Below are 1,153,433 nucleotides of genomic sequence, written 5' to 3'. Positions count from 1 at the left end.
ACTAACTTTCCCCCAAACCTTCTCTTCCATGTATCACTTAGGATGCTTTTAGCTGCAAGAAATAAAAAAACTTTAATTTAGACTCTATGTAAATAAATTACCTCACTTATAAACAAGCCCCATGGTCGGGTGGTTTTGGAATGGGTTGAGTCAGCAGTCCAGTGCAGCCATGGAACATCTAGCATCTTCCATCTTTCTGCTTAGCCAGCCCTGACCTTGGCTCACCTCTGCGTGTTTCCCTTGGTGGTGACAAAATGGCTCCCATAGCCGCTGGGTGCCTCCTCCCTCCCCCTAGGATCCCCACACACTGGACGATTCCTCCTCATATTATTATTGCTCTGCCTTCTCTGTCCTCCTTTCCTTTTCTGACACCATCCCCGAAACTTAGTTTCACGTTTGTGCCTTCTTGTCTTTCCTGGCACTCAGTGTTTCCCTGGATTAAAGCACTGTAATCTGCACCATATCTGTTCGAATGTCTGGCTGTCCTGATGGACTCTGAGGAGCTTGAGAGCAGGCACTGTATCATTTTTTCTGTTCATCTATCATGGGCAGTGCCTAGAACCATGTTGGACATGCTGAAGATACCTAACACATGTTTACTGAATAAATTAAAGGATGAATCAATAAAATCAAAATCAGCAGAGAGGATTACTATATACAAGTCTTCTCAGAGTTTTCTCATTTCATCTTTGTTTCTTCTTAGAGTTTTCTCATTTCATCTTGCCAATATCTTTGTGACCCATCCCTTGTTTTAGAAATGAATGGAAATAATTTAAGACCACACCAAGAATAGGGGCCAAGATATTTTTTTCTCTTTGAAGGATGAACTGTTTCTTGCTCAGTTTTGAGACACAAAAAGCCAGAAAAACTGATTTTCAAGTGACCTCAGCCAGAGGAAGCACTTTCCTATCAACTGTCCTTCTAGCCTGTTTTCTGGACCCCTCAATGAACTTTCCACATGGCGAAGAACTAGCCTCTTTATCCTTCTGTTTCCCTGTTTGCAAAATGAGGATAATGAGAGCTTTTATGATTCTAGTGCTGTTTTGGGAAGAATGACTATTTATACAGAACTTTAAGAAGCACAGGAGAAAATAGAGAATATTAATAGCATAAATGATACCATTAAAATGGGAAGGAAACAAAGAGATGCATTCACTTCATTACTCTCTGTGACTTTAATAGCATGTGGACAAGTATGTAGATAATTTTGTTCACATTATTAAGACCCTGAGCTGTATTAATGACACTGCCAAGAATGGCTTACATTTTTCCCCCCACAAATCTGACTTTACAATGCTCCTGGCTAAAAGGAAAAAAGGTGTTTTTTTCCCTGATTTGCAAAGAATTCAATACCAAAAAGATATTTTTAGCTAATCTGATTTAAGCACAAAGCATATGATTTTGCACTTAACTAGTTACTTTCTAAATCTGAGATAAAAGTCAAAGATGTACATATTATTATCAAGTTTGAGGGTGTTTATGGAGAAAAGGGCTTCACTGGTAACTCAGCTGGTAAAGAATCTGCCTGCAATGCAGGAGGCCCCAGTTCAATTACTGGGTCAGGAAGATCTCCTAGAGAAGGGATAGTCTACCCATTCCAGTGTTCTTGGGCTTCCCTGGTAGCTCAGATGGTAAAGAATCTGCCTGCAATGTGGGAGACCTAGGTTCGATCCCTGGGTTGGGAAGATCCCCTGGAGGAGGGCATGGCAACCCATTCCAGTATTCTTGCCTGGAGAATCCCCATGGACAGGGGAGCCTGGCGGGCTACAGTCCATGGTATCACAAACAGTCTAGCAACTATGCACAGTGCAGCACATGGGGAAAAAAAGTAATTTAACAAGGAAAAAAATCATTTCAAATGAAAAGTTCCTCAGGTTATTTCTTCTGCGCTTTCTGTAGTTGTTGTAAAGACTAACTTGGGAGTATAAAAGTTTTCATTCATTCCTGAGTTCAACAAACTTTAGTAGGGACCCATTACGTGCAATGTTAGTGGCTGAATTTGCCACAAAGAACCAAGCACTCATTTTGCCTTGGAGTTGCTTGCTATTAGTTAGGACAGGAGTCAGGCAAACAAACAACAAACAATAAAACCCCAAACAAACAAGCAAACAAAAAACAGCTGCAAAATGAGATCATTAATGACAAAATGACATTAACATTGATCCATTTCTATGGCTTATTGTTCAAAACTGTGACTCTACGTGCTCAGTCGTGTCTGACTCTTTGCAACCCCATGGACTATAGCCTGCCAGGCTCCTCTGTCCATGGAACTCTCCCGCCAAGAACACTTGAGTGGATAGCTATTCCCTTCTCCAGGGAATCTTCTAGACCCAAGGATAGAACAGGGTCTCTTGCATCGCATGCAGATTTTTTACCATCTGAGCCACCAGGGAAGCCCAGTTATTAAAAACGTTTATACAGTTATGCACACTTTTTTCTTCCCCATCCAATGAAATTGCCATAAACCCAAACGACTGTATATCAGTTTCTCATAATTATAATCTCAAACTTTTCCCATTTTGCTGGCTCCTCTCTCCCCGTTTCCACTGCATCCTTTATTGTTCTTGTTTCCTTTCCTCCTAACTCCTACGTATGTTTCAGCATTTCTATTGATATAGGGGCCTCTGTCTCTAAGGTACCTTCCAATTGTACTAGGGACTCTGTCAGTTCTGGAAACAAACTGAGTAAGACTTCTTCCTTCTCCTAAGGAGTCTGCAGTCTGCCTGACAGACAGAAATATCCATAAAAGTATGGGTGCCATGGTAGGCATATGGGGAATAAGCAGGTGGGCAGTGAATCAATGCTACATGAACGCAGGGTCTCAAAGCTGGAAGGTGTTCGCCAGGTAAGCAAGGCAGACAAAAGCAGCAGGCGGCCAAGAGCCTCAGTCCAATTGACTTAAATAGGAAGGAAATGAAACAAACAAGAAAGAGGGTTGAAATGAATGTTTCCATTTGTTGGTCATTTGTGTTCTGCTTTTCTTTCAACTGGCCTGGGAACACATGTCAGCAGCCTCAGGAGCCCAACCCAGGCTGTGAACTTCAGATGAAAGCTTTGCAATCCTCTGTTTCCCAGGGACCAGCCTGCTGGTACCTCCTGCGGATGGGGACCCTGGGCCGGGCATCTAGGGCATCCCTGCCTCCCACCACCGGAAGAATGCTCTGCTGTCTTGCGAGAAGACATGTTGCTGGCTGGCCCATAAGGTATTTTCCTGGGCATGGAAGCACAAGCCCAGGCCCATCTCCTAAATGCCTCTAACTTCAGGCCTTTGAATCAGATATTCTCACCCCAGGCTAGTTTCAAAATCCACGTTTGCTTCAGGTATTCATTAGCCAGTCGTTACAGCCAGTATTTCACTTACTTCCCATGCTTGTGTGTGACACCAACTTTGCTGTGTGACCATCGATTATAATTCATTGCCCCCAGAGGGCAGAAGTGAAGCTCCTTTTCTGAGTTCCAAATGCTCACTGTTGAATGACCTACTGGATTGTTTATTCCTGTCTGAGGGAGCTTCCAATGTGGCTCGTTTGCAGGACGAAGATCCAAGGTTGACTAGCTCTCTCCATTGTCTTTTTGGATCAAGGAAGAGCTCTCTGAGGAGCAATCCTTCACGAATTAACCGCTAAGTTTCACAGTAGTAGAACTGCTTCACATAGACAGTACCCAAACCAGACCTAATTGCCATGAGTTTGAAACAGGAGAGAGGGGACAAGGCACAATCTTTGAAAGAATGACATAGCTTGAGGGCAAAACATAAACTGTTTCGAGCTAAATGGATCCAAGATGGCAGACAAGTCAACTTGACTAGGCCTTGATTCTCAGGATATTTGCTCATTATATCACACCAGCAAGCTAAACGACACACCCAGAGGTGCCATGACAGTTCCAAGGTTGACCATCAAAGACCAAAAAGTGGGCGGTGGTCCAATCCCTGGAAATCACTGCCCCTTTCCCCAAATAGTTGTAATAATCCTCCCACTCATGAGCCTATGAAATTACTCAGCCCATAAAACCTAACCCTGCTACATTTTGAGGCTGCCGTCCCTTCTGTGATGCCCCACACTGTCTGTGGAGTGTGTTACGGATTTTGTGCTCATTACAAGCAATTTTCAGTGAGTGAAAAGGTGTTCTCTGGGGAAGAATGGCTAAAAAAGAAATGGATGGAGTGTTTCCTGGAGACAGCAGCTATGATGGAATTGACTGGAAGGATGTGAACTAAGGATGTGCCAGAGCACCGTGACTACCCAGCCCGCACAGTGGGGACCTCTGAGTTCCTTTTGATTCCATTGGGGGTAGCATTACTCTCCTGGACTCAACCTTGTCCTGATACCCAGTGTGACTTGTTCTTGCTCAAAAGAGATTCCTCTCAGACCACTGAGTCATTTAAAGCTTAATTTAGACCGTGTGTGTGCTCGGTTGCTCAGTCATGCCTGACTCTTTTGCGACCACATGGACTGTATCCTGCCAGGCTCCTCTGTCCATGGGATTTCTCAAGTAAGAATACTGGAGAGGGTTGCCATTGCCTCCTCCAGGGGATCTTCCTGAGCCAGGGGTTGAACCTGTATTTCCTGCCTTGGCAGGCAGATTCTTTACCTCTGAGCCACCTGGGAAGCCAATGTAGACCATGGCTGGTATTAAATTGGAGGAAGAAATGGCAACCCACTATTCTTGCCTGGAGAATTTTACGGACAGAGGAGCCTGGTGGGCTACAGTACATGCGGTCACAAAGAGTCAGACATGAGTGAGCGACTAACACTTTCATTTTCACTTTGGTATTAAATAGGTTACCCTGGTGGTTCAGTGGTAAAATGAATCGGTCATACATACACATATCAGTTCAGTTCAGTTGCTCAGCCGTGTCTGACTCTTTGCGACTCCATGGACTGCAGCACGCCAGGCCTCCCTGTCCATCACCAACTCCCAGAGTTTACTCACACTCATGTCCATTGAGTTGGTGATACCATCCAACCATCTCATCCTCTGTCGTCCCCTTCTCCTCTCACCTTCAATCTTTCCCAGTATCAGGGTCTTTTCAAATGAGTCAGCTCTTCACATCAGGTGCCCAAAGTATTGGAGTTTCAGCTTCAACATCATTCTTTCCTATGAATATTCAGGACTAATTTCCTTTAGGATGGACTGGTTGGATCTCCTTGTAGTCCAAGGGACTCTCAAGAGTCTTCTCCAACACCACAGTTCAAAAGCATCAATTCTTCAGCGCTCAGCCTTCTTCACAGTCCAACTCTCACATCCATACATGACCGCTAGAAAAACCATAGCCTTGACTAGATGGACCTTTATTGGCAAAGTAATGTCTCTACTTTTTAATATGCTGTCTAGGTTGGTCATAACTTCTCTTCCAAGGAGTAAGTATCTTTTAATTTCATGGCTGCAGTCACCATCTGCAGTGATTTTGGAGCCCCCCCAAAATAGTCTGTCACTGCTTCTACTATTTCCCCATCTATTTGCCATGAAGTGATGGGACCAGATGCTATGATCTTCATTTTCTGAATGCTGAGTTTTAAGCCAACTTTTTCACTCTCCTCTTTGACTTTCATCAAGAGGCTCTTTAGTTCTTCTTTGCTTTCTGCCATAAGGGTGGTGTCATCTGCATATCTGCGGTTATTGATATTTCTCCCGGCAATCTTGATTCCAGCTTGTGCTTCTTCCAGCCCAGCGTTTCTCATGATGTACTCTGCAAATAAGTTAAATAAGCAGGGTGACAATATACAGCCTTGATGTACTCCTTTCCCTATTTGGAACCAGTCTATTGTTCCATGTCCAGTTCTAACTGTTGCTTCCTGACCTGCATACAGATTTCTTAAGAAATAAGCTGAAACATACACATATATCCCCACCCTTTTGGATTTCCTTCTCATTCATGTCACCACAGAGCATTAAGTAGAGTTCCCTGGCTACTCCCATGTCCTGGCTACTGTAAATAGTGCTGTCGTGAACACTGCCACATGTTACATTTTATATTCAGGAGGAGGATGTTGACAATTTGGAAAACAACTCACAAAATACTTCCTTTGGTTATCAAAATGGAAAAGTTGAGTGTACTTTTTTCTTTCTTTGAAAAGCAGTAAAAGTTCTCTGTCACTGAAGAGCAGATATGAAGTAGAAACTCAGAATAACAAAAAGTCACTCATGTAAATATTCATCTTCATCATTTCATTTGGCCCCATTCCTCTCATTCCCCTTCCACCAGACAATACACAGTAAAGATAACATGGAAGTGAGGAAAACTCATGAAGGAGAACTCTAGTTTACCATGAAGTTACTAAGTCGCTTCAGTCGTGTCTGACTCTGTGCAACCCCATAGATGGCAGCCCACCAGGCTCCCCCGTCCCTGGGATTCTCCAGGCAAGAACACTGGAGTGGGTTGCCATTTCCTTCTCCAATGCATGAAAGTGAAAAGTCAAAGTGAAGTCGCTCATGAAGTTGAATAAGTACTAAATAATCACAGTGGGCTTCGACAGGAAATCTAGAAGTTCCTTCTAGATTCTGTGAACCTTGCCCAAGCATCATCAACTACGCTGAGGAAGACCTGCCTATGACTGCAGTGTGGGAGTGTTGGAACTTATTTTCTTTTAATCTAATCTCTGTGTCTTCAGTATAATAGGGCTTTATGCTCCTTCCTAAATGCTACTTCCTGCTGCTATCCTGACTGAGAGCAAATAGTAGAGCCTGGTTTGTCAAGAAAAGCATAGCCATACAACTTTGTATACATATGTCACAGTGGTGCCTGTGCGTGCGTGCGTGCAAGCATGCACTAAGTCTGTTACCACTCTTTTCGTTACTACCCTTTTGATAACATCATTAATAGCTTTTGAACTAGAAACTTTGTGTTTGGGAGCACCTACACTGTATTAAAATTATACTTGGGCTGATAAACATTGCCCATTCTCTCATTTTCTCTTGTACGATATGCTGTTTGAATGGCTAAGTTTGCATGAGCCTTATTCACCCCATCTTAAGGTCAGAGACTGTCACACACACACAAGGGTCCCCAAGATACATGATAGAAATGCCACACCATGGCACAGATTTAGCTCCACTGCACTGGCTGTTCATATCCTGTACCAAACTCTTACTATTAACAACCAAGGGTTACTAGAAGCTATATGCCTTTGTACCTGGATTGGGCCCTGGAGGGGAGGTAAACTCTCACTGGAATGTTTTGCAAGTGCAATGGGAAAGGGAACCCTCTGAGTGTGAAGCTGAGTCCCTTCCTGGCACTTGGCCCCTTCCCGAGTGTCCTCTTCATTTGAAGAGAGGAGTGAGGAGCAAAAGGAAGAGACTCTGACGTCATGGAGATTTGACAGGCAATAGGCGGAGTCCCTTTTTCCAGGCATCACATTCCAGGCTGCAGCAAAAACAGGAAGGATGCTCTCACAGGCTACAGCGAGTAGGTCAGAGTCTCTGCACCAGCAGATGGGGTATTAGGAAACCCGCAGTCTGGGGATGACGTCAGCCTGGGATGGAAAACTTTGCCCTGGTTCAGTGAATATGAAAATAGGAAGACTGATGGGTGTTTCAAAAAGCACGCGCAAACCAGAGCAAGAGAGGCTATGGATCAAACCCCTTTTCTGATTCTTTTCCTTCTTTCTTCAACTTCCTTGTCTTCACAGCCACTGGTCCTGTTCACACCATTTCCTTCTCTGTGGGGGAAGTGGGAGCTCAGGCAGGTAGACTTCACTTGAGGTATGTTGCAGTCTCAAGAACTTGACACTTCCTTGCCCTCCTGTTCCTGTAGGTCTCAGGGCTACAGATCGGGGTAGAACAACACCCAGGGACACCTCTGGGGGTACCTGGGGGTGGTCTAGGGACCTACAGATATCCCAGGACTTTCCATACTTTTCAAAGGATTAGCATATCAGGCCACTCTATTCAACCTGCCTCCCTCAGGGGCTCTGCCCAATGCTGGGCATCCCAGGTTCATTCAGACTCCTCTCTTCAGTGGCAATCCCCTAGCCTGAACTGGCAAACTCAAGAAGAGATGCAGAGGACCAGCAGCTATCAAACACGCTTGGCTCCTTACAGGACAAGGGCCATGTATGGAAAATCATATAAAAACCAAATGGTTTCCCAAAACATCCTCTAGTTTTAATAGCTAAGAGCCCACATGTGTGGGTTTGCTTTGGAACATTCTCATGTTTGGGAAGGTTGGGGGAGGGGATCTCTGTGTTTGGAGTCAGTCTTTCTTCAGGGACCACAGTGAGGAAGGAAGAAGGCAGATGTGCACACCCCATCTGCCCAGCTGGGACCCATCCTCCTCCTCCTCCTCATGACCTGGTGGATGTCCCCTAGCATCCGGGGCCAGCCTCTTAACAGATGTTCTGACGTAGAAATAATGCGTTAGGCAGACATGCTCCTAACATTTGCAGGCCTGGAACCAGAGTAGAAGTCTGAGGTTAAGCTCCCCTTTTGTGCCATCCCTGGTTCCATCTTGTACCTTGATGGGGCTTCGAGCACATGTATCTGGACCCCTCCACGTTCAGACCGCAGGGCTACCCCATCCCGCCCTGAAGAGCCACTCTTTGAACCGTCTTCTTTAGCAGAAGTGCACACATTTGCTGTGCCTCTGGAGTCTAGACCTGAGGAAGAAGGCTACCCCTGGGTGGTTTGGTCAAGAATTCCTGGGTCCTGAGTCTCAGTGGTCTTAGAAGGGGTGATGGGTGCTGGGTAGGCACATCCCCGGCCCAGGACTCCTCGTGTGGAATTCTCTAGAACAAAGTGCTTCAGGCACAGGTGTGCCTGTGTGGTTCTACGGGCTCCATTCTGTGTCCTGCAGTTTCAAGATGTCCCCAGGACAATATTAATAAGTGTCATATGCTGTGTTTGTACTTCTCATAGACCGGCATGTTGTCAATTTGATAGCTTTGTGGTGCTTTGAAAATGCTTTCCCAAAAGAAAAATGCAGGAAGCATAATCCTCCTGGACTTCAGACAATACTATAAAGCTACGGTAGTCAAAACGCTGTGGTATTGGCACAAAAGCAGGTACACGGACCAATGGGACAGAACAGAGAGCCCAGAAATAAACCTACACACCTGTCAATTAATCATCAACAAAAGAGGCAGGAACATACAAGGAGGAAAAGGCAGTCTCTCCAGCAAGTGGTGTGGGGAAAGTTGGACAACCACATGTAAACCAACGAAATTAGAACATACACTCACACCATACACAAAATAAACTCAAAATGACTTAAAGACTTAAATATAAGACATGCCACCATAAAACTCCAAGAAGACAACACAGGCAAAACATTTTCTGACATAAAATCATACTAATATTTTCTTAGGTCAGTCTCCCAAGGCAATGGAAATAAAAGAAAAAAAAAATTTTTAATGGGACCTGTTCAATCTTACAAGCTTTTTCACAAAGGAGGAAACTGTAAACAAAACAAAAAGACACCCTATAGAATGAGAGAAAATATTTGCAAATTGTGTGACTGACAAGGACTTAATTTCTAAAATACACAAAAGCTCATACAACTCAACAACAAAAAACAAATAACCCAATCAAAAGATGGGCAGAAGACCTAAATAAACATTTCTCCAAAGAAGACGTGAAAAGATGTCCACTGTCACTATTAGGGAAACGCAAATCGAAACTACAATAAGGTACCACCTCACACCAGTTGGAATGGCTATCATTAAAAAGTCTACAAAAAATAAACGGTAGAGGGGGTGTGGAGAAAACGGAACCCTCTAACACCGTTGGTGTGAATATAAATTGGTGTAGCCACTATGGACAACAGTCTGGAGGTTCCTTAAAAAACTAAAAATAGGACTACCATATGGTCCAGCGATTCTCCTCCTGGGCATATATCCTGAGAAAACCATAATTAGAATAAGATAATGTTCATAGCAGGAATGAGAGACTAGTATCTCAGAAGCCTGGCTAATTGAGAGGGGAAGGGAGTTTCAGGGAAATGCCAAAAGGCAAGGATCTTTTTGAAGGCTGCTAAGCCCACAGCGCATTGGATGGTGTGAGTAGGGGAAGACTTCCCACTCATCAGCCAGCCCTCAGCATCTCACTCAGCTCCAACTCAGACAAGCTGGCTTCCAAGAGGCTGACAGATCACATGGTCTTGGCTTTTGTTTCCTCTTAATGGCATTGTTCCCTGGCTTAGAAACATTGCCAAATTCCACCTAGGTGATGACTCCTTCCCAGAGAGGCTGGTTGGAACCAAACCTCACCTCCTTTGAGAATCTTTAATAGGTCTTGAAACATACTGCAGAACAGAAAGGATGTGACTCCAGAACAAGCATTCAGTTTTGTTTTGTTTTTAAAGGAAATTTACTCTAGATCCCAATGATATTGTCAGATCTATCCTTACACCTTGCTTTGAAGGATGGGGTAAAATCCAGGCCAGCTGGTGCTTGAGCAAGCTGGTCACACAGGCCCACTTGGGACTGCTGTGGGTTTGATGTCCCTGGTTTTCTTTGTGTTGCATCTCAGTTAAATGCTCTACCGTTGAAACCTCTGGGTACTAGTCAGAGTTCATATGTGTAAACAACAGAAATTAACTCTGGTTGACTGAAATGAAATTAATCAAAGGATAGCTGGGTAGTTTACAGAGGAGCTGGAATTAGGCTCTGGACTACACAGCCTGGAACAGCACTCCAAACTGTGCTGTAGAACCGATCCCATGAAGACAGTTCTATGGCCTCTGCTAGCACAGATGCCGCAGCCTGCTCCTCAGATTCTGCTGGCTCTAGACACCGGATGTTGCTACTAGCACCACTGCTGTGGCTGGCCAGGAACGCAAATTTGCCTGATGACCACTCTTTCCAGTTCCATCTATCTTAAGCTGCTAGCTTCCTATTCAAAGTCTTGCGGGAGGGGGTGAGCAGCTAACTGCAGGAAGTCAAGATACAGTCTCTGCGAATGGCTGCAGGTAAAAGACTGGGATCATGAGCTACTGATACCTGCAGCATCAGCAGTGGGAGGCTCTGCCTTCCACTGAGTCACAAAGTGAGGAAGTCCCTAGATGTAGGAGGAAGGTTCAGATACTGGGTGTCCAGAAAGAATGATACATGTCCACTAGCCTCTGTTTGGTTTAACCTTTACCCTCACGTACTCACTCCCAGCTTAAAGACATTCATCCATTCAGTATACATTTATGGTATATTTGGTTTTTGTTTGTTTTTAACTTTTTATTTTATATTGGTGTATAGCAGATGAACAATGTGTTAATTTTAGGTGTGTAGCAAAGTGGTTCAGTTATACATGTGTGTATTCTTTCTCAAATTCTTTTCCCATTTAGATTGTTGCATAATATTGAGCAGAGTTCCCTGTGCTACACAATAAGTCCTCATTGGTTATCTGATTTAAATATAGCAGGGTGTATAGGTCCATCTCAAATATCCAACTATTCCTCCCCCACCCTTCTCCTCTGATAGCCGTTAAGTTCATTCTCTAAGTCTGTGAGTCTGTTTTCTGTTTTGTAAATAAGTTCATTTGTACTGTGTTGTTGTTTTTTTTTTAAGGTTCTGTATTTAAGTGATAGCATAAGATTATTTGTCTTTGTCTGACTTATGTCACTCAGTGAGTGCTTGTTAAGAGCCAGGTGCTGTGATAACTTTGTTGCGGGGGAGGGACGGAATATAGAGTTAAAAGAAAATGACCTTCTCAGTAGTTACCCATCTAGTTGGGAAGGCAGACAAAGCAGAATAAGAAAGGTGTAGTGGGTGCTTTGACAGAAACTCTGGGGTCCCTAATCAGAGGAGGTGACCCACAAATTAGATCTAGAGGAATAAGTGGGAATTGCCAAGGCAAAGGTAGGTGAGGGTGTTTCAGGAAGAGGAACTTCACTGCAGCTGTGGGTGGTTGCAAGGAGGGACCAGGTGAGGGCTGAGGGTGGAGTGACAGAGAGAAATCACAAAAGCTTTGTGATTACTGAGCAGTCTGGATCTTATACTGAAGATTATGGAGAATCACCTGGGGATTTTAACGAAAATCATTTTAGAAACACCACTTTATCCTGAAAATTGCAGGGAATAAGACTAAAGGGAATGACTTTCACTTTAGGAAGTTGCAAGAGTCTAGGGAAGAAAGAGTGACAGAGAGAGCCAAAAAAAAAAATAGTTTAGGAGATCTTTGGAGATAAAATTGACAGGACTTGGTAACTGATTAAATATGGGGTTTATAAGAGGAGGAGAAGTTACAGATGACTTTTAGTTGATGGGCTGGGCAATCTGGGGATAGTGATGTCATATATCTGGGGGAGAGAGGATGTGTTTGATTTTGGAAATGCTGAGTTTGACAGTGAAGTAGAGGGAGCTGGGAGGCAGAGGGACAGGCAGATCTGAACTTCAGGAAAGTAGGCTAAGCTGGAGATGGAGGTTGGAGACTGTCATCATTGTGGTCATTGTTGCTGATGTCATAGTGATGCTGTATCACTCAGCGAGAATCTAGAGCAAGCAGATGAGGGAAGGAGGTCCATAGATACCAGGTGGGTGGGGATTGTCCGAATTTCAAGAAGAGAGTTGAAAGAGTCTGTGAAGCCACTGAGAAGGGTGAAACAAACAGAGGCAGCAAGAAAACCTGAAGAGTGTGAAAGCTGAAGGAAGGAAGATTTTTAAGAAGGACTAAATTGTGCATGTGGTTTTCGTGGGAAGACTCCATTAATGACCTTTATGATAACATCTTCAATACAGTGGTGGTTTTTAAGTATTACAGCGAGTCTAGAAGAGAAGGCAGGTGAGACCCAGGAGTGCAGAGTATTTTCCAGGCAGTTTGCTTATGAAAGAGAAGGAATTAGATAGGGTAGGAGCTAAGGGGTGATAGAGAATCATTCAGAGAGGAATGGCTAAAATCTGGCCATTACTCCCTTTCCAGAATTTTATTACCAGACCAGATATTGATCTTTGAATGCATGCAACCAACTGTACCTCTTCCCTTTCCCTTCAGAATTCACAAATATTTGGTGAACGTCTCTCATAGGCCAGGTACTGCTTTCAATTCACTGGCCAAAAAAACAGACAGCGACTGCTGCCGCTCATTAAGCCCAGGCTTCCTCAAGGAGAGTGTAATGAAATAAATTATACAGTATGTAAATGATGAAATGCTAGCAAATAAGAAAAAAGTGGGCAAGGTAAGGGGAACTTCTTGGGTGACATGCAATTGACACGTTCAGTATCTGGTCAGAGGAGGGGCCACTGCTCTTGGTGCATGGCTTGTGCCTTACTCCCCCGCCTGACTGTCTTGATAACCTGCTCAGCACTTCAGCTCCCACCTGGCTCCTGCTGTCCCCCATCTCCTGGTCTGGAGCCCTGTCCCTGAGCCGTCACCCAGCCATCCTGATTTTGGCTGGTGTACTGCCTGCCGCTGCTCGGATCCCCAACGCCACAGCAGCTCCAACCTGGCACCGCCGGCTTGTTGAAACCCGTCTTGGATGGCTGCTGGGCCTCGGTCTGTCATCATCTCTGCATGTTGTTACCTGACCGCTATGCTGGATTTCCTCTCCAAACCTTCTTTTGATTACAAGTGACAGAAAATGAACCCAAGCTTGCTTAAGCTAAAAGGAGAATGCATTGACTTGTAGCTGCATAGTCCACAGACTAGGCTAATTTTAGGCATAGCAATGACAAATGATGTCATCAAGACTCTGTCAAGCTTTAAAAATAGACTTTATTTTTTAGAGCAATTTTAGGTTTACATGGAAATTGAACAGAAAATACAGATAGTCTTCATATACCCACTCCTCCCAATCTCTTCCCCTACATTCCCCCACAGCTTCCCCTATTATTAACATCTTGCATTAAGCGGGGAACACTGGTAACAACTGATGGACCAATACTGACATATTACTATTAACTAAGTCCGTTTCATTAAGGTTCGTTCTTTGTGTTGTACATCGTATGGGTTTTGACGCACGTATAATGACATGTATCCACCAACATAACACCACATAGAACAGTTTCACTGCCCTAAAAATGCCCTGTGCTCCCCCTGTTCATTCCTCCTGCCTTCTTCCCTCTGAAGCCCTCACTGTACCTTGAGAGCTCATTTTTATTTTCATACCTGAGTAGTGCAGTCTATTGCATGCATATACCTCTGTTAATTTTTTTCATTCTGTTGAAGGAAATCTTGGTTGTTTCTAATTTGGGGCAATCAAGAATAAAGTGGCCTGGACTTCCCTCATGGTCCAGTGGCTAAGATTCCACCCTTCCACTATAGGGGCCATGGGTTTGATCCCTGGTTGGGGAAGTTCCACATGCCCCTTGGTGCAGACAAAAAAGGAGAAAAAAAAAGCTGCCATAGACATTCCTGCACAGATTTTTGTGTGAATGTAAGTTTTTACCTCACTAGGAGCACAACTGCTACAGCCATGCTGTCTTCCAAAGTGGCAAAGTAATTACCACCAGCAATGAATGAGTTCTTGTTCTTCTGCTTCCTCACCAGCATTGGTGGTGTCAGTGTTTGGGTTTTAGGCATTTAGCTGAATAGTCCAGGGAACAGACTAGCTTCTGGTATAGCTGGGTGTCGAATGGTTTTCCAGACTTCCACCTGCTCTTCATCTCTGCGTTCCTTTCTCCCAGGGAAGCTGCACTGTCCCACAGGGACCTGCTTTGTGGTATTTCTCTATGGCTGTAGGATTAATGCCCATAACTCAAGTCTGGTATAAGGAGGATACCACTTTCCTGGTCATTCTAGATAAAGTCCTAGAATTTAAATCACATATCCACCCCTGAAACAATCCTGTGGCCAAGCACCCAACATCTTTTTCTTCCATTCACTCATACTGAGCACCTAGTGTGTGGCAGACACATTCTAGGCACTGAGGATGAGTGGTCAGACCCAAAATACGTGCTCCAGGGATAATCTATCCCCCACCCAAACCACATGAACTGAGAACTGAAGAGGTAAGGTGCCCCCAGTATGCTGTTGCCAGAAGAGAGCTGGTTGGATCATGGATGCTGGGCAGGCAAAACCCAAGCTGAGTGTGCCCACTGGGCTTGCCAGACTGAGTGAGTGGTTATAGTTCTATGTCCTGCATCCTCCCAATTTCTCCAAATCCAGCAGTTGCCTGGGCCCTCTCTGGCCAGACCCTGAGGTAGCACACATGGCAGATTGGTGCCACTCTGGAGAGCTGGAGGCTCTTTCCCCTCCCTTTGAAACTTGGCCACACTGTGACCACTTTGACTAACAGGGTGGGATGGAAGGGACATTGCTTCTGATCTGGGCACAGTCTCTGAGAGGACTGGCAGCTTTGTCTTGGTCTTTGGAAGCCACTCACCATGTTAGAAGGATGAATACCCTGAGACCACCATGCTGGGAGAATTCTAAGCCCATGAGAAGGGGCCCAGGTGGATGAGAAGCCATGTAGTAGAGGGGCTCTAAGTGTGGGTGAGGAAGCCACCTGGGAGGGTGTCCTTCAGCCCCAGCCACCCCGGCTGATGCACGTGGATCAGAGCTCAACAGCTGAGTTCTTCCCAAACTCTAGACCACAAAATTGTGAGCAAAATAAAGCAGTTTCTTTAAACCACTAGTTTGGGGGTATTTGTTATGCAGCAATAACGTCCAGAACAGACAGCAACAGGTTTAACAATACAATCAACTGAAACTGAGCACACAAACCCATTAAGACCGGTCTAATTCAATGCCGGTCTTAACATCTGGACACTGTGCCTTCATTACTCCTACAGGCTGTCCTGCAGGTACTGTTGACCTAGTTCTGTACTGACTCATTTAACCTCTTTTTTTCAGGAGGTTTGTGACATGCTTCAGGCTACCTAGAAATAGGCTACAGCTGGGAATCCAATGGGAATGTTTGGGAGCTGAAAGGCCTTTGGAAGACCATCTTACAGATAAGATTTAAAGAGACCTAAGGCAGTTGGGGGCCTGGCTGTGGTCAGGAGAAAGAGCCTGACCTGGAACCAAGATGATGGTCACTTACACCCCTTTCCAGTCAGTAATCTCTTATCTGTCCCAATGCATGAGCTCAGTGATGGTATGGATAATACCAACTTTGCTCTGAAATATATGTTCTCTCTTCCCTGACTCCCACCCCCAACAAACTCACTCTTCTGACTGTTCTGTCTCATCTAATTTAAGATTATTTTAAGACAACCCAGGTTCTTCAGTTGACTGCATTTAGACCCAGGTCAGTTCAGTTGCTCAGTCGTGTCTGACTCTTTGCAATCCCATGGACTGCAGCACGACAGGACACCCTGTCCATCATCAACTCCCAGAGTTTACTCAAACTCATGTCCATTGAGTAGGTGATGCCATCCAACCATCTCATCCTCTGTCATCCCCTTCTCCTCCTGCCTTCAATCTTTTGCAGCATCAGGGTCTTTCAAATGAGTCAGTTCTTCACATCAGGTGGCCAAAGTATTGAAGTTTCAGCTTCAACATCAGTCTTTCCAATCAATATTCAGGACTGATTTCCTTTAAGATGGACTGGTTGGATCTGTCCAAGGGACTCCCAAGAGTCTTCTCCAATACCACAGTTCAAAATCATCAATTCTTCACACTCAGCTTTCCTTATAGTCCAACTCTCACATTCATACATGACTACTGGAGAAACCATAGCTTTGACTAGACAGACCCTGGTTGGCAAAGTAATGTCTCTGCTTTTTAATATGCTGTCTAGGTTGGTCATAACTTTCCTTCCAAGGAGTAAGTATCTTTTCATTTCATGGCTGTAATCACCATCTGCAGGGATTTTGGAGCCCAGAAAAATAAAGTCTGTCACTGTTTCCACTGTTTCCCCTTCTATTTCCCATGAAGTGATGGCACCAGATGCTATGATCTTAGTTTTCTGAATGTTGAGTTTTAAGCCAACTTTTTCACTCTCCTCTTTGACTTTCATCAAGAGGCTTTTTAGTTCTTCTTTGCTTTCTGCCATAAGGGTGGTGTCATCTGCATATCTGAGGTTATTGATATTTTTCACAGCAATCTTGATTCCAGCTTGTGCTTCATCCAGCCCAGCATTTCTCATGATGTACTCTGCATATAAGTTAAATAAGCAGGGTGAAATAAGCAGGAAAGCATACTCCTCTCCCTATTTGGAACCAGTTTGTTGTTCCATGTCCAGTTCTAACTGTTGCTTACTGACCTGCATATAGGTTTCTCAAGAGGCAGGTCAGGAGGTCTGGTATTCCCATCTCTTTCAGAATTTTCCACAGTTTATTGTGATCCACACAGTCAAAGGCTTTGGCATAGTCAATAAAGCAGAAATAGATGTTTTTCTGGAACTCTCTTGCTTTTTCCATGATCCAGCGGATGTTGGCAATTTGATCTCTGGTTCCTCTGCCTTTTCTAAAACCAGCTTGAACACCTGGAAGCTCATGGTTCATGTACTGTTGAAGCCTGGCTTGGAGAATTTTGAGCATTACTTTGCTAGCGTGTGAGATGAGTGCAACTGTGTGGTAGTTCGAGCATTCTTTGGGATTGGAATGAAAACTGACCTTTTCCAGTCCCATGGCCACTGCTGAGTTTTCCAAATTTGCTGGCATATTGAGTGCAGCACTTTCACAGCATCATCTTTTAGGATTTGAAATAGTGTAACTGGAATTCTATCACCTCTACTAGCTTTGTTAATAGTGATGCTTCCTAAGGCCCATTTGACTTCTCATTCCAGGATATCTGGCTCTAGGTGAGTGATCACACCATTGTAGTTATCTGGGTCATGAAGATCTTTTTTGCATAGTTCTTCTGTGTATTCTTGCCACCTCTTTTGAATATCTTCTGCTTCTGTTAGGTCCATACCATTTCTGTCCTTTATCATGCCCATCTTTGCATGAAATGTCCCCTTGGTATCTCTAATTTTCTTGAGGAGATCTCTAGTTTTTCCCATTCTATTGTTTTCCTCTATTTCTTTGCATTGATCACTGAGGAAGGCTTTCTTATCTCTCCTTACTGTTCCTTGGAACTCTGCATTCAAATGGGTGTATCTTTCCTTTTTTCCTTTGCCTTTGGCTTCTCTTCTTTTCACAGATTGTTGTAAGGCCTCTTCAGACAGCCATTATGCCTTTTTGCATTTCTTTTTCTTGGGAATGGTCTTGATCCCTGTCTCCTGTACAATGTCATGTACCACCATCCATAGTTCTTCAGGCACTCTATCAGATCTAATCCCTTGAATCTATTTCTCACTTCTACTGTATAATTGTAAGGGATTTGATTTAGGTCATAGCTGAATGGTCTAGTGGTTTTCCCTACTTTCTTCAATTGAAGTCTGAATTTGGCAATAAGGAGTTCATGATCTGAGCCACAGTCAGCTCCCAGTCTTGTTTTTGCTGACTGTATAAAGCTTCTCCATCTTTGGCTGCAAAGAATATCATCAATCTGATTTCAGTGTTGACCATCTGGTGATGTTCATGTGTAGTCTTCTCTTGTGTTGTTAGAAGAGGGTGTTTGCTATGACCAGTGCATTCTCTTGGCAAAACTCTACAAGCCTTTGCCCTGCTTCATTCCATACTCCAAGGCCAAATTTGCCTATTACTCCAGGTGTTTCTTGACTTCCTACTTTTGCTTCCAGTCTCCTATAATGAAAAGAACATCTTTCTGGGGTGTTAGTTCCAGAGGGTCTTGTAGGTCTTCATAGAACCATTCAACTTCAGCTTCTTCAGCATTACTGGTCGGGGCATAGACTTGGACTACTGTGATACTGAATGGTTTTCCTTGGAAACGAACAGAGATCATTCTGTCGTTTTTGAGATTGCATCCAAGTACTGCAAAAAAGCAAAATGGCTGTCTGGGGAGGTCTTACAAATAGCTGTGAAAAGAAGAGAAGAGAAAAGCAAAGGAGAAAAGGAAAGATATAAGCATCTGAATGCAGAGTTCCAAAGAATAGCAAGAAGAGATAGGAAAGCCTTTCTCAGCGATCAATGCAAAGAAATAGAGGAAAACAACAGAAAGGGAAAGACTAGAGATCTCTTCAAGAAAATTAGAGATACCAAGGGAACACTTCATGTAAAGATGGGCTTGATAAAGGACAGAAATGGTATGCACCTAACAGAAGCAGAAGATATTAAGAAGAGGTGGCAAGAACACACAGAAGAACTGTACAAAAAAGAGCTTCATGACCAAGATAATCACGATGGTGTGATCACTCAACTAGAGCCAGATATCCTGGAATGTGAAATCAAGTGGGCCTTAGGAAGCATCACTATGAACACAGCTAGTGGAGGTGATGGAATTCCAGTTGAGCTATTCCAAATCCTGAAAGATGATGCTGTGAAAGTACTGCACGCAATATGCCAGCAAATTTGGAAAACTCAGCAGTGGCCACAGGACTGGAAAAGATCAGTTCATTCCAATCCCTAAGAAAGGCAATGCCAAAGAATGTTCAAACTACCACACAGTTGCACTCATCTCACACGCTAGCAAAGTAATGCTCAAAATTCTCCAAGCCAGGCTTCAATAGTACATGAACCATGAACTTCCAGATGTTCAAGCTGGTTTTAGAAAAGGCAGAGGAACCAGAGATCAAATTGCCAACATCCGCTGGATCATGGAAAAAGCAAGAGAGTTCCAGAAAAACATCTATTTCTGCTTTATTGACTATGCCAAAGCCTTTGACTGTGTGGATCACAATAAACTGTGGAAAATTCTGAAAGAGATGGGAATACCAGACCTCCTGACCTGCCTCTTGAGAAACCTATATGCAGGTCAGTAAGCAACAGTTAGAACTGGACATGGACTAACAGACTGGTTCCAAATAGGGAAAGGAGTACGTCAAGGCTGTATACTGTCACCCTGCTTATTTAACTTATATGTATAGTACATCATGAGAAACACTGGGCTGGAAGAAGCACAAGCTGGAATCAAGATTGCCGGGAGAAATATCAATAACCTCAGATATACAGATGACACCACCTTAATGGCAGAAAGTGAAGAGGAACTAGCCTCTTGATGAAAGTCAAAGTGGAGAGTGAGAAAGTTGGTTTAAAGCTCAACGTTCAGAAAACTAAGATCATGGCATCTGGTCCCATCACTTCATGGGAAATAGATGAGGAAACAGTGTCAGACTTTATTTTTCTGGGCTCCAAAATCACTGCAGATGGTGACTGCAGCCATGAGATTAAAAGACGCTTAGTCCTTGGAAGGAAAGTTATGACCAACCTAGACAGCATATTCAAAAGCAGAGACATTACTTTGCCAACAAAGGTTTGTCTAGTCAAGGCTATATTTTTCCAGTGGTCATGTATGGATGTGAGAGTTGGACTGTGAAGAAAGCTGAGTGGTGAAGAATTGATGCTTTTGAACTGTGGTGTTGGAGAAGACTTGGACTGCAAGGAGATCCAACCAGTCCATTCTGAAGGAGATCAGCCCTGGGATTTCTTTGGAAGGAATGATGCTAAAGCTGAAACTCCTGTACTTTGGCCACTTCATGTGAAGAGTTGACTCATTGGAAAAGACCCTGATGCTGGGAGGGATTGGGGGCAGGAGGAGAAGAGGATGACAGAGGATTAGATGGCTGGATGGCATCACCGACTCGATGGACATGAGTTTGAGTGAACTGTGGGAGTTAATGATGGACTGGGAGGCCTGTCGTGCTGGGATTCATGGGGTCACAAAGAGTTGGACATGACTGAATGACTGAACTGAACTGAACTGCATTTCAGACTCTTGTTGACTATGATGGCTACTCTATTTCTTCTAAGGGACTCTTGCCCACAGTAGTAGATATAATGGTCATCTGAGTTAAATTCACCGATTTCAGTCCATTTTAGTTCACTGATTCCTAAAACGTCGACATTCACTCTTGCCATCTCCTGTTTGGCCACTTCCAATTTGCCTTGATTCATGGACCTCACATTCCAGGATCCTATGCAATATTGCTCTTTACAGTATCAGACTTTACTTCTATTACCAGTCATATCCAGAACTAGATGTTGTTTTTGCTTTGGCTCAGTCTCTTCATTCTTCCTGGAGTTATTTCTCCACTGATGTCCAGTAGCATATTGGGCACCTACTGACCTGGGGAGTTCATCTTTCATTGTCCTATCTTTTTGCCTTTTCATACTGTTCAGCCCAGGTTCTGGAGTTGATTGCATTCAGGTCCCAATTCAGCCATATATTAGCTCTGCAGTAAGCTATTTAGATTTCCCATGTTTCAGCTTCCTTAGCTGTAGAATGTAGACATATTCCTCCCTGTTTTTTTTTTTTCCCCCACATCTGTAGGTACAGCTTGTTAAGTTCCAATGAGGGACTGCACATAGACTATTTCTCCCAGTGCTGAAAGTAAAAGAAAGTTTTAGTCTCTCAGTTGTGTCCAACTCTTTGAAGCCCCATGGACTGTAGCCTGCCAGGCTCCTCTGACCATGGAATTCTCCAGGCAAGAGTACTGGAGTGGGTAGCCATTCCTTTCTCCAGGGAATCTTCCTGGCCCAGGGATGGAACGCAGGTGTCCCACATTGCGGGCGGATTCCTTACTGTCTGAGCTATCAGAGAAGCGGCACAGGGGGCACTAGATGCTGCTGAGTATCATGGAAATCAAGTGCCTAGAGACAGAGCTTTTGCTAGCGAGCAGGGTCTGTCCAAGGTGGTCACCGTGGCTGACAAAATCGCTATCAGTCAGTGGGGTAAATGGCATTTTCATGAGGAAAAACAATGCTGGTGCCTGGGCTTGCTGAGGAGAGAGCAGAGCTCCATAGGGATGGGCTGACCGAAAGGCCTCTGGAACATTTTCAGAGGGGCCTCTTGGTTGGGGAAGAGAAATTTATGTTCAACCACTTCCCTGTGGAAATAAAATGCTTCTCCTGATGAAAGGAAGTGCTTTTCTTCACTCTTCTCCCCTCTCTTCTACTTCCTTTATCTCTGCATGGCATCCCAACCCCAACACAGTGATAGATGATACAAGAGAAACCATATGAGCAAAACAAAAGGGCCTGCTGTCAAGCAGAGATGAATGGCGGCTCTCTGCCACTTGCTTCCTCACAGCTGACAAGATTTTTGGCTCCCTCATGCTCTGGGATTTCCTCTGGCTTGTTTTCTTTTTTGCCTCCTTTATGACTCCCTCATTCCTATCTTGTCTGCGGGTTCACAGAACTTCCCATTCCTCACTCTCTCTCAGGCAGGGCGGTCTTTCCCCAGGCTGTCCACAGGGCCGCCTGGTGCCGGCTTCTGAATGGAGGCTGAGGGGGTGACTTCACCGTGGCTCCAGTGGGTCCCTCTGCAGTTTTAAGCCACCACACTCACTCACTAGTCTACTGGCAATGTTTCCCATGCATTCATTTAAAGTCTATTTTTAGCTGACCCTTTCAGAATTGCAGTATTGACTGTCCTGAAAGAACACTGCATTCTTGCACAGGGTAATAAACCCCAGTCGTAGTTACCCCCGCCAAAGTTACAGTAAATTTTTGGAGATGAACAGTTAATGATTTATGATGTTTGTACTCAGTAAAGGATTTTAGTATATCTTGGGCTTAGACAACAGTATTGATTGATAGAGCCAGTGAGGAGGATTGAGTGATGATGGGGTCGGGTTTTTTGGCAGACTTACTGAGCTTGTATAAAGTATTTAGTGCAACAGGATGTTGAAGCATATACAAATAGAGATTTAATTGTGAAATCTATAAGAAAGCTGTTCTAAACAGTTTGGGTTGTCCCTTAGGCTGGGGGTTCGGGTGGGAACAGAGTAAGGGAGAGACAGACTACTCATGTCATCAGAGATCTGGCTGGAAGTAGATTGAAGAATTCACATCAAGATGCTATTTCTTTGTTTTGTTTTTTCCCCTGATGTAGACTGTATTTAGAAGTCTTTATTGAATTTGTTACAGTATTGCTTCTCTTTCATATTTTTGTTTTTCTTTTTTTGGCCCTGAGGCAAACTGGATCTTAGTGGCCCCATCAGGGATTGAACCCATAACTCCTGCATTGGAAGGCGAAGTTTTAATCACTGGACTACCACTAAAGTCCTAAGATATTATTTCCTTTAATTTCCAGAAGCAACACAGTGGAGCACAAGATTTGGTGTCATTTTTAAAAAATTTCACCATTACTGTCTCTTTGTTTTATTTATTCTTCCATTAATTTATCCACTCACTCATTCACTCAGTCAGTGACTAATACCAAGCACCAAGCTATACAAAATGCAGGCAGACCTCATTTTATTGTACTTTCCTTTATGGTGCTTCAAAGATACTGTTTTTGTTTTTTTGGTTTTTTTTTTTAATTGAAAGTTTCTGATAACTTTAAGCAGGCTTCCCCGGTGGCTCAGACAGTAAAGAATCTGCCTGCAATGTGGGAGACTGGAGTTCGATCCCTGGGTTGGGAAGATCCCCTGGAGAAGGGAATGGCAACCCATTCCAGTATTCTTGTCTGGAGAATCCCATGGCTGGAGGAGCTTGGTGGGTTACAGTTCATGGGATCACAAAGAGTAGGTCATGACTGAGTGATAACTCTAAGCAGGTTTCTTGGTGTCATTTCTCCAACAGCATTTGCTCACTTCATGTCTCTGTGACACATTTTGGTAATTCTTGAAGTATTATAAACATTTTCACTATCATTATATTTATTATGATGATCTGTGATCAATGATCTTTAATGTTACTATTGTAATTGTTTGGGCACCATGAACTCTGCCCGCTGTGCCCATGTAAGACAACAAACTTAACCCAATAAAAGTTGTATAAGTTCTGACGGCTCCACTAACTGGGTGTGCCCCATCTCCCTCTTTCCTGGGCCCCCCTATTCCCTGAGAAATAATAATATTGAAATTAGGTCAATTAATAACCCTACAATGGCCTCTGAGTGTTCAAATGAAAGGAAGAGTCACACTTCTCTTAATTTAAATCAGAAGCTGTTGATATAATAGAATTGATCAAGCTTAGTGAGAAGGCAGGCTGAAAGCTGAGATAGGCTGAAAAATATGCTCCAACCCTGGTTAGCCAAGTTCTAAATGTAAATTAAAACTTCTTGAAGGGAATTAAAAGTGCCAGTGAATACATGAGTGGTAAGAAAGCAAAAGAGCCTTACTGCTGATACACAGAAACTTCTAATGGACTGGAGAAAACATCAAACCAGTCACGACAAAGATCACTGTAACTCACTTTATTGCAATATTCAGTTTATCGCAATGATCTGGACCCAGATCTGCAATACGTCCAAGGTGAAGTGAAGTGAAAGTCACCCAGTCGCCCTACTATTTGTGATCTCATGGACGATACATCCACAGAGTTCTCCAGGCCAGAACACTGGAGTGGGTAGCCTTTCCCTTCTCCAGGGGATCTTCCCAACCCAGGGATAGAACCCAGGTCTCCCACATTGCAGGTGGATTCTTTGCCAGCTGAGTCACAAGTTTATACAGGAAGCTTCAATTGTACTGCTGAACCATCAGCAGAGCAATTGTTAAGTCCAAAGACGTCTTCAGTTATTCTGGCCTCACTTTCTAGGTTGTCCACACAATCTTCTGGATATAAATGCTCTTCTAAGGTATCAAGATCCCCAGTCTCCTCCCCAACTGTATTTTCTCCCCACATAGCTTCTTCCCTTTGCTCTCCAGGATGTATCACTTCTAGGGGTCTATTCCCAAAGACTTCAAATCCTCACCTCCTGAACAAAGTCTGCATCTGCCTGGCAGAGCCATAACTTGGATTATTCCAAGCACCCACTTCTGCCAGTTCTGTTTCCAAACCTGACATCTTACTGGAACTGCAGAATTCTGCATCCAATTGATTCTTCCTAGAAGTATTCTGAGGCACGTCGTCTTTTGCTCCCAAGTTTCTTTCTCATCCTTTAACAATATATTACCTTCAAATGGATCTGGAATTCAAGCTCTTTTTCATTTACCGAGGAGTCATCTAACCAGCTGTCACCCTGCCTTTCATCAAGGCCACAAGGCCACCCCTAAATAGGGGGCTTCCCAGGTGGCTCAGTGGTAAGGAATCCGCCTGCCAATCCAAGAGACTCAAGTTTGATCCCTGGGTTCTGAATATCCCCTGGAGAAGGAAGTGGGAACCCACTCCAGTACTCTTGCCTGGGAAATCCCATGGACAGAGGAACTGAGCAGGCTACAGTTAATGAGGTTGCAAAGAGTTGGTCACAACTTAGCGACTAAACAACAACATCCTCTAAATAGCTCTAATAGATGTGTATCTTTCCAACAAAAAAGGCCATCGGATTGAGGGGGATGTATTCCACTTATTTTTCCCACTAGTATGCACAGGACTACAGAAAGACTGAACCCTGAAATACAAGCCAATTTTGCAATACAAACCTCGAGACAGCAGGTGGGCGACATCTTGCAGGACACCAGCCTGCAGCCAATGCTGGTTGGCTCAGGACTGAACTGACTTGGCAGGTTAGACTGGGACAGATGGGCTTCCATGTGCCATAGGGTGGGAGGGGGCAGGGGGATGACGTCTATTAATTTGTTTTCTTTGAGGGATTTGTAAAACTGTAGCCATGACATTTCACTACCATGGTAGCAGACAGATGAACTATTTAAGAGTGCAGAGCTAGAGGGAAATGCCAAGAGCAGTACTGAACCTGTAGACCCAACTCATCACACTATTTGAGCAGTGAAGATGTGTCCTAACATTTGGGGCACAGATCCTACTAGCTCCTGGTAATCACTCTTAACATCATTCAGCAGATACTTCTAATTCTCTATCCATCTGGATAGGCCAAAGTAAGAAGAGTGAAATGGCTCTGGCTTGTGTCTGACAATGTTGGTGTCTCTGAGTTCCATTCATTAACACTCTCCCCCGCAATGGCTTACTCATCAATGACACAATGGATTTGTAATCTTACATGTGGCAGGACATTTGTTCTCATTATCTTAGCATTTTAATCTCATTATGAATTGATTTGTATTCTTTTCAGTGAAGAAGACTCTACTGACGTGAAGTGTGTGTGTGTGTGTACACGCGCATGTGAACAAATCTAGTCCCCAGTTTATGTGGGCATGGCTGGCAGTCCATTTATGTGATTCAATGGCTCCAGTGATGACAACATTGGATTGGCACCAACTGTCCTTGCCAAAGTCCTCTACATACACCAGGTGACCAGAACCTCTTTCTAGGGACTGTGATGGTTAATTTCAGGTGTCAGCTTGACTGGATCAGAGGCTGCCCAGCTAGGTGGTTAAATGTTATTTCTGCGTGTGTCCAGGAGGGTGTTTCTAGATGAGACAAGCATTGAAATCATAGACTGAGCAAGCAAATCATCCTCCACAGGGTGGTTGGGCATCATCTAATCTGTTTAAGCCTCGACCAGAACAAAAAGCCAGAGGAAGGAGGAATGTGTCTCTTTTTTCTGCTTCATGGTTTGAGCTGGGATATCTCTTCTCATCTTCTCCTACCCTCAGGCTAGCATTTAAATCATCAGCTCCCTTGGTTCTCAGGTCTTTGGACTCTGACCCAATTATACCACTGGCTTCCACTAGCAACTCTGGGGCTAAATGACTTTGGAAAATTGGGTGAAGCTGTCTGCATGTACTATAGCTGGGATTCTTTTCTGTGACAGAATTGGTATGATGTCTGTGAGTAGCTAAAATGTTGCATGCAACTTGAATAATTTATTCTGTTTCTGAAAGTCCAATATTTTATTATAAATAATTTAATTATATAAAATATAATAGTAAATATTATATAGTTTTGTTTGGTGACTGGACACTTAAAAAGCAATGTGTCCTCCTTACCTGATGGCTGTGCAAGCCTGTCTGTGATTCAGAGTTTTGTAAATAAACTAGCCTGCAGTGAGAGGAAAACATGATCTTCCAACCAAATAAAATACGTATATATTTTAATATATAATATTTAATATTACCAATAATATTTTAAATATAATAAAACAATATTATACAACCCTTCAAAATATGTTTACACTCAGACATTATATGTTTCCATGAGCAAAAACCGTATTTTGGATTGTTGTTTAGTTGCTCAGTCATGTCCGACTCTTTTGCGACCCCATGGACTGTAGCCCTCCAGGCTCCTCTGTCCATGGGATTCTCCAGGCAAGAATACTGGAGTGGGTTGCCATGCCCTCCTCCAGGGGATCTTCCCAACCCAGGGATTGAAGTGATGTCTCTCACATCTCCTACATTGGCAGGCAGGTTCTTTACCACTAGTGCTCCCTGGGAGGCCCCCTAAAACTGCTCAGGTAGGTATCATTCTCCCCGTTTTGAAGAGTAAGGCCACTTATTAGGGCTCCAGTAGGCGATATACAGTCTAGCAAATGGCAGAGCTGTCCTTGAAGACAGCTCTTCTGACTCCTGGTCCAAGCAATACTTTCCCACGACCCAGGACTACCTCTCTGACAAGTTGATTAATTGTCCATCTTGGGTAGAGACTGGTTTAGAGAGTGTGGAACAGATTTGCTTCATTTCCTTGTTCTCTCTGGTGATCAATATCTGCTGAGCAATGATGTCTATGCGAGAGCCAGTGGTTGTAAGAAAATGAACACAGGAAATCAATAGTGTGGCCGCGGTGGCCTAGAGAGGGTAGGTATGGTCAGATCATCACACAGCTTGCCACAGAAACTCGGGCACTGTTGAGAGTGGAAGGAGCCATTATTAATTCCACTGGGCCAGCAGGGGTCAACTGGTGTTCTCCCAGAGAAACTAGATATTTGGTCACCTTAGACACCACAGTACTGAGGGGAATAGTATGGTGGAAACAGAGGAGTTAAGTGTTGAGAAATAAATTTTCTTTTTGGTCAAATTACTGATTTAGTTCCTCTCTCCTACTGGACTGAGAGCTCCATAAGGGCAGGCATCCTCTTGTTTTTGTTTTTGTTTTTTTTCAGTGCCCAGCACCTGGTAGGTGCTCAATAAATCAGTCAGTGAATTGACTGATACTTGGATTTTCTCTTGGGTGCCTGAAAGTGAGCACGTTCAGAACAAAGCTGGAGGTGAATATAAAGAGTAGTGTTATATGATGACCAGACACTTAAGAAGCATCGTGGTCCTTCTTAGCAGATTCCCTTGCAAGCCTGTCTGTGATTCAGAATTTTGTAAATAAATTAGCCTGCAGGGAGAGGGAAACATGACCTTCCAACCCAGTGCTCTAGTGCATGAGGATATATTGACAAAGAGATGAAGGAATATATTTCCTGAGGCCCTTGATGATGAATAGTCCACATAAATTACCCAGCTGGCCCAGCTGGGCTTTTGCACCACTCAGCATCAATACCCTGGGGGCAGTTCTCTTCTGTTTTCCCCTTCATTTCTACTGAGTATGTCCACCTTTATATTTCTCACTGGTTTTAATTTCAAGTTTGTCTTCTGCCACTAGCTATTAAAAAGAAAACACACACATGCACAGGCACACCCTAAAAATCATACCACCAAAAAAATAAATAACCGAAAACAAAGATAACTGTCAACTGTTCTTCAAGGAAGTTGCTGGATTGAAGGAAGTTTTGATTAATGGAAAACAGTGCAAATGCAACTGACCTTAAAGATTCACATAATGACCCAAGTCATGGCTTTGAGCCCAGATTTCAGACCACCTAGTAGCTCACAAATGTTGTGTTGGCTGGACATTCCCTTTGACTTTTTGGGTCATTCAATGGGCTCCTTGCTCCATAATTATATGAGGGTGGGAGTGACAGTGAATAAGAAAGAAAGAAGACAGACAGACAGATAATAGAGGTTGTCCATAACGGGCGCGCTTAAGCCAGTACTCCTTTTGTTTGGAATTTGAAAGTTTGCTAGAGGTTATTTCATCTTCCTGAATCTGATTAGAGCTTTTCTATTTACCTTAAACATTATGAAACTATTTTCCAAGCTTCTTACTCAATATTATGAAATGAGATGGATGCTACAGTATGGAAATTTAGCTAAGCAGCTTCCCCAGAAGCCCCAGGAAGAGAGTGGAGCAGTGATTAAGGGAAAGGAAGCCTGCTATTAAGTCAGCCACAACAGTGGACAACCAGTGTTAATACTATAGGGAAACTGGGGGAAGTGATCCCTCACACTGAGTGCTGAGGGAGCTGGGGTGTTTATACACCAACTCCCAAGAGTCATCACCTGAGGGCTGCTACTGGCAGGTATTAATTGCCTGGTCCTCTGGGCCTGCTGAGTCCCAGGCTACAGTTTTCCTTAGTTAGAGATGAAGCTCTATGGCACAGAGATGCAGCCACTGAGAGCTGGAAGTCCAGGCTGGAACACACTGTCACTGTTAAGATATAAGAGACAGGGCTTGGGCACTACAAGCAAAGCCCAAAGCATGATGGTGCTATTTCTAGAACGGTATGTATCTGATAATCAGAGAATGATCAGAGTTTAAAGGACCTCTTTGTGGGGGAAGCCACAAAAGAGCAGCTGATAATCTGGGAAGCATGGAAAGAAAGAAAGTGAAGTCGCTCAGTCGTGTCCGACTCTTTGCAACCCCATAGGCTGTAGCCTACAAGGCTCCTCTGTCCATGGGATTTTTCCAGGCAATAGTCCTGGAGTGGATTGCCATTTCCTTCTCCAGGGGATCTTCCCAACCCAGGGATTGAACCCGGGTCTCCCGCATTGTAGACAGATGCTTTACCGTCTGAGCCACCAGGGAAGCATGGAAGGGTCCTTTAATCTTTTAATGCTCTTTAAAGGTTCTTTAATGCTCTAGTCTTTTGGGGTTGTACCTCCTGGGTAGGATCAAGCTATTTGCAGAAAGTTGGCTACAAAGACTTCTAGCTGCCATGTGAGTACACATGGTTTCTAGGGGGAAGCATGATATTATTGTCCTTAATTGTGGAATATTATTTTAAAAATTGGCCCCAGAGGTCCAAGCAACAGTCAACTGTCTTTCCAGCTTGGTTCCATGCTGTCCTGTGCTGTGGCTTTGGTCCCTTCTTCCTTCAAGGCAGGTGCAGACATCCAATCCTGCTGCATCTTCCTGCTAAGCTCAAGGCAGATGCACAGACCAAACCTCTGTATCTGGTTTGTCACGGGAGATGCCTCCCACTGAGCATTTTCCTGTGTTCACTTCCTCCAGGTCTGACTGGGAACTGTTACAGACTCAATGTTCTATGTCGCCTGAATATTCATGTGTTGAAATCTTAACTTTCCAATATGATGGTGTCAGGAGGGGAGGCCTCTGGAAGGTAATGAGGTCGTAAGAGTGGTGCCTTCATGATGGGATTACTGCCCTTAGAAGAAGAGATGTGAAGAGCAGACTCTCTCTTCCTCTCCCCTGCTTCCCCTGCCCATTCCCCACTTTGTCTCTTTGCCACATGAGGATACCCTGAGAAATGGCTATCTGCAAACCAGGAAGCAGATCCTCACCAGACACCAGATCTGTGGGCACCTTGATCCTGGACTTTCCAGCCCCCAAAACTGTTAAGAAGTAAACATTTGTTGTTTAAGCCATCCAGTCCATATATGCTCTATTTGTTACAGTAGCTCACACTAAGACTGGAGCATTGATTGAATATAAATTTCAGAGTAAAAGATAACCTGCAGTTCATCAACTTAGCCTTTTGAGGAGTAAATCTCATTTCTTTATTCTTCTTCTCTCTCTTTTATTCTTCTCTGAGAGACCCCTGAGGATCTCTGACATCAAGTAGACTGTGGCCTCTAGAAAACCCGGCCAGACTTCATGACTCCACCTAGTGAGCTGGGCCCTAGTTCTCTGCAGGGAGCTCAGATGCTGCTGAGGGTCTGAGAGTCTCAACATTTCCCTAAGGCTTGTGGGTTTACAAACACAAAGGCCCACCCAAAAGCACAGGGCCCTCAGGTGCAGTGTCTCTCTTCCCCTGGAAGGTTAGGTTTATTTTTCTGGAAATCTAAATCACATGTTTCCATTTCACTGACACCAAATTCATTAGCAATGTTGTTTCCTTGCAGCCTTTTGAAGTTATGAGAGCCTTATGGATGGATTGCACAAATGTTTATTTTTGTGCTTTCATTCTCAAGCGTGCCTCATTTTCTCACAGCCAGAGACCCTGGGGCCAAGAGACTGGAGTCTGTGTGTGCTTGAGGCCCAGGGGCTTCTCCACTCTTCAGACCCGGATGAGCTTCCGCTGTCTGCTCTCCTCTCTTAGCCTTCTTCCTGCTCCTTGTCCTCACTGTGATTGGGCTCCTGGGAATTAGTATGAAGATTGTGTGAGCACTGATCTTCCCTTCTGGGAAGGTCCTGCTTTAAGCTTCTTACCCTAGAGAACACTCTCCTCCTGGAAAATGAAATGTGAGCATATATTCCAGGCAATTCCAGAGCTGATCCAAACAGTTCACAGTGGAGCTGGTGTTCCAAGTCATCCCAGTAGATAAACTATCTAAATATGTATCTGCAAAACTGGGCCAGCAGCTCTCTGTGAGCCCCTGAGGCCAGGGACTAGATCTTATTAACCTTAATGTTCTACTGGGTCCAGGCAGTGCTTGGTGTATTATAGACGCTTGATATTTAAAGATTAAGAGATGACTACTCAGTAGTTAAGAGAGATCCACATAAACATATATGATTATAAATACATCATACTCATGCATATGTTCATATGTGTTAATCTTTCAAATTAGCATGGCCTGATAAACCCATGTTCTAACATGAATCAAAGTGGGTTTTCCCCCAATATTTAGGAAAATAAAAGCCCTTTGTCTCCCTGTAATGCAGCTATGGTCTGAATGTTTGTGTTCCCCCTAAATTGATATGTTGAAAACCAAACCCCCAAGGTGATGGTATTAGGAGGTAGAGCTTTTGGCAGGTGATGAGGTTATGAGACTGGAGCCTCATGAATGGGATTAATGTCCTTGTAAAAGGGACCCCAGAGAACTAGCTTGTCCCTTCTTCCATGTGAAGATACAAGTCTGCAACCACAAGGTACCTAGCCCTGACCCTGACCCTGACCTGCTGGTACCCTGCTCTCAGTCTTCAAGCCTCCAGACTGTGAGAAGTAAATTTCTGTTGTTTATAAGCCACCCAATCTGTGGTATTTTGTTACAGCAGCCCAGACAAAGACAAATGCGTAGCATTAAAAAAATCTTAATTATATAAACACGCAGGGTCTGTTACAGTGAGAAAAGCTGAACTCATTAGAGTGATGCTCTAGCCCTCAAACACACATTGAATGTTCAGAAGTCTAACACAGTCACCTTCTGTTTCTCATTTGCATTACAGTCCTGGCAGGTGAAGAGATCAGCGGGGGGCAGCTTCCTACCTCCAGCTGTTCAGGGACCCAGGTGATGGAGGCTTGGCCATCTTCAGCTCCTTGAAGTGAAGTGAAGTCGCTCAGTTGTGTCTGACTCTGCGACCCCATGGACTGTAGCCTACCAGGCTCCTCTATCCATGGGATTTTCCAGTCAAGAATACTGGAGTGGGGTGCCATTGCCTTCTCCAGGGGATCTTCCCAACCCAGAGAACCTGGGTCTCCCGCATTGTAGGCAGATGCTTTTACTGTCTGAGCCACCAGGGAAGTTGTGGCTCAGGTCCCTGGGGATTACCTATATTCTAGCCATAAAGTAAAGAGATCATGGAGGAGCCCCACAAAGTTTTCTGAGCAGCCCAAGACGTGACATCACTTCAGTGGATGCTGCATCAGTGTGCTGGGTCACGTGGTGGCGCCCAGATGCATGAAGGTGGTCCCTGGCTCAGTAGTCACTCGCCAGTACCAGTACCAGCTCTACTGAGGGAGAGGGAGTGTGAACTTGGGGGAACAACGGTCTCTCTCTGCCGCAAAAGCCAAGGAAAGTTCAGCCCAAAGTCCCCAAAGGGATGGCAAAGCAGGTTCCCTTAGCCAAGCATTAAGATGTCATAAGAAACAAGGGCTTGGGAATGGATTGTCCCTAAAGACAGACCTTCTTCCTCCCAGCACCCCCAGCCTCGCAGACACTGTGAAGCAACACGAAGCACAGGAATCCATATTCAGGGGAGGGGGTTGTATGTGTGTGGGAGAAGCTGTTCCCCTTGGGATATGAAGTGCCTCCTCTAGTGACTGTTTCTATTTAAGAACATTAAGAAGCATGATCTAAAGCATACTATTTTCTTTTTCTTTTATTTCTAGGAAATTGTTTTTAAGCCAGTGGAAATGCAGAGGATAAAATAAAACTGATATAGGCCTGAATTTTCAAAATGATTTTTAAGAATCCTCTCTGTGTCTAAGTTGATCTTTAAACCCACAGTCTCAGATCTGGTTGAATATTTGATAGAAAGTGGAAACCGGAGGTGGTGGCTGTTATGGTGGTTTTTAGACTACAACACATTCCCTTCTGCTCTCTAAGTGGGTTATTCGTCTTCATACATGAATGTCAGGTAACCTGAGCAAGACGCAGTAGAGACACAGAGCTCACAGGTGGCTAATAATAATGATGATGTTTCAAACAATGATAGGAGCTAAATTACTGTGCACTTGCCAAATGTCAGGCATTAACTTCAGTACTTCACAGAGAAGGGCTATTTGTGTCTTCCTACGTTAAGTACTCAAAAGATTATTTGACAGATGGAGAAATTAAGGTCCAGAGAGATTAAATGATTTTCTCCAGGTTATACATCTAAGAAAGCATGACCCGACTCCTCATCCACTTCCCATAAATGACCGAGAAAGGCCCACTAATGCCCAGGGCTGCGGGATAACAGGAAGAAATGGCTCAAGTAGTAATAGACATCTGGCAGTAATAAAATACGGATTTTGTTTTTACCACACTTTGCTTTGCTTGCTTTTAAAATTTTGGTACCATGTGTGCTTTATACATTACAGGACATCCTAACTGCCTTCAGAAGCAACTTCATTAAAAAAAAATCCATCTGAGAGAGTGAGTTAGTGGGAACAGATCAAGTGGTAGCTGTTTGTTGTCATTTTCATGGAAATAAAAGAAGAAATTCATTTAGAGCAATAGGGACTAAAAGCTTAGGGCAAGGTACAGAGGCATATTCCTTTGTATTTGCTTTTCTATTCTTAGTCAACAAGCTAGGAAGAGAAGGGAGCTTCATCAACCTGATAAAGAGCATCTATGAGAAACTAACATACTACTGAACAGTGAGAAACTGCAAGCTTTTGCCCTAAGATCAGGGACAGGACAAGCATGTCTGCTCTTGCCACTTCTGTCAATCTGTACTGGTGATTCTAAACAAGGCAATAAGGACAGAAAAAGAAATGAAAGGCATCAGATTGGGAAGGAGGAAGTATTTCCTATTTGCAAACTCTATTTGCAGATGATGTGATACTTTAAATAGAAAAACCTAAGGAATCCATTGAAAAACTGTTGAAACTAATAAGTTCAGCAAGGCCTCAGGATACAAGATAAATATATAAAAACAATTGCAATCGTATAAACTGGCAATCAACACTCAAAAACAAAAATGAGAAAACAATTTCATTTACAAATTGCATCAGAAAGAATGAAATACTTGAGAATAAATTGAATAAAAGAGATGCAAACTTATACACTGAAACTATAACATATCATTGAAAGATATCAAAGAAGACCTAAATAAATGTAAAGTCATACCACGTTCATGGATTGGAAGATTTCATATTGCTAAGATGGCGATATTTCCCACACTGGTCTATGGATTCAATACAATGTTTACCAAAATCCTAGCCACGTTTTTTGCAGTTTAAGACAAACTTATATTATAATTCATATGGAAATGAAATAGTCCCAGAATGACCAAAAATAATCTTTAAAAAACAGGTTGAATGACTCATACTTCCCTGATTTCAAAACTTACTATATATATATATCTACAGTGATCAAGACAGGGTAGGGAATTCCCTGGCAATCCAGTGGTTAGGACTCTATACTTTAAATGCTGTGGCCTGGCTTCAATCCCTGATCAGGGCACTAAGATCCTGCAGGCCATGCTGCAAGGCCAAAAAAAAGGAGAAAAAAGTTGTACATGATTGTTTGCAGCAGCGTTATTCATAATAGTGGAAACCACCCAAATGTCTACCTGATGAGTGGATAAACAACATGAGGTATATGAGCATATTGGTCTATTATTTGGCCATAAAAAGAAATGAAGTACATGCTACAACATGGATGGGCTTTGAAAACCTCATGTCAGGTAAAAGAAGCTTGTAACAAAGGCCACATGTTATGAAATGTGTAAAAGAGACAAATCTATAACGACAGAAAGTAGTTCAGTGTTTGTTGGGAGTCGAAGGGAGAGAGGAATGGGGAGTGACTGTGAGTGGGTTGCGGTTTCTTTGGGGTGTGAGCAGTATGTTTTGAAGTTAGCAGTGAAGCTTGTACAACTTTGTAAACACACTGAAGACCACTGACTGTACACTTAAATTTTTTTTAAGTATTTCCTTTGAAACTACAAAATATTTCCTAGGGGAGGAAAAAGGAGGGTACAAACAACATTTGCTAATGCATTCTAAGTCCTTTGGGTTATTTTGTTCCTTAAAATACTTGCCTGAGAAAGTCTCAGATTCCTTTAAGACAAAGGAGTCTGGTAGAGTTTTGAGGGAATTATTCATTTGTTATTATTGTCTCTTACTTCCCCAAAGGCCTTCAGTTCACAGATGTATTGGACCTGATGGGGCCCAGCAACTTTTAACTTTCACTTGGGAAAAAAAAATCTTTTTACTGTTAACAAGAGTCTGAGTTGGAAGGTGTTTTGGCATAGTCAGACAATCAACTGCCTGATAGATGAATCATAGCTGTGAAACTGATGGCAACTGAATCACCTAGACTAGTTATTTCATTCTGCAGAAAAAGTCTGAAGGAACAGTGACTTGCCTCTGATTTCCTGGCGAGCTGGAGGAAGTGCCCCTCCTGGCTCTAGATCTCCTTCTCCAGGGGAAGGCATTCCCCACACCCCACTCGCTCTGTGAGAACAACAAATTCAGGACCAGTAAAGCAAATAGCCCACACCATGATTTCAACAGATGGAATTTAACACAGAAAACTGGTGACAAAGGTGTCAGAAGAGTTGAAAAGCCCACAGGGCAGGGTGAGGCAACCCAGAGATTAGCAGCACCTGGCAGCAGCTACCACCCTGGGGCCAGAGGCACGGAGGACAGAGGTGGGAGCCTGGACCACCAGCCTGCCGTGGGCCTCAGGAGGAGGAGTGAGGTCATGGGGGAACTGGATCCACTGGGGAGGTCTCCTGGAAGCAGAGGAAGAGGGGAAGAGGTCCTCTGGTTTCCCCCCTCCTCCCCCTCTGACCCCTTCTCCCCTCCTCCCCTACTCTGACCCCGTCATGACTCCGCTGGCTGTCTCCAAGCAGGAAGCTGGGGAGCCAAGAGTCCTGAGAAATGTACAAGCAGAGAACAAATCTGAGAGCAAATATGCAAATGATGTGTGTAGGGGTTTCTCAGAGGAAATTACTAGCATCTTTTAATCTTTCGTTCTGCAAAAAATATTTACATTAATTAAAACAACAGGAATGAATTTCTTTTAGATCCTCAGGCAGGGGAGAGGAAGCAACATTGAAGGCGAAGTATTATTAGGCTATATCAGGACGTTCACAAACTAATTTAGTTTAAAAATGTTGATTTCTTCCCTGAGGACAGGCTAATGAAGTAGGTCAGGATTCTTATTTTAGAGGCAAGAAAACAGGGCCAAGGGAGAAGGTGTCCCTGGCTGAACTCTGAGACCCAAGGCCCAGGCCTGAGTGTGTTAGTGGGGCAGGCTTTGTCCAGGGGGCCTCAAATCAGAGGGCCAGGACCCTCACACCAGCATCTGCCTGCAAAGCCTCATCCCCTCCTACCAACAGGTGGTGAGGGGGTGGGAGCAGCCTTGGACCTGAGAAGACCTGAACTGTCATCTTAGTTCTACAAACAAGGACTGTGTCCAGAAGGTGCTTCTTCTTTTTCAGTCTCTGTTTCCTCATCTGTAGAACTGGGAAAAAACCTTTTGACTCTTCCCACCTCTGAAGGAGGTTAAGGATCAAAACCATCCTGGCTTTGGGAAGCGGGGGTCCATCCACAAACCTAAGTCAGCATGATCAGTAACTAGCTTTATCTATCGCGGAAACAGGAGCCAATTTCACCACCAGAAGCTGTACTGGTTTTCTGTGTCCCGTGTTGCCTATTTCCCAAAACACAGGTATGTTACAAGCTGAGATACAGTCTGCACACTGAGGGGCAGATGGAGGATCCACCGGGTCTGCATTTACCCAGTGAGAAGCTAGTCTTATTGGGAGGATTTTGACTTAAGGATGGTTGCAGCTTTCTTCTTGCCACTATGCAGCCATTAAATCTGTGAGGTTGGAACATCAAACATACTTCCCCTAGATTTGGGCAAAGATCTCCCCAAAACTAAAAACCGAAGAATGACATTTTAGTAGCTGAAAAGATTCCTCCAAATCCATAAAACCCACTTGCTAAACGATGTTTCTGGGGTCTGAGCAGAATCCCCATCATTATTCAGAAATAAGAGAGCAGTACATTCCAATTGTCTGGCTGTCCATTACTGAGGTGACCAGAGTGGGGTTTGCTGGTTTTCTGAGTTCCAGTTTGGGACTTAGCCAGGACTTCACAGCACACCACATCCTTCCTCTCTTACCCAAGACATCTCAATACTACTACTAATAAAACTGTGGTTTATTTGGCATCTATCATGTATAAGTCACTTTTAAGAGTTTGTTCTCAATTTACTAAAACTTTGCATAGTGGCAATATCACACCCATTTTACAAGACAGGAAACTGAGGAGAGACAAATGATTTGCCTGAGGAGGAGCCGAGATTCAAGTTCATGATCCTCTGACATCAAAATCTGAGTAGTACCTGCTCTACTGCCCAGCACCTGTGAGTCATCTCACTGCTGTCAACCCTTTCTAGATCCTTCTCCCTGAGCCTGACCGAGTGACTTTACTTCTAGCAGGGGAATGTGATGGAAAGGTCAGCATGCTACTTCTGAAAAGCACTGCACCTTGCTCCTTGCTCTCCTTCTGGGTATTTGCTCTGGGGTGAGCCAGCTCCCATGTTGTGAGAACACTCAAGCAGCCCTATGCAGAGTCCACATGACGAGGAACAGTCAGGGAGGAACTTCCCCAAGGGGGAGCCATCTTGGAAGTGACCCTGCAGACCTGTCAGGCCCAAGGTGACCACAGCCCCCAACAACATCTTGACTCCAGCCTGGGACAGACCCCACACCAGAATCACTCAGCTAAATGCTAATTGACCTGTAAACACTGTGTGAGATGGTAAATGCTTATTATTGTTTTAAGGCACTAAACTCGGGGTCACAGGGGTAATTTGTTACACAGTGGTAGCTAACTGATACAATCTCCTCAACCTATTTTATAACTTTCTTGCATTTTTCTCTCCTACTGACCTTTCCCTAGTTTTTTTATTTCTTCAGAGATTTCCTTGATTGTATCTTCTGCCTTCTTTTAATTTCAGCTGTCATGTTTGTAATTTCCAAAGGTTCTTTCTTGAAGTCTGATGGTTTCTTTTTTGCCCATAATCTATTGTTTTAAGGGTCTTTTCTCTCTGAAGATGTTAATGATTTTTTGATATTCCCTACCCACTTTTTGTATTGTCCCTGACTCTTCTGAGCCCCCACCTTTTTTCTGTTTCTTTCTCACGTTGGAAGTTGTCTTTGAACGTCTGCTGCCTTCCTTGTCTGCTGCATTTAGGAGAGAGGCAGTAGAAAAGGCGCTGGAAACTAGCAAGACTTTGTGAGGTCCGGAGTTTGCCAGTTAGTGATTACGCTGTAGGATAGTGGCTGGACCACAGCTTCTTATTGTAAACACCTCAACATCAATATTTAATGCTTTTTTTCTCGTTTAGTTCTTTGAAAATGGGTCCTCTGACCTCCTGCCTTGAGGGTAACCTGGCTGTATGGTAAACATAGTTGTCTGGACATTTAACACAGCACTACTCAGACAGCCAAGAAACATGTTTTTTTCTGATGGAAAAAACATTTTCCATCAGATCCAATTCTGCATCTCTGGCCTCCCATACTATTTAGGGAGAAAATGAAAAGTCTTTGTTTTTATCCTGGCTGAATAATCCCATTCAGGTCAGTTTCTCTCGATAAATGTTCCAGTTTTCGGGTCCCCGCTCCCAGTGCCTTCCTGAGACTGTGTCTGGATTTCTCAGAGAAGGGCTGGGATGTTGGTTAAAGGCTTTGGATCTGTGTGCTGCCATCTGTGCCCTCACTGCTCTCTAATTAAGACTGGCGGATCTGGATTTGCCCTGGGTCTGCTGTCCACTGAGATGCCAGTCTCTTTTGGCCTTTTGAGCGATTCTGTGGCTCCAGCTACTGGGTTTAATGGTCCAGTCGTTTGCATCTTGGTTTAGGATCCCAGCATGCCATCACCAATGTGTCCTGAGCCAAGGCTGTCAGCCCACTAACCCCGTGTGCTATACTGAGGCACACAGAGGCCTGCAGGATCTCTGTGCTAACAGACTGTGAGGGTTCAGGAACATGGTCTTGGGAATCCCCAAGAGGCCCCTCCTACCTAGCAGTACTCTAGGCCCACGTGGGGCCTAGCTTGCAGGGGCCCCCAGGCTGGGCAACCATGAACCCTGATGTTCTGCTCTTTCCATTCAACCCATTTAACATGCCCTGTTTCAGAATTTCAGGGCAGAATAGCAAAAATAGAACACAAGCCTCTGCCTACTTCCCCCATCTCAGTTCCCCACACTCTTTCCCTCTTCTCCAAAAACAGCAAGTGATTTGCATTAATTAATTTCTTGCGACTCAAAGACCATCCCCAAGTCTCAGATCCTCCAACCCTCAGTGGTATCCCTCTCCCCTCTCCTTGGGGCCAAAATGGTGAATGATTACAGGGAGATTTTTTTGAAGAGCAGTCCCCTATCAAGGACTTCCCTGGTGGCTGAAACGGTAAAGAATCTGCCTGCAATGCAGGAGACCTGGGTTTGATCCCTGGGTGGGGAAGATTCCCTCAAGCAGGGAATGGCAACTCACTCCAATATTCTTGCCTGGAGAATTCCATGGACAAAGGAGCTTGGCGAGCTACAGTCCATGGGGTTGCAAAGAGTCAGACACAACTGAGCGACTAACACACACACACACACACACACACACAAAACCCCCTGTCAAATGGGTTCCCCAGGTGGCTCTCTGATAAAGAATATGCCAGCCAATGTAGGGTGCAATGGAAATGGCAACTCACTCCAGGATCTTGCCTAGAGAATTCCATGGACAGAGGAGCCTGGTGGGCTACAATCCATGGGATCACAAAGGCCAACGTGACTGAGCACGCATGCACACACCCCTGTCAAACATTTATGTTTTCCATGTAATACAGTCCATGCTGTAAAATGAACACCCACTGAGATAAAGCTTTGCTGACACACACGGAATTTCAGGGCCAAGGGATGTAAAGAATACGGAAGCTTTGGGTGCATATTGTCAATTGTTGAGAGGGAGTAACATAATAAGGCATTATCCTCCATTACAATAGTGTGGTTACCTTAATCTGATCAGTAGGAAGCAAGCACGGATTTGAGTGAGCTTCTAAACCTGTCCATAGAGGAGGAAGCACAGGGGAGGGGAGAGGAGTAAGGGAAAGAGCTCAGTGCCCTGGAAACTCAGTGGCCAAGACCTGGGTTGCTGTGGAAAACCGGAGTTGAGGAAGAAAAGTCAGAGGACTCCAGAAGCCCTAAAGGGAAGGGTGGGCGCACTTCTAGTCACAGTCACCACTAAGGAAATAGCCAGAAACTACAGTCCAAAGTGAATGTGAATTTTGGACTCATGTCTTAAAACAAAGCTCTTCTTAGTTACTTCAGAGGAAAAGAAATTTAAGGGGAAAAAAAACCCCACCAAACTCATATCTTCTTGTCTGACACTCTGCTCATTTTGTTCCTTAAAACTTGCCCAGCAATGAGTCTGGAAATCATTTAAGCCTCAGAGTGACCCTAACAGTGGTCTTGGCCTCCAGCCAGTCTCTGAGCTTCGGCAACTTCCTAAAGTATCGAAGACTTGGCCCACTTTTCTTAAGTGATGCTGATGGGCTCAGGTCTTGACTCGGTAAACTTGGGGGATTTCTTGCTCTTTGACAAGAAACTGTGACTTTAAGCCTCAGACTACTTTGGGGAAACCCACATGTGCCAGTGGCAACAAATCAAATCAGAACCTTTGGAGTGGGGCCCAGGCATGTGCATTTTTAAAATGCTCCCATATATATGCATGTATGCATGTATTTGTGTGTGTGTATATGTTTTGTTTAACAGACTTCTAAAAAATATTTATTTAGGACTGCGCTGGGTCTTTGTTGCTGCATGCGGGCTTTCTCTAGTTGCAGCGAGCAGGGGCTACTCTGCTGTGCACAGGTTTCTCATTGCAGAGCACGGGCTCAGAGCACAGGCTCAGTGGTTGTGGTGCATAGGCTTAGTTCCCCCACAGCATGTGGGACCTTTCTGAGCCAGGGATAGAACCGGCGTCCCTTGCATTGGCAGGCAAATTCTTAACCACTGGTCCATCAGGGAAGCCCTTGATAGACCTTTTTTTATAAAGAAGTTTTAGGTTTATAGAAAAACTGAGTGGAAATTACAGCAGGTTCCCATATGCCCTCCTTCGGCTCCCCTCCTCAGTTTCTCTCATTACTAACATTTTGCATTAATGAGGTATGTTTGAAACAACTGATGAGCCAATAGCCAATATTAATATATAATATTAATTGAAGATGATGGTTTACATTAGGAGTCACTCTTTGTGTTATATTGATACACTCTATGAGTTTTGACAAATATAAAATGACAAGTGTCCATCAATACAGTATCATACAGAATAGTGTCACTGCCCAAAAAATGCCCTGTGTTCCACCTCTTTCTCTCTGTCCCTCCCTCCCCCCTGCACCCTTCTATAGTTTTCCAGGATGTCATATAGTTGAAATCATACAGTATATAGCTTTTCACATTGGTTTCTTTGCCTTTATTGTTCGGTCGCTAAGTCCTGTCTGACTCTTTGTGATCCCATGGACTGCAGTGTGCCAGGCTTCCCTGTCCTTCACTATCTCCTGGAATTTGCTCTCTTAGCAACATGTATTTAAGGTTCCTCCCTGCTTTTTCATGGTTTGATAGTGCATTTTTACCACTGGTCTCAAAGGCTGTTACCTTGAGAAATTCAGCTCTATGGATCATGAAATAAGTGGAAAACACCCTACTGTATCATCTCTGCAGACATCTGTCTGAAATGCACAGCAAGTCACGAGAAATGGAAATGGTCAGGCTGGGTTCAGGCCTCCTAAGGTGGAGAGACTGGGCAGTCACATGAACTGACAGCAGGATGGGAGGCAGAGAGGAGCCTGTGAACAGAGTGCTCGAGCTGGGATGCTTGCCCGCGACGCTGGGGCTTGAGGATTCTGCCATTTCTTGCCATGAACAGGCGCCGTGCCCTCCACTGCCTGGTCAGCATTTGTATTCTTTTTTTCTCATAAGCTTGGTATCTCTTCCACAAGCTGGGATTCACTGACTCAGGATTTCTTTTTTAAGAATCCAATAGGTATGAATATTTCACTACTCTGATCGAGTGGGAGTAGGGAGCCATGTTTATGTTAAAAGTAAAGTGATTTTAATAGAATGAAGAACGAAAAAGAAAAGGAGGATAAATACGTGGGTCCTCCTACTTACAGCCGTAATATGGCTCCCTAATCTAGCCCAGCCATGGTGGTCACAGAGGGGAGGGCAGTATTTGTGAGGCGGGGGTTGCCTCAGTAGCAGTAATGGCCCACGGGAGCACAGTCCTGGAAGTAGTAGAACTTTCTCCTGTGTAGGGATGGGTTCACCTCTCTTCAGTCTTGGCGACACTCTGCTGGTGACCATCACGTCTTTGGTCCCAGTGACCTGGTGCCGAGTAGAAGTCTTTGAAGGTACCTGGAAACACAAGCTCTCTGAGCTGCCAAGCAGGATGGTCACCCAGAGGACCAGTCTCTCTGTGTGTCACGAGGTGACTGTGACAGTCAGGGCCAGACTGTTTAGAATCATTTTTACTCTCTTTTACTATGGTTAAAGAAACAGAACCTGAAATTTACCATTTAAATTATTCTTATGTGGACAGTTCGGTGACAGTAAGTAACTACACTCACATAGTTTCTGCAACCTTACCCACCATCCACAGAGAGAACTTTTTCTTCATCCTAAACTGAAATGCTACACCCATGAAACACTTACTATTTCCCCCTCCCCCACCCCGGCAACCACCATTCTACCTTCTCTCTGTACTGAATTGACTACTCTAGGTACCACATATAAATATAATTGTACACTATTTGCCCTTCTGTGTCTGGTTTATGGCACTTAGTGTTATGTCTTCAAGGTTCACACATGTTGTAGCATCCATCAGAATTTCATTCCTTCTAAAGGTTGAAAAAAATTCCGCTGTATGGCTGTATCACGTTTTGTTTATCCATTCATATACTAATGGACATAAAGCAATTGAACAATGATGTTAATGAAAATGGGTGTATAAATACCTATTCAAGTCCCTGCCTCAGTTTTTCCTGCTGTGTACCTAGGAGTGGAACTGCTGGGTCATATGGTAATTGTATGGGCTCCTCAGGTAGCTCCTCTCTGCAAGGCCAGAGATCCAGGTTTGATCCCTGGGTCAGGAAGATCCCCTGGAGGAGAGCATGGCAGCCCATTCCAGTATTCTTGCCTGGAGAATCCCAAGGACAGACAAGCCTGGTGGACTATAGTCCTCAGGGTCACAAAGAGTTGGACACGACTGAAGTGATTGAGCAAGTGTGTGCATGCACGTGTGCACGTGAGCACAAACACACATTGTAATTCTACATTCAGCTTTTTGAGTAACCACCAGAATGTTTTCCATAGCAGCTGCACCATTTTACATGAGCACAAGCAATGCACAAGGGTTCCAATTTCTTTACATCCATACCAACACTTGTTTTTCTGTTTGCTTTTTGATAATGCCCACTCCAATGGGTATGAAGTGGTATCTCATTGTGGTTTGATGTGCATTTTCCTAATGACTAACTATGTTCCTTGGTGGCTCAGACAGTAAACAATCTGCCTGCAGTGTGGGAAACCTTTGATCCCTGGGTTGGGAAGATCCCCTGCAGGAGGGCATGGCCACTCACTCCAGTATTCTTGCCTGGAGAACCTCCATGGACAGAGGAGCCTGGTGGCTAAGGTCCATGGGGTCGCAAAGAGTCAGGCACAACTGAGCAACTACGCACATGCACAACGATGTTGAACATCTTTTCATGTGCTGATTGGCCATTTGTGTATCTATTTTGGAGAAATGTCTATATATGTTCTTTGCCCATTTTTGAATTGGGTTGTTTTTGTTGTTGAGTTGCAGGAGTTCTTTATATACTCTGGATATTAACCTCTTATCAGATGTATAGGATAAATATTTTCTCCCATTCTGTGGACTGTATTCTGTTTGATTCCAGTTTAATTTTTAACCACCCAACTTGTTTCCCCTCTGTTTTTTTCCTGGTTTTGTCAGGGACCTGTCTCTGGACCTTTCTGTGGCTGGGCTACAACCTCTCAACATAGAACAAACTGTAGGAAATCATTTGCTAGGAGTCCACTAGGAGTCTCCTATGACTTGGAGCACCTTGTCGGCTATCAGTTCAAATCTGTTCCTTTTTGTTTGGATGATTCATTTATTACATTTATTTTACATGGCAATTTATCCAAATCTTTACTGTTAGCCTCTTAGAATAGTTAGACAATTAGAACAAATAAAGGGATTGGATTTTTCCCCCAAAGCCATAAAATCTCTAAGATCTGATGAAGGAAGGATGGGATGCAACTATTTAACCTCCTTTGAGGATGCACGCACAGGCCACATGTGCTCTTCGAGCAGAGAAAGATTGCTCCCACTGTCTACAACATGGGGATCATGAGGGCGGCTTTTCTCAAAACTGGACAAAATGCACAGGGTTTACTTAGCACTAGCTGGGATGAGAACCCAGATTTTTTTTCCCTAAGTGTTTTAACATTTTCTCTCTCCTTTCCTCTCTCCCTTTAAACAAACTTTGTTTTAAAACCATCATGACTGATTCTCTGCTCAGTCATTGCTGTTGCTACTGCAACTGGAAATAAACCAGAAATTGTAGTCTACAACGCTCCCTTGACCATAAATGGCAAACTTAAAAAAAAAAAAAACCTCCCCTAACAATGAGGCAGTGCTTCTGGAAAAGGGAGATTTTAAGACCAAACTTGACATTGGGCCCTGCTGTGGGTGTGAAAACTGGAAGCATTTCCTCGCTGATTGCTAAAGCAGGGTCAGTGACTACATTTCATCATGACCCAAGGAAGACTTGGAGATGGGTCAGAGTGTCACATTTTAAAGGCAAATTTCTGTTTTGTGGTTTGTTCCAGCCCAGAAAGATCTAACCTGACTCTGCAATGGGAGAGTTGGTTTTCCAGCTGTGACGCACCAAACACATGGTGTCACACACCAAAGATAATAAAATATTATCTTTTATTATTTTAAAAGATAATAAATTTGATTATTTAGTCAAAGACTTTATGAAAAGGATTAACACCATTACAACCAAAGGTTAACTCCATCACATGTAGCCTAGGAAAAATGTCAGGCATAAGACAGCTCTTTAGAAATACACATACACACTATATTGTATACATACACAAATAAACCATGTATTTCTCTTTATTCCGTAAAAGTATTTCATTAGATATACATTCAGTTCAGTTCCGTAGCTTAGTCATGTCCGACTCTTTGCGACCCCATGAATTGCAGCATACCCGGCCTCCCTGTCCATCACCAACTCCCGGAGTTCACTCAAACTCATGTCCAATGAGTCGGTGATGCCATCCAGCCATCTCATCCTCTGTCGTCCCCTTCTCCTGCCCCCAATCCCTCCCAGCACCAGGGTCTTTTCCAATGAGTCAACTCTTCACATGAGGTGGCCAAAGTATTGCAGTTTCATCTTTAGCATCAGTCCTTCCAAAGAACACCCAGGACTGATCTCCTTTAGAATGGACTGGTTGGATCTCCTTGTAGTCCAAGGGACTCTCAAGAGTCTTCTCCAACACCACAGTTCAAAAGCATCAATTCTTCACCACTCAGCTTTCTTCACAGTCCAACTCTCACATCCATACATGACCACTGGAAAAACCATAGCCTTGACTAGATGGAACTTTGTTGGCAAAGTAATGTCTCTGCTTTTCAATATGCTATCTAGGTTGGTCATAACTTTCCTTCCAAGGAGTAAGCGTCTTTTAATTTCATGGCTGCAATCACCATCTGCAGTGATTTTGGAGCCCCTAAAAACAAAGTCTGACACTGTTTCCACTGTTTCCCCATCTATTTCCCATGAAGTGATGGGACCAGATGCCATGATCTTCGTTTTCTGAATGTTGAGCTTTAAGCCAATGTTTTCACGCTCCTCTTTCACTTTCATCAAGAGGCTTTTAGTTCCTCTTCACCTTCTGCCTTAAGGGTGGTATCATCTGCATATCTGAGGTTATTGATATTTCTCCCGGCAATCTTGATTCCAGCTTGTGCTTCTTCCAGCCCAGTGTTTCTCATGATGTACTCTGCATAGAAGTTAAATAAGCAGGGTGACAATATACAGCCTTGACGTACTCCTTTTCCTATTTGGAACCAGTCTGTTGTTCCATGTCCAGTTCTAACTGTTGCTTCCTGACCTGCATATAGATTTCTCAAGAGGCAGGTCAGGCGGTCTGGTATGCCCATCTCTTTCAGAATTTTTCACAGTTTACTGTGATCCACACAGTCAAAGGCTTTGGCATAGTCAATAAAGCAGAAATAGATGTTTTTCTGGAACTCTCTTGCTTTTTCCATGATCCAACAGATGTTGGCAATTTGGTCTCTGGTTCCTCTGCCTTTTCTAAAACCAGCTTGAACACCTGGAAGCTCATGGTTCATGTACTGTTGAAGCCTGGCTTGGAGAATTTTGAGCATTACTTTACTAGTGTGTGAGATTAGTGCAATTGTGCAGTAGTTTGAGCATTCTTTGGCATTGCCTTTCTTTGGGATTTCCAGTCCTGTGGCCACTGCTGAGTTTTCCAAATTTGCTTGCATATTGAGTGCAGCACTTTCACAGCATCCTCTTCCAGGATTTGAAATAGCTCAACTGGAATTCCATTACCGCCACTAGCTTTGTTCATAGTGATGCTTTCTAAGGCCCACTTGAAGGATTCCAGGATGTCTGGCTCTAGGTGAGTGATCACACCATTGTGATTATCTTGGTTGTGAAGATATACATTACCATGTGTAAAATAGATAGCTAGTGGAAAACAACTGTATAACACAGGGAGCTCAGCCTGGCACTCTGTGATGAACTAGTGGGGTAGGATTTGGGGGTAGGATGGGGGCATGGGAGGGAGAAGCTTAAGAGGGAGAGGATATATGTATACATATAGCTGATTCACATTGTGTACAGCAGAAACCAACACAACTGTTGTAAAACAATTATCCTCCAATTTAAAAAAAGAATATTTCATTAAATGCCCTTGTTTGTGGGACAAATTGTCACAATTCCTCTATTCCCTCATCAGTGTATTCCCTATTCTTCATCTTAAAAGAAGACAGAGAATTTTTATTTCTGCAGTATTTTTTTCCCCCAGTGGAGTGCTACTGCCAGCAGCAGGAAACCAGACCTCCAAAGATGTGTTTTAAAACATAGCTAATGCTGTGACAATTGTCTTAATTATCTTGTTTGCTAAGAAGTACTTCAGAAAGGAGCAGCTACATTGCTCAACTCAAAAGGCCACCAGAAGGACAAGTGTGTAGTGGGCTAGTTTCTCGAAATTTACCACTATGACACCACACAAATAACTTCCTTTGCCCTTTTGGTTGGTAAAAAAAAAAAAAAAGAAAGAAATCCTTGCCTGGGGCCAGTCGTGCCTTCTGTCTGGTCTCCCTTTCCTGATGTGTAATCCGAGCCGACGGCCTGGATGCCTTCTTTCCGTTCCCACATGGGATGACTTGTCTGTGAGAGACAGGAAACTATGATTGAAGCTGTTGTGACCATTTAAACGGGAGGGGTTGGTCTGGCACTGATCTTTTTAAAAGAAAGTTTGTTAGAGAGCCTTAAATGAGGTCAGCATGATGTTAGGGAACACGAGGTTACATTAGGACATTAAAGAATGTTTTAATAAAAGTGGCTGAACGTCAAATGAACTCAACGCTTACTTCTATAAGAAATCAGCAGGAGAGAGGAGGTTTCCAAGGCAAACATGGCAGGGTTTCTCTGCTGGGTCTTGTCTGGCACCAACGTGAAGCCCCTGACAGTTAACAGCAGGCAAGGAGCCATGGCCTCGGAGACGTAGGATGGGGATGCGAGCGCGTGAGGCGCACGTACGTGCGTGTGTGTGTGCGTACACACATGCGCACTTGCGTGCGCGTCGTGCGTACAGCGTGAGTACGTGTGTCCCAGGTGTTGGCCACTGTCCGGGTGCTTCCTTGTAGCCAGATAAAGGTTATTAGTGATCACAGCTTGGACTGCTGTGCTCCCTCGTGCGCTCTGGGCCATCTCTCTCCCTGCTCGTTTGCAGCGTCCCAATGAGCCGCTGGGCCTCCAGTTCCTTTCAGGCTGGTGCGATTTCAAATAACTTTGGCTGTCAGAGCTGCCAGTGGAAAGAGGAGGTTTTACAGTCTGTTTCCACATCTGGGAAGAGGCCTGTCATTCTTGTTTACGGCGGAAAATAGATGCCCTGGGAACTGTAGCCGATTATGAATCATGGATCCAGCTCAGGATGCAGAGATAAACCTAGGCTGCGTTGCTCAGCTTCCACTCTCATCCCTGTTTTTATTGTCATTTCACAATCAGGACATTCATCTCTTTATTGGCTCTCATCTGGTGTCGGCACTGATTACTCTCCCTGTGTTAACTTCTCTGCAAACACTGAAATGCCCCCAAGGCTTCCATATGGAGGTAAACCATCCACTCCATTTTTTTCTTGAGTTCTGCAAGTTACCAGTTGGAGAACTGGGGCTCCCCCTCATCTCCCAGGGTACCGTAGAGGATGCCAAGCTTAACGGTCATTTATTGTGACAGTGCTTGCCTCCTGTTTCATTAATTGCCCAAAGAAATGGCTCACCTTCAAAGAATACTCTTTCCACTGGGGATTATTTCTCAAATTTTTGTTGATTTTCTCCTGGATTTTGTTTGAACTCATTTAGTCAGCTATTCTCCTTGCATCACAATTGTCATTACTGCTTTTTTTCCTTAGGACTCTTCACTGTCCTCCCCCCTCATGAGCTCTCTGCATGCCAATCCAATCTGCGCACTATTTCCAGACTAATCTTTTTGATGGGCTACCTTTCTGCTACAACGTGGGCTTCCCACAGCCTTTCAAATTAAGTAAAAAGCCTTAGGATGACACTCAAACCACCGTACCATGTGCTTCAGCCTATTTCCTTATCCCCTACAAATTTCCTCTCTGTAACCAAAACCAGTGTCTTACTACTCTCATCACACACATACTTTCCCTGGTTTTTCTCATATTGTCTCTTTGGTGTAGAACTATGAACCCCTTTCTCCCCTCCCTTCCCACCCACAGTATGCCCAGTTTCCATGTGCCAAATCAAACCCTAGTGCTGTCATCAAGATTTTCCTAGTCCCCCAAAGAGATGCGGTTGTATCCTCAGAACATCCACAGCTTGTGCTGCCGCTGCTGTTGTGGTGATCAAATCTACTGGGGCCCCTGGATGGTTTGTTATGGTAAACACAGGCAAACAGACACAGATTGATGGCTAGTTTGAATTCCAGTTGATAAAAGGCTTAAGCCTTCAGTTAGCTCCCTGTAATGTAACCTACCGCAGCTGGGTTGAGTTGCTAGCTTTCTCTAAAACACCATAGAGCCATGGGGAAGACTGTCTGCCTCACTGTGGCTTTTGTAAGGCTCTTCGTAGCCCACACCATTGTAGAGATGGTGTGTTGAACCATCTCTCCAGATGGCTTCTAGCTCTAAGACCTCTAACTCTATGAACGACTTCTGTTTGTTACTGCTGTTAAAAGTCAGGGGCCAGTATTTCATTCTCACCTTGCATGTGAAGGATCAGAGAAGTTAATTGAATAACCTAGGCTCATGCAGCAAGGCAACACTCATTCTGAAACCAGACTTGAGGTATTTGAAGCGCTGAGTTCTGATGCCTCATCTTCTTTTGTTGATCAGTTACACACAGCAAAAGTGAGATGATAATTTATTACCTAAATCAGCACTTTTGAGTGTGAAAGGGGACACCATTAATAATCATTCTGGAAGAATAGCCATTAAACCATGTATATGGGTACTTTAGACATAGGGGGAAAGTAATGTAGTCTTTTTTTTTTAACTGAGGTCATCAACAGATCTTAAATTTGGATTCTGCAAAATTTATGGGGTACTCTAAATTTACCAGCAAGTGTATTGCTTGCCAACTATAAAAACCCTTCTGTGTGGTTAGGTTAGCCGCCCTTGTAGCCAAAGGAAGCATACGGCAGTGCTACCCACCCCAGCCCCAATATGGTTAATCACAAGTAGAACAATTTTTTGTTGTTTGTTTGTTTTTTTGGCTGGGCTGCACAGTGTGTGAGATCTTAGTTCCCTGACTATGGATCAAACCCTGGCCCTCGGCAAACAGTGAAACCACAGGGTCCTAACCACTGGACAGCCAGGGAATTCCATGGAATGGTCTTAAATTTCAAATTTTACTCCTCTCATTAACACTCCAATCTCTATTACTTCCTCAAATCAATAATTAGTTAGTTCAAAGGGAGCCAGAGTCTGTTCAGAAGCAAACTTTGGGAGTGCCCCAGGTACGTTTTTTTTTTTTTTTCAAAGGAATGTACTTCTCCCCCTCCCCCACAGCAATTTAATTATCTGTTTATTTTTGACTGCACTAGATCTTTATTGCTGTGCACAGGCTTTCTCTAGTTTGGGCAAGTGGAGGCTACTCTTTGAGGTTGATCGTCTTCTCATTGTGCTGGCTTTTCTTGTTGTGGAGCACAGGTTCTAGGCTCAAAGGCTCAGTAGTTGTGGCACGTGGGCTTACTTGCTTGAGACATATGGAATCTTACTGGACCAGAGATCAAACCTGTGACCCCTGTATTGGCAGGTGGACTCAACCACTGGACTCCCAGGGAAGTCCTGCCCCAGACACATCTTCTTTTGCTTGCCTCTCTCCCTTCTTTCTAACCCCTTCGCAAATTGTTAGCTAATGTCTGATGCCACCAGGCAGAATCAGAAGAAGACTCTTGTAAGGTTAGTTCCCCAGCCGATTTCTCACTCTGTGGATATAATAGCAGAGAATACACCAAAATTGCTAGATAGCTCTTTGCCTCCAAACCTGTAATTGTCTCTTATTTATCAAATAGCCTCTCATCTTGGCCATGAATTGTCTATTCCTAGAAAGGATGATGCAGTGGAGGAGAGAGCTGTGAAGTCAAGTGGGCCTTAGAAAGCATCAGCTCTGCTGAAACAAAGGGCACGAATCCTGATATGAAGGTCAATAGACTTGGGTTTGAATCCAGACACTAACGACTACTGCTAGGTGCTAAATGAGGAAAACCATGCCTTTTTCATAGGGATTTTCATGAAGAATAGATTCAGTATTATTTGCAAAACTTTTGACTCATGGCTTGGGCTCATAGCGAGCCTTGGTTATCACTCTGAAAGCTTTTGACCCCGAAGCAGCTGACTTGCTACTCAGAGAGTGAAGGAACTTTACCTACTGGGGAATACAGACCTGGAACTTGATCTTGCCTCCGGTTTTCTCCACTTGCTTTTTTTGTTTGTTTGTTAGAGACATGGACTTTGGAGGAATAAGCTAGACTAGAATAAAAAAATCAGAGTACTCATCTTCCCCTGCTGATAGCTACTGCGATCATGTTGTATAAACTGCACAAATGAAATATATAGTCCGGCCATAACACAATGGGTTGTAACTGACACTGTCTCATAAAATCCAGAAAGGGTGACTTCCTTACTACCTGTGCTTTTGCCGTGTGTGTGTGTGTGTGTGTGTGTGTGTTGGTCGCTCAGTCATGTCCAACTCTTTGAGACCCCATGGACTATAGCCTGCCAAACTCCTCTGTCTGTGGAATTCTCCAGGCAAGAATAATTCCTGTAGCAAGTGATGAACAAATGTCTGTGGAATAAATGAGTGAATGAATGGGATACCACCACTACTGTGGATATATTTATACATTTATACAAACATAAATCTTTTATATATTTGATAAATTCATATAAAATATAAATAGAATTATGCGTAGTTCTTATAGACACATGCATAACGTTTGCATCCTGCTTGTCATGATATATTTGCTATTTGCAGAACTATTTGGTATCAGTCAAGGTCCCAACAGGAAACAGATGGCCCTGAAATTAGAATAATTCAAGAAGAGCTTAATAAAATGACTGTTTATGAAAGTGTGGTTGGGATGGAGAGGAACCACCAGGGACGCTAGTGGCAGAGGAAGAGCTGTTACCAGTCCTAGGCTCTCAGGGACGAGGGCGGGAGGGAGGTGCCGCAGGAACCTGCGTAAAAGAGCGTTTCCTGAGAAGGCTGCCTTGATAGGAAGCCAGTGGAGCAAGTGCCTGGACTGCACGGTCCTTCCTGCCTCTGATCTCCTGCTCATGTTCCCATGGGCTGAGCTCAATGGGAAGCCAGAGGTCCAAGGAACCCATGATGTATTTATGGGAAGGGAAGGGCAGAGAAGGACAGGGTACATGAATGATGTTAGGTTTGCAGTATCTCTGAGAGCCAAGGTAACTTTTTAAAGAGGAAATTAAAAGTGAAAACTGGTTAACAAGTATTGTATATTAACGTATATATGTGGAATCTAGAAAAAATGGTATAGATGTTCTTATTTGCAAAGCAGAAAGAGAGAACAAAGACTTGGACACCAAGGGGGAAGGAGATGGGTGGGATGAATTGGGAGAATGGGTTTGACACACATACACATGACTATGTATAAAACAGATAACTAGTGAGAACCTGCTGAACAGCGCAGGGAATTCTGTTCAGTGCTCTATGGTGACCTGAAGGGAAGGAGATCCACAGAAGAGGGGATAAAATGTGTGCGTCAGTCTGACTTGCCTTGCTGGACAGCAGAAACTGACGCAACATTGTAAAGCTGTGTTGTTGCTGTTGTTCAGTCGCTCAGTTGTGTCTGCCTCTTTGTGACTCTATGGACTGTGGCATACCAGGCTCCTCTTTCCTTCACTATCTCCTGGAGTTTGCTCAAATTTATGCCCTGAAGCAACTATACTCCAATAAAAAAAAGTGAAAACCCTTATTAGAATCTTGGTTCCTTGAAGTAGTTCCCTGCCGGTCACACCAGCGCCTCCCCCTCTGGTAGGTGGCGTCCTCTCCCCTGAGATGTTGTCCTGGTCACCTACAGGGGCCTCTGAGTGCCTTCCTCTTTGTTCTCTTGAGGTTCTGACATTCTAATGATTGGTCTCCTTCTCCAGGGTACTGGTCTGCGTCTCCCCCACACCCAGGGAGTGGCAGGCGCACAGTAGGTGCTCAGTCACTGTTGGTTCAGTGAATAAGTTTCCCATTCCCCCAAATAAAAGAAAATTGCCATTCAACTGCTATACTTGGTTCCCTTGGTTTTTTAGGTTAAAGCCTACAACTGCTGCCTTCCCTGTAAGCACATCTCTTCTCCCTTAGAGGGGCAGGCAACTGAAAACAGAGAAAGAGGAGAGGGCACTGGCAGAGCTGAGCATCTGGAGGTCAGCTGTGTCCAGAGTATGGGGTCAGCAGGAAGTTGGGTGGAGGGGGGTGCTCAGACCTGCAGCCACGTTGGGAGAAAGGAAACTCCATTTAATAATTCCTGGTAAAGGAACTTGGGGTGTTGCTTAAGTTAACACTCAAATTCACAGTAACCCCACTTCTCTTTCTGGAAGCTCTGCTGAAATAAAGGGCACAAATCCTAATATGAAGGTCAGAGGCGTGGACAGCAGGCTGAGCTGCCAGGCATATCTTCCCCAGCTTTATTCTTTGCTGTTGCCCAGTTTGCTTTTGATCCGTGGTGTGTAAGAGTGTTTGTATGTGTGTTTGCTTGTGTACATACATGCATGTGTGTGTGCATATGTATTTGCAAATAGGTACATACACGTGTGTGTTTGTGTATATGTGTTTATGTGTATATATGTGTGCTTGTGTGTATGTGTTTGCATATGTGCCTGTGTTTATTTATGTATATGTTTGTGTGTGTCTGTGTTTGTGTATATGTGTGCATGTGTGTATGTGTATTTGTGTGCATTTGTGTGTGTATGTGTATTTCTGTGCATTTGTATGTGTATGTGTTTGAATATGTGTGTATATATATGTTTGTCTATGCATTGTACAGGAGACAGGGATCAAGACCATCCCCATGGAAAAGAAATGCAAAAAAGCAAAATGGCTGTCTGGGGAGGCCTTACAAATAGCTGGGAAAAGAAGAGAAGCGAAAAGCAAAGGAGAAAAGGAAAGATATAAACATTTGAATGCAGAGTTCCAAAGAATAGCAAGAAGAGATAAGAAAGCCTTCTTCAGCGATCAATGCAAAGAAATAGAGGAAAACAACAGAATGGGAAAGACAAGGGATCTCTTCAAGAAAATCAGAGATACCAAAGGAACATTTCATGCAAAGATGGGCTCGATAAAGGACAGAAATGGTATGGACCTAACAGAAGCAGAAGATATTAAGAAGAGATGGCAAGAATACACAGAAGAACTATACAAAAAAAGATCTTCACAACCCAGATAATCATGATGGTGTGATCACTCACCTAGAGCCAGACATCCTGGAATGTGAAGTCAAGTGGGCCTTAGAAAGCATCACTACAAACAAAGCTAGTGGAGGTGATGGAATTCCAGTTGAGCTATTTCAAATCCTGAAAGATGATGCTGTGAAAGTGCTGCACTCAATATGCCAGCAAATTTGGAAAACTCAGCAGTGGCCACAGGACTGGAAAAGGTCAGTTTTCATTCCAATCCCGAAGAAAAGCAATGCCAAAGAATGCTCAAACTACCGCACAATTGCACTCATCTCACACGCTAGCAAAGTAATGCTCAAAATTCTCCAAGCCAGGCTTCAGCAATATGTGAACCGTGAACTTCTTGATGTTCAAGCTGGGTTTAGAAAAGGCAGAGGAACCAGAGACCAAATTGCCAACATCTGCTGGATCATAGAAAAAGCAAGAGAGTTCCAGAAAAACATCTATTTCTACTTTATTGACTATGCCAAAGCCTTTGACTGTGTGGATCACAATAAACTGTGGAAAATTCTGAAAGAGATGGGAATACCAGACCACCTGATCTGCCTCTTGAGAAATTTGTATGCAGGTCAGGAAGCAACAGTTAGAACTGGACATGGAACAACCCGACTGGTTCCAAATAGGAAAAGGAGTTCATCAAGGCTGTATATTGTCCCCTGTTTATTAACTTATATGCAGAGTACATCATGAGAAATGCTGGACTGGAAGAAACACAAACTGGAATCAAGATTGCCGGGAGAAATATCAATAACTTCAGATATTCAGATGACACCACCCTTATGGCAGAAAGTGAAGAGGAACTAAAAAGCCTCTTGATGAAAGTGAAAGAGGAGAGTGAAAAAGTTGGCTTAAAGCTCAACATTTAGAAAACGAAGATCACGGCATCTGGTCCCATCACTTCATGGGAAATAGATAGGGAAACAGTGGAAACAGTGTCAGACTTTATTTTGGGGGGCTCCAAAATACTGCAGATGGTGACTGCAGCCATGAAATTAAAAGACGCTTACTCCTTGGAAGGAAAGTTATGACCAACCTAGATAGCATATTCAAAAGCGGAGACATTACTTTGCCAACAAAGATTCATCTAGTCAAGGCTATGGTTTTTCCTGTGGTCATATATGGATGTGAGAGTTGGACTGTGAAGAAGGCTGAGCGCCGAAGAATTGATGCTTTTGAACTGTGGTGTCGGAGAAGACTCTTGAGAGTCCCTTGGACTGCAAGGAGATCCAACCAGTCCATTCTGAAGGAGATCAGCCCTGGGATTTCTTTGAAAGGAATGATGCTAAAGCTGAAACTGCAATACTTTGGCCACCTCATGTGAAGAGTTGACTCATTGGAAAAGACTCTGATGCTGTGAGGGATTGGGGGCAAGAAGAGAAGGGGACGAAAGAGGATGAGATGGCTGGATTGCATCACTGACTCGATGGACATGAGTCTCAGTGAACTCCGGGAGTTGGTGATGGACAGGGAGGCCTGGCGTGCTGTGATTCATGGGGTCACAAAGAGTCGGACACGACTGAGTGACTGATCTGATCTGATGATTGTGTGTTTGTGTGTGTGTGTCTATGTCTTTTGTGTGTATATATGTGTTTATATATGTGTGTATCTGTGTTTTTGAGTGTATATTTGTCTTTATGTATGTGTGTTTATGTGTATACCTGTGTGTGTGATTATGTATGTATATATAATGTGTGTGTATAAGTGTGTGTTTGAATGTATGTGTGTGCTTGTGTGAATGTGTTTATGTGTGTTTGTGTGTGCACATGTGTATATAAGTTACTGGACACTTATGATCTAGGAGTGATTCTATCCCACTCTATCTAGGATTCAGAATTGGGTAGAGAAGCATTTCTAAGTAGAAAGGGGATGAAAATGAAAGCAAATAACTCTTGGCAGCACTTTTCATGACAGCCTGCCCCTCCCCCACCACACCTGTTCCTCTCTTGCTGAATTTTCCCCGTGCCCTCCAGGAGGACTTGAAATCATGTGATGAGTTTAGCTCGCAGACCATAAATATTTGCTGAGCAATCACTGTGTGCAAGGTGACAGAGTTCTCTTCTCTGTGTTGGTTTTGTATGTACACGGAACTGCCCGGGTTCTGTTTATAATTACCTTTATAATTATCTCTTTCCAAATAACAAGCATGTTGACCCTTCTGTTATTGGAAAGAGTTCGGAATGCTTTCCCTCCTCCCTCCCTCATTTGATCTGGAAGGGTGGCCTGCTATGAGGTTGTGAAGAGCATCTCCTGCTATGAGGTTGTGAAGCGCATCTCCTTATTTAGGAGGAAATGAAGCCCAGAGGAGGATAAACATGTGGGACTTGAAGGTGGCTCTTCACACTCTCCTTTTCCATCAGGTATCACTGCCTTTCTAAAATGATGCTAACAAGGATTCACAGAAGGACATTGAGAAATTCTTTTGGTGGGGGTGGCATGAATCGGGAGATTGGGCTGATGTATATGCACTGCCATGTGTAAAACAGATAGCTAGTAGGAAGCTGCTGTGTAACTCAGGGAGCTCGGCTCAGTGATCTGCGATGACCTGGAGGGGTGGGATGGGGGTCGCTGGGAGGCAAGTCCAAGAGGGAGGTGATATATGTATACGTATAGCTGATTCAGTTTGTTATACAACAAAAACTAACACAGCATTGTAAAGCAACTATACCCAAATTAAAGAAAAAATCCTTTTGTGGGTAACACAGTCTGAGAGATGAGAGCTGTATACTGAGCCAGGGAAATTGTTAATCCTCTCTAGTAAACCTAGTCAGGGTTTTTTGAGCATAAACCTTCTGTGAGGGAAATTCCTGAAAATCAATGAGTTCCATGGCACTTCTGTCATTAGAAGAGCTGCCACAACCATAATAAAATGCTATTGCTTTAAAAGTTGCTTTAAGAGATGTGCTTATGCAGGACAGGGTTGCACAACTCGTGGCTGGCTCCCTCCCCCCACCTTACACATTCCCTAGGTGGCATTAAGCAACCTCAGGTTAGCATTTTTTCCCCCCAGGTTGAATTGAGACTGTATTTTAAGTTCATTTTGGCTATTTATAAATAGTACTTCGTGGCAAGTCAAGCTTCAGGAAAAGAGGTTGAGTTTCCAGCCTTGAGTCTAAACTTCCTTACTGCAGCTTCAGCTGGAACTAGAAAAATTTAGGTTTACAAAAACAAAATCCACCTTCAAATTTCCATTTATTCTTGAAGGGTCTACAGGAAGCCAAAAGACTTCTTGGGTGTCACCGCTGAGGGGTGTAATTTCTTAGAGACATAATTCCTGCTTCCACAAATGGAAGCTTAGAATAAGTCCTGGAAGTGAGATTGGTCAGGAAATGAGAACCAGTGCCTGGAAGTCATCTCTAGGTTCTTACAGAAGCTCCATGAGTGTGTACATGCTGATGCACCCTGGGTCTCTGGCTAAATCTCTCCTCCTTTCCTGCTTTTCGATTCTTGAGAAAAGACCACCTGTTTTCTGATCCATCTGCCTAAACTCTGAGGGATAAGAAGAGCTCAGAGCAAAATGGGAAGTGCTTCTTTCAAGGCCAGTCAGCAGAGTGCCTTGCTTTTCTTTACGGTTGTGTGACTGTGGTATTTAAATTCTTCATGTGGAAAATGAGGGTGTGAAATAATAAGAAACAAATATTTATGTATATCCATCTCTGCTCCTGGTTCCTGACACAAATCTCCTAAAACCCTTGTAAGTAGAGGTGCAGGGAGAATCCGAGTTGATCTTTGACCTGGCTTCTTGACACAGAGCTCTTAAACCCTTGTCATTCCCTAAGTGATAAGAGCATCTGACAGAGTTCCTAAATCCTTTAGAATTTCCTGGGTGATAGGAGTGTCTTTTGTTCTAATGAGGTGTCTCTGAGTGGGTTCCTGGATGGGGTCGGGTCACCAGAAAGACCAAGGCGTGATCAGAAACTTGAAACTTTCAGGCCCACACTCCATTCTTCAGAAGGGTAGAGGGACGGGAAATGGAGTTAATAATCATGCCTACATGAGGAAGCCTCCATAAACATGCCAAAGTTGTGGATTTCGGAAACCTTTTGGGTTAGCCCCACTCCAGTACTCTTGCTTGGAAAATCCCATGGACAGAGGAGCCTGGTGGGACTGCAGTCCATGGGGTCGCTAAGAGTCAGACATGACTGAGCAACTTCACTTTCACTTTTCACTTTCATTCATTGGAGAAGGCAGTGGCAACCTACTCCAGTGTTCTTGCCTGGAGAATCCCAGGGACGGGGGAGCCTGGTGGGCTGCCGTCTATGGGGTTGCACAGAGTCGGACACGACTGAAGCGACTCAGCAGCAGCAGGAGCAGGAACACATCTACACACAATAACCATGGGAACAGAAACGCCTATGAGATCCTTCCAGATACACCCTACGTACCATCTTCGTCTGGTCAGTTTTATCCTGTAATATATTTTTGGTAACAAATCAGCAAGAGTAAGTGGACTGTCTTCCTGGGTTCTGGGAGATATTCTGGCAAATGAGTGACCCCAAGAAGGGGATTGTGGGAACCTCTGATTTGTAGTCAAGTTGGACAGAAGTTATAGGAAAGCTTGGGACCTACTGCTTGCCGTTGGTGACAAAGTGGGAGGCAGTCTTGTGGGGCTAAGCCTTTAACTTGCAGGGTCAGTACCAACCCTGGTTCATATTAGAACTAAATTTAATTGTGGATGTCCAGCTGGTATTGGAAAATTGTTCAGTGTGGGAAAAAATCGAGTGTCAGAAGTGTTGTGTGAATAGAGGAAAGCAGTGCATTTTTGTGAGACAGGGATACCTGCTCTGCCCACCATACACAATTATTGACAGAGTCAAGTGAAACTACACACACAGCACTTTATAAATGGAGATATACTGGAGAGAGAAGGAAGTGTTACTAATTCTGTGAACCGATATGGAGACTGAATAAAAAACTAGTGTCCCCATTTCCAACAAAAACTCTGATGTTCTTGTTCACCGTGTGTGGATCTCAGACTTGCATTGTCTTCCAGGGACATCTGAAGTGTGCCCTGCAAGGCTTGAAGCCACATTATACTTGTGAATGGCTTCTTAGAGCATCAGTTTTATGCAAATGAAGATTGGAGGGAAGCATCCTTTTCTTTTTTAAGGTCATCAGTTCAGTGCAGTCACTCAGTCATGTCCAACTCTTTGCGACCCCTTGAATCGCAGCACGCCAGGCCTCCATGTCCATCACCAACTCCCAGAGTTCACTCAGACTCACGTCCATCGAGTCAGTGATGCCATCCAGCCATCTCATCCTCTGTCTTCCCTTTCGACTCCCAGGAACTAAAAAGGATTAGGAATCATTTGTAAAGTGATATTTGCTATGCCTTTTTTAAAAAAAGTATAGTTGTATTTACAATGTTGTATTAGTTTCAGGTATAGGACAAAATGATTCAATTATACACACACACACACACACACACATATATTTCTATTCCTTTTCAGATTCTTTCCCCTCTGGATTATTATAAGATATTGAGTATAATTCCCTGTGCTACACAGTAGGTCCCTGTTGTTTATCTATTTTATATATAGTAGTGTGTATATGTTAATCCCAAACTCCTGATTTATTCCCTCTCCTTTCGTCTTTGGTAACCATAAGTTTGTTTTCTACGTCTGTGAATCTGTTTTGATTAGAAATACTCTTCCTTAAGCAAGCATTATTCATTCATTCATTCAACCTGTGTTTATAGAGTGCCAGTGGAAGTAGAATTAAATATAAAAGTAGCCAAAGAGTCCTGATTCTCTCTCATCATTTATTCAAGATCTGTAACACAAATCTATATGCGGGATATGTAATAATCCTCAGCTGACCAGGATCTGTCTGTTCAGGCCACTTAACAAACTGCTGTAGACTTGTTGCAGGAAGGGGGACCCCTTCCAGGGCCCAAAACTGGGCTGTTGTCTAACACTCAGAAATGAATTGTCCAAGGAAACACATGTGCTGACAAAGCAAGAGATTTTATTGGGAAAGGGCACCCGGGTGGAGAGCAGTAGGGTAAGGGAACCCAGGAGAACTGCTCTGCCACGTGGCTCGCAGTCTCGGGTTTTATGGCGATGGGATTAGTTTCCAGGTTGTCTTTGACCAATCATTCTAATTCAGAGTCTTTCCTGGTGGTGCATGCATCGCTCAGCCAAGATGGATGCTAGTGAGAGGGATTCTGGGAAGTGGACGGACACGCAGTGTCTCCTTTCAACCTTTCCCGAACTCTTCTGGTTGGTGGTGGCTTGCCAGGATCTCCTGTCATAAAACAACTCATGCGAATGGTTACTAAAGGGCCTGACCAGGGTAGGCGGTTTCAGTCAGTGTGCTTCCCTTAACTGACTGAGTGGCTTAAACAACAGCCATTTATTTCTCACAGTTCTAGAGGCTGAAAAATACAAGACCAAAGTGCTAAATGATTCAGTATCTGGTGACAGCCCATTTCCTGGTTCATTGATGACCAGCTTCTTGCTGTGTCCTCACAAGCAGGAAAGGGCTGGAGAGTTCTCTGGGGTCTCTTTTTATAAGAGCACTAATCCCATTCGTGAAAGTTCCACTCTCATGACCTAATTACTCCCCCAAGGCTCCACCTCTTACACAATCACATTGGGAATTAGGATTTCAATATATGAACTGGGGCAGAGAGGGACAAAAACATTCCATCCATAGCAATCTGTAGAGGCAACTAATCTTACCCATTTCATTCCTCACTAGTTGACAGTTATTTTAATTCAAATATTTATGCAATCATTATGTAATTTGAGCGTTTGGACCAGCATGTTGAATTACAGCCGTTAAGATCGTGTCAAAGTTTCCCGTGCTGCTGGTTCTGAAATTTCCACCATGTGATAAATGTTTTGTTCTGTGGCATCCTTGGTGTGGGCCCCTCTAAACCTTGAAACAGACAATGATAGGTCTTTGAAATGATCTTCCCGAGGAGGAACAATCATCCATTCCTTTATAAAACTATACTATGTCCTTCTTTACCCAAAGTTCTCTTCCATTAGTCCTTTCACTTAGGATAACTATCCAATTATTCAATGTTCTTTCCACTTAACATTAAATTAAAAAAAAAATAACACCAGTAAGGAACAAACATGAAAAGGAGACAGCATGGTATTGCAGAGAGCACTGAGGCCCAGACCCAGGCAGATGGTATGAATCTTGTCCTACCCAGAAGCACACAGCTTTAGTTAGTCTTCAACTCTCTAGGGCCCCTTCTGCATAACAGGGACACAAATATCAACTTTGCACTTTCCCTGACAATGTTTTTCAGTATTATCTACAGAGTACCTTTTGTGTCAGGGAACCTCCCTGCAAACTTCCTTGACATTCCATGTTGATCCTAAACATTTAGGTCTGTTCTACATGCCCTTCTGAGACATAATGAGATTTGTTTTAAAGAACAAATAATGTTTTCTCTCCCAAATCTTTGAGTGAGATTGATCTCCAGAGAGAGGCTTTGCATACTTCTAGCATTTTACAGGGAGAAGGTGATGGCATCCCACGCCAGTACTCTTGCCTGGAAAATCCCATGGACGGAGGAGCCTGGTAGGTTACAGTCCATGGGGTCGTGAAGAGTCAGACACTACTGAGCAACTTCCCTTTCACTTTTCACATTCATGTATTGGAGAAGGAAATGGCAACCCACTCCAGTGTTCTTGCCTGGAGAATCCCAGGGACTGGGGAGCCTGGTGGGCTGCCGTCTATGGGGTCACACAGAGTCGGACATGACTGAAGTGACTTAGCAGCAGCAGCAGCAGCATGTTACAGCATACCTCTGGGAGGTACCTATACCTTTGTTTGAATGTTTCCTGTTGTTTTATTTTTTTAATTAAAAAAAATGTATTTATTTATTTATGAGTTCACTGGGTCTTCGTTGCTGTGAATGGGCTTTCTCTACTTGGGGCGAGAAGGTCTTTGCGATTCACAGGCTTCTTTCTCATCGCGGTGGCTTCTCTCGTGGAGCACGGGTTCTGCAGTTGTGGACCACAGGCTTAGTTGCCCCAGGGCATGTGGGATCTTCCCAGACTAGGAATCAAACCTGCGTCTTCTACATTGGCAGGCAGATTGTTAACCACTGGACCACCAGAGAAGCCCAGAAGCTGTACTTTAGAAGTGTGGCTGATAAGATGATATTCAGGACTGAAGATATTCAGTAGGTATGCATTAGTATCTATTTCTGCTGTATTGACTATGCCAAAGCCTTTGACTGTGTGGATCACAATAAACTGTGGAAAATTCTGAAAGAGATGGGCATACCAGACCACCTGACCTGCCTCTTGAGAAATCTATATGCAGGTCAGGAAGCAACAGTTAGAACTGGACATGGAACAACAGACTGGTTCCAAATAGGAAGAAGAGTACGTCAAGGCTGTATATTGTCACCCTGCTAATTTAACTTATATGCAGAGTATATCATGAGAAACACTGGGCTGGAAGAAGCACAAGCTGGAATTAAGATTGCTGTGAAAAATATCAATAACCTCAGATATGCAGATGACACCATCCTTATGGCAGAAAGTGAAGAGGAACTAAAAAGCCTCTTGATGAAAGTCAAAGAGGAGAGTGAAAAAGTTGGCTTAAAGCTCAACATTCAGTAAATGAAGATCATGGCATCTGGTCCCATCAGTTCATGGGAAATAGATGGGGAAACAGTGTCAGACTTTATTTTTCTGGTCTCCAAAATCACTGCAGATAGTTATTGCAGCCATGAAATTAAAAGATGCTTACTCCTTGGAAGGAAAGTTATGACCAACCTAGATAGCATATTGAAAAGCAGAGACATTGCTTTGCCAACAAAGGTCCGTCTAGTCAAGGCTATGGTTTTTCTAGTGGTCATGTATGCATGTGAGAGTTGGGCTGTGAAGAAAGCTGAGTGCCGAAGAATTGATGCTTTTGAACTGTGATGTTGGAGAAGACTCTTGAGAGTCCCCTGGACTGCAAGGAGATCCAACCAGTCCATCCTAAAGGAGATCAGTCCTGGGTGTTCATTGGAAGGACTGATGCTGAAGCTGAAACTCCAATACTTTGGCCACCTCATGCGAAGAGCTGACTCATTGGAAAAGACCCTGATGCTGAGAGGGATTGGGGGCAGGAGGAGAAGGGGATGACAGAGGATGAGATGGCTGGATGGCATCACCACCTCTTTGGACATGAGTTTGTGTGAACTCTGGGAGTTGGTGATGGATGGGGAGGGCTGGCGTGCTGTGATTCATGGGGTCGCAAGGAGTCAGACATGACTGACAGACTGAACTGAACTGAACTGATGCATCAGTAAGAACAGTATTGCCTATTAAAAATGCTGGAGAGGGTTGGAAAAGGGAACCCTGCTATACTGCTGGTGGGAATGTAAGTTGGTAAAGCCATTATGGAAAACAGTATGGAGGTTCCTCAGAAAACCAAAAATAGAATTACTGTATGATACAGCAATCCTACTCCTGGGTATATACCTGGACAAAACTGTAATTTAAAAAGATACGTGCATCCCTATGTTCATAGCAGCACTATTCACAGTAGCCAATACATGAAACAACCTAAATGTCCACCAAGAGATGATTGGATAAAAAAGATGTGGTACATATATACAACAGCATACTGCTGCTGCTGCTGCTAAGTTGCGTCAGTCGTGTCCCACTCTGTGTGACCCCATAGACGGCAGTCCAACAGCTTCCTCTGTCCCTGGGATTCTCCAGGCAAGAATACTGGAGTGGGTTGCCATTTCCTTCTCCAATGCATGAAAGTGAAAAGTGAAAGTGAAGTCACTCAGTCATGTCTGACTCTTAGCGACCTCATGGACTGTAGCCTACCAGGCTCCTCCATCCATGGGATTCTCCAGGCAAGAGTACTGGAGTGGGTTGTCATTGCCTTCTCCGACAACAGCATACTACTCAGTCATAAAAAGGGAACAAAATAATGCCATTTGCAGCAAATGGATGCAACTAGAGATTATCATCGGAGAAGGCAATGGCACCCCACTCCAGTACTCTTGCCTGGAAAATCCCATGGACGGAGGAGCCTGGTAGGCTGCAGTCCGTGGGGTCGCTAAGAGTCGGACACGACTGAGTGACTTCACTTTCACTTTTCACTTTCATGCATTGGAGAAGGAAATGGCAACCCACTCCAGTGTTCTTGCCTGGAGAATCCCAGGGACGGGGGAACCTGAAGGGCTGCCGTCTATGGGGTCACACAGAGTCGGACATGACTGAAGCAAATTAGCAGCAGCAGCAGCAGCAGAGATTATCATACTATGTGAATCAAGTCAAAAAGAAAAAGACATCTAGGTTGCTTCCATGTTCTAGCTATTGTAAATAGTGCTGCAATACAGATGAATGGATAAAGAAGTGTGGTACATATACACAATGGAATATTACTTGGCTATAAAAAGGAATGAATTTGAGTCAGTTCCAATGAGGTGGATGAACCTAGAACCTATTATACAGAGTGAAGTAAGTCATAAAGAGAAAGAGAAATATCATATTCTAATGCATATATATGGAATCTAGAGAAATGGTACTGAAGAATTTATTTGCAGGGCAGCAATGGAGAAACAGACATAGAGAATAGACTTATGGACATGGGGAGAGGGAAGGAGAGGGTGAGATGTATGCAGAGAGTAATGTGGAAACTTACATTACCGTATGTAAAATAGATAGCCAACAGGACTTTGCTGTATGGCTCAGGAAACTCAAACAGGGGCTATGTATCAATCTAGAGGGGTGGGATGGGGAAGGAGATGGGAGGGAGGTTCAAAAGGGAGAGGATATATGTACACTTATGGCTGATTCATGTTGAGGTTTGATAGAAAACAACAAAATTCTGTAAAGCAACTATCTTTCAATTAAACAATTAATTAAAAAACAATAAAAAAGAGAACGACAAATGCCGTATGACAGCATTTATATGTGGAAATCTAAAATGTGACACAAATGAACTTATCCATGAAACAGAAACAGACTCACAGGTATAGAGAACAGACCTGTGGTTGCCAGGGGGAAGCAGAGGTGGGGAGGGCGGGAATGGGAGTTTGCGATTAGCAGATGCAAACTGGTATACGAGAATACATAAACAGTAAGATCGTACTGTGCAGCACAGGGAACTATATTCAATATCCTGTGATAAACCATAATGGAAAAAATATTTTAAAAAATCTCTATATGTGAAAAACTGTCACTTTGCTGTACAGCAGAGACTGGGCTACATTGTAAATCAACTATACTTCAATAAAAAAATAAAAAAGAAGTAAAAGAAACATTGGTTTTTAAGATATAAAAACACCTTTGTTTTGACCTATAAATAGCTGCCCCCAGGTCCTCGAGTGGCATCCATTCCCCACATCACTCCTCTCAGGAGGTATTTTTAGTCTTGTGGCTTTGGAGAATTGTCTGCTTGGAGTCTATATTTTGTAGCCAGCATCTCTTCCTCCCTCACTTCTGGACACAGCTTTCCTTCTCTTGGGGAACTGCGCCTTCCCCATTCTCTAAGGTTCTGGGGAGGCTTCCAACCACAGCACCTCCCCCCTCCCATGGCCCATGGGGTGCGCAGTGATGTAGATCCCTATTCCTTGACAGGCATGTGCATGTGGTCCAAGACAGAGCAACCAGAGGCTTCCCCTAGAACTCTACACAGTCACCTCGGTATCCATAAGGAGATGGGTTCCAATACCCTCCTGTCCTCCACAGATGCTCAAGTCCCTTACATAAAAGGTTTCTGAAATTTGATCAAAGGTTGGTTGAATCCACTGACATGGAGGGCTGACTACATTATGAGTGCAGGGACTGAGACACTCTTTGTCCCCCTTTGAAACATGAGCTGAAAGGCTATGGCCTTAGAGCATCTGGTGGCCTTGACTGTGCAAAGAAGGAGAAGCCTAGGAAGCAACACTAAGATAGAAATGGACCAATGGAGAGATTGAGAGAAAGAGAGGACCCTGGTGATATCTGAGTACCAGGCCAAATTTCTATTCTTTATAATAGCAATTCTCAAGCTTGGGTGTGTATCAGCATCAGGCAGAGTGCTAATAAGTAATCCAGAGCCCAGCCATGGTGAAGTGGGAAAGGGCTGGCTCCTCTGTACTCGTTCCGCATCCTCCAGGTGGTTTGGATACACATCAAAAGTTGAGAACTACAACTTGACAAACATCTGACCCATTATACCTCCTCTTTTGCAGGAGCGACTTAGGTTTCTGACGTGCAGAGACTAAGAAGCACCAAGGACTCTATGGCATCATGCAAACAGGAAACAAAGCAAATCTCTGGTCAAGGCCCCAGTGTCCCAGATCTTGGGTAGCTGAGTGAATTGCAGTTTTTGTTCATGAGGAATATTCTCCATGGACCCAGTGCTCATGGGAGTGAAATGTTGAAGTGATTAAAACAGGAATGACACCTCCCATCTTCCTGGGCTCCCCTACATCTACAGTTATCTAAAGGGAATTCCCTGAGCTGGCAGAGCTTTCCTTTATGTGGGCTTTCGTCCCAGCTGCATGTGCCAGCAGCAGCCCAACCCTCACACCACAGTCAACTCAGGATTTGGGACCAGGGTAGAAGATAAGCCATATTCTTGGAAGTGCATTGAAAATCTCTCGTTAGTCCAGATTGGGTCACATGACTCACTCTGCACCAATCACAAGGAAATGAAGTGGACTAATGTGCCCACCCCTAGATCACATGACCACTCTGTACCAATAACAGGGAAATGCAGTGGCCTGCTGGGCCCAGCCCTGAGTCACATGGCCACCTCTGGCGTGGTGGGGAGGGACATTATGTGGGGGAGAATTGAATTGGCTTCATAAGAACACCAATTCATTACTAGGTGGAAAGGATGACTTTAAAGAGGAAATCAGGACACACTTACTAGAAAATGTGAGTGAATTCCAGGCAGCAAAATCGACAGATGTCTACTACAGTTGGACTCTTGTCATTTTATTCTAGCTTTGCTGGGAAAAAGCCAGTAAGAACAAATTCAGCAAATCACAGACTTGCACTGAAGAGAAGAAACTCAAGAATCTAGGAGCTCAGCCTTTTTTCTCTAAATAGAACATAGTTTATGCTATTGAAGACAGATGCTTGTTTATTCTTTGCTGAGAGCTCTCTGGCCGGGCAGATTCCAAATATCCTTCCATCTGCAGATCCTTCCAGGGCTTTGCAATTTTTACTAGTTAATGACAAGACTGGGGGAGGGGAAACTTAAAATGAAGTAATAAATGCATTTGGAAGAATGTTAAAGGCTTAGTTATTTCACACTTCTGGAATTCAGAGCAATGACAAAGTAAACAGTCTTACTGGCTCAAAGGGGAATCCTTCCATCCATGAAACAAATTTATTTTGATTATTTTGGCTTCTCAAGAGACATTTCCTGTGGGTGTATTATAAAAAATTCTTCATGTTTTTATTCTATACTGTTCTACTGGGCCTTGCGAAACAAGAAATTATTTGCTGCATTTACTTGCTGTGTAATGGGGCTTCACTATCATTTACATATCTTTTATATACTATTAATTCAGATCTTTTTTAGAATTGTAATTGTGGAAGCAATTTTCATTACAATTTCTTGTAATGTATAAATCTGAGATAATTGGACTGGAAGGCTTGTTTGTCCAAATTGCCTGCATCAGTACTATTTCATGGGTTTTGAAAGTATGAAAAAAAATTGAAACTGGTCCCTGATGATAAACATTTGAAGATGATTTTTGATCTCTGAAAAAACCATTTGTACCCAATGCAGGTGAAATCAATTCCTTTCTGAGTTGATACTGATGGTGATTTAATTAAACTAATCTTTATGAACTGAAAAGAATATCTTTTTATCTTACCAACCAAGCTTAAGAGTATGATGAATTCTCAGATGAGATATGACCTAGGAGCTGCAAACTTAGAACAAATTGGGGATTTGATAGATCCTATGATAGGTGGGCTATCTATCATAATCCTATGATAGATGGGCTTCCCTGGTGGCTCAGTTAGTAAAGAATCTGCCTGCAGTGCAGGAGACCTGGGTTTGATCCCTGGGTTGGGAACTGGAGAAGGAAACGGCAACCCACTGCAGTATTGTTGTCTGGGAAATCCCATGGACAAAGGAGCCTGGTGAGCTACAGACTATGGGGTCTCAAAGAGTCAGATACAGCTGAGCAACACAGCAGCAGCAGCAGCCTATAGTAGATAATATCAGTTTTGGAATTCCATTGTTCCCATCTGGTTAGAGAGTAGTTATCATTTATGGAAGCCTCTTGATGAAAGTGAAAGAGGAGAGTGAAAAAATTGGCTTAAAGCTCAACATTCAGAAAACTAAGATCATGGCATCTGGTCCCATCACTTCATGGGAAATAGACAGGGAAACAGTGGAAACAGTGTCAGACTTTATTTTGGGGGGCTCCAAAATCACTGCAGATGGTGACTGCAGCCATGAGATTAAAAGACGCTTACTCCTTGGAAGGAAAGTTATGACCAACTTAGATAGCATATTGAAAAGCAGAGATATTGCTTTGCCAACAAAGGGCCGTCTAGTCAAGGCTATGTTTTTTCCAGTGGTCATGTATGGATGTGAGAGTTGGATTGTGAAGAAAGCTGAGTTCTGAAGAATTGATGCTTTTGAACTGTTGTGTTGGAGAAGACTCTTAAGAGTCCCTTGGACCGCAAGGAGATCCAACCAGTCCATCCTAAAGGAGATCAGTCCTGGGTGTTCATTGGAAGGACTGATGCTGAAGCTGAAACTCCAATACTTTGGCCACCTCATGCAAAGAGTTGACTCATTGGAAAAGACCCTGATGCTGGGAGGGATTGGGGGCAGGAGGAGAAGGGGATGACAGAGGAGGAGATGATTGGATGGCCATCACCAACTCGATGCACATGAGTTTGTGTGAACTCCAGGAGTTGGTGATGGACAGGGAGGCCTAGCGTGCTGCGATTCATAGGATCACAAAGAGTCGGACACAACTGAGTGACTGAACTGACTGACTGACACCCATAAGCTTTATTAAGGTCCAGAACATCTTCTATTGGGCTAAATTCTTAGGAGGAACAAAGTGTATGAAGAAAGTATGTCAGCCTAGGGAGGAAGTGAGAAGGGAACTACCTACAATATAATTCAAGAGACTGGAGAAGGAATCTTTCCTAAAGATTAAGATCCCATAGATTTAGCCCATTACAGGCACTCAACAGATATTTATTCTATGAAGGAAAAAATAAAGGAATCAGACAAAATTAGAAAAGCCCCTTTGGAGATGTTCCTTTTAATTTACCTCCACTTCTAGCTGGACCAACTTTGATGAGTGCTACATACGGGAGTCACATTTGTCATTAAAGCATGTCATACCAGAGCTCAGAGAACCTTCCCAGAGATAAACATAACTGAGCTGGGATAGAATTTTCTAAAGTACATGAAATCAGCTTTTTGAATTGTGAAAAATAAAACATAGTTCTTTTTGTTGCACCATACTGGCCGACTTTCCATCTTATGAAGAAACCCGCCACTTCTGTGTTTAAGTAACTGATGTCTCCTAATGGATCAGTCACAGACGGTGCCTGAGTTGTGTTATTCCAGGGGCAGCTTTCAAATGCTTCCACGTGAATGGCACCCTGGAGTCTGTAACCCAGCACCCCCATAGTTATTCTACTCAACATCTGTGGTTGAGTTTGTTCCTTATCCAGGGCCTCAGTTCATAAGGGCATGGTCTAGTTTTTTTCAGATCTTGATCTCATTTTAACTAGTCAATTTGCAAAAAGTTATTGCTGTCAATTAATGCATTGTTTTTCTTTTCTCCCTGTTTTTTTTTTCTGGTTTGTGGGACTGGAATTCAGGAAGAAGAGGGATCCCCAAGAGAACCACAGTGCCTCAGGGTGGAACCGAAGATGGCAGCAGGTAGAGTCCATTCATGGCAACGCCTCCTTTCCTGGGCTGCTGTTGTTGACAGCAGGACTCAAAGAATCCAAAAGCTTTGCAGATCACAAAAGAAAATTTGTATGTTCCCATTGATTGGAAACATGACTAGAAATGTCTTTTGTGATGTATGCCAGGCACGACATCTGGACAGTCTGGTCATGGTGCAAAAAATAGCTTCTCTTTTTCTTCTTTCTTCTAATGATTTCAGTGCTTGCTGAACAAATACTTGCAATGAAGTAGATGATGATAATGATGAAGAAATTTCAAATTTAGTCATACTAAAATAAGTAGTGCACTTTTTTCTGAAGTATTTATGATTACCTTGGAAAATGCTATCTAGATGCATTTGCTTTTTAAAAAAAATGTGTATAGTTAAATATGCAGCTTTGCTAAAGATATTTACCCCATCATTGGACTTCATATAAGATAAAATGCAAAGGAACAAATGAGTCTATACTTTAGTTTCTGCCTATGATTGGTAATGATAATAAGATGTAATAGTCATAAAAATAAACAGTTGAATGGACCTCATAAAAATGAGAGCTAAATCTTAATACTCTCTGCTTCTGTTTTCCAATGACTGTGAGGAGGGGTTAGAAGAGGTCTCCAGATGTGTTTGCCACTGGCAGAGGCTCATGTTCTTGTAAGTTAATGAAAATCAGGGAGAGGAATTAAGAAAATTAAAATGGTAATGAAAAGAATATGCAAAGTGGGTGTGTGTGTGGGATGGGGGTGAACTGGCGCCCTGTTCAGATTTCCATGGAGGAGAGAGAATTAGTGATTAACCAGCTCCAGCATCTCCCTCTATGCCCCTCCCAAGTGTCTACCCCATCAGAAACACTGTTTTAGGTTCATGCTTCTTCTGACTTGCGCCCCTTGCAGATTCTTGCATGACTGGTTCCTTCTTCCAGTAGCTCTCAGCTGAAACATCCAGTCCCAGAGGCTACTTTGTTGTTCCTTGAGATCACTCTTCATCTCACTGTCCATTTTTATTGGGTTGGCCCAAAAGTTTAATTGGTTTTACTACAAGATCTTATGGGAAAAAAACAAACTTTTGAGCTAACCCAATATTTTTTTTTCCATAATACTTATTACGATCAAATCATCTTTCTATGGATTGGTTTCTTTCTTAAATCTCAAGAGATTGTAGCATAGGAGTTGAGTCTGGAAGGACAGATATGAAAATCTATTTGTGAAAAGAAGTGCATTAGCTGGGGTGTTTATAAAGTGAAAACCAAATACTGTAAATTGACTCCAAAGGGATATCTATTTGAAATTCTGCTCCCCCCTGTTTTTTGGCTGATGATCTGATCCTTTGGTATCTGTCACCTTATCCTGAGGTCTATGATTTCTATTTGCAGGGGTAACCCAGGGTACAATGACAGGTTAATTGGGAGTGTGTTTAAATATCACCAGCTTTGCACTCTAATGATTCAGCATCTATGTATGATTGAAGTTTTTCTTAATAAGTGACCTGCCTATAATAGATAGAACCCTAATGCCTGCTCAGAATCAGGTAGCATCCCCCCTTGACTTTATGGATACAGTAGCTGAATGGATGGAGTAGCCCATTTAAGTCCCTTTTAATGTGATACAGTATGGGTTGCTGTCAACTGGTGCTCTGTTTCAGCAAGATTAGCACTGGGAGAGTTCATTAGGTGAATGAGGTTTACCTTTGCCTTCAGCCTGCCCTTCTGGTGCCCTGCACCTCTTAGTGAGGTTCCTCCTCACTACTCACCCCCTGATTTCTCTGCCTTCAGAAGAACGTGCAGTTAGGCACATAAACCTTAGTCCATGTTAATTCACATCATTGTGTTGCTTCTTCTTCAGCCTATTGCTATTTAAGCCACAGAGCTACCTGTGGAATGAAAAAATGTGGCAGTTGTTAAACACATCAGCAAACAGAAAAAGAAAAAGGGACACTTCTGGATACAATCACAATGCCTGTGGAACCACTTTCTTAGGCTGAGCATTGAATGGCCCTGAGTCATGGGAATACTCTGCAAAGATTTCATTAGAGAGTGTTTCTTCAGAGCAGGAATTGTGTCTCTTTACAAGTGAGTGCTCCAACACTAAGTTGTGTCTGGCTCTCTGTGACCCTTTCGACAATAGCCCAACAGGTTCCTTTGTCCTTGGGGTTATCCTGGCAAGGATACTAGAGTAGGTTGGCATTTCCTCCTCCAGGAGCTCTTCCTGACCCACACCTCCTGCACGGGCAGGTGGATTCTCTACCACTGAGCCACCTGGGAAGCACATTTACAAGTGAGGTTAAATCCTTTATTGAAAGACACCATTTTCAAGACTTATAACTTCTTTCTGATATAATGTTCAAGGCAAAAATAAAGGATGGAAAGCTGAACTGAAGTGAGACTTATCACCCTGCACAGGGAAAAGGAGGAATGAGTGATAGACCCACGAGATGGAGGTATCACGGAGAAGAATTTCCATAACTTAAGAGCCCCTTTGATATGACCATGACATCACTTCCATAATAGAGAAAAAAATAAATATGCTTTACTGATAGTGACAAGGAAGAGGGCATAATTTCTGCGAGGGAGAACTCTACATCAGCAAAAGGGCTGACAGTATCACCCAATTCAGTTTGGCTCAGTTCAGTCACTCAGTCGTGTCTGACTCTTTGCGACTCCATGGACTGCAGCACACCAGGCCTCCCTGTCCATCACCAACTCCGCAGTTTACTCAAACTCATGTCCATTGAGTTGGCAATACCATCCAACCATCTCATCCTCTGTTGTCCCCTTCTCCTCGCTACCTCAATCCTTCCCAGCATCAGGGTATTTTCAAATGAGTCATTTCTTCCCATCAGGTGGCCAAAGTATTGGAGTTTCAGCTTCAACATTAGTCCTTCCAATGAACACTCAGGACTGATTACCTTTAGGATGGACTGGTTGGATCTCCTTGCAGTCCAAGGGACTCTCAAGAGTTTTCTCCTACACCACAGTTCAAAAGCATCAATTCTTTGGTACTCAGCTTTCTTTTATACTCCAACATCCATTCATGACTACTGGAAAAACCATAGCTTTAACTAGACAGACCATTGTTGGCAAAGTAATGTCTCTGATTTTTAATATGCTGTCAGGGTTGGTCATAACTTTTCTTCCAAGGAATAAGCGTCTTTTAATTTCATGGCTGCAGTAACAACCTGCAGTGATTTTGGAGCCCAGGAAAATAAACTCTGCCACTGTTTCCACTGTTTCCCCATCTATTTGCCATGAAGTAATGGGACCAGATGCCATGATCTTAGTTTTCTGAACGTTGAGTTTTAAGCCAACTTTTTCACTCTCCTCTTTCACTTTCATCAAGAGGCTCTTTAGTTCTTCTTCATTTTCTGCCATAAGGGTGGTGTCATCTGCATATCTGAGGCTACTTCTCCCAGCAATCTTGATTCCAACTTGTGCTTCATCCAGCCCAGTATTTCACATGATGTACTCTGCATATAAGTTAAATAAGCAGGGTGACAATATGCAGTCTTGATGTACTCCTTTACCAATTTGGAACTAGTCTGTTGTTCCATGTCCAGTTCTAACCGTTGCTTCCTGACCTGCATACAGATTCCCCAAGAAACAGGTCAGGTGGTCTGGTACTCCCATCTCTTGAAGAATTTCCCACAGTTTGTTGTGTACCACAGAGTCAAAGGCTTTTGCATAGTCAAAAAAGCAGAAATAGATGTTTTTCCGGAACTCTCTCGCTTTTTTGATGATCCAACGGATGTTGGAAATTTGATCTCTGGTTTCTCTGCCTTTTCTAAACCCAGCTTGAACATCTGGAAGTTCATGGTTCACATACTGCTGAAGCCTGGCCTGGAGAATTTTGAGCATTACTTTGCTAGCATGTGAGATGAGTGCAATTGTGCGACAGTTTGAACATTCTTTGGCATTGCTTTTCTTAGGGTTTGGAATGAAAACTAACCTTTTCCAGTTCTGTGGCCACTGCTGAGTTTTCCAAATTTGCTGGCATATTGAGTGCAGCACTTTCACAGCATCATCTTTTAGGATTTGAAACAGCTCAACTGGAATTCCATCACCTCCACTAGCTTTGTTCATAGTGATGCTTCCTAAGGCCCACTTGACTTCACATTCCAGGATGTCTGGCTCTAGGTGAGTGATCATACCACCGTGATTATCTGGGTCGTGAAGATCTTTTTCGTACAGTTCTCCTGTGTATTCTTGCCACCTCTTTTGATATCTTCTGCTTCTGTTAGGTCCATACCATTTCTGTCCTTTATCGAGCCCATCTTTGCATGAAATGTTCCCTTGGTATCTCTAATTTTCTTGAAGAGATCTCTAGTCTTTCCCATTCTGTTGTTTTCCTCTATTTCTTTGCACTGATCACTGAGGAAGGCTTTCTTATCTCTTCTTGCTATTCTTTGGAACTCTGCATTCAAATAGATATATCTTTCCTTTTCTCTTTTGCTTTTCACTTCTCTTCTTTTCACAGCTATTTGTAAGGCCTCCTCAGACAATCATTTTGCCTTTTTGCACTTCTTTTCTTGGGGATGGTCTTGATCCCTGTCTCCTGTACAATGTTACAAACTTCTGTCCATAGTTCTCCAGGCACTCTGTCTATCAGATCTAATCCAGTAAATCTATTTCTCACCTCCACTGAATAATTGTAAGGGATTTGATTAGGGTCATACCTGAATGGTCTAGTGGTTTTCCCTACTTTCTTCAATTGAAGTCTGAATTTGGCAATAAGGAGTTCATGATCTGAGCCACAGTCAGCTGCTGGTCTTGTTTTTGCTGACTGTATAAAGCTTCTCCATCTTTGGCTGCAAAGAATATAATCAATCTGATTTCAGTGTTGACCATCTGGTGATGTCCATGTGTCGAGTCTTCTCTTGTGTTGTTAGAAGAGGGTGTTTGCTATGACCAGTGCATTCTCTTGGCAAAACTCTATTAGCCTTTGCCCTGCTTCATTCTGTACTCCAAGGCCAAATTTGCCTGTTGCTGCTGCTGCTACTGCTGCTGCTGCTGCTGCTAAGTTGCTTCAGTCGTATCCGACTCTGTGCGACCCCATAGATGGCAGCCCACCAGGCTCCCCCGTCCCTGGGATTCTCCAGGCAAGAACACTGGAGTGGGTTGCCATTTCCTTCTCTGATGCATGAAAGTGAAAAGTGAAAGTGAAGTCGCTCAGTCGTGTCCAACTCTTAGCGACTCCATGGACTGCAGCCTACCAGGCTTCTCCATCCATGGGATTTTCCAGGCAAGAGTACTGGAGTGGGTCGGAGAAGGCAATGGCAACCCAATTTGCCTGTTACTCCAGGTATTTCTTGACTTCCTACTTTTACATTCAAGTCCCCTATAATGAAAAGGACATCTTTTTTGGGTGTTAGTTCTAGAAGGTCTTGTAGGTCTTCATAGAACCGTTCAACTTCAGCTTCTTCAGCATTACTGGTCGGGACATAGACTTGGATTACTGTGATACTGAATGGTTTTCCTTGGAAACAAACAGAGATCATTCTGTCATTTTTGAGATTGCATCCAAGTACTGCATTTCGGACTCTTTTGTCGACCATGATGGCTACTCCATTTCTTCTAAGGGATTCTTGTCCACAGTAGTAGACATAATGGTCATCTAAGTTAAATTCGCGCATTCCAGTCCATTTAGTTCATTGATTCCTAGAATGTCGATGTTCACTCTTGCCATCTCCTGTTTGACCATTTTCAATTTGCCTTGATTCATGGACCTAACATTCCAGGTTCCTATGCATGGGACCTTTTAGTCTTCATTAACTCCACCATAGTTTGGCCCAAGGTAAATAACAGGGAGAGAACACAGCCCCACCCATGAACAGAAAATTGGATTAAAAATTTACTGAGCGTGGCCCATCTATCAGAACAAGACCCAGTTTCCACCTCAGTCAGTCTTTCCCTTCAGGAAGCTTCCAAAAGCCTCTTATCCTTCTCCATCAGAGGGCAGACAGACTGAAAACCACAATCACAGAAAACTAACCAATCTGATCACATAGACTACAGCCTTGTCTAACTCAATGATACTAAAAGCCATGCCGTGTAGGGCTACCCAAGATGGGTAGGTCGTGGTGGAGAGTCTGACAAAATGTGGTCCACTGGAGAAGGGAATGGAAAACCACTTCAGTATTCTTGCCTTGAGAACTTCATGAACAGTATGAAAAGGCAAAAGGATAGGACACTGTAAAGATGAACTTCCCTGGTCGGTAGGTGCCCAATATGCTCTTGGAGTTCAGTGGAGAAATGACTCCAGAAAGAATAAAGAGACGGAGCCAAAGCAAAACAACACCCAGCTGTGGATGTGACTGGTGATGGAAGCAAGGTCACCCAGTTAGCCAGTGTTGAGAAAAATATTTACACAGTGTGAGAGTTGTGAGTTAGGTTTTATTTGAGGGCAAAATAGGGACTGCAGCCTGGGAGATAGTGTTTCAGATAGCTCTGAGAAAATGCTCCAAGAAGGTGAGGGAAGGAGCTAGGATATATAAGAGTTTTGCAATGAAGGGCAGGTAGGGCAGGTAGCCGGGAATATCAAAAGATTACTGCTTAAGAAACCAGATACATCAAGTTAAGGAATTTAGTGCTTTTCTATGTGAGGGAAGATGCGAGAGTCTCCACTCACTAAAATCATTTTTTGATATGCATCTCAGCTATCTGGGGTCAGTATCCTGTGTTATCAGATTCTGAGTTTTCTCAAGGCTTACTGTAGGGAGTGGACACAGACTGATGGTTGCTAGATGGCAGAAGTTATTTCCTTCCTTAGTTCCTTCAGGGCGCAGCAGCTCATGTTGAAGGACCACAATTGCTAAGACTGTGATATCCTTTGTTTACTGATATGGCAGGAGACATTCCATTTCTCACCAGTTTTTGGAAGGTGCTAAGGACCTGCATCATCATGCAGATGACACCACCCTTATGGCAGAAAGTGAAGAAGAACTAAAGAGCCTCTTGATGAAAGTGAAAGAGGAGAGTGAAAAAGTTGGCTCAATGCTCAACATTCAGAAAACAAAGATCATAGCATCCAGTCCCATCACTTCATGGCAAATAGATGGAGAAATAGTGGAAACAGTGGCAGACTTTATTTTCGGGGGCTCCAAAATCACTGCAGATGGTGATTGCATCCATGAAATTAAAAGACGCTTACTCCTTGGAAGAAAAGTAATGACCAACCCTGACAGCATATTAAAAATCAGAGACATTACTTTGCCAACAAAGGTCTGTCTTGTCAAAGCTATGGTTTTTCCAGGGGTCATGTATGGATGTGAGAGTTGGACTATAAAGAGAGCTGAGCGCCAAAGAATCCATGCTTTTGAACTGTGGTGTTGGAGAAGACTCTTGAGAACCCCTTGGACTTCAAGGAGATCCAACCAGTCCATCCTAAAGGAGATCAGTCCTGAGTATTCATTGGAAGAACTGATGTTGAAGCTGAAACTAGTACTTTGGCCACCTCATGCGAAGAGCTGACTCATTTGAAAAGACCCTGATGCTGTTAAAGGTTAAAGGTGAGAGGAGAAGGAGATGACAGAGGATGAGATGGTTGGATGGCAACACCATCTTGATTGGACTTGAGTTTGAGCAGTCTCTGGGAGTTGGTGATGGACAGGGAAGTCTGGGGTGCTGCAATCCATGGTGTTGCAAAGAATTGGACATGACTGAGCGACTGAACTATCTAAGGGCAAGAACTAGTCTACACATTCTCACCTGGGCATGTGCCTCACTGAAAAAACAGCTGTTGTATAGTAGTCAGATTTTTGGTCTACATGATTCAGACCCCCAACCTCTCTCAGGTCATTCTTTCCCTGGATTATCTCTTTCCTTTTTGCTCCTCTGTTGGTGGTGAGACCAATGAATGGGCCAGCTATGCTTTCTTGAGAGAATTCTTTTTAAAAAAGAATTGCATCCTTTCTGATGGCTATGTTTTCAAGAGGAAAAAAAAAGGAAAATGTGTTTTTAAAATGTTGGCTCAATCTTGCCATGTTTCTTGCCATGCATGGCTTTAGAAGCAAGCCAAGTACTTTTGAATGCTGCAACAACTTTAAATGTTTAAAATCCAAGAAGACTTTGTGGAATCCTTATTGTCTTTTGGTCTGTACTCACCATGTGCTGTTAGGGCTGCAAGATTGCAACATTTTGTTCATTGGAGCCAAGAAGCCATTTTATTCCCATCAGAGGATTTCATCTGAATGTTCTCTTTTCCTTAAAGGTCACCGAGGGCTGAGTGGGGCCCAACCTCTTCAGAGGTGGGTGTCTGTGTCATCTGTACTTAGTCAAATTTTCATTTCCTGTGGTTTGTAGTTTATTGAAATGTAAAGTAACAAGCCCCAAATGGTTAAAATTCTTCTACTAAAAATGGATGCGATGAGGGAGAAAATATATATATTTTTGTAACCTTTCTGGGAAACGAGACCAGAGTTTCACTCTGCAGCTTCTTAAGTGACATAATGTTACTGTGCGTGTGAGGCTGGGCCCCCAAGGAGACTCAAAAGTCAAGACTTTCTGACTGAGAGCCTTGTGAGAGGTCAGAAATAAGACCTAGTCTCTGATAACCAGACAAATGTCTGCTTTTGCTTTCACATCATAGGGAGAACAGTCAAAGCGAGGTTTCCACTCCAGCCAACTGTATTTCAGTAGACTCTCTTCTGATTGTGCAAGAAAGTTATTTGTCTTCCTTACTGATTTGTCTGAGGCCCCAGCCAAAGAATGATCAGGAAATTGTTAAGGTAGGGAAATTAGGAAACAAAAGGGTGGTGTACTTCCTTTATTCTGAATTTACATTCTTTCCAATCCCTTAGACTCGGAACAGATAATCTGAGGATTCCTGGGAGGCTGTTTATTAGAGAAAATGCTACTGGACGCGATAGGTGAATTTCAGCAAAGTCCTGATCCTTAAATTCTTTTATGGGACTTTGCTGCAGTATATATATTTTTAACTTATTTATTTATGTTTGGCTGCGCTGGGTCTTTGTCACTTTGCCCTGGCTTTCTCTAGTTTCAGAGATCGGAGGCTACTCTCTTGCTGCGTGAGGGTTTCAGTAGTAGTGGCACGTGGGCTCAGTAATTGCAGTTCACAAGTTCTAGGGCACGGGGGCCGTAGTTGTGGCCCACGGCCCTAGCTGCTCTGTACCATGTGGAATCTTCCCGGACCAGGGATCAAATCCATGTCCCCTGCATTGGCAGGCAGAGTCTTACCCACTGCGCCACCAGGGAAGTCCCATACTTTTGTTTGACCTAAGGAATCTCACTACAACTGTTTGTCTCTGCTTCAGATAACAGTGCTTAGATGTTCACAATCATATAAATTCTTCTGAAGAAATGAAAGCAGTGCTATGCTTGTTGCTGGAGGTTTGTCAGAGGAACACAGTCCTTTGAAGGTGAGAACATTTCCTATTCCAAGAACTAAAACACCACTGGACAGGAGGCCATAGGCTCCAACATACATTCACAAAAAGGGAGATGTTTCCAGAATTTACTTACGGTTTCTGCATTGTCAGTGTCAATAGGAAAAAGCCTTTTTTTTTTTTTTGGCTTAGATTTTCTTCACCTGTGAAGTCAGTAGGACTCATCCTAAAATCTGAAGAGATGTTTCTCTGGTGATTGGGGTTGGGAGGCTGTGGCGGTGGGGGAAATGATTGTGTTTGGCAGGAGAGAGTGGTCAGCTTGGGAAGTCTTCCTGTCTGCAGTGATGGGAGACCTCCTGGTCTGCCTATTGAAAGGTGCCAGTCAGCCCCCAGCTCACTGCCATATTCCAGGAGAAGGCATCAGAGAAAGGAAATCAGGTTCCCAAGTTCTCAGGGCTTTCCTAGGTGAAATTTCTTAAGTGATGGTCCACCCACTGCTCTGAACCCACTGCATCCATCCTCCTCAGCATGGCCCAGAGAGCAGTCCTGGCCTTTTCTCCTCTCTCCATAGGCAGAGAGCTAATCATTTCCAGATTTTTTTTGGGGGGGCGGGCATAATTCAACAAACCACCAATTGTTCATAAATGGGAAAGCAGAAATATAAAGAAAATGAGGGTCTGCTTTAGTCCTCTGTGTTCACAGTATACCTGCTATGTTGTTCATTGACAGGCACCTGTGCCTTGAGGAGAAGCAGAAATTCACCTCCACAGCTGATGTTTGGGTGTTTGTTTGTTTTTTTAAGTGTGTGTGTGTTTTGTTTTTAAGACCGCACCATGCGGGATCTTAATTCCCTGACCAGGGATCAAACCCATGCCTGCTTCATTGGGAGCTTGGAGTCTTAACCACTAGGCAACCAGGGAAGTCCCTGATGTTTGGTTTTGACTCTGTGCACATGTGTGCCAGGAGACACCTTCTTTACTTTGTCCTGTGGGCTGAGAGCTTACCAGAAGGTCATCCAGGAAAAGTGAATCAGTTCCCAGGGATGAAATTTTCAGTGTGGGAAATCAACCCTGAATATTCATTCAAAGGACTGATGCTGAAGTTCCAATACTAGGGCCACCTGATGTGAAGAACTGACTCATTGGAAACGACCCTGATGCTGGAAAAGATTGAGGGCAGGATAAGGGGTGACAGATGATGAGATGGTTGGATGGCATCTTTGACTCAATGGACATGAGTTTGAGCAAACTCTGGGAGATAGTGAAGGACAGGGAGCACTGGCAAGCTGCAGTCCATGGGGTTGCAAAGAGTTGGACACCACTTAGTGACTGAACATGAACAAATACTTAGAGCAGAATAGCCTAATCTCTGTTTGTGTGTGAGAGAGACAAGATATGTTTCTATCCAATTTCACTTTTTAAAAATTATTATTTTCTTGTTTGTTTGACATTTATTATTCGGTCTTTGTAAGAACCCCCTCTGAAAGCTAAAGACAAAGGAGAAAAGGAAAGATATATCCATTTGAATGCAGAGTTCCAAAGAATAGCAAGGAAAGATAAGAAAGCCTTCCTCGGTGATCAATGCAAAGAAATAGAGGAAAACAACAGAATGGGAAAGACTAGAGATCTCTTCAAGAAAATTAGAGATACCAAGGGAACATTTCATGTAAAGATGGGCTCGATAAAGGACAGAAATGGTATGGACCTAACAGAAACAGAAGATATCAAAAGAGGTGGCAAGAATACACAGAACTATACAAAAAAGAGCTTCATGACCCAGATAATCACAATGGTGTGATCACTCACCTAGAGCATCCTGGAATGTGAAGTCAAGTGGGCCTTAGGAAGCATCACTATGAACAAAGCTAGTGGAGGTGATGGAATTCCAGTTGAGCTATTTCAAATCCTAAAAGATGATGCTGTGAAAGTGCTGCAATCAATATGCCAGCAAATTTGGAAAACTCAGCAGTGGCCACAGAACTGGAAAAGGTTAGTTTTCATTCCATTCCCTAAGAAAGGCAATGCCAAAGAATGCTCAAACTGTCGCACAATTGCACTCATCTCACATGCTAGCAAAGTAATGCTCAAAATTCTCCAGGCCAGGCTTCAACAGTATGTGAACCATGAACTTCTGGACATTCAAGCTGGTTTTAGAAAAGGCAGAGAAACCAGAGATCAAATTTCCAACATCCATTGGATCATCAAAAAAGTGAAAGAGTTCCAGAAAAACATCTATTTCTGCTTTTTTGACTATGCAAAAGCCTTTGACTCTGTGGTACACAACAAACTGTGGGAAATTCTTCAAGAGATGGGAGTACCAGACCACCTGACCTGCTTCTTGGGGAATCTGTATGCAGGTCAGGAAGCAATAGTTAGAACTGGACATGGAACAACAGACTGGTTCCAAATCAGTAAAGGAGTACATCAAGGCTGCATATTGTCACCTTGCTTATTTAATTTATATGCAGAGTACATCATGTGAAATACTGGGCTGGATGAAGCACAAGCTGGAATCAAGATTGCTGGGAGAAGTATCAGTAGCCTCAGATATGCAGATGACACCATCTTTATGGCAGAAAGTGAAGAACTAATGAGCCTCTTGATGAAAGTGAAAGAGGAGAGTGAAAAAGTTGGCTTCAAACTCAACACTCAGAAAACTAGGGTCATGGCTTCTGGTCCCATCACTTCATGGGAAATAGATGGGGAGACAATGGAAACAGTGGCTGACTTTATTTTCCTGGGCTCCAAAATCACTGCAGGTTGTTACTGCAGCCATGAAATTAAAAGACGCTTACCTCTTGAAAGAAAAGTTACGACCAATCTAGACAGCGTATTAAAAAGCAAAGACATTACTTTGCCAACCAAGGTCTGGCTAGTCAAAGCTATGGTTTTTCCAGTAAACATGTATGGATGTGAGAGTTGAACTATAAAGAAAGCTGAGTGCCGAAGAATTAATGCTTTTGAACTGTTGTGTGGAGAAGATTCTTGAGAGTCCCTTGGACTGCGAAGAGATCAAACTAGTGAATCCTAAAGGAAATCAGCTGAATATTCATTGGAAGGACTGATGTTGAAGCTGAAACTCCAATACTTTGGCCCCTGGATGTGAAGAACTGACTCATTAGAAAAGACCCTGGTGCTGTTAAAGATTGAAGGTAGGAGGAGAAGGGGATGACGGAGGATGAGATGGTTGGATGGCATCACCATCTCGACTGGACATGAGTTTGAGCGGTCTCTGGGAGTTGGTGATGGACAGGGAAGCCTGGAGTGCTGCAATCCACGGGGTCGCAAAGAGTTGGACACAACTGAGCAACCGAACTGAACTGAAGAATCCCTTAGAGAACACAGAATTGGGATGGTGATGTTATTATTAGAATAGCATGTGCATTACATAAATCAAACTGCCAAGCAATGGTCTTTAAAGATTTCCATCCCGGGGGAATCTCCCTGCCCACTCCCTGCTTCTTCCTTGCCCTCCCCCCTTCCCCCCACACGCCCACCCTGCACATGAATGAGAAGATGGCACTTGTGTTGCATGCAACGCATGTGGATACCCACCAGCTCTCTCCTTGGACTCCACCTTCCCTCTTGTTCTCAGGATGTACAAAGTAGGGGTCACCAACTGGAAATTCCAGCTGATTATTGTCACAAAAGCTTGAGGAGAGAAAATGAGAGGGTTTTTACATCTCAAAGACTGTTGTTGTCGTTGTTGTTGCTGTTTGCCCACGTCTCTCTGCAAACATTTCAGTGAAGTGGCATTTTTGGTTCTGGGGCCCTGAAGTCAGCTGCTTTATTTCAAGCACTCCCCACGTGCTCCAGTTCAACTTGGCTTCGTGGCAGCCGCACTTTACCACATGCTTCAGTGATTCCTGGTGCAGCAGCCACTGATCCCAAATTTGTATTAACATCTAGAAGGGGCACGGGGTCCAGCTTGGCCTGAGGCTGCTCTAAAGCCCTTCAGAGGTAGCCCCAAGCAATTACTTACGGGCCTTAGTGAGTCAATACCTCTGCTCTCTGGCCTCATGAGAAGCACAGCTGGGGAGCGTGGTCCCCACAGGGTCAAACCCCAGTTACCCCCAGAAGTTGCTGGCTGCAATAAGCCCTGTGCCAGCTATGCCCTCCTGTCTCTGCACCTCACTGCCCTCCTATATCCTCCACCACCCATATAAACTTGGGGAACCTGAACTAAAAGAAGATCCCTTGACACAGTCATGCATCGAACTCATCATAACATATTTAAAAACATCAACGAGCCTGGTTGAAATCTCAAAAAACCTTTCAAAAATGTTTTTAAAAATCTAAATGCAAAATAACTGCTTTGAAATTAGACTGCTTACAGATGCTGTCCACAGGCCTTGCTAGAATGTGGATTTTGATTTGGGCATAAACAGAAGGGGCTAGAGGGCCTCCCTGGTGGCTCAGATGGTAAAGAATCCACCTGCTATGCAGGAGACCTGGGTTCAATCCCTGAGTCAGCAAGATCCCCTGGAGGAAGAAATGGCTACCCACTCCAGCTTTCTTGCCTGCAGAATTCCATGGAGAGAGGAGTCTGGCAGGCTATAGTCCATGGGGTTGCAAAGAGTTGGACTCAACTGAGCACACACACACAGACACATGCACAATGTTTGAAAAGCGTGAACTTTAATTTAAAAATCTAAGTTCTTATTTCTCTTGAGAAATTGTAAGAATTGGCCAAACCAGGCTTGCATCCTTAAGTGGTTAAAAAAAAATAGCTGGGGTGGCATCCTCTAGGTGTCCCCTCTCCATCCTGCCTGTGGTCTAAGGAGCAAGTAAGATGATGAGGGGGCTGTTGCTATGGAAACAGGAAGACATGCTAGCATCAAGCTAACGAGTGCTTACCTTGGCCAGCAATCTTTACACAATTCTCTGAAGCTCCTCTGGGATGGTTTCTTCTTTGTAAGAGGCTAATGCTGTCCTCTTCAGAGGATTCTCATGATCTCAGTGATGGAGGATCACTCACACTTTGCAGCTCTGCAGGGTACCATGAGAAGACCAAACCACTTAATGGATGGGTGTGGCCAAACAGCTAGAAGTATTAATATATTCCATCTCACATCTTGATGACACGTGATGCTGGAGGACTCAGGGTCACCTAAGAGGCCATAAACTTCTCCTCTGGGTCATCTTTTCATGGGAACTGAGAGGCCAGTGTATTCCCACTGTGTAGCCCACCGAGAGGGCTACAACCAAGGTCTTCTGTCTCTGCACTTGCTCAGCAAGCCTGATGTCATATCCCTTTGTGAGCATTTGCCCATCTGGCTATGTGCCTGGCACCTTTTAGATGGATTTTGACCAAGCATGACTCCTGTGTGCATTGCAGTCTTAGAAATCTTTAGCTTTCTTATCCAAGGAGAAGCTGACAAAAGGGACAAATTGCCCTTGGCTATTTTCAAGCTATAGAAGTAGAACAGATCGAGGACTGAGAGAGTCAGACCACATTCTCAGAGTCAATTCTAGTATTTGGTGGTAACTGTAAACACCAGGACATCCGTGTATTTGATCACAGGCTTCATTTGTCTCTTTGTTCAACAGGGTTTATGAAGCCTGCTGTTATGCTAGATGCTAAGACAGGGTGTGAAGTCTTGCAGTCTTGCTTTTTTGTTCACATGGAACCAGTTGCTGCCCTCACCCTAATAGCCATGTTTTTGGAAGTTCATGCTTTGCCATTTATTTCTGTGCCTGGATTCTTCTCATGGCTGCCCTGCTCCAAGTGGGTATGTAGATCCTTCAAACATCTTGAAAAGATGGAAGGAAAATGGATACTTGTGTCACTTCCTTCAGGTGACCGCAACTGTCTCTGCCCCTTACCTCTTACAATCCACTGATTTTATTCTGAATTATTCCAGTAAAGCTGCCATGTTTGATTTTCACATATTCAGGATCACATCATCTGAATTGTTCTTTTCTAACACCTGAACATAAGACATCTGGAAACCATGCCAGTCTGATACTTAACAGTAATACAGTTAACATTTATTAACTACTTGCAATGCACTAGGGACCTTGGTAAGTGCTTTACATGGATTTCCTATTTAATCCTCTTAACAGTCCTATGGAGTAGGTACTATATTATTTCCACTATGCAGATAAGGGAACTCGAGTTTAAAAAATCCATTTATCCCAACAAGTCTGGTTGAGTCAGTCCAAATCCTACTGTCTTAGCCATTTCAGTGACTCTGCAAATACCAAATGTCTTCTGGATAGAGTTAAGAATTTCTGAGCAGTACCATGGACTGCAGGGCGATCAAACCAGTCAATCCTAAAGGAAATCAGTCCTGAATATTCATTGAAAGGACTGATGCTGAAGCTGAAACTCCAATACTTTGGCCACCTGATGCGAAGAACTAACTCATTGGAAAAGACCCTGATACTGGGAAAGACAGGAGAAGATGGGAACAACAGAGGATAGGATGGTTGGATGGTATCACCGACTCACTAGACATGAGTTTGAGCAAGCTCCAGGAGTTGGTGATGGACAGTGAAGCCTGGCATGCTGCAGTCCATGGAGTTGCAAAGGGTCAGACTCAACTGAGTGACTGAACTGAACTGAACTGAACCATATGAGAGGCTTCCCTGGTGGCTCAATGGTAAAGAATCTGCCTGCAAGGCAGGAGTGGTAGAAGCCCTGGGTTTTATTCCTGGGTCAGAAAGATCCCTGGAGGAGGGCATGACAACCCACTCCAGTATTCTTGCCTGGGAAATCCCACGGAAAGAGGAGCCTGGCAGGCTACAGTCCATAAGGTCGCAAAGAGTCAGGTACAACTGAAGCGACTTAGCACGCATGCACGCACCATATGAGAGGGTTGATTTTATATCCTTCTGATTTGAGCAAGTTTGTCAGCAGGGATCTTGGCTTGAGTGCCCTTTAGAAAGGCCTAACCTTCCTGGTTTCTTTTAAGGAGGGAGAGGTGAGTAGAGGGGTCCTTGGAATTTGCCCTGGGCATATAAAGTCATGCTTTGGCGAGGTCATGGAGATGAAGTAAAGAAACGAGAGCCTTTACCTTTCTCTCTCTTTTTTTAAGGTTTAGTGAAGTTGAGTATCTGTTTTAAATCTACTTCACTCTAATAAGACATTGTATTTAAATCTCATAGAGCCAATAATAATAATAAACTTCCATCAGATTTGATTCTTTCATCCAATTGTGTAATTTCTGTTTATAGTCCATCTTGGCTTCAAGGTCCTGTTTGATTCCTTCTTTCTCCTTAACTTCTGTATCAATTTTATCGAATTCCTTTACTGTATTTCTTGTATATATGCCAACATTTCCAGTTCTGCTGTTATACTCCATTGTTGGGTCATTATTCCCTCATGTCAGTTTCCTAATAGGTCTTTGTGCATCCAGATTCTACCTCCTCTTATACATCTTATGTACCACTGACAGAATATCAATTCATCTATTAAAATCACACCTAGGCTTGAAGGTCCAGGTCCAATTCTACAGTCTCAATTAAATAATGGAGGACCTACCAAGAAGCAATCTCACCAATACCTCCTTTATGGGCCATCATTTACAATCACATGTGGACATGTCTTATCCCTGCCAGTTTATCTGATATTCGCATTCTTTTCTCTAGCCACGGGATCTGATATTGTTGAATACAATTTTAGGTTTAAACCGTTGAGTGCAATTTTAGTCTCTGTGTTCTCCCTGCCTTTTCTTTCCTCTCCTCCATCTCGCCATCAGCAAATGGCCAGAACGACTGCACTAGTTCTAGAACTATATTCCCCAGCCTCTCTTACAGATAGGGCTGGACAAGTGATATATAAGCTGTCAGGAGATGCCTTACTTTGGCTCTTCTAGAAGTAGATTCTGAGACAAGGATTCTAGCACAGATTGTTTGGAAAAGATCTTAGGAAGCCCAGGTAGTGGAGAGAGGAAGCAAAAAAGTAGGGCAGGTGGGAAAGCAAGGGTTGGTTGTTAAAAAAACAATCACTGTTGTTGATGGCTGGAGTTTCATCCTGAAGGGAACAGTGGGATGCACACTAGGGGCTGGCAGTTTCAAGCTGGGGCCAGTATGTGCTGAGGATGGTAAGAGCGAGGGAATGCGGCTCGTTTTATTTTTGTTGTTGTTATTCAGTCGCTAAGCCATATCCAACTCTTTGTGACCCCATGGACTGCAGCAGGCCAGGTTTCCCTGTTCTTCACTGTTTTCTGGAGCTTGCTGAAACTCCTGTCCATTGAGTCGGTGATGCCATCCAACCATCTCATCCTCTGTTGTCTCCTTCTCCTGCCTTCAATCTTTTCCCACATCAGAATCTTTTCCAATGAGTCAGTTCTTCGCATCTGGTGGCCAAAGTATTGGAGCTTCCACTTCAGCATCAGTCTTTCCAATGAATTTTCAGCTTTATTTCCTTTATTGTTAATAGACTTCATTTTTTTAGAGTAGTTTTAGGTTGACAGCAACATTGAGTGCAAGGTACAGAGATTTCCCACAAGCTCCCTGCCCCAACACCTGCATACCTTTCCTCGTTATCAGCATCACTCACCGAAGTGGAACACTTGTTGCCATTGATAAACCTATAGTCCAATATCATAGTCATCCATAGTTTACATGAGGGTTCCCTCTTGGTAGTCTACACTCAGTGGGTTTGGACAACTGTATGACGGCATGTATCCGTCATTAAAATATCACATAGAGTATTTTTTATTGCCCTGAAAATCCTCTGTGCTCCATCTCTTCACTTCTCCACACTCCCGCAAGCCCTAGTGACCATGATCTTTTCTTGTCTCCATAGTTTTGCCTTTTCCGGAATGTCATAGAGTTGGAATCATACAGCATGTCACGTTGTGTGGGAGAATGTGGGCACCTGAAGATGAATGAAACGCTGTCTCTGCTCTCAGGGAACTGATGGTAGAATTGTGTGTGTTGGATGTGGTGTTACAGAGTGTACCTGATGCGTCTGGGGAGATGAAGGTGGGACGGGGGTCAGCCCACTGTCTCTTTGACTGGGAACAAGATGCCCACTCATATCTTGCTCTCTCCTGACACCCTCAGCTCTTAGGTGCCTGCTGGAAAAGCCAGGCCTGGCCCAGCATTACTGTGACATCTGAGCATTGAGAGCTGTTTCCTTTCCTTCGAAGCCTAAGAAGGATTATTCTAGTGATATCTGAATAGCTGTATGTGTGCAGAGGAAGTGGTTCCCTAGCAACAGGAATCTCTGAAGCCTCTGCGTCTCTGTGTTCCCCCTGCCTTTTCTTTTCTCTCCTCCATCTCGCCGTCAGCAAATGGCCAGAACAACCGCACCTGCTCTGAATTATAGGGAGGCCATTCAACCCCAGGCGTTTGTTTTCTAAGTTGAGAGGCCCTGTTCCTCTTTTGGTGGAGCTTCCTCATGAGGTCTGGGGCCTTGCTCTGCTCCTGGTCAGGCTGTCATTACCTCACACCACACTTCCTTTTCTATCTTTCAGATGTTGACCAGAAACGGAAAATTCTGAGGTGCCTGAGGAAAATTTTGAGTTTAAAAAAATACTAGTTTTTGCACATTATTTCAAATGACCTAATTTTCTTAAGAAAAAGTTTAGTAGACCTTCCCCACCACCAAAGAGTTCATTCTCACTCCCTTCTAACTTTGTTTTTCCACAGAAGCCAAGTTCTTCCTTTCTTATATAGGTCAGCATGTCAATATGAAGTCGAATGCACAAGGAGATTAACAAGTATCTTCTTATGATGTTGCCTCAGTCTAGCAAACTCTGAGTTTCTAGAAACAGTCATTCTCACTAGGGGCATTGATCCACTTCCTGTTGCAGCCCCGGAGCCCTATTTTAGAAAGGGTAAATCTTTCCAGACCTCAGCACATCAGCAGAGTGTGGGTTCAGAATTGCTGACTGGAAATGCCTTACTTCGAATAGTGTTCTCTGTGAGAACAGTGATCTTAAAGGAGGGGGTTCTACATCTTCACCTACCAATTGGCTGGTGTCTGTTGATAATGTTGACTATCTGACCCAAACTGCTGGCAACGTGTGACTAATTATAATTGAGCCTAACAGTGCCTGGAATCCTTGTCATCTACAGCAAGCCTAACAGTGCCTGGAATCCTTGTCATCTATAGCTTTTAAAATATTTTTTTCACTCATTTGTTTAAACAATAACTGTTTAAGGTGGATGAAACTGGAGCCTATTATACAGAGTGAAGTAAGCCAGAAAGAAAAACACCAATACAGTATACTAATGCATATATATGGAATTTAGAAAGATGGAAACGATAATCCTGTATGAGAGACAGCAAAAAACACAGGTGTATAGAACAGTCTTTTGGACTCTGTGGGGGAGGGAGAGGGTGGGTTGATTTGGGAGAATGGCATTGAAACATGTACAATATCATGTAAGAAACGAATCACCAGTCCAGGTTTGATGCAGGATACAGGATGCTTGGGGCTGGTGCACTGGGATGACCCAGAGGGATGGTATGGGGAGGGAGGAGGGAGGGAGGTTCAGGATGGGGAACACGTGTACACCCATGGAGGATTCATGTCGATGTATGGCAAAACCAATACAATATTGTAAAGTAATTAGCCTCCAATTAAAATAAATACATTTAAATTAAAAAAAAAGAAAAAAAATATTTTTATTCACTCATTGGTTTAAACAATAACTGTTTCTAATTGAGGGCTCCTATGTGTGTGTACAGGCTTCCCAGCTGGCACTAGAAGTAAAGAACCCACTTGGCAATGCAGGAGACATAAGAGATGAGATTTGATCTCTGGGTTGGGAAGATCCCCTGGAGGAGGGCATGGCAATCCACTCCAGGATTCTTACCTGGAGAACCCCAGTGACAGGGGAGCCTGGTGGACTACCGTTCACAGGGTTTCGAAGAGTCGGACATGACTGAAGCAACTTAGCACGTGCACACACGTGTGTCTACAGATCATGGCGTGTCTTGTGGGAAAAACATGTCTGTAACCTTGGTTAGTGGGGGTTGTCAATTTAAAAGAGGAAGTAAGATATGTACCCCAGTAACTATCGAGCAAGCTCATAGCCTAAACAGAGATAAAACCATACAATTATAGACGTTGTCTTTAACTGAGTCTTCCCATGAGAGGGTAGTGGTGGAGACAGGGCAAACTCACCTTTCTGGGTGATCAAGTAGAATGACTGTGAGGGAAGAGAGCTGAGAAGTTCCATCTGTTCTGTAGACAACAGAGGACTTGGGCTCCAAGACGATTCATCCAGCTCTTTTGATTAACATTACATTTATTAAAGTAACAAAACTGAAGAGCAAAATCCCCCTATGTTATGGTATTCTGTTTCCGTCCAAATGGTCTATTTTTAATCAGTGTTAAGAGCTTGACATATGTCCTCTAAAGTGGCATGAAACAGAAAGCGGGAAGATAATTTATCTGGGATCTGGGAAAAGTAAAACATAAACCCTAGCTTAGGGGAAAATTGAAAGGCCACTGTTTATCTTCTTTTCCTCCCAGCCAGTGTGTTCCACTAGTAAATGAGAGAGGAAGAAAAATGCGTCTCAGTAGCCAAACCCCCTGGGAGCCAGGCTCTCTCTCGTTAATAGCCGTATCCCCCACAAGCTGAGTCTATCCAGGGTAGACTGTGTGCATGGTCACGGCCATGGTTGTGATTAACCTAAAAGCGAGGTTGTAAATCACTGGCGATGTGAGAAAGGAAGCACCACCCAAAGCCAGACAACCACGGTATGTTCTTTCTCGGGTTGGCTGAGAATAAAGGGGAGCGGACACCTAAAAGCCATTCTTAATAGAGCCAGGTGACAAGCCATTGCGGATCATTTCTGACTTTTAAAAAAATAGTCACTGCCTTCTGCGCAACTGACACATTAAGGACGTATGATGTGGGGAAGGACCTATGGCGTGGAGAAGGCGAGATAAACCATAAGTGAGCTTTTTGTTAACCAAATAAGCAATTTACCCTGATGATGGGAAAAATTGAGGGCAGGAGGAGAGGGAGGTTGACAGAGGATGAGATGATTGGATGGCATCACTGACTCAATGGACATGAGTTTGAGCAAGCTCCAGGAGATGGTGAAGGACAGGGAAGCCTGGCGTGTTGCAGTCCTTGGGGTCACAAAGAGTTGGACACGACTGAACAACAACAAAATAAATTGCATCTTATGGCTTACGGCGTAAAAGACAGGGAGGTCCCAGTGATGAAAAGAATGGAATTCCCCGAGGATGTGTCCTGAGGCTGGGGCTCTCCTGTAACTATGTGATTGCTAAGGCATAGGTCCCTTTCCCCACCACACTCAGGATCTTCAGTTTTGAAACTAATTGCTCATAAGAAGATCACAGCTATTATTTTTAGGATGTTGCAAACACATTCCCCATGACTTTAGATGAGTAAGTACCAGACTGTATTAATCAGAGTTCTCCAGAGAAACAGAATTAATAGAATGTGTCAATGGCAACCCACTCCAGTACTCTTGCCTGGAAAATCCCATGGACGGAGGAGCCTGGTAGGCTGTAGTCCATGGGGTCGCTGAGAGTCGGACACGACTGAGCAACTTCACTTTCACTTTTCACTTTCATGCATTGGAGAAGGAAATGGCAACCCACTCCAGTGTTCTTGCCTGGAGAATCCCAGGGATGGGGGAGCCTGGTGGGCTGCCGTCTATGGGGGGTCGCACAGACTCGGACACGACTGAAGCGACTTAGCAGCAGCAGCAGCAGTGTGTATATATACATATATTTAATTTTTAAATTTTTATTAGCTTTAAAAATTGAAGTACTGTAGATTTACAATGGTTCAGGTATACAGCTAAATGATTCACTTATATATACGTATATATATATATATATATATATATATATATATATATATTTCATTGGCTTGGGTAATTTTGGAGGTGGTCAAGACCCAAGATCTGAAGATCTGCAGATAGGGGAGAGGCAATGACATAGTGCCCGTCCAAAGGCCAGCAAGCTTGAGATCCAGGAAGAGCTGACATTTTAGTTTGATTCAGAGGCAAGAAAAATTCTCTTTTACTCCAGGGAGGATCAGTCTTTTTTTCTATTTACAACTTCAGCTGATTGGACAAGGCCCACCCATATCCAAGAGGACGATCTGCTTTATTCACCCTACTGAATGAAATGCAAATCTCACCAAAAAACCTTCACAGAAACACCCAGAATAGAGTTTTGGCCAAATATCTGGGCAACTTATGGCTCAGTCAAGTTGACACATAATTAATCTCTGACAGGCTTTGCCTCCTATGCCCATTCAAACAAAGTGAGGAAACTAATATTTATTGAATTCCTACTAGACCAAACACTCTGTGTTTATCTCTTCTTATAAATAGGGGATAATTTACTGCCTACTTTACAAAGCTTGACATGAAGATGACAAGATAGAGGATTTATATTTAAGAAAGATCTGTCACGTAAGAAGAAAAATTTCTTCAAAAAACAGACTTCTACTTCAAAAGACAGACTTATACAACAGAGATCAGATTGGTGGTTACCAGAGGCACGTGCTGCGGGCAAGGGGAATTGAATGAAGATGGTCAAAAGGTGCAAAGTTCTAATTATAAGATAAGTACTAACAACATTATGTACACTGTGATTAACATAATTAACACTACTTACATTATATATGAAAGTTGTTACAGAAGTAAATCTTTAGCATTCTCATTGCAAGGAAAAATATTTTTTCTTTTTCTTTTCTTTTATTTCTATAAGAGATGATGGATAAGCTTGACAATCATTTCATGATGTATGTAAGTCAAATCATTATGCTGTATACCTTAAAGATGTGCAGTGCTAGATGTCAATTATATCTCAATAAGACTGGAAAGAAGAGAGAGGAGAAAGAGGGAGAGGAGGTGAAGGGGTGGGGGGAGAAAGCGGGAGGAGGAGGGAGGGAAAAATTTCCGAATTTCATAGTAAATACAACATACCAAAGCGCACATATGTTCAACGTTCTTCATAATGCTTTCACAAGCATTTATTCAATTTGTCATTAAAATGCCTTGAGATAAAGTCAGAAAGATAAAAATTTTACTTTATAGGTAAAGAAACTGAGTCACAGAAGAAGTAAGCAGCTTGCTTAAGATCACATGGCAAATGGGAAACAAAAGCAAGATGCTTTGCTCACACAGGTTGTAGCATGTGTCACAGTTTCCTTCCTTTCAAAGGCTGAATAATATCCTATTGTATATATCTACAATAAATTTTGTTTATCCATTCATCTGCCAATGGACACTTAGGTTATTTCCACCTTTGACTACTGTAAATAATGCTGCTATGAACATGTGCTTGCTAAGCCATTTCAGTTGTGTCTCACTCATTGTGAACCTATGAACTGTAGCCCGCAGGCTCCTCTATTCATGGGATTCTCCAGGCAAGAATACTGGAGTGGGTTGCCATGCCCTCTTCCAGGGGATCTTTCCCATCCATAGATAGAATCTGAATCTCATGTCTCCTGCACTGGCAGCTGGGTTCTTTACCACTAGTGCCACCTGGCATAGGTGTTCAAGGATCTGTTGAATCCTTGCTCTCATTCCCAGAAGTGAAATTGCTGGATTGCACATTAAATCTATGTCTAATTTTTAGGAACCACTAATTTTCTTTTCTTTCTTTCTTCTTCTTCTTTTTTTTAATTTTTTGATCACACAGCCAAGCTTGTAGGATCTTAGTTCCCTGACTAGGGATCAAAGCTGCACCTCCTGAGTCTTAATCATTGGACCATTAGGGAAGTCCCTGCTGCTGCTGCTGCTGCTGCGAAGTCACTTCAGTCATGTCCGACTCTGTGTGACCCCATGGACTGCAGCCTACCAGGCTTCTCCGTCCATGGTATTCTCCAGGCAAGAACACTGGAGTGGGTTGCCATTTCCTTCTCCAATGCATGAAAGTGAAAAGTGAAAGTGAAGTTGCTCAGTCGTGTCCGACTCTTAGTGACCCCATGGACTGCAGCCCACTAGGCTCCTCCATCCATGGGAGTTTCCAGGCAACAGTACTGGAGTGGGTCGTCAGTGCCTTCTCCAACATTATTGGTTAGCAGTGCACAAAGTTTCCATTTTCTCCACATTCTCACCAACACTTGTTATTTTCTGTTTTTCTGATAGGAGCCATCCTCATGTGTGGAAAGTAGAAACTCATATTTTGAGTAAAATAGTAATTTGTTGTCTCTTCCCTGGCAGGAGGTGCCTCCAGCTCCCACTGGAGATCCTCTGGCAGAGAATATGATTGTTTTCGTAAGTAGTGAGCAACGGTTAAATTCTCTGTCGAGTTTCTTCAGCCTCCTCGGTGCTGCTTGAAGTCTAACCATGCAGGCAGAGTTTAAGGGTCAGTCCAGAGATGTGGGCAAAGTTTATGCAGAAAATCTGGGGCCGTTCTTCTCTCCTGCTCTCCTTTCTCAGATTTGTCCCCCTCATTTTCTAGCTGCTGTGGTTTCCCTGCTTCTGTTCTGTGGTTTTTTAGCCCAGAAAGACTGCAGGTTTCTATCTAAGGTTTTGCTGCTCTTCTATCCCCACCCGCATCCTAAAGATACCATCTGACTTCAGGCTAAAGGCCACACAAGTAGGAAAGTCAGCTGGTGCCCCTGCTGCCCCGAATATGGATTCCTCTCCAGGTTCTGCCTGCTTTTAGATCACTCACCAGGACTTCAGGAGTTGTTTTGGGATTTTATTTACAGTTGACAATTGTCTTCTGTGGGAGCGTTGAGTCCACCATTACCGGAGTGAAGTGAAGTGAAGTCACTAGTCGTGTCCAACTCTTTGCGACCCCGTGGACTGTAGCCTACCAGGCTTCTCCGTCCATGGGATTCTCCAGGCAAGAATACTGGAGTGGGCTACCATTTCCTTCTCCAGGGGGGTCTTCCTGACCCAGGGATCAAACCTGGGTCTCCTGCATTGGAGGCAGACACTTTAACCTCTGATCCACTGGAAGCACACCCTTATCCCCTTTCTCACCATCCATTCTCATCTTCAAAAGCTGATGCTGCCCTGTGAATAAACCCAGGCTTCTTCTCCCTTTTTTGATGTTGGTGGTGGTATTGGTGTTGGTCGTGTGGCTTGCAGGATCTTAGTTCCCAACCAGGGATCCAATGTGTGGAGTCTTAACTACTGCACTAGCAGGGAAGTCCCATTTTCCAAATTTTGGACACTGAGCATATCTTTTGAAATCTTAAGTTAATATTTTTATTATTTTTTAAAAATCTATAATAAAACATCTTAAAATCATAACTCAATTATAGAAAAAACATCACAATCCCCTTCAGAGAGCTAAGGGGAAACTCTGCAATGGCTTCACATTCTTTTGCTTCCAGGCACGTGAGCTGAGGCTTAGTTGACTCATTTAATCTCTTCCCTAAATTGTGTTTATGCTCCACAAAGTGGCTCAACATTTAACCAGAAAAGTTCTAAATTTCTCACTATGTGGGACGCAGGAGAAACAGGAGGTTAATCTTGCAAAACAAGCATCCATTAGATCAGTATTTCTCTGGGTGCCTTGTGGAAAAAAGCTAAGGGGTTTCAGATTGGAAAAAGATAATTCTGAGATCTGGGGGTTAATAAGAGATTTGTCTGCCTTTCTTCAGTAGTCCATTCGCTCAACAAATATGTGTTAGATTCACATTAGCTATTCATTAGCTTGTTTAATGAAAACTAGTTTAGTCATTTGTGGATTAGTGATTAGCTGGTGTGGTCACACTTTTCTTCGTCAATAAATTAATTTATTTCATGAATTTAATTTAGTTAATTTGTGAATGAATCAATGCAATAATTTAATTCTTCAATAAATTTCTAATCCTTGTTCCAAGGCCCTGCAAGATCCTGAAATGCTTTCTGAAAAATCAAGTTAATCAGTTTTGTTCAGTATAGTTTTAGCATCAATTATATATACTTGCCAACATCCACTGGATCATCGAAAAAGCAAGAGAGTTCCAGGAAAACATCTATTTCTGCTTTATTGACTATGCCAAAGCCTTTGACTGTGTGGATCACAATAAACTGTGGAAAATTCTGAAAGAGATGGGCATACCAGACCTCCTGACCTGCCTCTTGAGAAACCTATATGCAGGTCAGGAAGCAACAGTCAGAACTGGATATGGAACAACAGACTGTTTCAAATAGGAAAAGGAGTATGTCAAGGCTGTATATTGTCACCCTGCTAATTTAACTTCTATGCAGAGTACATCATGAGAAACGCTGGGCTGGAAGAAGCACAAGCTGAAATGAAGATTGCCAGGAGAAATATCAATAACCTTAGATATGCAGATGACACCACCCTTATGGCAGAAAGTGAAGAGGAACTAAAAAGCCTCTTGATGAAAGTGAAAGTGGAGAGTGAAAAAGTTGGCTTAAAGCTCAACATTCAGAAAACGAAGATTATGGCATCTGGTCCCATCACTTCATGGGAAATAGATGGGGAAACAGTGGAAGTAGTGTGACTTTATTTTTCTGGACTCCAAATCACTGCAGATGGTGATTGCAGCCATGAAATTAAAAGATGCTTACTCCTTGGAAGGAAAGTTATGATCAACCTAGATAGCATATTGAAAAGCAGAGACATTACTTTGCCAACAAAGGTCGGTCTAGTCAAGGCTATGGTTTTTCTAGTGGTCATGTATGGATGTGAGAGTTGGACTGTGAAGAGGGCTGAGCACCGAGGAATTGATGCTTTTGAACTGTGGTGTTGGAGAAGACTCTTGAGAGCCCCTTGCAAGGAGATCCAACTGCAAGGAGATCCAACCAGTCCATCCTAAAGGAGATCAGTCCTGGGTGTTCATTGGAAGGACTGATGCTGAAGCTGAAACTTTAATACTTTGGCCACCTGACGTGAAGAGTTGACTCATTGGAAAAGACCCTGATGCTGGGAGGGATTGGGGGCAGGAGGAGAAGGGGACGACAGAGGATGAGATGGCTGGATGATATCACCGACTCGATGGACATGAGTTTGGGTAAACTCTGGGAACTGGTGATGGACAGGGAGGCCTGGCGTGCTGCGATTCATGGGGTCGCAAAGAGGCGGACACGACTGAGAGACTGAACTGATACCTTCTTGCATTATTGGAAAACCAGGAGTCATGCATAGTACCTGTATCAATTTTCTCAAGTATTAGGTAAAGTTTCACTTTTCTGGTCATCAGTTTCATAATCAAAGGCCTATGTAGATTTCCCATGATCTCTTGAAGGGAGGCATCATTCAATAAGGTGTTTTTTTTTTAATTTATTTTTTTGGTTGGGCTGAGTCTTAGTTGCGGCCTGGAGGATCTTTGATCTTCGTTGAAGCTCATGGGATTTTTTTTTTTTTTGGTTGCAACATGTGAACTCTTAACTGCAGCATGTGAGATTTATTGCCCTGACCAGGGATGGAACCCAGGTCTCCTGCACTGGGAGTGTGGAGTCTTAGCCACTGGATTACAAAGGAAGTCCTGTCAATGAGGTGTTTTTGACTAGCCATATGATTTTAAATTATTCCAGCATATGGACCTCCAGCTCATTTTGGAACCCCTCTCCTCTCTGGCACTTCTTATTCTGTACCTCCTAGTCTCTATCATAAGCTGGTCAGCCTCTCAGTCCCTGGGTAATGTCCCACGCCTCTCCTTCCCTATCTCATACTCTACCTACCTTCTATCCCCCACCTGTCTTCGTCCTTATCCTTTCCCTAAGAACAAAGTTACTTTTGGATTTCCTTTATGTACTAATTTTTATATGCAGACTTCTGAATTCTCTTGGAGGGGATTCTAATTCTGATGGCCAGGAATCTGCACTTTTCTTCATGGGCATACTACAACCTGCATTGTCCTACAGGGACTTGAACCTAGAAGAGCCTTGCACTTGGCTTACTGCTCTGCTGTCACCATCTTAAAGTGCTTAAATGATTTTTTTTTAAACAAGATGCATTTTGAAACGTTTTTATTCTGCGCTGGCCCCCACAGCTATGTAAGCAGTCTGCATTTGGGAGAGGTGCTCAGTGGGTCAAGAGTTGTGCAATTCACTGGGGGAGGGGAAAGGAGCAATCAGGGCTATTTATGACATCACTGAGGGATAGGAGGGGACCAGGAAGTTAGGAAAGGAGGGAAAATAGGATCATCTTTCAGCAGTGCTCTCTTTTCCCTTGGAAATCTCCTTAAAACGCCAGACCAGAGTTAGAGGACATAGTGGTAAACATCTTGGAGATCAGTCAATAAGTTAGTTGCTCAGTCGTGTCTGACTTTGCAACCCCATGGGTTGTAGCCCACCAGAATCCTCTGTCCATGGGATTTTCCAGGCAAGAATACTGGAGTAGGTATCCATTCCCTTCTCAAGAGGATCTCCCCAACCCAGGGATTGAACCCAGATCTCCCCCATTACAGATAATTCTTTACTGTCTGAGCCACCAGGGGAGCCTCCAAGGAACTGTTCAAATGATCAGAGTCAATTCTGATCTACTCTTGGGGAATCCCTGCCAAATTCTACAAAAGGAAACTATCTCTAAAAATAGATTGATTTTAAAAACCCTGCCATGGAATTTACACACTGGCTCATCTCGTTCGCCTAACAGGTAAACTAATTAAAAGATAGACAAGTTTATCCTAGGAAAGCCAGGAGCAAAATCTTGTCCTGTAAAGATAAGAAGTGGCAGTAAGGTGCTTCACAGATGTTGACTGTAAAGGGAAATTATAATATGTTGGTTTAGGACAGAAATCCTGGGAGAGTAAATTAGAAAGAGAATTGTGATGTCGACCTTTTCAAGAGGTGATAACATGCTGCCCAGGCAGAACCTGAGGGAAAACAATGAGATTCATATGTGAGAAGAAAACAAAGGAAAACACGTGAGATAATTTCAGACTGTCCTGGAAAAAAGAATTATCTATGTCGATCCAAATAGAAAGGTCTCTGTGATGATCTGGACAACAGAAAGGCAGAGTTGAGACTGCAAATTCCTGCCTGTTTGCTTTGTAATCATTCTTTTGTTGGCTCTCAATAAGTGTAAAATAGTATTAAAAGTCCACGGGATAAACCATTTCAAACAGCCTAGATTCCATTAGAATTCTAAACAATAGCATTTGAAGGCTCTTGCTGAAGTTCTTTCATTTAATAATTGACTGCTCTTGAAGCGAGTTCATTTCAGAGCGTGGTTTTGAAAATGGGAGCCGAATAAAACATATACCCTGGTAGCACAGCTGGTAAAGAATCCTCCTGCAATGCAGGAAACCCCAGTTTGATTCCGGGATTGGGAAGATCTGCTGGAGAAGGGATAGGCTACCCACTCCAGTATTCTTGGGCTTCCCTGGAGGCTCAGCTGGTAAAGGATCTGCCTGCAATGTGGGAGTCCTGGGTTCGATCCCTGGGTTGGGAAGATCCCCTGGAGAAGGGAACAGCTACCTTTTCCAGTATTCTGGCCTGGAGAATTCCATGGACTATTCCTTGGGGTTGCAAAGAGTTGGACATGACTAAGCAACTATCACTATAGCTTTCAAAACATATACACGTAAAATTCAGCTCTGCTGAGATGCACTGTTTTATTTCTTATGTGTTGAGATTACTTGGGAGCAGTGGGCATTTGTAGGCAATCCTTTTGCTAATGGTTACTATGGTCAATCTACGAAGTCAACTATTTTTCTGCAAGTCTATTTCCATTGTGTCTTTCAACACAGAAGCAATAGCAATGGCATGTTGAACTCAACAACCAAGTTTAAACATTGCATTCAGGGCACTAAGTGCTTCCCTTAATGCAAATTGCTGAAGAGAGCAAGGGAAGTGCATTTTGGTGTTTTCTTCAAAGTCCTAACTATTGCACTGAGCCTGAAGTATGGACGACAGGAAATTCTGCAGCCAAGAAACTTTATCTGTACATAACATCCTGCAGAAGATAAAGCTCCATCCAAGTTTTACCATGATACAGATTGTTCATTTACTGTGAAACCTCAAAGAACATATATATATATACACAAACACATACACATATATATTTTCATGTGTCTTAGATGAAAAGATTGTTTTCACTTCCATGACTTATGTGTTTTAGAAGTCACGATTTTTCCTTAAGTTTATAAATCTTATCTTCCTTTAAATTATATGCAGTGAATTTCTAAAATTCACTTTAAAGGCTCTTCGATTCATCTTTGGGTTCCATTTAAAACCTAAATTCCTTTAAACATTTAAAATTTATTTAAATATCTTTAAATGTTAAAATTTATTTAACATTTAAAATGTTATTTTTAAATATCTGATTTATTTATATAGCTTTATTTCTAAGTCCTTCAATTGTCTCTGGAACACCAAAATTTCCCAAAACTTACTTAAGAAATATAAATACAATGTATATAATATGATAATACATGCATTATACTTACCTACTTATATATAATCTTGCTGTGCTGTGCTTAGTTGCTCAGCTGTGTCCGACTATTTGTGACCTCATGGACTTTAGCCCACCAGGCTCCTCTATCCATAGGATTCTCCAGGCAAGAATACTGGAGTGGGTTGCCATACCCAGGGCTCGAACCCAAATCTCCCACATTGCAGGCGCATTTTTTACTGTTTGAGCCACCAGGGAAGCCCATAATCTTAAATTCTCTGAAATTTTTCAGTACTGTTTACAAATTGGGTTTTATGTGGTCAGCTTAAAAATCAAGAGTCTGAATCAGTTAATTCATGCCAGTTATTCTTTAGACAATTTATACAAACATTTCAAATGCAAGGTACACAAAATTTTGCATACAATTTAACACCAAAATGTAAATATTATGAATTGCACTTACTCAATTATCTTTAGACTTAGCTCTAAGCTGACCTGGTGTTAATCACACCCACCAAGGAACCAATTATACTTTCTCACAGTCATTTCATTTTTCTTTCCAAGTATTTTTTTGGAATACTATTCCAAGGAAGTGGGATTTCCATTCCAAGTGCATTGAGGTGACCTCAGTGCATAAAAATTAGATTGGCTTGAGCATAAGATGAAGAGTTGGAGACATCCAACGTAATTTTTTTCACCAATAGACTGTCATATTGAGTCTTCTTTTTCTTTTTAATTGGAAGATAATTACTTTACAATGCTGTGTTGGTTTCCGCCATACAACATGAATTGGCCATAAGTATACATATGTCCCCTCCCTCTTGAACTTCTCTCCCACCTCCACCCTCTCCCACCCCTCTAGGTTTTCAAAGAGCACTCGATTGAGCTTCCTGTGTTATGAAGCAACTTCTCACTATCTATTTTACTATCACAAGCCTAGATAGCATATTAAAAAGCAGATACATCGCTTAGCCAGCAAAGGTCCATATAGTCATAGCTATGTGGTTTTTCTACCAATCATATATGGATGTGAGAGTTGGACCATAAAGAAGCCTGAGAGCTGAAGAATCGATGCCTTCTAATTGTGGTGCTGGAGAAGATTCTTGAGAGTCCCTTGGACTACAAGGAGACCAAACCAGTCAATCCTAAAGAAAATAAACCCTGAATATTTATTAGAAGGACTGATGCTGAAGTTGAAGCTCAAATACTTTGACCATCTGATGCAAAGAGCCAACTCACTGGAAAAGACCTGATGCTAGGAAAGATTGGGGGCAGGAGAAGAGGGCGACAGAGGATGAGATGGTCATATGGCATCACTGATTCAATGGACATGAGTTTGAGCAAACTCGGGGAGATAGTGAAGGACAGGGAGGCCTGGAGTGCTGCAGTCCACGGGGTCACAAAGAGTTGGACACGATTCAGCAACTGAATAACAACAACAATCTGTTTTACACATAGTAGTGTATATGTTTCCAGAGAAGGCAATGGTAACCCGCTCCAGTATTCCTGCCTGGCAAATCCCAGGGATGGGGGAGCCTGGTGGGCTGCTGTCTCTGGAGTTGCACAGAGTCAGACACGACTGAAGCGACTTGGCAGCAGCAGCAGCAGTACATATGTTTCAGTGCTACTCTCTCAATTCATCCCACCCTCACCTTCCCCACTGTATACACAAGTCTGTTCTCTATGTCTGCATCTCTATTTCTGCCCTGCAAATAGGCTAACCAATACCATCTTTCTAGATTTCATGTATATGCATCAATATACAATATTTGTTTTTATAGGAAATTGAAGTGAAATTCATGTAGCATAAAATTAACCACTTCAAAATAAAAAATTCATCAGAATTGAGTACATCCACAATGTGTGAAACCACCCCCTCTATTTAGTTTTAAAACATTTCCATAACTCCAAATAAAGTCCTGTTCCCACTGAGGAGTTACTCTCTACTGCTCATTACCTCTGCTCCCAGGAACCACCAATCTGCTTTTAATTTCTATGGTTTTACCTATTCCGGGTGTTTCATATAAATGGAGTCATACAACCTGTGGATTTTTGTGTCAGGGTTCTTTCATTTAGCATGACTTTAGATTCATCCATATCATAGCATGTTGTTGTTCAGTCACTAAGTCGTGTCTGACTCTTTTGCCACCCCATGGACTGTAGCTCGCCAGGCTCCTCTGTCCATGGAATTTTCCAGGCAAGAATACTGGAATGGGTTGCCATTTCCTTCTCCAGGGGATCTTCCTGACCCAGAGACTGAACCCACATCTCCTGCTTTGGCAGTTAGATTCTTTACCACTGAGTCACCATGGAAGCCCATGTTGCAGCATGTATCGCTACTTTATTCCCTTCTGTGGCTAAATAACATTCCCTTGTATGGATACACTACAATTTGTGTATCCATTTATCCACAGATGGACATTTGGGTTGTTTCCACCTTTGACTCTTGTGAATAATGTTGCTATGAATGAGCTTGTACATGTATTTTTGTGAACACCTATCTCCAATTCTTTGGAGTATTTATCTAGGAGTACAATTACTGGATCATGTGTGTGGTAATTCTACACTTCGCTTTTTGAGGAACTGCCAAACTGCTGTTTTCCACGGCAGCTGAACCATTTTACACCACTCCACCCAGCAATGTGTGAGGGTTCCAACTTCTTGACATCCTACTCAACACTTGTTACTTGCCATTAAAAAAGAATTATGGCCATCTTAGTGCCTATGAAGTGCTATCTTCTTATGGTTTTGATTTTCATTTCCCGAGTGACTAATCTTGCTTGATCCTTTTTTTCTTAATGGCTTCTACCAATGCAGAGGGAGGCATCAAGTCAATGTCCTATATTGTAGGTCCTTTGAATTCATGTTCATTCTTTTGTAACTACTCTCAACTGTGTCCTAGATTAGGGCAAATTATATTATGGGACCTTCCTACCAGTCCCCAATTCCATTTGTCCTCTTTGCTTCACAACCTAACTGGATTCAACCAATCTGTGTAATGCTTATTTCTACTCTACATTCTTTTCACTTTCTATCTGGCAGAGCTCTTACCTTAAATAACTATTTGTGTGACATCCTTTAGCTTCTGCTCGCCTCTCCTGCCTGTTTAACTGCATGGTCAATTTCTCAAGTCATTCTTTTTGTTTTTTGCCCTTCCCCCTGGCAAGCACGATCTTAGTTCTCTGACCAGGGATCAAACCTGTGCTCCCTGCAGTGGAAGTACACAGTCTTAAACACTGGACCACCAGGGAAGTCTCTCTAAATTCATTCCAATGATAATATTCTAAGTATAACATTAAATATATTGGGAGGTTGGAAATTTCAGACTGTGACCAAAGTATGTTTTGGCAGAATCAGACTACTGTACTTTAAGAATTAATAACCATTCATTTAGGAAATTTTCCTTTTGAATCAAATAACCTTGATTGAGACCACAGCGTTCAAGCAATGGCAATTTACCTAAATCGCCTGGATGGTAAATTGGTGCCTGTGGGGGAACTAGGTAGATCACCAATAGGAACTATAGGAACCAGGCAGTGCCTGCCTTGTAAATGTCCTTTCTGAACATGACCTTCAGGCCATGGTCATATCTAATTAGGAGAGTCCCGGGAGGGGAGAGATGTTGATGAGAACAGAGAGCATAACCAATTGATGTGGACGAAAATCAGAATTATAGATGACGGTTTATAGTATGACAGCCAAGAGATGGAGCAATGCACAAACAACTCATATGGGGACAGATCAGAAATGGGGACAGATCAGATATGGATTCAGAGGTCACTGATCATGTCCTCCGTGGTACTTTTTATGCGTGGCCCAAAAAGAGTTTTGCTGAGATACATGGAGACTTATAGGACTCCTGAAGCTATGAAATGATCCATCTCAAATCTACAGTCTGTTTCCACGAACGTCTGGCCCTGCTATACCTGGGACTTCAGATGAGAAACCAAAGAGCAGAAGCACTGGGGGAGACTGTACTCTTTAGCATCTACGCCCCAAGATCTCCAGCTCCTGGACAATTGTCCGGGACAACAGAAAATTCTAAATTGCCACTCAAGTTTAAAACAGTGTTGCTTTTATTGTTCTCCTGATGAATTGTATATTGAAGGCAGAGGAGAGCAGAGGGGTCTGAGTTAATTCAAGCTATAAGAAGAGTCTTGTGTAAATTCAGGACCACCCAGGGACTGGCAGTGGCCAGCAGTGGTCAACCCTCAAAAAAGCTAAATAAAATCATCACCGTAACAGGAGATGGCTTTTCTCTTCTCTTCTTGCTTTGCCAGCTGCAAAACAACCACTGTCTTAAAAGAATCGGAAGAGTCCCAAGTGTACTTCGAGGGGACCTTGAGTCCCCAGCCTCCCGCTGGCCATAATGAAGGAGGAGGATGTGCTTTGCTTTGATGTACAGCTGTAGGTTTTTTAATGAGGGAGGCAAGAGATCAAATTCCATTAGGACATTTCCTTTTAAGCCTTGATTATTCAGCAGCCCTGTTGAAATGAGCTGTTCATTTATCTACGAGCAGCTGCATGCAGGGTCGGTCGTTTTTGCTTGTGCTGTGAAACTGACTAGGGCTGGGAGAAGGCACTCCTGAATATTTATTTAATTCAGTTATTCTTCTGTGCCATTTTTTTTCCTTCTTCTGTATAATAGCCCCAGATTCTGAAGTTGCTAGAATTTCACCGTAAAAATGGCCAAGAAATTTGATCTGGATTTGTAAAACCGCAGCTTGGTTCCAATAGGAGACAAGTCCTCTGGGTCCAACCCTCCTGTTCCTCTTCCACGCGACATTAATGCCAGTCTTGGCACATCTTGTCACAGCTGCAAAGCAGGGCTGGGCCCTCCTGTGGGCCTGTTCTGATGAGCTCCCTGCAGCGCTACCGGAATGGTCATATTCATGACTGTCAGGGTCTGGCTGGAAATATGAAGTCTGTGTTTCAGAGCAGAAGCCAAGCTCTGCTTACTGTCCTGGGAAGGTGTGCGTGGTTAGATGAGACTTTGTCAGGGGATCAAAGCAGCAGGAATGAAGGATGACCCAGGCATGGGGCAGAGATTTGGTGCCAAGTTGGAGAATTGGCAGGGCTAGAAGGGATTCACAGACACACACACACACACACACAAAGAAGTGGCATTCTGATTATTGTCATGTATTTCGTTCCATGGACCACCAGGAGCACAAGGGTTTCTCACTCTTCAATATTTACTGATCCAGATAAACTTCGTTATGTATGTGCTTTTGGTTGACAAGACCTCTGCAGTATTATTTTTTTCAATATTTTATTTGTTCTTAAAAATCAAGTGCAACTTTTCAGCTTTTTTTTAATTAATTAATTTTTTTTACAATGTTGTATTGGTTTCTGCCATATACCATCGCAAGTCAGCCATAATTATACACACATCCCCCCGCTCCCCTCTTCCCCCTGAGTCATCACAGAACACCAGACTGGGCTTCCTGTGTTATACAGCAACTTCTCACCAGCTATCCATCTTATACCCAATAAATAGTGTATATATGTTGACGCTACTTTCTCCATTCATCTCACTCTCTCCTTCCCCCACTGTGTCCACAAGTCCATTCTTTACATTTGCATTTCCTTTCCTTCCCTTCAAATAGATTCATCAGTATCATTTTTCTAGATTCCATATGTATCAAATGCAATTTTTTTCTTTGGCCATGTGGCATGTGGTATCTTAGTTCCCTGACCAGGGATCGAACATGTGATCCCTGCCTTGGAAGCACAGAGTCTTAACCACTGGGCCACCAGGGGAGGGCCAAAAATTAAATGCAATTTTAAAGGTTACTTTCCATTTATCGTGATTACAAAACATTGGCTGTATTCCCCGTGTTGTACGATACATGCCTGAGCCTGTCTTACACCCAGTAGTTTGTACGTTCCCCTCTCCCACCCCTGTATTGCCCCTCCCCACCTAAGGCCTCTGCATTATTGATTTAGCTCTTTCACTCACCGTATTCTTTTCTCCCTACATGTGTTGGTTGCTTGAGCTGTTTTTTCACCACATTTTGTGCTCAAAGATGGAGTTCTACTCAGGGACCTTCAAGCTCCCTGGAAGCTGACCCCCAAGTTCTTTTTACTTTGAGATAAAACTGGCCAAACAAATCCTGGACCCAGTGGAAGCTCCTCTGTCATTTCTTCTTCAACCTTTCCAGCCTATTTTGGGATAGTTTTCACGTTTCTTTCCTCTCCCGATGGGCTTCGTGGTTTTATGGACTGTTCTTACTATCACTAGGTTGTTTGCATTGTTCTGGGGTCTCTTTCAGTGTTTCCAGTGGTTATTTAATGATCCTCCACGTGTTTTCTGAACTGGCCGCCAGCCTCAGCTGCCTCTGCTTTGTTTCCTGTTTGCTAGGAATCCTTTGGGGACAATGGTAGCTGATGATACAGGCAACTGACATTTTACAATCCTTCATTACTCAGAAGAAGGCTTTGTAACTGATGTTGGCAAGTTCATGAAAATGTGATGTGCTCAGCACCAGAGGACAGACTAGTGGTTGTCAAGGGGTAGGGAATTGGGGGAGGGATGGAGTGGGAGGTTGGGGTTAGCAGATATATTCTATTATATATAGAATGGATAAACAATAAGGTCCTACTGTACAGCACAGGGAACTATATTCAATAGTCTATGATAAATCATAATGGAAAAGGATAGTTTAAAGAAGAATATATGTGTATAACTCCATCACTTTGCTGTACAGCATAAATTAATACAACAATGTAAATCAATTATATGTCAGTTAAAAACATTAATAAAATTTGAAAACTGGAGAGGGCCTCTAACATAATTTGGTGAAATGGATGAATCTAGCCTTAGTTCCTTTGAAAAAACATTGGATTTTATTGATCATCGGGCTTTTGGGCTTTCCTAGCCATAGGGCTCCACTGACTGAATATAAGATATTTAAGAAGGCAATGGCACCCCACTCCAGTATTCTTGCCTGGAAAATTTCATGGACGGAGGAGCCTGGTAGGCTGCAGTCCATGAGGTCTCTAAGAGTCAGACACGACTGAGCGACTTCACTTTCACTTTTTACTTTCATGCGTTGGAGAAGGAAATGGCAACCCACTCCAGTGGTCTTGCCTGGAGAATCCCAGGGACAGAGGAGCCTGGTAGGAGGCCGTCTATGGGGTCGCACAGAGTCGGACACGACTGAAGCGACTTAGCAGTAGTAGCAGCAGCAGCAACAAATACTCATTATTTAGCTAGAGCCAGATAAAATTTCATAATTAAAACCAAAGTGTATAAAATTATTAATTAATTTGTCTTAAAAACCCAAATATTTATTTTCTTTTTTATTTTTTACATTAATTTATTTTAATTGGAGAATAATTACTTTACAATATTGTGATGGTTTTTTCCATACATCAACATGGATCCGCTACAGGTACACATGTATCCCCTCTATCCTGAAACCAGCTTCCACCACCCTCCCCACCCTATCCCTCTGGGTTGTCCCAGAGCGCCAGCTTTGGGTGCCCTGCTTCATGCAGTGAACTCGCATTGGTCACCTGTCTTACATATGGTAATGTATGTTTCAGTGGTGTTCTGCCAAATCATCCCACTCTCAGCTTCTCCCAGTGAGTCCAAAAGTCTGTTCTTTGCATTTATGTCTCCTTTACTGCCCTAAATGTAGGATCATTGGTACCATCTTTCTAAATTCCATATATATGTGTTAATATACAATATTTGTCTTTCTCTTTCTGACTTACTTCACTCTGTATGATAAGCTCTAGGTCCATTCACCTCATTAGAACTGACGCAAATGCATTCCTTTTTATAGTTGAGTATTATTCCATTATAGCTGAGTAATATTCCACTGTGTATATGTACCATAACTTTCTTATCCATTCATCGGCCAATGGACATCTAGGTTGTTTCCATGTCCTAGCTATTAAACGGTGCTGCAATGAACATTGGGGTACATGTGTCTCTTTCAATTCTGGTTTCATCAGGGTGTATGCCCAGCAGTTGGATTTCTGGGCTGTATGGCAGTTCTATTCACAGAAAAACCCCAAAATATTATCTCATGTTCTAACCTGCTAGACCTACCAACATATTATAATCACTAGAAAGACTGTCAATGAATAATTTTTCAACCTTATGCTTTTTTTAAAAACTATTTATTTTATATTGGAGTATAGCCAATTAACGATGTTGTGATAGTTTCAGGTGGACAGCAGCATGTATCCATTCTCCCCCAAACTCCCCTCCCATCCAGGCTGCCATATTGAGCAGAGTTCCCTGTGCTATACAGTAGGTCCTTGTTTGGTTATCCATTTTAAATATAGCAGTGTGGACGTGTCAGTCCCAAACTCATTAACGATCCCTTCCCCTCATCCTTTCCCCCTGGTAACCGTAAGTTTGTTCTCTAAGTCTGTGCATCTGTTTCTGTTTTGGAAATAAGTTCATTTGTATCATTTATTTTTAGATTCTGCATATAAGGAATGTCATTTGATATTTCTCGTTCTCTGACTTGCTTCACTCAGTATGACAATATCTGGCTCCATCCATGTTGCTGCAAATGGTATTATTTCATTCTTTTTAATGGCTGAGTAATATTTCATTATGTACATGTGCCACATCTTCTTTATCCATTCCTCTGTCGATGAACATTTGGGTTGCTTCCATGTCCTGGCTATTGTACACAGTGCTGCTATGAACATTTGGGTGCAATTATCCTATGCTGTTTTATCATAGTAAATAAAGGCTTCTATCTATTTTTCACATTAAAAACTAGTGTCCTTAGCAATATTGAATATTACTGTTGGGAAAGATGAGTTTGACATTTTTGATAGAGTGTAAAAGTTAAGGGAAAATGGACAGTTTTAAATGCTTTTAGAATGCAAAGCCCAACTGTGGGATATTTAGCTTGAAGTCTGAACTTATCAAATCCTCTGTACATGTTTGTGATGCTTTTGTGCCCATGTCCCTGTACCTCTGTGCTGCTCACTCTCCTTGGATATTTGTGCCTTGTCCATTGTTGATGTCCTTTAAACAGATCTCCACGTAGCCACATGCTGGATTAAGGGTGACTTTAAATGCTCTGGGTAGGGTGTAAGGGTGTTACATTCATAGCTTCCTAGACTCTGGCAGCTGATAGGCTATACCTATCTGTACAATGTCAGACTTTATTTTTTGGGGCTCCAAAATCACTGCAGATGGTGACTGCAGCCATGAAATTAAAAGACGCTTACTCCCTGGAAGGAAAGTTATGACCAACCTAGATAGCATATTCAAAAGCAGAGACATTACTTTGCCAACAAAGCTCCGTCTAGTCAAGGCTATGGTTTTTCCTGTGGTCATGTATGGATGTGAGAGTTGGACTGTGAAGAAGGCTGAGCACTGAAGAATTGATGCTTTTGAACTGTGGTATTGGAGAAGACTTGGACTGCAAGGAGATCCAACCAGTCCATTGGGAAGGAGATCAGCCCTGGGATTTCTTTGGAGGGAATGATGCTAAAGCTGAAACTCCAGTACTTTGGCCACCTCATGTGAAGAGTTGACTCATTGGAAAAGACTCTGATGCTGGGAGGGATTGGGGGCAGGAGGAGAAGGGGACGACAGAGGATGAGATGGCTGGATGGCATCACCGACTCGATGGAGGTAAGTTTGAGTGAACTCCAGGAGTTGGTGATGGACAGGGAGGCCTGGCGTGCTGCGATTCATGGGGTCGAAAAGAGGCAGACATGACTGAGTGAACTGAACTGAACTGATCTGTACCTACTGCTTATTTTACTGAGAAAAAAAATGTGTTTGCTTCCAACTTCTTTACACCTGTTGTTATTTTAATGCCCTAATGTAATGAGACATGAAATAAGTCAACAAAATATGAGTGCCAAAAGAAAAGGAGTGGTGATTATGAAAAGCAAATCAAATGCTTGGAAAAGAAGGGGGATGAGCTTCTGAAGACAAATTGCTGTCAGATTAGGTGTGGGCAATTGAGCTTCCCTTGTGGCTCAGCTGGTTAAGAATCCCCCTGCAATGGGGGAGACCTGGGTTCGATCCCTGGATTGGGAAGATCGCCTGGAGAAGGGAAAGGTTACCCTCTCCAGTATTTTGGCCTGGAGAATTCCATGGACTGTATAGGCCATGGGGTAGCAAAGAGTCGAACACGACTGAGTGACTTTTACACTCAAGAGAATTACATTGATATAAGATTAGTGAAAATCAAGAAGGACTCTTTTCACAGATTGCTTTGGAATTCTCTCCCCATTCTTGTTCCCAAACAAGGTGGAGCGGGGTGGGAAGGACAGGGTGGGACAAATTAAGAGGGTAACACTGACGTATATACACTGCTGCTGCTGCTGCTAAGTTGCTTCAGTTGCGTCTGACTCTGTGCGACCCCATAGACGGCAGCCCATCAGGCTCCCCTGTCCCTGGGATTCTCCAGGCAAGAATACTGGAGTGGGTTGCCATTTCCTTCTCCAATGTATGAAAGTGAAAAGTGAAAGTGAAGTCGCTCAGTCATGCCTGACTTCTAGTGACCCCATGGACTGCAGCCTACCAGGCTCCTCCATCCAGGGATCCTCCAGGCAAGAGTACTGGAGTGAGGTGCCATTGCCTTCTCCGGTATATACACTACTATGTGTAAAATAGCTAGCTATTGGGAAGCTGCTGTATAGCACAGGAGCTGAGTTCAATACTCTGTGATGACCAGAGGGGTGGGATGAGGGGTTGGAATGGGAGGGAGGCTCATGAGGGAGGGGATATATGTATACATATAGCTGATTCCCAGATTGTGCAAGTGGCCAATGCAGGAGATGCAAGAGACACGGGTTTGATCACTGGGTGGGGAAGATCCCCTGGAGAAGGGAATGGTCACCCGCTCCAGTATTTCTTGCCTGGAAAATTCCATGGATACAGGAGCCTGGATGGCTACAGTTCATGGGGTCCCAAAGAATCAGATACAACTGAGGATAAATATAGCTGGTTCACTTCATTGTACAGCAGAAACACAAACCGTAGAGCAATTATACTCCAATTAAAAATAAAATTCTTAAAATAAAAATAAAATTCCAAAAAAGAATAAAACCCCAACAAAAGGGATATTGTGTAGTTAGTGCATTATGGGTGTGATTTGTGGAGGAAACAAGACATGGAAACTCCAGTTAGAAGGCTTAAGAGGAAACATTGACCCTACAGCAGGTAAACTGGTGAATAAACACCCAATATGAGCTTATGTTGAATTAAGTGCTCAAGGCATAGATTATTTTTATATAATTGCCTGCTTTGGTTAACTACTCAGCTACGTGAAACTGAGCCAATAAGAGGACTTCCTGGGTACCAATCCTTTATCAGACATCTTGGGTGCAGTCTCCTCCAGGAAGCTTTCCCTGATGGAAGCCTCCTTCATTCTGGCTCCCAGCCATTTGTCCATCACAGCATTTTATTACCCCGCAACTCTTTGCTTTGTTGTCTCCATCCTCCACTGGGCTGTGGGTCTGCTGAGATCAGCGAACTCATTTTTAATCTCCAAATTCTTAGGTCTTGAAACACTCTGGCCCCAGTGTGGATGCACGAAGGCTTATTGGTTGAAGACTGAGAAACAGACTTCGTTAAATGTGTTGATGAAATAACCAAAATTTAAAAAATAAAAAAAAGGTGTATCACTTTATGGAAAGATTGTGGAAAAACTTTGTTAGTATAAGGGAGTCATTTCTCTGGACTTGAGATGTGTTTTGTGATGAGATTAAAGACCAAATACCTGGGAAACACAGAGCAACGTCAATAGATTTTACTGTTAGTGTGCATTGTCTGAACACTTTGTCTAACTGCAAGATATTCATGTATGTCTTTTTCACTTTGCAGAATTTTTGCTCCCTTTTCTTTTTTGCCCTTCATGTGCTGTATTCTATTTCCAGCAGCTAACAAGCAAGCTGTGGAACAGGGTTGGGGCCGTCCCACATTGACTGGGACAGCCTCAAGGCAACTGAATCCTTCAGCTTCAAATCTAGTTTATTCTCCTTCCTCTCTTCCCTAACCTCAAATCAACATATGTGTCTAGTCTAGGAGTCTAGGGGACTTTTCAAGGCCGTGTATCCTGTTTCCTTTAATAGACTTGCAGCCTAACTAAGCCAAGAATTATCTCCGCCCCTCCGCCCCCCACCGACACCCGGTCTTTTACATTCTTTAATTCCTTGGTCTTAACTCTTTAATCAAATGTCTTGTTTAATGTTCCCTTGCCCTGTGGCATTTGGCTTATGTCTAGCCACGAAACACTCTATTTTATATACATTTTAAAAAGTGGCTTGCAAGAGGAAATAGTTCATTCAAAAGTGAATTGTGTAGTTTGAACACTTAAAAGCTTAGAACCAAAGAGTCTGCAGGAGTCAGTCACAGAACACGGATGACACAGACGCAGTTCAACAGGAAAAATTTTAAATGAATTCATTTAATGTAATCAGCAATTTAATGGGTACTTCGAAAACATATACATATGGAGCTGAATCTCATTCTTATTTGCTGTAGGCATGCCCCTTCCCCTGAAGTCCCCTGAAAGGATGGCCAAATTTGAAAAACAAAGAACCTGAGAAATAAAACTGTATTGCAAATGAATGATTATCTACATTAAAAATCCCAAAGAAGTAAGAGAGTTTATCAAGTAGTAACATGAGAGTTTATCAAATTCACAGGATGCAAGGTCAATATATGGAAATCAATTGTATTTCTATATAGTAGCAATAAATAATTAGAAGTTGACATTTTAAAAACGTATCATGTACATGTATATGTATGACTGAGTCTTTTCACTGTTCACCTGAAACTATCACAACATTGTTAACCAGATTTATCACAATACAAAATAAAAAGTTTTTTTAAAAAATGTCTTTTAGAATAGAATCAAAACCATGAAATATGAAGGGATAACGTTAACAAAGTATGTGCAAGACCTATATGCTGAAAAGTACAAAACTTTAATGGGAGAAATCTTAAAAGATCTAACTAGATGTAAAGACATATCATGTTTATGGATTAGAAGACTAAATATTGTTAAAATGTCAGCTCTCCTCAAATGGAGTTACAGATTTAATATCATCTCAATTACAGTCTCAGGAAGGTTTTTGAAAAAAAAAAATTACATATTGATTCGAAGGTGTGTATGGAGAAACAAAGGACTTAATATAACCAAAGGAATTTAAAAGAAAACCAGAGTTGGATGACTCACACCGCCTGACTTTAAGACTTAAACCAAAACAAATAGCACAGTGTGGTCTTGGTAAAAGGAGAGATCTAGAGATATAGGGAACAGAATGGAAAGTCCAGAAATAGACCCACATTTATATAGTCAGTTGGTTTCCAACAAAGTTACCATGGTAATTCAATTTATAAAAAATGATATTTTCAAAAATGGGACTGGGGATTTCCCTGGCAGTCCAGTGGTTAGGATGCAGCGCTTTGAAACCTTTTTGTAAGCCAAAGTAATGTAAAGCGAAGAAAGAATTATACCTTAGGACACATTTTGCTAATGTGTGCACGAAATAAATGGAGATAAAGCAGAGATGCTCACAGACACAGTTCAAAGCTATAACGACTTGATGCTGAGATGCTGAGCGTGGTTCCCAGGGAAGGAGCTTAGTGGGGCCCCTCTCCCTGCATGAATGCTCACTGTTTCTACAACAACTTGCTGGAAAACAAACACGGAACACTATTTTTGCTTTCTACCTTTTTTTTTTTTTTTTTTCGTAAAAGCAAAAATCGCTTTCAGATTTCAGTTAGCGAAAACAGGTACCAACATAAGTCTTTTGTAAAAATGAAGTGGTGTAAAGCAATCTTTCAAAGATAACTTGTATTAAGCTTCAATGACAGGATGTATTAATACAGATTTATATTCAATCGTATTTGACGTATGCCAGTTATGTTCTTTTAGACTGTGTCTCCTGCATGGCTTCAGCCTTCTTGGGCAAGACCAGGGCTCTCTCAAGTGAACTTGCCCATTTCAAGTTTACATCTGTCTTCCCCAGGAAAAGGGCCCCAGGCTTCAGGTGCAGCCCCAAATCTGCCACAGACTTGCCAGCTGTATACTTCTCTTTGTACACAACCACCATTTACAGGGAGCTTAGCAAGAGTCCCACACAGGCCTCAACAGGAAGGTTTCTTTCCTGAGTCTTGAATTCACAGTGAGAACCAGGCCATGACCTTCAAAAAAACTCTTAAAATATCCTGTGTCTTTCTCCCCACTAATTTCCTTTTCCTTTCCAGCCTCCCCTCTTACCCCACCCCTGTCCCCTCCCTGGTAAGGCCTTCCTGTCCCCTCTCCCCTTCTCTTCCTCGTCTGCTCTTATCTGCTCACCTGCCCTTATTATTCTTTTCTTTTTTTTTTTTTCACTTTCGCTACTTTCTTTTTTTTTTTAATAATTTTTATTGGGGTATAGTTGCTTTACAATGTTGTGTTAGTTTCTGCTGTACAGCAAAGTGATTCATATATATATGTATATATATATACACATACATATATTGCTCTTCTTTGGATTTCCTTCCAATTTAGGTCCCCACAGAGCATTGAGTAGGGTCCCCTGTGTTAAACAGTAGGTTCTCAATAGTTACCTGTTTTATTTATATAGTAGTGTGTATACGTCAATCCCAGTTAAAGTACTCTTTGACTACTACAAGGGACTCAAATGTATCTTTTCTTAAATCTATTTTTTACTGAAGTATAATTGAATGACAATGTTGTGTTAATTTCTGCTGTACAGCAAAATGACTCAGTTATATACACATATGTATGTGTGTGTACGCATTCTTTTTCACATTCTTTTCCATTATGGTTTATTACAGGATATTGAATGTAATTCCCTGTGTTAGATAGTAGAACCTTGTTGTTTATTCATCCCAGTTTGCATCTGCTACATGATTGCTGTTCTTATTCAATCAAGTGTTGTGTTCTCAGAAGCCTAGAAGAAGATCTGCTACAGACTTGCCAGCTGTATACTCTCCGAGTGCCTCCACTTTTTTAATACCAGGCGGACCCAGGCGAGGGACAATACCCTTTATCAGCCTCTGGGTGTGATTCAAGCTCATGCATATTCATGTTTCAACCTCATCAGTAGTCCTCTGGGCTGACTCTGTGTCATCCAGAGAGCACAGAGCATTGTGGAAATCTCAGTTAAAACAATGTCCCTTGTCTTTTTATTGGCCTCGATCTATATTGAAACACAAGTTTCCAATTGCTGCATAGAACTGCTAACCAGATTCTTTTCCTATATAGAAAACCGAGTCTTAAAACAACAGCCACTCCAGCAAATGGGCAATGTGCCTTTATAAAAATTCCCAATAAAGATATAGCTCTGCCTGCCACAAGGAAATCAGAATCCTTTTTTTGAAATAATTACTTTAAGAAACTTTTTGTGACACAGCAGGGAAATATCTAACATCTTTTGGAAAGATTACAAATAATTGTCATAAAAATGTTTGAGGGAATAAACTGGAAGCTGAGTTTTTGGGTGATTATTTCTACAATCGGGAAGTAACATAATGGTCCTGTTAATAATTCCATCATACTGAATTTTTAATATAATTCAAACAATATCTATCTCATTTGTCTCATGGCTCTCTCATTGTACTAAAAATACCAAGAGGATGAAAATATTGATTCCTGCCTGCCTTCAAGATTTCAAGGTAATTAGGGGAAAAAAAGGTACAAAAAATTATAATACGTGACAGATAACAAGTTTGTTGCCTTCTAAAGTGTAGATATTGTGCTTTATATTCAGTGTGTTCTTGTCTCATATCTAGCTCACTCCTTTGCAGACAGAGATATTTAATAAGTGTTTGAAAAATACTGGGTGTTATAAAGAAAATAAAAAGCAATGAATCCAGATGATAAAAATTAGGGATGGCCTCATGGGGAAAGTAGGGCTTGAGCTGAAATTTAACACATGGGTAGTGGGACTTCCCCGGAGAAGGCAATGGCACCCCACTCCAGTACTCTTGCCAAAAATCCCATGGATGGAGGAGCCTGGTAGGCTGCAGTCCATGGGGTCACTGAGGGTCAGACACGACTGAGCGACTTCACTTAAACTTTTCACTTTCATGCATTGGAGAAGGAAATGGCAACCTACTCCAGTGTTCTTGCCTGGAGAATCCCAGGGATGGGAGAGCCTGGTGGGCTGCCGTCTGTGGGGTCACACAGAGTCGGACACGACTGAAGTGACTTAGCAGCAGCAGCAGCAGAGGGACTTCCCAGGTGTTCCAGCGGTTGGGACTCCACACTTCCAATGCAGAGGGCTCAGGTTTGATTCCTTGTCCTAAAATCAGGATCCCATATACCCCTCAGTAAAAAAGGAAAACAATACAACAAAAACATGGGTAGAATTTGGATCTGTTAAAAGGGGAGGGAATAGCATTCCTGCCTGAAGGAACTGTATGAACAAGGTTCAGAGGTGGGAGCAATTATGTTCATGCCAATGGGAGGGAAACTGGCTGGAGCAAAGCATTCCCTTTAGCAAGGTTAGGGTTTAATATTCAAAAGGCCAATAAGGATAATCACTAATTCTCTCCATACAGGATCATCCCTATCAGCTTACAAAGAAAGTAACAAGAATTACACCTAGGCCTCATCATGCCATCAAGTTCTTCCAATTTAAAAATAAAACATAAATATTAATAGAACCTTTCTTAGCTCAGTATTTACCGTTGCTTACCTCCCTAGACGGAGAAGGCAATGGCACCCCACTCCAGTACTCTTGCCTGGAAAATCCTATGGACGGAGGAGCCTGGAAGGCTGCAGTCCATGGGGTCGCTAGGAGTTGGACATGACTGAGTGACTTCACTTTCACTTTTCACTTTCATGCATTGGAGAAGGAAATGGCAACCCACTCCAGTGTTCTTGCCTGGAGAATCCCAGGGAATGGGGAGCCTTGTGGGCTGCCGTCTATGGGGTCGCACAGAGTCAGACACGACTGACGCAACTTAGCAGCACCTCCCTAGAAAAAGTTGCCTATATCAGTTGCCTCCAGTTCCTCCCCTCCTATTCTTTCTTTTTTGTAATTGAAATGTAGTTGATTTATAATATTGTGTTAGTTTCAGGTGTACAGTAAAGTGATTCAGATATATATTTTTATATATGATTATAATATATATGATAATTTATAATTATAATAAATTTATATTATAACTAATACATAGAACATAGAAGTATAATATATTAAAATTTTCCATTTACATTATTTCAAGATATTGAATATAGTTCCCTGTGTTATACAGTACACCCTTCTTGCTTATCTATTTTATATATAGTTGTATGTACTTGTTAATCCCAACCTCCTAATTTATCCCTCACCCTTCCCCTTTGGTAACCATGTTTTTTTCTGTGTCTGTGAGTCTGTTTCTGTTTTGTAAATAGGTTCATTCATATTACTTTTTAGATTTCACATATAAGTGATATCATATAATATTTGTCTGTCTCTGTCTGGCTTACTTCACTTAGTATGATACCTGTAGGTCCATCCATGTTCCAGCAAATGGCAAGATTTCATTCATTTTTATGGTTGAGTAATATTCCATTGTGTGTATATATCACATCTTTTTTGTCTATTCGTCTGTTGATGGCAACTTAGGTTGCTTCCATGGCTTGGCTATTGCAAATAGTGCTGCAGGAATTCCCTAGCGGTCCAGTAGTTAGGACTCTGTGCTTTCACTGCTGAGGGCCCGGTTTCAATTCTTGTTCAGGGAAATATAAGCCCACAAGCAGCACGATGTGGACAAAAAAAAGTGCCACCATGAACACTGGTTCCCTCCAGGTCTCCATCCCTTCTGCCTCACCAGTGACATGCAGTGTGTAAATCCAATGGTCATCTCACTGGGCCTCCAGCAGTGTTTGAGACAGCTGACCGCTCTCCCTTTCTTGAAGCATTGGCTTCACTTGAACTCTAGGACCCTGATCTCTTGGTTTTCATTCTCTTTCACTGGCCGTTCATTCTCAGTGTCTTTTGCTACTTTCCAGTCACCTCCCTAATCTTTAAATGCCAGGTGGCCCAGAGCAGAGACCTCAGTTATTTCCATGATGACATATGCAGTCTCCCAGCTTTCAGTATCATATACCCACTGATGATTTCTAAATGTATAGCTCCAGATTGGACCTCTCCTGTTAATTCCAAACTCACATCCAAGCACATTGTTCAACTTGAACAACGCAGATATTATAGGCATGGACCCTTCCTGGAGTCGAAAAACTCAGGTATAATCGATAATCAGCCCTACATATCCACAGTTCCTCATGGGCGGATTCAGCCATTCAAGAGTCTGTAGTGCGTATTTAGTGAAAAGATCCCGGTTTAAATGGCCCTTGCAGTTCACACCTATGTGGTTCAAGGGTCAGCTCTACTTATTTGATCTTTTCACTTGGATCATGGAGGGCGGCTCAGACTAAACATACCTAAAGCTGAACTCATCCCCCTTCTCAGAAAAAGGAAATGCCATTCTTCCAGGTTCAAGTCAAGCCCCAAACTTTGAAGTCATCCTTGACTCTTTTTCTCTCCCACTCACCATCTCATAATCCGTCAGCAAATCCAATTGGTTTTACCTTCACAATTTCCGTCATGTTACTCTTTCTCATCACTCAGGTTCCAGTGACCACCACCTTCTCTCTCCCAGAAGAATGCATAGTCTTCCAAATATTCTTTCTGCTTCCACCTTTGTTCCCTTGGAGTCTGTCTTCAACCCTGCAACTGGGTGAGCCCATAAAAATGTACATCAAACTGGTCTCTCCTCTGTTCGAAATCTTCTGCTGGTGGCTTCCCAGCTTGCTCGGAGTTGAAGCCAGATGCCCTTCAACAGCCCATGGGGCCTTCTGTGATCTGACTTCATCATCCATCATTTCCTCTGGACCTGCCTTTCAACTGTTTGCCTTCTTGCTGTTTCTCGAACTTACTGTGTGTGTCAGCCTCATGCCCTCTGCACTGCTATTCTAGCTGCCTGCAAAGATTTTCCTCCCAATGCCTGCTCAAGGAGTGCCTTCATATCCTCCAGTTGTTTGCCCAAATGTCACTTTCTGGGAGAAACTTTCCCTTGCCACCCTATTTAAAATTACACATTCCTATCACCACTTTTTATCCCCTTCCTAGCTTATTTTATTTTTTAAAGTTTTATTGGACTATAGATGAGATTTACAATGTTGTGTTAGTTTCAGGTGTACAGCAAAGTGTATCTATTATACATACACATATATCCACTCTGTTTAAGATTCTTTTCCCGTATAGCCATTACAGAGTATTGAGTACAGTTTCCTGTGCTATGCAGTAGGTCCTTATTAGTTATCTGTCCCACTTGGTTTTTCCTATAGGGTAGGAATAACTAATGCTATTGGACATATTATATGCCTTTCTATTTTTCTTCTTTCTTTCCTTCTTTTTTCATTCCTTCCTTTCTTGTTTGATGTCCTTGTCTAGAATGTGTATCAGATAAAGGCAGGGATTTTTCTCCATTGTGTTCACTGTTGTTTTTTGTTTTGTTTTTGGATGTGGCATGTGGGATCTTAGTTCCCTGACCAGGGATCGAACCCACACCTCCTGCATTGGAAGTGCAGGGTCTTATCTGCTGGACCACCAGGGAAGTCCTAGAAGCTACTGTTTCTGAAAATGTGTACAGTTCTTGTAAAGTAATAAATCTGATCAGTAACTATAATTCATGAGAAAATGCATTGTTTTATAAGAGTAAATATCCCCTGCCTCTATATGTGTTCCTAATTTTCAGCTCAACTGAATTCATTAACATTGGCTGTTTGATGGAAAAGAAAGCCATTTGAAGAAAAAGTTGTATATATTTACAATATATAACATGCTGATTTGATACACACATATGTTCAGTTCAGTTCAGTCGCTCAGTTGCGTCCGACTCTTTATGACCCCATGAATTGCAGCACGCCAGGCCTCCTTGTCCATCACCAACTCCTGGAGTTCACTCAGACTCACGTCCATGGAGTCAGTGATGCCATCCAGCCATCTCATCCTCTGTTGTCCCCTTCTCCTCCTGTCCCCAATCCCTCCCAACATCAGAGTCTTTTCCAATAAGTCAACTCTTTGCATGAGGTGGCCAAAGTACTGGAGTTTCAGCTTTAGCATTATTCCTTCCAAAGAAATCCCAGGGCTGATCTCCTTCAGAATATGTGTAGTGGAATGATTACTCAGTTCAGTTTCAGTTCAGTCGCTCAGTCGTGTCCGACTTCTTGCGACCCCATGAATCACAGCACGCCAGGCCTCCCTGTCTATCACTAATTCCCAGAGTTCACCCAAACTCATGCCCATAGAGGCAGTGATGCCATCCAGCCATCTCATCCTCTGTCGTCCCCTTCTCCTCCTGCCCTCAATCCCTCCCAGCATCAGGGTCTTTTTCAATGAGTCAACTCTTCACATGAGGTGGCCAGAGTATTGGAGTTTCAGCTTCAGCATCAGTCCTTCCAATGAACACCCAGGACTGATCTCCTTTAGAATGGACTGGTTGGATCTCCTTGCAGTCCAAGGGACTCTCAAGAGTCTTCTCCAACACCACACTTCAAAAGCATCAATTCTTCGGCGCTCAGCCTTCTTCACAGTCCAACTCTCACATCCATACATGACCACAGGAAAAACCATAGCCTTGACTAGATGGACCTTTGTTGGCAAAGTAATGTCTCTGCTCTTGAATATGCTATCTATATTGGTCATAATTTTCCTTCCAAGGAGTAAGCATATTTTAATGTCATGGCTGCAGTCACCATCTGCAGTGATTTTGGAGCCCAGAAAAATAAAGTCTGACACTGTTTCCACTGTTTCCCCATCTATGTCCCATGAAGTGGTGTGACCGGATGCCATGATCTTCGTTTTCTGAATGTTGAGCTTTAAGCCAATGTTTTCACGCTCCTCTTTCACTTTCATCAAGAGGCTTTTTAGTTCCTCTTCACTTTCTGCCATAAGGGTGGTGTCATCTGCATATCTGAGGTTATTGATATTTCTCCTGGCAATCTTGATTCCAGCTTGTGCTTCTTCCATAGTCAAGCTAATTAACATGCTACCTCACATATTTACCATTGTGTGTATGGTGCGGGGGCGGGGGGGGGGGGATGTCTTTCCACTTTTCAGAAAATAATTTCTTAAAGAAAGAAGTAACTTTTAATTTTAATTAAAGGGCAACTAAAGATCTGGATGTGAGAAAGGAAGCCTTATGTAACTAGTTATGTTGGACATGCTCTACAGGTGCTATGGCTTGTGCGATAATGTTCACTGTGTGGGGTGGATGGGAGGAAAGGAGTGTTCATAGATGTCCATTCAATGAAAATTATGTATATGTGGTTCAGGCAGAGTTTGATGGAAATGGAGAGGAACATGCAGATATGAGAGAAAAACAGTGAAAGCAATGGACTGGCTTTGTGACCCAAGTAGATGTGGGGCCCTAGAGAGGAAATGATGATTACCCTAAAGTTGTAGGACGGAGACTGTCAGAGGTCCTCTTAATGAGAGGGTAAGTAGGGTTTTTCCAGTAGTCATGTGTGGATGTGAAAGTTAGACTGTAAAGAAAGATGAGCACCAAAGAATGGATGCTTTTGAACGGTGGTGTTGGAGAAGACTCTTGAGAGTCCCTTGGACTGCAAGGAGATCCAACCAGTCCAACCTAAAGGAAATCAGTCCTGAACATTCATTGGAAGGACTGATGCTGAAGCTGAAACTCCAATACTTTGGCCACCTGATGCGAAGAACTGACTCATTGGAAAAGACCCTGATGCTGGGAAAGACTGAAGGCTGGAGGAGAAGGGGACGACAGAGGATGAGATGGCTGGATGGCATCACCGACTCAATGGGCATGAATTTGAGTAAACTCCAGGAGCTGGTGATGGACAAGGAGGCCTGGCGTGCTGCAGTCCATGGGGTCGCAAAGAGTTGGACATGGCTGAGCTACTGAACTGAACTGAGGGGAGCTGAGAGGAAAAAAGAGAAGTTCTGCTTTTGATTGGTCACATTGCTAAGCTGTCTCTCAAAAAGATGAGACATATATTTAACTAAGCCATGAATATCATTAATCATTCTGAAAATCGATTTCCTTACTACTAGGTTCCTCCTATCCTGCGAGAAAATTTTAACTGCTGATCTGACTCATCGAAAGTGTGTGGGACTCTCCCAGTTTCCTATTTCATTCTGAATCACTTGGAGCAAGTTCTAGGAATTTTTCCATTTCATTTAAATTTTCAGGTAAAGTTGTTCTTAGTATTTCTATATTCTCTTTTGAGTGTCTTGAGTATCAATAGTTATGTCTCTACATTAATTCCTAATATTCTTTAAATTTTGTCTCTCTGTCTCTCATCATTTTGGACAGAAGTTTTTCAATTCTATTAATCTTTTAAAGAAAAAGAAATAGCTTCTACTCTATCTTTGCATGTCTTCATTTATCCATTTAACTACTGGGGAGGCCAAAACGTTTGTTCAGGTTTTTCCATAAGCTGTTACAGAAAAACCCGAGCAAACTTTTTGGCCAAACCACTAGTTGTTTATGCACTCATGTTGATGAGAGCAGATGGTGTAAGCAGTTGTTGTAGGGAGAAATGATTTGGGAAAAGCAGGTGCACGTCAAAGTCCGATTTCTTGCAAAGTGTCTCAGCTGTTGACTTGCAAAAAGGCAGTCATCAGGTCAAGCTGCAATTAGAACAACACACGTTGTTTTACACAATGACAGTGACTGAGGGGTGCCCGGGAGGATTACAAACAGTGCCAGAAACTAGCCTTCGGCCACCCCACAGGACTCTGTCCTTTTTGTCACTCAGTCTTTCTCTCTAATTTTCCTTCATGGGTGTGTGCTTAGTCGCTCAGAACTGAGCGACTCTTTGCAACCCCATGGACTGTAGCCTGCCAGGTTCTTCCATCCATGGAATTTTCCAGGTAAGAATACTGGAGTGGATTGCCATTTCTTTCTCCAGGGGATCTTCCCAACCCAGGGATCGAACCAGTGTCTCCTGTATCTCTTGCATTGGCAGGTGAATTCTTTAGCACTGTGCCATGTGGGAACTTTTTCCTTATCAAGTTCAAATATTTATTAATATTAATATTATCCAGCTATAGCTGACATTAGGTAGCATTTTAGTCCATGTTGAATTTTGGTGGAACATATAAAAGAATGTTATCACTCAGAGAGCATTTTTTAAAGCCCAGGAATCATTAGCAATCATGTGGCAATTCTCTAGGCAGAGTTAATAAGCAAACTTTCTGTGGCAAGATTTAACATTAGCTTGTGGTTTGGACTTTAGTTGCAAGCCCAAAGTAGATTAAGCAGCCTCCAACTTCCAGCCAAGATGGGATAGCAACAGAAAACCATTCACACTGTAATTTTTAGATAGAACATATATGTATACACACACGTCTTTATATATATGTATATATATGTGTGTGTGCAATAGTGCTGTATTTTTTACACATAACATGCATTTATCTAGATATAGATTTCAATTGAATCACTAACCACTAAATCCAGAGGCAATAGCCTGCAGTAAGTTAAATATCTTGTCCAAAATCACAAAGCTAGTTGATAGCAGAGCCATGGTTTAGATCTCTTCTGCCTTAGCCTGGTCTTTATTCTAAACTTCATGAACTTACTTTATTGCATTGTTTAAAAGGTAGGTGAATATGTATAAATAGCATCCAACCAGTTATTACCATTATGGCATTTAAAGGGATACTTTCTGCTAATAGAAATGTATCTGGAATGTAGAGCAAGAAGAAAAAAAAGCTGGAGTAAATGCAGTGTTCTCAGTGAACTGGCCACTTGTTTTCTATGTTGGTTTTAGAATTAGGAAACATTTAGGAGGAATCGTCTTTACTATGCTTATGTACAGAGATGGTTTATTTACTCGTTAATATATACCTACTACTGAGACATCTTAATATTTTTGACAGGATGAGAGTTTAGTGCTTTTTCCCCCTGTCTTTGCTTTTAGAGATTTTTGTTTTAATGTACAGGAAGACACTCAGGAAATCCTTCTTTTCTTCTGGTTTTGGATTTATGTGAAGAAAAAGACGTAAAAGTCAGACCTTTGCATCATGCCCTAGTTGTTTATGTGACTAACAGCTGTTTCTTTGGATTCTTAGGGGATGTTTAGTTGCAAAGTTGAATCGCCATCTTATAGAGTCCCTTTGATTTTAAAATTATGAGTAATAAAGACAAGTGTTTTGTAAAAACAAAATCAAAATCAAGCATTTTAGGCAACACATATTATTAAAGGTTTTGAAATGAAAACTCTGCTGAATTTTAGACTCTAGAAATGGCAAAGTGTCCAGTACACTATGAAGCAGGGCTGTGTTGTAAAGTTTGCGAAACGCTTTGTAGCAGATTAACCATTAACTATTAAAGGGAAGAGGATTCCTTTTTCTTACTGGTGCTGTTAGCATATTTAATGAAGTGATTCCATTCCCATACTCACAAATGCTCGTGCTCCAAGGGGTGGAGCCCCTAAACCTTGGATTTGGGCTACGTCTGTGGTTTTCAAACTACAGAATGTAGCAGGATGAGGTTAGGTCTCAGTAGGCCTGATGGCTTCCTCTGGGACCAGCTGCCTTGGGAGGAAGTCCCTGTGAGCCTGCACCTGAGGTACCCAAGCAGACAGCTCCAGCCAACATCTGGACTTTGAGGCCACTCAGGACAAGCCGATCCATAGCCAACCTCCCAGGTGACAGCAAATGCATGATAGAGTGCAAGAGAACAGAAACCAAACAGAGCAGAAGCGAGGTATCCCAGCTGAGCCTCCTCCAAATTGCCAACCCACAGCACAGTGAGCAAAGCAAATCATTCATTATTTTACACCACTACGTTCTGACATGCTGGGCTATTCATTAATAGATAACTGATACAGATATTGAAGAATATGACTTTTAAAATGTGAACTGAAAATTAAGATTCTATTTCTGTTTGAATGAACTCTTATCTATTCAAATGGCCATGTATACAGTGCAAAATTTAAGACACAAAAGACTATAGATACATAAAAAAATTTCCCTCCTCTGGGGCACTGTTAAGCCATTCTCATCTGTTTGGAGCTCTGTAGGATGATGGTTCGGGCATAAAGCAACTATTTCAAGATCATACATAGGGAAAATGACCAAGTGGGAGATTAAAACACAACATATCTCATTCCGAATTGACCTCTTTTGTTCTATTTTATGTTCCCTTCAAATGTTCATCTCTGTTCTCCTCAGTTTTCTTTAGGAAAGAATATAAAAGGTCCCAGATGTCAAAGCTGAAGGATGAGGTTAAAGCTGAGAGTATGGGTGGTCTTTTGGGTGAGTGTTGCTATATGGAAGATTAATATGTGTACTCTGCAGTAGAGAATCTATCACTAATGATTGGTTAAAAGACTCAAAAACTACTTGGGGGAACATTTTCTTTGCTTTATATTTGGAGAAAGTGAGCAAAGGCTCTCTGTACACCTGGTGAACTGTGCCAGCCCAGGACTAGAGACCCAGGGAGGTGCCGCCAGCTCACCTGACCTTCCTGAGGTTCTGTTCACATCTAGAATATGGAATCTACCAGGACATCAGACTCAGGCTGAGAGTTATGTGTCACCTGATGTAACCCCTGGGAAGTCTAGTTGTGCCCTGAAAGTCCAGGCTATTTACTGGACAAACACCTGTCACGTCCTGAATATGGTCCAAGTGCTGTTGATAGAGGCTATGGATTCAAGCATAAATATCACACTGCGTTTGTGTGTGCATGCCAAGTTGCTCTGTCGTGTCTGAATCTGTGTGATCACACGGACTGTAGCCCGCCAGGCTCCTCTGTCCATGGGTTTTCCCAGGTAAGAATACTGGAGCGGGTTGCCATTTCCTTCTCCAAGGGATCTTCTCGACCCAGGGATCAAACCTTTGTCTTACTTGCAGGTGATTGCCACCTGGGAAGCCCCCAACACTCTAGTCCATAACCTTTTTAAAATTAAAAAAAAAGTTATTTCTTTTTGGTTGCTCTGGGTCTTTGTTGCTGGGTGCCAGCTTTCCCTAGTTGCAGTGAGTGGGGGCTGCTTTTCTTTGTGGTGTGTGGGCTTTTCATTGTGGAGGCTTCTCTTGTTCTGGAGCATAGACTTTAGGTGCAGTAGTTGTGGCATGAAGGCTTAGTTACTCTGAGGCATGTGGAATCTTTCCCGACTAGGGATGCAGCCCACGTCCCTTGCACTGACAGGTGGATTCTCATCCGCTGTACCACCAGGGAAGTCCTAGTCCATAACCTTTAAGTTCTTATTTCTGGGTTCCACCCACAGTGACTCCAGGGGTGCCAAGCCAAATTGGATATTTGATCCTATCTGAATTAAGATCTCCTTAAGATTCTCAGGAATGTGAAATATAATAGAAGCCCCAAACCATAGACTTAATGAATGAGTATTGGCATCCTATCTTTTAATAAAGCTTTGACTCAAGAAGTGCAAAGTAAATATTTGATCGCCTCATTGTTTTTGGTTTAGAAGAAGTAATGGTTCTTGATACAAAGGTAAGGAAGAGGCTGAGAGCTTCTGGACATTAACACCCCAGTCTAGGGAATAAGCTGCATGTTTCTGTTTCTCTCCAGGGCAGGGACGAGGCTATGTGGTCACTTATCACATCTAGACACTCTGTCCATTGTCCTGGCATCATCAACGTTTGTCCAGGCTGCTTTGAGGGGACGTTATAGACTCACTGGTGGGTCAGTGCTTTTCCAGGGTTAGAGTCTAAAATTTAAGGCATCCTTCTGCTCAGGCTGCCGTAACAGTGGCTTAAACCACAGACACTTATTTCTCACAGTTCTGGAGCCTGGAAGTCCAAGATCAAGGTGCTGGCAGGGTTGATCTCTGGTGAAGCTCTTTCTGGCTTGCGAATGACTGCCTTCTGGCTGTGTTCTCTCATGGCCTCTATGTGTGTGTGTGTGTGTGTGTGTGTGTGCACACGTGCGCACACACACACACAGACAGAGAGACCTCGGGTATCTCTTCCTTTTCTTATAAGGTCACCAGTCTTACTGGGTTAGGTTCCCCCTCTAATGACCTCATTTAACCTTCCTAAAGGCCCTATCTCCAGATATAGTCACATTAGGGGTTTGGGTTTCAACATACGAATTTGGGGAAGACATAATTCAGTACCTAACATTTCTTATATGCCAGACACTAGGTTAAGCAGGAGGCTATGTATATCTGTGAAGATATGTATATCTATCAAGTATAAACTCTGCTCAAGGAGGGCGCATATTTATAATTCGTGCACTAATTATAAGGTCATACTAGGTACGGAGAGGCAGAAAAAGTCCATTCAGTTTGAGCAAGTTAGGAAGTCTTCTCAGAGGAACTTGGGTTTCAGAGAGGAGAGGAGCTCTTGGGGGTTGGGGTGGGGAGGTGTGCTAGGCAAAGGGGAGGTGTGTAGAAAAGCCAGCAGGTGACTGATTCTTTCATGCAGTCCTCATAGTCACAAAATAGGGCCATTTAGCAAATACAGCACTCTGGCTGAGTGGAGCCATGGGTATGTGTTTGGGGGAAGTAGAAAGACCCCAGGAAGGTCATCAAGGTGATATCAAAAAATGTGTTGCTCTATGGGGTACTGTGTGAAGGAACTTGAACTGGGTCATGTAGTAGGAATTGAACATCCTTTAAAGGATTTTTTATTTTATTTATTTTTAATTGGAATGTAATTGCATTACGATGTTTTTGTTTCTACATATATATATATTTTGTTTCTATATATATATATATATATATATCCCCTCCCTCTTGAGCCTTGCTCCCACCCTTCCCATCTCTCCCCTCTAGGTCATCAGAAAGCATGGAGCTGAGCTCCCTGTGCTATATAGTAGCTTCCCACTAGCTAAAGGTTTTAAGAGTAGATTAGAACTTTGAAAGTTCACTGGGGAAGCAATCTGGAGGAAAAGCATGTGTGAGATGGGAGGCTGGGGATATTGGGAGGCTACTGCTACAGGGTGGTGATAGACCCCAAAGGCCAACTGTGGCAAAACCAGTGGGATGGGGGCAGGGAAAGCCATCAAGGCATCATGTAGAGCTGACTCCCATGTGGGAAGTGGGGAAAATCTAGGCCGGATCCCAGATTCTGGTTTGGTGACTGGTGGATCCATTGTCAAGAGCAGAGCCAACACAGCCCAAGAATGGGAGAGAAGTAAGACTTGTGGGGAACAGAGTGGATAAAGTTCACACAGGTGAATTTTGGGGCTTGGAAGACACTGTCTCTCTAAATCCTGTGGCAGGTGATCCCACCCCCTAGTGGGCTTCAGGGCCTAGGGATGACCAGACTCTAAAGTGTTGTGACTTCAGAGCGTCTTTGGAGGAAGTCATTCGTTCGTGTGCTCAGTTGCTAAGTCGTGTACAAGGCTCTTTGCAACCCCATGGACTGTAACCCGCCAGGCTCCTCTGCCCACGGGATTACCCTGATGAAGAATACTGGAGAGGGTTGCCATTTCCTTCACCAGGGGATCTTCCCAACCCAGGGATGGAACTTGAGTCTCCTGCATTGGCAGGTGGATTCTTTACCCCTAAGTCACCTGGGAAGTCCCAACTGGTTTACCAAAACCCATAATTGATATGACTTTTTTGTGTGATCATGACCCAAGCTGTTTCAGTCAGAAAGGTTTGCCCATAAATAAGTGTTTATTCATCTGCGGCCAAGAAAATTAAAAAGCTTTTGATCTAAAACCCATTACCTGTTGTCTTTATTGTTTGTTACCCTGAAACAGATACCTCCCCCACTTTTTTTTTTTTTAACCTTCTGTGATTCAGGTAGATTGTAATCTAAGAGTCTTAAGGTTGGGCAGAAAACAATTTGCTCTGAGAGCTGAGAAAAATGAAAACCTGAGAGGGGAAAAAAAAAAAAAAGGCAAAACAAAGCTTTTTCTCCTTTCCTATAAATTTAAATATCCTTTCATGAGTGAGGAGGAGGAGTCTGAACAAATTACCCGGTCTCTGGGTTTCAGGCCCTGGTTGGCCAGTAAATATGTACAGTTACAAAACAAATCTGATTCCCTGTCCCTTTGAGTTTTCTCTGGACACGTGTTGGCAGGATTTTAACGGGGAAGTTTGAAGCCAGACAACAGCAGCCAAACACTCCAGAGTGCTTGTGCTTGCGGGGGTGGTGGTAGTGGTGGTGGGGTGTGTGTGTGCGTAATTTAATTTCCCATTTCTCTCATCTGGTGATACTCAGTTTTTTGTTCCAAAACAGTATTCTCTCTCCTTCGAGAGTTCCCAAAGCGAACCAAACTAAAACCACAGAAGGAAAACCTCCGGAACCAAACCCGCTGACTTTTTCCCGGTGTAGCCCTAGTGGGCCACGGTCCGGAGCGCGGAGCTCCAGCCAGCGCGGCGGGGCGTGTCCGAGGGCGTGGCCTCGGCAATCTCGCCCCGCCCCCGCCCCGCCCCGCCGCTTAATTTGGACGCGCCGGGCCGCGGGGTGTGAAAGAGCCGCCCAGCGCCGGACGGGTAGCCGCCGCCTTCAGAACCGCCGCCCGGGCCGCTCTCAGCTGCTGGGCCGCTGGGTGCCGCCGCAGACACCCGGAGCGAGCGCCGGGGAGGGAGCCGCGCGCCTTTGTGCGCGCGCCGAGGTGGGTTCGCCTCCAGCACTTACTTTGCACACAAAGACTGGGAGCTGAGGGGAGGCGGGGTGCCCGCCAGGGCTACGGCACGGCCGCCCACCCTGCTCTGACCCCCGGCTCGAGGCTTTCCCAGTGGGAAGGGCCGCCAGGCTTCCCCTCCTCGCGGCTGGCGCTGGGGCGGGGGTCCTTGCGTGCGGGGGTTGGGGGGTTACGGTGCGCAGGGCGGTGGGCTTCCGGGGAGCCCAGGCCACCCCGCGCGGTGCAGGGGACGGGTCCGGCGTGCGGGGTCGGTGCGTGGCAGGGGCCGCGTGCGGGGAGTCCCCGGTACCCGGGGGTGCAGGAGATACGGGGGGCGCCGCCAGTGCGGCGAGCCTGGGCGGCCGCTCGGCTCAGCTTATTGTTGCTTCCCCGGCCCTGAAAATGGAGAGACCCTGCTTGGAGGGATGCGCTGCCCACTGGCTGCGCCGCGCGCGGCCAGATGCCGAGCCCAGGGCGCCCGGCTCGCCCCTAGCAGCCCTTGCCGCCGAGGAGCCTCTCCGCCTGGGCAAACAAAGGAGGGGCCGCGGGGGGGTTGCCCCGCTGGTTGAAAGGTGATCAGGGCACTGTTTCCCAACCAGCCTACAAGTAACTTTTCCATTTCTGCCTCCTCTCTGCTCCGCTCCTACTGCTCCAGTGAACCCAGTATGTTGGGTGGCGTCTGTACCCAAGGAGTCCTAAAATTTTGATTCTCATTAACTCCTCCCCCGAGCATCTTCGGGTCCCCTCTGGGATAGCGTGGATGCCTCTGGCCAAGTTTTGACGAGCTGTATAGGGGATGGTAACAGTCCTGAAATATGAAGAGGAATCCCGTAGAGGATAAATAGCAGATCTTCTCTGTAGTTTAAGATACAGATCTTCCTGCCTTTCGCTGGAAGACTTGAGTCAATTGACAGTAGAGCAAAGTTCTTTGATGAGAATGAGTGTGATATTCAAGACAAATATAGAAAATTGGAATAAGACCTGTTAGGCTTTATATTTTTAACTTGCCAACAGATACTTAGTTTCTCCTCGGACCATGTCCCCTTTTCATCACGTTGGAGATTTCAGCTGTACAAATTGCTTTAAGTTGAGATAGTATCTGAGGTGCATGTCTAGAGATTTCTTAGTGCTAGTAGTTCCCAGTTTAAAGCTTTTAGGTGTAAAATTATATATGTTTATTAACAAATTGAAAAGAAACAGGGGAAAAAAAGTCACTCATGTACCCAACCACCCAGACATCCCCTAGAATAAAGGCGTGTTTGCTTCATTTATGGCTTGGCAACCCTGGTGTGAAGTAAGTGCGTGCGTGCGTGCGTGTGTGTGTGTGTGTGCGTGTGTGTGTGTGTGTCTGTGAATGTGAATGAATGAAGGAGTTACTGATTATTAATCTTGACCACTACCATCGGTCTAAAATATGATCTCTAATAACCTTAGTCCACAATGGTGTTTTGCCAACAAATTGTTTGAAATATATTTCCTTATAGCCTTGCAAATAACCACCTGTGCAGAAGGGGGAGGGAAGAAGTAGGAAAAAACAATGCAAGTTCCACTTAAATAGTAAAGAACAGACTGATGAAAGCATTTAATGTACTCTGTTCCTTGGATTTCAGGAATAGTTTGGGGTTGACTTTTTAAAAAAATAAAAGCAACCTTTCATTTTTTAAAATGTTAAAGAAAATAAAACTGTTCTAAGATCCATGAAAAATTGTAACAGAAAGGAACTCTTTTTGTAGAACCAGGAATAGCCATGGTTTTGTAGCTGGTGACATGTTTGCTTCTAAAAGACCTTACACTGGGAAAGTAAAACAAGAAGGATTTTCCTGTGAGTGTAGAGAGTAGTTTTGAAGTGCCTGTGTTCTGGGAAAAAAACAAAAACAAAAAAGGTGTTCAAACCGCACATTTGGCCACTGAATGTTTTTGTCTTTATATACTTTTATTTTCCACTTGTAAAATTTTCCAACATTTAATTTCTCCAATATGAAAATTTACAAAGAGGTCTTGGAATTGACTGTTCAGAAGTGCTAGATTGATGATTAGGATGATGCAATGTTTTTTGAAGTTACAAAAATGTACGAGAAGGAAGTCGTGGTTACGTGCTGTCAGGTGCTGTCTTTGTTCCCGTTTCTAACATGGGGCTCCTTACTCTGCATGTGTGTTTGGGGGTTTACAATGCAGTACAGTTGACTCTCCAAACCCCTGAGTTTCACATCCCCACAGTCAACCAATCGAGGATTGAATCTGCAGGTGCCAAACCCCAAGATGCAGAGGGCCAACGGTATTCATCGTACTGCACCATTTTATTTGGGGACGTGAGCATCTGTGGATTTTGATGTCCTCAGGGGTCCTACAACCAATACCCGTAGACACAGAAGGTCAACAACAGTGACCTGTGAGTGTCAAGTCTGTGACCTGTTGTGATAACGGTACCTTTCTCCATCCAGAAGTCAAAAGAAACTAAAACAGGGACTATCAGAATCTCTCAGTCTTATTTTTCAACCCTCCTGTGACCTGGAACAGTCCGAGCAGCACAACCAAGCTGGATGTGAGGTCAGAGTTGAGTCGCTTTGCTCTTAAAAGTTCTGTTGCCTCACAGGGAGGAGAGAAAAGTTTGGAAGTGGTCCAGGGTTACAGACTCGTATGGCTGTTTGTGATGGCCTATCCCTGTGGCCTGGAGATTCCATTCCTGACATGTTTAAAAGTAGGCTTGGTTTGAATTTGAGAGAAGTGCTCTGAGAAGTCTGGTTCCTGAGCTGTATGTGGTAGGATGTGTATGTGGTCATTCGTTCATTCATTCCTTTGATTTCTTCATTGTTTAAAATGTCACAGAGGTGGAAAAGAGTTTTTACTGATTTTGAGGGGAGTAGTTAAGGTGTGGAAAACTTCTTTAAAAAGAGGGAACATAGTAGGTTAATAATATGGCTTCATATTTTTTTAAGATTTTTTTTTTTTAATGTGGACCATTTTTAAAGTCTTTGTTGAATTTGTTACAATATTGCTTCTGTTTATGTTTTGGTTTTTTAGCCATGAAGCATGTTGGATCTTAGCTCCCTGGCCAGGGATCCAGTCTGTACCCTTGCATTGGAAGGCAAAGTCTTAACCACTGGACTGCCAGGGAAGTCTCATAGGGCTTCATCTTCTTAATGTCCTGTCTGCCCTTTCCTTCCAGAATTCTCTGTGAACATGTTTGGAGAAAAGGGGCCAGGAGGTTTTGTTGGGTGAGGTCTAGATTTGAGGCATTTTTGAAGTCCCCGGGTATCTTGAGAGATAGGAACTTGTCAGCCTTTTTTAAGTCTGGAGAAAGTAGCTGCGAGCACTGACCCGTTTTTGCATCTCACTTTGGGCTCCCGTTGTGCAGGGAGAGAACTGTGCAACAGAGGAGACTGTGTGCACAGCCCGGGGCCACTTAGTGCTGGAATGACCTGAGGAGACTTCATTGCATTTCCTCACGTCATTTCCCTGTCCAAGCTTGGCCTAGTTTTGCTCTTCGTTTGTGAAACAAACCAGTTTCTCCCTTTCTCCTTCTCATGCAAGATGTGCTGGGCCCCATCCATCTGAACTGTAAACCTTTCCTTATGCACTGTACCCAGGGAACTCCGCTGAAAAGGATTCACGCTTTTATCGCATCTGATGCTGCTGATTCCAGGACCCTGTCAGTAAAAGAGAGAAAATCATTGGTTAGCTGCCACTTAGTCCTGGTGAATGGACAAGAGGCTATTTCTAAGGCTGATTGGGCATGCTTTGTTTTCTATTCATTCCTTCATTGAACACACATTTTCTTAGCTCTTCCCATGTGCTGGCACTGCCCTTGCATTGGGCATACTGCAGTTGATAAGTCCCATTGGGCCCCTGTCCACTTGGCAGGGTAGGAGAGGAAAATATTTAAAGAATTGCATAAAATCGCGCAAACATTGTGTTCAATGACCATGATGTTAAGAGAAGGGAAGAGAATCTTTGTGAATTAAGGTATCCCAAAAAGAATGGTGTAAATCCCAGCTCAGGCTGTGGGATTGAGTTTCTGAACTGTGGTTGAAGTGTCTGGGGTGAGAGGCATGGTGGGAACTGAGTGTGATTCACTCAAGGCTGAGAGCTTGGTGATAGGAGCTTGGTGGAATCAATTTGGAAGACTGTTCACTTGTGTCTAGAATTTGGTTGAGGGTTTGGGGCACTTTCTGTTGTAAAATTGAGGAGGGACTGGGAAACCAAGGTCTTGTTCTTAATGTTCTCGTTGACAGTATACCTGCAGGCCAGTTGGGGACAAGGTGTCCCAGCAGGTCCGAGGGATTCTGAGGACCTGAGAGCTAGTGTTATGTGGTGGGGGGAGGCAGGACCAACTACATCTGTGCTCACCCAAGGTTCTGTTACTATTGAAAACATAAGAGAGGGGTTTGTGGGGAAATTGTGGGAGGACTTACTTAAGAAGACCTTTCAGACTCAGTTGAGCTGTAGGAAGAAAAACGGGGAGCGATGCAAAAAAAGAAGGACTGTGGCTTTGACATGAGTGAACTCTTCTGTGAACTCTGCTGTTCTACCAAGGGTTGCATTTAAGGTCAAGCAGCTGGTTAGAGCAACTGTAAAGCAGTAGCCGTAGTCTGTGCCTCGTGTGCTTGGGGAGATGGGAAGGAGGCATAGTTTGGTGACAGCGATGTTCCTTATAGACAGTGTGAAAAAAAAGCTCCCTCCACCCTCAGAGCCGTGAAAACAGCATGACCTATGTATGGGCTGTCTGCAGTGCTATTCCTGGATATGCTCCTGAATTATAAAACCTTAGCAATTGTTTCATGGAGAAGTCTTAAATGAAGGATTGTAGAACCTAGGCAAAAGATAGGGGTAAAAAAAAAACCAACAAAACAGTGCAGGTAGACCAGCTGTCCAAATCCTGGTGGGTTGTAGGTATGTGTTGTCTGGAGGATTTTCTCACCTTGTTCTCTGTTCTCCTTTCTGTTGTCAATGCCAAGGGTATTATAGTGAAGCATCTATGGGGTACAGCCCTGCTTGGTACCAACCCTGAGTGAGAGGAGTGGAATTGGGGAATGGGGCATGTTAATGAATGTGCTGTAGGGGAATGGTTTGGAGCTTTGAAGCCAGACACATCTGAGTTAGAACCAGGTAGCTCAGCTACTAAAGAATCCACCTGCAATGCAGGAGACCCTGGTTTAATTCCTAGATCAGGAAGAAAAGCTGGGGAAGGGATAGGCTACCCACTCCAGAATTCTGGGCTTCCCTGATGGTTCAGATGGTAAAGAATCTGCCCGCAATGCGGGAGACCCTGGGTTAGGAAGATCCCCTGGAGGAGGGCATGGCAACCCACTCCAGTATTCTTGCCTGGAGAAATCCTCATGGACAGAGGAGCAGGCTGCAGTCCATAGGGTTGCAAAGAGTCCGACATGACTGAGCAACTAAAACACACACTCACTCACACACACACACACACATACACCCACCCAGTTTCATGAGCTCCACAAGTCACGGAGCCCCTGGGAGCTCTAGTGCTCTTGATTGTGAGATGCACTTGGTAAGATCTACCTCAAGGGCCTGAAGCCCTAAAACCCAGTCCATGAGACATGGCTGGCCATGGGTGTTTAGGGTCTTGTATCATTGTGCACAGATTTTTGGTGACAGCAGTGGTGCCAAGATGCTGATGAGGGACACCAGTGAGAGGAGGTGAGGGGTGAAAGACTTTATCCCTTTTCATCTGACCTTTCGGGATGCCTTCACGCCTTCAGGAGTGTTTTAAAGATAACCTGGCTTTGCTATTAGAAACGGTGTGTTTTATTCTATTCTTGGACACAGATTCTGGCACCCTTTGTAAAGTGTCATATTCACATGTCTAGGAGAGAGGCTGTGATCCCATGGTGTCAGCTTTTCTGTGTCATTGTTAGTATATGTAACCCAGAGTGCACTCGGTGAGCATTCAAGTTAAACTCACATTTCATTCTGGTTTTTCAGGCATCTGGGTGTGATCCATGCTCATCAGTTTACACAACCATGCAGTCATGTTATGAACTCCTGCAGTATAAATAATCAGTTGTTTCTGGGTGTCTCATGGAGAGGTATGAACATGTCCTTGTGCTGGAGGAAGTTAATGCCATTGTGGATATGTATCAGTTCAGTCATTTCAGTCCCTCAGTCGTGTTCGACTCTTTGTGACCCCATGAATCGCAGCACGCCAGGCCTCCCTGTCCATCACCAACTCCCGGAGTTCACTGAGACTCACGTCCATCAAGTCAGTGATGCCATCCAGCCATCTCATCCTCTGTCGTCCCCTTCTCCTCCTGCCCCCAATCCCTCCCAGCATCAGAGTCTTTTCCAATGAGTCAACTCTTCGAATGAGGTGGCCAAAGTACTGGAGTTTCAGCTTTAGCATCATTCCTTCCAAAGAAATTCCAGGGCTGATCTCCTTCAGAATGGACTGGTTGGATCTCCTTGAGGTCCAAGGGACTGTCAAGAGTCTTCTCCAACACCACAGTTCAAAAGCATCAATTCTTCACCACTCAGCTTTCTTCACAGGCCAACTCTCACATCCATACATGACCACAGGAAAAACCATAGCCTTGACTAGACGGACCTTTGTTGGCAAAGTAATGTCTCTGCTTTTGAATATGCTATCTAGGTTGGTCATAACTTTGCTTCCAAAGAGTAAGCGTCTTTTAATCTCATGGCTGCAGTCACCATCTGCAGTGATTTTGGAGCCCAGAAAAATAAAGTCTGACACTGTTTCCACTGTTTCCCCATCTATTTCCCATGAAGTGGTGGGACTGGATGCCATGATCTTCGTTTTCTGAATGTTGAGCTTTAAGCCAACTTTTTCACTCTCCACTTTCACTTTCATCAAGAGGCTTTTGAGTTCCTCTTCACTTTCTGACATAAGGGTGGTGTCATCTACATATCTGAGGTTATTGATATTTCTCCCGGCAATCTTGATTCCAGCTTGTGCTTCTTCCAATCCTGCGTTTCTCATGATGTACTCTGCATAGAAGTTAAATAAGCAGGGTGACAATATACAGCCTTGACGTACTCCTTTTCCTATTTGGAACCAGTCTGTTGTTCCATGTCCAGTTCTAACTGTTGCTTCCTGACCTGCATACAGATTTCTCAAGAGGCAGGTCAGGTGGTCTGGTATTCCCATCTCTTTCAGAATTTTCTACAGTTTATTGTGATCCACACAGTCAAAGGCTTTGGCATAGTCAATAAAGCAGAAATAGATGTTTTTCTGGAACTCTCTTGCTTTTTCCATGATCCAGCGGATATTTGCAATTTGATTTCTGGTTCCTCTGCCTTTTCTAAAACCAGCTTGAACACCAGGAAGTTCACGGTTCATGTAAGCTGAAGCCTGGCTTGGAGAATTTTGAGCATTTCTTTACTAGCATGTGAGATGAGTGCAATTGTGCAGTAGTTTGAGCATTCTTTGGCATTGCCTTTCTTCGGGATTGGAATGAAAACTGACCTTTTCCAGTCCTGTGGCCACTGCTGAGTTTTCCAAATTTGCTGGCGTATTGAGTGTAGCACTTTCACAGCATCATCTTTCAGGATTTGAAAGAGCTCAACTGGAATTCCATCACCTCCACTAGGTTTGTTCATAGTGATGCTTTCTAAGGCCCACTTGACTTCACATTCCAGAATGGCTGGCTCTAGGTCAGTGATCACACCATCGTGACTATTTGGGTCGTGAAGATCTTTTTTGTATAGTTCTTCTGTGTATTCTTGCCACCTCTTCTTAATATCTTCTGCTTCTGTTAGGTCCATACCATTTCTGTCCTTTATCGAGCCCATCTTTGCATGAAATGTTCCTTTGATATCTCTAATTTTCTTGAAGAGATCTCTAGTCTTTCCCATTCTGTTATTTTCCTCTATTTCTTTGCATTGATCGTTGAGGAAGGCTTTCTTATCTCTTCTTGCTATTCTTTGGAACTCTGCATTCAGATGCTTATATCTTTCCGTTTCTCCTTTGCTTTTCACTTCTCTTCTTTTCACAGCTATTTGTAAGGCCTCCCCAGACAGCCATTTTGCTTTTTTGCATTTCTTTTCCATGGGTATGGTCTTGATCCCTGTCTCCTGTACAATGTCATGAACCTCATTCCATAGTTCTTCAGGCACTCTATCTATCAGATCTAGGATAGAAGGGGGCTTTCTAGGTGGCTCAGTGGTAAAGAATCTGCCTGTCAGTGCAGGAGATCCAGGAGACGCGAGTTGGATCCTTGAGTCAGCAAGATCCCTTGGAGAATGAAATGGCAACCCACTCCAGTGTTCTTGCCTCCAGAACCCCATAGACAGAAGAGCCTGGTGGGCTCCAGTCCATGGGGTCACAAAGAGTCAGAAACACACACGTATAGACGCACTTTCTTTTGAACGTTCTGTTCCTGTACATTGTCATGTCATTTAAAAGAGGTAAAGCTGTGGTCAGGGTTCTTTGTCTTCCTTTTGTTTTTTCCCAGATGCCCAGAGTAGTGCAGTGTGTTGGAAAGAGAGAGGCCTGGTGTTTTAAAATGTTCAGAATCCTTGGCCCAAGTTCACCATTAATGGTTTCCTAGCAGGTCATTTATTTCTCTTTTTTCTACTTCCTCATCTATATGAAGATAATCAGCCTTGCCTACTTCTTAGAGTGGTCTTGAGGGAGAGGTGGAAGCCTGTCTTCAGTTTACCTACTGGCACACTCAGGATGATCAGTCGTCGTTCCTGGGGCTGCTCAGGGGTTCAATATCATGGCGGCCATCCCCTAGGATCAGGTGACTCTTTGAAGGGGAGGGGAGGCAGGGCACAGAAGGGAGAGCAGGACCGGCTGCATCACGCTTTGTGTTCCTGCTGTGGGATGGGAGTGAGGGAGCATCAATTATTCTGTGCTTGTGGAGGGAGTCACCATGGACGTGTACTACCCTGTCAGACTTAGCATCTGACTGGCTTAGGCAGTTAACCTAGGAGGGCTTCCATATTCTCATCTGTGAAATGTAATTATAATAAATATTTTCATTATTACCAACTAACAGTTCTTGAGCACTTCCTACCTGGCAGGTGTTGTGCTAAGTACTTTATGAGAGCTCTTTATTCCTTCAGGAAATGCTTAGTGAATTTTTCTCCATGCCAGACCCTGTGCCAGATTCTGGAGAGTGTGGATGGGAGGGGCAAAATTCTGCATACATGGGGCTTCTCTTCTAGTAGGAAGACAGAGTATAAGGCAGACATGGATGATGTGCTTCAGAGCCCTGTTGGTGCTATAAAGAAATCAGGTCAAGGGGCAGGAGCAGAGGTAGGCCTGCATCTGTCTGTGCAAAAGCAAGTACAGATAACAACCCAGGGGCTGGAGGCAGTCATCAGGTAGGCCTGCAGGCCACTGGGGACCAGGGGAGGGTCCTGAGCAGGAAGTGGAGGAGATCAGCCTTGTGTTTTGTAAATATCGCCCTGTAGCCATGATTGCAAAGGCCAGAGTGGAGGCCAGAGGACCCGTGGGAAGTTTCTGTGAGTCCTGGGAACTGGGATAGAGCTGGTGAAAAGTGGTTGGATGGATCCTGAAATATTTTGAAGATAGAGCCATCAGGACTTGATCATGGTTTGGAGCTGATAACAGGAGAGGAGAGAAGTCACGAGCGACACGTCTATGTTTAGCCTCAGCCCCGGGGTGAAGGTTGACACCGTTTATTGATCTGGGAGACTTGGGAGAGGATTATCAATGCACACAAACAGCCTCTGAAATGAATGCCATTTTAGGCTTCCCATTTCACAGATGTGGAAACTGAGGGTTAGAGAAGTAACAAGTTGGCTGTAAGATGAAGCCGTCAGGATTAGGATCCAGGTCTGGTCCTTGCCCCAACCTTGCATTCTCAGCTGTTTTGCTGTGCTCAGCAAAGTATCTGAATTTACTATCAGAGTAGATTGGTGAGAAAGGACCTGTGCACTAAAAACATGTCTCTCTCTTTTTTTTTCATTGCAGCCTTATCGGGGTGTCAGTTATATACCATTCAGTTCCCCCGTGATAAGTGTACAGTTCCGTAATTAGTAAGTTTGTACAGTTGAGCAGCCGTCACTCCATCCAGTTTTTGACTCTGTAGTCACTTCCTGTTTCCATCCCTAGTTTCAGGCGACCATTGATCTTCTGTCTCGAAGGTTATGCCTTTTCTAGAAATTTCCTACACAGAGAATCATACACGTGACCTTTTGTGTCCAGTTTTGTTCATTTAACCAAGAGTTTCTGAGGCTTATCCATCATGGCACAACACATCTGGTCTTAAGGACCATTCTTTGCCTTGGTCAGAAAGAGGTGCTCAGTGCTGATGAGAATGATTTCTGTGGTGATGGGTCTTCAGATGATGATAAACGTGATGATGGCACGCCTTTCTGATTGTGCCAGGTGTGGTTTTGTTCATTATATTCTGTGGTCTTCCAAGAAACGCCACAAGGGAGGTACCATTAGTGTTAGTGTTTTACAAAGGAGGAGAAGTAAGCCTAGAGAGATGAAAAAGCTCGCCCCAGGTTCTAAGAGCTGGGATCAGACTTCAGCCTTGCCTCCTGTTGGCCACGACTCCACAGTCACTTAGCTGTGTTGATGAAACTTCTGACTTCTTAGCCTTAGGAAGGGCTTGGAATCCCAGGGGGAATAATGCACTTGCCAGGTCAATCTAAAACTGTAGTTTTAAGGAGGACATTTATTCTGCATTTTAATTTGGGCATCCTTGCATGGAAATGATGTCTTAAAGTGATCCATTTTTGAAGGAACTTTCTTAGATATGATGTGAGGATGGCACCAAATTAAAAACACATAATCATGTCATTAGGCAGAGCTTGTGTGTTTGAGTTGTGTCTTCAATATTATGTTTACCAGAAGGTCAGTTTTTTGGGTATGAAGTTTCCCAAGGCTGTTACCTTATTAATGGGTGGAATTTAATTAGGCATCATGCATTTTTCAAAATGTTTATATCATTATATGTTTATATTGATATATTTTCCCCTTGGGGTAACAGTTCTGTGTTTAAACAGTATTTTCTCCAATTCACATATAGTTCATACTGGAGGATTTTGTCTTCCCCATTGCAGAGGAGTTCTTTGTACATCACAGATGGCTGAAAGTTTTGAGAAGAGTTTTAAACACTTCATATCTTTCTGTCTATACTTATTTTTTAAAAGGTTATCAAGTAGCTTGTTAAGAGCCAGTTATATAATTTAGCCATAAGTGATAACCTCATTGGACTAAAGACTAACTTTGCATAAGATTCTGCCCTTGGTTTCTGGTAAGGCACTTTTTACTGGTGTCACAGCTTCCTAACTTTTTAAAATGGAATTATAGCATCTTTAAACTAACTCTGTAAGTGTAGTATAGCTTTCATTTTTAGGGATTTTAAGTTATAGTTCCAGTTTACTAGCTCAAAATAGCAAAGAAAGAAAGATGACTTTTTTTTTTTTTTTAGAAAACCTGATCTTAATAGTAAAAATTCAACAGGATTAAATTTTGATCTAAAAAGATTGTCTTTGAATCTGTGTTACAATCATCTCTTCCTGCCATTAAAACCAGAGGGGACTGTACTCTTCTTAAAAACAATTAACCAGTGAAATGCCAGATCTTGAAAACTTAGCAGATGGGGACAACCATTGTTGCAGACTCACTGGGCCGTTCCAAGGAGTGGCAGGTTAAAAAAAACTCTCATGACTTCAGCTAGAAGAGAGTGTTAGGATTTGGGAGCAGAGGGAGAGACTTTTAAAAATGCAGTAAAGAAGCCTGGTCTTTAGTTGCCATCGCACTGTTTAACTTCACTCTGCCCTGGCTAGACAGCTTGCTTCAGCTGTGCAGGCTACCAGCACACAGAGCTCAGAAGCTGGAAACAGGCTCCCACTTGTTTCTGTTTGCATTCCAGGATTGCTTCCGACTGGCAGTATCCTTGAGAGGGGATGTGGTACTGGGCAGCCAAACCGAATAAAATTTAAATTGTAGGAGGTATAAATGGTTGGAGCAGTTTATGTACCTTCTACCTCAATAATAATAATACAATAATTATTATTTGGCCACACAGTGTGGCTTGCAGAATCTTAGTGCACTGACCAGGGATTGAACTTATGCCCCCTGCGGTGGAAACACAGAGCTCTAACCACTGGACCGCCAGGGAAGTCCCATATATCTCAATTATTTGGGGAAAAAAAAGGACCTGCAAACTACACAAAACCAAAACTCTACAGGGAGTAGCTGCTAGGGTGGAGTCTTTCAAGAATGCAAAATGTGCATTACCACTTGGGTGTTCATCTTGTTTCCTTCTCTCCCATTTCACAGGTATCCTGCTTGGTTCAAATGCTGACCTCTCTGCTCAGAGCATTAATTTTACTCTTTTCGAATGAAGCTCACAACTGCTAGAATCCTGTTGGCAGAAATGGTGCTCAGGAGCCTGTAAATTTCTCTCTAGATTACTATACATACTGCCTCTTGTTCTACCAACCACGATCTTCTGAGCCTTCTTACCAAAAGTTTCCCTTCCTGTGCAGAGTAGGGTATAGCCCTGCCATCTGCGGCTCAGTTTCTGCTCATGGGCCCTGCCCATTCAGTTGGGAAGTGGCTGAATTGCAGTTGCAGAGCATCAGAAGGTAAGGGGTGGGGCAGCCCAGAAATTTGTAGGACTCTCCATCTTCCCCACATTGATGTCACCCCTCTGGCTTAAGAATGTCTTTTAGTAGTTGATTTCTTCATACCAGGGTCTGAACAAAGCCCGCACATTGCATTTGATCTTCCTCGTGTAGTTTCAACTCTAGAGCAGCTCTTCTTCGCCCCATCCTGTTCTCCCTAAGTTATTGCTTTGTTGAAGAAGCAAGTCAGTTGTCTTATAGAATGTCCCACATCCTGGATGTGACTGAGAGTTTTCTCTTTAAACATTTTCCACTAGTCTCTGTATTTCTGTACCTGGAAATTAGCACTAAAGCTTGAGTTAGTTTGTTGATAGTGATAGTGAAGTCGCTCAGTCATGTCCGACTCTTTGCGACCCCATGGACAGTAGCCAACTAAACTCCTCCGTCCATGGGATTTTCCAGGCAAGAATACTGGAGTGGGTTGCCATTTCCTTATTCAGGGGATCTTCCCGACCCAGGGTTCGAACCCGGATCTCCAGCATTGTAGGCAGACACTTTACCGTCTGAACCACCATAAAAAAATAAAACAACCACTTAATTTTACAGCAAAATGAGTTTATTTGGGAACAGCAAAGAATTCCTATTTGGGACCTGCAACTTACGGTGAACCATAGGTAAGTCCAGAGAACAAAGAGAAACATTCTTTTGTAGAGAAGTGAGAGTTGAGGGGGCCATTATAAACAAAGAATCCATTGGCGGAAACTGGGAGTTCAAAGTGTTGTTGCTTTTCATTGGCTGACGTGTGACAGTCTCTCATTGGCTGCGCTGTTACTGGGCGAAGAGAAATCCTTCCTTCCTCCTGCTGGGTGATAAAGTAATAACCTTTAAAGAAAGGCCATGCCAAAGAATGCTCAAACTACCGCACAATTGCACTCATCTCACATACTAGTAAAGTAATGCTCAAAATTCTCCAAGCCAGGCTTCAGCAATACTTGAACCGTGAGCTTCCTGATGTTCAAGCTGGTTTTAGAAAAGGCAGAGGAACCAGAGATCAAATTGCCAACATCCGCTGGATCATGGAAAAGGCAAGAGAGTTCCAGAAAAACATCTATTTCTGCTTTATTGACTATGCCAAAGCCTTTGACTGTGTGGATCACAATAAACTGTGGGAAATTCTGAAAGAGATGGGAATACCAGACCACCTGACCTGCCTCTTGAGAAATTTGTATGCAGGTCATGAAGCAACAGTTAGAACTGGACATGGAACAACGGACTGGTTCCAAATAGGAAAAGGAGTTCGTCAAGGCTGTATATTGTCACCCTGCTTATTTAACTTCTATGCAGAGTACATCATGAGAAACGCTGGGCTGGAAGAAACACAAGCTGGAATCAAGATTGCCGGGAGAAATCTCAATAACCTCAGATATGCAGATGACACCACCCTTATGTCAGAAAGTGAAGAGGAACTCAAAAGCCTCTTGATGAAAGTGAAAGTGGAGAGTGAAAAAGTTGGCTTAAAGCTCAACATTCAGAAAACGAAGATCATGGCATCCGGTCCCATCACTTCATGGGAAATAGATGGGGAAACAGTGGAAACAGTGTCAGACTTTATTTTTTTGGGCTCCGAAATCACTGCAGATGGTGACTGCAGCCATGAGATTAAAAGACGCTTACTCTTTGGAAGCAAAGTTATGACCAACCTAGATAGCATATTCAAAAGCAGAGACATTGCTTTGCCAACAAAAGTCCATCTAGTCAAGGCTATGGTTTTTCCTGTGGTCATGTATGGATGTGAGAGTTGGACTGTGAAGAAGGCTGAGTGCCGAAGAATTGATGCTTTTGAACTGTGGTGTTGGAAAAGACTCTTGAGAGTCCCTTGGACTACAAGGAGATCCAACCAGTCCATTGGGAAGGAGATCAGCCCTGGGATTTCTTTGGAAGGAATGATGCTAAAGCTGAAACTCCAGTACTCATACTTTATTTTTTGGGGCCACCTCATGTGAAGAGTTGACTCATTGGAAAAGATTCTGATGCTGGGAGGGATTGGGGGCAGGAGGAGAAGGGGACGACAGAGGATGAAATGGCTGGATGGCATCACTGACTTGATGGACGTGAGTCTCAGTGAACTCCGGGAGTTGGTGATGGACAGGGAGGCCTGGCGTGCTGCGATTCATGGGGTCGAGAAGAGTCGGACACGAATGAGCGACTGAACTGAACTGAACTTCTATCTATTGGAGATACAAAGGTATCTCTTTTCCTTTTGGGTCTGCAGTTGACCTAGAGTGATGGGGCCTGAGAACTCCCCCTTCTGGCCTCCTGATTCCATTTTAAATGAGGTTTCCTTTTATTAATTTTCATAGATTCATGTTCAGCTTTGGGGGGGGCGATATTAGTTGGTTGACTGTGTTGTACACTTCATGTCCCATAATCTCAGCACAATATCTGGTTTCCTCCCTTGTGGTGATGCTGAGGTTAATCACTGGGTTCATGTAGTGGCAGGTTGATCCTTTCAGTGTAAATTTTCTCATCAATCTTTCTCCAAGGGTCTGTTAGCATCCACTGGGAACTGTTGCCTGAATTGATTATTTCATGAGAGGTTGCTGATTCTTTTTGTCTTAATGAACATACTAATGAGTGTGAGATGAAACTTAAACTAGCCAGGGTGTCCACTTGAGGATGGCTAGATAATCAGTAGAGATGCAATGATTGGCTTGGCTTTATCCAAGCATAGCAAATACTTCCAGACATTAGAGGTAATTGCCATTTGCACAATTTTTTATGAATGTTACTGTGAAAGTGAAAAAGTGAAAGTGAAAAAGTGAAAGTGAAAGTCACTCAGTGTTGTCCGACTCTTTGTGACCCCATGGACTACACAGTCAGTGGAATTGTCCAGGCCAGAATACTGGAGTGTGTGGCCGTTTCCTTCTCCAGAGGATCTTCCCAACCCAGGGATCGAACCCAGGTCTCCCACATTGCAGGTAGATTCTTTACCAGCTGAGCCACCAAGGAAGCTCAAGAATACTGGAGTGGGTAGCCTATGCCTTCTCCAGTGGGTCTTCCCGACCCAGGAATCGAACTGGGGTCTCCTGCATTGCAGGCAGATTCTTTACCAGCTGAGCTCCCAAGGAAGCCCATGTTACTGTGCCAGGTTGATTTTATTGTAAGTCTTGTTTAGCAGCAACATAAGAAATTCTATCTGTATTTGCTAACTTGGGTGCTTGACCATCACCTAAAAATTAAGAGATTATGACATGGGTTTATAAATTAGAATTCCACATGATGGTGTAGACCATGATAGATTATCTTCTTCAATAATCATCTAAAATTTCCTGACACATAAGGACATTTATGCCTCATCTTTCCTTATAAGAGATGTAGGCCGTTGATGAGTTTAAAAATACAGGAGGCAAATGACAAATCTGAAATAGCTGAGTTTCTGTTCTGCCTAGATGGAAGAAAAATGGACCTGTGCTGGCAACTTTCGACTTCATTGTTAAGATCGGAAAGGATGGATTATTGCGACGTGTGTAGCAGGAAGTAGTTGGGAGTTCCTTTTAAAGGAGGGTGGTTATAGCAAATGAATTTAATATGTGTGTGTTCCATCACTGCCCGGGGCCACTGGAACAATAGCAATGTGATTTGGGGACATACCCAACATTTGAAGGCCCCTGGGATGGAAATACATTGTTTCCTCCTGCCATAGGCAGGCTCTCCTTTTGCCAGCATGTAAGTAAGTAAGTGTGTTAGTCAGTTGTGTCTGACTCTTCGCAACTCCGTGGAATGTAGCCTGTAAAACTCCTCTGTCCATGGCATTCTCCAGGCAAGAATACTGAAGTGGGTTGCCATTTCCTTTTCCAGGGGATCTTCCCAACCCAGGGATTGAACCTAGGTCTCCTGCATTGTAGACAAATTCTTTACCCTATGAGCCATATGGTAAAGCCATAGTTCTTGGAAACTATAGCATGAAAAGGATATTCATAAAGCAGGTTCTAGGATCCCCACAGGCACAGTCTCATGATTAGGAGTTGTGCCTGTGACCTGACACTTGGTATTAAATAAATTGTAGCTGTGATCAGTATATCATAAAGGTGTGACAGTTAGAAACCTAAAAGAATTTGAAATTAGAAACTACCCTGTGTTGTCACAAAGGATTTGAGCTTGAGGAAGCCTTAGAGATCAAGAGATCATCTCATTTAGACTCATTTTTTTTTTGGTGACTAAACCAACACTCAGATGTGTTAACTACCTTACCCGAGACCACACAGCTCATTAGTGGTTGACTTGGAACTGGAACTCACCCCACACTAACAGTCACTAACCCGTGAGTGTTTCTTACGCACGTGCTAAATGCTCTCTGTGTGTCATTTATGGGATCCTCATCCCAGGATGGAGGACTTTAATTGACTGTATTTTACTGCGGAGGACACTGAGGCCTAGAGACGTCAATGATTTATCCAAGATCACACAGAACTCAGATAGAGTTGGCCCTCTGTATCTGCAGGTTCTGTGTCTGTGGATTCAACCAACTTTTGATAAATTCCAGAGGTTCTAAAATGCTTGAATTTGTGGCATTCTGATAATTATTTGCAAAACATCTATATTGTGTGTACAACTATTTACATAGTATTTGCATAATGGCACCCCACTCCAGTACTCTTGCCTGGAAAATCCCCTGGACAGAGGAGCCTGGTAGGCTGCAGTCCATGGGGTCGCTAAGAGTCGGACATGACTGAGCAACTTCACTTTCATGCACTGAAGAAGGAAATGGCAACCCACTCCAGTGTTCTTGCTTAGAGAATCCCAGGGATTGGGGAGCCTGGTGGGCTGCCATCTATGGGGTCGAACAGAGTCGGACACGACTGAAGCGACTTAGCAGCAGCAGCAGCAAGTATTATAAGTAATCCGGAGATGATTTTACAGTGTATAGGAGGATGGATGCTTCATCTAAGGATCTTGCACATCTTGGTATCAAATAAATCGTAGCTGTGACCAGTATATCATAAAGGTCCTACAACTGGAAACCTAGAATTTGAAATTAGAAACTACCCTTCATTGTCACAAAGGGTTTGAGCTTGAGGAAGCCTTAGAGATCAAGAGATTATCTTATCTAGACTTTGGTGTCTGTTTTGGCCCTGGAACCCTTCTGTGCTGATACTGGGGGATGACTGTATATTCATTAGAGAAAAGGTATGTTTATTCACCCTCTGGTTCTGCCTTTTACTTTAGCCCTTTCTTCTTTTCTTTCTTCCTTTCTCCTCCCCCTTATCACTATTGTTATTTTAACTTTATTATTCCTTATTAAAGGAATTATTCTTGACAGCCCATAAACATTGCCTTTCCATCCATGGCTTTCATTTACTCTAAAGATTTATATTAAACCCACCAACTCTAATATGTAAATATGGTCAATGGAAAACAATAAGTAACTTGACTACTCAGCATTTAAAAGAGTTTGGGAAGATAAAAAAGTTGCTTTGAGCATTCTTAAAAACAAAGAGAAAAACTACCTAAGCTTTATGTTCTAGAAAACCTCACCAAGGCATTTCCTTGCAGCAGGCCTGGAAAGCAGAAGCTCCTTCCTTGAAAGTCTCCTCATCTCTTGCTTCTCCTCCTCCTCCTCCTCCTCTCTCTCCCCTTCCTCATTCTGTCACATTCCAGGCAGTCCTATGGCAGAGATTTCATCAGGAGCAGGTCTGCTTTTGGGATCAAGAGTGTGAAGGATGATGGAGAGGGAGCAGTGGAGGTGAGACGTTGCTTCTGGAAACAGGAGAGGGTGTTGGTGTTGTGTTAGCTTCTCCTTTCTGAAGCCTGCAAGACTCACCTTGTTTCTGTCCATGTTGCCCTCACAGAGCCTGGTGTGGGTGCCGCAGATGTGTCGTTTTGAGGAGATGGTCTGTATCCTCTTGAGTATATGAGGGAGAAGGGAAATGTGGAGACCCTGGTAAAGTCCGGGGAAATCTCCACTTGGAAATGTTTTGTATCCTGGTCCATGGGTGACCTGAAACAGTTTGTTGTAGAACAAAAACCCAGTTGGCTTTGCAGCGATCTGTGTAGGCGCCCAGAGTAGAATTTGTTTCTAAATTGCAGTTCTTCGTGAGCTTCCTGTGTCAGACATACAGCTGAATCTGCAATGATGGGCTCAGCCAACACTGGTTTTTCTCCCCCCTCTCCGTTTGTGTTTGAAACAAAGCCACCTGCAGAGACAGCCTGGGAGATGCTGCTTGCATGGGCTTCTCGGCGGACCGTGGCGCAGCGCTGACTCATTGCAAATGCTGCCTTTTTATAGCCTCTTCACAGTAATTGTAAACGTTAGATGTTCTCTCTACCACCGCCATGTAGGTTAATATGACTTTTTAAATGAAGATAAGTTACGTTTTACTCACAGATGACTCATTTTATAGCTCTCTTTAAATACACATCCCACCGTTCCTCTCGTCTGTCACTCTCCGTTCTCTGTAAGCCTTAGGCTCTGAAGGGGGCCGAGGCCTTCCAGAATATGGGATTCTGTATGGAAAACTGGTGCTCAGAGAAGCTAGGACCCCAACATCTTACAAGTCTTCTTAATGTAGACCTAGGACCAGACCTCTCTTCCCTTGATTGCTAATCCAGCACAGCTTCCTTTGCTCTGACATGCCTTGCCTACCCCCATCGGCCCCATGGACTGGCACTTGCCACCACAAAAGAGCACAAGCAAAAACAAAAGAGAAAACATCCTAGTTTCTGGCATCCTAGGATGTTGGCAATGATTTTATTGCAGAAACAGAATAATGTGTTTTGTGTGTGTGTTGTGTGTGTGCTGAGTCTTCATTGCTTTGCCCAGGCTTTTCTCTGGTTGTGGCAAGTGGGAGCTACTCTTCATTGTGGTGCCCGGGCTTTCTCATTGCCATGGTTTCTCTTGTTGTGGACCATGGACTCTAGGTGTGTGGGCTTCAGTAGTTGTGGTTCTCGGGCTCTAGAGCACCGGCTTAGTAGCTGTGGTACACGGGCTTAGTTGCCCTGCACGCGGGGTCTTCCAGGACCAGGAATCAAACCTGTGTCCCCTGCACTGGCAGAACGTTTAAAGAAAAACCTCACATGGTTCTGTCATCCTACTCTTTCTTTCTTTTCTTTTTTTTTGATGTGTATGTTCTTATTCATTCTAATATGAAGTCTTTAAAATGTTCAACATTAAAAAATAGTTACTTATACCATAAACAGAAACCTCGGTGTTTATTTAAATACCTGAGAACTATCTTTGCTAATGTTGTCTGGTGTCCACATTTCGACTTCTAGGGCTAAGCTACTTCCTATGGATTGAATAAATATATGATGTCTTTCAATGTAAATAAATGAGACTATATAAGAGTAAATATATGAGTTCTTTCCATGATTTTGGAAATGTACTTCTCACATCACCATTCCCTGCAAGTCTTTTTTTCAAGGGTTGGTTGTCATCAATTGGTTCTAACACTGGCATTTGAGAAAGAGATGAACCTTCTGTCAGACAGACCTTGGGAGGTAAGTTCTTTTCTCTTTGTGAGCCCAGTGTTTTCGATTCTACAAGGTGAGTCTTAGGCAGGGATTGCAGGTAAAGCACCTGGCAGGGTGCCTGCAGGTAGGGGCTAACCAACGTCAGTGTCCTCCCTGCGGCTGCTCCCCTCACACTGAGGTCTGCATGTGACATCACAGCTGGCGATTTTCACCCACCTGCTGGAACAAAGCAGTTTAGTTCCATTAGGACCCAGTTTGAGTTTGCCACAGGTTCAGAGTGCCTGCGTCAGCCCTACCACTCTCATGGACCTTCTGCACCTGAAGTGCTGTGCTGGTTGTATAAGCAGAGGTAGCTGGAGAGATGGGTTAGGAAGCCGAGGATGAAGGGCCAGAGAGACCACTGGGCTCAAGGGTGTGGATGTGGCTGCGAGCCAGCTCGGGTGTGGTAACAAACGCCACAGACCAGGCAGCTTAACAGCAGACATGTATTTCTCACAGTTCTGGAGGCTGGAAGTCCAGGATCAAGTTTCTGGCAGATTTGATGTCTCATTGAGGGCCCTTTTCCTATTTTGCAGATGGCTATCTTGCTGTATCCCCACATGGCGAACAGAGATCCCCTTTGTGTCTTTTCTTGTAAGGGCACTAATCTCATTTGTGAGGGCTCCACCCTCATGGTCTCATCACTTCCAAATACCATCATTTTGGGAGTTAAGGTTTCAGCAGTGATTCTTGGGGAGATGCAGACATTCAGCCTGTGTGAGCTGAGGTTTAGGACCTGTAGGCAAGCATCTTAGAAACAAAGATGAGTTCTGTAGAGAAGGAAGGTTTTCAGTGGTTTAGGATGGAAGTGAAGTAGGGGGGATATGATGAGAAGTGAGAGTGAAACTCTGGGTCAGGAATCTGAGCCAGCCAGCAGAGCAGAGAATTGGGTCAGTAGGTCGCCCATAGCCAGGAGTCCAAGGATGCTGGATAAAGGTTCTCACTCTGTTTATTTGTTGGTTTGTGGGCTCCTGTAAGCACAGGAACTGATTGCTGAATGAGGGGAGCCTTACCAGTAAAGAGGGACCCAGGGTCAGAAGTGAATGGCAGAAGAGCAGCCCATCTGGTACCTCCTAGGTTGTCTGTAGGCAGCTTGATCCACGTCTTCTTTGCGCAGTGTAACTTTAGTAGAGCCTTCATCCACGCTCAAAGTGACCTGGTCTGGCTGATAGATCATGTCATCATCCTTTGTGTATTTCCTCAGTTGCGGGTAAGTATTTGCTGTGTGCATAACAAAAATCCCCATCAAAATTTTGTTTGACATGAGGTTCCTCTGTAAGCCTGAGGTTTATTACCTGCCCCACTGAGGGAGCTTGGCTGCTATCTCTTTGCTCCTTGTTTGAACTCTGAAGAATGTTCTGTGTTAGCATTATGTTCTGGTTTTCAGCACTCTTTTCCCTTGGTTTTCCTCCTATTTGGGCAGCAATCCACTAATGCTGTAAACTGTCACTCGGTTGTACCAGCAGCATATCTAATTGCACCTCTTCACCTGGAGCTCCTCAGGAGACCCTGCTCTCTCCCTGGGGCTTCCTGGGTGCCGACGCCCCACCCCCAGTAGCACCCTGGTGGCAGGGACTGGTGAAGAAAGGAGGAGGAGAGAAGGTGGTGGGCGCTTTGTGTCCTTTTACTGGTCATCCTGATGAGAACGATTTGGGGAAGTCTTGTTTGAGGTCTGGCCATTGGGGTGTGGGGGAGGACAGGTAGGTGGGGTAGGGAACAGAGCTCAGGGTGCCATATGGGGCTGTTGATAACATACCCTGCATATTTCTTGTTCCCTTTGCCCTGGGTTCTCTGTGCTTCTGATAAGAGCTGTATTCCACAGAAGGAGAGGTGACAAGCTATTAATATCTGATAGGGTCTTGCACTTTGATAGTTTTGTTTGGGATGAATTGGGAGCAAGGCTCAGAGGGCTTGTGTGCCCCCCACCCCCACCCCCCGCCCCGGGCTGAGAGAGCAGACCCCAACTGCACCTCGCCCCTGCAGGAGAGACTTCTGCATCTTTGGGTTTCTCTGTGGTCACTTGATCGTGGACTGCATTTTTCCATCTCTGATTGGAAACTCCCAGGGCAGGACCTTGTCCTCCTAATCTCATCCTACTCAGGGTCAGGGCTTCTTCCTAAGTCCTGCTCTGGGTCGGGCTCAGATGCCGGCTTCAGACCCTGAGTGTGGCTGTCTGTTGAGTGGGGCTGGGCCAGCTTCATAACGTTCATAAAGCACTGGAGGAAGGCTGGGCCTCTGCTTTCAGACTTTGTTTCAGACTCAGTGTGGGTGAGCATCGGAGATGTGCAGGAGGAGCCTGGAGTTTCTTTTAAAAGCAGTGTTTACTTGGTCCCACATTTCCTGAGCTTGAAACCGCTCTGCAAAGGACTTGCCCTGAAACACAAACACATGCACATACACAACAACAACAACAGCAGCAACAACAGAACAGATCCTTTAAGGGGAAAGTGTCCCATACTTTAGTTTGTATCCCCAGGCCTTGGAACCTGAGAAGAATCAGCCTTGTGATACACTGCAGAGGGTCCCAGTGCAGTGTGGAAATACCTGTCTAGTGAGTGGAAGGGTCTTGTGTGTCTGTGTGTTTTCCTTTCCTTGGCTTCTGTTGGTTAATTACTTCCTCTATGAACTTCCCATCCTTCCCACAGCTGATGTTGGTGAGTAAATGTGCCGGTTGGTTGGGTGGGGCCTTGTCTTCTTCCTGTATCTCCACCCACCCTATCTTTACAAGTTGGGTGGGGTGCCGTGTCAGGCCACGAATTCTGTGACCCCTTTTAAAAAAAATAAACAGAGCTGTGCTGCCAGCTTGTGCTCGCCCCTAGATGAAGGATTATTAAAATGGAAAAGGGCCAGGGGCTGGTGGGTGGTTGCTTGCCCAGGAAGGTGAGCTTGCTTCCTGTTGTCTGAGCTCTCTGGTGCATTCCATGGTTCTGCATTTCATGTCACTTGTGGTTAATAAATAGCAGGTCCTTTCCATATAGTCTGTTTGGTTCTGGGTTACATATATTTCTCCAAAGAGTCCTAACTGGATCTTAAATAAGACCTAGATCATCATATTAGTTAAGTGGAAAAGGACGTGTCCTCCTCTCTCTGCCTGGATGACTGCCGTCTAATGTATATTTTTCTCTGTCCAGTTTCTTTAAATAGAGAAGTCGTGTGAGTTCGGAGGCTCTCAATCATGCTGCTTGGTTCCACCTTCTGGGCCTGCAGTTTATTGTTTAATAGCTTTATCAGTAAAATGAGGATAATAATAGTACACACTTCATGGAGTTTTATAAGAATACAGCGAGTACACTTGCAGAGTGCTTGCATATAATACAGTTAGCATTCAGTTCAGTATTTAAAAATGTGGGTATTGATAATAACATAAACCTGAGTACTCTGGTGCTGTTTTTGGAACTGTTATCCATCTCCTAGAGGTATGGTCATCATCTTTACTCTGATCGTGAGCAGAGGGAGTTGTGTGAGAACCGTGCCTACATTTCTGGGGTTGACAAAGAAGAATATTTAAAATTGGGAGTGGCTTAGAAAACCTGAATCTTTTGGGTTACTTGCAGCAAACAGGATGTTGATAATAGGTTCTTTGGTTGGAGATGGGTTTTATTTTAATGTGTCTGGAGTTTTATCTGCTGTCACCAAGACTACAGCAGCAGAATGCCTGAACTGAAGCTGTCAGCCCTGGGAAGCATCCTACACAATCTTGATCAATCAGCCTCAACTCCCCACTGCCTGCCTCCTTACCTGGGCTTTGGTTTAAAAACTACTGCGGTGGGACTTCCCTGGTGGTCCAGTGGCTAAGTCTGTGTGCTCCCAACGCAGAGGGCCTGAGTTCAATCCCTGGTCAGGGAACTAGATCCAGCAACTAAAGATGCCACAAGTCACAGTGAAGACACGCACAGCCAAAATAAATAAAAAACAAAACTACCGCGGCTGGGGGCCCCTGTGGATGAAGCCCAAGTTAGACATCCCCTGGGACCTCTTGATGACTTTATCAGGCTGGAGGTAGGGGGAGGCGGCTTTTAGCATCTTTCAGGCCAGTTGAGTCCCACCGTGTTCGGTGATCTGGAACTCTGAGACCTACATCGGCCGCTCCTATAAGTGAGAAAGTCGACCAGAAGCTGGCCTCGCCTTGCCGCCTCCCTGACCTAGTTTCCAGCCACTTCCCTCTTCTGTGTGCTCCAGCCACACTGGCCTCTTTTCTGTTTTTCCTACACAAGCCAAGCTCACGCTTGCCCGGGGCTGGACGGGCTCTCCAGGGCTGCCGTCTGGAAAGCTCATTCCAGGTCCTGAGCCTCTCCATCACCCTTTCCAGAGCCAGCCCCTGACCTGTAGCCTCTTACCTGCCCACTTGCCCTCCTTCCCAGGCACGTTGCAGACACCTTGTCTGCTCACTGGTTCCTTGCTCATCTTCTTCCTGCCCTTGCCCCACCACTGGATCAGAAAGTCCATGAAACCAGGGTTTCCAGCACAGAGACACTGCTTTTTTCTCACATGCGGGCCTTTGCTGGACTGCCAGTTCTCCTTCCGGTAGGGGAGATGGCTTCTCCTGCTTGCAGAGCAGCAGGGGATAAGAGGGCGCTAGGTAGTAATTACCAAGGATAACCGAGTGGTCTGTCTTCTCTGTAAGCCGCAGAGGGAAACGTTTGGGAAACGTGTTCTGCAGAATACATGATTTGAGCTTCCATCTTGGCATGTAAAGAAGGCTGAGCACCAAAGAACTGATGCGTTCAAACTGTGGTGCTGAAGGAGACCCCTGAGAGTCCCTTGGACAGCAAGATCAAACCAGTAAGTCTTACGGCAAATCAACTCTGAATACTCATTGGAAGGACTGACGCTGAAGCTGAAGCTCCAGTATTTTGGTCATCTGATGAGAACATCTGACTCACTAGAAAAGTCCCTGATGCTGGGAAAGATTGAGGGAAGAAGGAGATGAGGGCGTCAGAGGTTGAGATGGCTGGATGCCATCGCTGAAACAGTGGACATGAACTTGGGCAAACTTCGGGAGATGGTGAGGGACAGGGAGGCCTGGTGTACTGCAGTCCATGGGGTCACAAAGAATCGGACATGACTGGGCGACTGAACAACAACAACTTGGCATGAAGTCGGGATCTTGGGAGGCCAAATAGGAGGATCAGGTTAGTGTTTCCTTCTAGTGAATTAACATGAATGAAAGGCCAGTGACTTCAAGGCCAGGCCTAATCCTGTGCCCTTGGCCTTGAACTGGTTTATGACACTGTGTACCTGGAGCTCAGTCCCAGGAGACTCCCCCTCCCGTCTTCATAGGTCCATCTCGAATTGTCGGTCCCCAGGTGACCCACTCCTGTTTCTTACTGTGATAAAATATACATATAAAATTTACCATTTTAACCATTTTTGAGTGTATAACTAGTTCAGTGGCATTCAGCACATTCACATTGTTGTACAACCATCACTATCATCCATCTCCAGAACTGTCTTCATCTTCTCCAAATGGAAACCCTGTCCTCATTAAACACTTAACTCCCTGCTCCCCCTCCACCTGCCTTGGTACCCACCCTCTCTTTTCTGTCCTCGTGAAAATGATGACTCTGGGTATTTCGTATACTGCGTGGGATCACACAGTATTCGTCATCTTGTGGCTTGTTTTTACTTCACTTAACGTTTTCAAGGTTCACCCGTGTTGTAGCATGAGTCAGAATTTCATTCCTTTTTAAAGCTAAGTAGTATTCCATTGTATGTATCTGCTATATTTTGTTAACACATCTGTCTGTTGACAGATCTGTCTTTTATACTGTGGGTAATAGTCAGCATTTTAAAACATACAATAGGAAACGTTTGCCTGTATTAAGGATCAGTACTGTTTTGTGAAATGTGTGTGTGTGTGTGTACGTTGTACTAAACCATACTGATTTTTTAATGGGCATTGTAGAGCAGAACACTTCAGTATCTCCCGGGTCTATGGCACTCATCACGTAGAGAACTCTGCAGTGCTTCCTGTGTTTTGGGAGGGATGGGCTAGGAAAGTAGGAGCTTGAAGAGCAGGTTAACTCTGCCTCCTTGTTTGTTTTAAGCATCATGTGTCCAGAGTGATATACTTAGAAGGAATTCAGGTGGGCCCAGTGGGAGTCAGACAGCATTGTTTGTAAATAGTTTTCAGGGTTTTCCCTGGAACTTGTCTCTCCTGTCTCTCTGGGGTCCTTCCCTGCTACGTAGGGTGTGGAATGAGATGGGGCTACATGCCTGGGAGAGTCTGCAGCCTGAGTGGCAGGCTTGGTGTAGGAGTTGACGTGGACCGTGGATCAGAGCTGAGGTCAGCTCATGGAATGTTATGTCTTGATCACGCCTCCGCGGTTGTTGTGTCACACTCTTTGTCTTGGTCTGGACTTGGTATTTCCTACTAATTTAGTATCGGTAATCTAGCCCTAGAAGGAAACTTCCTTGGTTTTAGAGGGACAGACCCTTCAGCCCAGAGGTCACTCAGGTATTTATATGAAATGGGGACTAGTGCTCAAGACTAGCTCCCCTGATGCTTTTTTCCCCACTGTATTAAACGCTTCTCCCCCAAATAGAAACATCCCAGCATATTTCACGAGTGGACTGTAATGTCATGAATTAAGATCATTAAAAGTATAGGTTTGCATTATCTCAAAGCCTGGATGCTACGGAGACTGTGGGGGTTACAGAGAATGTTAGAATTCCACCTCCTTTAGTTGAGAGTGTTGTTGTTTAGTCACTAAGTCATGTCTGACTCTTTGCGACCTCCTGGATTTCCCAGGCAAGGCAAGAATACTGGAGTGGATTGCCATTTCCTTCTCCAGGGGATCTTCCCAACCCAAGGATTGAATATGAGTCTCCTGCATTGGTAGGTGGATTCTTCACCACTAAGCCACTAGGGAATCCCCCTCTAGTTGGAAAGGGGATTATAAGTAGTTGGAAAGGTCAATCAAGGGTGATCAAGGTGTGTGAATGTCAGGCTGGGGATGGTGCACATGCAGACCTGGGGAGATCACGGTGCAATTGTGTGTGTGTGTGTAAGATCCCAGTGTATTTGCGGTGTGTGTGTGTGTGTTTATACCACTTATTGAGGGAGCTGATTCTTAGGGGGAAATGTTTGCTTTCATTGATAGGTTTCAATTACCCTGTATAGAGGGTATTTACTTGTCAGTGCTGCGGATGTTTTTCTGCACATGTGCTGCTGGAGACAGTGTGTTCTGGAAGGTTGGTAACCCGTACCAGGGTCCAGCGTCGGACGGTTTGTTTTTCATTGTTTGCTCTCGTTTCTATGCCAGATGAAGTCATGCAGAGATGGGTATGCAAACTTTCCTGCTTTTTGAAGTTGCTGCAGTGACTCCCTTTGAACTTTAGTTTTCATTTAAAAAATTTCCAGCAAGAGAGCTTCTTGGTGGGGGAGAGGTGGTGGTGGTGGTAAATTCTTGTTCTGGGTGCCTTGCTTTTATCGCTAGAAAAAAGTGTTACTGTTGGGAGGTGCGTTCCTACTGTGGTCTTTTCATCTGTTGCCTTGAACGAGGAGCCTGAATGATTCTGAAGAGATTAACATATATCCTCTTTAACATGTGGTCGCTTATGCCTTGAATAGGTAACATGTGTGGGGTGATTTTCTGGGCAAACTTTATCTTCCTGGAGGATGGCTTTTAAAATGTTGAATGTTCATGATGAAAGCATAAATATGTGAATATCTGAGGTCATAGTAAACCTTGAGATCTTCCCCTGGGTCATTGAATAGTCCTTCAGATGTGTGAACTTGAACTAGTGGGTTTAACAAAACATCAGACATACACACGACTAAATAAAAAGTCACGTCTTATTATAGTTCGGGGTGTCATGTCTTTGCCAGGGAGAGAGCTCTGTAAGAGGCTGTCTTGCAGTTGTAAACTAATGTTTTTTCCCCAACAATTTCTTCAAATGCCCGAGCATCTCTTATCAAACTCTGGATCCAGAGTTGCCTTTTGCTCACCTTTTAAAAATATCTTTCAACATTCAGTAAGTTTTGTCTCCATTATTTTATCTGGGTTTCATCCAGTGCCTGGGCTCGTGGTGATTAAATTGTGCTTCTTCTTTGAAGATCTCCACTTCCGGTACAATGTGACTCTCCAGTGAAAACTACAGGACTGAAGTGCTTCATTTTAGCAAAATTTTATTTGCTTTGTAATTGTTTTGCTTCTTATCTCCATTTTCTCCCTGATGATTGTGGGTATAAGATGCACAAACTTGCAAAAACAGCAACAGGACATTCTGATAGGCCTTCGTTTTAATTTGCTGCCTATTCCTTGGTGGGGGGGTGCTTTTTTTTGGTGTCCATTGTGGAAACAGTATTTTCAGTCTCTTTTCATACCTGTCTAATGACCCAAGGGGATTTAAGTGCTGTCCTTCATTGAGGTGTCATAATTTCCACAGTGTTTTTGGCTTGTTTTGCTACCAACTACTTCACACTCCTGTCTCGCCTAGATGTGCACAGATATTTGGTGACAAGGTAATGTTGATGTAGACAAACAGATCACACACACACACACACACACACACACACACACACACATACCACACCAACACCAATGCATGGGGTCATGGGATCGATTCCTGGTCAGGGAACTAAGATCTTGCCTGCCACATGGTGTAGCCAAAATGATAATCATAAATTTAAAAATAAAAAGTATATAAAACCAAAAATTTTCAATAGCAATCAATACATGCCATCTTAAGTAATAATGGCTTAGCTTTTGAAAGCTTTCATTCATAGACGAATTCTCTTTCTGTCACTAAGGAAGGTGGTTTAGAAGTTCGTATTTCTTGGTAGCTACATTAGTGGCCACCCCTAAGAACATCCTGCTTTCTGAAACATTTTCACATCCCTGAACTGCTGAGATCTTGCTCTCTCCTGCCTTCTCTTCTCTTTCTGGATCTTCCCCTTGGGTATCCTTTGCAGTCTCCTCTTCTTTGTCCTCCCTCTGGTATTTGGGGGTTTTGGAGGGCACCTTTGCCACCCTATGAGTAATATGAGTGGTTTCCTTAGCTTCATTTGCTTGTAGATTTGGGGCTCCCAAATCCACACAGCCAGCCCTTATCTTGACTCCCGAGCTCAAGTACCATGTCCAGTGCTTGTTTTATTATATATGTTCATGTGTGTGCTTTACGGGCCTCTAAGCACCGTGTGTCTCGTGGGGATCTCACTGTTCTCTCTGATCAACCTTGTTTATCTTAGAGCGTCTATTTTGGGGAACGGCTCCACTGTGCCCCGAGGTGAGTTTAGATCTCTGGTTTTACTATGCTCCTGTCTTGAGCCCCCTCTCTCTTCTTCTTATGCATCTTGTATTTGAGGTCTGTGCCTCCACGTGGCTGTGAAGGGGTCTCCCTGGGTCTGTATTTCATCGGGATGATCTTCCTGTTCTCAAGGCCTCCTGGGCTTTGCTTGTTCAAACCCAGCGCCTGTCATGTCTCCTCCTCCGTTAAGGGTCTGCTTTACCTCTTAGAATGTGAGCCTCATGAGAGCAGGACTTGGTTTTGTTCACTGCTTTGTCCTCAGTATCGGGGAGCTGGGCACCTGCTACACCTGCAATACATGTTTTTTTAATTAATTACTTTTTAAAATTAATTAACATTTTCGTCATGCCATGGGCATGTGGGATCTTAGTTCCCCAACCAGGGGTTGAACCCATGCCTCCTAAAGTGGAAGCGTGGAGTCTTAGCCACTGGACCGCCAGGGAAGTCCCAGTAAATGTGTGTTTTAATGAAAGAGTTTTTTATTTTCAACGTGATTTTTTATAAAACCTGTGACTGGTTCCTTTGTAGAAACCATATGTTTTGGAAAAACAGAACAAGGGTAGAGAAGAATTCCTCTTCTGGAGATGCTAGGAATGTCTATAATGATATGACAGTTTTGGAGTTTTTGACTGGAGTGTTGTTGATTAGAAAGTAAAGTTGTAACAGGCACTAAGTGGGTGTTTTCTTATTTCCATCGAGTCCTGGGCCTGGTGGTTGGGAGGGAGCATGTGTTGCTGACCCTGCGGAGTTGACAGAATCGCTTATGTAGTTTGGTAGGAGGAAGAAGTAAAAACAGATGATGATAACTGTGAAGATAAGTGTGTATCAGGTACCATCATCTGAATCACTCTGCTCTTACCCCAGATGTCTCGATAATTTATTGTTTTTGTATTTTTTAAGCAACAAGTGGAGAGGTAGTTGTGGTCAGAGATCTATATCTCCGATTTCCCAGGGTTCTGTTTTCCTTGCAATATCTGCTTTAAAAAAGTGTTGGGTAACAAAGTGTTGAAATACATTAAGTATTTGGGGACCTGATTATTTAGAAACTAAATGTGGGCCAGAAGAGGAAGGATTCCATTCAACAAAGACACTCCTCATCTATCAAAGGTCTTGGAGAAGTCTCATTTTGAGTAGAAGTTTGTTACGAGCAAACAAAATAATACATAGGTTTATTTGTTTAAGGAGACCCTTTATTCTCCAGCTTAGTGGCTCTCAAACTTTTGGATATCAGGACCCGTTCACACTGTTACAAAGCAGTGGGTTGGCCAGAAAGTTAGACTGTGTTTTCCTGTCCCATCTTATGAAATGTAACATGAACAAACTTTTTGGCCAACCCATTACTTGTGGCCCCTCAAAAGACCTTTGCCTGTTGTAATATCTATTGATTATTTATTTATTGTTTATTAAATTATTTATTTAATATTACTTAATATTACACTATTATTTATTGTTAGGAATTAAAACTGAGAAAGTTGAAAAATTTCACTTAAAAATGACAAAAATAACTACAAACCCATTACAGTTTAGGAAAAGATCATTTGTATTGAAAAATGTGTCCAAAACAGAAAAAGAAAGATGAACGTGATTTTACTTTTGTGCACATTTCTTCAATTATGTTTAAAAATGGAGCAAAACTGTTCTGCAAAATTGAAACAACAGTGAGGCTAGTGGCATTGTTTTACATTTTTGCAAATCTATTTCATAACCAGCTCTAATAGAAAATAATTCAGTTCTCATGTCTGCTTCTTCATTCAGGCTGTTGTAGGTTGTTTCAGTTGAAGTATATGCAGAAAATCCAGCCTCATGCACATACATAGCTGGTTAAGGTGGGAATACTGAAATAACCTTTTCAGGGAATTATGGATGGCGCAGTGTGGATTCTGACACTCTGGCAATGGTTTTTTTCTTACTCTGTTAACGTTAAAATTCATTAAATTACCTTTCTTTTTGAATAAGAAGAAGGAAAAGTGAACCAGTTTAATGCCATATTATGCAACCATATTTTAAAAGTATTTTATCACGGATGGAATGCTTACATATGTAGTAAATTGTCTACTTAGTGTGACCCTCATTTTGCTAAAAATTAATGAAAAGACATATGTATTAAGTGAAAGGAAAATATATCAAAATATGGATGTGTTTAGTGATGCATTCATGAATGATATTTTATTTTCTATATACTATTCTGATTTTCCAAATTTTCTAGGATCACATTACTTCGAAAACCTGGGTGAGGGGAATTTTTTTTTTTTTTTTTTTTTTAATAGGGAAGTAAGTGTGTCTGTTAAGCCTTTTCCCTCATCCAAAGGTTACCTTGTATGTGAAAATCCCAGTTTTTATAGTTGGAGTGGTAACTAAGATCCCTTTCCCTCCTTTAAGTTTTTATTTACTTATCAGATTAATGTAACTTTTCTATGTCTGTTTTCAACCTCAGAACTTTCCCCTCTTTCTTTGGATAACAATTAACTGATTTATTAGAGAAACTTTATTCAGGACTTATTCAAGTGAAGTATTGATGGTGGGACTTTATAGCAAGGACACAATTTACTTTTCCTCATTTCTGCTACACCTGAAGCAAACACAGATTCTTACCTAAGTAAAATGGTAAAAGGATTTTGTCCTATGGTGATAGTACAGCTCCTTTAGAAGTTGAGAAACATCCTGGAAATTAGCATCTCATTAACCTGTCAGTTATTTTAAGTCCTTTTGTCAGCGGTGTGTTGTGTATTTCTCTCTACAGTCGTGTGGCTGGAAGTGGAAGTGTGTACACAGAGCTGCAAAGGGCAGTTCACATCTGGGGATGAGCTCCCTGCTAACACCTGGGTTTAGGAAGCCTGTGTACTCCTTGTTGTGTAACTGACACGGTGGTGGCTTTTGTTCTTTATGGACAGGAATCCAAATATGCTGATGGTCTGTTTTCCTGAAAGTGGAGGACTCCATCCTGTTATTTCTTTGTTTTATGTTCCTTGTGATATAATTAAGTGATTATTAAGATGTCTACAGAAGCAGCTAAGCACCCACAAAGCAGGAAATTAGCAGTTTTGGATCCACTACTTATCATCTTAAAGATATGAACATTGTTACTTTGATTCTTCCAACTGAACACACAGTTCTGTGGCTTTAGTTAATAAATTAGTGACTGTTAATGTTTGCAGTCTCTCCCAAGACTGTTTACAAAGGCACACCTGATTCTGAAGTATAAACTGGGATAGGAAATCACTTAATTGCTTGTCCTAACGTTGTTTTACTAAATTAAAAATCTATTCTATTCTCTGCTTAAAACAGTTGAGACTGTTCTACTTGGGCGCACCCTTAAAGCATTCATCATTAAATTTGGAAATATTCTAATTTAATTTTAGTCAGCTTTTATGAGTTGAGCATTTTGGAGGCTAAGAAATGTACTCCAAATATACTTACTGATTTCTTCCTTTTATAATTGAAACCAGTCTTTGAATTTAATTATTTCTGGTCTCTGTCATTGTCCTTAATGTGGCTTGGATGGTATCACAGATTCTAAGTAAGACATAAGAAGTGTTATTATTGCATCACCGTAATCATGAATTGTGGAAACATTTAGGATATACTCTGAAATCATTGCCACAATACAGAAGATAGACTTGACGAAGGCAGGAGCTTTGATTCTGTTCCTGCTAATTGCACGCTGTTTAGAACAGTGCGTTTATGCCCAGTTTCTCAGTCATGTCCGACTCTTTACAACCCCATGGACTGTAGCCCACCAGGCTCCTCTGTCCATGGCATTTTTATGTCAAGAATACTGGAGTGGGTTGTCATTCCTACTCCAGAGGGTCTTCCCAACCCAAGGATTGAAACTGTATCTCCTGCCTCTTCTGCATTGGCAGGCAGATTCTTTACCGCTGAGCTACCTGGGAAGCCCGAATACCTACATGGTTGACAGTGTATTAGTCGCTCAGTTGTGTACTCTTTGCAACCCTAAGGACTGTAGCCTACCAGGCTCCTCTATCCATGGAATTCTCTAGGCAAGACTACTGGAGTGGGTTGCCATTCCCTTCTCCAGGGTATCTTCCCAACCCAGGGGTCCAACCCAGGGGTCAAACCCAGGTCTCCCACATTGCAGGCAGATTCTTCACTGTCTGAGCCACCTGGGAAGTCCAAGAATACTGGAGTGGGTAGCCTATCCCTTCTCCAGGGCATCTTCTCAAGCCAGGAATCAAACCAGGGTCTCCTGCACTGCACGCAGATTGTTACTGCTGAGCTATCAGGGGGAGCCAAACCTAGATGGGAGATGATCAAAAAACATGTTCCCAGCAGTAAATTGGACAGTTCCAGATGGGGGCTGGGGGGCAGCATGCAAGCTTAGGACAGAGACAAATGGTGGAAGGACCCCGGTTAGATAGGGTGATCTGGGCAGATGGTGTATGAGTGGAGATTAAAGGGTGAGCCAGTGGTAGGGAGAGATTTGCGACGGGGATGAGTTGTGGTGGGGGGACTTGGCATGAACACAAACTAGGTAAGAGATGAAAGGAGGCCAGTGGGACTGGAGGGTGGGGAGTAAGGTCTGGAGAGAGATGCAGGAGACGAGGTGTGAGAAGTACACCTGGGTAGGGAGTGACAGCCACGGTCGGGGTTTAGAGAAGCTTGTGGTAAGAGACCTGACCTCACCTCATTTGTATTTTAAGACAGTCCCGTGGGAGGAATATTAATTCTTAGTGCAGGCTTCCTGCTTTAACATTTTTTTTCTTTGATAATGAAGAGAACATTGGGACAGCATTTTTAGCCATGAAACTGTTGCTTTCTGAGTGTGTTTGAGAAGCAGTAATAACAAGGTTGAGCTTCTCAAGTGATTCAAGTGGTAAAGAATCTGCCTGCAATGCAGGAGAGGTGAGTTTGAGCCCTGGGTTGGGAAGATTCCCTTTAGAAGGAAATGGCAACCCACTCCAGTATTCTTGCCTGGGAAATCCCATGAACAGAGGAGCCTGGTAGGCTACAGTTTATGGGGTCGAAAAGAGTCAGACATGACTTAGCGACTGAGCACACACAATGAAAAGGTGACCTCCTAAATTTTCACCCCGAAATTAACGTAGCGGCTTAACTGTGAGGCCTGGCTGGTGGCCTAGGTCGCATTCTACAGGTTCCCGGCAGGAAGAACATGTGGGAAGGGGCTAGTCCAGCCAGTGGTTGGTACAGCTTTGCAGTGTCAAGAGCAGAACCGTCATTTGTCGGGGCTGTGACCGATGAGAATACTGTGACCTGGCTGACGGCTGGCAAGCTGAGTGCTGACCAATGTATTTGCTTTTTCAGTCACAGCATCCCGGCTGAGCCAGGAACAATCGAGAAACTCCACTATCAGCACTTGGAGATCTTCTGTGCTTTGGGGAAGAATGGGCATGGACTAGTTTATTGTAAATTTCTGATGTCAAATTACTGATGGTGAAATCAGTTGTTTCAGATGACAGAGGAGGACCGGATGGAAGGCCTCTTTAGAGCAATTGTTATTAATTGTTATTAATCCAGTAGTGCTCTTTATTATAGGGAATGCTGAGAGAGGAGTGCTGTGCTGTTTTACTGGTTTGCTTTCTTACTTTGCCTGGTCGCCTCCAAGCATGGAGAGTCTGGGCATACAAGCAGTGAGGGGCTGCATTTCAGATACAGAATTTAATCTGAATTTCTTCTGATCACAGATCTTCTGAAGAGTCACCCTATTGTTTTGTATTATACCTAAAAAAATAGGGCTTCCTGGTGGCTCAGCAGTAGAGAATCCACTGCAGTATAGGACCATAGGAGACATGGGTTCAATCCCTGGGTAGGGAAGATCCCCTGGAGGCGGGCATGGCAACCCCCTCCCATATTCTTGCCTGGACGGAGGAGCCTGGCCAGCTACATACAGTCCATGGGGTTGCAAAAAGTCAGACTGAAACAATTTAGCATGCATACCTAAAGATGGGCAAAAATAGTTCTCACATTTCCCCTTTGTGGGGTTAGGGAGTGGCTTACATGGAGTGGCTTAGAAAGGCCTGTCTCTGCTGGAGCGTGACTGTGTTGCCTGACGCAGTGTGTGTCTGTGGCCAGTCTGTGTCGTGTATGTGTGTGCGTGTGTGTGTGTCTGTGTCCAGTCTGTGTGTCTGTGTCCAGTCTGTGCTGTGTTTGTTTCTGTGTGTGTGTGTGTGTGTGTGTCTGTCTGTCTGTCTGTCCTGATTGGTGAGAATTGCTGGTCTCCTGGTCTGGGGCTCACAGATGAGGAAACTGACCGCTAGGAACATGATCCTTTTCTGAACCACAGAGCCTGGCAGTGGCTGAGCTGGGACCAAGATCTGGCATTTTTGGTGCTTGGACCTGTGCCCTTTGACAGAATGTGTTGTTTGGATTAATTGTAAAGAAAATGGTCAGTAACAGATGTAATGAGGAAATAAGTAACATCCAGTCATTTCAAGCCACTGAGTGGGATCTTGTAAAACCAGCAGTGAACCATTTTAAGAGAAAACAAAATTTGATTTTAGCTAGTGAGGTGGAAACAGCTTAGTTTAAAAAGTGAGAATGAGTCAAAATAAAACTAGATTAAAGGCAAAGTTGTTCATCTAGGGTACTTTGTATCCTTGTTTTATAATCAGGCATTAAATAAAAATGTCAGTGAGTATGCACACTACTATATATAAGATAAATAACTAATAAGAACCTACTGTATAGCACAGGGACCTCTACTTAATACTCTGTAATGACCTGTATGGGAAAAGAATCTAAGAAAGAGTGGCTGTATGAATATGTATAACTGATTTACTTTACTGTATAGCAGAAACTCAAAATTCTCCAAGCCAGGCTTCAGCAATATGTGAACCGTGAACTTCCTGATGTTCAAGCTGGTTTTAGAAAAGGCAGAGGAACCAGACATCAAATTGCCAACATCCGCTGGATCATGGAAAAAGCAGGAGAGTTCCAGAAAAACATCTGTTTCTGCCTTATTGACTATGCCAAAGCCTTTGACTGTGTGGATCACAATAAACTGTGGAAAATTCTGAAAGAGACTGGAAACCAGACCACCTGACCTACCTCTTGAGAAATCTGTATGCAGGTCAGGAAGCAACAGTTAGAACTGGACATGGAACAACAGACTGGTTCCAAATAGGAAAAGGAGTTCGTCAAGGCTGTATATTGTCACCCTGTTTATTTAACTTATGTGCAGAGTACATCATGAGAAATGCTGGACTGGAAGAAACACAAGCTGGAATGAAGATTGCCGGGAGAAATCTCAATAACCTCAGATATGCAGATGACACCACCCTTATGGCAGAAAGTGAAGAGGAACTCAAAAGCCTCTTGATGAAAGTGAAAGTGGAGAGTGAAAAAGTTGGCTTAAAGCTCAACATTCAGAAAACGAAGATCATGGCATCCGGTCCCATCACTTCATGGGAAATAGATGGGGAAACAGTGAAAACAGTGTCAGACTTCATTTTTCTGGGCTCCAAAATCACTACAGATGGTGACTGCAGCCATGAAATTAAAAGACACTTACTCCTTGGAAGGAAAGTTATGACCAACCTAGATAGCATATTCAAAAGCAGAGACATTACTTTGCCAACAAAGGTCCATCTAGTCAAGGCTATGGTTTTTCCTGTGGTCATGTATGGATGTGAGAGTTGGACTGTGAAGAAGGCTGAGCGCCGAAGAATTGATGCTTTTGAAGTGTGGTGTTGGAGAAGACTCTTGAGAGTCCCTTGGACTGCAAGGAGATCCAACCAGTCCATTCTGAAGGAGATCAGCCCTGGGATTTCTTTGGAAGGAATGATGCTAAAGCTGAAACTCCAGTACTTTGGCCACCTCATGCGAAGGGTTGACTCATTGGAAAAGACTCTGATGCTGGGAGGGATTGGGGGCAGGAGGAGAAGGGGACGATAGAGGATGAGATGGCTGGATGGTATCACTGACTCGATGGACGTGAGTCTGAGTGAACTCTGGGAGTTGGTGATGGACAGGGAGGCCTGGCGTGCTGCGATTCATGGGGTTGCAAAGAGTCGGACACGACTGAGCTACTGATCTGATCTGATAGCAGAAACTAACTTGACATTGTAAATCAACTACAATTTTTAAAAAAGTAGTATGTCAGTGGGAGTGACTTTCGATTGTATGATTGTATGACTTATGATTATAAACTCATAATGTTATCAGTACTTAATTAAAATAATGAATGTATTAGGAAGTCTACTTTTGTTAGATAATATTGTTTAATCTGGTAGGTCATTTCATAATTTTTTCCCTAAGGGTAAAAAGCCACTGTATGTCTTCAGATTGTTAAATAGCTATATATCAGCAGTGTCCTGCTTTCTGAACATTCATAAATCCAACTTGTGTCCTTTAGATTTATGAGTGTATTTTTCCAAGTCAGCCTTATGGGATGTATTCCCTTTTGGTTTGGCAAAATAGTGATTTCTTTTTAAAAATATTTGTTTATTTTTGGCTGTGTTGGGTCTTTGTTGCTGCACAGGCTTGTCATTGCGGAGCTTCTCTTGCTACAGAGCACAGGCTCTAGGGCTCATGGGCTTCAGTATGTGGCACGTGGGCTCAGTAGTTGGAGCTCTTGGGCTCTAGAGCATAAGGTCAGTAGTTGTGGTGCATGGGCTTAGTTGGCCCAAAGCCTGTGGGATCTTCCTGAATCAGGGATTGAACCTGTGTCTCCTGCATTGATAGGCAGATTCCTTACCACTGAGCCACCAGGGAAACCCAAAGTGGCGAATTCTTAATACTTGGAAAGTATATAACGTAATTAGTGATAGGATGTATAGTGTAAAACAAAGAGCTAAATTGGCAAATACTGATCTATGCAGGCATTTACTCTCCACTGTTTCTATGACAACTAATAATTTAAGTCTAACATATATAGCTAGCTTATTACACCTTGAGGGCACGTGTGCAGTTAATTTCCTTGTTTTTTAAAACAGACTGGATTCAGTAATTGGGTGGTGGTGTATTATTGACATGTCTTTGATCAAGTTGGTGAAATTAACTTGTTTGATGTGCTTTGGTTCTTTTCCTGGCACCAGCCTGTCAGTGCTTCTGTTTACTCACTTTTTGAGGGGTAAGGAAGTGGAGGAGGTAGCATTTGGGAACTAAGGTGGACAGGAAAGCAAGGGAGAAATGTAACCCCATTTTGAAAAGTTCTGTCGACACTTATTAACCACTCAGTCCTGGTACTTCCTGTTTCCAAAACTGATTTAATGCCAGCCTCCCCTCCACTATGAGGTGGTTTATTGCCTTCAGCAGAATTCCTGGCATATTTGAGGCTCTGCCCCTCTAATTCCTGCCAGATCCCCAAGCCACAACTGGCTCAGTCGCTCTCCTGCCTTCATTCTGTCCCTGGTCAGGACCTCGCAGGGTAAATACAGTTTAACCCTAGTGATTGTTCTAGGGCGCTTCTGCCGCGCCATCTGAGTCCAGCCTTTGTTCTCTCTGCCTGTCATTGTCTTGGCTCTGAATGAAGCCTGACAACTTGGCCCTGCCTAACAAACAGTAGACACTCACCTCCCTTCCCTTAGTAAACATACTCATGATAGGTGTTGTGTACTCTTGCCTGCAGTGCTGGTGAAATATTTCCTAAGGTTAATAAAAGGTATTTGTAGGGGAGGTGTGTTTGAAGGGTGGAGCAGTGAGAGGGTAGAAGGAAAAAAAAAGATAGGTTTCTATTGCTGAACAAAAGATAAGAAGTTTCTGAGTTTGAATAGGTGAAGCCCACTCTCCTGAGATATTTGGTGACCTGCACAGGTAGCAGCTGGGATGCTGGGTCATGGGAGTGATGAGTCCTTATTAAGCAGATGTTAATATAAACAGCAACCCTGAGAAGGGAAGATAAGGAACCAGGCTCAGAAGGCAGCCCCACACACGTTTTGAAATGAGTTGACTTATGTTAGAACTCTGGCCTTTCCATGACTAGTTGTGTGAATTTGGATAAGTGCCTTGGCCCAGGGATCCCCAGCCTCCAGGATCTAATGCCTGATGATCTGAGCTGGAGCTGATGTCATAATAATAGAAATAAAGTGCACAGTAAATGTAATGTCCTTGAATCATCCCAAAACCACTCCTTCCCCCTGTTTATGGAAAAATTGTCTTCCTTGAAACTGGTTCCTGGAGCCAAAAAAGTTGGAGAGTGCTGCCTCAACCCCTCTGGCACTCAGAATCTACCTCCAGTGTTGTGAAAATTCACTATGTGGGGACGTTTAGGACTGTGTTCAGCCCACGTGCTAATATTTATTGAGTAATCATTTTAAGTATTGAATCATTAAAAGCAGGTTCAACAGTTTCTCTATCCACAAATAAAATGATAGCCATCGTACAGCAATATTTAAAACCAACTTTATGGCATTTGCCTATTTGTTAAAAACTACAGTATAACTCAGCTTCTTAATACCATCAGTTAACTGGAGTGAACCAAGGTCATCCAGCTAATACATGGCAGAGTTGGCTTTGGGCTCCTCAGACTTTAAAGCTTAGCTCTTTCTCCTGTTTCATAACCACCACTACTGCTGCCATGTCTCTTTTTACCAGGAAGAAAAACAGATCAATTCTTAGTTGCCTCCCTTAGCATTTTCTGGCCAGGTTCCCATGTGGTCGGTGTAAATGACCTCGAACAGTTGAGTTGCAGGTACCCAGGACTGGATAACTTCCTCTTACTGTTTTTTTTTTTTTGGATTCTTTTTATTTTTTAAAATAATTTTATTTAGTTATTTATTATTGGCTGTGCTAGGTCTTCGGTGCTGTGTGGAGGCGTTCTCCAGTTGTAGTGAGTTGGGGCTACTCTCTCATTGTGGTGTGCGGGCTTCTCATTGCGGTAGGTTCTCTTGTTGCAGAGCACTGGCTCTGGAGCACTGGCTTAGTAGTTGTGCACGGACTTAGTTGCTTCTCGGCATGTAGAATCTTCCTGGATCAGGGATCGAACCTGTGTCTCCTTCCTTGGCAGGTGGATTCTTTACCACAGCCACCAGGGGAAGCCCCCTCTTACTCATTGTTCACTCCAGTTAACTGTGGAATTTTGTCCTGTTTCTTAAAAAATACGTAAATAGAATTGTTGTTTTTGTGTTAAGAAGCTGAGTTATACTGTAGTTTTTAACAAATAGGCAAATGCCATAAAGTTGGTTTTAAATATTGCTATACGATGGCTATCATTTTATTTGTGGATAGAGAAACCGTTGAACCAGCTTTTAAAAAACACTTTAATAAGGGGAGAAAATACTGCCTTGGTGATCTCCATCCCCTATGTTCATCATCATGGAGAAAAAGGCTTATCACTGAACTATGAACAAACGTAATTCTCCCAGTAATCTCTAATTTGCTTTCCTTTTTAATTTACACATAGCTAGAAGGATTTGAGGTTATTCTTTAGTGATTGGAATAATGGTATTTTAAAGATTAGACAGAGGAGAAGATGATGGCTTCAGCATTCGTAGTAGAAGCCCAAATAAGCTTTTAAAAGGTCATGGTTCTTAAGCGTTTCCCATCTGGAGGGGATGGTGACAGTTGGCATACATGCCGTCTTCCAGTTTACATTTCCGTTGGAAATTTTCAGGTGTCTTCCCTAGTACCCTGAGTGCTGCCAGCGGCTGGTGGCGAAGTTAAATAAATGAATTAGGATAAGATTTTCCAAGCTGCATCCATTAGTGGATCGCAGAATCAATTTAGTGGGTCACAAGAAGCATTACCTGGAGTAGGAAATGGCAACCCACTCCAGTATTCTTGCCTGGAGAATTCCATAGACACAGGAGCCTGAAGGGCAACAGTTCATGGCATTGCAGAGTCAAACCCAACTGAGCCACTAAGCAAGAAGCATTACCAAAAAAAAAAAAAGTGAAAATTATCAGAGTGTATATAGGCTGGTATCACTTCCGGAAACTTTTACTTCAGTTTGTTTTAGTGTGGGCTTGTTATTGGGTCCCTGTGTATAAAGACAATTACAGACAGAAAAGTTTGGAAGGCATTGATCTGAGGTGTTTCTGAAAGTTTATCAGCTTACGAGCAAGTCTAAATGTTGCATGGAAGGGAGGTTCTTTAGCTGAGTCCTTGACATTGGTTTTTGTATAGGGTTAACAGAATGAAATTTAGAAACACAGTGTGGTAACTCGGAGATGTTTTTTTTCCCCCCCCAAAAGCTAACATATATTTTATAAATAGAAAATAAGGTTTATGATTTTAACTCCAATGGTTCATGGATGAAATTTCAAAATAAAGTTGATAGTGGCCTTCCTAATTATCATATCACATGTGCCGTTGTGTTGTAGATTTTGTACTATAGACTCAATTTAAAATTTTTGAATTGGATTGTTAAATACTTGGGTTCATACTCAGTTTGGCATTTGTAAGATTATAAACTAAAGGGTAGTGATTTTTGTTCCTTGAATTACCTTGAAAACTTTTTAAACGAAACATTTTTCATGGCCTTTGGCTATATTTTGCTTTTGAATATTTCAATTAAGTAGGTAAATTTAAGTAGGTAAACTATCCTGTCTTAATTAAGCTTTTCACACTTTTTATTTTTTTTTTAAGGCATCAGGGAAGTAGTTAGCTATCATGATACATCTGCAGGTTCTTGTTAAATTATTTTATAGCTGTTCTTCTGGAAGCCATGAATGATTTCCTTTATAACCACCTGTACGTAGAGGAGAAATTTTCCTTATGAATGTGTTGATATGCCCTTTATCCTTGCCCTTTTCATTTAATTAACCAGTAACTCCTGTTGTATGTGGATTTTAAAACAGATACAAAGTTCTGAACTTTTGGAGAAGAGCTATAGAGAAGTCAGAAGCTGATGGGAAGTTTCTGGATGCAGAGTTCTTGAGTAAGGAGTCCTGTTGCAACAAAAGAAATAAGAACATTTCAAAAGTGGGTAACTTCAGGGAGAGAGAGAAGCAGAGTTCTCCATTTCCTGTGCAACTGGGGTTGAGCAGGGCTTTTGCTAGTTACCAGCTGTCCTGTTCTTAATCAGTATTGCTGGTGTGGATGTGTCAAGACGTGGGGAAAACATATAAAAGAATAGTATTGTTGGTAAGCAACGGATTTGATTGAGATGCCAGAGTGAGTGGCCTGATGGAGGATGTGTTAGTACTCACGGAACTTGTCCTAATCCCTATTGGCTGAGGACCTGGGGCTGTAGACACTGGTAAGTGCATACTTGGATGGAGGGAGGAAGGGGTGATGGCTAAGGCTTTATTTTAAGAGAGAAGGTCCTTGGTGGAAGCTACCAAATAAATATGAGAGTTTTGAAGTAGTCATAAATTGTACATAAAACATTTTATGTTTGAACATAAACATCCCTAAAACATCTTGTTGGAATGAAGGTGAATAATATCACCCAGTTTCTATAGGACCTGGGTTATGATTGATGTATCTGTTGCTTGTCACTCAAGCTAAGTGCCTGTGTCTCTTAGGCTTCTGTATGCTCTCGGAATAGATGCAGTTTTGAAATCTTGACTATTTTCTAATTAACCTGGAGCCCCCTTCCTTTCCAGTAAGAAGAAAGGCTGTGTTATGTTAGGCTTCTCAGACACAGTGGCACCTGATACCTGCTGGTTTAAATGCAGGCTCCTTGTTTTCAGGCTTTTGTTTTTCTGTGTTCCTTGATTGCCAAGTAGATTGCTGTCATTTCCCACCCCCCCCGCCCACCCCACCCCGTTCTTATTTTGAAAGTTTTCCTCTGCCTGTTCCTGTACATGGAGAAAGTCAGAGCTCCAGTAGAGGCCCAAGGGGGATTGTATCCAGTTCGTACGTTGGGTGGGCCTGTTAGATGGCGGGGGTGGGGAGGGGGGCGGAAATCACTGTCTAGATTGCAGAGACAGCCTCTTGGAGCTGGGGGCACCTTGCTTTTGTTTTCCTGTGACTGCAAGACAGCCTGAGGGAACACGGTAAGGCCTGGTAACCTAGAATGGGGAGTTGAGTTAATGTGTGGAGTTCAAGCAGAGCAAGTTCACAGTCAGTATGGTTTACTCCCTCCTTCTGGCATCTCCTCCCACGACAAATATGTTTACGTTTGAACTTTTGCCAAAATCCCCTTCATTTAAAAAGGGGAGTTTTGTGTGGAAGGAGAAGTTGAAGGCTGAAGGGGTTTCCATTAAAAGGCCCCCATCTCTGTTGCTCACTGTAGCTTTGCTTATGAATGTTCTGAGGACAGAACACTTCTGAGAAACGATTGGTGCTCTAGTTTCCCTTGTCAGCTTTGGAGCTGAGAGGCAGGGTGGCAGCTGACTTCACCCAGAGGGGCCTGATGAGCCCCTCGTCAGAAGGCCGGAGTGCCTTTGAAGACAGTTGAATTGGGTTTGTGTCCTAGTCAGCTCTGGCTGCCATAGGCTGAGTGGACTCAGGAGCCTGGTGGGCCACTGTCCATGGGTTGCAAATAGTCTGACACGACTGAGCGACTTAACACTTGAGTGGGTTAAACAACAGACATTTATTTCTCATGGTTCTGGAGGCTGGAAGTCCAAGATCAGGGTGCAGATGGGATTCCTGGTGAGGACTCTCTGCCTGGCTTACAGATGGCAGGCAGCCTTCTCATCTGAGTGGGTGGGGGTGGGGAGAGATGCCAGCTCTGTTATCTCATCCTCCTATGAGGACACCAGTCCCATCATGGGAGCCTCAACCTCATGACTTCATTTAGTCCTGATCATCTTACAAAGACCCCACCTCTGCATACTGTCACATTGGGGGTTGGGGCCTCAACATATGGATTTGGGGGGGACACATTCCACCCATAACTGTGTGTGGCAGAGTCGATTGTCGACCTAACAGCCACTGCTGTCCCCCCTTCACTGCTGGAATGCCGTGTCCCTATTTTCCCAGGGCCCTTTGTTGCTATGGTGATCACAGGACACAGCTCTGGCCAATGAGAGGGCTCTGGGAGTGGCCTCCCTCCCAGAAAAATGGATGCTGGATGGGGGGCTGCCTTCCCAGTCTGCCTTTCCTCCTGGAGATGCCAGGGCTGCTGAGCAGAACAGAGCAGTGAGAAGATCCCAGTGCCCCCATGACACCACTGAGCTCCGAGGCAGCTTTGCACAGCCTAACACCACATCCTTGTGAGATGAAAACAAGCCCTTGTGGTGCCGCTCCTTTTGGGCAGGTTTTGAGTGTGGTCCAGGGCATCCTCACTGATGGAGTCACATGGGAGAACCTTCCTCCTTTTGGAGTTGGGAGGAGGTACAGTCTTGGGAAGACCTTATCCCTGACACTGGCCTGGTCTTCCCACATTCAAGGTGTACATATCACAGTATTGATTGTGAGCCTGTCTCCTCCACGCCTTGAGCTCTGGACATCAGGGACCACATCTCACTCCTCCAAGATCTTTAGAGGCTGACCCAAGGCTCGTACAAAGGAGTGGACACTCATGGTCTGGCCTTGGCTTAATAACCCTATGTTGGTTTTGGTGTCCTCATCACAAGACTGGCTATTTATTGTTCACAGAAAGCCCACTGGGTAACCAGAAGAGTAAGTGGGAAAACAGACTTTAATTAAAAGTACCTGGGCTGTGCACACAGCTGCTCTCTGGGGTTTAGTTAGCGCCAGACAGTCTTCTAAAGATCCAGACGGAGACGTGCCCCAATCCTCATGCTAATTTGTCACTGTGGAAGGAGAAATCAAATCAGATATTACATTTGTATAATTATGAAACATATTAACCATCCAGAAAAGCACATAATTGTAACCATTGTTTCTCACATGAAGATCTCTTTTCTTTAGAGTGAAAAATGAGGTTTCTGCAACTCTGTGCTGTATTTCACACGTGAAGTAATTGAGTGATTGGAAGTCAGAGCATCTTGTTCCACGGTCATAAACCTATTTGACCCACAGTAGGGCTGAAATACAGTGTATTTGAGATGAAAAGTTTTAAAAGTATAGAATAATTGTCATTTTACCACTAAGGAAACAGACCCAGAGAAGCAGTAAGTCAGGATTCAGGTTAGTGGACCTTTAATTTTCATGTTTTTTTCTGCTGTACCTCATGTTATTAGTAACTTAAGATAAAAGAGTGTCGAATCCCATCAGCCAGCAGCCCCCAGGAAGGCACGTGACATTGTAGAGATTCGGTTCATTTAGCAGCAGGGCGAGTGTAGCCTGGAAGAGCACTGGGATTCTGGGATTCCCTTGGAAAGGCAGAGTTGGGTTTGTGCTTGTGCTGGATGACTTGAAGGTGGGGTTAGAGAAATGGGGCCAGAGCTGGTTTGGATGTGGTAAGGAAGCAGGTATGTTTCAGTGACTGGGTATCTTAATTTTTATATGGGATGCAAGAGATTGAAGTGGGGTTAGAGTTGCCACTTGGTAAAGAATTAGCGGTCACAGGTTAGTGAGAAAAGTGGGACAGTCTTTCATTTTTGTGGAGGTAGGCACAGGCTTGGTGTCTGGGTTCTACGCTGAACTTTATGTCCTGATGGAATATTGGGGTTCATTATTAGTAAGGCCTGTCTTTCCTTGTCCCATTGTTGCTAGGGTGGATTTTTACTTTTCCAGCAGTTGATTTGATTTGATCCTGGATACTGATGCTTGAGGAATGGTTGGCTTTAGGAGGAGGAGAATGAGATGGTGAGTGGAGAGTCCAAAGAGGATGTCTGAAGTCACTGTGTCTGAACAGTCTCTGTTCTTCAGGGTTGTAGTTGCTCAGTGTTAAGATCAGCTCTTTTAAAAAAGGCAAATGAGTTGTTTTTCCTGCCCTAAGAGGCATGGGTTTTTTGTTTGTTTGTGTTTGTTTTTTGCCATGCTTCATGTAGATGGGATCTTAGTTCCCCGACCAGGGATTGAACCCATGCCCGCCTGCGTCAGAAGCCCAGAGTCCCAACCACTGGACACACCAGGAAAGTAACAAGAGGGGTCTTTGTTTGTTTTGTTGTTTTAATCATCGCAGTGACTTTGTAGTCTTCTGGAATTTGGCAGGATGTAGAAGCAGATGGAAATGTGGATACTTATAACTGAAGCATATTATTATCTTCAAAGATGCCATCCAGTTATTTTGATCAAGAGGTAATGTTAATGGTGGTGGTAGTGCTGGTGCCAACCCCCCTCCCCCCAGATCAGTAGAAAATGAATTTAGAAAACTCAGTACAGTTCAGTTGGAGTCAGCAGTGAGTGAGGTGGTTGTAGTCCAGCCAAGTGAGGGCCGGGGCAGACACACACTTTATGAGCCAGGCTTGGCCACCTTCTCTTTGAACTTAGTCGAGCTTCCATCTCTCTGGGCCTCTGTTTCCTCCTCTTTGGTGCTGCGGAAATTGAACAGATGGTCCCTGCTCTCAGTTTCTCTGTTACGTCCTTTTGAAGATACTCTCCTCTTTGGAAAATACTTGTTCAGGTTCCCAGGTGGACCTGGTCATCCATTTTATGAAATTATTATTCATTCCTGAAAGCAGGAATACTTGAGGGCTTTGAAAGCTAGTCCAGCAGGAAGTATTTTTTTCTGGTCTGTGTAGTTTCCTTCCTCTCAGCGGGGACCAGGCCTAAACCCACATCTTTCCAGGGCATCCCCTTTGCAGTCTCCTGAAATGAATGGCCGAGGTGTTAACACCTTAGAAAGTCGTATCCAGTAAATGTGCCAAGGGAGGCGCCTTTATTCAGGAATTTTCAGTTTGGGGGTAAAGGCTGGTGGTGTGTGTTTGCAAATTTGAATTTTATGACTATAAAATAGCATTATATAAAAATTTTAAGTATTACGATACATGCAAATGTTGAATGCAGGAACCAAAAGAGTAAAAGAAATTGATCAAAAGTTGCCTAATTTCTAAGACAGTAGGCCAGGTGGCTTGTCCCGGGTGTAAGGAATGGCCAGTGGCAGCCCCACTCTTGCTAGTGACAGGAAAGCTTTGCATGTTCAGTCCATATCATGCTCCGTGCTGCCACTCAAGGGCTTTAGGATTTCTGTTGATGGGGGCTGGTCTTTTTAAAGACTTCAGTGATGTTAAGCAGATCTTCACCATGAGGTGTGTCAGTGGTGGTGCCTGTGTTGGGGTAACGCCCCCCCGCCTCCCCGCCCCAGCCATAGCTCTGTAACAGAAGCACTGAAACTCTAGGAAGAGTGGGGCGCATCGTGTTGTGACTGAGGGAAAGGAGCACAGAGCACGCTTAGAGGTACAGAGCCATCGCAGAGAGGCCCTAGAGCAGACTGGTGTGGAGTGTGGACTCGAGCTAGCTGTGCGAGCTTTGCAGCCTTAGGGAATTTACCTTACTTCTCTGGGCCTCAATCTCCCCATCTGTACAATGGGACAGATTTTAGTATCTCCCTCAAAAGGTTGTGCTGGGCACTCCCCTTGTGCTTCTCAGGGCACGTGCACTGAGCGAGTTCCTGGGCAATGCCAATACAGCTGATCTTTGGACACTCCAAATACCTTTTGTTCACGCAGATGCATGTATTAGAAAATAAAGGACATACTATTTTGGAACCTGGTATTTTTCTCCCATTCAATCCATCATGAATATTTCCCTTTTCATTACTTATTCTAATAATATGGTTTTAAAGCTGCATTGTATTGCATTCAGCTCAGTTCAGTCGCTCAGTTGTGTCCGACTCTGTGCGACTCCATGAATCACAGCACACCAGGCCTCCCTGTGCATCACCAACTCCCGGAGTTCACCCAGACTCAGGTCCATCGAGTCAGTGATACCATCCAGCCATCTCATCCTCTTTTGTCCCCTTCTCTTCCTGCCCCCAATCCCTCCCAGCATCGGAGTCTTTTCCAATGAGTCAACTCTTCGCATGAGGTGGCCAAAGTACTGGAGTTTCAGCTTTAGCATCAGGGCTGATCTCCTTCAGAATGGACTGGTTGGATCTCCTTGCAGTCCAAGGGACTCTCAAGAGTCTTCTCCAACACCACAGTTCAAAAGCATCAATTCTTCGGTGCTCAGCTTTCTTCACAGTCCAACTCTCACATCCATACATGACCACTGGAAAAACCATAGCCTTGACTAGACGGACCTTTGTTGGCAAAGTAACGTCTCTGCTTTTGAATATGCTGTCTAGGTTGGTCATAACTTTTCTTCCAAGGAGTAAGCGTCTTTTAATTTCATGGCTGCAGTCACCATCTGCAGTGATTTTGGAGCCCCTGAAAATAAAGTCTGACACTGTTTCCACTGTTTCCCCATCTATTTCCCATGAAGTGATGGGACCGGATGCCATGATCTTTGTTTTCTGAATGTTGAGCTTTAAGCCAACTTTTTCACTCTCCACTTTCACTTTCATCAAGAGGCTTTTTAGTTTCTTTTCACTTTCTGCCATAAGGGTGGTGTCATCTGCATATCTGAGGTTATTGATATTTCTCCCGGCAATCTTGATTCCAGCTTGTGTTTAGATATTTAATCGGGGTTTCTTTTTTCACTTTCATGAACCACACATAAAATAGTCTTATACATATGTTTTGTGTACATGTCTGATTATCTCTTGGGAGTAAATTCCTGGGAGTGGAATTACCAGATTCATGGATGTGTACGTGTTAAAGCCTCTTGTCACAGACTGCCCACAGTTCTTCAGACAGGAAGTAGCAAAATTTTATCTTCTTATGAATAACCTGTGAGAGTAGATAGTGATTCTCTAAATGTAAGGCAGTGAGGAGAAAAAACTGTCATTGACTGTATGAAATTCTTGTGGTTGGGCTTTGTTGAGAGTAGGCAGTAAGAAAGTGGATTTATAAAGAGAAGGCAAAGAGATGTCAAGAAGAGCTGAGGAGGAGCAAAGGGCTGAACTGTGGCTTGATTTCAGGGTAGTTTAGGATTCAGACGAATTAATTTAATTGTAGTGTAACGTATACTTGCTATAGGTGGTTTCATGCAATGAAGGATAAACAGTGCTTCGTTTTTGTTGATCATAAGGGTATATGTGTGCTTCTTGACTGGAGTATCTAGGGGCTCCCTGGACTGGGGTTCTGGTTTAATAAAGTCTAGTCCGTGCTCCCTCCTATGTGGACATCTCTAGCCCTGGACTGGCCTGTTGAGACTCTCCTCGAGGGACTAGGAGTGAGGGTGGCTGCATCTGGAGTAACGGGGCATCAGGACCAGAAAGCCTGGATGTCAGACACCGGGAACAGGGACGAGGAGGAGTGGAGGGCACGGTGGCGCGTGCATGGAACGTAAGAGGGGTGCCTTCCCGGGGTCCGCCTGGCCCTGATGACGGGGCCAGAGTTTCACTGCCTTGGGTCAGAAGCCCCCGTGGTGGGAGCACCAGATAAGCCGAACTCTTCTGAATTCTCAGAATGTTAGAACCAAGAAGGGAGCTCAGGACCGTCTGGTCTAGCCTTCTCTTGTTACGGATAAGGAAGATAAATAATTTATTGTTTTCAATTAAACTTCACCTCATAAGTTTTTAAAATCAGATAGTCAACCTTGGAACAGAATGGGCTTTCTTTCCTTGCTCTGGGAGAGCCGAACTTTTGAGAATTTAAAGGCTGAATGGTGGACGGGAAAGCAGATGGCATGAGTGACCATATTGCTCAGCCCTGGAACACCGAGTAGATTTTGAGTCAAACCTGCTCCTCCCCCTGGTCACAGGGGCCTCCCTTATGTCTGGCTTCAGTGCAGCACACATCTGCCTGGTCCCCAAAGGCTTCAAAGTAATTTTGGACTTAGGGAACTCTCCTCTTGTGCCAGCCCCATGTTTTTCTTGAATTTACACATGCTAGTTTTCTTAGAGAAATTCCTTAAAAATGGTCTTTTCTGTTGAGTAAAGAAATACGTGTGAGAAATACTTCTTTTAAAAAACAACAGCTGCTCTGAATACAGACTGTGCCTTCGCCACTGGGTGACACTGTTAGACCACAGAACACTCTTCGAGAGTAAAATCAAGGGTCTTTGAACTTGAGATCTCATCAGGCTGCTTTACCTAGGAGAGAGAGAAACTCTGAACCACTTAATGGCCATCTATCAAATGTTATTTGATAAGTGTAATTTATCAGCCTACGGCAATTTTGAGGCCAGCAGGTTTAGGGTAATCAATTATTGAGGAAATCTGTTAATTGGACAGCATTTCAGTTGCTTAGAGGGTTGTGCAGATTGATGGGCTGCATATTAATGAGGTGCTAATTACTTCATGGGAATATTGGTGCAAGCCTGTGCACTCAGATTTATTTCCCACCAGACAATCTGAGTTATCTTTCTGGGGCAAAAGACACCTGGCTTGTACGTAGCAATTCATGTTACAGACTTTGAGTGAGGGTTTTGGGGGTCATCTTATGCAAGAAGGAGCATCGTCTGCTGGGTTAGAAAAAAATGGGCATTTGGTTCCCTGGACTGATATGTACCAGAAGAACTAGGAACTTGTCTCTCATTCTGAGCTTTTTCTTAAGTTTTTTTTTTTTTTGATGTGGACCATTTTTAAAGTTTTTTTTGAATGTGTGACAATATTGCTTCTGTTTTTTGTTTTGGTTTTTTGGCCACAAGGCATGGAGGATCTTAGTTCCCCAAGGAGAGATTGAACCTGCTCCCTCTGCATTAGAAGGGGAAGTCTTAACCACGGGACCACCAGAGAAGTCCCCAAGCTTTGTCAAGATCAGATGAGGACAGAGTTTGTTCAAAGCATGAGATGTCCTCTTTCCCCCTCCCCTGTTTTCCGCCCCTTGTGTAGGTCTGAGCTCTGCACGTCACTTGTCAGTGAGTCAAATTGAGTTGAACGATACAGGAGGTATCGATAGCAATGTTTCTGCAGGTAGGAAATGAGGAAAAGTCAGGCCTTCCCTTTGTGACTTTAAAGTGAGAGACTGTCATTGTTGTTTTCATAGCAGCAGCTATAAGCATCGTTAGAGAGGGGTTCACAGTGAGTGTCCTGTTGGGACAGAAAGGAGGAAAACCTCAAGAGGAATCACGAGAGGCTTCAGGAGATGAGCTGCCTGGTTTGGCTTCTCCATTCCTTCAGTGTCTGTGCCCTTCATTCAGTGCAGTTCTTCCGGGTGCCCGTGGGCTGACTCCCAGCCTGGGAATGCAGGAGGGAATAAAGCTGGGTGTGCCGCTGGCTCCCCTGATGCTTAGCTGTAGGCACAAGGAGCCAGAGGCCCCACCTTCCTGTTGGTTCTTCTTCATCCACTAGTCATGGTGGGGCTGCTTCCACTTTGGACGGCATATGTGTGAGGCATTGTGCTGGGGGGGAGGGTGACTGAAATTGGTCAGGGGTCTTTTCCAATTGGTCAGGGGTCTTTTCCCCACCGAAGGGACGCACATCTCTCCTGCAGGAGAGACCAGCTGGAGATGCAGGAAAAATCGGTGGATGTTGAGTGTCAGATTCGTGGACGGAGGGAACACCAAGTAACATTGTACTCAGCACTGCAGACGGGAGGGAGACGGCCGGGGAAAGTGGCCGGGGGGAGAAATGACTCACAGAACTGGAGCACTAAGGGTGTGGGGGCTGGGAAGGCGAGGCCGAGAGAAAGGTCTGGAGCCTGTTCCTGAGACTTCTCAGCACCGAGACGTCAGGATGGAAGAGACATGGGGCCATCGGGTGTGGGGAGAACCAGGAGAGAGGGTCATCCAGACGGCTGGCTTTCAGGTTGAGAAGGAGATGGACAGCAGCTTTGAATTCTCACAAGAGGCTGGGGAGAAGGTACCCCAAGAAGCTGGGAGTCCCCTGCAGGTGGACTGTGAGGTGAATGGGACGTTTTCTGTGAGCTCTTTCTGTTAGGGATTCGCTGGTGGCTTTTTGTCCCTGGGGCCTTGAAGGTCGCAGCTCTTGTGGACAGACCTGGGGGCCAGAGCACAGGAGCTTGAATTCTTAAGGAACATTTGCCCCCCAGCTAGCAGTTGGGAAGAGAGAGGTTTGCTACTGTCCTTCCAGGTTGAAATACATGCTGATTTATACTCAGGCCCAGCTGTTCTCTTGGGGGAAGGCCCGAGTGCGTTTGCCTGGTTGAGAAGTGGCTGCCCTGCAGGAAGGATGAGCGGGGCCGTGGACCCTGTGATACCCCCTGCAGCGCCGGTGGTCCTCCTGCAGTGGTGGTGGGGCCCCGCCCTGGTGAGCCCCTCTGGGCACCCTCTCTCCTTCTCTCACATGTGTGCTGACCCCCTATCGCTCACTGCTCGCAGAATGAGGTAGTTCCTCCATCCACAAGGGAGTTCCAGTCTCTCTCTTCTCTGGAAGCAGGCAGAGGACATGTACAGAGTCTGTGTCTCAGCTGAGGTTCTAGGACTTGTTTAGGTATCAGAGAGAAGACATCACCTGGATGGGCTGCCTGCCCGGACGGTGTGGACATCATCATTGATTCCGTGCCCTTGAGGGATTTTGTTCACTTCTTTTCTTCCTTCAACTGAGCGACTTAGTAAATTTTTATCAATTTTATATTAGTTTTGTTCTACTTAGAAACATTTTTTTTCTCATACCCCCATAGTGTTTTTGTTTTCATTTTCTTTGTATATTTTGTCTTCACACTTCCCCACGGTAGCTTGAATGGCTAACTTACTAGCAAAACAAGGTTATTCAAGAACTGCTTTTTTGATTTTTTTTTTTAAACTTTTACTTAGGCTTTGAGCATGACCTCATTGGTGACATAGCAAACTCCTTTTTCTTGCAAAGCATTGGACTTTGGGGAGCTAGAAGGCAGAAGGAATTCAATCACAGGGTTAGTTTGCTGGTTTCTATGGAAAGCAACCCAAACTTGGCATCTGTTGACTATCAGCGTCACTTTTTTTTTTTTTTTTTTCTGATCAGACACCTGCAGACTCGTGGGTGCCCAGCTTAGGTATGAGCATTTTCTGAGGTCCTGATGCTGCAAGGCGTGTATTTTCTGGTTACCCCTTGTATGTGTTTGAGCTGTTCTGTGTTAGATTATTAATACACTGCTTGATTATAAACATGCAGGAGCAGTACACTTTACTTACAGAGCCAGTGGAGTGAAGTGCAGAAGAACAAAGTACTGTGTTTTTTGGGGACGTTTTTGTTTGTCCTCCACCCATGGCTTCTCTGCCCACTGCTTTCCCATGGGGTTTGACTGAACGTTATGCAAAAATGCCTCTGAAAAGATCTTGCCTGTTTTCTGTTTTGACTTTTTTGGAGAGTTGTCCAACTGAATCATTAGGTCAGATTCCACCAGGGCTATGGGAGGCTAAGTACATTATGAACATTTGATGTATGAGCAGTTAAACTATTTATATGGGACTAGCTTCTGTTTTTATTTGTTGTTATTGTTCAGTCCTCAAGTGGTGTCCGACTCTTTGTGACCCCAATGGACTGTAGCCCGACAGGCTCCTTTGTCCTCCACTGTCTCCCAGTGTTTGCTCAAATTCATGTCCATTGAGTCAGTGATGCTATCTAACCATCTCATCCTCTGCCGCCTTCTTCTCTTTTTGCCTTCATCTTTCCCAGCATCAGAGTATTTTTTCCAGTGAGCCAGCCCTTCACATCAAAGTATTGGATGGAGTTTCAGCTTCAGTATAAGTCCTTGACTCTTCAGGGTTGATTTCCTTTAGGGTTGACTGGTTTGATCTCCTTGCAGTCCAAGGGACTCTCAAGAGTCTTCTCCAGCACAGTTCGAAATTATGTTTTTATCGATCCCTCATATTTATATTATTGCTCTGTATGCAGAATAGTTATTTACAACAGAAACCAGAGTGGTGTAGCAGTTCAGCTGTACAGATAAGAAGACCGAAGCCCAGAGATTGGGACATAATCAGCATTTTCATGGTGTGGGCTGGCTTGGGCTGAGGGCTCCTCTCTCTGCTTTGGCTGTGAAACAAAAGCCCGTCAGGGATTCTGTTTTCTCCCATAGACTCTGTCCCTCTCTCCCATCTAAGAACAAATTGGAAAAATGAGCAGAGGCCTATATGGGGTTCACCATTAAGCTTGGTCTAAACTAGTATACTTGTACTGCATGGTCATCCATTTTTCAGTTTGATAGGACATTGATCATGGAGAGTTAGATTAATGAATTAATTTGTTTTAACTATTTAACTGTCCAATTTATTGAACATCTGCCACATGGTCTGGTACCATGTGTAGTGAATGTTCTCCTTAAGTTTAATTCAGTGCTCACAACAATTCTGCAAGCGTGGCTATGAGCACCCTGATTTACAGGTGAGGAAATTGGGACTCAGGTTAAGTCACATAATTGGTACGTGGCATAATAGGCTTCTAATTCAGGATGGAGGTGGTCTTCAAACTGGCTGGTATTTATTACTTCTCATGACTCAACAAGGTTTAAAATGGATGAAATAACAAAACTGTAATAACACAGCAGCAACCGAATGATCTCTAGGTTGTAATTTTAATAGCTATTAATATTTAATAGGGACTGTATTTATGGAGGTATAATACACATACAGAGAAGAGCATAAGCAAAAAAAAAAAAATGAACTGCTTGTTACATTTTCAGAGTGAATATGCCTGTGTAACTAGAACCTGTATCAGAAATCAGAACCTTACCAGCACCCCAGGAGCCCTGTTTCTTTCCATCCACTCACTCTGTGCTCCGATTATGCTGACATCTGACATCAGAGGTGGTTTTACTCGTTTTGAACATCAGATGGATGGAATGACCCAAGCTGGACACTTGTGTGTCTGGCTTCTTTTGCTGAACATTGTATTTCTGAGACTCGGGCTGCTGTTGTCGTTCTCCTTGCTCTGTGTTCTTCAACTGTATCCTCATGCCCCACAGTCTGCTTCTCCATGCGGCTGTTAACAGACACTGGGGTTGCCTCCCATTCAGGGCTGTGGTGAACAGTGCTACTGTGAACATCTTTATAAAAACATTTATGTGTTTGAAAGGAAATGTGTCTCTCTTGCCACCTTTCCCCACTTCAGTATGATTTTCTGCAAGGTGTTTTCTGGTTGGGATTATAAAGCTATGATGTTAGAAAGCTTCTAAAATCTTGTTGAGAAAATCATCCTGTTTAAAGTGAAACCCATTCTCTGCTCTCCTGCCTGCCCCCTTCCATTTTCCCAGCTCAGAAGAGTGTGATGTTGAAAGGGGCGAAACCACCCCTATGGAATCAGACCCAGGTTCAAATCCTGGTCCTGTACTTTCCAAGCTGTGTAACCTGGGGCAGAATCATAGGGTTTCTGTTTACTGTGCTTAGTTGCTCAGTCCTGTCCAACTCTTTGTGACCCCATGGACTGTAGCCCATCAGGCTCCTCTGTCCATGGGGATTCTCCATGCAAGAAAACTAGAGTAGCTTGCCATGTTCTCCTCCACAGGATCTTCCCAACCCAGGGATCAAACCCAGATCTCCCAAATTGCGGGTGGATTCTTTACCTACTGAGGCATCAGGAGATGCCTGGAGTGGGTAGCCTATCCCTTCTCCAGGGGATCTTCCCCACCCAGGATTCGAACCTGGGTCTCCTGCATTGCAGGCAGAGTCTTTACCAGCTGCGCTACCAGGGAAGCCCTAGTTGTTATTTGTGGCCAGTGACAGCACTTGTCACAGGTGACATTTATGGAAGGCTTACTATTTCCAGGCCCTGAGTTGGGTGTGCATTTCTCGTTTATTCTTCATAACCATCTGCCTTTCCTCTTCCTCTTCCTTCTTCCTCTTCTTCCACTTCTCTTCCTCCTCTTCTCCATCTTCTTCCCCTTCCTTTCTTGTTTTTTTTTAACTGGTGAGGAAACATAACCCCAAACCACACTTACAGTAAATGAAAGCTGGAATTTAGACCCATTTGGTGTGATCGGAGCCTACATCCTTGAAGCTGTCTGAGCTCAGAGGGAATGGGGAGACTTACAGTGAGGCCCTGCCTCACTGGGCCATTGTGAGCTTAAGTGATGGGGAGATGCTTATGTAGAATATAGAGAGATGATGCATATAGTGACTCCAGAGTGGATTCCTCTTGTGGCTTGTCTCTGATGCTTTTACTAACAGTGCTGAGGGTCTGGGTGAGGTGGCCCTGCTCCAGTAGGCGTCATCCTGGAAACAGACACCTTGTTATCTGTGGAGCCATCGCCACCTACTGGTTGGTCCCGTCTCACTTGGTCCAGCTTGGATCTTAAACATTGGCACGTGCTCTGTCTTCCCGAGGTTTCTCTTGCCTTCGTTCCCATCTTCTAAATATAAAATGTGTGCCTTGTTTTTTTAATATAAAAATACATTTTTCAGGGATGAGAAAACGAGTTTGGTATTTTCCCAAGCGCATCACTGTTTGGCAAGCGTGCGGCAGCATCTCTGTGGCCAGTTAATTGTGAGTCTGAAATTCCAGCAGCGGTGGGCCCGGCACAATTGGAAAAGCCACATTTCTGAGCTCACGTGGATTGCTCTGGTTCAGCGTCAGTTGTCTGCCTTTGTTGAGTTTGTGGCCACGAAGGTCATCTGGGCACTTGTCTGATGCCTTTGGGTCCTAGATGGTGCCATGGTCTCCTGGCAACGAGACTGAATCTTCAGGTTGTTCCCAGGCTCAGGAGTTTTGTAAGTGAAGCCTTTGGCTGTTTGGGAGAAATTCCCATTTTAACTTACTCTCTGCTCTCTCAAGGCCTTCCTCCTCACAGCCAGCCTCCCTTCTGGGAACTGTGGGTGCTGAGGGAGACTGCCGTGGCTCCAGGGACAGTCCTTGCTCTTCCAGGTTGACCCGAGCCTGGACTGGGCTGGCCTGCAGACTTAAAGGACTTGGATTTTTCCGGGTATTGTGAGAGGGTTGCTAGAATCTCTTAGAGACAGCCTGGGAAACAAATGCTCTTTAAAACTTCTTGGGCATTACTTTCCAGAAGTTGCAGCACTTCAAACATTTAGTTGTTTAGCTTCGGTTGGTTCTAGTACAGCTCTAACCTGCATGCACCGACAGGTTTCAGGGATTGTTTTCTAAAGGATTCATTTATGAGTGCTTTAGATAGATTTTAAATATTGAGGTGAACATGGAACTTAGCATAATCTGTAAATTTTTATTTTTTCCTCTCAGAGGATTGTTTTATAGTATAAATATAGCTTTTATATATACTGAGGTGAAGTGAAGTGAAAGTCACTCAGTCGTGTCTGACTCTTTGTGACCCCATGGGCTATACAGTCCATGGAATTCTCCAGGCCAGAATACTGGAGTGGGTAGCTTTTCTCTTCTCCAGGGGATCTTCCCAACCCAGGGATCGAACCCAAGTCTCCTGCATTGCAGGTGGATTCTTTACCATCTGAGCCATGAATGAAGACCCCCAAATTTGGGTGACTTGTTTTATTTGAATACTCAGTTTATTGTGGTCTAGAACCAAACCTGCAATATCTCCGAGGATTAAGTTTTAACTTTTATCTTTGTGGGAATTCCCTGGTGGTCCAGGAGCTAGGACTATGAACTAATGAGTATCTGGGTTCAGTCCCTGGTCAGGGAACTAAGATCCCACAAGCCCTAGAAAAAAAATAATAAAATTATCTTTGTGATGTAGAAATATGAAAATGAACTCCTGGAGCCAGGAATAGTCTAATGGGAAACCCAGATGCAGTGAGCATTTATTCATCCAGTTGTGGAATTTTTCTGTGGGGTGGTTATTCACCTCTGAAAAGCAATCAACACAAAATACCTGGGACTAGCAGAGGCCTGGACCCAGGGTTAACCTTTGAAAAGGGGAAAAACGAAAAGAAGGACTCAAGAGGGCATCTATAAGGCTGGAATTCCCTTCTTTTTCTGGGACAGTGGAGTTTAGTAATGATTTTGCTCATTCACAGGAACCAAAGGCAGAATTCTCATCAGGTTACATTTTCAGTGTACAGTGTTAGTATCTGTCTAAAATGCAAATTTGTGTTTTTATTCCTCAGCTTGAAATCTTTCACTAAATCCCCTCGACCTCAAAACAGCGTCAGAGTTTCTCAACATCAGCCCTGTCTCCTTGGTACACGCCTTGCACTGTAGTCGGAGCCATTCAGAACCCCATGTGCGTGTGATAGACTTTTCACATTTTGCAGAAGGGTCTTAATGTAGGTAGCATGAATGGGTTTTAGAACCATTGAAAGTTACCATCAACTGTGGATTACATGAGGGGAGGGGCTGAGTGAACCTAGGGAGACTTCCCAGTGAGCTAGGGGATTGTAAAGAATGCTTTATTATCATTAAAATAAACAAACCAGCAAACAGCAAAGAGATTTAATGGGCTCCCTCATTTAAAAGAAGAAAAAGCTTAAAAAAAAAATAGTTACCAGAGAGAACATGAAGGGGGCTTCTCCTCTATTGAGCTGATCCTCATTTTCCTTCACTGACTTGATAGTTTTTTAAAAAATCCCTTTATGAATCAGTTACTGGTCCAGGGGCGTGTATCTGACAAGAGTGTCTTCATGTTAATTTCTGGAAGAAGATTTCATGTAGCAACACTGATATACATTTCAAAGTGCCTTTACTTCCAGACGTTTTTCTGTCTCCTCTTTCCTTCTGGGCTGTGGATTACTGGTTGCTCAGAGCCCTTTAGGCTTTAACCCTCGTTGCTTGAGACTCCAGACAGCTCCGGGGCTCCCTCTCCTGGTGGTTCTTCCTGGATTCTGTTCCTTCATTTAAGGATTAGTCTTTGACTCAGTGGAATGTATCTGGTAACTCAGATTGTAAAGAATTTGCTCGCAATGCGGGAGACCTGGGTTTGATTCCTGGGTTGGGAAGATCCCTTGGAGAATAGAATGGCGACTCACTGCAGTATTTTTGCCTGGAGAACTCCACAGACAAGAGTCTTGAGACTGGTGGGCTACCGTCCGTGGTGTTGCAGAGTCAGACACAACCGTGCGACTGAGCACGCATGCACACAGGAATGGGGCGCAGTCCATGGGTGCAGGGCCTCTATCGTGTACAGTTTTCAGGGCCACCCTCCTTCTCATGCATAACCTTTCCCAGACCTCAGCGTGGTCTGCGACCACAGGGTTCCCCTCAGCCTGGTTTGCAGTCTCGCTTGAGGTCTGCACACTTGACTCAGGCTGGGACCCCCTTTCCTGTCTCCACTTGGATGAAGGACAAACCAGGGAGAGAGAAGAAGGAAGAAGTGTGTGCCTTGGTTTATGGGCAGAGCTCCCTCAGCCACCGCCCACCTGTGGCCTGTCTGCCTCTGTCCAGCAGGAGACAGGCCGAGCCTGTCTTAGGCCTCTCGGCCATTGGGAAAAGAGAGGCTTCCCAGGCGCCCAGTCTTAAGAGAAAGTGAAGAAGAATCCAAGCTAGAACTTGTTCCCTAGGCTCAGAACTGAAGTCTGTTCACTGTGTGCACAGGAAGCTCAATCTGTCTCTTGGCACCAAGGCCCAAGACAGTGTCTGTACCCTGGCTCTGACCTCTGGGAACCACGGGCAGTGGGCATCTGTGTGGCCTGCTGTCATGGGAATAGTGGGAGTGGAGGGTTGGGGGGTGTCGGGGAGGTGAAGTGAGAGACCCCGGCAGTCACTGAGTAAGACCAGGAAGGAGCCGCCCAGGGTCTGGGCCCTCACTGCCTCAGCTGCTTGCCCTCAATCACCCGGGTGTCCAGGGACATCTCCAACCCAGCATGTGCCAAAGGGAGCTCCTGACCTCACTCCCGTCTGCTGTGCTCACGGCCTCCACCACGGCAGCTCTGTCCTCGTTGCTCAGGCCAGAGCCCTTGGAGGCACCCTCGACCCCTCTGTGCGTCTCACTCCTGGTGTGCAGTCCTTCAGGAACTCCCAAGGGCTGAAATGAATGATCCGGTCTGCTGCACCCACCTCTCACCTGGGTCCCCTGACAGCTGCCTCCTGGAGTCTTGCCTTGGCCGTGCTGGGCCTGTCCTACACTCGGCTAGAATAATCATCCAGACACATGAGTCAGAGCTCGTCACTTCCTGCTCGGAGCCCTCAATGGCTCTTTGCTGTCACTCAGGGCAAAAGACAGAGCCCTGGCACTGGCCTTCAAGTCCCCACATCGAATCCCACCCCTCTCCAGTGCCCCCACTGGTCCCCCGCCATCCCTACCTTTACTCACGTCTCTCCTTCCTGAGATGCATCAGGCGTGCTCCTGACTCCTTATTCCCCAAGTCTGGAACACTCTTCTCCCCAGGTCTACAGGCTCCCTTCCCCTGCTGACACCTTGACCTCAGGAGGCAGGAATCTGGATTTGAGATCGGGGAGATTATCCTTGGTTTAGGACAAAGGGACTAATCCTTTTATGGCAGCTCATTGCCTTCTTGTCTACTGATTAACTAGGATGAAACTGCGGTTGGCTTTTAAACAAAATCAAGACTACCTGCAGGTCTGTCTGCCACTTCTCCAGTTTCCACCGAGGAGTGCATTCTCTGAGGGGCCCGTTCAAATAGTCAGGCTGATGTGATGGGATCACTGACTTACCACAGGCCCAGTTTGTGAGTTTCCATTTGGGGGAGGCTACAGACATACTTGTCTTTAAAAAATCAATGCAGGTAGCATTTAAGGAATATTTGGTTTAATCTGTTAGATGGTGGTGGTGGTGGTTTAGTTGCTAAGTCGTGTCCGAATCTTGAAACCCTATGGACTGTAGCCTGCCAGGCTCCTCTGTCCATGGGATTCTCCAGGCAAGAATACTGGAATGGGTTGCCATTTCCTTCTCCAGGGGATCTTCCCAACCCAGGAATCTAACCCGGGTCTCCTGCACTGCAGGCAGATTCTTTACCAACTGAGCTACGAGGGAAGCCCAATCTGTTAGAGACATGTATATTATTGCTTGGCCATGCATTTATACCTAAAATATACAAATGATGCAGCTACAGTTTTTCTGTTTTAGTTGATTTAATTTATTCTTTGTTTTTTTCCTCTTTATTTCATGTTAATTTTCAAAAGATCTTTCTATTAAAAATAGGAAACATTGTAATTTGGTAGACAGAACATGAGTTTTAAGATCAGAGAGTGTTAATTTTCAATTTTTTTCAAGTCTGAGATTTACACTATTGGCAAAACTAGCTTAGGCAAGTTATTTTAACTTTTATTCCTCTGTTTATTGTCTGTGGAATAAAGATTCTAGTGCTTCTGTTCATAGGACCGTCGCTGGGATCAGGTGTGATCACGTACCCACAGGTGCTGTATCTAAATTGTTGGGAAATTGTTGGCTGCTGTTGAGGACAGTTCAGAGATTCAGGAAACATCACTGATGACTTTGAGACCCAAGACTCCTACTTGTAGCTACCGGCCTCTGGACCCATTTTACTTATTTCTAAATTCTACTTGAGATTGCATCTTTATTCTTTTCGATTATACCCCCACTCCCCCACCCCCATGCCAGCGTCCATGGAAGCACATAGCCACGTCTCTCCTCCCTGCACCCCTGCCCCGTGTGTAAACACACACACACACACACACACACACACACACACACCCTCCCTTGGTCATGGGCAGAAATAAAGATGGAGCCTGTCTTCCATCTAGGAGCTTGCTCACAGAGGCTCTGTCCTCTTTCTGTTTATTACAGATTTGATTAAGTTCAAAATTTATTCAGCTTCTGCCATGTGCCAGACACTTGGCTGGACCCTCGGATTTAAAACTGGAGATGAACTGGTTCTGGCTCTTTCACAGAATAGACAGATATCTATGGTTACGGTGTGTGTGTGCACGAGTGCTCAGCCGCTCAGTCATGTCCATGGCCCCATGGACCGTAGTCTGCCAGGCTCCCCTGTCCATGGGATTCTGCAGACAAGAATGCTGGAGTGAGTTGCCATTTCCTTCTCCAGGTGATCTTCCCAGATCAGGGATTAAACCCGTGTCTCCTGTGATGGTAGGCGGGCTCTTTACCACTGAGCCACTGGGGAAGCCCTCCCAGGTGTAAGGATGCTTCTTGTACTGGAAATACATCTGCATGGTGCTGCTGGGGCTCTGAGGATGCAGGGGAGGGGGACCACTCTCGACTCACCTGGAGAGGTGGGGACAGGGGGCAGTGCTGGGTGTGAGCCTGCTCAGATGGGATCCTCCCTCCTGCCCTTGCCCTCTTCTCAGATCCCTGTTCCATCTGGGGGCACGGCTCTTGCCAGATAAACGCGCATGTACTCTGGACTTTCCAGGGAAGTCCCACTATCAGATGTTCTGCTGTAGTGAGGCCCTGCCTCTGACTTTTGGTTTGGAAAATTTAGTCATCCTGCAGGACAGGGAGGCATAAAATGACGTGTTGGTTATCTTGAAAGATTTATGTATGTTGGGGAGAGGGAGCAGGGTTGGGTAAGCGCTGAGAGACATGCCTAGGGGTCCGCAGCAATCGGATACCTGCCAGGTGGACCACCGGGGTTTCAGCCTGCACTCAGCCAGCCATGTCCCCTCAGCTCTTGCCCCCATGCCTTTTCTCTTCCTTCTCACACAATATGACACGTTTTCATATGGTGCTTGCTGTGTATCGAGGCTGCAGGGGACGAAGGAAGGAGACATGTGCCCCACTCTCCAGGGGCCTCTACACACACGCACTTAAATTGAACACAGGACCCAGGGGTCATCACGTCATGTGTTCCTTTCACGTACTGATAACAGAGTCCAAGCCCAGAAATAAGCCACTTTGGGTGGTCTGTTCTGTTCTCCAGTGAAGCCTCCTCTTCCTTCTAGACAACGAGTGTGAAGAGCTGGGCTCTGCTGTCTGGTCCCTCCCTCTGTGCCTGCACTGTTCTGGCAGCTGGGGGGTGGGGTGTGTATGCAGATGAAATCCTTGCCCTCAGGAGCATCTGCTCTAGGTGGCCAGTGACTAGTCAGTCAACCTGTGATTTGGAGGAAGTAGGGAAGGGCTGGGGTGGGATTGCAGGTTTAAGCAGGGCAGTTAGGAGGAGGTCAGGGCTCTCTGAGAAGGTGCCACTTGAGGAAAGATGCAAAAGTCTATGAACGGGATGAAGTTTCCAGGGTGCTCACAGGAGTGGGAAGGAGACAGGGACCAGTAGCCTGGCAGGATAAGAAGGCTGATCTGCCCCTGGGGAGCTGCTGGTCTCTTATGTGGGCTCTGGGATCTGTACATTTTTAGAACGTCTTAATTTGGAGGCTGAAGGGAGTGTGAAGGACCTGGGTCTGGTGCCCAGGTGCTCATTGTGGGTTCAGCGGGTATTCAGACACAGTGGTGGGCAGGACCTGTGTGACCTGAAGCTCACGGTGAGCCTGGTGGGGACCTGTCTGGCTGTGGGACTCTCCTGTGCTTTAGTTGTCTGCTCCCAGAATCAAGTGGGCTCCTCCTGCTCCTCGCTGCCCCCCGTGGCTAAGACAGAGCTTCAGAGGATTTCCAGTGAAGTGGCGGAGGCCCCCTGGAGGATGTGCTCGGCTGTCCCAGGCCTCTGCTCTGGGCGGACAGACGTCTGAACCGACACCACAATGACTCTCATCGTTCTGTTTCAGACAGCCCACTGGAGGATTCTGACCCCAAGGACAAGTATCTCATCCCGAGAAACATCATGGCCGAGCCAGACTATATAGACGATGACAATCCTGAACTCATTAGGCCTCAGAAACTAGTCAATCCTGTTAAGACGTCCCGGAACCATCAAGACCTTCACAGAGAACTTCTTATGAATCAGAAAAGGTATGATGGCTTTTTGAGCAAAGTTTTCCTTAGGGGACTTTTGAGGTAACTAGATTTGTTTCTTGACCATGTTGAAAGCTTCCTTATTCCTTCACGAATCCTTGAGTCAGAACATCCATGATGTAAACCCGTCTATAGGCTCAGCTGCTGCCCCCAGGATCACTCAGGGTTCTGTGGTCCTGAGTCCCCTTCTCAGGTGGACACATATTTTAGAATGTGTACGCAAGAGGCTGGATTAAGGATAAAAGAGCATGTCTTTCATCAAAGAGAAGTACATTGTTTCCCCATATATTTGGGGAAACGTGAAAACCAGATAATGCCAACCTTAGCATTTGTAGGGAGAAGACAATGGCACCCCATTCCAGTACTCTTGCCTGGAAAATCCCATGGACGGAGGAGCCTGGTAGGCTGCAGTCCGTGAGGTCGCTAAGAGTCAGACATGACTGAGCGACTTCACTTTGACTTTTCACTTTCATGCATTGGAGAAGGAAATGGCAACCCACTCCAGTGTTCTTGCCTGGAGAATCCCAGGGATTGGGGAGCCTAGTGGGCTGCTGTCTATGGGGTCACACAGAGTCCGACATGACTGAAGCGACTTAGCAGCAGCAGCAGCATTTGTAGAGTGGCAGAGAGAAGTCTCTAGAACCACATCTGACTTAACAATAGATAAGGACCCCCTTTCTTGTGTTTTCATTTGTTTGTTTTTAGGGGGCATTTTAAATGATTACAATCATTTTTATTATTACTATTTGTTTTTTGGAGAGGAGTAAAACGTTTACCTTCTGTCTTCCTTGTAAACCATTTGTTAGTTCCATCTGTGTCATAATGTAATTTTGATTGTTGGGTTTGGTGTACTCTGCTTTTTAAATTTTTAAAAATTTTATTTTATTGAAATATAGTTGATTTACAATGTTGTGATACTTTCTGGTGAACAGCAAAGTAATTCAGTTATACATGTAAATATATATTCTTTTCCATTATGGTTTATCACAGGACATTGAATATAGTTCCCTGTACAGTAGGACTCTGTTGTCCATCCATTCTGTATATAATAGTTTGTGTCTGCTAATCCCAAACTCCCAATCCATCCCTCCCCTGTTCTCCTCCTCCTTGGCAACGATGAGTCTGTTTTCTGTGTCTGTGAGCCTGTTTCGTAGATAAGTTCATTTGTGTCGTATTTTAGATTCCACAAGTAAGTGATATCATATGGTATTTGTCTTTCTCTTTCTGACGTCGCCTTGTATCATAGTCTCTAGGCCCATCCATTTTGTCGCACATGGCATTATTTCATTTTTTTTTTTTATGGCTGGTACTCTGCTCTTTAAGTGATTCTAAGCAAGATCACTGGGCTAGGAGAGCTGAGAAAGTAGAGCTGAGTATGTAAGACACATGTTATTTTCTCTAAGATCTGTTAAGCTTCATTTAGAACTGTTTTTGGGTCTTCAGACTAAAATTGTTGACCTGAATTGTGAAACTGGATCACTCAACCACTCACTGTTTGCTCTGCCTTGGTGAAAGGGTGGCTACTACTCACTGAACTGAAAGATGTGCAGACAAAGCTAAGCCTGGGGTAATGTTTTGGAAGGAAGGCTTAATTAAAAATAAAACCTTTTAACAAGGATATGAGGGGGCATTCTTCTGGTAATTCTCCGTCTGAGTATACTTAGGCCAGAACTCCTAACTCCCGTCCCGGGAACTCTCTGCGATTACGTCTCTCCCTCCAGAAGTGGTGATGTGTTTTGCTTTCTGTCCCCAACACGACAGTATGCTGCTGGGTTAACCCTTATTCAACAGAATGTGAGTTTGATCCTTCTTGAATAAGTGCTTAACTTCTACCTGTCTTCATCACATAAAAGTTAAAACAACAACAAAACCAAATGGGTATCATCATGCCCAAAGTAAAACAGGACTATGTAAGTTCCTCAGTAGGCCAGAGAATTTGGAAGCTGTTCCTGAGAAACCGCATCTGCATTTTGCTGGGAAGATGGAAAGTTTAATATCCTCTAAAAGAGAGTAGCTAAATGGTTTTCTGAACAAAAAATTTTCTGACTGTCTTTATGTCTTGGATCTTAGTTTCCTTGTCTGTCAAATAGCACTAGGACACTTAGCTGATCTCTGAGAAACATAAGTTCAAACTGCTGTTGGTTTTGTGTTTTTTCTGTAACATCTACAAAAAGCCTCCATGTCAGAAATAGAGGCAAAAGTAAACCAAAATTGGCAGCATAGTCGTTGTTTGAATTAGAGGCTCTAGACTATTCTGCAGAAATGTACGTAGCAGCCTGGGTCATACCTCTACAGGTAGAACATTACTGGTTTGGTTTTTGCAGTGAATCTGTTTCCAGATTTCCTGCAGTAGATACATCCTGTGAGGATGCAGCATCTTCCTGTTGGCCTTTCTCCTGTGCTTGTCTCTTCTTGTTTGCACAGCTGACCTCTTAGCTGGGCCCAGCTCAGCTGCTTTTAGAGAATGCTCATGTTCTCTTGAGCACCAAGGTGTAGACAGCACGTGGGCTTTGAGGTCAGGGAGAAATGGTATGGATCCGGTTCAACATTTAACTTGTTGTTTGGTCGCTACATCATGTCTGACTCTTTGTGACCCCATGGACAGCTTGCCAGGCTCCTCTGTCCATGGGATTCTCCAGGCAAGAATACTAGCGTGGGTTGCCATTCCCTTCCCCAGGGGATCTTCCCAACCTTCTATGATTTTGGACAAAGTCTTCCTTCCTGAGATCTGTTTCTTCATCTATTAAGTGAGGGATAAAAATAATCTTTCTTATAAAGATGAAAATGAAGGAGAATGTGCATAAACATCTACTAAAATACCTGACCTATGTAAGACGTGCTCAGTAAGCACCACCCATCTTTCTACTTACCCTGCCGCAGCATCTTAAAAATCCCTATTGCCTTTTCCTGTTTTTCTCTGAAGAGTTCTGATCTGGTTGTAGAAGTGTATTTAAAAAAATAAAATAAAAGTTGCAAAATCAAGTGAGTATATCTTATCCTACTTCTTTAGGTTTTTTTCAAAGGTAAAATCTTAATTTGGTAGAATCCTCTTATTAGAAATACAGCTGGTTTTAGAGTAAAGACTTATAAAGTGGTTTCTTCTCTTATATTCATCTTCTAATACACATGCTTTTTCACAACTTTGGCTTTTTATTTCTAAGTACCAAATAATAGTATCATATCAATAGTATGTATGAATGAATGAATAAAAGTTGCTCAGTCATGTCTGACTCTTAGTGACCCCATGGACTATATTATAGGCTGCCAGGCTTCTCTGTCTATGGAATTCTTCAGGCAAGAATACTAGCGTGGGTTACCATTTCCTTCTCTAGGGGATCTTCCCAATCCAGGGATCAAACCTGGGTCTCATGCATTTCAGGCAGATTCTTTACCATCTGAACCAGCAGGGAAGCCCTGATAGTATGTATATATTCAGTTAAAGGATTGTCATACTTGCTGACTAGTTTGTACCGTAATGAAATTCTATTGACTTTTCTGCAACTTGTAAAGGGCTTTCCCATATTTTATCCAATGATTTTTTTTTCAGAAACCCAGTGTGTGTTGTTTTGGAATTGTTCTAATTTGATATGTGAATGAAGGGAAGTTCTTCAGGGTACCAGGCTAAAGAGTCTTCTCAAGGTGACACAGTAGCTTTTTGGAATAAAAAAGGGTTGAAATCAATATAGAATTATGTATGTCTTTAATTATATATATCTTTAAAGACAGCTATGAATCAAATTTAATAATAATATGAATGAGGGACTTCCCGGGTGTTCCAGTGGTGAAAACTCTTCACTCCCAATGCAGGGGTCCTGGGTTTGATCCCTGGTCAGGGAATTAGTATGCCCCAACTGAAATCCTGCAACCCCCAAACAAAGATTGAAGATCCCAAGTGCCACAACTAAGACTTGGCACAGCCCAATAAATCAGATCAGATCAGATCAGTCGCTCAGTCATGTCCGACTCTTTGCAACCCCATGAATCGCAGCACGCCAGGCCTCCCTGTCCATCACCAACTCCCGGAGTTCACTCAGACTCATGTCCATCGAGTCTGTGATGCCATCCAGCCATCTCATCCTCTGTCATCCCCTTCTCCTCCTGCCCCCAATCCCTCCCAGCATCAGAGTCTTTTCCAGTGAGTCAACTCTTCGCATGAGGTGGCCAAAGTACTGCAGTTTCAGCTTTAGCATCATTCCTTCCAAAGAAATCCCAGGGCTGATCTCCTCCAGAATGGACAGGTTGGATCTCCTTGCAGTCCAAGGGACGCTCAAGAGTCTTCTCCAACGCTACAGTTTAAAAGCATCAATTCTTCGGCCCTCAGCCTTCTTCACAGTCCAACTCTCACATCCATACATGACCACAGGAAAAAGCATAGCCTTGACTAGACGAACCTTTGTTGGCAAAGTAATGTCTCTGCTTTTGAATATGCTATCTAGGTTGGTCATAACTTTCCTTCCAAGGAGTAAGCGTCTTTTAATTTCATGGCTGCAGTCACCATCTGCAGTGATTTTGGAGCCCAGAAAAATAAATAAATAATTTTAAAAATAATATATAACTGAGAAGAAGGGGTAGGAATAGGAGAGGAAGACAGAACTGAGATCACAGAACAAGCTTTGTGGAACCTTTGCTCTTTGTGGCTGCGTATTTGGCTCAAAGCTCTGTTGCAGTTCAAAGAGTTGTTGGAAGCACCTTCTAGAGATCAGAAGACAAAAGCAGAGTCCATGCTTGGTAGAGCACATGCTCATAGGTGTTCTCAAACCGTGTCCCGTACTCCTTCAAGGATTCTGCTCTTCTGTTTGCCAGCTTCTGGACCCACCTAAGTTTCAGGCTAAAAGTCTTTAAATTTTTTTTGAAAAGATGTTTTTGATGTGGACCATTTTTAAAGTCTTTATTGAATTTGTTACAATATTGCTTCTGTTTTATGTTTTGATTTTTTTGGCTGAGAGGCATGTGGGATCATAGCTCTCTGACTAGTGATTGAACCCGCACCCTCTGCATTGGAAGATGAAATTTTAACCACTGGACCACCAGGGAAGTCCCTAAAAAGTCTTTATATTTTGATCTGGTCATGCCACTAGGTCTGACGATTAGGACCTTGTGTTAGGGTTCTCAGAGTCTTTAGCTATTTCCATAAAATGGCAGATTGCAAGAGGCATTATTTTTGATACTTGAAAGATCAGTGTTCAAGAGTGCTTATTTCTGATATAATTTAGAGAGAATCTGCCTTCTCTAAAAAGAGTATCCATACAAAGTCACTTTAGTCGTGTCTGACTCTTGGTCATGCTATGGACTGTAGCCTGCCAGGCTCCTCTGTCCATGGGATACTCCAGGCAATGCCCTCCTCCAGGGGATCTCCCCGACCCAGGGATTGAACCCGCATCTCTTATGTCTCTTGCATTGACAGGTGGGTTCTTTACCACTGAGCCATCAGGGAAGCCCTTCTAAAAAGAGTCCTTTGGGACAAATATAGAATACCCAGCTACCCTGCATCCCTATCATTGGATCTTTGGCTTGCACCTTTCAGTCAGCAGTTTCCAGGACCTTCTGCAGTCGGCGTGCTTTGCTAGACAAACAATTAGTTCCTCAATAAATGCTTATTGTTGTGCAACATGAAAAGAAAATAAGGGAAGTTGAGGTAGAAATATTTGCATTTGAATCCATGCAGGTAGAAAGGGCTCAGTCAACAATGTAGATGTCGGCCGACCAAACCGGAAGATTCCAAGATTCAAGATCAAGGGCTGGAGAACCAAAGGCAACCCTCCTCCTCCCCCATAAAGGAAAATATTAGGCCAAGAGGCTTGGCTGGGTAGGCAGGGGAAGGGAGTGTGTTGTGTTAGGGTTTGTGCCAGACCTGCCTCTGCCCGGTGCTGACCCGCATGATGGTTTCCTTGTCACAGGTTTAAGTGTGGCCGCCGTGGAGGTGGGGCGGTCCACTCGGCCCCAGATGTGTTCAGTGGTTTCTATGAAAAGTGAAAGGGACCTTTAAAAGTTGTCTGTACATTTTCATTGGTGACGGTGGGAATATAAATTGTTGCAGCCTAGTTGGAAAGTGATTTGGCCATCCACATCCAAATCCAGAATATGCAGATGCTTAGCCAGCAGTTCTGCTTCTGAGAATGTTGCCAACAGAAATACTTGGATAGGACAGATATAAATGGTCGAAGAAGTCTCTCACCTCCTTGTGTTCCATCAGGGACAACTGGAAACCACCTAAATGTCTCACTGTAGGTGTGGCAAAATTTTGGCACTTCTGTGCTCTGATAAAGGTACAGGTAGTATAGGGGAGCACAGACTAGATGGGAAGTTATCTGTGGATGCAGTAGTGGGAGGGCTTCCCAGGTGGCTCAGTGGTAAAGAATCCACCTGCCAATGCAGGGGACTCAGGTTCCATCCCTGGGTTGGGAAGATCCCTTGGAGGAGGAAATGGCAACATATTGTTGGTTGGAAAATTCCATGGACGGAGGATCCTGGTGGACTACAGTCCAAGGGGTCACAAAGAATTGGACACAATCGAACAACTGAGCACAAATGCACACAGGAGTGGGGAGCAGTCTATGGGTGTAGGGCCTCTATCTTGTACAGTTTTCAGAGCCACCATTCACCTAGAACACCATGCGAATGGTGTGCCCCGTAGATGTCGACCGGGGGAGTTGAGGTGCGCTTTCACTTCTTGTTTTGCTAATATGTATATGTCACCTAACTTTTTTTTTTTTTTTTCAAAGTGTCAATTGCTAAGTCATGTCCAGCTCTTTGTGACCACACGGACTGTAGCCCACCAGGCTCCTCCTCTGTCCGTGGGATTCCGCAGGCAAGATTACTGGAGTGGGTTGCCATTTCCTTCTCCAGAGGGTCTTCCCAACCCAGGGATTGAACCCAGGTCTCCTGCATTGCAGGCAGATTCTTTACCGTCTGAGCCACCAGGGAAGCCCTAAAAAACATTGTTTTTTTCAAAGAGGACTTACTAATTTAAAAAATCAACTTGGTCCACTATAAAAGTCACAGTAAGCAATTTGGGAATAACTGTTGGTCTTGAGTGGTACCATGGCCCCCAGACCAAGTTGTCAGTTGAAAGTTCTTGTTAATTGTATATGTCAGAATGGATTAAAGATAATCAATGTTGTCATGCAGAGGCTTATACTGTCATTTTTATGAAACTTGAGAGAAACTAATTTCTACCTGTGTATGCTCTCTGTGCAGTCTGATCCAGTTTTAGACTCAGAGAATCACATAGATAGTGCTTGCCTTTTTCCATTTAGCACAAAGTTAAGTGAGCTGCTTAATAAAATATTAATTCAATTTGTATGACTTCTTGACTATTCTAAGTGCAGGACATTTATTATATAAGCACCATTTTCCTGAGTTTTGTGTTACTAAATATTTTATCTTACTGCACTATTGGGTAAAATCTTTGAACAGAAAATGAATATGTGTATTAGTTAAACCCATTCACATGTTTCTGTAGAGTGCCAGCTTAATGCATCATACATCAGTTTGTTCAACAGCTTTTGCATAATCCAGAAGCACTTAATAACAGTTGAGGTTAATTTCTCCAGTGAATTATAGTTTGAAATTTAAATTGTGCAGGTAGCTAAGTTCTTAATTCTATAATTTAAATCTCTTAACTCTGTAAGTGTCATAGTGAGAGTTTTTAATAGTCATGAAGCTCAGTGGGTCTTTTTCAGATTATTTACAAACAGATTTTCCAGTGCTCAGTGACACCTAAGTCTATAGGAGGAAAGTACCGTAAGCAACTTTTTTATTGCACTGAGTAAAGATTTGGTTTCTGGAGTAGTCTGCCTATACTTCTCTCCACCTCATACAATCTTAATAACTGGGAAACAAATTGTAATTAAATCACAAAATAGCCTCTTCTATTTCACTGGAAATATGGCTGAATTTAGTATTTTCTTTTTTTTTTTAAACCAAAGGTTCTGCTAATGAAAATGGGGAAAGGGAAGATATACATGTTATTTTGTGTCCTTTATCTTCAGTGATGGATTATACTCATCTTTACAAACAGCAGCTTTGAAAAAATCATTTATTGCGATTTTAAAAGTAGGTAGAGAGGAGAGATGCCAGAATTTTAAAAATTCCAATAGATGAGGAAGTATGATGTTTGCAAGTATGATTAGTTTGCAAAATATGATAGGGTGAACTTGAAAGAGATTGAAGCAAGGGTGTTGTTGAGATTCTTAAAACCAGAACATGTTTTGGAAATTCTTTAAGTTATTCAGATGACTGCTGGTTGATTAGTTGCCTTAGCTGATTGGAGTAGTTTGGAGAACAGCCACGGAGATTGATGGGCCCGGTGCACAGACTCCTCAGTGATGATATCATCACTGAGGCCGGCAGGTGTGTAGGGAGGCACATGGGCCTCCGCGGTCCTGGGCTGATCCAGCAGAGCTGGTTTCCTGCAGCCCAGACAAGCACGAGTTCCTGTTGTGGCTGTGTGTGTGCTCGTGGGTGCGAGTGTGATAGCACTGTCACTTATCCCCTTGGCTGTCTGACCTTGATAATGCTCTTCCTGTTCTGTAATTTGTTGTGTTTTTGTCATCAGTGTGAACACAGAGTTGAGACACTTTAGGGGGCAGTGGAGCCTGGCTCAAGAGAGGGAGGACAGTGAACAGGAGGTGGGCAGCTAAGCCAGCACAGAGGGTCGGGGCATGGGGGAGTCCAGACTGGAGGAACAACCTGGCCAAACCCTGAGGAACAACCTGGCCAACAACCCTGGCTGAAGAAATGGAGACTGGGCAAATCCCAGCTGATTTTAGTATAGAAATCCCTTCTATGAAAGTGTTAATGAATGTCCTTCCCCTGACCTGGCTCAAACCTTTCAGATGAGAGCTGACAGGTAATGACCTAAGTTTGGGTTTTGTTTTGCCCCATATGAAGAGCTGGCAGCCTGATCCATCGCTCCCTGAAGCCTGACTTCCAAGCATTGTCAGCAGTTGAACTGTGTGTCTGAAATGGTTCCAGAGCACTGGCCTGGGAGTCGGGATCTGGATTTGCCGTGGCCACAACCCCAGCAGTGATGGAGCCTTGGGTGTGCCTTGGGATGTGTGAGAATCCTCTCCCAAGTCTGAAAGAGCGAGGGTTGGAGGAGGTTTCCGGGCCATTTTGTTGAGCTTTCTGCTAGCTTCTCTCCAGGCTGCATTTAATACTTGGGGTCAGGGGCTCCATCTTGGGAAACTTCCCCTGGAATTCTGGGTGGAGGCAACTTCCTCTCCAGTATAGGTGACCATCACACGCTCTGAATGAGTGTGCTATTCCTGAACTCCCCCCACAAACCACAGACACTAGCCTCCCTTGCATGGCCTAGTATCTGGCATGCAGTACAGATTTTATTGAGCGGTGGCTTTTGCTTACTCTTAAAAAGATGCTCTTGCCCTTTTCTTTCATGCTTATGAATTTCTGAGGCTCCTCAGTGCTGACTGTGAGTTGGTAGTAGGCGTCACAGTCATGCTAAGTCACTAGAGCCTTCTGTGGTTGATGCCTAAATTTCTGATCATGAAAAATGTATCCATTAGATTACAAATTTTGTTAATGCTTTAAAATTTTTTTCAATTTAATTTTTTTTTACTTTTTTTCAATTAAAAATTTTTTGAAGTACAGTATTGCATTAGTTTGAGGTGTTCAGCAAAGTGATTTGTTAATGCTTTTTTTGCAGGGGTCTTGCCCCTCAGAATAAACCAGAACTGCAGAAAGTGATGGAAAAGAGAAAACGAGATCAAGTAATAAAGCAGAAGGAAGAAGAAGCACAAAAGAAGAAATCTGACTTGGAAATAGAACTATTAAAACGGCAGCAGAAGTTGGAGCAGGTAAGGGTGATTGGGGGTAAAGGTGGGGGTTTTTTATTGAGATATTTGACATAAAATATTGTTTGAGGGAAAGTACATTGATTTTATACATTTGTATCACAATTGTCATTGTAATGTTAGCCCACACTTCTGTCATATAATTACCCTTTCTTCTAGTGGTGGGGCGGAGAAGGCAAGGGCAACCCACTCCAGTACTCTTGCCTGGAAAATCCCATGGACGGAGGAGTCTGGTAGTCTGCAGTCCATGGGTCGCTAAGAGTCAGACACGACTGAGCAACTTCACTTTCACTTTTCACTTTTATGCATTGGAGAAGGAAACAGCAACCCACTCCAGTGTTCTTGCCTGGAGAATCTCAAGGACGGCAGAGCCTGGTGGGGTGCCGTCTACTGGGTCGCACGGACAGGACTGAAGCGATTTAGCAGCAGCAGCAGCAGCAGCTAGTGGTAGGGAGCGTTCTAGTTTCTTAATGTTCATGTTTATAATTGCTTTGCTCCCTGTAACCCCTGGACTATGTATTAGGTCTCCAGGACTTATCTTCTAGTTGGGAGTTCAGTTCAGTTCAGTTGCTCAGTCGTGTCCGACGCTTTGTGACCCCATGAACCGCAGCACGCCAGGCCTCCCTGTCCATCACCAACTCCCGGAGTCCACCCAAACCCATGTCCATTGTGTCAGTGATGCCATCCAACCATCTCATCCTCTGTTGTCCCCTTCTCCTCCTGCCCCCAATCCCTCCCATCATCAGGGTCTTTTCAAATGAGTCAGCTCTTTGCATCAGGTGGCCAAAGTATTGGAGTTTCAGCTTCAACATCAGTCCCTCCAATCAACACCTAGGACTGATCTCCTTTAGGATGGACTGGTTGGATCTCCTTGGAGTCCAAGGGACTCTCAAGAGTCTTCTCCAACACCACAGTTCAAAAGCATCAATTCTTCAGCATTCAACTTTCTTAATAGTCCAACTCTCACATCCATATATGACCACTGGAAAAACCATAGCCTTGACTAGACGGACCTTTGTTGGCAAAGTAATGTCTCTGCTTTTTAATATGCTGTCTAGGTTGGTCATAACTAGGTTGGTCCTTCCAAGGAGCAAGCGTCTTTTAATTTCATGGCTGCAATCACCATCCGCAGTGATTTTGGAGCCCAGAAAAATAAAGTCAGCCACTGTTTCCCCATCTATTTCCCATGAAGTGATGGGACCGGATGCAATGATCTTAGTTTTCTGAAAGTTGCGAGTGTGTACCCTTAATCGCATCTTTCCCATTCCCCCAGCCTAAGTCCCTGCTAGTCCCCATTTTACCCTCTGTTTTTAGATTCTACATATAAGAGAGATCATACAGTACTTGTCTTTCCCTGACTTACCTTGTTCAGAATTTCCCAGGCATGTCGGATATAAGTGTTTATATACAGTGAAAGGAAAAGCTGAGACAGATGTCTGCAGGTGGACTAAAAGACATTCAAGATAAAGAGAAAGATTCTGTTGAGGGTCTAGAAGAGATCAGGGAGGCACAGCCAAAGCCAGGGACTACCATTGAATTTACAGCCCAGTGCTGGAGCTCAAGCACATGAGTGAAGTTCAGCTTCCCTCACAACATATGTGTGTTTCCCTCAGCTCTTGTTTTCATCCTTAACCTTGATCTTCAAGTTCTCGTCACCCCCCAGGGTTTCAGCAACAACCAGTGGGCTGCTGCTTCTGTGCAGAATTCTTACCCCAGGACCTAGATCCCACCACATATATGAAAACATAAATATATTTTAAAGTGGAGACAGGAGAAGGTTTTCTTCTGTTGGGAATCGAAGTCATTAGGGCCTTTGGGAAGATAAAACAGTGTTTTGGAAAGCCTCTCCCTTTGTAAATACTTGGTAAATAATTCTCCTGTTTCTGAATTCTGTTTAGCTTGAACTTGAGAAACAGAAATTGCAAGAAGAGCAAGAAAATGCCCCAGAGTTTGTGAAGGTTAAAGGCAATCTCAGAAGAACAGGCCAGGAAGTGGCGCAAACCCAGGAGTCGTAGGTCCAGGCTGCAGAGACCACGCACCCAGCCCAGCACACAGAAGGCCTGTGCCAGGGCCTCCCCAGCGCCTAAGCTCAGGGCCAAAGCCCCTGGAGTGAATCCCAGCCAGCAGAGATCTGTTACTTTCAAAAGGGTTTGATTTTGGTTTTTCTCCCATCCGGGTGGGTGAGTCGTCTGTGACTGTTGCAGTTCCTATTCGCCAAACAAAGGATGTTGACCAGCACTTAAGGTGGGATAGTGGACCTGTGTTCAAAGACTTTTAAAAGACAACAGCAAGAAACAAGGGAAGAGGACACTGGAATAAATTCTTGAGAGTTGCACTACTTGGTTTTTCTTTCAATCCAAGTTTAGTGGGGCACAGAGCCTTTTCTCTTTCAAAACCTAAAGGAGACACCTTTCGTTCTTCCTTTCTTATCTATCCAATAATTTAGATTGCACAGAAATGCATTGAATCTGTTACATCCACCGTTTGTAAATTCCGTTTTCTTGTCTCATTTACACTCTCACCCAGTTTAGGCTTCACGCTGGAGAATGTGAATATTCATGTTGAGCACAGCTGTTACCTTTGTTGACATTAAGATTCAGAAATAGGATGAGGAGGTGTAAAACTACAGAAACAAAATTTAGAAACAAAACTCTGTAAATGTCCATCTTGATCTTATTTTCATTCCTGCTGGTTTTCTGAGGCTTCACAGTGACCTTCTACTTCAGGGAAGGTATGTCCTACAAATCCGGGTATTGCTTTGATAACTCTTAGGGCTTTTGTTTCATTTTTGTTTTTAATTTCTTGCTCATTTAGTCCTTTCATGTGAAATAATCTCCCAGCCCTTCGAGAAATAAAACTAGTCCGAATAGCCCAACTTCAGTGTCAAAGGAGTGCGTTCAAGTCTTTTGGTTTCTTCTGAGAACAGTATGGGGAAAGCTCCCACCGGAAGCTTGGGAAGGAAGAGTTCTTTGGGCTTTTTGATGTGAAATGAATATGAACTGGTCTCTGGAAGAATTATAGCATTTATGCATTTTGAATATTATTTGAATCCAAGCTTTGAAATTCTCTAATGATCACCAGCTCTTTGCCCTTTTTCCTTGTGAAGGAAGACTGTCTCATCCCTACCTTCGTGATGGTGATACTGTTGGTAAGGATGATGTTATGACCACTGTTGATCTCTCAGGAACAGCTGAGGGGATGGGGCACACTCAGTCTGTGCTCTCCAACTGGCATACTATCCTCCACATGAACCCCGAATTACCAACTTTACAGCAGATTCTTAATGCAAAATCCATTCTCTGTCATCAGTATGGGCAGGGGAAGCATTTCTACTTGGGGTGGTTTAGAAGAATCTGTGTGGATCCAGTATGTTCTCTGTAGAAATTACTTATCCAGTAAGTTCGACATTGAAGGCTCTTCTTATAATTCAAGAATCAAAGAAAGCTGGATCCTAAGCTTTTGAATCCTTAATCAGCCTAGTAGAAATTAGCTTTCTCTGGGAATTCTGCAGTTTTCATGGTTGGCCATTAGGCTTCTATTCATCCCTAATGTGAACAAGACAAAAGTAAATGCAGAGATAATGTACTGCTAGTCAGAGAACATGTGGACTACACCTGAAACATTTCTTTCATCAGCAAGTATTATATGAATAAAATACGAGGTGCTTAGGATAAAATGTTGCTGTATAGTAATTTGCTTTGGAAGGATGGAAGGATACCTATTTTTTCCCATCCTTCTTTTTGCAAGAAGAAAGTGCGTTAACTAAGCATCTTGAAAGTACATTTCTGATTGCACATTGACTAGAGTTCTTTCTCTGTGTATACGAAATAGTGATGCGATTTATAAAATGAAGATTCAAAACTAGCTCATAGCCTTTAATCCAGCTGGATATGCAAGATCTTTAGATCCTGTATCCTTGAAGCAATTCTGCCACTTGATAAAATTTTCAAGGGCCCAGACAGGCTTCTTCAGAAGAACCAATTCTGTTCCCAGAACTTACCTAGAATTCATGCTTCACTGGGAAAAGCTAAATTCCAAAAGCATTTCCCTCTCAATCTCACTCACAAATCTGCAAAAGTAGTAGCGGTTGGTAGTCCAAGGTCTGGCTGAAAGAAGACTTGTAAATAGTGTCAAGTTAAGTTTCCTCGCTAAACAGTGGAATGTACAGATAGAAAAGCTTTTTGAATTTGCCAGGTCAGCCCGGCTCATAAGCTTGAGTTTAAAAAGGCATCATTCTCTCCCTCCCTGCTGCCCCACACTTCAATACTCTACAGTCCAAACCTCTAGGACTCACGGACATCTGAGCAGTTTTGGGCTTTGAGCCACTTTTTGACAAAAATGGCTCCATTTTTCCACTCTATGGTTTTCTTAAAATAGCTCAGTGTTTTCTAATCTCCAAGTAGGAAGGTAGTGTTGCTTTCTAAGCTACCACAGTTGACTTTATTCTTCTACTCTGAAAAATGTTCACTTGTTTGAGTGTATATAATATATATAAAGGGAGCCTTAATGGATTTGTTTTCATAATTTAATATTTTTTGTATTTGCTCTTGTATAATTGTTTTTAATGGAAAGTATTACAGAATTAAGGGTGGAATTCTTAGAACCAAAGTTATTCTTAATAAAAATCACCACATGCTTGGACCATACAGCTGTGTTTTGTCTGATCTATTTAAGGTGGATGTCTGGAAGGGATGTTGGGGGTGCTGTGTTCAATTCAAGGGTTAGAAGGTGGTTCTGGGGTTTCCCTCTGATGGTCTTCCCCGCCAAATCAGTTATGTCCTCTTGTCTTATGTCAGTCAAGGCTGGCAGTCTATTCTGTCAGGCAAATTCATGCTAAAATATTATGTTACACTTAGAATATGTGGTATTTTAGCAGCAGCTGTTAGTTCTTCAGATCAGAGTATTCTGCATTTTAAGTAGCTTGGTAGAAGAGTGGGAGATACATTTTTGGAAGGGCCACGTTTTAGTGCTTGTGAGCATGTATGGCATAAGTATGACCATGGAATTATTTTGCTTATTCAGCTAAATTAATTTCATCCTCAGAGAAGTCACTTTGGGAAGCTGAAGACATGATTACATTATACTATTGCTTGTAATAGCCTTGGAGAGTCAAATTACTTTATAATTGTGCCCTTATTTTTCATCCCCAAATTACTACTCAGCTCATTCACCCAGCTCCAATATCTTTGGACTGTTTTAAAAAAAATTATATCTACTCCGGGCAGTGAAGATTTTCTATGTCTAGGGTTATACCATGAGCTCCAAAGGCCAATGCAGAAGGTGGGCTACAAAAATAATTTGAGGAATAACTACATCTTTGGAATAACTAGGCAGTTTTCCAAGGTGACAGTTTTGAGGCCATTGGTCCATTTCATTAGACCATTGTGTGGTTCTTACAGTATGGTCATAGATTTGAAAAAAAAAACAGAGGTCAATTAACACAGTATTGACTTTAGTCAATATTAACACCTCAGGCTTTAGTTTCTGTAAAACTCCCTTGGTCGATAATGTGTAAATATGTTTGATAAGATTTAAAATGTTATAGTCCAGCTAAAAAAAAGGATTAGAATACTACTACCCAGCTTACATTTACTAATACAATGAAAAATGAAGTGTTTTATTCCCAAGTCTTAGGGTAAATAAAACCTTATAAGATAACTTCACAGTCTCACAATTATAATTTCTCCTTTTTTTTCTTCTCATGAGAAAATGCAGTCTGATTATCAATTGGAGATGTTTTGGAACATCTTCCCATTCTCCCAGAAAGATGGTAATGCCAGAGTCTGGTATGCCTTATCAATATCTTGTATAATTAGTAGAATCATATTGAGGTTTTGTCTATTTAAAGTCATCAAGTGGTGTTTCCTCTGAGACATTTGGCTAGGTATTGTCTTGGACGTACTACTGGGTCCTTTTAAATTTGTTGTTTCTATGTTTATGGCTCCTTTTATACTTGGTTATTGTGTGTGACCACTGCTGATGATCACTCTTCTTGTGCTATAATTTCCAGGGTGGACCAACAAATCCAGTTGTCTATCAGCTGGTGAATGGATAAGCAAAATGTGGTATATCCATGTGATGAAATATTATTCAGCCATGAAAAGGAACAAAGTACTGATACATGCTTCAACATGCTGCTGCTGCTGCTAAGTCGCTTCGTCCCATGGACGGCAGCCCACCAGGCTCCCCCATCCCTGGGATTCTCCAGGCAAGAACACTGGAGTGGGTTGCCATTTCCTTCTCCAATGCATGAAAGTGAAGAGTGAAAGTGAAGTCGATCAGTCTTGTCCGACTCTAGCGACCCCATGGACTGCAGCCTACCAGGCTCCTCCATCCATGGGATTTTCCAGGCGAGAGTACTGGAGTGGGTTGCCATTGCCTTCTCTGCTTCAACATGAACAAACAAAAACATTCTGCTAAGTGAAAGGTGGCTGACAGAAAAGATGATATAGTGTACACTTACATCTATATGCAATGTTCAGAGTAGATAAAACTATAGGGACAGAAAGCAAAATAGTGGTTCCATTGGTAGGAATGGGAAATGATTGCAAATGGACATGAGATTTTGGGGATGGGATGATAGAAATTATTTAAAATTGTAACAGTCATACAACTCTTCACCTATACGAGTAACCATATAAACATAAATATACTAATACTCACTTAAAATGGGTAACTTTTATGGTATGTGAGTTATACCTCAATCAAGCTTTTTAAAATGCACATATCCTTTGAACGCACAGTTAGATTTCTAGGAGTTCTTCAGAAGTATTTATCTGCACAAAGATTGTTGTTCAAAGATAATGGAGCATTTCTCATAATTTCTCTAGGAAACAACCCAACTAGATTGCAGTAGTTTGCTAGATGAAGTATAATACATCCCTACTCCCTAATATGTACCACAATGCATGTCTTTTAAAATAACGTGTGTGTGCTTAGTCACTCAGTTGTGTCCAACTGTTAGCAACGCCATGGACTATCACCCACCAGGCTCCTCTGTCCATGGGTATTCTCTGGGCAGGCATGGTGGAGTGGGTTGCCATACCTTCCTCCAGGGGATCTTCTCAACCCAGGGATCGAACCCGGCTGGGTATCCCACACTGCAGGCAGATTCTTTACCATCTGAGCCACCAGGAAAGCTATTAATATTTTATTTACTTACACAGAAATAAGACTTTGAAGCTATACTGTTACATAAAAAAGCAAATTACAGAATAATATGTGTCATATAATCCCATTTACATGAAGAAATTAAAAGTCTATTATCCATACATCTATATAAATGCTTATAAATAAGATAGGACATTTATTTACCATCTCATTGGTGGTTACTACTGAGGGAGGGAAAGGAATTTGGGTCAGAAATAAAGGGGGGCTTCCTAGTTTAATTTGTATAGATTTTTAATAATTTTTCACAGTTAAAAGGTGTTCTTGAGTCACCAGCATTAGTACTCTTGCCTGGAAAATACCGTGGACAGAGAAGCCTGGTAGGCTGCAATTCACGGGGTCTCGAAGAGTTGGATACAACTGAGTGTCTTCACTTTCACTTTTCACTTTCATGCATTGGAGAAGGAAATGGCAACCCACTCCCCTGTTCTTGCCTGGAGAATCCCAGGGACGAGGAGCCTGGTGGGCTGCCATCTATGGGGTCGCACAGAGTCGAACGCAACTGAAGTGACTTAGCAGCAGCAGCAGCAGCAGGAAGCAAAGAAAAACCTTGAAGAAAAAAATGTGTTTCACACAAAATTATCTTTAGAACTATATAATACTCATTTCATAATTATTTGCACATAGAGTATGTGGTAAAAAATTACAATGGAATGATTTCAGTGTTTTCAACAGCAAAGTAAAAGTGACTGTTTTAAGAAACTGTCAAGAATCCAATTATTTTAAGCACACAGACCTGTAATTGAAGTAGAGTCAAAGGAAAAGAGGGTCCAGGGAAGGAATAAAGAGAAGCCTTGACTCCAGAATGGCAGTGAGGAATGTTTCAATTCTTTGTTGACCCCCAGGGTTCTTGGCCTCCTTAATCAATAGAAATTGATCAGAGGCCAGACAAGAAACTCAGGAAAGGCTTTATTGGGGCCCCTGCTGCAGCAGGGGGCAGCGAGAATCAGAACAGTTAGTTGCCCTTGGTCGCTTCCTGAATTAAGGTGGTGAGCTGGTTCCTTATATGGGGTCAGGGTAGGGGCAGGTCCAGGGGGCCAGCCAGAGGGGTGGCTGAGGTGGCTTGCCCACTGCTTTGTTGATGTTGAGTGCAGGGGGCATGCGCAGTCCTCTGCTTTTGCTCCCAGCACCCTGTTTTTGCTCCCGGCTCTTCAGAAATGCTAATTGGGCTTTTCTGTCTTTTTGTGTCTTATTCTTCATAATTTGCCCCAACTGTGCATGCGCACAGTTATTTTTAGTCCTTGATAGTTTGTATTTTGTGGAGGAGATGTTTTTCCAGGTACAGGCTTTGTAGCAAAGGGTCCTAGGTGCCAGGTCCCAGCCTGTCTCACAGTGATGAACCAGAGGCCTAAGCTGGGGCTCCTTGTAAGGGGTCCAGTTGTAGGCTTAAGCCTAAAAACAACTCTGCTGTTTAAATGTTTCCTCTGCTGTTGGAATTTAAGATAGTGTGGCTACAGTATTGGTTTTTCCTATGTTTGTTTTTGTTGGCTGAGGTCAAGGAGACTGGGAACTTGGGGACATGTAGCTTGGTAATGAATTACTGGTACCCTCTGCATGCAGGGCCTTGGGAGCTTTAGGCTGACCGATCACAGTCTTCCTGGCACATACTCTCTTTTGGATGGTGGTGAAAGTTCTGTTCACCTTCTCCCTTGCTTCCAGGTGGAGATTTCATTCTATTACTAACCCTTTTATTTCTTTTTCTGCTTCTTCTGGATGAAGGCTTAAAATTTAAACTGAGACTCAGCCATAAAAAAGAATGAAATCCTACCATTTGCAGCAACATGGATGGACCTAGAGATTGTCATCCTGAGTGAAGTTAGAGAAGAACAAATATTACGTGATATCGCTTCCATAGGGAATCTAAAACTTAGCACAAAACAGAAACAGACTGACAGCCGTGGAAAACGTATCTGGTTACCAAAGGGGAATGGGGGGAGGGATAAATCGTGGTATTGGATTACCAGATGCATACTACTATATATAAAACAGAGAAACGACAGAGATTTACTGTAGTACACAGGGAGCTACATTAAATAAGTTGTAGTAAACTATAATGGAAAAGTATAGGAAAAAAAGACTACTGATATATAAATGTATACATGTAACTGAATCGCTTTGCTGTATACCTGAAATTAACACAATTTTTCACACCAACTGTACTTCAATAAAAAAGTACATATTTAAAAAAAGATTTCAGCTTAGAAGAGGAGTTAGCAAGAAATGGAGAAATGCTGGCCCTTTCCAAAGGGCTATTAGGCCTTGGAATGGAGGCTGGCTTAGAAGAGAATTCATGCTGGAGAAAATAGCCAGCAGTGCCAATTGTCCTGACTTCACTGTTCAAGTGGGAGATGTGATCACATGCATACCACCTTGGTCATTTCTCCATGGTCATTTACTTGTTCAAGAGATTTCAGAAAACCATTATCTATGTCAGTCAGGTTTCAACAAAGAGGGATTACCATGATCAAAACATCTACTGAACCACTGGGCAAAAATCTTACACAGTGAACTGTGAACCAGAATCGGGTTCATAGGTAGCCTCTTTAGAGCTGGAATTCAACCTAGGACTTTCACAAGGAGAAAATTCACGGTGTAAACTCAAATAAGCAAAGGCAATTTTCTGGCTAAAACTCATAAATTGGCTTTAATTTGATGAGGTGGTTATCCCCATTTCTCTCTCCTTCCGCAGTGATTTCAGTGTTTCTCAAAGATAAGCCCCTAGATCGATCAACTAAAAGTACTTACTGAAGAAGTTTACAAGATGTTTTGCAACAAGCCATTTCCAGCCCTAGGGTATTTACAATCTTGTTCAGCCATAAGACATTGCATGGGATGTAACAAATAATAACAAGCATTAAATTAAATAAAAGACCACATGAATACTGAGAAGATAAGGCCTATAGGAACAAATTAAGAAAAGAAAATAAATACACTAAATCAAGTGGTTTTATTGCTACACAGATGCTCTCATAAATGTTCTTGGAGAGGAAGCAGTGGAAAGGAACCGTTCAAGTAAAGTTAAATGAAATGCACATCTTACTTATCCTTGATCTCTCCTCTTTGCTTCACTGTCTCTTAAAAAAAAATAAAAAGACTGGACAGTTTGAAAACCCAGGTTCTTCTGAATATCAGTGATAAGAGAGTGGAGTGTGGCAAAGAGGGCATAGCAAGTAAACCCTCAGCCCCACCATGCACAACAGTTTGTAGCATTGCCAGGTGATGAATGACATTGTTTATTTCCAAAGAACTCCCTGAGATACTGAAGGTTAGGCTGTGGGTGAGTTTAGATTTGCTTCCTAGCATGAACCCTGAAGATCTGTGCAGTTTGCAGTGGCATGATTAATACCAAGTAAGTAACAAGCTTTCCCCATGTGCCTGGAGTGGGTACACAGGAATGAACAGGGTTCCAAGGAAGCATGCATTTCACGTCCTGGTTCTTTGTTTTTAACCACAATGCTCAGTGACAGGCTACAAAATCATGTTCAGTCTCTGTTGTTTGGGAGCTTAAAATCTAACAAGGAGCCAAATGTTATTCAAAGAATCAGACAAACAATGTGACAACTGGGGTGTGTGCTATGATCACTGCCCCCCACCACCACCCCTGCCCAGCCCCAAACTATCAGGAGACCAGGCAGTAACAGTGAATCCACAAGGCAAGTCATGTCAGTGAATCTAGCCAATTAGAAGCTACTGTTGTTGTTGTTCAGTCACTACTGCTACTGCTAAGTTGCTTCAGTCGTGTCGGACTCTGTGCGACCCCATAGACGGCAGCCCACCAGGCTCCCCCGTCCCTGGGATTCTCCAGGCAAGAACACTGGAGTTGGTTGCCATTTCCTTCTCCAAAGCATGAAAGTAATAAGTGAAAGGGAAGTCGCTCAGTCGTGTCCGACTCTAGCGACCGCATGGACTGCAGTCTACCAGGCTCCTCCATCCATGGGATTTTCCAGGCAAGAGTACTGGAGTGGGGTGCCATTGCCTTCTCTGGTTCAGTCGCTAAGTCGTATTCAATTCTTTGTGACCCCATGGACTGTAGCACACCAGGCTCCTTTGTCCTCCACTATCTCCTGGAATTTGCTCAAACTCATGTCCATTGAGTCGGTGTTGCTATCCAACCATCTCATCCTCAGTCACCCCCTTCTTCTCCTGCCTTCAATCTTTCCCAGCATCACGGTCTTTTCCAATGAGCTGGCTCTTCACATCAGGTGGCCAAGGTCAGAAAGATTAAAGGCAAGGATGAGGAGAACAAGATTGAATGCATGTAATTACCCTTTCTTTTCCGCATTTTATTCTTCAGCCGAGGACATTAACCTATAATCTGAGACTTGGATGATTCTGAATGTAGGCTGTTTACTCATACTGATAAGCTGTTCATCTTAAAAATAAGTCCCCTCCTCCTCATCCTCAACACAACTCAAACTACAAAGTGTATTTATATTGGTTTTTCTTTCTTTCTTTTGGCTGCACTGCACAGCATGTGGGATCTTAGTTCTCCAATCAGGAATAAAACCCATGCCCCTGCATTGGATAAGTGCGGAGTCTTCTTAACCACTGGACTTCCAGGGAAGTCCCTAAGGTATTTTTAAAGGTTGATCAAACCTTATCCAGTCAGGTGAGTTTTTCTTCACAAACTTGCAACCGTGAGGCTCTCATCAATTTGCTGTGTTGGAGATACTGACTTTACCGTATTTCCGTGAATGGCCTGCATCTTACTCAAGATCTCGGGGAAGCTGACCATCCAAGCTGCGCTGGCCTTTTCTGTAGTTGCTGTATTGTTTTCCTCCCGTCTTATTTGACCCGTCGTGGCTTTTGGTTCTGGCTCTGCAGTGTCACACCTCTCCCTGTTCTTTGATGGAGGACAGGCATCCAGGGAAGCCCAGCGAGGGAGCTTTCAGGTGGAGGGGTGGCCAGTCCAGAAATTCAGAAGAGACCCCTTCTTTCCGGAGTCCAGCCTCTCCTCTCTCAAGGATTCATTTATTGAGTACCTGCTGTACGCTAGCCAGCATGAAGGTCGAATCTGAGTATGATAGAGGTCCCCATTCTGAAGCTTATGCTCCTTGGAGGTCCTTCAAGTGAACAAGTATCCTCAACATGCAAGGAACCTCCTGGGTATTGACCTTAACAGACGTGGCTATAGTAAGTATTGTAGGAACCACAAAAAAAGCAATGTGTTTTTCTAAGAGAGTATGAGGGAAAGTCAAATCCAGGTGTCACAAGAAAAATCCCATGGTCTTGTGTGTGTCACTATAGGAACACACCTATAGGCTCACACACATGTTAGTGTACGAGCCAAACACAGTGACCCAAAGCCATGGTCAACTCCTGGGCCTCCTTTCCCCAGCTTGAAACTAACTTTGATTCATTCTCACCAGCTGACAGCATGAACCAGCAGGTATTTGGGGATGTTTGCCTTCAGTAGAAGGGCTGTGTGTGTGTGAGAGAGAAAGGGAGAGAGAGAGAGAGATGGGATTCACATTGGATGTTGGTGTTTGAGGGAAACATGAGTGAGCAATAGAGTAAGCTTAGGAGCCCAGGCTCTTGTGTGAATCTCAGCCCCTCCATTTTCTAGCTTCGCGATCCTGAGAAAATAAAATCTCTGGTCTCAGTTTTCTCATCTGAACAGTGGGGATAATGAGCAGATCTGTGTGACCGAGTCACGTGAGTTTCACAGGAGTCAGCACACGTGAAGCACATAGTAAACATTAGTGGCTCTGATGGCTTCTGTTCTTTGTGTCTGTGGTCTCTAGCTTGTATTTATGAACAAGTGCAGGCTTGGTCAGCAGAGACTCCTGTGCCAGATGGCTTCAGGACTGTGTTGCTTACAGAATCAACGCCCAGGACCGAGGCGATCCCAGTACAAGACTCTGCCTCATGGTGTGATTTAAAGCCATAACATCCACCTGCTCCCGGAATTACTCTTCTAAAAGCCTATAGCATTCTTTATTAATATTTTTTAATTGGAGTATAATTGCTTTACAATGTTGTGTTAGTTTCTGCTCTACGATGAAGTGAATCAGCTATATGTATACATATATCCCCTCCCTCTTGGACCTCCCTCCCACCCCTCCCTCTTCCCACCCTTCTAGGCCATCTAGAGCTGAGCTCCCTGTGCTGTACAGCAGCTTCCCACTAGCTATCTGTTTTACACATGATCGTGTATATATGTCAGTCCTATTCTCTTAGTTCATCCTGCCCTCCCTTCCCTCTCCTCTGTGTCCAGCTGTCTATTCTGTATGTCTGCCTCTCTATTCCTGCGCTGCAAATAGGTTTAATTCCTACCACAGTTTAAATCTGTGAAAATTCTAATGTACTGTCACCCGGGGAGAGAGAATAGTTACCCTCTCGTGCGTGGCACAGACACCTTGGTGCACCCTTAAGTCCTAGGAACAGGACAGTCCCTTTTGGGCTGGGGAAGAGAGGAGACAGACTGGGCCATGAGCTGAGGGCTTGTGGAAGCTAAGCAGGAACCAACCCTGAGGAGTCAGGAGCAGAAGGGTGGCTGGTATGGATGGTGCAGGCGCAAAGCCATGTGGGGCTTGGGGGTTGGTATTTGGGGCATGTTGTTGGCGCACAATAGGTGCTCAGTAAATATTTGCCATTGAAAGACGGGGCCTAGAAAGAGGCAGCCTGGGCACTGGCAGGTGTGGGCTGTCGTCATTGTGCCCTTGGCTGGCCTGGCTCAGCAGAAGTCAGGGAGCCAGTAAAGGAGGCCCCTGGAGGTGTTGCCGGCTCATTCTAAGGCCCAGGGATGCCTCTGTCCCTACTGCCCCTTCTCACCATGGCAGGACCCTAATTCAGATGCTTCTAGAAAGCAAGGCTTCCCTGGGGGTCATCTTCAGTGACAAGACAAGGCAGTCACATGGAACCTCTGTGCACGTCCACTCTGGCGAGAGGAAGGTTGGTGGCCTCAGGCTTCTAAATTTGATCCTTTCTGCTAGGCTGTTTTAATCTGCAGAACTGAGTGCTCATGAGGCGTACATGAAATAGTAAAAATCAAGCCCTGGCTTAGGGCGCAGTCTCTATAGACCCACCAAGGAGGGGGCTGACTGTTGCTATTACTGCCCTCAAAAGTGATGCAAGGGACTATCCTGGTGGTCCAGTGGCTACGACTCTGCGCTTCCAGTGCAGGGGGCATGGGTTCCATCCCTGGTTGGGGAACTAGGGTTCCCACAGGCTCTGTGGCACAGCTTAGAAAGAAAGAAAAAAACAATGTTGTTTTTTTTTTTTTTAAGATGCAAGATGCTGCCCTCTACTGTGCATCAGCAGAACTTTAAATTTTTAGTTAGAATTGAAATTAATTAATGAATTTAGTATTATTTCCCCTGTTGGCCTTAGGATTTTTTTTCAGGATATCCGTTTTCTGTTCTTGATCTGAGGTGTCTAACGGAAGTCAAACATGTCCGATTGATGCGCTAGCCTCCTGCACAGAGAGCAGAGCCTCTCTCTTCTGGTCCCATAGCCCCTCTTCCTGTGGGGCGGTGGCTGAGTCCCTGGGCCTCCGGATGCGCAATGTTTCTCATCTATAAACTGATGAAAAGGGCTACCCAGCCCTTTTCAGTCTACAGCAAGTCTGAGGAGCACAGTTTCACCCGTTCATTCATTCATCCGACCAATCCATGGTGGAGCCTGCTGAGTACCAGCCCTGGATCCCTTGTGAGGAAGGAGGTTGGGGGTCGGGGACTGCCATCCGGGAACCAGGAACCCAGGAGGAAATAGACCGACACACAAAATGAACAAGCCACGGAACCATTTCTCAAGGGACTCCTTCCTCCATTCTTGGCTTCCAGCCTTTTTCCTTTCCTAATACTAAAATTCTTTTCTGAAACACAAAGCTGGACATCACTGCCTTGCTCAGAAACTGGCTCCCTGTTCAATATAATAAAGTCCAGTTTCTCTGTCCTGGACGTTTCTCTATTCCGGCCGCTCCATCAAGCTGCTTCCGGTGTTTTGAACTCATAGCAGGTGGCCTTGGCTGGGCATCAGGTGCACTGCCAAGTGCTTTATCTGTTCATCTTTGCCACAGGCCAAGAGCTCCTATCACTACCCTCTGCTTATCGACGGGGAAACCAAGGCAGGGAGGAGCCAAGGAACTGGCCTGAGGCTGCACAGCTTGTAAAGAGCAGGTCCCTGGAGCTCAGACCCAGGTCCCACTTACGGCAGAGCCTGTGTCCTTGGCTTCTGTGCCACGCTGCCACCTAGCTTCAGGCTTCTGCACCTCTGCTCACATCAGGTGTGGGGGCCGTCTGGTGAAATCTCATCAGTTACTCACGAGGCAGCTCAGAGGTCCTGAGCACCAGACTGCCCCTCACATCCATGGCCCTGCTCTGCCACCCCCAGCCCTCGAAGGGCCCCTGCCTAGGTCAAGCCTTATCACGTGTGGCGGAGTTCATACTCATTTGCCTCCCTGAACACGTGACCAGGATCTCATCCACACCTGTTGCGGCCTGAGCTAAACACAGGTTTGCTGAATGGCAGGAAATGAACAGCGCAGGAGAGAGTGCCCTGCACGCTGGAAAGCCTCAGAGAATCAGAAGTCAACAGATGCTTTTAAAATGCCTTTATAAAATGCAAACGGATATAGGAGATGAAATGTGCCTGAGCATTTTTTGGTCTTGATTTTAGTATTACAATTCAGGATGGCTTCTGCCATTTTAACCAGGGTTCACTATCTGGGGAAGTGCTTATGTTACTTACTGAGAAAGAGACTTGAAACTGTCCTGACACAGACTTTGCACAAAGGCAACCTTGAGGGACTTCCACGGTGGTCCACTGGCCGGGACTCTGTGTTGCCAATGCAGGGGACCCAGGTTCAATCCCTGGTCAGGGAACTAGGTCCCACATGCTGCAACTAAGACCCGGTGCAGCAAAATAGTTTTTTTTTTTTTTTTTAAGGCAACCTTGACTCTCCTGACAGAGCTCCAAGTAGCTTCAGTGCAGTGACTTGGACTGGGAGAAAAGTTTTTTATTTATCCTTTATGTCACCAGGAAATGGGTAGGACCCTGGTCTCGGATTCATGCACTTGGTTCTGCCTGGGGCTCTGCCCCTCACCGACTGTTCCTTATTAAACTTCTCAGTGGAACAAGGGAGTTCCCCAAATGATTTCTGGGATTCCTTTAAATCCCAGGGTTCTTAGATTCAGATCTTGGCTCTGCAGCCTCATTGCGTAGAGTCATTTAATTGATTTTAGAAAGCGGTTTCCTTGGCTATAAATTGGAGCTGGCCTAAATTATCAGAAGTCTGTGGGCACTGTGAAGAAATATGAATATAAATTGCCCTTGCAATTAAAAATCTAACAAATGGGAACTTCCTGGTGGTCTAGTGGCTAAGACTTCGCATTCCCGATGCCAGGTGGGCCCAACTTTGATTCCTGGTCAGGGAACTGGCTCCCACATCCTGCAACTAAGGGTTCACACTCCACAACTAAAGATCCCCGCATGCCACAACTGAGACCAGTGCAGCCAAAGAAATAAATAGTTATTTTTAAAAAAATCTAATAAATGGAAAGAACTAAAGAGTGCTGTGTGTTCTCAGAGCTAAGTTCCAAAGGATGACTTCCTATGGTAGAAGCCAATTTTCTCTTTTTAGAAGATTAGATAGGTGAAACCTGGAGTCTTTTTTTTGAGGGGGGGCTGTGTGACAAAATGAGATTTATATAGTCTGTGACAATAGAAACTACATCCCTTGTTCTCTAAGTAGATTGTCTTCCTCTTTCTCTGGTCTTCACTTTCTCTCATTTCATCATATCTATCTGATCTTCCTGAATAATAGTTCTAGACTCAAAAATGAGTAACCTTAATGCCTTTTGTGACTGCAAATGAAAATTGCTTTATATGAAATAATTTGGAATCAAGGAGAAATTATAACATTAAAAAAACAAAATCTTCTTAAATAATGTTATGTGCTTGGCTATTGTAAGTAGTGCTGCTATAAACATTGGGGGGCATGTATCTTTTTGAATGAACCTGGGTCATAGTTTCATGAGTGTTTGCTTTATAATTATCTACAACACAGACATTCTTTATATACTCTTCTTAGTACGAAATATTCCACAGTCCATTTTTTTTCAATGACAACATTTCAGTTAAACCTAACGACTGGCTCTGTAAAAAAAACCTTGGTCCCCTAGGAAGTGGACACCAGCATGTCTGGGAAGAAGAAAGAAACCAGGAGCTTTCACAATATGATGGTCTTGAAGAAAGGATCTCTAATTTCATCTCTAAGCAGGCCTCTCTCCCGCTGCCTTGCAGTACTATCTTGCCTATTAACCAGCTCTCCCTGTGGGTTCTAGCAACTGCCAATACGCAGTGGAGTGAATACAATTTGTTCTGAGGAACAAAGGTGAGATAATTAGGGTGCATTCACATTGCAGCAAAAGGAATTAGATTAGATTTGCTTCACCTGTTACTTGTTTAAATCAATAGCACTGGCAACCATTGTAATAAATCTGTAGGATGTATATTGGCCTTACCACATTTGTCCGTGCAAACCCCAGACCTCCATATCTTCACCTCCTTTTACTGGCCCCTTATGGGGAGGCTGATCGAGTACAAGCATCTGTTGATAGGAAATTTTATTTGGAATTCACTTAAAAGCCCAGATCCCTATAAAAATGGAACAAACGGAGGTTATAAGGGGAGGAGAGCCCATGCATAATAAATTACCCTTCACTTTCACTTTGTAATTTCTTTTGGCCCTAATCTCTATTTTCATGTCTGTGTTAAACATGGCAGAGATTTGTCTGCCTGTGAGGGCTGTGGGAGCACTGGAGTGTGAGGCCCTTGAAAACCGGACTCTCTCCTGTTCTTAGAGGAAGAAGTACTTTGGGATGCTCCTCCTAGAAATTTCGAAGGGGGACCTTCAGTGTATCATTTGGGGAGGTAAAGTCCATGCAACAGTGTCTTATTTCCGTCAGCTTCTTCTACAAGGGGTTTTACTGTTATTTTAATAGGATGGATATGTTTCTTTGAAAAGAGCACCATGTAAGGGAATGAATAAATAACTAGTAAGTAAGATTTAAATTCATTCTAATAAGAGACTGTCTTAGTTATTTCCCTCCAGACGTTGGACATGCCCCATGTTATTCTGTAGCACCAGTGCCTGGCGTGGTAGGAGCCACTGGTGGGGACTGGAGCCACTGGTGGGGATTCACTGAATCACATTGAATGAATGAATGGATGAGATGAACGCTGAGTCCGGCATCCAGGCTTTCATTAGTGCTCTTTCCCGACCATACTTTCAGGATCCCTGGATCTGGAGACTTTTCCCCCAGCTTGTTATTCTGTTAATTTTGAGTGGAAAAACAGTGACAGTTTTCCATTGCACCCAGCACTAAGGTCATCAGTAACCTGAGGCTGAGTTTGTGGTATTAGGATCTTAAAGATCAAGATTCTGTTTGTATCTGAAATAAAAAATTGAGTTGTGCTAATTCATGTGGAAGAGCACATCACATCTTTTCCCATAAAATGAGATTATTAAATGAATTGTAAATATAATGGATGAGTTTAGATGGCCTCTCAAGGGAATTAAAAGAGATATCCTCTACTTTAGGCTCCAAAGCTTTGGATCTCTTCCTTCAGTTCAGTTCAGTTCAGTCGCTCAGTCGTGTCTGACTCTTTGGGACCCCATGGAATGCAGCACGCCAGGCCTCCCTGTCAGATCCCTTGGTGGTTGTCAAAACCAATTTCTGGGCCCTGAAAATAAAAGAAAACAAGCACCTGTCCACAGGGGTCACTCATCATGCCTCCCAAACATAAATTTCTGTGAAACAGAACCATAAGAGTGGGAATTTAAGGCAATGTGTAGTTAGTGAGAAATATTTTTCTTTTTGCTAGGCTGTGTATGAAATTGAATGGTTAGAAAAGCAGTCTGCCTTCACTGCAGGCACGCAGATTTGGGGGTCAAGCACAGATGCCCTCCACAGAAGCACAGGGCCAGGGCCTGCTGAGGGTTGTAGTGCCCGAGAGCCTCCTTGGCCTCTCAAACATCAAAGTGCCCAGGAATCAATACCTGTGCTCCGCCAGTATGTCTACTGAACCAGAGCCAATAGCATCAGTGAGTAACTTCCTAGGAAATGTCTCTTTTTCCTTCCTTCTTTCCTTTCTCCTCCCTCCCTCTTTCTTTGTTCTTGTTTTGATTTATAACAAGAGCACTGTGGCTGAATTTTTTACAAGCATTTGACAAAAACCCCACCACAGCCTAGATCATCAACATTCATCTTCTGGATGACGTGTGCCAGTCAACCATTTTCCTGTTGACCAAAAAAGAGGCTTCCAGCTCCCTGGAGGGGCAGGAACACGCAGAAACAAGACCATAAAAGTGCATTCCAAGCTGGAGTGAAGGGCCATGAGGTGTCGAGGCAGGGGGAGTTTGTGGTTTCCCAGGTAAGCAGATCTAGAGTCAAATCCTGTTTCATTTATGCATTTACTCAGAAAATATTGGAATATTTGATATCTGTCCTATTGGCCAGATTCTATTCCAGGCATCCATGGTATATCAGTAGACAGAGAAATTCCCTATTTTCATTGAACTTGCAAGCTCATAGAGCATGCAAAAGACAATGCAACCAAATTACCATGTTTTGTTGATCTGGGGTAAGTACAGAGTTTCACCATTAGCTGCTCTGAATTTGGGAGGCTTTCTGTAATCACAGGGCATCTTACAATTACTGTCGGCCAGGCAGCTGCCTTTAAGTATGTCATCAACTGCGACTGTGCTGAGCAGAGCTATGAAATAGGAGCGGGGCAGGTGCACAGCCGTTATCGCGAGAGTATTAGCAGGAAACCCGGAAAGCGACCGTTAGAGATCCCGCTGTGCCAATGGTCAGCCTAGCAGTGGTGGGACTCGCGGCAGAAAGTGTGGTGAGAGGCAGATTACAGCCTTCTCCCCGGGGCCCTCCAGGTGCTCTGGCCTCAGGCCAGCAGGTGAACTGGGGGGCCGTGGGGACAGGCCAGGGGCTGTGTCTCTCACACGGCTGCCTGTTGGTCGGGTCCAAGCCTGGAAGTGACCGTGAACCTCTTCCCGCTCCTCGCCTGCGAGACTTGATGGCGACGTTAGTCGTCTCCACTGGTCTCCGTCCACAGAAGCCCCAGCAGCTGAAGGATACACACACTGCCATTCAGGTAATGCCTTCAAGCAGCTTCAGTCTCTCCATTCAAGTTTCAGAAATCAATCCGGCTTAGATGAGTTGTCTAACCCTGGGAGGTCAGGGTTAAATTGCAGGGACATTGCATGTCATTCCTTCGGGTCCACCTCTGTGGTCCGGGCTGTTCTAAGAAGAGCAATCACTATGAGTTTGGAATTAACCCAATTGGTATTAGCTATGACATGTATTCCTATTGATCCTGTATAATGGAGTCTCTCCAGTTAAATGAAAAGCCTGGGGGCCGGTGGGGTCCTGGGTGCTTGGCTGCCTTGTTGATGATGGCTGGGCGGGGACTTGGATCTGAGGGGGCTGCCAGCGGAGATCTACCTCTTCAGCAGGGCCTGGGTGCTGGCAGGAAGACCCAGACTGGGGGCTTGACCAATGCTCCTGGGACTCTGTCCTCTTAGCCAGGATCTGGCCCTCAGAGAGTGAAAGTCGAGCCTTGGGACCTTGCCTTTTCTAATCTGAATGGAGAATAACGTTTGGTGAAGGTTTACAGGAACATCGTGACCTGACCATGACTTCGCCTCAGGAACAAAGGACCTGGGACTTCCCTGGTGGGCCAGTGGTTAAGACTTCACCTTCCAATGCAGAGGATGCAGGTTCAATCCCAATCCCTGGTAGGGGAACTAAAATCCTATAAGCCTCATGGACACAAAACCAAAACATAAAACAGAAGTAATATTGTAACAAGTTCATTAAGGACTTTAGAAATCATCCACATCCTAAAAAAAAAAAGAACAAAGGATCTGATACCAAGAAGTCTGCAACAACTAACCATGACCCTTTCCTAGAAAAAGGCTTTGCTGAAAGCTCTCAGGAGTTTGGGGGTTTTAAGGCACGAGCCACCTGTCTCCTTGCGGGGGCCCTGCAATAAGCCTTTCTCTGCTGCAAATTGCAATGTTTTGCTATCCTTTGTCCTCACTGTACATCAGGCACATGGACTTGAGTTTGATAACAGCTGATCATAGTGTTGCTGCTCCAATCCAGTCATGCACATTGTTGGTACTCTATGCATAGAATTTAATTTGCCACTTAAAGATGTCTCCAAAAAGAGTCCTTGATGATTCGGCATTGAAACAACAAGCTATGTAAACTGAAAGACTGGGAACCAAGAAGCAAATACTCATTCTTGGAAGAATGACCACAATTCCATATTTTCTTTTTAAATTAAAAAAAGTTAAATTAATGTTTTCTCACTGTTTAAAGCATTATATTCTTTTTGATCAAAATCATGTGGGTATTTAATTTTGAGGACATTAGATTTTAGGTTTTGAATTATGTTATTGGATTTATAATTGCTTTATGATGTTATTAGTTTCTGCTGTACAACCCTAACCATATTTTCATATAAACAACTAACAATGTTATGACACCTTAAGAAAGGAAGATACCTCTAAGTAAATGTAGCTATATCATATTTTATTAGTGAGCTCTATTTGCAATTGGATTGCTGATCACATGCCAAGGATATCAAGGCTGTAGACAACTCTAAAAACTTCTGAATTACACAAATTACCAAAGAAACTTGAGCTGTGTGACCTGACATTAGGCATTGACTCAGCTGGCTAGTCTTCCCTTTTAGTGACGCATGACCTAATGATGTGTCTGAAAATTCTTGCTGCCTTTGATGAAATGTGGTATTTTGAGTATAGGAAGTTTTGTACAGGAGAATAACATAGGAAGGTGCCATTGCAAATAGTGTGGATTTGAAAGTGCTCACTGGGCAAGTGACATTTGAGCCGAGACCTGGGGGAACTCAAGGAAGAGCCATGCTTCCTTCCGGGGGAAGAGTGTTTGGGGAAGAATGACTAAAAAAATAATGATTTCAGGGCATACTGCAGCAAAACGCAAAATAATTTAAAGCTCTCGCTGGGATGTATGTTTCAGGAAGACTATCAGCTTGTGGCTGTTAGATCTCCCTGGAGGTCGATATTTGTGGATTACATGAATAAACTCAAAAAATGAAAAGGAATGCTATAGTGAGGGATGAAACCATTAACATTTAAAGTTACATTTATTTTAAAAATTATTAATTTAGCCGTGCTGGGTCTTCATTGCTGTGCTCAGGCTTTCTCTAGTTTCGGAGAGTGGGGGCTACTCTCTAGTTATGATGTGCAGGCTTCTCACTGTTGTGGCTCCTTTTGTTGCAGAGCACGGGCTCTAGAGCATTTGGGCTTCAGGAGTTGTGGCACATGGGCTCAGGAGTCGCAGCTCCTGGGCTCTAGAACACAGGCTTGATAGTTGTGGTGCAGAGGCTTAGTTGCTCTGAGGTATGTGGGAGCTTTCTGGACTAGAAATTGAACCCTCTTCTCCTGCATTGGCTGGTGGATTCTTTACCACTGAGCCACCAGGGAAGCCCTAAAGTTACATTTAGATTGTTGCTGTTAATGTTGTCATAAGGTTTAATACTGTTGTGGTCTGAATGTTTGTGTTCCCCCCAAACTCATATATTGGAACCCTAACCCCCAAGGTGATGGTATTAGGAGGTTAGGCTTTTGGAAGATGATCAGGTCATGAGGGTGGAGCCCTCCTAATAGGGATTAATGCCCTTAGCACAATGGTAGTGCATCTTACTCCAGATCAGAAGGTTGTATGTTCAAGTCACATCAGGGTGAAGCTGGCTTTTTTTTTTGGATATGCAGGTGGCTCTGTGGTCGAGAATCTACCTGCCAATGCAGGGGACACAGGTTTTATCCCTGGGTTAAGAAGATCCTCTGGAAGATGAAATGGCAACCCACTCCAGTATTCTTGCCTGAAAAATCCCATGGACAGAGTTGCCTGGTGGACTGCAGTCCATGGGGTTGCAAAGAGTCCAGCACAACTGAGTGACTGAACATGCATGCATGCATGCCCTCATAAGAGACCCTACAGCTGGATACAAGAAGTCTGTGACCCAGAAGAGGGCCTTCCTGATCTTGGACTTTCAGCTTCCAGAACTTTGAGAAATAAATTTTTGTTGTGTTTTAAGCCACCCAGTCTATGGCATTTTGTTATAGAAGCCCCAGTGGACTAAGAGAAGTTTTTTAAAGAATTAAAAAACTAAACAATATATGTCCCCAGAGAATTGCAAATTAAAGCAATTATCAAATGTACCATTAGAATGGCAAAGATGTCAAACAGTGACAACCTCACATGCTGATGATAATGTGGAACAGAAGAAACTCTCATCCATTGCTGGGGGAATGTAGATTGGTACAGCCACTTCAGCAGTTTCTTAAAAGACTTAACCATAATCTTACCATGCAATCTAGCAATTGCACTCCTTGGTATTTATCCAAATACATTTATAAGTTATGTCCACATATCCTCAAAAATCCTGCACATGGATGTTTATGGCAGCCTTATTTATAATTTCCAAAACTTGGAAGTAACCAAGATGTCCTTCAGTGGATGAATGGTTAAATAAATTATGGTATATCCAGATAGTGGGATATTATTCAGCACTAAAAAATGACAAGGAGGAAACTTAGATGCATATTACTTACTGAAGAAAGCAATATGAAAAAGCTACATACTATATGATTCTAACTATGTGACATCCTGGAAAAGACAAAACTATGGAGACAGTAAAGGATCAGTGGCTGCAGGAGTTGGGGGAAAGAGGGTTGAACAGCAGAGTGCCAAGGATTTTGAAGGCAGTGAGACTACCCTGTCTGACATTATAATGGTGGATACATGTCATTACACACTTGTCAAAACTCACTGAATGTAAAACCCCAACACCAAGAGTGAACCTTAATGTAAAGTATGGTTTTGGGTGATAACGATGAATCAGATTCACTGGTTGTAACAAATGCACCGCTCTAGTGTGGAGTTTGATAGCGGGGGAAACTGTGTGCACGGGGGCGTGGGCAAATGGTAATATGTGGGAACTCTCCACTTTCTGCTCAAAAGCACAGAAAGTGAGCCTAAAAGTGCTCTAAAAATAGTCCATTATAAGTTAAAAAAAAAGCCCTCATGATAATAATTACAATCCTGGAGCTAAAATTCAACATTACTTCAACAAAGCTTAAGGCAAGGGGTTATTAAGAAGAGAGGATACAATAAGTTGTCACCATATCATCTTGTTTGATTTGGAGAAGAGGGAGATTAAAATATTAATTATTGATGTTGCTAGAAAATGTAGTTTAATTGAGTTAGCTAAAAATGGAAGCAAATCTAGTAGACTAGACATAGAATGTAGAACTTCAGGAAGAGTGTGCTAAGTCACTTCAGTCGTGTCTGACTCTGTGCAACCCTAGGGAATGTAGCCTTTGAGGTTCTTCTGTCCACAGGGATTCTCCAGACAAGAATACTGGAGTGGGTTGCCGTGCCCTCCTCCAGGGGATCTTAGCAACCCAGGGATAGAACCAGCAGCTCCTGCGCCTCCTGCACTGCAGGTGGATTCTTTGCCTCTGAGCCACAAGGGAAGTCCTCAAGAAGAGTGTAGAAAAGGAAAAAGAGAGTTTAATGGATCCAGTATATATTAGGAAAGAAAAGAAATTGAGATAATATAATATATATAAAGCGTAAATAGAGTAAGAATAACATCTTCACCTACCAACAAGACACAACTCCCCCATCTCCTGCTCCAGACTGTTAAGGAATAGGCTGGTTCTGGGTGTGGGCAGGGAGGGAAGGTGACTACACGGGACTTCTCTCAGGGCTCCCCGTAGCGAGGTGGGTGCTGGCAGGGGATGCTCTGCCTTCTTCCCCCAGGGGAGCCTGCGGGCAGCAGAGAAAGGAGTTTCCAAAACCTGATTCATCCCATGCCAGCCATCCATCTGCTTGTGAGATTTTTCTGGGTATTGCTATGGTGGGAATCAGGCAGGAATTAACTCAGAAGCAAAGTCATCCCTCTCTTCCAGATGCTGTGGTGCACAAACGTTACTCTGGTCCATGTTCTCTTGCTCACTGCTGCCTCGTTGACATGAAGAGATGGTCAGGCGCATCCTCCTGTGACCTGGTGAATAGTCCCCTCTGTGTGGGTCTGAGGGTGTGGACCAGCCAGCCTCTGTGTGGTTACGGTAGTTTTTTGTTTATCCCCTGTTATGTGTCCCTTTGACTCATTCTTGTCTAAGGCAGCTCTGAGCTCAGGGGTTTTACCAGACTCTGTGGGGGAAGTGCTTCCATATCTCCCTTTGCAGTTGCTTATCACAGGCCAGTTAGTCCTGATCCACTGAGCTGTCAGTCCTGCCCCATCTGCATCACACTGTCCACAAAGTTCCCAGCATTTCACTTTGCTATTTCCCAGAGCTCTTTTCTTGACTAATTTTTGTGTGTTTTGGTTATATCCATGGAGATTTGAGAAGGAGGGGATACAGATGACAATCTGAAGATACAAGTTGCAGTTCTAAAATGGCAGCCTTGTTGTAATAGCAATATTCTACTTACTCTGAGGGTGAAACACTCATTTGGGTGTGCCAAGTCTGTGATAATATGTGTGTTAAGAAACGAAGCCCATCCTTATGAGCACACCCAGCATGCTTCCCCAAGGCATTTGCCTGGCTCTCCCCACCTCTATGCTGGCCTTTCCTTCAGACATTTACATAGTTTAGTTCCCTTCACTCAGTTCTCTGCTCTGATGTCCCCTCCTCAAGTTATTTCCCCCATCTCTTCAATCCTTGCTTTGTTTTTATTTCTTAGCACGTATCACTCCTTGATGGGCTTCCCTGGTGGCTCAGTGGTAAAGAATCCACCTGCCAATGCAGGAGATGCAGGTTTGATCTCTGGTCTGGGAAGATCCTCTGGAGAAGGAAATGGCAATCCACTCCAGTATTCTTGCCTGGAAAACCTCATGGACAAAGCTTTGTGGGCTATAGTCTATGGGATCACAAAAGAGTCGGACACAACTTAGCAACTGAATGACAGCAGCAACAATCACTCCTCGACATTGTATTAGGTATTTATCTGTTTGCTTTCTGCCTTCCCCTTCAATAGGAATAAACTCCAGAAGAGGGCAGGAACTTTGCCAACTTCTGTATCCACGGCACCTAGAACAGTGGCACATAGGAGCATCTGTCCGTATTTGTGAACATGAGGATGTGTGGCCATGGAGAAACTGAGATAGCTGAACCATAGTCCTCACTTTTTCCGTAATGTCAGATTCACACTACAACTAACCTTATTGCTTCAGAGGTGTTTTACTCCTAGATAAAAAAAAAAAAAATATATATATATATATATATATATATATATGTATGTATATCTATCTATCTATCTATATATATATCTTGCATTTCATTGCATGGTAATATGTCAACTTTCTGGTTAACAAATCCACCTCTGTGATATTGAGGTATAAAGCCTGGAGCTATAACCATATCAGAGATCTAAATCTGCTACCTGTCACCTTGGTGTCTGGGGTGTCCCTCTGAGTATAACCTTTTATTTGTGAGCATATAACTTGGATTTGCCAGCTGGACAATCCTTCAGAAATAATAAGGCAGTTCCACAGTTCCCAGTAGTTGTGTCTGGTTGGTTCTGTCCTCAGCTGACACCATTTTATTAATATGAGCAATCCCTCCCTGCCTTTCTATTATTTTGCAGTGTGATTAATGGTAAGCTTCTGGATGGAAGGAGCTTTTACAGCAGTAAATGATCATTTAAGTCATGCTTTGATTACCTCCAGCTGCCTGTTCATGGAGACATTAACTGTTCAAGGTGGAAAGTCATTGCTAGATGTAGGATTTAAGTACCCAGAGCGGTTAGAGTGGAAAGAAGGTTCTGAGGAGGACTGAGTTTCCGAGTATCGTGGGCTGATTTTCTGAAGCAGTGTTTCGGCAAAGGCAAGGGTTAGTCAACTCATTAGTAAAGTTGCAGGGCTTCCCAAGTGGCACTAGTGGTAAAGAATCCAACTGTCAGTGCAGGAGACATAAGAGACTTGGGTTCAGTCCCTCAATCTGGAAGATCCCCTGGAAAAGGAAGTGGCAACCCACTCCAATATTCTTGCCTGCAAAAGCCCTTGGACAAAGGAGCCTGGTGCAGAGTCGGACATGACTGAGCAACTGGGCATGAGCATGAGGTGCTATCCTACTAAAAGTCCTCCAGGGGAGACGTGTGAGCCAGGAAAATGACAGTTCCAAGGGAGGAAGGGGGAGGCAGAGGAGGCGGAGACCAGGGAAGAAGGGAAACTGCTTTGTTGGAAAGTAATAGAAGGATTTTGCTCACTGATGTCAGTTTAAGTCTTTTATCCAGAACACTTACTAGTAGGGCTTAGTAACACTTACTAATAATTGGTTCTCTTTCCCCCTGAATTCTGGAGATAATAATACGGAAGTCAACAGAAGTGCTTTGATGTTGCCAAAATTGCCTTGTGCACCGGCTTCTGGAAGCAGCATTTCAGGGCACAGGTATCATCCAGTTGTAAATTGAAGCTGGTACCAATGGACAGATGTAATAAACATACGGATGGCTACTCCCAGAACTCCTCCTTTTGTAAATTAGTAATTCAGAGTCTTGAGTCATTGTCAGGAAGCCAGAGGCTGTTCTGGCTCCCAGAATGATTTTCAGGGTTGCTTATTGACCGTATGATGCTATGTAGGACCAGAACATGGATATGGATTCAGACTAGCTCAAAGGGTACATTTTGGTGAAAGCTCGTTGTAGGAAAATCCCATATCTGTTTGGAATGCTCTATAATTCCCTCTTGGTTTAGCACCCCTCTGTGGCACCAGACCCAGATGGGATGTTAAGTGATGGGATATATCAGAGAGTATGGGAAGAATCCCCCTGTGCAAGTTTTGCCTCCAGTTCGGCCTTAAAGGTGCCTTGAGGCAAAGTCATTATCATATGTACTGGTTCATGCTTAACACATTCAGATATGTGACACTCTACCATTAGCCCTGGAAACTCTTCAGATGTCACTTAACTCATTATTAACCAGGAAATTTTTGTAGAAACTAATACCTATTGTCAGTGATTTTTCTTTTGGCCAGCCAAAAATTAATTCTGTTATTTCACTAACACTTTGTGGGTTATTACATTTAATAGTTATACTTAACATACCTGTAAAATCTTCTAATTTTCATGAAATGTTGTCTTCAATCCACTCCTCTGTAGAAGCAAAGAAATATTCTCCAGCACTGTGAGTTTCGTGTTCACTTTTCATATCAGAATCAATCACTAAGTCTTTTTGTCTTTTTCTTTGTCTAACATTCAGTTCAGTTCAGTTCAGTCACTCAGTTGTGTCCGACTCTTTGCGACCCCATGAACTGCAGCACGCCAGGCCTCCCTGTCCATCACCAACTCCCGGAATCCACCCAAACCCCACGTCCATCGAGTCGGTGATGCCATCCAACCATCTCATCCTCTGCCATCCCCTTCTCCTCCTGCCCTCAATCTTTCCCAGCATCAGGGTCTTTTTTAATGAGTCAGCTCTTTGCATCAGGTGGCCAAAGTATTGGAGCTTCGGCTTCAACATCAGCCCTTCCAATGAAGACCCAGGACTGATCTCCTTTAGGATGGACTGGTTGGATCTCCTTGGAGTCCAAGGGACTCTCAAGAGTCTTCTCCAACACCACAGTTCAAAAGCATCAATTCTTCGGCTCTCAGCCTTCTTTATAGTCCAACTCTCACATCCATACATGACCACTGGAAAAACCATAGCCTTGACTAGACGGACCTTTGTTGGCAAAGTAATGGCTCTGCTTTTTAATATGCTATCTAGGTTGGTCCTAATTTTCCTTCCAAGGAGCAAGCATCTTTTAATTTCATGGCTGCAATCACCATCTGCAGTCATTTTGGAGCCCAGAAAAATAAAGTCAGCCACTGTTCCCACTGTTTCCCCATCTATTTGCCATGAAGTGATGGGACCGGATGCCATGATCTTAGTTTTCTGAATATTGAGCTTTAAGCCAACTTTTTCACTCTCCTCTTTCACTTTCCTAAGAGGCTCTTTAGTTCCTCTTCACTTTCTGCCATAAGGGTGGTGTCATCTGCACATCTGAGGTTATTGACATTTCTCCCGGTGATATTGATTCCAGCTTGTGCTTCCTCCAGCCCAGCGTTTCTCATGATGTACTCTGCATATAAGTTAAATAAGCAGAGTGACATTCACCTAATTTGAATCACAACTGTTTTATGAAGAACTGTCTTCTGAGACACGAGTATATATGTCTCTTGGACAATCAGAGAAAGCCTCTGCATACAACTCACTGAAAAATTCTTCTTCACTCAACCATTCACAATGCATCATTTTTGAAAATTTTATGTTTATAATAATCACAAGGCTGGAGCAAAAACCTAATGGAGCAAAATGTGAATGATAACAATCGTAAGTTGTACAATGAAGTGAAAAGTGAAAGTGTTAGTTGCTTAGTCATGTCTGACTCTTTGTGACCCCGTGGATTGTAGCCTGCCAGGCTTCTCTGTTCATGGAATTCGCCACGCAAGAAAACTAGAATGGATAGCCATTCCCTTCTCCGGAGGGTCTTCCAGACCCAGGGATGGAACCTAAGTCTCCTGCATTGCAGGCAATTCTTTACCATCTGAGCCACCAGGGAAGCCCAGTGTTTTGATAACAGAATATATATTCATGTCTCTGGTCAATAATGTGTTTAATATGTTGGCAACAAAGCTACCCCTTGAATCCTCCCACAGGTCAAGTTGCAAGATCTCAGGCAAATAACACAATTACATAAATTCTAATAAGAGGGTTAAGTCATCAGCAAGGGGCCTTGATTCATGGTAAAAAAGTGAAGATGGCATAGCATTAAAAATGTGGGCTTGGGAATCTGAAAAATACACAGACCCCTAAAGGGTAGTGAATAAGCTTCAGCTAATTACCCAGCTTCTGGGAGCCTCAGTTTCTCCATCTGTGAGATGGGTTCTTAGTAGCAGACCTTGCATATTCTAAATGCATAATTGCCATTGTATGATTACTGCTATTGTCATTAATTATAGAGAGTAATAGGAAGAAATAGCCAAAACAAAATTGACTCCAGATCTCTGTTCGACCAAATTCCCCAAAATCAAATTCAAGAATCCCTCAACTGTATGTCATTGCCATCAATGCCAATTGGACAGTCATTTCCCTCCGTCCTTCTTTCATACAGTCTTCAGTTATTATGTAGAAAGTGAAAATGTTACCATGTTACTTCCTTCCCCCGGCTCCAGATTCCTGAGAAAAGGCCTCTATGATCTCCCCATGGGGGCCCCTGAGGACAGCCTACCTTGGCCCCACTGTAATTCCATGGGGGGCGGTTATGAATTATGATTCTATATCAGAATCCCCCTGGATCCTGATTAGATGGAACTATCTGTAGTAGTACTTGCAGTTGCTAGGGTTCCCTGGGATGCTCACATCTTCCTCTTTCCCTTCTATTATCAATTTGGGCACTGCTACTCACACATCTTTAAGACTCAACCCCGGGGACTTCCGTTATGGTCCAGTGGCTGAAACTCTGCACTCCCAGGGCAGGGGGCCCAGACTCAATCCCTGGTTGGGGAACTGGATCCCACATACCACAGCTAAGACTGGTGCAGCCAAATAAATAAATTTTTTTTAAAAAAAGAAAGAAAAACAAAAAGACTCAACCCAAATGTGGTCCCCTTTGTGAATCCTGGGCTCAGACCCAGGAGGGCACTCCCTCCATTGTGCTGGATCTGGGGCATAGATAGCTTTCTGGTTGCACGTATGTCATGGGGTGGCAGGTGGTTGCTTACCTGCCTCCTTCCTCCACTGGACTGTGAGTTTCTGAGGGGTTCAGACCTTGTCTTGCTCATTTTGGTGGCCTCCATGCAGAACTCAGTACTTGATGGCAGTTGCTCAGCAAGTGAGTAGAATGAATCAGTGAATGATAATCAGTGTTGCATATAAGAAGCTGGACGTACCTCCAAGTGTCAACTTCTTCCCATTGTGCCCGGTAGGAAACCTAAGTCCAGACAGACCTGGTCATGCCCCCATGCTTTCCAGCCCCAGCTCCTTGGGCCTTTCATTTCACCAAGTCTGGAGGTGCTTCCCAGTTTCCCATGCCTGTCCAACAAACCTTTCCTTCTTCGAAGCCCCACTTAGAAATTCTACATTATTAAATACTGTTCAGTGCCAGTTATAAACAGTGGATGCAGTGCCAGTGTCTGCATCCCTTGATTATCTATATGCCCTTGAGGAACTGTATCTTTCATCATAGTGTGGTGCCCAGTGAAGTGCCTGGATCACGGGATTTATTCTGTAAATGCTGAGTGTGTAAATGGTTGATATACACTTAATAGCCTTACATTCATTTGGGACTTGTTTTCTACTGGTGTCTTAATCACCTTTTCATGTCACAGAATTCTTTTTCTAAAAATATTTATTTATTTGGCTGTGTTGAGTCTTAGTTGCAGTATATACAGGATCTTTAGTTGTGGCATGTGGGATCTAGTTCCCTGACCAGGGATAGAACCTGGGCCCCTCTGCATTGTGAATGTGGAGTCTTAGCCACTGGACCATCAGGGAAGTCCCCATATCATAGAATTCTTGAAATTACTTTTAGTACCTATCCCAGGCCCAAAGATTTAAGTGGCCCTTAATAAATATTTTTTGGTTACTTAAGGCTTTTCTTTACATTGCATTTTATAGCTTATATTTTGCCATTCTTAAATTTCTTAAAGTTATCTCCAAAGTGAAAGACAAATAATTGCTTTAAACTTTAAAAAAAAATGTTTTATCTGTTTTGTTTTATTTATATTTTCTTCAAGTTCATACACATCTATAAAAACAGATTGATGTTTCCCTGAGTAGATATTCTTCTATTTTTGTCAAAAAAAGTTTACAATTTTCTGTGACTTTCTATTTAATTAATTTATTTATCTTAATTGGAGGATAATTACTTTAAGATATTGTTATGGTTTTTGCCATGCATCAACAGGAATCGGGTGCCCTGCATCATACATCGAATTTGCATTCAAATCAAGGTTTTAGCAAAGAAATAGCACTGTGATAACTATAGATGAAGGAGCACGTGTATGGTTAGTGCTGTTGGGTGGCAGAAAAGTAGCCCAACACTAGAGGTCCCTCCCTCCACAGGTTCCACTGGCTCTGCCCAGGATCCCTGCCAACTTCCCTGGCTTCTGACTTGGAACAAAAAGTGAGGAGCAAAGGAAATTTGAACCAGGGAATTCTTTGTGGCATCGAAAATTAGATCTTATATATCAGTCCTGCATCACAGAGGCATTGGCAGAGAAACAAGGAAAATATTATTTTCTCCCCCCAAATCCTAGCCCCAGTTTAATTTTATTCTATTTATATCTGGCTCTTGAATTAGCCATGTGCCTTTATTCAAATCCTTTTATCTCAGCCCCATCTGGGAAGCAATCTGGGTTTGGTTGCTAGTTTTTCACTGAAATAACACCATGGAATATAAGCAAGGAATGGGATCCCCTTGCCCCTCACAGGGGCATGTCAAATCTTCAAAGATTTAGTAACCAGTTTGATGGTCTTTATTTGAGGGAAGGAATCCATGGATTGGGGGAGTATGGTGCCTCACACACTGTGGAGCCCTCTTCCCAAGGTTTTTTTTTTTTTTTTCTTTTTATTATTTTTGTAATTTTTATTTTTTAATCTTAATGTCTTTTATTTTTTTTAAACTAGAATACTTTAAATATTTCAGGTTTTTTATTTTAAAGTATTTCTTTACTTATTTGGCTGCACTGGGACTATTTAGTTTTATTTTTATCATTTTAAATTTTTATTGGGGTCTTCTAGAGTGTTAGAAGAGGCAGTGTGGAAACAGGGCATGCTTGGCTAGGAGGCCAGGGAGTTCCTTCTAAGGCCAGCAGGCCCTGTATTCTAGGGTAAGGGGAGCTTGCTAAAGCTCAGTTGGAGGGTTGTGATTGGTGTGTGTTGTTTCCCCCATAGGTGTTTCTGTAAGTACAGGTGGACAGGTTTAGATTTGTGATGTGTGCTGGACCACTGGGGTGGCCTCCATACTGTGGGTCCTAGGATAGGAATCAGAGAAGGCAATGGTACCCCACTCCAGTACTCTTGCCTGGAAAATCCCATGGATGGAGGAGCCTGGTAGGCTGCAGTCCATGGGGCTGCTAAGAGTCGGACATGACTGAGCTACTTCACTTTCACTTTTCACCTTCATGTATTGGAGAAGGAAATGGAAACCCACTCCAGTGTTCTTGCCTGGAGAATCCCAGGGATGGGGGAGCCTGGTGGGCTACCGTCTATGGGGTCGCACAGAGTCGGACATGACTGAAGCGACTTAGCAGCAGCAGCAGCAGCAGGATAGGAATTAACTTCCTGTGACAGTGGTGGGTATGGGAATAAACTCAAAGATTACCAGGATCTTGTAATTCTGGCTGTTCTTATCCAGGTTAGGGCTCCTTCCAGGCCTGAAACATGTTCATTATTCACATGCAACCAGCAAGTGCCAGAGAGGAGAATCTAAGTGGGTACCTTATTCTTTTCCCCAAGGGTCAGTTACTCGTAAGAAATCAATTGAGGTGCATACTTTTACTTTTGAAATGAGAAACACATTTTAACTTAAGTTAGAAAATACATGCACCCTAATGTTCACAGCAGTAGTATTTACAATAGCCAGGACAAAGAAGCAACCTAAATGTCCATCTACAGAGGAATGGATAAAGAAGATATGGTACATATGTACAATAGACTATTACTCAACAGTGAAAAGGAATGAAATTGGGTCAATTGTAGAGATGAGGATTGACCTAGAGGCTGAATGAAGAGTGAAGTTAAGTCAGAAAGAGAAAAAACAAATATCATATATATGTGGTATCTAGAAAAATGGTATCAGTTCAGTTCAGTCGCTCAGTCACATCTGACTCTTTGTGACCCCAGGGACTGCAGCACGCCAGGCTTCCCTGTCCATTACCAACTCCCAGAGCTTGCTCAAACTCATGTCCATTGAGTTGGTGACACCATTCAACCATCTCATCCTCTGTCATTCCCTTCTCCTCCTGCCTTCAATCTTTCCCAGCATCAGGGTCTTTCCCAATGAGTCAACTCTTCGCATGAGGTGGCTAAAGTATTGGAGTTTCAGCTTCAGCATCAGTCCTTCCATTGGATATTCAGGACTGATTTCCTTTAGGATGGACTGGTTGGATCTCCTTGCAGTCCAAGGGACTCTCAAGAGTCTTCTCCAACACCACAGTTCAAAAGCATCAATTCTTTGGCACTCGGCTTTCTTTACATCGATAATTATACTGATGGGAACCTACTGTATAGCACAGGGAACTCTACTTAATACTCTGTGGTGAACTGAATGGGAAGGAAATCCAGAAGGGAGAGGATATATGTATACCATATAGCTAATTCATTTTGCTATACAATAGAAACTAACACAACATTGTAAAGCAACTACACTGCAATAAAAATTAATTAACAAAAAGGAAAGAAAATACAGAATAGAAAGATGTCTTTCAAGGAAATGAGTTAATCAAGTTTCAACTCTGTGCTGTGGCGCTGATGGAGTAGGGAAGAGGAGGTGGCCAGAAGTAAGAGACTGTCTGTGGCCTCCTTGTTGCTAAAGCAAATGTAATTTCTCCAAGACTGATCTTCTATGAATTCCCAAAGGCAGCATTGCAGGTCACAGGAAAGCCCGCCCCCTTCTCTATCTGCACCGCAAGGGGCCTCCAACTCCGTCTCCTATAAGCACCCACCTCTTGACATCTTATGTCCCAGGGATGTGCTGTTGATGGCAGAGGGCACCTTATAGAGCACAAAACTGGAGAAGAGGCTGGCAGTGGCTCTGGACAATTTGATCGTAGAGTTCTGGGGTCTAGGAACAGAGCCGTAAGCTCTTGTTATTGAAGGAGGAGAACCTCTCAGCTCTGTGAACCTCTCAGTCCATGTCAGGGGCTCAGCCAGAAAAGGACCAGCTCAGGGCCCGGGGCAAGGACCCTTGTTGTCCAGATGTAAAAGTGGTACTGGGTTGTCTCAAGGTCTCCATCCTTGGTTCCTTGGTCTTCTGGTTCCATGTTCATTACTCCCTGACCTAGAGCAGTGTGTACTTAGGACCAGGGAATATCCATATGTAATATAACCAAAATTGCTTTTCATGCCCAGTAGCTAAGTTCTTAAGGATTTTTGCCAAATCCAGTGGATTTGTACTTGGCCAAAAATGTGAGTAGCAAAGGAAATTTGATCCAGCAACTGTTTGATTGAGGCAGGCTTTCTTCTTCTTAAGTTTTTGTTTTATGTTGAACTATAGCCTATTAACAATGTTGTGATAGTTTCAGGTCGACAGCAAAGGGTTTCAGTCATATATATCTATATATCTACATCCATTCTCTACCGAACTCCCCTCCTGTCTAGGCTGCCACATAACATTGAGGAGAGTTCCCCGTGCAATATAGTAGGACCTTGTTGGTTATCTGTTTTAAATATAGCAGTGTGTACATGTTGATCCCAAATTCCCTAACTGTTCATTTCCCCCATCCTTCCCCCTGTTAACCATAAGTTCCTTCTCTAAGTCTGTGAGTCTGTTTCTATTTTGTAAATTTGTATTCATTTCTTTTTAGACTCCACATATAAGGGATGTTGTAAGATATTTCTCCTTTTCTGTTTCACTTACTTCACTCAGTATGACAATCTCTAGGTCCATCCATATTGCAAGGCAGTCTTTCTTCTGATAGAATTGGGACCTGTTTGGAAGTAGTAGAAAATTACATAAGTTATCAATGCAATTCTGCATTCATCACTGCTGCCCTGATTTGCTCAAAAGTGATTTTTGACTAGTTTCTAAATAGATGACACCGAGAGATGAGATCAGACACATCTGGGGCCTGTCTCCAAATGGGCTTTGGAACCATAAGGCCAAACTCCATTTGCTGGGGGTGTGAAGAGTGTAAGAACAAAGAGTGGAGGTGGGGGTGGGGCGCTACAGATATCTCTGATGCCTCAATGTCAAAAGCCCACAGGAGATTATAGACATGTTAGTTTGCCACCCTGGAATTCTGCTTGAGGTTTTGGCAAAACCGTTTAGCTGGCTGTGACCTGGCCACAAATTTGGGGAAAGCTAATGGGTTTCATATGTTATTGGCAACTCTGGGCCCACCTACAGTACTGAAATAACTCAGGAAATGCCTTTGCTGGCTCCTGACTGCTTTTATTTTCCCTACAAAGAGACACAACTCAGAGGCCCCTGTAATTTCCAAATCAACGAGCAGGAACACCTGTGACTTGCTAATGGCTTGAAACGCTGCGGGTAAAGATTCTCAAAACCTGAGAGTAGCATTCTGGTTAATTTAGGAAGAGGCCACCTTGGACCCTGAGTGAGCTGAATTTTCCCAGCCTTGTGTCCCTTGTTTGGTTATGAACACCTACAGCCTCCTACGAGGTGCACAGATTCTGAAATAGAATCCAATTAACCTTTAGCAGGGTTTGAGCTGGGAGGCTGGAAAGCACATTTGTTTCACCTAATTCCACAGTTGTCATGATGCTAATAGACGGTAGCACATTGAGGACCTCGTCACCATTGCATTTTTATAGGCTGGCAATTAGCACCTCTGTTTTCCTGCAGCCTGGAAGGCTGGAATCTCCAGGTGGGGTTCCCTCTCACAGCTTCTCTTGCTTCTGAGCTACAATGTGTGTGTGTGTTCTGCAGGTGCCCGGAAAATCCCCCCAATTCTCCCCTCAGGGGGGTCACAGCTGAATAATAATTAAGCTTCAGTAAGAAGAATGTCAATTTTAAAACAGTGCAATCACTTTTCTATATGAAATGCGTTTCTTTGAAAGGTGTAGAACTTCTATTGTGCCAGTAATTTAAAAATATGTATTTTGGAGGAGATTGGGGGTATTCTGGTTATCAATTGCTGTGCACAAATTACCCTAAAATTTAGTGACTGAAAGCAAGTGTATCATGTATCATCATTGTATTGGTTTGCTAGGGCCTCCATAACAAAGTAGCATGGTCAGTTGGTTTAAACAACAGACATATATTGTCTCCCAGTTCTGGAGGCTGGAAGTCCAAGGTTGAAGTGTTGGCAGGGTTGGATTTTCCTGAGGCCTCTCTCCTTGGCTTATAGATGCCATCTTCTCCCTGTATCTTCACATAGCTGTCCCTCTCTGTGTATCTATCTGTGTCTTCATCTCCTTTTCTTACAAGGACACCAGCCAGATTGGATTAGGGCCCATCCTGGTTACCTCATTTTAACTTGTGAGTGAAAGCCGCTCAGTCGTGTCTGACTCTCTATGACCCCATGGACTGTAGTCCATGGAATTCTCCAGGCCAGAATACTGGAGTGGGTAGCCTTTCCCTTATCCAGGGGATCTTCCCAACCCAGGGATTGAACCCAGGCCTTTGGCATTGCAGGAGGATTCTTTATCAGCTTAGCCACTAGGGAAGCCCCATTTTAACTTAATTACCCCTTGGCATCACCGACTCTATGGACATGAGTTTGAGTAAGCTCTGGGAGTTGGTGATGGACAGGGAAGCCTGGCGTGCTGCAGTCCATGGGGTCGCAAAGAGTCGGACACAACTGAGGGACTGAACTGAACTGAACCCCTTTAAAAGCTCTGTCTCTAAATATAGTCACATTCTGAGGTACTGGGACTTTGAACTTGAACATATGAATTTGAGGGGACATAATTCAACCTGTAACAGTCATGAATCTACAGTTTGGACAGAGGTCAGCAGAGATGACCCCCTGGGGGAGGGCATGACAATCCTGTTCAGTATTCTTGCCTGGAGAATCTCCATGGACAGAGGAGCCTAGTGGGCTACAGTCCATGGGGTCGCAGAGTTGGACATGATTGAAGCAACTTAGCATGCAAGCAAGCACACAGCAGAGATGATTCATTTCTGCTCCACATCTGGGACCTCAGCAGGGCTGACTACATAGATGGGAGCTAGAGAATCTGGCCCCAGCCTTCCCAACCCTGACATCTCTCTATCTCTATTGTCTCTCTTCCCATGCGCCCTTCCCAAGGTCGACTGCTTCAGAGTAGCTGGGCTTCTTACATACCTGCTGAGTCAGAAATCTAAGGAACTTTGCATAACAATTTTTACAACCTAGCCTCAGACTCATCATTGCCAGTATCTCTCTTTTTTTCTTTTTGGCTGCACCACATGACCTGTGTGATCATAGTTCCCTGACCAGGGATCGAACTTGGGCCCTCAGCAGTGAAAGCAAAGAGTCCTAACCACTGGATGGTCAGGGAAGTCCCAATCCCTCTTTACTCAGTGGGCCACCCAAGGCCAGGTCCAGTTCACTATGGAAAAGGTTGAATAAGTATGTGGATACTGGGAGGTTTTTGGTGTTGGAGCCTCATGTTGGAAGCTGGGTACTGCAGACAAGAACATGAACTTGGCACATAGAACTGAAAAGACAATGCATTTGTGTATGATGCTAATTATAGACATTCTGCAATACAGAATTATAAGGTCGTGGTAGTTCCTCGGCTGGTATGTCTCCTCCTCCATCTGTCTTCCTCCGGGAATGTTCTCCTCACCATCAGAATTTCCTGGCTTTAAGAGAAGTATCACAATAAGCAACATGTACTGCTATAGACTGAATGTTTGTGTCTCTCCCCAGTTCATATGTCAAAATCTAACCTCCAAGGGAATGCTGTTGGGAGGTGGGGCCTCTGGGAGGTGATTAGGTCTTGAAGGTGGAGCCTTCATGTATGAGATCAGCGCCCTTACAGAAGGGGCCCCAGAGAGCTACTTTACCCATTCTGCCACGTGAGGGCAGTGAGCAGGTACCTGAGTGGAAGAGGGTTCTCATCAAACACTGAGTCTGCTGGCACCCTGATCTTCTACTTCCAGCCTCCAGAACCTTGAGAAATAAATTCCTGCTGTTTATAAGCCACCCAGTCTATAGTATTCTGTCATAGCATCTGGAACAGATTAACACATGCATCAATATCCTTAAAGCACCATCAACAGCAAGGTGACCAGGACAGGGGAATAGAGAATTTAGAGCAGTGGCACCCAGAGTGTTGGATCCTGCCAATATCTGTGACTAGCCCAGGAGGAGATAAGAGATTAAGAGTTCAGAAACTTGTATTGCAATTGAACTGACTCATTTAAGTCCATTGAATCTAATATTTTTATTTTTATTTATTTTTAAAATAGTTTATTTATTTATTTTATTTTTGGCTGTGCTAGATCTCGGTTGCTGCACGCAGGCTTTCTCTAGTTGGGGTGAGGGGTTCATTGCTGTGACTTCTCTTGCTGCAAAGCGCAGGCTCTAGGGCATGTAGGCTTCAGTAGTAGTGGTGCATAGGCTCAGCGCTCCAAAGCATGAGGAATCTTCCCAGACTAGAGGTCAAACCCCTGTCTCCTACATTGACAGGTGGATTCTTCACCACTAGACCACCAGGGAAGCCCTGAATCTAATATTTTAAAATGTGGGTTTATTTTTATATGTATGTGGTATATTTCATTTTTCACTAATTTATGTTATTGTCATATTGCATCAGCCTGCCATTTGGGCCGCAATTAGAAACTATGAATCTGTCACAGTTGAGTGCTTGGGAAGCACTGACTTAGGAATCTGAGTCCAGCTCCAAGAAGCAGAGAGAATGGTGCTTGTAGGGGCTGGGGTTAGCAGGTGCCAGGAGTGCTCAAAGAGGAAATAGAATCTTCTAGAACCAAGGTTTCTGAGTTAAGATGGAGGGCTCTAGAAGAAAGCTCATGTATTAACATTACCAATCTTCTCTGGTTGCGTCTCCCTGCTTGTACACAGGACATGGGATTGTATTGGGGTCAGACTGAAACCATGAGGGGATTATGAAATGATAGAGGGGTTTGCTTTTTCACAGACACATCTTGGTCAGAATGTCCCTATGGATGTAAATATCAATGGTGTGGTTTCCATGATGTCCAGCTGACATCACATTAATCAGATTCTCCCTGAAACATTTTAGGCCAGATTGGTTTCAATCTTTAAATTACCCCAGGCCCTCCAAAGTCTCCAGCTATAGGGAAAAAAGTCCGGATGCTTTAACAATGACCAGTTGGCATGCTTTTCAGGGGGGTTAAATGAGGCTTGAGCAAAGGACATGAGTTTGAGCTAGCTTTGGAAGATGGTGAAGGACAGGGAAGCCTGGCATGCTGCAATCCATGGGGTCACAAAGAGTTGGACATGACTGATTGACTGAACAACAACAATAACAATAACAAATGAGGCTTATTACATTTCTGTAAAGGGCCTGGTAGCTGATAAGAGATAAACCAAAGTTCTCTTTATGGGCTTATGATAATTTATGGTTTTAAAATAATGTCTTTAAAAAATAAAAAATTTAAAGTAGTCATTCCACTCTCCTAGCAATTTCAGAAGGTTTATTTTAGGTTTCAGCAAAGTTTGTAATTCTCTACAATAGATGAATCAATGAACTATGGTTTAGCAGAGGGTCAAGCTGACACAATCATCCCAAAGTTATTTGAAAACTGACTTACAAAAAAGCCTTACCATGATTACAGCATTTTTTTAGTCAGGTGAAGAACAAATCACAACAAAGTGTGTAAAATGATTCCCAGGGAAGCAGTAAAGTCCATAGGGAAGGGCGTAGAGAGGCTATTCTTCGTCCTGCCAACGAGCGAGAATAAACACTAGGGTCTTCCCTGAGTCCAAAGCGTAGCTTTTGGAAAATAAAGATTTATGATGTGGGTATAAATGGTGATGAATCACTCAGCGATACAGGCTTTCTGGCACAGCCTGTTGAAAGTAACGAGGCATAGTCTGTTCCAGAGTTCGTCCAGTTGTAAGCGTTCCCGATAAAATATGGAATAGAGTAGAGCACAATTTGTCTGAGTCTCTGCACAACCTTCTCCCAATTACTGTGCTTCTGTCCCTGTCACTGGTGGAAATAAATGGACTGATAATTATAGCCCCAGATACTCTCTCATAGCCTGAACTTCCCTAGGCTTTGCCAGGCACTATGTCTAATGGGGTCCCATTATGAGTCATAACTCAACATTTTATTGTCTCCTCTGATGCCCCCTTGGCCCTCTGTGTCCCCGCTGACCTCCATTTCAGTGCAGAGTTCTTCCCACATCTCAGGGGCTCCCTGGAGGATGTCTCATTGCCCTTAAATGAGTCTGCTCCTCGGAGGACTGTTTCTGCCGTGGGCATGCAGGGTCCTCCCGGGCACATGTGATGCTCTGCTGTTTTTGTTGGACTTAATGGTCTCCACTGATACCGTCACATCTTTCTCCGGGCACTGCCAAATGCACAGGGGCCCTCTGGCTGCCAAAGCTCTGTGGTGGTCTATGCAAGAGTTGCGGAGCCGACACCTGTTTGTTTCTTACTCCGTGTTGTGTGTGTGTGTGTGCATGTGTGCACAATCAGTAATGCTTATACCAGGGAGTTTTACCAATATTTCGATGGACCAGCCTGTCTAATTTTACTACTTTTTTTTTTTTTTTTACTAATTTTACTACTTTTTTTTTTTTACCAATTACTAGTTTTTACTAATTTCTCTCTCCCTCAGACCTACTTAAGAGCAGTGTGCCCTTCCTCCCACGCGTACTCTCCATGCCTGACTGCTTCCCTGCACACCCCCTCCCCGCCCCACCACGCACCTCATCCACCCTGGCCAGAACGAATTCTCTCCCGGGAAACACCTTAGCTCCCATGCAAATAGCAAGTCTATCCCACCAGTTATCCAGACAAGCTCAACAAACATAGGTCCCAGCTGAAGCTCCAGCTGGGACATGGCATTATATTTTCTTTTGTCTTTTTGCAAGGGTTTTCATGGTTACAGATGAACCTCTTTCTTGGAAGGTTGGAGAGATGATATTGGCTGTCTGGAAACTGGGGCACTGGGGCGCTTCTCCTGGCTAGCTCCCAGGACATGTTGATGATACATTGGTGAGACCTTGACCTTGGCTGTGCTGCTCGATCTGTCCATTATGTAGCTGACACCATCCATTCCATTCTGTCTCCACCTGGCTGTGTTAGGAGTGCTGTCTGTGCTGGGAAAGCCACTGGTGTGGCTTACATGGATGTAGTGTTTCAGCAGGCAGTTCTGGGGAAATGTGAGGGGAGAATGCCTCCTTGACACATTCTGATTTATATTGCTTTTAAGATAAACTTTATTTACATACCTAACTTCAGGAACTAGTCTTTTTTTTTAAGTGATGGATAGGGAAGTTGAGAAAAAAAATCCAGGAAGTTAAAAACTCTGAGCCATGCCAAAGTATCTTTGTTACAGTCTTCAGTGACCTACCCTGGAAATGAACTTGAAGCAGAGAGAGCAGAAAATGCAGAAGACATTAGCACCTGGACAGACTGTTGCCTGTTTACTTCTCAGATCTGGGCAGCGTTCCAGGGTATCAGCGCATGCTGCCTGTCTCCAGGATGACTTCATGTCATACTGTTGGTTTTCACGAGCCATGAAGGACACGAGTCCAGGTCACAGATGGCTGGTCCCAGCGAGTCATGCTTTCAGTTCCAAGATCTTGCTCCATGAGGATGATTGATGGATGCTTAGGGAAGTCTGAGCTTCACCTTTCCAGAGGTTACCATGGAACTGGCTAAACCAAGCTGAGACTTAAAAAAAAAAAAAAATCACACATACCATGGATAATAGCAATAACAGGTATTTCAGAAAAGAAGCACTTAGAAACCCAATAGACCAATAAGTAACTATTATATTTTTTTCTGCATTCACTTATAGTGTAAGAGGTGAAATATTATGAAAAAAAGGATATTTGAGACTTTGAGTGAATAAGTGCACTCAATTTGCTGGTTAAATATTCATGTAACTAGAGACATTTTGGGTGAAAAGCTGTAGTGGATATTGGATGCCCTTATTTATTCAAAATAATGGGGAAAAAAGGAATAAGAAAAGTCTATATTATATTCACATATCCTTAGTTCCCTTTTGGGAACTAAGAGGAAGATGTATCAATATCTTATTTTTAAGGGATTCCCTGGTGGCTCCGTGGTAAAGAAGCCTGCATCATCAGGCAGATTCTTCTCTGAGCCTGTATACTTTAAAAACTAAATTTCGTCATGCTCTACTGACAATGTTTATTTCTGCTTTCTTCAGTTGGTATTATTTCCATAGCATTTCTTCACTGCCATTACATATTATTTGAGGGCATCATTTTATTATTTTTTTTATCATTTTTGTGTTTTATTGAGGTATAATTGATGTACAATAATATATGTTCCAAGTGTACAGCATAAAATGAGCCAGAGTTTTTAAAGGTTATACTTCATTATAGTTATTATAAAATACTGGCTGTATTTCCCTGTGTTGTACAATATATCCTTGTAGCTTATTTATTTGGTACATAGTAGCTTGTACCTCTTAATTCCCTACCCTTCTCTTGCCGCTCCCTGTGCCTTTCTTCCCTTTCCCCACTGGTAGTTTAGGGCTTCCTAATATCTCAGTTGGTAAAGAATCTGCCTGTAATTCAGGAGACCCCAGTTTGATTCCTGGGTCGGGAAGATCAGCTGGAGAAGAGATAGGCTACCCACTCCAGTATTCTTGGCTGCCAACCTGGGTTCGATCCCTGGGTTGGGAAGATCCCCTGGAGAAGAGAAAGGCTACCCACTCCAGTATTCTGGCCTGGAGAATTCCACTGACTGTATCGTCCATAGGGTCGCAAAGACTCAGACACGACTGAGTGACTTTCGCTTTCACTTTCTTTTCAAGCACTAGTTTGTTCTGTCTCTGTGAATCTGTTGTTTTCTTGTTATAGAGGGTATAATTTTATTTATTTTAAATATATATATATTTATTTATTTTTATTTATTTATTTATTTGGCTGCACCTAGGGCTTACCTCGGAGAAGGCAATGGCACCCCACTCCAGTACTCTTGCCTGGAAAATCCCATGGACGGAGGAGCCTGGTAGGCTGCAGTCATGGGGTCACTGAGGGTCGGACACGACTGAGCGACTTCACTTTCACTTTTCACTTTCATGCATTGGAGAAGGAAATGGCAACCCACTCTAGCGTTCTTGCCTGGAGAATCCCAGGAATAGGGGAGCCTGGTGGACTGCCGTCTATGGGGTCGCACAGAGTCGGACATGACTGAAGTGACGTAGCAGCAGCAGCAGGGCTTACCTGGTACCTCGTGCAAAGAGGGAGACCTCAATCCAGGGTTTTAACCCTGGATTGAGAAGATCCCCTGGAGAAGGGAAAAGCTACCCACTCCAGTATTCTGGCCTGGAGAATTCCATGGACTGTATAGCCCGTGGGGTCACAAAGAGTCAGACAGGACTGAGCGACTTTTACTTTCATTTTCACATTTGAACTCTTAGTTGAGGCATGTGACCTAGTTCCTTGACCAGGAATCATATGGGCCCCCTGCACTAGGAACGTGGAGTCTTAGCCACTGGACAACCAGGGAAGTCCTTGGAGGCCATTATTTTAGATCAGGGGTCCCCAGCCTCTGGGATCTAATGCCTGATGATCTGAGGTGTAGTTGATTTAATAATAATAGAAATAAAGTACACAATAAATTTAGTGTACTTGAATCATCCTGAAACCATCCCCACACCCCACAGTGGTCTCTGGAAAAATTGTCTTCCACGAAACCAGTCCCCAGGTGCCAAAAATGCTGGGTACCATTGTTTTAGAGGGGCTGTATAACAGTTTATCACAAAGATTCTCTTATAGCTGAACATTTGATTCCAGTGTTTATCACAACTGTTACTGCAATGAACAAGTTTACATTGGTCTTTACTTGAGTTTCAGATGAATTCCTTAGGGAAGATACTTAGAAGACATCCTGTTATGAGCTTGAAAGTTGACCTTCTGTGAATTTTAAACTAATACAATTCTTTTCATTATCATTTTGATGTGTTATCTTAGGTTTTACAACACAATCCTTGACTTTTCAGAGCTTAATTAATAATTGGTACTTTTAGCTCTTTTTGGATAAAACAGGATCTTTTCTTGTTTTCTAAAATTCGTATGCCATCATTGTTGTGTATTTTAATTCTATTCTATTCCTCAGGAAAAAAATTTTTTTTTTGCTTTTAATTTGTCAAAGCGTTCAGATTTACCCTTTCAGTGTACACCATTGCCTCTCACAGCTGTGACTTTGTGTGGGGTAATTTTTCTGATGTCTGAAGAACTCCCTTAGTATTTCTTGCTGGGCATGTCTGCTGGTGATAAATGCTCTGCTTTGGTTTGCTTGAAAATATCTTCATCTCAGCTTAATTCTTGATGGATGCTTTCCCTGGATATAGTTACAGTTACTTCATTTCTTAGTTTTCTATCTTTCATTTTTTCCTATCAGTCACTAATAATGACTGCTCCATTAAAAATAAGTTGTCTTTTTTTTCCAGGCAGATTTTAAGATTTAAATTTTTCTTTCTTTCTTTTTTAAGTAGTTTTAATAATATGTACCCAGGTGAGAATTTCTTCTTAGTTATCCTCTTTGGAATTTGTAGGGCTTGACTTTATGGCTTGATATCTTTTGTTAGTTTTCAATTCAGTCCAGTTGCTCAGTTGTGTCCAACTCTTTGTGACCCCATGAATCACAGCACTCCCTGTCCATCACCAACTCCTGGAGTTCACTCAGACTCACGTCCATCCAGTTAGTGATGCCATCCAGCCATCTCATCCTCTGTCGTCCCCTTCTCTTCCTGCCCCCAATCCCTCCCAGCATCAGAGTCTTTTCCAATGAGTCAACTCTTCGCATGAGGTGGCCAAAGTACTGGAGTTTCAGCTTTAGCATCATTCCTTCCAAAGAAATCCCAGGGCTGATCTCCTTCAGAATGGACTGGTTGGATCTCCTTGCAGTCCAAGGGACTCTCAAGAGTCTTCTCCAACACCACAGTTCAAAAGCATCAATTCTTTGGCGCTCACCTTTCTTCACAGTCCAACTCTCACATCCATACATGACCACAGGAAAAACCATAGCCTTGACTAGACGGACCTTTGTTGGCAAAGTAATGTCTCTGCTTTTCAATATGCTATCTAGGTTGGTCATAACTTTCCTTCCAAGGCCTAAGCGTCTTTTAATTTCATGGCTGCAATCACCATCTGCAGTGATTTTGGAGCCCCAAAAAATAAAGTCTGACACTGTTTCCACTGTTTCCCCATCTATTTCCCATGAAGTGGTGGGACCGGATGCCATGATCTTCGTTTTCTGAATGTTGAGCTTTAAGCCAACTTTTTCACTCTCCACTTTCACTTTCCTCAAGAGGCTTTTGAGTTCCTCTTCACTTTCTGCCATAAGGGTGGTGTCATCTGCATATCTGAGGTTATTGATATTTCTCCCGGCAATCTTGCTAGTTTTAGACAGTATTTAATCAAACATGTCTTCCTTGTTTTCTTTTGAATCTCATTCTTGGTCTCCAGTTACACTGTGTCATACCATCATCTAGCACCCTTTATGTTTTTCTACATTCTTTTCTGTATTTCCCATCCTTTTCTGTGACTCATTCTGGATCTTTTATTCTTGGCTATATTTTATTCATCAAGTCTTCCTTCACCTATCCAATCTGTTGTTAAATACATCCTTCAAATTATTAACTTCAATTGTTGAATATTTTCCATTCTAGAATTTTAATTTGTTCCTTTTTTTTATTTCAAATAGTTTCACCCTCTCTGTTGAAATTCTTAGTCTTGTTTATTTCCCTGAAAATTTTTAATCATAAAGACTACTTCTGATTACTACAATATCTGGAATCCTGTAGGTCTCTTTCTTTTCTCTCCTATTTCTACTGTTTCATTCATGTGACTTTATATATTTCATGTGTGAGGTTATTTTTTATTTTGAAGTTACAAAATTATATGTAGGAATGACATGAAGCCAAGACTTCTTTTCTTTTTTAAAATTTATTTTACTAAAGTCTAATTGACTTACAATATTGTGTTAATTTCTACCATACAACAAAGTGATTCTCTCTCTCTCTCTCTCTATATATATATATACACATATACATTCTTTTTGCAAAAATACTCTTTTCAATTATGTTTTATCACACAATATTGAATGTAGTTCCCTGTGTAGGACCTTATTGTTCATCCATTCTATATATTATAGTAGCATCTGCTAATCCCACACTCCCAGTCCAGTCCTCCCCCACCCTACCTCTCCCTTGGCAACCACAGTCTGTTCTCTATGTCTGTGTGTTTGTTTCTATTTTGTAATAAGTTCATTGGTGTCATATTTTAGATTCCACATTTAAATGATATCATATGGTGTTTGTCCTTCTCTGCCTGACTTCACTTAGTATGATAATCTCTGGGTCCATCCATTTTGGTGCAAATGGCACAATTTTATTCTTTTTCATGGTCAGATGGTATTCCATTGCATATAAGTACCACCTCTTCTTTACCTGTTGATTCATCTGTTGATATATCTAGGTGGTTTCCATATCTTTGGTATTGTAAACACTGCTTCTATGAACATAGGATTGCATGTATCTATTGTAATTATAGTTTTCTCTGGATTTAAGCCCAGGAGTAGATTGCACGATCATATGGCAACTTTATTTTTAGTTTTTTGGGAAACCTCCATGCTGTTCTCCATAGTGGCTGTACCATTTTACATTCCTACCAACTGTATAGGAGGGTTCCCTTTTCTTCACACTCTCTGCAGCATTTATTATTTGTAGACTTTTTAATCATGGCCATTCTGACCGGTGTGAGATGGTGTCTCATTGTGATTTTGATTTGCATTCGAGAATGGTTTTTTTCCCTTTGTCCGTAGCTTGGGTGGAACTAACCATTTGAGGCATCCTTGATACAACTTCAGGGACTGAGATAATTCAGGCACCTAGGAGGACTACTATACCTCCTGATCACCCCTCTCCTGATACATAGCTCTGTAAAGTCTCAATCCAAAGAAAGGGCCTTCACTGGGACTTCTTTCTGATTGGCATCTGGACCATAAACCTTTTTCTTGGTCAAAAGCATTAGTTGGTCTCTCAAGTATGGCCTTAAAAGTTGGCAAACACTTCTAGGGGAAATCAGTCTTCATTACCAGCTCATCTCTCCTCCCCTAACTCTTGACCCAGTAACTCTCTTTATCTTATTAGCTGTCTTCTCTCCCATCATGGACAGGGTAGAGCTGGGAGTGCCCTGGTGCAGAGGGATCCTTGGAGTCCAGGACCTGGGAAAGACACTGCAGAGAAGCCAACAGTACCATGATCATCCTCTCACCAAGATACCAAATTCATTTCATTGTCTGCCTGAAATAATTAATCAACTAATACTTTGAACTTCAATTTTTTTTTGTTTGTTTTGAAATGAAACCTAGTGAAATACCTTTCTTGATGGCATCGAGCAGGTGTGTGCTAAGTCGCTTTAGTCGTGTCCGACTCTGTGTGACTCTGTGGACTGTAGCCCATCAGGCTCCTCTGTCCAGGGATTCTCCAGGCAAGAGTACTGGAGTGGGCTGTCATTTACTTCTCCAGGGGACCTTCCAGACCCAGGGATCAAACCTGGGTCTCTTATGTCTCCTGCACTGGCAGATGAGTTAGTGCCACCTGGGAAGCCCCTTGATGCCACTATTTTGATGCTAATGTTTTGTCAGATCTGCTTTAAGTTGGGCAGGGGAATTTCTGATAGGACTCCATCCTTTTCCAGCCTCACATTTATTTAGGAAAGAATGCTGGGTAACAACCCAGGCTAACAAAAAGCAATGTGTGAGGCCAAACCCACAGCTCCCATTCTCAAAGTCAGTCACCACTCTGGCTGATCTCAGATCTGATGTGTTTCAAATCCTCAAAATACCACTACTTTCTTTTCCTGTGTGCTCCTCAGCCAGCCAAACCTTCAGACAGACAGGAAATAAGGCTGCTCTCAGGGAAGGAAGGATGTGAACGCAGTCTGGTTGTGGTTTTTCATCTCCGAGGGCAGCTGAGAACACTTCTCAGGAAACCGTACTGGTGAGAGCTTAACCACCGTTTTACAAAGTTTACAAATGTTAAGGCCCTAGAGACTAGCACTGCCCACAATTTTAGGGTGGGCACAATGTGCCTACTTGTCTCACCTGTGCTTGATGAAATATCATGCTGTTGATAAGAACGAAAAGAAGGAAAGTTAAAACTATTGCACTTTTTTTCTGTTTACTTTTCTTTAACAATGTATATGCAACCCACTCCAGTATTTTTGCCTGGGAAATACGATGGACAGGGATGCCTGGTGGTCTACAGTCCATGGGGTCTCAAAAAGTAGGACACAACTGAGGGACTAAACAATATACAACAACAACAATATACTAGCTGGAAGGACAAAGGGAAGTTAAGACTATGGGGGCTGGATGCAGAGGCTCAGCAATGCTGGGGAGGACTGGTTTGTTACATGTGAAGAGTTCCATGGCTCCAGTCAAAGTTTTGCTTTCTAATTACATATTTGTGAAATATATAAGACCTGGGAAGGACCAAGGAAACACAAGAGAAGGGGTGTGTATTAGGCAGAGTTTTCCATTGAAACAGAATAGCTGTATATAGATATATGGTTATCTATATGCAGAGTATTTGTATATATCTCTCTACATACAGAATATATATTTCTATATACAGTTATCTATATATATATCTGTAGATATATATAGTCACTAGGAAAGCCCATATATAGCTATATAGATATATATCTATATAACCACTAGGGAAGCCCATATGTATCTTTAGTGATAAAGAATCTGCCTGCAATTCAGGAGCCAGAGGAGACGCATGTTTGATCCCTGGGTTGGGAAGATCCCCTGGAGGAGGGCACGACAACCACCAGTATTCTTGCCTGGAGAATCCCATGGACAGAGGAGCCTTGCAGGCTACAGTCCATGGGGTCACAAAGAGTTGGATGCAACTTAGCACCCATGCACACATAGATACATATGAATATCTATGTATAGGTACACACATGCACACATACACACACAGAATCTTTTTGGGGGGAATTGGGTCATGTGATTGTGGCAGGGACTGGCAAATTCAAAATCCATAAACAGGCCAGCAAGCTGGAAGCTTCAGGCAGCATTCCTATGTTACAGTCTGGAGGTCAGATTCCTTCTTTTCTAGAAACTTTGGTCTTTGCCCTTAAGGCCTTCAACTGATTGCATGAAGCCCACCATGTGATGGAGAGTAATGTACTGATTCTAATCTGTGGTTTCTTTGGCAGTAAGGAGTTAGGATGGAGTTTTACTTTAGTAGCACAATTCATGAAAGCTGCATTTTGATGTCACACATTCATTTTTCACTCTGGGCCAAGTCTTTACACCCCAAAAGCCAGCAATTTTCTTTAACATTTTGTATATTGGAATAGGATGGAAATATGTTCTGGAGTCAGTTCTCTTTCATCATCAGGCTACACAGACTAAATAAATGTGGCCCCAAGGGCAACAGATCATAATCACATCCAGGAAGTAATCCATTCTGTTAAAAAGACCTGTGCTATAAATAAACCAACATGGCTGCTGTCGTCTTACAGTTTCATTTCCCATCTGAGACTCACAAGTGTGGTCGGGACCTCAGGCCACGGTGATTTCTTATAATTGTTTGATGAGTGACTTCTATTAAGACTTCTAAATTTTAAATAGTAATAGGTGAGGGGAATACAGTAATGATACTCTAAGCCTAGTTCCCATGGATATGATCACTCTGGCATCAGTTCAGTTCAGTCACTCAGTCGTGTCCGACTCTTTGCGACCCTATGGACTGCAGCACGCCAGGCTTTTTTATCCATCCATTCTGGCATGGATGGGGACATTTTCTGGTGATATTTTTTAATGAATGTCTCATTAATTTTCTTTCTTTCATTTTCCTTTTTTTTTTAAAAAAAAAACACAAAGCTTATTCTAGTTTAAATGACATGATCCCTTGGAAAGAGCATGTGCAAATTATCTTTTGTTAGAAATGAAAGGGCAGGCACATCATGAATGCTTTTCCTCCGTAGGGTTTCAAAGAATGCATTCATGCCTCTGGACAGAGAAGGAATTGGTTCTGAATTAACTACACAGTGAAGATTAAAATGTAATTTTCATGACAGGGGTCTGTCAGGTCCCTTACTTTCCAGCCCAGGTGAGGCAGGGCTGCCTGGCTTCCTTCTCTCTGGCAGTGCTGCCTGTTGTCATGGGATGCACATAGAATCCTAAGAAGCTGTCCAATTTGGAGCCATGATAGCAGTTATCAAGTGGACAGTGACCTTATTATAGTAAGTCCCCCACATATGAATGAGTACCATCCTGAGGACATGTTCATAAGACTGATTTGTTCATAAGTCCAACAAAGTTAGCCTAGGTACCCAGCTAACACAATCAACTATATAGGATTGTACTGTAATAGTTTTATAATATTTTCCACACAAACAATACATAAGAAACACACACAAAAATTTTTTTGATCTTACAGTACAGTACCTTGAAAAGTACAGTAGTGGATCTCAATAATGGAGAAGGCAATGGCACCCTACTCCAGTACTCTTGCCTGGAAAATCCCATGGATGGAGGAGCCTGAAAGGCTATAGTCCATGGGGTTGCTGAGGGTTGGCCACGACTGAGCGAGTTCACTTTCACTTTTCGCTTTCATGCATTGGAGAAGGAAATGGCAACCCACTCCAGTGTTCTTGCCTGGAGAATCCCAGGGACGGGGGAGCCTGGTGGGCTGCCATCTATGGGGTCTCACAGAGTCAGACACGACTGAAGCTACTTAGCAGCAGCAGCAGATCTCAACAAACTGTAGAAAATTCTTCAGGAGATGGAAATACTAGACCACCTTACCTGCCTCCTGAGAAATCTGTGTTCAGGTCAAGAAGCAACAGTTAGAACTGGATGTGGAATAACAGACTGGTTTGAAATTGAGAAAGGAGTACATCAAGGCTGTATACTGTCACCCTGCTTATTTAACTTATATGCAAAAACAGAGACATTACTTTGCCAACAAAGGTCCGTCTAGTCAAGGCTATGGTTTTTCCTGTGGTCATGTATGGATGTGAGAGTTGGACTGTGAAGAAGGCTGAGCACCGAAGAATTGATGCTTTTGAACTGTGGTGTTGGAGAAGACTCTTGAGAGTACCTTGGACTTCAAGGAGATCCAACCAGTCCATTCTGAAGGAGATCAGCCCTGGGATTTCTTTGGAAGGAATGATGCTAAAGCTGAACACTCCAGTACTTTGGCCACCTCATGCGAAGAGTTGACTCATTGGAAAAGACCCTGATACTGGGAGGGATTGGGGGCAGGAGGAGAAGGGGACGACAGAGGATGAGATGGCTGGATGGCATCACCAACTCGATGGACATGAGTCTCAGTGAACTCCGGGAGTTGGTGATGGACAGGGAGGCCTGGCGTGCTGTGATTCATGGGGTCACAAAGAGTCAGATACGACTGAGCGACTGAACTGAACTGAACTAAACTGCAGATTACATCATGTGAAATGCTGGGCTGGATGAATCACAAGCTGGAATCAAGATTGCCAGGAGAAATATCAATAACCTCGAATATACAGATGACACCACCCTTATGGCAGAAAGGGAAGAAGAACTAAAGAACTTCTTGATGAAAGTGAAAGAGGAAAGTGAAAAAGCTGGCTTCAAACTCAACATTCAAAAAATGAAGATCATGGCATCCAGTCCCATCACTTCATGGCAAATAGATGGGGAAACAATGGAAACAATGACAGACTATTTTCTTGGGCTCCAAAATCACTGCAGATGGTGACTGCTGCCATGAAATTAAAAGACACTTTGTCCTTGGAAGAAAAGCTATGACCAACCTAGACAGCATATTAAGAAGCAGACACATTACTTTGCTAACAAAGGTCCGTCTAATCAAAGCTATGGTTTTTCCAGTAGTCATGTATGGATGTGAGAGTTGGACTGTGAAGAAAGCTGAGCACCAAAGAATTGATACTTTTCAATTGTGGTATTGGAGAAGACTCTTGAGAATCCCTTGGACTGTAAGGAGAGCCAACCTGTCAATCCTAAAGGAAATCAGTCCTGAATATTCATTGAAAGGAGTGATGTTGAAGCTGAAACTCCAATACTTTGGCCACCTGATGCAAAGAACTGACTCATTGGAAAAGATCCTGATGCTGGGAAAGATTAAAGACAGGAGGAGAAGGGGACGACAGAGGATGAGATGGTTGGATGGCATCTTCGACTTGATGGACATGAGTTTGAGCAGGCTCTGGGAGTTGATGATGGACAGGGAAGCCTGTAGTGCTGCAATCCATGGGGTCACAAAGAGTCAGACACGACTGAGTGACTGAACTGAACTGAACCAGCTGTATCACCGCTGCTTTTATGCTTGCTTCTGGATATCCTGGGCTTGAAATAATGATAGGGTACTACTGTACTATAAAACACACCAGAGCACAACCACTGTAGAGGATGCGCACTTGACAATGTACACCAGACACATGAACTGACTGATGTGATTGGACATGCAAACACTCATCCGCATCTTTGAAAGTTTTCAACTTGAAGGTTCATATGTAGGGGATTTACTGTATTTGATTCTTCCACTCATTTGCGATCCAGTTTTGGAAATAATGAATACCCCCAAGTACCAAATAGAGGAGCTTGTGACACTAAATGCCTCTTTTTATTACATTCAACAACCATTTGTCATGTGCTCACCATATCCACCCCCCCTTCCACTCCCCACTGAGTACTAGGGCAGGGTACTAGGCCTGAAGGTGCAATGCTAAAAAAATGGTTTTCTTAAACATCTGTGGATTTAACCTTTTTTTTTTTTTTAATGGATAATTTATGTTTATAAAAATACATTAAATGATTAGAAATTCAAAAAATAAAAAGGAATCTTGCCAAAAAACTGACAAAAGTTGTTTACAACATGTATAGTGGGCATAAGAATATGTTAAGAAACAGTGAAAATGAAAGAATTAAAACTCATGTCCATTTGAATGAAATTACAGAAGGTAATATTGAACAAAAGAAGCAACTTTTTGCACACTTTGGGAAACTGTGCATTATCAAATTTTCTTTTTTTTCTTTTTTTTTTCCCCCAAATCTTCCCACCCTCTCCCTCTCCCACAGAGTCCATAAGCCTGTTCTATACATTAGTGTCTCTTTTGCTGTCTCGTATACAGGGTTATCGTTACCATCTTTCTAAATTCCATATATATGCGTTAGTATACTGTATTGGTGTTTTTCCTTCTGGCTTACTTCACTCTGTACAATAGGCTCCAGTTTCATCCACCTCATTAGAACTGATTCAAATGTATTCTTTTTAATGGCTGAGTAATACTCCATTGTGTATATGTACCACAGCTTTCTTATCCATTCATCTGCTGATGGACATCTAGAACCTTTTTTGAGTGTTCTATTAGACTATGCCTTTTCAAAAGATCAGATTTAGTTCTTGGTGAGGACTTGCTTCTTGGCTTGTAGACCATCACCATCTTGCTGTGAGCTCACGTTACTTCTTTGTGTGTGAGAACAAGAGAGAAATCTCTTTTGTCTCTTCTGCAGATAAGCGCACTCATTCCATCATGGGGACCCCACCCTCATGACCTCATCTAAACCTGTTTTCTCCCAAAGGCCATGCTTCCATGTACCATCACATTGTGGGTAGAAGATTCAATATATGAATTTGAGGGGACACAAACATTGTGTCCATTACAGTTCGCCTTGGAGAGGGAACCAGCCCAGGAGATGTCTCTTGAAGAGAGATGTGTTTGATTCCTGCATGAACTGGAAGGAAACTGAAGATCATAGGGAGATTGCTCTGTGGGGAACCCCTTCCTCCCTCTGCCTCACAGACTTCCCACCCTCAGCAGTCCTGCTGACTAACTTCAGTCCAAAGGTGAGGAGATTCATTCAGGGCCATGTTCCCAGGCTTGGGCCTGCTGATGGCTGTTTTCTCTCCTCTTGTTTAATTGGGTGCATTGGGCCATTCTGTATTCCAAGGTCATGCATGTCAGCTACTCACTAATTTCTGCTCCATCCCAGCTTACCAATATCTTTCCTGGTAAATCCTTTTACTTCTCCTTTTTCCTTTAGCTCTATTTCCAAAAGTTGAGAGTTATTCTGTTAAATTAGGAGGAAGAAGCCCTTGCAGAAGTGAGCTGCTCCCTGACTCCTGCAGCAGGTACTCTTGGCTCCTCTCCAGTCCACAGAGTCCATCCTCAGATGTTGCCTGCTCTGGGTCCTGTCTGTTAGCTGTTGCCTTTCGGCTTCTCCCATGTGTCTCATCCCAAGTGCTGAATGGGGCTGTGGCCATGTGACTGGTGTCTTTCAAAGAACATGGGATCTTTGCCATCTCTCAGCCATCATCCTGCTCTTACTTCTTTCCCAGAAGACTTCCAAAGAGCATCTCAATATGAATGAGAACTGCCAGATGGAGGCGTTCCAAGTGTTTGCCTGGAAGTGGATGCTCCAATTTTAAAAGCCCTGTGTCCAGGATTACATTCTGTTCTACTTACCTTTCAAGCCCTCATTGGCAAAAAGAGACTCTGTGGCTGGAGGGCTTCCCAGGACTCCTGGTATTCTAGGGGCCAGCCCTCATCAGTGTTTCTTATCTCTCCCAGTGCAGCCCAGGCATGATCTTTCATACACGAGGTATCTATGAAGCATGTGCCTTGTCCAAAGTCATCAGCAGAGCCTGGTCAGGGGAACTCAGTGTCTTGATTTTTTTTTTTTTTTAAACCAGTAAATCTTTTATTTTTTTGCTAATTTTATTTATTTATATATTATATTACATTTATTTTTGGCTGTGCTGGGTTTTTCTTGCTGTGCAGGCTTTTCTCTAGTTGCAGGGAGCAGGGGCTACTCTTTAGTTGTGGTGCACAGGATTTTCATTGTGGTGGCTTCTCTTGTTTCAGAGCATGTGCTCTAGGGTGCACAGGCTTCAGGAGTTGTGGCATGAAGGCTCAGTATTTGTGGCTCCTGGCTCTAGAGCACAGGCTCAGTAGTTGTGGTACACAGGCTTAGTTGCTCTGAGACATTTGGAATCTTCCTGGACCAGGGATTGAACCTGTGTCCTGCATTGGCAGGTTGATTCTTTACCACTGAGCCACCCAGGAAGCCTAGAGCCTTGATTTTAAGTACACTTCTCTTTCACATTGTGACACAGAAAGTAGTTCAGTGTAGTGGGAACCACAGAGGGCTGGTGGCCAAAGACCTGCTGCCTGTTGTAGCTCAGTCACCACTAACCACTGTGGGGTCTGGGGCAGTTTCTCCAGCCTCTGTTCCTTTGAGAATTGTGATGGTCAACAGGAGTATTCGTGTTCCCTCCCCCTGCCACCCATGACCTTGCCCCTTTCCCACTGGCTGCAGAACATTGCAGAAAGCCACTACCAATGACTGGATTTGCTCACAGAGCTGGATCCTATTTGTCCTGTGTTGGGGGCCAGAGTGAGGTACTCCGCCCATGGCAAAGGTCATGAGGAAGGAGGCTCGACATACGCAAAGGCGGGATCGAGCCTCAGGAGTCCCCCTGGAAATCCTCGAGCATCTACCCCCATTAACCAGAGTCTGCCTACTTTACTACTTTGTGCTCTCACCTACACCTCTGACTTTACGGGGGGCTGTCCTCCACCTTTCGGAGAAGGAGTTAACTTAGAGCTCCAGTTAATAATAATTCCTGGGCGTGATAAGAGTGTTTTAACCTACAAACTCCTCTTAAGGTTCTCTAGCCTGCCTGACAGGCTTGTCCGGCCACATGTGATTGCTCACAGCCTCCCAACCGTGAGAGGCACGAGATGCTTTAAACCTTCTAAAAACAGGTTCCTTAGAAAAGTTAGAAAACTATTAGTATAAGTATAATGGGCTGATTAGAAATTGTATTGGTGAAGGGTTTTTCATTTGTTGAGCCAATGTTTGTTGCTAAGTCTCCATATCCCCTGCCCTTACACACATTAATGGATATATAGAAGAAATAACTATTAACCTTTGATATTAATCGCGTTAGACCTTAGGCTAAGTAAATTCTTTCCTTAACTAAAACCCACTACACCCTCACCCTATAGGAATGTAACTTTATTTGGGTGGCGTCTGTTTTAAGAATAATCACCCTTGGAGAAAAAAGTGTTCTGACCACTGTCACAAGGAGAGGGTCGTAAATTGTCACCAGGCCCCCCTGGCCAGAAGATGATGTAACACCCCTAAGACCTCTGTATACATTTGTGTGAAGCACCTGACTTTAATAAAAGTCAGGACTGCTGTCCCCGTGTGACTTTTGTATAACATCTCAGTGTATAAAAACAGACTCTGGAAAATAAAGAATTGGGATCAGTTTCTCGAAATACTGGTCTCCCCCATGTCTCTCTCTCTCTCACTCTGGCTGAGTCTCCATCTGGAGCGCGGAACCCACCATGCTTACTAATTATGCCTGGGCTTCTAAGATCCGACCGGGGAGGCCTCAGTGTCTCCTCTCCTTCGGGAGAACAGAAGGACGCCTGTGGCCTACGTAAGTGGTGCAAACTTCTTGTCTTGAAGTTTTATTGGTCTCCCGCGTAAACCAAGCCACTCAGCCTCTTTTCTCCACTGAATTTTCCTACTGAGCTATCCTTATTCTATTACTCTTTATATCTTTAATTAATATCTAATTGAAGCTATTGTATCCTGACCCTCGCCGACGCCGTCCCCGCCTCGAATACCCTGGATCAGCCGGGGCTGGACCACGGCAGTCCTGCCTCTTCATATAAGAAAAGGGATGAAATATATCACTGGTTTTCCAACAATTTTTAAGACAGAAATTCTTCCTTCAGATAATATCAGACAGGGCAACCCTGTGTATGAGTACAGTCATTCTCCTTATTCCCAGATTCTGTACTGGCAAAGTCACCCACTTGCAAACATTTATGTGTAACTCTAAAATCAATACCCATGGTCATTCATGGATATGTGCTTGGTGGTGGAATGTTTGAATCAGCAATGTGCCTGGCCCCAGCTGAGGCTGAACAAGGCTCTGCCGCTTTGTCTCAGCCCCATTTAGGGATGACCAGAGGATGGAGATGTAGGGCAGTTTGCAGGGCTGTGCAAGGTGCCCCATCTCTGGGGCTGGCAGACAGGCTTTGAATTCCCAGGAAATCATCTTCTACTCTGAACCCTGTTTCTTCTTTTGTAAAACAGAGAGGATAGAGTCTACCAGAGTGTTTTTTTAGAATTTAAGATTACAATTTACATGTGTGTATAAGCACACACACATACTTTCCCTAGTAGCAATAGTGCAGTATTCACAAATTCAGCATTCAAGTGACTTTATGGAACATAAATAACTTGTGTGAATAACCAGACTGACTATAAACCAAATGCCAAACTATCCTGGAGACCCATCAGCTGGCCTTTCTCCACCTGGGAGTGGGGTGGGGAACCTAACTTGACAAGCCGGTGCAGGGGACCCTAAGGAGTCCCCCTGTGAGTGCTACAGCATGTGGTCTGGATTCCCTGGTCTGAGTGGAAACTCCTCCGGTTGAGCCAGGCCAGAGGATGGCTCTTCTTGGAGGGTCACAAAAGGATTTGTTTCTTCCGGAGGAAGATGCCCCACACAGCTCCTCCGGGGAGATCTCAGCCTTTCAGTCTCATCAAAGGGCCCCTTTCTACTCATGTGGTCAGGATATCAGATCCAGAACTTCCTCTGCCCTTGGCTTTCTTGTCTTGTTTCCTTTACTGGAATGAGGTGTGATCGTTTGAGCTTTAAATATCACAGTTGTGTGTCTGTATTTGTATCTGTGCTTGTGTGTGTGTGCATGTGTGTGTGCATGCATGCATGTGTATGTGTGCTTATCTGTGTGTATGCATGGGTACATGCATGGGTGCTTCTATATAGTATCTGTGTGTGCATGTTGATGTGTGTATGTATACATGCATTTCTCTCTGTGTGTACATACATGCATGTGAATTTGTGTGTTTGTATCCGTGCTATGTGTATGTGTGTGTGTGTGCGTGAATGTATCTGTGTGTTTATTACATATCTGTCTTCTGTGTATGTTTGCGTATGTATGTATGTGTGTAAGTCGGGGTGTGTGTTTACTGGAGGTGGAGTGTCATAAAAAGCGAGGACAGCAACAGCATGAGTAGTGAATTTAGAGGCAGAAGAGAAAGGTGAACTTCCCCAGGGAGGCAGCTTCTGATGCAGGAACTGACTTAAAAGATGTCAAAATCCTTTCCTATCTCAGCATTTGAACCTCCACCCAGATGTGACTTAAGCCTGATCAAAACCAGACAGAAGCCCTCCTCCCTCTCATCTTCCCTCTGCTCTCCCCCTTGCACCCTTTCCTTCCTGCCCTGCTTCTCTACCCTGTCCCGCTCCTGCCCAGGTTGGAACTGGATCTCTGTCAGTAGCAGTGGCTTTAAAGCCAACTCCCGCCATCCCTGCCCCTGTGCCCAGCCTCCCTGTCCTATTCCACTTGTAGGGAAGGCGGAGCTTTATTCATCCCCAGCAGCACCACTTCCCCCTCTTTCTGCGGCTCTGGAGCCACCACTTAAAGCTCAGGACATGGGGTGGTACAAGAGAATAGCACATCCGCCATCCTCAGAGGAGAGCATCCCGAAATGGCAGGACACCTGCTTCCCCCCACAGCAAGAAAGGACACAGAGTGTGGTGCTCAGATGACCTTTCCTTCATTTTAATGGGAGGACTGGCTGTGAGAGGTCCAGGGCTCAGGTGCCACGTTAGGGAGTGGGTTAAACACCACCGCTGCCTCGTCAACACCCATTTGCTTGTTTGCTTGTTGGTGATGGACTGTCACTGACAGCGTCCTGTGTGCCAGGCACTGTTCTAGGTAGTCGGGACCCTGGACTCTGCCCTGACTCAGCCATTGGCTGTGGAGGAAGTGACTGTATGTTTGGGACCAACGAAACACTGTACTGCTTGGGGTTTCACTGTATCCAGGAGAGCCCTTGATTTTCATCTCCCCACCCCTCTCAGTTACCTTCAAGGTTGAGAGGATTCTCTGGGCTGCCAGGGCTCTGTGTGTCCCTTGTCTTCCCTGGTGGCTCAGAGGGTAAAGCATCTGCCTGCAACGCGGGAGACCTGGGTGCAATCCCTGGGTCAGGAAGATCCCCTGGAGAAGGAGATGGCAAGCCACTCTGGTACTCTTGCCTGGAAAATCTCATGGACGGAGAAGCCTGGTAGGCTACAGTCCATGGTGTTGCAAAGAGTCGGACACGACTGAGCGACTTCACTTCACTTCACTATCAGGGACAGGGCTGAGCTGACTGTCTCCAGGTCCTCAGTTCCAGTCAGAGTCATTGTTCATTTGTTAACAATTTGCTAGACTTTATTGTGCAAAGAGTTTTTTTTTTCCTCTTAAGATTGATAACCCTCTACCCTACTTACTCACCTTCAGGTTTGGAAGGAGGCTTCCAACCCTGAGACAAAGTCTAATCATGGCAACTCACTTATTTTGTTTCTTTTTTCTTCTTAAACTTACTTATTTTTTTTTATTGAAGTACAGTTGATTTACAATGTTGTGTTAGTTTCAGGTGTATGGCAGTGATTCAGATGTATCTCTATCTATGTATTTTTTTCCAGATTCTTTTCCCTTATAGGTTATTTAAAAATATTGGATATAGTTCCTTGTGCTACACAGTAGGTCCTTGTTGATTATCTATTTTATATATAGTAGTGTGTATACCTTAATCCCAAACCCCTCGTTTCACTTACCTTGTTTCTGCCTCACTTACCTTATCTGGGGGATCAGGAAGGGGTCATAATAACTGGTAACAGCTTCCATAACTATCCTTTTATGTTTTTAAAACAATTTTATATACAGTCTGTCATTAGATTTATATTGCCTCTCTCTCACGGTTGTAGTCACAACAGACAAAGCAATGATTGTGTTTTCTGGAAGAAAGAAGCAAGGGTCTAAATGGATGGCTTCTGTGTAATGACAGAGTAGGCTGCAAGAACATATTTTTTTCTATAGCACAATCCCATTATTCAAAAAGTCCAAATACATTTGGGTCTTCAATGTATCAATAATTAAACAGGACAATGAAATAAAAATTACAGCTATCTCCCCTTCCCGCCTTTCTTTCTTCATGGGCACTTGGACGGTCCATGCTGTCAGCACAGCTGACAAATCTGTTTTCCACTGAGAAATAAACTGCTTTTCTAATATAAAGGGGCACCCAAACAGTGTCCATTCATATAAGAAGACATAAAATATATACTTTGATTAAAAGAAAATGTCAACCAGGGACTTAGTGGGCTTTTCTCCTGACTGCAGCCAGTAGCCCTGAAGCAAGGGTTCAGATGATGAGAAATGAAAAGTGGTCCACAGAAGAAGCCCCAAGCCTAACAGCACTTTGTAACAGATTTCTGATGGTATGCTTTGAACAGAGGGAAACTTTTCTGATGCATCTGAATTCTGTGGCTATTTACATCCTCCCTCATTTTAAAGAATAATTTTGCTTGCTAGTTGAAAAATCATTATGATATCTTTCAGACATAAAAAAGATTTATATCATGTATGTTTAAGACATAAGGATGAGTCAGAGACACATACTCATCATTTCATTTAAGAAATTATAAGAATTTTATGATTGTATTCCTTGCCTTTAGCCCTCAGGGATAAACAATATTTGATTTTTGTGTTCATCCTTCCCTCAATTTTTATTATAGGTTTACTACATAAGTGTTGTCAGGAAGCATTTAACAGGAGGCTTCCTGTGTGCTGTTTTAGATCTGTTAGGAATTCTCTGTTCCTTATTAATTCCTGAATATTCAGGAATTAAGAGGAGAGGCAGGCCTCTCCCAGACTGAGGAATCCAGGCATTTCCTTCGTTAGTTTTTCTATATGGTGATAAGTACCCTCTTCCTTTTTATGAACCATATGGTAAAAGTGATTATTTACAACTCTCTCTCTTTAATATGGATCTCCTATGTTTTGTAACCACCAGGTTCCGGTCCATTAACCTCAACAAAGGGTAAATGGCTTCATTTTGTGGTTTTTACTATTAAATAAATAGAATCCTGATGTTTTTCTGCTTCCATGATGAACTTTTTGGCATTATATGTTTCATAGATGCATTCTTAGAAAAATCTATTAGTATATGTAATTTTATTAGTTAATTTTAAAATTAACTTTTTTTATCTTAAAATTTTAATTTATTTAAGCTAAAACAAAAGTGGAAACAATTTACCCATTTCTTCTGCCCCTCACTTTCTGTCTCTGGCACCTACTATGTGTTCTCTGCTTTAAATCTTTTTTAAAATTGAAGTAGAGTTGATTTACAGTGTTGTGTTAATTTCTGCTGTAAAGTGACTCCGTTTTACACATATATACATTCTTTTTCATATACTTTTCCATATGATTTATCACAGGATATTGAATATAGTTCCCTGTGTTGTAGCCACGCGTTCCGGGAAACAAACTCACTCAGAAGGACAATGCAGATAGTGGAGTGCAGTTTATTACACCGGCGGGCCCAAGGCAGAGTCTCCTCTTAGCCAAGGACCCCGACCAGCATCTGTGAAAATCTTTTATACCCCATGTGTACATATCTGAACCCATCACTCCAAATCCCTTGAGACTTACATAAACCAAGGAAAATACAATCCCAATAACCCCATCATTCACGTGCTATGTGCTCATGTGCTCAACAGTCAAACAATTAGCCAATAATCAATAAACCCAGGTTACATTCCGATAGACACAGAAAAATTTATGGTCTGTCTGGAGGAAGGGGTGATTAGTGTATGTTTTCTCTTAGGCGATGAGTAACCTAGATACGATCTTCAAGGTTCCCCTGTCTGGAGGGGGTCTTATCCTCCTGTTGCTGTTTTCATAGGCACTAAACAGAGTTCAGAGTCCATTGGAGAGGAGTCACGCATGATCAGCATGAACAGGCCTAAGATGGAGTCCAGGCCCTGTGAATTGCTTCTTCACCTGTGCTATACGGAAGGACTTTGTTCAACCTACATATAAAAGCTGACATCTGCTAAGCCCTACCTCCAACTCCATCCCCTCCCCCACAGCAACCGCCTGTGTGTTCTCTATGTCTGTGAGTCTGTTTCCGTTTCGTAGACAAGTTCATTTGTGTCACACTTTAGATTCCACATGTAGGTGATATCATATGGTATGGTCTATCTCTGTCTGCCCTACTTCACTTGGTATGATAATCTCTAGGTCTATCCAGGTTGCTGCAAACAGCATTATTTCACTCTTTTTTATAGCTGAGTATTATAAGCCACAATATTGAATAGAAGTGGTAAGGACAGACATTCTTGCTTTATTCCTAATTGAACATATTCCTTCTTTCATAACTGTGTGTGATGCTAGCGTAGATTTTCAGTAGATGCTGTTTATCAAATTAAGGCATTTTCTTCTGTCACAGCTGGCAGAAAGTTTTTTTTTTTTTTAATTATTATGAATAGCTGTTGAATTTTGTCAAATACTTATTCTGTATTAATTTGAGGTTATCATATGGCTTTTCTTTTTAAATTTGATCATATAGTTAATTATGTTGACTATCAACCTTGAATTCCTGGGATGCACCTCACTTGCTCATGATGCATTCTCCTTATATACTGATGGACTTGGTTTGATAAAATTTTGTTAAGGATTCTTACAACTATGCTGTGTTAGTTTCCTGTTGTCACTGTAAAAATTACCATATGCTTCATGGCATAAAACACAAATTTATCTTCTTACAATTTTGGAGGTCAGAAGCCCAAAAGCCATTTCACTGGGGTAAAGTTAATGTGTTAGTTGGGCTGATTCCTTTTGGAGATTCTGAAGGGTGAATCCATCCATTTCCTTTATTTTTTTTCGCTTCTTGTGGCCCCTTTTTGCATCTTCAAAGAATCACTCTCAATTCTGCTTCTGTCATCACATCTCCATGTTCTCTAATTTTGACTCCTCCAACCTGCCTCTCTTTTATAAGACCCTTTTGATTGCATCAGGTCCCACTGGATAATCTGGGATAATCTCCCATCTCAGGATTCTTCATTTAATCACACCTACAAAGTCCTCTTTGCCATTTGAGGTAACGTTAAAGGTTCTGGGGACTAGGGCATGGACATATTTGTGTGGGGACATTATTCTGCCTGCCACATCTTCATGGAAGTATCCAGTTATCTTTTGGGGGAAAGTTTTATATAATTTTGGTATCATGGTAAAGCTGACCTCATAAAATCAGTTGAGAAATCTTCTCTCTTCTGTTTTATGAAAGTATGTGGGTTGATTTGGTATAGTTTATTCCTAGAAGGCTTAGTAGAATTCATCAGGAAAGCTGTGTACTCCTCAGCAAATTCTCTCCTGAACCTCTAAGCCAAGTCAGGCCCTCTTGTTAAACTTTCTGAAGCACCCTATACCTTTTCCTTGGAGCAGTCAACACAATTTCTAATGACATATGTAGTTGTGTGATTACTTTGTTTACGTATGCCTCTACCAGAATATAAGCAGTGTATAGGCCTGTCTCTTTCACTGGTGAATACCCAGAACATATCACTGAACTTGGCACATATTAGTTACTCAATATGTAGTTTTTGAATAAATAAATGAATGCATTCCTGTTTCATGAGACTTCCCTGTAATTTTATATTTTCCTTCCCTGCTTTACGAAATAAGGATGCTTTCTTTTACTTATTTATTTTAATAATTGACAATAATTTATTCTACTTTATTGATATATAATTGACAAAATTGTAAGCATTTTTGGATTAAGCTAGATCACATTGGTTTCTCTTTCTCCTTACTGAAACTGTCTCAGAAATGGTCAGTCAGGTGAAGGCTAGTATATACTTTGTGAAAGTAGGCTATGTGAGGACACCATGAGAAAGTGGCTGTCTATAAGCCTGCGAGGGAGTTCTCACCAAGAATGCAATCTGCTGGTACCTTGGTCTGGGACTTCCCAGCCTCCATCTGTGAGAAATAAATGTCTGTTGTTTAAGTCATGCAGGCTGGGGTCTTCGTTATGGTCGCCCTGGGCTAAGACAGTGAGCACATCATGTGTTGTCTGCCCTGTTTACTAAAGCCTGCCCAGTCCTGTGTCCACCCTGGACCTGCTCTGCCTTGCATGCAGATGAGCAAGGCCAAAGATGCCTCCAGCGTGAAAGAGTGGACCTGCAGTATGCAGCCTGGCTTCCTTTAGACGGTCCATCTCTTCAGACTTGCTTCAGTAGGTCCCTGAACGCTGCGCTCCCTCACCCTAACTTTTCTCTTTCCTTGCCAAAGAAATGGGTGTGTATGCACACACACACAGACCCATAAATGAACACCTACATACATCTCCAGCTTCACAAGTGAAAGTGAAAGTTGCTCAGTCATGTCTGACTCTTTACGACCGCATGGACTATATAGTCCATGGAATTCTCCAGGCCAGAGTACTGGAGTGGGTAGCCTTTTGCTTTTCCAGACAATCTTCCCAACCCAGGGATTGAACCCAGGTCTCCCACATTGCAGCTGGATTCTTTACCAGCTGAACCACAAGGGAAGCCCAGGAATATGGAATTGGTAGCCTATCCCTTCTCCAGTGGATCTTCCTGATGCTGGAATCGAACTGGGGTCTCCTGCTTTGCAGGCAGATTCTTTACCAACTGAGCTATCAGGGAAGCCCAAAGTGAAAATCACTCAGTCGATTTTCTGTTTGGCTGTTTGTGACCACATGGACTACACAGTCCATGGAATTCTCCAGGCCAGAAATACACTTTCACATGCAGTAAATCCCACAATGATAAAGTCTCCTTCATTCAGATCACTTAAATGTATTCAAATATGAAGAAATAAGAATCTTTTATTTAGAAATAAGAAGAAATAAGACTGTTACTTCCAACTTATTTTTTCATTTGTAAATATTTGTTGATAACACCAATGTGGCTCTAACCACGTCCAACTTAGATGGCTTCACAGGATGACTTCAGCCTAAGTAGAATGTGTCTGCCTGCAGCCAGACTTGCCTGATTCATCGCTGTTGCTCTGAGATCAGTCATCAACTACCGAATCTTGAAGACTTGCAAGGAATTGAAAAATCTCTGGAGAAGAAAGTCAAGGGAAATAAATGTGTCCTCAGATGGCCTTTGCTCACTCAATCTGACAAGTGTAGATTATGTTGTTTGAAATACTTTCCAGTCTGCTAGGAAATGTCCCCATATGGAGCGTATGCAGGGAATTAAGCCCTCATATTGTTAGACAACACTCTGCTGTGTATGAAATGCCAGAGATTTGAAATGAAAGATAATGACGTCATCTGGTTCACTGTGCCAGAAAAGCCTTTTTTCAAGTCCATCATCAGACTGCAGTGTTTGGAGCTTTTATTGCCTGCAATTACTTACACATAGCAAAGTCGCAGAAGGCCAGGATCAAGTTCAATTTATCTTTACATCTTAGTACCTAGCTTGGTAAAGGTGCCTGGTAGATACTTAATCCATGTTTCCTGAATGGAATTCTATTGATTCTTCATGTAAAGCCAAGTCTTTGACATATTGAACATTTTCTAGTTTGCTTATTGAATTAACATTTATTATCTGAAATAGATGAAGCACTGGTTTTTTATTCTTGATATTTATTTATTTTTTGGATGCACTGCATAGAATGTGGGATCTTAGTTCCCAGATCAGGGATCAAACCTGTGGCCCCTGCACTGGAAGCTCGGAATCTTAACCACTGGACTTCCAGGGAAGACACCAATACTTTTTTGATAAGTGCATAAAAACAGATTCATCCATCTTCACAAGTAAATAAGATAAAACACTAAAAAAATTTTTAAGAAAGAAACAAATGATAATAAAATTCTACCCCCCAAAAGATAAAGCACATGATACAATGGAATGCTTATAATGAACTTAATGCTGATTTACTAAAAAAAAAAAATAATAATAAAATAAAATAGAATAAACTCTTTCTAAAATGAGAGAGAACTGTGTGTAAAGAACATAAAACATACTCTGTCTTGTCTCATTTTTTCCTAAAGGCAAGTCTTAATAGACACCACAGGCAAACAAATAAAAAAGACTAATGAGAAACTGAAAACTACAGAACTTATAAAATGCTCATTGTAATATAATATGACAAATCTTACAGATAAATTAGAAAAGCTCTAATGTGCTTCTCATAATAGGAGAGATTGAAATAACCAAGGGATTTTAATTTTGTGCTCCACAAGCTCAGAATTTTATCCACAGGGGAAAAGTTATTTCTTTAAAAGATAAATAGATAAATCTGTGCCGTGTACAGATTATTCTTGAAGAATTGCTTATAGGCAATGCCTACATTTAGGTACTATGATTCTTTTTTAAAATAATTTTATTCAATTATTTTTGGCCGTGCTGGGTCTTTGTTGCTCTGTGGGCTTTTCTCTAGCTGTAGAGGGTGGGAACTACTCTTTAGGTGCAGTGCATGGCCTTCTCATTGAGGTGGTTTCTCTTGTTCTCTAGGGCACTTGGGCTCAGTAGTTGAGGCTCATAGACTCTAGGGCACAGACTCAATAGTTGTGCATACATGCTTATTTGCTTCAAGGTGTGTAGCATCTTCCTGGACCAAGGATCAAACCCATGTCTCCTGTGTTGGCAGGCGGATTCTTTACCACTGAATCACCAGGGAAGCCCCATTTTACTATGATTCTTGAAGACTAACCTCAAACGGGCTTGTTATACGATGAGTCTGTACTCAAGTTGTTACTCTGCATGTCTTCCCTGATAACTGTCAGAGAAGAGGTGGAAATCTCTATTAGGCTGCACTGAATAAAGCATATGGTAAACTTAAAGTCTGTAAAACACGTATTAAACCTCCTGGAGCTATTCCACATTCCTTTAAAATCTTTCTTGGTGTAAGAACATATACAGATGGTCAATAGGCACATGAAAAGATGCTCAGCATTACTAATTATTAGAGAAATGCAAATCAAAACTACACTGAGGTACCCCCTCATACCAGTCAGAATGACCATCATTAAAAAGTCTGCAGATAAATGCTGGAGAGGATGTGGAGAAAAAGGAACCCTCCTACATTGTTGGTGGGAATACAAGTTGGTGCAACCACTGTGGACAACAGTATGGAGGTTCCTCAAAAAACTAGAAATAGAATTATTGTATGAGTCAGCAATCCCACTCCTGGGCATATATACAGACAAAACTATAATTAAAAAGATACATGACCCCTATGTTCATAGCAGCACTATTCACAACAGCCAAGAAAAGAAACAACCTAAATGTCCATCCATAGAGGAATGGATGAGGAAGATGTGGTATATATATACAATGGAATATTACTCACCCTTCAAAAGAATGAAATAATGCTGTTTGCAGCAACATGGATGCAACTAGAGACCATTATACTAAAGTAAATCAGAAAGCAAATGAAGTATATCATGAATACCATGTGATGTCACTTACATATGGAATCTAAAATATGACACAAGTGAACTTATCTATGAAACAGAAACAAACTCACAAATATAGAGAACAGACTGGTAGTTGCCAAGGGAGAGAGATCTGGGGGATGGATGGACTTGGAGGTTGGGGTTAGCAGATGAAAGCTTTTATATATAGGATAGATAAACAACAAAGTCCTATTGTACAGCACAGAAAACTATATTCAATATCCTGTGATAAACCATAATGAAAAAGAATGTATATATGTATATAACTGAATCACTTTGATGTATAGCAGTAATTAACACAACATTGTGTATGAACTATATTTCAGGTAAAAAAATCTTGTTTTGTTGTTATAAAATGGTACCATTGGTTTTTAAAGAGAATCATTTCACTGCATCAGCAGCTGCATCAGAACCCCCATAGGACACACAACAGGGGCTGCGAGGACCATCATTTCACCTTTCTCCTGGGACCCCTGAACTCTGTTCATTGAAGCTCGTCTGATTCAGTCTAAACATTAGCCTTTTCTCTCTTGCTGTGATACCACTTGAAATTTTTGTTGCTATCTGATCCTATCCCTTGATTTTATTAATAATAGTTGGGAAATCCAAATCATTACATCATATATGGCAAAACCAATACAATATTGTAATGTTAAAAAAAAAAAATAAATAAAAGCCACACTTAACCCTAAAAAAATAAATAAATAAAAATGTTTTTAAAAAATTAATTAAAAAAAAATCTTTGGTCCTGTTGCATCTTCATTGCAGCACCAGGTCTTCTCTTGTTATAGAGTTCAGGCAGCATGTGGCTCAGGGCTCAGTTGTGGCATACAGGCTAAGTTGCCCTGAGGCATGTGGAATCTCAGTTCCCTGACCAGGAAGGGATTGAACCTGAGTCCCTCACATTGCAAGGTGAATTTTTAACCATTGGACCACCAGGGAAGTGCTCTAACTGCATGTTTAATTTGCGTTCACATTGATTATTCTACCATCATCTTGTTTTTCTTTACAGTAAGAAATGTAAAAGAAGGAAATGCCTCAGGGCATCGCCATGCAGAACTGGCTTCATGACCTGTGCTTTCCTCACTTCTTTAAATGCTGTTTTTGCTGTCTTGATACTCTTAATACTTCCTGGGCAAGGGGCCTACATTTTTATAGAGCTGTTCCGGTGGCCACTGCCCTCATCTGTTTCTCAGATAAGCAGAAAGCTGGAAGTGAGTGAAGTTGGATGAAATACTAAAAAAGACCACCTTGGTGTGGCTGAGACACAGTATGGATTTTTGCTGTGTTTGTTCATATTTGCTGAACATGGCATCTCTGGGGAATCCAGATTCTTCATGAGAAATAGTAGTGGAATCTCTCGAGCTGCAGGCTATTATTCCTTATGCTGTCCCTTAAGTTTAGTACATGTTCCTGGCAGCATGGAAGAAAAAAAAAAATACAAAGAGAGAGATGTACATGGAAGCAGAACAGAGAGGGAGGCAGCCCAGTGGTGTCCATGATGTCACACTTTCCCTAGACATTTGGCTACCCCAGAGCATAGCATGTAGCCAAGTATTTTAACCCACTTTGTGCTGTCAAATTCTGATCTATCCAAGTAAATGCAATCCATATATTTAGAAATCATTTATGTCTAACTCTTCAAAGTATTATTCTTAAAGCCCCTTTGAGGTCTAGAAAAATGTCAGAAGCTCATAGAAATTTTCTAGACTCCTATGGCTGACTTGCACTTTGCATAAATCAAGATGAACCACAGAATCAGAAAACAAACTTATGGTTACCAAAGGGAAAAGGTGTGGGGAGGAGGGATAAATTGGGAGTTTGGGATTGACATACGCACACTATTTAAATTAGATAACCAACAAGGACCTACTGTATAGTACAGGGAACTCTACTCAATATTCTTTAATAACTTGAATGGGAAAAGAATTTGAAAAAGAATAGATGTGTATATACAACTGAATCACTTTGCAGTACACCTGAAACCAACACAACATTGCATTTCAACTATATTGCATTATTAAATAAAAATTTGAAAAAAAGATGAACAATCCTCTCTTTCAAGACTGCCTTCTGTCATAAAGCCTAGTCCTCAATGGTGAGAGTATGATATGTGGTCTCTGATGTTAGATGGCAGGCAGTGAGTGTCCCAGTCCTACCTCTGCAGTTTTAGTGACTATGGGTGGGTCTTTGTCTTGCCAGGACCATGATTCCCAGGAATGGGCTTAAAGGGTCTTTGCTGCCCAGACTACCATTTGCTCTTTGCTTTTCCTTGTGGTCCCTGTAGTGCACCTACCTGAACCACAAGGGAGTTTTGGACGGAGGAGCCTGGTGGGCTGCCGTCTCTGGGGTCGCACAGAGTTGGACACGACTGAAGCGACTTAGCTGCAGCAGCAGCAGCAGCAGCAGAGTCAAACTGCGGAGAAGGCAATGGCACCCCACTCCAGTACTCTTGCCTGGAAAATCCCATGGATGGAAGACCCTGGTAGGTTGCAGTCCATGGGGTTGCTAAGAGTTGGACATGACTGAGCGACTTCACTTTTACTTTTCACTTTCATGCATTGGAGAAGGAAATGGCACCCCACTCCAGTGTTCTTGCCTGGAGAATCCCAGGGACGGGGGAGCCTGGTGGGCTGCCATCTATGGGGTCCCACAGAGTCGGACATGACTGAAGCGACTTAGCAGCAGTAGCAGCAGCAGCAGAGTCAAACTGTATGCTATTAAACAACATAGTCAAAGCTATGGTTTTTCCAGGAGTCATGTATGGATGTGAGAGCTGGACAATAAAAAAGACTGAGCACAGGAGAATTGATGCCCTCGAATGTGGTACTTGAGAAGACTCTTGAGAATCTCTTGGATAGCAAGGAGATCAAACCCGTCAATCCTAAAGGAAACCATTCCTGAATATTCATCGGAAGGACTAATGCTAAAGCTGAAGCTCCAATACTTTGGCCACCTGATGCCAAGAGCTGACTCATTGGAAAAGACCTTGATGCTGGGGAGAAGAGGGCGACAGAGGATGAGATGGTTGGATGGACAACTCAGTGGACATGAGTGTAAGCAAATTCCGGGAGATGGTGAAGGACAGGGAAGCCTGGTATGCTGTAGTCCATGGGGCTGCAAAGAGTCGGACATAACTGAGCAACTGAACAACAAGAAGTTAAACAACAAGGTCCTTACACTATAATAAAGCATAACAGAAAAGAATATTTAAAAATACACGTATAACTGAATCATTATACTTTTGTCACCTTGATCTTGGACTTCCAGGCTTCAGAGCTGTGAGAAATGACCCAGTTTATAAACCACTCAGTCTGCAATATTCTGTTTGTTATAGCAGCTCAATGGATGAAGATGATAGCTTTGCACAGTATCTGTCTTTTGCCTGCCATGCAGACCTGACTGTACATGAATCTTCAGCTCCAACACCATCTGCCTGATTCAGAGTCCATTTCTTAGTCCCAGATTCCTGCCTGGGAGGAGTGACAATCCAGCCTAGAGCATGTTCTGTTTCCCCAGTCCTAGCAATTGTGGTGGGCAATTGCTCATTCTGAGCAGTGGGTGAGGCAGCTTCTTTAAGAAGAGACTGTTGATGGGGAATAAATGATGGATATCTTTGGTTCAGCAACACAAGTCTGTGTAATTCATGGTGACACTTAATCAATATCAAGAAGCTCCAGCTTTAGGTTAAGACAATACCTTGAGTTCATTAATCCTCTAAAGCAACTACACTAATCCTGCTAGCACATTAGAAACTTACTTGGATATGCCTCATTTGTTTTTGGCCTTTTATGATCCTATAGCAAGTTCAAAACTGAGATTCAGTCTTTGAGCTTTCCTAATTTTCACCCAGCTTGGTCAAAATATTAATGTTTAATTTATAATATCAGGGACTGTCTTATAAAAAATTTTGAGGATGGTGCAGACTCCTAAAATGAAGATGAACTAACTTACTTTGTGGTGGTATGTTAAATCTGGGGTACTGGAGATAATTAGCTTTATGAGCATCAAAGCCATTAATATTTATTGAGGATGAACAGGGTATATTCAATTTAGCACAATGTAAAAAATGATAAAGTTCTTTGCTTCTAATATTTATTGAATGTTCATCATATGAGACAATAGTCACTTCTATCATTGAATTGGGAAATGAAAGCAAAACCAATTTTATGTAGATGAAAAGTTAAACATAAAAGTCTATTTCTGTAGGTATTCTCTTAAATCAAGTTGAAGACTTCAGAAGTTCTACTTGTACAATAAAATTCATCTTTCATTGAAATATAGAAAGATAGAGTCAATAGTGGCCTTGGACCTTAAAAATAGTGTCTTGTTTTTAAAGAGGAAATTGAAGCCTAATGAAGGGTCTGAGTGACCAGTTCAAAGGTCATGTGGCTAATGGGGTCTCTTTCCCTAAGAGCACACTTCCTGGGACACTGGTGTGAGGTGATTATATGTTCTTTAGGTAGTCTAAAGTGTTCATCTGGATGAATTTGTACACACACATATATATACAAATATGTTTACATATATACGCATCTTACACACATTTTATATATATGTATCTTACACATATGTACATATTTTCGTATATATATGTAATACACATAACATCTGAAGCATTCAGAACACCTTGCAGAAAAACCTGAACAACTTTTTTGGCCAATCCAATATTTCTATGTAACTACTGTTCAGATGATACCCCCAGCATCCCACGAAATAGTCCTTCTCAGTATATACTTCATCCCTACAAAAGCAACTACTGTCTGCCAGCATCATCAAAGCATTATATTTCTTATCTAAAAGGAATTAAAGTTTCAAACTATGGGAAAGTCCCATAATTTATTTTCCATTCATTTATTTAATAAATATTTGATGATCACTCTCTAATGAATTTGTACAGGCACTGGAGACTCCGTGATGAGTCATTTCTTGTACCATTTCTTGGTATTTTAGATAATGCTGGGATCAGTCTCACTATATTTTGAAGATTTTTTTTTTCCTCTTTAATTTTATTCTGTGTGTATCATTTTGAAATGTATTATATATTACATATACCAATTTGTGTTATCCTTTGTAGCTTTAATATTGAGTTTTAACCTTTAAAACAGGGGTCCCCAAACTTTTTGACATTAGGGACTGATTTCGTGGAAGATAATTTTTCCATAGACTGGGAAGGGGGGGAAGTAGTTTTGGGATGATTCAAACACATTATATTTATTGTGCACTTTATTTCTAATCTAATGCTGTCACCGATATGACAGGAGGTACTGGTTTGAGACCTGGAGATTGGGGACCCCTGCTTTAAAATATTTTTGGCTTATTTTTGAAGGAGAACAGGTTTGCCATTGAATGTAGAAGGAATATGACGACAGCAGAATGAAAGCATTTCTTACTTAACCTATTGGGAACCTATGGCTGTCAGGACCAAGCAGCCATAGCTATAGCACCATTATCTATGAGGGGCAGCACATCCTAGAGAAGGCAAAGTGCCCAATTGGGATAAAGCACGTGATCTTGTGTGTTCTGCCCTGAGTCACTGTGGTGCAGAAGGAGAGAGACCAGGCTGCTGGTAGGAAAATGAAGATGGAACGTCCCAGGAGAACACTGTATGGACGACACATCTCTGTATGTGAAAGTAAATCTCTGCACCTCATTGTATTTTTGAGATATGTTAGTTTTATTCCCAGAGAAGGCAATGGCACCCACTCCAGTACTCTTGCCTGGAAAATCCCATGGACAGAGGAGCCTGGTAGGCTGCAGCCCATGGGGTCGCTAAGAGTTGGACACGACTGAGCGACTTCACTTTCACTTTTCACTTTCATGCATTGGAGAAGGAAATGGCAACCCATTCCAGTGTTCTCGCCTGGAGAATCCCAGGGATGGGGAGCCTAGTGGGCTGCTGTCTGTGGGGTCGCACAGAGTTGGACACGACTGAAGCAACTTAGTAGCAGCAACAGTTTTATTCCAAAGGCAAAATAAGCAAGAGAATCATTTTACTTAACTTATTTTTGTTTGTGCTGGGTCTTTGTTGCTGTGCATTTGCTTTCTCTGGTTGCAGTGGAGCGGGGGCTACTCTCTAGCTGCAGTGCTTGGACTTCTCATTGTGATGGCTTTTCTTGTTTCAGAACGTGGGTTGTAGGGTGCATGGGCTTCAGTAGCTGCCCCACATGGGCTTAGTTGCCCCTCAGCATGTGGAATCCTCCCAGAGCAGGGGTTGAACCCATGTCCCCTGCATTGACAAACGAATTCTTAACCACTGGACCACCAGGGGAGTCCGGGCAGGTGAATCTTGACTGTCGCATCAGAAGTGTCCCTGCAGTCTGCATATCTAAACGATGACTGAATGCTTGCTGAGTGCCTTTCCCCAGAAAAGAAGACACTGCAAAGGAAACTGTTAATTATAGGTACAATTCTGGGTCAGTGCTCTTGGAAGTCTCAGCCCTATCATGCTGCTGCTACTGCTAAGTCACTTCAATCGTGTCCATAGATGGCAGCCCACCAGGCTCCTGCCAGCCAGCCAGCCCTATCATAGACAGCCAGTTTATCACTGTGTTAGAACTGAATTTAGATGTTTTTAGAAAGGGGGAAATGTATTTTTCAGTTTTTTGTAGTATAAAAAAAGAGAAAGATGTCTACTCTATTCTTTCTGGAAAAAAAAAAAAACCAACCCACAAATAGTGAGCACAGTTGAAAACAAAACCATCTATCTCCGTGGTAAATGGCTTCTGGAAAGTGAGACCTGATCTATAAAGCTGTATAGGATTACCAAACACAATCGACAGACTCACCGTTTATCATTTACTAAAAGGCCTTGCTTGGGAAGGAAATAGTGGAGGAATTCACGACTCATGTCCCTAGGAACTGTTGAGAATTTGCTGTCTCTCTTTTTCTTCTTGGAGTGAATGGGAGGCTGCCCAGATGAACATTTGTTTCAGACAATTAAATTGAGGGAGTCATGATTGACATGTTTTCATGTTATTCTTTCTTGGTTTGATAGAGAAAATCTCCTGGAATCAAGCTAATTTACAAATGAAGGGGTTTATTTTCCCTTTGCTTTGTGGACATAATTGTCTCCATTAACTTTAATAGGAGTTCTGGGGCCTGGTCTGAGGGGAGAAGGATGGCTTAGCATGGAGAGCTGGTTCTCTGCTATTAAATCCTCTGGGAGGAAATGCACCCAACTTCTCCACCGTGAAGAAAACAGAAGCTGTTTGAAATCATTCACATTTTGCTCTATTGATGCCTTAAAAAGAAATACAATGAAAGCCTGATGAGTGCAAGAACAATTTTATGTGGTTCTTGAAAAGATTAAGAGTCATCTTAAAAACACCACAGACATTTTGTCTTGAGTAATGGGGATGTGTGTAGCAATAAATGCACACCAGCAACGGGGAGCCCGACTTCTGCGTCCTGTAACCAGTATATGTTCATATCCAAAAGGTCAGATTGACCAATAAAACTTCCATAAAACTCAGAGAGTGGCAATCCAATCTCCTGAAAAATGAATATGAGATACTGTGAGGGAAGTAGTTCACAGTGAGGGTCTTTGTTTTGCTCTTTTGAAGAATATACATCAAAGGTGCTATAGGCATCTGGACAAGCTAATGAAGGTACATTTAATTATGAAATTGGCTTTATTAATGATGTAAAACATCACATGGCATAGTGTATTATGTGACACTGAAAGAGGGCTCTGGGAGAACAGAACTCTACTTAGGATTTAATTGCAATTTCTGCAAATGTTAATTGTCTTGCACACTGCCTGGCTGTATTAGACATTGAATAAGTTTTGTTGAATGCAACAATGAGTGACCGGTTGCTTATGATGTGTAGTGCACCATCCTTATCAGGACAGTCAAATGTGGTCCTTGCTTTCAAGGAAACACAGTCTAATAGATAATGCATATACAACTAGAGTGTCCTTTTTTCCAGCTCTACTGTTTTAAATCCAAATACAAAGCCTATTATCCTAAGTGCAGTATTACAGAGAAGCACCAATTAAGTATAATGGGAGAACGCAGAAGCGAGTGATGAACCCTGTCTGAAGGTGACCTGGGGAGGCTTCACAGAGGAAATACCAGTTGACTTAGACACCTGTAATAGGGAGGGAAAAGAAAACATGAGCACAGGATCAGGTACAGGAACATGCACATCCTTTTCAGAGAATACCTAATAGCCTAAGCTTTGTGGCCACAGCTGATTGGGTCTGTGTGGGAACAAGTGTAGGTAGACACAGGTGGAGGATGGTAAAGGCCCGAGTTCCAATCATGCTGCAAAGGATACTGAATATCATATGAAGGACTTTGAATGGTTTTCCTGTTTTTAAATGATGGAATAATTGATTTTTTTTTTAAGGAAAGTAGGGTGATGTCAGGATTTAATCTGAGTTCTAGAATGATGACTGACTGACGTCGGTGTAGAAAATATATTGATACTGGGGGTGCTTGGGGCTGCTGCAGTGGGATGGCCCAGAGGGATGGGATGAGGAGGGAGGTGGGAGGGGGGTTCAGGATGGTGAATACATGTACACTCATGACAGATTCAAGTCAATGTATGGCAAAACCAATACAATATTGTAAAGTAAAATTAATTAATTTAAAAAACCCATATTAAGTAAATAAAAGCCCATATTAAGTAAAAAAAAAATGAAAGAAAATATATTGAGAGGGAAAGACAAGACTGTAGACAATAATTTTTATTATGGTGGCAGTTATAATAATGTAGATGATAATGATGATGATCTGAACAAGAGTAGGATCATTGGCAGCAGGGATGGGGAGGTATTCTGCCAAACCATCCATCCACCCACCTATCCATCATCCATCCATCTACTCACCCATCCATGCATTTACTCAATCAACAACTAATTGTGAAGTGTTATAGCCAATATCAATGCTTTCCTAACATCTATTTTTTTCTCTTTCGTTTCCCCAACAAACCTTGCTTTCTTCCTGATATTAGGTGACTATGTACTTTTAGAGATGCTGAGCTTTCTCAGTTCCAGGCAGTTGATCTCAATTAGTCTATTCATTCATTCATTCAATATTTATTGGGTACCTTCTAGGGTTCAGGCACTGTTTTCAGAACTGGGGCTACAGAAGTGAGAAGAATAATTATGATTCCTCCCTCCAGTTAAAATGCTCATGCTCTATTATTGGAGATATTTACCTTGACTAGATAGACGACATCAAAGTTCACTGTAGTCAGACTTGTCATGCTCATCCATACCTTAAGCTTTTCTCCTGGGTACACATTTGTAGTCAGGCAGGATCAGAGTGACCATTTCTGTCTAATGGGCTGTGGATGAAACTTCACTTCCAGACAAGTGTTTTCCTCTTCAGTTGTCCTGAATGAATAGATCATATGCTCCTATGATCTACTGGAACAGGTAGAAAAATCATTGTTAGCTGGGGTCACTAAGTCTGCATGGAAGACAAGGAATCACCATTACCTGAGCAGATTTTGCTTGAAAGAGAAATACGCCCTTGTTTATAAATAATTAGGATTTGGGGTGTTGATTGTTACTGTAATATAACCTAGCCTGTTCTTCCCACGTGGCTCAGTGGTAAAGAATCCACTGGCCAAGCAGGAGATGTGGGTTCAACCCCTGGATTGGGGTGATCCCCTGAAGAAGGAAATGGCAACCCGCACCAGTATTCTTGCCTGGGAAATCACATGGACAAAGGAACCTGGTGGGCTGCAGTCCATGGGGTTGCAAAGAGTTGGGCAAAACTTAGCAACTAAACAACAAAAACAACAACAATCTAATATGATGATTAATGCTGGCATTCAGGTACGAGCTAAGTGCCATAGGAGCCCAGGGAAGGGAGTAACTCACTGTCTGAGGGGTCAAAAAGGGGACTTTGGAGGTAATAACTTGAGCTGAGTCAGGAAAAATGATTAAGATTTAGCTAGGCAGATAGGTAAGTGAGAGACTTCCATGTAATGGAAACATCCTGGACAAAGGCTTAGGGACTTGAAATAGCTCTACATATTGGGAGAACCATGCATAGATTTCTTAGGCTGCATGTAGAGTGTGTGACTGCAGAATGCCCTCTGACAGCCCAGGAGTTCTGTTCATTACTACAGCACACTGAGTGTAGATGGTGGAAGACAGCAAGAGTCCCAAATAAAAGGAGCAAATCAAATGTCAGAGCTTAATCATGATAATTAGGGGTAGAATTAAGGCTTTTCCTTCCACTTCAGACTTTCAGTCCTTGCTGTCACTCAGTTCAGTTCAGTCGCTCAGTCGTGTCCAACTCTTTGCAACCCCATGAATCGCAGCATGCCAGGCCTCCCTGTCCATCATCATCCCAGAGTTCACTCAGACTCACGTCCATCGAGTCAGTGATGCCATCCAGCCATCTCATCCTCTGTCGTCCCCTTCTCCTCCTGCTCCCAATCCCTCCCAGCATCAGAGTCTTTTCCAATGAGTCAACTCTTCGCATGAGGTGGCCAAAGTACTGGAGTTTCAGCTTTAGCATCATTCCCTCCAAAGAAATCCCAGGGCTGATCTCCTTCAGAATGGACTGGTTGGATCTCCTTGCAGTCCAAGGGACTCTCAAGAGTCTTCTCCAACACCACAGTTCAAAAACATCAATTCTTTGGTGCTCAGCCTTCTTCACAGGCCAACTCTCACATCCATACATGACCACTGGAAAAACCATAGCCTTGACTAGATGGACCTTAGTTGGCAAAGTAATGTCTCTGCTTTTGAGTATGCTATCTAGGTTGGTCATAACTTTCCTTCCAAGGACTAAGCGTCTTTTAATTTCATGGCTGCAGTCACCATCTGCAGTGATTTTGGAGCCCAGAAAAATAAAGTCTGACACTGATTCCACTGTTTCTCCATCTATTTCCCATGAAGTGATGGGACCGGATGCCATGATCTTCGTTTTCTGAATGTTGAGCTTTAAGCCAACTTTTTCACTCTCCACTTTCACTTTCATCAAGAGGCTTTTGAGTTCCTCTTCACTTTCTGCCATAAGGGTGGTGTCATCTGCATATCTGAGGTTATTGATATTTCTCCCGGCAATCTTGATTCCAGCTTGTGTTTCTTCCAGTCCAGCGTTTCTCATGATGTTCTCTGCATATAAGTTAAATAAACAGGGTGACAATATACAGCCTTGATGTACTCCTTTTCCTATTTGGAACCAATCTGTTGTTCCACGTCCAGTTCTAACTGTTGCTTCCTGACCTGCATACAGATTTCTCAAGAGGCAGATCAGGTGGTCTGGTATTCCCATTTCTTTCAGAATTTTCCATAGTTTATTGTGATCCACATAGTCAAAGGCTTTGGCATAGTCAATAAAGCAGAAATAGATGTTTTTCTGGAACTCTTGCTTTTTCCATGATCCAGCAGATGTTGGCAATTTGATCTCTCGTTCCTCTGCCTTTTCTAAAACCAGCTTGAACATCAGGAAGTTCACGGTTCACGTATTGCTGAAGCCTGGCTTGGAGAATTTTGAACATTACTTTACTAATGTGTGAGATGAGTGCAATTGTGCAGTAGTTTGAGCATTCTTTGGCATTGCCTTTCTTTGGGATTGGAATGAAAACTGACCTTTTCCAGTCCTGTGGCCACTGCTGAGTTTTCCAAATTTGCCGGCATATTGAGTGCAGCACTTTCACAGCATCATCTTTCAGGATTTGGAATAGCTCAACTGGAATTCCATCACCTCCACTAGCTTTGTTCATAGTGATGCTTTCTAAGGCCCACTTGACTTCACATTCCAAGGAGTAAGCGTCTTTTAATTTCATGGCTGTAGTCACCATCTGCAGTCATTTTGGAGCCCAAAAAAATAAAGTCTGACACTGTTTCCACTGTTTCCCCATCTGTTTCCCATGAAGTGATGGGACCGGATGCCATGATCTTCGTTTTCTGAATGTTGAGCTTTAAGCCAACTCTCCACTTTCACTTTCATCAAGAGGCTTTTGAGTTCCTCTTCACTTTCTGCCATAAGGGTGGTGTCATCTGCATATCTGAGGTTATTGATATTTCTCCCAGCAATCTTGATTCCAGCTTGTGTTTCTTCCAGTCCAGCGTTTTTCATGATGTACTCTGCTCTGCTGTCAATAAATACCATTAAATGAAGTGATACAACTTATGAGGGTCTTTTAGACAATTCGCCCTGGGCTTATGGAGAGTTCTTTAGAGGGAGTAAACTTTGGAGGCAATGGTGTAAACAGGGATTATCCAGGCAGAATTAACAAAAGTGGGCAGATTCCATTTGAGTCGTATATGTTTATAGTCTAAAAAAGGAAACCTAAAAATACCCTTAGAGCCTTGATATGTTCTGTGGCAGATTTAGTACTATAGAAAGGGACAAAAGAAATATATGCTGTAATACAAATTGTTAGATGTCTCAAGGAAATGAATTGCCAAAAATTGCTTTTTAGTCACTTTACAAAGCTAGAGAATTTTACTCTTCCCTCTTTTTTGTATTTTTCATGGTATTGGTTAATTTATTTTTGAGCTGATCACATGCTAGGTATAATCTAAAATGTAATACACAAATGCAACAAATTGGGTTATCCCTCTTTATTTCTTCACATTGAAAAAACAAAACAAAACATGGGAACTAAGTGATTTCCTAACATTCAAGACTATAATCTTTTCTACTTGAAGGCAGGAATGTGCTAGTTATTTTTATATTTCTCTCAGAGCCTAGTGCAAACTGATAACATAAGTTTATTTAATCAAAACAAATATTCACCATTGCCTACTCTGAGCCACGTAGTGTTCTAAGTGCAGAGGGTAGTCCACAAACTGGATGGAAAAGGTGCCTTAACAAACTTGCAATTGAGATGGTGGCCAGGGCTATGGAGAACAATGGATCAGGGAAGGGTAGGGGTGCCGAGGATTGTCTGCTGTTACTTACTGAATGATTGGGGAGGCTTAGCCTGGAGAAGGCAATGGCACCCCACTCCAGTACTCTTGCCTGGAAAATCCCATGGACGGAGGAGCCTGGTGGGCTGCAGTCCATGGGGTCGCTAAGAGTCGGACACAACTGAGCAACTTCACTTTCACTTTTCACTTTCATGCATTGGAGAAGGAAATGGCAACCCACTCCAGTGTTCTTGCCTGGAAAATCCCAGGGACGGAGGAGCCTGGTGGGCTGCCGTCTATGGGGTCCCACAGAGTCGGACACGACTGAAGTGACTTAGCAGCAGCCTTGATAAGGTGACATTTGTTCAGAGACTTGAAGAAAATGAGCTGAAGACCATGTGGATGTCTGGGGAAAGAGACACTCAGGCAGAAGGAGCAGCCACGAAGAGATCCCAAGATGGCATGTACTTGGCATGTTGTAGGAACAGCAAGGATGTCAGAGGGGCGAGAAGGGCGTGAGCAAGGAGCAGAATAAGGGGTTGTGAGATCAACGTGTTTTGGGGATCAGATCTTATAGGGTGTTTAGGTCTCTCTAGGAATTTTGGTTTCTATGTTAAGTCTTAAGGGAAGCTTCTGAAGGCTCCAAGAGGAGGGTGTTCTCTGGCTTTTATGGGCTGAAATGTGTTCCCCTCAAAATCCACAGGATAAAGTCCAAACCCCCAGTACCTCAGACTGTGACTGTATTTGGAGGTAGGGCCTTTAAGAGCAAATTTAGCTAAAATTGGGTCATATGAACATAAAGGGAAAGTTGCTCAGTCATGTCTGACTCTTTGTGACCCTGTGGACTGAAGCCCACCAGGCTCCACTGTCCATGAAATTCTCCAGGCAAGAATACTAGAGTGGGTAGCAATTACCTTCTCCAGGGGATCTTCCTGACCCTGAGATTGAGCCCAGGTCTCCTGCATTGCAGGCTTTTTTTTTTTTTTTTACCATTTGAGCCACCATTTTTTTCACTTTCACTTTAAAAACAAATTTAGTTAAAATTAGATCATACGGGTAGGAGTAGGGCTTCCCTGGTAGCTCTGCTGGTAAAGAATCCGCCTGCAATGCTGGAGACCCTGATTCGATTCCTGGGTCAGGAAGATGCTCTGGAGAGGGGATAGGATACCCACACAAGTATTCTTGGGCTTCCCTGGTGGCTCAGCTGGTAAAGAATCTGCCTGCAATGCGGGAGACCTGGATTCAATCTCTAGGTTGGGAAGATTCCCTGGAGAAAAGGACAACTACCCACTCCAGTATTCTGGCCTGGAGAACTCTACTGACTGTATAGTCCATGGGATCTCAAAGAGTTGGACATGAGTGAACATTCACTCACTCACTCATGTGGCTGGGCCCTGATCCAATATGAGTGGTGCCTTTATAACAGGAGGGGATTAGGACACAGACAGGCACAGAAGGAGGATGATGTGAAGACAGAGGAAGAAGACAGCGACTCACAGACTGAGGAGAAAACGTTCAGAAGGAGCCAACTCTGCCCACACCTCAGTCTTGGACTTGCAGCCTCCAAACCTCTGAGGAAATACGTATCTGTGTTTAAGGCCCCCCAGACGCTGGTACTTTGTTATGGCAATCTAAGCAGACTAAACCAACACTGATCTTACTTTTCAAACAAGGTCTTTTATCCTCTGAGTGCAGAATGTTTCAGGAAGGGCAAAAGCTGGAAGAACTGTAAATGCTGTTTAGGTAATCCAGCTGAGATTTGCTGGCACTTAGTTCTGAGAGGTCGAAGTGGAGGAGTTATGACATGGTCAGATTTGGGATCTGATTTTTTTTTTTTAATTTATTTGGACTGCGCCTAGCGTTAGTCACAGCACATGGGGTCTCTAGTTGTGGCATGTTAACTCTCAGTTGTGGCATTTGCACTTAGTCGTGGCGTGCGGTAATCCATTTCCCTGACCAGGGTTAGAACTCAGGTCCCCTCCCTGCATTATGACTGTGTAGTCTTAGCCACCGGACCACCAGGCAAGTCCCCCTGGGATCTATTTTGAAGGTAGAGAGATGGAATTTGCTCTTGGCTTAGATACTGAATGTGAGACCAAGAGCAGACTCATGACTGTCTCTAAGGTTCACTGTGTGAGCAATTAGAAAAGAGACTTTGCCATTTTCTGAGGTGGGAAGACAGGGCGAGGAGGGGGTAAGGAGAGGGTTTGGAGGGTGGCGTGGGGATCAGGACCACGATCTGGATGTGTGACTCTGACATGCCTGCTAGAGACCAAGTGCGTCGCTAACACCATATAATGCCAAATAATTTGCAGAGCCTTTGTCTACTAAGTACCCAGTAGGTGATTACATGATGCTCCCTGGATAAATTAGTGGATGAAACTGAAGATGAGGGTTTTAGCTTTGTTCTTCTTTTGTTTTGGGTAAAAGCTCATTATCTCCCTGCTTGCATCTGAAAACAATTTAAATACTACTGCAGAGTTATCTTGCTTCAAGCTATGTTTTTACAAATTATGATGTTGTGGCAGCTCAGGGGTTCTTGTAAAAAAACATGTTGCATTTTGAGGGAATTTTTCAAATGTATTAAAGTAGGATACATAATTCAAACAACAAAATGGATCTTTTATCATTTCTGGAATAGTTCTTGGTCCTTTTCTCCCACTGAGCTTTTAGTCCATCTTGTCCCCTCTGGTCTGTCTACATCAGGGTCTCCCAGGGAAGCACCCCTCAAGTGCTACTGAGTGCTGACAAGACTGACAGTGGCCACTCATGTGATTCTGTCCATACTATCATGAAAATTTGCTTCAAAATGATGCTTGGTATTCTCTAAAGGAGCTAGAACAGGCCACAAAAATTTCAAAATTCCATCCAGCCGACACACTGTAACACAACTGTTTTATGGATGATTTTTTTTCCAGCTGTGATTTTTTTTCCTTGATACTGTTTGAACACCATTTAAAACTTATAGGAAACTTTAAAGAATTGGACAAGAAACACTGCTATATTTAAAATAGATAACTAACAAGAACATACCGTATGGCACAGGGAACTCTGGTCAATATTATGTGGCAACCTAGCTGGGAGGAGAGTTTGGGGGAGAATGGATACACATATGGCTGAGTCCCTTTGCTGTCCACCTGAAACTACCACAGCATTGTTAATTGGCTATACTCCAATAAAAAATAAAAGCTTTTTTTTTTTTTAAGAAAAAAAGAGTAGTACAAGGATCTCCTGAGTACCCTTTACCTGGAATTACATTTTATCTTTCTTTCCTTTTCTTTGTACATGCACACACTTGTTTTTTCTGGATTATATGGAAGTTGGAGATGTCATCCCCTTTTGCCCATAAATACTTTGTCATGCATTTCCTTAAAGCATTAATATTCTTCTACATAATCATACTATCATGATCAAAATCAAGATATTTGCCATTAATAAAATGCTACTATACAGTCCACATTCTATATTTAGTTTTTTCCCTACATGGCATTTCTTTATTGCCATTTCTTTTCTGACTATTTTTAAAAATTGAAGTATAGTTGATTAACAGTGTTGTATTAGTTTTAGGCATACAGCAAAGTAATTTAGTTATACTTACATAAAGTAAGTAAGTGCTCAGTCGCTCAGTCATTGTCTGACTTTTTGGCTTCATGGACTGTAGCCTGCCAGGCTCCTCTGTCCATGGAATTCTCCAAGCAAGAATACTGGAGTGGGGTGCCATTTCCTACCTACTGTAGGGGATCTTCCTGACCCAGGAATCACACCCAAGTCTCTTTTATCTCCTGCATTATCAGGCAGATTCTTTACCACTATGGCCACCTGGAAAGCCCAATACCTACATATATATCTATTCTTTTCAGATTCTTTTCCCTTATAGGTTATTATAAAATATTGAGTATGGTCCCTTGTGCTATACAGTATGTCCTTGGTGGTTATCTATTTTATGTGTAGTAATGTATATATGTTAATACCAAACTCCTAATTTATCTCTCCTCTCCTTTCCCCTTTAGTAACCATAAGCTTGTTTTCTATGTCTGTGGGTTTTCTGACCATTTTAAACCTGAAGATCTAAGGTCAAAGACTACCTTTATTTGTCATAGCCTGTTTTCCTTTAGTTTCTCAGCCTATCTTTATGATCTTGATCTTGACCTTTAAAAAATATTTAATTTTGGTTGCCCTGGGTCTTCACTGCTTGTGTGGGCTTTCTCTAGTTACAGCAAACAGGGCCTACTCTTCAGTGTGGTTCCTGGGCTTCTCTTTGTGGTGGCTTCTCTTGTTGCTTAGCACAGGTTCTAGAGCGTGCAGGCTTCCGTAGTTGTAGCTCAAGGGCTCAGTTGTTCTGCGGCATGTGGAATCTTCCCAGACCAGGGATTGAACCCATGTCCTCTGGCGAACTCTCATCCACTGCACCACCAGGGAAGTCCAATCTTGACATTGTGTTGAGAAGTAGAGTCCATATATCTTATGGACTGTTTCTCTGTTTGACTTGTCGCCATTTTCTCATAACTTGATTTGGGTTCTGCCTTTGGCAGGAACAGCAGAAAGTATTGTGTCCTTCTTGGTGCATTGCATCAGGAGGCCCATGTCTGTTTGTCTGAATTTGGGTGATGGTGACTTTGCTCCATTGGTAAAGATGGTGCTTCCCATGTCTCTCCCTTGTAAAGTTACCATTGCTTCCTTTGTAGTGATTTGTCAGGGCTTCCCTGGTGGCTCAGACAGTAAAGAATCCACCTGCAATGAAGGAGATCTGGGTTTGATCCCTGGGTCAAGAAATATCCCCTGGAGAAGGGAATGGCAACCCACTCCAGTATTCTTGCCTGGAGATTTCCATGGACAGAGGAGTCTGGTGGGCTATAGTCCATGGGTTCGCAAAGAGTCAGATACGGCTGAGTGACTAACACTTTCACTATGAGACTTATATAAACATCCTATTTCTCATCAAACTTTCTTCTCCTGGTGTATCTGTCCATGAGTTTCGGTCTCTAGGTTGACTGACTTTTATTGGGAATCCATTGATGAATTTCTGTCTCCAGGTTGATTGACTTTTATTGGTTATCCTTTGATGAGTTTCTGTCTCCTGGTTGATTAAAGCACATGATGTCTATTGAACTCAACATTTGCAGGATTCTTTCTTTCTAGATCTGTGTGTGGAGCTCAATGAATCATAACTGAGGCACATGTATTCATGGCCTTCATTAGTCATGAAGACCATGATTAATTAAAATATCTGGCAAGATGTCATAAAATTAATGGACCTCCTGGGAAGTCAAAGGGGTCTGTTGCAGCCTTTATTTAAAATTTGAAGATCATCTTATAGCATTGACAGTTCTGTATATGTAGAATATGTATAATCTACATATACTTCTGGATGGTGTGGAAAAGATATAAAAAAGTTATAAAATAAATTCCTGATTTGAGTTTGTTTTGTTTTCTTTGATCTTTTCCATCCAATAGTAGAATGAGCAACAAGTTTTAGTAAATTGAAGTGCTGCATGGCTAAAAGTAAAAATGTCAGTCAGTTTCTAAGCAACTTTAAGAATTTTTATTTCTTATGACAACACAGAAATTACATAAATGCTCTCACCACCCACATGTATATATGATGCCCTTTTCTTCCTCTTCCAGTTATATAAGTTTTACATTATTGGGAGCATGAATTGCACTTTTTTTCATAAATACTATACCATACCATGAAAACCAAACTGAGATGCAAATTATTTATGTGTTTACATGATAAACCATGCAAAACAGTGAAGATTATTGACCTAAGTATATTGGATTAATTCACAATGTCTTATAAGCAATAAAATTACTTTGTAAATATTCAACAAAATGAAAAATAAAATTCTCAGCTTTTTTAGTTCTTCTGTGTGTCTCCCCGGCTTTTAGGTTACCAGGTTTTATCAGGTGGGTGTAACATTTCATGTTAATTCTGCCCTAGCACATGGCCGACTGATTGGACCTCTTCTGGCCTTGCTCATATAGGATCTGTCACCACAAGCTGGCCCCCTCTTTCCAGCCCTCCTATGTACCCACACAGACTCAGGGGCTTGCAAGAAGGTCTGAGTAAATGAAAGAACAGAGCAGGGACTTGCCTCTGTGGGTGATGGTACAGAGCCAAAGAACGCTTTCCTTGTGCTGTCTGCCCCAGGCTTTCTGCAGGAACACAGGCTGAGGGAGGCAGAACTGGGTTTTTGTTTGCATGCTGTTGTAGGGTTTTGTCAGCAAGTCTCAAGCATCTCTTGCAGTGAGGAATGCAGAGACTGAGCATTTAATTTTTTGTTGTTGTTTTTTATTGGAGGATAATTGCTTTACAGTACTGTGTTGGCCTCTGCCATTCATCATCATGATCAGCCACAGGTATACATATGTCCCCTCCCTCCTGAATCCTCCTCCCGTCTCCCACCCCGTCCCACCCCTCTGGGTTGTCACAGAGCACTGGCTTGAGTTCCCTGTGTCACACAGCAAACTCCTACTTCTTATCTACTTCACATATGGTAATGTACATATTTCCATGCTATTCTTGCAATTCGTCCCACCCTCTCCTTCCCCTACTGGGTCCACGAGTCTGCTCACTATGAGACTGAGCATTTTTAATGTGCACTTCTATTGGAAGAGCTGAACTCACAATCTGTTTGCAGGCAGCAAGAGACAGGATATTACACTCTGGTCTTTGTTGTAGGTGCTTAAAATGAGGACTGCTGGGTTACAGTTGGATGACAGTGGGAGGGGTGGGGATGCAGAAACTGACCAGAGTAGGGGAGCATTTCATTATGAGGATAGCCCAGAGTTAAACCCTGCCATAAGATGTGAGATTCAGCAAATCTTTAAAGGAAATGGAGGCACACAGACCTTCAGACCTTGTTCTCGAGCTGGGATTATCATTTGAAGGAACCTCTAGCTTCCTCAGTGTGGACTGAATATTATGGCATCACAAAGGTTTTTCTTTCCCATGTGCTCTGAACCTTACCATGGTTTAATGTATAGAAGCAGCAAATCCATGCCACATGAGTGACATTATTTATTTATCTGCTTTGCATTTTAGTTGCATCGTGCAGGATCTTTCATTGTGGTACATAGGTTCAGCAGTTACAGCGCTCAAGCTTAGTTGCCCCACAGCTTGTGGGAGCTTAGTTCCCCAACCAGGGATCAAACCTGAATCCCCTCTGTTGGAAGACAGATTTCTAACCACTGGATACCAGGGAAGTCCCTGAAATAATTATTTTATACTGTCTGACAAATGGCCAAGATGTTGAATACTCCATAAGATGAGTATGTTCTTTTTACATATCAGTTCAGTTGAGTTCAGTTGCTCAGTCGTGTCCAACTCTTTGTGACCGATGGACTGCAGCACACCAGACCTCCCTGTCCATCTCCAGCTCCCAGAGTTTACTCAAACTCATGTCCATTGAGTCGGTGATGCCATCCAACCATCTCATCCTCTGTCAACCCCTTCTCCTCCCACCTTCAATCTTTCCTAGCATTAGGGTCTTTTCAAATGAGCCAATTCTTCGCATCAGGTGGCCAAAGTATTAGAGTTTCAGCTTCAGCATCAGTCCTTCCAATGAATATTCAGGATTGATTTCCTTTAGGATGGACTGCTTGGGTCTCCTTGCAGACCAAGGGACACTCAGGAGTCTTCTCCAACACTGCAGTTCAAAAGCATCAATTCTTCGGTGCTCATATTTCTTTATAATCCAACTCTCATATTCATACATGACTACTGGAAAAACCATAGCTTTGACTAGACGGACCTTTGTTGGCAAAGGAATGTCTCTGCTTTTTAATATGCTGTCTTGGTTGATCATAACTTTCCTTCCAAGGAATAAGCGTCTTTTAATCTCATGGCTGCAGTTACCACCTGCAGTGATTTTGGAGCTCCCCACCCCCCCCCCCCACCACAATTAAAGTCTGCCACTGTTTCCACTGTTTCCCCATCTATTTCCCATGAAGTGATGGGACCAGATGTCATGATGTTAGTTTTCTGAATGTTGAGTTTTAAGCCAACTTTTTCATTCTCCTCTTTAATTTCTTCAAGAGGCTCTTTAGTTCTTTTTCGCTTTCTGCTATAAAGATGGTGTCATCTGCATATCTTAGGTTATTGATATTTCTCCTGGCAATCTTGATTCCAGCTTGTGCTTCATCCAGCCCAATGTTTCTCATGATGTACTCTGCATATAAGTTAAATAAGCTGGGTGACAACATACAGCCTTGACATACTCTTTTCCCAGTTTGGAAGCAGTCTGTTGTTCCATGTCCAGTTCTAACTGTTGCTTCCTCACCTGCATACAGATTTCTCAAGAGGCAGATCAGGTGGTCTGGTATTCCCATCTCTTTAAGAATTTTCCACAGCTTGTTGTGATCCACCCAGTCAAAGGCTTTGGCATAGTCAATAAAGCAGAAATAGATGTTTTTCTGGAATTCTCTTGTTTTTTTGATGATCCAACAGATGTTGGCAATTTGATCTCTGTTTCCTCTGCCTTTTCTAAAACCAGCTTGAACATCTGGAAGTTCATGGTTCATGTACTGTTGAAGCCTGGCTTGGAGAATTTTGAGCATTACTTTACTAGCATATGAGATGAGTGAATTGTGTGGTAGTTTGAGCATTCTTTGGCATTGGCTTTTTTGGGATTGGAATGAAAACTGACCTTTTCCAGTCCCATGGCCACTGCTGAGTTTTCCAAATTTGATGGCATATTGAGTGCAGCACTTTCACAGCATCATCTTTTAGGATTTGAAATAGGTCAACTGGAATTTCATCACCTCCACTAGCTTTGTTCATAGTGATGCTTCCTAAGGCCCATTTGACTTCGCATTCCAGAATGTCTGGCTCTAGGTAAGTGACACCATTGGGATTATCTGGGTCATGAAGATCTTTTTTGTATAGTTCTTCTGTGTATTCTTGCCACCTCTTCTTAATATCTTCTGCTTCTGTTAGGTCTATACCATTTCTGTCCTTTATTGTGCCCATCTTTGCATGAAATGTTTCCTTGGTATCTCTAATTTTCTTGAAGAGATCTCTAGTCTTTCCCATTCTATTGTTTTCCTCTATTTCTTTACATTGATTGCTGAGGAAGGCTTTCTTATCTCTCCTTGCTATTCTTTGGAACTCTGCATGCAAATGGGTATATCTTTCCTTTTCTCCTTTGCTTTTTGCTTCCCTTCTTTTCACAGCTATTTGTAAGCCCTCCTCAGACAGCCACTTTGCTTGTTTGCATTTCTTTTTCTTGGGGATGGTCTTGATCTCTGTCTCCTATACAGTGTCACAAACCTCCATCCGTAGTTCTTCAGGAACTCTGTCTATCATATCTAATCCCCTTGAATCTATTTCTCACTTCTACTATATAATCATAAGGGATTTGATTTAGGTCATACCTGAATGGTCTAGTGGTTTTCCCTACTTTCTTTAATTTAAGTTTTAATTTGACAATAAGGAATTCATGATCTGAGTCACAGTCAGCTCCTGGTCTTATTTCTGCTGACTATATAGAGCTCCTCCATCTTTGGCTGCAAAGAATATAATCAACCTGATTTCGGTATTGACCATCTGGTGATGTCCATGTTTAGAGTAGTCTCTTGTGTTGTTGGAAGAAGGTGTTTGCTATGACCAGTGCGTTCTCTTGGCAAGACTCTCTTAGCCTTTGCCCTGCTTCATTCTGTAGTCCAAGGCCAAATTTGCTGTTATTCCAGGTATTTCTTGACTTCCTACTTTTGCATTCCAGTCCCCTGGAATGAAAAGGACATCTTTTTGGGTGTTAGTTCTAGAAGGTCTTGTAGGTCTTCATAGAACTCCTCAGTGTCAGCTTCTTCAGCATTACTGGTCAGGGCATAGACTTGGATTATTGTGATATTGAATAGTTTGCATTGGAAATGAACAGAGATCATTCTGTTGTTTTTGAGATTGCACCCAAGTACTGCATTTTGGACTTTTGTTGACTATTATGGCTACTCCATTTGTTCTAAGGGATTCTTGTCCACAGTAGTAGATATAATGGTCATCTGAGTTAAATTCACCCATTCCAGTCCATTTTAGTTCAGTGATTCCTGAAATGTCAACGTTCACTCTTGCCGTCTCCTGTTTGACCACTTCCAATTTGCCTTGATTCATGGACCTAACATTCCAGGTTCCTATGCAATATTGCTTTTTACAACATCAGATTTGGCTTCTATCACCAGTCACATCCACAACTGGGTGTTGTTTTTGCTTTGGCTCCATCCCTTCATTCTTTCTGGAGTTATTTCTCCACTGATCTCCAGTAGCATATTGTGTACCTACCAACCTGGGGAGTTCATCTTTCAGTATCCTATCTTTTTGCCTTTTCATACTGTTCATGGGGTTTTCTTTTTACATATGTGTGTGTCTAATCGGTAACATGTTCAGCAGTGTTCTTACAACATTAAAATATTCATTGCTATTTAGAAGAACTAAGTTAGAGTTGAATCATGCAATAATTTCTTTATGCAGACACAAACAAGGCATCTATAGAGTCCCTTGGACTGCAAGGAGATCCAACCAGTCCATCCTGAAGGAGATCAGCCCTGGGATTTCTTTGGAGGGAATGATGCTGAAGCTGAAACTCCAGTACTTTGGCCACCTCACGCGAAGAGTTGACTCATTGGAAAAGACTCTGATGCTGGGAGGGATTGGGGGCAGGAGGAGAAGGGGGGATGGCATCACTGACTCAATGGACGTGAGTCTGAGTGAACTCCAGGAGTTGGTGATGGACAGGGAGGCCTGGCGTGCTGCGATTCATGGGGTCGCAAAGAGTCGGACACAACTGAGTGACTGAACTGAACTGAACTGAACTGATAGATCCAAAGTGAATTCTCTGCTGTCTTTGGGAGGCTGCTTGTGGAGCCAGGAGTGTCTGGCTACCTTTGTCAGTAGCCTCCATTGGTACTATTCCCTTTCAATGCCTGTTTATTGAACTCATGGGCTAGTAAGTCATTGTTTTATTAAGTGGAAAGGTTTATGGGTAGCTGGATGGTCAATAACATTGACCATTCGTAAATCAAATAATTAAATCAAATGAAGCCCACGCAATGTAGGCTGACAGTTGTATAGAAAGTAACTTCCTCTGAGTACTTCTACTGTACCTTGTGTTTTGCTAGATTCCAGTCTGTTCTGGGATTAGCTTGGAGAGCTAGCTTTGGATTTTGGAATGTAGAGTAATACTTATCACAGCTGTAACCGGGCACTTGTGTTGGTTCTGCCAGAGTATCATGGGGCTGTTAAATTTAGTGAACTGTTCATTCCCCAAGGGCACTCCACAAGGTACTTTATTTTAAAACTTTTTACTTTATATTGGGGTATAGCTGATTAACAATGTTGTGATAGTTTCAGGTTGACAGCAAAGGGACTCAGCCATACATATAAATGTATCCATTCTTTCCTGAACTCCCCTCCCATCCTGGCTGCCACATAACATTGAGCAGAGTTCCCTGTGCTATACAGAATGTCCTTGTTGGTTATCCATTTAAAATATAGCAGTTTGGACATGCTGAAGTACCAGTGAATCTGCCAAGACTCAGGAAAACCAAGACCACCACACATCTCATGCTCCTGTAGAGCTTTAGCTGTTTCAAAGGGGTATTCCCACTGGTCATTGCTGCTATGGAGGAGCAGGAATGTTCTCAGAGTCTTTTCTTACCCACCAGGCTCCTCTGTCCATGGGATTCTCCAGGTGAGAATACTAGAGTGGGTTGCCATTTCCTACTCCAGGGAATCTTTCCGACTTAGGTATTGAACCTAGGTCTCCTGCATTGCAGGCAGATTCTTTATCATCTGAGCCACTAGGGAAGCTCAAAGAATACTGGAGTGGGTTGCCATGCCCTCCGCCAGGGGATCTTCCCTACCCAGGGACTGAACCCAGATCTTCTGCATTGCAGGTGGATTCTTTACTTTCTGAGCCACCAGTGAAGCCCTTTTCTTCATGGAAAGACCAAAGACAAGGAAGCAAAAAAAGCAAAAAAAAAAAAAAAAACTCCCATTAAACTCAATGATATCTTTAGCTTTAAAAATTATAATGATAAAATCCTATGTTTCCCATTTATGAAGCATCCATGATGTACCAAGTATTGTGCAGTAATCTTCACACACGTTGACTTACATGCTCAAGATGCCCTTACCAAACAGAGAGTGCCCTCATTTTACAGATGACCTGGGTTCTGACTGTAAAGTGATAAGACTGGGATTCAAACCTGGATCAGATTATCCTCATAAATATCTGGATAGAAGATGGAGTCAAGGTCAGATGATTCTGAGGATGGAGTAAACCATCTTATGTGCTACACATGTTTCTAGGGCTTAAGACTGAGCTGGGAGTATGAAAGGATGTTGATGGACAAGAGCACAGTTTCACTGAATTCCATGGTACCAAGGGGACAGTAGCTAATATGCAGTGTTTAGTAGGTGCTGGTCATCATTCTAAGCTCCTAAGTGCATAATTATGCAATGAATCCCTGCTGTGAATGTATGAGCTATGTACTCTTATGATCCTCATTACGCTTGCTTAGGTAGCCAGCAGGCTCTTCAGGGCTCCAGATCTTGATGTGAGAGCAGAAGCACACTGAAATGTCAGGAGAGTTAAAACAATAGCCTTTTCTCTTAATTGTCCCTGTAAAATTCCATTTGTTGTAACATTGGTTAATAAAATCTAAGACAACAGTCTGGAATATGTGTTTTGAATTTCACATTTGTTTGTTTTAATTACAAGGGCAATTTTTTTTTCAAACTACAATATGTTTTTAAATGAATTTTTAAATCCAGACCTCTTCAATGGAAGGGCATGGAATGTTAGAAAATCCTTATTCTTTGAGCAAGTCAGGTAAATGAGGAGAAATCTAAGGGAAGCTACCACCAATCAGAGGGAATCGTTGCTATCAATGGAGCTCAGAGAGCACAGGCCTTTAATTGCAGCGAAAGGAGCAACACTCCAAATGCTCTTGATAAAAACTGATTGTGTCTCTGAATTCCACGGTAAAGCTCCTCACAGGATGTCTGACAGAGACTCAGCAGCCAGTAGCAGTAGATTTAACAATGCCAATAAATTTAACAATGAAGTTACCAATTTACATCAAATAACATATGGTTTAGAATAGAACATCACTGAAAAAATAAGCACAAACATCTATCTTCCCCTGAATATAGATAATGTATAACTATCATAAAATTATTTACAGTTTTATTACTAGTCCAGCCATATATGTCCCTTTAGGAAAAATTTAAAAATTGAAACAAGAATAATTTTTTTAATTGTCTGATGATTATTCCTATGACTCAGAAAACAAGTACTGGTTATTGTTTTTCATGGTTTTATTTCCAAGGACATCTGTGTTCTTCTGATGCAGGCTAGTAGCCATGTGATTCCACTTTGGCTAATTACTCTTGCTAGTAAGGAGCTGTCCAGATTTGAAGTCACTTCCAGTGATCTCTCTGCTGAGAGTGGCTCAATGGAAGGTGGGGGTGGGGGTGGTGGTACCATTTTTGCCAAATGGTAGGAAGGAAAATGAGAATAATAAAGGTATTGGTATTAAAGACAGTCTCTTTTAGCCAGAGATCAACTGTTGTCTATAAAGTGATGGAACATGGACTTCTCTGGTGGTCCAGTGGTTAAGACTCTGCCTTCTAGAGCAGGGTGTGTGAGTTCAATCCCTGGTTGGGGAGCTAAGATCCCACATGCCACACGGGCAAAAAAAACAAACATAAAACAGAAGCAATATTGTAACAAAATTCAAGGAAGCCTTTTAAAATTGTTCCTATTAAAAGTATTAAAAAAAAATAAAGTGATAGAACAAATCTAGGACAAAGCTAGAGCAGAACCAGAGCCCAGGACTTCATATCCTTCGCGGTTTGTTCACCATCCTCTTGGTCAGGAATTCCGGCCGTGGCGGCATATTCTTCAACTTGGCTCAGTCTCTCTTTGTCTTCATCTCAACTCAAAGCAGCAACTTTCTTGCTTCCTATTATGGTTCTCAGAGGAATGGATTTTCTGCATGGGAGCATCTCCACTTAAGTCTTTTGTGTTTTAAGCAGAGTTTTATTTGAAAACGTAGCTTGTGTTTGTATTTTTGGCATTTAGGGTTCAACTTTTAGCTTAATTTTCATAGTAACAAGTGAGGGATGGAGGGGTCATTTGAGAGGACAAGGGGTAGATAAAAAACAGACTATCATCTATTGGAGGTCAGATGGCCATGGACAAAGTAAGGGGTGGGCAGGTAAGGCAGGTGGCATGAAGGTAGAAATCAAGAAACTAATTGACATGCAGAAATAAGAGGAATCAAGAAGCCCAAGCAGAGGATCTGAGTTCCAGAGAACCAGGGTCCAGACATTTCTTCCATCTAATTTTGGAATTTAAAAATAGCCATAGGGTGTGGGATTCCCTGGATGTCCAATGGTTAGAACTCAGTGCTTTCACTGCCTGGGGTTTGATCTCTGATCAGAGAACTAAGATCCCACAGCTGCCAAAAAAAAAAAAAAAAGTAATAATAGTGGTAAGATATTGATTTTTATTGAAATTTTTTTAAAGCTATTTGGACACATTTAGGACTCACTTTTGTCATCATTTCCCTTGTCAATTAGCATTTATAATGAAGAAATCAAAACTTTGTATATTTGTAGTCTTTTATTGTTCTTTGAGATGTGAGTATATTCAATAATATTCTCATTTTATAATAATCCATGGAAATAGGCTGACACTTTAGAATTCAGCATGACTATGTCAAGAGTGGAAAATATGTTTTCATTTAAATTAAGAATAAAAAGGAATTCATGGTCAAATGACTGTTAAAATATAAATAAGAGTTGGAATGAAGAAAAAATCCAGATAAGATCAGTCGCTCAGTCATGTCCGACTCTTTGTGACCCTATGAATCTCAGTACGCCAGGCCTCCCTGTCCATCATCAACTCCTGGAGTTCACTCAGACTCACATCCATCGAGTCAGTGATGCCATCCAGCCATCTCATCCTCTGTCGTCCCCTTCTCCTCCTGCCCCCAATCCCTCCCAGCATCAGAGTCTTTTCCAATGAGTCAACTCTTCGCATGAGGTGGCCAAAGTACTGGAGTTTCAGCTTTAGCATCATTCCTTCCAAAGAAATCCCAGGGCTGATCTCCTTCAGAATGGACTGGTTGGATCTCCTTGCAGTCCAAGAGATTCTCAAGAGTCTTCTCCAACACCACAGTTCAAAAACATCAATTCTTCGGCGCTCAGCCTTCTTCACAGGCCAACTCTCACATCCATACATGACCACAGGAAAAAGCATAGCCTTGACTAGACGAACCTTTGTTGGCAAAGTAATGTCTCTGCTTTTGAATATGCTATCTAGGTTGGTCATAACTTTCCTTCCAAGGACTAAGCGTCTTTTAATTTCATGGCTGCACTCACCATCTGTAGTGATTTTGGAGCCCAGGAAAATAAAGTCTGACACTGTTTCCACTGTTTCTCCATCTATTTCCCATGAAGTGGTGGGACCGGATGCCATGATCTTCGTTTTCTGAATGTTGAGCTTTAAGCCAACTTTTTCACTCTCCACTTTCACTTTCCTCAAGAGGCTTTTGAGTTCCTCTTCACTTTCTGCCATAAGGGTGGTGTCATCTGCATATCTGAGGTTATTGATATTTCTCCCGGCAATCTTGATTCCAGTTTGTGTTTCTTCTAGTCCAGTGTTTCTCATGATGTACTCTGCATATAAGTTAAATAAGCAGGGTGACAATATACAGCCTTGATGAACTCCTTTTCCTATTTGCAACCAGTCTGTTGTTCCATGTCCAGTTCTAACTGTTGCTTCCTGACCTGCATACAAATTTCTCAAGAGGCAGGTCAGGTGGTCTGGTATTCCCATCTCTTTCAGAATTTTCCACAGTTTATTGTGATCCACATAGTCAAAGGCTTTGGCATAGTCAGTAAAGCAGAAATAGATGTTTTTCTGGAACTCTCTTGCTTTTTCCATGATCCAGCCGATGTTGGCAACTTGATTTCTGGTTCCTCTGCCTTTTCAAAAACCAGCTTGAACATCAGGAAGTTCACGGTTCACATATTGCTGAAGCCTGGCTTGGAGAATTTTTAATATTACTTTACTAGCGTGTGAGATGAGTGCAATTGTGTGGTAGTTTGAGCATTCTTTGGCATTGCCTTTCTTTGGAATTAGAATGAAAACTGACCTTTTCCAGTCCTGTGGCCACTGCTGAGTTTTCCAAATTTGCTGGCATATTGAGTGCAGCACTTTCACAGCATCATCTTTCAGGATTTGGAACAGCTCAGCTGGAATTCCATCACTTCCACTAGCTTTGTTCGTAGTGATGCTTTCTAAGGCCCATTTGACTTCACATTCCAGGATGTCTGGCTCTAGGTCCGTGATCACACCATCGTGATTATCTGGGTCGTGAAGATCTTTTTTGTACAGTTCTTCTGTGTATTCTTGCCATCTCTTCTTAATATCATCTGCTTCTGTTAGGTCCATACCATTTCTGTCCTTTATCGAGCTCATCTTTGCATGAAATGTTCCTTTGGTATCTCTGATTTTCTTGAAGAGATCTCTAGTCTTTCCCATTCTGTTGTTTTCCTCTATTTCTTTGCATTGATCACTGAAGAAGGCTTTCTTATCTCTTCTTGCTATTCTTTGGAACTCTGCATTCAGATGTTTATATCTTTCCTTTTCTCCTTTGCTTTTCACTTCTCTTCTTTTCACAGCTATTTGTAAGGCCTCCCCAGACAGCCATTTTTCTTTTTTGCATTTCTTTTCTATGGGAATGGTCTTGATCCAGGGTTGTAAAATGTACTGTGTTGGCAATGATGCTGGTTATGACTGATGGCCAGGAAAAATATTGTAGTGTTTCACATGCCATCTAAACACTAATATCACAATTTATGGAGTATATAGAATGTTGTATTTAAGCTCTTGGGAAATTTTAAAGCTGTATATACCAAGATAATACTTGAGAAAATAAAAAATATAAATACTTGTGTTTAAAATCTTCAAGGTGGCATTAAAGTTGTCAATGTGAAGTTCACAGCCCCCGATCCCCTTTGCCTCAGCTTCTCCTCCAACTCTCCTTTTTCAGAAGTAAAAAGGACAAAAACCACATGCAAAGATTCTGGTGAAAATATTTCTTAGAGGTGAGAATATAAGACAATGTGAAAGGAGGACCAAGAGACCTGGGAGCAAATATGGGACCAGGAAGGAGTGGTTAGGGGGATGTGGTTAGGGCAAAAATGTGAGTGAATCCTTAAAGATTTAGGGAACCAGAGAAGTCTAAAGGGGAGTCAATCCTAGTAGGAGATGCAGGGATTTTCCTGACCATCCTTAAATGTTTGAGAGAGAAGTGAGGATGTTAATTCCCACTTGGGCCATTCTTCTTTCATTGGGATCCTGATCCACAGTTGTACAGTAAGGGTCAGGGCATAAAGACTGTTAGATCCAAGTGACAGGAGACCACTCCATCCTGACTAGATCTGTGTTGGAGGACAAAAACCCACAGGTTCTGGGATTTTCCTCGTGGTCCAGTGATTATGACTCGGCCTTCCAATTCAGGGGGTACAGGTTTGATCCCTGGTTGGGGAACTAAGATCCCACATGCCTCGGTGACCAAAAAACTGAAACATAAAACAGAAGCAATTTTGTAAAAAAATTCCATTAAGACTAAAAATTTTCCATATCAAAATATCTTTTAAAAAGCCTGCTGTTTCCAATGTATGTTATCTTATTTAGTTTACTTAACAGCCGTCTGATACTGATGCTGTTTTGTCTCATGTATGGGGAGGAGGACCGAGATTTGCAGAGCAGGCTTGGATTGACCAAGTGCTGACAGTGTGTATCCCACACCCGTTCTCCTGTAGGCTGGCCCCGTGCTCTGACCCCTTTCTTCCCTTTTTAAACAACATACCTGTGATGGATTCATTTTGATATTTGGCAAAACTAATACAATTATGTAAAGTTTAAAAATAAAAAAAAAAAAAAAAAAAAACAACACAACATTTTAAGAGTTCAAGATCGATTCTTTTCTCTCTCAATCTGAAGGCCCCATCACAAGTCTTTCTCTTCTGCTCTAGAAGATGTTCAACAGAAAAGATGGTGATGAAATGCCAGCCCTATGCGTGGCTTTGCTGGCTGGCTCATTTGACTAGGGGAACCTTAAGATCTCTGTCTCAGATCTTCCCAAGTGAAAAACAGACATAGAAACCTTATTCTCATTCTCACAGAGAGTTAGTGAAGGTTAGAAAGGCAGGGCTGCCATACAGATCCTCAGGAGTAGAGCACTTAGTAGAGTCAACAAGTATCAAGTTCTTCCCATGATCATCCTGAAGTCTTCCTCACAAGACCTTATTAAGTGAATGCCTTGGCAAACCAAGAATTGATTGGGACTCTGGTTCTGTTGCTGAGGTAGAATTCAGAATCTGAGCTGTACTTCTGCATTTATGAGAATTAGGGCTGAGAAGGGATGGGGCCAGAAATGTTCTTCCAGGTGTCTCTGGAGCAGGCAAAGGTCCTTGAGTGAACACGTGTTCAGTCACATTTGTTGACTGGAGTATCAGACCCTGTAGAATAAACCCTATCCAAACATAGGTGTGTGACTGAATGGGTCACTTGTCATATTACACACACAAGTTATCCTTCATTATCTTCTTTTGTTTGGGATAAATCGTAGTGACAGTAATATGGACTTAAATTCTAGTCCTCTTATCAAACAAATTGAGAATGAACACTCTTGCACACACTGATTTCATAATAAATGCATATCCAAACATGTTTGTTGCTTGGATGGAAGAGGGGGCACTTCTTCCTTTGCAAGCCTTTCTGAAATTTAGGGACTATTTGGATGAAGGCTATTGATTCTTTTGATGCCAGGGGTTACTCAGTGCTCATCTGACATTTCAAACTATTTTTCAATGGGAAGGCCATCAGATCTTGTGCTTTTGTGGTCGGGTCTTCCCTGGTGGTTCAGATGGTAAAGAATCTGCCTATAATGTGGGAGACCTGGGTTCGATCCCTGGGTTGGGAAGATCTCCTGGAGGAGGCATGGCAACACATTCCAGTATCCTTTGGGCTTCCCTGGTGGCTCACATGATAAAGAATCTGCCTGCACAGACTAAGCACAGCACAGCACAGCCTTGTGTTGGTAGATTGCCTAGCTTCCCTGCTGCATCTGAGACCAAGAAACCCAGAATAAAGTCATTCCATCAAGAGACTAATAACAATTGGAAAGAAGCTTCTTTACTTTTTTGTTAGAGCCTTTTCATGACTGACTGGATCTAAAAGAAGGGACATATTGATTCTGTGTCCTTTTGCTGAGTATGGTGGCATGACAAGTGTGACCTACAGGACATACTAGGTAAGATTTTGGTATTGCAATAAAGGCAAACACAGCAAAACAATAGATCACAGAGTTCAGGTTGACCTCAGGCGGTCAGTAGGCAGTCCTAGGCATTTTGTCCTGGGAAGGAGAACTGTTCATTTCATTCATAAGTTTCTTCTTCTTCTTCCCCTTCTTCTTCCTCTACTTCTCCTCCTCCTCTTTCCTCTTTCTCTTCCCTTTCCCTTCCACCTTCTTCTGAATACGCTTTGGAAACTTTCTCCAAAGGGAAATGTCCTTTCCAAGCCCAGAACTGTTAATCCTTTTGCAGCCAAGTTTCTGTCTTGTTCCAAAAAGAGAACATTGACAGTAAATTCAGTGTTTCCTTAAATTACCCCTTTATTTAAACCTTTAAATGTGTTTCATTTGTTATTGTTGTTTGCTGTTATTTTTAAGCCACAACGCTTCCCATCCTCACACCATCTATTTTGGGCACCCCGAGACGAAGAACCAAATCAATGCTGGCTGTTGCTTTCTCAATTAGTTCAAGGGTTCCAAGAAGCCCTATGTGCCCTAAGCATTGTGTGTTAACTTGATAATGATGACTTACACACATGTGTAATGTTCATTGCTTTTTTGTAAGGAATAAGATACAAACTTGTTTATAAACATTATTAAATTTGTAGTAGCTTTTGGCTCTTTCAATGTGTGTTGAGTATAGTGATTATGAAGATATTGTTTTGAAAAGCACAAAGGGATTCTAATGTTGAAAAAAGATGGAAGTCAGTGGGGCAGAAAATGAGATTCAGAAGAGCACCTAACTCTCCAGACCCTCCATCACTTTATCTGGTTCCTCACAGAACTTGTTCCCCTTACAGGAACTGGCCAGAATGGACCAACAGATCAACTGACTTGGGAATGAATTTCAGCCCTGTTCCTTCTTTCTTAGCTGTAACTGTGGCCAGGTTCCATGGCCTCTGAGTGCCTCAATTTTCTCATCTGAACCATGGGGACAATAGTTGTTGTTGTTCAGTTGCTAAGTCATGTCTGATTTTTTGCAACTCCATGGGCTATAGCATGCCAGGCTCCTCTGTTCCTCACTGTCTCCTGGAGTTTGCTCATATTCATGTCCACTGAGTTGGTGATGCTATCTAATCATATCATCCTCTGTATCCCACCCACTTATCCTTTTGCCTTCAACCCTTCCCAGCATCAGGGGTATTTTCCAATGAGTCAGCTCTTTGCTTCAGGTGGCCAAAGTACTAGAGCTTCAGCTTCAGCATCAGTTCTTCCAGTGAATATTGAGGATTGATTTCCTTTAGGATTGACTGGTTTGATCTCCTTGCTATCACTAGTAGGTCTATTTAAACTGTTTACCATAAGGCTTGGAGTACAATTACTATTCAACAAATAACAGCTACTGTTTATTAAAGATAACAATGACTTTTCTTTAAGAGGCCAAGACTGAGGAATTTCAGTTTGATTGGACAGACCCCTGTTTGTGGTGAATGTCCTTTTTTTGAGCTGTGTAATGGAGAGAAAGGGCTTCTCAGGTGCTGCTAGAGGTAAAGAACCTGTCTGCCAATTCAAGAGACATAAGAGATGTGTGTTTGATCCCTGGGTCAGGAAGATCCCCTGGAAGAGGGCATGGCAACCTACTCCAGTGTTCTTGCCTGGAGAATCCCATGGACAGAGGATCCTGGCGTACTACAGTCCATACTGTTGCAAAGAGTCGAATGTGAGTGAAGTAACTTAACATGCATGCATGTGTAGAAAAACCTGCCTTCCCACAAGGGATTAAAATGCGAAAATGATCCCCAAGAAATAAGGCTGATGAAAATATTTAGTTTTGTTCTGATTGAACAAACTCAGCACATGTTTAGCAGTTCCTTTATTTTTAGATTTAAAGGAAAAAGGAGAAGCCAAGCCTTCCAGATAAACCTGCCTGACAGCATGGGACCACTGACCAGAGAGGACTGCTGATCATCCAGGCTCCCACTGGGCTGCCTGCCTGCGTCCTTCAACCTTGACGACAGGTTCTGGAAGACAACCTGGCAGCCCTCTCACAGTCCATTAAGGCAGCAGATGCAAACAGACTCTGAAGCCAACTGCTGAAATCAGGTTAATTTCAGCCCTGTCCTGGGGCTGCCCACTCACAGCCAATGCCAACTCAACCCAGAACTCTCAAGGTTAGGTCATGGTAAAGCTCTCACTAATGGACATTTCTCAGTAGGATCTGTGCTAAATAAATGCAGAACTGGGCGGCTGGATGGCTTCTGTTTGGAATAGAAATTGCCAGCCTATCATTAGGAGATGGGAGGATGGTTGAGCATAGAAAGTAGGAGACAAAGACACAGAAGCAGTCGGGTGAATAGGGAAGTATCTGGCACTTGATCTATGTTCATTTCCTAGAAGATGAAATTGTTTCAGGAACACTGGACTTAATTGGGTTATGTGATTGAAATGTTTATGAAACAATAAGGTTTATTTGCGTCTCCCCATTGTGACAGTAGTGTGGACCCATGCGGAGAAGCAGAAAGAAAGAGAAGTAATTCAAGGATCATTTGCTTTTATCTTTCTCTGCACTCTCTTTGGCTTACTTGTTGACTCAAGTTTGTACTTACACTGAGAAAATCTGCTTCTAGGTTTTTCTGTTGTGATTCACAGTCAAAATGATTTGAACCTAAATTTGGGGAAGAGGAAAGAATTTGAAGGTTGCCCTCTTTTTTATAAAAGCTTTTTGCTTTATATTGGAGTAAAGCCAGTTGACAATGTTGTGATAGTTTCATGTAGACCGCAAAGGGACTCAGTTATACATATATATGTATCCATTCTCCCCAAATTCCCTTCCCATCCAGGCTGCCACATTGAACTTTGAGCAGGCTTCCTTGTGCTATGTAGTAGATCCTTGTTGGCTATCCATTTTAAATATAGCAGTGTGTGCATGTCCATCCCAAGCTCCCTAAGCATCCCTTCCTCCCATTCTCACCCTTGGCAACCCTAAGTTTGTTCTCTAAGTCTGTGAGTCTGTTTCTGTCTCATAAATAGTTCATTTATATCATTTTAGATTACACATAGAAAAGATGTTATATGATATTTCTCCTTCTCTGTTTGACACACTTCATTCAATATGACAATTTGTAGGTCCATCCATGTTGCTGCAAATGGCATTATTTCGTTCTTTTTAATGACTGAGTAATATTTCATTGTACATATGTACCATATCTTGTTTATCCGTTCCTGTCGATGGACATTTATGTTGCTTCCATGTCTTGGCTATTGTAAACAGTGTTGCTATGAACACTGGGGTGCATGGATCCTTTTGGACCATGTTTTTCTCTGGAGTGGGATTGGTAACTCTATTTATAGTTTTTAAGGAACCTTCATACTGTTGGAACAGTGTTTATAGTTTTTAAGCAACTATAGTGACTTAGCAGCAGCAGCAGCAGTGACTGTACCAATTTACATTCCTTCCAACAGTATAGGAGGGTTCCTAGAGGCTGTCATCTTTGTGGTAACAGTTATACTGCCCCTTAAGGAAAATACCTTTCTATTAGTCTGAAAGGGAAAATAATGTGCTTTTTCTCTCTCACCATTACATTTCTGGTGGCTGTGCTCCTCTGATGGGCTGGTCCTCTATTCACCCTCTGCTGTTTTCCTGGGTGCTGCCCCAACTTCCCTCCTTTCTCTGCCCCAGCACCCAGGTCAACAAGCTCCACAAATGGCCACGTGTGCCTTTTTTAGACTGGGTACCTGGCTGAGCACTGAGGTATAGGAGATAAGTATGTCTGATCCTGGTCCACGAAGGGTCCATAGTTCTAGTGGCATAGGACTTGCCTGCCCCTGGTGGGAACAGTCAGGGCAAAATGAGTGGAGAAATCCTAAGAAAACACTCTTTTCTCTGCAGTTCTTACCTACAAAATAAAATACCCTAGTCTCATTTGGGTTCATGGCTGGTAAATGAAGGTGACCAGAAGCTTGCTTAACTGGGTATTTTCCAGAGTGATGGTTTAAGTAGCAGTGCTGCCCATCGTTAAGTGCCTGGGTATTGGAATTAGACAGGACTGGCTTGGGATTCTGGCTTTGCCATGAACCACTGTGTGACCTTGAAAAATACACCTAACCTCTCTGAACATCAACTTCTGCATATGCTAAAATGAGATAATAATAATGAGTTCATAGGGCTGTTGAATGACATAAGAAGTGCAAAGTGGGTAGCACATACTAGGAGGTTAATAAATGGTAACTGCTTTTATTTTATCGCTGTCTATGTTTGTGGATGAATTCTGAGCTACTGTGAAGGGTCAGACTGTATATTGGGAGCAGTTGACATGTGAGCCATGGGTACCTGGGAATTCAGGGGGGTCTGAGGAGGTGGGGGGCAATGATGACCTCTTAGCTTTGGCAGCAGTTGAGTCCTCTCCTGTGGAAAGGAAATGGCCCATTTAGCCAGCTGCATAACCAAACTGCTACCGTCAGAGTCTTTTAAATGGAGCTTTGTAAATGTGTGCCATGCAACCTATGGTAATGAGATTCATGCTTCTTCAGTGGTAATCTTCCACCAGACAGCATTTTAAATTTTTTCCTATTTGGTGCACAGAACTGAGTCCAGGATATATATATTTCCAAGTGTCATTTTTAATTTAATGCATGATTGAACGTATTACCACTGGCACAGCTAAATAGTTAAACTAGAATCCATCAATTTGTCCTGAACTGTTGACACGCAGGGTAATGCTACGGTTAAATTAAATTTAAATATAAGAACGAGAGGCAGCTTGGTTTCCTGGCAGCCCTGGGGCCTGCTTTCTCAGTGAGGCCTGGCTGCAGGAGGAAAAGGACATTTTAAAATATGAGGTGCATTGCTCCCCTCCCCTCCGTATGGCTCGGGGAATGTGCTGATTCTCTTGTGTTTCTGGTTGTTTTCCCGGACTGTGTGGCAGAACAGACCAGGTGTCCAGAATCTGGCAGGAAGACACTGTGCAAATGTAAAAGCAAATTACAGTTAATAGGAAAAACCTGGTTTGCAAATCATAACAGTTCAGAATGGGAACAGATTTGGGAGACCCCAGAATATCACAGTCAAGGAGACCAGCCAGAGCTTCTATCCAGCTCAGAGGGTCTGGGAAACCTGCCCAAGGACGTTTGAGTTGAGAACTGGGCCCTCAACTCTGAGTAAATGTTTTCTTCTCTGCATCTGAATAGGCTTAATGCAAAGACATGGCCAGGTATGCCCCGCTGCTCATTTCTGTGATAACCTGGGCAAGTGAGTGAGCCCCTTGGAGCTCAGTATGCTTGTCTGTATAATGGGGATAGACTCACTAGCTGTCTCATTGGGTTGTTAAGACCACTAAGCAAGTTCTAGGTGTGGAATGATTACAATAGTGACCCATACTTGACAAAGGCTCTGTAGATAGAAACTAGTCTTGCAGTTGTTGTTGTGCCAATAAATATTATTTGACTATTGATTCAACACTTTCTCTGAACTGTTTTCTAGGAGTGGGAATACTCTCACCCCCAAGTGTGTCCTCCATAGCCTGGTCCTCTGGTGTCCCCTTGCAGAAGGATTTGAGATGCCCCATGCATTATTCAGTCTGCTGGGAGGCCCGTAAGGAGTTCCTGAAAGTTAGAGAGTTAAAAACCGAAGACACATATTGTCTTATAGTTCTGGCAACCAGAAGTCCAAAGTCAAAGGATTGGCTGGGATGTGCTATCTCTGAAGACACTAGGGGAGGACGCTTCATCACTTTTTCCAGCTTCAGGTGGTTCCCAAAGCTCTTTGACATGTGCCCACATCATGCCAGTCTCTAGCTTCATTGTCAGCTGGTCTTCTTTTCTTTTCAATGTGTCTGTCTTTTGTGCATTCCTTATAAGGACATTTGTTATTGGGTCTGGACCTATCTGGGTAACCCAGGATCTCATTTCACCTCAGATCTCATTGTGAGATCCTTAGCTTATTTGCAAAGACCCTGGTAATGTGCCTTCTCATGCTAGGTGCTCAACACACACACAAAATGAAAGTGTTAGTCTATCAGCCACGTCCGACTCTTTGTGACCCCATGGACTATAGCCCGCCAGGCTTCTCTGTCCATGGGATTCTCTAGGCAAGAACATTGGAGTGCGTAACCATCCCCTTCTCCAGAGGATCTTCCTGACCTAGGGATCAAACCCAAGTCTCCCGCAATGCAGGCACATGCTTTCTCATCTGAGTCACCAGGGAAGCCCACTCAACACATAACTAAAGCTTTATTCAGAAATTCCCCTTGGATTATTGTAAAATAAGTGATATTCAGGTACAAGGGGCTGCTTCTGGTTTCCTACGTAGCTCTGAACACAGTGGCTGCTCAAATGCAGTGATATCCAGAATACACCCACAAATATGGTCTGTTTAAAAAAAAATTTAAAGGAAATCAACTCAGTGTGTTTTATTACTAATAAAGAGAGCAACCTCTATGTACATGCCTCACATAGAGAAAGGAAGTTTCAGTCACATGCTTTCATAAAAATGACATAGAAGTTTAATAGGGTCCCTGTAGGATGCTTTAAGTCCAAGTTCCTTCTGGACTCTTCTGCAGCAAAGTCCAGTATTCAGGCTTTGTAGGTGTTCAGTTCCCTTGTTTCTGCATTGTTTGGATTTGCATCATTCATTACTTTTGAAGCCCAAACGTAATGGGTGGAGGAAAAAGAAAAGTAAGGCCCATCTATCTACCTACAGTAGTGACATCAGCCGCAGCTGGCTAGCTAGCCCTGCCAGCTCCACTCAGCCTGCTGCTCAGGGCAAGGGAGGCAGCTGGCTGGCTCCTGGTAAGACTTTGTCAACTGTACAGCTGTGAGCCCTGGCTCATTGCTGCTTGAGCTTGGTGGTAGACTGCCAGCTGCTGAATCGCTGGTGATTATGCTGAGATGCCCAGCAGATGGGGCACATTTAAGTCATGCTGCTTGTGGTCAGTAGCAGCCATTTTTATCCCTGTCCTACTGATGGAGATTTAAGCACTCAGGTGATTTCTTAATTCCTTTGGCCCCTGACCTTTTAAGATGACGATCAGATTTTTATGAGCTCTTGGACGCTTTTTCTTTATTAGTCACGATTTCCCCAAGCCTGTGCCATCGATGCCAGCAGTTCTGGGACAGAGCTTGCCATGATTAGAATCCAAGATACTTTTGAAGCTGACTTTCATTTCTTGTTGTTCTTAGATGATGCCAGAACTTGGAGTGTTCTGTATCTTTGAGGGAATTTCAAAACTGAGATACATACTAAAACTCTTGAGTGGGGTTGCTGGGCGATAGGGATACTGGACAAGTTGACAAGAAGATGGGAGGGGTATAGTGTGTCCTGAAGTGTGATCTCAAGGTCACCAGGATAACCATTCATAGCCACCAGGCCAATGAGTTCTGAAATTTGAGACTAGCCGAGAATCGTTCTTTTGACATCAGCCTGTCCTTTTGTGGAAGAGCAAGTGCTCTGGGGAGGGCTAGCCAATTCATCTGTTTTCAGACACGTCTATTTGAACACACATGCGTCTATTGGATCATTTGCTGAGATTGGGTTTGGTTGGAAGGGTGCAGGAGGGAGAAAGAGGGCACTGGATGTCTGAATGGGGTGAGGAATCAGGAGAGGGTCATGGGTAAGAGATGATAGAGTGAGGCTACCTTCCTGTATTTTCCTAGGCTTCGCACCGTGAAGAATGGAGTGATGGGATATCAGGACATCTTGGATGACAGCGACAGTGAGAAAAAAGGTATGATTAGAATTATGCTCTCCTAGAGAGAGACAGGAGAAGGCAATGGCACCCCACTCCATACTCTTGCCTGGAAAATCCCATGGATGGAGGAGCCTGGTAGGCTGCAGTCCATGGGGTTGCTAAGAGTCAGGCATAACTGAGCGACTTCACTTTCACTTTTCACTTCCATGCATTGTAGAAGGAAATGGCACCCCACTCCAGTGTTCTTGCCTGGAGAATCCCAGGGACAGAGGAGCCTAGTGGGCTGCCATCTATGGGGTTGCACAGAGTCAGACATGACTGAAATGACTTAGCAGCAGCAGAGAGAGACAGGGTGATCCAGCCTATAGCTTAAAATACAGCAGAGTGTTAATTAGGGTCCAGGGCCTTTGTCTTACAATAATTTTTTCTGGATGTAAAACATAGCCTGATACTTTAAAATATATTTTTCCTCTCCTACTCCCACCCAACACAGCATTCATAGACCATCACTGGCAGCTTAGTCTCTTTCCTTGGCTCTCCAGAGGCCATTTTGGAAGTAGGACAAGGGCTTTCCTGCAAAGTCATGGTACAAGGGCTGATAAGTGGAAAATACAATGTTACACTTATATTTAAAATAACAGGTATGGACTGTTCTATAGCCAGTGGGTTGTAAATATTATTAGGTCTCCTTTATTCCCTAAATTAAAACTAGCCTGTAAAAATTAAAAATGGCAAACCTAAAATTACATTATTACAGTCTTGGTTAAAATGGAAAGAAATAAGATTATGATTGTTTTGATGGGGTCAAACCATGAAATAGAATAAAGTTTGTTGATAAAACTGACTCAAGAATTCAGAGTGCAGGTAATTAATTCCATATCTCAGAGAGATAAGAAAGATTAAATTAAGCAGGCTCATATTTAGTGATTCATAAAATACAATGAAAAAAAGGTGTGGGGGGGTACTTCCTGGTGGTCCAGTGGTTAAGCTCCACGCTTCTACTACAGAAGGTGTGAGTTTAATCCCTGGTCAGGGAACCTAGATCCAGCATTCCATACAGCTCAGGAAAAAAATTTTTTTTAATAAAACAAATATCATGAAATCTAGAAAAATGGTACCAATGAACCTATTTGAACATTGACATCTTAGATCCTGTCAGTGAACTAAAATGGACAGGAATGGGTGAATTTAATTCAGATGACCATTATATTTACTACTGAGGACAAGAATCCCTTAGAAGAAATGGAGTAGCCCTCACAGTCAACAAAAGAGTCTGAAATGCAGTACTTGGATGCAATCTCAAAAACAACAGAATGATCTCTGTTCATTTCCAAGGCAAAACATTCAATATCACAGTAATCCAAGTCTATACCCTGACTAGTAATGCTGAAGAAGCTGGACTTGAATGCTTCTATGAAGACCTACAAGAGCTTTTAGAACTAACACCAAAAAACAGTGTCCTTTCTATCATAGGGGATTGAAATGCAAAAGTAGGAAGGCAAGAGATAACCAAAATAACAGGCAAGTTTGATCTTGGAGTACAAAATGAAGCAGGGCAAAGGCTAACAGAGTTTTGTCAAGAGAACATGCTGGTCACAGCAAACACCCTTTCCAAACAACCCAAGAGACGACTCTACACATAGACATCACCAGATGGTCAATACTGAAATCAAATTGATTATGTTCTTCGAAGCTGAAGACGAAGACACTCTATACAATCAGCAAAAACAAGATCTGGAGCTGACTGTGGCTCAGATCATGAGCTCCTTATTGCAAAATTCAGGCTCTAATTGAAGAAAATAGGAAAAACCACTGGGTCATTCAGGTATGACCTAAATCAAATTCCTTATGATTATACAGTGGAGGTGACAAATAGATTCAAGGGATTAGATCTGGTAGGTAGAGTGCCTGAAGAACAGAGGTTTGTGACATTGTACAGGAGGCAGTGACCAAGACCATCCTAAAGAAAAAGAAATGCAAGAAGGGAAAATGCTTGTCTGAGGAGCCTTAGGAATTCCTGAGGAAAGAAGAAAAGTGAAAGACAAAGGAGAAAGGGAAAGATACACCCAACTGAATGCAGAGCTTCAGAGAATAGCAAGGAGAGACAAGAAGGCCGTCTTAAATGGAGGGTGCAATATATATATCCACACAGTGGAGTGGGAGAGACCAAGGACCCCTTCAAGAGAATTGTAGGTATCAATGGAAAATTTCATGCAAGGATGGGCACAAGAAAGGACAGAAATGGTAAGGACCAAACAGAAGCAGAAGAGATTAAGAAGAGGTGGCAAGAATACTCTGTATCCACACTTGGATAACCATGATGATGTGGTTACTAACCTAGAGCCAGACATCCTGGAGTGTGAAGTCAAGTGGGCCTTAGGAAGCATTTCCATGAACAAAGCTAGTGGAGGTGATGGAATTCCAGCTGAGCTATTTCAAATCCAAAAAGATGATGCTATTAAAGCGCAGCACTCAATATGTCGGCAAATTTGGAAAACTCAGCAGTGGCCACAGGACCAGGAAAGTTTAGTTTTCGTTCCAATCCCAAAGTAGGGCGATGCCAAAGAGTACTCAAGCTACTGTGCAATTGCAGTCATTTCACATGCCAGTAAGGTTATGCTCAAAATCCTTCAAGCTAGGCTTCAACAGTACATGAACTGATAACATCCAGATGGACATGCTAGATTTAGAAAAGGCAGAGAAACAAGATATCAAATTGTCAACATTTGTTGGATCACAGAGAAAGGTAGGGAATTCCAGAAAAACATCTACTTCTGCTTCATTGATTACACCAAAACCTTTGACTGGTGTGGATCACAAAGAAATGTGGAACGTTCTTAAAGAGATGGGAGTACCAGATGACTTTACCTGCCTCCTGAGAAATCTGTATATAGGTCAAGAAGCAACAATTAGAACCAGACATGGAACAATGGACTGGTTCAAAACTGGGAAAGGAGTACATCAAGGTTGTATACTGTCACCCTGCTTATTTAGCTTACGTGCATAGTGCATCGGAGAAGGCAATGGCACCCAACTCCAGTACTCTTGCCTGGAAAATCCCATGGACGGAAGAGCCTGGTAGGCTGCAGTCCATGGGGTCGCTAAGAGTCACACACGACTGAGCGACTTTACTTTCACTTTTCACTTTCATGCATTGGAGAAGGAAATGGCAACCCACTCCAGTGTTCTTGCCTGGAGAATCCCAGGGACAGGAGAGCCTGGTGGGCTGCTGTCTATGGGGTCTCACAGAGTCGGACATGACTGAAGCGACTTAGCAGCAGCAGAAGCAGCAGCAGCCGCAGCAGCCTAGTGCATGCATGCTAAGTCGCTTCAGTCACATCTGACTCTTTGTGACTCTATGGACCATAGCCCACCAGTCTTCTCCATGCATGGGATTCTCCAGGCAAGAACACTGGAGTGGGTTGCCGTCTCCTCCTCCAGGGCATCTTCCAGCCCCAGGGATTGAACCTGCACCTCTTAAGTCTCATGCATTGGCAGGCAGGCTGTTTACCACTAGTGCTACGTGGGAAGCCTCTACATGAATAGTACATCATGTGAAATGCCAAGGCTGGATGAATCACAAACTGGAATCAAGATTGCCGGGAGAAATATCACCCTCAGATATGCAGATGGTCCCACTCTTAACAGCAAAGAGTGAAAAGGAACCAAAAAGCCTCTTGATGCGGGTAGAAGAGGAGAGTGAGAAAGCTGGCTTAAATTTCAACATTCAAAAAAATAAGATCGTGACATCTGGTCCCATCACTTCATGGCAAATAGAAGGGGAAAAAAGATCTGGCCTCTCATTTAGAGGTTATTTACTTTTGGATAATTATCACTCAAGATTAGAACCTATAATCATTATCCTGTGTTAATCTCTGTGTTTCTTTAAAAGTAGTTATTAAAGAAAACGATGTTTCTTCCTTTAAACTTATAAACCCTGTTATAGGAAATTGAATTTACTCCCTAATAACTAAATTCCTCTGTATGATTTTACTGGCTATAGTAATATAAACCAGGTTAAATTTCTCTTTTCAGAAAAATATTTCACAACCCACAATTTCCTCCTTGAGAGTTAGCTATACAAGTAAAATAAGGATTTGTTTATGTCCAAAACCACAAATTCTCATAATTTCTCAGCTCTCTCCCCTCTCCAAGACAGTAGAGAACTCCAGTCTTTCTTGGAGGTCTCTCCTCCAAGAAATAGGATAATAGGAGAACCCTGGAGAGTGTATAAAGGCTAAAATGGGACCTGTCAAGCCTTGTTCTTAAACCTGCATGAGAATCCTATGCTTCCAGGATGCTTTCAGCCCTCAGAACCCAAGACACTGATACCTGGTCCTAAGACTGTCACTGAGGAAATGTGGGAGATTGAGAAAATTCAAATATTCCCTCTTAAATCAAACACAAGAACCTCACTTAATTCAATGAGGTTAATATGTGTGGATGGTTCCATTGTCCATCTGTGTCCAGTGAGGACTCTTGATTGATTTTACCTAAATTCAAGTAGAAAGTCAAGGTTATGTAATGAATATAGGGCTCTCACTAGAAGCACCTTACATGCTCAGGGCAATAATGTTCTAGATTTTTAGTAACAGAATAGCTTGGCAAATAGTGTGTATATGCATTGGTGTGGAGTGAAGATTTCTTTCAGTATTCCTGTGTCCTTAGAATTCTATGTCACTTGCACATTCTGAATTCTTGAATAATTCCCATTAGGTTTCTTAAAACTACAGGTGAAGTTTGCTAAAGTTGATACCTTAATTCTCCTGAGGTATCCAGTTCTGCAAACCAATTATATTAAGACATTTTTTTGCTTATCTTGAGCTGCTGAAGATACACCAAACTGGAGAAACGTGCATTTGACAACCACTGAAGATGAGTTTTTGGCTCCTTGTCTTCACTGAGGGCTTCCCAGGTGGTGCTAGTGGTAGAGAACTGCCTGCCAATGCAGAGGGTGGAAGAGACCCAGGTTTGACATGGATTGGGAAGATCCCCTGGAGGAGGGCATGGCAACCTGCTCCAGGATGCTTGCCTGGAGAATCCCTATGGACTGAGGAGTCTGGTGGGCTACAGTCCATAGGGTTGCAAAGAGTTGAATATGGCTGAAGTGACTTAGCACAGCACATGCATGCCTTCGACTGAGGCTTCTTATGGGACTTTTTCAAGGTCAGTGTCCCCATCCGGTCCCACCAAATTCTGTTACGTTTTGGATCTCATGGTATGTGACTGAGGGTGTGTATCATATTGCTTTACACAAAGTGTTCTCCCATTTGAAAGAATCTCATAATCTCTCCTCTGTCATGAAATACTGTTGATTAATTGATCCTATCAGTTATTCATTGGGTCCTTTATTTAATAAATAATGTCTGCACGATTCTTAACTAATAGTCCAGAATTAGTCAGCATGCAATTTTAATGCTCTAGGGACAAAACAGGAAAATAGACATGCTTTCAACTATCACAGAGCTCAATCTAGCAGGAAAAACAGACATTAAACATAAAATTATAACCATTAAATGCATGATTACAGGTATGAGAAATGCTGTAAAGGAATTCTGGGTGCTATGGGAATGTTTAACAGGCAGACCTCAAAGTTGGGGAAGTCAAGGAAGATTTCTTTGAGGAAGGTGAAACTGAAATAGGATGGACGCATTTACGTATGACTGTGTGGCAGGGATGCTACTTTTACTGGGTTTTAGGATGTGCCTGAGTCCCAGTTACCATGCTCTAGTGGCCACCTGAGTAGGCCGTAAAGCTATTTCACTTGTCTCTGCATTTCTGGGGGCAGTGATTCAGTGGGCCATGCATCAAACTATGAGGCTGTGCCCAGACAAGGGGCTAGAGGCAACCCTAAAGATTTCCTTCAATGATGAGTCAGGTCCATTATGGATTTTAATCCCTGGAGTATCCTGAGTTTCTGGATAGTCAATGAAGAAATTAAGAGCCCTTCTTTCTACTCTAATACTAATGATTAGGGTGATTTAGGTTTCTACTCTCATCAGTTCCAAGGGGAAAGTCATATAATGTGGGTCTCACTAATAATGGCTTCTAGTCAAGGGCTCCCTCCATGAACACAGCCCTACATCCCTCCCAGTCCAGCCAGATTCTTGGGGTCTTCTCCATCTATTAATACTTCGGAGTGACTCTGAGAATCCTTTCCTGGATGCCCCAGAATGATCCTCCTGTTTTGCTCACTACACAGTTTCTCCACTGTGCTGATACTTTCCCTAGAGTGCCAGGGGGTGCCTCTGAATATTTTGACATTAACCTGAGTCTAGATTCTCTTGTTTTTTTTGAAACAAGGTGGCCATGTGCTCTGGGTTACCAAGAGCATCCATGCTTGTAGTCGTCTTTCCCTTGAGTCAAGGTGAGGGTTCCAATTTACCACAATCAACCCACTGCTTCTCCGGAAATTGTACAATGCCCCTGGGGAAAAGGGCTTCTCAGGTGGTACTAATGGTAAAGAATCCATCTGCCAATGCAGGAGACGTAACCGACACAGGTTCCATCTTTGGGTGGGAAAGATCCCCTGGAGGAGAGCATGACAACCCACTCCAGTATTCTTGCCTGGAGGATCCCAGACAGATGAGCCTAGCAGGCTACAGTCTGTGGGGTTGCATAGAGTCAGACACAACTGAAGCAACTTAGCATGCAGGCACGTGCGCCTGGGAGAAAAAGAGAGAAGCAAGAAGCAATATAAATGATCACACCCAGTGCTGCCCACTTTGGGTTTCCTTTCCACTCCTGTAGCCCCTCGGAGAAGGCAATGGCACCCTACTCCAGTACTCTTGCTTGGAAAATCCCATGGACGGAGGAGCCTGTTAGGCTGCAATCCATGGGGTCGCTATGAGTGGGACACGACTGAGCGACTTCACTTTCACTTTTCACTTTCATGCATTGGAGAAGGAAATGGCAACCCACTCCAGTGTTCTTGCCTGGAGAATCCCAGGGACGGGGGAGCCTGGTGGGCTGCCGTCTATGGGGTCACACAGAGTCGAACACGACTGAAGTGACTTAGCATAGCCTGTAGCCCCTAACACACTTCTTGAGTGGCAGTGTGGACTGTTTAGCTTGGAGAAAGAGGTTTTGACCCAAACGGAAGAACCTCATGTCTCTGAACTCAATGCAGATAGTTCGGGGGAGGGGAAACCCTATCTTATGACACACAAGTTTAAAATTTCCAAAGCTCTGTGTGGGAGTGGCTGTTATAAATCCTGTTATCTGTTGATGGGATTTGAGCCTGAAACGCCCACGTGCTGCTTTGAAATTTTCCTCCATCTGTTCATTTCTGCAGAGCTTATTTATTTATTTAGGACAAGAGAAGTGGCCTAGTAATGTCCCCAGCTGAACAATTAGGATGGTAGATCTGAGGAGAAAATAGATAACTGTTTGCTGGGGGCGTTCCTGATGTGTGTCTGCCTAGGTTCCCTTCCTCTGGTATCTTCAGATTAAAAAGTTCTGGTGATTCAGATTAGAAGATTCATGGTTTATTAGTGGTAGAAGTCAGCATCGGTGAATGCTCTACTCTCAGCATCGGGAGTCCAACAGAGTAACAGTGGGGGTGTCGACAGAGGCCACTGGAAACTGAAGTGAGTGGCTTTCAGATCACAACATTTTGATGGGCAAGGACTGTTCACTCGGCTGTGGAAAATAAGATCGAATAAATATTTAGAGACTCAGCTTGGACTTGACCCAACTTATACCTACTTCAGGAAGGAATTTGATCCTTAATTTGGCTTCAGGAAACTTCCCATAAGGTTTTTTTTTTTTTTTTTCTCCTAATTCAACTTCTGGAGTTTTCCTCTTATCTCCTTCTTGGTTATGAGTCAAGTACATCCCAAGGCTTCCTTTCCCAGAATCTCTTCGTTCCCCTTTGATGACAGGTGGGGTTTTGGCCCCAGTTCCCAATCATGTTTTTTGACCCATGTCTGTTGTGGACAAAATGTTGTGAACAAAAGCTCTTAGGACCTTGACCCTTCCTCTCACCTCTCTGCTGTCCTTGGCCACAATCCTTCTGCAGACCCAGAAAAAAATGGAGCACTATCTTGCAGTTATTTCATAATCATGAAGCACTTCTTGGATGTTTATGCCTTTAGCAGATATTCACTGAGTGTCCCATATGAACAAAATACAGAACTGAAAATGTACACAAGGTTTTTGTTCCCAAGGACCCGATGGCAGAGACCTACGTAGAACAAGAAACTATACATACACTCATAATTTTCCATTGTGTAAAGTGTTGTGAAGAGTGAATGGGAAGTAATCAAAACTGGGGACCTGACTGGGCTGAGGACTTCCCAGAGGAGGTGACTTTGGTCCTGAAGTCATGGCTTCTCTATTTGCACTTTCCCCCACTATTTGCACTATGCTTAGATTCCACTTCCGTTAAGGGTGTGATTGAGAATTCAAACAACTCTCGTTCTATTAAAAATGAATTTGCTTGGGTATTTCTCTCCATCCCTGTTACCTCTGGTGCTTGATTACTGAGACCAGGAAAATACAAGACATCCAGGGATAAATTATTTTGTAACATCATGTTTACAGAGTGTGAGCAACTCATTTGGAAAGTGTTAGATTTATAACTTTATGCATTAGTTTTACCTGTGATGTGATGAAGTCCCTGGGGAGGGAATAGAATGGTAGAAAGCTAAAAGGAAGACTTAGCTGACAGTTAAGACACCAAGCAGCCAGAAGAGGTAACCCTCTCCGCCGTTCGTTTTGGTAACCCCAGCTGCCCTATGGGCTGGGGTTTATGTAAAACAGAATGTGTGACGATAGCTGGCTTGGGGATCTATCACAAAAATGTTTAAGACCTGCTCCTTGGAAACCCCAGTCCTAGATGAATGTTTTCCCAAGACTCCATGAAAAGTCGTAGATAGGCGATGAGGGTCCCCGTATCAACCACTTGGGATCAGCCCAAGAGTCTGTGTTTCTGTGACATTCCCAGGTGATGCTGCTGTTGCTGATCCTGAAAGCCAACTCCATAATCGCTCTCCTGGTTTCTCTCCCTGGTCCTGCTCCTCTTCCCTCAGATTCCTCATTTCTCATATGAACACTGGTTTTTACCCACACTTCTCATCACTGTTTCTCTTTTCTGTAATTCTACCAGCCCCACCATCAGCTCAGCTCACACTTTGGTCATTTTTGAAATGAGTGAAACAAACAAACAAAAAGATATTCTCTTTGCCTTTCCAGTAACACATCTAAGGCTTAGGGGAGCACACAGGGCTACCCCATATCCAGAAAATAGATCCTTTTTTTTTTTTACTTTGTCTTTAATTGTCTCCTTTAAGATTGTTTCAGCCTTGTAGCTTTTTCATTGCTGCACCTGCTTTCTTTCTTACAAATAGTTTCAACCTAAAACAAACTGGTTATGAAACGAAATTGCACATCTACATGGGAACATGTCTATAATGAATTTTCTTTCCAGGTTACTGAACCATTTTTGGATTTGTTTGGCAATGAGTTTGGAGATCTCAGAAGAGGATGTAGAATCAGTGATTTATGCATTGTAATTTGGATGGTGTAGCACGATTACAGTTCTGATGATGTCACACATCAAGGTAATGTGTTAATGTTTGCATTTCTAGTAACATTTTGAAAAGTAAAAAGAAAATGGATAAAGTTAATTTTAATAGTATATTTCATTTCTTATCTAAAATATTATCATTTCCACATGTAATCAATATGGAAATTGTGGGCTTTTCTAGTGGCTCAGTGGTAAAGAATCCACCTGCCAATGCAGGAGGCACGGCTTTGGTCCCTGAGTTAGGAACATCCCCTGTAGGAGGAAATGGCAACCTAATCCAGTATTCTTGCCTGTGGAATCCCATGTACAGAGAGGCCTGGTGGCTTACTGTCCATGGGGCCACAAAAGAGTCGAGACAACTTTGCTACTAAACAACAAGAACAAGAACGACAACATTGTTTCGTACTAAGCCTTTGAAATCCAGTGTGCATTTCCTATTTATAGCCTATATCCATCGGGACATTTCAAGCACTCCATCACCATATGTGGTTAGTGGTTTCCGAATCATTGTTTTCCATTTCCTCTTTGACTGCCTGGGTTTAAATACAGTTGGCTCTCAGTATCTTAGGGTTTTGAATCAGCAGATTCAACTAACCGAAGATCGAATCTGCAGATGTGAAACCCGTGGATACAGAGGGCAGATTGTATACACTGTTTTATATGAGACTTGAGCATCCCTGGAGTTAGGGATCCTGGAACCAATCCCATATATATGCCAAGGGGTGACTGCAATGTCATTTAAAAATTAAGGTCTTTCAATATTGTTTAGCTCAAACCCCTACTTTAGAGATAGGAGACTTGAGTCCACTAGAGGTAAAGTGAGCTGCCCAGGGTGCTCCGTGAGCTGAGGACTCTGTGTTCTGAGCCCACGTCTCCTGCCTCACAGGTCATGGCTCTTTGCAGACCATACTCCAGTCCTGCATTGTGGTGACTCATGACACTTGTCTAGACAGGAATAAGCCAAACTATGCAAAAGGTGCATTCTGTGCTCTGCCTCTGACTTGAGATAGAATCAGAGTCATATCTTTCTCTTGACAGATTCACTTGTTCACTCAATTCATTTAACTGCCTACTACGTACTCAAGTTTAGGAGTGCAAACATACTCTGAAGAGATTCTGTCTGTAGGGGACAGGAGGCTGTTACTGCGTCAACTGCAGTTACAAAACCCTGTGTTAAAGGGCTTTGAGTGTGTAAGTTTCAAAAAGCTCTGAGACCATCAAGGAGAGGGTGGATAAAGACATGGTCTGTGAAACATTTTGAGTGTGGAGGACAGTCTAACAGAATAGACAGATGCCACTGACACTTAGACTGAAATTTAGACCTTTACTCATTCAGGCAGGAAATGTTTATTCAGTTTGTATTCAGTTCAGTTCAGTTCAGTCCCTCAGTCGTGTCTGACTCTTTGCGACCCCATGAATCGCAGCACGCCAGGCCTCTCTGTCCATCACCAACTCCCGGAGTTCACTCAAACTCATGTCCATCGAGTCAGTGATGCCATCCAGCCATCTCATCCTCTGTTGTCCCCTTTTCCTCATGCCCCCAATCCCTCCCAACATCAGAGTCTTCTCCAATGAGTCAACTCTTCGCATGAAGTGGCCAAAGTACTGGAGTTTCAGCTTTAGCATCATTCCTTCCAAAGAAATCCCAGGGCTGATCTCCTTCAGAATGAACTGGTTGGATCTCCTTGCAGTCCAAGGGACTCTCAAGAGTCTTCTCCAACACCACACTTCAAAAGCATCAATTCTTCAGCGCTCAGCCTTCTTCACAGTCGAACTCTCACATCCATACATGACCACAGGAAAAACCATAGCCTTGACTAGCTGGACCTTTGTTGGCAAAGTAATGTCTCTGCTTTTGAGTATGCTATCTAGGTTGGTCATAACTTTCCTCCCAAGGACTAAGCGTCTTTTAATTTCATGGCTGCAGTCACCATCTGCAGTGATTTTGGAGCCCCCAAAAATAAAGTCGACGCTGTTTCCCCATCTATTTCCCATGAAGTGATGGGACCGGATGCCATGATCTTCGTTTTCTGAATGTTGAGCTTTAAGCCAACTTTTTCACTCTCCACTTTCACTTTCATCAAGAGGCTTTTGAGTTCCTCTTCACTTTCTGCCATAAGGGTGGTGTCATCTGCATATCTGAGGTTATTGATATTTCTCCCAGCAATCTTGATTCCAGCTTGTGTTTCTTCCAGTCCAGTGTTTCTCATGATGTACTCTGCATATAAGTTAAATAAGCAGGGTGACAATATACTGCCTTGACGTACTCCTTTTCCTATTTGGAACCAGTCTGTTGTTCCATGTCCAGTTCTAACTGTTGTTTCCTGACCTGCATACAGATTTCTCAAGAGGCAGGTTAGGTGGTCTGGTATTCCCATCTTTTTCAGAATTTTCCACAGTTTATTGTGATCCACATAGTCAAAGGCTTTGGCATAGTCAATAAAGCAGAAATAGATGTTTTTCTGGAACTCTCTTGCTCTTTCTCTTTCTCTTTTCTTTCTTACTCATTCAGGCTGGAAATGTTTATTCAGTTTGTATTAGGCACTGGGAAATACAGTGGCAAACAAGACACACAGTTTGCATATTAGAGAAGGCTACTGTCTACTGGGAGAGACATACCAAAATAAATACATTAAGATGAATAAATAAGTTACAAACTATAAAAACAGAGCAAGATGCAATATGGTGACACAGTGAATGAGGGAAGGCTTATTGACTTTGCTCGAGGGGAGAATACCCGTCTCTGAAATCTGTGTTAAAGAGAGAGTAGTGTTTTATAAGCATAATTGAGACATCCAAATATATATCAATATAATGGGTCAAAGATGAGTTTTTTCTCACTCACATAAAATCCAAAGGGAATATTCCTGATCAGCAGGTGGCTGTTTTCCAGGCAGTGATTCAAGAACCCTGTTCCCTTCTGTTGTAGCACCTCAGTTTTCAACACATAACTTTCACGGTCGCCATGCTCTTCTGTATCATGTTTTTTTTCAGCTGGGGGTAGCTGGCCTGTGAGTGATGTATGTTATGTTTGTGCATCATCGCTTGACATGTCTTACTGCAAGGTAGTAAGACATAGCTGTGTGCTCAGGAGAAAAGGGAAACAGATTCATACTGGTGACCATCTAGCTAGTTTTCACCATAGTTTCTAAGGATCTAAAGGATTTATCTCTGCAAAGAATAGAGGGAAGAATGTTCTTGGCAGGGGAAAAGATACATGCAAGGCTCCGAGGTAAGAAAGAGCTGACATGTATGAGGAGCTGAAACAAGAATAGGGGGCTGAAATACTTACTGGGGAAGCATAGCAATGTTTTCTAAACTCTTCAGACTCTTAGGTTAGTTTCTCTTTTAGTAATAGACTGGCCTCTTTTTATGTACATCCAAAAGAGAAAAAATAAATATTATGATTGCAAAAAAAAAAAAAAAAAGGATAGGGTAGTTGAAGCATGGTGAACAGGAATGGAGCAACTGAGAGCGTGGTGAAGAAATGTGCAAGGGTCCAAGTACGAGAGCAGTCTGGGGTTGTTAATTTTTTGTTGTCATAAAATATACGTAACATCAAACTTAGCAATTTAACCATTTATAACTATATCATTCGTGCATTTAATACATTCACATTGTTGTGCAACCATAACCACCCTCCATTTCAAGAACTTTTTTTGTCATCTGAAACGGAAATTGTGTACCCAATTCCCCCTCCCTCTAGCCTTTGGGAACCACTGGTTTACTTTCTGTCTCTGTGAATTTGACACGGTTTTAGGAACTTCTTATAAGAGCATTCATATAGTATTTGTCCTTTTGTGTCTGGCTTATTGCTCTTAGCGTAATATCTTCAAGGTTCATCCATGTTGTAGCACATATCAGACTTTTATTCTTTTTTTAAAGACTGAATGATATTCCATTGCACACATATAACACCTCCTGTTTATCCATTCATCTTCCATCAGTGGACCTTTGGGTTGTTCCACCTTTCAGCTACTGTGAATAATGCTGCTTTGAACACCAGTGTACACATATATGTCTGAGTCCCTGCTTTCAATTTTTGGGGCTATATACCCAGATGAACTGCTATATCATATCATAATTCTATGTTTAATTTTTTGAGGAACCACCATAATGTTTCCTCCATGGCTGCACCGTTTTGCATTCCCACTAGCAAGGTGCAAAGAGTCCATTTTCTCTACATTCTCCCCAACACTTATAATTTTGTTTTTCTTTTAAAAATAATAACCATAGTAAATGGTACCCATAGTAATGGTATCTCACTGTGTTTTCGATTTGCATCTCTCTAATGTTTAGTGATTTTGAGCCTCTTTTCATGTGCTTATTGGCCATTTTTATCAGTCTTATTTGGAGAAATGTCTATTCAAATTTTAGGCCTTTTTAAAATCGGGTTGTTTAGTTTTTAATTGTTGTTGAGGGGGTTAGGATTTTATTCTCAGTGCAATGGAAAGGCATTGTGGCACTCAAGCAAGGAAGTGATGTTTTAGGGAGAACCTATGCCTTTCTCAAAGGATTGTGTGAAATTCTCCAGCAACACAGGCTGCTGGGTCCAGAAGCAGTGTGGGTGGATATGGATGACATCACTAACCACAAGAGTCTCTGTTCACTATGAGCTAAAAATGTCACGTAATTAGGGCAGAAGGCTTAGGTTCTGTTTTTACTCCCACAAACTTCAGCAACGTCCTATATTTCTATGCTGTTCCCATAGTGTCCCATATTTTCATCTACTGAGGCTGAGATGGGGTGGGGGTGGGGCAAAGCTCTGAGTCTGAAAATGATTCACTCTCCAGGGCCCATTTAGTCCTGTGAATTGTTAAAAATTGACTTGTAGTTGATTTTAAATGTTTCAGATGTACCTTTCCTGATTATTTTCCATTGCGGATTATTGCAAGATATTTAAATTTATTTATTTTTGGCTGTGTTGGGTTCTTCGTTGCTGCATGCAGGCTTTCTTTAGTTGTGGTGAGTTGGGGCGGCTCTCTAGGTGCAGGGCTCAGGCTTCTCATTGCAGTGGCTTCTCTTGTCCTGGAGCACAGGGATCCTCAATGGCTGCAGCTCATGGGCTCTGTAGTTGTGGCACATGGGCTTAGTTGCTCTGCAGAATGTGGGATCTTCCTGTAGCAGGAATCAAATCCATGTCCCCTGCATTGGCAGGCTGATTCTTAACCACTGGACCACCAGGGAAGTCCTATTGCAAGATATTGAATATAGTTCCTGTGCTACACAGTAGGTCCTTGTTGTGTATCTATTTTACATATAGTAGTGTGTATCCGCCGCCCGCCCGCCCCCCTCCTCTGCCTCTTGTCTCCACTCTGGCCTGTGATTCTTAAAGGGCCTGATGAAGGAACTCAGTTAGTTCAGGCACTAATCTTGGTGGTTGTGATTACAGCAAAGAAACCTATTCCTTGAAAAACTGGTGATATTATCAATTCATTTCACACCAGCCCAACAGGAACAATAAAGTCTGAGCAAGAGATCAGTGACGGGGAATCGATAGGGTTTCTGCAGTCCTGAGAGCTAGTTCCCCTCATTTGGTTTTATACATCCCATTATGTTCAAATCAGCATTAAATATTAGACTTAACAGAGCACTTGACAATTTTATCAGTTTATCAAAATAGGACACGAGCAACTGAGCACGCGTGCATGCCCTGCACTATACAGTAGGTTCTCATTAGTTACCCATTTTATTTGTAGAGATGTGGATGGACCTAGAGAGTGTCATAGTTCTTGTTTACCCACTAAGGCAGTGGTTCTCAAACTTGAGTGTGTTAAAACTGTCTGCTGGTAGTGGTTCAGTCACTAAATTATGTCCGACTCTTGCGACCCCTTGGACTGTAGCCTGCCAGGTTCTTCTGTCCATGGGATTTCCCAGGCAAGAACACTGGAATGGGTTGCCATTTGCTCTTCCAGGGAACCTTCCCAACCCTGGTATTGAACCTGTGTCTCCTGCATCACAGGCAGATGCTTTACCACTAACGGCCTGTTCAAACACATAGTGCTGGGCCCAGTCTCCCCGAACTTCTGACTCAGTAAGGCTGGGTGGGCAAGAATGTGCATTCCCAAATTCCCAGGGCTTGCTGCTGCTGCTGGTCTGGGCCTCCCTGTTAAACCCTCACCTGAAGACAATAAGCCCAGCTCTGTGGAGTCAGAGAGCAAGCTGATTCAGAGTTCTTCAAATAGCGGTGATTCAGCTACTGTTCATCATGGCCTGGTGCTAGGCAGCTACATCCTCTGCGGAGGTTTTCTTCTGCAGTGCAGTATGCATGCAGGTGTGCATGTGGGGTGGGGTAGGGGTGGTGAACAGACATGCCAGTCCATGACCCCTGGGGATTCTTCAAAGCCCACTGCTTTTCTGTGCAGACATTGTAAGTAGAAAGCCCCAGGCCCTGATGTGGCTGGGAGAAAGTTACCTACTCTTTCTCTCCTGTTTGTTTCATGTGATGAAAAGGAATAATGCTATTGTCTCTATTGCTCAGCAGTACACAGGCATTAATTATACCCGTGAAAATCTTTAATCTCATTCAGACAGCTCATTAAAAATATATTAATCGAACATCCACCTTATGAAACCTTTGTTCTACATACTGGAGATACAGCAGTGAACACAAATCAGTCCCTGATCAAGTTAAAACTTTTTTTCCTAGTGGCAGAGATACGAAATAAACAAATGGAAAGGTAAATATGTGGTATGTTGGATGGCAATAGATGCTGTGGGGGAAACAGGGTAGAGTATGGGAGACAGGATGTGGTGAGAATGGAAAGATTTGCCTTTTGTGTGTGTGTGTGTGTGTGCACACGTACGTGCATAGTGGTCAGGCAGGTGTCTCTGAGAAGATGGCACTTGGGCAGACTCTGAGGAAGTGAGGGAGTGAGCCACATGAAAATCTGGAAGAATAGTGTGCTAGGCAGAGGGAACAGCATGTGCAAAGGTCCTGGGATGGGAGTACACTTAGCATTTCAGGGAAGAGCCAAGAAGCTAGGGTGGCTGGTGAGGAACCACATTAAAGAGGAGAGGGTGAGAGAAAAAGTCAGAGAAATAACCAGGACCAGCTTGCATAGGACCTTGTAAACTATTCTAAAGAGATGAAGTGGGCATCACTGGAGGGTTTGGAGCAGAGAAGGGGTACAGTGGGATTTACATATTAAAAGGATTTTCTTAGCTGCTGGTGGCACTGTAAGGGAGTTATGGGGGGCAGGCAGGCAGGAAGACCAGTTAGGATGCAGATTCAATAACCAAGATGAGTCATAATGGTTGAGGGGATCAGGATGCAAATGGGGTGATGAGTGGTAGGACACTGAAGGAAGAGCCAACAGGATTTACTCGTTTAAATTAGGGGGAAGGGGAGAGAGAGGGGGGATCCAGGATGGCTCCAGGTTCTTTGAGTCCAGCAACTGGAATAACAGAATCACCAGTAATTAACTGAGCCTGGGAAACGTGGTCTAGCTGAACACCCAGGAGAGAGGAAAACAATACAAGATGTAAAGGAAAATCACCCAGATCCTATAGCCTCAGCAGAGCTGACATTTTTATTTTGTAATTCTTTCCATTTCCTAGTCCTATTCATTTGTAGTTTACACAGAGGTGTAGGTAACATTATTGAGTAGTTAAAATATGACAGTTAACTGTAACAAGCATTTCTCATGTATTATCATACTGAATCCTCACAAACTGCCCAGAATAAAGACCACAAAAGCTTAGACAGGTTGAGTAACACCTAGCTAGTAAACAGAATTCAATTTCATCCAGAACTAGAGTTTCACCCAGGACTGTCTGACTTCAAAAATCCAAGTTACTCCCTATTACTCTACATTTCTTTATTATGTATGTATATAAAACCCAGAGAACCCCAAGTGTTACAACTTTTGGAGTCATTGTCTCCTTTCTCTGGTACTGATGGAATCTCCCCACTTCCATAAGATTCCTGCGTCCTTTTCAGGGATCACTTTCCCTGGAATGTCTGAAATAAAGTTTAGACCTCCAGGGCTAAATGTGTAATCCACCATGAGGTTTATTGACTTGTGACAGTTGGGGAGAGCACTCCAGGGAAACCAGAGTGTCTCATCACACAGAGGAGGTGATGAGGTTGTCAGGACTGGGGAAAACGGTGGGATTTACCTGAAATTCAACTAAATCAACGTGGTTTCTAAGCAAAGTAAGGCTGTGTGTAAAGGAATTAGCATCCTCCTGGGCTAAGGGAGCAGACTCAGATTTTTTTTGCAAACGACAGTGTTAAACATGGGCGGTTGTATCCAAAATCCCTTATCTGAGGCTCTGCACCTGGGTTGGAAATTCAGGCTACTTCATCTGTATCCAAGATGACTGGGCTGTCTCAGCTAGCAGCGGGATGTTCCATTCTTCTGAAAATGATTTTGGACAGGAAAGTTTCTGGAAATTTATAGTTTTAGAGAACACAGTTTCTCAGGTCTATGTCTTTTTATTTTTATTTTTTAGAAATAAAGTCTTTAATTTACAAACATTTTACATTTACAGAAAGATTATAAAAGAGATTTGCCGGGAAGAAGAGCCAGAAGTAATAAGATATTTTTTCATAAAAATCTCCCTAAGTTACATAAGTTGAGCAGTCACCAAGCACTTATTTATGGGCAAATGATAAGTAAATGAGGGCGCCTTTTTCTGGTTTTTCTTTATCACCTACATCTCCACCCTTTCTTTCTTTCCGTTGTGTTTTGGCCTCCACGTTGCAATACTCTGTGATAACAGAATCCAACTTTTAGATGTTGACTGTTGCGGTAGGTCGGAAATTGCATTATTTGATTTGCCATAATCACCCTCTATAATGTTATGTGCAGCTTATATGAAGCATGACCTCTGAACTAAGTTTTTATAAAGCTCACTAGACAGACTTCTAGGATCTGGATTAACAACAGACTTCTGTTGCCTCTCAGCCTCCATCTTAACAGTGCTTTTGAAGTTTATACAGAAAGCTTTAAAAGTTAGTTTGTGCCCTTGGTTTTTACTCTTACAACTGCCAAAATACCTCTATAAGCCTTATCTGTTATTCTTTCATATATTGTATAATAAATGTATAGAATCCATTGACCAACTAAATTGTTGGGTGTCTGTAAATGAGACCAAAATGTGGGTTGCTTCTTTTCATGAAGTCATTTCTCTCGGGGGTTACTGTCAGTGAACTGCAGCTAACCTGTAACTGTGAATGCTTCGTGTTGTCAGTATTTGCATCACCTTCATAAACGTGTGCAAGTCCTGTGACTCCCAGCTTAACTGAAATACTGTTATGCCACCTAACTTGAGTACAGCAAACTGGTGTTAGGTTTTAATGTAATTGATGTAAAACGATACCCCATAAATAAAAAAGTTATTTGTGTTTGGCTTCAAAAAAAAAAAAAGAGATTTGCCGTAATCTGCCTACTTGTTTGCCCGTATTATCATTTAACTTTATTATGATACATTTGTTACAATTAATGAACAAATATTGATTTTTTTAAAAATTTTAAATTGCAGGATAATTGCTTTACAATGTTGTATTAGTTTCTGGTGTACAACAAAGTAAATCAGCCATATATATACATATATCCCTTCCTTCTTGTACCTCCCTCCCGCTGCCCCATCCCACCTCTCTAGGTCATCCCTGAGCTGAGCTCCCTGTGCTGTACAGCAGGCTCCCACTAGCCATCCATTTTACACATGGTAGTGTATGTATCAGAGAAGGCGATGGCACCCCACTCCAGTACTTTTGCCTGGAAAATCCCTTGGACGGAGGAGCCTGATAGGCTGCAGTCCATGGGGTCGCGAAGAGTTGGACATGACTGAGCGACCTCACTTTCCACTTTCATGCATTGGAGGAAATGGCAACCCACTCCAGTGTTGTTGCCTGGAGAATCCCAGGGACAGGGGAACCTGGTGGGCTGCCGCCTATGGGGTCGCACAGAGTTGTCGACTGAAGCGACTGAAGCGACTTAGCAGCTGCAGCAGCAGTGTATGTGTGTCAGTGCTACTCTCAGTTCGTCCCACCCTCTCCCTGCCGTATCTCTATTCCTGCCCTGCAAATAGGTTCATCTGTACCATTTTTCTAGATTCCATATATATATATGTGTTAATATATGATATTTGTTTTTCTCTTTCTGACTTACTTCACTTCTTAGATATATATACGTGTTAATATATGATATTTGTTTTTCTCTTTCTGACTTACTTCACTCTGTATAACAGGCTCTAGGTCCATCTACTTCAGTAACACTGACTCAAATTCGTTCAGGGCTATGTCTTTTTGCTTATTAACAAAAGTGCTCAGAAGGAAGCTGGCTTCTCTGCTCTGTGCCCTTATTCCTGGGGCTCCTGTTTTTCTTGCAACCCAGGCTCACTCTGCTGTGGTCCTATGTCTCCCCAACCCATAAATTCCAGCTCAAAAGTATCAGCTGCTGGTACTTGTCTGTTCATTTGGGGTCATGGTGTGGGATTACAGTACCATGAAGGTGACGCTGTGATGTTTCACTGCCAATATGACAGTCTCAACAATCATTTCCTATGTCAAGGAAATTGTCCACTGGCAAGTCCTGCTTACTGCCCTTCTCTTAGACTTCTCTGCCCTCCTCGGTTTTCTGAGTCTCCAAGTCTTCCTCTTTTCTCCTGTTTTGGGGCCTCCACCATTCTGGAAATTATGGGGGAGTCATTAACACCCCCAAGCTGCCCTCTTTGAAGAAGGGATGTCTCTGATCCCCCTTTTCATATGCACAGGACCTCGCTGAGAATGAATGTAAACAGAAGTGAGTGAAGGGGTTCCATTTGCCCTTTAGGAAGGACATCTGGATGCATGTGGATGAAGTACCGGAGGCAGGGAACTCAGTGAGGAAGCGATGTGGACAGTGCATCCTCTGGGAGAGCCTGAACTGAGGAGGATTGAAGAGAAGCAGAAAAATCACATCCCCAGAAAGGCTGGAGGATGGCTGAGAGTGACTGCAAGGGAACCTCAGGTGAAGTGGCCAGGGCCTCCCTGAGGATAGGATCTGAGGGGAGGGAGATACCCAAAGTCTGTAAAGATGGGAGGGAGCAAATGCCATGACCCTAGGGGGCTACTAGGAGACACTCTCTACTACCCAGGTCATGGCTGGTCCAGGCAGACAAGAGAGACCATTTTAGGGTTGTTTTCTGGTTTGGGGGGGCTTGTACACCTGACTTGGTAGATGGGCAGGATGGATTATTTTACCCTCATTTCACATTTTCACTTCATCTGCAAAGTGGACATGCCTGTCAGGGTGTAACTGATGCTTTCCATTGGGCTGCCTTGGGCCATGAGGGGTGTTCAGTGGTGTGTAATTAATAACTGCTAACAGCTCTATTATAATGTACACTCAAGAGTAAACCGTCCCATTAATCTTCACCGCATGAGGAAAAAAGCATCATTTGATGAGATCCTAGAATTTGCTGGAAGAAATGCCCACAATATAGTGTGAGGATGAAGAACAAAAGAAGCTCTGTTTTTTCTTTTTTTTTTTTTAAGGTGACATCACTGATTCACTCAACAGATACTAATTGAGGACTTGCTATGTGCCAGGAACTGTTCTAGGTACTACACAGAGCGGTGAATGAAGAAAGCAAGACCCCTTCTTATGGAGCTGATATTTGGTGAGGGAGACAGGCAAATACCAAGTAACAAATAAGCGAGACAATCAAATTGTGGTTAGTGCAATGAAGAGAGAGGATTCATGTTTCTGAACTCAGGTTTGGCTACTTGTCACTCAGGAATCCAATACTGAGAGACAAGTGTTGGGTAAAAGGAAAGACAGCTTTATTGAGGAGGCTCGAAACCCTAGGGAGAAGGTGGGCTCATGTCCCAAAGAGCTAACTCCCCCTTGTCCATCAGGGAGCCAGAGTTTTGTTGTTGTTCAGTCGCTCACTCATGTCCGACTGACTCTCTGTGACCCTGTGGACTGCAGCATGCCAGGCTTCCCTGTCCTTCACTATCTCCCAGAGTTTGCTTAAACTCACGTCCATTGAGTTGGTGATGCCATCCAACCATCTTGTCCTCTGTTGCTCCCTTCTCTTCTTGCCCCTGATCCTTTCCAGCTTTAGGGTCTTTTCCGATGAGTTTTTAAAGGAGAGTTTTAGGGCTGCATATGTTGGGGACAGGGTTGTGTGCCGAGCAGCACAGTGAGCTCTGACAGTCATCATGAAATTGATTGTGCAGCAGTATGACTAGCTGGAGAAGGAAATGGCAACCACTCCAGTGTTCTTGCCTAGAGAATCCCAGGGATGGGGGAGCCTGGTGGGCCGCCATCTATGGGGTCACACAGAGTTGGACACGACTGAAGTGACTTAGCATCACTAGCACCATCTTGATTGTTTTAAGTACAGTTAATCTTCAGTTCCAAGGTCAGTTTGTTCCCATTTCCTTGAGGCCAGCTCTTGGAATTGTGTAAAACGGAGCAATTTATGTACCATCTACAGTCTGCTCTTCACGCTGTTAACTTCTCCCACCTGGTGACGGTTTCAGTATCTGCAAACAGCTCAAAGGACACGGCTCAGAATTTATCTGTAGCTTTGAGGAGAAACTAAAGGTCCTTGACTATGTTTAATGGCTATTATTGTTTTGTCTTATTTGACTGTCTTCCTTTGTTTCTGCATTTTCTCATTTCTCCCATTAAATTTGTTCTTTGACTAAAGTTTTCCTACAGCAGGCAGGTGGAAAACATGGTGGTTGAGGCCAGGGTGGGGAATCTGCCCTGGAAAGGCCCCATAGGATGCTGGTCTGTAACATTCACAGGGCAACATGATGGAGTATGTAAGTTAGGATGGTCAGGGCAGGCCTTTCTGATAAGGTGACAGTGAGGTTTATTCATCTGGCTCAAACCATGACGTCACCATGAGGGCAAGTTGAGCACCAGTGATCTAGGCTTCAGGCAACTTTGATTAGGAATACCATCAGAACTCATGTAACCACCTTCTTGCAGTGGCTTCTCTCCACGTTCCTGATTGCCTAGAAGTACAGGGTGCTTTGACCTTGATGAGACATGGATGTTTTGAGAAGACACCAGATTGCATCTGGTGTTACACTCTTGTTATCAGCTTTAGGAGATGAGAGCATGGAGGGTGCAACCTCCCTGGGTCTCAGGGCTACCATGGGAGGAAGAAGGGCCAAAGTGGAGGGCTTTGGACCCCCAGTGCTGGGTGCTTCCTGCTCCAGCCATGGACCCTGGACTGTTTTTGTTTACTTCCTTTTCTCACATCATCTTATGGACCTCCCAGTCATGTTATCGACGCTTATCATCTTCTCCTTTACCTTCTCTTCACCACATTGTATGTCCTGAAGAGAAGCTGTCAGTTCAGTTCAGTTCAGTCGCTCAGTCATGTCTGACTCTTTGCGACTCCACGAATCACAGCATGCCAGGCCTCCCTGTCCATCACCAACTCCTGGAGTTCACTCAAACTCATGTGCATTGAGTCGGTGATACCATCCAGCCATCTCATCCTCTGTCATCCCCTTCTTCTCCTGCCCCCAATCCCTCCCAGCATCAGGGTCTTTTCCAATGAGTCAACTCTTCACATGAGATGGCCAAAGTATTGGAATTTCAACTTCAGCATAAGTCCTTCCAGTGAACACCCAGGACTTATCTCCTTTAGGATGGACTGGTTGGATCTCCTTGCAGTCCAAGGGACTCTCAAGAGTCTCCTCCAATACCACAGTTCAAAAGCATCAATTCTTCAGTGCTCAGCTTTCTTCACAGTCCAACTCTCACATCCATACATGACCACTGGAAAAACCATAGCCTTGACTAGGTTCGGACCTTTGTTGGCAAAGTAATGTCTCTGCTTTTGAATATGCTATCTAGGTTGGTCATAACTTTCCTTCCAAGGACTAAGCGTCTTTTAATTTCATGGCTGCAGTCACCATCTGCAGTGATTTTGGAGCCCCCAAAAATAAAGTCTGACACCGTTTCCACTGTTTCCCCATCTATTTCCCATGAAGTGGTGGGACCGGATGCCATGATCTTCGTTTTCTGAATGTTGAGCTTTAAGCCAACTTTTTCACTCTCCTCTTTCACTTTCATCAAGAGGCTTTTGAGTTCCTCTTCAGTTTCTGCCATAAGGGTGGTGTCATCTGCATATCTGAGGTTATTGATATTTCTCCTGGAAATCTTGATTGCAGCTTGTGTTTCTTCCCGTCCAGCATTTCTCATGATGTACTCTGCATATAAGTTAAATAAGCAGGGTGACAATATATAGCCTTGATGTACTCCTTTTCCTATTTGGAACCAGTCTGTTGTTCCATGTCCAGTTCTAACTGTTGCTTCCTGACCTGCATACAGGTTTCTCAAGAGGCAGGTCAGGTGGTCTGGTATTCCCATCTTTTTCAGAATTTTCCACAGTTTATTGTGATCCACATAGTCAAAGGCTTTGGCATAGTCAATAAAGCAGAAATAGATATTTTTCTGGAACTCTCTTGCTTTTTCGATGATCCAGCGGATGTTGGCAATTTGATCTCTGGTTCCTCTGCCTTTTCTAAAACCACCTTGAACATCTGGAAGTTCACAGTTCACGTATTGCTGAAGCCTGGCTTGGAGAATTTTGAGTATTACTTTACTAGCGTGTGAGATGAGTGCAATTGTTTGAGCATTGATGAGTGTGGTAGTTTGAGCATTCTTTGGCATTGCCTTTCTTCGGGATTGGAATGAAAACTGACCTTTTCCAGTCCTGTGGCCATTTCTTCTAAGGCAGGAATCCCTTAGAAGAAACAGAGTAGCCATCGTGGTCAACAGAAGAGTCCGAAATGCAGTACTTGGATGCAATCTCAAAAATGACAGAATGATCTCTGTTCGTTTCCAAGACAAACCATTCAATATCACAGTAATCCAAGTCTATGCCCCAAACAGTAACACTGAAGAAGCTGAAGTTGAACGGTTCTACGAAGACCTGTAAGACCTTTTAGAAATAACACAAAAAAGATGTCCTTTTCATTATAGGGGACTGGAATGCAAAAGTACGAAGTCAAGAAACACCTGGAGTAACAGGCAAATTTGGCCTTGGAATACAGAATGAAGCAGGGCAAAGACTAATAGAGTTTTGCCAAGAAAATGCACTGGTCATAGCAAACACCCTCTTCCAACAACACAAGAGAAGACTCTACACATGGATATCACCAGATGGTCAACACCGAAATCAGATTGATTATATTCTTTGCAGCCAAAGATGGAGAAGCTCTATACAGTCAGCAAAAACAAGACTGGGAGCTGACTGTGGCTCAGATCATGAACTTCTTATTGCCAAATTCAGACTTAAGTTGAAGAAAGTAGGGAAAACCACTAGACCATTCAGGTATGACCTAAATCAAATGCCTTATAATTATACAATGGAAGTGAGAAATAAATTTAAGGGACTAGATCTGATAGATAGAGTGCCTGATGAACTATGGACGGAGGTTCGTGACATTGTACAGGAGACAGGGATCAAGACCATTCCCATGGAAAAGAAATGCAAAAAAGCAAAATGGCTGTCTGGGGAGGCCTTACAAATAGCTGTGAAAAGAAGGAAAGCGAAAAGCAAAGGAGAAAAGGAAAGATGTAAGCGTCTGAATGCAGAGTTCCAAAGAATAGCAAGAAGAGATAAGAAAGCCTTCCTCAGCGATCAATGCAAAGAAATAGAGGAAAACAACAGAATGGGAAAGACTAGAGATTTCTTCAAGAAAATTAGAGATACCAAGGGAACATTTCATGCAAAGATGGGCTCGATAAAGGACAGAAATGGTATGGACCTAACAGAAGCAGAAGATATCAAAAGAGGTGGCAAGAATACACAGGAGAACTGTGCAAAAAAGATCTTCATGACCAAGATAATCACGATGGTGTGATCACTCACCTAGAGCCAGACATCCTGGAATGTGAAGTCAAGTGGGCCTTAGAAAGCATCACTATGAACAAAGCTAATGGAGGTGATGGAATTCAGTTCAGCTATTTCAAATCCTGAAAGATGAAGCTGTGAAGAGAAGCTGTACCTATGGCTTAAGAGAGAATTTATTACGTTATAACCTACCACTTTCTAGAAAGACCATGCATGGATCAACACCAATCATGCAGAATAAAAGTTGTCTATATGTGTGTGTGCATGGACCATATATGTATGTATACATACACATACATGTTTATGTGTGTATATTACCACTAGCACCTCCTGGGAGGCCCTATAAATATATATATTTAAATATACTTTATATATAAAATTTGAAAATATATTTTATTCCATATCTTACATCTATTTTTTATCTTGTGATAAAGTATCAGCCATGAAGTCCCTATAGAAAGGAAACAAGAATGTGCGTGTCCTTTGACCTTGAAGTCTAATACACACTAACTAGGACAGGATGGTTTTGGAGGAAGAGGAACAGTGTCCCTGCTCTTTGTTCATGAAGGTCACAGCACTGGAGCTTGGGTGGCCAGGTGCTTGGGTCACCCTTGGCCAACCTGCCTCTAGCTGCCAAGGTCCATGGGATCAGAGTCCATCTCTGGCATGCGGTGCCGTCCCAGAGCTGCTACAGCTCACGGAGCCCCATGCTGACTGTGCTGACCCCTCAAGACCTCTGTGAGCTCTTGCATTCTGTTGCTCCCTGAGGCTGGCTGGGAGCAGATGGCGTAGACAGGCCCTAGACATTGGGGAAAGAAGCTCTCTGTCCAAAATCATCCCCCTCACTGTGGCATGAAATACCCTTTGTATTAAAGACCAGCAAGTCAATTACACTGAAGTATAGTTGACTTAAAATATTATATTAATTTCACATGTACAGCAGAGCAATTCAATGTTTTTGTAGATTATACTCCCTTTAAAGCTATTATAAAATATTGACTATAATTCCTAATATATGATATCCTTATAGCTTATTTATTTGTAGTTTCTATCTCTTAATCCTGCACCCCTATCTTGTCCCTCCTCCCTTCCCTCTCCCCACTGGTAACCGCTGATTTGTTCTCTGTATCTGTGAGTCTGTTTCTGCTTTGTTATGTTCATTAATTTTTAAATTTTGTATATGTGATAACATATAATATTTGCCTTTCTCTATCTGACATATTTCACTAAGCCTAATACCTTTCAGGTTCATCTATGTTGTTGCAAATGGCAAAATGTTATCTTTTCTTATGGCTTAGTAATATTCCATTATATGTGTGTTATCTTCTTTATTCATCTGTTGATGGAGACTTAGGTTGCTTGCATTTCTTGGCAATGAAAATTGGGGTTCATGTGTCTTTTTAAAATATTGTTTTTTTATTTTGGATATATACCCAGCAGAGGAATTGCTGGGTCATATGGTAGTTCTATTTTTAGGTTTTTGTTTTTTATAGTGACTGCATCAATTTACATTCCCACCAACAGTGCATACGTGTTCTCTTTTCTCCACACCCTTGTCAAAACTTGTCTGCTGCTGCTGCTGCTAAGTCACTTCATTCGTGTCCGACTCTGTACGACCCCATAGACGGCAGCCCACCAGGCTCCCCTGTCCCTGGGATTCTCCAGGCAAGAACACTGGAGTGGGTTGCCATTTCCTTCTCCAATGCATGAAAGTGAAAAGTGAACAAAACTTGTCATTTGTGGTCTTTTTGATGATAACCATTCTTAGAGGTCAGAGGTGATAATCTCTTTGTGGTCATTTCTAAAGGTGCTGGACAGGGAGGGGACAGTTTCTAGATAATCTTCTGTGCCCAGGGGGACGAGGTTACTTATGGGGAACCCATCTCCTCTTTCCTGTATTTATTCATTTGACAAATATTAGCGAGAGTACTGCATGTGAGGCACTATTTAGATGTGGGGATAGAATGATAAACAGAAGTCCTCAATCTCACAGAGTTTATATTCCAGCAGAGATGAAGGAAACAGTGAAGAAATAAATAAGTAAAATGAATAGTGTAATAGATGATGATAAGTACTTTGGAGGAAGATATGCAGAGGGAGGTGAGGAATTCCAGTGGGGGGGGGGATACATGATACCCCTTTAAGTAGAATGGTCAGGGAAGCCCGCAGGAAAGGAAAGAGGTTATGCAGTTCTGGGGGTGGGGTGGGATTTCCAGGTAGAAGGACCAGCAAGGGCAGAAGCTGAAAGGTGGGATTCTGATGGTGACTGGGGACCAACGAGGAGGCTGCGTGGCTGAAGTGGAGGAGGTGGGGAGAGAGGAGGGGATAGGATTCGAGGCTGGAGGGTATCAGCTCAGGTACGGCCCTGTGCTCTGAAAGCTCCAGATGTGGACACCATTGGTGTGGACACCATTGCAAGCTTTTGAACTGGGGAGCTACATGGTCACACACCAGAAAGTATTGCGCTGGGCACTGTGTTCAGGATAGACGAAAGTGTAAACTGTAGATCACCTGGGAGGCTCTGGCTGTAACCCAAGTGAGATATGACAGAAGGGACCCTGCAAAGGGGGTAGGCCTGTGCAAGGGATGATTCAGGGACCCTGAAGACAGTAGCTATTTTCTGCATCAGATGAGATCAGATCAGTCGCTCAGTTGTGTCTGACTCTTTGCGACCTTGGTCTATTGTAGATTTTTCTCTAAATCTCCCTGGCATACACACTTGCTTCCAGAATCACTGATAAGACCACTGGAGAGGGCATCCACTCATTCTGTTGTCTCAGGCCCTGGAGCTTAGACCATGTGTCTCTCCCTCCACCCCCCAACCCCCCACCCCCCGCCACCACACATGTCCTGGCCAAGTGGCACCTCATCACCTCCTGCACAAGCAGAACGGGTTGAAGGCTCATTGATGGAAGGGCTGGGGGGTACTAACTCTCCTTACCTCTTCCTCATCCTCGACACCTGCTCAGCTCTGGTCTCTGTGACCTTGGACATGCTGCTAAATATATACATTCCCTGAAGACCAGCTTTTATGGGGAGGATGTTTGAGCTGTGATTTCTGTGCTTGTTCAGACCAGAGGCAGGAACCCTGAGCTCATAGAAGGGCATCTGTTGGACGGATGCAGATGGACGTGGCCGTGGCCCGACCCCAGCGCATTTGCCGAGGTCCAGAGAGGCGACTCCTTCCCCACCCCACCTGTGACAGGAAACTGCAGATGGCTGGGCAATTTCATGTGCTGTGATGTTTTTCAAAGCTCCCTGTGTGGTGTGTGCAGCCACACCGCTTGCTTCCAGGAAACTGCCTCCAGTGTGGGGAATTTGTCATTTGTATCCAGCTCCATTAAAAGCTTTGTAGTAGTATAAACCCCAGGCAGAAATGGCCTTTCTCTAAATGTCAAGAAAATCACTGAGTTCAAATGTACTGTGTTTATAAAAAGAACTCAGGCGGAGTGATTTTTCACACCTGGTGCTTCCCCTGTTCGCTGTGAATGTGACAAAACATTCTGGTGACAATGAGATCATTTGCCCTGACTATCTTCATGGTCTATTTCCTTAGAAAAGATTATTCTTTGTTGTTCTTTTAAAATTTTTATTATGAGTTATTTTGAAAAGGTTTTTTCAATGCACAGGAGATACCCTTCTTCAGATTTGGCTTTTTGGGAGGTTTGTTTTACGTTTAGGAATGCTATGCCTTAATATCTACAAGATGACAAATGCATTTGCCTTTTCATGCAGAATTTCCACTTTTGGGATTTATTTTGTAAGTTCACGTCTCTGTATATGAAATAACATCTTTAGCATTGTTTGTAGTGACAAAGGGAAAACTTGTTAAAAAAAAAACACAATGCCACAATAGCAGGACCCTATGCCAGAAAAACATCTATTTCTGCTTTACTGACTATGCCAAAGCCTTTGACTGTGTGGATCACAATAAACTGTGGAAAATTCTGAAAGAGGTGGGAATACCAGACCACCTGACCTGCCTCTTGAGAAATTTGTATGCAGGTCAGGAAGCAACAGTTAGAACTGGACATGGAACAACAGACTGGTTCCAAATAGGAAAAGGAGTACATCAAAGGCTGTATATTGTCACCTTGCTTATTTAACTTATATGCAGAGTACATCATGAGAAATGCTGGGCTGGAAGAAACACAAGCTGGAATCAAGATTGCTGGGAGAAATATCAATGACCTCAGATATGCAGATGACACCACCCTTATGGCAGAAAGTGAAGAGGAACTAAAAAGCCTCTTGATGAAAGTGAAAGAGGAGAGTGAAAAGTTGGCTTAAAGCTCAACATTCAGAAAACAAAGATCATGGCATCCGGTCCCATCACTTCATGGGAAATAGATGGGGAAACAGTGTCAGACTTTATTTTTTTGGGCTCCAGAATCACTACAGATGGTGACTGCAGCCATGAAATTAAAAGACGCTTACTCCTTGGAAGGAAAGTTATGACCAACCTAGATAGCATATTCAAAAGCAAGGACATTACTTTGCCAACAAAGGTCTGGCTAGTCAAGGCTATGGTTTTTCCTGTGGTCATGTATGGATGTGAGAGTTGGACTGTGAAGAAGGCTGAGCACTGAAGAATTGATGCTTTTGAACTGTGGTATTGGAGAAGACTCTTGAGAGTCCCTTGGACTGCAAGGAGATCCAACCAGTCCATTCTGAAGGAGATCAGCCCTGGGATTTCTTTGGAATGAATGATGCTGAAGCTGAAACTCCAGTACTTTGGCCACCTCATGCGAAAAATTGAAGAAGTCATTGGAAAAGGCTCTGATGCTGGGAGGGATTGGGGGCAGGAGGAGAAGGGGATGACAGAGGATGAGATGGCTGGATGGCATCACTGACTCGATGGACATGAGTCTGAGTGAACTCCGGGAGTTGGTGATGGACAGGGAGGCCTGGCGTGCTGCGATTCGTGGGGTCGCAAAGAGTCGGACACGACTGAGCGACTGAACTGAACTGACGCCATGTAAAGAGGAATCAAGGTGTGCTCCTTTTACCAACATGGTATGATTTCTAGGATATGTGATTTAGTGGAAGAGTGAAAGAAGACAAACAGTGCTAATTTTTACATAAAATAGAGGAAAATAAGCATATATTTGTATTTGTTTGCATATCATAAAGAAACACTAGAAGGGAAAAGAAATTGATAAAAATTATTCCTTTGGGGGGAAGAGAAATGGAGTGGATGAAGATGTGATGCAGTGTATTTATTAAAGTTTTGATGCTACAGTCATCAAATATTTTATCGCCACAATTTTTTTTAAAAGACAGACACACCCAACCATGTCCAGGCTCCAGTGGCTTCTCACTTGGCTTCTGACAATGGTGCAGGGAAGTGCAAAGAGCTTTGATAGTTATGTAATTTTTGAACACCAGCCAGTGGAAGGCAGGGGTTGAGAGCAGGCTCTGGGGGAGGGAATAAGACCCAGGACCTACCTGAAGGCATTTGCAACCTAGCAGAGGGGACAGGTAAGTAAACTGTTGGTGATAACACATTGCACTGAGAATCCCATGAGAGGAAAGTAGAGGATGCTGTGGTGCTTGGAGGAGGGCTGGAGAGGAACATGGAACTCTTATAGGGGATGGGGCTGGAGATGGAGTTGGGAAGGAAGGAGCTCGAAAGAGAAAGGACGGAGAAGCTCAACTGGGCAAGAAGAAGAGGAAGGACATAGTGTGGAGTTTGGTGTGCTTAGGGAAATGCAGGCAATTCAACACGGCTGAAATGGAGTGGGTGTGTATCGACAGGGGATTGATGGGACATCAAAGACAGGAGAGAAGTGACTCAATCATAAAGGTCCTTGTTTATCATCCTATGACAGATGGTGCTTGTGCTACTGATACCCTTCCTCCCTTTATCCAATCTTCTATTTGTGCTTAGCATATGGGTTCTTGGACTCAAGACAACATTACCCAGCCTCCTTTGTAAATGTGTATGGCCATTTGACTACATCCTGGCCAATGGGATGTAAATGGAAGTGATATGTGCACCTTCTAGAAAGTGCTTTCAAAGGATGGAATGTGCCTCCCCACCCCCTTTTTCCCTTTCTTCTGGCTGGAATGCAGATGTGATGGCTAGAGTTAGAGCAGTCATTTTGGACCTAATAGAAGACACTTAAACAGATGAGTAGAGCACTGAGACTTAAAGGCCTATATTTATGTAAGAGAGAAGTTATCTGTTCCTAGCAGTTAAATCTAATACTAATTAAGTTCAGTTCAGTTCAGTCGCTCAGTCGTGTCTGACTCTGAGACCCCCTGAATCACAGCACGCCAGGCCTCCCTGTCCATTACCAACTCCCAGAGTTCACTCAGACTCACGTCCATCAAGTCAGTGATACCATCCAGCCATCTCATCCTCTGTCGTCCCCTTCTCCTCCTGCCCCCAATCCCTCCCAGCATCAGAGCCTTTTCCAATGAGTCAACTCTTCACATGAGGTGGCCAAAGTACTGGAGTTTCAGCTTTAGCATCATTATATATAGCATTTATTATTAAATATAGCATTTATACATGTAGTGATTTAAGCTATAATGGCTATACATTTTTGGAGGATGTCTTTTTCCACTCCACTGGCTGGCAACTCTGGTCAAATTGCATATTAATAGCCACATAGTGGATTAGCTAAACAACTATGGAGGAAAACCAGTGCCTTTTTTCTAGATTCCATGAACTAATCAATGACATTTGTTTTTCTCTTTCTGACTTCACTCTAATACTAATTAACCTGGGTTAATTAGTAGTTATTCCTCAGTAGTTTAGGATTATGTTTCCAATATATCCAACTTCACTTAATAGCTTTATCTCAAGTTAGGAACCCTAAGTTTAGCCTGCAAATATTTTTGGTCTGCACAATGTCTTTGAGTGAACATCTCTGTAATCTTTCTATCTGTTAAGTATGTGACTTTTGGATCATTGAAAACCCATCTCCTTCTAGCCTGATATCATGTATTTTAATCAAGTATTGGAGAATGGCCAACAGGGTGGACTGTGACACCAAACTCCTAGCAATTTAATCCTGCCTCTGTCACTTATCAGCTGTGTGACTGCAGATAAATTTTTTGTTCTCAATAAATCCCAGTTTCCCCCAATTTAAAATGACGAAACATAGTCCTTCCTTCATAGCCTTGTTGAGACAATCAAATGATAAATTTAGGAAGAGCAATTAGCACAGTGCCTGATACTTGTAACTGCCAGATACATACTAACTTCTAACACTAGTTAGGGTCTTCCATCCTTGAGAATCTTTAGGTACATTTCAAATAGTCTCATCAACATACCCAAAACTCCCCTCCAAGAGTCATATGAGGCCCCCTTTCCAAGCTGGATAGCTGTTAGAAACCGCTGAATCTCTGCTTCATTTTCTGAGACTGGCATTCCCAGCCAGCTCTCTGCAGCATCCTGGGCTCTACACTAGCAGCCAGGTTATTGGCTCCACCTAAAAAGAGAAAGTATGTCTGTCTCCTCAAGGAGAAGTCCAGGGACCCATGTCCCCAAATCCCAGAGGCACCACTTCATTTTTTGGTATGAACGCACTCCCGTACTTGTGCCTGTGCAACCATATGTGCCAGTGCTGAGGCCCCCAAGCAGAATCTCTCTCTGGCCAATGTGAAGGGTTTCCAACTCTACAGGGGAGCTAGGGCAGTATAGAGTCAAGAGGGAGGGGGAGAGTTTGCATGGCCACACTTTCTCTTATGTTTCTGGAGGGGAGTCATCTCTGACTTCATTGTCTGTGAATCTGTGAACAAAGCAACTTGTGCCAGAGTCTCTCAAGTAAGCTTCCTCCTAGCTGTTTCTTGTGAGTGTGCATGCTAAGTTACTTCAGTTGTGTCCAACTCTTTGTGACCCTGTGGATTGCAGCTCACCAGGCTCCTCTGTTCATGGGATTCTCCAGGCAAGAATACTGGAGTGGGTTGCTGTGCCCACCTTGAAGGGACCTCTTGACTGCATCTCTTATGTTTCCTGCCTTGGCAGGTGGGTTCTTTACCACTAGCGCCACCTGGGAAGCCCAGCTGTTTCTGAGCAGTTCACAAAATACAGTGTTAGGTTAATGATACAAGTTAATAGCAAATGGAAAGGTTAACTAGCATTTATCTAAGGCCTCTTAAGTACCAGGCACTTTATATATATGTCATCTCATGTAATCTTCACACCAAAGCTGAGAATGGTTAGCCCGGTTTCTGTAGAAGAAGAAACTGGAATTCAGAAAGGATAAGTAACTTGCCTGAGGTCACCCAGATGATATACAACAGGGCTGGGATTTGAACTCTGGTCTGCCTGGCACCAAACCCTTTCCCTCTGCTGAGCTACAGCAGAACCTGAGTAAGTAGCAAACATCTGTCCATAACACTCTCCCCCGGTGTTCCACTGACAGTCATCTGTTACCCACAGGGAACTGCAGTTTTCGACAGCAAACCTGGTCCAGATTAAGGGCCTCCGCAGGTGACAAGGCACTCTGAATAGCATCATGAATGAGGAAACAGTGCAGCTGATTGCCTAGGCTGCAGGGCAGATCATTGACTGACTGCCAACTTTGGGGAAAATCAGCTGTTTACTAGAGATAAATCAAACAAGGAATATTTCAGCATTAAGGTATATGAGTTTTGGCAGGGAAAGATTTGATGACTTAATGGTGAGCACTGGAGGCTAATTTGGAAATAGCAGATAACTCGGTCTCTACCTAAAACGGTAGGCTGAGTTATTAAAACAGAGCGCCGACGAGCCTGGAGACAGTGTTATTTAAATTGGATGGGATAGAGGCCATTCAGTCCCAGACGATGGCTTTTATGGCTGTTTAGGATTCATGATGTGTTGGGCCTATTCAGGTCAGTGGCCTGGCTGTGTGCATGGCACCTCCTAATGCCTCAGTGGACTGGAGGCAGCTGTCAGCCTGCTGGGTGGGTCCTCTGGCTTCAGAAGGGGACGTTAGAGAAGCTTACAGATGAGTCCGCCATCTGCCTCTGGACTCTACACAGCCAATGCTCAGTTAACTGAATTGAGGACAAAAGCTTGGCCAATCTGCAGAAAACTGCATTTCGACCATCATGGCTGCTGTACCTACCTGGGCATGGTGCCGGGGTATGAAGGTGAAATAATGTTTGCTTCTCCCAGCTCCACCTACAGTATGGTTGCAGGAGGAGGGCAACCAGGCAACCTCAGTGTGACAAGCTAAGTGATTGGATGGTGCAAGCATGGGCAGCTATGGCTGGGGTTATGCCAGTCCAAATGGGTATCAACCTATAAGGAATCCTGAGGAAGCTCCAGTTCCCACATTAGACAGGAGAAGGCAATCTGGAGGGGGTCTCTGGATGCCAGTGTGTGGTTACTTCCCTAGTGGCCACTGGGGCTCCTACCAGAAGGCAAAGGGGCATTTGCTTACCAGGATGCCAACATTGTCACCAGACCGGTCATCTCCCTTGCCATAGCTGCCCATGTTTGCACCTTCCAGTTCAAGAAGAGAGAGAGAATGAATGTGCCCATCCTTCCTTTTTTGTTGTTCTATTTAGACCTTCAAGAGATTGGGCGATGCCCACTCAGCCAGGCTGAGGAGGGTGGTCTTGCTCAGTCCATTAATTCAAATGCTTATCTCTTCTTGCCTCAGTCCACTTATTCAAATGCTTCTTCTTCTGAAAACACCCTCACAGGCATAATGACCCAGAAATAATATTTTGACAGCTATCTGTCTTTGCTTTTTTTGGCCTTTTGTATTTTCTTAATGAATTTTAGGATCAGCTTGCCAATTTCTAAAAAAAAGAAAAGAAGTAAAATTCTGGGATTTTGATTGGGGTTGCATTAAACTTATGGATAAATTAGGAGAATATCTGATGTTTATAATACCATGCCCTACAGTCTATGTACATGTCATACACCTTGATTCATTTACTTTCTCTTTATTTTCTCTCAGTAGTGTATTTTTAGTTTGCATTGTAGAGCTTTTGCATGCCATAGCGGCTATTGAAGGTCTGAGTTGTTTCAAAGGCAAGAAAAGGATAAATTGAGAAGCTAGACATTGTTTTGAATGAAAGTTGAAATGTTTTTCAATTAGCTCAACAACCACCAAACTACACAGCCATTACCACAGCAAGAATCTGGAGTGAACTTCAATCTTCCTTTCCAAATGAAAAAGTGGACTATTGTAGGTTGTACCTACAACAAGTACCCCGAAAGGTATCTTGAAGCCCACACCCCCTTTGCTTGGATGCAAGAGAGTCTGAGAAATATAGTTTTTGACATTTGAGTCTGTGTAATGCAAGAAGGCACATGAGCAGTGGAAGTGGTGTTGAGTGAGCCAGTTCATAGCACCGAATACGAGGTTAGGATGTTTACTGCCTTGGTTTGTGTCAGGGCCTCCCCATCTCAGAACTCCTCCATAGTGCCTCCTTTTTGCATTCTGTTTCATTCCACCCACCTCTCACTCCCTGGTAGTCTTGGATTTTGAGATTTAACTCTTTCCTGCCCTTTCCTTTGTGAAGGTGACGTTAGTACCTGGTTTCAAAAGCTCTGACAATTCATAGCATCTATTTCCAGTCCATAGCAACTGTTGGTTGGTCTGCCTTCCAACGTGTTCAAGGCAGAAGCCGATTCTTGAAACCTCTAAGAGCCTCCTCTCTTTGCTATCGCTTTTGTCCTCGGAGTTCTTTTCCTGGGACTGGCTGCAGCTCTGTCTAACAATAGCACCACATGGCATCCTGCCTCTCACTCTACCTCCAATCAGCAATACATTCTTCTCCCCCTGGTGCAGCTGACTGCCGGGTGCTTTTGAAATAGGATCAACAACACATGCTGCTACTTGGCGTCAGCACACGCTCACACATATGTAATGTGTGTGGTCTAGCCACTCTCTTCCATTATGGCAACCGGGGTACAAGCCTTGTGAGATCACCCTGGCACAGTCCACAGCATCCAGCGATGTGTGCGTAGGCTCTGGAAATGGCACCCACATGATCCAGTGAGGAAGAGTGACATTGTCATGCTGCCCAAACCTGGGTGCCATCTTGCCCCTTCTCTTCAAGTGTGAGAATGGCAGTTGAGCTGATTGCATTGGTATTGCTTTGGTGGGAGGTAAAAAAGGGGTGGGGGGTTTCATGGGCTCCTGTGACTGTTGGCCTCACATTCTCCTGAAGAGCGAGCTGTACTGAAAGCTGCTCTCTGATCTTTCCTAAGCTCTTTGACAGACATAAATTTGCTGCTACAGCTGCTCAGATCATATTTATTCTTGGGTGAAGGAGAGGCTGGCACTTGTACTTGACAACAGGATGTGATTGGTTGAGTCAAGCTGGCTATCGTGTCCTTGATTCCTCAACTTGAATTCGTTTTTTACTGTGTACGTCAGTCAGGGGCCAGGCAGGAAACAGATGGACTCCTCCAAAGAAATAATTGCAGCAAGTTAATTAAGGCAATTTTTCTAAAGTGGAGGGAGTAGTTTAGGGGTACCAGCAAGAGACTGTGAAGCATCCTTTCGTGGGTTGAAAGGGCAAGACTGAGGAGCAATTCTGAGAACTCTGGAGAGAGGGGTTGAAAGCAGAGAGCTGCCTGCCTGTGCTCTTAGGTTCAGAGAAACAGCCCCTCCATGGCATCCAGCAGGGAGGGGCTGGTGGAACACAGCCTCAGATTCTTCCTGCCCTCCAATCTCTTACCCCTCGTTGAGCCAACCAGCCAGAAGCCAGAGGGCAAGGAGCTCACCTGCAGCCTACAGAGATCAACCTCCTGGGGTTTGATGATGGGTACAAAGTGGAAGTGGAGGAATAAGTAGAAAATCACCAACAACTCCACTGGAACATACTAGAATGAATTTCCTGCACTGTGCTTGGGCACAAGAAATGCCTCGTTGCTTTAGTTTTCTAAATTGAGGTAAAACTGGCTCAAGATACCATTATTATCATAAATCACAATGAATATCAGTTACTGAGAAGCACCCCTGTATGACACTGGGTTTTAAACTGTCCTGGCTCTTCTGCGACTGTGGGAAAAGCTGTAAGGGCTCTTTCTGTAGTAGACACCTGTGTTTTTGCCAGTTTGTTCCTTTGTTTTAGCACATAGCGCCTCATGTTCATACGGGAAATGACTTCCCCTTAGTTGTATGTATACTGATTGTGGCGGATTCTTAACCAAGTGCCCTGCCCTTCTTTAGCCAAGGGGTGGACAACCAAACTACCAAGCCAATCACACTCAATTTTCTGAAAGTTTGAATTGGAGCTGAGTACTTGATACCTAAACCAGGTGGTGCTACTGGTAAAGAACTTGCCTGCCAATGCAGGAGACATAAGAGATGCGGATTCCATCCCTGGGTCAGGAAGATCCCCTGGAGGATGGCATGGCAACCCACTCCAGTATTCTTGCCTGAAGAATCCCATAGACAGAGGAGCCCAGCAGGTTATAGTCCATGGGGCTGCAAAAAGTTGAATACAACTGAAGCAACTTAGCGCACACTTGCATTTGATACCTGCACAGAAAATATGGAAACTGAAGCATTCCAATCGTGGAGCCCTAAGGAGATGGTCATCTCTTGTTACCTCGATACCCTGAACTTTACTGTTTCTGTCCTTTTGGAGGCCTGGGTTTTCAGTTTTCTGATTCTCTGAGATGACCTTTTTAATTACTAGCATTGTTCTTGTTGCTTACAACCCAAGCATCCTTATAGCTACACTACTGTTGCCATGACAACGTCTGCTACATGGTAATTTTGCTTCCCCTGTTTCTGATCTCCCAGTGGCACTGGGAGAGCTGCAGAGAGCTCTTCGCCAAGGTCTTCCTCCAACCACAGGCTTGACCAGAAGGGACCTTTGTCACAGCTTATAAAACTGCAGACTTGGTGTCCAGCCTGTCATTTGGTCTCCAGGGAGCATCCTAGGGAAGAGGGAACGTCCCCACCACTTGTGCAAAATCCATTGCTTTATACCCCATGTTCCCATCCTTCAGTTCAAGGAATTAAGACTGGGTTGGGCCAGTTCTCTGGAATCCAAATCTTCAGTGCTCTCATCTTTTGGACTAGTGACCTCTCTTACCTTGGTAATCCACATTTTTAAAAATAAAGCTTAACTCCTTGCAACAAGATAACTCTTGATTTCTAGGGTTCAAAGCCTTGGAATGTCTTCTTAAATGGTCAACTGCTGGGAAAATCCATTATTCTATTGTGAGAAAACTTTAGTACAAGACCAAAACAAAACAATACACAAAAAGTTCATTTCTCAAATGGTTAATCCTGTAACATTACTTTCTATATTTTTGACAGAATGAATCTAAATCTATACTATGTATATCTGGGGTATCTTCTCACTTTCTCTTACCTCAAACATAATTGTCATGAATATGACTCACTACTAAACTAGAAGGGATTTCTGTGTATGCAAATAAATGATCAGATCAGAGCAGATCAGTCGCTCAGTTGTGTCCGACTCTTTGCGACCCCATGAATCGCAGCACGCCAGGCCTCCCTGTCCATCACAAACTCCCGGAGTTCACTCAGACTCACGTCCATCGAGTCAGTGATGCCATCCAGCCATCTCATCCTCTGTCATCCCCTTCTCCTCCTGCCCCCAATCCCTCCCAGCATCAGAGTCTTATCCAATGAGTCAACTCTTCACATGAGGTGGCCAAAGTACTGGAGTTTCAGCTTTAGCATCATTCCTTCCAAAGAAATCCCAGGGCTGATCTCTTTCAGAATGGACTGGTTGGATCTCCTTGTAGTCCAAGGGACTCTCAAGAGTCTTCTCCAACACCACAGTTCAAAAGCATCAATTCTTCCGCACTCAGCCTTCTTCACAGTCCAAATCTCATATCCATACATGACCACAGGAAAAACCATAGCCTTGACTAGCTGGACCTTTGTTGGCAAAGTAATGTCTCTGCTTTTGAATATGCTATCTAGGTTGGTCATAACTTTCCTTCCAAGGAGTAAGCGTCTTTTAATTTCATGGCTGCACTCACCATCTGTAGTGATTTTGGAGCCCAGAAAAATAAAGTCTGACACTGTTTCCACTGTTTCCCCATCTATTTCCCATGAAGTGGTGGGACCGGATGCCATGATCTTCATTTTCTGAATGTTGAGCTTTAAGCCATCTTTTTCACTCTCCTCTTTCACTTTCATCAAGAGGCTTTTGAGTTCCTCTTCACTTTCTGCCATAAGGGTGGTGTCATCTGCATATCTGAGGTTGTTAATATTTCTCCCGGCAATCTTCATTCCAGCTTGTGTTTCTTCCAGTCCAGCGTTTCTCATGATGTACTCTGCATATAAGTTAAATAAACAGAGTGACAATATACAGCCTTGACGAACTCCTTTTCCTATTTGGAACCAGTCTGTTGTTCCATGTCCAGTTCTAACTGTTGCTTCCTGACCTGCATACAAATTTATCAAGAGGCAGATCGGGTGGTCTGGTATTCCCATCTCTTTCAGAATTTTCCACAGTTTATTGTGATCCACACAGTCAAAGGCTTTGGCATAGTCAATAAAGCAGAAATAGATGCTTTTCTGGAACTCTCTTGCTTTTTCCATTATCCAGCAGATGTTGGCAATTTGATCTCTGGTTCCTCTGCCCTTTCTAAAACCAGCTTGAACATCAGGAAGTTCACGGTTCACATATTGCTGAAGCCTGGCTTGGAGAATTTTGAGCATTACTTTACTAGCGTGTGAGATGAGTGCAATTGTGCAGTAGCTTGAGCATTCTTTGACATTGCCTTTCTTTGGGATTGGAATGAAAACTGACCTTTTCCAGTCCTGTGGCCACTGCTGAGTTCTCCAAATTTGCTGGCATATTGAGTGCAGCACTTTCACAGCATCATCTTTCAGGATTTGGAATAGCTCAACTGGAATTCCATCACCTCCACTAGCTTTGTTCGTAGTGATGCTTTCTAAGGCCCACTTGACTTCACATTCCAGGATGGCTGGCTCTAGGTCAGTGATCACACCATCGTGATTATCTGGGCTGTGAAGATCTCTTTTATACAGTTCTTCTGTGTATTCTTGCCACCTCTTCTTAATATCTTCTGCTTCTGTTAGGTCCATACCATTTCTGTCCTTTATCGAGCCCATCTTTGCATGAAATGTTCCTTTGGTATCTCTGATTTTCTTGAAGAGATCCCTAGTCTTTCCCATTCTGTTGTTTTCCTCTATTTCTTTGCATTGATTGCTGAAGAAGGGTTTCTTATCTCTTCTTGCTATTCTTTGAAACTCTGCATTCAGATGCTTATATCTTTCCTTTTCTCCTTTGCTTTTCACTTCTCTTCTTTTCACAGCTATTTGTAAGGCCTCCCCCGACAGCCATTTTGCTTTTTTGCATTTCTTTTCCATGGGGATGGTCTTGATCCCTGTCTCCTGTACAATGTCACGAACCTCATTCCATAGTTCATCAGGCACTCTATCTATCAGTTCTAGGCCCTTAAATCTATTTGTCACTTCCACTGTATAATCATAAGGGATTTGATTTAGGTCATACCTGAATGGTCTAGTGGTTTTCCCTACTTTCTTCAATTTAAGTCTGAGTTTGGCAATAAGGAGTTCATGGTCTGAGCCACAGTCAGCTCCTGGTCTTGTTTTTGCTGACTGTATACAGTTTCTCCATCTTTGGCTGCAAAGAATATAATCAATCTGATTTCGGTGTTGACCACCTGGTGATGTCCATGTGTAGAGTCTTCTCTTGTGTTGTTGGAAGAGGGTGTTTGTTATGACCAGTGCATTTTCTTGGCAAAACTCTATTAGTCTTTGCCCTGCTTCATTCCGTATTCCAAGGCCAAATTTGCCTGTTACTCCAGGTGTTTCTTAACTTTCTACCTTTGCATTCCAGTCCCCTATAATGAAAAGAACATCTTTTTGGGGTGTTAGTTCTAAAAGGTCTTGTAGGTCTTCATAGAACCGTTCAACTTCAGCTTCTTCAGCATTACTGGTTGGGGCATAGACTTGGATTACTCTGATATTGAATGGTTTGCCTTGGAAACGAACAGAGATCATTCTGTCATTTTTGAGATTGTATCCAAGTACTGCATTTCTGACTCTTTTGTTGACCATGATGGTCACTCCACTTCTTCTGAGGGATTCCTGCCTGAAGTAGTAGATATAATGGTCATCTGAGTTAAATTCACCCATTCCAGTCCATTTCAGTTCGCTGATTCCTAGAATGTAGACATTCATTCTTGCCATCTCTTGTTTGACCACTTCCAATTTGCCTTGATTCATGGACCTGACATTCCAGGTTCCTATGCAATATTGCTCTTTACATCATCTTGCTTCTATCACCAGTCACATCCACAGCTGGGTATTCTTTTTGCTTTGCATCCCTTCATTCTTTCTGGAGTTATTTCTCCACTGATCTCCAGTAGCATATTGGGCACCTACTGACCTGGAGTTTCTCTTTCAGTATCCTATCATTTTGCCTTTTCATACTGTTCATGGGGTTCTCAAGGCAAGAATACTGAAGTGGTTTGCCATTCCCTTCTCCAGTGGACCACATTCTGTCAGATCTCTCCACCATGACCCGCCCATCTTCGGTTGCCCCACAGGCATGGCTTAGTTTCATTGAGTTAGACAAGGCTGTGGTCCTAGTGTGATTAGATTGACTAGTTTTCTGTGAGTATGCTTTCAGTGTGTCTGCCCTCTGATGCCGTCTTGCAACACCTACTGTCTTACTTGGGTTTCTCTTACCTTGGGCGTGGGGTATCTTCACGGCTGCTCCAGCAAAGTGCAGCCATTGCTCCTTACCTTGGACTAGGGGTATCTCCTCACCGCCGCCCTTCCTGACCTTCAACGTGGGATAGCTCCTCTAGGCCCTCCTGCACTCGCGCTGCCACGGCTCTTTGGACGTGGGGTTGCTCCTCCCGGCCGCTGCCCCTTGCCTCAGGCTTAGGGGCATGGGGTAGCTCCTCCCACCCACAGCCCCTGGCCTATGGCTTGGGGCATGGGGTATCTCCTCCCACCCACAGCCCCTGACCTCAGACACGGGGTAGCTCCTCTCGGCCGTTCCTGCGCTGTCGCAGTCTGGTACTCTCGGCCACTGCCCCTGACCTCGCACGTGGGGTGACTCCTCTTGGCCGCCGTCCTTCGGGCATGGGGTCCTCCTGGCTTCTGCCCCTGACCTCGCACGTGGGGTGACTCCTTTCGGCCAGGCTTTAGCATGCCCGTGGCAGCCACCGGCGCTTTAGCGTGCCCGTCTTTATCCATAATTAAGTATATGACATTATATATAAACAGTATCTTTTTTGAAACTATTGGACAAATGAATGAAATAATAACTACAACAAATGAATCTCTACTAATTCACTGGCACTGATCATTTATGACCTTAGTCAACATAGCTAAGACAAAAGTCACGGTTTTGTCTTATGACTTCCCTCACTGTGCCCGTTTTTCATCACTCACTCATGCGTCATGGCTACCGATCTCAACACTGTTCCTCCCCAGTCTTTCTGGTAAGCCTCCATCTTTGGTGTAATCTCCCTCTGCTAAACCTTTTGTCCCTCCATTCTTTTCCATGTCTAAACCATATCTCACCACCTGTAAGAAAATTTCCAAAATTGATTGGTATTTTACCTTTACGTAATATAAATGTATAATATAAATCCAAATATGTGTTCACTTTCTTCCACTTGTATGTATTTATGTCTATCTATCTCTAATCTATTTATCTATCTGTCCATCATCCTTGTGCTTATATAAGCAGAGACTTTGCTCATGTGTTAAAACTTAATTACAAATAAGATCTTATTTATAAGTAGAAGAAACAGGTGGGAGAAAAACTATTCTTTGCCTTGAACATGCCAATTTATTGAACTTTAGACAAATATAAATAATTTTCTCTTGTCTTCTTTTTGAAGAGAAATAACTAAAACTATCTATAATAATTTAATGATAACAGATTAGAACTCTATACTGACATGGGAATGATAAAAATGATACAAAAGAGCGCCATGCTACAGGCAAGCAAAGTTGATCTAGGAAGGACATATTGTCTTAAAAAATGTTAACTGTCTAAGAATAAACAATTAGTAAAAATTTTGGTAGCCTGGAAGACTGAAAAATTTCTTGAATTACTGAAAATTCAAGTTAGTATTGGGAGAAGAGAAAGAATACTGTGTTGTGATTTATGATTACGAATCATGAAATGTCCAATTTCAGTGCAAAAGAGAATATTCGTTAGGTTTACATTTTATGTTCCAGGAAGCAGAGTGATTTCAGTTTCTTGGTGATTTATGTCCCTCAAATACCTTTCAAAGAATGCTTATAAATTCATGCATGTCTGCAGAAGCTAATGGGACCTACAGAAAAGACTTCTAGGCACAAAAAAATCTTCTTTACTCAGGTGTCTCACAGATTGGAATTCTACTAGAGACAATACTCTTGTGTTATGTTTTATCCATATTTTCATGACTTATTAATTTTGCAAACATTTATTGAGCACCACCATCTTCAGGATACTGCAGAATGTAAAGATGCAGAGGTCTTAGCTCTGCCTAAGGCTTTATAGCTTATACAGTTCCCTAGGCATGTTGATAAGCAACCACATGTAGCAAAAAAGAAAGTATGCTCCAAAAGCATATAAATACAGTAGTGAAGGAGAGAGCTTGGGAAAGGACTAAGGGATTACCATGAAAAGAGGCTGATGGTTCATGAGCCTGCATGGGGACTTGGAGAATGATGGATCCAAAATCACTAATGGAATTCAAACTTGTTAGGAACAAATGCCCTGACATTTGAAAGCTGGCCTTTGAGGTGGAATGTGTGGACTCACTGTATACTTTGAGCCTCTGAGTCCAGAAATAAGGGTGTGAGCAGGCAGTCTGGCTTGTTGAGTTGGTAGTGGTTTAGTTACTAAGTTATGTCCAACTCTTGTGACCCCATGGAAGCCCACCAGGCTTCTCTGTTCATGGGATTCTCCAGGCAAGAATACTGGAGTGGGTTGCCATTGCCTTCTCTAGGGGATCTTCCTGACCTGGGGATTGAACCCAGGTTTCCTGCATTGCAGGCAGAGTCTTTACTCACTGAGGTACCAGGGAAGCTGTTGAATTGGAATTTGCTCTAATGCCCCTCTCTTGCTCTAGGTCCCCACTCCTTCCTTTCAGAACCTTTAGAATTCAATCTGAGAATACTTCTTGCCACCCTCCTCTGCCTCTTAGACTTGTCCCCATTCTAAGATGTCAATGCACTGACCACCTAAGGACCTGGGAAAGTTGAGCATTGACCTAGATCACTTTCATCTTGTCTCACTGGTCCCAACTCCATTCACTATTTGCCCACTGTATATGGCCCTAGAATTTCCCTGTCCCTACATGAATCCATGACAGCAAAAAAGGGTGGATCAGAAAGGAAAAATCAATTATATTACTTTTATAATAAACTAGTTGCCCTAAGTCTACCAGGTTATCAGTGCTGCTGGTCCTTTGGGCTTTAAACCTTCAGGTTGGTGTTTTATATTTGTGTTAAAGAGTTGTATCTGGAATCAGAATAGGAAGGGATCTGAAGCACAGCATTGGTCACTGCAGCAACATAAAGGATGCTTCCCGAGTTTCCACACTACCAGCCAGTATTGATGACTCAGCAGTACTGATGCCTGCCTTCCATTCAAGGTCATAGTAATGACGGATTTGTCCTGGGCAGGGAGCCAGTACACCGCCTGACTGGCAGACACCTTTGCCCAGAGCTCTTTCATTCTCTCCCTATGTAGAGGGGCCCTAGTGGTCCTGGGAAGAAGCAGTCCTATGACCCAGTATGTAAATGAACTCCTTGGAAGGGATTTTGGGGACTTGGCAGTGCTGCCTCTTTGCAGGTTCTAAAGAAGGGCCAATCTTCCATAGAAAACTCTTTTAGAAAGTGTGCCAGCCTGGGAATGGCCTTATAGGATGCTAATGAGCAGATAATGAGGACATAAGGAGCCCCGTCTGATCACTTTGATGGAAAATGAGAGAGGTAGAGAGATATTATATACAATTAGTCTTTGTCTTAATCACATTCCAGCTGCATCCTCAAATGTAATCCCAACAGTAGCTACATATGAAATGGACAAAACTCTAGTAATTAGGTAGAATTTCCAACATTTATATATATTTCACATTCCTTTTTCATTTCTAATTTGATTCTTCTCTCTTTTTTCTTGATGAATCTGGCTAAGGGTTTGTCAATTTTGTTTATCTTCTCAAAGAACCAGCTTTTAGTTTTATTAATCTTTACTATTGTTTCTTTCATTTCTTTTTCATTTATTTCTGCTTGGATATTTATTATTTCTTTCCTTCTACTAATTTTTTTCCCTTCCTCTTTTTCCAGTTGCTTTAGGTGTAAAGTTAGGTTGTCTATTCGATGTTTTTCTTGTTTCTTGAGTTAGGATTGTATTGCTATAAACTTCCCTCTTAGAACCCATAGGTTTTGAGTTGTTGTGTTTTTATTGTCATTTGTTTATAGAATTTTTTTTATTTCCCTTTTGATTTCTTCAGTAACCTATTGGTCATTTAGAAACATGTTGTTTAATCTCCATGCGTTTGCATTTCTTACAGTCTTTTTCTTGTAATTGATATCTAGTGTCATAGCGTTGTGTGCGGAGAAGATGCTTGCTACAATTTCAATTTTCTTAAATTTACTAAGGTTTGATTTGTGACCCAGGATGTCATCTATCCTGGAGAACGTTCCATGTGACCTTGAGAAGAAGGTGTATTCTTCTACATTTGGATGGAATGGCCTGAAGATATCAATGCGATCCATCTCATCTAATGTATCATTTAAGACTTGTGTTTCCATATTAATTTTCTGCTTTGATGATCTGTCCATTGGTGTGAGTGGGGTGTTAAAGTCTCTTACTATTATTGTGTTACGGTCAGTTTCTCCTTTTATGTCTGTTAGTGTTTGTCTTATGTATTGAGGGGCTCCTATGTTGGGAGCATAGATATTTACAATTGTTATGTCTTCCTCTTGGACTGATCCCTTGATCATTACGTAGTGTCCTTCCTTATCTCTTGTAATCTTCTTTATTTTAAAGTCTATTTTGTCTGATATGAGGATTGCTACTCTAGCTTTCTTTTGCTTCCCATTTGCATGGAATATATTTTTCCATCCTCTCACTTTCAGTCTATATGTGTCTTGAGGGCTGAAGTGGGTTTCTTGTAGACAGCATATGTTTTTGTATCCATTGAGCCAGTCTGTGTCTTTTGGTTGGAGCATTTAATCCATTCACATTTAAAGTAATTATTGATATATATGTTCCTATTGCCACTTTCTAATTGTTTGGGGTTGATTTTGTAAATCTTTTTTCTTCCCTTGTATTTCTTGACTACATAAGTCCCTTTAGCATTTGTTGTAAAGCTGGTTTGGTTGTACTGAATTCTTTTAACTTTTGCTTGTCTGAAAAGCTTTTTATTTCTCCACCGATTTTGAATGAGATCCTTGCTGGGTACAGTAATCTTAGCTATAGATTTTTCCCTTTCAGTATTTTAAATATATCCTGCCATTCCCTTCTGGCCTGCAGAGTTTCTGCTGAAAGATCAGCTATTAAGCATATGGGATTTCCCTTGTATGTTACTTGTTGCTTCTCCCTGGCTGCTTTTAATATTCTTTCTTTGTGTTTAGTCTTTGTTAGTTTGATTAGTATGTCTTGTCATGTTTCTCCTTGGGTTTATCCTGTATGGGACTTTTTGTACCTCTTGAACTTGATTGACTATTTCCTTTTCCATATTGGGGGAATTTACAACTATAATCTCTTAAAAATTTTTCTCATACCCTTTCTTTTTCTCTTCTTCTTCTGGGACCCCTATAATTCGAATGTTGGTGCATTTGATATGGTCCCAGAAGTGTCTGAAACTATCCTCAGTTCTTTTCATTCTTTTTACTTTATTCTGCTCTTCTGAAGTTATTTCCACCGTTTTATCTTCCAGCTCACTGATTCATTCTTCTGCTTCAGATATTCTGCTATTGATTCCTTCTAGAGTATTTTTAATTTCAGTAACTGTATTGTTTATCTCTGTATGCTTATTCTTTAATTCTCCTAGGTCTTTGTTAATTGATTCTTGCATTTTCCCCATTTTGTTTTCAAGGTTTTTTTTTTTTTTAATCATCTTTGCCATCATTATTCTGAGTTCTTTTTCAGGTAATTTTTCTATTTATTTTCATTTATTTGTACTTCTGTGTTTCTAGTTTGTTCCTTCATTTGTGCAGTATTTCTCTGCCTTTTCATTTTTTAAAAAATTATTGTGTTTGAGGTCTCCTTTTCCCAGGCTTCAAGGAAAGTTGAATTGTTTCCTTGAAAAAGGTTGAATTCTTTCTTCCTTTTGGTTTCTGCCCTCCTAAGGTTGGTCCAGTGGTTTGTGTGAGCTTCATAGAGGCTGAGATTTGTGCTGAGTTTTTGTGTGCTTGTTTGTTTTTCCCCTGATGGGCAAGGCTGAGTGAGGTGGTACTCCTGTCTGCTGATGATTGGGTTTCTATTTTTGTTTTTTGTTGTTGTTGTTGTTTAGATGAGGTGTCCTGCACAGGGTGCTACTGGTGGTTGGGTGATGCCAGGTCTTATATTCAAGTGGTTTTCTTTGTATGAGTTCTCACTACTTGGTACTCCCTAGGGTTAGTTCTCTGCAGTCTAGGGTCTTGAAGTCAGTGCTCCCACTCCAAAGGCTCAGGGTTTGATCTCTGGTCAGGAATGAAGATTCCACAAGTGGTTTGTTATGGCATTAAGGGGGAGTAAAAGAAATATCCAAAAATGAGAAACCAAAGCTGAACTCTAGACAAATGGCAGTTATAAAATCAGGCAAATAATAATTAAAATAATGGAATATACACATATACATTATATACCCATGAGCAAAGTGAAAACAGTCCAACAAAAATAAAGTACAGTAGATTGATCTGGCAAAGAAAGGCAATACAAAATTATACTTACCAGTTAAGAACAAAACTAACTTAAGCACAAACTGGAAAACAAAACTAAAGCAAGGTGCCAAGTGGGGAATAAAGTAATGAAAACAAAGCTAACAAATATGTTGAGAGGAAAGGAAAGAAAAAAAAAAGAAAGAATAGATCTGCAAAGTTAAATAAAGGTAGATGAAGAAGATTTATATACATTAAAGATTAACTGCAAGGGGAAAATAACAATATGAAAGGCACACGAAGGAATAAATGTAGTAAAAAATAATAGGTTTAAAAAATTAAAAATTAGAATTATAGCAAAGAGAAAAGAGATAAAATGGGAGAAGAAAGAAAAAAGGTGGGGGTGGGGGCAGGAAGGAAAACTCCACAGAACTGCAAAAGCCCAATGTAGAGGCAGAGGTTTATAACAATAGAAAGTGTGACTGAATATTCACATATATGTATACACCCATAAGCAGAATCAAAACAGTCCAACAAAAATTAAGTACAATAAATTGACTTGGTGAACAAAGGAAACCAAAAAATTATATCTACCGGAACAAAATTAATTAAAACACAAACTGGGAAACAAAACTAAAGCAAGGTGCCAAGTGGGGAATAAAGCCATGAAAATAAAACTAACAAATATGTTGAGAGGAAAAGGAGGGAAAGGAAAGAAAGAATAGATATGCAAAGTTAAATAGAAGTAGATAAAGAAGATTTATATACATTAAAGATTAACTGCAAGGGGAAAAGAACAGTAGGAAAAGCAAGCAAAGGAATAAATGTAAAAAAAATAATAATAGGTTTAAAAAATTAAAATAAAAAAAGAGGAAAACTCCACAGAACTGCAAAAGCCCAACGTAGAGGCAGAGGTTTATGACAACAATAAAAATGTGACTGAGGAAAAAGAAAAAAAAACAAAACAAAACCCAAAAGGATTTCTTAGTGCCAATAAAATCGACAACTACAATGGGGCAGGAGGGAGGAAAAAAAAATCCAAAAGAATCTACAGAACAAGTAAAAAAAATAGTAAATGTTTTTCTTGAGTCACTGCTGTCGGAGTCCTTCCCCATGCTGGGAATCACAGTCCACCTTACCTCCCTAGGATGCCCTCCAACACTGTACTGATCTCTGGACCTGCTGTGGGGGCTGCTCAGATTCTAATCTGGTCCTACTCCTGTGTGTTCTTGCCTGCAATGTCCACAGCTATCAGAGCTAGTGTATTTTCTTTTGTGGGGGCTCTCAGTGGCCTTTTATATATTCCATAGACACAGAGTCTGCTTAGTTGATCATGTGGATTTAATCTGCAGCTTGTACAGCTGGTGGGAAGGTTTTGAATCTTCTTCCTTAGCCGCACTGCCCCTGGGTTTCAATTGTGGTCCCACTCCAGTACTCTTGCCTGGAAAATCCCATGGACGGAGGAGCCTGGGAGGCTGCAGTCCATGGGGTCGCTGAGGGTCGGACACGACTGAGCGAGTTCACTTTCACTTTTCACTTTCATGCATTGGAGAAGGAAATGGCAACCCATTCCAGTGTTCTTGCCTGGAGAATCTCAGGGATGGGGGAGCCTGGTGGGCTGCCATCTATGGGGTCGCACAGAGTCAGACACGACTGAAGTGACAACAGCAGCAGCTACATGTGGGTCGTCCACTGCGGTTTAGCTCGTGAGGCTACCCTGGAGGGCTTGGGTTTGCTCCTGTGAGGGCCAGGTGTGGAGGTGGTGCAGCTGCTTGGGTCACAGGTGTTCTGGCAGCACCAGGTACTCAGGGGAGTTGGCAGGTAAGGTAGTAGGAAATACAGTGCTCTAGAAGGGTATGGCAACCAGTATTGGCCAATACACTCCAGTATTCTTGCCTGGAAAACCCCATCTCTGACAGGGAAGCCTGGCAGGCCACAGTCTACAGGGTTGCAAAGAGTCGGACAGGACTGAATCAACCCTGTGAGCATAAACACAAGCCTTTTTTTCCCCCCTGTGGCAACTCTGCCCCAGTGAGAGTTGATTGTGAAGGTGGTACAGCTGCTTGGCTTGTGGGGACGCTGGCAGTGCCAAGTGTGCAGGGACACAGACTGCCTCCATGGCAGGAGTTATGGCCCTATCAGAGTCTTTTTTCGAGCCTCTTGTAGCTGGCGATCAGAAGGTCTCTTTGGCCAGTCTTTCTCCATAGCTCTGCCTGTTAGGGCACTTAGAGGGCTCCCTTGCCTGGGGTCCTTCTCTGTTTTTTGGTGCTCTATTTTCTCATTCTATGAGAACACATGTGAATAGAAGCATTAATGTTTAATATAACTATGTACTTAAGACCATTTCACAATAAATGACTGGAAGAGCCTGAAATTTGCCATCTACTTATTGACCTTTTGGGCATTTGGTATTAATTATTTTATGTTGAACATTCTCTGTATTTTTCTTTCAGGAACTAATTAGGTTGTATTTCTGTTTCCATTTGGGAAGCCTCACAAGGGGAGGGTTCTTACCTCTAGACATTGTGAAGTTAATTCTTTTTTAGCTCTTATTCTATTTACAAAACTAGGGAGTAAAGATATTCCCATTGCTTTCTCATTCTCTCCCCAACTGTCCTTTGTTCTTGTCTTAGGTCCAACTCATGGGCTCCTTGGTCCTTCTGACAGCAACCAAAAGAAAGAATGAGGTGTTGGCGCCAGCATCTGGTTGGATTCTCAAGTAGAAACAATATTTAAATTCCATGTTAATGCTGGTCCTGCCCATACACAGCCCTGGGAGAAATCATTACTAAGACAAGAGTTAATGTGATAAAAGAACAGGGGACAAACATGGAAATAAAGCACTTAATAGCTACTATTTTGTTAAACAATGCAATAGTATTTAGGAGAGACATTCTATTTTCTCTTGGATTATTAATATTTTTAGGTTAATTTCTCTCTGTTTTGTATATTGTATGACTTGAATAATTTTATATTTAGAAATACTTTGGAATGGAAAACTTTCCTGTATTGCACATGGTGAAATTTAGCTTCCCCTTTAATATCTTTAGGTTTTTTTTTTTTTTTAGATTTCTTGTGTGGACCATTTAAAAAATCTTTATTAAATTTGTTACAATATTGCTTCTGCTTTATGTTTTGTTTTTTTGACCACAAGGCATCTGAGATCTTAGTTCCCCAATCAGGAATCAAACTTGTACCCCCTGTATTGGGAGGCAAAGTTTTAACCACTGAACTGCCCAGAAAGTTCCATCTTTAGTATTCTTAAGCAGACTTCTTCCTGAGAATGTGAATAGAAATATTTAGTACATTCCTATGAAATGCCAATATTGTTCTCTTTTAAAAAAATTAGTAAATATTTATAATATAAAACTCTTTCTTAAAAAAAATAATGTGTTAGTGCTGGATTTGGTCATGGTCGTAGAAGCTAGACCTTTGAGAATGATTACTGAGATTCATTTTTTTTTATTTTATTTTATTTTATTTTTAAACTTTACATAATTGTATTAGTTTTGCCAAATATCAAAATGAATCCGCCACAGGTATACATGTGTTCCCCATCCTGAACCCTCCTCCCTCCTCCGTCCCCATACCATCCCTCTGGGTCGTCCCAGTGCACTAGCCCCAAGCATCCAGTATTGTGCATCAAACCTGGACTGGCAACTCGTTTCCTACATGATATTTTACATGTTTCATTGCCATTCTCCCAAATCTTCCCACCCTCTCCCTCTCCCACAGAGTCCATAAGACTGTTCTATACATCAGTGTCTCTTTTGCTGTCTCGTACACCGGGTTATTGTTACCATCTTTCTAAATTCCATATATATGCGTTAGTATACTGTATTTATGTTTTTCCTTCTGGCTTACTTCACTCTGTATAATAGGCTCCAGTTTCATCCACCTCATTAGAACTGATTCAAATGTATCCTTTTTAATGGCTGAGTAATACTCCATTGTGTATATGTACCACAGCTTTCTTATCCATTCATCTGCTGATGGACATCTAGGTTGCTTCCATGTCCTGGCTATTATAAACAGTGCTGCGATGAACACTGGGGTACACGTGTCTCTTTCAATTCTGGTTTCCTCAGTGTGTATGCCCAGCAGTGGGATTGCTGGATCATAAGGCAGTTCTATTTCCAGTTTTTTAAGGTATCTCCACACTGTTCTCCATAGTGGCTGTACTAGTTTGCATTCCCACCAACAGTGTAAGAGGGTTCCCTTTTCTCCACACCCTCTCCAGCATTTATTATTTGTAGACTTTTGGATCGCAGCCATTCTGACTGGTGTGAAATGGTACCTCATAGTGGTTTTGATTTGCATTTCTCTGATAATGAGTGATGTTGAGCATCTTTTCATGTGTTTGTTAGCCATCTGTATGTCTTCTTTGAAGAAATGTCTATTTAGTTCTTTGGCCCATTTTTTGATTGGGTCATTTATTTTTCTGGAGTTGAGCTGTAGGAGTTGCTTGTATATTTTTGAGATTAGTTGTTTGTCGGTTGCTTCATTTGCTATTATTTTCTCCCATTCTGAAGGCTGTCTTTTCACCTTGCTGATAGTTTCCTTTGATGTGCAGAAGCTTTTAAGGTTAATTAGGTCCCATTTGTTTATTTTTGCTTTTATTTCCAATATTCTGGGAGGTGGGTCATAGAGGATCCTGCTGTGATGTATGTCAGAGAGTGTTTTGCCTATGTTCTCCTCTAGGAGTTTTATGAGATTCATTTTAAAACACCTTTTTGTTCTCTCTTGTATTAAAACACATCACTTGGGAGTGTATAGTCTTCATTCTCCTGTGACGGAAAAGTTGGAAGTCAACCCTGAAAGGTACATTCGCAGGGGATTGCCATGCTGGAATTTGTCTACTCAACTTCACAGAAATGCTGAGTTTATAAACCTCGAATTTTCTTTGCTCCCAGCTCTTTGCTTGACTTTTCCATCTTGACATTAGCTCAAAGTGAGGAGTAAAGGATGATAACTTCAAGTTGTGGGTTCTATGTCTTCAACCTGTTGACCTGATAGGGCCCAATCCTGTTAGCTCCTGTGGGATGGTGATGAATTTGTCATTTCTTGTCTACTTGCAGAAATTTCCCCTTCTGTCTCATGTCTGATTTCCAGTGTACAGTTAAGGCTGAAACTCTCTCATCTTTGTGGTTGTTGCTTGGCTGGCTGACACCAGTGTTCTTGGGTGATCTTTGGTTTGACACTGCTGGATAGCATGGTTTGTTGTTTGTAGACGTATGCATTGCTTTAAGTAGATTTGGGCACAGAAATCAAGATTTAGAAAGAGAAGAATCCACTGATAGCATAATTTACAGAGATCAGTAGTTTTGAAAAAGTATTCATCATAATACTCAATTTTTAAATGGCTCTTTGTTGTGGTACAAGGGCTCTGCTGCCCTGCAGCATGTGGGATCTTAATTTTTCTACCTGGGATCAAAGCTACATCACCTGTACTAGAAGACAGAATCTTAACCACCAGGGAAGTCTCCATTGTGCTTGATTTTTTAAAAGTGGGATCCGTCCATCTCTGTTCTTTATCTACTTTATCAATTAGAAGCAGAGTCTCTATCTTATTTGCTTGAATTTTTGTAAAGATAAAGCTACTTTCACAAGTATAAGCAACAGGGAATATTAAGACAATAGTCTAGATAATCCAAGCCCCAAATTACTTTGATATTGCCCCAAAATTATAGGAAAAGTATACCTGAATCCATATTACCGCTTACCTTGAGTTTTCACATATAGTTTTGGGAGTTTTTTTCATCATCAATTATAAAAATAAGTCACAATAATAAATATTTTTGGTCAAATCTCATCCAATTCTGTTCACAATTCTATTTTTTTAAATAAACTTGAAAAAAATTTAGAACAGAGTTACATTTGTAGAAAAATTGAACAGAGAGTTCTCTTTATAGTCTACACACAGTTTCCTCTACTATTAATGTCTTTATTATGACATAGTGTATATGTATGGTATACTACTACTATTACTACTACTAAGTCGCTTCAGTCGTGTCCGACTCTGTGCGACCCCACAGACGGCAGCCCACCAGGCTCCGCTGTCCCTGGGATTCTCCAGGCAAGAACACTGGAGTGGGTTGCCATTTCCTTCTTTGTCCAAATTAATGAATCAGTATTGATATATAATTGTCATATCAATAATAAGATAAAGTGTATACCTCATTTAGACTTTCTTTGTTGTTACAAAATGTCCCTTTTCTGGTTTACGTTCCCATCCAGGATACCCCATTTTGCTTACTTCTTATGTCTCCATAGGGTCTCCTTGGCTGTGACAGTTTATATAGACTTTCCTTGTTTTTGATGACTTTAACACTTTTAAGGTGCACTGGTCAGGTATCTTATAGAATGTCCCTCAGCTGGGGTTGGTCTTGTGCTTTTCTCATGGAGAGACTGGAGTTAAGGATTCTGGGAAGAGAGAAATTAGTAGAAATAATCTGCCACTTTGAGGTGACTCAGACAGTAAAGAATCCGCCTGCAATGCAGGAGACCTGGGTTTGGCCCCTGGGTTGGGAAGAATCCCTGGAGAAGTGAAAGGCTACCCACTCCAGTTTTCTGGCCTGGGGAATCCTATGGACTGTATAGTCCATCTGGTCCAAAGAGTTGGACACGACTGAGCGACTTTCACTTTCACTTTTCATCACGTTGCATCAAGGGTACATACTGTCATATAACTCATCACTGTTGATGTTGAGCTTGATCACCTGGCCAAGATGTAGTGTATGTCAGTCAGGGACTCTTTCAATAGGCAAATCCCCACTGCATATTAAAAAGACAATAAAGAAATTTCTTTATGTGTCACCTGTTAGGACACAGTTTTACTTGAAAGAAATTACACCTATAATGTTAATTTGGGGCAGTGAGAGATTGCTTGAACATGGAATGAAACAAAACTACCTATAATTGACAAAACAATTGAATTTCTGATAAAGTTAAAGTTTCATTTCATTTTTAAGTCTTTGCAAGTATGAAAACACAAAAATCACATCAAATTGTTCTGAATCCTATATTGTAATAAACACTAGACTTTTTACTACTAAAAGACAAATGTGAATCTAATTTATTCATTAAAATATTTGAACATGTTGCTGTGCTGGTATCACAGAGATATATGTTAGAATTACAAACCAAGGTTTTACTATATCTTAACTGTGGACCTATTATTTGTAGGAAAAGTAGGGATTAGGGAAACTACCAGACGTTGGAAGAAGAGTCAAGTCATTAAGAATGTTAAAAGAAATGATAACTCATGGGCTGTGTAATATGACTATGAAACATTGTCTGCATAAAAGTTAGTTGTTGATAACTGGAACTTCCATCAGCCAACCCAGATGCAGTCATTAATCAATGTTACATAAACAAACAAAGAAGACATATTCACAGGGGAAATTTGAAATATGTCAGCAAAGCATTTTCTTCCCCATCTTACTTCATTTCATGCTGGCCAGTTATTTAGAATTTCCTCTTCTTTGCTCTCTAGTGGATCAGCCATTGGCCTGTATCCATGAGAAGGCAATATGCCCAGTTGAACAGTATATCCAGTACTTTTAAGAATATCCCTGGAGATTAATTTCATTTGATCATTTACAGGAGAAATGTTTAGTGAAATATATTAACACTCTGTAGGATGACATAATATATAAAATTACACTTGCCTGATGAAATGTTTAATAAAATTGAGCAGCAGTTCCCAGTTAGACCTATGAAAAGAGGGAATAAAAATATTGTTCTTCAAGTGAAATAATATTTGTGGCAATGTGGATGGACCTAGAGATCATCATACTAAGTGAAGCAAGTCAGAAATAGGAAGACAAATACCATGTGATATCACTTATATGAGGAATCTAAAGCATGGCACAAATACATTTATCTACAAAACAGAAACAGACTCCCGGATATAGAGAACACACTTGTGTTTGCCAAAGGGGAGGGGGTTGGGGGAGGGATGTGTTGGCAGTTTGGGATTAGCAGATGCAAATTAGTATATATAGTGTGGATAAGCAACAAGGTCCTACTGGGAACTACACAGGGAACTAATATTCAATATCCTATGATAAACCACAATGGAAGTGAAAGTCACTCAGTCGTGTCCAGCTCTTTGTGACCGCATAGACTATACAGTCCAGGCCAGAAATACACTTTCAAATGCAGTAAATCCCATGGTGATAAAGTCTCCTTCATTTAGATCACCTAAATGTATTCAAATATGAAGAAATAAGAATCTTTTATTTAGAAATAAAATAAAAGCTGAGCCACAAGGGTAGCTCAAACCATAGTGGAAAAGAATATTAAAAAGTATATATATGTACAACTGAATCACTTTGCTGTACAGTTGGAATTAACACAATATTGTAAATCAACTATATTTCAATAAAATAAAATTTTAAACATTCTTTATATCATAAAACTGTCCATTTAATATCATAGGTAAAAATCATACTGAGCTTACATATATTCAGAATTATTCACCCTCAACCTGATACAAAAATAATTCAGTACAATTCAGTTCTTTTATTCAATAAAATTATGTATTGAGCAACTATTTCCTAATGCTGAGGACACAGTAAAAAGCAAAATAGACAGAGCCTTGCTCTCTCAGAGCCTAACTTATATTTTAATCTCATGTTGTATGGGAAGAAGAAAGGTAAGAAGATGAGAAACACATGCATAGATGCAATGTCACATGGTGAAAAGTACAATGGAGAAAAGTAAAGCAGGAAAGGCTTAAAAGAAGCACAAGGACAGGAAGTCATTTTAAATAGGGGAGTCAGGGGATAAGCATCACTTAGAATCTAACATTTGAGCAAACACGTGGAGGTGGTAAAGGGGTGAGCCATCCAAATACCAGGGAAGAGCTTTCCAGGCATCTGTAGTAGCAAGTGCAAGGGCCCTGAGGCAGGAATATATCTGATATGTTCAAGTAATAATAGTGTCTCCTGTAACTGGAAAGAATTTAATGAGTAGTGAAGTCTTAGGTTGCACAGGTAGAAGAGGCAGACCATTAAGGGCTTTTCAAAGAACTATCAAGAATCTGTCTGCAATATAGGAAACATAGGTTTGATCCCTGGAGTTGGGAAGATCCCCTGGAAAAGGGAATGGCAACCCAACCCAGTATTCTTGCCTGGAGAATTCCATGGACAGAGGAGCCTGGTGGGCTACAGTCCATGAGGTCACAAAGAGTTGGACACAACTGAGAGACTAACACTTTCACTTTTTATCAGGATTTTGGAAGATTTTGAGCAGAAGTGTGACAAAATCTGACCAAACATCTTGAAAATCACTCTAAGTGCCCTTTTCAGCTATGCTAAGGAGGCTGTTTCAATAATCCCTGTGAGAGGGCCTTGTGGCTGAAATAGAGTGGAGATGCTAGGAAGGACTGGGGTTCTGGAAGTGTTTTGAAGGTACAGTCAGCAAGTTTTGCTGACACATAAATGTGGATGTGAGTTTCTTTTCAGCATAAGTAGCAGGATGGAGTGGCTTTCACAATAGCTATTTTGCAGAAATTTCTATTTTCTTGTCCACATAATAACGTATAAAAAAGAAATGAGCTTTAAAAGGAACTCCATTAGAAAACTATGATTATATACCTAGAAGAGCTAAAATAATCAACCAAAGCTATTAGAGATAATAGAACAGTGAGAAAAACTGCTGGTCAAAAGACAAAATCACACAGATGAGTCTGTGTGATTATATATACTCAAATGCCTTTATTACCCAGCTAAAAATAAAATAATAAAAGACTTCCAATTTATGATAGCCACAAAACTGAATTATGTATTAATTAAACTTGTGTGAGAGTATATAAAACACATTAATAAAAAAAACTACAAAAGTTTCATGGTGGACCAAAAGGCCTGAATATGTAGAAAAATACATCCTTTTCAGAGAGTAAGGTTGAATGATGGTGGCAATTTTTTCTGTTTGTAGTTTTAAGACACCTTCTGGCTGAGACAGTAAAGACTCTACCTGAAATGCAGGAGACCTGGGTTTGATCCCTAGGTCGGGAAAATTCCCTGGAGAAGGAAATGGCTACCCACTCCAGTATTCTTGCCCGGAAAATCCTATGGATGGAAAAGCCTGGCAGGCTACAGTCCATGGAGTTGCAAAGAGTCAGACATGACTGAGTGACTTCATTTCCCTTCACTTCTTCAGTTGAAATACCAATGATGTCACTGGTGTTTTAAAGAATTCAAAATAATTGGTTCTATAGTATTCTTGGAAAGATAGACAAAAATATGAAAGCGTTAATGAAGAACTAGTAATTATAAAATAGATTAAAAAATAACAATAATTGAGCTGGCATTATAAGGAAAAATATAGATTATTGAAATAAAATAGGGCATGCATAAATAATTTTTAGTACATATGAAAAGATAATACATGGCAAATAAATATAATAGAATTATATAGAACAAACTTATTCTATACATGCTTCTAGAGTAATTTTATTTCAGTGTGACAAAAGACAAATTTACCTCAAAGAATTAAAATAGAAAACTAAGTCATATGCAAAAAGATAGTTTATTTAACCAAAGACGGAAATCATTTTTATATTATTAGAGAAGTTATAAAGAAAACTTATTATTGTGTGTATCACAATAGACTATGGAAAAGTCTGAAAGAGATGGGAATACCAGACCACCTGACCTGCCTCTTGAGAAATCTATATGCAGGTCAGGAAGCAACAGTTAGAACTGGACATGGAACAACAGACTTGTTCCAAATAGGAAAAGGAGTATGTCAAGGCTGTATATTGTCACCCTGCTTATTTAACTTATATGCAGAGTACATCATGAGAAACGCTGGGCTAGAAGAAGCACAAGATGGAATCAAGATTGCTGGGAGAAATATCAATAACCTCAGATATGCAGATGACACCACCCTTATGGCAGAAAGTGAAGAGGAACTAAAAAGCCTCTTGATGAACGTGAAAGAGGAGAGTGAAAAAGTTGGTTTAAAGCTCAACATTCAGAAAACTAAGATCATGGCATGTGGTCCCCTCACTTCATGGCAAATAGATGGGGAAACAGTGGAAACAGTGTCAGACTTTATTTTGGGGGGCTCCAAAATCACTGCAGATGGTGATTGCAGCCATGAAATTAAAAGATGCTTACTCCTTGGAAGGAAAGTTATGACCAACCTAGATAGCATATTGAAAAGCGGAGACATTACTTTGCCAACAAAGGTCCGAACCTAGTCAAGGCTATGGTTTTTCCAGTGGTCATGTATGGATGTCAGAGTTGGACTGTGAAGAAAGCTGAACGCTGAAGAATTGATGCTTTTGAACTGTGGTGTTGGAGAAGACTCTTGAGAGTCCCTTGGACTACAAGGAGATCCAATCCAGTCCATCCTAAAGGAGATCAGTCCTGGATGTTCATTGGAAGGACTTATGCTGAAGCTGAAACTCCAATACTTGGGGTACCTCATGCGAAGAATTGACTCATTGGAAAAGACCCTGATGCTGGGAGGAACTGGGAGCAGGAGGAAAAGGGGACGACAGAGGATGAGATGGCTGGATGGCATCACTGACTCGATGGACGTGAGTTTGAGTGAACTCCGGGAGTTGGTGGTGGACAGGGAGGCCTGGTGTGCTGTGAAACATGGGGTCACAAAGAGTCGGACATGACTGAGCTACTGAACTGAACTGAACACAAAGAAAAAAATGGGCAAAGGTTTTTAAATAAAATTCAAACTTTTGTACAATTAAAATAAAACAAAGACAAAATAGCAGCAAAATAAAGAAAAAAATTTTAAGTTCTTGCGGGAAGTTGAAGTGTCACATGCACAGTTATTAAATGTTTTTTAGGGTTTCTGATGTTTTACAAATATACCTTTACAACAGATAGAAATTTAATAGATAAAATATGTAAACAAAATCCCCAAAACCACCACCAAATCTCCAATAGACAAATATATGTGTAAATATGTATAAATATATGTGTATGCATATATATATACACACACACACAAATGGGGAATAAACAAGTCACATGAGAGAAAAATTGCTTAACCTAATTTATCAGAAAATGAATAGAAATTAAACTCATTCCAGAGTAAATTACATAGCTATTAAATAAGTCAACATCAGAAGAAGTGCTGATGAATCTCGAAGCTGCCTCTTGCACTAGAGATGACACTGGAAATTGATTCACTTCAACAGGGCAATATTTTAGGCAACATGAAACTAATTTTAGCTTTATTCTAGTAATCTTAGTATGGGGAAGTGTGTGTATGAAAATAATTTAAAAGGAAAACAAATGTTATCTGTACAAAGTTGAGTTACAGTGGTATTATCTTGAATAGTTACAACAATAACTAGAGAGCAAAAAAAAAAAAAAAAAAAGGTCAGCACTTGATTATAATGAATTAGCCTATAGTTTAACAATCTTATGCGAGCTGTTTATTATGAGCCTAAGGTGAGGAATTAGAAAAGTAGTTATCAGATAAGGATTATAGGGGGAAATAGAAAACAAAATTTTGACTGTGATTCAAATATCACGGAAGGTTTACCTGTGCTTAGAGATGAGAGATGTTATTATGAAAGATAGTTGAGTCTTGGTAAAGGAGTCTTGGTAAAGGACTTTTTGATGTAATTTGTGTAGAATTTTTAAAAATCAACATTAAAGAATTAACGTGAACATCTGCATATAGTAATGGATGAATTGGAGGTATTTTGGTGTTACAAGAAATGTACTGATTTGCCTGTTACCTATGCTTTGTCTTCTTTACGCAGTATTGCTCATTTCATTTTAGAACTGGGGTGGCAAAAATGTCAAGGCTATTGGCACCTGCATTCTGGTAGCCCTTTGGCAGGGGAGTCCTGGCTGTAGGTAGACTGGTGGAGTAGGTGGGCTGGTGAAGCTGACTAGGCCACTGTGCTGCATGGACAACATATGTCCTAGGGTTTGGGGACTGGGTTGGAGTCTTGTGGAACTGGAATGCTGGGCAGAGGACAAAGGCAAACCAGCTGTGTGGATCCAGCTAGCCCAGCAAGGAAGTGGCATATGAAGGCTGTGGGTACCCCTTGGCACAATACAGGATATCATGGACTCCTTACTCTGGTTTAGAGCTAAGATGGACTGCATTTGCTGGTGAGTGGCATCTGTAACTCCCCTTGGTGGCCCAGGGAGGCCAGGAGTGGGGCTACCATCCACAGCTGTACTTCAGAGGAGTAGGCAGAGAATTTTGTTTGAGTCTGGGTCTGAGAGACAGCAGGACAGGATGGGTTCTGGGTTCAGGTCACTGAAAGACATTAGGGAGAGTGCCCAGGTAAGCTTGCCCTTATGCAGGCCTTGCATGGGGTGGTCATCCACTCTGGAACCTTGTGCGTTCATGTTAGGCCACAGCTCCAACTGAGAGGCCTGGCATAGGGGACGAGGGTGGAGGCGTGAACCATCCCTCTGGGACCAGCATCTCCCAGAGCACATTGTCCTGGTTGAAGCAGAAGAAGAAAGAAAGGAAAAACATGGGAACTCTCTACTGAGATCAAGACGATTGAATGGAGGTGCTTCAAGCCCTTCTTAGCAGATTAACATATCACTGTTTCTATGCCTCCTTCATGTTTTCTCAACATTTCTATGCATTTTTACCTTTCTTTTTATTTTATGGGAAGATACAGCCCTCTGCCCAATGACAGCCCCTCTGTCTGGGAATCTATTCTCCTTTGATTCTTTTGGGATTTGTATGTCCTTAGTCTTTTCATCTTGCTGGCTTCTTTAAAATATACCTGCGACTCTTCTGCTTTCAACAGCAACAACCAACAACGATGTCTTCTCTTAACCCTATGAGCTCCTCAATCTATACCTTTCTTCTTGTCCATGAGCTGACCATGCCCTCTTTGAACAATTACAATAAAACTTCTTTCTTCCTCAAGTTGGGACACATGGTTTGAAGGTATTTGACCTTCTGTGGACCCCTTTACCTGGCAAAGCAATAAAACAATTCTTTTCTACTTCACTCCCCAAAACGCAACTTTACTGAGGTAAAATTGACATGCAGTAACCTGCACTTTTTTTTTTTTTGGTTGCACTGGGCCTTCATTACAGCTCACAGGTTTTCTCTAGTTGTGGCAAGCAGGCTGTCTAGTTGCAGTGCATGGGCTTAGTTGCCCCCATGGCATGTGGGATCTTAGTTCCTTGAACAAGGAGCAAACCCATGTCCTCTGCATTGGAAGGCAGATTCTTAACCACTGGACCAGGGATGTTCGAACCTGCACATATTTGAAGAACACAATTTGAAAGTTCTTACACGTTTACACATCCTTAAAATCACCACCATAATGAAGATAGTGACAGAGTCATCACCACCCACGTTTTCCTCATGCCTTGTGTTAATCCCTCCCTTCTGTGGACACTTTGCTCTATGTTCACTCCTTCCTAAACCAGTCCTATTCCTCAGGAAACAACTGACCTGCTATCACTATGCATTAGTTTAAACAATCCAGAATTTTATATGAATGGAATCACATAATATGTATTTTTTGGTCTAGCTTCTTTCATGCACTGTAATTATTTTGAGACTGATCCACATTGTTGCCTGTATTGATTGTTCATTTCTTGTCTTTGTCAGGTTGAGAAAGTTTCTATTACTAGTTTGCTGAAGTAAAAAAAAATCAGGAATAGATGCTAAAATTTGTTAATTTGCTTTTTAAATACATCAACTGAGGTAATTTTATGTTTTTTTCTTTTTTAGATTGTTATTATGACAAATTACATAGGTTGCTTTCAGAACGTTAAACCAACTTTGTATTCTTTGGATAAGCTTTGGCTGGTCATGATATATTATCTTTTTAATATATTGTTAAGTTCTGTTTTCTGTAATTTAGAATGTTTGCATCCTTGTTCATGAGGGTTAATTAATTTATAATTTTCCTTTCTTATATTGTCTTTGTCTGATTTTGATATCAAGGTAATGCTGACCTTATAAAATGAGTTCATAAATATTTCCTCCTCTTCCATGTTCTCAAATAACTTATAAATAATTGTTATTTCTTTAAATACTTGCTATAATCAGGGAAGCCACGGGGGCGGTTCAAGGGTGGGAAGTTTTACTGCTTTCAAATCTCTTTTCCGTTTATTCATTTTGTATCTCTGAAAAAGTCTTCATAGCTTTTGTTTTTGAAAATCACTTTTGTTGGATTAAAGAATCTTACCAGTTTTCCTTTAAATTCATTAGATGTTGCTCTGCTGATTTCTTTTTTTTTTCCTTTTATTACTAAATTTTCAACATGAATCCACCACGGGTGTACACGTGTTCCCCATCCTGAACTCCCCCTCCCACCTCCCTCCCCATACCATCCCTCTGGGTCATCCCAGTGCACCAGCCCCAAGCTTCCTGTATCCTGCATCAAACCTGGACTGGTGATTCGTTTCTTATATGATATTATACAGGTTTCAATGCCATTCTCCCAAATCATCCCACCCTCTCCCTCTCCCACAGAGTTCAAAATACTGTTCTATACATCTGTGTCTCTTTTGCTGTCTTGCATAAAGGTTATCATTACCGTCTTTCTAAATTCCATATATATGTGTTAGTATACTGTATTGGTGTTTTCTTTCTGGCTTATTTCACTCTGTATAATAGGCTCCAGTTTCATCTACCTCATTAGAACTGATTCAAATGTATTCTTTTTAATGGCTGAGTAATACTCCATTGTGTATATGTACCACAGCTTTCTTATCCATTCATCTGCTGATGGACATTTAGGTTGTTTCCATGTCCTGGCTATTATAAACGGTGCTGCAATGAACACTGGGGTACATGTGTCTTTTTCAGTTCTGGTTTCCTCAGTGTATATGCCCAGCAATGGGTTTGCTGGTCATAAGGCAGTTCTATTTCCAGTTTTTTAAGGTATCTCCACACTGTTCTCCATAGTGGCTGTACTAGTTTGCATTCCCACCAACAGTGTAAGAGGGTTCCCTTTTCTCTACACTCTTTCCAGCATTTATTGTTTGTAGACTTTTGGATCGCAGCCATTCTGACTGGCGTGAAATGGTACCTCATTGTGGTTTTGATTTGCATTTCTCTGGAAATGAGTGATGTTGAGCATCTTTTCATGTGTTTTTTAGCCATTTGTATGTCTTCTTTGGAGAAATGTCTAATTAGTTCTTTGGCCCATTTTTTGATTGGGTCATCTATTTTTCTGGAATTGAGCTGCAGGAGTTGGTTGTATATTTTTGATATTAGTTGTTTGTCAGTTGCTTCATTTGCTATTATTTTCTCCCATTCTGAAGACTCTCTTTTCACCTTGCTGATAGTTTCCTTTGTTGTACAGAAGCTTTTAAGAAATCTAATGTTACCTTTACCTTTGTTCCTCTGTGTGTGACATAGGTTTGTTTCACTCTGGTTGCTTGCAAAATAGTTTCCTTATCATTGATACTGTGCAATTTGATTACAATGTGACTTGGTGTAGTTTTCTTAATGTTTCTTATGCTTAGAGTTAGTTCATTTGTAATGTATAATTTGGGGAAGTTTTGGCCATTATTTCTTCAAATATATTTTGTGTATTTACCTTTCTTTAGGAATATAAATTACATGTACACTAGGCTGATAAAACGGACCCTACAGTTCACAGATGCTCATTTTGTTTTATTTAGAAAAAAAATTTTCATCTCTGTCTTTCAATTGGAATAGTATCTACTATTTTCAAGTTTTCAAGTTCACTAATTTCTCTTTCTTTAATATGTAATCTCCATTAATCCAAACCAATGTTTTTTTCTTTTCTATTTTTGACATTGTAGTTTTTAATCTCTGAAAGTTCAAATTGGTTCTATTTTATATCTTCCATATTTCTACTTAATTTTTTTAACATATTCAATAAAATTATAATAACTCTTTTAATGTTCTTTTCTGATAACTTTAACAAGTGTGTTAGTTCTGGATGATTTTTATTGATTTGTCTGTTATTTAATGGTCGTAGTTCCCTACTGCTTTCCATACCTGGCAATTTTTATTAGGTGCCAGGCATTGTAAATTTTACCTTCTTGGGTGCTGAATATTTTTGAACTTATATAAATGTTCTTTAGCTTTGTTTTGGAACACAGTTAACCTACATGGAAGTAGTTTGATGCTTTCGTGTCTTGCTATTCAGGTTTGCTAGGCACTGATCAATCTATGGCTAATTATTCCTTTCTTCCCAGCTGGTGCAGTGGTAAAGAATCCACCTGCCAATGCAGGAGACACAGCTTTGATCCCTGGGTTGGGAAGATTCCCTGGAGGAGGAAATAGCAACCCACTGTTGTATTCTTGCCTGGACAATCCCATGGACAGAAGGATCTGGTATACTACAGTCTATGGAGTCGCAAAGAGTTGGACACGACTGAGTGAGTGAGCATGAGCATTCCTTGCTACTGATGCGAGAACTTTTTGAGCATCCTGCCTAATGCACCATGAATTAGGCTTTCCTGACTGGATGTATGAACAAGTATAATTCCTGGGCCTGTGTGAGAACTCTGTCCATCTTGGTCACCCCTGACTCTCAACTTTGTCTCCTAAATTTGGGGAATCTACTTGATTCCACTTGGGATTCCCTCTCTGTTCTGTGGCCTAAAACACCTTTAGTCAATAATCTGAGACAGTTATAAGGCAAACTGTGGATCATTGTCCTTTGTTGCCCTGCTTTCAGTATCTTCAAAGATATTGGTTCATATATTTTGTCTGGTTTTTTGTTTGTTTGTTTTGGGTGGGAGGGTAAACTTTGTCCCTGTTACTCCATCTTGGCTAGAAGCAGAAATTCTTGAAAATATATTTAAATCCTCTTAAAATACAAATATTTACATGGCTGCAATTGGAGTATATGTATCATTTTATGGTCAAATCAACATTATATCTCAGACAGACAGTTTCTATATTTCTAAATAGCTTTCATAATTGCCCGTTTAGTAGATGCAAAATACTCCATAGTGTGCCAAATTTATTTGAGAGCAATTTATACATTAAAGAATGATTGGTTCCAAAAAAGAATTTCAGATGGCTTACTGACAAAAAGGCCTACTAAATAAGAGTAATACATTATGAATTAAAAAGAAAAACAAGGTTGAGGAAAACCAAGAAAGTAATAATGCCAACTATGATAATATCTGCTCTAATTGAAAGTAAAATTAGGTTTCAAGTATTCTGGCAGCCAAAGGTGCCAACTGTGATGGGTTCTATTATTTTCATTTTACGGATGTAAAGGAGATTTTAAGGGAACTAATAGTTATTTAAGGCCTACTGTATGCTGCTTAACCAAAGGTATAATAATATTTGACTTGATTTTCACCTCATCCTCTTGGTACCTACTCTGTGTTACAGAGCAAATGACAGAGTAGCTTTCTGATTTCCAAGAGTAAAATAGCAAGGATTCTGGGGCTAAAGCCGTCGGTCCTTCAAACTACCTCAGGAGGGACAGACATTTTCCTTGTACTAAATTCCAAGAGAAATTTGTTGCATGGGGCAATTTACACAGGCAGCAGTGAGTGACCCAAACATCAGAGTCTACCCAAAATCTTCCCACTAAGTACAGAAGAGGTTTTTATTGGCTATTCTTTTTTTGGCAATAGGTTTTGTTGGGGGTGACATTAAACTGTGCTTTAACTGAGGTGCTTTTAGGAGGAGCTACACTGAAAGGAGGGCTTCCCAGGTGGCACAGTGGTAAAGAATCTTCCTGCCAAGCAAGAGACATGGGTTCGATCCCTGGGTTGGGAAAACCCTCTTGAGAAGGAACTCAATGTCAACTCACCCCAGTATTCTTGCCTGGGAAATCCCATGGACAGAGTTTTTCCTGGCGAGCTGCAGTCCGTGGGTCACAAAGAGTTGGATATACTGAGTGACTAAACAGCAGCAGCAACACTGAAAGGAATTACTGTGCAGTTTTCTTGAGATGTTACATTAGCCAAACATGGAACTTAGTTACTTAGAGGAAAGGATTGCTGTTCTCCAAACTTTCTATTTTGCTGATTTTGATTACTCTTGGTTAAGGTTTTGCAAAGATCTATAGAGCTAATAGCTTTGCTTCTTTCTTTGTTTGATAAGGGTTTGTTTTATACTAATTGATTTTTCTTCTTCAGACTACTCCATTATCCTTCCAAGTTTAATCTCTATATCTGTAACTCTACTAAAAACTCCAGGCATCTTTGTGGAGGGACCATTATGTTTGGAACTCTGAGGTTCTCTTTCTTCTCCTCTGTCAGACTGCTAGTTTTCTTCACAAAAGCCCCATGTTCTACCCACCCCTTCTAGTGTGCTGTTCTTGCTCCTTTCTTCTTGTATTTGACATTTTAACATCCTTATTGGTGGCCAGTTTAATATTATTGAGCCCCTACTGATCTGTGCTTGATGCTTGGAGCTATGGGATTTCACAGAGAGGAATGGTGCCTGATTCTGATGTCAGGTTGTTCATTCTCTAGTAGGAGGATATTAAAGGAAAGTGAAAAATAGTTGCAAAAATACAGTAACTTAAAAGTTTTACAAACAGCAGAGGCACTCATGGCGCCACTGGGTCCAACTGCATTCACTCCACCCCATCTTCCCACCACATTTGAACTAGAGTGGCCACTGATATTAAGCTACAACCTTCTTTGTCTCTTTTCCAACTCCACCCCTTCGTTTCTACATGGTCACCTGCAGAAATCAAGCCCTGAGCCTTTGGAGTGGGAGCACTGACTCCAAGACCCCAGACTACCAGAGCACTAACCCTAGGGAGTATCAAATAGTGAGAACTCACACAAAGGAAACCACTTGCATATAAGACCCAGCATCACCCAATCACCAGTAGCACCCTGTGCAGAATGCTTCATCTAAACAACAAACAAAACAAAAATACAAACCAAATCATCAGCAGACAGGATTACCACCTCACTCAGCCTTGCCCATCAGGGGAAAAACAAACAAACAAAAACTCAGAACAAATCTCACCCTATGTAAAGCTTACACAAACTACTGGACCAACCTTAGGAGGGCAGAAACCAAAAGGAAGAAAGAATTCAACCTTGAATCCTGGGGAAAGGAGACTTCAAACACAATGAGTTAAAAAAAAAAACGAAAAGGCAGAGAAATATTACACAAATGGAGAAACAAACTAGAAACACAGAAGTCCAAATAAATGAAGAGGAAATAGGCAAACTACCCAAAACAGAATTCAGAATAATGATAGTAAAGATGATCAAAAACCTTGAAAACAAAATGGAGAAAATGCAAGAATCAATTAAAAAGACCTAAAAGAGTTAAAGAATAAACATACAGAGACAAATAACACAGTTACTGAAATTAAAAATACTCTAGAAGAAATCAATAGCAGAATATCTGAAGCAGAAGAATGAATCAGTGAGCTGGAAGATAAAACGGTGGAAATAACTTCAGAAGAGCAGAATAAAGTAAAAAGAATGAAAAGAACTGAGGACAGTTACAGACACTTCTGGGACCATATCAAATGCACCAACATTTGAATTATAGGCGTCCCAGAAGAAGAAGAGAAAAAGAAAGGGTATGAGAAAAATTTTTAAGAGATTATAGTTGTAAATTCCCCCAATATGGAAAAGGAAATAGTCAATCAAGTTCAAGAGGTACAAAAAGTCCAATACAGGATAAACCCAAGGAGAAACATGACAAAACATACTAATCAAACTAACAAAGACTAAACACAAAGAAAGAATATTAAAAGCAGCCAGGGAGAAGCAACAAATAACATACAAGGGAAATCCTATATGCTTAATAGCTGATCTTTCAGCAGAAACTCTGCAGGCCAGAAGGGAATGGCAGGATATATTTAAAATACTGAAAGGGGAAAATCTATAGCCAAGATTACTGTACCCAGCAAGGATCTCATTCAAAAATGATGGAGAAATAAAAAGCTTTTCAGACAAGCAAAAGTTAAGAGAAGTACAACCAAACCAGCTTTACAACAAATGTTAAAGGGACTTATGTAGTCAAGAAATACAAGAGAAGAAAAAAGATCTACAAAATCAACCCCAAACAATTAGAAAGTGGCAATAGGAACACATATATCAATTATTACATATATCAATAATTACTTTAATGTGAATGGATTAAATGCTCCAACCAAAAGACACAGACTGGCTCAATGGATACAAAAACATATGCTGTCTACAAGAAACCCACTTCAGCCCTCAAGACACATATAGACTGAAAGTGAGAGGATGGAAAAATATATTCCATGCAAATGGGAAGCAAAAGAAAGCTAGAGTAGCAATCCTCATATCAGACAAAATAGACTTTAAAATAAAGAAGATTACAAGAGATAAGGAAGGACACTACGTAATGATCAAGGGATCAGTCCAAGAGGAAGACATAATAACTGTAAATATCTATGCTCCCAACACAGGATCCCCTCAATACATAAGACAAACACTAACAGACATAAAAGGAGAAACTGACCGTAACACAATAATAGTAAGAGACTTTAACACCCCACTCACACCAATGGACAGATCATCAAAGCAGAAAATTAATATGGAAACACAAGTCTTAAATGATACATTAGATGAGATGGATCGCATTGATATCTTCAGGCCATTCCATCCAAATGCAGAAGAATACACCTTCTTCTCAAGTGCACATGGAACATTCTCCAGGATAGACCACATCTTGGGTCACAAATCAAACCTCAGTAAATTTAAGAAAATTGAAATTGTATCAAGCATCTTCTCCAACCACAACACTATGAGACTAGATATCAATTACAAGAAAAAGACTGTAAGAAATGCAAACTCATGGAGATTAAACAACATGTTTCTAAATGACCAATAGGTTACTGAAAAAATCAAAAGGGAAATAAAAAAATTTCTATACACAAATGACAATGAAAACATGACAACTCAAAACCTATGGGATACAGCAAAAGCAGTTCTAAGAGGGAAGTTTATAGCAATACAATCCTACCTCAAGAAACAAGAAAAACATCAGACAGACATCCTAACTTTACACCTAAAACAACTGGAGAAAGAAGAACAAAAAAAAAAAAAAAAGGAGAAAGAAAGAAATCATAAAGATCTGAGCAGAAATAAATGAAAAAGAAATGAAAGAAACAATAGTAAAGATTAATAAAAATAAAGCTGGTTCTTTGAGAAGATAAACAAAATTGACAAACATTTAGCCAGACTCATCAAGAACAGAAGAGAGAAGAATCAAATCAACAAAATTAGAAATGGAAAAGGAGAGGTAACAACAGACAAGGCAGAAACACAAAGGATTATGAGAGAGTATTATGAACAACTATATGGTAATAAAATGGAAAACCTGGAAGAAATGGACAGATTTTTAGAAAAGTTCAATTTTCCAAGACTGAACCAGGAAGAAATAGAGATTATGAACAACCCAAATACAAAAGTTCAATTTTCCAAGACTGAACCAGGAAGAAATAGAGATTATGAACAACCCAATTACAAGCACTGAAATTGAAGCTGTGATTTAAAAATCTCCCAAAAAACAAAAGCCCAGGACCAGATGGCTTCACAGAAGAATTCTATCAACCATTTCAATTCAGTTCAGTTCAGTTGCTCCGTCGTGTCTGACTCTTTGTGACCCCGTGGACCACAGCATGCCAGACCTCCCTGTCCATCACCAACTCCTGGAGTCTACTTAAACTCATCTCCATTGAGTCGGTGATGCCATCCAACCATCTCATCCTCTGTTGCCCCCTTCTCCTCCTGCCTTCAAATCTTTCCCAGCATCAGGGTCTTTTCAAATGAGTCAGCTCTTTGCATCAGGTGGCCAAAGTATTGGAGTTTCAGCTTCCAATATCAGTCCTTCCAATGAACACTGAGGTTTGATCTCCTTTATAATGGACTGGTTGGATCTCCGGACTTCCCTGGTGGCTCAGACGGTAAAGCGTCTGTGTGCAGTGTGGGAGACCCGGGTTTGATCCCTGGGTTTGGAAGATCCCCTGGAGAAGGAAATGGCAATCCACTCCAGTACTATTGCCTGGAAAATCATCTCCTTGCAGTCCAAGGGACTCTCAAGAATCTTCTCCAACACCACAGTTCAAAAGCATTAATTCTTCAGTGCTCAGCTTTCTTTATAGTTCAACTCTCATATCCATACATGACTACTGGAAAAACCATAGCCTTGACTAGACAGACCTTTGTTGGCAAAGTAATATCTCTGCTTTTTAATATGCTGTCTAAGTTGATCATAACTTTCCTTCCAAGGAGTAAGCGTCTTTTAATTTCATGGCTGCAGTCACCATCTGCAATGATTTTGGAGCCCCCCAAAATAAAGTCAGCCACTGTTTCCACTGTTTCCTCATCTATTTGCCATGAAGTGATGGGACCAGATGCCATGATCAACCATTTAGAGAAGAGCTAATGCCTATCCTTCTAAAAGTCTTTCAAAAACTTTCAGAGGAAGGAACACTTCCAAGCTCATTCTACGAGGCCACCGTCACCCTGATACCAAAACCAGACAAAGACAACACACAAAAAGAAAACTATAGGCCAATATCACTGGCGAACATAGATGCAAAAATCCTCAACAAAATTTTAGCAAAGAGGATTCAGCAACACATCAAAAAGCTCATACACTATGATCAAGCTGGGTTTATTCCAGGAATGCAAGGATTCTTCAATATACACAAATCAATCAATGTGATACACTATATTAACAAACTGAAAGATAAAAACCATATGATAATAGGGGCAGAAAAAGCCTTTGACAAAATCCAGCGCCCATTTATGATTAAAACTCTTCAAAAAATGGGCATAGAAAGAACCTACCTCAACATAGCAATGGACATACATGATAAACCTACAGCAAACATTATTCTCAATGGTCAAAAACTGAAAGTGTTCCCCCTAAGATCAGGAACAATACAAAGGTGTCCACTTTCACCACTTATTCAACATAGTTCTGGACGTCCTAGCTACAGCAATCAGAGAAGAAAAAGAAATAAAAGGAGTCCAGATCGGAAAAGAAGAAGTAAAGCTCTCACTATTTGCAGATGACATGATACTGTACATAGAAAACCCTAAAGGTAGTAACAGAAAATTACTAGCACTAATCAGTGAGTTTAGCAAAGCTGCAGGATACAAAATCAATACACAGAAATCACTTGCATTTTTATATACTAACAATGAAAAATCAGAAAGAGAAATTAAGGAATCAATCTCATTCACCACTGCCACAAAAAGAATTAAATATTTAGGAATAAACTTACCTAAGGAGACAAAAGAACTGTATGCAGAAAATTATAAGACACTAATGAAAGAAATCAAAGACAACATAAACAGATGGAGAGATATTCCATGTTCCTGGATAGGAAGAATCAATATTGTGAAAATGACTATACTACTAAATGCAATCTACAGATTCAATGCAATCCCTATCAAATTACTAATGGCATTTTTCATAGAACTAAAACAAGAAATTTCACAATTCATATGGAAACACAAAAGATCCCGAAGAGCCAAAGCAGCCTTGAAAAAGAAGAATGGAGCTGGAGGAATCAACCTTCCTGACTTCAGATTATGGTTGGATAGGACTTCCCTGGTGGCTCAGACAGTAAAGCATCTGCCTACAATGCGGGAGACCTGAGTTCGATCCTTGGGTTGGGAAGATCCCCTTGAGAAGGAAATGACAACCCACTCCAGTACTCTTGCCTGGAAAATCCCATGGGTGGAGGAAATAGGAACTGGTAGGCTACAGTCCATGGGCCCACAGAATCGGACACGGCTGAGCGACAATCAGTCCTGAGCGACAATCAGACACTCACCTCACTTCACTTCACAAAGCTACAGTCATCAAGACAGTATGGTACTGGCACAAAAACAGACATGTAGACCAATGGAACAAGATACAAAGCCCAGAGATAAACCCATGCACCTATGGGTACCTTATTTTTTATAAAGGAGGCAAGAATATACAATTATACAGTGGAAATGAGAAATAGATTTAAGGGACTAGATCTGGTATAGTGCCTGATGAACTATGGATGGAGGTTCATGACATTGTACAGGAGACAGGGATCAAGACGATCCCCAATAAAAAGAAATGCAAAAAAGCAAAATGGCTGTCTGAGGAGGCCTTACAAATAGCTGTGAAAAGAAGAGAAATGAAAAGCAAAGGAAAAAAGGAAAGATATACCTATTTGAATGCAGAGTTCCAAAGAATATCAAGGAGAGATAAAGCTTTTCTCAGTAATCAGTGCAAAGAAATAGAGGAAAACAATAGAATGGGAAAGACTAGCGATCTCTTCAAGAAAATTAGAGATACCAAGGGATTTCATGCAAAAGGACAGAAATGGTATGGACCTAACAGAAGCAGAAGATATTAAGAACAGGTGGCAAGAATACACAGAAGAACTGTACAAAAAAGATCTTCACGACCAAGATTATTAAGATGGTGTGATCACTCACCTAGAGGCACACATCCTGAATTTGTGAAGTCAAATGGGCCTTAGGAAGCATCACTATGAACAAAGCTAGTGGTGGTGAAGGAATTCCAGTTGAGCTATTTCAAATCCTAAAAGATGATGCTATTACAGTGCTGCACTCAATATGCCAGCAAATTTGGAAAACTCAGCAGTGGCCACAGGACTGGAAAAGGTTAGTTTTCATTCCAATCCCAAAGAAAGGCAATGCCAAAGAATGCTCAAGCTACCGCACAATTGCACTCATCTCACACGCTAATAAAGTAATGCTTGAAATTCTCCAGGCCAGGCTTCAGCAATATGTGAACAGTGAACTTCCAGATATTCAAGCTGGTTTTAGAAAAAGCAGAGGAAGCAGAGGTCAAATTGCCAATATCCGCTGGATCATGGAAAAAGCAAGGGAGTTCCAGAAAAACATCTATTTCTGCTTTATTGACTATGCCAAAGCCTTTGACTGTGTAGATCACAATAAACTGTGGAAAATTCTGAAAGAGATGGGAATACCAGACCACCTGACCTGCCTCTTGAGAAACCTGTATGCAGGTCAGGAAGCAACAGTTAGAACTGGACATGGAACAACAGACTGGTTCCAAATAGGAAAAGGAGTACGTCAAGGCTGTATATTGTCACCCTGCTTATTTAACTTATATGCAGAGTACATCATGAGAAACGCTGGGCTGGAAGAAGCACAAGATGGAATTAAGATTGCCAGGAGAAATATCAATAACCTCAAATATGCAGATGACACCACCCTTATGGCAGAAAATGAAGAGCCTTTTGATGAAAGTGAAAGAGGAGAGTGAAAAAGTTGGCTTAAAGCTCAATATTCAGAAAACTAAGATCATGGCATCCAATTCCATAACTTCATGGCAAATAGATGGGGAAACAGTGGCTGACTTTATTTTTTTGGACTCCAAAATCACTGCAGATAGTGATTGCAGCCATGAAATTAAAAGACGCTTACTCCTCAGATGAAAAATTATGACCAACCTAGACAGCATATTAAAAAACAGAGACATTACTTTGCCAACAAAGGTCTGTCTAGTCAAGGGTATGGTTTTTCCAGTAGTCATGTATGGATGTGATAGTTTGACTATAAAGAAAGCTGAGCACTGAAGAATTGATGCTTTTGAACTGTGGTGTTGGAGAAGACTCTTGAGAGTCCCTTGGACTGCAAGGAGATCCAACCAGTCCATCCTAAAAGAGATCAGACTTGAGTATTCATTGGAAGGTTTGATGTTGAAGCTGAAACTCCAATACTTTGGCCACCTGATGCGAAGAGCTGTCTCATTTGAAAAGACCCTGATGCTGGGAAAGATTGAAGGCAGGATGAAAAGGGGATGACAGTGGATGAGATGGTTGGATGGCTCAATGGACATGAGTTTGAGTAAACTCCTGGAGTTGGTGATGGACAGGGAGGCCTGATGTTCTGCAGTCCATGGGGTCTCAAAGAGTCAGACATGACTGAGTGACTGAACTGTATTGAAAGCATATATAGGGAATCTAGAAAAATGGTACCGAAGAATTTATTTACAGGACAGCAATGGAGAAGCAGACATAGAAAATGGACTTATGGACATGGGGAGAGAGGAGAAGAGGGTGAGATGTATGGAAAGAGTAACATGGAAGCTTACATTACCGTATGTAAAAGAGATAGCCAATGGGAATTTGCTGTATGGCTCAGAAAAGTCAAACAGTGGCTCTGTGTCCATCTAGAGGGGTGGAATGGGGCAGGAAATGGGAGGGAGTTTCAAAAGGGAGGGGATATATGTGTACCTACGGCTGATTCATGTTGAGGTTTGACAGAAAACAACAAAATTCTGAAAGCAATTATTCTTCAATAAAAAATAAATTTTAAAAAGATGGTAAAGCAATTAAAATTGCTATTATTGCTCTATTCCAATTAAAATAAAATAAAAAAGTTGTACAAACAAAACACATTTGAATGCTCAAATGGAAAAGCCAGGAAATGTTGCATCGAGGCTATAACCCTTGATATTGAAACTTATGTAAACATATATACTTTCACCAGACCCGGTTTTTGCAGCTCCTGGACTTGCTTGGCCCCTATCATGGCCTCTGGAATTTAGCTCTTAGCTTGGTGGGGAGCCCAGCTGCTGTCACTGTCATTTCACTTCCTAGCACAGCCTGCATCCCAGTCTCCTCCAGAGTGTGGGCCAGACTTTGAGCCAGCCCCTATCACATACACGGAGGAAGGACCTTAGCAGCCCTGGTGCCCAGGTCCCATTTGACTGACCCACAAAGGTGAACGATGTCCTTTCATTTCTGGGCTCACATGTTATGCCTTTATGTTATGTGGATGGCTACCTGGAGGTCAGCTAAAACTCTGAAATGTAAGGCAGCTCATGACCTCTACAGCCCATTTAGCCAAGACAAGAGTCAGCTGATGGACAGGAGCAGGCTCGTAACCCGCCTCTCCTACTCTTTGATGGACTATCCCAGGGAATAAAGTCCTATGCCTGTCTGGTCTCCATTCCTCACTACTGAGCATCTGTTCTGTGACCAGCTGTAAAGGTACCATGTAGTACCCACTCTCATCCCCTCCCATCTCCTTCATGCTTGCTGCCCTGAGATGACACATCCCAATAATGTCCTCACACTTGAGGCATGTTGCTGGATCTGTTTTCTAGATTCTTTCTATGGCAGGGATTCAGGGTGAGGTTTTCCAGGCAAAGTACAGAGAGAAGGAGGCAGGTGTGCTGAGGGCCGGTATCAGTGGTTGACATGCAGTCTCTCACCCGCAGGTGTCCTGGGCTTCTCCATACCAGGAACTCCTCAGGCTGGGCCCACTGTGGGATACAGAATTCCTCTGCCCTTGTCCACCAGCTTCAATAACGACAATAGTTATTTTTTCCCTTATGCTTTCTATAATTTCCAAGTATGTAATCCTCATGGAATCATAAACCAGAAGTCATAAAAAAATAAGTTCTATGTATTCCCTTAAATTCCGACTCAGATACAATGACATTCATGAAGCTAAAAGTAAACTCTGTCTGCTCTGTGATGCCTGAACTGTTTTTAGGTCACTTTATAACATTTATCACAGACTGTCTTGTCTCATAAATGATTCTTGGGTATCATTGCATCTACCAGATGAAAAGCCCCTTGAAGGGAGAGATTATAATTGAGTTTGGTACCTTCTGCAAAGCTTATCACAGAATACAGCACGTAGTAGGTACTCAACAACGATGAGTTGAATACACTTAGCAACCCATTCACAAGGTTTAGAGAACCTGTAAATATGTTCCTTAAATCATTACTATTATTATGGTTAATTTAAAAGTCTTTTATGGAACCCACCAACAAATCTAAAATATTCTGCAGCTCAGTGCAAAGCCACACTCAGCTCATACTGTGAATTTTCAAGCACCTGACAGTAGGGATTAATTCTCAGACGTTCCCAAGGTCAAGGACATTAGAATCCAATCCAACAATATGGAAGAGAGTTTTGACCCATTGGATCACCATAAGAAACTTTTCATTCACTCCATTAATATTTCTGAGCACTTACCTTGTGCCAAGCACTGTGATGATCAAATAAATGCTTTTGAAAGTATAAATTATGTAGGGGAAACAGCTGTACTCATCCATAGGAACATTTAAAGGTTATTGATTTCTTTCCCCCAATTTTTATTTAGAAAATTGATTTCCATGTTCCTATACTTCATACTGTGTAGTTAATTCCAAAGAATTTTTATAGTCATTACAGCAGGTGAATAAAAGGAGAAATCAGAAAAGGGCATGAGAAACTTGCCAGAAGTATTAGTAATTGCTATTTTTAGTTGAAAAGGTGGACTCCAGAAGAAGATAGAAGCTTGGCAGTGCTCATAAAAAAGAAAGAAAGAAAGATGATTTAATTTTCTTAAATCTTTGACTCTGGGAAGCCTTTATACAATAAGCCTGGGCCGACTTCTTTTTTTCCATTGACATCTTCCCAGGAAAATGCTGCATGATATGATTTTCAAGGCTAATTTGCTTTTTTTGTCTTAAGCACTGTCCCTGGCTACAGATTATCCTTCCAAGCCTCCCTAAGATAGTCTCCTTCAAAATTCCTAACAGGCAGCCTGGTGGAGAGATGGGAGGGAAAGGAGGGAGGGAGGCAGGGAGGGAGGGAGGGAGAGAGAGGTAGAGGGTGTCTGTCTGCTGTGTACATGTGGTGCAGGCAGGGAGATCAGAACGCTCACGGAACAGGCAGTGTAATTACATGGCCCTCGGAAGTATGTTAGCCCCACGGGGAACTCGGCTTGCCTGTCTACTTGGGGAGGAAAAGTAGATTTGGGGATGGTGGAAGGGGTCAGTTCATAACTGACTTCCTGCTTGGTTCTGGTGAGAGCATCTGCTCATCTCCAGTGACTGCCTGATGCTCGTGGTCAGGCTCCGCTCTCTCGCTCCCAAAGACTTGATTTTGCAAAAGGGAACACACCTTTCTGCAGGAAAGAAGACTCTGACCAGACTGCGAGCGGTAGGTTGACATCCAGCTTGTTTATGCAGCAGAATTGCTGAGAGATGCAGAGAAGGCGGGGAGGGGAGGTTATTCGGGCTGCCTGATTTATCTGCAATGGGAAATGTTTTATTTTAATTGTCAGTTAAAAGAAGAGTTGCTGCCTAGGCTCAGGTGCCAGTGAAGCATCTCAGCTTTTATATTTGCGTCTGATGTGGCTTCTGTGCTTGCACGGCTTAGGGAAGCTAGGCAAGGTTCACCTTTAAAAAACCTGCAGCTTCCTATTTTTCCTTTTTCTCCTTTCTCTCCCTAAGCAGAATTCCCACCCCTTCTCGCCAACATCTCCTTGACCTCCCCTGCCACCCCATGTGAAGTGTGTCCACTCAGTGTCTTGAGCCCTTTTGCACCTGAGTCTGAATTTTTTGCTGTTTTGCTGTAGGTTTCTGTGGATGCTCTGCAGTTGCCCAGGGCCCAGGCGGACTGAGTGTGCAGGAGGTTCGTGCATAGGAATCGGAGACCATGGCAGTGCAGCTGGTGCCAGACTCCGCGCTCAGCCTGCTGATGGTGAGTGCTCGGGAGGAGGTGGGGCCCGGGCAGCGCCCAGCTTCAGCTTCTCCGCATCACACACCGCACACCGTGGGCTGCTGCTCCTGCTGCTTCAGTAGCTGCAGACATGTTCAAAATCTCTGCTTTATCCCACACACTGTTCTGAAATGATTTCTTGAGTAAAGAATCTCAGCCATGACAAAGCACTTCCAGGGAAAAGAAGCCTTAGATTTGCCATTTTAGAAACTTGTTGCTTAATGCTATTTTGAGAGATGAGTTTGCAAACAGGTGCTGAGAGCCTCCGGAAATAGATTCCTACCAACGCCTCCCCATGGATCTCAGCATCCTCTCCCTGCCCCGCATGCGCCTTTTTTTTTTTTTTTTCCCAATCTAAATCCAGGTAATTGGATTCGTTTGTTTGTTTATTTACGTCTTCTCATGGCAACCGTGTAATTTTTTGCCCACGGCGTGATAGAATAGGCCTTTGATTCCAGGTGACCATGTATCTACTCAGATTTCCCCATAAAAACAGCCCATGGGGTTGGCCTGTGGCCTTTTGTGGCACTGGGGCTGCAGAGCTGGAGAAAGCTTATCTCCCAACCACAAATGAGGAGACCATGGCAAGCTCTGTATGGATCACTGACCTACTTTCAGCTGCTCTGTGATTTCTATTATGTTAAGAAGGCCTCTGCTCTTAGCATATTTAAACAAACAAGGTCAGTGGCATTGCCTTGTTTTTACTCGATCGACCTTTTGCTGGACCCTGGGTTCAGGGTTTGCTTCTACTCTCCTGTGGCTCCACCCTCCTCCTCACCAAGTAGCCCACGTGCCCTGGGGATGCTGGCGGAAGCAGCCCACATTAAGCTGGGTATGTGAATGGGTGTCACAGAGACACGGGAGATTTTACATACAAAGCATAAGTACTTCTGCTATGTGCATTGACCTCTCCTTTCCGGTGGAGAAGGGGAGATGCTGCTTTTTGGAGACCTGGGGAATTTATTACAACTGCTTGGAAGATGAGCGGGCTGGGAGCCTGTCTCCTGGGTGGTGAGCCAGGTCAAGCTAGGAGACAGATCCCTTGGTTCTGCATTATCCCAAATGTGGTTTAGGCCACAGAGGTACTTGAAATAATTGAGATCTCATGAGCCTCTGCTGGCTTCTGATGTCACGGGGGAGAAGGATGGGAAAGAATGAAAGTTGTTTTCTGGACAAATTAGCCTTTATACATTTTCCTTCCCTCATAACTTCTATTGTTTGGTGATGCTTTAGCCTCCATTGTCTACCCACGGCCACAGAAGTGGATGATGGGGATTTTGAGTATTTGTGACTGTGGCAGGCACTGACATGGCAGTGACTGTGAGGACCAGGGGACTCCCAGGAAACTGAGTCTGGGTTATATGCCAGAAAAGTAGAGATGTGCACGCTCATGTGCCACATGTATATTATCTGATATTGTTTAAATAATACAGAAATAAATTCTGTATTGTGCTAATGCAGAGCAGAAACGTGTTCTTGAGAAATGGCCTGCTTGCCTCCAGATTTCTGCTCTGAATTCTCTCCTGGGCTTCTGAGCACTGGGATATGTGTCTGTTTTCCTGGAAGCCCTAAGGTTGCATCTTTGGTACCCAAACAGCTCAACATCCTGATCTAGCTGCTTCTGATACAGACACACCCAGGTTCTCCTGTTCCTCGGGCTCCCAGATATTATGGTCACCAACCTGGAGGTCTCTGCAGCTCAGACTTTATCCTCTCTTGGTCAGCGGCCTCTGCCCTCAGATCTCTCCCCAGCGCTCACCTCCTGCCCAGATTAAAGGACTGTGTGCACCCCTTGCTCGGAAGCAGGGGGAAATAGCTCTTGACACCGTGATGGACCATTAGATTAGAAAACCCTGGAGCATTGTGTGTAATCGGAGTCAATGCATGTTTTCTGGTTCATGTGTTGTTCATGGGAATTTTCCCCTATGGACTTAACTGCTTTTTTTCATCTTTAAGGGTAAAGCCTTAAAGCAATTGTTTCCCTGACCAACTACATGATGAGTCTCAAAAATTATAAGCAAGTCCAGAAGGAAAGAAAGAAGGAAAAGAGGCTGTTTAGCAGAGTTGCTTTGGCTGTGAGTTGAGGAAGGAAGCTATAAACATTATTTATTAGCTAATTGATCAGCCAATCAGTTCCCAGTATTTACGGAGTGCTCAATGACTGAGAGAAGAAGCATGGTGTAAGATCAAGAATGGGAGCACCCCCCACCAAACATCCAATGTGGGGGAAGTCAATATCAGGATGCCTGATTGCAATTCTGGTTCTGTGCCTTGGAGTCACTGGGCTGCAGGGAATCCCAGGGGTGAGGGGAGGAAGGGGGAACATATGTCCACGCCCATTGCTTTTGGATAAGGAGTCAGCCAGAGGTTATATTCAGTGTAGCCTCTAAATGGTTCAGGGCAGAAGATGTTTATTTGGCAGTGGAAATTGCAGCAGAGTCTAGAGCTGGAGAACCCTGTGTTCTGTTCCCAGCTCTGCCGTTCACTGGGTGATCCTGCGTGTCACTTCTCTGTGCCTTAATCTGAAGGGGTCTAAACTGAAGGGGTCATGCTCATCACCAGGATTCTTTACAGCTCTGTTGGACATGATTTCAGACCCCTCGGAATAGTATTAAATATTTAGAAGAGGGCTCCTAATGCTTTATTTAGCATCGTGCCTTATTTGCACATTTAGCATGTGAACAATAGTGCTTTTGGAAAGGTGTTCCCATCCATGCGTCTTTTATGCCAGGGCAAGTATGTTTCATACTATTTGCTGGAATGGGTGAGCATTAGGATTTATTCACATTCTGCTGTCAGGCGTCCTACCCCAGGGAAGCCTGATTTATACTGTTGGACAAGAGCAGATGACTTTTGAGAAGTGCCTAATTGCCTTTGTAACTTGGGGCTGGGCATCTGGGTGGGGTTCTGGGTTGTACTGTGGTGGGTGAGATTCCACACAAGATGAAGGCCCTCAACAACCAATGAAGGGTGGTCTTGGAGAGGATGGGTGCTGGTGGTGGGGACAGTCTCCCATGCTGTGGAAAAGCCCATCTTTGCAGAAAACTTGGGAAGCAAGAAAATATATGCATTTGTCACACTGTTAGGAGCTTTCAGCCTGATGTGAGTAATTGTAGAGCAGGAATCTCTTGGCTGTGTGTCATTTGCTAAAGTCGTGTGAGTTTGGAACACACTAGAGCAGGTTCATTGATTATTTTGTAGTGACAGGATGGAGATACACAACCAAGGGGCTACAAGGTGGCATTATGACATTTTAGCTTTGAGATTCTGAAAGCTCAGACACTGATTAAAATTATTTTTGATGTAAATTAACCAGCTTGTCAATAATGCACATCATGCTTTTCTGTAAGCAAAGTGTCTTTATATATATTATCTCATATAATCCCTTCAATAATTTTATTTTTAAGACAAAATTGATAATCAGAATGTGGGAACCTGTCAGTGGTCACACAGCAGAAATTGATGGTGCAAAGTCTCAGAATTGAGGTCTTCTGACTCTTGAGCAAGTGGTCTGATACCATTTTAAAGCTTGATAAACGGGCCACCAGCATCTTCTGACACTTTGGATCAGGCCCTCAAGGGAGGCCTCACCTTGGAGCTCTTCTGCATTTTCCATGTTTCTAGGTGGGTAACCCTGTCTTCCTGGTTATCACTATTCTTTTCCATGTAGATGTGTAAAATCAAAAAGTGGTATACCACAAATATATGACTCGAGACATCTGGTTTGACTCTAGCCAAATGAAGTATTTTTATATCCATCAAAGACTTGCTGTGTTTTCAAGGTCCCATTCTCTCAGACTCTGTTTCTAAGAAATTTCCATTCTAAGAGTCACATTTTACAATAGGAAAATTAAATATGTAAAAACTCTAATTCATAAGTCAGATGGATTAGCAGGTGATTATTCTCAATGAAGGAAGAGTGTGAATTAGACTATCCAGCAGGTTCTTTCCATTATAAAAATTTGATTTCATATTTCTGAAATTCTAATAGAGTCACTACTTGGTTTGTTTTAAATAGATTCCAGTTGATAATCTGCTGTCCTGTAGCTTTATTTTTCTCATTTCATTTCATTATAGACTCTTCTATCTTCAACCATTTTCTTCATTTGGACATTTTCTTTTTAATTAACCAAAAATTATTTGCTGAGTATATGCTCTGTCCAGAAAAAGTTAAAACTGGTCACTGGCTTTAGTGGACTTAAAATCTAATTGGAAAAAAAAAAATCTAATTGAAGAGACATGTGGAGACTGTATTAGGCATTCACAGGATGACTTCAGAGAATGACATAAGAACTGTAATAATACAGTGCATAACCATTACCAAGTGAGCTCTGGGGTGTGCTGAGTTCAAAAGCCCTGGGGTGCACTGATTGTCAGAATGGAGGAACTGATTAAGTTAGGTATAGTGTTGAGGAATGGATGTGTTAAGAGAGCAGATTTGAGGTGAGAAGAGTGATGGAATTACACTTAAATCTATATTGTGTTTGGGCAATGGAAAATCAACTGGTTTGCATAGAGTGGCTATAGGTAACACAGGGTTAAAAGGTCAGGAGAGTAGATGGGGTGTGACTAAGTTCTAGTTCTATTTGTTGTTGTTCAGTCACTAAGTTGTGTCTGACACTTTGTGACCCTATGGATTGCAGCATGCCAGGCTTCCTTGTCCTTCACTATCTCCTGGAGTTTGCTCAGATCCGTGTCCAGTGAGTTGGTGATATTATCTAACCATCTCATTCTCTGCTGCCCTCTTCTCCTTTTGCCTTCTGTCTTTTCCAGCATCAAGGTCTTTTCCAATGAGTCAGCTCTTCACATCAGGTGGCCAAAGTATTGGAGCTTCAGCTTCAGCATCAGTCCTTCCAATGAATATTCAGGGTTGATTTCCTTCGGATTAACTGGTTTGACCTCCTTGCAGTCCAAGGAACTCTCAAGAGTCTTCTCTAGCATCACAATTCGAAGCATCAGTTCTTTGGTGCTGAGCCTTCTTTATGCTCCAACTCTCACATCTGAACATGACTACTAGAAAAACCATAGCTTTGACTATATAGGCCTAATTTTCACCTAAATTTGACCAGTGACAGATATCTATTCAGAATTTCTTTTTTTTTTTAACTTTACAATATTGTATTGGTTTTGCTGTATATCAAAATGAATCCACCACAGGTATACACGTGTTCCCCATCCTGAACCCTCCTCCTTCCTCCCTCCCCGTACCATCCCTCTGGGTCATCCCAGTGCACTAGCCCCAAGCATCCAGTATTGTGCATCGTACCTGGACTAGTGACTCATTTCATATATGATATTATACATGTTTCAATGCCATTCTCCCAAATCATTCCACCCTCTCCCTCTCCCACAGAGTCCAAAATAAAACCACAGATTTTCACCAGACCCCAGTTGGTAAATGGCATGGAATAAAATTGAACTCTGCCTTGAGGAACCTTGCTCTTGAGTTAACAATAATAATCCTTATGTTTTTCAAAATGCTTTTGCATTTGTTGTCTAATCAGATGTCCTCTGCAATTCAACTGTGACAAGCACTCTGTTGTTCTCTTATATGATGAAGCTGAGACTCAGAGAAGTTTAAAGGACTTGCCCAACATGAAATTGAAATGTTACCCAGGTTTCTATGGTGGCTAACTCATAAGTTTGAAAATGTGTTATTGACAACCTTTATGGAAATTCAAAGAACAATACAAAATGTAGCCATCTAAAGCATTGTATATGAAATGGGACCATCTAAGCATGCGGCTTGGAATGGGGACCCTGGATGTTGTAGTCTACAGGTGTGACTGGTTCATTTATCTTTCTGGTTTAAAGTAGAATAATTATGCAAAGTCTCTGGGAAATGTCTTGTCATTGTTACAACTAAGGCAGTAGCTAAAACCCTTCTTACACTTAATTGTCTAGTTTCTAAGGTATGATTTCCTAATGGGTAAATCTGAAGTCTTGATATCAGTACTTTCTGTCATTAGTGTTTAATATATAAATTTATCTGTTCTCAGAAGATGAAATTTGAAATCAAGGACAGACAAATCACTTCTCTCAGATCATTCTTTTTGAATATATATTGTTTTCATTTTATATCAAATCTGTCTCTCTGCTTGTTAAAGAGATCTACTCAAACTAGCATCACAAAGAGAGGAAGATATTGACCAATATAATTTGGAAGACCAATAAATGACAGAGCTCCAGGAAAAACTCCAGGATCAAGGACTTTGGGTGATGGCCTCAGGACTGTTTCTCTGCCTCTCCCTGTATCTCAGTTCTACTTTGCCCTCATTGACTTCAGGCTCTGGAAGAGTCTTCCTCCAGCAACTCTGGGATTATTTGTGCTTAGAAGTTAGTGAACCAAACTAAATGAACAAGACTTTTTTTTTTTTCACAAGTTCCTCTGTTACCATCTATTTGGCCCTGTTGGATAATAGGCTTTTCCTAGGACAATCTCTGGGTCCAGGAATGTGTTCTTTGATCAAGCAGGTTGGCTTCTGTCTCTAGACCTGAGGTGAGGAAGGAGGTGGATCAATGGGCTGGAAAATCCACCTGAATCGCATGAGATGGGAAGGGCAGGTTCCAAAAGGAAAAGAGCTCTCTGTAAGGGGAGAAGGGATTTAGCAAGGCAAAAACAATAGAAGTCCATTACAATGGTCATTGCGCTAGTTTACCATTACGGGAAGCCTACAGAACTTTCATGGAGGGGATGCATTGGTGAACCCTAAATCATAGGTTCAGTTTCACTCAAAAAGATAAATGGGAAACCCTAATTGTCTAGATAGTTTATGCTGGGTTGAACGAGTCTCACCATCACTCAAGTGGGATAATAATAGCTACTATTAACACATAAGATTTGGAATAATTCAATGAGATGTGTATGCAGAGTACTTAGCACTGTTCCTGGACCAAAGTTAATGTACAGTAAGTCCAGCTATCCCTAAGTATCCCTGGGAGGTTAGTTTTAGTACTCCAGTGGAAACCAAGGTCCTCAAGTCCCCTGTATAAAATGGTGTAGAATTTGAGTATAACCTACCCACATCCTCCCATGCACTTTTTTTTTTTCCTGTTTTCTAGGTAATAATTTATTTTATTTTTTAACTTTACAATATTGTATTGGTTTTGCCATATCTCCCATGCACTTTAAATCATCCCCTGGGTTACTTATAAGACCTCATACAATGTAAATGCTATGCCAACAGTTGTTATGCTGTATTGTTTAGGGAATAATGACAAGAAAAGAAATCTGTGCATGTTCAGCTCAGACATAAACATCATAGGTCTGACTATACAGAGCATGTCAGCAACAATGTAATATTATTAGGGATTGCTTTCACTTAATGATCTGAAAGAGAAATACATAGCATAAAACAGAATATTTAAATACAAATAGAAAATATAAATGTATCCTCTCTCTTTCATACACACACATGAACCCAAACCCTGGCTCTTCTCTCTTTTTTTGTTTTGGCTGCACAGTGCAGCATGTAGGATCTTAGTTTCCTGCTGCTGCTGCTGTTGCTGCTGCTAAGTCGCATCAGTCGTATCCGACTCTGTGCGATCCCATAGACGGCACCCAACAGGCTCCTCTGTCCCTGGGATTCTCCAGGCAAGAATACTGGAGTGGGTTGCCATTTCCTTCTCCAATGCATGAAAGTGAAAAGTGAAAGTGAAGTTGCTCAGTCGTGTCCAACTCTTAGCGACATACTCCTTTCCAAATGATTCTGTATTTTCAAGGTTACTGAAAGGAAATGGCAACCCACTCCAGTATTCTTGCCTGAGAAATCCCACAGACAGAGGAGGCTTGTGGGCTCCAATCCACAGAGTCGCAAAAGAGTCCCACTCGAGTTAGCAACGGAACAATAAGGATTAGTTTCCTGACTGGGGAGCACATCTGTGTCCTCTGCATTGGAATGACAGATTCTTAGCCACTGGACCACCAGGGAAGTCCCTGGTCCTTTTCTGTTGCTAACCCTTGTGATGGTGATGGTGAAGGTGATGGTGATGTTTGCTATACGATGCCTACAGTGTGCATGCGGTGAGATTACAAGGTGTGGGCTCTAGGTAAGTGGTGAGACACCAGGCTAACTTGAACCTTCTCACGGAATGTCAGAAGGATCATCTGCACAGGAAGAACTGGGTTCCCCTGGTAGATGTGGATGCTGTGGAGGAGGTCAGGGGTATGGGCGTCAGGATCTGTGGAGTTTGAGGGCTCAGGATCTTCAGGCATCGAAGACTGAGATTTCACAGTTGCAGATGCTTTAGTTAGCAGCACTGTTATTGGAAGCTGGGTTTGTTGTTTTTTTTTTTTCATTTCCTTTGCATCAGCAAACAAATCTAGTGGTGGTTGTAAGAGTGTTGTTATTCCTCTGGTGACACAGAAATGTTGTTCCATCTAAAGATTGTGCTCAAGAATCATGTCCTTTAAAAACATTTATGCCTGTTGAAAGTCTGCTTCAAATTTTTCAAGTGTCCAAATTGATGGCTCTGCCTCCTTTAAATTTTCTGCATCACCACCACCATCATCATCACCTGTGAGGATTTCAGCATGTCTTCAACTTCCTTATTGGTAAGGGTTCCTCTGTGTTCTTCTACATGTTCCTCAGCATCACCCATGATGATGTCAGAGAATTCTTTCCCACCAATTTCCCTTGCAGTGTTCCTGACTTTTGCGTCAAGAGCAGGGAAGCTCCTGAAATCCCTGACTGCCTCAATCCATAATAGCTTCCAACACACATTGACTGGCTCTGGCTTTAGGGCATTGACAGACCTCTGTAATTATGAAGCGCTTCCATAAATCTGTGATGCTGCTGTCAGGTTGACATCAGATCAGATCAGATCAGTCGCTCAGTCATCTCCAACTCTTTGCGACCCCATGAATTGCAGCACACCAGGCCTCCCTGTCCATCACCAACTCCCGGAGTTCACAGAGACTCGCGTCCATCGAGTCAGTGATGCCATCCAGCCGTCTCATCCTCTGTCGTCCCCTTCTCCTCTTGCCCCCGATACCTCCCAGCATCAGAGCCTTTTCCAATGAGTCAACACTTCACATGAGGTGGCCAAAGTACTGGAGTTTCAGCCTTAGCATCATTCCTTCCAAAGAAATCCCAGGGCTGATCTCCTTCAGAATGGACTGGTTGGATCTCCTTGCAGTCCAAGGGACTCTCAAGAGTCTTCTCCAACACCACACTTCAAAAGCATCAATTCTTCGGCGCTCAGCCTTCTTCACAGTCCAACTCTCACATCCATACATGACCACAGGAAAAAACATAGCCTTGACTAGACGAACCTTTGTTGGCAAAGTAATGTCTGTGCTTTTGAATATGCTATCTAGGTTGGTCATAACTTTCCTCCCAAGGAGTAAGCATCTTTTAATTTCATGGCTGCAGTCACCATCTGTAGTGATTTTGGAGCCCAGAAAAATAAAGTCTGACACTGTTTCCACTGTTTCCCCATCTATTTCCCATGAGTGATGGGACCAGATGCCACAATCTTCGTTTTCTGAATGTTGAACTTTAAGCCAACTTTTTCACTCTCCACTTTCACTTTCATCAAGAGGCTTTTGAGTTCCTCTTCACTTTCTCCTGAAGGTGAGGGGGTTATGTGTGGCCTTTGTGCTCTTGATGATGCCTTGATCAAGGGGCTGCAGTAGTGATGCAGTGCAGGAGGCAGAAACATCACTTCCATATTCTCAGCAGGAGGAGCAGAGATTGGGGTGGCTGGGAGCCAATGTAATGTCAGTTACAAGGAAGCTTGTGAATGGCAGTGCCTTCTCTTCGAAGTGCTTCTTCCTTTTAGGAATGAAGCACTGATGGAATCATTCCAAGAGCAAGATGGCCATTACCCAAGCCTTCTTGTTGTGGTGCCAGAACAAGTGCAGGTAGTTTTCAGTTTGGTGCTTAAGGGCTTGGGGATTGTCTGCTCATTTGCTTTTGTGACCTGCTGTGTTGCCACATGGCACCAGAGTGACCAGGTGATCTTTTCAGACTTTGAGCCCGGGGCTCTTTTGGCACTGGCATTCATGGATATAGGTGTGATTAGGGATCGTCCTCCAGAACAAGCCTGGATCATCACAACTGAAGGCTTGCTCTTGATGGTAGCCTTTCTCTTTTCTTCTGTGAGTCTCCTGAGCTCTTCTGGGAACCGTGATGCTGCCTTGACATCAGGCCATGTGGGTTCTCCCATGATCTTTAAGTTCTTGAGGCTGTAGCACTATGCATAGCTAGTCAGCCTTTCCTCACTAGCTTTAAAGTCCTTCGTCTTCTCAACCTCCTCACAGTAGTTCTCATACAGACTCGTGCTTTCTCACACATCATTTTGCCATCAACAGGGACAGGTTTCTGTGACATGTCCTCAAACCACCTTTTCTCAGTCTTTGTAAGCACTTTGTCACCAACCAGAGAGACCTCATTTGCCATTGTAGGGGCAGCACAAACACTGCTATGGATTTCAGCTGCTTTCTGGTTTATTGCTCAAATGTTGGATTTAAACTTATCGACTCTATGGCCCACTTTGGCAAGTGGCATGCCACTTGCTAAAAGATCTAGGATTTTCACTTTTTCATCAAGAAATAGCCTTTTATGCTCTCTTAGATTTCAAGGGGTGACTTTGACCACTTGCTTTGTAGGAGTCATTTTTTTTTTTCACAGAAAGAAAGGGTGCACAAAACATAGCAATGTGTAAATAGCACATGCGGTTGAACAAGGCTCATTCAAGGAGTGCTGGGGAAAGGCTGAGGACCTGAGAAGGGAGATGCTCCAGCAGGGAATACCTGCCTATGCATCACTTTATTCAAGTGTATTCACTCTAGTGTCCAGAATATGGCTAATTTAAGTTTTGCTTTTTGAAGCTTTCTGGAATTTTCTTCCCCAATATTTTTGACCCATGTTTGGTTGAATTGTAGGGGGATGCATAACCTGTGGATACAGAGGACCAATTATATTAACAGTTGCTTGCTTTATCTTAAAATAATATGAAACAAACATCCACCCAAACTCATCTCATTGGATTCCTACAGGAGCCAGAATCAACCTAAAAGAAAAAGTCACCCAATTCTCTCTTTCTGTAACCCAGTCTCTGGACAATCAGTGACCACTTTTGGACAATCAGCCAATGGTTTTAGAAAAACTGATACTCTGAGGGTCAGGTGAACCATTCTAGTCAAATTTAGATTTGAATTCCTGTCTTGAATAACTAACAATTTTTTCTTACCTTCTGAGGGGAGATGATTAAAATATGGACTGCAATATGTTCTCTCTGGCAAATGCAAAATGCTCACCATCCAGGCCTGGTACACATGACTGGGCAGCTATTAGTGCATCTCTGCTAAAAATTAATTGTGTGGCTGCTTTGCAAAGTTTAATGGCGGTGTGGAGAGCATATGGTCCTGGTGCAGGTAGCAGTTTCTCGTTGAATTCTCTGCCAAAATAGGAAATCTAATGGAACATATGGTATGTAGCCTGGTTGTAATCAAAGGTCCTGAAAAGATGCTTGACTAAGATCGTGTGGCACATGCCGAGCAGGACACAATTGCAGTGTCGGGGTAGAAGTGACCTGCATCTCATGTTGCAGAGTGATGAGTGTCCTGGATAACCCTGGAGATTGACATTTTGGTCTTGCTGTGTAGACCTGGAGAAGCAATTTCCCTGAGCGGTAGAGGCACTTCCTGTTCCCAAGAAACGTCAAGCACAACCATGATTTTAATTTTCATTTTACATTCTTGACTCTCTGTTGGTGTCTGTGGCTCAGGCTTGCCCCCAAGCTCCTGGTGATTACCAAATCAAATGCTTATTGATTTATCCTCCTGCATATCCTGCAGGTACCTCAGACTCAAATCACTCCAAAGAGGACTTATGTTCTACTCATAGTCTGCACATCTTACATCATTTACTCTGTCATCTCAGAATTCATCTTTGACTCTTTCTTCTCCCTCATCCCCCTTGTCCAGTTATCTCCAGGTCCTGGTACTTCTGCTTCCTTCTCTTTTTCCCTATCTGGCTCCTCCTCCCCATCCTCCCTCACTCCCACCACTGTTTAATAAGTCTATAATCTCATGTACCTGGGCTAACTGCAGAGCCACCTACCTGGTCTCTCTGCTTCTGCCAGACACAGAACACTCCTTGAATTTGTCCACTTTGCTCTTTTCTCATGCTGCCTCTTCATCCCTCTGCACATGTTCCAGAGTGATATTTACAAAAGAAAGGTCTACTTTCTAGACCTAATATCCTCTGATTATACCCAATTACACACAGAATAAGGCTCAAGCTTTTCAGTATACCATGTTGGTCACTTCAAGCTCTGGCCTCTGCTCACCTGCCTGGCCTTATGTCCCACTGTTCCCTCCACCAACCTTCAAAATTCCTATGTTAGCAGTTGTATGATATGTTCTTTCCACTATCTGGATTCTCAATCTTTTAGTTTCCCCTTTATTTCATTCACATACACACCCCACCCCCCACCCCCGCCCCACCACACACACATTTTTTTCTATCATCTCATTTATTGGTAACACTGCTGTATAATATTTGACTTTTATATCTATTTTCCTTAGTAGAGTGTGAGCCCATCAAAAATAGAGAATACTTGTCATTTATTCATTCAACAAATATTTACTGAATACCTACTAGTTTCTGGACAGTTTTAATGTAAAGGATGCAGCAGAAAACAAGCTGAATGAGGCTTCTGCTGTCCTTGAGATTACATTCTCTGGGGGGAGATTTAAAAAATAAACATATTGAAAATAAACAGAAATATAAATGTTTAAGAGCCCTGCTGGGAAGGTAAAGCAATCATGGGGAGACACTACTCTAGTTTTAGAGTAGGTGATCAAGGAAACCTCCTAAGAGTAGGTGACTTTTAAGCTAAAGAGCAGTTGGTAACAAGGAATCAATGGTTGGAAGCTATGGGCTAGGCTTTTCATCCAAAGAAAAGGCTATAGGATCAGAAGGAGTTTAGCAAGTCCCAGTGCCTGGCACTGCACTCGGTAAATTGAGTAGATTGATGTCTGGATCCAACACTGCCAAACATTAGCCCTGGGCCAGGCTCTGGGAGGAATCTGACGTAAGTACAGCTCATAGTCCTTATCCAGAGCTTAAATCTCTTTATAGAAGTAGAATTACAGAAAACATTGATGTACCACTGCATGAAAGGAAATGGCCCCAAATTAATGGGTGTGGTGCCAGCAACATGTTGGAAGGTGTTCAGAGGCATGTGGCTGTGGTCAGGGCGACAGGAGAGTGAAACTTAGAGATCTAGCTAAGACAGACTCTGTGGAAGAAAAGGACATCAAGTCATGTCAAAGGTGCATTTCACCCCAGTTTTATTGCTATATAATTGACATACAATATTGTGTTAAGTTTAAAGTGTACAATATGTTGTTTTGATACAGTTATATACTGGACAGTGATTACCACCATAAAGAATTCATCCACCAAATGGACAAATTCATTAGCTAACCCATCCTTCTTGCCATATAATTACCAGCTCATTTTTGTGATAAGAGCATCTAAAATCTACCCTCTTAGCAACTTTTGAGTATGTAATACCTCATTAACTGTAGTTACCAAGCTGTACACTAGATCTCCAGAATTTATTCACCTCCTAACTGGAAGTTTGTACCCTTTGATCAACATCTCGCCTTTTCCCTCATCACAGCTCCTGGTAACTCCATTCTACTCTCTGTTTCTGTGAGTTCAGCTTTTTTAGATTCCATGTATTAGTGATATAACAAACACAGTAATGTCTTGCTCTTTCTGGCTTATCTCACTTAGCAAAATGCCTTCAGGGTCCATCCATGTTGTTGCAAAGGCAGGATTTCCTTCTTTAAATGACTGAACAATACTCCATTGCATATATATTTCATATCTTTTTTATCCAGTCATCCGTTGATGGGTGCTTACACTGTTTCCATGTCTTGACTAATGTACATAGTGCTGCTGTGAACATGGGTGTTCTCACAGATATCTCTGTGAGACCTTCATTTCATTTCCTTTCCTTTGGATAAATACCCAGGAGTGGAATTGGGGTGTATTTATTTTTGATGGGAGAGGGAAAAGAGAAGGTATCTTCCCAGAAAAAGCAACAAAATGAAGAGGGAAATTCAGGAGGAAATGATTATAAATGGCCAAGCATGGAAAGGGGATAATGGCAGAGGTGGGGATGTGAAGGAGGGACTGGTCAGGAGCCAATGGTCTAAATGAAGGAGAGGACTTGAAGGAGGAAGAAAGCTGGTGAATTGAGTTGGGACCAGATGAAGGAAGATGCTACAAATGCTTCAGTGAGCACCTGGAGTGGAATCAGGGGCACTTAAGAGTGTGCCTTGGTTGGGGACTGACTTAATGATTGTGGAGCTGGAGAAGTTTAATCTGGAGGTGGCATGCAGGGTGAAAGGGAGAATTCAGGTTAGAGTCATTTTCACCAGTTCAGGCGGGGGATGAAGAGGCAGCATGGGAAAAGAGCAAAGTGGACAAATTCAAGAAGTGTTCTAAAAGCAGCATCCTCAGGACTTTACGATGGATTGACAGTAGGGGACCACACACAGGGAGAAGAGCCCAAGTTGACAGAGTGTTGGCTATTGGAGCTGCAGGGAGTGGGGACAGATAGGAACAACTTCAGGGTGGGAAATTCAATATGAAGAACAGGCTGCAATTAACTTAGCAGTCTGAGTGGAATGTGCTGAGGTAATAATAAGATTTCCCAGCAGAGATATGTGATGGGTAGCTGGAGATGCTGGTCCCTGTAGGTCCGGGATTAGATGTGAAGGGGCAGAACTGGGAGTGAGACCAGAAACTCAGGAACCCTGAAGAAAGACTGTAGGGAGAAAAGAACAGGAGGTCAAGCCTGTGCAAGGGGAATTCCAGCAGATGTGGTTAGAAGAGTTCCTATTACCTTGGCATATGAGGCACCTTTGGACCATATCAATGTTACCTTCATGGTGAAATTAATTTTTCTTATGTTAAATATACCACATGGCCTCATTGGAGCAGCCAAGGAGCTTTTTTTGCTAGATGTTGGTTAAATGCAGTTCCATTAGATGACTGCACTTCGTCAGATTTCTGTAGTGCGTGACTGAGCTGGGAATGTACCTAAGCAGATTATTACTAAACTTCACAAAGCAGCTGATGTGTCTGTCATGTGTGTGTGTGTGCACGTGTATTCCAATTATACTGCTGCATACAACTATCTCACACTGTGTGACTTAACACAATCATTTTATTGTGCTCACCAATTCTATGGGTTACAGGTTCCAATAGTTGATGATGGGAATGGCTTGTCTCTGCTCTAGTGTCTGGAGCCTTGGCTGGGAAGAGTCAAAGTCTGGAGTCCCTGGACAGGTGGAGCCTGGCATGTCCTGGAGGTGTCCCCACTCATCTGTGGTGGTGGTGATGTTGCCGTCAGCTGGGCCACAGCCGGTTGTGTCGACCATAGTGATTGTCCAGGGCCTCTCCCTATGGCTTGGGCTTCCTCACAACATGGCTACTTCCAAATAGTTGCACTGCTTACATGATGGCTCCGTACCCAGAACCAGTATCTGAGCTGACAAGGCAGAGCTGTGTGACCTTTGGGGACCCAGCCTCAGTGGTCGACCACACAGACCAACTTCTGCTGAATTTTCTTGGTTGCCAGAAGTCACTAAGGCTAGACTCAGAGGAGAGTCTAATCCTAAATGGAGAGGATGAGCCCCCACCTTTTGATGCAAACATGTCAACATATTTTAGGATGTGTTTAAGTCACCACAGTGTGTGTTCATTCTTTGTAATCTAATTGCATGTTCCTTGAGGGTCTTTTACTTGTTGTATTATACACAATTGTCTATGGAATTTTGCTCCATAAATATTTATTGATGGAATGGTAGATTGATATCTGAATAAGCCAATTATTTATTTATTTATTGCCTATTAGCAAAGAGTTGCATTTGACTTTTCAGGTTTTTATCAAAACTCTAAATATCTGAAGAGTTACAAGTGTTTCATACTTCTATGCTATACATTCAAAGACTGCCCAGAGAATGTATGACTCGTGAAGAATGTCAAGATCCATGACCCCTACCGCAGGTTTTAGTTCCCACTGATGACTGGGAGCTAATAATGCAATAGTGTTGCTTCCTTTACATGCTTGGTATTTGGATTCCTAATTTGTTTTGTATCTTTACTGCCATGTGTCAGGGTAAAAGAAGGGTTGTAGCTTGGTGTTAGGACTGAAATGCCTTTTATTTTTCCCTCTTGAAGAATGTGAACATAATTGAGCCGTAATGAACACGGCTGAGGTCATTTCCCAGGGATTAATGACAGGGAGAATGTGTTCATGGCCTGAGGCTTAGTCTTCGGTCATTAACCTAGTTGGTCATTAATATTGTCCAGGAGTGCTTTATGTTAGGCCATTACAATCACTGCCATATGCCGCTACGATCGGGGACGTGAACATTACCTGTGTCAACAACTGTTTGCTACCTCCCCATTCCCCATGATTACTGGGCCAGGCAATATGCACAGAGTCGGACACGACTGAAGTGACTTAGCAGCAGCAGCAAGACCACGAAGCACCAAGGGCAGGAAAATCTAAAGCTTCCCTTCCCTCCTCACCCCTTCTCCCTTCTCCCTCCTCCCTTTCCCTCCCCGCTTCTTCCCTTCCCCTCTCTTTTAAAAATGTTTATGGAAGAAAGCACTTAGATAAAGTGCTAGGATATAGGAATAGATACGTAAATACCACCTAGTCCCTGCTCTCAAGAAGTTTAGAGTTTTGCTGGAAATGTCAATACGCAAATAATTTCAACACAGCAAGTTAATGTTGTGACAGACAAATCATCAACATGTTGTAGAACACAGGAGCACAGAGTAGGAACCCCTAAAGGGTGCTGATGTTTCAGGTGAGTTTTGAAGGATTGGGGATGGGAAGTGGATGGTGGTGTTCCAGATGTAGGGAACAGTGTACACAAATACAAATGAGAGAGCTGTATGTTTCAGCAACTATGTGGCATTTGGGTCTGGGAATAGTAAGAGGGGATGGCAGAGATGAGACCAAGATCCTGGCTAGGCATGGACACAGGCTGCTTTCTGAACAAATGGTAAGGAGTTTGAACTTGAAACTTCAAGTTTCAACTGCTGCTACTGCTAAGTCACTTCAGTCGTTGCACTTCTGTGCAACCCCATAGACGGCAGCCCACCAGGCTCCCCCATCCCTGGGATTCTCCAGGCAAGAACACTGGAGTGGGTTGCCATTTCCTTCTCCAGAGTATAAAAGTGAAAAGTGAAAGTGAAGTTGTTCAGTCGTGCCTGACCCTCAGCGACCCCATGGACTGCAGCCTTCCAGGCTCCTCCACCCGTGGGATTTTCCAGGCAAGAGTAGTGGAGTGGGGTGCCATTGCCTTCTCTGTGATACTTACTAAAGGTTGCTAATGCTTTTAAACATGAGATGATGTGCTCAGAGTTGGGATGCAAGAATATCACTTAAGAAGTAGTACAGAGAATGGATAGAAAGAAGAAGTTACCTGAGGGGAGGGAGCCTGGGTAAGAAGATATAGAAATCATCCTGTTGGCAGTCCAGTTGGACAAATGCCAGGCCAGTGGGGATGGAGGAAAGGGATAGACTCATGGGCCACTGAAGTGGAAGGCAGAGATGGGTGCTTCGTCATGACTCCTACTGATAAAATAAATACCTGCCTCAACTGACTTACAGGAGGAAATTCTTTAGTTCAGATAGCAAGTCCAAAGGTAAAGTCATTACCAGACTCTGATCTCACCCCTACTCCCACCTCCTCTGCTCTCTCTGCTCTGTCTGCAGGTTGACTTCCCTCACACGGTCACAAGGTGGCTGCCAGCAACACCTGTTCAAGCCTAGGTGGAGAGAGGAAATGTTTTTGCTCAAAATAGGAGCAATAAATTCTTCCTTTCTTTTTGAGAGCACCCACTCAGGTCATCTGAAGTCAAACACCAGTTGGCTTAAGCCTGGGATTATGAACTGGTCACTAGCCAAGAGGCATGGAGTGAGCCTGCTTGGCTTGGATACATCAGTATTTATGCTGCTGCATCTGGGAATGGGGTCAATTTCACATAAGAGGAAGAGAAGAAGATGGGTGTGGTTGCTGCAGAGACAACAGTATCTATGACTAGAGCACAGAAAAGGGCACTCAACCCTCCCACCCTTCCTTGGGAGAACTGGAGGAAGAGAGAGGTCAGTATGTGGATTGTAAGTTTTTTTGAGAGAAGGACATATGGCTCATTCACCATTGTTTATTTAGCTCTTATCTCAGTGCCTGGCACATAGTAAGTGCTCAGTAAACATTTGTTGACTAAGTAAACTCATCTAGAAAGAGACAGTACCTGAGCTTGAAGGTACAGATCATGAGATGAAGTAGAGGAACAATTTCAAGCAGAGTTAAAAGAATTTGCAACAGTAAAGAATCATACAATTGCATCATACATTTCAGTGAAGTTAAGCACAAAATCCAAGGCAGGGCAAGGCTGAAGATGATGTTAGAGAGTTAAGGAATGACCATATTCTGCTGAGGAGCTTGGGTCATCTCTTACAGAGAATGGAAGACACCTGAAAAATTTTAGACAAGAGAATGAAGTAACCCCATGAGCGTTTGTCTAGATCACTCTGCAAAGATGTGTAGAACATGAGAGAGACATGATGAGGTGAAATCAGCAGTTGATTAGTTTTTGATGAGATGTGTAGGCAGAGAGAGGAGTCAAGGATGACCTTAGGTCATTGTGTTGGGTGAGAAGGCAGGGGGAGGTCACAAGGAAGAATAGATTTTAAAGGATTAATGATACTTTGTTTTGGATGGGTTCATGGGAGCCAGTGAAACATTATAGGGGAGGTGTCTAGCTGTGGTCAGGTGTTTGCGTGTGAAGCAGGGGAAGAGTTCTGGTTAGGACATGCATATTCAGAATTGCCAAAATTCAGGTGCCAGTTTGAACAATGCAAGAGAATGAAACCACCTAGGGAGTGTAGACTAGGTAGAACCGTGAGCCATGGGTGAGGCACTGAAAGGGTAGGGAGTGGGAAGAAAGCCCAAAGAAAGAGACAAATAAAGTCAAGAAGGTAGAAGGAGGTCCAGGAGCATATGCTGTCTTGGATGACAAGAGAGTGGAGAGTTTGAAGAAAGACTGAAGATTGATGATTGAGGCCATCAAGTGAAGCAGAGAGATAAAGGAAAATAAAAACTGGAACATGTTTATTGTATTTGCCAATCAGGATGGCAGTGGTGACCTTATGGTGAGATGCTTCTTAGATGTGATAAAATCATAAGTTAAGTTGCAAGTGAATGATAAGGGAATAGAAAGTAAATAAATATACACAGAGAAGATATAGGAGAAGGGGAGAAGAGATAGTAACCTGAGGAGTGGGAGGAAACAAGGGAGGCATTTCAGAGATGGGGAAATCATAAGCATTGCTATGTACTCAAGGAGAGAGGCTCAAAGAGATTGCAACATTAAAAGTGCAAGGGATTGGGGAGGTGATGTTGGCAATGACATGACCTCACAGTTCCAAAATGGCTGCTGCAGCTCCAACCTTCACATCCCTCACTTCTGTGTCCAAAAGCAGAAAGAGGAGGAACAGTAAAGAGAGCACTCCTTGTGTCTCCTAATTTCTATCAGGGAGGAAAATCCCTTCCTCTCCCACACCCCCTCCTAAATGCCCTCCTGACTGGGAATCTAAAACATGCATTTCCTGACGTCTCTTGTAGCTGGGGTTCTGCATATGATCTGGTTTCTATGAAGCAAGCTCTCTGGCACCAGACTTGAAGAAGTGAAGTGAATGAGTTGAAGTGGCTGTTGTAGATTTTCTGGCAGGCAAGGTGGCAGAGTGTTTGGTTCTTTGGGACCAACTGTTGTGGAGGTGCTGGTGTCTAGTCTTTGGTGTCAGAGGTGGTGGCTGAGTGACGGTCTGGGGTCTGGAGGTATGCTTTGTCATTATATTTGGCTCCGTGGTGAATGACCTTGCTCAACTGGTTTTCCCATATGTTCTTAAACTTTCTAGTGTGTGTGTGTGTGTGTGTGTGTGTGTGTGTTTGCATGTGTGTCTGTGCATGTGGGCATGCACACCTGTTCTCAGTCATATCTGACTCTTTGTGACTGCATGGACTAGCCTGCCAGGCTACTTTGTCCATGGAATTTTCCAGGCAAGAATACTGGGGTGGGCTGCCATTTCCTATTCCAGGGGATCTAAATTCCCTAATACTCTGTAATAATTTCCTTCCTGCTTAAACTAATTAGAGTGGATTTTGTTGTTTGCAACAAAGAACCTGGAAGAACACACAAGACCCGCTCCAGCTGTAAGAGGGACTGAAAAAGAGAATTCCTGGCTTTTTTATGTTCTTCTTGGAGAGCTGAAGGTTCAGGATAATGACTGTTGTGTAGGGAACCAAAAGGATCTGCCAAAGACAAATGCGGACCTAAATAGGTTTTAAATAGAACAGACTGGGTAAGTGTTTTATTTGGTACAAGAGGTTTTTGGGGACCATTAGAATATTTAAAGTATAACCATCATTTTATGACAGTGGTTTATGTGAAATAGCCAATAGTACAAAAGCTAAACCTATTTCATTTCTGTTGTCTGATGATAATAGCCTGTGAAACACCAGTCAGGTCACCATCTAGCTTTGAGGGATGGCAGTTCCAAAATAGAATTCAGAGGAGGGAAGGTAGGAAGGAAGCAGGATTGTCTTTTTAAATAAATATTATAACCCTAATTATGATTATGTAGACACACAGGCGAGGTGGGCATGGCAACCCACTCTGATATTCTTGCCTGGAGAATCCCCATGAACAGAGGAGCTTGGTGGGCTACAGTCCATGGGGTCGCAAAGAGTTGGCCACGACTGAGTGACTAAGTACACAGGCACACAGGCAATATGGTTTTTGAAAATCTTGGTAGATCCTTAGCCATTTGAATCTTGGATCCAAATTCTTTTGACTATTAAAACCATTTTTTACAAATTAAGGTTATTTGGTTTTTATAAGTTTTTTAAAAATACAAATAACTTTACATGATATATGTAACTCTTATATATATATATTTTTCACCCTCTGGGAAAAAATATATAACCTCCCGCTCTAGTTCTTTAATCCTTTGGATTATTGTGTATCCTTCCAGAAATTGTCCATACAGATGCAACATCTTTACTTGTCAATCCCTATAGCATTACTTCATTCTTTTGAAAGAATATACAGTATTGTATGAATTACAGTTTATTTAATCAATCCCTTCTTAGGCTATTTTCAATATTCTATAATTACAAACTATCCTGCAATGAAGATTCATGTGCATCCATCTTTGTGCAGATGGCTTGAATATTATTTTTGTTCAGTCACTCAGTCATGTCCGACTGTTTGCAACCCCATGGACTGCAGCACACCAGTCTTCCCTGGCCTTCACTGTCTCCCAGAATTTGCTCAGACTTATGTCCATTGAGTCGATGATGCCATCAAATCATCTCATCCTCTGTTGTCCCTTTTCCTGCCCTTAATCTTTCCCAGCATCAGGGTCTTTTCCAATGAGTTGGCTTTTTGCATCAGGTGGCCCAACTCTTGGAGCTTCAGCTTCAGCATCAGTCTTTCAGATGAATGTTTAGGGTTGATTTCCTTTAGTATTGACTGGTTCGATCTCTTTGCTGTCCAAGGGACTCTCAAGAGTCTTCTCTAGCACCACAGTTCAAAAGCATCAATTCTTTGGCGCTCAGCTTTCTTTATGGTCCATACACAACTACTGGAAAAACCATAGCTTTGACTAGATGGACCACTGTTGGCTAAGTGATATCCCTGCTTTTTAATATGCTGTCTAGATTTGTCATAGCCTTTCTTCCAGGGAACAAGTGTCTTTTAATTTTATGGCTGCAGTCACCATCTACAGTAATTTTGAAGCCCAAGAAAATAAAGTCTGTCACTGTTTCCCCTCATCTATTTGCCATGAAGTGATGGGACTGGATGCCATGATCTTATTTTTTTGAATGTTGAATTTTAAGCCAGCTTTTTCACTCTGTCCTTTCACCTTCATTGAGTGGCTCTTTACTGCAGGTCAAATTCCTAGATGGAGAATGCTGAATCAAGATATATCATTAAACATTTTTTATAGATATTGTCATATTATTCTCTTCAAAACATGTATACCTGTGGCAGATTCATCTCGATATTTGGCAAAACCATTACAACATTGTAAAGTTTAAAAACAAAATAAAATTAAAAAAAAAAAAAAACTCAGTGTTCAAAAAAAAAAAAAAAAAGGCACCATGCAAATTTGTCTTTTAAAATTACACTTTCAAAGCTCTAGGTATATAAGAACCCATTCCTATCTGCTGGTACTGCTGGTACTGAATATGGAGACTATAGGAAAAGTGAGCTGTTCTCCAAAAGGTATTTGGAGTCTTACTGTACAAACAATTACTGCATTAAATGTCTGCAAAATTCAAGTGGCAAATGAGTATTGAATATCAATTACACATCTGTTCCATCTCAAAGGCAGATGGCCTTTTAATTTTATATCCCAAGAATTATACCCAAATTTCATCTCTTCCTCAGATTCCTCCCCTCTCTTCTTTTACTTCCACTGAGAAAATGGTTTATTGCACTTGTCACATATCAAATTAATTTTAACAGAAAGCACAAAGAAACTCTCTTACTTTAGTAAGCAGATATCTGGGACTGTAATACTAAAGAAACATATATGGGGTCCCAGAAATTGTTTATTGGATGCAGGGTACCATCCAAGCAAAGTTAGAAGGTCCCTACCTTCAGTGATCTTACAATCTGGGTTGAGAAATGGACATAAAATGTAAATGATTAAAGGCCAAATACAAAGCAGAATCTAAATGCTATATGTATAATTTAGCTATTCATACTTGTCAATACAAAGAAGGAAGAGGTTGCATTGTAGAGGAGCTGTCATGGATACTACGAAATAGGTGGGTGTTGGTTTGGCTTTGTGGGATGGGAAGTGAAATGGAAAAGCTCTCCCCAAAGAAACGGGGAGATGGGTGGGGTTGCTGTGAGCCAGTGGAACTGAGTGAGATCAGGGTTTGGGTGGATGAGATGGGACCATGTGACAAAAGACCATGCTTGTTGGTAGAAATATACAGGAAATAATAGGAGTTGAGTGTGATCTACTGGAAGGAGGCTTTGGGAGAAAGAAGATGTGTCGTGGGTGTAGAATGAGGGCCAAGAACCAAAGTGGCTTGTGGTCTGGTCTCTCACACTCAGCCATTTAAATCTGAAGTGTCCCACATATAAAATGCCATCCTTCTTTGTTCTAGAGCTTTGTGAATTTATCTAAATTTTTCCAGCTGTTGTCCAGGACCTGAATATATGCTCAGCAAAAGACTAAAGACTGGAGGCAGTGGTGGGAGAAGGAAATTGATGCATTTTCAGTTTTTGTGAAAATGATTTGTCTACTGTTTTCAATCCTGACCTGATTTTGTCAGTATTGTGTAATTACAGGATATTGATCTTTAGCCTCTCTCCACTAGGAAGACACCAGTCCATCAGGTACCATTCCTAACAATGGCGGCAGTGGTGGTCAACAGGCATCCCATTAATGCTTGAACGTTTTCAAAGAGTGTACTTGTCTTTCAACATGAAAACAGACTTAAAAGAGGTACACTAGTCAGAGATGAAAGATATTTGCAGGGAGATAAAAACCTTTGAATTTATAAGAGGTAGCTATTTCATATGAAAGCCAAGCTATATTTTTCTCTCAATCTGCTCCTGCATAATTTTATCTGACTTTTCTAATTATGGTAACAGAACAATAAAAATCCAGACTGCAGTTCACACTCTCACTCCTTTCCTCAAGGAAAAAAATAATAAATTGGTAATATCTACACCAAAGAAAAGGAAACAAAGACAGCATGTAAATTTTCTTTGTGTGAGTTATCCTTGGCACGTTTCTCTCTCTTCTCTTCCCAAAGTCATTTAAAAGAGTATCACTCAAGGCCAATTAAAAGGATTTGGATGAGAAGCTTCGAGTTTACAGTTGGTCCAAGCAATAGTACAGTTTGTCCATCAATAGACTTCAAAATGCTCTTCAGAAATGACTACGTTTAAGTGTGGCTGAATGATTAGAAAATGCAATTTCATTGAGCAAGTCAAGCCCTCCTTTGTTTGAAAGACTGAGCTTCAGAGTGCTGAAAATCAGTTGTGTATGTGTGTGTGTGTGTGTGTGTGTGTGTGTGTGTGTGTGTAAGGCTATCGATTGGGTATGGAGAAACTGATGTATCTTAGATACTTTCCAACACAAAGGTTTTGTCGCTGACTTCCACACGTCTTGTGATGAATCCCATGGAGAAAGGAGGTAAAAAATTGGGAGTCAGGACTAGAGTCAGTTCTAAGATAAGTTCAAATATGCCTTTCTTACCCAGAGAGTGTGTTTAAACTTAAAGCTTTGTTAAGACTAATTTCTTATCTTCTCTGGAGTCTGGGAAGACAGATAAATGTTGCTAAACAAAAACTGTAGAATTTTCCAACTATTTTCTCGTTTTTTCTGAAATAGCTTCAGCGGAATCTATGATTCCTGTCATACAAGTTGTTGGTCTGGGCAGGGAACATTTTGTTTCTTCCCTCTGGGTTTTCTTCTGCAGTTACCTGAACAATGTAGCCGGTGAGAGAGGTGCTTTCTCACCCCCAACAGGAGGGGCAGTGGGTAGGCCAGTAGTGTAAATGTCACTACTGGCCACCTCAAGTCAGACCCAATAGAACGTGTCATGTGATCATGTTATTTTTCTTTTCATGATTCATTTTTGGGGAGAGTAATTTCTCACCTGGGGACATTCTCCTTGATTAGTGTATTAGTCAGTATATTGAGCTGTCTTTACAAAACCCACAGACTGAGTGGCTTAAACAATACACATTTATTTCTCACAGTTACAGAGGCTGGCATCCAGGATCAAGGTGCTGTCCAGTTGGGTTTCTGGCGTGAGCTCTCTTCTGAGCTTGCCATTGGTGTTAGCGAACCAAACTTGGGTCTGCTTGCCTACATGCAGTCAAGCCAATCTACTGATACTGGGTTGTGGAGGAAGAGAGTTCATCATTTATTGCAGGGCACCAAGCAAGGAGGATGAACAGGCAGCTCATGCTCAAAAGATTGGAACTCCCTGAAGGCTTTCAGGGAAGGCGTTTTAAAGGCAGTGTGAGGGAGGGGGCTGTAGTACCTGATCAGCTTGTGCAGAATTCCCGGTTTGGCATCAAGGTGAAGTTTCAAGTAGTCTAGGGTCTCTGTTCTTGTGGTCAGTTTTCATCTGCAGGGGGTCTGCTTCCTGTAAAAACAATTTAGGAATGTGTGTCAAGACTTTATATCTTTCAGAGAACTAGGTGCTCAATGATTCTGCTATGTGGCAGATTTAGTCTAAATTGTTACCGGTTTCTCAGCTCAACAGTTATTCTGCTTTCTACAGCTTCATATTTCCTGATCATTAACCCCCCTTTTTTGTAACTGGAGTATAATTTTGTACAATGTTCCATTAGTTTCTGCTGTACCCAGAAATTGGCCCAGCAATCCCACTACATGTCATATAGAAGAAAACCATAATTCAATAAGACACATGTACCCCAGTGTTCATTGCAGCACTATTTACAATAGCCAGGAATGGAAACAACCTAGGTGCCCACAGACAGATGAACAAATAAAGAAGGTGTGGCACACATATACAATGGGATATTATTCAGCTATAAAAAGGAATGAAATTGGGCCATTTAGAGATGTGGATGGACCTAGAGTCTGTCATACAGAATGAAGTCAGAAAGAGAAAAACAAATATCATATATTAACATATGTATGTGGAATCTAGAAAAATGGTACAGATGAACAAAATCATTAACTCTTGAGACTCAAAGGAGGCGTGGGAGACTAAAGCAAAAGCCTTTTACTTCAGAGGACAGGTACACAGGAGCTTGGACATAGTTGGAATGGTAGCCTTCTCACTGGATCCTCACATGACAAAGAGACCAAGAAAGTTCTTGATGTCTCCTCCTCTTATAGTACAGCAATCTTACCAGATTGGGGCCCCCCGTTACAACCTCATTTCACCTTGGTTGCTTCCATAAAGGCCCTGTCTCCAGATCTTTGTTACATTGGGAGTTAGGGCTTCAGCATATAAAATTTGGGGAACACAAGCATTCAGTCCATTAGAACTGGTTAAGGTAGCTTCATGCAAAGCCCTGCCCTTTCTTGGGTGTTGTTTTTCCTTTCTAATTGTCTCTGATTCCATCCTTGGCTTTAAATTAATAGCTTTATTAATGTGTATTTTGTTTCTAGTGACAAATGGATGCAAATGTGTTATCAAAAGAGAAGTATCAGAAGTTCAAAACTGAGAATAAAGATAATTGATAAATGGCTGTTAAGTATGCATGTATTCCTACATTAGTCATAAGGGTAGATTCTTTTTGGAAGCTAAAAAAAATTTTTTAATAGGGTCTTGATTTTGCTAAATGTTTCCAGATATTCTCCCTGGTTCCCCTGCCCCTTCCCACAGATGTACTGGGTTCAGTGTTTTAGACAAAGTTATAAGAACAAAGGAGCCTTGTGGGCTATAGTCCATGGGATCACAAAGAGCATGACTGAGCAACCAATACACACACACACACACACACACACACACACACACAAGTCATTTTACCTTTTTCAAGACCTGGAGAAATTTAAAATAAAAACTTTAATCACTACCCCTTAAACTGAGTCACTAGGTCTACATTTCTTCTTTTTTGTAACATGTGCATTTCCCTCAGAGGAACATAGCGTTCCTATTATGCACCTATATCAAAATACCAAAACAGATATCCTTAATTCTTTTCCATGGAGAAAATGAGAAGACTCTGCTGGGGAGAGCCTCTGTCCCTTGCTACTCACATCCTAATACTCAGAATTTCTTGGGTGTTAGCGCTGCCTGCTGTTATAACATCCATAACCTTGAAACAGAACATTGGAGCTGTCTGATGGCATCTCAGTTTGCTCAGCTGTTCACTGCATTCTAGAATTAACTGGTTACTATTTTGGATCCAGCTTAGAGGAGCCTCCTGGCTTCTCTTGGGTAAACGTTTACTTTCCCACCAGGATAGCACTGATAACCTCTCAGTGCTGGGAGAAGCTATTTCTCGACTCCTTCCCCTCTTTTCCATTTTGAACTTGGCTCATTTTAATTTTCAGTGTCTTACTTAAAATGTATATAATTCCTTTCGGCTTCCCTGGTGGCTCAGACGGTGAAGAATACGCCTGCAAGACAGGAGACCTGAGTTTAATCCCTGGGTTGGGAAGATCCTCTGGAGAAGGGCATGGCAACCCACTCCAGTATTCTTACCTGGAGAATCCCCATGGACAGAGGATACTGGCAGGCTACAGTCTGTGGGGTTGCAAAGAGTTGGACATGACTGAGCAACTAAGCACAGCACAGCACATAATTCCTTCAGGAAAAACATATGTTTCTCATATAACAATTGCTTTCTGTAGTTTCATTCTCAGTATAATGGTTATGAATCAGATATTTATGAAGGAGCAACTAACCACTAAGGGGAGCCCAGTAGAGAAAACATCTGGTACACAAGCTTGCCATGATTATGAGCTGTATTATCTTATTACTAGCATTAAAATCTATGAAGATGTTCCCTTGGCTTGAGATGTATGTGGTTTCTAATACATGTTATATTGTGCTGGAAACTCAAGCATTTTAATGGGGAAATATACAAACCGTATTACTTAAAATTCTTTCCAGCAATTTCCTATGTGCAGTATGCTACTTTGAAGTGTTTTGTAATTAGAGGTGGGTTTATGGGACATAAGAATCTCCTTGAGGCACATGCGTATCTGGGGAAAATGTGAATAATAAAGCCTGAAAGAAAGGTTAAGGACAAGGTACAGACTCTCGAATATTTTCAAAGACCTCAAAATCTTTCCCTAACTTTTTCCCACACTAACCACAAACAAGTACCGGCTGTTTGCAAGTACAGGAAGCAGAAAGAGGTGTAGCATTCTGTTTTGATTTAGGTTCCTTCCAGAAACAGACCCTGAGGCCAGGATTTGAGCACAGGTTGTGGTCTGAGGAAATGCTTATAGGGAGGTGGGGAAGTGAAGCAGAGAAGAAAAGGAAGCCAAAAAAGGAGGCATTGTCCAACTGATTTCCACTGCAGGCATGAACCACTCAATCAGAAAACACCTGGAGAAGTGCAGAGATGCCTTAGATATCCCAGTGCAGGGCAGAGGCAACCGGGGTAGTTGTCCACCAGCCCTCTATCTGCCACATGCTGCAGGGTGCCCAGGGGCCATTCATTCTCCATCACTTCTGATTTGGCACTTCCCAGCACTCTGTGATGAAACAGTATTCTCCCACTACTATGAAAAAAGCCCTCAGGCAGAGTTTTTAAGCAGTGACTGAGGATGAGGGGATCTGGCAGGACATAGGGAGTGCCTACCCTAGTGGCAGTGCACAGAGCAGCCACTCTGGCTTCGACATAACTCAGGCAGCGTTCCATCGAACTGTAAACTAGCACTGCTGCTGCTGCTGCTGCTAAGTCACTTCAGTCGTGTTCGACTCTGTGCAACCCCATAGGCGGCAGCCCACCAGGCTCCTCCGTCCCTGGGGCTCTCCAGGCAAGAATACTGGAGTGGGTTGCCATTTAGCACTCATGAGTAGTAAATAATGAGATGCTGCCTATAAATGTTTAGAGTGAGATTATCTAGTTTTATTAAATCTACTGCTGTCAGCATCACTAATCAATAGGGAAATGTGAATCAAAACCACAGTGAATTATGGCCTGATATCAATTAGGATGGCTACTACCAAAGGAATAAAGAAAGAAAAAAGCCCAGAAATAACAAGAGTTGGTGAGAATGTGGAGGAATTGGAACTCCTGTGCACTGTTAATGGGAGTACAAAATGGTGCAACTGCTGTGAAAAATAGTATGGAAGTTCCTCAAAAAGTTGAAAATGGAATAACCATTTGATCACAGCAATTCTGTTTCTAGATAGACCCTAAAGAATTAAAAGTAAGGTCCAAAAAGTTATTTGTTCACCTATGTTCACAGCTGCTTATTTATAACAGTCAAAAAATGGAAGCAACTCAACTGACCATAAGCAGAAGAACTATTGTTGTTAAGTCACTATGTCCAACTTTTGTGACCCCATGGACTTTAACCCACCAGGCTCTGTCCATGGGCTTTCACAGGCAAGGCAAGAATAGTGGAGTGGGCTGTCATTTCCTTTTCCAGGGGATCTTTCCAACCCAAGATCAAACCCACATCTCCTGCATTGGCAGCTGGATTTTTTAACATTGAGCTATCTGTCAGAAGAATGGATAAGCAAAATGTGGTGTATCTATACAAGAGAATATTTCTCAGTCTTAAAAAGGAAGGAAACTTGTACACAAGCATAGAAGGCCTTATGCTCAGTGAAAGATGCTGGACACAAGAGGATAGATACTGTATGATTCTGCCTCGATGAGGTATAGAGAGTAGCCAAATTCACGGAGAAAGAATGTAGAATGATGGCTCTCAGAGACTGCAGGAGAAAGAATGAAGAGGAAAGAAGTCTGCTGCAACTTCATTCATCTACCTCTTTTTACTTTCAAGTCTTGATCCCTTCATTCTGGCTACAAATGCTGCCTGTGTCAGCCCTTGCCCCCTCAACTGAATTCACTGACAACCTGTGTGTGCAACCGTTTCACACCTGCCCCGAGAGTCCTGACCATCTGGTGAAGTACATGAGGGATTTCAGTGCTTTATCTTCCTGCCCAGTAGGCATAGACAGAGGCACACTTCCCAACCCAAGGACCTATCAGCCAAGTTGCAACCACTGAGCACCCACTTGGGGCTTCTCTCCAAATACTGTGAGTGCTGCCAGGCCCTAGCGTCTGTAGTCCACTGACCAGCAGCATCAGCATCACCAGGGAACTTGTTAGAAATGCAGAATCGGGGATTTCACCCCGAGCTATGGAACCACTATCTGCATTTTGATGAGAACCCTCAGTTTCCTTTGTATGTTAACATTGGAAAAGCAGTTGGATAAATTTCAGAGCAACGGTTCTCAACCCTGGATGTATGTTAAAATCATGGAGATGGGGGAAGCTTCTGAAAAACTGCTAGTACTCTGAAGTTCTAATTGTGTTGCCTTGGGTAAGAGCACTGTGTTAAGCACTGTGTTAAGTTGTGTGTTAAGCACTGTGCTGAGAATATGTGTTAAATAATTTAAGCCTGTGAATGCATGCTCAGTCGTGTCCAACTCTTTGAGACCCCATGGACTGTAGCCCACAAGGCTCCTCTGTTCATGGAATTATCCAGGCAAGAATACTGGAACGGGTTGCCATTTCCTACTCCAGAGGATCTTCCCAAACCAGGGATGGAACCTACATGTCTTGCATTTTCTGCATTAGCAGGCAGGTCCTTTACCACTGTGCCACCTGGGAAGCCCATGAAACCCCTGCAATGTGGGCCCTCTTATTATCTCCACTGTGCACTGAAAGCACAGAGAAGTTGGGTAACTTGCTCAAGTCACACAGCTGGTCCATGGCAGAGTTGGAATCCGGAGTCTGACTCCAAAGCTCATGTTCTTCATGTGATTTTTTTTTTAAAGTATCTTAAAAAATGTATTTATTTCTGTGGCTGTATTGAGCCTTAGTTGTGGTGGTTGTGGCTCATGGGCTCTTTGATCTTCACTGCAGCATGTGGGTTCTTCTGTTTTAGTTGTGGTATGCAGGGTCTTTAGTTACGACATGCAAACTCTTAGCTGTGGCCTGTGGGATCTAGTCACGAGACCAAGGATGGAAGCCAGGCCCCTTGCAGTCTTAGCCACTGTGACCACCAGGGATGTGCCCCCATTATGCTATTTTTGAATAAAAGTCCCCTTAATGCAAATTGAGAAGGCCTCTGCGAATACATTCCATGCAGGGCAGATTTCACTATGAAGCTCCTTTGCTGAATTTAGTTGATGCTGCATAACATATAAATTTGATTTTTAATAGTTTTCACTGGCCCCTCACTCACACCCCGGGCCAGCCAGTTCAGCCTCTGGTGGTTAAACTTTGTTATTGGCCTACAACTGACTTCAGGCATTGAAAGCACAGAGAAGGTTGGGAACTCACTCAAGATCATACAACTTGGGAAGTTGTGGGAAGAGAAAAGAATTCTGGAGGGAAACCATGTATGTAAGAAGTGGATTGAAGGGACTGAGATGTCCTGGAAAGGACTTTGGAAGAAAGACCATCTACTACAATATATACAAATCAAAGCTCTCCCACTCCAGTGAGATTTGTTCCATAGCCACCTGAACCTGGAGGCCACTGTTTCTCAGTTCCATTTCCAGCTGGAAAGCTCCTGGGCATTACTCTCCTCTCTCAAGCTTTACCCAACTGACTTCATGGGTCAGCTGAGGCCCTGTTGTCATGACTCACTGAGTTCCTTCAACCTGTACCCAATCATTCAGGGTTCTACCCACTCCTTTTCCAGGTAATTTATCTTCACCTTTTTAAAATCACTGGCTCAATTCTCCCTTCTTGGATCATGTTATTAATTTCACTGCCTACAAATCCTGTCTGATTCACCTTAAATTTAGCCTTTCTAAAGCACACTGTTACATTGGAAGACATGTTTTCTTATAGGAAAATAAGAATTATCTGTGGAGTGTAGTTGTATTATAGGTCTTGAGATTGTAGAAAGAAGATAATGTTTGAAAAAAAAAATTCAACAAGATTCACTAGACACTGAGTATTTTTTATAATAGGCAATATGTAGTCAATGGAATGAGGCTTTATGGTTTATAGAAACAAACAAACAAACCAATTTTGCTATTAAGAGCAAACTGGCCCAGTGCTGAAAGTAAAACACCCTGCCCTCAGCTCATGGGACATTTCTTCTTTCAGCATCTGAGATGTGGACAGTTCCCATGGGAGACCTTACCACTCTGACACCTTCAGTTTAGATAATTCTATGGAGGACTCACAGAACTCACTGAAAGCTGTTATAATTACAATTTATTACAGTATAAGGATTCAGGTTGAAACCAGCCAAAGAAAGAAGCACCAGGGCAGAGTCCAGGGAATTACTCCATGGCCTTTTTTCCCCCCGGCTTTTGAAATATAACAGACATATAACATTGTGTAAGTTCAAGGTGTACAATGTGCTGCTTTCGTACATTTATATATGTTGTTGTTCAGTTGCTAAATCACGTCTGACTCTTTGTGACCCCATGGACTGCAGCATGCCAGGCTTCCTTGTTCTTTGCCATCTTCCAGACCTCGCTCAAACTCATGTCCATTATATATGTTGCAACATGATTATTACCATAACACTAGTTACCACTTCCATCCTGTTACTTTTTTTGTGGTGGTGGTGGTAAATTTAAGATTTACCCTCTTAGTAACATTCAAATATATATAGAAATACAATATTATTAGCTATAGTCACCATGCTGTACCTTAGAACCCCAGTACAGGGGGATCTTGTCATAACTGGAAGCTTATACCCTTTTACCAATATCTCCCCATTTCCACCTACCCCCAGACCCTTGTAACCACAAATCTCCTCTCTTTCTGTGAGGTCAGCATTTTTTTAAGATTCCTCATGTAAGTGATATGCTGTTTGTCTGACTTATTTCACATAGCATAATGCCCTCAAGATTCTTCCAAGTTGCACAAATGGTAGGATTTCCTTCTTTCTTGTGACTGAATAATATTCTATTGTTTATATACAAAGAGTTTATCACAAAGAGTTGGACATGACTGAAGCGACTTAGCACACAATATGGGTATTCAGATATCTTGGTGAGAACCTGAGTTAAATTCCTTTGGATAAACCTTCAAAAGTGGGATTGTTGGATCATATTCCATTGTCCTTTCCATGGAGTCTGGTCAACTGTTACTTTCCTGGTACTAATGTTTGGCAACTTGCATATAGTACTGCCAACCAGGAAAGCTCACCCAAGCCTCTGTTGTCAAGAATTTTCACTGAGGATCAATCATATACTTCCCACATGGCATCCACATGGACTCTTAAGAGTCCCTTGGACTGCAAGGAGATAAAACCAGTCAATCCTAAAAGAAATCAACCCTAAATATTCATTGAAAGGACTGATGCTGAAGCTGAAGCTCCAATACTTTGGCTACCTGATTGGAAAATGAGCCAACTCATTGGAAAAGACCCTGATGCTGGGAAAGATTGAGGGTAGGAGGAGAAGGGGCAGCAGAAAATGAGATGATTGTATGGCATCATCAACTCAATGCACATGAGTTTGACCAAACTCAGGGAGATAGTGAAGAACAGGGAAGCCTAGTGTGCTGCAGTCCATAGGGTCGCAAAAAGTTGAACATGACTGAGAGACTGAATAACAACAACAAAGGGCCTGGAATTAAAAAAAACAAAACACCTTTGGAGACTGGCTAATGACATATGTGATCTTGGACGAGTGAAAAAAGGACTGAAATTTATACAGCGCTTGAAGCAGGGCCTGGCATGGTGGTACTTGGGTTAATCCTCCACGTCTCCAAGCCCATTGCCTTTCATGTAATTGAAAGTTGACTCTGGGTAGAATTAAGCAGTTCAGTCTCACAAATAAGAGACCTGAGGAAGATCCGAAGGCTGGAGAAACATGGAAGGACCTTGAATTTATGCTTTGTTCAGGAAGTGCATTCCACTTAGAGGAAAGTCAGACTTTTGATACATTCACCAACTTTGTCAGGTAGATCTTTCTGGATTATGTCACACAAGGTCTAGCTAGATTCTCCTCTGAATTCTGGAGGAAAAAATTATTCCTTGGGAGATCCTTCTAGAACCTTCTCTGTATGCTTGACTTTCTTGCCTTCCTCTCTGCCTTGCTTCCTTGTGCTGTTCTGAGCAGAAAGCCCACCGATTCTATAATGACTTTGCTTTCCTGTTCCTCCCTGCCCCCAGCCTACTTGTCCTTGGGTTTCAACTTAGCCAACCAACACATATTGAATTCTTCTAATCTTTCTTGATAGATCAGTCCTTCTCAGCCCTTAATTATTCATGTGGCTCTCCTCTGAATTCCCTTCAGGCTACTGGGTCTTTTCTGGCAGTTGGGAGTCTTGTCTGAAGCAACTCATGCAGTTCCTGGGAGCTGTGCATTGGTACTTATGGCGAGGAAGCCCCAAGGACAGGCAAAGGGGTGACTGCAGTTGGGAAAGTAAGATATGTTGCAGGAGTAGAGGTTGGGGTGACTCACCATAAATTATGGCTCCCGCACTTAATAGCTGTGTGCCATTGGTTAAGTTAGTCAACCTCTTCAGCTGCCTTGCTGGAAAAATGGAGTGAAAATAATATTTCCATTGACTAGTTGTTATAAATATCAAATGAAGTTGCAGGTCAAGCATCAATACTTCTTCATGGGAGCATTTATTTTTATTAGCAGCAGCCAGCTTTCCCTCCCTCATCCAAGCTTGCTATCTATTAGCTTCTCCACTGGCCAACCATATGCCTACATTCCTGCCACTAACTAGTATATTTCTTCAGGATAAGAACTTCTGCTGATAAAAGATCACAGTTAGATGCATGTGGAACAAGACATAAACAGAGAAGAGGAGGCCATTCCTTTCCATGGAAACTTTGGCAGGAAGTCGTCTATCTGACTGAGCGACTTCCCTTTCACTTTTCACTTTTATGCACTGGAGAAGGAAATGGCAACCCACTCCAGTGTTCTTGCCTGGGGAATCCCAGGGACAGTGGAGCCTGGTGGGCTGCCGTCTATGGGGTCGCACAGAGTCGGACATGACTGAAGTGACTTAGCAGCAGCAGCAGCTTAGGAGTCTTGTCACCTTGTGTCTGGACCACAGGAATAGCTCTGGACCGATCTCTTTGTCTCTACAAGTCTGAAAATGTCTGGTGTCCCAGGATTGTCCCAGTTTAAGCACTGCAAGTCCTATAACCCAGGAAACTACTCTAGGGCAAATGGGAGCAGTAAGTCAACCTACAGTGAATGCGCCCTTTCCCCAATACCTTAGATAATACCATCCTAAAATTGATCTCAACATACCACTTTATCATCTGAATAACCCAGATTTTCCCTTGTTTAGTCAGGCAGTTGTAGTCTTTCCCAGTATGGCCCCAACTTGCTTCCAAGCCTCATTTTTATGTCCTCATGCCTCATACTTTGCTCCTACCAGCTCCTCCTTGTCCTCCCGGCATGCTTCTCCCCCTTTATGAAGTGCTTTTCTCTATAAAGGCTGCTAATAACACAAATACAGTCAATCAGAGAATAGTCAATCCCAAGGTCACAAGTGGTTCCAGTGATTTTTCCTTAAACCTGGCGTAGTTCACTGATTTATGTTGCTTGTCTGATTCATGTAGGCATTTGAAGTTGGAAGTTATGATACAGAGCAGGGATTGGCCTGCCCTTCCTTAACCCACCTTCCCCTTTCCACTGCTACCTGCAGGCAAGAAATCACAGATGGCAACTAAAGAAAATCAGGAAAAACAAAGCATGAAATAAAGTGAGAACTTTACTGAAGAAGTGGAAACCATAAAAACGGACCAAACAGAAATATTATGTCCCACAAAGCCTAAAATAGACAGCGATTATTGTGTCTTGGTGGCATGACAGCAGTCTTAGCTAGCATGTGAATAAGTGAATGTGTCTGTGTCCTAATAAAACTTTGTTTTCAAAAGCAGGCATTGTGTTAAGCTTGACACTTGGCCCATATTAGTTCCTGATGTAATTCATCTGCCTCATTTTACAGCTAAGGAAACCAGAGACAGAACATCAGTTGCTAGTTTGTAGCAAAACTCATCTAAGGTCTCAGCTTTTTAGACTTAAAAAGGCCAACATAAATACCTCTACTTCATGTCATTATTCATCCACTACTGGTCAGCTTCCCTCCTGAGCTTTAATTCCACCCTGCTGGACACAGTGATATGACTGAAGCAATAGAAATAAGGGTGGAAGGTACAGGTGATGGAACTTAGCCAAACCTATAATAAGGTGTGTTCCCCCCACCGCCAGTAGTCTATAACAGCTTGACACTCATGTACCTAAAAATGGTACCTAGAAATCCTTCATTTTTTCTCTGAGTATGATTTCTTAAAATGGAAGCCTGAATGATATTCACAATCTTCTTTATAAATATTCATAACCTTCTTTGTATCCTCTTTCCTAAGGAAAAAAAAATATATAGAAAAATATCTTCTGAAAGAGCCTATGGAGACCTGGGGTTCTCTGGACCTAGAGGAACTGTAGCTGGTGGAGTTAAGGGGGAGATAGCAAATAGGTTTCATCTTTTAAGATACATTTGTTCAGTTGCTCCAGGATGCCTGAAGGACTGTGATGAGAAGTACTGTGGAATGCTCAGGCTCAGAGAGAGAACTCTGTGATTGACCATTGATGTCTGCCATGGCACAGAAATAAGGAAGGAGGCTTGCAGGCTACATGTTTCCATCACTAATTAGGACAGGAAGATAATTGGGAAGAAGAAGTTGCATTAACTTTCTTCTTCCTGTTGTTCCTCTCTGGGGCAGTAATGAAGACAAAGCTATAAGAAAGGAGGCTCCTGTGATGAAGAGATGCCCTAGAGGGTACTGAGTCAGGAAGGAGAGTGGTTGTAATTCATGGTGATGACTCTCGAGAAAGCAAATGAGAAGATAGGCAGAAATTCATACATTAATCCCCCTTTGGCATTAAGAACTTGGCCTCTCTTCTTCTCATGTAGTCTCCGCATTAACGTTTTATACTAATAAGCAGTCAGAGCTATTAACCCATTTTGCTGGTATGTTTGTGATCATTTGAATATGATAGACGATGTAAAAAGATGGATCGTGCTGATACCTGAGGGCAGATGAAGGTTGATTACAAGGGCTTGGGGATCAGAAAAGTGGCTTCTGGATGGACAGAGCCATAAGACGGACAAGTCAAGGATGGGAAGCCCTTTCTGAGAAGATGACAGGCAGGACGTGGGGAAGCGGAGAGCTCCTATTGCAGGGTAAAGGACATGCTGCACCCGTATCTAGGAACTGGAGGTTAAGATCAGCTCTTTCTCTTGAATACCAGCCTCTATTTTTCAGTATGCATGTTCCTACCTGTGAGTAGCCTTGTCAGGTCAGACCAGAATTTTATTGCTTTGGCCAAAGGCCTTTACAGGAAATATCGTTATCCAACAAATGTTTATGACTTTGTGTACATCACCTGGTCCCTCTTGGCTCTATTTTTCTTCTGGTGGGAGCAGGACGTGAGTTATGACTACAGTAGTTTCCCTACCATGCCAGATGATTCACTTTTGCATTTTCTTATAAAGACACTTCTTGTTAAATAATTAAAATGATAGAAACAGTCATTGGAAAAATATTTTCTTAACAAAACACTTAGACATAGAGAACTGTATCATGCCCTTCTTCCTAGTTCCAAAGGATGGTTTTTTCCATTTTGTTTATTTCAAACCGGTTTGGACTGCTGCATCCTGCTTTCTGGAATTTTTTTTTGAAATAATAGAGCTTTTTGAAAGCTTATGCTGTTGAGTTTATATAAGTTGATTTGCAAAAGCTTTTGCCATCAAGCAGTAAATTTTATTCTTTAAAATGTGTGTTAAACTGAAGTTTATGTATTTCTTTCCCACCTCCCTCTCCCAAACTTCTTGTAAGGGAAGACTGTCCATCCATAGACCCTGCTGCAACCTTATTGTATATGCTTTTCCCTCTCCTCATTTCCTTTCATCCCAGCCCCACTAGATAAGAGGAAGCCCAGAGTGGAGGAAGTACCTTTGACGTATGGCCATGACAGACCTCCCACAAAATGTGAGCTGGGTGCAGCAGATTCTTTGGTCTGGAATTGGGGAGCATGGAGAGACTGAGGCAGCAGAAACTTACATGGAAAGTTCAAGACACATATAGGGTCAGAGAGACTGGGCCTATTTTTTGCACCCAAAAAGAAAGCCATTTGACTTTTTAGCAAATCAGAGCTTCCCAGTGAATCAGATCTTTAGTGGAAATTAGGTATGTCAACAGCTATGGTAGATCCTAGAGTAAGTTAAGTTATCACACAAAGGGGACATGTGGCCTAAAACCATCGCATGGGGCTCAGCCCCCAGGTACTTGGAAGAGTCACACCATGTTGATAAGGGGCTCTCATCACCTCTTCTGCTCCATGTATACTTGTCCCAAAGCCTGAATTTATAAAGGCTGATCCTCCTCGGAACCACTGTTTTAAGGAGGGAGAGATTGATCTCATTACAGGTAGATCTTAGAGTTCAGTTTCAGATCACCACAATAAAGCAAATAAAGCAAGTTGCACAATTTTTTTGGTTTCCCAGTACCTGTAAAAGTTATGTTTACACTATACTGTTGTCGATTAAGTGTGCAATAGCATTATGTCTAAAAAAAGTATGTACCTTAATTTAAAAATACTTTCTTAGTATTCTTAGTATTTCTTATTAGCTAAAAAATGCTAGCCATCATCTGATGGCTACAGTTGTAACAGTAACTTAAAAGATCTCTGATGACAGATCGCCATAACCAATATAATCATAATGAAAAATCTTGAAATATTACGAGAATTGCCATACTGTGATTCAGAGACATGAAGTGAACAAATGCACCTGTAGACTTGCTCAGGGTTGCCACAAATCTGGGGAAGTGTTGCCACAAATTTACACAAGGTATAAAAATTGCAGTGTTTGTGAAGCACAATAAAACAAAGTCTGTCTGTACTAAAAACACTTTGTCTCTGTGTATAAAAAGACTCTAGTTTTCCCATTTACAAAAGTGGAGAGTGAGGTAAGTCAGAAAAAGAAAAACAAATATTGTGTATTAATGCATATATATGGAATTGAGAAAAATGGTACTGATGAGCCTATTTGAGGGCAGGAGTAGAGATGGAGACAGAGAGAACAGAGCTCTGTGCTCTATGATGACCTAGAGGGATGGGATGTGGGGTGGTGGGAGGGAGGCCCAATTTAGAGGGGTTATATTTCTACTTACAGCCGATTCATGTTGTTGTACAGCAGGAACTAACACAACATTATAAAGCAATTATCCTCCAGTTGGAAAAAAGGAGAAACTCCCGGTTTACCCCATCCCTGTGTTGCAAGGGTAGATACAGGATTAATGGGAGAGCCCGAAGGACACGTGCTGAGTGATGCAGAGGACAGATGCCATGCAAATGAGGGACAGAATAATAGCGGAGCTCAGCACACCTGAGCCCACTGTAACCTTTGGGCAGCCTTCTTGAAAATAATATGGGAGCTGATATTTAATCAAGCTTATGCTTTTGAGAAGACTATGGTGGGGAATCTTGCCAAGCAGATTTAGGCTTCAGGGACCTTTTTTTGACATTATAAATAGTGTCAGCAGGTTAACACAATGCAGAATGTGCTCAGTGTGGCAGAGAAATAAACTTTTATGTCTTTATTATACTTTTTTTTTTGAAAGACTCTAAAGGCCTCCATTTTATTGGTTTGTCCATTCAAATCTGCCTGAATTTGGGCCCAGTTTACATTATGGATGAAGGGAGCATAGTAATCATGCCTCTATCAAGGGTCAGTGAACTACGGATTGCAATACTTGGCAGAGATATTGCATTTACTGCATGGCCACAGGCATGGCCTTATTATTTTTTCTGGAGGACACCTAATATATTTACTTGTCCCTTTTTTAATTGGTCTGTGTTAGGTCATTTGGACTTCTGGTCTTCAAGGCCCTGACTTTCTGCATCGCTGATGAGTTAAAGCAGATATCACCTATTTTTAAATTTAAAACTAGGAGATCGTACATATGAAAGAATGTATAAAATGTATGTCCATTCTAAAAAAGAATAAAATAAGCACCGATGAACCCATCAGTGTGAATAGGAAGCAGACTAGCAGCAGCTCTTCGAGGTCCTGTGCCCTCTCCCTGTCTGTACCCTCTCCCACCCCACCTGGAGGTACCAACCTGACTTCACAGGAATCATTCCTTTGCTGTTCTTGGTAGTTGTGCTGAGTTGCTATCCCCTCACAATGCATTTCGGAGAAGGCACTGGCACCCACTCCAGTACTCTTGCTGGCAGCAAAATACATTTATGTTTGCCTGTTTTTGAATGTTTTAGAGATAAAATTATCCTGTATGTATTTCCCTCTGACTTTCTTCTTTAACTTGACAGGATTGCTGAGGTCCCTTCACATGGATATAATATTCAGTTATGAATATTCCATCATTTATTTATCCATTTGACTGTTGATAAGCATCTGGATTGTTTATAGATTTTTGCTAGAGTGACAATGCCACATGAACATCCCTGAATGTGTTTGAACTTGTAGCACAAGTTCAGGAGTTTCTCCAGGGTTTACACCAAGGAATGGAATTGTCGGGGCTTGGGGTAAATGCAACATGTATAATGTAAAATATTTTCAACAAAGTTGCACGAATTTAACCTCTAACCAGCTATGGACAAGCATTATCTGCTCTGTCTACATCTTCATTAAAATTTAGGATTGCCAACCTGATAGTGTGAAATGATAATCTAAATGTGAACTGATTTTTGTTATTTCCCCAGTTGTTTGTGAAACAGCGCAGTCTTGTTCATTGGACATTTGAGTTTCCTCTCCTGTAAAATGTATGGCAAAACCAATACAATATTGTAAAGTAATTAGCCTCCAATTAAAATAAATAAATTTATATTTAAAAAATAACAACAATAAATTTTATGTCCGAGAATATGCTTAAAAAAATAAAATTCCTGTTCTTGTCCTAACACACATTTTTCAGTCAATTGCTTGTTTTTTGTTATTAGTTTAGCAATTTGTTACAAGCTCATAACATTTATTCTTTTCAGTTGTAATTGTTGTATTATCTACATTTGATTGTTTATATTTTCTCTCTTCTTAAGATAATAATTTTTAGTGAGCAGAAATTCTTGATTCTAATGTAGTCAATTTGAATTACACATTTGTGTGTTTAAGAAATTCTACCTAGAGATCATAAAGATGAACTCCTCAGTTCAGTTCAGTTCAGTTGAGTTCAGTCGCTCAGTTGTGTCCGATTCTTTGCAACCCCAGGGACTGCAGCACACCAGGCTTCCCTGTCTATCACCAACTCCTGGAGCTTACTCAAACTCATGTCCATTGCATTAGTGATGCCATCCAACCATGTCATCCTCTGTTGTTCCCTTCTCCTCTGGCCTTCAATCTTTCCCAGCATCAGGGTCTTTTCCAATGAGTCAGTTCCTCGCATCAGGTGGCCAAAGTATTGGAGTTTCAGCTTCAGTACTTCGAATGAATCAGTCCTTCCAATGAAGGACTTCTAATGAAGTCAGTACTTCCGATGAATATTCAGGACTGATTTCCTTTAGGATGGACTGGTTGGATCTCCTTGCAGTCCAAGGGACTCTCAAGAGTCTTTTCCAACACCACAGTTCAAAAGCATCAGTTCTTCGGCGCTCAGCTTTCTTTATGGTCCAACTCTCACATCTATACGTGACCACTGGAAAAACCATAGCTTTCACTAGACGGACCTCTGTTTGCAAAGTAATATCTCTGCTTTTTAATATGCTGTCTGAGTTGGTCATAGCTTTCTTTCCAAGGAGCAAGCGTCTTTTAATTTCATGGCTTCAATCACCATCTGCAGTGATTTTGGAGCCCAAGAAAATAAAGTCTCTTACTGTTTCCATTGTTTCCCCATCTATTTGCCATGATCTTAGTTTTCTGAATGTTGAGTTTTAAGGCAACTGTTTCACTCTTCTCTTTCACTTTCATCAAGAGGCTCTTTAGTTCTTCTTTGCTTTTTGCCATAAGGGTGATATCATCTGCATATCTGAGTTTATTGATATTTTTCCTGGCAATCTTGATTCCAGCTTGTGCTTCATCCAGCCTGGCATTTTACATGATGTACTCTGCTTATAAGTTTTAAGTTAAATAAGCAGAATGACAATATATAGCCTTGACATACTCCTTTCCCGATTTGGAACCAGTCTGTTGTTTCATGTCCAGTTCTAGCTGTTGCTTCTTGACCAGTATGGAGACTTCTCAAGAGGCAGGTCAGGTGGTCTGGTATTCCCATCTCTTGAAGAATTTTCCAGAGTTTGTTGTGATCCACACAGTCAAAGGCTTTGGCATAGTCAATAAAGCAGAAGTAGATGTTTTTCTGGAACTCTCTTGCTTTTTTGATGATCCAACGGATGTTGGCGATTTGGTCTCTGGTTCCTCTGCCCTTTCTAAATCCACCTTGAACATTGGAAGTTCACGGTTCACTTATTGCTGAAGCCTGGCTTGGAGAATTTTGAGCATTACTTTACTAGCATGTGAGATGAGTGCAATTGTGCAGTAGTTTGAGCATTCTTTGGCATTGCCTTTCTTTGGGATTGGAATGAAAACTGACCTTTTCCAGTCCTGTGGCCACTGCTGAGTTTTCCAAATTTGATGGCATATTGAGTGCAGCACTTTCACAGCATCATCTTTTAGGATTTGAAATAGCTCAACTGGAATTCCATCACTTCCACTAGCTTTGTTCGTAGTGATGTTTCCTAAGGCTCATTTGACTTCGCATTCTAGAATCTCTGGCTCTAGGTGAGTGATCACACGATTATGGTTATCTGGGTCGTGAAGATCTTTTTTGTACAGTTCTTCTGTGTATTCTTGTCACCTCTTCTTAATATCTTCTTCTTCTGTTAGGTCCATACCATTTATGTCCTTTATTGTGTCCATCTTTGCATGAAATGTCCCCTTGGTATCTGGAATTTTCTTGAAGAGATCTCTAGTCTTTCCCATTCTATTGTTTTCCTCTATTTCTTTGCATTGATCCCTGAGGGAGGCTTTCTTATCTCTCCTTGCTCTTCTTTGGAACTCTGCATTCAAATGGGTATATCCTTCCTTTTCTCTTTTGCCTTAAGTGTCTTTTCTTTTCTCAGCTATTTGTAAGGCCTCGTCAGACAACCATTTTCCCTTTTTGCATTTGTTTTTCTTGGGGATGGTCTTGATCACTGCCTCCTGAACAAATGTTGCAAACTCCCACCCATAGTTCTTCAGGCACTCTGTCTATCAGATCTAATCCCTTGAGTCTACTTGTTACTTAGTAGTTTTCCCTACTTTCTTCAATTTAAGTCTGAATTTGACAATAAGGAGTTTATGATCTGAGCCGTAGTCAGCTCCCAGTCTTGTTTTTGCTTAGAGCTTCTCTCGGAGAAGGCAGTGGCACCCCACTCCAGTACTCTTGCCTGGAAAATCCCATGGACGGAGGAGCCTGGTAGGCTGCAGTCCATGGGGTCACTAGGAGTCGGACATGACTGAGCGACTTCACTTTCACTTTTCACTTTCAAAAATGGAGAAGGAAATGACAACCCACTCCAGTGTTCTTGCCTGGAGAATCCCAGGGACGGGAGAGCCTGGTGGGCTGCTGTCTATGGGGTCCCACAGAGTCGGACACGACTGAAGTGACTTAGCATAGCATAGAGCTTCTCTATCTTTGGCTTCAAAGAATATAATCAATCTGATTTCAGTTTCCATCATCTGGTGATGTGCGTGTGTACATTCTTCTCTGTGTTGTTGGAAGCGGGTGTTTTCTATGAACATTGGGTTCTCTTGACAAAACTCTGTTAGCCTTTGCCCTGCTTCATTTTGTACCCCAAGGCCAAATTTGCTGTTACTCCAGGTGTTTCTTGACTTCCTACTTTTGCATTCCAGTCCCATAAAATGAAAAGGACATCTTTTTGGGTGTTAGTTCTAGCAGTTCTTGCAGGTCTTCATTGAACCTTTCAGCTTTAGCTTCTTCAGCGTTACTGGTTGGGGCATATACTATGATATTGAATGGTTTGCCTTGGAAATGAACAGAGATCATTCTGTCATTTTTCAGATTGCATCCAAGTACTGCATTTCAGACTCTTTTGTTCACTATGTTGGCTACTCCATTTTGTCTACTGGATTCTTGCCCATAGTAGTTAATATAATGGTTTTCTGATTTAAATTCACCCATTCCAGTCCATTTTAGTTCACTGATTCCTAAAATGTCAATATTCACTCTTGCCATCTCCTGTTTGAACACTTCCAATTTGCCTTGATTCGTGGACCTAACATTCCAGGTTCCTATGCAATATTGTTCTTTACAGCATCAGACTTTACTTCCACCACCTGTCACATCCACAGCTGGGTGTTGTTTTTGCTTTGGCTCCATCTCTTCACTCTTTCTGGAGTTATTTCTCCACTGATCTCCAGTACCATATTGGGCACCTACCAACCTGGGGAGTTCATCTTTCAATGTCCTAACTTTTTGCCTTTTCATACTGTTCATGGGGTTCTCAAGGCAAGAATACTGAAGTAGTTTGCCATTCCCTTCTCTAGTAGACCACATTTTGACAGAACTTTCCACCATGACCCATCCATCTTGGTTGGCCCTACATGGCATGGCTCATAGTTTCACTGAGTTAGACAAGGCTGTGGTCCATGTGATCAGTTTGATTAGTTTTCTGACTGTGGTTTTCATTCTGTCTTCCCTCTGAAGGATAAGGATAAGAGGCTTATGGAAGCTTCCTGTTGGGAGAGACTGACTGAGTGGGAAACTGGGTCTTGTTCTGAAGGGCAGAGCCATGCTGCCCTTGAATGCAGTCCAAATCTTGAATCCAATTTTCTATTGACGGGCGGGGCTGTGTTCCCTCCCTGTTGTTTGACCTGAGACCAAACTACGGTGGAGGTAATGAAGATAAAGGTGACCTCTTTCAAAGGTACCATGTCTGTATGCACTGTGGCCCTCAGTGCCTCTGACCCTGCAGCAGACCACCACTGACTCATGCATCTGCTGGAGACGCCTGGGCACTCATGGGCAAGTCTGAGTCAGTCTCTTGTGGGGTCACTGCTCCTCTCTCCTGGGTCCTGGTGCACACAGGTTTTGTTTGTACCCTCCAAGAGTCTGTTTCCCCAGTCCTGTGTAAGTTCTAGCGGCTCTATGGTGGGTTTAATGGCGACCTCCTCCAAGAGGGCTTATGCCATACTGAGGTCTGCTGCACCCAGAGTCCCTGCCCCTGTGGCAGGCTGCTTCTGACCCACACCTCCACAGGAGATGCTCAAGCACTCAAAGGCATGTCTGGCTCACTCTCTGTAGGGCTCCTGGTATGCATAAGGTTTTCTTTGACCCCTCTGAGCATCTCTGGCGGGTGTGGTGTTTGATTCTAAATGTGATTTTGCCCCTCCTACCATCTTGTTGGGGCTTCTCCTTTGCCCTTGGATGTGGGGTATCTTTTTTTGGTCAGATCCAAAATTCTCCTGGCTACAGTTGTTCAGTAGTGAGTTGTAATTTTGGAGTTCTCGCAGAAGATGAGCACATGTCCTGCTACTCCACCATCCTGTAGATCCCTTGTGTAAAGATGAACTCCTACTTATTCTTAAGTTTTATCATTTTCCCTATGGGGTTTAATAAAATCTACCAGGACTTATGTTTGTGTAGATAAGAAGAAATTTAATTTTTTAATAGAATTGTCTGTCCTCTCTACACTCATCTGTGTTACTCTGAGATAGGTAAGATCTCCATATATGCGTGGGCATATTTCTGAGAATTCTTTTTTGTTCAGTTGGCCTGTTTCTCATACCCTGTGCCAGCATCAAGAAGAAGTGTTTGAGTGTAAAATATCATACTCCAAATTTCCTCACTTTATTTCTCTTCCCAACTTGCTGTGAATAAAGCCCGTGTTCCTAGAGGATCAGTTATTTACAGTGGAGTCCAAAACCAATTTCACTACTAGTAAGAGATGCCTGTTATTGAGTTCCTCTGTGCCAGGCATTGTGCTAGGCAGTTGGCGTATATTTTATACATTTTAGAACCCAAACCCTGTGAAGCAGCTATTGTTATTCCCATTTCACAGATGAGGAAACTGAATTTAAAAGGAATTGAGTAACTTTTCCAAGATCCTACAGTACGGAACCTGCAAGGCCATTTTCCAATACCTCAGTGCTGTTTCTCTTGGTTTATTCAAGTATTAGTATTTTTAATACATGGTGATGGCTTACTTCGATGAGGAAAGTCTAAATTCCCAGCATGAAATTGCATATATTCCCTCTTGTATAATAAATTTCAACTTAATTGGAACTATCCATTCTCCCTTCTCCCATCCCCTCAACTCTAGGCAAACTTGATTGCTGCATCCCAAGAGGCCTGGAGGCTTACTTTAAAGTAAGATTTCACAGTTTCTCTTTGGGAGAAATGGAGCATCCTCCTGCTTCACTATCAGGAAGTTGGACTATATGCTTTGTGATAAATGCCCCCCTCTTAACTACCTCTTTAAATATTTAAGCCACACTCACATTTCTTAGAAAAAAAAACTAATGGTGAAGATGAAGAGCCTGGTGAGGGGTGGGTCGGCATACATCTTTCTCCTCAGAGTTGGTGTCTTTTCATCTCCTTTTTTTCCCTGGAGAAAGTCGTTTCATCTAGAGCATCAATTTCCTTTGAAAGCAAAGGATAAGCACCTTTCTCCTCCGCAGGAGTCTATAGGGAAGATTCTGTGGTTAGTTTGTAAGGCACTTTGAGCTTCTCAGGTAAGAGTCGTTTTGTAATTTCTGAGATTAAGGAATTATTGTCTTAACATCCTGTTTTTCTGAAACCTGATATTTACTGTTTTTTCCCATTTTTTGAGTCTTTCAAAAGATACCTCAAAAGCTAGCAGAGAGGTAAACCTTAAGAAGGCTGAGAATACGTCTTTAATAGGGGCAGTGCAAGAAAGGGATGTGGGCAAGGGTGAAGAGGGACCTTGTTTCTCATTGGTAAAAGGACAAACATCCTTATGACAGGAATGGTCTTATTTATAAGAGTAGGTGGTGGCTACCAATACGATTGGGTCTTAGAGGGTGTTGAGTGGGGTATCCCATACCCAATGACTGACATCTTACTCCTTGCGTCCTAAAGATCTTCTGATCCTTTGTAATCTCTGTTACAATGTTTATATGTCTGAGAGAAATATACTGAAGGTGTTATCACTGCTATCTTTATCAACTTATTCAACTGCTTTAAATATGTGTTTAATAACTACTAAGTGCCAAAACCAATGCTAAGGTCAGGGGATATAAAAAGAAAGGCAACAGAACCTTCTCCCTTTGGGACCTTGCAGGCTGGTACAATACACTTAAGAAAGCTGTAATTACAGTTGAAGGAACTGTGCTTACACACACACATACACTTTCTGTAGAAACTCAGAAGAGAGGCATCTGATCGCCAGCCTACCTCACAGCAGGGATGACCTGATGGCTGTGTGAGAGCATGAATGGGTCACAGAGTGAGCACGTCAGAGAATAAGATGATGGCAAGAAAAGAACTGGAACATTAGTAGGTGAAGCTAGAAGATAAACTTTGTCTGCTTAGCAATTTTATTAAAGATTGACCGTGAAAGAAATAAAGTGTTAATCACTCAGTTGTTTCCAACTCTTTGCGACCCCATGGACTGTAGCCTGCCAGGCTTCTCCATCCATGGGATTCTCCAGGCAAGAATACTGGAGAGGGTTGCCATTTCCTTTTCCAGGGAATCTTGCTGACCCAGGGATAAAGATTTACCGTAACAGTTCAGTTCAGTTCAGTCGCTCAGTCATGTCTGACTCTTTGCGACCCCATGAATCACAGTATGCCAGGCCTCCCTGTCCATCACCAACTCTCGGAGTTCACTCAGACTCACGTCCATAGAGTCAGTGATGCCATCCAGCCATCTCATCTTCTGTCATCCCCTTCTCCTCCTGCCCCCAATCCCTCCCAGCATCAGAGTCTTTTCCAATGAGTCAACTCTTGGCATGAGGTGGCCAAAGTACTGGAGTTTCAGCTTTAGCATCATTCCTTCCAAAGAAATCCCAGGGCTGATCTCCTTTAGAATGGACTGGTTGGATCTCCTTGCAGTCCAAAGGACTCTCAAGAGTCTTCTCCAACACCACAGTTCAAAAGCATCAATTCTTCAGCACTCAGCTTTCTTCACAGTCCAACTCTCACATCCATACATGACCACTGGAAAAACCATAGCCTTGACTAGCTGGACCTTTGTTGGCAAAGTAATGTCTCTGCTTTTGAATATGCTATCTAGGTTGGTCATAACTTTCCTTCCAAGGAGTAAGCGTCTTTTAATTTCATGGCTGCAGTCACCATCTGCAGTGATTTTGGAGCCCCCCAAAATAAAGTCTGACACTGTTTCCCCATCTATTTCCCATGAACGGTACAGAATCCCAAAAGCAACTTGAAACATACTTCTTGTGAGAATAGAAATGTGCTGTTTCTATTACTTCACTGGGGGCCGTGTAACCACCATACCCATCAGAATCTTTTGTTGACCCCACTGTGCGGGCAACTACATTCCTGACCGCAAAAGTCCTTGGAAAACTTACACACATGGATGTGGTCTCTTCCTAGCCTCCACACCCATCTGACTTTCTGAAGGATTATTCTGTTAGGTTTCACTTGTGTAGAGCAGATCCAGGGCTCTCCATCATCCCCATGCTGGTGGGGAGATGGTGGCCTCCCTGTGCAACAGTGGAAGTGAATTCTGCCTCTGAGCCAGGCAGGCTGCTGGCCTTACGCTGTGAAACACAGCTGCTCGGCTCCTGGGGGTTGGTTGTTAGAGACTCGGCTTCATAGCGAACAAAGAGGTAGGTTTCTCTTCATGCAGCTCTTTCCCTATCATAACAATTTCAGTTTTCCTGGCACAGTTTTCCTCAAGCCATTACTTAAGAGAGAGCAGCATGAATATGAATAATACAATTTGAGCAGAAAACTTGCAAAAGCAAGAGGTTGAGACATGAAGGCTCGTTCAGCCTGGAGACTTGACCACATGGCCGAGGAAGCCAAGTCCAGTCCTGCCTGCACTTTCATTTAAGAGATAATGAGGAGCTAGTTGGGTGAAAATAGACTACAAAGCTGTCATATCCTTTCTTTCTCTTTTTAACTGTTTCTCGATGAGCAAAGAAATTTTTAGTGAGCATTTGCAATTCCTTTTCTCAGACAGCCAAGTACAAATCCATTTGCTGCATCCAAGAAGAACTGGGGCTTCGCTGAGAATGCCAAAGCTTTGCAAAGCAAAATCGGGAAGGATAATTTCTGATCTTAAATTAGCACTATCAGGCGTGAGGAGAATTCTAATCGTCCACATGTGTTGCACAGCGATGATAGTTTAGGAATTTTGAAGTTATTGCACAGATCCACCATTTTGCATTTTTGAATAAAATAGGAAACTAGTATTTCCCAGCCCAGACTGTTCAGATCAGAACACGGTCACCACCCTTTGATTCATTTACTGGCCCTTGACGGCAGTGAAGCTTCTGATCTGTTGACTGCTGGTTGGCTGGCACTGATCCGTAATCTTAAACCTTGAGACGAGAGAGTCGTTGCTTTCCAGGGAATGCTGGTGTTGGGGAGGGGAGATGAGGGACCAGATACTTGTTGTGCATACTCAGCACCATTGCCTACAGTGGCTGCGTCATATATAGGGCTTTGTATAATCCTCACAGCAGCCTCAAGATGTATTCCTATCCCATTTTACAGGTGATCAGGTAACTTGAGTAACTTGCTCATGGTCTCACAGACAGCTTATCTATGAGTGGACAGACCTGAGTCGCTCGGAAGCTGCCCTCTTCTGGCTATACCAAGGCGGAGATGGGAGCCACCAGCAGTGGCAGCTAGGGTTCTGTGTCCTGTGCACCACAGGGGTGCGCACTGTCTCATGAGTAGAATTTTGAAGACTCCGAGTTAAAGAGAGAACCCATCTTAGAGCCTCCGATGTTCCTTCCAGTTTAACCTCTTTGTTCAGACTAGTGTTTTCTACCCACATCTTTCCTCATGTCTAGAATATTGGCAGCTGCTGGGGTCTACAGCTTATAGCCCCACTGGGACTCTGACCCCTATAATGGGCCTTGTGATGACAAGAATTGAGCCCAGATCCAAGAATGTAAATATGAAAACTAAGCAGGAGAGCTTGGGGGGTCTTGTTGGAGGATTCACTTTGGGGGTCTGTAGTATGCTTTGCTCATCACCCCAAGTCTGACCTTCACTATAGCCTTACTGGGAAGTGTCATCACTTATGCTCAGATGTCTAGTGAATTCCAATACTTAAACATATTCAACCCCGCTTTATGGTACGTCAGCAATTGAGATTAATAGGAATTTTAAATCAGCACATTTAAAGTGTTCTTTCATTAAATAAACAATTACTGTGTAGCTTCTATATATCAAGCCCAAGTTGAAAGTGAAGTGAAAGTGTCAGTTGTGTCCGACTCTTTGCGACCCCAGGGATTGAACCTGTGTCCTCCTGCATTGGCAGGTGGATTCTTTACCACTGAGCCCCCCGGAAGCCATAAGCCCCAGGATGGGCCTGGCTTTATCAAATGTTTCTGAAGTGTAGTCCCCACTCTTGAGTGCCATCTAGCGGAGTTCTGTAGTAGTACAGAAAAGAGGACAGCTCCCTTCTACTGTGGATTGAAGAGAAGGTTCCCAGAGGAAGACACATTTGTGATGGGCCTTGAAGGATGAATAGGAGTTTTCTGGGAAGAGAAGACAAGAATGAAGACTATTGGTATATGACCACCACACAAGCATACGAAATAAGTACTGATGGAGTGCATACGGAACCATACAAGTTTTGCAGTCACCTTACATATTTTATTGCCAATGTGTTTAGCTCTCTAAGAGTATTTTATAATTGTTCTTTGTTGCTATATATTTTAGTTACCATGGTCACTATCAGAAAGTGTTATTTGGCATGCGTACATTAAGTTCAAGTGAGTAGAGTTCATTCAATGGTGATATTCATGGTGACAATTTGGGGGCATCTTAACAAGATATGGGCTTCCCTGGTGGCTCAGTGGTAAAGAATCAGCCTGCCAATTTAGGAGACACGGGTCTAATCCTTGGGTTGGGAAGATCTCCTGGAGAAGGAAACGGCAACCACTCCAGTATTCTTGCCTGGGAAATCTCATGGACAAAGGAGACTGGCAGGCTACAGCCTGTGGTGTTGGACAGACTTAATGACTAAACAAATCTGTTTAGTCACAACAGGACTAAGGAAGGTATATGATATTAGCAACCTAATGTTTACTGACAACAAAGGAAGGTACATGATATTAGCAACCTAATGTTTACTGAGCACCTACTTTATGTCAGCCTCTGTGGTATTGGTTACACATATAACCTTGTTTAAATTTGACAACAGTCCTATGAGATGAGTATTTTTGCTCATATTTAAAAGTCAAGATAACTAAGACTCAGAGAGGTAAAATAGTGTATATAGATTGTTTGGGTTTAGATAATACCTTACTTTCTAGTTTTGTTTGATCATGAACCAGTTACTTAAGCCCTCCAACCAGCAAATTGGTTGTAATAGTAGTAGACTTATCAAAAGGTTGTGGGGGAATCTGTTGAGATGATCTGCGTTCAACCCTTGGCCCAGTATAAGTGCTCAATGAAGTATGACTATTTTTATTTATTCTTAACCTCTTAACAGAGGTTAAGAAACTCATGTATACCTGTGGTGGATTCATTTTGATATTTGGCAAAACTAATACAATTATGTAAAGTTTAAAAATAAAATAAAGTTTAAAAAAAAAAAAGAAAAAAAAATAGAAAAAAAAAAAAGAAACTCACCCAGAATTAATCACTATTCTACGTGATTCCAAAACATGTACATGCCTGCTTTACAATTAGAGCTCAGATTCCATGACCTACAGGGATTATTTGCAAGATAAACAAAGTTGTTGAAACAACATGTATTATAAATAAATAGTTGAAGGTCAACATTACACACAATCGAAGGAATTCTTGTTATTATGAAGCAGTGAGTAAATAGATGTGAACCCAAGAGAAAACAAAGAGTTTTGAATGCCACTACATGGGCCCAATCTGAAATCTAAGAACTTTCCTTTCTTGAATGTATTTCTTTGTTTATTGGTTGGTTGAAGTTTTGTTTGCAGTCTTTTCATCTTTACCATGGCTATAGAAATATATAGGGTAAGGTAAAGCAATGTTATGGGGCTTCCTCAGTGGCCTACTGGTAAAAAATCCACCTGCAATGCAGACAATGTGGGTTCAATCCCTGACTCAGGAAAAGCCCCTGCAGAAGGGAATGGTAACCCACTCCAGTATTCTTACCTGGAGAATCCCATGGATGGAGGAGCTCATCAGGCTACAGTCTACAGGGTCACAAAGAGTCGGACATGACTGAAGGGACTCGGTATAGACACGCACCAAGCAACGCTATAAATCTGGAGTTAGCTGTTAAATATTTTATATCAAGCCTTATTTCTTTTCAGTTACCAGCTTTTCAACCATTCAGTTTGAACTCTGCTGCTTTAACAACTTCAAATTTTGGCAGAGGTCATTCTGACTTGAAGCCATTCAAACTCTGAAATCTTGCTAAGTTAAAGCCAGCACCTGCTAGGAATCTGAAACTGAAGATGAGAGATTTAGCTGAGAATTGTGGTTGGAGGAGCACTTATAAATGACATTTAGCAAGCGCTGTTTTCTGTGGACACTGCTGTGAGATAACCCCTTCATATTTGTGAGTTGAGCTTAAAACTCATCCCTGGAACTAAAAAGAGACACTGATGTCCTTTGAGGATACAACTCAAGGTGTCCAATAGTAATGTTATCTGGACTTTAGCTTTTACAGTCCTTTCTGGAGGGAGGTATTTTGGTGTCAGGGCAAACTGCAAGAAACTACTTTTTCTGGTTATAGCTAAGGTGTTTCCTAGCTCAGCAATTCAAGGAAGGGAAGGGAAAGAGGACCTTCCAGCCTGTATAAGAAGACCCCTCTGAGAGCAATAGACAGAAGGGAGGAGGTTGTGTATGTATACTTTAGCTTGGAGGACCCTGATTTCAAATTCTTACAACAGGTAAAAGGATGATTAATTAATGAGCAAATGCATATGTGTCTCTTTCCAGATGGGTTCTCATCAAACCTGTATCTTTCCAGTTACAAAGTTCATTTATGACCTGGAGTCTGAGCCGTGTTGATTCTCAGTTTCTTTATACGGTTTATTTCTGCATTTTTGTTCTGAAAGCTTCCCATGTTTTTAGCTGCATTGAACTCCATTTAGCACTGGGGGTAACTTAAGAACCTCTCTTTCGAAGCCCATGACAGGGCTGTGTTAGAATATATGGGTTTACTTGTCTCTCCTACCTTTGCTTAATTTGCTGGGCTGTGACTGCTTCCTCATAGCTAAAGCAAAGGCAACTACTCATTTTATTAGAGAGATTTTCTGGAGACTTCTGAGCCTTCTGGAAGGATGGATGAACCACAGTTGTTAGTTTATCTTGTCTGTAAGCAGGAGAGTTGACTTAGCAAGCCATGAGCTTCTTGGGATCACAATCTAGGTTAAGCCTCTGCTTTTAAAAAGGGCATTTGCCAGCCCCTCATAAATACCTTCACACATATTTATTTTAATTTATTGACTAGTTTGGTACTACATGTCCCTGTATAAGTTTACAATATCTGGGTTGAAGTCAAGTGAGAAGGGGTTTTTGTGGTTCAGAACAGGCAGACAATTGGACTGCAAATGGTTCAGAGTAGGTTAGGATGAAGAGTTAGCATTTAATAGGTACAGAGTTTCTGCTGGAGAAGATGAAAAAGTTCTGGAGATGGACGGTGGTCATGGTTGTGTGTGAATGTCCTTAATGCCACTGACTGTACACTTAAAAAGGATTTAAGTGGTAAATTTCATGTTATGTATATTTTACCACAGACTAGATGGTACTTAAACAACAGAAATCCATTGTCTCACAGTTCTGGAGGTTAGAAGCCTAAGATCAAGCAGAGGTAGTTTCTTCTAAGGCCTCTCTCCTTGACTTGTAGGTGGCCATCTACCCACAGGTCTTCATATGGCCTTCCTCTCTGTGTGTCTGTGTTCTAATTTCCTCTTTTTAAAAGGACACCAGTCGTATTGGAATAGGGGGACTCCCAAGGACCTCATTTTAATTTAACTCCCTGTTTAAAGACCCCATCTCTAAATATCATCACATTCTGATATCCTGGGGGTTAAGATTTCTGCATATGAATTATTAAATAATCTTAATAACAATAATATGAATCATTAAGTCAATCTTCAGGAAAATCAACCCTGAATACTCATTGGTAGGACTGATGCTGAAGCTGAAGTTCCAGTATTTTGGTCTCCTGATGCAAACAGCCAACTCAATGGAAAAGTCACTGATGCTGGGAAAGATTTAAGGCAGAAGGAGAAGACAGCATCAGAGGATGAGATGGCTGGATGGCATCACTGATGCAATGGATATGAACTTGGGCAAATTTGGGGAGATGGTGAGGGACAGGGACGCCTGTCATGCTGCAGTCCATGGGGTCAAAAGAGTCGGACACAACTAGGTGACTGAACAACAACATATGAATTTGAGAGAATACAACTCAGCCTATAAGAAAAATACAATTTTAGAAAGTAGATTAGACTTGATTATCAGAAGGACTTCAAAACTTCCCATTTCTGACTTAGTGAATCCCAATTGAGGTGTGAGAGAATAGCCTGCACATTCTCCAAAATTCACAGGACTTTCAGGATCTAGATATATGGGATTAGATCTTTTGAAATACCTCCCTGGGAGCAAAGTCTATTAGGAAAGGAGGAGAGAATGGATAGTCAATTACTTTTACAACTTAAACTAGAGCTGTTTGGAAAGGATACTCTTTTTAATTTAAAAATTGATCTGGGTAAATTTAGATTATATTGTTTATTGAATAAAGTTAGATTATGTTGTTTATAATACATACAAAGCATTTACATGGTTGGCTTGACCTTAGTAGGTCTGAGATATAAGCAATTTCATAGTGTGCATGGCCAAGGTCAGGGTGGAATAAAGCCAACACATCAGGAGGGGGTGGTTATCAAGATGCTTTTCCACTAGGTTGGGCTGCAGGGACCTAGGCAACTCCCTTGATGCCCCTCTGCTTTGTCCCTCTCCCACATTGCACTCCCCAACCCCAGGTAGTATTGTCCTTAGAAATTAAGTGACCATTTATGTCCCCAGAGGGTCAAATTCTACTCAAGAAAGGTAAAGAGCAGTCAGGAGCCTGGGGTGGCCTGCTCATTCCTCCACAATTAACACGGTGTTATTGGACAGTTCACCTCTCTGGGTCCCGGTTTCCACATCTATGAAGTGTGGGATGTGTACTAGATGGCAAGAATGTGTAGTGGTTATGAATGTGGGCTTGAGTCAGGCAGACCTGGGCTGGAAGACTGTGTTGTCTTAAACAGGTAACTTCATTTTTGACCCCAGTTTCTTCAAAGTGGGAAAAATAATAGACACTTGTTATCTTATAGATTTGTTGTGAGGATCACTGAGGTAATGCATATAACCCTAGCATCTAGTAGGCACCCATGACTGATCATTGTCACCACTATTACCATCTAAACTTCCATTTCTGATTCAGAATCATGGTTCTATGATGCTAAATCACAAAGAAGGGGATTCAACTTGACAAGATGGGCAACTGTCTCATTTTTTAAATTGTGGTATAGTTGATTTATAATATCATGTTAGTTTCAGGTGTATAACACAGTGATTCATGTATATGTATATACACACACACTTCAGCAGTTTCTATTTCCCCACAGGACATCAGAAAACATTGAGTAAGTCCCCTATTCTATACAGTAGATCCTTGTTAATCATCTGTTTTATGTAAGTAGTGTGTATATCTTAATCCAAACCTCTTAATTTATCCCTACTTCCAACCCTCTTTCTCCTTTGGTAACAGTAAGTTTGTTTTCTCTGTCTGTGAGTCTCTTTCTCTTTTGGAAATATGCTCATTTGTATCCTTTTTTTTTTTTTTTTTTGATTCAACATATAAGCAATATATATTTTCTGTTTGGCTTACTTAGTATAATCTCTAGGTCCATCATGTTGCTGTAAATGGCATTATCTCATTCTTTTTAATGGCTGAGCAATATTCCATTATACACACACACACACACATACACACACACACACACACACACACACACACACACACACATATAAACCACATCTTCTTTATCCATTCATCTGTCAATGGACATTTAGGTTGCTTGCATGTCTTGGCTATTGTACATAGCGGTACTATAAACATGGGGGTACGTGTATCTTTTTGAATTATGGTTTTTTCCAGAAATATGCCCAGGAGAAGGATTGCTGGCTCATATGGTAACTCTTGTTTTTTAAGGAACCTTCACACTGTTCTCTACAGTGGCTGCACCAATTTACATTCCCTCCAACAGTATAGCAGGGTTTCTTTTTCTCCACACCCACTTCAGCATTTATTGTTTGCCAATTTTTTGATGATGGCCATTCTGACCAGTGGGAGGTGATACCTCATTGCAGTTTTGATTTGCTTTTCTCTACTAATTAGCAATATTGAGCATCCTTTCATGTGCCTTTTGGCCATCTGTATGTCTTCTTTGGAGAAATGTCTATTTAGATCTGCCCATTTTTTATTTGAGTTGTTTGGGATTTTTTGATATTGAGTTGCATAAGTTGTTTACATATTTTGAAAGAGGTGTGAAAAAAGAATGTTATAAGCAGTAAATTCAGACTCTTGACCTGAGTTTTATAAAAGCTGAAAAACCCCACTTATTGGAGGAAATAGTTTACTTTGATAGTGGCTTTAGGTTGAAGCTATTCATGCTTTCTAAACACCTACAGATCAATACCAGCCGATCGTTGGAGCCCAGGCCAGGTGCTCAGAATACCCTGAAGTGATTGGGACCCTGTGAGATTCCCATGGCTCCCCCAGCTGATGCACCAAATAAACCAAAGTACCAAAGAGAAAGCAGAGAATTCCAACAGCACAGCTGTGATGAACTAGAGAAAGGAAATCCATACATTTCAACCTGAGAACATAGAATTAAAGGCAAAAAAAAACCCCAAAAAAAAACAGAAAATAAAGATTCCCTTCTCAGTGTCCTCGCTGTGGTTCTTCTCTGTAACATTGTCAGACAGGATGAGATCGATGGCTTCATCAGGCCAGGCACAGAGTTCTGTAAGCTGCAAAGACTGCAGAGTCACATGGTTACTTGGAAGACACACGACCGCCTTCAAACCCCAGGCCCGGGGCCAGGCAGGATTCTTTCCCTCATCTCGTTCGTTAAACCTCTCAACCTGCGTCACCTTTTTGTGCCTTTATTTTTTCCTAAGAAAATGGAGCCTGGCCCCAATTACTTATTTCAACAAAAATAAGGATAAATATGTTATAAGGATAAATATGTTCAAAGTTCTTGGTGACTGAGATGTAAATCTCTATGAATGTGGGGAGATTGTTGAATTTTCATGTTGAATTATGGTGACCTTAGATAAGTGTTTTCCAGCTGACCCTTGAATACAGTGGATTAAAACTGCATGGGGTCTCCTTTTACATGAATATTTTTCAATAGTAAAATGTTGTAGAACGACTCGATTCCCAAACGGCTGAATCCACAGATGGGGTGGCACCATGGACATGGAGGGCTGACTATATATTTGGATTATCCCCTTGCATTGTCCAAAGATCAGTTGTATTTAAAAAAAATTGCCAATTGATTTAAAGCCACATTCTGAGCTTTAACTTCATAGCCTGTTGAGGAAGATGGAGACCCACCTGGGCACTGGGGACAGTAGAGTGGGGAAGAAATTAAACCTTGACTTGGAAATTATTTGTAAGTTAGAGGAACAGAGTAAAGTGGAGAGGAAATCTAGAAATAAGTTAATGTAACCCTCATTGGTTAAGTCCCTACAAATGGAGTTTCAAGCAAGGATCATTTTTTCATCTTTCTCCCTTAGACCCAAGAATAGGAACCCAAGAGGGTTAATTTCTGCCTAGGGGATCCCCAATTTCAACTTCTAATTGATCTGAAATATAGGACTCTAAGCTGTCAAAGAGATCCCTGCAGTTAGAACGTTAGAAACCACGATTGACATGATGACACAGGGGTCCTGCTGCTGGGAGCTGAGTTGGAAACAGGTCAGGTGTTGGCTGAAGGACCTGGGTTGCAGGAATTGGGTGCCATTCAAAGCCTGGCACTTAATAATGTGTTTTCTTGGTGCTGAATTTAACTGTGGTGTTTATTGTGCAGAGCTCAAGCCATTGGATGTAAATGACTTTGAGAAGTCAGTAAATACCTGGATTCCCCTCCCCCTGGGCCCTGCTGGGCTGATGCCCCTTCCCTGGCAGGTGAAGAGCTTATGGATCAACCAAGAGCATCCTCAGTAGGCAACATAGGGGCCGGAAAGGGTGACAAGGTGGAGAGTATAGTAACAGTGTGTGGGCTGGACGTCTTGAATGTTTACTGCCAGGCATTAAGTTGTATGTTCTAGGTTAACACTTTTAATCATTACAACAACCGTAAGAGGTAGGTTCTATTTCTAACTTCATTCGATGGCTGAGGAAACCTAGGCACAGAGAAGTTAAATAGTTGTCCAGGTTCACAAGTGGTAAAGCCAGGTTTCAAACCCTGGCAGTCAGGCTTCACAAGCCATCCCCTTAACCATGTTCCAACCTCTTCCTAAAACTGTAGATTCATAGGCTCCTTCACAGCCCAAGGGTATACATTTATGTATTTATTTTTAATTAAAAATAATTTCTTGGAGTTCAGTTGCTTTACAATGTTGTGTTAGTTCCAGGTGTACAACAAAGTGAATCAGTTGTATGTGTGTATATACATATCCCCTCCTTTTGGATTGCCTTCCTATTTAGGTCACCCCAGAGCATTGGGTAGAGTTCCCTGAGCTATACAGTAGGATCTCATTAGCTATCTATTTTATACATAGTATCAATAGCGTATATATGCCAATCCCAGTCTCCCAATTCATCCCCCTCTTAGTGTCCATACATTTGTGTTTCTATTTCTACTTTGCAAATAAGATCATTTGTACCATTTTTCCAGATTCCACATAGATACATTGATATATGATATTTGTTTTACTCTTTCTGACTTACTTCATTCTGTGTGACGGTCTCTAGACGCATTTATGTGTCTACAAATGACCCAATTTCATTCCTTTTTATGGCTTAATAATACTCCATTTGCCTTCTTGTTTGCTGAGATGATTCTCTCATTTCTAAGCATGATTCCTCCATCCTTCCCGGCCCTCATGCTCAGATTCAGATGTTTCTCCCTGACAACAGTGAGGGCTTCTCCTGAGCATCTCATCTGGTTGGGATGGTGGGGCACTGGGCCTGTGACACTCCCTCACCCTCCCCAAATGTGAGAAATGTGGGCCGGGGAAGAAAGGAGGCAGACACACTGCTGATCACATTGGAAAGAAGGGCAAGGCTATGTTGACGTTTGGCAGAAACCAACACAATGCTGTAAAGCAGTTATCCTTCAATTAAAAGTAAATGAATTTTATGTAACAAAGAGAAACAAAAAGTAAACAGAAAGAAAACTGTCCCAAGCTCCGGGGGCTCTGGTGAGGTGAGGATTCTAGCCTTTTCTTACTGCCTGTGGGGGTCCGTGACAAGGGGCCAGCTTTCCTCCCATGATTTTAGGCAATTCCAACTTCCCTGGGCAGGAATGGAAGCCAAAGGCAGAGCGCCAGAGTGGCAAGCTGGACCTTGAAAATGGGAACACAGAGTTCCTGAGCGGAGAGGCCAGAAGCTGGGGCTTCTCAATGAGCGATTTTGGAGGGAGAGCTCTCCCTGAATGGGTTTCCCAAGAGGTGGGGAGGAAAGCAATAGAGGGAGGTGAGGTTTGCTCCAAGTGGCTTTTTGTGGGGGTCTTGGGCAGCCTTCTTAGAGGAAGTATTCAAGTTGAGTCACATTGGGTCAGATTGTGAAGCTGGATACACTGAACTTGCGCTTGGCTCTCAGAAGCATACAATGCGCTCACGGGGCAGTGTTTCAGGCAACGTTTCATAGTCAGGACAACAAGGCATGAATTTTACAGCCAGAAAGGTCCTTACAGATTAACATAGAATACTGTTTTCTGCTGGAAAGAAAACAGAAAAGCATCCCCTAGAGCTCATTTGACTTGGTCAATGTCAAACGCTGGCAGGCCAAGACCAGATTCTTGGTTTTTTGATGCACTCTGATGGTGTGTTTGTAAAGGCCAGAGAAGGATTCCTGATGGAGAAGACTTAAATTTCTACCTAAAGAGAGGTCTGCATTTAACCACCTTTATCGTCTAATGGCAGTCTGGCTGTGTATAAGACAAAACAAAAACTTCAGAACACACTGAAACAGCTTAAATATCATCCAAAAGTATAAATTGGCTTTATTCTCTGCTCTCAGACATTTTTCTTTGTTTGTTCTTTCTATATTCCCCTTCTTTGCATTGCCTGACATCTTTGCATAGGCTTAGCATATTCAAATGACCACCAAGCACGTGGCTGATGTTGGATTTATAACTTGTATTTGCATATTTTGGCTTAAAAGAAAGGCAATATTGTTGTGTGCACTTCCTGATATATTTTGTCCGTCTGTGCCTTTGTGCATTTTAAATACTCCCTGTACAAAACTTATGTGGGTTTTATTTTGTTTAATTCTATTAGGAGAGGTTGAGACTTTGGCAATCACTGTTGTGATTTGAATTGGGTGCCATAGTCTAAGCACTATGAACATAAGTCTGGGAGATTAGTGATGGACACAAGGTTTTCTCCATTTCCCTGGGAAGGGGCAGAGATCCTTACATTCAGGAAATCAGACCCTCCCCTTTTGGAAACAAAGTGAACTGCCTGGCACCAGCCAGCAGCTGGAGTCAGAAGTTAGACTTTGAAGGGTTGACCAGAGCAGGACGTGTCCTTCCAGAGACTGTGGGAAACAGAAAAACCAAGTATAAAGCTTGAGGGAGAGAAGGATGTCAACCTGGAAACTGAAATTCCAATGCCAAGACCAAGGTCGGGGTAAGAACCAATTTGTGATTCAGCTGCCAAACAGAAACTTAACAGCCAGAGATTTTAATCAAAGGACTCAAAGTCTCCTCCCCATTCATCCAAAGGACATGGAGACCAGTTTCAAAAAAGAATCCTGATGTTAAATCTAACCACCCAGAGTCCCAAGCCAGAGGTACATAGAGATTAGGTCCCATCAAGTCTCTTGCCACATCTGTGTCTATTGTTTGGATCTGGAAGGTCTATGAAAAGTTTAGAATTCACTTTTACCTTGAATCTAAACTCTGTTGTAATTTGAAAAAATTGACAGGGAAGATTGCAAATTTCATTCATTCATTCAAAAAAAATTGCCAGCTCTATGAGCTGATGCATTTTATATTACCTATTTCATTTGCAAAATGAATTTTGTTGAATTGGGAAGCCAGTGTTATGACTAAGAGATGAAGACTGAACACTTGAAGAGAGATCAACAGAATAACAGGGAATCTTTAACCAGCATTTTGCCATCTGGCTGTGTAATTTCAAATCACCATAGTTCTCTACGGTGGCAGAATTAGTCACCTCCTTGCCCCCAGGAGAGGTATGTTAAAAAAAAAAAAAAAGAACAGGAAAGTGTTTCAGAGCCTGAGATAATTATTTGAGCAAAATATTTGGCAGTTAAATTGATTGAAATATTAACTTCAAATATAACTGAGATGTGGCATTCAAGCCCCTTTGCAAAGGTATGAACTTTGAGTAAGTCAACATTATCGACCATCCTAAAGGTAAATCATTCACAGAAGGACAAATCAGGTGGCTTCAAAGTGTCAGTCACTGAAATTGCCATGACTTTAAGGGAAATTAGTTGTTTTGGGAAACCTTGAGAGATTCTTAGAGAAAATGAACCTGCCTTCAAAATACCAGAGTTGCAAAATGGCAAAACAGTCATGGAGGTGTTGGGATAGAAGATGGCTTGGATGGCTTAGCTACAGATCACTTTTATTTTTACTTCTGCTGGTTCAACAATAGGAAGACAAAGAAGTCAGTGAAAAGAATGAAGGTGATGGAGTGGCAAAGACAATTAGCCCCAACTAAAAGTCCCATGCACTCCCCTCAATTTCCCAGCATTCTTTGAAGGCAAGTTAAGGTTGCGTGACTATTTCTGGCCAATGGCCTGGAAGAAGAAGTGATACATGTCACTTTTCAGGTGAGGCAATTGAGAGCCAATATGCCTTCTCCATCTCTCTCCTCCTGCCTACAGCAACCTTGACTATAGGAAACCATGTTTTCCTGATGGCATAGCATAGAACTGCACTGGGCTTTGTGTGAGAAAAAAATAAACATTTATTTTGTCATGTTTTTTGAGATATCAAGATTTGTTGGGAGCAGTTTCTCAGGATAATCTGCTTAAGTCCTCAAATTTGTTCACTGAATAAAACATAACTCTCAAAAAAGAGGGGGAGGGGATTTGTTTGTTGCTATTCTTACCTGATCAATGTGATAGGTCTTTTTATGATTTTTCTGACAGGTGTTTGGGTAAAGTAACAAATAAAATGCATTTTTAATTAATATTAGTTATAATGAATTACAAATGAATTTATTAAGCTAATTATTAAGTAACAGCCATGAGAGTTTCACTGAAAAGATTTTAGAAATGCTGTGATGGAGACTTCCCTGGTTGTCCCGTGGTTAGGACTCTGTGCTTCCACTGCAGGGGACCCGGATTCAATCCCTGGTTGGGAATCTAAGATGCTGCATGTCACATGGCATGGCCAAAAGACCAACACCCCCTCCCCAAACAAACAAACAAAAAATGCCATGATGTTGGCTGCTATAATTTCCAGAGCAGGGTAGGTTAATTTTACCCCCAGCTAATGACTTGTAAAGTATGTTTGTAAAAATGCAGATCATGTTATAGAACATCAAGAAAATGCTTCATTTGAGAGTTCTCTGGTTGCCTAGTGGTTAGGATTCTGGGCTTTCACTGCCATGGCTCAGGTTCAAGCTGTGGTCAGGGAATTAAGATCCTGTAAGCTGAGATCAAAGAAAACGACTCATTGCCCTCTCAGCTTAAAAATTTTACAGATGCTGATTATTAAATAAGAAAATAATTTGATGCAAAGGTATCCTGAACCCAGTATCATAGGATGTTCTTTAGAGTAAATAAGAATGTTGTAATTGAGCACAGCTGTATTCTAACAGTTGTAATAATGGTGTCTGCCAGAAGGATGTTTGCTATATAAATTAGCAATAATAATCATGGGTTCCCCCTGGTGGCTCAGATGGTAAAGAACCTGCCTGCAGTGCAGGATACCTAAGTTCAAATCTTGGGTCGGGAACATCCCCCTGGAGAAGGAAATGGCAATCCATTCTGGTATTCTTGCCTAGAGAATTCCATGGACAGAGGAGCCTAGAGGCAGGCTATGGTCCATGGGGTCCCAAAGAATTGAACACAAATGAGTTATGGGTCAAACTGTGAAAATTGCTTCTTCAGTGGGTAGGAGGGGTTTCTTATTAAAGGGGCTGAATGGGTGAAGGATTTGGGAATCTTCAGATCATGGAACCATTTTGGTAGGCGGGTTAATTGTTCCCCAAAGATGTCCTAATCCTAATCCTCAGAAACTGTGTGTGTTACCATACATGACAAAAGGGGGCTTAGCAAATGTGATAAAGTTAAAGACCTTGAGATGGGAAGACTCTTGGATCATCCAGGTGGACCCAGTCTAATCACATGAGTCCATAGAGACAGAGAACTTTCCTCAGTTGGAGTCAGAAAGAGAGATGTGACAATGGAATTAGGGGTCAGAAAGAGAGACAAGACAATGGAAGTAGGTCAGAGAGATGCTCCTTTGCTGGCTTTGAAGATGGAGGAAGGGAGCCATGAGCCAAGGCATGTGGGCAGCCTCTAGAAAGTGGAAAAGGCAAGGAGAGATTATTCCCTAGAGACTTCAGAAAGGAGTGCATCCCTGCTGACACCTTGATTTAGCTCAGTGAGGTTCGTATCAGACTTCTACAAAACAAAAAGGTAATGGATTTGGGTTGTTTCAGGTGCTAAATTTGGGATAATTTGTTACAGCATCAATAGGATACAACCATGGCAGATATTAAGGCCACTCATAAAAGCTGTGATGTGGTTACCATTTCAAGCCTTTTCTTTGTTGAGCTTATGACCAATGTGGCATTTAGTGAGAATACCCACCTGTGAGAATCACCACCCCTTCCCATGGCCTTGCCCAACCAGCAGCATCCACAGAGCTGCTGTAGTACGACTTTATGGTTCAGGATGCAATTATCTAAACACAGAGAGAAATCAAAATTTATTTGAGGTTCCCCTACTTTTGCCCCAATTCCTATACCCAAACCTCAGATAGTTTTGTCACTGGCTCCCTGTCCTTGGATTTTATCCCAAGGAGTGTACTTAGTGGACAACTCTTACCCAGTGGTTTCTTCAAATGTGAGGCAATATTTTAAATGTAGTTGCTATTTGGTTTGGATTAGACCCTGATGTTTTTCATTGGATAAGACCCTGATCCTGGGAGAGATTGAGGGCCAAAGGAGAAGGGGGTGACGGAGGATGAAATGTCTGGATGACATCACCAACTCAATGGACATGAGTTTGAGCCAACTCTGGGAAACAGCAAAGGACAGGGAAGACTGGTATGCTGCAGTCCACGGGATCCCAAAGAGTAGCACACACCTTAGTGACTGAACAACAACACTTGATTTGGAGCACTTTAAAATTGAGGATAGGCCCAAAATATGTAGTAACTCTGAACAGTTAGCCTTGGCTCTCTTAATGGTTTGACCTGGAAGGGAATGCTTACTGGCTTCTATTGGCTCTTGGCTTAATTTAGGCAAAACATTGCCTATGTCCTGAGCATGCGCATGAATTGCAAATGAAGAGCTACCAATCTTTGCATTTCCATAGGGATACCATGTCAATTTCATAATTTGTCAGATATTTCAGACCTTGAGTGGCTTTCTCCAAGTATTAATCTTCAGTAGTTTGTTGGAGGACCTGGCAGGTAGGTAGCACATGAAGAACTATAGCAATTTTGTTGCTACACTTTTTTATGAAGATGAATGGAAAAGTAAATGATTTGAGGAAGTCTTACAGTATATTACATTTGCAGTGTTTAGGCCTATTTGCAGAAAATAAATAGATCTAGGGCTGAAGCATTATGGATGAAGAGAGTGGAAGGCATTCATTGATTAGATGAAGACATCTATACAAAGAATTCACATTCAATTATGTGTCATGTGTGTCATTGTAGGCAGTACAAGTGGCCTATAATGTTGGAAGAACTGCCTTTTACTGCATATTTGTTGAAAAATGTCACATTTCTTTTTTATAGCAATGCCATGATTTGACAGTTGTGTTTCATACCTGAAGCAAAAATTAAAACTAATATACATACACACGCACAAACACATATCTACCTACAGGTTATTCCACTAATAAATGATTAAGTTTGAGCTAGACATTTAAAATATGTATCTTCTGTTTTAAATTTGATCACCTTCTAATATTTGTGAATCAGTTATTTGGAATCTAGAATGCATTATATCCTATAAAATGATCCTACAGCGATTAGGTATCTAAGGCCTAGGTCGCAAACAACTATTTAGGTCATAATAACACTAGGGATGTTTGCCAGGATGTACAGCTAGTAAATAGAAAAGTCAGGACTCAAATCTAAATTCTGAAAATTCTGTTAATTTATACTGCCACATAAATGATTTATAAACATTTAACTTAGAGTATTTGGAGCCTTAAAAGAGGTTATTTGTTCACTCCATTGAATTCTTAATTGGCTGACTTGCATACACAAATAAAATGAAGAGAGTAGTCCATTCTGGAAATAAAAATAAATATTTTGCCCAGTGAGGCTGTATTGAGTGGCTTATGAGTAAGAGGAGGGCCTTGAAATTTGGCAAAACCATATTGCCTGACATTGGGCAACTTACTTAATGGGCCTCTAGTTTCCTCATCTTTAACACAGGTTAATAACACTCACTTCCTAGGGATGTTGTAAGGATTAAATGAGATATTATGTGAAGATACAACTTTAAGCTGTATGTATTTTCCCTTGCTTCTTCTCTTCCTTCTTTTAAACCTCCAGACATGTGTTCACAAGAACTACAATACACACAGACTTCATTTGTCTGAAAGAAACATGTGACATATAAAATAATAATTCGAAAAATCCCAAGGTCTTGATCTCTTACCTTTCTTAACCTCTCTTTATTTCTTTAGCCATGGATTTGATTTGTAGAAGTGGAGCCAATTATGTTTTCTCTATATGCCTTTGTTCTGACTCTATTAACTGCATCTATCCTCCTGCCCCAGGCGTTGTGTCTCCTAAATAAAACGTGTTTTGTTAATACACAGTGCTAGCAATGCTGAAACTTAAACGCTGCCTAGGAATTCTGAAGAAAAAAATAGTTCCGTTCTTGATTGTTTCCATGACACAGTGTGGGAATTCATTATATTTAATGGTAGCTCAATGATATAAATTGTGTATTGACTACAACATGAACATTTATACCCATCTATTCACCCTAAAATTCTTAGTCTTCTCCAGAGAGCAGTAAAAGGATATAATTGATAATAGTATAATTAACTTTCAATTATATTTGCAAATTGCATTTCTTGGAGTCTCTTCATAACAAAGAAAATAGAGGAAGTTAAACTAATGTATATTCTCAAGTATGAAAATGTGATTTTCCTCCTTTCCAATTTTTTTCTCTTTTATGAATATATTCTCTTTATATCATTAACCTTTGAGGAAACATTTTCAAACATCCTTTTCTGCTTTCTGCTTTACTGAATGTTGTGTAAAATAGTCCTGCATAGCCTTACACACACACGCACACTGACACACACACACACACTGAGAGTTAAAAGCATCCAATGAAACAGGGTTGTGCTCGTTTAATTCAGTGATTCAATGGAATTGTACCAGAAAATATATTCATAATCTAGAAATATGTTAGTCACTCAGTTGTATCTGACTTTTTGTGACCCCATGGACTGTAGCTCTCCATGCTCCTCTGACCATGGAATTCTCCAGGCAAGAATACTAGAGTGGGTTGCCATTCCCTTCTCTAGGGGATCTTCACAATCCAGGGATTGAACCTGGATCTTCTGCGTTGCAAGTGGATTGTTTACTGTCTGAGCCACCATGGAAGCCCCAATAATCTAAAAGCACCTCCCCAAACTTCATCTGACTTTGAGAGAAACCTTGAGGGATAAGCAGTAGTTTTCAGGCAAGGGCTAGTTTATCCCTCCAAGACTCATCCCCTAGGGCAGGGATCCCCAACCTCTGGGCTGTGGACCGGTGTCTCCTGTCAGATCACCAGCAGTATTAGATTAAAAATAAAATGCACAATAAATGCAATGCATTTGAATCATCCCAAAATCATCACCTCCCTACATGTCTGGTCTATAAACAAGTTGTCTTCCATGAAATTCATCCCTGGTGCCAAAAAGTTTGGGGACCACTGTCCTAGAGGACATTTGGCCATGTCTGGAGAGATTTTGGTTGTCACAGCTAGAGAGAAGGGGTGAACACATCTAGTCTATAGAGACCAGGTTTGCTAAACAGTCTACGGTGCACAGGACAGACCCCCAGTGCAAGGAATTAACCAGCTCCAAATGTCAATAGTGTCAAGCTTAGGAAACCTGCTCAAAGCTTGCAGGTTGTTCAGCTCACTGATCCCTGTGATTCAGCACTTGATACTGGCCATCTTCAATACCAGACCACCTGACTGCCTCCTGAGAAATCTATATGCAGGTCAAGAAGCAACAGTTAGAACTGAACATGGAACAACAGACTGGTTCCAAATCAAGAAAGGAGTACGTCAGGGCTGTATATTGTCACCCTGCTTATTTAACTTTTATGCAGAGTACATCATGAGAAACGCTGGGCTGGATGAAGCACAAGCTGGAATCAAGATTGCCGGTAGAAATATCAATAACCTCAGATATGCAAATGACACCACCCTTATGGCAGAAAGCAAAGAAGAACTAAAGAGCCTCTTGATGAAAGTGAAGAGGAGAGTGAAAAAGTTGGCTTAAAGCTCAACTTTCAGAAAACTAAGATCATGGCATCTGGTCCCATCACTTCATGGCAAATAGGTAGGGAAACAATGGAAACAGTGAGAGACTTTATTTTCTTGGACTCCAAAATCACTGCAGATGGTGGCTGCAGCCATGAAATTAAAAGATGCTTGCTCCTTGGAGGAAAAGTTATGACCAACCTAGACAGCATATTAAAAAGCAGACACATTACTTTACCAACAAAGGTCTCTCTAGTCAAAGCTACTGTTTTTCCGGTAGTCATGTATGGATATGAGAGTTGGACTATAAAGAAAGCTGAGCACTGAAGAATTGATGCCTTTGAACTGTGGTATTGGAGAAGACTCTTGAGAGTCCCTTGGACTGCAAGAAGATCCAACCAATCCATCCTAAAAGAGATCAGAGCTGAGTATTCATTGGAAGGACTGATGTTGAGGCTGAAACTCCAATACTTTGGCCACCTGATACAAAGAGCTGACTCATTGGAGAAGACCCTGATGCTGGGAAAGATTGAAGGCAGGAGAAGAAGGGGCTGACAGAGGATGAGATGGTTGGATGTCATCACTTACACAATGGGCATGAGTTTGAGTAGGCTCTGGGAGTTGGTGATGGACAGGGAAGCCTGGAGTGCTGCAATCCATGGAGTGGCAAAGTCGGACACGACTGAGCGACTGGACTGAACTGAATCTTCAGGATATTTTCTTTTTTCCCAAGTCTGAAATTTGTGCTGAGGCAAGAGGGGACTTGGTAGCCAGTTACTGAGTTACTCTGAATACTTCTTTATTTTTAAAGTACATCACAACCTCCTGTCCATATATCCCTCTAGCAAATGGTGGCTGTTATCCCATTTGACATCCGGATCACTCTTTCTCAATTAATTTACATTATAAGGTCCATTTTCCCATCATGTTCACCTATTTTATTTTTAGACTGCATAAATAGCTCCTGTTGAAATAATAGGAAGAGACACACATAGCGTACTTAGACAATCCATTGTTGCAGTAGCTTTTGGGGCAGGTAGAGATAATGTCATTACTGCAACGTGAGTAGGGAGAGTGATGGGGCAGCACCAGGTGGGATTTATGATGAATGGTTTTCTCATTCTCCTTGGTTGCTCTGGCAACCAGTAGCAAACACATGTGAAGCCACAGTCCCAACCTATCTGGAGGGCACTGATTTGGGATGTTAATATGCAGATCTAAAATATCTGGACTTCCTAGAATTCCATAGCCAGATCTTATCACTCAGAACCATTCCTAAATCCTTGTCATGTAGCTAGTGAGCCATTCCATTATAATTCTGGTAGGATTATTAGAAACCACTATAGAAATAATCAGTTTTGCATTTTTACTCTCAGAAATGCCCTGTGTCTTTTAAAAGTATATTCTCATTATTTATAGCTTGTATAATTTTATAAATATGAGTCCTTATTCTAAAGTTTATATGATTTACTTTAAAAATTTTCATCTAAGAAGTGACAGATTTTTTTGAATATATCATAAATCATAAAACATCTGCCAAATCCCTATGGAAAAACTTTTGCATTAAAAAGATAAACCTATTTCAATGATCCTACAGATATAACCAAGGATAAAATACCATCTGCTCATTTTAATCAGGTATAACCTTAAACTAAGGGCACTGAATGAGAGATTTTTTAAAAGGACAATGATAATAACATTAACATATATTGTTGTAATTGTGTAGCACTTTAAATGTTAGAAATCATAATAGTTAACTTTTATTGGGGGAATATTATAGATCGGGCACACAAATATTTTGTATGAGTTATTCCATTTTATCTTCACCACTGTCCCATGAAACACTACCACTCTTAATGTACTTCAGAAATGAAGAAACCTAGGACCTGAAGATATTTAAGTGTCACATTAAAGTAGTGAGTGGAGTCAGGATTGGAACCCAGACCCATGTAATCAGATTCTGGGATCTTTTTTATAAAACAAAACAAAACAAAAAAACAGAAAAGCAGTTTTTTAAAAAAATTAATTTAAAAATTGTATTCTTCGGCTTCCCTGGGTCTTTGTTACTGTGCTCAGGCCGCCTCTGGTTGTGGTGAGCGGGGACTGCTCTCTGGTTGCGGTGCACGGGCTTCTCATTGTGGTGGCTTCTCTTGTTGCAGAGCACGTTCTGGAGCGTGCAGGGCCAGTAATTGTGGCATGCCGGCTTAGTTGCCCCGAGGCATGTAGAATCTTCCCAGACCGGGGATGGAACCCATGTCCCCTACACTGGCAGGAGGATACTTAGCCACTGGACCACCAGAGTAGTCCCAGATTTGGGGTTCTTAACTACATGCTTTCACAAGCACCATCATGCTGACTAAAAAGGGTACAGTGTCAGGAACAGTCACTCCAACTTCCACAAAATGTATATAGGTTAACTGCTTTCATTCATTCATCTCTCTGTTTTCTCCCTGACACATATCCATCCTATCTTAGCTGCCCATTAACACATATCCATCCTATCTTAGCTGCCCATTGACATCTATCATAGGGCAGTGATGGCTATGATAGTTGGCTCCTTTGATCTGTGGACCTCTAACTCTAATGCTGAGTCCTTCTGATTCCCTCTAGTGCTGACTCATTATTGCCCCCAAATTGGACAGAGGCATGATATGATGGTTTAGACCCACAGCACCACTCTGTCTGTATTCTCCCAGCATCTCATAGCAGTGAGCTAGCTGGAGGTGGGCTGTGAACTCGACATTTCTTTAGGTCTTGAGCTTGAACTTAACTCCATAATATGGTCTTTCTTGTTTTATTAGAAAATTAATATTTTAAGTTACTTACCAGGTAATTTATTTAACTTCTACTTCCTGAAACTTTGACAAAAGTGACCACCCTGGAAAGTCACACATGGTTCACCAGAGGTTTCTTACTGCCTGACACAAGGAACCATGCCTCTTAAGGGTATCTGCTGTGCTTTGGGGAACAAGGGAGGGATACCTCTTTGCTTCAGAAGTAGCACAAGTGGCTATGGGAAAAGTTGAGAGCCAATAATGGGCAAAAGGGTTCTTTTTTTTTCCCAAAACTTGGAATAATGGTAATGGATTACAATATTAAGTGACTAGTTCATCCTTGTGTCAGTGAAATTTAGAGGAAGCAAAAGTTGAAGGCAAGGAAAATACGGACCAGTAGGTTATTTTAATGAAATATTCCATAGGAATTCCTTATATTCAGGCTAAATAATATTACAACAAAATTGAGGGGGCATTCACTTTATTTTTTTTAAAACTAAGTTAGCACTGAGCACAGGGCATAGTATAACATTTGAAATATAGAAGGGATTCAATAAATATCCGTTGATAAAATTAATAATTCATTGATGGCTATGAATCGGTCATCAGTAACAGTCTGGCAATACCTCAGCTATGAAAGAGTAACTTTGAGGATAATGACTGCTTCTAAAGGGGACTAGTTAGGCGTTGCACAGCATGAAGAACCGGCCTGTGTATTTTCTCTTTTATTTGTTTGGCTGCATCGGGTCTTAGTTGCATCATGTGGGGTCTGTCCTTGCGGTGCACAGACTCTCCAGCTGTGGCTCGGGCTCACTAGTTGCCGCGTGTGAGCTTAGTTGCTCCATGGCATGCGGAACCTGAGTTCTCCAACCCAGGATCAAACCTGAGTCCCCTGCACTGCAGGGTGGATTCTTAAGCACTAGATCACCAGAGAAGTCCCATCCAGGCTGTATATCTGTTACCCTCTTTCGGGATACTCATCTCAGTGAAAGCTAGGGTAAAAGAAACGACAGGAAAATCCTTCCTCAGAGACCCGTGGTTTGCCTTATGGACAAAAGAAGAGAGTGGCTGCAGTGCACCCAGAGACTCCAGGAAGTAGCTTTATCTCTGCTGTTACTCCCTCTCTAAACTGGGCATAAGCATAACTACCAGCTTCACGGGAGGGCCATGTGGATTAATGAGCTCATCTTGTGAAGTGCTTGGCAGATGGAAAGGTTTTGAGTGGTGTTCTGATTGTCTTCATTAGTTTTCATAGACAGTCCAAGAGTGAATCTTTAGCAAGAAGATGTGTAATTAATGCCACAGCTCTTTATAGGTAGCGTGGGGATGTCCGTGCAAGGGAAAAGAGCCTGATGCTGCTCTACTCCATCTCTTCCCCTGGGTGCCCACTGACTGTTTATTCCCCAGCCCCAGTCTAAGCACCTTCTTTGGATTACCTCTCCTGGCAACTGAACTGTCTGCAGGAATGTCTTAATTAGGTTTGGGATTTGCTTCTTGTCTTAGTTGTTTTGGGTGGCTATAACAAAATACCAGAGGATGGGTTAGTCACTCAGTGTTGTCCGGCTCTTTGTGACCCCATGGACTGTAGCCCGCCAGGCTCCTTTGTCCATGGAATTCTCCAGGCAAGATTGCTGGAGTGAGTATCCATTCCCTTCTCCAGGGGATCTTCCCAACTCAGGGATCAGACTAGGGTCTCCTACACTGCACACAGATTCTTTAGTGTCTGAGCCACCAGGAAGTACACCAGAGGATGCGTGGCTTATTGACATTTATTTCTCATGGTCCTGGATGCTGGGAAGTCCAAGATCAAGGTGCTGGCAGATTTGTTGTTTGCTGAGAGCCTGCTTCCTGGTTCACAGATGGTTGTCTTCTTACGTCCCCACGAGTCAGAAATGGCCAGGAAGCTCTCTGGAATCTCTCTTATAAGGGCACTAATCCCATTCATGAAGGTTCTAGCCCTATAACCTAATCACCTCCCAGAGTCCTCACCTCCTACACCATCACATTGTAGGTTAAATTGCAACAGATGAATTTTGTGGTTACACAAACCTTCAGTCTATAGCATTTATCAAGGGCAGGCGTGAGTCACAGTGGAAATTAAGTGTCTTCCAGTTCTTCTGATGACTCCAAGGGCTCCTTGAACATTGTCCCTGTTCTGCACATACTCCAACCCCAGAATACTAAGGAGTTTAGGAGGTCTTGTCTGGGATCCAAAGATCCCATCACGGACACCACCACCTCTACCAGTCCTTGTAGCATCTTCCTGGAGACAATAGGTGGTGGTGTGTGGTGCGTGGACAGACTGAGGAAACTCAGAGCTGGCTGTGGACAGGGATGCCTTTCTGGTGAAGGAGATTTACAAGAAACAACCTCTATATTTTGAGGTTCCAAAGCACATGAAATGGATCCACTTATTAATATTTTTTTTAAAAAAGAAAGTTTATGAAACAAAGGAAGAAGATGGAAACTTTGGGTGATTCTTAGCAGCAGGCTTGTCCAGAGGCTTTACAAATGATTTATGTGGCTAGTCCCACCTCCCTCTGGATTGGCTGAAGTCAAGGCCACGGGCTCATGAGTTTCTGTGCAAGGACCTCAGCTCTACCTAGAAGACGCTTCTCTCGGATAGGACTGGTGGGGAGGGACCACGCTGGGCCACCTGACTGTCCCGCCAGCTCCCAGAAGAGGGTATCACTGTCCTGCTTTCTCAAATTAAGTCTGTTCAAACTTCATGGCTCTGTCTCCTTAAACGCTGCCATCAGAAAATAGCACATGAGTCCCCTCCTGGCTATTTGTCCTGAAAGGAAATTTCTGAGCAAGGATGGGACAGGAATTCAGGCCAGGGGGTGCTGTGCTAGTTTATTTACCCCTTTTGCTGGATCTGACTGACAGAATGAGAACAGCATGGACTGGATTTGCTGTTTACTTCTTTTATGGCTTGCCCTCTGGTCTTCCTGATGAATTAGGGAGCTATTAGTATGCTGACTTGTTTAATCTACTTGTAAAAGAAAATGTTCTTTAGGAGGGGATTCTCTTCACTGAAATCCTAACACACCTGAAGCCTGAGGCCCCTGGGGTTTGTGATGTGCTTTGTCTTTTTCTCCATCTCTAGAGCATTATCTATTGTCTCTCAACCCCTCTGGGAATGAGAAAGAGGCTCATTCTAAATTCCTGCTGCTGCTTACCACCCAGAAGCCTTTTGTATGTTTGTAAATCATGAACTCTGGCAAGGGAGGGTCTCAGTTGGCAGAATGAGGTAAGAATGGTTCAGCCCTCTGAGCAAAAACTCTCAGCTCCGGCTCCTTTCTGCCTGCCCCACCATCATCAAGCCTACAGCAGCATATATGCCTGCATTCCAGAGCCTTCTAGATAAGCCTCATTACACAACATATTATCACGAATATTTACGTATAATCATTACCCAGAATTTGCAAAGTGCCAGCAATGAAATTTTTAACATGTACGGCAACTTCATGCTGTAGTTATTTAAAGGCCGTTTTACAGAACCAGGTTTCAAAGGAGGAGGTAACTTGCCTAGAGTTACTTAGTTAGTATTAGGGAACCAGAGAGGAGATAACCAGGTTAGGGAGATGATGGGAAGCCATGTCTCAGCCCAGTTTTCATGTAGATATTTGAAGAAAAGCACAGACTGAAATACGATGTCTGCATTTTGTGGCTTTGTGGGAAGAAGACAGGTTTTCCTCCAGACTCTTTCCACTTATGAATCAAAGATTATTCTTGAAATTTTGGAAGCATGTGGAAGTGGAAGAAGTATGTCGAGAAATGACACAAAGATGTGGAGAGAAGGACAGAGAAGTCGAGAGGGGGACAGAGGGAAATGAAGAGAGTGTGTGTGTGTAAGACTGAATAGCTGCCTCCCACCAGCCTCTGGTTGGTTAACAACCTCCCTCGAGGCCAGTACCTGGGTTGGAGTCTCTCAGTTACTTTTCTCTGAACACAAGTGGCCTCAAAAGAACCTAGTAGAGTAATTTTAAAAGCTCTTTATTAACTACATTAATGCCAAGAAAAAAAGGTCTGTCCTTGTTGTCCCTCCAGGCTACAGATGAAAGAACTAAGGTGCAGAGAAGTTAAACGATTTACCCAAGGTCACCAACTCACCAATGACAGAGCCGGGATGAGACCCCAGGTCTTCTTTCCTCACACGGCGCATCTTGCCTCCCTCTCTGGGGCTGATGTGCACCGGATTGGAATGGGATTGGGTGGCACAGCCATGGCATCCTCTTTGGAAGGGAAAAGTGAGTTTACAGTGAAAATCATTCAGTCATGTCTAATTCTTTGCGACCCCATAGACTATACAGTCCATGGATTCTCCAGGCCAAAATACTGGAGTGGGTAGCCTTTTCCTTCTCCAGGGGATCTTCCCAACCCAGCAGTTGAACCCAGGTCTACTACAGGTAGATTCTTTACCAACTGAGCCACAAGGGAAGCCCTTTGGAAGGAAAAGTATTTGGAAAAGGCAGCTGTTGGACAGCTGCTTCTCTGACAGCTGTTTCAATGGTGGAAGCAGCAGCTTTGATTGGGGTCCTTGAAAGGAAAGAGCTGGGCATTTGGGCTGGTGGTGAGGAGGTAAACCTTTCAGTACAGGACTACCTGGATGGGGAGATAACAGGGACACAGTCTGACAACCAGCTAGATATCAAAACTGTCTGTTAATAGGGGCTGGTATCATGCAGCATAAATAGCTGATTACATGAAGCAAAAGTCTTAGCCCCAGAACCCAGAATGGTCTTATCTAGTATCCTTAAAGACTCTGTCCATTGTTTAGTTCAGTTGCTCAGTCATTTCCAAATCTTTGAGACCCCAAGGACCACAGCATGCCAGGCTTCCCTGTCCATCATCAACTCCCAGAGCTAGATCAAACTCATGTCCATTACATCAGTGATGCCATCCAACCATCTCATCCTCTGTCACCCCCTTCTCCTCCCACCTTTGATCTTTCCCAGCATGAGGGTCTTTTCCAATGAGTCAGCTCTTCAAATCAGGTAGCCAAAGTATTAGAGCTTCAGCTTCAGCATCAATCTTTCCAATGAACACTCAGGACTGATCTCCTTTAGGATGGACAGGTTGGATCTCCTTGCAGTCCAAGGGGCTCTCAAGAGTCTTCTCCAACACCACAGTTCAAAAGCATCAATTCTTCAGCACTCAGCTTTCTTTATAGGTGTCACTATGTGCATTTAATAATGCCATTGTCATGCCTACTGTGTAACTACTGTATATCTAATGTATATACTTGCTAAAGTTTTTTTCTGTACTTTTTGATATCTGTTCTCTCATTTATTGGTTTCTGCTGATGTCCAAGTAGATGAGAGCAGTCAGGTTAGCTACATTAAAATATGGTCTGGAGAATTCTTCACATTTAGTTTGTTCCTTTATTTATTTACTCATCAGATATGTATTTAGCTTACCATGCCTAAAGAATCCATAAACAAGGATATAAGCAAATGTAATGGGAATAGTACTCCCAATATTTTCTCAGTATATTTTGATGCTCCTTTCAATCTAGACTCCATGTAGCCTCAAGAGTGATTCGTGACGCATATTGCCCCAAGGAAGGAAAGATTAGATGCTGTCTGGAACAAAGGGGCAGGGGACCATGTTGATGGCTGAAGATCAGACTCCAGCTTCTCAATCTCATGTGTTCATTGCCCAGATACCATCTTGTATTAAAATTCTCCCCAAGTAGTTAGGCATAAAGCTCTTAGAGATCATCTATGTCAACCTATTCCTTTTCTCAGTGGAAAAACTGACTTAAAAAAGTGAGTGACATACTCAAAGAAGTTAGTCATGCAGCCCAAAGCTTGACCTGAATGCTCTTTTTGGAATTGAGCAATTCTGAACATTATATCACTGTATCTTCTTTGTTATCAGGGGAAACGCTCAGGTTTTCTCCTATATTCATGTTTCACTTTTAATTTGTTTTTATGGTCAAGGAAATCGTTTGCCTTGACAAAAGTCATGTTTCCTCATTGCTGGGAGAGTCTCTCTTAAGAACAAAGGTGGGGATTGTGAGCATGGCTGTGAATGCTCCTTGACTGTTTTGTGAGCTTGGCTGTGAATGCTCTTTGAGTCTGTTCTGCTCCTTGACAGGAGGTGGTCAATTTGAAGTGGTCAAGATCAGCATGTGCCTTGAATGGTGATCATTCTGGCTTTGGTTCTAATCTTCATAATGATTCAACACTGTCATTGATGTGTCAGGCCATGAAAGAACACACTCTTTCCTTGTGACTTAATGAGTATTTGGGACAACTGGTAACCCTCTGATTTGATCAGTGTGTGAAACTTGAGCCCCAGAAGACTTTTCATGTTTTCTGTGTGTTGTTGCAGCTGTTGTTGGCTTGACCCATCGACTCAGTCATTGTTTGGTGTCCATATCTGCAGACTGGACAGTTTCCCTCCGCTAGATTGTTTGACTTGTGGGGACTAACACTTCTTTATTGGTTTACTTGAAGATAAACAGATCCCCACCTAGAACTTGGATTACTGTGAAAGCAAATGAGAGTCTGCATGGTATGGAAGGGAGAGAGGGCAGTGGTTGGAAGGTGGATCATGCTGAGCTGGAGTCTGGGTCTTTCCATGACCCAGTGAGACTCTACTACAGGTCACTTCACTTTAATTCATTCCTCTTTATTCCCTTTTCTGCATGATGTCAGTAATAGTCTGCCCTGGGACTCTGGGTAAGCTGCCAACAAGATGAGATGTGGATTTTTTTTTTTCTCTCTCTGTATCTGGACATTATCTATGACATAGAGATTTTTTTCTTTCTTGCGATGCTATTATTAATTTCCTCTGAGTATTGTTAACAGGAGATAGAGGTATACATGAGAGAATAAGCTGGAACCACGTATGGATGGGAGATGCTAAATGGGACACTGTGGTCATCATGGCATGTATCCTACGAACCATGTGGAAGCAGATCCCCTGGTGACAATGTCAAGCTGCCCTCCCCCAATGTGGGAAACCTGTAGTCAACAGGGAGGGAGACCTTCAAGGTGCATCCAACTCTTTGTGCTTGTACATTTTCAAAATGAAGCTAATTCAAGCATTTTCCCCTTTAAAAATTTTTATTTGGTGAAAAAATTTATGGTTGCTATTAAAAATGTGAAAAGGAAATTATGGAGGAGAAAATTAAGATGACTTTGTATTGTGACACCTAGCAATATGAAGATTTTAATATTGGCAAATGTTTTCTCTGAAAAGTTTCTCCAATTGCATTAACATTGCTGGAATATGGATGCTCACTTCACTGCATCAAAGCCAGCATTAATTTTTAAAATTGAAAAAAGTGCCAGTTTTATTGATGAGAACTGGTGGGCAAAATATTGTTTTTAATAATATTTTATTAATATAATTGTTGAAAAATTATATATGTATTTTAGTTGTGAATTTTTGTTTACAATTTTGACGACTTTTAAAATTTGTTCTCGACTACTTTTAAAATTTGTTCATGTGTTCTTTTTGATTTTTGAGGCCACTTTGTATGTTTGGTACATTAAGCATATGTTTGCCTCATACTTCTTATTTTTTTTATTTATACATTTGACTGTTCAGGATCTTAGTTGTGGCACTTGGGATCATCCATCTCTGTTGAGGCATTTGAACTCTTGGTTTCAGCATGTGGAATCTAGGTCCCTGACCAGGGATCAAACACTGGGAGCCTGGAGTCTCAGCCACTGGACCACCAGTGAAGTCCCTGGCTCATACTTTTTTAAATTGTATGATTCCATTCTTTTTGTTATAGGATATGATTAATATATAATAATTGCACATATTTAAAGTGTACATTCTTGATAAAGTTTGACATATATATATACATACACACACACGCACACACACACACACACACATATATATACAGTCATTATACCATCACCACAATCAAGATAATGAACCAATACATCATTCCTAGAAGTTTCCTTGTGTTCCTTGTAATCCCTCTCCTAGCATTTTAAATTTGAGCAATTCTACTGGGTATCTAACAGTATCTAATTATGGTTTAATTGGCTTTTTCCAAATAACTAATGATACTAGACATATTTTCATATCATATTGCCATTCTTATATCTTCTTTAGTGAAGTGTCTGTTAAAATCATTTGTCCATTTTTAAATTTATCTCATTATTGAACTTTGAACATCAGTATATAAATATTTTTTATAAAATCCCTTTGTCATATATATGTCTGCAAATATTTTCTCCCAGTCTGTGGCTTGCCTTTTATTTTGTAACACGTCTTTTAGGAGTGTAAGTTTTACATTTTGATGACGTTAAATTTATTGATTTATTTTTTTTGTAGTGTATGTTTTTTGTCCTATTTTAGAAATATTTTCCAAATCTTGGGCTACGGTCCATAGTGTTGCAAAAAGTTGGACACAGCTGAGCAAACACACACACACACTCACACACACACACACACACACACACACACACACACACAGACATACACAAGGCTCTCCAATATTCCAGCACCGTTTGTTGAAAAGATTTCCTTTCCCCTCTGAATTTTGCATTGGTGTCCTAGGGCTGACATAACAAATTACAATCTGGGTGACTTAAAACCCAGAAACTAATTTTCTTCTAGTTCTAGAAGATAGAAGGTTAAAATAAGGGGTGAATCCTTCTTTTTCTCTTCCTAGCTTCTCATGGTTGCTGGCACTCCTTAGCACTCATTGGCTGACAGCCACTCCAATGTCTGCTTCTGGCTCCACGTGACAGTCTTTCCTCTGTGTGTCTGTTTTCTCTTCTTATTAGGATACCATTCATACTGGTTATAAGGGCCACCATGCTCCTTATGAACTCGTCTAAACCAGTTACATCTGCAAAGACCCTATTCCCAATTAAGTTCACATTCTGGGACTCTGGGTGGACACGCATTTAACCCAGTATAAATTACTTCGGCGCTTTTGCTGGAAATTAGTTAACCATGTATGTGACTTATACTCTCTGATTTGGTTCATTGCTTTTATGCTTCAAAAGTCATTTATCATCCTGAGATCAAATATTAACCTCTGTTTTATTCCAACTTATTAAATGCTTTGGCTTTTAAAAATTGGGGTATATTCTGGAGTATTTTATATAGTTACACTGTAAGATTATTTTTTTCTCCAAAACAACCAATTTCTTTTTTTCCTACCTAGTGCCTAGTATTTCGGAGATGGCGATGGCACCCCACTCCAGTACTCTTGCCTGGAAAATCCCATGGACGGAGGAGCCTGGTGGGCTGCAGTCCATGGGGTCGTGAAGAGTTGGACACGACTGAGCGACTTCACTTTCACTTTTCACTTTCATGCATTGGAGAAGGAAATGGCACCCCACTCCAGTGTTCTTGCCTGGAGAATCCCAGGGATGGTGGAGCCTGGTGGGCTGCCGTCTATGGGGTCACACAGAGTCGGACACGACTGAAGCGACTTAGCAGCAGCAGCAGCAGCCTAGTATTTATTTTAGGTTTTAATTTTTGAAGGTATACACATGATAATTTATACAAATACTGTATATGATTATGTATACCTTTTTAAATTTTATTTTTTGTTTATTTATTTTTGGCTGTGCTGGGTCTTTCTTGCTGCATGGGCTTTCTCTAGTTGCAGCAAACAGGGGCTACTCTCTAGTTGTGGTGAAAGGGCTTCTCTTGTGGCATATGGTCTCTAGAGGGCACAGGCTTCAGTAGTTGAATTGTAAGGGCTTAGCTGCCCTGTGGCATGTGAGATCTTCCCAGACCAGGGATGGAATACATGTCCCCTACATTGATAGGAAAATTCTTAACCATTGGACCACTCCAGAAGTCCCTACATTTTTTTTTTTTTTAAAACAGAGTCATTATCCATTTCAGAGGTAATTCATCTCTTGCCCTTTCTGTTTCTTCCTTTAAGTTCTGTTTAGCATATACAGTAAGACCAATTTAATGACCATTTTGTTCTAATACTGTTTTTGAGATTTTTACCAGTATTGTACTCTAATAATCATTGTAACTTTATAATTGACTTTAACAATTATCAGGGAAAACCTCCTAAAACTTTCATACTTTCATGCTTTTCTTGCTTATTTGTCCAAATGAACTTTAAAATAATTTAGTCAAAATTGTTCAAGTCCACTATAATTTCTACTCAACTAGCATTGTACCAATGTACAATTTTGTAGAGGACTGCCATTTTTTTAAATTTTAGTTACACCACAGAGAAATCTGTTTATGCGTTCTTTTAATGTAAGTTTTTTTTATATCTTTCATTAAAGTTTTATAGTTTTCATTGTATGGATTTCTATTATGCATTTCTTATTAGCATCATTCCTAAATATTTCTACTTATTGATTTCCATTGTAAACAGAGTCTTTCTTTTCTCTATTACCTTTTTTACCCAGTGTCTGCTAGTGTATAGGAACCTGAATGTTTTTGGTATATTTATATTTTATCTGGTGACTTACTTAAACTACCTTTATCAATTCAATGATTTTCAAAATTGCTCTTATCTCCTTTTGATATCCAAGCTTTAAACTTTATTTATTTATTTAGGGTCCCTTTCATGATTGTTTTCTCGTGTCTGAACTAATTACCTTTTCAGATCTGCAATTTGAGGCATGTTTGCTCATAACTAGATTTCCAGTGTCCAACAAGTGCTATTCTACTGGTCTGATTTTCTCATGCCTTTGCTTCTTTGTTCTCTGAAATTCTAAGCATCCTGGTGCATTAAAATGTACAATTTCCAGTGAGTAGTAACACCAGTGCTCTTCTTGGGTCCCCATCTGCATTTACTCTTGGAGATTATGCTTTGGCACAACGTTCCCTACCATTTCCTGTCTGGTGTCATACCCTGCTTCTTTTCCTGAGAATTGCTCTGTCCAGTTGGATGGAGGAGATCCGGAGTGGGTAGTACTGTGTTGCTCTTCTTTGACAAACTGCTGTCGAAATATTAGGATAGTTTTCTTAAATCTTAGAAGAAATGCTCACTATTTATCTTGAATGTTTCATGCTGTCATGTTCTGCAGAAATGATTAATGATGATGCCAAATCAGTTACTTAGTCTTCAGTGGAATTAACCTTGACCAGAGCATAGATGAAGATAACAAAAAATTCTTAACATGAGCAAAGTCTCTGTTCCAACATATACCCATGTCTTTTAGAGATGAATGTATATATATTCTTGGTCCTTAAATGTTGTTAAAGTAATCTATTTGATTCAGAGCTATTCAGATTTATCTTTGGCTTTATTACAAATTATGGAGAGCAAAAGATAATAATCTGTTGAAAAAAGTAAAAATTCATGAGTCTACACTGATGTGAATGAATGAATGAATGAATGGGGAAGAAAGGAAAGCTCTTTCTTAAAGTAGAATGTCAACTAATGCATGCAAAATAAATTATGGAATTAAAAACACACCATTTGCCAACCAGCATAGTGATAATTGGCTTAGCATAGTGGATCAAAATTTGAGGAATAAAAGGATATTTACATGGTCTCCAAGTATAGTCCCCACAAGCTACTTTTTGTTACAAAGAGAAAAATAGTAACATTACAGTACAGATCATGACAGGCATCTCCTGAACCAATGATCAAAGGTAATGTTGCCAAAAATGGCGCAAATGGACAGCAAGTGCCACCTGACACCATGCTGTGAGAACTCGGCATCACTTGTGGAGTATTCCTGCCAAAAGGCATGACTGAGCTCTAATTATGGGAAACATTGGACAAACCCAAAGTGAAGGAGACTCTCCAAAATAACTAGCCTAAATTCTTCTTAAATATCAATATTGTAAAACACAGACAAATAAGAGAGTCAGGGATTGTAGATTAGTCATGATGTGTCGTCTGAATGCAGCACATGATATTGAATTCTTTTGCTCTAAAGGAAATTATTGGGACAAATGACAAAAAAAAAAAAACTCAGTAAGATTTGTAGATTAGATGATAATAATTGTTCAATGTTGGTTTCTCAATTTTGATGATTTCCTGTGGTTATGTGACAAAATAGTTTGGTTTTCAGAAAGACATAGTAGAGTATTTAGGGATGCATTTTTCTTTAAATCTGAAAAAAATATGAAAGAGAAAGAAAAGGCCAAAACAAGTGGAATAAAATTTAACTTTTGAGAAATCTAGAAGAGTGTCTGGTCATATGTAAATCTGAAGTCTTATCAAAATGAAATATAAGCAAATACAAGTCTTAAAAGTAAACGTATGAGAGTGAGATCTCATTTTGTACCATGTTTTAATTGTCGTACTAATAAGCACTTACATAGAACTTGCTCCTTGGTCCTGTAGTTTATATCTATAAATGAGTGAATGTACTCATTTAGTTTTTATCCTGTGAGCTAAGTGGTGTTGTTTTCCCCATTTTCAGACCCAGATTGAGGGACAGTAAGGTTAAATAATTTGCCTGTATATATATGCTAGTAAAGGGAGGACATGAGATATGAACTCATAGGAATCTGGATCCAGAATGCTTGTAAGGGCTGAGTAAATCACAATAGACTTCTTATTTCAAAACTTATTCATAATACCTGGAACTGCTTTTCGGAAGTTTCTGTTTAGAGTCTGTATAATTGTCTGCTTCTGTTTAACATGTTACCCCAAATCTTATTGACTTGAAATAACAGACATTTAATACTCACAGTTTCTGTTGGTCAGGAATCTGGGTGCAGCTCAGGTGAGTGTCTCTGTTCGAAGATTTCTCAAAAGATTGTAGTTGTAGTTGAAGCTGTTGTCTGGGGCTGTGCTCGCATCTGAAGGTTTGCCTGGGAGATATTTGTGTCAGAGCCCACTCCCTTGGTTGTTAGGAGCTCTGGGTTCTGTACCACATGGCTCTTCCACAAAGATGCCTTGCGACGTGGCAGCTGGACTCCTCCAGTTCAAGCAAAGAGAAAGACTGACAGAGAGAGAGAATGCCTAGTCTTCTCTAGAAGCCACGGTCTTCTTATAATTGCACCTCAGAAGTGACATCCTGTGCTGTATTCTATTTATGAGAAACAATGAGATCATCTCAGCTGGGGGGAGAAGGGAATTTCACATTTCACTAGCGAGTAAATACCAGGAGGTGGGGATCATTGGAGGCTGTCTTAGAGGCCACTTGCCACAGAGTTTATGTATTAGTTGTGTACATGTTTTCATATTTATTCTTGTTGGGTATAGTGAGATAGCATATTCAAAAGCAGAGACATTACTTTGCCAACAAAGGTCCATCTAGTCAAGGCTATGGTTTATCCTGTGGTCATGTATGGATGTGAGAGTTGGACTGTAAAGAAGGCTGAGTGCCGAAGAATTGATGCTTTTGAACTGTGGTGTTGGAGAAGACTCTTGAGAGTCCCTTGGACTGCAAGGAGATCCAACCAGTCCATTCTGAAGGAGATCAGCCCTGGGATTTCTTTGGAAGGAATGATGGTAAAGCTGAAACTCCAGTACTTTGGTCACCTCATGCCAAGAGTTGACTCATTGGAAAAGACTCTGATGCTGGGAGGGACTAGGGGCAGGAGGAGAAGAGGACGACAGAGGATGAGATGGCTGGATGTCATCACTGACTCTATGGACGTGAGTCTGAGTGAATTCCGGGAATTGGTGATGGACAAGGAGGCCTGGCATGCTGCGATTCATGGCGTCGCAAAGAGCCAGACACAACTGAGCGACAGATCTGATCTGATCTGATCTGATAGTGAGCGCTCTTTTTTAAATTTTTATTTTATTTATTTATGGCTGTGCTAGGTCTTTGTTGCTGTGCAGAGGCTTTCTCTAGTTGTGGGGAGCAGGGGCTACTCTCTAGCTGCAGTGAGTGGGCTTCTCATTGCAGGGGCTTCTCTTGTTGTGGAGCATGGTCTCTGCGCGCAAGGGCTTCAGTAGTGGTGGGGTGCAGAGCCTAGAGTGCATGGCCTTCAGTAGTTGTGGCACACAGGCTTAGTGGAATGCGGCATATGGATTCCGAGGCATGTGGAATCTTTCCAGACCAGGGATTGAACCTGTGTCCCCTGCATTGGCAAGTGGATTCTTAACCACTGGGCCACCAGGGAAGTTCAATGATCTCTTGAAACAGGCCAATTTTTGAATGCAGCTAGAAACATGTGACAGAAGAATGGAATGGCAGCTATCTAAGAGATGGTTTGTTCTGGCAAGGAGTACAGTTGGCTTCCTATTCCCTTTTCCCATTTAGTACCATTAGCCCTCTAGGTACTGGACATCCCTCCCAGGTACCACCAAGTGACTGGCTGTGACTTTGGGGCCTCTCCCTGAGACTGCCCATTTCCTTACTCTTCACTGGGTCCATGTCTTCATCTGCCTGGCTGAACTGGATTAGTGGACTCCCTGAGGGTAGGGAATGTGTCATTTTTGCCAAAATGGTTACTTCCCACCTAGCACAAACCCTGGGCCAGGAACTGGGTTAAAAGAGCATTGGCTTCTTCCCTAGGAGAGTTTGATTGATTTTTGGCCATAGCAGAGGGTCTGACATATGCCAAGTGCTTTGCACACTTGGTTGGTTCTATAAGACAGGCTATTATACCTGTGCAGTTGTAATGGGGAGACCAAACCGATTTTGGACTTGATAACGTCTCAGGATTACAGCCTTAATCTTTTCTCCTTAATTGGAAAATCCTTTTGCAGGGCAACACCTCTGTGAAAGTAGTCCAGGCAACAGTTTATAAAAGAAGACATCGTTTCCACCCAGTTCTGTCTCCTGCCATTCCATGTGGCCTGCTTACTCTTTCTTGACCCCCTGAAATTCTCACTGTTGGAATTATGCTTTTGGAATACACATGACTTTTTTTTTGAAGAGAGAAAGAGAAAAATATAAATGGGAAATTACCACCTCATTTAATTCCATCACCCAGAGATTAACTGAATTAACTTGTTGTTGTGCTTTTTCCTCATATTTTTTGGTGTATACATACTTTTATTTTTTAAAAATGATGAAGTCAGGGAATTCCATGGTGGTCCAGTGGTTAGGACTCCACACTGTCACTGTTGTGGGCTTGAGTTCAATCCTTGGTCAGGAAGCTAAGATCCCAGAAGCTGTAAGGTCAAAATAATAATAATAAAGCTAGAATCACATTACACAACCTCTCATTTTTTCCGCTTAACACTTCATGAATGTTAAATATGGCTGCTTACCATTCCACTGTGAGCATGTAGGTAGTTTAGAACATTTCTCATTGTGGATTCTTAATTTGTTTCCAAGGTTTTGTCCTTAAAAATAATGCTATCATGAATATCCCTGGGCTAAATAATCATGTGAATTTCTGATGGGCTTCCTCTGATAAATTCGTGTGTGTGAAATTACCGACTCAGAGGAAAGAATGATGATTGCCATGGATTCTGAGGCCAGCAGGAAGCCATGGAAAGGCAACTGGCTGAAGACAGTGGACACGAGGTCAGGGGCCACATGAGGGAGTACAGGCAATAGTGTTAGTGGTTCAGCATGTGGCCCCCTGGGTGGAAGTCAAACACTAGCTCTTTGATGTTAGCAAAGTTACTTCAACTTCTGAACCTCAGTTTCATTATCTGTAAAATGGGATGAATGATCTCAAGTGAATCAGAATATAGGGGTGCTCACCAAAAGCATCCCTTATTAAAGAAGCCATATCTAAAAACTTGGATCCTTACAAAGTGTCTGAAAATTTGAGATCCTTTAACTAAAAATGATGGTAGTGATAAAAGAATCCTTCTGCCAATGCAGGAGATGCAAAAGATATGGCTTTGATACCTGGTCGGAATGATCCCCTGGAGGAGGAAATGGCAAGCCACTCCAGTATTCTTGCCTGGAAAATTCTCTGGACAGAGGAGCCTGGTGAGCTGCAGTCCACAGAGTTACAAAGAGTCAGACACAACTGAGCACAACACACAGATCAAAACCTTGTTTAAAGAAAACACATTGGCACGAAATGACTTGCATCCCTGAAATGTAAGCATCCCAGACACCCCAGCGTTTGTTTGGGATGCTTATAGGGGTTTCTTGACATAATACAGAATAAGTCAACAGAAAGGAGGCAAGTGAATTGAACACAGATTTAGCAATTATTTCCGAGAATCTGACATCATGAATTGAGAATATGGATGCCATTGTAAACAGAGCTTCTGAAGATTTCCTTCAAAGGCAATAATTGGTTGCAGTGTGCTGCTCATAAATACACACCTATAGTTTGAATACATAAAACAGCTGTCCTAATGTTATATTAATGGGTATTCATGGCTTGGGATAAACTTTCTAGTGACAGAGTACTATATCTCGAACAACTCAGATGGAAATGAAGATGACATGTTCTGGAAAAAAAATGAATTGAATGACTCAAAAATTGGCTCTAGAGATAATGAACATGCAATGAATAAAATTATGTAATGATATGTCAGACTGGAAAGAGCCAATATTTCTCCATTCATGTATAATTTAAATAGTTTGTGGTTTTAAATATGTATGTGCAACCAAATTAGTATTAATAAATTAAATTTTGTAAGTCATATTTACTTTAGCTACAGCCCTAAGAGTTTATATAAGTGACTGGATAAGAACTGGTATTGGGAAGATCTTCTCATTAAGATGGGTCTGCTTATATTTGGGTATAGATGTATTAGTTATCTAACTCCTGGTGTTGTATGAGAATAAAGATGTGATGTTTATTGATGCTCAGGTCTCTGCCTGGCACATAGCAAGTGCTCCAGTCTGCTGGCTTGAATCACGGGGGTGTCAGATGGCAGACATCAACTCCGGATGAGTACCCATTGGGGAGCTGGGGTTGGGGAGGCAGGGGGTTTAGGACATAGAAGCATAAGGCACACTTACTTACTCTATCATGTGGCATAGGATAGGATTTGACCATCTACAGTGGCTTGTTTCCAAAAGAAATTTTTTTTTTAAACTCTTAGAAATAATGTTTTGTGTGAGGCCCCAGTAGAGTTTTCTGGCTCTTGCACAGTGTGTGGAAGCACTTTACAAATTACCCCCCAAGCATCTCCATGTCCTCACGACACACAGAAGCATGGAGTGGAGCCGAGCTTTAGTTCATGGTTGAGACTTCATCGTGTAAGTCCTATGCCCCCTGTGGCATCCACTCCCTCTCCTCATCATCTGCGCCTCCCTCAATGGGGCTCATTCCCATTTGTCATTTGAAAGGAAGAGAATAGATGTGTCTTTCATACCAGCTTCCTCTGCCAGATTGTGACATATGGATCTTTGGGCTGCTGTTTAGAACACTGGCTAGAGAGAGACAAGCAGAGAGAGGGTGAGACAAAGATAGAGAGTGAAACAGAGACTGAGAGACAGAGAGAGATACAGAGAGAGAGGGAGACCGAAGCAGAGAGAGGGTGAGAGAAACAGAGAGAGATACAGAGGTACATATATATAGAAAGAGAAACAGAGAGAGACAAAGAAACAGAGATATATAGAGGGTTATAGAGATAGAGACACAAAGACACAGAGAGAGAGAGAGAGAAGCAGAGCAGAGAGAGGCAGAGAGAGCTGTCTGCATGGTAAGCCAGCTAGTTTAGCAGAAAAAGAAATTGGCAAGAAATTTAATGTGATCTTATTCCTCCCAACAAGGGCTCTGAGCTGCGTTTTCCTTTGTCGGGTTTTGGGGACTGTGTAGTATCTTTATCCCAGGGCCTGAGGCCCGAACCCATGTCTGCAGGAGCAAGTGTTCAGCAGTGAGACCATTGGAAAGATAAATAACTGTCTTTCTGAGGCTCCCTCTGGCCACCTAGGTAGCATACTCAGTTTCCACCAGGATGAAAGCAGGATTCCCCCAAAGATGCCATCTGGTCTCCTACTGGCCTCTTGGGGTCCCTAGGCCCCCTGTGCGGCCAGCAGTGTGTACATATGGATACCAGAGGAGACCTGATGTTTCTATCCCAGCCCACCTCATGTTGGTTTACATACTGAAGAAGCTGTTCACATAGCCAAGTGGAGAACTGCCAGCATCCTTTGATTATTTGGAAAAGTCTCCTCTGAAGAAAAATGGTCCAGGGCTTCACATACGTGTAAAGGCTGCCGGATCTCTGCAGCTGAGCCTGTGACTGGTATCTGCGGCCCCTTCCCTTTCCACGTCCCTGAACTGCATGTTCTCAGACCCCTCTGCTACTGGACATACCAAATTTCCTCTCCTACATGTCTTCAATCCCTCTGTGTCTCCGCGTATTCTCCCTTCTCTGTTTTCCTTGAGGAGGGTATTCACCTCCCTCTCTACAGCTACCTTGTTGGCACCATACCTTCCTTTGGGAACCGTGCTACATATTTCTGCCTAGGGGACTTGGTGTTTTGTCAAAACAACTTAATTTCTTACAGCCCATTCTATGTCTCTGTGTGTGTGCTTTCTTAGTTTTTTCTGAACCAGGACTCCTTAGGCCTGTGTATTTGAAAAAGTACTTTCCTGATATGAATAACATTAGATCTCGTGTTTGGTTGTGATATAAAATTTCTTCTTGATAAACTGACATTGCCTCCATTGCCTCCATTCACTCCATGAATCAAAGACCTAGATCTTTATTTAAACCTGAGGAAACTTTGGTGGTTCAACAAGAAACCAAGCATCGACCAACAGTTTCTCTGGAAGGTTCCTACTGAGCCTAGGACTAGATTTCTCCTTGGTGGGGGGCAGGGTAGAGAGTTGATTTGGGGGAGCCCCTTGCAGGGGTAGGTCAGCAGCCCACGAAGCCTCCCTTTGGGTCCCTTGCAGGATGATTACAGCCCAGGCCTATGAGAGAGAGGGGTTCTTTGTGGCCAATGTGCTGTCAGTAGCTAATGAGTGTTTTCAGAGTTACTCTGGTCACTTGCAACCAGGAGAGGCTAGAGCTACTGAACAAAGAACCACAGACTCAGGCTTGCACAACAGGAGTTTTGCAGTTCTGGAGGTTGGAAGTCCAAGACAGAGGTGTCAGCAGTGCTGGTTTCTTCTGCTGCCTCTCTCTTGGCTTGTAGACACCTTCTCCCAGTGTCTTCACATTGTCCTCCCCTCCATGCGTGTCTGCATCCACATTTCCTCTTCATGTAAGCACACCAGTGACTTAGAATTACTGCCCACCCTGAGGGCCTTATCGAACTTAATTTAATTACCTCTGTAAAGACCCAATCTCCAAAAGAGAGTCACATTCTGAGATACTGGAGATTATGGTTTCAACATAAGAATTTAAGGGGAATGCCGTTCAGCTGTAACAGGACTCAAGCACCTACTGGAAAGCACTTTGCTCTCCTCTAATGCCATAAATACTAGATATGTTCCTCTTCAGCTTACCCTCTGGGTGATTTATAAGTAGGAACTCACTTTCTCTACACTTCAATCCCTTGGGTAGGTATTCATTTCTTCACCATTTCACGAGGAATCAGTAAAGGGAGGATAACCTGCTGATACCCCATAGCTGGTCACCGGCCCAGGGACCAGAGGCCAGACTCCAGCCCCACACTCTTTCCTGTGCAGATCCAGCCCGGTTTTTCGGCCCTCCCCCACCCCAGCAGCAGCACGCTCATTCTGATCTGAGAGCCTAAGACAGACTCGAGACTTAATTCGGTCCTCGGGACCCAAGGTAAACTGTGCTGTGCAGTGTCTGTGAGCAAATGTGTCAGAAGAATGAACATTAGGGTTTTATCTCTCGTTTTACAGCTGGGGTTGTAGGATGTTGAGCCTTTTGTGAAAGATTCTATATTCAAGGGATCCAACAGCACTGGAGGGCCCTGCTTTCCAAAGAAGACTATTCTTCCAGAAAGGTGATGCTTATTTAGACATGAATCAAGTGGGGGCAGATAAATCATTATTTTATCTCAAGGATAAACAACATAACCCTTTAGAGATGACAGTGACTCCTAATGGTTGGTGGTGGTGGTTTAGTTGCTAAGTTGTGTCCGACCCTTGCGATCCCCTGGACTGTAGCCTGCCAGGCTCCTCTGTCCATGGGATTCTCCAGGCAAGAATACTGGAGTGGGTTTCCATTTCCTTCTCCAGGGGATCTTCCCAAACCAGGAATCAAACCTGGGTCTCCTGCATTGCAGGCAGATGATTTACCAACTGAGCTATCATAATGGTTCTTAATGGTTAAACCAGACATGAATGTTAAAGGGAACTTTACATTACAGTGGAAAGTGAACAGCTCTTCGAGTTTTAGCTGTTAGTACTACCTTAGTGGGTGTGATGTTTTGCCCCCAACTGCTTCATCCAGGAAATGGGTACATAATATCTCATTGCAGAGTTGCTGATGGTTTACAGATTATAGGCAGACCTTGTTTTATTGCACTTTACTGTGCTAAACAAATACTGTTTTGTGTTTGTGCTTTTTTTTTTTTTTTCACAAATTGAAGGTTTGTGACAACCTCTTGTTGAGCAAGTCTATCAGTGCCATTTTTCCAACAGCATCTGCTTGCTCCCTGTCTCTGTGTCACATTTATGGTGATTTTCACAGTATTTCAGACATTTTCATTCTGAATATATTTGTCATGGTGATCAGTGATCACTGACCTTTGACGTTACTACTACAACTTTCTGAAGGCTCAGATGATGGTTGTTAGCATTTTTTTAAAAATATATATGTCCCCTCTTGAGCCTCTCTCCCACCCCACCCCTGTCCCACCCCTCTAGGTTGTCACAGAGCACTGACCTGAGGTCCCTCTGCTATACAAAAGCTTCTCACTAGCTATCTATTTTATACATAGTAGTGTATATATGTCAGCGCTAGCATTTTTTAGCTACAAAGTGTTTTTCAGTTAAGGGATGTGCTTTTTTAATGTTAAAAAAGAACTCTTACCCCAATGTTCATTGCAGCACTGTTTATAATAGCCAGGACATGGAAGCAACCTAGATGCCCATCAGCCAATGAATGGATAAGAAAGCTGTGGTACATATACACAATGGAGTATTACTCAGCAATTAAAAAGAATACATTTGAATCAGTTCTAATGAGGTGGATGAAACTGGAGCCTATTATACAGAGTGAAGTAAGCCAGAAAGAAAAACACCAATACAGTATACTAACGCATATATATGGAATTTAGAAAGATGGCAACAATAACCCTGTATACGAGATAGCAAAAGAGACACTGATGTATAGAACAGTCTTGTGGACTCTGTGGGAGAGGGAGAGGGTGGGATGATTTGGGAGAATAGCATTGAAACATGAATAATATCATATATGAAATGAGTCGCCAGTCCAGGTTCGATGCACGATACTGGATGCTTGGGGCTGGTGTACTGGGATGACTCAGAGGGATGGTATGGGGAGGGAGGAGGGAGGAGGGTTCAGGATGGGGAACATGTGTATACCTGTGGCGGATTCATGTTGATATATGGCAAAACCAATACAATATTGTAAAGTTAAAAAATAAAATAAAAGTAAATAAATAAATGATCCCCCCCGCCAAAAAAACAAAAGAACTCTTAGTAGACTACACTGTAGTTAAACAAGGCTTTCTAATTGCTAGGAAAACAAAGCTATGTGATGTACTTTATTGTGATATTCGCCTTATTGAGGTGACCTGAAATGGAAACTGCGGTATCTCTGAGGTCTATTTGTATATATGTTAGGGTACCCAGTTCAGTATCTCAGTTGTTGTTGTTGTTTTGGTTCTGTCGCAAAATATAGGCTAGGCTAAATAAACTGCAGTAACAAATTACCCACAGTCTTGGTGGTTTATCCCTACAAATATTTATGTCTAGTGTAGTATGTCTCCCCCTGACTCCTCACTCTGATAGAAAAGCCACCATCTCAAGCATCACAGGTCACCACTCCTCTCCCTAGAATCTTGCACCATCAATGAAATGCTTCTGTTTGTGAGTGACAAACGTTGCTGCTCAGCACTCACCAGCTGAACCCAGCCATGTAGCTCCACAGAAGCGCAAGGGGGCCCTGCACACACACCTTCTAGCACCTGCCAGGAGGAGTAGGTGAAGAGCAACGAGGACACTTCACTCTATAGAGCAGGTACTGAGTGCATGGTACCCACATTCTTGGGGCTTCCCAGGTGGCTCAGTGGTAAAGAATTTGCCTGCCAATGCAGGAGATGTAGGTTTGATTTCTGGGTCAGGAAGATCCCCTATTAAAGGAAATGGCAACCCACTCCAGTAATTTGCCTGGGAAATCCCATGGACAGAGGATTCTGCAGGCTACAGTCCATGGGGTCACAAAAGAGTGAGACAGCCAACATTATTATAACCAGGTCTGCCTTTACTGAAAACCACTGTACTCGCTTTCACTTGCTCTCTTTCCAGAAGGGCTTAATGGACCCTCATCAAGTGGACTAATTGCTGGAGGTGCATGTCCTCTTGCCCCCTCACCCTTGGGGAAAATTATCTGTGAATATCCCAAAGTCAGCTGTTATTCTCTGAGTTGTCATGGTAGAGCTGTGTAGATTCATCTATAAAAAGAAAGCATTTTTGACCATGCATTGAAAAGGATATTTTAGGAATGTGTCAGTGACATCATGTATTTGTGTGTCTTGGGCAGAGACTGAAAGTCAGAGTTGGTTATTTTTATCTGACTCATTCAGCTGAGGTCCATTCTGCTTTTTAGCACTGACCTGGATGTGGTTACATTCCAGCACGGTACTGACTGCTCCCCTTAACTTTTTAAAAAATTGCAGTAAAATCTATGTAATATAAAATTTACCATCTTAAGCACTTAAAAATATTTTGTATTGGGGTACAGCTGATTAACAACATTGTGATAGTTTCGGGTGCACAGCAAAGGGGCTCGGCCATACACATACATTTATATACTCTCCCCCAAACTCAGCTTCCATTCAGGCTGTCCCATAACATTGAGCAGAGTTCTCTGCACTGAACAGGAGGTCCTTGCTGGTTATCCATTTAAAATATAGCAGACTGTACCTGTCTATCCCAAACTCCCTAACTATCCTCCCATCCTTCCCCCTTGTGACCATAAGGTCGTTCTCTAAGTCTGTGAATCTCTTTCTGTTTTGTAAGTAAGTTCATTTTTAACCATTTTAAAGTATTTAGTGTTATTCATCAGTTCGGTTCAGTTCAATTGCTAAGTCGTGTCCGACTCTGCAACCCCATGGACTGCAGCTCGCCAGGCCTCCCTGTCCATCACCAAATCCTAGAGTTTACCCAAACTCATCTCCATTGAGTCGGTGATGCATCCAATCATCTCACCCTCTGTCAACCCCTTCTCCTCCTGCCCTCAATCTTTCCCAGCATCAGGGTCTTTTACAATGAGTCAGTTCTTCACATCAGGTGGCCAAAGTATTGGAGTTTCAGCTTCAACATTAGTCCTTCCAATGAACACTCAGGAACAGTCTCCTTTAGGATGGACTGGTTGGATCTCCTTGCAGGCCAAGGGACTCTCAAGAGTCTTCTCCAATACCACAGTTCAAGAGCATCAATTCTTCGGTGCTCAGCTTTCTTTATAGTCCAATGCTCACGTCCATACATGACTACTGGAAAAACCATAGCTTTGACTAGATGGACCTTTGTTGGCAAAGTAATGTGTCTGCTTTTTACTATGCTGTCTAGGTTGGTCATAGCTTTTCTTCCAAGGAGCAAGCTTCTTTTAATTTCATGGCTACAGTCACCATCTGCAGTGATTTTGGAGTCCAAAAGAGAAGTCTGCCACTGTTTCCACTGTTTCCCCATCTAATTGCCATGAAGTGATGGGACCAGATGCCATGATCTTAGTTTTCGGAATGTCGAATTGTAAGCCAACTTTTTCACTCTCCTCTTTCACTTTCATCAAGAGGTTCTTTAGTTCTTCTTTGCTTTCTGCCATAAGGGTGGTGTCATCTGCATATCTGAGGTTATTGATATTTCTCCCAGCAATCTTGATTCCAGCTTGTGCTTCAACCAGTCCAGCGTTTCTCATGATGGACTCTGCATATAAGTTAAATAAGCAGGGTGACCATATACAGCCTTGATGTATTTCTTTTCCTATTTGGAACCAGTCTGTTGTTCCATGTCCAGTTCTAACTGTTACTTCCTCACCTGCATACAAATTTCTCAAGAGGCAGGTCAGGTGGTCTGGTATTCCCAGCTCTTTCAGAATTTTTCACAGTTTGTTGTGATCCACACAATTAAAGGCTTTGGCGTAATCAATAAAGCAGAAATAGATGTTTTTTTTCTGGAACTCTCTTGCTTTTTCGATAATCCAGTGGATATTGGCAATTTGATCTCTGTTTCCTCTGCCTTTTCTAAATCCAGCTTGAACATCTGGAAGTTCACAGTTTAAGTACTATTGAAGCCTGGCTTGCAGAATTTTGAGCGTTACTTTACTAGCGTGTGAGATGAGTGCAATTGTGCATAGTTTGAGCATTCTTTGGCAATGCCTTTCTTTGGGATTGGAATGAAAACTGACCTTTTCCAGTCCTGTGGCCACTGCTGAGTTTTCCAAATTTGATGGCATATTGAGTGCAGCACTGTAACAGCATCATCTTTTAGGATTTGAAATAGCTCAACTGGAATTCCATCACTTCCACTAGCTTTGTTCATAGTGATGCTTCCTAAGGCCCACTTGACTTCACATTCCAGGATGTCTGGCTCTAGGTGAGTGGTCACACCATTGTGATTATCTGGGTCATGAAGATCTTTTTTGTATAGTTCTTCTGTGTATTCTTGCCACCTCTTCTTAATATCTTCTGCTTCTGTTAGATCCATACCATTTATGTCCTTTATTGAGCTCATCTTTGCATGAAATATTCCCTTGGTATTTCAAATTTTCTTGAAGAGATCTCTAGTCTTTCCCATTCTATTGTTTTCTTTTATTTCTTTGCACTGATCACTGAGGAAGACTTTCTTATCTCTCCTTGCTCTTCTTTGGAGCTCTGCATTCAAATGAGTATATCTTTTCTTTTCTCCTTTGGTTTTGGCTTCTCTTCTTTTCACAGCTATTTGTAAGGTCATTACATTACATTACATTACATTAAGGCCTCCTCAAACAGTCATTTTGCTTTTTTGCATTTCTTTTTCTTGGGGATGATCTTGACCCCTGCCTCCTATACAATAGTTCCATCCATAGTTCTTCAGGCAATCTATCAGATCTAATCCCGTGAATCTATTTGTCACTTCTGCTGTATAATCATAAGGGTTTTGATTTGGGTCATACCTGAATGGTCTAGTGATTTTTCCCTACTTTCTCAATTTAAATCTGAATTTGGCAATAAGGAGTTCATGATCTGAGCCACGGTCAGCTCCCTGTCTTATTTTTGCTGACTGTATAGAGTTTCTCCATCTTTGGCTGCAAGGAATATAATCAATCTGATTTCAGTATTGACCATCTGGTGATGTCCATGTGTAGAGTCTTCTCTTGTGTTGTTGGAAGAGGGTGTTTGCTATGACCAATGCATTCTCTTGGCAAAACTCTATTATCTTTGCCTTGCTTCATTCTGTACTCCAAGGCCAAATTTGCCTGTTACTCCAGGTGTCTCTTGACTTCCTACTTTTGCATTCCAGTCCCCTATAATGAAAAGGACATCTTTTTTGGGTGTTAGTTCTAAAAGGTTTGTAGGTCTTTATAGAACCGTTCAACTTTAGCTTCTTCAGCATTACTGGTTGGGGCATAGACTTGGATTACTGTGATATTGAATGGTTTGCCTTGGAAACGAACAGAGATCATTCTGTCATTTTTGAGATTGCATCCAAGTACTGCGTTTTGGACCACTTTGTTGACTATGATAGCTGCTCCATTTCTTCTAAGTGTTATTCATAGATTTACATAATTGTGGAACCATCACCACCATCCATTGCCAGAACTTTTTTCATCTTCCCAGACTGAAATTCCACAGCCACTAAATGTAACTCTCCATTCCCCCTGTGCCGTCTCCTGGCAACATCATTCTACCTTCTGTCTCTATCAATTTGACTACTGTCACTACTTCACATAAATGGAATCACACGGTATCTGTCCTTTTGTGACTGCTTATTTCAGTTAATCACAGTGTCTTAGAGGTTTATCCATATTATAATGTGTCTAAATTTCCTTCCTTTTAAAGGCTGAATAATATTCCCTTATATATATAGTTTATACATATAACATATAGTACATATACTATATGTACTACATATACATATAGTTTATACATATAACATATATATACATATAGTTATACATATTTGGTTTATCCATTCATGTCTGCAGACACCTGGGTTGTTTCCACTTTTTGACTGTTGTGAATAATGATGCTCTGAATATGTGTGTGAAAATACCTGTTTGATCCCCTGTTTTCAGTTTTTTGAGGGAGATCTATACCCAGAAGTGGAAGTACTGGATTTTGTGATAATTATATTTTTAATTTCTTGCTGCTAAGTTGCTTCAGTCGTGTCCAACTCTGTGTGACCCCATAGATGGCATCCCACCAGGCTCAACCGTCCCTGGGATTCTCCAGGCAAGAACACTGGAGAGGGTTGCCATTTCTTTCTCCAATGCGTGAAAGTGAAGTCACTCAGTCGTGTCCGACTAGTAGCGACTCCATGGACTTCAGCCTACCAAGCTCCTCCATCCATGGGATTTTCCAGGCAAGAGTACTGGAGTGGGGTGCCATTGCCTAATTTCTTGAGGCACTGCCATATCATTTTCTATAGTTCTTACAGCACTTACCATTCCCTCCATCAGGGTATACTTTTTACACCCTGGCTGACCTCCCCATGGAGGTCTTCAGAGTATAAGTTGCTTGTTTCACATTCTTGTACAAAGGACAGAGTCCTTCTTGCATCCCATGTATCATGACCTCATTTGGCATTTATTGCCTCCTTATCCTTCTTTTACTTTGTAATGTTACTCAGAGGTCATGTACTAGAGGCATAGGTTATACTTTAAATCCTGACAAAGAACATGGAAGCAAGTTATCCTTGGTATGTCTTTATTGGATTTTGGTCATTTTTTATTACTGTTAATATACTTGCTATACCTATGGGCTATCTATCATAGAATTTTCCCAGTATTCTTAGTAATGATGTGTAAGAAACACAAAGTCTAATATAGACATGCAGCCCCTTAGAGATTTGTGGGAATAAAGCTACTTTAAGGAATGCACTTGATGTTTAGTTAGCATCTGACTTCTAGATATACTAGGTATATATACTAGATATATCTAACTACATGCTACTCTATCAAAAATACAAAACAAAACAAAATTTGGGGAACCTAGCTAAATCTGTGGATGTTTTCCTTCTCCTTCCTCACTCTCCATGACTCTGGATGGTAATAAATATCCCATCAGTGGAATCTGCCTCTCATTTTCTCAATATACTCTATAGCCTTTTACTTGAAATGATGACTTTCCCCCATATCTTTTAGGTCCCAAGCCTGAAAAGATTTTGATTTCCTAGACTTGAGAAGCTAGCCTGTGAGGAGAGGTACAAACAAATGCTTTGAAGAGCAGTGTAGAGAAAACGGCCTCAACTTTTCCAACTGTCTGCTTCTCACTCCTGCAGCCAGACTGTTCTCCATCAGTTTTGTCTGAGCAAACAGCGCTCCACACCCATCCACCACCAACCCCACCTGGGTGCGTAGCTTTCCAAGAAAAGCAGCTTGGTGGTGATATTTGCTTAGGAAAACAGAAAATAGCCTATTTCAAGTTCTTCCTACAATGCCAGGAAATTCCTGCCTGGGTGGTCCTGGAGTCCTTGGGAAGTCATCTTCCCATACTCCCAAGCAGACATACACATGCAAAGGACAGTTCTGTTGTTTTATCTTATTTGTGTCATCTCTGTTCCTGACACCACTTCTGTATAATTCTCAATTTGGTTTTTTTCTTAGAAGGAAAAAACAACTCCCTTCAATACTCTGTCAAGGAGAAGGAAATGGCAACTCACTCCGGTGCTCTTGCTTGGAGAATCCCATGGACGGAGGAGTGTGGTAGGCTACAGTCTGTGGGGTCGCTAAGAGTCAGACATGACTGAGCGACTTCACTTTCACTTTTCACTTTCATGCATTGGGGAAGGAAATGGCAACCCACTCCTGTATTCTTGCCTGGAGAATCCCAGGGACAGAGGAGCCTGGTGGGCTGCCGTCTATGGGGTCACACAGTCAGACATGACTGAAGCAACTTAGCAGCAACAGCCAATTTTCTGTCAAAGGGGATTAGAGTCACTGTGACATTCTGGGCTGGCTAATAAATAATTTGAATGGAAGTTACATAAACTCTGAACACAAGTGTGGGAATTCACAGGTGTCCTTCAAACCATTGTATTTCCATATTTCTGCTCTTTATGGAAGACTTTTTTAAAACAACCAAGAGATAAAAATAAACTCATAATTGAAATCTCTTTTATGCTAAATAGGAATATTAATTGCTGTTGAATAATCAGCCTCACCTGATTATTAGGAGTTGTCCTCAAAATACTGACAATAACAAAAAGGTTCTATTAACAAAGGTTTAGATAGTTTCAACTGAGTCACTATTGGGTGGTTTAATATAAAAAGTCCACGTCAAAGCCAAGTCTGTTTAATATACATTCTTTTTTCCTCTAAATGGACTGACAGGCTATTTTATAAATATGGTGACATGAAATTACATTTTACACTAGCTAGCTATTTTATTATAGGCTATTTTAAACACAGGCTGTTTTATAGGACTACTTTATTATATACCTTGAAAGCACTGCATTTTGGTAGACGATATTCTGTTCTCATTAAACCAGCAGAAACCTATGTAGACTGAATTAATAGCCAACAGAACTTGGGTAACTGCTTCTTCATTTGCAAAATGCTGAGCCATTAAGAGGATCAATCAGTAGGGGGTGGTGTAATCCACAAACACAGGCATTTTTCACATGGTTCTGTTCATGCATCTGAATGAAAAATTGTTCAGGATTTTATTTTTGAAGTGCATTAAGGAAAAGGCATCCCAGCAGGGGCTTAATAAAGGACTTCTCTCTCCTTTTTCTAAACTTTTTATTTTCATTCCAGGCTTTATAGTTTGGAAACCATTTTGAAGTCAACATGGTGAATATTAAACAGGGAAGAGAATGAGGCCAAGCTGTTACCTCGTAAAAATCAGATACTAACCCTTTATCACAGCCTGGGTGGAAGGTGTGATAGACTCAGAATGACCATTTTGATCTTGTTAAATGGGAGAATTTAGTAATAATGGTTAAATCTTAGGCAAACATAAGGGGGATTAAAATGGGGGTGGGTTTTTGAGGGGGTCCTGATCTCTAGGGCATAAACTTGAACCTTCATCTGGAGACCAAGATTGTCCTGTTGAACTGAATTAAACTAAACATTGCCAGTGTTGCCCCTAACAACAGTTGCTAGGCGACCTTTGCCAGCATGTGGAGGGGTGGGAATCACTGCAGATCAGGGCACTGTTTATCATCATACACCAGCGGGCTTGATTCGGGAAGGGCCTGACACTTATATTGAGTGGGCCACGTGATAGAAATGTTACACTCACCCTGGGAAAGGGAGGCATTTGGGGATGGTCTGAGAAATCAGAAATAGTTGTCATGCAGCTGGTATCGCATCCCTGCCTGTGTGATCTCCAATTGAAACTTCCAACACAGACTTTGAGTGATCAACAGCGTTGAATGTACAGTGTGACCATCCTACTCTGTTGGGGGAGGCTGGGAAGGGAAGGGAAGACGGAGCGAGTGAGGAATAATGAAGATGTCATTGCTCGATCAGTACTGGAATTATAACTGATAACAATCAACTGTAACTCTAGTAACAATCCATGTGGTACCCTATATTGCTGCTGCTGCTGCTGCTGGTAACAATCAACTGTAACTCTATTAACAATCCATGTGGTACCCTATGTTACAATATCCAAATCAAGTGAGCACACACTCAAAGCATTCTTTCAATCAGTACTTGATTCAATTTACAGTTCGCCAGATATCTCATGATGTAATTCCTTCCTGAGGCTCAAAGGGTCATATTGCAGAAGCCTACTTACTCTTCTGAAGGCATTACATCTATTGCAGCAGAAAATCATTGAACAGATTAGCTCAGCATAAGCAGAGCCCAAGTGGGTGTTTCCAAAAATCACACTGCTCTTTGAGCTGAGCGCATGCTTGAAAGGGCATCTTTTCTTTTCCTATTCTCTTTCCACTTGGCCAATCTATGCAGTCTCAGTGATTGGGCTGAGTTGTGTGTTGTTTGAGTAGTTAGATCGTAAATCAATAGAAACCTGCCTGACCCCACTTTGTTTTTACTGGTTTTAAAGGAGCAATTCTTTACAAGACTTTCTTTTTAAAAAGCAATTAAAAAGCTATTTTTAATTAGAGCAAATTAAAGCAGTTTATAAATTTATTAATCCCTGGAGCAGCATACCACCTAAACAACACCCCTGCTTCAACGATTTCAACTCTTAAATGATCCAGCTCTGTTACCACAAAGGAAACGAAAAGGAAGCGAGAGTCTCCAGGACATTTTTCTGTGAATGTGCCAGATAATTAAAATGACAGTAGCTCCAGGGTGAAATGTCATACCTGCCTTCCCGTGTTCTCAATATTGGAACTGCATTTAGAAGACACTTTGATAGGTCACCAGTCAGGAAGGGTAGAAATAAATCAATGAAAAAAAAAATGCATCTTGCTCTCTTGCTCAAAAAAGAAGAGGGGAAAGAAACAGATGTTTAAAAGGTCCTTTAGAGAGGTGATGGGTCAGAAGATGACATTATTTCCCTAAGGAAGATGTAGGGTTTCCCTGGTGGTTCAGATGGTAAAGAATCTACCTGTAATGTGGGAGACCCAGGTTCAATTCCTTGGGTCGGGAAGATCCTCTGGAGAAGGAAATGATGACTAACTCCAATATTCTTGCCTGGAAAATCCCCATGGACAGAGGAGCCTGGCAGGCTACAGTGTGTAGTGTCTCAAAGAGTTGGACATGACTGAGGGACTAACACACTGCTGCTGCTGCTGCTGCTAAATCGCTTCAGTTGTGTCCAACTCTGTACAATCCCATAGATGGCAGCCCACCAGGCTCCCCTGTCCCTGGGATTCTCCAGGCAAGAATACTGGAGTGGGTTGCCATTTCCTTCTCCAATGCATGAAAGTGAAAAGTGAAAGTGAAGTCGCTCAGTCGTGCCCAACTCGTAGCAACCCGGGCTTCTCTGTCCATGGGATTTTCCAGGCAAGAGTACTGGAGTGGGGTGCCATTGCCCTCATGCTAGGAAGACGTAAATTGGGTGATGATCTGGTTTCTGGATGGAGCATCATGCAATAGCTCAGGGCTCTGGCTCTGAGATCAGGTTTGGACTCATTTATTTATTTAAATTTATTTATTTTATTTATTTATTTTTTCAATGTAATTCATTCATTTTGTTTGTCATAGAAGAATTAAGTTGGCAAAAATGGAATATAACCAAAGTATTCCTATTAATATCATTGTGAATATTTGCTAAAAAATAAAATTTAGTATTTTTTTAATCATCTGTATAAGATACTGGGCTTCCCTGGTGGCTCAGATGGTAAAGAATCTCACTATATTTGATAAACATAAAACCTCATAATTTATCAATAATTGTTCATGTAATTTGGTAATGGAAAGAGTTATCTTACAGTCATAAATTTCTTGTACTTACATATTGTAATGTTTTATTTAAATTTATTTATTTTAATTGGAGGCTAATTACTTTACAATATCATATTGGTTTTGCCACCCATCAATATTTTTGCCAACACTTGGTGATGACCCCCATCAGGTGTGATTTTATCTGGATAAGCTCCCGATTCACCTACAAATCTCGGATAATAAATATATCATGTATACACAGTATATAATTACAAAATTTGCTGACACACAGTATGTAAGATGCTTAAGACTGTGCCTGGCAGTGGTAAGCTTGGAATAGATGTTAGGGTGGTTGGTGCCTTATTTTTGCTGTAAATCGCTGGGAAAGCTGTTTTTAGGGAGGATTCCTAAAGGGAGCAGTGAATGTCCTCTCAATGGCACCTATGGCCGAATTCTGGAGTGACACGAGCAGAGTAGGGACAGAAGCTTCCGGAAACAGATGAGGACCAACTAGATGTCCAAGGGAGGCCCTTCATTGATAACCTCAGTAGCCTGACTGTGGTGAACACTCAGAGACCCAGAGTGAATGATGGATTCCCAGAGGGACCTTAAGTGGTCAACATAATGAATAGCATTTATGTTGAACTTCATAGTTTCTCACGTTGTCCTCTTTGATCCTAGCAACAGCCTATGACATAAATAGGGCTGGGAGTTTCCCTTCTTCTCTGTTCTGTTTCTCTCTTCCTCAACAGAATAGAAACTGATGGTCAAAACCTGTGACTTGCTCCTGATCAAATGATCCAGCACAAGAAGTAGAAGGCACAGGGACTTAGCACATGTGTTCTACCCCCAAATCCTACATGCTAGAGCCTTGGCTTTCTGTAACAGTGCTCTATCATGTCGCCATGTCCCATTTGGCTTCAGTGCAGCTGAGGGGGCAGCACTTACATATAGCCAGGGACCCACCTCAAGAACCTTGGTTTCTCTCTGTTTCCCATCCCAGAATTCTCCCAGAAGCCTCCTGATCCTGAAGTAGGAAAGTTTAATGCCCTTGGAGGCAACTCTCAACCAATGGGAGGGTGGAAAAGAGATGGTGGAGAAGGGTGGAGAAGAGATGGTGGACAAATGCCCCAGCCTCTGTTCCTTGAGGGGACAATTTGGGGGACATTCTACAAGGCTCCTTAGGGGTCCCCAGTGAGACTGAGCCCACCCCTTGCCACAGCAGTAATCACCCACTAATAACCTTTTTAGACTTCATTTCCTCTGTCTCACTTTTCTGCCCTCTCAAGCTAATACCTAGGGTTTCCTCTCTGATAAGCTACTCACATCGTGCATCCAGAGAAACCCAAAGGAAAGCAACAAACCTTTAACAAGGAAGCTCTAAAGGCAACAGAAGCTTTTATAAGCAGGAAGGGAAAAGGCCATATTTAGTATTCCAGTTGAATAATTCAAAGCTTCTCATTTTGTAAATTTTGAAAAACTTGAAAAATATTCCAATTGGATTCAAAATTCAACAGGGCAAAGGAAGACTTTTTAAAAAATTTATTTATTTATTTTAATTGGAGGATAATTACTTTACAATAGCGTGATGGTTTTTGCCATCCATCAATATGAATCAGCCATAGGCATACATTTGTCCCCTCTATCCTGTACCCCCTCCCACCTCCCTCCCCACCCCATCCCTCCAGGTTGTCGCAGAGCACTGGCTTCTGTCTTCTGTGGAGCCCGGTGGTCTGTGTCCTTGCAGGTTTAACCTGTGCCCAGAGGCACAGAGCTGGAGCACAGCTGAGGACCTTTGCTGCCCCATGCAGTCTATTCCCTTTGTTGGATTCATGCAGAAATGTAAAGGGTCTTCCATCCCCTGTGCCTTGGAAATCCCACCACAGAGCTCTGTAGGGGAGGCCAGCAAGGGCCAGCAGTGGATCAGGGGGCGCTGAGCTCTCAGAATCGGTCAACTCCCCCTGTTTGGTCTCCTCCTTATCATTCAGGTAGATGCCCGTGGGATGCAGGGTTAGAACTTGGTGTGAGTTCAGGCTCTTACTCCTGTCTGCTGTATGGACAGGAGTAAGCCACTTCGCTATCTGTGTTGGCTCCTCGACTGGACAAAAAAAAAAAAAGGCGGGGGGAGGGGCAAAACTAATGAAGATGTATGTATATAACTTATGAGGCTGTTGTGGTCACAAACGTGGAGGAGATATATGTGAAAGTGCTTAGAAAACCAAAGAGAAAAAAACAAAGTGTTCTTAATTTGTAGAAGGTGGAGAGGGGGGAAGGAGAAAGAGGAAGGAGAGAAAAGGTTACAAGAACGCTGGTTAGGAAGTTCCATCCCTGCAGGCTGCTCCCTCTGCCTAAACACAGCTGCCTCCCCTCCACCTGCCTGGCCCTGCTCCTCTCTGCCTTCTGATCTCAGTTTAAAGGTCACTTGCTCCAGGAAGCCTGCTCCGACTACCCCTCCGCTATGTCTGTGCAGGTGCTTCTGTGCCCTCATGCCAACTTGAACTTGACCCGTCAGAGCTCTTCTTAATTGCCTGTGGTTTGCCTGCATTCCCTGCAGCCCCATGACGACGTGCCTCAATACTGCCTCACCTCAGTACCTAACCCAGTGCCTGGCATGCAGCGTGCTCAAAAATGGAGGATGAGGGACTAAAATGAAAGCAGATACGCTGTATTAACCACTCCATGGTTGAGACTTTGAAGATGCAATATACTTGGTCTAAATAATCTTAACCTTGTTACTAACCAACCACTATAGTTATTAAAATACCAGAAAGTGCAAACTATCAGATATTTTTCTAGGCGAAGAACAAATCATTGACTTAGGTATAGACATTAGAGTCACTTTATTCAAGTTTAGAATTAGGAGGCACAGCTTTTCTTGAAGGTGAAGGAAGCCCTGAATTCTGCACTTTGGAGAGTTAAGTAAACATGCTTATTTGAAAACTTGTCAGTATACAAAATAAATGCCATCAACAGCTTGCCTTATCAATATGCAACACTGTAAACTTTAAAAAATAAGTTTCCACTCCACCTGCTTTCATTTCGTGGAAGGAATACTTTCATTTACTGAGTACTGAAGATGCAGGAAGCATGTGGCAATGAAAGATAGACATATATGTGTGTGTGTGTGTGTGTGTGTGTGTCAAAATTCCTTGCAGAATTTCAGTATACTGTACATAACATGCATCTTTCAAAAAGCTTAAAATTTAAATGTCAGAAATATTGCTGCTCTGTGCTTAGTGTCTAAATCTTTTTAGACACATTGAAATAACAGTTCAGTAGTCAGTCTCTGTAGTGATTTAACACACAGGTAACTTTTCTTATAACTTTCATGTTTGTGCTCATCTTAAAGTCATAAGCATGAAACTACTACTAACAGTCCATGATAGCTATTGATCTTTCCCGTCCAATTAAGTAACAAAGAACAGAAAGGTGTGATGAGAGTTTGATGTGGTTGATGTTAAACTACGATCAGTGTATATCACTAAAGGTTATCTTTATCTTAAATCAATAAGTGCTCTGAGTCCTAAATGGGCCACAGCCCAGCTCCTATGTTCACTGCAGCACATTCATGATGGTCAGGATGTGGAGACAACCTAAATGCCCATCGACTGAGGAATGGATAAAGAGAGTGTGGTATACACATACAATAGAATATCATTCAGCCTTAAAAAAGAAGGAAATGATGAAATGAGCAATGGCATGAATGAACTTGAAGGACATTAGTAAGTGAAATAAACCAGCCACAGAAATACAATGCTGCATGATTACACTTATATGAGGTATTGATAATAGTCAAATTTGTAGAATCAAATAGTGGAATGGTAATCCCCAGGTGTCAGAGTGTGGGAGAAACAGGGAGTTACTAATCAATAGGCAGTTTCAGTCAAGTAAGAAGAAGTTCTAGAGATCAGCTGTATAGTACTGCACCTATAGTCAACAGTAACATACACTTAAACACGTGATGAGAGTACGTCTCATGTTAACTGCTTTTATCACTACAAAATTAAATTTTAAAACGAACAACAACAACAAAAAGCTACTTTATGGTAAGCTTCCAGTACAGGTATTTTGATAGTACTTGGGATTTGCAGTTTGCTGGCATCATTCTTTATTTTTCTTACCCAGGCAGAAGAGCAAGTTTAGAAGAATAAAGGAGGTGTCCAGTCAAGGTCTCTGTATTGATTTAAGATATCTGTTAGACATGTCAATGGTGACTATACTCACAGCTGGAATCCAGTGCTTGAGGGAGGTCTAGGATGGAGAAAAATGTGGACAACATCAAATTGCCCTGCCATTCAGAGCATAAGCTGGGTGCAGTCATCTAAGGAGAGTAACCAGTGAAAGGAGGAGGCTCACCCAGGCACTGCAGCCTTCAGCAGTTCCCAGGTGCGCTCCACCCACCTTGACGCTCCGGCTCAGCAGACGAGCCCCCAGGGAACTCAGTGTAGAACTCCGGTGTAGAAAGAAATCAAGGTGTCCCCAAGTACAGTAACCTTAAATAGTGCCGGGAGGGTAGTTGCTAGCCACAAGCCAGACACAGTAGTTATCCTGCTGTGAGAGCCATTGTTACAAAGCTGCCCTCAGGACCAGCACAGATTGTGTTCCCACAGCTCCCCCACCCCTGCATCAGCTCCCGAAAATAGAGGTCCTGGAAGCACTCCTCATCTGCTTTGTTTTTGCTTCATCTCTGTCAAAATACCCTGGCCAGCACAGAAGTTGGGGCGCAGGGGAATTTTCCTTCTCTGCCTTCACCCCAAACCCACCACTGCCTACTTGCTTTGCTTCTGCTCGGAATTTCTATCAGAAATCCAGCTTAGTACTGGAAGTCACATGACCAACTTATTCCATTCCTCCCCTTTTATAACATGGGCCACATTTCAACATCTTTGGATTGTGTGATTTTGCTTCTAAATCCTGCAGAGAACATGAATGAGCTGTCCCTTCTCTCACCACCACCTTCTTTGGTGAAGCCATTTTTCCTGTTTGAATAAAATAAATCATTGACTTATAAATAAGCCAATGTCTTGTGGGTACTGTATAGACAGTGTCTCTAATTCTCACAGCAATTCCTGAAATAATAGGCTTTATTATCTGTTCTTTACAGAACAGGAGACTGAGACCCCAAGAGCCCAGATCCCTTGATCAACATCACACAAGATGAAGGGGGATTTTACTTGCAGCCTTAGTTGGACTTAGTGTAAATATCACCTCTTCAGAAAGTTTGCTTCTTGGATCGTTCATTTGTTTTTATTTGTTGGCCACCATCTGAACTTCCTGACTATTTAGGGGCGTCTCGCACTTGATATGTAAGACAGGCTCCCACTGCCCAGAGCAATCCAAGCAGTTGGCTCTCTTACCTGGTTCTCTGCCTGTGCAGGGATAATGTACCAGTGCAGGGGCAGTTGTAGGTTAGTTGTTAGAGGTGCTGTAGTTTTAGTGACAGCATCGAGCTCCCAGTGGTATGGGGCCAGCTGTCCCAACTGACTGATGATGGGAGACCTCGGCTATCTCCTCTGCTCCCTCGACTCCTGACTCATCTTCTTTCTTCCACTCTGGTTTTCTAGTCTCCCTCTCAGCTCAGGTGTGCTTCTCTACCTTCTTCTGGTGATGCCTTTTTTGCTTGAATCAGTCAGAGCTGCTTTCTTGGATTATAACCAAGAACTCTCTCATCCACGCTGCTGAGGAATCCAGACTATCTTTTCCTGGTGGGTGTTTTACCTGGGAAAAGATGCTTCATAAATAGGAATGGGACCGAGGGAGAGGGTTTTACTTTGCTCTTCTTTACCATTGGATTGAAGGCAAGTGCAACATGAAGAACATCCCTTGTAGGAAGTCCTAAAGAATGTGAAAGAAGACTCAGAGGCCCTGTGGAGAAGAGTCACACATGAGACTCAGTGGAGTTCTTTCTCTCTCAGTCTCTTCCTGGCCCTGTAAATTCTTGTTATGGGATTTTTTGAGACTCAGATACACTCTCTTCTGCCCTGGGTTGTTGCATCCTTCACTGTCAATGGTTGGATTTGCTGTCTGATTCTTAGAAGTGTCATGCTGCTGCTTCTAAGTCACTTCAGTCGTGTCCGACTCTGTGCAACCCCATAGACGGCAACCCACAAGGCTCCCCAATCCCTGGGATTCTCCAGGCAAGAACACTGGAGTGGGTTGCCATTTCCTTCTCCAATGCATGAAAGTGAAAAGTGAAAGTGAAGTCGCTCAGTCGTGTCCGACCCTCAGCGACCCCATGGACTGCAGCCTTCCAGGCTCCTCTGTCCACGGGATTTTCCAGGCAAGAGTACTGGAGTGGGGTGCCATTGCCTTCTCTGTAGAAGTGTCATAGGTGAATGTAATTCAGAATGAGGATTATGATCTGTGCTTATTCTATAGCGTCCCTACAAAGTCATCCTAATTAGCTTTTTTGCCTGGCAGATGGCACAACTGGCAAGTAGTCCTGAGGACAGAAGACATCCTTTCACACTCTGGGATTCTCTCCTCAGTTTTGTTAGCTCTGCAATAGCACAGCAGTCTTGGGCTGGCTGGAGAGTTGTTGGAAGGAAGCTCCCCTATGGGACATATGGCAGCGGCTGATTCTGTAATACACATGTTATCAGACATAACAAATATTCCATACCAAACCCCACTGAAGCAACAAATGGATGGTTAACATAGGTCTTGGAGAAAGCAGTGGCACCCCACTCCAGTGCTCTTGCCTGGAAAATCCCATGGACGGGGGAGCCTGGTAGGTTGCAGTCCATGGGGTCGCTGAGGGTCGGACACGACTGAGCGACTTCACTTTCACTTTTCACTTTCATGCATTGGAGAAGGAAATGGCAACCCACTCCAGTGTTCTTGCCTGGAGAATCCCAGGAACGGGGGAGCCTGGTGGGCTGCCGTCTATGGGGTTGCACAGAATCGGACACGACTGAAGTGACTTAGCAGCAGCAGCAGCGGTAACCTTGGTCTGGAAGATGTATGATAGTGTGGTACTGGAAGTGAAGCACTTCCAGCAATGCAGCAGTGGCTTTGTGGGGAAAGATGGGGACTGCTGCTAAAAGACCGCTTAGGTTGCCCAGAAAGCCCTTACTGAAGCATCGCAAATCCAGAAACATGGTAATGGTGAGCACAGGACTAGAGGTGGACTAGTTGCTAACCGGAAGAGAGCTATAAACTCCCATGTTTACATGTGTCTAGGAAGGAGCAAATAAGAAAAAAAGAACAAGAGCTACGAAAGTACAGTTGATAAAGATAAATGCTTTAAAACTTGAGCATGGAAAAGTTTAGAGCAATGCTGAAAATTTCCTATAATCGGTGACTCCTTCATGAGTCACAGTAGTGATTGATCTAACACAGAGCCACAGGGGCTGTTACTAGATGTGGAACCATGAAGTTTCCAGAATTTGATCATAAAAGGAGAAGATCTGAATGCCTAACATAGAGATATTTCCCCAACTGCTCTTGGCTGACAGTTTCTACCATTTTAATAAAGAAGAATTGATCTTTGGCATCAGACTCACACTGCAGTTATTGAGTTCTGTTTGAAGGACAAGATCTGGTCCCTTTTGATTGTGGCCCTCTGCCCACATTCATACCCCAGAGCCACATAAGACCTGCTCTGGCATTGAATGCCCAAATCAGCCCCTTGGGGCTCCATTCTGGGGCAATAAGTCTGAACATCCCTGTGTAAGATGGGCTGGTCGCTGCCTTTGAGAAATACCCCTGTGCCCAACTCACATCAACCCTAGGATCCCTCTGAAGTGGTTCAGAGGACCAGGAGGGGGAGGAAGTTGCTGATAAGAACTATATATGAACACAAATGGAAAACAGAATCAGTCTCTGATGTTTTGATTAGTTGGAGTGGCTGACCCAGAACTCACAGACTCCTCACCAGGGACTGATGCAAACTGATCCAGAAACAAAGGGTCGGAGCAGTTGATTCAACCAGAACTGAATTTTTTTCCGAACCCCTGAAGCCCTAACAAATAGGCAATCAACATATTAAATGCGTATCTTCAGAGATGCTATGTCAAGTGTTCAGACAAAAAAAAAAAAGAGAGATGCATTTCATTTATCTGCTTGCCTGGCCCCCAGTTCTGTAAGAGTACCCAGCGTTCTGGGCTTGGTCTCAGGAGGGAAAACGGTAGATTTCTAGGCTTGAGATTTCCTTCTCCCCACTTCACGGTGGCACTAGGGCAAAGAAGAGATGTTTGAATTCTCAGCAGTGACAAAACACAGCCTATTTAGAATCTTTTCCTTGTGTCACATTGATTTATTATTTCAGACCCACTTTCAGAAACAACTTTCTAGTTTTTGAATCTTGAATTAGGACCTGAAATGGTTTCTGATTCTGACTTCAGCTCTCCACATTGCAAAAGGCAATCAACTGGGTGCCTACGTGGCTTAATTGTAACCACCTCTGCCTCTCTGTGCTGAGTCGGTTCTTCTGTGAGGAAGCAAAACCAGTGGGTTTCTTTTGGCTCGCCTGCTTTTATTCTTTTTTAGTCTGTTTCTATTCTCGTGAATTTGCAAAGCTCTTACATCCTGTACTGAACTGAGTAGGGTCACAAAAGTGCCCAGAATGATTTTGTTTCTGAAAGTGGGGATACCGTGAAATCAGATGGTTTGGAGGACATATATTTTTATGCCTCAGTGGAAGTTGAAAACTAATATGTGTGTGTGTGTGTGTGTGTGTGTGTGTGTGTGTGTGCCAAGTTGCTTCAGTAGTGTCCAACTCTGCAAACCTATGGACTCTACCCCTCCAGGCTCCTCTGTCCATGGGGATTCTCCAGACAAGAATACTGGAGTGGGTTGCCATGCCCTCCTCCAGGGGATATTCCTGATCCAGGGATAGAACCCACATCTCTTGTGTCTTCTTAATTGGCAGGAGGTGGGTTCTTTACAACTTGCACCACCTCGGAAGCCCCAATAATATCAGTAACAATAATTTTACATTACCTTTAATTCACAGTGATCCTGTAAGGTAGATATTATCCCCATTTTGCACATGAGGAAACCGAAGCTCAGAGGGGTTAAGAAAATGGCAGAGGGTCATGTAGCTATTATGTGTCAGAACTGGGTTGGAATTTTTTTTTGCTCTACCACTTTACCTAACTAAAAATGATCATGCAGACTTAGGAGTGCAAATGATTGCTCTTGTGAGTAGCAAAAACAACAGCTACAACAAAAACAAACAACAATAATAACAACTTGTATTTATTGAGCACTTACCAGATGCCAGGATCTTTGTTTGCATTATCTTTGTGATCCAAACAATAATGTGATTTAGATATTAACTTTATTCCCATTTTACAAACAAGGCAATTGATACCTAGGATTGCTAAAGAAACTTGCTCAGGGACCCAGAACTTTATATCCAGTATCTACACTCCAAGTTCCTAATTATTTCTCAGTAACAATGATCAAAAGTGTTCTTAAATCTGGTATTAAGTAGGTGGAAGAAGAGGATCCCACATTTCTCATTTCTGAAATGAGAAGCTGTAATGAACTTTATGCTTCCCTGATAGCTCAGTTGATAAAGAATCTGCCTGCAATGCAGGAGACCCCAGTTTGATTCGTGGGTCAGGAAGATCTGCTGGAGAAGGGAAAGACTACCCATTCCAGTATTCTTGGGCTTCCCTTGGCTCTGCTGTTTGTAAAGATTCTATCAATTGTAAATGAGAGGTACATGCCTTTCTTGTGTTTTACTCAGGGATGTGACACAGTGCTGTCGTTAGAAAAATAATCAATGACTACATTTACAAGGTCTCTGAGCAGTTGGGATCTGAGAGTTCTCTGACCATAAGATCAGCTCATCTCTGTAGACAGGGGTGCAATGAAGCAAATTGGATTTTCCACCAATTCCCAAAGGGCATAAACTCAACTTTTATAGTTCGCAGGACAATTCAAGTTTTGATTTGGGGCAGAATGACCCCATGTAGAGAGGCAGGCTAGCTAGATGGTATGAGCATTCAACTCTGTTTCGAGACAAGGGCTCTGAGGAGTCTGAATTTTAGTTTTATTTTATATAGAACTTGTTGACAAAATCTCTTGGTTTTTGAAATAAAAATACATGTGTGTTTGTATATTTGTGATATATTGTAACAGTCTTGTATAATTGGCCATTAAAAAAACCAAGATCTTCAAATACATTTTACAAGTTTACGGAAGTATCTGTGGTTGCCATTTTTGCATACCTAATTTTAGTTTTAAAAAATGGCACTTAAAGCAATGCTGTGTATTGAGTAGCATAAGTTTAAATGATGGTGTAGACGCACACACACACAATGCTTACTCATGTCACCAAGTTGGCTTTAAATTAATCTTGTGTCTGTGCTGTGCAATAGAAAGAAAGTCTAAATGAAATTGCTTAGTCATGTTCGACTGTTTGTAACCCCATGGACTGTAACCCTCAAGGCTTCTCCATCTATGGGATTTTCCAGGCACTGGCATAGGTTGCCACTTCCTTCTCCAGAGGATCTTCCTGACCCAGGGATTGAACCCGAGTCTCCTGCATTTCAGGCAGACTCTACTGTCTGAGCCACCAGGGAATATTACCTCTATGAAAACCTCTTTTCCTGAATATGCTTCAAATTTTGAACTATGTTAAGCAAAAGATGACAAAAGACTCTTACCCTGGACATAAATCCATTCCACGCTCCCGTCATTAAAAAGTTTACTTTTATCTTAAAAACATTTCTCCAGCATTGGTGATGAAGAAAGGGAACAGGGCAAGGAAAATCTACATAAGCAGATAATCCCAGCAGTACCTATATGAAGCTGTGGGGTGTGTTTTTGTGCTCGTATTACATAGCAGTTCAGCTGATTATGTGAGAATACATAATGGTTGAAACTAAATCACAGAGCAATCTCAGGCAATCTGATGCAAAAGTTCTGGAAAATTGACTTCCCACATCCTGCTTTATGCCTCTGAACTGTGAGGGCTAGACAATAATTTTTCTAAATGTAAGAAATTAATTGCATGTATTTCTCAATGACTGAAAAACCTCAAACAAACAGAAATTGGCGATTTGTATTAATCTAGACCCTAATTTGCTTTAACTCAGTTACTCCAGATACATATATCCCCTGCGGGCTCTATTACACATTGACTCAGATGTATTGTTTGCTTTATGTCAGAAGTCTGAATCATCTTATAAACCTTAGCTACTATCACATTCTTGTTTCCAAACCACATTTTTCTCAAGAAAGCCTCATTCTGTATCTTTGGACTGCAGTTATTTACTTTCTCCAAAGAAAACAGAGTCAGGAGAATACTGTCTTCACCTACAAAATGAGACATTTATAAACTGGTGTATGAGTGGTAGTAGTCAGTCACTCAGTCCTGTCCATCTCTTTGCAACCCCGAGGACTGTAGCCTACCAGGCTCCTCTGTCTGTGGGATTCTCCAGGCAAGAATACTGGAGCAGGGGTGGGGCGGGGGTTGCCATTTCCTCTTCCAGGAGATCTTCCTGATATATGAGTAGGTGACTGAATAATTGATCACCCAAGCCTGTGCACTCGTGAGAGAGAATGGGAATGTTATTAAAATTATGTCTGAATAATAAGATTAATCAATCTGATTTCAGTATTGACCATCTGGTGATGTCCATGTGTAGAGTCTTCTCTTGTATTGTTGGAAAACGGTGTTTGCTATGACCAGTGAGTTCTCTTGGCAAAACGCTATTAGCCTTTGCCCTGCTTCTTCTGTACTCCAAGGTCAAATCTGCCTGTTACTCCAGGTATTTCTTGACTTCCTGCTTTTGCATTCCAGTCCTTTATAATGAAAAAGACATCTTTTTAGGGTGTTAGTTCTAGAAGGTCTTGTAGGTCTTCATAGAATGATTCAACTTTAGCTTCTTGTGCATTACTTATTGGGGCATAGACTTGGATTACCATGATATTGAATGGTTTGCCTTGGAAACAAACAGAGATCATTTCTGTTGTTTTTGAGATTGCATCCATTTCAGACTCTTTTGTTGACTATGATGGCTACTCCATTTCTTCTAAGGGATTCTTGCCCACAGTAGTAGATATAATGGTGATCTGAGTTAAATTCACCTATTCCAGTCCATCTTAGTTCTCTGATTCCTAAAATGTTAATGTTCACGCTTGCCATCTCCTGTTTGACCACATCCAATTTGCCTTGATTCATGGACCTCATATTCCAGGTTCCTATGCAATATTGCTCATTACAGCATTGGACTTTGCTTCCATCACCAGTCATATCCACAACTGGGTGTTGTTTTTGCTTTGGCTCTGATTGATTTTTCCTTTGGCTCAGATTGATTATATTATTTGCAGCCAAAGACGGAGAAGTTCCATACAGTTAGCAAAAACAAGACCAGGAGCTGACTGTGGCTCAGATCATGAACTCCTTATTGCCAAACTCAGACTTAAATTGAAGAAAGTAGGGAAAACCAGTAGACCATTCAGGTATGACCTAAATCAAATCCCTTATGATTATACAGCGGAAGTGACAAATAGATTAAAGGGATTAGATCTGATAGATGGAGGTTCATGACATTGTACAGGAGGCAGGGATCAAGACCATCCCCAAGAATAATAAATGCAAAAAGGCAAAATGGTTGTCAAACAATAAAGGCAAAAAGGCAAAACGAGGCCTTACAAATAGCTGTGAAAAGAAGAGAAGCCAAAAGCAAAGGAGAAAAAGAAAGGTATACCTATTTGAATGCAGAGTTCCAAAGAAGAGCAAGGAGAGATAAGAAAGCCTTCCTCAGAGATCAGTGCAAAGAAATAGAGGAAAACAATAGAATGGGAAAGACTAGAGATCTCTTCAAGAAAATTCCAGATACCAAGGGGATATTTCATGCAAAGATGGGCTCAATAAAGGACAGAAATGGTACCGACCTAATAGAAGGAGAAGATATTAAGAAGAGGTGGCAAGAATACACAGAAGAACTAACAAAAAAGATATTCACAATCCAGATAATCACAATGGTGTGCTCACTCACCTAGAGCCAGACATCCTGGGATGTGAAGTCAAGTGGGCCTTAGGAAGCATCACTATGAACAAAGCTAGTGGAAGTGATGGAATTCCAGTTGAGCTATTTCAAATCCTAAAAGATGATGCTGTTACAGTGCTGCACTCAATATGCCATCAAATTTGGAAAACTCAGCAGTGGCCACAGGACTGGAAAAGGTCAGTTTTCATTCCAATCCCAAAGAAAGGCAATGCCAAAGAATGCTCAAACTACTGCCCAATTGCACTCATCTCACACGCTAGTAAAGTAATGCTCAAAATTCTCCAAGCCAGGCTTCACCAGTACGTGAACCATGAACTTCTAGATGTTCAAGCTGGATTTAGGAAAGGGAGAGGAAGCAGAGATCAAATTGCCAACATCTACTGGATCATGGAAAAAGCAAGAGACATCTACTTCTGTTTTATTGACTATGCCAAAGCCTTTGTGTGGATCACAACAAACTGTGGAAAATTCTTCAGGAGAAGGGAATACCAGACCACTTGACCTGCCTCTTGAGAAATTTGTATGCAGGTGAGAAAGCAGCAGTTAGAACTGGACATGGAACAACACACTGGTTCCAAATAGGAAAAGAACTACATCAAGTCTGTATATTGTCACCCTGATTATTTAACTTGTATGCAGAGTACATCATGAGAAATGCAGGACTGGTTGAAGCACAAGCTGGAATCAAGATTGCCAGGAGAAATAACAATAACCTCAGATATGCAGATGATACCACACTCATGGCAGAAAGCAAAGAACTAAAGAGTCTCTTGATGAAAGTGAAAGAGGAGAGTGAAAAAGTTGACTAAAAACACAAGATTAAGAAAACTAAGATCATGGCATCTGGTCCCATCACTTCATGGAAAATAGATGGGGAAACAGTGGAAACAGTGAGAGACTTTATTTTTCTGGGCTCCCAAATCACTGCAGATGGTGACTGCAGCCATGAAATTAAAAGATGCTTGCTCCTTGAAAGAAAGGTTATGACCAACCTAGACAGCATATTAAAAAGCAGAGATATTACTTTGCCAACAAAGGTCCATCTAGTCAAAGCTATGGTTTTTCCAGTAGTCACGTATGGATGTGAGAGTTGGACTATAAAGAAAGCTGAGCACCGAAGAATTGCTGCTTTTGAATTATGGTGTTGGAGAAGACTCTTGAGAGTCTCTTGGACAACAAAGAGGTCCAACCAGTCCATCCTAAAGGAGATCAGTCCTGGGTGTTCATTGGAAGGACTGAATATGAAGCTGAAACTCCAATACTTTGGCCACTTGGTGTGAAGAACTGACTCATCGTAAAAGACCCTGATCCTGGGAAAGATTGAGGACAGGAGGAGAAGGGGATGACAGAGGATGAAATGGTTGGATGGCATCACTGACTTGATGGACATGAGTTTGGATAAACTCTTGGAGTTGGCGATAGACAGGGAAGGCTGGTGTGCTGCAGTTCATAGGATTGCAAAGAGTTGGACATGACTGAGCAACTGAACTCAACTGAACTGAACCGCAGAGTCAAGAGGTCCAGCTGGACGTGGACAGTCAAGGCTCCAGAAAGATGACTGGGCTTGAGTTCCAGGTTCAGGAGCCATCATGAGTAGGATTCTCAGGCATTGATGCTGTGGAAGTGGGCCTCAGGGAAGGGATTGTGGTGAGGGGTGAACAGGAGAGTCCTGCTGTCACTTTGGTACCGAATGCTTTCTCTACATTCAAGTGGATGAAAAAAGGCTTTGTTAATACGTTGCTTCAAAATAGTTGCTTGTAGGAATTCACAAAAAAAAGGCATAGTAAGATTAGGGCATCAGATAGAATGTCTGGCTGCCCAGAGTTCAGCCTTGGCTGCCCCTTGGGTTAAGAAATTGCCCCATTGAGTTGGTCCCAGAACAGACTCACAATCACAGACCTTACAAGAAATGTTATCTAGATCCCAAATACCAAATTATTAATTTATAATGAGAGATAGGACTGGCAAGTAGAACAGACACATGTTTCTTCCTAACCAACCTCTTCAACCACTTACAGAAGAGCTGCAGAGAGAAACAGATAATTAGAATGTTGTCTGGCACCCACAGTCAGAACAAGGGGGTTGGTTTCATGGTTTGAACTGGTAAGGAGTCAGGCTCTCATAGCCTGATGTGGCGCTCCCCATGATCCAGAGGGGGTGCCAAATGGACTGCACATCGGCTCATCCCCTCCAGCCCTCAGCTGGACTCTCCACCCTGGTCTGTGCAAGCGTGCTGAGTCACTCAGGTGTGCCTGACTCTTGCGACCCCCTCGGACTGTAGCCCGCCAGGCTCCTCTGTCCATGGGATTACCCAGGCTAGAACACTGGAGTGTGGTTGCCATGCCCTTCTCCAGGCAATCTTCCTGACCCAGGGCTTGAACCCACGTCTCCTGCATCTCCTGCATTGGCAGGTGGATTCTTTACCACTGAGCCACCTGAGAATCCCTCTGTGCGTGTGAGGTACTGCCAACTTTCGTTTCTACAGTGTTCCTTGCATCCGTAGATGATCCACTCCATATTAATGAAAACGTGATTTGTCTTTTTAAATTTTTTGAAGTATAGCTAATTTACAAATTGTGTTAGTTTCTGGAATACTGGTGTACAGCAAAGTGATTCAGTATATATATATATATATATATATACATACACATATACACACACTGCTAAGTCGCTTCAGTCGTGTCCGACTCTGTGCAACCCCATAGACGGCAGCCCACCAGGCTCTGCTGTCCCTGGGATTCTCCAGGCAAGAACAGTGGAGTAGGTTGCCATTTCCTTCTCCAATGCATGAAAGTAAAAAGTAAAAGTGAAGTTGCTCAGTCGTGTCTGACTCTTAGCAACCCAATGGACTGCAGCCTACCAGGCTCCTCGGTCCATGGGATTTGCCAGGCAAGAGTACTGGAGTGGGCTGCCATTGCCTTCTCTGATATACACACACACATGTATGTATATATGTATATATATATATATATATATATATATATATATTCTTTTTCATATTCTTTTCTATTATAGTTTATTACAAGTGGTTTGTCTTTGAAATATGAATATCTTCCATCAGATTAAAGACTTGCCTTGCTGCCCGAAGAACTGTTCACTTCCTTTGAAATAATTCTGCATATTGCTGCTTTCATCCATTATGTTCTGACTTTCAAGTTTCATTTCCCTTATTTCCACATTCTTGGCTGTGAGGGCTGGATTTCAGGGTTGGGGATGAGGCCTCACTGTGGTTCTCATGTCAATTTCTTAAATAGGTATAAATATAATATTTTTAAAGTAGTGATTTCAATAATGGTTATTTCCAGCTCAATGCTTTGCAGCAAATTATTTTTTCAGTTTTGCTATCTCTTTATTTTTAGTTGTTGTTGGAGTATAATTGCTTTAGAGTGTTAGTTTCTGCTGTACAACAGTGAGAATAAGCTATGCGTATACATACATTCCCTCCTTCTTGAGCTTCCCTCCCACCCCTCATCCCACCCCTCTAGGTTGCAGCAAATTTGTTGTTGTTCATTTGTAAAATATTGTTCCCTTACTCTCTCATCTGGGGTTTCCCTGATGGCTCAGTCTGTAAAAAATCTGCCTGCAGTGCAGTAGACCTCGGTTTGATCCTTGGGTCGGGAAGATCCCCTGCAGAAGGAAATGGCAATCTACTCCAATATTCTTGCCTTGAAAATCCCATGGACAGAGGAACCTGGTGGGCTACAGTCCAAGGGGTTGCAAAGAGCTGGACACAACTTAGTGACTAAGCCACTACCACCACCAGCTTTAGGGTTTTCTCTGTATACCCAGTTTCCTCTGGGGTGTATTTCCCCTTTCCCTCTGCCCACTATTTCTAACACAAATGCTAGGTCTCTTTGTAGTCAGGTGACTCTCTCACTCTGGCAACTCTTGTTTTTAGGACTGTCTATAATTCAGATGACATGGATCATAATGGGAAAGGCAGGGCACATTTATTTCAGGTTTGCTGGTTAATTTCTTTGAGCCCTCTTGGGATTTTTTTTTTCCTTTAGTTAAGTGAAAAATGGTTTCCTGTGGGGCTGCTCTCCATCAGTGACAAGCTGGACTTATAAATAAAGTTGATAAAACTTTCGGCCTCTCTCCCCATAGCTGCAGGCCAGTGAAATTAAATTAATCAAGTCTTCCCTCTTAACATGACTGTCATCAAAAGTCATATGCTCTAAGGAGATAAACATGAGCCTCTTTTAAGCTTCCGCTTTCATCTTTTGCTGCTTCTGGATAGTGATGGGAGTGGACCCCTGAATGGCTGAAGCTGGCAGTTGGAATTTTATCCACGTAGGCTTGCTTGCAAGTTGCTGGTATATTGAAGTTCTTCGCAGGAAATACATTTCAGAATTTGGCCATTTTCACAGTCAAAAACGCTTCCCTTATAACTATATTAACTGGTCTTTTAACTGGATAAACCCCAGATTTTTCTTCATGGTCTGAGTAAGGAGTGGAAGTGAGGGAAGAAAAAACAAGTAAAATAAACTCAGCTTTGCACTCAAAGGGCCCCCATCTGATGGGGAGACAGACACACACACACGAGACAATCACCCGGTGGCAGACGTCCTAAAGGAGCCTCGTGATGTTGCAGAAGGTCAAGGATGGGCAGAGAACGCCCAGCCCCGAGAAGGTAGGGGATTGTGCAGGTGTGGCCCCACATCGAGAAATAAAGACCTGGATTTGAAGACACTCCACCAAACTGGGCTATTTCTATGGGGCTGGCTTTCTGCACATGTTGCTGGGGGTGTGGATTTGAAAAAGAAGGAATTTTTCTTTCCATCTGAGGATTCAGGGCAGCCCTGTCCTAAGAGTGAAATGGTCAGGACTTCTTCCCCGAGCAAAGCCATGGATGGTAAATGCCACAGAGCCAACTTTTCAATGGGGTGATTTGAGGGGACCTAGGGCAAAGCTCCCTGCTGTAAATGACCAGCTTTAGAGAAGAGTCCCCCAAAATCTTTTCAGCTAGCCACTCAGCAGAAATGAGTTATTGGGTGGTAGGGGGATCCATATTACAGTAGCCTACGGGGTTGAAGAGGAGAGCTCAACACAGAGATGGAGAGGGGCCAGGGGTTCCCATCCTCATCACCTGCCTCTGCCCACATATCACGCTTGGCTCTTTTCAATGATTCTCCAAGATCCCCAAAGAAAATCATCGGAGCCACTGGCACCAGAGTCTGTCACCTTCTAGAGAGCAGTTCTTCGCAGATAGAAGCATGGCTGTGCCCACCATGGGGAAGGAAGGAGGAGGGAGTGTGTGTCCCTGGCATGGATGGTGCCCCCAGGGTGATGGTGCCTTGCTGGCCCTGCTGAGCATTTGTGCCTGATCACCTGAGAAATGTGGACCACTGAAGTCTTTCTCTCAGGGGAAGTGAAAATTACTAGACCAGTGGTTCTCAGGAATTTATTAATTTCAGAGCTCCAATAGTCAGAAGTATCACCTGAACACAACAAGAAAGCAATAAATCATATTTCTCTCCTCAAGACGCTTTTACTCCAATGATCTCCAGGACTTGCCTATTCAAGACTGTGTTCCAGTTCTGCAATAAGTTGGGAACGGGTGGGAATAGCATGTGTGTGGGTGCATGCTAAGTTGCTTCAGTCGTGTCTGACTCTTTGTGACCCCATGGACTGTAGCCCACCAGGCTCCTCTGTCCATGCGATTCTCCAGGCAAGAATACCGGAATGGGTTGCTGTGTCCTCCTTCAGGGGATCTTCCTGACCCAAGAATTGAACCTGCATCTCTTACCTCTCCAGTATTGGCAGGCGGGTTCCTTACCACTAGCACCACCCGGGAAGCCCGGGAGTAGCACAGTTGAATGGAAAATGGTCACATGTGGTGAGAATCATATTTGTAATATTGTTATAAGAAGTACTTCTGTTTCTGAGTATCTGTTCATATTATTCGTTAAGAAAATCCTCTCTTACAGAAAGCCTACTTTCTGTCTCTTCAAATCAGATTTTCATACCTTCTGCTCTAAAAGGATAGTTCTGATTATTTGACAACTGGATAAGCATCACACACCTCTTTTACATGTGTACCACAGCAGGCACAGACTGGGCCAGGTATTTTGCAGACCAGGGAGCACCAAGCAAACCTACATTCTCTACATAATGAGAACTTCTGCCAAGTGAGGCTTACTAAGGCCTGTTGATAATTATTCTGCACGATAGAGGACCCAAACACTCAGGAGTTTCAAATGATTTCACAGCTGATTTATATGCATGAAGAATAATTCACATCATGTAATTTTCCTTGCCAGATTGATTCTCATTTGAATATTGAAAGATATGTCATTTAAAAATAATTTCATACTTCACCGATGAACTAAAATTGAGACATTGGACACATATGGCATGTGTGTGTTTGTGGGCAAGAGAACAATCACCTTCTCTCTTAGGAAGGCAGGGACAGCAAAATCCACAAGAAGGAATTAACCATCTTTGAGAGAAGCAACCATAATTTTTAGAACCTGTTGCCTAGAGAAGTAAACCGGGGCCTCACAACTCAGTAGTCAACTGTGCCCACTCCAGTAGCACAGGGGAGTTCAGAAACAAAATCATGGGCATGAAAAGTCCACCAATTAAGAGACACAGATTCATGGATTAACCTTCTTCAAAGTAATGATTTTAGAGCTGCAGGAAGCTGGTTTGGTTTTGAAGAAAGGAAGGTGTTGTGATCTGTCTCCCCAGATCACACCATCCAGGACTGGCCTTGGCTCTCTGGGTACCTGCCCTCACACAGCACTTTCAGGCATCCCACCCAGACCCCCAGGCCTCCTTCTCTGCATTTCTCTAAACATTGATATGAGGCCTCCATTGTCACTAAAACCCCTGACTTAACCTTCTCCTGAAAAGCCTCCACCCCCATAGAAGCAGAAGTTTGCCCCTACCTGTAGTGAGCAGGCCCTTGGTCAAGTTCAGACAACAGTGCTCACCTAGTCAAGAGGGTTTAAGGCCCCTCAGGTCAGTAGGGCAGCACCCAGGACACTAGCCTTGCCAGACTTGCCTCTGCTCTGTCCAACCAGGATCCTGGGTCAGCCCCTTGCTTCTCCTCTGCCTAAATCTTTCCACCATTGGCTGAATGACCCACTTTTTTGGGGGGACACCTTTTCTCAGTCCATGTGGTCAGATTCCTGCCCCTCCCCACATTATCCCATGGGCCTGCCTCAATGAGCTATGTCCTGCCACTGAGCTGCAGACCCCTGCCACTCCAGACCATGCAACTTCTCCAATACCCGCTGCCTTCTTTCTGGATGCCAAGGCCACCAAGTAACCCACTTAGAACCCCTCACCTGGTTGGTCCAGTGCAGGAGGACCTTGTGTTCTGACCTTCTCCCTTCTTTACTGATTTCAGCCACTTTAAAAGTCACTTACTGCAAAATCAGAATGCTTTCAAGCAGTTCAAGAAGTGAATTTTCTCTGATTGTTTTGGAGAGTGCATCAGTGATGAGAGGACTTTCAGGCCATATAGCTCCAACATACCAAACAAATTCAACAATTGGCTGAAAAGCTGGAGATAGAGATGCCATCCTGACCCCACTTTAGTGGGGTGAGAGGGCATTATGATTTCCAGGAAGGATTTTGAATTGCTCTGCTCAATTAAAAGACGTGAAGGGGTCTTTTGAATGGCATGCCAAATTAGTAATATTATCAGCAATACAAGTAAAGTTAAAGTCGCTTTCTGGGATGGCACCGTATAAATGAGGCACTTGAGGTTTGACTTGGAGTGAATTCACATTGACCTGGTGTTGGGGGTCTGTTTGGAGAAGAATGGTAAGTTGCATTTTTGGCCCTCAGAGGACAAGAGTAAACCAATGCGAGTTACCAGAACATTAACTTCTGGAATGACAGCAGAGGAAACTTCTGGAATGACAGCAGAGGAAAACACAGATCTTGGACTTTGAGGGCCAGGTGATCACGATGATAAGTGAACAACCAGGCTTGAAAAACAGCCTCTTGCTCCAGATAGTGTCTCTGATGAGATTCATAATAAATCATGTAAAATTAATCCCAGGAATCTCCACTTTACTCTCTTGTCTTGAAATCAAGGGGAGAATATTTTTATTCCTCTTGACTGCTGGTACTTCCAAGCTTTAAGAAAGATTCATATTCAGTTCAGTCAGTTCAGTGGTGTCTGGCCCTTTGCAACCCCATGGACTGCAGCATGCCAGGCTTCCCTGTTCATTCCCAACTCTCGGAGCTTGCTCAAACTCATGTGCATTGAATTGGTGATGCCATCCAACCATTTCATCCTGTGTCATCCCCTTCTCCTGTCACATGATCCATGTGACTCATCTTAAAAACCCAGGCCCTGACCCAAAGCCGACTCCCTCCTTCCCTCAGTCAAGTTTTGTTCCTGGAATGAGTCTTGGATGTGGACATTCACAAGCACATACCCACCTTCCCTTGGCCCCTCAGAAGTTCTCAGGACTTCTGTCTGAAGGTATTCCATTTGGCTTAGCTGTCTCTGTTTGCTGCTCCATTCTTGAAAAACAAAACAATAATAAATGTAGTTACTGGACACAAGACCATGGATCAGCACAGCTTGGTCAAAAGAGCAAGAGTTTGTAGCCTGAGACTTGATGGACTTGCAGATCATCACTGCCTCATTCTGTCATCTCAGAAACTTATTTTTCCGAGCCGCAGTTTCCTCATTGGATAGAAACAATGTCCAATATAAATATGAATAGTAATATCCAGGTTACGATTTCATGGTGCAATTAGCATGTGCTAGCATGGAGTAAAGTGAAGAAGTGAAGTCGCTCAGACAGTCGTGTCTGACTCCTTGCAACCCCATGGACTACAGGTGTCCAACTCTGCAACCCCATGGACTACAGTCCATGGAATTCTCCAGGCAAGAATACTGGAGTGGGTTACCATTTCCTTCGCCAGGGGATCTTCCCCATCCAGGGGTTGAACCTGCGTCTCCCGCACTGCAAGAAGACTCTGTACTGTCTGAGTCACCAGGGAAGCCTAGAATGGAGTAGGTGCTCAGTAAATATTTGCAGAATGTTGTAGATGAGCCAGTTTCCCATGTGTTGCTCCTGATGTAAGTTCCAGGACATCCAGGTCCCCATCAAAAACATCTGACAAAGACAACGGAGGCAGTTCTTTTAAAACTTTTTTAGTCCTTCCTTTTTCTTTCTTCTTAAAAACTTACTCACTTTATCACTTATCTGGCTGCGCTGGCTCTACTTGAGGCGTGCACTTGGGACTTAGTTGCGGCCTGCAGGACATTTAGTTGCAGCATGTGAACTCTTGGTTGCAACATGCGGGATTTAGTTCCTGACCAGGGATCGAACCTGGGCTCCCTGTATTGAGAGCACAGAGTCTTATCCACTGGACCACCAGGGAAGTCCCTGGCAGGTGCTGTTCTTGATCCGGAAAGAATCCAGAGACTCAAGGGGCCCACAGTCACAAAGAACTTATATGAGTGCTAAGACAATGCAGAATAGAAACATTGGCTTTTGAGATGTCTCCATTATTCTATTCCTAGTTCTTTTTGTCACACAGACTGAGCCCAGCTTACCTGACTTACTCTTGCTTATTCTTTGGCTTCCTCTCACCTCCTGTTTTCCTGGCGCCTCCCTTACTTCCTCTTCTTTCTTTCACAAACAGCTTCATAGCTAAGACCCTCTAGATCCAATCTATGATGTACCACAGCTTACACGGATTGCGTGAGATGGTGTGAGATTCTATATACAAGAGAACTTGGTAAACCATGAAATGTTGTACAAATGTAAAGAATGATGACATTGGTGGTTGGGATGATGCTTTGTCATTATGACTGAAGCCCAGCAGTTTAACCCTAGTGATGATAATTCAGCAGTTTTGAGGGTCAGTTAATGAGCCTTTAAACAACTATGTCTTCTTGGTGAAAGAAGAAATGAGTCCAAAAAGCTATTAAATTCTCTGCTGGTCTGAATGAAGATGTGGATAAAAAAGGGAATCCATGTGTCTAATCTTTAGGAACATCTTTAACTTCATTTCATGCCAATTTAAACCAACTAAGTTGACATGGAACTGGGAAATGATTGGATATAGATTACAAAAGAAGAGGAGAGAGTAGAGAGAAACGATGACTATTTTGGAGGAGACACTGCTAGCCTAGAGCACCTTTGTGAGAATTTCTATAGGTGGTCCTTCTTGTAGATTAATAGAACCCTGCCCCAGAAGGGGGCCCCAGACTGCAGAGAGCCAACTGTGACCAGGTATCCCAGTGCAGGCCCCCACCTATCAATCCTTCTGGGTAGTCCAGAGTGGGAACCACACGTCCTCCAAGGATCAGTGCTTACAACTGTTTCCTTTGACATTTTAAAAATCATCTACAGAGTACGGTGCATATTCATTTTGAAAATGTATTCTATACAATAAAATGTTTAAACAAAAAGATGAATGTGTTAGATGTAATTACAGAAAAGTGAGGAACTGAAGTTAACACTTAGAAAATCCCATGGACGGGTTTTTGGGAAAAGTTCCGAGCATGTTCTTGTGTCCTCAGCAGCCAGTTATGTTTCAAGCATATAGTTGATGCTCAGGAAATGGATGAGAAAGAACTAAAGAAAGGGTGGGAATTTGGAAATAGGGGGAATATACAAAAGGAGGTTCTGGGATCTTTCTCTTTGATCTGCTATCTCACCAAGAAAGAGGGCTTGGTTTGGTAGTTGGTACAAGACTGATAATTTACAGGTTCCTTAAAGAACTTGGGCTTCTCTGGTGGCTCAGATGGTAAAGAATCTGCCTGCAATGCAGGATACCTGGGTTTGATGCCTGGGTTGGGAAGATCCCCTGGAGAGGGGTATGGCAATCCATTCTGTTATTCTTGCCTGGAGAATTGCATGGACAGAGGAGCCTGGCAGGCTACAGCCCATGGAGTCACAAAGAGTTGGACGTAACTGAGTGTCTTTCACTCACTCACTAAAGAAATATATTCATCTTGTGACCAAAGGTATTTTTGAAAACCCAGAAGTCTGTTTTCCTTTCCAGCAAACTCAGGTTGTATCCCTACTTGAGATGGGGACGTGATTCCCCATGTGTAAAATAGACAGCTAATGGGAACCTGGTATAAAGCACAGAGAGCTCAGCTCAGTACTCTGTGATAACCTCAAGGGGTGGGATGGGAGTGGGAGGGTGGGAGGTCCAAGAGGGAGGGGATATATGTATACATATAGCTGATTCAGTTCATTGTATAACAGAAACTAACACAACAGTGTATTTACTACTCCAATAATAATAATAAAAAGAAACCAAAAAGTATCCCCAAAATATTAATACTAGGGTGTTTGTGAAGAGATGGGGGGACATTGAACTGACTTTATGCTTGATGTTAATTCCATCATGAATGGGAAGGATGGGTGAATACTTGTTCAGCAAATCTCAGAATTCTGCAGGGAACTGGGAATAACCCAGAAACTGGTGGGTTTTCCTCAGCCTAAACACAGAGTTCATGCCCCAAAGCAGCAGAAGTGGCCTTAGGAGCCACTGTCAGAAAAAGGTTGAACTTCTTTTCCCAAAAGTTAATTCAGTGTTAGCAAACAGAGTTTGAAAAATAAGAAAGTGAAATGACCTGCTCAGAATGGTAAGACTTTCTCAGTAAGGATGACAGAGGCAGGGAGAGTGGCCACTAAGACTCCCATGACTAAATTCTTAAATAGTGTGAAATGGTTAGTTTCACAGTAGGCTCTTCTTGTTCTTTGGCAAAACTTGGTGAATTTACTGACTGGCTGGTTAATACAGACTTTCACTTGTGTGTTTGTACTATTCTTTCAAGTTTTCCCCCAAGCTCTTCAAATAGAACCCCTAAGAAAAGCTTTCAACATGAGTGGGAGAAACAGTTGGACACCTCCACCTAGTATTCTATAGAGAATTGTGTTATTACACTCAGTTTTATTAAATTTTCTTTTCTTCCCACTTAATGCTTTTTCTCTAAAAGAAGGAAAGCAAAAAAATAAAATAAAATCTGAAGTCACTCTTGCTACTTTCAGTTTATAAAGTTGAAAGAGTTACAGTGAAAAAAGAAAACCACACTTTCATGTTTTGACTAAGGGTAGGCATTCTATAGTCTTATTAGTGATATTCTGGTGTTATATTAACTTTGCAACCATACCGTGCAATTCAAGTAGCAGATGGCAAAAAAAAAAAAAAAAAAAAACAAGTTGAGCATGCTATTACATTTTTTATGAGTAAGAAATATTGGTCCCTTTCAAACCAGAGTCGTTTATATTGATGGCTTTAATTATTTTAGGACTTGGCTTGTTTTTCACTTAAGTATATAGGTGGAATTTAAAATAACTTTTGAACCCCTGGAATGTATTTATTTTCCATGGCTTTTCCTTTAAAGTCAAGACAAAGGTTTCTAGAGCTGATGGTATCTACCTTTTCCCTATTTAACTGGCTGCTACTGTGTCCTTTCAACAGTCCAACTGTTGGCATTTAAAATTTTCACTTTCTTTTATCTGAAATCTAATCTGATGAAGTGACCCGGTTCATCACGCTTGTGCTAATTCAGCCACAATAATAAATTGCAAAAAGTTGGAATAATGTGCTTTTTATTATAAACCCATTAGCTTTATTGGTGTGATTCTGCCTTAGAAATTATGATGTTCGAGTATAAATTAGCAAGGGGCTGTTACTTAGATAATTCTTTGTTTGCATTTAGGCTCAATATAAAGATTTTTAAAAATCACAGCTGGTTTTCTTCCTTTCTGTGTTTCCCAGAATGCTTCAGCTTAATTGTGTCTATATGATATGACAGTGAAGTTCTAGGCACAGGGGAAATATCCCAAATACAAGAGTATCTGTGAACAGTGGGACTCCAAACATCAAAACTGTTGTTTTGATTGAGAATCTAGAGAAACGCTGCCTACAAGAAACTCAAAAATTTTAGAGAAATTTGATAGAGATATGTGGAAATAAAGCTGTACAAGATAATGCATGTTAAGTACTAAGTCACAAAAATTTTGAGCTCAAAAGAGAGACAAGTTACACAGTTTTTGAGCTGGTAGGACCTTTATTTTCATTTTCAACAATCTTTGTATTTGTTTATTTGGCTGCTCCAGGTCTTAGTTGCAGCACTCAGGATCTTCCATCTTCACTGCAGTGTCTTTAGTTGCAGCACGAGAACTCTTAGCTGTGGCAGGTAGGACCTAGTTCCCTTTGTATGTGTGCATGAGTGCTCAGTTATGTCTAACTCTGTGACCCCAAGGACCGTAGCCCACCAGGCTCCTCTGTCCATGGAATTTCCCATCAAGGATACTGGAGTGGGTTGGGTTGCAATTTCCTTCTCCAGAGGATCTTCCAGACCCACGAATGGAACCCATGTCTCCTGCATTGCAGGCAGATTCTTACCTGCTGAGCCATCAGGGAAGCCTGACCAGGGATCAAACCCAGGCCCCCTGCATTGGGAGCTCAGAATCATAGCCACTGAGCCACCAGGGAAGTCCCTGGCAGGACCTTTAGACTCACCCTATTCCACTCCCTTATTTTCCAGAGGTAAAACGGAAATCTGGAAAAGTTAAATGATTTGTCTGGGCTCCCTCAGCTTACATTCAGCAGAATCACAGCTAAATCAACATATGCTAACTTGCAGCCCAGAACTTTGGGTCCCAGCACTGCCTCTTCTTATCGTCACAAGGATAGTCAAGGAAGGCTTCATAGAACACATGGGATTGGAGTTGCACTTTCAAGACCTAAGTTCAGAGACTCTAGGTAGAATTGTGCAGGTTGGACTTTGAACATCGCTCTGTTTGGCCCCATAGATGCTAATGACCAGCTCCTGAAGGGGGAGACATTCTATAAATGAATGAGATTTACATAGGCAGAGAGCATGAAAGCTCTGTAGCATCTCTCTCTAAGTGACTGTTAAGCACTGTGCCCTTCATTCAAATGGCATCAAGGAGATTGCAGTCTTCAAATGTTGAAATACTGCCACCTCTGGTTCTTCTGTTCCCTGGGTTCAGTTCAGTTCAGTCCAGTCCCTCAGTCATATTTGACTCTTTGTGACCCTGTGGACTGCAGCACGCCAGGCCTCCCCGTCCATCACTAACTCCCGGTGTTTACTCAAACTCAAGTCCGTTGAGTCAGTGATGCCATCCAAACATCTCATCCTCTGTTGACCCCTTCTCCTCCTGCCTTCAATCTAATCTTTCCCAGCGTCAGGGTCTTTTCCAATGAGTCAGTTCTTCGCATCAGGTAGCCAAAGTATTGGAGTTTCAGCTTCAGCATCAATCCTTCCAATGAATATTCAGGATTGATTTCCTTTAGGATGGACTGGTTGGATCTCCTTGTTATCTAAGGGATTCTCAAGAGTCTTTTCCAACACCACAGTTCAAAAGCATCAATTCTTCGATGCTCAGCTTTCTTTATACTCCAACTCTCACATCCATAAATAACTACTGGAAAAACCATAGCCTTGACTAGATGGACTTTTGTTGGTCTCTGCTTTTTAATATGCTGTCTAGGTTGGTCATAACCTTTCTTCTAAGGAGCAAGCATCTTTTAATTTCATGGCTGCAGTCACCATCTGCTGTGATTTTGGAATCCAAAAAAATAAAGCCTCTTACTGGAATTTCCCCATCTATTTGCCATGAAATGATGGGACCAGATGCCATGATCTTAGTTTTCTGAATGTTGAGCTTTAAGCCAACGTTTTCACTCTCCTCTTTCACTTTCATCAAGAGGCTCTTTAGTTCTTCTTTGCTTTCTGCCATAAAGATGGTGTCATCTGCATATCTGAGGTTATTGATATTTCTCTCTGCAATCTTGATTCCAGCTTGTGCTTCATCCAGTCCTGCATTTATCATGATGTCCTCTGCATATAAGTTAAATAAGCAGGGTGACAACATACAGCCTTGATGTACTCCTTTCCCTACTTGGAATCAGTCTGTTGTTCCATGTCCAGTTCTAACTGTTGCTTCTTGATCTGCATACAGATTTCTCAGGAGGCAGGTCAGGTGGTCTGGTATGCCCATCTCTTGAAGAATTGTCCATGTTTGTTGTGATCCACACAGTTGAAGGCTTTGGCATAGTCAATAAGGTAGAAGTAGGTGTTTTTCTGGAACTCTCTTGCTTTTTTGATGATCCAAATGATGTTGGCAATTTGATCTCTGTTTCCTCTGCCTTTTCTAAATCCAGCTTGAACATCTGGAAGTTCATGGTTCATATACTGTTGAAGTCTCACTTGGAGAATTGGGAGCATTACTTTGCCAGTGTGTGAGATGAGTGCAATTGTATGGTAGTTTGAGCGTTCTTTGGCATTGCCTTTCTTTGGGATTGGAATGAAAACTGACCTTTTCCAGTCCTGTGGCCACTGCTGAGTTTTCCAAATTTGCTGGCATATTGAGTGCAGCACTTTCACAGCATCATCTTTTAGGATTTGAAATAGCTCCACTGGAATTCCATCACCTCCACTAGCTTTGTTCATAGTGATGCTTCCTAAGGCCCACTTGACTTCACATTCCAGGATGTCTGGCTCTAGGTGAGAGATTACACCATCATGACTATCTGGGTCATGAAGATCGTTTTTGTATAGTTCTTCCGTGTATTCTTGCCACCTCTTCTTAATATCTTCTGCTTCTGTTAGATCCATACCATTTCTGTCCTTTATTGTGCCCATCTTTGCATGAAAAGTTCCCTTGATATCTGGAATTTTCTTGAAGAGATCTCTAGTCTTTCCCATTCTATTGTTTTCCATTTCTTTCCATTGATCACTGAGGAAGGCATTCTTGTCTCTCTCCTTGCTCTTCTTTGGAACTCTGCATTCAAATGGGTATATGTTTCCTTTTCCTCTTTGCTTTTCACTTCTCTTCTTTTCACAGCTATTTGTAAGGCCTTGTCATACAACAATTTTTCCTTTTTGCATTTCTTTTTCTTTGGGATGGTCTTGATCCCTGCCTCCTGTACAATGTCACAAACCCCATCCATAGTTATTCAGGCACTCTGTCTATCAGATTTAATCCCTTGAATCTATTTGTCACTTCCAGTGTATAATTGTAAGAGATTTGATTTAGGTCATACCTGAATGGTCTATTGGTTTTCCCTACTTTCTTCAATTTAAGTCTGAGTTTGGCAATTAGGTATTCATGATCTGAGCCCCAGTCAGCTCCCAGTCTTATTTTTTGGTGACTGTATGGAACTTCTTCATCTTTGGCTGCAAAGAATATAATCAATCTGATTTTGGTGTTGACCATCTGGTGATGTCCATGTGTAGGTTCTTCTCTTGTGTTGTTGGAAGAGAGTATTTGCTAAGACCAGAGCATTCTCTTGACAAAACTCAGCCTTTGCCCTGCCTCATTCTGTACTCCAAGGCCAGATTTGCCTGTTACTCCAGGTGTTTCTTGACTTCCTACTTTTACATTCCAGTCCCCTATAATGAAAAGGACATCTTTTTGGGTATTAGTTCTAGAAGGTCTTATAAGTCTTCATAGAACCATTCAACTTCAGCTTCTTGTGCATTACTGGTTGGGGCATAGACTTGGATTACTGTGATATTGAATGGTTTTCCTTGGAAACGAACAGAGATTATTCTTTCATTTTTGAGATTGCATCCAAGTACTGCATTTCGGACTCTTTTGTTGACCATGATGGCTACTCCATTTCTTCTAAGGGATCCCTGCCCACAGTAGTAGATATAATGGTCATCTGAGTTAAATTCACCCATTCCAGTCCATTTTAGTTCACTGATTCCTAGAATGTCAACATTCACTTTTGCCATCTCCTGTTTGACCACTTACAATTTGCCTTGATTCATGGACCTAACGTTCCAGGTTCCTATACAACATTGCTCTTTACAGCATCATACTTGACTTCCATCACCAGTCACATCCACAACTGGGTGTTGTTTTTGCTTTGACTCTGTCTCTTCATTCTTTCTGGAGTTATTTCTCCACTGATCTCCAGTAACATATTGGGCACCTATCGACCTGGGGAGTTCATCTTTCAGTGTCCTATCTTTTTGCCTTTTCATACTGTTCATGGGGTTCTCAAGGCAAGAATACTGAAGTGGTTTTCTATTCCCTTTTCCAGTGGACCACATTTTGTCAGAACTCTCCACCATGACCCGTCTGTCTTGGGTGGCCCTACATGGCATGGCTCATAGTTTCATTGAGTTAGACAAGGCTGTGCTCCATGTGATCAGATTGGTTAGTTTTCTGTGATTGTGGTTTTCAGTCTGTCTGCCCTCTAATCAAGAAGGATAAGAGGCTTATGGCAGCTTCCTGATGGGAGAGACTGACTGAGGGGGAGACTGGGTCTTGTTCTGATGGCCATGCTCAGTAAATCTTTAACCCAATTTTCTGTTGATGGGCGGGACTGTGTTCCCTCCCTGTTGTTTGACCTGAGGCCAAACTATGGTGGAGGTAATGAAGATAATGGTGACCTCCTTCAAAAGGTCCCATCATGCACTGCTACACTCAGTGCCCCCTACCCTGCAGCAGGCCACTGCTGACCCACACCTCTGCAGGTGCTGATTCAAGGCATCCATCACAAAATCATAGTCATTCTGCTCTCCTACTCTGGTTTCAAGGCATCTTCCTATGCTTTAAGGATATAGATAATTTCTGCCTGGTGTCCAGTATCCACAGGAGAAGAGCTGGCTGAGCTTGTGGCTAGCATGACAGGGACTAAATGATTTTCAGTATCAGAAGTGCAGATCAGTTCTTCCATTAAGGGGGAAATAAGATCACCGGATGTGGAAGCTCAGGGCAGACATCTGACCCAGCCCCCACTGCTCTGATAAGGCAGTGGGGGTGGGTGTGGGGGGTGGAGTTAGGTGAAGTTGGAAGGACAGCAGGGACTGTTCCACTGCTTGCTAGATGCAGGAGGTCTTTGGAGGCAAAGGGTAATGATGTGCCTTCTCTTATAATTAATATTCTCCCAAAGGCTATCTTCCCGTGGCAGCTGGTACAAAGGCCTCGGTGCCTCTGAATTCTGGTGTGGATGCTGCTGAGCAGCCCTTGTTAGTGAGGGTCCCATAGGGAAGGTATCAAATGGTGATAGCATGGGGAGGGCCCCCCCTTTCTCCTCCTGGGAAAGGAGTGCCAATTTGGAGCTGTCCTGGGGGCACTTCTTCAGCCCAAACAAAGACAGACTGTCTCAAGCATCAGACGGGGATGCCTATTCATACCCTAGGCATCTTTTTGGAGCTCGAAGCTGCTTTGTTTTATCACTTGGGTTCACTAAACAGAGATGAAGAAGATCTGGAGCCTGTTTTCCTGAGCTAAGGCATCATGGAGATACATTCAGGGCTTTAAAGCACTTTATATTGAAATACCTCTCATGGCAGCCCTTGTACAATTTCCATAAGAAATTGGATTAAAATGTGTTGTAATGTCTGACAGTTTCCCAAGTCACTTAATTTCACTCATTCTTGAAATTCTTACTTAAATATCAGCTCCAAATACTTTGTGGTCTTGGAAACATAATATCCCAGGAAATGCATGATATCCCAGGCTGGCCTACACCAGACCCTCACTTGTCCTTCGCCCTGTCAAGGACTATAAAGCTTCGGGGGACCCAAGATAAGTAAAATACAATTGTTGCCCCCTAAAAATCTTATCATGGCAGACAAGGAGAGGGTAATTTAGCAGAAAGAGTGTGTGGGCCTTTATAAGCAAATGTACATTTTAGTCTGATTCCTGTCACAGTGCTGTAGAAATATCTAGGAACCTCACTTTTCCTTGTCTGTGAAATAGAGATAGGTCTCTTAAAGATTTCAGGTCCTCTCTCCAGCTTTTCAGTATCATAAATAATATTGTGATAAACATCCCTGTGCAGAGATCTTTGTGGACTATCTGGTTTTTTGGGCCAACTCTCTACAAGCAGAGGTGTCAGCTGGGTCAAAGATTTTGAATGCTTTTAAAGCTGTTGATTGGCCCAGATGCAGTTGCTTTCCAGAAATACTGTATTATTTTGCATTTCCACCATGAACTTCCCTTGTGGCTCAAACCGTAAAGAATCTGCCTGTAATGTAGAAGACCCGGATTCTATCCTTGGGTCAGGAAGGTCCCCTGGAGAAAGGAATGGCTACCCCCTCCAGTATTCTTGCCTAGAGAATTCCATGGACAGAGGAGCCTGGCAGGTTACAGCCCATGGGGTCTCAGAGTCGGACACGTCTGAGCAACTAACACTTTCACTTTGCATTTCAATCAGTGGGACATGAGCCTGCTGATCTCATCTCCAGTGTTTTATGTTATTATTTTCAATATATTTTGTTTCTCCTTTTAAAGATTGAGTTTTGAACTAGCTTTTTAACATGGAACATCTGGGTCTACAAATAGGAGACTGAGTAAAGAAATTAGGATTAAAAGGAGCAGTGGAGCATGAAGTAGATGAATGTATATTAAAATTCAAAATACAGACCCCTAGTGTGGAAAAAAACAGCAACAATAGTTTTTTTGTTCTTTGTTTTTTGTTTTTTAAACTTGTCAGTGGTGGATCCATCTTTTCATTTTTTGTTCCAATTTAAGTCCTAGTTGGTTATCTGTGTGTGGCTGAGGTGGGAGGAAAAAATGTGAGCTTTTGCATTGAGAAGGTTGTAAGAAACTTGTGGGTCTATGTGGTTACGTGAGAGTCTTTTAGATTATTCTGAATATTTAGCTTTGAAAACAACCAGCAGGTCAGTGGCTGGGCTTCTATTAGCAGTGGCTGGATGTGATGCCCATCAAACAGGAATGCACGCTGGGGCACTGACGTGAGGCCTGGCCTGTGGGTAGAGCAGCCGGGAGCCAGCTTTTATCTGTCAGAACCTATTCCCTCCAGAATATACAATAAACCTTGGGAAGAAATAGGAGCCTCAAGAAATGGCAAGGTGGACAGCCCTGGTGGTCCACTGGTTAAGAATACACCTGCCATTGCAGGGGGCACAGGTTCAATCCCTTGTCAAGGAAGATTCTACCTGCTGTGAGGCAACTAAGCCCATGTGCCACAGCTACTGAAGCCTGAACACTTTAGAGCCCATCCCCACAATAAAAGAAGCCACTGCAAGGAACAGTCCACACACTGCAACTGGAGTGTGTGCAGACCTGCATTTCTTTAATCTGACCTCAGGTGGTCTCCTCAAGAGCTTCTGTGATTCTTGAGGTTATCAAACTGTGACCTTCTCTCTGGAATTGATAATATCTCATCAGATAATTGACATCTTCCATTTGTTGGGGGTTTCATTACCTACAGAAGAGCTCAAAGATATTCTTGTGTATATTCCTTGAGGGGAACCAGGACCCTGCCCCAGGGCTACACTATTGTTTCTTGGCTGCTCCTCTCTCCTCTCCAGATTGCCCTCCTTTCCTCAGTAACAACTGTTTGAACCTGCCCTCTGAAACTCAGGAAAGGTTTTGGAGGCTGAAGCCTATTTCCTACAAACAAGAAACTGGGGACAGAGGGGCTTCCATGCCCAGGAACCCCAAGGATCTTGCTTGGTTTCAGTCACACGATGTGCCATCCATAAGCTGGGTAAGCAAGAAAGGCAGTGGTATAAAGCAGTCTGAGCCCAAAAGCCTGTGAACCAGTTGAGTCTATGGCATAAATTGCAGTTCAAGGGCAGGAGAACATGAGCTATGTCCCGGCTCAGCAGTGAGGCAGGATTGAAGGAGTAAATTTATCCTTCCTCCACATTGTTCTCTATTCAGGCCATGACAGGTTGGACGGTGCCCACCCACACTGGGCAGGGCCATCCAACTTTTCAACTGCTGATCTCATTGGGAAACACCCTCACAGATGCACCCAGAAATAATCTGGGCATCCCAGGATCCAGTCATGTTGACATACAAAATTCTCCATGACAATGATCTTGGTAGGCTTCTTTAAAGATTAGGAAATCTTTCGCATCCCAAATGAAGCAGAGGCCTCAGAACCTACAAGAATGAACACAATTTCTAAATAGCCTGATCACTTGGGCCCCAGGGAACTTCTGGCATGTAAATCACATTCATGGGGCTTCCCAGGTGGCTCAAGTGGTAAAGAATCTGCCTGCCAATACAGGAGCCACAGATTCAAACCCTGGGTCAAGAAGATCCCCTGAAGAAGGAAATGGCTACCCACTCCAGTATTTTTGCCACATGCAGGCAACGAGTTCACATTCATCATAATATTAGGAACTCAACCGAGAATCAGGGAAGGTATTGGGCTGGTCAAAAAAGTTAATTCAAGTTTTTCTGTAAGAAGTTACCAAAAACTCAGATGAACTTTTTGACCAACCCAGTAGATTCTCAGGGTGTCAGAAAGCTTATAGGAATATAAACCAGTTGCATAGTGGAAGGTAAGTTCTGTAATCCTTCCATTGCCTGGAGAACTCTCTGCAGAGCTGGAAGTGCTCTATGTCTACATGGCCAATGTGGTAGCCACTAGCAACATGTGGTGGGTACTTGAAATGTGTCCAGTGCAACTGAGAAAGTGAATTTGTAATGGTATTTTTAGAATTCATTTCAATGTAAATGGTCACCTGTGGCTGTTGGCTGCTGCACTGGCTAGCACGTGTTTTCAAGCGATAAAAACCTTTTTAGGTTTATGGCTAACACTGTTGAAAGTCCAAGTCCTGTTTTAAGTCAATTTTTAATTTATACAAAGAAGTAAAATGTTGCTGCTATTGAAAGTGGGGTCCAGCTGGTTGCCACTCAAACCCAATAAACACACCAGGCTGGTAGAAAAGACAGTTTGCTTTATTTTGGAGGATGGCAACTGGGGGTTGGAGTAGGGGTGGAGAGGGTGGTTTCGTGTCAGAAGGCCAACTCCCCACAATTGATAATCAGTGGGCAAGAGCTTATATAGATGAAGGGAGGGGGCTACATGCAGAAATATCACAGTCAGCTCTGACAGTCTTCTTGAAATTAGTCACGCAGTGGTCTGATCAGTGTCATTCTGATTGTTTTACATACAGTTAATCTTCAATTCCAGGCTCAGTTTCTCTGAGGCTGATTCTCAGAGTTATGGCAGCTTATGGTTATGGTCTGGTCATCAAATAGTTAACTTCTTCCACCTGGTGTGGGTTTCAGTATCTACAAGACAGCTCACAAGATATGGCTCACAATATGACCTATAGCCCTTGAGGAGGAACTAAAGGTCCTTGACTTTGCTTACTGACTTTATTATTATTTTGTCCTGTTTGACTGCTTTTCTTTGCTTCTGCATTTTCTCACTTGTCTAATTAAACTTATTCTTTGGCTAAAGTTTTTCTACAGACAAAAAGCAGGTGGAGGACATAATAGGGAAGGACCATAGGGTCCTGCTTTGTTTCATTATCATTTCATCAAAAAAGAAGAATGAGGCAGCAGACTTGGGTAAAGAGCAGCTGAGTTGTCAGGCATGAAACTGAGCTTAGAGAGGATAAATTTGTTTGAAATGCAACCAAGTTGGATTTGCTTTGCTGGGGTGTGCTTTGCTGGGACGTTGATTCCTTTTCTTCCTGGTTGCAGGGTTATTTTGGTGGTTTGGGGTTTCATGTTCAATAGGCTTGATTTTTCACACAGCTGGGGGATCTCGGTGTGAAAGCTCCCTGCCTGATCTTCCCAATTCCTCCTTGCTTGGTCCCGCTGCACAGATGTGAATGTGACACTTTCATCTTTCTCAAAGGCACTGATCAAGGGTGACAGTTTCTCTGATGTGCCCACATAGAAAAATAAACAAAATCCAACCTTATGGAATAAAAACAATATTATTCAGAGCCACAGAGGTTGCCATGTCTTTCCTATTCCTTGATGGAGTAGATGATAGTCGACTCATTTTACAATTATGAGAAAAAGAATTTACCTTAACTATGGCCATCCGCCTTGACGTAGGATGTTGTGAGTTTCCACTCTTACATAAAACCATCATTACCATAATTAATAATTATTTATGATGGCATAGACATTACTTTGCCAACAAAGGTCCGTCTAGTCAAGGCTATGATTTTTCCTGTGGTCATGTATGGATGTGAGAGTTGGACTGTGAAGAAGGCTGAGTGCCGAAGAATTGATGCTTTTGAACTGTAGTGTTGGAGAAGACTCTTGAGAGTCCCTTGGACTGCAAGGAGACCCAACCAGTCCATTCTGAAGGAGATGAGCCCTGGGATTTCTTTGGAAGGAATGATGCTAAAGCTGAAACTCCAGTACTTTGGCCACCTCATGCGAAGAGTTGACTCATTGGAAAAGACTCTGATGCTAGGAGGGATTGGGGGCAGGAGGAGAAGGGGACGACAGAGGATGAGATGGTTGGATGGCATCACTGACTCGATGGACGTGAGTCTGAGTGAACTCTGGGAGTTGGTGATGGACAGGGAGGCCTGGCATGCTGCGATTCATGGGGTTGCAAAGAGCTGGACACTACTGAGTGACTGAACTGAACTGAAGTGATATTTTTTTCAATGAGCCCCTCTTTCTTCTTTTCAACCATTTTTCAATGCTAAAGGAAACCTGGTAAATAAGAAAATTGACTATCCAAGGAAGAAACTAGCTTGCACATCTCTTACAAAAGGCCTCAGAGGCCTTTTGTTCACTTTTTTAATGGTAATTTATCCATTGTTGAGGTATAATTGACATCAACCTTGTGTGAGTTTCAGGTGTGCAATATAATAATTTGATATCTGTCTCTATTCTGAAATGATCCCCATGATAAATCTAGCTAACACCCATCCATTGTTAACAAATATTTTTTTTCTTGTGAAGAGGACTTTTAAGATCTACTTTCTTAGGTACTTTCAAATACGGTATTATTAGCTGCAGTCACCATTCTGTACATTACATCCTATGACGTTTATTTTATAACTGAGTTTCTACCTTTTGACCCTCTTACCGGTTTCATCTACCGCCACCCCAACTCTCCCCTTTGGCAACCACCTGTGTGTTCTCTGTATCTATGAGCTCCTGTTTTTGTTTATTTTTTGAGATCATATAGTATGTCTGACTTACTTCACTTAGCATAATGCCCTCGAGGTCTATCCATGCTGAGTTCCTTCCTTTTCCATGTCTGAGTAATAGCCCATTGTATAGACATACCATTCTTCTTTATCCATTCATCCAGTGATGGACACTTAGGTTGTTTTCATATCTTTTCCATTTTCTACAAAATAATTATTCAATCCATGTCTACTATCAATAAGTGCAAAGATGAAAAAAGGGAAAATTGCAGAAACGTCCAGTGATGATGGCGCAGAGCCTGATGACAAGATGCAAACAAGGCAGGTGACACCCATGGGTCCAGGAAAGTGCTTACTGATGCAAAAATCAAATGATCAGGGCTAGGGGGAAAAAAAGTAAATGTAGCTGAATTACTGTCTGATTTATGTGTTTATTAGAGAGTGACGGGGCCACTTAAACACTGTTATTACTAATTAACATAATAACTGCGTACTTTCTAGGATCTAGACACTTTCTAGAATCTAGTGCTGTCAATAGTTTATTGGCTTCCCCCTCTCACAAGTGTGACTTGCAGAAGCATTTTCTGTTAACTATAGGAAGATGGCCTGTGTAATAATTAGCCCCAGTCTCAGAGAGCCCATGCATGCTGCATGCTAAGTCACTTCAGTCATGTCTGACTCTGCAACCCTATCTGTAGCCCACCAGGTTCTTCTTTCCATGGGATTTTCCAGGCAAGAATACTGGAGTGGGTTGCCATTTCCTTCTCCAGGAGATCTTCCCGTCCTAGAGACTGAAGCCATGTCTCTTATGTCTCCTGCATTGGCAGGCAGGTTCTTTATTACTTAGCGCCACTTGGAAAGATCATCCCTACCCAATTTTGAGATGGAAAATGAGAAAATTGTATCAGTTGTCATCTTCTTCTACTATATCAAATATTCAAGCAATTGAGTAATTTATATGAAAATGTATACGCATTGCAATAAACATTTACATTTAAAAAGTGAAGAAAATGAAGCAAAAGGAAAGAAAGACTATCAGTAAACGTTGAGTGTGCAACCACATTTCTGTGTTCCATCAATGTGGGCACCAATCTGACTCTAAATAACCTATCAGCCCTGCAAAATTAGAGACATCAAGTTATGAGATGCATGGTAACTGCAGAGTCAAAACTAATGGGGTACTTGGGAAGAGGACACTTTTTCCTGGACAGACCTCCAGGGTACAAACTTTCTGCTCTAAGATGAATAAGGTCTGGGGATATAATGTAAAACCTGGTGACTACTACTGGTTGATAATATATTGTATAGTTGAAATCTGCTAAAAGAGTAGAACTTAAATGTGGCCACCAAAAGTAAATAAATAAGTAAGAAAATTAAAAATCTAATACATATTAGAATTCATGGGAAACAATAAAGGATAAATAAATGAACAACTAAAACAATAGCTAAAGCAAATGGGATTAACTTTTTTTTAAATAAAACTTAAGAATATAATCAACAGATAACACTTAAAAATAAAACTAGTAATGTGGAATTAAAATGTTTATTTGGGCAAGAAAGAAAAATTATTTTTAAATTCAATTAACTTGAATTAGTTAATTTAGTTTTAATTGTAAAGTCCAAAATCACTGCAGATGGTGACTGCAGCCATGAAATTAAAAGACACTTACTCCTTGGAAGGAAAGTTATGACCAACCTAGACAGCATATTAAAAACGAGAGACATTACTTTACCAACAAAGGTCCATATAGTCAAGGCTATGGTTTTTCCAGTAGTCATGTGTAGATGTGAGTGTTGGACTATAAAGAAAGCCGAGTGCCAAAGAATTGATGCTTTTGAACTGTGGTGCTGGAGAAGACTCTTGAGAGTCCCTTGAACTGCAAGGAGATCCAATCAGTCAATCCTAAAGGAAATCAACCCTGAATATACATTGGAAGGACTGATGCTGAAGCTGAAACTCCAATACTTTGGCCACCTGATGTGAAGAGCTGACTCATTGGAAAAGACCCTGATGCTGGGAAAGATTGAGGGCAGGAGGAGAAGGGGGCGACAGAGGATGAGATGGTTGGATGGCATTATCGAATCAATGGATATGAGTTTGAGCCAACTCCAGAAGTGGTGAAGGACAGAGAAGCCTGGAGTGCTGTAGTCCATGGGGTCACAAGGAGTTGGACAGGACTTAGTGACTGAACAACAACAAAGTTATCACAGTTAGCACTGGTAATCACAATAATAGTTAACATTTATTTAGCGATTTCTGTGGTTCATCAGTTTATATTAAGAAAGTCATTTCTAATCAAATACCAGATAAATGTAAGTACCCTGTAGACTCTGCTGTGATGCGCACACTGTATTCAACTCCACTGAGGTGGATGTCTCTCTGTATCTGTGATACATGTAGGAAATACTGTTTTAGTTTGTGCTTGATTTTTTTTTTTATAAAAGTGGAACCTTCAGATTTGACTTAAATTGAATTTTAGCCTTTATTTTGAATCTTTCATGTTCTTCATGTGCCCCAAAGCCATTTGCTAATAGGTATATTTAAAAAGTTTTCAATATCTCTGCAACTTTTGCAGGTTGAAATATTGGGTCTATGGCTGAAGGTCACTCTTCAGAGAGACTCTGGGATTGATCCTTAGAGAGTAGGTCAAGTCTGAGTAGCTCACAGTTGACCTCATCTTAATTTCTGATTGGGTCCCAGTCAACCCCAGACACCAGTTTCTACTAATGAGCTTCCTGCCACATTCCCCTGTGACTCTGCGTGTGTGTGTGTGTGTGTGTAGTTATATTGGAAAGATTTTCAGATGGGAGTTACAATATGCTTTTGCTTCCCTGGTGGCTCAGTGATAAAAACTCTGCCTGTCAGTGCAGAAGATTCGAGTTTGATACCTGGGTTGGGATGATCCTCTGGAGAAGGAAATGGCAACCCACTTCAGTACTCTTGCCTGGGAAATCCCATGGACAGAGGAGCCTGGTGGGCTATAGTCTATGGGGTTATAAACAAGTTGGACACAATTTGGCAACTAAACAACAGAATATGTTTTTGCAGTTCCTGGCTATTGTAACTGATTTGCCTTCCCTGAGAAAGTCTTTATTGAATCTCAGCTCAGACGGTAAAGTGTCTGCCTGCAATGCGGGAGACCTGGGTTTGATCCCTGGGTCACAAAGATCCCCTGGAGAAGGAAATGGCAACCTACTCCGGTACTTTTGCCTGGAAAATTCCATGGATGGAGCAGCCTGGTAGGCTATAGTCCATGGGATCACAGAGAGTTGGACACAACTGAGCAACTTCACTGGTGGACTGATCTTTCACAACAAGCTAGTAAAGAGACATGATCACTGGTTTCTGAATACATTACACGAAACATTTCAGTGTTGTCAAGTGGTAAAAAAAACTACTTGATTCAGATTCTTTGTTTGTGTATGTTCAGTGTGGTACAGGAAACTATGGTGGCATGTACCATGGAAGAGGCTGTTCACTTCCTCTGTCAACCTCTCCTGGGCTGTGCATATGCTGAAGGCTTGGATGGTCTTAGTCCAACTTGCAACTATTAATTTCCTAATGGTATACAGCCTCAGAAAAGGAGCCAGTTTCCCTCTGGTCTTTTCTGCTATAAGCTTACCACCTCCTTGCCTGGCAATCACGTGAAGAATTGATTGGACCCAGCTTGACTCTTCCTGTAGCAGGGACACCTGGAGATCTCTCAGCGCGAAGAGTCAGACTGATGTTCAGAACTGAGCAAGTTTATTTATTATCTGAGGCGAGAATGGAATAAATGGGGGAACCTTAGGGAAATAATTTTTGCAGGTAGTTTTCAGTCTATAACTGCAGCCCTGCGTGTCTCTGTTATTTCCTGATGGCAACTGATTTTTAATGCAAAGAAACACAGGGGAGACATTTTACTTTTGTGAGAAAGATTTACTCTCACACGCAGGTATGCCTGTCTCTCAGGTATGTTTTTCTTTTAAAATTTCCCTGAAATCGTGAGCCAGATTTCAGAGATTTTTTTTTCTAGTTCGTGTTCCATTTCTAATTTACTGGATTATAATAGGAAATAGCCTCTGGGTGTTTCCACTCATGCAAAAATAAAAATTAGGACATTAAGACTCCATAAAAAGGATTGTCAGGGGAATATGGTAGATTATTTTTGACATTCTAGAAGAAAGAAATAACATATACTACTAATAATAATTCACATTGTTCTATTTAAACCTGCCCTGAGAATAAGAATTGCTATTTAATTTTTAAGGAAGGAAGGGAAAATAAGCAGAGAGATGATTACTTAATGCTTTGACCAGTCTGAAGTGGAGTAGGGGGCTTCCCTCCTCAAAACTGGGATGTGATTCATAATTTTCATCCAATGGTCTTTATGAAACCAGATGAGGCATTTTTTTCAAAGGACATTTGAAATATAAAGAATAATATTTTTTAAGGACAAAGGAAGGTTTTGAAATTTATTCGGAAAGCTAAGAAAGGGGGGGGTCACAAAATGCAAGATTTTTATCAATTTCATGGTGTTGACATTTCAGAAATTAAAAGTTCTCAAAAATGCCCCCCTCTACCACCAACCTCCTCAGTGCTTAACCCAGTGGTGTGAGAAAAGGACTTGGTATGAGGTTGATGAGTGAATATAGGAATGTATAGCTGGGTGAACTAGTGAAGAAACAGATGACTGCTCTGGTATCTCACCAGTGGTTTGTTTTTGCTTGTTTCTGTTACAGAAATCAACTCTTGGAAGTTTGGGAAATGGAGACAAATATAAAAATGAAAATAATAATCACAGGGGATCACACTGTAAAGATGTTGGCATATTTCCTTCTGTTTTTCATGCATGCAGACTACACACACACACACACACGTGGATGTTTGTGTATAACGCTATAACCTCATTTTTCTAATTTGACATCATAATATATCGGAGAAGGCAATGGCACCCGACTCCAGTACTTTTGCCTAGAAAATCCCATGGACAGAGGAGCCTGGTGGGCTGCAGTCCATGGGGTTGCGAAGAGTCGGACACGACTGAGCAACTTCACTTTCACTTTTCACTTTCATGCATTGGAGAAGGAAATGGCAACCCACTCCAGTGTTCTTGCCTGGAGAATCCCAGGGACGGGGAAGCCTGGTGGGCTGCCGTCTATGGGGTCGCACAGATTTTAGTCGTGTGATTAACTGTTTCTCCGATTAGTATTCTATTGTGAAGATTTTCACAGACAAAATGTGGTTAAAAATAAGATTGGATGTACCTCAATAGGATTAAATTGTCTTGCAGAGTGGGCATTTAAGTTTCACTATGAAAATAATTCTGTCGTGAGCTCCTTTTCTATAAATAGTTATGCCATCTTAGGACAACTTCCTTAGGATAGTTCCTAGATGTAGTGGGAAGGCCATTCTTTAAGATTTTGATTTGCTTTGCATGTTTTTATCAACCTCTTCTATTTCTCCTTTTGCCTAGTCATGCTCTCTGCCTGCAGTGCTTGTCTCTCCCATAAGGAAGTGAATACAGTTGGTTCTCATGCCTGGTCACCTGCTGGGGGATAAGAAAGGCAGAAAGTGGCTTTAGACACCTGCTGCTGCTGCTGCTGCTAAGTCGCTTCAGTCGTGTCCGACTGTGCGACCCCAAAGACGGCAGCCCACCAGGCTCCCCCGTCCCTGGGATTCTCCAGACAAGAACACTGGAGTGGGTTACCATTTCCTTCTCCATTTAGACACCTACATCCAATCTTTTTGGGCTCTCAGCTTAAATCCAGACGTTGGTGCAACTACTGTGGAAAACAATTAGGTATTTCCTTACATAGATTAAATATATAGAATTATCATGTGACCCAGCAATTCCCCTCCCAGGTTTAGACCCCAAAGAATTGAAAGCAGGGACTCAAACAAATACATGCACACACACATTCAGAGAAACATTATTCCAATAGCCAGAAGGTGGAAACAACTCAAGATACCCATCAACTGCTGATTGCATAAACAAATCACCTGATGGATATCATTCAGTCATAAAAAGGAATAAGGTGTTGATACAGGCTACAACACAGATGATCCCCAAAAGCATTATACTGAGTTAAAGGAGCCGGACACAGAAGGTCACATTTTATGTGATTCCATTTATTTGAATGACAGAATAGGTGAATCTATAGAGACAGATCACAGATTAGTGGTTGCCAGGAGCTGGGGAGAGGGACGAATACTTACAAGTGTTACCAAAGGCTGACCCATTGCCATAGCACAGCTCTCAAAGCAAGGCACATCCCTGGGTCCATGATTCTTGGGGGATTAATTTATTTAAGAGGCAGCCTATCAGGAAAAAGCAAGGTAGAGTTTTTTGGTTTATAGGTTTACAAGCAATCAAAATGTGTTTAAAAATCATCTGAAGGAAGAGCATGTTCTTCACCATTCTGTGATTGCCAGAAATCCCATTCAGACATAAAACAAAATTAGCTATGGTTGGCCCAGAGTGGAATTTCTGAACAGAGTATTTAACTTGACCTAGATATTGACAAGGATAACAGTGCAATCCTTGATGTTGAAGTCAGCAAACACAGGCTGTTATTCTTTATTTCTTTTGGGCATGACTCTCTGTGTAAATATATTTTGTGCACATTGCTGTGTACACAGTTCTGACACTGAAGCCCATTGGGGGTGATTAGAGCTGTAAGAGCAAATAAATATATCATCCTCTGGTAGATTCTGGTAGACCTCTAGAAGAAAACCTTGACTCAAAAATACTTAAAAGCTTCTTCAAGAAATTCATTATGTTCTTAAATCCAGTTATATAGAGGCAGAGATGTCACATCCTGGAAATTCACAGACTAAAAGTCATACATTGGTAATCCCACGCCCACTAGTGTGCTTGAGTTTACTGTCTGACACTGGAGAGAGCAAGAAGGCACTTCTTTGGAGAGGTTTAGAGAGTGGGAAAAAACAAATAAGCCTGGAGAGATCCTGAAACTCTCTTAAGGAAAGAGGTTCAAAGGAGAAGGCTCTTACCTAAACCAGAAGGTTTGAAGAGGCCAATCTGGATGAACAAGAAGATTGTGATGGAGACTTGTTTCACAAAACCATGTACTCAGTACCTTTGAACAGAATTTGTGTTTTCAGACTGAGTATTCAAAATTTTCTTTTTCTTTTACACCAACAAGTTATTAGGGTTGCTGTTTTTAACAGCTGATCAGTCTCTTTGAACATCATTCAAATAAGGTAAACAACATGTGTGTGTATGTGTGTGTGTGTGTGTGTGTGTGTGTGTGTATTCCCAAAATGGTGCATAGAGTTAAACCAAATCCTTTTAGCAATTCTCACAGAGATAAAAGTGGAAATGACATACCTATTAGTCCAAATCCCTGAAGACTTTTTATACAAAGCCTGGAAATGTCAGTAAGTTGGGATCACCTTGGATGATAAGGGGATAGTAACTTCAAAGATAAAGAATCACCAGGTAAGCAGTTATGCACCTTTGACTGGGGCTCAGAACAGTTGATTATTAGCAATGAAGCCTTAAACAGTGATTAGTTAGGACCAGTGGGGATTAAGGCCTGAATGATGTTTCAACTAGGGATATGAAACACATAACTAAAGATATCCTGATGGAAGAAGAGATCCACAGCCAGTGAGAAAATAATTTTAATTATAGAATAAAGAGAAAATAGGAAGGAAGAATAAGTAACATCTAGGAAGTAAGTATATAAAGAGCTGCAATCATGTATAAGGAGATGGAGCATTTACCAGGAGAAAAAAAAAATATCCAACCAGTTGCACTGAAAACTCCCATCTAAATGTGAAAGCAGGGAATATATTCTGAAGCTGGAAATAATCATCAGTGTGTTAAATGTCACACATTCTAAAAATATGAGATAGATTTCAACAGCCTATAGTTAAAGACTGATGATTGGGATTTTGCTTTTACGATGCCACAGCAATTCAGATGGTTCTTAGGTCTCCATAGCAACAGCCCGATGCTACTTTTTGTTCTTCTGAGTTGTCGCATGATGCTTGATGCACTGCATGAGAAACAGAAGCAGTTGATTGTAATCCTTAATTAGTGACACAGAGACTAGAATCAGGAAGAACTTTTATTGGCATTGGGTCTGAGCCTTGTAAACTGGAGCCATGACGCGACAGCCTTTATTCTATGAGCTAGCACTTAAACTGGGTGTCAGCCTTTGCTTTGATGAACCATGGCTCTATATCAATAGCACTGTAGCTTAATGAACTGTATGTCCATCTTGATAAAGTTCCTTGGAGCAGGTGACCCCTTCTATTTGTGTTGCCCAATTTTCCTAAAAGTTGCCATTATATATGATATATGAATCGTGGTTGCTAGCCATGAAGTGGCTAGTGACCATTTTCCCTCTAGGATGAGCACCAGACTAACTTGCTAGGACAGAGCCACAGTGGTGTGTCGTGGAACAACTGGCAAGTCGCTATAATGGTTTATACTTCAGTTTTCCCATTGTGAAAGGGGGTGATGAGCAAAGTATTTTTCTTACTCACAGGGTGATGTCTGCATTTAAACCAGTTTTGTCAAACATGTTTTGGAAGTTGACTTACTCAAGAGAACCCCAATTGCCCTAAGCTTTTATATGAGATATATCAAGGTGCTTCATGGCTTAACCTAAAGCCAGAACACCGTGAAGCTTACAAGATAGAAATCTCTCCTGAGCTCTCATTAAATTTACAAGGATTTTCTTACTGAGGCCAATTTACGTTCCCAACCCTTTTACCATCATTCTCATTAATGAGTATTTGGCTGAGTTAAGATCCATCCAAACTCATCTTGACATTGGCTGTTTTTCAGTTAGAGTCAGAAGTTTATGGACTCTAGTTCTAAGCAGTGACACATTTGTTATCCTGTCTAAATCAATTCACTCCAATATGTTACTCTTCCTCTGTAGAAGATGTTTATACACTAACAAAGACTGTTACTTTGTGTACAGGAAGTAACCAGTAAATACCTGTCCTCTTTCCTCCTCTTAATCCTTTCTCCATCTAAGATTCTTACATTTCTGGAATTTTGCTACAGGGGGATGAGAGGTGGGCCAGTGGTGTGTGTTTGAAGCTGAGGATAACATTCTGGTGATGCTACAGCAGCGGTGTCAGTGCAAGGTACTAAGCTCTTATTCTCCACAAACACTACACACAGTGCTGGGAATGCTAAGCACTATCAGAGGGGTTAAAAGGCAGCTGAAAGATAAAAGATAACAACAAGGTAACCTAAGCTAAATGTCAAATAGGAACTATAGATCAGGGGGGTGGGGCTGGGTACTGAGCAAAAGCTTCCCGAAGAAAGAGGAGTAACTGTGGACGTTTCAGAGGGCTAACATTTATTGAGTGCCTATTAAGGAAAGGACATGGGGCCCTTTGCCCACTCTATCTCATGAAGAGGGAGAGTCTTTTTCTTTAACGGTGTTATCTTTCTCTGTCTGACTTACTTCACCCAGTATGACAATTTCTCTTTTTAATATTTATTTTTATGTATTTGCTTATTTGTCTGTGTCCGGTCTCAGCTGTGGCACCTGAACTGAGTGCCTGAGTGCCTGAGTTTCAGAGTGGCACCTGAACCTGTGGCACTTCAGTCTTCATTGCAGCACGCAACATCTTTTAGCTGGGAGCGGGAAGTCTCAGTCACTGTACCACCAGGGAAATCGTTAAGAGGGAGACTCTTGGTGATGGAATCGAAGTGGAAAAGTGGGAATATTGGCCTAGAAGTGAGAATGATTGGCAGGAGGAGAGGTAAAAAGGAAAGAGGATAGTAAATCAATCTAAAGGTGAAAATAAGGAGTTTGAACTACATTTTCAAGTCATGGGGAGCTATCATACCATTTTTTTTTTTAGTAGAGAATGCTGTGTACCCAATTGTACAATTTAAGAAACAGTGGTGAAATCAAGCAGGATACCACTGAGACAGCCCAGGCATTAGGTCGTGGAACCTGGACATAGATGGAGAGGCAGAAGGCAAAGGAGAGTATAAGGTTGATCAGAAGAATTATTACCATCAGCAGCAGCATTTGGAGGTCCAGGGGAGGGAGCTCATCTGGGAGAAAGAATGTTAGAGCTGAGTTTGGATGTATTAAATTTGAGGGGACCACAAGTAGATGAAGAGATCTTCCCTCTAGGGTGTTAGAGATGGGGAACTTGCATTGTGAAGGCTGCTGGAAAGTCCACCCCTCACCTTCCTCATGGGGAAGTGGGAAGGATGAAGCCTGACAGCAGAGATTAACTGAGCATCTTATCCTCGCTCTTCAGGGAGTAGCAGAGATTGGCCACTGTTAGATACTACCTTCTGGGCACCCTGTGTGTGTTTTAGTCATTTAGTCGTGTCTGACTCTTTGTGACCCCATGGACTGTAGCCTGCCAGGCTTCTCTGTCCATGGGATTCTCCAGGCAAGAATACTGGAGTGGGTTGACATTTCCTTCTCCAGGGGATCTTCCCAACCCAGGAATCAAACCCAGGTCTCCTGCCTTGCAGGCAGATGCTTTACCATCTGTGCTACTGCTAAGTCACTTCAGTCGTGTCCAACTCTATGCGACCCCATAGACGGCAGCCCACCAGGCTCCCCCATCCCTGGGATTCTCCAGGCAAGAACACTGGAGTGGGTTGCCATTTCCTTCTCCATCTGTGCTACTAGGGAAGCCCATAATCCTGTAATTCTGTAATTCTGTCTAATTACTGGGGCAGAATGCTACCCAGCTTTTATTTTCTGGCCAGTGTCCTATGGTAATGTGAACCATCTATTTCTTTTAGTTCCATCTCTCTTTGTGCTATCTTTCTTTATATCACTTTCCTTTCTCCTAGCAAATTATGAATTCAAATAAAAACCAAATCCTCCAAGTCTGACATCCCAAGATGCATTATTCAGCAAGTTCTCACTGGATACCCTTTTTTTTTTGACAGACACTTGTCCTCTCTCACTTCTTCCCACCATAACTGGCTGTCTGTTTCCCTCTGTACACTGGATGGAGAAATGCTTTGGATACAGGTCAAAGCAAATGTCCTGGGAGAGTTTCTGAGTCAATTCATCAGTGTTTGTAAGACTGATCTAAATAAAATACATTTATTGGCAAAGGATATATAATAGAAGATTTGAAGGAGAAAGAATATCAAATTAGGAGGGCGGAGGACTTTGTATACATTAGGAAATTCACTGAGTTCCCTGGCACTCAGTTTTTACCTACCTGTTGAAATAAGTGGATAGGCTAGTTGATATAAAATTCAGCTCTAATATAATAATGCTTTTATATCATGGAGTTAGGCTTACTATGCCTTTGAGAAATAGCATCACTATATTTCCAGACTATGCTGCTGCTGCTGCTGCTGCTGCTAAGTCGCTTCAGTTGTGTCTGACTCTGTGTGACCCCACAGACGGCAGCCCACCAGGCTCCCCCATCCCTGGGATTCTCCAGGCAAGAACACTGGAGTGGGTTGCCATTTCCTTCTCCATTTCCAGACTATAAGTGTTTCTTATTATAAATGTTCTTAAAGGGTACACTGTGCCCAGCACCACCTTCAGCAGTCAAAGACCAGTCTGTCCTGGTGCATCTCCTGGTTAGAAATCTGAAGCTCAGTAAGCCTCTGTAGCCTCTGAGGCTGAATGACTCTCCTCTCTCAGGAGAGTCTAAATATAACTAAGGGAGAAGATGCACAGTCTAGACCTGTGGGTTACATGTGGGTGACATTGAATATGAGAGCAGCAGGGTCCGCAGATCATCATGTTCCCTTTGAACTACCTGGGTCCCAGCTTGCACCCTTCCCCACTCTATTTCTCCATTGACCATGAACTCTGTGCAACTCATCATCTGGACCTGCTCCTATCTTTATGTTTGACCCAGGATGACTCTGTTCTGGCTGCACGTTTGCCTGCTGTTATGTATTTATTTATTTATGGCTGTGCTGGGTCTTTGTCGGTGCTCATGGGCTTTCTCTAGTTGCAGGGAGTGGGACCGACGCTCCAGTTGTGATGCACGGGCTTCTCATTGCAGTGGCTTCTCTTGTTGTGGAGAACAGCCTTGAGCTGCTTGGGCTTCAGTAGTCGCGGCAGATGGGTTTAGTTGCCCTGTGTCACATGGGATCTTCCCAGACCAGGGCTCGAACCTATGTCCCCTGCATTGGCAGGCGCATCCTTAACCACTGGACTACCAAGGAAGTCCCTTTTTTATTTTTATTTTTTAATTCAGAGCATTGCTAAGCCTGTTCAGTTCAGTTCAGTCACTCAGTCATGTCCGACTCTTTGTGACCCCATAGACTGCAGCTCGCCAGGCTTCCCTGTCCATCACCAACTCCCAGAGCTTGCTTCAGACTCATGTCTATTGAGTCAGTGATGCCATCCAATCATCTCCTCCTCTGTCGTCCACTTCTCCTCCTGCCTTCAATCTTTCCCAGCATCAGGGTCTTTTCCGGTGAGTCAGTTATTCGCACCAGGTGGCCAAAGCATTGGAGCTTCATCTTCAGCATCAGTTCTTCCAATGAATATTCAGGACTGATTTCCTTTAGGGTGGACTTTTTGGATATCCTTGCAGCCTATCTCTGCCCCACTGCTGTTATGAGTCTGTCCTACTCTTTACAGAGCCTGACCACTGCTGCTTCTGCTGGCTCCAGCCCAACTCAGCCCCATACCTTCCATGATTAGTCTGGATTACCCTTCCCAGTGGTTTTGGCTGGTATGAGCCTTCTCTGTCTCTGCTACCATGATGTCCTTCTCGAACGACTGAAGTGCCCATCCCTGAAGCTGCTACCACTGCCACTGCTCCCCTGTGGCTGCTGGAGGTACTCCACCTTGGCTACCAACCCCTGACGCTGCTGCCACTCCTGCGGTGCTGTGCTAAATTGCTTCAGCTGTGTCCAACTCTTTGTGACCCTGTGTACTGTAGCCTTCCAGGCTCCTCTGTCCATGGGATACTCCAGGCAAGGATACTGGAGTGGGTTGCCATGCCCTCTTCCAGGGTAATCTTCCTGACCCAGGGATCCATCCCCCAGCTCCTTCAGCTCCTGCATTGCAGGCAGATTCTTTACCGCTGAGCCACCTAGGAAGCCCTGCTGCCAGTCATACCTAGGTTCAATTCTGTTTCCTACTTTACCACCACCATGACCTCTTCTGTTGAAAGCATCACCGATAGGCACTATAACCTCAGTGCAAGGATGCTACAATCAGCCCCACCTCCAGTGCTAACTGGTGTCCCTACAGCTTTACTCAGGCTTCCCTGGTGGCTCAGCTGGTAAAGACTCTGCCTGTAATGCAGGAGACCTGGTTTCGATCCCTGGGTTGGGAAGATCCCCTGGAGATGGGAAAGGCTACCCACTCCAGTATTCCGGCCTGGAGGATTCCATGGACTGTATAGTCCACGGGGTTGCAAATAGTCGGACACAACTGAGCGACTTTCACATAGCTTCACACCCATGGGGTACATTGCCTTTTTATGCATTGTGTCTATTTTGTTTTTCCTACTATAGTATGTCTTTGAGGTCTTAGCAATCTAGTTCTCTGGTTTTGTGGACTTAGCCTAAGTTCACAAGAGGATCAGAAGATGGCAAGACTTACCAGGGCTTTGGAGTCTGCCTCTGCTGCCATGCTCTGACCTACAGTACATCTTGGAATAATTTTTTTTTTTTTACTGTAAAGAATCCGTCTCTGAATCCTACTTCTAAGGTTTCCCAGGAAGCAAGAACCTTAGGCAATTGGTGTGTCTGGGCTTCTTGAAACAGATGTGCAAGGTTAGACCCCACAGTGGCTTTGGGCTTCTCCATATTATATATGTAATAGGAAAAATGGGATGAAGGTGACTTCTGAGGTATATTCCTGGGAAAAACTTGTCCAGACACAGATTCTGGCAAAGGATAATCAAGATGTGCAATGGTCTTGGGTTGGTTTCTCAGAGAAAAAGTAAGCAAAATCAAGGCCCAGCGACCCAGATTCAAAGCATTCCTTTCTCCTGGGCATTGTTTTCTTTCATTCCAAGCTCTCTGGTTGTGTAACTGTCTAAACATATTCAGACATGAAAGGGAGACACCCTAAACTACTTTCGTGGTCATGTTTGTTTATGCACCATTTTGCCCACAGAGTTGCGTCCTGTGCAGTCCTTGCCTGAAGATCCAGAATTTCCTTAAAAAAAAAATACTTTATTACTCAAACTTCTCTCCTTTCATTTCTGAACCACAGCCTATGTACCATACATCTGTGCTCCTTTGAAACACAGCTTCAGGAGATTTGTTTCATAGAGAGGTGAAAAAGAAGTTATGTCTTGCCCAGCCTGGGCATGTGCTTCTGCAAACAGTCAGGATGCCCCTCGGGAGATGGGCATGGTGCCTTGCACAGGGAATTTTAATCTTTGTTGAGTGAATGAATTCACTTAAATTGGAAAGAAATACCATTTGTTCAGGAAGATTTGGGGACATTTGAGAACTAGCAATTTCCCCATTTCCCGTTGAATAGAATAGAAAGTTGTCTAAGAGAAGTGGGGTACATAACGAAGATTATTTAACAAGTTAGATAGAGAAAATGAGTTCAGGTATAAGAGCTTCGATGATCTGGTTTTAAAAGGTCCGGTCGCTTTCCCAGACCTTGGCCAGGTGGTCATTCCATGATCATAGCAAAGTTCAAAATAATTCCTTCTTTTGTCCCCCTCTATAGCTGTTCCATATCTCATAATTTCTCTTGATTCTTGTGATTAATTACCATTATGTTTAAAGTCAATATGCTTTACATTCAGAGTTTGGTTTCTTGGGTTCAGGCTGAGGTTCTGAATCAGAAAAATCACATATTATCAGAACTGAGGCAGAAATATTCCTCATGTCTAATTAAAATGCCAATGACTTTGTGACCTCAGGCACTGGTACCTCTTTTTCTGTTTATGAAAGAAAGTCACTAGTCTTGCTTTTAAGACACATACTTAGATCTCAAGGTTCAGATATAGTTTGTGAACCAGAGCATGTTTCCAGGTTTGGGGATAAAAGATGCCTATCAATATCTATCATTAATTCCATGAGTTTGACATGGTAAGAAATCGAATTAAGCAATTATTTTCCTTTGTGCCTCAGGCCAAAACTGACCAATGAAACTTAAGTTGATTTGAAAAATTCCTCAGAGCTATGAAAATAATGCACATTGAGGCATATTTTATTGTTTGAAAGGTCACGTTCTCAGCATAATTCCATTATTAGGTAATCTCACTGCTGGTAATTAAAGAGACCATTGAGTACTGCGCAGGTACGCACACTTCAACTTTTCATGTCAAACAACTTTAAAGAATCAGAATTCATAATATACAAGAATTTCCTGCAGAATGTTAAATAAATTAATATGGAACTTTCAAGAAAACACTGACGGTATAAAGTGAACTATCCTATTATTTCATTTGTGTGTGGTGTACAGATTTTTCTCAAACAATGTGAGGTGTAAATGAAGTTTTAAATTTGGAAAAATCACATCTGAGATCATATAACCTGGAGATCACTTGTCAGCACTTCGCACACCTTGGTGTTCTTACCTTTGTCTTCAAGCATGGTGTTATTTTCTGCCTCTGTGTTTCTTTTTTTTTTAATGTTTATTTTTTATTTTATCTGGCTGTGTCAGGCCTTAGTTGTGGCACACAGGATTTCCATTGCTTCAAGTGGAATCTTTTGTTGCATCACACAGACTCTCAACTTCAGTGTGCAAGCTCAGCACTTGCTTTGTGACATGTGAGATCTTAGTTCCCTATCCAGGGATTGAACCTGTGTCTCCTGCATTGCAAGGTGGATTCATAACCACTGGACCACCAGGGAAGTCCCTGTCTTTCATTTTCATGTGTTAACCTCTCTGTCTGACGTCGTCTCTTTAGTCTGACCCTTCTCCACACTCATTCCCCCAACTTGACAACAGTAAGTCTCATACAGTGCCCACATAACAGTCTTGAAGCCACAAGAACAGCCCTCCCTATGAAGTCTTCATCCACGGTGTGAGGTGAATCAGTCCTTCCCCACCTTCGGTTCCACTTTAACTGTCCAACCCCCTATGCTAGTTCTCTCCAGTATCATTCAGGTCTTTGAAGGCATTTTCATCTCCAATCCTTGGAATTCTTCAAGAGCCATAACTAGTCTTCATTAGCTTAGTATCCTCAGAGCAGAGCCTCTGGCTGGGCCTAACATACTGTAGGTTCTTCCTATAGACAAAAGGTTTGTGCCCCCGCTCTCGGAATTCAAATGTTGAAACCTAATCCCCAATGTGATGTGATGTTATTTGGAAGTGAGGCCTCTGGGAAATGATTAGGTTGTGAGGGTGGAGCCCTTGAATGGGATGAGTGCCCTTAGAAAAGAGACCCCAGAGAACTGCCTTGTCCCTTCCTCCCTGTGAGGACGCAGAAAACAACAGCAGTCTATGAACTAGGAAGTGAGCTCTCACCAGACAATGAGTCTGCTGACATCTTGATCTCGGCCTCCCCAGCCTCCAGAACTGTAAGAAGTAAATTTCTGTTGTTAACATACAACCCTGTCTATGGTGTTTCTATTACAGCAGCCTGAAGAGACTAAGACATTTCTTAACACATACATGTAATTTGAAAGAATTCTGCAGCGTCCTGGGGCCCAGCTTCAATAAGCTCAGTCATTAATGAGGTGCTTTTAGGATAGAAGACGGGGGCTCTCTTTCACACCCTCAGAGTGCAGGATGGGCACATTGGAAAAAAAGGTTCTTGTTCTATTTACACAGCTGGAGGGTTCAAAGAAGTCTCCGAGCTGGAAACTGCTAGGATTCCCCTCTCTGCGTATCATTGTCATTTTTGTCCCATCCTCTCTGCATATCATTATCATTTTTGTCCCATCTGTGCCCAGGGTTTGATTTCTGAAAGTGATTTGTCTACAGCCTGACCTTCCTGAACATTTTGAGAGAAGGATCAAGAAAAGGTGTTTCTCTTACGTAATATTCTTCAGCACAATGCCTTATTTTGGAGCTTTGAAATAAGGACCCCAAAAGAAACAGGAGGTCTTTAAAAATGTGAACAGATGCCTTCTTTGCAGGGAAGAGGGTGGAGAGGGTTAAAAGAACATTCAGCTGCCTCTCCTTCTTCCTCAGGGTTCAAAGGAAGGAAAGTGCCAGCAGCTTCCTCAGTGTCTTGGGCCCAGATACCCTGTTTTAGTTTTCTCCTTATCTGTGTTCCCAAAGGTCTTCTAAGCAAATACCAGAGTAATGGTCTGAGGCCACAGCAGCTGTTGGTTTCTTCCCTCTTGACAAAAGCACTTAAACCAAAAACCCTTAGAAAAGAGAGAAATATAAACACCTCTTTTTAAATGCCTTGCAAAGTCATGTCACTTTGTTCTTTATCCTTTTTTGTACAACACAGGAATAGCTAGAGACCCATTTCCACTCAAAGCTTGCAAGAGGACGAACAAAAGCAGTTTCTTTTTTCCCACTGTGTGGCACTTTTTCAGAAAGTCAAGAACTGCTGAAGTAAGATGTCTCCCAGGGCTAGATTCCAACTAACTGTGGCACTGATTGCTGATAACTTTTGGCAATCACCAGTTCTTTCAAAAATGGGACAGAGTATCTGAAAGATCATAAAGACAAGATGACTGATCAACCAAGGCTGAAAACCTAACACCCACTTACCCCTAGGCTTCCTCAATTTTAGAATGAAAATAGTGGAGGGAAAAAAGCATTGAGAATGAAATGTTGCCAGTCTTGTGCTTGATACTTGGTAACATAAAAGTGTTAGTGTGTGTCTTGAAACTCAGATATTGATCCAGAGGTGTGGAAAATATGTGAATGACCATCATTTCCATCAAACTCTGCATGACTTGCTTTCAGAACTATCTGGAGTAGGAAAACATGAAATTTGGGCTTGGAAGATGTGTGTCTGTACTGTTGTACTGGTTATACTGTTTTCAGAACTGTGATCTTGGATAAGTCACTGTATCCATTGGCTGCATAACAGACACACTGCCTGGGACCAGGGGACTACCTGAGATATGCCCTTCTGATGGACATTGTCAGCCATCTATTTGTAACACATTTGCTAACATCCCACTGGCTCAAACCAGCTATATAGCCACACCCAGAGTATAGCCACACCCAGAGGAAGTGAGAGAGTATAGTAAAGTCTAGGTGGAAGATGGCATAGATAACCAAATGCATGAAGGGTTGAGGCTAAATGATGCAATGTACCATGATACTTAGTTCTCTCAGTCTCTGTTCTCTCATCTGTTAAATGGGGATAATAACGCACCATTGAAGAAGAAACAAGATGGTACTCATGACTACTCACCCCAAAGCTAGAACAAAGTCAATAGCTGATAAATGTTAGTTTCTTCCTACTCCCCTCTCCAACTTGGCAACATGGAAATTAATGCTTGCCACACCACACAGGATTATTGTGAGGTTCTAAAAAGGAAATGCAGGTGAAAGCACTTGGAAAGAATGTCAATTGGTATATAATTTTTGTATTGTGATAACTTAGAGAATGCTTCCTCTTACCAGATACAAACATAAATTCAAGCATATGGATATTAATTCACAATTGTCATTGAATTCTTTGGTTCAGCATGGAGTAAGTGGAAATTTTCTCTGTGATATGCTGTGATAGTTACACTATGCTGCTAAGTCACTTCAGTCGTGTCCGACTCTGTGCAACCCCATATACGTCAGCCCACCAGGCTCCCCCACCCCTGGGATTATAAAGCAAAGTAAATACGCGTGGCCCAAGATCAAGGGCAGGGGCAGGGGAAAGTGAAATGGGAGGGGAAAGTATGGCATGAGCTAAAGTGACACTCAGAGTGTTGCCCAAGATAGCTGGAACCCATCCAGGAGTAAGGTCTTTTCTGTGCTTTATCATCTGCAAGTACAGTTCAGTCGCTCAGTTGTGTCCGACTCTTTGTGACCCCATGGACTGCAGCACGCCAGCCTTCCCTGTCCATCACCTACTCCCGGAGCTTGCTCAAACTCATGTTCATCAAGTTGGTGATGCCATCCAACCATCTCACATCACCTGAAAGCCTCAGTCTTAATGATGAAGTTTCCCAACAAGAAGTAAGGAGTAATGGGTCATGGAGGGAAAACCCTGATGGTTGTCAGGTCACAGTCTTCTTACCTTAATAAATAAAAAACTATTTATGAAGCAAGACAATACCATTGTGGAAAGGAGAACCCCTCCAGGACCCTAGAGTGGGCTCTTGTCTAACACCTGAAAGTTGTTTAGGGAGACACATGTGCCAATAAAGCAAGAGACTTTGTTGGGAAGGGGCACCCAGGTGGAGAGCAGGAGGGTAAGGGAACCCAGCTCTGCCATGTAGCTTGCAGTCTCAGGTTTTATGGTGATGCAGTTAGTTTCCAGGTTGTCTTTGCCCAATCATTCTGACTCAGGGTCCTTACTGGTGGTACATGCACATCATTCAGTCAGGATGGATTCCAGCGAGAAGGATTCTGGGAGATTGGTCAGACATATGGGCTAGTGTCACCTCTCTCCTTTTGACCTTTTCCGGATTCTTCCAGTTGGTGGTAGCCTCTTAGTTCCACGTTCCTTACCAGGACCTCCTGTTGCTAAGATAACTCATGCAAGGGGCTAGTGCTAGTGCTTGCCTGGCCAGAGCCAGCGGTTTCAGTCAGTGTTCCCCTTTCAATACCATCCTCAGATAATGAACCCTAAATGTGCAACTGGCTGTGGTCCCCAGAGACCACAAGGGACCATAGAAATTAACCTTGAAGATGGAGAGGGTGGGGAAGCAAGGGTCAGCATCTTAAAGCGAGAGATGGGAAACCTGAGCCTCCGACAGATACCTGTCTGAGGGCCTTTGTGACATTTCCAAGTGCTTCTGGCCTAGAGAGGTTTATTATGAAGTTCTTTCTTCTTTTTTTAATGTCAAAATAGAGAAGATGGATGGCCCAAGGGACAAATGCATTTGCTGAGAGATTCCTTAGTGCAGGAATGTTTCCTCCAAGGTCAGAAGCCCCTACCATGCAGTGGAAATTCCTTGAGCCAAGACTCTCTTTCCCTGTGATGCAAACTTAATTGATATTTTACAAGTTTCTGTATATTTGATATCCATTGACTTGTTCTTCCAAGGCTGAGTTAATCCCAGATTGTAGCTCCCGCCCTTTTTGAAGCAGTAGGAACTCTTCTGGAACATGAAATAGTACATGGAGAATGCCTCAATCTAAGGAAATCTGGGGGAAGAGATGTGAATGAGTGTTCCCACTTTTGCATATTTTGGCAACGTTAATCATCCTTAAGAATGTCAGGAGGTCTAATGAGCTGGTAATTATTGCCAACTGACATTGCATGTCTATTGCCAAGGTTAGAATATTTCCTAAAACCCTACCACCACCACCATCTGCCCATTCCCATCCCCCAAAGAAATCTAATGAATTTAGATATAAGAGATGGAATGGTCAGTATTTAAAGGACTTAGATATAGACAGTAAATTGACTGGTATGTTCCTTTTCACAAATAACTCATTATCTTTAATAAACACCAGACTTGTGCTTGATAAGTATCTTACACGGTAACTGACTTGACGTGGATGGCCAATGAATATTGATTGGTATCATCAACGAATAAGTGAATGAGGTACTAAAGTTAACACAATAGCCTAAAATAATGCAGTTTCAAATGCTTAATTTGCGGTCTGTAACTAATAAAAAATAGACCGTTAACTCTTTATATGTCTCCTGTTGCCGGAGGAGATGGGAAGGAACTAGTGTTCTCACTAACTGTGGCCTCACTGAGCTAAATGGAGGTCCATTGTGTGAGCAAAGTACTTAACCAAACCATCCACAAAATAGCAATAAGCACATTGCCTCCCTCATAGGGTAGTTGAGAGGGTGATGTGAGCTAATGATGAAAATCACTTAGTCCAGCATCTAGTACAAGTTAAGTGTTTAACAGCCATCACCATCTTCATCTTTACCATCACCATCAGCATCACCTCAAGATCCTAGTTTGGTCCAGGTCCTATAAATGTTTAAAGGTTTGGGTTAGTCAGGGACCTCTCAGACCACTGTGAACATGGTGAGCAAGCCCAGACTCCAGGGGCTAGAGTTATGGAGTATGAGCAACCAGAAAAGTTGCACTTTCATTATGTGGTGTGATGACACGGGAGATTCAAAATTCCTTCGTCAAGCTTCCTCCTCTGGCTCAGGAAGGCTGTCATGGTTCCAAAAACTATGCTTTGGGTTTGTCAGAAACCAACTAGCCTCAAACATATAATCAGTCTATTTTTTTAAAAACCTTGACATAGTCCCACTCTGTTGTACCACTTTAACCCTCTGGGAGATTTAAGGTCAAAGAGAGAGAGAAGAAGCAGGAAGTGATTCGTTGTGGCAAAATCAAAAAAGGGCAAAAAAAAAGTTTGAGAAAAGTGATTGGAATTGGTAATCCTGGTGAGTCGGGTTCCAGGTGTAGGAAGGAACAAGACCAAACAGAAAGCTTCAGAAAAGAATTGTGGAAAATAAAAGGCACAAGATGGTTGTACCTTGTCCAGGTTGTTGAGAAGTCAAAGAGAATGAAAGCTGGGCGGAATGGGTGATGTGTCAGAATGAGCGGAATAGCAAGCCTGTTTCAATGTCCAGCACTAGGAAGTGGGGTGGATGAGCACTGCTGTCTTTAAAAAAACCAAGAGTGATTTTCTCCCTCCCCTGAATAAGCCCTTGAGGAGATAAAAGAAGGATTTGGGAGATGGGAATATAATTAAAGATGCAGGTGGAGGAATGGAATTCTTGTGGAACAAATTGGTTTTTAGTTGCCCCAGAAAGTGACTAACGGGTATCCCACTAGAAGATGAGTGGAGCCATAGCAGAAGGGGAACCTCGTGGGAGGGGTGACAATCCTACAGAGAAACACAAGAACACACGCAGAGGTTGATATAAAAAATGAGCTGGCAGGGGCTTTCTCCACCCCATTTCGCACTGTATCACCTGAAACTGGAATAGGTCCCCACTGATAGTAGGTACATTACAACTTTGTCAGATAGATGACTGAATACATAAAAGATTAAATAACCCCTGAATATTAGTATGCTGAATACAAAAACGTCATGTTTAAGCCAGCAACTAAAAGAACAAGGTCCAGAGACCCCCCAAAATGCCAAAGATCAAGGCAGAGTTGGGGTTATTGAGGATTTTTCTGGATGCTAAGACTCAAGCCAAATGACGGATATAATTGGTTGAATTAGAATGAGGTTACAATGTGCACGTGTCATGTAGTAGAGAAAGGTGAAGAGTAAAGGACTGAGACAGGAGAGGAATCAGAGGGTGATGGTGTAGACCCTGGGAATCTTTAGAATGTGAGTGTGTGAACTGGAAGAGAAAGCACGGGTTCATGAAGGACGAAGAACACAAATGAAGGATTAGGAACACAAATGGAAGAAGAGGCTGGATAAGAGGATCAACTTCTGATACCATTTGGGGGTCAGCATGCGGGTCACCCCTATCCTGGAGATGAATCGAGAGTCAGGCATAAAAGCAGCAAGTTCTATCCAGGGACAGGGAGCGTTAGCTTTAAATTTCATTGATGAGTTCACATGTAGTATGTGCATGTCACACATACGGTGCAGAGATTTCAAATTATTTCCGCATAGAGAATTTCTCAAACATAAAAAGTTCCCGAAAACCTCATCTTTTTCAGTTTCATTATGCTCTGACCCAGGTCTTGGCAATATTTTTTCACTGTCTACTTTTTACAAGGGACCAACCAACAAGGCTGAATGAAACACTCAATCCTTGTTTATGTGGAGTCCTGGGCAGCACTCACACTTAATATTTCATGCTTAGCCCTTCAGGAACTGAGTCCATAAATCTGCTTTTGAAACTTCCTGGGAAGAGGCTCTGCCTGTACATTCATACACATCTGGCCAAACAGCAAGAAAACCCAGTTAACTATCCAGATGTTATGTCAACACTGAGCTAAAAAAAAATGGTAACCTAGAAATATCCAAGTGATGAGATTTCTTTTTTGGCTTTCTGCACACCAGCCAGAAAACCAGCTGAGTAATGGTGGCAACTAGATGCCCCGCTGTTGGGTCCATTCCTTAAAAGAGGAATGAATGAATGAATGAATAGCTCTGCAGTGCCTTGGGCTGTCAGCTCTACAGAGAGCATCTGCCAGTGGATCCTGGGAAGCAGGGGGATGCCCCGGGGAACAGCTAAGCCACCTCGCCTCCTGTCCTGGGTGAGCTGTCCCTGTGCTTTGGTGCAGATCACTTTTCTTGGCTCAAATGTGGTACCTAAGACAGGGATCATTTGTCAAGTGAGCCTGGTACACAGAGAGCTGTAGACAGATTATGGAAAGAGAGAGGGAGGAGAGGGAGGGAGGGGAGAGAGAGCGCGGGAGAGAGAGAAAGAGCGAGGGAAGAGGGCGAGGAGAGGAGCAGGCTTCTTCAGGAACAGCGCTTTTCAGGCACCGGAGATTCAAGTTAGACAGGGTGGCAAGGCGCCTCCGGGAAGAGGGGAGTGCCCGGCGACTCCCGGCATGGCTCTTTTCTTGTGGGATGCTTGAAGACAGCGCGCAGACAGAGTAACTTGGAGGAGAGGGAAACTGGCATGAGGATTCTGCCAAAATGGAAGGGCTCCTGTCTCCGATGAGGACTAAGGTAAGGGGAGTGGATCTCCGTTTCTTTTGATTCCGCTCAAAGGTACAGGAAAGGCGGCTGAGGTGTCCTCAGGCTTCTGTAAATGGGAGGCTCCGGGAGCTTTTGTCTTGTTTCAGAACTAGGCTGGCGGATGCAACTGGATCTCTCAAAGAATAGGCTCGCCTCAAAGGCAGTGCGATCCTGGGAAGGGGAAAGCAGGGGGTGGAGAGAACCATCTGTCAGTGCGGACAATGGGAATCTTAGTGAATGAGTTCTCCTCTTGGGTGATTAGACAGCCATATTTTAGCAGGATTTCCAATCACTCTTCTTCGGAGGCTGTGCAGCCCTCAGAGCTGCTCGTTGCAGGAAGTACCAATTTCTGCACTGCTGTTAAGCAGAAAGAGTAACATGTTTGAAAGGAGAGCATGCCCAGCTCTCACTCAAAATATGCTCTTGCCTCTTGCTCTTCTCTAGAGCGAGAGGGCCAGGGAATCCTCAATGGAAAGTAGGTTAATGCATTCTGGAAGCCAGCGTGTTCTCAGGGAACTGGCAGACCCGCGGAAAAGAGTCCAGTGCACTGGACTAGCCTGATGTCTAGAACTCAGTCCTCTAACATTTAGAGGCGCTTGTAAGAAACAGCTCACCCTCTCCCGGAGGCTCTGGGAACTTGCTCTCCGGGTTAGAGTTTGCTTTTTTGCTTGAAAAAGGGATGCCGTGAAGATGGGGCATTAAAAGCTCAGATGAGGAGTATATTTGATATCTGCTATATCCACATGTAACTCGAACTGGGTGCACCAAAAGTTCTACCTTGTGCTAGAAATACTACCTTTTCTAAAAAAAAATCGTGGGGAAATTATCTCCATAACCACCCAGAAGAGTTAAAGTCAAAAGACTATGGCTTTGATTTGATTTTCACCTCTTTGATCCTCTATTTAGTGATTCCAAGACAAATAGACTCTTTTGTCATGGAGTTATTTTTCCCCTTGCTTGTTAATGAGCATGACCACAGTGTTTTAAGAGAATATTAGAACTAGAGTCTTACGCATGACAGCTTCCATCCTCGCGGAGAATTCCCCATCTTCCTCTCTCAGTCCCAGTTGTGTGACAGTCATTCATTAGATGGACTGCCCCAAGTGAATTTGTTACCAAAGGTTCTAATCTCAGCCCCTGGGCTGACTGGCTGACTGATCTCCTGCAAGACCTCTTCTGTGACCCATTTGCTCTCTTGGAGCATGTAGCTGGCATCGTTATGGTTGCAGGCAGCATACCTCAATTCAAGGTGCTGCGGAAACAGCAGATATCTCTTCCTATGTTGTGTACCACTGCAAAGAGAGTGGCAAATGGCAGTGGATTCCTGTGTCTCTTTATTGACAGAGTGCGGTGTGAATGCTTTAGGGAACGGCATGGAAATCTGTATGCCGAGCTTCCGAAATTGCTGCCACTGGCACTCTCTCTTGTGCACAGTCAGGCTTCCATCAGAGCAATGAATCTGTGCTCATAACCTTAACGCGAGTACAACTCTCTTAGACTTGGACGGGAGTTCCCAATGCAAATGAGTCAAGACCTAAGCACAGTGGCGGAGGCATAAATCACACTCCGGGCCAATTAGAATGGCATGCTCTTGCAGGGGGAGATATGAATGTCAGTGGGTCAGACTACTCATATATTATGTTTATCAGTTTAATTCACATCAGAGCTTTTTCCTTAACCATTATATCACCCAGTGAAACTATGGAGTAGGGGGTGGTCCCGCTAGAGTTCAAACATAGTCTCTACATAGCAAGTGGACTCATTCAGACCCACTAATTTTTAGCTTTCGTGAGATTTGTGTGTGTGTGAATTAAACTGCTTCTGTGAATTCTTTTTAACTCTCTTTCTGATGCTGGAAATCAATATATCCATATTGAAGATTCAAATCACATTGAATTTGGTACCTTCCAGTATCATCCTGACTCAGGGGACAAGACCTGACTGTGCAGGAGGCAAAAGGAGATCCCTTTGATGGGTCTCAGCTTTGGTTCCTTAATTGCTCTGTCCCATGTTGTTGAAATTACCCTGTGAATTGTAAAAATCTATCCAAAGATGTAGATCAGTGGCAGTGGGTTGCTGTTCTTAAACTTTGATCCACACTGTGTCTCATTAAGTCTATTCTGGAATATTTTCCCCCTTTCATAAGTATTTAGCTGGAAGTTTCTGACTTCAGAGTATCATAATAGGTTGAACAAAGAAAGCCTCCTAGCGCTGAATTTTGGTGTGTTATGGTTACTTAATAACTTACTGACAGTTTAAAGCAAGTGTTGAGGTAAATTGGACATCATGCACTAATTTCATTACGCTGTGTAATAGACTTAACCAGTGTAAATCATGGGTGCTTAATGCATTTTTATCTTGGGATTTGCATAATTGACACATAAATATGCATGAGGTTAACTGGAAATGGCAAAAGGAGGTGGGCAAAATGTTCATGAGTGTTCAAATAAGGCAGTTGCAAGGAGGGCACCTGAGCACTGCATCTCCTGGGTGGTGGCCACACGAGACATACCTGGAAACAGACAGGGGAGCAGCTGGCCTCCTATGTCACAGTCAGTGTGCTGTCAGTGACGCAGGGACTCACTGAAGTTTTTGGCTTGTGGCTGCATTCACTTGAGTACGCTACTTACTCTTCCTTTTATATATAATGCAATCTCAGAGCATCTGCAGGCTGATGGATAGACTTGTGACTGGTCTCCTGGCAGGCCACGACACAGGCCTCAGGATGCTAACCATAACAAATGATGTTTGCAGAGACTAGGGGTTGGGGGGAGGAAAAGAGAGGCACTGATTGAGTCATTTCTCCTAGGAGGGTCCAGGAAAGAATTTTATAATTAATCTTCTTTGTGCACTTTTAAAATGTGTCCTTTTTTAATTTGATTTCTAATCCCCCAACTTCTATAATTCTCTTTAATCCTCTGTGCACTGCCTCCAGTGAATGAGGCTGGCAGAAAAATTCCTCTCATTTTCAGCTTCTTGTTATTCCTGCTTGCCAGTGCCTGCTGTAAAATTTGCAGGAGGAGAAGAAAGGGGAGGGAAGGGGAGAGGAGGGAGGGAAGGGAAGATGGCTTGGTTAAAAGTTCACCTTTTGTTTTTTCCTTTCAGTTTTACTGAGATGTAATTGGCATACCACGCTGCATATGTTTAAGGTGTAGAATGTAATGACTTAACATATATATATATATTTCAAAATGATCATCACTGAGTTTATTTAACATCCAGCTCCTCACCTCATATAGTTACCAAAAAAAGCTTTCCTTTGTGATGAAAACTTTCAGGATTTATGCTCTTAACAAGTTTCAAATGGAACAGCCAATGGTGTTCACTGTTCTCACCACACTGTACATTACATTCCTAGTACTGAGTGATCTTATGGTTGGAAACTGTACATTTTGACCACCTTCCTTCCAGTTCCCTTTATCACCCTCTGCCTGTGGTAACCACAAATGTGATCTCTTTTTCTGTGAGTTTTTTTTTTTTTTTTAATTCCACATTTGAGAGAGATGAGCAAGACCATACAGCATTCATCTTTCTTTGACTTATCACCCTTAGCACAATTCCTTCAAGTTTCATCCATGTTGTTGCAAATGGCCAGGATTGCCTTATTTTTATGGCTGAATAGTATTTCGTGTGTGTGTGTGTGTGTGTGTGTGTGTTTCTGTTGCTTCCATGGCTTGGCTATTATGAGTAGTGTGACAATGAATAAGGGGTGCAAATATCTTTTTGAGTTTGTGATTTCATTTCCTTTGGATAAATACCCAGAAATAGAATTACTGGATCATATGATAGTTTTATTTTTTATGTTTTGAGAAATGTGAAATCTATCTTTTATGTCCAAAAGATTTTATATCCAAGGTGTGTTTTATCAAGTGACTGCACTGTAAATGGATTGAAATGAACTTCTCTACAAGGGATGGAGTATTAACTTCTAGAAAGTTTAACTTGACAGGTGAGTAACTCTTCTGTGTACTAACTTGGGTTTTTAGAATACCATGACACTCTTGCCTTTTATATCTGCTTTCCATTAATAATTAGCTAACTTCCCAGAGAAGGTGTTGCTTATGTTTCAACCCCCCTAATTTCTGCCTCAAAGACATTGTGGATATTACTTCACTTCAGTTACTTTTTTTTAAAGGGAATGATTCCTGATCTGTGGCTTAGGGTGATTTTCTAAGGGAAGTCATTCTGAAAGGATCAGGCCATTCGTGAAAGGGATACTAAGGAGAAATGTAAACTGAGCTGATAACAGTATAAGCATTTGAAGTTAACACAAGAATTGTGTCTGGCTTTTGTGCACCCAGAGTAAGTGCCCCAAGCAGCAGTTGCTGTTACTTCAAGGACAATCCTTTTCTACCACACTGCAATTTTGGAAACATTAGATACAGATGTAAGATGTGAACATCCTAAAATTGCAGGCAATACAGAGAGCGAAAGAAAGAATCAAAAGAGTGCAAAGCTCTCTGGCTCTTTAGATCAATTATCATGCAATATAGGAAACCCTTCAAGTCACTTAGGATTGTGCTAAATCTGCTCAAGACTTTGCCAGGACTCCATGGAGGAGTATGTGAAATGATCCATTGTGTTCTGCCTGCTTAATACGTAGATTCTGAAAAAAATACTGAAATCTCCCTTTTAAAGAGCTCCTTGAAATCAGTACAGACTAAAGAATACTGTAGTCTGAACTGGGAAGTCTAAGGCAGAGGCTTGACAATTACTTTCAAACATATTAAATATACACAAGATTATTCAGCAGCTAATGACAGGCTATACTTTATCTTAATGGAGACTTAAATAAGAGGAAAACTACTGGAGCTGAAACATGACAGCTGTAGATTCAATTCAAGGCAGTGTTTCTTGACACCAAAATGTTTTTCCTGAGAAAGGTTTATGTGGTTTCTAATCTGAGGCTTCTGAGACAGGTAAGGACGATCCTACCTATGAAGCCAAGAGGAGCCTTTAAGACACGCCCTGTTTTTATGATGCTGTGAATTTTCACCATAAAGCCAATAAAACCAGATATACGTTTGCTGACAAGGCATGCAGTAGACTCCTTTATAAAGTTACATGTATTGAATCACGCAACTCAGCTGGGTGCGAACAGGAAACAACTTTATTCTGTTTTCAAACAACCTCTTGCAAGCAAACTGAATTGTGGAGAGGAAGTTGGGGACTACATAGAACAATTTATTTGCTTAATGAGAGAAGATACACAAGGCAACATAACCTTTCCTAATCAGGCGATAGACTACATCGCACTCCCAAACCTATAAAACTTGGGGTTCACACTCTAGCTCTGCTGTTGACTTGGGTGTTTTTCTGAGACAGTTTTCTCATGTACAAAATGCATACAGTGATGAAACCAATACCATATCAGGAGTCTCCAACCTCCAGGATCTGATGCCTGATGATCTGAGGTGGAGCTGATGTAATAATAATAGAAATAAAGTGCACAATAAATGTAGGGTGCTTGAATCATCTGGAAACCATCACCCTACCCAGTCCGTGGAAAAATTGTCTTCCACAAAACCAGTCCCTGGTGCCCAAAATGTTGGGGACTGCTGCATAGGTTGTTTTGAGAAGTAAATAAGATAATGACTACAGGGTCTTGTCACATTATAATAAATGTTAGCCATTACTAGTATCCTCGTGTGAATGAATATATACCAAAATGCAAGTCTCACAACAAGTGTTTGGGATGAATTGCCATAGTCATGAGCACAAGTAGGAAAGGCAGAGCATTGGTCTTCAAGCTGAAACGCAGGAGGAGAGCCCCTCCTCACTGCAAGATCCCTGTGAAGTCAGGCCCTCACCTGTCAAGGTGCAGCTCCAAGAGCTGAGGATAAAACAGACGCCTTTGGAGTGTAAATCAGTTCTCATTACAGCCAGGGCCTTCACAACAAATGATGATGATGTGGAAATTGTTTAGAAGAAAAGACTGTAGATTCAGCTGAAGCCTAAAGTTTTCCTCTCCAGAAGCTCGAGAAAATCAGTTTTCTGCTCCAGGTTTTGGTTTTGTCATCTCCACACTGACACCTTCATAAAAGAACAGTCCTTCTTCCTTTTGTGCTTTAGATCTTACCAAGTTGAAAGTGCATTATCTTCTGTGATCTTTACTGCAGTGGTTACAAGGCCTCAGGGAGGAAAGAGCTGGGAACAGGCAGAGAGATGCCTCTGTGGGTCTCCCCAGATGGATCAGCTCTCCTATCTCCTGACAGTGGGGCCTTGGTGCTTGGAGACCAGACCTGGGCAAATGCAGGATGCAAGGCTTGTCCCACTCCCCAGAAGGTAGATGAAAAGAGCCAGGAACAGACTGCGAAACAGCCTGGTAACTTTTGGACTCTCAAAGCCATGATTGGTTTAAAGCCTTTTCCATCATGTCCCAACAAAAATCCTGTTGGCCCAGGAGATTTTATGAAGTCACAGAGGAGGCTGGCTGGATGACCCTGTGGAAGCAGAAAAGGAATGGGCCCCTGGCTTCATCAGATCGGATAACAGGGCCCCAGGTGGCAACACCCCTGGCCAGTAAGCCAAATTCTACTTGTACCTAGGGAAAACAGCACAGATGAGGCCCCTCAAGCTACTGAGCTTATGCTGTATAATTAGACTGGAATATGAAGGTGGCAAGTAAATGTTAACATGATTGAGGGAGGAGAGGGCATAGATGAAGGTTTTTGAGCATTTCTGAAATATTAAAAAAAAAAAGAAAATTAAAATCACTCAGTCGTGTCTGACTCTTTGTAACTCCATGAGCCTGCCAGGCTCCTCTGTTCATGGAATTCTCCTGGCAAGAATACTGAGGTGGGTAGCCATTTCCTTCTCCAGGGGATCTTCCCAACCCAAGGTTTGAACTGGGGTCTTTGAACTGGATTCTTTACTAGCTGAGCTACCACGGAAGCCCTATAAAAAATAGAGAGTTGATATATTTGTGGTAATTCTGTTCATTTTCCAGTCAGATCTATTTGGTACATTTCCAGCAGGAGAAGAGATCTCAACAACAAAGCTGCTGAGCAAGAGAAAGTAACCTGGCAGTTATTCTATCTCATTTACCTATCCATCCAGCAAGGATTTATTAAGTGCTCGGATCAAGTGTCAGGGAATAAACTCGTTTCTTTCTGTCAAGGTTGTACAGACAAAAGGGAAACATGTTAAAGATCCACAAACCAGACAAAGCAGCCCAGTCCCTTCCCTTGAAAAGAATCTGAGCACATGCTCTAGAGGCTGGAAGCAGGAGAAAATGCTCTCCCCGAAGGGCACGTTCCTTTTCACTGAGTGAGATGCTTTTCACAAGTGGATGATAGCAATTGGATAAATTAACTCCGCATTGGTATTCAAAGGGAATTACGTTAATGGTAATAACTGAGTGGCTTCAAAGGGATAAAGATGCCTCCAGGAGGATCCTACTGCATCTCCGAAGGTTTCCTTTATCTACGTGAAGAGCGTGAACTCCAATGTATTTTCTAAATGGGAAAACTGAACACAGTTATTTCTCCAAAGATTTCAAGTCAAATGCTGTAGTTAGCACTGGGAAAACCAGGTTAGAAAATGCAGTGTCAAGTATGATGAAATTTGATAAAGACCAAAGCCCTTAGTTAATTCATTTTGATAACTAGAATAACCCCAACTACACAGTTGGACTTTTCTATTATTATTATGTCTCTACAGATTTTTGGTGAGAGATTCATATTTGTGTGTGTATGTGTAGCTCTCATTCACTTTCAAAACTGATGTTTCTGAAAATGATTCCAATGCTAGTGTATGTCATAGAAATGGAGCAGAATTTAGATATTTTCCTAGAGGCTATAAAACAAATTTTAATTTACAGGTTAAGTAAGTCATGGCTAGCTCTTGGGTAGGGCTCTTGGGCATGTGCATTGTGGATAGACTGGAAAGATGTTAACATTTACTGTAAGGTACTTTGTTTTCAATTTTAGGGGTGAAATCATAGTATGTACCAAGGATATGCTATAGTATATAACAAAGAGTGAAGAGAATGTAAGTTCTCTAACTCAGCATTGGCCAATAGAAATATAATTCGAGCTACAGGAGTAATTTTAAAGTTGCTTGTAGCCACATTAAAAACAAACAAAAAAAAGACATAGCTATAAGTATTGGGTTGTCCAAAAAGTTCATTCAGGTTTTTGGTAAGATGTTACAGGAAAATCTTAATGAACATTTTGGCCAACCCAATAATTTTAATGACATCTTTTATTTGCTAAATACATCTAATATATTATCATTTCCCCATGTCATCAATATCAACTTTATGAATGAGATATTTTACATTCTTTCTTTATAGTGTCTTCAAAATATGGAGTGCATTTTATGCTTACAGCACTTCTGGACCAAGACTGGCCACATTTCAAGGGCTCAGTAGGCACAGATGGTTGGTGGCCACCATGCTAGACAGGGCATCTCTAACTGATTTATTGGTACCACCACAGAAGCCATAAAGCGGGGATTTGTCTAATACTGGTCAATTGCAATTGCTGTCAGCTCTCCCCAGTGTTGTATTGTAGTTGGGATGCTGGTGCAGCCCAGGAGCTCTGGTACAAGCATATTTGGTGGGATGAATGCCCAGAGCGCTTTGACCTCGACCATGAAAGCTGATGGTCACACACAAAGCATGAAGGATCTCAATGCCCCCATTGTGTGGGAGGGATGGGGGTCAAGTCAGAGGGGGCATGTGGACACCAGGGAACAGAGCAATTCTAAGTGGTTCATGGGGTTGTTTTCCACACTTTCCTCCCAGTCGATTTAACATTAATACTAAGTTTTTCTCTCTCTTTTTTCTTTGCCATTCCAAGTGTTGTTTCAGGTCTTTCCCTTTGGTTTAATAACATTTCTGTAGGGATTTTCTCTAGCTGGTTGCTCCAGACACCAAAGCACTCTATGCAAAGGCATTGTCAGCTGGGGAAGCATTTTCTTTAACAGAGTCGAAGTTCTTGGCTCTGCTGATCCTCCATGACCTCCACCCCAGTCCACACCTCTCCCTCCAGTTTCATGGCTACACATCCAAATAGTTGTTTGTTTCTCTTGTTGTTGCTTTCATCACTCGCTGGATATTCTAGAGACATTTTAAACCTAATACAAGCGTGAACTCATTGTTATCTCCTCAAGCTGTTCCTTCCTGTGTCCCCACCTCACTAAGTGGCAGCCCCCTCCATCTAGGCGCAAGCCAAAGACCTGGTCTCTACACCCTCTTCTTCCCCTGACTCTTCATATCCCATCAGTTCCCACGTCTTGGTTTCTCATCTCTGCGCTCTGTCTTATGTCTCTTCCTTCCACTTCATCCACAAGATCACACTTGGAGTGCAAGTGGTCATCTTTTGACTGACTTCTTACTAGAGTCTCCTTACTGGGCTTCTGGTCTCCAAGACTCACTTCCTCTAATCCATCAATTTATTCCTCACAGAGCCACTGTTCTTAGACACAAATCCAATCATGTCACTTTTCTTCCCAAAATTCTTCTCTAGCTGCTTGCATCACCTATGAAGTAAACTATCACCACTAGTGTGACATCTGGGTAAATGTTACCAATCAAGGTTGTTGGCCTCCTTAATCAATAGAAACTGATTAGAGGCCAGACAGGAAATCCAGGCAAGGCTTTGTTGGGCTCCTGCTGCAGTAAGAGTGAGAACAAGAAACAGGTGCCCTCGCTCTCCCGCTCACTCTCTGAGGAGGGGGGAAGCTGATGTGAGGGTAGGGGTGTGTCCAAGAGTCAGGCTGGAGGGGTGCCTGAGGTGGTTTGCCCACGTCTCAGGGCATGTGCAGGGGGCATGCACCATACGCTGCTTTTCTCTCAGCTCTTCAAAAATGTTTTCATCCTCATTTTAAAGAAGAGCAACTGAGACTTGAGATAGTCAAGTAACTTTCTCAAGATCATCACAGTCATCATGAGGATAGAGACAGGACCTGACCCCTTAGTTGACCTCAAATCCCACATTTCTTTACACTATACTAAATGCCTCCCAAATCTGTGATGTGGTTGGTGGTATTGTATGATATAAAGGTGATCCAGTAAAGAATGAGCCAGATTATGGTAGGTTCTGGGCTCCAGTTGGGCAAAAGATAGTCTAGGAGCTGTGGAGAAGACTCAAAGGGTCTCCATGTAAGGTCAATTTCCACAGTATCAGAGCAAATGCTGTTAATGTCCCCTTATTAGGTTGGTGTGATGAATGGGACCTCCTTCACAGAGCATAGCGGGGTTGCTTTGCATTAGTTTTAGATTCAGTTTGGACTTCACTGCAACTCTCAAACCTGAACCTTAGGTCTCCCAAGGGTTGGTGAGTTTTTGAGAAATATTTGTGTTCCTTTGCTCTTCTCTCAGGAGACCTACCTCTATTAAATGAATGAACCAACAATGGCAATACAGCCAACTACTCTGACATGAGTTCATTTGCTCTAAGAAAACATGTATCTGGATTGCTGTAAAGTTTATTTTGCTTTACAGCTTAATGTTTTCATGAAGAGAGTCTTGATGGACTAATGAGCCTCTTTGATGAACCCAATGAGATCATCAGACAAGGCTCATGCTCAGGTTTACAAGGTGTGGTCCTGGAACAGCTAGGAGTCTATGGATCTTCAAAGGTTTCCATTAAAGTATTTTCCAAGCAGTATTGAGTTATATGTAACATGGCTAAAATGCCTTACTCGTCATGACTTATTTCAGGTAATCAAAAGCACATAAAGAATATAGACCTGTAGCCCTATATATGTGTCACCCAGATTAAGAAATGAAACATTGCTGACAGAGTATCATCCCCCTTCTTAATTTCCCAGAGTTGACATCCATTCTGAATTTGACATTTACCATTTTATACCTTTATTTATATTTTTACTACCAACGTTTGTCATGAAAAGTCAGTGATATTGTATGTATATTTTAGTGCCTCCCAGAAACAGTGCCTAAGTGTATGAACCTTCTGCAACTTGTTCTCTCCACTCAACAGGGCATGTGTGTGTCATCAGCATGGATGTGTATAGCTGCAGGTCATTCATTTTCCCTCCTGAAGGAATTGCTAGAGCACAGCAGGGCATGAATATACCACAAGTCTTATATCCATTCTCTTGTGGGTGGATATAGCCCTCTCTCACCGCTTTCAGTCATTGCAAGCAATATTGCCGAGTCCGCTCTTATATACATCTCCTTGAACTCATGGGGAAAGTTTCCACAGTGTCTACGCTGGGAGCAAAGTATCTGGGCTGGGAGGTATGGACATCCTAATATTTACTAAATTGTTCTGCAGAGACAATGACCATCAGAACATTTTCTTTCCCCATGTTATGACTCTCTCTTCACCATATTCTGTGGTAGGGATGGCATAAGTGTTTTTGTCTATATATACAGCATTTATTGTACTCGTTGCATTGTGTCCAGAGGATGAAAGTAAGAGAGGTATTTGATTACTTTCCACCAAAACCTCCATCTGCTGTCATTCTACTCTAACATGTACTTTCTCTTTTTAAAAATTTTATTTATTTAATTTAAGTATAGCTGGTTTACAATGTTATATTAGAGTCAGGTGTATAGCACAGTGCCTCAATTATACATATATATCCTTTTCTCCTATAAAGTGAAAGTGAAGTCACTCATTCATATCTGACTCTTTGCAATCCCATGGACTGTCCATGGGATTTTCCAGGCAGGAGTACTGGAGTGAGCGGGTTGACATTTCCTTCTCCAGGGTATCTTCCCAACCAGGGATGCTCCTATAGGTTATTACAAAATATTGAATAGAGTTCCCTGTGCTATACAGTAGGTCCTTGTTGATTATTTTATATATAGTAATGTGTATATGTTAATCCCATCCTTCTGATTTATCCCTCCCCTGTTGCGGTCCTTTAATGGACCAGAACCTGGTGGTCCAGAGTCGACAATAAGAAAGTGAAAGAGAGAAAGAGAAAGAAAGAAAGACACGGGGACCCAAGCTCTGATGGAGCAAGGATGCTTTACTAGCAGAAATGCAGGCTTATATATCTTTAGTAAGATGATTACTCAGCTATTACACAGGATGAAATTTTATCAATAGCCACATTATGGATAGTCTAATACATACAAGGTCACTGATGCTGAAAAGAGTCACTGCATGTCTCATCCTATAACCTCAGTCCTGAGAACTGCATGCAGCTCTACTCGTTTTCGGAATAGGAACTGATAAGGAACAGAGAATCCTTGAGAAATAGAAAACAGCATGCAGGAATCCTCCCTCTTTTCCTTTGATAAAGTATGTTTACTTTCTATGTCTCTGAGTCTTTTTCTGTTTTGTGCATAAGTTCATTTGTATCTTTTTCCCTAGATTTCACATATAAGTGATATCGCATGGTATTTGTCTTCCTCTTTCTGGTTTATTTCACTTGGTAGGATAATGTCTAGGTCTATCCATGTTGCTGCAAATGGCATCTCATTCTTTTTTATGTCTGAGTAATATTCCATTGTATATATGTACCACATCTTTACCCATTCCTCAGTTGATGGACATGAAGGTTGTTTCCAACTTAAATGTACTTTTAAAGTCATCATCCCAATGTCCCAGCACCCTCCCTACTGTGCATTGGATTATATATGTGACCTTAACACGTGGCACCAATGTGTGTGTGTGTGTTTGTATTTATAGCATTAACCAGCACTACCTGATCTGAGACTGCTTGATTTTACTGGGGTTTTTGAAGTGTGCTGCTTTGCTCTGTCCTTGACATAAGAGAAAACATACAGAAAAAGAAATTTTCTTTACATAAAATTCATGAAATGATAATTTCATGCTACTGCTACATGCTCGGAGAAGGTGATGGCACCCCACTCCAGAACTCTTGCCTGGAAAATTCCATGGACAGAGGAGCCTGGTAGGCTGCAGTCCATGGGGTCGCAAAGAGTTGGACACGACTAAGCGACTTCACTTTCACTTTTCACTTTCATGCATTGAAGAAGGAAATGGCAACCCACTCCAGTGTTCTTGCCTGGAGAATCCCAGGGACGGGGAGCCTGGTGGGCTGCTGTCTATGGGGTCGCACAGAGTCAGACACGACTGAAGCGACTTAGCAGCAGCAGCAGCAGCTACATGCTACTGCTACTAAAGCCAAGCCCACCTTCTTTAAGGCTGTCTAAGGAAGGAGAAAAGGCAGAGGAAGCAGAGACCAAATTGCCAACATCCACTGGGTCATCGAAAAAGCTAGAGACTTCCAGAAAAACATCTATTTCTGCTTTATTGACTATGCCAAAGCCTTTGATTGTGTGGATCACAATAAACTGTGGAAAATTCTTCAAGAGATGGGCATACCAGACCACCTGACCTGCCTCTTGAGAAACCTGTATGCAGGTCAGGAAGCAACAGTTAGAACTGGACATGGAACAACAGACTGGTTGCAAATAGGAAAAGGAGTATGTCAAGGTTGTATATTGTCACCCTGCTTATTTAACTTTTATGCAGAGTACATCATGAGAAATGCTGGGCTGGATGAAGCACAAGCTGGAATCAAGATTGCTGGGAGAAATATCAATAACCTCAGATATGCAGATGACATCACCCTTATGGCAGAAAGTGAAGAAGAACAAAGAGCCTCTTGATGAAAGTGAAAGTGGAGAGTGACAAAGTTGGCTTAAAGCTCAACATTCAGAAAACGAAGATCATGGCATCTGGTCCCACCACTTCATGGGAAATAGATGGGCAAACAGTGGAAACAGTGACAGACTTTATTTTCCTGGGCTCTAAAATCACTGCAGATGGTGACTGCAGCCGTGAAATTAAAAGATGCTTACTCCTTGGAAGGAAAGTTATGATCAACCTAGACAGCATATTAAAAAGCAGAGACATTACTTTGCCAACAAAGGTCCATCTAGTCAAGGCTATGGTTTTTCCAGTAGTCATGTATGCATGTGAGAGTTAGACTATAAAGAAAGCTGAGCACTGAAGAATTGATGCTTTTGAACTTTGGTGTTGGAGAAGACTTTTGAGAGTCCCTTGGACTACATGGAGATCCAACCAATCCATCCTAAAGCAGTCCTGAGTGTTCATTGGAAGGACTGATGTTGAAGCTGAAACTCCAATACCATGGCCACCTGATGTGAAGAGCTGACTCATTTGAAAAGACCCTGATGCTGGGAACGATTGAAGGCAGGAGGAGAAGGAGACGACAGAGGATGAGATGGTTGGATGACATCACTGACTCAATGGACATGAGTTTGAGTAAACTCTGGGAGTTGGTGATAGACAGGGAAGCCTGGCATGCTGCTGTCCATGGGGTCACAAAGGGTCAGACACGACTAAGTGACTGAACTGAACTGAACTGAACTGAAGGAAGGAGAGTCTCCATATGGAAAAAGATAGCAGCTAATCCTCCAAACTTTTGTTCCTTTTCCTGGCGATCCAGCTTCCCTGAGAGAACCACTTGGGATTTATTGCCACCAAAACTAGGCTGGCCTCAGAGGCACATTTACTTGTTCTACTTCTTGGGAGACCTCTATGAGAATTTGTATTTTACACGTCTACCTACCTAATCTTCATAAGACAAAGAGTAGGAGAGGACTGTACACAATCTGATGATCACCTCATAGCTGAGCACTGGCACACAATTGTACCATCCACCTTGTTTCTTTCAGGCTAGAGGAAAGAGCAGAGATTTACTTAGTAACAAATGATGTAGTTCTGCCAAATGCAGGCTTAGGCATTGCCCTGCATTATTAAAGGTTTTGCAGAGGTTTGAATAGGAAAAAAATGAGAGAAGAATTGACTTCTCACCTCACACATGGTAATACAAGCATGCCACACTCGAAACTGCCATGTGGGAATCAGAAACATATTCACACTGAATTTAGTCTTAGTCCCCCCAAAACATCATTATTAGGGTCAATCAATGATGTTAATTTGAATTTTATTGATTTTATACTTATATATGTGTATTTAAGTTATAAATTTGACTTTATAGTAATGGAAGAACTCTAAGCATAATGAAATTATATTTTTTTAATGGTCACACACATTTAAGTAACTAAAATTGTTTTGTCCTTGAAAGGGGTCCACACATTTCTGAAGTGAAATCAAACCTCTTGGTATAGCTGAGACCCAAATGGAACATTTTCCTGTGAGCTTCTCATCTCTCTCAGGAGGAGTAATTCACTCATGTTCAGTCCTCGTGAATGCTCCTGCTTGTCCCCTTCCTTGGAAGAAGCTTTCCTTCTTCCTCACCTGCAGTTCCTGCAAAGCTGCTGGAAGCTCTCAAAATCCACACCCTAGAGCTTAAGGTCAAGAGAGAGACATAACCTTCTTGCCCTACCTCTCTGAGATCACTTCCGGTGTCAGTCAGGTCCAGCCATGTGTTTTAAGCCCCAGATCATCTAAGACAGAACATTGGTTACCCAGGTGGTAGAAGAGCTAAGCAGCTGAACAGGGGATGGTGAAGTGACAGCAGGAAGCCACTATTCCCCAACCCCACCCCAGCCCACCCCATAAGGCTATAGGGACGGGGGAGGAGGTAAGGTTACTTCAACACCCCAGCCCGAGCCATCTGTCAGGAGTCAGAGTCCCAGCAGGGGCTGCCTGGTAAGAACCAAGTTCATGGAAGGAGAGACAGTGAAGGAGAGACAGCCCTGATAGAAGGGGGCTGTCTTCCCTCATAACTCCCTACTGACAAAGACAACCGGAGAGTCTGCGAATGCAATTCCTGTGACACAGAACAAGGGAAGGGAGGAAAACAGGCATATGAAGGTGTGACTCCCGAGTTGTGTTTTTTGTACAACAGGCCTCCACTTCTTTCAGATAACTGATACTGGGAATGACCATTATGGGTGACTCTCCCTTCAACACACTGGTATGGCCTCACTGTATGTCAGGAAGGGCAAACAGGATTCTTATTTTGTACCAGTGTTATTGGTTTCTGTGGCTGCCTGGGTCCCCTTGTTGATGTTCCTGTGATTCTATCTGTGCATGTACAGTTGGGGAAAAAGTAGTGGGTTGATTAGTCATGTCTGTCAAGAGCACAGAAGGGGAGCATGAGCACTCATGTTTGGTATATGCTATCTCTATCCTCTTGTTTCATCCTAAAAATCATTCAGGAGACAGAATACAAAAGTTAACATCGATATGTAACAGATTTGAATCCTAGTCTATCTACAAGGGTGGAGAAGAAAATGGCAACCCACTCCAGGATTCATGCATGGAGAATCACATGGACAAAGAAGCCTGGTGGGCTGCAGTCCATGGGGTCACACAGAATCTGACACAACTGAAGCGACTTAGCATGCATGCACAAGAGTAGGTGTACAAGAATGTCTGTTGCTTTATTTTCTTAAATTGAATTAATGTGAATCTGAGTCTTTATCCCTATAGATGAGCGGGGATTACTCTCGTCAGTCTTTTCTCATGGTACGTGGAAAATAGGAGCTCTGTCTTCTTCAGTCCATCATGGTCACCACTGACAGCTTACTGTCCAGCCTACCTGAGGCAAGTTGGGTAGCTCTCTGCTTCCCTGCCTTGTATGGGGCCCAGGGTCTTTGCCAAGGCCAGGAACCCTAGTGCCCAGGGTCCAGCATTCCCAGGAGCCCCTTGCAGTCATTTTCTTCTTGGATCTTGCCTTCTTCCTGGGGCTCCACCAGAGAGTGGGGTAAAGATCTCTACTGCTCATGGAACCACCTGACCTCTATCTACATCCCAGGCTAGGGGACTCTGTCTTCTCTACATTCTTAACTCATTATTGACCAGGGGATTTTTGTAGAAACTAACTCCTGTGGCAAGCAATTTTTATTTTGGCCTGCCAAAACTGAATTCTGTTGTATCACTAACACTTTGCTGTTTATTACATTCAATAGGTATACCCAACACACCTCTAAAGTCTTCTCCAGCACCATGAGTTTCATTTTCGCTTTTCGTATCAGAATCAATCACTCAGGTTTTTTTGTTTTTTGTTGGTCTAATATTCACATTGTCTGAATCAGAACTTATTTGAAGAACTATCATCTTCTGAGACACTAGTATGTATGTTTTTTGTATAATCAAAGTATCTGCATAAAATTCACTGAAAAATTCTTCTTTACTTAAAACTTCATGATGCATCATTTTTGAAAATTTTACAGTAATAAACTTGCATTTATAATGTACACAAGGTTGGAACAAAAAACTAATGGAGCAAAATGTGAGTCATAATGGCAATCGTAAGTTGTATAATAAACTCTTGATCAGTTTTAAGCTCTAACAACTTCTCACAGTCATGTGAATTGTATCACTCTCTAAAAGCATATAGATACCTCTCTGGTCAGTAATGTGTTAAGTCCAAGATGCTCAATAAAGGTGGTCCAAAAGGAAGACATTTGTCCCCAGGTGTCTCCCTTGGTCAGTGCAACAACCAAGATGCCAGCCAGATATTTTTACTTCAGTTTCACCAGCCGAGTTACTCTCTTTAGACTTCTCTAATGGGAACACACAGATATATCTGGTTTGGCTACATATCTATTTTCTGGCAGGTTCTGGTGTATGAAGAGACAGCATAAATGCATTCCATTGCCTTCTCTTTGTGCTGCTCAGTGTCCCATTCTCTCACTCTTCTTCCCCTGGGAATCCTGGCAGCATCTTTTCAACAAGCTGAGTTTTAGGAAACTAGAAAGTGGGGTAGAACGTACCCTGAAAGCTACTTCTTCTTTGGGCTTGGGTGGAAATCTTTCTGAAGTGAGAGGCATGGGGACCTGCTGCCTTCCCAAAATAAAGGAAAATAAAAATACAAGGATGAAAGAAATTAAATAAACATTTCTAAAACTAATCTACAGTACTTCCAAGAAGCACAGCCTGGGGGTGGGAGGGAGGGAGGAAGGGTTACAGTGAGGATGGCTGCTCTCCCTGTAGAAGGTTCCATTCTTCCAATCAGATACTCATCCTCCTGCAATGGACAGCAACTTTCCCATGCATGGGGGCTGTGCCTGCAAATAAATGACCAGAACTACCCCGTGGAGCTTTGAACTAGGAAGTCAAAGAATTTCAATAACCTCAGTCTCTGCCTCTGAGCAGCATTTGAAATCCCTGAGCGTGTGACAAATCCAGTACCTAGGATATCACTAAGGTGTGATTCTTAACTGAGATTGCTCTGGAAAAAGCCCACAGTTGGCAATTACGAGGTCTTCCCGTGAATGAGTATGAAATCGGTATAGTAATTTGTAGAGTAATTTTTAAAAGTGCTGATGTATTTGCACCTTGTTTCATTAGCTAAAGCTTCTTGGGAGATGAGCTGGGGAGGAAAATGGAAATGTGTACTTTGAGGTTCCTGGCTGTGAGTGTGTCTCCTAGGAAACCACGTGTGATAGAGCACAGTAGACTCTCCAAAACGGGAGAGGAGGAGTGAGAAATGATGGCCAATATGCACAGGCAAAGGAAAAAATAAATCACTGACTGAGCCCCATGGTCTTTAATTCACAAAGTAAATACTCTATTTTTAATGAAATCTTTTGGAACTGCTGATAAATTTGAGGTGGGTAGAGGGTGGGAGAAGTCAAAATGGGTATATTGGCTGGACTGGAATGTAATCTAATCTCATTAATATGCAAAAAATTAAGCAACATACAAATGAAATAACAGCATCATCTCTACTTTGGCATCCCAGCATAAATGAAAACAACGATCTAATTATCCTCTGAGAATAAAGATGATACTACTTACTCCCCATCAGCAAGTCACAGGCATTGGTTTGTTTTTACCAGTGGATGCCACATATGAAATGCATGAGATGTCCGTGCTCCTCCATCTCCTTCCTTTCATGACTGAAGTATAGACCTTGATCCTAAATGGAAGAGTGCAGGCTAGGACACTTGGGGACAAGAAGCCTATAAATTAACCCCTTATCCTCCACCCTCCTTGAGGATGGGAAGTGGAACTGGCTACATGTTTAAGGTGATGGCGGGATATTGAAAAGGCATTTACATCAAACCCACTGGATATTTATGTACCTCTAGTATAATTAATATTGAAGTATTAAGTACATTATGTCAGGAATTCCATTGCCTGATGAATGTTGTAATTTCTGTTTCTTCCCCATGCTATGCATTACAACCCTAGGACAAATTTACTTTATAACCAGATATTTATACCTTTGGCCCCCCTTCATCCAATTTACTCTCCCACTCCGGCCTCTGACAACTACCAATCTGTTCTCTGTATCTATGAGCTTGATTTTTGTTTGTTTGCATGTTTATTGTTTTTGTTTGTTTGTTTTTATTTTTTTGTTTAGAGTCCACATGTAAGGGATATAATATGGTATATTCTTTCTCTATATGACTTATTTCACTTAGCATAATGCCTTCAAGGTGCATCCATGTAATCACAAAAGGCAAGATTTCATTTATTTTTTTAAAGTGATTGAATATATTCCATTGTATGTATGTATGTATGCATATACACACACACATACATACACAACATTTTTTTTATCCATTTTTCCGTTGATGGACATTTAGGTTGCTTCCATATTTTGGCAATGTATCTGGTGGAAAGAGTCTGCCTGCAATGTGGGAGACCTGGGTTCAATCCTTGAGTCAGGAAGATCCACTGGAGAAGGAAATAGCAATCCACTCCAGTACTCTTGCCTGGAAAATGCCATGGATAGAGGAGCCTGGCAGGCTGCAGTCAACGGGATCACAAAGAGTCAGACATGACTGAGTGACTAATACAGATACCATATCTTAAGGTGACGGGAATATTTAAAAAACAGTTACATCAAATTCACTGGATATGTCTATGCCTATAAGACAATTAATATTGAAATAGTAAGCATATTATGAGTAGCATCGAGTTGTCTAATGAGTATTGTAATTTATTTTTCAGTTGAAATTCTTCTATGACATGCGTTTTCTACAAAAACAATGGTCCCTAAAAGAGTCCAGTTTCTCTGTAAGCAGGTACAGTTTAGTAAGTTTTAAGAACTTGGCTTTTGACTTCCTTGTGATGTTTTGCTAAGTTGCTAAGTTGCTTCAGTCACGTCCGACTCTGTGCGACCCCATAGATGGCAGCCCACCAGGCTCCCCCATCCCTGGGATTCTCCAGGCAAGAACACTGGAGTGGGTTGCCATTTCCTTCTCCAATGCATGAAAGTGAAAAGTGAAAGTGAAGTCGCTCAGTCGTGTCCGACTCTTCGAGACCCCATGGACTGCAGCCCACCAGGCTCCTCTGTCCATGGGATTTTCCAGGCAAGAGTACTGGAGTGGGGTGCCATTGCCTTCTCCATTGTGATGTTTATAGGTTATTAAAATCACCCTTATCAATATTTTGTCATTTCTGTACTTTAGTGTGTGAATTAGGTTTATTTTCAGTGATGTGTATATAATCATGTATTATAGTTCGTTTATAATTACACATGTGTGAGCATTTGCATATATCTGCATCTGTATATGGGAAGTAAAATCATAGTGTAAAACTTTAATCATCTAAGAAACACTTTAACACTATGAGGTCTTACCCCAGATTTTAATGTTAAATATTCCTGGTTCTATTGTTGCAATTCCTCAAAGAAACAGGGGTGGGGAGGGTTTTTTCATTGTTTCTTTTTTAAAAGGGGATTTCCTCTGTATTTTAGAACCCTTTGAGAATGTTTTATTTTTCATTCATTGTTTGCAAAGAGAGTTCCTGGTTGAGGCCAGGGTCGACTCATGACCATGCATTCAGGTCGAATGTGTTGAAAAATGGAGTAGTGTTTTCTATAAAATGGATGAAAAGAATAACACAGTCATGATGTGTAAACTTTCTGGAGCTCATTAACCTGGAAATGGAAAAAAGACAGTTAAAATATTTTCTTTCCTTATCTGACTACATTTCATGGGCATTGGAGAAGGAAATGGCAACCCACTCCAGTGTTCTTGCCTGGAGAATCCCAGGGACGGCAGAGCCTGGTGGGCTGCTCTCTATGGAGTCGCACAGAGTTGGACACGATTGAAGTGACTTAGCAGCAGCAGCAGCAGTATGGTAAATAGGACATGTACACTCTTCAAGAGCCTAGTGAGGCTCAGTCTTCTCCAAGACCTTCTCCATAACATCATAGCCCAGCACAGTACTTACTCGTAGAGAGTGTACCTCTTAAGGGAATGAGGACAGCTAAGGTCTAGTCAAGGCTATGGTTTTTCCTGTGGTCATGTATGGATGTGAGAGTTGGACTGTGAAGAAGGCTGAGCACCGAAGAATTGATGCTTTTGAACTGTGGTTTTGGAGAAGACTCTTGAGAGTCCCTTGGACTGCAAGGAGATCCAACCAGTCCATTCTGAAGGAGATCAGCCCTGGGATTTCTTTGGAAGGAATGATGCTAAAGCTGAAACTCCAGTACTTTGGCCACCTCATGCGAAGAGTTGACTCATTGGAAAAGACTCTGATGCTGGGAGGGATTGGGGGCAGGAGGAGAAGGGGACGACAGAGGATGAGATGGCTGGATGGCATCACTGACTCTATGGACGTGAGTCTGAGTGAACTCCAGGAGTTGGTGATGGACAGGGAGGCCTGGCGTGCTGTGATTCATGGGGTCGCAAAGAGTCGGACATGACTGAGCGACTGAACTGAACTGAACTGAACTGAACGTTACTGAGAGGGTTCTCAAGAAATTAATGGAATTAAATGATCCTCAAACGCCTTTAGACAGGAAGAATTTCAACCATTCACTCCTTTATGGATAAAGAAACTGAGGCACCAGAAACACTAAGCAACTGTTCCAAGATCACATGGTAAGTGAAGGAGTTAGGATCTGAACGCAGGTAGTGTGGGCTCAGAGCCTACATCCTTAGCAAGTCTCTATGGCATCTCTGATCTGGAACTGGGGTTTGGCTCCAGCATGTAGAGCCGGTTGACTCCCACTAGAAACATAGTGGACACCCACTGGGACTGGCTCTGGACCTTCTCATCCCCAGACAGAAGGAGAGTCTGTCCTTCAGACTCTCACCTGCTTTGAGAGTCATAAGCTATTCACCAGCTACAGGTTGGCATGAAGAAAGGAACATTTGTATCTTTTCCAAAAGGTACTATGTCCTGGGGCTCTGAAATTATAATCCAAGCTATCTTTCAATGAACTGGCCTGTCTGACATTTTGTTTATTTATCCATAATTTATACTTTGTGTATAAAAAAGGAGTTGAGGCAGCATAATACAGCTGCATACATGTACTTCTTAGATGAAAATAGAAAATTGCACACTTGAAAAGGAAATGAAGCAAATAGATATTTACTATAATTAAACATTCCTATCATTTGCCCCAACTAATCGCATACAAAACACTTTTATTTTCAACCCATCAATCAACTCATTTGTACTTGGAAACTACCTTGCACCCAGCAAGTGCTAGGTGCTCTTTGTGAGGCAAAGATGTTGAAGATATGGCTGTTGAAGAGATGGCTAGATGCTGACATTGAACCTCAGGGAAAGTCTGGTATATGTGAATGAAGAGATGAGAACAAGATCACACTTCATGCTATGCCATACTGTGTCAGAAATTGTGTCAGAAGGGGCTCTGAGAAGTGAAAAAACAGTCAAGTGTGGAAGAATTCATCCCTATATTTCCAGGATTCCAACAGGTATCATATATAGGTAATGGCCACCATAATCGTCCACAGCAGTGAGATGAATAAGGTGCTGATCAAAATGGGTTTGCTATCAACTGTGTTGTGTCCTCTTGTGTTGAATTATATCATGTTGTAATGTTATTGGATCCATAGGTCTTCTAAGGAAGTACCGATCCTGACTACCTCCCACACTGTGTAGGAATCTTTTCCTTCCTATATCATTCTGTGAATCATCTAGCTGCCACATCCAACATGGTAGAGGAACGATGAGAAGGAGAAGAGCTAATATTTATCCTGCACTTTCCATGAGTCAGCTTTTAAGCGTTCTTCATATAGAACTCAGGCTCCCCTGGTGGTTTGGTGGTAAAGAATCCACCTGTAATGCAGGAGACACAGGTTTGATCCTTGGGTTGGGAAGACTCCCTGGAGAAGGTAATGGCAAACCACTCCAGTATTTTTGCCCATGGAAATCTCATGGACAGAGGAGCCTGATGGCCTACAGTCCATGGGATTGCAAAAGAGGTGGCCACGACTTAGCAACTAAACAACGATGTAGAGCTCACTGAATCCTTACTCTAGTTTTAGGAGGTAGGTCCTGTTGTCAGCCCCCAGCTGAGATACAGAGATGTTTAGTCATTAGATTAAGGTCACAGGGTCAGCACACAGCAGATCTGTCAACCACTGAGCCTTCTGAGACAATGATTTCATTTCCAGATTGTATTGTTAGGAAAATGTTGTAAGGTTTGTCTGAAATCTACCTTCACATGCTGAGACCCAGTGATCCGGTTTTATCCTATCAGTACAGAATAAGTCTTCTCTTCTTCCAAAAGAAAATGTTCCCAAACCTTTGTCACAGAGCCTAGTCTTATCTTCTTAGGAAGGCGAATACCCTTCCAGTTTTTTTTCAGATAGCTTCTGCCCCTCAGGCAACATAGTGAGAGACTGAGAGCCTGTCTTCTGGCCCCAAGCAGTGTAAGTTCAAGTCCTCATTCTGTCAGTCAATAGTTTCGTGACCTGGACATGATGCTCAACCTCTCAGTGTCTCAACTTCCTCACTCAGTAGCAGTAAAATATAATTTTTGAAGATGTAACTACTAAAGTAACAATAAAGTCTGCAAAATATCCTGGTCATAATGTCTAAATTGTTTGTACCTGTAACACAGGGCCTAGCACAGAGCAAGTCAGTGCTATTATTGCTGGGACTCACCACACACACACCCCCAACCCCGACCCTGGGAACAGCATCTTAAGAGCAGCACTCAGACCGGAACACGAAGAGGATGACACTGAACGTCTCAGTGACCTGTGTGTAGAACTCATTTTTTAAACTGATTAGCATTAGTTAATTGTATATATTATCTCCATATGGGGAAGAGAAGGAACAGTGAGATCTAGGGGGGTTAATTAAGTGACTCTTCCAAAGTCATTCAATAAGTCAGTGGTAGAACTAGGCATAGAATTGTAGTTTCCTGAGGTTTTTGTGCTTACTTAGCAGTCCTCTGGAGAAGGCAATGGCACCCCACTTCAGTACTCTTGCCTGGAAAATCCCATGGACGGAGGAGCCTGGTAGGCTGCAGTCCATGGGGTCTCGAAGAGTCAGACACGACTGAGCGACTTCACTTTCACTTTTCACTTTCATGCATTGGAGAAGGACATGGCAACCCACTCCAGTGTTCTTGCCTGGAGAATCCCAGGGATGGGGGAGCCTGGTGGGCTGCTGTCTATGGGGTCACACAGAGTCGGACACGGCTGAAGCGACTTAGCAGCAGCAGCAGCAGCAGCAGCAGTCCTCAGTGGTCGTCACCCGCCTTGTGTGTACTATTTATGCTTCTTTCACTCGCCCTTATATGTATGTGTCTACTCTTTCCGTGTAAGCTTATATCTGTTCACGGTAACACCAGTCTCCAGGTCACCCCAGAAATGAACCTTGAAGTGACTTTGGATTCCTTTCCCTTCTCTTCCAGTAACACTGGCAGGCATCAGTTTCTCCAGGCATCAGTAAAACGAAGGAGCAGCATTAGATGGTTTCAAAGGACCCTTCAGTTCTAAGAGTTTGTCCTTTCAGAGCTGGATAGTAGTTAACAGCAGTAAAAATAGGTTTTAACCAGGAAGTATTGAAATGGGGGGAAAGTGACCCAGGGGAAATGGAAGAGGCTGCATTCTGAATACAGCATGGACAAATGGGGATTTATAGCCAAGGAGCGGGGGTGGGGGTCCGTGGATAGAAAATTGCTAAGAGGAAACTTCAGAGGTAAGAGTGGATTCGGGCTAAAATGACTTGATAGGATTCTTGCTGAAGGCAGGAATCACCTGAGGAATCTGATCAGATACTGACATGATCAGATGTCTAGGACAGGGATTCTAAACCACCTTGACAGGATTCTTGCTACAGCTGGGCAATGCAGGCCCAGTGAGGACACAAGGATGGACACGGACCGTGGAGGCCTGGAGGGTTTAGAGGAGCCTGACTAGTGAAGGAGAGAGTATGTGCAGGTTTCCATGTCTTTGTCTCAACCCCGTGATTGCCATCTCCAGGATTTCTCTTAAAACCACATCCTTCTCTTCAGCATCCCATTCATCAGGCTTACCACCCAACCCCAGAATCGAGTGGGGTTTGAAGCAGTTTAGGTTTTTCTCATTACAAGGCTACTTCCCTGTTTGACCCAAGGCTTTAGAAATCATCCTCTGTCTTTCAGGCTCAAGATGGCCATGCCATCTATCAGAATAAATTCCCACATGGCAACCTAGCATGATAATACCCTTGTGAGTGACGCAAATTGTGCTGAGACAATTACCAAACATGATAAGGCCGCCGATTGCAGATAGAAAAAGTGCTATAAAGACACATTTACTGCCAGGGAGATGGTTTAGAGCAGAAACCCATCAAGGTTTTGTACTTTTCAATTTGGGCAGTGTAAATTGTGTGTGATGCTGAGCAAAGATAATTACTGGTACTATTTGAAAGACTCACCTAAACACATCAGAGACTAAAAAGGAGCAAAAGAAATAAGAAGGAATCCTGTTGGGTTGTTAGACTCTTGTTTTCCCCTCTCTCCTCTCCTACACCCTCAGAACCAGTTCCTAGGGCAGTCCCCATCCTTGTTCTCTTAAGGCACATGTGACCATGTGACTGAGTGCTGTAGCTCTCAGGAGTAATGCTGATTTGCATGTAGACAAGCTAAAGTTAAATGAATGAACTTCCAAGGAAGAAACTTTGAATATTAGCCAGCAGATGGGGAGAACTCTAGCCCTCAAATCCCCCCAGTAGCATGTAGGGGTCTTCTCTTCCACTTCTTTGTCACCCAAACTTGCACATCTTTTCAGTTTACCCCAGCTCTTCTATGCCCTCACCCTTTGTTCCTCATTGAGTGAAAATGATACATACCCATGACCTTTGTGTCCCATTTTTATTGCACGAGCAGCATTTACTTTGGCAGCCAGAAACAGCAGGAAGATCCAAACTCAGATGTCTAGGAGGCTCAGGCTTTAATTCTACCCATTAAAATATTGTCTGCTTTAGGTACTTCCCTGTAATCTGTTCTCATTTTCTCTCATCTGGAAAGGAGAGCATTGGGTTATATTATCACTCAGAGACTCTTCCTGGTTGGAAAGCCCCGATGCTAGTCATGAAGCAAATGTTAGTTTTGGAGAGTTTATTGGATGCAAACTCTTATAATCCATGTCTTAGAACCAGATTTCCAGTTAAGGGTGCTCATCTCAGTGTTACTTGCTTCCCTTAATTCTCTTAGGGCATAGGATAGATTTTTGACAGTATTTGTTCTCTAGGAAGCAGTCATCATGAGATTACAGCTTCTGAAGGGTCAGCATTTTACAAGGTCATATTTTCTGCTTAAATGGCCTGACAGTTTCCCTTAATAGCATAGAGTACACTTTACTGGGAAAATCTGTGCTCAACAATTTAGAGGATGTCACCAGATCATGTGCATAAATGATGCACACATCTTGAATAACCATTATTGCTAGACAGAGAGGAGGCATACCAAAGGGGTTAACAATAAGAATGCTGGAACTTTCTGATAAAAACATCATTCCTGTTATTAGCACCTTTGTTTAAAAAACTATTTTTCGAAAAAGTTCTTTGTCATGTCTCCATCTGTAAGAAAGAGATTTCCCAATATATTATTGATCCTAATATCAATAAAAGCTAGTCACACAAACTCTGTTTTTATTATAAACCTTCCTTTGTGACAACAGAGCCTATTAGAACAAATGTACCTTTTGTGATCCTTCAGGGGAAATGAGATTTTTCAGTCAACCGATGTTTGTTGAATTCCGTCACTACGCCAGGCATCAGAGGATTCCTTATGACACAAGGAATTTGTCACATTGAGGATCACACACACAGACACACACACCCCAAATGCTAAACCAGAAAGACCACATGGTGAGAAGCACTGGAGGAAATAAAGTGGGAGCAACCAACCCTGATATGAAAGTGTAGAGAGAGGAAGCAATTCATCTTGCCTGGGAGTGGGGTGGGGAAGGCTGGGGTGATCATCAAGGGAGGTATTACAGGAAGGCTAACCTCTGAGGTGTACTTGAAGGAGAAATAGAATTTCAGTAGGTGGAGGAGATGGAGAAGGAGGTGTGGAGGAAGGCATCCTGGGGAAGAGGAATAGCTCCTGTGTTAGTCAGAATTCTCCAGGGAAACAAAACCAACAGGATGTGTGTATACATGTGCACACCATGCATCGTGCTCAGTCATGTCCGACTCTTTGCAACCCCATGAACTGTAGCCCACAGGCTCTCACATGTGTGTGTGTGTACACATAAACACACACATAAACACACACACACGTAAACACACACACATGCACACTTTATATATATGTAAAGGGATGTATTATAAGGAATTGGCTCATGTAGTTATGGAAAGCAAGTCCCAAGATCTGCAGAGTGAGTCAGTGAGCTCTAGCCTCAGTAGAGTCATACAGTTCCAGTCCAAAGACTGGCAGGTGTGAAACTCAGGGAGAGCCAGTGTTCAGTTCTAGTCTGAAGGCAGGAAAAAAAGCCCATGTGCCAGTTTGAAGAGACTCAAGCAGGAAAAATCCCTCTTACTCTGGGCAGGGTCAGCCCTTTGGTCTATCCATCCTTCAACTGATTGGATGAGGCCCACCCACAGGGGGAGGGCAATCTGCTTTACTCAGTGCACCCATTTAGATGTTAATTTCATCCAAAAACACTTTCACAGTCACACCTGGAATAACGTCTGACCAAATATCTGCATACCCTGTGGGCCAATCAAGGTGACACATAAAATTAACAGTCACAACATGGGCAAAGGCAGAGCAGAGAGAAGACACTCTGTGTGTTTCAAGATGAGTCTCCGACATGAGAACAGGCAGAAGGTGATGAGAGATAAAGCTGAATAGGTAGTACAGGACGTTTTGGTGAAAATGCTTAGGTGCCCTGCTCTCTGGACCTCTTTTCCTTACTTGTCAAATGGTGATAAAAATGCTTTCTTCACAGGTGCTGTAAGATTTAAGAGCAGTTCCTGCGGTGGCTGCTGCAGTGGCTGGCACATACTGGGAGCTCAAAAATACTCGTACCTTCCCTTGCATCTTCCGAGTGGACACATTTTAAGGTCCTTGTCTACCCATACCTGGTTTCTGATAAAATATCAGATCACCACCATCTCTTTAGCTTAGAAAACATGTCCAGTCTCTGTCTGCTCGAATTCTCCCCTCTCCCTGCAGTGTGTCTTCTTACCAGTGCCGGTCTCTGCCCCCAGGCTAGACCCTTTGGAGAGATGCCCTTTTGGGATGAAGTGTCACAGCCTCCCATTGCCCTTTATGATTGAGTCTCCACTGTCCTTGGAGGAGTGCTGGTCAGTCACTTGCCATTTTGTGTTTCAGTATTTTAACAAGAAGCAACTGTATTAGCTGAATATCATGGATGCTAGTAGATAGGTTAAAATTACTAAGCTTCCAACTTTCTCCTGGTCCCTTGTCCCAGCAGCATTAAGAAGATAATGAAGTGGATTGAATTTATTTATTTTGCTATCATTATCATAAAACATTTACTGCATTACCAGTACCAGATCGTTATCTTAGGGAGAAAGATGAGCCACTTAAAAGGCTGTGAAGAGTCTTTCACAAGACACAGTTGGATTCATCTGCTTCATCCTATCCACCATACTGTGCAGAACAAAGGCATGTCTTGGGCACCTTGGTGTCACCAACAATGAACACTCAGCGAGACATGTAGAAAGTTTGTGAATGAATAAACAAGCTTTTTCTTTTTTTGGTCAATAATTTCCTTTCACTAAGATGCTAAACACAGGAAAAGATAATTTAGGATAGAACAAATGAATTTGTTTTGGGATGTGTTGAGACTGACACAGGTCTATGTTTAATTTAAACTACTAATCTGGTCCAGACTGTTATTACTATTTCTCACCTGCAATCTTGCCATAACTTTACCACATCAATTTCTTCCAAATCTTTTCTTCATATAGAAATCAGCCTGATGTTTATAAAAGCAAGTGCAAATACATTCCTTTGCTTAATACTTGACTTTCTAAAATTGAAGTTTAGTTGATTTATAATGTTGTGTTAATTTCTGCTGTATGGCAAAATGATTCAATTATATGTGTCTATGCATTCTTTTTTTTTTTTTAATTCTTTTCCATTATGGTTTGTCATAGGATACTGACTATTTCCCTGTGCTATACAATTGGACCTTATTGCTTCTGCATTCCATATTCAGTAGCTTACAACTTCTAACCCCAGCCTCCTACTCCATCCCTTCCCCAGCCCCCAGTGCTGGCAACCACCACTCTGTTCTCTAGGTCTATGAGTCTGTTTCTTAAACAAGTTTATTCTTGATTCATTCAGCACCCAGAGTTAGTTGAAAACTCAATGACCCATTCAATAAATATGTTGGTCAGCTTTTGGTCTCTCAGCTTACCTGCTGGGATGCTGAAATGGTCATTCTGTCTAACAATAGCTTCATATTATGAAGAGCCTGCCCACCCTTGCTTACCGGCAGAGTGAGTGCAGAACAACTCTGTTCAAAGATTTGGCTGTGGGACTTCCCAGGTGGTCAAGCAGTTAAAACTTCACCTTCCAATGCAGGGGATGCAGATTCGATCCCTGGTTGGGAAGCTAGGATCCCGTGCTCCTCATGTCCAAAGGACCAAAAACATAAAAACAGAAGTAATTTCGTTAACAAAATCAATACAGGCTTAAAGATTTTGATGTGCCCAACCCAAAAATGCTCCCCAAAGAAAAAACTGCTGCTGCTAAGTCACTTCAGTCATGTGTGACCCTGTGCGACCCCAGAGACGGCAGCCCACCAGGCTCCCCCATCCCTGGGATTCCCCAGGCAAGAACACTGGAGTGGGTTGCCATTTCCTTCACCAATGCATGAAAGTGAAAAGTGACAGTGAAGTCGCTCAGTCGTGTCCGACTCTTCGTGACCCCATGGACTGCAGCCTACCAGGCTCCTCCATCCATGGGATTTTCCAGGCAAGAGTACTGGAGTGGGGTGCCATCGCCTTCTCTGAGCGAAAAAGCACTTGGGGCTTAAATAATCCTGTAAGAAAAGGAAAAGAGGCAGGAATGAAATAGGTTCAGAGAGGATGAAAATGAAAGTAGGGAACAAAGAAGGAGGGCAGTAGAACACCCTTTTATATTCAGAGGTGGAAAAAATATATAAGCAGGTGGCAGCTATTGAGAAGAGGGATGATCGGGGTAGCCGAGGAAGCTGGCGGGGAAGGGGCTGGCATAGGAAAGAGCTGGAAACTGCGTCTCAGATGTGTTTCTATTCAGTGAGAGCAGGTTTTCCTGGGCTACGTGGCATGAATTCTTTTCACACCTCCCTACTCATCTCCTCTCAACTCCAATCACTTCACTCATATTAGGCAGACAACTTCGTAACATCAAAATCAGTGTGCACTGATGGCTCTCAAGTCACAGGGAAAATTCAAAAGGTGGGTGTTTCAATGCTAGAGGAAGAAAGAGAGAAAGGCGCCAAGCCAATTCAAAGATTTCATTCAGTCAAACTCAATACCTTTTTGTCACTTGTCATAGCTTCAAAACACACAAGTTCCCAAGAAGAATTTAAAGCCCAGCTCAAATAGCCCAATGTGTTTGCTTGTAGACTACAAATCTGGCTTCAGAGTCAAAAGTCATCTTTCCACTGGGGACGGTATTCCTGTAGAGAAAGATAATTTTTAATAACTTCAGAGTCAAATTATACTCTTCCCATTCCAGTGGAATAAAAAGCAGAAATCACAAGATCCTCCTTGTAGGAGTCACCTAAAGAGAATTCCTCCACGTGTGCTGGCTTTTGGAAGGTCAGAATAGCAGGATCTGGGGGCTTCACGTCACCAGTGGATGGTTTTTGTTGAGTTGGAATAATCAGTAAGTGCCAATAATCAAGGGGGCAGTGAGAGCATGGGGATGCTGCCTGCAGGGAGAGGGCAAGCTACGTGCTAGCACATGGCAATGCTTGAATTTCTCTCTTACACATCTGCAAAATGCATAAACCTAATTACGAACACTTAAAACCTACGTTTCCTAGATACATTAACAAGATGATAGGAAAACTTTGAGCAACCTGGTTGAGAGGGCAGTGAGAGGACCAGGGCTACCCTTGAAGATGGGAAACCAAGTTAGGGAAGACGCAGCGTATGTTCTCAATGGGTCGAATATTTAGAATTCATCTCATGACCCTGTACCTCTGAGCACTTGAAAAAGTAAATCAGAAAGCTGAATTTTCAGTTCAATGCTGCTTTAGTACAGAGTGCTTGCTTTCTTATTTAAATTTTTTCTATGAAAATATTATGGAAATAGAATGGCAGGTTACCTCTGCCGCCTCTAGACCTAAAACAAAATAGTGCCTCAAAAACTCTTTTGTTTCCCTTCAATGTAGTTGTCAAGGGCATTGTATTCAGACAGTTGACGTGATAGGGTTTGTTACCGTGCATTTCTAAACTTGGTGTCATCCTCATCCTCAGTAATCCTGTTTTTTAAAACTCCCTCCAGACATGGGTAGTGAATGTTTGCCCCTATTGCCTTAGTCTCCATCACTCTCTCCACTTCATTTATCTTTCTCTTTCTCTGTCCATCCATTTATCCATCTACCCACCCACCCATCTATGTATGCTTTCTAAGGCTCATTGAAATCAAAAGAATTAAAGACATCTTGCAAAAGACATACCTAATAGCAGAAAAGGAACAAAGAAAGAAAACAAAAGAAAAAAGAGTCAAAGGAAACCAAAGACTACGTTAGTCTTCTTTTATTGGAAGTCATGTAGAAATTATCAAAAGAAATTATCAAATGCATATGTGCTAAGTCACCTCAGTCATGTCCGATTCTTTGTGACCCTATAGACTATAGCCCTCCAGGCTCCTCTGTCCATGGGATTCTCCAGGCAAGAATACTGAAGTGGGTTGCCATGCCCTCCTCCAAGGTATCTTCCCGACCCAGGGATCAAACCCACATCTCTTACGTCTCCTTCACTGGCAAGCAAGTTCTTTTCTACTGGTGCCACCTGGGAAACCCAAATTTGCTAGTTCTCACAGCAAATAGAAGAAATCAGCGTGTCCCAAGACTCAGGTCATGTCAGATGCTAAAGGGAAACGAGTCCTGCAAACTTCACCTCATTTCCTCCTCTCTCTGCCCATCACTACATGCTCCTAACAAATTATTTTCCCATCTGAGTTCACCATATGTGGGATGAACTATTAATTCTAGAAGTAGAGAAAGAGACAGGCCCTTTGTCCTCTAAATGGTGGGCTTTATTCAGAGAGTACAGAATCACAAGACATAGACAGTGAGTAAGCATGCTTTCAAGTCACCTCCCATTCTCCAAGTGGGGAAAAAGTGTCCTAGATGAGCAGAGGATTGTGTGCCCATCTCTCCAGGCAGGATGCTGCACACAGGAGGGAGTGGGTCCCCAGAAGAGCTGTGCCCTTCCTTCTCCAACCAGAGAAGGATGGGACACCTGCCAGCTGGGCCTCAGCTGCCACTGGATGGGATCCTGTTGGTTCAGGCTGTCCCCAGCCATGGTCATCACACTTTCCTTGCATGGTCCATGATCATGTTTCTTGTTGAGATGGCCAAGCTTCTAGAGACTGACTGCTGAGGCAGCAGGGACCCATGGATGCTTTGAAAATATATAGCCAAATGCCTGCCTGCCTTTTACATTCTCTAACATCACTTTGGCACCTAAAATTGAACTCGATTATTCACTCAGTTTTCATATGCCATCTTTATATTTAAAGCCTAGAGACTTCTACAAAGAGCTTTTATCTGGCCCCAACTAGCCATGCCCCAAGAACTTCTTAGCAAGATACCTTTCTTTCCTCCTAATTTAACATCAATAGATTCTATCTTAGGCTGGATTGAAATCACTTATTCCATCCACAGCCAAATTTTTGAGCCAAATCCTTGAAAGTTTGGTCAGAATTCACTTACTCGGATTTCACTGAGTTTTTTTCTCCTTCTTATTCTGATCTTCCTGACAAGGGTACAAGATAAAATAGGACTAGCTCTTCATAAATTGGATGATCAGGATGGCTGCCCTGTCTTTAGAATTCTGATGGTACAGAAAAATACAGTTGTTGTCAAGGACCCACTATAGAACACAAGGAACTGTATTCGGTATCTTGTAATAACCTACAAAGGAAACAAATCTGAAAATGAACTTACACATCTGTAACTAGATAGATGTAACTGAAGCAGTTTGAAAGTGAAGTGAAAGTCGCTCAGTTGTGTCTGACTCTTTATGATTCCATGGACTATACAGTCCATGGAATTCTCCAGGCCAGAATACTGGAGTGGGTAGCCTTTCCCTTCTTCAGGGGATCTTCCCAACCCAGGGATTGAACCCAGGTCTCCCACATTGCAGGTGGATTCTTTACCAACTAAGCCACCAAGAAAGCCTGAGTCACTTTGATGTACACCTGAAACATTGTAAATCAACTGTACTTCAATTAAAAAGAAAAAAAAAAACAACCAGTTATTGAATCAACTGGAAACCACAATAGGCACTCAACCCCTGTTCAGCAGGTCACAGTGAGTACAGACCATGCCTGTGGCAGAATAAAACTGGTTTCGCTCCCACTCACATTGTGACTCACATTCACACTGTGAGTCACAGGCAGGACTGGGCTGGTGATGTGTCTCTCTTGTGGCTTCCTGTGATGGCCATGGTGTGTCCTTTTCCTGCAAGGAAAGCTCCCAACATTGAATGAAAGGTTTTAAAAGAGAAAAATGGAGGAAATGGTGGAATAATACTCAAGACACAGTTGTCTTACTCAGTCTGGGCTGTTATAACACATTATCATGGACCCGGTGATTTCAACAACAGACTTCATTTCTTACAGTTCTGGGGCTGGGAGGTCCAAAGTCAAGGTGCAAGCAGATTCAGCCCCCGTCCTAGTTTACAGGTGGCTGCTATCTTGCTATGTTCTCACCTGGCCTTTCTGTGAGGTGTGCACACAGGGGGAAAGAGAGATTCAGAGATATTTTGTGTCTCTTCCTTTTAAAGGGTGCTATCCATGCCATGGGAACCTCTCCTGACCTAACATACATGTGTGCGAAGTCGCTTCAGTTGTGTCCAACTCTGTGATCCCATGGCCTGTAGCCTGCCAGGCTCCTCTGTCCATGGGATTCTCCAGGCAAGAATACTAGAGTGGGTAGCAATGCCCTCCTCCAAGGGATCTTCCCAACCCAGGGATCGAAACAGCGTCTCTTACATGTCCTGCATTGGCAGGCAGGTTCTTTACCACTAGCGCCACCTGGGAAGCCCCATGACCTAAAAATATAAGCCTAAGTAAGTGAAGTTGCTCAGTTGTGTCTGACTCTTTGCGACCCCATGGACTGTAGCCTACCAGGCTCCTCCATCCATGGGATTTTCCAGGCAAGAATACTGGAGTGGGGTGCCATTGCCTTCTCCAGGAGATCTTCCCAACCCAGTCTGTAGGCAGACGCTTACAATGTGGGCCGCTAGGGAAGCCCTAACCATCTCCCAAAAGCCGCATCTCCAGATCCCATCATGCTGGGGAGGAGGGCTTCAGCACAGGAATTTGAGGACCCAGACATTCAGTCCACAACACCAGCGGTCTCTGCCTCATCCTCCCTCCGCTTTCCACGATGAGAGCCCCACAGAGTCCCAGGTGCCCATGGGTCAAAGGGTCAAAGGCCTCAGGAGATGAAAGCTGCCTGACATCTGCTCCGACAAACCCCTGGCAGCCTCTCCATCACACAGTACACAGCACACAGTCTGCTGTCTTTTCCCTCAATATTTCTCGATCTGGTTGGTTGACAACTTAGAAAGGCAAGCATGGCTCCCTGAGAACTCCCATCTGACTGTGTATATGTGAGTTTTCTGCCCCACTAGTCAGGGAAAATAAATTGGAAATTGCCTGTGTGACTGCAGGTCACAGGATGATGGCCAGCAGAGCAGGGGGCTTGGGATGGGAGTACAGAGGTGGGGTGTTTTTTTCCAGAGTGAAGAGGCCTTAGTTGTGGTCACAGTGCAGGATAGAGCTCCATGAATCTGAAAGCCCAGCTCCCAGCCCTGACTGCATGCTACCGCCCTTGCAGGACAGGAGCAACCAGGTCTCCTGGGTCAGCGACAGGCAGAAAATGACCCCTGTCCACCCAGGGACCCTGTGTCTTGCGTGTCTCTCTCCCCTGAGCCAAGATTTTAAAGTGTATTTTCGTCTGTGCCCAAATTGTTTGTAATGGCCTGGCAAGTGGATGAGAATCTTCAGATGAAAGCCTCAGACATTTGACGTGGGAGCCGGAGCAGTCACACTGCTGAGCCGCAGACACCTAAGTTACTCTGTCTATTCCATTCATGGGTTGGGTCTCTGTCTTTTCCAATAGTCTCCAAGACGGTCACACCTGAACTGGATTCCATCATCAAGGCAGAGCATTGAAGCGGGGCGACCCAGGAGAGACACCAGATAGAAGCGACAACAGGGTGGCGGGAGGGCAGTAACTTGGATGAACTAAAGAAGCATCCAGAAGATTCCCTTTCCTTTTCCCTGAATCTGACTCTGATTCACTCTGGGGGTCCCTCAGCACTTCCACATCACCTTAGCCTCTCCTCCCTCTGGTGGTTTTGCCAGCCCTGGTGTTTGGGGTGTGGCATAATTAGAAGAGAGATTTGTGAACGCTGCAATTCACTGTTTCCTTTGTTCTAGCAAAAGCATAATTAGGGGATTTGTGTGGTTCAAATCCATGTTACAAACACGGCAGTTCAGCACTTATGGTGTAACAGGGCCAATTATAGGAGAACCACAGAGACGGCATGTGAGAATTTAACACTGTCTGCTGCAGCTAACCTTTTCCAAAAGAACAGCAGTACTGTGCCTCTCCAGGTGACAAGAATACAAGCCAGAGATGCTAGATTCCACCCAGGCATGTTAACCTCAGACCAAAGCTTGAGCTTCAACCCAGGATCTAACTGGAATGTCCCCTTGGAGAATCTAGGAATTACAGAGGCTTGATCCCAGGCTAAACAGATTTCAAAGCCTTCTTGGAGCCTGGTGTTAGGAGTTTTGAGATAAGTATATAAAGCTTTATTTCCTATGTGAAATAGAAAACACACATATATCTACATATGGATACTAGAAGGTAGGTTTCAATGCTAAAACCTAAGTTGTGTAGCTTATATACAAATATTTAGGTATGTGATCATCACATTGTTTTTCAAACATGAATGAGAAGCTACAGTACCTGTCCTGTGTTAGGTGGAACTTAGCAATGCCACCAAACACTGCAATGACCTCTAGGGAGAAACACCTAACAATATTGACGATAGTGAGACAGACAAAGGTTTCCAGGTGGTGGAGAACAGAGGTCTCTGAATATAGTAAAGACAAGAATGGCAGACATCTAGGGGTGGGGAGAAAGTGCCATGACAGCAAAAGGAGATATGCTCCCTTCGTGGCAGTTGCCATGGATTCCCGAGAGGAAATCTAGGATTGGGGAAGAAGCATAGGGGGTCCACAAGGCATGGAGGCAGCCTGAGTCCAACTGTAGGACCACAGGCCAGGGAGGTTTGTGGAGAGGACAGCCCTGAGGAACCAGGAAAACCGAGAGGGCGTGCTGCAACATGCAAGGAGCTGGAAGGATCATCTACCCAAAGCTTCAGCCAGGTGCCTGCAGCTAGGTGATGGAAAATCTGGAAGCATGTGGGCAGAGAGGTTTGTAGACTTCAAAGACCAACCACTGAGTTTTTGTTGTTTCATGTTAATTAAAGCTGTTAATACACCCAATAGTAAGACTTCCTGTTTTGTGCTTCAGATATTTCTCAGCAACCCTGAAAGATGAGGGAGCAGGAACAGGTCAGCTCAGCCCAGGACGATGCATCACCCTGCTGGCTGATGGGTGAGAAGGGGTCTTCCTTCCCTGGTTGGCAGCCTGCGGGCAGATGCCTCTGTTTCCAGGGGCTGGTGTCCTGCCCAGCAGATGGGCTGCCCAGGAAATCTCTTTCTTAGCTGGGAGCTCCCTAAAGTCAATGCTAATTCCACTGTCATATTGACATTCTCTGCGACCTTTAGCTGGTTTTGCAATTGCTGATTCCAAATTGCTTCTACTATTCATGTATATCTAGGCGTAGTAATGGTATTATTATAAATTATGGGTGATTTTTAATCAGTAAGCAGCCCTGAGCCTCTCAGAGGAACTGTTTTTGTTTGGTCTTTTCCTGATTTAAGTCAAATGATCAAAGGGAAAAGTGTCTCTGTGCTTTGGTTCCTTGAATTATTAACTAGATAGACTGTAATAAGTTGCTTCATTCTCATTCACAATGGTGAAAAGAGAGAGAAAGATGAAAGGCTATTGGGGTGAAGTAGATATCAATGGAAAGTTTCATCCATATGAGGCAAGGCATGGGTTCGAAGAGGGGGTGGGGGCTGGAGACATGTTATCTGAGGGACAGAGCTGTGCTATGGATGTACAGACTTGCAAAGGAAGCTCATTTTCTTAGCCTGACAACAAGCAGTGTTCCTTCCATGAATGCACCCAGCACTTTTTCACATTCATCATCTTTCTGACTCTTACAACCCAAACACAGGGAATACAGGACAGGTGAGGTTAACTGAGGTTAAAGGAGGGCTGCCACCCCGGAGATGGTGTCAGGCCTGAGAGCGTTGATGGTGATGAAGATGATGATGATAATGGTGATGGTGGTGATGATGGTGATGATGATGTGGTGATGGTGGTGGTGATGGTGGTGATAATGGTGATGATGGTGATGATGGTGGTGGTGGTGATGATGGTGATGGTGATGATGGTAGTGATGATGGTGATGATGGTGGTGGTGGTGATGATGGTGATGATGATGTGGTGATGGTGGTGATGGTGATGATGATGGTGATGGTGATGATGGTAGTGATGATGGTGATGATGGTGGTGGTGGTGGTGATGATGGTGATGATGGTGGTGGTGGTGGTGATGATGGCAGCAAATGATATGCATATATAGGCAGATCTCATTTTATTGTGCTTTGCTTCATTGCATTCTTTTTGTTTTTTGTCAAAGCAAAGGTGTGAGGCAACCCTGCATCAGGGAAGTCTACTGGCACCATGTTTTCTAAGAACATTTTCTCACTTTGTGTCACTGTGTCCAATCTTGGTAATTCTCCCAATATTTCAAACTTTTTCATTATTATTACATTTGTTGACCTGTGATCTTTGATGTCACCACACCTCACTGAAGGCTCAGTTGATGGTTAACACTTTTTAGCAAGAAAGGGTTTCTTAATTAAGGTGTGCACATTGTTTCTTTAGACATAGTTTTATTGCACAGTAGAGTGTAGACGTAACTTTTATATGCACTGGGAAACCAAAAAGTCATGTGACTCACTTTATAGGAGTATTCAGTTTGTTGTGGTAATGTGGAACCGAAGCCACAATATCTCTGCATTGGCATGTCAGTAGTGCTTACGATCTACAGGGTTATCACAGGCATTTTCTCATCACACAACTAAGAGACCCATGGAGGTAGAAAACCTTAGACCCTAGATTTGCTCAACTACCATATTCAAAGCCATGTGCCAACCAGCAAATGTATTGTATTTTTGCAGGGAAACCATAATAAAAATTTGCATCAGATTTGAGTGCCTAGGATTCTTGGAATACAATGACCATACAAACAGCCTTTGCCCTCAATAATGTCACATTCGAATAGAGGGAAGAATCACAAGTGCACATCACTCTCCAAGAAAGCAAAAGATAAGAAGTGATAGGAAAAGTGGTCCAACCTCTAAAAGTGAGCTCAGAGGCAGTGGAGATAGCTGGGGGTTGGGGCCGGGAGCGGGGGCGGGGTGTGGCGATTGAAGGAGGCTTTCTGGAAATGGAATTCGGATTAGTGTTTGGAGGATGGGTTGAATTTCAGTAGGAGGTGGACCAAAGTTACTCTGGGGAGAGAAAATGTCTTGAGCAGTGACATAGCAGAGATAAACACTGGATGCGCTAAAACCCTCTCCACCTTCAGCTTCCCCAGTGTGTGGTGAGGCCTCCCCTCCACTTCACAGAGCAGTGGGATCAGCATCAGTTATTTTGCTTTGAGTTGCAAGTAACAGACTCTAACTCAAAATGGCTGAAATCAAAAGAAAATGGATGAACTCACAGAACACGAAGCCCAGAGGTCAGGCATGAGCCATCACTGGTCAGTTCAGTGGCTCAGCATTCACATTCAGACTATGGTACTCCCTGCCCCTCTCGCTCCAGGCTGTGGGTCAGCCTCTACCACTGGCTAACTGCTCTCACTACCACCTCCCTGGTCTGGTCTCAGCTCTGCAGGGCAGCCTTTCTGACTCCCTCATGGCATCTGCTTCACTTCCAAGACTCCTGCAGTACCCCTGGGTCTCCTCCTCAGAGCAGGGCCGTGCTTTCTAGTTATGTGACCGTGTCATTAGTGCCAGCCCTTCCCTTTAGATTTAGATAGTGAGGGAAGGAACTCTTCCTTTTTTGTTCATTGTTGGTTCTCTACTGCCTGCCACTCAAATACTTGTCCAGTGAATAAACAATAGCTTTTTCCAGTACCTGGAAGCCCAAGGGCTACAATAAATACGTAATATGGAAAATTACTCATTACGATGTATTCTTCTATGGTGCTTTTCCCTGAGGCAAATTACTATCAGTTTCTTCCCCCCACCCCCAAACCATTATCCGCTTTGTTCTTCCTATACCCTCCAAGTGTGTGTGCTCATTCGTGTCCAACTCTTTGTGACCCCCTGGACTGTAGCCCTCTAGGCTCCTCTGTCCATGGGATTTTCAAGGCAAGAATACTGGAGTGGGTTTCCATTTCCTACTCTAGGGGATCTTCCTGACCCAGGGATCAAACCCATGTCTCTTGTGTCTCCTGCATTGGCAGGTGGATTCTTTACCACGAGCACCACCCATAAAACCCATGTTCATTTCAATAGCCACACCACCCCCTGTCCCACATGGTGACTCAGATTATTCTGCCTCCTTGGGGCATTTCTCTGGCCCATGGCCAAAGCTGCCCAAACAGACAGAAGGAAAGGACATATTTTTGGAGATAAACAAGGGTGCCTGTTGACCCAGCTGCCGCTGGTGGTCATTTTGTAGCCAAGGTAGTGCTAGTGGAGTTGGGGGGAAATGGAGAGAAATTTAGTAGGTAAAAGTGAACAGGACTTGGTGGTGTTTGGGGACATAAGGGGTGAGGGAGAAGATAGTCTTAAGGAAGACCCCTCATTTCTGACTTGGACCACTGGGTGATAGATGGAGGTTCTCCAGTTACCAGGATAGAAAACACTGGATAAACAGACTCATCCAGGCCAGATTATCATGTGCTGCTCTGTGATCAGTTCCATAAATTAAAGCAAGTCCCAATTCATCTCCGCTTCTTGTTTGCTTCTATTGCACCGTGTCCAGCTCCCTGTTGTCCTGTTTATCACATCTCTCCTTGTATCAATTAGACTTATTGACTAATGTTTGCATGTCCTCCCTGGACCAGCCTGAGAACTTGGAGATAACAGGAGACGTGTCCCACCCTGTGCGGTGTGTGTGCGTGTGTGTGTGTGTGTGTGTGTGTGTGTATGATTGCATTCCCCACAGCTGATTACTGCTTTGTCCACATAAGCAGTTGATAAATATTTGCTGGATTTAGCTGGGCTGTAGCTTTGTGAGAATCAGACAGCAATACTCTGGTGAAAGAGTTGTGTTCTAACCTTGGAGTCGACAGAACGCCCACCTCATCAGCTCCCCTCACTCCTGACTGTGCCTTTAGTGGTTGCATGTTTGAAGAGTTCATCCCATAAGCCTCTCCTAAGTGCAAATGGACCTCTGAAAGCCTTGGACTGATGACAGGGTAGCCGTGTCTTTGACTATCCGAAGCCCGTCACCCTTTTTTCTTTGGAGGATAGAGTATAGCTTTCTCCCTGTTCTTCCAAATAGGTTTGCTATTATTTTGGCAAATCTAAAATAATATTCGAAAGCAGGGGAGAAGCAGCTGGGGGACATTACTTGTAATTGCTTAATATTATTATCACATTTGCTTACAAGAAAACAGAGGCAACCTGCCATCAATCAAGGGAGGGCATTTTCATAGACGTCGAACACGGTGCTTGCTCCGGAGTGTCATGGCAACCGTCCCACAGTCCCAGACTTGATGGCTTCCTGCTGCATCTCGGTCGTAGCTGAGTTGCTTCATTAACTTTACTTTCTTCAACCTCATTTGTAAACGGAAGCTAGAAAACAGCCCCACACAGGGCTTCATGCTCCTCTGCTCTGAAAAACTGATGTTACAAAACAAAGTAGAATCTCTCCTTTCTAGGTTCTTCAAACACTGTCTATATGTGCATTCAGAGGTTCATGGGTCCTACTGTGGTCCCCAGAGAAGGGCTCATTCAGAGGTGACAGGAGATTACACACTACCCAGGTCTGTCTTTTTACAGGTGGGAAAATGCAGTCAGGAATGGTGCACGCCCAGTAGTGGATAGAGTCCTGTTTGGTGATCATGTGCTCTTGAGTTCAAATCCTGGCTCCATCACTTACTATCTAGCTAGCTACTTACCTGTGTCAGAGCCTCGGTTTTCTCCTCTGTGAGATCAGGGATTATAACATCTGCCTGTAAGCACCTATTGTGAGAACCCCAGATCAAGCAAACTTCATGGTTCCTGGTACAGAGCAAGTGCTTGGTACCTGGGTACTGAAATTATTATTATATCTAGAGTCACAAAAGGAGGTGATGGGGAAGATGGACTCAGACTCTCGTGTCTTATAAGTCTGGCCTGATTCAACTACACCCCTAAGTCAGGAGGCCCTGGAGTATGGATACTTACAGTTTCTGCTCCATAAAGTTTCCCTCATTTTAAGCCCAGAGACTAGTGCTTTCCAGTTGCAAATAATCTCAGTGGGTGAGCTCTTGGTTGAATATTTGCCCTAAACCCTGCTCTTTGTAGCATTTTACAGAAGCCTCTGCATTATCCTAGGGGATGTGGGGGAAATACATGGGTATACAGGGAGTTGCCAATAAAATGTCCAGTCTCCATCTCAAAGACTCAGGGGGCCACCAACATGAAGAAGAAGACGCCTGCACTCAGATCCAAGCAAACCTCAGGGTCCACTGGGCACAAGCTTCACAAAGGAGTCACAATGATGGTAGCGTTTAAGCTTCAACATCAGTTCCAAGACAGCATGGTGGCCCCTCTCCTAGGACTGGGGTCAGGTACATCAGGATTCTTGAAGGTTCTGAGAGGTAAAGCGGACTTCTAAGACACAGAAGGACTTTCCATTGAAGAAAGGCTGTAGGTAGAGTGTGGTTTAGAAAGCAGAGTTCCTTCACTACTGAAGGGAAGATGGGAGAGCCCAGTAGGGTGGCCCTAGACCTGCAGAGGAACCTGACCCTTCTGGACAAGCCTGGTTTGCTTATGCAGGGAGATGACTGGAGGCCCTCCAGTCCTGTGCATTTTGCCTTTGTTTTCACAGTTATCCTTCCAACTGGCAAAAGAAATGGAACTGGAAACAGTTGCTGGAAGTTTTGGCCAGAAACCCAAAGATGCTGGCAAGAAGGAAAACTTCTGGAGCAGAACTAGCAAAGGGGGGCACTTGTGTGCTAATGAACCTTCCCCAGGAACAGACTGGTGTGAAACCACCAGCACGCAGCCTGTCGGGAACATGACCACAGAATAGGTCCTGCCTCTGCATGGCGGGGCCGGTGTGTGTGTGCTCAGCCGTGTCCGACTCTTTGTGACCCTATGCACTGTAGCCTGTCAGGCTCCTCTGTCCATGGGATTTCCCAGTCAAGAATATTGGAGAGGGTTGCCATTTCCTTCTCCAGGGGATCTTCCTGATCCAGAACCCAGGGATTGAACCCAGGTCTCCTATATTAGGAGGTGGATTCTTTACCCTTGAGCCACCAGGGAAGCCCCAGCAGGGCCAGTGCAAGCTTCAGTTTGGCCGGAAGTCATGTTTGTGATTATTTTAGCAGCAGTTACTTTTTGGGTCACGCAATGCCTTGTGTTCACTTTCTCATTCAATCCCCACAACATCCCTATGAATCAAGTACTTTGATTCCCCCTTTAATAAATGGAGACAATGAGGCTTAGAGAGGTTAGGTAATTTGCCTGCAGACAAAGTTGGAAGGTAGATGAGTGAGATTAGAACCCAGTTTTCTCACCCTTTGATGCCCACACTTGCACACTCTAATTATGTAACAGTAGAGCCATTCTGTGTCAGGTTTCTAAGATCAGATGTTTCTAAGATCAGATGAGATCGGACACACTCATGGTGGTATAGCCATAGACACAATTCCCTATGTTAACATCATGCTGACACCCACCTTATAAGATCAACATATGGCTAGTACCATCCCCATCTAACTGATGGGGAGATTGAGGCACCAAGAGGCTGAGAGATTTGCTCTAGGTTGCACAGCTAGTGGGTAGCAGGGAAAGGGTGAAGAGCCAGCATGGATGGGTCCCACGTGTTTGCCATTTGCTGTGGAGCTCTTGACGTCCAGTCCCTGGAACCACAGTACAAACATCACTCAGAACTTCAGGCCTCTGCCCAGAAAGCCCAAAATCAAGGCCCACAGCCTTGATCTGGCCTGGCCCACTCACACCTGCTTGTGGTTTCTCTCCAGCTCACCCACTGATGATAGAGATGACACTCAGCTTTCTAAATTCTTGTTCCTTGAAATGTGATCGCTGAACTAACAATGTCCCCATCACCTTTGAGTTTGTTAGAAATTCAGGGCTCCACTCAGATCTATTGAAGCAGAAGCTGTGTTTTAACAGGATCCCTAGGTGATTTACATGCACACGAGAGGCTGAGAGACACTGACTTATAACAAAAAAGATCACACCAACAAGATCCCCCTCTGATCTTGCTGCTTCAGAAACAAGAGAAGAGAGACAGAGAGAAAACAGCCAGGAGACACAGTCCTTTGCCTAGAAGGCCTGTGTGCTGATTAAGGTAAAAGAGGGCATGACAACCTGCTCCAGTATTCCTGCCTGGAGAATCCCATGGATAAGGAGCCTGGCGGGCCATAGTGCAGAGGGTAGCACAGAGTCGGACATGATGGAAGCAACTTAGCACGCATGCAGATGCTGACACAGGTAACCTGAGTCTCTGTGATTAACAGAAATACTTAAAATAAGTATTTATCACTTGTGTAAAATCTAATCTGGGGAGGGCTTTGCTCCCAGAAAATTGGAAGTGATGCTTATTATTAATACTTCAGTTCACTCTCCATACCTACCTCTAAGTGTAAGGGAACGTGGAAAACATCCTCTGGCTGTGTGTTCAGGAAAAAGCTTTAGTGAATAGCCAGCCATTCCCACCACAGTTCACTGGTATCCTTTTATTTCCCAAATGCTCATTTATTCATTGAATAAATGAATGAATGCATGCATAGTATTGAAAAATGAATAAGATTCATGTATGCACCCATTCATCTATTTATTCATTCAACAAACATTTGTGAATGCCTGCTATATGGAAGGTCTTGGAATAACAAAGGAATAGAACTGTTGCATCTTGTCAAGAGCTCAGTATCCAGAGGGGTGATAAACAGCAGCCCAGTGACTGGAAACCATGGACAAGAGTAAGGAAGGGCATTCTGGGAACCCAGACAAGATGGGCGTCAGGCAGGGACATGAGGGAAGGCTTCCTGGCAGGAGTGATGCTGAAGTGACTTTAGACATATGGAAAGAATAAACAGGCTTCCCTAGTGGCTCAGACACCAAAGAATCTGCCTGCAGTGCAGGAAACCCGAGTTTGATCCCTGGGTCCAGAAGATTGTGTGGAGAAGAGAATGGCAACCTACTCCAGTATTCTTACCTAGAAAAGACAGAGGAACCTGGCAGGCTGCAGTCCATAGGATTGCAAAGAGCTGGACACAGCTGAGCGATTAACACAACACAAAGAATAAACAAGGCAGAGTGAAGTTTGAAGACTGAACTGCACCACAAGCGGGCTGTGTGAAGTCATGGAGGAACTTAAGTTTGGGAAACTGAGATGTTGGTCAGCTGGATGATGCTTTCAGGGAAGGATGAGAGATGTGGAGGAAGACAATTCAGAATAGCTGAGTTGCCTATCTCCTGGAAGGTAGGAAAAGGTGGATCCACAGTCTAGCCCCAGATGGCAGGAAAAGATGCAAAGAGTCCTGACCACGCACCTGCATGTCATTCTCATGCCTAGTCACCCAGAGAACAGTCACAAACAGACACCTACACACACACACACACACACACACACACACACACACACACACACAAATTAGCTTCCTCCCTACAATGCCCTTTATAACTCTGCAAGAATGGAGGTGCAAGCTGCTTTAAATTACCCCATATTTTATAGTCCTGGAACAGCTGTCACCTGCCTCGCCCTGGGGAGCTCATTACTGAAGGAGGGATATGCAGATTTTACCCATTACCTAGGTCTTGGGTGGTACTGGGTTTTCAGAACCGCTGCACACTATCTCCACCAAACTCTCAGCCCCAAATATGTCCTTCAGCAGGTCTGTGGGACAGAACACAAAGTTCTGTCCATCATAATTAGGGAGAGTGATTAATAACTTAATCAGAACAAAGAGCAGCCCACAGGTGTTACCCCCTCTCATTTGTTGGGCTCTGAGCCCCCATTAATCACAGGACATTCTGAATGCAGTAGAGACAGGTTGATTTGAAGCTTAGCATTGGAGTAACCTCACTGCTGCTCCCTGATCTGCTTGACAAAGGCTGCTAATATATCACAGCGAACAGCACCGTCAGCCTCTATTCCTGATGAACTTCTGGGACAGGGAAATTTAATATCTGCACATGGAGGATGCCTGCTCCATCCCTCCTTCTCCCACTGGGGATCCTCAGAGCCACTGCAGCGCAGATGCACAGATGAGGAAGTTCTACGAAGTTAGATCCCACCCACGGAACCCTGCGCTCTGTTCTCGCTGACTCACTTTCTCCCATAGACCACAGGTTCCTCCTCCTTGACCTCCTCTTCCACTCCTAAGGATGCTCCCGGAGAGATGCTTCCCTGCAGTTCTCGGCTCACAGAAGCCTATAGTCCTGGTGTCTGCAGGCTTGAGAGTGAGTCACGCTCCTGTGTCTGTCACCTCTCTGAACTTGGGCGCTCACCTGACTTGCCCTGGCTGCTGGTGCGTGACAACCCCTGGGTCCCTCAGCACTGCTCCTGGCCACGTTTCTGAGCTGGACTCTCAATTGGAAACCAATTCCTCCTCCAACAAAAGACCATGCAGTCAACTGGGATTCTCCATCCCTCACTGTGGAAACACAACTGGCTGATGATGAAGGAAGGAAATTGGTTAAAAGGGAAACCACTACAGAGGTGACAGAATTTCCAGGAGAGCCAGAGAATTGCTGGGATATTCAGGTTAGATGGCTGGGAGAGATGCCCCAGACCTCACCTCCCAGTGGATGCCCTGAAGACACCATCACCTTTACGCCACACCCAGACGCTGCAGCTCACAACTCCAGACACCAGACACCCTCACTAGGACAGCTGCATCGCTGCTGCCCTGAAGGCACACACTCTCCCATGGCTAGGCTGCTGCCACTGGAGAGGCCCCTCAGTGCCCGGGACTCCTCGAAATGAGCCTCTGAATCCAGGTGTAAAGTCAATGCAGATGCCCAGGTCCAGTGCCCACACCCTACCTTCAGGGTGGCTGGGAGAGTGAGGAAGCACCAAATATTTTCAGCTTCCTTGGCAGGAAATGGACTCAGGCCCCCCACGTCTCATCTGGTGGGCGTGCCCCAAACTGGAAAGAGGTCCATTGTTGACGGCTTCTGTGTCGTGCCTCTGGTGAATGAAGTGAGGTTTAAATGCATCAACACTGGGTGGCTCGTCATATTATTCAAAATAAACAGTTAACACTTTCAGACACTGAGAGTGGGTTCACTCTCCATCTTTCCTGCAATTTCCACAAAGTCTTCGCTTATAAACATCTGATGTGTGTGTGTGCTCAGTCATGTCTGACTCTTTGCAACCCTATGGACTGTAGCCTGCCAGGCTCCTTTGTCCCTGGGATTCTTCAGACAAGAATACTGGAGTGGGTAGCCATTCCCTTCTCCAGGGGATCTTCCCAACCCAGGGATCAAACCTGGGTCTCTTGCATTGCAGGCAGACTCTTCACTATCTGAGGAACTGATGTCTACTGCTGCTAAGTCACCTCAGTCATGTCCGACTCTGTGTGACCCCATAGACGGCAGCCCACCAGGCACCCCTGTCCCTGGGATTCTCCAGGCAAGAACACTGGAGTGGGTTGCCATTTCCTTCTCCAATGCAAGAAAGTGAAAAGTGAAAGTGAAGTCACTCAGTCGTGTCCATCTCTTAGCAACCACATGGACTGCAGCCTACCAGGCTCCTCCATCCATGGGATTTTCCAGGCAAGAGTACTGGAGTGGGTCGCCAATGCCTTCTCCCCCATCTAATAAGGGTTGGCTGCCTCTGACTTGCTGCATCTTCAAAGGAAAAAGGTCTTGGGAATTTTTTGTTTGTTTGCTTGTTGTTGTTTTTTTTTTAAAGATTTTCTTTTTATGTGGGCCATTTTTTTTTAAAGTCTTTATTAAATATGTTACAATATTGTTTCTGTTTTATGTTTTGGTTTTTGGGCTGCAAGGCATATGGAATCTTAGCTCACTGACCAGGAATGGAACCCACACCCCCTGTATTGGAAGGCAAAGTCTTAGTCAGTGGACTGCCAGGGAAGTCCTGGCCAAGGGAGTTTGATTCTGTGTGGCTATTGATAGATGTCCTTTATATTAAATCCCTATCTGTAATCTCCCTACCTTATCAGTTTGCTGCCAAAAATGAACTCTGTTGCTCTCAAGGTCTCCAATTGTCATGTCTTTAACATTGGCCATGTTGACTACATTTAGGGCCAAGAATCTCAGGGCTGCATCTGAAGATTCAGATTCCTGGGCCCTAGCTCCAGAGATTAGGGTGTCATGGGTGTATGATAAAACTGGTCTCGAAGTGTGAAGGTTAAATTCTTTGGCAATTTCACAATGTCTCTGAACATCCCCATTTCCCAGGTGCTGCACACACTGCTTGAATATTTAGGGCATCCAAGCTCACCCCAGGCTCTAGACAGGCTCACATATCCAAGAAAACACATGGCAGCTGTTCTAGACTTCCAGGTTATGCTGCATGGGCTCCCGGAGTCCCCAGGATGCTCTGTGGGCGTGAGTCATCTTCTCCACTCCATCAGGAGATGCCCACACCACACTATTAGTGTTGACACAGCAGCCAGCTCCCTCCACCTTCCTTCCCCAGGTTAACTGATCTATCTCGCTTGGTGTTAACTACACCCTTTACTTGACAATGTTGGCCTCTTGATGGAGCCCTCTTTCTTGGTCTCACTGGGTGAAAAAAAATGCTCATTGCTTGATGCCTTAGGAGCACAGAGCTCAGTAAAGAAGGCTGCTGGGTTCTCAGAGTCTCAGAGACCTGAAGTCACCATGACCCCCATGGCAGTATGACAACCCATCAACTTCTAGACAGTAGGACCCTTGTTTCCTTAGAACTGGAGAGTAGTGGCCCTGATGATAAGGAGGCCAGCAGACTGTCATTTGCACAATGAATGAAGACTCATCTTCATACTAGGGCTGAATAAGTGGCTCTCATTGATTCGCTCCTTCATTCACTCATTCAGCAAATATGACTTGAGTGACCACTGCATGAGAGGGCCTGTTCAGACCCTGCTTTGTGATGAACTCAGGCCTTCTCCTGGGATGGAGGAAAGGAGCCAGTGTGAGTCTGGGCCTTGCAAGAAGCGGACACCAAGTCAAGATTAAACATGCAAGGGGAAATGCCTGCATGAATGGCAATGGAGTTATTGTTCAGTCACTCAGCTGTATCCAACTCTTTGTGACCAAATGGGGTAGAGCTGGGAGAAGCTGGGTGAGGCCTCAAAAGGCAGTCCAAGTTTGATCTGGAGTGAAGGAGAAAGGGAATGCTATGATCTCCAGGTTTGCATCCCTTCCAAATTTTTAGGTTGAAATCCTTACCTCCAAAGACTATGATATTAGAAGGTGGGACCTTTGAGAAGTGCTGAAGATTCTTGAGAGCCCCTTGGATAGTAAGGAGATCAAACCAGTCAATCCTAAAGGAAATCAGTCCTGAATATTCACTGGAAGGACTGATGCTGAAGCTGAAGCTCCAATACTTGGGCCAGTTGATGTGAAGAGTCAATTCATTTGAAAAATCCCTTATGCTGGGAAAGATTGAAGGCAGGAGGAGAAGGGGGCAACAGAGGATGAGGTGGCATCACTGAATCAATGGACATGAGTTTGAGCAAACTCCTGGAGAGAGTGAAGGATAGGGAAGCCTGACATGCTGCAGTCGACGGGGTTGCAAAGAGCTGGACACAACTTAGTGACTGAACTACAACAGCCACAAGTTGTGACGGTGGAGCCCTTCTGAATGGGCTTAGTGTCGTTGTAAGACAGAGGCTCCAAAGACATCCCTCACTACCTTCTGCCTTAAGAAGACATGATAAAATATCTGTGTCTCAGAAAAGGTCCCTCAAACAAGCATGCCCCTACCCTGGTCTTGGACTTCAGCCTCTAAAACCATAAGATATATGTTTCTATTGTGTATAACCCACCTGGGCTGCACTGTATTGTTGTATCAGCCCAAACAGGCTAAGACAGGTGGAGTAGTTTGGTTGAAAGCATAACAAACTGCTGTGCTTGAGCCACTGGGAGTACCTGAGCCTAAACTGGCCAACAGATGAGTCCAGTGTCTGCGAGGAACGGGCTGCCTGAGTATCTCTGCTGCACTTGGACATAGGTGGGGAGCAGCCCATGGATGGTGATACCTCAGGGCCAGCACAATGATGGATTTCAATGCATAGCAGAGGGCCCTTGCCCGTCATGCTCTCAGCCCTAGGAGGTCTACCAGGTGCGTTCCCCTGGTGGTCATAGAGCCACGCTTTTCACAAAACCAGAATGAAAAAGGAAGCAGGAGTAAATTTCGGCGTAAAATCAGAGCTAAGGTAAGAAGAAGTTATATCCCTCTTTCTGTGGGATGGCTTAGACTAGCTTGACTGTTATCCACTTTCTGTCTTCTAAAGGCAAGAAGTAACTTATGATGGGTGACTATATAAGTTGTGCCAGGTGCTGGTCTGAACTCATACAAAGGGTGGACTGGGCAGATGTTATGAGCTGGCATTTGGTTACTGCTTGTTTAAAAGCATGAGGTTTTGCATAGTGAGGAAGCTGAGTTCAAGGAAGACCTCTCTAAGGCTGCCTTCTGCCTCAAGATCCCCCCATTAGAAGCCCCCTTTTCACCCCTTCTCCTATCACTTACATCAGGCCTTCTTTATTTGCAATGTCAGGGCTCAGTGAATCCCAGGATAAGCAAGTACTACAGTAATTCTCCATATCCACTTTCAGCCAAACTAGAAAACACAAAAGGCATAACACTGAAGTCTGTTCAACTCAGCAGTTTCGACGGATTCAATCTGATTGTAACAGAGGAAGAAACATGCAAAAACCACACCCCAGTGTGCATTCTTCATATGAATCTGAGGTGAAAAAACAAGCTGTCGCAGTAGCGTTTGGGTTTTCCTAACAGATGCTACTCACGTTTCGCGGAGTGAAACATGTTCCTGTTTTCCTGTGTCAGCTCTGATTCCTAACAGGGCAGAGCAATGAGGCAGGGCATGAAATTTTCATAACCAAGCCCCCCATTTGCATGCATGAGAGCTGAGATAGCCTGAGGAAAAAAACAACAATCGCACAGAGATCTGAAGTGTTTCCGAATATTGGGCTGAAAATTCCCTACCCCCAACCCATGCTTTGAAATTAATGAGTGCGGATGACATTTGCAAAATATTTCTTCATTCTTTCACTCAGAGATATTTATTGAGTGTCTATTATGGGCATGGTTTTTTGTTTTGTCTTTTTTTTAAGAAACTACAGTACAGCCAGAGATGCTCATTGAAAAGGGATTGGGGTTCAGGTGAGTTAAATGGAGTTTTGCATCCATTTCTTGCATAAAGTAGAGGAGAGTATAATCATAAAAGCAAAACCTTAGTCTGTGGTAGAAAGACTGTAAGACTGGGCATCATCTGTCTAACCAGATAAAAGAGCAATTATCTATAATCTTTCTTATGTAGTCGGGGATTCCATGAGAACTAAGAGGTAAGCTACATGTAGCCCAACCAATGATGGGTTGGGACCTTTGGTATGTAATGATCAAGGGATAACCAGAAATGTCTGAACCACCATGCACTGGTCAATGCAGCGGCCAACTCACACACATGGTTACTGTACGTTTGCAGTGTGCCTGGTCAGAACTGAGGTGCTGTAAGTATAAACAACACACTGGATTTCCATACTGGGACTGCTCTAGAATGTAGGCTTCTCCGAGATGGGTTCTCCTACTGTGTCCTTAGAACACACTCAATTCCGGGAATGTGCAAGGTGGTCTGATGTTTTCCAAGTGGGTGAGAGTGTGAGTTAAGCACGTCAGCCCTGTCAGTAGTAGGAAGGTGACCGTTTGTTCTCTCTCTGCACCCACTCTTCGTAGTCCATTCATGTTCCTTCCATGGCTCATTCATACCTTCTGACAAGCCCATTAGGAACTTGCTCTAAGGCGTCCAGATGGCGGTCACAGGTCCTGAGGCACACCCACTTGTGCTAATCCTGGCAGCTTCAGTGGTTTTGCAAACTCAGATGGCTGCCAGTGGATCTGTGGGTTCAGAAGCTCTGAAGGGGGCTCAACTGCCCACGCTGTTTTCCCTCACTGATTTCTTACCTCTTACATTTCTTCAAACATTTTTGTTAGTAGGTACACACACACACACATATACACACACAGAGAGACATGCATCTTCTTTATCTGTTCCTCTTAATGTCAGTGGACATTAAGTTGCAAAGCAGTATTGAATGATGCTCTCAGAACCCAATCTGCATCTCAGGGTAGCAGCCAGCAGGTGGCAGACCAGAGCTCACCCACAGAGAGATGAACCCAAGGAAAAGCATGAGGGAGAATGGGGAACAGATCTCCCTAAGCGTGCGGGAGCTTGTCCAAGCCATCCTCCCTAAATCTTTGTTGGGACACAGAGCAGACAATAGGTGGGGGTGATCTTTCAGAGAAGCCTGGGAAGGGGAGACTAAATTTCCAAACCAGGCCATACCCAAGCATGTTAAGCTTTTGAAAAGCCACTGAGACCTAGCCCAGTCCATGCACTGGAGTCTGGCCAGCCCACATCACCTCTCAGTATCCTTGGAGATAGGATAGGTTGGCGGTATGGTGTGGGGTACAGAAGAACAGACCTTCTTGATCCTTCACCCTGGAGGTCAAGAGATCTGACTTCCAGTATTCAAATAGTGTTTGCTCAATAATCAAAATCTGATGAAGGAGAAAAACAAACATTTGTGTATATGTGTGTATATATATATATATATATATGTACATTTCTAATTAGAGTTTCACTAATTGGTCTTTGGTTCAGATAATTGGAGAAATGAACAACAAATGACTTCTGAAAATGGGCTTGTTGTGTATAGGTGCCTTTTTTTTTTAAAGGAACATTTTAGCCAATAATGGTGAGGACAAATGAAATGAAAAACTCCGTGTACCCCACAGCATTCTTTGAGCTGGTTTTCTGTCAAAGAATGCAAAATATAGTGTCATTAAAAGGGATATTATAGATGTATCTGTACTAGACACACAAGCTCCTGTCCCCGCCACCAGCCCCACCAAGTCATCCAGGCTGGCCCCTTGGTGTGTGTTTCCCAATTAGCACACACTTACATAGCCACCGTTTAATAACCCCTTTGTATGTTGCCTTAATTATAATAATTATACCCATTGAGTGAGGATAGAGATGGGAGCATAGAATGAGATGTCCTTTTGAATTTGGGAGAAATAAAGTTTAATCATTGCCTTGCCATAATCCTGAACTAAAGTGAGCAGATGGGGAGGTCTCAGGGGAGGTATTGTGAGCTCTTCAAAGCCATCTCGTTCTTCTGAAATCAATTGAGAGAAAATGCAGACCTGGCCTCATCCAGACCCTGGCAAAGTGTTCTTCACTGCTCTGTCTTCCCTTCTCTTCTCCACACTAATCCATTGCACATACCTGCCAGATTAATCCTCCTAAAATGCCACATTAATCATGTTATTCCTGCACACTGATCTTCACTGCTCCTAATTACTTAGAGAATTAAATTAAAAACCACATCCCACTGCTATAGGCCCACCCCAGCAGGACTCACGTCCTCATATCTGATCTTCGCCTTCAGGTACCTCCAGGCCGGTCCCTGTCCTTCTGACAAACCACTCAGCTTAGTGTTTCTCAAACAATTCCTGAACTTCCCCCAACACAAAGTTTTGTTCACACTAGTCCCCAGGCTGTAATTCTCTTTGCCTTCCTTGCTCCAGTAATCGCTGAGCACCTGTGGTGAGGAACTGTGTGTGAAACGTCCTTCTTCCCCGGGGCACACAGCACTTGACTTTTTTGATCATTTTTGTCATTAATTTGTCCATTAGGCATAGACTCCTGTGACAGTCACTTATGCCAGGGGTCCCCAGCTTTCAAGATCTAATGCCTGATGATCTGAGGTGGAGCTGATGTAATAATAAAAGAAATAAAGCACACAATAAATGTAATGCACTTGAATCATCCCAAAACCATCCCTCCCCGCCGCCGGTTCATGGAAAAATTGTCTTCCGGAAGTCCAAGATCAAGGTGCCAGCAAATTTGGTGTCTGGTGAGGACCTGCCTCTTGGTTCACAGACGGCTGTCTTCGGGCTGTGTCCCCACATGGTGAGAAGGGCAAAGGAGTTCTCTGGGGTCCCTTTTATCAGGGCACTAGTCCTATTCAAGGAGACTTCCCAGGTGGCTTACTAGTAAAGATTCTGCCCACCAGTGGCAGGAGATGCAGGAGACTTTGGTTCAGTCCCTGGGTGGGAAAGATCCCCTGAAGGAGGAAGTGGCAACCCACTGCAGTAATCTTGCCTGGAGAACCCCATGGGCAGAGGAGCCTGATGGGCTACAGTCCATAGGGTCACAAAGAGCTGGACACGGCTGAGCGACTGAACACACATGCAATCCCATCCTAGAGGGCTTCCCTTTCATGACCTAATCAGCTCCCAGAGGTCCTAATACCATCCCTGGGGGTTGGCGGGGGGGTAGGATTTAGTGTATGATTTGGGGTGGGGGGAGAAAAATCAGACTATAGCATATACTGTTCATTTTTTTAAATGTATTTACCTCATCTCTCAATGAGATTTCAAGTTTCTCAGTACAAGGATCATGTCTTATTCCTTTTGGTACATGACATAATGCTTTGACAGAACTAGGTATGCCCAATACACATTTCTTCTATGGATGAATTAATTAATTAATGGATTCATTTTGTTAAAATTCAGTCTTAATGATGTCTGCACTCTGATCTTTCCCACAGTAGCAATCTTTCCCCAACCGTAGCATTTCAGGCTTAGAAATCCCTCCAGGGAAGAGGCAGTAATGCTGCCTAAGCAATCCATTCTCTCTTTCTCTCCTTAAATTTAATTAATTAATTAATTAATTAATTTTGTCTGTGCTGGGTCTTCGTTGCTTCACATGGGCTTTCTCCTGTTGTGTGGGGGTGACTCTTGTTGTACAGGCTCCAGGGCTCAAGGGCCTCAGTAGTTTTGGTGCACAGGTTTAGTTGCCCCACAGCATGTGGAATCTTCCTGAACCAGGGACTGAATGCATGTGCCCTGCATTGCAAGGCAGATTCTTAACCCCTAGACCACCAGGGAAGTCCAGCAACCCATTCCTGAAGGAAGGGATGTGGAGGGGAGAGTGGTCCCTGAGCTAGACACATGGACATGGTTATACACCATCCAATAAAACCACGAGTCAAGTCATTCTCAATGGGTCCAGGCCTCAAGGAAACCCAAGGCACAGAGCCCTGTGGTTTTACAAAACACAAGTATAATAAATAAAAGTTAAAACATACCCTATGCACCTGAAGGACGGTGTGCTAAGTGAAATAAGCCAGTCACAAAAGGAGAAATACTGTGTATTCCACTCCTGTGAGGTACCTGGAGTAGTCGAATGCCTGGAAACAGAAAGTCGAGTAGTAGTTTCCAGGGACTGGGGGAAAGGGATGGGGAGCTGTTTAGTGGCTTCAGATTTTCCATTTTGCAAGATGACAAGTGTTCTGGAGGTGGGTTGCACAGCAATGTGAACAGACTTCCCACCAGTGAACTTTATAGTTTTAAATGGTTAAGATGGTAAATATTTTGTTAGGTATATTTTATCATAATGTTTAAAATTTACATTACTATTACAAGAAACAGATAACTGCTCATGAGATAATTCTTAGAAATGTGTTTGGCACATTAAAATCATTTCAACAATGGCAAAGAAAAATTCTTATTTTCAGCATGACAAAGGAATTCACAGCTGTTTCTCAAAACAAAGGAGAAATCTGATTGAATATAGTTCAGGTGACCAGACGCACCCTTCCCTTGAAGGTTTTCCAATTTTCCTTTTTAAAAAATAAATAAATAAAAGAGATACACATCTCAGTTGTCCAGAATGTGTATTTCTACATCATCTTCTTGAATCATGAAAAAGAAAACCTCATAGATCACTTTACAATTTATAAAATCACTCATATTTGCCATTTTTTTCAAACTTGAGAATGTCACAGAGGTCTAGAGCACCTCATTTCCATGGTTGATCGTGGGCAAAAGTGTTTGTTCTTTCTTTCAATTCTTTCAAATGAATTTTTCCCATTCATTTTACAAACCAGTTTCTCTTTATTTGGTCTTCTAAATTAAACTGAAATATCTTTGCAGCTTTATCATGAAATCTCTCTTATAGTTACATATTTATAAGCAGTGTTTGTGTATACATAACTTTTTTTTTTTTTACCATATTTACTTTTGATAAGAGTTGTAGTGCCTCAGAGGTGGAACATTTAGGAATAGAGGAGAGGCCATTTGTAGGATATAGAGATGGTGAAGGCATTTAGGTACCCATACTGGAGAAGGCAATGGCATCCCACTCCAGTACTCTTGCCTGGAAAATCCCATGGACAGAGGGGCCTGGTGGGCTGCAGTCCATGGGGTCGCTAGGAGTCGGACGCGACTGAGCGACTTCACTTTATTTTTTCACTTTCATGCATTGGAGAAGGAAATGGCAACCCACTCCAGTGTTCTTGCCTGGAGAATCCCAGGGACGGGGGAGCCTGGTGGGCTGCCGTCTATGGGGTCGCACAGAGTCGGACACGACTGAAGCGACTTAGCAGCAGCAGCAGCAGCAGGGAGCAGTTCATATCTATTGTTGATTAAATTTGCTTACCAAGGTTATTAATTCTATAAATGCAGTCAGCAGGGACCCGGGGTTCTTGAGTTGTGGTGCTCCACCATCCTCAATATATCCCCTCGTGGCCCCAACTTGCTGCTTGAGATCAACACATTACATCTGTATTCCAGACTGCAGTGAAGCAGAAAGGGGAGAGGCTATGTCCTCCTGGTTAAGGAGACTTTATTAACACCCACTAAGCAAAGCAAAATCACAGAACATATCTGCATGAGAATGCACTTGTATACCCCTTTTAAACAGGCTCATTGCTGATCTGATTAAAACACATGTTTTGGTCCATGGAACACAGGATAGAAAAGGATATCGAGGTTGATGCCACAGGCTCTGTTACTTCTGCAGTGGAGCCTGTTTTGGCCGAGGCATCTATGTCAAGGAGAGACTCATATCATGAAACCAGATATGAAAGGTGCCCAAATAGAACAAAAAGTAAATCGTGTCATGCTCTTCATCCTGTCTATTTATTAAACATTTCTAATTTGCTGTGGGCTGGGTTTAGAGTTTCAGAGGGGGAAAAAAAAAAGCTTCAGGAAGTAGCTGTGACAAGTTGCCCTGTATGAAACCTCCCGTGCATATAATCACTGCACCAGATATAATTGGGAGCTAATTTCATATTTCCTGCATATCATATTGGAAAATTGAGCTGTCAGATGTATTTAAGGGCTACATGCCAAATGAGAACACCCAAGCCCTGCTCTTTTCAAGAATACATTTCTGCAAGACCTTTTCTTTTCTCTCTTCAAGACTTAACAATAGCATTTTACTAGAAGCCAGTCCCATCTCATTCAGGAAGCTTTTGAAGTTCAGACAGTTGCTGTATATAAAATTTAGAGAACTTACAGAAGACACTATATAACTGAGGGAAATCTTCTCTGAAGTATCTTTTCCCATAAAAAGTCCCTTAAGTTCCAAATCCAACTGTGGATTGTAATGCAGCGGGCTGATGTCTCGTACATTATATGAGGTTCAGTTGGGTCTTGATAATCCATGATCAGGGTGCCCTGACATACCTGTGTAATCAAGCTTGGTTAATAAGAAATGAGCAGAAAATTATTCAGTCTGTCTCTTGAGAGACATTAAGCTACATGCTGTGAATGTATATTGCTGAAGCCGTACTGCTGCTGTGGGACCATCATTTCTGTCCTTTATCAACAGATCTTCCAATCACTGGACCACCCCACTTGTGTTCTTCTCCCATAGCTTTTACTGAGCTCTTTTGCATCTTGGACTTCCCTGGTTGCTCAGATGGTAAAGAATCTGCCTGAAGTGTGCAAGACCCAGGTTCAATCCCTGGGTAAGGAAGATGCCCCTGGAGAAGGAAATGGCAACCCACTCCAGTATTCTCTCCTGGAGAATCCCATGGACAGAGGAGCCTGGTGTGCTGCAATCCATGGGACTGCAAAGAGTCAGACATGGCTGAGCAACTAATGCTTTTGCATCTTGTGGTTTTTCAGAAATGTGCTTAACTAGGAGGAAATCTGTATCTTCTATTCTCTAAAAGCAGTCCACAAGTTGGACTGAAGTCCACTGGAAAAAACTCCTCATTTAGTTTCTAGAAATGATTGAGAGATGATAGTCCTCAAACATCTGGTGGGAGATATGCTTAAAATTCTATTTGATGACTTTGATAGGAAATGCCAAAATGAAGAGGGAAGGAAGAAGAAGAGAAGGAAGAGAATATACTTCTGGGATTTGTTCCATGAGTGGCTGATGGGTGTAATTCACAAAGGAAGACGTGTTGTATTGTGTTAGCATTGAGCCAGGCTCAACACTGGAAGGTAGCAATTCTCAAGCACCAAGATGGTGACCACATGGACCAGGTCCAAATATGAGTAGAACATGAAGCAGGTAGAAGGATCATTGGTTCCTTCTTCATCTTCTTTTGTTGTTTTTGGTTTTTACCTGATGTTCTTTCTACTTTGATTCCCAGTATCATTTTTTTTTCCTCTCTTCTCTTGTCTCAAAAGAGTCTGTGGAACCTAATTTACCTAATTGTTATAAAGTGTAATGAATTCCATTGGAATTTCAGCCAATGATCAATATCTGAGAAAGGATCTTTTGACTAGCAGATCACAGAGGCCTTTTTTACCTACTCCAAAGGCTATCTATGTGGCAAGTAACTCTTTTTTTTTAATCATAGATTTGTCTTTTTTCATTGCTTTTATTTATTTTTAATTAAAATATCATTGATTTCAATGTTGTGTTAGTTTCAGGTGTATAGCGAAGTGATTCAGTTATATATTTGTGTGTACACACATTACATATATATATAAATTCTTTTATATATATATATAAGTATACATTTTACATATATTCTTTATTTATATATATATATATATTCTTTTTCAGATTCTTTTCCCTTATAGGTTATTAAAAATATTGAATATAGTTCCCTTGCTATACAGTAGGTCCTTGTTGGTTATCTGTTTTATGTATCAGAAAGTAAGTCATAAGAAAAATGCCTGGGAAGTGTCTTAGCGAGTTTCTCTATTGCAAGTCAGTTTCACTAGTTTCATTGCCTGCAGGGTGCAATGAAACTGTCCTTCGTACAGGATAACTGTAGGAAGTTCTGGGTAATCCTGTAATCTTCATGAGATATGGAATTGACAAAAGGATTACAATATTACAGGTGAGAAGCTATTTAACTCCATTGAGCTATTACCTGTTATTGTTATTCAGTCGCTTCTTTGTGACCCATGGAGCTATCACCTAGTCCAGAGGTTTATCAAACTTTTTTATCTTAAGCAAAATATTTGTAAGTAGAAACAGTAGAGGGATTCTTTTTTTTTTTTTTTTTAAATCACACACATAAATTTTAACTGCCAAAGTTCTTTGACTTCCATAGTTTCATCACATAATTCTGAACAACATTTTTAAGATTTTTCTTTCCCCTGTTAAAAACACAGGTTAGATAGAGATGTGGAGGTGAAAGATATCCAGCAGTATTCTGAAAAGGTCCATACTTCTCTTTATGAGTGTTCCTTTGAGTCTTTGCCATTGTGTCTCCTTCACAAAAAAGGAAAACATTCCTCAAAGGAAACAGTAGGGGAATTCTTAACACATAAAAACATTGAGCCGATTAAGCAGAGCTGTGTTGGTGGAAACCAGAGTGGGCATCAGAAGGAGATTTGGGGAGGGGAAGAGGATGCCAGAGGATGCTCTTGCAGGGACCTCTGGGATTTAGAGCTTAAAGTCTAAGCACTGTGGCACCATCCAACCCCCATGTCACAAAGGTCCAGAAGCTTGAGTTCTGAGATGCTGAAAGACTTGCCCAAAGTTACACAGTCAGGAGGGGTGGCATTAAACTGGATTCAACACTCCAAACTTCTAGTTCAGAAGTTTCCCATAACAGTGAGCCAATGACTGATCTTCCCTTCAATGTTTATTTTTTCCAATTATTTGAAAACCCAGGAAGTGTAGGGAGTATAAGGGAAAAAATGAAATCCACCTAAAATCCTATCAACCAGAAAAATGTACATGCTATATTTCCAGTATAATCTTGACTTCAAGACTCTTAGACATACTTGACTTTTCTCAGGTTGATTCAAATGTGTGGTTGATTCTGAGACAGTGAATACAGAGAATCGAATGTCCCAGACCCTATAGATCATATCTGTGTATGGAAAGATTAAGCTATTCCATTATTCAGAATTTTAAGAAGGAGAAATCTATGGTGGAACAGTCTTTTTGAAATTGCTCTTCCTAAAATCACAATAACTAGTTATCCCAGCACCCAAACACAGTCTATCATTATAGAGAATGATGGAATAATTTTAAAATATTTGCAACAGAGCATTTTTCTAGGCATTTCTCTCAAATATCTGAGTATATCAAGTTCTGGCTGCAACTGAATGTTTCTAGTGTACTTTTGAAGCTCCAGCATGGATGCTCCTTCAAATTAAAAAAAGTGGTAGAAAATGAAATGCTTCTTTTACCACGTGCATTCAGTGATTCTAAATTCATAAGCTCAGGTGAATCATGGTGAAAGTAGAAATGAAGATGACATAAATCACAGGTAGCCCACGTGGAATTTTGCTGGGCTGATTGTGAGACAAGGATGGAATGAGCCAAAAAAAACCCAACACATTTGGGGTAAAAACCAGAGATCTACACTCCACCTGAGAGTTTGCATAAATGTCAATACAGTTCAGTTCAGTTGCTCAGTCGTGTCCGACTCCTTGCGACCCCATGAACCGCAGTACGCCAGGCCTCCCTGTCCATCACCAACTCCCGGAGTCCATAAATGTGAGGAACAGAGAATTGAGGGGCGACCGGACAGTGGATGGGGAGATGATGCTTGCCTGAATGTCAGGGTGTCTTGGTTCAAACCAGGTTCTGTACCTTGAAACTTCTTTAATCTCTCTGACCATCTCCATCCCCATCTATAAAGGAGGAACTAAAAATGGTACCAATATTTTAAGATTTAATAAGATTTTTAGCCTCTTTGACCTCCTGTCTGTCTTCTAACCCTGCCCTGGAAATTTAGACTCGAAAGACTATTTTATTGGGTGCATCTGGAAGGCCAAAACAAAGATGAACCATAGTTATGGGTTTGAGGCTTAAGCCAAAAGTAGGTCTGAATGTGACATTGATGGAGTGTGAAGGTCAAGTAGACAGAGCAAACCCTGTGTTGCTGGGTAACCCCTCAGACACAGTTCGAAGAGAGAGCACAGAATTTCCCAAGGCAAATAAAATGGTTTCCCTGTACCGAATGCTGTGTGCTGGGCACTGTGCTAAGTGGAATGTATCTGCTCTTTCCTTTGATGCTCTAAACAATGCATGTTTTCAGATGAACAAATAAAGTTTAGAGAATTCACACAACTAGCCCAAGTTCACACAGCTGGTGGGTGGCAGAGCTGGGATTCCAGTCCAAATCCAGTCACCTGTAAAGCTCATATTCCTGTCCTCTATGCCCCTCTCCCTGCCAGAAGGCAGGCCAGATTGGGATCATAGCATGAACAAAAGTCTTAGACCCTTTGAACACTGAACCAGGTGTTCACGTGACTGTGAGGGATGTAAAAAGGACTTGAGGCTGGATCATGGATCCTTGAGCACCATATAAGAAGCATTTACTTTATTGGTCAAGTGAAAAGAGCCATGGAGAGGATACTAGAGAGAATCCTATGACTTGCATTTTCAAAACATAACTCTGTTGGCAGCTTATGGGGATGGATTTGTTGGAGAAGAGATGGGAGCCATAGGTGGCCAGTTTGAAGACTATGACAACAGCCCCCTGAGAGCTTCCAAGCTAGGAAAATGGGAATAGAAAACAAATTACATGTAAAGAATCCACTGACAGTGCAGGAGACTAAGACATGTGGGTGTGATCCCTGGGTCAGGAAGAGCCCTGGGAGGAGGGCATGGCAACCCACGCCAGTACTCTTGCCTGGAGAATCCCATGCACAGAGGAGCTTCACCGGCTACAGTTGATGGGGTAGCAAAGAGCCAGACACGACTAAAGCAACTGAGCATGCACACATGCACACATATACATGTGTATGTATATATATAAGCAAAAATCTAGGATGTCATATATCCACAAGTGTAACAGTTGAGGACACTGACTCTGGACACTGACAGTCCAAAGTCTGCATCTTAGTTCTGTCACTCACTAATTGTTTAACATTGAACAATCAACTTCCTCCCTTATAAAGCAGAGACAATGATGGGCTTAGCTAGTTAGAGCTGCTATAACAAAATACCATGGACTGAGGGGCATATAAACAGCTGACATTCATTTCTCACAGTTTTGGAGGCTGGAAGTTTAAGGTCAGGGTGCAAGTATGGCTGAGTTCTGATAAGAGCCCTCTTCTGGGTTACAGACTGTCAACTTCTCGTTGTAAACTTACGTAGCAGAAAAAGAGTATGAGAACTCTCTGATGTCTCTTTTATAAGGGCCCTAATCCCATTCATGAGGGCTCTATCCTTATGACCTAATTACCCCAAAGGTCCCACTTTCTAATACCATCATACTAGGGGTTGGGACGTCAACATATGAATTATATGAATATACACAAACTTTCAATTCATTGTAATGATACTACCTTAAAATGTATTGTGAAAGTAAGGATTAAAAAGATGAATCACTTAATAATACAGTGGCCTAGCCCATATTTAGTGCTGAATAAATAATAGCTACTTTACTATCATTATAATAATTGCTAATAATACCTTACTGCCTCAGTCTTTCCTATCAATCAGAGAAAAAAAACCTGCAGAGAATAAGAAATAATGAATTTTAAATAATATTTCATTGTGATCTCATTTAAACCATTTAAAATTTTCAAAAATTATATTTCTCATGTTTCCTAAGATGACTAGGGTTGAGAATCTCTGGTATGTAGGCTGATGTCTTCAACGAATAGACATTGTTGTTCTTTCAGTTCAGTTTAGTTGCTCAGTCTTTATTGCGATCATGGACTACAGCACGCCAAGTTTCCCTGTCCATCACCAACTCCTAGGGCTTATTCAAACTCATGTCCATCAAGTTGGTGATGCCATCCAACCATCTCATCCTCTGTCGTCCTCTTCTCCTCCTGCCTTCAATCTTGCCCATCATCAGGATCTTTTCCAAGGAGTCAGTTCTTCACATCAGGTGGCCAAAGTATTAGAGCTTCAGCTTCAGCATTAGTCCTTCCAATGAATATTCAGGACTGATTTCCTCTTGGATTGACTGGTTTGATCTGCTTGCAGTCCAAGGGACTCTCAAGAGACTTCTCCAACACCACAGTTCAAAATCATCAATTCTTCGGCGCTCAGCTTTCTTTATGGTCCAACTCTCACATCCATACATGACTACTGGAAAAGCCATAGCTTTGACTAGGTGGACCTTTGTTGGCAAAGTAATATTTCCACTTTTTAATATGCTGCCTAGGTTGGTCATAGCTTTCCTTCCAAGAAGCAAGCATCTTTTAATTTCATGGCTGCAGTTACCATCTACAGTGATTTTGGAGCCCAAGAAAATAAAGTCTCTCACTGTTTCCATTGTTTCCCCATTTATTTGCCACGAAGTGATGGGACTGGATGCCATGATCTTCATTTTTTGAATGTTGAGTTTTAAATCAACTTTTTCACTCTCCTCTTTCACTTTCATCAAGAGGCTCTTCAGTTCCTCTTTGCTTTCTACCATAAGGGTGGTATCATCTGTGTATCTGAGGTTATTGATATTTCTCCCAGCAATCTTGATTCGAGCTTGTGCTTCATCCAGCCTGGCATTTTGCATGATGTACTCTGCATATAAGTTAAATAAGCAGGGTGACAGTATACAGCCTTGATGTACTCCTTTCAGCATTTGGAACCAGTCCGTAGTTCCATGTCTGGTTCTAACTGTTGCTTCTTGACTTGCATACAGATTTCTCAGGAGGCAGGTAGTGGTCTGGTTTTCCCTTCTCTTAAAGAATTTTTCATAGTTCATTGTGATCCACACTGTAAAAGGCTTTGGTGTAGTCATTAAAGCAGAAGTAGATTTTTTTCTGGAACGCTTTTGCTATGATCCAATGGATGTTGGCAATTTGATCTCTAGTTTCTCTGCCTTTTCTAAATCCAGTTTGCACATTGTAAGTTCTTGGTTCATGTAGTGTTGAAGCCTGACTTGGAGAATTTTGAGCATTACTTTGCTAGTGTGTGAGATGAGTGCAATTGTGCAGTAGTTTGAGCATTCTTTGGCATTGCCTTTCTTTGGGATTGGAATGAAAACTGACCTTTTCCAGTCCTGTGGCCACTGCTGAGTTTTCCAAATTTGCTGGTATATTGAATGCAGCTCTTTAACACCATCATCTTCTAGAACTTGAAATAGCTCAACTGGAATTCCATCACCTCCACTAGCTTTGTTTGTAGTGATGCTTCCTAAGGCCCACTTGACTTCATATTCCAGGATGTCTGGCTCTAGGTGAGTGATCACACCATCGTGATTATCTGGGTCATGAAGATCTTTTTTGTATAGTTCTTCTATGTATTCTTGCCACCTCTTCTTAATATCTTCTGTTTCTGTTAGGTCCATACCATTTCTGTCCTTTATTGTGCCCATCTTTGCATGAAAATTTCCCATGGTATCTCTAATTTTCTTGAAGAGATCTCTAGTCTTTCCCATTCTATTGTTTTCCTCTATTTCTTTGCATTGATCACCGAGGAAGCCTTTCTTATCTCTCCTTGCTATTCTTTGGAACTCTGCATTCAAATGGGTATATCTTTCCTCTTCTCCTTTTCCTTTAGCTTCTCTCCTTTTGTCAGCTATTTGTGAGGCCTCCTCAGACCACCATTTTGGCTTTTTGCACTTCTTTTTCTTGGGGATGATCTTGATCACTGCCTCCTGTACAATGTCACAAACCTCTGTCCATAGTTCTTCAGGCACTCTATCAGATCTAATCCCTTGAATCTATTTGTCACTTCTACTGTATAATCATAAGGGATTTGATTTAGGTCATACCTGAATGGTCTAGTGGTTTTCCCTACTTTCTTCAATTTCAGTCTGAATTTGGCAATAAAGAGTTCATGATCTGAGCCACAGTCAGCTCCCGGTCTTGTTTTTGCTGATTGTATAGAGCTTCTCCAACTTTGGCTGCAAAGAATATAATCAATCTGATTTCAGTATTGACCATCTGGTGATGCCAATGTGTAGAGTCTTCTCTTGTGTTATTGGAAGAGGGTGTTTTCTATGACTAGTGCATTCTCTTGGCAAAACTCTGTTAGCCTTTGCCTTGCTTCATTTTGTACTTCAAGGCCAAACTTGCCCGTTATTCTAGGTATCTCTTGACTTCCTATTTTTGCATTCCAGTCCCCTTATGATGAAAAGGACATCTTTTTTTGTCGTTAGTTCTAGAAGATCTTGTAGATCATCATAGAATTGTTCAACTTCAGCTTCTTCGGCATTAGTGTTTGGGGCATAGATTTGGATTACTGTGATATTGAATGGTTTGCCTTAGAAATGAACAGAGGTCATTCTGTCATTTTTGAAATTGCACCCACGGACTGCATTTTGGACTCTTTTGTTGACTATGAGGGCTACTTCATTTATTCTAAGGGCTTCTTGACCACAGCAGTAAATATAATGGTCATCTGAATTAAATTTGTCGTTCTTTTAAATCGTTGTTCTTTAGTGAATGAATAACATGCAGTGCATCTGAACAAGCTGTCTTGCTAACGCCCCCTCTGCATGGATGGGGAATTACCTGCTGCTGTCCTGTTTTTGTTCCACTGCCTTTTTTGGCTCAGGCCCTCCTGGGTTCCCAACTCCTGGACAGCAGAGTCCAGGTCTTCCCAATTCTTTTCATGGTTAAGCAGAGTAAGCCCGATGCAAAATTAGTTGCTTAAAATTTACTCTGTGTGATTTATCTGTTTGAAATTTGGAGGGAAATATCTAATAACTGAAAACCTATTTATTTGCAAAGTTGGATTAAGGAGTCATTTTTCCCAAAGTTGCCTAGAAGATTTCTGTGAAGTCAGCTTCCTACCTCTAGGGGAATTGGGGAGTCACAGAGTCCCCAAACTGCTGCCAGGGGAAGTACTAATTAAGAATGCTTAGCACTATTTTTTTCCTCCAAGAACAGGATGGTGGGGGTTATTTTTACAGCCTCTCTCAGTCAGGCACAGATGATCCAAATTCACAGCACACTAGAGTGTTCTAGTTTTACATTTTTACTCCTCAAATCTTCTTATTGTTCTCCTGGTTTTACTGATTCTTGGAGAGCGAGTCCTGTGTTGGTCTCACACTGATGCCCTTTGGACTTGCCCTGGGTGGGACCAGCAACCTCTGGATGAAGCGTGGTATAACTAAGCTCTGGAGGAGTTAGATGTGATTTGGAAAGCATATTAGTTGTGCTTAATTATATGTGGAATTGTATATGGGCTAACACCTTCACGTGTGGTCTTTGTTTCGTTCCTTCGTATTGAATAAGGATTTGACCTGCTGCGTTGGAGGAACAATGATTCTGTAGAAATGGATCCAGTAAACAGCACTGGCCCACAGGCTGCATAGTGCTAAAGGGGATGATGTTGAGAAGTACACACACAAAATTATTCAAACAGTGATCCCCAGCGATACGCTTAGACTCTATGCATCGCACTATTAATAGCTCAGGTCCCCACAGACTGAGCAAGCATTCAAATTCAATTGACAGCTGTAAATTACAATACAAATAGCATCAAATCACTGAATGGCCCTGTGCCAAAATAATAATATCACCCTTTTTGCATCAGGGTAAATCTGCTCTGAGTGTGAAAGTGATGGCTAGCAGGAGACACGCAACAGCACAGGCAGCATCTTTTAACACTGAACTGTTTGCTCTGGAGGATGCCTGGGGGAGATGTCATGAGCGGAATGGTCCGTGGTCTCTTGAGTGAAAAAAGGCAAATCTCAAGAGTTTCATGTTGGTCTCATTTAACTATTAAAATCAGTGGATTTTTTTCTTAGTTTCTGAGCCAGACAGCCTCAATATTTCCTTAATGATCAGAGTCATTAAAACTCACCCTTCAGAGACAATGAAGACAATAAAAGACTTGAAATCATTAGGTTCTTAGTGTTTATACAGCATATACACACATATACCCTTGAACTCACACACACATATACAACCAGGTATATGTGTGTGTGTGCATACACGCACACACTATAATGAAAATTGCCACAGCAATTCTAATTTGCACAAATATTGTTACCTGAACTGGAAAAATCCACTTCTTCATCATGTTCATAGAACCTAGGCAGGCCTGAGAATCTAGGCAGGGGTGAGGGCTCTCATGATCCCAGTAGAGAGAGAGGTAAGGTAGATTCTGAAGCACAAGGCCCAGGTTAAGCCACACAGTAGCACTCACTGAATTGGTACCCATGCATCTCTTGCCTGCAGTTGTGTGTGTGGAATGATGGAGGAGCAGTAGATGAGCAGTAGATGGTTACCCTGGCTGGCTCTCCATTTGGGAGGTTGCAGCCTTTTGTGTTCACACTGCAGGGAGGCTGGCCAAGGCAAGAGCTGGGGTTAGGAAAGCTGCGCATCATTACATTTCCATTCTGATTACACTTCCCCCACTTCTGTGATCATCCCCCCAGGGGGCCTCGTTAACATACTTTTCATGCCTTCCATGCACAAACTCTGGAGTTATAGCACCGGCCACAGCATCATGCCAAACACCTTTCTATTGTGAACTTTCCATCTGTGCATAGGGCAATGTGACATGTGTCCCTGCCTTTGGGGTCGACCAAGGGGCGGGCAAAGGAACAGATGATTCTGTTGAGCCAGACTGTCCTGATTGGTAGCCCCATGCTGTCACGAATTGCTGACCTCAACCTGCTCTTTCCAGAAGGCTCCACCAGACAGCGGCTTCATTTATATGTTCTGCTCCAGTGGTTTGAATTTCATTATCTCCTCCACAGACCTTTTGGCAAGAGCTTCCACCTTCCTGCTCCAGGCACCCCTTACAATTTGACAGTTGAAGTGTATGATTAAAGCCATCTTCCTTTTAAAAAGCATTTCCTTTCTAGCTCTGGTTTATTTTCCATATAAATTCACTAGGTGGCAGCGAACAGTGAGGGAAAGAAGGCTGCCTTTGAGAGGCTTTCGAGGGCAAGTGTGACTGAACATTCTAGGATATCCAACCTGCACTTTTTTGGGGGGAGGGAGCATGCCTTGTGACCTGCAGGAACTTAGTTCCTGAACCAGGGATCAAACCCATGCCCCCTGCACTGGGTGCGCAGAGTCTTAACCACATAGACCACCTAGGCAGTCCCCCAACCTGCAATTTTAAGGGAACACCTAGTATTTTACTAAATGATGAAATGCAAGATTCATTGTCAAAACTCTTAGCTCTCTGCTAATTTCTTTTCTGGTTATATTCACAAAATTGTTGAAACCAATGACATTTATTCATTGCCTATAAACATATTGCTTTTTCAGAAAACAGTGATTACAATCAGGTCCTACTTGTCCAGTCAAAACTTCTATTGTGTGCGTAAGTGTGAGTGGGTGTTAAGTGTGAAGGTGTGTGTGTTTTCTTTAGAAGACAGGTGAGCCTCACGATTCCTTGGAGGATTTAGGTGGTGTTCTTTGATTAATTTCTCTAGGTAACCATCACCTCCCTTTCACCCTATTAGATTTAGGGTCACAGTTTTTGCAACAGGCAAAGCCTGGAATCTTATATTGCCTCTGCCTTGAGAAGACTCTAAAACTTCAAATTTATGAAAGGACAGTAAAATCTTAGTCCTTATGCTCTCAATTAGTTTATTTATATGCTGCCTGGTTTTTAACCTAAATGCACTTTGTGCAGGGGGGAAGAAAGCAGTTATAAATCAACTAGAAAGGCAGTTTCCATAAGCTACTGAGTTGTGCTGTGGCTGGAGAGGTTGACCTGACCGGGATCAGGAATGCAGGGACTATCATGTCACAGCCTCTGCACCTCCTCTTCTTTACCCATGAGCCCTCCCCTGGCCCTGACTCTGGCCCTGGCCTGGGAAACTTAACAGAAGTGATGCAAGAAGCTCTGTTTCTTGCCAAACATTCTTGGACACAACAGCATTATTGCGTCAACCAGGTTGCTGCTCTAACACTGATCTCATAGTCCAGCTCTCATGACTCAGCTTCCTCCAACTTCTGGATCCTTCTCACTGTGCAGGTCTCTGCCCTGCTCTTGATAACCAGTCCACTTCTACTCTACTGCTTTGGTCTCACCAGACACTCTCCGAGGCCTTTATAATCTGAGCCTGGTCTTAGGACCCCACTATCTGATGCAGACCACCCCCAGGTGCCTCTGATCACTAGATATTGCTAACTTCCGGCTCCCTGAAAGTGTCCTCCACTGAGCTGTTTGGATGCCATGTGATTCCCCTTTGAATTCCTCCCATGAGATCACAATGAAAAACTCGAGCTTTGCTGATGCCCTTGACAAACTCTAAGGAGGGTTACTGTGTTCGAGGCTCCGAGCAGGTACTAGAGATACAGTGGGAATCAGACATGGTCCCTGTTGTCAGAGAGCTCACACCCACCTCCAGGTCTGTGTTCTGCCTTGGTATCTCCCGTCAAAGCCGGCTTCAGGGTCCGTTCCCGTATTAGGCCACGGTCGCTCCCAGTTTGTCTGGTCCTATGGCTGCAAACTGGGGTGTGGCTGGCTGCGCCTGAGGCTATCAAAATGTCCCACTCAGTTTCAGGTAAACTCCTGTGTTCTCTGTCCACAAGCAGGTTGGGCTACCGTTATTCAACTTGAAGAGGGAAACGGAGAGCTGAATAGTCACATAATCACTGTCTTCTTCCCGGGTCTCCACGGCCAGGAGTCCCCACCACCAAGTGCAGCACAGAACAGACATGAGGAACCTGCCTGGTTTGGGGTGTGACGCCCTGGACCATTACATCCTGCCTGATGAACTTGCCGTATGAGAGATGAATGTGTCTGGAGTGTAAAGTCATCCTGTGCTCAGTCACTCAGTCATGTCTGACTCTTTGCCGCCCCATGGACTGTAGCCCGCCAGTCTCCTCTGTCCATGGGACTTCCCAGGCAAGAATACTGAAGTGGGTTACCACTTCCTTCACCAAAAGTCACCCTTTCCTTAGGTTTGATCACATACACGATCAGGAGATCCTGAGGTGGCATTGAGCAGAAAATAAGGCATCACTTGCTAAGGGGATGAAAACAACTGGGGAGAAGTTTCTATAAATAGTGGAGAGTTGTACCTTCTAGAGAAGCTGTGCTTGGGATACTCTGTTAATTATCTTCTAAGTGAGTAGTGTGGGTTGTTAATAACATTGGCGGTTCCCGTTGAGGACTTTAAGATGCATGTGATAAATCTAATGATATGCTAGCTGGACGGCAAATAAGAAAAACCAGGCTCCTCTCTGGTTCTCCCATTGGAATGAGGCAGGCATTGAAGAAAGATACACTCATAGGAAAACCAGGATTGGGAAAATCAGTTCAATCAGTTCTCTTAGAAAAAAAGAGATCTTTACACACATGGTGCAGTTTTTCCACGGAGCTGTTTTCTCATGCGGTTATAGGAGTGTTTTGCTTTGTTTTGTTTTGTTTTGTTTTGAATGCTGGGTGGCACTACCTTGTTTACTGTAGATATATACATACATTCACACACGTCTGCAGGAACCACCTGATGGCTTTTTAATGATTTTTAAAAGATAAAATGACTTACTTAAGACATTAAGTACACAAAGAAACCCCCTGTAGGAATCTGAACAACCTTCCCTCTCTTTCTTGCAGCCTTATTCACGCCTTATAGTTTTAAGACCTCTGGGGACATTTCATGGTTTGCTGATCTACACTGGCAGGATCCAAGAGTGGCGACTTCAATGTTGGTTTGGGTGCTTTAATTTGAGTGCTTCTCTGTAATGAGAACTGAGGCTTGAAAATTTATAACAGTGACCAAAAGATGTATTACAGAGTCCTGAACCCATGCCAACGAAGTATCCTCGATACAGCTCATAAGCTGAGAAACAGAGAAAAAAAATGACAAGTCGTACACAGGTCCATTGCAGTCTGGTTCCCTCCTCCTTGGCCAGTTGTTGAAGGCTTTAGCACAGAGGGGCTGGGTAATTGCATCCTGATTTGAACCCAGACCCCAATCTCTGTGCCCCAATTCTGTGTTTCCTGCCCCTGCCCCATGCACATCCCTGCAAAGCGGCCCCTTCCTGATATGATGACCACCATCACGCTGATTCTGGAGTGTCCTCCGGCTCTCTTCCTGCATCTCCAAGCACATGGTGCAAAATGCCCCACCCATGCTTCTACTAATCTTACTACTTCCCTTCTGTTTCTAGTTCCTGTTTGTTGGGTCTGTGCAGCACGAAACTATGGGAGGGTTAACTTTTGCATATTCTGTATATACCAAATATTCTCTCCTGCATGCTAGGGGATGCACAGCCCTCCAGAATTTCAGATAAAAGCAACAATATCTTCTAGACCAAATGCTACCTGAAGTCCTATCTTCTGTTACTCAGGAGGCTTTTCTATTACAGTTATTTCTAGGTCCCTGCTATAAATATCCTCCCAGCAGCCATCTGCCCCTGAGGCAGAGTTTTACAATTTTATGCTGGCTGTTTGGGTTACACAATCACAGGACTGCCATCCATTCTAGAGCCATTTCAACAATTCCTCTCTCTCTCCTAGAGAATATCACCCCTGCTCTGTTAGGAGCGAGCAAGATTTATTTTTGTTTCCTGAAAAATCTGTGCAGTTTATATAAAGCCATCAGGAGCCGGTCGGCTCATGTGGTTTAACCCATGAACTCGTGAAGGGGATGCAGGAAACAAAACAAGGTCTGGAAATTACCTTGACGTCTGGGCTGTGAGCTCCTGTTCCATGGCACCGGGCCAGGTCCCTGTACAATCCATCCACACTGGGGGTGGTAGCATCTCTCAATGGGGCAGGGAGAGATTTCCCAGAAGAAAAAATTCCAGTAAAACTAGAGTTTGTATTTAAAAAAAAAAAAAAAAAAGCTTGAGAGGGTATACTGTTTTACAATTCACAATAAGTAAGGTGTTTCAAGGCCAAGACCCTGATGAGATAATCACCACCAAAGCGGCCAGTGAAAGGAGCATGTTTGAAAACTTATTGAAAGCATAGAATGGACTGGCCCTGTGCCTAGCATACTGGGTGAGAGGTGGGGGAGAGGGTCTTTGTTTTCCCTGCAACAGGTGACTGTTCAGAGTCTGAACAGTCCATCCTCTCTGGGAACAGTGCTGATATGTGCATGCAGGGGCTTGTGGGCCCAGTCCCTGAGGGGGAAGGATGGACCATGGAGGGGGTGCAGGGTGGGGGGGAGTGAGCCACGGGCAGCTGCCCTATTCACTGTGCTATCCCTGTGGAAACAACTTCCAGAGAGCCATCACCAGGGGCTGGGAGGCGCACAGGTGAAATCAGGAGAAGCTTTGGAACTGTAAAATCAGCTGGGAAAGTAAATGTACTCCAAGCATTGGGCAAATGCCAAGAAAGAGGCTTTGTGAAAGAGGTGGTGACCAGAAGCTGGCTGAACAAGCCCTACTGACTTCCTCATAAGTACTCATCTTTTTTTTCTTTGCTTTTACTTATTTTTTAAATTAATTTCTATTGGCGTTTAGTTGCTTTGCAGCGTTATATTAGTTTCTACTGTACAGCAAAATGAATCGGCCATACATATACATATACCCCCTCACTTTGGGATTTCCTGCCAATTCAGGTCAGCGTAGAGCATTAAGTAGATTTCCCTGTGGTATACAAGGTGCTCTCATTAGTTACCTGTTTTATGAAAGTGAAAGTGTTAATCACTTAGTGGAGTCCGACTCTTTACCACCCATGGTCTGTAGCCCGCCGGTTGCCTCTGTCCGTGGAATTCTCCAGGCAAGAATTCTGGAGTGGGTAGCCATTCCCTTCTCCAGGGGATCTTCCTGACCCAGGGATCAAATCCAGTTCTCCTGCACTGCAGGCAGATTCTTTACCATCTGAGCTATCAGGCAATGTATATGGGTCAATCCCAATCTCCCAGTTCATCCCACCCCCTCTTCCCCTTGGTCTCTATACATTTGTCCTCTATGTCTATATTTCTGTTTTGCAAATAGGTTCATCTATACCATTTTTCTAGATTATACATATATGCATTACTATACCATATTGTTTTTCTCTTTCTGACTTATTTCACTCTGATGACAGCCTCTAGGCCCATTCACATCTCTGAAAATGGCACAATTTTGTTCCTTTTATGGCTGAGAAATATTAAAAAAAAAAAAAAAAACTTGGTATATGGCTGAGTTGTTGTTCAGTTGCTAAGTCATGTCTGACTCTTCTCAGCCCCATGAATTGCAGCATACCAGACTTCCCTGTCCTTCACTATCTCCCGGAGTTTCCTCAAATTCATGCCCGTTGAGTTAGTGATGCCATCCAACCATCTCATCATCTGTCACTCCCTTCTTCTCCTGCTTTCAACCTTTCCCAGCATCACGGTCTTTTCCAATGAGTCAGCTATTCTCATCAGATGGCCAGAGTATTAAAGCTTCAGCATCAGTCCTTCAAATGAATATTCAGGGTTGATTTCCTTAAGGATTGACTGGTTTGATCTCCTTGCTGTCCAAGGGACTCTCAAAAGTCTTCTCCAACACCACAATTTGAAAGCATCAATTCCTCAGTGCTCAGCCTTCTTTATGGTCCAAGTCTCACATCCATTCATGACTACTAATAAAACTATAGCTTTAACTATATGAACCTTTGTGGACAAAGTGATGTCTCTACTTTTTAATATGCTGTCTAGGTTTGTCATAGCTTTTGTCATAATCTTTTAATTAATGATTTCACTCACCATCCACAGTGATTTAGGAGCCCAAGAAAATAAAATCTGTCACTGTTTCCACTTTTCCCCCATCTATTTGGCATGAAGTGATGGGACTGGATGCCATGATCTGTTTTTTGAATGTTCAGTTTTAAGCCAGCTTTTTCAGTCTCCTCTTTCAGCCTCATCAAGAGGCTCTTTAGTTCCTCTTAGCTTTCTGCCATTAGGGTGATATCATCTGCATATATGAGGTTGTTGATATTTGTCCCAGAAATCTTGATTCCAGTTTGTGAGTCATCCAGCCCAGTATTTCACATGATGTACTCTACATATATAATGGCTGAGTAATACTTTTAAAACAAATTTGGTTATCCCAAATTATGTCAATGGGAAACAGCCCTATTTCACTTATAGAAGGTAAGATGTAAATCATAACAAAGTACACTATGAATAAGTTTTTAGTATAAGTATTTTCTATTTGTTTAAAATACATGAACATGGAGTCAAATTTTTTATATTGGCAGATTTGCTGTTCGTATTAGTGAATTTGAGGTACTATCAAATGCTGAGTTATCCAAGATTAATCAAATGTTCAATCTACTAAGGCAGAAAAGCAGACTGACTGGTACATTTGAAAGGTTTTTTGTTAGAATAGTGGAAACCAAACTGAGATTTTCATTTAGACTTAGTTAAACAGTAATTAGATTTAATCAGTATATCTTGTTCCCTAGCCTACCTAATTAGTTTTACTTCTTTGGAAAGTAAAACGGGAAGTATCACTTCCATTTATTTTATAATAAATGTGGACCTTGACTAGAGAAATATATATCTAAAGTGGAATTACATGCCTTTAAATAAGCTGGAGAATTCTTAAAAGACCAAGGCACAAAAGGCTTCCTGCCAATCCCATTAAAGTTGAAGGCAGAGGATTTTGAAAAAAAAAAAAAAAGAGAGAGAGAGAGAGAGAAAGAGAGAGAGAGAGAAATTTGTTGCAGTGCTCATCAAAATGAGCCCCTGCATGCCTGTTGCAGGTCAAGAAGGGTGCTGATGCTCAAAGCTGTGAAATGAATGCATGATTCCTGCTGCTGAAATGAACAGTTAATGCAAATCCCTCCAAGTTCATGAATCACATTTGGGACCAGGCAGATGGTCCATGCCCAAAATCGTGACTACACCAATTTCACAGAGAGGAGGTTTTCACAGGACAGTGAGTGCAAATGAATAGATGGGAAGATTGTGGCTGCCCACACACTCCCCCCTCCGCCAGTCCCACAGGCTGAGCTTTCCCTGGTGTGTTGCATGCCCGACGTGTGAGGCAGCCTTTTTTCCCAGCATCCCCATGGGCACTGAGTTGAAAGGCAAGCCCTCTGAATATAAGATTCTGAGACCTGTTTAATCTCTCTGCTGCAGAAAGAATTTTTGATAAGGGGGGCCTATTCCTTGCAAACTGTCAGAGCGTCACCCGCGGGTTGTCAAGCCACAGGAGCAAGACTGGTGATTGGAGAAAATAAGAACACCTGAAAGCTGCCCTTCAGTTAGTACTAACTAGAACCCAAACAGGGGGCTGTCTTCTTTATAGACACCATTTTCTGTAAACCCACAACCCTGGGAAATGGAAATTCACATCCACATTTACAGATGAGAAAACTGGGACTTAGAGGGAATAACCAGCCCAGAAAACAGGAGTTAGGATGCAACCACCTCTTGCTGCCTCCAGGCACATACCCACTGTCCTATATATAATGGCACAGGGCAAGCTACTTTGCAAGAAGGTTTTCAGGGCCTGTGATGAAAACTTCTTGATTTATAAACAGATGAAGTGATTCGGTTAGTGAAAATGAGGATTTATTCTGATATTGAGCAAGGAGGTGTTTCAAAAGGGACCCAGGATTTTGTTTTTATCTATTGGTAAGGCCAACACATCAGGAGACAGTTGTTATGGAAAAGGATTTGTTAGTCACCATTCCTAAGGGGAGAGGGCGTGGCCCACCTCACAGGACCACGCGTGGAAGCACCAGGGTCAGTCAGGAGACAGAAGAAGCAGGGAAAGGCAGGGGTAAAAGTCGTTATTGTGGATTTTCATGGGATTGATTGGACAAGGAAGGCTGAGCAGCAGGGCACACTTAACAATCGGATACTTTAACTTTGGCAGGTTCTGGGAATAGAGATGGTCTCTAGCTGTATCCGTCCCTGGGATGATTTGGGGCTGGGGGATAATGTCCCAGCCTGCAGGAGCCTGATGAAAGGAGGTGGGTAGAGAAATGGACTCAGATTTGATTGGTTTGCATGTCAAGGTGTATTGGCTATCAAATTGTTTCTTCGCTCTACGAATTATTAATAATTACAGGAGCCCTCTCACCCTTTTTGTGGTTTTTCTCTCCACAGTTTCAGTTGCCTACAGTTAACCTCAGTCCAAAAATATTAAATGGAATATTCCAGGAAAAGATAAGTCCTAAGTTTTAGATTTTGAGCCACTCTGAGTCATGTGATGAAATCCTGAGCTGTCCCACTGTGTCCTGCCCAGAATGTGAATCATTCCTTTGTCCTGAGTATCACACTATTTACATACCCAGTAGCCACCTCAGTTACCAGACTGACAGTCCATTTATCATGGTGCTTGTGTTCGAGTCATCCTTGTTTTACTGAATAGTGGCTCCAAAGCACAAGAGGAGTGATGCTGGCCCTAGATCTGCCAAAGAGGAGGTGTCAAGAACTTACTTTAAGTGAAAAGGTAAAATTTCTCAACTCAGTGAGGAAAGGGAAAAATTGTATGCTGAGGTTGCCAAGATCTACAGAGAGAACACATCTTCTATCCATGAAGTTGTGAAAAAGGAAAACGAAACTCATGCTAGTTTTGCTGCTGTATTGGAACTGCAAAAGTTAACAGTCACAGTGGGCAGTGAGTGCTTAGTTAAGATGAAAAAGGCATTACATTTGCACAGTTAGTTATTCTGAGACCGATTGAGAGAGCCCACATTTACACAACTTTGATTACTGCATATTGTTATAATTACTCTGTTCTATTGTTAGTTACTGTTATTCCCTTGCTGAACCTAACTTATAAGTTGAACTTTATCATAGGTATGTATGTATAGGAAAAAACATAGTATATGCAGTGGAAAAAGTGAAAGTGTTTCACTATTAAACTGTTTACAGCATCCACTAGGGGCCTTGGAATGTATCCCCTGTGGATGGGGATGGTGTGGTATGAAATAAAAAGTATGATTAATACAAGAGTGCCCCTACAAAACCCTCTGTGCATATACCTTTTTTACTTTCTGCCATGACAACCTAAGCAGCAGTCATGGCTACAGATGTTTTATGGGACAATTTTGCTGCTTTCAGAGCACAGTCTGTGGACTGTTCACAAGTCTAAGGAGGCTGAAACATGGGCTTGTGTGCCATTTTTCTCTAGGTATAGGACTTCCCTGGTGGCTCAGATGATAAATTGTCTCACCTCTCATAAATGAGTCTTTATTAGTGCAGGTATTTGACTCCTGGAAGTATTTCTTTAGAAATGGGATCTCCTGCTTGCTTCTTTAACAACCAGATTTTTCATTCCCTGGAGTTTCAATGGGACAAAGGTGGGAAAGAGATGCCTAACAAAAGTATGTTGTTGTTATTGGTCCGTTAGGAAGTCATGTTCGACTCTTTGTGACTCCATGGACTGCAGCGTGCCAGGCTTCCCTGTTTTCAGTACCTCCTGGAGTTTGCTTAAACTCGTGTGCATTGAGTCGGTGACGCTATCTCACCATCTCACCCTCTGTTGCACCCTTCCCTTCCTGCCTTCAATGTTTCCCAGGATCAGGGTCTTTTTCCAATGAGTTGGCTCTTCGAATCAGGTGGCCAAAGTAGTGGCACTTTAGCTTAAGCATCAGTCCTTCCAATGAATCTTCAGGGGTTGATTTTCTTTAAGAATGACTGGCTTGACCTCCTTGCAGTTCAAGGGACTCTCCAGAGTCTTCTCCAGCACCACAATTCAAAAGCATTAATTCCTTGGGGTTCAAAAGTATGGATGTCGTTGTAACCTTTATATGATGCTCATATCGTTTCTTTTTTGTTTGTTTTATTTATGTCTTTGACAATAGGCTGTCTTCTTTGCTACCAAAAATGAAGGAATTGTGGCTATGAGAGGAATCAACTCTAAAATCTACTTAGATGTCCCCTCATCCGTTGGTGGACACTGGGCAGCAGTAACTTGGGCGAGTGGAGTCACTGTCAAATTCCTCTGTCAATTCACAGCCTCGCCCTGCCTTCAGGGGAGTCTTCAGACTGAAGTCACGCCTAGAGGCATCACCTTTGCTGTAGTGCCGTTCACCTAAGGATCCAGTGCCTTTTATGCTCAAACAAAACCGAGTGGAGACAGTAACAGTCCGTTACACCCCACCCTCCGGCCTCTCTCTTCCTTTCAGAGAGGCTGATGGCTAAGAGCAGATGCTCTGCAGTACGACATGGGTTCCTCTTATGGCTCCACACCTGACCATCTCAGTGACTGGGGCTGGTCACCTAACCTCTGTGTGCTTCAGGGTTTTTTCCCTAATCTCTAGAATGCAATGATAATAACAGAACCTATATTGTAGAATTGGTGTGAAGATTAATTAACTATTTCAGGGGCAGAGTAAGGCTCACAGATATCAGCTGTTATTAATAATCTTTGGAACAGTATTTTCCCAAGGGGGGCCCATGGTCCACCTACACCAAAATAACCTATGCTGCTTTGGCAATGGTCCTAGAGAATCAGATTCTCTAGGAAGGTTCCAGGACTCTGTCCCCAGCCAGTCCTTATACATAATGTGTGAGAACCACACCTTAAACTTTAAGGTTGAAAGTGGTAGATAGAGAAACTTTAAGGATAGAGGCTTTTCAGGCAGGCAGACCTAACTTCAGATTTCACCTCCCCCCTTAAATAGACCTGTGTGATGCAGAACAAGTTACTGAGTTTATAGTTTCCTGGAGCTGTCATTTCAATACACTGAGATATTAACATCTATTTTGTTCAACAAATATTTATCAGTGATGCTATGTATAGGACACCCTTCTAGCTGCTGGGAATATAATAGTGAACATTCTTGAAAAATCTACTTGTCCAGATTATTGTCAGACCTTGGTGGAAAGCACTACAGCTCTCCCCTTCTCTACAGCTCAGATTCCAGGAAAATGCCAGAGCACTGGGTAATTCATTGATTGGGCTGCTCACCCCAAGAGATAGCATCCCATAAATAATGTAACCAGTTCTATCACAAACTAGTTGGTGACCTTAGACACAGCACTACAAAATCCTTGAGCTTCAGAACCTTCTCCTGCAGAATAAGAATGTTGGATTCAAGAACTCTACAGTCTCTTCCAGCTTTATCAGCTCATGGGAGATCTATTCTAAATACAATTAGGAGTTCTTGGCTCTTCTTGAATAAGCAGATTCGGGGACTCCCAATATCTATCCCTATCTCCCACCCTCCATGTCTACAGGGCTTCTAGTCACTTTTGAGAAAGAAACATTGAGTTCTGTGCAAAGCCTCTCGCATTGGTTGGCAACAAAGATGGTACGTCTTTTGCAAAATCCAAGACTGGAATATTAGTAGAAACATCCTAGGTTGTATCTGTGTTTAACAATGAGTAGAAAAATCTTTGAAAAGTATGGTCTGAATTAAGACAGATAAACTTAAAAACGATTACATGTTAAAAGGGTTAGGACAGTGCAAGACCGTAACGAGAACCAGATGACCATACTGGAAGGCTGAATTTGCCACAGGAAGAACTGGCTTGTGTTGCCTCCAATAAGTTACCCGTCCACTCTGATCCAAAGGAGAACCTGCCTCCTAGGAATGTATGGGGATTAAAAACAATAATGAGTGTCTAGTGTTTGACATAGTTCCCTACATCATAGAACACACTCAATATATTAACATGATATTTATTATGATCATCATCATTGTATTATTGTTATTATTACTACTACATTATTGCACTTTAACGTATTCCTGGATATAAAGCTCACTACTGAACATTCACTTACTTTCTCCTCCATCACCCCTATGTGGTATGCGGAGATGGTACTATCTTAGATAAGGAGTCAGTCATGGGTCAACCGTGATTTCCACTCAATTCTCCTTCAGAGGGTCTCAGTCCAAAGTGGCTTTCCCGTCTCCTCTTCGTCTGAGCTATCCAGCGAAGTGCTTACAAGACCCTGAGTGCAGGCAGACCCTGGAAGAGGCAGCCTCCATCCGGCTGCCTAACGTAAACTGACAAATGTCTCGCCACCAACGTTTTGTTTTGTTTTGACCCTTTCGCCTTTGTCACACACACGCAGAAGGAAGTCGATACCAGAAATGTCACTTCAGCACAGACTAGAAATTGACTGCAGGGTTTTACATGGAGAGTTTATTAAAAAGTAAATTGATAGCTAAAAAGAACTCTGACTAAGAGAAGCCCATAAATTTAATGGCATTTATTAATTTATGGGCTTTTATCCCAAAATGAGTCATCTCTCTGTAAAAGCATCAAATAGCTGTGATTTGGTTAGGACTATGCTTGCTGTCTCCCCTTACAGAGATGACGACGACCCACCAACATCTGAGCTGGTTAGATGCGGAGCAGCACACTCGCCACTTCAATCAGACTGCCTTTCTCCAGGCCTCTCTTTGACTTGATACATTTATTTATCTCATTGTGATCAGTCTCTCACTCTACTGACACAAGCCTGGTAGATGATCCAGAAAAGGCAGCAGATGAGCCCTAATGAGACCCTAATTGGGCACTGACCCCAGGATTCTTCTTCGAACTCGGCCTCTTGCTGGCTTGCCAGGCTCCCTCTCAGGCTACAGTTTTCTCATCTGCAAAATGAGAGGCTGGCATCACCAGTTCTTAATTGCAAGCTGTCCTCAGAAAGGATCCAAAGGTACCTGGCCATCAAAGTCCTGGGAAACAGCCCCCAGCAAGGAGGGGCTCACTGTCTTGTCTCAGTCCTGGCACTCTCATGGCACCAGGAAAGAGAGGCCCCAGCAAAGAACATGCCCTGCCTGTCAAGTCACTGATCCCCATGAGTCCAGTGAATGAGACTTCAAGGTGCTGGAGGGCTTGTCATTGTGGTTGAGGGTTCCCTTCCTGGACTAACCTGCACACAGGACCCAGTTCCCATGTCCATGGCTGGGAAAATATGGAGGAAAGGATGGAATATCATCACAGCCTTCAATGATGTGACAAACACAGTGGGGAAGCAGCAGAAAAAGTGGACTGTGTGGAAGTCTGTCTCTATAGCACCCTCCAGATAGAGCTGGGGGAAGGAGTAGTCATGTGACCCAACACTAGTACAGAACAGTCTGGCTTGAGCGCCAGTCTTGAGCGCCAGTAGTGTTTGAGGCACCAAAGGATACATAGAATCAACACATAGGTCTGTTACTCTCTGGCCAGGGATTTTTTTTTGTCTATAACCACTGTAGATTTCACCCATTTCATTAAACACCATTGCTCTGAAGGCTTGATCATCTCAAAATGCATGCTAGATGTAAAAAAAAAAAAAAAAAAAAGGATCAGAAAAAGTCATTTAATTTTTATTACTAGAAATATTAGAAGACACTTTTATTGTTTTTATATCATTTACTTTCTTCACATTTTGAGACATAAAAATCTGGCATGTATTGTCACTTCCTCAATGCTGGCCCCTGTTGTGTTTTCTGTAGCATTTATGTTTACTGTTCACATTGACCTCATAAGGGGTTTGCTGTTATCCCCAACAAATAGGGAAGGGAAGGTGGGGTTTTATATACACAGGTGGTGAGAGGAAAGGTTGGGATTTGACCATCTGCAGGATCTACTGGCCAATCATTTGGCCACCTGATGAGAAGAGCTGACTCATTGGAAAAGATCTGGATGCTGGGAAAGATTGAAGACAGGAGGAGAAGGCAGAAGCAGAGGATGAGATAGGTAGCATCACCGACTCAATGGACACGAACTTGAGCAAATTCTGGGAGACAGTGAAGGACAGGGAAGCCTGGCATGCTGTAGTCCATGAGATTGCAAAGAGTCAGACACGACTGACTAACTGAAGAGCAACAGCAGGAATCTACTGTTATCCTGTCTGCCATACTGGGATGCCTCCCTCTGCACAGCTGCGCTTGACTGCTACGGTCAGGAGAAAAGAAAAATGAGGGGCTCTGGACCCTCTGAGATGTCCAGACCTGGGCTATCTCTAAGGGAAATCCTTCAGGATCTGGGGGTATTACTGGTTTTCTCTTCCAGGGAGGAATTCCTAGGACTCATCCAGAACACAGAACCTTAATGCAAATGGCCTGCCAGAAGGGCTGCATACAATGCGCCCATCCCCACAGAGGGATGACAGCACAGGACAGCCAGAGGCTGAGAGGTGCAACTGGAAACGTGGGTTTGGAGCCAGAAGACCTGGGTTTGAACTTCACCATTAAAACTTCTCTGAGCATCAGCTCCTTTGTGCATCATCTAGAGCCACAGTCCCCAACCTCTTTGGCACCAAGGACCAGTTTCATGGAAGACAATTTTTCCTCAGACCAGGGGTGGAGGAATGGTTTGGGGAAGATTCAAGTGCATTACATTTATTGTGCACTTTTATTATTATTACATTGGCTCCACCTCAGATCATCAGGTATTAGATCCCTGAGATGGGGGACTCCCTATCTAGAGGTCACCACCTCTACCGTGCCCAAACCCAGAGAGTTATTGTGAGGGTCACATGAAAAACAGATGTCAGACACTATAAAATGCAAAATGTTTCAGAGACTGCTTCACACATGGTTGGTGCTCAGTGCATGACTGTTGAATGAGGCAACTTTATTCCATGAGCCCATGTATCTTATAGACAGAGAGAAAGGCAGCTTGCTTCGTGTACCACTGAAAATGAATCCATTGTCCCAGGTGTAGTCTGCCTTCCACTAAATGAAAGAGGCATGCAAGACTTGACACACAGTAGGCACGTGAGTCTGAGTCGACTCTGGGAGACGGTGATGGACAGGGAGGCCTGGCGTGCTGCGATTCATGGGGTCGCAAAGAGTCGGACACGACTGAGCGAATGAACTGAGCTGACTGAGGCAGACTTCCTGAGAGTCAGTATCTTAAAGCCTTGAGTGCATTCTCACGGGAATATCAAAGTCCTTTATAGCCCTGTTAGGTGTGGTTTCAGGGTAATCTGTCTGGAGACACAGACAAACAAGAGTAACCTTGCCCATTCTTCCTCCCCTTTGGATTCTAAAAGAGCAGCCTGGAGAATGTTGCAACCGGGGCTGTGATTCTATTAGGGTCCAGCGAAGTAGACTGTAGATGAACCTCTGGCTTGTATCTATGACTTTTTTGTTTACTATGATTATTCATTCGTGGAAATGGCTCTTTGCAATGGAATGCTGTCTGCCTCAGAAATCTAATGATGAGGGTTATTAATCCTTGAAGCCAGGGTGATCATCAGGTGGACTGAGGCTGAAATGATTCACCATTGTATAATATTTTGCACAGTTGTGTTCATTATATAAGATCTTTTCTCATTTTCTTCTTTCCCTACCCAATGCCCTACTCACATGTGAGTGAGGACACCAGCACCCTCACACACCATGTAACACATGCAGCACGTAATCACAAGCACCTGGAATATTTGAGATGGATGTTGAGCCTATGAGAGGGGGTCTATTTCTGAGTATTTCAGGGGATGCAGTCTCTGATTTAATTATGCAATTCCTTGAACATTAGACATAAAACCTCAATCCAAATAGGTCTGTTTCACCTTTGGTTTGCTTTTAAAAAATGAATGTATTGTCAAACCTTAAGAGGACATTACTCCAAATGCATTGCTCCTGATATATTTCCATGTTGCAGAGGGCATCTCAGAATTGACAAGAGTGGCCTCTTAAGAGCAGGGCAACAGAAAGGCTTTCCACTCAGTTGGAGAGGGATGCAGAAATGGATGTTTTGCCAATACTAATAATAGTGACTGCAAATACTCAGGACCCATTTACAAAGCATCCTCACGTGCTCTATCCCCTTTGAGCCTCATAACAGCCCTCAGAGACATGGAGAGGGCTGTTATGAGAATATGTTCTCACCCTCATTGGAGGATGAGAAAGCAAAGCCCTGAGGTTCCGCGGGCAGCAAGGAAGGACTGGCAATGCCAGTGCCCTGGTCCAAAATCTTCCATCCCATCTGGTTTTTTTTTCTCATGGACAAGCAGCATTTTTAGTCCCTGTGATACCTACTCAGGCACCATGTCAGAATCTGGGATTCCTGGTGTCTCCTCACTTCTCTAACTGTTTGAGTGACACTGAGCTAGCCCAAAAGGAAACTGCAAGAAAGTATTAATACTCCTAGACCCAGGCCTTCTATTAAGAGGCTTAAAGTGCAAAATTCCAAGGGCTGTCTTCCCCACAAGCCTCTGGACTCTGCCCTCTCCTTTGTGCTTACTCCATCATATACATGTCCTCTCTCAGCCCCGTATCTTTTCATCTCTTACTACCCCTTCTGTCTCCCCTACTTGAGAACTCACTGAGGAAAAGAGCCACCCTTCATTTAACCTCATATGCTGTTGTCCTGTTTGGGGGAATATGTGTGAAATGAACATATGAAGAAATTGACCAAATAATTCATTACTAGAGAGAGATCCAGGCAAGTGTATGAGAAGGCAAATTGGTGGACTGAATCTGTCTTGTTCCTCCTTCCCCCACCACCCCAAAATAAATAGTAATGACATTTAACAACTTCATACATTTTAGCTTCTTAAGGTGATGGTTTTAGCTCCAGAAATGACAAAGTAAACCCAAGCACACTATATTCTTTGGCCATGCTCACAAATTCTGCAGTCCTTGTAATCATACAGATTACCTGGGAGAGGCCAGTCGGGATTCACAGACAGGCCCTTGTGACACAGCTGCAGCCTTCTGGGTGCAACCCACACTGGGTAGATGAATAGGTAAAGGGATGCATGGTGTGTGTGTGGTGCACTGGCCTCATAGTCCTGAGGCTGGTTTCTCCAAGCCTCAGGAGTGACAGATAGATCCAAGACCAAGTAGTCCTATAGCTTAAGTCAGGTTCTTCTGGCAAATATTAGTACCTTCCTGTAATTATGGGCTTCCCTGGTGGCTCAGATGGTAAAGTGTCTGCCCGCAGTGCGGGAGACCCAGGTTTGATCCCTGGGCTGAGAAGATCCCCTGGAGAAGGAGATGGCAACCCACTCCAGTATTCTTGCCTGGAAAATCCCATGGACAGAGGACCCTGGTAGGCTACAGTCCATGGGGTCACAAAGAGTCGGACACAACTGAGCGACTTCACTTTCCTGTTAATTAAAGGTAGATGGCATATTACAAGCTCATGTTAGACTAAAGTATATTTTGCCACTGTTAGTTTGGGAAAGCAACATGGTCTAGGAAGGGATGATAGCCCTGGATGTTCTTAGCCCTGAAAATCTATATCAACTCTTCAGAACTTGGTTCCTTGATTTGAAAAATAGAATCAATGGTAGTGATGTTCTGATGATTATATATGATAAGGGAGGTAAAGTATTTACTAAGTACTTGGATTGATTAGGTGCCAAGGAAATAATATTTCCTCCTCTCCTTGCCTCTCTTCTTCCCAATATAGTAATAGTAATCAGATGAGCAGGATTTTACCAGAACATAAACAGGTAACTGAAGAGAAAAAGAACATTTAAAAAAAGACATAGATCACTGATTATTTCTATGCAAATGTGAGTGTAATTTAAAATAAGCTGTATCTAATCATTGCTGATGATCTTGCAGAACTTTCTGTTAGCAGTGCTCTATTCGCAGAAGTTGGCATGAGTTAGTGTAGGTTTTTTCTTTAATTATTAGAGCATCTTTGTTTGACTCTACAAAGTATGTCATGCTGCATGCTAAGTCACTTGAGTTGTGTCCGACTCTTTGTGACCCATGGACTGTAGCCCACAAGGCTCCCCTGTCCATGGGATTCTCCAGGCAAGAATACTAGAGTGGGTTGCTATGCCTTCCTCCAGGGAATCTTCCCAACCCAGGGATCAAACCTGCATCTCTTATGTCTCCTGCATTGGCGGGCAGGTTCTTTACCAGTATTTCAACTGTCAAGTAAATCTGAGTAGTCTTCTCTCCCTGTCTGCAGGACTTGCTGTATTATAAGCTTCTGAAATATCTATTAAACCATCTAAGAGTACTTCCCTTGAAGTCAAGACCTGAAGTCAAGGCTTTTATTTTACATTTCTCCCCTCATCCTGTCCCACATGCTTAGCCAGGAATGACCAGTGTTACTATCTTAAAAACCCCTCTTGACTTGTGTGAGTCTCCTCTCCTCAGTGGAGCTGCATCTTTTCCAGCTATAAGTAACCGTAAGTATGCAGTTGTACAAGTTCCTGGACACTATCCAGAATCTATAGAGACTCAAAATGTTAAGAAGGAAGAGCTAGTTCTATAGCCAGACATGCCCAATCAGTCCAACACCCTCCTGGATGAGACATTTCCTCTTCTATGTGGTCAGTAAACATGAACTCTGAATGCATTCATCCCCAAGGTCATTGCACCCAGACACAGAAATGCTTTTGTTCTGCACAGTAGTTTATAGCATTTGCAGTAGCTGTGATATCTTCTTGACTGTTGACTTTGATCACTGTTGCTTTCCTGAACTGGGTGCCCTCAACATTTTGGATGTGAAACTGCTGATAATTCATCTGGTTGATGCAGGTCTTAAGCATTTGCACTGGCTGACTCTCATCCTTAGCTCTGGGACAAGTGGGAGACAGGAGCGCAGAGCCTGGGTTGAGGGCAGAGACACACGTCCTCTCTCACCCTTCCACTGCTTCCAGTTTTGCTCTGTCCAATACTGAGACCCCACTCCCATAACCCCTACCTTTACAATCTACCTTGACTACCCTTCTACTTGCCGCCTAAGTATTTGTTGGTGCCATGGTACTACTTGGGCTTCCCTGATAGCTCAGTTGATAAAGAATCTGCCTGCAATGCAGGAGACCCTGGTTTGATTCCTGGATGGGGAAGATCCCCTGGAGAAGGGATAGGCTACCCACTCCAGTATTCTTGGCTTCCCTTATGGCTCAGCTGGTAAAGAATCCACCTGCAATGTGGGAGACCTGGATTTGACCCCTGGTTTGGGAAGATCCCCTGGAGAAGGGAAAGGCTACCCACTCCAGTATTCTGGCCTGGAGAATTCCATGGACTGTATAGTCCATGGGGTCTCAAAGAGTCGGATATAACTGATCGACTTTCACTTTCTTTTCAAGGTACTACCTACACAAAATTTAAAAGGAACTTTTGGTGACTCAACTCATGCAGGGCAACTTACAGTCTTCCAACACGTGACTTACCAGGAATTTCAGCTCTACTGTGTGGGAGTTAGATGAGTGCTGGTGGTGAAAAACCCATGAAAAGGGCAGACTTTATCCTGAATTGCCCCTCACTCCATCCCCGCCCTCTATAGCAGCCTTTGAGCAAGGCAAGACACCCCCAATCTCATCAGTTATCATCTGAGATCTTTTCCATCATGGATACCAGCCATGTAGTATCTGACCTCAGATCCCAGTCAGGTTTTGTTTTTGGAGGGTATATTCAAGGTCCTTTGTGTTTCGTTTCAACCACACAACCACAAAGCTAACCACCCAAAGATGATGAGCAAATTAAGGAAATAACCTGGGAACTTGACAAATGTGTAACATTTCTTACAAACAACCCAGTGATCTGGCTCTTTATGACCTAGAACACCTCCTTTCATACCAAAAATGCTTCCAAGTTTCCCATCCCACAAATCTCCTTGCAAGCCTTCTCTCAGCTCCACCAACAACCCAGCCTGCAGGTCACCCTCACTCCCTACCTACTAAAGGAGTTGTAAGAAGTACGCCAATCAGCAAGATCTCTAGAGACAACATATAAATAGAAGACGTGCCTGGCACTAACATCTGAGCCAAGAGATAGGGACCCCCTGTTTTGCCTGGAAAGCTGATGTGGGTGCAGGTTACAGGCTATCCTCACAGAGTAAGTCTCATCCTTGAATATTTTCTCTTTTCTAATATGAAGTTATTTTTATTTAATCCTTTTTTAGTCCCTTTCTCTATTGTCCTTCCTATAAATTATGAACATATGTATATATTTTCCTAGTAATCAGTATCCATAACTCTATTTTCCAAAGACTTGTGTTGAAGAAACAAACCACATAACTGGGAAGTGTGTGGGGTTAAGAGAAAGTATAAAGCTATTTTCCAGAAGCATGTTTTATTACTTTTATGATTCATCTTTCTCCATTTCACCTCATTTTCCTTTAAGGCTCAATATGTAGCAAACTGAGATGCACAGATATGGAATCTCCATGAGGAATGTGTGCAGACAAAAAGCTTATTAGCATAGTTTCCTCTCTTCTAAAAAAAAAATCCTCCCCATTCCCAAAATAACTGATAAATGATCCTTTGTGGTGATGGTTGTGGTGCAGCCTTTACGCTGTCAAACGCCTACTTTACATCTTGCTGAAAATTAGAGCTTTGCAGCTGTGGACAGCAAATGTGGATGTTTACTCATTGGCTGACACCACCAAGGTTCAGAAAGCACTAGGTTTAGAAGACCAGCTGAGGCCAACTCACATAATTTAAAGTCTTTAAAACCTTTTAGATCTGTAATTGCCAAAGAATGCTTACAACTTTGAAGAGTAAGGGTTATGTGAATGCTACATCATCCTAAAAAGGCTGCACAGACACAGTTGTTATTCTTGGTTTGTTCTTGCTATATCTCCTTCACTTGGCACCTTGAGGACAGTATCCTGGAGAAGCAAAAACTGACTTCCTAAGATACCAGTTGTGCCTAAGCCCAGCATCTCCTTGACCTATGTCACCCTGTCCCTTCTTCTCCACTTGGCCATCGAGCTCTCCTTATGCAGTTGATTTTAGCTAGATATCCAGAAGCAGTCTTATTTAAATACACATCGTGAAAGATGAATGAATGGTCAATTGACTTGAACCTTCCCAGGAGAACTATTCTTTTAAGGAGGATGTTGTTAGAATAAATCAATGTCTGATGGGTAGAATTTCAGGTAGAAACATCAATGTTTATTGAAGGTTTATTAAACATTGGTCACAGTTCTTTGGATTTTATGGCAAAAACACAAAATTAAGAGAAGCAGCCTGGTAATAGTACATGGACAGTAACGCTTCCCAGCACCTCTTTTACACACTCTCTCTCTCACCGCAACCGCCAGCTCCCACTTGTCAAAGTCTCCACCCCAGTGCACCATCCCTGAGTCTTCTTGAGTCATTCTTCATTCAGTGATTACCTGAGAAGATACCCAGCAAGCACAGATCTTTCTGCACATATGTCCAATCATTTTCTCTGCCCCGTTACCAGCCACATCTTAAGCCAGCAGCAGCACTCAAGTCCTATCCACCCACCTCCTAAGAACAGAGTTCAGAGACAATAAAAATTCAGAAGTTACATTTTCTCCCTATGCCATCTCCCTCTCTTCCTCTCCTAGCTTAAAATTATTTTCCAATCCAAAGTAAGTCTTTTTTTCTCCTAAATCATTTCTTTACATGAAGTATTTTCAGATGTTAACAGTATTTTGGGATCATTTCCAAAGAAGATTTTTTTTTTTTTTTTGCTTTACATTTTTAAATGTAATTAATCCCAAACCAAAGATTTCTCCTGTGCTTGGAGAATGAAGGCATGATGTATGAAAGATAAGCTTAACTTGAAGCTGGAAAATCAGGGTTTACAGTGGCCAGTGTTAACACAAACTTTGTTTGAAAGTCATATGCATTTAGTAGACTTCATCCCCAGCTAGGTCAAGATGCCAGCCTGATTTATTTTGCTCCCTTGGAGAATTGGTTGCCTTTCTGAGTGTGGCATGGAATTTGTGGGGGACTAAGTCAGTCTTGGTTTATGTTTGCTCTTGACAAGCTTCTAAGAGACTTCATTCTAAATATCCTTACAATTGGAATGGCCACAAGGAGCAGCAGAAAGGTAATGTGAGGAGGGTTCCAGTGGTCAGGGATCTGGGCTCTTTCCCTGGTGAGAGATGTTTGACTTTGCACATCAGTGACCTCAGAGTAATTAATCAGAGAGTAATTAATAAAGTGTTAGCCAGTATGGATCTTATCTGGCAACTTCTCGATTTTCTTTCATTAGGTATATCAGTCTTGACTTGAAATTCTTGCATCTCCTTTTAAGATGCTAAGGAAACTTCCTTTGGCAATGCATCTGTCAACACAGTAATCTTGAAACATAAACTTCTCCCCTACACTGCTGATCCGGAGAAGGCACCCCACTCCAGTACTCTTGCCTGGAAAATCCCATGGACGGAGGAGCCTGGTAGGCCGCATTCCATGGGGTCGCGAAGAGTCGGACACGACTGAGTAACTTCACTTTTATTTTTCACTTTCCACTTTCATGCATTGGAGTAGGAAATGGCAACCCACTCCAGTGTTCTTGCCTGGAGAATCCCAGGGATGGGGGAGCCTAGTGGGCTGCCGCCTATGGGGTTGCACAGAGTCGGACACGACTGAAGCGACTTAGCAGCAGCAACGCTGCTGATCGGTGGTGGTCTGAGCCGCCTTGTTTGCGGAAATCTCGTCTGCATGTTTCCCGTTGAATCCCCAGTGTCTAGCAGTGTCTTGTACACAGTAGACATTCAGTAGATAGTTGTTGAATGAATGAGTGAACCAAGATATAGCCCTAACCATGGATAACAGTCCAAAGGATTTCCCGAGCCCTGAAAGAGATGAGAGGTCTGGTGCTTCTGAAGTTCCCAGATGGACAGCATTGCATTATCAAGTCCATTCTTGCTCAGATGGAAGACTAGCTCTTGCTGTCTGCCTCTCCTCAGCTCACTCTCCTTGACCATTTTACTTTCATCCAGTTCTTCTCCAGTTATTTAACAGGGCTGCCTGTTATATTGCTAATTAAATGTTGGTAGAAGGAAAATACTAGGGGGAGGACAAGTAAAATGAAAGATTAAGGGTGAGGAGCATAGTGTATAGTTGTCTTTTTTTCTTTTCTTTTTTTTTTTTTTTTGTCTTTTTTTCTTAAAGTATTGTTGATTTACAGCAATGTGAACAGTTGGCATTTTTGAGTATCACTTCTTTGAACTGTAACTCCATTACAAGATGAAGGATCTTCCAAATTTCCAAGATGACTACTTGGAGGAGGAAGCAGGGGGAAGGAGGTAGAATAGATGCTGGATCACACCCCACAGGCGTCTTCCCAGGAAGGAGCAGGGGATGGGCATGGTACTGAGCTCAGAAGGATACAAAGCAGGGGGGAGCAGGGAGCAGGCAGTGTGAGGACAGAAGGAAAGAAATGGAGCAGTTCTGGTCCGTGTGAGGTTTGAGGGGAAGGAAAGTAAATACACTGTGATGCTCTGTGCAAACCATTCCATCAAGAACACCCTCATCAAGACTTTTTGTTCTTCACAGCTGATGACTATTGATCTGTGTTGAGTAGACCAGCCCTGGAAGCAGCCCAGTGGGGCTTCTCTGGTGGCACAGTGGTAAAGAATCCACCTGCCAATGCAGGAGACAGAGGAGATGCAGGTTTGATCCCTGGGTTGAGAAGATCCCCTGGAGTAGGAAATGGCACCCACTCCAGTATTTTTGTCTGGAAAATTCCATGAACAGAGGAGCCTGGTGGGCTAGGGTCCATGGGTCCAAGATTCAGTCATGACTGAGAGCACACACACACACACACACTCACACACATATACACACACATTCACACCTGAGACATCCAAATGCCCCTTAATTAGTTTACTCTCAAAATAGCCAAAGACAGATTGCAAATGTTAGAAAGAAAAATTAAAGACCATGAGAATCTTCTGTAAAAGGTGTAGTTCCCAAATATTTGGTTTCAGGGGCCATGAAAATTAAAAGTTCCTTGAACCTAACTTTAACATTTTTGCCTTGGGAAGCCATTGGAGCAGAGAAGGGGTACAGACTACCCTACATTAATACCATCATAATAAGTGAAACACCAAAACATTGGAAAATATACACTTTTTAAATAAAGCACAGTCTTTAAAGTTGTATCCATTTGGCTTCAGGAAATTCCCTTACAATTGTTCTTATTTTGTACATTTTGTCATGGACCAATAAAATTTCTTCATGATTCCTCATACCAGTGTTTACGCACAGCTGTCCTGGAGGCTCCAGGGTAAACAGGCTGAATTCAGATAAAACTCATGAACTCTCTCCCAAGAAATAGGCAGATGCATACACGCTTTTGCAAACAACTTCAGGAAGATCATCTCTAAGATAAGCACTTGTGCTCTAGAGAACCATTATATGAATAGAGATCAGTCATCTGAATTCATGATACCATAGCCAGTCATTTTTGCAATTTTATCTTACTTTTATAGCTGTGCATACCAAGGCATGGTAGTTCAATAACTTAGAGTTCATCACCGTATGAATTAGTGGCAGAACAAGGAATATAATTCACATGACCTAAGTTTTGGAATGTGAAGTAAGTGGGTCTTAGGAAGCATCACTATGAACAAAGCTAGTGGAGGTGATAGAATCCCAGTTGAGCTATTTCAAATCCTAAAAGATGATGCTGTGAAAGTGCTGCACTCAATAGGCCAGCAAATTTGGAAAACTCAGCAGTGACCACAGGACTGCAAAAGGTCAGTTTTCATTCCAATCTCAAAGAAAGGCAATGCCAAAGAATGCTCAAACTACCACACAATTGCACTCATCTCACACACTAGTAAGGTGATGCTCAAAATTCTCCAAGCCAGGCTTCAACAATACGTGAACCGTGAACTTCCAGATGTTCAAGCTGGTTTTAGAAAAGGCAGAGGAACCAGAGATCAAATTGCCAACATCCACTGGATCATGGAAAAAGCAAGAGAGTTCCAGAAAAACATCTATTTCTGCTTTATTGACTATGCCAAAGCTTTGATTGCGTGGATCACAGTAAACTGTGGAAAATTCTTCAAGAGATGGGCATACCAGACCACCTGGCCTGCCTCTTGAGAAACCTGTATGCAGGTCAGGAAGCAACAGTTAGAACTGGACATGGAACAACAGACTGGTTGCAAATAGGAAAAGGAGTTCGTCAAGGCTGTATATTGTCACCCTGCTTATTTAACTTATACGCAGAGTACATCATGAGAAACACTGGGCTGGAAGAAGCACAAGCTGGAATCAAGATTGCCGGGAGAAATATCAATAACCTCAGATATGCAGATGATATCACCCTTATGGCAGAAAGTGAAGAACTAAAGAGCCTCTTGATGAAAGTGAAAGAGGAGAGTGAAAAAATTGGCTTAAAGCTCAACATTCAGAAAATGAAAATCATGGCATCTGGTCCCATCACTTCATGGGAAATAGATGGGGAAACAGTGGCTGACTTTATTTTTTTGGGCTCCAAAGTTACTGCAGATGGTGACTGCAGCCATGGAATTAAAAGACGCTTACTCCTTGAAAGGAAAGTTATGACCAACCTAGACAGCATATTAAAAAGCAGAGACATTACTTTGCCAACAAATGTCCGTCTAGTCAAGGCTATGGTTTTTCCAGTGGTCATGTATGGTTGTGAGAGTTGGACTATAAGGAAAGCTGAGCACCGAAGAATTGATGCTTTTGAACTGTGGTGTTGGAGAAGACTCTTGAGAGTCCCTTGGACTGCAAGGAGATGCAACCAGTCCATCCTAAAGGAGATCAGCGCTGGGTGTTCATTGGAAGGACTGATGCTGAAGTTGAAACTCCAATACTTTGGCCACCTTATGCGAAGAGCTGACTCATTGGAAAAGACCCTGATGCTGGGAAGGATTGAGGGCAGGAGCAGAAGGGGACGACAGAGGATGAGATGGTTGGATGGCATCACCGACTCAATGGACATGAGTTTGAGTAAACACTGGGAGTTGGTGATGGACAGGGAGGCCTGGCGTGCTGCAGTTCATGGTGTTGCAAAGAGTCGGCGAGGACTGAGCAACTGAACTGAACTGACCTAAGTTCGGCATTGACTTAGCTAAACTACATAACATTCTGAGAATGTAACATAGAGGGCAAATGATATGTCCCCAACAGTACTGATAAGTAAATCAGCAAATCTCCTTTCTCCCTACCCTGGAGGCAGGAGTGACGGCTGGGAATGGGGGGAGGTGCAGCCGATTGGAAACAGAGTGACATTACAGAAAGAGCAAAAGCAATGCCCTTGGACTTGAGGAAAATAATATACTCACAAATCATTCAGGATGTTTTTAAGAGAAAAAGAAAACTGACCAGATAAGACAGCTTCCTTCATCTCACTTAGCCTAGGGGAGAAAAAACCGGGAAACAATTCTAATTAACCCTAATAAAACTAAGATCATAATATGTGGCTAGTTCAACCACTACCCAGCAGTGTATATCTGTGTGAGATCTTCGAACTCACACACATGTAAGTGATATCCAATGTAAGGTATTATTGTTTCTATATAATTTAATTATTTTCAATGGAAAGGGAAGGAAAAATTTCCTCCCATCCCCAATACCCTTTTTTACATCCTAGGGTTAAGAACTCTGAATAGAGCTACTGAGCACAGCCCAAAGTCAGATGTACATACAAACATTACGAACAAAATATAGTAACATATGCACGTGTGTGTGTGTGCTCAGTTGCTCAGTTGTGTCCTACTCTTTGCAACCCCATGGACTATATAGACCACCAGGTTTCTTTGTCCATGAGAATCTTCAGGCAAGAATACTGGAGTGGGTTGCCCTCCTGCAGGGGATCTTCCCGATCCAGTGATTGAACCAGTGTCTCCTGCATCTCCTGCATTGGCAGGCGGATTCTTTACCACTGAGCCACCTGAGAAGCCAATATATGCACTTACTAGATTATAATGAATCAAAGCTTTATTGAGCTCAAATTTTTCTGCGCCACACTTGAATGATAAAATCACTGGGAAATAAATAGCAAGGATCTGGTCTATATTATATATTCTTGATCATAACTAGTCTCCTATATGTTCCCCTCAGGCATGTGGTATAATCACCCCTTAGCACAGTGCCATCAGGGAAATGAAGTCTTGCTTCTTTCATTGACTTCACCCAAGATTTCACACACCCTCCCTGGGGCCTGGGGCTGGAAAAGGTTGACCTTGTAACATGACCCACAGTTCCTGCTTAGGTGTCAGTGACTTCATACCTGACTCCTCTTGGGCATATTTGGACTGCAAAAGATGATCCTAGAAAGCAGATGGCTTCATTTATTATGACGAACTTTCAGTGGTAGGATTTCAGATGGAGTAACACTGGATGGAACAGATATTATAACTGGAGTGGAAGGAAACTTTCCCAGCACAACTCTTGCTCTGCTTCTGTTATGTCTGACCCCTAGAATCAGTCCTGGTCCTGCTGCTCCTATTCCTGCCAATGGGATGACTCTTTTCTGTGTATACATATGGGGGTGTGTGCATACCACACACTCCTCCCCACTTCATGTTTTTGCTGTTTCTGTTTTCTGGAAGTCCCTAGATACTTATCCCCGTAGGATGATGTGAGCAGGGAGGATTAGGGGGGCTAGGACTCTGGTCACCTCTAAACATTCTCTGGAGAAGAAGTTACTATGACCCTCTTCATGCTTTATTCAGCCCTGAGTCTGTGAGCCAAGAGGTGAGGTGTACAAAAAAAGAAGCAGATGTGTTCCTCCTCTTTCATGAGAATGGGGCTTCTTTGCTTCATCAAGTTAAGCAAGGTTTGTTGTTGTTGTTTAATTGCTCAGGCATGTCTGACTCTTCTGCGACCCCGTGGACTGTAAGCAGAATGCCAGGCTCCTCCTGTCCATGGAATTTCCCAGGCAAAAATGTTTTAGTGGGTTGCCATTTCCTTCTCCAGGGGATCTTCCTGACCCAGGTATCAAACCCCAGTCTCCTACCACCTGGGAAGCCCTAAGCAAGGTTGCTGCTGCTAAGTCATGTCAGTCGTGTCCGACTCTGTGCGACCCCACAGACGGCAGTCCACTAGGCTCCTCTGTCCCTGGGATTCTCCAGGCAAGAATACTGGAGTGGGTTGCCATTTCCTTCTCCAATGCATGAAAGTGAAAAGTGAAAGTGAAGTCGCTCACTCGTGCCCGACTCTTAGCGACCCCATGGACTGCAGCCTACCAGGCTCCTCCATCTATGGGATTTTCCAGGCAAGAGTACTGGAGTGGGGTGCCATTGCCTTCTCCAAGCAAGGTTAGACCATTGTTTATTTTACTTTAATTCCAACAGCCTTTTTGATAGTAGAAATTTCTCCGGGATTCTGTTACTTGATGTTCCAATGTTGGATACTTGAATGAGTTCTTAGCATTTTTAGTGACTTAGGTATTTCAGTGCAAATTGGAGAGGTTGCATAAAGGCCTCTCCCCATAGTCTGCTTCAAACAAGAACTGGAAAAACAGAGTTGGACTGAATAAGGCAAGGCTCCTATTCTCCATCTGTCTCCTCCCATTACTAGTAGAATAAAATATCAGTGATGGGTGTGGGCAAAGACCCCAGAGCCAGCAATAGGGGTTTATGATACTCTACCATTCAAATTAGAAAGTACTGGGAGAATGCCTGAAAATGATATGGCATTCGATAAATGCTTGATAACATTATTAGAGTATATTACTATCACTGCAGTTTCGCATGCTGAAATTGCCTCTGCTGCTGTTTTAATGACTGATCACTTCCTCAGTGTTCAAAATAAGCACAGTATTCTGATCGTTGAAATTCACCAGGAACTTCACAGTAATGGGCACTAGCAAAGGGCTCTTTAAAGTTCACGCAGAAAAAATCATAATTTCCCGAGAATAAGCGTTTACTGTTTTCCAAAGGCTGAAGGGACGCCTTCCCCACTGGTGTCCATGGCAATGTCGGGTGGAAGAGTTAGATACTTGGATAGCCGCTTTCACATGGTGCTTTTTTACAATAAGGAATATTTCTGAGGTTGCTGGAAGTGGTTATAACGACGCGTAATTTAAAAGCACTATGAAAGGAAAAGTGGAAGGAACTGTGAACTCATGCATTCTTTCAGTGAGGCTGTAGTTAGGGAAAACATCAATATAAAAATAAACTATTTTTAGGACCTCAATATCTTCAGCTCCGTGGACGCTTCTGAGTCATATTTTATGAGGACACACTTGGCTACTGTTGGGCTCCAGCTCCCGTCCAGCTGGGGGGGATTAAGCATGCATTCCATTGTTGAGCACTTCCCAGAGAAATTGCTAGTGCGTTCTGACTGCAAAATCTTTACTCTTGGTATTGACTTAAGTAACAGAAAGAACATGACTTGATTTTTCAAATCCTTGGTAGATCTATAGCTGCTCTAAAGCTTTTGAACCATTCAGTTGGCCTCAAAAGTCTCGGGGAAGCTGCAAAATGTTCATTTTCATATTTCTACTGTTTAGTGCACTTAAAACTCATGGAGCAATTTTTTTATGATATGTATATAGCAAGCAGATTTAATTTTCATGTTCTGACTACCTCACCTTTATTACTGAGGTAGATAGAAATTCTAAGGAGTTTGGAATGCATTGGCGAGAGAACGCATATCAGATAGGCATTAGCTAAATCCACATGCACAATTAAAGCAGCAGTCCCCATCATTTTTGGTACCAGGGACTGGTTTCATGGAAGACAATTTTTCCATGGACCAGGGGTGGGGGTCGGGGGGATGGTTTACGAATGATTCAAGTGTATTACATTTATTGTACACTTTATTTCTTTCATTATCATATGAGTTGCACCTCAGTCATCAGGCATTTTATCCCAGAGGTTGGGAACCCCAGTTTAAAGCCATGATGCCCAGTCTACACTGGTTTGTTTAGATAATGGCCAGGTAGTTATTAAGAAATAACTACCTGCCTAGCAATGGTTTGAACCCTGTTAGGTTTCAACAGAGCAGTAACAAGTGTATCACTAAATTACGGACATGGAATTAAAGCTATGGCATAGAACTTTTTTTTAAGAGGAAAGGAAACAAAGTAAAACTAACTTTGGCTTTTATCTTTAATTTGGGGTATGTTACTTGAACTTTCTGAGCCTCAGTTTCCGTGTATGTAAAATCCCCAGAGATAATAAAACCAACCTAATAGTGTAGTTGAGAAAATAATAAATATAAATGGCATAGCAAATATTTGGCTCATCTCGATGAGGCGAATCAGGGCCAAAATTAAAAGAAGAATCTGCTTATTGCCTCTGCTTTAAAGAGTTGGAGATTGATACTTGCTAATGTCCAGGAGTAATTCAGGCTGGAAAGATGTACACATACTTACTATAGCATCCAGAAAACTGAGGTGGGAACCAAGATGCTAGAAATTTATATTTATTTTTATTATGTGAGATTTATTACTTGGACTGGAAATATTTATGTCTTCAAAACAAGTACATTCTTTCTTTATGTATAAAGCTCTTAAAATAGTATCTGGCTCATATTAAGTGCTAATAAATAATCACTAAAACATAGGTTGTATGATTAGAATTAACATGAGAAGCATTGTCAAAAAAAACACAGCAAAACAGAAAGTGTGCAGTGTCTGTAAGATCATCACATTATGTCCCTAGAGACAAAATCATTGGGAATTAAAACAAAGAACTGGAGGAATAAAATGAATGCCTACATAGTGGATTAGTAGACCCTGTAGAATGCTCACCCTCCGCCCAGATACCCTCACCTACTTCTGAACAATACCTTGATTTTGTTCAATACCCTTCTCTCAGGTAAAGCCAACCCACCCCCAGTTCTAAGGATCAGCTCCTTTGGGCTAGAACAACACCTTCCTTACCCTACAGCTAATTCCATTCCCTCAGGGGAATGTGGTCAACAAGATAGAAAGGAAATCTGTTGGGAGGCGACCAGGAAAGCTACAGGAAGGGACTCCCTCTTCTCTCTCTAGACAGGATCTGGGCTGGATGTGAACCATAATTCAGTCCATAGCAGACAGTTTCCAAGAAATCCCACCTCTAGCTTTTAGATTCTCCTGGGTTTTTGTGAAACAGCACTGGGACTCCAAAGGAGACAGGAGCTAATACTATAGCCACCTGGTTTCATTTACACACAAACATTAGACTCCACAGTGATGTCCACAAAACATAACTAGATTTGGATCAGGTTTTCTCTCTCTTTCAATCCTGGTATGACTTTCAATAAGCTCTTTGGTTTTTTTTTTCTTCTTCTTCTTAGTTGTTTGTTAACCAGAATTATTGGATAAAGTAGGAATGCTTTGCATTTTGCTTTTTGTATTCACCTCCATTATATCTCAATTCACCGCTATTGCCTTGACTACAAAAAAACATTTTTAGTTTGACCACAGCATTTTTTCCTTGCTCCCACCCACCTCCTAAACCAAGGATAGACATTATATGTGATTATGGCAGCCTAAAACACCACTTGGGGCCTCTGAGTGCTGCATATCCCGTTTGGATCTGTGATTTAGCTGGTGGGTGTGTGTAAACATGTACAACCAGCCTACTCTCTGCAGACCCTACAATTGCAGGGTTCTCTGTATGTTCCTTCACCAAAGGGCTTCACTTGGACTTCAAAGACTGCCATGCTGGGATGTGTGCAGTGCTTCTGCCAGTCCATCCCCTTCCTGTCAAGCAAGCTGCGGAGAAAGGACGATGAGAATCATATCCCTGCTAACCTAGATGAGGTGCTCAGTCAACAGCGAATGTCTGTGTTTATCCTTTTCTGTGAAATTTACTCAACTTTTTCTCTAGTTTCTACCACACTACAATAAATGAAAAGGCCTGGATTTGAACAGTAACATGATGTAAGAAAAAGACACCTTTTACATTTCTTCTCTCTTAGGCTCTTTCATCCTCTTGCAGTGTCTTACTGATCCAGACTGGACAATGTGTGTGTGTGTCTGTGTGTGTGTGCTCAGTCGTATCTGACTCTTTGTGACCCCATGGACTCTAGCCTGCCCTGACTCCTCTGTCCGTGGGATTTTCCAGGCAAGAATATTGTAGTGTGTTGCCATTTTCTCCTCTAGGGGATCTTCCTGACCCAGGGATTGAACCTGTGTCTCCTGCATCTCCTGCATTGACAGGTGGATTATTTACCACTGCACCACTCAATACACTTAAAGATAAATGGTGGAAAGATTCTAGAAGGAGAAATGAAGATTTTAAAAGCATACATTTAAAATTATATATATCTAAGTACATTTTTGTCCTTGAAAAAAGCAAAAGATGTGTAAATTTAAACTCCAGATTGGGCCGAAACCAATGAATTCTACATGGTGGATGAATTCATTATGAAAAGAGCTAAAATATACTCTGTTTTCTCATCTCTAAGGACAAAAAGAAGGAAAGGAAGCTTGCAGTTGAGGATATGGTATATTTGGTAAGAGGAACCCCCACCTACCACCTGCTCCCTCAACCAAGCCTAGGTTTTTCTAATCATTTCTTTCCAGTTTCACCTCTTAAAGGAACCAGAAATAGACACACATCTATGGTGGGTTCAATTTAAGACCTTAGTGAAGGTGAATTCACTGATTCCTTTATAGGGAACTAGAGATTACTTCCCTGATCAAAACTGTTCCTTTATTTCTGGGTGAGTTTGACTATTATTTTTTAATCACATTCACCAACACAGACTAAGTTTGGTTCCTAGAGACTCTGATGAGTGTCAAGAGTAAACAAACACACTAGATGGGAAAGGGGTGTTTTAGTTCCAAAATTAGCTTAGCACATATTGACTTCTTATTTTATTTTAATTTATTGAAGTATATTACAATGTTATATTCAGGTATACCAAAAATAGTTTGATATTTTTATAGATGGCACACCATAAAAGTTATTATAAAATACTAACTATACCCCTTGTGCTGTGAATTCATCTCTGGGACTTATCTACTTTATAACTGGCAGTTTGTATCTCTCAATCCCTGTCACTTATTTCACCTCTCCTCCTACCTCTGTCCCCTTTGGTAACACTAGTTTGCTCTCTCTGTCTGTACTCATTTGCTTTGTTCTTTAGATGCCACCTATAAGTGAAAACATACAGTATTTGTCTTTCTCTGTCTGACTTCCTTCACTATGCATGATGCCCTCTGGGTCCATCCATGTTGTCAAAAATGACAAAATACCATTCTTTTTAATGGATGAGTAATCCATTATACAGTGTGTGTGTGGGTGTGTGTGGGTGGGTGTGTGTGAGTGTGAGTGACGGCTCCACAGGTAAAAAATCCATCTTCAGTGCAGGAAATACAGAAGACACAGGTTCAATCCCTGGGTTGGCAAGATTCCCTGGAGGAGGAAATAGCAACCCACTCCAGTATTCTTGCCTGAAAAAATCTCATGGATAGAGGAGGAGCCTGATGGGCTACAGTCCATGGAGTCGCAAAGAGTAAGACATAACTGAGCATGCATGCATCTGTGTATATATGTCTGTATACTTGTATACAGCATCATCTTCATCTGTTCATCTATTGACGGGCACTTAGGTTGCTTCCATAACTTGGCTACTGTAATTAATGCTGCAGTGAACATAGGGGTGGATATTTCTTTTCTAATTAGTGTTTTCATTTTATTTTGATAAATATCCAGGAGTCGACTTGCCAGATATTAAAAATAGAACATGTTGTCTTCTATCTTGTTGGATTTGTGTTTCCCTTTCTTTGAAATGTCCTGAGTTGAAGCAATAAGGCAAAATAGCTACAGAGCCTGATGTTTATTATTTTCTTGTATTTGTTGACATAACATATTCTCATAAATCCAGCTCTAAGGTAAAGATAATATGTGAGGAAGATGCTATATTCAGATTGTGGTGAGGAGAACATTTTCTCTCTCTTTTTGCTTTCATTTCATCAAGAATGTTGCTGTATTCACTGGGATTTGAAAAATAAGGTGCCAGTGTGCTCTCTGCCTGTGTCGTCTTACCAGACAGAGAAATAAATAACCCAGTCTAGGGTCTGTACTGACAATATTGCATGGCTAAACTTCCACTGACCTAAAAGCAAAATGCCTTCATTGCAAAGCTCTTTAAGTCTCACTCTCCAAACCTAGCTGAAGTTTCTTGAATTCTTATTGTTGGCTGCTTTTTTAAATATGACAAGTCCAAAGAAATACAAACTATGTCAGTCCATTTACTAAGGTTTCAAGGTTTTGTGACAAAATATAATCTGCCAGGCCTGGCATGGTTAAATATAACCGTAGAAAAACTCACTTACTAAGGGAGATGTCAGGAAGAATGATTTTTTCCCCCTAAATATTCTGTAACCAATATCTTTTCTTTCGAAGGTAAGTGGGGCAAGAAAACAAGGGGCAAGAAAGCAAGAACTCTCCACCAGTGCTTTTCTCTCACTAGAAGAGACAAAGAAACAGCAAAGAGCTGAGCTCTGCATTTGAAACGGCAGAGTATTTGCACGTGAATGAACCAGAGCAGATGTCGGGTGTAGGGGGAGGCCTCCTAGGCTGTGGGCTTGGATTGGTTGAAAGATGTGTGAGTGGCAGGTTGGATGGCCAATAGCAAAAGAATGATGCCGTGCGCACCACTGGTCCAGGGAAGTGGTAACTGGAGCTGAGACTGGTCCTGAAGAAATACTGAGGGAGTCTTTAAAACGTGAGGGAGGGGAACTAATCCCACATACTTCATAGCACAGCCTTAAATAAATAAATAAATTTTCAGTTTAAAAAAGAATGAGGTTGGTATTTTAAAAATGAAAACAGCAAATATCTTTAAAATGAAGGCAGGTATAATTTACAGTCTTTTTAATCCTTCAGTCATTTCAGAAGCTTTGTAAGAAAACAAATCTAGGGATCATTCAATGTGTGCAAAATTCACTGATTTTAGGTCTTGATTACGTGTGTGTGTGTGTGTGTGTAGCTAGAACAGTGGAGGGCTGGAGGGTACAGGGAAGTCAGAAAAAGGGATGTAAACCTTACTATCTATTCCCGAGGTTCTTACTGTCTGGATGGGAATACAGACAGATCATGAAGATGAAGGTGGCGTCTGTAAGGAGCCGACCCACTAAGGCTCCTGTAAAGTAACCTGAAAACCTAACCCATTCGAATCTTCCTTGGAAGGAAACAGTATTAATGTATTCATTAATTTGTTAACAAAGAGACTGTGGTTGAATTTCTAGAGACAAGGACCAAATGACACTTAGGTAGTTGGAGGTAGGTTTTTCTCTGGAGTGAATCAGTGCTTTCTGTTGCCAGTGAATTTGAGGTTCTTGCTTCGTCACAAACGAATCTGGAGACAAAGTCATAGGTAAGATGTGGATTTATTTAGAAAGAAGCACACTCCACAGACAGAGTGTGGCCCATCTTAGAAGGTGAGATAGAGAGCCCCGAAACATGACGTGGTTAGTTTTTATGGTCTGGGTAATTTCATATGCTAACTAGTGGGAGGATTATTCCAATTATTTAGTGGGGAGGGGGGAGGATTTCCAGGAATTGGGCCACTGCCCGCTTTGGGCCTTTTACGACTGCCCTCAGAACTGTCATGGCTCTGGTGGGTATGTCATTTGGCTTCTGTTAATGTACCACAATGAGTGTATACTGAGGCTCGAGGCCTACTGGAAGTCACATCTTCCACCATTTTGAACCCAGGTAGTTCTCAGCAGTCTCTGTCATGTGCTATGTTTATGTCATTCATTTAAAGGTTGGGCTCTGCCCTCTTCCCTCCTGTTTCATCTCCACCCATCTTCTTGGAAGGACACAAAAATTGAAGCCCCAACAAAGTGGACTTGAGACGGGAGTTGGAGTGAAATACTCCCTCTCTCAGGATCTGAGAAGATAGTTTTTACTGAAACTGGAGAGGAAAACTGCCTGGAGGGACCGGGGCCTGGGATGGTGCTGGTAGTATAGCCTGTGTCCTTGGAGACTGTCTAGTTTCTATGTGGGAGGCTGGCCGTGTACCACAAAGGGACTACACGTGTAGGGCAATTTCCATTTTTCTTTGTACTCTCGTTGAATTTTCAATAAGCCTTATAAAAGTGTCAGCCTGGTCTCAGTCATGGGGGAAATTAGGGCAAGACTTGTTTCCATTCTTAGAGTTGTGCGGAGAAAAATGAAAGAGGAGTGGTCTCTGTCCACAAACCAGAATTGGAGTCTCAGGGGTTGGGCCCAGAGAGGCAGTCTTTCCAGGGTCACCAGCAACAGAGGTGGTGGCAGGGACATAACTACACGTAAAGGACCCAAACCGAGGACCCAGGGCTGTTTGTTCTGGAACGTACCAAAGATAGGGCCTCAGAAAACGCTCTGAAATAGCAGGGGTCTTTTTGATGGAGGTGGGCTGACACCATAATAATCTGGGTATATAAAGTAAGTATCTTTGTTTAGAAGGTGTCAACTAAAAAAGATGCACAGCATGAGAGTTGTGAGTTAAGTTTCATTTGAGGCAAAATGAGGACTGCAGCCTGGGAGATAGCACCTCAGTTAGCTCTGAGAAACTGCTCCAAAGAGCTATGGGGGAAGGTCAAAATAAAAGATTTTGGTGAAGGGAGAGTTCAGTGCAATCAAGCACTTATTTTACAAAAGGTTTTTCTGCTTGTCACAAGGCCTGATGTCACCATGAAATGATTTAGTGATTTTCTAGATATGAAGAGATGCAAGGATTGGGATCATGAAATCAGTTTCTGAAAATATCTAGCTGAATAAAGACCTGTTCCACCAGTTTCCCTGGAGCACAGAGTGCCTCACTCTCCACCCTGAATTTCCCTCAGGAGGTGTTGAAGGTCGACAGCTGCAGCAGCACAGGGTTCAATCTCTGCAGAGGCAGATAGCAAACACCCTTGTTATTGTTCAGTTCAGTTCAGTAGCTCAGTCATGTCCAACTCTTTGCTATCCCATGAACCGCAGCATGCCAGGCCTCCCTGTCCATCACCAATTCCCAGAGTCCGCCCAAACCCATGTCCATCGAGTCAATGATGCCATCCAACCATCTCATCCTGGGTCATCCGCTTCTCTTCCTGCCTTCAAACTTTCCCAGCATCAGGATCTTTTCCAATCAGTCAGCTCTTCCCATGAGGTGGCCAAAGTATTGTAGTTTCAGCTTCAGCATCCGTCCTTCCAATGAACACCCAGGACTGATCTCCTTTAGGATGGATTGGTTGGATTTCCTTGCAGTCCAAAGGACTCTCAAGAGTCTTCTCCAACACCACAGTTCAAAAGCATCAATTCTTCAGCGCTCAGCTTTCCTTATAGTCCAACTCTCACATCCATACATGACCACTGGAAAAACCATAGCCTTGACTAGACAGACCTTTGTTGGCAAAGTAATGTCTCTACTTTTTAATATGCTGTCAAGGTTGATCATAACTTTCTTTCCAAGGAGTAAGTGTCTTTTAATTTCATGGCTGCAGTCACCATCTGCAGTGATTTTGGAGCCCAGGAAAATAAAGTCAGCCACTGTTTCCACTATTTCCCCATCTATTTGCCATGAAGTGATGGGACCAGATGCCATGATCTTAGTTTTCTGAATGCTGAGCTTTAAGCCAACTTTTTGACTCTCCTCTTTCACTTTCATCAAGAGGCTCTTTAGTTCTTCACTTTCTGCCATAAGGGTGGTGTCATCTGCATATCTGAGGTTATTGATATTTCTCTCCGCAATCTTGATTCCAGCTTGTGCTTCCTCCAGCCCAGTGTTTCTCATGATGTACTCTGCATATAAGTTACATAAGCAGGGTGACAATATACAGCCTTGACGTACTCCTTTTCCTATTTGGAACCAGTCTGTTGTTCCATGTCCAGTTCTAACTGTTGCTTCCTGACCTGCATACAGGTTTTTCAAGAGGCAGGTCAGGTGGTCTGGTATACCCATCTCTTTCAGAATTTTCCACAGTTTATTGTGATCCACACAGTCAAAGGCTTTGGCATAGTCAATAAAGAAGAAATAGATGTTTTTCTGGAACTCTCTTGCTTTTTCCATGATCCAGTGGATGTTGGCAATTTGATCTCTGGTTCCTCTGCCTTTTCTAAAACCAGCTTGAACATCTGAAAGTTCATGGTTCACGTATTGCTGAAGCCTGGCTTGGAGAATTTTAAGCATTAGTTTGCTAGTGTGTGAGATGAGTACAATTGTGCGGTAATTTGAGCATTCTTTGGCATTGCCTTTCTTTGGGATTGGAATGAAAACTGACCTTTTCCAGTCCTGTGGCCACTGCTGAGTTTTCCAAATTTGCTGGCATATTGAGTGCAGCACTTTCACAGCATCATCTTTCAGGATTTGGAATAGCTCAACTGGAATTCCATAACCTCCACTAGCTTTGTTCATAGTGATGCTTTCTAAGGCCCACTTACTTCACATTCCAGGATGTCTGGCTCCTGATGAGTGATCACATCATCATGATTAACTGGATCATGAAGATCTTTTTTGTACAGTTCTTTTGTGTATTCTTGCCACCTCTTCTTAATATCTTCTGCTTCTGTTGCTGCTGCTAAGTTGCTTCAGTCGTGTCCAACTCTGTGTGACCCCATACACGGCAGCCCACCAGGCTCCCCCGTCCCTGGGATTCTCCAGGCAAGAACATTGGAGTGGGTTGCCATTTCCTTCTCCAATGCATGAAAGTGAAAAGTGAAAGTAAGTTGCTCAGTCGACTCCTAGCAACCCCATGGACTGCAGCCTACCAGGCTCCTCCATCCATGGGATTTGCCAGGCAAGAGTACTGGAGTGGGTTGCCATTGCCTTCTCTGTCTGCTTCTGTTAGGTGCCTACCATTTCTGTCCTTTATTGAGCCCATCTTTGCATGAAATGTTTCCTTGGTATCTCTAATTTTCTTGAAGAGATCTCTAGTCTTTCCCACTCTGTTGTTTTCCTCTATTTCTTTGCACTGATCACTGAGGAAGGCTTTCTTATCTCTCCTTGCTATTCTTTGGAACTCTGCATTCAAATGGGTATATCTTTCCTTTTCTCCTTTGCTTTTCGCTTCCCATCTTTTCACAGCCATTTGTAAGACCTCCTCAGACAGCCATTTTGCTTTTTTGCATTTCTTTTTCTTGGGGATGGTCTTGATTCCTGTCTCCTGTACAATGTCACGAACCTCATTCCATAGTTCATCAGGCACTCTATCAAGATCTAGTCCCCTAAATCTATTTCTCACTTCCACTGTATAGTCATAAGGGATTTGATTTAGGTCATACCTGAATGGTCTAGTGGTTTTCTCCACTTTCTTCAATTTCAGTCTGAATTTGGCATAAGGAGTTCGTGATCTGAGCCACAGTCGGTTCCCAGTCTTGTTTTTGCTGATTGTATAGAACTTCTCCATCTTTGCCTGCAAAGAATATAATCAATCTGATTTCAGTGTCTACCATCTGGTGATGTCCATGTGTAGAGTCTTCTCTTGTGTTGTTGGAAGAGGTTGTTCAGTTGCTGGCAAATGCTCTTGGCAAGTGCCAATTTGCAGGTGACAAAGCAAGTGTGGGTGACTCCTTGGCTATAGGGGTGGAAGATCAACAAGTCAAACCAAGTACTCAGTGTTACAGACTGAACACTTGTGCCCCCAAAATTTGTATGTTGAAACCCTACTCCCAATATGATAGTATTAAAAGGTCGGGCTGGTAGGGGTACAGTAAGTAGCCTACATATGAGTGAGTTTTGTTATGAGAGCACATTGGCAAGTCCAACCTGTCTGTAAGTCCAACAAAGTTAGCTGAGGTACCCAACTAACACAATTAACTATATAGTTCCATTAAGTGAAGTGAAGTGAAAGTCACTCGGTCGTGAATTCTCCAGGCCAGAATACTGGAGTGGGTAGCCTTTCCCTTCTCCAGGGAATCTTCCCAGCCCAGGGATCGAACTCAGGTCTCCCACATTGCAGATGGATTCTTTACCAGCTGAGCCACAAGGAAAACCCAAGAATACTGGAGGCTACTGGAGTAGCCTATCCCTTCTCCAGCGAATCTTCCCAACCCAGGGATGAAACTGCGATCTCCTGCATTACACACAGATTCTTTACCACCGGAGCTATCAGGGAAGCCCTTATGGTAGTTTTAAAATAGTGTTCATAAAAATAATACATTAAAAATAAACAAAAAATAAAGAAAATATTTTTAATCTTACAGTACAGTACCTTGAAAAGTACAATAGTACAGCACAACAGCTCCACACAGGGGTATGTTCACATCTTTGAAAGTTCAGAACTTAAGTTTCATATGTTGGGGACTTACTGTAGTAGAAATTAGATGAGGTTATGAAGGTGGGGCCCTTATTAGGAAATAGATGAGGTCATGAGTGTGGGATTAGGATTCGGAGAGAGCTTACTTGCTCCCTACTCTTTGCCACAGATGCATATAAAGAGCAGGCAGCCTCTGCAGCTTGGTCGAGGGTCCTCATTAGAACCCAGTCAGATTGGCACCCCAATCTGATGCCCACTGTCCAGAACAGTGAGAAATACTCTTTGTTTTCTATAAGCCACTAGGCTGTGGTATTTTTGGTACAGTAGCCCAAAGAGGCTAAGACACTCAGGGAATATAGAATAAATGGGTTGAGTGAGGATAGTGAGCTAAGAGGAGCTTCCCTGGTGGCTCAGATGGTAAAAGAGTCTGCCCATAATGCAGGAGACCTGGGTTCCATCCCTGAGTCGGGAAGATCTCCTGGGGAAGGGAATGGCAACCCACTCCAGTATTCTTGCCTGGAGAATCCCATGGACAGAAGAGCCTGGCGAGCTACAGTCCATGGGTCACAAAGAATTGGACATGACTGAGTGACTAACACACACACACAGTGAGCTAAGAGTCACAGGAAAGGTATATTTGAAGTGAAGTTCTAGGGAAATTGGGATGCAAAAAGTAAGCATTCTAACTGCTAGCTGGGGGAAATCTGCAGGCTGGGCTCTGCTGATATCCAAGCCCTGTGACTGATGGGACTTTCAGGCTGCACACCATGCTTCATGCATACCCTCCCCCCAAGAGCTGCACTTTTTCTGTTGTGCTGTGCAGTGAGGGATCTTAGTTCCCTCACCTGGGATTAAACCCCCACCCTTAACAGTCCTAAACACTGGATCTCATACTCAGTTACTTAGACACGTGTGACTATTTGTGCCCTTTGGACTGTAGCCCACAAGCCTCCTTTGCCCTGGGATTCTCTAGGCAAGAATACTGGAGTGGGTTGCCTTTTCCTCCTCCAGGAGATCTTACTAACCCAGAGATCGAACCTGTGTTTCCTGCATTGCAGTCAGATTCTTTATCCCTGAGCCATTGGGGAAGCTCCCTAAACACTGGACCGCCAAGGAATTCCCTTGATCCACACATTTTAAGAGGTGTTTTCCTGTGCAGGAGAAGAATTACTCATGGAGCTGCGATCCTCCTTTGGGGAAGCGAATGAGCATGCCCTGCCACCACTTAACTTCTCAAAGTCTTCGTTTCATCATCCACAAAAGAGGGGATAATAACAGCACCCACTTCACAGGGCTCTTGTGGGAATTAAATGAGTTGATTCTTGCAAAACTCTACAGCAATATCTAGCACAAGGGAGCGGTGCAGTAAGAGCGAGCCATTTCTACCTAACATGCCTTTGCTCTGTGTTCCAACTGGTTTGCACGGATGAACCCATTTAATCTTCACAACAACTCTGGAGATTAGTACCATGAGCCCCATTTTACAGATGGGAAAACTGAGGCCAAAAGAAGTTAAAGGAACTATCTAACACCAATATGTGTGTTAAGTGATGGAACCAAGCTTATACCCACATCATGACTCTTTGCCTCCACATATAGGGGCTCAATAAAGACTTCTTGGTATGAAAAGATGGGTTGCATGGAGGTGCGGTAAGCATGATGTGAAGAGAAACTGTAAATACATGGTCAACTCATAAAAGCAAGATTTTTTTCTCATGTTTAATAAAATCTTTACACAATGAGGCCCAACTTTTTAAAAACATAAGATCCAATAGATCCTAAGGACATTAAAGAGAAAAAAGGATTTACTGTAGGCCACCGTTAGTTGCAAGGTGTAGAAGGACACAGTTTGATTGATCTTTTTCCTGATGTGCCAACAACCACAGTGGGAGAAGGAACTGCGGTTTTAAAAGGCCACAGTCTATCATTGGTTCTTAAAGATCTGGAATGCTTCTCAGCATGTTTCTTCAACTTCCTCTTCTCAACCTGTTTTGAAGACTGTCTAATATCACAATAAACTGTGGAAAATTCTGAAAGAGATGGGGATACCAGACCACCTGACCTGCCTCTTGAGAAATTTGTATGCAGGTCAGGAAGCAACAGTTAGAACTGAGCATGGAACAATGGACTGGTTCCAAATAGGAAAAGGAGTACGTCAAGGCTGTATATTGTCACCCTGTTTATTTAACTTATATGCAGAGTACATCATGAGAAACGCTGGACTGGAAGAAACACAAGCTGGAATCAAGATTGCTGGGAGAAATATCAATAACCTCAGATATGCAGATGACACCACCCTTATGGCAGAAAGTGAAGAAGAACTAAAGAGCCTCTTGATGAAAGTGAAAGTGGAGAGTGAAAAAGTTGGCTTAAAGCTCAACATTCAGAATACGAAGATGATGGCATCCGGTCCCATCACTTCATGGGAAATAGATGGGGAAACAGTGGAAACAGTGTCAGACTTTATTTTTCTGGGCTCCAAAATCACTGCAGATGGTGATTGCAGCCATGAAATTAAAAGATGCTTACTCCTTGGAAGGAAAGTTATGACCAACCTAGATAGCATATTCAAAAGCAGAGACATTACTTTGTCAACAAAGTTTCGTCTAGTCAAGGCTATGGTTTTTCCTGTGGTCATGTATGGATGTGAGAGTTGGGCTGTGAAGAAGGCTGAGCGCCGAAGAATTGATGCTTTTGAACTGTGGTGTTGGAGAAGACTCTTGAGAGTCCCTTGGACCTCAAGGAGATCCAACCAGTCCATTCTGAAGGAGATCAGCCCTGGGATTTCTTTGGAAGGAATAATGCTAAAGCTGAAACTCCAGTACTTTGGCCACTTCATTCGAAGAGTTGACTCATTGGAAAAGACTCTGATGCTAGGAGGGATTGGGGGCAGGAGGAGAAGGGGATGACAGAGGATGAGATGGCTGGATGGCATCACTGACTCGATGGACCTGAGTCTGAGTGTACTCTGGGAGTTGGTGATGGACAGGGAGGCCTGGCGTGCTGCGATTCATGGGGTCGCAAAGAGTTGGACACGACTGAACGACTGATCTGATCTGATCTGAATGTGAAACTGTCCACTTCATGAATTTCTTATTTATATCAACCATTATCTCCTCACCCCACAAGTCCCCATTGTGCTTGCATGCCAAGTCTTTTGAGTCCTGTCCGGCTCTTTGCAACATCATGGACTGTAACCTGCAACCTCATGGACTGTAACCTGCCAGGATCCTCTGTCCGTGAGATTCTCCGGGCAAGAATACTGGAGTGGGTTACCATTTCTGCTCCACAAGGCACCATTGCACATTTGTAATTCATCTGTCCTAATTGCTTTGTTTACCATCTTTGTAAACTTGTTTATTTGAAAAATGTAGAAGAAGGGTCTCAGGTACAAATTAAACCAGCATATCTGTATATGAGGAATCGACAGTGGACAAATCCAACACTTGTTTTCCCTCGTAACTGGCTACTCAACTTCTTTCTACATCATTCTATGAGCCGTCTGTTGGTCCTGAATCCAAAATCCTTTTTGTCATGGTCATCTCATGCATTCTTTTTGACTACAAGGGAGTTTCCCCATGCTCTGCCGATGAGAGATGCTGTCGATAAAGACTAACTTCCCTGACATTTCTGAGCAGACTCTAGGAACTGGAGGTCAGTCGGTGAGTGGCAGTCTCCAGGGCCAGAAGGAAAGAAATATTTTTGTTTTAATAACAACTGGGGAAAGCCTGTTCTGTTCACAAAAATCATTATTGTTTTTACTACTATAAAATGCTCCCTTATGTAATAAGGGTGTGCGTGTGTGCTAAGTCACTTTGAATATGTAATAAGTAGGGAGCTTTAAAAAATCAGCTATGCAAAATGAGGGGATTGTGCTGTTAAGAGGAAAACGAAATGAAGAAGGCATTCTCAAAGCTCCCTGACCAGAATTTCCGAAGTTCCTGTTTCTCCATCCAAATCCATTCCAGTCCCAGAAGTTGTGTGCTATAGCATGAACATCCATGGACGATTCCCAGTCCTGTGGCTGGTGGGGACTCCAGATAACCGGTGTCCATCCTAGTAATGTCTCGGGAGGCTGGTTCACTTTTCAGCCTGATTCTGGGTGTTTGGTTACTATCCCCACACTCCCACATCCCTCCTCATCCTCCTTCCCTGTAAGAACTCCACCTCCCTCCTCTGTGATCTTGGGATTTTACTGATTAACAAATCAGAAATGATGTCTAACGGTTGCCTAGTGACTGTGTGCTAGACTGCGTACTCAGTGCTTCGTATATTGTTCACTGACTGGTCAGAACTGCTCTCTAAAATAGGTACTATCGTCCCCCTTGCTGGGGAAAGAAGCTGAGACTTGACCTCAGGAGTCTATCTCGGGTCTCCCAATGGGGAAGCAGCAATGCCTTGATTCTCTCTGTTCTGCCTGACTCCAAGGCTTCTTTCTGTTTCACACCAGTACCTCACAACTCCTTTGTATTCAAACCCCAAGGAGTCACATTCTCCCACATTTCTTGGACTTGAAAATCCCAGGACAGAAAGTGCTTCTCATCCTCTGGTTTCACTTTTCTTGTTACAGTCAGTTTTGCTTTCTAGAGTATTCAGCACTAGTACAATGGGTTTTTAGAACAGATAGGAGAGAAACCAACAGGAATATTTAAATTATCTTCCCCATCACTAAGAGTCTGTCTTAAGCATTCAAGTTTGTATCAAAGAAAGATTGGATAGTTTATATCAACCTCCCTGACCCTTTGGCCTCTGAAATGAGTACAGCTGAATATGCTCTGGTTTGAAAAACTGAAATGAACCCAATGGCTTCTTTTTCTCCTTTTCTTTCTTCTTTCCTACTTCTTTCTTTTTCTTGTTTGTTTTTGTCTTGTTTTGTTGTGATGATGTTCTGCTGTTTGGGATCTTGGTTCAGTTGATAAGCTGGTAAAAACTTGGCCCCTCTACCTAGGATCAGGCACATATATTTATTTACACATATTTTGGCTATGGTCTTAGGGATCTTAGTTCCTCAACCAAGGATTAAACCCAGGCCCATGACAGTGAAAACTCAGAGTCCTACTGGACCCCCAAGTCTGCCTTTTCCTAAAACATGGTCATTTAGACCCTAAGGACTCAACTAATGCAGAAAAAGAGTTTTACCAAAAGGTTATAGAAGAGCTTTGCATGTTGCCATGTGTCTTTTATACACTGTTTTTAAAGATTCCCCATGAGAATATAGAAAAGGAAATTCATGACCTCTCTTGTGACATTAGTTAAGCTTTAACCTTCAGGTTTTATGAAGAAAAAAAGTGTCACTGTTTCTAATCACTATGGTCACTTTAGTACAGCACGGATTGTAAAGCTCAGTTGTGTTTTAACTTTTCATTACTGTATTTTATTCCATTATATGATTACACAGTAGGAACATCAGTCAGTTCAGTTGCTTAGTTGTATCCGACTCTTTGCGATCCCATGGACTGCAGCATGCCAGGCTTCCCTGTCTATCACCAACTCCCGGAACCTATTCAAACTCATGTCCGTCTCATTGGTGATGCCATCCAACCATCTCATCCTCTGTCATCCCCTTCTCCTCCTGCCTTCAATCTTTCCCAGTATCAGAGTCTTTTCCAATGACTCAGTTCTTCGAATCAGGTGGCCAAAGTATTGGTGTTTCAGCTTCAGCATCAGTCCTTCCAATGAATATTCAGGACTGATTTCCTTTAAGATTGACTGGTTGGATCTCCTTGCAGTCCAAGGGACTCTCAAGAGTCTTTTCCAATGTCACAGTTCAAAAGCATCAATTCTTTGGCACTCAGCTTTCTTTATAGTCCAACTTTCACATCCATATGTGACTTCTGGCAAAACCATAGCTTTGACTAGACGGACCTTTGTTGGTAAAGTAATGTCTCTGCTTTTTAATATGCTGTCTAGGTTGGTCATAGCTTTTCTTCCAAGGAGCAAGTGTCTTTTAATTTCATGGCTGCAGTCACCATCTGCAGTGATTTTGCAGTAGGAACATATTACATATTTATCTGTTATACCTCTGATGAGCATTTAGACTGTTTTTATTTTAAGTTGTCATGAATAATGCTTCTGTGAAAGTCCCTGAGCACGTCCTCTGGTGCTTATATAGACACTTACTTGGGAAGGAACTTACTTTTATGGGACACTTATTTTGGAGGATGGGTGCATTCCTAGATGTGAAACTTATTTGTAAATGTTCCCTGACTTTAAATCTTGTTTAAACAAATAGCTTAGGTATGAAGATTATAGTGTGGTTTCTTCCCTTTTGGTGAAGAAAACAAATTCATTTATAAACAAAAATAATTTCAATTAGAATTTTCATGACAAAAAGCTAATCTGTAACCGAAATGTGGAACTATCGCAAGTACCACAGCAAAGCAAGTCTTTTCTGAGAGCGTCATCAGAAAGGCTTTTTGAAAAACGTCACGAGGAAGCCAAGTTAGCTTCCTTTAAAAGCAACTCTGAAGAATTCAAAGGACAGTAAGAGTTCTGTTTTATCTGAGGAAAGCAGAAGTGTCCAAATTGCCCTATTTCAGCATGAAAACAAAAAAAAAAAACACAATAAAAAGAAAGGAATCGACCGGACTTCACATTGTTTATGACTTTTTGACACCCTGCAATTTGCCATTTCCAAAGCTGCATTATGGTCAAATAAGTCATTTTGCTTTCTCGTAAAGGAGTCCTAGCTTTCCTTTAATGAAGAGGAAATAAAACAGTTATCCCACACTGAAGGCCTGGCGCGTACTACTCCACAGCCCTGAGAAATAGATTTCTGCAGGCTTGTGGGAAAGACTGCTGAAGACTCCTGGCCTCTTCATCATCCCTTTCTTCATCCCTGGCCTGTTCTGGTCCAGACACCTTCCCAGCATCACCTCATGAAAGGGAGCACCTGTGTGAGTGAGCACTGCTCCACTGTGTCCGCTGCAGGCCAGAAAGCTCTCAGTGCCCGTGATGAGTGCATTTCAGAGCGGGGCAAAGAGATACCTGAGCTGATCTGAGGCCTCTGAGGGGTCCTCAGTTCTGTTAATAAAGGACCGAAGCGGGACCACTGCACCTGGAGATGTTACATCTGGATCTGGGTCCCTGGGTCCAAGATGGTCTCCAGCAGTCAGGCCATCTGAGGCCACGGTCCCCAGCTTGTTCCCTCATCTCCAAGATACAGTCAGCCTCAGATGAACCTTATACTCCTCCCAGTTTTAAGAATTGCATCACTCTGTGCTTTTTGCTCCAACACTAATTTCAACTGAATTTCTTTAGTACCGTTATTGAATCTCTCCATTACACAAGGGAGATGCTATTAAGATTATCTTGTAAATGAATAACAGACATTTTCCAGTGAGCCCCATCACCACCAAACACTTTTTAACCAGCTTTGCTTCTTCATAAGAACTCTCTGTTTCATCCAACAGAAGAATGATTTTCCCTCCGTGACAGGGAACAAGCGATGGTTCACAAAACTAGGATGTTGGACACACATAGCCCAGTGTAGTGGTTACATCACTGACTCTGGAGCCAGAAGGCTTGGGCTCAGATTCTGACTCCACCATTAGACTGGCTGTGTGACTGTTAGTAAGTGACTCTCTGTTCCTAAGTTTCCCCATCTGTAAGACGAAAATGGAGAAATGATAACCATCTCATGGGATTATAGTGAGGATAAGTTCATATTTGTATGCACTTAGAACAATGCCTGTGTGTGTTAGTCACGTCAGTGGTGTCTGACTCTTTGTGATTCTATGGACTGTAGTCTGCCAGGCTCTTCTGTCCATGGAATTCTCTAGGCAAGAATACTTGATTGGGTAACCATTTCCTTCTCCAGGGGATCTTCCCAACCTAGGGACTGAACCCGGGTCTCCTGCATTGCAGGTGGATTCTTTACCATCTGAGCCACCAGGGAAGCCCAGTACAATGCCTGGCACAGGGCAAAGATTAAATGGGGGTGATATATAGAAACATAGGTACATTCAAAGATATAGAAAGAGAATAGATGGATGGATAGATAGACAAAGGATGGATCGATGGGAGAAAGAAAATGGAAAGATCAATTGATAATAGATAATAAATGGATGGATAGAAAATAGATAAAAGATGGATAGATGGGTGAATGGATGGATGGAAGGAATAAAAGAAATACGGATAGATAAGCAAGTAAACAAGCATAAGATCTAACTTAGAAACTAGAAATTCAAATTTGTAGCTGTGAAAGACCTGACTCACCCATAGTACATATATCTACCCCATTATGAATGTGAGTAAAAAGGAATATCATTAAATAACAATACAAGTACACAGTCTAAGTATGGGTTATGTTGTATAAAATAGTCTTCTAACAATTTGTGAGTCTAAGCATTTCCACCCACAGGATTAATAGCTTGGTGCTTATAGCACATGACAAAATCACTATAACCTCGATGCAAATCCAATAGAAAACAACAAACTCAGTAAATATTTAACGTTTAATTACTTTAAATTAATTAATTCAATTATTTAGTTTGTTGGCTGTCATTCTGTAATGATTTTTTATGTGTCCGTGAAATGACTGAGACATTGCCCCTTTCAAAAATGCTCAAGACATGGTGTCTTGAAGATCAATATTATTATCATTTTGTCCAAACACAGCTAGCGACCTTGAGAGTAAGTGGAAATCTGAACAGAGATGAGCAACCATAGAAAATAGAGGCGCATCATAAATTCAGTGAGGCAGGAGGACCAGCTTTATGGATGCAAGTCAGTGGTCACAAGTCTTTGATCCACAGTCACCAGGGAATCAGTAGCTGTACCTGGTGGAGGTGACAATCTCGTATATCTTGGCACATAGTAGAAATTCTGAAGATCTTTATTGCCTATGCTGCTGATCCTTTATGAGATTAGCTTCTGAGTTTTGTAGATATGAAATGGAGTAGCTGACAAATGTTATCCATTTTATGCAGTCCACCTCTGATCAAGTGTCACGGTCCAACGTCTTTCAAGATTCAGCCTTTTCATTGCTTTGAGATCTCTTCTCAAGGTCAAGGGGACATTTTATGAAGGAATGAATTACCCTTTGTTCTGGCATAACGTGGTTTTAATTTCCATTCATCCTAACAGGTGCGTTTTGGGGGATAGATGATACAGAGGTGCATAAGGGAGCCATTAATAAAACCCTGTATGCAAGACAGCAAAAGAGACACAGATGTATAGAACAGTCTTTTGGAATCTGTGGGAGAGGGAGAAAGGGGATGATTTGGGAGAATGGCATTAAAACATGTATAATATCATATAAGAAATGAATTGCCAGTCCAAGTTCGATGCAGGATACAGGAAGCTTGGGGCTGGTGCACTGAGATGACCCAGAGGGATGGTATGGGGAGTCAAGTGGGAGGGGGGTTCAGGATGGGGAACACGTGTACACCCGTGGCGGATGCATGTTGATGTATGGCAAAACCAATACAATATTGTAAAGTAAAAAAAAAAAAAAAAAAAAGATTCTCTTATATTGCCTTTAAGTATGGATATCAGCAAGTACATGAGTCTAACATCTTGCTGCTAATCATTAGTTTATACCCATTATCAGAATGTTCATGAGACACAGCTGAACCCATCTGGATCGATGAATACTTGGTTTTAAAGGGGGAATTCATATTAGCGAATTTTTGTGAACCATTTTTTTCAATTATTAAAGGAGATTATAAATTTAAATAAAAGTGAGATGCCATTTTTCACTTGTCATATTGCCAGGATTCAAAAGTTTTTGTCATACCATGTGGCTGACAGTGTCAGGAATCAGGCACTCTCTATTTTGGGGGGAATGTAAATTGGCACAAACTCTATGGTGGGTAAAAAAAAAATTTAATGTGCATGACCTTCAAGTCAGCAGTTCCACCTCTAGAAGTCTACACACACAAAATGTATTTTCATCTTGTCTTACCAATATATTGAAATCCCCATCAATAGGGTGCAGATTAATAAAATATTCCAGATAGTGAAGTACTATTTGCAATTGTGAATATTTGTGATAAATCTTCTATATACATATAACATACAAAAGTTGTGATATTTTACGCCTGAATATGATCAGAACATCTCCAGAAACATCTCCAACTGAATGGCTGTAGATATAAAAGAGACAAACTTTTAAACCTGTTCTCCTTTGTTTTAAATTTTGTGCCACCTGCATACATTACCAATATAAAAATCATTAACAAAAAGAGGTTCAAAAAACTGGAGCTCAGTCTTGTGCCTAGAAATCAGCTGTTCATTCTCAAGCACACACATAGGCAAGAGATTTCATCCTGGTGAGGAGCAGTAGTTCCCAGAGGGCACTGATGTTTCCAGAACACCTTTGCAAGGACTTGAGTCAACTAAGAAGTGAAATAAGATCGCCACACTCTCCCTTGGCCTGGCTTTGTCCTTTCTCTGCGCCCTTAAAATTGAATGCAAGTGTTTATTTCTGCTTCCCTTTTCTGCCTGGCCAATGCTGTCTTCCCTGGGTTGGCATTGAAACTGTGGGAGAGAATAAACACATGGAGAGGAAGACAGAGGATCTGCTTGCAGTGATTCACCTATGGGCTGTTTCTGCATATCTTTGGTCTGTGTTTTAGTAGCAGTGTGACGATGCACTGAAAATCAGAGATAGAATCACAGATGTTAAGAGCTGATCGTAGTTGACGTTCCTCTGGTTCCAGGAAGCACCAATCCCTGCCTGTAATAAACTCCTCACCAGTCTGTATCACAGAAAAAAATACAGACAACAGAGGGAGTTCTCCATCCAACTAAATGCCATCCACTTAAAATTCTGAGATTCTCTCTCTCCTATTTTTAGTATGTGTTAAAAATGTCTTTCCTTTAATACAGTCTCAGTGATGGCAGATGGGAACAGGCTAATTTTGTTATTTGTTCTTGTTAATGCCCCAACTTATCGTATAAGATACTGGCAGCCCTAGCTTGGTCCTCCAAATATTTAATTTGATGTACAAATTGTTGTGTTCTGTGACACCCATAGTCTAGAATCCCTTGTGTAGGCTCAGCCTGGATTTGGACACATGCAGAAACTGAGCCCAAAGAGGCTGTGAACCTCAGATCACAAATGGGAGACCCCAGGGTCACTGCTGCCTCAGCTGTACTTGAACAGCTCCAAGCAAGGTGAGAGGGAGCACTGACCTCCCTGGCAGCCTCATGGAAAGCTAGTTAGGGCAAATCCTGGCTGTTTGTGAAGCCATCCATGAGGTAAAGCACTCAGATCATTTAATCTCCATCTTTAGCCAAAGGTCCTAAAAAAGAGGGAGAAAAGTGATATTAACCATGGGGCTACCGTAAAAGCTTGAGACAAGACACGTAGCATGTGAAAAATTCCTACTCATGTAGTATATTAAATAACATACTTGAAAGAGCATGTGCTAACAAAATTCCCCCTCTTTTGTGCCCTGTGATCTTCGTGTGACCAGTGGGAACTCCTCTGACCACATTTAGGAAAAGATTTCATCTCACCCTAATCAGGGCACAGTGTGGTGTAGACGTCTCAGAGGAGAAGTGTAGCCAAAGACACCTGAATGCTTCAGGCTCTGTTTAAGCCAGAGGAAAATCAGTGGAGAATTCCTTCTGGCACCTGCATTGACAGGCGAGTCTCCCTATTATGAAATCACCCCCAGAATTGAAGTTGTTGCAGAAATGTCATCGCACCTCTAGTGGAATGAACCTTTCTCCTTTTAGGTCTGGCCTGAGTGAAAATGTCAGGGCCTGGTCTCTGGAGCAGGGCTGCCATCGTGAGATAAATCCAGGTCATTTTGTATTCTTCTCTCTTTGGGGTTAATACTCCAGCTAAACTTGAACAGGGATTTGTCAACTGCGTGAGAAACTCGGGTTTTCTATTGATTAGGGCTGTGAGTTATGGGTGGAGATCCACCCAAAGCCCAGGATCTGATCATCTTCCCCATACCCAATACTTCTTATGAAAATATTTATCTTGTTGTCTTGTGGAAACTTCATTTTTCTCAGTGATGAGATTATATCAGTCTCATGAGGGTTCAAAGCCAAGAGCCAGTCACAACTGCCATTTTTCATCCAGCTGCACTCAGAGTGCTCCTCCAAGTTCTGGGGATCAGGCGTGGAAAATGCAGGGCTCTCCTGGCTGAAGGATGGAGAATGCCAAGAACCAGTTCCTGGATGCTGACCATCTTGGAACTCTTTTTTTTTTTTTTTTCTCCTTAATATATAGTTGATTTACAATGTTGTGTTAGTTTCAGGTGTACAGCAATGTGATTCTATATATACATAGAGATATACCTATTCTTTTTCAAATTCTTTTCCCTTATAGATTATTATAAAATACTAAGTATAGTTCCCTGTGCTATATTATTTAACAAGAACCTGCTGTATAGCACAGGTTAATATAATTATATATAGATATATATTAACCCCAGACTCCTAATTATCCTTCCCCCTGCCTTCCCCTTTGGTAACCATAAGTTTGTTTTCTATGTCTGTGGGTCTATTTCTGTTTTGTAGATAAGTTCATTTGTATTCTTTTTAGATTCTACCTATAAGTGATATCATATGATATTTGTCTTCCTCTATCTGACTTACTTAGTGTGATATCTCTAGATCCATCCATGGTGCTGCAAATGGCATCATTTCATTCTTTTCTATGGCTGAGTAATATTCATTTAGCGTAACTATACCACTTCTTTATCCATTCATCTGTAAATAGACATTTAGGTTGCTTCCATGTCTTGGCTATTGTAAATAGTGCTGAGATGAATATTAGGATATATGTTTCTTTTTAAATTAGGGCTTTTCTCCAAATATATGCCCAGGAGTGGAAGTGTACGATCATATTGTAGTTCTATTATATTTTTAGCTTTCTAAGGAACCTCCATACTGTTCCCCATAGTGGTCATACTAATTTAAATTCCCACCAACAGTGTAGGAACGTTCCCTTTTCTCCTCACCCTCTCCAGCATTTATCATTTGTATACTTTTTGATGATGGCCATTCTGACTGTGTGAAGTGCTTCACTGTGAACTCTTAAGAGAGATACACTAACAGGAGGCCAGCCTGCCACAGTCAAAATAGCCATGTGGGCTGCTATAATAAAATACTATAGACCTGGTGTCTTTTAAGCAAGAGAAATTTATTTCTCACAGTTTTGGAAGCTGGAAATTCCAAGATCAAGGTGCCAGCAGATTCAGGGGCTGGTGAGAACCTGCTTCCTTGTTCACAGATGACCATCTTCTAGCTATAACCTCATGTGGCAGAAGGAAGAGACAAGGGAGCTCTCTGGGATTTCTTTTGTAAGGGCACTAATCCTATTCACGAGGTCTCCTCCCTCATGACCTAATCACCTCCCAGAGCCCATCACACTGGAGTCAGGTCTTCCACTTGTGGACATAATGAGGACACAAACATTCAGTTCATAGCGAGCAGTAACCATCCCATAGTTTGCATGCCCACAACTTCTTATTTTAGACTAGCTCAAAGCACTCTATTTAAATGTACTGGGTTCATTTTTAAAATATCCCTGGAAAACATGGAAATCTTTAAATCCTATGCCACTTGAAGAGATGAGAAAGAGTCATCAAAATGTCTGTAAAAGATTTGGAAGGATGAGGATCTTTGCTCCCACAACCTGCATTTGAACTCCAGAAAGCAAGGTGCCCTGAAAGGTATGGGTGGTGGAGTTGGAATGATTATCCTCGGCACATCCCAAGGTGTGCTGCAGGGGGTGAGCTTGGAATCTCTACAAGCTTCTTTTACTCCAAATGGTAGAGCAAGTGACAGGTGGCAGGACTGAAAGAAATCAGACAAATATTTATGTGTTCTCTCCATCATCAGCCCAGAGCACCAATGCATGTGCCTGACACGAGTTTCACTGCCTCTTGGTTTGGAAAGTCTTGAACTTCATCCTTGTGAACGACTAGAGGATACGGGTATGGGAGGCAGGGCCAGAGTTGGGTAGAGAGGACAGATGCGGAGAAACAGAGCCTTTGTATTTGCCAGAGAGGCTGCCAAAATTGAAAACGCTTGGTGAGTGGGGAAGACAAGGTTGCTTGTGTAAGCTATCTGACAAACGAAGTGAGGCAGACACTGGGGGCATGGGCTGCTGATAGAGGCCCCTGCCCTGAGCCATGGCAGTGCCAGCCTGCCACAGGCCCTGTACAGGCAAACCTTTAAATTAACATGTCTGTTCTCTGAGCGACAGCTGGAGCAGTCAGGCGAGCCTTTGTTACTAGACCCAGACAGGCAGCTGTCTGTAGGGCCATCAAAAGAGCCTGTTTTACTTAAGCATGCATATTCTTAAAATCCCTCTCTTTCTAGTTTTAAGGTAAGGCAGAAACTTGGCAGACAAGTACATCGATGTGAAAAAGTGAAAGTGTTAGTCATTCAGTCATGTCCGACTCTTTGCAACCCAGTCGACTGTAACCTGCCAGATTCCTCTGTCCACAGGATTTCCCTGGGAAGAACACTGGAGCAGGTAGAGATTCCCTTCTCCAGGTGATCCTCCCGACCCAGGGACTGAACACGAGTCTCCTGCATTGGCAGGCGGATGCTTTACCACAGTGCCAACTGGAAAGCCCCTTGCTTGCACACCATCGTACATAATAGAAACTGTCCGATATAACTTGAACCACCAGAGAACCTCACCTCTGCACAATGCTCAAGCTCTAGAAGTGGATGATTTGTTTCAAAGCTGCAGAATAACGTGGTTCTGTCTCAAAGACTGGTTTGCCATAGCTTCCCTGGAGAGGACTGAAGGGAGACTGGTTTCATGTCTGTTCAAGGAATCCTGCCAATCCGTCTTCCAAGGACTTTTCTTTCATCTAAGTCCTGTCACCAAAATACTGAGACTGCTGAAGGAGGTTTTTCATGGACTTTGGTAGAAGGAAATGGTCAGTGAGATTCAAAGAGAAAGAAACTCGAAATTTTAAAAAATACCCACCAATGTTATGATTTAAATGTGCAGAGCAGATTCTAGCATTTGCCTACTATATTAGATGTGTTGCTGATTAATTGTTCTCAATTGATGAGCTTCAACACAGTGGTGAGTGTCAGATCCTTCTCAGGTGGCCATGAGGCTTTGGTCAATGACTGAAGTGTATTTGTTTCCTTAATGAAATGTATACCATCACAGTGATGTCTGTGGGATGGTGTCAGGATCCTGAGCTGCCAATATTGAGACATTGGCTGCTACCTTCTCAAACCCAATGGTCTCTGGGCTCAGACCCCCAGGATCCATCACTGCCCCCAGCCACGCCCCTGCCACTTACCTCTGCAAACCCCATCTCAGGACATGTGCTCTACACCTCACTCATTCTTGTTCATTTCCCATGGGGTGGAAGTCATGTTCTTTCTTTTCTATCAGTGAACCCTCTCATCTCCCAAGTCCCAGAGTCAGTGCTCCTCAATAAGGAAGTACATCCTTTTTTCATATTCTCAAAAAAGGATACTATAAAACTGTATAAGCACATCTTGCCATGTCTTCTGTAGACCGTAAGTCTCAAAGAAAAAGCCATGTCTTTTTAAAAAAAATTATTATTAAAGTATAGTTGCTTTGCAACGCTGTGTTGGTTTCTACTGAACAACCAACTGAATCAGTTATATGTATACATATATCCCCTCTCTTTTGGATTACCTTCCCATTCAGGTCACCACAGAGCTCTGAGTAGAGGTCCCTGTGCTATACAGTAGGTTCTCATTAGTTATTTTAGACATAGTAGTGTATACATAGTAGTAGTCAATACTAACTCCCCCCAACTCACCCCACACCTCCCATCCCCCCTTGATATCCCTGTGTTTGTTCTCTATGTCTGTGTCTCTATTTCTGCATTGAAAATAAGTTCATCCATACTATTTTTCTAGATTTCACACATACGTTAATATAAGATATTGGTTTTTCTCTTTCTGACTTACTTCACTCTGTATGACAGTCTCTAGGTCCACCCACATCTCTGCAAATGACACAGTTTCACTTGTTTTTATGGCTGAGTAATAGTCCATTGTATATATGTATCACATCTTCTCTATCCATTCCTCTGTTGATGGACTTTTAGGCAGCTTCCTTGTCATAGCTACTGTAAATAGTGCTGCAATGAACCCTTGGGTGCATGTAGCTTTGAATTACGGTTTTCACCAGGTATATGCCCAGGGGTGGGATTGCTGGGTCATATGGTAGCTCTATTTTTCTCTCTTTAAGGAACCTCCATACTGTTTTCCACAGCGGCTGCACCAACTTACATTCCTACCAACAGCGTAGGAGAGTTCACACCCTCACACCCTTTTATCCACACCCTCCCTAGCATTTATTGTTTATAGACTTTTTGATGTGTCCATTCTGACCAGTGTGAGTGGTACACCATTGTCGTTTTGGTTTGCATTTCTCTAATAATTAGTGATGTCATCGTTTCATGTGTTTGAAAGAGCTGTGTCTTGATCTTCTTAGCAGTACAAGGACTCATCCCAATATCTGGCCCAGTTGCTGAATAAATACTTGTTAAAAGCTTGTGTGAATAAGTGAACAAATAAGCATCCATACTTAATATAAGCATCAATGAAACTTCTCCATAGATATGGCCTTTCCAGTAGTCATGTATGGATGTGATAGTTGGACCATAAAGAAGACTGAAAGCGAAGAATTAATGCTTTTGAACTGTAGTGTTGGAGAATACTCTTGAGAGTCCCTTGTACTGCAAGGAGATCCAACCAGTCAATTCCTGAATATTCATTAAAAGGACTGATTCTGAAGCTGAAGCTCCAATACTTTGGCCACCTGATTCGAAGAGCTGACTCACTGGAAAAGATCCTGATGCCGGGAAAGTTGAAGGCAGGAGGAGAAGGGGATGACAGAGGACGAGATGGTTGGATGGCATCACTGACTCAATGGACATGCATTTGAGCAAACTCTAGGAGATAGTGAAGGACAGGGAAGCCTGGCGTGCTGCTTTCCATGGGTTTACAAAGAGTCAGACACAGCTGACCAACTGAACAAACAAACATAGTTACCAAAAATGTGTATCAATTAGAGTTACTACCTCATATGCGTGACATCCACAATTCACTACCAGTCTCCTTATTCTCCCTTCATACTAACTCTCTTCCAGTCCATTTTTCCCCTTTGGAAACTGTTAAGGCAGCTTTGGAGAAGGCAATGGCACCCCACTCCAGTACTCTTGCCTGGAAAATCCCATGGACAGAGGAGCCTGGAAGGCTGCAGTCCATGGGGTCACTGAGGGTCAGACATGACTGAGCAACTTCACTTTCACTTTTCACTTTCACGCCTTGGAGAAGGAAATGGCAACCCACTCCAGTGTTCTTGCCTGGAGAATCCCAGGGACGGGGGAGCCTGGTGGGCTGCCATTTATGGGGTCGCACAGAGTCAGACACGACTAAAGCGACTTAGCAGCAGCAGCAGCAGCAAGGCAGCTTTACTCCTAAAAGCAGGATGTTTTTGATACATCGTTCTTAGAGCTCTAGCTCAAGAATATAAATTACTCACACTCCAAATTATGCACAGTTTCTTGTCCCTGAAGTTTGCTGTGTATATTTTAAGAGAAGCCATGTCTTGGGTTGCCTTTAAAATCATGTAAAGTCGTTGCTGAGACTGGGAGATAGACTGCCTTAAATGAGAAATATTAACTGTTCTCCATAGGCTGATCCCTGTCTATCCCAGGAAGAGGATTAAAGAAATACACAAGTATATCTTTTATGAAATCCCAGATTTTTTAAATACTTTGTCCAAATTGAATTCTAAAGGCAAGGGGCTCAAGAAAACCTGATTTTGAAAGCTCTCTGGAGCGTCTCAGGAGACCAGAACAGTATTACATTTGTGCATACACCTCACCTCTCCTACAGTCTCCAGGTTATAAGGCCAACAGGTCACTCTTAGATGTGGTGAGAGCAGGTACCTGGCATTTTGGGTTCCTTCAGGGCAGGTAGAGTTTTAACTCTACCTGTTTAAAAAATGCAGCTACATGGCAGGACTTCTGCTGGTGCTGAGTCTTGGTGGCTGACATCGTTTGCTCTGGTACTTGCCTGCATTGCAGACATGGGAAACACATTAGCTCATAGGGAGGTCTGTGAATATGAGTTCACCCATCAGGGAAATATATTTTCTGTACAGTCTTGGCTATTAGAGCCATTCATCACAATACCGTCGCCCCCTCCATGGTGCCTTTGTCTAACAAGAGATGCTTGTCATGAAACCCACTCTAATTCCCCTATTAGAGGCCTGAAAACAGAATCAAAACTATAATTCAGAGAACATTTATGTACAATTTATGACTGACTGTCAAGCTCAACTACTCTGACAGACTCGCAATCTGCTTTATAAATAACATGATGCTTTGTATCAGTTCTTTTCTTGGTGCTTTGTTTTATGCTTGCTTTGCTTAGATGTTATATGCCGAGTAAAGTGGGTCTATACCTCCTTTGGGAAAATGAAAATTCATGGGAAGGTACTAAATTGGAGAGTTTCAGCTGTTCCCACTTTAAAGAGCTCATGAGAAGGGGACGAGTTTTATTATAAACCAGAGAGTTTCATATTTTTGTTCCCTTCTCCAATGCATGTAGGCCACCTTCTCCTTTGGCATCAATATTAACTGTTAAGTGGTCATACTTGTTTGGAGTCAGAAGCTGGAATTTGCATGGATTGTTCAGCAATTATTTAAGGAACAGAACAGAACTCAGTAGACCAAGGCTGTTTTTGTTATAGGACAGTAACAGGATGGGTGGCATCTGTACCACTGTAGGCTTGACAACCAAGTGTTCCTGAGAGATTTACTCAGGCCTGAAAAATTGTCCAAAGCAGTGGTCTTTCTTAAGATACAAGATTTTAGCCCTGAAAGGGAAAGGAATTCTGACACAAGATAAAACCTAGATGAACCTTGAAAACATGATGTTACCGAAAGGACAAATATTGTATGATTCCATTTACATGACGTACCAAGCCATCAAATCCATAGAGACAGAAAGCAGAATGGGGGCTGCCAGGAGCTGGGGTGGTGGGGAGTTACAGTTTAATAGGTATAGAGATTGAGTCCTACAAGATGAAAAAGTTCTGGAGGTGGGTTGCACAACCATGTGAATGTCCTTAAAACTGCTGAACTAGCCACTTCAATATAGTCAGTTCAATTCAGTCGCTCAGTTGTGTCCGACTCTTTGCGACCCCATGGACTGCAGCATGCTAGGACTCCCTGTCCATCACCAACTCCAGGAGTTTACCCAGATTCATGTCCATTGAGTTGGTGATGCCATCTAACTATCTCAACCTCTGTTGTCCCCTTCTCCTCCTGCCTTCAATCTTTCCCAGCATCAGGGTCTTTTCCAATGAGTCAGCTCTTCACATCAGGTGGCCAAAATATTGGAGTTTCAGCTTCAACATCAGTCCTTCCAATGAACATCCAGGGCTGATCTCCTTTAGGATGGACTGGTTGGATCTCCTTGCAGGCCAAGGGACTCTCAAGTCTCCAACACCACAGTTCAAAAGTGTCAATTCTTCAGCTCTCTGCTTTCTTTATAGTCCAACTCTCACATCCATACACGACCACTGGAAAAACCATAGACTTGACTAGACAGAACTTTGTTGACAAAGTATTATCTCTGCTTTTTAATATGCTGTCTATGTTGGTCATAACTTTCCTTCCAAGTATTAAGTGTCTTAATTTCATGGCTGCAATCACCATCTCCAGTGATTTTGGAGCCCATAAAAATAAAGTCAGACACTGTTTCCCCATCTATTTGCCCATGAAGTGATGGGACTGGATGCCATGATCTTCGTTTTCTGAATGCTGAGCTTTAAGCCAGCTTTTTCACTCTCCTCTTTCACTTTCATCAAGAGGCTTTTTAGTTCCTCTTCACTTTCTGCCATAAGGGTGGTGTCATCTGCATATCTGAGGTTATTGATATTTCTCCCGGCAATCTTGATTCTAGCTTGTGCTTCTCCCAGCCCAGCATTTCTCATGATGTACTCTGCATATAAGTTAAATAAGCAGGGTGACAATATACAGCCTTGACGTACTCCTTTTCCTATTTGCAACCAGTCTGTTGTTCCATGTCCAGTTCTAACTGTTGCTTCCTGACCTGCATACAAGTTTCTCAAGAGGCAGATCAGGTGCTCTGGTATTCCCATCTCTTTCAGAATTTCCACAGTTTATTGTGATCCACACAGTCAAAGGCTTTGGCATAGTCAATAAAACAGAAATAGATGTTTTTCTGGAACTCTCTTCCTTTTTTCATGATCCAGCGGATGTTGGTAATTTGATCTCTGGTTCCTCTGCCTTTTCTAAAACCAGCTTGAACATCTGGAAGTTCATGGTTCACATATTGCTGAAGCCTGGCTTGGAGAATTTCGAGCATTACTTTACTAGCGTATGAGATGAGTGCAATTGTGCAGTAGTTTGAGCATTCTTTGGCATTGCCTTTCTTTGGGATTGGAATGAAAACTGACCTTTTCCAGTCCTGTGGCCACTGCTGAGTTTTCCATATTTGCTGGCATATTGAGTGCAGCACTTTCACGGCATCATCTTTTAGGATTTGAAATAGCTCCACTGGAATTCCATCACCTCCACTAGCTTTGTTCGTAGTGATGCTTCCTAAGGCCCACTTGATTTCACATTCCAGGATGTCTGGCTCTAGGTGAGTGAGCACACCATCATGATTATCCGGGTTGTGAAGATATTTTTTGTATAGTTCTTCTGTGTATTCTTGCCACCTGTTCTTAATATCTTCTGCTTCCGTTAGGTCCCTACCATTTCTGTCCTTTACTGAGCCAACTTTGGGTGAAATGTTTCCTTGGTATCTAATTTTCTTGAAGAGATCTCTAGTCTTTCCTATTCTATTGTTTCCCTCTATTTCTTTGCATTGATCGCTGAGGAAGGCTTGCTGGTTAATTTCATGCTATGCTATTTTACCACAGTTAAAACATTTTAGGTAAAAACAAGAAGAAGCAAACTTTGGAGGCAGAAAAGAAGAAATGGCCTTTGCAAGATTGAGTGGATAGTCTTTCACTGGCAGAAGCTTGAGGAGTTGACGCAAAGAGATTCAATTTTTTTCCTTGATGTTTATCTACTCTTACAGAGGAGGGGGTGGGGAGGACGCAGGACGGGGGTGAGTCTAAGGATCTAATAATATTCTGAGGAAAAATGTCGTTTCCTTGTTTTTCACAAGACTATGTGCTTTTCTGTCATCATGTACAGAACAAGGTCTGATGGGGGTTTTACAAAGAACCATTGATGGTGTGTCTGTGTGAATTGCCCCGGCATCGGTCACAGCCAACTTCGGCGGGACCCACTGCCCCCGCTCTACAATACGCTCCAGTGTGTTTGGCCGTTTATGAAAGGTCACAAGTGAACTGAGAAATGGGCTGGAGTCAAAAACATGTGGCCCTATAAATATCAGAGCCAGACGGTTTAGTCCATTTCTTCCCCACTCTCCCTACTCACCCCATCTTGCTTTCTCGCTCTCTCTCTCACCCACTGTCGGGATTTCCCTGCCTTTCCTACGGCACCTCAGACCCTGAAGTTATCAAGAGCCAGGATTCTTCACTGCGTGACATCATTTTATATCCAGACTGGTTCCACAGAACCCTTAATACAGCTTCCTTTTTTTCCCCCAATCCTTTATGATTTCTGGCTACAAAGCTCTACCTGGACAGTCTGCAATGCTCTGTTCTCTTTTGAGAGTTTCTACTTCCCATTAGTGGCGATTCTGCCTTGTCATTAAATTTGTCACCAAATTTTCCGAGCGGAGGAGTGTACAGGTTTGGGCCGTCAGGGGGGACCAGATCACCCAGCGGATCGTCCGTTATGACTTTAGCTGCCAAACTGGAGGACTTTGAGGTGACACTGGAACACCTGCTCATGGATGTGTTTGTAAGTAAAAGCAGACCCTCCCTATGCCACCCCCAGGGTCTTCGTGTCCCCATCACTGGGTCTGAGTCTCTTCCACAATCATCCAATCCTTCCTGTGCTCTTGTTAATTTCTTCCTCCTGTGCCTCTAGGGGGAGAAAACCATAAAGTCACTAAATGCCTGAGCTGTGCAGATTGGTCTATATGGATTACAAAGCAGAGTAGCGGCTTTTTAAACCAAATAACTTGCACAAGTAGGAATGAATGAGATGAAGAAATAAAAAGCGTTTGCCAGAAGAGACCAAAGCAGCTTCAAAAGGCATTGCCGAGGAAAATCAAATTCGTTTGTAAAGGGAAGCAATCCCTCTAGAAAAAAGGGGAGGGTTGCCTGAAAAGTGTGTAGTTTGCTGATGAAGGATGCAGAGGGCAGGGCAGCGTGAAGCCCCCTCTCCAATGCCTGGATCCCTGCCTCTTTCCTCTTTCATAGGTATCAGGTTACTAAGACTTCCTCAGGAGTTGATTTTATAGGGAAGGCTGTTTGAATGATCCTCTCTTTTAAAGAAAAAGCACTTGACAGGGACAACTTCTGTACTGTGATAAGCTCAGAAACACAGTCTTTGAAAACCCTCGGCGTTTGTAACAACCTAAGCAGTGTTGCTGTGCCACACTGGCCACAGTCTTTCTCAGTCTTTCCTGGGGGTTTTCTGTCAATGATAGGGTCTGTCTGCTTGGTGGGGGTTTAGGAAACTCCAGACTGTGTGAAACATGCAGGTGGTTACCTTCCAAGAACAACGCTGTCTCTGCCCTGGGAAAAGGCAGCTGGAGTGCATTTGGAGGACAAGCCATCCTGCCTCTCAAATCTGGAAAAGGCTTTCGGAAGGTTGGCTCTTTCTGTACTCTGCATCACTGAAGCCCTTTCAGGAACCTTTCGGGGAATGGTGTGTTTTGGCAGATGTGAGAGTCTGGGGCTTTTTCTCTTTATTAATTTATAATTTGTCTTCAAATTGAGGCAACATGATGCTGGCAGGATTCCCAGAAGGAATCAACTTTTCCAGGGCTGGGAAACGGGATCTCAGGGATTCACAGTCACTCTGGCCATAGGGCCAGGAAATTACGCCCTAAGGAGGAGAGTTGTCAAGAACTGAGAGGGTCCTTCTGGGTTTCCAGTGATGGGAGACCCACAGCTAGCATCCTTACTTTATCTGAAGTAGAAAGAGATGGAATGGCAGGATGAGAGGGTTTCTCTAATGGCTGATATCCTCTATCCAGCCACCACTGCCTGCCACAGTGGGGCTGGTGGCCGGTGGCCATAGGGTCTTGCGTGGGACGGTCTGTGGTATATCAAAGAGTTGATGTGAGTTTAGTTTGAGGGGGTACAAAATTAACCAAGGAGTTGTTTTCTCTAAATACCACCAAGTCATTAATATATCACCCTTCTCTCCTTAACCACCTGTACCCCTATGCTCTTTTACCAATGCTTCCATCTCCACTGTCTTGTTTGGAAGGTCCTAGAAAGGATTGCTGTCACACCCTCCATCCTTTTCAAGAAATGCAACCCATAATTTCATGGCCCCAGTTTAGGTCCTCACTACTCTCACTTGGGCTAAGCATCTAATTATCCTCCTGTTGTATCCAGTGTTTCTCCTCCAGTTAATCCTACCATTATCATCTCCAGATCAATCTCCTGACACTCTATTTTTTAATTCATAAAAAATAAATTTACACTAGTTTTAGATTCACAGCACAACTGAGCAAAACGTATAAAGATTTCCCATATACCCCTGTCCCCACACACTCACAACACCCCATGCTACAGATATCCTCAATAAGAGTAGTACATTTGCTACAATTGATGAACCTACCCTGACACATCATTATCCCTAAAAGTCAATATTTCACATTAAGGGTTACTCTTGGTGTTGTCTGAACAAATGTGTAATAATGTGTATCCACCATTACTGTATCACACAAGGTAGTTTCACTGCCCTAAAAGTCCTCTGTTCTGCATCTGTTCCTACATCTCTCTCCCCTAATGCCTAGCAACTAATAATCTTTTTATTGACTCCATAGTTTTGCCTTTTCCAGAATGCCATATAGTTGGAATCATAAATATATAGCTTGGCTTCTTTCACTTAGCAATATGAATTTAGGCGTGTGTGCTCAGTCATGTCCAACTCTTCGAGACCCCATTGACTGTAGCCTTCCAGGCTCCATGGGATTCCCCAGGCAAGAATACTGGAGTGGGTAGCCATTTCCTCTTCCAGGGAGATCTTCCCAATCCAGAGATCAAACCCAAGTCTCCTACATCTCCTGCATTGGCAAGTGAATTCTTTTCCACTGTACCACCTGGGAAGCCCGTATGAATTTAAGTTTCTTCCATTTCTTTTCATGGCTTGATAGCTCATTTTTTCAGTACTGAATATTATTCCATTGTCTGGATATACTACAGTCTGTTTATTCATTAACCTACTGAAAGAGAACTTAATTTCAAATTTTGGCAATTATGAATAAGCTTCTATAAACATCCATGTGCAGGTTCCATTATGGCTGTAAGTTTCAGTTCATTTGAGTAAATGCCAAGGAGCTTGATTGCTGGATTATATGATAAGAGCATATTTCATTTTGCAAGAAACAGCCAAATTGCCTTCCAAACTGTGCCATTTTGCATTCCCACTGAATGAGAGCTCCTGTTATTTTACATTCTTGCCATTTGGTATTATCAGTGTTTTGGATTTTGACCATTTTGATAAGTAGGTAGTGGTATCTTATTATTGTCTTAATTTGCATTTCCTTTATAATAATAGATGATTTTGAGCATCTTTTCAATACCTTTGCTCTTTTGCCAAAATCACTTTTTTTTGTATTTATGTAGGTTTATTTCTGGGCTATTTATTCAGTTATATGGGTCTAATCTATTCTTGTACCAATAGCATACTGTTTTAATCAGTGTAACTTTCTAGTAAGTCAAAGTTAGGTAGTGTCAGCTCTTTGACTTGGTTTTTTTCACCAATATTGTGTCAACTAATCTGTATCTTTTGCCTCTCCATATAAATTTCAGAATCAGTTTGTTGATATCCATAAAATTGTTTGCTGGGATTTTGATTGAGATTGTATTAAACACATAGATCAAGTTGGGAAGAACTAGCATTCTTGTAATATTGAGCCTTCCTATCCAGGAACATAGAATATTTCTCCATTTATTTTGTTCCTCTCTGGTATCTCTCATGACAGTTTTCTCATTTTACTCATATATATCTTGTACATATTTTGTTAGAATTATACTTAAACATTTTGTTTGGGGGAGTGTTAATGTAAATGGGACGGTTTCCCTGGTGGCTCACATAATAAAGAACCTGCCTGCAATGAAGGAGACCTGGGTTCCATCCCTGAGTCAGGAAGATTCCCTGGAGAAGGGAATGGCAACTCACTCCAGTATCCTTGCTTGGTGAATTCCATGGACAGAGGAGCCTGGCAGGCTACAGTCCATGGGGTCACAAAGAGTTGGACACAACTGAGCAACTAACACACACACAATGTAAATGATAATATATTTTTCATTTTTAATTTCACTTGCTCATTGCTAATATCTGGGAAAGCTGTTGACTTTTGTATGTTAACTTTGTATCTTGTAAACTTCCTATAATCACTTATTAGTTCCAAGTATATTTTTGTCAATTCCTTCAAATTTTCTACATGGATAATCATGTCATTTGTGAACAAAGACAGTTTTATTTCCTCTTTCCAAATCTATATAACTTTTGTTTCTTTTTCTTGTCTTATTGTATTATTTAGGACTTTGTTCAATAAGATGTTAAAGCAATGCTGAGAAAGATATCCTTTCCTTGTTCCTGATCTTAGAGGGAAAACTTTAAGTTTATCACTGCTAAGTATGATGTTAGCTGTAGGGTTTTGAGGATATTCTTTATCAAGCTGGGGAAGTTTACCTCTGAGCCCTAGTTTACTGAGAGGTTTTTTTTTTTTTTTTGTCATGAATGGGTGTTGAATTTTGTCTAATTCCTTCTCTGCATATATTGATATGATCATGTGATTTTTTTCTGTAGCTTTCTGATATGATGAAATACATTAGTTAATTTTTGAATGTGTAAACAGCCTGGGATAAATCCAACTTGGGCATAGTATATAATTCTTTTTATATCTGTTGTATTCTATTTGCTAATATTTTGTTGAGGATTTTTATATCTATGTTCACAAGAGATATCAGTCTGTAGTTTCCTTTTCTAATAATATCCTTGTCTGGTTTTGACATTAGAGCAATGCTAGCTTCATAGAATGAGTTAGGAAGTCTTCTGTTTCTGTTTTCTGGAAAAGGCTGTTGAGAATTGGTGTACTTTCTTCTGTAAATGTTCAGTAGAATTCATCAGTGACTCCCACCTACCTTCTGACTTCTCTCAAGATTTTTTCTTTATCACACATTCAAGATTTTTTTCTTTACTCTATGTTCATAGCATAGAGTAAAGTAAACTATTTACAATAGCCAACCATCTAGGAAACAACCTAAATGTCCAATGACAGATGGATGGATAAAGAAAATATATATACGCATGTATTCCAATAGTAATATTCCATATAATATGGAGTATTACTCAGCCATAAAAAGAATGAAATAGTGCCATTTGTAGCAACATGAATGGACCTAGAGACCATCGTGCTAAGTGATGTAAACCAGGAAGAGAAAGACAAGTATCATATGACACCACTTATTATATGTAGAATCTAAACAATGACACAAATGAACATATCTACAAAACAGAAGCAGACTTACAGACACAGAGAATCTATTTGTGGTTGCCAAGGAGGCAGGGCAGCGGGGAGGGACAGATTGGGAGTTTGGGATTAGCAGATGCAAGCTATTATACACAGAATGGATAAACAACAAGGTCCTACTGTATAACCCAGGGCACTCTATTCAGTATCTTATAATAAACCTTAATGGAAAAATAGGAAAAATACTTTTTTAAAAAAAGATTTTTTTCCTTTGTCTTTGATCTTCTGAAGTTTAACAATAATATTCCTAAGTGTAGTTTGTTTGTTTGTTTGTTTTTGTGGGGTTTTTTGGTGTGTGGTTTTGTGGTGGGGGCTGATTTTAGGGTTTTGTAGGTAGGGGGATTTGTCTGGTTTGATAGTCTCTGAGCTTTCTAGATCTATGTTTTGTGCCTGACACTAAATTTGGAGAAATTCTCAGTCATTGTTTCTTCAAACATTGCTTCTGTTTTTTCTTTTTTTCTCTCTTTCTTCTATTTCCATTATGCCTGTGTTACATGTTTTGTAACTGTCCCACAGTTCTTGCATATTCCATTCTGGTTTTATTTGCAGTCTTTTTTTTCTCTTTGCTTTTCAATTTTAGGAGTTTCTGTTGTCACATCCTCAAGCTCAGAGATTCCTTCCTCAGCCATGTCCAGTCAACTGATGGAATCATCAAAGGCATTCTTCATTTGTCTTACAGTGTTTTTGATCTCTAGAGTTTTTGATTCTTTCTTAGAATTTCCATCTCTCTGTTTATGTTATTCATCTGTTCCTTTATATAATTAACCTTTCCATTAATGCCCTTAGGATAAAAATCATTGCTTCTATTGTTGCTGTTTGTTTGTTTGCTTTCTGGTCTGATTTAGTTCCAACACTCCTTACATGTCTGACTCTGGCTCTGATGCTTGTTCAACTGAACTGTATCTTTAAAATGTTTCTCACTTTGAGGAAACCTTGTAATTTCAAGGTGGACATGATGTACTGTATAAAAGGAACTGTGCTGAATGGGCTTTTAGCAATGAGGCGGTGAGGTGAGCATTGGGGCATTTGATAGTCCCGTGTGAGGTCTCACTATTTTAGAAGCCTATGGCCTTAGGCTGTGAATTTTACAGCACTTCTCAGGGATTCCCCCTTTTAGGTGAGACAGAATGGATGGAGGGGGCTGGAGTTGGCATTTCCCTTCCTGCAAGTAGGTTATGCTCTGATTCAACCTCAACTGTTTAGGCTCTGGTAAAATATTTTCTCCTGAAGGCAGCCTTGTTCAGAAGCACAGAATGCTCTGCTGTATCTCTACAAACACATCTCTAAAGAATACTGAGAATGAGCTTCAATGTCGCATGGATTTGAGGTCTCAATCACAGTTTTGCAAGTGTTTAATCTTGATGAGCTTTGTCTTCCTCATCAAAATGTAGCTAATACTACCCAGGTTATAGGATCACAGTGAAGGTTTAAAAGAGGTCATTTAGAGCAAGAACCCAGAGCCATGCCTGATGCAGAGGAGGCACTGGGTGAGTAAATGATCTTCTTCCTTTGCCTTCTCCTATAAAAGGTATTGGTTGGTTGGTGGGTTTTTAAATAAATTTCATTTATTTATTTGTAAATTATGGCTGCACTGGGTCTTCGTTGTGGCTCACGGGCTTTCTCTAGTTACAGCACACGGAGGCTTCTCTAGTTGCAGTGCTTGGGTTCTTTAGTTGCCCTGTGGTGTGTGGGATCTTAGTTCTTCAAACAGGGATCAAACCCACATCCCCTGCATTTGAAGGTGGATTCTTAACCACTGGACAACCAGGGAAGTCCCAAGGCATCGATTTTAAGTCCCTAATGGTAAAAGGTTATATCCCATGTCTTTGCCTCTAAAGCTCTCTCTCACTCCCATCACCAAACCTTTTCCTTTGAATGATCAGGGGTTTGGGTTCTGTGAAAGGACAGTATTTGCTCCCTGCCTCAACCACATCAACCTATGGCCATTTCTCCTGACTCCTTCCAAAATGGCAGCAGGTACCTCGTCCTGAACTCACCCAGCAGCGGACGGGAACGGAGCCCTGGGCACAGGCTGTGCTTGGCTTCTGCTCTCCATTGGGATCCCCTGGTGGGGCCTTTTAGCAAAGGGACCTGAGTCTGCAGCTCCCAGTAGAGAGCCAGGAAGAGTGTTCGACATCCCACATGGCTTGGGAGGATAAAAGCCCATGTACGAATGAGGGGATGTGATACCTACAGCCCAGTGTACCCCTCTCTGCATTCCTGGGGACTATAGGCTTTCTCACGTGTGTCTAATTGTCTAGAAAGAATATTTGCAGCCAAGTCCCATTAGCCTTGAGTTTCCTCCGTAGCTCATTAGAATGTCATCTAACTATCTCAACAACAGCTGTTTCCATATTGACACTTCCTTTCCAGGATTACAAAGATCCACTGGGGGATTTCGTGGGAATGCAAGGCTTCTGCAAGATGAGATAAAAGGGACACATCAGGCGTAGTGTTTCATAATTAGTTGTCACCACTCTGAGGCTTCTGTAGCTGCTGCAATGCTGCTAGGCTCACAAAAGGAAGTAACACATGTGTATATGCGTGAGCATTCATACACGCAAACACAACCCAACACTGAGGGAAAGAGTTCAAAAGGTGAGATCAAGACTTCCCTGGCAGCCCAGTGGTTGAGACGCCACACTTCCACTGCAGGGGGTGTGGGTTCAGCCCCTGGTGGGAAAACTGAGATCCCACATGCCATGCAGCATAGCCAAAAAAAAAAGGTGAGATCACTCAAAAGCATGAATGACCCTTCAGGACTGGCTCCAGAATTGATGGCAGTGCCTTTGCTGATGTGTTTGTCTTTTTCCTTTTGTCTGTCTATCCTCATCTTGTTTCAAAAGATGTACGGTACTTCTTTCCGAGGTGTAGCTTAAAAGCTAGGCATTTTAAGCTATCGGCCATTTTCAACAGCCATTTCAATAGCATATTCATGGACAGAGAACCCGGTAACAAGACACTGAAAGAAAAGACACCAGAGGAAATGAGGCAGGTCTCCTGAAACATTTACTCGTTGAATTAAATAACCCCAGTATCTGGACCCAAATCTGTCCATTCAGAAAGAGGTCTGGCAATCCGGCTCTGCTTCCACAGCCAGCATCTGCAGTCAGCATTCCACGCACACCTTCTCAGGGCCATGAATGCCCTTCTAATTACCACTCACTACCCCCAGGCCTTATCTGGCTCAAATTATCTTGAACATTGCTCTTTCTCTTGACAGTTTCTCATTTTTATCAAAATTATACGTGTGCATGGCAATTTTCATAGCATTTTAAAGTTGAAGAATACTGGACAATTTGTAAACACAAACAGCAGGCTCCATTTCCACTTCTTTTCATCTCTTGAGTCCCTCTCCCCAGGGGCGCCATGGACATTTTCTTTCAACTGTTGCTTCTGGTAGTTAATGCCAGATTTCTCGATCATCTGTTTATACTGTGATTTCTTAATCACTCAATTTTGGGCATTTTATGCTGCCACCCTGAGAGATGAGGCTTAGAATTTACTTCAGTTGTTACTCCACATCCCTACAGGCTCACACATCTCCTTTCCTATTTTCTCAAAGTATCTATATCACAGTTTAAATCAAAATTCACTTTTATTATGACTATCAAGGTATTGTTTACAGCTGACAACTATTGTATAGTGTCATTACATAGCCTGGATTTTCCAACTTTATGTTTTCCCAGGAATTAATAGTTGCCTTATTTAATTATTCGCTCACTTAATATTCTGTTATGCCCATCAAGTATTTTTCTCTAAGATCTTCAATAGAGCTGTGTCTCTCCTTTCAATTTGGCAAATTCATTTTTTGCCACTCAATCTATTCTTTTTTCTTTTTTTTGAGGCATCCTTCCTAGATCCCTCCATCCTCCTACACCAATTCAACTAGCTCTCTTAAGTCTCCTAAATGATTGTCTTCTTGAGGCTCCCTTTTCTTCACCATTATTCTGGGAATCTCTTTGCACCTGTCCTGTGATTCATTCTCCTTTTCTTGGAACTCAGGTTCTCCTCTTTGTAGGTTTAACTTTCTTTTCCTGGAGATCATCTTCCAGTAAGCTCCTGAGAAAAAGTCCATGAGAAGTAAATTTTTGTGTTCTTGAATGTCTTCCCTCACACTTGACTAATAACTTGTCTAGTGGTTATGTGTCTGCTGTTGAAATCCAGACCTACATTTCCAAGCTTGACTTCCCTCTTTAGTTTCAGGTCAAAACGTTCATGCACCAAAAATTCTGTACATTCAGAGCTATGCTTATCATCTTCCAAATCTCCCCCATCTCCTGTGTACTTACCTGAACTTATAGGACCTTTCTTCCTCTAGCCCCTCAGTAGAGAGGAACACTATTCTTCCTTCCAGCATTTATAACTTGCCAACATCATGTATTCAACCTTTCACCATCATTCTAGCTCTGGAGTTAATCATCACTCATTTGGACAATTGTGTTGACATTGTAGCTGCTCTCCTTGTCTCTACACACCTTGACTCTCCATTCTACCCTTCATCCTTTATCCCTCAAGTTAAAAATATTCAGGAAGGTAGTATCATTCCTTTCAAAAACAACTTTTAATGACTCTTTCTTGCAAATCAAATAAGATCTAAAATATATTCTTCTATAGCATTAAAGTCAGAATATGGTCTCATTGTCATTTGTGACCACCTTGTTCTCACACATGTGATTCACTGTCTCCTTCAAGTTTCACAACAGTCTATTATCTGTGTTCATGCTATAGGGGTTTAAAATTCAAATAGTATAGGATATGCAAGCAGACAGTAATAGAATCCCCTACTCATCCTCATTTAAATCTAAGGATTTGCCCACTGAAAATATTTTTTCTCATTTTGGCCATGATTTGATATTGAGAAAACATTTGGCATTTTGACTTACAGGAGCCCTCTAAGGCACACTCAAGATAAGCCACATTCCTAAAATGTGTCACCCAACTTCCTAATAGATTCAAACGTTTTCTTTCCTCTTCTAGGGCAAATACAGACAATGTGGCTTATTACAGAGACACCTGGGTAAATGGGCACTTACCCTTGGGAGTGACACACTCCTGGGCACAGGAGAGAAAGCAAGCCGATGGCCCAAGAGAAAACCATCCCTTTCTGCAGTACCAAAGATATCACTTAAACCAAGATGAACCTTTCTCCTATTGAAGAAAAGTGCATGTTAAACTTCTCCTCTCTGGGAAAAGGAAGCATGGAAATTAGCAGCAGATTTAAGAGTGGGTCATTTACCACCCAATGCTTAACTGAAATTTGACAGCTAAAAGATAAATCAAAAGTCAACCTCCATTGACTGTTTGGAAGTATACTACATATATATTCAGCTAATCCTGGGTGGTCAATACCACAGATAAGGACATTATTTATCTGTCCATTCTAGGTGCAATTACACAGTTTAACCAGTACAAACAGCACTTCATAAATATCACAGATCAATGCTAGTTATCAAAATCCATCCACAACCGATAGCACATGAAAAAGGGTTTTGCAAAATGGCCTTGAAAGCCAATCTAAATGACCAGTCCCACACAGGTCAGCTTATTGACTTCTTAATCACACAGGCATCCTGGCAACCTTATTGATTCCTCAGGACCTGGCCGTGACATCACTCCTAACAGCACATGCACTCAGCCATTATTGCCATGCAGAAAAGCCATCATTCCACGCTGCGGCCATCGATTGCCTGACTTAGTCTCATGCTGGGAAGGGCAAGTGAAGCTCTGATGAGGAGGCAGGGGGCAAATCATACCCAGGTTCCATGTGAAGAATTTTCCTGTGGAGGAATAAGATCCATCAGCTGCTTACAATCCAGGAGCTCTGCCTTTTCCCTCTTTCCCTGGGTGACTAGTTGAAATAATCCTGCCAGCATGTTGATGAGTCCTTTATTTGATGTCCATGAAGCAAGGGTTGCTAAGACAGAATATGGACTAATCCTCCACATAAGCCATTAATATCTTCCACTTGACATTCTCTTCCCCTTGATCACTATCATAAAGATTGAATGGGATTCTGGGATGCTTGGTTAGTAAGCAAGGTTTCCATCAGCAAAATGCTATGTTTTCTTCCCGGTCCTGGAAGACTGAGATCTGTTCTTTTGTGATGGGATGTGTGTCTTTGAATTGATGGAGATAGAGGGTCTTACTCTGGACTAACTAATTCTGTACCCAAACGAAACATCCTCAAGAGGGAGTTCTCAAAATCTTTTTATCCCACCAAAAAAAGTGGGGCTTAGCTGGATGACCTTTAGGGAATTCAGATGGATGAAACGTGGCCATCATAGCAGGATATTGTATGAAGAGGGAGAGAAGTAGATGGTGAGGCCCAGGAAGGCTGTTGTGGTAACAGGAAAACAGAGTGTGTGTGTGTGTGATTTACAAAAACCTTTCACAAACATGATTTCATTTTCTCTTGACGGGTAGGTGTTCAGTAACCTTCCAGGTGCCGGGTCAGGTATTAGGTCAGCATTCTTTCACTTCCCCAGAGACCCTCATCAAGGACAGGAACTGAGTTTTAGGGACAAAAGAAAACTCTTCCAATAAGCAAAAGGTTTCTTATGTCTTCAATTCTAGGCACATCTAGGAGAGTGTAACAGTTCATCAACTGTGAGGCCACTTACCGCGGACCCCAGACAGGTGACTCCACTTCTTCCTACCTTAGTTTCTTCATCCAGGGAAAACAAGGGTACCTATTTGATAAGGTGTTGTTTGAATTAAGGAAAGGACTGTATTTAAAAAAAAAAAAAAAAAAAACCTTGAGAAGAGTTCCTGAAATAGACAACATTGGTTTAGACAAGGGTAAGGTTAGTGTGGAGTTTGGTATGAAATACAAGTAGAGCACAGACAATGTCATTGTCACCTCAGAAGCAAATAATAGATTCATCTTCGTCCACCAAACCTTTCCCAGCAAGGATGAGTGGGAGTCAAACTGAAGGATTCGGGTTATACTTCTTTTCTTTGCCTGGATGGTCATGGAAAAAAATCTGTTCCATGAAGCCCAGGACAGAGCCCAACTAGATAAAAGAAGCTTGCAACAGAAAGAGAGGAAAAGGGGTAAGGGGAAGAAGGGAAGGAAAAATTCATCTGCTTACTCAAGCTAGCTACCATCCTACCCACTGCTTCTTCCAAATGCCATAGGAGGAGGGAAGGTCTGTCCAAAGCTGGGTAATGACTACCATGCCTAGCACCAGGGTAAACCTTAGTTCCAACCAAGAGAAACCAAAACTCCTGCACGGGGACCTGTAGATAATCCCACGGGCTCTGGGCACATGAGGTCCAGGGACACCAGTGTTGCTCCACATCTTGGTTCTGTTCTTTGGGATATTGGGTTTCATGTTTGGCCTAAATTCCAGCCACTTTTCAAACAGAAAATTACAACTGTCGGCAGTATTTCTGTTTGCATAGCCTCAGTCACAGCTTACTCTAATATGATGTGACAAGAATCACCCAAGTTAGCTGAGTTAGGAGCTGGTGGAAAAGGTACTGGAATGTTGAAGAAAGACAGGGCTTCCCTCCCGCCTGCTGGAGGGATTTTCCAAATCGGTTAGGAATGTGTTGCCTTCCTGTGTTTGGGTGCATCTCAGCTGATCGATTCTCTCACCCATTTTACGTGACAGTCGTTAAAAACTCCACACTTCATTCAAGAGTCAGAGCTGGATGATGCTGGACGTGGGGAAGGTGGGACAGGTCAAGTCAAAACAGTTTCTCTCTGGGTCAGACAGGGGTTTAAACCCAGTCTTGTCCTCGCAGGACGCCTGTGCATTCCTGGAAGTCCCTGCCCACCTCCCCACCCCCACCTTACCCACTGCTAGGGATTTCTCACTGCAGTTCCCAGGCACAAGCGATACCTCTTAACTTTCCTGAACCCAATGCCAGCGTGTGGGGAAGGCGGACAGGAGGCGGTTCTGCCATCAGTGATTCTCTAACACCAGGCAGGTCCTAGTCTACCTGGAGACAGCATCGTTTCCCGTGCGTTGAGGGCTCAGTCCTACAAGCCTTCCCCACCCCCAATTTCAGACACTAATTGCAAGTCCAGGTTGTCATGACCAGACGGCTGTAAATCAGATCTTCTTTGGGAGTTTGGTTCATTTGCTAGAGCAGCTTACAGAACTCAGACACATTTTGGTTACTAGATGACCAATTGATTATTAAAGGATACAACTCAGGAACAGTCAGATGGAAGAGAAGCATGGGACAAACTATGAGTGCACCCATCGCCCGCACATCTCCAACCGGAAGCTCTTCAAACAACAGACTACTGGGATTTTATGGATGCTTCATTACATAGTCAGGATTAATTACGTCATCAGCCCTTGGTGACTGATTCAACCTCCAGCCCCTCCCCTCTCCCCAGAAGTCAGGGAGTAGGGCTGAAATTTGCAGCCCTCCAGTCACAGGCTGGGTTCCTCAGGTGACCAGCCCCATTCTTAGGTGTCCTAGGGACTTTCCAAACTTCACCTTATGAATATAGCAAAAGTTCCTCTATCACTCTCACTGGTTAGAAAATTCCAAGAGTGTTAAGAGTTTTGTGCCAGGAAAGGAGACTAAGACCAAATGTATATACTTTTTTATTTTTTAATAATTGTATTTGTTTATTTATGGCTGTGCTGGGTCTTCACTACTGCATGGGCTTTTCTCTAGTTGCGGCGACAGGAGGCTACTTTATCGCAGTGTGCAAGCTTTTCATTGAGGTGGCTTCTCTTGTGGAACAGGGGCTTGAGGGCATGCAGGCTTCAGAAGCTACAGCTCCCGGGCTCTAGAGCGCAGACTCAGTAGTTGTGGTACTGGTTGCTTCACGGCACGTGGGATCCTCCCTGATCAGGGATTGAACCCGTGTCTCCTGTGTTGGCAGGCAGATTCTTTACCACTGAGCCCTCAAAGGGAAGCCCTCAAAGGCATATTTTTTACTAAAGATCACAATATCTAACTCTCTCCCAGGTGGTCACATAAATCCCTCTCTTTGCCCCCAGCCTCCATCTGCCTTCCTCCACACAACACGCTAAGCACCTGGGATGAGCCAAGGCTGTGGGATGGGAGTGACCTCCTTCCTTTTGCTTCCAGCGGCTGCTCCAGGCACCCCCCTTTCCCGGTCACCTTCCCTGAGGGCACCCCACAGCCAGTCCCTTCTCCAGGTCTGAGTTGAGGGACAAATGGCGCCCCCTTCACTCTCATCCTCCTGCCTGGACAGCCTGAAGGGAAAGTCAACTGAGGGCTTCAGAACCTCCCTCGCAAACCCTTGAGGGGGGTTGGAAGAAGGTGGCTCCTGCTGCCTTGAAACCACAGATAAAACTTAGCAAGAGCCCTTTCGCATCCTCCTCAACAGACAAGAAATAATGGCTTGAGGTGGACGTTGGGAGAAGCACCTCAACTGCCCGCTTTCTGTTGTCCTGTTTCCCCAATATGAGTCATAGTCCACCTTTCACCAGAGAAAGGATGCAAGTGGCCAAAAAGGCCAGGGCTGACGTTTCTCAGGTGGACTCTGTCCTTCTTTCTGGAAGGGCACTTCAGCTCACCTTTCTGACACTTAGCTCACCGCCTTCTGCCCCGACCCCAGACTCACAGTGACCTCAGGCTGCCCTCTGACCCCTCCCCTCCCCCACAGCATGCCCTCAGTCACCTCCCTCAGACACTCTCCGTCCTATAACCCCTTCTCTTTGTGTTCTGCCAAATGAACAAAATCATGCTGTGCGAATGAACTGACTGAGTGCCAGTAAATTACAGTCAGTGGTGAGACTGGCATTCACGTGCCCCTGCTGCTGCTGCTGCTGCTAAGTCGCTTCAGTCATGTCCAACTCCGTGCAACCCCACCAGGCTCCCCCGTCCCTGGGATGCTCCAGGCAAGAATACTGGAGTGGGTTGCCATTTCCTTCTCCAACGCATGAAAGTGAAAAGTGAAAGTGAAGTCGCTCAGTCGACTCCTAGCAACCCCATGGACTGCAACCTACCAGGCTCCTCTGTCCATGGGATTTTCCAGGCAAGAGTACTGGAGTGGGTTGTTGTGCCCCTGCCGAGGGCCAAAAAGGACTGGCCCCACAAACGGTAACTGCAGGCCCTGGGCCAGGAACCGGGATAAGCCCTTGGTTCTAGTCTGTCAGGCTCACTCTGGGCAGGAGGGTACAAAGATCAGTCCCCATTCTGTGCCCAGTGTTCTCCCAGGACTCACTCGTGGCACACTCCCACGGCTGCCACGCAGGTGCCCTCATGGTCAGTGGCCTGACGTGGAAGTCAACATCGTACCCAGGCACGCACATCACCCCAGGTGACCCTCCCTCCAGCCTCCCACTTAGCTGTGCTGTTAGGAAATGCTTTCCCCCAGACAGGCCATCATTCCCTGACCCCCCTGTCTCTCCCCCTGCTATCCCTGACCATGAACTCCCATTTGATTGGATACATCTTACTTCATTGATTTTCCTGAAATATCGCTTGATTGATTCCCATGCATTTTCATTCCAGAGTTTGAATGTGAATACTTCTCACTAACACGGGAAGGAAATATTCAGAATGAACAACTAAAGAGCGCCACCAGCCTAGAGTGGGTGCTGTGCTCCCAGAGGCTCCCAGACTCAAGAATGGAGGTCTATCATCTCCATACCATTTCCCAGCAGGGCTCACTGATACCCTGATGGGGCAAGATCCTCCCAGTCTGTCCCCTGTGCATTAGGCTGCTGCTCCCTGGAGGCAAAGGGAACCCTATCATCCACCACCCTGGCAAAAACATGCTCTAAGTAATACAGCTGCTTGATGGTATCAGCAGGGGATTGGTTCCTGGACCAATCCCAGTATCTGTGAATGCCACATACATAAGTTCCACCAATTGCAGGTCAAAGCCTGTCTCCAGGTTGGTTGAATCTACTGATGGGGGTGGGGGTAGCCAGCTGTACCCCATTTCAAAGGCTTAGCTCCAAGGGGCATCAAAGCAGTGGTTCCAGAGACACTAGCACTGCTCCGTCTAACCCCATTTCCTGTATTAACATTCTCTCTTTTTCAAAGACAGTGGTCTTCCCATTCCTCTGCTGGGCACTGTGGATACATGTCTTTTTTAGATTTCCAAAGTGCTATAATCGGATAAAGTCCTCTGCAGTAGGTGAGAGTACAAGGGACCAAGTCAGGCCCTGAAATCAGCCAAATTGACTTTGGTTTTCATCTTAGCCCTGACAGTTCTAGCTGTGCTACCTTGGTCAACTTATTAACCCTCTCTGGGCCCTAATTTCATCAATTGTAAAACATGGATGTTTGTATATGCTCAGTCATGTCTGACTCTTTGCAACCTCACAGACTGTAGCCTGCCAGGCTCCTCTGTCCATGGGACTTCCCAGGCAAGAATACTGGGAAATGGGTAGCCATTTCTTTCTCCAGGGGATCTTCCCAACCTACCCAGGGGTCAAATCCAAGTCCCTTGTGTCTCTTGCATCAGCAGGTAGATTCTTTACCACTGAGATAATGAAACTTAATTCTGCCACGGAGACAAGTCATCAGTAACCTTCTAGCATGTTTCCTGGCAATGGCCGAGCATTCACTAAATAACAGTTACCCTCACCTCTCTAAAGTGGTCATATCTGCTAAGGTATGGGTTATATCCACTCCCAAGAAACATATTTGTATTCTAACAGTGTAACAATAGTCTTCTGAAAATAAATACATTAGATTCAATAATTAATTAAAACATGTAAATCTCAAACACCTAGAGTAAGACCGTCAGAAAGATAATTTTGAACAAGTTGAACTTTAAGAGCCTTCAAACCTCTCTGAGGTTTGAGGTTCAAACCTCCTACTCTGTGGGGACTGGGGAGGATTCTCTATTAGCTGGGAGGAGGCGCCAGTGCTGATATGAGAAATGATCCTGCCCCACACCCTACCCCTAGGGGAGGGGGGTAGAATGTGTGGGGCTCAAATGTGTGGGAGTCTGGCCAAGGGTTATTTTTTTTTTGTTTCCATTAACATTCTCTTCTATATGTATTTTAACTTTAATCAAAGGCATATGTTTTTGTTTTATTTGCACTTAGTTCATCAAAGTGTCTCTTATGATCTGAACTATGCTGCAAAGACTTGAGCTCTGCATCGAAACCTTCATTAATACCCCTGGGAAACAGGAAGTTGCATTTAGTCAAATATAAATAAATCCAGCTCCCAGGGGCTTTGCCCTGGCCTGGGTCAGGAAGAGACGGTGACTTCTCTGTTGATCTGATCCATGGCCCCCCTCTCAAGCTGCACTTGCAAACAGAAATCCCAGGGCTCTGGCCAGATCAGGGTTTTGAAAATGTGCCTCTCCTTTGTTCAAAACCATTGTGGAATCAACAAGGAAGAGAGACTTGATTTGGCCAGGTTACTGGGTAGCATGCATTTCCACCAGGCAGTACAGAAAGGAAATGAGAAAGAGGAAGAAGAGTTAGCCTAAACCACCTCGCCAAAGACTCTGTATAGGTCATGCTGGAGAACTTTCCATCTCCCCCCACCCCGTCTACCCCCACCCCTTCCCTCTCACCCTCTCACTAACTCTCCAACTGCACATATGGAACCCATTATGAACAAAGCCCGATTGTTGTATATTTGGAATTTCCCACATCAACTTGATGCTTTCTTTAACTGCCTCTTAATGTGTGTCTGAGTTGGGTGACCAGACCCACGTCTCCATTCCCCCACCCTCACCCCCAGGAACACCCTCCTTCTAAGAGTGTTTTCCGGATTCATTTTCAAGCAGTGTAAAATTCCACTTTTTTCCCCTCTGCACCCCACCCCCACTTCCCATCAGATTCTTAGAATAAACAGAACTTTCTTTTCCATCGTTTTCAATAAACGGGTCTGTAGAGAATAAATAAAAGTTGGTTCCCAAAACATAAGAGTGATATTAGGCAAACACCCAAAAGCCTGGGATTTTTACAAAGGAAATGGCATCCCTTTCATAAAACGCCGCAACAGAGAGAGCAGCGGAGGCAAAAATTAGTTAAAAAGAAAAAAACCCTAAAATACCTCCAATCCTAGAAGCCCCTTACTTGTTTTTCCTGTTGAGTAATTTTGTCTGCTATCGAAATAAGCAGGTTTAGGGAGGAGTAGAGATGAGGGCAGTCTCATAAGTGAACAATATGTCAGAAACAAAATATTACAGGACACTTAAATTTTTAGAGCATGTGTGCCCTCGGTCAGAGAAGCTTGTCTGATGTAGAATTACACCATCTGATTAGAGAAGAATATACAAATGTGATGGGTGAGTCTGAGCGTAGATAGTCCTTTTCAGAGCCTTGTAAAATCAAACATAATTTCTTCATGTTTATTGGCACACATAAAAATCAATGCTCTGTAACACAAACATTTAAATGAGGAGATGCCAAATGGGAGTCTGTCTGGTGTATTTGATTTGATTCATCTGAACCATGTGATACAAACATTTTCTCCTTTCTTCCCTCAGACTTCCTCTTTGTGGATGCCATTCACATATATAATTAACTGTATGCCTACATTTGTTTTCTATCTGTTGGAAAGCAGGAAGAAAAAAATATGCACGTCTGACGCTCAGGGTCATACCTATAATTTATGACTACAAAGAGGGACTCCCCCTCAAGTCCCCACTGTGCTATGCCACTGCCCTTCAAATATTTTCCCTGTGTCCAGAAGAGAGTGAAATCAGAATGCAGAATTGCACATTAATCTCTGCACCAGATGGTGATATTCCAAATAGTCTTTTTAAGGTGAGCATGTGACCTACTGTACGGCCGAGGGGCTTTGGAGTCACGTGACAGAGTGAATAATACGTCTGATAGGGTTTCCATTAGACAACTGACCTGGTTACCGTCTGGAGCCGCGGGAAGCAAAGTTGACATTTCAGGATCACTCCCCCCAGAAGCGTCACTCACTGGCCCACTCCTGGGACGTGCAGCCTCACCGAGGGACCGACAGGCAGGGGCAGGCAGGAGGGAGTGGGGCTGAGCTGCGGGAGGCACGCTGAAGTTGCAGAACTTGGGCTCATTTTTTTTCTTCCCCATCCCCCACCTCCAGACACACCACATCTTGACTCATACGGTCGAAAGAAAAAAAAAAAAAAAAAAAAAAAACCCTCTTTCAGTTATTTGATATTTGGGAAACCTCCAGGAGACCATAACTTAGTTTTGAGGACGCCTCCGTCTCTCCCTTTGCTGGAAACAGATACACACACACACACTCTCACTCACACTCACGCAGACACACTCACCCACGGCTCTACACCATGGTGGTTCAAGCTGCAGTGGCTCCAAATAGATCCCAGAGACTCCTACTGAAAATTCCGTATGGATCTCTGAGAAGACGCAGTGTGGAGAGGGTAAGCAACGTGGCGGGCTGTTTGCTTTTCACCGGAGCAATTGCTCCGAAGAAAAGGAGAGGCTTCTTTTCATTGTACATAGCATCCCTTCTGGAAGTCATGTTTTCCTAAAAAAAAATTCAAATTCCTGGGACTGGAGAAATCTATAGTATATGCAATTTTATTCTTAACAGATAATGATAAGAAATTTGAAGCAAATTCTGGTCGGCTGTGCATGGAGGTGGGAGCTGTTAGAGATGAAAGATGAAAGATTGGGGTAGGGATTGCCCTCTGGAAAGAGGATGGAAGATGCGGGTGCTTGCTGAGAAGAGCTTTGGGCTGTAAAATCTGCTTTCCTCTCTGGTGAAACAGATCCATTAGTGCAGCAGGGCTGCAAATTCCCTGTCCTTTTCTGGGTGACAGTGTCTTCAAAGGAGGTGATAAAGACAGAAGGAGCTGTGATGCTTGGAGGGTTTAAATGATGCACTTGGTTGATTACAATCCCCTCTGTTGTTTCGTTGTTGTTTCAAATACCTTGCTATCATTCAGTTGTTTGTTTTTTTTTTTTTTAACATTATGGATGGTGGCTCTGTTAATTTTCTGAAAACATGCTTACTTTACGGTAGCGCCTGGCAGAGAAGATGCTGTAAAACAATAACAGGGATTTGTCCTTCTCTGGAGTGACTAATACAGTTTGGGGAAATGACTGTCGTTAATGCAAATCTGGTCATATTTGGGATGTGGGGGGCTCATGCATGTGGGGGCAGTGCCTGTATCCACACATGGGGGGGTCTCAGAAACACCCAAAATCTGTTTGCATCATGGCAGGCCCCTCCGTGAGCTGTGGATGTCTACTTAGACGTTTTAGGTTAAGGTGTAATCTTAAATCAATAAGGCAAAGAGGATCACAAACTGCTCTCATGATACATCAGCGAACCTGCTGCATCTTATAAAGGGGAGCAGCATCTAATTCAAGTGACTTTTTCTGGTTTGTATACTGACTACTCAGTAATTTTTAAATTTAAGGAAAACATGATTTAAGTTTTAAAAGTAGGAGGGGCAATCTAGACTTCCAGAGGGAGTTGATTTCCTGACTTTCTACGAGTTACATTTTTTTCTGCCGTTTGAGTAACAATGAAAAAACTTCACTTCCTTTTCTTACTGTGTGTAGGTCTTTCTTCTGAGACATATTTCTTGGGCTGCATATGAGGGTCATCAACTTAAATGTATTCAGTGTCTAATATGTGCTCTCTTTTATACCAAGAGCTTTAGATTATAGGACCAAATGTTATAGCAAAATTTACAAATTAACTGTTATGTTTACAAATGTAGCTTATCTTGAACGTGATTTTGGGTTCCAGTGAAAATTTTTTGACCTGTATCATAATTAAGTTTATATAATGTGTTCTGTTCATGAAAACTCACATGCAAATGCGAGTTGCCCACACCAGAGCTGTACCACATGACAAAACTAACGTGAGCATTATCCTGCACATACACACACAAAATCCTCAGTAACCTATTTAACCATAAGAATCTCCAGATGGAGGTGTAATGAATCACGTATGTTTCGTAAGTCCAGATGTATGCAGGCACCGTTTCTGTTATTTGTTTAAGAAAAGCTGACAATATATGAACACGGTGTCACATATGAAGCTTGTCTATTGCATGTGTTGGTGTACACTGACATTCCAGACACAGACCTATGTCCTGCCTTTGGACACATCAGTGTCGCCAGGGCCTCAGGAGTCTAATCTGAAAGCTTCTGGGCCCTTAAGAGAAGCATGTCCATCAGTGGAGCATCAAATGTCCTATTAATCTCCATGGCCAGCTGTGAAGTGGAGGGGTCCGAGATCCCATCACTCACAAGAGGAGCCCCTTTATGTTCCTATGAGGCTCCGTACTCACCCTCCACCATGGGGGAGGGGGAGCCTAACTGGAACGTATGATGTCATGTCGATTTCAATTGGATAGTTTATGCCATTGTTGGTTTTATGACAACTTTCAGAATCAGCATCATATATTTATATAAAAAGGGGGCAGGAAAGGCTAGAGGTGGCATCTACTTTCAGGGCAAACACTGAGAACCAGTGCTCTTTTCCTGGGACTCCCTGAATTCAAGAAGTGACAGCTTTCTTGGTTACATCAGCAGTTTACATGGTGCCAGACATCAGTGATTTCCATGGCCTCATGACATTTAATGGCGATAAAACCTTGCATTTCTACAACACCTTTGCCCAGTGCACTTTGTAGGGAGGCACAGAGAATTGGGCTTATTTATTGCCCTTGCCCTGTATGAACAGGGAAACCAAGACATGCAGAGGTTTAATCTTCCCTCTGAAGACATACAGTCAAGGACAGAGCAGGACTTCAGTCAGGGACCTGATGTATTACATCCCTGCCATCGAGTCCATATTTCATCTCCTTTGCTCCCTGAAAGAGCTTTGACATTGCAACCTGGCCCTGAGAGATGGGCTGTACCCAGCTCGTCACTAGTACTTCACAGAAAAGGGAACTTACCAAAGACAGAGATTCTGGCAACCAAAGAGAACCCATGACCTCGTACACTGACAGCCATGCGTTGTTCAGGATTAAGAACAGGGGCTTCTGTTTTCCAACTGCTAGAAGTTGAGGTGAAAAAACAGGAATGCACATTTCTAACTCTGCTACTTTGACAGCCATCAAATCCTGAATTACAAAAACACTCAGACTGGGAGACCAAGCCTGGTTCTTGTTCATGTTTTCACAGACTGCCATCAGCCCATCACCATGCTATGCAGAGTGGAAAAAGATATCTAAAATGCCTGTGTTTGGTAATATAGCAGAGATTAGGGATCTGGGGTTTATATAAACGAAACAGTTATAAAGCATACAATAGTCATACAATCCAGCTACAGTTAACTAATGGAGATGTGTGTGTGCTAAGTCACTTCAGTCGTGTCTGACTCTTTGCAACCCTATGGACTGTAGCCCACCTGGCTCCTCTGTCCATGGAATTTCCCAAGCAAGAATACTGGAGTGGGTTGCCATGTCCTCCTCCAGGGGATCTTCCTGTCCCGAGGAGTGAACCCGCATCTCGTAAGTCTCCTGCATTTGCAGGCAAGTTCTTTACCACTAGCACCACCTGGGAAACCCAAAGTGGAAGCTCTAGTTACTCAATAGTGTCCAACTCTTTGCAACCCCACGAACTGTAGCCCACCAGGCTCTTCTGCCCATGGAATTCTCCAGGCAAGAATACAGGAGTGGGTAGCCATTCCCTTCTCCCTGGTGGCTCAGATGGTAAAGAATCCATCTGCAATGTAGCAGACCCGGGTTCAGTCTCTGGGTCAGGAAGATCCCCTGGAGCAAGGAATGGCTATCCACTCCAGTATTCTTGAGTCACAGCTCATAGGGTCACAAAGAGTCAGACATGGCTTAGTGACTAACACGCACACACTGGAAACTAGAAATGAAGATGATTCAGGTGCAGAAGGAAGCAAGGCACACTGTCCCAAGAAAGAAGAGCCTCACTCTCCACTAACTGTGTGACTTTGGCAGTGACTCAGGCTGTCTCAGCCTGGTTTATTCATCTGCACTATCTACTTTCAAAGATGGCTGTTAAGGATTAGAGGTGATGTATGTAAGACCCTACCATGATACCTGGCATGTAGAAAGGAGGCAACCATTAATGATGGGCATATTTTTATTTTATTGAATTAGAGTTGACTTACAGTGCTGTGTTAATTTCTGCTGTGCAACAAAGTGATTCTTTTCCATTGTGGTTTATCCCAGTGTTTTGAATATAGTTCCCTGTGCTGTATAGCAGGGCCTTGTTGTCCATCCATTCTAGATGTAATAGTTCACATCTACTAATCCCAAACTCCCAATCCATCCCTTCCCACCACATCCCCTTGACAACCGCAAGTCTACCCTTCTGTCTGTGAGTCTGTTTTGTAGATAAGTTCATTTGTGTCTTATTTTAAATTCCACATATAAGTGATAACATATGGCATTTGTCTTTCTCTTTGACTTCTTCACTTAGTAGAACCTCTGGATCCATCCATGTAGCTACAAATGGCATTGTTTCATTCTTTCATGGCTGTGTAGTATTCCATTGCATACACACACACACACACACACACAGTATCTTCTTTACCATTCATAAGGGTGCATGTATCTGTTCAAATTAGAGTTTTCTCCAGATGTATGCCCAGGATTGGGATTGCTGGATCATATAGCAACTCTATTTTCAGCTTTTTGAGAAACCTTCATACTGTTTTCCATAGTGGCTATACCAACTTACATTCAATAGGCATACTTTTGAAGTTTACCTTTGAGTAGAGGAACACTTGTCTTGTATTTTTAACAACCAATAGCCTTTTATACACACTCGTTAGTCACACTTACTGTTACCTGGAGAGGTTCTTTAAGGGTCATTCACTTGATAAAGCCAATACAGAAGTATTTCCTGGTGATAATTTTCCTTGGACTCCCAATTTTATGTAAACATGAAAACCAGAGTGTTTCAAATTCATTGCACACCAGTGCCAACTGAGTCAACGTATTCAAGCCTGGATGACTTCTGTAGGGCCTTTTGCTTCTACAGCTGGAACGGTAAAACTGAACTTCATGGAAAATCCTAATAAATGTAAGAACATAATGTATAAATGAGTTAAGTAAAGAGCAAGTGTGGGCCTTTAAGTAGGGGGAGGAGTTTACTTCGGTGATGGGAGGAACATTTTTTATTAAACTTCAATGACTCTGTAATATGAGGAAATGGTTTCATGATGGAGATTACCTTTGTAAGTCCAAATCCTAAGGGTGGGCCAAGCTATATCTGGCCTGCATTGCTTTAATGTGTGTATTTCTTTAAAATATTTATTTGTTTAGCTGCTCTGGGTCTTAGTTGTGGCATGCGATCTTTGGTCTTCACTGTGGCCTGAGCTATCTTTTAGTTGAGGCATGTGGGATCCAGTTGCCTGAGCAGGGATTGAATCCAGGCCTCTTGCATTAGGAGTGCAGAGTCTTAGCCACTGGACCACCAGGGAAGTCTACTGTGTGCATTTATTAAGGATGCCCATCTCCCTGCTGATTTATCCTATCAGCCTGACCCACGTGTCCTAGGGTGGACTGGACATCTCTCTTCTCTTGAGTGTCTCAACCCCTGACATTCAACGTGTTCGAAGTGGAACTCATCATCTCATCCACAATTCTGTTCCTCTTCCTCCAACCCCACCAGCCAGCTGAACACCCACACAGGAACCCAGGTATCTTCCCTTTCCGGTCCCCCATCTAATCACTCACCATATGCTGCCAGTTCTAGCTCCAGAATCTCTCTCACATCTAATGCCTCCCAATTTCTTAGTTCAGGCCCCTGCCATCTTCCACTTGTGTACTTAAAATCCCTGCCTCAGGATAAGTACAGATGCCTAAAGATCATTACTAGGCCCTTCATAATCGAGACCCTCTCCAGCTTGGTCTCCCCCCATCCTTTACTCTGGATATTGCACACTCCAGCCACACTGAACATATCTGTGGTTCCTCCGACTACCACGCTCTCCCTTGCTACACGGCCTTTGCATGTGCTTTTGTAGGCTTGATACACACTGCCTTCTCCTTCCACCTACTCAACTCCCTATTCACACCCTTCAGCCTAAAGATAACATGCTGTGGGATGCCTTTCCAGGTACCCTATCCCTTCCCCAAGTATAAATAACTGTTTTTCCTTCCTTCAGGCTCTCTAAGCTCTCCAAATGTCCCTTGAGTGTGTGTGCTAAGGCGCTTCTGTCATGTCAGACTCTTTGTGGCCCATGGACTGTAGCCTACCAGGCTCCTCTGTCCATGGGCTTCTCCAGGCAAGAATATTGGAGCAGATTTCCATGCCCTCCTCCAGGGGATCTTCCCAACCCAGGAATGGAACCTGTGTCTCTTGCATCTCCTGCATTAGCAGGAAGGGTCTTTTTTTCTGTCACCACTAGCGCCATCTAGGAAACCCCTGAATGTCCTTTGAAAGTCAAAGAGAAAGTCACTCAGCCGTGTCTGGCACTTTGCGACCCCGTGGACTATACAGTCAATGGAATTCTCCAGGCAAGAATACGGGAGTGGGTTGACCTCCTCCAGGGGATCTTCCCAACCCAGGGATGGAACCCAGGTCTTGCACACTGCAGGTGGATTCTTTACCAGCTGAGCCATCAGGGAAGCCCAAGAACACTGGAGTGGTAGTATGTCCTTTATAATAACACAAATGACACTGCATTGACTCTGCCTCTTGTCAGCCGGTTTCCCTCATGTTCATTCTCCACATGATGACATGCTCCTGGAGATGGGAGGCACAACTTGGCCCCTGGTTCCTAACAGGAGAGTGATAAACATTCACTAGCTGAGAGAATGAATGAAATCTGAAAGATGCCAGAAGCTTCCCTCAGGGAGAAAATTGGGGAAGAGGATCAGAATGAAGCCATAAACAGGAAGAGCCACACATCTCGTGTTATATGGCCACCAGCCCCATTTTTGCTGGTGGAAAATGTGTCCATGCTTATATGTTAATGCAGACTGAGGATACAAATGCTTTTCTCCTATTCATTCTGAAATCTAAGACCAAAGCATGTGTCTTGCAGGGGAACGTGTGTATCTGAACAATTGATCAGATTCAGTATCTGTCTCTTCACAGAGTAATAGAAATTGGATATCTTTATTAAAAAAAAAAATAAATAAGAAAGCATTTTCTTTTACTGCAATTATTTAAATATCCAAGTAAAAGAGGATTTTTTTTTTGTCCTGGAAAGTCTGAAATGGTGTGGTATTTTTGGAGCAGTATCTTTAACACAGTATAAATTAAACCTTTTTGCACCCACATTATTCATTACTTGACGTGTTATTCCAGGTTGACGTGTGGCCCGTCTATTATTTTGCAAACCATTACATTATCACAGCTGCTAAGCTGCATAACTTAGGCATTTCAGAGTACAACAGAGTCTCTGTCGTGGAGTGTGTGGTGCTTACATTCTGAATGTATTCATGCAGGGAAGTGCAAGACTTTACCAAAAACACATACAGCAGACGGCTTTTAGTGGATATTTATTACCATCGAAAGCAGACAGCCAAGAAATGGTTCAGACAGATCAGTGTATTCACACATATTATTATCCAGCCCCCTCATCCTGCATAGGTTTTGTTCCTTCTATAAATACACACATATCTGGAGGAGGAAGAACATGAATTGTATCAGGGTTTCACAGGCTTGGGTTTTGTATTCTTGGGTTCACAGGCTGTATTGAAGGCCATGTTGTACACGTGGGTCAGTTCCATGGAATTTCAACTGACCCAGATTTGGTGCGCCAACTTTTATTTTATTTCTCACAGCAGCTCATGTCAAGTTTAAATCAATGGCTTCTCATCTTGACCAGAACGAGATGGGGTAGTGGAAAGACTGTCCCTCTACTGGGTACCACAACAGGGTTCTCATTCCTCAGGCTGGAGGAAAGGTGAAACAGAGAAGCATGGACACATTTTCCACCAGCAAAAATGGGGCTGGTGGTCATTTAACATTCAAATGGCCAGGACCCACAGGACCCTCACCATCCTGCACCAAACTTTGGCTTTCAAGCTCAGCATGAAACCAGGCAATGATTTTCCTCTTTAGACTACTTGTCCCCAGGTCCTGATTTCTTCTTAGGACTCTTGTTAACGTTTTGGGTCAAATGCCATCACTCATCCTAAAGCAGTGCTTCTCAACCTTGGCTTCACTGTGGAAGCACCTGAGAAGCTTTAAAAATCCCAGCAACCAAGCTGTACCCCCAAATCAACAAATATCAGCATCTCTGGAGAAGGGACTCAAGCACCATCATAGTTAAGCCCCCAGTGACTCTACTGCATGGTCACATTGAGAACCGCTGCCCCATGGTGAGATTATTGCCAAGACAGATTGTCTGGACAAGATGCTAGCTTGAAGAAATTAGCTAGTTCCAGTGCTTTCTTGTGTCTTCACATAAAAAGGAAATAAATGAGTCAGTTGTTTTGGATTTTTAGTCAAGAGTGTCATTCTCAATAGGAGAGAAAAATTAATCTCTTTGAAAGTTGAGTCCATATTCCTAGGACAGCTTATGAAGTGCCCAACACTTTGAGATCACTTTCTGGAGAACTGAACACAGCCTTCTGAAGTCAGAGAGGCTAGTACCATGTAGGACTTCCTTTTAGATAAGTTGGGATCTGAAACACCCAAATCCAGTTACTCCAGCAAAGTTGCTCTCCATTGCAGCAGAGACAGAGTCCCTTCTGGGTATATTTCAACCCACCATCTTGCAGCCATGTTCCTAAAACCAGTCCTCTATTCTCAGGACACTCTCTGTAGGTATTCTGAAAGCAGATCTTTTATAAATTGCTCTAGCAGAGTGAACACTATCCACCTGTGTAATATAAGAGGTTTTTTTGAGTGCATAGTTGAAAACAATCCACTGTTATTTGTACTGATTTATCAATGCACCTCTGAGAACAATAGCATCTATGTGTAGGGAACAATAGAGCAGAAGACTCTGCCATGGGTCTATGGTTTCTAATCTGGGAGTGGATGAACCACATCTGTGGATTTTCATTCTTTTTTTCTCTTCCTTTCATGGACACTCAATAACTGATTGCTTCAAAGGATGTGGTCAATTCTTCTACTAAGTCTCAGAGCCTAGAGCAGTACCTGGCACATATATAGCATATTTATAGAATGAATACATATTTATTGAATGAGTAGATAAATAAAAAGAATGTTTTCATGATCAAAAACTCAAACAGAATTGTCAACCAAAAGATGAGGTTGCAAAGTGCTTGCCTTCCTTATACATGTCAATATCTATGTCATTGTCAGTTCTAACAAAGTGACTCAATTTAGAATGTTAATTGTATTAGTAGAGAACTTATTTATGAAAATCTTGTTCTACTCAATACTCTATAATCAGGTGTATGGGAAAAGAATCTTTAAAAAAGTGGAAAAAAGAAAAACTTCCTGAAACCCTACTACACAATTAACCCTTCTGAGTGCATGGGCAACCCTATTCTTTACCAGTCAGAATCAGTAATAGTCCATAAATATGCCCCTGATCATTTTCCTCTACTGCCTGCTGACCTTTCTCAAACATGCCTAGAGTCACATTTCCACATGGATACATTGCATCCAATGGTCCTTCCAATTTCTCAATTGGAACATTAATCAGGAAAAACCAATAAGGCTTTTAGAAGTATATTAATAATTTCTGGAAAATGTGGTTCAAGTTCAATCAAACAAAACCAGTCTTAGACTATAAATATCCCAAGGACTCTAATGTCTAGGGCCCAACATTCAATTTTTTAATTCTACAAAAAATTTTTAATACCTACTACATGCCAGGCAGTGTTGTAGGCGCAGGGGATGTAGAAAAGCCTCTGCTTTCATGTTGTGGTGGGCCCTCTTTGTCTGCTGATGTGGAACCTGCATTTAGAGAAGGCTGAGTATAATATGCCATTCTATACAAGGGGCTTGAGCATTCATGGATTTGAATATATGTAGGGGGTCTTGGAGGGCTTCCCTGGTAAAGAATCCACCTGCAATACAGGAGACCCTGGTTCAGTTTCTGGGTTGGGAAGATCCCCTGGAGAAGGGATAGGCTACCCACTCCAGTATTCATGGGCTTCTCTGAGACCAGAGGGGGCTTTCCTGGTGGGTCAGATGGTAAAGAATCCACTGCAGTGTGGGAGACCTGGGTTTGATCCCTGAGTTGGGAAGACCCCCTGGGAGAGGGCATAGCCACCCACTCCAGTTATCCTTGCCTGGAGAATCCCCATGGACAGAGGAGCCTGGTGGGCTACAGTCCATGGAGTTGCAAAGAGTCAGACATGACTGAGTGACTAAGCACAGCACAGCACAGGGAGCCTTGGGACTAATCCCTCACAGACACACAGGAATGACCATAATTGGTGATAATGCCTCTAGGGAAATAAATAGTAGGAGAAGAGGTGCGGAGTGTGCTGCATCTTGTAGATGTAGATCTCTGTTAATGTGGTTTTGGAGGACAGGCATGGAGAAGTAAGAGACGGGCACACAACATCTGGGCAGAGGACTCTGCAATACACAGTTGTGATGCAGGCTGATACACTCGAAGGATTTGAGGAATAAAGAGGGGCACCCAGGGTTGGCCAGAGTAAGGGGTGATAGCTGGGACATAGTAGGGGTGGGGTTAAGTGGTTGGGAGCAGCAGCCAGGGAAGTGTTTGGAACCCTGATGACAGAGGGCTGCACCAGCCACAAAAAGGACTTTGGGGTTTTACTCTAAGCAGGACAGAAGGAGACCAGTGGTTTGGGGACAGAAGAATGACCTCAGCTGACACGTTTTTAAAGGAGCCCCTGCTGCTAGTAGGCCAAGAGAGAACTGGGCAAGGAAGTGGGTGACTCATTGGGTCATGAGTGTAAGAATCTTGATGAGAGATGCTGACTCTGGAGGTGGTGAGAAATGAATGAATTTGGATTTAGCCAGAATGTAGGGTTGACAGGATTGACTGATGGATTGGATGACAGAGAAAGAGGAGTCAAGAAGGAGTTCTGAGTGCCCAGAGAGTGGAGTTGACATTAAGATAGGAAACGCTGAAAGACAAGCTGGGTGGTGATGACAGCAGGGATGGGAAGATGAGGGGTTCTGTTTGGATGTGTTAAACTTGAGAGGATGACTGCAAATGCAAATGGAGGACGTTAGAAACACGTTTGGTGTTTAGGCAAGAGTCTGCACTGGAGATGTAAATGTGGACGATGATCTGGGGTTGATAGGACTGGCTTATCTCAGGCCCCGAAGAGCTGACTATGGCATCTCTTCCCAATGTGTGGCCACTTTCAGTGACCACAGTGGGCAGCTTGAAAGGGTTGGTGATGGGAGAATTTACACCATGGAAATTGGCTAACATTATAAATCGGGGCTATTTTCCGTGGGGAGTCAATGGTTGAACACTGTCTGGGATACTCTTGGAGGATGCTGTTAATAGCCACAAGACCTGAACAGTGGCACAAAGAAATGTCAGAGGAGTGGACCCAAGTGTAGAGGTCAGTCCCAGGAGGAGGAACCAGCAAAGAAGGCAGATAAGGTGCATCCAGTGAGGCGCAAGGAGAATTGAAGAGAAACTCTTAGGAGGAGTGTTGGATTATCCATTGCTGCCATTAGTCGAGTACTATGAGGACTAGGAAATCCTCTGAGCACAGTGTATCAAGAAGCCTGTGTGCAAGCCATGTGCATCAGAGTCACCCAGGTGTTGTCAAAACCCACTGGTACATGGTCTCCCCACCAGACATACTGAATCTGAACCTCTGAGGGTTGTAACAGGGCCTAAAGTTTGAGAAACAGTACCAGAAGTATGTGTGTGCTCAGTCATTCAGTTGTGTCCAACTCTCTGTGATCCCACAGACTGCAGCCAGCCAGGCTCCTCTGTCCATGGAATTTTCCAGACAAGAATATTGGACTGGGTTGCTATTTCCTCCTCCAGGGCATCTTCCCAACCCAGGGATCAAACCAGCATCTCCTGTGTCTCCTGCATTGGCAGGCAGATTCTTTACCATCTAGGCCACCTGGAAAGACTTCCTGGGAGTACAGCTTATCAGAAAGAAAAATAATAATAGGTACCAGTGAGGGAGAAAAAAGAGCACAGTGCAGGGAGGGGGAAATACAGGAAACAGGAAAAGGGAGAAACTCTCAGGACAATTCTTACTCAACCTGAGGTCAGTCCTGGGCCAAGCAAGTGGAGCCCAGGATGAGGACTAATGGGTGAAGGTTACAACAACCACGGCCAGTAGAGAATCTTCCTCCCTGAAGCATCCTAGAAACTCAGTGCTCCTGTTTTAAACAGCTCCCCCTCCTCAACTTGAACCACTATGTTAGAAAAATGGAACTGCAGTCAGTCCCTTAGAACCAGTCCAGCGGGGGCAGTGGAGTGGGGGGGGAAGGCAAAAGAGATGAAAGACCAATTTCAACATCTCACATTGGTCACCTGTGTCAAAAGCCGGCACCCCACCACGATTAGTTTTCCTAAGATCTCTCTTTTCTTTTGCTTTGTTTGTTTTGTTTCACTCCTGAAAACGTTTTTAAAATGGGTTGCTGCTATCATGTGTCAGAGCTTCATAACCCAGCCAAGTCCCAGAATAGATTTAGAAAGTATAATTTAGGGCTGAGGCAGCCACCAAATGCCTGAAATGAGTAGGTCCTGATTTGAACCCTGAGTGTTGGGGTTTAGACCTATTCTGTAAAAGCAGATGGATTTTGGATTGAACTGGAAGAAATCATGTTTTTGACATCAGGCTCTGTCTCAATGAGTCCTCATGGCATTTCTTATAGAAGAAAATCTTGGTCTTATCTGCCAGTTGGGCTGAGGAAGGTGAAGGCCTTTAGTAATGCAAACATGGTGCTTTATGTAGATCCTATTGATCAAAGGGTTTCTATCTGGGACAATTGAAAATATCCACCAGATTAGCACATACATAGTTCCTCTCCTCATCCGCTTTCATCTTACTTTTGCTGCTGCTGCTGCTGCTAAGGCGCTTCAGTCGTGTCCGACTCTGTGCGACCCCATAGACAGCAGCCCATTAGGTTCCTCTGTCCCTGGGATTCTCCAGGCAAGAACACTGGAGTGGGTTGCCATTTCTTTCTCCAATGCATGAAAGTGAAAAGTGAAAGTGAAGTCACTCAGTCATGCCCGACTCAGCGACCCCATGGACGGGAGCCTACCAGGCTCCTCCATCCATGGGATTTTCCAGGCAAGAGTACTGGAGTGGGGTGCCATTGCCTTCTCCGCATCTTACTTTTAGGTACATCAAATTTAAACTACTGAAAGAAAAACTTTAAAGGCAGATGTGTTGTGAGTCCCTCCCATGATTCTGGGCTGATGTTAGGGAATTAAACTGTTTCATTTCTCAAGCAGAATCAGGTGTGTCTGGGTTTGGAGGCGTTCACTCCCCAGTGCCACCAAGAAAGCTCTTCTTCTGCATGTGTGCAGTAACATCCTTGCTTTGCACTGCTGTGTTGCATGGCCAGGTCCATCCACATATAGGCAGCAATGCAGGTGCCAGGATCTAGAATCCTTCTTGTAAAGATGTCAACCTAGGGGTAAGATAAAGAAAGAAAACCCCTTTTCCCTCCACCATCCCACTGGGTCCTAGTTCCAAGTTTTCAAGTATCAGAGCATTTAGGGAGAGGAGCTACCAAAGAAAGAAAAGAGTCCTCTGGAAACACATGGGAGTGGGTACTCGTTGAGTTGATATCAGCAGCATAGAATAATAAGCTCACACCAGGGCCCCTGGTGACAGCTCTGTCTTCCTCCTGAGGGCTGTGCCCAGGGAACAGAAGCCAAGGTCCCCAGCCTGTGAGCCATCTCATTCCAGCACCCGGGGGTGGGGAGAAGGGGTGAATACCACTATCCTGAGGCATTTGGCTCAGGCTCAGGGTCCATTCTTAATCACTGTGAAAGTGTTAGGCGCTCAGTCATGTCTGACTCTCTGTGACCCCATGGACTATATAGCCTGCCAATCTCCTCTGTCCATGGAGTTCTCCAGGCAAGAATACTGGAGAGGTTTGCCATTCCCTTCTCCAGGGACCTTTCTGACCAAGGGATCTAACTCAGGTCTCGCACATTTCAGGCAGATTCTTTACCGTCTGAGCCCTATTTCTAGCACCATCCCTGGACATGTATTCTGAAGTCCCCTCTGGAGAGCACAGAACCAAAGGCCAACAGCAAACAAAAGTGTCTTCTCAAGTCTGTGACTTCCTCTTTCCTTCAGTCGAATGACTTTAAGGTGGCATGAGAGAAACAGGGATTGTGTGTCTTAGAATAGGGCCTGAGCAAGGCAAGACTTTTCTTGCTCCTTCTGAGACCTACCCATCAGAAATAGACTTGTCAAGGGTTTCTCTCTGTCTTCTATACTCCCCTTCGGACCTCATCCTTCCTCTTAATCCTGGGCTGCCTCTGTTCATTCTGGCCATCTTATAAAATAGGGCACCGCATGGGCATCACAACTCAGATGCCTACCAGAGTCAGGCAGGTCAAATGCGCGGAGGTCAAGAAGAAAAGTGGTACCTTGCAAACTGGAGAACTTGTGTCTTAGCCAATGGCCAGTTACTACTCAGCTTTACCATGGGGAAACTGGGGCTGGTGTTCCTGGATCTTCTGATTTTCCAGAGGAAAATTTTCATGCAATTTTCTTTTAATTAAGAATATATACACACACACATATATGTATGTGTGTATGTATATATGTGTGTGAAAAAGAGGTGAAATATCTCAATTTTCATATGCCAGCAACAAGTCTAAGCTTTTAAAGGAAAACACGACATGTTAAAGAAAGCATGTTTACAGGCTACATTTGGTCCATAAGTTGCCAGTTTTTTACTTCTACAATAAAATGAGCACCATCCCACACCAAATATCTATGTATTCTCTCTTCCTAGTCTTGCATATCATAAAAAGGAGATGTGGTGATACAAAAAAATGAATCTTGGAATAGATCCTTCAGACCCTCCAGCTGGCATCATAATCCTACTACTAAATCAGAACTTTTAAAAAAAAACCTCTTCTGATAGATCAAATGCAAATTTTAAAACACACTAAAATAAATTGAATATCCTTCAGCTATAAGAAACAGGAAGACAGCATCCTGTTGGCTGAGAGTGGGGTTTTATTACCTAGTAAGAGGAATAGAACTCAAAAAGCTACTAAACGTATGATCTAATCATAACCTTATTAGGGCATCTAAGCATCAGCCCATTTGTTTGCTTTTGGCAAATGTTCCCTGATATCAATGTGGACTATATCGAACAATTTCGTCCAATGCAGCAATCACTCCATCACCTAGAGGTATACTTTACTGCTAACTCATATTTACAGAGCAGCAGTGTGTGGTCTTACCCCAAACCAGACATTGCACAAGAACCAGAATGAAGTTCTTTTATGATCCAGGTGGTTGGCCGGTAAGAGCAGAACTAAATATTTTTTTCATTTTCAATCATCTCTTTCATGCTTGATGGAGGAGAACTCTGGGGTCTCAGCCAAGTCCTTGAGCAGGAACTTGAATAGATTCACAGTTCCTTTTCTGATGAAAGCCTTGGCTCTACCCACAGGAACTCTTGATCTTACTGGGAGGTCAAGGTGGAATGCTGCTCCAACAGAGAAACAGTACAAGGCACACTTTTCAACTGTCCCTTCCACGTGGCACCTCTCACTCCGACCTATAGCAGAGATGTATCTCTTTAATTTTAATCTCAGAATATCTCCATTTCTACCTCTGGCTAGATGAGGCAACTGTGAATTGCCCGCCTTCCAGCACTTAACCAAAGTCTTCCTAGGGATGACTAGGAAGAGCAAACTGAGCGACACTGTATCTATTCATTATTTTAATCCCTTGAGGGACATTGTATCTATTTATTACTTTAATCCCTTTAAACTTTATCATTCTGGAGTTAAACAATCAAATATCAACACACCTGAACCATATTTTCTCAGCTCCCTGACGGGATTTTTTTAAATTAAGATTTAGCTCATCCTTATTGAGCTGAAAATCCCATGGACAGAGGAGCCTGGCAGGCTACAAGTCCATAGGGTCGCAAGAGTCAGACACAACTTAGCGACTAAACCACCACCATCCTTACTGAAGGCTGATACCCTTTTCCACAGTCATGCAGGATGCCATCTGGGTCTGAGCTAGGGCCAAGAAAGCTAGGACTTGGGCAGAACATGGAGTAGGGTGGGCAGGATTTATAGGACATAAAACCAAGGCAAGGAATGAGAATTCACTATTGGCAGGAATCCCTAAAAGAAGCCCTATGGGCAGGTGGGTGTGTCCTGGGAGGGAAAGAATTGGATGGACCTGGGGAAATCGGGGTTGAAATGGTCGATGGAGGCCAGAGAAGTCAGGGGAGAAGTTGGCTCAGAGCAGAGGTAGGAGGAAGCATCTGGAGGAATCCCTTGAACAACTTACAGAGCCACAGGCAGGTCTGGGCACAGCCTGGACTGCGGACAAGCAGAGAGTGGGTGAGGTTCCACCCTGCTCAGAAAGCCGACAGAAGAAACACGTGTAAAAATGCTTCTGGGACTTTTTCAAAGTGACAGTTAAAGATAATGTTGATTATGTTATTCAGGATTCCTTCTGTAACGTCCATCCTGTTCATTCCTTTTGGAGCAAATAAGTTTATAATTCCATTCAATTACCTTTTTTACCTCTGCCACCAGGAAACTCAGAACTAAAGTAGGGCTAATTTGCTTGTTCTAGCTGCCTTTTCATTTTATCTCTTCCATTTAACTCATTTCTGTTATTTTCTCTTTTTTTCTTTTTTACATTGTCCTTAATTTCCTGGAGAAGGAAATAGCAACCCACTCCAGTACTCTTGCCTGGAAAATCCCATGGACAAAGGAGCGTGGTAGGCTACAGGCCATGGGGTTGCAAAGATTCGGACACAACAGAGGGATTTCATTTTTTTTTAATTTCCTAGTTTACCCTTATATTCCATGTATACAGTTGACTTTTTAAAAGTTTTTTTTAATTAATTATTTGACTGCATTGGGTCTTAGTTGTGGCACACAGGATCTTCATTGCATCACTCGGGATCTTTCGTTGCTACTTGCTGACTCTTTAGTTCTGGTGCACAGGTTCGGTAGTTGCAACACGCAGCCTTAGTAGCTCTGAGGCATGTGGGATCTTAGTTCCCCCATCAGGGATCAGACCTGTGTCCCCTGTATTGCAAGGTGATTCTTAACCACTGGACCACCAGAGAAGTCCCTACAGTTGACTCTTAAACAATGTAGTACATAATAGTACCAGCTCTTGACACAGTGGAAAACCCACGTGTAATTTATAGTTAGTCTAGTCATCTAGATTTGCAGTTCTTTTCTATCCAAAATTCCTCCATATCTGAGAATCCACCATCCACAGATTAGGTAGTACTGTAGTGTTCTACTGAAAAAAAAAAAAATCCATATAAGGGAGTCTACATGGTTCAAAACCATGTTGTTGAAGGGTCTGCTGTGTATTTGTGTGCATATGTTTTGCTCCCTCCCAAGCAGCGTGGAGTCCTAACCCAAACCCTGTTTCCGTTAGATTCTGTCAGGGAAATCAACACACTGGAAACAGTCAGCTGGGAGTAGAAAATAGAACAAAGCATACAGCATCCCTTCTCCTGGCAGCGCCAAAGATCCCAACAGGTGTATTCAAAATGCTGCCAGGTAAGCCGAGCCCTGGGAACTTTGTGCTCTGAACAAGGCAGTGCTTTTTCCCAGAAGGAAATGAATTCATTTGGAATGTTCAGCCCTGAAAAACAGAGCCCCTCCATGTCACCCCCATTGTGTGCCATGTGGGCTCAGTGACTTAATGCAGCCCCTCGGTGGCGGTTGGAGGGATATTCTAGGGGAAGATCAGAGAATACACGGCAGACGGTAGCCCCAGGGGAGGGTCAGAGGGGCACAGCCTCTTTCAGTGTCTCCACGCCCAACGCCCACCCTCCAGCCAGGTGTAACTCTGCCTGAGGATGGCTTTTCTGAGGAGCCCTAACTTGCTGTGCTGAGGGCTAAAAGAAAGGTGTGTCTGCTTTCAAGTTCCCACCAGGATGCTGGAAGCTTCCTTTTTGTCCTTTTCACCCTCTGCTTCTTTTTTTCTTTGCCTTTCTAAATTTTGCTCTGCTGTCAACCATCAGATACACAAATAACAATAGCTTCCTGGGAAAGTGATGCAGCCACAGGCGATGGGTCAGCCCCAAGCAGAGGAGGAAAGCCTGGGACAGTTTCAGGGGAACCGCAGCATTCAGACTGCAGTTTCAGGAGAATTGTTTGATTTCTGTGAGGGATGCTGGCTTGAAGCAACCGCGAAACCTGGCCTCAATATCTTCTCTTTGCAGGGAGGAGACTTTAAACTCCGCCCCCACCTCCAGATGCCTTGGCTTTCTTGTTTTATTTGTTTAATGTTGAAGGCCAGTTCATTATCAGAATCTAGTCTCTGATCTTGGCGTTCATGGGAACAAAGATGAAAACAAAAGCTGGGAGGTGATGAGGCTTCCATGTCAGGTTTACTCCCAGAAGAAGAAATAACACTTCCCAAATGCTGGCTCCGTTGCTCAGCAGTTTTCTGAGCATGTCTGACCTTGAGATGTCAGGTGTCATTGTCCTGGGCTAGTCCACCTGGCCAGGCTATGGGAACGCCCGCTGTTCAGCTCACTCTCAAAGAGGCAGAATCTTGCTCCCCGAGGGCTGAGACATCCGGCCAAGAAGCTCTCGCAAAGGAAGGGCTCCTGAGTGCACTTCCTTCCATCCTGCAGTGAATGAACTGGGTCAGCTGGGGTCAAGGAGCAAATGTTAAGTGACATGTTCTCCTCCCTCATTCCCTAGCACGTCCCCCAGCATGGCCCCTGGGGGAGATAGAACGGAAATGCAGGGACCAGGGTGGCCTGGCCAGGACAGGCCCCTCAGAATGAGGGAAAGCAACCCCTTCTGTGTCTTTCCAGCACCACATCCTCTTTTCCCTTCCCCTCCCCCTGCAGATTAATCTCAGTTCTCCAAGGAAATGACCAGCAGCAAATTTAGATGGAAAGGAAGGTGCTGAGACCCAGAAGACCTTGATAGACAATGATATAAAGTACATTTTTATTCAGTGAGCTCCTACTTTGTGCTTTACGGTTATCAGTCTTCCCTAGTGGCTCAAATGGTAAAGTCTGCCTGCAGTACAGGAGACCTGGGTTCAATCCCTGGGTCAGGAATATCTTCTGGAGAAGGAAATGGGAACCCACTCCAGTATTCTTGCCTGGAGAATCCCATGGACAGAGGAGCCTGGTGGGCTACAGTCCATGGGGTCACAAAGAGTTGGACACGACTGAGTTACCTGACCTGCCTCTTTAGAAACCTGTATGCAGGTCAGGAAGCAACAGTTAGAACTGGACATGGAACAACAGACTGGTTCCAATTAGGAAAAGGAGTACATCAAGGCTGTATATTGTCACCCTGCTTATTTAACTCCTATGCAGAGTACATCATGAGAAACGCTGGGCTAGAGGAAGCACAAGCTGGAATCAAGATTGCCGGGAGAAATATCAGTAACCTCAGATATGCAGATGACACCACCCTTATGGCAGAAAGTGAAGAGGAACTCAAAAGCCTCTTGATGAAAGTGAAAGAGGAGAGTGAAAAAGTTGGCTTCTGGTCCCATCACTTCCTGGCAAATAGATGGGGAAGCAGTGGAAACAGTGGCTGACTTTATTTTTCTGGGCTCCAAAATCACTGCAGATGGTGATTGCAGCCATGAAATTAAAAGATGCTTACTCCTTGGAAGGAAAGTTATGACCAACCTAGACAGCATATTAAAAAGCAGAAACATTACTTTGCCAACAAAGGTCCATCTAGTCAAGGCTATGGTTTTTCCAGTGGTCATGTATGGATGTGAGAGTTGGACTATAAAGAAAGCTGAGCACCAAAGAATTGCTGCTTTTGAACTGTAGTGTTGGAGAAGACTCTTGAGAGTCCCTTGGACTGCAAGGAGATCCAACCAGTCCATCCTAAAGGAGATCAGTCCTGGGTGTCCATTGGAAGGAATGATGCTGAAGCTGAAACTCCAATACTTTGGCCACCTGATGCGAAGAGCTGACTCATTGGAAAAGACCCTGATGCTGGGAAAGATTAAGGGCAGGAGGAGAAGGAGACGACAGAGGATGAGATGGTTGGATGGCATCATCGACTCGGTGGACATGGGTTTGGGTGGACTCTGGGAGTTGGTGATGGACAGGGAGGCCTGGCGTGCTGTGGTTCATGGGGTCGCAAAGAGTCGGACACAACTGAGCGACTGAACTGAACTGAGTGACTAATATACTGACTTACAGATACCTTCTCCTTTAGCCCCCAGACAGTCCTGTGAGATAGGTTTTCCTGCCTCCCTACTTTATAGAAGAGGAAGACAGAGATTAAATCATTCTCCCAGGGTTCCACAGCTGCCATCATCGGCAGATCCAGGGTTTGAACCCAGGCAGAGACCTCTTTGAGGGGAATCTGCTTGGAGTCCAATCTGGAAGGAGACTCCTGGGCCCTGAGACTGGGAGAAAAGTGTCCTTGAGGGAGGAATGAGCGTTGCTAGATTTGGCAAGTGAAAATACAGGATACCCAGGTAAATTTAGAATTTCAGGTAAATAACAAACAAATAGTGCTTTAGTATAAGTCTGTCTCACGTTTCCATGCAATTCAAATTCAGCTGGGCATCCTATATTTTGTCTGGCAGTTCTGACTATAGGGCTACTCTCATTTCTCTCTTTGTCTTATCTTGCTTTCATAGTAAATGTACTACCTGCCTGCTTTCTTTGATTTTTCTTATGTCCTTCTGTGCTTCTGCACATAAACTTGCTTCAGAATCACTTGTTAGAGATGACTGATTATTGCTTGAGCTCCCATAGCACATAAACTTGCTTCAGAATCACTTGTTAGAGATGACTGATTATTGCTTGAGCTCCCATAGTAAGCCAGGAGATGTTGTTCAGAAAGTGGTGGCTCATGCCCTCTGGGACAGTAGGCATTAGGGTACAAGCACCGGGCACCCTTGTTTCCCCTATAGAAGTAAAAGTACCTACTGGCAGCAGTGGGAGGTGCCACTAGGGGGCCAAGAAGGCTTAGATAACTCGCCCCTGACTCAACCAGAGGAGCTGTGCTTGTAAGATATATGTTTCCACCCTCAGTGTCACTTGGGCAAAGATTTCCATAAGTGAAAGCAACATTTACTAAAGATCGCTGTTCTAGGCTGCTCAAAGCAGTGCTTCTCCAGTATCAGTGAACAAAGGGATCATCTGAGGATCTCGTCAAATGCAGATTCTGATTCAGCTGTTCTGGGGTGGGTCCTGGGACTCTGTGTTTCTAATAGGCTCCCAAATAACACTGGTGCACTAACCTGTCTGGGCTTCCCAGTGGCACTGGTGGTAAAGAACCTGCCTGCCAACATAGGCATTCAATCCCTGGTTTGGGAAGATCCCCTGGAGGATGTCCTAACTTCTGTACACAGACACAGATTTTTTCCCCCCTATCTTTGTTTCACACATTATCTCTCTGTCCTCTATCTATCTGTATCTATATATCTCTATATCTATCAATCAATAATCTTTACCATGACTATTTTATACAGATGTTTCGGCAAGATCAGTGTGAATGTCACTAACTCATTTTTTTTTTTCTTTTATGCCATTTATTGATGGTGGAGTTACACTGGAAAATAATCCTAACAGAAGAATCATCTTGAATAGAATCTTTTTATTTATTTATTTTATTGAACAATAATTGCTTTACAGAATTTTGTTGTTTTCTGTCAAACCTCAGCATGAATCAGCCACAGGTATATACATATCCCCTCCCTTTTAAACCTCCCTCCCATCTCCCTCCCCATCCTACCCCTCTAGGTTGATACAGAGCGCCTGTTTGAGTTTCCTGAGCCATACAGCAGTTCCTGGTGGCTATCTATTTTACACATGGAAATGTAAGTTTCCGTGTTACTCTTTCCGTACATCTCACCCTCTCCTCCCCTCTCCCCATGTCCATAAGTCTATTCTCTATGTCTGTTTCTCCACTACTGCAAGAAATTATTGTAAATAAATTCTTCAGTACCATTTTTCTAGATTCCATATGTGTGCGTTAGAATATGATATTTATCTTTCTCTTTCTGACTCACTTCACTCTGTATAATAGGTTCTAGGTTCATCCACCTCATCAGAACTGACTCAAATGTGTTCTTTTTTATGGCTGAGTAATATTCCATTGTGTATATGTACCACAACGTCTTGTCCATTCATCTGTTGATGGACATCTAAGTTGCTTCCATGTTCTAGCTATTGTAAATAGTGCTATGATGAACCATGAACATGAGTCTTTTTCCATTTTGGTTTCCTCGGGGTATATGCCTAGGAGTGGAATTGCTGGGTCATATGGTAGTTTTGTTTCTAGTTTTTAAAGGAATCTCCATACCGTCTTCCATAGTGGCTGGATCAATTTACTTCCCACCAACAGTGCAAGAGCATTCCCTTTTCTCCACACCCTCTCCAGCATTTATTCTTTGTAGACTTTTTGATAAGGGCCATTCTGACCAGTGTGGGGTGATATCTCACTGTGGTTTTGATTTGCATTTCTCTAATAATGAGCAATATTGAGCATCTTTTCATGTGTTTGTTAGCCATCTGTATGTCTTTTTTGGAGAAATGGCTGTTTAGGTCTTTTTCCCACTTTTTGATTGGGTTGTTTGTTTTTCTGGCATTGAGTTGTATGAGCTGCTTGTATATTTTGGAAATTAATCCTCTGTCAGTTGTTTCATTTGCTATTATTTCCTCCCATCCTGAAGGTTATCTTTTCACCTTGCTTATAGTTTCCTTTGCTGTGCAAAAGCTTTTAAGTTTAATCAGGTCCCACATATTTACTTTTGTTTTTATTTCCATTAGTCTAGGAGGTGGGTCATAGAGGATGCTTTGATTTATGTCATCAAGTGTTCTGCCTGTGTTTTCCTCTAAGAGTTTTATAGTTTCTGGTCTTAAATTTAGGTCTGTAATCCATTTTGAGTTTATCTTTGTGTATGGTGTTAGGAAGTGTTCTAAATTCATTCTTTTACATGTAGCTGTCCAGTTTTCCCAGCACCATTTATTGAAGAGGCAGTCTTTGCCCCATTGTATATTCTTGCCTCCTTTGTCAAAAATAAGGTAACCATAGGTGCATGGGTTTATTTCTGGGCTTTCCATCTTATTCCATTGGTCTATATTACTATTTTTGTGCCAGTACCATACTGTCTTGATGACTGTAGCTTTGTAGTATAATCTGAAGTCAGGCAGGTTGATTCCTCCAGCTCCATTCTTCTTTCTCAAGACTGATTTTGCTATTTGGCGTCTTTTGTGTTTCCATATGAATTGTGAATTTTTTTGTTCTAGTTCTGTGAAAAATGCCATTAGTGATTTGATAGGGATTGCATTGAATCTGTAGATTGCATTTGGTAGTATAGTCATTTTCACAATACTGATTCTTCCTACCCAGGAACATGAAATATCTCTCCATCTGTTTATGTCATCTTTGATTTCTTTCATCAGTGTCTTATAATTTTCTGTGTACAGTTCTTTTGTCTCCTTAGGTAAGTTTGTTCCTAGATATTTAATTATTTTTGTTGCAGCGGTGAATGGGATTGATTCCTTAATTTCTCTTTCTGATTTTTCATTGTTAGTATATAGAAATGCAAGTGATTTCTGTATATTGATTTAGTATCCTGCAACTTTGCTAAACACACTGATTAGCTCTACTAATTTTCTGATACTATCTTTAGGGTTTTCTATGTACAGTATCATGTCATCTGCAAACAGTGAGAGCTTTACTTCTTTTCTGATCTGGATTCTTTTTGTTTCTTTTTCTTCTCTGATTGCTGTAGCTAGGACTTCCAGAACTATATTGAGTAATAGTGGTGAAAGTAGACACCCTTGTCTTATTCCTGATCTTAGGGGGAATGTTTTCAGTTTTTCACTGTTGAGAATAATGTTTGCTGTAGGCTTATCATATATGGCCTTTACTATGTTGAAGTAGGTTGCTTCTATGCCCATTTTTTTAAGAGTTGTAATCATAAATGGGTGCTGAATTTTGTCAAATGCTTTTTTTGCATCTATTGAGATTATCATATGGTTTTTATCTTTCAGTTTGTTAATATGGTGTATAACATTGACTGATTTGTGTGTATTGAAGAATCTTTGCATTCCTGGAATAAACCCAACTTGATCATGGCATATGAGCTTTTTGATGTGTTGCTGAATTCTGTTTGCTAAAATTTTGTTGAGGATTTTTGCATCTATGTTCATCAGTGATATTGGCCTGTAGTTTTCTTTTTTTGTGTTGCCTTTTTCTGGTTTTGGTATCAGGGTGATGGTGGCCTCATAGAATGAGTTTGGAAGTGTTCCTTCCTGTGCAATTTTTTGGAAGAGTTTTAGAAGGATAGGTATTAGATCTTCTCTAAATGTTTGATAGAATTCTCCTGTGAAGCTATATGGTCCTGGGCTTTTGATTTTTGAGAGATTTTTGATCACAGCTTAAATTTCAGTGTTTGTAATTAGGTTGTTCATCATTTCTATTTCTTCCTACTTTACTGAACTTTTCTAAGAATCTGTCCATTTCTTCCAGGTTATCCATTTTATTGCCATATAGTTGTTCATACTTTGGCCACCTGATGTGAAGAGCTGACTCATTGGAAAAGACCCTGATGCTGGGAAAGACTGAGGGCAGGAGGAGAAGGGGACAACAGAAGATGAGATAGTTGGATGGCATCACCGACTCAATGGACATGGGTTTGGGTAGACTCTGGCAGTTGGTGATGGATAGGGAGGCCTGGTGTGCTGCAGTTCATGGGGTCGCAAACAGCCAGACATGACTGAGCGACTGAACTGAACTGAACTGAACTGTTCATAATAGTCTCTTATAATCCTTTGTATTTCTGCATTCTCTATTGTAAACTCTCCTTTTTCGTTTCTAATTTTGTTGATTTGATTCTTCTCTCTTTTCTTCTTAATGAGTCTGGCTAAAGATTTGTCAATTTTGTTTATCTTCTCAAAGAACCAGCTTTTAGTTTTATTAATCTTTAGTATTGTTTCTTTCATTCCTTTTTCATTTATTTCTGCTCGGATCTTTATGATTTCTTTCCTTCTATTAATTTTGGAGATTTTTTTTTTGTTCTTTTTCCAGTTGTTTTAGGTGTAAAGTTAGGTTGTCTGTTCGATGTTTTTCTTATTTCTTGAGGTAGGATTGTCTTGCTATAAACTTTCCTCTTAGGACTGCTTTTGCTGCATCCCATAGGTTTTGAGTTGTGTTTTCATTGTCATTTATTTCTAGAAATTTTTTTATTTCCCTTTTGATTTCTTCAGTAACCTGTTGATTTTTTAGAAACGTGTTGTTTAATCTCCATGTGTTTGTGTTTCTTAGAGTTTTTTTCTTGTCACTGATATCTAGTCTCATAGCGTTGTGGTCAGAGAAGATGCTTGTTACAATTTCAATTTTCTTAAATTTACTGAGGTTTGATTTGTGACCCAAGATATGGTCTATCCAGGAGAATGTTCCATGTGCACTTGAGAAGAAGGTGTATTCTTCTGCATTTGGATGGAATGGCCTGAAGATATCAATGAGATCCATCTCATCTAATGTATCATTTAAGACTTGTGTCTCTTTATTAACTTTCTGCTTTGATGATCTGTCCATTGGTGTGAGTGGGGTGTTAAAGTCGCCTACTATTATTGTGTTACTGTCAGTTCTCCTTTTATGTCTGTTAGTGTTTGTCTTATGTATTGAGGTGCTCCTATTTTGGGTACATAGATATTTACAATTGTTATGTTTTCCTCTTGGTTTGATCCCTTGATTATTATGTAGTGTCCTTCCTTATCTCATGTAATCTGCTTTATTTTAAGGTCTACTTTGTCTGATGTGAGGATTGCTACTCCAGCTTTCCTTTGCTTCCCATTTGCGTGGAATATATTTTCCCATCCACTTACTTTCAGTCTATATGTGTCTTGAGGTCTGAAGTGGGTTTCTTGTAGACAGCATACATATGGGTCTTGTTTTTGCATCCATTCAGCCAGTCTGTGTCTTTTGGTTGGAGCATTTAGTCCATTTACATTTAAGGTAATTATTGATATATATGTTCCTGTTGCCTTTTTCTTAATTGTTTGGGGTCAATTTTGTAGATCTTTTTCCTTCTCTTGTATTTCTTGACTATATAAGTCCCTTTAACATTTGTTGTAAAGGTGATTTGGTAGTACTGAATTCTCTTAACTTTTGCTTGTCTGAAAAGCTTTTTATTTCTCCCTCAATTTTGAATGAGATTCTTGCCGGGTATAGTAATCTTGGTTGTTGACTTTTCTCATTCAGTACTTTAAATATATCCTGCTATTCCCTTCTGGCCTGCAGAGTTTCTGCTGAAAGATCAGCTGTTAAGTGTATGGGGTTTCCCTTGTATGTTACTTATTGCTTCTCCCTTGCTGCTTTTAATATTCTTTCTTTGTGTTTAGTCTTTGTTAGTTTGATTAATATGTGTCTTGGTGTGTTTCTCCTTGGGTTTATCCTGTATGGGACTCTGTGCTTCTTGAACTTGATTAACTATTTCCTTTTCCATGTTGGGAAAATTTTCAAGTATAATGTCTTCAAAGATTTTCTCATACCCTTTCTTTTTCTCTTCTACTTCTGGGACCTCTATAATTCTAATGTTGGTTCATTTGATATTGTTCCAGAGGTCTCTGAGACTATCCTCAGTTCTTTTCATTCATTTTACTTTATTCTGCTCTTCAGAAGGTATTTCCTCCATTTTATCTTCCAGCTCACTGATTCGTTCTTCTGTTTCAGGTATTCTGCTAAGGATTCCTTCTAGACTGTTTTTAATTTCAGTAATAGTATTGTTTGTCTCTGCATGTTTATTCTTTAATTCTTCTAGGTCTTTTTTGATTGATTCTTGCATTTTCTCCATTTTGTTATCAAGGTTTTTGATCATCTTTACTATCATTATTCTGAATTCTGTTTCAGGTAGTTTGTCTATTTCCTTTTCATTTATTTGGACTTCTGTGTTTCTAGTTTGTTCCTTCATTTGTGTAGTATTGCTCTGCCTTTTCATTATTTTTTTTTAACTTACTGTGTTTGAGGTCTCCTTTTTCCAGGCTTCAAGGTTGAGTTCCTTCTTCCTTTTCATATCTGCCCTCCTAAGATTGGTCCAGTGGTTTGTGTAAGCTTCATATAGAGTGAGATTTGTGCTGAGTTTTTGTTTGTTTTTCCTCTGATGGGCAAGGCTGAGTGAGGTGGTAATCCTGTCTGCTGAGGATTGGGTTTGTATTTTTGTTTTGTTTGTTGTTTAGATGAGGCATCCTGCACCGAGTGCTACTGGTGGTTGGGTGGTGCCAGGTCTTGTATTCAAGTGGTTTCCTTTAAGTGAGTTCTCACTATTTGATACCTCCTAGGGTTAGTTCTCTGGTAGTCTAGGGTCTTAGAGTCAGTGCTCCCACTCTAAAGGCTCAGGGCTTGATCTCTTTTCTTTAGACTGGGGGCTGATGAGTCTTCAGAGTGAGATTTCATGCTGTTGTTGCACGTGAAGGTCATGGGAGTTTTTTAAATATATATATAAGAAAGAGTGAGGCATCCCCAAGTCACTGTGCTGTGATGAAATGTTCCTGTGGGCCTTTTGCCAGGAGAACGCGCTCTACCTCTCTGTCAGGTGAAAACCATCTGCCAGGTCATGCTCTGTATGTACCAAACTCTAATTGGAAATTGCCATCTGGTGTTTAAGAGCTATTAGGCAGATGACGCTGACCTTCTTTTATTCCCCTTGCTGATCAAGGTAGACTCTGGATGTGTCTCTTGGTTCTTTTCAGGTTCTTTTTAACAGAACAGCAGAAGTGAGTGTGATAGAACTAGACATCAGACTTTAGACCACAGTGTCAGGCTGAACCTTCCCTGGTTTTCTTTCTGCTCTTTTCTGTTATTCAGTCGCACTCAGGACATCCCAGGGCTTCCCAGTTGGCTTAGTGGTAAAGAATCCGCCTGCAATGTAGGAGACACGGTTCAGTCTCTGGGTCAGGAAGATCCCCTCCAGAGTCATTTTCTAAGTGAAACATTGCTTTGAAATATAACAAGTAAGAAATCCAACTGTGTCATCAGGGAAGCCCTCAGTTTTGTACAGACATCTCACCTGGGACTCTCATAGTTTCCCACTCCATAGCACATCCTTCAGTGGGAGTGTGTGTGTGTGTGATACCCATATTTAGGAATGAGGAACCACATTTTAGCCAGGCTTCTAGGGATAGATTTGCTTATATTGAGATGCAGGAAAGAAAGAAATTATTTTTGGTCGATGGGTTAGTGTTATTCACATAAATCTTTCCCACTCAGTGAGCAAACAAAGCCCCATGATGCCAGGGGGTCATAAGAGAGGAAGAAAAGGACACAGCACATTGAGATGTTTCATTTCTGAGAAGCATTCCTTCCTTGGAGAGTGTAAATTCTTAAATATCTAATCCACTCTGAAATAGTCTGTTCCACCTTGATGTCCTATCACAGTCAAAGAGTCCACTGTGAGAATTTTACATTTGCCAAATTTGGAAGTCCAACAGACATGAAACAGTTCTGTGTCCTAAAAAGTCTTTAACCCTTGCATAACCAAATGGGAATCTGTATGGATTTTGCATAATCCTAAGAAGTCCTCTACACAGATTAAAGGCAGATCAGGGTTTATATGTATGAAGGAGATCATTTCCATCTCCCTCTGCCCAAATAATAAATAAAATAATTAGGCCTGTGACACCAGCCCTCAGCCTACTATCCTATGAGATTTTTTTTTTTCACTTTCTATTACATCCTCCAATGTACTTGTCTCTGTTAAATGTATTGCTTTTCCTTTTAAAAAATAAAATCAAGTGTTTACTTTTTGGCCACAGATGATATTGAGGGCCCCTGTCTTGAAATGATTTGGGTTTGTTTTTTTTTTTTTCCCCTCTCTTCCTTTACAGCTGTGACCTAGTTAATTGTAGGTGGGGAGCAAACTCTGAAGTCATTCAACTTTCTTCTTTACTTAGAAATCTTGCTCCATGAAATTGTAGGATGTCCTCCTTAATAACAGGAAGTCAGGTTTCGGGATCAGCAACATTTGTGTCCTTTGTGTGTGGAGATAAAGAAGAGTATTTTGCCTGCAGTTTCCTCCTGGTTGGGGGAGAGAGAGAGAGAGGACAGAAAGACATGAAAATGACCCAAAGATGAGTCACTCATTTCTAAAACAGGAGTCTAAATGCTCTTTGTTGACGTGGATTTTAACCTCTGAAACGTTCTGCCCTCTTGACCACAGGGACAAAGGAGTAAGTGATTCAGGCTCTCAGCTTCGGTGCTTCATCCCTGCATTTGGGGAGTCAAGTCCTGAAATATCCCATCAGTAAGAAACCATTTTAATTTAAAAATAAAGGCACATTACTAAGAGTCAGGCTTTTCAAGTCAACAAGTATGTTCTCATGGTGGGAAGAAAATCCTTTTAACAAAATAATTATTTTAATTAATTGAATTATTTTGGGGGGGGGGGCTAGAGGGGGGCAAGGAATCGTTGGGTAAAAGGTCCTTAAGTGTTGATTTTTCATTCTGTGTATGGGATAAAGGTCATTCACTAGCCTCTACCATGAAAAGGTGTCCAAGAATGAAACTGTAAAAAGTAAAAGTCATGACTGACTCACTTCCATTTCTCTACCACTGAGCCACCAGAGAAGCCCACAGTAGAGTATTATTCAGCCTTTAAAAAGGAAGCAAATTCTAACACAGATTACAACATATATAGACCTTGAAAATAGCTGAATGGAATAAGCCCAGTCACAAAAGAACAAATACTGTGTGATTCCACTTGCATGAGCTATCTCGAATAAGCAAATTCATAGTCAGAACAGTGGTTTTGTTTTATGTGTTTTATGTGTTCTGTCCTTACTATGGATCTTGTTCATGAGCGGACTTTTATTAACTCTAAAAAATGTGACAGACTAGAATAAATGTGACAGACAGATTTATTGCCACAACCATGTAGGAATACAGTCTCTGGAACCAGGCATAACCGTGGGACTTCTGGCCTAGGTGGTACTAAGGATAAGAATACAGAGCCCTGGGGTAGCCCAGGGTGGTGGTCAGGAGGTAGTCTCCCAGCTGGGTTCTTCTGATGGCAGACATCCTTTATTTCTCTGCTTTCTTTTCCCCTTGGGAAAAGCATTTCAAGAAAGCAAGGGGGAAACGTAGCCTAGAGAACAGCTTCCCAAAGTCATTATCTCACCAAAATGGCATCTGATCCACAAAAGCGGCATTGACCCCACTTCCCTTAGCAAGGCCCTTCCATCCGCGTTCATCAAGCCTCCAGCATCATCACTGTCATAGTGCGTCATGTCTTCACTGCTCAATAAGAAAAGGGATGCAGGGCTAACCCTGTACACCTACTCTTTGAGAAACCAGAGCAAGAAGAACCACAGAAGCTCCTGTTATAGAGCTTAAGCTACTCCAGGGTGGAGTAGCTTATGAAGATTTTATGAAGGCATGTCACCCAAGAGCAGCAGGAAGAGCCACAAGCCTATGCTTTTATGTAAGAGACACATTTTCATTCATTTTTGCCATTTCTTTTATTCTTTCTCTGCCATTTCCAACAATTCTGTTAAGCTCAAGACGCTGAGGCTTTTTTTTAAGTGGATTTGCTAAATTAGAAGAAATTTTAAAGAGGAACCAAACCTCACTAGAAATGAGTAACAAGTTTTTAAAACCTAATATATTATGAACAACACAATAGTATAAAGAATGTCAAGTCCACAGGCGGGGCAAGGGTTCAAAGGAATTTAAGCTATCCTAATTTACCTCTTATCAATTCTACTTGCCTTCCATTAGAGGGAGAAACATTAACGTCCTCCTCACTGAGTTTCCCTCAAACCTCTTCACAGCTTCTAGACACAGATTTTCTAACGTCTTCTTGGTTCCCCCTTGGAGGGAAAGTTATCTCTCGGAGCTCTCCTCTGAGTAGTAACTCATCTTAATCCCCTCCACGAGAAGGAAGAGGAGATAGTGCTCAAGTGGCTAGCAGACACCCCCCAGCTTTATAACTCCACTCACAACGGGCCCCAGACCCTTCCAACTGCTTACAACCTCTAAACAAAACAATGCATTTATTTTTTCACATTAAGGCTGTGGATCATATAAAACAGGCTTGCAAAATATATGCTCAAAAAACATCCTTGGCCACTGAGTTCCATGGAAACCAAATAAGAGAGATTAAGAAAGGGAGGAGGTGGGACGTTTAATATCTCTTCAGGGTCTGGACTGATTGGTTCAGGCAGCCCTGATTTTATTTCTATAGGGGCCTGGCATGTATCTGAGAACTAACTTTAGTAACCAGAGTAATTGATAGGATGACATCACTTTTAGGGCCCTAGGATCCCTTGTATAATGGTTTTTAGTGCTTAGAGGAAATATTTCTAAATATAGCTCTTGGCGTGCAGCTCTGGAGCCCTTAAACCAGAGGGCAGTCCTGCCTCTCTGCTACTTTCCCAGGGACCCAAAATATTTTCATGAACACAGCCAAGCATTTTTTTTTAAATGGTTTTCCTACTCCTAAATGATCAGAATGCACTCCTTAGCATTTTTTTCCCAGGTTGAAGAATAATGACGCACTGATGACTCTGTCAGAGCTGGGACATTTTCCAGACCCAAATACGGAATTCAGTGTGTTAGTGAGCAGTTCTGAAACGCCTCAGAATTTCAAAAAATTGTTTGGGTTTGGGTTTTGCATGTTGCCCACTCACTTCATCAGACAAGGGCTATTTCTAAATATCCTTTTCCCAAAGAATTGGCACTGGGATTATAAAGTGACAAATGGGAACTTCCAAAAGTGTTTGGACATTTGCCCCAAATGGTAGGCATGAGCGTGTCAGGAGCAGAAGGAGAAGGAGGAGGAGGGGAAGTTCTGGGCTCTTCTGAGACTTTTGCCTCTGTGTCCCCAAAGCCCATTCATATGCTTGGGGCTCAGTCAGGAAAGATGGCAGGCCAGCCCTTGAAAGATGGGCACTGCCTTCTGGCCCTTGTGCCCCACCCTATCCAAAGGCTGTGTCATAGAACCCGACCAGGAAAGCACGATGCTTGACCCACCAGAACACCTATAATCAAAAGGACAGATGTCCACAAGGTTGGCAAGGATGTGGAGAAATGAAAAACCCTCACACACTGCTGATGGGAATGTACAATGGTGCGGCAGCTATGCAACACAGCTTGTCAATTCCTTAAGAGGTTAAAAATGGAGATAACATGGCAATGGCACTCCTAGGTAGCTGCCTAAGAGACATGCAAAATGTTCAGTTCAGTTCAGTTCACTCACTCAGTCATGTCCGACTCTGTGTGACCCCATGACCGCAGCACGCCAGGCCTCCCTGTCCATCACCAACTCCTGGAGTCCACCTAATCCCATGTCCATCAAGTCGGTGATGCCATCCAACCATCTCATCCTCTGTCGTCCCCTTCTCCTCCTGCCTTCAATCTTTCCCAGCATCAGGGTCTTTTCAAATGAGTCAGCTCTTCGCATGAGGTGGCCAAAATATTGGAGTTTCTGCTTCAACATCAGTCCTTTCAATGAACACCAAGGACTGATCTCCTTTAGGATGGACTGGTTGGATCTCCTTGCAGTCCAAGGGACTCTCAAGAGTCTTCTCCAACACTACAGTTCAAAAGCATAAATTCTTTGGTGCTCAGCTTTCTTTATAGTCCAACTCTCACATTCATACATGACCACTGGAAAAACCATAGCCTTGACTAGACAGACCTTTGTTGGCAAAGTAATGTCTCTGCTTTTTAATATGCTGTCTAGGTTGGTCATAACTTTCCTTTCAAGGAGTAAGCATCTTTTAATTCCATGGCTGCAGTCACCATCTGCAGTGATTTTGGAGCCCCCAAAAATAAAGTCAGCCACTGTTTCCCCATCTATTTCCCATGAAGTGATGGGACCAGATGCCATGATCTTCGTTTTCTGAATGTTGAGCTCTAAGCCAACTTTTTCACTCTCCTCTTTCACTTTCATCAAAAGGCTCTTTAGTTCCTCTTCACTTTCTGCCATAAGGGTGGTGTCATCTGCATATCTGAGGTTATTGATATTTCTCCCGGCAATCTTGATTCCAGCTTATGCTTCTTCTAGCCCAGCGTTTCTCATGATGTACTCTGCGTATAAGTTAAATAAGCAGGGTGACAATATACAGCCTTGACGTACTCCTTTTCTTATTTGCAACCAGTCTGTTGTTCCATGTCCAGTTCTAACTGTTGCTTCCTGACCTGCATACAGATTTCTCAAGAGGCAGGTCAGGTGGTCTGATATTCCCATCTCTCAGAATTTCCACAGTTTATTGTGATGCACATAGTCAAAGACTTTGGCATAGTCAATAAAGCAGAAATAGATGTTTTTCTGGAACTCTCTTCCTTTTTTGATGATCCAGCGGATGTTGGCAATTTGATCTCTGGTTCCTCTGCCTTTTCTAAAACCAGCTTGACCATCTGGAAGTTCATGGTTCACATATTGCTGGAGAATTCTCCTGGCTTGGAGAATTTTGAGCATCACTTTACTAGCGTGTGAGAAGAGTGTAATTGTGCAGTAGCTTGAGCATTCTTTGGCATTGCCTTTCTTTGGGATTGGAATGAAAACTGACCTTTTCCAGTCCTGTGGCCACTGCTGAGTTTTCCAAATTTGCTGGCCTATTGAGTGCAGCACTTTCACAGCATCATCTTTCAGGATTTGGAATAGCTCAACTGGAATTCCATCACCTCCACTAGCTTTGTTCGTAGTGATGCTTTCTAAGGCCCACTTGACTTCACATTCCAGGATGTCTGGCTCTAGGTGAGTGATCGCACCATTGTGATTATCTGGGTCGTGAAGATCTTTTTTGTACAATTCTTCTGTGTATTCTTGCCACCTCTTCTTAATATCTTCTGCTTCTATTAGGTCCATACCATTTCTGTCCATTATTGAGCCCATCTTTGCATGAAATGTTCCCTTGGTATCTCTCATTTTCTTGGAGAGATCTCTATTCTTTCCCATTCTATTGTTTTCCCTTATTTCTTTCCATTGATTGCTGAGGAAGGCTTTCTTATCTCTCCTTGCTATTCTTTGGAACTCTGCATTCAAATAGGTATATCTTTCCTTTGCTCCTTTGCTTTTCACTTCCCTTCTTTTCACAGGTATTTGTAAGGCCTCCTGAGACAGCAAATTTGCTTTTTTGCAAAATGTACATCCACACAAAATCCTGTACATGAATGTCCATAACATTATTTATAATAGCCCCAAAGTATAAACAACCCAATTGCCCACCAGTGGATAAATGGATTAACAAAATGTGTTATCTCTACACAATGGAATTTTATTCAGTAAGAGAAAGAAGTGAAGTGCTGATACCAGCTACAACAGGAATGAACCTTGAAAACTCGCTCAGTCAAAGAAGCCAGGCACAGAGATCATACTTACATATAATGTCCAGAACAGGCAAACCTATAGAGACCGAAAGCAAATTAGTGGTTGCAGGTGGCTGGGGGAAGAAGATGGGAAAAGATGGGAAGTGGTGGTACCAGCTGATGGGTATGTGGTTTCATTTTGGGGTGATGAAAATGTTCTCAAATTAGATCGTGGTGATGGTTATAGAACCCAGTGAACATACTAAAATCCACTGAACTGTATACTGTAGATGAGTGAAGTGTATAGTATGGAAAATATATCTCAATCAAGGGTTCTTTTATTTTTTTAAAGGTGAAAAAAATTTATTATATCAATGTGCACTTAACAAGCATATGCTTATTGGGCCATACCATACATAATTTTGTCTCAAAATAGTGATACACATAATCCAGTTAAATGTAATATTTACTCAAATCCAAAAGGACACATCATACCACTTGATGAAATTCAGTCATAATTTCCATTAAAATGAAGAATCGCTCTTAAAATTTTTTAATTTCTTTTTAAAACTGCTAGTTAAGAAAAAGCTGTGAGTATGGTTTCAGCGTGTCTGCCCTCTGATGCCCTCTTGCAACACCTACCGTCTTACTTGGGTTTCTCTTACCTTGGACGTGGGGTATCTCTTCACGGCTGCTCCAGCAAAGCGCAGCCACTGCTCCTTACCTTGCACGAGGGGTATCTTTAGCGGAACACTGCAGGTTGCCATCTTCTGGCTGAAGGGGGTTGGAGTCGAGGCCAGCGCGCGAGTACTTTACCCGGTGCCAGCACGCCCGGCAAATTCCGAGGGGATCTCCTTAGTCTTTGCCGAGTTTCCGAGCATTCCAAGGAAAACGCACAAAGCTGGAGCCCACGCAGCTGGCACCGAACACAAGCCAGCGGTCATCCAGTCCAGTCGGTGGCCAGTACCCCACCCTGTGACCCTGGAGGCGAGCCAGACACACCTCCAGGCTCCGGGCGGGCTCACCCCCCAGGCTGTCCGACTTCAGTTCGCGTCAGAACCCTGCCGCTGATCACCCTGCTCCCGCCCAAGAAAAAGCTGTGGTCATAACACATTTTGTTGCACTTCACATTGTGTTGCACGTATTGTGCTTTGCGGATATTTTGGTTATTACAAATTGGAGTTCTGTGGCAACCCAGTGTCAGGCAAGTCTATCACCACCACTTTTCAGACATTTACTTATTTTGTGTCTCTGGTCACATTTCAGTAATTCTTGGAATAATTCAAACGTTTTCGTTTTTGCTATATTTGTTATGGTGATCTGTGATCAGTGATATTAGATGTCACTCTTGCAGAAAGATTACAACTCTTGCTGGAGCTCAAATGATGGTTAGCATTTTTAGCGGAGAAGGCAATGGCAACCCACTCCAGTACTCTTGCCTTGAAAATCCCATGGATGGAGGAGCCTGGTAGGCTGCAGTTCATGGGGTCGCTAAGAGTTGGACACTACTGAGCGACTTCACTTTCACTTTTCACTTTCATGCATGGGAGAGGGAAATGGCAACCCACTCCAGTGTTCTTGCCTGGAGAATCCCAGGGATGGGGGAGCCTGGTGGGTTGCCATCTATGGGGTCACACAGAGTCAGATACTACTGAAGCGACTTAGCAGCAGCAGCAGCATTTTTAACAATAAAATATTCTTTCTATTAAAATATATATATTGTTTTCTAAACATAATGCTATTACACACTTATGACCAACCTAGATAGCATATTCAAAAGCAGAGACATTACTTTGCCAACAAAGGTCCGTCTAGTCAAGGCTATGGTTTTTCCTGTGGTCATGTATGGATGTGAGAGGTGGACTGTGAAGAAGGCTGAGCGCCGAAGAATTGATGCTTTTGAACTGTGGTGTTGGAAAAGACTCTTGAGAGTCCCTTGGACTGCAAGGAGATCCAACCAGTCCATTCTGAAGGAGATCAGCCCTGGGATTTCTTTGGAAGGACTGATGCTAAAGCTGAAACTCCAGTACTTTGGCCACCTCATGCGAAGAGTTGACTCATTGGAAAAGACTCTGATGCTGGGAGGGATTGGGGACAAGAGGAGAAGGGGACAACAGAGGATGAGATGGCTGGATGGCATCACTGACTCGATGGATGTGAGTCTCAGTGAACTCTGGGAGCTGGTGATGGACAAGGAGGCCTGGCGTGCTGCAGTTAATGGGGTCGAAAAGAGTCGGACACAACTGAGCGACTGATCTGATCTCTGATAGTGTAAACATAGCTCTTATATGCACTGGAAAACCAAAAATTTTGTGTGATTCTCTCTATTGTGATATTCACTTTATTGTGGTGGTCTGCACTGAATCCACAATTTCTCTGATATTTATTTTTTTAACTTGTAATTTATTTATTTTTTAATATAAATTTATTTATTTTAATCGGAGGCTAATTACTTTACAATATTGTATGGGTTTTGCCATACATCAACATGAATCCACTAAGGGTGTACACGTGTTCCCCATCCTGAACCCTGCTCTGACCTCCCTCCCCATACCATCCCTCTAGGTCATCCCAGTGCACCAGCCCCGAGCATACTGTATCATGCATCGAACCTGGACTGGCGATTCGTTCCACATGTAATTTACAAGTTTCAATGCCATTCTCCCAAATCATCCCACCCTCGCCCTCTCCCACAGAGTCCAAAAGACAGAGAATGATGGGCCAATTTCATGTAAAGAATGAAGCTTCCAGTTCTGCCCAGACTTGCATTTTGGTTACACATAAAGATTTAAAAACAAAAGCATTCAATTGGTGGAAAGAACTAAATGTGCAATAGATTTCAGCCTGTTTGATCCTATGTTGGAAACCGGGGTGGGAGGGAGTGTGGGGAATATAGAATAAAAATAAGAATTAGTGCTAAGGGCTGATAAAGTCTGTGACACAGAAACATTAACTGTACACAAAACCCCATAGAAATCTGCTCTCTACAAAACCTGAAGATATGGTTCATGGGGTTTCTGAACACATCCCTGCTTTTTGCCTCACTCTTGTGGATGCCTTTGTTTGCTCCCATCTTCTCAGGCTCACTTTGGAATAAGTTGCCCATTGATCCTCTTTAGTTCCTCCAAGAAAGCAGATGTGGCTTTAATAAGGTGTTAATTCTGGCTGAAATGTCATGGCATTGGATCTCAACCAGACTGGGCCTTGATGCTGGAGAAACTGACCTTTCCCCTCTGGTTCTACCAGCAAAGCATAACATAACTCATCTAAGAGAATCTTCTAAACACGGCTATTTATGCCTCCCGGGAGCTGAATTTAACCTAACATAGAGTATAGCCAGTCAATCTTCTGGCTGACATTTCCTAAAATAGATGTCACTAAATAATCAGTGAATAATTAAGATGGGTTAATTAGATTGCATTTCCGAACACATTTCTTTGGTTGCTATAAATAGACTCCCTCCCTGTGTGCCATTTCCTGTGTCTCTGTCTACTTGCAAATTTTGGTCATAATGACACTAGGCATTACTTCCAACTTGAGTTTTTCCAAATTCTTTTTCAAAGTAGTAATTATGTCTGAAAACATCCCTTGAGTCAGGCAAAGGCAATTATTGCTTTAAAAAAAAATCCCTCTGTCTTTACAAAAATAGTGAGGAGACTCTAGGAGCAGAGATGGAATACCCAAAGGCATGGAGAGGGAAAGAACTGGAGCAAGGGTGGAGCAGATGGGGGAGGGGATCCAGGCAGAGCCCTGCTCTGGGCCCCACACTCCCTGGGAGGTCCTGCCCACCTCTTTCTGCCTTTGCTCTATGCAGAAACTCCTGGCTTCACCAGGCTTGCCTCCCCCTGGAATCTGTTCCCTTCCTAAAGGTGGAACCATAGGACTAAGACACCAGTTTTATCAGTGATGTTCCCCCAGGGCAGACAGCAGGCAAACACACAGCAACTGATCCAATTCTGCCAACTAACTCAAGACTTGGACTCTTTACCCCCAAACGCTAGCAAAGAAGTTCATGAAAGGAGGGGTGATGCAGGATGGATCTTAACTATGTCTTCCCAGCATCTCATGATGCCACTCTCCATTTCAACACCCAGCAGTTCACCACTTCACTATTCCTGAGGCTTGGTGATCAAATGTCTAAGGGATAAACCACCTAGCAAACTAGTTTTCTATCATTTTCAAAGAAAGTATAAAGAAAGTGATTAAATGGAGTTCGGAGTAGTAAGACAAATCCAGGTCATTTGCTGGCTTGGTGAACCCTGGGGTCATGTCCCAACATCTGCACAATATCCATGTGGCCTGGACAGGTCATTCTGATTTCCTCCTTTGTAATATGAGGGTACAAAGACACACAAACACACAGACACACACACACACAAAGACACACACATTTATATCTAACTGCTCTGAGCATTATCAGTTCCCTTCAGTCGATCAGTCGTGTCCAACTCTTTGCGACCCCATGAATCGCAGCACACCAGGCCTCCCTGTCCGTCACCAACCACTGGAGTTCACTCACATCCATTGAGTCAGTGATGCCATCCAGCCATCTTATCCTCTGTCATCCCCTTCTCCTCCTGCCCCCAATCCCTCCCAGCATCAGAGTCTTTTCCAATGAGTCAATTCTTCGCATGAGGTGGCCAAAGTACTGGAGTTTCAGCTTTAGCATCATTCCTTCCAAAGAAATCCCAGGGCTGATCTCCTTCAGAATGGACTGGTTGGATCTCCTTGCAGTCCAAGGGACTCTCAAGAGTCTTCTCCAACACCACAGTTCAAAAGCATCAATTCTTCGGTACTCAGCTTTCTTCACAGTCCAACTCTCACATCCATACATGACCACTGGAAAAACCATAGCCTTGACTAGACGAACCTTTGTTGGCAAAGTAATGTCTCTGCTTTTCAACATGCTATCTAGGTTGGTCATAACTCCTTTTCTTCCAAGGAGTAAGCGTCTTTTAATTTCATGGCTGCAGTCACCATCTGCAGTCATTTTGGAGCCCCAAAAAATAAAGTCTGACACTGTTTCCACTGTTTCCCCATCTATTTCCCATGAAGTGATGGGACCAGATGCCATGATCTTCGTTTTCTGAATGTTGAGCTTTAAGCCAACTTTTCACTCTCCACTTTCACTTTCATCAAGAGGCTTTTTAGTTCCTCTTCACTTTCTGCCATAAGGGTGGTGTCATCTGCATATCTGAGGTTATTGATATTTCTCCCGGAAATCTTGATTCCAGTTTGTGTTTCTTCCAGCCCAGCGTTTCTCGTGATGTACTCTGCACAGAAGTTAAATAAGCAGGGTGACAATATACAGCCTTGATGTACTCCTTTTCCTATTTGGAACCAGTCTGTTGTTTCATGTCCAGTTCTAACTGTTGCTTCCTGACCTGCATATAGGTTTCTCAAGAGGCAGGTCAGGTGGTCTGGTATTCCCATCTCTTTCAGAATTTTCCACAGTTTATTGTGATCCACACAGTCAAAGGCTTGAGCATCATAAATCCCTTTAAAGACACAGGGCATCATGGTTGATGCTAGTGGCGTTTGCATGCACATCCTCAGATGCCATCAGGGAACCTGCCCTGTGAAAGTCTGAATTAATGACTGAAAGTCTAGGACAGAATCAGATATGATTGAAAAGACGGGGCCAGTGAAACCAGGTAGCATCCTCCACCAGCACTAGGGCATGACCTGTCTCTGCCACTGTGCCTCCCCAGGCTCAAAGTCATCCGCTGGCATGACTAGGCTCAAGCTGCAGGCCCTTGAGCCAGTCCCTGCAGAGGACGGCCCTGTCCCTGTGTGCACCAAAGACTTCAGGGCAGTGTGATTAAGTCCTGCTGTTCTCAAGAATTAATATGTTTATATTCAGGCATGTTTTTAAAAAGCTTATTAGGGCACCTTTAGACTTCAAAGATTCCCAGACTATAAGCTAAATATATATTTAACTATAAAGAAATGTTTTAATCACATTACTTAACAATAGTGTAAAACAGAACCTTTAAACTGGTCCCTGTCCTTTCCATAATTACATGCTCTGGATAAGAGCCTGGTTCACGGCCAAAATCCCCATGGAGATGTATGAGCTTGGGGACATAGACAACAGCTAACTATGATATCGCTTGCCTTTGTTTCTTCTTAAAAATACCAAAGCAGTTAGCTAATGGTAATGGAGCAGTCACTTTCCATATACTACTTTTTAAAAATTAATTTAGCTTCTTTCTTTCTCTTTTTTTCTTTCTTCCTTCCTTTGTTCCTTCTTTCTTTCTTTCTTTTACTTGAAAGTGAAATTATCTCTGCTGATGTCTTTGTAGAAAGACAGGATTCCTTCATAAACCCACCACCACCTTTTATTTTGGAGTGTGTGAAAATAAAGGAATAATATACAGGAATAAAATCCTGCAGTTTTTCCCTGGAGCCATGACCCACAGGAAAATGATAAAAATCATCCAAGAAGATTGTTGGTGAAAGTGATCTTCACATATTCATTAAATGAATAAGTGCATGGATCCATAGCAAAAGGGATTCCAAAAAGGTGATTCAGAGAAACACAGATCTGGAAATGATCTCAAGAGTTTTATACTATCAGTGGTGGATAGTATCCTAGAATTACTTGATCATGGGAAACACTCCCAAAAAATGAAAATCAGGTACATGCCACACCCTGCATTATCTACTTTAAGTATATCCCCTGACTTAATCCTCACAACAGCCCTGTGAGGTTGGTATGCTTTCCATCTGAGAGATAAAGAACTACTGGGGTTGGCCAAAAAGCTCGTTTAGATATTTTCCATAACATGTTATGAGAAAACCTGAGTGAATTTTTTGGCCAACACAATAAACGAGAGAAGTCAATGTGTCTGAGGTCACACAGTAAGTGGTAGGGCCGAATTCAAACTCAGTTATGTCTCGCATCAGGACACTCCAGGAGGTAGTGAGTTATGAGTTCCGCGGGTTATGTTCTACTACTTTTCTGATGATAGTAAAGGTTCCAGTTGAAGAGACAAGATAATCAATCAGTATAAAGGATGTGCAGAAGGCAAATATGCCTCAGTGACTACCAAACACTCAAACTGATGTTAAGACTAAACATGCTGTTCCCTTAAACGTACAGGTTGTGTTATGAGCTAATCCTCCGTCCCCTTCTCACTTTGAAATCTTGTCTTTTGGTCAGTACACTATTGAACTAGATGCAGATGCCCTTCTGAAACATGGTTTAAAATAATCAAAGTAATAACCAATAATAATAATCACAAAAATCAAAACTCAAAATAACTTGATTGACATCTCAAAGAGCTTTATCTTGTTTAACTGGATGCCCTTCCTTGAGTTAAGGTTGCCACAGGATTTATTTAATACATGATAAAGTCACAAGAGCATTTATAGAAAATGACCCATCATGGGGAAAAGCAGATAGGCCACCTTTATCCCCCTTTATCCCCTCTCCTCTAAAATCTCAGATGTGGATATTACATCTAGCAGATAAGCTTTCTTCCTGCCCTTCTCTTCCTAACCTAAACTTGGGACATTTCCAAAGTAAATGCCTGGATTTTTACAACTTGTCAACAGATATAGCAGTTTTTCCAGTGTTGATTTGGGGAAAAAAAAAAAAACAAAACTGTCCTTTTGGCTTTGTCATGCAGAAACTCTGGTTCTGGAAGTTTTAAAGAGTTAAGAGTCTGAACGGAATGCCTTGGGAATGTTGGCGGGAGGCTGAAAATCCATCCCCTTTGCTTCTCACCCTCGATGGAATTCCGGAACCATGAGCACACAGTGACGATCCGGGTCCACGTTCTTTCTAAAATTCTGTTCTGATCTGCCTGGAAAGTCAGCCGGGTGTCCTCTGAGGTCCAGCGAGTGCTATTATCTGCAGGGGAGGCTTATTTTTACCTTGTCCTGGGAGACTTTCTGGAGGCAGGGAGAAAACATTCTCATTTAGGAGCTGTTAGCTCGTCCTTGTGCAGAAACAGTCTCTGAAGACTAGTGAGGGTGCTGGGGAGGCAGGGTGGGGGCTAGGACAGAGGCCCCAGTGGAGGCAGAGTTATTTGGACTGCATTTTTCCTGGTCTGATGACATCTCAGTGACATTTGAACTTGGCGTCAGGAAAAGAACACAGCCCTGCATATGGGGCCTGGGACCAGAAGGGCAGAGGCGGGGCCTTGGCTGGCATGGCTGCGGGGCTGCTGGGCTCTGAGAACCTGCTGAATGCCTGGGACCGGCCGGTGTGGGGCCTGACTTGCCGGGCTCTGAGGACATGCCAAGGCAGAAACGTGCGGGTCCTGCAACTGATGCTGAAACCATGGTGCATCTCCAGGGCTGTCTACCAGGTGGGACCAGAAGCTCCTCTTCTGTTTCTTTGTAGCATGAGAAATTCGTGGGGAATGGTGGGAAAGGGACGTCAGCTCTTGTCATTTCTGTACCATGTGTAAGGGGAGGAATCCACCTTCATCTGGCATCGTCTTCTAGGTGCCAGGCAATGGGAGAGGTGCACTGTAAGCAGGATCTAATTCAGTTTTCCTGACAACCTGATAAAAATGGGTGTTTGTGGCACCTTTTGGAGATAAGGTTATTAAAACTCAGGGAGGGATATAAGATGTTCAGTGTTACCCAGCTGATAAATGACAGAGCTCTGGTATTTGCACCCAAGTTTTTCTGGCTACAAAGATGAGGATGCCCTCCCCACAAGTTCATGCTCCTCTCACAAGAGATGCTATTTTCTCAAAGAGTGTGTGTGTGTGTATAGGGGTGGCAAAAACCTGATACGGGGTATTGGCTGGCAGGCCAGGAGGTGAGGAGGGACGAGCACTGAGCAGCAGTATCAAGTCCCCATCTTCCACTCCCTCCCATTTGGTAGCTTCCCTTCTCAGACATTCCCACACAAATGTGAGAAATGGGGAAAGTTTTCTGCAGCTGGGTGGCCCTTCTAAGCCCACTGGCTGGGGACACAGAGCTCTTAAAAAGGGAGAGGGTCTGCTTTCCCACCCATCCCTCCAGACTGGTGGCATGAAGCCAAGTCCCTGCCGACCATGGGGGTTTCAGTCCTGATAGCCCAGCCCAGCCTGAGAAGAAGGATCCAGACTGACTGCCCAGGTGGGGGAGATGAAGGCAAATGAGCAAAGGGCCAGCTCTGCCCCTGCCTGCTTCTTGGAGGCAGGTGTCACTAGCTTGGCCTCAGTTAATGTTTTCTTGCAATACTATTTCTTTCACTAAGTTAGCTTGAGAGGTGTTGGCCCCCTCTCTGCTTCCCACACTGCTTGGAAGCAAGCAGGCCCAGCTGGCCTTTGTATTCTTAAGCATAATTTGGCTGCATATAATCTCTTAATGAACCATAGTGACTAAACACAGGACCCTGTAGCCACCCTTCCCCCCAGCCCTCCCGGTGGACTGTCCATACTTGCACTGAATAGACAGCTCCTTGGAAGATGAGCCCAGGTGCCCTGGGTTGGTTTCACAGAGGGACACAGCCCTCCCAGAACCCCTTCCTTCTACTTCTTCATCTGCCTGTTGGCAGACAGGATGAAGACCATTCAAGTCGTTTCTAAAAATGAGGATTTTTTCCCCCAGAATTCTTGTGTTTGAAAAGCATATGCCTATAGTTTTGCTATAAACAGCAAATAAGGTTATGTCTGTAATAGATCATATATAAAAGAAACTTGAAAGAAGTCTTCCCAAATTTGACAAGAATCTGAAAAGTCTTTACAGTGTTTCCCATGACAAATTGTGATTTTGAAAGACATCTGGGGGGAAAAAAATCACCCAGATGGGAGATACAAACAGAAACTAACATGGCTGGTTTGTCCATTTGAGGATTTTTTTAAAACCTTGGTTTTGGAGTCAAATCTCAACAGCTTGGTGTTGAGGCTAATTCCTTAAACCAGATGAGTCTGTCCTATTTGTTGCTAATTACAAATGAATTTGGGAGTCCTGGCTTCTTCTGTTTCCCACTTTCTTTTTTATTATAATTTTTATTATTTCTTGGCTGCACTGTGGGGCAGGTGGGATCTTTGTTCCCCAACCAGTCAAAACCATGCCCACTGCAGTGGAAGCATGCCAACCACTGGATCTCCAGGAAAGTCCCTCTCCCACATTCTTTTCTCTCCTGTTTTCCTCGCTTTATGTTTCATTAAGTTATATAAAAATCAGGATTCTAATGCACTAGCCCAATGTCAGTGGGCTTTTTAAAGACTTTCCTTCATGCTATAAGTGTACTGGAGAGAACATGGAATTATTGGCCAGCAGACCTGGAAGAACCTTCCTCCTGCTTCAACTTCAACTCAATTCATCAGACACTTACTGAAGAGCAGTTTTACACCTGGCCCTTGGGAGGCAGTTGGGACTCAAAAGCTAATCACACCTCATGCTTGTCCATGATTTGTCTCTGGCCATGCCAGACTGGCCAGCCAAGCCAAAATGGTCAGCCTAGAGGTCAGCTGCCTATGACCCACACAGCCTGTCTTCAGCCAACAGGTAATTCCCACAGGTGGGTTTGAAAGGCATTTGTGGAGGGGAAAGCAAGGGCAGCAGGTCTAAACGAGTTCACTGACCTAAGAGGCCACGTTGACCAGTTAGCTGTCTGCAGAGCCAGGCTAGGGATCTTGGAAAAGAAAGCATCAGATCAGATTAGATCGGTCGCTCAGTCGTGTCCGACTCTTTGGGACCCCATGAATCGCAGCACGCCAGGCCTCCCTGTCCATCACCAACTCGCGGAGTTCACTCAGACACACGTCCATCGAGTCAGCAATGCCATCCAACCATCTCATCCTCTGTCGTCCCCTTCTCCTCCTGCCCCCAATCCCTCTCAGCATCAGAGTCTTTTCCAATGAGTCAATTCTTCGAATGAGGCGGCCAAAGTACTGGAGTTTCAGCTTTAGCATCATTCCTTCCAAAGAAATCCCAGGGCTGATCTCCTTCAGAATGGACTGATTGGATCTCATTGCAGTCCAAGGGACTCTCAAGAGTCTTCTCCAACACCACAGTTCAAAAGCATCAATTCTTCGGCGCTCAGCCTTCTTGACAGTCCAACTCTCACATCCATACATGACCACAGGAAAAACCATAGCCTTGACTAGACGGACCTTTGTTGGCAAAGTAATATCTCTGCTTTTCAATATGCTATCTAGGGTGGTCATAACTTTCCTTCCAAGGAGTAAGCGTCTTTTAATTTCATGGCTGCAGTCACCATCTGCAGTGATTTTGGAGCCCAGAAAAATAAAGTCTGACACTGTTTCCACTGTTTCCCCATCTATTTCCCATGAAGTGGTGGGACCGGATGCCATGATCTTCGTTTTCTGAATGTTGAGCTTTAAGCCAACTTTTTCACTCTCCACTTTCACTTTCATCAAGAGGCTTTTGAGTTCCTCTTCACTTTCTGCCATAAGGGTGGTGTCATCTGCATATCTGAGGTTATTGAGATTTCTCCCGGCAATCTTGATTCCAGTTTGTGTTTCTTCCAGTCCAGCGTTTCTCATGATGTACTCTGCATATAAGTTAAATAAACAGGGTGACAGTATACAGCCTTGACTTACTCCTTTTCCTATTTGGAACCAGTCTGTTGTTCCATGTCCAGTTCTAACTGTTGCTTCCTGACCTGCATACAAATTTCCCATGAAGTGATGGGACCAGATGCCATGATCTTCGTTTTCTGAATGTTGAGCTTTAAGCCAACTTTTTCACTCTCCACTTTCACTTTCATCAAGAGGCTTTTGAGTTCCTCTTTACTTTCTGCCATAAGGGTGGTGTCATCTGCATATCTGAGGTTATTGATATTTCTCCCCACAGTCTAAATTCCAGCTTGTGCTTCATCCAGCCCAGCATTTCCCATGATGTACTCTGCATATAAGTTAAATAAGCAGAGTACAATATACAGCCTTGATGCACTCCTTTCCTTGTTTGGAACCAGTCTGTTGTTCCATGTCCAGTTCTTACTGTTGCTTCTTGACCTGCTTACAGGTTTCTCAAGAGGCAGGTCAGGTGGTCTGGTATTCCCATCTCTTTCAGAATTTTCCAGTTTGTTGTGATCCACACAGTCAAAGGCTTTGGTGTAGTCAATAAAGCAGAAGTAGATGTTTTTCTTGAACTCTCTTGCTTTTTCGATGATCCAATGGATGTTGACAATTTGATCTCTGGCTCCTCTGCCATTTCTAAATCCAGCTTGAACATCTGGAAGTTCACAGTTCACTTACTGTTGAAGCCTGGCTTGGAGAATTTTGAGCATTACTTTGCTGGCATGTGAGACAAATGCAATTGTGCAGTAGTTTGAACATTCTTTGGCATTGCCTTTTTTAGGGATTAGAACTGAAGGAATGGGGGTGGACTGAAGGAATCCCAATCGAGACATACCATCTCCAGGGCACTGTCACCTATTCCCAGGCCCATTCACACTGGCAAGCAGGTTTGGTTTAAATGGACACTCAAAGCAAAATACCTGCCTGTCTTCAGAAGCTCACAGCCTCCTGGGGAAGAGTCAGAAAACAAATAGAGTTTTCAAAGGAAGAGTTCAGAGTAACTAATTTTGCTCAGGGAAGACTTTTCGAACAGTCTTTTTTCTCCCCTAGCCTGTGCCTTCTCCATTATAGAATATAGCTTAGCTAAAGTGTAAGGGTAGGGAGGGAGGTGGGAGGGGGGTTCAGGATGGGAAACACGTGTACACCCATGGCTGATTCATGTCAAAGTATAGCAGAAACCACTAAAATATTGTAAAGTAATTAGCCTCCAGTTAAAATAAGTTAATTTTTTTTAAGTGTAAGGGTAAAATAGGACGTATTTGTGAAAGTGTGCTGCAACTGCTGAAGTATATACAAATGGAAAGTATTGTTATTTTTATTGAAGTATAATTGATTTACAGTATTATACTAGTTTCAAGTGTACAACACAATGACAATATTATTATGGATTATTGATTATAGTCCATTTTAAATTATTACAAAATAATAGCAGTATTTCCCTGTTCTGTACAGTATATCCCTGTTATTGACCTATTTTATACATAGTAATTTGTACCTCTTAATCCTCTACTCCTTTCTTGCTCCTGCTCCCTTACCTCTCCCCACTGATAACCACTAGTCTCTTCTCTGTATCAGTGAATCTGTTTCTGTTTTGTCGTATTTGTGTTATTTTTTAGATTCCACATATAAAGTGATATCTGTGTCACTGCATATAAAGTACAGTACTTGTCTTTCTCTGTATGACTTACTTTACTAAACATACTATCCTCTAGATCCATTCACATTGTTGCAAATAGCAGAATTTCATTCTTTTGTATGACTGAGTAGTATTCCATTGTGTGTGTGTGTGTGTGTGTGTACACATACATACCACATCTTTATCCACTCATCTGTTGATGGACACTTATATTGCTTCCATATCTTGGCAATTGTAAATAATGTTGCTATGAATATTAGGGTGCGTGTATCTTTTCAAATTATTGTGGGTTGGTTTTTTTTTTTTTTTCAGATATATACCCAGGAGTAGGATTGCTGGGTCACATGGTGGTTCTATTTTTAGTTTTCTGAGAAGCCTCCATACTGTTTTCCTCAGTGGCTGCACTAATTCACACTCTCACAAACAATCTACCAGGGTTCCTTTTGCTCCACGTCCTCACCGTTTGTTACTTGTGTTCTTTTTTGATGATAGGTTGCTTGCATGTCTTGACTATTGTAAACAGTGCTGCTGTGAACGTTAGGGTGCATGTATCTTTTCACATTAGTGTTTTCATTTTCCTCAAATATACACCCAGGAGTAGAATTGCTGGATTATATGGCACTTCTCTTTTTAGTTTTTCATTATCATTTTTTTAATATGCTGTATCCTTACTGTTTTTTATCTTGGGGAAAAATTCATTAAGAGTGGAGTGCCTTTAGTAATAGTAAAGGACAGGGAAGCCTGGAATACTGCACTCCATGCGGTCACAAAGAGTTGAACATGACTTAGCGACTGAACAACAATGCACAACAATGAAAAATGATTATTTTTTAATATACTGTATTATTATTGTTTTTTATCTTTGGAAAAATTCATCAAGAATGCCTTTACTTACTAGTGGTAAGGTGATGAATGGCCATTTTTATGTATTTTGTTTGTCTAGGGAAAACTCTCTCTTTTTCTTTACTCTCATGCTGCTATCACACTCACAATGCTTGTGGTGTGGTTAGATTTTCCACACCAAGCAATTCTGACACTAACTGCCTAGAGGCAGCACAAGTTCAGGTTAAGGGCTCAGGTTGAGGACTGCCCTACTCTTCAGACACCAATCACACATCCCCAGTTTACCCCACAACTTCTGGCTGACTTGTCTACAAATTGGAGGTTCCCATGATCCCCTCCTTGGATTTGGTCATTTGCTAGAAGAGCTTACAGAACTCAGGAAAACACATTTACCAGTTTATTACATGATACAGGAAATGAGAAAGGACATAGATGGATAGTCAGATGGAGAGATTCATAGGGCAAGGTCTGGGAAGGTCCCAAGTGCAGGAGCTCCTAGCCCTGTGGAACTGAGATGCACATTATCCCAGCATATGGATATGTTTACTAGCCCAGAAGCTTTTTGAACCCCATATGTTTGAAATTTTATGGATGCTTCATCATGTAGGCATGCTCAATCATTAACTCAGTCTTCAGCCCCTCTCTCATTCCCAGAGGATGAGGATGGAGATGAAAGTTTTAAGCTTCCAATCATGGCTTGATCTTTCTGGTGACAAGTCCCCATTCTGAAGCCATCCAAGAGCCCAACAGAGTCACCTCATTAAAACAAAAGACATTCCTATCACTCAGGAATTCTAAGGGGTTTAAGAGCTCTGTGTCAGGAACCAGGGTTGAAGTCCAAATATAAGAACAAAAAATGCTCCCAGTGCTCTTTAAGGAAAAATTACAGGAGTTTAAGGAGCTCTGTGCCGGAAATGGAAGACAGAGACCTATATATATATATATATAACTTTTTTCCTATTATTTCATAGCAATGCTTTCATGGTTGATGGTTTCTCCATTGCCTGAAGTGATGGCTATCATTCCCTGGTTGGGCTTTTGATTCTGTCGGGGAGCTTTTAAAGCCACCCATGCTCAGGTCTGACTCCCAGCAATTCTCATTTAATTGATCTGGAGCCTATGTATGTATGTTTTTTAAGGTTTCTAGGTATTTATTGTGCATCCAGCTGAAGAGCCTCTGAGCTGAAGGAAGCTCATTCCACTGTCAGATAGTAAGCAGATGTTTATTTTCTGTGCCTGTGTGTCTATTTCTGATTTGTAAATAAGTGCATTTGTATCATTTTTTTGAGATTCCACATGTAAGCAATATCATATGACGTTTGTCTTTCCCTGTCTGGCTTCCTTCACTTAGTATGATAATCTTGATCATGATAATCATGTTGCTGAAATTTGGCTCCCTGCATTTTAAGCCTGATTTCTCCTATGTGGAGGCCACATAGTTCCATAACCAGGTGCTGTAAGATGTAGTAATATCTGGATAAGACCCCAGGCCCTGTACCTTTATGGACAATACAGGTTAAGTCAACACTTGGGGGTGAGGAGTATGACTGAAAGCCAATCCTTCAATGGCATCATCCATTTCCATCTTTTCCTGTGTGCTTAGTCGCTCAGTCATGTCCGATTTTTTGCGACCTCATGGATTGTAGCCTGCCAGGCTCCTCTGTCCATGGGTATTCTTCCAGGTAAGAATACCGGAGTGGGTTGCCATGCTCACCTCCAGAGGATCTTCCCACCCAAGGGATGGAACCCAGGTGGATTCCTTACCATCTTAGCCACCAGGTAGTCCCATCTTTTCATAGATAAATGGAAATGACCGTGAACTTCAAACATGTATTCTTTTAACCCAAACTACGTGTATCGCAACTCAAGTGCCCCTGAGCTGAGCTCCAGAAAGTGTCCATGGCCATTCCAATGCTACGTCATCAAGAAGGGAAGTTTAGCAGAAGGAAGGTCAGTGCAGAAATAGACAGTAGACATAACTGATTGCAATTATAATAGCTCCATTATGCAACTGTGACTGTGTACACATATTACCAGCAATCATCCTAGAGCCCTAGAAGAGATCCCAAGAAGTGACAGGCCCTGAAGTTTAAGTTCATTAACATCATGATGAAGCCACCTTTTTTTCCTCCTGCCCAACCGCTTATCATGAGTATGAACTACAGGAGAAATAAGATAAATAAGACCAGTAACTTAAATTATTGCTGTGCCATAAATTGTTTCTGGCTCCAAAGATGAAGAGCACATATGCATGGCATATGTGAGTCTGTTTTAGTTTATTTTTTTAGTTGGATGTCATTCATTTTTTCAATTTCTTCATTTTTGGTCTATTTGCAGAAACGGCACCCTTCATGAGAGTTGTTAGCTTTGTTTCTGTTTTTTATTTTTTGAGGCTGCTGAATGAAGTCCAAAGAGGAAATTTACCTGCTCTTCCTGACTTTAGGATATAAGCTGTGGGGGAGAAACTAGGAGTGGAAAAATGTTCCAGTGTATGTTCCCACCTTCCTCTAAGGAGTATGGTTTCTTATGTGTATTTAAAATCATCCATCACTTTCTTCTAGAAGAGAATATGGACCAGGAGCCAAAGTGACACCCAGGTGTTGGGAATTTGGGGAGAGTCCTTTTTATTTATACTGAGAGGTTCTAACCCAGTGCTCTGGCACTGCCTCTCTATGGCTGACAGAATCAGCCCTGCATTGACCTGTATGTACTGAATTTCCCACAAACACTGCCAGAAAAACAAACAAAAACAAAGAAGTCAATGACAGAGAAGACTGCTTTATCACCCTGGGATGTGACCCTGGGATCACAGAGAATGGCTTGTGTGTTTTTCTTTTAATGGGAATTGTGCTTCTGAAACTGAGAGGTTCTACAAATAGGAATGATTTTGAAACTGCATTTTTATCAACTGTCTGTATGATGAGTTATAATGATGTCAGTGGTAAATTCTTCTAATGATGAATAATTCCTCTAAAAGGGGATTGGGTTTGCAATGATTTATTTGTATCTTCTAAAGCCACTAATACAACCAGTCTGGGACCAGTGGATGATGCCATGATTCCAGGAAACGTTCCCACATGTGCAAAGCTAGGCTTTGATGCTCAATTTGCTATTTTTGCTGTTCCTCTTTCATCATTTCGTTCCAGCAATGTATGTTTTCCAGGGGTTGTGCTTTTTGTATTATTTAGTGCCTACATATGCTGTGGGGCTGAGCCTTTCCTCCGATGATCTACAACATATGTTATAGTTAAAGGGGAAAAAATAGGTTTGCACCAAGCAAAACAATTACCAAACTTATTCTATTTCTTTCTACCTTTTGTCAAGTCTGTGCATTTGTTTACGTCAACCTTTTCTGCCACTCATTACAGCTATTTGTGCCCGTTGGTAAAGGGTTATATGAATGCATTTCTGCTGATGTGCTTGAATGTTACACACACATCTTTGCAACTGCATTTTCTTACATTGATAGGAGTCACGTCTTTGCAATAGAACCTCATGAATCTGCAAAGCTCATTCTTGAATTTTCTAGAAATGTATTTGCAAAGTAGGATCTCAGTTTTTACTTTGTTCAGAAAATATTTTTGAGTCTGACATGCGGTAGATTTTCATCCTTCTTGAAAGCACTTTCCTTGGTTCCAGTGAGAAAATAATACTTCATGGTTTAAAATTAGCTGTCAGTTACTGCATCAAGCAATGCTCACTTTGCGCCAGTCCCTCCCAACAGATGCTAATCTGCTTTGAAAGCATTGTGGAAATCAACTCAGAAGTTTCTCTTTTGACAAATATCACACTACCTTTGAATAATGAAGGCTTCTAAATTTCTACTCAGGTTGGGCTTTGGAAATAGTCATCCCAACAGAAGGAGAGTAGCCAATTTTTTAGTTAAATTGTATGATTGTTTAAAGGTCTTAGGGCTGAGGCTGATGGAAACTGTGGGAGATCTAATTTCTCTGCCATTGCCCGGAAATAATGATTATTTAACTAAATGGTGAGTCTTTGTCTAACATCCTCAAAATGCCATCTTCTTCACAAAGCAGTGTCTTTTCAAAAATCCCATCGAGAGACAATTTTCAAACTTCCTAACTTTAAGCAAAACATACATGCACAGAGTCAATAGGGTATTGTCAAATGAATTCTCTTATTTTTGATTCTCAATGCCAGTGTGGGGGTGGGAGAGGGGTGTGTTATAAATGAGGACACTGCACTGAGGCTCAGAGAAGTTAGTGACTAGCCTCCTGTGGGAGAGGATCTCAGCATCTGTGTTATCACATTTGTTCTGGAGTGATGGTCACCTATGCAAGTGTCACCTGATTTGAAGGCATCTCTTTCTACAGAGTTGTTTGAAAGATGATGGGCAGTAGTAGCTGCAGAAATCCGATATTCTAAAGTATATTCCTATCTTTACCAATAAATCTGGGTATGACATATTTCTACCTCAGTTTCTTCACTAAATGAGGATTCATTCATTTATTTATTCAGGTGTTTGCTCATTCATCTAACAAATAATGAAAGAACACCTGCCGTGTGCAGATATTATGCTGAGTGCTAGAGATGGGATCGTGAACAAAACTGAACACGGTACCATATTTGTTTACAGATTATATTACAGTGGTGGAATTCTGACAATCACTCACTCAACAGAACTAATAACTATGCAAACTCACAGGAAATTAAAATTGAATGTCAGTGCTTTGAGGACAAGTTACCTGAGGGCCTGAGAGAGTTTCACTGGGAAACCTACTTGTTCTGTGACATCAAGGAGGGCTTCCTGAGAAGACAGTAGATGAGCAGAGGTCTTATTAATAAAGACGAGTGGGTATGAACTAGGTAAAGGGAATGAGCAGAAGCAACACAATGTGCCAGCTTAAAGTTGCTGCAGCAAAAAAAGGGGCACAACTAGACTGAATTTGTTAGGCTAACAGTCATGCGTCTTTATGTAATAAGTGTAATGCGATTTATATCATTTGCAGTAATGATGTCCACACTGCTTAACCGCTGGCCGCTCATCACAGAGCCTTGTTCTAACCTGGCACTAGACCTTCTGAAAACCAGCTGGCCTGCGTTAGAAGCCTCACCATCCAGTCTTAGCTGGAAATTTTCTTTATTCTCAAGGCTATGAGCTCATCCCCACACCAGATGGGTTCCTAATAAATGATGATTGTGCAATCTGATTATTTTCGTCATGCTAGCTCTCTTTGGAAGATGGGAGATGGAAGCAGGGCATGGGATCTCTTTATCATCTTTCTAAGTTGGAAGGGAATTTCCTCATTATGTTTGCACACCCTGCATTTTGAGAGAAAAGATACAGGGTAGAACTAGGCAGTTCTGCCCTAAGGGTCCACTAACAGTAATGGGTTTTTAGATTTATTTATTCGGCTGCACCAGGTCTCAGTTTTGGCACACAGGATCTTTTAGTTGCGGCGTGTGAGATCTAGTTCCCTGACCAGGGATCGAACCTGGGCCTCCTGCATTGAGAGTGCAGAGTCTTAACTACTGGACCACCAGGAAGTCCCAATAGCAATTTAACTGTAGACAATCAATTCATTTTCCTCACCAGGTACATGAATTAAAGTAACTGGGGCTTCTGCAGTAGATACCTTGAAAATCTCAGTGACTTATCCCAACAGAAATGTAGTTTTCACTCATAGTAAGTCTAACTTGTTCTGGTTTGCATACAGCCCTCCCCAGAATCATTCAGGGTCATCTCATGACTTGTCCCTCCTCTAGGGTCTCAGTGGCCTATTTATTTAATAAAGAAGAACAGGGCAGGGAAGCACCCTTAGAGTTTTTCATGGTCCAGACCTCGAAGTAGAACTCTTCCCTTATACTCACATAACATTGGCCAGAAGGTGGTCACATGACCACCCCCACCTGCTAGGAAAGCTGGGAAGAACAGGTAGGTGGGTACCTGGCCCACCTATTGCAGTGGGCTTAGGGCATGTACCCTAAGTCAGTGAACTAGGTATGAAATCCCAATCCCCAGAGCACATCTTCTCATCCAGGAAACAAATAACTCTATTTACCACCTACTGTTATCTTTAGGGGACTTCCTTTGTGACTCAGATGGTAAAGAGTTGCCTACAATGCAGGAGACCTGGGTTATCTTTAGGATTGAATGAGGCATTACATATAAAATACTTAGAGCGAGTATGATAAATAATACCAGCTCAATAGATGTTAAGCTATTATTATTAATGTATTCATTTGCTATAAAATAAGGGCAAATTTAAAGGTGCCTGAGCCTTTTGTATCATCTACACTGAGAAATGAATGGGGATATAAAACAATATTGTTTAAATTCTAAATGAAGGAAAAAAATACTCAATTTCCAAAATTTGTGCAAGATTGTTCTTCGTGAGTCTCCTTTCAGTTTCCAGGGATAATTTAAGGAAGTCTTTTGACAGACAATTATGTCAGGAAGTAAGCTGTGACCCAAGATTCAAAGTAGGCAATCTTGGTAACTTAGGTAGTGGTGGCCTCTGGGGACCCAGCGCTGAATGAGAGTCCCAAGGTTGGTGTTTCCTAGAAATCTGAAGGGCCCTCTGATCTATCCTCCCCGCCAAGCCTGGATCCAAGCATGGGGGCTGCCTCTCCAATACCAGGCAGCTTTGTTTGTGCTTTCTAGGCGAGCATTTGCTTTGCGATTTCCCTGTTTCAGGGCAAGCACTGTGGCTTTTTGGAGCAGCATCTGCTGGTTTGGGCCAAATTACCTGCAGTTTGCTTTCTCTCTTGGCCAAGTCCAGAGGGCAGGGTACCTCCCACCCCCAGCATTTTCCAAGCAAGAGGCTGTCCTTGTTGCTCTCCAGGCCTGGGGTGAAAATTACACCTGACACTTCATGTGAGGGCTCTGATCCAGGCATAGCAGCAGAGGGGCAGCAAGTGCCAGCTCTCATGGTGTGCTCAGAGGCAGGTCTAGAGGATCCTGATGAGGTAGATATGACCTCCTTGAACCCCTGAGGTTACATTTAGTTTCCTCCTGTGCCCACGAAACCTTAGCTAAACCCATGGAAAAAAAAAAAAATTGGCTCAGCTGTTGTGTCACAACCTGGCCTTGCTCTTAAATGTCACCGCAGGGTATTGAGATCAAATCTTAAAAAACAAACAAACAAAAAAAAAACAAACCAGCTTTTGAAGAAGGTGGATAGACATTATCTGATTATCATTGAGAGAAGAGGTTGCTGAGAAAAGATAGTGAAAATTCCAGCCCTTGTTTTCTAATAAATTTCACTTATTTAAGCCACTTTGTAGAATAAAATACTTGGAGTGCTGGGGAATTTCGTTAACTTAGTCAAGAGTAATTCCTTCTCTTCTGCCAAGGCTATATTGCAAGCAACCAAGGAAACTACTTGTTGAGACTGGTGGTGACTATAAAACTAAAGTAATTGTTTATTGAGTTATGCTCCAAGCACTTTGCTGTGGCTGTTGTTCAGTCACTAAGTTATTTCCAGCTCTTTTGCAACCCCATTGTCTGTAGCCTGGCAGGTTCCTCTGTCCATAGAATTATCCAGGCAAGAATACTAGAGTGGATTGCCATTTCCTTCCCCAGGGTATCTTCCCTATGTAAGAATCGTACCTTCATCTCCTACATTGGCACGTGGATTCTTTATTCCTGAGTCACCAGGAAAGTCCTCTAAGTGCTTTACATATACATTAATTTTCTCCATGATCCTTTAACGTAGCTACTATTATTATCCCCTTTTACAGGTAAGAAAAGGGAGGTTAGGTCACCCAACCCAAGGTCTTGCAACTCCTAAGAAACAATCAGAGGCCAGTATCTAGTGATTGTAGAAATCACCTGTTCACATTCTGCATTACTAGCCATCTACCGCAAGGAGGTCCCTTATGTTGCCACCCTTGGCTCCCACAGCCATTTGAGTGATGAGTATTGGGTCACCATGTCTTGGCATATTTGATAATCCTTGCAATACAGTCATTGGGTGGCCTTTGTCTCCTAGAATTCCCTATCTGCAGTTTCTTTGTTGTGTTTGGGACTGAAGGATAAAAACAGGGCTCTTTTTCATTGCCTGAAATCTAGTGAAATACACAGCCATTTCTGCCTCCTGGGCTAGATTCTATTACCTTGGTCTAAGAGGTTCTTGATAATAATAGCTGACAATTACTTAAGGATCCATATATGTGCCTTTTTGGGCTTCCCTTGTGGCTCAGCTGGTAAAGAACCTACCTGCAATGCAGGAGACCTAAGTTTGATCCCTGGATTGGGAAGATCCCCTGGAGAAGGGAAAAGCTACTCACTCCAGTATTCTTGCCTGGAGAATCCCATGGACAGAGGAGCCTGGAAGGCTACATAGTTCATAGGGTCACAAAAAGTTGAACACAACTGAAGTGACTTAGCATGCACCCATTGCCATTGTTAACGTTGCTCTTTTACATTTGAATCAGCAAACATTGACTAAGTTCCAACAGTCAGTATACTAATACTGAGAGAAAAACAAAAGCCTCGGTAAGGTATTTGCTACAAGTTTCAAACCAGCTGCGTAAATCGGTCAGGTGAGTAGAAAAAAGATAACTAGGGATGTGTGGCAGTAGCAGATAGAGACCAAGTAAGAAGTTCAGACAACAAATCCTGTGGGATTTCAGAGAAAGAAGGGACAAGACCTCAGAGCTGAATCAGGGAGGAAGACAAAGACCAGACAGGATTTAGCTATAGGAGAAGGAAAGTTTCCCAAATAGAAAAATTATTACAAATACTGGAAAAGATGTAGGAGAAACAACATCCGATGTATTCACAGTTGCCATATATGATCAACTTTCTAAGTGGCTAGCAATACAGAGGAAGGGAGGGAGAGTTTGGGGCCAGAGAGATACAAGGACCAAAATAGGACTGAATGGAATGGGGAAGTGAAAGGAGCAAAAAAACTAGTGATTTACTCAACCCCATGAATTAATATTGCAGCCAGAAATAACACCAAGGATTCCCAGTTCCCAGCTAGATTCTCAATATGAGACACTTTCCCCCAGCAAAGGAAGGCTTACATCCCCTCCTTTTTCTTTAGACTCTGCTTATGATGAAGTACAAGCCAAAGAGAAGCAGGAAGATTTATAAACATTAACAGTCGGGCAGAAGAGCCTTTCAAAGGAGCCTGCCTGTTTGTTGAATCTTTCAGCTTCAAGACACAGTTGCCTTCCCACACCCAGCCATACAGTCAGGGCCACCCCAGGAGAGAGCGCTGATCTTGTTATTAACCAACTGTTTGGCTCACTCTCTGGTTCAGGGCATGCTGACTCTTTCCAGGACTTTCTAAGCCAGTTGTTTAGCAAGAATGTTCTGGATAAAGCAGACAGTTCTCAGGAACTGAGGAAGTACCCAGTGTAGGGGCTGGAGAACATGGAACTCATTGTGAATCTCAGTTTTCAAAAATGCTCAAAGTCTCCTGCTTTCTGTCCCTCCCAAACACTTGATGAGGCCAAGACTCAGAGAGAGTCCATTTGTTTTATTTTTCTCCTCCGACCTTATACAGTCCTCCAAATCATTTATAATGCTCAGAAATGCATGTCAGTTTATTTGTACACTGCTAAATGCATTTTCTGTGCCACCGGAAAAAATAAACAGCCATACATCCACAATTATTTCCCTTTTTTCCAGTTAGTTATTTTTTTCAGTTTCTTGAGGTGTAACTGCCATATAGCACTGTATCAGTTTAAGATGTACAGCATAATGACTTGCTTACATATACTGTTGAGTGATTGATTACTGCAGTAAGTTTTATGAACATAGTTCATCTTGCATGCTTGCTAAGTCGCTTCAGTAATATCTGACTCTTTGCAACCCTATGAACCGTAGCCCACCAGGCTCCTCTGTCCATGGGATTCTCCAGGAAAGAATACTAGAGTGAGTTGCCATGCCCTCCTCCAGGGGATCTTCCCCACCCAGGGGTTGAACCTGTGCTTCCTGTGGCTCCTGTATTACAGGAGGATTCTTTACCACTGAGCCACAGGGGAAGCCCATCATCTTGCAAAGATACCAAAAACAAAAAGAGAGAGAGAAAGGAAAAAACTGTTTTTCCTTGTGATAAGAAGTCTTGGGGTTTGCTCTTTTAACAGCTTTCACATAGCATCTGCTGCTGCTGCTGTTAAGTCACTTCAGTCATGTCCGACTCTGTGCGACCCCATAGACGGCAGCCCACCAGGCTCCCCCATCCCTGGGATCCTCCAGGCAAGAACACTGGAGTGGGTTGCCATTTCCTTCTCATACAGTAGTGTTAACTACAATCATCATGACATATGTTAAACTACATCCCCAGTATTATTTATCTTATAACTGAAAATTTATACCTTTTGACTACTACTACTACTAAGTCACTTCAGTCGTGTCCGACTCTGTGCGACCCCATAGACAGTTTTCATCCAATTCCTCCCGCCTCCCACCCCTGCCTCTGGTAGTCACAAACATGATCTCTTTTTCTATGAGTTGGTGGGGTTTTTGTTGCTGTGTTTTTTAGATTCCACAGATAGGAGCAATCATACATTGCGTGTCTTTCTCCATCTGACTCTTTTCACTTAGCACAATGCCCTCAAGGTCCATCCATGTTGTTACAAAAGGCAGGATTTCCCTCTTTTCTTATGGATGAATAATATTTCATTGTGTATGTATACAACGACTTCTTTATGTATATATCCATCACTATGGACTCTTAAGCTTATTTCCATGTCTTGGCCATTGTAAATAATGGGAGTGAACATGGGAGCCACTTGTAATTTTAGATTAGCATCATGGTGTACCTGAGATGAGCAGAGACTTGGTGTCAGACTGATTCAGGTCCAAATTACCTGTCTCCACCAAACATAGGTCCATCATCTACCTGTTGCATGAACCTGGCAGGCTCCATAGTTGTCCTGAGACTTGGTTTCCTCTTCTGTAAAATGGGGGTAACAGTCAATTTCTTGTAAGCTTGTTTTGAGGAAAAGACATCCTCCCTAAAGCACTCAGCATATTGTGTTCCTATAGGAGATGCTCAGTAAAGGGTAGCTGTTTCATTACTGAACTTCCCTGGTGGCTCAGATGGTAAAGCACCTGCCTACAATGTGGGAGACCCAGGTTCAATCCCTGGGCTGGGAAGATCCTCTGGAGAAGGAAATGGCAACCCACTCCAGTACTCTTGCCTGGATATTCATTCATCACTTGAGCATTCTTGGAAATCCAGCTTTGCTAGGAAGGCCCTCTGCAGTAGCTTTAGAGATAAATGTGAAAGGGCTCAACAACATGAAAACCACCTTGCTGTTTTTCACATGCATTACCAATTTCAAACCAAGAGCAGGAGAGCCTGGAAAATATAGAAATATTTTTCAGATGTACTACTTTATATTTAAGAACAATGTCCTTCCCCTCCTAGCATTGGCTACGAATCAGTACCTCTCTTCTCTCCAAGGGTGCCTTTTCAGCAGGCTGGGTCTCTCCACTATGAAGCAGTTTCTCGGTAGGGTCTTTAATACATGAGAAATTCTAAAACAAAATATACCCCAGCAGGGCACTGGGTCCATGTTGGCAAGTAAGCCTGCATCAGGTGACACCTCCACTATTGCAGTGTGTTTTTAATTAAAGAAGGAATTGCAGCCCCGGACTTCAAGGTGAACTGCCCAGCCCCATGTGAAAGCCCTCGGGCTAATAGTACTACTCTTCTGGGACCAGAGGTCCTTGAGCCAGAGAGCGCCTTCTCCACTCCTGCACTGTTTCAGCCTCACCAGCCACCAGATTCTTCTTCACTTGTTTACATTTCAGGAACTTGGGTTAAAGGACGGTAGATGGTTAAGTAGCATTTAGGAGCAGAATTATTCCAGTCGGATAGAATGACTACCTTACACATTTGGACGTGATGTATGCTTTGTTAAGATCCATGACGTATGGAAAATGAAGCCAGTCCAAGAAAGAAAATCATGGCTAAGGCTTAAAGAATCAAAGTCAAGGTCCTTTATTAGGAGAAAATTCAAACTGCTTTAAAAAAAAAATTCATTGGAGTTTAGTTGCTTTCCAGTGGTGTATTAGTTTCTACTGTGCAGCGCAGTAGAATATATATATATCCCCCCTTTTCTGGATTTCCTTCCCATGTAGGTCACGAAAGCATTCAGTAGACTTCCCTGTGCTATACAGTAGGTTCTCATTGGTTATCTATTTTCTACACAGTATCCGTAGTGTGTCGGTGTCAATCCCAATCTCACAATTCATCCCACCACCACCCTTTCCCCCTTGGCGTCCGTACATTTGTTCTCTATGTCTGTATCTCTACTTCCACTTTGTAAATAAGATCATTTATGCCAATTTTTTCAGATTCCACATATATGTGTTGATATATGATATTTGTTTTTCTCTCTTACTTCACTGAATATGACAGTCTCTAGGTCCATCCATGTCTCTACAAGTGAGCCAATTTCATTCCTTTTGATAGCTGGGTAATATTCCACTTTATTTATGTACCACATCTTTTTTATCCACTCCTCTGTTGATGCACAGATTGTTTCCATGTCCTGGCTACTGTAAATAGTGCTGTAATGAACTTTGGGGTGCATGCAAACTGCTTTTAAAGACAATGTGGTGATTATTTCTAGCCTGCCTGAGACCTAAAGTATCTCAAGTTAAAAGGGTAGCAACAGAATCAGATTGCACAGACCCCTAGTTTCACGTGGGTGCTCTGGGTGAATTTGATGCAGGGTTTTAGACCCCGGGAGTCTGTGATATACTCCAGGTGCGACCTTGGAGGAGCCTGACTGAGGACTGCATCACACAGGCTGCCAGCAGGAGATGGGGGTATCCTGCCATAGGACTCTGACACCCCGTCTGAGTGGGCTCTGATGGTTGAGGGGCCATGCTTCTCACCTAGAGACCCATTCCCATTTCTTGAACAGCCAGAGCCGTGAAGCACTATAGGGAGTTTTGAAAGAGGTATCTTATTTATTTCTGTACAAACCCAGAGAAAAGCAGTGAAGACTTGGTGGAGAAGTGAAAACTCCATACATTTGACTCTGTTTCTGCCTTGACCTCCTAGCACAGTTCTAGATGATTCTTCTTTTCTCTCTCTCGCTCGCTCGCTCTCGCTCTCTTTCTCTCTCTCTCTCTCTCTCTCTCTATGTATATATATATATATTGGTAAAGAAGGAGTGAGGACAGGTGGCTCCCTTGTGGTTATTCTTTCAAAATGAACTTCTTGTCTGATTATGATAGGCTGAGTTCTGAGATTTTTACGAAGGCTAAAAATTGCTGATGCTGCCAGGGTAACAAAAACATGTAGCTTTTTCATTTCTTGGGGAACACCTGCCATAGCTCACTGTAGAATAGAAAGGGAAATGCTGCACACGTTACAGGAAAGTGTTCACAAGGTGATGGTATATGGGAACAAAAGTAGGATACACAACCCTTCAGACACAGGAATTCCTATTTCACAAAGAGAAGAACATTCATTTTGAAAAATCAGGTAGAAAACAGTGTTATGACCAAAGTAGGACATGTGGGCTTCCCATATGTCAGGCACGAGGTTGTATGTTCTCAGATATAATTTAATTTTAAAAAACATTTATTCATTTGGTTGTTTCAGGTCTTTGTTATGGGGCTTGGTCTCAGTAACTGTAGCCAGGGACTTAGTTGTTGCATGGCATGTGGGATCTTAGTTCCCTGAACAGGGATCAAACCTGTGTCACCTACTGTTATCATCCTACCTTCAAACAGCATTGTTTAAAGAATGTCTTATATCTAATCTTGAGTGAGAAAATCAGATCTTGCTTGTTTTCCTATCTTCTCTGATGCTAGATGAACACTGTTAAGTTAGTTGAATTTCAGTGAAGGAGATAAGGAAAGAGAGATGAAATCTGTTCAGATTCAGCCTTTCCTCAAGTTAAAACCAGTCTTTGAGTCACTAATCAAGATGATGCCAGAAATAACATTACACTGAAACATCAGTAAAATTTATCCAGAACAACTAAGGCAAGTGTCCCCCACCTTTTTATTTTTCGCCTCCGCCTGACTGGGAATTCAGCATCCCCCAAAGCCGCTCATCTGGGGCGAGATCTTAGGGTGTGTGCCTGTTTTTCATCTCCACAGGACCAGCTGTGGGTGGAGGAAAATTCCTCACACAGGATCGGGTCACACTGCATTTACCCAGAGGGCTCTTTCCTGGGGAAATCGTCTGTGTGTTGCAAAGTCAGTAACTCTGCTAATTAAAGAAACGTTTTCTGAGATGCTGTGATCTGTCATAAGAAGTATTGACTCTTGATGACATGGGGAATGACTAGCATCTCGTTTCATGCATTCCAAAGAGAAAGATACACAGATGTGAATGTCTTTTCTCCATACCCATCGCTTCTGAAACAAGATGCTGAGAAATCTCAGAGTTGGAAAATGGAGTATAAAGGGAAAACACTCACATTGCACCTTTACTCTCAGTACGTAGTCACATCCAACTCTTTGAGACCCCATGGACTGTAGGCTGCCAGGCTTCTCTGCTCATGGGACTTTCCAGGCAAAAATACTGGAGTGGGTTGCCATTTTCTTCCCCAGGGGATCTTCCTGACCCAGGGATTGAACCTGCTACCAGGAAATACTTTGCTATATTACTGCTTCACTCCTGACACCACAAGTGTGGGTTTTCCACACATCAGGCAGTTCTGAGACACTATTTACCTCAGTTTTGACACTATCTACCTAGAGATAGCATCAGATACTACAGGTGAAGAGGTCAGCCTCACAGGACCACCCCCTCCACCACCACCCTTTTCAGATGCCAGCTGCAAGTACAGGTTGTGACCTGTGCATCCGATCAACTGCAGATCAGAGGTTACACCACCACCTCCCAAGTTCCATTAATTGCTAGAGTGGCTTATAGAACTCAGGAAAACAGTTTCAGTTCAGTCACTCAGTCGTGTCCAACTCTTTGTGACCCCATGGACTATAGCATAGCAGGCTTCTCCATCACCAACTCCCAGAGCTTGCTCAAACTCATGTCCATCAAGTTGGTGATGCCATCCAACCATCTCATTCTCTGTCATCCTCCCCTTCTCCTCCAGCTTTCAATCTTTCCCAGCATCAGGGTCTTTTCCAATTAGTCAGTTCTTTGCATCAGGTGGCCAAAGTTTTAGAGCTTCAACTTCAGCATCAGTCCTTCCAATGAATATTTAGGACGGATTTCCTTTAGGATTGACTGTTTAATTCCTAGATAATTGGTTTATCATAAATGGATAGTACTCATGGACAGCCAGATTGAGGAGAAGCATAGGGCAAGGTATGTGGGGGGTGGTGAAAACATTCCACACCCTCTCTAGGCGCCAGCCTCCCAGCAGCCCTACGTGTTTACAGACCCAGAAATTCTCTAAACACCATGCTTTGATGTTTTTTATGAAGGCTTCAATGTGTAGGCATAATTGATTAAATCATTGACCATTGACAATTTTTTTAATTGGAGTATAATTGCTTTATAATGCTGTGTTAGTTTCTGCTGTACAAGGAAGTGAATCGGCCAGCCTCCCTTCCTCCTACCCTCCACGCCATCCCTCTAGGTCACCACAGAGACCTGTGCTTTACAACAGCTTCCCACCAGTTATCTATTTCATACATGGTAGTGTATACATGTCAACACAGCTCTCCCAATTTGTCCACCCTCTTCTTCCTCTGCTGTGTCCACGCATCTGTTCTCTGTGTCTGCATCTCTATTCCTGCCCTGCAAATAGGTTCAGCAGTACCGTTTTTCTAGATTCCGTATATACGCATTAATACGATTTTTTTCTCTTTCTGACTTACTTCACTCCGTATGATAGACTGGCTATTGATTCAACCTCCAGCCTCTCCCCCCTTCCTAAAGGTCTCAACCCTCTAATCTCGCAGTATTTTCCCTGGCAACCAGTCCCCTTCCTTCAGTTCAGTTCAGTCGCTCAGTTGTGTCTGACTCTTTGCGACCCCATGGATGCCAGGCTTCCTCGTCCATCACCAACTCCCCAAGCTTGCTCAAACTCATGTCCATCAAGTTGGTGATCCCCTTCCTTAGGGGCTTTCCAAAAGCCACTCCATTAACATAAACTCAGGTGTGATTGAAAGGGGTTTTTTATGAATAACAAAAGACACCCCATCACTCTTATCACTGAAGATATCTGAGGGTTTTAGCAGCCATGTGCCAGGAACAGGGATGAAGACCAAATATATATTTCTGATAAATCACAATGTTACACCCAGTTTCAGTTATCAGCTCGGTGGTATTGTGTTTGTTGTTGTGCTTAGTTGCTAAGTTGTGTCCAACTCTTTGCAACTCCATGGACTGTAGCCCACCAGGTTCCTCTGTCCGTGAGATTTTCCAGAATACTAGATTGGGTTGCCATTTCCTCCTCCAGGGTTTCTTCCCGACACAGGAATCAAACTCATGTCCCCTGCATTGGCAAGCCGATTCTTTTACCACTGAGCCACCAGAGAAGCCAGCCTGGTAGTAGTTAATAACTGTCACCAAATCTGGGACTCAGTATCTTGTATACAAAAATAGGGATTTATAAAATCTACCCAATAGAGTTGATGTGAAGATCACAAGCTGTGTGAATCATAAAAGATCTTACAAAATTTGAGTATGTTTGAAACTTTGCAACAATCTTGGCAGTATCAATTCTTGTCTGCATTATGTTCTTTTTGATGAAATGTGATACTAGACTTGAGCTGCTAGGACCCATATTTCCCATCTCAGACAGATGAGTACATGAAGAAAACTCTTCTGAAGTCATGTGTTAATTCTTATGTGAACTAAATTACTGTGTAAGTAAGCAAAGCTCGACCTAAAAAAAAATATATATATATATAATTTTAGAAAATGCAGAAAACTTCTAATTTAGAACAAGATGAAACTCCTCTCATAAATCCACCCATACCAAAGTCAACAACTTCTTTGCCCTGGGTGTCCTCATTCAGCAGAATGGTGCAATTTTCACCAAAGATCAATCAACACTGACACATCATAATCACCCGAAGCACACATTGCAAAGCACACGGTGTACCTTAGAGTTCATTCTTGATGTTGTACGTCCTATGGGTTTAGACAAAAGTATAATGATGTGTATCCATTGTTATAATATTGTAAGAGTATTTTCAGTGTCCTAAATCTTTGCTCTGTCTATTCATCCCCAACCCCTGCCCAAAGCACCTGATCTTTTTTATTGTCCCATAGTTTGGCTTGCTCGTTGTTGTCCTACACCCATGATAGGCTGTCCATGTTGATTTTTGGGGGGCGGGGACCAAAATGATTGTTTGTGGGTTTGTTTGTCTCTTTTTTAAATTGAAGTACAGTTGATCTACAATGTCATGTTAGTTTCAGGTGGTGGTGGTGTTTTTCAGTCGCTAGGTCGTGTCTGACTCTTTGCAATCCCATGAACTGCAGCACGCCAGGCTTCCCTGTCCTTCACTATCTCCCGGAGTTTCCTCAAACTCATGTCCATCAACTTGGTGATAGCATCCAACCATCTCATCCTCTTCTCTTGCTGCCTTCAATCTTTCTCAGCATCTGGGTCTTTTCCAGTGAGTCAGCTCTTTGCATCAGGTGGCCAAACTATTGGAGCTTCAGCTTTAGCATCAGTCCTTCCAGTGAGTATCCAGGGTTGATTTCCTTTGGCTTGACTAGTTTGATATCTTTGCTGTCAAAGGGACTGTTAAGAGCCTTCTCCAGAACCACATTTCAAAAGCACCAGTTCTTTGGTGCTCAGCTAGTTTTAGGTATACAGCACAATGATTCAGTTATACATATTTATATATTCCTTTTTAGACTCTTTCTTTGTAGATTATTACAAAATATTGAGTATAGATGCCTGTGTTTTATAGTAGGTCTTACTGCTATATAGTAGGTCCTCGGTTATCTATTTTATGTATAGCAGCATGTATATACTAATCCCAAACTTCTAATTTATCCCTTCTTGAGCCCCCACTTCCCCTTTGGTAACCATAAATTTGTTTTCTATGTCTGTGAATCTCTTTCTGTTTTGGCAATAAGTTCATTATTTTAAAATACATGCTGATTTTTAACTGATCACTTTATAGCTCAGCCGGAGAAAGGTGGCAAAAGAAAAGAAGCACAGATTGGAGGGTGTAAAAGATGAGAAAGAAGACTGGTTTCTATTCCCATGGTAAAGTGCACTAAAGTTGCACTAAAAAGTGAGTCAGTGGCCACTAGAGTCTGTAGAGGGGCTCAAGGGAGATTAAGTGTGTTCCATGAATAAAAGACACATTTATGTGACTTGGGGAAATGAGGGAAATGGACAAGTGACCATCACACCACCCAGAGCACCTGAAATCTCTGTGATGAGGAGGAAAAATTCTGCCGTGTCAGGAGGTATCTAAAGTATCAGCTAGCTTCGAGAAGAAGGAGGTAGAGAGAACAGGGAATTTGGGGAAAGCTCTGCATCTCAGCTGCTTGGTTTCAGCCTCAGACCTTCAACCCATAAAATGTGCTCCTTTATTTTAGGGAAGGCCTTGTCTGGAAAGTCCAGCTGAGTTAATTCTTATAGCCCTGAGCTTAGGAAGCATCCTCAAGTTATCCCAGCTGCCTGGTGGTCAGGCACACTGGGTTAAGGGCAGGACTACCATCAAGCAGAGTTCAAAGCAGATCTGATCCCTTCCTTTGCCCCTTTGGATCCCAACTTATCATTGTGCACCCCAAAATTATTCCACACCTGTGTGTGTTAGCCGCTCAGTCATGTCCAACTCTTTGCAACCCCATAGACTGTGGCCCACCAGGTTTCTCTGACCATGGAATTCTCCAGGCAAAAATACTGGAGTGGGTTGCCATTCTCTTCTCCAGGGGGATCTTCCTGACCCAGGGATCAAACCCAGGTCTCTTATGTCTTCTGCACTGCAGGCAGATTCTTTACCATCTGAGCTACCAGGGAAGCCCTAAACCACTTGGTATTTCGCTCTGCGAGTGAGGAAGGCAAATCGTAGGGATGTGTAAATAATGCTTGGACTCTGATTCATGACTTTGGTTTCAGCCAGAGGAACGTAAAACCGATGCATTTTCCTGGCCTGGTCTGGCTTCTTCCTCAACGCCTGCGAAGTAAGCAAAAAAGTGAAGGGCTTAGTTGCTGGTGATAATTGGATAAGGAGAAAGAAAGGACAGCCAAATGCAGAGATTCCCCTCCCACCATTTAAATGTGGAGGTGGCAGGATTGCTAGGACTGACCCTGAATATATTATCGAGCTTTATTGAACTGCTTGTCACTCTGAGCATGTAAGTTCTCCCAGCCTGGTTTACTTAACACACTGTTCCAGAGGCGGAAACCAGTTTGAATTTGAACCTCCCCAGAGCCCCGCCTGGCATATTTGCAGACAGTTGTGCCCGTGAGACATCTCAAACTTTACAACTCGATATTTAAGCATTTATGAGACTTGAACTGTGTTCCATTAAAAAGAAAAAAAAAAAAAAAAGGTGGTGGGGGGATAGGCAAAGAAAAAAATATCCTGAGACTTCCAGCAAGGGTAATTAGCCCCAAATGTTTCATAAAGGATTTGATGACATTCTAGTTTTAAGATTCTTTCCCAGATCTGTTGTAGGAGGGAAAGAAAAAAAAAGGAACTTATGAAAAAATTTACCATTGCTTTAAAAAAGAAAAAAAGAACTGTATGAGTAAACAAAGTGGCTGGACCCATATTTAAGAGAAGCCTAACCACATAAAGCTCATCCCAGGGTAGAAGATTAAAATTTTACTGGACAGAAAATATTTAAGACACTGACTTGGCAGTTTTCATCTGCCACACCCTAGAAATACCTTTTTTAAAAAAACTCCTTGTCTATTTACTCTACATGTGCCTGTTGGGTCCAGGTTAGGCTTTGCCCGGCCACCTTCCAGTTAAGGTGTGCTTCTCACGTGTTACTCCCAGCATGCCAATGCTGGTAGAGAGGCGTGAGGGGCTATAATGACAGAAACGCTCCAGAAGAACTGATGCTGATGTCCACCCACATGACATCTCATCAGCATGGCTCCACCTGACAGCACCGACCTTCCTGGATGAGGGCCACACTGCAGGACTGTCCCCAGCAGTCCCAGGGGGCCGAAGACTCAGATACTCAGATATCTCGCGAAGACTCAGATACTCTGTGTTCCTGACTGAAGGGCTAGGGGTTGCTTTCTGCATGTTGCTGTGGGTACAAGTGGAGAGGGCACAGCACTAGGAGGTATTTATCAAGCCTTCCCGTGTCACAAAAGAAGCTTCCAGAACAATCCCTCAGCAGCTGAGACAGTACTCGTCTCCAAAAATATTAATAGCTATGAACTTCTGAACAGGGGAGTTTTCTGTCCAGTGCCGGGGAGAACACCTTGAATATTTAAGCAGGCCAAACACTACTGTGCTCTGTCCACCCTGCTAATGGTGTCCCTGGCTCATAAAAGATCCCCAAGAAATAAAACAGACCTCCCGAATGGTTTCAGTATTCACCTGCTGGGGAAGGGGCTCCCAGACAGAAGGCTTCTCCTGGTTTCACCAAGTCTTTCACTCTGCTCCTTCTACTTGGAAGAAACATTGCAAGTTCCTCCCGATGTCTGGGTTCTGTAAGACTTTATCTCTTTCAACAGCCCCGTGGATTTTGCCTGCTTTCCCATATTACGAATAGGACTCCCACTCCAGCACCTCCTGAGTCAGACTTTCAACACCAATTTAACCACAAACACCAACCTACTACCTTATCAGGTATTAACGAAAGGCATAAAATATATTGAATATCAGTATTATCTAAAAGGAATTAAAAGTCTTGGCTTTATACCAAAAACATTACTTTTGGATTTAAGTCTATTTTTCATCAAATAATCTATTTGATCAAGAGCTGGCTTTTGTGTCCTCACGCTGGATGTTTTGCCATGGGAAACAGCCCAGTTCTTCACAAATGCCATAGAAATTTGCAAAATGAAATATATAACCCATAGTTTTAGAATGACTTGACAGTGTTTTATAATTCACGAAACCATTCCCCACCCCACTCTGTGTAAGATCAGACACATTATGACAGAAACCACAACACAGCTGTTTTTCTCAAGGCAAATAAAAGCAGAAGACACAGCTTTTTTTTTTTTTTTTTTAACTCTCTTTATACCGGATGATTTTTTCATTTCTCCAGAAAATTCAGAGGCCTCAGAAAAATTCACTCCCGTCTTTTCTAGGTATCACAATCAGAAAATCAAGCCATATGCCTTAACCAGTTCAGGTTGTAACAAAACTTGAGACTTAATAATAATAGATAAATTTACTTCTCACAATCTGGGAATTCCAAAATCAAGGTGCCAGCAGATTCGGAGTCCTGTGAGACCCTCTTCCTGGTTCACTGATGGTCTTCTCGCTGTGTCCTCACATGGCGGAAGGGGCAACGGAGCTTCTGGGGTCTCTTTTAGGAGGGCACTAATCCTATTCACAAGGGCTCCACCCAAAAGCCCCATCTCCAAACACCATCACACTGAGGATGAGATCTCAAGACATGACTAGGGGGAGGAAAGCACAGACATGTCCTGTACACTGTTCCCATCGTGGAAACCCAGATATGTCGTCAACCATCCTCACTCCTTCCCTGGTGAAGCCTCAGTAGCCTGCAGGGAGTCCCTGATCTCAATCAGATGCCTTCAAGCTGGATGTGCCTTTCAGACCTGCAGGCAAACTGGGTTCTCAGAGCTCAGCCTCAGCAAGTTCACTCTCCTGTGAAGGGCACAGGGGCTCAGCCTTGCAGGCGGAGAGCAATGGAGAAGCTGAGATAGCACAGGCTGGGAGCCAGGGAGTGATGTGAAAGGGAGAACTCGTTAGTGCCTTTAATGAGCCTTCTCCGGTTTCATCTGCGGCTGAATCAGAAACTTTCCGAGTCATTTACTCTGTCATAGACCAGTTTGCAGAGTGGATAACCACCCTCAGAGAGGCGAGGGCTCTGGCATCCCAGGGAGGCTGGGATGCACACGTACTACCGCCCAGCATGAGGTCGCCGTGCTGGCCTGGGAGGCCAGGCACCAGCCTTCGGCTTGTGGGCTCCACCAGCAGCCTCTCAGAGCTCACCTGAACAGGAGGCTATGTGTGCAAGCTGGGCTTGCTGGCCTCTAACTTGCACATCCCATGATCCCTCCAGACTCTACTAACAGGCTTGGAACACGGTCTAGTGTCCTCAGGGAACCCCTGACGAACAAGCTAGAGTCAATGTTCCAGAAGACCTCAAGACTTTTCTGGGATCACACTTTGCCACTTGGTTCTCCTGTGGGCATCCAACCAGAAACATCGCCCTGGGAGATTCTAGACCAGGGTAAGACTGATCCTGCTGAAATAGCAGGAGAGGTTCGCTCCATTCCAGGGACAGTCGTGAGGTTGTGGTCACCTTCTCTTAAAGGGCAAGCACACATCCTAACTACAGTTCTACCAGCCTGAGCCTGTAGGTGGCAGAAAAGCTCCCCTAGGTAACCTGTCAGGTTACTGAGATTCTTTTACCTTTTAGTTTAATTTAGTTTGACTTTGTTTTTCTTTTTTTCAATTGAGTATAGTTGATTTACAATGTTGTGTTAGTTTCAAGTGTTCAGCAGACTGATTCCATTGGCACTTTGCACTGAGTTTAATTGGACTCTTTCGACACACGGTCCTTGGACACTGGAATGTCCAAGGTTCTTTCTTCATCCACCTCATAGGTTCTTTGGAATTCTCCCATCCTACTTTCTCACATTGTAGTCAGTGGCACTGGCACTGTAGAGACCTGGTCCCATCCTGGCCACTGACTGGCCGTGTCATGATTGACAGGCTAACCACTCTGACAACTTACTGGAGGGCAGGACTGAGGATATGCTGGGCTGCAACCTTGCATGAGTCTGTGGATAAGGCAACAGGGTCAGGTTGCCTGGAGAGGCCAAACAGATCATCCTCATCTTGCAGCTGTTTTCCAGGGCATCAGCCAGACCCCTCCCCGGCAGGCTTTGCTTCTTATCACTACCCATATCATCCTCTGTTCCTCAGCCCCTGCAGAATCCACCAGGTCAGAACATTAACAGGGGTGTGAGGAAGCAGAAACGGAGTCATTTTTGCTCCAGACTCATAGCTTCAAGCCTGAGAAAAAGAAAGGTTCCCAGGATAATAGATGGACACGATGCAGACATCTAATTTTAACAGATAGTTTTTTCAATGGAACAAGAAATGACATATATAGCATCACATTAAATGTAAAGGCTCCTGTCTTCTTCTTCTTTTTTTTAATGAAATCAGCATGACATTAAAGAATGTCCCTTTTGGAAGGGGACCAGGAGTAATCCTACATTTTTGCCCCTTCCAATAATGGCAATCTCATACTTGTAAGTGGACACTAGGGAAGGCTGTCATGGCTGGCTTTGGTCACAGAACTCGAAGAAACTGGCTTCCATGGAAGGAGTCAACCCATGACCTTGACCTCAGTTGACACTGTTCTGCATGGAACAGCGTCAGACCCACAGGGAAGGAAGGATATTGCTCATAACTCTTTCAGATTCACCAAGCAAAACCTGGGCAGTAGTAATAGTTCTTGCTTTCTAACTCCTAGGGCCAAATGGCTTGTAGGACAAGACTTCAACAAGTATCGAGTTGTTTTCCTGTATTTATTTCCATCAAAGGCCTGCACTGTCTGCTCTGCCAACAATTGGAAATTAATATCTCGGTAAGACTTACAAGTGTGGATCCCTCCAAGGTTTACAAAGTGCTCCAACTGCCCAGCAGGACATGGAACCTTGTTTTCCAACCTAAGCGATGAGATGGGAAAATCTTTTTGCTGCCAGGATGGGAAATCTGTTTTAATGTAGGTTCTGCACCGACTCCCCTTGTGGCCATCCTGCTGAAAAGACAGGCAATACATTTAAAAGTTGTCAGGCAAGGACACTCACTCTGCAGTACCACAGATCATTATTGTTCTTGGCTCCACAAAGCCATTGGAAGGTTTCGTTCCATTCTATATTTAGTCATGCCTGCTATGAAATTAGGAATACTTTTATGTCATTGACATTTGACACATAGACATTTTTCTGGACGGACAAAAACATTCAAGCTCTCTTGTTAATGTTGGGAAAGTCCAACCCTCTCCTCCCCAAATGTGGCAGTTTCTAAAGTCAGAGCCAGGGACTAACAAACCAGAAATTTATATTACAAATAAATCCCACACATTATGCCAGGGAAGTATGTCAAGAGCCTGACAGTGAAGCTGGCCAAGCCAAAATGTAATTCCCAAATAGTGAATTACAGCTTTTTACCTGATGAAAAATAGAGGCAAACTGGGTTGGTAATCTGATGATAAAGTAAAGAGTAGGTCCAAAGTATAACTAAAAGCATGTGGGTAAGAATTCTCAAGACCTCAGATGATCTCCAGGCTGGTTTCTGTCTCTAAACTCACTCTGCATTGACTAATCCCATGAGACGCTGAACCATTTAAACCGCACAGTTGATACCGGAGTTGAATTTCCTGTAGCTGTTTCTGAGGTTCTCTCCTTACCCTGCAGCCCTTATTCCTCCAAATCCGGGATTTGACAACCTGGGCACTGTGGACACTTCAGTCTGAACACTTCTCTGTTGCAGTCACTGTCCTGTGCATTTTAAGATCTTTAGCAGCATCCCTGGCCCCTACCCACCAGATGTCAGTAGCACCTCTCAAGTTGTAGCAATCAAAAATGTCTCCAGATGTTGCCAAACATCCCTTGAGCGTTCACCCCACTGTTGAGAACCTGTTGACCCCTCTGTGCCCAGAAGGAAGCTTTGTCAAGAGTTAACCTGAATTTGTGCTGTGTGAATATATGTTATTATTATCTATGGAGGGTGTACTGCAACGGAGCAAAGAATATACATTAAAGCCACAACAGGAGTGCTTTCAGAAAAAAACTTTTCTAATATTGAGGATCATTAATTATGATATATATCCAGTGGGACTCTTTGAAGATCTTTGAAAATTCGATTAGAAGACTAGTAGGTAGTTGGTTTAGGTCAGGGCATGTAAGTAGAATAGAATTTGCTTAAAGTCCTTTTTTAAATTTTTTTATTACTTTCTTTCATATGGAACCAAAAGGATATGTGTATACAAGAATACAAAGGAAAAAAGGAAAAGTAGATTGTTTCACAAGAGGTTTTTTTTTTTTCCCTTCTATAACTGAAGAGCTAGGCATTTGGAGAGGAAAAAAAGACACCAAGAATAAGCTTGAATGAGAAACAGTGGAGAATGAAATTGAGAAATTAGTGGATCATTCATAACAGAATATAATGGTTACAATTAAGAGATTTGCCTACTGATAAATATTTCAGAACATGCATGTTACTAACTGCTCCTCCATCCCTTTCACTGGAAATGGATTTACAGATTGAAGGGCTTTTTAAAGTTTAATTTTAAGTCCACTTTTTTTCACTTCAGTTTTATTAATCTTCAGCATAAATATTAATTTATGAGCATGATGCCCAAAGGGCCTCCACATGGCCTCTCACAAAGAATAATAAATATCACTGCCGCGGTTCACCAAAAGCAACACGAGTGTGAAAAAGCCTGACAATGTGCCACTCAATTTGAAGTGGGGCTAAAGCAAAGACACCCCTCCTTCTCCAGGACCTCATTTAAAGGAACAGCGCCCTAAGTAGGATGTATTTGGTAAATTTCATTTATGTCTTTATTTTTTTTTAGGCTGTGCTGGGTCTTCGTTGCTGCTTGAGGGCTTGCTCTAGCAGCGGTGCGGAGGTTACTCTCCAGTTGTGGTGCATGGGCTTCCCATTGCGGCGGTTTCTCTGGTTGCAGAGTGCTGGTCTAGGCACACAGGCTTCAGTAGTTGCAGTACTACTTAGCTGCTTAGCTGCCCATGGGATGTGAAACCTTTCTGAATCAGGGGTTTAACCCATGTCCCCTGCACTGACAGGTGGAGTCTTAACCACTGGACCACCCGGAAAGTCCCAAGTATGATGTATGGAAAGGCTTGGCACCGGGTTGCAGTAGGAAGAATTTTGGCATCCACTGCTTAAAGAGTTTGTAGCTATCAGCACATAAACTTCAAGTTGTTTTCTCCAGTTATCTGCTAACTATTGTTTTACCTGTCCTTTCTGCTTCACTAAGTACATTTTCCATGGGGTCAATTATTCCAGATCTTTACTGGAAGCACCTCTGTCATCAGAAGTCCCTTAACGATTCACCTGAGGTTTGCTATTAGCAAAATGAGAGCTCCTCTTTGCTCTCTCCAAAGACGCGTAACTTCTGGAAATGGCAAGCATTTCATGCTTTCTAGGAATAAAGGGGTTACACGACTGAGCGACTGAACTGAACCCACAAAAAGATTGCAAAAATGTCACCCCTGGAGGCCTTTTTCAACCTCTTATTTGCTGTCAGGAATCTTTCCGTCTTGCTGAGACGTGAACGCTCCCTAGGCTAGCCTGGCCAAGTTTGTTTCTTCTGCCTGTCTAGCCATGGGTGGCAGAGACCTCAGCTGCATTTATTAAATGGATCAGAAGCAACACAAAGAAATGTCAAAACAATTTATTTAAGGGGAAATGCTTAGTTAACACATGAGTGTACAGCATAAGTGATGAAAGCCTAACAAGAGGAGAATGTTTTTTTCTTTCTAATCAAAGAAGAACAAAGACTTGTAGATATTTGGGACTCAAAGCAACACAAGCATCCTGGGTTGACCACCTCATTTACAATGAAGAGCCGTTCTCAGCCCACCCACAGGAAGAGACTGGGCCAAGGAATCCAGTGGGATGTTCAGATTCTAGCCCTGGGCCATTCTTGCCTCTCCACCACCCCTGTGTGATTTAAAGCTGTGACTACTGTACAGCCTGAAACAAGCTGAAGTTCTTGACTTTCCCCTAAGCTCATTTGCTGATTCCTCCATGAAGCCTTCCTGGATGTGTATGTCTGTGTTACGGTTATTTGTGTACCAGCAGGTCAGGGTACGGGTTCCATCCATTTCCTTATATCTTGTTTGCAGTGTCTGACCCCCGGCTTTGAATCAATATAGAACCTCCTCTTGTGCAAACCCATTTCCCATTATTTACACAAATCTTGCTGGGATGGGGCCAAGGGGCTAGGTGTCAAAGGCAGCAGAGAAGAGAGAAGAATCCTGATCAGAACAAGCTGGTGCAGCACACTTGAACTTGAGAAGCAGACAGACTGTGATCCAACTCATAGTTTTTCCACTTGAAAGATGCATTTCTACAGGGAAGTCAGGTGACTTCCTGAGCCTCCATTTCAGTCTGTAAGAAGGAGGAGAACCTAAGGGATCATGGCTGGTGCAAGTGAGCAACAGGGTGACAAGTGGGAAGAGTCCATTGTCACCTCAGGAAATGTAGGGGATGTTCAGGACAGACTCCCCATGGCATTTCTGTCCTGATGGTCTTTCTTCACTTCCTTTCTGGAAAACTCAAATCAGAGACAATCCACTTGTTTTGACCCATTTCCTGAAACATATGGTGCCCTTTATATAAAAATATTCTCAGAACATTATTCGTGCATCATCCTAGGACTTTCTTGAATATCATCCATCAATGGCTATCATTTCCAGAGCAAGAGCCCCTGTTCTGGTCCTGAATCTACACAGTTCTCGTCATAACTTGATACTGAATTTTTTGCAAGGTAATTATCATGGGGTTCACATCTAGTTTCTCTGCAGGAAAGCAAAAATTCTACTTAGCATCCTAGTCTAATACTGTACATGCAAAAACATTCTGCAACTGATTGACAGCAAAGAGATGGGCCATTTTATTTCAGCAAATGTGTAGAGAAAAAGCTTACACACTGTAGAAGCATCAGTATTTAGTAACCAGATGTAAGTGGGATGGTCCGCAAGCTTTGTTTTCCTCTGTCCTTCGGTAAATGAGTATAAAAAAACAGTCAACTCCCAATTTTAAAAAGTGTTTTTTTTTAAATTGAAGTATAGTCAATTTCGGAGAAGGCAATGGCATCCCACTCCAGTGTTCTTGCCTGGAGAATCCCAGGGACCAGGGAGCCTGGTGGGCTGCTGTCTCTGGGGTCGCGCAGAGTCGGACACGACTGAAGTGACTTAGCAGCAGCAGCATAGTCAATTTACAATGTTGTGTTAGTTTCAGGTGTACTGAAAAATAATTCACACACACACATACACACAAACCAGTGGGATTCTTTTCCCTTAAAGGTTTTTTATAAAATATTGACTACAGTTCCCTGTGCTCTATAGTACAACTTTGTTGGTTATCTAATTTTTATATAGTAGTGTGAACATGTTAAACTCCTAATTTATCCCCTCCCACCATTTCCACTTTGGTAATGATCAACTTGTTTTCTATGTATGTGAATCTGTTTCTGTTTTGGAAATAAGTTCATTTGTATAATTTTTTTTAGATTCTACATATAAGTACTATCGTACAATATTTGTCTTTGTCTGACTTCACTTAGTATGATAATCTGTAGTTGCATCCTTGTTGTTGCAAATGGCATTGATTCATACTTTTTTTAGGCTGAGTAATATTCCATTTTACATGCCTGTATGTGTGTGTATGTTTACATATATATGTGTGTGTGTACATATGTATATACACCACATCTTCTTTATCCACACATCTGTCAGTGGACGTTGAGACTGCGTCCACGTCTTGACTGTTATGAACAGTGCTGCAAATGTGAATAGTGCTACAAATAATATTATGTTTTTCCCCAGATATATGTGCACAGGTGGGGTTACAGGATCATATGGTAGCTCTCTGTGTAGTTTTTTAAGGACCATCCATAGTGGATTTAAGGATTCTCCATAGTGGCTGCACCAATTTACATTTCCACCAACCACGTAGAAAGTCTTTTTCTCCACACGCTCTCCAGCATTCATTATTTGTGACTTTTTGATGGATGGCAAGGACACTTTGAGAACCCTGTTTTTCTAGCTCTAAAAGTAAGCTTGTCTTCTCCAGCAATTAAATGAATAAAGTGGATCCTCAGATATTTGTTGAGGGAAATAATTCTGATTTTTCTCCAAAATCTGATGTCCACATGTCGAAAACAAATACTTTCCTCTGTCCTGCTGACCAGCAGAACCAGAAGCTGGATTGTCTACACCTTACTAGGATCTGTTCCTTGTTCCAACAGTTCTTTGGATATAAGAAATCAGCTTAATGAGTCCCTAAAACTGAATTTCTTTTAGACTTTTTTCAAGACCTCCTTCCATATTTTTCACTACCCTGGATGCTGTCCTCATCGATGAATTTTAGGGATAGGTAGGACTCATATATTTTTTCCAAAGTGTGAAAATTAATTAACCCTGCATACAGGTGCTTGCCAAATCCCATAGTGCTTTTTTGGATCACATCTTTAAGACATTCATTCATAACAGTTTTAAGGTTCCTTTGCAATCTTGGGTGATTCTGGCAGTTGCTAATTTCTGAATAATAGTTATTGAGCTGTCAAGGATTCTTTATTCCCCTACACAGTTACAAGGGTGATGTTTCTATATTTTGCTCCATTATTCCCAGAGTTCAGCTCACCTGATGGTTCACATAAATGAGTTTCTCCTCCACGTCTGTCTTATCACCTGCCTCCCCCTCATCTGTTGCCCAAGTCCAAGGGGATGCCAAGTCCTTTCTTTCTGTGCCTCAATGCCCCCTGGGAAAGAGATGCAGGGGGCAGGCAATACATATTGGCCATAATCATCCAAAATATAAACAAAAACATTGAAACTTATCCTTACCTATTGAAAAACCGAAAGAAAACTTTTAAACATACACAAGTCTGACTGTCCTTGCAGTACAAAATTAAGTAGAGCAAAGGCTAACAGAGTTTTTTCAAGAGAATACCCTGGTCATAGAAAATATCTTTTCCAACAACACAAGACACATCTCTACACATGGACAACACCAAATGGTCGATACTGAAATCATATTCATTTATATTCTTTGCAGGTAAAGATGGAGAAGTTCTATACAGTCAGCAATAACATGACCTGGAGCTGATTATGGCTCAGATCATGAGCTCCTTATTGCAAAATTTAGACTTAAATTGAAGAAAGCAGGGAAAACCACTAGGCCATCCAGGTATGACCTAAATCAAATCCCTTAATGATTATACAGTGGAGGTGATGAATAGATTCAGGGGATTAGATCAGGTAGAGAAAGTGCCTAAAGAGCTATGGACAGAGGTTTATAGAATGAATGCAAAGTTCTAGAGAACAGCAAGGAGAGAGAATCTTATTCAATGAACAATGCAAAGAAATAGAAGAAAACAATAGCATGGAAAAGATCAGGGATCTCTTCAAGAAAATGGGAGATATCATAGAATATTTTGTGCAAGGATGGGCATGATAAAGGACAGAAATGGTAAGGACTTAACAGAAGCAGAAGAGATTAAAAAGAGGTGGCAAGAATACACAGAAGAACTACACAAAAAATATCTTAATGATCAGGATAACCACTATGGTTTGGTCACTCAGCTAGAGCCAGATACCCTGGAGTGTGAAGTCAAGTGGGCCTTAGGAAGCATTACTACAAACAAAGCTAGTGGAAGTGATAGAATTCCAGCTGACCTAGTTGAAATCCTTTGATGCTGTTAAAGTGATACACTCAATATATTAGCAAATTGGGAAAACTCAGCCGTGGCTACAAGACTAGAAAAGGTCACTTTTCATTCCAATCCCAAAGAAGGGCAATGCCAAAGAATGTTCTACCGAACAATTGAACTCATTTCAGGTACTAGCAAGATTATGTTCAAAATCCTTCAAGTTATGCTTCACAGTATCTGAACCGAAAACTTCCAAATGTACTAGCTGGGTTTAGAAAAGGCAGAGGAACCAGAGATCAAATTGCCAACATTTTTTGGATCATAGAGAAAGTAAGGGAATTCCAGGAAAAAAAAAAACAAAAACATTTATTTATGCTTCATTGACTATGCTAAAGCCTTTTACTATGCGGACCACAACAAACTGTGGAAAATTCTTAAAGATATGGGAATATCAGACCACCTTACCTATCTCTTGAGAAACCTTTATGGAGGTCAAGAAGCAACAGTTAGAACCAGGCATGTAACAATGGACTGGTTCAAAATTGGGAAAGGAGTATGACCAGGCTTTATGTTGTCACCCTGCTTATTTAACTTATATGCAGAATATATCATGTGAAATGCTGGACTGGATGAATCATAAGCTGGAATCAAGATTGCTAGGAGAAATATCAACAACCTCACATATGCAGATGATACCACCCTAATAGCAGAAACTAGGACCACACCCTTGTCTAACTCAATGAAACTAAGCCATGCCCGTGGGGAAACCCAAGACGGGCAGGTCATGGTGGAGAGATTTGACAGAATGTGGTCCACTGGAGAAGGGAATGGCAAACCACTTCAGTATTCTTGCCTTGAGAACCCCATGAACAGTATGAAAAGGCAAAATGATAGGATACTGAAAGAGAAACTCCCCAGGTCAGTAGGTGCCCAATATGCTACTGGAGATTAGTGGAGAAATAACTCCAGAAAGAATGAAGGGATGGAGCCAAAGCAAAAAGAATACCCAGCTGTGGATGTGACTGGTGATAGAAGCAAGGTCTGATGCTGTAAAGAGCAATATTGCATAGGAACCTGGAATGTCAGGTCCATGAATCAAGGCAAATTGGAAGTGGTCAAACAGGAAATGGCAAGAGTGAATGTCGACATTCTAGGAATCAGCAAACTGAAATGGACTGGAATAGGTGAATTTAACTCAGATGACCATTATATCTACTACTGCGGGCAGGAATCCCTCAGAAGAAATGGAGTAGCCATCATGGTCAACAAAAGAGTCTGACATGCGGTACTTGGATGCAATCTCAAGAATGACAGAATGATCTCTGTTTGTTTCCAAGGCAAACCATTCAATATCAGAGTAATCCAAGTCTATGCCCCAACCAGTAACGCTGAAGAAGCTGAAGTTGAACGGTTCTATGAAGACCTACAAAACCTTTTAGAACGAACACCCAAAAAAGATGTCCTTTTCATTATAGGGGACTGGAATGCAAAAGTAGGAAGTCAAGAAACACCTGGAGTAACAGGCAAATTTGGCCTTGGAATACGGAATGAAGCAGGACAAAGACTAATAGAGTTTTGCCAAGAAAATGCACTGGTCATAACAAACACCCTCTTCCACCAACACAAGAGAAGACTCTATACATGGACATCACCAGATGGTCAACACTGAAATCAGATTGACTATATTCTTTCCAGCCAAAGATGGAGAAGCTCTATACAGTCAGCAAAAACAAGACCAGGAGCTGACTGTGGCTCAGATCATGAACTCCTTATTGCCAAATTCAGACTTACATTGAAGAAAGTAGGGAAAACCACTAGACCATTCAGGTATGACCTAAATCAAATCCCTTATGATTATACAGTGGAAGTGAGAAATAGATTTAAGGGCCTAGATCTGATAGATAGAGTGCCTGATGCACTGTGGAATGAGGTTCGTGACATTGTACAGGAGACAGGAATCAAGACCATTCCCATAGAAAAGAAATGCAAAAAAGCAAAATGGCTGTCTGGGGAGGCCTTACAAATAGCTGTGAAAAGAAGAGAAGAGAAAAGCAAAGGAGAAAAGGAAAGATATAAACATCTGAATGCAGAGTTCCAAAGAGTAGCAAGAAGAGATAAGAAAGCCTTCTTCAGCGATCAATGCAAAGAAATAGAGGAAAACAACAGAATGGGAAAGACTAGAGATCTCTTCAAGAAAATCAGAGATACCAAAGGAACATTTCATGCAAAGATGAGCTCGATAAAGGACAGAAATGGTATGGACCTAACAGAAGCAGAAGATATTAAGAAGAGGTGGCAAGAATACACAGAAGAACTGTAAAGAAAAGATCTTCACGACCCAGATAATCACGATGGTGTGATCACTGACCTAGAGCCAGACATCCTGGAATGTGAAGTCAAGTGGGCCTTAGAAAGCATCACTATGAACAAAGCTAGTGGAGGTAATGGAATTCCAGTTGAGCTATTCCAAATCCTGAAAGATGATGCTGTGAAAGTGCTGCACTCAATAGGCCAGCAAATTTGGAAAACTCAGCAGTGGCCACAGGACTGGAAAAGGTCAGTTTTCATTCCAATCCCAAAGAAAGGCAATGCCAAAGAATGCTCAAACTACCACACAATTGCAGTCATCTCACACGCTAGTAAAGTAATGCTCAAAATTCTCTAAGCCAGGCTTCAGCAATATGTGAACCGTGAACTTCCTGATGTTAAAGCTGGTTTTAGAAAAGGCAGAGGAACCAGAGATCAAATTGCCAACATCCGCTGGATCATCAAAAAAGGAAGAGAGTTCCAGAAAAACATCTATTTCTGCTTTATCGACTATGCCAAAGCCTTTGACTGTGTGGATCACAATAAACTGTGGAAAATTCTGAAAGAGATGGGAATACCAGACCACCTGATCTGCCTCTTGAGAAATTTGTATGCAGGTCAGGAAGCAACAGTTAGAACTGGACATGAACAACAGACTGGTTCCAAATAGGAAAAGGAGTACGTCAAGGCTGTATATTGTCACCCTGTTTATTTAACTTATATGCAGAGTACATCCTGAGAAACGCTGGACTGGAAGAAACACAAGCTGGAATCAAGATTGCCAGGAGAAATATCAATAACCTCAGATATGCAGATTGACACCACCCTTATGGCAGAAAGTTAAGAGGAACTCAAAAGCCTCTTGATGAAAGTGAAAGTGGAGAGTGAAAAAGTTGGCTTAAAGCTCAACATTCAGAAAAGGAAGATCATGGCATCCGTTCCCACCACTTCATGGGAAATAGATGGGGAAACAGTGGAGACAGTGTCAGACTTTATTTTTCTGGGCTCCAAAATCACTACAGATGGTGACTGCAGTCATGAAATTAAAAGACGCTTACTCTTTGGAAGGAAAGTTATGACCAACCTAGATAGCATATTGAAAAGCAGAGACATTACTTTGCCAACAAAGGTTCGTCTAGTCAAGGCTATGGTTTTTCCTGTGGTCATGTATGGATGTGAGAGTTGGACTGTGAAGAAGGCTGAGCGCCGAAGAATTGATGCTTTTGAACTGTGGTGTTGGAGAAGACTCTTGAGAGTCCCTTGGACTGCAAGGAGATCCAACCAGTCCATTCTGAAGGAGATCAGCCCTGGGATTTCTTTGGAAGGAATGATGCTAAAGCTGAAACTCCAGTACTTTGGCCACCTCATGTGAAGAATTGACTCATTGGAAAATACTCTGATGCTGGGAGGGATTGGGGGCAGGAGGAGAAGGGGACGACAGAGGATGAGATGGCTGGATGGCATCACTGACTCGATGGATGTGAGTGTCAGTGAACTCCTGGAGTTGGTGATGGACAGGGAGGCCTGGTGTGCTGCGATTCATAGGGTCACAAAGAGTCAGACACGACTGAGCGACTGATCTGATCTGAAAGAGGAGCTAAAGAGCCTCTTGATAAGGGTGAAAAAGGACAGTGAAAAAGAAAAAGCTGCCTTAAAACTCAGCATTCAAAAAACATCATGGCATCTGAGCCCATCACTTCATGGCAAATAGAAGGGAAAAAGTGGAAATAGTGACAGATTTTATTTTCTTGGGCTCCAAAATCACTGTGGATGGTGACTGCAGCCATGAAATTAAAAGATACTTGCTCCTTGGAAGAAAAGCTATGACAAAGCTAGATAGCATATTTAAAAAATAGAGACAGCCCTTTGCTGATGAAGGGCCATGTAGTCAAAACTATGGTTTTTCTAGTAGTCATGCATGAATGTGAGAACTGGACCAGAAGGAAAGCTGAGAGAGAAGAATTGATGTTTTTGAACTGTGGTGTTGGAGAAGACTCTTGAGAGTCCATTGGACAGCAAAGTGATCAAACCAGTCAATCCTAAAGGAAATCAGGCCTGAATGTTCACTGGAAGGACTGATGTTGAAGCTGAAACTCCAATACTTCGGCCACCTGATGCGAAGAACTGATTCATTTGAAAAAACCCTGATGCTGGGAAAGACTGAAGGTGGTAGGAGAAGGGGATGACAGAGGATGAGATGGTTGAATGGCATCACAGACTCAATGGACATGAGTTTGAGCAAACTCCAGGAGATGGTGAAAGACAGGGAAGCCTGGTGTGCTGCAGTCCATGGGGTTGCAAAGAGTTGGACACGACTGAGCGACTGAACAACAACAACAATAGAATCACAGGTGCAGATAGCGGGAAAGATGAACCAGACTGGCCAGCACTCTGTACCTCAAGCACGATATAGCCTCTGCCTAATCATCAGATAAACAGAATTCTGAGAACCTGTAGTTTGCCCAGGAGAGATTTTCTGGTGATAAAGAGTCTGGAAACATTTCTTTTGAGAAACAGAAAGAAAAAAATATGTTTAGGTTAAAGAAGAAAAGACATAGGAAGGGTGTGATTTATCTGTCATTACTTACAATTAATGCATTCATTCAATATTCATTAAATAAACATTTTTGGAGCACTTTCTGTGTGCCAGGAAAGGGACACCACAGGCAGGAGAGAGGGCCTTGTCACTGCTTTCACAAAACTTGGAGTTTGTTGTAGTGAAACCAGGAGAAAAGATTTTCCAAGGGGGGCATATGGTTTGGTTAGGTTTGTTGGTCAGTCGCTATTTGCTTTATTGTTTCTTAATTCTGGACTTGTTTGTTCCTATTTCACTGTCTTTTTTTTTTTTTTTTTTTTCTTTCTCAAGAACAAGGAATTATGCCTGAGTGTGAGATATGTGGTGATCAGGGGTACTAGGCATTTAGAAGCACAGGGAGAAGCAGGCAGCCAGCACATGGTGGTCAGAAAAGTCCATTTTGGGAAATAGTGTGCTCAAATCTTAGCTCTGAAATGGGCCAGGGGTAGTGGTGGGAGAATTCATCAGCCAGCAGTCCCCTGGGGGTGCAGAAACGTCAAGGAGGGGGATTGAATTTGTTCAGCCCGGGCTGGAGCCGTCCCAGTCCTAAAGGGGTGAGTTGGGGTGTATAAACAAACGACCTGAGCCTTGGTGAGGGGTCAAGTGACCTGGATCCTAGACCTCCCTTGGTTTCAATTTAGCTGTGGAGCCTTGAGCAGCGGCCCAGGCTCTCGGGAGCTGGCAGCATGCTGATAGACTAAATTGTCTCGAACCTTCTCTCCTCCCCTGACCTTTAAATGGCCCCATCACACTTCGGGTCTCAGGTTAAAATGTTAGACAGTTTTCCCAGGACCGGTATCATTTAGGCAAAGACTAAAAAGAACAGGTGCTGGGATTTGCTGGTAATTAAAGGACTCATTTACCTTATTATTCTTAACTCTGCCCGGTGACGTTCCATAAAGTGTTCTCTCACTCAAAGCACATTTTTCCCTAAACTTGAAATCCCTTCATCTGCCTCTTCCCCCACCCCTTTTGGGAATATTTTGAAATGATCCTCTGCTTATGACTGGATTTTACAGTTGATTAGAGAGAATCATCTTGTACCCGGTAGGAGCAAACCATGCCTTGCTGCAAAACTATCCACAGGTCATTCACCAGCCTCCACAGGCACCAATTGGCCTGTGGAGCTGACGGCTTCCTCTCTGATTCCTAGGAAGACTCACACAGGACAGGGAACCCTGTTGCTTATCTAGCAGAAACCGGCATTATCAAACACTCAACAAGGAAGTCAAGTAGCGGCAGAAACCTACCGTCTGCTCACTCATCACCCCTCTGTTAAGTTTCTCAGCCAGAGTCCCGTAAGCCAGGAAATCCGGAGAACTTTCTCTGAACAAAGCAGGCTGCCATGAGTGACAGAGGCAGCGTCAAATCTGCCCTGTAAAGACCTGACTTAGCCTATTGGGATTTTAGCCGGACGTGCTCCCAATACACATAGTTCTGTGCAACCGTAAGGTCATCTCTGCCTCCAAGTTTTAGATTCAACTTTATCACATTCATCTCTTCTTGCTGGAAATTCAGTCTTTTTCTTTCAGAAAAAGATTAATTTTCACACTCTGTCCTGGCCCAGATTAATAATTATTATGATCAGTATGATTAATATTTATTCCTTGCTTATTATTACTGGGTTTGTCTGTGTGATTTTCATGGACTATCTCATTTAATCTCAACATCATTATAAGGCAGATGTGGTCCCTATTTAACAGATAAGCTAGGGAGTTTCCCACGGTCCAGAGGTTAAGACTGCATACTTCCACTGCAGGATGCACAGGTTCGATCCCTGGTTATGGAACTAAGATCCTGTACATCTCATGGTGCGGCCAAAAAGAAAAAAAAAAAAAAAATAGATGAGCTCACTGAGGCACAGATTGTATAGTTTAATTTGCCCCATTAAAGAGCTGGGAAGTAGCTCAGTCAAGACTCAAATCTGGAGAGGTTGACCCCAGATCTTGCTTTTGTACCACTGCACCTCATTGCCATTGTGCTTGCTGAGAATTTAAATGCCAAAGGTTATATTAAGTTGGCATCAGTTCCCATTTGGGACAATATCAGAAACTAGACTTCCCACTTTGGGGAGCTCTAGTCTCCTCCCGTCTTTTTATTCAGGTGGTAGAATTAGGCTGCCTGCCAACCATTTCTCCAGTTCAGGGTTCTCTCTCCATAACGGACTGTATTTCTCATCTTCAGAAACTGATTTCCCTCTGAAAGTGATGACACTTCATCACTCCAGACTTGACCATTGAAAACCTTAAATGTGCCTCATTCCTGTGAACAGGGGACCCAAGGCGTGAGCAGGCTTGGTGCCAAGGGCAGGTACCTATAGCCCAGGAGCATAGTCTCATCCTGGAGAACATATAAGGAAGTCTTCCAGACAGCCCGCTAATTATTCTGTATGGAGAGGAACAGACTGAACAAATTGTGAAACATGGGGCTGTCACTGTTACTACTGGACGAGGGAAATTTACATTTTGTGTGTCGAGTGGTAACGTAATTTAAAAATAAAAATCTGCTGCAGGCTACCATCCCACAAATAATGTGCAGCTTGCTGTGCAGCCAAACACTCTACAAATAATAAGGAAATAAAATGTGAGGCTAACAGGATGGCTTGGCGCAGGAAGAAAAGGATCCCAAGCATGTCTAATTACTTTCAAATCAATTTCTAATATGTCACCAAACACTCAATCATATTTGAAATGGGTAGCTCAGCTGGTAGAGAATACACCTGCAATGCAGGAGACCCCAGTTTGATTCCTGGGTTGGGAAGTACCCTGGAGAAGGGATAGGCTACCCGCTCCAGTATTCTTGGGCTTCCTTGGTGGCTCAGATGGTAAAGAATCTGCCTGCAGTGTGGGAGACCTGGGTTCAATCCCTGGGTTGGAAAGATCCCCTGGAAGAGGGCATGGCAACCCACTCTAATATTCTTTCCTGGAGAATCCCCATGGACAGAGGAGCCTGGTGGGCTACAGTCCATGGGGTTGCAAAGAGTCGGACACGACTGAGCAACTAAGCACAATAGTAGAGGCATGGCTTCATAAAATCTCCATGTAACACTATTCCAAATGGGCCTCCTGCTTCTTGGTATTCTGTTACACACCTCTGATAAAGTGGAAGGAAGAGGCAAGGGCATTGGAGAAATTTCCCTGCAGTTTATACACACTGGACCTTCTGAGTGGCTGAGTGTCCATGTGGTCCTCCAGCCCTGGGGTGGACTCAACAGTGATAGGGCCTCATTCCCAGAAGTTCACACCTCCACACCCTGCCACATGGCCACACATCCTCAGAGTAGCCATCCAGCTGGCCTCAGTGCTTATGTGAAATCACAGAATGGGCTACTAAAGAAAACATATAATGTCCATTTATCACTGAATATAAAAAGAAATGAAATGGAGCCACTAAAAAAAAAAAAACAAGCAACTGTTAGTCTTCTATAAAGAGTCTTTATTTTTATTTATTTTTAATTATCTATTTTTGGCTGCCCGGGGTCTTCATTGCTACATGGGCCTTTTGTGGTGAGGGTGAGCTAGGAGTGGTGAGGGTGGGCTCCCCCTGAGCCAGAGTAAAGGTGCTCAGGCCTCTCATTGTGGTGGCTTCTCTTTTGCAGAGCACAAGCTCTGGAGCTCATGGGCTTCAGTAGCTGTGGTGTGGGCTTAGTTTCCCTGCAACATGTGGAATCTTCCTGGACTAGGGTTCAAACCCATGTCCCCAACATTGGCAGGAGGATTCTGAACCACTGGACCACCAGGAGAGTCCCAGAGTCTTTATTTTTCAATTCCACAGGTTAAAAACAATGCCTTAGATCATTTGCCTCAATCCAAGATACAAATGCCAATCCAAACACTTGGGTAAAGAATTGGATTTTGATTGATTCAAATTCACAGTTCGGTTCAGGATTTTATCTTATTTTATTTTATTGTAAGTAGAAGAGACAAACAGACTCACTTGTGAAATCAGCGAACTATATGTTAAATAGAACCATCCTTTTTCTTCTGGATGAATTTCTACTTTTTAAAATAGATCATTGAGTTATCATTTTGAATCCTGAACACGATTTTTGTGAAAATGTACTCTAAAAATATACTAGGAATTCCAAAAATCAGTTTCATTTCTTAGGATCTCCAGCTTAATGTACATGTTCCAAAAAAGCTTAGATTTCTTGGACTTCTAACACTGCCAACTATTTTAGAATTTAAAAATCAAATTGTGTTCATTTTTCATGTGTTGTTATGAAGTTACAACCTGTCTTCCATACTGACCTCTCTCCCCATGTATAGAGTTTACAGAGCATTTACATTTGTGGTCATGCTAGCTTCACTTTTAAGAGAGAGCCTAATGGAATAACTAAACTTTTCCTGATCTTTTCCTGCTACTGGTGGTATTTCTTAGCTATTTTTAAATTATCTTTGGGCTTCCCGCATGGTGCTAGTGGTAAAGAATCTGCCTGCCAATGCAGGAGACACAGGTTCCATCTCTGGGTTGGGAAGATCCCCTGGAGTAGGAAATGGCAACCCACTCCAGTATTTTTACCGGAAAAATTCCATGGACAGAGAAGCCTGGTGGACTACAATCCACACGACTGAGCAGACAGCACAAATTATCTTGCTGCTCCTTGTATCCAGATAGAAGGAAGAAACTAACTGAACCCAATTGAAATTCAGATTTTTTACTTCTTCAGTGGTGTGAGAAAATTAGATATCAATATATGATTTATAGGATGCTGTAAAAATCCATCTTCAAGCAGAAATTCATGGGCAGACAGGAATATAGGGTAAATCTAGTGTTATGGTCTGAATGTTTCTAGTCCCTCAGTATTCCTATGTTGAAACCTAACCTCTAATGTGATGGTGTTAGGAAGTGAGGTGTCTGAGAAGTGATTAGGTCTTGAAGGTGAAGCCCCCATGAATAGGATTACTGCCCTTATAAAAGAGATCCCAGAGAGATCCTGAACCCTCCCAGCAGGTGAGGACACAGAAGAAAGTTGGCAATCTGTAGCCCATAACTTTCTTACCAGTTCCCAACCAAGCTGGCACCCTGATGTGGGACTTCCAGCACCCAGAACTCTGAGAAATATATTTCTGTTGTTTATAGGCTACCCAGTTTGTGGTACTTGTTATAGAACCCTGAACAGATTTCCATTATCATGGAATTGGTCTTTCTAAACAGATGGTTTTACATGCTAGGGGAGAGGATGATGAATGACATTGGGCATCATTCTAAATAGAAATCATAAATAAGAGATTTATTTTGAACTCTTTGAATTCTTTGGAAAGGTGGGGGATTCAGTTAAGTAGGAGTAAAGACAGAAATTTCCAAGTGACCCTGCAGCGGCTGTTTATTTCTCTGTTCTGGAGTTATCTGGTGCTCAGTGGTGCCTCTGGATGTCTTTATTCCCTTTATTCTGTGTATCCTTGTACATTCTCAGCACACTTTTCCTATTTATCTATGTGAGGAAATTGCCTAAGTCAAGGAGGACACATGAAGATCCATGCACTCAGGGAGCTATGCGTGAGGCAAACATCCTCTTCTTACAGCTAGAGTCAAAGCTGTTTCCAACAGCAACGGGGGGCCACAAAGAAAATATTGTGTTTATGCTACTGTTTAGAGGAGGTGGCATTAAAAAGCCTGCAAATCAGTATCCAGGTTTATGATCTTTACTTTTGGCTTCTAAGTTACTGGCTGGTCATTGGCACTGCTGTTGTGTTGCTTGTGTCTGTGTGTGTTTTAACTTTTTTTTTAATACCGGAGTCAAGCTAATTAACAAGACTGTGATAGTTTCGGATATATATGTATCCATTCTCCCCCAAACTCCCTTCCCATCCAGGCTGCCACATAACATTAAGCAGAGTTCCCTGTGCTATACAGTAGGTCCTTGTTGGTTATCTATTTTAAGTATAGTGGTGTGTGTACATGTCCATCCCAAACTCCCTAACTATCTCTACCCTACCCTTCCTCGCTGGCAGCCATAAGTTTGCGTTGCTTTTTTACTATGGACAAGAGTTGCTCTGGGTATTCCCTTGGCCTTAATCAATACCCACTACAAAAGGGAACAACCTATTAGATCATCTTAGCCCCTCCTTCCCCTGTGCGTTAAGGTGCCCAGACAGGATTATTCCCTACATCTCCAGCATCTGGACCAGTCTGGCTGAAAATGACTCCAACAAGGAGGCTTTGATCGCCTCTCTGAGGATCTGTGATCACAGACTGAGAAACATTTCCTGACATACAGCCTCGCTTTCTCTGCTCTTCTGTCTCTTCACATGACTCTCAGTAGTGCCCAGAATGCCAAAGGAGAAACAGGTCAAAAGTGAATATACTCCTTCACTCTGGTTTTCAGATCTCTGCAGCCAAGAATTTCTTTTTTGAACCAGATGCCCAAATGTAAGAAATCAAAGTTGATTTCCTTGAGCAGCAATTTTTACCATGTACACTTTCAATCAGATACACGTACAGATACACTCTTATATTTATAAAAACAAACAAACAAAAGAACACCTTTCACTACAATGGAAAATTTCATAGTGTTAAACTAAAAATAGGTTTCTCTGGGGACTTAGTCATTAAAGAGACCTCCTGCAATGCAGGAGACCCAAGTCCTATCCCTGAGTTGGGAAGATCCCCTGGAGGACGACAGCATGGCAACCCACTCCAGTATTCTTGCCTGGAGAATCCCATGGACAGAGGAACCTGGCAGGCTATAGTCCATAACATTGCAGAGTCAAACACAACTGAGTGTACATGCACACATACAATGAAGAGGGGGGTAAGATTTAAAAACATTGGCATTCTCCTCTTGCCAAAATTAACTTTCTTGGGGCAATGATCTGAATAAACAGGAATAAAGTGGGAACTGATCAGATTAGCAAGGCTGAATCTTTATACACAAAAGTAAGCATACAAGTGCTTTTGACTGATTATAAAAACTGCCCTTAGAGGAAATTCTTCCTATGATGTTTACATCTTTTTCTCTCTTGCCCCAGTGGTCGAGTTCAAGCCCTATACTAGGTGCCTTGATTGAATCTCAATCCTGACCAGGGATATGATCAGTCTTAGCCGTCCTGATGGTCTCTCTAAGGGACTGCAGTGTCTCTCCAATGATGTCACCGGGCAGACATGCAGCCAATAGTCAGTGAAGAGATAGTTCAGTTGAATTCTCTATGAAGTCATTCTTTCAACAAGTGTCTGTGATATGCCAGATACTTGTCCAAACACTGGGGATAAAGCAGAGAACAAAACATGCCCATCCCCATCTTCATGGGAGTCCCTTTGTGTGAAACAGGGTAGCAGAAAATAAACACACCTGTACTGTATCTGATGATGGGCAATGCCACAAAGCAAAGTGAAGCAGCATAAGAGGGCAAAGAGAGGCAGCAGGGGAAAGGATGTGGTTTAGACTGGGTGATCCATATGGCTTTCCACTGAGAGAAGCCCTATGTACACCACCAGACTCTATCCGGGGAAAGAGAGTTCCAGGCAGAGGGAACAGTAAGTGCAATGGCCAGGAGGAGGGAACATGGCTTGTCCAGGGCCTGGAATAAAGGGAGGGAGAGAGAAGGACAGTGGGAGGAGATGAATGAGAGTCAGGAAAAAGTGTTCCAGATAATGTTAATTTTTTTTCTAGGCTGGTGTATACACTTTAGATTTTACTCTGAATCAGATGGGAAGTATTAGAGGAATCTGAGCTGAGACATAATGTGCTCGGGCTTATGACTTTAAAGAACTGTTCTAGGATTTCTATTTTGTTCCATTGGTCTATATTTCTGTCTTTGTGCCAGTACCATACTGTCTTGATGACTGTGGCTTTGTAGTAGAGCCTGAAGTCAGGCAGGTTGATTCCTCCAGTTCCATTCTTCTTTCTCAAGATTGCTTTGGCTATTCAAGGTTTTTTGTATTTCCATACAAATTGTGAAATTATTGAGGGGTTGGTATGGGGAGGGAGGTGGGAGCGGGGTTCAGGATTGGGAACATGTGTACACCCATGGCGGATTCATGTTGATGTATGGCAAAACCAATACAATATTGTAAAGTAATTAGCCTCTAATTAAATAAATTTAAATTAAAAAAAAAAAAGAACTGTTCTAACCACTGCTGGCCCAGCTGCCACAGCCTGACTGAAACTGCGATGCCAGTAATTTGAAAGCCGAAAAGTCCACACTCAGGAACACCAGGCTGGTGGCTGGTGTGTTGTCTTTCCACTTGGCCTTGGTCTTGGTAAACACCTGAGGAAGAAAGTGGTTTATCTACATGTATACTATAGCATCCCCCTCAAGGGAATGTTGGCAAGTTTATAAAATTCAAACAGATGGACTTTTTTTAATATATCAAACTGCTCCTGGAAAGACTCACTCCCACAGAGTCTTCTACTCTGATTTATTCTGTGTCTAAAATGTGCGTACTTTGTTATTTCTTTCAAGAAAATACACAATAACCCTTGGTTATCATTTTGGATGGAGTGCATTTTTTTCACCCATTTTCTCAGTTCTTACAAGTATAATTTAGCCAAAGAATGAACTACTCCCAGTTAGTTATAATACTGCATAGCGAATCAGTCCACTGTTTGAATATCATCTATTTATTGCTGACAATTGCTGTAGTCTGAAGAAGTTGTAAATAGACAGACATGGCAGAAATAGTCAACATTTCTGTCACATGCTTCATTGTAATGATTCAGTTCTATTGACTATATCCTAGAAAGAGGAAAAGAAAATGACAAAGCACTGAACTTGCTGGTTTCTGAATTATTTTTAAGCAGCATCATCTGATTCTAATTGTGTCTCATATTTTGGCTTTTTCTAACCAGAAGCAGTGTGCTCTTGTCATTAGAATAATAAGACGAGAATTGCATCTACTACTGTGAGTCAACACGGGAGGAGAATGAGAGCTTTTTATTTTAGAGCAGACTCCACTTACCCTATAGACAGAAATCAATCTTCTTTAATCCCACAAAATAAATAACCTGGCTCTAACTTCTGTGTGACCTTGAGCAAGTCGCTTAACCTCTCTGGATTCTACCTTCTCCTATAAAATAACAAGAGTTGGACCACATAGTCGCAAACAGATTTTCTGGCTCCATAAATATCTTTAATTGCTGTTATAACACATGGATTAACATTGCTCTTAAAGACCACTGTCCATCTGCTTACTTTCATAGTTCCTTAACTTCTTATTCTTCACTACGTATCAACAATATCAGGGGTAGGCAGATAGAAGATGGACAGGTGAATTGCCATGTCTTAGTTCAGGCTGCTATTTTAAAAAAATACCCTAGATGAGATGGATTAAACAACAGAAATTTATTTCTCATAGTTCTGGAGGCCAGGAAGTCCAAGGTCAAGGTGCCGGCAGAGTGGTGTCTGGCGAGGGCTCTCTTCCCTGTTTGCAGGTGGCCACCCTTTCACTGTGTCCTCACATCACAGGGAGGGAGCTCTGGTGTCTCTCCCTCTTCTTCTTCTTTTTTTTAAAAAAATATTTTATTTATTTACCTGATTGTGCCAAGTCTTCAGAGAAGGCGATGGCACCCCACTCCAGTACTCTTGCCTAGAAAATCCCATGGATGGAGGAGCCTGGTAGGCTGCAGTCCATGGGGTCTCGAAGAGTCAGACACAACTGAGCGACTTCACTTTCACTTTCCACTTTCATGCAATGGAGAAGGAAATGGCAACCCACTCCAGTGTTCTTTCCTGGATAATCCCAGGGACAGGGGAGCCTGGTGGGCTGCTGTCTATGGGGTTGCACAGAGTCGGACACGACTGAAGCGACTTAGCAGCAGCAGCAGTGCCAAGTCTTAGTTGCAGCACACAGGATCTTTAATTGCAGCAGGTGAACTCTTAGTTGTGGCAAGCGGGATCTAGTTCCCTAACCAGGGATCAAACCCGGGCTCCCTGCATCAGGAGCACAGGGTCTGAGCCACTGGATCACCAGAGATATCCTTCTTCCTCTTCTTACAAAGACACTAACCTCAATCTCATGACCTCATCCAGCCCTAATCAACCTCCCAAGGACCCCATCATACTGAGGGTTAAAACTCCAGCATATGAATTTGGTGGGGGACAAATTCAGTCCGTAGCAGCTGCCAGACAAAATTTCTGAATTCTTAACATAAGGAGGCAAAGCTTGCTAGAGAAACAATATGGAATAATGTGAGGACACTGGAACCATGCTGTCTGAGTTTGAATTTCATCTCGACTCTCACTAGCTCTGTGACTCTTCCTTATCTGTACAATGGGGATAAAGTGTTAAGTGACTTAAGATAAATAGAGTGCTTGGCACAATGCCTGACCACAGTAAGAATTTACATGTTTGTTACTGTTCTGCTATTGAAGCATCTGTACAGAACTCCTCCCATTCTAAGAGCAACAGAAGGATTTTTCAAAGAAAAAGAAAACAATGCATTAAATATAGAAACTGGCTCCCAGGCCCTTTTAGACATAATGTGTGTAAAAAATTTTTGGAATAATAATGAAGAGTACTTGCCTAAAACAAAGCACTCCCAGGTGAGAACCAGTGTTTGATTTCTGACTTCCTAGGACTGTTGGGGAAATACTCTTAGGTACAGTGGTTTTCCAATATACATCCACAATATTAAAACTCAAGTTCTGATAATGTGTCTGAATCTGAGTGCAACTAAAGTGTATGTTGTAGTATAGGTTCTAACACCCTAGAAAGAATACCTATAATCACCTTGAAGAATTTTCCAGAACCTCATTCTGGAAAAATGAGCTCAATATACTAAATAATTGGGTCTAAATAACTGAGTAGGAGTAGGTGAGGGCAGGTGGGGTTTGAGGGACGTGATGCAGGAGTTCAGTTAAAGAATATTGTCATGACCTTAAGGACAGCATGTAGTATTGTCCTGCTGCTGCTGCTGCTGCTGCTAAGTCGCTTCAGTCGTGTCCGACTCTGTGCGACCCCATACACGGCAGCTCACCAGGCTCCTCCGTCCCTGGGATTCTCCAGGCAAGAACACTGGAGTGGGTTGCCATTTCCTTCTCCAATGCATGAAGGTGAAAAGTGAAAGTGAAGTCGCTCAGTCGTGTCCGACCCTTCTCGACCCCATGGGCTGCAGCCCACCAGGCTCCTCAGTCCATGGGATTCTCCAGGCAAGAGTACTGGAGTGGGGTGCCATTGTCCTAACAAGACCCAAATGTTTGGATGGAAACTACATCAGTAGCTACATAGTTTTGCTTCCACCAAAATAGTGCCTAGATGTTAGAGGAATGCTAAAATGCCTGACTTTATTTTTCTTCATCTAATAGATTTGCTGTGACTCTGAAATTGCTTTTCCCTTGAAGGCTTTCTCCCATTGCTGTAAACTTGACCAATTTAAACCCCCATCTCCCGTCCTGACTGATGGGAGAGGTTTGGGACTGTGGAGGGAGAGTTTTCAGTGGCCTCTTTGATGGTCAGGTGTACATTTGGGGGCAGAATTTCAATCCAGACTTTTAAAAAATTAAGATTTCTAAAGAGATACTCTTCCACTTAATTGCTACTTTTTCATTCATTGGCACTTTTTATTGTATATAAATATACATCATTGTGATATATATTCTACACTCTAAGTCTAGCAATAATGCATTATTCTTTGAGATATATATTCTGCAAGCATATTTCTGAAAGTCTCTAGCTCTAAGTTTTCTTTCCTTCTTGAACCCTTCCTTTCAAACTGTTTATGCTATTGCTGCCCAGAAGTAAAGTGGGGCAGCACACAACTGGAAAAAACAGGAATCGAGTTGCTTATTAACTCATTAGTACAATGACGAATGAGCAGTTTCCTAAGTAAAATGAGCTCCAACTGCAGTGTAAACAAAGTCACCGACCACTGGCTTATTTAAAAGTCACCACGTTAGAACAGGGATTTCCTTTTTAATCTTTTTTGCTAAGGGACTTTTTTGGGGTTTTTTTCTGCACATCAACCTTATTCACTAATGTTATCTTTTAAACTCACTTATTTAACATGGGTGGACCTAGAGATTATCATACTAACTGAAGCAAGTCAGACAGAGAAAAACAAATTATCATGTGATATTGCTTATATGTGGAATCTTAAAAAAAAATGGTAGAAATGAAGTTCTTTACAGATGAGAAACAGACTCACAGACATAGAAAACAAACTTATGGTTACCAAAGGGGAAAGTGGGGGAAGAGATAAATTCAGAGTATGGGATTAAGACACATACTAATATATATAACATAGATAAAACAACATGGCCCTACTGTATAGCACAAGGAACCATATTCAATAACTTGTAACAACCTATAATGAAAAAAGAATCTGAAAAAGAATAGATAAATGCATGCAACTGAATCACTCTGCTGTACATGTGAAACCAGCATAACTTTGTAAATGAAGCATAATGAAAAAAAGAAAAACACTCCAAATTTTCTCCTGCTTCTATAAGTCAAACTTCAATAGCCTTTTCAGTGAAAGCTGGCAATAAGCTGAAGTTCAAGTTTTGCTTTGCTTGGAAGTTTTTATTTCCTTTTCATTGTAAAGTAGATATTAACTTTCAGCACCTGTGGCTGATTTGTGACTATGTGTGGCCGGGGCCACCACAGTGTTGTGAAGTGATTGTCCTCTAATTAAAATAAATAAATAAATTTTTAAAAAAATCAACAACTAAATTATCAAACAGTAAAATTTTACAAAAAAACTTAGTGAGAGAGGCAGAGGTTTTCAAAGAATGTCATGTTTTTCTATGTGTACATAGAAACAAATGTGTAATCAATATCTAATATCACAAACTAAATTCTACCTAAATTTTTATGCACCCCCCACACACATATCTATTGTAATTGCAACCATTTCCTAAGCAAGTATGGAAGAAACCAGAGAATACAGTATTTCCTCTTTAGCACCCAATCAAATAGCACTTTGGAAATTAAGAGAAACCTTCTAAATCTAAGACGAAGCCGCCCAAAGCAAGATATCTATAAATGAGCTATAAAGATACTAAGTAGAATGGAACCTGGGAGTTAGGGGACATTTGGACTTCCCTGATAGCCCATTTGCTAAATTATCCACCTGCAATGCAGGAGACCCTGGTTTGATTCCTGGGGCAGGAAGATCTGCTGGAGAACGTATAGGCTACCCACTCCAGTATTCTTGGGCTTCCCTTGTGGCTCAGCTGGTAAAGAATCTGCCTGCAATGCAGGAGACCTCGGTTCGATCCCTAGGTTGGGAAGATTGCCTGGAGAAGGGAAAGGCTACCCACTCCAGTATTCTGGCCTGGAGAATTCCATGGACTGTGTAGTCCATTAGGGTCGCAAAGAGTCAGACACAACTGAGTGACTTTCACTATCATTTAAATATGTATTTGAAATCCTTTGTGTGTGTGTTTTGTTTTTACAAAGGCTATTTTGCTTTGTTTTACAATATTCTTTTTTTAATTAATTTTTCTTGGCATATAATTGCTTCACAGTATCATGAACAAATGAATCAGCCATGCGTATACATACATCCCCTTTTGGACTTCCAAACAAAATTGGGTCCTTTGCAAAGACATGGATGGACTTAGAGAGTGGCATACAGAGTGAAATAAGTCAGAAAGAGAAAAATAGATGTCATATAGTAACATACATCTAGAAAAAGAGTACAGATGATCTTATTTGTTTCACAATAGTCTTGATTGAGATCCAAAACTCACACTTAGCATGGTTCCTTTATCACCTGGTCCAGAGCTTTGGCAATAGTAGACATTCTATAAACATCAGTAAAGTGAATGAATAAATGGATGAATAAATGACTCTCAAAGCCTCCTTCCAAAACAATGTTGGTACCCCAGTTGGGGCTAGGATGGGGTCATTGAAACTAGAAATATCATTTGACATGTATTAATTCAACAAGAATTTACTGAGCTTAGTGTGTGTCAGTATCATTCAAGGCTCTGAGATACAACACAGAACAAAGTGGCTAAAAACAATGCCTTCAGGAAATCATCTAATATGGAGAAACAGACAATGGACAAATCATCAAACATATTATGTTAGGAAATGATGAGTACAAAGGAGAAAAACAAATCAGTAATCAGGGAGAGAACCTGCTGTGGGCAATTTTAGAACAAGGATCTCCTTTTTTTTTTATTTTTTAGAGTTTTATTGGAGTATGGTTGATTTACAATCTTGTGTTAGTTTTGAGTATACAGCAAAGTGAATCAGTTATAAACATACATATATCTACTCTTTTTTAGATTTTTTTCCCATGTAGGTCATAACAGAGTATTAAGTAGAGTCCCTGTGTTATACAGTAGGTCCTTATTAGTTACCTATTTTATATGTAGTAGTGTAAGTATATCAACCCCAATCTCTCAATTTATCCTTCCCTTTCCCTCCTGGTGGACTTCCCTGATGGCTCAGACGGTAAAGCGTCTGCCTACAGTGCAGGAGACCCGGGTTCGATCCCTGGGTCGGGAATATCCCCTGGAGAAGGAAATGGCAACCCACTCCAGTATTCTTGCCTGGAAAATCCCGTGGACGGAGGAGCTTGGTTGGCTACTGTCCATGGGGTTGCAAAGAGTCGGACACGACTGAGTGACTTCACTACACTTCCCTCCTGGTAACCGTAAGTTTGTTTCCTACATCCATGACTTTGTTTCTATTTTGTAAAATTCTAATAGCAAATGAGTTGATTTCTCCCCACTGGAATACTGTGGACTAAAGTAGTAGCAACCACTTTCCATAAAGTGCTTTATAGTTTACTATGCTGTCTTGTACGTTTTGCTTAATTTATCTCCCTTTTTATTGATGATAAAACTGAGGGTCCGAAGCTGGTTAAACAGTTTTAGCCAGAGCCACACATCCAGTGAGGATGGTGCTGGAGCTGGCTTGGATCTCCTGTCCCATCTGCCTGTGGTATGAGGGGTACATCTCTGTCACTCCTGCCAACTTGGGAACCAAGGAAGCCTGTAATGGTGTGTTTCTGTTCTGCTCAGAGTTGCTGCCTCGTGAAGTTTGATATTTACAGTTTCCGGGTTTGGATTTTTTTTCTTTCCCTAGGGGGAATAAAAGTACAACGTGTGCTTATTACTAAAAAAAATGTTTTGTTCAGAGTATTAAGATACAAAAAAAGAGAGGAATTGGGTAAAGTCAAAGAATCTCCTGACAATCCATCCCATACTTACAAATTTTGAATCAGGCCCTAGCTGCCACAATTGGTGCCACACACATTTGTCATCTGGGCCATCGCCTGACTTGTTATTCATTAAATTCAAGGCACTACTTGGTGATGAGAGTCTTTATCAGATAGTATGACTCATTCCTGCTATACTGAATTTTTAAAAATTTCATTTATAATTTCAATTAAGTTTTGAGAGCTGAAACTTCAGTAGGCCCACAGAGATGATTCTTTTCCCATTTAGAATTATCCAAGTACAAAATCTCACAGCAAATTTGTCAAACATAGAGCTTTCATTTTAAATCCACTCAACCACTGTTTCAGGAGAGTCCTAAGATCATGGCCTGCTTTTTTTTTTTTAATGAAAATGAAGAGAATGTTTTTCTTCATCCCCTAAAAGCAAGTGAACAAACAAAAAAAAGCACTAATCAACAAATATTTACTGAAAACCTGGCATCATTTTATTAAAGTGCTGACTCAAAACTAGAGAAAAATATAGATGTGGGAAGCAGATGGAGAGGTTTCAATTCCAGTTTTGTTTCTCATTGAGTAACCTATGCAAGTTAGCCACTAAACCTCAGCTTCTTCTTCTGTAAAGTGGGCATAACACCTGCTTTGAAATGTCATTACAGGAATTAAATGAAACATAGACTGTTACATGTCTGGCACATAGATAGTCAATAAATGGAATTATTACAGGGCTATTGAATGCCAATTATACGCCTGTTGGCCCTTTCCTCCAGGGCAATGAGAACTTGACTTGGGCTGCCGCTGCTGCTGCTAAGTCGCTTCAGTCGTGTCCGACTCTGTGCGACCCCAGAGACCACAGCCCACCCGTCCCTGTGATTCTCCAGGCAAGAACCCTGGAGTGGGTTGCCATTTCCTTCTCTGATGCATGAAAGTGAAAAGTGAAAGTGAAGTCGCGCAGTCGTGTCCAACTCTTAGCGACCCCATGGACTGCAGCCTACCAGGCTCCTCTGTGCATGGGATTTTCCAGGCAGGAGTACTGGAGTACAAGCTCCCAAAGCCAGAGGGGGTGGACAGGGCTAAACCCCAAGAGCAGCCAAAGGAGCAATGAGGTCCATGAGCTGGATGAAAGCAGCCTCAAGAAGTGAGGAACCACTTCTTGAGTGTGTGGTTGAGTTGATAGAACTGAGTCTCTGAAACAGTCTGCAGTGGGGGTGGGGGTGGGGGTGGGGGTAGGGGATGGATAAGATGAAACCTTCTAGCGGATTCCAGGCCAAGCTAGGTCAGGCAGCCTTTGAGGATGAGGAACTCAATAAATGAACAGCAGACTCCTATCTTGGAGGGATCTGCATTTCTAATTGACCTGCAGTCAGCGCCATTCCAGATAGTGTTTACTTCTCAAAGTCCATGCCTTCAGCACTGCTTAAAGTCAGACAACGTTACGTTTGTTCTCTGAATACAAATTACTAGTGTTGGGAACCCATAGCGCCTGAGCCAGCCACCCAAATGGAACTCTTCGTTGGTGGTACTTGCTCCCTGACTCCGAGACTCAGAGGGAACTCAGGGTCAGGAGTCCATTTGCCCACCCAGGGAGGGCTTCTCACCTGCAGGATCACAGGTGGTGCCTAGCCCCTGCAGGGACACCCACCCACGGTGTCACAAGGAGGCCGCCCCATCGGTTAGCAGCTCTGAGTTACAAAGTCACAGTAAAGTCTGCACTCTTAAAGCCCCTCTGTCCCCACAGGGATCTAGTTTCCTGTACCAGCACTTAACACACCAGATCTCCCTGAAATCAATTCTCCAGGTAGCTGGCTCCTGTCTTCCCTCACCAGAGCTATTCTTTCAAGGACTAAACATCCCTGTTCCCTTCAATCACTGAAGTTGGCTCTGAAAGCTTTGCATCCCTAATTATGTTCATCTTGACATAGTTAAAATTGCAAGCATTCATCTTAAAATGTAGCCCATGAAATTAAACTCAGTAATTCGCATATGTTCTGAATATATAGGTCCTATAAACCCCTCTGTTAACACTCTGGTTTACTTTGTGTACTAATATTGCACTAGATTTTGAGCCAACCCTGTAATGCTCCAGGTTCCTAATTAAGTGTGTCATCAACAAAATTCAGGATTTTTTTTTTAGTACTGCTTTTTTTCATCCTATGTATATGTAGTTGGTTTGGTTAAAACCATATTTCCTGTTGTTAAGTCCATCATTTTCATAAAGCTTCTCAGACCTTTATGAATTCTGCTTTTTAGCTCTCTTTTAAGTTTTGGTCATTTTGAAAATCTGGTAAGAATTCTTCACAATTTCAACCAAGGGATTACTAAAAATAGTTATAATGTACATATCTGTACATGAACAAGTTTCTGTGCCACAACCAGGGACCAATAAAACTCTTATTAGACTACAACTGTTATTATTTTGAGTAATATTGAATGCCATTGATTATTGATATTAGTCAATACTATTAATTTAGCATACTGTTGATAATGGTTTTACTGTCAGTACTCATCACAGGCATATTGAATACAGTTACTTAATATTTACTATATGATTTCATTAATTGACATTCTTTGCACATGGTTATTTTATGAGTTATGAACTTGCCCATGGTAAGGGTATACTCCTATTTGTTTTAATTTGTATTTTATTTCAAATTTTTATTTTATATTGGGGCATAGTTGATTAACAATGTTGCTAGTTTCAGGTGTACAACAAAGTGATTCAGTTACACATATACATATATCCTTTTTCAACTTTTTTTCCCATTCAAGTTATTATAGTACATTGAACAGAGTTCCCTGTGTTACACAGTAGGTCCTTGTGGGTTTTCTATTTTAAATATAGTAGTGTGTATATGTTAATCCCAAACTCCTAATTTATCCCTCCCCCAGATGTGTTCAGTTGCTAAATCGTGTCTGACTCTTTACAGCCCCATGGACTACAGCACACCAGGCTCCTCTGTCCCCCACTATCTCCCAGAGTTTGTTCAGATTCATGTCGTTGAGTTTGAATAAGCTCTGGGAGTTGGTAAAATGGACAGGGAAGCCTGGCATGCTGCAGTCCATGGGGTCACGAAGAGTCAGACACGACTGAGCGATTGAACTGAACTGAAATGATGTCCACTGAGTCAGTGATGCTATCTAACCATCTCATGCTCGGCTCTCCCTTCTCCTTTGCCTTCAATCTTTCCCAGCATCAGGGTCTTTTCAAATAAGTCAGCTTTTCGTATCAGGTGGTCAAAGTATTGGAACTTCAGCACTCATCCTTCCCATGAATACTCAGGGTTGATTTCCTTTAGGATTGACTGGTTTGATCTCCTTGCAGTCCAGGGGACTCTGAAGAGTCTTCTCCAGCACCATAATTTGAAAGCATCAATTCTTCAGCGTTCAGACTTCTTTATGATCCAACTCTCACATCCATATATGACTACTGGAAAAACCATAGCTTTGACTATACGGACACCAAGACACACTCCTTTTTGAATGTTTTCAGACCTCATGTTACAATTATAGAGTTCAGGAGAGAATTTGTATGAGAAACTTTGTAAAATATTTCACTGAAAGTAAAGTATACCCTGTCAATTAGCCTTAACAAAATGGAAACCAGGACACCTTTACAACAGGAGGTGTCCCCTGGTGCCTTCCCCTTCTTGGGCACAGCAGGGGCCACAGCTGAGTCACTTGATAGCTCTTCATCTTGCCCATAGCCATCTTCTCTTTTGCAGGATGCAAATGTGCCCCAGGGAGGTAGAGAGGTGTTGGGTATACATATGGTCAAGCCTCATCTCACCTTCCAGACTTCTTTACCCACTCATTACACTCGCCTTTCGGAGGCTCTGCCCTCTCTCTCGACAATCCAACTTCCACATGATATACCTCCCTCCTGGCCACAGCCAATCCTATCTCATAAACTATGTACTTACTCACTTATTTGTTTATTGCCTGGCTCCTCCACTAGAATGGCAGCTTCATGAGTGAAGGGACAGGATGGCTGCACCAATTTACATTCCCACCAACAATGTACTGCTGCTGCTACTGCTGCTAAGTCGCTTCAGTCATGTCCGACTCTGTGCGACCCCATAGACAGCAGCCCACCAGGCCCCACAGTCCCTGGGATTCTCTAGGCAAGAACACTGGAGTGGGTTGCCATTTCCTCCTCCAATGCATGAAAGTGAAAAGTGAAAGTGAAGTCGCTCAGTCGTGTCCGACTCTTATCGACCCCATGGACTGTAGCCTACCAGGCTCCTCCGTCCATGGGATTTTCCAGGCAAGAGTAATGTACTAGGGTTCCCTTTAAAGGCTGTAGTTTTGGTGTGTGTGGGGGGGGTTGGGTGGGTTGGTTGTTTGTTTTTATTTGCATTCCATGAAGAAAACTAACAATTCATCTCTGAGTTTGAAAATTTCAGCCAGCAGTTTCCTCTGGCTGAGGGAAAAGATATGCTCAGGAAGCTATTCTTTTAAAAAGTCAAATTTCCGAGACACTTTTCCTTTTCTTAAAGTTTTCTTAAAAAGACAAATTTTAAAACTACTAGATTTTTGCCATGAAACTCCCAGAGGCTTAAAAGTAGAGCATTCTTGATAAATGATGCAGTGGCTACTGGTGCAGGCACAGGGCAAAAGGGTGTGATAAAGCTGTTTGTCACAGGCGGTGCCTAGCTGTGTATATGATTATTTACTGGTTCCAGTGGCTGTTGGGCTCAATAAGAACATTCATATATTTTGTTGAAAAAAATTATGTTATTTGCCATCAGTTCAGTTCACTGAACTGATGTCACTGATTTCGTGTCCAACTCTTTTCAACCCCATGGACTGCAGCATGCCAGGCCTCCCTGTCCATCACCAACTCCTGGAGCTTACTCAAACTCATGTCCATCAAGTTGGTGATGCCATCCAACCATCTCATCCTTTGTCGTCCCCTTCTCCTCCCGCCTTTAATCTTGCCCAGCGTCAGGGTCTTTTCCAATGAGTTAGTTCTTCACATCAGGTGGCCAAAGTATTGGAGCTTCAGCTTCAGCATTGGTCCTTCCAATGAATATTCAAGACTGATTTCCTTTAGCATGGACTGGTTGGATCTCCTTGCAGTCCAAGGGACTCTCAAGAGTCTTCTCCAACACCACAGTTCAAAAGCATCCATTCTTTGGTGCTCAGCTTTCTTTATTGTCCAACTCTCACATCTATACATGACCACTGGAAAAACCATAACTGACTAGATGGACCTTTGTTGGCAGAGTAACGTCTCTGCTTTTTAATATGCTATCTGGGTTGGTCATAGCTTTTCTTCCAAGGAGCAAGAGTCTTTTAATTTCATGGCTGCAGTGACCATCTGCAGTGATTTTGCAGCCCCCCAAAATAAAGTCTCTCACTGTTTCCATTGTTTCTCCACCTTTTTGCCATGAAGTGATGGAACCAAATGCCATGATCTTAGTTTTCTGAATATTGAGTTTTAAGCCAACTTTTTCACTCTCCTCTTTCACCTTCATCAAGAGGCTCTTTAGTTCTTCTTCACTTTCTGCCATAAGGGTGGTGTCATCTGCATATCTGAGGTTATTGATATTTCTCCTGGCAATCTTGATTCCAGCTTGTGCTTCATCCAGTCCAGCATTTCTCGTGATGTCCTCTGCATATAAGTTAAATAAGCAGGTGACAATATACAGCCTTGATGTACTCCTTTCCTGATTTGGAACCAGTCTGTTGTTCCACATCCAGTTCTAACTGTTGCTTCTTGACCTGCATACAGATTTCTCAGGAGGCAGGCCAGGTGGTCTGGTATTCCCATCTCTTGAAGAATTTTCCATGGTTTGTTGTGATCCACACAGTCAAATGCTTTGGCATAGTCAATAAAGCAGATATTTTCCTGGAACTCTCTTGCTTTTTCAATGATTCAGTAGATGTTGGCAATTTGATCTCTGTTTCCTCTGCCTTTTCTAAATCCAGCTTGAACATCTGGAAATTCATGGCTCACATACTGTTGAAGCCTGGCATGGAGAATTTTGAGCATTACTTTGCTAGTGTGTAAGATGAGTGCAATTGTACGGCAGTTTGAGCATTCTTTGGCATTGCCTTTCTTTGGGATTGGAATGAAAACTGACCTTTTCCAGTCCCATGGCCACTGCTGAGTTTTCCAAATTTGCTGGCATATTGAGTGCAGCACTTTCACAGCATCATCTTTTAGGATTTGGAAGAGCTCAACTGGAATTTCATCACCTCCATTAGCTTTGTTCATAGTGAGGCCTCCTAAGGCCCACTTGACCTTACATTTCAGGATGCCTGGATTCAAATCTGCCCTTTTTCTGGGTATGAACTTTCAGCAAGTTACTTAATGTTTCTGAGCCTCATTTTCTGGATCTATATAATGGAAATTGATAATACCTACTGTTGAAGCAATCCAAGTACAGATTGGAAAAGAATTTCCAGACATGCAGCTTCTCATAAAGGAGTGAGTTTATTAAGAACAAACAGTAGAAATAATGTGGGCACTGTGAGTGCAGTGGGCCAACCTCCTGACAGACCAAGGAGAGTCAACCATTTTTCGTGGGTTAATAACCAAGTTTTATAACCTCAAGACAAAGAAAATTCCTGCTAGAAGGTTGGCAGTAGGTGATTGGTTAGGGTGCCATAGAGTGACTACTGGGGTGGGCATTTTTGCCTAATTTGGGGTCAAGAAGTCTGCTGGCAATGGTCAAGGGGGCTTTTGGCAACAGTTACAAAGGGTCTCAGCCACCTTCAGAGGTGGCCTTGGTTCTGGGCTCTGCTTCTGTGGCCTTGGGGCAAGGCCTCCCACCTGTGGCCTTGGGGCTGGACTCAACACCTACTTGCAGTGTTGCTACAGGAATTAAAGATGATTCACATAATGTTCCTGGTGCCATTCAATAAATAATAGCCATTATTATTATTATTGTCTGATCCCAGTTTAGGTTATAACCATTGCCAAGAGAATTTTCTTTGCAAATAGCACAGAAGGCATCCTCTGAAGATTCTAAAGGTACTTTCCTTTGTCTCTGCTGTATCCACGCTTCTACTGAGAACTCAAGACCAAAACTGCCCTCAAGTATCCTCACCTCAGGCTTCCCTGGCAGCTCAGCTGGTAAAGAATCTGCCTGCAATGTGAGAGACCTAGGTTCTATCCCTGGGTTGGGAAGATCCCTTGGGGAAGGGAATGGCTATCCACTCCACTATTCTGGCCTGGAGCATTTCATGGACTGTTTAGTCCATGGGGTCACAAAGAGTCAGACACGACTGAGTGACTTTCACATCCTCACCTCTGCCTGGGAGCAGCTATTCAGACCACAGTGTTTATTTCTTTATTTTGCACTTTTGAAAGAGTGAGAAAGAGGGTGGAATCCAAGAAAGCACCCTTAAGGGTCTTCCCAAGACCCCATTCAAGAAGAATATAAAAGAATATAAACCAAGGCAGAACCTTGTGTTTTGGAAAGTCAACATCAAAATGGTTTAGAGTTTACTAAGTAGAGACTGAGAGGGGAGATGGAAAAATATCCATTTCAAGATAGAATTTACAGCTGCAGCATTATTAAGTGTTTCATCAGGGCTCCATGAACGCTTTTAGGAATCCTTAGAACACAGTGCAGAAGTTCTGCACTGCCAACAGTGCATACACACTGCACAACTCGCCCTGGCTCATTTATGAGCAACAGAGCTCATTTATAGCTTCAGATTGACTATAATTTAGGCCACTTTTATTAAAACAATTACAGGGAATTGCATATAAACACTGATCAAATGCTGTTTCCTACCATCACAGATGCTTCTTCTGTTTTTTATTAGCTGAACGGATTCACTTAAAAAATCTACTGGATAATGATCATAATACTTAGCCAAAAAACAGTGATAAAGCAACATTAAATATACTGTATACAGATGAACAAAGTTGGAGGACTTCAAGGATTCACTTAAAAAATCTACTGGATAATGATCATAATGCTTAGCCAAAAAACAGTGATAAAGCAACATTAAATATACTGTATACAGATGAACAAAGTTGGAGGACTTCAAATAAAATAAAACCCCAAAATAAGCACCACCATGATTCCTACGTTGGAGGAAATCCTGAGTGAGGCATGCAGACAAATGCAGAAATGGTTAAAGTGGGTAGAGATATGCATAGGCCATTAAAGAGCAAGAGAGTGTTGTTATCCAGGTGTTTAATATAGAGCAAGAGTGTGTTAACCAAATAGGGAACAGGAGGATGGAAACTACCTCAGAGTGTGTTCCCTGTCATGTCCCAGCCCAACCAGTGCCTATTGGTGAACATATCAAAGATCTTTGACTTTACCCCCAGGTAGGAGAGGAGATTCTTTTTTTCTCTCAGAATGGAACAACATGATCATATTTCATTTTTGATATGGAAGAAACCATTTATAAAGAATTTCCATCAGAATTAAATTCTTTTTTTTTTTTTAAGGTTCTTTGTGATATGGACCATTTTTCAAGTCTTCATTGAATTTGTTACAACACTGTTTCTGTTTCACGTTTTGGTTTTTTGACCAGGAGGCATGTGGGATCTTAGTTCCCTGACCAGGGATCAAACCTGCACCCCCTGCATTGGAAAGCAAAGTCTTAACCACTGGACTGCCAGGGAAGTCCCAGAATTAAATTCTTAAAACTACAATTCTACACAAAAGAATCTTTATTCCTTCATTAAATTCATCCTTTAATGAATATTTATTGAACATTTGATATGTGCCAGGGACAGTTCTAGGCTTAAGAGAGTCAGCAAAAAAAAAAACAAAAAAAAAAGACATAATCCCTCCTCTCCTGGGAAGGACTGATATGAACAAAACACACAAGTAAATAAGTCATATAGTCTGTTAGAAGGTGAGAAGGGCAACCTAGAGGAAAAAAAAAAAACAGAGAAGGGATGAGGGTGAAGGGCAGAAGCAGGAGAGTGAGTGAGAGGAGTTACTTTCTTAAGAAAGATGGTCATAGATCATAGTGAGTTTGGCATTTGAAAAACTAAATGACCACTAAGAGAAAGAAAACTTGCTTCCATGTCTCATTACTAGAAAAAAAAAAAGAGAGAGAGAGATGGTCAGAAAGTCTCTCTTTAAGAAGGTGACATTTGAGCAGGGACCTGGAAAAGGTTTGGACTTGATTGCACTGATATCTGGGGAGCTGCATTCCAGGCAGCAGGCCATGCAAAGGCCCTGGGACAGACGGAGTTTGAGGGGTCAGAACAACAGTGGGGGGGCAGGGTGCCTGGAGCAAAGCCAAGGCTGCAGTGGCAGAAGAGTGATGCTTGCTGACCAGCCCCATCAACATCCTGGGAACTGATCAGAAATCATAATTCAAACTTATGATTGCCGGGGAGAGGATGGGGAGAAGGGATAGTTGCTGGTACGGACATGTAAACACTGCTATAATTAAAATGGAGAACCAACAAGGACCTACTGTATAGCACTTGGAACTCTGCTCAATGTTGTATGGCAGCCTGGATTGGAGGGGAGTTTGGGAGAGAAAGGCTACATGTATATGTATGGCTGAGTCCCTTCTCTGTTCACCTCAAACTATCACAACATTGTTAACAGGCTATACCCCAATACAAAATAAAAAGTTAAAAAAAATAAATGCAGATTCTTGCATCCTCAACCCAGATCTATGAAGTAGAAACTCTGTTGTGAGGTGGTGGCGGGGGCGGCAGGGGGCGGGGGGCGGCAGCGGGGGGGAGGCGGTGGTGGTTCGCTGGAGAAGGTGAGACCCAGGGGATCGGCTTTGACAAGTCTTCCAGGTGATCCCAATGCTGGCTTAAGTCTGAGAACCACTACCTGAGAGCTAGATCCTGAGCCCTCTTTCCCACTATGGTATCTTTTCTGGACAATCTCATCAAGTGCCATAGGTTTAAATGCCCTAGGTGTACAGTTCAGTCACTCAGTCATGTCTGACTCTTTGCAACGCCGTGGACTGCAGCACGCCCGGCTTCCCTGTCCATCATCAACTCCCGGAGCTTGCTCAACCTCATGTCCATCGAGTCGGTGATGCCATCCAACCATCTTGTCCTCTGTCATCCCCTTCTCCTCCTGCTTTTAATCTTTCCCAGCATCAGGGTCTTTTCCAATGAGTCAGTTCTTTGCATCAGGTGGCCAAAGTATTGGAGCTTCAGCTTCAGCATCAGTCCTTCCAATGAATATTCAGGACTGATTTCCTTCAGGATTTCCTTCCTCTGTGTACAGGCATTGCCAATTTTTTTCCTTTTCCACCCATATATCTTTTTGAGTTCTAATCTTGCATATCCAATTCCCATCTCAGCAAACAGCCTAACCAACTTCCCGTTTGAATCAGAACCCTAGAAATCTGCTGCACTGAGCCCACTTTATTTATGACGTGAATTATAGCAAATTCTTAGCCATTATAACTCAGGGTAGATCTGATCTATATTTGATGGCAGAAAAAAAGTCATCATATCACAAGTCATCACTTAATGACAGTTTTCAGCCCCATCTCAACTCCAAGAAACTGAGTTACTTTCTCCCCTGGGGCACAGGGGCCTCTGTTCTCTTAAATCCTGGGCCCCTTCCCCCAACACTGGCTCATGGTTCCAATACATTCTTCTTGCTTGCTTGAGAGATTGATGATTGACATCACCTGCACAAAAGCCTTCTCTATTAGAAGTTTCAACTGAAAGAGAAATACTTGCTGAAAATTTTTTCCGTTCAGTTTCACAAATATTTCTCTTAATGCCCTTTCATAATGCGGTGATGGGCTCACAAATAAGTAACAAATACTAAGTTCCTGCTGATAGACACTGTGTTCGGAATAAGGGAAGTAATGCCTCCTAATTTAATACTTGGCCATTGGACAGTGAGTTGAGTGAGGGTCAATAATCTCAACTCTGAACTCAGACCACTTAAGTTTGATATTTGGTTGTTGCTTACTTGTCCTCTGTAGGATCTGAGGTGGGTTATAAACCATCTCTCTGCCTTATTCCTTTCCCTCCAAATGGGGTTAATAATAGCACTGACCCCCCAGGGTTGTTGAAAAGATTAAATGAGTTGTTGTATGTAAAATGCATAAGCAGTATCTGGCATTAAGTGCCAAGACTTAACTATTGTTAATACATATTTCAGAGCAAATAAACAGAAAGGGTTTGGTGAGAGAGTTAATCTATGTCCTTGAGTGTACTTCTGATGTACACCAATTTTATAATATGCTACTCACTGTGATACAGCTGCTCCCAGGGCTCCAAATGACATTAATTAGCTTGTGATGTTTTGATTGATTCTTGTCTGTGTTTCACAAAGACTTGCCCTGGGTTTTTGCTGCCCTGAGTTGAGGCAATCTAAATCAGGATTCCCAAACAGGAAAAAATAATAAGCAACAATTTCATGTAATGAGAACATAACAAGATTATCAAACATAGCTATTTTAAAATGGCATTGCTATTTAAAAAAAATAATGACATAAAACACAGCTATTAGATGATTTCTTCATCTACCCCAGGGACTGTGGACTTAAGTGCTTGCTGTCAGGCCAGGAGAGGAGATATAATTCTTTCTTTTTGATTGAAGTGGCTCAGAATTGGCCTTTAATTGACCTGGGATAAGAAGAAAAAAGGATTGGGTATAAAAATACAATCAGATTTACTTAAAGCCAGTCAAGGACTTTAACCTGCCCCCAAAGGGGTCTTGCTTTATCCTCAAAATCTGGTGAAAGTGTAGAAAGAAAACATGCCACTTTTGTTCTCCAGAAACATGAATGGAATGTAAAACAATGTCTATTTGGTACAGGTTAGGAACTAATATAACAGTACAAGTACCTCTTCCTAGATGCCTTCCAAGTGTGACTCAATGCATAACTTTTAAAAATTAAGTTTATTCATTTCTGTCTGTGCTGGGTCTTCATTGCGGTGAATAGGGCTTTTCATTGCCACGTGTGGCCTTTTTCTAGTTCTGACGAGTAGGAGCTACTCTCTAGTTGCGGGGTCCAGTCTTCTCATTTCAGTGGCTTCTCTTATTGCCGGGCACGGGTTCTAGAGGGTGCGGGCTTCAGTGGCCGTGGTGCACATGCTTAGTTGCTCTGCGGCAACTAAGTGATCCAACCAGTTAGCTGCTCTGCAGCAACCAGTGATTGAATCCATGTCCCCTACATTGGCAGGCAGATTCTTAACCAATGGACCGCCAGGGAAGTCCCTCAATCCACAATTAAAAGTGTATATCAAAGTAAGTGCATGGCTCTGCACTGAGATTGCCTGTATATGTCATGTGTATTAGTATGTAATGGTTAAGCTTGGAAGAAAAGAGCTCAGAGTCACAAAAGGATGACTCTGGGTTCAATTGTGAGGAACACAGTCCCTTCAGCTTGTTATTTCACCTTTTAAAACCCCAGGTTCCTCATCTGTAGAAGAGAGAGAAAAATAATTTCCACCTCATAGGACTCTTGTGATGATCAAATTAACGAATGTTTTGGAAAGTTCTTAGCATGGTGCCTGGCACAGGATGTATATACTCAAAATAATGTTAGCTATCAATTGTGGTCAGTTGTATGGTTTTGGAAATATTTGATACCTATTGAATCCATGGTCTTAATAAGGCTAGAGAGAGAAATGATTATTAGGCCGGTTTTTCAAAAATATTTATTAGTCTGTGCTGGGTCTTAGTTGTGGCACACAGGATCTTCGATTTTGTTGTGGCATGTGGAGTCTAGTTCCCTGACCAGTGATGGAAACCAGGCTTCCTGCACTGAGAGTGAGGGGTCTTAGCCATTGGACCACCAGGGAAGTCCCTATCAGGCCAGTTTTGTTTTTGTTGTTTTTTCATTTTAGCCATTTATTTATTTATTTTTTCACAGTCTAAATTTTATTTTATTTAACTTACAATGTTGTATTGGTTTTGCCATATATCAAAATGAATCTGTCACAGGTATACATGTGTTCCCCATCCTGAACCCTCCTCCCTCCTCCCTCCTCCCTCCCCAACCATCCCTCTGGGTCGTCCCAGTGCACCAGCCCCAAGCATCCAGTATCGTGCATCGAACCTGGACTGGCAACTCGTTTCATATATGATTTTATACATATGTCAATGCCATTCTCCCAAATCATCCCACCCTCTCCCTCTCCCACAGAGTCCAAAAGACTATTCTATACATCAGTGTCTCTTTTGCTGTCTCGTATACAGGGTTATTGTTACCATCTTTCTAAATCCCATATATATGCGTTAGTATACTGTATTGGTGTTTTTCTTTCTGGCTTACTTCGCTCTGTATAATAGGCTCCAGTTTCATCCACCTCATTAGAACTGATTCAAATGTATTCTTTTTAATGGCTGAGTAATACTCCATTGTGTATATGTACCACAGCTTTCTTATCCATTCATCAGGCCAGTTTTAAAGGTGAAGAAACGGATACCAAAAAATTAAGAGACTTGTTCAAGGTCACACTGCACCTTCAGAGCACAATTCTAGGGCTGTTCCATGTTACAGGTTCCTACAGAAGGATTATGCAGCCCTGACTCAGATCCACCCCACGCTGGTGTGTGTCCTCTGCTGGGCAGATACACAAAGGAAAGAGTGGGGCCCATCGTTCTCCACCATCTGTGCTACTCTGGCTAAGATCCAAGCTGAGGCATCTTCTAACTGCTCCATGTATTTCCCTGAGCTTGTTAGGAAAGCTATGACTTCAGATCCCAGAGTTAAGAACCAGGTACTTTCTATTAGTGAAGAGTGTATAATTTTTGCTCTGCAACTTTGGGCATTAAAAAAAAAAAAGTCGTATTAGTTTACTCCTCTAAGCGCAATTAAATCTATGTCCTTTCTCACCAAGGTGGCAGGAATTACTCATTGTCTCCTCTCCCCCAACTCACATTCGACCTCATGACACAAAAAGGGTCTCTTGTCATTGGTCCAGCAGAGATGCCACTGAAATGCCCAAGGACCTGAGAACGAGGTCCATTTTATACTGTTGTTGTTCAGTCGCTCAGTCGTTTCCGACTCTGCAACCCCATGGACTGTAGCCCACAAGGCTCCTCTGTCCATGGGATTCTCCAGCAAGAATACTAGAGTGGGTTGCCACGCCCTCCTCCAGGGTATCTTCCCAACCCAGGGATTGAACCCAGGTCTCCCACATGGTAGGTGGATTCTTTACCATCTGAGCCACCAGGGAAGCCCAAGAATACTGGGGTGTGTAGCCTATCCCTTCTCCAGGGGATCCTCCCAACCCAGGAATCGAACCGGGGTCTCTTGCATTGCAGGCGGGCTCTTTACCAGCTGAGCTACCAGGGAAGCCTCCATTTTATATTACTCTTATTGATTTGGTGTGTCAGGTCTTAGTTGCGGCACGTGTGATCTTCCTTGTGGTGTGTGGGCTCTCTAGTTGTGGCACGTGGGCTCTAGTAGCTGCAGCACGCCGGCTTAGTTTCCCAGTGGTATGTGCAATCTTAGTTCCCCAACCAGGGATCGAACCTGAGTCCCCTGCATTGGAAGGCAGATTCTTAACCACTTTACCACCAGGGAAGTCCCGTTGAGGTCCATTTTTAAAGCCAAAGATTCCATGCCTAAGATCCTGTGCTGTGCCTAAGACACACCTCCTAGAATTTGCTACCTTTACCAGTGTCCCCATGCTACCCTGGCAGATGAGCAGTGCCCTCTTGAGGCACTCTGCAGACATGCAGTAAGGGTCTTCCCATTTGCTGGTGGCAGCCCTTTCATCTTCCTGGTGTGCCATTGCCTTTCTCCACCCTTTTCTCCATCCCCCATTTGCAAGCTTCCGAGCACCTCTCCTCTACTGGAGACTTCACCTCCTTTCAACACAAAGCTCCCTAGCTCTGTATGAGAATCCTATGTTACCAGGTCTCAAAATCCTGCTTGCCCTCAGGAAGAACCAAAGGAAAGTATTTTTCCTTCCTTCTGAATCTTCCCCGGTACTGAAAGCAAAACACAAAGGCATATGTCCAGAAACTGGCCTTCCATGTTTCTTTTTTCAGTTTAATGCTTCAAAAAGCATCACATTCGAGCTTAAAATGGAAACATTCTCTATTCTTTCATCACAACCACAGGTTAGGGCTGGCCGACAGACCAACGCTTTGCCAAGGTCCTTTGATTCTTTATGTCTTTGCAAGAAACTGCCTGAATTGTCAGTGTTGGAATTGGCTTCTCTTCGGAAAACAAACCATTATAGAATTCAGACTGGCAAAGCTTGTCATCCATTAACTCCAAGGATCACCGCTGATGAAAGAGAGGATAGATTCCCGTCATATTTTCATTAACCTCCAGATAATTTACCTTAAAATTTTTATCTCATTAATCTAGTTTAACCATGGCCAATTTCTCTCAGTACTTAAGTTTTTCAAATGTAGTTTTTCCTTTTCTAAATTTTTATCCATTCTCAGTTTGGGGTCCAAACACAAAACACTTAGGGGGTAAAGACAGCCTGCATCAGGAACTAGCCCAGGCCTGGGGTCAGAGTGAGAATAAAACCCACAGAGGCCCTCACATGTACACACTAATATTGCCTGGTCCTGTTCTAAGGTTTTCACATATACTGATTCATTTAATCCTTACAACAACTCATTGAGGTTGGTAGTATTATGAGTCCCACTTCATAGCTGAGAAAACGGAGGCACAGAGAGGTTAAGACATTTTCCCAAGGTTGCACAGCTATCAGATATGAGAGGCAAGAGCCAAGTCTGGAAGTCTGACATCAGTCTGTGCCTTTAACATGCAGCCGTGAGTACCAACCTTAGTTAAGAAGGAAATAAACAGGCTGATGATACAAAGAGCAGATGGGGAGGTCAATTCCCAAGTGCTGATCAGGGAAGGCTATCTAGGAGGCAGCACTTGAGCTAAAACCTGAAGGATGGCAAGGAGCCAGCAATACAAAGAGTGAGGGGGCAGAGGTGAGCATTCTGGGCAGGAGAAACAAGACACGCAAAAGCCAAGAATAGGAAAGAGCCATTCACGAGCAGAAAAGTGGCCTGGGTGGCAAAACATAGCAAGGGACTTGGAGAATAATAACATGGGATGACGATGGGGTGGATGCTTCAGGAGCAGTGAGAAGCCCGGATGGTTGTAAGCAGAGATATGGCATGATCTGAGTCGCTTCTACAGTCCCTGGCTGCTGGGGGAACAACAGGGCGAGCAAGAACCAGGAACATAGGGGACCTGGAATCAGGTTATGGAATTCAAGCGGAGAGCGGTCTGGTAGCAACAGACAAGGATGCATGGATAAGGAAGGCTTGGTGCTCAGGACTTGTCAGGCCTCTGAAGAAGTGAAGACTTCATTCCTAAGAGCCAGGGAAACCTGGATGGGTTTAAGCAAAGAAGTCCTGTGATCAGATGTGGGTTTCAGCAGAATGACTCTGGGTGGTGTGGAGAATGTGTTTGAGAGACAAGACTGGGATCCAGTCAGGATGCTGCTAGAGACACAACGGTGATGGGTGATACTCACTGACCAAGGCCAGGGGCATGGGTTACTCATGCCACAAAGATTAACCACCCAGCACCAGGCACTGGAACAAGTGAGACAAGGGGCTGGTCTCAAGGAACTTTCCAGAGCTCTTTATGAGGACAGGCTTGGTGATATCTTGACAGTGAAGAATGAACGAAAAGAAGGAGAGGAAAGGTCCTTCTCTCCCTGAGGGGAGAGGAAGGATGCTGTTTTGTAAGATAGGGAACCTGGAAAGAGGCTTTGCTTGTGGGTCAACTTGAGTTCAGGACAAACTGAGAGTTCCAATGGCCACAGTGGAAAGGCAGGAGGTAGATGTAGATGGAACCCCAAGACTCTTCTAAGAATGCAAACTAACAGTTGGGAGAGAAATGTTACCTTTGAACATCTCCTTAATCACCACCCGCTAGGTGTTACAGTCTAAACAAATCAGCACCAGAAACAACCTGCTTCTAAAGAATAACATCCCCCCTAAGGGCTTCAGAACACAAGGAGATGGGTTTCAGTGGCAGCATGAGAACTGGGCTTTGCTTAAGAACAATCCCCAAGGACTTCAGAAGTACAGAAACATCCCTTTCAGCTTCCCATTACTCAGATTCAGACAATCAAGTCCTCCACCCAGGAGCATGGTGATCACCACAGCTTGAGATAAGATGGGTAGGCCTTATCATAGGTGTTAACTTTCCCTCCAACACTATCTGCACAGGCAGTTTACCTTCTGTTGATTGACAGACCTCAAGCTGTCAGATATGTTTCCCAGAGATCTTTAGAGAAGACACAAGCTGTGTCTGGTAAGATCAGTTGGAAGACAGGATGTGTGAGATTTCTTTTCATTATAACATAAAGTTTGTAAGTTTTCACTCCTGCCAGTGCCCTGGAAATAATGGTGCCAGTACACTAGAGTCCCCATCAAACCAGGGTGAAAGGGGAACCAGCCCCTCCCTTGAAGGATGGATAGGTGGATGGATGGATCCTGGGAATTCAAGGGAAGAGTGAGTTCTAGAGAAAGATTTTACCTCTGAGACAAGCTGGCTTTTCCACCTTCACTAAGCGGGTGCTCCTGTCTGCTTCTCCCTTTATTTCATCAACCGTGTTTTGACAATTCCTTTAGAAAAAAAGAAAAGAAAACGTGTCTAAGGCAAATTGAGCTCCTGAATTAATAAACATTTAGACATACAATGTGAATTGAGTTATTGTTCTCGGTCGGGATAGTCTCCCAGTCTGTTTCTCTTTTTTTGAAGAGAGACCGTGTCAGGCCGTCTTCCTCCCCCGGGCTCTGAAGGGGAGTCTCCCCTCCGCAGTAATTGTTGCGAATTCTGACAATAGCCCACGACTAGGTTATCTCACAGGAACTTCCATTTCCAAAGAGTTGAGGGGAGATTAATGCAAGAAAACTGGACTAGATCGAGGGAGAAGAGCCGACCCTTCAGCCAAGTTTAACCAAGGTAGCCTTTTCCTGGGTCTCCCAGGTGGGAGGGGGCCTCTCGCGGTGGGTTTCGGTGAGATTTGCTGGGGACAGAGTCGGGGTCCTCGGGTCCGGAATCCCCGCTCTCCTCCGCACAGCCTCTGCTGTTCGGCGGCTGATTCAGGACCTAACTTTGTCCCGATCGCTTGCGAAGCAGAGAGGGAACCAGGGGCTCGGCCAGCTCGGCGGTACCGGGGACCTCGGGGCTGGGCTGGGGCCGGGCCCGGCCGGGCGCGTTCATTGTCTAGGTGCGGGCGGCGCTCCGGGGCCCTGCGGCGGGCGCGGAAGGCGGCGACGCGCTCCGCCGCGCGGGGACTCGCCGGAGCCAGCCTATCGCCCGGCCTCCCGCCGCCCCGAGCGCGCTCGCCGTGCCCGGGTCCGCCGCGCGGGGCCGCCCAGCATGCGGCGGGCTGGGCGCGGCGGCCCGGGGCTCGGCGCGCGGGCGAGGGGCGGGCCGGCGGTGGTGCGCCCTGGCGCGCGGCCAGGCTCGGCGTGAGCGGCGCGAGCGGGCGATGGGCTGACTGGGGACCCGCTGGGGCGGCGGGGCGGCGGCGGCGGCGGGGGCGGGGGCGCGCCGGGGCCGGCGGGGCGGCTGCGGGCGCCGCACGGCGGAGGCGGAGGCGCCGGGCGCGGATGCCGCCGGGTAGGCCCCGGGCCTGCGCACCCGGGGCGCATGGGACTCCCGTTTCGGTGGATCCGCCGCTGCAAACCTGAAGTTCCTCGGCTCCCCGGGAAGCGCCACGAATAAAAGGTAATGTGTCTTTGTTTCCCGTCCGCGATTGCGGGCAGGCGATAGATTCTGCAGCAGTTCTGGGTCCATGTCTGGCCGGTGAGAGGGGCATGACACTTGTGCTTTACTGAGGACATAGAGCACTTAATGCTGAAGATGTGACATTGTTCCAGTGCACACCCCACGTGCGGACAGACTCTGCTCCCTCCCCCCACACCCACTTTCTTGGGCACCTTGACCTCAGTCAGGCTGGATTAACCCAGGGAGAAAGGAAAGGACGTTGCTGCGGGCAGACCTGGGCGGGATATTTTTTAAAAACTCATTTGTCTGGAAGTGACAGGAATAGTCCTTCTTTCGGGGCAGGCGGCAGGCTGCAGATCAGGTCTGCTAAAATGGACTGCTCGTCACATTCCAAATGGCTGCAGCAAGTTCGATGCAGGGAGACAGCGGGAGGCGGGGAGGAGGGAAGCCCCTTCAGGACGGGGTCATTTAAAAATGACCAAAAGCCGTGCTTCTGTATTGCAAGCAGCTGCCCCAGCGTGGGTGCATAGTGCATTTAGGAAAGGTGAACCGGCCCTGTACTTTGAAAGCTGTGTGCAAGCTGCCCGTGTGTCATCAGGAACTCGGTGCTAACCTCGTTAGCAGAGTAACTGCTCAGTAGATTCGAGAGAATTTCCAAGGGATGGCTATTCTAATAATAGGTTTGGCGGTGGCTTCCTAATAGACACACTCCTTCTGAATGATGCGGCCATGCCCGTCCCCCGGAAACTCTGCTTGCTGCGAAAAGGCTATCCAATGCCAATAAAGGACTCCCTGACCCCACCGTGAAAGGAGGAGGTTCTTTCTCCCCTATGAATGGAACATCCCAATAGAGGTTGCTACCGCAGTTGTGGCTTCACTCAGTGTGAATCCTCCCAGCATCTGTGAAAGGGATTCTCAGAACACCTAAGCCAAGCACCAGTTTCTAAATGTGAGCTGTTCAGGGCGGATGGCTTATATTAAGTGTTGGCAAAGACTCAGCTGTATTTAGGCCCCTGGTCAGGCTGACTTGATTTTTATTTACCTGAGTGAGTTTTGAACAGCTATTCACATCCCCCTGACACCTCAGCATCTGCAAGTCTGTGGGTTTTTTCTGAAAGCATGGCTGTGATGTTCTGGAGAGCACAAGTCCAAGAAAGAGCCAGGGGCAGGCTTCTGGCTTCATTCATGGAAGCCACCGCTGACCCTGGGGGCACTGTCTCAGGAGTTGGATGCAGAAATCTGTTACTTATACTAGGTAGAACTTAGCTCCATGTGCCATCTCTTGAATGTGCCACAAAGTGGGGAGTTGGGGAAGACAAACATTTCATTGTTTCTGGTTTTTAAATTGCTTCAAGTTCATTCATATCATTTGGCCCCTTTTGGAGTCTGACTTGGACAAGGTGGGAAGACCAAAAACAAACAGTTCAATCAGTAGACATCTGACTTTGGTTCTTCAAGTGTTCATCTCTTGCAACCAGAGGGCCGGAGGATGAGCCTCTTCTGTTGGCTGAGGGATCCTTTCTGCTGTGAATGAAATCTGGGTGTTTTAAGGAACACCAGGAATGGGGGTCTTGCTGCAAATAGATTTGAATCTCTTTGGTCCGGAAAGGTTGTATGTGCCTGTTAGTCGCCCAATTGTGTCCGACTCTGCGACCAAATGGACTAGCCCACCAGGCTCCTCTGTCAATGGAGTTAAATAGCTGTAATTACTTTATGGGAAGCAATATTTGGACTTGCTTTGAAATCAACACTATTGTCCTGTTAGTGAATATAATGTTGCCTCCAAATAACTTGGAAAAAAGTGATGCTGGATGTGTTGTGGAAGTAACCTTTAGAATAACAACATTAAACTCTTCTTGTGTCGAAAGGGAACAATGTTGGTTGAAATGAGGATCAGAAAATCCCTCCATCCACTTAAAATTGTTTTATTGAAATACAGGTGATTTGCAATCTTATTAGTTTCAGGTATACAGAAAAGTAATTCAAATATGTGTATACACACACACACACATATTCTTTTTTAGCTTCTTTTCCGTAATATGTTATTACAAGATATTGAATATAGTTCCTGGTGCTGTATAGTAGATAACCTAATAGGTTATCAATTTTAAATGTAGTAGTATGTATATGTTAACCCCAAATTCCTAATTTATTCCTTCCCTGCCTTTCCCCTTTGGTAACCATGTTTGTTTTCTGTTTGCGAGTCTGTTTCTCTTTTGTAAATGAATTCATTTGTACCGTTTTCTTTTTTCAGATTCTGCATATAAGTGATATCATATATTGTGTTTATCTTATTTCACTTAGTATGATAATCTCTGGGTCCATCCATGTTGCTACAAATAGCATTATTTCATCCTTTTTAATAGCTGAGTATTATTCCATTATATATGTGTGTGTGTGTACCACATCTTCTTTATCTTTTCATCTGTCAGTGGACATTTATGTAGCTTCCATGTCTTGGCTATTGTAAACAGTGCTGCTATGAACACTGGGGTGCATGTATCCTTTTGAGCCACATTTTTCTCCAGATACCTACCCAGGAGTGGGATTGCAGGATCATATGGTAGCTCTGTTTTTAGTTTTTTAAGGAACCTCTATACTGTTTTCTATGGTGGCTGTACTGATTTACATTCCCAACAACAGTGTAGGGTAGGAAGAGGGTTCCCTTTTCTCCACACCCTCTCCGGCATTTGTTGTCTGTGGACTCTTTAACAATGGCAATTCTGACCAGAATGAGGTAATGCCTCATTGTAGTTTTGATCTGCATTTCTGTAATAATTGGCAGTGTTGAACATCTTTTCATGTGCCTGTTGGCCATCTGTATGTCTTCTTTGGAGAAATGTCTATTTAGATCTTGTGCACATTTTAAAATTTCTCCACCTACTTTTATTCTGACCAAGTGTGATCTGCCACTGCTGTTGCTAGTATTCTTTCTGGCACTTGAACTAATTTTATTAATAAGACTTGTTATTTATGGCATAGTGCTGCTTTGTTATTTGTAGACATCGTTGCCAAGTCCCCTGACAGCCTGGCAGGTGGCAAGTACCATTAGCATTATCTTGTTGTGGGGGGAACCGAAACCTCTTGAGGTTCAGTGAGTTGCTGATTTCATAATCCTTGAGAACTGCCTCCCAGATGTGGATGTGCTCAGCTTTATTGCAATGTCCAGGTTATAGTCTGAGGTCAAAAGATAAACCAAGAATGAGTCTGAGGGACTTCCCTGGCAGTCCAGTGGTTAAGACTTCAAGCTTCCACTGCAGGGAACGTGGGTTCAACCCCTGGTCAGGGAACTAAGACCCCACATGTCACACAGTATGGCAACAAACAAACAAACAAAAGAATGCATCCTTGTATGGGTCCTGGAACTTGGGGAAAGGCTCTGTGGACTAGTGGGGATGCCAGAGTTATAAAGGAAAGGGCTCCTGAGTTAGGCTCGATGGATTGATGCGTGAGTGTGATCCATCTGTAATGGGAGAGGCAGTGATGAGATGAAAGGTCCAGGAAATAGTGTATTGAGGGGGACCTGTCAGGGTACCTTGGTCATTTAGTAAACGTGGGGTTGGACGTGACTGCCTCCAGAGGAGATCGTTAACAACTTTACTGCATAAATACATCATTTGTGCTCATGTTATTAATGTTAGCATGTGTGTCTTAAGTAAAAGACTTCCAGTTCTATTCATATGTCATATATTCACCGGTTATAAGAGTTGCGTGTAGCCTGACACACCAAATGACTGAAATATGATCAGGCACATTCAAAGCTCAAGTTTTGTTCTAAGAAATTTTTGCGTGTGTCAATACTTCTTTAAAAAGAAAAAAAAAAAAGGAAACAGTGTAACTTCTGGAGAATTTCCATTTAAACTAGGGGAAATGAGAAAGACATGCTAACAGTTAAATAGGTTGTGAAGTTAGTTTAAACCACATTCTACACAGTATCAGAATATGCAAGACTAGATTCACCAATGGCTTTCATCCATGTGTTTTATTTCTTAAGACTTGTCTCATATCTTTAAAAAATATTTTTGATTTTTATTTGTAAGATTATTATTGTTTTTTAAATAATTTTATTTATTTATGTATTTTTGGCTGTGCTGGGTCCTTGTTTCTTTGTGCAGGCTTTCTCTAGTTGTGACAAGCAGGGGCTACTCATTGCAGTGGCTTCTCTTGTTTCAGAGCACAGGCTCTAGAGCACAGACTCAATAGTTGTGGGACATGGGTTTAGTTGCCCTGCGGCACGTGGGATCGTCCCAGACCAGGGAGTGAACCTATGTCATATGCACCCGCAGGTGGATTCTTAACCACTGGACTTCCAGGTTATATTTTTGAGTATCAGCTGATATGTCAGTAAGTTTTGTGGCAGGAATTCTCTATTTGAATGTATTCATTGTAAAAAATTCCAGCGTCTCTATTAGAAAGGATCTCTGAGACCTCAGTGGGAGAGAAGCCATGGGCAAAGATCTTTTATCTAAATTTTAAAAAGAGCATTCTTCTTGAGCTAAAGATGCAAAACAGGGACTGCCTTATAGGTTGAGCATGTACTCGTAACCGCCCCAGGACACTGGTGAACCTTTCTATCTTGCCCATTTCTGATTCCTTGCCATCTATTGCTCTCTAAATAGGCAATTAAAGTAACAAAAGTAAACATTGGCTGTCTCCTAAAAGATAGGAGTTGATGTGAGAAAAGGAAGAGACAGGATCATTCCATCAGTTACATAGGATGCATAGGTGCTTGAACGTTTCCTACAATAAGCAAAAATCAAAGACATAAAGAATCTGGGGAAAGTGGCCACTAAAAGTTGAACCTGCTGGAGAAGGGTGAAATTTGAGTATTTTACCTTGTTCTGTTCATTCTAGCCGTAGTCAGACTGAAGTGTATTGGCACTGTTGTCCATTTTTGTTTTTGGTTTTCCCAGGACATTTAACCTCCAGAGCTGGCACAACAGCTTTTGAAGCTCTGGGCTCCAGCGTCACCATTGCACACAAAGCCTGTTGGTATTGCTACTCTCTTGTGCAAGTTTTCTGAATCAGCATAAATCCAGCTTATCAGAAATTCTCCCCACAGCACTTTCCTTTTGGTTCCCTAAATCCATCAGCTGCCACCCTTTCCCCTGCCCTGTGGGATCAGCATCTCTTTCTCTTATAAGGAATAATTTAGACACACCCTTTTATTCTTATAAGGAATAATTTAGACACTTTTGAGGCTACCAGCTCCACCACTAGCACCATTATCCAAAAAACATCCAGCATTATGCCTCTCTTACTTCCTCAGATCATCAGAGCTACTGCTACCGTTTAGTGAGTTGCATTAATGCTTATTTTGGGTGCTGTTTGCTGTTGAGTGAGTGTGTGGAAAGGAGATGTTCAGTTCTTAATTGTATCAGTGGAAATTAGGTATTTTCCTCCAAAAGAGAAATACTTTTATCTTTAAAGATGGAAATTACTGCTAAGAATAAAGGCTGTGCTTGTTGGAAGGGATCTAAGGGGTCTGGTTCAGTTCAGTGACCTTATGACTATCAAACGATCAAGAGAAAATGAGCTGGTAGGTTCTGTTTGAACTGAATGGGTAGCTTCTCTGTAGATGTTCAAGCATCGCTAACTCCAGGTCATAGATGGAGCGGATAGGATCCAACTTGTTAGGGAGGCTAATCTCCATCATATGTGGTGGTTGCTGGTTTTGTGTTTTAAAATTGAAGCTCTGGCCATTCCTTGATACAGTACAAGAAGACGTGAGCTGTGTGTGATCACGAACAGTTGTATGTGCACAGCCTTCTCCTCAAATTCTCACTACATTCATGCGTGCTATCTTATTAGTGATTATTTGCCAATCCATAATTGTTGCATACTTTCTGTTCACTGAAGGCTCCCTAAATTTACTGTCTGCTCATGACAGGCACTCAGTAGATCCTATTTGAATAAGAAAATCACAGAGTGACTCTTCATACCAATTTCAGCATCTTCAGAAACCTGGAAAGCCCAGTGAGCTAAAGAAAACTGGAACCTCTTAGGTTGTCCCGTATCTAACTTTTTTTAAAAGAAGTCTGTTCGGTGGTGTGGCCCCTTGTTCCCATTTAGCAATACCTTGCCCTTTTGGTACTCATGCAGAATACCAAAATTTTTGACAGTAATTTTCACTTCGAATTAACCAAAGGCTGTCATCTCAGTCTTGGACACCAACTCCATCATTTCCATCAGAATTAGCCCATTCTTCTGGTGATGAGGGCTTCTTTGCAAGGCTTTTTGCCTTTCTTTGTCCTTTCGATATGAGGAATGCATGAAAAAAACAGTGTGTAATGGGTCTTAGATTGATAATGCATGACAGCAAATGGAAATAATAATCGGAGAGTTGCCAGGCTGTGCCATTCATAACCATAAAATGCACAATTATGCCCTCCCCGCATGCCTGTGAAGAAGTATGTAAATGTGACAAACCCAAACTGGGAAATCCTAATAGTGTGGAGCCATCTGGATCTAGGCAACACACCTACAAACAGTGGGTAGTGAGGTGCAGGCTTACCAATTTCTCTGCTCCCTTTGGCTACCCCGCTAGAGATCCTGGATACTTATTTCTCTGTTGCTCAGAGAGAGAGCAGAGAAGAGGGGAGGGTGATGAGGACAAGAACCAGATTGGAGCCGAACACAATGCAGGGCAGTGTTCTGCCTTCTCAATCCCCTTTTATTGGGATGGTTGAGTGTTTTGTAACAGAGTAGCTACAGAGTGTCCAGTAGTACAGATGTAGCCTGCAGGTCTTGGCAGGAGAGCAGAGACCTCGACGGAGCAAAGCAGCAGAGAGCTGCAGTCACACTAAATGTTGAGCTCAAAGTGTGGACCACGCACATATGAGATTTGGGGATTCTCCATTGAGTCGGACATCTCAGATGGAGCTTGAGGAAAGAAAGGGAGCATATAGGTCATTTTTACAAATTAGGAGATGCTCACAGAGGTTCAGGGACCTTGCTTGCTGAGGTCTCAGTTGCAGGGCCAAGACTGGAGTCCCTACTACCTGACAGTGTGTTTTGGCAAAGAAGGAGTGGCGCTGTGGAGTCATCTCACCTCACCGTGGCTTGGATTTCTAGCTCTGCCCCTTCCTGGCTGTGAGGACTTGGGTGAAATACTATATCTCTTTGAGGCCCAGTTTTCTTAATTATCAGAAAAGTTATATTCAGTGGAGCCAATGAGATAATATCTGTGAAGTACCCAGCACAAAATAATAAGGAACTTTTCTAGAATCAGAAATTATATTCTTGCATTCTCCCCTCTTTAAAGTAGTCCCATGGGGTAGTCCCACGGGGACTACTGTGGTGGTCGAGGGGTTAAGAATGCACCTTGTAATTCAGAGGATGCAGGTTCAATCCCTGGTTTGAGGAACTAAGATCGCACATGTCATGGAGCAGTGTAGCCCACAGGCTGCAATGAAGGATCTGAAAATGATGTGCCGAAACTAAGACCCAGCGCAGCCAAATAATTCTTTTTTTAAAAAAAAAGAACACATGGAGTGTAAAAAGGCCACTGGTCAAGGAAGTGGGCCATGTATACCATTCCATTGTACTATGGAAGCAAAAGGGGACTCCTCACCCACTTTCCTGGAATGAATTTTATAAAGAGAAAAAAACCTTGTTCACTCTGATATTCCATAAAAGTCACCCATCCTTCCAGAAAGGATTCTGCAGGTAAAGACATCACTGGAATGACCCTTACCTTGTTGGAACAGAGCAGGCTTAACAGAGAAGGGGGCAGTATCCTGCAGCATTGCAGCAAGTCTCCAGCGAATCCAGGAGCACTCATCCGGTGAGGGTTGGTTGAGGGAGGGGAAGAGAGAGAAGAAATATGATTTCACCTTTGCACTAATGGATTCTGTCACCCTACCTTTCTGAAATTCTTCAGTTTTCAGGACTGATCACAAAGCTCTTAAGGCTTTTATCTTGGAAAAAATTCTCCAATAGAAATAAGGCTATGTCAGTCATTGGTTATATCATTTTTTTTTAATTGAAGTATAATCAATTTAAAGTATTATGTTAGTTTCAAGTGTACAGCAGAGTGATTCAGTTATATATGTGCTTTTTCAGATGGTTTTCCAATATAGGTTATTACAAGATATTGAATATTACTCTCTTTTTTATACAGTAAATTCTTATTGCTTATCTACTTAACGTATAGTAGTTTGCATCTGTAAATTACATACTCCTCATTTGTCCCTCCCCCTCCTTTTCCCCTTTGGTAACCATAAGTTTGTTTTCTATGTCTGTTTCAGTTTCGTAAATAGATTTACTTGTATTATTTTTTAGATTGTACATATAAGTGACGGCATATAGTATTTGTCTCTCTCCGTCTCACTTCTTTGGTTTAGTATGATAATCTCTAGGTCTATCCATGTTTCATTCTTTTTTTATAGCTGAGTATTACTCCACTGTATGTATGTACCACATCTTCTTTATTCACTCATCTCTCAATGGACACTGAAATTGCTTCCATGTTTTGGCTGTTGTAAACAGTGCTGCTATGAACGTAGGAGTGTATATATCTCTTTGAATTAGAGTTTTCTCCAGATATATGCCCAGGAGTGGGATTGCTGAATCATATAGCCACTCTATTTTTAGTTTTTTGAGGAACCTCCATACTGTTTTCCACAGTGGCTGCACCAGTTCACATTCCCACCAGCAGTGTAGAAGGAGTCCCTTTTCTTCACACCCTCTCTAGCATTTGTCACTTGCAGACTTTTGGTTGATGTTCATTCTAACCGGTGTGAAGTGGTACCTCGTTATGGTTTTGATTTGCATTTCTCTAATAATTAGCAATGTGGAGCATCTTTTCATGAGCCTGTTCATGTCATCTGTTTCTTAACAGCAAAGAAAACAATCCAATCACTATATAAAAGTTTTCCATTCATGGTCATCAACTAGAAAGGTTTTCAACTCCAATTGTCTTGTTTATATTTCACCCAACTACTTTATGCAGCAAGTGAATGGCAGAAATAAGCCTAGAACTTGAGTGTACCAGATGCTCATGTGAGTTTTTTAATTGAACCCACCATCTGACCACTCTGAAAATACTGCGAGAGTTTCCTCATTGTAGAAGTCAACAGGCCAATTTGCAGAATATTCATCAGAAATTACTTAAGCACCTAATAACCTTTGAGATGGTAAATAAAATAAATTAGAATGAGAGGTTGTCCATCTTCTGGAGACAGATTAAACAAGCACACACACAGGCAACAGAATAAAAGCATTAAACAAGGAAAGTATTTATAGCCCATAATAGCCACATCCAGAACAAGGGTATATTTTGGTGGATCTTCAGGGACAGCTTATGGGCTCCGTTTGCCTAGACAGGGTGGAGTGTGTCTGTCATTTTATGGAGAAATTATAAACTGCCATTTGTTCGTGGTTCCGTCTTTCTTTTCTTGTGGAAAATGTGGTTTCTCTAGCCCACTGCAGTTGAGTTTCTCTGCCCTCCTGTTCCTAAGGTTCTGACTTTATCCATGGAGATTTTGTGCCCTTGAGATACAGAAGTCTATAACGTCCAACTTGCAAAGATACTCAAATATATCATGATCATATTATCCAGTATTCCAAAGAATAACATCCCAAACCACAGTCCTTTGGGTTTTTTAATGGCAGAGTTCTTTTTTGTCTTGCCAGTAGGCCTGATCATATGCCTAAAGAACGAAAAACCCAACTGAAAAAATCCAGAAGCTGTTACGTTTCTTACTGTGGCTTTGGGTTTTCTGGTGGAAATAGAGAAAAGTTAATTTGTGAGCATCCTTGTTTCTTGTTTGTGGAAAGGTGGGAGTGGGGAAGCTCAAGTTACCATCACTTCCCTGTGGCCCAGAAGGTGAGGCCGATAATACCTCAGCATCTGCCCACCCCTCCCCATCAGACCCTGCCTGGTAAGACTGCCTTTCAGACTGGCTTTGAAACTCCAGAGACTCTGTCTGACTAATTACCAACGTTTGGGAAATACAATTCCCCAGAGGAACCTCTCTCCTCTAGTAGTCCAGAGTTAGCCAACGCTTTGCTGCACTTCCTTTTGTTCTTCCTAGTTCCACCTGGTTTTTTGATTACCCCGTTCCTCTTCCTCCTAAGGCTTAAAACTCATTGTCCTGTGATAAATGACTCACCACACCTGCCTGCTGCTGCTGCTAAGTCGCTTTAGTCATGTCGGACTCTGTGCGACCCCATAGACGGCAGCCCACCAGGCCCCCCCGTCCCTGGGATTCTCCAGGCAAGAACACTGGAGTGGGTTGCCATTTCCTTCTCCAGTGCATGAAAGTGAAAAGTGAAAGTGAAGTCGCTCAGTCATGTCCGACTCTTTGCGACCCCATGGACTGCAGCCCACCAGGCCCCTCCGTCCATGGGATTTTCCAGGCAAAAGTACTGGAGTGGGGTGCCATTGCTTTCTCCAACCACGCCTGCCTAACTCTTCCTTTTTGCTACGTTACTAGCATCAAGCTCTCCTGGCCTTTTACCATCAATTTCTCCAATGCCTCATCCATATGTTTTCTTCCCAAGTTCTTTTGGGTTGAGGTACCTACTGCCATTGCCATGATGGTTCAAGGCCTCCTCTTTCCTTCCTGACTTATTGTAAAATCTTTACAACTTGTCCCTTTACCATCTTCCTACCACACACACACACACACACGCATACAAACATCTCTCTACCTCTCCTTGCCCTCTCCACTTCATTCTCTATAGGCCACAGCCCTTAACATGGAATAAAAGGCCCCACCACAACCTGGAAGCTTCTTTTTATTTATTTATGTATGTAAGTATGTGTTTCTTTTTGGCTGCACTAGGTCTTTGTTGCTATGAGAGGGCTTTCTCTAGCTGGGGTGAGCAGGGGCTCCTCTCTAGTTGCAGCGCATGGGGGTTCTCTTTGTGGGGGCTTCTCTTGTTGCAGAGCACAGGCTCCAGGGCGTACAGGCTTCAGTAGCTGTGGTACACAGGCTTACCTGCCCCGAGGCATGTAGAATATTCCTGGACCAGGGATCAAACCCATGCCCCCTGCTTTGGGAAGCAGACTCCCAACCACTGGATCATAGCAGGGAAGTCCAGCTTCTTATTTCTTAAACTTCTTCACTCTCCTTATCCTTCATACACTTAGTCTGTTCAGGCAACCGTAACAAGATACTCAGTGGCTTATAAATAACCCACGTTTATTTCTGACTGTTCTGGAGTCTGGGGAGTCCAGGTAAAGCAGTTTTGGTGTCTTGTGAGGGCCACTTCCTGGTTCATGGATGGCGCCTTCTGTGTTCCCCACACTGTTGTCCGGGGCGAGAGATCTCTCTGGACCCCCTTTTTCTACGGACACTAATCCCATTCCTGCTGGCTCCATTCTCATGACCTCATCACCTCCAAACACCCCACCCCCTGATACCATCACATGAGGGGTAAGGGTTTAGCATATGGGTTTTGAAGGGACACAGGCATTCTGTCTGTTGTGCACATACACCCACACACCCTTGCCTTTCCCACGAGCATTTGACCTCTGCTGGACGTCGGTCTCTTGTGACTCACCCTTCACATTAAGAGGCCCCTCCAGTCCGTTCTCTGCCTGGACGCTCCTATTCCTCAGGTCCAGCCTGCAGTGTCACCTCCTCCTGTTCCTCCAGGTGGAGCACGTCTTCCTCCTCTGGTCTCCTGCACCAGCCTCACCAGGTGTCTGTCGAGTTTGGTCTCAAATTCAAATGACCCATTTGTGTATATGTTTCCCACTGTAGCTTCTAAGGGAAGGATTGTATCTTTTTATTTTTAATTGAAATATAGTTTATTTACAGTATTGTATGAGTTTCTGGTGTACAGCAAAGCAATTGAGATACATATATACATGTGTCTATGTGTGCTCGGTCACTTCTGTCACGTCTCTTTGTGACCCCATGGACCGTAGCCCGCCAGGCTCCTTTGTCCACGGGATTCTCCAGGCAAGAACACTGCAGTGGGTTGCCATGCCCTCCTCCAGGGGATCTTCCCAACCCAGGGAAGAACGCACATCTCCTGCATCCTCTTCATTGGCAGGCAGATTCTTTATACACATGTACATATAAATATACATTTTTTTCATATTCTTTGCATTATCGATCAAGATGTTTAATTGTATATATTAAGCTGTATATTGACTGTAGTTCCCAACAAGTAGGACCTTGTTATTTATCTTGTTTATATGTAGTAGTTTGTGTCTGTTCATCCCAAACTCCTAACTTATGCCTCCCCTCTCCTTCCCCCTTTGGTAACCATAAGTTTGTTTTCTATGTCTGGGAGTCTGTTGCTATTTTGTAAGTAAGTTCATTTGTATCATTTTTTTAGATTCCACATATGAGTTATATATCCTGTGGTGTATGTCTTTCTCTGTCTGGCTTACTTGGTACGATAAGTAAGTCTATCCTCGTTGCTGCAAATGGCATTATTTCATTGTTTTTATGGCTGAGTAGTATTTCACTGTGGAGAAGGAAATGGCAACCCACTCCAGTGTTCTTGCCTAGAGAATCCCAGGGACGGGGGAGCCTGGTGGGCTGCCGTCTATGGTGTCGCACAGAGTCGGACACGACTGAAACGACTTAGCAGCAGCAGAATTTCACTGTGCATATATACTACATCTTCTTTATCCATTCATCTGTTCATGGACATTGTAGGTTGCTTGTTTCCACGTCTTACCTTTTGTAAATAATGCTGCAGTGAACACTGGGGTGTGTATATCTTTCCAAATTATAGTTCTTTATGGATTCTGTGCCCAGGAGTGGGATCGCAGGATCGTATGGTAGTTCTGTTTTTAGTTCTCTGAGGAACCTTCATGCTGTTCTCCACAGTGGCTGCACTTTATCTGTCTTTGATCCTAAAGCAACTTATATTGTTCCCAGCATTTGGTGGGTGCTCAAGAATATAAGTGAGTGATTATTTGGCACGTTTTGTGGTTTCTCATTTCTTTCCTTGTTTGCATATAGCTGGAACTAATTTTTTTTAGTGCTTAAGCCTAGAGTCCTTCACCTGTCAGCCCTCCTCTGTCTGCATGTGTCTGTGTCACAGAGTAAAGAGGAGCAGAACAAGAATGGTGCAGCACAGCTGTGTCCTTCATATGAAGGTGAGCCTGGCACCCCAGCTGGCAGAGAGGCAGGAAGTGCCTGCACATCCAGTTCTTTCATTTATTCCTTTAGTCAGTCAGTCAGTTATTCTGACACACTTAGGTGCCTCTTCTGTCCTGGGAATATGTCATCAAACAAAAGGGACCAAGCTTCCTGCCCTCGGGAGCTTGCACTCTACAAGGAAGAGACAGGCAGGAAGCATAATGAATAAGTAAATTATTATATCCTGTGCTGGAAGGTGCTGATTGCTGTAAGGAAAATGAAGCAGAGGCCGGGAAGCATGTCAAGGTTCTGTTTTAAATTCAGGATGTGATATTATAAAAAGGTGACATGAATAAAGCTTTGAAGGCTGTGAAGCAGTGAGCCATGTGGGTGTCTTGTGGGAACATTCCAGACAGAGGAAAGAGCTCATCACAGGCCCCAGGTGGAAAAGAGTGGCTTGTCGGGAACAGCAAGGAGATGAGGGTGGAACAGCAGATGAAGTGAGTGGGGGGGGAAGGGTAGGAAGGTGTCTGTACTGGGGGCAGTGGGACTGACTGCTGGAGAGTGTGGATCTAGGAGGCACCCTGATCCCACGTGGGCTGCACAGGGATGGTTTGGGTGCTCTGTGGGGACCAGACTGCAAGATAGGCAGAGGGAACCGCTGGGGTGCCAGTTGGGTGGCCATTACAGGAATGGGGCAAGTGATAAAGTGCCAATGATGAACAGGCTTAAGGGTCTGGATATTTAGAGATTTTTCTGGTGAGCTGGATGTGGGTTGTGAGAGGACAGAATGTGCTGATGGAGAGCTAGAGTAGCCGTTAGCTGACAGGGAAAAGCTTTGGGTGAAGGTGGTTTGCGGAAGAAGTACATGCGTGCTCAGTAATAGAGTTGTGTCCAACTCTTTGCGACCCCATGGACTGTAGCCCACCGAGCTCCTGGTCCATAGGATTTCCCAGGCAAGATTACTAGAATGGATTGCCATTTTGTAGAAGATAGGTCAGTAGTTCACTTTTTTTGAGATATGTAGCAGCTATCCAAAAGGAGATGCTGAGTGGGCAATTTTGCATTCATCATGTACAAACCTAGGAAAGGAGGAAGTCCCGGCAGAGACACAAAGTGGGACTCAGCCAAGTAGAGCTGATATTTAAAGACTTCGTGGCTCAGTCCTGGATGTGACAACATCTGAGAAAAAGACACCGTAAATCCAGTTCATACTTCGAATTTTTTAAAATGTAATATGTAAAAAATGAAGTAATCTCTCCTCCAAGTGCGAAGAACCCTGCTGAGATGTCCAGTTGCACACATTGGACTCTTCAGTCACTTATTCACTCAGCAAACGTTCCTTAGGTGACAAGTGCGTGGTGTGTGTATACCAGGTGGGAGTATAATACAGTTTAGAGGAAGAGCAGTGATAACAACAACAAAAACAAATCGGACTTTTCAGATCAACCTGATGGTCTGTCCCTTTTTTAATGCACAAAAGGAATAACTCTAACTCTTATATTTTATTTATTTGTTTGGCTTGTTGGGTCCTAGTTGTGTTATGTGGGATCTTTAGTTGCAGAGCAGAGGCTCAGTTGCTCCCCCCAGCATGTAGGATCTTAGTTCCCCAAACAAGGATCGAACCCAAGTCCCCCGCATTGCAAGCCGGATTCTTAACCACTGGATCATCAGGGAAGTTCCTGACTTTTGTATTTTAAACAGATTTATTGATGTACCATTGACATACAATAAGCTTCACATATTTAAAGTGTACTGTTTAATGAGTTTAGACATATGTCCACACCTGCAGGCAGGTTGGTTGGTCTAGGGCGATGGTTCTCGCTTTGGACATATGGCCACACCTATGAAACCATCACCGCAGTCAAGAATTATAACTCCATATTTTCATCAATCATGCTTACTGAGAGTTTGGTGTGTTTCAAGCTCCATGCTGGGCACTGTGAAGGATAAAAGATGAAACCACTATTCCTTGCCTGTGTGTTTGCTCAAATTTAAAATGCTGCCTTTCCCTAAAGAGTTATTGCATTGTACACTCATTTCCAGGTCTTTCCTCCAACGTTTGCTGGAAGTACACTCAAATTTGGTTACCAAAGGCTTTGGAATGACATATGTAAACTGTTTGACACCTGCGTTCCTGGTTAACTTGGGAAAGAGGAAAGGTCAGGAACCCTGCCAGCTTTTCATCGGTTCTGATATAAGCAGAAACTTCTCTCTAGTTGCTTCTTGCATGGAAACAGCCCAAACAGTAAGCTCTGTTTCCCCCTTTTTCCTTGTGTGTAGGCAGGATAGTAATCACCACCTGCTGAAAGCTTGTAGAAATTGTTCCGTGTCCAATTAGAATTCTTGATTTGACTGATAGATCCGGCATCCTGATATGCACCCTGGGGACTTCCCTGGTGTTACAGTGGTTAAGAATCCGCCTTGCAATGCAGGAGACACGGGGGTACTATTAATAAGATCCCACAAGCCACGGGGCAACTAAGTCTGCACGCTGCAGCTACTCAGCCCACAACTGGAGAGTCCGTGCGCCACAACAAACCATCCCACCTGATGCAACCAAGACCCAACACAGCCAAGTAAACAAATAAGTATTTATAAAAAATAGTATGCCCCTGAGAGGCTGTGCCTCCTGGGGTGAAAAGAGTGGGGAGCCCTCTTTTGGTCTTGCAATCGTCCCTCTCCCTCCCCCGACTTCCCTTTCTTTCCTAACCTGATGCCGCACCCTTGTTTGTGAATGATACTGGCAACCACGGCTCCTGTTCTGTCTGTAGCACGGCCGCCGCAGAACCTGGAGGCTGGGGAGCAGGTCTCCTGGAAGCGTCTGGGGTGGCAAACGGGGCAGCCGGCCAGCGTTGCAACCTCCGACAAGATGAATGGAGGGTAAGCCCTGCCAGCGCAGCCCATGCAAGAGGGAGCAGTCCCTGCCAGCGACACTCCAGCCGAATCCTTTCCAGACAACTCGGTTATGTAAACATCCAGGCGTCAGCCTCCAGGCCAGATGGACGGCCCCGTGCCGACACAGTCTAAGGTAGCTGTGAAAACGGCCCTCAGTGCAAGCCTCCAGGTTCTCAAGTTCTCTCTGCAGCTTTGTGTTGGTGGCATTGGGCCAGGGAGGGCCGAGGGCTCGCTACTTCCTGCCGGAGCTGGGACCACCCCTCAGGACTTTGTGCCTCGGGTCTGCTGTGTGTGATGCCATTGGAAATTTGGGCTGATTTCAGCCTCAGTCTCGGAAGGATCAGTTCTTGGGCTGGAGCACTGCCTTCCAAACCTGGAGGACTTGGCGTCTGTGCACTGGGCCCCGGGACTCAGCCGTGGGTGGCACGTGTCACCCATGCCGGTTTGCATCCATGCCGGTTCTATGAGAGCAGGTAGCCTGGGGGGTCATGCATGGGCGGTAGATGACAGGGTCATCCTGTCAATGGAGCCTTTGCTGTTTAAGCCCATATGCAGCTTTCCCATCAGCCCTGGGAAGACATGGTCTCCAGATCTTTACCTCCTCTGGTTACCCTTCCTTGGCTTCGCTCCAGGTTCTTTCATTTGGTACCTAAAATACTGTATTCAGAATTCAACACAGATTTCCAGACACGGTTAACTGTAGTAGGATATAGGAGGCATCCTGATTTCATTATTCAGGATGCTGTACTTCTAGCATGTGGACAGAGAACAGGACCTGAAACCATAAACAATATGACTTCACTTTGTAGCTGTTGAAGTTACCATCTAAACAAGCCTCTTGTCATCTGTAAATGTGGTTGGCACACTTTCTGCGTCTGGTTATAAGTTGTGAGGACGTCATACGGATGTCATATGGAGAGCTTATATTTATGATAGCATCTCTTTTTATGACATGAAAATATCTGTGATTTTATTGATCTGAAGGTCACAGGTACTACTATAGTTTGTTACCTACATTCTTATTTAAAATATTTATGTATGTAACTGTTTGACAGCGCCGAGTCTTAGCTGCAGCATGCTGGATCTTTGATCTTCCTTGTAATGTGTGGGATCTAGTTCCCCGACCAGGGATTGAACCTGGGCCTCCTACATTGGAAGCACCCAAGTCTTAGCTACTGGACCACCAGGGAAATCCCTATAATAGTATCTCTTTATAGTTTTCCAACTGCTTGTATCTTTTCTAAAGCACTTAGTCTCATCACTTGCAATTAGAACCCTCTTTCTATACTCCCCTCATTTTTACACCAGTTAGGATTGGATTGATGTGAAAATATTGTCCAGTAGATACATCAGTGATTTAACCATCCTCAGACTCTAGGCTAGAAGCTGTTCCTCCTTCCTCTTGTAAAGAGGATTCTCCAGCTGTACTTTTCACGGCTTTGCTGCCCAGCTGATGTTTTGAAAACACACCACATTCTCTTCCACCCAGGTCTTCTTACATCAGGTCATCTCTGCTGGATGTCCTCTCTTCCGACGGCACTTCCTCACCTGAGCATTCACCAATCTCCCAGATGTGAGTGAGGGTCCCCCCACCCTCTGCTCCATTGCATCTTATACTCACCCCCTTGTCACACATTACACTGTAATTTCCTCTTAACTTAGGTATTTCTGCTGAACATAAAAGCTCATTAAATATAGGAACAAAATTGTGTTCATCATTAAATATATTTTAATGTGCCATAAATATTTGCAGATGAACACATATTATGATGGACACAGCTATGTATAATCTTCTAACCTCATTTCTCTTATTTCATGAGGGTTGGTCACTGGTTTACTCCCTGGATTACTAGAGAGATGGATAGATCTCTTCTAGAGGAGAAATTATTATCAAAGGAGATGAACTCTGCAATGTGAATCTGCCCATATTGCAGGCAGACTCTTTACCATCTGAGCCACCAGGGAAGCCCAAGAAACTGGAGTGGGTAGCCTACCCCTTTCTCCAGGGAATCTTTCCGACCCAGGAATTGAACCAGGGTTTCCCGTATTACGGGCGGATTCTTTACCAGCTGAGCTATCAGGGAAGCCTGTGAACTCTTCAGCCATTTGCAATTTAATTTCCAGTAGGATATTAGTGGTCTTCTGCTGCTGCTACTGCTGCTAAGTCGCTTCAGTCGTGTCCGACTCTGTGTGACCCCATAGACGGCAGCCAACCAGGCTCCTCCGTCCCTGGGATTCTCTAGGCAAGAACACTGGAGTGGGTTGCCATTTCCTTCTCCAATGCGTGAAAGTGAAAAGTGAAAGTCAAGTCGCTCGGTCGTGTCCGACTCTTCGCGACCCCATGGACTGTAGCCCACCAGGCTCCTCCGCCCATGGGATTTTCCAGGCAAGAGTACTGGAGTGGGGTGCCATTGCCTTCTCCGAGTGGTCTTCTACTTAACTTATAATCATCTAATAATTAAATAATTTTATCTTTAACATATTAATCACTTTATAGTTGTTAACCATACCAACTCGGCATTTGTTTTTTTCTTTTTGCTTATGGTGATTTACAGAGTAAAATTAGTTTTTTGAAAAAGAATTTTAAAATGTAATCAACTGTATGCATTTTCCCCTTTTGGCCCATCCATTGCTTTTATACTTAAAAAAACATGATAAGCCTGTCTATTTTAATATTTCACTGTATGAACCACTCGGAATTTATTCTGGGAAAAGAAGTACAGTTTATATTCTTAAAATTTTTTTAAATTAATTAATTCTATTTTGGCTGTGCTGGGTCTTTGGTGCTGCATGTGGGCTTTCTCTAGTTGTGGTTCTGGGCTTCTCACTGTGGTGGCTTTGTTGCGGAGAATGGGCTCTAAGTGTACGGACTTCAGTAGTTACAACACACGGGCTCTAGAGCACAGGCTCAGCAGTTGCAGCACACAGGCTTGGTTGCCTCACAGCATGTGGAATCTTCCTGGACCAGGAATTGAACCCACGTCCCCGGGAATGGCAGGTAGCTTCTCAACCACTGGACCACAGGGGAAGTAAGTGCAATTTACATTCTTTTAGTCATTAGTCCTACCACGTACCTTCTTGGTGAGGAGATTGAAACTAAACAGGATCTAAGTGGTCCAGCAGCTCATCTTTTAACAAAGATTTATTGGTGTCAAACAATGAAAACATTCCTTTCCTCCCTCTTATTTCTTGGGATGTATCTTTAAAGGCTCTTCTATTGTCCTTAGATGTTCCTCATTGTAAACCTTTGTCTCAGTTTTCCAACTCTGTCCCTCTAGGGTTGTGACACTTCCTCATCTATGTGCATCACATATATAATGTATTTCATGCCCTTGACACGTTGTATATATTATACTAAAATATACTAAATTATATATTATACTAAATTCCTTTGTGAATTCTTCATGCAGATACTTTGTTCTTTGAATGTCAGAATCTTCACTTTCTCATTCAATTTTATTTTTATTGTGTTAGTTTTATCTTTAAAGTTTTTGTATTGAAATTTCAATCTCATGCAAATGATATTCTTGCAGATCCACAGAGTCAACCTCATCTTTTTTTCTGGACTTTAAAACCATTTTCCTTGAGTCTGGGGCCCCCTTAGGAATACCTATCAGTCCTTTTCTATAAAAAATCCAAGTGCAGTCATCAGAACAAAGGAAACTATAGATACTTGCCTTTTCTTATGTAAGAAGCATCTCCATTCCACCCAACACTCTTTTCTTTTCTTTTTTTTTTTGCTTATAACTTTTATGGTTTCTTTTTTTAATTAATTAATTTATTTTAATTGGAGTCTAATTGCTTTACAGTACTGTAGTGATTTTTGCCATACATCAGCCATAGATGTACATGTGTCCTCCCTCCTGAACGCCCCTCCCACCTCCCTCCCCAGCCCATCCCTCAGGTCCACCAACACTCTTGTCTCTGAGACTCTGAAGTCAGAACTCCACCTGCCTAAGCACAAGTGTCATTTTCTTTCTCCTTTGCTCACTTCAAGGAGAACCCTGGAATGTTGGGTGGGTTAGAAGGGTTCTTGCTGCTTCCTTTGCATGTTTTGTTTCTTTGGGTTTTATACCTTCCCAGTCACCTTTGAAGGATGTCTTCATGGACACCGAGTTATAAACAGTTGTCAGTAAGAATAACACCTGAAAAAAAAGCACACCCTGAATCTGCTGAGAGAATCAGGTGGGGTCTCTTTGGCAGCAGAAGGGCTTCATCTCCTCCTCTGATAATAGACTGTATATTGCCCAGCAGTTCTTGTGGTCCCCACCAATGTCAGCATGGGGTACTGACACCCCTAAACCTCCATTCCTCCACTGGCTCTGGCGTGCCTTCCATCGGCTCCCTGTGGATGCTGACACATGACCAGGGCCCCAGGGACTCTGCTCTGTGAAGGCCTGGTACTTACTCAGCACAGGGAATAGCTATCCAAAAGATACCCACCTGGCCCATCATCCCTTTCCACCCAGCCACAGTAATGGACAGCCTAGTGTGAGTGGCAAAAAGTTGCAGCCTCATCAAGGCCATCCTGTGCCTGTAGGGGAGGGGTGTGTGCATCATTGATGAAAACTGGATTCCATGCTGCAGGTCAGGATGCATTGTCTCTCATCTGTCTGACAATGCTGATCAGACAAACGTCCCCTTCCCGAACTAGAGCCTTCTGTGCCAAGCAGAGTTCCACACACTGTATATGTTAACTTGGTTATTCCTTTTGGCAGCCCCACGAGGTTGGCATGAGGGTGATCTCCACTTCAGAGACTGAGGAATGAGGCACAAGTTGGTGAAGTTCTTGTGGGTTCACACCCAGCTAGCCCCTGGTGAAGCTGGGATAAGACACGAACCTAGGTGGTCCAGCCCCAAAGGCTTCCTCCCATCTTCTTTAAGCCCTGGCACAGTGACCTGGGGAGGACAGAGGCAGGGGAGGCTTGAGGCCTGGCATCAGAATTGCCAGACCAGGCTGGGAAATCAACCCCTTCCCCCACCAATGGGGCGGAGAAAGCTTGTGCATCATCTTAGAGTCTGGAAGAATGAGTGAAAGTCATGTCCATCTTTTCCTTAAACTAGTGACCTCCGAGAAATAAGATGAAGCTTACTTTGGTCACTGCTGTGTCTCCAGCCCCTGGATTTGTGTGCAGTCTGAACCAGGCAGGCAGGGATTGTCCTTTGGGGACATGAAGAAAGAGAAAGTGGTTCCAGGCCAAAGAGACGGCATGGGCTGGATCTGGAAGCAAGGGTGGCCCTCAGAGGAACAGAACTTAGAAGTCCAGGGCAGTTGAGTCCTGGACTTGGACTGGTCTTGGAATTTCAGGGATGGGGTTAGGGAGGAAGGAGAGCATTTGGGGGGAAAAGAAAAAAACAGGTCTGGTGAGATGAGGCCAGATCTCAGAGGGCTCGTGATCCAGCATTCAAGTATTAGTCTCTCACAAGTGGTAGCAACAGTGTGTAATCAACAAGAGATGTTTTACAACCTCCTCAAGAATCTCCTTCTTGGGCCTTTATTCCCCGAGGCCTTCTGTCCAGATCTGCTCAGGATCCTGCTGTTCCCAGACATCCTCTGTCCAGACTTCTCAGGATTCTCTCTCATGTTGAAACTCCCAACTCACCTTCACTTATGAGAAAGCGCTATTCCTTTTGCCCAGCCCTCTCCAAATAATGATCATAATAATACAACATCAAGTAGCGTGGAATCTCCGTGGATCTTCAAAGACTTTAGTTGTTCTGCTTGCAGCACCAAAGTTGTGTGGAAACAACTTTTTTGGGTAGAAATCAAAAGCTTGCCTGTAGATGTGCTGTGAATGAGGTGAATATGTGCTAGTAGATGTATTTTGGATTGCATTAGTAGATTGAGATCTTGCTAATCTACTCAAAATGTTGGTCAAGAAAATCATTGTCTTCAGAAGATGCTCTGGCAGCAGTGGGAGCCGAGTGTGATGGCCAGGTCACTTTTCTTTCAGTGTCCAGCTGGTTAGAATGTAATTCAGAAAGCACTGCTGCCTTCCAGAAACCGGACGCCTCACCTGCACTTCCGTTCATGTCTGTTAACCAAACCATAGTATCGTCACTATTCCGTGGTCACTTAGCAGGTGTCTGGGCTTCCCTGGTGGCTCAGCTGGAAAAGAATTCACCTGCAATGCAGGAGACCTGGGTTCGATCCCTGGGTTGGGAAGATCCCCTAGAGAAGGGAACAGCCACTCACTCCAGTATTCTGGCTTGGAGAATTCCATGGACGGTATAGTCCATGGTATCACAAAGAGTCGGACGCAACTGAACGACTTTCATTTTCACTTTCTTTCACTAAGTGGGTGTCTGTGGTGCATAGACAGGGCCCATGCGTGTGGCTTTCCCAGTGTCCTTTTCATCCTATGTAGTTGGCTCTCAGACAGGAGAGTCTGATTGTCACACTCTAGCCCTGGACTGAAATGCCCCTCTTGGGCCTTGACCTTCTGGATCTTAGACACACCTGTCCGACCTCCATGTCTATAGCTTGTCCTCAGATTGCAGTGTCTTGCTGGAAGAGAAAAAAAGTCCCCTCTTTCCATACATCCTACAACAGAGCCCTGGCTGGGAGCTCCTCCTCACTGGGATCACATGAGCCCATTAGACGACTGGCTGTCCTCTCCTTTGTCTGTCCCTCATTATCTCAACTTTATGCCCCAAGATTGATAATGAATTTTTTGACCCTCTCACCTGCAGCCCCATCTGGAGAGGATTGAAATGATGGTCCAGAAGGACTCGTGGCTTGATCACACACAGCAGTGGTCTGCAGGGCAGCAGAATTGGGGACTAAAATTGTCCACTTGTTACCAAGTCAGAGCTTGTACTGTTTGCTGCATGACAGTCTAATAAATTGAGAGATGAGTTGTTGGAGCAACGAACAGCCTTTATTCAGCAAGCCAGCAGATCAAAGAGATGGTGGACTCATGTCCAAAAGAACCAGCTTGCTTTAATTAGAATTCAGGCTTCTTTTATACTGAAGGAGATGGGGTGTGGTTGGTTATGGTCAACTTCCTGGTGTTGGAATTCTTTGGTCTTGCAGCTGTCACCATAGTTCTGGTCACAGTGTTGCTATAAAGCTCCAACAAGATAAATGTTCTTCTCTATTTTGCAACTTTTTATGTCTATATGAATAGAAAAGTTATACTTTTAAAGGTCAGAGCCTTGAGAATGGGGTGTCCTGTATATTTCAGACTGTAGGCAGCATTCTTTCAAGCAATGGAATACAAAGGTTAAAGAAAAAGAAACAGATCCAGTATGGAATCAGATTTCTTCTTCCCTGTGACATGCTGGGCCACGGCAGCCCTCTGTTGTCCCCAGCCCTTAGTGCTCCACAGCACCATTACCTCTCTTCCTGCGTTACCAGAGAAAACCCAATTTCCTTTTGCTGGAGGCAGAGAGACCCAGACAGCAGCATCACCACCACCACAATTTGCTTTCCAAAGATCCTCCAGTGAACCACTAACTACACTCATGACCTCATCAAATGCACGCTTGAAGCTCAGAAGAATGCTAGCCTGTTTCAGTTCTTATTACATTGCATTGCCACGTGAATTTGTTTCTGATAAAGACACACATTTAATCATTTTCATCTGGGTTTTATCAGTTCTGACTGTATTCAGCAGCCAAGAACCTCAAGGACACGCCTGTGTGTGTCCTTCTGTACCTCGGAGACTCGTAGTAAAGGCAGAGGTGACATAATTTGCCAGAAGTCATGGAGCAAAGTCAGGATAAGGTTATTCTCCCTGAATCGGGCTTCTGTCTAGTACCTGGTATCTTCTTTCTTTCCATTAGCTTCTTGATTTTAATACAATGTCACTTAAAGACAAAAATAGTAACCATGAGATAAATCAGACAGAGGAAACATTATAATAAAAAGGACAATATACTTTTCAATTTTTCTTAAAGGTTGTGGGCAGAGGCTCCTCATGCACTTTTACTATGTTATAATATTACAATAGCTTATTATATCTGATATTTCCATAGCACAGGTTAGATGTGGGTAGCAGATGGATGAATATTTTTTAACAGCTTTTAAAAAAAATTAATAATTATTTATTTCTGGCTGTGCTGGGTGTTTGTTGCTGCGTGTGGGCTTTCTCTAGTTGCAGGGAACAGGGACTCTAGTTGCAGAGTTGCGGTGTGTGACATTCTCATTGCGGTGGCTTCTCTTGTGGCCACGGGCTTAGTTGCCTCATGGTGTGTGATCTTCCTGGACCAGGATCGAACCCATGTCCCCTGCCTTGGCAGGTGAATTCTTAACCACTGGACCTCCAAGGAAGTCCCAACGATGAATATTTTAAGCAACTTTTAATTTGTTTACTATCCTTTCTGTGAGTTTATTTACGGTGGGGTTGACTTTCTCGAGGCTGCTGTGGATGTGCTGTGTTTATCCGTCTCCTGGGTATGACAGCTTCATGATTCTGGAGATTCTGGGATCCTGTGACTTTCTGGTACTTAGGTGAGTCCCTGGTCTTCATTTGTCTGCAGAGGAAACTGAAGGGATGTGACACGTTGAGGTGACCCAGAGAGCAGATGCTCCAACAATGAGTTGCCCTGGGAACTCATCGTCATAAATCTGGAATTTCCTTCTGAGCCACAGAGGGGCCTGGGTCAGAGGGCAGATTGTGAGGTGCTGCTGTCATGCTTCCGGCATCCTCAGGATGCCCCATTCTTTATTGAATTTGTTACAATATTGCTTCTGATTTATGTTTTGGTGTTTTGGCCCTGTGGCATGTGGGATCTTAGTTCCCCAACCAGACATCGAACCCACATCCCTTGCATTGGAAGGCAAAGCGTTAACCACTGAACTGCCAAAGAAGTTCCAATGATAACGTTTTAAAGGATAAGATTTCAGGGTGTTTGGAGGAGTATTGATAGTTTTCCTAAGTGTGCCTTGGAAATGTTAGTTCTTTGTTTCATGCAATTCCAATGAGTCTTTAATATTTCTTATTTTATTGCTCCATAAAGTATTATCTCTAGAATGAATGTGAATTGCAACGTGGTGACTTATTAGGCATAGAACACGTAGTCATGTGCTAACTGTGAACCTGGCTCTCCTCCCCCTCCCTACACTCCCCCCAGCCCCCAATGTCTTAGTGGTAACAGTTCCAGTATAAATTAATCTCAGGAAATATCATGGTAACATGTGTTAATTTATTTTAATTTTTTAAAAGCATATGTTTTTCTGAATTCAAGATCTGTTACCCTACCGTCTTTGGCACAATATCATTAGTTTTCTATGAAAATATTATTAACGGGGCCTAGGGTTATTTCTTTGTGGTGTGCATAGCATAGTAGACACATTACTTGAGTGACAAGAATAGGGTGGAGCGGACATGCAAGAAATGACTCAGAGAGGGAGAGGGGGCTGTTAGGTGGAGGGAAAGGTGATAATGAGAAGAATATTGAATCTGGGTTTACTTCGTTTTGAATTTGAAGAGAAAATATTCCTAACGGAACATGTTTTCACATGATGAGCTCAGTACCTGGTGCCTCTTCATGTAAAGCTCTTCAAAATCACCCTTTGGGGGAGTTTGTCGTCACTGGTTAGGTAGTTGTTTTTCAGTAACACCCTGCAGAGGGGACCCCTCTGTCATATTGGGACAGACCCCCTCTGCCATCAGGAATATGTCAGGCTCTGGTGGATGGAGGCTCTCAAACACAGATACTTCTAATCCCCTATTTCACATTCTGTGTTCCCCGGACCTCTTCTGGTCACAGTCAAGTTCCCTCCTGCAGGGAGAGAAGGTGGGAGACCTTCAGTCTTAACAGTTCTAATGTCTGTGACCATTGCATTTCTCATTTGTACATTAATTAGTGTGACTTGGTATGTTAAAATCATAGAAAATTGGTACAAATGAGCTTATTTACAAAACAGAAATTGAGTCACAGATGTAGAAAACAAACTTATGGCTACCAAGGGGCGGAGAGAGATAAATTGGGAGATTGGGATTCATGTCTACACACTATTACATGTAAAATAGATAACTAATAAAGACCTACTGTATAGCACAGGGAACTCCATTCGGTGCTCTTAATGAGCTATATGGGAATGGAGTCTAGAAGAGAGTAGATATATGTATGGCTGATTTTCTTTGCTCTACATTAGAAACTAATACAACATTGTAAATCAACCAAACTCTAATTAAAAATTAATTTTAATATCTCACAGGCAATCTAAAATGAATTTGCTGAGAAGGAAACCTCTTAAGCCCCATTTCCTATAGCTGACCTCAAGCAGAGTCCTTCATTTTTCCAGATAAAGTTTCTTTTTTACATTTTTTAACTGAAAAAGAAAGAAAGATGTGAGGTCGTATTTGGGTGGAGGACCACCCATAACCCTACTACCCCAGCACATCAATTATTTTATTTTTGCCTCTTAATTCCCACAATTTTATTGGCTACCTTTATAGTAGACAGTTCATATTCTGCTGTGTTCACTTAAGCTTGTATCATACATGCATTTCTATGTTTGTGCGTAATTTTCGTGATTCACTGTATGTCTTAACAGCAAAGTTGGATAAATGGAGCGGACACCTTATTTCCAAAATAACACTATTCTGTGTATCCTTTGGCATCACAGTGCACTTGGCAGGCGTCTGCTTGGTATAGAATTGTTCTGTAACAAGTCGATTCATGGCTGGAGAGGTAGCCAGCTGACATCTGCAAGAAGCCTTGTTCTCCGAAAGGATTTCCTTTGAGGGTAATGCCAGCCCTCCAGTTGTGCCCGAGCAGCTGAAAATGAGAACAAGGAAAGCAGTATTAGTTTGCAATTGTTAGTATTCAGAAGAAAATTTCACTGTGCCTGGGAAGCCAGACAAAGCTACAGATGTCCAGCCGCTCTCTCTCTACACACACCCAGGATGGCAAACCTTTTCTCAGCTGATGATGAAAGCATGATGCTCCAATTTCCCTCCATGTGGAACAACAAACAGGTCTCCTTTTTGAGGAAAAAAAGAGCCACAGCTGTGCTGTCAAAAGAAAGTTGTGCTTTCAAAAACATGATGATTCAAAGTTGAGTTTCTGTTTAGACTCACTTCTCTGTGCAGATTTTTCTCAGAGGCAGTTTGCCTTCCAAAAGAGAAAGTGAAGTTGCTCAGTCATATACAACTCTTTGCAGCCCAATGGGCTGTAGCCCACCAGGCTCCTCCATCCATGGAATTTTCCAGACAAGAATACTGGAGTGGGTTGCCATTTTGTTCTCTGGGGGATCTTCCTGACCCAGGGATCGAACCTGGGTCTCCCGCATTGCAGGCAGATGCTTTACCATCTGAGCCACCAGGGAACCAAATTTCCTATTAGAGTAGGGAGTGTGCTTGTAAATCCCCCAAGATTTAGTTGTGAGATTTTGTTTAAGGGAAGAATGAAGTTGGAAGATCCTTGGGTAGATCTTAACATCTGAATGTACTGCTACTTCTTTAAATGTCTGAGCAGATAAGATGAGATGCAGGGATTGGAATTGTATGTTTCCGATGAAAATGAGACTCAGGTATGAGAGTCTCAGACTTTAGATATGGGTATGAACTCAGGGTCACATCACAGTTTGCAAGTTTGGAAATATTTTGAGAAAAATGGTAAGGCTACCTCTATGGCCGTGAGTAGAACTTTATTTGATATAGTAATGTCTCTTGGATACCAATTTTCCTTGGTTTTTATACAACTTATTAGAATGTGAGTAAGTAACGCAAGAACATGTTTATACCCTTAACCGTTTACAATAAAAAGAAGTTCAAAACTTTGTGTTTTATATGTGGAAAGGACAAACAGAATTTCTTAAAATTCCTTAAAATTGTCCTTAGCTTTGAAGTTGTTGTATAATACAAGGAACTCAACCTGGTGCTGTGTGACAGCCTAGAGGGATAGGATGGGATTGGGGAGGGTGGGAGAGAGGTTCAAGAGAGAGGAGATATAGGTATACTTATGATTGATTCACACTGTTGTATGGCAGAAACCAATACAACATTGTAAAGCAATTATCTGCCAGTTAAAATAAATTTAAAAATTAAAAAATGTTGTCCCCACCCTTCAGAAAATTTTCTCAAACAATATTAATAAAGGTTTTTAAAGGAATTCAAAAATCATATTTACGATGGTTGTAGCACTCGCCTTCCTAGAACTCCCTCTCTGTTGACCTTGAGTTCGTCCTAATAAGAACTCAATTGCTGAAAATCTAAAATGTTATCCAAAATGCCTGTGCAGTTGCTGTCAGCTTCCCTATTGAATCGTGGACATTTTGGGTGTTCTTTTTTGTTAAAAGAATCATTTATACAATTTGGTATGGCAGCATGTATTTTAGCATAATTTAAAATTATAGTAGCTTTCTCTGATCTTAGATTGGGCAATGATTGAAATGAAGCTGATGGATTTTTTTTTTCAAGCCAAGTTTTTTATTCACTTTGTAAAAATTTTCCTTTTTAAAAAATTGAGATATAGTTGGCTTATAAGATTATATTCAGGCATGCAGCATAATTTGATATTTGTATATGTTGTTAAGTGATCACCAGAATAAGTCTCGTTAACATCTATATAAGTTTCAAAATTTTTTTCTTGTGATGAGAACTTTTGATATCTGCTGTCTTAGCAACTTTCAAATATACAATATTGTATTATTCACTATAGTCAGCAGACTGTACAGTACATGCCCAAGTCTTATTTATTTTAACCGGAAGCTTGTACTCTTTGACCAGCTTCACCCAATTTCCACCCCCGACCCCATTCTCCTGTTTCTGGCAACCACCACCATGTTCCCAGTATCTAGCAGTTCATGGCTTTTTGGTTTCATTGGTTTATTTTAGATTCTACACATAAGTGAAATCATACAGTATTTTTTTCTGTCTTGACTTATTTTACTTAGCAGAATGCTCTACAAGTGTATCCACATTGTCATAAATGGCTACATTTCCTTTCTTATGGCTGAATCATATTCTTATGAATAACTATGAGTGACAATATGACTTGATGGAAGCATGAATAATACTATGACTTGGTTGGCTTCTTTGAAGGAAGGAGAAAGAATTCTCTTGTAGGAATAGACAACAGCTTTGCTCATGCCAGCGGTCAGGGAAGGAGCCAGGTTGGGCAAGGAGAGAGGAGGCTGCCTTCTCCATGTTTCCCGGAGAAAGCGCTCCTGAGAACGTACTGGGATGCCCATGAAGTGAGGCAAGGCTGGAATTAGTCCATGCTCATCTTTCCTTTGGGTCTGCATGACATGGCTGATAGCTGGGGAAAGAGAAGGTGGCTTCAGTGGGGGCTACAGCCATATGTAAAGCCAAAGACTGGAAGGAATCTTGGAGTCTTCTGGTCCAGGCAGCTGTGTTGGGGTGGCTCGTATTCACTTGTGAGCATAGTTGTTATCTTTTCAGGAATTCTGTGCTCCAGTTGTAAAACATAGGCATTATTAACACTAAATTATATAAACTTACAGTTAAATAAGTTATGTTGAAACAAAGTTAATACATACTATAATAACTAAGTAAATCAATTTAACACGTCCTAATTATTTTACTGGCCTTTGCTAGGATCTCCATTCTTGAAGTGGTATGTATTAGGTTTTTCTTGTTTTGTTTCTACTTACTAGATTACTGGTTTATTGTTGTTGTTCTTACCACTGAGATTCTTTACCAGTGAGCCACCTGGAAAGCCCCACTGGTTTATTATAAAAGGATGAAACCCAGGAACAGCCCGATAGAAGAAATGCATAGGGAGGTTATGGGGGAGAGGCATGGAGCTTCCCTGCCCTCTCCCAGCATCATTCTACCTGGAGGTGGTGTGTTTTGTCTCTGTATGTTAGAAACACTCTGCATGTTGTCCTGACAGTTGCTTGAAATCAGACGTGGTGAAGCTTCTTGGAGCAGCAAGAGTCTTGGTTAGAATGGTGACTGTCTAACATCTCCCAGAAAGCTTGATCTTCAGAGGATTTCCTTTGAGGATGATGCCAGGGCTCCAGCAAATGCTACAAATTTGGAAGCATTCTGAAAGCTTTTTCCTTCCAGAAAGCTGGTTGTTAAACATTTACCATTGCTCCCAGTGGGCCCACCTACTCGTTTTAATAACTGAGATCGGGGTGCAGAGATGAACAGAGGCTTGTTCAAGGTCCTGCAGCCAATAACCAGCATGGTTAAGACTTGACTTGGTCTCCTGCTGCCTGCCAAGATGCTCTTTCTATTGTACAGATATGTTATTGGTGAAAGGCACAAGGGTGAGAGGTCAAGTTCAGCTGTGAGCTTTTATCTCCAGGGTTCCTGTAACATAAGTGATAGCTCTGTAGGGACTAGGGTCATACCTGAGGAGGGGGGATGATTAACACAGAAATCAAGATCAGTTGCCAGTGGGGTGGTCATTTGCTCCCTGTGATCAAATAGGGGAACGAGTTGGGAGGTGGCCCAGACCAGATACTGAACTGTGACCCTAATGCACAGTGACAAAATTGTTGAAGAGTGACTCAAGAAGGAAGAACTATTACCACCTGATATTACGTTACATATGCATTTGCTAGTTTATTTTACATCTCCCCCATAAAGATGTAACCTCAGTGAGAACAGGTACATACCTAGTCTTGTGTGCCGCTATGCACCAGCTCCCAAAATAGTACCTGGCGCATAGAAAATGTTCAATAAATATTTTTGAATGAATGAATGAACCAGTCCTGCCATTTCTTGGCCTTATAGTCTCCAGCTCCCTGGGAAGGTTTTGCCCAGAGGAATGTGCCTGCCGTCATCCAGCATGGGGACCCTCTAACCTTGTGAAAGGCCACTAGACTCTTGGTGACCATCATTTGTCTTTCTTCTTAGATGACGGAGGGCCGTCGATGTCAAGTACATCTTCTTGATGACCGGAAGCTGGAACTCCTAGTTCAGGTAAATGACTCTTGGCCAACTTTCTAAGTTTTTTCTGCGACTGATGCAGTTCAGATATTGATTCAGCTGAAGGGTGGGTGAGAAAATAAATCATTTTAAAATCTCTATTAAAATCTCTGAGAGAAGATTGGGGCACACCTTGGTGTTTTTGTGTGTGTGTGTGTGCAAGCGCACGGGCTTGCACGCTATTTTTGTTCCTTCTGCTTCTTTGTACTGGACCCCTAAGGCATTCAAGGCCAGATATAGATCAAACCTATTGTTACAAATCTCTAGAAAAGGAAATTCCACAACTGCCATTAGCTAATCTTTCTGAATGGAAGGAGTTGGCTATAGTATAACCTAGAGAACTCTTGCTACAAGACTGATTTTGTCATCTTCCTTGCTCGAGTTATAGAAAACAGTTTATTATTTTCAAGTCAAGCCTTCATAGGTGTGACAAAGAAGAGCAATCTCCTGACTGTCTTCTCTCTAAAGGCTGAGTAACTCCAACTCCCTCCCAGAGGTCATCATTGCCATCACTGTTGATTGTCTATATGTTAGTTGACACATAGGAAATCATTTATCCCCAAAGAACTTATCCATGGCAGAGAAGTCAGAGCAGGCATTAGAATCCAGGCATTAGAATTAGTCCATTAGAAATGGACCCTGGTTTTGTTCAGCTTCAAAAAATAACGTATCATTGTTTTACTCAGAGCCCTAAAGAATGGTGAAATTTCCAAACTTGATTTAAAGAACTTAATTCCAAAACTCTTGTTCACCTCCAACTTTTCTAACCATATTTGCTTAATATTCTCCAGTGTCTATCATATTCTTAGGGCAGTGCTCCTTAACCTCCATCGTATTTGCCCTGGAGATGCTGCTGTTCATCAGTGGGTTGAAACAATGCCCACATGCTCATTCATGAGGGAAAACTATGCTCCCGTGGGGAGATTTACATAGAGGCACTCAAATCTCATGTTCCCGTGTATGTGCTGCGCAGATTTGAAAATGGTCAAACTGCTAACTTCTTAAGAGTGACTACTTTTAATAAGATTTCAGTTTTAAAGGTGTTGCAAATGCAGTGTAGGAAAGAGACAAACTGTGGGAAGAAGCTCAAAACCACAAATAACAGTTCAACCCCTATTCTCATTTTGGTAGATTTCTTTCCAGCACTTTTCATATTTGTATTTCTTACATAGTTGCAATCATGTGTGACTAATTCTCTGTATTTTCTTTTTTCACTTAATGTTGTCTTTCATTAGCCTTTTCCAAGTTACTGAAAATTGTCGTCTTTGTGAATAGCTTCATAAATTCCAGAAATGGATATTCCATTAGTATTGAGTCACTTAACTCATTTAGGTCCATTGAAGGTTTCTTTACAATTTTTCCACTATTACATTTTTACTATTTCTACTAAATGTTGTGATTAATTTATCTACCCTTGTACTGTCCTCCCATGTTTTGGATTATGTCCTTGTTAGACTAGATTCGGAGGACCACAGGCTTATTAAGAGTTGAAACTTTGGCTTGGGTTGGAGGGTGGGGCAGTGGATAAGACTATAAGGTGAGCAAGATCTCTTCAGTTAGCAGCGTCACAAACTGATAAAGCACTTGGAGCTCTAAACGGTTAAGAGTCAACTTGAGCTGCTGAGAGGTGAGTGGTCTGGTGTGTTTTAGACGCTTTTTAACATCAGCTCTTAGAGGCTTAGAAAGCAGCTACCCTCTTAAACAGGAAATGACACCTTAGTGGCAGTGAAATGACAATCAGTTGGCCGATTTGCTCTGGGGAAGAATGGTTGGGGGCATTTGAAGTAGTCTCAAGTCACTGAAAAGAGATGCAGTTATTGATGTGCAGCAGTTTTGGAAAGGGCATTTTCAAATGCCCTTGAATTGGACCAAATAAGAGAAGTTCACACTCTTCCCATCTTCCCACACTTTTCAGAACATGCTTCAAATGTTACTCCCTCTTCCTGGAACACTCCTTCCCATGCCCTCACCTCTGTCCCTGGATAGTTTCTGTTAAGCTTTCAGTTCCCAGATTCGAAGACACTTTTCCCTCTAAGACTTTCCCTGAAAGCCCTTTGTCTGGGTAAAACCCAGTCCCCCAGGTCGGGGTCTTAACCATTACCCAACCAGACTTGTGTCTGCTCACTCACACACAGTAAAGCTGGTTCCTGAAACAAGATTGTGGTGAAGTGAAGTGCAGCATTTACAGCAGGTACTAAGGGCTTCCCTGTGACTCAGCTGGTAAGGAATCTGCTGGCAATGCAGGAGACCTGGCTTCAATCCCTGGGTTCAGAAGATCCCCTGGAGAAGGGAAAGGCTACCCACTCCAGTATTCTGGCCTGGAGAATTCCATGGACTGTATAGTCCATAGGGTCGCAAAGAGCTTGACATGACTGAGCGACTTTCACTCACCAAGATAGTAGTCCAGGCAGCTAATGCTTGACAGACCTGAACACCCCAAGGGCTTTCAGGGAATGGCTTTAAAACACATGGTGAAGTTGTGATCAACGTGTGGACTTTCTTCAGATTGGTTTGTAGTGGGGTAATTGGAAGTCAGCATCATCAGCTTTCCGGTTCCAGCCAGCCTGGGGTCTTTGTGATTTGTGGTCAGCATAGAGTTAACTTCTTCCACCTGGTGAGGGGGTGGGTTAGTATCTACAGAGCAACTCAAAGGCTATGGCTCAGAATATTATCTATGGTCCTTAGGTTCTTGGCATTGTTTAATGGCTGAGCTATTGTTATTTTATCTTGCTTATTTCCCTTGTTTCTGTATTTTCTCACTTCTGTGATTAAATTTACTTTCTGGAATTTGGAGCAGGCTGACGTTCTTCTATAAATAAGAGGCAGGCAGAGGACATGGTCAGTGGGGGGAGGTGTGTCTGTCCTGGGAAGACCCCCTGCTGACAGTCCTGCGCTGTGACATTAACTTTCACCCTTGCCCCTGAGCTTTCCCTCTTACTGTCACAACTCGTCACGACTCACTGTCATGGCCTGTTTACTTGGCATTTCCCAGGGCCATCAACAGTGTGAGGGCCGGGTCTGGGTCATGGTCACTGTGTAGCCCCAGCACCCAGCCCAGGGCCTGGCACATAGGTCACTAAATAAATCCTTGTGAATGAAAAAATGGGCAAATCCTAAGATACTCTGGAAGGACCTCCCCCAAGGACCATAGAACCAATTGCTTTGAGTTTAGCACCAAAAAAAAAAAAAAAAAAAGTGGAAGCAACCTAAATGTCCATTGACAAATGGATAAAGATGTTCTACATATATACAAAGGAACGTTAATCAGCCGTAAAAAAGAACAAAATGACGCCATTTGCAGTGACATGGATGGACACTGTCATACTGAGTAAAGTAAGTCAGAGAAAGACAAATATCATATGATATCGCTTGTATGTGGAATCTAAAAAAAAAAAATTTACTGATGAACTTATCTACAAAACCAGAAATACACAGATGTGGAAAACAAACTTCTGGTTACCAAAGGGGGAGGGGATAAATTGGATGTTGGGATTGATACATACAAACTACTATATATAATATGGGTAGCTAATATGGATCCTCCAGTCCCATCACTTCATGGCAAATAGATGGGGAAACAGTGGAAACAGTGTCAGACTTTATTTTTCTGGGCTCCAAAGTCACTGCAGATGGTGACTGCAGCCATGAAATTAAAAGACACTTACTCCTTGGAAGGAAAGTTATGACCAACCTAGACAGTATATTAAAAAGCAGAGACATTACTTTGCCAAGAAAGGTCCATCTAGTCAAGGCTATGGTTTTTCCAGTGGTCATGTATGGATGTGAGAGTTGGACTATAAAGAAAGCTGAGCACTGAAGAATTGATGCTTTTGAACTGTGGTGTTGGAGAAGACTCTTGAGAGTCCCTTGGACTGCAAGGAGATTCAACCAGTTCATCCTAAAGGAGATCAGTCTTGGGTGTTCATTGGAAGGACTGATGTTGAAGCTGAAACCCAGTACTTTGACCACCTGATGGGAAGAGCTGACTCATTGGAAAAGACCCTGATGCTGGGAAGGATTGAGGGCAGGAGAAGAAGGGGACGACAGGGGATAAGATGGTTGGATGGCATCACCGACTCAATGGACGTGGGTTTGGGTGGACTCCAGGAGTTGGTGATGGACAGGGAGGCCTGGCGTGCTGCAGTTCATGGGGTCACAAAGAGTCGGACACAACTGAGTGACTGAACCGAACTGAACTGAACTGAATAAGGATCTACTGTATAGCACAGGAAACTCTACTGAATGAATACTCTGTAATGATCTATATGGGGCTTCCTTAATGGCTTCCAGTTCCAGTTCAGTCTCTCAGTCATGTCCAACTCTTTGCTAAGTCGCTTCAGTCGTGTCCAGCTCTGTGCGACCCCATAGACGGCAGCCCAACAGACTCCCCCGTCCCTGAGATTCTCCAGGCAAGAACACTGGAGTGGGTTGCCCTTTCCTTCTCCAATGCATGAAAGTGAAAAGTGAAAGGGAAGTTGCTCAGTCGTGTCCAACTCTTTGTGACCCCATGGACTGCAGCCCACCAGGCTCCTCCGTTCATGGGATTTTCCAGGCAAGAGTACTGGAGTGGGGTGCCATTGCCTTCTCTGGTCCGACTCTTTGCGACCCCATGAATCGCAGCACACCAGGACTCCCTGTCCATCACCAACTCCTGGAGTTTACTCAAACTCACGTCCATCAAGTCGGTGATGCCATCCAGTCATCTCATCCTCTGTCGCCCCTTTCTCTTCCTGCCCCCAATCCCTGCCAGCATCAGGGTCTTTTCCAATGAGTCAACTCTTCGCATGAGGTGGCCAAAGTATTGGAGTTTCAGCTTTAGCATCAGTCCTTCCAATGAACACCCAGGACTGATCTCCTTTAGAATGGACTGGTTGGATCTCCTTGCAGTCTAAGGGACTCTCAAGAGTCTTCTTCAACACCACAGTTCAAATTCATCAATTCTTCGGCACTCAGCTTTCTTCACAGTCCAACTCTCACATCCATATATGACCACTGGAAAAACCATAGCCTTGACTAGACATAACTTTATTGGCAAAGTAGTGTCTCTGCTTTTTAATATGCTGTCTAGGTTGGTCATAACTTTCCTTCCAAGGAGTAAGTGTCTTTTAATTTTATGGCTGCAGTCACCATATGCAGTGATTTTGGAGCCCAGAAAAATAAAGTCTGACACTGTTTCCACTGTTTCCCCATCTATTTGCCATAAAGTGATAGGACTAGATGCCATGATCTTAGTTTTCTGAATGTTGAGCTTTAAGCCAACTTTTTCACTGTCCTCTTTCACCTTCATCAAGAGGCTCTTTAGTTCCTCTTCACTTTCTGCCATAAGGGTGGTGTCATCTGCATATCTGAAGTTATTGATATTTCTCCCGGCAATCTTAATTGCAGCTTGTGCTCCTTCCAGCCCAGCATTTCTCATGATGTACTCTGCATATAAGTTAAATAAGCAGGGTGACAATATACAGCCTTGATGTAATCCTTTCCCGATTTGGAACCAGTCTGTTGTTCCATGTCCAGTTCTAACTGTTGCTTCCTGACCTGCATACAGGTTTCTCAGGAGGCAGGTCAGGTGGTCTGGAATTCCCATCTCTTTCAGAATTTTCCACAGTTTATTGTGATCCACATAGTCAAAGGCTTTGGCATAGTCAATAAAGCAGAAATAGATGTTTTTCTGGAACTGTCTTGCTTTTTCGATGATCCAGCAGATGTTGGCAATTTGGTCTCTGGTTCCTCTGCCTTTTCTAAAACCAGCTTGACCATCTGGAAGTTCATGGTTCACATATTGCTGGAGAATTCTCCTGGCTTGGAGAATTTTGAGCATTACTTTACTAGCATGTGAGATGAGTGCAACTGTGCAGTAGCTTGAGCATTCTTTGGCATTGCCTTTCTTTGGGATTGGAATGAAAACTGACCTTTTCCAGTCCTGTGGCCACTGCTGAGTTTCCCAAATTTGCTGGCATATTTAGTGCAGCACTTTTGCAGCATCATCTTTCAGGATTTGAAATAGCTCAACTGGAATTCCATCACCTCCACTAGCTTTGTTTGTAGTGATGCTTTCTAAGGCCCACTTGACTTCACATTCCAGGATGTCTGGCTCTAGGTGAGTGATCACACCATCGTGATTATCTGGGTTGGGAAGATCTTTTTTGTACAGTTCTGTGTATTCTTGCCACCGCTTAAATGGTAAAAAAAAAGAAAATCTGCCTGTGATGCAGGAGACCCAGATTCAATCCCTGTGTTGGGAAAAATCCCTTGGAGATAGGAATGGCAAACCACTCCAATATTCTTGAGAGGAGATTTGCACGGACAGAGGAGTTTGGTGGGCTACAGTCCATTGGGTCATAAAGAGTCAGACACAACTGAGCAGCTAGAACTTTCACTTTCAGTGACCTATATGGGAAAAGAATCTTAAAAAGAATGGATATATGTATAACTGATTTCACTTTGCTGTACAGTGGAAACTAACATACATAATGGTATAAATCTATACTCCGATAAAATTCATTTTAAAAATATGAAGAAGAAGATGGTTGTTTTGAGACATTAGTCTTCTATCTTTTTGGTCAGCTGGCTTTCCAAATAAAGTTGTAATCCTTGCCTCAGGAAAAAAAAATGAAGAAGAAATGATTCTAAACTCTCATATATTATTACAATGTGAGTTTCAACAGAACTTGGAGAAACAAGGATGGACAAAAGCCAACTTAAATATATGACTTTTCTTTGTATCCTACAAACTACTGTAGCCCAGGATTGTACTCTTTTGACAGGAGCTTTAGGGGATTCCCTATTCTCGAATTCATTGGGACCCATCTCTAAGTTATTAATAACATATAATATTTTGACTTGGAACCTTTTTTTAAACAGCTTCATAGGCTGAGAACCTTGTAAGTTGTTTAGTCACCAGTATTATGCATATTAAATGCTAAAGTTTTTGCCATTGTTAAGAACAGTTCCAGAATATTTGCAATAAGCTGTAGACTGAGCAGTACCCTTCCTAATCTTTTGATCTGGTGGGGAAGGGTGGATGTTTCCTACGCTGACCTCACAGGGGTTAAAAGATGGAGAGGCAAGTTTTGTGGAAATGGTCATCTTTCACAAAGATTAAAACAGGTTTACACACAAGGATGAAAGAATGAAGGGCATTGATAATAGCAACAGACATGGGATGTCCAGCTTTTCAGCCACTAAAGATTAGGACAAGAGACTCATCCAAGGCTAGACCACAGACCTTCAGAAGCAGCACAGTTTCCAGCCGCAGAAGTGGTAGAACACTGGGCTAACTAAGAATCAAAATGTAACCAGAATTGCTTTGTATCAGAAGGATGCTGGTAATCAGACAACTACAGAGATTATTTCCTGCACCTGTGCAAACCTGGCCACTGTGATGGAAGCATTTCCCTTCTAAGGGTTACAGAGCAAAATGGCCATAATCCCCACATTGAAGGTTTATTATGAAACCCTTTTGAGATTGCCAAGTGGAATCTGCACTTCTAAGTTCCTGATGGTGTTGAGTAAATCCCACATTACGTGTACAGGGGAAAGAACAGAGGTCAAGAATTCACATACAGGAATATTAATATTCAGAAGGCTCATCCCTCAATCCACAGGCAGGTTCCTGACACCCACGATATGACCACGTGATGCCCTAAGTCACTGAATTGCACTTACGGACAGCTGAAACCATGCTGTGACACAAAGATGTGATTTAGTAACAAGTCAACCCTTCAGCTTTGGTCATCATTGGGTGAACTTTGTCCAGCCACATCGCACTCTCATTCAACAGAGTCAATGGCATTTTCTCCATTGCACCAAATGGTTTCAACCTTTTAGAAACGTACTTGAAAAAGCCTGAATCAAAATACAAGAGGCCACCATCATGGACTTGTCTCAACCAACCTTTTGATACTTCTATAACCAGTCAGGAGGGTGTCATGCTTGTTTTGTATTAAACTGAACTCGCATCTGGCCTTCATATAGTTATTCCTTTAAAATGACTTTCTTCACTTTTTTCTGATCTGAGTGTGTATTTAAGGGAACATTTTGGAAGCAAAGAAAGAGAAATGAGCTTTACTCTTAGTGAGAATCATTTCAATAAGACAGAGAGGAATTTCCTGACAGTGAGGGTCAGTGGGTGGAGGACTGGAAGCTGTTAATGGGAAGATTCCAGGCTCGCTCTTTTGAGTTTCTTGAAAAATACAATAGATTTTCACTAGATTGGAATGGCTGAGGTGTGGTCCTTCCTTTTTAGGGTCTCTTGAGGCTTATGATACTGTGTGAGGGCTTGTCTTAGGAAGACAAGCCAACGAGAGAAAAACAGATATGTACCTTCTACTTCCAGAGATGCCTCGTGTCAAGGTCTTTCCCGGTTCTTTGGATGAGTGGGTATTATGCTCATGGCAGAATTTCCTCCCTTTGATGAGAGAGCACACCAGAGTCTTCTCCATCCCCTGCAGAGAGGGAGCTGCCCAGTGATGTGGGGTGAATCCTAAGATTACTGTCTCTCTCTTCTCTGACCCCATCTCTAAGTGGCCATTGGCATCATATTTATAACTATTTACTTCCGTTAAAATAGAGGAACGAAGTATCCTGTGATTCTGAGAAATGGAGCAAACTTAAACAAGTCAGTGTGTTTTCAAGAGAATTAAAGATAGTAGCTGGACTATTCTTGTGTATAACATAGTGTCCCTAATCCTGATAAAACCAGTGGGACAGAAGCATCAAGGGAGATTTAAAGCTACACTGTGGGGTACAGTTGGAGCCCCGGAAATGTGGCCAGTCCCAATTAAGATGGACTGTGACTGTAAAACAAGCACCAGATTCTGAAGACTTCATTTTTTTTAAATAAAATATCTAATTAATGATTTTCATATCAGTGATTCCATGTTGAAATAATATTGGGCTATGTGAGATGAAAGACAATACATAATTAAAATTAATCTCACCTGTTTCTTGTTCCTTGTTTCATGTGGCTAACTAAAAAACATGAAAATTTCCTATTAGGCTTCCATGATATTTCTGTTGGGCAGCTATCTCTGAAGGATAAAGAGTAGATCATTTAAGCAAGAAAAAAATTATAAACTTAATAGACTTGTTTAAGTTTATCCAAATTTCCTATTGAACGACCTCTGTAATAATGATGGCACTTTACAGAGTTTCTCTGGAGCATATCTTATTTAACCTTCACATTAACTATGTAAATAAGATGCTAACTCAGATGGAGAAACAGAAACTCAGACAGGTTGATTAACTTGCTCAAGGGTCACAGAGTAATATACGCAGCTGGAACACCACTCCTCTGACATTTCAGCCTATTCTCTTTCATTGCACAAGTAAGGAATATATACGATTAATACCAGACTTGTGAGACGGTTTATGGGATACGTGGCTCTCATGTTGGCCCCAACACCAGCTTCATAAATGACTAGAATTAAAGACTTAAAACCTTCTCTCAGGGCTTCCCTGGTGATGCTCAGTGGTAAAGAATCTGCCTGCCAGTGCAGGAGGCACAGGTTCGATCTCTGGTCCAGGAAGATTCCACATGCTGCAGAGCACCTACGCCCATGTGCCATAGCTAGTGAGCCTGTGCTCTCGAGCCTGGGAGCTGCAGCTACTAAGCCCACGTGCCACAGCTGTAGAGGCCCATGCACCCTAGAGCCTGTCCTGCACAACAGGAGAAAGCACTGTGATGAGAAGCCTGTGTACGGCAGCTAGATAGTAGCCCCCGCTTGCCTCAACTAAAGAAAAGCTCATGAAGCAACAAAGACCCAGCACAGCTACAAATAAATAAATAAAAGTTTAAAAAAACAAACCTCATCTCAGATCGAGAACTGAACTCAGATGGGCTTCCTGGGGTTGTTTTGTTTCTTTGAACTCAGTTTCTAATCAATAAAGTCAAGATACGCAGATTTGACACAGGATAAAGAGTTTCAACATCTTGTCTAAGCCTGAGGGTATCAGGTATGAGAGAACGTTAGCAGCAGATTTAATAATTCTTGGATTCTCATCACTTTCCTCTGCCTGACAAAGATGCTAGTGATACCGGCTTAAAGATAAAGTAAGTTTATATAGCCTCTGAATAAAGCAGCCTTGAAGGCAAAGTAATATTCTTATGTATAATGGGCTTTAAAATGCAACCTGTACATGACTTTTTCAGAAATCTGGAAGTCTGATAGTGTTGCATGGGATAAATGAACAAGCCCTGAGTTTCCTCTGTGTGCAAACACACGTTCATATTCACCCTCAGCCCCCATCCTTAGCTACTTCCATGGTTTATCATGTTCTTCTATAAAAATGCAAAGGATTATTTTCTATCAAAGAAGCCAAGAATTTCCCCAAAACGCACTTTGCCGAGAAAAGAAATACACAGAGTTGATTCCATATCTTCTCAGCCGAGAAGGGTGGTCTGCTTTGCTAGCTGGCCCGTCTACTAAAGCGAGGGCTGGCCGGGCCATCTGCTCCTGTCTGGACTGAAGTCACCAGGAGGTGCAGTCTTAGTCAGGGGTGGGAAGCCCTGTGCAGAGCTGGGAGCAGACCGAGGGCCCTGGGTGTTCTGGACCTTCTGTCTGGGACCTCCCAGGCCCCCAGGCCGCCTCATAAAACAAGAGCCAGTGGGGTCAGGCAGCAGTGCTGTGGGCTGATCTCAGAGTCACTGCGATGGCCATCATCATTTATTAAGCTTCTGGCTGCAAAGCTGGGCATGCGCCCAAATGAGCCAAACAGATGTCTTCCCCGCCCCTGGGGGTGGCTGATAATATTTAACATCTTAAAGGCACATCGTGAAGCAAATAGATGTTAAGGTATAGATCACAGACGGAGGACATAGTGGTATGTGATGGTCACTCTACGTGGAATCAAAATTAGTGGCTTGGAGGAATAAGAAATAGTCCTTAAAGTATACCCTTGGGGGCCACAAGCAGCTCAGGAGTTTCCGCCTCTGGCGAGAGGAGGGAGGGACCTGTACATCCTCTTTTTTGCGTGGAGGGCCTTTATGGAAAAGTTGGGGAGCTCTGCTCTGCTTGATAACCAAAGCGAACCCCAGTCTCCCTGTGGGGCTGTGACAGAGGAGTGTCAGGATTCAGCAGGTTGTGCAGTCATCCAGGGGCCACACCCAATACACTCACCCCACCATACAGGCACACACAACTCCAGGAGCAGCCAGCTTAGGGCAAGGAGGAGAGACCAGGTTCCAGGCAGTTGAGGTCCAGGTTCTGGTTCCTTAGCAACATCCCCTTCTTTGCTTCCTTCCCCACCTTACCCTCCTTCCACCCCAGCCCTCCATTTCTTTTTTTTTTTTTTTTTCTAATTTTATTTTATTTTTAAACTTTACATAATTGTATTAGTTTTGCCAAATATCAAAATGAATCCGCCACAGGTATACATGTGTTCCCCATCCCGAACCCTCCTCCCTCCTCCCTCCCCATACCATCCCTCTGGGCCGTCCCAGTGCACCAGCCCCAAGCATCCAGCATCGTGCATCAAACCTGGACTGGCAACTCGTTTCCTACATGATATTTTACATGTTTCTCCCAAATCTTCTCCCAAATCTTCCCACCCTCTCCCTCTCCCACAGAGTCCATAAGACTGTTCTATACATCAGTGTCTCTTTTGCTGTCTCGTACACTGGGTTATTGTTACCATCTTTCTAAATTCCATATATATGCGTTAGTATACTATATTTATGTTTTTCAGTCTGGCTTACTTCACTCTGTATAATAGGCTCCAGTTTCATCCACCTCATTAGAACTGGTTCAAATGTATTCTTTTTAATGGCTGAGTAATACTCCATTGTGTATATGTACCACAGCTTTCTTATCCATTCATCTGCTGATGGACATCTAGGTTGCTTCCATGTCTTGGCTATTATAAACAGTGCTGCGATGAACATTGGTACACGTGTCTCTTTCCCTTCTGGTTTCCTCAGTGTGTATGCCCAGCAGTGGGGTTGCTGGATCATAAGGCAGTTCTATTTCCAGTTTTTTAAGGAATCTCCACACTGTTCTCCATAGTGCCAGCCCTCCATTTCTGTAGGCCATTCTCCCTTGATGTTCATTTTAACCGGTTTTTTAAGCATATCACTTGGAATACTTTGAAATGGCCAGTGTTGGCTGATTACGTCCTACTGAAAAGACAGTTTTATGGGGTTCAAACTGTGTGGGGGGCAAGAAAGGGAATTTCAGGAGAGGAAGACAGGGCGACACCTTACCTCCCAGAAATGACCCTCTAGAAAGTTGATTTTTGTGGCTTTGTTTTGTGTGTGTGTGCGCTACTGCTGAGTTGTTTTGTTGATCCTTGTACAAAATCATTTCCACAAATTCTCCAAGGTGACCCAAAGCAGTGTTGGCAGAAAGGAGCCTTGGGAGACAGGTGGGGACTGTGGGCTCTCTGGTGTAGCCTTTCTGCCCAAGACGGGTGAGAAAGGTGAGGGGCAGAAACAAGCTTAACACCCAATGCAGGTCAGCAAAATGTGAATAATTGTGTCACTAGGGGAAAGATACACAGAAAACACGTGTGTGTGTGCACCCCCAGCCCAAGAGAGTGTGGAGATGGAGAGAGAGCTGGCCATCTGGAAAGGATGGCTTCACGGGAACCTGGGTATTAACAAATCTGGGTGTTTTCTGTTTTTCACCCACAACTCACATTAATTTTTGGCTCATTGCTCGACTTGAATTGCACTTGCTCATTTCATAAAGCTCTATTATTCATCTTTCCCTGTGCTGCAGAGATGTCAGTGTGCCTCCCTTTGCAGCAGAAGGTCATGTCTAGAGGTGGGCTGGGCGACTTTTTGCACATCCGGGGTATTCTTACTTCTGCAATGGGCTGTGTGTTCTCCACTGGCTGTAACAGCACCCCTTTCTCTGTGCAGTTATACCAAGGGCACCCCATTCTCCCTTTATAAGGAGCGGGTGCAGGAGGATTTGGAGAGACAGAGCTGTGCATCCTGGCAGCCTCTGCTGCAGCTTGTCCCATCCTGCCCACAGATGGAGGGGAGGGAGGGAGAAGGGGGAAGAGGTGGTGAAGGGATCAGAGGTCTGGGAAACTCTCGGCTGCTCTGTGCTCTTCCCTGTCTCTCCCACCCCTGCGGCCCTGCCCCAGAGCCCTTGAATCTCTCTACTTGCCAGTTTGTTCACTTGCCTGGTGAAGAACCGACAATTTAGTTACCAAAGCAACACAGAAGATTTCCAGATCTTGCCAAAGCCCCCATCTCATACATCAAGCCACCTGCTGGGTGCCAGCAGACAGCAGAGATATTGCAGATTGGGTTCTGAGGACTAGAACATATCAAGTTGCATGGTGTTTTTGTGTCCTAAATTTTATAGATATAAAATTTATGTTTCATTTGCTTTATCTTTTATGTTTCACACATAAGTGAAAACCTACAGTGTTTTTCTTTCTCTGTCTGACTTACTGCACGACATATAATACTGTGTGGGTCCATCCATGTTGTTGCAAATGGCAACATTTTCATTCTTTTTTATGGCTGAGTAATGTTCCATTGTGTGTGTGTGTGTGTGTGTGTGTGTGTGTGCATCACAACTTCTTTACCCATTCATCTGTTGATGGCCACTTAAGTTGCTTCCATTATCTTAGCAATTGTAAGTGATGCTGCTCTGAATATTAGAGTGCATATATTGTTTCAAATTAGTATTTTCATTTTCTTCAGCTATAAGCCCAGGCGAGGAGCTGCTGGGTCACATGGTAGTTCTGGTTTTAGGATTTTGAGGACTCTACTGTTTTGCACAGTGAATGCACCGACTTACATCCCCACCAGCACTGGTGCTGCTGCTACTGCTGCTAAGTCACTTCAGTCGTGCCCGACTCTGTGCGACCCCATAGACGGCAGCCCACCAGGCTCCCCCGTCCCTGGGATTCTCCAGGCAAGAACACTGGAGTGGGTTGCCATTTCCTTCTCCAATGCCTGAAGTTGAAAAGAGAAAGTGAAGTCACTCAGTTGTGTCCGACTCTTAGCGACCCCATGGACTGCAGCCTACCAGGCTCCTCCATCCATGGGATTTTCCAGGCGAGAGTACTGGAGTGGGGTGCCACTGCCTCCTCCGAGCGCTGGTGCTGGTGGTTGCCTTTCTCCACATCCTTGCCAACGGTTGTTATTTGTTGTATTTTTGATGGCAGCCATTCTATAACAATATGGAATCACTATGTTATACACCTGGACTTAAAATAATACTGTAGATCAACTTTGATTTTACAATTTCTGTTTACACTATACTGTAGTCTAAGTGTCATGTAAATGGAGCAAGTTTGAACCCCTCTGGCTTGTCCCTTACCCCTGACAGGGTTCACCTGAGGGGGCTCAACAGAGCCCTCAGGGTTTAGAAATCACTAGATAGAAACCAGCTGATAAAAAAATATAAGTATCCTTTACTTTATGCAAATGAACACATTCCCAAACAGTTCAATATGATTCAAGCTTTAGTTCCCAAAGCCAGTTTTTAATGCTTTGGGAAATTTTATGGCTTAGTGATTCATCATCAGTGTAGCTACTGAGTACTTCTTTCTGTGCCAAATTGTTCTAAGTGTTCCGTATGTGCTGAATCATCAGATGATAATTAACTCCATTATTCTTCCCATTTTTCAGATGAGGAAATTTCAGCATAGAGCAGTTAAGTAACTTATTCAGGATGGCACAGCAGGGAAAGAGTAGATACCTGATTCAAAATTAGGCTGTATGGCTCTGGGGAAGAGCAGCTTATCACCGATACACTGACAGCACAGATTCAAGGGCCAGACAGCCTGGCTTCAAAACCTGGCCAGAATTTAAATCAGTCAAGGTCCCAGAGTTACCAGCCTGATGCTTAGTAGCTCCATCACCTTGGCCAATTGTCCAGCCTCTCTAAGCTTCAGTTTCCTTATCTGTAACCCGGGAATCAAAACTGCCTCCAATCTTCCTGCCAATTTTATCTATACATTAATTTTAGAACTTGCCTCATGGAGCTATGATTAGGATTCAATGCATTAGAACATACAACATGCTCAGAAGATTTCTCCGCACATCTCGGGCCATCCGATGCCCAAACTGGACCACTTAGTAGCTATGGTAACCTGGGCAAGCCTCTTCCCTTGCTACCTCTTTGTAAAATGGAATTGTTAACTACCTCGGCCTCTGGGGAAATGCTACATAATTTGTGGTGTAATTATTCCTAGTAATTTGGTATTCCTTGAGACTCTGTACAAGGCTTTATGGAGTATTTCTAGAGTGCAGTGCAAGTTCGCTTGACAAGGGATGGGGTTGCGTGTCGGTCAAAAATGTCTTAATTGCTTAACCTTTTAGGCTTCCTGACACATGGTCCCCTGAGCCTTTTATGGACAGTGGTTATCACTTCTAATCCTCCCAGTGTCATATACAACTCATGTGACAAGGTTGTAGAGGACAGAGGGGGCTTCCTAGGTGGTGCTAGTGGTAAAGAATCTGACTGCCATTGCAGGAGACACAGGAGATGTAGGTTTGATCCCTGGGTCTGGAAGATCCCCTGCAGTAGGAAATGGCAACCCGCTCCAGTATTCTTGCCTGGAAAAATTCCATGGACAGAGGAGTATGGCTAGAGTCTGTGGAGGCGCAAAGAGTCGGACACAACCAAACGACTGAACACACACACACAGGACAGACAGGATGTAAGTGGAAATGTGTTCATGCCAAGTACTGATAACCATCTAGATGAGTGAATGCAGTTGTAACTTCCAACTATGTCAAAGCTTGCTAAGCGCTTGTCACTCTGGGGAATAAAATAGGGGAAAAAAAAAAAAGATTTTGATGGTTGCAACCCAGTCTCTTATAAATGACCCTATCTATAATACTTTACACTGAAATAATCTTGAAGCCTAATTTTATACAAATGGATGATATTGACTGTGAAATGTGGTAGGGTAAGAACTGAAGGCGAGCATGATTCCTCGTAAACAAGTTCGTGATTGGTTTCCCAGCTCATTACTCATGGTCTCAAGTTCTCACAAGTTCTCGCATTAACTGTTATTTCCCACTAAGGGCTGTATCCTTTCCAGGGGATGTGGTGCGCTAGCCAGATTTTGTAGCCCAGAGCGGGATGGACATTTTTGGGCATTCAGTTGCATTCTTTGCTACTCTGCAAGTCTCAGAAGAACTTGTGCCTAACCAGGGCTGCTAGAATACCAGCCATCTGAGATCATTCCCAAGAGAACTGCCTGGCTCCAGAAACGCCTAACTGCCAGTTCAAAACTGGTCACAACTTTTTCCTTGAGGGGAAGAGGATTTTAAAATCCCACGTGACTTCCTTTGACAGCCGGCTTGAATGAATACAGTGATTCTTTTTTAAAACATTTTATTTTATATCATAATATAGTTGATTAAAATATTGTGTTAGCTTCAGGTGTAAAGTGACTCAGTTATATATACACATGTATCTATTCTTTTTCATGTTATTTACCCATTTCAGTTGTTACAGAGTATTGAACAGGGTTCCCTGTGCTACACAGTAGGTCCTTGTTGTTTGGTTATATGTTTTAAATATAGCTGTGTGTACATGGCAGTCTCAAACTCCCGATCTAAGTACAGTGAATCTTACATTTTAAATTGTTGATGGATGCATTGCTAAATTAAAGCTAGCCGGATGTCAGTATTATAAAAATTGTTGATTAACCTTCCTTACCCTTGTAATAGACTCAGTGATTTTTAAAACGACAGAGAGAATATCAGTGGATTTATACAAAGGTATGTTGGATTGTACTAATCCTCCAAATGATTCCAGGTCTCCATTTCATTTAATAGTATATCTATAACAGAATCAGAGAGGTGTGACCAGATAACTGCCTTTTCGCTTACCTTTCAGAGGTGAATAAAATGATATATAAACCAATGAATGCTATGATACCGAGCTGCCTCCAGCATTCAGTTGGCTTTGTCAAATACACACACACACACACACACACTATATTTTAGAGAGTAGCGCTGCCCTGTGACCCTGAGTTCAACAGCTGCGCTCTCACCAGATTGTATTCAGAAGCGTGAAAACAATCATCTTTCTGTTCAGCTTCACTTTGAGCTCCAGATTAAATGCAGTTGCTTCTCCGGAAGTTCTCAGGCTCCTGGACTCCACTGGTCACGTGCTGGCTGCAGCAACTCCAAGTAGCGCATCTTCACGCAGCCACGTTCCAAAGAAGGAAGGGAGTTTCTCCTCTTGTAACTCTTTTATCGTGAAAGACAAACCTTCTCTGTTCCCTACTTCCCTCCCCACCCCACACTCTGTTGGTTCATATTCATAGATCTGAGCTAGTCCCTGACAAGGTGAACAGAAATGATGTGGTGGGCATATGCCAGGGCTTCTCAAAGTGTAGTCTGAGATTGGCAGTGGCAGCATCACTTGGAAATCACGTTAGAAATGCAGATTCTCTGGTTCAGCACATCCCTGGTGGAACCCGGTGACGGAGCCAGCATCTGGTTCTATGCAGCCCGCCATGGGAGCCTGCATGCTCCCAGGCACACTGCATACTAAGACAGCAAGAATCTAACGTGGAGGAGAGTGCAGGCCTGTATGCCTTTCCAGAGTTCCCCTCTGGGGCTCACAGTTAGGGTCAGTGTGAGGCAGTGGTTCGCAGACTTTGGAATTTAAGGAACCATAAAATGTAAAGAAAAAAGAAAAGTAGGGCTGGATTTTTTTTTTTTTTTGATCAAGTAAGAATATTTAAAAATATTGCTGAATACATTAACCTTCATTTTTGTAATAAAAAAGAAAAAAATACCAAAAGTAATAGACAAGGAGAATAAAGAGCAGTCCTTTAAGTGTAGGATACCTTTTGCTTTATAAAATGTTTACGTACATTAATCTTATTTTCCTTGTTTCACCACTGACCCATGGAAAAATGGATCAGGGCTCCGGAGCCATTGATGTGATAAAGTTCGTACTCTGGATAAAGTAAAAATCCTGACCCGCCCCCCTTCCTGTGGATGGTGTGTGGGCTTAGGAAACATTTATCTATATGAACCTCAGCTTTCTTGTTGCTAACATGGGAATTGTAGTAACTACCTTGCAGGATTGTGGTGAGAATTAGAAATAATGAAATCCGGCACCCTCTTCTCGGGGGCCCTATGGTGGCTGCTTTCATTGAACAAATGAATAGATGAACAAATTGCTTTCAAAATAAGAACTTCTCGAGTCTTCAAGTTAGCACTTCTGTCCTCGTTTACTTGTGGCAAAAGGGACGGCCAGATTATTTTTCAGTGACTCAAAGCATAGGGACTTTAAAGATATACTTTAAAAAGAGAGAGAGAGGAGGGGGAACATAGGAGAGGGCACAAGCTCATGAAGTTATTCTAGGGATAATCATTTTAATTCCTAAAATCCAACCAACCTTGAGCTTGGTTGTTTTTTAGCCCCCAAACACGTCTGTCTTCAAGTGTTCAGCTGCGTAATAACAGCCCATTTGTGACTGACAAAGCCTCTGGTTGTAACACTCACAGCAGCAGTGTCACCTTGGGGGAGCTAACGTGGGGGAAAGAGGCTGCAAACCTGAAATGTGATTCTGGCCCCAGTACTTGGAGTTAGTGCCGACTCCTCTCATCCCCAACAAGACCACCCGCCCTTCGGAGACCAGCCACAAGCGTGGGGGTCCCCAGTCACCCTGCACTTCTGACCAGCTGGCTGTAAATGTGGGGGTTCCCATCACCCTCTGAGGTTCAGGAATTCACCAGGATGACTCATGAAACTCAGGAAAGCATGGTACTCAGGATTATAAGATTTTATTGTAAGGGATACAAATCAGAACCTGCCAGTGAAGAGACTCATAGGACAAGGTCTAGAGGGTCCCAAATGCCAAATTTCCTTGTCCCCTCCCGGTGGAATCAGGACACATCACTCTGTCAGGGCAGCTGTGTGTGTGCCTACCGGGAAGCTCCATTGAGCATCACTGTCCAGGGTTTTATTGGGGTTCCACTGCAGAGGCATGACTTTTCTTCATTTTTTATTGAAGTATAATAAAACATATAACATTGTTTAAGGTATACACTGTGTTGATTTGGTATATTTATATATTGCAATATGAGTACCGTTAGCCTCTTAGCAACTTTGAAGTTTATAGTACAGTGTTGTTGACGATAATCTCTATGCTGTGTGGACTATTATGTATAGAATGGATAAAAAACAAAGTCCTTTTGTATAGCACAGGGAACCATATTCAACATCCTGTGATAAGCCATCATGGAAAAGAATTTATATATACATATATATGTACACAGGCATGTATGACTGAATCACTCTTCTGTACAGCAGAAATTAATACAACATTGTAAATCGACTCTACTTCAATAAAATGAATTTTTAAAAAATGTTCTTGATGTTTAAAAAGCTTAAAGGAGAAAGAAAGGAGAGAAGAATGCTGTGTCCTAAAGCCAAATGAATCGGAACCTCACTGAAAAGCCTCTGCAGACTTCCTCAGAATGATCATAGTGGCCATGTATGGCAGGGATCCTGTTGGCTGAGAGGACCACCGAGGAAGGTCATTTAAAAAGTATTTCCTAGTAAATATAATCTCCTTCATCTCTGTCAAGTCAGATGACTAAATACCATTTTGAGGTGATGTCCTCAAAATGTCTTCAGAATTGGTGATTCTTTCAGCCAAGTCCTAAAGTTATGTTAATCATTGTGTTTATCTTATTCATCATAAGGTGGCTTTTATTCAAGGTCATGGGTTTTTTTAATTGGGATATAGTTGCTTTACAATATTGTACAACAAATAGAATTAACTGCATGTATACATATCCCCTCCCACTGGGACCTCCCTCCCACACACCCCCATCCCAACCCATCTCATGCCACAGTCATGGTCAGTATTTTAGACCGGATAATAAAGGGAAACAGGCAATGTCCCCACCTCCCAGGAGCTTACAGTTAAAGACTGTCATGTCAGTGCCTTCAGATATGTGGAAAACAGTTCAGAGGGTAAGTGATGCATTAAGCCAAGAAATGCATCAGGGAGAAATGAATTTATGAGAGGAGACCATAAATGGGGTGCTGGAATTCAGAGTCTCTTTCCCATGACGTTTGCAACGGAGGAATGACTACAGAAGAAATGTTATGCCGTGTCTTTCATGGGAAGGATGATTCCTGGTGGAGTTAAGCCTGTTTTCCTCGTCCATCGTCTTCAAAGGTGCTCACTGGGCAGGTTACCATGGAGGCCAGAGATAGATTCCGGGCTGTTTTCATGTTGTCAGGTCAGGAGATAGAAGGAAAAGACAGAGGAAGTGAACAGAAGATGCCTGGGGGGTGGTGTAACGAGAGGCACGTGGATCGATGGACACCTTGCAGAAGAGGCTTGCAATTGGGCTTTGATGAGAAGGAAGCAGGAAGTCATGCCAGCAGCTCATGTTTGAGCTTCTTATTGGTGAATGCATGGCTATACCATCAGAGTTGGAACTCCAAGTTAGTGTCTATATGATGCCAGCATAGAGTCAAGATTAACTTTGAGGAAGAATATTGCCCAAGAGGATAGAACTCAGAAGCTGCTCATTCCAGCCAACTGTTGGGAAAAAGCACGGTGGCCAAGAACATGACCCTCTGATCCTTTGTAACTGTCGTGTATTCCCCACCGCGGACTTTCTGTAATCTGTGGAAGGCTCTAAACAGCTTCGTTTAAAAAAGGTCAGGAGTCTTGGCTGGAATTCTCAGCTTCCTGGCATGCATCATGGGAGAATGGTGATTCAGAACCCAGCTGGGACTCCCAAACCTGGGCATTGGGGCCCTTGAACCTTGCCGACCTCAGCCCAGTGTGCTGCAACACAAGTTTCTTCGTAGCTCGGTGACCATATTAAGGGAGAGAGACAGGGGGCAGTTTGTTTGGTTTAATCTTATATTTCTGATTTGGGATGGTTTTCTCAGAAAACCACCCTTGTAAGGAAACCACTCTCTGAACCAGCATTCACCCAAATGTGCTCCCTGAAACACAAAGCCCAGAATGTTATCCGAGAGGAGAGGGTCCTGTGTCAAGGAAGTTTGGGAAATGCCTCACGGTACATTCCCATCTGAGATATGGGCACATCTGCCTACTGAAACCATCGGGAAGATCTGTGGTGAAAGCATCTGGTCAGCTAGTCTTCCCAGGCCTCCATACTCATGAAAATCCCTCTCTCCTGGGCGGTCCCGCTTAGTGGGGTTTACCGGACCAGGGGTCTATGTTACAACACTCTGGAAAATGCTATGTCTGACTCCACATCCAGACGCATCCTGTCTCAGCCCCACCGGGGCCAGTGGGATGACTCTGAGCAGGCCAGTCGGCCTTTCTGTGCCTCAGTTTTCCTAACAGAAAACACTGATTTTGGTACCACCTCTTTTTCCTTCTCAGGAAGGCTGCCAAGATCATGGCAAAATGACACAGGCGTTCTGAGTGCTTTAGAAAGTTGATGCCACCACAGTGTTGGGTGAATGTCCTGAGAGCTCCTTCGAAGAAAACTGGTGTCCATTCCTTAAGACGGATTCTGCACCCAGTTATGTAATGCCAGGCCCACAATCGGCGCTCTCTAGGCATTGATTGGGTCAATAAATATAAAAAGTATATAACAACGTATGACAGTTATGAATATTTACATCTCATTCACTTAGTTGTTTCCGACTCTTTGTGACCCCGTGCACTCTAGCCCGCCAGGATCCTCTGTCAATGGGATTTCCCGGGCAAGAATACTGGAGTGGGTTATCATTTCCCCCTCCAGAGGATCTTTCCGACCCAAGGATTGAACCCACGTCTCTTATGTCTCCTGCATTGGCAGGTGGGTTCTTTATTGCTGAGCCATCAGTGAAGTCCCATATAACAACATATGACAATTGTGAATATTTACATACCAGGCGTACTTCTAAGTATACTTATATATTTTGACTGATGTTCATGACATCTCCAGGAGAAACTCCCTGGTGCCAACTGTAGCTCTGCTCTACAGTTGAGGAAACTGAGTCACAGAGAGTGGAATTAATTGCTGAAGATCCCACAGAAGTGAAGGAACTGAGTTCAAACCCCAGTTTGTCTGATATCTGAGCTCTCATAACCATTCTGTTTGCTGTCATGCTGAATAAAAGCATTTTGAAAAGGAAAGAAAAATGTATTTCTTTCTAGTCCATTGTGATGACCTCTGTCTCAGGCCGTCCTTTGGCAGCTGGACTCTTTGGTCTTAGACAAATGAAGGTGTGATTACTTGTCTGTGTACATGGCCCTCACAGGAAGGATCTAATTGTCTGGATGTTCCTTTGCCCAAACAGAAGAAAGGAAAAAACTCAACAGGGTAGAATTCCAGAGGTAAGAGTGAGGTCTGCATAGTCCAGAGGAGAAGTGTTGGCCCTACTGGCTTATAAAGTCACTTGGCTGTGCAATGCCTTTACGTCACCCCCCGACCCTCTTAAAATTGTTCTTCATTTTATTGCACTTCAAAGGTCTGTGGAAGCCCTGCATCGAACAAGTTTATCAGCACCATTTTTCCAACAGTGTTTGCTCATCATGTATCTCTGTGTCAGATTTTGGCAATTCTCACAATATTTCAGATTTTTAAATTATTATAATTGTTATGGTGATCTTTGATGTTGCTACACTGACATGCCAAAGCCTCAGATCACAGTTGGCATTTTTTAACAATGAAGTGTTTTTAATTAAGTTATGTAGATTTCTTTAGACATTATGCTACTGCACACTTAATAGACTACAGAAGTTATGTAGATGTCTTTAGACATAGTGCCGCTGCACACTTAATAGACTACAGAAGGGGTCCCCGACCCCCAGGCCGTGGACCAGTTAACACACTGGGCTCACAGCCAGAGGTGAGTGACAGGTGAGTCAGCAAACAAGCTTCATCTTGCCACTCCCCATCGCTCGCATTACTGCCTGAATCATTCCGTCCCCACCCCAAGTTCATGGGAAAACTGTCTTCCATGAAACTGCTCCCTGGTGCCAAAAAGATTGGGGACTGCCGGACTACAGTAGAGTAACATTTATATGTGCTGGGAAACCAAGAAGTCCAAGTGACTTGCGTTACTGAGGTGATCTGAAACCAAACCCACAATGTCTCCTAGGTGTGGCCTGCAACACTTCAGCTCGTATACAAACCTGATATCATGACAAGAAATTGTGTTGAAATCCCTTGAAAGTTTCACATGTACCCCCACGTTACCAAAGTGGATGTAGGTGCTTGAAATTATGATGCTCGGCCACCAACAGTGCAGCATTTTCTATCTTCAGCTCATCTGTTCCTCACCCCTTCTGGCATTGTTTACATCCTATAACTCCTTTCACCTAAGTCTTACAACAACCCCTTTCAGTAGCCTTCCTGGAAGTATGTCACGTATGGGCCCCATTCCTTTTCTGTTAGTGTTCTTTGTAACCCTGAAGACTGTTCTCCAGACCAGAAATTTCAGACACATCAATTTTGTCTTCCCTATGCCCTCGGGGAGGATGTCGGTCTATTCAAAGTTTTCTTTCTAATGTCAGGCTTTCAAATTCTGGTATCCTGTGAGCATTCAAACATTAATACTTAGAGGGGCTCAGAAGAGCCTCAGGGTTAAGGAGCTTGACTCCTCCCCATTTCTCTTCATTCTGGAGAAGCAGCCAGGGGATTCAGTTCATGTCTGCAGTCAGATTTTAGGGAAGACTAAACCAACTTGTGTCCAGAGACTGGTTTCTTAAAGAGAACTGGCTCTCCTGCCACGAGCCTTGGTATTTTTCAGACCAGCTTATGCATCCTCGGGGAAGAGAACTTCCTTCCTCATTATGTGTGTCCACTGTGGGCTTGACTTGTAAGCCCAGTTCTGTGCGTGATCGGAAAAGAACATCTGTCTAAAAACTCCCTGCAAGCCGGCGCTGGAGAGGGGGGACTTCCTTTCATGTAGTTTTCACTGTGGGTGCCTTTTACTGGTTTGGATCATGTGCCATCTTTCTCTTTAAAAAAAAAAAAAAGAAAGCTTCTAAGTATCTCTAATAGCTTTTTTGAGACGTAATTGACATACATCAAACTGCATATATTTAACATGTACGGTTGGGTCATTTTGATGTGTTCATACATCTGTAAAACCATCAAAAAGTCTAACTAGTTCTGTAAGCACAGTCAACAAGTGGCTCATCTTCCCTGAGCCCACAGGAGACCCCCAGATACTCAGGATCCCTTCTTGGTGAAGCTGTTGTTGGTCATGAGACTCAGTAATGTGGTCCCCAGATGGCCGGGCTATCAGATTGTCACAGTACTCTTAGGCTCTCTGGAAATCACCTTAGGAATTTTAGGGGATCTGTGGAGGAACGGTGAGTGTTTCTTTTCTCCTTCTCCATGCCTCTACCCCCAGACTCTAAGCTTGGGGATTCTGGGGCATGAATGCAAGAAAGGACGCTATCCTGGCCTTGGCAAGCTGGCAGGGAACTGGAAACTGGCTCCAGGGCACATTGAACATGGGCAAAAGGTTTCACTTCTTCATCTGCTCCTGGGCAGGAAGGCTGGGCAGGAAGAGTCCTAGGAACAGGGCATTTCAGCATGAACTGAACCCTTAATAAACGCTGAAGGAGGGCACCAGTAGAGTGGGGTGGGGTGGGAAGGGGGTTTGTGGATCAGGCCCTCAGCTCCTGAGAAAGCTCCATGTCTCTTCCCAGTATGTACTCACTCCTCCCAGACAAGTCATAACAAGTAAAGAGGACCAGGGTTGTGTTACTTGAAAATGTTAAGTTGTGAAAGTTTTATTTCAGATACACACCTCTAATTTGTGCCTCTGACTCTCACACAAAGGCAGTTATTTGCAATTCACATGCAGAAGGTCGTGCCCCAAACTGAAGGTCATGGGTGTCTTTCCTCTTGGTTTGAGTACAGTACATGAACAGGCCAGGTAGCTTTGTTTATGGGCAAGAGCTTTGTAAACAAACTTAATCCAAATGATGTATCTCCAGACTTCCCTGGTGGTCCAGTGGTTAAGAATCTGCTTTATAATGCAGAGGACATGGGTTTGATCCCTGGTCTGGGAGCTAAGATCCTATGTGCTACGGGCCAACTGAGTCCTTGGCACAACTAGAGAGTCCATGCACTGCAACGAAAGATCTTGCAAGAGGCAACTAAGACCCAGCATAGCCAGATAAATAAATTTTTTAAAATATACTTTAAAAAAAAAGGATGTAGGGACTTCCCTCATGGTCCAGTGGCTAAGACTCTGTGCTCCCAGTGCAGGGAGCCCAAGTTCGATCCCTGGTCAGGGAGCTAGATCCCACATGCAGCAACTAAAACCTGGTAGAGCAAAAAAATTAAATGTTTAAAAAAGGATGTATCTCACCTGGCTCAATTTCCAGCATGCCATGTGCCCTTTCTGTTCCATGTCATGCTATATTTCGGCTCTGTGAAGATTCTAAGTTGGATTGTTCCTGTGGCTTGCTATTCAGTGTCGTGGTTGTGATTTATTCAGAAAAAATACAGATAAAGGTAAGTTGAGAGTCAGACCTTTTTCACAGTCCCGTGTCAATTGAAAATGAAATACAAATAGTGTCTGTAATACACGAAGACCAGAGCATGCTGCTTTGAGTGACTATAGAGGACACAGCCTCCAATTCAGGCCAGGAGGACATGAGCAGTTTCTCAGATGACTAAGAGTTTCAAGACTGCCTTTTTGAGACAGAATTTTTTAAAAATTCCCTAGTTCTCAGATTCCATTTAAAGAATGTAATATGTGTGTATCCCTTGTTGGAAAAGTTATGGTGGGTCTACAAACAAAGATACTCTTAAGGTTAGATTCTTGGCGAATTAGTGTGTTTTCTGTACAACGAGACTTTCATGTTTATTATCTTTATTTCTTACATCTTTAAGATGTTGTAGTCATGAAACATTTGGGTGAAAGATTGGGCGAAAGAAATGGGATAAATTATAGAATTCTGAATTAAAGATATTAAAAACGTATAAGTTTGTGTACTTCCTCTCCTTTCCTTTTTTGAGGCCATACCCAGTCAATTTTGAAAATGGCTTGCCTTCAAAATATACTTGATACCTTGTTTCATGGGGCTGGAGTTTCAGTTTTGCAAAATGAAAAGAGTTCTTAGGATTGGTTGCATAACAAAGTGAATGTCCTCAGTGCTTGAACTATACACCTAAAAATTGTTAAGATGGTAAATTTTGAATTCCTTGATAACCTTGCAGCCTTCTTGGAAAGCATGTCAGTGGTCAAAACCTTCTTTAAAAAAAATTGTATTGAAATATAGTTGTTTTACAGTACTATGTTAATTTCTGCTGTACATCAGAGTGACTCAGTTATACACACATATTCTTTTTCCTATTTTCCATCATGGTTTATCATGGGATATTGATTAGAGTTGCTGGTACTATACAGTGCTGTGCTAAGTCGCTTCAGTCATGTCCAGCTGTTTGTGACTCTACAGTCCCACTGTAGCCCACCAGGCTCCTCTGTCTATGGGATTCTCCAGGCAAGAATACCAAAGTGGGTTGCCGTGCTCTCCTCCAGGGGCTATTCCCAACCCAGGGATCGAACTTGACTCTTAGGTCTCCTGCATTGGCAGGCGGGTTCTTTACCACTAGCACCACTTGGGAAGCCCTTGCAAAACCTTAGTGAGGGAATTCTTATATTTTTTTTGAGAGCTGGCAATTTTTATTGAATTCACCAGGATCTATTTTCAGGATTCTATTGTAATATTTAGTGCACAAAAATTACCTTAAGAAACAGTGTGAAAAAATAACTATAAAGTGCAATTTGTTGTTGTTTAGTTGCTAAGTTGTGTCTGACTCTTTTGAGACCCCATGGACTATGGCCTGCCAGGCTCCTCTGTCCATGGGGTTTCCCAGGCAAGAATACTGGAGTGGGTTGCCATTTCATCTCCAGGGAGTAAGGGAATTCTTAATGTCTTTGGAAATTCTCTCCTCATAGAATTCCACATCATAGCTTCTTTAGGGGAAAGAAAGAAAGAGGAGCTTAACACCACCTGTGAAATACACTTTCACAAGCACAAATGGGATTAAAGAGTAACACTGCTTAGTGTTCTCTGACCTGCTGGACACTCACGAAGAGAAGAGGAAGGGACGGTTCTTCAAAGCCTCTGAGACCTCACAGTTAGGGATCAGACCTTTTTTCGTCTAGATCTGACCCCTGACAGAGGCCAGAGCCAGCCCGCTGCCCTGAGGGTGCTCCCTGGAGCGAGATGGGAAACCCAGACGACAGTACTGTGCTCTTGCAGCTGAGCATTTCCAGAAAGGAGGGTTGCCCGGAGGAGTTCCCAGAAAGGGAGAGGTCCCCGCAGCCACTGTCAGAGGCTGCTCGCTCTTTAGCCTCTTCCATCCACACTCACTCTCCCTCCAGGAACCGCAGATGATTCCTGGCAGGTTCTGCTCAGGGTGGTGCCCTCTGGCTTTTCTGGAGTGTCTTGCTTCTGGCTGCATGTTCAGATCTTGGCTGTAGGATACCACCCAGCCTACTAGTCTCCAAGGCAGAATGCTAGGATATTTAGGGTAGCGTAAAAGGCATGATGCTGAAGCTGAAGCTCCAATACTTTGGCCACTTGATGCAAAGAGCTGACTCATTGGAAAAGACCCTGATGCTGGGAAAGATTGAAGGCAAAAGTAGAAGAGGGAGGCAGAGGATGAGATGTTTAGATGGCATCACCAACTCAATGGACATGAACTTGGGCCAACTACGAGAGATACTGAGGGACAGGGAGGCCTGGTGAGCTGCAGTCCATGGGGTCGCAAGAGTTGGACATGACTTAGTGACAGAACAACAACAAAGGGCATGAAATTACAGTTTCTCTTTCAAACAGACGTAGAGATGTTTAAACATTCTCCACCAACAAGAAGTGATATCTCATTGTGCTTAAGGCAACTCAGCCAACGATCCTCCTGGTTTGAATTCGGCCCCTGCCCCTTGCTAGCATTCTGATCTGGAATGATCTGTCCTGCCTTGGTCTCTCCAGACATGCAATGGGGACATTTACCTTTTACTTGAGTTCCTAATTATAATGGGCACATCTGATCATGTAACCCCCTTAAACGTATAGAATCAAATCCCAGCTTTGTGATGAGGCTCAGAGACCTGTTGTCTTCCTTCACAGTCCATCCTCTGTGGGTCTTATGCCTCTTAGATGTGTTATTGTTCAGCCACATTTGATGGAGTCATGCCAGGCTCTGCTTCTGTTATAACCCTCACATATTGTATTCATATTACACATAGAGAGTTGGGTTTTGGCTTTTAAGTCTTTCTTCTCCACAAGCAGCATCAGAAGTAAGGAGTACTGGCCTTGGGGTCCAGTGCACAGGATCTAGGTCTGGTGTGAAGCCCAGATACAGTGAGAAATAGCTGTGTGACGATTCCTGTAGGAATAATGTTAACAATAGTACTTGCTTCATGAGATTGTAGAGAAGAGTGACTGTAATGATGTATATATTACTGAACACCTTACTGGATGCCAGACAGTGTTCTAAGAGTTTTACTCCTCGCAACAAGAAGCAGGTGAGATACTGATTTTTGTCGAGAGTTTCATTTAACTTGCCTAAGGCCCCAAAGGTGGTGAATGGCTTCTGTTTGTTTTGTTTGGGGTCAGGGGTGGAGTGGGGTTGGGTAGGAGTTGGGGTTTGGCTGCACTGGCTCCTCATTGCTGCAAGCAGGCTTTTCTCTAGTTGCGGTGAGTGGGGGCTACTTGCTAGCTGTGGTGCACAAGCTTCTCATTGCGTTGGCTTCTCTTGTTGCAGAGCGTAGACTCTAGGTGGTTGGGCTTCAGTGGTTGTGGCTCTCAGGCTCTAGAGTGTGGGCTCAATAGTTGTGGTACACAGGTTTAATTGCAACGAGGCATATGGAATCTTCCTGGACCAAGGATTGAACCCCTGTGCCCTCTGTTGGCAGGCAGATTTTTAACCAGTGGACCACCAGGGAAGTCCATAAATGGCTTCTGAATCAGGACTCTGAACCCCAAGGAGTCAGTGGGGCAGGTGTACCGTGTATGTGTGTAGTTGTGGCTCCTTGCCTGTGAGCTCCTTCAGGCGGGGGGTTTGGCTTCCTGTTGCGGACCCTGGTACCTTGCACTCTGCCCAGCACACTGCCCAGCACACTTTGGGTGCTCCATCCCAATACTGCTTGGCATCCAGGGGAAGCATCTACGGGAAGGCCGTGTGTAAACTGATAAGGGTCAGACAGTTGTGCCCCCAACACTCTGCTACTTCCTTCAGGGCAGCTCAATCCCAGCTGCACATTAGAATCAGTGATTCCTGGACCACCCCCACCCCTCCCCCTGCAGATCAATTAAGCCCAGACTCGTTAGGGTGGGGCTCAGGTGGTAGTGGCTCCTTTAAGTTCCCAGGTGGTCCTCATGGGTTGCCAAGGCTGGTTATGGCTAATTTAGAACATCCCAGCTGACATTTCTGTCCAGGCCTCCTGCTTCCTGTTTCAGAGCCTCCTACTCTAAATAGAGCCCCAAGGTCCACGGAGGAACAGATTTTTGGAGGACAATAGAGAGTCCTGGATTTCACTGTTGCTGTTGGTTCATCAGGAGGGCACGTCAATCAAGTAGTTTGAAAATCAAGTAGTTTGCCTAGAATTTATGTTGTAAGAGATGCTAAAAGAGGATACAGTAGGCCCTCCCTATCCATGGTTGTGTCCGAGGATACAGCCAACCTTGGATCATAAATAATAGTACACGATCCATGGTTGTTTGATTCCATAGACGTGGAACCTGAGGATCTGTAGGACCAACTTAGGGGCTTGAGCATCTGTGAGGGAGTTTTGGCCTCCCTGGGAGGTCTGGGAACCAATCCCCTATGGATACTGAGGGCCCACTGTCATCAGCGTATGCAGGAAACGCAGAATCCAGGTTCAATATCCAGGGACCCAAATGGGGAGAATTGGTTCTCCTGAACTAATGTATCACCAGGGCCCACCTCACATGCATTAAAAAATGGGTATTATTTTTGTTTTTGCTCTGTTTTATTTTTCCCTCCACTCTCTGGCTAAGAAAGTGAAAGCCTTGAAGATAAAGTGCCAAGAGATTTTTTTCCCCCTTTGCTTGTGTTAAAATGGTCCTGAGGGATTGCTGCTGCTGCTAAGTCACTTCGGTCATGTCCAACTCCGTGCGACCCCATAGACGGCAGCCCACCAGGCTCCCCTGTCCCTGGGATTCTCCAGGCAAGAACACTGGATTGCCATTTCTTTCTCCAAGGCATGAAAGTGAAAAGTGAAAGTGAAATCGCTCAGTCGTGTCTGACCCTCAGTGACCCTATGAACTGCAGCCTTCCAGGCTCCTCTGTCCATGGGATTTTCCAGGCAAGAGTACTAGAGTGGGGTGCCATTGCCTTCTCCGCCTGAGGGATTAGGCTTGATGAATTCTGATGGACCCGGGCATGTGGCTCATCTCATAGTAACTCAGCCCTGCCCTCAGTGAATGCCAGAATGTTCCCTGGTGACAACAGCTGGTGGGAAGTCCTCCCCAAGGAAGGCAGCATGAGATGAAGATGTTGATAGAGATGGCTGTGGGAGGGGTGGCGGGGGGGGCAAGTGGAGAAAGAAAGTGGGAAAGAAATTAACAGGCAGGAAGTAATCATCACTCATCAAGAACTGATCCATTTACACATACAGTCTTGTTTCATCTTCACAGCATTTGTAACGTCTGTGGAATTTCACCCATTTTACAGAAAAAGGCAGAAGCTCTGAGAAACTAAGCAACTTGGTCAGGACCCCACAGCAGCTGACGAACCATGGTTGCAATCCAGGTGTCTGACTTCAAAACCCTCCCCGTTTCCTGACAATGATCCAGGTCCTTAAGGCTACCATTTGATGCTCAGGTCTCCAAGGGGCAGCCTGTGAAGTTGACCTCATCCAGAGGAGTCCTGCTTGGGGACCAGAAAAGCATGGTCTGAAAACTCAGCAGAGATTATAGCCAAGGGTCCCACCTTTCTCTATGTTCCTCTTTGTTCAACTGAGAAGTGTCTTGTGGGAAGACTTAGGTCAGGAGTAATTTAAATTTTTTTTATTATTTTTTATTGGGGTATAGTTGCTGTACAATGTTGTGTTAGTGTCTGGTGTACAGCAAAGTGAATCAGCCATATTTCCTTCCCATTTAGGTCACCACAGAGCACTGAGTAGAGTTCCCTGTGCTATACAATAGGTTCTCATTCAGTTCGGTTCAGTTCAGTCGCTCAGTCGTGTCCGACTCTTTGTGACCCGATGAATCGCAGCACGCCAGGCCTCCCTGTCCATCACCAACTCCCGGAGTTTACTCAAACTCATGTCCATCGAGTTGGTGATGCCATCCAGCCATCTCATCCTCTGTCGTCCCCTTCTCCTCTTGCCCCCAATCCCTCCCAGCATCAGAGTCTTTTCCAATGAGTCAACTCTTTGCGTGAGGTGGCCAAAGTATTGGAGTTTCAGCCTTAGCATTAGTCCTTCCAATGAACACCCAGAACTGATCTCCTTTAGAATGGACTGGTTGGATCTCCTTGCAGTCCAAGGGACTCTCAAGAGTCTTCTCTAACACCACAGTTCAGAAGCAGGACACGACTGAGCGACTTCACTTTCACTTTTCACTTTCATGCATTGGAGAAGGCAATGGCAACCCACTCTAATGTTCTTGCCTGGAGAATCCCAGGGACGGGGGAGCCTGGTGGGCTGCCGTCTATGGGGTCGTACAGAGTCGAACACGACTGAAGCGACTTAGCAGCAGCAGCAGCAGCAGCTTTCTTTACAGTCCAACACTCACATCCATACATGACCACTGGGAAAACCATAGCCTTGACTAGACGGACCTGTGTTGGCAAAGTAATGTCTCTGCTTTTGAATATGCTGTCTAGATTGGTCACAACTTTTCTTCCAAGGAGTAAGCGTGTTTTAATTTCATGGCTGCAGTAACCATCTGCAGTGATTTTGTAGCCCCCCAAAATAAAGTCTGACACTGTTTTCACTGTTTCTCCATCTATTTGCCATGAAGTGATGGGACCAGATGCCATGATCTTAGTTTTCTGAATGTTGAGCTTTAAGCCAACTTTTTCACTTTCCTCTTTCACTTTCATCAAGAGGCTCTTTAGTTCTTCTTCACTTTCTGCCATAAGTGTGATGTCATCTGCATATCTGAGGTTATTGATATTTCTCCCAGCAATCTTGATTCCAGCTTGTGCTTCCTCCAGCCCAGTGTTTCTCATGATGTATTCTGCATATAAGTTAAATAAGCAGGGTGACAATATACAGCCTTGATGTACTCCTTTCCCAATTTGGAACCAGACTGTTGTTCCATGACCAGTTCTAGCTGTTGCTTCCTGACCTGCATTCAGATTTCTCGGTATGGTAGGTCAGGCGGCAGGTCAGGTGGTCTGGTATTCCCATCTCTTGAAGAATTTTCCACAGTTTAATGTGATCCACACAGTCAAAGGCTTTGGCATAGTCAATAAAGCAGAAATAGATGTTTTTCTGCAACTCTCTTGCTTTTTCGATGATCCAGTGGATGTTGGCAATTTGATCTCTGTTTCCTCTGCCTATTCTAAAACCAGTTTGACCATCTGGAAGTTCACGGTTCACGTTTTATTGAAGTCTGACTTGAAGAATTTTGAGCATTACTTTGCTAGCATGTGAGATGAGTACAATTGTGCGGTAGTTTGAGCATTCTTTGGCATTGCTTTTCTTTGGGATTGGAATGAAAGCTGACCTTTTCCAGTCCCTGGCCACTGCTGAGTTTTCCAAATTTGCTGACATATTGAGTGCAGCACTTTCACAGCATCATCTTTTAGGGTTTGGAAGAGCTCAACTGGAATTCCATCACCTCCACTACCTTTGTTCGTAGTGATGCTTCCTAAGGCCCGGTTGACTTCACATTCCAGGATGTCTGGCTCTAGGTGAGTGATCACACCATCTGGGTCAGGAAGATCTTTTTTGTACAGTTCTTCTGTGTATTCCTGCCACCTCTTCTTAAGATCTTCTGCTTCTGTTAGGTCCATACCATTTCTGTCCTTTATTGAGCCCATCTTTGCATGAAATGTTCCCTTGGTATCTGGAATTCTTTGAAGAGATCTCTAGTCTTTCCAGTTCTATTGTTTTCCTCTATTTCTTTGCACTGATCACTGAGGAAGGCTTTCTTATCTTTCCTTGCTATTCTTTTGAATGCTACATTCAAATGGGTATATCTTTCCTTTTCTCCTTTGCTTTTTGCTTCTCTTCTTTTCACAGCTATTTGTAAGGCCTCCTCAGACAACCATTTTGCTTTTTTGCATTTCTTTTTCTTGGGGATGGTCTTACTCTCTGTCTCCTGTAGAATGTCATGAACCTCCATCCATAGTTCATCAGGCACTCTATCAGATCTAGTCCTTTAAATCTATTTCTCACTTCACTGTATAATCATTAGGGATTTGATTTAGGTCATACCTGAATGGTCTAGTAGTTTTCCCTACTTTCTTCAATTGAAGTCTGAATTTGGCAATAAGGAGTTCATGATCTGAGCCACAGTCAGCTCCCGGTCTTGTTTTTGCCAACTGTATAGAGCTTCTCCATCTTTGGCTGCAAAGAATATAATCAGTCTGATTTCAGTGTTGACCATCTGACCATCTGGTGATGTCCATGTGTAGAGTCTTTTCTTGTGCTATTGGAAGATGGTATTTGCTATGACCAGTGAGTTCTCTTGGCAAAACTCTATTAGTCTTTGCCCTGCTTCATTCCGTATTCCAAGGCCAAATTTGCCTGTTACTCCAGGTGTTTCTTGACTTCCTACTTTTGCATTCCAGTCCCCTATAATGAAAAGGACATCTTTTTGGGGTGTTAGTTCTACAAAGTCTTGTAGGTCTTCATAGAACCTTCAAGTTCAGCTTCTTCAGCATTACTGGCTGGGGCATAGACTTGGATTACCGTGATATTGAATGGTTTGTCTTAGAAATGAACAGAGATCATTCTGTTGTTTTTGAGATTGCATCCAAATACTGCACTTTGGACTCTCTTGTTGACTATGATGGCTACTCCATTTCTTCTAAGGGATTCTTGCTTATAGTAGTAGATATAATGGTCATCTGAATTAAATTCACCCATTCCAGTCCATTTTAATTCGCTGATTCCTAGAATGTCGATGTTCAGTCTTGCCATCTCCTGTTTGATCACTTCCAAGTTGCCTTGGTTCATGGACCTCACATTCCAGGATCCTATGCAATATTGCTCTTTACAGCATCGGACTTTACTTCTATTACCAGTCACATCCACAACTGGGTGATGTTTTTGCTTTGGCTAAGTCTCTTCATTCTTTCTGGAGTTATTTCTCCAGTGATCTCCAGTTACATATTGGGCACCAACCAACCTGGGGAGTTCATCTTTCAGTATCCTATCTTTTTGCCTTTTCATACTGTTCATGGGGTTCTCAAGGCAAGAATAATATTAATTCGTTAATATACAGTATTCATTAATATACAATATTTGTTTTTCTCTTTGACTTACTTCACCCTGCATGGCAGTCTCTAGGTCCATCCATGTCTCAACAAATGACCCATTTTCGTTCCTTTTTACGGCTAATATTCCACTGTATATATGTGCCACATCTTCTTTATCCATTCCTCTGCTGATGGACATTTAGGTTGCTTCCATGTCCTGGCTATTGTAAGTAGTGCTATAATATGGAGTAATTTTTAAAAATCAGAGGTTAAGGTACTGAGCATACATGTGTGCCAAACACACACACACACACACACACACACACACACACTGTATGAACATGAACACAGAAGTACAGGGTCAAACTTTCTTTTTCTTTTAGCCTCCTATGCAGATTCTGATGGCCATGCTGGAGTTGGATTCATGTGAAGCCTCATGTTGGTCCCGCAGGGGTAGACATAGGTGAAATGAAGCAGTTGAAAGTTGGCTATTAGATCCAGGAGAGATAGATCCAGAGTCAGCTATTGGTGGCCAGGAGAGAACAGGGGATTTCTAATCTTATCCCGGGTTCTTCCTACTACACCTTGACTTTGGAGAAGCTCTGGGAGGAAGTTCATCTTATTTTCGTCATTTTCCCCCTTCTCATTGTAACGCTACTGCCATCTTGGATCCTTGAGATCATCAATAGGAGTCTTTCCAATGGGCCTGGCAAGGCAGTAGCACAGAACAAAATCTCTTTTGTGCCTTTGACCTGGGCCAGAGTCTGACCCTTCGTCACACAAGTGGAGGAAAGGGGGGCAGGAGTGACAGCTCCCTCCCCAAAGGACACCCTGCTTAGCAACCAAGCGACACTGCTGCCACAGGGTCAGAGGCTGTGATGATTTCTCTGTGCAGACTGACATGCCATTAAGAATGTAAAGCGTATTGACTCGACTCTACAAAGGGAAATGGAGGGCCTTAAGAGAGAGTGGGTGGGGGTAGTCTGGAGAGGCACCAGGTCAGGCCCCCAGATGAGTCACCACTCAGCGCAGACACCAGCAATGCCCAGTGGGGGGTGCGAGGGTCTCCCGCGCTGCATGTGAACTATTTCCCTGCAAGTCTAAGAGTTACATGTTACCGCAGATGGCTCTGCCAGGGCCTGGATTTATTCTGATGAAATGATTTTTGATTCAAAGAGACAGGTGGGTGACAAGGGCAGCAAGACTGGGATGTACACCTTTGTCCTGGTTTCCTTTCTCCTCATTGGCAGGCCCCCCACACTTCCTTGGCTCCATTTAGTAAGGGTGATTGGGGCTCACGCTCTGGATAATAAACTAGGAGGCGGCACGAGCCCTGAGCTGGATCCTCTTCTAGAAGAGTCCCGCTGAATATGTAGAGAGACCCTAGCAGTTGAGAGTGACTCCCTGACACCTCCTGAGATGGATGTCCTTGCTGGCTTTGAAGGCACTTGAACCTGGTAGGACTTAGAACAAGGACGGGTGAGGTCCCTTGGGGCCTGTGTGAAGACCAAGGAGGGCCTGGACCTGGGGACAGAACTCAGGGGACACTGGTTTTTATCAGTGTGAAGGCTCCTCTTGCTCTGATCCTTCCTCCACTATTCATTAATTGATGGATGCATTCATCCATCCATTCATTCATTGATCCACCTGGACAGTCATTTAACATTGACCATCTGGGTCAGGCTCCGTGAAAATGAAGATAAAGAGGATGCTGTTCCTGCTCCCCAGACGTGGTCGTTCTTGAAGAGGAATAGACTCTGAGCACAGATGCACCTGCTGTAAGACCTGAACATCCGGGGAGGCTGATGGGCCCTGTGAGCCTGAGCCCAGACGTCACATGGCGATGCTGGGGACGCCTGGGTGGGAACTCCAGAGCAGGTGTGAGGCCAAGGCAGCTCCCCCTTCAGAGAGGCTGCAGCACAGGGTCTTAAATTTAAAGGGTAGTTGGGGGCAAGGGAGCTTCCCTGGTGGTCCAGTGGTTAGGACTCCATGCTTCCACTTCAGGGGGCACAGGTTCGATCCCTGGTTGGGGAACTAAGATTCCCACGTGCCACACTGAGAGCCCAAAAAAATGGTAGTAGGGGCAGCAGAGGAAAAGAAAGGGGCCGGGAGGCCCTGGGGGCAAATGTACAGTGAAAACCCGAGCAATAAAGGAAAGAACAGGGCTCCCGCCTACCCCCTTGGTGTGGAGGTCTCCTCCCGGTGGGCTTGCAGACCTTCCCAAGATGAGATGCACATGCAGACCATCCCTGCCTCCTGGCCTTGTATCAGCACCTCCGATTCAGCCCTGCCATGTCCAAGGGCCCTTTGCTCAGCTCACCTGCTTCTCCTTTTTCCCATTGTGAATTTTTGGACGCGATTCCTTCATCTCACCTTATCAGTCTGCAGGAGGTTGGTGTGGTTTGCCTGCATTGGACTGACTGCCAATTTCTTCGGTGGCTTGGCTTCAGAGTCAAGACAGAACATCAGTGCCAAGCTGCCTAATGGCTGACGCGAGCATGTGTTAAGAACCTAATAAAATATCGCCTCCAAAATTTCCAGCCAAATTCACTTATGTAAATAAATCAAACATAAGGCCTGTCCCAGAATATCCCATTGGGCTTCGGGAGACTGCTTTAAAACCTGCTCCAGGTGGAGAGGGTGTTGCATAGAGGGCTAAACTACGAAACAGTCCTGTCTTTCCCAGGGACTATGCTGAAGACGTGCTGTATGCTGTCCCTTCCCGTGTGGGACCAATTGATAAATTCCTTCTGGGATGCACTCCCAGGAAAGGCTTGCCTGTGTGTGAGAACTTAGCGTGCTTCTTGGATCCGCTAACAAAACGGGTGTAACCTGGTCAGCAACAGGAACCAGTTTATTTCACGTGTTTGATCACCTTCAGTGGAGTCTGTCTTATTTAGTGTTTTAATCCCCCTATTTTATACCATCTAAAATTTTGTAAGCTTCCTCCGAGCCTTCTGAAAGTGGGGCTGGGGGTCAATGTAGGCAAATAATAAAATAGTATTTCTGATCCGAGAATGGGGGTCTTACAGGCGCCCAGTTTTCCCTTGGACCCCGTAGCACATCATCTGTTCTCATCCACTTAATTAGCACATTGCACGGGAGGGGCTGCCATGCTTTTGCTTTGTTGTCGGCTGACTTCAGTGAAACGACTCTTCAGGAATAAATATTCCTCAGCCAAAAGTTGCTCTCCCCTCCTTTACCTCCTGAGACACCAGCGCCTGTGCATTTCTCATCTCTCTCCCACCCCCGGCGGCAGCGAGAGTGCCTTCTTAATTATATTGGAAATGACATCATGGGCAGAGCTCACTGTCTCTCTCTAGCTTGTACCTGCCAGCAATTTGCAAGAGCCATGGGGGGAGGGTCCGCAGGGAGGAGCCTTGGGGAACTTCCAAATTAAAATGCTAACCAACCTCAGAAAGCCGGCACCGTGCCTTGATAAGTCCCTGGAGCAGGAGAGAGGTTTATTTCTGGCCAGTAAATGTTGTTTTAACCGTAAAGAAGCAGGAGACAAGGACTGATGTGAGAGAGTACATCACTGTAGTGAATGGAGCCGAGCATCACTGAGCAGACACTGGGAGCAGAGATGGGTGCTATTTAGGGCAAGTCTACCCAAATGAGTTCGTTTCCAAGGGAAGTTGTCTGCTTTCTCTTCTCCTTATTGCCTAGTGATGATTTATTCATGGTCCCTGAGATAAAGGATATGACAGTTCACTCAAAAGAGGATTTAGATTCCGATCAGAGTAGGCCCATGTCAAAGCGATGAGGGGGTAAGTTACTGATGGAAGGAGAAAAGGAGAGTGTGCTTTTATTCAGCACCTTCATGCACCAAGTACTTTATAAATGATCATGTATTGACTCCTCACAGCAACCCATGAAGTAGGTGTTATTGTTCCAATGTTTCAAAGTGAAAATAAATGCCGATCATGTTACACATGGAATAGAATTGGGTTTCCAAGCCTTGGTGTCTGACTACAAATCCACTGACTAGACTACATGAAAGGGGCACTTACATTTTAAGATCCATCATAGCACCATATATATTTTTAAGCCCGCACAATGTCGCACTCTCCCCATCATCATGCTGGATGGCAAGCTTTCTATTTCCTGTATGTGGGTGATGAAGCCTCTCTGAAAACCATGCATGCCCTTGGCATAAGACAGCAGGTGCCATCCTTCTGTTCATCACAGGTACCTGTCCCAGAAAATGGCTCTACCCTAACTCTTCCTCTCTGTGCTACTGCCACATCGTCCCCTTACCAATGAGACTCCTAAGAGCTCCTCAGTACCGAGGACTACAGAATTTATGGTTGGAATGATCGAGCCTTGCCTTAGAGTCCATGGCCTCCGGTGAACCACACAGAGCTAATTTCAAAGCTCCAATGTCCTGTGCCCTGGAACGATGCTCTCCTTCACTCTTGCCTGAACGTTAAGCAAAGGGAAGACCTCAGTGTGCAGTGTCATGAAGACTTCAAGTTTGAATGGGTTTGGGTGTCGTTTGTCCCATTGGAAAGGTGACCAATTGGCCAGTTTCATCCTGGAGAACTCACTTCACCTTCCAGGGAATGTATGGGTGGTTTATGTCAAAAATAGTAATTTATCACTCGTGGTAGGACAAAATAGGGTCATAACCTGGTATGCAGGGCAGGCTTTGATTTAAAGGGAAAAATAGGCGTGGTAGACATGATGACCATGGACGATGAATCCCAAGACCCTTAGCATCCTCCATATTTGCTTCCAGAATCTCCAGACTGGGGCTGAAGACTGTCAGCCAGCCCAATCTTATAGAGACCATCTGAACACCATGCATCTCTTTGTGTTTTTGCCTCACTGAAGCGGTTATCATCTCATGAATTCGGAGAGGCTGCCAAGGGGAGCCACCCTGGATGAGCAGTCTGCGTGACATTGCCCTGAGCAGGCTGGAGTCTGGGGGAGTAGTGTGTTAATCAGCAGGCGCTCCCACTGAACACCTGCCCACCCACCCGGAGTCCCCGGGGAGCAGACCCTGAATAAAGCAGGCTCCCCAGCTGGCTGGCAGGAGCACTTTGCATTTCTGGAGGAGTAATGATTATGTGTGCTTGTCAGAGCCTTCCCATTGGGCATCATTCAAATGCATGGATGAGAAAGACTCAGCTTCCCAGACTGATAGCAACCCCAATTTTTCCCCACACTGGGACCAGGGTGTATCTTAGCAAAATGTGGAAGAAGCCATGTGGAAATAAGAGGATGAGAACAAGGGAGTACATTAGTATCACATAAAGAATAATATATAAGAATAGTATAAAGGAAGGGGCCAAGTAAGTGGGAAACCAGAGGTTATTCCCTGGAAGTCCCTGATGCTGGATTAAATGACAGGGTCTGTTGGAAGGAGTGAGAATGGGGAGGAGGCAGAGGGATGAGGTTAAAGGGAGTTGGTTGCAGGGAGAAGTCAGGTTGGAGGAAAAGATGCACTAAAAGGAGGGGTTAGGAGTACAGACACAAACATCCTTTCCTGGGGATACGAGTAACTTTGCCAAAGTATATGTCAGAGCGTCCTTCTTGGGTACCTCAAGGTATAAGACCCCGTTGAAACCCAGGGACTGTCTTGTATCTGGGTCTGTGGTTTCTGGACCACATGGGGCCCCACAGTCTCTGCCTAGGAGTTCTGTGCTTCCAACCAGGCTTGAGTGAGCATGGAGGTTTCATTCTCCCCCATGGTCAGCTTTCTTGCTAGACTGGTGGAGCAATCAAACCAAGACCCTTCAGTCTGTCCTGATCTACCAATTAAAACAAAATAACAAACCACCTTTATTAGGCGCCTATTGCGTGCCAGGCACTGTGCTCGGGTGCAGGGCTACACATATTGATCAAACCTGATCCTTTCCTCTGGGAACATATAGTCTGGCAGAATTCTGTTGCATTTAAAAAACACAGCTTCATCCTCTTCCTGTCTGTGTTGTCCGTTACTTGCTGGATTATGCAGCTTTTAAAATCAAATCTTTGGAGTCAGTCCCATCTCGAGCCCCTCGTCTGCCCTGTGCCCCTGGGGGGTTGTGCCTTGGGCACAGTGACCGTTCTAAGCTCCAGTGTCTGCATGTGTACAACGTGTTACAGGTTTGCTTTGAAGATGGAATAAGATGATATAAGTGAAGCATGCAGCCCAGAACCTGGAGGGGGGCAGGGGGCGGTAGAATATGGTGGTGCCCCGGGGCAAAGGGGCAGCAGCAGCTGGAGGGAAAGCGGGAAAGGGCCAGGAACCCTGGACATGAGCATAGTGTGTGCAGTGACAGCTTTTTTTCTGCCAGGACTCCCCCGTGATTGATGCCCTCTGTTTTCTTCCCTTCCTGTTCCAGATCATTGCAGCCTTTTCTCAAACCACCTGCTTAAGTGGACTCTTGTTGTTCAGTTGCTAATGACTCTTTTCTGCGACCCCGTGGACTGTAGCCCACCAGGCTCCTCTGTCCATGGGATTTCCCAGGCAAGAATACTAGAGTGGGTTGCCATTTCCTTCTCTAGGGGATCTTCCCAACCCAGGGATCAAACCTGCGTCTCCTGCATTGGCAGGTGGGCCAACAGAGAAGCCCAAAGTGGACTAGCAAAGGGCTATCCTGGCCCCATGTGTGCTGATCACTAAGGTGACCTCCCTTGTCCATGGACAGGCTTCTCAGCCCCATGAATCTTAGTTTCCTGCCTTATCAGTTAAACGTGGGTTGGGTAACCAGTCAGTAGCTTTTTATATAATCTGATGTTCCTAGGTGATTTATACCCGCCTGATCATTGAGTTAAATCTGCTGGTTACTAACTTTGTGCATTTGGCAAGATACTCCTTTCTCTGGGCTTTGGCTCCTCCTGTATTACATTGGGGTGATCCTGACATCTGCCTCCTGGGTAAGGATTGACTCACTTCTCTGCTGGGAGAGATGCTGCACCAGTAAACAGAAACCCTTAGTATTGGCTGTGTCTGGAGTCAGCTTTGCTGCAATGCTCTGCTGCTGGTCCCCCCTGAGCTGGAGGTCAAGCATTTGTCTCCTGTCCTCTAATGAGTTGGGGTTCAGACTGAATGGGGACCTCCCAGATGCTGAGATGCTCTCTCTGTCAGGACCCACTGAGATTTACAACACCCGCATCCCTACCCCTGCCTATCCCAGGCACCTGGGGGCCCTGAAGAACGAATCAGCCTACATAAAGCCTCCCCGCATTTGCCCCCAACCAAGGGAACCCAAGGGCTGCTGGAAGAGGCTGGAAGGAAGCCCGCCTCCCCAGCTAATCAGCCAGAGCATCAGGGGGGCGACCGGGAAGGGGAGCGCAGCTAGACCCGCGGCTGTGTGCGGGATGACCTCATGCATTCTCTCGATGGTTCGCGCGGCGCCCCTCCCCAGGATGAAGGAGCAGCCAACCAGCGCTCGGCTGCTTATTGCCGAGCCCCCCGGGGGGGAGGGGAGGGTGGGAGCCAGGTTCCCAGCTGCTCCGGGAAACACAATAACAGGCAGGGCTTCAAAGAGGCCGCAGGCAAGCTCTGGCATCATTAATTCAGAGCTGGCCCTCTTCACCTCCCTGTCTCCCTCTAGGTTTTCAGAAAAGTTGGGAAGAAAGAGCACTGACCTCGCTTTCTTTCTTTCCACTCTCAGCACAGGACTCTACCACCGTACAGCTGCTCCGCCTTGGCCTCCTTCTCCGGGGCGGGAATCACATTTTTCTGGGATGGGGGATGCAGTACCCGGTGCCCAGGGACGGGTGTGACCCAGCTGTCCCCAGCAGCCTGGCGGTCACAGGGGGCACTGTGACCACAGTGAGTTCCAGAACAGCCTTAGGGAGGAGGGAAAGGGGAGAGGGTGATCTCTCAGTCTCCCAGCCCCGTGATTCCTCCCAAAGCACAGATGGGAGCCGTGCGAGGTTTTAATTTTTTAATGCAATTAATTCAGAAGTAGCAATTCCATTGATTTCGAATCTGTGAGTTGCCCTCAAGGAATGGGGGGTGACAGGAAAGGGCTTGAGGGGAGAAGTGACTGAGTTGAAGCTGCTGGCAGCCACTGGCTGCCTCCGATCAGCCCCTGAAACAAAGGTGTCCCCAGCTGGACTTGTGTCTGCGGCTTCCTTGCCCAGGTCAATGGCATTATAAAGAGAAAGTGCAAATACTAGTACAGGGCTTTCTCCGGAGACCCCGTTTTGTGTCTCAAACAACCGAGGGGTTTGGGGTTTCCTGTTGGTAGGGCCTGAACGCCAGGCTCTGCGGGGCTTCTGTCTGTAGGTGTGTGTTCATTTTCTGAGGCTGCCATAACAAATCACCACAAACTTGGGCGCTTGAAATAACAAACACATTCTCTCACAGTTCTGAAAGGCAGAAGCCAAAGTCAAGCTGTCAGCAGAGCTGAGCTTCCTCTGGAAGCTGGAGGGGAAAATCCATTCTTTTCAGCTTCTGGTGACTGCCAGCCTTCCCTGACACGTGGCTTCATCACTTCCATCTCTATCTTCACGTGGTTCTCTGGCGTTTGGCTGTATGTGTCAGAACTCCATCCGTCTCTCTCCTAGAAGGATCTGTGTGATTGCACTTCCTTTCAAGGATCATAATCACATCATGTATAATCCAGGGTCATGTTCACCGGCTCCAGCATTTAGGATAGACCTTTTGGGAGGGGGTCTCCATTCAGCCCATTACAGGGCACAGCAAGTCATGTCACAAACTAATTCACCATGTTCAGAACACCCTGTTCTATTTGCAGAAGCCAAAACAGGCAAGTAACCCAAGTGTCCATCAGTGGATCAATAAATAAACAGAATGTGGTTCATTCATACTGTGGAATATTATTCAACCCTGAAAAGTAAGGACATTCTGATACCTGCTGCCACGTGAATGAATTCTGAAGATGTTATGCTAAGTGAAATAAGCCAGCCACAAAAGGACAAATAATTTACAATTGTACTTAGATGGGGTACCTGAAGTAGTCAGGTTCATAGGAATGGAAAGTAGACTGATGGTTGCCAGGGGCTGGAGGAGGGGGGATGGGGAATTGTTTTGCAAGAGGAAATATTCTAGAGCTGAACAACAGTGTGAATATACTTAATAATATTGAACTGCATACTTAAAAGTGGTTAAGATGCTCAATTTTATGTTATGTGTGTTTTACCATACTTTAAAAAATGTTTGAATTAAAAGTAATACTGTTTGTTAATGCATATAGGTGGAATCTAAAAAAAAAAAATGGTACAGGTGAACCTATTTGCAGGGCAGGGACAGAGACACAGACATAGAGAGTGGACATGTGGACATGAAGAGGGGATGAATTGGAAGATTGGGTTAACATATATACACTACCATGTGTAAAATAGATAGCTAGTAGGAACCTGTTGTATAACACAGGAACTCAGCTCAATGATGACCTAGAGGGGTGGGATGGCAGGGAAGGGAGGCTCAAGAGGGAGGAGATATATTTGTATCTATATAGCTGATTCATAGCAGAAACCAACATAACATTGCAAAGCAACTGTACCCCAATTTTAAAAAAGTTAAAGGATAATAAAAATAAATGAATTTACTGCAACATAAGAGTATGCATGCCAAGGTTGAATGAAATCCCTGTGGTAAATGCTAGAGGAGTTCAGAGGAGAATGAGACTATTTAGAGATGGGATGATCCAGGGTCCTTCCTGCAAGAAGTGGGCCCATGGGCCTTGAGCAAAATAAAATTTAAATGGGAGGGGGCAGGGGAGAGAGGATATTGTGGGCAAGGTTTGAAAATAGAAATGAGATTGGTGTTTTTTTTTTTTTTTTCCACTCTGATACAAACAGATTAGACAGAAATGAGCACTTTGGGAGAGAATTGGAGAAAAGTGAGATTAGATAGGCCCTATAATCAAAAGAGTGGCCTTAAATACCAGACTGGCCTTTACAACTTGATACCATTTAGGAGACTATTATCATAATTCATAGGTGAGATAAAGAGCATCTGAAGTAATAGTGAACACATAGAACATTCACTTTGTCTCAAGCACTTGCTCTGGCACCTAATGCAAGTCAGTGTTAATTCATTCAGTCCTCATTGCAGTCCTATGATGTGGGCATGGAGACCATCCCCATTTTGCAGCCAAGGAAACTGAGGTGCAGAAAGGTCAAGTGACTTGCCCGAGATTGAATAAGAAGGATGGCTATGTTAACTGATAGATTTAAGAGATCCAGGGAGATCCAGAATGGTTGCAGAGTTTTTTTTAGAAAGAATGACTAGACCCTTGAGAACATTGGGCAGGTTTTAGGGAAGGAAGGAACTAAATTTAATAAAAAGCTTAATGAATAAAGAATCCAAGGGCAGGAGTCTTAATTCATCAATCTAGTTCATAATTTTATAAAGGAAAATGCTGAGGTTCATAGCAGTTACACAGTTTGTCTAAGAGCATCTCTCTGGAATGGAGCCATGTTAAGTGGAAAGTAGACTGTGTGATTGATAATAAAAATATTCTGTGGAGAACTAGAGAGGAACTAGGGTACCATCTGGTCAGCTGATCCCTCTCGCCACACTTTGCCTGGACAGTTCACAAGGTCAGCTAGAAGGATCATGTGTGCCCAGAGCACTGTAGAGCCATGTGTCCCTGTGAAGTGTTCTTTTGATCTTTACAATCCAATCATGTCCCACCTTGGAAGCCAGTATAGACGGGGCCCATTCTGGAACCCTGTCCATGCAGGTATGTGCACAGTTTCCCACTGGAATAGTCCAGAGCCCTGGGAACTCAGATCTGTATGGTAGAGTAAGACATTTATAAAGAAAATCTATTTGTCAGTTATAAGGATGGTTTAAAGCCTAGAAGGGCACATGGGAAAAGAATCTGAGATAGAAAAAGAAAATGAGAAAAGCTATTGAGTGAACAAAGTTCATTATGGGTTGAGAGAAAGTCAGTCTTAAACATCGTGACCTCGGAGAGCCTGGATGGTGCCAGTGACCCAGAATAGGCTGTTTCTAACCCACAACGCATAGGGCTTGCCTTGCTCACATTGGCATTGAGGCCTCAGCCACATTTGTCCTGAAGAACCTGACGAGTCTACAGGCCACCTGCCTGGCCTTGCTCCCAGCCAAATCCTGCAAAGCTCCACAAATGTTTACAGTACAAGTAATTGGCAAATTATAATCAGCAGATTTTGTAAACGTCCCTTCAAAGTAACTAATAGCATAAAGCTTTCTGCTTACCCAGCAGTGTTCACCAAATGAGTTTAGGAAACGTTCTGAACGATGTAAGTTCATTAATCACCACCGCATCAAGGTGGGATATTGTCTTAGTTTGCAAGTTCAGGGAATCACTGACTTATAAATAGCTTTAAACCTACCATACAGGGAATTAAGATTTCAGTGCCTGAATCAATTGGATAAGCTAGGTTATTCTCTGATGACAAACCAACCCCTAAGGTCATGGTGAAAACTGAACAATGAGGTTTATTTCTCACTCAGGCTACTCGTCCATGAGGTGGGTGGGAGAGCTTGCTCTCATTGGTAGAGCGGCTACCAGCTAGGGCATTGCCAGTCACCATGACAGTAGAAGAGGAGTGTGTCTTATTTTTTTTAAGATTTTTTTTAATGTGGATCATTTTTAAAGTCTTTATTGAATTTGTTACAAGATTGCTTCTGTTTTATGTTTTGCTTTTTTGGTCTTGAGCCATGTGGGATATTATTACCTCCCTGACCAGGGTTTAAACCTGCACCATCTGCATTGGAGGGTAAATTCTTAACTACTGGACTGCCAGGAAACTCACAAAAATCTCTTAATTTAGATGATAATGTCATCATATAGGAGACTACTCATATGAAGGACATGACAGTACCTCAGTAAGTTCTTTGAAAGGCATGAGATTGGAAGAAGGGGAATTAAATATGTAATTTGACTGTTTCAAATGACTGGCTAAGGTAGCCCCATGCCTTCATTTCTACAGAGAAAAGGCCTTACTGCTGGGACTCAAACATTAATATTTAAGGCCTATGGGCTAAGACTACAGTACTTTTCTCAGCTCATTTCCTTTTCCCAGACTCCCCACCACTTCTGCACACAGGCTGGTCATTCACTCAGCCCATTCTATGGAACGACTACAGTATTTAGTCATGTGATAGATGACTTCTTGTCTCTTCCTGGGTAAATTTGTGTACCTCTGGTCAATTCCATTGAGATGATGGCTTTCAAGTTTAACTCGCTTCTTTTCTTGGGTAAATTTGTATACCTCTGGTCATTTCTCTTGAGATGATGGCTTTCAAGTTTAACTCTCAAAGAGAAGGAAATCTTATTTCCATCATTTCCAAGTTTGGGCTGGGAATCTCCCCATTACCTCTAAGAACCCACAAATAATGAATTACCAGTCACACCTCATTTTAGAAAACAGTTTGATCCAGTGTGCTCCCCCCGTGCACCCTCTATCACCATTCACCAGAGTTGGCCTCATGTGACTTTTGCCATTTAAAAAAATATAAAATCTGTTCCAAGACCAGTGAGGATGCTTTTACACATGAGACACCAGCTTCAAAGGCAGACCCCAAACATGATCAAAATGTTTAAAGAAATAGCAGATTATAGAAATGCTGTGACTGTTCTGAAAGGGATGCAAACATTTGGAAGGATGAGTTACAGTACTTTGCAATGTAAAAATCAGCCTTACCTCCCTCCATTGGGTCACAGCCTCTGCATTAAATACTTGTTATCTGGGCAGCCAGGTGCCTTGTGGGGATGGAGGTGATGCTAGCAACACAGCCCCACAGCATCCCTTAACAAATACAGCCTGAAGCTTCAAGAGCCCTCCTCCCCTCTGATCCTACTTGTCACTCATTAATGATGCTCTGAGATGTGCCACATTGACTCCCCTGCCTTCCTTAGTGTGAATGGAAGCATAGCATATGGGATGACATTGATTTATCAAAATGGATTCTCCTGTTGATTTATGTTTTCTGGGGGGAGGAAGCTCTGCCCCTGCTTCAAAACCACTGTCATCATTTTTGGCAATTTTCATTGGTAAATTGATGGTGATGAGACCCCGAGGCTGCCATGCTGGGAGCCCAGGATGAGGCAGCAGAGATGGGACCATCTGCTTTGGCTTTTTGCAATGAACACTAGCTGTTACTCTGTGCCCTAAAGAGAGTCTGAGGGCCTATTGGCAAGTACTGTGTGCTGTGCATTTTTGTATCTCCTGCAGGGTTCGCTAGTGCCCTACACATTTTAGACACTCCATAAATGTTTGTTGGATCAAAGGAAGTGCCCCTGTCTTAGTCGCTGCCTAACAAATACAATAGACCTGGAGGCTTAGATAGGAGACACTGATTTTGTCACAGTTCTGCAGGGTGGAAGTCCGAGGTCTGGGTGCCAGCCTGGTTGGGCTCTATGAGGGCTCTTTTCTTGACTTGGAGACTGCAGCCTTCTCACTGTGTCCTCACCTGGTGGAGAGACAGCAAGCCAGCTCGCTGGGATCTCTTCTTATAAGGACACTAATCCCATCATGAGAACCTGCCCTTATGACCTCATCTAACCCTGATCAGCTCCCAAAGGCCACACTGCCTAAAACCATCACAACGAGGTTTAGGGCTTCCACATATGAATTTGGGAGGGGGGACACAGCACAGTCCTTAGTAGCACCAAAAAAGTGAAAATAAGAAACTAAACTGTCTCGTAACTCTTTTTTTTTTTACCATCTTAAACCAGTTCACCTGCCCCTACTCATCCCCCCTATCTCTGGCAACCATCAGTCTGTTCTGTGTATCTATGAAGTGTTTTTAATTTTCTTTTTTAGATTCCACATATAAGTGAGACCAAATAGTATTTGTGTTTCTCTTTTGATTTATTTCATTTAGCATAATACCCTCAAGGTCCACCCATGTCGTTGTGAATGGTAAAATTTCCCTCTTCTTTATGGCTGAATAATACTGCATTGTGTGTATATACCACATTTTCTTTACCCATTCATCTAGACGGACACTTAGCTTGCTTCCATGTCTAGACTGTAGCAAATAATGCTGCAGTGAACAAGAGGGTACATATGTCTTTTCAAGTTAGTGTTTTTGTTTACTTTGGGTAAATATCCAGAAGTGGAATTGCGAGATCATATGCTAGTTCTGGTCCCATCACTTCATGGGAAATAGATGGGGAAACAGTGGAAACAGTGTCAGACTTTATTTTTGGGGGCTCCAAAATCCCTGCAGATGGTGACTGCAGCCATGAAATTAAAAGACGCTTACTCCTTGGAAGGAAAGTTATGACCAACCTAGATAGCATATTCAAAAGCAGAGACATTACTTTGCCAACAAAGGTCCGTCTAGTCAAGGCTATGGTTTTTCCAATGGTCATGTATGGATGTGAGAGTTGGACTGTGAAGAAGGCTGAGCGCCGAAGAATTGATGCCTTTGAACTGTGGTGTTGGAGAAGACTCTTGAGAGTCCCTTGGACTGCAAGGAGATCCAACCAGTCCATTCTGAAGGAGATCAGCCCTGGGATTTCTTTGGAAGGAATGATGCTAAAGCTGAAACTCCAGTACTTTGGCCACCTCATGCGAAGAGTTGACTCATTGGAAAAGACTCTGATGCTGGGAGGGATTGGGGGCAGGAGGAGAAGGGGACGACAGAGGATGAGATGGCTGGATGGCATCACTGACTCGATGGATGTGGGTCTGGGTCAACTCTGGGAGTTGGTAATGGACAGGGAGGCCTGGGGTGCTGCGATTCATGGGGTCACAAACAGTTGGACACGACTGAGCGACTGAACTGAACTGATGCTAGTTCTAAAACTGTTATGTAACTCTTTGTTAAAATTAATTTTTATTTATTTGATTTTTGGCTGTGTTGGCTGTCTGTTGCTGCACACACGGTTTCTTTAGTTGCGGCGAGTGGGGGCTACTCAGTTGCTGTGCGTGGGCTTCTCACTGTGGTGGCTTCTCTTATTGTGGAGCACAGGCTCTAGGCTTTCAGGCTTCAGTGGCTGCAGCACACTGGTTCAGTAGTTTCAGTGCACAGGTCCAGTTGCTCCGTGGCACATGAGATCCTCCCAGATCAGGGATCGAACCCGTGTCCCTCGCCCTGGCAGGTGGACCCTCAACCACTGGACCATCAGGGAAGTCCTGCTATGTAGCTCTTGATTTATACATCTTATCCACCCTCTTAATAGAAAAATGGAACAAAGTAACCATCAGAACAGGAAATTTACTCAGGAATGGTATACTAATTTGCATTAATGGAAATACACACACACACACACACATTTTCTCTTCTTGCATTCTTTTTTGCTTTGTGCTTAGAGACATCCAGCGAGTATACTTGCTGGAACAGGGCAGTTGTTGTAGAATAAAGGCAATGCATCTACAAAAACCTGATCTTGGAGGCAATTTATAAATAGTTGACACCTTTTGGCTCCACATCTCTATTATCAGCCTTTCCTTCCCCTCCTACATCTGAAGCTGGTGGTGGTGGTGTTGCTCAGTTGCTGAGTCGTGTCTGACTCTTTGTGACCCTGTGGACTGCAGCACACCAGGCTTCCCTGTCCTTTACTACCTCCTGGAATTTGCTCAGACTCAGTCCATTGAGTTGGTGATGCTATCTTACCATCTCATCCTCTGCCACCCTCTCCTCCTGTCCTCAGTCTTTCCCAGCATCAGAGTCTTGTCCAGTGAGTCAGCTCTTCGCATCAGGTGGCCAAAGTATTAGAGCTTTAGCATCAGTCCTTCCAATGAATATTCAGGGTTGATTTCCTTGAGGATTGACTGGTTTGATCTCCTTGCTGTTCAAGGGACTCTCAAGAGTCTTCTCCAGCAACACAGTTCAAAAGCATCAATTCTTTGGTGTTCAGCCTTCTTTATGGTCCAACTCTCACATCTATACATGACTACTGGGAAAACCATAGCTTTGACTATGTGAACCTTTGTCAGCAAAGAGAGGTCTCTGCTTTTTAATACTCTGTCTATATTTGTCATAGCTTTTTTTCCAAAGAGCAAGCGCCTTTAAATTTCATGACTGCAGTCACTGTCCACAGTGATTTTGGAGCCCAAGAAAATAAAATATTTGCCTGGTAGTCTGTGGTCATCTTAACAGTGATAGGCCAGAGTGATGGATGTATTGACAATGCAAACAGCTACAATGATTTCATACCTAAGGCTCTGACACACTCCTTTAGATTGGCAGAGATGTTCAGGAAAGAGTTGATGATAAAAATATTCTTGGAAAGGCAAATTTTTGGTTTATTCTTAAATAACTATTCTCAAGTTTCTCTGGCCTTAATGTTAACATTTCTGTCAGGAAGTTACTCTTATTATTTGAATTTTAAATTATGGGAGCATATAGAATGATCAGGGCTTCCCAAGTGGCTCAGATGGTAAAGAATCCACTTGCCAATGCAGGAGACACTGGTTTGATCCCTGGGTTGGGAAGATCCCCTGGAGAAGGAAATGGCAACTTACTCCAGTATTCTTGCCTGGAGAATTCCATGGAGAGAGAAGGCTGGTGGGCTATATAGTCCATGGGGTCGCAAAGAGTCGGACATGACTGAGCGACTAACACACACACACACACATAGAGTAGTCAAGGGTAGTCTCTGGAACCAGAGTTCAAATCTCAACTACAGTACTTAGAGATGTTTAATCTTTGGGCACCTGTTTCCTCCCCATACAATGGAATTAATAATAGAACCACCTTATAGAGTTGTGATGAGGGTTAAAGAAGCTGGTGTTTGTAATGTGCTTGGAATAGGCCCTAGCACATAGCAGATAGCACATAGCAAATACTATATAAGTGCATGGTATATATATATATATATTAGGTTGGCTACAAAGTTCAAGTTTTTCCATTATATCTTATGTGAAAATCAAAATGAGCTTATTGACCAAACCAATATATCTATCTTCACATTCTATAATATATTAATTATAGTATTAATATATTATAGTATTATATAACATTTGTGTTATGCAATATATATTTGATGTATGTCACAGCATATATATATTACATATGTTAGTGTTAGTTGCTTAGTTTTGTCTGGCTCTTTGTGACACCATGAACTGTAGCCTGCCAGGCTCCTCAGTCCATGGGATTTCTCAGGAAGAATACTGGAGTGGGCAGCCATTTCCTTCTCCATAGGATGTTCCCGACCCAGGGATCGAACCCATGTCTCTTGCATGGCAGGCAGATTCTTTACCATCTGAGCCACCGGGGTAGCCCATTACATATGTATGACTATGTATTTATATAAGGGACTTCCCTGGTGGTTCAGATGGTAAAGTGTCTGCCTACAATGCGGGAGACCCGGGTTCAATGCCTGGGTTGGGAAGATCTCCTGGAGAAGGAAATGGCAACCCACTCCAGTACTCTTGCCTGGAAAATCCCATGGACGGAGGAGCCTGGTAGACTGCAGTCCATGTGGTCGCAAACAGTCGGACATCACTGAGCGGCTTCACGTTCACTTTCTTGTGTGTGTATATATATATATATATATATATATATATATTTTTTTTTTTTTTTAATAAGATATCTTCATGTCAACTCAGTATAAAATGTTCTCCTGTGGGGGGTGGGGGGGAGAGCTGTGAGCTCTGACAGCCTTGTCAATGAGCAAGTAGCATTTGTTGATAGAACAAACTACCAGGAAACAAGGCAGAAGGTCTCAGTCCACTGATGGCCCTGTCCTCACTGTCAACTCCTTGGGTTTTATAAAAACCATGTGTATCGATGTTCTTGAACTTTGAGACATTCCCTTCAAGAAATATGAGATTGAGATCGCATGTTTCAGGAAACGGAATCTCTCGTCTCTTACTCTCCCATTTTGTTCTCTCTCCAGCCCAAGCTTTTGGCCAAGGAGCTGCTTGACCTCGTGGCCTCTCACTTCAACCTGAAGGAGAAGGAATACTTTGGAATTGCCTTCACGGATGAGACGTAAGTACCCACGTGTTCAGAGAACCCGAAGGGAAAATGTGGAACCTGAAATCGCACTGTCTCAACTGTCCGCAGTGGAGGCTGCTGCAGGCCACGTAGGTCTCATGGTTCAGGGTCAGTCCAAGTTCATCATTTGAATTTCAAAGGCCTTGTGATCATGCCTGGAACAGCCAAGGGATATAATTAGGATGATGCTCATATTATGAAATTATTAGGTAAACCAGTTCTTATAATCAAGCCGGTGCGTGTTCAGAACTGAAATGTTTCTTTTTAAAAAAAGATTTGTCTGGGTTTGTTTTCTGTTAGCGTTAAACGAAAACGTCTGGAAATGCAGCATTTCTTTCCAGTGCTGGAATAACAATAACAGGAAGTCAATGCGATGATAAATTCAAAATGAAGAGTTATCTGTGCAGTTTCACTGTCAACGATGAAGTAGACTATAAAAATGGAAAATTCAGACTGCTCATCTGATGAAAAGTACATTTGTGTTCAGTGATCTTTCAATTTGGCTCTCTAAAGTGGTGTTTTGCAACACAAGGAAGGAGTATCTTTACTAAAATTTCAATTTCCTTCTTAATATATTGTTAATAAAAGAGTACGGTGTACACCTGCACAAATTCCTCGATACACTGTTCTAAGCAAATGTTTTACAGTTCTTGCTCCTCTGTACATACACACACACACTTGCATACATGCTCCTCCAGATCCTTAGAATTACAGAGATGATGTCCTAAAACATTAATAGATTAGGGTTAGGTTAGCATCTGGACAAGACGACTCTGGGAGGCAGGTCCCACTGAAGCAGGTTGGGCTCAAGAGCAAGGACTGGAGGCATCCACATTGGTCGGTGGGAGAGATGATCAGGTGGATATGTGCGAGGACCCTCCGGGAGCCGCAGGTGGATGGGGCGGCCGTAGCATTTATCATCCATATCAGGACACTGTGGGTAAAAGAGGGTGTAAGTTGGGACTGTCTGGGGCAGACTGGGCAGATTATCAACCCTCTAAATCAGCAACCTTTCAGGTGGCAGTGTGAGCAGTATTGGGGGCAGAGTCACACCTGGCTCCAGAAAGTCGGGAGGAACAGGCTTCCCCTGGCCCTGGAGCCTCGGAGAACAGAGCCGGAAGGGAGGCAGGACTGCTTGCTCCTGGTCTAGAAGGATTGCTGTGCCTGCGGGTGGGACCTCGTAAACAGGGCTGTGACCTGGAGGGCTGTGATGGGAAAGAGCCAGCGAAGTAATTTTCAAAAATGCTTTAAGACAAATGTACAAATATACATGGAGAATAACCACTTTCATGAATGTACTTGTTTTCTACCCTTTCTCCTGAAAACCACTGTAACCTTCTCAACTGGTACTCAGACATTTTTCACTAATTAGAAGGAAACCACAGTTTCAATTCATCATATCCCATTGTTCACATTTCCCAAGTATGTTTCCTCTTCTCAGAGAGCCAGTGAACTCAAGATGGGTCCCAATTCGACTTCCCTTTTGGATAAACAAGTCAGAGAATGAGGTGATTGTCCTGGGCCCAGGAGGAAAAAATACACCTGCCGAAGGTTTCAGATCACAGCCCTAATGGCACCAGCCAGGAAGAAATGAACATCAGGGAGAAAGTCCCTCTGCTCCCAGGAGAGATGAAAGCAGGAAAACCACCCAGCACCACCCACCTGTCCCATCGAATGGAGCCTGTCTGCCCCAGGCTCCCTGGGCTGGTGGGGAAAGTGTGTGTGTGTTTATGTCTGTCTGTTCCAGGTCTTGACCTCCTGGCTCCCCGGGCCGGTGGGGAAAGTGTGTGTGTGTCTGTGTGTGTGTGCCTGTGTCTGTGTGTGTACACGTGCACGCAGGCTGGAGGCACGCAGGCTGGCGGGAAGGGTCCCTCTCCCTGGACTGTGAACTGGCAGCTGGAGAGCCCTGTTGGGGAGGGTGGGGGTGATAGGCAGGATATGAACCATCGTCTGGCATCGTCCAGAGGAAGAGTGGCCACCACCAACCTCTTCACCTGGGTGTGGGTGGGAGGGCTCCTCTGGCGATGGTAGAAGTGGTGGACAGCCAGCCGAGATCGGTAGACAAGACTTTGCAGCTGGCAGACAGTTCCTGGAAAAGAGATGGCAGGTGGGCCTGACTCACCAGGGAACAGTGAGTATCAGGGACCCCTAGGAAACCAGGAACCAGCCTCCGAGAGACCAGGATGAGGAGACAGAACAAAGGGAAGGCAGGGGTGGCTGTGACTCAGGCCATTGTCAGTCAAGGGCTGACCACACCTGGGGCCAAGGCGTTGGCTCATGGCCTCTTTGGTCATCTGACCTTTGCTCCTTTTCTTGGTGGGAAAGGAATGAATGAAAGCTGTGACCAAAGAATGGTACCTGTGGGTGAGGCTTGGTCTGTGTGGTGTGCTTAGGTGCTCAGTCATGTACGACTCTTTGTGACTCCATGGATTGTAGCCCGACAGGCTCCTCTGTCCATGGAATTCTCCAGGCAAGAATACTGGAGTGGGTTGCCATGCCCTACTCCAAGGGATCTTCCTGACCCAGGGATCAAACCTAGGTCTTCCGCATTGCAGGTAGATTCTTTACTGTCTGAGCCACCAGGGAAGTGTCTAGGGTGGTGATAATACGTCGGTAACCACTGTCCTTGTCCTGTATCCTGCCTCAGCTCTCACACTGCGCACTGCTAGACAGTAATGCCAGATCATTTAATAACTGGATATTCTAATTATGCATGTGTATAGGGTTGTGTGGTTGTGTGTGTGTGATTTCTGCGGGTACTACACTGTGTATTTAATAATAAAATGCAGTTGAACTTTCATCCTTTATCACAATCCATGGCATACCCCATGCATTTGCCTTTTTCCCAATTCAGATCAAAACAAGACTTATAAAGTGCTGTAGGGACTTCCCAGCCAGTTCAGTGGTTAAGACTCCACTCTCCCAGTGCAGGGGGCACCAGTTCCATCCCTTGTTAGGGAACTTAAGGTCCCTCATGCTGCATGGTGCAGCCAAAAAAAAAGAAGAAAAAAGTGCTATAAGCTATAAAATACTGCACTAGTGTTAGGAGTTGCCAGCAGTGTTATAATTCCTAATAGTACAGTATGTGACTGGTGTATAGTCAGTGAGTCTTTCAGTGTGAAATGCTGTTGATGACATTTCGTAGGCTCTGGATGGGCATGGAGAAAAGAAATATGAAACAAAATGTAGACGAAACTGGAAGATTCTCTAAGTTCCTTTCACCCCTAAGTTGCATTCATTAATAGTGTCCAAGGCCACAGTGCCAGACTCTGTGTCCAGGGATATTTCCTACCGTTAGTTAATCAATGCAGGATTAGTACTAGGTCTATCTTCTGTTTTTTGTAATTCAATTTTTAAAATTTTTATGTAGAAATAATTGGTTATACAGAAAAGCTGCAAAGATAGTACAGAATTCTCATATACCCCTTACCCAGCTTCCCCTAATGTGAATATCATAAATACTGTGTGATAAGTATCAAAACTAAGACATTAACCTTGGTATTGATACTGTGAGTAACTTAACTACAGACTTTATTCAAATTTCACCACTTTTCCCACTGAATGTCTTTTTCTATTTCTGGATTCAAGTGCATTTAGCCCCTTTTATTTTTAATAACTCTGCACAAATAAAAAGATATACAGGTGAACTTTGTTTTTTTATGGTTTCTTTTATTGCACTTCACAGATACTCTGTTTTTTACAGATTGAAGGTTTGTGTGGTAACCCTTCATTGAGCAAGTCGGTCAGTGCCATTTTTCCAACAGCATTTGCTCATCTTGTGTCTCTGTCATATGGTCTGGTAATTCTCACAATACTTCAAACTTTTTCATTTTTACTGTATTTTTTATGGTTGTCTGTGATCGGTGACAGAGAAGGAAATGGCACCCCACTCCAGTACTCTTGCCTGGAAAATCCCATGGATGGAAGAGCCTGGTAGGCTGCAGTCCATGGGGTCTCTAAGAGTCAGACACGACTGAGCGACTTCACTTTCACTTTTCACTTTCATGCATTGGAGAAGGCAGTGGCAACCCACTCCAGTGTTCTTGCCTGGAGAATCCCAGGGACGGGGAGCCTAGTGGGCTGCCGTCTATGGGGTCGCACAGAGTCGGACATGACTGAAGTGACTTAGCAGTAGCAGCAGTAGCAGTGATCGGTGATCTTTGATGTTACTCTTGTAAAAAAGATTACAACTCACAGAAGGCTCAGATGAGTGTTAGCATTTTTTAGCCATGAAGTATATTTAATTAAAGTATGTACCTTGTTTTCTTAGACAATGCTACTGCGGAGTTAATAGGCTACTGTATAGTGTAAACATAGCTTTTATATGCACTGGGAAACCAAAAAATCCATGTGACTCTCATTTTTGTGACAGTCACTTTATTTTGGTGGTCTGGAAGCAATCACCCAGTTTATCTCTGAGGTGTCCGTAGATGGTTATCAATGAATATCTGAAGTGTGGTGATCCATGCAAACTACGACATTTTAGCAGTCTTTAAAATATTCTGAAGCCAAGTAAGAGCCTAGTGTGAGTTTTTTTAATATAATTTTATTTATATATTTTTGTTTGGGCTGGGTTTTCATTGCCACATGCAGTCTTTAGTTGCAAGCGGAGGCTACACTTTTCGTTGCTGTGCTCAGGCTTCTCATTGAGGTGGCTCCTCATGTTTTCTGTGCTCAGGCTTCTCATTGAGGTGGCTTCTCATGTTTTCTGTGCTCAGGCTTCTCATTGAGGTGGCTCCTCATGTTTTGGAGCACAGGCTCCAGGCACATGGGCTTTAGTTGCAGCACACGGGCTCAGTAGTTGAGGTGTTTGGATGTAGTTGCTCCATGGCATTTGGAATCTTCCTGGATCAGGAATCAAACCCATATTGCCTGTGTCGCCAGGCAGATTCTCATCCACTGTGCCACCAGGGAAGTCCTAGTATAAATTGGATCTTAAAATAATTAATGTTTTGCTACTGACGTGGTCCTCAACCTTGACCCCACATTGGATTCACCTTGGACTCTTTATAAAATGCCAGTGTCTGGGCCCTACCCCCAGAAATTCTGATTTAATTGGTCAGGGTGTCGCCTGAGCATGAGGATTTTTGAAAGCTCTCCAGTTGATTCTTATGTGTAGCCAGTTTGAAAACCGCTTTCATAGAGCAGAGGGATGCTGGTGTAAGTTGTCTCTGCCCCCTCCCTCCAGATCCAGGAAGAGAAGCTGAGTTCATTCTAACTTTGAATATTTGAGGCCCATCAGGACTCATGCCATGAGGCTGCAAAGTTATAAACTCTTCCCCATTCCAGATTCTGGAAACCTGTTAAGAACCCACTCAGAACTTCAGATTTCGTGTTTGCTAGAGTGCAAATAGAATAACCGAGATTTTCATTTATCAAACACTAACATTCATCATTTAAGGAAAGTTATTTTTGTATGTTATTTTTGAAATATTCCCACTGCTGTTTCAACACTCAGGCTGATTTTTTTCATAAGTCATGGTTCTGATGGTATAATTTAAATATGTAAAGCCCTATTTTTAGTTATCTGATCTATTCTCTGTCATCATTGTTCCTCTGTTTGGGTTTCTTTTTTAAAAAGAAAAACTTTACTGAGGTGAAATTGACATACAAAACTGCACATATTTAAGGCCTCCCCCGTGGCTCAGAAGGTAAAAGAATCCGCCTGCAGTGCAGGAGCCACAGGAGAGTCAGGTTTGACCCCTGGGTCAGGAAGAGCCCCTGGAGGAGGAAAATGGCAACCCACTCCAGTATACTTGCCAGAAAAATCCCACGGACAGAGGAGTCTGGCGGGCTACAGTACAAAGCATCACCAAGAGGGGAACACGACTAAGCGAGCACAGCACATACTTAAAGTGTACAGCTCAACGAGTTTGGACATAGGCAAGCATGGATAACACCCAAGTGTTTAATTTTTAAAATTTTTTTATTTTATATTGGACTATAGTTGATTTACAATGTATAGGTATACAGCAAAGTAATTCAGTTGTATGTATAGATATATCTATTCTTTTTCAAACTCTTTTCCCATTTAGGTTATTACAGAATATTGGCATAGGCAAACACCTGTAACACCCAAGTTTTCCATTTTTAAAATAAAAAAGTTGACAGAGGATCCCACCATCAACAGCAATAACTGAACAGCTTTTAGGCTATTAGGGCTATTAGTCAAATACCCATCAAGGTGAAGTCATGATTAATTGTAACATATTTAAATTTTAATTTTAATTTCCTGTCATAAATTTTAAGGATTGTTTGTCAAATGTTGTAAATGAGTATCTGTGTAAGAACACTTTAAGAAGTATTTAGAAAGTTGAAGGAGAAAGATACAAAACTCAGTTAAGCCATTGTTGCACATTTCAAAGCCATGTACAGTTCTAGTGTATTCTCACGTACCAATTAGGAAAATGAATAGTTCTTAACCTCTTATTTAATCACAGACCCTTGTGAAATTTAAGAAGTTACATTCCCTCACCCCTACAATTGTTTACATACAGAATAATTAGTGCTTAAATTTTAGAAGGTTCACAGGCACTCTGAAGCCAGAATCTAAGTTGAAGAACCGATTAAGGATTTTTTAAAAAAAACAACATGCTGTGTCGTAATTAATTGAGCCGTGGATAGGTACTGATAAGGGAGTGTTATTTATCTGGTTAATTAAATGCCCATATCACACTGGAATTGCATCCGTTTTAGACCCAATGCCAGGACAGTGAAGAGAACCCTCGGTTCAGCAGCACCTTTGAGTCCTGTGACCCTTGACTAGAACCAGGACCAGCATGGACCGAGACATGTGAAAAGGGGCTAGTCGATGAGCATCCCCAGTCACAAGCTGATGTGCAATTTAAAAAAGCAGAAAAGCGGTTTTCCAATTGCAGAAGAAACCACCACAAGTTGCAGCCCTGGGAATGTAATTTATTTGGAAATAGGTTTGGGATTTCCATTCATTAAATGCTCAGTACTGTGCGATCGAGGAGAAAATCAATGGCTACAACCTCGGTGCCCGGGTTGTAATAGCTGCTTCTGGGAACGTGGCATTCAGCGTTCATTACCCCTCGGAGACAGCCCGCTGAGACCTTCAGACGCCGTGGCAAACAACAGGACCTTCTGTTCAGAACCAGAAAAGGGCTTTAGCAGAACTCTTCCTGTGTGCAGCTAAGAGAAAAAAGAATGAGGCAACCAGAAGGGGTCTTAGGAATCCAATCTTTCTCCTGACCTTTTCCTCCCAAAGCCCAGTGGTACAGGGGAACCCGGGCCTGGCCTAGGTGAATTCTCATTGGATACAAAGATTGTTCAGTTACGGCGGGAGCAGCGTCCAGACGTGGAGGGCAGTCATGGAACCAACAGCAATATTGATCTATGGGGCTTATCTAAAGCCAATGTATTCGCTTCTCAGCAAATGTTTATTTAGCATCAACTACTGAGTCTGGAGATACAGAAGTAGCTGGCCTGTGACCACTTGGAGAGCTTGTATTTGTAGTTTAGGCAATAAATATTTAAGTTATAGGTAGGAGATGCTAGAAAAGAAAATTTTGAGTAGCCTTCAGAGGACACTGTAGAGCAAACAATCTCTCTGTGTGTAATAAAAAAAATTAAAGGCATAAATTCAGGTGGACAAAATAGCCCATGATTTAGTCATCCAGGCTCCCTATATATTCCTTCTCTTAAACTTCATCTGTGTGTGTGTCTCTCTCTTGTAGACACACACACACACACACACACACACACACACACACACACTCTTGAAAGCCACTCTGAGGGAGTCTAGCTAAACCAGTATTCCTAGCTGTCCTTGCTGAGCACACATACTTCTGACCCTAAGACACTGGACTGAATGAAGAGCAGAAATCTTCCTTTTGAAGAACTTCAAACCTAGCCTGTCCATCTAGTAACACCTAAAAGAACTTCATCTTCTTGCTTTGACATTTTTTGGAAGCGCATTCCCTAAGAATCAGTTGTCTACAATAAAAACCTCTAAAAGGCACCGAGTCTCATTCTCCCCTGGGGTTCAAGACTGTTGGGTTCAGATAGACTTATCACACACCCCTACCCCAGTGATTCTCTACAAACAAAGCTCCCTTTAAGGCCTTCTCCATTAAAGCTTCCATGAACCAAAAATCTATTTGTATTGTATGGAGACGCTAAAAGCGTTAAATAAATGCATCCAATTTCTGTTGCCTAGAAGCAATTGCATATTTAATACTGACCCAACAGTTTGACCTATTGCCGCCATAAACCAATAGGTGTTATCTTGCTCAGCTTTAAAGATAGTTTTCAGTCAAGCAATAACAAAAATACCTTGAGCATCTCTTGGGACCTTTTTTTTTTTTTTTGCTTTGTTACAGGCCAATGTACTGATGTGAATTCTCAAATGAAAAATCAATGAGATAATGAAACCCAAGCTATCAGGCATCTCTTAGTTAAACTGTACAGAGAAAATGCTTCTTCTACTCTTTGCTTCCCATCCTACCTAAGCTTAAAGAAAAGAAAAAGAAAGGTTGAGGAAGAGACCTGATGTTGGGAACGAGAGGTGTTACATAAGGAAAAAAAAATCACGGACAGTGAGGAATCCTTATCCTTGATAATGTTGGGTGTAGGAAAATGTGACCTTGAACCCAACGCAATCAGCAGGAAATATTTTAATGCATGGAAATTGGTGGCCTCAGAAGTGAGATTTTGTTTCCTTTTTAATCTATCCCTTAGCTTTTGCCCAGATGTTGAGCAGTTATCCTCAGGGACCCAGGGTGGGTTACTGGTGCCTCAGTCTTTCCTTTTGTAGCCCCTTTGTAGTGGAGAGATTTTACAGGCACATAAAGTCGAAGGGTCGCGGGACTCCAGGTGCAGGAAGAGCCCTCCCAGAGGATTTCAGAACCCCGTGTGTGTGTGTGTGTGTGTGTGTGCACTGTCATTCCTTGCAGAAGTGGGGTTGAGGAATCTGAGTAGAGGAAGTAGGGGGAGGAAGTTCATTTTCTCTCCAAGGCCAACTATTCAGTTACGGGGGAATCCTGGCCTCCTTGTTCTTTCTGCTTTTTGACCATTTTCTTAATCTAGTCATTTCATGGTTTGATCAATGCTGAACTAATACATGGCTGGGAACCAAGGAATTCATCCCTATAATGTTCTTTTAAAAAGTTTAGTGTGGGCAATGAAATTACCTAGGGAAGTGGGATCCATCTACCTGTTTGTTCTCCATTAACATGGATGAAGAAGATGGGCAATGAGCAAACCCCGTAGAGTGGTACCCTAGTAACATGGTCTGTATTTCTTCAAAGGGTTCCCACTTTCAGGTTCTCCACCAAGTGAATTATGGCCCCCAGGTCAAATCCCCAGCGCTCTGAGTGGTTAGAAATGTTGTGCCCTTGGATGGAATGAGAATTTCTCAAGCCTGACCCATTGATGGATCCTCAGGGCACAGGTAGAACATTCCATCTCGATTCCTCCTTATTCCTTGCATTTGGGACCATAGGAAAATTGCTGTGCACCATTCTAGTCTCTCTCTTGCAAGATTCTGGAAAAGGTTAGTCTCACCAGACTCTTTATCAGGAGTTATTGCAAGGCAAATGATTAAAATTTAAATCTGCATGGTCATTGGATAAATTTCTGTTCTGAGTTTTTACAGATTCTGTATTTGTTTGGGATCATTAGTTACAGGGCCAAACTAACAGCTAAAGCTGTTTCCATTCCATCCCAAACTAACAGCCAAAGTTCTGTGACCCTGAGGCCACACTCTGAACCACTTCCTTTAAGTAACTCCCAAACCCCAAGCCAGTACTCCCCCTCCCATCCTTAATCACCCCAGAGCCAGTTACCAGAGAACCAGGGATAGTTCTGAAGACTCAGGGTCCACCAGCACTGTTCAGGCTAGCCAGTCCTAAGCTGTCCCTCATGCCTTTTCCATGAAAACCCCAGTGAAGTCTCTTCCTGTGTCCTCCCCATATTCCGTTCTGCCTCATGAACAACACTGGAGCTTCTTCTCATGACCCTGCATGGGGTGGGTGCCTCTCATTTCCAGGAAACCATGAGGAACATTAAACTTTCCCTTCAGTGGCACTGACCTCTCAGTGCTGTCACTCAGTCACTTTTGTAAGTTGAGATCAGGGCGCACCTCAGCTTCTTGCAGAGGTAGTCATCTAACCAGTGCGCAAGTACTTCGGCGTCCATAATATTTGCCAAGTGCTATGCTATGTTCTAGGGATGATTCTGTTTAAATGTTGAAATCATAACTGAGCTGTAGAAACAGGTCCTATTTTTTAAATAACTAATTGCACTAGGCTATGCTAAATGCCTTGCAGATGACACAAACCAGAAGCTCTGGAGACATTGGAAAGAAAACCCAGACTTAGGCAATCAGAAGGCTTCACTAAAAGTAAGATTTGAACTCGACCTTGAATAGTGGCTAGCATTCAGATAAAGAGGATGGAGAGAATGTTCCAAGGAGAAGAAACCAAATGATCAAAGTCCTGGGGTGAGCGTGCATATGACGTGTTTGCAGGAGGCTGAGCACAAGGAGAGGATCCTGGAAGACTTTGGACATTTTCAGAGGCCGAAGTGGGGGTGGGGGGAGACTGTGGGTTATTACACCTTGATAATGAGGTCTGTTTGTCTTACCTTCCAGTTAATCAAAAATGCACACACTGTTACCTGAGGGAGTAGATCTCTCTGTGTTTTTCGTATGTAGAAAGTCTGTTGAGGAAAAGTGTGTACACAGAGTAAGTTCCATGGACTTCGGGAAGGGCAGCCACAGAGCTGTGCCCAGGATGGGTGCTGGAGCACCCAGAGGAGGACCCGCAGCCTAGGCTGGTGTGTGGTGTGAGGAAGGGGTACCAGGGAAGGCTTCCCAGAGGAGACACAGGAGAGCTGTGTCTTGAAGGATGGGCCAGACTTCGCTGGGCAGTGGAGAGGAAGAAGGGCATTCTAGGCAGAGGGAACAGCATGAGTTAAGGCACAGAGGTTTAAAACAACATGATCCCCACGGGGCATTGTCAACATTTCAGGTCTGACCAGAGACAATGGTGGCATTGAGGCCTTCTGTTTCCAGACCCCGTGTTCTTTTGAACAAAAATTTATCCTGCCTTTCTGGAAGATGTTGGTCCAATCGTTTTGCACAGAGAACTTTTTTCCATTCTTTTTTTTTTTTTAACCCTTATACTCAGAATTGAGATACTGCTTTAAACATGAAAGATAAAGTTAATAAAAAAACATGTTTTGTCTAGATGAAAATTCCTGGAGGAGAAAGAGGCCAGAGTTCCTCCGACAGACACTCTTTTGAGGCAGCCCTCATCCTCATCTCTGGAGCCATGGGCTCGGGCTTAGTTGAAAGAGGGGTTTGTTTATTTTTGTGCGCAGAAGGTGCGGTTTGAAAGACATCTCAAAATGGAGATGGAAAGCCTCCAGCTTTCATTATTTGGAGGCTTGGAGGAGCAAAGCTTTTAATACAATGATGCAACAGCTTTTATGTTCAGTAAGCACAGCCTTTCACATGGGTGTATACGTTATAAACACCAGTGTTACACAGCGTCAGGCCCCTGAAGAAATGTTGTGCAATAGTGTCTGTTCAGCATGGGCTTACTGAGTCACAGAGATGATGGGACTCTGAACCCTTCTGAATGACGGGCTGAGACTGGGGAAGGAGAGGAGAGGAAAGGGGCAAGGTGGATCCCTTTGCTCGTCCTTATTCTATGATTCTGTCTTGCTCTTCAAAGACCAAGCTCCTCAACTTGTCACCAAGACCCTGGTCCCCACTCTCCAGCCTCATCCCTTTCTGTTCACATGATACCACGGTGCCAGGTTTTCCTCCCCACCTCAGGGCCTTTGCACATGCTGGCCTTACTGCTTGGATTGTTATTTCCTCTTCCTCTTTGCTTTCCTTCTGTCATTCTTCAAATCTCAATCAAACACCAAGCAGCATTTCTTGGACCCCCAGACTAGATCGGGTCCTTACAGGTCCTCATACTATTGGTAATTGCAGAATTAATCATGAAAATAATTGCTGAGTTCCTGTCTCCTGACAAGAATATAAGCATCAGGGGTAAAGGGACTGTGTCAATTTTGCTTACTGCTACATCTCCAGACCCTTATCTGGAGAAGATGATCAATTAATATTTATGGAGGGAGGAAGGGAAGGAAGAAAGAAATGCAGAAGTGACTCCATTTGCATATCATCAAGTATTTCCACGGTTCACTATTTAAAATAGCTTTAATGAGATAAAATTGACATGCAGTAAACTACACAATTAAAGTTTACAATTTCCTAAGTGTTGATATGTCTGCACTCAAGAAACCATCACCACTTTCAAGATAATGAACATCTCCATCACACCCAAAGGTTTGCTCATCCCCCACCACACACACGCACTATCCCACCATCAAGCACCCGTGGCAACCACCAATCTGCTTTCTGTTGCCCCAGATTAGTTTGTACTTTCTAGAGTTTTCTATAAATGGTATCATACAATCTGTACTCTGTTTGTCTGGCTTCTCCCACTCAGGATAATTATTTTGTGATTCATCTTTGTTGCTCTGTGTATTAATAGCTCATTGTCTTTGTCACTGGGTAGTATTCCTTTCTATATCGTAATTGGTCCATTCCCCTGTGATCAACATTGGGGTTGTTTCAAGTTTCGAGCTATTACAAATAACATGAACATCTGTGTGTGAAAGTCATTGTATGGATGTCTGCTTTCCTTTCTCTTGGGTAAATTCCTAGGAGTGGAGAGGCTGGGTCCTGTGCTAGGTGTATGCTTCATTTTTAAAGAAATTGTCTCTGATTCACTTTGTACCCCAATCTGCTTCCAGCATGATATGGTGAAGATTGCTAACATGTTTCTAAAGGGTGTTTGGAGGCCTTCAGACAGAAAAGACTGTCTTTCTTCCCTGTGGTGGTCAGGGAATTCAGGACAAAAAAAAGAATGATTGCCTTTTCATTTCAGTGCCATCAAGGAAATGGACTGTGGGTCTCAAATCCCCAGCTGTGATTGTTACATGGTATCTCCTGCTGATGCACTGTTTCTCCAGTGTTTCCTTTGGTGTCTGAAAACTACTAGAACTTAAGAGTGAAGCAGAGGTCCATGTGTATCTGTGCTCCAGCATGTACCATATATGCAGACATAGACCTTCATCCCAGGTAACTTTGGCAACACCCAAAGGTCTAATCCACTGGTCTCTCTTTTCCACAGGGGACACTTGAACTGGCTTCAGCTAGATCGAAGAGTCTTGGAACATGACTTCCCCAAAAAGTCGGGACCAGTGGTTTTATACTTTTGTGTCAGGTATGAACATTGGGTATCCACCCTTTTGCTTTTTTTCCCCTTTGTCAGAAAAGCCCAGGAGGGTAGAGCAAACAAAGAAAAGGGAACTCAGGTTTATCTTGGTTCGCTGCCAGGAGTAGAGGTCGTGGTATAGAGTTCCATGTAAACATAGGGCGTGAGTGTGTAAGGCTTGAACATACATGTTTTTGCTCTGGCACTAGAATGCTTCTGTGGAATGAAGGTAAAACCTTTTTGGTTTTGCTTTTTGGGTGGGGGAGAGGGGAAGAGGGCATATATCTCAAAGGAAACTGAGTCTCTGAGAATAACACAAACCTGTGGATTCCTTTGTTGGTGTTTGAAGCCACATAACAAAAGTCTGTGTATTCTTTCTTTCTGCCACTTGGCTTCTTGAAACTTGTGTGCTTTATCCCAGGTAGGAATAGTTGCAACCCAGCAACAAACCACAGATAAATGCATTTCCCAGTATGGGAAGCTAAGTTATAATAATATTTCAGAAACAGTAGGAGTTTTCTGTTCATTAATCTAGTGTAAGAAGTTTTATTTTGTGACTGCAGAGAACTATAAGCTTCTCACATTTAATGTTTGCAACAATCTAATGGAGTCAAGACTTCAGACTTGACTTACCACTGGGCTTGCAAAAGGTTGTGTGAAGCCAGAGTGGGGATCACATCAGGAGTTCAAGGGCAAAGTACTGATGCAAATCATGTGAAACAGATCCAGAATCTGAGCCCCTAGACCCAGCAGCTCTCTGAGTACCCTGTCTGTTGAGCACCAGGCTATTTCTGCTGCACAGCTGCAGAGGTGTTTGGGTTCAAATGCTTTGGTCTTAAAATGCACACCAACCCTTCCACCCAAGGCATAGACTCAGCGCCTTTAAAATATCTGAATAGAAATTCAAGAGCAGGACACCATTGCATTACAATTGAGTTCTTCCTAAAGAACACAACTAGGAATGCAGTTTTAATCAAAGCCACCTTGATACCACAAGAGGCAAAATCAGAGGTAAAGGTGCCTCTTACAGGTGGGAACGTGTCTGTATCTCAGCTGACAGAGGAAATGTAAACTTGCTTTTAATGCCTTTTTGACTTGTTTAACAGCTGGGAACATATCAAAACTGATCTTCACCATTTGCATCCCTGATGAGCATGCTTTCTGTGTCATATTCTCTTTAATAGGGGCTACATTTTCTCTGATAAATGGAAAAGTTATTCTATAAAGCAAAGAGGAACAGTAGCACCAGGAGGGGTGGCAGCATCAAGGGAGACTTGCTTGCATTTAAGCAGGTCATGAACTCATAATCAGAGGGGAACACGTCCATACACTTGACATGTACCTGGCCCCACTTCTTCTTGGTGTTTTTTTGCAAACATTAGTCAAGAAGAAAAACACTGGGCTGGTTGCATATTAGCTATTTTTTCAAGTGTTTGTTATGAGCTGAGTTATTTGTGGGTTCGGGGAACCAAGCTTTGAAGAAAAGCTTGGGACAGCATGAGATTGCCTGGTTGCAATGTTTGCAGTCTAGGATCTGCGTGCCAACACGTCCAAATCTCTCCAGGCCGATGTCTCTCCCTGGGACCAGATACACAGAGGACTGCCGCGGTAGGCCAGTGCAACCAGCCTGGCAACAGGCTGACTGAAGACCCAAGGACATGTGGTTTGCTGAAGCAGGCATCTCCCCAAATGCTCACTGGGAAAATCTCTCCAAAATCACATTTAGTGATGGACACCCCACAGAAACACAAGGCAGAGCTTCCTGTAGCTCATCCTACCAGCAGGTCTTTCTGGAGAGCCTCGGGTTTCTATTTCTGGTTACTTCTTGGCCATCTGTGGAGGTCAAACTCAACAGGTCCAAAGCCAAATTCATCATCTTCCCACCCACCTCCCCAGACCTCCTGTGATCACATCAAATGTGACATTGTTATCCATTTATTATAGGCTTAAATCGTTGTTGTTGGGTTTTTTTTTTTTTTTTGCTAAAACACAATTTATTGTCTTACAGTTCTGGAGATCAGAAGTTCTAGAGATCAGAAGTCCAAAAAGGATCTTATAAGACTAAAATCAAGCTGTGGGCAGCAGGATCATATTCCTTCTGGATTCTCTAGGGGAGGATCCTTTCTTTGCCCTTCCAGATTCAAGAGTTTAGTCTTAAATTTTTTTTTTTTTTTTGGTCTTGTAAGTGAAAGTGTTAGTCTGTCAGTCATGTCCAACTCTTTGTGACCCCATGGAATCCTCTGTCCATGGGATTTCCCAGGCAAGAATACTGGAGTGGTTAGCCATTCCCTTCTCCAGGGGATCATCCAAACCCAGGAATCAGACCTGGGTCTCCTACATTGTAGGCAGATTCTTTACCATCTGAGGCACCAGGGAGGCCCCCCCTTTTTTTAATCTTATGACTCTATAAATTCAAAATTAACCTTATCTAATTAACTACATCGATCTAAAATAAAGGTCTCGGCAGGCCTGTGTTGCCTGCTTAAGGTTCTCAAAGAGTCTATTCCCTTGACTTTTTAAAAAATTGTATTTTGGCTGTGTTGGGTCTTTGTTGTGGCCCAAGAGCTTCTCTAGGGATCTTAATTCCCTAATCAGAGATCGAACCAGCACCTCCTGCCCTGGAAGGCAGATTCTCAACCACCAGACCACCAGAGTAGGCCCTGTTCCCTTCACTTTTGCCAGTTTCAAGAGACCGCCCACATTCTTAGACTCAAGGCCGCTTTTCCCTACCTTGAAAGCCAGCAACGTCAGTAGGCTTAAATCTTAACGTCTGTCCTCCTTTCCTTCCCCTCAGATTGTTACAGGCATTAATTCTCTGCTGCTGCTTACAAAATCTTTCCCTGCTTTTCCCTCTCCTCTCTATTACCTGAACTCAGGCCCTCATCTTCTGTCACTTGAATTATCACATCAGCCTCCCAGGGAGGGTGTCTCCTTAGCACTGGCCACAGAGGATCCTGTCTCCCGGAACCCCTACTTTCCCTGAGTCCCCACTTTGCAGCTGGCTGAACAGCACGCAGCAAAACTCTGATCATTTGTCTTCTCCCAGAGAGGAGGCAGATTTTCCCTTGGGGATGAATTCTGTGCTTTTACCTTGATTTTCGGCCTGGGAAGAATTCCCAGTTTATAACTTCATGCCTTTCTGAGAATGGCTACAGGCTATATTTCTCCAAAGGAGTGGTATGACAAATTATCTTCATAGAAGACCCAGACCTTGGAGTACACCAGAGTCTCTGAAAGACATCCTGTCCAACTGGGCTCTTTCTCTTTGTGTCCATACTGACCTTTCTAAGCAAGAAGCCAAGTGTCCATCATCGTGCCTTCCCCATGCACCCTGACCCTCCACGCCCTCTCTGCCACTCTCCTTTCCTGTAAACATCTATGTTACATCTGTGTAACGTGTACAGTCATATCAGAGAATAAAGGCAGAAGAAAACCACCTGATAAAAGAGACCATGGGGGAGATTGGCTGCCTTAAGCCAAGATTTAGGAACTCGTCAAGTAGAAATCTTAACCCTTTGTCACCAAGGATCTGTGTTTGTGCTGCCACCCAGCATAGCTTGTTCCTTGGCGTTTATATATTCTTTCACTGCAGTGCATATTCAAAACATCTAGGCAGAATTAGCGCCTCCTTTCAACCAATTAGGAAAAATACGACCCAAATATATTAATAAATAATGTGAATTGGAACTCACAGAATTCTGTTTATCCTCTAAGCCAGGAAATAAACTTTTCCTTCTGATAGGTCAGTTGGTAAAGAATCTGCCTGCAATGCAGGAGACCCCAGTTCGATTCCTGGGTTGGGAAGATCTGCTGGAGAAGGGATACCCACTCCGGTATTCTTGGGCTTCCCTGGTGGCTCAGCTGGTGAAGAATCCACCTACAATGCAGGAGACCTGGCTTGGGAAGATCCCTGGAAAAGGGAAAGGCTACCCACTCCCATATTCTGGCCTGGAGAATTCCATGGACTGGAGAGTCCCTGGGGTCGCAAAGAGTTGGACACGACTGAGCAACTTTCACTGTCTTTCGCTTCCTTGGAGGGTGTGAAGCAAGGCAGCCTCAGAATAACAGGAAGGAGGGCTGAGAACCTGCCATCACTGACCCATTATTTAGCCTCAAAGGGACTTGATCACTACAGCTCTCATCAATCAAATGACCAGGAATGGCCACAGCGACATCAGGGTCTTAGTAATTACCTAAAAAGGAAAAAGGTCAGAGAGAAGGCAACTGTCCATTACTATGGGTGAATTAGTTTGCAACAGTCCTTGAAGCACTATTGTTTTTCCTAATCAAGATAAGGAGATGGGGGACCAAGATGTTTAAGTAAACTCTCTCCCCAGCATGGCTAGTAAGTTACTGTATCTGTCCAGCCAGATCTGACTCCCATCCTGGGGCCTTGCCCTCTGCACCACTCAGTCTCCCTCTCACAAATGAAAGGGGACATCAAGATTGCTAATCAGAGAGCCTACCATTGCTCCCTGTGCAGGCAGGGCCAGAGGACCTGAGTCGAGATCGCTAGCCTTGACCCATCTTGGGCTCCATGCTTGGCCTCATCTGCAGCCCTGGCGTCCATCTGCAAAGGACAACTGCACCCAGCACTGGGTGAGAGGGGCGGTGAGAAAGGCAGCCCTCCCAGACCTGACCTTGCTGCTCTGGGACTGCCCAAGTCAGCACCATGGACAGAGCGCCCCCTGCGGGGACAACCGCAACCTGCAGTCCAGAAGCTTGGCAGCCCCATTGGAAACCACCTTAGCAAATGGAAGGGGAGTCTTAAAGAGGGAAGCAGAGATGTGTGCCAATAGTCCCTCTTGAGAGGGACCTGCCATCTCCTGACAACAGGGACCTCCAGTGTGGAGACATTCTGCCCTGTGCTGTGCTCTCTCCTATTCTATGGAGAAAACTCCTCTGTCCAGCTGGTCCGTTTTTGTCATTCTGAGCTGCATCACTGCTGGACATTAAGAGCCAAAAGCCTATCATTTCAACTACGGGTTGTCAACAGCTTTCTAACTTGTGAACTCCATGCTAAGTACTCACCATCATCGATGGGTTTGGGTATTGGTTTATGAATACTCATTGGGAGCTTGTATGATGTAGATGCTGTTTGAGGATTTAAGATCAGATCAGTGAACAAGTTAAACCCCCCAACTTCCAGGGTCCCTTTCTCCCACCTCCATCCCTCTCTCCCTCTCCCTCTCTCTCATACACACACACACACCTCATTCCATTATCTGAGGCTGGTGGTCCACATACCTTCTAGTTCCAGTGCCTCCCACCACCTCAGGGAGCTTACTCCCCTCAGTCTCCACTCTTTTTCTCTATCTTAAGCCGCTTCTTCTCCACAGAGCCCTCCCTCCACATCCACAGCACTCTCACCCTCACAAAAGAAAATACCTTCCCTGACTTGCCTCCTCCTGCAGCTCCTACCCCTGTGCCCCCTTATGTTCACAGCAGAGGTTCGGAAGGATGGACTTGCCCCTTTTCCCATGTCCCACTGATCCCTCAGTCTCTAAGGGTCCAGTGTCTGGTCCCATTAGCCCCATGGTAACTGGAGATCTCTGGGCACCAAATTGCACAGGCGCTTCTCTGCCCTCATGTCTGAATCAAGTAACATCATCATCTTTCTGCCCCCAAACCTGGTCTTCTTGCTTTGATGCCTCCTTATCTCTGCAGTGGGCACCACCACCCATTCAGCCCCTCAAGCCAGTAACTTGAAACTCAGCCTGGATGTCATCAGTTCTCTCCCACCTGTTCCCTTCTCTGCCCTCTTATCTGTGAATTCCTCTTATCTAACATATCCTAAATAGCTCTGTCCTTTACCTTCCATGGGCTTCCCTGGTGGATCAGATAATTAAGAATCTCTCTGGGCTGCCGTCTATGGGGTCGTACAGAGTCAGACACGACTGAAGCGACTTAACAGCTGCAATGCAGGAGACCTAGGTTCAATCCCTGGGTCGGGGAGATACCCTGGAGAACGGAATCACAAACCACTCCAGTATTCTTACCTGGAGAATTGCATGGACAGAGGAGCCTGGCGGGCTACAGTCCATGGGGTCACAAAGAGTCAGACAACTGAGTGACTAACATTTTCACTTTTACCCTCCCTGTACACGCCCCTGTCTGTAATTAGGACCTTCATAAGTCTCAGCTGATCCTGAAATCTCCTTGTTCATCTCTGCTTCAGGTCTTGGCCCCTCCCACCCTCTTCTATATGTTGTCACTGAGCACCTTTCTAGGATTGTCATTTGATCCCCAATGCATTATCATGCTAAGGCTGCCCTCGCTTGTCCTGGGTGACCTGACTTGTGCATGCCTCCCCAGCCTCATCTCTCCCCACCCCCTGACCCCTCACACATCTTCTACAAGCCTCCCAGTGATCAGTTTGACAAAGATCACATTCAATGACAAGGTCATTGTTTAATGCCATGAGGCAAGCTCCCCAAATTGAGAGCAGTGACCCTCTGGTAGGGACCACCAGTCAAGCTTAATAAATAGGTCAAGAGGGTTTCCCTGATGGTCCAGCAGTGAAGAATTTGCCTTGCAGTGCAGGGGACACTGGTTCAATCCCTGGTACGGGAAGTCCCAACATGCCACAAGGCAACTAAGCCCATGTGCCTAGAGACTGTGCTCTGCCACAAGAGAAGCCACCACAATGAGAAGCCGCGCACTGCAACTGGAGAGTAGCCCCGACTTGCCACGACTGGAGGAAGCCCACACACAGCAATAGAGACCCAGAACAACCAAACACAATTAAGAAAATAAAGAAATAGGTCAAGAAAAAATAGAAGGAAAAATATGCCTATTCACCCAAAGAAGTCGCTCTGTCCTTTTTGGGGTTTTTTTGTTTTTATTTTTTGACCATGAGACAGGTGAGATCTCATCCCTGATCCGGGATCAAACCCATGATGCCTCTGTTGGAAGCACAGAATCTTTATCACTGGACCGCCAGGGAAGTCCCCTTCTTTTTTTTTTTAATGGACTTAAGTTTGTGCTCAGGATAATTCCTCCGTGTCTGGGTGTTCCTTTCATTGTGTGTTCTGCAGCCAAGTGTTCTTGGAGCTCTGGTCATCGACATTGTTTATAGGAAAATAAATAGAAGTTAGATGTGTCTCTTCAAACCTAGAGTTTCACAAACAATAAAATAAAGTGAGCTACAGAGAAGAAAAAAAAGAGAGGAGATGCCAGGAAGCTGTCATCTGGGAGGGGGATGTTATAGCCAAGTTCACGACCTGCCTGTTGGTGTCTTTCGGGGCTGATTAAGACAGCAAGTGCTGTTTCCTGTCACTCGCAGTAACAACGATGGTGTGGACCTAAAAGGAGGTGTCCGCTAACCAGAACTCGCTAGATCTCGACTGGGTGTCCCAGTTAGGATTCTCGGCGCTGTTGAAATTCTCAACATCAGAGATACTTGGCTGCATAAACTCACAGCAGTATTAATTATCTTTCTCATTACTATCGCTCCTTTTTGCTACCAAAAGCCAGCATTCCAAATGTGGCATTTGTGTTCATTATGAAATGAAATCATTGGGCCATTTAATTAACACTTGCTGTAAACAGTCAGTGATTCCCAAGTGCCAAGTGGGGATGTGAGAGGGAGGAGGGGGAGCGAGAGGGCCCATAGGAGCCCCTAGCTGATGTCATCCTGCAGGGGGGTGTTCAGTCTGCCGCCACCTGAGGCTTCTACAGGTTAAGGGGACCAGACTCCCCGAAGGCTCCAGAGCCTTGAGTATTGAATACTCAGACACGTAATAGCATAGCACATATGTATTCCTACTTCAGACCATCTGATAAAATATCCTCAGACTGGCATCATCTGGGTCAGGTTGCGTGTGGCATCAGTCATGGTACTGAGCCAGGTTTGCCCTTGGCCCAGAGCACTGTTTCCTTTGACTCAAAAAGAAGCCCTGTGATTCAGTCCTACTGGGAATTCCCTGGCAGTCCAGTGGTTAGGACTTGGTGCTTTCACTGCCCGGGGCCTGGGTTCAGTCCCTAGTCAGGTAACTAAGATGTCACAAGCTGCACAGCATGGGAGAATAAAGAAAAAGATTCAGCCCTATTAAATGCGCTGAAGAACCTGTTTTAGGTTTTTAAAAAATATATTTATTTATTTGGCTGCTTTGGGTCTTCGTTGCAGCACGTGGGATGTTTGTTATGGCATGTGAGTTTCTCTAGTTGTCGTACACCGGCTTAGTTGCCCCAAAGCATGTGGGATCTTAGGTTTCCAACCAGGGGTCAAACCTGCATCCCCTGCCTTGGAAGGTGGATTCTTAATCACCAAACCACCAGGGAAGTTCCCATGAAGAGCCTGTTTTAGAATGTAGGCCTTATTTTTATTCAGGTACTTGGGGCCAACGGATAAGGAAATGACTAACATTGAAAAGAGAGACTGCTAGTTGATTCCCAAGAGGAGAGGGTTCCCAGCAGAGTAAAGCACGTGGGGAAGCACCAGGCTCGGCCAGGAAGCAGAGGGAGTGAGGTACCTGTGGGCAAGAGCCTTCACTGTGGTTTCTGCAGGAATAGATCAGGCGTGGTAAGCAGGCTTAGGACTGGCTAGTTTGAATAACTTCAGCAGCCTCTGGGGGTATGTGGACTCTCCCAAGTTATCCAGTTCTTGGCTCTGAGATAATTAAGGAAGGTGAATAGCAGCCTGGAGTATGAAATTCCCCTGGGGCAGGTGAGGAAAGGGGTTGTAGGCATTGGATTGCCCACAGGGTAAGCAAGACCCCGGATGTCAAGGCATCCAGACCCGTCAGTTAATACAGAATCAGGCTTGGAATCATCCACACAGACCCTCTGAATACGAGAGACATCATCCGTTTCCTTAGGTTTACCCAGAGACCTGGAATGTTTTTTGTGAACCCACTCTAACACTGACATTCCGCACTGGTAGGTAAGGAAATGCAACATCGCCATCTAGTGCCTCAAAGGAGGACCTTTGATAAAGTTCTCAGGAAAAACCAAAAGAGCAGATAAGTGTTAGTCGCTCAGGCGTGCCTGACTCTGCCACCCCATGGACTGTAGCTCGCCAGGCTTCTCTGTCCATGGGACTTCCCTGGCAAGAAACTGGAGTGGGTAGCCATTCCCTTCTCCAGGGGATCTTCCCAACCCAGGGATCAAACCCAGGTCTCCTGCATTGCAGGTGGATTCTTTACCGTCTGAGCCACCAGGAAAGCCCCAAAGAACAGAACTGGGATCTCCACTTTGAACAGACACTGTCAACCTTCCCCATTTCCCTAGAAGTTCTCTCCGAGTGTGTATTGGGCCTTGGCGTGGGATTGAGATGTCCGAGGTCTGTTTTCCTCTGGGCACTTTTGACTCACCAGCTCCCTAGCACAGATGGAAAGTTCAGGATGAATTAAATACCCAGGATTACAGAACAATAATATGACAGCCCTGGAACTCACCGGGTTTCCCAGGCTGTTTCTTGGTGATAAAGGTTAACAGGAAACTGCTTTCCAGTTTCTGTCAAAAGGAAGTGATTTTTTTTTTCCTCCACCTCAGAATATAGTTATTTCCTCCACCTTCCTGTCTCTTGTGAAGCCAGAGAACAAATACTACCTCAAAAGGCATAAAATTTGCCATCTCATTTCAGTTTCCTATTATTAGAGAGCTGGAAAGGGAATTGTAATGTTTTTGCTTAATATGCTGTTAAAGAAAAAATTGGGAGGGGGTGGGACAGAATGTCTTCACTCCTTAATTGTCAAGCATTAAAATGAATGGTATCGAGACGTAAAGCATTGTTTTGAAAATCAAGTTATTTCAGACCCAACAGCTTTAGGTTCATAATTATTACCGAACTAAGGTCACTCACTGGCAAATTCCAGAAGCCTCTGGTGTTCTCCTGGCTCTAGGATTCAAAGTCACCAGCATATCTCTGTGAACAGCTTTGTACGTTCACACTGAGAGAAGGGGTAGAGGGGCAGGGGCTGGGTGTGGAGTGTAAGGACCCCTAATCATTATAAATGGGCTGGGAAATCATTTATTTTTTTTTCTCCCTCCCACATGTCTTTGTCACTCATTTCACTGTCCAATAAGAACTCCTAACAGTGGTGTATGGAGAGGAGAACAGTTGAAAATCAGACTTTTTCACTTATAGAAACTTACATGTTATATATACAGTGGAATACTATTCAGCCATAAAAAGAACAAAATAATGCCGTTTGCAGCAATATGGATGAAACTAGAGATTATCATACTATGTGAAGTAATTCAGAAAAAGAAAGACAAGTACCATATGATAGCACTTTTGTGTGAAATCTAAGCTGTGACACAAAAGGAGCTTATCTGTGAAATAGAAACAGACTCACAAGACTGTGGTTGCCAAGGGGGAGGCAGGAAGGGAGAGGGATGGACTGGGACTTGGGGTTTGGTACCCCACCAGACTCCTCTGTCCATGGAGTTCTCCAGGCAAGAATGCTGGAGTAGGGTTTCCCTGGTGGCTCAGTGGTAAAGAATCTGCCTGCCAGTGTAGGAGGCACAGGTTTGATCCCCGATCTGGGAAGATCCCTTATGCTGCCGAGTAACTAAGCCAGTGCACCACAACTGCTGAGCCTGTGCAGAGCATAGGAGCGGCAACTACTGAGCCCATGTGGTGCAGCAACTACCGAAGCTCTCGACCCCAGAGCCCGTGCACTGGCCCAAGAGACGCCAGCGCAATGAGAAGCGTGAGTCCTGCAAACTAGAGAGTTGCGCCTGCTCTTGCAACTAGAGTAAAGCTCAGCGAAGACCCAGCACAGCCAAAAATAAAAAATATATATATATATAAAGGAATGCTGGAGTGGGTAGCCATTCCCTTCTCCAGGGGATCTTCCCAACCCAGGGATCAAACCTGGGTCTCCTGCATTATAGGTAGATTCTTCACTGTCTGAGCTACCAGGGAACCCCAGATACAAATTGTTACATTTAGAATGGATAAACAGCAAGGTCCTACCATATAGCACAGGGAACTATATTCAATATCTTGTGATAAGCCATAATGGAAAAGAATACGTTTTTTTTTTTAATAATTTATAAAGAAATAAAATTTTTAAAAATTGTACATGTTGGTGCCAGGTCCTGGATTAGTGCTGGGAATGCAGAAATGAATGAGATTGGGTCCCAGCCCTTAAGGAGTCAGCAGCCTAGTGAGATGGCATCTCAGAGAACAGGGAATCTCGGGACCAGGGGCCACACAATAAGCAGAGGGTGTCACTGGAGCCCAGGAGAGGAGATCCTCTGTGGGGACCGTCCACAGAGTCAATGAAAACATGTCATGACTGAGCAAAGCGAAAGGGAGCAGGAGTGAGCTGGGATCTGCAGCAGGATTGTTCTGAGGTGAGAGGAGTAGCTTGGACACAGGTATAGAGGCAGAATTGATTTGTAATAGGCCACCCTTGCAGGTCTCTGGGCTTCCCTGGTAGCTCAGCTGGTAAAGAATCCACCTGCAATGCAGGAGACCCCAGGTCGATTCCTGAGTTGGGAAGATCCCCTGGAGGAGGACATGGCAACCCACTCCAGTGTTCTTGCCTAGAGAGTCCCATGGACAGAGGAGCCTGGCAGGCTACAGTCCATGTGGTCGCAAAGAGTCGGGCACACTGAGCGACTAAGCACAGTACAGCAAGTCTCTCAGCTAATCTGGCTTTGCTGTCCCCCAACCCCCTGCCCCAAAGCCCCGTCCTGAGCCTTTGTCACCCTCCCCTCCGCCACCTGCCTTCCTTTCCCTTCCCTTCCATCTGTCTGCCTTCTTTCCTTCTGATTTTGCTATTCTGACTACCCATCGCCAAGAACCTTTTACAAGGGATGGAGTCTTTTAAATGACATGGCATTTAACTTGCAGTCCGTTCTCCATATGCATGGATCAGATGTAAAACCCTGATATGTACTGACTGTACTGCACCATTTTATATCAGAGACTTGAGCATCCAAGGGATATCCTTGGGGAGGGGATCCTGGAACCAATCCCCTGCCAATACAGAGAGACAACTGTTTTTGCTTTGAGAAGTAGAATTTGCTACCGCATTTCAAGTCTTTGTTATTAGGAGAGTGAAAGGGGCGCAGCTTCCCAGTTTCTCTGAGACTGCTGCAGACCCTTTACGGAGACCTTCATGACTTAAAATGCTTGATCCAAAAGCAGGAGGCAAGTGCTTTGTATTTTCAGTAGGGGAAAGGGGTAATCAGCCAGCCTGTTCATTCCCAGGCTTTGCACAAATGAAGATAGAATTGTAATTTCCAAAAATTTTGTAGACCTTTCATGATGGTAATTGTAGGATTAATATCTGTGGATTGAAAATATCTACTAATATCTGAAGTTACTCTGGAGTTACTCACAAATTTAACTGAATCTGTGTTGTATTCATCACAACAGCCTCTGTGCATATCTGTGAAATGGTCAAAGATGTTGTTTACTTAGCTGTAGACCAGAGGTTGCAAAGTGGGATGCCATGGACTTACCCTAGCCTACACAAACCTGTTGTTTGCCTTATGCAATGTTGGTGTGTTGGTTTTGCTGTTTTTATTGTTGTTTAGTCTCGAAGTCATGTCCAACTCTTTTGTAACCCCATGGACTGTAGCCCATCACCTCCTCTGTCCATAGAATTCTCCAGGCAAGAATACTGGAGTGGGTTGCCATTTCCTTCTCTAGTAGATTTTCCCAGCCCAGGGATCTGCATGCAAGCAGATTCTTTACCACTGAGCCACCAGGAAGCTCTTAATCTGCATTAGGTTCCAGTACTTGAAAGCAGCAAACATTTTAGGTGGGGAACTGCTGATGGCGTCCTGCTGTCTTTTATAGTCTGGCAAGCAGAAGCCCAGTGTGACTTGTCCTGAATCACAAAGCCCTGGGCACAGATTACTGGGCTCTTGACTTCCTCCCCGTGACTCCTTCCATCATATCTTAATGCTGTTCTGAAAGACCACAGCACTTGCTTTTTTCTCATTTCACCTTCTACCCCCTCTTGGTGCCTCCAATTTCCACAAGGCAGGTGCCCCCAGTTTCCATGAGGCAGGTACCCAGTTTCCATGAGGCCCCCCCAGGAGTTGTCACCCCTTACTCAGAACCTCCTCCCCTCCAAGGCTCTGCATGCCAATCATTTCCTTCTCCCCTGTCATCTCGGCTCCCTCAGTACAGCTGATCCTAAGACAAGTACAAGTGCCTTATCTAATTAGGGAATTGAATAAACTCCAGAATCAACTTGTAAAGACTTATTGAATGCAAACTTAAATAATTTCAGCATGTGTCAACTTGAAAAAAACCCCATAAGCTTCATCTGCATAAGAATCCAATTTTCATTTGGCTTCATGTTCATGAATATCACAGTGTTAAGAACACCGGCCCCAGCCTTCTGGATGTAGAGATGTCAAACCCTACCTTGCTGTCTTCAGATCTGTTGTAACCATTTCAAAGAAAAATAAGGTCCTTTATTCAACTAAGCAAAAGAAATTATCTTTTAAAACTCCAACTTAACAGTGATTAGGACAGAAAGTAATGTAATGGAAACAAGTGACATTGTAAAAAAAAAAAATTGGCAACAGGTAAGGAAAATAGAAGTAAATGGTCAAGTTCAAGTTTACTCCTGGAGGCTGATGGCGAACCTGGCTCCTAGCTATGGGAAGGGCTGTCAATCTTGATGGTCCTAATCCACTATAAATAAAACTTGAAAAGCACTAAGGAATTGATGACTTTTTCTTTTGTTCCTGTTGGGTTGGAAGTCCTCATCCTCCAGTCAGATTGTGTAACTCAGACAACTTGATTTTCTGCCTCATTGGTCGGTGTGTCCGTGGTTCATTGACAGTTGTTCTCTTGCAGGTTCTATATCGAGAGCATCTCATACCTGAAGGACAATGCCACCATCGAGCTTTTCTTCCTGAATGCCAAGTCCTGTATCTACAAGGTAAGAACTACTTCTTCCTGTTTCGAGTTTTCTGTTGAAATCTGAAAGTCTCCTTTGTAGCTGGGAATCCCAGCTTGCTGCCCCTGCTGCTGCTGCTGCTGCTAAGTCACTTCAGTCGTGTCTGACTCTGTGTGACCCCATAGATGGCAGCCCACCAGGCTCCCCCATCCCTGGGATTCTCCAGGCAAGAACACTGGAGTGGGTTGCCATTTCCTTCTCCAATGCGTGAAAGTGAAGTCTCTCAGTCATGTCTGACTCTTAGTGACCCCATGGACTGCAGCCCACCAGGCTCCTCCATCCATAGGATCCTCCAGGCAAGAGTGCTGGAGTGGGGTGCCATTGCCCTCTCCTATTGTGATGCTATTGATTAGTAGAAAGTGTGTTAGTCACTCAGTTGTGTCCGACTCTTTGTGACTCTATGGACTATAGCCCCCACAGGCTCCTCTGTCCAATGGATTCTCCAGGCGAGAATATTGGGGTGGGTTGCCATTCCCTTCTCTAAGGGATCTTCCTGATGCAGGGATTGAACTCTGGTCTCCTGCATTGCATCTACTACTTCTATTGATTAGTAGAAGTAATTTCTAAATTAATGGCTATAAATAAATGAGAACTCCAAGGAGCTAAAGCTGTTGTGTGTTTATAAAGTGACTCCTTCCAATCCTGTAACTGTGTTATGGCTCCTTGGAGGTGTTTCTTAACTTGATTTTAGGTGTCTCCTTAACTTGGCAACTGTGACCTAAAAGGGGAAACCCAGACTAGTGTGACAAATGCATTAGGTCTCATAAGTATAAATGAACCTATTATAACCAAATGCATGTATATTTGATCATTTTTGGATATTCTGGAAGTATCTCTCAAAAGGATGCTATTGGCACTTTGGGTGGGACAACTTTTTTCATTTATTTATTGAAGTCTAGCTGATTTAGTGGAGGAAGCCTGGCGTACTGTAGTTCGTGGGGTCGCAAAGAGTCGGACACGACTTAGTGACTGAAAAAGAACAAGAAGTTGATTTACAATGTTTTTGCTGTACAGCAAAGTGAGTCATTTATACATATATTCATTCTTTTTTTGTATTCTTTCCCACTGTGGTTTATCCTGGGATATTGAATATCATTCCCTGCACTGTTCAGTGGGGGCCTTGTTTATCCATTCTATATATAGTAGTTTGCATCTGCTAATCCCAAGCTCCCAATCCATCCCTCCCCAGCCCACCCCGACCCTCTTATCAACCATTGTTCTCTATGGCAGTGGGACATTTTTTTAACTGTGATAAAATTTACCATGGTAACCACTGATAAGTGTATGTTAACACTTAACAGGTATCACATGTTTACCTTGTTGTGCGACCACCATTACCATCTATCCACAGAACTGCTCTTCTTACTAAACTGAAACTCTGTATCCCTTAAACAATGATTCCCTATTCTCCACACCCCCAGACCTAGGCAACTTCTATTCTACTTTCTATTTCTCTGTATCTGACTATTCTGGGTCCCTCATATAAGGGGACTCCTGCAATATCTGACCTTCTGTGTCGGGTTTATTTTACTTAGTATAATCTCCTCAAAGTTCATCCATATTGTATCATGTGTCAGAATTTCCTTCCTTTTGACGGCTAATATTCCATTGTATGCATTTCCCACCTTTTGTTTATTCATCCATCCTTCAGTGTATACTTGCATGACTTTCACTTTTTGCTTGTTAGGAGTAATGGTGCTATGAACATTGTTGTTGTTCAGTCACTCAGTCGTCTCCGACTCTGCAGCCCCACAGACTGCAGCATGCCAGGCTTCCCTGTCCTTCACTATCTCCTGGAGTTTGCCCAAACTCACATCCATTGAGTCAATGATACCATCCAACCATCTCATCCTCTGTCACCCCCTTCTCCTCTTGCCCTCAATCTTTCCCAGCATCAGGGTCTTTTCCAGTAAGTCGGCTCTTCATATCAGGTGGCTAAAGTATTGGAGCTTCAGCTTCAGCAGCAGTCCTTCCAGTGAATATTCAGGGTTGATTCCCTTTAGGATTGATTGGCTGGTGTGATCTCCTTGCTGTCTAAGGGACTCAAGAGTCTTCTCCAACACCACAATTCAAAAGCATCAATTCTTCAGCCTTCTTTAAGGTTCAGCTCTCACATCCGTATGTGACTACTGGAAAAACATAGGTTTATAGGTATCTATTCATATCCCTGCTTTCAGTTGTTTGGGGTCAATACCCAGAAGTGGAATTGCTCAATCATGTGGTAATTCTGTTTTTCAGTTTTTTAGGACCTGCCTTACTGCTTTCCATAAGGACTGTATCATTTTATATTCCCACCAACAGCACATAAAGATTCCAGATTTGCACATCCTCACCAACACTTACTATTTTCTGGGTTTAAAAAAAAAAACAAAACAGCATCCTAGTGGTGTGAGACGATCTCTCCTTGTGGCTTTGATTTGCATTTCCCTGATGATTAGCGATGTTGAGCATCATTTCATGTGCTCTCTGGCCATTTGTACATCTTCTTTAGGGCCACGTCTCTTCACAGTTCTTAATTGAGTGGGACAGTCTCTTGCATCCAACTTCCCATATTCTTGTAGTGTTTCCTTTCACTGGATAACCCAAAATGCCCACAGAAAATTCCGAGGACACGCTCCATCCTGGGGTTGAGAACCGTAACTGGGGCAATGTATTTAAAGTAAAGACCCACTCTGCACCCGCCAGCAAACCTCCTTCTGTTTCATGAGCGCAGCCTTAGGCCAGCTCATCAGCGGCCAGGGAGAGGGATTGCTGACAGCTCCTCCCGTGGCACCGTGGAGGGCTTGGCACTGAGTGCTCTCTGTAAGTTATGTGGCTGAAACTTTGCACCATCTCCAAAGTGAATACTGTTCTTTATCCTAGCTTTCTCTGTGAGGCAGCTGAGACACAGGGTGGTTATGAGATTCACCAGGGTTGCATATCTCCTGAGTGGCTGACGCTGGCAGCCTGACTCAGGATCGCAGAGCTCAGCCTCCGGGCTGCACTGTGCCCTCACAGTCAAACCCTCCACAGAGAACTTCAAAGCCAGCTACACCTGTTGTGACATGGCCAATGGCTGTGTTCAAAGGAGTTCCCATCCTGCTGCCTGTACTTTTCCTGCTTAACTAAACCCAGCTTTGAGGGACTGCAGCAACCCACCACACGCTGAAGCACACACACAAGACTTGAAATGGTCTATCAGCCATCACTTTTCCTTCTAGAATGATTTCAGCACCTCACTGCACAAAATAGTTCCACCAAATGCAAGTGTTCAAAATCCTGGAGGCTATGGCAGTGATCAAATTCCATCTGTGAAAGAACCTCGCTCAGTGACGGTTGCTGAACCAGGACTTAACCTGAGCTCAAGTGCAGGGCACTCTGACTAGAATATTTGGGGATTTTGCTAAATGGCAGCACAAAGACGCTAAATGTCATTCTAGGATTTGTGGTTTTCTTTCTCTCTCTAAACCTCATTTTCTCACTATAAAGTGAAAATAATACCAGTCTTACTTACCTCATAGGTAGCAAGTGTCTGATGGTCTTTGCGTAATCCATGTGAAAGCACTTTGAAAGAAATAAGCAGTGAGGACTGTCCACAAGGGGGCAGACTTGGGCAGTAAATGCTTAGAAAGTCGCTGCCTGGGTGAGATCCCCGTTAACCTTGGCAGGTGAAAAGTTGCCCCCAGATTGTGCGTATCCAGGCCCCGGGGTTAAGGGAGCGGACGTGGTTTCTCTCAAAGTTGTTCAGTTCAGTCTAGTCACAGATGCTGAGCTGAAGGTGACGACTTCGGTGGTTCTGAATCATGATCACAGAGGTCTCTGGGATTAATGGGAAATAAAAAAGAAATCCCCAGAACTAAATATTATAGGTTCCCCAAGTGGAGGAGGTGATACATTAGGAACAAGCCACATATAGGGTCCAGGTGCCCATGGCATCAGCCTGCCTGCAGACCTGAGTGCCCCTCTAGAGCCCCTGCTCTCTCTTCTCAGCATCTGTCCTGGAGCGTAGTGAGTCCTGCCAGTAAGCCGGAGATGGCTTTTCTGGTGGTGACAAAGGAGACAGAATCATATCACAAGGCCACCTGTCTCTCATCATCAAAAATAATATTTTTATTTGCATAATTGACACGTAGAGTATATACAATTTTTCTTTTAATTTTATTAGAGTATAATTACAATGCTGTTATTTTCAGGTGTACAGCAAAATGATTCAGTTATATATATTCATTCTTTTTTAGATTCTTTTCTCATATAGGTTATCCCAGAATATTGAGTAGAGTTCCCTGTGCTATACAGTAGGTCCTTGTTGGTCATCTGTCTTATATATAGTAGTGATCGTTGTTCAGTTGCTCGGTCATGTCAGATTCTTTGTGACCCCATGGACTGCAGCATACCAAGCTTCCCCTCACTGTCTCCCAGAGTTTGCTCAAACTCATGTCCATTGAGTCGGTGATGCCATCCAACCATTTCATCCTCTGTCGCCCCCTTCTTCTCCTGCCCTCAATCTTTCCCAGCACCAGGGTCTTTTCCAATGAGTTGGCTCTTCACATAAGGTGGCCAAAGTATTGAAGCTTCAGCATCAGTCCTTCCAATGAATATTCAGGCTTTATCTCCATGCATAATGGTGTGTGTATGTTTATCCCAAGCTCCTGATTTATCCCTCCGCCACCACGTTTCCTCTTTGGTAACTATAAGTGTGTTTTCTATATCTTTAAGTCTCTTTCTGTTTTGTAAATAATTTCATTTGTTTAAACATCTCTTTCACATATATTACGTTATGTGAGACTCACGAGTGAGATGGAATCAAGTTTACTGAGGGAGGAAAGTGGTGCTGGAGACACTTAGTAACTTAGTCAAAGACAAGGAACCTGAAGTGGTGGACAGGCTTGGCACCTGTAAATATGTACAGATGGCGGAGGCTCTGGAGCAGAGTGACTGTGATTAGGGATTTGGACTTCGGGGTTCCCTTCCTACCTCTGCGTCTTAGCAACTGCAATAAATGTGGACACCTTCTGTGATGTCTCCAAACTTCATTTTCCTCTTCAGTTGAACAAGAATATTAAAAAAACCCCACCCACTAGCTTTTTGGGAAGATTAAGCCAGACAGATGTGAAGGTGGCCAGCACCCCACCAGGCACGTTACTAGCTCCCACTGAGGTAGAATTGCTCGCTTGGAATCAGATCCAAGTTCATCTTGGCTGCAGTCTTCCGTGCCGCCCGCACTGCCCTCTGGCGACTTGAGGGGCCCGAGAGCAGGGCCAGACGCATCACTGGTGGGTGATGCTGATACTGGCTGACCCAGCACCCTCCCTGTGGCTTGGGAAGCAATTCCTACAATGTACTAAAATCGAAATCTACATTGTTCAGATACAATAAGCTGTTCATTCCCACTTCCTCCAACTTATTTCATTCACTTTTTAAAAAGAAAAGATTCTTATTTTTTTTAATATTTATTTATTTATTTGGCTGGGCCAGATCTTAGTTGCAGCTTGTGGGATCTAGTTTCCTGACAAGGGATTGAACCAGGGCCTCCTACATTGGGAGCACAGACTCTTAGCCACTGGACCATCAGGGAAGTGCTTCATCCACTTTTAACACATTTATGTTTATCTAAGTAATATATGATATAGTTTAAAAGTCAAGAGGCTGTTTATGAAAAAGAGCCCACCCCCCACCACTTCCAACAATTTTTAGCTGTTTCTTCTGGTATTTGCCTCTCTCTGCTTCTAAATAACTGGAACAGGGTCTTATTCCTTGATTTATCCATTTTTGATATAGGTGAGGACTGAGGTCTCCTATGCACCCACCCGCACTTTCCCCTTCCCATTTCTCCCAGTGTGGTGATACCACAATCCTACGCAAACGTCATACCCATCCACATACCATTGTTATGACTAACCCAAGTAGCATCCTGGGGTTGCGATTCCTTTTTAGACAACCAGTTATTTTACCTAAAGGTAATAACCATTTTGCCATTACTTGCTTTAGTTTCTATGCATCCATCTTTTTTTCCCAAAAGCTCCTACAGATTTTCAAATGTCTATTTGAAAATAATAGACGTTAATTTCCATACACATTGGGTAATTCATCTGTTCCTCTCTTTGGCTGGGTTTTTTGCTGTTGCCTCTGTTGTTCTTCCTGGGACCTCCCTTTTGGAGCGCTCTGTCCTTCTGCTCCCGTCTGAACATAGCCTCATTTGCAGCCCTCAGCCCAGGATGTCCCCTTTCCTGTCCCGTCTTTCCTTCACCCCAATTCTGGAGTAGGTACTTTGCTTCCTGGGTCCCGAGTCTTCTTGTGTTTTTACACTTTTGTTTCACTGGAGAACGTCCTGCAGTAATCCAGGGAAAATGTATATGGGAAGTGAAATGTCTGGGTCCTTGCACACCTGAAAAAGTCTTTGTTTTGCCATCACATCTGATTTCATAGTTTCACTGGATGTGAAAATACAGAATACCTCTCAGTATATCACAGGTGTTGCCTCAGAGTCTTCAAGAGTTGCTCTGGGGAAGTCTGTGCCTGTACACTCTAAGTGGACTACCCCCACCATGACCTCCATGGGATCTGTTAGGATTTCCTTCTGTTTCCCTTTATCTGAAATTGCAGGATGGTGTGCCTTGAAGTAGGTCTTGGTAAACCCGCTGTGTTGTGTAGATGGACACTTTTAGTCTGAGGTTCGTATTCCTCTTCATATCTGGCGGGGTTTTTGTATTATTTCTTGTATGATGTCTCTCTGTTTCCTCTCTGCCCTCCTTCTGGAGCCCCCACTAATCAGAGGCTGGGCACGACCTCCTGCTTTGACATCTCGTTTCTCCTATTTTCCTTCTTTGTCATTTTGTTCTACTTTCTGGAAGATTTTCCTCAATGTTATCTTTAATCTCCTCTATTGACTTTTTAACCTTTACTATCATGCTTTGAATTTCTCAGACTTCCTTCATATTAACTGATTTTCTTTAGATACATATAATCCTATTATTGTCTTTGAACCAAATATCCTCTTGAAAGTGAAAGTGAAACTGAAGTAGTCTCCGACTCTTTGAGACCCCATGGACTGTAGCCTACCAGGCTCCTCTGTCCATGGGATTTTCCAGGCAATAGTACTGGAGTGGATTGCCATTTCCTTCTCCAGGAGATCTTCCCAACCCAGGGATTAACCCGGGTCTCCCGCATTGTAGACAGACGCTTTACCGTCTGAGCCACCAAGGAAGTCCCTAAATATCCTCTTATCTCTCCAGTAATGTTAATTATCATGCATGTTCTGTTTCTTTCCAGTTCTTTTTGTTTCCTGTTGATTTTTTTGGTCTCTGTCTTTTATGTGGGCTTCCCAGGAGGCGCTAGTGGTAAAGCACCCGCCTGCCAATGCAGGAGACATAAGAGACACCGGTTCGATCTCTGGGTCAGGAAAATCCCTTGGAGGAGGGCATGACAACCCAGTCCAGTATTCTTGCCTGGAGAATCCCATGGACAGAGGAGCCTGGCAGGCTACAGTCCATGAGATTGCAAAGAGTCAGACATGACTGAAGTGACAGAGCGAGCATGCACTCTGCCTTTTATGTAGGGGGCTTTCCATCCACAACTAAGAGTGAGACACTCAAAAGCTCCCATTGCCCAGGTGGAGATGGTCCCCTGTGTCTGTGTCCCTGGCAAGCTCGTTCTTTCAGCAGGAACCCCGAGTATCAGCGCTTGGGGTCTTTTCTCGTGACTCTTCATTGCCTTACTTCGCTCCTGGGATGTCAGCTCCCACTTTAGCATTTGGGGGAGGGAGTGGCCACCACTGGGGTGTAGACCTCCTTTTAATCCCTGATCGCTCTGCCCACTTCATCCCAGCTTCCTGGGTATCATCTTCTCCAGAGAACCAACTTCTGATCTCTTCAACAGCACAAAAGTGAGGAAAGATGTTTTGTTTGTTTATCTTGTCATTTTCCCCAAGCCACGAATGCCAGCTCCCGCCCTCCACTCTTCCTTCACCAGGAGGCAGAAAACATAACTACAGTGGGTCCTCTCTCACTTCTCCTTTCTTTTCAGTCCCCTTATTTTCTACCAAAAAGAGCAGGAAATAACAGTCATAATCTGTCCAAGATGCAGAATGTTAGAATCTGGTCAGCAGTGACCAGGGCTGGAAGTATTGCCTTTAAGTGGAGCAGGAGGAGGTTTAGAAAGGGGTCACTGATGCCCCACGTGGCCATTTTGCTCCAACAGCGTTTCTGTTGTTTTTCAGCTTGGTTGTGTTTCAAGTGGATGATGGAAAGGAAATTTATGGCCAAGGGATGGATAAAACTCATTCAGAAATGTGTGTCTGGTTCCTAGGAAAGCTCACATGGGAAGTGGGCCTGGGATGATGTGTTTTTCCTGGGAAGCGACACAGGAAACCAGAGCTCCTCCTGCCAGGCTTTCCATCTGGCCGTCTCTCTTCTGGGATGTGGCTTCCTCCATCAACTGGAGAGGCCCATCAGTTAGTCCGGCCAGGGAACAGTGGACTTGTCATGCTAGAGGGAGTGATGGGGTGGACGTGGACTCTAATCCCAGCACTTTCCCCACCTTCAGGATGGAATCCTGCCTGCTTGGAATTCTCCACTGGCAGAGTGAGATTGCTGTCAAAAATTAGTTGCCACAATCATTTTCAAAAGCTTTGCAAAACAACAATTTCTAGGTCATAAAATGTCAAGTGTTTTTTTCAATGTTTAGGGAGAAGGATTCCATTAGATGATAGGTCTTAAAGTTATAAGGAAATAAAGAACTCTGCAGTCCAGCTTCCAGTCATCTTCAGTGGCATACCTTCCAAGAGACAAGAAGAGAGGCTCACTTGCTGAAGGACCTTACACTGCTATTCAGTCCCTCGGAGGAGTTATCTGATCCTCAGATGACTTAAGTTGGGTGAAGTAAGGGACTGGTCAAGATGACTAGCTGCCTTGTTTGAATCTCACATTTAAACTGAAGGGGATGACCATCCACTTTTTAAATAAATCCATCTATCACATTTAAGTGCTTGATCTCAAAATGTATCTTGTCAAATATTATAACCAAAGAGGCAGGACCCCTGGTCACCATCTGAGAATGCACAGAAATATGTCTTGTTGGGTTGGAGAAAAAGTTGGCACTAGCATTTTTCTAAGTAAATTTTGATAATCAGCTTCTTTTGATGTATCACTGAACCAGACGCATGCTGCTGCTGCTAAGTCACTTCAGTCGTGTCCGACTCTGTGCAACCCCATAGATGGCAGCCCGCCAGGCTCCCCAGTCCCTGGGATTCTCCAGGCAAGAACACTGGAGTGGGTTGCCATTTCCTTCTCCAGTGCATGAAAGTGAAAAGTAAAAGTGAAATCGCTCAGTCATGTCTGACTCTTCGCGACCCCGTGGACTGAAGCCTACCAGGCAGGTGCATAATCAATGTGGAAAAAAAAAACACTTAAAATCCCTCCTTTGTGCTGGGGGTCTTGTCCAGCCTCCTGGGCTGAGATGTCCCCATTAAACTGAGAACATCACATATGATTAAAGTTTGAACAGTCATCCCTGGTCCATATTTGCTACTTGGATCTAAGTACCATCTTCTTGCTGAAATTGAAATAAGCAGTCTTTAGCTAGGATCTTCCAGGAGGTTTGCTAATGAGCAGATGATATCTCTTCTGAAGATGAGAGAAACAAAAGCCCAGAATCAAGTCCCACAGGACAAAGGAACCAATGTAAACATTCATCTCAGACTCACAGAATCCCAGTCCTTATCTCTTAGATGGATGCATGCCAGCTTGGTGTTTGTGCTCACGTGACAGAGAGAGGAAGAGAAAGAAGACAGAGAGGGCCTTCCGTCTTCAGCTCTCTAGAAACAAACACATACAGACCCATCATCTGGGCCGTGCCTGCGACCTCCACAGGAGAGATTCCTCAAGATCACGAAATGCAGTGTATGCTGCGGACACTGGGAGAAATCCCCGGGCCACCAAGTGCGAGTGCCCCAGACAAACGTGAAGTGACTCGACTGATGGAAACCTGGCAAAGGGCTCAGAAAGAGGAAGTGTGCAAGACCACATCAGTCTCATCCTGCACCCCAGCCCCTCACTGCCTGGGGGTGCCTTCCTGTAGACACTACAGGTTGTGCAATGAGACGGGGCAGGCACCGGGCACAGTGAGGCTGATGTGGGTGTGAGGACCCACTGGGATGGTAGACACGGTGGCCAATACACAGACACGTGCAGACACACACTTCCACAATGCTTCCCACCTCTTTTTTTTTTAAGTCTTATTAAAGATTCCAATAAATTCTAAAACATAAATGCAAAAAAAAAAAACACCATGAACAGAACTGTAAACAGAACAGAGATTCTGTGGAGTTCAGATGATCTGTAAAGACCAGGGAACAAAAAAAATTATAATACAGACTTGATCTTTGTGGTGTGTCTTAGAGTGTCCAAATCACCTGTACAGAGTTCCACCTCACCAGACTTAGTACAGTACTTGAAAAAGAAACTGTTCTCCTGGGAGTTCCTTGGAGGTCCAGTGGACTCCCTTGCTCCCAGTGCAGGGGCCATAGGTTTGATCCCTGGTCAGGGAACTGAGTTTCCGCAAGTCACAAGGCATGGCCAAGAAAGGGAGAAATGAAGAAAGAAAGAAAAGAAAGTGTTCTCCTTATTCTACTGATGAGAAAACTGAAACTCAATGAGGTCCAGTGATGCATTTATTCAAAGTCCCAAAGTAGAAGGTGTCTTAAAGAGGATGGCAGGAAACCATCTTCTTCAGGCGTATTGTGGGTGCAAAGAAAGATGGTTATTACAATGGGTGAAGATTTACTAGGAAATCCACTGGACAGCCCTGCAGGTTGTTTTGCTTGAACTTTGCAAAGGTCGTCCTCATGGAAATCTCCTCAACCTACCATGTGGTTGCTCATCATCTTTTCTGTTATAATTCTCTCATGAATCTTCCATGAAAGCTGGAATTTCTCTCATTCCTGACCATGGAGGAATGTTTTTTGTTAAGATTCTCAGTTGAGTCTGAAGACCACCACTAAGGTCCCCGGAGCAAGGCAATCATGACGAGTTCCTCCGGCTTTCAGGACTTTTGGAGAAGGTTCATAACACCTGCCACTTGGGGGGTCTCATGGGGCTCTTTCTTTGGAACACTCGGAGACCCTCAAAGTAGAAATCTTTCTGAGAATATTGTTAACCCTGAGACTGCTGATAATGACCTCAAGCGTCTTCCTTTAGCAACTTAATCACCTGGGATAAAACCTTGTGGAGTGGGAGAAAGTGGCACCATCTTCCCAGCCCTGTCTGAACTTACACACACCCCTGCAGAGTCACATTTTGTCTTTCCATACCATGAATCAAAAGATCAGAGAAAGCAGCATGCCTTATTCAGTAGAAAGTGAAACAGTGCTTCCCTGGTGGCTCAGGGGTAAAGAATCCCCTGCCAATACAGCAGACACAGGATTCAATCCCTGGGTTGGAAAAATCCTCTGGAGAAGGAAATGGCTACCCACTCCAGTATTCTTGGCTGGGAAATTCCATGGGCAGAGGAGCCTGGTGGGCTACAGCCCATGGGATAGTAGAGTTGGACACAATCAGATACAATTTAGCAACTAAAAATCAACACAGTAAAACAGATGTCCGAAGGACATGTGAACTCCGTGACATCACTTTCCCTCCTATCAGCATCTCCCTTTTACCAGTGAATCTCAAAAGAAAACGACTCCATGCCCTCCAGACTACCTTGGATTCCCAAGGAAGACTCTAGTTCAGCAGACAGCCCTGCTCTGCAGATCTCCCCACCCCAATGGCTCTCGGAGCCCTGGGGACACAGAGGAATGTCACACGTTCAGCCCGTGGGTGGTGCCAGATGGGAAAGCACCCGTACCCCTTCCTTGAAGGGCCTTCTGCTCCCTATCCTTCTCTGATTCATCCTCCGTCAAAGGAAAACCCAGAGCCCCAGGAAAGCACAAGGTTTTCGCATGCAGTCTGTGGTCTTCTTCAGTTAATATGCTCTGCTTGAGCAGAAACACTTGAAAAAAGCCACCTGTGTTCAAGAGAAGCCAGATAAGGAAAAGGTGGAAAGTGGAGTCGTCTCTCTAATGTTCTATGGGAAGTGGACACCTGGAAACATCTATCCACCCCTCCCCATGGGGACTCAGCTCTTGGGGTTCGAGGCACAGTGGGAAATGTGTGGTGTAGGCAGGAAGCCTAGAGCTCTGCTCCACCTCAGGGGAATTTTAAAGGTAAAAGTCACCTGGGAGGGCCAGGGATGCAAAGGGGAAGGTTTCGTCCTTTGTGAACCTTGTGTTGTAAACAGACCTCAGGGAATTGGGCAGAGGCTGCAAAGCAGGAAAGAATTTTCTTCCAGTTGGAGGATCTCTTCCCCTGGCCCCCATTCCCCATTCCTAGATTGGGTCTTATAAACACCATTTAGATCTCTGAACTGACTCCTCCGAGGACAGACAATGCTGGTTTTAAGATTTAGTTTTTTAATTTTTGGCTGTGCTGGGTCTTCGTTGCTGCGCCCAGTCTTTCTCTAGTTGCAGCAGTCGTGGGTGACTTTTTGTCGCGATGTGCAGGCTTCTTACTGTGGTGTCTTCTCTTGTGGAGCACGGGCTCTAGGGTGCGTGGGCTTCTGTAGTTGCGGCGCACGGGCTTAGCTGCTCCGTAACATGTGGAATCTTCCCGGACCAGGGATGGAACCAACGTCCCCTGCATTGATAGGCGGATTCTTAACTACTAGATTATCAGGGAAGCCTAAAGCTGTGATTCTTGAACTCAATATTAAATAGAAACAGTGAGAAGGAATACTGCAGCTCTCTTTCCCATCAGATTTTACAAAAGTGGGGGATGTCTGGGTCACCTTACTTTTCAATCCTTTTGACTCTTACTGATCACGTTCTGACTCTCAGTGTTTTTAATATCTTCACTGGGAGATGGTCGAGGACAGAGAAGGTGGAAACTCACCCCATTTAGAGTTGCTGCTGCTAAGTCGCTTCAGTTGGGTCCGGCTCTATGCGACCTCACAGATGCCAGTCCACCAGGCTCCCCCGTCCCTGGGATTCTCCAGGCCAGAACACTGGAGTGGGTTTAGAGATGCTAGTTTTCATTTACCCTGAGGACACATGCAGTTGGGAAGAAAGAATTCATATAAATTAGGTGAGTGTTTAGGTGGGCATCTTAGGTAGCTTGACTCTGAAAAATGGTACATTATGATTAATGTTGCCCCATGACTAGGGGATGGCAGTTCCCCCCAGAACTACAGAATGGACTGTGCAAAACCAAATCAATTAGAAAATGACCACCATCCACCCTCCCCACGTTTGTCCTCTCCCCAAAAGTGTGGATGTTTTCCTTTAGCAGATGAGCCAAGTAATGAACCAAAAACCATGTGCACACGTTCCGGGGCTGTTCCTGATGGTTGGTTTTGAGTTGGCCTCTCCTGGGATGTTAACTATTAGCCACTGTTGACCATCACCTGCAAGCTCAGTGTAAATGTTTGACAGAGCACACATACCGATACACCGACAAGCACACACCGGTGACTTTGGGAAGTCGATTGGTGGGAATGGAAAAGCATATAGTGCGAGTAGAAATGATCCATTGTGGAAACCCTGGACAGTGTTTCTGTTAAATCATTTGTCCACTGTTAAATGATTTACATTCAGATGGGACCTGGTAATCCCAAGACTGCAATTCCAGGCATTCCTCCACACTGCAGCACTGACAATCTGTATCAATTACAGTGGCCATAAAGCTCCTTTAGCTGGTTAAGCATAAAGAATTATTGTCCCCGATCCATCCACGTCTCTCTTGGCTTGCACTCCAAGGTGGTTTGGTAGCAAACATTATTATCCATCTTTGAAATTCCTAAACCTGAAGGAGCCTGCAGGATATCCTTCCCTCTAAAGATATAGGTGTGCTTCAGTGCATTGTTTTGAAATACAGGGGCAAGTCCTGGACCACACAAAAATCATTAGAAAATCCATGAATCAGAATTTGGTTTATAATTCAAAGAAAAAAAGTAACTTGTTTTGGTTGTGCTGGGTCTTCATTGCTGCGTGCAGGCTTGTTCTAGTTGTAGCAAGCAGGGCTCCTCTCTAGCTGTGGTGGCTTCCCTTACTGCGGAGCACCAGGTCTAGGGTGCAGGCCTCAGCAGTTGTGGCACACGGGCGTAGTTGCTCTGCAGCATGTGAGATCGTCCCAGACCAGGTATTGAACCTGTGTCCCCTGCATTGGCAGACGGATTCTTAACCACTAGACCACCATCAGGGAAGTCCTGAGAGAAACGTTTTTAAACTTTCTGCAGTGAGTGAAGAGCCCGTATTTGCTCTGACATCATGGTAGTCAACAGCTACCTTGAAGTATTTGAGTACATGAAGAAATGTGTCTCATACAACTGGGAAACTGTATTTTTAACTTTATGTAACTTTAATTTAAAGAGTCATAATTCCATCATAACCTTTTCTCTAGCAAAGTCTTACCACTGGTTCTGAAGTAGAGTTTACAAAGAAAAATGCATGTGGTGATCAAGTAACCTTAATCCATCAATTAATCAGATTGACCGATTTGTAAAAAGCTGGAGACTGATCCATTCCTTAATTTCTCATGAGGACCTAAAGATGAAGCCCTGGAAGTGACTGTGTAGACACAGGACCATTGGAGCTCTTATAAGAGCTTAGGGAATGATGTCAGGGAACGTTTGAGTCCAAGTAATTCAGAAAAGATGTTCTATGGGTGTCTGAGATTCTGGGTAACATCTCAGATAAGAAAGACCTCTCCTCTTTCGGGGGAGATCATAAAGAAATCGTTGTTAAAGTACCAAACTTATCTTACTTGGTTTTCCTTTCAGGAGCTGATTGATGTTGATAGTGAAGTAGTGTTTGAATTGGCCTCGTATATTTTACAGGTAAGTTGTTTCCCTCCATCTTTGTATTCTAGAGCCATATACAGAAGAAATAGGAATAAGACACCTCATGTATGGCAGTTGCTATAACCACTAGCTCTTTGACTCCTTATTCTTTAGCCACAAGCAGGAAAGAGCTATTAGGGAAACTACACCATAGCAATAAACAGTGTCTCCTCTATTCTCTGTTCTTGTCCAAAATTTTAAGACAGTATCTCTCTGCAAGGGAAAATTGTGTGTATAACCTGAGATTGGGAAACTGAGATCATCTGGTGACCCCCTTTTCTTCAGGTCACTGGAGAAAGCCAAGTAAAAAAAGCTAGAATTTAATTGCCAGGAGAAGCACTGTCATGAAAGATGAGGAAAATACCTTTAAGCTTGTGTGGAAAAAGAGGGATCACTGAATATTAGCCACAAGGGCAAGATCAGAAACACTGGCAGAATGAACTGAAATGATGTCATTCACTTTTTCCTTCAGCAAAGATTTATTGAGCAACTACTGTGCTTCAGGCATTTTGCTAGATTCATTACAGACTCCATGGTCCCTACCCGCAGAAGCCCACAATACAAGACAAAACAGCAAGTACCACAAGATATAGACACATAGTGCTACCCAGACACATGTCCAGGTTCAGAATCTTTACAGTGGAAAAAGTTAGATCAGAGCTTAGAAGTGGAAACTTTCCTTTTCATTATGAATTGCTTTCTTTGTATAGAACTTTCTAAAGTTTGTCTCCTATTCAGGTGGTAAATGCATGCATCCTTCCTTAATTATATTCTGGTAGCTGATAGGATGAAATAGCAGTCAGTTGGAATGATTCAGCAGAGGAGTTCATGATTCTACAGTGCATTTTAAAATCTGTAACACAAATCAGAATGAGTCACTGATGTTGAATTTTCTTCTTCTACAGGAGGCAAAGGGAGATTTTTCTAGGTGAGTTTACCTAGGTTTTTTGGCTTAAAAATGTATTCTATTGCATCTGTATGAAAAGAAACTATTCTGTTATTCTTCATAGGAGGACAGTTTATTAATATTATATATTAATGATGAAATCCAGTTCCCAACTTGTCAGTGGAAGAATTACGTCAAGCAGAGAAGATGTAGTAATAGCAGGAGAATATTCTGTACCAAACGAAAGTTACTAGGGATTTCCCTAGTGGGCCAATGGTCAAGACTACCAAGGGTGTGGGTTTGATCCCTAGTCGGGGAGCTAAGATCCAGCATGCCACATGGTATGACCAAAAACTGAAAGAAAAACAATGAAAGTTACTAAAGGGCTGCCATTAGACTTTTCTCCCCCCTCTTTTAGTTCCAACCCTGAAGAGACAAAATGCTAGCCTCTAAAAGATATCTTTCATGAAAGTGTTAAACATAAATACCCTACTTCTACTTTCCTTCCTTTTCTGGATATTACATTAGGGAGAGAACAAAAACAGACTTAACCATGGGGAAAACTGTGCCCAGCTTTAATAACTCTATAGACCTGCAAACTTCATTCTCAATCTTTCATTTCATTAAGCACGGCCCATTGACTAGCAGGGCTGTATTGCCAGTCTCTCCTGATCTTTAATGGAGTCAGATAGGGGGTGGTCGTCAACCTCCACCAACAGAGCTGTCTGCTCGAAAACAGATACCATTCCTGGGATTCTGTTTTACTAGACACTCCTGAGGGAAGTCTCCAGAACAGCCCATTCTTTAGAATTGAGGCCTAGAGACATGTATTAACCTCATGTATAAGAAAACAGCGTCGGGGCATAGGATTCTGGCCCATTGAAAGGAAATTAACAAAAGTGGTATGAAAAACATGGATCCCTACTTCTTCTCCAATGAAGAATTTGGATGTTTTCTCATGCTTTGGGAAATCTGATCTGTAAATGTAACCTAACCTACTTCACTTGGTATCTACCTCTACTTATCCAGCTTTGTCAAGTTCATGCTGACTAGGTTTTCAGGTCTTAGCTGCCTTCTCTCTACTCCCCGTGCATTTCTAAGGCTTTCTAACAAAGGCAGAGGCATATGTTCTCATTCAGATATCTCAGCAAAAGCAAAAAAATTCTTTTACAATGTAAAACAAGGGTCAGTAAGCATTTTCTGTAAAGGGCCAGACAGTGCACATGTGGGTTTTGCAGGCCACCCAGTCTCTGTTGCAATTAATCACTTTTCCCTTTCTAAGTGCAGAGCAGCCAGAGACAGTAGGTAATCAGATGAGTATGTCGGTATTCCAATAAAACTTTATTTATAAACTCAGAAATTTGAATGTCATATACATTTTCATGTACCACAAAGTAATCTTCTTTTGACTTTTTTCCCAACCTTTTAAGGTATTTTTCTTAAGATTTTTCCCCCCAACCATTCTTAGTTCACAGGCCACATAAAAACAAGCAGGGGGCTGGATCTGGCCAGTGGGTTGCAGTGGGCTGACCCCTGTTCCTAAAATATAGTCCCTTCAGCTCAATTTGATTATTTGTAGAAGGAGACCTCCAGGCCCCTTTTATTTAGGTTTCCCAAGTTCTTGCTATGAAACAGCGGTAGTCCATTTTTTTTGGATGAAGGTTTATTTATAACCTTAGCAGGAGACCTTGGACATTGTAGGTGGTCCATAACCATTGACCAAATGGGTTGAGGGAAACATTTTCAGGATTTAGAAACTGTACTTTGTTCTATTTTCATTTGTTAGTTTTTTATGTCCTTCATTGCAGTTGAGGCTCTTGATAAGTGCAGGTTCATATCTATTGAAAAAGGGCTTAGGAGTCCCACGAAAAATGGTTTAATAACCACAGATCTAATGACCTCCATCGTCTGGTCTGCTTACTCTGAAGGTACTTTTACCCCCCTTTTCTTTCACCGGCTCTGAACTCTGCTGTAAATATTATTTATTTTTGAGAGTCCCCTGACAGGATGGAATGTGAGCCAGGAACAGCATCATCTGGCCCCACAGATCCTGGGAACGTGGGGCCACAAGGGGCGACCAGCGGTGAGGGGGGCAGGCCTGGCCTCAAGTAACTCATGGCCCCCTCATGAGCTTGTGGAATGCCAGCTTGTTGGCTGCAGAGAAACAAAGGACCCTGGTTTGACTTCATTTGTCAAAATGTTCATCAAAGTTTGTTTGTAGCAGCAGCTGTCTGGGGTGAGAAATAGCTGTCACGGGAGGGGAGAGGTCAGACACCTTATCTAAAAGGTCACTTTATCTCCCAGCATAAAACTCACATCATGGAAGATAGGATTCCCTGATAAACACTGTTCTCCATAGGGGTCCACAGTTAGTATGTTTGAGTGGCCTGGAGTTTGGAACCAGAGAAGAAATTCAAAATTCCTTGTTGATATCTTCTGTCCACATCTGGGAAAATCCCCATAACACTAAAGTGGACCCCATTTGATATGAGATGTTTTAGATGTCCCCTTCTCAGAATTTAGTATTGGAGAATGGTGTTTTTGCTATTGATAATGAATGCCAGCTTCTACATTCTTCATTGTGTTTAACTGAATAGCTTTGACTTATGTGCATGCTCAGTTACTCAGTTGTGTCTGACTCTTTGTGATTCCTTGGACTGTAGCCTGCCAGGCTCCTCTGTACGTGGGATATTACAGGGAAGAATACTGGAGTGGGTTGCCATTTTCTCCTCCATGCGATCATCCTGACCCAGCGATCAAAACCGTGTTTCTTGCATCTCCTGCATTGGCAGGTGGATTCTTTACCACTGAGCCACCTGGGAAGCCATTGATTTATATACAGATCCTGTAAATAAAATGCATTTTCCTGAGCAACATTTGTAACATAAGATGTCAGCTTAGAACACACGGAGCACTTTGGAAGCCTTTTATATAATACGTGGTCCAGGGCTTCATTCTGAGACCTTCTGGAATCTAGAGGATCCAATAACCTTTTAAAAGAATGGCTGCACACAGATGGCAGAGGAACTCTTCATAGCCCGTGCGTGCGTGTGTGCAAGTTACTTCAGTCATGTCCTACTCTTTGCGACCCCATGGACTGCAGCCTGCCAGGCTCCTCTATTCATGGAATTCTACAGGCAAGCATGCTAGAATGGGTTTCCATGCCCTCCTCCAGCGGTTCTTCCCAGCCCAGGGATCAAGCCTGTGTCTCCTGCATTGCAGGTGGATTCTTGACCCACTGAGCCTCTTGGGAAGCCCCTTTATAGCCTGAAGATCATGAATCTCTGCCATTCTTTTTTAAAAGGTTACTTTGCCCAGGATGCTATTATCCTATACATTTACATTTCAGGGAATAGATACAGATTACTTTTATGTAGAATGAGTATTAAAACTCTACATATTATGGGAATTCTCTGGCAGTCCAGTGGTTAGGACTTGGAGCTTTCACTGCTGTGGCCCAGATTCAATCCCTAGTTGAGGAACTAAGATGCTATAAAGCTGCTCAGTGCAGGAAAAGAAAAAAAAAAAAAAATCCACATCTATGGGAGCAAGTTCCTTGATGCACAGGAAGGAAAGTGTTCTTTTAACAAAAGGGAGAAGTCGAAAGTGCTGATATTACTTTACTAGAATAAGAACTATGTAAGGTCACCCCAAAGCCATAACTACTCTTTCTCGTGAAACTCACAGCTGTTCTGTTTCTTCTTTTGGGCTGTTTTTGCTCAGCAGACCCTTGAAGGCTGATTCTTACGTAACCCCCTTTTCTTTCCAGTTAATTGAATTGTTCACTTCCTTGTCTTATTGAACTTAACAATGAAATCTTGGGTTCAGTGTTGCTGAAAGAAAGTGAGAGATGTATAGATGGATAGTAAATGTTTTTTACAACAGGAAGAAATATATGTCACTCATGTCCGTATTCTAGCATAGAGTGGGCAAATTCATAAGATATAGTGAAAGGTTGAGGAAATCATCTTATCTAAAAATAATATTTTCTCCTTTGTAGTATTTTCCTTAGCACAGCATGTAGTTATCATATTTCATTTCCTGGTACATACATATGTTAAAAACATTAATGTCCATCAGCAATGAGGAAATCAGTGGAGTTGGCATTTCTGTTTAAAAACAATTGAATAGCCTAAGAACTGTCCATCATGGCAGCTACATAGGCAATATTAGGGTGAAAAGGCTCAACACAGTTTTAAAAACAAACAGTTCTCCTTTGATTATCTCTCCTGAGCATTAGTCATTAGCTAACACACATTTTCCAGGATTTATATGTACTTTATTCACCACAAACTCCGCAGTGGTTTAAATGCCAAGCCCTGACTTTTCTTGTTTAAAAAAATTTTTTTTATTAAATTTATTTTAATTGGAGGCTAATTACCTTATAATATTGTATTGGTTTTGCCATACATCAGCATGAATCCTCCCCGGGTGTACACGTGTTCCCCATCCTGAACCCCCCTCCCTCCCCATACCATCCCTCTGGGTCATCCCAGTGCACCAGCCCCAAGCATCCTGTATCCTGCATCAAACTTGGACTGGCAATTTGTTTCATATATGTTATTATACATGTTTCAATGCCATTCTCCCAAATGATCCCACCCTCTCCCTCTCCCACAGAGTCCAAAAGACTGTTCTATACATCTGTGTCTCTTTTGCTGTCTCGCATACAGGGTTATCGTTACCATCTTTCTAAATTCCATATATATGCGTTAGTATACTCTATTGGTGTTTTTCTTTCTGGCTTACTTCACTCTTTTTTTTAAACATTGGGTTTCTGTAGAAAAATAATATTCTCACCTTTTAAAAGGTCAAAAAAAAAAAAAGCTAATGCAGGGAACACCTAATTTAATCGACTGAACAGGACTTTCAAATTGTATAGTTACATTTTAATTTAATAGAAGATTTCTTAGTACACTGTACTAAGCAAGTTACTACTTACAGAACTTGATTTTTTTTTTTTGCTTTTGTCCCTAAAGAGATCTTAACTGAAAACCCTAGTGTCTAATCTTTATACTCTGGTTTTGAGAATAGCCTCACTTTTTACCTTCTGTCAGCCCTTCTGAAAGTGGGCCACCAAAAAAAAGGAAAAAAGATCATTTTAAACATTTTACCAAATCAGTGAATTGATTAAAAATACTTTATGCTGCCAGGACATCCCTGGTGGTCCAGTGTGGCTAAGACTCCATGCTCCCAATGCAGGGAGCCCAAGTTCAATCCCTGGTCAGGGAACTAGATCCCACATACCACAGCTAAGACCCAGGGCAGCCAAATAAATAAATAAAAATATTTTGGGGCTTCTGGTGACTCAGTGGTAAAGAATCTACCTGCCAATGCAGGAGACAAGGATTCAGTCTCTGATGTGGGAAGATCCCACATGCCTTGGAGCAACAAAGCCATGCACCACAATTTTTGAGCCTGTGCTCTAGAGCCCAGAAACTGCAACCACTGAGTCCACGTGCCGCAGCTACTGAGCCCGCACGCCATAGAACCTGTGCTTCACAACGGGAGAAGCCACTGCAACGAGAGGAGCCTGCGTACTGCAACGAGAGTAACCCCCGCTTTCCACAACTAGAGAAAAGTCCATGGAGCAATGGAGACCTAGCACAGCCAGTAAATAAATTTTTTTAATAAAATTATTTTTAAATAAATATATAATTTTTTTAAAAATAAAGAAGTCAAGGCACAGTTATATAAGGTTAAAATAAATAAATTCCCAAATCACACTGCCTTTGATATAAAGAATCATCCACAAATTAATAGGGACTAGTAAGGAAATGGCAACCCACTCCAGTGTTCTTGCCTGGAGAATCCCATGGACAGAGAAGGCTGGTAGGCTGCAGTCCATGGGGTCGCACAGAGTCGGACACGACTGAAGCGACTTAGCAGCAGCAGCAGCAGCAGTAAAAAATAAAATCGGTTCTGTAGAATTTTTTGTGAACAAGATTTACAGAAACCAGATCAGGACAGCTTGGTTACTTGGGGCCACGTGATGAGACCTGGAAATACCTTTGCTACAGATAACCGGATGTACTGATGAAAAGTGAGAGTGAAAGTCAGTCAGTCGTATCTGACTCTTTGTGACCCCATGAACTATAGAGTCCATGGAATTCTCTAGGCCAAAATCCTGGAGTGGGTAGCTTTTCCATTCTCCAGGGGATCATCCCAACCCAGGGATCTAACTCAGGTCAGATTGTAGGCAGATTCTTTACCAACTGAGCTATCAGGAAAGCCATGCTAATCACTGAAAGACTTATGAGGACCAGTAAGCAGTCAGCTCTTGAAAAAGGCTTATACTGAGGAAATCCCATGTAAAGATCTGTGAGTCACACTTTGCTTACCTGTTAGGCAAAGCTCATCATGTGCTTGCTTTAAAGATGATGGCAAGCTGCCTTCCATCTGCAGCTTCTCAGGTCCAAATAAACACAGCAACCAGAGTCAAAGGAGTTTCTGTAACACCTGTACCGGGTTATGGGCTGGTCCTAGTGAGACAATATCTGCCTCTCAGAGTTCCAGGGTCAGTAAGAGTCTTACCGTAACCTTGATTTATCAACCTGCAGATTTCTAATTCTCCTTAATAACGATAATACTACTTTTAGATACAGAGCAGCACGTTACTCCCTCAACAGAAATGAATAGTGGTCCTTCATTAACAAAAGAAATTGATTTTTAACTCCATTTTAGATGAGCAATTGGAGTATTTATTTGTCCTGAAAAATTCCTTTCAGCTTCCACAGACTTGCCTGGTCTTAGGTCTCTAGAAGAGCAGTTAGAAGCAAAATAAATAAATAAATGAAGACCTTTTAATATTTTATCTTCTGTAAACCATGGGACCATGTGTTCACTAAGAGATAAAATGAAATTTCTGTGGGGAAAAAATATACCCTCTTGATTTTTTTTGTTCTTTATGTGATATCTGTTCTGCATTTTTTAAGAGCATTTGTGAATTAATGCAGTGAAATAATACTTACTGGTATCTGAAAATTCCAGGCTTGTAGGTTTTGTGGGTTTATTTTTTTGTCTTTTTGTTAGACTAGGTGATGCCTTTTAGGCAGTCATAGGTTAAAGGAGGGCTTCCCAGGTGGCTCAGTGGTAAAAAGCCCACCTGCCAATGCAGGAAACAGGAGACCCAGGGTTTCATCCCTGGGTTGGGAAGATCCCCTGGAGGAGGGCATGACAACCCACTCTAGTATTATTGCCTGGAGAATCCCATGGACAGAGGAGCCTGGTGTGCTACAGTCCATAGGGTCGCATAGAGTTGGACATGACTGAGGCCACTCAGCACACACACACATGCAGGTTAAACGGAGAATTTTAAAAGATCAACAGGAAAAGAAGACAAAGGGCTGACTTTCTTCTAAAAGACTTTTTTGGTAACATAAACATTTATATAGATTACTATCTTTTAAAAGATGGCAGCATTATTTTCTTGTCCTGCTAAAAGCGCATTGAAAGCTGATTAATTGCAGGCGGCAGTCTATAAATCACAATTCTGAGCCTCCAGCGTCATTACTTTGCACTTACATAAGTGGTTTTACTACTGCAAGTCAGAGCTCAGTTTTATAGCAGTCTTAGAGCATTTGATCATTTGGGGTATATTTTCCTACAGTGTTTTAATTGGCCTCTTGAAAGAAAGCAGCTGGTATGATCATATAGTAAGAGAAATAGATTTACTGAGACTTTTAGATAATTAGTAAAAAAAAAAAAAAAAAAAGACTCGGACAGCTGTGTTTGGAAGAGTCAACATTTGGAATACAGCTTACATAACCTATTAGTATCTTTAATACACAAACTTGCAAATTTCCCTATTGGAAAATTCCTAGGAAAAAAGTCATCTGTTAAGCTTGAGACATATGGAAGCCCCAAGAAGAGTTTTTGTAAGAAGGATTTAAATGTATATAAATCTCATATATTATTTTATCAAGAAAGGAGAAAGGAGTGTGTGATATTTCCCCATGACTTATAAAGGACTTGAGAGAGAAACAGCTGGAATCTCTCACACCAGCAGGACCTTTTGAAAGGAATGGAATCTGCAATTTTGAAACAAAATGTTCAAATGGAAAAGTTATTACAGAAAGCTTTGTTTTGTGCACAACAGTCCATTTCACTGAGCTTTTCAAGTGTGTAATTCAGTTTCCAAACATAGAAAAGTATTCAGATAGGGTATTTTGCAGGATGATATTCTTCAAATCCTATGGGAATCCTTTAAGTAAAACGTGAAAGAAGAACTTGTGTATTATGACAGCTTGTCTCATTTGCTAAGCATTTCTTTAATATCAATGTTACATTTTGAGTTAACCTTGATAACAGCAAAAGGGTTCACAACTATGACATTATGTCAGTTGTTCAGAATTAAGATTCTGTCTCAGAAGCATAATGTTGTAGAAAATTAATCAGTTGCTTTTTCTTGTGCCCTTAAAATTCTTGCCTCACCTTGTAGGCTTACAAAAAATTTTTAACTTGCTTTGAATTTTACAAGTTTACAGCTATGTTAGAAACTCAAAAAAATTGTTTCTGTCATCCTAGAAAACCAAACTCACTAATCGAGAAAGAAATCATTATTTAGATAAATTAGCCTTTAACATCAGAAATAAAGGCACATACATACTGGCTTTGCCCCTCCATCCAGGTGGCAAATTAATGTGGCATATTTATCCATGATGCATGCCTGGAATCCATAGTCCCATGCTGGAAAAATCTCAGAGGGATTCCATGTGCTTCCCAGGTGTCTCCAAGTGTCATGACAAGAGAAATGTCATAAGCTTCGCCCCCAGCCACCAGCTCTGTGAGCCTCCCTCCACCCCTGAGAGAGTATGTGATAGGGAAGAGAGAATCATCTTCTTTGCTGTCACCTGAACTTCAGCTTGGTTCACAACAAAAAAAGAAAGGAAGGAGAGAAATTGTTTCTTTCACGGTTAATTACAATCAGCAGAGGTCATCTACAAGTCTCCTTATTCATTTGTCTCAGTTTTCTAGATGTATTGTACCATTCGATAAAGCAATACAGACCCACAGGGCATCTCTGAAGCTTTTCCCAGTGTTTCTGATTTGAGAGCTTTGTGGGTTTTAGATGGTAATGCAGGCTATCCTGTAACACCCAGGACAATATCTGGGACAGCCTCTGGACCCCTGTCTGTTCACACTTCTGTATCAGAATGTGGACATTCTACACCAAGTGGAAGAGAGAGAAAGGTCAAACATTAGGTTTGCCACCCAGTTGGCTAGCAGGCTTTTTTCTATATTGTTTATTTGACTCATCGGGTCTTCATGCGGTGCTCGGCCTTCTGTAGTTGCAGCATGTGGGCTCAGTAGTTGTGGTGCCTGTGCTGAGATGTGGCATGTGGGATTGAACCCAGGCCCCCTTGCATTGGGTCTTAGCCCCCGGACCACCAGAGAGGTCCCTAGAAGGCTTTATTTCTTAGAGGTTTTCAGATTTTGGAATTGTGGCTAATGAGGACCCATAATATTCTTTTTTACTTATGAAACCCCTCTCCCTGGAGAATTTGACCTTCATGATACACTTAGGAAATGTGGAGGAGTTGGTAGAACATTAGCTTCCTGTTACCGCTCCTGAGGTTCCCATTCATCCTTTCTGTAACACTAGTGTAGTCTTCTGGCTTTATTGCTGTAGCGTTTTAGTACCAGGGGACCTCAAAACCACTGGTTTCAGGAGGAATTCTTCCATGTGAAGCCAGTTCTATCTGCCCAAGTTTTGTCCTGTAAATTATGAACATCTTACGTGACCCAGAAGGAATCTTCTGAAAAAGCATTCCCTCACTTTTAAAGGACAACAAGGACTTCCCTGGTGGCTTAGATGGTAAAGTGTCTGCCTACAATGCGGGAGGCCTGGGTTCAATCCCTGGGTCAGGAAGATCTCCTGGAGAAGGAAATGGCAGCCCACTCCAGTACTCTTGCCTGGAAAATCCCATGGATGGAGGAGCCTGGTGGGCTACAGTCCATGGGGTGGCAAACTCAGACACGACTGAGCGGCTTCACTTTCACAAGCACCTTGTGGATTTTGCTAACACACCTATCAAGTTTAATTCTTGCTTTCTTCACTTTATGGTGTCTTGGTTAAGTGTATTGTAGCTGTTTTTTTGTGGCAAATCCCCTAGTTGAGGTATTGCTAGAAAGCTTAGATTTCCAGAGTAGGTCCTTCAAACTTCGCGTGTTTTATGACCAGGGTAGACAGTAAAAGCAAGGTCCATCATCTTAAGGAGAAAAAAAGAGCCTTAAATCAAAGACCAACAGAGCATTGAGAGATCACTTTTTTGCTGGCAACATTAATCACTATCTTAAAGTTTTGAATAAAATAAAATATTAAAAATAAGAAGACTTCAGTTTTACTCTCAGTTTAGCAAGTGACTTTCAAAGAGACCTTTTTTTCTTTTTCTGTTAATAAAAGTGGAACCTAACATTTGTTTGGAACAAGGAACTGTTTTAGACTGTTTTATAAGTTGGCATTTATCAGGTACCCTGAACGCTGGGGGAAATGTCCAAGTGGAAGATCTTGAGAGAGAAAGCTGGGCACTTCTAGCACATTCTTTTGGTTTCAGCTTCCCAAGTCCCTGGAGATAGAGTGACCAGCTGTCCCGTTAAGGCAGCTTTGTGATTTGCAGTCCGAGTTTGGCCAGAGCGCCTGACGGGCGGTCCCCCTCTAAGTTATCACAGATGTTTACAGATAGCAAAAAAACAAACAGGACGTTTCTACATAGCTGTCCTTTGGGAAGGTTTAAGAGCCCTGGATCCCTTCCAGAATGTAATGGATTTGGACGGGTTTCACGCCTTTGTGATTTCTTGTTGTATTTGTCTGTGTCACCTTGCCCTGGGGGAGTGCTCGAAAAGCCACTACTGCTCCAGCCAGGATGTCAGACCTGGGACTCTCATCAGGCATGCTTGTTTGCCAACAAATGAGTGTTTAGTGGGTAAGACAATCCCTTCCTCCTTTAGTTCCATCCTTCCCCAAATATGCTTTAGATGAGTCTGAGTAAACCCAAATCCCTGCTTCAGCTTAACCGCCTTTCTTACAGTTGCATCCAATAAAATTCAACCCATAGAGTGCCTCCCTAGGCACTGAAGAGTCAGTGAATCAAATCTCTGTTCTTGGGGAGCTTATGGTTAATAAACAGAGATCAGACCCCAAAACTCATTATTGTGGGCTCTTGGGTGTTTGGGGACCTGAGTATTTCTTTAAGCTATGTCTTAATAGCACGTGAGTAAAGATCCCAAGCTCTGCTTGGGAATTGAATTTTCCTAAACATAAGGAGGCGACCTGTAACAAAATCTCCAGTGACTGACAAATGTCACTGACAAATGTCTCCTACCCAGACTTGGACTCTGCCAGCCTGGCACGGAAGATCCTCAAAATCCTATGCCTAGTCTGCCCTTTATTTGGCCAGGCTGCCCGTTATACACCACTTACCCTGGTTGATCTCTTCAGTTCATAGTGCCTGACCTCCATACTGCTGGATTCTGAGAAGAAAAATGAGATTCCTATTCTTTTCTTCATGCCGGTCCTGCCCCAAAGCCTGCTTTTACACTAGAGCCCGCAGAGACCTTCCTTTCCTCCACACGTTTTAGTTTGTTGTTTGAATCAACATGATCCAGTACTGCCCATGTCGCCGGCTGTCTTCTAATTTGTACCTCTTGCTCCATGGCCTGAATTGTGAGCATCTTTTGATTGAGGACTATGTCTTATCCTTTTTATTTTAATCTTTCCTACACTACTTCCTAATAGCAGGGGCTCCATAAATACATTCAACTTATTGATTATTAATCAATACATTCTTGCCAGTTGAGTGATAACAGTTCAAGGACTTGGATTTATTGATTTCAGCAGTTACAAATTAAGTTATTCTTTCCAGTTGATTGTTCAAAGCCAATATTCACAAACTTCACTGTCACTGTTTCTTGTGGGGCTTCCCTTGTGGCTCAGCTGGTAAAGAATCCACCTGCAATGCGGGAGACCTAGGTTTGATCCCCCTGGAGAAGGGAAAGGCTTCTGTTTCTTAGTCCACTTGAAAAATGCCCTTCCAGGGAGTAGCAGTAAGGTTACATCCATGTGTTTCTTTGTCACCGTGTATGTGAACTCGAAGTCTGGAAGTGGTTTTGCCCAGTGACACTTGGCATCCAAAAGGCATGGCTGGAGGCAGCGTTTCTGGCTGGTTGGGGACCCACAGAAAGTCACGTGACTGCAGCATTCCTTCTTCCCTTTGTATTTATCTACTGAGCACCTGTCTCGTTGCTTTTTACATGCTACTGTCCAATGCCCGGGCCATCAGTCTTTGCCTTGCTTTTCATGAGCAGCATGGAAGCTGCTACTATAGCCAAGCTTAGACCTGTGTGTGAAGGCAGGCTCCACGGGTGGCCTCTGCTCCCCAGCAGGGCCCTCGAGACGCTCTGGTGGACCAGTACAGAGAGACCCTGGTACACACCAAAACCATCCCAAAGGGATGCTGCCGACGGCTCTAGAGGTAGACGGTGGGGGCCAACACCCAGATGTCTTGTCCCAGTGGGGACGCAGGTCTGCTGAGTGCATATGGGGGAGTCAAGCCTCTGAAAACCCCTGGTTAAACTTGACAAGTTTAAAGTATCTTCCAAACCTGAGAACGTGTGAGTCTGCAGGGAAAGTCCGGTCCAGGGACCAGAGGCATAAGACGTCCTTCTAGTGCCTAATAGTCAGCTTCACACCTTCTGAGTTGCTTCTGGACCTTGTCAAAAGCAAATGACTTGTATACAAAACAGAAACAGACCCACAGACATAGAAAACAAATTCATGGTTACCAAAGAGGAAAGGGCTTGGGGGATAAATTAGAAGCTTGGGATTAACATACACATGCTGCTATATACAAAATGGTTAACCACCAAGGACCTATTGTATAGCATAGAAAACTTTGCTCATTATTTTGCAATATCAGTCAGTTCAGTTCAGTTCAGTTCAGTTGCTCAGTCGTGTCCGACTCTTTGTGACCCCATGAATTGCAGCATGCCAGGCCTCCCTGTCCATCACCAACTCCTGGAGTTCACTCAGACTCACGTCCATCGAGTCAGTGATGCCATCCAGCCATCTCATCCTCTGTCGTCCCCTTCTCCTCCTGCCCCCAATCCCTCCCAGCATCAGAGTCTTTTCCAATGAGTCAACTCTTCTCATGAGGTGGCCAAAGTACTGGAGTTTCAGCTTTAGCATCATTCCTTCCAAAGAAATCCCAGGGCCGATCTCCTTCAGAATGGACTGGTTGGATTTCCTTGCAGTCCAAGGGACTCTCAAGTCTTCTCCAACACCACAGTTCAAAAGCATCAATTCTTCGGCACTCAGCCTTCTTCACAGTCCAACTCTCACATCCATACATGACCACAGGAAAAACCATAGCCTTGACTAGACGGACCTTTGTTGGCAAAGTAATGTCTCTGCTTTTGAATATGCTATCTAGGTTGGTCATAACTTTCCTTCCAAGGCGTAAGCGTCTTTTAATTTCATGGCTGCGGTCACCATCTGCAGTGATTTTGGAGCCCAGAAAAATAAAGTCTGACACTGTTTCCCCTGTTTCCCATCTATTTGCCATGAAGTGATGGGACCGGATGCCATGATCTTCGTTTTCTGAATGTTGAGCTTTAAGCCAACTTTTTCACTCTCCACTTTCACTTTCAAGAGGCTTTTTAGTTCCTCTTTCTGCCATAAGGGTGGTGTCATCTGCATATCTGAGGTTACTGAAATTTCTCCCGGCAATCTTGATTCCAGCTTGTGTTTCAAAACTGAATCACTTTGCTGTACACCTGAAACTAACACAACATTGTAAACCAGCTATACTCCAATAGGAAAAATTTCTAAAGTCGAATTTTTTGAGAATTTGAAAATATATTGTAATTATCATATTTCAGAACATAAGTAAGTGCAAATTTCTTTTTTACTTAGGAAGAAAGAGGTTAATACACTAGACCAAGGATTTCTGAATGTAGATAACTTAATATAGTGAAATCATGCCTTATTAACAGGCTAATAGCATTTTATAAAGAACACCATATTTTATATAATAATGAATTTTTAAATTATCTTGGTTTTAAAGAGCAAATGTTATTGATTTGTCATATTTTGGACAACAGTTTCTAGTATGTGGTTAATCCAGGCAAAGAAAACTGACCTATAGATTAGTGAGGGAAACAGTTTAAGGCGAAAACAGTCAAAAACAGCTCCATTCTCAGAGCCCACGACTGGGCCCCCAGGAGCTCCCTAAGGTCCCCCCTTTGGGGTCACTGGTGGCTCTTCTCCCACATTCCTGCTTCCCAGGGACATTCATCTGTGCCCGCTTGGCATGCAGGGCTTGAAAAGAACCCTCAGGCATCCCAGAGGGCTCTACCCTGCCCTGCTGTGTGCACCACAGGCGTAGGCCAGCGGGCTCTGCATGCTGTGTGTCCCCTTGTGTAACTGAATCAGGACAAAGAAAGCTCCCCTTTTCACTAAAGGGGCGCAGATGTGGGGTATGAGGACCAGATGGCGGGGGTCGGGTTTCCTGGCGTGGTGAAGTGGTCTTCTCCCGGGCCGAGTGTGTTTCTGCCATGCCCCCTGTCTGCCCCTGTCTTGCAGCAATGAAGTGGTGAGGACTGACCTGAAGAAGCTGCCAGCGCTCCCCACACAGGCCCTGAAGGAGCACCCCTCCTTGGCTTACTGGTAAGCCCCTTTTCTCTGCACGCCCCAGTCATCCCCCCAAGGATGGAGCCCCTTCGAGGGAGGCAGGGGACTCCGGGTGACTGTCCACCCTCCCCACCACCACGGGCCAACCTGGTCCCCAATCAGAGAGCGATTCCAAACTGTATCGAGTGGCCTGAGCCTTCATGAAACCATATTTTGCATTTATTTAAATGACACGGAATATGAGAGCTGTTTTTCCTATTTTCTTTCTTTTCCTCTTTTTTTTTTTTAATAAAAGGGAAAACTTCTAAAATTTCACTTTGGATGCCTTGCCTCCTTGGAGATCCCTTCATGGACTGCTAGAATTTCGCTTTGGGATCCTTGTCATTTGATGACAGGATGTGTGGGATTTTGAGATGTGGGAGGATGAGAGGGCTTTCCTCTTTACAGAAGAGGGAGGTTGATTCTTTCCTTTTCCCACAATGTTTCATATCTCCCGATGTAGCTGCCGTGTAACATTACACCATAGTTCATCTGTTAGGCCCTACACTACTGATTCTCAATGAATCAGGCGTTTGAACTCTTCCCGGATTGTGGTTCAGGTCACAGTGGAGTGGGGTTTGCATGGCTGGGTAGTGTGTTGAAATACTGTAGGGCCAGCGAGCCCCAACCACTATCCTTTGAAAGGAAAACGCCACTTCCCTAATCATTCTTATGGCTCTGTAACCAAAAGCACTTTTTGTTAGGCTTCTGTAAGGGCTTTTATTTAAAAATAATAAGATATAAATCACAGAACAAGTCAATTTTGTTGCATTATAACATATGACTTTTCAGCATTTCTCTAATGCACTTTATGAAGTTTACAGTTTAATAACATTTCATCTTGTCTAGAAAGTGAAGTCGCTCAGTCGTGTCTAACTCTTTGCAACCCCATGGACTGTAGCCCACCAGGCTCCTCCATCCATGGGATTCTCCAGGCAAGAACACTGGAGTGGGGTGCCATTTCTTTCTCCAGGGGATCTTCCCAACCCAGGGATCCTGCATTGTAGGCAGACGCTTTACTATCTGAGCCACCAGACACCTTTCCAGTTGTCAGACTAGTTGTTCAGTCATCCGGATGGCTTCAGGGGACTCCTTTGGCTGGCATGGGGTGCATGTTACTGTGGAGGGCATTAGCAGAATGAAACTCCAGGACATAAATCATGTCTTGCCAAGAGACCAAGTGACCGGGCAGCTGGACAGGAAATAAAAGGGCTGAACCCTGAGACTGGGAGCTTCCACCTGTGTGCCGACACTCTCGGTTTCATTTCTCTGAACTGTTTTGTTGCCAGTCTTTTTGGTAGCATAGGTGTGATAAACAGTGCTCAGAGCCTTATAATGTGCCTTCAAAGAACAAGACTGGTTTAACACACAAAGACTTTGCATGTGTCCGTTTCCAGACTTCCAGCCTGGCAGCGTGCACATACAAACACCCCAGATGGCACTCTTGTTTCCTTTTGTGTGGAAACAAATTGCCCTCTACCGAATTCCTCATGCTCCCTGGGCCTTACCTTCTCTGTCCTCCCAGCAGTTTATTTTCAGGAAACCAGTGATGAAGGGACTGGAGCTGCAAGGAGATAATTCACAAAACTGGTAGTTCCTACCTGGTGAAATGCATTAGCCGGCAGAGGCTGTAATGTTGCTGGCTTGTCTGGAGTCAGAGTTGCTTTGAGCCTAACGAATCCCTCAGTTATCTCATTTGTATGTTTCCAAATGTTGCTTACACCCTGGCTGCTCCTTTCAGAGCTGGGAAGTCCTCCTTTCATCTCTCTCCTTCCTGTCTCTGGGTTTTCTTCTGGGTTATCTCCACAGCCTGCTCTGTGTGCAAACATCACCACTGAGCCGTGACTCCTTCCTTCACGCTGGTGCTCTCTTTTGTCAGCATGAACGGCTTCATCCTCATCCACGTCTCTAGCTGTCCTGCCAGAACAGCCCTGCATCTCTGTGACCAGGCCCACCCTTTTGGACCCAGAGGCACCGTGTTACTGTCTAAATGTCCTAGGAGGATGACAAGACAAAGGGAGGGATGCTTTTGAAGCAGGTGCCCCCAGGTTCTACAGCTCAGCTTCTACACAAACAGGCCAGTAGCATGAACCATTGTCATGATGCATAGCTTAAAAAAAAAAAAAAAGTGCCCATACACAGATGCAGTGGACAACCTTCAGGCCTAAATAAGCCGTAGGGATCCTGTCCACACTAGCCAGGGAAGGCATTGCAGCCTAGTGAGCAGAACAGCAGGTTTAGGACCCCAGCCATGTCTCTGAGCTGCGGGGTAATGACAATCCAGGAAGCTCTGCTGCCTTAATTTTCCATCTGTAAAATGGGACTAACCGTAGCAGCCAAATCCAGACTGTAATTAAGAGAGGAAATATTAATAAACAAGCACATAATGCAGTTAGAAAGTTGTGAGTGGTACACAATAATGCCAGATCATCACCCAGTAATCCTTTCTGCTCATTTTCCCCAAGCATTCCACAGGCTTGGACTTCTCGCCCTGCGTGATCTCCTTATGGGAGGGTGGCGTTGAGTCACGCAGTACCCAGGGCCCCGGGACAAGGCAGCATCAGGGTCCTGACCTGGCTTCTCTTGATAAGGGACCACAAATACACCCAGACAGGGCGTGAGGGGATGTCTTCCTTTACTCTGAAATCATTGGCCCCTGCAGGCTGACAGCTTCTCTGAGACAGGGAGCCCTGTGGCCGTCGGCTTGTTTCTGGGTTCCCTGTATGCAGAGATGACTGACCTTAAAAGTGAGAGCCAGCCCCTGCCTAGGGGGCACCATCAGCCTGGGTCACTTGCCTTTTTGCTTCATGTAACACCATACCCTCCAAATGGTGTTTGGGGATTCCATTTCCTCTGGCTGGTGGGTCTCTGATAGTAATCCCATGGAGGGGGGGTCAGTGCCATGATCGTCTGTCAGTCCCCATGGAGGGACAGGGAGTGGAGGGGAAGCGTGGCAGCTGCTGTCACATGCCTGCCCACGGTGTTTCCACTAGGACAGACAGACAGGGGAAAGCCAAGGAAGAAGGAAGATACTGAGGCCTCAGAGGGTCTCAAACAGGAGAAACTAGGCGGGAGAGGGTGGGGTGGCAGATCCTTGCAGCTGTCAGGCTCAGTGAGGCCCCAAGGGTCAGGACATTTAGTTTATGAACAGCTGCACAGCTGCCTGCTGGTGTTTCTGACCCCGCTGGTGTTTTTCCTGAGCCATGCTGGTGTTCACCACTACAGCGCTGTATTGAATTCCACACCCCCATCCCAGCCTAGGGAGCAGGGAACCCTCTCTGCGACTCTATACCAAGGAAGCGGGCTCGTAGCTATACTGTGTGGCTTGACCCTGGATCTGAGGGTCAGCCTCCCTAAATGCTACATCGTCATGTGCCCACCCAGCTCTTGATTCAGTGGGCAGCTGGGGAGGAAGCTGGAAGGGTGACCCCAGAATGTCCTGACCCCATTCTGATGGTCTGTGAGGCTGGCATCCACCCAAGCAAGGACACTTTTGGAGAATTTTCTGTCAGGAGAGGGCCTTGTCCCCCTCAGTGCAGAGCCGCCACGGTGTAAGGTGTGTGGGAACTAAGGAGAAACATGGCTGCCTCTGCCCTTTTCTGAAGAGAGGGTGCTCGGACCCCATAGACTTGACTCTCAGCTAGACCAAGGCCCCTCGTAGCCAATCATTCCCCATCTGGGATGTCAGGAAAGACACTTTCCTGCCAGGGGCTAATCTTGTACAAGTCAAATTTCAGAATACTAACATGCAGAGATATTCACAGAAGATTAAGAGAGTAACTAAACGAAAAATAAACTACCCCCAAGTACTCGGTAATGAACATACAGAATGTGTGCTCCGCTCCCCAGAAGTGGCCTCACTAATAAGAGGTGGGTGAAAGAAGGCTTTCGATCTGCTCTGGGATAATAAATGAATCATAGATCGTGAAGTTCAACTGAGGAGGTCTTGAGGGTTCATCCCTGGAATTACCTCCCATCATGGAGTCCACAGGCTGTGGGGAGGAAGAGTAAGGTGGAGGCCTGAGGAAGAAGGTTCCAAGGTCCCAGAGGCCAGGCTTTTGGACTTGACCCCCCAATAGGTGGAATGTGGTTCCAGAGTTGGGCTTGGCATTTCCAAAGGCAGCGGGGTACAGGGTCACTTCCCAGGAGGCCCTTCATACTGTCTGCCTTGTCACAGGAGGGTGAAGCCCCCATGCCCCTAAAGGAGTGAGCTAACCTCTTGCTATGTTAGATCTGAGATTTCAGAAGGTTACCGGGTCCCCATCTGACTTCCGGTAGCTGCCTTATCTCACAATGCTGCTGTGGGCATTTTATTGCTCTATGATTTGTGTTCAGTTCACTTCAGTTGCTCAGTCGTGTCCGACTCTTTGCGACCCCTCTGAATCATAGCACGCCAGGCCTCCCTGTCCATCACCAACTCTTGGAGTTTAGTCAAACTCATGTCCATCGAGTCCATGATGCCATCCAACCATCTCATCCTATGTCGTCCCCTTCTCCTCCTGCCCCTAATCCCTCCCAGCATCAGAGTCTTTTCCAATGAGTCAACTCTTCGCATGAGGTGGCCAAAGTACTGGAATTTCAGCTTTAGCATCATCCTTCCAATGAACACCCAGGACTGATCTCCTTTAGAATGGACTGGTTGGGTCTCCTGGCAGTCCAAGGGACCCTCAAGAGTCTTCTCCAACACCACAGTTCAAAAGTATCAATTCTTCAGCGCTCAGCTTTCTTCACAGTCCAACTCTCACATCCATACATGACCACTGGAAAAACCATAGCCTTGGCTAGATGGACCCTTGTTGGCAAAGTAATGTCTCTGCTTTTGAATATGCTCTCTAGGTTGGTCATAACTTTCCTTCCAAGGAGTAAGCTTTCATGGCTGCAGTCACCATCTGCAGTGATTTTGGAGCCCAAAAAAATAAAGTCAGCCATTGTTTCCACTGTTTCCCCATCTATTTCCCATGAAGTGATGGGACCAGATGCCATGATCTTCATTTTCTGAATGTTGAGCTTTAAGCCAACTTTTTCACTCTCCTCTTTCACTTTCAACAAGAGGCTTTTTAGTTCCTCTTCACTTTCTGCCGAAAGAGTGGTGTCATCTGCCTATCTGAGGTTGATTTGTGTTAACCAGCCCCAAATTCCCGAACTTTCCGATCCTCCTTGGACACCCTGAGCTATTAACTGCTAACAGGGTAGAGAGGCCATGAATGTCGTGTTGAGGTCAGCACCTCCTTCCCCCTGACTGGGCAGCTGGAGTTTAGGAGGGGAGGAGGGCCTGACCGAGGTTGCCCGAAGCATCCACGTGGACCCCCAGCAGTGGCTGTCTGCCTGTCCTCGTCCTGTGTCCCTCCCCACTGGGATGCGTGCTCCTTTCATCCTCTGCTCCCACAAGGAGTCTAACCCCCCGAACCTGAGCCAAACTCAAGACAAAGAGCAGTGAGTCCTCTGAAGGGAAAGTGGACTCTTTTGGTACTTCTGTCGCCCTGGACATCTCACTTCGGCTGGGTTTCAAAATGCTGCTTCCAGGACAAATCATTCTTCCAGGAGCTGTTGGCTCCTTGGAACTTCTTGTGAGGATGTGGGGCTCACAGTCTTTTCCTGAGGAGGGCTCGGGGCTGTCACCTGGAGACTAAGGTAGAGACTCCTTTTCCTCTCGTTCTAGTGAGGACCGGGTCATCGAGCACTACAAGAAACTCAACGGCCAGACCAGAGGCCAAGCCATCGTGAAGTAAGTACCTCACCCCTCCCAGTGCTGATGAGGTTGTGTGTGTGTTCACATAGAACATGTCAGGGTTGTTCAGTTCTTCTGGGAGAGACTCCAGTGGATGGTGGTTCCATTTAATTTTTGAGTAAATAACCATTCAGAGAACTTTTATCATGTACACACAGACACAAATGTGCATATGATACCAGTTCTGCTGAATAACCATGTATGTGTGTGTGTGTGTGTGTTGTTTTGTTTTGTTTTCACAGCTACATGAGCATCGTAGAGTCTCTCCCAACCTATGGAGTTCACTATTACGCAGTGAAGGTAAGTGAGCTCATTTGGTGAACATTGCCAACATGCCCTAAAAAAGATTTTCATTTCTTTATTTTTAATCTTAGTGAAGTTTTTTGGGGTTTGGGGAGGACTCGGTCAGGGAGATCACATGCTGGGGGAGTTGGGACAGTGGAACACCCCCAACTAGTGTAGTAAGACTTGATTCAAAGACACTCCAAAATTTACTTTCCCTTTTGTGAAGTGGGTGTGATAAATGCCTCAGTTCAGTTCAGTTTGGTTCAGTCACTCAGTCATGTCCAACTCTTTGCGACCCCATGAATCGTAGCACGCCAGGCCTCCTTGTCCATCACCATCTCCCAGAGTTCACTCAAACTCACGTCCATCGAGTCGGTGATGCCATTGAGCCATCTCATCCTCTGTCGTCTCCTTCTCCTCCTGCCCCCAATCCCTCCCAACATCAGGGTCTTTTCCAGTGAGTCAACTCTTCTCATGAGGTGGCCAAAGTACTTTCAGCTGTAGCATCATTTCTTCCAAAGAACACCCAGGGCTAATCTCCTTCAGAATGGACTGGTTGGATCTCCTTGCAGTCCAAGGGACTCTCAAGAGTCTTCTCCAACACCACAGTTCAAAAGTATCAATTCTTCGGCACTCAGCTTTCTTCATAGTCCAACTCTCACATCTATACACGACCACTGGAAAAACCATAGCCTTGACTAGACGGATCTTTGTTGGCAAAGTAATGTCTCTGCTTTTCAATATGCTATCTAGGTTGGTCATAAATTTTCTCCCAAGGAGTAAGTGTCTTTTAATTTCATGGCTGCAGTCACCATCTGCAGTGATTTTGGAGCCCCCAAAAATAAAGTCTGACACTGTTTCCACTGTTTCCCCATCTATTTCCCATGAAGTGATGGGGCTGGATGCCATGATCTTCATTTTCTGACTGTTGAGCTTTAAGCCAACTTTTTCACTCTCCTCTTTCACTTTAATCAAGAGGCTTTTTAGTTCCTCTTCACTTTCTGCCATAAGGGTGGTGTCATCTGCATATCTGAGGTTTTTGATAAATGCCTACTTCCTTTCAATTCTCAGAAGAATCCTGGAGATCAGGACCACAGAGCCTCTCAGTAGGAAGATTCCAAGGAACTATAGAGAACAAAAACTTAAGCAGAATGAACAGTGTTTCTCTTGGTGGTCAAATGCCATGTAGGCAGCCAAATAGGAGAAGTGGGACTATGGGTTGAGAAATCAACAACCTCTATCTTTTTAAATATGCTGATGGCAAGTCCAATGTGACACTGGCCCCATTGTAAATTCTTTTACATTTGATACATAATGTCCAAGACTGGGATCCCTTCTTTGAAATAGTGGATAATGATGTTCCCAGGCTCTTTTTTCTATCCTGAGAAAGGATAACTTCCTTTCCTTCATTTACCCCGACATGAAGTTTATCGAAGTCATTGTCCCAAGTCAGGACAAAAGGAACAGAAAACCCTTCTGAATGCAAGACAGTCCCACCAAGCAACCCGATATTCTCAGGCTTGCCCACCAACTTCCTTCCCCATGTTTCTACCTGACTGTATTTTTTTTTCTAAGATTTATTTATTTACTTTATTTTTTATCTGTGACTGGTCTTTGTTGCTACATGCAGGCTTTCTCCAGTTGCAGTGAGTGGTGGCTACTCTTCATTGCGGTGCTCGGTCATCTCATTGTGGTGGCTTCTTGTTGCAGAGCACTGGCTCTAGGCACTCGAGCTTCAGTAGTGGCACACACGCTTAGTTGCTCCGTGATATGTGGGATGTTCCTGGATCAGGGATCGAACTAGTATCTCTTGCATTGCAAGGTGTATTCTTAACCACTAGACCGCCAGGGAAGCCCCACCTGACTGTATTTTTAAGTCTTTTAGACCAGAGTGTGCCGTGTTTCATTCATTATTGTGTCACCACAGCAGCTTCAACGGCATTTTACACATCCTTGGTGTGCATTTAGTGGCCTGTATCTTCCTCTAAACTGCAGCCTTCTGATAGCAAAGACTGTGTTGTATTCTGTTATATATTCCTGGAATCCAGCAGAATCTAGCATAGTGCCTGGAATGTAGTAGGTGCCCAGCAAATATTTACAAAGTGCCTTTATTGAGAATTGAATCGAGTAGTTGGATGTATGCGTTTCCATGATGGGAACAGATATCAGAGTGACATTTGTGGAGTCCAGTTTTGAAGCATATGTGGGTACAGTCCCACCCAGCAGCTCATCTCCAGATCTATCACAGCCTGCAGTGGTTCAGTTCTTCCTGATGTCCTTCCAACAGCCTTCCCACCAGTGGAAGCTCTTTATCTCTCTTCACCGTGATGCACAGAACTCAGAACCATGGCAGTCATCCCTGCCTCTCTCAAGTCTAAGATATAGTCTTGTCATGAGAAGTATGACCTGGGCTTCTGGGCTAAATTCTGTCCCACATGAAAAGTGTGAATCATCTGAGGAGACAATCCCTGTATCGCTCTGCCGGGGATATGATCGCTGAAATCAGTGGGCAGTCAACTCCCCAAAAGGAAATTGAATTGATCGTGAAAAGAAATTCAAAATCGCCCCTGCTGGCTGCCAGGGTTCAACTCTTACACTGTGAGTGAGTCTAGAGCCCATGTCCATTTTGCCGTCTTGCTACCATAAAGGAAACAGGAGGGGCCAGCAATAGTCCTGACATTATTACAAGAGGCATATCACAGAAATCAAACTGTGAGTCTCTCTGTCACTTGTGGAAATATTCCACAGTGATGTTTAGTGGAGAGGTCTGAGTTCATTAATGGAGCCAGTAATTCAGGAAGCCCTGACTCCATTTCATTCTCTGATTTGCTGTTTGTCCTAAGCATGATCTCACCTCTGCTACTCATAATTAAAAGAGAGATTAAGGGATTTCCCTGGTGTCCAGTGGTTGAGGAAACACCTTGCAAGGCAGGAGACACAGGTTCAATCCCTGGTCAGGGAACTAAGATCCCACATGCCACAGAGCAATTAAGCTCACACACCACAGATCCAGAAGCCCTGCACTGTAACTGCTGAGCTCAGGCTGCACAATGAAAGGTCCCACATGACAACCACAAGCTGCGACTAAGACCTGACCCAGCTAAATAAATAAATATATATTGAAAGTAAATCGAGGCTTCCCTGGTGGCTCTGTGGTAAAGAATCTGCCTACCAGTACAGAAGACACAGGTTCAGTCACTGGTCTGGGAAGATCCCACATGTCGTGGAGGAAGTAATCCTATGTGCCACTGAGCCAGTGCTCTGGAGCCTGGGAACTGCAACTACTGAGTGGATATGCCACAACTACTGAAGCTAAAGCACCCTGGATCCTGTGCTTCCCGACAAGAGAAGCCACCACGCTGAGAAGCTGGCACACCGCAACTAGACAGTAGCCCCTGCTTGTCACAACGTGAGAAAAATCCCGAGAAGCAGCGAAGACCCAGCACAGCCAAAGATAAATAAATGAAGATAATATACGTGTGTGTGTATATAATAAAATAAACAAATAAAGTGGAGATTAAGAAATTTGCTTCACCAACTACTCCACAAAAATTTTCTAAGTATTAGAAGACTATTGAGATAGGCTGCTAAGAGTTGGGCACGACAGAGAGACTTCACTTTCACTTTTCACTTTCATGCATTGGAGAAGGAAATGGCAACCCACTCCAGTGTTCTTGCCTGGAGAATCCCAGGGATGGGGGAGCCTGGTGGGCTGCCGTCTATGGGGTTGCACAGAGTCGGACACGACTGAAGCGACTTAGCAGCAGCAGCAGCCGCAGAGATAGGTTGAGATACCTAGATGAAAAGGCTTTCAGATAGAACTTCATCTGGGTTTTACGAACACAGCGTAAACTTGAATTCTGTTTCCTCGTCAGCCCTGGAACATGACAAAAGGACAACCTCTGATATGCATGCTCTCTGCTATCCAATAAAACTTTAGAAATATGCTCCTTTGCTGTTTGTGAATTTGTGGGTGCCAAGTGTGCCTGTGTGTTTGACTCTTGGAATCTCAAGCTTGAGGGATTGCTCTCCCACTTACTTGGAGAAAGAGCCTAAGCAGCGATATCGAGACTCACTGTTTGGTGGCCTTCCGTGTAAATTTCACAGATGCCACATATCTTGGTGTGATGACACCTCTTGCCTCAACAATCTGAAACCCCAGTGGCCTTCGTCTGTCCTCTTATTCTGTTCTCCAAAACCAGTGCAATCATATGGGCACTTTCCATACCTTTAAAGAAATTTAGAAGCTCTTCTAAAAATTCAAAATGTAATTCTTTTGCTTTTTACCTTTATGCTTACCTTGAAGCATAAAGTCATGCCCCGCAAAACCCTGAAGCCAACTTTGAGTTTTCAGGACGTCCTCTGTGGGTTCTATTAGGCCATTCATCCATGTGGCAATTAAAACAAATCCAGGGAAAGGCTGCTTCATATGCCCACTGCCAGCTCCTAGCATTTGGGATCTTCTCATTAACAATCACCCTACTTGAATGGAGATTAACCATCTAGGGGCCAGAAGTCTCTGTTAAAGGAATAAACAGAGGGTCTTGGCATTTCTCATTCTGCCCCCGGAGTGTCTAGGCTTCAATTTTGTTACTTTGACCTGTAGCCTGAGTCACCCAGGCCAGCCCGGAAGCCGCTGTCTTCGTAAGTGAGCAGGACACACTGGGAAGCACCTGCTCGCCCTGCACTGCCATCGGCCTGCTGGGGGCTGGGGAGAGGGGAAGGGGGGTCCTGTGTACAGCAGGACACAACATTTGCATGATTTCTTTGTCTCTAAAATGAGAGGAGTTTGGGACTTCCCTGGTGGTCCAGTGCTTAAGGCTTTCCCTTCCAATGCAGAGGGTGCTAGTTCAGTCCCTGGTCAGGGATCTAGAATCCCACACGCCTCGGGGCCAAAGGGCCAGAACATGAGACAGAAGCAATATTATAACAAATTCAATAAAGACTGTAAAAATGGTCCACATCAAAAAAAAAAAATAGCTAACATAAGAAAGAGATGCACAACTTAAGAAAAAATAAAAGGAGTTGATATATGTATAATTGATTCACTTTGCTGTACAGAAGAAACTAGCACAATATTGTAAATCAACCCTACTCCAAAAAAAATTTTTTTTTTAATTAGAGGAGTCTTAAATGCATATTACTAAGTGAAAGAAGTCAGTCTGAAAAGGCTGCATATTGTATGATTCCAACTAAATGGCATCCTGGAAAAGACAAACCTGGTTGCCAGGACCTGGGATAAATAGATAGAACACACAGGATTTTTAGAGCAATGAAAATACTCTGTGCAACACTATATGATTGATACGTATCTATATATGTTTGTCCAGACCTATGCAATGTACAATCCAAGAATGAATTCTGAGGGAAACTATGGACTCTGGGTGTTTGAGATGGGTCAGTGTAGGTTCATCAGTTACTACAAAAGTACCATTCCAGTGTGGGATGTTATTGATAGGGGAGGCTGTAGGGACGAGAATATATGGGAAATCCTTGTACCTTCCTCTCAATTTTGCCATGAACCTAAAACTGATGGAAAAAAAAAAATTAAAATCTTTTAAGGCAAAATTTTTAGGGGAGTCACCTTTCATAGTTTCCATGGTTCCTTCCAGCTCTGACAGCTGATGACAGTTTCTCGGCTCAGAAGGTCATTTTGTCAGTGCTCAGCATCTCTCAGATTTTCCTAAGTGGGGATGGGGGGTGATGCTGAAAACCTAAATTCTTCGGAGGAGAACAGAGAACAAGGTATCTGCTTTTGACTCAGAATAGGGGAGAGAACCACAGCTGTGCTGCTGGTTAAGAGTGGAGTTGGGTCCCCAACCCAGGGCACTTTCCAAGTCACATCACTGAGCATCCTTTGATGACGGGGCACACCTGTCAAGGTAAATCATAGAGAGATGGGGTCCATCCCTTTCAAGGAATTTGCTTTTCCCTTTGTCTTCAGATGAAACAGATCTCTTGGCTCATGTTTCTCTCTTCTGGTCCCCTGCTTACCCGTGCTTCTTTTGATGTCCTAGGACAAGCAGGGGATACCGTGGTGGCTGGGTCTGAGCTACAAAGGCATCTTCCAGTATGACTACCATGATAAAGTCAAGCCCAGGAAGGTAAGCATGCTCTCCGTGGTGGGCTAGTGGGGCTCCGGTGGAGGGAGGAACAGGCTGAGAAGTGACAAAAATTGTAGCCATGCAGCCTCAGGGCCTCTGGGCTCCCCAGTCTCCTGATAAGTGCGGTGTACACAAACTACTCCAAACTCATCCGTTCTGCCTTCTCTGGGAAAATACTTTTCCTTCCTGTCACTAAGGAAATGGAAGTTGTAAAATTATTTAAGGTAAGAAGACTAGGGGATTTCCAGGTGTCACTAGTGGTAAAGAATCTGCCTGCCAATGCAAGAAATACAGGAGATGCGAGTTTGATCCCTGAGTTGGGAAGATCCCGTGGAGGAGGGCATGACAACCCACTCCAGTATTCTTGCCTGGAGAATTCCATGGACAGAGGAGCCTGGTGAGCTGCAGTCCATGGGGTCACAAAGAGTCAGACATGCTCAAGCGACTTAGCACATACAGAACAAGAAGACTAGGTCAGCTTACCCAGAGCAGATGGACAACGGGCCTCTGACAGACCATTCTGGCCCTCATTCTCTGGGATACTGTGGTAATGAGAATGTGAAGGAGTGTCTCTCTTGAATCCTGAGGCTAATCTGAGTTTTCCCAAAGGTTTTCTTTTCTTTTTTTTTTTAGAAAGGGGGGAACCTAAAAGAAGAGATTGTAGGTCAAAAAGAGGTGAAAAATAAAGAAGCATGAGAGGCTTGCCTGCCAATCCAGTAAATATTTTCTGGCATATTAGAAGTGATCAGAAATCTGGAAGAAATAAGATCCCTTGCCAAAAAAGAAAGGGAAGCTTAACAGAGTATATAGAGTCCCGGTAAAGCCAAAACAGAGTGTTTGAAGGGGACACAGGACTTGGATTTTCTGTTTTCATTTCTACACATTTTTCAGACCAGAACAAATTGAAAAATTATAATGGAAAAAATGTCTCTGAGGCGAGAGCTGTCATTCAGCTCCTCCAGGCAGAGAAAAAAACGGGGACACAGTATGCGAATCGGACCCTGAAATACAGATTAAAAGTCTATCAAAACCACGCTTGCTTTTGGAGGGAAAAAGCCATATGAGTTCATTATGTCACTGCAAAATGCTTTCCAAGCTGCTTTATCCATGAGCAGGATTGAAATCCACACTACACATCCGAGCTTATTGTAGTCTATCCAGTGGACGTCTGCCCTTAGCCAGCTTCTCATTAAACTGATAGAGAAAAAATGGTTCTGTATTGAGGAAGATTTTCACTCAATTGATCAGTAAGTCAGTTAAGTTCTATGAAAAGATCCTGAGCCTGTGATGGAGGAATTCTTCCTTGGGGACAATTCAGGAGGAACCTGGCTGTTCTAGGGATGATTGTTTTGTGACTATTTTCAAAACCCCTCCAGTTTCCTGCTGCAAGACATGATTTGGACTCTGCATTCTTATTTTTTCTTCTTTGTCGTTCTCAGTCACTGGGTCTGTACTTCAAACACTCTTAACTTTTTGTTTATTTTCTACCTCTTTCTCTTATAACCTTTATAACTTTCTGTGCTTTTTTTCTTGAGTTTTCTCTTTACTCCTTTCTTCTTTTTATTTTTTTAAACTTTTTAGTTTATATTGGAGCCTAGCTGTTTAACAACATTGTGAAAGTTTCAGATGAATGGTAGAGTGACTCAACCATACATGTACATGTATCCATTCTCCCCCAAACTCCCCTCCCATCCAGGCTGCCACATAACATTGAGCAGAATCCTATGTGCTATACAGTAGGAACTTGTTGGTTATCCATTTTAAATATAGCAGTGTACACATGTCTATCCCAGACTCTGTAACTATCCCTTCCCCTGACTCCCCAGTGGCAACCTTAAGTTCCTTCTCTTAAGTGTGTGAGTCTGCCTTTGTTTTGTAAATAAGTTCATTTGTACATTGACTGTCCCCTCTCTCCAACCTGCTTGGCTATTTTTTCTGCTTGCAAGAGCCACAGAGACTCCTAGATCCTTTAACTAGTCCTAGTAACAACGTATGCATCTCTCAATTGCCCCACTGGTGGAGACCAAGGCCAGCTTGGACGATTGGGGTCTACAGTGGAATTCATTAAAATCCCATGGTTGAACTCTTCTCTCCCTCTGAATGTTTTTGAAAAATGTGCTAACTAGTATTGGTATGTGTTCAGTTCTATTTATTAATATGTTTAAGCTTGCCTTGTTTCTCTAATTGAGGTGCTAATGACGGTTTTAGATGCAGTGAGGTAGCCTTGATGTTTGTGAAACATACAAAATGCAGCACAGGGGTTCAATAAATTGTAACTATTCCTGTAAGACTCCAAAAGAGACTTCAAAATAATGAAAAGTGGAAAGCAAAATGTGTGAATAATCACCCTTTGAATAAGAGAATTTACTCTCATTGGTTGAATTTATGCAGGTCAGTGGATTAAAAATGTTAGCAGGGGAGTGCATGTATTCAGGATATTGACTGTATTCAAACTGAGTTGTTACTGAAAATGTTGCCTGCTTCTGTGTCCTCTAAGGAAGCATTTGGGATTCTCAAGTCTGTCACTAACGGAGGGACAACCAGGCCATCAGAGTCACTATTCATTCATTTCTTCGTTCCTTCAGAAATGTGTATTTAATACCCTCTATGCACCAAGCAGACTGCAGGGTTCTGAGATAAGACACACAGCAGGTCCTCAGGTCCTGCCTGGCTATTAGAAAGAGAGGTGTAATGATTGCATCTTACAGATAAGACAGGTCTGCGTGAGGGTTGATAATGAATTGGCTGGGCTTACGGAGAAGGAGCTGTATCTTACGATGGTGCAGAGGTATTGAAGATGGACCAGTGGGGTGAGGAGACACACAGGTGTGCATGAAAGCACCTTGAAGGAGAGGAGCATGGTGTGATGGAGACGCACGCAGCACCACTGGGGCAGGAACGTAGCGGGAGAGGAGGCTGATGGGGCTCCAGCATCCAGAATCCTGAGGATTTGCTAGGGAGATATCCTCTTTGAGGCAGAAGCAGACGAGTGGCCATTTCGGACTTCCATAGCCAGAGGAGCATCATTCTGACAGCTGGTGGAAGATGAGTGGAGTGATCCAGGATAATAGTTGCAGACTGGGACATCATTACACTAGTGTAGGTCTGAACTGGTGGGGGCTTGCAGGTGGCTGTCAATGCTGGGGGTGGAGAAGGGGAATTGGAAGAGAGATGTTTAGAAGGTGATGTGACTGATCAATGGCAAGGGGTGAGAGGATGGCAGTCAGAGAAGGAGAAGAATCTGGAACAACTCCCAGGCTTCTTGATTGACCAGATCCTGGGATGTTAGAGAAGGGGAAAGAAGAGCAATTTAGGACATGCCATGTCTTAGGCTGATGGGGCGTTCGGGTAGCCTTGGCAGATAGGCAGTGAGTTTTCAGTTGGAGCTCGACAGTATCAATTTCCAAATCAGAACTGAACAGAGAGAGGAGCGGGAGAGGTACTCAGAACACTGAAAAAATTACAGTAGCCATAAGTGAATTTCAGTTTCCCATCGTGACATTCCCTGTGAGGCTGAAGGGCAGCCTGGGGACCGGGACACCCTGATCCTACTATAACTTGGGGAGCCCTCTTTAGGAAATAAATGTGCAATTGGAATACAAAATTAAGAACTCTGAAAAGCCCATAGGGAGAAGAGCAGAAATTTCATTAGCCCAAGGGGTATCCACCTCTGCTGAGACATGCCGTGGGCCCTAAAGACTTAGCCTGAGCTGTAGTGAAGAGGTCCCAGCTTCAGGGAACACGAGGCAGGGCGCTTGTCCCTTTTGCTCGTAGCCAGCACCATCACCATCATAAAAAGGCCATCTTTCTTCCACGTAAGGCACCTGAGAGTCTCTGAATGCACAGAGCACACTCCAGGCTCCAGACCTGTGAATCTAAGGAGACGCAGGCACGTGGTAGTGACCACCGGCGCACATTTACGTATGAGTGCCCCAAATCTGTCTTCAGCGAAAGATTGGAAACTCACATGAAACTCTCAGAATGGACAGAGGCCCCAGTCTCCCCTGATCCCTCCCCCTCTCATTTCTGACCCAGCCGCTGGATGTCTAGAAAGCCTCACAGTCAATTCTGACATGGTGGCCAGAGTTGAGGATCACTCCTGCGGCCAGCGGTGGGTCCTTTCTGAATTCAGACTCAAGGAGGATCATCCAGGCATGGCAGGTGTGCCCGGCAGGGCCTCTGCACTTGGGGAGCTGGGCACAGGGCTCAAGTTTGGGCCGGCTCTGAATGAGGGATGGCCCTGCAGGCAGCAATCACGCCCTGGCAAAGGGGGCCAGGCAGAGCTCGCCACCCAGGCCCCCCGCAGTGCTCAGTAAACGGGGAGTGGCACCCAGTTCTGGGCACCTGAAGGCCCTTTTGTAGCAACAACTGCCCCTCCAGCCCAGGCAGGAGTCTCCCTAACACTCTGACCCAGTTACAGCAGCTAGGCCCCATGGCACCGAGACAATGGGAGCCAGCTTTCAAGTAGGGGCAGGACCAGGGTGAGCCGCACCTTTGCCTTCAGAGGAGCTGGAGGCATCTCTTGGCGTCCTCGGCTGCAGTAGCATCAGCAGATCATGCACGCAGCCAGAAACAGGCCCTCAGCAGTCTCCTGTGAGAATGCACTCAGGTGCCTCCGTCGGGGCCCTGAGAAGAAGCGGGTAGCTAATGACTGTCCCAAAGTGGGCAGCACCACAGCTGTTCCAGCTTCTCTGGGGGTTGGGGGTACTAGTTTCCCACTCTGGTTGCAGTCTTCCCTAAATTGCTTAATCCTACTCTGAAGCCCTGGGGGCTTTGGGGAGATGGAGTAAAGCACGGGATCCCTCGTAGGTGGAGCAGGGAGAGCATTCTAGGCCCTGTAATATCTATTACCTGGATCTTCTAAACAGATGGGCACCTGGCCTTGCAGAAGCACAGCCCAAAATGCAAGCTGCTGATGTTACGGGAAAAAAAATAGCTTCTTTGCCCTCAGGGCACACATGTCAGGAACAGCAAGGTGTGTGTGGACGCCCCAAGAGGGTGTTTTGGCTCTTGAGTATGTGCAGAAGCTCAGAACTATTTCAGAATGATGCGCGGTGCAAGAATTGCCACCCAAAGGCCTAAGAAGCCCACGCATAGGACTAAGAACAAAATACCCAAGCTCCCGTCTATACTAGAATAGTGGCCCTTGCTTACATAGATGACTTTTTTTTTTTTTTGGCTTCATGGGGTCTTATTTGTGGCATGTGGAAGGGATCTAGTTCCCCAACCAGGGATCAAATCCAGGCCTCCTAAATTGGGAGCTCAGAGTCTTAGCCACTGGACCACCAGGGAAGTCTCAAGATGAGTTCTTTTAAAATGAACAGATGGAATCCCAAACAGTGTCTGAGGATAGGTTGTAGAATTGTTTATGTCATTAAATATCGCCCCAGCATCGACTCTCACTGAATCCTGCTGTTTCTCTCTTTCACCCACTGATGTTTTCCCTCTCACTCAGCCTGCCTCCCCTCTCCTGCACGCTTGTTCATACACTGCCAAACCTGCCTCTCTTCTTTACTGTGATTATGGGGTGATCATTTTAGGCACTGTTGTGAGTGAGGTTTCAGAGAACGGGAGTGACAGTATTTTCATGTCTAACTGTCTGGGTTTAGCAGTGGTCACAGAAGTACAGAGAGTGTTACATCGGTGAAAAAAAGACAAAGTCTTGCAGCTACATAGATTATTTTCCCCTACTTTCTCCTGGGTACCACATTCCCTTTGAGCACATGTCTACATGTGTAGAAATGGAGCTCTTCACAGGTGAGAGATCCTTTATTCCACCAGGTACCCATCCAGTTGAGCTTCCCTGGTGGCTTAGTGGTGAAGAATCCACCTGCCAATGCAGGAGACACAGGTTTGATCCCTGGATTGGGCAGATCCCCTGGAGGAGGGCATGGCAACCCACTGCAGTATTCTTGCCTGGAGAATCCCATGGACAGAGAAGCCTGGAGGGCTACAGTCCATGGGGTCTCACTAAGACAGGACTTAGTGACTAAATAACTGTCCGGTTGACTTCAGGGAATCATGAAACATTATCAGTTGAACTTGTCAGTTCAAGTGCACTTGGACACTCGAAGTAAAAGATCAAACTTCATCCTGGGTTATATTTATGGCCAAGGAAAGACACAGAAGCATCAAACAAGAGTAAATGCCACTACATTAAGTGACCATGAGTGGGGACATGCCGCGAATCAGCTGGCATGTCAGTCTCAGACAGCTGTGTTGGTACAAGCAAGAGTGTTTCTACTTCGCTGAGAACATTTGAATGAAAATTAAATGATCTATACAGAAAATACATTGTTTGTTAACTCCTGTGGAACCAGGATCACATGGGGCAGAGATAAATAAAGCTGGGTAAAGTCGATCACAAAGGGCTCCCTCTTTTAGAGGAGGACCTTGCACTCCTTAGATCAGAGCCTGAAAAATTCTGAAAGCTCTGATCTCTGGGACAATCTGCCTCTTCTTGGGAGCACCGGGGCCAAAGGTTTCAGGTGATTCACTTCTCCCACGCTCGAGACTCAGTTCCCACCAGCACCAAGCTGAGCTGTGTTGCTGCATGACTCTACCCCTTCCCCCATTATCCTCTATGCATAACTTAAGGTATAAAAACTACTTTGGAAAATAAAGTGCGGGCCTTGTTCACTGAAACTTGGTCTCACCATGTCGTTCTTTCTCTTACCTTCTGGCTGAATTATTCAGCCTCTTTTCTCCACTGAATTTCCTCACTGAGCTATCCTTATTTCAGCCTCTTTTCTCCACTGAATTTCCTCACTGAGCTATCCTCATCCTATTACTCTTTATATCTTTGATAAAATATTTAAATAAATAGGTCGCCTATGCTGTCTCTCCTTCAAATACCCTGGATCAGCCGGGGCTGGACCCCGGCACTGTGTGCTCTGTCCTCTGGCTGTAGTCTGCACTCCCCAATCCTGTGGTGAGCCCAGCCATTGAATCATCAGAAAACATTATCATTTACAACAGAAAATGCTTTCTGATTGGGGCGCCAGGAAGAGTCAGAATAAAGATCCGTCCATCAGGCTTTATCAGACGCTATATACATTAAAAAAAAGAACAGTGTGAAACACGTGGCTCCAAAGAAACCTTAGAAGCAATATTCAATATCTGTAAATCATCACTGATTGCTGCAGCCCCCACACCAGCCCATATTTAATGAAATCTCTCCGTGGGGGGAGGATGACAGCGCTGGTCCTTGTTACGTATTCAGCAGACAACATTTACTTATTTATTTGATGTGCAATTAGGGGCACTCTTATGTTCACTTAGATGCACAATTAGGAGCGCAGAGGGATCCCCTCTGAGACATTAGGAGAAGGAACCAGTGTAAATGTTCTGCCCCTTCTCCCCCAGAGCAGCCAGTGCAGCTTCCTATGGTTCCTCTGAGCATTTCAGAATCGGGAGCATTAGCTCAGAGAACTGATGCATTGCTTGTCACCGCCCCAGATTAGTAAAGATTTTTGAACTGGATGAAACGATGAGACAGGAAGAGAAAATAATATTTACAGGAAATATTCCATTAACTGTGAACCAGCTCCCAGCTCACAGCCAGCCAGCCTGCTGAATTATTCAACGAGATAAGCACGCCTTTAAGTGCTTTGCCGACTTATTTTTCAGCTTCTGTTTGGATGCACTTGACTCATCCTTGGGCTGCTGAGCTCTCTGCCTTGGCAGGCCCTGGGCGGGTGCCTCCCTCATCCCGTTATCTGTACTCCCCTGGGAGACCGCACCCTGGGCTCCCCGGGGAGGAAGAGCTCCACGGAGTATGTTCAGCATTCCAAGCATTTTGCAGCCTTTGCTTTTTCAGTGTCTGATCAAAGGGCTCCTTTGTTGCCTCCTTCAGATCTCACTCAGCACTGAGTGGACCAGGAAGCGTTCAGTGCCTGTGGGTGACAGGTCCTGGCCACAGGTCACCAAGAGGAGCCGGCCTCAAAGCTGAGGAGTGGGCCTGCTGGAGGGATGCTGGGTTGCAGGGAGGAAGTGGGGGCAGAGAGTCACCAACATCTGCCATCTTAAAATAACTCCCCAGGAAAGGAAAAAAGCAGTTGTATTCTAGGAAGATTGAGATGCTGTTCTCAAAGCATCATAGTGCATACATGTATGTGCGTAGTCGTATCTGACTCTTTGCGACCCCATGGACTATAGCCCCCCAAGCTCCTCTGTTCATGGAATTTTCCAGGCAAGAATACTGGAATGGGTTGCCGTTTTCTCCTCCAGGGTATCTTCCCAACCCAGGGATCGAACCCAAGTCTCCTATATCTCCTGTATTGGCAGGCAGATTCTTTACCACTGCACCACTGGAGAAGACATCCTCTTCTCAGAGCATGCATAATAGCATAGCTGAGTTCTCTCCCTTTGGAACAGGAATCCCAGTCTCCTCTCATCCAAGAATTTCAGTCTCCTGAATGTGCTGAGCTGGAGCCTCAGAACTCCAGTAGAAGGTGTTGAATATGAAATCCTTCAGTAAAATGGTCCCAGAAATACCAATTGCCCGTCCTGAGCAAGTCCCTGAAGATGATACAGTGAACAAAAAAGATGGGTCCCTGCCTTCACAGAGCTTAGAGTCTAGAGAAGATGGTCAAAGCATTAGGTCTCTTAACGTAGAGTGTCAGAGTAGTGAATTGGACAAAGACAACCAATCAGTAAGGAAGAGGGGGAGGGCATGGAATGGTCAGGAGTGGTCTCGCCGAAGAGGTGATGTTTAAGTGACTCTACTCCAAGTGTTGCACATCCCCTGAGAAGCAGAGTCGGAGGTGGATTCTCTCACAGGAAATATACTGGGAAATGGTCTGGAATTAACACCAAAGAACAAAGGGAAGCAGACAGGACCCAGCAGAGGGAGAACTGGAGTTGTGATGCAACCTCAGGCAAAGCTGAGAAATTGCAACCAGCAGACCCATCACCTTAGCTCAGCATCAACCAATCATTAGATCCAGGTGACCCGCCAGGGTGAGGTCGTGACCTTGGGCAAGATTGGCTTTGCACAGCTGAGGTTGTGCAGAGGTGGTAAATCCTGCAGTCCTGAAGGATACACTGGTCGGTGCAGTCGCTTTTACCGCAGTGGTTCCTCAAGTGTGGCCCTTGAACCAGCAGATCACTGCTACATGACCTAGGAACACACAAGAACCACATATTCCAGGTACCCTTCTGACTCTGAAATTCAGAGGCTGGGGCGTGGCAGTGTGGGTTTTCAGGAGTCCTCGGGAAGATTTGGAGACAGGCTGTAGAGTTTGAGGATGGCTGCTCTACACACAGGTAACAGAAACTTTCTGTTGTTCAACTTTGTTGTTAAGACAGTGTCATCTAAGTTAAAGTCAAATTCCTTCTTATAATAGATTTAAAAAGAGGTTTTATAAACCAGTGGTCTCCACATCCACTTAAAGGCCCAAAATAAATCTCAAAATCTCAACCAAGGAGTAATTTGAGGAGTATTAACTCACTTCCAAGGGATTCAGAGTTGTGATAAACAGCTTATTTAACTTCTCTGTGCCTCTGTTTTTATGTCTGTGAAATGGAGGCTGTAAAACATGAGCAATAGTCCAATTACCTTCAACTTGAATATGTTTACATCTCAAAGAGTTGCCTGTTCCCCACGATAAAAGTGCTGTTGCCCTTGACATAGCAAATATTGTTACAGTCTCTTTTATGCTGAACACAAGAGGCAGGATTACCATGAAGAGCAAACAACGCCTCTTTGTTAAGATGATTGATTTTTTTCTTAGTCACTGGATCTGAGAACCTAGGGTCCCTTGGTTCCCACAGGTTGCTCTGGAGGCCATTTCAAGGCCTGGTCCTGAGTTAAACCCTCCCCCTCACCAACTTGTATTCTTGTTGGAAGTGTCTCCATAATACTCGTGCTAATGTCAAACTGTCCCTTTTGAACATGATGTCTGTGAGCAGAAAATAAAAGCATGCGCCCATCCAGGTGGGTAATCTTTAAGAGCTGTAAGGTGAGTCATTTCTCTGGAAAGGTACAGGAGGACAGGAATGCAGTTCTCCTCTTAAAAATGTTTTGTTTTTGGCTGCGCTGGGCCTTCGTTGCTGCATACAGGCTTTCTCTAGTTGTGGCAATCAGGAGCTATTCTAGTTGCAGTGCACAGGCTCCTCATTGAGGTGGCTTCTCTTGTTGGGGAGCACAGGCTCAGTAGTCCTGGTTCACAGGCTCAGCTGCCTTGCAGCTAAGTGTGGGAACTTCCCATGTCCCCTGTACTGGCAAGTAAATTCTTCACCACTGGACCAATGCAATTCAGGGAGGTCCCAATGCAAGTCTTAGGAGAAGCAGATCCAAATCTCTTGTGGGTTGACCTGCTTGGAGGTCCCTCTTAGAGGTGGTACCTTTTACTATGAAGAACTCACCCAAGTGCTATCTGGTTACCAGGGTAACTCTCCAGGCCTGGCATCACCCTTTGGGTATTCTGTTCCTGCTCCCACCTCCTACTGTTACTTCTGATGGCAAGATGTCCAATCTGGTGGTCAAGGCCCCTCATTTCTAGATCTAGATCTCCAAGCTCAGTCGCATCCCTGGGCCTCAGTTTCCCATCAACAAGGCATCTGCTGCAGATGATGGGGAATCTTGAGGTCAAGAGAAGCAGGGAACAAGAAATGAGGGAGAGGGATGAAGCTAGGGGCAAGCTTGCTATAAAGCCAGAAGGGAGTTAGTCCTTTGTGAAAGGAACAGTGGAAAACAACATTTTCTCAGAAGGAAGTGGTAGAGAGAGAGAGAATGCCAGTTTCTAAGTGGGTAAATCCCTGTCTGTCTCTGACTATTGTCCAGATTCACTGAAACCCCTGCTAGATCCAAGCAGATGACCAAAAATAGTTTCCCACCCTGCCCCCGGCCCAGCTGAGCGTCTGTCCCTCGTGGGGTGTGAGGCCTCCCAGAGCTCATCTGCCACCCGTGGCCGAGCGTCTTACTAAGCAGCAGCACGTGTCAAGCACTAGGATCGCTGTATACACAGCCACGTTGATAGTGGGGAGGGAGCAGAGTCGGGGTCAGACTCCACACGCGGTATTTATAGTGAAGGTCGCTCCGTCATGTCCAACTCTTTGCGACCCCATGGACTATACAATCCATGGAATTCTCCAGGCCAGAATACTGGACTGGGTAGCCTTTCCCTTCTCCAGGGGATCTTCCCAACCCCCAGGAGATTGAACCCAGGTCTCCCGCATTGCACGCAGATTCTTTACCAACTGAGCCACAAGGGAAGCCCAAGAGTACCGGAATGGGTAGCCTATCCCTTCTCCACTGGATCTTTCTGACCCAGGAATCAAACTGGGGTCTCCTGCATTGCAGGCAGATTCTTTACCAACTGAACTATCTGTATTTATAACATCCAAATAAACACCTACCCAGACAGGCCAGTAGCCCCGTTGACACTGCCGAACTTCTAGATAACTGGCAGAAATAGACTCCTGCTACGCAAGGCGCCCCATAGACCTTGGGTATAATCTGAAGACAATAATGAAAACCAAAGGCTGTTGTTGGATCTCTGTCTTTGGTAGAGGCATCTCCAGTAGCCCCACCCACTGCAAAGGGAGCTCTGAACCAGTAGTGACTTAGAACTGGTTGGGTTTCTCTCGCTTAAAAACCAAAGACTTGGCCAGGCTAACAAGAACATCAAAGACCTGGAACTCAAAAGACACATTTCTTCTATCTCCCACTGTTCTTTTAAAGATATTCTTCCCTAGATGGAAAGGCAAGCAGTGCATGACTTTTCTGATCTCCCAAGTAATACAGAGTCACTTTAAATAGCAAAGTTAATTTTATTAAGAAATGAGATAGAGAGTTTGGGATGGACATGTACACACTGCTATACTTAAAATGACTAACCAACAAGGACCTACTGTCTAGCATATGGAACTCTGCTTAGTGTTATGTAGCAGCCTGGATAGGAAGGGAGGTTGAGGGGGAATGTATACAGGTGTATGTGTGGGTGCTGCTGCTGCTAAGTTGCTTCAGTCGTGTCCGACTCTGTGCGACCCCATAGACGGCAGCCCAACAGGCTCCCCCGTCCCTGGGATTCTCCAGGCAAGAACACTGGAGGGTTGCCATTTCCTTCTCCAATGCATGAAAGTGAAAAGTGAAAGTGAAGTTGCTCAGTCGTGTCCAACTCTTAGCAACCCCATGGACTGCAGCCTACCAGGCTCCTCCATCCATGGGATTTTCCAGGCAGGAGTACTGGAGTGGGGTCCCATTGCCTTCTCCGGTATGTATGGGTGAGTCCCTGATAATTTCAGGTGAACAGTGTTAACCACTGGCCCACCAGGTGAACTGTATGTTCACCTGAAACTGTCACAGCATTGTTTGTTAATTGGCTATACCCCAATACAAAATAAAAAGTTTAAACTGAAAACAAAAGAAATGACAGTGCCCAATCCTTGATAACAACCAAAGCCCCCAGCTTGATGTAACATTAAATCTCGTCCCCTCTCCCAGCTGGGCAACCTCCATCTCTCCATACCTCCTCTGATGGCAGCTAGCAGCCCACTCCTCGTTGTTTAGATGTGAGCAGGGGTCAGGTGGCAATCTCAGCTTCAGCCTTTAACTTTAGGAGACGCCTGTCAAGTTCCTCAGGCAACGGTCGGGGAGTGGGAGGGTTGGTATGTGTGTGTGTGTGTCACTCAGTCATGTCTGACTCATTGCGACCCATGGACTTGTAGCCCGCCAGACTCCTCTGAGAAGGATTATCATAAAGTCTTGGCTAGTACATCGCTGTCGGATCCTGCAACTCTGGTTGTGCAGTGGTGTCATCAGATAATTCCTGACCAACTGTGCTAAGACCTGGGGCAACCCCACAGAACCCTGGCCAGTGAACCCAAAGACAATCCCAGCATGCAGGTCTTTCCAGCATTTGCGGCAGGTGTTTCTGATGCTACATGGGTTTTTGAAAGATTCCTCACCAATCCTGAGAATCATTCTAGAAAGTGTGCATGCATGCCAAGTTGCCTCAGTCATGTCCGACTGTGACTCCATGGACTGTAGCCTACCAGGCTCCACTGTCCGTGGGATTCTCCAGGCAAGAATACTGAAGTGGGTTGACTTGCCCTCCTTCAGGGGATTTTCCTGACCCAGGGATCAAACCTGTGTCTCTTAATGTCTACCTGCATTGGCAGGCAGGTACTTTACCCACTAGCATCACCAAATGTGGCCTGTGGGTTACCCCAACCCTGAGTGGACCCAGCCTCCTCATGATGAGTGTTTCTGTTCCACCCTTTTATCAAGAGGTCAAAGAATCAGAGGGGTTCTAGGTGCCCATCTCTCCAGGCCTCCCCGGACCATAAGCCAGCTGCTAGCCCTGCCTGTAGCGAGGATCAGGAGCTAAAGCTGAGGGAATGGCCTCTGTGTGGCCGTGCACAGGTGTATATCTTTAACCACGTCATGGAGCTGATGCTTGGAGCTGTGGGGGTTGAGAAACGGGTCCCTGGCCAGATTTCTTACATGGTAGTGTCAGAAAACACCCCCAGAGATACCTCAGTTACGACAGCACAAAGCAGTCGGGCTGGGGGAGGTCACTTGTCGTCTGCAGGGCCCACCCCAGCAGACGCGAGAGGAAAGCGCTATAGAAGGACCATCAGAGCAGGGGGAGTCGGAAGCTGCCTGTGGAAAAGGGACAGTCTTGGGATTAGGGGGCCTTATCCTGGACTGCTGGCTCCTTTTAAGTAATTAATTTCACTGAGTTTTAACCACAAGAGCATCTTCTGTTTTATGGTTCATGGAGAGTAGGATTTACCAGTCAGAGCAGTGGCAAAGCCTAAGGAGCTCCTGGTTACCCCCATTTCTACACGACCCCCCAAGCCCTAGTCACCTAGAAACCTACTTTCCTGTCTCTGTGGCCTTGCCTGTACCAGACATGTATAAATGGAACCAGAATCTGTGGCTTCCTTCACTTAGAATAATGTGTTCAAGGTTCATCCCTGCTGTAGCAGGAATCAGAACTTCGTTCCTTCTCATGGCTGAATACGTTTCCCTCATTCTCTGTTTACTTCAGCATTTTCTGCTCTAACACAGCAAACACATATACACAAACGGTGCCTTGGGTCTTCGTACTTATAGTGTTCCCTGATAAGGGGGTAGAGCTTTGCCCCAGTTTCCTTCTGGTACCCACTCAGCTGTCACTTCAGCAGTGCCTTCCCTGACTGCTTTATAAACAGTGACACCCCCTGCCCTACCCCTGATGCTTGTCCTCAAACCTGCTACCCTCTAATGTCCTCCGTATAGTTCTCTGATTTATATTCCTACCTCACAGAAATGTGCGGAGACTGTCGGTGTTTTCTTTGCCACATGCCCACTGGTATCGCAGTGCCTGACCCAAGGTAGAAAATAGTGGTTAAATGAAAAAAGGCAGCCAGAGCGGAATATCTCTGCTCTCTGCTAACATGTTGTGAGCCACTTCCATATATATGTGTATAGTGGTCTCAGAGAAAGAAGGATAAATAGCATAGCTTCTATAAGGAAGGGTTGGAAGAAAAGACCAGACATCTGTAAGGAAAGGGAGGGAGGCAGGAGAGCTTTTAACAGCTTAGACTTGTTGACGGAAAAACAAAAAGCATAACATTTCCCTACCAGTCCATCTAGAGCAGCGGTCCCCAGCCTTTTTGGCACCAGGGAACAGTTTCATGGAAGACAGTTTTTCCACACACTGGGGTGAGGTGGGGATGGTATGGGGATGCTTCAAGAGCATTACGTTTATTATGCACTTTATTTCTATTATTATTCCATCAACACCTCAGGTCATCAGGTATTATATCCCAGAGACTGGGGACTCCTGCTGTAGACTGTCTCTTGATTTTTTGTCTCTTGGAGCAAAAAGGACTCAGATTACTACTAGTCACTAGATGTCAAAAGTGAATCTCTGGACGAAGGCAGGCCATTGAATCATTCAGCTGGATGCCTTTTCTTGCTTAGAAGCAGGAAATGTCATGCTGAGAAACCCTGTTTGTCAGATCCAGTACCCTTTGCCTTGTCTTGGCTCTCAGCTTGTTTCTGCTGAACCCCACAACACTTAGGAAGCTCTGTGAGGTTTTTTCCTTCTTAATGAGCATGATTCAGAGGGGAATCCCCAGGTGATCTTGCTGAAGTGTGAACCTGTTTCATACTAAACCCTAGCATAGCCTGAACACCGTCAAGCTCTCACTCCCGCACCCAGGGGCTCATTGGCCGAGCCTGGAGGTGGGGCTGGGGGACTCTACTGGAGGATTCAGCCTGCTCCAGGTCATGCCTAGCAAAGAGCCTTCCACTTGTCTAGCCAGAATGGGTTGTGAGGGGTCACTTCAGGTCTGGACTCAAGAAGATTCCAGCTTGAGCTTCTGAGCTCCTGGAGACCTACTCACTTTGGAATCAACTTGAATTCAGACAGAGCTTCCAGTAGAAGGAAGAGCTATATCTCCTGGGTTGCAGCTCCCAGGCTGGACCCCCTGTCTCTTCCCCATTGCCATTTCCCATGTGGTTTAGAAATGTATAAACTAGACATGCAGGTTCAAGGGCTGGTGGCTCCTCATGGCATGGAGGTTATCTGAATTTTGAGCAGATAGGGGTTCAAATACCAACTCCCATCATTAATGATCTGTGTGACTTGGAGAAAGTGACTTAACGTCTCTGAACTCTGGCTGCCATAATAACCTACCTTATAGAGTTCTTCATTCACTCACTTATTCACTTAGCAATTACTGAGTGCCTAATATGCCCTGAAGCACTGTGCTATGTGCCAGGAAAATACCTTCAACAAGCCTAGAGTCTAGTAGAAAAGACATTTGAGTAAAAAAAGACATTTTATGACACAGGATGAGAACTGGCTTGACAGAGGGAGATGAATGAATATCGAGGAGAACCAGCCCAGTTGAGGGCTGGGATGTCTCGAGGGGTGGGAACAGCCCTCATGAAAAAATGTAGTTTAGGGCAGGCTGCAGAGAAGTGCCCATTTCCTCTTCTGCCCCTCCTGGCTGCACCACCATCACAGAGCAGCTGGCAGGACCGATGAGTGTTCTCGGCAGCAGTCTGGGCCAGCCGTCCCATGCCTGCCCTGGCCCCAAGCCTGCCCGGCCCCCGTGCTCCCTAGGACACTTTCCAACCAGGAGAGCCTGGAGCTCACACTTGCACTCTGGGCGGTCCCCACAGAAACCAGGGTCTGCCAGGCCTTCCCCTCCCCAGAAGGATGGGCCAGCTCTTGAAACACTGGCTGGTTTAAAGTGCATGCCAACTGCTCTTAAGTGATTATTCCCAAAGAGCCCTTGCTGGTTGATTAACATTTTTAAACTTTGTTTTACAGATAACACTAGAGTATTGTCATTTTTTTTAAGCTTGATTATCCAGGCTTTTAATTATGAGTGTTTACTTTTGTTTATGTAGAGCTGGTTGTCATCCTATCCTCTCTTCTACCCCATCTCCCAAGGATTCAGGTACCCCCAATCAGGGAAATCAGATCTCACTGTGATGCGACACCTCTGGGCAGGGCTTCCAGGCATAAGAGAACTCTTAACTGCCAACTCTTAACTATCCCCACAAAACAAATTTTTTTAAATACAGAGTTACCCAAAGTCTGTCCTCCAAAAGTGTCAAAAAAAATCCTTAACAGCCATCCAAGAAAAGACCTTTGCCATTGCAAGTGGTTCCCATCAAAATTCCCCACCCAAGATGGACTTAGTACTTTGCACGCCAATTCCATCTTTGAAGCATCCCATTCACAGAAGTCATAGCAGCTGTAATTAGCCTTGAATGGTTTTTTAAAAAATATTTACTTAGTTATTTGACTGCTCTGGGTCTTAATTGTGGCGTGTGGGATCTAGTTCCTTAATGAGGAATTGAACCCAGACCCTTTGTCTTGGGAGCGCAGAGTCTCCCAAGGAAGAGCTCCCTTGGACCACCAGGGAAGTCCCAAGCCTTGAAGGTTTTTTTTTTTTTTTTTCCTAAAGAAAAGCCTGGCACGCAGAGAAGTGAAGCCACACCAAACTGAGCCCCCATGCTCACTGCTGGAAAAAAACAAAGTTCGACTCGGGTAAAATGAGTTACCTGGCCAGTTTCTCCCTTCGGACACTAACCCGCATCCATCCCCCCAGAGGCACGTGGAAAAGGGAAGAAGTTCCATCAGGAGGCCAAGGATAAGGAAGGAAAAACGCTTTCAGCTTCTCTTGAAAGTTTTTACATTTGCCAAAGCTTTATGGTCAGGTCTCCCTGAGAAAAAGCCAAAATACACACAAGAAAATGATACAGAGAGATGCCCCCCAAGGAGAGAAATAAACGGAAATTGCATTGAGTGGGGACAAATAAAATGGCCTGTTTTCTCCATGGACCTCTTAAGTATCTGTGGATCTTCTTTCCCTTTCTCTGCCCCTAGTAACAACTCTGAAGCCAGAGGAAGCTAAAAGGTTTTTGATGGGTTAAAAACAGGCTGTCCGTTAAAGGGTCAGGGCCTGGTGCTCCGGACGTCTGTCACTGAATTAACCAAATCAGTTGAGAGCTCCTGTAGTCTGACACTGAGGAGTCAGCCAGAGGAACGTCTTGATTCAATTAGGTCCGGCGGTGCTGAAAAATTAGCTATCGTTTTCTTGGCTGGGTATCTGGCCCTCTCGGGAGAAGATGGAGGCCAGGGAGCCCTCTATCAACGCTGGTCCTGAGGACACCCTCACAACCACTCTCTGAGCTAGTAACGTGGGGACAGAGTTTGCCTGTCTTGGAGGCCATGGTTTGGATTCCAGTCTGGCCCATTCCATGTGAATACTACTGAGCTGTATCATAGGAGGCTACTTCCTCTCAGGGTGAATGTTGTGAGATTAGAAGTCATAGCAGGAGGAATTCCCTTGTGGTCCAGCAGTTAGGACTCCACGCTTTCACTGCAGGGGGCACAGGGTTTCAATCCCTGGTTGGGGAGCTAAGATCCCACAAGGTGTGTGATACCCCCAAAAAATATCAGCAGGAAAATGGTCAAAACTGACTCTGGTCAAAATTGTGGTAGACCCAGGAACTGACTGGGTAAGAACTGGAAGAACCTGAAGAGAATACATCAAAAACCAACTCAAGCAGATGCAGGGGAACCTGGGTTAGACTTATCCTTGTGTGGTGAAAAATTCAATGAACAAAAAACATTTTTTAAAATGCCCATGGCACCATATTAGCCATCTTTTAAAAAAGAATTTCACAAACCTCTACTCTGGGCTATGTGTTCAAAGTAATGAGAACTATATTTTGTTACATGAAAAGTAATACTGTCATGTGAGTGATGGCAGAAAGAGAACATAATGGCTGATATTTAAGTGCTAACTACATACCTAGCTCTATATGCAGCACTTAGTATGTATTAGTTCATTGATACAGCATCGCTATGAAAACAAAACTGATGTTCTTGGTAGTCTTATTTCAAAGATGATAAAAGAAAAACATTTTATTGCCAAGGATAAACAGCCAGTAAGTTATAGACAGTGCAACTTTGAAAACCATGCTTTTAGTCAGTGAAATAGTTAGCTCCCTTATCTGTGGGTCCCACATCTGTGGATTCAACCAACTGCAGATTGAAAATATTCAGAAATAATCTTTAAACTCCAGAAAGTTCCAAAGAGCAAAACCTGAATTTGCTGCATGCCAGCAACTAGTTACATAGCATTTATATTCAGTTCAGTTCAGTTGCTCAGTTGTGTCCGACTCTTTGCGACCCCATGAATCGCAGCACGCCAGGCCTCCCTGTCCATCACCAACTCCTGGAGTTCACTCAAACTCACGTCCATCAAGTCGGTGATGCCATCCAGCCATCTCATCCTCTGTCGTCCCCTTCTCCTCCTGCCCCCAATCTCTCCCAGCATCAGGGTCTTTTCCAATGAGTCAACTCTTCACATGAGGTGGCCAAAGTACTGGAGTTTCAGCTTTAGCATCATTCCTTCCAATGAACACCCAGGACTGATCTCCTTTAGAATGGACTGGTTGGATCTCCTTGCAGTCCAAGGGACTCTCAAGAGCCTTCTCCGATACCACAGTTCAAAAGCATCAATTCTTCAGCATTCAGCTTTCTTCACCGTCCAACTCTCACATCCATACATGACCACTGGAAAAACCATAGCCTTGACTAGACAGACCTTTGTTGGCAAAGTAATGTCTCTGCTTTTTAATATGTTATCTAGGTTGGTCATAACTTTCCTTCCAAGGAGTAAGCATCTTTTAATTTCATGGCTGCAATCACCATCTGCAGTGATTTTGGTTATATTTATATTAGGTTATTGTAAATAACTTGGGGATGATTTACAGTGTACAGAGGATGTGCCTGGGGTTTATGCAAATACCACTCCATTTTATATAACGGACTTGAGCATCTTCAGATTTTAGTATCCAAGGAAGGTCCTGGAACGAAGCCCCTGAGGATACCCAGGGTCAACTGTACTGTTTCCCATAAATAGGAGATGTTTAAAACAAGTGACTTTATTTTTAAATTCCAAAGAGTAGCTGGGTGGCATTTCAAGGATTTATAGTGCTGACCTTCACTCCATGCTTTGGATGCAGAAGGCCCACACACATGCCCCTCCTTTGGTAAGGGAAGGCAGAAAAGGAAGCCAAGATAAAGACAGATTTACAGAGTCAGGACTAGCACTGAGGCCTCCTGACTTCCAAGTCGGAGTTCTCATCCCTAAAACTGATGAACCAAAACCAGGGAGTCTCAGCAATGCTCATGAATATTGATTCTGAGACAAGAGTACAAGACATATTTCATAAATTGGTATGGTGCCTCCATGGAGTTTTTTTTTTTTTAAATACTATTTATTTTGGTTGCACTGGCTCTTCATTGCTGCACGCAGGCTTTCTCTAGTTTCGGCAAGCAGGGGCTACTCTTTGTTGCAACGTGTGGGCTTCTCATTGCAGTGGTTTTTCCTGATGTAAAACACAGGCTCTGGGCGCACAGGCTTAGTTGCTCTGCAGCATGTGGAATCTTCCCAGACCAGGGATCAAACCTGTGTCCCCTGCATTGGCAGGCGGATTCGTTACCACTGCACCACCAGGGAAGTCCCTCCCTAGAACAAAAGCCTGATACTGAAACTCTAGGAGGTTTGAAACTCCATCATGGAGTTAGTTCCTGTGCCATGGATAGTCTGCTTTATGTATGTCACATCCTCCCAACAAGCGCCTTAGACATAGAGACACATGGGAGGCATGTCCTTCCTCTGTCCTCTTCGCATAGGTTTATGCAGAGTAGACACCACAACTTGAATGTTCGAAAGAGGAATGGGGACTGGATGTTACCTAAATCCCCAGGGCCTTGTTTCAAGCATAAAATACTGGCTTGGCCAAAAAGTTCATTTCGGTTTTTCCGTAAGACGGTGTAGAAAAACCCAAACAAAGTTGCTTACCAGCCCAATATATTGAATACCCATGCAACTGATATAAAAACCTCCGGCATAGAGTGTTTAACCCATTAAAAACAGCACTGCTTCTGTTGTTCGTAGAATTAGTTCCTGAATGACAGGGGAGCCTCATCAGGGGACTCCTGTAAAAGTTTCTGAGTGTGCAGGCTTGGGGGTTTTCTGTGCTGTTCTCCTATTTTAATTCAAGTCCATCCAGTTGGGGTTGAGTGACTTCTTTTGTGCTGTATCCGTCTCAGTGTGTATCAGCTCATGTTTATTTGCTGAAGGTATAAATACACCTGGAGATGACAGTGACAACTTCTAGAGGGTGAACAGAGCAAAAATGAAATCAGGCAGTGGTTTTCTATTGGTATTTTTCATCCTGAGCTCCAAAGTTATTCCTGGCCTGATTCTCATTCTTCTTATAATACAAGAGAACTCCTTGCTGGTGTTTGCAAAGCAGGAGGCCAAGAACCTTTGGAGGAGTGATGACTTACTTAACCATAGGCTGGAAACAACTCTGTTCTCACTCATTGCCAGATCCCCCTGGTGTGTTAGGAAGAGCCCACAGGAGTGGGCCTGACATCAGTTACTCATTTAACCTCTGCCAGTCCCTTAACTTCTCCCCTCTGGGCTTGCTTTATCTGTGGGAGTCGGGGGCTGGCCAGATGGCCCCCGGGATTCAGTATAATGGCCCCTCTAGAAGCAGCAGGAAGTTACTCAGAGAGAGGTCATTAAGAGGCTCGGTGACTCAGCCTCAGGGACAGGAGGAAGACGAGCCCCCACCCCCTCAAGTCCTGCTCAAGAATCAGAGCCACTAGCCGGCTTCCTCTCGAGCCTTTATTTCCGTCTCATTTCGAGAGCTCACCCATCACCCCACGTGCTGTGCTGGCGCCCAGTAAACAGTGGCTACGGAGGAAGTCTCAGGGAGTCAAGGCCCTTTGGCCCATCCCCACTACGCCTTCACCCACTCCGAAAGAACAGGACATGAGTCCTTCCCAGCCCTGACCTCCAGTGTACACAGGATGTGGGAATCAGGCAGACCAGCTAATGGGATCCAGGAACCTGGTCCGGCTTGTTAAGTGTTTTTAGTGTACTCTGCTGCACTCAGGGCACAGAAGCTGTATTTATTAGCCACTCTTGTCTGCTTTCTGTGCATAAACATTTTCCATCTCTTTTACACATCACATTGAGCCCCAGCAAGGGGAACTGGAGGACCTATGTTTGCTTGGGAACTACACATCTGGGTCAGAAGCCACAAATCCACATCCACGACCACCCGTGGTTCCAATCATGGCAACAGGCACGGTCTCCATAAAACCACTTCTGGAAGGTTTCTCTTCTTTTTTGTTTTCCATGCAAGGCCAAATTATTAAGTCTGTTCTTAATCATGATTGTTACTTGTTAGTCCTGGATGGAAAGCTGCTGATACTGAAGCATCTCTGTGTAGAAAACCAGAGGAAGCCAGGACTCTAAGGCGAGAAAGGAGTAATATGTGTTATCATTTACAGCCTGTAAAGGAAAGAAAAGCTGCTGTATAGGATGGAAAAGATGTGGCTTATACTTCCTACCTAGCTGCTCGTTTGTAAAAAAAAAAAAAAAAAATCATTCCACTTGTAAAGTTAACCATCCATTAGTGAGTAAGAGCTGTTCCCACTAATTGGTGGACCCCGTAGGGAAAGGAACATAGTTAGAGGTTAGAGTAATGGGCCAGGTGCCCTTGACTCTTATTTCTGGTTCCTTCACTGACTTGCTGTGTGGCCTTGGGCATTTTCCCCTCATTTCTCTGGGCCTCATTTTCCCCAAGAAGAAAGTTTCCTACTTGCTCTTCTTGGGGGTGGGGAGGATGCTAAAAGATCAAAGAAGAGGCGTCTGCTTTTTAAAGATGCCCCAATGAAGTGCATTAAGCCTTTTTCATAGGTATTAATTAATAAGTCCTTTGATTACTGATAGACCTGTGTTTGAGATTTTAGGTAGCTCCTTGGGCAGAATTGGCCATAGGAATTAGCCAAACTCCTAAGGGATCTAGCCCAGCTGTAACCATATTTATATGTCCAATGAGTTCTTTATGTGGATTTCCAAAACATGTTGGTGTCTTTAGCTGGTGGCTGGGTTATGATGGCTGCAGTGAGTCAAAGGGGTTCTTTTGAAGTGACACGGATGATCAAGGGCTGCCCCCAGACCAGCGCCTCGGAGCCTCGTGTACCCTGTTCACAAAGGGGAGGCCAAGCCAAATGTCTGCTGTTTATCTGCTTGTTGTTCTACTCTACCAGCCTCAGAGGGAGGGTTTAGTAGGCACAGCCTCAGAACGGTGGGCACAGGGGCCCTCGAGCACAAGAGGCCACGTTGATGCGTGGGGCGTCCAGCTGCCTGCATCCCCCTGCTTGTTCCCAAGCACTCCATGTACCCCCAGGTGTGGGAGGAAAGGTCCCTCATGAGCACCTCCTTTTGGGTTCCTGGAACCTTCCTGGCCTGGAAAATTACCCTCCTTTCCTCCCTTCCCCGTGTTTTCATTTACAAAAAAAGAAGAAAATAAGGAAAAAACCCTGCCTAGAACAAACAGGAGGCAAAGCCACTGTTCTGCTCCTGTGGGAAATGTCTACAGATGCTGGGAGCTGGGCCGGCAGGGTTCCGTGCTGAGGCAGGAGTCTGCAATGCACCATCAGTAGGCAGAAGGGCCACAGCAGACACAAGGTTGTGTTCTGGTCCTTGGCAGACACAAGGCTCTCCACTCCAGGGGCATGGGGAGTACTTTTGGGGAACGCCCAGCACAAGTTCTGTTTTAAAAAGCCAGGGAGGGAGGAATTGCCAGGGAACCCATCCCCTGAGTGTTGGGCTTTGGGAGTTTTCACCAGGAAGGAGGGAGCTCCCAGCCCGAGGCCCATGTGAGGTGCTTGTCAGTGCACCAGCGCCAAGAGGATAAAGCCCAGGAGGTCTGCCCATCAGATGCATGTTCCCCCACATGTTGTCCCCCAAAGACAGTGCCCGAGGCATGAGCATCAGTTAGGACCAGTGGCATAATCTGCAGGGCCCAGGACAAATGAAAATTCAGGGCTTGTTGATCAAGCTTATTGAGACTTTTGAGATGGAGACAGCAGAATGTTAGACCAAGCACAGGACCCTCGGGTCACACACCTGAGAAACAGGTCCTGGCCGAGGCTCCACCTTACCTGGCCAGGTGGGTGCCACACACATGCTGCAAGTCCCCCTCAGGGATCAGCCATCTCCTACCCACCCCTCTCTTTGGAGAAAAGGGGATGGGGTGTAGGCAGGATACTAAATCCATATACTTCAGATTTCTGGGACTTTTATTCTCTTAAACCCCAATGACAGGGCTAGAAGTTAAAAAAAAAAAAAAGCTTAATAATTTTGGTTGTTCTGGAGTTAATCTACTTCATTTGCCAGGATTTGGGAGAAGTAAGAGCAACTAGAATTGCACTGAGACCTGAGTTCACTGAGCATTTACTTTGTACCGTGCTAAGGATCTCTGTTGCTTCTACCTTAGAAGCGTTATTGCCATTTTACAGATGGGAAAACTGAGGCTAAAGGCGATGCGGTCACTTACCTGATGTCACACAGTTTGGATGTAGGGGACTCAGGATTCAAACAAACGTAGCTGGACTCCACAGCATCTGCCTGGCCACTTTGTTCTGTGTACTGCCTACCTCCAGGTTACAAGGTCAGGGAGCTGTTAGTTCTGGTGCTTGTGTGTCTGTGGCCAAGTTCAAGTGGAACCTCGGTAAATACCTATCAGTGGGGAATCCGAGAGGAACTCTGTGCATTTCACTAAGGGGTTTACCAGAGCATCAGATAAGATGAGCATCAGATAAGGCTCAGATCTGGGACTCGAGTCATCGACTACACAGGTGGCTTTTCATCTGTGATTGGACACAAGGCTCTCTGAGCTCCGGTAGGACTTGCTTTCCTTGGAAATGACCTGAAAGGAGAAAAGGAAGTACAATTTTCCTTGGACTTCAGAGCAAAATGTACTCTGAGCTGTAAACAAAAGAGATGGCCCTGAAATCAGAGAAAATCCATGTCCTCCTCCCCGTTAGGCAGACAGAATCATTGTAAAATTCTGCAGAGCAGGTTGTGAGAAGGCAGCCTTGCCAGAAACAGTTTTTATTCCAGCCCAGTTTGACAACAAGGCGGAGTCCTTTGGCCAGGCCTGTGTCTTGGGCCTGGCAAGGAGGGTTGATGGGACACAGAAATTGTTGTCTTGCAGGAGAGAATGTGAGCAGATCAGAAAGTGTCAGGGTTGTCAGGTGAGAGGATCCTGGGTCTAAGATAAGACCCTGAAAAGCATCTGCCTTAACTCAGTGGGCAAAACAAGGGAGGACCAGGGGTAAAAATCAGCCACTTGCAGGGTGAAGGTCTGTTTGGCCCTTCTTTGGGCTAAACAAACTCAAATTCTATCGAAGGGACTGCAGTATTGCATCAGATACAAATATGAATGCTATGGGCATCACTTGAACTTCTTTTGACATTTCCCTCAGAGTTGAAGTAACTTTCTTTTTCATCCAATGTAAGAACCCCCTCACAGAGCAATGTTGCCACCCTAATTACTCCCAAACATCTTAGTGAACAGACTCGCTCAGCCAAGGAAGAATGTCCACCAGGCCCTTCAGGGCCTTTGGGCAGCGCCAGGAACTCGGTTTAGCTTCCACTGTTCAGAACAGCCCTAATTTCACTCTCCAGCGCCCCAGTGGCCACAAGCCCCTGGCTGCAGCGTCCCGCTAGCCCTGATTTTCTTTGTGCTGAAGAAAGAAGCTGGGCTTGTCAGGCTTCTGTGGTTATCTGGAGTCGCCTGCCCCCAAATAGGGTCCGAGCAGCCCCTACCCTTGGAGGGGAAGCTTCCCGGGCCGCCCCAGATCACCAGGGCGAGTCCAGCCGCTGACACATTAGTGGGCGGGAAGTGGAGTCCCGAGGGGAGGCTGGGAATGCGAGTGCCTTACCACTGGAGCACTGCAGGGAGGAAGCCGGATCAGCACTGCAGGCAGATGGCTACTACTCCCTCCTGAGAGCGCCGGCTCCCTCCCTCCCTCCGCCAGCCCGCCCTCCACTCCCCCTCCTCCCCCTCGCCTTGGAGGGAAAACTGCAGAGCCGGGAACTGTCTTGGAGAATTCAACAAAGGCCCAGCAGAGCCGGGGAACCACTTGAAAAGAACTTGTTTTGTTCCTGTTGAGAAGCCTGCAGGAAAATCCACACCCACGTTGCCAGGGTTGAACTGGAGAGCTGTGTGTGTGTGTGTGTGTGTGTGTGTGTGTGTGTGAAGCAAGAGGCATAGGAGGTGCAAACAACTGTACGGGTTCAGCTCTGATAAGGAAACTGCCAGCTGTAAGTTCAGCCGCAGCGAGAGGACTGCAGCCGTGAACCGCTCGCACTTGAACTTCAACTGCGTTGTTTTCTGTCCAGATATTCCAATGGAGACAGTTGGAAAACCTGTATTTCAGAGAGAAGAAGTTTTCTGTGGAAGTTCATGACCCACGCAGGTAAGCTAGAAATGTTTTTTCCTCCTGGGAGTGCTGACATATTACTTACATTACTATTTTTGTGCTGTCACTGTTCGTGTTATTAATTAGGGGGAAGAAGGTGGTTGATTGGGAGAATTGAGTTTTGTTTTTGTTCTGTGTGTTGAGAAATGCAGTGTGTGTGTGTAAAGAGCAATGCCATGATCATCTCATCTGACTATATGTGTTACTTGCCCGTCTATGTGGAGTTGTCTTTACAAGCCGGGGCATTTTAGGAAAAATTTGTAGCGCTTTGGAACGATTACCAAATTAAAGTGAGCAGTGGCCTGAGTCCTTTTAGGAAGTTTTTGCCAGAGAAGAGTCTGAGGGATGGCTTGTCAGTTTCTGAGACTGTTTTTGGTTGGGCAGTCAGCAGCAGAGGGAACCTCCAGTCTAAAGAGTTGTGCTGAATGGTCTCATTTTGTGAGCTGTAACTTTAGGGTATTCGCAGTGGTGGGTGGATATGAAAGAAATGGAAGTCTTTTCCTCTCCACATCACATTGTACCCCAGGGAGCACTCGTGTCAGAATGAGTGCTCCCCAAGTCCAGCAGCGAACAATAGGGTCCCGTTTTGGAATGCAGCAAGCCCTTCGAGGAAGGTTCTCGGGGCTGGGGGGTGGGGGGGTGCACTGTGACTTTTCCTCTCTTTGTCTGCTAGTCCTAGAGTTACAGGCAGCCCAGAAGCGGCTGCAAAATTCCCTGAAAACAGACCTAATGCTTAAGGATAAATCACTTTCAACAGGTCCAAAAGCAGACTGAGAACAGGAAGGAAGCCTTGGAAAGACAGGCGGAGGGCAGGGTCTCTAGGGGAGTAAATGGGAACGTGAAGTGCTGTTGCTGCCCCGGCCGTGGCTCAGGGCAGAGGAACTGTTGGCACCAGCTTCACACACACATGGCTTCTGGGCGCTCAGGCCAAGGTGCCTCCCAGAAAGCTCTCAGCACAAGACCTCCAGAGTAAGATTCATGCCCCATCAGAGGGTGAGGCTTGCGGGGGCGGGGTGGCGTCTCTGCTTCTGCAGCCAGTGATAACCCAAGAGGACTGATGCACCACTCGCCTGGTCATGTAATCTGCGTGAAGCAGCCTCCCATGTAGCCAAGAGCGCCCTCCACGACCACGGTTACTATGCAGTCGGCAAGCGGAAAACGACTTAAATCCAGGTGGTGGTCAGGTGATGACAGGAGTGCTGGTGGCATTTTTCAGGGTCCAGTGATGAAGGGTCTCACGGTCTGGAGACCCAGTCTCTACAGAGCAGGAATCCATTGGTGCAGGACAGGTGGTAGGAGAGAGATGCTGAAAACAGTTTCCCCAAATGAGTTCTACAGTGGGTCAGATGCAGAAAACACGGACGACTGACAAAATAAAGATGGAGATTGAATGACCTAAGGGACTGAGGGTAAGGACTAGACAGCCTCTCCAAGCCTGTGTGCTTCTGGGAATTTTGCTAAGGCAGAGGTACCTTGGACACATCCTTGCGTGTGAGTCTGTGTGTCCACATCCTTGCGTGTGAGTCTGTGTGTCTGTGTTCTTGTTCTCTCTGGGCCTGTTGTCCTATTCTGTTGTAATACCAAATTCCCTTCCTTTTCCCAAGGCCCAGGGATATCGAAAAGAGTCCATACCTCACAAGTTCCTATTACCTGGGCCTTTAGCCTATTACATGAAAGTGATCCATCTCACATTGTTGAGTAGCATGGGTATTCGGGCACTGTCCCGCAACAGTATTCATAACTTACTATGTGTTGCTTTGTATAGAAAAAAGTCAGACGGGGTCTACTTGCCCTGAAAAGAACTTCTAGCACTGCTGAGGAGAAGGAATAAGGAACTTAATGTTTATTAAGTGTTTGCCATGCACAGCCACTGTTCTAAACACTTGGACTGCTATCTCATTGGGTCCTGGCTATAACCCTGAGAAGTAGGCACTAGTGTTCTTGTCCTACTTGGGAAATAGGCCCAGAAGAAGCACAGTAACCTGCTCCAGGTTACAGAAAGCAGTCGGATGGAGGCAGGGTGTGAACCCGGGGAGTCTGGCTCCATAGCTCACGTGCCTTCCACCACATTATACATGGGCAGCGGGTACCAAGTGCCAAACGACACAGCCTATAAATGCTGCAGCTGGCCAGGCTGGTCTGGAGAGGCATCCTGAGAAGGAGAAATCTTTAGCTAAGGACATAGAGCTCAAAGTGGGCCCTCTGGGGGATAAAGATGTCAGTCAGGTGGGTGTCAGAGAGAGGAGGGAGGTAGAAGAGCCAGAGGCAGCCTGAGCACTGAACATGAGCCGTGAGCACATCCCCTCAAGGAATGTATTCCTGGGTCAGCCTGGAGTCACCAGCAGAGAGAGGAGAGGGGGACAAGGAGAGGCCAGATGTGGCCTCCTTGATGTCAGAGGTGGAAACCCAGGTTGACGATGGCACTAAAGGTGCACCAGAGTAGGCAAAGGGGACCATTCTAGATTAGCTGCTAAGCTGAGTGGTGTAGCCAAAGCTCCAACCCTGTCTTCCGCCTGGCGCTGCAGTAAGCGCTGTTCTACAGGACTCCTGGCGCTCCTCCAGTTAAACGTGTCATCCTGTTGCTGTTGCCTTGTTTATTTGAACACGGAAGAGTCATCTAATAGTCTGTACTTTGTTGGGATGGTTCAGTAGTCAGCCCCTCCCCCCAAACCAGGAAGGAAGCCAGGACTGAAGTTATAGGATGGCAAGAGCAGGGGCAGAATCGTGTCCCGAAGACCAGTGTCCCGGAACATGGTGAGTACAGAGGGTGGCTCGGCCGCCACAGAAGATACTTCAAGATTTTCTCTCCTGGACATGCATCCTGACACAATACCCAGCATTGTGTCTGCGGTTCACTGGGCTTGGCAGATATTCCATTTCTAAGGTTTTGGCCAAACAGAAGAGTCGGTGGGATGGGAAGAGCCTGAAGGGAACCCTGTAGAGAAAAGACCAACTCATAATCGAGTGTGAGAAACACTCTGAGAGCATCTGATTCAGGTGCTGCTGGGAACACCCAGGCCGGCCAGCCTTCTCCCGCCTCCTACTCCTCCACCTTACCTGAAAAATACACCTCACCTGGCTCTGCTCTCACTGCTGCCACTGAAGCACATTTCAAATGACTTTTCCTTTCTAATTCACCTTTTCTAGGAGGGGTAAAAAAACGTATTTACGCCCAGGATCAGCCATTGCTGTGGAAGCCAGATTGAGTGTTCACATTGCATTTCAGAGACCATGGGGGTTTCCTTCTCACTCTCTCGCCAGCTCTTTTTCTGTTATTTTCAACTGTGTGTTCTTCCGTGAGCTGGTATTTTACCTTTGGTTTTAACCAAAAGAAAGAATAATGCTCTGCTTAGAATCTGTAGCATTAACTAACCACCAGTTTGGAATTCCTCCTTAAAAGTGGGTCTGTAGAACACCTGCTGTTAAATCTTGAGACCCTAAGAGAAGATGATTGGAGCAGCTTCTAATTTCCTTCAAGGAAAAAAACTGGCCATGAAAATAATGTGATTATTCATAAGTCCTGATCAGCCCCAAGATTCTGGAAATGCAGTAGCTCAATCTGGAACACATATTGTTCTTCTGATGTGCACATAAGATACCCCAAGCCTCACCCCACTGCCCCCTCACCTTGCCCTACACATGCACACATGCAAGTATGCACACACTCATTCTGAGATTTCACTTGCAAAATCGTGTACCCATCCTATAAAATACACTTCACTAAGAACACAATCATATAACTTTTCCCCCATGATTCCATTAATGTGATGAATTACATTAGGACCAGTCTCTCCCACCTTCCATTTAAAGTCTGATTGCCTCTCTCTGCACCATACAACATCCTCCACATCTCCTACATCCGTGTGTATGTGGAAGTGGTTTGGGTAGCAGGAGGGAGATTGGACGGGCCCATTTCTTTCTGCCTTCCCTATCCTGATTACTTTTATACCCCACCTGCCCTCTGAATATATTTGAAATTGAAACCAGCTCTTTCAAGGAAGATTGCCTAAGAATAACATAAGGAGTCCTGATTGCCTTAGATGATGTGGTGATTAGAAGAAAATTTACTCATCCTTCACGACAGGCAGTGTTGCCTGGTTAATAAAGGGCATTGTCAAAGGCTTTTCCTGTCTCCAAAATTTGCCTTGGCCCAGTGCCAAGAGCTGAAGATCAGAAAAGACCGTCCCGTGACCTCGAATGACCCATCTTATTCCAGACAAGGCAGAGGCTTAGCCAAATTTTGATCTCTAAGGAGCCAGTAAATCAAAATATTAGCAGGATTCACAATAGCCACGATATGGCAGCAACCTAAGTGTACATTGATGGATGAAGAAATTGTGATGTGTATGCACAACAGAGTATCATTCAACCTTAAAAAAAAAAAAGGAGACCCTGCTGTTTGCAATAATGTGGATGGACCTGGAGGACATTATGAAGTGAAATAAGGCAGACAGAGAGAACAGAACTACATGGTCTTGTTTATAGATGGAAACTAAAAGAGTCGATACACAGAAGCAGAGAGAAGAATGGCCGTCACTGGGGGTAGGGCAGAGCAAGGAGGCAGGGGAAATGGAGAGATACTGGTCAGAGGGTACAAAGGGGTAGTTATGGAAGAATTAGCCTAGAGGCAGAATGTACAGCATGGTGACTATAGTTAATAATATACTGGAAACTGGCTAAGAACAGATTTCAGGTGCTCTGACCATAAACACACACAAGCACACATGATGGTAATATTGGAGGAGATGAGATATTCTTTAGCTTGACTGCAGTGATCACTGTGTATATGAAAATCAAATCATCATATTCTATACCTTAAATAGAATCCGTTTCTGTTTAATAAAATGAAAAGCTGGCCTTTGTCAGCCAGCTGCACGTGTGTGCACACAAGGCCCTTCGGTTACCTTTATGCCAGAACTTTTGGACCCAGTGGGTTCTTGGTAAAAGCTGTGGACTGAGCACTGGAGTCCTTCATGGCCAGCGCAGTTGGTTGACCCTTCTGGTTCTTATTCTCCCAGGGCTTCGGTGACAAGAAGGACATTTGGACACAGCGGCATCGCGGTGCACACGTGGTACGCGTGTCCAGCACTGATCAAGTCCATCTGGGCTATGGCCATTAGCCAACACCAGTTCTATCTGGACAGAAAGCAGAGTAAGGTAAGGGCCTCTCCTGGGGTGGGGAGGGCCTCTGCGGAGACCAGACCTTCCACTGAGCCTTGAGCTCTCCTAAGGGCAGGGTCCTTGTCTGGATCTTGTAGTTGGGGAGTGGGCATTGGATGGCTGGGGGAGGCTCTGCATCCCTTGCTCTGAAATGGGCACAGGTACAGACTGGCCTTTTAGGGCTATCAGAGGCAGGAATGAGATCAACTCTTTAAGAGAACAATTCTTTCTCAGCGACCTGGTCAAGAATAGTCAGAGCCACTTAAGCCATTTGACACAGCCAGGTAGGAATTCTGCCTGCGCTTTCAAAGCCCTAGAGCCTCTCCCAGGAGTAAGCAGTCAAGCCCTTTTTGGTGTGTAAACACTGGCATGTTGTTTTCCTTTTGAGAAAATAAAAAGCAACTAGTCTCAACTAATAGACACCACCTAACTGTTGAGGATAATTGCTTGTGAAAACCCTCCAGGCTTTTCCAACTGCCAACTCTTCTGAAAAATGCAAAACTGGAAACATTAAAAAAAAAAAAATTAAAAAGCAACAACTCTGTTTCCCTCAGGTAGACCCAGAGCCTCAGGCCTTGATAAACAGTCATCCTCCAAGGGAGGTTTGATGTAGCCCAAGTTCACAGACACGGGGTGGGGGAAGGGTGCATTTTCTGGTGGGTGGGAAAATGACATCTCCCCAGTTCACACAGGGCTTCCGTCAACATTCTGCCCCTTCTTCCTCCTGCCTCGGCTTCTGGGCTCCCCTCGCCTTCCCCACCCAAGCCTCTCCCGTCCACTACCCCTCAGGTGAAGAGCCGTATCAAGATGGGCTCAGTATCTTTCTCAGGATTCTGGTGGCTCAGGAAGGGTGGGGAATGGACCTTGGCCCCTTGCCTAGCCGTACCATCCCCCATGGGAGGTTTTGTCCCAGCCCATGAGTCCTGAAAGGGGAGGAGGTGGCAGGACTCTGGGCTTACTGGGCCCAAGACTTATTGGATTGGTGCCCTTTGGTATTCTTGCAGCTTCCCCTTTGGTGTTATTTTCCTTCTGGTTGGAGATGCTTTTTTCCTGGCTTGGGGAGAGGACTGGAAGGAGAGCTGTTGAGCAGGAGGCAAGAGAAAGATAGTAGGACAATAGGGCAGGAAGGAAGCAGACAAACCCTGAAGTCATCGTTCAGTTTTGAATCACAGCCTTTCCCATGTGGGGGTCACTTTCTCCTCTGTAACACATTTTCTCCTCTCCTAGGTCTTCTTCCTGACCCCTCTTTCGGTCATTTTCTGGGATGAGTGGGCACAGGGTGGAATATTTTTGTTGCCAGGAATAATGAGAGTGTTCTACAGCTCTGCTGGTGATGACGGGCTTTGGCACAGGAATTTGAGGCCCGATTAGATCCAAAGAAACAGGGCCAAAGTGCTTTTGACTCATGCTTTGTATTGAGACAGTGGGTGGGTGTCAGCGATTTGCCCTCCGGTGGCAAGAGTTGGAGGTCGAAACCTTAGAACCTTGATTCTGTCCTCCGTACTGTTCGGCAATGCATGATGAGAGGTAAGAGAGTTTGACAACCCTCCTGAACCCCACTACCGATTCCTCTTGCGAGGACCTCACACACACTGATACTCAGTGTTGAATGCCGAAAAGAAAAAGCATGCTTCACCCTAAGGATTAGCTGTTTGAACTCTTCCTCCTTGTGCTGGCTTTTTGCATTAGAACGTCTTTGGGGTAATTCAGGAGGCTCATCCTTAGGGCTCTACAGCCCTGTTGAAGGTTGTCTCACCTGCAGTTGGGGAAGCTTTATGGAGCAGGCTTACAGGTCAACCCCCTGATACAGCAAGTAAACCTTTAAAAGTAACCATCAGAGACTTCCCTGGTGAACCAATGGTTAAGAATCCGCCTGCCAATGCAGGGAACACGGATTTGATCCCTGATCCAGGAATATCCCACATGCTGCAGAGCGGTTGAGCCCGTGTGCCACAGCTACTGAGTCCAGAGACCCTAGAGTCCATGATCCACAGCAAGAAAAGCCACTGCAGTGAGAAGCCCATGCACAACTAGAGAACGCCCAAGCACAGCAATGAAGACCCAGTGCAGCCAAGAATAGTTAATTAAAAGTAACTATCAAGGATGACCTGTTAACAAGAAGTGTCTTTTAAGAGACCAAACCAAATGCTTATAGCCATAGAGAACTTTCACCTCAGCAACCCCTGGAGGGCTGAAGGAAATACACTTATTCCTAGGAGCAGGAGAATTTTCCCCAGATAAGCTCTGAATATTCACAGGTACTCCAGAGCCCATGCATTTTCTTTTGGAACCAGTTCCTCTGCCTGTGGTATTAGGCAAGAAACAGGTTGCCCCATAGGGAAGTCCAAGGATTCTGCCTTCTCTTTCTGTGACCCTGGACAAGTCTTTCTTCACTCCTTGCTTTCCTCAGTTAAAGAACAGCAAAGAAACCCCTGACAAAATCATTGACTGGGCCAGGGACACAGTGTTTGTGATTGCTTCAGGAGATGGGAGCTATCTTTCATTATTGTCATTATTAATCGAGCATGCTGTTCCCTGGCCGACACCTGTATGAAGTTTAAACTCTTTAAAAGTACCCCCAAACCAGAGATGATAAAATTTGCCTCAGGAATTGTGTTACAACACCTTTCAATTCTGGAATGTTCTTTAGACAATAGCAATGTGACCCATCTCCAGTGGGCAGGATGGTTCCAGGTGCGTGATGGTTGGCAGACCTGGGATGAAGTGTTTCCAAGTATTTCTGAGCAGCCAGTATTGGCTGGCATGCTAGCCATTGCTTCACACTCTACTGTAGTGGGCCGTGCCAACCATTCCTTTCTCTGAAGTGCTTCAGCAAAGCCCAAGCCTCCTAAGGAATTCTTTTCAACCCCAGAAACAAGTGTGGTCTGGTGGTTGGAGTCAGCAGGGGTAGGTAACCGAGAAGTCTTGTGCTCATACACTGGCACTTGGTTATTTTCTTCTTTCAGGGTTCTGGTGTAAGTCGCTTAAAATCTCTCCTTGTCTCTCTCCTCTCTGTCTCACTCTCGCTCGCTCGCTCTCACACACACAGCCTGCATCACTAAAGACAGAGCAGAATGAGGATGAATACACACACACACACGCGCGCGCGCACACACACACCCACACACCCACACACACACCCACACACACACCCACACACACACCCTCCGTCACTAAAGACAGCAGAAAGAAGCCCTTCTGGTTCCTTTCTGGTGGCTCCTTCAGAATGAGAGGCTGTACAGTCACCAGTGACATTTGGTAAATTACATCTGCTGACCCCAAAGATCAGAAGTGTCATCAGCTGGATCCTGCCAACCTATGTGCCCAAGGAATCTCTAATAGAGTTCAGAGGGAAATATTTGAAAACTTAAATTGTTTAGAGTGAATATTAGTCACTGTTCCTCTGAATTCAGATTGAGGACTTGTTGAGTTGGCCCCCAGATCTAACATCTTTCCTTCTTAATATTTTTTCCCCACTTGATCCAATCTGCTATTCTTTATTCTGTCTAGATCAAAAGCCAAGTGAAAGCATGGTAGAGGCTGATTAAACCTGGCTCACAGAATGCCTGTAGTAATACTTAGTACAGCAAGACCCTCCAAGCAAAACGTCTAGAACTTTGGAGGCTCTTTGACCCAAAGACTTGACTTTACAAGGAGGGAATCTCCCCATCAAGTTGTCTCCTCTATAGTGCCCTCTCTCCTCCTGATCCACATGGGCATTGTGATATTTCCATTCCAGACAGAAGTCAGTAATTTCCTAAAACTTCTGAGAAGCTAATCTCCCTCAAAAGCGCACGTTATCCCTTTTTCCTAGTTTGTTTCCTGTCTCCGAGGTTAGCATGACAGGGATGGGGTCGAGGGGGGATGGGTTTCCCACGAGATTGATGAGATCCCCTAAAATATCCAATGGAGTCATTCATTGAACCTCACTTAGCAAATTCCTCCCAGGACCTGATTTATAGCTTATTCCAATTCCAATGACCTTGATGTCTGTTATCTAATTTAGTCCTGACATCACACCTCTGTGATGTGGGTTTTAAGAGCTCCATTTTACAAACAGGGATCTCGGGATCAGAGAGGTTGGAAATCAAGGTCAATCTATGATTTACTGGAAAGAGCCGAGATTCCAGTCCAGGTCTTTCTGACTCCAGAGCCTGGATCCTTCACCAGGGTGAATTGGGCTGTGACTTCATGAGTTATTCTTGCATAACTGCAAGCGTGGGCTCCTCTTGGTGATGCGTGGGCCTTGGTAAGAGAATAGTGTTGAAAGAAAGGAAGTGATGGATTGTGCTTTCTCTGCTTTGCTCAGAGGATACAACTTAGCCAGGTGCATGTGATTGATATTCTGTGTCAAAATGAAACGGAGGCCTTCCTGCTTTCTGCTACAAGCCAGAAAACCCTGCCAGGGGCTGGCAGCTGGGATTATTTCATGAGCAAGGATGCCTTCACCGCAGGAAGGCGGCCTGGTTCTGAATGTAGGGACAAAAGTTGAGGTCGGAGAGGAGACAACAGTTAAGGAGGGACCAGTTCCTGGCAGTCCAGTGGTCAGGACTCTGTGCTTCCATGGCAGGGGGCACCAATTCAATCCCTGGTCGGGGAACTAAGATGCCACAAGCCACATCATGGGAAAAAAAAAAAGGAAGGATCACTGAGATAGAAGAGTGTGAGAAAGAAGACAAGCCAGACCCGATGAACAAAAAAAGCAAAAAATCTCCGCATTTCCTCTGCCTTTCAGACTCTCATCTCATTTAGGTGAGGAAAGTACTTGGCAGTCGAAAGTCATTGCCTTTCACCAATTTTGGCATCAACACGGAGGCCAGACAAGGGCAGGGTCTCAGGATCCAGACAGACCCTGCTGGAGACCACTGTGGGCACAGGATGTGAGGGGAGCCAGGCAGTGGTCTGCCCACATTCCACGGTTTCTCCTGTGTCAGGGACAGACTGGGCCTCACACCAGCCAGGGGTGAACACACACCAAATAACTGCAAACCTCAGTGGGGAGCCTCGCCTGGTTCTATCCGTGCATCCCTGGCATATCGCCAATGACCGCAGAAAGATGGACACATGTACAGGTTACACTAGCATTGATCGCTGTTTTCTGGAAGGCCACAGTTCAGCAGAAGCCCCTGCCTGAGGAATTATCATGAACTGATTTCCCGATAAAGGAAAAAAAAAAAAAACACCCTCAAATTGTCAGGGGGCACGCAAACCCATCTCCACTTCCAGAGCTGGGAACTAGAGCAGAAAGCTTCACTGCAGCAGTTACTTTTAGGAATGTAATTGTGAACAGAGTCCTCTTCTGATTGCTCTGTTGTTTGCCAAAGTGGGCCAGTTAATTTGTGGAGTCAGTGGAGTCTTAACTGTAATCTGAAGACTTGGGCTCATACATTTAGGTATCAAAATGGAAGCAGGGCACCGTGTCAGGTGCCCCTTAGTGGGAACCAAACATCCCAACGAGCATTTGTTCCAGAAGCCCTTACACACCATGCTTACACACTATGCTTGCACACCACGCTTGCAGGCTGGTAGCGTGGTCACTTCCCAACCCTCTGAGTTTTCGTAGCTCCATGGCTAACACTTTAAGAGTTATGAACCACTTTAGAACTTACTGAAACTTCCTAAACTTTCTTCAGACATCTCTTAAATCATTCACCAAGCTGACAATTATTTTTTTCTCCTTCTTTAAGCACAAAATCCTGTATAATCACTAGTGTTTATTGACAGCTATGTAGGAGGTGGCATGGGGAGGGGAACAGAAGGGGGAGGAGAAGGGAGGGAAGCCGTTCACTCGTCTGACTTCCTTTGACCCTCACAAAACCTTGAGCAGTAGGTGGTGGTCTTCCTGTTTCATCCTTGGGAATAATGAGGCTCCATGAGCCTAAGTCATTCCCCAAATCGGGACCCGCCCCCAGCCCCCAAGATCTATCTGACTCCAAATCCACACTCTGTAAGCCCTGTACACACAGCCTGGGGGATGACAGGTTTAGAAAATTCCTAGTGAGTCACCTCTGGAGTCTTATCTGCTCCCGAGGGAAAGTTTCAGAGGATGAGCGATGGGCCCCGGGACACACACAGAAAAATACTGCAGTTCGGGCCATGAGGCCATTTGCTAGATCTCAGGATGACAAGCTGTAGTCAGCGTGTCCTCGCCAGGAGGGGAGTGTCCTCCACCTAATCTGTCCAACCCGCTGATCTTTTTAGTCGAAGATCCATGCCGCCCGCAGCCTGAGCGAAATTGCCATCGACCTGACAGAGACGGGGACGCTGAAGACATCCAAGCTGGCCAACATGGGCAGCAAAGGCAAGATCATCAGCGGCAGCAGCGGCAGCCTCCTGTCCTCAGGTGAGCAGACCCTAAAAGAGGTCCCCGGGCAGCAGGGCTGCAAGCCCTGGGTTGGGGCGGAGCGCTCTGAGGGTAGGTGAGGGGGGCGGTCAGGACCATGTGGCAGGCTCGGCGGAAGCTGGCTCTGGCATCCAGAGCAAGGTTTGCAGTCCAGCAGGGATCAGAGAAAATGGCCAAAGATATGGGGGGTGGGGAGAGGCGGAAGAACCACACAGTGTGCGGAGGACGCACAAGGGTCTTAGAGCAGCATCCAGAGCCTTCTCGAGGCTGATGGCCAGCCGGCAGGAGTGTCTGCTCCAGGGGTGGAAGGAGGGATCCCTTGGGTGCCACTCAAGGAGAATTACCTAAGAAAGGGCTGAAGGTCCGAGTCATGGTGCTGAGGGACCTGCACTGTGTTCCCAGGGGAACTTCTTGAGGCTTTCAAAAGTACAGAAAACTCTTGATCATTTGGAAAGGAGAGTCTTGCTGTCTGGCGCCTTTGGAAAGAGAGGATCAGCGGGTCTGATGCAGTCTGTCTCTGCAGGGCCCTGGGCAAGTGTTTGTCATCATTCGAAGCTGGGAGGGGCAGAAATGCCCTGAGGTTTCAGGTCTGGCTGGATTCAGGAGAAGGGACACCGTTTGCTGAAGTGACAGGAAGGGGAGTGGTTTGAGTTGGGCAGGGAATCGAAGAGAAGGAGGCAAAAATTTCCTGAAAGTGTTACAGAAGTATAATAATGCTGGTCACCCTCCAGGCCACACAGTCACGGCCGGATTATTCTTGGGGCCAGTGTCCTCTTCCTTGCCTCTGAGCCAGAGAGTGAAACAAGAAGGCTTTGTCCTACCTTATCTTCCAGAGTCATTTCTATACAGCTGGTGGCAGCAGACAATAAAAAGGGAAATAAAAAAGGAAAAAGATTCCTCAGTACCATGATGACCGGGAGGGCTGGGATGGGGCGGGGGGGAGATCAAGAAGGAGGGGATATATATACAGTTATAACTGATTTGCACTGTTGTATGGCAGAAACCAGCACAACATGGTAAAGCAATTATCCTCCAATTAAAAATAAAAAAGAAACTTAAAAAAAAAGGAAAAAGACAGGAGTAGGGAGAAGCTGAAACCTGTCTAGTTAATTTCTGGGCTGGTGGAGTCCAGTCAGAACCGGAACACATTCAGACCTGAAGGGCAAGGGTGAGGATTGATCGGCCTTTGTAAGGTCCCCAGGGACCCGTGGCCAGGTGTTCACATGGCCATGGGTTTTACAAAATCTGTGAACATAATACATTTAGCCACCAAAATTATATAAGTGTCAGGCCCCACACAGTTGGCTCTGCCTCTGCTAGGTCACCATTAAGGATCACTGTCAACCCCTCCCTGTCTTGGATCCTTAAAATGTTTTCATCAATACAATGGTCCGAGTAATCATTATTTCTGAGGCTTACAGGGTTCCAGTGAAGACCATGGACAATGCTGTAGCAAAGAGAATGTTTTCCAAAGTCCAAGACCCCTGCCTGGAATTTCAGCCACTCCTGATTCCCTGCTGAATGAGGGAGGGCAGGGCCAGCACTGTGATTGTCCCTGAGACACTCCCCTGTGTGCGTGTTCAGCTGCTAAGTCATGTCAGACTCTTTGTGACCCCATGGATTGTAACCCGCCCAGCTCCTCTGCCCATGAGATTCTCTAGGCAAGAATACTGGAGTGGGTTACCATTTCCTCCTCCAGGGAATCTTCCTGACCCAGGGATCAAACCCACATCTCCGGTGTCTTCTGCACTGGCAGGCAGGTTCTTTATCACTGAGCCACCTGGGAGCCCAGAGTCTCAGATTTGAGCCTGGATTCATCTGCCCACCATCCTCCTAATCTAGCCCCTATGAGGCTGACTCTTCCTCCAGCCTCAGCTAGGGGCACATCCTTGCTGTGGTTTCATATCCACTCGGAAATCCACATTCTTTTTGCACATGGCATGTTATACCCAGGAGGAGAATAGATTCTTCCAGCTCAGGTGTATCAGAACCCCTTGGGAGGTTCCTTCAAACTCAAATAGCTGTGTACTAGCCCTGGAGTGTCTGATCTATGAGACTGGGTGAGACCAGAAATTTGCCTTTCTAGCAAGTTCCAACAAGTTCCCTGGTGCTGTTGATGCCACTGGTCTGGGGACCTTGCTTTGAGAGTCTCTCTTCTTGTTGAAGAAGAGAGAAAAGCTTGAGGTGGTTGTACAGCTCAAGATCAAGGAACTTAGGTCTCCCCACTTTTACCAAATGAACCTAACTAGTATCTTTTTTCAACTATTTATTTGGCTACATTGAGTCTTAGTTGTGGCATATGGGATCTTCATTGCATTGTGCAAGATCTTTCATTGCAGCATGCAGGCTTTAGTAATTGGGGTGTGTGGGCTTGGTTGCTCCTTGGCATGTGGGATCTTGGTTCCCCAACTAGGAATTGAGGTCATGTCCCCTGCATTGCAAGGATTCTTAACTACTTGACCCCCAGGGAAGTCCCTCCTCTCCCCACTTTTACACCTATGTCCTGGTCCATCTGCAGGGGCCCCTTGTCTCTGGCACCCTCCAGGGATGCAAAGCTAACAGCAGGTACAGAGGAATGGGTGAGCAGGAGCCCCAAAACTTCTAACATGAAACGACATTACTCAACCATCAGAGATGAGATCCAGGCAGTTTTAATACTAAGCAATTAATATTAAATTTACTAATTTAATAAATTAGTTTATTTAGAGGAAGCAGTTCCTCTCTGTTATCGCCATCAGCTTGACATTAATCAATCCCATGGGTTAGGAGATGAATCAACTGCTGAATCCACTCCCACACCTAATATCTTTATCCCAGGATATTAGAGCTGTTCTAACTTAGTGATGAAGACCCCACGCAAAGCTGTTCGGAAGTTGATGGAAGCAACCGGGGTCCCCTGACCGCAGCACTTCTGCAGTGGCTTCGTGCATAGGGCCGAGGCCCTCTGGCTTTTCTCTGCCTGCCCTCTGCTGCTCAGCTAAGTGAGAGGAAGGCTGGGTGGAGGATAAGGTGGGGAGGTGTGAGTCGTGCCTGTGACCAGGCCAGGGAGCGTGTGACACTCGACCCAGCCCTGCGAGATAGATCTTGAAGAACTGGCCTTAAATGCAGAGACGGAGGCTCTGTGGGGAGGTTTCCCTCCTAACTTAGGAAAGGCCATGGGTCAGTGGAGGGAGAGACTGTGCACCGAAAGTGTTCCATCAGCCAACACAGGGAACTTCTAGGACCTGTACATCGGGCCATTGCGGCCTCCAGGTGTGTGCTTGCTGCGCCTCTGACTTTCCATATGCAGGAGAAAAAGATGCCTTCTCCTGAGGCCTTGTGGTCCCACCTGGAAGGGATGGTTGCCCATCCCCCAGGTGAAAATATAGGCTGGCTCCCCACCTGTGCTTTTCATCCTCTAGACTGGGGCTGCCCAACCTCTGGGCCACAAACCAGTACCTCCCTCAGATCAGTGGCAGCATTGGATTAGAAATAAAGTGCACAATAAATGCAGTGCACTTGAATCATCCCAACCCCCTCACGCCTGCCCCGAGCCCACGGAACTGGTCCTTGGTGCCTTAGTGAGCCCTTCTCCGCTGCACACTGAGAGGCCTACATTTTAGTGACTGGCTTGCATAAATGAGAGAGCTCCAGTCTTTCTGGATGGACCTGATTTAAACACTCTTTTATGATACTTGCCAGAACTATGATCTACCTCTCATTCAGGAAATAGGATACCCAGTGTCCTATTTGATCAGTTATTTTTATTTCCTTCACAAATACAAAAAAAAATATTTTGTATTGGTGTGCATGTCTGGGTCTTTTTGACCCCATGAACTATAGTCCACCAAGCTCCTCTGTTCATGGGATTTTCCCAGCAAGAACTAGAGTAGGTTGCCACTTCCCCCTCTAGGGGATCTTCCTAACCCAGGAATCAAACCCAAACCTCCTATGGCAGGTGGGTTCTTTATCACTGACCTGGGAAGCCCACCTGGTGCCTCATTAAAAAAAAAAAAAGGTGCTGTCTAATAGTCCTGAAAAACATTTTGAAAAACTAATCGTCACTCGAAAATCCTTTTTTCTAGCTCAGTGCCTGACACCCAGTAGTTGCTCCATACATGATTTTTAAAAATGTTTACATTATTTCCCCATAACTCATTTATTTGATGACTGGAAATTTGTACCTTTGACCCCCTTCACCTATTTCCCCCACTGTCACCCCCTGCCTCTGACAACCACCAGTCTCTTCCTTTTATCTATGAGCTCAGGGGAGGTTATGGGTTTTATTTGTTTGTGTTTAGAGTCTATATATCAGTGAAATCAAATAGTGTTTGCCTTTCTCCAGTTTATTTCACTTAGCATAATGCCTTCAGGGTCCATTTATCTTGTTTCAAATGACAAGATTTAATTTTTTTGTTATGGCTGAATAACATTCCATTGTGTGTGTGTGTGTGTGGTAAAGTCACAATTTCTTTACCCTTTCGTCTACTGGTGGACACTTAGGCTGTTTCCGTGTCTTGGCTCTTGTGAATAGTGCTGTAGTGAACACGGGGATGGAGATATCTTTTCCAGTTAGTGTTTCATTTCTTCAGATAAATACCCAGAAGTGAAATTGCTGGGTCATGTGGTAGTTCTATTGTTAGTATTTTGAGGAACTTGCATACTATTACATGGTGGCTGCACCAGCTCACATTCCCACCAGCAGTGTAGGCAGAGTTCCCTTTCTTTTTCTCCACATTGTCACCAACACGTGTTCCTTTTGATGACAGCCATTCTGACAGATGTAAGGTCATTTCCCACTGTGGTTTTGATTTGCATTCCCCTGAAGGTTAATGATTCGGGAAATCTTTTCATTAATGATACTGGTCATATGTATGTCTTCTTTGGAAAACGTCTCTTCAGACTCTTCTGCCCATTTCTTAATTGGATCTTTTGTTGTTGTTGTTATAGCGTTGTGTGAGTTTTCTACATATTTTGAATATTAGCCCTTTATCAGATATATGATTTGCCAATATTTTCTCCCACTCAGTAGGTTGCATTTTCTCTTTGTTGATGGTTTCCTCTGTTGTGCAGAAGCTTTTTAGTTTGATGTAGTCCCATTGTTTATTTTTTTTTAATATTTATTTATTTGGCTGTACTGGGTCTTAGTCGCCACACTCAGAAGTTCTGATCTTCGTGGCAGTTTGTGGGATCTTTGGCTGTGGAATGTGGGATCTAGTTCCCTGACCAGGAACTGAACCTGGGCCCCCTGCGTTGGGAGTGAGACAACTTAGCCACTGGACCACCAGGGAAGTCCTGAGTCCCATTTGTTTATTTTTACTTTTGGCGCCTCTGGTTTTGGTGTCAAATTTAAAGAAATCATCACCAAGACTGATGTCAATGATACACAGTTATTGAAATTAAAATTTGAAGGATACTAGTAAGAATCCAGTGTGTGCTGCATTTTAAGAACCTTCTGTGTTCCCAGAGTATATGGTATCTTGGTCCTTGTCAGGATCTCTCATAAACCTACCACCAACATTTTCCATCAGATTATCATGATGGTATCAGACCTTCAGAGGTTACTCTTTTCAGATCAGACCCCTCCTGCAAATACTATCCATCTTCATTCTCTTTCGTTCATCCTTCCACCCTTGTCTGTCTCCAAATTGTGTTGTAACTGAGCCGTATAACCACACTGTGATATTTTACAGTATAAACATTTTTTTCCAGCTCCCGAACTTCGCTAGGAACTATGCATAGCATTTTAAAAGTTATAGCCTCTCTCCTCAAAGAGTTTGCATACTGTGTATTGATATAAAACAGAGATAAAATATTGTCAACTTCTAGTAACTCTGAAGGCAGTTTTCCTATTTAACAAGGCCACATCATTACCAAGTACTGGACTTCAGTCATTTTAAAGGAATCTGAGGTGTCAGATGCTAAAGAAATGAAGAAATGTTACGGATATTGTTAAAGAAGTCAGAAGTCCACTCTTACTAATGGCCCATTCAGGGGCTAACATTTCAAAAAGAAACAGTCTGCAGAGTTGAAATGATTTACTAAGGCTCGGGGCCAAGACCCCCTGAGATTTTCAGTGGTGACACCCAGGCCTGTCCCGTGGGAGATCTGAGTAGAGACCCTTAGAGGTGCTGAGCCTTCTGAGCTCTGCTGGATTAAAAGGGGTCAAGCTCTTACTTCCTGACATTGCAGTGTATGAGATTCAGATTCTAGAAAGGTTAGGGAACCAAATCCCAAATCCATTTGTAAAGGGGTGGCGGTGGGCAGGCTTTGAAAGATGTGAGGACCCTTGTCTCAGAGCACGTCTACTGAGAGATGGCCTGGCCTTCCCAGGGTCCCCAGAGGAGGGGATATGGAGGCAGCTCAAGGCGCAGCCCCCCTTCCAGGCCAGCAGAGCCCCACCCACTGCCCCCATCATAGTCTCCTCACAAGCTCTGCACCTCTGGGTACCCAGCCAGCCTGCCACCTGACCACTACGGGGGACGTGGGGGTGAGCAGGGGACATTGTAGTCACTCTGCCTAGTTGCTCAGTCACTCAGTCCTGTCCGACTCTTTGTGACCCCACGGACTGCAGCACGCCAGGCTTCCCTGTCCTTCACCATCTTTTTCTTAAAACCTCAAAAATGATGGGAAAGGGAGGAAAAATGGAATGACAAAATAAAAGACACAAGAACTGCATGTTGAACACACATGGCCTTTCCACAGATCCTCTGAAAGCAAGAGAGAGTGGAGGATTGTCCTAGCATTGCTTCTGGAATTTGCCATCCCAGGACAGTTCTGGTTTCAGTGGGAAGGTAGGGGCTCAGGGAGATGTGTTTTTGCTTTTAGCCCATTTAAAGAAAATGGCACGGACTCTCTTAGGAGAGATGCTGTGTTCTGCTTCCCCATGTGGATTGTTGCATTAACCATCCCTCCCCCCAAACAACAATAAAAAAAGTCACTGTGCATCCGTTCTTAAAGAAATAGAACAATGAGACATGTTCTTTTTTTGAATGGAAATACAGGGGCAGAAGCCACCCACTCTCTCAAAAACAGAACGGCATGTTGTGTCTATAAATAGGAGTCGGGCTATGGGATTAATGAGATGGCAGTTGAGTCATCTTCATTGTGAAGAGCAGGATTGCAAAGAATGTGGTGATGGGTCTTGGGTTTAAAAAATAAAATTAAAAAAAATAGCACAAAGCCTTGCAGTCTGCTGGGGTCACTCAGCTCTGACCTTTTCCGCTCTGGGGGAAAACATGTTGTACTGAGCGTAGGGCCTGCTCTGTCTGGGACCCGTCCATGTCCATGACTCAACTCTTCACACGTTCACCTTCTCTGAATGCCAGCACTTCCTGCCATTGTTGGGAAGTTTATTAATAACTAGTGTAACAATGAGGGTGCCAGCTATCTGCCATCTCTCCTTCCAGAGGACTGATCTGATAGGCGCCTGCCAGCTTTATAGTTCAGGGCTGTGTTCAGCTCAGAATACACAGCCCTGTAGTTGGTATCAATCACACGATATTTGGGGGCTTTTTTCTTCTTTTTGTCATCTTTTTTTCTTTTAATGTAGATTTTATTCCTACAGTTCAAATGTATTTCCTTTATGTTTTGCAATTACTTGATATCAATTTTTTTGCTGCATGGCATGTGGGATCCTAGTTCCCCAAGTAGGGATTGAACCCGGGCCTCCTGCATTAGAAGTTCAGCGTCTTAACCACTGGACCTGCAGGAAAGTCCCATCTCCATCCTTTCTCTTTAGCTCTCGATTCTACCTCTTCCCTGTATTTCTCTTCAGCTTTTTCAAGTTCTGTTGTCCTCTTAAGTCTAATGATGCCCAGGTTCCTGGGCTCAGTGCCCTGCAGACAGGGTCAGCCTGCAGGACTGCCAGAGGGCTCACCTTCTGCCAGGGTGTGTTTATACAGGACTGTGTAACTGGTGAGGGCTGTGAAATCTCTGTGGAATAGATGTTTCTGGCCGTGGCTTGTGCAGGACAGGCCTGAGTCAAAATACTGAGAAGACAGCATGGTTGTCCTTTTCTGCTTTCTCATCAGGGGGTTAAGAAAAAAAACAAAACCATGAAAGCCATTTATACTGATATATTTCTGCCCTCCTGTGTAAAGGAATATTTGCCTCCTAAAGAAAACCAGGACAGAATGATCATCTATAGCCTAAGTGAATGACTTTGAAACTGACGGAATTTTAAACAGTGATAAAGAAATCACTGTCCCCACCCATAGGCTTTTTGCACTCTTCCCATTTATTGAGACCAGCCTTCTCAATATTGCCATCAAATCAGAATTTTGGAGACAGAAGAATAAGCCCTCGTATTTCACAATATAAGAAATAGAAACCATGTAAGTTAACTCATAACAGTAGTTTCAACTGGGTACTTTACCAGATGCTGCCAAATTTTTATTAATTTTTATTGAAGTATAGCTGCTTTACAGTGTCTTGTTAGTTTCTCCTGTACAGCAAAATGAATCAGCTATACATGTACACATATCCTCTTTGTTTGGACTTTTCTTCCCATTTACATCACCACAGAGCACTGAGTAGAGTTCCTTGACTCACACAGTAGGTTCTCATTAGTTATCCATTTTATACCTACTATCAGTAGTGATACTGATTGATTGATCCCAATCTCCCAATTCATCCCACCCCTCTTTTCCCCGCTAAGTGTCCATACGTTTGTTCTCTACATCTGTGTCTCTATTTCTGTTTTGCAAATAAGATCATTTGTATCATTTTCCTAGACTCCACATATATGCATTAATATATATTTGTTTTTCTCTTTCCGACTTCACTCCATATGAGTCTCTGGGTCCATCCACGTCTCTACAAATGACCCAACTTCATTCCTTTTTATGGCTGAGTAATATTCCATTTATATATGTACCACATCTTCTTTATCCTCTTTTGATGGACATTTAGGTTTCTTCCATGTCCTGGCTGTTGTAAACAGTGCTAATAGAACTGCAGTGAATATTGGGGTACATGTGTCTTTTGAAATTATGGTTTTCTCTGGGTATATGCCCAAGAATGGGATTGCTGGATTATATGGTAGTTTGTTTTTTATTTGTTTAAGGAACCTCCATAGTGGCTGTATCAATTTATATTCCTAATAGCAGTACAAGGATCCCTTTTCTCTACACTCTCTCCAACATTTATTGTTTGTAGACTTTTTTTTAATGATGGCCATTAGGATGGGTGTGATTTTTTTTTTAATGTTGAACTTGTATCTTACAACTTTCCTGAATTTGGTTTTTAGCTCAGATTATGTATGTACATGCATGTGTTCTTTGGATGGATATGTTTGCTCAGTTGTGTCCAACTCTTTGCGACCCCATGGACTGTACCTGCAAGGCTCCTCCATCCATGGGATTTTCCAGGCAAGAATACTAGAGTGGGTTGCCATTTCCTTCACCAGAGGATCTTCCCAATCCAGGGATCGAACCCAGGTCTCCCATACTGCAGGCAGACTCTTTACCATCTGAGCCACCAGGAAGCCCATGTGATGGGTGTCAGTAAAACCCCATTATAGTTTTGATTTGCACTTCGCTAATAATTAGTGATATTGAGCATCTTTCCATGTGTTTATTGACCATCTGTTTGTCTTCTTCAAAGAAATGTCTATTTAGGTCCTCTTCCCATTTTTTAATTTTTTTCTTTTTTTTCTATTGAGCTGCATGAGCTGTTTGTATATTTGGGAGATTAATCCTTTGTTCATCGCCTTGTTTGCAAACATTTTCTCCCATTCTGAGTGTTGTCTTTTTATGTTGTTTATGGTTTCCTTTGCTATGCAAAAGCTTTTAAGTTTAATTAGGTCCCATTTGTTAATTTTTGTTTTTATTTTCATTACTCTAGGAGGTGGGTCAAGAAAGATCCTGCTGTGATTTATGTCAAAGAATGTTCTGCCTATGTTTTCCTCTTAAGAGTTTTGTAGAGTCTGGCCTTACATTTAGGTCTTTAATGCATTTTGAGTTTATTTTTGTGTATGGTGTTAGGGTGTATTCTAATTTCATTGTTTTGCATGTAGCTGTCCAGTTTTCCCAGCACCATTCATTGACTAAGAAGCTGTCTTTTCTCCATTGTATATTCTTGCCTCCTGTGTCATAGATTAGGTGACCAAAGGTGTGTGAACTTCCTCTGGGCCTTCTATTCTGTTCCATTGGTCTATATTTCTGCTTTTGTGCCAGTTACCATACTGTGTTGATTACTTCTAGTATAGTCTGAAGTCAAGGAGCCTGATTTCCTTCAGCTCCATTTTTTTTCTTTCTTAAGATTGCTTTGGCTATTCAGGGTCTTCTGTGTTTCTGTACAAATTGTAACATTTTCTGTTCTAGTTCTGTGAAAAATGCCATTGGTAATCTGACAGGGATTGCCAGCAAATTTGGAAAACTCAGCAGTGGCCACAAGACTGCAAAAGGTCAGTTTTCATTACAGTCCCAAAGAAAGGCAATGCCAAAGAATGCTCAAACTACTGCACAATTGCACTCATCTCTCACGCTAGTAAAGTAATGCTCAAAATTCTCCAAGCCAGGCTTCAGCAATACGTGAACCGTGAACTTCCTGATGTTCAAGCTGGTTTTAGAAAAGGCAGAGGAACAAGAGATCAAATTGCCAACATCCGCTGGATCATGGAAAAAGGAAGAGAGTTCCAGAAAAACATCTATTTCTGCTTTATTGACTATGCCAAAGCCTTTGACTGTGTGGATCACAATAAACTGTGGAAAATTCTGAAAGAGATGGGAATACCAGACCACCTGATCTGCCTCTTGAGAAATCTGTATGCAGGTCGGGAAGCAACAGTTAGAACTGGACATGCAACAACAGACTGGTTCCAAATAGGAAAAGGAGTACGTCAAGGCTGTATATTGTCACCCTGCTTATTTAACTTCTATGCAGAGTACATCATGAGAAACGCTGGACTGGAAGAAGCACAAGCTCGAATCAAGATTGCCAGGAGAAATCTCAATAACCTCAGATATGCAGATGACACCACCCTTATGGCAGAAAGTGAAGAGGAGTTAAAAAGCCTCTTGATGAAAGTGAAAGTGGAAAGAGAAAAAGTTGGCTTAAAGCTCCACATACAGAAAACAAAGATCATGGCATCTGGTCCCATCACTTCATGGGAAATAGATGGGGAAAAAGTGGAAACAGTGTCAGACTTTATTTTGGGGGGGTCCAAAATCCCTGCAGATGGTGACTGCAGCCATGAAATTAAAAGACTTACTCCTTGGAAGGAAAGTTATGACCAACCTAGATAGCATATTGAAAAGCAGAGACATTACTTTGCCAACAAAGGTCCGTCTAGTCAAGGCTATGGTTTTTCCAGTGGTCATGTATGGATGTGAGAGTTGGACTGTGAAGAAGACTGAGCACCGAAGAATTGATGCTTTTGAACTGTGGTGTTGGAGAAGACTCTTGAGAGTCCCTTGGACTGCAAGGAGATCCAACCAGTCCATTCTGAAGGAGATCAGCCCTGGGATTTCTTTGGAAGGAATGATGCTAAAGCTGAAACTCCAGTACTTCGGCCACCTCATGCGAAGAGTTGACTCATTGGAAAAGACTCTGATGCTGGGAGGGATTGGGGGCAGGAGGAGAAGGGGACGACAGAGGATGAGATGGCTGGATGGCACCACTGACTCGATGGACGTGAGTCTGGGTGAACTCCGGGAGTTGGTGATGGACAGGGAGGCCTGGTGTGCTGCGATTCATGGGGTCACAAAGAGTCGGACATGACTGAGTGAGTGAACTGAACTGAACTGGATTGAATCTATAGATTGCTTTGGGGAGTATAGTCATTTTCACAATATTGATTCTTTCAGTCCAAGAACATGGTATATCTCTCCATCTGTTTGTGTCATCTTTGATTTCTCTCATCTGTGTATCATGGTTTTCTGCATACAGATATTTTGCCTTCTTAGGTAAGTTTATTTATTTTTTTAATCAAAGGATAAGTGCTTTACAATATTGTGTTGGTTTCTGCCATACATCAGTACTTATGTAGGTTTTTTCCTAAGTATTTTACCCTTTTCATTGCAATGATAATGAGATTGTTTCCTTAATTTCTCTTTTTGATCTTTTGTAGTTAGTATATAAGAATGCAAGAGATGTCTGTATTAATTTTTTTTCTAGTCATATTTATTTTTGAGATCTCAAGTAACATTCTTAAAAATAGAAACAAGGAGTGAAATTTTTAGGCTATCCAAAGGAGGTGGGTGGGTTTTTAAGAGGTGAGCAATAGAGCAACCTTGGCCAAAGGAGTTTTGGAGTAGGGAGTGCAGGACTGAATTGTCAATGGGAGGTGAAGAAATATTTGAAGGCAGAGTTTGGCTGTGAAGAATGGAGAGTGGTATTAAGCTAATTGAAACAGAAAGCAAGATTGAATCAGGAAGATTCATTTTTAAAATAGAAAACTAGAGAATGTCTAACTAATGAAAAGAAGAATTCAAGAGAAGGAAATAAAGTATGATCTAGAAAATAAATCACTGCAAAAGAAAAAAATGTCAGAGCACATGTAAGCATTGCCTTTAGATAAAAGTTGTAACACCTCTTCCATTGAAATTAGAGGGAAGGAAGAATGATTAAGTTATATGTAGGTTTGGGGATTTGGTAAAGCTTAGAATTAAATTTCACCCTTCTGTTTTAATTTTGTATCCTATGACTTTACTGTTTCCACTGTTTCCCCACCTATTTCCCATGAAGTGATAGGACCGGATGCCATGATCTTAATTTTCTGAATGTTGAGCTTTAAGCCAACTTTTTCACTGTCCTCTTTCACTTTCATCAAGAGGCTTTTTAGTTCCTCTTCACTTTCTGCCATAAGGGTGGTGTCATCTGCATATCTAAGGTTATTGATATTTCTCCCGGCAATCTTGATTCCAGCTTGTGCTTCTTCCAGCCCAGCATTTCTCATGATGTACTCTGCATAGAAGTTAAATAAGCAGGGTAACAATATACAGCCTTGACGTACTCCTTTTCTTATTTGGAACCAGTCTGTTGTTCCATGTCCCGTTCTAACTGTTGCTTCCTGACCTGCATATAGGTTTCTCAAGAGGCAGGTCAGGTGGTCTGGTTTCCAGTCTCTTTCAGAATTTTCCACAGTTTATTGTGATCCACATAGTCAAAGGCTGGACATGAGTTTGAGTCAACTCCGGGAGTTGGTGATGGACAGGGAGGCCTGGTGTGCTGAGATTCATGGGGTCTCAAAGAGTCGAACACAACTGAGCGACTGAACTGAACTGAACTGATGACCTTACTGAATTTATTGATGAGCTCTAGTAGTTTTCTGGCAGCATCTTTAGGATTTTCTATGTGTAGTATTAGGTCATCTACAAACAGTGACAGTTACTTCTTTTCCAATTTGGATTCCTTTGATTTCTTTTTATTCTCTGGTTACTATAGCTAGGACTCCCAAGACTATGTTGAATAATAGTGGTGAGAGTGGACACTCCTGTCTTGTTTCTGATCTTAGAGGAAATGCTTTCAGTTTTTACCAGTGAGAATAATGTTTGCTGTGGGTTTGTTGTATATGGCCTTTATTATGTTGAGGTAGGTTCCCCCTATGCTTACTTTCTGGAGAATTTTTATCATAAATTAAGTGTAGAATTTTGTCAAAAGCTTTTTCTGCATCTATTGAAATGATCATGTGGTTTTTATTCTTTAGTTTGTTAATGTGATGTATCACACTGATTAATTTGCAGATATTGAAGAATCCTTGCATCCCTGGGATAAATTCCACTTGATCATGGTGTGTAGTGCTTTAAATGTATTTTTGCATTCAGTTTGCTAATATTTTATTGAGGATTTTTGCATCTATGTTCATCAGTGATATTGGCCTGTAATATTCTTTTTTATGATATCTTTGTCTGGTTTTGGTATCTGGTGATGGTGGCTTCCTAGAATGATCTTGGGAGTGTTTCTCTGCCTGCAATTTTTTGGAAGAGTTTGAGAAGGATAGGTATTAACTCTTCTCTAAATGTTTGATAGAATTCGCCTGTGAAGCTATCTAGTACTGGACTTTTGTCGGAAGATTTTTAATTAGTTTCAATTTCATTACTTGTGATTGGTCTGTTCATATTTTCTGTTTCTTCCTGGCTCAGTCTTGGAAGGTTGTACTTCTTTAAGAATTTGTTCATTTCTTCCAGAGTGTCCATTTTATTGGCATACAGTTGTTTGTAGTGGAATCTTCTCTTACAATCCTTTGTATTTCTGTGCTGTCTGTTGTGGCTTCTCTTTTTTCATTTCTAATTTAATTGCCTTGAGTCCTCTCCCTTTTTATCTTGATAAGTCTGGCTAAAGATTTATCAATTTTGTTTATCTTCTCAAAGAGCCAGCATTCAGTTTTATTGATCTTTGCTATTGTTTTCTTCATTTCTATTTCATTTATTTCTGCTCTGATCTTTATCATTTCTTTCCTTCTGTTAACTTTGGGTTTTGTTTTGGTTTTTTTGCGGGGCAGGGGTTCTTTTACTAGTTGCTTTAGGTGTAAAGTTCAGTTCAGTTCAGTTGCTCAGTCGTGTTCAACTTTTTGCGACCCCATGAATCGCAGCACGCCTGGCCTCCCTGTCCATCACCAACTCCCGCAGTTCACTCAGACTCACGTCCATCCAGTCAGTGACGCCATCCAGCCATCTCATCCTCTGTCATCCCCTTCTCCTCCTGCCCCCAATCCCTCCCAGCTTCAGAATCTTTTCCAATGAGTCAACTCTTCACATGAGGTGGCCAAAGTACTGGAGTTTCAGCTTTAGCATCAATCCTTCCAAAAAATCCCAGGGCTGATCTCCTTTAGAATGGACTGGTTGGATCTCCTTGCAGTCCAAGGGACTCTCAAGAGTCTTCTCCAACACCACAATTCAAAAGCATCGATTCTTCAGCTCTCAGCTTTCTTCACAGTCCAACTCTCACATCCATACATGACCACTGGAAAAACCATAGCCTTGACTAGACGGACCTTTGTTGACAAAGTAATGTCTCTGCTTTTCAATATGCTATCTAGGATGGTCATAACTTTCCTTCCAAAGAGTAAGCGTCTTTTAATTTCATGTCTGCAGTCACCATCTGCAGTGATTTTGGAACCCAAAAAAATAAAGTCTGACACTGTTTCCACTGTTTCCCCATCTATTTGCCATGAAGTGATGGGACCAGATGCCATGATCTTTGTTTTCTGAATGTTGAACTTGTTGGCTTAAGCCAACTTTTTCACTCTCCACTTTCAGTTTCATCAAGAGGCTTTTTAGTTCCTCTTCACTTTCTGGCGTAAGGGTGGTGTCATCTGTAAAGTTAGGTTGTTTATTTAAGATTTTTTTGTATTTTGAGGTAGGATTGTATTGCTGTAAATTTTACTTTTAGAACTGCTTTTGCTGCATCCCATAGATTTTGGGTTGTTGTGTTTTCCTTATCATTTGTTTCTAAGTATTTTTTATTTCCTCTCTGACTTCTAAAGTGATCTCTTGGTTATTTAGTAGCATATTCTTCAGCTTCCATGTGTTTGTGGTTTTTTTCAGTTTTTTTCTGTAATTGATTTCTACTCTCATAGGGCTGTAATCTAAAAAGATGCTGGATATGTTTTCAGTTTTCTTAAATTTACCAAGGCTTGATTTGTGATCCAAGATGTGATCTATGCTGGAGAGTGTTCCACGCACACTTGAAAAGAAAGTGTATCCTACTGGTTTTTGATGGAATATCCTATAGATAGCAATTGAGTCTACCTGGTCTAATGTGTCATTTAAGGCTTGTGCTTCCTTATTTTCTGTCTGGTTGATCTGTTCTTTGGTGTAAATGGGGTGTTAGAGTCCCCCATTATTATCGTGTTACTGTAGATTTCCCCTTTTATGACTGTTAGCATTTGCCTTATATATTGAGGTGCTCCCATGTTGAGTGCACAGATATTTACAATCATATCTTCTTGGATTGATCCCTTGATCATTAGGTAGTGTCCTTCCTTGTCTCTTGTAACAGTGTTTTATTTTTTAAAGTTTATTTTGTCTGGTATGAGTATTGCTACTCCAGGTTTCTTTTGAGATGCTGTTAATTTTTTAAATAAGTTGCTCAATTCTCTCTCTCCTCCTTCCTCTATTTTTCTTTTTAATTATCTTTGTACTCTTCACCCTTTGCTAAGAGTGTCAGTGAGTCCTTTTTTTTTTTTTTTTCTGAGTCCCAGAGACTCTTAGCTGCCACCAAAAGGTGTTTATTTTCAAAGTGCTCCCATTTCAATACTCTTTAACATGAACTATTTTATTTTTAAAATTTCTGACTCTAATGAAAAGTTTTCCGAGCATGAACTTTTCACATTACAAAAAATCACATTTCATTCCCTGAGACGCTTTCCAGAGATCACACATTTATCCTGAAATCTGCCAGGTGGCTCTATTTCCCATGTTCTCTTAGGACATCTTTTCTGTAAGAAATTCATAATTGAGGATTTGTGAGGCAAATAAATATCTCTCATCATAAAGAAGGGTTCAGACCTTTCCCTCATATTTATTCCTGGGGTATCTGCCAAAACTTTTCCTTACAGCTTTTATAGATCTGCTGGGAATATGCCTTCTTCCTTCTTTTTTTTTTTTCTTCCTAAAAGTCTAAACAGAGAGATGGTCATTTCCTTCCCTTACTTTTAGGACAACGGATTTCTTTCTTCTTTGGGGGACTGTTTGTTTCAAATTTCCCCCTGCTTTCAGAGAGGAAAGCACCCCTTCTGTCTCCTGAGGTCATCAGAATTCCATATGTGTAAAAACAGATGAGCCTGGTTCCTGACAACATTCTCTTCAAGAGGATGCATTCTCATATCCGGTGCGGAGTAGCCCAGGGTCTTTTGAAAGATTGGAGCCCATTCTCCATCTCAGCCCGATGAGCACATCCTTCCCATTTGCTGGCGGGGCAGGGAGCTGCTGTTTGTGTGAGTTGGCCTTCTCCTCACATCCTGCCCCAGGGAACCAGCTGCCCATTGGGCGACAACTGGAGTTCCCCAGCTGGAACCTCTGGAAAGTCCTAGATGCGGTTTCTCCAGAGGTGGCAGAACAAGTTTTCTCCATATCCCTGCCAACAACAGCCCTAGCATCCATGAGTTCACTCCAGAGATCTCCCAAAGCCCGTTGAAAGTCACTCTCGGATCTTAAGCACATCATTAAATTCTCCTGGCTGTGTTTGGTTAGCAGTTGTCTTCTTAGAGGTCAGATCTTTTCCTCCCCTTCACTGGCCAGTTGATGAATGACTGATTTCTATAAAGGATGTGGATTGAAATATGATCATCTGATAGCCAAAGACAAAAGATATTTTCAATCTGGGCTCAAACAGATGTTGACTAGGCAGTGAGTAAGACGAAAGGTTTTCCAGAGAACTGATCTGATGCTGGTCTTCCTGGCCGTGGACCATAGGGAGACTCAGCCTCCTCAGACTAGACTTAGGGACATCATCAGCCCTGCAGGCTAATTATCTAATTGGCCCTGGGATGTAGGCTCACTCCTTACACCGCTGCCACCACCTCTCCTATTCAGGTGCATGGTATATTTCCTTCCTCCTGCTAGATAGTTTTTTGTGGCCAAACCCAAGGCTCTCTGAGGGCTGGGCTTACATCCGGTTACCTGTCTCCCTGTCTCCTGCCCCCACTGTGTACACAGGCGGTGCTTCAGAGACTTCTGTTGCTTCATTGGTGCATTGGAAGGACCCATCGGCTCCTCCTCCTCCTTTCTGCCTGTATGTTCCTCCATACATCCTGCAGAAAGAGTCTGTCTGGGCTTGCAAAGACAGATAGGACTGCATGCCAACAATGTTACAGCAAGACAAAGTTCCTCCCGTCGTGGTATTTCCATCCTTAGGATGAAAAAGACCAAACAGGAAGCTGGAATCCCAGCTCTGCCTCCTTGAGTCCTGGTGACCACTTCTATGGAAATGGGGTTAATGTTTTTGTGAGAATGAAATGAAGTAGAATATGTGGGAAGCTCCTGTTAGGGGTTCTGTAAAAATCTCCCCGTTCCCTTTTTTCTCCCATGCTTCCTGCGTGTGGACCTTCCACTAGCTTTCTGTGTTTCCTGCCTGTTCACTGTTCTTCCTCTTTACATTCTGAGGCTCCTCAGAATCGGGGTGCCAACCCCTAACAAAAGTCAGTGAGATGGTTTAATACAGGTAACCAGAAATATTGAGGTAGTGCCTGTGGTGGTCTGAGCTCTGGTCTAAACACCTTGCCAGCACTGTCTCCTTTGATCATCCCAGCTTTTGAAGAAGTCCTGCTTTCGTTCTCACAGTATAAGGGAGGTGACAGATTGAGAGAGGTCATGTAACATTGCCGAGTCCTCACAGCAAGTAAGTCACAGGAGCCGGGACACAAGCCTAGACTTGTTAACTCTAAACTGCTGGACAGTAGTATTCTGCCTCCAGAGGCTACAAGACCTGTAGAAGTTTCTCAAGGTGTATTCACAGCACTCTATCCTTATAACCTTCGTGCTGCTCGAAGATTTGACACCAATAACAAAGTATTTATGTGCTACTTAGATCTTTCACAAATATTCATAATCACTCCTATTTTTCCCAGGGTTACTACATCAATTGATTATTTCTGGACAGCCCTTTCCAAGTAGCACTTGGCTAGTGTTTGTCAGTCTATACATTTTGAAATATCACTCTTCTGGCTCCAGGAAATTGCTGTCCATCTTCATATATCATGAACCCCAAACACAGCTCAGATTAAACAGTGTTCAAGTCTACAGTTATTTGCTTTGGTCTTTTGATAAGAGGCAGAGGTCAGTCCTTTAGGTGCTGGTCGATAATTAGACATTTCCTTTTGATGTGAAGCACTTTGTAGCAATAGCTGGGAGAGGGACCAGAGCTGCCACGATGTTTGTCTGTTCTAGAGGCAGGGATGAGAAAGAAAAGAGGAGGAAGATGATACCGTATGTAAGGTTTCTTTTGTAAAATTTGTAAAAATGACTCCTAGAGGTGAGAGGGAACTGCCTCAGTAAGTCGTTTATTAACAGCTTATTTACCAGAGACGTATGCAGTGTTTCAATATTCACTTACATAACAAATCACCAGTCACAGGTGTTAGTTTCCACAAAAATCCCCTGGTCAGTAGTGTCTGAAGTACCAGATTCTTTGAGTTTGGAGAAATCTTGGGGGTTAGTTAGTTGGTCACTTTCTAGTTGGAGACATCATGGTTCTGAGAGGTTAACAACCCAAGTGTGTGTGTGTGCTCAGTTGTGACTCCATGGAGTATAGCCTGCCAGACTCCTCTGTCCATGGAATTTTCCAGACAAGGATACTGGAGTGGGTTGCCATTTCCTACTCCAGGGGAGTATTCCCAACCCAGGGATCAAACCCGCATCTCCTGCATTGGTTCAACACTGAGCCACGTGGGAAGTTCTTACAACTCGAGATCTGATACCACGAAGACCAACAAGACCTTCTAGAACTAACACCCAAAAAGATGTCCTTTTCATTATAGGGGACTGGAATGCGAAAGCAGGAAGTCAAGAAAAACATGGAGTAACAGGCAAATTTGGCCTTGGAGTACAGAATGGGGCAGGGCAAAGGCTAATAGAGTTTTGCCAAGACAACACATTGGTTATAGCAAACACCCTCTTCCAAAAACACAAGAAATGACTCTATACATGGACATCACTACATGGTCAATACTGAAATCAGATTGATTATATTCTTTGCAGCCAAAGATGAAGAAGCTCTAGACAGTCAGCAAAAACAAGACTGGGAACTTACTGTGGCTCAGATCATGAACTCCTTATTGTCAAATTCAGACTTCAAGTAAAGAAAGTAGGGAAAACCACTAGACAATTTAGGTATGACCCAAACCAAATCCCTTATGATTATACAACAGAAGTGAGAAATAGATTCAAGGGATTAAATCTGATAGAGTGCCTGAAGAACTATGGATGGAGATTCATGACACAGTACAGGAGGCAGGAAACAAGACGATCCCCAAGAAAAAAAAATGCAAAAAGGCAAAGTGGTTGTCTGAGGAGGCCTTACAAATAGCAGTGAAAAGAAGAGAAGTGAAAGGCAAAGGAAAAAAGGAAAGATATGCCCATTTGAATGCAGATTTCCAAAGAATAGCAAGGAGAGATAAGAAAACCTTCCTCAGTGACCAATGCAAAGAAATAAAGGAAGACAATAGAATGGGAAAAACTAGAGATGTCTTCGAGAAAATTAGAGATACCAAGAGAACATTTCATGCAAAGATGGGTACAATAAAGGGCAGAAATCGTATGGACCTAACAGAAGCAGAAGATATTAAGAAGAGGTGGCAAGAATACACAGAAGAACTGCACAAAAAAATCTTCATGACCCAGATAATCATGATGGTGTGATCACTCACTTAGAGCCAGACATCCTGGAATGTGAAGTCAAGTGGGCCTTAGGAAGCATTACTACAAAGAAAGCTAGTGGAGGTGATGTAATTCCAATTGAGCTCTTTCAAATCCTAAAAGATAATGCTGTGAAAGTGCTGTACTCAATATGCCAGCAAATTTGGAAAACTCAGCAGTGGCCACAGGACTGGAAAAGGTCAGTTTTCATTCCAATCCCAAAGAAAGGCAATGCCAAAGAATGCTCAGACTACCGCACAACTGCACTCGTCTCACACGCTAGTAAAGTAATGCTCAAAATTCTCCAAGCCAGGCTTCAACAGTACATGAACCATGAACTTCCAGATGTTCAAGCTGGATTAGAAAAGGCAAAGGAACCAGAAATCAAATTGCCAAATTCACTGGATCATTGAAAAAGCAAGAGAGTTCCAGAAAAGCATCTACTTCTGCTTCTTTGACTACGCCAAAGCCTTTGACTGTGTGGATCACAACAAACTGTGGAAAATTCTGAAAGAGATGGGAATATCATACCACCTGATCTGCCTCTTGAGAAGTCTGTATGCAGGTCAGGAAGCAACAGTTAGAACTGGACATGGAACAACTGACTGGTTCCAAATAGGAAAAGGAGTACATCAAGACTGTATATTGTCACCCTGCTTATTTAACTTATATGCAGAGTACATCATGAGAAACGCTGGACTGGAAGAAGCACAAGCTGGAATCAAGATTGCTGGGAGAAATATCAATAACCTCAGATATGTAGATGACACCACCATTATGGCAGAAAGTAAAGAAGAACTAAAGAGCTTCTTGATGAAAGTGAAAGAGGAGAATGAAAAAGTTGGCTTAAAACTCAACATTCAGAAAGCTAAAGTCATGGCATCCTGTCCCATCACTCCATGGCACATAGATGGAGAAACAGGGGAAACAGTGGCTGACTTTATTTTCTTGGGCTCCAAAATCACTGCAGATAGTGACTGCAGCCATGAAATTAAAAGACGCTTGCTCCTTGGAAGAAAAGTTATGACGAACTTAGCATATTAAAAAGCAGAGACATTACTTTGCCAACAAAGGTCCATCTAGTCAAAGCTATGGTTTTTCCAGTAGTCATGTATGGATGTGAGAGTTAGACTATAAAGAAAGCTGAGCATTGAGAATTGATACTTTTGAACTGTGATGTTGGAGAAGACTCTTGAGTCCCTTGGACTGCAAGAAGATCCAACCAGTCCATCCTAAAGGAAATCAGTCCTGAATATTCATTGGAAGGACTGATGTTGAAGCTGAAACTCTAATACTTTGGCCATCTGATGTGAAGAACTGACTCATTTGAAAAGACCCTGATGCTGGGAAAGATTGAAGGCAGGAGGAGAAGGGGACGACAGAGGATGAGATGGTTGGATGGCATCACCAACTCAATGGACATGAGTTTGAGTAAATGCCAGGTGTTGGTGATGGACAGGGAGGCCTGGTGGGCTGCAGTCCATGGGCTCGCAAAGAGTCAGACACGACTGAGTGACTGAACTGAACTGAACTATGTTGGAAATCCAGATGTCTTTTATCCTTCACAGCTGCTCTCAAAAATAGCAGATTCCCATCTTGTTCATTTCTAAGGGTCTGAACGTATAACCTTGGATTTGTGCTGCCTGTGAAAAGGCATGTGTGTGTTCACATACCTGGAAATGGATAAATTGTAGTAACCGAGAACTTTTATACCATTCACCATGTGTAGGTGCTGATTGAAAATTATTTCTGTGCTTAGAATCCTTCCAGATGTGCTTTTAGTTGGTAAGACGCTCATTGCCCTGAGCCCCTGAGGCTCTTCTGATTGTGTTTCTCCCCTGGATTCATTCTGTTCTGTCACTTGAGAGGATGAAGAGTGAATGTCTGCCTCCCAGTTTCTAGCTGTCTGGCTATTCTACCTTTTAGATGCCACACCTGCCTTGCAGGGATGTCTGAAGGGTAACAACATCAACATCATAGAGCACTTGGGGCTCCTTCTTCTGATGCCCTTGAGTTTCTTTCTTTGGTGCTGACACTGGACACTCGGCTGCCTCCCCCCATGGTTGCCATATTTGCCTGGTTGCAGTAAGAGCCCCATAGACTCAGATCCCATAAGCTCCAGGAATGAGCAGCTGTAAGAACTCAGCACGCTTGCCCAGATGGTGCATTTCCTTTTCAGAAAGAGAGGCACTGGGAACCTCTCTTTTTCAAATGTGTTGTGACAGGAACCCCAGTTGCAGAGCTGCCTTAGCTAGAGAATGGTGGAGTAGGGAGCCCAGGACCTGCTGAACTTCCTTGACCCCCATCCCACCCTCATACACCCTAAAAAGCGTAACTACAAACCCAGGGGCTCAAGAAACAGAATTTGAAGTGTCCAGACCTCTTTCGCTTCTTCTAAAGATGAGCTTTGGAGCCCCAGTGGTGGCACAGAGCGCTTCTTTTCCTTGGCAGATGGCCTCCTGGAGCAGGGGCGAGAAAGTCATTTCAATCATCTCTCTCTTTCTGATTCTACCCGTGTGTACCCATGTGAGTATGAGCACTCACTCAAGTCTACCCTGGATACAAGCTAAATGCTCAAAGTGTGTGATCTCATTAGTCTATTTTATAGACATCCTTTTATTTATTTATTGACCACACCACATGGCATGTGGAGGGAAGATCCCCTGGAGAAGGAAATGACAGTGCACTCCAGTATACTTGCCTGGGAAATCCCATGGACAGAGGAGCCTGGCAGGCTACAGTCCATAGGGTCGCAAAGAGTCAGACACAGCACACATGGCGTGAGGAATCTTAGTTCTCCAACCAGGGATCAAACTCAGGCCTCCTGCTTTGGGAGTGCAGAGTCTTAACCACTGGATCACCAGGGAAGTCCTCTCATTAGTCTTTTCAGCAGATTGAAGAGGGCAGGTCACTTGCCCAAGGTCACTCATCTAGTGCGTGGTTTAGAATACAGATCATTTTACCCTCTCCTCACCATCCAGTTACCATGATAATAACACTCTGCATGTCTAGGCCAACCAGCTCATTTACTTTGTTAAGATTTAACTTGGTGTCTGGCACCATATTCCTACTGAAGCAACTTCAAAATTAAAGGTTGAAACAGTGCCAGCCAAGTGTTAGTGGTGCCCAATATGGAGACAGCTCTTGAACCACCACTCTATCTTATATGAGCTTGGTATTTAGGCTAATTATTAGGTTGTTGTTCAGTTGCTAAGTCATGTCCGACTCTGCGACCCCATGGACTGCAGCACGCCAGGCTTCCCTGTCACTATCTCCCAGTTTACTCAAACTCATATCCATTGAGTCAGTGATGCCATCCAACTATCTCATCCTCTGTCGCCCCCTTCTCCTCCTGCCCTCAATCTTTCCCAGCATCAGGGTCTTTTCCAGTGAGTCAGCTCTTTGCATCACATGGCCAAAGTATTAGAGCTTCAGCTTTAGCATCAGTCCTTCCAATGAATATTCAGGGTTGATTTCCTTTAAGATTGACTCATTTGATTTCCTTGCGATCCAAGGAACTCTCAAGAGTCTTCTCAAGCACCACAGTTCAAAAGCATTAATTCTTTGACACTCAGCTTTCTTTACGGTCCAACTCTCACATCCATACATGACTACTGGAAAAACCATAGCTTTGACTACATGGACATTTGTCAGCAAAATGGTGTCTCTGCTTTTGAATACATGGTCTAGGTTTGTCATAGCTTTTCTTCCAAGGAGCAAGTGCCTTTTAATTTTGTGACTGCAGTTACTGTCCATGGTGATTTTGGAGACTAGGAAAATAAAATCTGCCATAGTTTCCACTTTTTCCCTATCTATTTTCCATGAAGTGATGGTACCAGATGCCATCATCTTAGTTTTCTGAATATTGAGTTTTAAGGTAGCTTTTTCTCTCCTCTTTCACCCTCATCAAGAGGCTCTTTAGTTTCTCTTTGCTTTCCGCCATTAGAGTGGTATCATCTGCATATTTGAGGTTGTTGATATTTCTCCCATCAATCTTGATTCCAGCCTGTGATTCATCCAGCCTTACATTTCACATGATGCACTCTGCATAAAAGTTAAATAAGCAAGGTGACAATATAGAGCCTGGATGTACTTTCTTCCCAATTTGGAACCAGTCCGTTGTTCCATGTCCGGTTCTAACTGTTGCTTCTTGACCTGCACACAGCTTTCTCAGGGAGCAGATAAGGTGGGCTGCTGCTGCTGCTGCTGCTAAGTCGCTTCAGTCCTGTCCGACTCTGTGCGACCCCATAGATGGCAGCCCATCAGGCTCCCCCGTTCCTGGAATTCTCCAGGCAAGAACACTGGAGTGGGTTGCCGTTTTCTTCTCCAATGCATGAAAGTGAAAAGTGAAAGTGAAGTTGCTCAGTCGTATCCGACTCTTCGCGACACCATGGACTGCAGCCCACCAGGCTCCTCCGTCCATGGGATTTTCCAGGCAAGAGTACTGGAGTGGGGTGCCATTGCCTTAGTATTCCCATTTCCTGAAGAATTTTCCACGGTTTGTTGTGATCCACACAGTCAAAGGCTTTAGCGTAGTCAATGAAGCAGAAGTGGATGTTTTTCTGGAATTCCCTTGCTTTTTCTGTGATCCAACGAATGTTGGTTATTTGGTCTCTGGTTCCTCTGCCTTTTCTAAATCCAGCTTGTCCATCTGGAAGTTCTCAGTTCATGTACTGCTGAAGCCTAGCTTGAAGGATTTTGAGCATTACCTTGCTAGCATGTGAAATGAGTGCAATTGTGTGGTAGTCTGAACATCCTTTGGCATTGCCTTTCTTTGGGATTGGAATGAAAACTGACCTTTCCAGTCCTGTGGCCACTGCTGAGTTTTTCAAATTTGCTGGTATATTGAGTACAGCACTTTACTAACAGCATAAACTTTTAGGATTTTAAATAACTCAACTGGAATTCCATCGCCTCCACTAGCTTTGTTCATAGTGATGCTCCTAAGGCCCACTTGACTTTACACTCCAGGATGTCTGGCTGTAGACAATGATGACACCATCATGGTTATCTGGGTCATTAAGAGCTGTTTTGTATAGTTCTGTGTATTCTTGCCACCTCTTCTTAATCTTCTGCTTCTGTTAGGTCCTCACCATTTTTGTCCTTTATTGTGCACATTTTTCCATGAAATGTTCCCTTGGTATCTCTGATTTTCTTGAAGAGATCTCTAGTCTTTCCCATTCTATTTTTTCCCTCTATTTCTTTGCATTGTTCTCTGAGGAAGGCTTTCTTATCTCTCCTTGCTATTCTCTAGAACTAGGTAAATCTTTCCCTTTCTCCTTTGCCTTTTGCTTCTCTTCTTTTCTCAGCTATTTGTAAGCCCTCCTCAGACAACCATGTTGCCTTCTTACATTTCTTTTTCTTTGAAATGGTTTTGGTCACAGATTCCTGTTCTTCAGACACTCCATCTACTAGATTTAATTCCTTGAATCTACTTGTCACTTCCACTGAATAGACATCAGGGATTTGATTTAGGTCATACCTGAATTGGCCTAGTGGCTTTCCCTACTTTCTTCAATTTAAGCCTGAATTTTGCAATAAGGAGCTGATGGTCTCAACCACAGTCAGCTCCCGGTCTTGTTTTTGCTGACTGTATAGAGCTTCTCTATCTTCAGCTGCAAAGAATATGACCAGTCGAACTTCGGCATTGCCCATCTGGTGATGTCCGTGTGTAGAGTCATCTCTTGTGTTGTTGGAAGAGGGTGTTTGCTATGACCAGTGTGTGCTCTGGCAAAACTCCTTTAGCCTTTGCCCTACTTCATTTTGTATTCCAAGGATAAACTTGCTTATTACTCCAGGTATCTCTTGACCTCCTACTTTTGCATTCCAATTGCCTGTGATGAAAAGGACATCTTTTTTTGGTGTTAGTTCTAGAAGGTACTGTAAATCTTCATAGAACCATTCAAATACAGCTTTTTGGCATTAGTGGTTGGGGCATAGAGTTGGATTACTGTGATGTTGAATGGTTTGCCTTGGAAGCAAACCAAGATCATTTTTGAGATAGCACCTGAGTACTGCATTCTCAACTCTTCTGTGGACTATGAGGGTTATCGCATTTCTTCTAAGAGATTTTTGGCCACAGTAGTAGATATATTGGTCATTTGAATTAAATTTGCTGATTCCTGTCCAGTTTAGTTCACTGATTTCTAAAATGTTGATGTTCACATTTTAGGAATTATTTAGGCTAATTATTGTAAATAATAATAATTTAGGTAGTGCTAATGAGCTCAAATTGCCAACATCCACTGGATCATCGAAAAAGCAAGAGAGTTCCAGAAAAACATCTATTTCTGCTTTATTGATTATACCAAAGCCTTTGACTGTGTGGATCACAATAAACTGTGGAAAATTCTGAAAGAGATGGGAATACCAGACCACCTGACCTGCCTCTTGAGAAATTTGTATACAGATCAGGAAGCAACAGTTAGATCTGGACATGGAACAACAGACTGGTTCCAAATAGGAAAAGGAGCACGTCAAGGCTGTATATTGTCACCCTGCTTATTTAACTTATATGCAGAGTACATCATGAGAAATGCTGGGCTGGAAGAAGCACAAGCTGGAATCAAGATTGCCAGGTGAAATATCAATAATCTCAGATATGCAGATGACAGCACCCTTATGGCAGAAAGTGAAGAGGAACTAAAAAGCCTCTTGATGAAAGTGAAAGAGTGAAAATGTTGGCTTAAAGCTCAACATTCAGAAAACTAAGATCATGGCATCTGGTCCCATCACTTCATGGCAAATAGATGGGGAAACAGTGGAAACAGTGTCAGACTTTATTTTTTTGGCCTCCAAAATCCCTGCAGATGGTGACTGCAGCCATGAAATTAAAAGACGCTTACTCCTTGGAAGGAAAGTTATGACCAACCTAGACAGCATATTCAAAAGCAGAGACATTACTTTGCCAACAAAGGTCCGTCTAGTCAAGGCTATAGTTTTTCCAGTGGTCATGTATGGATGTGAGAGTTGGACTGTGGAGAAAGCTGAGCACCGAATAATTGATGCCTTTGAACTGTGGTGTTGGAGAAGACTCTTGAGAGTCCCTTGGACTGCAAGGAGATCCAACCAGTCCATTCTAAAGGAGATCAGCCCTGGGTGTTCTTTGGAAGGAATGATGCTAAAGCTGAAACTCCAGTACTTTGGCCACCTCATGTGAAGAGGTGACTCATTGGAAAAGACTCTGATGCTGGGAGGGATTGGGGACAGGAGGAAAAGGGAATGACAGAGGATGAGATGGCTGGATGGCATCACCGACTTGATGGACGTGAGTTTGAGTGAACTCCAGGGGTTGGTGATGGACAGCGAGGCCTGGTGTGCTGCAATTCATGGAGTCACAAAGAGTCGGACACAACTGAGCGACTGAACTGAACTGAATGAGCTCAAAACCAAAGCTTAACTAATCTCATAACTAGAGGTCAGATCATCCAGAAACACTGTGCTTTACCACCCAGAGTTTAATGTTGTGATTTTTCCCATCCTTTAAATATAATTCATTCTTAGATTAGACTTCATAAATCATCATTTCCTATTGAGAGGTTAGGTAGAGGTGAGAGGGAAAACAATGAATGTTTCATTTGTGCTAGAAATCCTTTAATCTTCTTGGACCCAAGTTTCCCCAGGTCTGTTTTTTAAATCTAAAGTCTGACTTCCTTCCAGTATTATTTTATATTCTTATTAATCCTTTCAATGATGAAATAGAGCTTAGCTCATTAAATTTTCCTGTGTCTTCACCTGTGGTTGGTGACTATGGCTAAAAGAATGAAATTAAGATTCAAAATGGTTTTTTAATAGCTGTGTTATGTTAGATGGATATAGACTGGATATAGTTCAGGACTAATAAACTGGGGGTAATTGACTTATGGGGGTAGAAAACCTGAAGCATTTCAGAAAGCGGAGCCTGCAGTAGTGTCCAGCCATGTGTTACATTAGCACACCATATGGATTTAGAATCTGAGAGAGACGCGGTCATAGACACTTTGTGAGGGTCAAGTTTTCATTTGCATTTACTGTTGAATTTGGAAACATGCAACTAACTGAAGCATGATGAAATCCAGGAAAGAGCTTCAAAAATGATTAAAAGCTTGGAAGGCTGATTCTATAGAGAAACCACTTACAGGGACTAGATTTCTTTACCAAGATGAGATACAACTTAATTATAGCATGCTGCGATTCATGGGGTCACAAAGAGTTGGACACGACTGAGTGACTGAACTGAACTGAAGCATATGATTGACAACAGTATTTGTTTATTCAAGCTAATATGTATTAGCCAGTATGGAGACAAAAATGGTCCATTCCTGCAGTGATGGAAATTCTCTGTTTCAAGTTAGAATGGAGTAGGGGGTAGGGGAAGCCTAAAATGGAGTCAAAGTGTACCTAAACATTGAAAATTCTTGAGGATTAAGGTTATAAGAACCTAGGTGCCTGGTAATTGAGGGAACATGGAGACACCTGCTCAGAGCCTAAAGAAGAAAGAAGAATCAGATATATATGGGACTGATTGGAGCATCGCAGGGTTTTTAGTGTAAAAGCATGGAAGTCTTTTTTTTCTAGTATTGATTCTGAGACACCTTCTTTAACCACTGGAAGTAACAGAACAGTTGACTCTTGAGAATTCCTTTTGGATTATTCTCAAATCTGTCATCCATTCACTGAATCGTCCCAAAATGCTTCCTAAGGAAATATAGTTCCCACCCCTCCCTACAGCAAATCCTGCTGGGATTTTTATTGGGATTACAGTGATTCACTGGTTTAGTTCCTGAAGAATTGACATCATTACAACACCAAGCCTCCAGTCCATGACCAGAGTACTTCCCTATCTTGTTTGAGGTCTTGTTTTTCTCATCAGAGTATTCTACTTTTCATTGTGGAGATCCGTCCACCTTTCACTAGATGAATCTCTAGGTATTCGATGTCGTTTGATGCTGTTGCAGATCTCATGACAGGGGCCCCTTGAAGGCACACCAATCCATTTCTAAGATTTTGCTCTCCATGGCACAAGAAGCAAAGTAATAAGCAACGTTTCCTTTCCCAGGGAGTCAAAGTGCCTTGTGTAACCATCCAGGTAGAAAAGGTATAATAGCTTCACTGCGGGAAACCTATTTCAGAGTCCAAACATTGCAGCCCAGAAACGATTCTTCTGATCTAACGTAAATCTCTCCAGTTGGCATTTCAGCTTATTTTCCTTTTGTTTGGTTTACAGTTTGCCTTACACAATGGTTTCCTATCTAGCAGGCTGCTATTTGAATCAGCAAGCAGATATTTCTATGCTGCATGTAAAAATAGGGATAACTTTTATTAGGAGGGAATTTGCTCATGATTCAGTCTTGCATTCAAAAACTACAATAAAAATCTCATTTTATTTTTTAACTATATGTGCTTAGCTAAAAAGACCAAAAGAAAATGCTTATTGGTGGTTACCTCTGGGTGACTAGCTTATGGATTATTTTTATACCTGTCTACATTGTCAGATTTTTATGATAAACATGCATTATCTTTGTACTAAGAAAAAAATAAACACTTTAAATTGAAAGAAATTAAAACTATGTATTAAAATGACTGGCTCAGGAATTCCCTGGCAGCCCAGTGGTTAGGACTCTGTGCTTTCGTTATCAAGGGTGCAATTTCAATCCCTAGTGGGAGAACTAAGATCCCTCAAGCTGTGTGGCATGGCCAAAAAAAATTAAACAAATGACTGGCTCAATTTACTTCCCCTTCTTGGTGCAAAATATTTATCAAAATTTGCTAGTGAAATTAAAATGGATGTATGACACATCTTAAGATAATCAAGGAAGAGAAACTTCTCTTTCGGGCATGTACATTTCCCTGTCAGTCTTTCTGACCAGTTGCAAATTACCCAGAGTGCTGAGAAGTTGTTCCTCAAGCTTGGAGCCCCAAGCACCTGTTTATTTCACACTCCGTTGATTCCAGGGGTAAATCCCACATCCACAGCGTGGGCTTCGGTTCAGTTCCTTTGTGGTCCAGATGTGCATCCCTTCGTCAACTGGCCTGGTAACCCTGCTGTTAATTGACAGGTTCTCAGGAATCGGATAGCTCTCAGTCGGCCAAGAAAGACATGCTGGCAGCCTTGAAATCCAGGCAGGAAGCTCTGGAGGAAACACTGCGCCAGCGGCTGGAGGAGCTGAAGAAACTCTGCCTCCGAGAAGCGGTGAGTACCCTCAGTTCATCCTGTGTGCTCATCCGTGCTCGTGTATTTATAAAAGGCAAGCGTGGGCATCACAGTGGGCCTAAGAGGGAAGCAGGACCTCTTCTGTTGATGACACCCAGCCCCTGGGATGAGCATCCCTCATCTTGGACCATAGTGAAACACTCTGACAGCAGTGAAAGCACGTCTTGGCAGAATTCCCAGTGAGAACCTCCCCCCAGGGGCCAAATGACAAGTAGTAATAACAGTCATGATAGCAACGGTAAACAGCAACATTTGCACAGTACCTCATAGTTTATAAAGCATTTCCTCATAGGACAGGACCATGTTGGATGGAATGGTTTGCCATCTTCCTAAGACTTTGTGCCTGAGTTTATCAGTGTTATGGCTTTTGTTTTTCTTGAGTATATTTCAGATTTATTTTTGTTGAGATCATAGTGAGAAGCACCTTTAGGGATCAACAAGGAAATCAGGATTTCCTCTGATATATCTTTAAAACTCATGATCTGGTGTGTGTCTTTTAGTGTTTGGTTATTTTTTTTTTTTTTTTTTTGGTAGATGATGCTTTTTTTCCTTTAGTTTTTTCTATTTTGTTTGTTTTTACAGCAGGTCTTTGGTTACCTATTTTAAATATATCAGTGTCTACATGTCAGTCCCAAACTCCTAATCTATACCTCCCCCTGGTAATCATAAATTCATTCTCTAAGTCTGTGAATCTGTTTCTGCTTAGTAAATAAGTTCATTTGTACCATTTTTTTTTTTTGCATTTCACATGTATTTTTTGATGTCATATGATATTTGTCTCTCTCTGTCTGACTTACTTCACTTTGAATGACAGTCTCCAGTCCGTCCATGTTGCTGCAAGTGGCATTATTTCCTTCTTTTTGATGGCTGAGGACTATTCCACTGTATCTATGTGCCACATCTTCTTTATCCGTTCATCTGTCAGTGGACGTTTTACGTTGCCTCCACGTCTTGGCTACTACAAACAGTACTGCAGTGAACCCTGGGGTGCGTGTATACTTTCGAAAAAAGTTTTTCTGGTTTCAGAAAAGTTTTTTTCCAGACATATGCCCAGGAGTTGGATTGCTCCTAGACATATATCTGGATCATATGGTAGCTCTGTTTTTACTTTTTTGAGGAACCTCCATGCTGTTTCCCACAGTGGCTGCACCAATTTACATTCCCACCGACAATGTAGGAGGGTTCCCTTTTCTGCACAGCCTCTCCAGCATTCATTATTTGTAGACTTTTTGGTTACGGCCATTGAGACTGGTGTGAGGTGATACCTCACTGTAGTTACAGTTTGTGTTTCCCTAATAATTAGTGATGTTGAGCATCTTTTCATGTGCTTTTTTGGCCATCTGTATGTTTTCTTTGTAGAAATGTCTATTTAGGTCTTTGGCCTATTTTTTGATTGGGTTGTTTACTTTTTGGATATTGAGCTGCATGAGCTGTTTGTAAATGAAATCTTAGCCTAATCATCTAAAAAATATTCTAATTTATGCAAAGCAGTGCTTCCTCAGGTATACATACACACACACAAACACACACACACACACACGTCTCGCATCTCATTGAGATTTAGGGGCTGTAGCAGATCGCTATTTATATTTATTTCTGTGTCTTTTTCCACCACCTTCTGCTTATTCCACAGTTCTTTGTTATGTTTGAAGGCTTGATTTCTTTTAATGCAATTCACATTACTGTGAGCGTGCTTGCACACAGATATGATGGGGTGGGAACCCTTGGGGGAGAGATAGTCCTGCATGTAACAGTACAAGGAGCTCTGTTGGTCAAAAACTCCCAAAGGGAAGTGGAAAGGTGTTCCCAAACTAACTTGAAGAGTGTTACTCCCCTCCCCCAAATCATAATGCCTTACTCCGGGAAGAATGAAAGCAGGGGCCACAGAAGGAGATCACATTACAGTTCAACTTGGCTTAATTATGCTCTGGATTGATTTAAACCGGAGCCAGCTCAAAGCAGACCCACATTAGCGCAAATCCTTTGCAAATCTTGGGAAAAGCAGTTGGCCCGGCTGGGGGATGTGCTCTGTGATACTGTTAATATCAGCAAGCTCTTTATAAAGAATGCATTGGAAAGACTGAGACAACATGGGTGTGGGTATCTGCAGTTGTTAATTTGTAAAGCCTTATTTTTCTTTTAATAAAGGCAGCATCCTTAAACCCAGCAGAGAACCAGCACTAGAAAACTGGTGAAACATGTCCGGGCAAGGTCAGCATGTCTGTTAAAGGTCTACGGGCCTCTCTTAAATATAAAAGCAAAATAAGGAAAACAAAGCTCTTACTTTTTGTAATGTGGACCCCAGAAAATAGAGCTCGAGTGGCAGAAATGACTTCACAAGAAGCCGGTCACAGTCTCCCACCTCCTCTGAACTCAGGGGATAGGAGAACTTGTCTCCTGATAGTCCTGCTCTTTCTGTGTCCCCCCCCACACCATGCCCCTCAGCTCAGGGTATCGAGAAGCTTTTTGTCATCTGGGGCATGGGGCAGCCCGAATGAGATGCAGTGGGAGTGTTTGGCAGAATATAACTGACATAAGAATAGAAAGGGAACCGGGTCTACTGAGCCTCTCACCAGAGTGTGTTAAATTCCCCTTTCGCCAGCAGCTCTGGTTACACGTGAAATCAGATTAAATATGGAGAATCAAGGCCTGGACTCAAATACCTTCAAGCAGATGGTGGGAAATCAGTAGCCTCATTTTTTAAAAAAGATATATTTTTTTAAAACCACAGACTTTTTTTTTTTTGTCTTTTTTGAAGTTTTATTTCATTATTCTCAGAAGGCTTGGTACTCTTGCTGGGACAATACAGATTCTCAATTTGCAGTAATTATCAATACAACTTTTCAATATTTCCTCTTCCATTGTAGTACCTTACAATGGAAGAGGAAATTTAGAGACAGCCTTTAAATTTTTCATAGATTTAAAAAAATTTTATTATATGTTGGACTGTAATTGTTCTGCAGTTTTATGTTAGAAAACCATAGACTCTTTAGAGTTTTAAATCAATGCCCATTTTAACAACTTTTCCCTTCTTTTTTAAGTCACAAAGTCAAAAAGAAAGTCCCAACAGCATAAAACCCTCTATCTGTCATGTTGTTTATAGGCAGACTTTCAGGGCAGTAGATAAAAATGTTGCCGAGTAAACATATAACTACTTGAGAGACATTTGAACCACATTTAAAAAAAGAATAACAGAAAAAAAAAAAAAAAAAAAAAACAGGGAAGAAAACTGCAGAGCATTTTGTACTCAAAGAGTTGGCCATTGTGCTCTGAAATGCTTACACTGGGGAATAAAAAGCCCACGAGGTCATTTCCTGATGGCCTGAACCCAGGAGGAGAGGCCTGGGGTCGCAGGGAGTGGGTGTGCTTGTACATGCCAGGTGTACCCACACATGCACACACACACAACCCATCAAGTACAGACCAACACCCCAGTGACGCACACAGCAGTGGTGCAGAGAAGCCAGGTCACTCCTTCTGTTGGAAGGTCAGTCTGCCCCTGGAATCTAATGATCAGGGCTCACCTGCCCATAGGAGGCTGCCTGGCACAGAAGTTTCTGCGTGAGTGACAGATGTTCCCAAGAAGAGCCTGCACTGGGTCTTCATGTAGCATCCATGTTGGTTTGAGACTAGAGACCAGGGCTCGGTTCTGCCTGGAAGGGCCACCTGTGCCTCGGAGGCAGGCAGTGGGTTTCCCAGGCTTTTCTGGTCCCTGGAAGTGACTCCTTGCAGTAGACTCCTGGGCTCCACTAGGTGGATTAGCTGCTGACTCAAATGTAATCTTTATTCAGCCCAAAGGTAACCACTCAGAGAGAGCCTAATCCTAACCGTGAGTCATCCCACAGACCTCTCTTCACCTTTTCCTGGGACCATTGTCCCAACGGTGGTCTGTCCACTAAATTCACTGTCCTACTCACAACAGTTAGATTTCCAGAGCCTCAGAGGCACATATACCAGATTTTTTTAAATAGCTTTGTCAGTAGTATTGATTATATTTCAGTTTCAACTGAAACTCATATCTGTACACATTTAATTTCTTTTGAGCTCAGCCTGTTCCTTGAGCATCCAGCCAGAGTGGAATAATTATTACTCATATTCAGGTTTTAAATAATGTAATAATGCCCTTTTCTGGGATTTGCCCAATAGATACCAATCTTCCTAAGAAAGCTCATTTGAAAGACTCATTTTAAACTTTGATATTTGAGAGGGAATAGTTGATGCAGTGAAAAGAACCAGAGTTTAGAGCCAGAAAGACCAGCAATCTCGTGTTGCCACTGCTCTTACTGGCTGTGCAGTCTTGCTGGGCACTCAGTAGACACGCCAGACACATGTATGAACTTAACAAGTTAAAGAAATTTGAGTTTTTATGATGAAAACCAACAGTGACTTGACTTACCTGATAGGAATTTACTTTGGGAAAAACTTTTCCAAGTGCCTCTGTTCTGTAAAAGAAGGACTGCTCTCATACATTTGTAGAAATGAAATTGCACTGTAGGAACTCCTGTTAACCTTAATATTGTGTGAGGTTATGGTTTCAAAGCTATGTATTGGATCTGTACTTTGAACAGTGTGCATGTGTGTGTGCACGTGTATGTGTGTGCATATATGCGTGTGTGTCCGTGTATGTGCATGCATGTGTGTGTGTGTGTGTGTCCATGTCCTAGAAGCCAGTCATGGACGCTCTGCTGATCCCTCCTCCCATGATGTCACACCTCTACAGGAGCTGACGGGCAAACTGCCCGTAGAGTATCCCCTGGATCCAGGAGAGGAACCACCCATTGTTCGAAGAAGAATCGGGACGGCCTTCAAGCTGGATGAGCAGAAAATCTTGCCCAAAGAAGAGGTGCATGTTTCTTCTCTCTGTGGCTAGATTCTCTGACACCTGCCTTCCTGGCCTATTTGTGAGGGCGCCAGGGTTTTCTCTAATGATGTTTCATTCTGCCCAACACCACACCCTCTTTTCCTCCTGAGTAGCCCTCCTGTATTCTTTTCTTAAGTTATCTGTTTGGCCAGTATTCCGTGCCCGTAGTAGGATTGGTTACCTGTGTTAATCTGAAAGCATTTTGATTTCTGCAGAGGTTGTGTGTCTGACTCAGCAGGCCTGTCGCAGGCAGCAGGGTTAGCGGGAGGATATTCCGTAACAGTCCTGTGTACTTCTCCCAGCTCTTTGTCACTGAGAGCCAAGTGTGCTGTGTGATCTGTGAGAGAAAACGATCAGAAAGGAAGAATGCCGAGGCCGTGTCAGCAGGTGCAGGGGTGCTGTTGCTGGGGAAAGCCCATCGGGCTGCCCTCGTTGCTGTTCAGTCACTAAGTCGTGTCCGACTCTTTGTGACCCCATGGACTGCAGCATGCCAGGCTTCCCTGTCCTTCATCGTCTCCCAGAGCTTGATCAAACTCATGTCCGTTGAGTCAGTAATGCCATCCAACCATCTCATCCTCTGTCACTGGCCTTTCCTCATGCCCTCAATCTTTCCCAGCATCAGAGTGTTTTCCAGTGAGCCTTGGGCACCCACTTGGTTAATATGTTATCCAGTCTCAGAGCAATAGAAATTCAAGGCCAGGCACACCTCAGGCCCCAGGGGCACGTCCAGGAAATGGCTTTCCAAATTTATTCCGAATACAGTTACTCATTACAACACTATTGAACAGAGGGTTTCAAAGGGCAGGAATCAGAGCCAGTGGAGAAGGGAATTCTGTACGGGCTTAGTGCTTTTAAAAAGAGAACCTGATGTTGTCACATAACACGTGCAGCGGTTGAGTTGAGGGGGAAACACACATGCCTTGGAGACAACTGAGGGGGTGACCAGTCTCCTGAAATCTGTAATAGCAGCCCCCCATCCCCAGGCACTGGGAGGAACTGGTGGATGCACCAGAACCCTTCATCCAAACCCGGAGGCAGTTTTCCTCTTGTGTAGAACGAAGGTCATGACCCTCATTTCTCCAGACTGTTGCTGGGATTAAGTGAGCAAGTGGACAGAAAATATTTAATTCAGTACTGACAAATGCTAGATGCTTAGTAACCATGAGGGGTGTCAGAGGAGGGGTGCTGGGCTGTGGGTGGGCCTGGGACTTTATCAGAGTCAGAACTGGGGTACAGGCCGGTGCGATTTAGAGAACCATCTGGTGGAGTATTTTTCAAACCCGGCTGTCGTCAGAATTGCCTGGAGACTTCCGCTCCTCTTGTACTAGTCAGACACCTGCACTGAACTTTCCAGGGGAGACCCCACTTGAGTGAGTACCCCACCCTACCCATGCCCTGTGGTTCTTCCCACGTTCCCATCACGCCTTCTCACAGAGCCTCTGTCACACTTCCCATTAGAAGATGACTCGGCTCCCGAAGAATCCTTGTCTCCTGCAGATGTCAGCAGCAGATGCCCCTTTCTCCTGGGAATGCCCTTGACCTCCCTGTTCACACGCAGGCAGCCATCTGTGCGGACGAGCTGCCAGCCTTGTCCTTGGCTTGGTTTAAGTAGCAAGAGTGTGTCCTGGGCTCCCACAAAATCGCAGTCAGGGTCTTGGGCCAGGGCTGTTCTGCCTTCCCAGGAGCAGCTGCGAGCTGAGGTCACTCTCGCAGACCAGGCTGTGTCCTTGGTAACTATTTTGTCTTGAGGGTCCAGGCAAGAGTCTACCTGGTTATGGTTACTCTTCTCCAGGGATGAAGAAATGCAGTGGGTGTTTGAAGGACCCGGGGACTTTCATTAGCCCCTTGTTCCTTTCAGTCTCCCCCTGGGCCTGTCCCTTTAGGGCTCCACAGGAAGTGAAGTCCAGCTCAGAGTTTTGTGCCTGATGGAGGCACCCTGCCTGGCACACAGTGCCCACAGGTGAGGGTGGAGTATTTGGCCATTGACTAGGAAGTGCTGGCTCCAGTGAGCTCGGTAATCTGCTCTTCCTTGGTTAGATCCATTCCTTTCAGGTTTTAGCCGGGCTGTGGATCCTCCGGAGCCACAATGCAGGCTTGGGCTCCCCTGGTCTTGATGGTCTGGGTGGTGTCTGCAGAAGGGACCAGCTGAGCTGCAGAGAAGCCAGCAGTTAATCTGAGGGGACCCTTCATCCTCTGGGCCCACCAGGCACCTTCTGGTGGCCACAGTTGCATTTCTCCTGGGTTCAAAACCCTGTTTGAGGGAAAATTCATCCCCCTACTCCTTTCAGCCAAAGTCAGGAGTAGAGGAGGAAGGGAGGGAGGCACATGGGAAAGGAAGGGGTGCCCAGGACGATCCAAGGAGCAGGGGCCTGCTCCACCACCCACCAGCCAGACTCACGGTGGGGGGGTCCCTGGTCATTCAGCAGGAGTTGTGTGCAGAGCAGGTGTGTGTGGACAGCAGAGCTCACAGAAAACATCTGAAGGAGGCATGATTAAGTAGGGATGAGGCCCAGCATGAAGGACTCAAAATAGGAGAGACAGAGGGCGTGTGCTGCAGCTGGGGTCAGCGGGGGTGGGGTGGGGCTGTCCCTGTGAGTCCCCTGCTAGCAAAGCCACAGAAGAGCACAGAGAGACCATGCCCCTGATGGAAAGCAGACGCCAACCCAGTGGGCCCTGGATCGCCTCCGCGCTGGGTCTTCCAGAACGTTGCTGGAGACCTTGGAAATGAACCCTAGCGGCCCCCAGGCCTGAAAACTCCCTGCTTCTCAGTGACGGTGCCAGTCTCAGGGCTGATGTTTGTCCCCAGGATGGATCAGAGGCCTAGAGTCCCAAAAGTGGGCGTGTCAAGGTCCCTGGCTGCCAGGGACTGGAGGAGCAGGCGCTGAGGGGCCAGGCCCAGCCAGGGTGGGCACTGAGGCCTCTGGTTCCCTAGTGCACATGTCTCGCGTGGCGGGGCGGGGGTGGGAGGATGGGCATCACCTGTTCAGCATCTGCCTAAGTGCGGCCTCGGCTCCCCCTCCTACAGGAAGCCGAGTTGGAGCGCCTGGAGCGGGAGTTTGCCATTCAGTCCCAGATTACAGAGGCTGCCCGCCGCCTGGCCAGTGACCCCAATGTCAGCAAAAAACTGAAGAAGCAGAGGAAAACCTCTTATCTGAACGCACTGAAGAAGCTGCAGGAGATTGAAAGCGCCATCAACGAGAACCGCATCAAATCTGGGAAGAAACCCACCCAGAGGGCCTCGCTGATCATCGACGGTCAGTGCTAAGACCACTCCCCACTGTGGGTGTCCCTTCCCTTCCCCCACTGGCCTCAGGGGATGGGTGTTCCTGTCCAGAGGTGGACCCAAAGCCCAGACCCCTGAGTAACCTAGCAAGCTGAGGAGCTACTCCTGTGCGTTAATGTTTCCATCCATAAGATGAAGCTAGAAAGACCTGGTACCAGTGAGATCAATAAGATGCACTCAGAACCAGAGATAAAAGGGATTATACAAATCAAAGGAATATTATTACTCTTTATGGCCTCTTGGGAGTGCACTGCTCTCAGTCTCCTGGGAGCTGAGTCCTGAGCCAGCCTAGGCTCTGACATCCTCAGGGACCTGGCCACCCTACCCAGGTCTGGAGGGAAAGGCGGGAGGCTGGGCTACCCCGAGGCCAGCACCCACGCAGCCCTCTTTTGTCTCCATAGGCTTCTGTCACGCTGCTGAGGCTGGAGAGGTCTGGGCCTCCCCACTGTGATGGTCTAGAGCCCAAAACCCTGGTCCAGGAGGGGTTAGGAGCTGGGGAGACTATATTTGGTGAATACTAGAAGGGAAGAACCCAGAATTCATCACCAACTCTCAAGTCTCTCCCAGCTATCATGATCCTTTTTTTTTTTAAGTCAGCAAACTCTTTTTCTTTTAATGGGAGTATAGTTGTGTTGAATAACTCTGCATTCCTTTCAGATGTACAGCAAAGTGATTCACAAAAGACTAGATATATACATCTATTCTTTCTCAGATTCTTATCCATTACAGGTTATTACAGGATAATTTAATATAGTTCCCTGAATATAGCAGGTCCTTCCTTATCAATTTCTTTAAGATATATCATCAAGTATCCTTTCATAGTTTATACACATTTATCATAACTTTTGCTCCAGGAAGACAGAAAGTAGAAGAGAGGTTACGAGGGGTTGGGGGAGGTGGACAGGGGAGTTACTGCTTTATGGGGACAGAGCTTTAGTTTGGGGAAGATGACAGAAGTTCTGGGGCTGGATGGTGGTGATGGCTGCACCAGAGTGTGGATGTTCTTAAATTCACTGAACTGTATGGCTAAAACAGTAAACTTTCCATTATGTATGTTTTACCATTGCTCTCTATATATATTGCTGTAGCCTAAAACTGTGGGCATCCTAGGGAGGGGATAACAGACTGGCGACTCCAAGATGCTAGTCAAGGCTGTGTCTCCTAGCAGTTCATAGTTCATCAAGCAATACAAATAAAGAGAATTCTTAGTTCAAAGAGAGAAAGATCATAAAACAGTTTTTTTGCTCTAGGAAATTTGAAATAACTGTCTTCTGCCTCTTGCCCTGTTGTCCTTGGCGAAGATGTTGTCATTTTCCCTAAAAGAGCTGCAGTTAGCCTGCCTTCCTCTGTCTTCTCTGCCTTTTGGGACTTCTTCTGCACCCTTGAAGGGACCTGGGGGGGTCCCCAACTCTGCAGAAACATCAGCAAGGCTGACGGAGTCTGGGAAGGACAGCTGAGGGACAGACGTCTTGCTGGTCGACCACAGAAGAGCATGGTTCCCCCGCCTGCTCAGAGAGGGCCATTCTGTGAGGGCAGCCAGCAGAGTCCGTCTGTAATTCACTCTCTGACCAGCTGGTGAATGGTCCCATCCAAGCTGTTAGCCATGTGTTTATCTGCTTAAGAATATATCTTCTCCATTTTTCTGCCTCCTTGAAATATGTTTGATCATAAGAACCCACTTGAATTAGAGTAATTCCAGTTTCTTCTTCCATGCCTTAGCCTGGTTTGTTATTTAAGAGATAAAAGGCTAAGCTTGGGATCTAAAGACCTGGGATCTTTTGCTGACTTAGCCAGGAGAGCAGCACAGCCCTGGACAAGCCATCCCTCCCTAGATATCCCTCAGTTTCCCTAGCTGCTAAAGGAAGGGGATTATCTTTCTGTCTCCCTCTGGGTGTGTTCTCATGGTTAATTGAATGGTGTCTCTGAAAATAAGCTTTGGAGAGAGAAGCTGTACTTAGAAGCTTGTTTTGTCTGCTAATGGCTTAAGAAGTTTATTGAGAAGTCATTTACTGTCATATGAGCCAAACCAAGCTCCTCACCCTAGTTTCGCGTGTGTAGAATAAATAGCAGGTCACTTCCTTGGGTTGAGTTGGAACGCGCCCTGAGATGGACCGGGGCAATGATGTGGCCAGGCAGCCTTTATGCTGGATATTAAGCTGCTCAGTATTGCTGTCGCCAGTGAAACAAAGAACGGGCACATTGCAGTGTCAGGGATGGGGGGTGAGTCATGACCTACCACAGAGACTGTCAAAAGAAATGCCTAACAGCATTTTGATTGTTTCATGGGTTCTTTCTGATTAGAAAGAAATGGGATGGTGGGAAACTCAACGATGTTCACAGATAGAGCTTTGTCTAAAGGATGTGTTTAACTCATACATTTATGCTTTTTTGTCTTCCCAGACGGAAATATTGCCAGTGAAGACAGTTCCCTGTCAGATGCCCTTGTTCTTGAAGATGGTATGTTGTCTGTTTCCTGCTTGAGAACTCAGAGCATAGATTAAACTGGGATTAAGCTGAATGTAGTCTGGGACAGCCTGGGATTAAGCTATATGTAGTCTGAAACAGCTCAGTGGAAAGCCAGGAGCCGGATCAAGATGGCGCCGGGTTCCCTGTGTTTCTTTCACTGCTCAGTGGTCACCTCTTTGGCTGAGAGTGGGTGGGCACTACAGAAACACATGCCTATTGGAATTTCATTATGTCTTGGGGCCTGGAGGTAAGACTTAAGGTGATGGTGAGTGGTTTGAGTTGTTTGGTCATGTCCAGCTCTTTGTGACTCCATGCACTGCAGCACGCCAGGCTTCCCTGTCCTTTCCTGTCTCCTGGAGTTTGCTCAAACTCATGTCCATTGAGTTGGTGATGCTATCCAAGTGAGTGGATGGTGTTCGACTTTTTTAGTTGCCAAAACCACATTTTTACCTGAACAGATGATTTAAACACCATGTATAGTTTCCTTTTGAGTGTAATTTCTGGAGGAAAGAAGTGGACATTGGTTTGGGTCAGAAAGATTGAAACCTGCTAGGAGAGCCTATGGGCAGCCAGAAAAAAACAAGTCTCTGTACCTTCCTGAGAAATGGTGAAAGTGAAAGAAAGATGTCCCTTTAGATTCCTGGTCACCTAGAAAACTGTCTTCTTATTTCTCATTGACCTCCAAAAACCTAGCGATTCTCAGGATATTTTCTTGGGAAATTCTTACAAAACTAGAAGCGCTTGCACACCTTCCACCCCCCAACCCCAGCCCACCTTCGCCGCCACCACCACACATCAGGGAAGAAGGAATTCCAAACACAGAACCATATTAGAGAATGTTCCCATGAATTTAAGCCCAACCTGGGGAGGTCAGGGCATTAACGATATGGAAATATGGGATTAGCCAAAAAGGTCATCCAGGTTTTTCAGTAAGATCTTTTTGACCTTTTTTTTTTTTAATCTCTTTTGGCCAATCCATTGTATTAAGTGGTAGTTATTTATTTTTTTGCCCTTTAGGAAAACTTCAGGTGGTAAGGGGTGTTTCAGACAGAAAACATGGAAGATCTTGCTCCTAGTCATAATGATAACTATAAGGATAATATTCGTTATCATTGATGTGGGATGAGGCTGGCAGGGTATTTGCCCAGTTGTCTTGGTCCTGCTATATGCAGTCAGATCGTCATTTTATTCATTACATGGGTGGGAGGAAATCCCGGAACTGCAGGGGAGTGGGTGCCATGTTTTGAATATCAGAGATCCAGCGCTGGTTTTGACCTCTGTGGACTCCAGTCTCTTCCGGGGAGGAAAGCAGAACACTTGAGGGAGATTCCTCTGTAAAGAGAACTTGGAATAGGAATAGATTGTCCTTAGCATTGCGTGTGATCAGTTTCTTCCCCATATGCCAGACCCTGGACCTACCAAGGGGCATAACGGCATCACTTGGGCCCCCCACTCCCATCGCAGGTAGCTCCTTCCAGGGACACTTACTGATTTGAGGGGTAAAACAGTAAAACCACAGCTCCTGTCCACTGACCTCCGATGGCGGGGGTGGAATTAGGGTGGGCGGAGCCTGCAGGGGGAAGGGGGAAGGATGACCCTTGCTCACTTCCACTCTTTTTTCCGTCTTGGTGCAGAAGACTCTCAGGTCACCAGCACACTGTCCCCCTTACAGTCCCCTCACAAGGGGCTCCCTCCTCGGCCACCATCGCACAACCGGCCACCTCCTCCCCAGTCCCTGGAGGGACTCAGGCAGATGCACTATCACCGCAATGACTATGACAAGTCGCCCATAAAGCCCAAAATGTGGAGCGAGTCCTCGCTAGATGAGCCTTACGAGAAGGTCAAGAAACGTTCCTCGCACAGTCACTCCAGGTGAGCTGGGCCGGGAAGGCCACACGAGGTCACTGTCCACACTTGGACAGAATCCAAGGGCTAAGTAGCATCTGCTAGTCTCAGGTCCCCCGCACCCTGCATGCGCCTCCCCTGGGCTGCCTTCTAGCAGGGCTGTGCCACAGCGCCCTCTGCTGCCCACCTGCCAGAGGTGCAGATTTGTCATTCGTAGGGAAATTTGGGGTTTTTGGCTCACAGTCCACATTGGCAGCAGCTTGCTTGAATGTGCTTAAATTCCATGGGAATTAATTAGGAAATCATAGGCAGAAGTATTCTGAAATGGCCAATGAGAGTCCACTCATAAGAATCCCAAAGTGGCTGAGAACCCATCATCCAACAGAATTCCAAAGCCAAACAGCTGTAATCTTAGCTGTGTATTTCCAGTTCATTACTCAGCTGATATGGGAGAGGGAGGTTTTTGTCTGCCTCTCTGTTTTTCTCATTTCCCTTCATTATGCCCCGTAAAACTCCCAGTGGGTGCCTGGACAGGTAAATATTTGTCTTATGGAAAACAGAAACTGTGGTTGAGGGCAGGGGCTTCACAGAACAGGGGCTTCATCTCACACTGCCCTAAGGCATGAAGGATAAGGGATAAGGATGCCCACCACTTCTGGGGGAGTCCTGGGCAAACTTCCCCCACCCCTAGAGGGATGTCCTGAGGCCACAGTCAGCAACCTCAGAGAAGGGGCAGCCCTGGCAGGCAGTGACCAGCGTGGTCTCCTCTGGTTTGCAGCAGCCACAAGCGCTTCCCCAGCACGGGGAGCTGTGCCGAAGCTGGAGGCGGGAGCAGCTCCCTGCAGACCAGCCCCATCCGCAGCCTCCCACATTGGAACTCGCAGTGCAGCATGCCATCCACACCCGACCTCCGCGTCCGGAGTCCCCACTACGTGCATTCCACGAGGTGAGTCTCCCCATTTCCCTCCATGGGCCAGACCCCCACCTTTGTAAAAATTTGGTCCCACACTGGCCCAGGTAACTGGTGAACTAGAGTCAGGACTGAACCGATGAGGTAGGCTCTTCTGTAAGTGAAGCAGAATTAAAAAGTGAGCCGGCAGCAGAAGGACCCCAGGAGCCAAGAAACACATTATATCCCACTGTCTGCATAGTGGGACACCAGGAACTGGTCAGAGAATCCCCCAGACACTGTGGGTATGGAAGGAGCTTTCCCAATAAGAGCAGAGGTGGGAACTTGAGCTGGATTAGCAGGGACCAGAACAGCCTTGCCCAGAGGAGGTCCCCTTGTACCTAAGTTTAAGCCTAAGTTTATCCTGGACTTCCTTGAATGCCCCAGGGGTTACATTAAACAGCAAAAGGAAAAGTATGTTTTCAGTGAATCCCACCTTCTTTTCCTAAAAAGAGGCAAAACCAAAGCCATCATTCAATTTTCTCTAATACCTAAGTTCATAGGGACTATAGTTCAAAGGACAGATAGTGTGATCTGCTGTAAGTAGTAAACCATTTATACAGGATAAAACTGAGCTCTCCAGGCAAGAGTCTCTCATCTAGCCATCCATCCGTCCATTCACTCACTCATTCATACAACAGATACTTATCAAGTGCATCTATGTACCAAATGCAGGGGACAAAAAAGACTACACCATGCTCCCATCAGACTGATGTTTTAGTAGGAAGAGAGTTCACGGTAAAGAAGTGTCAGCAGTGATAAGTATTGAGAAGAAGAATGAGCAGGCAAGAAGCTAGAGAGTGAAGGGAGAGACCATCATTTAAATGAAACCAACAGAGAAGCCTTCTCTAATAAGATAACATTTGAGCAGAGACCTGGATGGGATGAGTGGTGCACTCTAAGGATATTCAGGGAAGGTCAAAGAGCCAGATTCAGGCTTGCACTTGGCATGTTCCCATGAGCTTGAGTGGAAGTAGGGAGTGGAACCAGAGAGGAAACTGAGGCCTGAGTCAAAGAGGGCCACATGATTGGGATTTCGCAGTCTACCCTGAGTGACAGTCACCCCTGGGACTCGCCTCTTCATGTACTTGGTTAACCCAGCCACGGTGAATTTCCATGGAGTCCTTACACTCTGCCCCATGGCCATATTGATGGATATTTATTGTGTGGCTCTAATAAGTGGAATGGAGTATAAACAAAGTAGTGGAGGAATAAGTGTTTATTTGCCTCTTTCATTTTTAAGTATTCCACGCGCCACCAGTCTTCCTTTTCACACAGGTGTTCACAGGGAAACAGAAATCTATTGACATGGGTTTCATAATAGTACTGGGTGGAACCGTATGACTGCTTCTGCAAGGCTTTTTTTTTTTTTTTTTTTTGACCTACTAAAATGGCATTTCAAAAAAAATGGCATTTCAGCGGCTTAACATAATGCTAAAACGGGGATAATCTTGATTCGCTGTGTCTGTAGCTTCTCTTTTCATCTTTAAAAAACAAAAAGCGGGGGTGTGGGGGGCTGGCTGTTGGAGTGCTTTTTTCAGAAGTAACACGTGGGCGCTGTCTCTGACCCCACCGCCCATTCAAAAGTAAACATCAGAGCGGAGGCCTGGGGATCAGCCGTCCCCTTCTCGCCCTGCCTTCACCTGGGAAGGTTGGGAAGCACCGGCTCTTGGACTGTTTCCTAAGTCTGATGCACGTTTCCGAAGGCCCCGGGCCGCGATCGCCGAGCCGCCAGCCCCTTCCCCTGGGCGCCCCCAGACCCACCTCGCCGGTCCTCTCCCCGCAGGTCGGTGGACCTCAGCCCCACGCGGCTGCACAGCCTGGCCCTGCACTTTCGGCACCGGAGCTCCAGCTTGGAGTCCCAGGGCAAGCTCCTGGGCTCGGAGAACGACACTGGGAGCCCCGACTTCTACACGCCACGGACTCGTAGCAGCAATGGCTCGGACCCCATGGACGACTGTTCGTCGTGCACCAGCCACTCGAGCTCGGAGCACTACTACCCGGCGCAGATGAACGCCAACTACTCCACGCTGGCCGAGGACTCGCCGTCCAAGGCGCGCGCGCGGCAGCGCCAGCGCCAGCGGGCGGCGGGCGCGCTGGGCGCGGCGAACTCGGGGAGCATGCCCAACCTAGCGGCGCGTGGCGGCGGCCACGGCGTCTACCTGCACAGTCAGAGCCAGCCGAGCTCGCAGTACCGCATCAAGGAGTACCCGTTGTACGTGGAGGGCGGGGCCACACCGGTGGTGGTGCGCAGCCTGGAGAGTGACCAGGAAGGCCACTACAGCGTCAAGGCGCAGTTCAAGACCTCCAACTCCTACACGGCCGGCGGCCTCTTCCGGGAGAGCTGGCGCGGCGTCGACGAGGGCGACGCGGGCCGCCTGACGCCCTCGCGCTCGCAGATCCTGCGGACTCCATCCCTGGGCCGCGAGGGCGTCCCCGACAAGGGCGCCGGCCGCGCCGCCGTCTCGGATGAGCTGCGCCAGTGGTACCAGCGCTCGAGCGCCTCGCACAAGGAGCACAGCCGCCTGTCGCACACCAGCTCCACCTCCTCGGACAGCGGCTCCCAGTACAGCACCTCCTCGCAGAGCACCTTCGTGGCACACAGCAGGGTCACCCGGATGCCCCAGATGTGCAAGGCCACGTCAGGTGAGGAGGGACCGGGGACTGGGAGGGCGCGGCGGCCGGGCGCGTGCATGTGTGATCATCGGTCAGGTTGTGAACCGGCGGAGAGTGCAGCTTTTAGAGTCGACAGTAAGGAGAGATGGCTAATTCTAGAAACCTAGCTGTGCGATATGCAAGACCTTCGTTCCCCTCCTTTCCCATCCCTTCCATTCTGCCCTTGGTTTTGCCAGAGGAAGACCCGGGACGGGGTAGGGCGGTGCATCTGACACCCTAGCCCACCCCCAGCGGGCTGCGCAGTCTCTCATTTCAGCTTCCTAAGTTCTGATGCCATCCACCCGTCCAGCCACTTCTCCTTGTAAGGACAGAGATGCAGGAAGTGGTGAAGTCCGTGTCTCTAGGTTTATCCAGTCAAAGGTGCGCCTTTGCCCTGGTGAAGGAGTTTGGCGGTAGAGTTGAGCAGCACCCTTGCAGAGGAGAGCTCCCTCCGGGCGATGCTTGGTCCTGAGGCCCTGAGATTTGGCCAGTGTCCCCCACCCCCCAGGTGGGGCAGACTGGCTTCAGAAAGAAGTGGCAGTTCTGCCTGAGTTCCCCAGTGACTTTATAGAACTCCTGACTGCACCACAGTATCCCTTTCCAGTGATGTTATGATCTAACCAAAGTAATTTTTGTCAAGTGCTTCTGATGCCCTGGGGTTACACCTTCACATTTTCATCATCAGATGAAAGGTTACCTTATATTCTTGTACTTGGGCATTAAGCAGTACTGAATCCAGTGAAAAAATGGAAGAAACTATCCTCCCCCTTCAGTTACAATCCCTTCCCCTCTCCATCTCCAAGAAAGAATAATGGTAATAACAACCAGGATGTGTCCTGCCTTCTCCACATCCCTGAGGGGTTCTCAGCACCTGCACACATGAGCTTGTGTAGGTTATCTCAGTTTCCACAAAGAGCGGGGAGAGTGTAGCCATAAGAGCACCTTTCTAGTTGGGAGACGGGTGCTGCCCATTCACGAATCGCCTGAACGCCAGTTTGAAAAAGAGAGCAACTGTATTCCCCTGGCTGTAGGAAAGAAAACAGGGGAGGACTTTGAGACGTAATAAAAAATGATTCTCAGAGTATAACATGAGCAACAAAGGGAACGAAGTCCAAGTCAGGATTTAACTTGGGACGGGAAAGAAAGATAAGGAAGGGCAAAAACCCAGGGAAAGGGGAGCGATCTTAAGGAAGGAAAACAAAGGGTCCCTCTTTGGGGAACTGAAGGAGATGCTTGGGGCCTAGGAAGGGCAGGGCAAAGAGGAAAGCCCTGCCGGCTCCCGGGTGCACCAGGCCACAGGGCTCCTACGTCCTCTCCCCAGCGCCCCACTGACGCATGTAGTAAGGTTCATCGGCTGAATGACAAGTTTCAGAGACAAGAATAAATATGGTTCAAGCCATTGTGAGAGAACCATGGACTTCAGTGTCCTAAAAGCTTCTTCAGATGCCTCTGTCATCTGTCAAATCAGCCCAGTGACATTTGCCATCAACTTCCTAGGAGGATTTTGAGAAGAATTGCATGAATAAGTTACACATAGCGTTTAAAGAGCATGTTTCCCTGTGACCCTATTAGGAGAAGCCTTGGTTGGACAGGTCAGGAGTGTTTATATTCTGTCAGAATTGTAGTGCTTGTCTAGTAGATTGGCTTTACCTGAATAGATTTGGTAAATCTTTTGAAACATATTTTAAGCTAAAAATTCTAGGAAGCTGTATCTGACCTTTCCTGATGAAAAAGATTGCATTCCCAAGGAGGCAAAGGGATGCATTTAAATAGGATTTGCTTCCTAGTGAGTTTTCCCAACTAAACAAATCCTGTCCCCATCAATAAGCTCCCAGTAGTCAGACTTGGATGAGCTCTGAAAAGCCCTGCCCCATTTGAAGTGTCCTAAACATGGTAAATAACAAGCCTGAAACAGCAGAGACCGCAAGCTCTGAGACCCTTTCTGGAGGTTCTCTATTCTATGTAATGAACAACAGTTTTAACCTTGGGGCCACATGTGGAAACTCCCTGGGGCGTATCTCGCTGGTGTCCGGAGAAATCAGTCATGCCTGCACTAGGTCAGCCCAGGTCCCCCCTTCTGAGGACTGTGGGGACTGTCACTATCCTTGTGGCCACTTCCCAGTGGCAAAGCAGGGGACCTGGAATCTCAGGCGAGCTCGACCCACATGGAGCTAGAACGGCTCAGGAGAGAAAACGTAATTGGCCAGATGTGGGGAGATGGGCTGATGTTTTCCCGTCAGGACCCTGCAGCGGGTCCTGGGAGCATCTCTGGAGGGAAACTTCTCCACTCCCCTGGGTCTGACCCCTGTCTTTTCTGCACCACCCACACGCAGCTGCCTTACCTCAAAGCCAGAGAAGCTCAACACCGTCGAGTGAAATCGGAGCGACGCCCCCCAGCAGCCCCCACCACATCCTAACCTGGCAGACCGGGTGAGTTCCCTTGGCAGGCCTCTGATTCTCCCTCCCAAGTTCTGGAACCCTCCTCAGCCTTCTCTGTGGGTTAGAGGATAGCAGGTATAACATCCTAGTAACAGAGGGCGTGTCAGCAGAAGAACGATGTCCTGGGAATGATGGACGGCACTGGGAAACTCCCTCCTCTCCGGGGAGGCCCAGGCCCTGGTAGTCCCTCGTCACCCCCACCCCTTCCAGCGTGGTCATTTTATTCAGCTGATTCTCTCTACTGTCTTTCAAAGCTGGTGATAATCCCAAAAATGTGGAGGAGGTGAGTGCACTTCTTTGACCAGATGTCTGTGTTTGGCAGACGTTTTTCAGTTTCTGCACATTTATCTCTAGTGATTTTTAAGCCAGGCTTTGTCTTAGTGTTTGACAGGAGAGCTAAGATTGAGTGCTTGCTGTGTACTCAAAGACCAGGAGCTTCTTCTAACCTGTATCAGCTTATGTAATCCTTACTGCAACTTTGTAAGGGAAGTATCCAGACTTTTTTCTGTTCTATAGATGAGGCTCAGAGAAAGTCAGTGCCTTTTCATCTTACACAGTTGGATGACCCTGTAATTTCAGCCCTGCACTCTGTTACCCCAAACCAAAGCCTTGTCTTTTTCCACTAAGCCAGTTCTTAAAATGCAGTACCCAGACCAGCAGCATAAGCATCACCTGGGGTATTGTTAGAAATGCACAAACATCTCGGGTCCATCAGTGACCCACTGAGTCAGAACCTAAGTCGAGGGTGCAGGGCACTGGCAGTCAGTGTGGTGTCAAGCCCTCCAGGGGATTCTCATGCACTCAAGTTTGATGTCACTGAACACCCCACACTGCCTCTTACTCCTCTTGAATTAAAAGAGCCTGCAGTCTCAGCTGCCAGTGTTCTCTGTCCACTCTGTTTGGTTTGTCTGTTGGGCAGCAGCTACCCACTCTGTCCTTACTACACACCTTATAACACTTCCTTACGTACCATCTGCACTCCAGCTCTAGCTCCTGTGGTCAGGCAGCTGCTGCAAGGCTTCGGGCCCAAGAGTCTCAAGAGGACAGACCCATAAGAGTGACCTTTTGTGTATATGGTACCTCCACTGACTAAGCCATCTCCCCCCAAGTAAGGACTTTCTGATTTCAGGGTGTCTGTCTGGCTCCTCCACATTTTCTGGATCACACCCAGTCTCACCTGCTCCAAACATATGACTGCCAATGACTGACAGCAGGCTGTGGAGCTTAGGAGCACCTTTACCCTGGAGTGGGTCTGGGCAGCTGCCTATGTTTGATCACACACAGCTAGTGAGGACACAAGACCAATTTGAAACAAAAAATGTTTGGTTGGTCGTTAAACTCTTTTATCAGATTGGGCTGAATTATCATTAATGAAGAATAACTATTCTGTGATGTGATGATAAAATGAGAAGTAGTGCCAAAGTCTGGCAGCCTTCCTAACAAAACCAAAGTGATCTTTGTGAGTTGTGCCCGGGGTTGAAAATATCCTATTTGTCACTAACACCTGGGTGCATGTCAGCTGGGCTTTGCAGTGTATTGATAAGCTACTCATCGTGTCTGTCAGTTCCTCTCTTTAACATGACCTCTCTTCTCTTCCTTTTCCTGCTTTCCTTGGTTCAGAGAAGCAACAGAAAACTCGCCCATTATGGATGGGTCCGAGTCTCCAGCCCACCAAAGTACTGATGAATAGAGGTATCGTAAGGGAACGTGTTGTTCTTCCAGCCCTTCCCCTTCCCTGCTCATGAGTCGGAGATCTCACGTGTGGTGCAGGAGTTGCCTTTGCTCGTATGGATCATAATTTCCAGGGGGAAACATCTGAGTGGTGTGGAAGCTGTCATCTTCATGTCCTATCTCTAGATACATGTGGAACTCGATGTCTGTGTCTGTTTCTAGGTCTCTGATATTAGATATAGATTAGATGTTAGGTAGTCCCACTGCTCCTTCCCCAAAGAGACCTCAAAGTGTGTGTTAGACCTTCCTGGGCTCTTTGTATATGCAGATACTTGTAGAATCTTTGACTGGTTTTTGTAACCAGTGTTTGTTGAAAAGAATAGCATCATGCAGTTTACATCTCAAAGCACCAGGGGCAGACTGAGTTGGTCTAGAAGCATCTACCACCCCCAAGTTCCTCCCAGTGTTTTTTAGTGACAGCTGTCCACTTTACCAAATGCTGTGCATTCCAGCATGGGGTCCACAGACAAGCCTTGTCCCCCATGTCACCCAGGAGTTTGGTAGAAGGTAGACTCTTGGACCTACGGAATTCAAATCTGCATTTTTAACAGGACCCCTGGGAGAATCACATGCATGTTGGAATTTGCAAAGCCCTGCTTCAGTGGGCATAAAAACGTGAACACTTGGTCTGGTTCCTATTCTTAAGGGGTGACAAAGTATTGAAATTAATAGCATTTCAAGGGTTAACTAAGAAGATAATGATACAGCTTCTTTCAAAGCCACTTCCGAATGGTAAGTTTACTCAATCAAAAGATGGCAGTGCTAACTCTTGTAGCACTTATGTATTCAATACTCTGAGACGTGGGGAGAGGAATCCCTTCTGGTTTCTAGAGATGCTGTGTGAACTTGGCTTCAAAGGCCCAGGGTGGGAGCAGGGGCTTTGAAAGGCAGAGGCTGAGGAACGCCCTTCCAAGGGAAAAGCACAGATGTAGAAACAAGCCGGGGTGTGTGGGGGAACAAGAGAGCGCCTTCCTGCTGTAGAGAAAGAGCTAGAGCTCAGTCTGAAAAGTAGGGTGGGACAAATCCTCAACAGAAAGAGAGACAACAACTTTTGCTGCCCTGAGCTGACACATGGGGGGATTCAGAAAACGGGCTTAACCTTTGCGAGGAAGGTGGTATTAAAAAGCAAAATTCAGCTGAGTAAATTTGAAAGATCCTACTGGCTTTATTTCAGTGATTTGTGAATCAAGGAGCTTCCAGTCCAGCAGAAGGTAAAGAGCTCCGAGATGCTGCACAAAAAACAGAGATGTGCAGGCACGCACAGGCAGTTACACCAGGTGAAGAGGCCGGGTGGGGACGGCCCAGTTGCTGTCCTTAAGGGGACAGCAGGCGTCTGGCGGGTGACGTACTCATCATGCGGTTGGGGGATTCCATTCCTGGGGGAGCTGAAACTGTAAAGTCAAGTCTTGGTGTGATGACGTGGAGCTTAGCCTATACAACTGCATTTCGGGTCTGTTGTTTTTAACAGTTCTCCCCTTTTCATCCAAATGTAAGGCAGTAGGGCTACCCCCAGCTATGGCTCTGGGGTTCTTACCGGCTTTTTGCTCAATCTCTGTGTGGTCTTCACAGGTCATGACACTGAGTTCACATTCTTTCAGTCAGTCATTCTGTTCCTTTTCTGATGTTCTGTTCAATGGTTGCCTGTGGCTGCAAAGCTGTATTTAAAGCTTTTGAGAGAACACAGCACCCTACGGTGACTACTCTTGTAAACAGAATGACCCCTAGAGAAAGACTGTGTTGGTTGGGCTGCTGGCCTAAGAAAGTACTGGGCTTGTTCAGTAATCTTCTGTGGCCGAGTCTTAGCTTCCCCCGAAGTGTCGTCGAGGTGCACGGGTGTGGGTCACAGCACAGACATCTCCTTGCTCGGCTAAAGGCTGTCAGAGGCTTGTCTCATCAGGAACAACTGTGGTCAGTATAGGGCTTTTTTATTGGGCAGCTGTTGCTTTACCAGCAGGGTCTGCAGTATCTTCAAGAGGTAAGGAGAGATTACTAATCATGGCCTCCTTTGCATCAGCTCTTGGCCAGGGGATGAGGGGTCTGCCAAAGAAAGCAAATTTTGAAATCTCTGACTCCTGCCTGGGAATTCATGTTGAATCTGTGGCTAGGGACTTGGAAGGTGACAGCCCTGGAAGCCAGTAAAAGGGAAGGGTTTGTAGACAGCACAGGTGGCTTTATTCTGGTCTCCCTTGCCTTGTGTCCCTTTCTCTGTACACAGCCTGGATGCAAGGTTTCCTGGGTCAATAACCAGAGACAAGGAAGCAGACCCCCAGGGTTAAGGAGTGGGACACATTAGAGATGGGGGCTGGCTGAGCTTCGATCCAGAGAAACCGAGGCCCTAGAAATCAGGGAGAAGCTGTGATGGGCAGAAGTACGTAATCACCAGCATCACAGTGTTAATCATTCAAACAGTCGTCTGGAGGTTTGGATCTGTCCCCCTTTGCGGTGGTCTGAGATGTGGGGACAGTGGCATTCTCTCTCCAAAGCAGAAAGATGGACAGAAGAATCATAAAAAACCTTCACAGAGTAAGAGTTAGGAAAAGGATGGTCAGAGAGGGAAGGAGGAATGGAAAGAAATGTCCTTGATTTGACATTTTGGGAGGAAGCAGTCTTACCTCTGTGGTAGCCACTTCTCTCCCTAGTCAGTTTGGTTTGAGATTGCCAGCTTTTGCGCAGGAGGGGAGGGACCAGAAGGTAGGTGGAGCCTTCATCCGTTGTGATGTCTCCACCCAAGGTTTGGTGCCTTGTGATTGGGCAGCCATGTGGCCATTGAGAGCTCATGGTAGGTTACTTTCCATAAATCTCACTTCTGCAAAAGCATTAAGGTAAAAGATCTGTCTGTAAATAACTTAGCTCAGTGGTAAAGATCTGATGAGAGTTCATTATAATGAAATCGATGAGGAATTCGTGTTGAATTCAATATAATGTTATTTCTGTGATATACAACTTTTAACTTTTTATCTTATACTGGAGTATAGCCAATTAACAATGTTGTGATAGTTTCAGGTGGACAGCAAAGGGACTCAGCCATACATATACTACATGTATCCATTCTCCCCAAACCCGTGCCATCCAGGCTGCCACATAACATTGGGCAGAGTTCCCTGTGCAGTACAGCAGGCCCTTGTTGATCATCCGTTGTGTCCATGTCCACACTGATGGACAGTGTGTACGTGTCCACCCCAAACTCCCTATCTATCCCACCCCCTTGGGACCATAGATCATTCTCTGAGTCTGTGAGTCTATTTCTGTTTTCTAAGTAAGTTCGTTTGTTACCATTTCGTTTTAGATTCCACACAGAAGGGATGTCATAGGATATTTCTCCTGTGTCTGGCTTCCTTCGCTCAGTGTGACAATCTCTAGGTCCATCCGTGTTGCTGCAAATGGCATTACTTCATTCTTTTTAATGGCAGAGTAATAGCCCATAGTGTATATGTACCACATCTTTATCCACTCCCCTGTGATAGACATTTAGGGTGCTTCCTTGTCTTGGCTATTGTAACAGTGTTACAATGAACATTGGGGTGCATATGTCCTTACAGATGTTTTTCTCCAGATATGTGATAGACAGCATTTTAAGATAACCAGAATTATGATTGATAACGTTATACCAAGATAGATTTTTAGAAATTTCACACAATTTCTAGAGTACTTAATAACATGCATCCATACAAATAACTCAAAAAGGTTTATCATCAGTTAGTTGACAATGTGTCCCGTGTATCTGAACAATAAAACTAATTAGTATAACATCTTTCATAAGGTAAGAGACAGATCCTTTGAAGTCTGATTTAAGATAACCGTAAGGAAATGGGGTACGATGGTACTATAGTTGACAAGATGTGTGTGTCAATTCGGGCAACTTGAGTTCTAATCAGAGAAAGGTGAAAAGAGGCACCGGGAAGCTTGGCTGCAAAAGTTTTACCTTTGTAGCTGACATCGAAGGGACTTCAGGTGGTGTGTATGATGGCACGAAGGATAGGGGAAAAATCAGGTTACAGGCAGACCAGGAAGTCGCCAACATCATGGACAGATAGGAGTTTTAAATGGAAGATCCAGAGTCTGAAAGGTCTCTTCCCTGGGCAGTCAGTCACCTGGGAGACACAGGCAACGGGTTATCCTCCCGATCAGGGAGCAACAGAAGCAGGCAAAGAGAAGAGAAAGCAGGTGAGTGGAGGAGTCTGGTTAACTCATTATTGACCAGGGGAGTTCTGCAGAAACTAATGCTTGTGGCTGTGAGCTGGCTGGCCAGAAACTGTTGTGTCACTAACACTTTGTGGGTTATTACAGTCACTAGTTACATCTGACACACCTGGAAAGTCTTCCAATTTTCATGAAATATTGTCTTCCATCCACTCTTACGTAGAAGCAAAGGAGCATTCTCCAGCACTGTGAGTTTCACGTTCATTTTCTTTATCAGAATCAATCACTCAGGATTTTTGTCTCCTTGTTAGTCTAATTAAATGTCTCTGAATCAGAACTATATTCTGAAAAACTACCATCTTCCAAGACACTAGTATATATGTCACTTGGAAATCAAAGGAAATACCTGCATAAAATTCTTCACTGAATTCTATGAAATTCTGAACTTCTTCACTCAAAATTTCACAATATGTCATTTTTTAAAATGTCACACTTATACACAAGGTTGGAACAGAAACCTAACAGAGCAAACTGTGATCATGACGATCACAAGTTGTATAATGAACCCTTGATCAATGTGAAGCTCTAACAGTTTCTCACGGTGCTATTAATTGTGTCACCCTCTAAAAGTGTATTGATATGTCTCTGGTCAATAATGTGTTAATAACCCCCCACCATGAATTTCATAGTGAAGGAGAACAGGTGTAGAAATCAAGTTAGGTTACGCAGGCCTGGCCCGGTGTCTGGGGACCGCTGTCCACATCATCTGCTTCTGCTGCCAGGAGAGCCTGAGGGTGAGACTGCAGATGGCTCTGCTGTCCGTTCATGTCCTGTGACTCCTTGCAGGTGGGACAGAGGTTTTCAAGCTTAGCTGTGCAGGGACTGGTGAGCAGTACCAGAAAAGGTCATTTCCCAGGAGGGGAGCAGGAGTCCTTCAGCTGGTGTCTTTTTCAACGGACATATTCTCCAGCAAGTAGTGGGCAAGTGGTATCGGTGGCAGGTTGTAATCTTGTTCAGCATAAGTTTCTTCAACCTGAGGAGGAACTGACAGTAGATGACCAGCGATTTTTTCATGGGTTCTGTTGGGTAATGGGAGGGTCAGAGTGTGGAGAATGAGTCTGTTTTTCAAAGGCAGGGGACCTTAGATTCAGAAGGCCCAGGGACAGCACTTTGGTCGCCTCCTCATTGGGTTTTAATGATGTCACCAGTCTTCTGTCCTGTCCTGAAGGCAGCCTGTACAGCAGAAGCAGGGACTCTGCGGAGTTCTGAGGCTGCCAGCCAGTGAAGTGAGTTCTCAGTCACTGTGCAGAAATGATGCGGGTGCCCCATACAGGGAGGATGTTTTAAAGTCATTTCTTTGCTACAAAAGAGGCAGCTGCTTATCAACAGGAAAACGCTTCTACCCAGCAAAAAACATACAGCTCATGACCAATACGTATTTGTCCGTTTGTTTACTCGTTGTTAACAATTATGTTTAATTAGAAAATTTCTCTTGCCATTAAACAGCTAGCCAATGTCTTATCTTTTTACAGACACATTTTGTAACCAAGATAACATGAACTTATTTGAATAGTAAACACAAGTAGAATCAAATTATGTCTGCATTATATCAATATTTAACACACCTACTTTGATCAAACCAACAAATGTAAGATCACTCTTGATTTATCCCAGATCATGTAAATTTGAAAAATGTTTGGGCTAAGTTTCTGTATTTCTGAGTTTTAGAATACTGAATTTGATAATCATTTTTCTTTAAGCCAATTAGATGCATTTTTTACAAACTGATTATATAGTACCAGTCAGAGGCAGAAACACATTACAAACCTACCATCGGTTCAGTTCAGTTCAGTCGCTCAGTAGTGTCCAACTCTTTGCGACCCCATGAATCACAGCACACCAGGCCTCCCTGTCCATCACCAACTCCCGGAGTTCATCCAGACTCATGTCCATCGAGTCAGTGATGCCATCCAGCCATCTCATCCTCTGTCGTCCCCTTCTCCTGCCCCCAATCCCTCCCAGCATCAGAGTCTTTTCCAATGAGTCAACTCTTCGCATGAGGTGGCCAAAGTACTAGAGCTTCAGGTTTAGCATCATTCCTTCCAAAGAAATCCCAGGGCTGATCTCCTTCAGAATGGACTGGTTGGATCTCCTTGCAGTCCAAGGGACTCTCAAGAGTCTTCTCCAACACCACAGTTCAAAAGCATCAATTCTTTGGCGCTCAGCCTTCTTCACAGTCCAACTGTCACATCCATACATGACCACAGGAACCTACCATGTACATACACAAACATACAGACAGATGCAGGGGTCGGGAAGCTTTGGTTTTAAAATTTTAGCCATGAGACAGGTACAGTAAAGCAGAATTTACTAGTTTATAGAAAAATTGTTTTATCCAAATCCTGTTTCTGGACATTCGAGTAAGTTAAACTTACCTGCTCAAAATAGGAGTTCCTTCAAGGACTTTTCTTTCTTAAATTCAGATCTTTTACAATGTCTGCAAGCATTCTGAAATGAATGGTCTATGTTTGGGGATTGATAAAAAGAATAGGTGGCCTTTGATTTGCTTCTAAACCTGTGATTCTATTTTTGTAAAGATTAGGTTTATAAGACCAAGGACAGGGTGCAATGTGAATGACATCACAGGCTGTCCCATGCCTCCAACTATATCATCTTCTGTTTGCTTCTGTAGATCATGAAGAAGATTGACTAAGATGGAATTCAAAAGATTCCTATGCTCCAGATTTAGAGCTTTGTCTCTGGAATGTTCTTCTTTCCCTCTGGGTACACAGTTTCATTTTGACTTAGGAACTTTATCCCCAATAGGTTCTGAATATCAGCTTCCAGTTTGGCCAACTTCTGACCATAGAGCCACATAAACAACCTTTTAAATATCTTGTCAGGAGGACAAACAGTAAATATTCCTGGCCATACTGAAAGACCTCATGGATGCAAAGAGGCATTCCCAAAGAGGGTGCCAAGGATACCACCCTTCCAGATCCAGAGCCACTCCCATAACCAAAAGGGAAGACTCAGTTCGCCCTTAGGGCTGGAACCCATCAGGCAGGACCTCAGCTACAAACAGGTGCAATTTACATTTCTGTGGTATTCGCCCAACCTGACGGTCACCAAGTTCTCAGGACACAAGACAGACAAGAAGGCAACAATGGCCCCTGAGAGAGAAAAGATCAATCAGTGTGTCTGGATTTGGAAAGGGAGGGGTGTGAAAGTTTACCTTTCTCTCTCAGCTGGCCATGGCAGGCAGATTCAGGAGAACTGACTCTGGTCGGGATGCTCACCCTGGCTGTTGTCTGCCCGATTGACCAGGATCCCATTTGCAGGCTCTGGAACAAGTAGGGTTTAGAGTGTAGCTTCACTAGCTACTGAGATTCAGCAAGGTTTTCCATTAATTTTATTATTAGTTTCCCCTTGGCTATGGAAGGGAGTAACTGGAAGCAGTTACAGGAGAATCCCATGAAGTCCCATCAACCCTGGGAGAGCCCAGGGGGTGGGGGGGGCTTCCTCCTTTGGGGATAGATTTAGGGGTGTCTGTACAAGCACTAACTTGACAGGCTTTTGTTACAATCTCGCAGTCTCTTCCAAGTGGGGAGAGAATGCAGACAGAGGACAAGCAGAATGAATCCAGGAGGAGTTAAAGTTTTACTCTTACTTTAGGTATCTCTTGTGTCTTTAAGTTTTTTATTAGCCTTTTTCAGTGAGTTTCAGTGAAGCTATACGGGAATTTTGAAGCCTTTTGCAAGCTTTATCATACCGACTAAACTAGGCATCCCAATCCACCTGTTTGATGTGGACTTCTGAAGTGAACAATCTTGTGTAACGGGAACACTCCTCCTGGTGGCCACCGTTATTCTAGTTTATCTTCAGTAAGAGCAGTCCATGTGCAAGTGGAGAGACCACAATGTCTTTTAACATAAAACCGCTGGGGGTAGTTCCTAAGGTGGTGGTGGGGGCACTCTTAAAACATTTAGGTGACTGGGATCCATTTGTGGAGTTTTTCCTAGAGCAGAGAAAATCCTCGAAAGCCTCAGGGGTAAACTGAGGGCCAGGACTCAGGTCTGACAGCCTGTCTCTCACAGGAGACTTCCTTTTCCCGGTGGACGGCCGGTGCCCCGTATGTCAAGACCCCCGACCAGGGCTTCCTCAATACACTCAATTTTCTTGCAGGTGGCCGGGGACGTGTGCCCCTTCTGGGCCGTGACCACATTTTCCTACCTGGGAGCCTGGGCTCTGGAGATGGTTGTCTCTCATCAGGTGCTTGACCCATGCCCTCCAATTTTTGTTTTAATTTTTCTCTCAGGAAAACTACATGTTTAAATGTAAACCAAGTGTACTCTAATTCAGAAACTAAAAAAGTACTCACCAGAAGGACAATCTGTCTTTGTCCAAATCTGGAATAAAGTTGGAGAGAACCCAAAACAGAGGAATCTTGGACTCTGAAGTCCTCTTGGGATCCCAAGGCTGTCACTGCTGTTAAAAAAAAAAAAATTCAATTAAGTAAAAATCTTGTTGGCTTCATTTATTCAAGTTGCAACCCAATTCCCTGTGGAATTAGAAACTGTCTAATTCTAAATTAGTCCTGTCTTACAAACCTAGTCTCTACAAGAACAGAAATGCAGCTCTGAAGCCATTCAAAGCTCAGCCAACCTTTTATCAGTCCCTAAGCAACCCCTCTTCATCTCAAAAGCGGGGGTGGCGGCGGGGAGGGTGCAGACATTGTAAAAGACCTGGATTTAGGAAAGGAAAGTCCTTCTTGGAGGAACTCCCATTCTTTTCCGGTGCCTTTGAGATGGGAATGTTCCACCTGGTCCCCTCCAGGAACTCTAAACCCAGGCCAGCTCTTAGAAACTTCAGAGAGGTAATTCTTATCAGAAGGAAAAAAAGAGAAGCAAGGGTATGGGGAGCTTAGGTGAATGAAAAACCTTAAGTGTCTTCTCCACAACTGAGCAGCTAACCTTAATTTATTCCAGCTTCCAGAAACATGACTTGGACCCAACTGTTCTTTTATCAGGGCTTCCCAGGTGGTGCTAGTGGTAAGGAACCCACCTGCCAGCACAGGAGATGTAAGAGACGTGGGTTTGATCCCTGGGTCAGGAAGATCCCCTGGAGGGGAGGGCACGGGAACCAACTTAGCATGTATGCATGTTCTTTTATAAACTAGAGGGTTTTGCATGATAGCACCTGCCTCACGGCTGAGGGCAAACAAGGAGCTTGGTGGTTCTCTTTCCATCTCTGCCTTTCCTTCCTGCCCCTGGTGGTCACCTCCTCAGGAGGAAGCGGTCAGCCTTGTACTGAGAAAGCCACTTGTCCACACTCAGTCACTTGCCCATCTCTGACCAGTGACTGGGATTAGAGGACTCCACTGGTCCCCCTGGGCCACTTGGCTCCCCTCAGTGAGGGCAGGAGGGACACACTGGTGGAGGGCACCACCAGGTCAACACAGAGAGAGAGGGCTCGCCCTCCCAGTAAACAGCATATGTCCACGTGGGGTCCAACCACCTTCTGCCACGGAGTCTCTCAGGCACAACGGTAAGGTCAGTTGTCAGGAGGAGAGTGTACAGGGTGAGTGTGATGGAGTCAGCCACTTATCACCTGAAGACAGTGATGATGGCCACAGCCAGTTCCAGAATTGAGGACCTTCGTGTCACTTTGCTTCTGAAGCCACCTTTCAGCATATTAACCCCAGCATACATTTCAGGGGATCCAGGCACAGGACTCTCTTTAAAGGCCACAGTATGCTCCCAGAGGCCTTTGGTCTTGCTGCGTTGATGGGTTTTTTTAAAAAGCCAGATGAGAAACCTTCACAAAATCCAGAATGCCTTCATCCCCTTGTTCCTAGAAAAATGACAGCAAATCAAATAAAAAAATGGTGATAATGGCTTATGCTCAGTCATAAACTGGGACACGACATTGTGTATAAGATGCTCTTAAACCCACTGTTGTCTGCATCTCCTCCTGCCCAGCACTGGGCATGGAAAGGGTCAGCAGCGGGCAAGGGGAGAGATCCCCTTCTGTCGTTTATGCTGTTTCCAGACAGGTGTTTCTACCCCCAGCAGCATGTGCTCTGGGAGGTCAAACTCAAAAATCCAGCCTGAACACCACCGAGACCTACTAACCGAGAGGCACCAACCAGTGTCACTCACAGGAACGTTACTCAAAACCGAAGGCTGAGGTTAGAGGCCTGCGGGTTTGGAATCAGCACAAGTGAACTCTCTGGAGTTACTAGAAGTAGAAGCTCAGCGTGAAGGAAGAGCACACGAGGTGATCCAGGCCATCCTGCCTACAGCTGCTTCCGCACAAGGCGTGGGGGTCAGCCGTCCCCACGTCAGGGCCTGCGGGGCAGGACAGGAGAGGAAGGCAGGAACCCTCTCCTCAGGCGGCACGGCTGCCTTTCTGAACCAGCCTCTGGGAGCCTCCTGGGCAAATTCAGGCCTATCTTCACTAAGATGAGGTGTGATCTTCATCTTGCCCTGGAAGAGCTAGCTCAGGATGAGTGCAGAGGGACTATTTTTCCAAGGAATGATGCCGAGTAATGGTTCTGTGCTTTGACATAGCCCTGTGATGGCCTCTTGATACGCAAGAACTACAGCTGACCCTTGAACACCACAGATGTGAATGCACAGGTCCACTTATACTCAGATAGTTTTTCCAGTAAATACGCAGCCAGCCTTCATATCTGCTGAGCAGGAACCGCAGATATGAAGGGCCCACTGTCCTTCCATCAGGGGCTCAAGCAGCCTTGGACTTTGGGATCCAGGCGGCTCCTGGACCCAATCCCCTCCAGATACCCATGGATGACCGTACCTCCACCCAACCTGCATCGTGACACGTACCTGAAAATCTTTAACGGCCTTTCTGTACACTTTCACTTTGAAAATATATATTTTCAATACTTTTTTGATCATCACACAATACATGTTATCAAGTAAACAGCATTTAAGACTCCATTCAAAAATATCACCTCAGTTTCACTACAGGGAAACCTGCCACTTCAAATGTGCTTCCAGGACAGAATAAAAATCTAGTAAACTTAGTTATGCCTGGAGTCTGAGGGAGGACAAACCAAGCAACTATTCCGAGAAGAAAAGAATCCTAAGGACTCCAGCCCGAGAGGTTCTAGGCCTTGGCTGCACGGAGAGTCACCTGGGGCTTTGAAAGCTCCTGATACACAAGCACACCCCAGACCAATTAAGCTAGCGGGGCCGGACAGGAGTGTTTCGAAGGCTCCCGGGTGACTCCCACATGCACCCGAGCCTGAGGACTGCTGCATGTTCGCTCCCTCTCCCTCCACAGACGGTCAAGGATGTTTTCAGTCCCCGAGAGTCTGCTGTCCACAGCACTGTCCCAGGCCCTGTGAACACGTCCTTCTGAATGCAGGCTGCAAAGTGTCATTCCCCACTAACGGTCTCCTTTTCTCCTTGGGTCCCTGCAGGAGCTACGGTGACAGCTGTTTCCTGGACTCTTCCCTCTATCCAGAACTAGCTGATGTCCAGTGGTACGGGCAGGAAAAAGCCAAGCCCGGGACCCTTGTGTGAGCCCGCCGGCCTCCACCTGACCGCCTCGCCGCCATTCTGAGATCACCTCACTGCCTCTCATTTGCCTTACCCAGACGCACTGTCTCCCTGCACCAGCTTCAGCCCTCAGCACTTTTTTTCTCCCGTCTCCGCAACCCCTCACCCTCAAAAAACCTGACTGAGGAGACATTCTGGAAGGTTCCGGTCCCACTGTGTGTCCCCTGGCTCTCTTGCCCAGAGAGCCAGGCACCAGTCCTCAATGGCATCTTGGTGCCCCCCCACCCCTCCGTGACAGCCCCCAGGCCAGGAACCGGCGGGGAAGCTGGTTGGCATGGATTCCCGTGGACCAGTGGCACTGGCCAGACCAGGGAAGGGACTTAGCACAGGGTGATCCAGAAAGACTAGGGAAGCCGAGGCCCACCTGCCACCTGTAGGCCATCCAAGCATGTTGTGAAGAGGCTGCCTCAGGGGAATATTCAGCTGAAATATTTCCTAGGAGGAGTGGCTGTTGGCGGAGGGGGAGAACGGAAACAGGAAGCTGAACACGTCAGAGACGCATCCGAGGATCACAATCAGTTCTACGCTGCCAAAGATTAAAAAAAAAAATAAAAACACACACAAAAAATTAAGAGGGCCCAAGAGGAAGACATTCCTTCTGCAATGAAATCTCTTAAATCCTCAACTGCTACCACATCCCACATGTGGAAGTCGACCATCTGTGACGTGTCCCCCTCTATAACCCTTTCCTGAACATTCACCTCCCTCTCCACCGAGAGCCTGAAAACTCACCCAATGTGATGGGCAAGTCGGAGAGCCCCCAGCTAGCATTGCTGACTTGGATCTCCACGAGCCTGGACGCGAAGGAGAACAGCCCCGTGGGGAGCAACAGAGAGTCCGCTCGGCCCCAGCCTGCATGGGGGTTCAGTCCAAGACACAGAGCTGCTTTCCTCTGGGGATCTGTAGGAAGCGTAAGGTGATGGTTGCCAAAAGTGGTTCTCTCTCATTAAAACAACCAGTAAAAGTGTATCCTATTTTTTCGCACAAGGTGTTTCATTTGATTTTTTACGGGAAGCCAAGGGAAAAAAGCACATTACAATCCATTAAGGTATTTACCTGTCACGGCCCATTTTCTGTTTGTTAGCACTTGTGTGACAAAGAGCTCAGATCCGACGTCTCAGCACCCGGTGACCACTGTGTCACTTCTTCCAAGAACCCAACTATGCCCTTAGATAGGAAGACTGTACTCACGTGTCTACTAGCTGGCAGGCAGAGCAGGGTTGAAAAAATATATCAGCTCCCGGAGGGCCCGGATGCCTGTGACACCATCAGCTACCTTGATGTATCACGGTCTGCAGGTACCAAAAAAGGAAGAGGGAAAACAGGTGTGTGGGAGCTGCCTGTTTACATGTGTGTTGAGCTATGCTCAGTACACAACTGGAAAGCCATCCGTTTCTTCAAAGGCCTCAAAATACTTTTCTAATACTAACAAGTGCACACTCTGAGTTGGCTTGTTTCAAATGGCACAAACACGGTCTCCACAGAGATGGGACGCTGTGCTTACCTGGCGCAAGTAGGGGGGTGTGGGGGGGGGTTAATTTTTTTCTCACTTATAATGACTTTTCCTATTGGAAAGGCAGTGGACAGCCAGACAGGAGCTGGGTTGGCTGTAGATTTGTGGGTAAGCAGAACTGAAGCTAGCTTTAGCATAAAAAGAAAAGTCTTTTTTTTTTTTTAATGTATATGTAATCCAAGAATAACAATAGACTCTACCAGACCAGAAGGGTAGGAATGGATACTTACCAGTGGTTAAAAACGCAACAACCACGGTGTTTCCCCCGCCGCAGCTCGGAAAACACTGTGGGATTCCTCTGGGGTGCGGAGCAGGCTGGGGCCAGTTGGGACGGTTCAGGGCCTGGCTCCCTGGCTGTGTTGGTGATACCAGCTTGCGGAAGGGAGTAATATTCATAGAACACTCTGGGGGTAGACCCTGCAGGGTAAATAAAATTGATGATAATGTTATTAAAGGATTCTGGGGATTGACATGGGGGGAGCGGTGCTGCTCTTACTTTGACAGTCAAGAGTTACAAACAGCAAGTTTTTTCCCTTCCCATTTGGAAACAAGTCTCTACGAGGCCAGATTCTTTCTCCCAAAAGAAGATGCACAAATAATCAAACTGAACTCTGTGCCACAGTTAAAAGTCAGAAGGGAACTAGAGGAGGTGACAAGCTTATATGGCTACAGGGCATACACAGGGACACTAGTTTGAAATCAAGTTGGAAGTCATCTCGATCAAGTTTTTAGCCCAGCTGGGTTATAAGGAATGACAGACAAAAATTCTCTCTCAACACGTGGGTTTGGGATTCAGGAGGCAGAAAGGAGTGGAGGTGGGGGAGGCGGGTGGAATTACAGTTCAGACGAACATCCTGATAGTCTGGTAGCAAAGACGGAGATTAAGTAAAACAGGTTTTACTGTTGAGCTGCATTCATGTTCCTACAAGATGTACATAAAGTGTTGGTCCTGTGAGACCGACATGATTAATGATCAGTGTGGTGGGAAGTGATATAGTTATTGTACACAAGCACTGGCAAGCTCTTTATATTTCCCTATTTCTTTAAAGCAAACTAAGAGGAAATACGAAACCCTGGTCTGAAATAAAGTCCCTATTGGATTCTTTGGATACGTGTAAGAAACTGCCTGTTGAGCCAGAAGGCTGGTAAAAACACCTACATCAGCCTTTGTTGTGAGACAGGTGGGTTTTTTAATTTTCTTATATGCAGGTGAGTGTTGCAACTGTTCAAATTCCACTTTGTTTTCATTCGGTATTAGTTTAGTTCTTCATAGAGCAAACCCCATCCAGGTGCTATCAGATGACCAGTTACTGCTTAATTAACTAGGTGTAAAGTTTTACATATACATTCATGTCAATAGTTTATTACAAGTTGTGTAAAACGGACTCTAGTTTAATAATGGGGAGGAAAGGATTAGGTTGCTCCTGAAACTGACTTGTAGAGCATGTAAGATGATTTTACTGGATTCTGTTCATCTGTAATCAATGACAAAGATGTATGTTGTAGACAAAGTTGCAGAATTAAAAAGAAATCTGCTTTTAATTTATTCTTTTTGTATTAAGAATTTGTATAGTACCTTTACATTTTGCAAAACAGTGTTGTCAACACTTATTAAAGCATTTTCAAAATGAAAAGATCTCAGCTGCCTCTTGGACATTCTGTTTGTGTCTAACTGATCAATGCCTATGTACGCTCCAAGGAGCTGTAATTCAGTTGCCTGTGTCCTCATCGGGCTCCTTTTTTTGACAGGCCAACTGAGGAGACAGGCAGGCAGCTCAGCCTTTTTCCTACCACTGCTGTTCATTGTACCACAGCTCAGACTCCATCCCCCACCCTCCAAATCCTATCACCAAAGCAACAGCCCGCTGGGCCTGCAGGTACAAAGCCCTGCACTGAGGGACACAGCAGTAACGGGCTGACTTAGTGGGAGCCTTTGCTGCCGTCGCACCCTGGCCCCCTAACCCACACTGCACCTCCTCACTAGCAAGGAACTAGAAATCTGACGGGCAAAAGCACCCCAGGACGGAGAGCCTGGCTGAAACATCTGCCGCTAGTGTGGGCTAACCCTCCCAGAAAGGGAAAAAAGCCACTGAGAACAGACTCAAAGCACATCTGAAGCGAGCCCATCAGGACAGCATCTTACACCAAAGCCTGTCTGTCCTTGGCAAAGCTACCAGGGCCTCCTATCAAAAGATAATCAACACTGATTTCAAACAAATAGGATCTTCTGTTAATAAGTCTTTTACATGTAAACATGTTGCTGCTCAGGAAATAAATCTACTGTCTCCTATTAAGCTCTATCACCTGAAAGCAACCAACCCACAGGAAGATGGAACTTTCCCGTTTCACACACACACACACACTCCCCTTACACTGTGACAAGGCAATTCCAAAAAGTCATTATTTTGGTTAGTAGAGAACACAAAGTAAATAGCTGGTTCCTGTAGAAAGCATTAAAAATAGGTCTTACTCCAAAACACCAGTTCCAACAAGCTCAGACATGAAATTCCTCTAAAAAGAGGAATATCAGAGAAGCCCTGATGGGGGTCAGCCAGCAGGCAGTGGCCACAGCTGAAGTCAGCCTTTCCCTGCATGTTCTGCAGTGGTCCCAGGTCCTCTGCATCTAACGGAAGAGGGTAAAATGAGCCCGGCAGATAGGAGATAAGCAAGTGTGTCAGTGGGATCCCTCAGGGATCTCTCGTTCAAGAGGCTGCCTGGTGAGATAGCAGAGACGAGCAGACCGGACAGAGACACGACCTCTCTCTGCCTTGCACAGAGTCTCACTCCCAGCACAGTCAGTATCTATCCAGGTAAGAGCTGAAGGGCCTGTACTGCAATTCAGGAGGATGAATCTGCAGTTCAGCAGGTTAGCTGATAAGGCTCATACATGTGCAGTTGCACCAAAATTTATTTTTTCATCAGAAACCCACTTTACTCTCCATAAATCTTTATCCCCATAAACAAGTAGTTTCCTTTTTTCACCCATTCATCCTATTTTCCATCAAACCCTTTCTAATAATGCTTCCCTTCCTCCCACTCTACCAAAACCCCTTATCAAGGTCAAGGATGACTCTCCACATGCAAGGGTTAATTCTCTTAGGTTAATTTTGTAAGGTGACTTACCAGCAGCACTGGGCATGGCTGATCCCTCTTGCTTCCTTCATGGAAAGACTCTTGTCACTTGAATCCAGGACAGGACATCGTCTGGTTTTTCCTCCTTAATACAGTCAGGGCTTCTGCCCAGCTCCTTGATGGCTTTTGCTCCATCTCCCCAAGGTCTACGCACTAGTGTCCCAGAGCTCAGTTCAAGCTTTACCGTGCAGTCACTTCCTGTAGCTCTCATAGTGCCCATGGTTTAAAATGTCATCTGTGTGCTGTTGCTGCTAAGTCACTTCAGTCGTGTCCAACTCTGTGCGACCCCATAGACGGCAGCCCACCAGGCTCCCCCGTCCCTGGGATTCTCCAGGCAAGAACACTGGAGTGGGTTGCCATTTCCTTCTCCAAAGCATGAAAGTGAAAAGTGAAAGTGAAGTCGCTCACTCGTGTTCGACTCTTCACGACCCCATGGACTGCAGCCCACCAGGCTCCTCTGCCCATGGGATTTTCCAGGCAAGAGTACTGGAGTGGGGTACCATTGTGCTAAGGGCATCTGTACTTCTCCCTGGACCTCCTCTCTGAAACTTGTATATCCTGCAGCCCACTCAACAGCTCCACACGGATGTCTAATGTGCTAACACATCTGGAAGTGAATTTCTGAGCTACCCTCCAAATCCGCTCCATCAGTGACGTCCCCCAACCAAGTTAGAGGCACCTCCAGTCTCCCAGGGCTCAGGCCCAAATCCTTGGACCCACCCATGATGACCTCCTGTCCTTGTCGCATATGCAGCCAACCAAATGGATGTGAAATCCCTGCCCTTGTTCTCTTGGGGGTGGAGGGAAAGAAATAATAATGTATACAACACATTAGAAGGTTGGAAGAAAGCAAGGTTGGTCAGTGGAAGATTCAGCCTCTGACAGGTGGAGATACACCTTTCCTCCAAGTAAGGTAAGAAGAGGTGGTAAGTGTGGAGGCAGCGACAGACCTTAGGCCTGTGTCCGTGTTCCACCTGCTGTGAGGAAAACTAGGTGAGGCCACCTTCCAGATGACAAGGGAAAGACGGAGGATCGGGATGCAGCGGTCACGGGGAGAACAGCCCCAAGCAGAGAGGGGGTGGGGCACGCACTCCAGGCCTCTCTCGGTGCCCGAGGACACTGGACACAGGGTGGGAATCCCCTCCAGTGGCACCGCGGCGGGGTCGGGGAGCCATCGGAATGAGCCAGGCCCAGGTTGTGTGGGACAGTGTGGCCAAAGGACAACAGGGGAAGAGAGAAGACGGTCCTGGTGAGAAACTGGAGTGATGATGATGGACTCCAGATGGATTACGGAGAAGAGCAAAGCCAGGAAGATGCCGAGGAAGTAGAAAGAAGCAGAGGAACGAATGCAGAGAAGGTGTTGAAGAGACTGAGGCAGAGCAGAGAGGGAATTAAAGGGAGAGGGCACAAGGACAGGACTTCGCGACTAGACAGGAGGTAACACCAGTTTCCCCGGCATCTTGGTTCTCCACGCTTGGGGTGAACCCCACGAACTGGGAGCAAAGTCCATGTGTGCTGGAGGGAAGCCAACCTGAGCTGAAGGCTGTGGGAAGGGGACCCATCACACTTCCCCTCAAGCAGGAACCAGAAATCTGGCTGCCAAGCATGTCAATTATTATAACAGAAAAGACTGTTAACCAGAAAGTGAAGAGGTGACAGGAAAAGGGGGACCCTGAGGTATCACAGAGATGAGAACCACAGGAAAAGCCACTGGTCTCAGGGCTGGAAACAAAGACAAGGGACTCTGAAGACTTAGAGGTTTGAGGAGCTGGGAATCAAACCTTTGAGACCTGGATGCTGCTCGGGTGGCTCGGGTGCCTCAGGAACTTGGCGGGACCCCACAGAGCTAGGATTCAAATGTCTGGAGAGGAGCACTGGCTGATGATGCTGCAATGGTTCTACAGAAGTGTGGAAAACCTGTGAGCAGGGACCACCTCCTCTAGGAATGCCAAGTGTCACCGTGGGCTGCAGGCCCACGGCGGGGCCACCACCACTGGGGACAGGTAGTGAACACGGAGGAAGAGGGCCTCCCTCCCTCCTAGGGGCTCCTGTCTCCCACGTGGCCCATGATCGGTAGAACCTAACACAAAGCCAGTCGCAGAGGAGAAATGTGGTCTGCAGAGCCTGATCCCAAAGCAGAGTGTGGCAGGTGCAGGGGAGAGGCTGTCAGTCAAAAAGTAATTTTCTATAAAGGACAAAAACCATACATACCTTTTTGGCTCAAGTTTGTGTAATGTCTGTTACTGCCCTAGAAGGAACGGTGGTAGTTAACAAGTCAAAGCATACCAAGATACTTTCTCCCCGAATGACAGAATCACAAGTGTATGTTTTCTCAGATATCTTTCTCACCCACAGAGGTATCCGGAGTTTATTCCTCTCAAAGTCACTCCTAAGCCTAGTGGAGATTTGGGAATAACTCAGAGAGGAACAAGAGTTCGATGCCTCTGTCCTACAGAGTGACACGAATCTCTACCACAGGTCGACCTCCGTCTGCTCTGCAACCTGGCTGTCTATGGACTGCCATTAACACACACTGGGTCCGGGTTTTCCTGCAGCTGAAGCAACCTGGTGCCGATACCCACGAGCTCATTCAGGTGAACACTAACATGCTTAACACGTATCTTATGAGAATGGCAAAAACGCACCAAGTCTTAATGAAATGGCAATCTAGTACCACTACAACGTTTAACAATAATACAAAAACACATTATTTCTCTCCTCTCAAATCCCATACGCAGGCACTGCACTATGCAAAGATTATTTTATTTAGGATTCACATGACTTTTTATAAAATCTATCTGGTAAAGATAGCTGACAAAGGTTATGTCAATATCTGAGCTAGTGATAAGACTATTTCCCCTATGCAGAGAAAATGGAGAAGGGAATGGCAACCTACTGCAGTATTCTTGCCTGGTGAATCCCATGGACAGAGGAGCCTGGAGGGCTACTGTCCATGGGGTCACACATAGTCGGACATGACTGAGCAAGTAACACTATGCATAGAAAACCTAACATAAAGTCAAGCCACAGAGCAGAAGTATTTATAACACACACTGAACACAGGCCTCAGCCAGAGCATATAAGGAACTGTGTTAAGTCAGTAAGAAAAAGGCCAGGAATTCGGTAGAAAAAAGTGGACAAAAATAAAAACTTGAACAGAAGATTTCACAAAAGTTAAAATCTCAATGGCCATGAAGTACATATGAAAAATGCTCCACTTAATTTTCCTCAGCAAAACGCAAAGTGAAACTACAACATGGTACCATGTTAGCCCGTCACAAGAGCTGAAGTGGACAAGAGCTGAAGCTGAAGTGACCGAGGACATTCCAGGAGGGGCCAAGACCCCTCGAGTCCCGCACATGGCACTGTGGACTGGCACGAGCCCCTCAGAAAGCTCTTTGGCACCACCTTCTGAGTACACACATACCCAAACATTTCTCAACTTCATATAGACCCTAGAGGAATTTATAATTCACCAAAAAATACATGTACAGCATTCATACCCAAAGTGGAGATGACTCAAATGTCTATCAAATGTAGAATGGGATAGAGAAATGAGAATCAAAGAAATCACAATGAGGGACTTCCCCAAGTGGTCCAGTGGCTAAGAAGCTGCAGGGAGCCCGGATTCAAAACCCTGTCAGGGAACTAGATCCTACCTGCTGCAACTAAGAAGACTGAAGATCCTGCCTGCCACAGCTAAGACCTGGTGCAGTCAAACAAACAAACAACAAGCAAACTCACTCACACGGGGAATGACTGCTAATGGGTCCCGGGTTTCTTTCGGGGTGATGAAAGTGTCCCACATGTGCTGCTGACTGCACAATTCTGAATATTCTAAAGACGACTGTACCCTTTGAATGGGTGAATCTTACCGTACACGCATCCAATCAAGAAAGATGTTTTTTTAAATAACGACAGCAGAAATCAAGGCCATGGCTCTGTCCTGATGAGGCATGAAGAGATTTCTGGGGCACTAATAACATTATCTTTCCTGACTTGGATGATAGTTACTTTGAGACAGCTTCACTCTGAAAAAGTTGTATGATATGGTATCTTTCTGATGTGTGCACTTTGCTGTATATGTTACAACTGAATAAAACTTTGAAGGAAATGAAGGAAATGAAATCTAGCTGCGAGTCTTGGGAAATAATCATCAAAGGGCTAAACAAACCCTCAACAGGTAACTGATTAATACTAGACTCCTGCTATCTCTCTCTGCCTCAACCCTAACTCATAGTTTAAACAATCTCATATTTTATATCTGTTTATTCTTGCTTTACACAATGTATAGTCAGCCCAAGGTAGTCACCTATTCTTACCGTTAATTTTCTTACATGAGGCCTGTCCTGGAGGTTCTCTCTATGCACAAGTCACCTCATTTGAAACCTAAGAATTATTGCTTCAAAAATATTTAACAACTGAAATACTCAAGGTTTTATAATATGCCAATTTCCACATAAACCTTGAGAGCTAAGTGTTCTCTATTAAAAAATAAATAAATAGAAGAAATAGAGTCCTTTTGCCCTAAATTCATCCACCAGGTCACTTCCTTCTGTAACTCTAATTCTTTTTAACCTATGGTTTTCAAACTGCTGGTCACAACACATTAATGAGTTGTAAGCCACTTTTAGAGTCATAACAGCATATTTTTAAAAGAAACACAACAGGAAAGAAAAATCAGAAAGCACCGCTCATGGCATGGTCAGGGAATACACATAGGTGATACTGGGTCCCACCTATTTGTTATGGCTGACTGTTGAGCTATAGTCAAAGCATCTCAAAGCCACAACTTTAATCCTCCCACTTTACGAGATGCAAAACTGAAATCAGGCTCAGAGGACAATGCTAATGGTTCGTGATGTCTCCTAAGTCTCAAGGGAAGAGCAAGTTGGAGAGTAAAGGCAATTTGGTTTTGGCAAGCTGTCAACCCTGGGAGTTTAGAGGGCAAGGAGAGCTGGGTATGCAGATGACTCCTGATGGAATCATCAGCAAGAATCATCAGCAAGGAAGCTTGCTGAATGCCTCAGTGATCACCAGTGACACTCAAAAAGCAGCTCAAACCTTCTTAGCTGCCCTCCGTGGTCAAAGTATGTGTTCATCTTGAATGCTGGGAGAAAGCTGACAATGATTTCAAAGCGGGTGCTTAAGGACAGAGAGGAGAGACTAAACAAAAGGAAGTGGCCTAGTTAAACAAGAGTAACCACTACCATCAACACAAAGATTAGTCTGGGCGAGTTTATAAGAGTTTGTGGAAAAAGGAGTAAATAATCAATACTTTCAAAATAAACTGTTTTGGAAAATGTAAAAACATATATATATACATACAAATATTTTATATGTGTGTGTGTGTATTTTAAATGAGTATGTTTCCAAAATCCTGAAAGGGGTCAGTTCACACCACAGCGACAACTGCCAACCACACTGCATTCCCTCGAGTTAGTCCACGCCACCAGAACTTATTTTTAAATTTCAAAAGATTTTAAGGTTACTGTTAACCATTAAAGGACGAACTAGTGCATAGTCAGAATTCAGCCCATCCAACTGCCGACTCTGATGAAAACCAGTTGCCATAACAGTGTTCCCACAGCGACCCTCTGGGGACTGGGGCTGGCTCCTCATGCTCTAGACAGCTGGAAACTCTTACACAAACCTGCCATGAGAAAGGGCTTTCAGTTCAAGCCTCCCAGTACGACTCCATACCATAAATTTCTAGGGGATAAAGTTAAGGGACTTCATGGGCGAGGATGTGGAGGAAGGAGGCATGATCCACAAGGTTACGCTCTTGCAGATATTCAAAGGGAACAGCTACATCTCAACCGAAGCTCCCCTTTCACTGAATCTGCCCCACTTAGCTCTACTACCTTTGTAGGTCCAGAAGTAATAAAGGGGTTACTACAGGGCTGAAAAGGAGCCAGTGATAGGATCCACAAGTTCAAATCTACGGAACTCTTTCTTTCAAATAATTGGATTTCTACAGAATTTGTTGTTGTTTAGTTGCTAAGTCGTGTCTGACTCTTCTGCAATCCCGTGGATTATAGCCTGCCAGGGTCCTCTGTCCATGGGATTTTCCAGGCAAAAATGCTGGAGTGTGTTGCCATTTCCTTCTCCAGGGGATCTTCCTGACCCAAGAACAGAACCCGAGTCTCCTGCATTGCAGGCGGATTCTTTACTGCTAAGTAAATACTACCATATTTACTGTGGTCAAATCCCAGGACAATCTAAAGTGCTACAGGGGGCCAGGAGATCATCAGAAGGAAAAACTTAACATTCAAAAGTTGTACTGCTAATCAACCCTATTTTCTATTCCTCCAAATTCTTTTCAAGATGCAGTGCATCCTAAACACTCGTACTAGTGACAGCTACCTTCCCAGCACTGGTCTCTTGGGACCTTCCCCTTCTTCCTACAAGATCCGGGCTGTCCCCTCTCCTCTCTATGTGTCAATTGTTTTTGGCCTCAGTTTTCTTTTCCTAGTTTTTCCCCAAGGGCTGAAATCACAGCCATGGCCTCCAGACTGCCACAGCCCTGTACTGCAATGCTAAAAAATACTGCTGTCTTTGCAGTTGGCAAGAACACTCCTAAGAAACACAGGATTTACTTTTGAGGGAAAACAGTGTTTTATTAGATTTGAATCCAGAAAGACACAACTCCTTTGGAAAGGAGTCTGGGGAGGTGGGGACGAAGAGAGAGAAGAATATACTTATTTCAGGAGTGTGACTGATTTTAAAAGATAGGCCTTTATTGTTTTAGAAACAGCTAAAAATTAGAAATATGTACCATCTGCTGCACTATAATTTTCATGATCTGGAGAATGAGAAAGGTCATTTTTTACTAAACCCCCATGACAGGTAAAGTCCTCTGAAGACCTTTTAACTTCTGGGAAATAGAAAACTTCTCTATGAGGAATCTACACCTTTCAACCTGCCTCCCTCTACCCAAGCCCCAAAATGACTAGCATTCACGGCACCACAGAATACCTTACACACTTTTTTTTCCCCCTCAAACCATCTACCCGTGCTGATCAGTTCTAGAAGGTACTGGTGTCACATGATGCAGTTTCTTCTCTGTGGAATATTAACTCAGGGCAAATGGGAAGACAACACAAAATGAGCTGACTACCATGGTGTGGGCTGCCTATGAATTTTTAAAAAAGTGATCTGTGGAGTATTCATTCAACAATATTTATAAACAAGTTCTATTCAAGACTATATAACTGAAGTCTACATTGTTGTCACATCTTATGAAAGCCTGTCTCTTATTGCTCTACTAAGCTTCATTCAGTTCTAATTAATTTAATAAGAAATGGTTTTCTAAAGTGGGGTGAAGGGCAAGGAACACTGATTCAATTCAGGACAGGAGGCCTCAGCCACCATTGAGCAAATAACCAGCGGACACAATCAGCCCAGCGTAGCCACAGGCCCCACAAGTGGCCAAAATTGGCTTTCAAGGCTTTCCAAGAGGGGCCAGAATAAGTAATTGAATCCACCTGCACTCACTTGGCTGACTCCAGGCTCCACATTCTGGATTCTTCTAAACTCAGAAATGGCTGAAAGTGTGAGCAGCTATAGAGCGTGGATACAGTAAGTGCTTAATAAATACTTCCACTGATTAGTACTACCGACACTGCCACCAGCAGCCTGGCTGTCATCCTGAGGGGAGCACACACTGTCCTGACCAGTGGTCTGGGAAAGCCACTTTGTCTTCACTCTACCACCAACAAGGACACAGTATTTGCCTGGTAGCGTGCTATACATTTTATTTCACTTAAAACAGTGATGCTGTGAGGCATGGACAATGACTACCACCATCTGCAGACAAGGAAGCTGAAGTTTAAAGAGATGAAGTGCCTTGCTCGTGGGTGTACAGACATACACATGCCTGTGTTGCTGAAATGTGAGGCGAGGCAGTTCTGATGTCAGAGTCCCACTCCTACCAGGAGCCGCCAGCACCACTCCACCTGGTCAAGTACCATTCTATTTACCCACCTGTCTCTATCCACTGAATCCTCTCGACTTCTAAAGCGCAGTGATTCATCACAGATATCTGGGTGTGACACTGTGCAAGAGTCAAAAGAAGTCCTCGCTTGAGTGACATCAGACCAAGCCCTTCAACTTGGGCAGTGACAAGAGTCCAGCACCCTTCTCTTTGGCCGGTGAGACGGAGTGTGACCAGCCATCCACCACGGTCTCGGGAGGACGACATTAGCAGGCAGTCCTATTCCAGGAAGAGCCAGCAGCAGCCCTGACAATCCATTTCTTCACCTTGAAACCTTGATGCCTGGGGCTACTGAATTTGAACTTCTGTTGGTTTAATATACCATCTTTGTTTTCCAAACTTCTACTTCCTGTTAATTCTGTTCTGAGAGATGACCAATACTATAATGTATATCTTTAAAGGATAAAAGCTTTAAAACGCAAGATAGACACTTAATAGTAAAAACATTTACATTCAAATATATTGCAAGGTGGCAAAAGTCAAGCAACATTTAAGGACGATCAATTTTCACTAAATGGTTCCATATTTTTGTTGAAAAATATAAAAATATTTCTCTATAAACAAAGCATAAAAGGCAACATGAAAATTACCACATTTTATAGAAATCATTAAGTCCATCCTCAAATGTTCCTCTTTAATCCTTTCATTTCAACTTTTAGGTCTAGAGGGGAAAAGTTATTTTAAACCGTGTCCTGTGACTGTTTTAAATTTACACATTTAAATTACTGGGGAAAGTCTTTAGTACTTAATCTTTTGACTACTTAAAAGTAAGACACAAAAATCACTCTGCAGTCAGACGTGACATGAGAGCCAACACAGGTTCTTAAAACCAAGAGCTGCATTAGGTAGAACTCAGAGACCACAAACTCCTTTTTTCTTCTTCCCTCATTGCAACTGGTGGTGATTCCAGAAGTCCGTGACAGGCTTCCTTAAGCTTCTCTTGATATTTACACACTGCACACAGATCTCATAGTGCATTGTACTCCACACATTTTGATGGATCTGTAGGAAAGTGCTTCTGGCAAATGGTCATTAACCTCTTCAGTCCCTAGGAAAATAAAAAAAAAAAATAGTGGTTGGCTATGATATGATTAAACTTTTAAAAATGTTTATTAATTTTTTATTTCTGGCTGCCCTAGGTCTTCACTGCTGTGCACAGGCTTTCTCTAGTTGCGGCGAGTGGGGGCTATTCTCCAGTTGCGGTGCACAGGCTTCTGGCTGTGGTGGCTTCTCCTGCAGTGGAGCACAGGCTCTACAGTGTGCGAGCTCCAGGAGTTGTGGCTCCCCAGCTCTGGAAAAGAGGCTCAACAGTTGTGGCACACAGGCTTGTTTGCTCCGAGGCATGTGGAATCTTCCTGACCCAGGGATTGCACCCATGTCTCCTGCACTGGCAGGCAGATTCTCTACCACTGAGCCATCAGGGAAGCCCTCAAACAACTCTTAAGTGAAATCACCAAAAACAGAACAAAACAATAAGTAAAAAAGCCTGCCAATCCCTGAGGTCCCACAGGAAGCAGATAACACAAATATAAATTACTTCTATGAAGTGAGTTATAATCTAAGAGATTAAACATCAGAGAAACAAGATTTTTCAAACATCTTACTTAAAGTCTTTTGTGGGTTCAAAGACTGCCCATATTATGCTGTCTAAGGACTGGGAGTGTGGAGGGAGGGTATCTTTCAGCTCATTTCCAAGAAAGAAGACGTGCTGGCAAAGACAGACCAGGGAATTTGCTTTCTTCCTAGCTTTTTATTCTTATATCCTGTACCTAAGAGGGTATTTGCTTCAGGATAAAGACCCTTCTGGCTTTAGACCAGCTTTTCCTACTGTGAATTCTAATCAAGTGGATGCAGAATTGGATCCATGAAATCCATGAAAATGTCTGCAATATCGTTAATCTGGGATCCTAAGTTTTCCCAAAGGAACAGGTGAGAAGAGAGGCAAAGCCAGGAAAGGGAACACTGATGAAATACTAAATAGCTTCAGTCGACACCAAAACACAGCAAGTATTATTATGAACCAATAAAGGCAAACTGATGGTAAGACAAGTAGGGGTCATTTTCCTTACACCACAGGATTAGAATTTCAGGCGTCTGTGCCTTTACAGAAGATAACTGTGATGCTTAGATGCACTCACTAAGCTGATTCTCTGATTTAAAAATAAATATTAAAAGAGTCTCCATTATAAAGTTACCATGGAATGTTACAATAAATATTTGCAATAAGGACTGCTAGCACCCAGCACAGATTTTTAAAGGGGCATAATCTCATGATAGCCTATGAATATTTTCCAAATGGAAACAACTCTTCTCAATTAGATCTCTCACGATTTTAGTTTCAAGTTGCTTGAGGATGCTTAAATCAGTAAGATAAGGAGCACCTTAGCTTAGCTTCCTGCAAATAACTTAAAATCAGTAGTATTCTTAAATATAGTTTTTACTTATATAAAAATAATACATCTATTTAATAAATCCTTATTCAGGACCTACTATATGCCAAGCAATGTTCTAGGTTGTGGGAATACAGCAAAGAATAAGAGAAAAATCCCAATTCTCATTGAGAATGCATTCTAATAAAGGAAGACGAGAACAGGTGTAAGACAAGAAACAAAATGACTATGTAAATGTCTAATATGTTGAATGATAGTAAGTGCTATGGAGAAGATCAGGCAGGCAAGAGGTGTGCATGCTGTGAGAAGTGACCAAAAGGACTCTGGCTTTCCCTGAACACAAGAGCCACTGAAGCGCTCTGAGCAAGAAAACATCACAGTCTGGTTTGTATTTTAAATGCATCCCTCTGGATGCCGTACAGATACTGAACAAAAGAGAGGCAAGGAAAAGAGCTCAGAGCAGAGACACTGCAACCATCCAGAGAAGAGAGGCTGGTGGCTGGAACCAGGTTGGGGCAGGGGAGGTAGTGAAGGGATCAGATTCCAGATGTTATTTGAATATGGAACCATCACGGTTTGCTGATGTGGGCTGAGAAAGAGAAAAGCCAAGGATAATGCCATGTTTTGTATACTTTAAATGGGTAAATTTAATGGCATGGTATGAAACTCCAGTACTTTGGCCACCTCATGTGAAGAGTCGACTCATTGGAAAAGACTCTGATGCTGGGAGGGATTGGGGGCAGGAGGAGAAGGGGACAACAGAGGATGAGATGGCTGGATGGCATCACTGACTCGATGGACGTGAGTCTGAGTGAACTCTGGGAGTTGGTGATGGACAGGGAGGCCTGGCGTGCTGCGATTCATGGGGTCGCAAAGAGTCGGACATGACTGAGCAACTGAACTGAACTGAACTGATACTGTAATGCCATAACTCTCAACTCCATTGTTACTATGTGTTTGGTCTTGGTCTTTCATGTTGGAAACTTCCACGAACACCTGATGATCCTAAGTGAACATGCATATTTATGAGTAAGGCAATAAGGAGCTAAAGGAAACTCACTGAATGGGCAGGGCTTATCAGTGGAACTTCATTTTAGGACAATATGGCAGTAAGCCAGTTTTTTCAGTGCTGGAATGCTAAATGTTAGTAACTATACATTTTTTCTCTTGGGTCAGTTCAGAGAAGAACTTCCATTCCTGAACTGGCAGTAAAAGCCCACCTGCCAGCATCAGAGGAACCAAAGAAGAAGAGGAAACAGGGGTCCCATTTGTCAACACATACACTCTCACTTGAATTGTCTGTTCTGAGTAAGGAATCTCACCTTGCCTGATGGTAGAATCCCTCAGAACGTTTGTTTTCTGAAAGAGAGGAGATGGGAATGGGGGCCCACTTGCACAGGAGAAGGAACCTCTGGACAATTTATCCTAATTTCAACCACTCCTTCATTTTCAGCCCCATCCCACAGTCTGGCCTTTTTTAAGTGCCTAAACATCCCATGTCCTGAGCCTTTCTAGATTCTACAGATTCCTCATTAATGACTCCTTAATGACTTTCTCCCCACATAGTATTAACTAAATTGATTTTTTTTAATCATTATTGTTTCCAGGAAAATATTCTGCATTTTAAGAAGTCCGATGAACTATACATTTAAGCTGATACACTGAAGATGGTACACATAACTGTACACTCAAGATGGTAAAGCTGAGTAAGAAATTTTTTTAATGTTCAACTTGGTAAAATCTATGACAAATACTTCAGTTTTTAAAAATCTAATAGTAAGCATTAGAGAATATTCTAGATAAGGTATAGGAATATCAAATATGGCTACAGTTTGCTGTATGATAGCTTGTGATACGGGATACAAATCCTGGATAATGAGAGTTGTTTATATCCAGATAAATCAATGAACCATTAAAACAGTCAACCTGCATCAACTAAAGCAACACCAATTCTTTATTACTGCAGAAAACAAAAACTTCTCAAAACCTAACCAAACTATAACCATAACCTTTTAGATTTGTCTTACCTTATGAACTATCATTAGTCAATAGAACTTGAGGAAGATTTTAAGTAATCTTTTTACTTCAATGTAAGATATTTGAATATTCACCAGAAGGACTGATGCTGAAGCTGAAGCTCCAATACTCTGGCCGCCTGATGCAAAGAGCCAACTCATCAGAAAAGATCCTGATGCTGGGAAAGATTGAAGGCAGAAGGAGAAGAGGGTGGAAGAGGATGAGATGGTCCACTCCATGGACATGAATTTGAGTAAACTCCAAGAGACAGTGGAGGACAGAGGAGCCTGGCATGCAGTAGTCCATGGGGCGGCAGTCGGATACAACTTAGGGACTGAATAACATCAAAGGAAAACATTATTAAATCAATTATTTCTGTCCCTGTCACTAGTGTACCCTGCAAGAACAGTCTCAAAGATGAAAGCACAGATGTGTTTAGTGACACAGCATAGGAACATGAAGAACAGGGGTAAGTTAAGAATGTTCTCCACTTAGTTATTTAAATTCTCTCAATGAAGTCGAAGGACGCTTAATAACTGTTTTTCAGGAGGGTCTTATCCGCATTGGACAATATCATCACCCTCATTCTCCACATCTGCATGTTGCCTGGGGTCCCATTGCTTCACTGGGTGCCTCTCTGCCTGGGACTGGGGCCTGTGGTGGAGGGCCTCCTACAGCCACCCTACACCCTCCAGAGTGGCTAGCGGAATGGGGTCATGTGGCCTAGAGATGCTGGCTGGACCCTTTCCTTGGGGTCCTCCTTCCCAGGGGCTCTGAGGTACATAAAATGTGCCTAAGATAGCAGAGTAGAAGGATGTGCACTCATCTCCTGTGAGAAATCCAAAAATGCAACTAGCTGCTGAACAACCATTGACATGAGAATGTTGGATCCCAACAAAAAAGATACCCCGTGTCCAAGGGCAAAGGAGAAGCCCCTACAAGACGGTACAAGGGGCAAAATCAGTTTTAGGATCAAACCCCATACTCGTCACAAATGCTCAAAGGACTCAAACAAAACCTTGTGCACACCAGGACCCAGGGATCTCACAGAGACTGAGCCAGACCTGCCTTTGAGTGTATGAGTGTCTCCTGCAGAAGCACAGGTCAGCAGTGGCCTGCCATGGGAACAGGGGCTCTGGCTCCAGCAGACTCGGGAGGCGCAGCATGTGAATCCCACCAAGCGACCAGGCAGACAACCCACAAACTGGAGAACAATTATACCAAAGAAGTTCCCACACTGTTGCGAAAGTACTAGGGTCCACAACAGATTCCCAATCTGGGGATCCAGCAAAGGGACTGAGAATCCCCAGAGAATTTGACTTTGAAGGCGAGTAGAATTTGATTACAGAACTTTCACAGGACCAGGGAAACAGACTCTTGGAGGGCACAAACAAAACCTTGTGCATGCCAGGATCCAGGAGAAAGGAGCAGTGACCCCACAAGAGACTGAGCCAGACTTCTCTGTGAGTGTCCAGGAGTCTCCAGCAGAGGCATGGGTCAACAGTGGCCTGCTGTGTGATCTGGGGCATGGAATACAACAGTCCTGGCAAAAGCCCTTTTGAAGGAGGTCACCATTACCCCTACCATAGTTTGGCCTCAGGCCGAACTGCAGGAAGGGAACACAGCCCCACCATCAAAAGAAAATTGGATTAAAGATTTACTAAGCACGGCCCCTCCCCAAGAAAGGCAATGCCAAAGAATGCTCAAGCTACTGCACAATTGTACTAATCTCACATGCTAGCAAAGTAATGCTCAAAATTCTCCAAGCCAGGCTTCAGCAATACGTGAATCATGAACTTCCGGATATTCAAGCTGGTTTTAGAAAAGGCAGAGGAACCAGAGATCAAATTGCCAACATCCACTGGATCATCAAAAAAGCAAGAGAGTTCCAGAAAAACATCTATTTCTGCTTTACTGACTATGCTGAAGCCTTTGACTGTGTGGATCACAATAAACTGTGGAAAATTCTGAAAGAGATGGGAATACCAGACCACCTGACCTGCCTCTTGAGAAACCTATATGCAGGTGAGGAAGCAACAGTTAGAACTAGACATGTAACAACAGACTGGTTCCAAATAGGAAAAGGAATACATCAAGGCTGTATATCGTCACCTTGCTTATATAACTTATACACAGAATACATAATGAGAAACTCTGGGCTGGATGAAGCACAAGCTAGAATCAAGACTGCCTGGAGAAATATCAATAACCTCAGATATGCAGATGACACCACCCTTATGGCAGAAGTGAAGAACTAAAGAGCCCTTGATGAAAGTGAAAGACGAGAAGTTAAAAAGTTGGCTTACAACTCAACATTCAGAAAACTAAGATCATGGCTTCCAGTCCCATCACTTCATGGCAAATAGATGGGGAAACAGTGGAAACAATGGCTGACTTTATTTCTGGGGGCTCCAAAATCACTGCAGATTTCATGCTGACTACATCCACGAAATTAAAAGACGCTTACTCCATGGAAGGAAAGTTATGACCGACCTAGACAGCATATTAAAAAGCAGAGACGTTACTTTGCCAACATAGGTCCATCTTGTCAAGGCTATGGTTTTTCCAGTGGTCATGTACGGATGTAAGAGTTGGACTGTAAAGAAAGCTGAGCACTGAAGAATTGATGCCTTTGAACTGTGGTGTTGGAGAAGACTCTTGAGAGTCCCTTGGACTGCAAGGAGATCCAACCAGTCCATCCTAAAGGAAATCAGTCCTAAATATTCACTGCTGATGCTGAAGTTGAAACTCCAATACTCTGGCCACCTGATGCCAAGAGCTGACTCACTGGAAAAGACTCTGATGCTGGGAAAGATTGAAGGCAGGAGGAGAAGGGGATGACAGAGGATGAGATGGTTGGATGGCATCACTGACTCAATGGACATGAGTTTGAGTAAACTCCAGGAGTTGGTTATGGACAGGGAGGCCTAGCGTGCTGCAATCCATGGGGTTGCAAAGAGTCAGACAGCACTGACTGACTGAACTGAACTGAGCATGGCCCAGTCCATCAGAGCAAGACGCAGATTTCCCCATAGCCAGTCCCTCCCATGAGGAAGCTTCCACAAGCCTTTTATCCTTATCCATCAGAGGGCAGACAGAATGGAAACCACAATTACAGAAAACTGATCACTTGGATCACAAGCTTGTCTCACTCAAGAAGCTACAAGCCATGCCATGTGGGGCCACCCAAGACAGTAGTCATGGTGGACAGTTCTTACTAAACATGGTCTACTGGAGAAGGGAGTGGCAAATGACTTCAGTATTCTTGCCTGGAGAACCTCATGAACAGTATGAAAAGGCAAAAAGATATGACACTGAAAGATGAACTCCCAAAGTTGGTAGGTGGCCAATATGCTACTGGGGCAGAGTGGAGAAATAGCTTGAGAAAGAATGAAGAGACAGAGCCAAAGCAAAAACAATGCCCAGTTGTGGATGTGAGTGGTAATGGAAGGAAAGTCTGATGCTGTAAAAAAACAATACTGCATAGCAACCTGGAACATCAGGTCCATGAATCAATGTAAACTGGAAGTGGTCAAACAAGAGATGGCAAGAATGAACATTGGCATTTTAGGAATCAGTGAGCTAAAATGGACCAGAATGAGCGAATTTAATTCAGATGACTATTATATCTACTACTGTGGGCAAGAAGCCCTTAGAAAAAATGGAGTAGCCATCATAGTCAACAAGAGTCCAAAATGCAGTACCTGGGTGCAATCTCAAAAACAACAGAATGATCTCAGTTCACTTCCAAGGCAAACCATTCAATATCACAGTAATCCAAGTCTATGCCCCAAACACTAATGCTGAAGCAGCTGAAGTTGAACAGTTTTATGAAGACCTATGAGACCTCCTAGAACTAACACCAAAAAAAATGTCCTTTTCATCACAGGGGACGGGAATGCAAAAGTAGGAAGTCAAGAGACACCTGGAATAACTGACAAGTTTGGCCTTGGAGTACAAAATGAAGCAGGGCAAAGGCTAACAGAGCTTTGCCAAGTGAACACACTGGTCATAGCAAACACCCTCTTCCAACAACACAAGAGAAGACTCTATACATGGACATCACCAGATGGCCAATGCTGAAATCAGACTGATTATATTCTTTGCAGCCAAAGATGGAGAAGCTCTACAGAGTCAGCAAAAACAAGACCGGGAGATGACTGTGGCTCAGATCATGAACTCGTTATTGCAAAATTCAGAATTAAATTGAAGAAAGCAGGGCAAACTACTAGACCATTCAGGTATGACCTAAATCAAATCCCTAACAATTATACAGTGGAAGTGAGAAATAGAATCAAGGGATTAGATTTGATAGACAGAGTGCCTGAAAAGCTATGGACAGAGGTTTGTTAATACTATACAGGATATAGTGTTCAATGATATACAATGATTCACTGATATACAGTGATCAAAATCATCCCCAAGAAGTGAGCAAGTGACTGAAAGCTGCTCAGTCATGTCTGACTCTTTGCAACCCCATGGACTATATATAGTCCATAGAATTCTCCAGGCCAGAATACTGGAGTGAGTAGCCTTTCCCTTCTCCCGGGGATGTTCCCAATCCAGGGATCACACAGGTCTCCCACATTGCAGGTGGATTCTTTACCAGCCACAAGATGATGAAAAGGAAAAAGTAAAATGATTGTCTGAGGAGATTTTACAAACAGCTGAGAAAAGAGAACTAAAAGGCAAAAGAAAAAAGGAAAGAAAAATCCATCTGAATGCAGAGCTCCAAAGAATAGCAAGGAGAGATAAGAAAGCCTTCTACGTGATCAATGCAAAGAAAGAGAGGAAAACAATACAGTGGGAAAGACCTAGAGATCTCTTCAAGAAAATCAGAGATACCAAGTGAGCATTTCAAGCAAAGATGGGCACAATAAAGGACAGAAACTGTATGGACCTAACATAAGTAGAAGATGTTAAGAGGAGGTGACAAGAATACACAGAAGGACTATACAAAAAAGATCTGAATGACCCAGATAACCATGATGGTGTGATCACTCACCTAGAGCCAGAAATCCTGGAGTACGAAGTCAAGTGGGCCTTAGGAAGCATCACTACGAAGAAAGCTAGTGGAGGTGATGGAATTCCAGTTGAGCTCTTTCAAATCCTAAAAGATGATGCTGTGAAAGTGCTGCACTCAATATGCCAGCAAATTTGGAAAACTCAGCAATGGTCAGAGGACTGGAAAAGGTTAGTTTTGTTTTGTTTTGTTTTGTTTTTCACTCCAATCCCAAAGAAAGGCAATGCCAAAGAAAGTTTAAAGTACTGCACAATTGTACTCATTTCACACGCTAACAAACCATTGCTCAAAAATTTTCAATCTAGGCTTCAATAGTACATGAACCGTGAACTTCCAGATATTCAAGTTGGTTTAAGAAAAGGCAGAGGAACCAAGAGATCAAATTGTGAACATCTGCTGGATCATAGAAAAAGCAAGGGAATTCCAGGAAAACATCTACTTCTGCTTCAGGGACCACACTAAAGGCTTGATTGTGTGGATTACAATGAACTGTGGAAAATTCTTCAAGAGATAGGAACACCAGACCACATTACCTGTCTCCTGAGAAATCTGTATGGAGGTCAAGAAGCAACAGTTAGAACTGGACATGGAAAAAAGGATTGGTTCAAAATTGGGAAAGAAGTACATCAAGGCTCCACATTGTAACCTTGCTTATTTAACTTCTATGCAGAGTACATAATGCGAAATGCTGGACTGCATAAAACACAGTCTGGAATCAAGACTGCAAGAGAAATGTCAATAACCTCAGATATGCAGATGAAACCACCCTCATGGCAGAAAGGAAAAAGGAACTAAAGAGCCTCTTGATGAAAATGAAAAAGGAGAGTGGAAAAGTTGGCTTAAAACTCAACATCCAAGAAACGAAGATCATAGCACCCGATCCCATCACTTCATGGTAAATAGATGGGGAAACAATGGAAACAGTGACAGACCTTTATTTTCATTTCAGTTCAGTTGTTCAGTCATATCCAACTCTTTGCGATCCCATGAACTGCAGCACACTAGGCCTCCCTGTCCATCACCAACTCCTGGAGTTCACCCAAACACATGTACATTGAGTCAGTGATGCCATCCAACCATCTTATCCTCTGTTGTCCCGTTTTCCTCCTGCCCTCAATATTTCCCAGCATCAGGGGCTTTTCCAATGAGTCAGCTCTTCACATCAGGTGGCCAACGTATTGGCGTTTCAGCTTCAAGCCATCAGTCCTTCCAATGAATATTCAGGACTGATCTCCTTTAGGATGGACTGGTTGGATCTCCTTGCAGTCCAGGGGACTCTCAAGAGTCTTCTCCAACACCACAGTTCAAAAGCATCAATTCTTTTGCACTCAGCTTTCTTTATAGTCTAACTCTCACATCCATACATGACTACTGGAAAAACCATAGCCTTGACTAGACAGACATTTGTTGACAAAGTAATGTCTCTGCTTTTTTATATGCTGTCTAGGTTGGTCATAACTTTCCTTCCAAGGAGTAAGCATCTTTTAATTTCATGGTTGCAATCACCATCTGCAGTGATTTTGGAGCCCAAAAAATAAAAGTCAGCCACTGTTTCCCCATATATTTGCCATGAAGTGATGGGACTGAACGCCATGATCTTAGTTTTCTGAACGTTGAGCTTTACATGTCCAGTTCTAACTGTGCTTCCTGACCTGCATACAGGTTTCTGAAGAGGTAGGTCAGGTGGTCTGGTATTCCCATCTCTTTCAGAATTTTACATAGTTTACTGTGATCCATGCAGTCAAAGGCTTTGGCATAGACAATAAAGCAGAAACAGATGTTTTACTGGAACTCTCTTGCTTTTTCCATGATCCAGTGGATGCTGGCAATTTGATCTCTGGTTCCTCTGCATTTTCTAAAACCAGCTTGAACATCTGGAAGTTTACGGTTCATGTATTGCTGAAGCCTGGCTTGGAGAATTTTGAGCATTACTTTACTAGCGTGTGAGATGAGTGCAATTGTATGGTAGTTTGAGCATTCTTTGGTATTGCCTTCCTTTGGGATTGGAAGGGAAATGGACCTTTTCCAGTCCTGTGGCCATTGCAGTTTTCCAAATTTGCTCACATATTGAGTGCAGCACTTTCACAGCATCATCTTTTAGGATTTGAAAGAGCTCAACTGGAATTCCATCACCTCCACTAGCTTTGTTTGTAGTGATGCTTCCTAAGGCCCACTTGACTTCACATTCCAGGATTTCTGGCTCTAGGTGAGTGATCACATCATCATGATTATCTGGGTCGTGAAGATCTTTTTTGTACAGTTCTTCTGTGTATTCTTGCCACCTCTTCTTAATATCTTCTGCTTCTATTAGGTCCATACCAGTTCTGTCCTTTATCGAACCCATCTTTGCATGAAATGTTCCCTTGGTATCTCTAATTTTCTTGAAGAGATCTCTAGTTTTTCCCATTCTATTGTTTCCCTCTATTTCTTTGAATTGATCGCGGAGGAAGGCTTTCTTATCTCTCCTTGCTATTCTTTGGAACTCTGCATTCAAATGGGTATATCTTTCCTTTTCTCCTTTGTTTTTCGCTTCTCTTCTTTTCACAGCTATTTGTAAGGCTTCCTCAGACAGCCATTTTGCCTTTTTGCATTTCTTTTTCTTGGGGATGGTCTAGATCCCTGTCTCCTGTACAGTGTCATGAACCTCCATCCATAGTTCATCAGGCACTCTGTCTATCAGATCTAGCCCCTTAAATCTGTTTCTCACTTCCACTGTATAATCATACGGGATTTGATTTAGGTCATACCTGAATGGTCTAGTGGTTTTCCCCACTTTCTTCAATTTAAGTCTGAATCTGGCAATAAGGAGTTCATGATCTGAGCCACAGTCAGCTCCTGGTCTTGTTTTTTTCGACCGTATAGAGCTTCTCCATCTTTGGCTGCAAAGAATAAAATCAATCTGATTTCGGTGTTAGCCATCTGGTGATGTCCATATATAGAGTCTTCTCTTGTGTTGTTGGAAGGTGTTTACTATGTCCAGTGCATTCTCTTGGCAAAACTCTATTAGCCTTTACCCTGTTTCATTCTGTAGTCCAAGGCTAAATTTCCCTGTTACTCCAGGTGTTTCTTGAATTCCTACTTTTGCATTCCAGTCCCCTATAATGAAAAGGACATCTTTTTGCAGTGTTAGCTCTAAAAGGTCTTGTAGGTCTTCATAGAACCATTCAACTTCATCTTCTTCAGCATTACTGGTCAGGGCATAGACTTGGATTACCGTGATACTGAATGGTTTACCTTGGAAACGAACAGAGATCATTCTGTCGTTTTTGAGATTGCATCCAAGTACTGCACTTCAGACTCTTTTGTTGACTATGATGGCTACCCCATTTCTTCTAAGGGATTCTTGCCCACAGTAGTAGATATAATGGTCATCTGAGTTAAATTCACCCATTCCAGTCCATTTTAGTTTGCTGATTTCTAGAATGTTGACATTCACTCTTGTCATCCCATTTGACCACTTCCAATTTGCCTCAATTCATGGGCCTAACATTCCAGGTTCCTATGCAATATTGCTCTTTACAGCATTGGACCTTGCTTCGATCACCAGTCATATCCACAACTGGGTGTTGTTTTTGCTTTGGCTCCATCCCTTCATTTTTTCTGGAGTTATTTCTCCACTGATTTCTAGTAACATATTGGGCACCTACTGACCTGGGGAGTTCCACTTTCAGTCAACATCTTTCAGAGTTCATTTTCAGTGAACAGTCATTCAGGTCTGACAGAATGTGGTCCACTGGAGAAGGGAATGGCAAACCACTTCAGTATTCTTGCCTTGAGAACCCCATGAACAGTATGAAAAGACAAAAAGATAGGACACTGAAAGAATTTTATTTTGGTGGGCTCCAAAATCACTGCAGATGGTGACTGCAGCCATGAAATTAGAAGACGCTTGCTCCTTGGACAAAAAGCTATGACAAACCTACACAGTGTATTAAAAAGCAGAGATATTACTTTACCGACAAAGTCCATATAGTCAAAGCTATGGTTTTTCCAGTAGTCGTGGATGAATGTGAGAGCTGAACTATAAAGAAAGCTGAGCACTTTAGAATTGATGCTTTTGAACTGTGGTGTTGGAGAAGACTCTTGAAAGTCCCTTGCACAGCAAGGAGATCCAACCAGTCCATCCTAAAGGAAATCAGTCTTGAATATTCACTGGAAGGACTGATGCTGAAGCTGAAACTCTAATATTCTGGCCACCTGATGCAAAGAACTGACCTATTGGAAAAGACCCTGGTGCTGGGAAAGATTGAAGGCAGGAGCAGAAGGGGATGACAGAGGATGAGATGGTTGGATGGCATCACTGACTTACTGGACGTGAGTTTGAGCAAGCTCTGAGAGTTGGTGATGAACAGGGAAGCCTAGCATGCTGCAGTCCATGGGGTCACAAAAAGTTGGACATGACTGAGCAACTGAACTGAACTAAATGAACTGCCATATGTTCTAATAAAGGAATGAATTAACATGAGATAGTTAAAAATTAATCCTAACTTCGATAGAATACACCTTTAACCCAAAGTGTGATTTTCTAAAAGTGTGTACTTAATAAAAATTTCTACACTTTCAACATTCATAGCCATGTATATACCAAGGCCAATCCTTCAAAAAGTGTCCACAGGAATTCTTTTCACACAAGTGTATATGATTAAAATTGAGTGGATCTAAATTAACTCATTCCAGACTTTTCAATTTCTGATCTGGATCAAGCTGCTTGGGACAAAAGCAATCTCACGCTGCTTCCAATGAAGAGTCCCAGTGCAACTGCCAAATGTATTCAATTGCTCAGGCTCTGCAGGACATAGTAGAAATTAAAGAAAACTCAGTTTGGGGCTAACTTCATCTTCTTCTCGAGTTTACGGTAAGAAACAGAGCTGCTCCCATTTTTACCTGTCTGAATGTTTGTCACATAAATGAACAGAATTACAAATTCAAAGGTTTATCATTTCATAGAAAGTAGTATCAAATGAAAGGACCTCCCTGGTGGCTCAAACGGTAAAGCGTCTGTCTACAATGTGGGAGACCCAGGTTCGATCCCTGGGTTGGGAAGATCCCCTGGAGAAGGAAATGGCAATCCACTCCAGTACTATTGCCTGGAAAATCCCATGGACAGAGGAGCCTGGTAGGCTACAGTCCATGGGGTGGCAAAGAGTTGGACACAACTGAAGGACTTCAAGTGATAATTACATTTTGAAAACAGCACTCATCTACTTAATGAAAGTAGGTAAAAATGTATGGCGGAAGACCAATTTGAGGAAAGATTTTATTTATCTGACCTACAAGGACTTCACAGTGCAAGATGATCTTTTCTTTTTTTTTTCTCATGCATGTGATTGAGAAATATAAGTTAATATACCAAGTACAATGTCTGTTCAGCTGCCAGCTAAAAGGCATCATGGCACCAACCCTCAGTGTTCTAGATTAAAAGGTAATGTAGGGCTTTCCTGCTGGCCCAGTGATAGAGAATCCACCTGCCAATGCAGAAGACACAAGTTCAATACCTGGTCTGGGAAGATCCCACATGCAGTGGAACAACTAATAAGCGCACGCACCACAGCTACCGAGCCTGTGCTCCTGAGCCTGGGAGCCACAACGACTGGGCCCACGTGCTGCAACTACTGAAGCCTGCACACCTAGAACCCGTGCTCGGCAACTGGAGAAGCCACTACAACAGAGAAGCTTGTGCATCCCAACGAAGAGTAGCCCCCCACTCACCACAACTAGAGAAAAACCTGTGTAGCAATGAATACCCAGCACAGCCAAAAATAAAATAAACTTAAAAAAAAATTTTTTTTAAGGTAATATAGATGAAAGAGAAATGCTAAGCAATATTTTTCTCTAAAATTTTGTTTTAATATGCCAGGAAGTTATTAAATGTGTAAACTGTTACCAAAGTAACTTGCCTTTAAGAAATGCTTTTTCAGACCCAAGAATGCCTGAAGATAGGATAAGGCCACTTGACCCACAAATGTGTGACATAGAATCTGATGTATAGAGAGTGTTTACCAACTAACAATGATATTGTGTATCCAGCACATGGATCAAGCTGTGATTGCTCACTGCAGTAATGAATGTTTCTGTTATACCATTTTCAGCAATACACAAACATGTTATAAAGTTACAAATGTTTCACAAAAACAAATTAAGCAAAGTCCAGATGAAATACGCCAAACTGAAATGCAGATATAAATACCTGACATAAAATGCTGGAATGATGTTTTCACCAGGGAATTTACAAACTTGAGGTTACTGAACACAACTTGCCGGAGAAGAGTATTAAAGAACATTTTGCCTTTTGGAATAGTGAAGACTTGAGAAAAATTATTTGGAATGAATATTACTCCTTAATCTTCTAATTCCCAAAGAAACGTGTGTTGAAACACAGCACACAGAGCAGTTAATCTACATGAATTAGGAAGGGTATCCACAGGAAAAGGAAGGGCACACTCAAGTCGGGTAATATGGCCGTAATAGTTCCAAGGATTTTACAAGGGTCTGGGCAAGACCGGGACCAACGAGAGACAATACAGCATCACCAAGCCAGCAACACCCCGAAGCCACAGCCAGCCTGTTTCCAAGGGGGTCAGGGAGGAAAGTGGTGACTCAACGTAGACAGAGATGGCCAGACCTTGAGGAGGGGTGCAGTGACTCCACAAGAGGAAGCCAGGAAAATAAACACCCAAACTCATTCCTCTCCTGCCTATAAAATGCCTTCCCATCTCCCTCACAGCCCACCCCATTCAGAACTCAGAGGGCAAGGGAGCCTGTCACTGTTGTTCATAAAAGCCAGGTTTCCAGGGCACAAGGTACAGGATCAGGTAAGGAAGGATGGACTGGATCTGGAGGGCAAATCACCACGTGAGGTCAATTTCAGCTTTTTGTCCTCCTCTTCTTTACCAACAAGTAAAGAACCGTCACAACATGAACCTTTTCAAGAGATGTCTGGAAATGACTGAATTATCGAGACTAACTAATGAAGAATTTTCTGTAATCTGTGGAGAAGCTTTACCCAAATCTGGGCCAAAGGTTACATCTGCATTTGGCAGACCAACCAAAGTCCTTGAAGTTCCTACCAACAGTTCCATCTCACCCGAGATTTGCAGTTAACTAATATGCTATCCAACTTCTCTTTGATCTGCATGGTGAGAAAACCCTCCCTGTGGTGTGTTTAATTTTTGTGAGAAAGAGAACACTTCAAACAATTTTCACAGTTTAAATTCTACAGAGATTTGCATAAAACCCAAAGATGAAATCATGTTATAGTAAAGAACCCCTTGAATTGTTTCCAGGCCAAAATACTGGAGTGGGTAGCCCTTCCCTTCTTCAAGGGATCTTCCCAACCGAGGGATCGAACCCAGGTATCCCACACTGTAGGCAGGTTCTTTACCAGCTGAGCCACCAGGGAAGCCCCAGTAAAGATCCCCTTGAATTGGTTTCACGGTATTTCAGAAAACAGTTATTTCTTACCAGTATTTCTATGCAAAAGGAATTCTTCTATACATTGCAAGATTTCATTTAAGTGATGCCCAAGACCTGGCAATATTAACCAATAATGACACACATCAAAATAATGGTTATTTCTGATGGGAGGAGGGCTTAGACTCAGAAAAGGAATGAGGGAAACTTCAGGGATGCTGCTAGAAACTTCCTGTTATCTAGACCTTGTTTTACATCTTGATACAAAATCACACGTACATGAAGAATCACTGAGCTGTACAGTTAAGATCAGTACACTTTACATGCTTTACTACTTACAAAGGTTTACTATATCTAAATTTAGAAAGAAAATACCCTATTAAATGACTTTCACAATTACCTCCTCAGCAAATATCTTAACGAGAAAAGGTTTGGGTTTACATATTTACTATGGGGTCAACAAACTACGGCCCACAGGCTGCTCATCCCTTTTATACACGGAATTTCACTGGAACACAGCCGCTGGCTGCTTTCACACAGCTGCAGGGTTGGACAGTTGTAGCAGAAACCTATGAAGTGCAAAGCCTAAAGTATTTACTACCTGACTCTTTAAGAAAAAGTGGGTCACTCCCTGACTTCAACTTCAAATCATATATTTAAACCGTCCCTTTGTAGGAATAATTCACATTAGTCTCACCCGAATACCAAAATAAGAGGAGATTCAAAAGACAGCTTAGTAAATCACTCAGTTAATTGTAATCAAGAATTTCATAAAATGCTAACATGGGGTGGCAGCATTTTGCCTTGAGCTGCCCCATGGGTTTAAGATAGATCAAAAACTAGCACTTAATTTGGCCTCACAAACTGCTAATTTTTTGTTATTGCCAATATTTTAAAAATAGGAGCATATGCTTTTTTAAAAAATTAAGGATTCTGGTATCTCACTAAAAAATAAAGGAAGATGGAGCGACATTAGAAAGATATTCCTACAAAGTAACAGTGAGCTGAGGTGACACCAGTGATGCTAAGGCTAAGATGCGGCTGACACTTCATGCTGTGCTTGCACTGCCACGGTTTTAAATTTTTATTTTATGTTGGAGTACAATGGAACTAACAACATTGCTAATCACCTGTCTGCCTTTCTCATCACAGAGTTGACAGGAAAATGAAATACCGCTTCTCTGTCTACATGAAAAGTTGGAAAAGACAAGCCAGATCAAGGGTCAGGGGTTTCTTAACACTCCGCTCACTCGTTACCTGACTATCCTGTGAGTGTCAATTTGCAACCTCAGGTTTAAGCAAAGGCCTCTAGGGAAAACAGCAGAGAGATATCGAAGGACCAGATAAGGGTAATAGTTAACCAGATTCTTTCAAATATCAAGTGGTAGGGATCTCCCCTGTATCTTCTAAAGCAGCCCTACTCCTATTCGGGGGCAATTCTGCCTGTTAAAAAGTTTCTTTGTATTATTTTTGCAACCTCTTACCAGTTTACCATTGTTTCAAGACAAAAAAATTAAAAAAGGAAGAATCTTTTCCTTAAACTGATTAGAAATGTGTCTTCCTTCCTATACCTTGCTGCTGCTGTTTAGTCGCTAAGTCATGTCCGACTCTTGGTGACCACAAGGACCCAGGCTCCTCTGTCCATGGAATTCTCCAGGAAAGAATACTGGAGTGGGTTGCCATTTCCTCCTCCAGCAGGTCTTCCCGACCCAGGGATCAAACCAGCATTTCCTGCATTGGCAGGTGGAATCTTTACCATTGAGTCACCAGGGCCTTAACTGTATAGGACAAACTTAACCCCTCTTCCACCACAAAGTTCTCTCTTTATTGACAGTTATCCAGACCCCCAACAAGAGTCTGCTTTCTCAAGGACTAGAATAAAAGCCAGACTTTGACCTCTCGTGCCTCTGAGCATTCATTCAATGGGCAAATCTTGATTGAGCACCCACCGCGAGCACTATTTCTAGACTCTGAGGACACATCAGTGAGCTATGCTCCCGCCTTGTGGAACGTACCCTAAATTAAATTATTATGTCTCTCTAACAATGTAGATAAGCTCTCATTAGACCTGCTAGTAGCCATACTACACTACTGTTATTGTACTTAGAGTCCACCAAATTCCCTAATCCTTCCAGATATACACTGCTCAAACTGCTCAAGCAACTGACAGTTCAAATTTCTTTGTGGTCATCATAATCTTTTAGAATAAGATAAGTACTGATTTTTTAGAATCAGTTTTTTTCTTCAGTCTTTCAAGAACTTCCAGAATGCAAATTTCTTCTCCATCTGAACGTACAGCCTATCCCTTCTGTTTCTTACTGTCTGTAAATCTGATAAATATACCTCTTGGTAGAGTCATCCAAGTTGGTCATGAAAACTGTTGAACAGGAGAGTGCTGAGGTCACTAAGAACCCTGTGGCATATCACCAGCAACCACCCAGACAGACATGGATTCGTTACTCAGTCCTCATGGCTTCTCTCACTCAACAAGCTGAGTCCACCTGGCTGTCTTACCATATTTACATCTGTACACAAGAATATTATTATGTTTAGGTCAAACACCTTCCTACAGTTCAGATATAGTATGTTCACCAATATTCCCTAATCACCTTGGGGAAAAAGGAATGGAAGGAGAAAAGTTAAAAAGAAAGAACATTGGGGTTTCCCTGGTGATTCAGAGGTAGTAAATCTGCCTGCCAAAGCAGGAGACACAGGCTCAATCCCTGATCCAGAAAGATCCCACATGCTGCAGAGCAACTAAGCCCATGCGCCACAACTATGGAGCCTGTGCCCTAGGGCCCGTGTGCCTAGAGTCCAAGCTCACAAGAGAAGCCACCTCAATGAGAACCCCACACATCACAGCCAGAGAGCAGCCCCTGCTCTCCACAAGCACAGCAAGACCCAGCACAGCCAAAAATAAAATAATTTTTTTTACAAAAACGAAGAACAATGGAGGGAGGATAGGTCATTGTATAGCTATAATAATAAATACTATTCCAAAATAAACCAGAAATCTTTAAAATACTAAGCATATTTTAAAAAAGGATAAACGTTTATAAGATGGTAATCAAACCACTGTTTAAAAAAAGCATGCTGTCTTTAAGACAGGGCTTCCCAGGTGGCTCAGCGGAAAAGAATCTGCCTGCCACTGCAGGAGACTCAGATTCAATCCCTGGGTCAGGAAGATCCCCTGTAGGAGGAAATGGCAACCCACTCCAGTATTCTTGCCTGGAAAACTCCATGGACAGAGGAGCCTGGTGGGCTACAGTCCACTGGGTTGCAAAAAAGAGTCAGACAAGACTGAGTGTGCACCACACACATACACACACACACAAAATGAACTTTTAGACACACTATAGCCTTGGCCATGGTATAACTGAAGACAATCAGTAAATTTAATCACTGGAAACAATATTCCATTGTTAAAGCCAAGCCACTTTTCCCCCCAACTAAAAGCTTTTTGCCTTCAATACAGTCAATGGTGGTTATTTAAAAAATGGAAATGTCTTTGATTTCCACAACTATATTTGAACTCTAAAATTCTGCAGTTCCCATTAGGGGGTCAAGTTGAAATCATATTTTAAAATGTTAATACATATGAATAAGGCACAAAGCATGACAGGCAAAATAACCTTTAGCACTTGGAAGTGAAATGAAATAAAATGGTAATGCATGAATATGATAGCGACTATTGTCCAGCACAAATTCTGAAAACATGTTATGCATTTTAAGTGAATCTTATACTTTAAATAAACTTTGAGTTTCATCTCCAAGCTTTAGCGTTAACATCCAGCAAAAGTCATTATACAGACACAACCTGGGATCGTTGATAACTTGGCAAAAACTAGGTTATAACTGAGGTTTTCTCCCCTACTAAAAACAAAAGTTTAATCCAACAGCAGTATTATCAGGTTTATGTGAGGCTCAATAACTTTAAGAAAATAAACTATGGATACTTTAAATCTATTTGTGTAGAGAAGTGTTGTTATAAATTATTTAAAAAATACTACTAGCCAAATTTTGACTATTCGTACCTTTTTAGTCTATATGTTAAACTTACCTTGAAAATAATAAAATTGTGACTTATTGCAAAATACTCTGTAAATTCATCATTCTTCAGTAAATTCCCAAAGCAAACAGTAATAGTTTTATTTCACTACTAAGGTAATTAAAGCACAACACTTGACTCTGTCTTACATCATCTATGACACGTAAAAGCTTTCTGTTTTACAGTTCAGTGAAGGTGTCTTAAATACAAGCACTACTTATACAAAGCGTGGACTTGCACCCTGTCATGCTATATCCTATTGCTGTAATTCTCCTTCTCGCAAAACTTAGTTTGAGAAGTGGGGAATGTTAACCTCCAAAGCACTTCGCCCTCCAAACTACTTACCTGAATATATTTCCGCTGTGTCTCATCGTTTAAAACATGTGCAACGTGCTTGGAAAAAATCTTTTCCCTGCCAGTTCTGGCATGGATGCCAACCATAGTAACACCAATGGGCCAAGGGGCGTTTCCAATGGCCATCTGAAGATAGGCATCGTTAGCCTAAAGAGAAAGTTTAAGTAGAGATCAGAAAGGCAGAAATATTCTGCTGGTCCAAATTTTTCATTTAAAGTATTTCACAGCCCTACATGATGTAATTTTCATCCATCTCTTAGGCATGTTGAAAATATTACTATTCCCATTATCCAAACAAAAGAAATTAAAACAGGGGTGACTGACTGCTTGCCCACAACCACAAATGTCTGTGGAAAAACAGAAACCAATGCTAACTAACCCAGTGAGTAAAAAGACAAACATTCTTTGCAGCCTTCAGGCATTAAATATTAATGCAGCTCAGATCTGGAAGTACTAGGTAGGTAATCTGATGCACTGATAGAGACTCCAGTCTGAGTCTCTGTTAGACCCGGTATTCTCCATAGGTGGTCACAGGGAAGACAGAGGCTAACTAGTTTTTCATAATCCCACCTGAAGCTACATCCTCTCCCCACACAGCAGTGTGGGCCTCTGAAAGTAGCATGGGCTCTGTGTGCTGGGACCATCACATTGGTCCCAAAGCAGATGTGTAAACAGATTAAAAACTGGCCCTCGAATAGCTCAAGGATGAGATCGTTTCACTTTGGCCCCCCGAAACCTCCCACCTGCCAAGAATCTTAAAAATAAAAGCTACAGTTTCCCTGGTGGCTCAGTGGTAAAGAATCCACCTCCCAGTGCAGGAGACACGGGTTCGATCCCTGGTCCAAGAAGAGCCCACATGCCCGTGCACCACAACTACTGAGCCTGTACTCTAGAGCCTGGGAACTGCAATTACTGAAGCCCACGTGCCCTAGAGCCCATGCTCAGCAAGAAGAGAAGCCACCACAATGAGAAGCCTGCACACCACACCTAGAGAGTAGCCCCTGCTCACTGCAACTAGAGAAAGTCTGCGCAGCAATGAAGACCCAGCACAGCCAATGAATAAATAAATAAAGTTATATTTTTAAAAAATTTAAGGCTACAAAATGAGAAGACAGAAAGCAACAAAGACAAATGGCTTTTTCTAAACCAAGTGTGGCTACTCATGGAGGGAAAGAAGGAAAAATACAAAACAGAAAGCAAGTAAATTCGAGAAGACCCAATGGTGTCAGAGAAGCTTATACAACCAGGACTCAAAGAGATTTTAATTTTAAAAATCAAACACCCATGAGACTGATAATGTAGAATTTTAGAAGGGCATACACATTTTTTATCACTGATTCTTGTGCGTGAGAAATCACTGGATATTAACTGATAAAATTTCCAATATTTGGTTTCCCCCAATTTTCAAAGAAAACTGTCCAAATATTGAAGTTTCAGTTCTGTCTGTATTGTATATAAAATAAACCTTCACCAGCTTCTCACATAATATATGAGAATGAGAAAAGTACCAAGGAGAAGCCACGGTCTCGAGCAGACAAGTGACCTGAATTCTCTCTGCAGTGATGGTGACCTTATCCATCCATCTCAATGGGATCACCCTTCATAAGCAACAGGCAACTCACAGAAACTACCCAAAATTAAAGCTGACACTCATAAAACAGTTTCTTTGACTAATGAACTGGCCCCCATGCAGAGGGAGTAGTTCAGCAGGGAGCCCTCCAGTCACCCAGGATCACCGAGCTAACGACAGACACTCAGGGCACAGGAATAAGCAACGGCTTCCCCGCTTTCCTGGTAGAGCCTGTCTACTGCTCTGGAACTGTCACTGGAGGTGCTGCCCGGAAGTCCTCCCCTCCTCCTCCTCCTCTCCTGGAAGGCACAGCCCATGGGAGCCTCCCTCCTCAGACTTGGCTGACGGCCCACGAGCACTGGCATACTTCCAATGCTGCTAGCAGTACAGGAGGCCCTTCTCTTCCTGTTCATCACCAACTGAGAGCCTTGCACCCACCTTTCTAAACTCTGCCCTCAGAGCACGTGGACACCAGATTTCTCTCCCCAGCCACTTCCTCCCCAAGTCCATTCAGGAATAAAAACACCGCAGCAAGGGGAAGAGTCCTCCCTTACTAGGCTCTGCTATGCTGCACCACTGAAAAGGGAGCAAGGAATTCTGGCAGCCTGACCTGGAACATTTTCTCAGAGAAACCAGCATAAAAGTGGTTAAGTTCCATGGTATCATTAGTTCAACAGTTCAGCTATATTATAGATTAAGCAGGCTTTTACAGCTGGCCTGAGAAACTGATCTAATAACATTGCTTCTATGGGAAAATTTGTTCCAAGCCATAATCAACCATCTATAAACTTAGAAATTCAGTCCCATTCATGAAATGAACACTGTCTATATCCAATTTGTGCTCTGCAGAATCTTTATACCTTCCTTCAAAATGATTAAAAAATTCAAACCTAACAATATCTATTCATATCTAACAATAAGCTGACAATAAATTATAAAATGCTTAGTTTTTAAAATTTATTTCACATTTATTCTTATATCTGCTATTAAAATACCCCCACATGAGATGAACGTATTATGCACACAATCTAGATACATTCACGAATATAATTTTGATGCACAGCATAACGTACCTTCACGTATTCCCTCTGCAACATGAATTTAATAATATCTGTTATGGATTCTTTAATATCAGCAGGAAGATTCTGGAAAAGGAAAAAAAATAATTATGGAAGCTCAATATGTAGTTATAGATCACATTTGTCCTAACTTTGTATATTCTATTTTAAAAAAATCAGTTAATGAAAGCATTTTTTGAGAACCCTCACCCTCTTCCGTAGCTTTCTGAAAAGGGGTCTGAGATAGGACTCAGTCTGTTTCTGAGTAGCACTGTTCAGTTTACCCTGCACACTGCGCTTCACATAATCCTCTCTGGCATTCAGCTCTTTAGCCCAAACACCAAGAAGAAACTGTGGAAAGAAAGGGTAAATTTAGACTACAATGCCACCCAGTGGTTTCATAAGCACGAAAGTTCTCTGATGCACAAAACGGTACACATTCATCCTTAGAGTAAATGTCTTAACTGATTAATATTAGTCGCCGATGTTTTAATGAACTGTTTCTGCTTAGTAACTCATAGATGTTTTAAGGCAGTGCTTTTGGCAAGTCACAAACCTCCCTATTCTACACATATTCCTAGCTCAAGTGTGATCCATTTCTCCCCTAAAAAGAACCCCGGGCTGAAATACGAAAAAGTTCTTTTTCAGGCCAGAAACTCTGCTCCCCAAGTTCCTGGGATGAAATAGGAAGAAGTTTCACAGGTAACTGTTTGATAGAAATAAACTTTTATTTGTATTTCTATTACATAAAATTCAACCTGCCTAGACTTATCAGCCATAATGCCATGTGCTGTGATATTTAATCAATTTTTCAAGGATGATGATGCTATATTTGGACTTTGTACTTCTGCAGTAGAGACCACAATTCAACTAAAAATTCCCTCTAAAACACTTGACCAAAGAAGGAAGGAAAAAAGGAACGAAAATATAAGAAACTATGACCAGCCCCCATCCCACCCTAGAAAACTACCCAGGTGCTCCTTGAATTTAACCACACAAAGAGCATCCTTTCTGGAGGCAGCTAAACAGTGGGCTGGGGAGGCCATATTCCCCAAGTGGTGTTACGTATGCATGTGCTATTGGGAGAGGCCGTCACTCAGAGGAAATTCCGTCCATACTAGATCCCATGCCCTAGCTAAGTCCATGCAAAATCCTCAGTGAGTTAAGAATCTTGATGACCGATATGTCGCATTTAAACTATAAATACAAGTAAAAGCATTTCTTGCATTTAAATTTCTTGGTCTGAATATAAATATTGATAATTCGTGAAGAAATGTTAAAAGGAATCTGGGGTTTGCACATACTCTACCTAAACCACTGAAGAGAGAAAAGCTGGGAAGAAAGATAGAATGAGCTACTGATAATTCTGTGAAAGGTTACCCAAGTGTTTGCTTTTTTCACTGCCAATGTCTTGCCACTTTTTCCTTATGTCATCTCTCAGAGAAGCTTCTGGAACTCTCTCCTTATTACACTCTTTCCCAGGATGTTTAAAAAAATCTTTTAATCCTTAAAACTTCTTGTTCATTCTACTGCTATGATTCTTTTCTGTGTGTTTACAGTAATAAGTCAGCTTTACAAGTGCCATGAAGAAAGTAAATATACATTTTGTTTAACCTCTATACCCAAACACATACCAACATTATAAACACTACACATGCAGAAATGTTTAATGAGAGTTTCCCTTTCCAGTCTAACTCTTAAACAATTCAGAACTGTAAGACCAAAAAAAAAAGTAAGACCAATTCTTATCTAAAGAAAACATCCTCCGTTCCTAGCCAAAAAGTACATACCTTAAGGAATTTGGTAATGATGTCCATGTCTTTATGATCATCACCTTTTCCTAAAGACTCTCCCAGAGCCTGAAAAGAAGGAAGGTTTCTGTTTTAGTCAGGAGCAACAGCTGAATATATATGCTATTAACATCAGTCCAAACATGGCCCTTTATTACATGTATGGTCCAATTTTGATTTAAAGCCTGAGAGAATTTCTAGATAGGTTAAAAATATCAATTTGCCATTTAAATTTAGACAGCATGTTATCTTTTATGAATCTAAAGATTAATAAGAGTGACTGCTAATAAATGTGAGGTTTCTCTCTAGGGGAATAAAAATGCTCTAAAATTAGACTGTTGTTGGAACTTGTGAATATACTAAAAACCACTGAATTGTACACATTAAAAGGATAAATTGCATAGTATGTGACTATCTCCAAAGTTGTTTAAAATGCCCAGAACTGGTTTGCTCACCAGTTTTATTTCAGTAAAATTATTATTTCAGTAAAATTCAGGGGGTGGGAGTACAAATAAAATAACCACCTCACATATGTACACCTAAGCCTAATTCATGTTGATGTATGGCAGAAATCAAACCAATATTGTAAAGCAGTCAATCAATTAAAAATAAATATATATTAAAAGATAAATAAAAAGGAGGAAAATCTCAAAAAAACAAACAATAACCTCAACTACAATCTCACTTACAGCAGTCAACATGGGTTAAGAGCAAGGAATGAAAGGTAACAGAAAAATGACTTTACAATTATCAAGAAATTTAAGTCATTATTTTTGCTCATGCTAGACAGATAATTTAAAATTATTTCAAGTAATATTACATATATCACTCCACATTCAATACACCGGCAAAAATAAGCAAGCAAGATATTGCCAAATGTTGGCAGGGATGTACGGATACACTGCTGATGGTGGAGTGAAGACTGGTACACCCATTCCAAAGAGCAACCTGGCAGTATTCAGACAAGTTAAGAAGCAATCTTGTTTCTGGTCCAGAGGGGTTATGTACAAGACTGTCGGTCACAAAACTGTCTGTGGTAACAGGAAGAAGATTATTGCATGCTTATTATTGCATGCACAATTATTACGTGCTAGTATTAAAAGGCACTGAAAGTCACACTGTATAAAATACTATGTAACAATTAAAATCAAAGGTTTAGATGACACAGAATATCAAGGTTGGAACTTGAAAATAAAAAACAGAATGAAGAATTTCACAGTAAAGTATCATTTATGTATACCGAAGCACATGCATACAAAACATTACTGGTTTTACAAGACCATCAATAAATAAAAGGATGTACACATCAAACATATCAGAATGAATACTTTTGAAGGCAGGAAGAAGGGGAATGTTTGTAGAAAATGAGAAAAAAGGGAGTGAATAAACAACAGTCATGAAATAGAAGGGCCTTTGTAATGACCAAAGAAGCCAGGGTGCTGTGAACTGAACAGTCTAATGAGCTCAACCATCAGCTCCAGGGAATGAAAGGTGGGGTGGGGGAGTGAGGAAGGTGGTGGAGGGATCACCTCTAATTCTTCAATTGTGGTGTTTTCTTCGTGAACTTTCAAATCATTCTGGGTGTCTTCCTCTCCAGGCTCTTGGCCACCCACAAGCTCATTGAGGTACTGCTGATCAATCTTATCCAAAGCTGCTTTCAGATCATTCCTCAATCCCTGAGGAAAGGTAAAAAGTTACACCTCGTATGAAATTTCATTGATGTTTCACTTCTGATTTTTTTTTCTGATAATGAGTATAATTCATTTTTTTCTCCATAAGGAAACTCAAACAATATTTCAATAATTATACAGCTATCACTACTGTCCATTCAAAGTCAATTCTTATGAACATATTCAAATTTAAAAGAATATATAATAATATAATAGCTAGTCTGACAGAAAAATAAAAAATATGAGCGACAAATCCAATTAAGAATCTGCATAAACGCTGTAATTTTCTAATGAGGCCTAGAGAAAGTGACCAGGTGCTCCACCCATTTTCCTGGTTCACTGAAAACCTCTAACAACTCCAACTGCTTTCAACTTCCACAACATCTGGCAACATCAACAGTATAAAGCCAGAGTCTCAACCACGTCCTAGACTTCACTATGTTTTTAACAAACCAGTAAACTCCACATTTTATTCACTTCTAGTTTGTGATCATTTGATTAAAATGGAAGCCTTAAAGATAGACCCTTATCATATACCACATATAAAAATTAACTCAAAATCGATCAAAGACTTAAATGTAAGGGTTAAAACTATAAAACTGTAGCTCTTCGAGTTAACTACAACAGAAAATCTGATTTAAAATAAGCAAAAGACTTAAACAGACAATATACAATGGCCAATAAGTAAATGAAACGATGCTCAACCTCACTAATCACTAGGGAAATGCAAACCAAACCACAGAGATACCACTTTACAACCATCAGGATGGATATTATCAACAGAAAACAGAAAATAATAACGTGGCTAGGATATGGAGAAACAGACCCATTGTGCACTGCTGGAAATGTAAAATAGTACAGCTGCTGTGGAAAATGTTAGGGCAATATCTGAAAAAGTTAAACATACCTACATCAAGGCACATTACAGTTAAAATGTCAAAAGTTAAAGACAGTTCCTACAAGAGAACACAGGCAGAGTGCTCTGACATAAATCTTAGCAGTATTTTCTTTAATCAGTCTCCTAAGGCAAAAGAAATAAAAGCAAAACCAAACAAATGGAACCTGATTAAACTTAAAAGCTTTTGCAAAGCAAAGAAACCATCAGCAAAATGAAACAACAACCTACTGAATTGGAGAAAATATTTACAAATGATGTGACCCTCAAGGGATTAATATCCAAAATATACAAACAGCTCATACAACTCAATATCAAAAAACAACCCAAGCCAAAAATGGTCAGAAGATCCGAAAAGACATTTCTCAGAGAAGACATACATATGGCTAACAGGCACATGAAAAGATGTTCTACATTACTAATTATTCAGTTCAGTCACTCAGTCATGTCCAATTCTTTGCGACCCCATGAACTGCAGCATGCCAGGCTTCCCTGTCCATCACCAACTCCCAGAGCTTGCTCAAACTCATGTCCATCAAGTTGGTGATGCCATCCAACCATCTCATCCTCTGTTGTCCCCTTCTCCTCCTACCTTCAATATGTCCCAGCATCAGGGTCTTTTCAAATAAATTAGTTCTTCGCATCAAGTGGCCAAAGTATTGGAGTTTCAGCTTCAGCATCACTCCTTACAATGAATATTCAGGACTGATTTCCTTTAGGATTGACTGGTTGGATCTCCTTGCAATCCAAGGGACTCTCAAGAGTCTTCTCCATCACCACAGTTCAAAAGCATCAATTCTTTGGCTCAGCTTTCTTTATAGTCCAACTCTCACATCCATACATGACTACTGGAAAAACCATAGCCATAGCTTTGACTAGATGGACCACTAATTACAAGAGAAATGCAAATCAAAACCACAATGAGGTATCACCTCATACAAGTCAGAACAGCCATCTCTAAAAAGCCTACAAACAACAAATGCTGAAGAGGATACAGAGTAAAGGGAACCCTTGTACACTAGTGGTGGGAATGAAAACTGATAAAGCCACTACTGAAAAATAGTTTCTAAAAAACTAAAAATAGAACCACCATGACACAGCAATTCCACTCCTGCATATGCATCCAGAAAAAACAAAAATATGAAAAGATACATGCACCCCAAAGTTCACAGCAGCACTAGTTATAATAACCAAGACATGGAAGCAGACCAAGTGCCCCACAGACAACTGGATTAAGAACATGTATGTATGTCTCTCTCTCTCACACACACACAAACACAGGAATATTACTCAGCCATAATAAAGAATGGAATTCTGGCACTTGTAACACATGGATGGATCTGAGAGTATTATGTCTTGTGAAGTAAGTCAGACTGAGAAAGACAAATACTGTGTGATACCACTTATGTGGAATCTAAAAAATAATACAAATGAGTGTATATGCAAAACAGAGACAGACTCACAGATACAGAAAACAAACTTGTGGTTACCAATGAGAAAAAGAAAGGGGAGAGTGACAAATTAGGGGTACCGGATATACAAACTACATTTAAAATAGAGGAGCAAGAAGGATGTTGTATAGCATGGAGAATTATACCCATTATTGTGTAATAACCTATAAGGGAGTATAATATGCCAAAAATACTTAATCACTATGCTCTCTACCTGAAGTTAACACAATATTGTAAATCAATCATACTCCACTTTTTTTTTTTTTTTTTAAGTTACAGAAAGGAAAGAATCTTAAAAGCAGCAGGAGAAAAACAATTTGCTTTGTATAAGGAACCACCTCCCAATAAGACTATCAGGATATTTTTTAGGAGAAACTTTGCAGGCCAGGAGGGAGTGGCACAATATATTTGAAGTGCTAAAAGAAAAAACTTCCAAGAACATGCTACCCAGCAAAGTTATCATTCAGAATTGAAGGAGCAATAGAGTTTTCAGACAAGCAAAAGCTAAGAGAGTTCCTAACCACTAAACTATCCTTGTTAAGAAATGTTAAAGGGATTTCTTTCAGCTGGCAAGAAAACATATGAAAGCATAAATCCCAGTGATAAAAGTACATGTATGGTACAGGTGGTAAATTAATCACTTATAAAGCTAGTATGAAGATTAAAAGACAAAAGTAGTAAAAATAACTGTAAGTGCAGTAATTAGTTAAGGGCTACACAATACAAAATGATGCAAAATGTGTTATCAGAAAAAAATGTGGAGGGAGAGGAGGAAAAGTGTTGAGCTTCAGAATGTGTTCAAACTTAAGTTATTAACTTTTAGTTCCGGTTACAAAATAAATAAGTCACATGGAATAATGTACAGCATGGTGACTGAAAATACTGCACTGCACATTTCAAAGTTACTCAGAGAGTAGATCTTTAAAAAAGTCTTCATCACAAGAAAAAAATTTTTGTAACTACATACAGTGATGAATATTAGATTTACTGTGGTGATCATTTTGCAATATATACAAATATCAAGTCATTATGCTGTACACCTGAAATATGTTATATGTTAATTATAACTCAACTTTTAAAAGTACAAATAAATTCTAATATTGAATAAGATCAGAATACAGCAGGTTGTACTAAGTTAATATTAAAAGCTAGAAAATTTCTCAAGTAATGAGACATGAGTAGCAGAAAAATTAAATCAGGTACCAAAAACTAAATAGTGCACATTAGCATTTTAGACTCTTTTGATAAGGAAAGTGACTTGGGATATAGAAGAGAACAAATACTGGTGAAATGAGGCATTACAAAACCACTTAGCTCTTTCCAAGGATTTAGGTAAGGAAACTTTAGATAGGACTGAAAATAAAAACAAATTACTGTGGACATTAATAATATAAATGAAGAAAACATTTTAAATTCATTTATGTTTTTAAAAAGAAGTTAAACATAGAATCACCATACAATTCAGCAATTCCACTTCTAGGAATATATGTAAAAGAAGAGAAAGCAAGGAACTTGAACAGATATTTTTATACCTGTGTCCATAGCAGCATTATTCACAATAGACCAAAAGGTAGAAGCAACCTCCCTGTCCAACAAGGATGCATGGATTAACAAAATGGCGTCCATACATACAATGGGATACTAGCTTTAAAAGGGCAGGAAATGCTGACCTCTGCCACAACAAAGCTGCACCTTTAAGCCAGCATGCCTAGCTAGTAAGAAGGCCAGACTAGGGAGCCTTCAGGTGACCTCAGCCGCAACCCTCATGTGACTGTATCACAGGTGAGACCTCAACCAAAACACTACCCAGCTTAACCCAATCGAACCACAGAATGTGATGGAGAATGATAAACTATCTTAGTATACAAGGTTTCAGGGTGGTTTGTTACCATCACAAATGACTGAGAAAGATTTTATGATAATGAATTGTTTTACGATGTAAGTTTTGGGGTGGTTTGTTATACAACTACATATAACCACGTCTGTCTCTCTCAGTAACTGAAAGAGCAAGTAAATAAGTAAATAAGACCACAAAAGATCTAAACACCACTGTAATTGACATTTCAAAAGCATAAAGCATACTCTTTTCAAGAGCCCATGGAATATTCACCAAGATGGATTATAAGCTGAGCCATAAAACAAGATCAGAGTTCTAAAAGTAATGCTGAAACTATTAAAGTTTTAGAAGAAAATACCATCTCTTTAAGATCTTAGGGTAGGCAAACATTTTCTTAAGCAAAACACCACAAGCAGTAATTATAAAGTGAACTTTGTCAAAATTCAAAAGTCCTGCCCATGAAAAGACACCGTTAAGAAAACAGGTAAAGCTTAGGAAAAAATAGATACAAAACATGAATTTGTATATCTAATGAAGAATCCAGGTTACACATAAAGAACTCCTATAATTCAAAAATAAAAAGACAACCCAACTAAAACATGAACACTGCATAGAGAAAGATGTGGCTAGTAAGTCTATAAAAAGATGCTCATAATCTTTAGTTGTCAGGGAATTGTGACTAGACCCACATGAGATACTACCACACAAACAAGAGAATGGTTACAATTTAAAAGACTAACAATAACAAACACTAATGAGACAACACTGGCAATACCCAGCATTTCTTAAAAAGTTGAGCATACATATACTGTTACTATTCAGCAATTACACTTCCAGAGAGATAAAAATGTATTTAACCTAGGAGAAATAACATAGAACCAAAAAATATTTGTGTAAGAATGTTCACAGCAGTTTTATTCATAACAGCCCAAGGCTAGAAACATATTGTGATATATTCATATTACTGAATATCATCAGCAATAAAAAGGAACAAGTTACCAACATCCACAATAACATGGATGAATCCTCAAAATCTTACACTGAGCAAAAGAAGCCAGACATATCCTGTGTGACTCCACCCAAGTGAAACACTAACACAAGTAAAGTTCATCGACGGTAACAGAATTTAAAATGGTGGTTGCCCAGGAATGGAGGAGGAAGAATCCAGGGACTGGCCAAGAAGGGGTGCTGGGGAGTTTTCATGTGTGTGTGATGAAAATACTCTATATCTTCGTAAGGGTACTGGCCACACACTTGCAAGCATTTTCAAAATGCACTGAACCGCATGCTCAAGATGTGTGCCTTTTAAAAGAAAATTTACATTCAGCAGCAATAATCTGGCAACTTCATTTTTCCTTTTTTCCTTATAATAAGGCAATTATTTGAAGTCTGTCAAAGTCTGTAGTATTCTCAGTGATGTGGTACAGTGATATTCTAGCTTTGTTCTTCTTACCTTGTTAACTTCTGGTGTGAGGATCTCTATTTTTCTTAAACGTTGAAAAGCATCATAATCTGTTTCTCCAAATAGTCTGATTGGTTCTCCTCTTTCTCTCAATCTTCTGATAACCTATTTTAAAAAAAAGAAAGAAAGAAACAATAGTAATTTCTATTTTAGAAGACTAAACACTTATTTTGAAAATTAGATGCGAAAGTAAGTTATATTTGTTTTTTCTTTAGTTTTCCACGAACAGATATACTGAATTACTGTCACACCTTAAATAACCCGAATGGTTTAGGTCATTTGGTGAGTGTTACAGAAAGGACCAATCTGTGTAGTAGGCAACATAAGAAAACCATTAAGATGGGAAGGAGTGATAACATTCATACAGAGGAAAAAAAAAGTCTGGAGTCAGCTGATAAGCCAATGACCACAGACAGGCAAGGGTCATCACTGTAATACTAAATTAAAACCCAAAACTAGTCCCTTAGACAAGAAAGTGAGTTACAAATGGGTGGAGGGGGGCACATGCAGGGCTTTTGGAGGTAATATTCCTCCTTGACTTTGGTGGTGGTTGTATGAGTGTCTGTTTTGTTTTGCAATTATCCACTATATTGCACATTTTACACACACTCTGTATACATGCTATATATTTCATAAAAAGGACTAATAAAAATTATAATTAAGAAAATAAGCTGTAATTAGAAAAAAATTACCAAGAATTTAGTCTGGGAACTGAAATAGTATCACACTTAGAAACCACTGGCAAGGCTTCCACTGGATTAACTGAAACTAAAACTTAGACCTCATCTAGTGCTATCTCCCGGAAAAGGCGATGGCACCCACTCCAGTACTCTTGCCTGGAAAGCCCCATGGACGGAGGAGCCTGGTAGGCTGCAGTCCATGGGGGTCACGAAGAGTTGGACACAACTGAGCAACTTCACTTTCACTTTTCACTTTCATGCATTGGAGAAGGAAATGGCAACCCACTCCAGTGTTCTTGCCTGGAGAATCCCAGGGACAGGGGAGGCTGGTGGGCTGCCGTCTATGGGGTCACACAGAGTCGGACACGACTGAAGCGACTTAGCAGCAGCAGTGCTATCTCCAATCAATGCAGAAATGACCTCAAAAACACCTTCTTCGGGCCACTGTCTGATGAATGACAGGAATCACACCTCTTCATGGAGCAGCCCATCTCATCTTTGGACAGTTTTACTATGCTTCTCAAAATAAACAAAACCCACCTCTTTCAATTATCTCAGCTTTATGAAAAGACAGAACACTCAATGCTTTTTCAAAATTAGAGCTGTGGTCAATGGATCTGTTTTCAAAAATCTCTAATATTCTTCTCTTCAGGCCAAGTATTCAAAAGTCCTTCATCTAGTTTTCACATGACAGCTTCTGGAGTCAGCCCTCCTTTCCTCTGAATGTTTCGTTTTGCTCAAAGTTCATTTCCTTGTGTACTTTGTGTATATAATCGTAACTCTTTTTTCACATGAATACTTTAAAATTTTGCTGTTGTTGAAGGAAAATAACAGTTGATATTGACCAGGGTATGGACAAAGCCTATAGGCTAGAGTATGAACTGGTGGAACGTGTTTACAGAGCTCTCTGGTAATTTATATCCAAAGTGTTAGACATGTATTAATATATAGGCTTAAGTAGACTCCAGAAATCATGTTTCTAGAAAATTTTCCAAAGGAAACTAATCATATAGTATTACACACGCAATGACATCTGTATAAGGATGTTCATCTCAGTATAACCTATAAAATGGAAATACTGAGGCAGTTTAAATGACCATTAACAAAGAATTGGTTTTAAAAATAATAAAGTAGTAGTTCTAAAATATTGTGGGAAATTATGAAGTCATAAAAAAATTATATAGACCTCTATATTTTGACTTAGAAAGATGTATTAAGAGAAAGTAAAAAGAAATCAACCCTGAATATTCATTGGAAGGACTGATGCTGAAGCTGAAGCTCCAATACTTTGGCCACCTGATGTGAAGAGCCAACTCACTGGAAAAGATGCTGATGCTGGGAAAGATTGAAGACAAAAGGAGAAGAGGGCAGCAGAGGATGAGATGGTTTGATAGCATCACCGACTCAAAAGATATGAATTTGAGCAAACTTGGGAGACAGTGGAGGACAGAGAAGCCTGGCGGGATACAGACCATGGGGTTGCAAAGAGTTGGGCACAGACTTAGTAACTGAACAACAACAAAAAAAGTTACTGTTTTGTAACTTACTTTCTCTTAATACATAAATGATATTATTTTAAATAACTTTGACAAATTATCTAAATATAATTATTTCAAATACATGCATTTAATTATACTTATTTAGAATGTGTTTAGTTTTTAAAGTTTAGAAGGATATATTCTTTAAAAAATTTAAGACATGAGATATCCTTTAAACTATTTAAGACAACAGTATCAAGAAAAGCAGAAATTTAGAACCTCATAAAGAAAACTAAACTAAAATACTGTGCTGGTCAGGTAAGTCATTTTATATGGGAAATGATGACATAAAAGTTACTAGAACTAGAGATAAATGCAATCCTGTGGAGATTCTTTTTTTTTTTTTTTTAAACAAAGCACTCATATATAAACTTACCTCTTGCCTAGAAAGAGTCATGGGTAATTTTTCCTCTGCCAGTTCAAGTTCTAATACTGGATTCGATGAAGTTAATGGTTTCTGGTCCTCATCTTTTGGCTGTATCTACATCAATAGCCAAAAGAAATGAAATTCTCCTTTTAAAATACAATATGGTTTATTTTAACATGTACCATTCTATACATTAGGTATCTATCAAAATGAAACATGTTTTACATATTGAAGGTTTTCTAAGTGTTCCTCTGAGCAAACAGCTCATAACTGACGTACATGCTTGCGGGAGCACAGGGACACCCGAGGAGACAGCATGCACCCTGGAAGCATTCTTGCTACAGAAGCGCGACAGAAGTTATTAATAAAATGGTTTCCGCAATCAAAAACTTAGAGGTTGAAACCTAGACTCATTTTCTCCCTAGACTCCAAGATTTTTACTTTCTTCTTGGAAACAATCAGCTTGCTTCTCCTCTTTGAGAAAATCATCTTACAGGGTTATTTGATCCTTGCTCTAGATTTAAAATGAAGACCAAGGAAAAAGAACTGCTTGATAACAAAAACCTGTGAAGCCTCAAGTGTCAGCTCTTTCCTATCCTGATTTTTGAAAGGTATATTCCAAGCGCACAGGAATCATCGCTGGATGTGTAAAAAAATTTCCCAATGCTCCACCGAACTTGCCCGTGAACTGAGCCACGAAGGAAAATAATGAAAACCAGCCACTCTCTACTCATAGCACACAGAGATGAGACTGAATACTGTTGTTCATATGAACCTGCAGGGAAAAAAATCTAACATTTTCTTGAGTCAGCTTCCCAAGTCACAGTTTAGGAAAACTGAGTTCAGCAGTTTATAAGTCCCACTGCTTGGTCTGTAAAAAGATACTGAAATGTGGTTTTCCAGTTGACCCTAAGACAAATCTAATATGTCAAAAGAAGATCCAAAAAAAATCAAAGAAGATCAACATTAAGGGAAACCATTCAGTTAAGAAAGGCTGTATGGTTACAATTTTATACTTGATGATTCCACACTTTAGGTTAAAGGTTATATTAATCAGTGTTAATAGTGATAACAGAAAATGTAAGTAAAAAACCAAACTTTCGCCATTTTCACAAACCAAATCAGCATCAAGTCTCAATAAACGGTAACTAGTTTTATAAGAGAATAAAAGCAACATGCTGTATTTTCACTACTACCAACAAGGACCCATTAAATATGCTTCAGAAAGAAAACCCTGTGCTTTCTTTTTAAGCATAAAAACAGGTATTTGTCCCAAAATCTCAGGATGGAAAGCATTTTCAATTATAAAATGGCAGTGAGTAGCCTTAAGGAAAAGACCTAAGACATTCTGTCAGCTGGACTCAACGTTACAAGCGGTATCTTTACAGCAATGACTTTGCTTCAGTGCTCTCCTCTATACTGGCAAGAAAGAACTGCTGTTTTAGCAAGAGCAATCTAAACTAAGGAAAACTGTCACTGTTTATTTTCCTACCTTATCAAAAAGTTAAAACCGTTCGAATCTAAGGATATGGGAAAGCAGCCGAGTCAGTGGACTAAACCAAAGGTAAGTGATTCTTATTTTACTTTAAGTGTGAGTTAGACAACGCTAGGCAAGCAAATAATGGGAAACCTTTCTGACTATCTATTCGACATTTAGATGGTTTTAAAACATATTTTAATTCCCTACACTAGAAGCAAATGAAATAGACATACTTAAGAGAAGTATCAAAATACCAATATAAACTTTCAAATTTTAGAAACCTATCAGAAATACAACTACAGTTTTAAAACCTACCCTCTCCCAAAAGTACAAAATGAAAGCAAATCCATATACATACCATTTGCATTCTTCATGCTTTCTTCTAGAAATGCTATGCCAGATAAAATTAATTTCCAGAACTTTCCCCATTACATGCACAAGAGTATTATTGTATAATCAATGTTTCACAAGCAAAGAGTCGATTTCAAATTTATGATTTGTCAAAAGTATTTCAATAGAACCTCTGAACTTTGTTTAAAAAATTAGACTAGATACAGTCATCTTTTAAAATAAATTAAACACAACTTCACCTTGTAACCTTTAACCCCTCCCAATAAAAACCCCAATACATTATTAACTAGGTAATCTCAAAGATAATTTTAGTCATGTTTCTAAAGTATTCAAAGTTTTCTAGAAACCTCATTTATTTCTAATATTTCAAGATCACATTTTCTATCCAGTAGGGTGAGCAGTGTTTGAAATGTGATACCTTATCATATAAAATGGCTATATCTCAGGCAGAGGTACTGAGGGCCAAAAGGGATTATTCACATTGCAAACATAAAACAATGGCTTAAAATATTCAGGAGAAAGCAGGGGAAATACCACTGCTGATACCACTGCTGCTGAATGAATAAAATGTTTTCAACCCTTTACAAATGGACTTTTATTGGGAGAGGTAGGGAAAGGAGTGGTGGTAGTGATGAAAATGAGGTAGTATCAGATCCAGGACTTAATTAAAAGGAAAAAAATTCAAGCTTTGATCTCAAGCCACTTCATGCTGTCCACAAAAAGCCAAACCATTCCAAGCCAAAGGTCATGCATGTATTTTCCTGAATTCAAGATAAAAGAAAAAAAAAGAAAAACAAAATCATACCTCTCCAGATGGCTTCTCATTTATAGGCTAATGTATAACATTGATAAATTGAACAAAGATCAATTGTTTTGTTACTTTAACAACAGCTATATAAATTTAAACTCAGAAATATATAATTTAACATAAAAGCAGGCATTCATACCTTGTAGCCACATCTTTCAAAATATGCTTCCTCTTCTTTTTTTGCAAGTTCACTACGCTTGAAATATTTTTTATTTTCCTATTGAAGAAAGAAGTAAGTTAATAATAACAGAAGTTTTAACTTTCCTATTGAAGATACAAGTAAGTTTCTTCCTACTGAAGAAAGAAGTTCAAATTTCATGTCTCTTGATCAACAACCTTGAAAGTTTTTCAAGAACTATAAAGTTTTTTAGGTCCCACAGAGATTATAGTGATTTCCTGAACACACCACCTGTCCACCCTGGTCTAAACATGAAGACATTTCTCTTGCAGCATCATTTTAACAGACATCATCCAACAGCACAGAGAAGGAACCAACCCCCTTTACCAAATGTTAACATTGTTTTGATTTAATTTCTTGGTGTTTTAGTTCAATTTCTACAAATGGATTAATTGTGAACCACATAAAATGTGATCCTTTAATTCTTTTCTCCTAACAGACCCAATCAAACAAAAATTATGGTAGCTTCAGCTGACATTTTAAATCTCATTATCAACAGACCTCCAAGGATGTGTCCACATTCTTTTTTGTCATCTGCAATCTTATTATAATGATCAGTTAACTGTATTTGTATTAACCAATTTTTAAAAATAATGTGGACATAGGATGGTTTTGGAGAGCTTCTCCAGTAAAAAGATGGTTCAAAGGTATTTGGTTTTAATATGACATGATGTTAAGAGACAAACTCAACCTACTGTGGCAGGGGAAAAAAGGTTAGCTCTTTCCATGCTATACATAAAATTATCCTGTTAAAAATGCAGACCCTTGGATCATTTCATAATGTATAAAACTATCAAATCACTATGTTGAACACCTGAAAGCCATATTTTATGTCAATTATAATGCAAAAAATACAGTTCCTCATTTGCAGGCTTGTTATTATCTGCAGTTCTGCCTCTTAGATACTATTTCACTGATGACTTAATTCAAATAAAGATACCATAACAATACCTCAATAATACCTCCACACATATATTTAGCCCCTCATAGTTCCAAAGCTCACTCAAGCAGTGATAATCAATAATGCTATACCCTGACAAGGAAGTTTGATGGTGAACAATGGAAAGATCACTTGCCACACTTGAACCCACTGCTCAAGCCTGGCACCAGTAAAACATCTAGGAGGTACACAGCAAACCACTTAAATATGTCCTCCCCAAAAATCTAAATCAGTCTCTTATCATACAACTTCCCAGAAACATAAAGAAGACAGGAAAAAGTTCAAACACCACAGGAAAGCAATCAAACACTAACACATTTCATAAAACTAGCCCCAGTTTCTCCAACAAGTTGACGAATTTAAAAAGTGGGGGACCTGAGGGAAAAGAAAATGTTTTCACTAAAAGAAACCAAGAGTCATAATAAATGCAATGAGTGGATTTTTGTGTGGACTTGATTTGAACAAACCAACTGTAAAAACATATGTATGTTTGTATTTTAATTCAACTGGGGATATTTGAATGTGAGAAGAGTATTTCATGGTATTATGGACCCAATTTTAATTTTGTTGAGTGTGATCTTAGTTCTATAAAGATATATTCTTATTTTCTAGAGTTACATGTGTTAGGGGGGAGGTAGATAGTTCATTATACAATGATCTATTTGTGTATATATTAAAAACAGCTTAAAATTAACAGGTTTTTCAAAGTTCATTCATTAGCTCAATAAATATTTACTGACTTATCTCATGCACCCCAAGTACAACTTTATAGATATAAAGAGGAAGACGTTACCCAGTGTAAGAAACTGATGGCATCATCTGAACATCAAAACTACTCTGGAAAAGGTGGATGCAAATAAAATTAATCCCACTGGAGAGGTGTGAAACCTGAGAATTAGAAAGGTCAGGTGACATTCCCAGAACTCAATAAGCCTCATGAATAACAGAGACAGGACTAAGACCTCTGGTCCTTAAATCCTTTGTGCTGATCCAGTATTCCATGTTACAGTTTCTCACGCCCAAAAGGCATTTCAGCATCGCAAACTGTTCCTTTTGACTATGTATAATAGAACATACTGGTCATATTTGAAATAAATGAATTGACAGCATGGACTGGTGGCCTCTCAGAAAGAGCTGGTATGTACAAAGAAAGTAACAGGACTCCCCAGGCCACGGACCATGGTCCAACCTTTAACTATGGAATCTTTTACTACCATGTCTCAATTCCAGTGAACATACCTACCAAAACCTTCAACCTAAAACATCCATTCCCAAAATGTAGACTTCTGGGGGTCCCTAAGACCCTTCCAGAGACTGCACAGGTCAAATTCATTTTCATAGCACTGAGCTGAATTTTAACACATAATACAGTGGTTTGCTGTGTACTTCCTTGATGCTTTACTGGGGCCAGGCTTGAGCAGTGCGTTCAGGTGTGGGAACCTGATCTTTCCATTGTTCACCATTAAGCTTCCTTGTCAGAGTACAGCATCACTGATGATCACTGCCTGAGTGAGCTGTGGAACTATGTGGCGCTAAATACCTGTGTGGAGGTATTATTGAGGTATTATTATGGTTACTGCTAATGAAGTAGGACAGTGTTATGAAAGTTCATCCAATTTTACATAAAAATAAAAGACACTTTTCATTTTCACCAAGAACTTTATTAGAAAACATATTCACTAACTGAACAAATTTTTTTGGCCAACCCAATACTAAGACATTATGTGTGCCACCCCACTGCCCTTTTCATTATGCTCAGATCTGCACTGATGGTACAGAAGCAATGGTGAAGAAAACTACTAGAACCTTGGTATAAACACTGTTGATGTATAGTAGTCACTTGTACTCACCACCATGCTCTTGCCAGAAAATAAAAAGGCCAGTTTCTCTGAATGTTTTGATAAAGAACAATTTTACTAAATCTTAACCCTTAACTATGTGCCCCTTTAATATTTGGTATGATGAAATGAAAGGAAATGAAACATATGAAGCACTTCTACTACATAATGAAGTAGGAGAGCCCTCTCAAAGAAAAACACTTGTGCAACTGGTTAATTATTCAGACTTGCATTTTTGGCAAACATTTTCTCAAAACTGAACAAAGCAATCTTGTCACCTAAAGGAAAACAATGACAGTATTTGTTGTCTATGATAAAATTCCACCTGTCAAGGGAAAATGAGAATGGTAGAAAAATGGTATCCCTCACCGTGAACTTGCTGGCTTCCTGACACATAAAGGCTCCATTGATGAAATCAGTGGTGATATTAACAAATGCGACTGTTAAAATACTGTCTAATGGAAAAATCAACATTTAGAAGATCAGCATAATTCAGCATAGCTGAGAAACTCATGATGTCACAAAGGCAAGATGTTATAAAACCATGCACAGGCAAAAGATTTAGGAGCAGAACAGACCAGAATACAATAGGTCTAGAACAGACCAAATCAACAGACTTTAATATCCAAAAGGTCCACTGATACAGGTCAGAACTAACTCTCAGCTAACCAACAGACTGGCTCCAAATAGGAAAAGGAGTACATCAAGCCTGTATATTGTCACCCTACTAATTTAACTTATATGCAGAGTACACCATAAAAACGCTGGGCTGGATGAAGCACAAGCTGGAATCAAGATTGCAGGGAGAAATATTAATAACCTCAGATATGCAGATGATACCACCCTTATGGCAGAAAGTGAAGAGGAACTCAAAAGCCTCTTGATAAAAGTGAAAGAGGAGAGTGAAAAAGTTGGCTTAAAGCTCAACATTCAGAAAACTAAGATCACGGCATCTGGCCCCATCACTTCATGGCAAATAGATGGAAACAGTGGCAGACTTTATTTTGGGGGGCTCCAAAATCACTGCAGATGGTGACTGAAGCCATGAAATTAAAAGACACTTGCTCCTTGGAAGAAAAGTTATGACCAACCTAGACAGCATATTAAAAAGCAGAGACATTACTTTGCCAACAAAGGTCTGTCTAGTCAGTTCAGTTGTTCAGTCGTGTCAGACTCTTCGCGACCCCAAGGAACTTTTTCCAGTAGTCATGTATGGAGGTGAGAGTTGGACTATAAAGAAAGCTGAGCACTGAAGAATTGATGCTTTTGAACTGTGGTGTTGGAGAAGACTCTTGAGAGTCCCTTGGACTGCAAAGAGATCCAACCAGTCCATTCTAAAGGAGATCAGCCCTGGGTGTTCTTTGGAAGGAATGATGCTAAAGCTTCAAGTCCAGTACTTTGGCCACCCCATGCGAAGAGTTGACTCATTGGAAAAGACTCTGATGCTGGGAGGGATTGGGGGCAGGAGGAAGAGCGGACGACAGAGGATGAGATGGCTGGATGGCATCACTGACTTGATGGACGTGAGTTTGAGTGAACTCCGGGAGTTGGTGATGGACAGGGAGGCCTGGCGTGCTGTGATTCATGGGGTCGCAAAGAGTCAGACATGACTGAGCGACTGAACTAAACTGAATGCATTATTTGCCCTAATTATTGTATTTATTATTTCCTTTTTTCCAGTAACTTCCACACTGGTTCCTATAGTTCCTTCCTTTATTGTTTCAATTTCAGGATTTTGTCAATTTCTGTTAAAGGAGGTTTTTTTTTTAATTAAGTCATTTCTATACTTTTATAAATGAAAAAAGCAAGTGCAGAAGAATGAATCTAGTATGCTGCCATCTTTATTTAAAAAGGAGAAAAGACACACCTTTGCTTCTTCACATTTGCTTCTAAAGCATGAAATAACTACAGGAGACCCCAAAGCTGACAATGTTGGCTGCTTTGGAGGAGGTGAACTGTTGGGGCACATGGGTAAGAAGGAAACTTTTTACTGCTCACCCATTAGTATGTTTTGAATTTTGAATCATTTGAATGCGTTATCTATTAACAATAAATTTAATTTTTGAAAACTAGTTTGCTTCTCATTTTAAAAAGTTATATTGGGAAAAATGTAGGTGTTTTTCTTCTTACTATGCGACCCTTCACTTCAGGGCAAAAGAAGGTCGTCCAAAACAAAAGGTTCCCTGCCAGGTTTCACTATCACCCTGCACACTTTTTGTTTAGAAACAAAACAGCAGTTTGTAAGGAAAGGAAGTCAAGCGGTGATTTCTATTTAAAACATTTTCTAAGGCACACTGAACACCAAACGAACATAGGAGAGCTACGTTCACGACACAACTGACACTGCAGTATTTTACAACCTGAGATTAGTAACACATCCCCCTTCATAGGTAACTCGGCAGGATAGAGACCTTGCCCAAACTTAAAGAGCCCTCTGCAACGGAGCCCCAGTGAACTTCAGGACTTGTTAACTCCTTTTACGAAGTTAGTTTCCTTTCTAGCTATATTCCAAATCTTTGAACTCTACGTTTGCTGACTCAATGACAGAATATACAACACAGCCCTACAAACACAATCCTGAAAGTGGCTGGTAGCGATTTTAAGACAGCATGTGAACTGAAGGTAAATGTGTGTTCCCTCCTAAAGCATCTGAACTCTCCATTTGGACCTCTCACTCCAGCAGATTTTAAAAACAAGTTGAAGAGGGTATACATAAAAAGCACTTCTTTTAAAGACAGAGCCTCATTCCTGCATGGTGCTTCACACATGCTATTCTTGGGCTTTGTCCAAGTTGTACTGTCTGGATTATAAACCTGAGATTCCCGGGCCTAAAGAGAACAAATCTTTCTACCACATCACCTGAACCTCCAGCCCACACTAATGAAGAAGAGTCAAAACTAAAAACCAAATGCAACATGACTGTTGCATTAATTAGAATCATCATTCCTTCCATCAGATTAAGATTTTTAGTGTTTACAAAAATGAATATCAAACACAAACATCATAAGAGTTCTACAAAAAGACACTGGAGAGCTAACAAATACACAGCCTGAACACCCAAAGCAGAACGTGAGAAATCACGAACCATGTGACAGGGTCAGTTTCCTGCTGAAGAATGGAAATAAGCCGTAAAGAGTATGGAGTAACAAACCCAATGGTTGGGCACCCAAACAGAATTTAAAGAGATATAATACTTTTCAAAGTGTAAGAACTATAAACTGTCAAGGGATCCTGTTAGCTAGGCAATATATTTTCTCAATGATGCCATCCAAAGTAGAAAACTATACCAAAATTTACCTTGCACAGGTGAATTCTATGTACTTCATAATTATATATATTTGTATCGCCATATGGGGGCTTCCCTGGTAGCTCAGTTGGTAAAGCATCCACCTGCAATGCAGGAGACCCCAGTTCAATTCCTGGGTCAGGAAGATTCGCTGGAGAAGAGATAGGCTACCCACTCCAGTATACTTGGGCTTCCCTTGTGGCTCAGCTGGTAAAGAATCCACCTGCAAAGCAGAAGATCTGGGTTCAATCCCTGGGTTGGGAAGACCCCTGGAGAAAGGGAAGGCTACCTGCTCCAGTATTCTGGCCTGGAGAATTCCATGGACTCTACAGTCCACGGGGTCACAAAGAGTTGGGCATGACTGAACGACTTTCCCTTTTTTCATATCACTATATATAAAATTAGACAAAAATGTATGTAAGAAATAAATGCCAATCTTACACAGGCTCCTTAATGAAGAAGTTAAACATACACTTACTGTATTATCCAACCATTTCACTCCCAGGCATTTATTCAAGAGAAATCAAAGTATATGTCCAAACAGAAACCTGTACACTAATGTTCACAGCAGCTTTATCATGATAGCCAAAAAATGGAAACAACTCAAATGTCTATCAACAGGCTAACGAATAAACAAATTGGGGGTATATCCATACAATGGTAGAAGACTGTACAGTAACAAAAATAATTAAATCCTCATACAAATGCATGAATGAATCTCAAAATTAGACTGAAAGAAAGCAGATGAAAGAGTTTGTATTAAACAACTCTGCATAAAACCCTAGAAAGTGCAATCTAAGTAACAGAAGGCAGACCCACAGTAGTCTGTGGAAGGGTGGTAGAGCCCAGGGAAGGGGAAGAAAGCAGGCTCACAAGGTGCACAGGGAAACCTTGGGGTGAGGCAGACATGTTCGCGCTCCTCACTGTGGTGGCGCCACCACTGGCGCAGGCGTGGCGTAACTCACTAAGCTGTGCACTCTAAATGCGTGCAGCTTACCGTGCGTCAAGGGTACCTCAATAAGGCTGCTTAAATAAGCAGCACAAGTGGAAGCAGCCTACGTGTCCACCAGTAAGCACGTGGATAAAGAAGATGCGGTACTTAAACCACAGTGAAATACTACCTAGTCATAAAAAAGAACAAAAGTTTGCCGTCTGCAGCACCATGGATGGACTTGGAGGGCATGTGCTAAAAGAAACAGGCAGAGAAAGACAAATTTATGTGGAATCTAAAAAGTACAACAAACTAGTGAATATAAAAAAGACAAAGCAATCTCACAGATAATAGAGGACAAACTGGTGGTTACCAGTGGAAAGGGTGGATGGCCAATATAGGGGTAGGGGAGTAAGAGGTACAAACTATTCCGTATCAGCTACAAGGACATACTATACAACACAGGGAACAGAGTCAGCATTTTATAATAACTGTAAGTGGAACAGAACCTTTAAAATTGTGAATCACCCTACTGTATACCTGGAACTTATATAAGTATAGCAACTATACTTCAATTAAAAAAACAAAATTAAACAGAGTGTTAGCATTTACACTGCCTGACTTTACAACTCACCAAACGGCAACAGCAATCAAGACAGCGAGGCACTGGCATACAGATCAACAAACAGATTAGGACAAGAGAGCAGAGCAGAACAGAGCCACACAAACTATTACTGATTTTTGATGATACCAAACCATCCAAAGAGAAAAGAAAAACATTATCAACAAATGGTGCTGGAACAAATGGACATCCAAATACAATAAACCACACCCCTGCCTCACATCATACCAAAACACTGATTCAAAAAATTTTTGTTTTTGTAAAAGATAAAACTATAAAGCTTTTAGAAGATATTATAAGAGAATATCTTACTCTCTTGAGTAAATGCTTAGGAGTAGAATAGATTGATCACTCAGCAGGTCTATGTTTTACTTTTAAGAAACTGCCAAACTGTTTTTCAATAGGTTACGCTATTTTATATTTCCAGATACGATACACTCAACATTAATCATGAAAAATTGATAAGCTGGACGTCATCAAAATTAAAAACTTTTAAGAAGATGAACAGAAAACCCACAGTCTAGAAAATTCACAAAACATACTGACAAAGGAGTGATATCCATGATATATATAAAGAATTCCTTGAACTTACTAAGGTTAAACCAACCAATCCAATTTTAAAATACGCAAGTAATTTTAAGCCACATCACAAAAGATATACAAATAGAAAAACACACAAGACCTACTTAATATTAATTCTCAGGGAGATGCATACTAAAACCAAAATGAGATATTACAATACATCCACCAGATTGGCTAAAGTTAGACTGAAGCACAAATTGCTGACCCAATGTCGAGATCTGAACCGTCTTACTTTGCTGGTGGAGATGTGACACAGTCTAACCTCTCTGGGAGAAGTTCTAACGGCTTTCTACGAAACTAAACACGTAACGAACACCATGACCTAGCAATTGCACTCCCCGGCATTTTCCTACAAGAAATGAAAACATAAGGCTTGCACAGGGACTTCCCTGGTGTTCCAGTGGCCAAGGCAGAGGACACAGGTTCAATTCCTGATCCAGGAAGGTCCCACAGGCCGCGGCACAACTAAGCCCATGTGCCACAACTACTGAAGCCTGCGAACCCAAGAGCCCGAGCTCTGCCACAGGAGAAGCCACTGAAATGAGAAGCCCGTGCACCACCACTAGAGAAAAGCGCAATAAAGACCCAGCGCAGCCAAAAACAAATCAGTGACAAAAAAATAAAAGACTTGCACAAGAGGGTCCATAGCTAAACCCTAGAAACAGCCCAGGTGACCATCCGCAGGGTAACAGATCAACAGATCGGAACATGTGTGCAACACAATACTCCTCAGCAATAAAAGGAACAAACAACTGACACACTCAACAACACGAATAAAATTCACATTATTCTGATTAAACACAGTGGGTCATACAAGAGTCCACAGTATGATCTCATTTACGCGAAGTTCTAGGGCAGGCAAAGCCAATGGATGGCGGAAAGAAAGCGAAGCAGCAGTTGCTTCTGGGGATGGCAGAGGCTGACTGCAAGGTGGAATGAAGACGATGTTCTGTACCTTGATACACACAGGGTCACACAGCTGCGTATGCATTTATCAAAAACCACTGAGTGGGACACTTACGATTTGTGTGTTTCTTCATATGTATAGACAAACACTGTGAACACTAGTCAATGAAAAACATGTCAAATTATATTCTGGCAATTTTAAATACTTAAGGTAACGTGTAACAATGTCTGTAAATTAATCTGAAATGCATCAAGATCAGTACCTTGGCTTCAAGACCCTGTAAGCAGCTGGAAAACACTCATCTAAAGAGCCATCTTTGGTCATTTCAAGCGGTTTCCCAGCTTTTTATGGTTCATCTGTTTTAGGTGAAATGGTAACGACTTAGCCTGTGTCTCTTGTCAAAGTGTGGAAAAGCTGCCTTCCACTATTCTAAAATGCTCTGCCTGTTTTACTGTCCTGAGGTAAAAGCAGTTTCTGCACTGCTAGATGGATTGACGAATGGATATACAATGATGGACAGATGGACAGTCGAAGAATAAAGCAAATATATTAAAATGTTAATCGCAGATTTAATGCAAATCTAGATGGCAGGCATATGGGTGTTCACAGTACAATTATTTTGAGTGTTCTGTACATTTAAAAGCTTTCACAGTGAAGTTCTGAGGAAAAACTTCTTTGCAGGAGATGTCAAGACATGGTACCAACATGACAAATTCCCTTCCACGCCGTTTTCTAACTGTACCAAAAAACCTGTGAAAGGCCCCTCACCAAGCGCTAAAGAGAGAAAGGTGTTAGAGAGTTTTATAGAAGGCTGTGGGAATGAAGGGAAAGTGTGAATATAGGCAAGCTGAAGGACTGAAATAAATGAAGAAGGGTCAGCACAGTTGGGACAGCTGCCTGGGGCTAGGGATTAATGGGCACAGAGATGTTCCCCAGCCCAGAAAGAACTAGTTCTTGACCTTTTTGAGTCAAAGATCCCTTTAATAATATCATCAACAGGAGGAGGCAACGTGGGGTCACAGATATACATACATGCTAAACTTTTTATTTATATACCATACCAGAAATGGCATGGACCTAACAGAAGCAGAAGATATGAAGAAGAGGTGTCAAGAATATACAGAAGAACTATGCAAAAAAGATCTTCATGACCCAGATAATCACGATGGTGTGATCACTCACCTAGAGCCAGACATCCTGGAATGTGAAGTCAAGTGGGCCTTAAGAAGCATCACTAGGAATAAAGCTAGTGGAGGTGATGGAATTCCAGTTGAGCTATTTCAGATCCTAAAAGATGATGCTGTGAAAGTGCTGCACTCAATATGTCAGCAAATTTGGAAAACTTAGCAATAGCCACAGGACTGGAAAAGGTCAGTTTTCATTCCAATCCCAAAGAAAGGCAATGCCAAAGAATGCTCAAACTACCGCACAATTGCACTCATCTCACACGCTAGTAAAGTACTGCTTAAAATTCTCCTAGCCAGGCTTCAGCAATACATGAACTGTGAACTTTCAGATGTTCAAGCTGGTTTTAGAAAAGGCAGAGGAACCAGAGATCAAATTGCCAACATCTGCTGGATCATAGAAAAAGCAAGAGAGTTCCAGAAAAACATCTATTTCTGCTTTATTGACTATGCCAAAGCCTTTGACTGTGTGGATCACAAAAAACTGTGGAAAATTCTGAAAGAGATGGGAATACCAGACCACCTGATCTGCCTCTTGAGAAATCTGTATGCAGGTCAGGAAGCAACAGTTAGAACTGGACATGGAACAACAGACTGGTTCCAAATAGGAAAAGGAGTATATCAAGGCTGTATATTGTCACCCTGCTTATTTAACTTATATGCACAGTACACCATAAGAAACACTAGGCTGGAAGAAGTACAAGCTGGAATCAAGATTGCCGGGAGAAATATCAATAACCTAAGATATGTAGATGACACCACCCTTATGGCAGAAAGTGAAGAACTAAAGAGCCTCTTGATGAAAGTGAAAGTGGAGAGTGAAAAAGTTGGCTTAAAGCTCAACATTCAGAAAACGAAGATCATGGCATCCGGCCCCATCACTTCATGGCAAATAGATGGGGAAACAGTGGAAACAGTGGCTGACTTTATTTTTGGGGGCTCCAAAATCCTTGCCGATGGTGACTGCAGCCATGAAATGAAAAGATGCTTACTCCATGGAAGGGAACTTATGACCAACCTAGACAGCATATTAAAAAGCAGAGACATTACTTTGTCAACAAAGGTCCGTCTAGTAAAGGCTATGGTTTTTCCAGTGGTCATGTATGGATGTGAGAGTTGCACTATAAAGAAAGCTGAGCGCAGAAGAATTGATGCTTTTGAACTGTGGTGTTGGAGAAGACTCTTGAGAGTCCCTTGGACTGGAAGGAGATCCACCCAGTCCATCCTAAAGGAGATAAGTCCTGGATGTTCATTGGAAGAACTGATGTTGAAGCTGCAACTCCAATATTTTGGCCACCTGATGCGGAGAGCTGACTCATTTGAAAAGACTCTGATGCTGGGAGGGATTGGGGGCAGGAGGCGAAGAGGATGACAGAGGATGAGATGGCTGGATGGCATCACGGACTCGATGGACATGGGTTTGGGTGGACTCTGGTAGTTGGTGATGGACAGGGAGGCCTGTCGTGCTGCGGTTCATGGGGTCACAAAGAGTTGGACACGACTGAGTGACTAAACTGAACTGAAACTTTTTCTAATATTTCAAAGAGTTGATGGGAACTCTGAAGTCCATCCAAAGGCTCCACTTAAGAACAGATGGTAACTGAAACTGAAGGGGAATATGAAATTCAAATAAGAGAATTTGGGGGGACTTCCCTGGTGGTCCAGTGGTTAAGACTCTGTGCTTTCAATGCAAGAGGTGCGGGTTCAACCCTGGCCAGGGAACCAAGATCCCACATGTCACGCAGCCCAGCCAAGAAAAGTAAATATATATGCATACATATATGTATGCATATATATGAGAATTTTCAATGTGAAGTAGCCAAGGCCTAAACTTTAAGGAAAACCAACATTTAAGGGATAAAAACCAAACAATAAAAAACAAGAAAAGAGAAGCCTCTAAAGGAGATCAGAAATAAGTAGCCTGAAAAGTAGATGCAAATGCAGGACACTGTGGCATAAGAGGCCAAGGGAAGAGTGGAGAAGGTGGACCAGTCAAGTACAAATGCTCTTGCGGTTAAGAAACCATGGCAGTCACTGTGGCCCCTGATTAGGAAGGATTCAGTGTAACTGCCAGGGCAGAAATCAGGTTAAGGAGTAAGTGAGAAATAGAATTTAAGAAGCTTGGCTGTAAAGAAAAAGGACAGCTGTGTGGGTTTTTTTTTTTTTTTTTTTTTTATTCTTAATAACAGTTGTGTTTAAAAAACAAAAAAAGGAATGTACATATGTTTGTTCAAACATACATACAGCACTGAAACATTCATACACACATCATGTGTGTTTCACTGCTTCTAGAGATGAGCCAGTAGAGAGATTAAGACACAGGAGGAAAGGAGACAAGTGATATTTAGGTTCTGATGACGCTAATAAAGATGAGAGTTGGGCTCCAACATGTAAGTGGAAGGTGTGACCCAACATACAGCCAATACCTCATCCACTTTCACAGGAGAAAGGTGAGGAATTTATTGACTGATGGCTTCTCTTTATAAAACTGAAAGTAGGTTCCTTACAGTAAAGGATGAAACATTATTAAAAAAAAAAAAAAAATCCTCTGTGGCACAGTGTAGTACCTTGCACAGAGGAAACATTCAATAAATATTGGAAAAAACAAAGCTAAAATTCTACACAAAGTCCATCTTCCAAACTGCAACTCATAAAACTGCTAATTAAGCCCCACTGAGTGCTGTAGTGGCCTGGCTTTCCACGTGAATGAGGCTTTGTGTTAAATGAAGGTTCACCAACACCAGGGCTCCAAAGCACTGGCATTCTAGCAACAGGGAGGCCGAATTTACCTCCACGTAGTTACACCTGGCAGAGCACTGAACACGGGACAGGAGGCCGCTTTAGAAGCTCCTCCAGTTCTGAAAAGGGGCGCTCACAAGCTAAGTATTTACTATATTCAGCTACTGGACTAACAAGAAAAAGCTGAGGGGCTTCCCTGGTGGCTCAGTGGTGAAGAATCGACCTGTCAATGCAGGAGACATGGGTTTGATCCCTGATCCAGAAGATCCCACATGCCAAGGAGCAACGGAGCCCACTGAGCCCAAGTTCTAGAGCCCAGAAGTCGCAACTACTGAAGCCCGCACACCTAGAGCCCGTGACCTACAAGAGAAGCCACCGAAATGAGAAGTCCAAGCACTACAACCAGAGAGCAGACCCCACGTGACAGCACTACAGAAAAGCCCTCGCAGCAACGAAGACCAGCACGTTCTAAATGCTGCCAGAATTTAAAATTGATTAATTTAAAAAAGAAAAAGCTGGGACACCAAGCTCCATACAGGATGGATAAACAAGGTCCTACTGTATGGCACAAAGGACTGTAGTCAATATCCCATGATAAACCGTAATGGAAAAAATATGAAGAAGAACATATATAACTCAACAATTTTGCAGTAGAAGTCACAGCAGAAATTAACACTACATTGTAAAATGACCAAAGAGGAGGTGGCGCTTCTGGAAAAACAGTACAATAGAAATGGGCATTTCCCAGCTACAGAAAGGGTAGTGAAAAGGATTCACCGACCCACGACCAGAAATTGTTTAAAAAATGAAACAGGACAACGGATTAAAACAAAGAAATGTATGACAGAATCACATGTACTTACGATAGGAAATGTTGCATGAAACTTTTTTCATACATATCAGATTGAAATATAGATTTAATTCTTACTATGCCTGGGGCGGTGGGAAGTTTGAAAGTTACTGACAGACACTATGATACAGAAAGATAAAGGCTATAAAGCAAACAATTCCGTATAAAATTATACGGCGGCAAAGCAAATGACGGTCTCCCCAGGCATTAAAAAGAAAAAGTGTCCAGTCTGGGCTTCCCCCATAGCTCAGTTGGTAAAGAATCCACCTGCAATGCAGCAGATCCCAGTTCAATTCCTGGGTCAGGAAGATCTGCAGGACAAGGAATAGGCTACCCACTCCAGTATTCTTGGGCTTCCCTTGTGGCTCAGCTGGTAAAGAATCCGCCTGCAATGCAGGAGACCTGGGTTTGATTCTCTGGGTGGGAAAGATCCCCTGGAGAAGAGAAAGGCTACCCACTCCAGTATTCTGGCCTGGAGAATTCCATGGACTGTATAGTCCATGGGGTCACAAAGAGTCTGACTCCACTGAGCGACTTTCACTTTCACTACACACATTGCCCTACGTTATGCAGGAGAACTCACCCACGCAGTGGGGACTGAGATCCACCCCAGAGCCAGGAGAAAATCACGCAACCCTCAGCTTCATCATCTGTGGGAAGAGCATACTAACTGCCCTATGTACCAAGCAGAGTTGCTGTAAAGCTCAAATGAGAAAGCATACTATGGTGCTTTGAAAAACACAAATTGTGTATGTTAAAGTAATTTAATTCTTAGATTAACCCTATGAACACCAGTTCTATGTTCACAGGTGAAGATAAACAGCTGGTCTGCAGTGGTTAAGGGAGTAAGCTTTAGAGTGGAAGAGGAGGAGTCCAATTCAGGCTCTCTCTCTTGCTAGCTGTGCAGTTCTGTGTCAATCTGTAAATCAACCTAGCTTCTGTTAGTTTCCATTTCCTCATCTGTGAATGGGAGCAACAAGTAACTTTATGGAATTGATGTACAAATTAAACAAGGTGTCAGATATGAAGCCTTCTGCATACTGCCTTGCAGATTACTAACTGGAACTATGACTTTCAGTATTTTAATCCCCATCTCATGTATGTTCCTTTGCTGGCCCTAATTGGGAAATCAATCTTACCTCCTGACCAGGGATATCTGAGTAATTAAATCAACTATCAAATTACAAAATTAAAGACATACTAGAAAAAGTTTATATATGATGATAAATTAAGAACAATTACAAAAAAAAAAAACAAAAAAAACAAACAAAAAAAAGAACAATTACGTAGAATCAGTGTTTATAATTAATCATGTTTAAAGGTTGGTCTATTTCCAAGACAAAGAACCTGATTATGCAAATAAGCAGGTTGTAAACCCTGAGAATGCGCTGAGCTTTTCCTGATTCCATTTTCCCCGAAAATATTTTGTATTTCAACACCTGGCCCTTTCTAACACCCACTGTGCATTCCAACATCTAAATTAGCTTTTTCAAATACTCCAGAAACCACTCATCAAAGGTAAAAGGCCCCCAGTTAAGAGATGAAAGTACCAAGTTACAAGTATGAACAAGCTCTGCTCCACACCATTTGCTAAATAACACTCTAATTAGATCCACTTTATTATTTTTTAAAGTTTCAATGATTATGAAACCTCCATCTACCAAACTAACAATCCCAATTTACACTACATCAAATACTTAAGTCAGGTGTTCTCAGAGTGGAGTAGTCCACAAGAGCCCCTGGGGTCGTTAAGACCCTCTGAGAGGGTCTCTGAGGTCAAAACTATTCTCAGTACTCAGGTATTATTTGCCCGTTCACTCTGTTACATTGACACTGAGAGTGAAAAGTGAGTCTCCTGAAGACTTCACAACCATCAAGACAATAGCACTAAACTGTACCAGCTGTCAGATTCGTCCATGCTGAGCACTAATGGAGTGGGGGCAGTTTCACTTAACTACCTCCTTGAAGTTGTAAAATTATTAATTTTACTAAGTCGTGGTCCTTAACCACATCTTTTTAATATCCTGTGCGACAAAACAGGAAGTACACATAAAGTGCAAAGCCTTCGTAAAACGACAGAAGTGAACGACCAGAACTGGGGCGGTTCGAAAAATACCGACAGACGGGAATCGGTGTGAGGGACAGCTGGGGGAAAGAGAACTGCCAAAGTCTCGGGTTTTCCTGCAATTCCCACACTTCCATCCCAAAGGCTCCCGAGTGAGTGCCAAGGGCACAGTGGGTCTAGCTGCGGCCTCTCTGGGGCCGCGGCGGGGTTCTGGCTGAGCCCCACCCAGCAAGGACCCTCTCAGCACCGTTCCCCTCTCCCCAGGCCCTCCCCGACGCACTCAGCTCCTCCGTCGCCAACGCCCACGACCCCAAGGCTCCTCACCACCAACAGGTTCCTGTCCTCCACCAGCTGCCGCTTCCGGAGGATCTCCGATTTCAGAACGTCCATCTTGCTGTCCGGGTTGAAGCTGTCTCAAGTTTTCTTTCTCCCGCTCCAGCTCTCTAGACCAAGACTTTTCACCCAGCCAGCCGCCACTAACCTACTTACACACAACCAGCCCAAACACCGGAGGACAACAACTGACAGGGCGGCTTCCGGCGGAAGCTGAGGTAAGCGAGAGGAGGGGAAAGAGCGCTCCAGGGCTCCTATTATTTACGTAGTCGCTGAGGGCCGGCGCCCCCTGGCGGCCCTCTCCGACAGCGTGCCTATAGTTTCCGCGGAAATACGAACAAACATGGAAAATACGAACACGAGTCTTCTAAATGGATGCTGCATTAAAAAAAAAATAAGTTATATACCTATGTCAACTATACTTCAGTTTTAAAAGAAGATAAAGGTTATACTTTTTTTGTACCTGCTACTTGAGGTGCAAAAGCTTCATAGCGGAACACTTCATTTATGATTACTGAAGTCAGATCTTTACCTGCTACACAAGAATCTCACTTTGGAGTTCATGAAGCTACCTGCGTGCCAAAATTAATGTACGCAAGTGAGAAAACCCAGAACAATAATACTAACTCATAAGTATAGAGTAAAAGGTGTTCGTTGCTGGCCGGTGAAACTACCTGTAAACTTAGACAATTACAGTACATTCATTTACATAATTTCAGAGGTAAATTTGTCCCTCCTCCCTGAGTTCTAGATTGCTCGTATATCTTAGTGATAATTGAACATTTCAGTTCAGTTCCGTCGCTCAGTCGTGTCCGGCTCTTTGCGACCCAATGAATTGCAGCACGCCAGGCCTCCCTGTCCATCACCAACTCCCGGAGTTCACTCAAACTCACATCCATCGAGTCGGTGATGCCATCCAGCCATCTCATCCTCTGTTGTCCCCTTCTCCTCCTGCCCCCAATCCGTCCCAGCATCAGAGTCTTTTCCAATGAGTCAACTCTTCACATGAGGTGGCCAAAGTATTGGAGCTTCAGCTTTAGTATCAGTCCTTCCAATGAACACCCAGAACTGATCTCCTTTAGAATGGACTGGTTGGATTTAATGTTTAATGTTTAAAAGTCCAGGGGACTCTCAAGAGCCTTCTCCAACACCACAATTCAAAAGCATCAATTCTTTGGCTCTCAGCTTTATTCACTTTTATCAAGAGACTTTTTAGTTCCTCTTCACTTTCTGCCATAAGGATGGTGTCATCTGCATATCTGAGGTTATTGATATTTCTCCCAGAAATCTTGATTCCAGCTTGTGCTTCTTCCAGCCCAGCATTTCTCATGATGTACTCTGCATAGAAGTTAAATAAGCAGGGTGACAATATACAGCCTTGATGTACTCCTTTTCCTATTTGGAACCAGTCTGTGGTTCCATGTCCAGTTCTAACTGTTGCTTCCTGACCTGCATACAGGTTTCTGAAGAGGCAGGTCAGGTGGTCTGGTATTCCCATCTCTTTCAGAATTTTCCACAGTTTATTGTGATCCACACAGTCAAAGACTTTGGCATAGTCAATAAAGCAGAAATAGATGTTTTTCTGGAACTCTCTTACCCCAGCAAACTGAGATAATCTCTTTGATCATGTGTTCAGCAATGAAGATTTTCAGTGAGATGATTAAAGATGTAATTGAAAAAAAAATTTAATGCCTTCGCAAGAAGACAAATTAAATTGGGGGGAAATTATGTCAGAGATTTTAATGTTTAAAAGACCCTAAAAACTGCTTATATTTATTTTTGGTTCTATACCACTGAAAGTGAAAGAAAGTAAAGTGAAGTCACTCAGTCATGTCCAACTCTTTGGGACCCCATGGACTGTAGCCCGCCAGGCTCCTCTGTCCATGGGATTCTCCAGGCAAGAATACTGGAGTGGGTTGCCATTTCCTTTTCCAGGGGATCTTCCCAACCCAGGGATCGAACCCGGGTCTCCTACATTGCAGGCAGATGCTTTATCCTCTGAGCCACCAGGGAAGCCCATACCACTGAAGTTGTGTTTAAGTTTCTAGTTAAGTTGTAACTGAACAATATTAGACATGCTACTTTTCCCCAGTCAAAAAAGGAAAGAAATATTCAGTTCAGTCGATTCATTAATGGGTGAGATGGTTTAGCAAAATAAAAGATGATAGAGAGTGGTTTCAATTTACAAAGTACTTTTACTGTATACATGTATGTGTTGGTTATATTTCCTTTAAAAGATATCTGACTTTTGCCAGAAATAAATCAACATAGAAAGTTAATTCAGTCTCTGAGCTAAGATGCTTTGCTAATTTTTAGGGCTTTAAAAAACTTTTACCAAAAAAAAAAAAAAAAAAAGGTCTTGAATCATTAAACATGGGAACATTTTTACATGGATTTGTTTCCTGAGTCACTTATAGTTCAATAAGCAAATAATAATTTATTAGCCTATTCCTGTTTAGGGTTTAGAAATGATGACACAAAAACCTGAAGGTTGACACAAGTAATTGTAACAGTAATGGAAGTTCACAGAGAAGGAACAGCTCACGTAAACCAGGGAAGACAGTAGCTTCTATAAACAGGCTCCTTTTAAATTTCAGATTTTCATTGATCTTGATGTTTATGTAAATATGTGCATTAAGTCTTAATAAAGGCCTAAGATGGAAGAGTGGGAGAGACAAGTACTTTAACAAGCAAACTGATAAGGAAGCTTTTCAGTTTATACTGAGGGGAAAAACAGATGACCAGGAGAGTTAAGAAATACTCAAGAGAACTGCTTAATCCTGATTATAAGGAGTCATATTCATTTTTAAAATATGCATCCCCTTATATTGCAGTTTTTTAAAGAGCAAAATATTAGAAACAATCTAAGTGTCATATCTGGGGGAATGGTTAAATAAAGTCATAATTCATACATACAACTGAACAATACGTTCAGAAAATATTCAGTGATATGAGAATCCTCGTGACATAATGTTTAGTTAAAAAAAAAAAGTAGAGGACTTCCCCAGTGGTCCAGTGGTCCAGTGGTTAGGACTCCGTGCTTCTACTGCAGGGGCTGCTGGTTTGATCCCTAGTTGGGGAACTAAGATCCCAAATGCTGCACAGCCAAGAAAAAAATTTTAAATAAAAATTAGAAAGTAGGATAATGAAACTAGAAATATAACATACAGTCTCCATTTGGTTAAAAAAAAAGCACGTAAATCTAGAGAGTGATTGAACAGAAACATATCCAAATATCAGATTATTACCTATTCTTCGTTATACTACAATTGTACAAATTCCATAATTTTGGGGGGAAAATCCTGAGAGGCAGTCATTTTCTGTTTTATTTCATTACTATTGAAATTCTTTATAGAATTTCAGCATTACTACTTTAAAAGCCATGTATGATAAATTTTAAATAAAGCCAGTAAAAGAAAACAAAAAATTAGATAAAAAAGAGAATGTTTTCTAACCTTCATACTTATTCAGTCAATATTTAGATGTCTCGGACTTCCCTTGTGGTCCAGGGGTTCAGAATCCACCTGCCAATGCAGAAGACACAGGTTCTATCCCTGGTCCAGGAAGATCCCACAAGCCTCGGGGTAACTAAGCCCATGTGCCACAACTACTGATCCCAAGAGCCAAAACTTCTGAAGCCTGTGCTTTAGAGCCCGAGCTCTGCAGCCAGAGAAGCCTGAGCACCGCATCTGGAGAGTAGCCCCCGCTTGCTGTAACAAGAGAAGGTCTGTGCACGGCAAGGAAGACCCAGGACAACCAAAAATAAGTAAATAAATGAAAATATTTTGATGTCTCCTATGAGCTCTGTACTCCTTTAGGTTCTGTGGACTAAACCAAATATTGATACCATACATAGTGCTACCCATGAGGATGTTACCAGCTAAAAGTTAAATTATATAAGATAAACATGATTTTGTAGCATATACGGGACTATTAAAAGTATTTACAGAAACTAAAACAAGAAATAGTAAAAACTCAATAGGTATATAATTGATGAGATTATTCTGACATTGAAATAACCCATCCTAAGAGATTTCTGGAAAATGGGAAAATATCAAGTTTAATCAAGATGATCTAGGTTTGTTTTGTTGCTGTCCTAAAGGATAGACTGTAACTTCTTTTTTGAAAGCTATATAATCTCATACTGGGAGGTTTCCTGGCAATCCAGTGATGAGGACTTGGTGCTTTCACTGCTGGGGCCCAGGTTTAATCCCTAGTCAGGGAACTAAGATCCCAGAAGCCACAAAGCACAACAACAACAAAAATTTAATTCATTCATTAAAACATTTAAATTTAAAAATCTCATACAGTGGCCCTCCATTGTCAGCATGCCTCAAAATAACCCAGAGGACTTTTAAAAACCCAGACTGTGGGTCCCCAGAATGTCTCATTCAAAAGGTTTGTGGAGGAGCCCAAGAATTTGCTTTTTGAACAAATTCCCAAGTGAGGCAGCTGCTGTGGATCCAGGGACCACACTTTGAGAACCACTGATCTAATATATTATTTTGGAGCATCGGGTGAGTCAGAAACTCGGTCTGCGGGAAGTCCTGATAAACAAGACGGGGGAGGAAGCTGTGTCGGTGTCTACAGTACTGTCATGGGGCCTCCCAGGGCGTCTGCCCACTCACAGTGGTGCTTTGGGAAATTTCCTAAATAGAAGGGGCCGGTTCCCTTTGGAGCCAGCCATGTTCACAGGCCTACTTCTGCGTGTTCACAGAGAGTGGGCTGGGACCTGGCCTCATGTAGACCAATCAGAGTCTGTGCCCTGGAAAACTGATGTTGGAATTGAGTCAGTCTTTGCAGGTACAGAAGGTGGGGATTGGAGAGTGGTGGAAACCATTCCAGGGGCATGCTGGAGCCAGATCAGTCCGTTTTGAACTGCAAGAAGCTACTGCGTGGGACTTCCCTGATGGTCCAGGGGATAAGCCTCTGCACTATCAATGCAGGGGACCCAGGTTTGATTCCTGGTCGGGGAACTAGATCCCACATGCCACAACTAAAAATCCCACAAGCTGCAACTAAGACCCGATGCAGCCAAGTAAATAAATAAATAAACATGTCTTTTTAAAAAAGAGCCCATTGTTCCATTTTTTAAAAAATTTTGTGAACCAGCTGTTATGCATAGCTATCATTAAAAATTAAATGTTTGTTAACAATTAAACATGTTATAAACAACAGTAATAAATACACAGAACCTATTATTCACTAATTATATTACTGCATTTTACTATTATTTATGCTCTTAGAGTTAGTTATGACTGTTGCATCTATGTGGTGGTAATATTATAGAACGTTGAGGTCAATGCATGTCTTTCCCTAATGCCACACTTGAGGAGCTCATGTTGGTAACTTGAAATCAGCCAAAATGGGAGTATTTACACCAAAGAAATTGGCGAATGCTACCAATCTGGACTTGATTATCTAAGCTTTAAAAAGTTATGGGGAAAAAGTTAATAATATGGTTCACAGTTTCTCAACCTTAGGCCAGATAATTCTTTTTTGGAAAAGAAATGTCACTAACTCTATCCAATAGATGCTGGTAACACCCTTTCTATAGTTATGACAACCAAAAATGTCTCTAGACATTGCTAAACATCCCCAGAGGGGCAAAATCTCTCTCCAAGTGAGAAGCACTGATACAAATGAAATTTAAAGCATCATGTCTATGGCCATTACATAGTGAAGAAGACAAAGATTTGTGTGGTTCTTCTTCCAGGATTTGAAGACTATTATGTGAATCAAAAAGAAGCCTCTAGGACTTCCCTGGTGGTACAGTTCACTTCAGTCAGTTCAGTCGTTCAGTCATGTCTGACTCTTTGCAACCCCATGGACTGCAGCATGCCAGGCTTCCCTGTCCATCATCGACCCCCAGAGCCTGCTCAAACTCATGTCCATCAAGTCGGTGACACCATCCAACCATCTTCTCCTCTGTTGTCCCCTTCTCCTGCCTTCAATCTTTCCTAGCACCAGGGGCTTTTCCAAGGAGTCAGTTTGCCGGGAGCCGGCATATTGCATATTGAGTGCATACTGCATATTTCATATTGAGTGAAGCACTTTCCATAGCATCATCTTTCAGGATCTGGAATAGCTCAACTGGAATTCTATCACTGCCGGGAGCCAGTGTGAGGAACTCCGCCAGTGGCAAAGGTCATGAGGAAGGAGGCTCGGCATATGCAAAGGCGGGATCGAGTCTCAGGAGTACCCCTGGAAATTCTCAAGCATCTACCCCCAAAACCAGAGTCTGCCTACTTTCTGCTTTGTGCTTTCACCTACACCTCTGACTTTACCGGGGGCTGTCCCCCACTACCTCTCTCTGAAAAAAGAGTTAACTTATAGCTACAGTTAATAAAGTTCCTGGGTGTGATAGTGTTTCAACCTACAAACTCCTTTGGAAATCCTCTAGCCTGCCTGAATAGGTTTTTCCGGCCACATGTGATTGTTCAGAGCCTCCCAACTGTGAGAGGCAGGAGATGTTCTAAACTGTCTAAACACAGATTCCTTTGAGTAGTTAAAAGATTGATTAGAAATTGTATTGGTGAAGGGTTTTTCACTTATTGGGCCAATGTTTGCTGCTAAGTCTCCATATCCCTTACCTACTGTGTCCTTGGCAGTGTATTGATTAATATAATTGGTGTAAGTAGTAGCTTTAATGTTTGTAACCTTGGACCCTTGAGTTAATTTTTTTTCTTGTTGTAGCCCACCACACCTTTGCCCTATAGGAATGCAACTTTAATGCTTTTGGAGGGTGGCGCCTGACTAATCACCTTTAGAGAAAAATAAGTTTTCTGAAGAAAGGGTCTTAAAATGTTAACAGGCCTCTGGGCCAGAAGATGAGGCAAATCACCTAAACTTTTGCATATGATAAGTTTGCAGGAAGAAAGCCTGGCTTACTGCATGACTCTACCCCTTCCCCCATTATCCTCTATGCATAACTTAAGGTATAAAAACTATTTTGGAAAATAAAGTGCGGGCCTTGTTCACCGAAACTTGGTCTCCCCATGTCGTTCTTTCTCTCACCTTCTGGCTGAATTATTCAGCCTCTTTTCTCCACTGAATTTCCTCACTGAGCTATCCTTATTCTATTACTCTTTATATCTTTGATGAATATTTAAATAAATAGGTCACCGATGCCGTCTCTCCTTCGAATACCCTGGATCAGCTGGGGCTGGACCCCGGCACATTTCTTTCCAAGGAGTAAGTTCTTTCCAAGGAGTCAGTCTGAAACTCAAAGTATTGGAGTTTCAGCTTCAACATCAGTCCTTCCAAGGAATATTCAGGACTGATTTCCTTTAGGATGGACTGGTTAGATCTCCTTGCAGTCCAAAGGACTGTCAAGAGTTTTCTGCAACACCACAGTTCAAAAGCATCAATTCTTCGGTGCTCAGCTTTCTTCACAGTCTAACTCTCACATCCATACACGACCACTGGAAAAACCATAGCCTTCACTAGACGGACCTTTGTTGACAAAGTAATGTCTCTGCTTTTGAATATGCTGTCTAGGTTGGTCATAACTTTCCTTCCATGGAGTAAGCGTCTTTTAATTTCATGGCTGCAATCACCATCTGCAGGGATTTTGGAGCTCCCAAAAATAAAGTCAGCCACTGTTTCCATTGTTTCCCCATCCATTTGCCATGAAGTGATGGGACCGGATGCCATGATCTTAGTTTTCTGAATGTTAAGTTTTAAGCCAACTTTTTCACTCACCTCTTTCACTTTCATTAAGAGGCTCTTTAGTTCTTTGCTCCCTGGTGGCACAATGGATAAGAATCCACCTGTCAATGCAGGAGACATGGGTTTGATCCCTGGTCCAAGAAGATCCCACATACCTCGGGGCAACAAAGCCCTGCGCCATGGCTACTGAGCCCAAGCACCTAGAGCCCGTGCTCCACAACAAGAGAAGCCACCACAATAAGAAGCCCCAGAACTGCAACAAAGAGTAACCCCCACTCGCTGCAACTAGAGAAGGGCCATAGTCAGCAACAAAGACCCAGCATGACAAAAATAAATAAAATGACTCAGCTTTCAATAATAATTATGAAAGAAGCCTCTCACATCATTGACCAACAAGTGACATTCTGACACGCATCTTTGTTGTTTCACTTTTTATTCATTAATTTAAGCAAAAATGTCCATCAGTATTCATGTCAGAGCTGGATGTGTTCATCAATTATAACCACAGGCTGGTTGGGGATACAAGAGTTCTGCAAAAATCAATGAAAGCATTCTGTGAGAATCAATGGGCTATATGGAATTTACAATACAGAGTATAATAGCATTCATTATCACCTATACATTTTCCCCTGTCTCCTTTGTATCAGTAAAAACAACATGAATATATGTGCGCAGTTCTTTTTGTCCAGAGGCCCAGTATTTAAACATCTGCCAGCACGGCACCAGCCATGGCTCACCTCCCAGGTGGGCTTTGCTAAACGGTTCAGCAAAGAGAGTTGGAATATCAAGGAAAAAAGTGAAACAGATTTGCAAGAAGAATCCTGAGTGACAAGACAATGGAGATGAGTCCTCGAAGCCCCTGGATTTCCAGTTCTCTATCATGGTTCTTCTCGCTCCATATCAAAAGAAAGAAAGAAACCTATTGAATCTACCATTTTAAGGTACTCTTTTTTCACATTTTAATGTTTCTGAATTCAGGAGGCATTATAGAACCAGTGTGTTGGTAGTGAATTGCTATGGTATTCCAGAGAAGGCAATGGCACCCCACTCCAGTACTCTTGCCTGGAAAATCCCATGGATGGAGGAGCCTGGTAGGCCGCAGTCCATGGGGTCGCTAAGAGTCGGGCACGACTGAGCGACTTCACTTTGACTTTTCACTTTCCTGCATTGGAGAAGGCAGTGGCAACCCACTCCAGCGTTCTTGCCTGGAGAACCCCAGGGCCGGGGGAGCCTGGTGGGCTGCCGTCTGTGGGGTCGCACAGAGTCGGACCCGACTGCAGCGACTCAGCAGCAGCTATGGTATTCTACCCAGGCACTGTTCAGAACTAAGGTGTCCATCCCCCACCTGCCCTGAACTGGGGGCACACAGCTGCCTCCCTCACTGGACACAGACTCTGGCTGCAGGGACCTGCCTCAGCCAAGTTTAGAGCTCCTCCAGGGGGCTTCCACCACCAATGACTGCCTGGAGATTCCAAGGTCCAGCTCCATTGTCTCAACCTGGGGGCAAAGCTACAGAGTCATTCCAGCTCCAGAGCTCCCCAAGGACCACAGGGGATCTTAGCTGCAACTTCTCTGCAGTCCAGCTTCTCTCTGTGCCAAATCCTGCCTTCCTCACTTCCTTACAGATGCATCTCCAAGAACCGTCTCTAGGAAACCACAAACACATGCATTCAAAGCAAACAAATGCTTTGAGAGGTAGACATAGGTATTGTGGTTCAGTTGTTAGGAGATTATGAAATTGGCCTGCTAGTTTTGACATTAGTCATTGTTGTGATTGTGGTTGACCAGTTACTCCAGAGCCTGATCCTAGTCTGGGGACACAAGAAAAGTTGAATTTCTGGACACTAAAATTTGAGAAGCAGAGCTTGTATCCTGGTAGGTTTGTAAATATCAGCCCTGTGAAGCCCTGGTTGAGACAATCCCCAGCAGACAATTCCTACTGATACCTTGTTTTCCTGGACTTTTTTGGGAATCAAATTAAGGGGACAGACCATATACCAGATCAGTTCCCCTTTTTTCTTGCCTAACATTTGCTGTCTAGTCATCCCTTCTAGTCTCCTTGTCTCAAATATTTTATACTGTATTATTAGTGGGGTCTGTGAAATGAATGAAATAAAGATGGAGTCAGTGCCATTTGCAACCACATGGATGGACCTAAAGTGTATCATGCTTAATGAAATAAGATAAAGATAAACATTGTATGTTTTCAATTATATGTGAAATCTGAAAAAATACAATTGAATGGCTGTAACAAAACAGAAACAGACTCAAAGATACAGAGAACAAACCAGTGGAGAGAGGGAAGTGGGGAGCAGCAAGAGAGGGGAAGGGGACTAAGAGATACAAACTCAAAGGCATAAAATAAAAAGGTATAGATAAGAAATAACCCAATTGTCCCATGGAAAATTCCACTATTGGTGCCAATATAATAGAGATCATTGTTTTTCAAAACTGTTCATCCTAATTATCTGTTTTTAGAAGCTTGTATTGTCTATGGATGCTCATTCTCCATTTGAAAATAATTAATATATTTTGAAGATTAAAAAATAAAATGGTTACAAGGATATATTATACAGCATAGTGAGTATAGACAATATTTTTAGCAACTTTAAATGGAGTATAATCTATAAAAATATTGAAGGGACCAAATCCTAACCAGTGAACCACTAAGCCCCCCATTTTATTATTTTTTTTAAATAATTTTAGTTAGTTATTTTTGGCTATACAGAGTCTTCACTGCTGCACAGGATTTTCTCTAGTTGTGGCCAACAAGGGCTACTCTTAGTTGTGGTGCACAGGCTTGTGACTGCAATGGCTTCTCTTGTTGTGGAGCACGGGCTCTAGGGCAAACTGGCTCTGTAGTTGTAATTCCAGGGCTCCAGAGCATAGGTTCAGTAGTTGGGGTGCATGGCCTTAGTTGTTCCATGGCATGTGGGATCTTCCCGGAGCAGGGTTTGAACCTGTGTCTCCTGCACAGGCAGGTGGATTATTTACCACTAAACCACCAGGAAAGCCCTCCTCCCATTTTATTTATTTATTTCTTTTAAGCTGTGCCACATGGCTTGCAAGATCTTAGTTCCCCAACCAGGGATTGAACCTGGGCACACAGCAGTGAAAACACCAAGTCCTAGCCACTGGACCACCAGAGAAGTCCCTCCAGTTAAGTTCAGTCACTCAGTCGTTTCGACTCTTTGGGACCCCATGGACTGCAGCAGGCCAGGCCTCCCCGTCCATCACCAACTCCCGAGGTTTACTAAAACTCATGTCCATTGAGTCGGTGATGCCATCCAACTATCTCATCCTCTGTCATCCCCTTCTTCTGCCTTCAATCTTTCCCAGCATCAGGGTCTCTTCCAATGAGTCAGTTCTTCGCGTCAGGTGGCCAAAGTATTGGAGCTTCAGCTTCAGCATCAGTCCTTCCAATGAATATTCAGGACTGATCTCCTTTAGGATGGACAGGTTGGGTCTCCTTGAAGTCCAAGGGACTCTCAAGAGTCTTCTCCAACACCACAGTTCAAAAGCATCAATTCTTCGGTGCTCAGCTTTCTTTATAGTCCAACTCTCACATCCATACATGACTACTGGAAAAACCATAGCTTTGACTAGATGGACCTTTGTTGGCAAAGTAATGTCTCTGCCCATCAGAACAAGACCCAATTTCCCCCTCAGTCAGTCTCTTCCATCAGGAAGCTTCCATAAGCCTCTTATCCTTCTCCATCAGAGGGCAGACAAACTGAAAACCACAATCACAGGAAACTAACCAATCTGATCACATGGACCACAGCCTTGTCTAACTCAATGAAACTATGAGCCATGCCATCTAGGGCCACCCAAGATGGATGGGTCATTTCGACAAAATGTGGTCCACTGGAGAAGGGAATGGCAAACCACTTCAGTATTGTTGCCTTGAGAACCCCATGAACAGTATGAACAGTATGATCTGAACCACAGTCAGTTCCCAGTCTTGTTTTTGCTGACTGTATAGAGCTTCTCCATATTTGGCTGCAAAGAATATATACAGTTTGATTTCTGTATTGACCATCTAGTGATGTCCACATGTAGAGTCTTCTCTTGTGTTGTTGGAAGAGGGTGTTTGCTGTGACTGGTGCATTCTCTTGGCAAAACTCTATTAGCCTTTACCTTGCCTCATTCTGTACTCCAAGGCCAAATTTGCCTGTTACTCCAGGTATTTCTTGAGTTCCTACTTTTGCATTCCAGTCCCCTATACTGAAAAGGACATCTTTTGGGGGTGTTAGTTCTAGAAGGTCTTATAGGTCTTCATAGAACCATTCAACTTCAGCTTCTTCAGCATTACTGTGCAGCATATAGACTTGGATTACTGTTATATTGAATGGTTTGCCTTGGAAATGAACAGATCATTTGGTCGTTTTTGAGATTGCATCCAAGTACTTACTGCATTTCAGACTCTTTTGTTGACTATGATGGCTACTCCATTTCTTCTAAGGGATTCTTGCCCACAGTAGTAGATATAATGGTTATCTGAGTTAAATTCACTCATTCCAGTCCATTTTAGTTCACTGATTCCTAAAATGTCAATGTTTACTCTTGCCATCTCCTGTTTGACCACCTCCAATTTGCCTTGATTCATGGACTTAACATTCCAGGTTCCTATGCAACATTGCTCTTTACAGCATCAGACTTTACTTCCATCACCAGTCACATCCACAGCTGGGTGTTGTTCTTTCTTTGGCTCCATCTTTTCATTCTTCCTGGAGTTATTTCTCCATTGATCTCCAGTAGCATATTGGGCACCTACCAACCTAGGGAGTTCATCTTTCAGTGTCCTATCTTTCTGCCTTTCCATACTGTTCATGGGTTCTCAAGGCAAGAATACTGAAGTGGTTTGCCATTCCCTTCTCCAGTGGACCACATTTTGTCAGAACTCTCCACCATGACCTGTCCATCTTGGGTGATAGCATGGCTCATAGTTTCATTGATTTAGACAAGGCTGTGGTCCTGGTGGTCCGATTTTAAAAGACACCAGGTTCAGATATTTTCACTGCAGAGATCCACATAATCTTTAAAGAATAGTAATTCAAACTTTCTGTGCTCAGAAACTCTTTCTATTTGCAATAATTCTTAGAGATTTCAGGAAGGCTTTGTTGAGGTGAATCATATCTATCAATATTTATCATACCAAAAATTAAAATAAAAATCTTATATTATTAATTCATTTAAAAATAACAACAAACACACTATATCTAAAAACAGATATATTTTTTGTGGGAAAATAATGGTTTCAAAAAATTTAGGGAGAAGAGTGATATTTACTGGCTGTGTGTGCTCAGTCGCTCAGTTGTGCCTGACTATTTGTGACCCAATAGACTGTAACCCACCAGGCTTCTCTGTTCATGGAATTTTCCAGGCAAGAATACTGGAGTGGGTTGCCATTTCCTGGTCCAGGCTATCTTCCTGATCTGGGGATCCAACTCGAGTCTCCTGCTTTACAGGTAGATTCTTTACCACTGAGCCACCTGGGAAGCCCAGTAATCATTTACATTATTTCACATCTATTTAGTATCTAGCATAAACAAAAAGAAATCCAGGTTCTCACATTCACTCCTAACATTCAGTCTGTTGTAATATGTTATTTTGTTTAAAGTATGTGAAAAAGGGACTTCCCTGGTGGTCCAGTGATTAGGACTCCTCACTTCACTTCGGGGGACATGAGTTCAGTCATGGAACTAAAAAGAAAATTTTGCTTCACACAGCTATGCAGTTGGGAAAGGGCAGTATCTTAATCAAACTAGTGTAGATTCTTTGATACTATACCCAACATGACAAATGGTGGTTTTCTAAAAATTAGTTGCAGTGTGGAATCTAAAACCATATGAATAAACTTTTCCTACTCTATTTCATTAATGTCCATCAGTCTTTCTTGAACTGTATTTGTTATTATTTTTTAATTTTTATTGGAGTAGAGTAGATTTACAACGTTGAGTTAGTTTCAGGTGTATCTTGAACTTTAAATGTATCATTTACTTATGCATGATTTTCTAACATCATGCACTGGTCATTTGGAAAATATCAGTTCGCTGATTTATGCAGGTCTTCCAGAGGCTAACACACTATATTGTTGTTGTTGTTTAGTTACTAAGTCGTGTCCAACTGTTTTGTGACTCCATGGACTGTAGCCTGCTAGCCTCTTTCTGTCCATGGGATTTCCCAGGCAAGAGTATTGAAGTGGGTTGCCATATCCTTCTCTAGGATCTTTCCAACCTAGGGACCAAACCCATGTCTCTTACATTGGCAGATGGGTTCTTTATCATTGAGCCACCCAGGAAACCCAACACACTATATTACATATTTTAAAAATCACATTTATTAATATCACCCCCTCCATCTCCTCAGAAAAGCCTTTTGTTGGTGGTGGGAATGTAAATTTGTACAGCACTAGGGAACAGTATGCTGCTGCTGCTGCTAAGTCGGATCAGTCGTGTCCTACTCTGTGTGACCCCATTGATGGCAGCCCACCAGGCTCTCCCGTCCCTGGGATTCTCCAGGCAAGAACACTGGAGTGGGTTGCCATTTCCTTCTCCAATGCATGAAAGTGGAAAGTGAAAGTGAAGTCGCTCAGTCGTGTCCAGCTCTTAGCGACCCCATGGACTGCAGCCTACCAGGCTCCTCCGTCCATGGGATTTTCCAGGCAGGAGTATTGGAGTGCAATGCCATCGCCTTCTCCGAGGGAACAGTATGAGGTTCCTCCAAAAACTAGAGTTGATATATGATTCAGCAATTCTACTCCTAGGCACATACCCAGACAAAATTATAATTTGAAAAGATACATGCACCCGAATGTACATAGCAGCACTATTCACAATAGCCAAGACATGTAAACAATCTAAATGTCCACTGACAGATAAATGCATAAAGTAGATGTGAGATGCATAGATAAAGATATATAATGGAATACTACTCAGCTATTCAGAAGAATGAAATAATGCCATTTGCAGCCCCACGGATAGACCTAGAGATAACCATACTAAGTGAAGTAAGTCAGAAAGGGAATGACAAATACAATATGATACCACTTATATGTGAAATCTAAAATACAACACAAATGAACACCTTCATAAAACAGAAACAGACTCACAGACACAGAGAGCAGACTTGTGGTTGGCCAAGGTGGAGGGCAGGTGGAGGAGGGAAGGATTGGAAGCTTGGGATTAGCAGATGCCAACTATTATAAATGGGATGCATTAAAAAAAAAAAAAAAACAGGTCCTACTATATAGCATAGGGAGCTATATTCAGTATCCTGTGATAAACCACAATGCAAAAGAATATGAAAAAGAATATATATATATATATATATATATATATATACACACACATATATGTATAATTGAGTCATTTTGCTGTACAACAGAAACTAACACAACACTGTAAATCAACTATACTTTAATAAAAATTTTTTAAGCCTTTTAATTATAGGGGAGAGATTAAGCTCATGGTGGCAGATACGATTTGCTAATTGTAAAATGTTAGTTTTTACTGAAATCTCGTATTTTATCACTAGCAACAGATATTGTCAGTTGTTTCCTTTAAGTGACAAGCTCACTTTGTTCGTTTACAAGAAGATGTCTCCCAATAACCAAGTCTGAATACCATATTTTGTCTCTTGCTTATTCTTTTAAGTAAAAGTAGTAGCCCACACACAGAAAGAAAGAAGAGCTGGCTCAGCTTGCAATTCAGACAACACACACGCTTTTCCTAAAGCCAACCATTGGAATTCAGTATGCGACAGAAGTGCTTCATGTGTACTTCCGGTTTCATCACCCAGAATATTAAAAAGATGCCTAGCCATGTGGCAAGAGTTGATAAAATTAATCATTTTTACTGCTTTATTAAGAACTTTTTAAGTGCAGCTGGCTTTTGTGTGTGTGAGGGCATGAATATGAAGAATCTGACTAGTGGTACAGTTAGAGCCACAGTTTAGATTCATGCTAATGCATCAGCGAACTTACTATTGCTTTTGTACCTTCAATGTAAATGTCAGCTTTCTAAAATGTAATATATAAATTCTTGTTCCACTTATTACTTTTTATGGAGTGGGGTTTTGTCAGAGGAGAAAATTATCTTAAAGATCACATGGAAGTAAATA

At 43.1% G+C, this 1,153,433-nt stretch overlaps 3 protein-coding genes, 3 long non-coding RNA genes, 3 other non-coding genes and 1 pseudogene across 21 annotated transcripts; 4 read left to right on the top strand and 6 right to left on the bottom strand.

Annotated features, from left to right (window-relative positions):
- Positions 1-130,241: 130,241 nt before the first annotated feature.
- Positions 130,242-208,438, top strand: FAM107B (family with sequence similarity 107 member B). Of its 3 annotated transcripts, none has more exon segments than NM_001046393.1 (4): positions 130,242-130,387; positions 193,791-193,974; positions 203,645-203,795; positions 205,691-206,667. In NM_001046393.1, coding segments are annotated over 3 exon segments (396 nt in total). In that variant the 5' UTR covers positions 130,242-130,387; positions 193,791-193,846; the 3' UTR covers positions 205,808-206,667.
- A 15,255-nt stretch (positions 208,439-223,693) lies between these two features.
- FRMD4A (FERM domain containing 4A) lies at positions 223,694-1,073,493 on the top strand. 10 transcript variants are annotated; one of them, XM_059892528.1, is made up of 28 exons: positions 223,694-224,075; positions 228,949-229,046; positions 306,197-306,416; positions 311,964-312,034; positions 321,429-321,561; positions 390,392-390,516; positions 848,707-848,772; positions 900,832-900,926; positions 914,108-914,200; positions 927,969-928,053; positions 942,859-942,915; positions 943,824-943,846; positions 958,386-958,469; positions 964,132-964,197; positions 964,443-964,500; positions 970,503-970,589; positions 996,333-996,409; positions 1,001,431-1,001,569; positions 1,007,774-1,007,915; positions 1,038,232-1,038,365; positions 1,043,107-1,043,229; positions 1,046,273-1,046,501; positions 1,048,931-1,048,987; positions 1,050,631-1,050,868; positions 1,051,620-1,051,787; positions 1,053,577-1,054,436; positions 1,056,779-1,056,875; positions 1,070,206-1,073,493. In XM_059892528.1, the coding sequence occupies exons 6-28, from the start codon at positions 390,472-390,474 to the stop codon at positions 1,070,306-1,070,308; spliced, it is 3,126 nt and encodes a 1,041-aa protein (XP_059748511.1). In that variant the 5' UTR covers positions 223,694-224,075; positions 228,949-229,046; positions 306,197-306,416; positions 311,964-312,034; positions 321,429-321,561; positions 390,392-390,471; the 3' UTR covers positions 1,070,309-1,073,493. The 10 variants fall into 10 exon arrangements, with proteins under 10 accessions (XP_059748511.1, XP_059748512.1, XP_059748513.1 ...); XM_059892529.1 differs by lacking the exon at positions 228,949-229,046; XM_059892530.1 differs by lacking the exons at positions 223,694-224,075; positions 228,949-229,046; positions 306,197-306,416; positions 311,964-312,034; positions 321,429-321,561 and adding an exon at positions 389,670-389,973.
- On the bottom strand, positions 279,424-289,262 carry LOC132346888 (uncharacterized). Its single transcript, XR_009496858.1, has 3 exons — positions 289,091-289,262; positions 281,345-281,555; positions 279,424-279,670 (listed from the first exon to the last, which is right to left on the bottom strand). It is a non-coding gene; the product is annotated as an uncharacterized lncRNA (long non-coding RNA).
- Positions 486,030-486,561, bottom strand: LOC132346887 (craniofacial development protein 2-like; annotated as a pseudogene).
- TRNAE-CUC (transfer RNA glutamic acid (anticodon CUC)) lies at positions 754,435-754,507 on the bottom strand. The gene has a single exon. It is a non-coding gene; the product is annotated as a tRNA-Glu (tRNA).
- On the top strand, positions 903,612-903,685 carry MIR2304 (microRNA mir-2304). Its single transcript, NR_031113.1, has one exon. It is a non-coding gene; the product is annotated as a microRNA mir-2304 (primary transcript).
- LOC104973746 (uncharacterized) lies at positions 988,123-996,679 on the bottom strand. Its single transcript, XR_810543.4, has 3 exons — positions 995,873-996,679; positions 994,483-994,854; positions 988,123-992,389 (listed from the first exon to the last, which is right to left on the bottom strand). It is a non-coding gene; the product is annotated as an uncharacterized lncRNA (long non-coding RNA).
- On the bottom strand, positions 1,059,757-1,070,797 carry LOC132346889 (uncharacterized). The gene is made up of 3 exons (XR_009496859.1): positions 1,070,709-1,070,797; positions 1,067,137-1,068,608; positions 1,059,757-1,066,099 (listed from the first exon to the last, which is right to left on the bottom strand). It is a non-coding gene; the product is annotated as an uncharacterized lncRNA (long non-coding RNA).
- An 8,215-nt stretch (positions 1,073,494-1,081,708) lies between the features above and the next one.
- PRPF18 (pre-mRNA processing factor 18) lies at positions 1,081,709-1,137,831 on the bottom strand. Of its 2 annotated transcripts, XM_005214176.5 has the most exons (11): positions 1,137,630-1,137,831; positions 1,121,323-1,121,400; positions 1,121,181-1,121,207; positions 1,118,554-1,118,658; positions 1,115,951-1,116,064; positions 1,110,174-1,110,320; positions 1,108,645-1,108,713; positions 1,107,065-1,107,205; positions 1,106,870-1,106,941; positions 1,104,218-1,104,373; positions 1,081,709-1,084,033 (listed from the first exon to the last, which is right to left on the bottom strand). In XM_005214176.5, exons 1-11 carry the CDS (start codon positions 1,137,693-1,137,695, stop codon positions 1,083,953-1,083,955), a joined length of 1,056 nt encoding a protein of 351 aa, XP_005214233.1. In that variant the 5' UTR covers positions 1,137,696-1,137,831; the 3' UTR covers positions 1,081,709-1,083,952. The 2 variants fall into 2 exon arrangements, with proteins under 2 accessions (XP_005214233.1, NP_001068791.1); NM_001075323.1 differs by lacking the exon at positions 1,121,181-1,121,207 and having other exon boundaries at positions 1,082,730-1,084,033; positions 1,137,630-1,137,812.
- A 4,710-nt stretch (positions 1,137,832-1,142,541) lies between these two features.
- TRNAD-AUC (transfer RNA aspartic acid (anticodon AUC)) lies at positions 1,142,542-1,142,614 on the top strand. The gene has a single exon. It is a non-coding gene; the product is annotated as a tRNA-Asp (tRNA).
- Positions 1,142,615-1,153,433: the final 10,819 nt, after the last annotated feature.

This window comes from Bos taurus, chromosome 13 (assembly GCF_002263795.3).
Source record: "Bos taurus isolate L1 Dominette 01449 registration number 42190680 breed Hereford chromosome 13, ARS-UCD2.0, whole genome shotgun sequence".
Taxonomy (NCBI): Eukaryota; Metazoa; Chordata; class Mammalia; order Artiodactyla; family Bovidae; genus Bos; species Bos taurus.
Note: the sequence above shows the minus strand (reverse complement) of the source record. Positions and strands in the feature narration are given on the sequence as shown.

Bases quoted from the DNA above. Each gene is read 5' to 3' on its own strand.
- FAM107B (XM_025000720.1), top strand. The intron at 193,975-203,644 runs GTATGATGGCTT...CTTTTTTTGCAG, and splicing joins CTTCTTATGAATCAGAAAAG to GGGTCTTGCCCCTCAGAATA. The intron at 203,796-205,690 runs GTAAGGGTGATT...AATTCTGTTTAG, and splicing joins GGCAGCAGAAGTTGGAGCAG to CTTGAACTTGAGAAACAGAA.
- PRPF18 (XM_005214176.5), bottom strand. From the start codon at position 1,137,695: ATGGACGTTCTGAAATCGGAGATCCTCCGGAAGCGGCAGCTGGTGGAG. The intron at 1,110,321-1,115,950 runs GTAAGAAGAACA...ACCTTTCCTCAG, and splicing joins TCACACCAGAAGTTAACAAG to GGATTGAGGAATGATCTGAA. The intron at 1,106,942-1,107,064 runs GTGAGGGTTCTC...TTCCTTTTCCAG, and splicing joins TCAGAAAGCTACGGAAGAGG to AATCTTCCTGCTGATATTAA.
- FRMD4A (NM_001192267.1), top strand. From the start codon at position 743,185: ATGGCTGCGGGGCTGCTGGGCTCTGAGAACCTGCTGAATGCCTGGGAC. The intron at 964,501-970,502 runs GTAAGTGAGCTC...TTGATGTCCTAG, and splicing joins TTCACTATTACGCAGTGAAG to GACAAGCAGGGGATACCGTG. The intron at 1,054,437-1,056,778 runs GTGAGGAGGGAC...ACCCACACGCAG, and splicing joins GATGTGCAAGGCCACGTCAG to CTGCCTTACCTCAAAGCCAG.